This window comes from Lynx canadensis, chromosome B1, assembly GCF_007474595.2.
Source record: "Lynx canadensis isolate LIC74 chromosome B1, mLynCan4.pri.v2, whole genome shotgun sequence".
Taxonomy (NCBI): Eukaryota; Metazoa; Chordata; class Mammalia; order Carnivora; family Felidae; genus Lynx; species Lynx canadensis.
In genome coordinates this window covers 65,851,580-66,991,989 of record NC_044306.2, presented here as the reverse complement: position 1 = coordinate 66,991,989, position 1,140,410 = coordinate 65,851,580, and the positions used below count along the sequence as shown (strand labels likewise).

Below are 1,140,410 nucleotides of genomic sequence, written 5' to 3'. Positions count from 1 at the left end.
TTTTGGTAGTGTGTGGATGATTAAATGTTTGCGAAAATACAAGCAAGAAGTGCAGTTGGGAATCAAATCTGGATATTTACATGGTAAAAGTGAGGAGAATAACAGAACTTGGGATAATGGAAAAGGAGAGAAGTTGAGGAGTGCAAAATTAAATAAAGAAGAACATTCACAGACTCTGGTACATGATAAGGCATGTGACAAATGAAGGGACTGAGGTTTCTGAGTTTCTAACTTGCTGACTATAGAAAAAGGGCAATTCACAAGCATGGCAAATACAGGGAGAATAGATATGTGGGGAGAAAAATGGTCTTCAGATTTAAACATATTTATTTTAGTTTTTAGTACGAACTCTCAGTGGAGATGCCAGATGAGCTTTGGCTCAAAAGACAGAATCAGACATAGATTAGGAGTTATTGGGAGTTTTGGTTTATATGTGCTAATCAAAAATTGTACATATGAGGTTATTCAGGGTGACATTTAGAGAAAGCAGAGCTCTGGGATGCAGTGAAAGATATAACACAAGTGGAAATACTACCTAGGTTTTTGATGATGAATTATATTTAAAAAACCTGGTTTATATCATGGTAAATGCTAAAATTAGTCATATGTATAATTGATATATAAAATCATATATATTTGGTATATGTATAATTGGTATATATAATTGGGCATATGTATAATTGGTATATATAATTACATATATATTATCAACATATTATATATTTATAGCAACTTGATTATATAGCAAGAGTATGTATACACACATGTATGTGTGTGTGTATTATATATATATATATATATATATATATATGGGTATATACATATATATATAATGTATCTTTATATATATGTATGTAATCACTAGATTGCTACAGTGTAGAGTATAAGGTGACTCCAGAAAAAAATGTCTTGAATACTCATAAAATTTTTAAAAAACATAATAAACTTTTTAAACATTCACGTCATAAAGAAATGTAGGAAATATTCATTTAAAAGCAAGTCTAAAATGTGTTTGGGTAAATTATTTTACTTGCTATTTCTTTCCTTTAATCAGCTGTAGATATATCTTTACCACCTAGCTTCCCAGTTATTTTTGACCATTCTCCCTTTAAGTGGAATCCTTCCTTTCTCTCCATTCCATTTCACCTACTTCAGATGTCTTTCAAATATATATTGGATCAGAACAGATCAGAACAAATATTGGGTCAGATCTGATCTCATTTTATAGAAGATAAAAATCTTGCATAAATAGAACTTAATATATTATTGGTTTATATTTGATTTTTTTACAGGAAAATAATCAAAGTGTTTTCCAGGTATTATAACATACAATGATGAATTTTCATTACATTTGCAGAATGAATAGAATAAGAGAAAATGGTATGATTACATAAGTGCCTTTTATATGTACTAAGTGAAGATTTACTGCATGATAAACAACAGATGATTATTTTGTGTATGTGTTATGATCTAATTGCTGTAGACATCTGAGTGCACAGCTTCAGTAACTGCATGAGGAAGGCAGGCTGCCTGAAGTCTTCAATTAAGGTAAAAAAAAAAAAAAACACAGATCCTTCAGGTCATTTATGGGAGAGTAGAAACTGCACTGCAATTAGAGTTTCCAAGGGGAGAAATAGCTCAATCTAATCCCATTTATAAATAACAAAAGGAACAATGATGGCAATTTATCATCAGTCAGTGGCAAGGAAGTAAACTAAAGAAAGTGGGGATTAAAGATAGCACTGGCTTCTGTGCTGGATGCCTAAACCAAAACTAAGAATGGCAGGCCCTGGGGACACTGTGGTCTGCTAATGCTTAGTTTCTTTCTCATAAAAAAAAAAAAAAAAAAATTCTGAGGATACTTTTGTAATGACTTAATGTGACCATGGTACATTTACCTTAAGGGGCACCTGGGTGGCTCAGTCGGTTGAGCGTCCGACTTCAACTCAGGTCATGATCTCATGGTTCGTGGGTTTGGGCCCCGCATGGGGCTGTGTGCTGACATGCTGACAGCTCAGGGCCTGGAGCTTGCTTCGGATTCTGTGTCTCCCTCTCTCTCTCTGCTACTCCTCTGCTCACACTCTGTCTGTCTCTCAAAAATAAATAAAGTTTAAAAAATTAAAAAAATATATTCCTCAATCCTTTTGATTTACCAGAGATATGAATAAATATTACAAATACTGTGAGCATCACTATTCATCTCATGCGATAGTGATATATTTGATTTTTGCTTTATTAAGTATTTTATGATCACATTTCTTCTCCACTATTGGCTTATTATTTATACAATTTTTAAAATTAAGATATTACCTTAGGATATACAATATATATCTTTAATTTGTCATAGTCTACCTTAAAATAATGTTATAGCTCTTCAAACATAGTATAAGAACCTTACAATAAGAAACTCATGATTTCTGCTTCCCATACTTTTTGGTATTATATTTATCACATTTTTACATATGCTGTAAACACCAATATGTTACCACTATTTTGGGTTTAGCAGTCAATTAACTTTTAAATTTATTTTTATTTATTTTTGAGGGACAGAGAGAGCGAGTAGAGAGGGGCAGAGAGAGAGGGAGACAGAAATAAGGAGCTCGATGCTAGACTCAAACCCACGAACCATGAGATCATGACCTGAGCCAAAACCAAGAGTTGGACGCTTAACCAACTGAGCCACCCAGGTGCCCCACAAGAAAGATTAAACATTAAAAAAATAAATTTATTTCTACTTTGATTTTTGCCATTTCCAGTGCTCTCCATTGCTTGTATCGATGAACTTTCTATCATATTATCTTTAATATGATACAAATTTACCATATTCTGTCTTCCGAAATAACTTCTGTTAATTTTCTTATAGTGTAGATCTGCTGGGAATGAATTCTTCCTTTTTTACTTCAACTGATAAAACTTGTTTTTCTCCTTCAATTTTGAAAATGGAAGATGCAAATTTGAATAAAGAATCTAGGGGCGCCTGGGTGGCGCAGTCGGTTAGGCATCCGACTTCAGCCAGGTCACGATCTCGCGGTCCGTGAGTTCGAGCCCCGCGTCGGGCTCTGGGCTGATGGCTCAGAGCCTGGAACCTGTTTCCAATTCTGTGTCTCCCTCTCTCTCTGCCCCTCCCCCGTTCATGCTCTGTCTCTCTCTGTCCCAAAAATAAATAAATGTTGAAAAAAAAAATTAAAAAAAAAAAAAAAAAAGAATCTAGGTTGTTAGATTTTTTTTTTTCCTCAACACTAAATGTTTCTATTTCTATAGTTTTGAACAAGAGGACTGTGTAATTCTTATCTCTGTTCCTCAATATATAATGTGTCTCTTTTCCCCGGCTACCTTCAAGATGTTTTCAATCTTTCTCTGTATCTCCCGGTCTCTGTCTCTGTCCCTCTCTTTTGGTGCTGAATATATGTGTCTAGGAAATTTTAATTTTTCCCTTGCCTTAAAAAAAAAAAAAATAGACTGGCTGATGCTTTTTGAGCTTCTTGGTAGTATGGTTAGCTATCCCTCACCATTTTTGTAAGAATTTATATCATTATGTCTTCATATATTCTCGTGCTTATTACTTTTCTATTCTGAAATTTTAGTTGTGTGCATGTTAAATCATGATATTGAGTAGCAATAATATGTTCTATTATTTTCTTTTCTACTTTTTTTTTTAATTTTTTCAACGTTTTTTATTTATTTTTGGGACAGAGAGAGACAGAGCATGAACGGGGGAGGGGCAGAGAGAGAGGGAGACACAGAATCGGAAACAGGCTCCAGGCTCCGAGCCATCAGCCCAGAGCCTGACGCGGGGCTCGAACTCACAGACCGCGAGATCGTGACCTGGCTGAAGTCGGACGCTTAACCGACTGCGCCACCCAGGCGCCCCTCTTTTCTACTTTTTAAATATGTTTTGTTTTCTATTTTCTTTTTATTTTCCTTTTTGTTTCAAATTGGGTAATGTCGATTAGGATTTCTTCAATGTCACTTATTTTTAAACCTTATCAAACTTACTTAAGTTCACTGATTAAGATTAGTGTATGAAGCGGGGGGTGGGGGCACACCTGGATGATTCAGTGAGCATCTGACTTCAGCTCAGGTCATGATCTCACAGTTCATGAGTTCGAGCCCTGCATTGGGCTCTCTATTGTCCGTTCAGAGCCCAGTTCAGATCCCCTATCCTCCTGTCTCTCTCTGCCCCTCCCCTGCTGTCTTTCTCTCAAAATAAGTAAATATTAAAAAGAAAAAAAATATGCTATGAGGAATGTTAAAGGACTTTCAGGAAAAGAAACTGAACAAGCTAAATAAACAAAAAGTGGTGGAGTATTGAATCTTTAAAGAGTCAATGATTGAAAATTCATGAAAGATATGAACCCAAAGGAAGCAGAACATATCCCAAACAGGATATAAAACTAAAGTACACCCACATATATTGCAAAAATGTGTAGAAACCCAAGACTAACAGAAGATCTTGGAAACACCAACAAAGAAAAGAGAGAGAACATTCCAATAAAAATAAGAGAAATATTATAAAAATTATTTCAGCACCACCTTAACAATAACAATAGTTATCTTGCCTTTTATCACCTGTATATAATATAGACTCTAAATCTTGAAAAATAAAATGTTTTACTTGAGAGTATTAAAGATGCAGATATTAGAAAGCTAAATATATTCAAAGAAACTCTCCTATTCTCCTAATCCAGTTAACTCTGCCACGGTTGTAGGGTATATTTTAAAAAATGCCATTGGTAAATGGGTCTTAATGCTATGATAAGACCAGAGAAATCGCATGTAATATATATTTTTGAATATGCATGTTGTTTCACATGATACATCTAAGGGATATAACTTCTTTTTTGGTTTTTATTTTCCTTACTCAAGTTTGGAAATGATACCAATTTTTTATTGGTTTTAATCATTGTATTATCTTCAGTCAGATATATATATTGTGTAGATGATAGATAGGTAGATAGATAGATAGATAGATAGATAGATAGATACATTGATGTGTGTATCAATATATAATGATAAACATTATACTTACAAATTCAAACACATAAATAAGAAGAGGTGAGGGGCGCCTGGGTGGCGGAGTCGGTTAAGCGTCCGACTTCAGCCAGGTCACGATCTCGCGGTCCGTGAGTTCGAGCCCCGCGTCGGGCTCTGGGCTGATGGCTCAGAGCCTGGAGCCTGTTTCCGATTCTGTGTCTCCCTCTCTCTCTGCCCCTCCCCCGTTCATGCTCTGTCTCTCTCTGTCCCAAAAATAAATTAAAAAATAATAAATAAATAAATAAATAAATCTTTAAAAAAAAAAAATAAGAAGAGGTGAAAACTATAGCCTTTGCATTCTCTATAGCCTGCAAGCAGAGAAACAGTGCTATGATGTATAGAGATGAAGAAGAGTGTTGAACCATATTTAAGAATTTTTAAAAATCCTAGATTTTTGGTCAGAAAGCATATGTTTGAATACCTTTGTTGATAGAAAATAAATTGGCATATCCTGCCAAAACACATCCTCTGGGCTTCTCTCAAAGAAAAAAAGTGGGATGATGGAGAATGTAGGAGACTGAGGTTGAATACCTATTCCAAGACATACTTCAGAATTGCTGTGTCAAAAACGAACATATTTCTTTTCCTTTCAAACTAGCTTCTCCTTCTTTGTGACATATTTTACATGTCAAGACTACTATTCATTTAGCTAATCAAGCTAGGAGCCTATGCAACTCACAGACTGTCCCTGACCTCTCACCTGCCTTTGTGAAATCTGTTATCAGTGCTGTTGTGTCTACCTGTGTCATAGATCTCAAAACTGTTTTGTTTTGTTTTGTCTCTCTCTTTCCATTCCTGTTTATACTACTTTAGTTAGAGGTTCTGGTCTCTTTCAATTACCTGTAAATATTTCTTCACAATTAATCTTCTTTCCACACACATTCAATATTTATTATGCCTTCAGAGTGAGTTTTCTGAATTAATAATTTGACCGTTTAATTTACCAGCACAAAATCTCTTATGGCTTTCTGCTATCTTCAAGATAGAATGAAAATCTGTAGTTTATCTTCTGTTTAGACTGCTTTATTTACCAATATTCAAAGGTTTAATTTCTCTCATTTTGGAGTTTGTTCATTGTTCTAGAGCTTTGGATTTCTTCATTATGATTTTTATTTGAGAATGCAAATTTTGTTGTTAAATATTTATTTATTTATTTATTTATTTATTTATTTATTTATTTTAAGTAAGCTCCATGCCTAGTGTGGAGCCTAGCATGGAGTTTGAACTCACAACCTTGAGATCAAGACCTCAGCTGAGATCAAGAGTCCAATGCTTAACACACTGAGCCACCCAGGCACCCCAATTTGTTGTTAAATTAAAATGAAATTCCAAATATCATAGATAAAACTAATAGAGTAGAAAGGCACATAACTGTTAACATATGAATGTAAATAAATATCTGACTTTTTCAAATCATGCAAAAACACACCTGGCTATGTAGAACACATTTGTATGGCCATTACTGAGGTGAGGTACTCTCTTTAGGGTTACCTTATCCATCTCAGCCTTAGGAAGTGCAGCAGCAGATGGGAACTAAGACACCTAAAAGTAGAGGCAATATGTATAACGTTTAGGAAATGTGCTTCTGGAATAACACTTCCAGTGTTTGCCCACACCATTTATTAGCCATGTGAACTTCACTGCATTACTGAAACTTTCTGTCTATACCTGTTACAATCAAGACGACAGTAGTACTAACTTCATAAGGTTGTTTTGAAGATTAAATAAGTTAATACATGTAAAGCAATTAGAATGGTGCCAGAAGATACTAAGTGTTCAATAAGTGTTAGATATTATAAACATTATTATATTTTAAAATGTTATACATAGCTAATTTATCAATTAATTGTATTGGTAAAATGAGGCATTTTAAGTCTTATAGGGCTCAAAATATTTCATCCCACAAACTTGTTGCAGGACAGTAGTAAGGATACGCCATAGCAAATGAAGGGATGAATCAAGAAACGAGAAGACTAGGATTCAGAAAAGTGGGGACCCAAACTAGAAAAGCAACACAGAATGGCAGCTCATTGGCTGAGAAAGTAAAGAGCATACTGGAGCAGAAGAAGGGAAAGTGAAGGGAAGGTGTTTTCAGCCAACAGAGAAGATTCCATAGGACTTCATTAATAGGAAATTTGGGAAAATACTTGGCTAATATATATATATTTAATATATATATTTAATATATATATATATATTTCATGAAAAAAGAATGTCAATTATTAACTTCATATAAGTGTATAAGGAAGGACTTATTTCTAAAATACGTTACTTGATGGGGCGCCTGTGTGACTCAGTCGGTTGAGCGTCTGACTTCAGCTCAGGTCATGATCTCACAGCTCGAGAGTTCGAGCAGCACGTCGGGCTCTGTGCTGATGGCTTGGAGCCTGGAGCCTGCTTCTGCTTCTGTGTCTCCCTCTCTCTCTCTGCCCCTAACCCACTCACATTCTGTCTCTGTTTCCCTCAAAAATAAATAAACATTAAAATAAATTTAAAATACGTTACTTGGATCCGCAATGAAAGCATTCACACAAATATAATGTAGGCTGTATATATTTTCTTATTTTTACACCAAAACTAAAGATATTATTATGCCATGATTAAACGGCATGATATAAATCTCCAACCTGGAAAAATGTAACAATAAAATATAGACTGGAGGTAGTAAGAGTTGGGAATAGGAGCTTAAGAAAAGAGCAGTGTTCATAGTGCCCTCATCTTTCAAAATAAGGAGTCAAATGATAGCTGAAAGAAGTAAAAATATAAATGTAACAAGTTTTTTAAAACTGTAAAGCAACCAATGAAGAAATTAAACTGGGAATTAAAATATGCCAGGAAGACGGTTGGAAGGAGGAAAGGTGCAAGATTATACAAATGAGCTAGGCTCTTATCTATTATAATAAATTAACAGCTAATTTCTATAGTTGATAAATCAACATTTGAGAAAACATATTAATTTGATATGTGGTGGTAACCAACAGAAGAATAACCTAAAAGAATCAAGGGAAGTTGCAATAATACGAGTTGGATGATGATAGTAGCAGGAGATGGCTGCATTTTGTTAAAATCATTCTATTTTTCTTTTAAAAGTCATTAATATATACCTAATTATAATAAGGCAGATAATATACTGAAGAATAATTTTTTAATTAATTAATTTATTTTAGGGAGAGAGTGAGAACAAGCAGAGCGATCAGAGCTGAAATCAAGAGTCAGACACTTATGAGGCACCTGGGTGGCTCAGTTAAGCATCCAACTCTTGATTTTGGCTCAAGTTATGATCTTATGGTTTCATGAGTTTGAGCCCTGTGTCTGCCTCTGTGTTAGTAGCACCAAGCCTGCTTGGGATTCTCTCTCTCCCTCTGTCTCTGCTCCTCCCCTCACGCTGTCTCTGTCTATCTCAAAATAAATATATAAACTTAAAAAAAAAAAAGTCAGACACTTAACAGACTAAGCCACCAGCAATCAAATAATGATTAGATTTATATATATATATATGTGTGTGTGTGTATATATATATATATATATATTTTTTTTTTAATTTATTTAAGTAGCCTTCACACCAAATGTAGGGCTTGAACTCATGACCTCAAGATCAAGAGTTGCAGGCTCTAGTGACCAAGCCAACCAGGCATTCCAATTATACTTTTTAAATTACACTGGGATAGAATTATGATATGAACAAGAACCTGGAAGGGATAACCTAGTGAAATATAAGCCAAAGAATCACTTTTATAAAAACTAAGCATTAAATGTCAGATATTGTTAAATTATCTCTTTTAAAAATTTATTCCAAGAAAATAATCAGAAATATAGATGTTTAGATTTAATTAGGGAACAAATATTAACAATTGAATTTTCATGCTATATAGCTCCTGCAATTTTAAACTTTGTATGTTGATTTCAAAATTAGAAATATATAAGTGAAATCACATTCAAGGAATTCCGATTACACATTTAGAAATTGAAATATAATAATAAATTGGTTTTAAATAAGCAGAAAGCCAAATTAATTAATACTTTGTCAAATATCCATATCATTACCTCTTCTTTCTTCATAATTTTGTAAAAAAATAAATAAAAATGTATGATTCTCAGTGTATATTTCCTGGTGTAAGGAAAGTCATTTTCGTAGATGATTTATTTCCAGGATCTATTCAAGCCATAGGAAATAGTTATTAAGATACTCTTTTTAAGTATATGGCACACATAGGATCACAAGGAAAGAGAATTACTTACTCTGTTCTCTCTACTGAATTCGCAGGATCTTGTGAAGCATCTTCCTTAGCAGGTGTTCATTAAAACTTGTTAAATCAATGGATTAATTAATGTACAACCATTTATTTTCCCTTTTGCATTGGGAAGAGTGTTTTACCAGCCAGATAAACAAGAAAACAGTTGTTGAATGTACACTATACCACAGCTGCCAAATCATCAGGGAGGGACATCTATTGTACCTATATTATTTTCATGTGATGGCTTTCTTTAGTCATCAATATTTTAGAGGCTGAGGCAGCCATGAAAACATTAGCCTCTGAGAATTTACTGAACTCTGGGGTAGTAGGTGACACTTCCATAATCCATGGGCTAGGTGGGAATCTGAGCAAATTACAAGCATATCTATAATTTGCAAGTAACCACATGTAAATCTCAAACTGGTTTTAAAGGTGACAGAAACTTTCCTAATTCTCAAGATTAATGGTCTAATAAATTAATGCTTTCATTTCATTTTTTTTATCATTTCAATTGGAATCAACACAGCAAATGTATTTATTGGTTTCTTTGCACCTTCGATTAAGATATTAGTGACTTTATGAAACTATATTATGATGAGATCAGAAAATTAGATAAGTAGACTCAGTGGAAAATGGAATAAGGAAAATACTGAAACCGTTTAACTTAGGTAGTCTTTGATTGTGAATTGATAAAAAAATGTTTTTATGAAAATCAGTTTTATTTATTTGTAGTCACATATTGCATATTCATAGAAATCTCCATCTAAAATAAGTTAGCATACAAAAATAAACATACTTGATATATTTGATTTACATAGAATATCGAGGTTCATCAGGGTGCATATATATTTGTGAAGTTATAATGTCAGAACTTTATCAGAAGACTCTTTCCATATCCTGTTGATTTTTTCTTTCTTTTCTTTTTCCAAGAGGTTAATAAAAAGCAAGAGAAAATTCAGAGCCAGATATATTACAGCAGCAGAGAAAAAGCAAACATCTGGTACATAAACATGATTGTAGATTCATTAGATCATGAATATATATTCACACTTACCTGCCATTCCAAGGTGAGAAAAGTTTTAGTTATTGTCAGTGCTATAGAGTTTCAATAGCTCATTGGACCCAAAGCTGCTTGAAATATTATAAACAAGACATCTAAGGCATCCTTAAGGGGAAAAGAGAAACAACTGTAGCTGAAGCAAAAAATAAAAAATAAAAAAAATAAGTAAAGCTATCCATATGGCTCTCTGAAACTACTGCCAAAAAAATAAAAAATAAAAAAATCCCAGAAAAATGTAATTGTCTTTATTATAGGGGTTCATTGTTTTTCTAAATACTCTGAAAATAATTTTCCTTTGTGTGGAAATAGTTTAAGAAAATACTACTCTTCATCTGGCTGACCATTAAGCCCACACCAAAGGCCTCATGTGTTATATGTGCTAGCAATTGAAGAGAAGGAATAAATATGTTTAACTGAATTGAAGACAAGAATACGTAATTTGCTTAAAATCCTACATTTTTTGGAAAAGTGGAAAAGTTCTTTTAGTATATTATGTACATACATTCTTGTACGCTAAAAATAAAACATTCTGTTAAATTAGTAACTAAAGCAGGATACATAATGCACATAGAAATTAGTAGAGGACATTATATTGAATGAAAACACAAATCCACAGTATTTGTAAATAATGGCTTGAATATTGCCTACAGAAATTTATGTTATAGACTAAATTTCTTGAAAATTATTTTTTTCTGACTTTCAACTGTTTAGGAATGAACTAATCACAAAAACGTATATAAGAATATTATTTTCATTTATTTTTCAATATATGAGAGTTTCTATATTTGTTTCTAAACATCTACATAACTAACATGCATAATGATTTCCCAGTTACTAGAAAATAAGTAAAATATTGTAATATTGTTGGATGAAACTAGGCTCTGCCCATAAGTTTAACTGATAAAGTTGGTTTTAATTCAGCCAAATCTGACATTATTCCATTTTTTAACTATTTGTTTCAGCACACTTCCACAGTTTCATTTTATTCTTTACTCCATGCAAAATATATAGATTTACCACAGTCCTTACTTATCTATATTCTAAAGTTGATCCCTAGAGGTCTTATATTAAATCCTTAAGAGAAATGCAATTCTTTTTTTTTTTTTTATTTCAACATGCTTAAATTAGATGTTGGGATTCTAGATACAAAACTTCAAATGAAACCAATAGTACTAAGAAATTCAAAGTGAATAGAGAAATTATTCTTTTGAGGAATATTACTTCAGAAAACGTAAGATTTAATGGTTTTTTGTTGACCTATAGGCAGCTCTGAATCCCATATGTTTCAAAATCTGCCCTTTTCATCTTTAGTGGATATTATTGACTTTAATGTTTTGTTGTTCCAAATGTTTAATTGAAATATGGAAAAATATGAAACATGTTTTTCTTTCTAAATAATGCAAATCATTTGAATATTGGGAGTAAATTTATTTTTTGGAGCTACAGTCTGTCAAGTAAATTTAATTGTATTTTTTCTTAAAAATATAATTAAATACATCTTCTACATAATTTTACTTAAAAATTATTTTTTGAGATCACTTATTTGCATATTAACTTTGAAATGAATATTCAATAAGACATTTTCATTCATGCCAATTTTGATGAATTACAGTTGTTACCATTATGAATATTATTTTTGGTTCATTAGTCCAAAGAAATTATTTATTTCTGGGTAATATTTCACAGATAACATATTCTGTCAAAAACTCTCATTCTTCTCAGTTTTAGGCAAATTTTAATTTTAGAGTATATACTTCTGTACACTTTCAGTTTTATTGTCTATTTATTTTTTTCTCCAATTATGGGTTTTTATTTTTATCAGTCAACTTTGGTGGTTTCCAGATTTAGAAATTGTGATACAGCAACCATTGTCTTCTCATTTAGAACAATTTTACTGAAAGCAGCTTCAAAAAGTGTCTCTTTCTTTAAATTTCTTTCTAGCATTAGTTATCATTAAGAATTGAAAATAAGTGTTATGTAATAAATAATCCATAAAAAGTTAATTGACAGAGACAGCATGAACAGGGAGGAGCAGAGAGAGAGGGAGAGAGAACATCCCAAGTAGGCTCCATGCTGTCAGCACAGAGCCTGATGTGGGGCTGGAACTCATGAAACCATGAGATCATGACCTGAGCTGAAACCAAGAATCAGGATGCTTAACTGACTGAGTCACCCAGGTGCCCCAGTAATACATTTCTTAAATACATTCTGACCAATTTATGATTGTGTGATTATTATGTATAATTTAAAAGTGATTAGAAGGATCATAACAATCTCAGCATTCTTGTTTCAAAGCAAATATGCTGGGTCACAAATTGAAAATACCATGATCAGAGTGATTTGATAGATTCTTAGAATTCCAAGTTATGTGGAATTCTGCTCTTGGGCATCTAAAAGTACAATTGTTGGCAAAATGGGGCATCTTAGAGATACTGTAATGCAGAAAAAAAATTACAAGTGTTATCTTTATGTCACTGTACCCAAAGTTTGTTACAGTTTTCTGCTTTTAAGATGAACCAAAACCAGCTAATCAAGGAACCAAACAACTCCTCAGCTTCCCATAATAAAAAAAAAAAAAGCTAATGGACTTCTATAAAATTTGTGTTTCAACTAGCTACTCCACACCTCATTATTTTGTTTTATTCTTGAGTTTAAATCTTGGCTTTTACTCCTATTATTATATCATTTTTATAGTAACATAATTCATTTTTATAGTAATATCTTTTTTGTTACTCATATAAAAATGCTATACATGACCTTAAAAATATACCTCGGTAGCAATGAGCACATCTAGAAGCCAGATCTTGAATTACATTATCATTCTCCAATAAAAGTTACCAGAGCTCATTAGAGATATGACTGAGTCCAGGATTGGGACAGGAAATATACAAAATGAGTCTGGAACATCTTGTATTTCCAGAAAATAAGAAATTATTCAAAAACAAACAGACAACAACAAAACACTGAGGGGAGTGTTTGTGTCAAAGGCATAAGAGCCAAGTGAAAGAGCTCTCAATAGTCAAAATGTAAAAATGTGATAAAAAATTAATCAAAATAGCATTGGATTATAACCTAAATTATAAAATAAATATCCAGGAGTCCATGCCGATGTAAATAACTGAAAAATAAATAAATGAGTAAGGAAAGACAAATGTCACAAGCAAAATTCAAAATAATTCATCAAGATACCTCTTTATGAGGAAGGGAATCATAACTCTCTATTACTTAAGTGACTATTGTGACTTTCTTCCAAAGTGAAAAATGTGGAAAAGATCAAGGGTGGAGGGAAGAGTAACTTTGTAGTGAAGAAACCTAACAAATGCTACTTCAGTTAGGTGATCAAAATCAACAGCAATAATTATAAATTACATTGAATAAGTTTCCCTGATATTCTGTGATGAAAATGGCACTTTAGTGATCTTCCTTACAAAACCCTGCAATCTTAGTATAGTGATAAGAAAACAGTAGAAAAACTCCCAACAGAGGTGACTTCTACGAAACATCTGATCAATACTCAAAACTGTCAAGGTCAGAAAATACAAGGAAATTCTGAGAAACGGTCACATATAGGATCATCCCATGAAGACATGACAACTAACTACAATGTATCCTGGATAAAATCCCTGAACAGTAAAAGGATGGTAGATAAGCGGCGCCTGGGTGGCTCCGTTGGTTAAGCGTCCGACTTCGGCTCAGGTCATGTTCTCACGGTCTGTGAGTTAAAGCCCCGCGTCGGGTTCTGTGCTGACAGCTCAGAGCCTGGAGCCTGCTTCGGATTCTGTGTCTCCCTCTCTTCTGACACTCCCCCGTTCATGCTCTGTCTCTCTTTGTCTCAAAAATAAATAAAGATTTAAAAAAAAAAAAGGATGGTAGATAAGAACCAAGGATGAGAATGCAAACTGGTACAGCCGCTCTGGAAAACAGTGTGGAAGCCTTCAAAATATTAAAAATAGACCTACCCTGTGACCCAGCAATAGCACTGCTAGGAATTAAACCAAGGGATACAGGAGTGCTGATGCATAGGGGCACTTGTACCCCAATGTTCATAGCAGCACTTTCAACAATAGCCAAATTATGGAAAAAGCCTAAATGTCCACCAACTGATGAATGGATAAAGAAACTGTGGTTTATATACACAATGGAATACTACATGGCAATGAGAAAAAATGAAATATGGCCTTTTGTAGCAACGTGGATGGAACTGGAGAGTGTTATGCTAAGTGAAATAAGTCATACAGAGAAAGACAGATACCATAAGTGAAAACTCACTCTGATGTGGATCCTGAGAAACTTAACAGAAGACCATGGGGGAGGGGAAGGAAAAAAAAAAAGAAGAGAGAGGGAGGAAGCCAAACCACAAGAGACTCTTAAAAACTGAGAACAGGGGCGCCTGGGTGGCGCACTCGGTTAAGCGTCCGACTTCAGCCAGGTCACGATCTCGCGGTCCGTGAGTTTGAGCCCCGTGTCAGGCTCTGGGCTGATGGCTCAGAGCCTGGAGCCTGCTTCGGATTCTGTGTCTCCCTCTCTCTCTGCCCCTCCCCCGTTCATGCTCTGTCTCTCTCTGTCCCAAAAATAAATAAACGTTGAAAAAAAAATTAAAAAAAAAAACACAAAACTGAGAACAAACTGAGGGTTGATGGGGGGTGGGAGGGAGGGGAGGGTGGGTGATGGGTATTGAGGAAGTCACCTGTTGGAATGAGCACTGGGTGTTGCATGGAAACCAATTTGACAATAAATTTCATATTAAAAAAAAAAAAGAAGAACCAGGGAGTAAACTAGAGACTTTAGTTAATGGAAACACATCAATCTTGGTTGAATGATGATAACAAATGTCACATACTAATGTGTGAAGCTGATATTAGGGGAAACATTGTACAGGGTATATGAGGACTTTATACTCTTCTCAAATTTTCTAGAAGTCTAAAACTGTTATAAAAACTGAAGTATATTTAAAATACTGTAGATTACTACTGTTAAATATTGTTTCTATGCTACATATTCTGTAATCACAACTTCAGATTCAAATATTCAAGACAAAACTAGACTTATGGCCTAGTTCTCCATCCACTGAATGAGACTAGTAGTTGTTTTTTAGGACTATTATGCAATAATATTTTAACAGTGAAACAATCAGGTGCTCCAAATATCTGTTCTCATTTTGTGAAGAGTACTTACATAGTGCTTATCTGTAAGGCTTTTAATTTGCAGATAATAGGTCCTGAATGTCTTCTATAGGTTAATTTCTTCAAGTATTACTTTAAAATTCTCCTTATTTGAGACTTACAAGTAAGATGTAGGAGACTGTGATAGGTGAACATTCCTGATGAAAATAGGAAAAAGAAAATGTTAAATTGCAGAGGTCATGTTTTTGCATTTACTATGTTTTTTTTTTTTTTTTAATTCACAGATTTTATTTCTTTAAGCAGTTTTAGGTTTACAGGGGAATTGGAAAAAAAAATAATAAAGTACGTCCTGTATACCCTTCTACCTGCCCACAGTTTCTCCATTATTACACCTTGAATTGATGTGGTACATTTGCTAAAATTGATGAACAAATACTGATACATCATTATTAATTAAAATCTATAGTTTGCCTTGGGATTCACCCTTGATGTACAATTCTGTGGGTTTTGCCTCGTGCATACTGTCATGTATCCACCCTTGAAGTATTACTATATGAATATTCTATATGAATATTACTTCTATATGAATATTACTATATGAATACTGTATGAATCCACCCTTGAAGTATTAGCTATATGGGATAGCTTCACTGCCCTAAAAATGTTCCTGTACTTCACCTATTCATTCTTTACCTCTCTTCTGAAGCCTCTGGAAAGCACTTATCCTTTTACTATTGCTATAGTTTAGCCTTTTCCAGTACATATCATGTAGTTGTAACCATACAGTATGTACCCTTTTCCTATTGGCTTCTTTCACTTAGCAATATTCTTAAGTTTTCTCCATTCCTTCTCATATCTTGATAGCTTGTTTCTTTTTATTGTTGAATAATACTCCATTATGTGGATATACATAGTTTGTTCACCTGTTCACCTATTGAAGGACATCTTGATGGCTTCCAAGTTTGGGCAATTATGAATAAAGCTGCTATAAACATTACGTGTAGGTTCTTGTGTAGTCAAAAGTTTTCAATTCATATGGGTTCAATACCAAGAAGTGTAATTGCTGGATCATAGGGTAAGAATATGTTTACCTTTGTAAGAGACTGCCAATTGCCTTCCAAAGTGGAAAGCCATTTTGCATTCCTACCAGCATAACGAATAAACATTTTTGCTACTCCACATACTCACTAACGTTTGATGCTATTAGTGTTTTGGATTTTAATAGGCATTCTAATAGGCATGTAGTGGCATCTCACTGTTACTTAATTTGCAATTTCTAATATATGATTTGAGCATAATTTTCTATGATCATTTGCCATCTGTATATGTTTTTTGCTGAGGTATCTGTTCATATCTTACCTGGGACGACCTTGACAGTTTGGAAATTAGTAAATCCACAATACAAGCCAGATTTACTGCAGTACATTTTGTGAATTTTAGGGTGGCACATGAGGAAACTGGATGTTGGGGCCAGAAAGACAAAGTGAAATCACCCATGGTTTCATAGTGCTTAAGATACAAAGGTCCCACTGATCCGGAGAGCAGGGGACTCAGGAAATTCTCACCACACATGCACAATGAGTTGCCTCAAGACATAAATCAGATTGTGAAGATGTGTAGGATAAAGATAAAGAGTTAAACTCAAGAACTCTGAGTGATGGAATGGAATCTTCTATAATCTGTTAGATGTGAAGAATCAGAAACCTGCTAAACTCTTAATCAAAAGACTCCAAAGAACCCACACTTAAGACTTTGCCAAGAAGCTCTTCTAGGAACAATCTTTTGCAGATAACAAATAAACCTTAGATTAAATACTAAAAACAGCTATCTGAAGATACTGGAGAGTGAACAAAAGCAGGCAGACTCTGTTGACACTTGAACAAAGGGAATGTCTCTGGGTGAGTTTCCAGCTTTTATGACTCAGCCTGCCTGAGGCAGGCTGTGGGCAGTGCTACCTCAATGGCTACATTTTCTAAAAAAAAAAAAAAAGACTTTGAGACAATTGCAGGGCTGAATGGTGAATGGTGAGAGAAATCCCAGGAAGAAGAGAGCCAGAGCCCTGAGTTCTGTGTATCTGAAAGGGCGGGCCTACGCCGGCCGACTCCATCTTGTTCTGTGTTCTCCACCTTGAGTGACTATGTCCCCGACATGACCCCTTTTCCGGGAAAATCGCAGAAACCTCAGATCTCGCCTCCTCCCCTTGAGTAACCTCCCGCTCACCCGTTCAAACTTCCTGATCAAAACACGCCCAGCGACCTGCGTAACAGGACTCTGACCCTTCCCCAGCCAATCGGCCGAGGCCACGACCCTTCCCCAGCCAATCGGCTGCCCCTAGACCCCTATAAAACCTTTGTGCTTTTGAAACTTGCTCTCTCTCCCCGGTATCTCAACGCTGCATCGGTGCAGGTAGGGGACTGAGCTCGAGCTAGCTCGAATAAAGGCTCTTTTGCTTTTGCATCGGACTCGGCTCCCTGGTGGTCTTTGGGGATCATGAATTCTGGGCATAACATATCCACACTGTCTAAATATCTGGTTACCCCTGAGCTACACTTGTATGGAGCAGACACTAAGCTAAGGATTAACGAATGTAACTTAGATTTGAGCTTCTTCACAAGACAGTTTTCTGTTGGAGTCAAATCAAGTTAACTGCCTGCTAAAAGATACTAACAAAATCAATAAATGTGTGATATTTTGATGCTTCTGGCAGCCTTTCTTTTAGCATTTTTGGCTTCCACTAAGATGATTCCTTTTAGTTAGATTTTTAATTTTGTAGGATAAATTATTGTGAAAAGTATTTAAAATTATTCTGAAATCAAGGCGTACACAAGAATAGTTGAAAGCATTTTGTAATTTGCCACTCTGTTTTAAACCTCAAAAATGCACATTCAAAAAGTATATATGCAAGTTATTTTAATACTACCTGCATTTATGCATGTATGTATTTATATGTGTAGGACTTTTGTCACTATAGTATTTGTTTCTTCATGGCATTTTGCCACACCAGAGACAATTTTGCATACAATTTCTTTTGGGACTGCCAAATTTTGGCAGGAAAACATATGAAGCATGCTAAAATGCAATATGATAGATTGAGATGCATAAAATATGTAACTTCACAGACAAGCACATTCGCTGTTTGAAATACGAATACTAATAGAGATTGTGCCACACAAACCCATGAATTTTGGTGATTTCTGTTTCCCACATTTCTTGACCACCCCTCAAATAATCTATCTACTTGTCTGTCTATCTATCTATCTATCTATCTATCTCCCTATGATCTTCTCACTTACCTACTTATCTGTGCATCTCATATAATAGTAAAAAAATGAATTATACGTGTAAGCAGACAAGACAGATTATTCTAAAGATCAATGAAGTGAATAATATACTTGCAACTTACACAGCTCATGACTATACCAATTTTCCACAAAATTATTTCCAGATCTATATATTTATTTATTTTTTTCTCCTACACTACTCACATCATTCCAGAGCCAAGTACTGTAGATTACATTTGCATGGTGAATTTATCTGGCCCTGTGTCACAGTGCTGGTTGAGTCAGCACAGTGAAGGAAAGCTCCTAAACTGAAGACAGCCAACCAAACATTACAAGTCCCAGAAGTATATCCTACAACACTAAAAGCAAAAGATTCCCCAACTCCTTCAGTGATATCCTCAAAAGTGCCCATGCTTAGTCCAGTATTAACCAGTATGAGAGAAAAGATGACAGATAGTAAGATGAACCATTAAGAGATAGTAGACATTAACAATTGTATTTAAAATCATACTTTGGAAAATTTTACAAAAAATACATGATTATGTGAACAAATATCCAGAGATCATCCTGGGGTTTTGGAAGTATCCCATGAAAGTAAAAGGCGCAAAGTTGGAGTTTTATTACCTTCACTGCAAATTCACCATCGTATACTTTGTACAGCCTGGTCAGATTTTTGCTCATTACTAGTTAAAATCCCTAATGAAGTTACCAATAGAGTGAAAAACATAAGAATTTTCATACATATCTTCAAAAAGAGGAGCAACGTAGCAAAAATGTCAAAGCATTTAATTTTCTTATTGATCCATGGAAAACAGAACAAGTTAGAATTCTTAACATTGTGCCTGTGTGGGAATTCTTGTTCTATGAATAGTAAAACTGAACACATAAGGTTTTTTCAGGTCTATTTTATTTCAAAAGTTTTGAAAAAGAAACAAATAATTTAGAATCTTAGAATTGTTCAAAGAAAAACTTACTCATTCACCTCACTAGTTAAAACTATCTTTGTATTTTGTAGCATTTTTTAATATTGGCTAAGAAAAAGGATAAAATAACTGTGCGGAATTCAAGAGTTTCTACTAAACTATTCAAACTTCTATTCAACTAATGTCTTTTATATTTTATATTTGCTTCAACCAAATTTATTTACTTTCTTTTTATATGTGCACCATGTTTTCTCATCACCCATGCTCTTTTTTCTTTCTGGTGTATTTTTATTCTTCCTTGTTTTGAATAATTCCTACCCTCAAAAACCAACTCTTTAATAAAGCATTCTCTCCATCCTCAAGATTCATGTAACACAGTGTATCCTTTTCTTTTTTTAATGACAAGGAATTTATGCCTTTCACAAAAATTAGCTTAGCTCTCCCACTAACTGAAAACTCATAAAGGACCATGTATTTTCACTTGTATATCCCCTATTCACTTCACCAGTGCCATGAAGAAATATCTATATAATAATTATTTGTTCAAAAAACAACCAAAATTATACCATGCATATTAATAAACATAACAGAGGTGTTAAACGTGACTTACACCCACTCTGCATGTCTCTGAGCCCTCTCTGTTCTGCAACCCAGAGAGTCTCCTCTTCCCTTCTCTAATTTTCTCTAGTTATTCCTAGTTTACATATTTGAAACTGATTTTGTTATAAGAAAAAAAAAACTACATAACAAACAATGTTTTCTGCACTGTGCACAGACATTTATTTTTCCTTTATTGTTAAGCGTAGCCTCAATGTATAGACCTAGTTTTTTTTTTTTTAATTTTTTTTAACGTTTATTTATTTTTGAGACAGAGAGAGACAGAGCATGAACGGGGGAGGGGCAGAGAGAGAGGGAGGCACAGAATCGGAAACAGGCTCCAGGCTCTGAGCCATCAGCCCAGAGCCTGACGTGGGGCTCAAATTCACGGACCGCGAGATCGTGACCTGAGCTGAAGTCGGACGCTTAACCGACTGAGACACCCAGGCGCCCCAGAGACCTAGTTTTTTTAGACTCAGGACAAAATAACAACAGCCTCCCGCCTCCCCCCCAAAAAAAAATATTTACAGTAGTTACATTGTAGAGTATAAATGGAATGCCCTTTTCCATGTCTCATAAATTGTCATATACCACAAGGAATGTAAGACAGTGATATACAAAATCCATCTTAACAAGATGAAGGAGAGTTGCAAGCAGACTGAAGAGATGTCCTTCAGCTTCAGATTTCAGAGATAGCTGGCAGAACATTACCTGAATAAGGCAGCATACCTAGGAAGAAAAATAACCATCTCTTATTTAGAGAAATGGGACCACCTTTCGGTGGCTGATATGGGCCTTCCTAGATGGGTGTAAGGAGAAGCTAGAAAAGTGAAGGAGGAGCTGGAAAAGTCAAGGTGAATGAGAAATCCCTTAGACATGCCATATTCGTAGGAAGCCGTCTGTTGGTGAGTATGGATGATGAAAGGATAAATTATAAGTAGCCCAATATCTGCAGATTGTTGAAGGCAGGGAGTAATAAAGCTAACACAAATTCACAGATATATCGTGTCATAAATAAAATCACTGAGAATGAAAGAAAATTTCTCTTATTCTTGGAAACTCTACTTAATAAACATTAGTTGATTAAAAAAATTAGTGACCTAGGGGCTCCTGTGTGGCTCAGTCGGTTGAGCATCTGACTTTGGCTCGGATCATGATCTCACAGTTTGTTCGTTCAAGCCCCATGTTGGGCTTTTTGCTGACAGCTCAGAGCCTGGAGTACTTTCAGATTCTGCTTCTCCGTCTCTGTATGCCCCTCCCCTGCTCGTGGTCTGTCCCTGTCTCTCTCTCTCTCTCTGTCTCTCGCAAAAATAAATCAACGTGAAAAAATAATTTAAATAAGTAACCTATTATAATTGCTCTATTTTAGGCAGTTTTTGTCTTCTATGTTGTGTGTTTGTTTTTCAGCAATTAGTTGCACAGCTACCCTGTATTTTGGCATATTATTAAGGTATCCTTTTGAACTTTTAACACCATTGCCCTTTTCTATTGAATATTGTAGTGAAAATTAAACGAATTATCAAAAATGCTTAGTACTCTTTTTTCCTAAATGTCTAAATAAATGTTTATTGCTGCTATTATTATTATATCAGTATAAATCTAGTTAATATTACAAGCACTAAACAAGTTGAGTCAATAAATATGATTCTCTAAATTAGAAAGTCACATGCATTTAGAGGCTCTTGGGTGGCTCAGTCAGCTGGGCATCCGAATGCAGCTCAGGTCATGATCTCATAGCTCCTGAGTTTGAGACCCATGAGCCCCTCATCGGACTCTGTGCTGGATTCTGTGTCTCCCTGTCTCTCTGTGCCTCCTCCCCTCATGTTCTGTCTCTCAAAAATTAATAAACATTAAAAAAAAAGAAAGAAAGCCACATGCATTTAAAGTAAACCACACATTTGTGTGTGATGGGGATTAGGAAAAATACGTGTTAGACCATGACTGAATTATGAGAAAACAAACATCAGGTGAATTGAAAACTTGTATAAGCAACTTACTTTATTCCTATGACCAAAATTAAAATGTTTATCTCATTATTCTTGATATCAAGTTGTTTTAGGTGCAAAATGATTTTTGCATGTCCAAATAAGGCTTAAAATTGATAGGTTAATTATTTTTATATTTCCACTAGTAGAGGTAATGTAGAGCTAACTAGATTTAAGAAGTGAAGTTTTCAGTGATCAGTAAGAAATATTCAATCATTTAATTCTAATCACATTCAGACATTTTATAGATGTATTCTCATTTGGAAAAATATCACTGAATGTATGATAACATCAGATCTATGTATTACCTACTATGTCAATAATGACACATTTGTGACTGGTTAGTAGCACTTTCAGGACACAAAGCATATCCCACTAAAAACAAACTTGATTCTGATTGTTTGGAATAGTGGAAGTGAAAATATTGTCTTTACTTCCTGTTTGCCAGAGAAATAATTCCACTGCAGAGCCAACAGTAAATTTAAAGTGAAGAACATTATGAAGAAAAATAAAATTCAGCTGTGCTTGAAATGTTTGATGCAATTACTACAATGAGAACATATATTAATAGGTATGCAGTCAATGACTGACAGATTAATAGATTGTCACACATAAAGGAAGACAATGCACAGTAAAGGAACATTTGTCCAAATCAAAACATTAGGATGAAACATATGTGGTCTTTAGGTTTGTATAGTGTGTGTGTGTGTGTGTGTGTGTGTGTGTGTGTGTGTGTGTGTATTAAGGCTTTATTACCCAAAGGTGTGGAAATTATAATCAGTACAAAAAGGATAACATAAGGAAACCCATAAGTTACAACAAAAGTTGCCTTCTAATAATGTGATTTAGAAAAATAGAGTGAATGGGATCAGCCTTCTAGTAAAATGAGTAAAACTAAATAAAAATCTATGAATTGTTTACTAAAATGGATTTTTAATAGCCTTATTGTAATCAAGGTGTCTAAGCTATGGTGCATTTTACGTGATCATTTTAGTAAGCATAACTTTGTCAAATAAATTTTATTTGTGTGGGCTGTGTACCTCTCTGCCTCACCAAATCCACTCTCCACCCCTCTCTCCTCTGCTCTGTGCCAAGAGAGACAGATGTTTATGGAATGCATCAAAGGAGCTCCTTGTTCTTGGCATCCACTTGAACTAACAAAAAGTACTAGCAAGGAATCAGCAAGTGGGTGTGGAGTCAGTCATGGAATATTTCTCCTGAATCCATCCCCCATAAGATTGCTACAGATTGGTTAAATTATTTTAATGGAAGCTACTAATCTGTCCAGGTTCTGATAACTTCAGACATGGGGCAGATTTCTTTATTGTAAGCTAAGGCCCCCTTGCTATTCATTATTGGTTTTTCATATTCCCGCCTGCACCATTTAAAAAGGTTTCTTTTTTAAACTATCCTCAACTTTCAAAGTTAGTGTCATTTATTTCCTGATAAATACACATTTTAAGGGAAAATGTTTATTAGTAAGATTGAGAAAGAATTCACAGGGCCTAGAAAATTGAATCTCTGAAAAAAAGGTAACCTGTCGATATATATCAGGTACTCTTTGGGAGATGAAGTGCTACAGTCAGTTGCTCCAGATGATCCAGTCACATTATGTCTCTCTTTCTCTCTCTCATTTTCAACATTTTGCTTAGTTTATTGAATCGGTATCATGAGTTATCCAGATTTTAAAGAAGCTAGTCCTGGGGCGCCTGGGTGGCGCAGTCAGTTAAGCGTCCGACTTCAGCCAGGTCACGATCTTGCGGTCCGTGAGTTCGAGCCCCGCGTCAGGCTCTGGGCTGATGGCTCAGAGCCTGGAGCCTGTTTCCGATTCTGTGTCTCCCTCTCTCTCTGCCCCTCCCCCGTTCATGCTCTGTCTCTCTCTGTCCCAAAAATAAATAAACGTTGAAAAAAAAATTTAAAAAATAAAGAAGCTAGTCCTATAGTAAGCACTAAATCAATGTAATTCCTTCCATAGTCTGTAATGACACCAGAAAACTTTGAATTAGAATCCCAGAAGAATTTCTTATGAGGAAAAGGGAAAATATTTGATAAATGGGAATTTCTTCCTAATGATATTTTGAGAAAAAATGTAGTGTTAAGACAAAAACAGGAACATAAAAGTATATGATCTCTTGAGAGTTTATTGATACATAAAGGAAGCTATGGACTTTATGTCAAACTGCCTTTGTTTTTGTGTGTTTTTTTTTTAATTTTAAAAATTTTATTTAAATCCAAGTTAGTTAACATATAGTGTAATAATAATTTCAGGAGTAGAATTTAGTGATGCATCACTAACAAGTATCAACCAGTATTCGTCCTAACAAGTGCCCTCCTTAATGCCCATCACCCATTTAACCCACATCCCCAACCCAACACCCCTCCAGCAACCCTGTTTGTTTTCTATATTTCAGAATCTCTTATGGTTTGCCTCCCTCTCTGTTTTTATCTTATTTTTCCTTTCTTTCCCCTATGTTCATCTGTTTTGCATCTTAAGTTCCATATGAGTGAAATCATGATATTTATCTTTCTCTGACATTTTGCCTAGTTCCAACTGCAATGTTGCAACACTCTAATTCCATCAACATGGCTGCAAATGACATGATTTCATTCTTTTTGTTATTGGAGAGTAATATCCCATTATATATATATATATATATATATACACACACACACACACACACACACACACACACACACCACATTTTCTTTATCTGTTCATCAATCAAATGACATTTGGGCTCTTTCCTTAATTTTGCTATTGTTGATAGCACTGCTATAAACATTGGGGTATATGTGCCCCTTCGAATCAGCATTTTTGTACCCTTTGGATAAATACCTAGTAGGGCAATTTCTGGGTCATAGGGTAGTTCTATTTTTAATTTTTTGGCGAACCTCCATACTGTTTTCCACAGTGGCTGCACCAGTTTGGATTCCCACCAGCAGTACAAAAGGGTTCCCCTTTCTCCACATCCTTGCCAACATCTGTTGTTTCCTGAGTTGTTCATTTTAGCCATCCTGAACAGTTGTGAGGTGGTATTTCATTCATTATAGTTTTGGCTTGTATTTCCCTGGTGATGAGTGATGTTGAGTATCTTTTCATGTGTCTGTTAGCCATCTGGAGGTCTTCTTTGGCAAAGTGTCTATGCATGTCTTTTGCCCATTTCTGCCACTGGATTATTTGTTTTTTGGGTGTTGAGTTTGATAAGTTCTTTATAGATTTTGGATACCAACCCTTTATAAGATATATCATTTGCAAATATCTTCTCCCATTCTGTCCATTGCCTAAGTTTTAGTGATTGTTTCCTTCACTGTGCAGAAGCTTTTTATTTGGATGAGGTCCCACTAGTTCATTTTTGCTTTTGTTTTCCTTGCCCCTGGAGACATGTCAAGTAAGAAGTTGCTGTGGCCAAGGTCAAAGAGGCTGTTGCCTGTTTTCTTCTCTAGGATTTTGATATTTTCCTGTTTTACATTTAGGTCTTTCATCCATTTTGAATTTACACTGAAAACTGTAGAAAGCTTATGAAAGAAATTGCGGAAAACAGAAAGAAAGAAATGGAAAAATATTCCATGCTCATGGATTAGAAGAACAAATATTGTTAAAATGTCTATACTACCCAAAGCATCTACATATTTAATGCAGTCCCTATCAAAATAACATGAGAATTCTTCCATACTAAAATTCCATTCTAAAATTTGTATGGAACCAGAAAAGACATTGAATAACCAAAGTAATATTAAAAAAGAAAACCAAAGCAGGAGGCATCACAATTCTGGACTTCAAGCTATATTACAAAGCTGTAATCATCAAGACAGTATGATACTGGCCAAAACCAGAAACATAGATCAGTGGAACGGAATAGAGAAACCAGAAATGAACCCACAAATGTATGGTCAACTAATCGTCGACAAAACAGGAAAGAATATCCAGTAGAAAAAAGATAATCTCTTCAGCAAATGGTGTTGGAAAACTGGACAGTGACATGCAGAAGAATGAACCTGGACCACTTTATTACGCCAGTCACATTCTCTTGAAGGGATAGCCTTATCAAGCTATCATTGCTGGCATTGGTTAACATCACTTAATATTTTGCTTGTGTAGTGCTTATGAAGTACACTTCCTGATAGTATAAATTCCAGTGTAGGTTTTTTATTGAAGAGTGCTAATTAATGAAGTAAAATTTTGCGTAGTGTAATTTGATGCTCTTGAGTTAGTCTGGTCATTTCTCAGCCCTCAGTCTAGAGAGAATTACCAGACTTAAATTAATCAAACTTTAAAAGGTAACTCAAGTTGTGTTACCCTGCAGAAGACCAACTGGACAGACAAATTTTCTTGGTGCTATTTCTCTTAAACTACATAATTTTAAAAACATTTCATATCTTCCAACTCTTTTTTGTTTTTTTTAAATATAGCAGTCTAACTATCAATAGCAAAGGCATATCACTGGTTTACGCAAGTAAGTCAGCTCCTGTAATTGTGTTCATTTAAAATAATTGAATAATTATTTCCAATAAGGAGTGTAATTTCTGTTCCATAACAAATATAAATTGTAGCAAGTACCCATTTATGACTATACAGTATAAAGTTAAAAGAATACCAGTGTGAAGAGAGTTATGGCTCATTCCATGATTCTTCTTTTTTATTTCAATATAATAAATCAGAATGTATGAGCTGTATGTGGTTGTCCCTGCCCTGAATTATGGGCACCTCTGGGGACTAGATTAGGAGGATAGCTAACATAAGTCTAGTTATTAGTTTGATTAACACTGATAAAATACTTTTATGTTCAATGTGTATACATTTTTTGAATTGTGTTGAAAGAACAACAACAAATAAGATATTTTTACTCAAAGTGAAAAGCGCCTAAACACCAACCAAGTTTTATCACTATAAAAGAAGGCAGGGTCTCAGGAGTATCACTTTCTTCATTTCTAATGATTTTGCTAGATATCTTTTATAATGGAATATTCACGTATGGTGATATAATTATGTATCATTGATGTGACATTTCTTAACAATTCTCTACAGTAAGGGAATGTGATTGGCATTTAGAAGAAAGCAATAGCAAAGAATGGTCCATAACACCACGGAACTTACATTTCTGAGGTAGAAACAGACCTAACCAGGTAATTGTGCATTTAATTATTTAATTTAATGTTGATGAGTCCTACAAAATTAAAGGGTGATAAAAAGAATATAAACAAGATTTAGGGTAGTGTAGAAGTAAGGGAAAACAAATTTGGAAGAGAACATAAGATTGAGATTGGAAAGATTAAAAAATAGTAAATATGTGAAAATGAAGATAATAATGGAAAGCATTGCATACAATAAAAATAAGATATTTGACATTAGAAGAGATAAAGGATAATTGCTATGAAGTTCAAAATTCTAGTAAGCACTAAAAATAATGACCTCATACATACAGTGAACTTCTTTTTATCTTAATTGTTTCTAATTTTATTTTTTTGTATCTATAGTTTTTATTGAGATGCAAGGGTTTTTTAAAGATATTATTTATCTTTAAGGAATTGTGACTTCCTAAAGAACTACCCCAAAATCATTTGTCCTCACACCTGGTAGGTGATACAAAAATTCAAATATCAAAAATTTTCCTATACTTTTTTTATATATGAAATTTATTGACAAATTGGTTTCCATACAACACCCAGTGCTCATCCCAAAAGGTGCCCTCCTCAATACCCATCACCCATCCTCCCCTCCCTCCCACCCCCCATCAACCCTCAGTTTGTTCTCAGTTGTTAAGAGTCTCTTGTGCTTTGGCTCTCTCCCACTCTAACCTCTTTTTTTTTTTTTTTTCCTTCCCCTCCCCCATGGGTTCCTGTTAAGTTTCTCAGGATCCACATAAGAGTGAAACCATATGGTATCTGTCTTTCTCTGTATGGCTTATTTCACTTAGCATTACACTCTCCAGTTCCATCCACGTTGCTACAAAAGGCCATATTTCATTTTTTCTCATTGCCACGTAGTATTCCATTGTGTATATAAACCACAATTTCTTTATCCATTCATCAGTTGATGGACATTTAGGCTCTTTCCATAATTTGGCTATTGTTGACAGTGCTGCTATGAACATTGGGGTACAAGTGCCCCTATGCATCAGTACTCCTGTATCCCTTGGGTCAATTCCTAGCAGTGCTATTGCTGGGTCATAGGGTAGGTCTATTTTTAATTTTCTGAGGAGCATCCACACTGCTTTCCAGAGCGGCTGCACCAATTTGCATTCCCACCAACAGTGCAAGAGGGTTCCCATTTCTCCACATCCTCTCCAGCATCTATCGTCTCCTGATTTGTTCATTTTGGCCACTCTGACTGGCGTGAGGTGATACCTGAGTGTGGTTTTGATTTGTATTTCCCTGATAAGGAGCGACGCTGAACATCTTTTCATGTGCCTGTTGGCCATCTGGATGTCTTCTTTAGAGAAGTGTCTATTCGTGTTTTCTGCCCATTTCTTCACTGGGTTATTTGTTTCTCGGGTGTGGAGTTTGGTGAGCTCTTTATAGATTTTAGATACTAGCCCTTTGTCCGATATGTCATTTGCAAATATCTTTTCCCATTCCGTTGGTTGCCTTTTAGTTTTGTTGGTTGTTTCCTTTGCTGTGCAGAAGTTTTTATCTTCATAAGGTCCCAGTAATTCACTTTTGCTTTTAATTCCCTTGCCTTTGGGGATGTGTCGAGTAAGAGATTGCTACGGCTAAGGTCAGAGAGGTCTTTTTCCTGCTTTCTCCTCTAAGGTTTTGATGGTTTCCTGTCTGACATTTAGGTCCTTTATCCATTTTGAGTTTGTTTTTGTAAATGGTGTGAGAAAGTGGTCTAGTTTCAACCTTCTGCATGTTGCTGTCCAGTTCTCCCAGCACCATTTGTTAAAGAGGCTGTCTTTTTTCCATTGGATGTTCTTTCCTGCTTTGTCAAAGATGAGCTGGCCATACGTTTGTGGGTCTAGTTCTGGGGTTTCTATTCTATTCCATTGGTCTGTGTGTCTGTTTTTGTGCCAATACCATGCTGTCTTGATGATGACAGCTTTGTAGTAGAGGCTAAAGTCTGGGATTGTGATGCCTCCTGCTTTGGTCTTCTTCTTCAAAATTCCTTTGGCTATTCGGGGCCTTTTGTGGTTCCATATGAATTTTAGGATTGCTTGTTCTAGTTTCGAGAAGAATGCTGGTGCAATTTTGATTGGGATTGCATTGAATGTGTAGATAGCTTTGGGTAGTATTGACATTTTGACAATATTTATTTTTCCAATCCATGAGCAGGGAATGTCTTTCCATTTCTTTAAATCTTCTTCAATTACCTTCATAAGCTTTCTATAGTTTTCAGCATACAGATCCTTTACATCTTTGGTTAGATTGATTCCTAGGTATTTTATGCTTCTTGGTGCAATTGTGAATGGGATCAGTTTCTTTATTTGTCTTTCTGTTGCTTCATTGTTAGTGTATAAGAATGCAACTGATTTCTGTACATTGATTTTGTATCCTGCAACTTTGCTGAATTCATGTATCAGTTCTAGCAGACTTTTGGTGGAGTCTATCAGATTTTCCATGTATAATATCATGTCATCTGCAAAAAGCGAAAGCTTGACTTCATCTTTGCCAATTTTGATGCCTTTGATTTCCTTTTGTTGTCTGATTGCTGATGCTAGAACTTCCAGCACTATGTTAAACAACAGCAGTGAGAGTGGGCATCCCTGTCGTGTTCCTGATCTCAGGGAAAAAGCTCTCAGTTTCTCCCCGTTGAGGATGATGTTAGCTGTGGGCTTTTCATAAATGGCTTTTATGATCTTTAAGTATGTTCCTTCTATCCCGACTTTCTCCAGGGTTTTTATTAAGAAAGGGTGCTGGATTTTGTCAAAGGCCTTTTCTGCATCGATTGACAGGATCATATGGTTCTTCTCTTTTTTTTTTGTTAATGTGATGTATCACGTTGATTGATTTGCGAATGTTGAACCAGCCCTGTATCCCAGGAATGAATCCCACTTGATCATGGTGAATAATTCTTTTTATATGCTGTTGAATTCGATTTGCTAGTATCTTATTGAGAATTTTTGCATCCATATTCATCAGGGATATTGGCCTGTAGTTCTCTTTTTTTACTGGGTCTCTGTCTGGTTTAGGAATCAAAGTAATACTGGCTTCATAGAATGAGTCTGGAAGTTTTCCTTCCCTTTCTATTTCTTGGAATAGCTTGAGAAGGATAGGTATTATCTCTGCTTTAAACGTCTGGTAGAACTCCCCTGGGAAGCCATCTGGTCCTGGACTCTTATTTGTTGGGAGATTTTTGATAACCGATTCAATTTCTTCACTGGTTATGGGTCTGTTCAAGCTTTCTCTTTCCTCCTGATTGAGTTTTGGAAGAGTGTGGGTGTTCAGGAATTTGTCCATTTCTTCCAGGTTGTCCAATTTGTTGGCATATAATTTTTCATAGTATTCCCTGATAATTGTTTGTATCTCTGAGGGATTGGTTGTAATAATTCCATTTTCATTCATGATTTTATCTATTTGGGTCATCTCCCTTTTCTTTTTGAGAAGCCTGGCTAGAGGTTTGTCAATTTTGTTTATTTTTTCAAAAAACCAACTCTTGGTTTCGTTGATCTGCTCTACAGTTTTTTTAGATTCTATATTGTTTATTTCTGCTCTGATCTTTATTATTTCTCTTCTGCTGGGTTTAGGCTGCCTTTGCTGTTCTGCTTCTATTTCCTTTAGGTGTGCTGTTAGATTTTGTATTTGGGCTTTTTCTTGTTTCTTGAGATAGGCCTGGATTGCAATGTATTTTCCTCTCAGGACTGCCTTCGCTGCGTCCCAAAGCATTTGGATTGTTGTATTTTCATTTTCGTTTGTTTCCATATATTTTTTAATTTCTTCTCTAATTACCTGGTTGGCCCATTAATTCTGTAGTACGGTGTTCTTTAACCCCCATGCTTTTGGCGGTTTTCCAGACTTTTTCCTGTGGTTGATTTCAAGCTTCATAGCATTGTGGTCTGAAAGTATGCATGGTATAATTTCAATTCTTGTAAACTTATGAAGGGCTGTTTTGTGACCCAGTATATGATCTATCTTGGAGAATGTTCCATGTGCACTCGAGAAGAAAGTATATTCTGTTGCTTTGGGATGCAGAGTTCTAAATAGATCTGTCAAGTCCATCTGATCCAATATATCATCCAGGGCCCTTGTTTCTTTATTGACCATGTGTCTAGGTGATCTATCCATTGTTGTAAGTGGGGTATTAAAGTCACCTGAAATTACCACATTCTTGTCAATAAGTTGCTTATGTTTGTGAATAATCGTTTTATATATTTGGGGGCTCCCGTATTTGGCACATAAACATTTATAATTGTTAGTTCTTCTTGATGGATAGACCCTGTAATTATTATGTAATGCCCTTCTTTGTCTCCTCTTACAGCCTTTAATTTAAAGTCTAGTTTGTCTGATATAAGTATGGCTACTCCAGCTTTCTTTTGGCTTCCAGTAGCATGATAAATAGTTCTCCATCCCCTCACTCTGAATCTAAAGGTGTCCTCAGGTCTAAAATGAGTCTCTTGTAGACAGCAAATAGATGGGTCTTGTTTTTTTATCCATTCTGATACCCTATGTCTTTTGGTTGGCGCATTTAATCCATTTACATTCAGTGTTATTATAGAAAGATACGGGTTTAGAGTCATTGTGATGTCTGTATGTTTTATGCTTGTAGTGATGTCTCTGGTACTTTGTCTCACAGGGTCCCCCTTAGGATCTCTTGTAGGGCTGGTTTAGTGGTGACAAATTCCTTCAGTTTTTGTTTGTTTGGGAAGACCTTTATCTCTCCTTCTATTCTAAATGACAGACTTGCTGGATAAAGGATTCTCGGCTGCATATTTTTTCTGTCTAGCACCCTGAAAATCTCGTGCCAATTCTTTCTGGCCTGCCAAGTTTCAAAAGAGAGATCAGTCACGAGTCTTATAGGTCTCCCTTTATATGTGAGGGCACGTTTACCCCTTGCTGCTTTCAGAATTTTCTCTTTATCCTTGTATTTTGCCAGTTTCACTATGATATGTCGTGCAGAAGATCGATTCAAGTTACGTCTGAAGGGAGTTCTCTGTGCCTCTTGGATTTCAATGCCTTTTTCCTTCCCCAGTTCAGGGAAGTTCTCAGCTATGATTTCTTCAAGTACCCCTTCAGCACCTTTCCCTCTCTCTTCCTCCTCTGGGATACCAATTATGCGTATATTATTTCTTTTTAGTGTATCACTTAGTTCTCTAATTTTCCCCTCATACTCCTGGATTTTTTTATCTCTCTTTTTCTCAGCTTCCTCTTTTTCCATAACTTTATCTTCTAGTTCACCTATTCTCTCCTCTGCCTCTTCCATCCGAGCTGTGGTGGTTTCCATTTTGTTTTGCATTTCATTTAAAGCGTTTTTCAGCTCCTCGTGACTGTTCCTTAGTCCCTTGATCTCTGTAGCAAGAGATTCTCTGCTGTCCTGTATACTGTTTTCAAGCCCAGCGATTAATTTTATGACTATTATTCTAAATTCACTTTCTGTTATATTATTTAAATCCTTTTTGATCAGCTCATTAGCTGTTGTTATTTCCTGGAGATTCTTCTGAGGGGAATTCTTCCGCTTGGTCATTTTGGATAGTCTCTGGTGTGGTGAGGGCCTGCAGGGCACTTCCCCTGTGCTGTGGTGTATAACTGGAGTTGGTGGGCAGGGCCACAGTCAGTCCTGATGTCTGCCCCCAGCCCACCGCTGGGGCCACAGTCAGACTGGTGTGTGCCTTCTCTTCCCCTCTCCTAGGGGCGGGATTCACTGTGGGGTGGTGTGGCCCGTCTGGGCTACTTGCACACTGCCAGGCTTGTGATGCTGGGGATCTGGCGTATTAGCTGGGGTGGGTAAGCAAGGTGCACGTGGCAGGGGGGCAGGCTTAGCTCGCTTCTCCTTAGGTGATCCGCTTCAGGAGGGGCCCCTCTTCTGTGGGCCTCTCGTCTGCGCTTGGGTCTGGCGACTCCGTTCTGCCAATCCTCTGGCGGTTTTCTGGGTTATTTAGGCAGGTGTAGGTGGAATCTAAGTGATCAGCAGGACGCGCGGTGAGCCCAGCGTCCTCCTACGCCGCCATCTTCCAATGTACTCCAAAAATTTTCCTATACTTTAAAAGTTCTCTCTTAGTCACTTGAGCATATTTGCAAATGAATCTTTTATAGCAGTCTCCAAGGACTCTTACTTACTGCAGCATTTTGTCTTTCACAGGTGAGAAACTTCAAGTGCCTACAGTAATTTTATTTGAGCCTTTACTATCCTTTCAAAGCAGGTGCAAAAACCTAAAGAGCCATGGTATTCATCACTCAGCAAGATTTTTATGTATGTAACATTGAAAGAAAGCTGCAAATTTGATTTGAGATTACTTTTAAAAATCCTAGGAGAACTGACTTACTACTCAGCAGCTTGCCTAACAGGCTATTTTAATCACAATTACATTGATTATCCCTTGTCTGAATTCAAAGAATTTCACTTAAAGTCACACTCACATACATATCCTGAAAACTTTCCTTACTCTTATTGATAAATAAGAAAAATAATGGTTAATAAAAACTGTATTTTTATATACAGAAAATGGAGTAGTAACTTAAATGTGATACCAGAACTCTGTACTAATGTAGAAAAATTCTGTTTGAATGAAAATTATATCTGTTCAATAGCAAATGTACTACAGAAATTTCTATCATGAACATGACAACGCTCAAGCATTACTATTATGTGCGTGTGTATATAGTGTGTATGTATATAGCATTCATTCTCAAGAGAAATGATATGAAATGAAAACTGGGATCTACAATAAGGAGTGGAGAGCATCTGATATAATAAAAACAGGTGTGGGTATGTGTGCATATATACTCGTATGTGAGTCTGTGTGTATGTATGTTTCTTCTCAATTTCTTGAAAGTATGACTATTTGTAAAATCATTTATAATAACAACTGGAGATATCGATTTTAGTAACATCATTTATGAAAAAAATACTGAGATGAAGAGGGCTGTAAACAGAATTTTATTGCTATAAGGTTTGGGGTTTTGTTTGTTTTTTGATTTTTAAGTGAAGTGCTACAATATTACATCCAGGTAGACTTTGATAAGTTAAAGACACATAAGATAGGTGGTGATCCCAAATGTCACTTTTAAAACTAAAAAGAAATATGATCATAAAACCAACAGATATTAAAATGGCAGGAAAACAGGATTAAAGTAAAAAAATGAAAATGTGACAAATAGCAAAATGGTCAACTTAAACAAAAACAAATTAGTAAAATGCAATTTACTATTTTGAAATATAGTTTTAAATATATGTGGATTAAGCATGCATATTAAAAACAATCATTGTGAAATTGGTAAGTAGTAACACCCCAAACCTTGTCATCTACAAAGAACACACTTTAAATACAAATATCCAGATGGCCTGAAAGGTGCAAACCATAGTAAAAGATATATCTTGAAAGGGATAGGACAGGAAAGCTGGATTGGCTATATCATGATCATAAAAATATACTTTAGATATAATCATGGTATATTATCTGATATACAGAACTTTATTGTGTTATGACAAAATACTAATTCAGTAGGAATTAAATGTATCATGTCTAAGACATCTACCAACTGCACTTTAATATGTGGGGCAAAAACTGGCAACACTGAAGAATTAATTTAAAGAAATAACAATTTAGAGATAGAGACTTTAACAAGGTTTATCAACAAATGATAAACCACCTAGATAAAAATTCAGTAACAATACAGAAGAATTAAACAATGAGTAACATAAGGTGGTTGAATTGTTTGTTTCAAGTTTTTTTGTTTACATACTTTTGCTATCATGTACATTAAAAAGATAAGAAACCAGGAGCCATTGAGACCAACTCTTCTGTGTTTCATCTATAGTCCTTTGAAAGGTATTTTCTTTTGCTTCCTGAGATATCAATGTTGTCAATACTCTTGTCCTGCCATAGGGAATATTCCTTAATACCTTCACCCTGTCATTCCACTTATTATAAAGCAGACGGTAGGACAGTTTCTTGGGAAGATTTTATAGGTATTAATGTTAAATTATAGCAAGATCTTAAGTGATATTTATCGTACCTAATTTATAAGCTTTCTGACACAGTTTAATAATTCGCTTGATATCCAATTGTGTTCTTTTAAGAAAAGGATATATTCTTAAACCTAAGCAAATAATTACATGGTTAGAAAAAGTAAAGGAACATATCTTCTTCCATTCAGTAGGTTGCCTTTTTGTTTTATTGATGGTTTCCTTCACTATACAAAAGCTTTTTATTTTGATGTAATTCCAATAGTTTATTTTTGCTTTGTTTCTCTTGCTTCAGGAGACACATCTAGAAAAATATTGCTGCGGCTGATGTCAAAGTAATCACTGCCTATGTTCTCTTCTAGGATTTTTATGGTCTCACATATCATGTTTAGGTCTTTTATCCATTTGGGTCTATTTTTGTGTATGGTATAAGAAAGTGGTCTGAATTCATTTTTGTTCATGTAGCTGTTCCATTTTCCCAACACCATTTGTAGAAGAGAATGTCTCTTCCTCATTGTATATTGTTGCCTTCTTTGTAAAAAAGCAACCTACTGAATGGGAGGAAATAATTGCAAATGATATATCCAATAAGGGATTAATATCTAAAATATAAAAAGAACTTATACAACTCCAAAAAACAAACAATCCAAAAAAAAGAAAAAAGAAAAAATAAGCAGAAGACCTGAATAGACAATTATTTTAAAGAAGATATACACATGGTCAACAGACACATGAAAAGATGCTTAACATCACTAATCATCAGGGAAATACAAATCAAAACCACAATGAAATATGACCTTATACCTTTCAGAATTGCTGAAATCAAAAATATAAGAAATAACAGTTGTTGACAAAAATGTGGAGAAAAAAGAAAATTCCTGAACTATTGATGGGAATGTAAATTGGTACAGCCACTGTGGAAAATGGTCTGGAAGTATCTCAAAAAATTAACAATAGAAATATGATATGATCCAATAATTCCACTATTGGGTATTACCAAAGGAAATAAAAAACACTAATTCAAAAAGATATATACATCACTAGATTTATTGCAGCACTGTTTACCATAGCTACAATATGTAAGCAATCTAAGTGTTCATTGATAGATGAATGGTTAAAGAAGATGTGGTATGCATGCACGCATACACACACACACACACACACACACACACACATGCATACACACACACACAGTGGAATATTACTTGCCCATAAAAAGATGAGGGTGTTGTAGTTGTTGTTTGCTTGTTTTTTGTCTTTTTTGTTTTGCTTTGTTTTTGTTTTATTTGCCATTTACAACAACCTGAATTGACTTAGAAGGTATTAGGCTAAGTGAAATAAGTCAGACTGAGAAAGACAAATACCATATGATTTCACTCATATGTGGAATCTAAAAACAAAACAAATTAAAGTAATATAGTTAAGGTACTTTGGGAAATATTTAAATATTGTTACTGTTGTTTTGAGCTATTTTGTAAACAAAGTCAATTGATAGTCATCATTCTTATCTAAAGAATTAAGTGTTTTTTTTTCTTGAAAATTCATAAGCTTATTAACATCGATATTTTAGCAGAATAGTCTTGTTCAATTCTAAGTGTTAGCTGGAAAGAAATATTGTGTAAATAAATATTTAATGCCTGTTTGTATAATAATAATCTGATAAATTGTGGGTTACAGATAAAGGAAATATAAGTGGGTTTTCACATGCAATATTAATACAAATATTACAAGTATTTTTTTAGACCTTTTGGTCCTAGGTTATTAATTCTTGTTTTGTCAGTCTTGAATTATGCAGTCTGCTTTCACGTTGTCTGTCTAGACTAAAAGTTCTTGGGAACACTGTGTCTTTGTACTGCCTGAAAGAACTCAGTTTATGGTGATGCTATCACCTTAGACTGGAAAGCCTATATGAATGGTAGAGTGATTAAGGAGGAGAATACACTTAATATTAAGATACACATTTTGTGGAAATTGTGGTAAAGTGTTATGATGTTCCAACTTACTTCAAGTGATCCAGTAACAATAAAAAATATCTACTGTATTTATACAGTGAAATGAAATCAGTATATAAAAATATACATTGTAATCAAATATAGGTGAAACTAGGTAGAGGATATAGTAGTGTTTATTCTACCATTTTTTCAACTTTTGTGTATTTATACAAGTTTTTGTAATAAAATATTAGGCAAATAGTTGAGTATAATATCAAATTAAATTTGAATATTTAATTTAATTTACCATTGGTATTGCCTTATATTACATAAATACTCTTCAGTTTTAAAAATTAACTTTTTTTTATTTTAGGGAGAGAAAGAGAGGATAACCATAGGAAAGGGGCAGAGGCAGAGACAGAGAGAGAAAGAGGATCCCAAGCAGGCACCATGCTCAGTGCAGAGCCCAACACAGAGTTCAATCTCATGACCCTGGGATCATGACCTGAGCTGAAATCAAGAATCAGATGCTTAACTGACTGACCCACCCAGGCGCCCCTACTCTTCACTTTTTAAATGTAACCTGGGGGGCGCCTGGGTGGCGCAGTCGGTTAAGCGTCCGACTTCAGCCAGGTCACGATCTCGCGGTCCGCGAGTTCGAGCCCCGCGTCAGGCTCTGGGCTGATGGCTCGGAGCCTGGAGCCTGTTTCCGATTCTGTGTCTCCCTCTCTCTCTGCCCCTCCCCCGTTCATGCTCTGTCTCTCTCTGTCCCAAAAATAAATAAAAAACATTGAAAAAAAAATTTAAATGTAACCTGGGTATACTGTGTCTTATGCACATAGAAGCTGGAGAATGTTGAGTTCTTAGATTAAGAGAAGACACAAAAAGATGATATAAATGTAGGCTCTAGATATTCAAATTCTCTGTTTAAAGAAGTGGCTATCAAAATTTACTAGGACTAGAGAATTCTAATGTGTTATATCTTGCTATCAGGGTTCTATATTTTTCTTTTTGATATTAGGAATTTATTCCATTAAAATGAGTTAAGATTTTCTTGTGCAATTGGGGACTTAAAGAAATAGAGGACTCCTTTTCAGTAGTTGTGGTTGTGGGGGAGATGAGGTTTAAACAACCACTTTTATAATATACAAGTACTATAACCCTATGCATATATATGCATTTATATTATTATATAATTAAATGTAATTTATCTTATTTAATATATATAAATACTATAAATGATTATTTAAGGATAAACCACAGAATAATTTTGCAATGAAAAAAACATTTAAGAATTAATTTTGCTGAGAAAAGAGGCACAAAATTATAGCTGTCTATACATAAGTTGTATTATACCAGGATATCCCATGCTTGCATGAGCATTATGAAAACAAAAAGTTGGGGCGCCTGGGTGGCGCAGTCGGTTAAGCGTCCGACTTCAGCCAGGTCACGATCTCACGGTCCGTGAGTTCGAGCCCCGCATCAGGCTCTGGGCTGATGGCTCAGAGCCTGGAGCCTGTTTCCGATTCTGTGTCTCCCCTCTCTCTCTGCCCCTTCCCCGTTCATGCTCTGTCTCTCTCTGTCCCAAAAATAAATAAACGTTGAAAAAAAAAATTAAAAAAAAAAAAAAGAAAACAAAAAGTTGTGTCTTATGTCTTAGGTTTTAAACTCTTTGTGGCAAAGAGATCTGGCTGGTAATAGAATGATCTAGTAGTTTATGAAGACAATACTAACTAGAGAGATGAGTTCACCTGCTAGATGTAAAAAGGTTGGGTCTTTCTATCACATAATATACAAAATGTTTTATTATGATATTAGAAGTTGAGGTTTCATAATAAATCTATTTTCATAGGATGATTTTTTTTAATTTTATTTTTTATCTCTTTAAATTTACATCCAAATTAGCATATAGTGCAACAATGATTTCAGGAGTAGATTCTTTAGTGCCCCTTACCCATTTGGCCCATCCCCCCTCCCACAACCCCTCCAGTAACCCTCAGTTTGTTCTCCATATTTATGAGTCTCTTCTGTTTTGTCCCCCTCCCTGATTTTATATTATTTTTGTTCCCCTTCCCTTATGTTCATCTCTTTTGTCTCTTAAAGTCCTCATATGAGTGAGGTCATATGATTTTTGTCTTTCTCTGACTGATTTCACTTAGCGTAATACCCTCCAGTTCCATCCACGTAGTTGCAAATGGCAAGATTTCATTCTTTTTGATTGCTGAGTAAAACACCATTGTATACATATACCACATCTTTATCCATTCATCCATCGATGGACATTAGGGCTCTTTTATTTTCATGGGATGATTTAATCTTACCTGAAATTAATTAAATGTTCGTATTTCTGAATTGAACACAATGTTTCTATAGTACCAGACTTGAAATCTAAAATAAAACTCAATTATTTTTGTTTACAATTTAACTTTTAAAGAAAATGAAAATGTTGCTTTTCATCATGTATTATGGTTCATATATTTGGTACTTTTCGTTTCATGGTTTGCTTAACACAAAATTTCATTATTACTGTCTACTCTCTAACCACACACTTGAGTGCTAATTTTATTTATCAATATATATTTAGGAAAACTATATCTAATTCCTGTCCTAAACTTTCTAATACTATAGAATTAAAACTTATGCTTTCTCTATACATAGATATTTTTAGTATAAACAGGTAATAATCTTATTATATGAGTGTACAAAAATAATAAATAAAAGTAATTTTTCATCTACTCTACTCTCTCACATTCCCTAACAGTAAAATAATAAAAACAGCTGACAGTTTGGAGTTTATTCTTCCAGATATTTTATATGTGTGTACACATATATAATGTATATATATATATATTTAGTATATTATACTTTATTATGTAATATTAAATAGAACTTAATATTATTCTATATTAAATTTACACATAGCAGTATTTTTTGGGCCTCATTCCATGTCTGTGAATGAAAATTTAGCTCATTCTTTTAAGAAGTTTTATAGTATGACATAATATAGAGAAGGCTATGACTTCTGTCTGAGATTTGTTATATTATTATGGATAAACTGGTTATTATAACTGAACATGCCAAAGACACATCGGTGTCTGTTAACTACCTCAGAGACAAGTAGTCTGACTTTAATTTACAAAGGTGAATGAGAAATGATCAGTAAAATTATGTCCTAAAATAAAGTTTTCATGTCAAATGAAGCCTTAATCATGTTATGTGTACAAATGAAGCTTCTGCAATATTTCAAATTTTATAAAAAGGCAGAAAAATCAAAGCATCACATGTCACTCATAATTCTAGATATGGAAAATTTGAAAAAAAAAACCTTGTGCTGTAGATATCGATATACTAGTTCAGCTTCTTTGAAGAATGTGGTATGTTCATGGGCATCTGGGTAGCTGGGTCATTTAAGCGACTGGCTCTTGATTTTGGCTCAGGTCATGTTCTTGTGGTTCATGGGATAGAGCACTGAGTCAGGCTCTGTGCTGAATGTGGAGCCTGCTTGGGATTCTCTCTCTGTCTTTCTCTTTCTCTCTCTTTTTCTGCCCCTCCTCAACTCCTGTGTGTGTGTGTGTGTGTGTGTGTGTGTGTGTGCACTCTCTGCTTTTTTTCAAAATAAATAAACATTAAAAAAAGAATGGTTTCAGCACATCATTCATAACATTAAATTAATGAACTAATTAAATGTAATTGATTCTATAGTTACATTAGTATTTAATTTGTAAAAGTTTTGGTTTTGTATCTGCAGAGAAACCATAGCATAAGAGTTTACATGTAACTTATTAGTATATTTAATATTTCAATAACTCTCTTAGTGAGAGTGAGTGTTCACAATAATTTGATTATTCTTTGCAACAGTCCATACCTTATTCAACTTTAAGAGATATTGACATAGGAAACAGCCTCAACAAAGATTACATATTATTTGTTTGCTATATAGTGAACATTTAGTTTTTGAGAATATATAACTTTTACATTTTAGACTTCTTTAATATCAAAAGTGAAAATGAAGGCATACCTGGATGTTTCTATGAAATGAAAAACAGAAATTAAGGAAAAGAAGAATTTTCCAGCATCATTGATGATCTACTTGACAGTATAGAATATAAAATTCACTGGGGCAATGACAGCTGGTTTGACCAGTGTCGAGGATATTTTGGTTGCTCAGTAAATATTTGCTTAAAATACATATATGTGAGAATACATACATAAGCATGTAACAGATTATTTAATATTGCATATAAATGTGTTATTTTGCCTGCATAAAAAGTGTATGTTGATGAAGAACAATATGGGTCGGCACCTAGTGAATTATTCTTAAAACTAAAGCATTAAATTTTCTGGAAAAAATCTGTCTACGTTTTAAGATGGAGAGAAATGTTAAAGCATTTAATTGCGTGGTTTTCAACAAACAAATTATTCAGGCTACATGCACTGATAAAAGATTCAGGAGAAAGGCAATACTTTCAGAATAGCAGAAGAAGGCCCTTCCAAAATCTACATCTCAAAAAAGAAATCTTCATCTCCATAAACGCCATGAGAAAACTGATGAAACATGTCAAAAGCAACTCAAAACTCTGGATTTAACCAAAGGCTTGCAACCATCTAAGGAGTGACTATTCAGTAATAACAGCTAAATCTCTGTAAGAACAGCCAGTTTTTGACATATCCTATTTCCAACCTTGTGTCCCCAGGTTCATGGTAGCCTTTTAAATGACAGCCTCACAACCTGAAAGGTGTGAAAACTAACAACATTATAGTAATTGGAGAGGAGAAGCCCAGTGTGCAGCTCATCCAAAGTCCCCCATCGCCAAAGAGTTGGCACTATTTGACATGTATGTCACCACTCTGTAAAAGTCCCATTCCCAGATCTGATTGTCTGATTCTGAGCTTGCTCAATGGAAAAAGTCTCTTTCTTAGGGAGTTGGTAAAAAACTTAGTGACAATTATTTAACATCATAGTAGACTAAGGCAATGATACTGGTTGAGACAAACAAGAGGGAAGTAAAATATTAAAAGGAAGATTTGAGGAATTAAGATGTCCATAGTGGTTTTAAAAAATCTCCTCATTTTTTATAAATATAAAAGACCATATGCATGTGCAAAGATGTTTCATGCCGAGAAAACCCCAGATACATGAATGCTTCACTTGTGGCTAATTTTGAGGTTCTATGCAAGCAAGAAGTGAAAGGTAAAGCAGAGATTCAATCTGCATATAGAAACATTGAATGTGACCCCAAGTCAGAACTAAAGAATCCTGACAAAGTGTAAGAGACTTACTGATTCCAAGTATTTAAGGAAAACTATCCAATCTTTATCTAACCACTAAGCTAAATGAACAAAGACTTCAGTAGCCACAAATGTCGGGGAATGCAGACTTTATAGAATCAGTTCAGGAAGATCACTAAACTAACAAACAGCAAAAAACCCCAACATAGTAAACACCACCAACAATACATGGGAAAGAGAGGGAATCTACTACCCATACTTGTCAAATATATTGTCTGTGACATTCGTTTTTTAAAAAAATAATTTTCAAAAATGCTAACAACCATTAGTTTTTTTTTCTTCATATCAAGTGAACAAAAGTAATCAATAGAAACTCTTTAAGAAAGGACAGATGTTGGACTTACTAGACAGATTTTAAGGAATTAAAAATGTTCAAAGAACTAAAAATAATCATGTCTAAATGAGTAAAGGAAGGTGTGGATTGATATGTTACTAAATAGAGAATATCACAAAAAAGAGAGAAATCCTAGGGTTGCCTGTGTGGCTCAGTTGCTTGAGTGGCCAACTTCAGCTTAGGTCATTATCTCATGGTTTGTGAGTCCAAGCCCCATGTCAGGATCTGTACTGATAGCTGAGAACCTGGAGCCTGTGTCTCCCTCTCTCTCTCTGCCCCTGCCCGACTTGTGCTCTTTCTCTCAAAAGTAAATAGTAAAACATCAAAAAGAGAGAGAAAAATTCTAAAAAAAATATCCTGGGGTGAAAGTACATTGTTATAGACTGAATATTTTTTTCCTACAAAATGTATGTATTGAAATGTATTCCCACCATGTGATGGTATTTGGAAGTGAGAATCTTTGGGAAATAATTGTCTCATGATGGTGAAGCCCTCATGAACAGGATAAGTGCTCTTATAAAAGAGGCCCCAAGAGTTCCCTCATCCCCTCCACTATATGAAGACACAGCAAAAAGATGGCTATTTATCTATGAACCAGATAGGAGACCATATATGATAGCACCTTGATCTTGGACTTCCCATTCTCCAGAATTGTGAGAAATAAACGTTTGTTGTTTTGAGCCATACTAGTGTTTGTCAAATTTGGCCCAAATGGATTAAGACATACATTAACTGAAATTTAAAATAATCACGAGAGTTCAACAGAAGATTTGAATTGGCTTAAGAAAGAATAAGCATACTTGAAAATAGGTCAAAAGAAATTACCCAGTCTTAAGAGCAGATAGAAAAAAGGGATGAAGAAGAAGTGGTCAGAGCTTCATATGTCTAGGGGATATCACAATGTGTACCAACATGCAAATAAATGTGACAAAGGAAAGCAGAGACAAAGAGGCAGACCGTGTATTTGAAGAAAAATGGTCCAAAACCTCTGAAATTAAATAAAAAGCACTATTTATACATCCAAGAAATTCAGACTACTAATAGTATGTACAATAGCATGATATTAATATCATGACAAATTATGTAGTTAGGTTGTCAAGAGTAAAAAAAAACAAATAGAGACTATTTTTAAAGTTTTTATTTAAATTCCAGTTAGTTAACATACAGTGTAATACTAGTTTTAGGTGTACAATATAGTGATTGAACATTTCCATAGATCACCTTGTGCTCGTCAAAACAAGCACACTACTTAATTCCCATCACCTATTTAACCCATCCCTTTACCTCCTCCCTTCTTGTAACCATTAGTTTCTTGGTTTGCCTCTCTCTCACGAAAAGAGTTAAGGGTCTCTTTCTTAGTTTGCCTCTTTCTCACAAAAAGAGACTCTTAAAAGCAGCATGAAATAACTCATCACACACAAAGGATTCTCAGTAAGAGTAATAGCAGATTTCTCATAAGAGCCATGGAAGTCAAAAAGCAGTGGGATGACATTCAAATTGCTGAAAGAAAAGGACCATCATCAAATAATTGTATATCCTTCAAAAATAAAAATAAAGATAAAGCTTTTAAAAAATAAATGAATTTATTGCCAGGATATGTGCATTATAAGCAATTCTAAAGGAAGTGGAATAATACATGAAAGTAATTTAAATCTATCCAAAAAATAAAGATCACTGATAAAGATAGTTATATAAGTAAACAGGAAAGGCAATATGTATGTGTTTAGACTTTATTTTTCTTCAACGATCTGACTTAGAAACAACTGCATAAAGTAATAATTATAAAAGTTAAACTGTATAAATATGTAACTGTATGACAGATAACACGAAGAAGGAGGATAGAGCATGGATCTATTTTGGAGAAAACATTTTATATATTATTGAAATTAAGTTAATATTAATGTGAATGATATAGATTTATGTAAAGATGTAATTATAAACCTCAAGGAAACCACTAAGAAAATATCTGAAAATGTATACTGGAATAAATAACAAAGGGATGAAATGGAAGACTAGAAAATGTTTATTTAACATGAAAGAAGGCTATAATGTAGAAATAGAGGAATATAAAAGAACAGAAGACATATAAAAATAGCAAAATATCCTATAGGATTTAAGAGAACAGAAGACATAAAAATAGCAAAGTATCCTAAATTACTTTATCAGTAATTTCATTAAACTTAAATTGTTTAAACATCCAACGAAGAGTCAGATGTTGATAGCATGAAAAAAAAAGTGTTATCCAACTATGTTTTATGCATGGGGACACACTTTAAATTAAAACTCACAAGTAGACTGAATTAAAGAGTAGAAAAAGATATACCATGCAAATACTAACTAAAAGAGAGCTTGAATGGCTCTCTATTAATAAGAGACTAAAAAGAATTTAAGAAACAAAATTGTTATTAGCATCAAAGAATGGCATTGTAAATGATAAAAGGATCGAAAGATCAGGGAGATATAGCAACTTTAAGCATGTGTGCAGCTACTAACAAGGTTCTAAAATGTATACAGGAAAAACTGAGAGAATTGAAAGAAAATATGGAAAATTTAACAAATGTTGGAGATTTAAATATCCCACTTTCTTTTCTTTTTAAATAATTTTTAATGTTAATTTTGAGGCAGAGAGAGAGACAGAGTGTGAGTGCGGGAGGGGTAGAGAGAGAGGGAGACACAGAATCCAAAGCAGGCTCCAGGCTCAGAGCTGTCAGCAAAGAGCCCAAGGCAGGGCTCAAACTCAAGGACCATGAGATCATGATCTGAGCCAAAGTCAGACACTTAACCAACTGAGCCATGCAGGTGCCCCAAATATCCTACTTTCAATAAAAGGTAGAACAAATCAGTAGAACACAAAGAACATAAAAGACTTCACCAGAACTATAAACCAAATATAACTAAGGAACATCTAGAGAGCAGTTCACCAACAGCAGAATATGCAGTCTTCTCAAGTGACTATAGGGCATTCTTTAGGATATAATATAGGTTAAATCACATAACAAGTCTCAGTAATTTTAAAAGAATTGATATCATGTAAAACATGTGCCCTGACCACAATGGAATTAAATTAGAAATCAATAACAAAATGAAATTTGGGAAATTCATAAATATATGGAAATTGTTTCAAAAACTAAATAACTAATGGGTCAGTGAATAAGTCCTAAAGAATATTCAGAAGTAATTTTACATGAAAGAAAATGAAATACCAAAATACAAATACCAGAATTGTGGAATATAGCCAAAGTGTTTTTTAAAGTGAAACTTATAGCTATAAACACCAACATGAAAATAAAATAAAGATTAAAAAACCTAACCTTTTGCCTGAACAAAATATAAAATAGAGAGTGAGCTAAACTCAAAGCAAACAGAAGAAAGAAAATAAAATTGATTAGGGCAGAAATAAAAGAAATGGAAAATAGAAAAAATAATAGTGGAAATCAATAACATCAATAGAGCTTTGAAAAAATCAACATTGACAAAATTTTAGCTTGGCAGAACAATGAAAAAGACATAAATTACTCACATCAGGAATAAAAGAGTAAACTCTTTACTACTTGACAAAAATAAAAAAAATAAGAGGAAATACTATGAACAATTACCTGCCAAATACATATACAATATATACATACATTGCATATGTAATATACATATATATATATATATATAAATAGTATACCTATATATATAAAACCAAGATAAAGTGGAAAAATTCCTAGAAGAATACAAACTATCATAACTGAAGAAGAAATAGAAAATCTGGATAGATCTATAAAATTTTAAAAAATTCAATTAATAATTTTGAAAATTTCCACAAAGAAGAAAACAGGCCTACACTGCTTCAATGGTATACTCTACTAAACATTCAAAGAATATTTAATACCAGTCCTTTACAGACTCTCCCCAAAATATTAAATCAGTAAACAGTTTTCCACAAATTTTATTGGACTAGAATTACCCTGATGCCAAAACAAGACAAAGGTATCAAAAGAAAAGGATAGTACAGAGCAACATCTTTTAAGAATATAGCTAGAATAATCCTCAACAAAATACCAGCAATCAAATCTAGCAATATATCAAATGGATTATACTTCTTGACCAAGTGGGATTTACTATAAAAATGCAAGGCTAACCTACTCGAAAATCAATCACTGTAATACACCATACTATACAATAAAGGACAAGATCCTCATGACTATCTCAAGAGATGTAGAAAAAGAGCCTTTGACAAAATACAACACCTTTTACTGATAAACACTTAACAAACTAAGAATAGGTGACTTCCTTTACCCAGTAAAGCCATCTATAGATTACCCACACATAACACATTAAAAAAAATGTTTATTTATTTTTGAGAGCAAAGAGAGAGAGTGTGTGAGAAGGGGAGGGGCAGAGAGAGAGGGAGACAGAATCTGAAACAGGATACAGGCTCTGAGCTGTCAGCACAGAGCCTGATAGGCACACATGAACCCAGGAACTATGATCTTATGACCTGAGCTGAAGTCAGACACCCAACGGACTGAGCCACGCTCCCCACAGCTAACATGTTTAATGTTTGAAGACTGAAATTTTTCCCTCTAAGTAGAGGGCAAGACAAAGACTTCTACTCTCATCTCTTCTGTTTAACATTGTACTCGAAATTCTGTACAGGGAAATTGGGCAGGAAAAAAGTTTTAAAAGACCTCCAGATTAGAAGGGAAGAAGTAAAACTATCTCTATTCACCTATAATGTGATGCGTATAGTCTTGCATATAGAAAATCCTAGGAAAGCCACAAAAAAACACTATTAGGACTAGTAAATTCATAAGTTTACCAAAGAGTAAGCTCAATATCCAAAAATTATTTGTATTTAGATTAACTGGCAATGAAAAATCCAAAAATGAAAAACATTCCACTTATAATAGCATCAAAAATACAATGCTTTGAAAGAAGTTTAGCAAATAGTGAAAATCTTGTCCATTGAAAATTACCAAATATTTTCATTGAAATCTTTAAATTTTTAATATTTTTCAAAAATGATTTTTAAATATCAAACTAATGGAAAACCATTACATGTTTATGAATCAGAAGACTAAGTATTACTATTATTACTATGGCAAAATTCCCTAAATTGATCTACAATTTCAATATAATCTTTATTAAATAATAATACCAACATTAACAATAATAAATATTCAGGATGCAATCATCCTCTGGAAAATTTTGATGATTCTTTTTTACCCTAATAGATGAATTTCAGGATATTCTACCTGTTAATGCCAAAATATTGCTATATCTTTAAAGATGATATGTTACCAGCATTTCAATGCTCAAATTTGGAATCCAGGAGCAGAATAGAAGTTCAATGTATTATTTCATCACTCTGATTTTACTAGTGTATCCTTGATTCTACAGCAAAGAAGGTAAGATTCAGAATCATAAAGTCATTCATCTATACAGGGCAAATTTAGTTTGCCTCTGTGTGAAAACAATTTAAAATCACTGCTTGAAATTTTTTTTTGTTTTAGAATGTTGCTCAAAATGTAATGATCCATGATAAAAGCTACAAATTCTTTCAAACCAGTTGGTGCTGAGGATAAATTTCCATAGCTAAAGCAAATTTATAAACCACATCTATTATTTTAAAAATCTTAACAAAAAAGAAATACAAATGATAAGGTGTTTGATTCCTCTTCAACAAAGAGGTTCTTGTAACTTTCTTCGAATTGGTACAATTTAGTCATGATTACATCATATGCTGATATCTAATGATGTTGCTTATGAGACTAATTTTTTTCTCTTTCTTTTCAATAAGAGGAAATATCAGTAGTAATAACCCCTGGAGCATCTACTGATGCAGATTTTGAAAGAAAAATTAAGTCTGTTTCTTAATTAGCCGTAATAGCTTCTAATAGAAGTAAGGTGTGTAAACAGACTTGCTAGGAGGGCAGCCTAGAAGCAATTTACATCAGTGTCAAACACAAATTATACCTAAAGGTTTTGCATTCAAATAACTCAAGCTAAGTTAGGAAGAGTTAGTATAATTAAACCTGCATATAAAACCAGATCTGGTTTAAAAACAACACTTTTTAACATCAAAGAACATGCAAGTCTCACATCTGAGAATGGTTGCTTTCAAAACTATGTTTAAGTGAATTTTATTTTAATAACCACAGTATCAAATACTTTATTTTATTAATACATAAAACAGAGTAAGCTTGTTAAAAATAATAGTATGTTTTGAATTATAGGTGCAAGAATTCCAGTTTAGCCTGGAGACATTGCTTGATGCACACATGGTATTTTGTTCTTGACCCTTTGATGCGCTTTGATTTTGAACTCTTAATAGATTGATTTATAAAATGGAAATTTGGGGTCTAATTTCAAATGTTGTCTTTTAATGGAAATTTACATTTGCTTCTCTTAGTAGTCAAATGTCATTCTTAACCAGGACCACAATTGGCCCCTTACAGCCCCCCTGGATGAATCTGAGGGTTTCAGGTGCTGCTCCTCTGCTTTATCCACTGGCCAAATGCTTAGTCTTTTAAGTGATAACAGCATTCTTTTCTTCTTGATGCCTTGTTTTAGCATTTGCTTACTCCTGTCTTTTCAGTGGCTATGACTTCTTTGCAGATTTCATTTTTCACTGCAAGTCAGCTTTTCTGTCTCTCTCTCCTTAGTCTCTTAATTTCCTGTTAGCTCAGGAATACAATGAAAATTATGTTTTTAGCAGAATGTATTCTTTTGCATTACAAATGACTATTACCAACATCTATTTTAAAAACATTATTTTGTCACTATTTTTTTAATTTTTTTAATGTTTATTTATTTTTGAGACAGAGACAGATTGTGAGCTGGAGAGGGGCAGAGAGAGGAGACACAGAATCTGAAACAGGCTCCAAGCTCCAAGCCATCATCAAAGGGCCTGATATGAGGCTTGAACTCACAAGCCATAAGATCATGACCTGAGCCTAAGTCGGACGCTCAACCGACTGAGCCACTCAGGCACCCCTGTCACTATTTCTAAGAGAGAAAGGATAGTAAACCTCATATACTTGCTTTAAATACATAGGGGACAGAAAAAAAAAAAAAAAAAGCAAATGACATGGCAATTCTGCCGATTAACCCAGCATATAGCTTAAGAGGGATGGTGGATATTCTCAGCTGACAGCCAGTCATGTCATCATCACTTTCTTGCTTACTTACTCTGTAAAATTAATTGGTTCACATTTTTCTCTAAAACCTTAGTTTCAGAACTCTGAAGTGGGAAAAATAGTAATACACAATTGAGATTATTTCATGTATATTCTTACCTGTTTTATGCCTAATTCAATATGTGGCAGCTATTATCTATCAGTGTTATCATTACTTATTAGATAATGCAGAGACAAGAAACAGCACAGGATAAGGAAAACACAAAAATAATAAGAAAATTAATCAGAGATAAAAATGCAGTTGTCTATTAAGAAACAAAGAGAATAGGAAGTTGAGAGAAATAGAGAGATAAAAAAGAAAGATACATAGGCATAGACTGGGAATAAGATAAATAGGTATTTAGGTTCATATAAATAAAATCAGATAAAAACAAGGAAAGTAGAATTTTGGAGAAACAAATTCAGAGAAACATACAGAGGCAGTGAATGACTGTAGATACTGATTTGAATTACATTTGTAAAGATTGGTACTTTAGTCATTGAGCTTTAAAAAATCAATATCACTGGGGTGTCTGGGTGGGTCAGTCAGTTAAGTGTTTGACTCTTGATTTTAGCTCAGGTCATGATCTCACAGTTCCATGAGTTCAAGCCCAGCATCGGAATCTGCACTGACAGTATGGAGCCTGCTTGGGATTCTCTCTCTCTCTCTCTCTCTCTCTCTCCTTCTTCCCTGCTCATGATCTCTCTCTCTCTAAAAATAAGTAAATAAACATTTAAAAAATCAAATATCACTGATTATAAAAATTCCTTAGTGCAGTTTATTTCTTAAGTATTTTCAGTTATTATGAATGTTATTACAGTCTCCTGTCTTTCCAAAATCCACTCCAAATTCATTCACTTCTAAAATTCACAATTATATAAAATATTATTTGAGGGGCACCAGTGTGGCTCAGTGGTTTAAGCATCCGACTCTTGATTTTGTCTCAGGTTCATGATCTCACAGTTCCATGAGTTCGAGCCTGGCATCGGAATCTGCACTGACAGTATGGAGCCTGGTTGGGATTCTCTCTCTCTCTGCCCCTCACCTACTCACACTCACATGTGCATGCACATTCTCCTTCTCTCTCTCTCAAAATAAATAAATATTTTTAAAAAATAGAAAGGATTATTTTTTAAGCTGAAATTTACCTGTTTGTATTCTTTTTATTCAAATTAGAATTGAATATAGTACACAGAAAATTATGCAGGCAGCCCAGAAAACAAGTTTCTTGTCCCATTTATAGCATCAAATAGCAAGATAACGTTGGGCAAGTTAATAAACTTCATTAAAGTTAACTCTTTTATCAAACGAGATTTGGATTAAATAAAAAAATATATTTATTTATTTTTGAGAGAGATTGAGAGCATGAGTAGGGAAGGGGCAGAGCGAGAGAGAGACAGAATCCCAAGCAGGCCCCACACTGTCAGCATGGACCTTGATGTAGGGTTCAAACTCACAAACCATGAGATCGTGACCTGAGCAAGAGTCAGAGGCTTAACTGACTAAGCCACTCAGGCACCCAGCAGCATTTTCACCTTTATATACAAATGTAAATCATAGCATGTTGTAAGTTACCATCTGAGTATCAGATGTCTTCTTTTTCATTTACACTGTATTTAACATGGTGTGTGTAATTCCAAAATTAATTGGTTTTATAGTTTTAACACACTTGGAGCAAGAACCTTTAAAAATCAAACTATTTCATTATAAAAGTTAAGAATCTTTGCTGTAGAAGCCTGCTTAAGATTCTCTCTCTCCCCCTCTGCCCTTCTTCCCTACTGGTGCTCTCTCTTTCTCTAAAAAATTACAAAAAAAAAAACCCACAAAACCTTGAAATATATGTTTAAATCAGAAACACTTAAATATTCTTCATTCTTGGAATGTTTGAGAATGTTATGCTACAGCCATAGGCTGGATCACATACATTCATGATTACTATAGTTAATAATTTTAAATAACTTCGAACACAGGTGCTTTTAAATGTTATGTAAAAATATCCAGCATGAAAGATAAACTATATGATATGTATTTGACTATAAAAAATACACATGCTTAGAATAAAGCCTAGGAAGAAAGACAAATAATAATATAATTTGTATCTAGATTATAAGATTAAGTTATTTCTATTTTTCCTTTTTATAAGTTTATTTTACTAATTTTTAAAAATATTTATTATTTTAAGAGACACAGAGATGGGGCGCCTGGGTGGCGCAGTCGGTTAAGCGTCCGACTTCAGCCAGGTCACGATCTCGCGGTCCGGGAGTTCGAGCCCCGCGTCGGGCTCTGGGCTGATGGCTCGGAGCCTGGAGCCTGTTTCCGATTCTGTGTCTCCCTCTCTCTCTGCCCCTCCCCCGTTCATGCTCTGTCTCTCTCTGTCCCCAAAATAAATAAACGTTGAAAAAAAAAAAAAAAAAAAAAAAAAGAGACACAGAGAGAGCATGAGTGGAGGAGGGGCATAGAGAGAGCCAGACTGAGAATCCTAAGCAGGGTCTGTGATATCAGTGCAGAGCATGATATAGGGCTTAATTCTATGACCCTGGGCTCATGACCTGTGCTGAAATCAAGAGTAGGACGCTCAACTGACTGAGCTACCCGGGTGCCTCAATACTATAAGGTATTTTAAATACAGAGCACCAGATGAAGTAAAAACAAAGAAGTACCACAATCCTGTGCACACTGCTATTGTCACCTGAGAGCTGTCTTCATTCTTTCTTTAATTCCAAAGGAGAGAGAATGAATTATTAAATGTGACTGCGTGAATGAGGCCTAATTCTTTTATTGATGTAGAAAACTGTAACTTATTTTCTAACAGTACAAAGGGAAACAAAATGCTTTGAAAATTTGGGAGACTACAAATTCTAGAATTGGCAGGTTGGTGAGGTACAATTACACTGAGAAAGTGATAATGGCAAGGTAGAGTGAAAAGAAACATTCTGAGGAAACTTCTGGAAGCTTTCTATTTTTCTCATATGCTACTAGGTCATTTAGGAAAAGTCTTTGGTCTAAATTAAAGTAATATTTTTAAGGCAAAATATGATATATGAGTATATTTAAAGATTACATTTTCTTTTAGAGTTTATTTTCTTTTATTCAGCTAATTTGAAGATAATTTGGGATATTTCAATAATCGGCACATGTTTATAATTTTACTTTTTAAAGTCAGGTGTCTATGTCATTAAAAATAAAATTACTTTAGTTTGTAGTATATAGCTAGAGTAGTCATGACTTCCCTCCCAATATTTTTGCAGCTTGTGAAAAATAGTAGCTTCTCCAACATCCACTCATGATCATGCATCTTTGATCAATCTATTCTTTACTTGGTACAGAAGGAAAGGCATACACTACAGTGACCTCAGAGGGAGATAAGTACCACTGCAGTACATATACACACTCCTTTTTGTGCCTACAGATAAATCTCTGCCAAGGTTAAGTAGGAAGGAAATAGGAAAGGAAGAAAAAGGCAGAAGAGACCCATTTTTCTTATCAATTCCATTAACAAAATAAAGATTCAGAATCTGAAGTCAGTAGACAGTAAATCACTTCCTAGCTAACTTCACACTCACAGAAGCCCTATGAAAGATTAACATACAAGAATTACTTTTACTGCACATACACAGACTAGAGATAAGGACAAGGGTTTTTCTAACCCGTTGTTGAAAAATTAATGAGCATTCAGATAATAAGCCTGTTTTTATTTCTCCAGTCCGAATCAGGAAGTTATTTTCTTTCTGGCACAGACCTCCCAAAACCCTTGTAATTTCTTGCGTAAGAGCACTAGGAGCCTCTTGTTTATTAAGGTGACTCTGAGTGAGCTCCTGGTTGGCTCCTGGAAGGGGGCTGATCACCAGAAAGACCCAGCCATGATAAGAAGCTTGGAACTTTCAGCACCCTGCCGCCTCTTCCTCCAGAGAAGAGAGGAATTGGAAATAGAGTTAATTGGTCATGCATTTGTGAGGAAGTCTCTCTAAAATCCCAATAGTAGGGAATTGGATTCAAAGAGTTTCCAGTTTGGTAAACACATACAGACCAGGAGGGTCAAACATCTCAACTGCATGGGAACAGAAGCTTCTGCACTCAGGAAACTCCTGGATCTCATCCTATGTATCTCTTCATCTGGGTGTTTATCTGTATTCTTTATCATCTCCTGTAATAAACTGTGAATATAAGTACTTGATTCCCCAAGTTCTGTGAGTCACTGTAGTAAATTTATCAAACCCGAGGAGGCGGTCATTGGAAACTCTAATTTCTAGCTGTCTGGTCATCGTGACTGGCATCTGAAGTAAGAGGTAAGGTGGCATAGTCTTGTGGGACTGGGCTTTTAACATGTGAGATCTGATGCTATCTTCTGGTACATGGTGTCAGAATTGAGTTGACACCCTACTGGTGTCCAAAAACTGCTTGTTCTTGTGGGAACCACCATCCCCGCCCCCAACCCCATCTCCACACACACACACACATTTGGTGGGCAGAAGTGTGTTTTGTGTAAGTAGTAAAGGAGACACAGGGATAAAGACCCACGGCAGGGAAGAACTGTGTTTTTCCCAATATAGAAAGTAGAGAACTGGGGAGCCTGGGTGGCTCAGTCGACTGGGTTCGACTCAGGTCATGATCTCCCAGTTCGTGGGTTCAAGCCCCACGTCAGGCTCTGTGCTGAATGCTTGTTCAGAGCCTGGAGCCTGCTTTGGATTCTGTGTCTCCTTCTCTCTCTACCCCTCTCCCACCTGTGCTCTGTCTCACTTTGTCTCTCAAAAATAAATAAATGTAAAAAAAAATTTTTTTTAAAGAAAGTAGAAAACTGAGGTTTTTTTTTTTTTTCAGTTTTAGTAAATGCCTTTTTTTTTTTTCATCCATTCTGAGAGAGGAAAACAAACAAACAAAGAATCTAATTCATATAATGCTTTGAAAGAACTATTGAATAATAGACTTTAATTTATTTCTTGTCTTTATATTGAAATAGTTGGTTGTTACAGGAAGATCAGTAACACTAAACATTGGAGAACTGACAGGCCTAGATTTCTTAGGAAACAAACAAAAAAGTAAGGTCAAGTGATATTTAAATAATTTCAAGGAAATCTGAAAATAATCTTAAAAATTTTCCCCATAGAAATTTTCCATGGGAGTAAAGAAATTCATTGCCTTAAAAAGGTTCAGAAGTGAAAAAAGGTAGTATGCATTTCCACATATAAAGTGGTATTCATATTCCACATCTGATCTGTGCTTTTCTCAGAAACCACTTAATATTTTAATTATACATTAAACTTGTATTATATTATAATCTTATTTACTCTTTTTATACTATCCATTCTTTATTGTGTAGCTCCTCTTTGCAACATTTGTACTTTAGATATTTTAAATACTGCATTGCTTATGGTAAAAGCAAAAATGTGTATTTTAACAACTCTTAAGAAAGTTCTTTTTTTTAAGTTTGTTTCTCTGAGAGAGAGAGAGAGAGAGAGAGAGAGAGAGAGGAAATCAGGAAGGGGCAGAGAGAGAGGGAGAGAGAGAATCTGAAGCAGAGTCCACAGTACCAAGACGGAGCCCTATGTGGGACTCGAATTCACAAACCGTGAGATTATGACCTGTGCCGAAACGAAGAGTCAGATGCTTAACTGACTGAGCCACTCAGGTGCCCCAAAAGCAAAATGTTTTAAAAGAGATTGTGTTCTAATTTGTTTAAGCACTGGTAATCAAAGTCTAGATTCTTTTCAAGAGATGTTGTGCAGTTGAATGGATTCTGTCCCTTGCCCCAGAGGTAAGTACATGATCCAGAATGGGCCTATTTATACCCTTGGTCACAGTAGTTGTTTCAGGGATAAGAATGAGAGTGGGTCAAGGCACAAAATAATTCTTTGTCCTTGGCTACTTTTGGAAAGAGGTCCTCTCTTTATGATCAAAGATATGGACAGAAAGAGAAATAGAGACCTAATGCCAATATTTTGACCAAAGTTCATGTGTATTTGATCCAGAAGATGCCTGGGTTTTTCAGTTTACCTAGGTCAATATATACTCTATTTGGGTAAACAAGATTGACTTTGGGTTCTGTCTGTTATAAATGAAAATTATTATCTAATATAACAGGAATTAAATTTAAGTGTATAATTTCAGGAACATCATCCGAGAAGTAAGAAAAGTTAGATTTCATGATTTGTTTGATTTTTTTAAAAAATGGGTGCCCCTCACCCTAATCAGTCTTAGTTAAGTCATCTTTATGTCAATTAAGTATTTTAAAACTTAGGTTACTTTCTAAAAAATTGGTTATGCAATTATCACCCCTCTTAGGTATCATCTATATTCCTAAATGGAGAATGCCATTGTAACATTTTGGTAAGAACAGCTTGTGACTTACAGAGGAAAGCGAGAATATGGCTCAAAGAGATAACCACTGTGTTTGCACATCTTGGCCTTTGTGCGAATGTGCTCTTTTTAAAAGTAGCACATAGGGGTGCCTGACAGCTCAGTCAGTTGAGCATCTGACTCTTGATCTCAGCTCAGGACATGATCTCATCGTTCCTGGGATGGAGACCCCATTCAGCACAGAGCTGGCTTGGGATTCTTTCTCTCCCTCTCCCTCTTTCTCTGCCTCTCTCTTTCTCTCTCTCTCTCTCAAAATATAAATATATAAACTTTAAAAAAATTCACGTGTAAAAAACAAGTTGTATATCTGTCTGATTCCTCTGATCAAGAATCTTCCAAAGCATTCTTCTCAGTTGGTGATAAAGATAGTGAACACATATCTTCTTTAACCTCCTGTCAGTGGTTTTGCCAAGGCACATGAAATATGGCAGATTTACAGTGTATCAGTAAATGAGTGTAAACAACCATCAGACATTTTGTCTTTATGGTGGTTGGAGTAGTTTGATATCAAAATATAACACAGGCTCTGATTGATTTCTTAATATTCATTTAGTACCAGTATTAGCTTGGCTATATACATTATTACTAAGCTCAGAGATCTCTATGTTACACTTGAGCAGGACATACCCTATTTATATTGCTTCTACTCTGTTAGAGAAAAAGAACATAGTATCTGGATCAAATGTAGTCTTAAAATATTTGTTGTTAATTTCAGCTAGCAAATGCAGCACATAGCACTTTAATATTATTAGAAAAAAATGTTAAACATATGGATAATAGTCTCTTGCTATACTCTTAAGCTTATCTGGGTGGAAAAACTTGAGGCAGTAAAACAAAAAAGAGTTAAGTGTTTTTATTAACTAGAAATATTTAGGCTGTGTCAATAACAATAGGAATCAAGCTATGTATATTTAGATTTTTTTAAAGATACCATTGTGTTTTCTAGATGCTTTTGTATATAATTATTTCTTATTCTACAATTCTTAGAAAGAGTGAATTAAAAAGGGAGAGAGAGAAAATACATTTAAAAATAAATAAAGAGGAAGTGATCTGATTTTTCTAGAATGACTAGTCTTACTAGAAGTTTCCTTACCATACTTAATTGTGACATAAGAATAAATTGACTTTCTAAAAATATTGAGGGTAAAGATGAAATAAGTCACTGGACTTAAGCATCTGTATATTCAAGAAAGCCTCTGTCAATGGCGATCTGAAGTCATTAAAATGAGGCCTGTATAGTCAAGAATCTAAACTGGTAAAAATAGTTCATATGTATGATTTGGGGAGAAAATAAAATATATTAAGCATTAGCACTATTTATACAGCCTGGCTTTTCAGTCTGTATTCAGTGAGGCAAGCAGAGAGTCACTATGGGTGTAATGGGATAAGGGATTTACTATTCTAGTTTGACCTTTTACATTTGTGGATGAAGCTTGGACAGCCAAAGCCTGGAAGGGGAAATTAGAGGAAAAAGAAGTCAGTCACTAACCAGTCAATCTGAAAAGACAAGCACTTCTACTCCCAGATGTGGGCTTGAGAAGGAGAAACCTATGGGAGGCTCCATGCAAAGCTGCTGCCTCTGAGCGGCTTTATCTCTGACAGCTGAGCATACAGTGAACTTGGGGCCTCTGTTGGTCAGCAAGTTCAAAAATCTGAGAGAAGACCTAAAGAGGTCAAAGAGAGGTTGGAACCCATGGGTGTGTGACAGCTTCAGTAATGACCCCATCCTTTATTTCTGTTTTCCAAATCTTTTGTCCAACTCTCACCTCAAACTGTACAAGAGAGGGGATTCTGGGAAAACATTGCTCCAGCTTAACCGAGTCAAGAGAACACAAAACATGACCAATGTTCTGGCCCCTTAGAATATCAAGTTGTCTAAAACCAGCCTTTAGAAGAAGGATTTTTACATAAAGAATGTACAACCTTGAGAAATGTATTCAGAATGACCCCTATTCAGTAGATGCAATAGGCAACACCTTATCTTGACTAAATAAAACCAAATTTGACCAAAATCTTGGTATTTATATAGGTACAGCATTTTATTGTTACTGTAAAAGGATGACCCATATAAACTGACTCCAGTATAGAACAGTATAACATGACAAGAGCAAATTACAAATAATTAAAGAAGAGCGATTTCCTAACTAGACAAAGGAAGTGTCTTGCATTTAGCAGGGAAACATAAAGAATGAATAAACAAATGTAAGAGGATTGAAACAGATGAAAGATACAACCAGCTGTAATAGCAGGAACTACAGAAAAGTAGCAGCCATTACAGTTTAAAGACATTAGTGTGTAGGGAATCTGAGAGAACCTGGGACCAATAAACTTTTAAACACCACTGTCTCAGGAGAAAATTACTAGTTTAGGAGGACAATAGAGATTCCAAGGACATTGTGACAAAACAGAAAACTGGGACAGAGTAGGACATTGCCTTTGGCTATTTTCTGCTAAAATACTTGAACAATACTTAATAAAGAGAAATGAGCAACTAAACAAGAAAAGGACTATTAATAGACCATAAAATAAATATACATATTAATGAATATACATATTAACATATTAGTTAATTTATGATCATTTCCTTGTAGTGGTATTATAATTATTTTTGAATTTGAATTTAATTCCTAAAAACAATTTGAAGTAATCCATTTGTTGCTAAAATAGAAATCTTTCATCCAAGTGAAATCAACTAACCATTTGGAAATAATCTTGACCTACCTATTGGTGATTGGTAAACGAGTGGCACATTTACAGTTTATTGAGCTGACTTTTAAATGTGAACTGGCCATAACAGGTGTATCTCCTAGAAAACAGTCTTGTATGTGGTGCTGCATAACCTGATTGGAATTTGTCAGACATTTTCAACACTTCCACCCCCACCCCTTTTTATCACAGTGATTGGGAAGCAGAAGCTACATTTGTTATTCTTCCTTGAAGCTAGGGTTCTGTATCCATTTAAATTATAGAAATAAATAACACTCTCATGGGATTTGAAAGAAATTTTAAGTTAGACCATTTTATTGCACTTTTAAAGCAGGGAGAGCAAGACCTGGCACATATGAATATTTGTAGCAGATTCCATATTTTTGTGTTTAACTGTAAGTTTCATAGAGATGAGACAAGCATAGAGGATGTGTACCTGAAGATTCCTTACATTCTGTGTCTCTACCCCTTCAATCATTATTGTAACCACAAAATTCCCTGTATTAAATTTCTTGCTGGTTGGAATACTTTAAGTGGATTCTTACACTATTTCTTATATTATGGCCTGACAGATACACAGCTACCTCTAAGAATCCTTATCTGATCATGCACACACTGAAATCCTGATAAAACACCACAGTAGAAACTGAATTTCAACATTGTAATATAATATCTATTTGGTTTGGAAAACAAAACATGCCCAGTTGGATTGTGAGATGGTGAATGTATGGTTTCAAATATCAAAGTAACATGAGAGCATGGACAGTAGGACTTGTCTTAAACCTTAGGAATTTTGTGACCTTGCTCCATTGTCCCAAATCATCGGCACTTAGAAATAAGATGAGTCACATGCAAACATTGGAATATGCCTAAACAGCACTAATGAGTTACTTTCAATAATTATGTTTGATGTTATATCAAGGTAATGTGATAGTACTTCTTACTAATGCAGCCATTTTGACTCTACAATTTTTATTTTATTTTGTTATTTGTGTATTTATTATTTATTATTATTTTTTTGATGTTTAGTTTTGAGGGAGAATAACAGAGAGGCAGAGCATGAGCAGGGGAGGGGCAGAGAGAGAGAGAGACACAGAATCTGAAGCAGGTTCCAGGCCCTAAGTTGTGAGTACAGAGCCTATGCGGACCTCAAACTTGTGAACCAGGAGATCATGACCTGAGCTGAAGTCAGACACTCAACCGACTGAGCCACCCAGGCTCCCCTGACTCTACAATTAAAAAAAAAAAAAAAAAAAAAAAAGGAAACAAATAGGGAAAATGTACTTAAAAGAAATCATTTTATTTTTATTATTAAAAGAAAGAAATTTGTGGAAAACTGGTCTATTTTCTGGTATCCAAACATGGTTTATTCCCTGGATTTTTACAGTTTAAATTAATAATGTTTATTCACTGAATGCTCAATCTGCCCATATCCTGAGCAATGAGTCAATACATTGGCAGTCTCATATTGAGCAGCTGATAGGCTCTGCAATTAGTCTTGTTGAAGACCTGGTATTTAGTGTGCAGAAAAGCCTTAATTACATGTAAATCCACTGTCTTGTCTTTTTCTTTTTCATCACTACTCCTCCCACTGCCTTGTTGCTACCTCAGTATAACTAGACTTCATCTACCCTTGATATCCTTGCTTAGTACTTGTATGTTCAAATCTGGTTCTACACCAATCAAAAGCAAGCTGATTGGAGCCTTTACACACAATCTTCCTTTTGTCAATCTCCCCCAAATTGTGTTCCTTCAGCAGTGATATTGTTCTTGGGAGGCTGGTCCACTATCTCCTGACTGATTCCAAGCATTGCCTGTCACCTATTTTCTCACTGTATCATACCTCTACCATCTTAATGGGTCTTTTCAGTTCTCCAGGCCTACCAACCAAGCCAGAGTTAAGTACAACCTCTTGGAAATAGCACAGCTCGGAAGTGCCATATTGCTTTGCCAAACATGGCCTCTTTAGAAAAGTTACCTTCCTCTGTCTTTTTGCTACTGGATCCAATTTGCTTCAATGCCTTTTTTTCCCCTTCTGCTAACATTGCAGTCTGAAAGCCAACTTTCTCTCTGCTGGGCATGATGAAAGCATTTCAGTTTTACTTTTCTGTCACACTCCATAGATCTCATAAATCTTACACTCCTCGAGAGCAAGATAAACGGCTCTCAAGCATATAAAACTTACTTAGGCATGTTTTTCTGGATGTGTAGCTTTTTATTCTGAACAATTGGAAGTTTATATGAAACTAAATAATTATCAACAGATAGTAACAGACTATTTCATATGCTAGGAGTAAAAGAAATATTGATTAAAAGGACTTTCAAGCTGTTCTACACCACACAAACTCTTTATAGTTTTCGATTTCTCAACAAATCTTCCTGACCTACAATTTCAATGAAAACAGCTTCTCCAGAAGTTTGCATAGATGAGAAACATGGGATAAAGAAATGTTATATGTCCTCTTGTCTATAACACGTACTTGTTTCACATATTTTTTCTTAAGAAAAGAAAATCTCCTTATGATGTATTAATTAGTGCCAATTATAATGAGAACTAATTGTGTTTAAGATACATTTTGTATACTTGGAGTTAATTTTGCTGACACATCAATAATAAGTAAAAAAAAATTAACATAGGAAAACAGGCAAAATAAAGGAATGCTTAATAGTTGGATATGCATGTCCATTACCACAGATATATTTGTATAATTTAAAAACAATACTATGTGAATCGTACTTTCTTGATCTTCTTTTAACATTTTTAATAATGCAATAAACTAAGAAAGTAATTTATATGGTTGCATACAAGCTCTGAAATTCTGTAGTTCTAAGAGGCCAGATCTCATATACTTAACTGAGTAAGTATGTCTCAAAAGATACTGCCTCATTAAATGATAAATGGCTTTCATCATTTCATTTAATTGTAAAACTGTTTTATCTTGAAGATCAACATAAGGGTACCTGTGTGGCTCAGTCAGTTAAGCATCTGACTCTTGATTTCAGCTCAGGTCATGATCTCCTAGGTTTGCAAGTTTGAGCCCTGCATCAGGCTCTGCGCTGACAGTGCAAAGCCTACTTAGGATTCTCTCTCTCCTTCTCTCTCGCTGCCCCTCACTAGCTTGTGCTCACCCTCTCTCTTTCAAAATAAATAAATATTTTTTTTAAAATGAAAAAATAAAATCAACATAATATAAAACTCTCATAAAATTCTTAGAAAGCCAAATAAAACATCATACTATCTTTAAAGAAAATAAAATTGTTTGAAAGTTAAGCATCCTTCCAAAAGGCTGAGCACACTCTGAATATATTTTTAATGGAAAATTTCCAAAAATAATTGATCTTTATACTGATATGTAATAAAAATTATTCTGAATTGGGACTCTAAAATCTAAATTCCACTTAGTTTAAACTTAAAGTTAAAATTCATAGAGCATATTTATTCTTTAATTTATTATTTATTACCATTATAGGTAGGCTACCCATATATTTTATCCCTATTCAATCCATACTTTAATGTCAAATAAAGAACTGTACTGATAATATAATGTAATCATTTATAACTTGAATTCTTTGGCGATCTAAAAATAAGTTTAGTCAACAAAGTTGGGACTACATCGAATGAAAAACCTGCATGGCAAAGGAAACCATCAACAAAGTGAAAAAGCAACCTACTGAATAGTAATTTTTGCAAATTATTTGTCTGATAAGAGGTTAATACCTAAAAATATAAAGAACTCCTACAACTCAATGGTAAAAGGATTTGACTAAAAAACCAGCAGAGAATATGAATAGACATTTTCCCAAAGAAGACATACAGATGGCCGACAGGTACATGAAAAGATGTTCAACATTATTAGTTATCAGAGAAATGAAAATTAAAACCAAAATGAGATATCAACTCACACTTGTTAGAATAGATAGTATTAAAAATAAAAGACAAAAATAACAAGTGTTTGGAAGGATGTGGAGAAAGAGAAACCTTGTGCACTGTTGGTGGAAATCTAAATTGGTGCAGCCACTATGGGAATAAGTATAGAGGCTCCTGAAAATATTAAAAAAAATAGAACTACCATAGCTAATATCATTCTCAATGGGGAAAAACTGAGAGCTTCCCCACTAAAATCAGGAACATGCCAGGGATGTCCACTCTTACCACTGTTGTTCAATGTAGTACTGGAAGTTTTAGCCTCAGCAATCAGACAACAAAAAGAAATACATAGCATAAAAATTGGCAAAGAAAAAGTCAAACTTTCACTCTTCACAGATGACATGATACCCTACATGGAAAACACAAAAGACTCCACCAAAGAAACTACTAGAACTGACACATGAATTTTGCAAAGTTGCAGGATATAAAAACAACATACAGAAATTGGTTGTATTTCTATACACCAATAATGAAGCAGCATAAAGAGAAATCAAGGAATGGATTCCATTTACAATTGCACCAATGACCATAAGATAGGGAGAAATAAACTTAACCGAAGAGTAAAAGATCTGCATGCTGAAAACTATAGAAACCTTATGAACAAAATGTAAAAAGACACAAAGAAATGGAAAAACATTCCATGCTTGTGGATTGGGAGAACAAATGTTAAAATGTCAATACCACCCAAAGCATCTACACATTCAATGCAATCCCTATCAAAATAACACCAACATTCTTCACAGAGCTAGAACAAACAATCTTAAATTTTTATGGAACCAAATAGCCAAAGTAATGTTGAAAAAGAAAACCAAAGCTGGAGGCATCACAATTCCAGACATTAAGCTATATTACAAAACTGTAACCATCAAGATAGTATGGTACTGGCACAAAAACAAACACATTGATCAATGGAACAGAATAGAGAACACATAAATGGAACTACAAATATAAGGCCAATGAATCTTCGACAAAGCAGGAAAGAGTATCCAATGGAAAAAAAAAAACAAAAACAAATCCTACCTTCCTACAATCCTAAAACAAGCAGTAATTTCTTTGACTTTGGCTGCAGCAACTTACTTGGCATGTCTTTGGAGGCATGGGAAATAAAAACAAAAATGAAATATTGGGACCTTATCAAAATAAAAACCTTCTGCACAGCGAAGAAAACAATGAAAGGCAATCGACAGAATGGCAGAAATTTGCAAATGACATATCAAATAAAGGGTTATTAACCAAACTCTATATACATACAAAAAAAAAAACTTATCAAAGTCAACACACAAAAAACAAATAATCCAGTGGCAGAAATGGGCAAAAGACAAGAATAGACACTTTTCCAAATAAGACATCCAGATGACTAACAGACAAATGAAAAGGTGCTCAACATCACTCATCGTCAGAGAAATACAAATCAAAACTACAGTGTGATATCAGAATGGCTACAATGAACAACTCAGGAAACAACAGATGTTGGTGAGGATGTGGAGGTAGGGGAACACTTTTGCACTGTTGGTGGGGAAGCAAACTAGTGCAGCCACTCTGGGAAAATGGAGGATTCTCAAAAAAAAAAAAAAAAAAAAAAATAGAACTACCCTAAGACCCAACAAATGCACTATTAGATATTTATCCAAAGTATACAAAATTTTTGATTTGAAGGTGCACGTGAACCAGTGTTTACAGCAGCACTATCAATAATGGCCAAATTATGGAAAGAACCAAAAAGTCCATCGCCTGATGAATGGATAAAGAAGTAGATAAAGAAGAAGTGTATATGTATATGTATATATATGTAAACAAGGAATATTAGTCGTTGATGAAAAAAATAAATTCTGCCCTTTGCAACAATGTGGATAAAACTAGAGTGTAGTATGCTATATGAAATAAGTCAGTCAGAGAAAGACTTATGATTTCAGCCATATGTGGAATTTAAGGAACAAAACAGATGAACATAGAGGAAAGGAAGGAAATATAAGATAAAAAGAGAACCATAAGAGACTCTTAAATACACAGAAAAACCGAGGGTTACTGGAGGGGAGATGGGTGGGGGATGGGCTAAATGGATAATGGCCTCTAAGGAGGGCCCTTGTTGGGATGAGCACTGGGTGTTATATGTAAATGATGAATCACTGGGTTCTACTCCTGAAACCAGTACTACACTGTATGTTAACTAACTTGAATTTAAATAAGTAAATTTAAAAAAGAAAAAGAAAACATATCATCAATGAAATGTATTAGTGTTTACTTATATCCATTAAAAAAAAAAGAACTATCATATGATCCAGCAATTCCACTTCTGGGTATTTATTTGAATAAAATTAAAACACTAACTTAAAAGATATGCACCCCCATGTTCATTGCAGCATTATGTACAATACCCAAGACTTAGAAACAATCTACACGTCCATCAGTGGATGAATAAAGAAACTGTGGAATATATATACACAGTGGAATAGTACTCAGCCACAAAAAAAAAAAAAGAAATTTTGCCATTTCAACAACATGGATGGACCTTGAGGGCATTATACTAAGTGAAAAAGTGAGACAGAAAAAGATAAATACCATATGATCTCATTTTCATGAGATCTAAAAACAAACAAACAAATACACAAATAAAAACCAAGCTTATAGATCTAGAGAACAGATTAGTGATTGCCTGAGGCAAGGAGTTGAGTTGGGCACAATGGGTGAAGAGGGTCAAAAGATACAAATTCCCAGATATAAAATGAAAAAGTTAAGGGAATATAATATACAACATAGTGACTATAATTAATAATACTTTATTGTATATTGGAAAGTAGGTAAGAGAATGTATCTTAAAAGTGTTCATCACAGGAAGAAAAGATTTTTTAACTATGTATGGTGAATGATGTTAGCTGTACTTTTTGTAGTGATCATTTTGCAAGATATATACACATTTTGAATCATTTCATTCTATACCTGAAACTAATATAATATTACATAAATCATACCTCGAGAAAAAATAAGTAGTGAATGCAACATGCTATACTGTTCACACATCTTACAATAAGCATTAATTTATGATACAACATGTCAAATGCAACGTAATAAGCAGTTTTAGAAAAATGCAGAAAATAATATACAATTAAAAAAAATTAGCTGGTGTGGTGGAGGGGATATGAGAATTGGGATAAGTAGCCAAAAGTCTGGTTTTGGTACCATCCCTAATTATCTGCAGTACATTGATTTTTTTTTTTAACCTTTTTTGAGAGAGAGAGCATGTTCGAGCAGGGGATGAGCAGAGAGAGACGGAGAGAGAGAATCCCAAGCATGGTCCATGCTGTCAGTGCAGAGTCCAACTCTATCCCATGATCCTGGGATCAAGGCCTGAGCCATAATCAAGAGTCCATCACCTAACCTACTGAGCCACCCAGGTACCCCACCCTGACTATTCTTTAAAGAAGTCTAACATAAAATCTTTCATTAAGTGGGTGAGCCAGACTGAAAAACCTATTTGGACCCTTGCAATTCTAGGATCCTGAATTCTTATGAGTTTTAGTTCTATAGATGGATTGACATTTCTTTCTAGACCAAAAATCTGGGTATATAATTCTATGATTAAATTCTGTATTCCCTGCTTTGTGAGAGGGCAGTCTAGGCAATGTGGTCAAGATGCAAAATGATAAGGCCAGAAAAGTGGTAGCACAATGCCTGGAGCTTAATAATCATAGAGTAACTATTAGCTGCTCTTATTTTTACTCTCTATACACACTATAGCTACATGATTTCTTAATAGTACATTTTGATGGGTAGGGCATGTGCTAGAGTGATTCTGGAGAAAAGAAGGCATTGTAAGAGGAAAATATACAAACTTGTCTCTACCTTGTATGTGACGTTAGTCCTTGATCTTTTCAGCTAACATCTAAGTGTCTTGGTCTCTTTGTTGTGTATGCCTGTTTTTTTTTATTTTTTTATTTTTTTTAAATTTACAAATATATGTGCTGCTTAACCACAAAATTGCACTGAAGGCAGCAGAGGATTGCTTCCCAGACAGGCATCCTAAGTAACATTGACTTGATCTTGCTCAGAGGAAAGACTCCTAAAAAAAACATAAGTCATCTGAGCAAAATAAAAACTCATGAAACTCATTGTGTTCTACCCAGAGAAGACATTCTCCACAAAATCGCTTCCTATCATGATACCTTGTGGAGCCTTTTTCAAACTACAAGTACGTCCTCAACCTGTCTGGTATGTATGGCACATTGCAAGTTCTTGTCCCTTCGGATAATTACTGCTGTCTTACTGCTGTTGTAGTGCAGTGAGACTATGATGTAACCTTCAAGTGAGGATAAATGATAGTACAAATGGTTGAAAATGTAGTGTACTGCTACCTTTATTGATTTTTCCAAGCGACCTGTTGGTCTTACGTAACCCTTCCCATTTTTATAGTTTATCACCTTTTCCAACATATATCATTACAGTAGGTGCTATGTAGTTTCTTGCTTTGATGCATTTGCTAATGAGATGGCACTAAAAGTTGAATGAAGTGACCATTTTTTAAATCCCACTATTTTCTAACTGTGTGAACTTGCGCATGCAATAGTCAAGCGCCCAAGGTAGACGTGTACAGGCATACATCATTTTATTGCTGATATTGTGTATGTTGTTTGTTTGTTTGTTTGTTCGTTTTTTTACAAATTGAAAGTTTGCAGGAGCCTGCATCTAGCAAGTCTATTGGTGCTGTTTTTCCAACAGCACTTGCTCACTTTATATCTGTGTCCCATTTTGGTAAATCTTGCAATATTTCAAATTTTTTCTTCATTATTGTATTTGTTACAGTGATCTTTGATTGGTGACTTGCTGCTGAAAGCTCAGATGATAACATTTTTTAGCAATAATGTATTTTTAAATTAAGTTTAAATAGCATTTACACATGATGCTATTATCACTTAATAGACTATAGTATAGTTTAAACATTTATAAACTTGTACATGAACTGGGAAACCAAAAAAAAAAATCATTTGACTCCCTTTCCTGCAATATTTGCTTTATTATGGTGATCTGGAACCAAACCCACAATATTCCCTAGGTATGCCTATGTATCAAATAACTGTTGCATATATCACAAGCTTAGAGCTTAGTCAGGGATACTAATAGGGGCAAGCAGTTGTTTAAAACTACTTGTACTTGGCACCTGGGTGACTCAGTCAGTTAAGAATCCAACTCTTGATTTCGGCTCAGGTCATGATCTCACTGTTTGTGCCTTTGAGCCCTGCATCAGGCTCTGCACTGACCTGTGGAGCCTGCTTGGTATTCTTTCTCTCCTTCTCTCTCTGCCCCTCCCCCACTTGCTCTCTATTTCTCTCTCAAAACAAATAAATCAACAAAAAAATAAAATAAAATTACTTGTACTAACTAAACTTATTTTTTTTAGATTCTTTAGATTCAAATTTAATGTTCAAGGAAGGTTGGCTGAGAAATAAGAGATAAGATACTTTGAAGATATAGATGTACATTGAAGGGAAGGGATGACAGTTAAAGATATTTTCCAAGAGGGAATACAGGTGGTAAAGTATAGAAGAGAGATAAAACAGGTAGTAATCAGAAGAAATTTGTTAGAGAATTCCAGGGTCACAAAACCAAGGGCCACACAAACAAGCCAGTTTGTCTTCAAAATTAACCAGATAAATCACCTACTAAACACCATGAATTTTCACTTGTGGAATGTTTATGGAATGGATGAATAAATACATATATAAATTGAAAGTTATGACTAATACTTTGGCCTCTAAAGTACTTTAACCACAAATGGAATAAAATGCTTTAAAAGGGAGATACTAAAGATATAAAGTATTTAAAGTTGTTCAGTGTATAGACAAAAAAATATATTTGTCATATTTCTACACTTTACAAGTCATGACTGATTAATAATTTACTGAATGAAAAGAAGCTCTAAATTATGATCCTCAAAATTCCTGATATCAAGGGATTTCCCTTCCCTTAAAAGAAACCAACATGAGTTCTAAAATAAATAGCATTCTCATTCCTAGTATGTCTAATATTTGGGCAAAGGTGATTATTGTGCAAGATATTTTAATCATACACTTATTAAAAGAAATGACTTTATTCTATGAAGTGATAAATTAAAATTCCTGAAGTAAATTGCAAATTGTGGATGCTTCCATATTTTCAAATTCATTATAATCTTCTTGTTTTTGTTTCACTCCACCCCCTGCCCCAGCACACGCACCATCTTTGGGAGACTTAGCTAATGAGAGGAAAACTGTTCTGGTTTTTTGGGTTTTTGTTTGTTTGTTTGTTTTTAATTTTTCCAGATTTTTTCCTGTTTGTCAGTTAACCTCAGTATACACAGTTACTCATCCTCTCGAATGATCTGAGACTGCAAGTCTCTTGAAAGTACAGCCAATGCAGAAGGCAACGTAGGTGTTCCAATCTTGCTGTATCCTTCTTTGGGTCAGCAAGCTCCAACAGATGTGATTTTCAGTTCTATTAGCCTCATTAAGAAAAAAAATAAAAAATAATATTTTTCTAAATAGTTGTTATTTTTTAGAACAGATTCAAATTTGCAGAAAAATTTATGTAATAGTGCAGAGACAAAAATGTCAGCTGATATTTTGTTAGGGATTGCATTGAATCCATAGATTAATTTGGAAGTATTGTCATTTTAACAAATGTTAAGTTTACCAGCCCATGAATAGGAAATATTCTTCCATTTATTTTGAATATTTTAAATTTCTTTCAACGTTGTTTTTTAGTGCAAAGAATAAATTTTGTGTTTCTTTTATTAAATTTTCTCCTTTGTACTTTATTCTTTTTGATACTTTTCTAAGGGGAAATTTTGTCTTAATTTCCTTTTTGGAATGTTCACTCCAAATGTATACATATACTACTGATTTTTGCATATTGACATTCTTCAATCTTGCTGAATCTGTTATTCTAATAATTTGTTTAGTAGGTTTCTTAGAATTTTTTATATACAATATTATGTTATCTGCAAGTAGGGATGGTTTTACTTGTATTTCAAATATGAATGCCTTTTATTTCTTTTCCATTTCTAATTGCCCTGGCTAAAAGTTTTATCAGTCAATCAAGATCATTTCGTTATCAAGGGGCACAAAACCAGCAGAAAACAAAGTGTGTGTGTGTGTGTGTGTGTGTGCACATATGTAAGATGTTTATTTCAAAGAATTGGCTTATGTGATTATGATGTCTGGCAAGTTCAAAATCTGTATGGCAGGACAGAAGACTGGAAACTCTCAAGTAGGAGCTAATGTTGTAGTCTTGAAGCAAATTTCTTCTTTGAGGAATTCTTTTTTACTCTTAATCCATTTCAGTTGATTGGATGAAGTCTACCCACATTACAGATAGTAATCACCTTTACTGAAAATCTGCTGATTATAAATGTTAACCACATCTACAAACCTTCATAGCAAAGCATAAACTAATGTGTGATCAAATCACTGGGTGCTACAGCCTAGCCAAGTTGGAAAATCAAAATAATCATTACCTTCCAACTCTTGTTAACCTGATACCCATGCACGTCTCCTTAAACCATAATTATCTATTAATGATGTCAATAGAAAAGTTACATTTCCACCTAACATGGTAAAATTATCCTATATGCAACCAAAAATGTATTAACCCTTTTCTCTAAATAGGATTCAAAATTCTTGCATAATGTTCACTCTTCCCAAAGATATAACCAATATTGTGATGTTAACTGTTATCAATACATCTTATGTTATATGATAAAGGAATAAGAAAAAGTATATATATCTGAAGTATATAACATACACACATAAATGTATTCATAACAAAATAAGGAAAAAATACTCAATAATTATAGTCCTAGTTTATACAACTTGCCATGTGGTCATAGCTGGAATTTAAAACTGTATTTTTCAACTATCCATTTGATATTCCATTTTATCTCATCAACTACTTAAGTTAGTTGTGGTACTTTGCTTGGTGGGTGGCTTTAACTTTCACTCCTTAAGTAGCTGGGCCATAAGTAGTCCTGAGTGGTTTTGGGTTGTGGTTATTTCCCATTGATTTTAATCACAGAGCATGGTAGTACTAACAGAGATCTCAAGGAATCTCCTATATTCCAGACATACTCTTTCTTGCCTCCATTGTAGAGTAGCAGCCCTGTATCCCCTTGGTAATCAGAATCTGCAGTATAGGAAATCCTTTCTCTGCCTATTGGTGCAGAGACAGGTGAGTCAAAATAGCTGAATGGCAGTTTTAGCTTGCAGTTCAAAGAATCATTGTGTTTCCTAGTGCAAGCACTCTTCCTTTGGAACTAATGCCTCTCAACTCACAAAGCATAAGGTCGTAAGGATAGGAAATGAAAATTTTGTCAGTGGATCACCAAGAGTAATAATGAGTTGTACCACACTCATTTCTGCCACTTGATTCCTGGGCCTATAAATCTTGGCTACATGAGAAACGACACCATATATTAGACACAAATTCAAAACTTCTAGAGAACCTTGTCACAGTTCTACAAGGTATTGCCACCTAGCTGGTATATTCTACATATTCAAAAGGTTGTCCCACCATCGGATTGACTGGATCATATGGCCTAAGTTGAAGAGGAGTTTGCATAGAAGCCTGGATCTGTTACAATGCCTTCTTTTGGCCTGGGAACCACACGAAAGTAGCAGCTCTTTGAGTAACTTAAATAAGCCAGAGTAGCATATCCAGATGAGGAATATATTGCCTTCAAAATCCAGAGAGGCCTAGTAGTTGTGGCTCTTTTTAGGTTATGGGAAATGCCAAATGCAATTATCCTTCACCTCAGAAGAGATATCTCAACATATCCCACACCACTGGTCCCCTAGAAATTTTACCGAGGTATAAGGCACTGAATTTTTGTCATATTTATTTCTTAACCTTTGGCATGTAAATGTCTTACCAATAAGTTTAGAGCAGTGGCTACTTCTCAGTCCCTGGGTTCAAACAGCACGATGTCCTCTCAGTGTAGTAAGACAATGGGATATCTTGTGGGAGGAAAAAGTTATCAAGGTCTCTGTAGACTAGATTATGATATATGACTACTGATTTGATATACTCAAGAGGTAAGTAGCAGACATTCTTGTCTTATTTCTGATCTTAGGAGGAAACTATCTAGTCTTTCACCATTAATTTATTGTTAGCTGTGGGTTTTTTTGTAAATGCTATTCACCAGGTTGATGAACTTTATCTATTATTAGTTTGTTAATTATTTCCTTATGAAAGGATTTGAATTTTGTCAAATGTTTTTCTACATCTATGGAGACAATCGTGAGATTTTTGTTTTTTGTCTGTTATTATTACATTAATCCATTTATTGTAATCAATTAGTTAATGTGTCTATAGTAACCTCTGTGTATGGATATATCGCTACAAATGTCTATATGCAACCACTGTATTTATATTAAGCTAAATATGAGTTCATAATATCTCCAACTTTATTCCATTGCCAGATGGATCATTTCAGTCTCACTCCTTATTTACGCATAAACTCATGCGTTGGCAGTGAGAAATCCGGTTCCCAATATCAACTGTTTATTTACTTAATTGTACGTTTCCAATATGCATGTATAACAATATGCATATAAAAGTATATCAGAATACTTAACCCGTATTCCTGGAGGAGCCAACTTTAGCAAATAAAATACAGTGGCTCTATGCAGTTTGGCTTTCAGTCTTTTTTTTTTTTTTTTTTTTTTTTTTTTTTTTTTTTTTTTTTTTTTTATATGAAGTTTATTGACAAATTGGTTTCCATACAACACCCAGTGCTCATCCCAAAAGGTGCCCTCCTCAATACCCATCACCCACCCGCCCCTCCCTCCCACCCCCCATCAACCCTCAGTTTGTTCTCAGTTTTTAACAGTCTCTTACGCTTTGGCTCTCTCCCACTCTAACGTCCTTTTTTTTTTTTTTTTTTTCCCTTCCCCTCCCCCATGGGTTCCTTTGGCTTTCAGTCTTACGGATGCCACTGTTTCTAAAGTTACTTAGGTCAGCACCTCCCTCTTCCTTCACTGAGGGTGTTTCATGTATTTGGTATTCCAAATTTGGTATTTCAATTAGATTCTCTTGACAGATTCTGAATTCCTTTCTATGATTCTCAATCTCCTAAATGATATTTTAGAATTTGCATATAAAAGGTCCTCTCTTTCTGATGTAAATGTCTATGGATTTTCACAAATGCAAAATGTCATGGACCCACAATTACACTGTCAGTAGAAGAGTTTCACCACTCTAAAAATCCCTAAGTTTACCCATGTAAAGTTTCCCTACTGCCCTTCCAAACTCTTGGAAACCACTGATCATTTCACTGACTATAATTTTGCTTTTTCAAGAATTCCATATAATTGGAATCACAAAGTGTTCAGCCTTTGTAGACTGCCTTCTTTCACTTAGCAATACGATTTTAAGGTTTATCTATGTATATAAATGGATTGATAGCACATTTCTTTTCATTGTTGACTAGTATTCCATTATATGGTTGTACCAAAGTTTGTTTATCTACTTATCTATTGAAGGACATCTTGGTTGCATTCAAACTTTGGCAATTATGAATAAGGCTGTTATAAACACACTTTGAGGTTTTTGTGTAGGCAAGTGTTTTCAAATCAGGTAAGTAGCTAGGAGTGCAAATGCTGGATTGTGTAGTAATACCATGTTTAGCTTTATAATGAACTTCCAGCCATCCCTGAAAGTTGTGTACAAGTTAGCATTCCCACCCACAATGCATGAGAGGTCCTGCTGTTTCAGCATTTGTTACTGTCAGTATTTTTTTAGATTTTAGTAATTCTAATAAATGTAAGTATCTTATTTAATTTTTTAACGTTTATTTATTATTGAGAGACAGAGAGACACAGAGCATGAGCAGGGGAGGTGTAGAGAGAGGGGGAGACACAGAATCTGAAGTAGGCTCCGGGCTCTGAGCTGTCAGCACAGAGCCTGACACGGGTCTCGAACTCACAAACCGCGAGATCGTGACTTGAGCCGAAGTCGGTTGCCTAACCAACTAAGCCACCCAGGCACCCCAGTATCTTATTGTTTAATCTGCAATTACGTAATGACAAAATATTTTAGTAGCTTTTTATATATTCATTCTCTGTATATCTGCTTGATGAGGTGTTTATTCAGATCTTTGCCCATTTTATATGTGTTTGTTTTCTTATTATAGAGTATTAAGAATTTTTGTATATTTTGGATACAATCCCTTAATGAGAATAATATTTATTTTAATAATATATTTTATATAAAACAATGTATATATTAAAATGTTTATACTAAGGAACTGGGTCATTTGATGGTAACCATCGGTAAGTCTGAAATCTTTGAGAAATGTTGGCAGGCTGGAAACTCAAACATGAGTAGATGTTACAGTCTTGAGGCAGAATGTATTCTTCTCTGAAACACCTGGTTCTGGATCTTAAAGCCTTTAGATTTATTGGACAAAGCTCATCCACATTATAGAAGGTAATTTCCTTTACTTAGGAGTCAACAGATTGTAGATATTTACTACATCCACAAAATACTTTCACATCTATCCCTAGATTATTGTTTGATTAAATAATGTTAAATAATCTTTAATGTCTAGAAACATTTTTTATAGACTGGGTAATCTAGTCTGAAAAAGTTGACACATAAAACTTAACCATCACAGAAGTCATCAAATTTACTATCGAAAAAATAAACTTAGCACCAGAGTTAGCATATATGTAATGATTTTTCAATACCTGAATAGAATATCAGTTTTTAATTTAAGTTTAGATTAATTAAAATGAACAAAATTAACAATTCAGTTCTTCAGACTCACTACATTTGAAGGACTCCATGGCCACATTTGATTATTTGCTTTTATTGGACCACACAGCTCTAGACATCTTATGTGTTTTCTTGCCATCAAGCATCCATTTATTTGGGCAATTCTTTTTTTTTTTAAATTTTTTTTTTCAACGTTTATTTATTTTTGGGACAGAGAGAGACAGAGCATGAATGGGGGAGGGCCAGAGAGAGAGGGAGACACAGAATCGGAAACAGGCTCCAGGCTCTGAGCCATCAGCCCAGAGCCCGACGCGGGGCTCGAACTCACGGACCGCGAGATCGTGACCTGGCTGAAGTCGGACGCTTAACCGACTGCGCCACCCAGGCGCCCCTATTTGGGCAATTCTTAAACATAGTTTTCCATCTTAACATTTCTCAACATTGCTGTATATTTCCAAAGAAATTCTGTGAGACAGGCTTATTTATTCTTAACAATTTATTTGAAAACTGAACCCAAGCACCACTTTTATAATCCTTAGTCTTCATTATTAGAACTACCTTATTTGTCTACATTCTATAATCATACTGTATTAGGGAGTAGAAAGTATCTGAACTTAGGAACAAGGCCCAGGTGTGAATACATGTGTTAGCACTTTCTAGCTAACCATTTCATATCTATGGACCTTAATTTTTTTTTTAATTTTGAAATTTGCATAATAATACCTTCCAAAATTACTTGATATGATAAGTAAGATTATTAACAAAATAGGCGTATAGTAGCTGCTCAATAAATGTTACTTACCTTATTTCCTATTTATGTTTTTCTGTACTTTGTTACTTTAGTTATTTTATCATTTACATGCCAAATAGATTTTTCCCAGGACAGTTCTTAACTGTATTTCTACACTGATTTTATATCTCCAGGTCTGTATAGCCATACTTATATCTTTTGATCAGATAAATCATCACAAAAATCTAACTCTGCTTGCATGCCTATCTTATTTTTTTTAAGTCAAGTATCTATCCATTCCCAACCAAAACACGATACTTATTTAGTTGAGAATAAAATAGTCATGGCATTTACAATACAGACCCTTTCCAAAGTCGTCACAGTCTCAACTCATACTTAAAAAGAATATATGCCATTTCCAGAGAGGACCTATATTAATTGCATTACTTGAGTCTCTTTTTAGATGCTGATTTTCCACAACTGAAATACTTTCCATTTCAATCCCACCATTTAATCTCATTTCAGAACAAGGTTTATTACATTTCGGTATGTACATTGTAATTCCTATTCATTGTATCATGAGTAAAAACTACACTCTGGTAAATTCTGTCTACTCAGTTTGGATAAAGTATTCTCATTAGAATGATAATTTCTCTTGAAGTAAACATGACCTGTTTTCTTTTTGTCAGTTAAGTTAGATGATCTTTGATTTTTTTTTTTCCATAAAGAGAATATGACCCTTTACAGCTTATTTCTTTACCTTGTTTGACTATCTGTCTGTGTTCATTTGAACTGAGATTTTTTGGGTCAACTAAATATATGACTGTATGAAACTCTCAGATGTGCGAATTATAAATTGTGTATTACAAGACATTGGTAATATTAAAATAGCACATTAAAACAGAGGTGAGGTCAATGTACATTGATATAACAAACATTGAAACTCTAGTTTGAATTGAATTTTGACTGAATTGAAGGTTACTATACCAGAACATGCATTTTCACTACATTTTGAATGTAAATGATGTTGAAGGGATGAATACAGAAGGAAATCTGAAGTGTAAACACCACAGTGAGGTTATATACTGCATTTTAGATTTGTGCATAGATTATAGTATTTCTAGTATCACAGTTTCACAAAAGCTAAAATATTTATGCCCATATCCACAGAGAGAATATGAAAAAAAACTTATTCAAAGCAAATTCAAATGACTATCAGAGCTAGATTTTAATACTATAAAGCTTGCATGTGATTCATGCATTTGTGAAAGGTTTTAATGGTAAAAATTTCAAGCAACACATCTTTAACTGAAAAACTCAAAAGATATTTAACAAAATTATTCTTGAGGCATCTTGGTGGCTCAGTTGGTTAAGCATCTGACTTTGGCTCAGGTCATCGTCCCATGGGTTCGTGAGTCTGAGCCCTGGATCGGGCACTGTGCTGACAGCTCAGAGCCTGGAGCTTGCTTCAGATTCTGTGTCTCCCTCTCTCTCTGTCCACCCCTCCCTGCTCTCTCTCAAAAATAAGTAAACATTAAAAAATAATAAAATAAAAAAATTAAAAAATCATTCTTGAACTAGAAATTTAGAGATGATCTCTTCATGTTTTTAAATCATGTTGTTCCTTTCTAAGTTCCATAGGAACCACATACTTTGAATTTTCTGGAGTTAATCTATCTCAATTCTGCCAATATATACATATATACTATAAATATGTATTTATATGCAATAGCTTTTATTATACTTATTTTACATTAATGTATTTAAATTATGGATGAAAAATCTCTAGATCCATGAAACTTCCTCAGATCAATGCAGTGTGATTAAAATCTCAAGAAGCAAGCAGTAAGTAAGTAAAATGGGTAGGTAAATACTGCCACAAATATATAAATGGCAATCTTATATTTTGGAACTCTGCACTAGGAAACAAAGGTCTTTTGATTCCTTCATTTCAAAGACGTGCCCCTCATGGGCCTCATTGTTTTATTTCATTGTTAAGACCTTAAACTGGACACATATTGCCTCTAAATACAAATCCTTGTCTCCTTTCTGTATCACCTACTGACCAAGTACTCACAAAATGCCCTAAATTTGTCCACTGAACTTTGGCTTGACCAAACTGTAGTCAGGCTTCTCTTCTCCCCACAGGCCCCTAAACGTTGGCTTGCTTCCAAGTTTGAGCAAGCACTAAAGCACTAGGTGCAGAACATCCCCTCTGACCAGCTCATTCATCTTTTCTTAAGTTTATTTTAGAGAGAAGGTGCACACGTGAACAGAAGAGGGGAAGAGAGAGAGGGAGAGGAGAGAATCCCAAGCAGACTCCGCACCATCAGCACAGAGCTCAGTGCAGGGCTCAAACCCACAAACAGTGAGATCATGACCTGAGCAGAAACCAAGAGTTGAACGTTCAACTAACTGAGCTACCCAAGTACTTTGTGACCAGCTCATTCTGACAATCAGCCAGCCACACAGAGAAACATTTCTTGCTGATGCATACTGATTTACCACCTGCACATTCACACTTATTGACCCACTGACTCTCTCACAGAGTCCTGCTAGTCCTTCGTATAAAAGAAAAGCCTTTCCTGTTTGTTTTTGAGATGTTTGCAAATTACTAAGATCAGAGCCTCCTCTGCATCTCAATAATCTTTTAAAAATAAAGTTTCTACTTATCTAGGTCCTGATTGATTTTTATTTTCAATATGTTCAGGATATTTCTCTCACCAGGATAGCTAATCACCAGTCAATTATGTCCTTTATAGAAAACTCTGTACCCTACCTAGATGTAGTTAGACCAGTTATTAGTTCCTTTTCTGAAACACAGAGGATTTTTAAGGCAGTGAAAACATTCTGCATGATACTATAATGGTGGATATATGTCTTAATACATTTGTTCAAACAAATAGGATGTACAACTCCAACAGTAAACCCTCATGTAAACTGTAGACTCTGAGTAATTATGATGATAATATAGATTCATTACCTGTAACAGCATCCTCTCTGGTATAGGATATTGATAATGGGAGATTCGTTTGTATATGTATAGGGGCAGGTGGTACATGGAAAAACCTCTGTACTTTCCTCTCAATGTTGATGTGAACCTAACATGGCTCTAAAAACCAAAGTCTGTTCTGTTCTTTTCAGAGTTTGTTTTCTTTGCTTTTCAGTTTTGAAGGTTTCTATTGCTATATCTCCCAGCTTAGAGATTCTTTCCTCAACTGTATTCAGTTTACCATCAAAGGCACCCATTTCTGTTGCTTTATCTCTACCATTAATTCTCCCCCCACCCCTTTAGGGTTTCCATCTCTGCTTACATTTCCTATTTTTCTTACAATCTGTCCACTTGATTGGTTAGAGCCCTCAGCATGTTGACCTTAGTAGTTTTGAATTCCCAATCTGGTCATTCCCTCGTCTCTGCCATGTCTAGTTTTGATGCTCGCTCTCTCTCTCTTTTTTTTAAAGCAGGCTTCACGCTCATTGTGGAACCCAATGCAGGGCCTGAACTCATGACCCCAGGATCAAGACCCAAGCTGAGATCAAGAGTCTTTTTAAAAAAATTTTTTTTAACATTTATTCATTTTTGAGAGACAGAGTGTGAGCAGGGGAGGGGCAGAGAGAGAGGGAGACACAGAATCCGGAGCAAGCTCCAAGCTCTGAGCTGTCAGCACAGAGCCTTACGCAAGGCTCCTGACTCGTGAACCATGAGATCATGACCTGAGCTGAAGTCTGAGTCTTAACTGACAGACCCACCCAGGTGTCCCTGAGATCAAGAGTTTTAACCAAATGAACCACCCAGGCACCCCTGACTCTGTCTCTTCTAATTGTGATTTTTGTATTTTAGTATGCTTTGTGGTTTTTTTCTTGGTAGCTGAAAATGGTGTATTGGGTAAAAGAAACAACTGTAAGTAGGCCTTTAGTAATGTGATACTAAGGTAGAAGGGGAAGGAGAGCATTGTACTGCTCAATGATCAGCTCTAGGTCTTAGTGATCCTTTGCCTCTGGACATTGAACTTCATAGTTCTCTTCAACCCTTACCTTAGGCGGGACGGAATTGCTGGAGTAGGTTGAAGTGAGGTTCTGATAATACTCCAGCAGGTTAGGCTCTAGTTAACTATTTTATCCTAAGGGCAGAAGGTTTTAAGAATAACAATGCTATGGCATATTTCAAAGTGCTTCCTTTTCCCCTCCCTCTGCTGCAAGTATGAGGGGATTTTTCTCCAACATTTACTGTGAGACTAGTCAAAGTTTTGGAAGTAAAGCTTACAAGAGGAAGAGGGCCTCCATAACTGAGTTCAACTGGAGTTTTTAATGTTCACACTTGTCCTCTCTCAGCCTCCAGTAATTTGTCAATTGTAATTCAGATTTTCCTATCCCATCTGCTTGTGAATCTCTGCTCTGGTAAACTGTATTTTCCTGTTTGTCTCACCAATCTTGAGGCTGACATTTGCCCTGCATTGTTTATTTTTTTTTATTTTTTTTAAATTATTTTTTTAACGTTTATTTATTTTTGAGACAGAGAGAGACAGAGCATGAATGGGGGAAGGACAGAGAGAGAGGGAGACACAGAATCGGAAGCAGGCTCCAGGCTCTGAGCCATCAGCCCAGAGCCTGACGCGGGGCTCGAACTCACGGGCTGTGAGATCGTGACCTGAGCTGAAGTCGGACGCTTAACCAACTGAGCCACCCAGGCGCCCCAAGAAGCATTGTTAATTATTCAGTCTGTTCAACTTTTCACTCCTTAGAACAGAATGACAACATTCAAGCTCCTTACATGCAGAAGTGTAAACCAGAAGTTTCTATCAGCTCTTTTTTTTAATTCTTGCTTTTAGTCATTAAGACAATCAAATTTATGTTCCAAAAAAATTAATATTTTCTTATTAATGTTCTATAACAAATGGTTCACATAGATTTGAGGAATGTTGCTTATAACCTTGCTGTAGATATGTCTGTTAGAGACGTCACTACAGAAGTTTCTGCTTGAACTTTGCTACATTGACCACTATTAGTATAGCTTTAAACTCTTCATATAGTTTAGAATTTGCCTCTAAATTTTTCAAGGAAAAAAGAAAGATAATCACTACACAGATATTTAAAGTTTTATCAAGGTCTTACATTGGGTTGTAAATGCTATTCAACAATGATGGTATTTATCTTTAGTTAACTCCCTACCATGCTTTCTTCACCCTCCTTTTTCTCTTAATATTAGCCACAAACCACTACAGGCAAATCTCCTTGCCCCTTATTTAATTGAGCTTCTATTCCTCTGTTCACATGGTCTATACACCTAGTAAATAGATTTTATGTTTTATCACAATTATATAATCGTTTATCACTTTATATTTTCTTAAAAAATGCTTCCTTATTTAATTTACCTTTTCTTTTTTGCTTTCCAATTTCACTGCCAATATCTTTTCTTCTGAATTTTAGAGCATCCCTTTGATTGGTTTTAATTTAGTTGTATTCAAGTTAAACTTGCAGAAGTTTATTCAATTATCCTTCCTGGAGGACTATATTAATTATCATATGGTTTATTCAAAACTTTCAAAAACACCATGTTTTGTGCTGTTTCATGCTGTAAAAAGTTATATTTCCCCATCCCATATTAAAGATCACTACTATATGTTACTACTTATCTTTCTGGTGCATTTTTGAAGTCTTTTAAAATAACCATTAACTTAGTCCAAATAACCCACTCACTGTTTCTCAGTAGACCTTATTCATTCTTTTCCCATTGTGTGTGTGTGTGTGTGTGCGCGCGCACGCACACATATGCTTAAATCCTTCCTCCTAATTCACTTCTATCTCACACATAATAAAAATATTCAGTAACTTCCAGGTGGATTAAAAACTTAAATAAGAAAAAAAATTTTTGAAATTTCCTGGAATGAGAACATCTTTAAATGACATTGGGCCTGGGAAGGAATTTCTTGGCGTTACCATACAAATCATGAAAATAAAGACTAATGCATTTGACTACATGTAGCCTTTTTGTTATGATAACAACACACAAGAGATGAAAAGACAAGACATAAACTGGGAGACAATATTAGCTTTATATCATTTCAAAAGTCTTAATATTCAGAATACATTGTTTCCTATCTGTTGATAAGAGAAACACAAGCACCACATCAGAATATTGGGCTAAAGTAATTTTCACATATTTCACAATAGAAAAAAGTATAACTCAATGATAAAGATAAGAAACAATTTTGAGTTTATAATTAATCTAAAAATACAAACAATGTTATTGAATTGAATACCATTTCCTTTTTAACAGGTCAAAAAACAAAACAAACACTAAAAAAATTTTTTATAAATAACAGTAAAGAATAGAGCAATAGCTAGTTTAAGCAGAATATAAATTGATAGACATACTTTTGAAAAATAATTTGGTATTACCAGTTGCAGATATGTAATTTTATTCTTAGAAATATTCTTGCATATCTGTGCCAATGAATATGTACAAGAATGCACATGCCAGTATTAGTTCTAAAAGCAAAACACGACAAAGAAACAAATGTCTATTCATATTTAAAGTATAAATACAATTTTTATAGAGTTATGCAACAAAATCCTACTCAACAGTGTAAAATAATTTTTTCAGTGTTTATTTATTTTTGAGAGAGAGAGAGACAGAGACAGAGCATGAGCCGGGGAGGGGCAGAGAGAGAGGGAGACACAGAATCTGAAGCAGGCTCCAGGACCTGAGCTGTCAGCACAGAGCTCAACATGGGGCTAGAACTCATGAAGTGAGATCATGACCTGAGCCGAAGTCAGACAATCAAATGACTGAGCCACCCAGGAGCCCCTCAACTGTGTAAAATAATAAACTAACTTCATATTGATCAACATATATGGATCTTAAAAAATATTTAATGAAAAATATCAAGTCACAGAAGAGTACACATGCATATTACATTGAAGTAAAAACAAAGTGTGCAAAACTTAAAATTAATTAAAAATGAATACCTATGCCATAACATGATGAAACAATATAAAAGGATAAATAATAGCATTTTGGATGATTTTCTTGGGCAGGGAGAAGAAAGAAGATCCTTTCAGAACAGAACCATTGAGAAATTTGATTGCAATGGCAATATTATATTCATTAAGTTTGGTGGTGTCCATGGGTTTTCATCTTATTATTAAGCTTTGAAATATTATAGATTTTTTTTACATTTTTATGTATATTCACAAAAAGGGATGAGGGGAAAAAGGAAAGGGAAGGAAAACAAGGAGAATAAGAAACATTGGAGTTGGATGGGCTGTGTTCAAAATCTTCGTTTGCCACTTGCAATGGTACTCTGGGCAAGTTATTGAACTCTCTTGGGTATTTTTTCTTATGTGTAAAGTGAATAATGACAACAGCTATCTCTCAGTCATGAAGAATAAATAAATTAAAACATGGAAAACAATCTAGGACTGTGTCTAGCAGCTAGTAATACTGAATAAATGCCAGTTTTCATTTTTAATTATGGAAGAGTAAAATCTCACTTATGTTTTGTATCATTCATGTAGATAAATAGTTACTTGAACATAACAGAAACACTAAAATCAATAAATATTGTTGATTTTTAATAACATTGTGTGTTATAAGAAAACAAACTCTTGCTACACACACACACACACACACGCACACACACTCACGCGTGCGTGCGCGCGCACACACACACACACACACACACACACACACCATGAATGTTCTGGCTTCTGTCAACTTCTCCAGCCTTCAGAATAGTTCATGACCTTCGGTTGGTTCTTCAGATGCATCCTCTCTGCTTTTTTATGTACTTTTTATGTACTATTTCATCTATATAGCAGTCTCTTCACTTAGTTCTTTATATATTTGGCTCACCCTCATAGATTAATTCTAGACAAAATTTCGCTTCCTAAGGTAGGCCTGCATAACATCCCTAACCAAACATGTAAATATGTATGAGTTTGATTATATTCTTTTCATAGGATTTCTCACAAAAATTCATACTAATACTTGTTGTTTTCTCCTTCCTCCCAACACAAAACTAAATCTTAGGGAGTCAGGAGCTCTTCAGTCTTTCTCTCCACTGTATCCCCAACACTAAGAGATGTGTCTAGTACAGAGTAGGTGTTTAATATGTATGCATTAAATAAATGAATGAATATATAACAGAACAAGTGAATAAATGAATACATTCTGCTCTTGAATATTGGTTATTTAACTAATACTTTGTAATTTCATTATGTTAATTGTGTGATTATTTTCCTTCAGTTATCTAAATCATGTGCAAGTCATGACCTTTTATAGGGGAGCAAGGCAGGGTGAGCAAAAGATTGTTATTTGAAAAAAGATTTTCCCAAATAGCACACTGATTGTGTTAGCAGAAGGTTTTAATAGAATAGATCCAAAAGTCCACATTGGTCTCCTGAAATATGTGAGCTTTTCTCTTTAGTTGAGGAAAAACCATTCAGAAAAGTAAAAATAATTGCCACAGTGTTGCTTGAAGAGTGGTGCCCTACCCCAGTTATAAAATTGTTTAGATAGAGAGGTGGCTTGATGTAAGCAATACTAAAACTTTTTTCAGTCATATTAAAGATATCTATGAAACGAAAACTAGCAGGAATAAGCCTTTTGAGAAGCAGTTATTAAACACAAAATTTACACTTTGAAACTATTTTTATATGATAAACCAACTTTCACATGGCCAATGATTTTGAAACAGTTATACACTTAATAGGAAGTTGTGGATCTTTGTTCTAACTGTAAAATTGGAATTTAGAGCTACTTAAACCAGGCAGATTTGCCTTGATGACATGAAATCAGGCTGGAAAGCGGGAAATTTTTACAAGTTGATGCCAACTGTTTATTACTTACAAATTTTGCTATGTTTTCACATCTTCCCCTCATTCTCAGGGAAGCTATAACTGCATTTCCCCCATCAGTGTCATGAAACAATTTGGATTGCAAGAATATGAAGCATCTTCATTGTACATCTTCAATGTACAAATACCTTACCCCAAAGGGAAACATAATGTAATAAAGAGGTTGAATGTAAATAGGTGAGGTATATATATATGAAAACTAAATTAAAATGCCACACACCAAAAAGTATAAGCAAGGGAACAAATAAGACAACCACTTTGAAATTAAATGCAGCAGAGGGGTGAGAAAGAGATAGGAAGAGAATCCCAAGCAGGCTCCACACTATTAGCACAGAGCCTGGCACATGATCAGGAGATCATGACCTGAACCTAAATCAAGAGTCGGTCACTTAACTGACTGAGCCACCCAGGACCTCTGAAATTAAAGAATCCAATAAAAATAAAGCTATTCACTGATCAGTTCAGGCTGTTAGTGATTTTATTATTTTCAAAAAAATTTTAACGTTTATTTATTTTTGAGACAGAGAGAGACAGAGCATGAATGGGGGGGGGGGGGCAGAGAGAGGGAGACACAGAATCTGAAACAGGCTCCAGGCTCTGAGCTGTCAGCACAGACCCTGACGCGGGGCTCGAACTCACAGACCGCAAGATCATGACCTGAGCCGAAGTCGGACGCTCAACCGACAGCCACCCAGGCACCCCGATTTTATTATTTTTAAAAACACACTTCATGGATTCTAAATAAAAATCTTCTATAGGAAACTTAGTGTTTAAAGAACAAAAGTGATGTAATGAATCAAATTCCTAAGAGTTTCAACAATCAATATAAGAAATCTTCCACACACAGTTGACTCTGTAGTTTAGTCAGCTGTTTCAAATGGTCTTCAAGAGAGTCTGACAGCAGGACCCTCAGTAGGGAGCTACATCAATCGCGGGCAAATCATTCTAGCTCATCTAGTGATAAGAGGTAGTAAAAGGAATCACAGACTTTAAACTGATTTAAACTTGGTATAACAAACTTGAAAAACTATACTTTTTAAGGGTTATGTAACAATTGCAAATATTCTGAACTATCTAAAAAATAACTTGATGTGATTGGATTTCTTTTATTCAAAAAAATTTTTTTAACGTTTATTTATTATTGAAAGACAGAGAGAAACAGAGCATGATCAGGGAAGGGGGAGAGAGAGAGGGAGACACAGAATCTGAAGCAGGCTCCAGGCTCTGAGCTGTCAGCATGGAGCCCAATGCGGGGCGCAAACTCACAAACCGCAAGATCATGACCTGAGCCGAAGTCAGATGCTCAACCGACTGAGCCACCCAGGCGCCCCTGGATTTCTAATATTCTATGATTTTGTACAAATCATTACGTTTAACAAAGTCTTTGCTTATGGATGGCAGCAATGTAGGGTGCTTATCTTTTGATTCATATTTCTTATTTATAAGAATGGCATATGAATTCTACACTTACAATTGGAGAATAGGCATGTCATAGCAAATTAATTTAAGGGTTACACTGTGATGGTAAATAAGTTATGAATATTAAAACTCATGAAACGTTTCTATAAAAATTTGCTGATTTAAAAAAATTCACTGTCTTTGAGAATTTAAAGAGAAATTTAAAAAATAAATAGGGATGACCTACAAAATATTTGTTTTGTTTTATTTTATTTTATTTATTTATTTTTTTTTAGAGAGAGGAAGAGAGAGGGAGAGGAGCAGAGGGAGAGAATTTTAAGCAGACTTTACATTCAGCATAGAGCCCAATGTGGGGCTTGATCTCATGACCATGACCTGAGCCAAAGTCAAGAGTTGGACTCTTAACCCAGGACACTGAGGTGCTCCAAAATATTTTATTATTTATAAAACAAAGTTTGTGAACTTAATAACACTGATACTATTAATGAAATCAGATTAAAAAACAGTATTTGACTGATTCATCCATCTTACTTATAAAGCCTATGACCAGGGAAATAGAAATGATTCATTTTCTTTCCTTAACACATGCTCTAAAGTGGAGAACAGTTACAAAGTCTTTGTTATGGAAACTATTAAAATTTTAGCACAACTTGGTCTCTGCTTTTCTTTCAACATTGTATGAGATACTGATAAAACATTGGACATAAATTAAAATTATTGGAAATGCTAGTTTTAGGTTCTCTTTAATGAGGCAACATAGTACAGTGGATAATATTCAAAAAGTCCAAACAACTTTAATTTAAGATCAGGTGCAATACTGATAAACTTTGATCTTTTAACCAGAAATCCTTATTTAACCTCTCTCTGTGCCTTCATTTTCCCTGGTTAAAAACATAAAAGAATAACTTACAGGGCCTACTTCAAAGTGTTATTTATTTAATATTATACAAAGCACTTTGAAGTGAGACTGGTACCAGTGTAGAATACATGTGTACGTGTATGTACATATACATATGTTTCTAGATTATTTTGAACTTTTATAATTTTGATCTTATTTAGAAGAACTTTATTTTATTTAGAAACTTAGTATAAAATATTACATATTATCACCATTGCCATATTTATTAGATTTTCCAGGATTTTCTCTATTTAAAATATCATTTTCCATTGCATCACCTATTGTTACCATTACATTCATACTTGTGAGATGTGTAAGTTTTGATCATTACAAATACGAATGTCATGAAGGAATGAAAATGAAAATTCAATCAGGAAATGACCATAATTGATAACTATAATTGTATGTTTGAAAGTTGCTAAGAGTGTAGAACTTAAAAGTTCTTATCACAAGGAAGAAAATTGTATTACTATGCATAGTAATGGATGTTAAATAAACTTACTGTGGTGATCATTTCATAACATATACAAATATCAAATCATTTTTTGTACACTGAAACTAATATAACATTATATGCCCATTATATATCAATTAAAAATAATCTAAAGCTCTTTTCTAATAAAAATTAATGAACTATATGGTGAAACAAACAAAAAATCCTAATAGAAAAAAATAATATGTAAATAAAAGCAATTTGACGACACTCTCACACTACTTTTTTTTGTACTACAATTCATAAACGGTAATATTTTGTTTTCACAAAACATAGAAGCAGCCAATACAAGGTTTTTCTAAGGGCTTTCATATAAAACAAAAAGAGCTCTGTCTATCACAGTTCTAGTGTCTAAAAAAGGATTACTGGGATGAAATGAAGTCAAACACCTTGCTCCATTGGGTATTTAAGAATGTCTATCATAACACCAATAAGGTAAGTATGAGTAGGGAAAGAAAATCTCTCAGGTAGTTTTTAGAATAAACAAGAAGTAGAGTTCTCAAACTGTCAGGCTGTTTTCCTAAGGGGATTTTATTTTTACTCAGGGCTTAACTGTCTGAAACACTTCTTTTCTGCACATCTAATAAGTCAAATTTAATATCACTCTTTCTATGAGAAAACCTAGAGAGTGAATTAAAATAAAACATGGAGAGTATGTGTGCTTAACTTGCAGTATAAGACAACAAAAAGAGTATCCAAATGTTTTTCTGGGTCTTCTAAGTCTGTAAGCTTGGCAGAACATCATATACAAATATAAATAAATGTTTAGAGGTGCCTGGGTGTCTTAGTAAGTTGTGTCCAACTTCGCTCAGGTCATGATGTCACTGTTTGTGAGTTCAAGCCCTGAGTCAGGCTCAGTGAGCCTGGAGCCTGCTTCAGATTCTGTGTCTCCCTCTCTCTTTGTCCCTCTCCTGCTCGCACTCTGTCTCTCTTTCTCAAAAATAAACATAAAAATTAGAAAAAAAAAACAAATACAAATGAATATTTAAATCAAATCCTAGATTATGAACTTTTAATGTAGTTGCTGTCATACCTGTCTCTGAAAACACATGGGATGAAAGTATTCTCTATAATTCAATACAATTAATTATTATAAAGTTTTTTCATGGAACATGTTCTTCTAATTATTTATCAGTAATCACCTTAAAGTATATACTATAAAACATTAAACTTCCACTTGAATTTTTATTTCTCATTGAGAATGATATCTTTTTTATCTCTGCTTCCTAATTATCTATAGTTTGAAAGACAGTTTCCTACTTCTATTTTGGTTCATAATTGAGCACTCTATGATACAACAGACATTCAAACAGCAGAAAATTATTCTTCATTGAGGATTACCAATTTGAGAAAAAAAAAGGCAAAATCCTATTGAATAAATACATAAATATTAAATAAGGCCAGGAAATTAAAAAACAAATTTATTTAACATATTTTTATGATAAAATATATGAGAAATGCTACCCACCTAATTTAATTGCTTTTAAGTATTTAAAAATATTTTATGATAAAATTATATATACTTATGTAAAAATTAATGTAGGTGTTTGGAATATTAAAATAGAATCAGAAACAAGAAAATTGTTTACATTTTCTTTAACACACAACCTGGAAAAAAACTCTCTAAACATTCCATGCACATACTTTTTCTTTAATTTTTCTATGAATATGGTGTATAAGAAAAATATGTTTCAAATGGTCAGGCTACAGTTAGGTTGTTAGTATCACTAAGGTTCTCTCCAAAAATAGATGTGTATTTGTTTTTCAAAATAACCCTAGGGGTTCCCGGATGACTTAGTTAAGCTTCTGACTTCCACTCAGTCGTGATCTCGTAGTCTGTGGGTTAGCCCTGCGTGGGGCTCTGTGCTGACAGCTTAGAGCCTGGAGGCTGCTTCCGATTCTGTGTCTCCTTCTCTCTTTGCCCCTCCTCTGCTTGTGCTCTGTCTCTCTCTCTCTCTGTCTCTCTCAAAAAAAAAAAAAAAAAAAAACCTAAAATAAACATTAAAAAAAGTAAAAAAAAAAAAAATAGCCCTTATGATAAGAGTAAATTGTTTAAAAGAAGTATAAAATGATGAAAATATGAAAATCTCAGTAAATAAGAAAATTGAAGGCAAATAAATATATTTTTAACACCACTCAACTTTTTAAGAAGACAAAAAAAAGAGACATGAGCATGAAGTCCACTTTCCTTCTGTCCCACTGAAACTATGTAAAGAAAAGATTAATCACTCCTACTGGATTTCTCGGAGTATCTAAGTTGATAAAATACATTAGAGTCCTTTGAGACTTGCTGGGGGTATTGTTAAAGTATTTAGCTTAAAGCCTTTTCCTTTATGAGTGAAATGAAGTATTGTAAAGAACACTGAACTACAGAGAAAAATAGGAAGATAAAACACCAGAAGTGGAAATAGAGGGCTGATGTAAGGGTTCATGTTAGATTTGTTAATTGTTCCCAAGCCTCCACTACCTCTCTGTAATTAATTACATAACCACCTAATTTTGCCATTTGCCTTTGTAATGGTTATCAGTAAAGTAGGCAGAGTATATATTACCACCCCATTGACTATGTAACTCACTGGGACAATAAAATGTTAGTAGATGTGATGTAAACAGATGATTAAAATGGGCTTTTGTTGTTTGGCTCAGTCCTTTGGGCTTCTACTATGGCCACAAAAAGAGCACAACCTGGGTAACTGTTGGTCCCCAGAATGTTGAAGATAAATGAGTTAAGAATTCCAGAGTCTCAGCTGAGCTCTGTGAGAACCAAATATGTCTAGTTAAGACCAACCAAACTGTATCCAACCTAAAGATCCATAAGCCAGAAAAATCAGTATGTGTTGCTGCAATCCATTGAGCTTTGGGGATTATTTGTTATACATTTGCACAACAATAGCTGAGTAATAGCCTTACTGTGTGTAAGGCTTTGTTGAGTAGGTCAGACTCTGCAGCCAGACTGTGTTTTAATTCTAACCACACTACTTTTTAATTGAATGATCTGGGTTAAGTTGCTGACATTGTGCTGTAAGCTGTGTGTGCTGACAGCTCAGAGTCTGGAACCTGCTTCAGATTCTGTCTCCCTCTCTTTCTGCTCCTCCCTCACTCATGGTCTGTCTGTCTCTCTCTCTCTCTCTCTCAAAAATAAATAAACATTAAAATTTTTTTTTCAAAAAGATCCTCTTTTAAGAAAGAAGTGTAAATAAACTTAGAGGATTGCTGTGAGAATTACATAAGTTGAAGTATATATGTTTAGAACAACAGCTAGAATGTAATAAGTGCTTGTTACATGTAAATAAGTTACAATTCTTAATCAAGTCTAAAATTCATATTATTTCACCTAGAAGCGTGATGTTTATGTAAAAAAAGAAAATATATATTAACCCTGAGTGTCTAAACATAAATAGAAAGGCTAACTAAAAGTTTATAGATTGGAAACTTGAGTGCATGTGTGTGTTTCTAAATCTCAAGTGTAACTGGTAAGTAATTGAATTACCTGCAATAGTTCAACATTTTAATTTTTTCTGACATTATAATATTATGGAGAAAATTAAATTGGATGAATTTTTGGATAAATATTTGGATAAGGTAGGATTTTGAAAATTCTGAATAGAAAGCTATCCAAATCTGTATGTTTCTGAATGTAATGAATTACCACAAGTTTAGTGGCCTAAACAATACAAATTTATTATCTTATAATCAGGAGGTTAGACCCAAAATGGGTCTCGCAAGACTGAAGTCAAGGTATCCTCAGGGTTGGACTGCGTCTAGAGGTTCCAAGGCAGAACCCAACCCATTGCTTTTCCATCTTTTAGAGGTGACCTGATTTCTTGGCTTGTGGCCCATTTTCCATCTTAAAAACCAGCACAGTTGCTATATCTCTTGTTCTTTCATCCAATTCCTTTCCACCGTAAGGACCCTGGTGATTACACAGACCTCATCCAGATAATGCAGAATAAGTTCTCTATTCTGAGGTCATTTATTAGCAAATTTAATTCCATCTGCACCTGATTCTTCTTTGCAATGTAATCTAGGATTCACAGGTTCTGGAGATTGGATATGGATATCTTTGGAGGGGGACACTATTCTACCTAGCACAAATACTCAATTTAATTTCTGTAGATAAAATAAGAATATATCCAATTGTACCTATTATAGTGACTGGCAGGAGCATATTGACACAATAAAGTGTTCATCTTGTCATATTATGATATTTCTGTGTGTTGTTCTGTATTTAAATCTTCACTGGGTAATTTGAATGTTTTCATGTCTTATTTTCCATTTGCATGTATGTACATATTGGACTGAAAGAGATTGTTTCAGGGTGCAAATCTGCATATCTTATTTATATCAATAAGTTTATCAGGAAATAGCATTATATATTATATATAATGTGTATAATATATATATATATATATATATATATATTCCTATTCTAAAACTTCTTCTCAAGATATATATTTTTAAATTGACTGACTTGGGATAAAAAGTCAGTACACATCTCTTTGTTATTGTGGCTGTTCTGTTATATGAGTTTTTATTTTCAATCCATTACTTTTTTAACCCCTACTCAAATACTAGCCATGCTATAGTATTATAAGACCCATTTTTGATGAAACTAAGTAAAATTCCACTGGGTAACTTTTGTCTCATTATGTCGTAGAATAACCCATATGAACTTCAAATGAAACATGAACTCTAAAAAGCCTGTATTTTATTCTTTTATGACTTAATATTAGCCAAGTTTGTATTTTCCTATTGCTTTTGTTTTTCCTCTTGAATTCTAGATGATGAGCAAGAGGTGAAATATTTTATAATTTGTTTTTAGAACATGCTTAAACATGAAAATAAGATATAGGTATTTTTATATAGATGTGGTCTGCAGTCTATCAACATACAAAGAATCAAGGAAAAAAAACCTTAATTCAGGACATAAATCTTATTTCTTTCAATCCCTTAATTCTCTTTCTGGAAATATATTATGGGGAGGAAAAAGTTAATTGAAATTTGAAGAGATCTAATACTTTTATAATCACTATTATACTGTTGAGTTCTGGGTATCCCTTGACAGTGAAATTTTATAGTTCAAAATAGTTCTCTTCCACCTCAAGAAGACATTTTGCAGTATGTCATACAACTATTATATTTAATATGGCATCCACTGTGTCATTTAATTCTTAAATGCTGAGAGCATAGTTGACTAAAAATTGTTTATTGGTGTGACCATTCTAAACAATTTCAGGATAAATCCTGCTGACAGAAAGACTTTGCTAAAGAAAATTAACATCAGCCATGTAACCTTCTAATGTGAGGGACAAAGACATATTGCTGTGAACTCTGAAGAATGCCACAAAACGCCAGTTATACTGAGCTTCTAAAAGCCTGCAGGCCTGAAAACAGCAAAAACTACATGATTTAAAAAGAATGCTAAAATCACTAAGGGGTAGAGTAGAGCAATTATGAGGTCAATAGGGTTTTAGTGACTAGCCTGGCAAAATTGCAAACATTATTCCATATTTCTAATCTTAAGGTCATTTCACTTTTTTTTTTAAGACCAAGAATAAATTTTAGGGAAGTTGAAGACAAAATTCTACTCTAAAGTTGTTATCTTCAAGTTTCAGAATCACATATCCATTTAAAAACCATCATTATTCCTCAAATTGTTCCCCCCAAATACTATAATTCTTTAGGGGACTTTGCACATATTATCTTTATCTTGTTTATGTGTTTATGCATTTGTTTTCGTTTGATTTTAAGATCCTCTAAGGGAGAGTTTCCCTCCTCTGTTCTCAGCTAGTTCTGATCTATCATGCTATTTTCAAGTGTTCTCAACTCTAAAGGGCTTTCACTTATGGCTTTAATTTTCAGTGTCATGTTCTTCCCAAATGCCAATAAAAACTAAGTTTAAAAACACACAAGTAGGAAATGGTTGGCTATGTTGATTTCATTGGCCTGTCCAAAATGGAAATAAACAACTTACCAATAATTGGTCATTTTTCTGACAATGAATACGAGAGAAACAGTTATAAAGGCAAGGTGTTCATTCTACCTCCTAATTAAATCCAAAATACACTTTAATTCCAAATGTATCTAAAGGAAATTTAAACTTTAAAAACAATGACTACACACTAATTATATTTATTCTAATGAGAAGTGCTTAGATGAAAAAGAATTTAAAATACAGCACATATGAAAAGGAATATTCACAACACAAACTAATTTTCTCTTACTCCCTTGGGCAACCTGAAGTTAATTATAGCCAGAATTATTCCCCTTTATACATTATTTTTGAGAATCTGAAAACACAATTGCTTGCCATTGAATTTTTTTAATTTAAAAAGCTTTATTAGATCATACAATTTGAAAATAATAATGAGTTATAATAATAGTAAGTGAAAAGCCTCAGAGCATAAAAATATTTCTGTACACTTTAGATGTGCATAGTCATGACATTATCCAGATGAACAGTAGGATGAATGTTATTTTGAAAAAATAAATTTAATTAAATGTCTTTGCCTTAAAATATCCTTCAGAATAATACCTCCCATGCCATGCCACCTTGGCATTTTGGGGAAACATATAAAGAATAAAAGTTTAAATTTTTCATAATTTACATCACAATATCCACACACTTTTTCCATCACTCATTTACTCCAGTTCAATTCAAGTCCAGAACCACTCATTCCATCTTTGATTCAACAAAACAGATATATGCATAGTGCAATGATGAATCTATGTTCCCTTTATCCAAAAATATGTTTATTTTTTCCCAGTTAATACTTTAAATTTTTTCTAAAATAAAAAATGCAGACCAATCAATATGTTTTAATGTAAAATTATATCTGGAAAGATTATTCTTTGTGCTTTTCCTAAACATTCACTTTCATTTTTCAAGAACTATATATTGATTCTCCTGGAAAACTTTTGTGGATAAGATTGTAATTTATATACCCATCATCACTTCCTCAAATTTTCCTACTTGCCAGTTTCCTCCTCAGAATACAGCTGTATGCAATGGCCTAAAAATATCTTTCCAAACTTACAAGCTTTGATTCCCAATATTATACAAATGATATGTTAGAAAAGCATAAATACCTCTCTGAAGGAAATGGAAACCATATTCATTTATCTAAGTATATGCTGATGTGAAAATGGATGCAAAACTATTTATTCTTAAAATGTCTATACTACCCAAAGCAATCTACACATTTAATGCAATCTCAATCAAAATACCACCAGAATTTTTCACAGAATTAGAACAATTTTAAAGTTTGTATGGGACCACAAAAAAACCCAGATTAACCAAGGCAATCCTGAAAAAGAAAAGCAAAGCTGGAGGCATTATGAATCTAGAATTCAAGCTATATTACAAAGCTTTTGTCATCAAGACAGTATGGTACTGGCACAAAAACAGACATATGGATCAATGGAACAGAATAAAGAACCCAGAAATGAAACCACAACTATATGGTGAACTCTTCTTCAACAAAGCAGAAAAGAATATCCAATGGAAGAAAGATAACCTCTTCAAAAAATGGTGTTGAGAAACATGGACAGCAACATGCAGAGGAATGAAACTGGACCACTTTTTTATACCATACACAAAAATAAATTCAAAATGGATGAAAGACCTAAATGTGAGACAGGAAACCATCAAAATCCTATAGGAGAACACAGCAATAACTTCATTGACCTTGGCTGGAGCAAATTCTTACCAGACACATCTCTGAGAGGCAAGGGAAACAAAAGCAAAAATGAAATATTGGGATTTCATCAAGATAAAAATCTTCTATACAGTGAAGGAAACAATCAACAAAACTAAAAGATAGCCTATGGAGAAGATATTTGTGAATTATATATCTGATAAAGAGTATCCAAATTCTATAAAGAACTTCTCAAACTCAACACCCAAAAAACAAATAACCCAGAGTGCCTGGGTGGCCCAATTGGTTAAGCATCCAACTGCAGCTCAGGTAATAATCTCATGATTCTTGAGTTCAAACCCCACATCGGGCTCTCCTCTGTCAGCATGGAGCCTGCTTAGGATCCTCTGTCCCCTCCCCTTTCTGCCTCTCCCCCACTCACGCTCTTTCTGTCTCTCACAAATAAATAAACATTAAAAAAAAACAGTTAAGAAATAGAAGACATGAATAGACAGTTTTTTCCAAAGAAAACATGTACATGGTTAACAGAAACATGAAAATATGCTCAACATCACTCATCATTAGGGAAACAAATCAAAACCATGGTGAGATACAACCTCACACCTGTCAGAGTAATTAAAATCAACAACACAATAAACAAATGTTGGTGAGGATGTGGACAAAGGAGAAACCCCTTGCACTGTTTTGGGAATATAAACTGATGCAACCACTCTGGAAAACAGTATGGAGTTTCCTCAGAAAGTTAAAAATTAAAAATAGAACTACTCTACAGTCCAGCAATTGCACTACTAAGTATTTACTCAAAGGATACAAGAACAAGAATGCAGATTCAAGGGGTACATGTACCCTGATGTTTATAGCCACATTACCAACAATAGCCAAGTTATGGAAAGAGACAAATGCCCATTGACTGATGGATTGATAAAGATATAAATACACACACACACACACACACACACACACACACAGCCATCAAAAGGAATGAAATCTTACCATTTGCAATGATGTGGCTGGAGCTAGAGTGTATTATGTTAAGTTAAATAAGTCAGGCAGAGAAAGACAAATGCCATATGATTTCACTCATATGTGGATTTAGGAAACAAAACAGATGAGGGGTACCTGGGTGGGTCAGTCATTTAAGCAAACAACTTTTGGTTTCAGCTCAGGTCATGATCTCACAACTTGGTCTCACAGACCCCAAGTTGGGGTCTGTACTGACAACATGGAGCCTTCTTGGGATTCTCTCTCTCTGCCCCTTTCCTATGTGTGTGTACAAGCACTCTCTCTCAAATAAATAAATAAACTAAAAAAAAAAAAAGAACATATGGGAAGGGGAAAAAGAAGAGAAAGAAACAAACCATAAAAGACTCTTTACAGTAGAAAACATACAGGGTTGATGGAGGGACATGTGTAGGGGATGGGTTAATGGGTGATGGGTATTAAAGAAGGCATTTGTCCTGGTGAGTACTGGGTGTTATATGTAAGTGATAAATCAATAAATTCTACTCTTGAAAACAATATTACATTATATGTTAACTAACTAGAATTTAAATTAAAATTTGAAAGAGAAAAAAAGCCAAAGCAAAACAAAAACAAAGATAAAAATAAATAAAACTATTTATTTTTCTCACCACATAAATAGCTAGATTGCGTTGATTTTCGACATGGTCATTCACTGTGATGCACTGTGAGCAACAGCATGTGAGTTTAAGTGTTAAAAACTTTGTAGGCTTGACTCATGTCACTTCCCATGTAGCATAACCCATACTTTTTTGTCCTTTCTTTGGGCATGATCCAATGTACATGAATGCCCAAGGGTTGTAAAACACACGGATTCAAGATAAAATAAATCCAGGTTTGTAACTTACTATTAAGAAGAAAGACACAGACCAGTTAGGGACACTAGTTTTGGAATTTACTAAAATGATAAATAGACTTCGCTCATGTGTGAGTCCTTATATTTATTTATTAGAGCATCTGTCATTATGTCAGTTTATACCAAAACTGGTAACCAGAAATGGATCGCTGCCTTTATAGTCACATGAAGTATGTGACATTGGCTTGGTGGTTGGATGACAGGTGGTAAATATATATATATATATATATATATATATATACACACACACATATTACAAATTGTAAAGTTGTGTTAATTGAAGACCTGTACTATATAATTGAAAAGTATTCAATAAAATTATTTCCTATAAAATTGTTGAAAATTTTCAAAGTAGACTATGTGCCCACTGAGCCTGACTTAAGGGAAATGGAGTTAAAAAAATATACTGTATATTCGCTATGATTGGCAGATTTTAGCAAGGTATTATAAGATATGACATCAAACAAGAATTGCCTGGTTTCAAATACAGATATAAATAGAGAAGATATAGAAATGAAATTATGGGGTTGGAAAAACCACCAACGCCTTCTCGATCCAAGTAAAAAGATATGAATAAAGAGCCAATAATACTCCCTAAAGAGACAAAGATCCAGTACAGAGGCAAAGATCATCGACACTAATACTGACACACTTGAATCTTCTCTTTCATTTTACTTCACATTAGCCAAAATTAAGAGGGGAAAGGAGCATAAGATAAGCCAAATAAACAAAGAGTACCTGAGAACTATGCACTAAGACGACTTTCTGTGAATGTATTGCACATTTGAAATGGCTCCAATAAAACAGATTCAAAACCTACTACATTTTGAGGGAATTGTTTTGCCAAAGAAACAACACATCTAGAACTAAAAAACAAACAAACAAGCAAAACCCTTTGAACTTTTTTTTTTTTTTTTGCTTCAAATCTGTTCAGAGTTGCACATGTAGGAACACTGTGAAAACTGCACATGACCAAATAGATCGTTCTCTCCAGATTACACACACTTCACGTGTAGCTTTGGAGAGTAACAAACAAGGAAAAATTTGTCAGAGAGCAGAAGAATTAAAAAAACAAACAAACAGCAATTATGAGAACAATGTATAAGAGGAAAATTAGGGAGGGTCTTATTAAGGTGATTCTCCAACAGTCAAAGTAGTTCTTACAATACCTGACCGTAGGATTTTATTATTTCTCTGGAAAAGTGATTTCATTGTGTCTTTCATTCTCCACTCTTCCAGATGATAATTTTTATTATGATTATTCAACCCCTGCTTCTCAGTTATATAAACTGAGATAAAACATCTTTTGGTTTATAGGTTATCAGACAATTAGGAACTCACCAAAACCAAATGATCTTGATTGAAAATAATTATGCACCAAAAATGAGCACACCAGAGACACAGAAAACGTAACATGAAAAGTTTGCAGTATGTTATTCTGTAATGTAGTATTCGTGACATCATCAAAATCAACATTGTCAATGGGTACAACTAAGATGATTTGGTTTTATTTTTTATTTTTTTAATGTTTTATTTATTTATTTTGAGAGAGAGAGAGCATGAGTGAGGGAGGAGCAGAGAGAGGAGGAGGAGAGAGAATCCGAAGCAGGCTCCTCATTGTCAGTGCAAAATCCGACATGGGGCTCTATCTCACACTGTGAGATCATTACCTGAGCCAAAACCAAGAGCCAGACGCTTTAACTGAATGAACCAACCAGGTTCCCTGATTTACTTTTAAATTTAGTACTTTATTCCTTATTCTTCTGACCTTAATTCCATGAAAATGCCAAAGTCAAACAGAAGATTTTTTTTAAGTGAACAATAAAATTACGTATGTATATCTGTTTGCCACTGTGTACTACATGAGACGTTAAATACCCTCAGTAATCAGTTTACTACTCTCAGGCCTGAAATTTGCTGGCTTTGGAGTTCACATTGCTCTCTCTTATTCTGGCATCTCATCTTCTTTATCTCTGGACCTCTAGTTCTAGATGATGCACCAAAAGTGTGATGTAGATTTGTCTATTTTTACATATAATAGCATCTGAGGGAAAATCAATGGAAGTACAGTTTTTCTATCTTGTGAGAGAATTGCTAAAATTAACAAGGACACTGATCAGATACACTTGGTAAATTTAATAGTGGCACAATGTGTATGTAGCATTCACAAAATGCTAACATTTTTTTTTAATTTTTTTTTCAACGTTTATTTATTTTTTGGGGACACAGAGAGACAGAGCATGAACGGGGGAGGGGCAGAGAGAGAGGGAGACACAGAATCGGAAACAGGCTCCAGGCTCTGAGCCATCAGCCCAGAGCCTGACGCGGGGCTCGAACTCACGGACCGCGAGATCGTGACCTGGCTGAAGTCGGACGCCCAACCGACTGCGCCACCCAGGCGCCCCAACAAAATGCTAATATTAAGTGACAGTAAGGGAAAGGAGAAAATCATAGTTTTGTTTGTAGCAAATGCTAACAAGTGCACTTTGACTTGAAATCCAGTATTGAAAAAATGGAGAAATAGTTCAATGTATATTTAAACTGCGTATCATGAAAGAAACTGTCTGTGCATACACAGCACAAGTGATAACTAAAAAAAAAGCTTAATGCGTTACTTTTGTCATATGCATAGGTCCATTTAATATTACTGTGAAACCATTACTAGTTTAAGTAGAATGAATCCTAGATAATGTAACATTTGTGGCTGCATTAACACTCTCAGATACAGAGTGCTGACTCTCCTATTGTTTTATTACTCCTTCCAAACATAGGGGAATGGTTTTACTGTTAAGATTTATTTATTTTATGTGGCTTGAATGTATTTCATCACTTATTTACTGTTTTGGTGCACATCATTATACATTATTATCATCAAAATATGCTTTTGTAAGTACTTTATTTTTATGTCCGGGGATATTCCATATATAACATGTACTTAACTAATGAAATTTCTCAGTTCCATCATTTGTAGAAATATCTATAGCCTATCTTTCACGAATGTCAAGAAATCTCTATATGAAAAGTAGAGGACTAGTTTATTTATAACTTGCCTATAAGTTGCAATGTTGTGCTGACAAGTCCAATTTTTCAAAATAATAGAATGTAAACTCACACTGTATTTGTGTAATTGCAGGATTCTAGAAGACTCCTGAAAAAAGTATTATACTTTCGAAAACCAATGAGATATGAAAATTATAAATGTCTACAGCTTTTAAAATTGAGAATAATGGAGAGTTGTTTATCACAATCCATACTTTATTCATATCGGACTTCACTTTGAAGTATATTAATTGAAACTACTTTGAAAGCTATGTCAATATAGTTTTGTGGGTTTTTTTCACTACCAAATCTGTTTCTAGTTCTGTCTTTAAATTATACAACCTGAACAATATTATGAACTTAAAAATGACTATTAAACTTAGAACAATAGTCCATTGATTTTTGTGTTGTGACTATAAATTTTGTACTTTTGAGATTTGGCATAATATTCTGTAATGATGCTGAACCCAGAAGTTATAACACTGTCCAAATAGCTCAATTATAAATTAATAAGTTACTATTGAATACTCATCTAGTAATGTTCTCCTTACCAATATTGTAAACATGCATTATTCTTTAAGTAGAAGTTATTACTCAGTCGGTTATGTGGCCGACTTCGGCTCAGGTCATGATCTCGCACACCGTGAGTTCGAGCCCTGTGTCCGGCTCTGTGCTGACAACTCAGAGCCTAGAGCCTGTTTCAGATTCTGTGTCTCCCTCTCTCTGACCCTCCCCCGTTCATGCTCTGTCTCTCTCTGTCTCAAAAATAAATAAATGTTAAAAAAATAAATAAAATAAATTATAGAGTGATAATTCTTATATGTTGTCTTCTCTCAGTCTTGATTCTGTCTAATGGAATGAAAAATCAATGCGGTATCAAAGGCATAGATCCAAGTGCTAACTATGTTGAGTAATTCAGTTGCGAACTTTCTTCTTTGCTGAGTCTTTCTTTGTCAGGAAACAGGAGAGATTCTGGAGCTGAGTGAAACAATATCATCACAAAGATTCCCTGCAATTCTAAAGTCTCTTTATTTCAAATGTAACTCTCTATACATTTGTTTTGTAATCTTCCAATTTATGGATAACACTCATTATTTTCATAATTATGGTTACTTTTTATTTTCATAGTTTGTTTCATTTTCATTAGATGGTATGTATCAGTATTACCATAGATTAGGATTCATATTATTCTGTACTGAATAAGGTATTAATTGTTTTATTTCCCTATAAATGTACCTTTATGAGAAACTGTGTGAGAGTTACACCTGTACAAGAAGCTTCCATGGTAAGAGAAATAGATGTGGAAACAGCACACTGGATAAAACATATTTATGCTGAGAGCATTGGTAGTCTACAGCATCCTCTATAATTTGTACTGATAACACAGAAAAATGAGATCAAATACGGCTGAAATCTAAACATTTTACAGAAGAGATAACGTTTGAGCTGTAACTTGTCAATAGATAAACTTCTGACCCACAGTAATCTTTAGGGGAACATTTTAATGAAAGGAAATGACTGTGCTCAACCTTTATTTCATCGTCCAGTGCCAAAAATATAGTGGCAGATCTCAAAAGTGAAGTCTTGAATGACTTTTACATGTTTGTGATAATCCCCAAATATTAATAAGCTATGAGAATATTTACTAAGATCTGACAAGCTCTTCCTAAGTGAATAAAGTTGTTAGACAATTTTCAGTGTTAGAAAATAGAACAAATTTACTGGGGAAAGGTAATTCTGAAAATGGAAGCATGAATTGTTGGAATCACAAGGAACCAGAGAAATCACCTAGTTTAAAACTCTGTTCTTTAGAAAAGTATTCTCTGCAATATTTCTTATAAGTCATCCTCATACTCTTTCAGTACTTCCAGTGATACAATTTTAATTTTCTTTAAAAATATGAGTAAGATATTGCTTTTGCCGTATGCAAACTGGGAGAGTTGAAATAAGCTAGTAAAAATACTATTCAATAGAGAAAGAACAATAAAAACCTTTTTTTCCTTTTTTTTCTTTTTTGTGCCTATCGCATTTTACGACTGTCTTGAAATTAGCATATGGCATTATGATTGCTATTTCCTTTCTCCTTTAGGACACGGTCTTTGTCATTTGTATTTGTAACTTCAAAATGTATCATTTGCTTATCACATAGGAGATGACTCATAAATATAAGTTTCATGACCAAATCAACCTCCTCTTTATGAGGAAGAGAGTAAATCTGAATCTTAAATATGAAGAATATATACTTTGAAGGGAAAGGAGCAAAATATAGGAAAAGGTCATTCAGTGCCAAAAGAAATTGTATATGAAAGAATAAGGAGTATTAGCAACTTAAAGCTGAGGAGACATGATCTGTCAAAAACCCAATAGTAATCATAAGATGGCTAGTATTCCAACATAATTGGAATAAATTTAACCACAGAAAACACAATCTTTGTGTTTATTCTCAGCTTGTTTAATACAATGTTTTCTTAAGAATTTTAATGTCCTTTTTCCCTTAAACAACTTTATTGAAATATCTTTGACACATAAAAATGCTGTATATTCAAGGTGTACAATTTATGTTTTGATATATGTATATCTTGTAGGAAGATCACCACAGTCAAGCTAATTAACATATCTATCACCTCTACATAGTTACCATTTTGCATGTGTGTGTGAGAGAAAGAGAACACTATTTTCTTGAGGTATTATATAATATGTCAAATGACTGTTATGATTTGTTTACTCCTGTTGTATTAAAATTGTATCCCAAAAATATAAGAATTCCTTTGCTAGTGACAGAAAGCTTTTTTTTAAGTTTATTTATTTATTTTGAGAGATAGAGAGACAGCATGAGTGGGAGTGGGGCAGAGAGAGAGAGGGAGAGAGAAAATCCCAAGCAGTCTCCACACTGACAGCACAGAGCCCAGTGTGAGGCTTTAACTCAAAAAACCGTGAGATCATGACCTGAGCAGAAACCAACAGGCAGAGGTTTACCCGATTGAGCCACCCAGGTGCCCCTTAGATTTTTTTTTATCTATTTTTGAGAGGAGAAAAAGTGCTCCTCGGGGGAGGAGCAGAGAGAGAGAATCCCAAGCAGGCTCCCCACTGTCAGCACAGAGCCCTATGCAGGGCTGGAACCCACAAACTGTGAGATCATGTCCTGAGCTGAAGTTGGTCGCTTAACCTAATGAGCCACACAGGCACCCCCAGAAAGCTTTTTAATGGGGAGTCAAATTAGAACATAAAACTGTTTATTCTTTAGAAAATAGATTTTTCAGAAAATTGCAAGTTCACCTCAAACGAGTTGCATTTACTGGGGAAAAAAGAAAAAAGCCTAAGGTGAGAAGAGTAACAATATAATCCTGAAGTGTCGAAGGCTTCGTTGATGTGTTACAGATGGATGTGCTATGCCAAGGCATTTTGGCATTGACCGCCTCAGTATTGAGTAGGAGTTTTCAGGTAAGAAGGAAAAGGCTAGTGGTATAGAGAAGTTACTAGGAAGGGGGCTAGAGGCAAGAGAAATCTAGATTTTCTTCTAGGAATTACATTGCATACTGTATAGCCAAATGGTAAAGTGTTCCAAGAAGTTAAATGGAAATAATATGAAATAGTCTTCCATTAAATCTCCCGAGATTCTATTATGATTTCAGTTGGAAGAATGCTTACATTAATTTTATTCTCAAGGTAGCACTAAAATTAGTATGTATATTTTGGAGACAAATAGTCTCCAAAATGTAAGCTCACATATCTTTCTCAATTGCTAATAATTGCAGATACACTAAAAACTAAAATTTGAAAAAAACCTGTAGAATATTTTGTTACTATTAAATCTTTCTCTAGAAGAGTGTAAGTTCATTGAGGGCATAAACTCCATCTATAGCTGTTTGCCCTTGGCCTGGCATAATATGTAGTATATACTATGTACATATATATTAATATTTATCTAAGTGAATAAAAATAAAGTTATTCAATGGTGAATTAAAGAGAATATGACAAAGGTCAATAGTATACATATTGGCTGTACTTCAAAACATATTTTTTTGTCATTTATATTCTTAGACCTAGCCACTTGTAATTAACCTTACCTCTGCATTTATAATTCCTTATTGGAATGATTGGTTTGTTCACTTTTCTTCTATTTTAGAATTCAGACTACTTGAGGAAGCCACTATGCATCGTTCGCTGTTGTATTTTCTAATGAAGAAAACTGACACTTAGTTTTGAGGTAAATTAATTATAACAAAGCAAAAATAGCTTAAATTATAAATAAGTAATAGAATAATGACGTGAAAAGAAAATGGTTTTGGGGGTGGGTGCCTGGGTGGCTAAGTTGGTTAAGTGTCCACTCTTGATTTTGGCTCAGGTCATGATGTTGTGGTTTGTGAATTCGAGCCCCATGTCGAGCTCCCTGCTGACAATGCAGAACCTGCTTGAGATTCTCTCTCTCCTCTCTCTCTATGCCTCTCCCTGCTCTCTCTCTCTCCCAAAATAAAGAAATAAACATTAAAAAAAGAAAATGTTTTTTAAAGTACTCTTAAGCTAAGCAACTTTTTTTTTTTAATTTGGAAACACATAAATTAATCAGGAAATAGTTTTAGGGATCTAAAGGTGAGGATGTTAAATAGATTGAGAGTTGACATGTGGTGATCATCTACACTCATATATCCGAGTCAATGAGGGTCCAAGAGTATTAGAGAAATTAGAGGTTTTGTTTTGTGTTGTTACATTTCCTAGCAAAAAATCCAAACCAAAAAAATCATTACAGGGAAGACATTACAACAAAACATGTCATTAATTCATATAATATGTATAATCTTACTCCTGTGTAGATAAGAACACATGCACATGTACACATGCACACACAATAAGATGTTTAATGAATCAGGGACGCTTGGGTAGCTCAGTTGGTTAAGCATCTGACTTCAGCTCAGGTCACGATTTCACATGAGTTTGAGCCCCACACTAGGCTCTGTGCTGACAGCTCCGTGCCTGGAGCCTGCTTCAGATTCTGTGTCTCCCTCTCTCTCTGCCCCTCCCCTGCTCATGCTCTCTCTGTGTCTCTCAAAAATAATAATAATAAAAACAATAATGATAAAAAACATTAAAAAAAGAAGTTTAATGAATCAGATTTCAACTGACCCAAAGGCAGTTGGTTTTAGAAGAAATATGAGACTTGGAGTCAGAACTTGATTTAAATTCTGGTTATACCATTTTCCACTTTTATTGAGGTAGACATTACATACAAAAAATCCACATATTTATTGTATACATTTTGATGATGGTTCTACTGTGGCATTATTAAGATATTTAATTATCTTGAGCCCCATTTTTTTTTCTGTAAAATGGAAATGATAATATCCTCTAGGTATTTGTGAGGATAAACTATAGTAATATTAAAAGTTCTAACACAGTGACTGAGTTAAAGAAGGAACTCACTAAGTATTAATTCCAGTGTCTATTATCAAGTAGATATTTCCATTAGCTTTTCTAGATCAAATAACTTATTGTACAGAATTTGACAACAGCAAAACTGAAAATTTGGTGACAAATATGTATGGGAAAATGTATGCTGATGGATCTCTTGGAATAGAGTGTAGGTATTTGTGCCACGTACAAATGACCACCAAAGCACATCCACTCTGGAGGAGAGTGTCAATAATCATAGACAAAATGACTGATCATATAACATAGCTTTGGTGCAGGATGAAGGCTTTCTCTGGGATTAATAACAAATTCTTCTTACTGAGGCTGTTTTGTCTGCCAGAGCTGTTGAATGAATGCATAATCTTCCAAGAGCAAAGTCCAACACTGAACTCCTAATATGGTATTAGAGGCCAACCTGGTATCTAGTTGATTATAGTGAACCTCTCTTATCACCAAAGAACATTACTGTGCTCTCAGAGAGATAGACAAATATTCCAGATAAGAAAGAATATGCCTCTCCGTTCCACAGAGCTTCTGTCAAAACTGTGATCCCTTATCCTTTCTTTATACTGTCTGACACAGTATTCTTTGGGTTCAGGAAGCATGTTGTGTAGCAAAAGAATATGGCAATTACCCTGAACTCATGAATTTCATTGATTATAAACACATGCTTCATCATCCAGAAGCAGTAGCCTTGTTCTCATCAGTCAAATCTCTAGTTTAATGTCATGCTATCTAATAGGTCATGATGAATATATGTAATTTTTGTTTCAAGAACCTCACAACCACTAGATGTCAAATTATAGAGGTGCCTTCGTGGCTCAGTAGATGGAATTTCCAATACTTGATTTCAGCTCAGGTCATGATTCCAGGGGTCATGGGATTGGTCCTGTGCAATTGACCTCCAAGCGGGGTGGAATCTAAGATTCTCTCTCTCTCTTTCTCTCCGCCCCTCTCCGCTGCTCATATCATCTGTTATCTGTCTCTCTCCAAATGTACCCTAATATTTATAGCAGCACTTTCAACAATAGTCAAATTATGGAAAGAGCCTAAATGTCCATGAACTGACAAATGGATAAAGAAGATGTGGTTTATATGTACAATGGAATACTACTTGGCAATCAGAAAGAATGAAATCTGGCCATTTGTAGCACTGTGGATGGAACTGGAGGGTATTATGCTAAGTGAAATAAGTCAGACAGAGAAAGATACCATATGTTTTCACTCATATGTGGATCCTGAGAAACTTAACAGAAGACCATGGGGAAGGGAAGGCGGGGGGAAGTTACAGAGAGGGAGGGAGGGAAACCATAGGAGACTTTTAAATACTGAGAACAAACTGAGGGTTGATGGGGGGTGGGGAGAAGGGGAAAGCAGGTGATGGGTGTTGAGGAGGGCAATTGTTGGGTTGAGCACTGGGTGTTGTATGGAAACCAATTTGACAATAAATTATATTTAATATAAAAAATAAATTAAAAATAAATAAATAAAATAAATAAATTATTTTTTATAAAAAATAAATAAACCCAATATTTTTATTAAAAAATAAAATAAAATAAAATAAATAAAATTATAAGCCCAAATGAAGGATTCTAATTGTGTGTGTGTGTGTGTACTTTTCTTTTTCTTTTTTCTTTTTATTTCTTTTTCTTTTTTTTTTTTTTTTTTTTTTTTTTGTAGACAGATACAGCACATGCAAGCAGGGGGGAGAGAGGCAGGGAAGGGGAGAGGAGAGACAATCTTAAGCAGGGCTCCTAGCTCGGTGCAGAGCCCCACACCAGTCTCAGTCCCACAATATGAGATCATGACCTGAGCCAAAATCAAGAGTCAGACACTCAATGAATGAGCCTCGCAGGTGCCCTCTCTAATTGTATATCTTAAGTCCTACTGTTTCTGAAAACTGCAGGGTGACATTGTACAATTACCTAGTTACACTTAAACAGTTATACTGGACTGTCTCACCCCACAGCAGCCCACATTCACTGTTTTCAAAATATGATAGCCCAAGACATGGAGAGCCATCAGGCCAAGTCATCAGCACAAACGTGACCCTCTTACTCCTAGTCCGTATATTGAATGTCCCCTGCTAATCATCTTCTTTCCCGCCACTGACAACCCTACATGGAGTAAACGAATAGAATATCAATTGATAGACAAATTCCAGTCTTGTATTACAGGATCTTTTGATTCAAAGGGTCTCTTCTACCTAAAATGCTTTCCAGTTTCTTCTAGCCAAATTCAACTGCTATTTTGGGAAATAACACTCCATCCAAATGGTCTGCTTCTCTGAGCAAAAGGTACTAAAAAATCTTCCCTGGAAACTAGAGATAGTATCTCTCTTCAGGTCAAAGGGCATTTGTTTCCTGACCAAATATAAAAGATAGAGAATTTTATTATATTTCTTCCAGGAAACATTCCAGGAAAGTAAAGTCTCCTTTCATCCCCAGAGAAGATTTGTTTACCTTCCAGAACTAAAGATAAGGGCTTTTGTTTTTCCTCATAAAGAGGAGAGAGTGGGTAGGTCACCAGCAGCCCTAGATAAGATCAGTATTCCTTAATTCCTGAGTTCCTCCTCCTTATGTCCTCTGTATTCCCCCACTATGTGTCAGGTATCATCTGTCCCTCACTCTGTATGGAGATCTGAGTTAGGAAATACAAAATATGCTGGGGCTGCTGCTTTTATCATGAGTTATAACTGGTCTTTGTCTCTGATAGCGGATTCTCATATTTTCTTATAACACTGAGGCAGACTCACTTGTTAACTTGCAAATAAGACAAAACCTCACCCCCTTCCCAGTTTCTGGGAAGGTATACATACCTTCAGGAGGATTTGCAGATCCTTCTAGATGTAATCTTTAAACCCTTTAGGATTTCTCTTTCTTTAATCTCTTAACATCTTTTTGTTGTTGTTGTTGTTACTATTCTTACTACACTCATCCTGAACTTCTTTCCCAGTAGTATGCTACTGGAAGGCAGAATTATACTGCTGGTAAGAGATAACTCCTTTCTTTTGCCCCACATATGTTGTCTGGCCCTTAAGAAACATTCAGTAAATATGGAGTGTTATTAATAAAACCTGAACTAGGTTCAAAACATTCTTACAAGTCTGGCATTTTCTCCTGCTTGATATTGGCATTAGTTTCAATTCTTCTTGAGTTTGTGAACATCCAATGTCATATTTCTTTATGTGCAGTACATTTCCTCCCTACGTTACAATTGCAAGAACCAGGAGTTTCTATTTAGTAACAGTTGTTCCAGACCATCATTCTGCCACAGCTGTTCTTGTTTAAATATCAGAGTGGGTGTTTTTCATCCTAATCAATGTTTGTGATATAACTGTAATATCAAACTATTTTATCACGTTTATATACCTAGATGGGTTAATATTTGTCTAATTTTTTTGTATACTGTTCATGTAGTTTTTAAAGGGTAGGCTAAAGAATAAAAAATTATCTTATAAACAAATTTTTTTTTATGAAGGGATTGAATGAAGTGTCTGTCTGGAGGGATGAATACAGTATTTACTGACTTTAAGTTTAGTGGTAACAATTGACTCATACAGTTTTCCTTAAATAAAAGATTATATCATGATGTGCATCAGTATGCCCCTGCTTAGATGCACATTATGCTGAAAGCCTCTGAAAAATTAATATGTGTACTTAAAGGTATTAAATCTCTCTAAGATACTTTTCTTCTTTTGCATTTTTAAAGGAACCATTCTTTGGATGTTTGACCTCCTGCTGTTTTAAATAGGCGCCTAATCAAAAATTTAAACCATAGTACACTATTGAAAACAACTCTAATAAATCTTTGAACTTCATTCCATCTATGAAATTCTATTTGTGCTGGTAGCTTTTTCATACAAAAAAGAATGCCAATATTCTATAAATATACATGTTTTCAATAATAATCCAGTTTTCCATAAGTAACATTTCAGTCTTGCTTTTCAGCAAACGCACAACAAATACACAAATGCCTATCCGTTTTCTTTGTGGCAAGATGAGACACTCATGAGAAAGCACAGCATTTGTGTTTAGGCATGCACATTTGGCTGTGAGTTGTATGGCTGTGGGTATTTTAGAGTGTAATATGTGGATGTGAGTGTGATGGTGGTGTGTGAATACGTGTTTACCTCTTGAACTAGCAAGAACTGAGTTTCATGTAGAGTTTGTTGTTCTTATTTTATATATGAGAAATATATTTTACTTTAAGAACAAGTCAGAAAACATCCTCACATAATTTGAAAAGCAATTATCTTTACTGGTTCAACAAAAATGTCACATTTACTAATGAAATTTTAATAATAATGTTAACCCTTAATCTGGTTGGTTATGCCCCATGCCCTAATAAAAAACCCTTTTTTTCTCAGACATTTAGTCTGTTGCTCTCTCAAGCATCCCCTTGTGTCTACTCTAGTGCAAGTACTTTCTTACTAAATTCACTCAAGCTCAGATGTCTACTACTTCATTCCCAGAAAGAGAAATAACTTACTCTTTTTTAAAATGCTCTCTAACGTTTATTTGAGAGAGAGAGAGACAGAGACAGAGACAGAGGCAGAGAGAAATGAAGACACAGAATCCAAAGCAGGCTACAAGCTCTGAGCTGTCAACACAGAGCGGGATGCAGGCTTGAGCTCAAGAACCAGTAGATCATGACCTGAACTGAAGTCAATCGCATACCAACTGAGCCACCCAGGCGTCCCACTAATAACTTACACCTAAAGTTCAAGCTACAAGCATATCATTAACATCTCAGGTGTTTTCAACTAATAGAAAATAATAATCAGATATGAATTATTTAAATTGGGGTAACAACATAGTCCATACACAATTAATGTGATTTAAATTACCTAATTACAATAATAATTACTAAAATTCTTTTGAAGTGAAAATTATTATCCCATCTGCTATCATTTCTACTATCACTCTGTGTTTTCATTTGATGATAGAAACATATTTGAATCTTTGCTAAATTCATTGTTCCAAGGGCTGCCGTGGTCTTGGACTGTTTTGTTCTGTTTCACTAGAGCATCACTCCACCCCAGCATGCATTCCTTTTGCGGGTCAATCATGTTGTACCCACAGGCTCCCATATCCTTAAACCCAAGCCCATTCTCTCCCTGTTGAACCTTCCCTGTCTCTATCAATGACTGTTTTCTTAATATTCCAACATATTTTAGGTTTGAAACCTTAACTACATCCTTATACTCATTTTCCTTATTGAAACTTGTCTTTACTAAGGGCACGTCTTTGCCTTCCTTGTGAGTGCACCTCTTTATTCAGTCACCAATTATAAGACCCAATGCTTATCACAGAAGCTGCTAGCATTGTGTTAAGCTCCTGATCACTGATCAGAGTGTAAAGGAAAGCTCTTCTGTTTCTTCCCTAACCTCAATATGTCTCTTCTGAACTAGATGTGAATTTTCCCATACATCAAACAATTCTCTCACACCAGCTGGGTGTCCTGCAATTCAACTCAAATTCTGACACTGTCTACCTGGAGTTATCCTCAGGTGCCACATTGGTTAAGGGCTCTGTCCCATAACTGCCCCACCTCAGATAGTGATCACAAGTCCAGGTTGTCACCTGTGCCTTTGACTGGTCAGCTCTAAATTGGGACTTCTCTGTGACTCCCTATTCTGATTCATTAATTTGCTAGAGGAGCTCACAGACCTCAGGTAAACAGTTTACTTACTGACTTATCAGTTTATTATATAAGGATATAATTCAAGAACAGAGAGATGGAAGAGATGCATAGACCATGTATGTGGGAGAGGGCATGAGGGCATGGAGTTTCCATGCCCTCTCTCTAGGTGTACTGCCATTCCAGCACCTCCACATGTTTGCTCACCAATCCAGAAGTCCTCTAAGCCCATCCTTTTGGGGTTTTACAGCAGCTTAATTATATAGGCAAGATTAATTAAATCATTGGCCATTGAGTGATTGTACTCAATCTCCAGCCCCCTTAGCTCCCCAAAGGTTGGAAGTCAGGAGTAGGACTGAGAGTTCTAATCCTCTAATCGTATTATTAGTTCCCTTGGCAATGAGCTCCCATCCTAAGGGGCTTTACAAAAGTCACCTTATTAATAGAATCTCAGGTGTTGTTGAACAGGCTTGTTATGAATAACAAAATGCATCTTTATCAAAACCCCAAGGGTTTTATTTTAGGAGCTCTGTTCCAGTAACAAGAAAAAAAGATTGAATATTATTTCTTATAATAAATCGCAATAGTCACCAATGGGGGCGCCTGGGTGGCTCGGTCGGTTTGAGCAAGACATCTTCAGCCGGGCATGATCTCACGTTTTGGTGAGTTCGAGCCCCACGTCAGCTCGTGTGCTGACAGCTCTGTGCTCCAGCTCTGTGGTGGAACCTGCTTCTGATTCTGTGTGTATGTCTCTCTCTCTTGCCCCCCCCCCCATGCTCTGTCTCTCTTGTCTCAGAAATAATAAACATTAATTTTTTTAAAATGGTTTGTTTGTTTGTTTGTTTGTTTGTTTTAATTTTATATTCTCCCAGCATGTTGAGTAAGTTTCAGGATAGATGGTCCCTCAAGTTATGATGGTTTGACTCAACGATTTTTCAGCTTTGCAATGATGCAAAAGTGATACACATTCAGTAGAAACCATACTTTAAATTTGGGATTTGATCTTTTCCCAGGCTGGCAATATTCAGTATGAACCTCTCTCATGATGTTGGGCAGTGGCAGCCACAGTTCTCTGTCAGCCACACGATCCTGAGGGTAAACCACCCACACACTTACAACCATTCTGTACCCACACAACCATTCTGGTTTGTTTTGTTTTGTTTTGTTTTACTTTCCTTACAGTATTCAATTAAATACACAAAATATTCAACACTTTGTTATCAAATAGGCTTCGTGTTAGATGATTTTGTAGAATTGTAAGCTAATGTAAATGTTCTGAGCACCTGTAAGGCAGGCTAAGCTAACCTATGATGTTTGGTAAGTCATCTGTCTTGAGTGCATTTTCAACCTATAATTGACTTATCAGGACACAATTCCATTGTAAATCAAGGAAGATCTGTACTGATCTTGTACATCTTTTGTCGAATGCATTCAGTATTTCATATTTTTTGAAGCTACTGTAAATGGTATTAGCTCTTAATTTAATTACTGATTATTGTTAGTTTATAGAAATACACTGAGGATCTTGATTAGTCATGTATCCTGCAATCTTGCTAAATTCACTTTGTTAGATTAGCATTTTTTTGTAGATTCTGTACATTTTCTGCATAGATAATCATGTTGATTACAAATGAAAAAAATTTTTCTTTCTCCTTCCAATTGGATAACATTACTTCTTTGTTATTCCTACTGCACTGACAAGAATCTCCAATATATGGGAAAATAGAAATGGTGAATGCAGAGACCCTTTCTTTTTCCTGGTCTCAACACAAAGTATTCAGTCTCTGATCATTTAGGAGCATAATAGCTGTAGATGTTTAGATGATGCCTTTATCAGGTTGGGAAAATTCCATTACACTGTTAATTATTTCCTTCAGCTTTGCATAACCATAGAGTTTATCTTTACAAGTTTTTTTTTTTTTTTTAATGGTAAAATGCATTGATTGATTTTCAATGTTAAACCAACTTGGTATTCTTTGGATAAGCTCCATTTGTAAACTGATCTGTATTTTTATTTCTGGCATGCATTGACCTAATAATTTTAAAGTCAATGGTAATAACCTCAAAGAATGAATTTAAAATTACTTATTCCTTTTCAGTTTTCTACAAGAGTTTATATGAATTTTTTTCTTCTTTAAATATTGCCAGAATTTATCAGTGAAGCCGTCAGGGTGTGGAGTTTTCTGGTGGGTAGTTTTTAACTGTAATTTTACTTTATTTAATAGATGTAAACTATCATTTCTTCTGCGAACTTTGGTAGTTTATATTTTTCAAAGAATTTGTACATTAAATTTTTAATATATTTACATAATCTTGTTCATAATAATTTCTTATTGACCTTTCAATCTCTACACAATTTGTATTGAGGTCTTCTCTCTAACTGTAAATATTGGTCATTTATGTCTTCCCTCTTCTTTCCCTGATTGGTCAGGCTTAGGGTTAATCAATTTAATCTTTTTTGCCCAGTGCGCTAGTTTTTGGTTTCATTTTATTTCTCCCATTTGTTTGTTGTCTAATTATTCTACTTATCTCTTATTTTATTAATTCACTTCTTTTGTTTTATTGCTTGCTCTTTGTTTCTAGTTGTTTAATTTTGGAAACTGAGGCCATTGACCTGAGACTTCTTTCTAATGTATTTATTTCTAATGCATTATTCTAATGAATTTACTCTATAATTATTGCTCTAAGTTCCACTTTAGCTGAAATACTGTAAATTTTGGATTATGCCGTGTTTTTATTTTCATTCAAGCCTAAAATACTTTCTAATTCAGCCATTGATTCCTTATTGACCCATGGATTATTTAGAAGCATGCTATTTGGTTCCCATCTGCTTGAGGATTTATTAGAGACTTCTCTGTTATTGACTGCTAATTTAAATATGTTGTAGTCAGGGTAACTCTATGTAACTTTAACTTTGTAAATATGTGGAGGTTTTTTTTTTTTTATGGCTTATATATGGGTCCATCTGCTAAATGTTTCCAGTGCAGTTGAAAAGAATGTGTATGGTGTTGTTAGTGAAATACTGTATAAATGTCATGTAGGTCTACCTGATTGGTAGTGTTGTTCACGTTTTCTATATCTTTACTATGTACCAATAATTTCTTTGCAATTACTGAAATGGGGGTGTCTAAATCTCTGACTGTAACTGTTGAATTTTACTATATTACTTTAAGTTTTATCAACTTTTCTTAGTTTATCTTAAAGTTGTGTATTAGGGCACATAGACATTTAGGATTATTATATCCTTTCAGTGAATTTTCACTTTATTATGAATGACCTCTTCATACTGGTAATATTCTTTACTCTAAATTCTAAACTTTAATTTACTAAAATAGCCACCTTAGCTTGTTCTTTCTTCTTCTTCTTTCTTTCTTTCCTTTCTTCTTCTTACTTCTTTCTTTCTTCTTTTCTTTCAAGAGACCTAATATGAGCAGAGGAAGGGCAGAGAGTGAGGAAGAGAGAATCTTAAGCATGTTCTGCATATGCAGAACCCGACATGAAGCTCAATCTCACAACCATGAGATCATGACCTGAGCCAAAATCAAGAGTCAGATGCTTAACTGACTGAAACACACAAGCACCCCCCCAGCTCTCCTTTGATTAATATTATCATAATATAACTTCTTCCAGCCTTTTACTTTTAAACTATTTTTCCTATATAGAAACACATAGTTCCATCTTGCTTTATTATCAGCAGTATTCACTTAATTGGTTTTAATATCACTTACAGTTTTATGATTATTGATATCACTAGGTATAAATTTATCATCTTTCTATTTATTTTCTATTTGTCCTATCTCTTTTGGTTCATCCCCCCCCCTTTTTTTCCTGCTTTGCTTTGAATTATTTTTACTAATTAGTATTTTATCTCCTTTGTTGCCTATTAGCTTACCTGTTGTGTGCATATTTACTGTTCACTTTAGAATTTATGAAATTTACTTTAACTTATTACCCACAACCTTCAACTTTTGTTATGCCACAGCATAAGAGTCTCATAACTACATGTTTCCATTTTCCTCCCCTATGCTTTTTTTGTTATGGTTGTCAATATGTTACCTTCCATATATGATTATAATTTCCACAAATATCTTTTTTTTACGTTAAGTAGCCAATTTTCACTAATAAGATTTAAGTTTTAACAGAAATATATCTTATATTTATATACTTATATATATCATTCATTCATTATATTTGAAATCTAGTTTTGATCTGATGTATTTTCTTTGCCTTCATGATTTACTTTAGCATTTCCCGAAGTGCAGTCTGATGTTGATGATTCAATATAGTATGTCTGAAAAATGTTATCTATATAAAGATTTTTTTGCTGGATATAGAATACAAGATTACAGTCTTGTTCATTTTTGTACAAAAGAACAAGGCAAAAACCAAAATATGCGCAGATGTTTCTCTGCAACTAATGTCTTTTTTCCTTGCCATGCCTGTAAGATTTTCTCTTTATGACTTGCTTAAGCAATTAATGAGGATGTGCCTCAATGCGTTTTATTCATGTTTCTTTTGTTTGGGATACTTTAATCTTCTGGAATTATTTTAACAATGGTGAAACATCTATATTATTTCTTTAAATGTTTTTGTGCCCTATGAATTTCTGGGTTTTTACTGTGGCTGATGAGACATATCTGCTTCTAGTCCTGTTTGAGTACAGGATTTGGCACTGTCCAATCCATGTGGATGGATTCCTTCTCCAGCAGTGAGGTTATCACCTTATACGTATGCACTGATCAGTACTCAGCTTAAGAAGAAGATCTCAGGGTGCCTGGGTGGCTCAGTCGGTTGTGCATCCACTTCGGCTCAGGTCATGATCTCTTACAGTTGGTGAGTTTGAGCTCCATGTCAGGCTCTGTGCTGATAGCTGGAGCCTGGAGCCTGGAGCCTGCTTCAGATCTGTGTCTCCCTCTCTCTGCCCCTCCCCTGCTTGTGCTCTGTCTCTCAAAAATGATAAATGTAAAAAAAAAAATTTTTTTAAGAATAAGATCCTCTGCAGATCTCTGAGTTTCTTTTTTTTAATATGAAATTATTGTCAAATTGGTTTCCATACAATACCCAGTGCTCATTCCAACAGGTGCCCTCCTCAGTGCCCATCACCACCATTTTCCCCTCCCTCCCACCCCCTGCCAACCCTCAGATTATTCTCAGTTTTTAAGAGTCTCTATGGTTTGGCTCCCTCCCTAACTTTTTCTTCCTTTCCCCTCCCCCACGGTCTTCTGTTAAGTTTCTCAGGATCCACGTTAGAGTGAAAACATGTGTATCTGTGTTTCTCTGTATGACTTATTTCACTTAGCATAACACTCTCCAGTTCCATCCATGTTGCTACAAAAGGATGTCTGGGTCTCTTGATGCAGGTTTCCCTCCTCTGATAATCTGTCCTGCAAAAACTATCCACTTTTGCTTCTCAGATCTCTCAGCTTTATCTCTCAATTCCCTGGGGTCCTGATCCCTGTGATGCAGAATTCTGCCATAAAACTAAAGCGGTCAAGTCTTCCCTCAATTGTTTCCTATCTTTCATGGATCTGTTGCCTGATGTCCATGTCTTGTCCATGTCTTGAAAAGTGTTTTATATGTTTATCTGTTTGAGTTTTTCCGTGGGTGGCAATCTGATCGCTACTAATAAACAATATTTTCAATGTTTTTTTCTTTATTTCGTTTTTCATCTTTATATATATATACATATATATATACATATATATGTATATATATGTAGTATATATATATATTTCTTTTAGCCCAGCAGAATACTGCGTTAGGGTTAGGGTTAGGGGTTAGGGGTTAGGGTGAGGGTGAGGGTAGGGTTAGGGGTTAGAAAGCGCTCAATGACAGCTTTTCTTCTCCTTAGTGTATGCCAAATGCTATTTATTCTTTAAGCCAAATCTTCTTCATACACCAAGTACCTACTCAAATATTTAGTAACAACTTATATCTGAGATTTTCTGACAATACTGTATATATTATCTACATTAATAATTAAAAAAGTTTTGTTAAAAGTTTTCTTACCTTGTGGTGCCTGAGTAGGTCTGTTGGTTGCACCATTCTTGGTTTCAGCTCAGGTCATGCTCCCACTGTTTCATGAGTTCGAGTCCTGTCATTGGTCTCTGCACTGACAATGTGGAGCCTGCCTGAGTTCTTTCTGTCCCTCTCTCTCTCTGCTGCTCCCCATACTCACATGCACTCTTTCTCTCTCTGTCTCTCAAGATAAACAATACATAAACATTTAAGTTTTATTTCTTACCTCTAATCATGTCATATGTTATATTTTCCAAAAAAGAGATGTGTCTTCCAGAAGAGTGAAGCTTAATTTTTTTGTCTTTAGCATATTAATTCATAGAAAATTAATAAGTAGGGGCGCCTGGGTGCGCAGTCGGTTAAGCGTCTGACTTCAGCCAGGTCACGATCTCACGGTCCGGGAGTTCGAGCCCCGCGTCAGGCTCTGGGCTGATGGCTCCAGAGCCTGGAGCCTGTTTTCTCCGATCTGTGTCTCCCTCTCTCTCTGCCCTCCCGTTCATGCTACTGTCTCTCTCTGTCCCAAAAATAAATAAAACGTTGAAAAAAAATTTTTTTTAAAAGAAATTAATAAAGTAAACATTAATATTTATTGAAGAATATGTAAAATATAGTAAAATATGAACTAACAAACACATGGTTAACTTGTAGCATTATCCAACTTCGTTTATAAATGTTTTTAATCACTTAAGAATAATTATCTTCGGCAAGTTCTCAAATTCCTTTCTCATCTATGAAATGGAATAACACTAATTAAATGCAGTATTTATATAAAGTGTAAGACTTAATAAATGTCAGTTCTCTCCCTGCTGTTCGAGGGACTAAATAACCACTTTAAAATAATACAGCTTAATGTGCTTAATAAAACCTTGACTAATCTGCTCATAAATTGTGACTTATAACCCATGTGTTCGATTCCAAATATGCGATAGTACACAGATTGTCATGTTTTGTTTTGTTGTTCTCCAGGATCCTAGAACAATGATACATACAGAGAAGTTACTATTTTTCTAATAAGTAAACAACGTTGAGATTAAGTACAAAATTTTTATCCATGCTTATTTTTTATTCATATAATGTCAGTTCCCACATTTAATAAATCCTTTAATAAACAGGATTTTCAGGGGCACAAATCAGTGAGCTATCACTCAAATAGGCATGTTACATAAGCATTCTTCCTTGAGTCTAACAGAATCTTCATCAATGAGTAATATCTTATATAGCTTATAAATGTCTGCTTAACAGATTTAAGACATCTGATTTGTCTTCTAGCTCTGCTTACTACTTACACACAAGGAAGATGGCTGATTACCACGCTATAGACATTGTCAGTTCAAAGATATTTGTGAATTTGCTTAGAACTTTAATCCTAGTCTATTCATTCTCTACAGGTTAAATTTCATTTTAAAGGTTTTCCTCTTTCTTGTTTCCCTCCCACAGGCTTTCATGTATTTTAGAGAACTCTATGAATAAATATTATTTTACTAGCTAACATTTATTGAGCACTTACTACATACCATTTTTAAATTTATATTTAAATTTATTACATATATACTTCCTATTTGTAACATCATTTTGAGGCAGATACTACTATATTCAGAAGTTCATAAATGAGAAAACGGATCACAAAGAGGTTAGGTATCTATTAGCACACATTCCGGATTATTAAGGTATTGTCTCATTGCATCCATTTTACCTCGCTGATCTCTACTTGATGGTGCTGAGTTTGAAAATCTGCAAACCACATTTATCATTGCAACTGCGTTCTTGTAACATTCTAACAATAGCGAGCAACACAATTAAGAAACTACAGGGTGCCTGGGTGGCTCAGTCAGTTAAGCATCAGATTTCGGCTCAGGTCATGATCTCAGTTTGTGGATTCCAGCCCATGTCTGGCTCTGTGCTGACAGCTCAGAGCCTGGAGCCTATTCAGATTCTGTGTCTACCTCTCTCTCCTCTCTCTTTCTCTGCCCCTCCCCTGCTCACGTTCTCTCTCCTCTCTCTCTCAAAGTGATAGGCATTAAAAAAATTATAAAAAAAGAAGAAATTACAAAATTACAAACTAAACGAAGGGGAGACTGTCTCCCTTCTTCCAACTGCTTGCTATTTATGTCAGCACCACCTCCATCACTGGACTTCACTTCAGAAGCAGCGGGTGATTCCAGCCTCCCGATCCTTTTTGCTCTCCTAGCACCTGGGTCCTTTAAACCCTCCTGGTGCCTGCAGCAGCACTCTCACACCTCTTCTCGGAGTCCTGATTTCTGTTCTGCAGAGCCGTTCTTAACAGTCTATATTACGATAATCCCACCCTCTCTCCTTTATTCCCCCAAAGGTAAGAATGATAGATTCTTCTTGTAGTTATCTCTGACTTATCTCAGTGTTCCTGTTTTTGTTCCTTAATCATTCAGTCTATTCAACATCTACATAACCAATTCTCTGTTAAACTCCTTCATTTCAAATTCCTAGTTTGATTTCTGATTTTCCTGCCATATCCCTGATTGATCAATTCTCTTGGCTCATTTATTTGCATTGTGAGATCTCTTAATTTAGGTCCCTTGTGGGGTGAAAATAAAATTGTTCATTTTAAAACATTTTCAAATAATTATTGGTATAAATAAACAAATATAACTACTTCTTACATCCTGGATGAAAATAATGTTCAACTAAGGGAAGCTGTCATATGCTCATAACTGCTCTGAATGCTGAAAGTGTCTAAGACATGCAGCTAGAATTGTGAGGTAGCATGCCTTTATGCTCATGTCCGTGTGGTTCTCCGTCTCCCAGGTTCTAGCCAACCACAGTGTGGGCCCAGAACCTGCCAATAATTTCAGCTATCCATCAGTCAAAATCAAAATCATGCCAATATCTAAATTTCCCTCATCAACAGCCTTCCCTTTCACTCTACTCCATTTAAAAAAATCTGAATTCATATCCACGATTTAAAAGAAAATTAGGCATACTAACAAAGTACGTATACAATAGCGTGTGTATTTGCATGTGCGTGCGTGCGTGCGTGTGTGTGTGTGTGTGTGTGTGTGTTGGAGAGGAAATGGTGATTCCAGATGCCTACTAATCTTTCTGTTTTAACCAGTCCAGCTGAACCATCTGTCTTAACCACACTGAACAGAATTGACTTTGCCATTTACCAGTTCTGGAATTTACTCAAACTCCACACACCTCAGTTTCTTCACCTCTAAACTGAGGAATTCTAAAGTATCTGAATCAAGGATTATATGAAGTTAAGTGAGCTAATAAATATTAAATTCTTTGAATGGCATCGTCACATGGCAATTGTTGAATGAATGCTAACTACTTTTACTGGTATTATTCTTGTAACATCCTAGGATGGCATAGCCTGGAGAAACATGTACTGGCAAAAAAATTAATGTATTCTAAAACATGTATAGGAAATTTCCATAAACTAGAAATAGTATGCTCAAAACTATGGAAAGTATAAATTTATCAGACAATTTCTCTTGTGAACAGAAATATCTGAAATGAAGTCGGAATGTCAATGGAGTGGCAGGTCCTTGGGGAGGTTAGTCTACACATGTCCACAGTTGGATGGAATGTGAACGTTTTGTAGGACTGTGCCAACCACAAACTACCACATCCTGTTGCACTTCTCAGAAAGAATTATTCACTAACTCCAAGCTAGCAACTAGCATAGTCACCTATAGTATAATATAGACCAATGTTAATTATTTTTGCCTACACTAATCATGTGTCTTCCACAACAACTTACATAAGCCCACTCTTTTTGCCTTTATAAACTCTTTCTCCTCGCCTCTCAGAACACATTTCAGGTTCCTCATGCATCTGTGCCTCCTGGATTGTGTTCCTAAAGACCCCAAATAAACTTTTTGTTGGCTTTGCAGCCTCATTTCTTTCTTGTTCGACACTCCCTTATACTTGGTTTATTAATGGGTGGAACTGTTTCACATTTCTGGAGAAGAGAGCCCCTCAGGTAAAAGAAGTGTGAAAACACTTTCTTCACCTGCCTACCCCTCATTTCTCCCTTACCATATGTTCTTAGAAGAAATGTGAAGGCAGATGTGGCATGCAAAATTTTTTTTATTTTTTTTTCAACGTTTATTTATTTTTGTGACAGAGAGAGACAGAGCATGAACGGGGGAGGGCAGAGAGAGAGGGAGACATAGAATCGGAAACAGGCTCCAGGCTCTGAGCCATCAGCCCAGAGCGCAAAATTTTGATACTACTTGTAGAAAACAATTAAAGATTAAGTAAATTGAATATGAAGTAAGGTTGCTATATTGTTTGTTTCATTTAGACAAATTTTCTCAATCCTGTAGAGAACATTTTCCTAGTTCTTTGGCAGGAAATTAAGCACTGCCCTCTCCACCAGCTCCCACCCTGTATATATGTATGTATGTATGTATGTATCTATCTATCTATCTATCTCATTATTAACCAGATATTTTCTTTCCTATCTTCAATTTCTCTGACTTCCAAGTTCCATATATAAAAGCTGCTATTTGGTTTCAGAAGTATTTTTATACTTTATTCAAATTGATCTTGGTTATCCTTCTCCCTTATGAACAATAAAGTTGAGTCCTAGAAGCTAAATGCCTGAATATAGTGTTTGAGTCACGTCTAAATTAGATTTCCTGATCCTTGGCCTGGCATCTTTTGTTAATGTCTGGATTAGAAGTACGTGTTTGTCCTTTTCTAGGGCAAGAGTCCACAGCTTTTATTAGATTCATGTATGGATATATACAGTGAAAATTTTGTAATAACCAGGATTTTAAATATTACAAGAAGCTGAGTTTTGGATAGTGAAATGTACTGAGTTCTTTACTAGTAGATCTGGTGAACACATTTTAGGTCTATTGCACTGTTCCCATTTACTTGTGAGTGAGAGGGATCCAAGTAATTCAGACTAAAGAGGATTTTCATTTCTCCTTATCTTCTGTGCTGATCCTGCCTAGCTGAGACTTCTCTGACAATAAAAGGACTAAATATTTAGTTCAGAATAAAATGTTTCTGTAATTTTTCACTATAGTAGAAAGACAGAGATTGGAGAAAATATATCACAAAACCTTAACTTAGCCAGTTGAGTTCCATCATAAGATATAGCAAAAAAAATTTTTTTTATTTTAATTAAAACACATTTCTCGGGGCGCCTGGGTGGCGCAGTCGGTTAAGCGTCCGACTTCAGCCAGGTCACGATCTCGCGGTCCGTGAGTTCGAGCCCCGCGTCAGGCTCTGGGCTGATGGCTCAGAGCCTGGAGCCTGTTTCCGATTCTGTGTCTCCCTCTCTCTCTGCCCCTCCCCCGTTCATGCTCTGTCTCTCTCTGTCCCAAAAATAAAGAACGTTGAAAAAAAAAATTAAAAAAAAATAAAACACATTTCTACTAAAAATATGGGAAATAGTTATCCGAACGTGCTACATTTTCCTTGGAGTATGTAACATTTTGCAGAGAAATATAAAACATGCAGGACTAGGTCCATTTATATCTAGTCCTGGAGATTCTTGGACTCTATTTCTATTTCAGAAGAAAACTCCCTGGAGCAGGCAGCCAAGACAACATGGCAGGCAGGATATAAAGAGAGAGCGTCTGACTTCTCATCTATTCTACAAAAAATATAAGTGCAAAGATGTATGGAGTCTACATCCATAAAGTCTCCCAATGTGATACATTCATAACTGCAATACCTGCACTCTTATCTAGTGAGAAATGTAATCATCTCGAGTTAATACGCCTTTCCTTTTCATACTGAAACTCGGTGCGTGTGGGCCTAGAAATCTCTGTTTCTTTCCCTCTGTGTCTCTTTCTCTTTCTCTCCTTCATTTCCTCTCTTTCACTTATTCCCTCTCCCCATATCTGAAGTTTCTTCTGTAATTTAAAGCATCTTTGTTTCACAAAATTTAATATTTTAATTGACAAAACAGCATGCTCTCTCAAGTCATAAAATTTTTATATGCTTACTTATTCCTTAACACCCTCAAAAGAAATACAAATAAACAAAAAAACCCAGTTGGAGGAGGAAGTTACAGGGACACTACATTTCCTTAATGATACTTATGTTCTTGTTTGTTACTAATTCCTGAATTCGCCTCAATCCATCCCTGTTGAATCCTCATTTCTAGAGACTTTGCCACGAAAACTTCTGCTCCTCTGAAACCTTGTTTCCGTTAAAACCAAACAAACTCTACGAGTTAGGTTTAGAAGAAACAGAAGAAATCGTCTTGCTTCATTGTGTTGCATTTTCTTGTATTTTTTAAACAAAACTCAATTTATCAATTCGGGAGAGGATAGAACATAAAAGTAAAGGATGTTGCCATAAAAGTTGGAAATCTATCCTCTGTAACAGCTTCTGGGGCCGATCTGCATAGCAAGCTCTTGGTTGTTTATTCAGTGCGAAAGCTAATAAATCTATTTGTGAGAACTCCTAAAAGGCAATCATTTTCAGCAAGAGTGAATTCTGGCAAAAGCTATTGTTTCAGCAAACCCAAATGACAAGTGCTTTAATATGACAACATTTGCAGTTCCGGGGGCACAGTACATTTTGGAATCATAAAAGTAGCAACACGTTCTGTGTGGCAAAACATACTGTGTTTAAATCTGTCCCACTGAAACGTGCTGCTAATGGTTATGTACAATACGTGAGGGAGAGGAAGGATGACAAATTATACACCTACACAGATCCAGTCATTACAAGAAAATCTTTATTTTCTTTATTTATTTTGTTCTTTTCATCCATCTGTTTTAGTTATACACACCCTCCAAGTTTAGCTAGAAATCTGTCTCTCAAGAGCTTTCTCACACCACATTTCTACTTTTCTTTAAAGGATATGCATTAGAATTTCCAGTAACAGTAACTTTCTACTTTGTAGATAGCAGCAAATAAAATGTAATTATTTTAGATTAATGAATTAAAAGAAACAACGTTTTTTGCTCTGTGTAAAATGTAATGATTCTCACGAATGCTTAGGAAGGTGAAATTCAGTTCTCGTTTAACTTACTTCTTCAGTTGCTATTTTCTGTTTGTTACTGGGACACAGGACACCAAACATTGTGGAAAATGAAAAGTTGATAGTCTTTGCCCCGAAGCTTACAATCTGTGAATAAAAACCTGAGACAGGCAGAGTCAAAATAGGAAAGCTGTACCAAAGTGAAGTGAACACTGTTAGAGGTAAGGCAGTAAGAAAACAATAAACTCTGAACTTGGAAGTAGAGGAAAAAAATCGTGTTTATTTAAAAATTGTCAATTTCTCTAACTTCATGCTGGGAGATGACCCCTGTGATAGCGGGCTTAGATATTTCTCTTAAGGATTCATGGAAGTAGCTTCTTATTTGGATTTTCTGATTGGGGCTTAAAACCACACTGCACAGAATTGTCAGGAAAACATACCAAATTTTTGAAGATATTCCAACTCCCCCTCCCCCTCCCTTTTTTTTTTCTGTTACATTTGATCTAAACTTGTTGCACAGACTTTCAAAGCTCTCTATTATGTGACTCTGCCATTCCTAAAGAGTTCACCCTTCCTAGTCAATGATCAGGCCAGGTTTCATGTGCTCCAGTTTCCCAGCGTGCTCAGTTTTCTCTGTTCTGCCTGTTCAAATCTTGTCATTTAAGTCCAGATGAACACTCACCTCTTCCACCATCCTGGCACTATTCTTTTTTACAGGTCTCAGTTTCTAGGTTATATATGAAGGTGTGACTTGTAGATTGTCAGCTCCTGTTTCTGGTGCTCCCTCGGTCAGAAAATGTGCTGCTTTAGGGGCGCCTGGGTGGCTCAGTCAGCTGAGCTTCCGACTTGGGCACAGGTCATGATCTCACGGCTTGTGAGTTTGAGCCCCACGTCCGGCTCTGTCTGGGCCTGGAGCCTGCTTTGGATTCTGTGTCTCCCTCTCTGCCTCTCTCTGCCCCTAACCCACTTGCATTCTGTCTCTGTCTTTCTCAAAAATAAACATTAAAAAAAATTTAAAAAATGTGCTGCTTGAGGAAATCTGTGGTGTATTGGCAAGTTTTTCATTAATAATTACGTTATTAATGCTTCTTATATTAAGTGTAATAACTATGTGATGGGTTAATAAAAGTGCTATTTTAGCTACTTTCAGTTTTCAATTTTATTCTTAAAAATGTTTTTTTCTTTATTTTTATTTTTAACATTTATTCATTTTTGAGAGTAAGAAAGACAGAGCATGAGCGGGGGAGGGGCAGAGAGAGAGGGAGACGCAGAATCGGAAGCAGGCTCCAGGCTCCGAGCTGTCAGCACAGAGCCCCACGCGGGGCTGGAACTCACAGAGTGTGAGATCATGACCTGAGCCAAAGTCGGACACTCAACCTCCTGAGCCACCCAGGTGCCCCTAAAAATCTTTTTTTTTTTTTTTTTTTTAATTTTTTTTTTTCAACGTTTATTTATTTTTGGGACAGAGAGAGACAGAGCATGAACGGGGGAGGGGCAGAGAGAGAGGGAGACACAGAATCGGAAACAGGCTCCAGGCTCTGAGCCATCAGCACAGAGCCCGATGTGGGGCTCGAACTCACGGACCGCGAGATCGTGACCTGGCTGAAGTCGGACGCCTAACCGACTGCGCCACCCAGGCGCCCCTAAAAATCTTTTTGAATACATTTGGCTCTAAGATAAATTTCCATTATAATATTTTTTCTCAATTTTCCACTCAATTCCACCCTAATTAACGTGAAGAGAGCAATGGGTTTATTCTCCTAATTTTCAATTGAAATTATGCAAGTGAGGATAGCATATATTGATTGTCTTGAATACACACACACACACTGAATTTGGCTAAAATATTTTAATTATTTATAAGTTCTTATTGCTTTATAAGTACAACACCACATCATCAAGCTCATCAAACCTTTTTTTTTTTCTTCATAACGGACTCTCGTATGGAAGCAAGTAAGCGTATTTATTTTGTATAAACTTACATTATTTCAAGTAATATTAACTTCATTTTGGTGTAAATTCAGTAATATTACAGGGTAAATAATACAATATAGGTTCATGAACAGTTTCCTGAAATTGTTCCAATAGCCAGCACTGTTTCAGATATCAACACTAGTTTGCAATATCAAAGGAAATCGTCACAATAGATTCTTTGCATCTACCTTTCAGTTTTTACGGGCTCAAAGTGGTGAAGTGATGGAAAGAATGAAGAGCTCTCTCTCCCCCACATCTCTGTCTATATATATATATATATATATATATATATATATATATATATTCCTACCTGAATTATACTTCTATAGCAATTCTCACATTTTATTTAGGATAAAAGTCAAACTCATTAGCTGTCTTTCATCTATCTTTTCCACTGCCATCATCACACTGCTCTGGACCCAACTCAAATTTTTCAATTTGAAATACGTGACCCGATCTTTCTCATCAGTCTCACCTGTACTGTTCTCTCCACCTGGAATTCTTTCTATTTTCCTCTTAATTGCTAACTTCAAAGGTCTCGTCAAGAATCACCTTCTCCTTGATGATGCCATGATGCACTCCTTCATTCGATCTAGTTTCCATCTCCTCCCCTTGTCCTGAAGTCCCTAAGTACTCTCTGTCACCTCTGCACAAAAGCTGTTCTCCTTGAGATCACCAGTATTATCCACACTGACTGTCCACATTATTAGTTCTCAATGAAATACTTGACACAGAATATCAGCCGAGTTTGATGTATGTAATACCATTGATAGACATTTTTCACATGGTTTTGAGAACACTATATTACATTATTTTTACTAACTCACTTTTCTGATTCACTCTATTTCTGTCAACATTGCTTAGTGTTAATTCTTGGTCCTCCTTTGTTTTTGTTTTTATTTTATAAATAATCTCTTGATGATCTTATTGATCCCATGGTTTTAAATAGGGCAAAAACTGACAACTTACAAATTTCTTTTCATGAGAACTTCATTCTCTCAGTTGCTCAGTTAGAAAAATCCTCAGTTAGGATTTTTTTCTCTTTTTCTCTCACTCCCACAGCCATCAGAAAATCTTCTTATAATTTAAATTTTAGCTATTTCTCTCAGTCTCTTCACCTCTTAATCTCTTAACTCTATCTAAGCTGTTGCTGTTGTCATGTTGAGTTTCAATTGTTGCTGTAACCAACAGATCTCAAATTCTTCTAGTGCTCTCTCTAATCTGTTCTTAAAATAGACGCCGCAGTGATCCTGTAAAATGTGCTGTAATTCTTACTTCTTCCCTGGCCAGAGCCAGGCAATGATTCTCCATTTCAGTCAGAGTAAAAGCCAAAGACCTTCCCATGACCTAGAATACCTCACAAGATCTGACCCTGCTATGGACTGAATTGCATCTCCCCATAATTTATATGTTGAATCCCTACCCTACAATATTAAGATATTTGGAAATGGGGCTTTTGGGAGATAATTAGGTTTAGATGATATCATGAGAGTGGAGCTCTTGTGATGGAATTAGTGCCCTTATAAGAAGAGATATCAGAAAATGTGTTTTTATTCTTTCTCCTATGTGAGGACACAGACTTCTGTCATTTGAAAGCCAGGAAGGAAACCCTCACTGGAACTTAACAGTGCTAGCTAGCATTTTCATGTTGGACTTTCACCCTGCAAAACTGTGAGAAAATAAATTTCTGGTGTTTAAACCACCTAGTTGATGGTATTTGGTTATGGCTGCCCAAACTGAGTACTTCAGACCTCTGTTAGCTTTCTGAATTTTTATTCTATTAGCTTCTTTACTTGAGTCAGAGCCTCCTTTCCTTTCTAGAACTACTAAGTATAATCCTGTGTTAGAAACAAGTTCTACCCATACCCTTTGCTTGAGATAGTCTTTTGGAAGACATTCTTCAAAAGATTTCATCTCTTTCGAGTTATTGCTCGAAATCCCACTTTGGAGGCAAAGTCAATCCTGCCTGCCCAATTAGCCACCACTTGTACACCTGACCCAAGGATTTCTCACCCTCTTTACTCTGCCCTATTTTTTTAGGTTTTTTTTTTTTTTTTTTTTAATTCCAATTAGTTAAAAGTGTAATGTTAGTTTCAGGTGTACTATGTAGTGAGTGATTCAGCACTTCCATACAGCATCTGGTTGTATCACAACAAGTGCACTCCTTAATACACATAACCTATTTAACCTATGCCCCCAACCACCTCCCTTCTGTCAATCCTCAGTTTGTTCTCTAGAGTTAAGAGTCTGTTTCTTGGTTTGCTTCTTTCCCTTCCCCCCACCTTTACTCATTTGTTTTGTTTCTTAAATCCACATATGAGTGAAAACATATGCCATTTGTCTTTATCTGACTGACTTATTTCACTTAGCATAATACTGCCTCACTCTACTCATGCCATTGCAAATGGCAACATTTTATTCTTCTTTATGGCTGAGTAATATTCCATTATATATATATATATATATATATATATATATATCACTTCTTAATCCATTCATTAGTTGATTGTCACATGGGCTGTTTCCATAATTTGGCTATTGTAGATAATATTGCTATAAACATCAAGGTGAATGTATCCATTTGAATTAGTATTTTTGTATTCTTGGGGTAAATACCTAGTAGTGCTATTGTTGGATCATAGGATTGTTCTATTTTTAACTTTTTGAGGAATCTCCACACTGTTTTCAAGAGTGCTTACACCAGGATGCATTCCCACCAACAGTATAAAAGGGTTCCTCTTTCTCCACACCCTTGCCAACACATGTTGTTTCTTTTGTTGTCTATTTGACCCATTCTGACAGGTGGGAGGTGACCTAATTGTAGTTTTGCTTTGCATTTCCTTGATGATCAGTGATGTTGAGCATCTTTTCATGTGTCTGTTGGCCATCTGTGTGCCTTTTTTGGAGAAATGTCTGTGTATGTTTTCTGCCCATTTATTTATTTTTTATTTTTTAAAGATTTTTTAATGTTTATTTATTTTTGAGAGAGAGACAGAGTGTGAGCAGGGGAGGGGCAGAAAAGAGAGACACACAGAATACGAAGCAGGCTCTCGGCTCTGAGCTGTCAGCACAGAGCCCAATGAGGGGCTCGAACTTACAAACCGTGAGGTTTGTGAGATCATGACCTGAGCCAAAGTTGGACATTTAACCTACTGAGCCATCCAAGTGCCCCTTTCTGCCCATTTTTTAATTGGATTATTCATTTTTTGGGTATTGAGTTTTCTGCATCTAGTTCTTATCCTCTGATTAATGTGATGTCTCACGTTGATAGATTTGCAAATGTTAAACTACCTTGCAGCCCAGGAATAAATTCCACTTGATTATGGTGAATTATTTTTTAAAATATATTAGTAAGTTCAGTTTGTTAGTGTTTTATTGAAAAATTTTGCATTTATGTTTATCAGGGATATTGGCCTTTAGTTCTCTTTTTTTAGTGGTGTCTTTATCTGCTCGGTTTTCTTTAATATAAAATATCATCTTGTAATCATAAGGTGTCATTTACTGATTATGTGTATTATTAAATGCTGTTCTCTGCCTGCTAAACTGAGAGCCTCACAAAGACAGGGATATTTTTCTCTATGCTTGTTTACTGATGAATACCAAATATCTATAGAGAATACATAGTATTTTAACTTAAAGTTTAATTTTAATGTATTTTATCCTATCAACAGTATTTTTTTCCTGAGAGCTCAGAACATTCATATAATAATTATTTTATTGTGCCAATTTCATATTTTTTCTCTTAAAATATTTATAATAAACAGTTTATTTTTAATTTTTGCTATTAACATTTAAATCTTTGTATATAACTAGCTTCTTTTTTATTGACGTATAATTGATTTACAATATATTAATTTCAGGTGTAAAACAAAGTGATTTTAACTTTATATACATTATGACATGATTATCTCAATAAGTCCACTACCCTATGTCATCATACAAAGTTAATAAAAAGTTGTTAATTATATTCCCCCTACTGTACATTACATCCCCATGACTTACTCATTTTATGACTAGAAAGTTGTACTTTTTGATTCCCTTCATCCATTTTGCACTACAACCCCCATCCCACTAGCAACTCTCAATCTGTTCTCTTCAGCTATGAGTCTGGGTTTTGTTTTGTTTGTTTTGTTTTGTTTTGTAAGATTCCACATATGACTAAAATCATCCAATATTTGCCTTTCTTTTCTGACTTATCTCATATAACATAATACCCTAATAATAATATGGAAGGTCCTTCCATATTGTTGCAAATCACAGCATTGCTTTCTTTTTTTATGGCTGTGCAGTATTCCATTGTGTGTGTATATATACCACATCTTATCTGTTTATCTATCATGGACATTTAGGCTCTTTCCATATTTTGGCTATTGTAAATGATGTTGCAATGAATTTAGAAGTACACATATCGATTGAAATTAGTGTTTTCTATTTTCTTTGGATAGATATCCGAAAGTAGAATTGCTGGGTCATATGATAGTTTTATTTATTTATTTATTTATTTATTTATTTATAGGAATTGTAATACAGTTTTCCATAGTGGCTGCACCTATTTACATTCCCAACAACAGTGTGCCAGGGTTTCCTTTTCTCAATATCCTTGTCAAAGTTGTTATTTTTTTGTCTTTTTCATAATAGTCATTCTGACAGGTGTAAGATGATATCTCCTTGTGGTTTTGATTTGCATTTCTCTGATGATGAGTGATGTTGAACATTTTTTCATGTGCCTTTTACCCATCTGTGTGTCTTCTTTGGGAAGATGCCTATTCAGATCCTCTGCCCATTTTTTAATCAGATTTTTAATTTTTTTGTTGTTGTGATTGAATTGTATAGATTCTTTATATATATTTAATATTAACCCCTTATCAAATATATCATTTGCAAATAACTTGTCCCATTCAGTAGGTTGTGTTTTGGTTTTGTTGATCTTTTTTTTTCTTTTTTTCCCTGTATAGAAGTTTTTGAGTAGGTCCCTTTTGCTTATTTTGCTTTTGTTGCCCTGGCCTTTGGAGTCAGATCCAAAAAAATTGCTGAGACTAATGGGAAGGAGTTTATTGCCTTTGTTTTCTTCTAGAACTGTTACGATTTTAGTCTCACATTCAAGCCTTTAATCCACTCTGAGTTAATGTTTCTGTGTTTGGTATAAGACAGTGGTCCAGGGCGCCTGGGTGGCGCAGTCGGTTAAGCGTCCGACTTCAGCCAGGTCACGATCTCACGGTCCGTGAGTTCGAGCCCCGCGTCAGGCTCTGGGCTGATGGCTCAGAGCCTGGAGCCTGCTTCTGATTCTGTGTCTCCCTCTCTCTCTGCCCCTCCCCCGTTCATGCTCTGTCTCTCTCTGTCTTAAAAATAAATAAACGTTGGAAAAAAAGAAAAAAAAAATTAAAGACAGTGGTCCAGTTTCAGTCTTTCACATGTGTCTGTCCAGTTTTCCCAGCACCTTTTATCGAAGAGACTATACTTTCCTCTTGTCTATTGCCTTTTTTTGTCATAAATTAATTGACTCTACATGTTTAGGTTTATTTCTGGGCTCTGTATTCTGTTCCATTGATCTATGTATGTTTTTATGCCAACGACATACTCTTTTGATTACTACAGCTTTGTATTACAGTTTGATATTTGGGAATATCTCTGACTTTGTTCCTATTTCTCAAGATTGTTTTGGCTATTCAGGGTCTTTTGTGGTTTCATACAAACTTGAGGATTCTTTGTGCTAGTTCTGTGAAAAAAAATGCCATTAAAATATTGGATAAGGATTGCATTGAATCTGTAGATTGCTTTGGGAGATACAGGCATTTTAACAATATTAATTATTCCAATCCATGAGCATAGAATATCCTTCCATTTATTAGGGTCTTCAATTTCTTTCTTCAGTGTTTTATAGTTTTTAGTGTAAAAGACTTTTTCCTTATTGGTTAAATGTATTCCTAGGTATTTTATTCATTTGATGTAATTGTAGGTGGGATTGTTTTCTCAGTTTCTCTCACTGATTGTTCATTATTAATATATATAAACAAAACATATTTTTGTATATTAGTTTTGTATCCTGCAGCTTTAGGGTCTTTAGCGTTTTCTATATATTATTGTGTCATTGCAAATGGTGACAGTTTTGCCTTTTTCTTTCTAATTTGGATGACTTTTATTTATTTTTCTCTTCTGATTACTATAGCTAGGATTTTCAATAATATTTTCAATAAAAGTGGAAAGAATGGGCATCCTTGTCTTGTTACTGATCCTAAAGAAAAATCTTTTAGCTCTTCACCATTGAATATGATATTAACTGTAGGTTTGTCATATATGACTATTACATTGGGGTACCTTCCCTATATGCTCACTTTGTTGAGGGTTTCTGTTATAAATTGATGTTGATTTTTGACAAATGCTTTTCCCATTTCTTTTGAAATGATAGTGTAATTTTTATCTTTTATTTTGTTAACATAGTGTATCATGATGATCGATTTGCATACATTGAGCCATTTTTGCATCCATGGAATAAATCCCACTTGATCATAGTGTATGATCCTTTCAGTCTATTGCTAAATTTGATTTGAGAATATTTTGTTGAGGGTTTTTGCATCTATGTTCATTAAGAATATTGACCTGTGAATTCTTTTTTTCTTTCTTTCTTTCTTTTTCTTTTTTTTTTTTTTTTTTTTTTTTTTTTTTTTTTTTTTTTTTGGTAGTCCTTGTCTTGTTTTGGTATTAGAATAGTGCTGGCCTCATAAAATGAGTTTGGAAGTGTTCTTTTTTTCTCCATTTTTTTGAAGAGATTTGAAAAGATGGATATTAAATATTCTTTCAGTGTTTGCTAGAAATCACTAGTGAAGCCATTGAGTCTAAGATTTTTGTTTGTTGGGAGGTTTTTATTACTGACTCAACCTCCTTACTAGTATTCAGTTTATTCAGATTTTATATTTCTTCCAGATTCAATCTTGGAAGATTGTATTTTTTTAGGAATTTATCCATTTCTTCTAAGTTGTCCAATTTGCTAGCATATAATTGTTCATAATTGTATAACATAAAAATTCACATTTACAGCATCCAAAATACAACCTTAGAAAATTCTAAAGCATATGCAATTAGGTTTTAGCAGTAAGATAGTCCTTTTGTTCATTATAGCACATCACTTAAAAAGTCAAGAGTATTATTGATAAAGTACTTTCTGTCAAGAACTAGAAATGAACTCCATGTGCATAATATCACTGAAAGCAAAGTAACTTCTTCTGTGGATGAATTTCAGTGGCAAATATTATTGACTTCCAAGAAGCAGATACTAAAGGAATTTCCAATCAAAATACAAGTGCAGTGGCTTTCATCCAGTATAAAACTATGATAATTCTATAGAGACTCTGAATCCTTAAGTACTTGTAATATGATTTTATGCTGTGACACTAGCACAAAACACTTCAACTCTAATGCAGATTCTGACAGACTATAACAACAGAATACTAGAGATAGCCCTTTTTCTATATCAGAAAATACCGAACATATTTCTGTGGTATCAGTTGTAATATCCCTACTTTCATTTCTGATTTTACTTATTTGAAATTTTTTTTCTTGTTGAGTCTAGTTAAAGATTTGCTGATTTTATTTATTCTTTCAAAGAACTGGCTCTTAGTATCATGTATCTTTTCTACTGTTTTTTTTTTAATTTTCTATTTCATTTATTTCCTCTATAATCTTTATTATTTCCTTTCTTCTATTACCTTTGAGCTTCATTTGTTTTATTTTGTTTTATTTTACTAATTCCTTGAGGTATAGATTTAGATTGTTTATTTGAGGTTTTTCTTATTTCTTTAGGTAGGCTTGTATCGCTATAAGCCTCCTTCTTAGAACCACTTTTGCCAGATCCCATAAATTGTTGTATGTTGTATTTCTGTTTCCATTTGTCTCTATGTATTTTTTTTATTTCTCCTTTGATTTCTTCAATCATGCAGTAGTTGTTCAGTAACATGCTTAATCTGTATTTTTCCCACTATTTTTCTTGTAATTCATTTCTAATTTCACACCTTGTAGTTGGAAAGATGCTTGATATGATATCAATATTCTTGAATTTATTGAGACTTGTTTTGTAAACTAACATGTTATCTACCCTAGATAATATTCCATGTGCACTTGAGAAGAATGTATATTTTGCTGCTTTTGGATGGAATATTCTATATATATTAAGTCTATCTGGTCTCATGTGTCATTTAAGGCCAATGTTTTCTTATTGATTTTTCTGTCTGAGTGATCTATCCATTCATGTAAGTGGGAAGTTCAAGTCCCTTACTATTATTGCATGGCTGTCAATTTTCTCATTAAGTCTCTTAATATTTGCTTTATATATTTTGGTGCTCATATGTTGGGTGCATATATATTTATAAATGTTATATCTTCTTGCTGAATTGACTCCTTTATCATTATGTCATTTTCTTCTTATTACATTTTTTGTTTTAAAGTCTATTTTGTCTTATATGAGTATATATATATATGTGTGTGTGTGTGTGTGTGTGTGTGTGTATATATATATATATATATGCCAGCTTTCTTTCCATTTCTACTTTCATAAAATACCTTCTTCTATCACTTCTCTTTCAGTCCCTATGTGATGCTACTTTTGAAGTGGGTCTTTGATAGGCAGTATATAGATGAGTCTTGGATTTTTATCCATTGAGCCACTCTCTGATTTTTGATTGGAGAATTTAGTCCATTTATATTTAAAGTAATTATTGATAGGTATGTACTTATTGCCATTTTGTTAATTGTTTTCTGGTTGTTTTTGTAGTTACTCTCTGTGTCCTTTTTTTTTCTCTCTCCCCTGTGGTATAATGTCTTTCTTTAGTGTTATGTTTAGATTCCTTTTTGCATTTGCTATAAGTTTTTGCTTTGTGGTTACCATGAAGCTCATGGATAATATCCTGTATATATAACAGTTAATTTTAGGTTGATAAAAACTTACATTCAAACACATTCTAGAACTTTACATTTTTACTTACCCTCCCATTTTATGTTTTTTGATGTCACATTTTACTTCTTTTTATTTTATGTATTCTTTAATTATTGTGGTTTTAGTTAATTTTGCCACTTTTTTATTAAGGTATAATTAACATATAATGTTATATTAGTTTCAAGCGTAAAACATATTGTTTCAACAATTCTATACATTACTCAGTGCTTACCACAATAAGTGTAGTGACCATCTGTCACTGTACATTATTACAATATTATTGACTATATTCCCTGTTTTACTACTTTTGTCTTTTAAACTTCATGTTAGCTTATATATACTACCTTTACCGTATGATTACCTTTCCAAGTGATGTTTTTACTTTCATATATTTTCTGGTTTTTAAATAGTGCCATTTCTTTTCAGCTTGAATAGATCTCTTTAACATTTCTTGTAAAGTCAGTTTACTTATGATAAATGCCTTGAGCTTTTGCTTATCTGGAAAACTCTTTACCTCTCCTTCAATTGTGAATATTTTTTTTGATAGTTTTATTTTTCCTTTCAGCACTTTAAATATCTCATGCCACTCCTTGCTGGCCTGTAAAGTTGTTGCTGAAAAGTCTGCTGAAAGCCTTATGGGGTTTTTCTTGCACATGACAAGTTGCCTGTCTCTTGATGATTTTAAGATTGTCTCTTTGGGGTGCCTGGGTAACTCAGTCACTTGAGCATCTTGCTCTTGATTTTGGCTCAGGTCATGATCTCACAGTTCATGAGCTTGAGCCCTTTGCCAGGCTCTGTTAGCACAGAGCCTACTTGTGTCAGCATGGAGTCTGCTTGGGATTTTCTCTCTCCCTCTCTCTCTCTGCCCCTCCCTCATTCACATGCGCTCTCTCTCTCTCTCAAAATAAATAAACATTAAAAAATTATTTATTTATTTTTAACTTTTGCCATTTTAATTATGAGGTATCTTAGAGTGGATCTCTTTGGGTTCATTTTATTTGTGACTCTCCATAGATTTTGAAAAGTTACATATCTCTTTCCTCTGTGGTTTAGGAAACTTTTAAGCTATTATTTCTTCAAATAAATTTTCTGTTCCTTTCTCTCTCTCTCTTCTCCTCTGGGGCCCCTATAATACAAAAGTTATTCAGCTTGGTATTTTCTCAGGTATCTTACATTATCTTCATATTATTATTATCATTTTCTTTTTGCTGCTCTGGATGAGTTCCAAAATCCTTTGCCTTCCAGCTCACTTATCCATTCTTCTGTTTCATCCAGTCTGCTGTTGAACCCCTCCAATGTATTTTTCAGTTCAATTTTTGTATTCTTCAGTTCTATGACTCTGGTATTTTCTTAAATTTTCTAACTCATTGTTGAAGTTCTTGCTATATTCATTTACTCTTCTCCTGAGTTTGGTGAGCATCCTTATGACCATTACTTTAAATTTTTTATGAGGTAAATTGCTTACCTCCATATCATTAAGGTCTTCTCCTTAGATTTTGTCTTATTCTCTCATTTGGAACATATTTTTCTCTTTCCTCATTTTGTTTGACTTTATGTGTTTGTTTGTATGTATTATACAAAACAGCTACCTCCTTGAGTCTTGAAGGAGTAGCCTTATGTTTGTGATGAAGCTTTCATTAACCTTTGCCCTAGTTCACAGGTGTCTCTCAAACCTTTCTATTTGTCTAAATACCCTGATTTATTCTTGATATGTCTTCATTGTTGATGGTGTGCCAAGACCTGTCAGAGTTCCAAGGGGAACAATCTCATTTTGCATCAGGTTGCAGGCTGATTGGAGTCGTACCCTCAGACAGAAGCTTTTGAAGCACTCAAATATATACAGTCTTGTGAGGCCACAATTGTAACCTCTGCTAGCCTCCAGATCTCTCAGTCTGCAGGTATCCCCTGGGCAACAGTTGCAAAAATCAAGGCTTCAGATAAGCCCATTTCTGGGACATTTCATTGAGTTTTAGCAAGACGAAGGGGTACCCAAGAATGGTGTCTTCCTGCTTACATTCTCTGGGAACACTTGCATAACCTATAGAACCTGGAACCTCTTTTGCAAGCTGAAGCTCCAGGATAAGTAAATAGGCCTTTTTCACAGGAAGATTGGGGGTATGTTTCAGTCTCTGTGTAGTGTCCTGGTTGTTTGATCTGCCAAGAACTGTCCTTCCGATTATTATAGTACTTTGAAGCTCCAGAATGCCAGCCCCTTTGGCTACCAGGGTCAGGCAAACACGGGGTATCCCCTGTTGTTCATGTGTGCCCACTGGCTTCAATAGGGCAACCAGGAAGTATAGCAGGTAGCACACACCAGCTTCAGAAAGACAACAAGAAAATGTCTTGACTCTGCACTAGTGGGCTTCAGTGATGTTATGTGTAATTAGCTTCTTTTTTTCTTAACACTTCTTTTATGACTTAATAAAACATAATCTCATTACGTTGTTCCAATGAAACACTGAATTTGATGTTTCCTAATGTGTCTTGCTTACAACAAACTATTTCTTACAAAGATCTAGAGTTCTCATCACAAACCCTTTTGTAACATACCTGAGGTACTTGGCATATATCTGTGACCAAGTTAAAAACATCCTTATCCTCTATTCTATTCTATTCTATCCTTTATTCTACATACCATATATATCATATATATATATATATATATATATATACCGTATATATACCATATATATCTTATGGGTTCAAATCCAGCTGTCTGAATTTCAAATACTATCATACACTTTGACCCCCTTTCACTTTAAAAGTTTCACTCCAAAAGACTTGCATTAAAACTTTTTCTCAAAGTCTCTGTGTGAACCATTCCCTTGGTACATATAATGTTTCTTCAAATTTATTAAGTTTAATATTTATCCTTTATGTTATGGTGTTTCTCTGAAAGTTCCATATGGTTTATTTAAAGCTTTTTCCTTCTTTTGATGGATTATAAATGCCTTTCTCACAAATGGGTTGATATATATAAAATAACTTTAAAAGTAAATGCAAGTTTTTAATATTCATTCCCTCTTTTTTACTTCAAACATCATTTACCTTTACTCTTTTTCATCACCACTTTTAAAAACTCTAGACTACAATACAAACTGTAAACTTTTGTTAGTATAATTTACTCCTTTCATTTCCATCATTATTTTGTACATATTTCTTTTAGTTTCTTCTTTTTTGTTGTTGTTGTTGTTTTTACATATTGTCATTCCATTAGTGAGAATTAATCTAAAAGGTTTTAGCCGTCTGAGTAAGTTTGTTCGGTGCACTTAAGTCCCTGCCTGAGAGTGAATTAGGCACTTAGAGAGGACCATTAGCACCTACAGTGCATGTATAATGTTCAAAACAGCACCCAAGTGGTCCAAAGAATTTATGTACCTGATGCCAAACATTCTTACAGAGCTTAACTTAGGTACTAGGGAGGAACAAATGAATAACAGGGTCCTAGAAGATTATCCGATCTAGCTCCTTGACTTCAAGCAGGCACTGGCTGACTTCAAGCAGGATGGATCTTTTCTAATTCTGGATATCTCATGTTCATATTTTTCTTCTCCTCAAATTATACAAAGCAGTTGTTACAATGTCATGTACTTGGTGCCTTCTGACATTGCCTGGTTTGAATGGTTGCCTTGGATCATTTTTTGTTGCTGTCATTTGTAGGTCCCCATGTAGCAAGGGTTAATATATTTCACTACTCACTATTTTAAAAATTGAAATAATGTTAGTATTCTGGGGGTTTAAATTTAGATATGAAAGATAAACAAATAGGTAATATAAAAGTAAAAACAAATCCTTTATTATGAGTCAGAAGAGATTCCACCTGATTCTGCCATTAGAGAATTCTGGACACTTAACATTTTCTCCCTTTGTTAAGTGTTAAAAATAATATCTGCACTAACTACCTCATTGAATTATTGTAAGGATTAAATAAACTAGTGCATGGGACAGTGCCAAGAAATCTACAGGGTACTATTCAATTATAAGGCCTTTAATCACTATCCGTTCTATGTCCCTGGCAGAATTTGTTTACATAGTTATTATAACATTCGGGATATTGTTTCGTACTATTAAATGTGTCTCTTCTGTTTCCCAACAGCAAGGTTGTCAACTAGGAGAAATCAGAGGCTGTAATTTATTGCTATGCTCCCAGAATGTAAAACAAGCACAGTGCTATGGGTGTTAAGAGCCAATAAATAAAAGTGGAATATATGATTAAATAAAATGGGTAGATTTCATTGCTGATTATTTGCAAAATTAACATTTTACTGAGCTAAGTTGGAAACAGAAAACAAAGACATAATGAAAATATTTCAATCTGTACATTGCTAGATTTCAGTGGTAAAAAAATATGATGTAAATCTGTATGAGAAATATTGCGGACACAAATTTAGAAGAGAACATCCATGTTTTAAAACTATTGGAAAGATTGGGCACCTGGCTTAGTTGGTTAAGCATCCGACTCTTGGTTTCAGCTCAGGTCATGATCTCACAGTCGGGGAGTTCAGGCCCTACATCAGGCTCTGCAGAGACAGTACAAAGCAGGCTCTGGGATTCTCTCTCTCTCTCCCCCTCTCTGCCCCTCCATACCCCTCTCTCTCTCTCTCTCTCTCTCAAAATAAATAAACTAAACAATTTTTAAAAATTTAAAAACAAGTTAAAAAAATAAAACTATTTGAAAGAGATAACTCACTTGGAAAAAAAAAAGTCTGCATTACCGTGTGATTATGTCTACTTGTAATACTGGAACTTTACTCAAAAGAGAACACCAGAGGTCAATACTAGGCCAGCATATTCTAGCTATGTGGTCTTGGCAAGCTGGGAATTTTATGATTCATCTAGGAATGGGATGTCTATTATTTAATATTAAAGTATTAAGTGTTGTCCTGCTTTGTAACCATCTCAATACATTATTTCAAAGTTTTATTCAAGCTTGATCTAAATGTTATTCAAAGCATTAGTTATTTAGGAAATTTGGGGCAGAAAATTCAGCAAAAGCAGTAACATAGAATCTGGTATAGGTAAAAGAAACATAAGAACACCAAACATTATGTAAAATATTTGAATAAACTGATTTTCTCACCATTCCTGAAAGAAGTACTTGTCAATATAACTTAATATTAATGAAGAAAAAATCATGAGGTATGGGAATACTCAAATGGTGACAAATTATGATATAGATCAGAGGGGGGAAACCAAATATGAAGAAGGATAAAACAGTCTACTACAAAGAAGTGAGATTTCACCTGATTTAAAATGCTTAGAAGTTTGCTGACATTAATAAATGGGACTTTAAGGTATGCCTGGGTGGCTCAGTTGGTTAAGCCTCTGAATCTTGGTTTCAGCTCAGGTCATGATCTCACAGTTCATGGGTTTGAGCCTCACATCAAGTTCTGCGCTGACAGCGCGGAGCCTTCTTGGGGTTTTGTCTCCCTCTCTCGCTGCCCATCCCCTGCTTTCTCTCTATCTTGAAAGAATAAATAAATAAACATTTAAAAATTTTTTTTAAATAAATGGGATTTTAAAATATTTAATTCAGAACAATTTGCTTCTCAATGGTTAAGTCTACATTAAAATTCTGAAAGAGGATACTAAAATCAATAATATTACTGTTAAGAACACATAAGAAAAAGTTACTAAGCATATCTTTCCCTTATCCACCACTTAGAATTAAACATGTGTATTTTTTGACCTTACCAAAAGGCAATAATAATAATAATTAAATAATTAGTGAAAACAAAATGCTGAGGAGTCTATTAATTCTTAATCACATGCTTATCTAACTTTCCTGAAATTGGAGGGGTGTTGGGGCGCTGGGAATACCAGTGTAATAGAAGAGTCTTATATTAAAGAAAACATAAAGGAAAAGGTTGTTCATTTATGTAGGAGCTACCAGTTTACAATGTGATTGCTCACAACATCCTTTACTCAATCTGGTGTTATATTAGTTGTAAAATCAACCCAAGTTTATACAGTTTTCTCTTTCCCTTTGATCTTTTAAAATGGCTGTGTCGCATTTTTTTAATGTTTATTTATTTATTTATTTACTTTTTCAACTTTTATTTATTTTTGGGACAGAGAGAGACAGAGCATGAACGGGCGAGGGGCAGAGAGAGAGGGAGACACAGAATCGGAAACAGGCTCCAGGCTCCGAGCCATCAGCCCAGAGCCCGACGCGGGGCTCGAACTCACGGACCGCGAGATCGTGACCTGGCTGAAGTCGGAGGCTTAACCGACTGCGCCACCCAGGTGCCCCAATGTTTATTTATTTTTTGAGTGAGACAGAGTGTGAGCAGGAGAAAAGCAGAGAGAGTGGGAGATGCAGAATCTAAAGCAGGCTCACGTTCTGAGCTGTTAGCACAGGGCCTGATGCGGGTCTGTAATTCTCGGACTGCAAGACCGTGACCTGAGCCAAAGTTGGACACTCAACCAACTAAGCCACCCAGGTGTCCCTATGGCATTTTGTATCAGAATATTTACATTTTCTTAGAAAATGGTTGCAAAGATCTATGAATATTGTTTTGCTGAAAAAAATCAGAAAAATTTTGTATGTTCATCAGTGGTGGCTTTTGCTATTGTGAAATTCTGATTCTTTGGTTTGAGAGACAGGGAGATCAAATACCATTTATTAGAAAAACTGTTGCCAGCAAAGTAAGCAACGAGATAAATGCCAGTAACAAAATACTCAAAAGATTGATATCTAAAAATGTATGGGAGAAGTAGTATCAAGCAGAGCCTTATGTATAAGGAGAGAAAGAAATGGGAAAAATTAATAAGTGAAAGAATATTCAAACCATAGAGTACAGTCCACTCTCACAAGTGAGAAGTCATTTCTTTACTGGCATGTACATTGTATCATCAATACAATTTCTTAGAATACTGGTGGTGACTATCATAATATGTCATGACAGATCATATTTCTTCATGCAACATTGATATCATTAAAGTAGAATTCACCTATTGAGAGGGTAAAACATTATGGGTGTATTGAATTTTTTGCCAAGTAAATGCAAACTCTTCCTGACTGTGTTTTATAATAGAATGGGAAAAACTAGCATGAACAAGATCAATAACAGTGTGCCATTTGCCTTCATCTAGCTGAGCTTCCACTCCTCCAGTGATTAAAAGCATGGACTCTGGAGCCAGACATCCTGGATTCATGGTCTAGCTCCACCTCTTATTAGCTGCATGACTTTGCCAAGTTACTTAATCTTTCTGTGTTTCGTTTTCTTTAGTAAAGTGCGTTTTAATAGTACCTACTTCATAGAGCTGTCGTGAGCATTAAAACAGTTAAAATACTTAAAGCTTATAGTACAGTGTCTATAAATATAAAGAGCTATACAAGATTTTGCTATTATTCTTATACTCAAATGTTTTACATATACCATTTCTTCAATTAGAAATCCTATTTCTTAAAGTCTTCCTTAGAGCCAGTATGATTTCAAATTTCCCACTACTTTCAGCCTAGTAGATCAGAGGTTTCTACCAAGCATGTCCTCTTAAACCTGAGAGAAAAGCAGCACTCCATACATCAGAAAGGTTTTAGCATTTGGATCGATTCCCACACCACTGTGCTACACTGTGTCACTCAGAACAGAGATCATGCTAAACATATTTAACCACCCTTTTCATTTTTCACATCTTCATCACTGCAGCCCAACACCTACCTAAGGTTATAGCCAGCCTCTGGTGTTGCTGTTTAGAGCTAATGGCATAATCCACAGAACCCAGGAGTTTCCTCCATGTTATTTGTGCAAATCCTGCCATCTCAATCTTCTACAGAGCAGTTAACAATAACTAGGGAAATTCAATCATTGTTTTTCTTTTCAAAAATTCTAATGTAATCCAACGAGCCAGACACCTAAGAGCTAACTCTTCATACTCCACTGAGAATTCTACTTGCCATAATATATCATAATGTCTCAATCACAGGAGATACATTCAATCAATCAAGCATTATATGTTCTTCCCCAACTCCACTCCCTTTATCACCCTGGTATCTTTCCACTGAGATTTACCCTAATGGTCTATGGTTTCCATAGCAAATCATCTAAACTATTCTTAAGTAAGTCAGTACAGTCAGAATATGTCACAGAGAGAAGCACCATTTTTCGTAAGAGATAGTGGTACAAAGTTCTTAAAACTTAGAAATCCTCATCTGTTCCAGGGAAAAAATAATATGAAAAAATAATATGAGGATGAGAGTCACATCCTATCTCCAGGATTCTCATGTGAGCCATGAAAACTCAGCCTTCTATGTACAAGTGTAGAGACCTACTACATACGGTACATAGCAAGATTGGAAGCACACTGCATATGTCATCAGTATTGGGAAGGTACTATAGCCCATATGGCTACAGAGTGAGAGTGAGTGAGGGAAGGCACAGAACACAGGCATGAACACGCTCCTCATTGGTCATCTGTAGCTTCCTAAGCTAATAAAACCCCATCCAAGTGTGTTCTTGAACTCAGAGCTGTAGAGTTAGAACAAGAGTTACACGACATACTCAAGTGTCTCTGAGCATCTGGCTAACAGTCCTTTAGGCAACCACACAGCCTATGTTGAGCACTCAACATGTTTAAGTGAATTTGTTAAACATAAAACTTTTGAACCTATCATATCTGATCACGTTATTTGTAGTGATGCATTTGTGCTGTGATTTGTTAAAATCGAGTGTAAGGTGGAAAATCATACCATTGTTTAGTGATTTTTCTTGAACTAGGTAAGATATTTGCATTTAGAAGATGCCCACTGACCCTTAAGTTGCATTGAGAGCAGTGCAAAAAGGGCAATGGTAGCTATGGATTAAAATTCCAGGGGCAGCTTTATGAAACTTCATGCCTCCCCCTTGTTTTAACTGAGTCAGTATGTTTGTGTATAGGTGTGTCTCCGATCCATATCCTTTCCCCAGGGACTCCTGTACACCAATTAAAAGCTACAGTGATAAAAATGGAGAAGGGTGCCTGGCTGGCTGAGTCAGTAGAGCATACAACTCTTGATCTTGGGGTTGTGAGTTCAAGCCCCACTTTGGGTGTAGAGATTACTCATAACTAAAATCTTAAAAAAATAAAAATAAAATGGATAAATGAAAGAATCATCTGTAAAGGGATAAATAACAAAGCATAAAAAATAGAAATGGGAATCGACTGGAGCACAACTTTTGAAGCCACCATGAATAGCAGAAGGCACAGGCAAGGACTCAAACAGATAGAATTTTGTCCTCCTGGTTCCCTGCATCTCCCCTGACTAGACAAGCCCCCTTCAAGAAAAGTCTTTGTCTTTGTTTGTTGCTCTATAACCAGCACCTAGATCAAACCCTAGCAACAGTCAGTACTTGCCAAATATTTTGTAAATGGATGAAGGAAAGAACAAAAGTAGCACAGAAAAAGCAGAATTTGAAGATTAGAAGATTGATGTAGTTAAGGACACAGTGAACTCTTTTCCTGAAAAAGTCAGGTTGCTAGTGTAGATAATGTCCATTTTTTCCTAAAGTAAATATCTTCCAACTTGGGGGAAACTATGCTGTCATATAAAACATAATAACATCACACTCATATAGCACCTGGTGAGCAAGTGCCCAAACCAGCAGTGCTACAAAGCACAAATGCAAATGGTCAAACTGATAAAGTTAAAAGGCTGCCAAATAAAAATTTCAAAATATTTGTTCTATTTGGTTGTTTATTCCTCACTGGATTGAAAACTTCTATAGATGGTGATAGGATCTCATTCATCTTTGTTCCCTGGTAGTACACAGTATCTGATTCAGAGTCAGCATGCATTTATTAATTTAATTGAACTAAATCCCAAGAAACTTTCTCAGTAAGCAGACATCCTGCCAGGTCAAATAAAGCCTGCCCTAATCTCTGCAAGCCAAGATTACCAGTGTTCCTACTTTGTTAAATCTTCTGTAAAACAGGTAACTTTAGGCAATTCCTCCTCTATCTTGAAAGAACCGTAGTATTGACACTAATTTGATTTTGTTTTGTTTTGTTTTCTTTTCTATAATCGTGTCACTTGAGGTATGCACTGCCAGTCGGTCTTGTCAAACAGCTAGTTGCCACCCATTGCCTGTCAGCCTCTCAGAAGGTGGTGGTTCAGTGAGAGAGAGCACATTTACATCTCTATGATTCCATCAATTGGTTTAGAAAAGCACTACTTCTAACAGCGTTCAGCTTCCACATGATGAGAGAGATTGTTCGCTTGTCCCTTAGGCTACAGTCTGATTTGTGTTGAAAAGTATGATTTATGTGAACCATCTGATACAGGCAGTATAGGCAGATGTCAGTATTTTAAATAAAATGGTAACAGTGCAAGTGAGATAGATATGGAGACATGGGACCTTAAAGTGGTCTAATTCTTTCATCTCAGGGAGAAGTAAACTATTCCAAAGAGATTATGGCCTAATAAGGATTATACAGATAAGTGGTAAGAAAAACACTGTAAATTAGAAATGATGTGTACTATATGCTAATTAAAAGGATTCTTTCCAGACTAGAACTTTGAATGACTGTTTCTGTCAAATATGGTAGACACTAGCCATGTGTAGTTGTAACTGAAATTTAAAAAAATTAAAGATCCTGTTCCTCAGATTCTCTCTCCCCTGTCTCTGCCCTTTCACTGCTTACACATGTGCCTCTCTCTCTCTCAAAATTAAAAAAAAAAAGGTGGGAAGATGGCGGCGTAGGAGGACTCTGGGCTCACTGCCTCCTGTGGGTCACTTAGATTCCACCCACACCAGCCTAAATACCCAGAAAACCACCAGAAGACTAGCAGAACGGATTCTCCGGAGCCAAGCCTAGACGAGAGGCCAACGGAAGAGGGTAGGAAGGGAGGAGAGGCGGTGCGCGCTACACAACTGGCAGGAGGGAGCCGGGGTGGAGGCGCAGCCTGCTGGCCAAGCAGAGCCCCCGAGTCTGGCTTGCAAAGGCGGAGGGGCCAGACGGAGTGTGTTTGGACAGTAAGCGGGACTTGACATCTGGAAGGTTATAAGCTAACAGCTCTGCTCGGAGAACGGGAGGGCTAGAGGACAACAGGAGGGAGAGTTGTTGAGCCCCGGATGACAGAGATCAGCTTGGCGGGGAACAAAGGCGTTTGCCAGCACCATCTCCCTCGCCCATCCCCCAGCCAAAATCCCAAAGTGAACCAGTTCCTGCCAGGGAACTTGTTTGCGCCGTGCAAATACCCAACTCTGTGCTTCTGCGGATCCATCCCTCCAGCAGCTGGTCTGACTCCCTCCCAGTGCCACAGGGCCCCTCCCGAAGCGCATCACGGAAGGATAAGTGAGCTGAGCCTGCCCCTCCTGCCCCTGTGCACCTTGCCAAACCACCCCAGCTACTGTGCCAGATGCCCAGCACCACAGGCCTGGCAGTGTGCAAGTAGCCCAGACTGGCCATGCCACCCCACAGTGAATCCTGCCCCTAGGAGAGGGGAAGAGAAGGTACACACCAGTGTGACGGTGGTCCCAGCGGTGGGCTGGGGGCAGACATCAGGTCTGACTGCGGCCCCGCCCACCAAAGCAAGTTATTCAAGATAGCATAGGGGAAGTGCCCTGCAGTTTTGCACCACTCCAGGGACTATCCAATATGACAAAATGGAAGAATTCCCCTCAAAAAAACCTCCAGGAAATAACGACAGCTAACAAACTGATCAAAAACGATTTGAACAATATAACAGAAAGTGAATTTAGAATAATAGTCATAAAATTAATCGCTGGGCTTGAAAACAGTATAAAGGACAGCAGAGAATCTATTGCTACAGTGATCAAGGGACTAAGGAAAAGCCAGGAGAAGCTAAAAAAGGCTATTAATGAGATGCAAAATAAAATGGAGATGACCACAGCTCGGATTGAAGAGGCAGAGGAGAGAATAGGTGAACTAGAAGATAAAATTATGGAAAAAGAAGAAGCTGAGAAAAAGACAGATGAAAAAATTCAGGAGTATGAGGGGAAAATTAGAGAACTAAGGGACGCACTAAAGAGAAATAATCTACGCGTAATTGGTATTCTAGAGGAGGAAGAGAGAGGGAAAGGTTCTGAAGGTGTACTAAAGAAATAATAGCTGAGAACTTCCCTGATCTGGAGAAGGAAAAAGGCATTGAAATCCGAGAGGCACAGAGAACTCCCTTCAGACATAACTTGAATCGATCTTCTGCATGACATACCATAGTGAAACTGGCAAAATACAAGTATAAAGAGAAAATTCTGAAAGCAGCTAGGGATAAACGTGCTCTAACATATAAAGGGAGACCTATAAGACTCGTGACCTATCTCTCTACTGAAACTTGGCAGGCCAGAAAGGAATGGCAGGAGATCTTCAATGTGATGAACAGAAAAAATATGCAGCTGAGAATCCTTTATCCAGCAAATCTGTCATTTAGAATAGAAGGAGAGATAAAGGTCTCCCAAACAAACAAAAACTGAAGGAATTTGTCACCACTAAACCAGCCCTACAAGAGATCCTAAGGGGGATCCTGTGAGACAAAGTACCAGAGACATCACTACAAGCATGAAACCTACGGACATCAAAATGACTCAAAACCCGTATCTTTCTATAATAACACTGAATGTAAATGGACTAAATGCACCAACCAAAAGACATAGGGTATCAGAATGGATAAAAAAAACAAGACCCATCTATTTGCTGTCTACAAGAGACTCATTTTAGACCTGAGGACACTTTCAGATTGAAAGTGAGGGGGTGGAGAACTATTTATCATGCTACTGGAAGTGAAAAGAAAGCTGGAGTAGCCATACTTATATCAGACACACTAGACTTTAAATTAAAGGCTGTAACAAGAGATGAAGAAGGGCATTATATAATAATTACAGGGTCTATCCATCAAGAAGAACTAACAATTATAAATGTCTATGCGCCAAATATGGGAGCCCCCAAATATATAAAACAATTACAAACATAAGCAACCTTATTGACAAGAATGTAGTCATTGCAGGGGACTTTAATACCCCACTTACAACAATGGATAGATCATCTAGATATATGGTTAATAAAGAAACAAGGGCCCTAAAGGATACATTGGATCAGATGGACTTGACAGATATATTTAGAACTCTGCATCCCAAAGCAACAGAATATACTTTCTTCTCGAGTGCACATGGAACATTCTCCAAGATAGATCACATACTGGGTCACAAAACAGCCCTTCATAAGTATACAAGAATTGAGATCACACCATGCATACTTTCGGACCACAAAGCTATGAAGCTTGAAATCAACCACAGGAAAACGTCTGGAAAACCTCCAAAAGTGTGGAGGTTAAAGAACACCCTACTAAAGAATGAATGGGTCAACCAGGCAATTAGAGAAGAAATGAAAAAATATATGGAAACAAACGAAAATGAAAATACAACAATCCAAACACTTTGGGATGCAGCGAAGGCAGTCCTGAGAGGAAAATACATTGCAATCCAGGCCTATCTGAAGAAACAAGAAAAATCCCAAATACAAAATCCAACAGCACACCTAAAGGAAATAGAAGCAGAGCAGCAAAGACACGCCAAACCCAGCAGAAGAGAAATAATAAAGATCAGAGTGGAAATAAACAATATAGAATCTAAAAAAACTGTGGAGCAAATCAATGAAACCAAGAGTTGTTTTTTTGAAAAATAAACAAAATTGATAAGCCTCTAGCCAGGTTTCTCAAAAACAAAAGGGAGATGACCCAAATAGATAAAATCATGAACGAAAATGGAATTATTGCAACCAATCCCTCGGAAATACAAGCAATTATCAGGGAATACTATGAAAAATTATATGCCAACAAACTGGACAACCTGGCAGAAATGGACAAATTCCTAAACACCCACACACTTCCAAAACTCAAACAGGAGGAAATAGAAAGCTTGAACAGACCCATAACCAGCAAAGAAATCAAATCAGTTACCAAAAATCTCCCAACAAATAAGAGTCCAGGACCAGATGGCTTCCCTGGGGAATTCTACCAGACAATTTAAGCGGAGATAATACCTATCCTTCTCAAGCTATTCCAAAAAATAGAAAGGGAAGGAAAACTTCCAGAGAACTATAGACCAATATCCCTCATGAATATGGATGCAAAAATTCTCAATAAGATACTAGCAAATCGAATTCAACAGCATATAAAAAGAATTATTCACCATGATCAAGTGGGATTCATTCCTGGGATGCAGGGCTGGTTCAACATTCGCAAATCAATCAACGTGATACATCACATTAACAAAAAAAAAAAAAGAGAAGAACCATATGATCCTGTCAATCGATGCAGAAAAGGCCTTTGACAAAATCCAGCACCCTTTCTTAATAAAAACCCTTGAGAAAGTCGGGATAGAAGGAACATACTTAAACATCATAAAAGCCATTTATGAAAAGCCCACAGCTAATATCATCCTCAATGGGGAAAAACTGAGAGCTTTCCCCCTGAGATCAGGAACACGACAGGGATGCCCACTCTCACCGCTGCTGTTTAACATAGTGTTGGAAGTTTTAGCATCGGCAATCAGACAACAAAAGGAAATCATAGGCATCAAAATTGGCAAAGATGAAGTCAAGCTTTCACTTTTTGCAGATGACATGATATTATACATGGAAAATCTGATAGACTCCACCAAAAGTCTGCTAGAACTGATACATGAATTCAGCAAAGTCGCAGGATACAAATCAATGTACAGAAATCAGTTGCATTCTTATACACTAATAATGAAGCAACAGAAAGACAAATAAAGAAACTGATCCCATTCACAATTGCACCAAGAAGCATAAAATACCTAGGAATAAATCTAACCAAAGATGTAACAGATCTATATGCTGAAAACTATAGAAAGCTTATGAAGGAAATTGAAGAAGATATAAAGAAATGGAAAAACATTCTGTGTTCATGGATTGGAAGAATAAATATTGTCAAAATGTCAATACTACCCAAAGCTATCTACACATTCAATGCAATCCCAATCAAAATTGCACAAGCATTCTTCTCGAAACTAGAACAAGCAATCAAAAGTTCATATGGAACCACAAAAGGCTCCGAATAGCCAAGGTAATTTTGAAGAAGACCAAAGCAGGAGGCATCACAATCCCAGACTTTAGCCTCTACTACAAAGCTTTAATCATCAAGACAGCATGGTATTGGCACAAAAACAGACACATAGACCAATGGCATAGAATAGAAACCCCAGAACTAGACCCACAAATGTATGGGCAACTAATTTTTGACAAAGCAGGAAAGAATATCCAATGGAAAAAAAGTCTCTTTAACAAATGGTGCTGGGAGAACTGGACAGCAACATGCAGAAGGTTGAAACTAGACCACTTTCTCACACCATTCACAAAAATAAACTCAAAATGGATAAAGGACCTGAATGTGAGACAGGAAACCATCAAAACCCTAGAGGTGAAAGCAGGAAAAGACCTCTCTGACCTCAGCCGCAGCAATTTCTTACTTGACACATCCCCAAATCAAGGGAATTAAAAGCAAAAATGAACTATTGGGACCTCATGAAGATAAAAAGCTTCTGCACAGCAAAGGAAACAATCAACAAAACTAAAAGGCAACCAACGGAATGGGAAAAGATATTTGCAAATGACATATCGGACAAGGGGTGAGTATCCAAAATCTATAAAGAGCTCACCAAACTCCACACCCAAAAAACAAATAATCCAGTGAAGAAATGGGCAGAAAACATGAATAGACACTTCTCTAAAGAAGACATCCAGATGGCCAACAGGCACATGAAAAGATGTTCAGCGTCGCTCCTTATCAGGGAAATACAAATCAAAACCACACTCAGATATCACCTCACGCCAGTCAGAGTGGCCAAAATGAACAAAGCAGGAGACTATAGATGCTGGAGAGGATGTGGGGAAACAGGAACCCTCTTGCACTGTTGGTGGGAATACAAACTGGTGCAGTCACTCTGGAAAACAGTGTGGAGGTTCCTCAGAAAATTAAAAATAGACCTACCCTATGACCCAGCAGTAGCACTGCTAGGAATTTACCCAAGGGATACAGGAGTGATGATGCATAGGGGTACTTATACCCCAATGTTTAGCAGCACTCTCAACAATAGCCAAACTATGGAAAGAGCCTAAATGTCCATCAACTGATGAATGGTAAAAAAAAATTGTGGTTTATATACACAATGGAGTACTAGGTGGCAATGAGAAAGTATAAAATATGGCCCTTTGTAGCAACGTGGATGGAACTGGAGAGTGTGATGCTAAGTGAAATAAGCCATACAGAGAAAGACAGATACCATATGCTTTCACTCTTATGTGGATCCTGAGAAACTTAACAGAAACCCATGGGGGAGGGGAAGGAAAAAAAACATAAAACAAAGAGATTAGAGCGGGAGAGAGCCAAAGCATAAGAGACTCTTAAAAACTGAGAACAAACTGAGGGTTGATAGGGGGTGGGAGCGAGGGGAGAGTAGGTGATGGGTATTGAAGAGGGCATCTTTTGGGATGAGCACTGGGTGTTGTATGGAAACCAATTTGACAATAAATTTCATATATTAAAAAATGTGGTAAATATATACAATGGAGTATTACTCACCAATCAAAAAGAATGAAATCTTGCCATTTGCAATGACATGGATGGAACTGGAGGGGATTATGCTAAGCGAAATTAGTCAGTCAGAGAAAGACAAATATCATAGGACTTCACTCATAGGAGGACTTTAAGACACAGAACAGATGAACACAATGGAAGGGAAGCAAAAATAATATAAAAAACAGGGAGGGGGACAAAACCTAAAAGACTCTTAAATATGGAGAACAAACAGAGTGTTCCTGGAGGGGTTGTAGGAGGGGGGATGGGCTAAATGGGTAAGGGGCACTAAGGAATCTACTCCTGAAATCACTGTTGCACTATATGCTAGCTAACTTGGATGTAAATTAAAAAAATAAATTAAATAAAAATAAATTAATTAAAAAAATAAAAAAATATTAATGTTTATTTATTGTAGGGGAGGGGGAGGGGCAGAGAGAGAGGGTGACACAGAATCCAAGGCAGGCTCCAGGCTCTGAGCTGTCAGCACAGACCCAATGCAAGGCTTGAACCCATGAACTGTGAGATCATGACCTGAGCCAAAGTTGGTGGCCTAACCAAATGAGCCACCCAGGTGCCACCCCAAAATAAACATTTTAAAACAAATTCCATTCCTCAGTAATACTAGCTATCATAGATGATTAGTGGCTATATATTGGAATGAGAAGATATGGAACTTATCCACTAGAAAGAATGTTCTTTCTTTTTTTTTTTTTTTAATTTTTTAAATGTTTATTTATTTTTGAGACAATGCAAGAGACAGAGTGTAAGCGGCTGAGGGGCAGACAGAGGGAGACACAGAATCTGAAGCAGGCTCCAGGCTCTGAGCTGTCAGCACAGAGCCCGATGTGGGGCTTAAACTCACGAACCATGAGATCATGACCTGAGCCAAAGTTGGACGCTCAACCGACTGAGCCACCCAGGCGCCCCTAAATTTTCATGATTTTTATTTATTTTTTATTTATTTAAGAAAATTTTTTTTAATATTTATTTCTTTTTGACGAGAGAGAGAGACAGAGCATGAGTGGGGGAGGGGCAGAGAGAGAGGGAGACACAGAATCTGAAACAGGCTCTGGGCTCTGAGCCGTCAGCACAGAGCCCGATGCAGGGTTTGAACTCACAGACTGCGAGATCATGACCTGAGCTGAAGTCAGATGCTTAACTGACTGAGCCACCGAGGCACCCCTAGGATATCATACTTTTTTTTTTTTTTTGAGAGTGTGAGAGAGACACGGTGTGAGCAGAGTCAGGGGAGGGGTAGAGAAAAAGGGAAAGACACAGAAATCGAAGTGTGCCGATAGCACAGAACCTGACGCAAGGCTTGAACTCACAAACTGTGAGAACATAACCTGAGCTGAAGTCGGACACTTAACCAACTGAGCCACCTAGGCGCCGTGAGGACATCATAGTTCTAAAGAGTATGTTTGCTGATGGCTGCACCTCATATCAAATTAAATATTTCTTTAAGTTCCTTCTACCTAACATATTTGGCTTCCTACACAGAATTTCATTAAAAAATATGGTTTAAAACTAATATAAATATCACAGCAACTTCCTGCCTTTGTTTCTGTTTCTTCAGGAACATAGTGATACTTCATAGTGACATTTACTACCCAGGATACATCACATAATAAGAACTTGTGGATTATAAACCAAAGTTTCCATAACCAGCAAATATATAGCATCACATCCATAAAATTGACATTAATATAAATTTAGTACTCTATTTCAATAAAAAGTCAACTTTTAAAAATACTTAACTTTGAAATAATTACAGATTCACAGAAAGTTTCAAAAATATATACAATAAGGTCCTGTGTACTCTTCACCTGCCTGTATCAATTTTGACATCTTGTACACTACAGGAAAATGTCAGAACTAAGAAATTGACCTGATTCAAGCTGTAGTTTATTCATATTTCAGCAGTTATATATGCAGCAGTGTATGTATGTATGTACATATGCGTGTTACTCTATGCAATTTTATACATGTGTGGCTTAGTGTAACCACCATCAATGAGGATAGTTAAGTGAACCATCGTATGACTTCCTTATGTTATGGCCAAGTCCATTTTACCCCACTCTCCACTATGGCAATGGATATTCCTCCCTATCTCTATAATTGCTACTTAACAGATGTCTACATACAAATGAGATTTTGTAATATGTGTTCTTTTGTGATTGGCTTTTTCCACTCAGCATAATTTTCTTGAAGGTCAACCCAAGTTCTTGTGTATATCCTTTTTATTGCTGAGGAGTATTCCATGACATGGAAGTTCCACAGTTTGTTAAACTATTGACCCACTGAAGAACATTTAAAAAACAGTTTTTTTGTTTGTTTGTTTGTTTGGGGTGATTATAAATGAAGCTGCTGTGAACATTTATGGACAAGTTTCTTCATGAATCTCTGGAATAAATGCCCAAGAGTGTAATTCTTTGGTAATTTTTAAAGACCATTTTTAGTTTTAAAAGAATCTGCCAAATGCCACATTACTCTTCCATTTTACATTCAAACAAGGGAGGGCACCTGGGTGGTTCAGTCAGTTGAGTGTCTGACTTTGGCTCAGGTCATGATCTCATGGCTTGGCTGGTGAGTTCACAGCCTGTGTAGGGCTCTATGCTAACAGTTCAGCTCAGAGCCTGGACCCTGCTTCAGACTCTATGTCTCCTTCTCTCTCTGCCCCTCACCCTATCACGCTCTGTCTGTCTCTCCTTCGAAAATAGATAAACACTAAAAAAAATTTACATTCGAACCAAAAATGTATGAGTTATCCAGTTTTGACACACCCTCACCAGCATTTGGGGTTATCATCATTTTTTAATTTAGCCATTTTGATAGGTATGTAGTGATATCTTATTGTGATTTTAATTTGTATTTTTGTAAAGGCTAATGATGTGAAAGATATTTCAATATGCTTATTTATCATCTGCCTGTTATCCTCTTCTGTGAAATGTCTGTTCACATCTTTTCTCATTATCTAATTGTATTGTTTATTTTATTAACATTGCGTTTAAGAATTCTTTACATATTGTGTATATGAATTCTTTGTCAGACTTAGGATTTGGAAATATTTTTCCCGAATCAGTAATTTGCTTTTTCATCTTAGAGTTTTTAACAGAACATCATTTTTAATTTTGATCGTTTCAATTTATCATTTTTTCCTTTGGATCATGGATCACCATCATATATGTAATTGATTTATATGGATCATTATTTCTGTGTTAAGTGTAAGATGCTTAGCCTAGTTTTATACCCCAAATATTTTCTACTTCCTTGTAAAAAAAGTTTTATCACATTATGTTTCATATTTAATCCATTATCAACTTTAACTTAATTTAGTACAATGTGTCAGAGTTTCATTTTTGCCTATAGTGGTCCAGTTGCTCCAGCATCACTTGTTGAAAAGATTATCCTCCTTCTCAAGATCCCATAAGACTCTCTTGAATACATAAAACAACTGAGGGTTGATGGGGGTTGGGGGAAAGGGGGAAAGTGGGTAATGGGCATGGAGGAGGGCACCTGTTGGGATGAGAACTGGGTGTTGTATGGAAACCAATTTGACAATAAATTGTATTTAAAAATAAAGTAAAATTAAATAAAAATTTAAAAAGAAGAAAAGATTATTCTTCTAAATTAAATTATTTTTCCCCTTTGTCAAAAATTAATTCTAGTTTCTGTATTCTGTTACATTTATCTATGTCATTCTCTCCAGCAGTACTACACTGTCTTGATTATTCTAGATATAAAATAAGCATTTATACTGGAAAGAATGGTTCCTCTCACTTCCTTTTTTAAAAAATTTTATGTATCTTAGGGAATTTTCATAAAAAATTTAGAATAATTTTTCTATATCTACAAAAAATTGCTGAGAGGTTTGATAATAATTGCATTAAATCGACACATCAATTAAGGACAATTGACATCTTTACTGTGTTGAATCTTCCAATCAATAAAAATAATATGCTTCTTCTAGTATTTATACCTTCTTTGACTTTTTTCTTCAATATTGTATTATCATCATATAGATCATATAAATATGTGCTAGATTTATCCTAACGTTTCCTTTTCTCTGGAGCAGTTGTAAATGATATTGCATCTTTAATTTCAGTCTCCAGTTGTTCATTGTAAATACATAAAAATGCAGTTGATTTGTGTGTATTCATATTGTATTTCATGACCATACTGACTATACATATGAGTTCTAGGAAATTTTGTAGATTCCTTGGAATTTTCTACCAATAAATCATGTCATCTGAATATTTCTCCTTTTATCTCCATCATATTTTTATTTTTTTATATAATAGTTTGGTGAGATAAAATTCAAATGCTATAAATTCAGTCATTTAAGTGTATACTTCAATAGTTTCAGTATAGGGCTCCCAGGTGCTCATTTGGTTAAGCGACCAACTCTTGGTATTGGCTCAGGTCATGATCTTGTGTCTCATGAGATCAAGCCCCCTGTCAGGCTTTGTGCTGACAACGTGGAGCTTGCTTGGGATTCTCTCTCTTCCTCTCTCTCTCTCTCTGCCCTTCCTCCCCTCATGCTCTATCTCTCTCTCCTTCTTTCTCAAATTAAATAAACTTTAAAAGATGGTTTTAATATATCATGGAGTTGTGCAACTTCCATTGTAATGAACTGCAGAATGTTTTTACCATTCTAAAAGAAAGTCGATTCCCACTAGCAGTCATTCCTTCTGTCTCCTCTACCCCAACCACTAATATGCCTTTCTATCTCCATAGATTTTCATTTTGGAAATTTCATATGAATGAAATTATTCAAGATACGGTCTTTTATGACTGACTTCACTTAATTTGCATAATGTTTTCAAGATTTATCCATGTTAAAGCATAAAATAATATTCATTCTTTTATGAATGATATTTAATTACTTGGAATATACCATATTAAAATTGTTCATTAACAAAGTGCTAGACATTTGATTGTTTTCACTTTTTGGTTAGTATGAATAATATTGCAGTGGACAATCATGTATATGATTTTGTGTGGACCTGTTTTAGATTATTTGGATATATATCTTGAAGTGGGATCCTTGAGTCATTTGCTAATTCTGAGATCAATACTTTAATACTTTATTTTCATCCTGTTTTCCAGTGTCTGTAACATTTTATATATCCCACCAGCAGTGTAAGACAGTTCTAATTTCTTCACATACACCCTAATACTTGTTATTTTCTTTTTATTATTCTAGTTGCTGTGAAGTAGAATCTCATTGTGTTTCTTTTAAATGTTTATTTATTTGGTTTAGAGAGAAAGAGGGAGGGAGAGAGAGCGAACATGGGCGGTGGAGGGACAGAGAGAGAAGGAGAGAGAGAATCCCAAGCAGGCTCCGCACTGACAGTGTGACAGCTTTTCATGGGCTTACAGGCCATATTTATATCTTGTTTTCTTATTTTTACAGCTTTATTGAGATATATTGACATACTACATTTTGTGAGTTTAAGGTTTAAAATGTAATGAGTTCATATATCTATATATTACAAAATATTTATCATAATAAAGTTAGTTAACACATCTTATACCTCATATAATTACCATTTTTTTGTTGCTGCTGTTATAATGAGAACATTTAACATCTACCCTCATAGGAATGTTCTGGTGTATAATATAGGATTGTTAACCGTAGTCACCAGGCTGTACATTAGATGCCTGGAATTTATTCATTTTATAATGGGGAATTTGTTCCCTTTGATCAACATCTCTTCGTTTTCCCCCATCCCCCTACCTCCAGTCCCTGGCAATGACTGCACACTCTCTGTTTCTATAAACTCAGCTTTTTGGTTTCCACATATGTGTGAAATCATATAGTGTTTGTTTTTCTCTGACTTGTTTCACTTAGCATAATGCCCTAATCTATCCATGTTGTCACAAATGGCAGTATTTCCCCCTTTTTATGATCCAATAATATAATATTCCCATTATTCCATTTTGTGTGTGTGTGTGTGTATGTGTCACTTTTCTTCATCCACTCATCCATTGATGAACACTTAAGTTTTTTTCCACATCTTGCCTATTGTAAACAGTGCTGCAGTGAACATGGGGATGCATTGTCTTTGAGATGGTGATTTTATTTTCTTTGATAAATACCCATAAGTGGATTTTCTGGGTCATGTGGTAGTTTTGTTTTAATTTTTTGAGTAAATTCTAATTCTTTCTCATAAACTTGTTGGCATACAATTTATCTTGTAAATTGTAAGTGGAGCTACCAACCTCCACTTAGTTGCTTATAATCCAGATCTTTATTGTTTGTAAGAGTGGTCTCTAACCTTAATTCTTCACATTCTGTTTCAAATAACATCAGTTATTTCAAAGGAAATTTTAGAGCTATTTATTCTTATGGTCTGCCTCTCCTCCTGTGCAAAATATCTGGTTTCTGATCTGACATTGGGAGTGGGAACAATGATTCAATTTTCTCTGTGTGACACTAGGCTGGTATTGTACTCTTTGGTCTTTTTGAATTCCCTCTCTTCTCCCGAAACTCCAACTTGCAAGTAAGTTGGGGCAAAGTCAAGCAAAGCCAGCGTTTCCAAGTTTTCTAGGCTGGGGTAGATTTTCTTTCTGCCCTATGAGTGGATTGTCATGGACATTCAGTTTTTTGGCTCAACATGTTAAGTAATATTCATCCCATAATGCATAATTTAAGTCATACAGTAACTTTGTCCAACATGGTCAAGTGTCTAGTCTCAGCCAGTAGTAAACAAGAAGCTACTTTTTTTTTTTTTTTAATTTTTTTTTTCAACGTTTATTTATTTTTGGGACAGAGAGAGACAGAGCATGAACGGGGGAGGGGCAGAGAGAGAGGGAGGCACAGAATCGGAAACAGGCTCCAGGCTCTGAGCCATCAGCCCAGAGCCCGACGCGGGGCTCGAACTCACGGACCGCGAGATCGTGACCTGGCTGAAGTCGGACGCTTAACCGGCTGCGCCACCCAGGCGCCCCAAGAAGCTACTTTTAACTTCATTTTTTTTTCTGAAAAATATAACATGGATATGCGCCAAAGCCCAGGAGGAAGGAGGATTTATTTGGGGCTTTTCCAATATACCTGAGACTATAGGCTTAGTACAATGTGGCAGGACATTGTATATTGCAACCTGGACCTTTTATGAATCAAATTAATACCTTATACTATTGCCAATAATGCTATTTTTAAGGTTTTATAATATTAATAATTTATGAACTTTAAATTTGCTTACCTTAGGTCTATAGCTGACTCTCCCTCATACCTTACTTAATGTATGAATTCTATGCACCTTCCATAATATCACTTCTCCCACAATCCTTTGGGTTATGTACATTTCTCCTAGGCTTAGACTGTTAAATTTATTTTTATTTGGTTTTACATGTTAAGAGAATACATAATAATAATGGGTTTTATAGAAAAAAAAATCTAGGAGGGTTTAAAAATGATAAATATTTTAGATAAATATTGGGACTACTTATTTATTTTCCTTGTATAAACTTCTCCTTAATTTTGTCTCTCTTCTCAGATTTTTAAAAAGCAAAAATTGATCCTAGTAATATTCTGAGAGACTTCAAAAATACAATTTATAAATAACATAGTTTAGTATTTCAAGTATAATGTGTACATTTACTTTTTTCCATTTACTTATTTTTTAACTATAATTTTCTTTAATCAGCATGCTCTTTCTGGATAGCACTACTTGGTTCAAATAATCATAACTAATAGTATTAGCAAAAAATAAACACTGAGCTAATAATGGAAGGAGATATTGAACATAGTTGGATAACAGTGAAAAGTTTTATGCACGTACATGAGTAAGAGAAATCAGAGGCAAGTTATCTCAGGTTGGGTGTTGGGAAAGTATAAATTCATCAAACAATAAAGTTTAAATAAAATTGTAGCTGCCTCCAGTAAGGAGTGGAATACTTTTGATTTCATAAGTAATCTTGAAACAGAAATACAATTATCATCCCCCAATATACTGATATTTCTTTAGGATACCAAGATGCAACATTCTTTATTTATTTTATGTAAGCATGCTTTTTTGTGGCATGGCTAATATATACAGGACAATCTGCCTCTAGAAATAACTAAAACATGATATATATTAATTTAGAGTTTAATAATACATGGAAGGGATTAATCTTTAGCATAACAAATATCATGTTTACATAAGCAATTACATTTGAGATGACAAATGTTTAAGAAAGACATCATCTATTCAAATGTTCATTATATGTCTATTAGTTCTAATACTTTAGAGAATTATAGAATATTAAATAGAAAACTCCTGCCTGAATGTTTCCACAGTTAATTATCACAGTTTAATAACATTCAAGGAATACATTTTTACGATAATGATTTGAGATTATCAAAAGTTAAATATATATTCTATAGAGACCAAAAATAGTTTGAGTCCAATTAAAATAACAATTCAGTTGTCTCACATACATTTATTGACTGCCTAATATGTACCTACTACATTCTAAGCCTTTTTCTGGATATGATATAAACAAGACAGACAAAAGTCCCTGCTCTTATTTGGTTGCATTATGTGAATGTGTTGGCTGGGGTTATGCAGGTAATAAACAAATACACAATAAATAATATAGTATGTTAGATGTTGATACATTTATGGAAATGCATAACAGCAAAGGTAGATGAGCATATTTTGGAAGATGATTTCAAATTTTAAATAGGGTAGTCAAGAAATCTCACTAGTAAACAGACATCTGAAGAAAGTAAAGAAAGAATTCATGAGAATATCTGGGGAATGTGTATTATAAGTGTAAAAAAACAACATGTAAAGACCCAAGTCAAGAGTAGTTTTTCAAAAGAAAAGAAAGACAGCTATGTGACTACAGTTGAATGATTGTGGGAGAAAGTGCTAGGGCATGATCAGGTGATTAGAGAGCTAATGGGATGTTACATCATGATGTTCCCTGCAGATAATTTTAAGACAGTTCCAGGATCAGAGAAGAAAGCTTAGAGGAACAGAAGCTACCATCTCCCACCCACTGCTTTGCTCATAAAACTGGAGTATCAGTCCAAGAGTAGGGAGCAACTATTTCCAACACCAGCTCCAAAGCTGTGGTTCAGATATTTTGCAGGTCACAGGAAAGAGGGAGAGGCAGATCACACATACACAGACACACACACACACACACACACATGCACACACATTCACATACTCAAAGCAGAGTATAGACCCTATAGTCATTAAAATCTGACTCACAAAAGAGTGTGAAGGAATTCAAACCTAAGGGCTCTTCAAAACAGAGATTTTGGTGGTAATTAAGAAGAAGGTGGGGATACTTCTGTGGCTCAGTCGGTTAAGTGTCCGACTCTTGGTTTCATCTTAGGTCGTGATCTCACAGTTTGTGGGTTAGAGCCCCATTTGGGCTCTGCGCTGACCCTGCAGAGTCTGCTTGGGATTCTCTCTTTCTGGCTTTCTCTCCCCCTCCCCTGATCACATGCTCTCTGTCTTTTTCAAAATAAATAAACTTAAAAAATGAAAATTATGCAAAATTTAAGAAGCTGATTACCTGGGTAATATATTAAATCATAGGTCAGCTAATTTCCAGAGATAACCAGGAAAGGAAACAGTAAAGGAGAGCTATGTTGAAATAATTGTGGGAGAAAGTGCTAGGGCATGATCAGATGCCTCAAAATTATCCCTGCATAGGAGTCTAGATTTAATTGGGGCAGACTGGAGCAATTTGGTTCCCAGGACATGTTGAAAACAATAATAAATTCTGCCAGCAATTAGTGATACAAAATGTGAATTCAAAAGTATACATGCACCATTTATTTATAGCAACATTTATCTACAAAGTCAAATTATGGAAACAGCCGTGTCCATTGACTGATGAATGGATAAAGCAATTAGTGGAGCTCAACAGCTGGGTATAGTGCCAAAATAGATCAAGTAAAGCAATAGTATAAGCAAACTGACTAAAACAATGTCATCCTAGAGTTAATGTGCATATGCCACATAATGTGGTGTTCTCTGAGGAGTACGTCAGAGTCTTCACATTGTGGGGTTTCTGTATTTTATTTCAATTGTCCAGTTAAATCAGTAATCAAATAATGAAGAAACAAGGAAAGGAGAGGATCTAGAGTTGCTGTAGTATGCTATCTAAAAGATACTATTTTTGGGGCGCCTGGGTGGCTCAGTTGATTAAGCGTCTGACTTCGGCACAGGTCATGATCTCACGGTTCGTGGGTTCAAGCCCCACGTCGGGCTCTGTGCTGATAGCTCGGAGCCTGGAGCCTGCTTCTGATTCTGATTCTGTGTCTCTGTCTCTCTCTTGCCCCTCTCCTGCTCATGCTGTCTCTCTCTGTTTCTCAAAAATAAATAAATGTAGAAAAAAAATTTTAAAAAATCATAAAAGATATTATTTCAGCTGCTAGAAACATAGATCCTAACCTGCCCCTCATGGGTGAGACAGATGAGTGCCCATATCTTAGCTCCTTAATGTTTTGGTTTCCAAGGCAGAGGAGTCAAGGCACGGGGGAAATGTCTGTCTCCCCACAACTGGACACCACTTACACACCATGCTGCCTGGGCAGCTCTCTTGATCTCCTGCCTGTTCTCTGATCCTTTTGCCTGCACATGGTAGAGGCCTGTGAAAACAATATTGAAAGTGAATATGAACTCTTCATGTGCCTGAACCACCCCCTCTCCATTCCTGCAGCTGTTCCTGAAAGCTAACTGACCCATAGCCTTTAGAATTTGTCAAAATTTTAGCAGATATCTTGACACCTGCTCTTATGGACGCCACCTCTTTCTTGTGCCATGCCAAGGGCTACTTGGGGAACTTGCAAATCCAAATGTATGATATGTTCAGGCGAAATTATATTTGTTGATTTTTCAGCTTTTTCTTTTACTAGAGTGGCAGTAAACTTTCTTTCCAGATCTCTACTTTCTAAGTAATGTCAGAATCTTCACATTATTGTTGAATTATATTGTTTCCATTTTATTATTATATATAGAATCTAGATTGGGCATATCTGAATTTAATTTTTTAAAGTGTTGTTTATTAAATACTTGTATATATTTTTGCTTATTAATTTACATATTTATAACTTCTTAAGTGATTGAAAAATGGTTATTTCTTAGTTTATTTCAAATGAATTGAGAATGTTTTCTATATCATCTTCTTTCTTTTTTTTCTTTTGTTTTAAAGTCTGTATTTAAATTTCAGTTAGTGAACATACAGTATAGTTAACATACTGTAATATTAGTTTCAAGTGTACAATATAGGGATTCAACACTTCCATATAACACCCATTGCTCCTTACAGCAAGTGCCTTCCTAATCCCTGTCACCTATTTAACCACCCTCCCTTCCCCTCTGGTAACAATCAGTTTGTCTCTATGTTAAGAGTATGTTCTTGGTTTGCCCTCTATCTCTCTCTTATTCCCCCCCTTATGTTCATTTGCTTTATTTCTTAAAATTCCACATATGAGTGGACATCATATGGTATTTGTATTTCTCTGACTTATTTCACTTAATGGAATATTCTCTAGCTTATCCAATTGAAAAAATGGGCAGAGAAGACATGAATAGATGCATTTCCAAAAAGACATACAGATGGCCAGACACATGAAAAGATGTTCATCAAGAAATACAAATCAAACTACAATGAGATATCACCTCACCCCTGTCTGAATGGCTCCTATCAACAACACAAGAACAACAGGTATAGGTGAGGATGTGGAGAAAGGGGAACTCTCTTGCACTGTTCGTGGGAATGCAAACTGGTGCAACCACCTGGGAAAACAGAGATTTTGAGGTTCCTCAAAAAGTTAAAATAAAACTACCTATGATTCAGCAATCCACACTACTAGGTATTTATCCAAAGAATACAAAAATATTAATTCAAAGGTATAAATGCACCCTGATATTTATAGCAACATTATCTACAAAATCAAATTATGGAAACAGCCCAGGTGGACCATTGACTAATGACATGGACAAAGAAGAAGTGAATATATATAATATATATATGCATACATATACACATACACAATGGAAAATGCTTGAGCCATAAAAAAGAATGAAATATATTATGTTCTTTATTAAATTTGTGTTTGTAATTGATTTTAAAATGTACTAGTAATTTTGAAAAATCAAGGGAGTGATGTGTATAAGTGTGTGTGTATACACACACACATAGTCATTTGTTAAATCTTAATATTACATTATTCAGATCATATATATATACTTAATTTACTTGATCTAATAGAATCTGCAGAATTAAGACCCATTACTATTTCGTTTATACGATTTCTTTACTTCTAGTAGCTTATATTTTCATTATTTATTATTTATTTTTAAAGTTTATTTATTTATTTGAGAAAGGGAAAGAGAGAGAGAGAGGAGGGACAGAGAGGGAAGGACAGGGAATCCCAAGCAGTCTCATGTTGATAGTGCAGAGCCTAATGCGGAACTCAAACCACGAACCTTGTGATCATGACCTGAACCAAAATCAAGAGTTGGACACTTAACCAACTGAGCCACTCAGGTGCCTTTAGCTTATACTTTTGAAATACTTTGACAATCAATCTTGTCATTCTAGATTTAATAGGACATTCTACAATACTAATGGGTATGTTTGAATATTAAAAATTAATTATCCAATATTTCCAGATATGCTTCTAATTTTTGCATATGCCCTAATTAACACACACACACGCACACACAAAACACCACACACACACAGTGAGTTGTCTAATTGCTGCAGTATCTAAAACTGCATGGCATATGGTGCAGTTGCACCAAAATTGACAAAATGGAATAATATTTCTGTCAACAATCAAATTTTGAAATGATGCAAAACCAACATGCTATGTGTTAATATAATATCTTTAATCTAATCTATATATTTACTTTTTCCCAATTTATTATAATTATTTCCCTAAAGAATAATTAATGTATCTAAAGGATGTTTATTGATCTAGACAAAGTCATGGATTATATTTTATTCATAAGCTCAAATGTTGAATGCTTGCTACTCTTTGCTAATAGTTCTGACCACAGTGCATAATTTGAATTAAGGGCAAAACTGGTTTGAAAGTTGGTGGGTAAGCTGAGGCACAGTATGGTAATAAATGATTATTTGCTTCTAATAGCTATATATTTCATGTATGTTGAGTCCCTATCTTGATTATCATGAGACTGTCCTCTTGTAATTTGTAACACTGAACAAGTATGCAGATCCAGGTATAAAAGAACATTGTAATTTTTCATAGAAGTGTAAAAATAATTACACACAGGAATAACAGACTTTTTTTTTAATTCAAGTAACAGTCTATTCTTTTGACACTAAGGCAATTTTGATTCTTTTAAAAGTGTTGAAATGTGTCTTCAATACATTTATCAAACATTAAAACAGAATCATGTTTGGTATTTTAGTGTCACTTTCATCCAAATTATACTATTTACAAAATTTAATTATGTATGTAAACATGAATCTGAAAACATTGAGAATTCTATCATTTCTCAGCTCTAGTATAAAAGAACAATTAAAACTTTTGTAAGTCACCAAGTGTAGCTGAAAATTACTGTAAAATAGCTGTGATGTACCCATTAAATACCACAGAGACAGCTACATTTTGCTGATGAATATTACTGAAAAGCTAAGTGCTTTTCCAATTACCAATAGGACTATAAATTTATTAAATACAAACAGACAAAAAAAACAGAAATATGCTTGTATGCTCTGGTTGACTTAATCTCCTGGGAAATAGGAAACTTACCAAGACTTAAGACTGCAGACAAGAACTTCCATAGCATAACTTTCAGAATACATTGCTATGTATGAAATTTCCCAAAGAGGTAAATGATATTTGAGTGTTTTCGGAAGGATAGTGAAAATCGGCTTTGATAAGGTGCTGCTATAGTTCTTTTTTTTTCCATTCATTCATACAGGAACAGATAAATGGTAGATATATGAACAAGTGGCAATTAGAAGTAGCCCGCCCCTGATGACCTTTTAAGGCTGTAATGGTGGTTGTCCATTTTCTATCTTGTATTGATTTCCATGAAGTATTAATCCTTAATATTTTTCTCACTTGAAAATTTATATAATATGATAAATTGTTATATATGATTAAACATATTGTTCATCCTGTAAATCTTTTACTACTGAATGTAAAATCCAGTCAAATTAACTTATTTCTCAAAGAAAACCCTGTGAGGAATTTTTGAGTGGGAATCTGAAGGCAATAAGGTTCTAAATTGCATTTTTTAAAAATGCTTCAACTTTACGTTCATATAATTAAATGGAAGTTGGTTTGCCATACATGCTGACACTTCTCTGGGGAATATATTCCATTGCCCAATATTTTCAGTTAATTTGCCTTTTATCTAGTTTCTTATTTCTGACCCAAATCTGTTTCTCCTCATGGCTTTCCTATTTCTATCAATGATGTATTTAAAACCGGTCATGTTTACCTCTTTTTATGACCCATATTTATTCAGTTGGCATTTCATGTCTGGTTCCTTAATACACCTTGTTTCAAAATATATACTTTCAAATTAATTCTCTTTATTAAAAACTATAAACTCACCTTATTGCAGCAGCCTCTCAACTGATACCTCTTCCTCTAATTTCCCTTTTCAATTTCCCTTTTCTTCAGTCAACTCTTCATTCCATTAAAAATAATAAATTCTAGAGGCACCTGGGTGGTTTCATTCATTTAAGCATCTGACTCCCAGTTTCGGCTCAGGTCATGATCTCACATGGTTCATGAGTTGGAGCCCCTACCTCAGGCTCTGCACTGATGTGTGGAGTCTGCTTGGGTTTCTCTCTCTCTCTGCCCCTCCCCCGTTCACTCTCTCTGTCTCTCTCAAATAAACTTACAATATTAAAAAATAATAATATTAAATTCTAAAAGTGCTGTTTTCACTGCCATTTCTGTTTTCAAATTATTGAGTCCCTATTGTCTGGATTAAGTCCAAACTCTTTACATTGGTTTCTTCTCCTCTCCCCACCCTCCCAAATCTGATCATAACCTACTTTTCTTACCTTATCAATATCACCTTCTTTACATAAAACATTTACTTCTTCAGTTTCAGTCAGTCAAGGCCTCCCATATCATATTCCCATTCTTTGTTTCACCACACCTTTTCTCATTCCAGGGCCCTTCACTGCTATCACTTCACTTTTACTCTGTTTAGTAGAAATATGCTATTTGATAGAGTTGTGTTTTTTGTTTGTTTTGTTTGTTTGTTTAGTGCAGTTATCTCATAATTTTACTTGGTTTTTCTAAACTTTCAGTGTTTACACATACCCACATTATCACTGACATCATTATTTGCAATACAACTTACATTTTCTATAAAAGATAAACTAAATTACCTTTTTTTGATTGTTCTCACTTTACTTACTTGCCCTCTACCTCATCCCATCAATTTTCAAAATAATGCAGAGTACCAGACTATGTTTGAGCACGTGGAGGAAAACAAAGCAAAACACTGTTATGCGCATTAAAACACTGACTGAACTCAAGCGTTAAAATTTAAGAGGTTTATTCTCCTTTATCAATCAGTGTCTACAGACAGAGCATCCACATGGTGTAAGCTACTGAAGAAGGATGTATGAGACAGACTTACATTAAATCATTAGACACTTTATATGGTTCATGTTCACAAGGGAGAAAATCGCTAAAAAGGAAAGCAGGTAAGTAGAAACATAAGCTGATCTTTGTTGTTTATTAAATCTACCTCCCATAATGTTTCCTTAAGCTAAGAAGAAATCTACTGTATCACACAGCTCAGGATGCTATATATACATAAGATATTACACACTATAAAATTTCAGGTTTCTAAGCAGTTTTATACAATTTAAACTTGAGTAAAATTTGTATTTAAAAAAGACCTTATTGGATTACCTTCAGTAAACGGAGGTCATTTCAACAGCCCATTAGCATTTTTAGCAACAATTAAAAAAAATAAGTAAAAAGATTCTCCAAACATGTAAGCTATTACTTTAAGCCTAGATAATTATCTGCTTATTTCAGTAAACCAACTTTCTAGTTTTAATCCACGTCTACTGGCCTTTTATTTGCCCTTAAAAAAAAGAAGCAATAATTTTTACTTCTATACAGTTTCTCAAATAAGAGGATTAGTTAGGTTTCAAACCATAGCACACAGTTAATGAGGGGGTCATTTAAGGATTATGTAGGAGTTGAGCAGAAGTTATTTAGGAAGTTCTTAAGGAATGAAGTTCTTTGATGAGTTATATTTAAATTGCCAAGGCAATAGTGAAGTATGTCTTTACTCACCACTGAGGAGCTATCCCCTTATTTCCAATTTCTGCTACTAATTCTCCTAACCCACTAATATTCATCATTCTTGGTGTTAATTTCCCCATATGAGGTTTACTCTAAGCAGATACAAATGGTACTACTTTTTTAAAACTGAAAGTTCCTGCTGATTCAATTCTGGACTACATGAAAAGAAAGGAATCGATTCTGCTAATAAACATTTGTAAGCAGTTGACATCCCAGACACACTTGCATTAAAAATACAATGCACTCCAATGATTAAAAGCAAATGATAGAGAATACATTGCAAACATTTTTTCATAATTATTTTTCCTCCTTTCCTCCTCATTTTCCATAGCATGCTGCAGACCATATAGTAAGTATTAAATAGAGTTTGTCACTGGTGTACGACCTAAGGCCAACTTATGCCTTCAAATGATATTTCGTTGAGGTTTAAACCAATGCTGAAGACAGGATTTGGTGTAAGAGCTGTTAAACTTTTCTCTTTTAATGACAAAAGATTTGTAGTTATGAGGGTGTTCAGTATGCAGCTTTCAGCCTACTTTTTCCTCTTTGACATTCCCTTCAAGGCACAAAATTATAAACAGTGGATGGGACAGAATATTTTGAAGTAAGAATTTTAAGGTTCCACAATACCTTTTGAGTTCTAGTTTAAGCATACCGAAAGACGAGAAAAAATAATAGATAAATCACTTCCAAAATGAAATGCTTAAAGTCATCTGAAATTCCCTGCAGTTATTTTTAATTGTTTAAATTTCTACTTTGTTGGCTTGAATGTAATTAGATTGAATCTTGTGATTGATCTAGTTTTTTTTTAATTATGTCGTGTTAAATATTTCCAGTCAACCAATATTACTTGTGTTCATCTTTGCAAAAGAAAAAATCTGTTTGATTTGGGTCTATCAAGTAACTTATGTTTGACTAGGGTGATCTTGAAAAGTTAAGCTGCAAATTTAAACAATGGGTTAAGTGCAATGTACTGGAAAACTCTTCATTCAATAATTATCTAATAGGGCTTCTAGGCATCTCCAACCCAAATGACTGTATTTCCTTTCTCAACTTCAGTGATCTCACAGTTTAACTTATTGAGTCGTCCATCTAGTATAAAGAGAGTCCTTGGAAGGTGTCATCAGGTACTGACCAAACAAGCCACTGTCCTGGATTTGCCTGTTCTTCTGGTTCCAAGGCCATTCTTCTGCCTTGAGTGGTTCCTTAAGACTCTTTATCATCTTAACCTTCCCAGAGGAGAGCTCCACAAAGAGCACATCAGTTTGTGTGCTTGAACTACCATAAATGTTGTATTGGTGAGCTTCAGTAAAGGATGGCTGAAATGCCAGATCAGATATGTGCAGATTGTGTGAATATCAAAGCCTCCTGTATTTCTCCTCGGATGGTAATGTACTGGACCCTTACAAGACCTCTCACATCATTAATGCTGACAAGATAGTGCCCATTGGAGAGACATATGGAGTGCCCGTCACATCGCTATTGAATCCAATGACTGAGTCGGTTACACTGTCCACCATAAGCTGTGGTGGAATTGCCCCAGTGCTGTCAGGTTTGCAGCCAATAAGTAGTATCCTCCCAAGTGTGTATATGCCAATGACTGAGGAATGCACTTATAGTCCATCAAGTTAATTGTCTTGATGTATGACATGGTTTCAAGATCAATTTTTTGTAATGCAGCTTCATCTTTGTGAAGAATAAATCCAAACCTGAAAAGATGAAAACCAGAGTTAGACAGGAAACTACAGAGCAGTAATCCCATATGAAATGTGCCGTGGGCAGGTGGAAAGGGCCATCGCAAGTCCACACATTGTCAGGCTATGCAGCAATTTGTGTCACGATCGTGTTAGAATTAAACTTTAAAATTTTGCCACCCTCCTCCTTTCTCTGGGTCATTCCTTCATTACAGCTAAACAATTGTAACTCATGGTGTAGAAAACAAAATAATTAAAAGCAATATATCTAGTTAATTGGAACAACAAATTTTACTTTTACCATACAGGGGGAAAAAAGTAAAATCATCTTGTGTGCCTCTAATCCTGATATTGAACAAGTTTGGTTTACTGCTACTAAAGTCAGCAATAATAAAATACTTGAATACATAGGTATTTCACTCACTTCATTTCCTTCTTGTCTCATGACCAACAGAAAAATGTGACAATCATCTCTACTTAGACAATTATCCACCACTTTCTACTTTCTCATTTTAATAAACTTTACAGGACTACCTTAATAAATGAAGTTTTTTTTTTTTTGCTAGAAACTATTAAACTTCTATTTATTAGATTTTAGGATTACTTTGATTAACAACTTTTATGATTTTAACACTTTTATAAGTTTTAAATACAAGTTACATTTTTCAACCTTGCTATGCTTAAATTGTTATTGTTTCTGGTGGTATATCTAAGTTATATTGGTTATCTTATACTGAACAATGATAACCTTAAAGATTTATGATATCTTCTGTTAAAGTTCATTTAAAAGTAAATATTTCTTATTTGTTTTGGTGTCCTCTTAACTACTTCACATTTTTCACAGCGTTTGTCTGGAATACTCGCTACAAATTATTATAAGTCCCTGTGATGAATGTAAATGTATTTTTAAACTGAGACCCATTAGACCAGTGGGTTCTTATGAAAATAAGTAAGTTAAATAAGGTAAAATGAGATGGGGGCTACTATACGAAATTATATCGAAAGGATACTGGTCAATGCTGGTCAAATGAAAAGAACTCTACTTTTTTGTTAATAATATTGATTAAACACAACCTAGTATTTGTTAAAATATTGTTATTATTTTTTTGTTAATAATATGTTATTATTTGTTAAATATGATTAAAGACATCCTAATATTTCAAAAACTCCTTAAATATAAAAAAAGGCATCTATTATTACACTGACTGTACTTATAAATGAAAAAAAAAGTAAGATGACTTGTGACAATGTAAAACAACAAAAACTCTAATGATAACCATTATGTTATGTGTCACCTGCAGGAATCATTTTCAATATGCTAATATTTACACAAAATTTTATTTATGTAAAAAGACCATTTCCACAGATAACACATACATATAGTGCATTTGGGTAATAGATTCTGAAAATTTCAAATATAAGCACATGGCAAACTCAAAAATATAAATCACTCATCTTTAATATCATAAGAGAAGATAATGAATGTTGTCAAACATCAGTCCTGTGTTGTAATTGTAGAAAGCAGCAAGTGCATAAGCACAAATACTTTACTGAAATGGATATAAAGTTGTAACTGCTTCTATGTTCTCATATTATATAGGTTGGGGAAACCATATTGTAATTTTCGCTATATTTGAACATTGGTGAAGAGATATTTGTCCTTAGAGAGATTACAACTCCATCTATACAAAGAAAAACTACAATGTATACCTAATCCTTTTTAAAAAAAAGTTTAAGCATTTATGAACATCTACCGAATACAAGGTGCTGGGAATATATTAAGGACCAACATATCTCTCCCTGCTTTTAATGAGTCTAGGAAATGATTAATAAAAAATGAACAACTTAGTGATTAATGTTTAATTTATCATTCTGCATATACTATGACTAATTTAGTAATTATCACTTATTCTATTTACACGAGATGGAATAAAGTAATCATTTTGAAAATAACATTTCTGGTGTATTTCAGAATGACATTCACTATTTCGGCTATTTCCTTGGATCTTCTCTCTCCTGTGTCCTTAATAACTATGTGTCATTTCAGTAAAGACAGCTCATACCATACCTATTTAGGATAAAGTTTTAGTTTTAGTTTAATAACTGATATGAGAAACATTAAATTATTAAAAAACACTTCTTAGTTTTCCACTAAAATATTAATAACCTAGCAAAGCTCTTAAATACTACTGAATATTAAAAATAGAAAAGAAACCAAACCTCAAACTGAAAACTGAGTCCCTTTGTTTTTTGTCAACATCAAAAACCTGTAAAATCCTAGATATCACTCTCCACTCTCCTACTTTCTTAATAAATAATTAACTTTGATTATGTAAAGGGATATTTTTCATTAATGGATAATCATTAAGGATATGCAAGTGTGTATATGATGTATGTGCTATGATTTATGAAATTTTGAATAATAATGGAAGATATCGTCTTTTTTATGTTATGTGTTGTACATGTGCCCAGAGACAAAAGCAGTAACATTCACACTTATAAAAGCAATAAGCCAATCAAGTTTTGGCATTTCAGCTCCTCTCTTAACCTTGAGTCTTCCAGTCCCTTGGCAATGGTTTTTGAATGCTAATGAAGAAGAATGAGAAAGCTCCAACTACTCATGATATTTTAAACTCTAATACTAAAGAATGCACTCAAGTTTTCTGTGATACAATCCGGCCTCTTCTGGAGGTAATTAAAATTTTAAAAAAATGGTCCCGTTAAAAATGCAAAAGCTCCATGTGGGGTGATAAAATTACATCTATTTTGGCATCCATGCTGCATGCTCCTTTAGGACTAGAGATCTAGCTACATAAGCAGATGCATGAGAATGCCTTCAATTTTCACTACTGATTTATTGTAGGAAGTGGTGTTCTAATTCAAAATTTCCCTCTAGTACAGATTGATATTCAGAAATCTCCCACTGTTCATTAGTCTGTGATTAATATTACGAGGCTCTCAGCTTTCATGCCTGCTTAGTATATATAAATCCTGCACAGTACTAGGCCTAACATAGTTTGTCTAATATTGTCAGAATGTGTATAGGAAGTTCCAGACTGTAAGAAATGAGAGGTAAACTTACTCTCGGAATCACTTCTTTTACTAGGAAATTAATAAACCTAGGAAAGTGTGACCTCCCACGCGGCATTGTGTGGATTTGTTGTTGGAGCTGGTGAGGAGAATTAGAGCCATGTTTTTTTTCCCAAATTTCTGAAGTGTAATCAATCTAGTTCATTATAGATGTTTTTAAAAAGTTCACTTTAATTACTGCTTTTGTACTTTAAGGTGAGGTCCTGAACTGATTCATACAAGAGAACTTGTTTTGGACGATGTAAAGGTTTCAGTCGCAGACTGATTTAGTCTCATGATCCAGTTTTCAAGGTAATAGATAGGTGACTTTGCATAAAGTCCTCGACTCCATGAGTTTCAATGTTTTCATTAAGCATAAAAAAGATAAGTACTACTTGCTTTGAGGATAAAAGTGAAATGTGTGTTTTACAGGCAAACAGTACATCCTTAATAAAGAACTTGCTTATGCTTTACACTGTAACTAACATCATTTTCCTATTGTCAATCAAATATATTTCCTGTGGGACAGCAGATTGTTATAATTCATAAATGGGAAAAGAAAAACAAATTATTGATTTTTCTACATAGCCGTATTCCCAGTTTTAAACATTTATTTATTTTTTTTTAATTTGTTTGAAAGAGAGAGAAGGAGAAGAGTGGGGTAGGGGTAAGAGAGAGGGGGAGAGAAAGAGATCTCACAAACCATGAGATCATTACCTGAGCAGAAATCAAGAGTCAGACACTTAACTGACTGAGCCACCCAGGTACCCAGTCTTCCCAGCTTTTAAAATAAGCACATGTTACTTAAATGTGGCAAGATTTTTCTACTTATGTAGCGAGATCGCACTGACAATAGAAATTCACATTTTTATTCTTGCTCTCACTTGTGCCAACAGGATCTATGGCTGGAACACACCTCACCCAAAAACCAAGTCTCTCACATTGTTAGGAACGAAGGAGGTCAGCTCACTCCTTTGTTTGGAGGTGCTGTTTCAGTTGAGGGCCTGGAGCACTGAGTCATGGTGTGCTGGGTGATTTTGACGTCGGCATAGATGATGGGATTTGAAACAGATACCTGTCTTACTCAAGAATTTTCACTAAAAGTGAAATTCACTAAAAGAAAATTTTGTAGGCAGCTTTAGGACACGGATGTCTAAAGACACAGAGAACTGCAGTCAGAGTTTATGTCATGGCAATTCAAGAGCCTTGCAAGAGAAGTTATTTGGCAGAGAAGGGGAAAGAACAGATATTTAGAGACAAACATGGCTGAAATACCATGAAGCCGAATAAAGAGCTGCTCAAAGACCTCCACATCCCACAAGACCAGGCTGCATTTTTTGCATTTGAGTAATGTTTGATTTCCCCAGATGTCTCACCCAGTTCCCAAATGAGTCTGATCACAGAGTCTCACAGAGCAATTTTCCAGTTATTGTCACCTCACATCATCTGCCGTGTTAGTTAGTCTGCCCCTATTCTGCTTTTTGAGATACTACTGAAGGAATTTCAGAATTACAATTAATAACCTGTATTACCTTTCATGGTCGGTGCCAAGAATGTTAATAATCCAAAGCTTGGGGTGAAAGAAACTCATAAGATTTGCAGAATAACAATTATTTTATCTCCTGAGTCTTAATACCACCTTTCCCCAGAGTCCTCATAGATTCTCACCTGAACAGCTTGCCCTACTGCTGACTTTTAGTATTTACCCAGTGAGATCACCCCCCCCCCCCGCCCCATACTACAAGCTGGGAAGTGTCCCTGATGCTCCCTCTCCATTCCTACATGACTTCTTTCCTCATACCCTACCATCTACACCTCCCCAGATTTAATTTTTTTTAACGTTTATTCATTTTTTGATAGAGAGAGACAGAGTATGAGTGGGGGAGGGGCAGAGAGAGAGGGAGACATAGAATCCAGAGCAAGGTCCAGGCTCTGAGGTGACAGCACAGAGCCTGATGCGGGGCTCCAACTCATAAACTGTGAGATCATGACCTCAGCTGAAGTCGGACGTTTAACCAACTGAGCCACCCAGGTGTCCCTACACCTCCTTAGATTTTAAAACAAGTATTTCTATGTGTATCAATGAATGTAAAGGGGAAGTTGTAAGTACAGATTGGATGTATTTGGGCATCGGATTCATCAGACACTATCCTGTTGTAAAAACAGCACTGATGTCTATTACTGATGTCTCAGTAATAGAAACCATGTTCTTTGAAATAGAGCAGAATAATTTCAACAGCCCTAGGAATTAGTTGTATTGAGGCACATCCAAAACATCTTATCATAATTAGTACTTCATAATATTAGTGGGCAGGATTAGTACCTTGTTTTTTTAATTGGATAATAAGTACCTTTTGTTTTTTTTTTAAATTGGAAGGTAAGAGATGCTTAACAGATGATAAGAAACAAAAATTATAACTTCCTCTCCGTATAATTAATATAAACACATATACAATGTGCTGTTGAAATGACATCTTCCATTGTGTAACAGCTGACAGAGAGTTTTCATGGGCGCAAAGCATAAATCTGACATGAGCCATTATTCACTAGTTTATGAATTCCTTTATATTTAGTTGTTTTCTATTATCCCAGACTGACCCTTGTAAGAAAAGATTGATGCTGTTCCTACTCAAGTACCAGAGGATTTAGTTTTTATCTGAACTTCACATAAATAGCTCAGTAAAACACACCTGTTCATAAATAGTAGTCACATTCATATTCGGGATATGGGAAGCACAGAGAAATAAAATTGACACATTTAGTAGAGATTTATAACTAGGGCAAGGACAGTTTTTGAATAGACCTAATGCTTTGATGCGTTTGAGAAATGGTACTACTTTGAAGTTTTCTGTTTTCAAAACATAGGTTGGAAAAGCTAGAATGAACCACAGGATGCCTCCTGCCTGCCTTTTTAAAGTATATTATAGAAATTCTATAGTAAAGATTTTAACATTACTTCACCTACTTTCACTTTTAGAAATTTTTCCTTTAAAAAATGGAATGTGTTTTGGAATACTAAATTCCCTATTTTCTTCCCTCTCTGGTACCCTATTATTCTGACCTGTAGAAAGTTTGATTCTTCTAGGCCAAATCAAAACATAAATGCATAATTTGATTACAGTATATCACGATGTCTAATTGCTTGATAGAATTAATACAGTGTCTAGAGGTCTATCACTTCTAGTGTCCATAACATTAAAAAAATAAATAAATAAACAAACAAACAGATTTATTAAGAATTCTGTGCACACCATATATACTACAGAACATGTTTCAAAAACCAAAGTCCTCAACCTCTTTTCAAAAAGAGCTGAAAAACTTAGGGAAAAAAAAAACAAAACAAACAAAAACAAAAACAAAACACCCTGACACTGACACCTGTGCTTTCAGATGGCATTTTAAAAGTTTGGTTGCTCTTCAATTTGGTTTTGGAAAAACATGAAAATCTGAAAATAAGAGCCTCTTGAATCTTACCCATTTTTTGATTAGGATATGTTTTATGCAGGAGTTGACAAATGGAGCAGGGATGCCAGAGTGGAAATGGAGTTAGTAATTAGAAGAAAGAAATAATTTGTGAATATAAAGGTGGAAATACAAAAGGAAAGTAAAACAAAGGCAAGAGCAAAATCTGTTAATAAAAAATACTACTGAAGTATCCATTGCATACCTACAAGAAAGAAATAATGGGTGAGAAAAAGATTCAGTAGGAACTAGGGTCTGTCATGAGTTGGGTTCTAGATACTGTATGACCAAATTCAATATTATTCACATCCTGCTATGTTCAGTACACTTTGTACAACCTTATAAAGGAAATGGAGAGGAAATAAATGATTCCTATCCTTAAGGTAATTATAGTCAAACAGTGGGGTGCTTATAATTGTATGCCCTGACTTTCAAAAAGTGTTTAGGGAGCCTCTTCAAAGATGAGAGAAGGGATGGATATAGTTATATCCCTGTTTCAGCTACTAATTTACATTTCTGTTATGCTAGGCTTTCACTTGAAGAGAGAGTTTATATTAGTCTGGATCCCAGAAGGAAAGGAATAAATTTCAATTAGAATAAATCAAGGAGGGTGCAATAAAGAGTCTGTTTACAGTGAAATAGAAATTGGTCACAAGAGACAGTGCAGTAATATGGGGAGAGTAATAATAAGGCTGTTGTCACTACTTTATCTGGGAAGGAAGGAGTTATATAGAGAGGTGCCTCTTGTGAGTATCTGTCTCCTTTGATCTAAAGAAACAGCTGATTGCTTACAAAACAGCAGACATGGGGTGGGAGGAGTGGGGGAATAAGCAGTGGGAGGGTAGGGTGGATTCTATACTCTGGTCTCATGCTCCTTCTTCATGCAATCTCCAGTTAGGCTTTTCATTGGCCCAAACAACCGGAAGCCATAGTATCCAGCCTTCTGGGATAGAAAGCAAGATAGTGGAGGCTAGAGTGTGTACCGGGGGATAGAAATGCAAAGCAGCAGCCACAGATTCCCTTGGCCAAAGAGACTTGAAAAAAATGAATTCTAGTGAATATACAGAGCTACATCAAGTAAGGATTGTGACATGTGACATATACATTTAGTCTCTTTTTTATAAATTTATTTATTTTTGAGAGAGAGAGAGAGAGAGAGAGAGAGAGAGAGAGAGAGATACAGAGCACAAGTGGGAAGGGGGCAGCGAAAGAGGGAGACACAGAATCTGAAGCAGGCTCCAGGCTCTGAACTGTCAGCACAGAGCCTGATGTGGGGCTCAAACTCATGAACCGTTAGAGAACATGACCTGATCATGAGATTAACAGATTAACCGAATGAGCCACCCAGGTGCTCCTATATTTAGTTTCTAATTGGAATCATTTGATAACTGATAAAGAAAAATTGTGTAACTTTCCAAGCTGGGAGATGAAACATTATTTTTTAGGTGTATTTATTTATTTTGAGAGAGAGAGAGAGACAGAGAGAGAGAGGGAGAGAGAGGAGGGAACAGAGAGAGAGGGAGAGGAGCAGAGGTTAAAGGGAGAGGGAGAGAGAGAATCCCAAGCAGGTTCCATGCTCAGCCCGGAGCTGGATGCTAGACTAAATCTCAGGACCTCAGTAGAGATCAGATGCTAAAGAGTCAGATGTTTAACTAAGTCACTCAGGCGCTGGGGAGAAGGAACATTCTTGATTTTTTTTTTTTCCACCTGAAATAAATGCTTCTTTAGATAGCACTTTCTTATTTCTGGTAAAGCTTTAGAAAATGTCTCTTACCTTTCGTTACTGGTAAATATTTTCAGTAATTGTTGTGTAATAAATGTTTGTGTCCCCCCACCAGACCAAATTCATGTATCGAAGCCCTAATCCCCATTGTTTTGGAGGTGGGGCCTTTTGGAAGAAATTAGGTTGTGAGGGTGAGCCTTCATGGATTAGATTCGTGCCCTTGTAAGAAGAGTCATAAGAGAGAAGATTTCTTGCTATCTCTGCCACGTGAGGACACAGTAAGATGATGGCAGTCTACAAATTTGGAAGAGGGCTCTGCCCAGAACCCAAACATGTTGACATCCTGATCTCTGACTTCCTAGCCTCCTGAGCTATGATAAATAAATTTCTATTGCTTAAGCCAGCCAGTCTGTGATATTTTGTTAAAGCAGCCTGAACTGGCTAAAGCAAACGTCTTATCAGAGAGGTGCTTCTACATTTCTTGAAATGGGGCTGAAGCATTGGAACTGGGTAAGGCATAGAGCCTTGGAAGGTTTTGCGGTGCATGCTAGAAAGACTCAATACTGCTGTGTAGAGGCCACTAAAGACATTCCTGGTGAGGGCTCGGAAATAAAAGAGGAGGGCTGGAGAGAAAGCCTTCATCTTCTTAGAGAATTCATAAATAATCATGAACAGAATGTAGAAATATGGATGGTAAAGGCCACCCTGATGAGTTTTCAGATGGTAATGAGGAATGTGTTATTGGAAACTGGAAGAAAGGCATTTCCTTACGGTAAATTGACAGAGAATTTAGTTAAACTACGGTAGTGTTCTAGCATTTTATGGAAAGTAGAACTTGAGAACGATGAAATTGGATAATCAGCTGAGATTTATAAGCCAAGTGTTGAAAGAGTGATTTGGTTTCTCCTGATACTTATAGTAAAGTGAGAGCAGAAATAAATGAATTAAAGAGAGAATTGTTAAGCAAAAAGGACCCAAAACATAAATATTTGTAAAAATTTTAGCCTGTCTATAATACAAAAAAAAAAAGGAAATGCTTGTTCAGAAAAGAACATTAAGGGTGGGGAAGACCAGCCCCTTAATAAGGAGGTTAACATAGTGTGAACCACAGAACTAATCAGTCACCCCTGCAGGGAGACTGCCAGTTTGAACTGAAGGGGATGGAGACTGGATGGAATGAAGGAAAGCTCTTAGATGTCCTGAATTTTATGGGATGAGCCCACACAGCTATTTTTAAAACTTTTTTTTTTAACATTTATTTATTTTTGAGAGACAGAGAGAGGCAGAGCATGAACAGGGGAAGGGGGGAGAGAGAGAGAGAGAGATACAGAATCTGAAGCAGGCTCTAGGATCTGAGCTGTTTGTTAGCACAGAGCCAGACGCGAGGCTCGAACTCATGAACTGCGAGACCATGACCTGAGTTGAAGTCAGACGCTCAACCAACTGAGCCACTCAGGCACCCCTCCCACACAGCTATTTATCTGTGAACATGCATTATTATTCAAGATAAAGGAAAAAAAATGACTCCAAGGTGATTCAGTGATCATGAGGGCTACAGTCTCAGTTTGAAAGAGACAAAACATCACCCAGAAGCTTGGGGGTGCAACCCTCACCCTACGGAGCTGCAGGGACATGGCCACCCACTGCAGTGGGTCTGGAAGTCAGAACATCAAGTCAAAAGGGGTTATTCTCAAGCCTTAAAATCTTAGGGAGTTTCGCTTTCCTAAATTTTAGACTTGTCTGGGACTACTCACCACTTCCTTCTTATTTCTCCCATATGGAGTGGAATGTCTATCCTATGCCAGCACCATCATTTTATTTTGGAAGCACATAACATATTTGATTTCATAGGTTCACAGCTAGAGAACAATTTTGCCTCAGTGTGAATCAAAGTCTTTCCCATATCTAATTTAGATGACATTTAGTTAAGACTTTAGACTTTAGATTTGATGCTGGAACAAGTTAAGACCTTTGGGACTGTTGGAATAGAATGCGTGCATTTTGCATGTGAGAAAGACATGAATTTGAGGAATCAGGGGTGGAATGCTATGACTGAATTGTGTCTCCCCCACACCTCAAATTCGTACGTGGAAGGTCTAATCCCCAATGTGATATTATTTGGAGGTGGAGCTTTGGGGAGGAAATTAGGTCATGAGGGTAGAGCCCTCCTTAATGGGAATGGTGCCCTTAAGAGACATGGAGATATGATCTCTCTCACTGTCAGCCATGGGAGGACACAGGTTAAGGCAGCTATCTGCAGATCAGGGAAAGGGCTCGCGACCGAAACTCGAGCGTGTTGGCAGCCTGATATCTGACTTCCCAACCTCTAGAAATACGAGAAATAAACTTCTGTTGTTTAAGCCATCCAGTCCACGGTACTTTGTTAAATTAGCAGAACTAAGTTAGAAATCTGTGGTAAAAGTTATGTACATGATTAATACCAGTGGTTGTATTATTTTCCCATTACTTTTACATTTTCTTTAGGTGAAGGTGCATGAGTAATTTGTGTTTAACAGGCTAAAAGTTTATAAAATATGTCTAGAAATTTACCTGTATTTGGTAATTTTTAAAATTTTCTTAATCTGTGTATATGTTCTCAGTATGCAGAGTAAGGGAAAGGGGAGGACTTTGTTTTATTTTGTTTTGTTTGCATTTTTTATTCATATAAATGACGAAGTGGTGTATATCTCATACGGTGGTTTTGTTCTTTCAGCACTACGTTTTAAAGATATATTCGTGTTACTCTGCATATTACTATACTGCTTTATAGTCACTCATAGGAAACCTATAGTAATATCCACCATATTTTACTTAATCACTTCCTTAATAATAAGTGTACTCATGTGGCTTCATTAAATTGGTGGGTTGGTTGGTGGCTGAACTTAGCAAGAAAGCCTGAGATGGATGAGCCTTCCTCTCTCCATGTGGTTTTCTGTCCTTCAAGGATGTTCACAAGACTTCCATCAAAGGTGACTGCAACATTCTAAGAGGGAAAGCTCCTGTCAAGCCTTTGCCTCACTTGTGTTTGCTTATGTTCCTGGAAAGAAATAACATGCTTAGGGGCAATGTGCAAGGAGAGTCACCAAAAGCATTGATACTGGGAGATAGGATTCACTGGAGATCATTATCATAAAAAATTATCATATAAGGTAATGGCTCAATTTTTTTTAATTCTTTTTCTTTAATTTTTTTTTTAATGTTTATTTATTTTTGAGAGAGAGAGAGAGAGAGAGAGAGAGAGTCAGTGGAGGAGGGGCAGAGAGAGATGGAGACACAGAATCTGAAGCAGGCTCCAGACTCCGAGCTGTCAGCACAGAGCCTGACCCAGGGCTCAAACTCCCAAACCATGAGATCATGACCTGAGCCGAACTGACTGAGGCCCCCCTCATTTTTTTTTATTCTTAAGATAGTTACGTATTAGCACTATTTTACTGAATAGTCCATCATTTCCCATTGATTTGGAGTGTCACTTGTTGGCCTACATGCATTTTGTCTATGTCTGAATGTTCTGTTTCTTTAAGCAGTCTTTCTCTTTCCTCATACTTTTTGCACTATTTTATTCATTGAGCCTATATAATATGTATAAATATCCAGGAGAATGAATCTAACAATTTTCTTTCTCAAAATTTATTGGCTATTTGAGTGAGTGCGTGTGTATGTGTCTGTGTGTGTGTGTATCTGTGTTTGTGTGCCTGAGTGTGTGTGATGTTACGTAAACTTTTCAGTTTATCAGGTTAGAACATGATTAGAACTTTTATCTGATGAGGCACCTGGGGAGCTCAGTGGGTTAAGCATCTAACTTCTGACTTCAGCTCAGGTCATGATCTCAGGATTCTCTTGAGTTGGAGCCCCGCCTCTGGCTCTATGCTGACAGAGTGGCCTGCTTGGGATTCTCTCTTTGCCCTTCCTTCCCTACCCTTTTCCTCCCCCTTCTCCCCACGCACTATCTCTCTTTCTCTCTCTATCAAAATAAATAAATAAACTAAAAAAATTAAAATGTTGATATATGAGGTGTTTATTAATTTACATAGTAACTGAGTTTTAACATTTTTAAAATAATATGATATGTATTTCTATTTATTTGATTTATTTTTTAATTTGATTCATTTTTAATTGCTGTATCAAGAAAAATTAATTTTTCTTGGGTATATTCATAGATATTTTACCTTTTACTTGCTAATAATAATAGATTCTTTTTCCATTATATCTCCTGATTGGTTTCATTCATATGCATAAAGTTATTAATTTCTGATATTAATTTTGTGCCCCTTAACATTTTGAATTACTTTGTTTTAAGTCTCCAGCCTATATTCTACTGTTATTTATATTCAGTCATATCATTTTTATAGATGGATAATTTTACCTCCTCTTTCTAACCAAATTAAGTCTTCATTTTTATCATTGCAGTGGCTAGTACTTTCCTCTTATTTTTAAAATATATATTCCTGGGGCGCCTGGGTGGCTCAGTCGGTTAAGCATCCGACTTTGGCTCAGGTCATGATCTCAGGGTCCGTGAGTTCGAGCCCCGTGTCGGGTTCTGTGCTGACAGCTCAGAGCCTGGAGCCTGCTTCGGATTCTGTGTCTCCCTCTCTCTCTGCCCCTCCCCCGTTCATGCTCTGTCTCTCTCTGTCTTAAAAAAATAAATAAGCATTAAAAAAATTTTAAAAAAATAAAATATATATTTCAAAATTGGCCTTAATCTAGTGGTGTTTCAACAATACATAAAAATATTGATGGAAAGAATAAAAATTTCAGAAGCAGACATATGTGTTATGTGAAAGTTAAAATATAATAATAATAATAATGGTTTATTAAAACTGTAGAGAAGATATAGGCTACATTGTATGTTGAGATAATCACCTATCTAATAAGAAAAATGTATATATAACTCATTTTCTGTGTAAAATAATACCTAGAGAGGTGAAAGAATTAAAATTACACTAATACTAAATAGTATTAAAAGATTGGTATTAAACAACAGTATAATAACAGCATTAAATGCATCAACAATTTAAATATTGGGGAAGATGATACCTTTTAAAGAAAAACCCCATATTCTTAAAGTCTAGAAGTGAAGCTTGATAAAGGTGATTATATTTTAAAAATGAACAATGGTTAATGCAATCCATAAAATGAGCAAAATATAAAAGAAGAATTCAATATTCTGACTACAAATGAATTAATAAAATCAAAAAAGCAAGAAGTTAAAAAAAATTAGCAAACAAATAGCTATTCCTCATGTGAGGGGGGGAGAATTAATTTAACCCCCCCCCCCAAAAATGTGGTATTTATTTTCACCAATCCATTGGTAACAAAAATAAAGTGTGTTTACAACCAGCACTGATTCTGGGGTGCCTGGGTGGCTCAGTCAGTTAAGCACCTAACTCTTGATTTCAGCTCAGGTCATGATCTCACAGTTTCTGAGTTTGGGTCCTGAGTTAGGCTCTTCACTGACAAAACGGAAGCTGCTTGGGATTCTGTCTCCCTCGTTCTCTGCCCCTTACCCTCTGGCGCTCTCTCTCTCTCTCGCTCTCTCTCTCTCTCTTAAAAAAAAATTAAACAGGGAGCCTGAGTGGATCCTTCCATTAAGCATCCAACTTCAGCTCAGGTCATGATCTCACAGTTTGTGTGTTTGAGCCCCGTGCCCCGCTTTGGAATCAGTTCTGTGCTGACAGCTCAGAGCCTGGAGCTTGCTTCAGTTTCTGCCCCTCCCCTGCTCATGCTTTGTTTCTCTCTGTCTCTCAAAAATAAAATGTTAAAAAAATAAAAATAAAAAAGGAAATAAACATTATAAATCCAACATTGGTGAAGATCTGATCAAATAGGCGTTCTCATGTACTACTGTTAGAAGCATAGATAATTTAGGCTTTTTGGAGAATGATTTGATGTTACCTTTTAAAATTAAAATATGACTCTGCTTTAATGAAGCAATAACATCTCTCAGTATCTCCTCTTAATTAATGCTCATAAATGACCACAAAGTAACATTCGTAAGGATATTCACTGCAGCTTTGGTTGCAATAAAGAAATTTAAAAATAATTTAAATGTCAAACAGTAGAGGAATGCTTAAATACACTATGAACAACCAAAAAAAGAAATCTCACACTATACAAAATCTTGCAGCTATACAAATGATAGGTTATTGACAAATGACATAGAGGTCTCTCCAAAATGGTTAATTTTTTTTTTTAATTTTTTTTCAATGTTTATTTATTTTTGGGACAGAGAGAGACAGAGCATGAACGGGGGAGGGGCAGAGAGAGAGGGAGACACAGAATCGGAAACAGGCGCCAGGCTCCGAGCCATCAGCCCGGAGCCTGACGCGGGGCTCGAACTCACGGACCGCGAGATCGTGACCCGGCTGAAGTCGGATGCTTAACCGACTGCGCCACCCAGGCGCCCCCAAAATGGTTAATTTTTAAAGAAGACATACCAGATTTAAAAGAATACTAGATATTTTAATGCATTTATGTGTAATTGTTTCAAGAAATGGATTGAAAGTTTATTCAGCAATATGTCTCATCTTCTAAAGAGAAAAGTTCTAAGAGTGCTTATAAAAGGAGTACTGATTATTATATAAACTTCTTGATGGTTTCAATATTGCATATATTTCAAAATATATAAAGAAAACAAGCAGCTACATAAGTTTTCAACTAAAGAAAATTAGAGACATTTTAGTCTCTAATCATCATTTTCATTTCACAAATTAGGAATATATAATGGTAAAGAGTGTTCAATGAAATTGGCACTTATATTGCTAATAACAGTGGAATTGCATGTGGAAAATATTTAGTAATTAGCATGAAGGATCTTTCACATATTTCTACCCTTTTCAGTAGTAATTCACTTTCTAGTTGACTATCCTGAGAAAACAATAATAAACAGGAATGAAGCTTTGTGTATAAATACACTCATAATATTATTCTGTATTGTAGTAAATATATGTAAGCAACCAAAAAGACCATATATGAATGAATATGTAAATGGTAATAGAGACACTTGATGCAATAGAGTACACATGTTGAAAATATAAAACACTAATTTAGGATTAATGTTCATTCAGTGAAGTTATAACAAAAAGCACAATATTGTATGGATGATATGATTAAACCATTAATAAGAAAATAAACAAAGCCCATGCTTGCACTGAAGGTAAATATACCCAAAGTTTCACTTTTTGATCAAGTTTAGAGACTGAATTAGCTCATTTTTTAAAGTCTGCCATCTTTGTTCAAAGAGAATAGTCTACTTTTGTAAAAAAAATATATCATATTTCTATGTGCTGATAGAAATAAAAGAGTATGTATTAAGTCTGGATAAAAAGCCCAGGTAGCACTCATTATAATTGCTTAATGTTTCAATCTTGAATATGCACTTACTAAGTGGCTAAATAAATGAACAGACTGTGAACCCACAATTATATAGTCAATTAACCTTCAAGAAAAAGAGGCAAGAGTATATAATGGGAAAAAGATAGTCTCCTCAACAAATAGTGTTGAATAACTGGACAGCTACATGTAAAAGAATGAAATTTGATCACTTTCTTATACCATACACAAAAATAAACTCAAAATTCACTAAGGACCTAAATATGAGACATGAAACCATAAACATCCTAGAAGAGAGCACAGGCAGTAATTTCTCTGACATTGGCCATAGCAACATCTTTCTAGATACGTCTCCTGAAACAAGAAAAACAAAAGCAAAAATATACTATTGGAACTACATCAAAATAAAAACCTGTGCAGCAAAGGAAATAACCAACAAAACTAAAAGACAGCGTACTGAATGGGAGAAGATATTTGCAAATGACATATCTGAGAAAAGGGTAGTATCCAAAATATATAAAGAACTTATACATGTCAACATCAAAAACAAATAATTCAATTAAAAATAGGCAGAAGAAATGAACAGACACCTCTCCAAAGAAGACATACAGGTAGCCAACAGACACATGAAAAGATGTTCAAGATCAGTCATCGTCAGGGAAATACAAATTAAAATACAATGAGATATCACCTCACACCTGTTGCAATGGCTCAAATAAAGAACGCAAGAAACAAGTATTGGGGAGGATGTGGAGTAAAGGAACCCTTTACTGCACTGTTGGTGGGAATGCAAACTGGTGCAACCACTGTGCAAGAGTATAGAGATTCCTGAAAAAATTAAAAATAGAACTACCATATGATCCAGTAATTGCAAGAGTGGGTTTTTACCCAAAGAATATAAAAACACTAGTTCAAAGGGATATATGCAGTCTTTTATTTATTACAGCATTATATACAGCAGCGAAAATATGGAAGCAATACAGTGTCCATTGATAGATGAATGGATAAGGAAGATATAATGGAATATTCTTCAGGCATAATAAAAAGTGAAATCTTGCCATTTGCAACAACATGATGGATCTAGAAAGTATAATGTTAAGCAAAATAAGTCATTCAGAGAAAGAATAATACCATATGATATTTCACTCATGTGGAATTTAAGAAACAAAACAAACAGATAAAATAAGAGACAAACCAAAAATGGACTCTTAACTACAGAGAACAAACAGATGGTTACCAGAAGGATGGTGAGTTGGGGGGGGGGTATGGGTGAAATAGGTGAAGGGAACTAAAACTACACTTATCTTGATGACCACTGAATAATATATGGAACTGCTGAATCGTTACGTTGTACACTTGAAACTAATATAACAAAGTATGTTAATTATACTGGAATTTAAATAAATGAATAAATAATAAATAAATAAATAAATAAATAAATAAATGTACAGACTATGCTTCATGCTTCAGTAAAAATTCATCCATGTGAAGACTTATCTGCAGAGAACGATGGACTTACTGGAACAAAAATTTGAAAATACCAGAGTAGGGGTGCCTGGGTGGCTCAGTCAGTTGAGCATCCAGCTTTGACTCAGGTCATGATCTCATGGTTCATGAGTTTGAGCCCCACCTCTGGCCCTGTGTTGACAGCTCAGAGCCTGGAGCCCGTTTCTGATTCTGTGTCTCCCTCTCTCCTCCCTTCCTGCTCATGCTCTGTCTCTCTTTCTCTCTCAAAAATAAATAAACATTAAAAAAAAAAAAAAGAAAATACCAGAGTATGTTTTGATGTTAAATTAAATGGAAAACATGTAAATACAAAGAATACCTGCACTGAAGATAATGAAACAATAAATTCATAGTATAAATAAGAATATAATAGTTGAGTATTAGAGGACCAATGGAAAATGTTATGATTTGTAATACTAATAAATAATTTGCATAGTAAAATGAAATTAAAATTTTGCTTGAAGAAAATGGTTTGCAGCTGTAATTTTGTTTTTTTATCTTTAAATTATTTTTTTACCATTTATTTACTTTTAAGAGACAGAGACAGATTGTGAGTGGGGGAAGGGTAGAGAGAGAAGGAGGCACAGAATCCCCAGCAGGCTCCAGGCTCTGAGCTGTCAGCACAGACCCTGACGCAGGGCCCAAACCCACAAGCTAAGTTTTCGCAGCTGTGATTTTAATAGAAGAATGCAGCAGAAAACAATGGAATGGAAAAACTGGAAACAGGAAAGTTTTCTCCTCTCAAGACATCATACCACAGTGTTAATCACAGATTATTTTTTATATTTCTCTAAACTATACTGTCTTTGAATATCTGCACTGAAATTCAACCTGACAAGACGATACAGAGGAATATAGAATAGAGATAACGAGATATATAAGAGAGAGAACGAAGAGATAGAGAGAAGAGAGAGAAGAGAGAGAACGATTAGAGAGAGATAGAGAGAAGAGATATATATATAAAGATATAATATATAGTTATATAACTAATATATAGATATATAGTTATATAATATTGTATATATACACAATATATACACTATATATACACAATATATATATTGTAAATATATATATATATTACAAATTCTATATTCAAAAGAGCACCTTTGATAATTATCTTAACTCTCATTTCAACAATTTTGGAAGGTTTTCCATTTTTAAGTCTGTTATGGGCAATTTGGTGACTGAACATCAGACTTTAAAATGAATGTGATTTATTGCAAATCTCTGAAAAGGCATATTCATTTCAAAGATTGAACCAGGCATACATACTATGGAAATGAAGACAAATAAGTCAAAAGTAATTGAATTTGTATAACTATTTCATCAGTTCTGCTTGAAATTTTAATCTTATTAGCTTTAGTAGCTTTTCCCTGGTAACTTCTTTTAATTGGCACAATGCTGCTATAGAGAAACATGTAGTGAAGTTTTATGAGGAAGAAAGTAGAAATAGAAAAACCAAAGTGTGTCTGATACTTACGTTGTAAGCCTGCCCCAAAACTATAATTTCGTTGGTTTATCTATGTTTGCACAATGGTGATTATGCTAGTTACTTCCCAGAACACTATAAGAATAAGTTACTTTTAAGAATATCAGTGTTTTAAGTCATGAAATTCTTATATAGGGCAGAAGCAACATACATATAGCTAGAATGTTTATAACAATGAACTGAAAAATGGTGTTTTCACTTGGATGGAAATTAGATGGTTGCTGTCTATTTATTTACTTGTTTATTTATTTATTTATTTATTTATTTATTTATAATTTATTGTCAAATTGGCTTACATACAACACCCAGTGCTCATCCCAACAACTGCCCTCCTCAATGCCTATCACCCACTTTCCCCTCCTCCCCCCACTATCAACCCTCAGTTTGTTCTCTGTGTTTAAGAGTCTCTTATGGTTTGCCTCCCTCCCTTCTGTAACTATTTTTCCCCTTTCCCTCCCCCATGGTCTTCTGTTAAGTTTCTTAAGATTCAGATGTAAGTGAAACATATGATATTTGTCTTTCTCTGACTTATTTTACTTAGCATAATACCCTCCATTTCCATCCACATTGCTGCAAATGGCCAGATTTCATTCTTTCTCATTGCCAGGTAGTATTCCATTGTATATATACACCACATCTTCTTTATCCATTCATCAGTTGATGGACATTTAGGCTCTTTCCATAATTTAGTTGCTGTCTTTTTAGAACACTTAATTAATGTCAATTAACTTGGGGCTCAATAATGACATTTTTTTCTTATTTTACTACAGTGATTTTAAATTTATTATAATTATTTGACATTCTCTTACTTTTCAATCAATAATAGGATCTTTAAAAGTGACTTTTTTATATCTCTGTATAACAGTCAATTAAGAGTAGATAAAAAACACAAAGGAACTGTTACTGAAATGATCTGAGTATAGCTAACATTTCTGATGATAGTCAGGATAATGGCAACTTATTGTTTAGTGGGTACAGGTTCTCCCTTAGAGGTGATGACAGCACTTTGGGATATTTAAGTTTATATATTTATTTTGAGAGAACAAGTGGGAGAGAGGCAGAGAGAGAGGGAGAGAGAGAATCCCAAGCAGGCTCCTCACTGTCAGCACGGAGCCCAATACAGGGCTTTAACTCATAAACCATGAGATCATGACCTGAACTGAATCCAAGAGTCCATCACTTAGTCTAAGTCACTCAGGCACTCCTGGAATATTTTTAAACTTGAGCTGATGGTCACACAACATTCTGAATATATTAATACTATGAATGATACATTTTGAAATGTTTAATATTGTGTTATGCGAGTTTCACCTAAAATATTAGAAAACAAACAATGTAAATCAAAGTATTAATTGATGGCTAAACTAAATCTAACAGCAAAAGAGGAGTAGGAGTTGCTGACTGAGTATAACTCAAGACAATACCGACGATATTAAACAATGCTGTCCCTGCTTTGGGGCACATTGAACAGCAGTTTTATCACATCCTCAGTTCCATTCTTAATTTTATTTAATGGTTGCAGAGAAAAGAAACAAACAATGAAAACATAAACATCCAACAGAAGGCCATTAGATATAGTCAATTAGATATAGAAAAAAATTAGATATAAAAACAAAGCAAAACAAAAATATCTATACGATTTAGGTTATTCACCTGAAGCAAGTAAAAAGCAATACATTTTTAATATTTTCATTTAGAGATTCTCTGAGTCCACCATACTTCTAGAATCTTTGGTGTAATTTTAGCATTTAGTTCAAAACGGTCATTTACTTATCATGGAATATCAGTCAGGTATCTTAAATCTTTTCATCCCTTGGGGTGCCCAGGTGGCTCTGTCAGGTGACTGGCTCTTGATTTCGGCTCAGGTCACGATTTCACGGTTCATGAGTTCGAGCCCTGCCTTGGGCTCTGCAACGACAGTGTGGAGCCTGCTTGGGATTCTCTCTCTCTTTGCCACTCCCCACACCACTTCTTTCTCAGGATAAATGAACTTAAAAAAATCTTTTCATCCCTTATATTTTATATAGGGAGACAACCTAGATAGTTGTCTAATATTCATTAGTTAAACTCATCAAAAAAGGAGAAAAAAAATCAAAAATAAAAACAATATTACAGGAAAGGAAGCAACAAAAGCAAGAAAGGATTCAAAAAATAAATAGAAAAGACAATAATAACAACATACCAGCAATCCCAGAAGTATATTAACTGAACATTTTTTTCTGCATGTGGAAAATAATAACATACCTATTTTTCCTTCCTTTAAATACTGGTATGAATTTTAACATGAAACAATATTCCAATTCAAATTCATCATGATTGTTTGTATAGGTGTTGTGGAGTTACCTGAGTTTCAGTACTGTTATTGCGACATTTTGAATAAGTTACTTTATTTGAGCTTTGGTTCTTCTCTTTTTTATATATTCTAACAATGCAAACCAGTGAATATTAGAGAAATACATGTACAAAGTCTGATATATTGTAGGAGCTTAGTAATTACAGCTATTACCATTAATGATAATTGCAAAATATCAAGAAAATATATTAAAATTACAAATAATGCAGTTTCTTTTCTAGAATTTAGATAATTGCCCTGAAAAGGGAAGATAAATACATCTAAGAGCTCTGATTTTATTTTCCCCCCTCAGCAGGCTTTCTTGTCTGCTCACTTTCTTTTGAGGTTCACTTAGCTATTTTGGCTTTAAAATAATTTATCATCTTCTACCTACTCAAGAAGATACATGTTGTATTATGGGGGTTAACTCTCTAGCATTTCATAGTAACAGCTGCTAATTTGCTTTGATGTTATTCTTTAATTTATGTCTACAATGGGTGGGTGAGTGATGGATGGCCTGCACAGATCATTTCTCTATTCAGAGAACTTAGCGCTTGGATACTTGGAAATGCCATATGGAGAAATATTTCTGTTTAGCACATTCAAGCCTATGAGCTTATGCTTACATTAAGCCTGATTCTATATCTTTATTATTGATGAGCTTTTCAATGCCAATCCATCAACATTAAAATATGGAATGACAAGAGATTTTCCCTAAAGCACAATGATCTAGTGTGATACATAATTTCATTATTATTTTTCCAAGAGAAAATGTGAAAAGTTCATCTGAGAGGAAGGTCATTGAATCCCACTTTTTTCTTCTGATGACTGCAAATGATTAAGTGTTGTTCAGTTGTCATGGCTGGTTATAATAAACAATTTGGTTTAGAGAACTGACAGAGCCAGTGATCTTTCATTTAACTCTTTTAATTTATTGGTGCGACTGACAAAGTTTAAATCACTAGAATATATTTTACACAAGCTTTTTCTGTTTGTTTCTACTGAAGATTTATTCCCCCATTATTTGGTCATTTTATTTTAAAGATGATTGAAATCATTTCTTGTTTTCACACTATGTTATGCTTTAGTCACACAAGAAGTGTGGGTTTATCAACACTTTTTTGCTCAATTCATTTCTGCAGGATTTAAAAATATTCTACATAAAATCATACCCAACAGTGGTATCCTTTCTAGTCTGTGTAAATTGCCCATTTCCCAAAGGACCCCAGGCTTGCCTTCAATATTCAGTACATTATACTAAAATCTATGCATTGGACAGCATCTCTTTATATGTGGTCTATTTTAACAAACATAAATAATGCTACTTTATACTTCAACAGTAGCCTAATTTTGAAGCAGCATATCTAGTAGATATTTAACTGGTTTGTTTGTTTTCACTCTAGAAAATTTTGCTCAAAAATCCACAATTCTTTTATTATTTTTTTTAAATTTTAATGTTTATTTATGTTTGAGAGAGAGAGAGAGAGAGAGAGAGAGAGAGATCAGGGAAAGGACAGAGAGAGGGAGACACAGAATCTGAAACAGGCTCCAGACTCTGAACTGTCAGTACAGAGTCCATCATGGGACTTAAACTCACAGACCTTGAGATCATGACCTGAGCTGAAGTCAGAGGCTTAACCAACTGAGCCACCCAGGTACCCCCCCAAAAAATCCACATCTGTTAATGGTCATGCAAACTGAGTGAACTTTTATCGCTCCTCTCTTATCATCAAAGTCACTCATAAAATAATGTGTGCCCCATTTCTTACTAATTTTCAATAATGACATTCTATACTACAGCTAATTTATAGTTATAATTTGTCTAATATGTTTAATAATTTTCCAACCTTTTGATCTCCTCTTCTCATGTTGTCCTATTCAGAAAGTTGCTGGGTACTAGAAATACATCATAGACTGTGGAACAGTCACTATTCTTTAGGGGTGTGTAGTCTAGGATTAATAATGTGGGTCTGGACACTAGGCTTTCTAGCTTCAAATCCCACTACATAATGACTGTGTAGCCATCAGGGACCTGTTTTTATCACCTCTATGATGGGAATAGCAATAACATCTATGTGTAAGGGTTTTGTGAGGGCTGAATTAATTCATGTAACACAAAATCATGGCTTGCACATATTTACTCCCATATATGTTTGATCAATAATATTTAAAAAGAGACACTAATGAATACACAAATTATTTTAACACAATGTATTAAGGGTTATAATTAGCCATGAAATTCCATTAGAAAATGGGCAATTTACACAGACTGATAGAGATTATGAATGTCTTACTGGAGGAAATAAAATAAATGTTGGAGAACGGTGGTCAAATGGAGGAGGGGGAAAACACATTTCAAGTATAGGGAACAAAATAAGCCACGCAGTCTAAAACAGCACGTATAAGCTGCCTTGTGTCACACAACTGAAATGTGTAAAGCAGAGATATCTATTTCATTCTGTTCCTAAGCTTCCGGAGAGGGAAGTCCTGGGCTGGCATAAGTGCAGCACTTGTAGTCTCTAACCCAGAGCTTTACACAAAAGAGACCCTCATCATGTCATGCATTATTCTTGTGATGGCTTTCTAAACTTCTCTCAAATACTCTTCTCAATCACATTTCAATCTACTTCCTGTAGAGCTTCCAGAATAACCTATGGTACACACATAATCCCTCAGAAGAAGAGGCTGAACAACACTAGTTTCTGCTTGTTGCCAATGGCATTAAAGACACATTCCTGTTCTAGTACTAGACATGTTTTTCACAACTTAAGGCCTCTTTGCTTTTTATTCAGCCTCCTCTTTTCTTCCATCTAAATCATACATGTTTACCTACACATATGAAACAAAATAATTGTTCTAACTACGACACCTCTGTTTTTGTATAGCACACATTAAATCTAGAAGTTTAAAACAAATGCAGTAGGAAGAGCAGAGAGAACACAAAAGAAAATACTCTTAAAGGAAAGAGATTTCCTGAACACTGATCAGTTCTTAGTATCATGTTCTTGAGGACTCACTGTCTGGAAGATCCTGCCCTTTGATTTGTACTTCTACATTAGCTTCTTAACTGATCTCCACACCTGTCTTCTTAAAACATAATCTCCACAACTGTGCACTTTCCCAGTGAAAATCAGATTTCATCTCATCTCTGATCAAAACTTTTAATGGCTTTTATCACACTCAGAGTAATATGCCAATGGCTCTACTTGTTCAAACTCATCTCCTACCACCGGAACTGCAGAGGTCTCCAAGCTGCTCCTCAAATATGCCCAAAGATTTCTATTCAGTATGTTTGCACCCAGCTGCCTCTACCTTAAATACTTGGTTTGATTGTTCTCTCACTTTTTTTTTCAATCCATATCATCTTTTCAGAAGCATAGCCTGCTTATTACCAATCAGTTTACATTCTAATGTCTTATTTGACCTTTTATGTATTTTAGTGGGCTAGAGGTCGTGCTGAGATTCTCGTCACCCCTGCGTACTTCAAAGTATTAGTCTCCTCGGGGCAGCTGGGTGGCTCAGTCGGTTAAGCATCCGACTTCGGCTCAGGTTATGATCTCACTGTTCGTGGGGTCGAGCCCCACGTCAGGCTCTGTGCTGACAGCTCAGAGCCTGAGACTGCTTCTGATTCTGTGTCTCCCACTCTCTGCCTCTCCCCTGCTTACTCTCTGTCTCTTTCTGTCGCTCAAAAATAAATAAATAAAAAAAAAAAGTATTAGTCTCCAGGCCTTGAAATTAGAGTCTAACTCCTGAATTCTGTTATCAAATCTAAGAATCATTTAGTAAGCAGGCTGTTCTTTGGTTAGCATTATATGATTTCCACATTTCATTCTCTGTTAATGTCTATAAATCCCTCATTTGAAGGGTTATTGAGAACACTGTAAATGTTATACGTAAAGTACTTAATAGACTGCCTGGCACAAAATAATGAAGAGGCTCTACTATTACTATGATTGCTGGTCTAATGAGATGCATGAGGTTTCTGAACAGGAAAACTAGTTTTTCCTGCTGAGCTAATGAGAATTTTATTAGGAGTCCAGAACCAATTTTCTTGTTTAGATTGCCTGGACTAATCCAGAAATTACTTGGGTTTAGAATTATCCCACAGAAAGTGAAGCTAGGGATCCCAGGGGCTGAGGTAAAAGTGTGGAGGTCCAGCATAGCTGAGGGCATTTGAGCATCTGGACTGGGTCTTAGGACTGCCTATCCTTGCCTGTCCTTGACTTCCTCTGACTGACTGTGTAACCACAAAAAAAAAAAAAAAAAAAAAAAAAAAAGGAAGGGATTTGAATATTCCTTACAGGATGCCTAAATGCTAGTCTTCAAAGTGCCCTGGGGAATGTATTTTATTTTTAAAAAAATAAATCAACCATAATGCGACACATTTCTTTTTTAGAAAAAGAGAGTATGAAAGAGGCCAGAGTGTTGCCTTGGAAAGGACCTATGGCCTGAAAACACATTTACAGCATATTACAATCCAATCACAGCTTCGCTTATCTATTTGGAAAGGCATTTATATTGCACTTATTACCTAGTCCCTGTTAAAGCTGTTTATGGAGACCACAAGGAAGAAATAATTTTTATGCTCCTTTTAGTTTGCTATAAATTCAGAAACAATTTTGCTTGAACAGCTGATCTGTGAATTAATAATGAGGGACTATAACTTTTTTTCACTACAGTATGTCAAGTACTTCTTTGTGTTTAAAAATTGATGAGACTCAAAACTCCATTTCTTTACACGAAACAGATTTCAAAGGCATATGGGGCAATCACCACTTCCCTCATAAGGAAAGTTCTTTCCAAGATCATGTCTTGGCTAGTAAAAAATAAATAAACAGTGTTTAGCTTTAAATTCAGCATGAAATAAAATACTATGTTCTTTCATTAAGTACTTCCTGAAAGTATCCTGACAAATGATGTAAAGAATCATTTCTGGTAAAATATGTCATGATTTATCTCAGAAATTCTACCCTAAGGGGCAACTGGGTGGCTCAGTCGGTTTAGTATCTGACTTCGCCTCAGGTCATGATCTCATGGTTCATGAGTTCAAACCCCTTGTCAGGCTCTGTGCTAACAGCTTGGATCCTGGAGCCTGCTTCGGATTCGGTGATTCCTTCTCTCTTTTCTGCCCCTCCCATACTTATGTTCTGTGTCTCTCTCAAAAATAAACATAAAAGAAAAAAAAAGAGCTTTAAAAAAATTCTACCTTAAGAAACAATTAACTGAGTCTTTTCATAACGTAAATAACTCTCTTAATTGCTTTCATTGGCCTTATATATTTATTTTTATGTCTACTGTTTTTGAAGAAGCAGTATCTTCTCTAGATTATTTTTCATTCACTATTAGATTGAATTTACCAAGACTAAGACGTTAGTGAAATGAGAATCCTATCATTCGTATAAATGGACAGGTATAGGTCAGTATGAAAATACTCTCTTCTCCAGATATGATGCCTTAGTCCTGAGCATGGACACATCAGCAGCTGAACCAAAGTCAACCTGAAAGTGACCTGAGGCGGTGGACAGGGTTTGACCTTTCTAGTATTTTATATGGTTTATCATCAGTTGGAGGATAGAGAGGAGATAAAGCTTTACTGATGTTGAAAGATTGCCCAGATTATCCATGTAGTAAGAATAATTCTTAAGGTAACTTTAATATAGTTATTTTATCATTGGAAATAGGGTGTTGATTTAATCAAAACATTTCCTGGATGTTTACTGGGATATAGGGGATGACAGTAAATGATATAGTGTCTTCAAGGCAAATAGTCTACCCTGCTTAAGGTTTTAATTTTTGCATGGCAGGGAGAAAATTTCCTAAGTAGTTTCTGCAGAAGACTTTCATTTTCATTTGAAGAAAAGCTTATACCTTTTTTTTCCCCTTTATCTAAATTTTTAAACACATTTATTGGTTTTCTTTTGTGTTTTTTCCCATTCTATCTCTTTATTCATGTGTGTGTGTGTGTATATATATATATATATATATATTATACACACATATATGACTATATATATGACTATGTATACTTATATAATATATGTATTATATTTATATATGCATATAAAGGAAATCCTTTCTCTTTCCTGTTTTCTCTAGGACTCAGTATGCTAATAAGATTTTGTAAATGTATAGTCTCTAAGTGTGGAGACTGGAAGTTTAAGTCAGAAAATGGCAGAACATGACTTTGAATCTTTGCAGATATGCACTCTGCACATGAGCTTCAATTTTACAAATTTTAAAAGGAAAAAAAAGGTTATATAATGTTGGAAATTTTTTTAGAGGCAGACACTAAAGTGAGAAAGAAACTGTAGCTAGGAAAGAAAATCATTTATATTTCATAAAATGTTGGTATCTTGACTTAATGTTCAAATTTTCTTTATTTAGATATTAGTTACATCAAAGTATGTCAAATACCAATCCAAAGATTCTGGGGATGTGTCTTCTTCCTGTACAATGCCACAAGAATAGGCTGAGCCTAGCAAGGATTTATCTGTAGTTCAGGCTATACTTGACAATACGGCGAGCTGGGCTGTGTTATAGATCTCATAGATCTTTGAATAATCATGTATTGTATTTTAACAGGTATTAATTGCCCAGGAAATTCATATTCCAAAGACTGTTGGCCTCCTTTGGGAGAATGATTAATATTTTGTAATTCTTATATACTACCACAAGGCATTAGAGAGAAAAAGCAGAAAGCCAGATGTTCTGGTCTGAGACAATCTTAAGACCTTGGCGTTTGCTTTGGAACTGGAGAGACTTTAGAGATGATCTGGTTCAATCCCTTCATTTTACAGATGAAAATCTTGAAGCCCAGTGAGATTAAAGGATATACCTGAAGTCACACAGCTCGCTTACTGAGGATCTTGGATTAGGTCTTATGTTCTTAAATTCTATTCCTCTCTCAGGAGTGAGATGGTCATGAGTAGAGCTTAAAACTACTGTGGGAAAAATATACATATATATATATATATATATATATTTTAATTAGTGCATAGAAAGAAGGAAAGAGTAACTAAGAATGATTGAAGATTGTAAACCAACAGAAAATTCCAGAAAACAAATACTTTCAAAATCTACCATTTTCTAGGTAGTATCTCAATCTATACTATTTGCACAATATTATTTGTTTTGTGTAATTTATAAACATTTTTGTATCTACATATTCTTTACTATAGGCAGATATTAAATTTACTAAAATTGATTAGCATATATAGATATGATATATGTTATATATTATATATACTTATATATGTTATGATATGTATTTTGTATGTATGCATGTCTGTATATATGTGTATTTTAATTGTATATATATGTACATATATAAATTCTACCCAAATGATATTTATTTAACACATTGTCTGTTAGGTACTGCAATAAGTGAGTAAGTGAACAGTTTAACAAAATTCTATTACCTTACTTCCAGCAACATAATGTCTAGAATGCATTTTTTTTCAACGATTTTTTATTTATTTTTGGGACAGAGAGAGACAGAGCATGAACGGGGGAGGGGCAGAGAGAGAGGGAGACACAGAATCGGAAACAGGCTCCAGGCTCCGAGCCATCAGCCCAGAGCCTGACGCGGGGCCCGAACTCACGGACCGCGAGATCGTGACCTGGCTGAAGTCGGACGCTTAACCGACTGCGCCACCCAGGCGCCCCTAGAATGCATTTTTATAGATAAAAAAAAACCTCTCTGATATAAAGTACAATATGATAATTGCTACAGGAGCTATAATCATAATCAGTTTGAAGAACACAGGAAATGGACAGAGTAATATAGATGCAGCTACAGAATGATACTGAAAAAAATATGGAAAAAAATCCTTAAAAATAACAGACACAATTTGATGTGAGTTTTAAATGAGAGACAGTCCTTGTAGGCATGTGTATGAAGGTGGGTGTTTTTAGTACAGGAATTATTCCAAGTTCACTTCTACCACATTCCACTTTCCCTTTCCAAGCTTGAGGGCACAAATCTTTCAATAGAAGAAGGTAAATTTTTATTCTACTTATTGAGAGGACTAAAACAACCATATTTTCTCTGATCTGTAGCTATGAGGACCTTGAAAATAATTTCACATAAAATTTACTTAGTTACCTAATGGTCTCTAGCCACACTTAAAATGATTGCCAACTGTCTCAGAGAATTCAACAAAAGATTTTTTTATATGTTTATTTATTTTTGAGAGAGAGAGACACACACACACAAAACGTGAGCAGGGTAAAGGCAGAGAGAGAGGGAGCCAGAACCTGAAGCAGGCTCCAGGCTCTGAGCTATTGGCACAGAGCCTGACACAGGGCTCGAACCCATGAACTGTGAGTTCCTGACCTAAACTGAAGTCAGAAGTTTAACTGAGCTACCCAGGTGCCCCTTCCAAAGGTGGTTTTTGAAAGGACTTGTATTCTCTACCAAATATCATGTTAAGTATAAATTATGTCAAAGATTCAGACAATACATTTAAAGATCTAAATCTATTGTTCAGATTAAAATATAAACAATGCATTATCTACTGTAGAAAACCAAACATCACTAATATGCAGGCATTGTAAACATATAAAATAAAGATTGGCTAAAAATTACAAAACTCCCAACTTGGAAACTAAATACTCTAGAGTAGAAGTTAACTTTAAATTTTTGCCTAGATCTCAATATGCTTCCTTAGGAAAATATCACCCTCATTTTTATTGTTACTTGTAATTTAACTTAATTCAATTAATTTTACTAAACTCTTGCTGACTATTGATTTCTGTAGGATCCATGTTACATGCTGTGTCAGCCATGAAAATAAGATCATCTGTTCTTCTCCTGTGGGGACCCTAATTGACTGAGGGTCTTGGCTGCTGTGCTTTGAAATCTATAGATGCATTTGTGACCTGACCATGTTTTCTCAACAGGCTGCTCTGAGCCAGTGCTCCAGTCCAGTACTGATAGTAAAGCAGTCCCATTCCTTCTAGAGGCGAGGCTTCTCTGAATGAGGATTTTGGCTCTAGGACTTCCGAGAGCACTATTAAATTTTCCAGATCTCTGGCAGTCTAGGATGTTTCATCCAAACTGACTTCCTTTTCTTTTCATTGTTCTTCACTCAGGGTCCGACATGCACAGGGTCAGGTAACACCCCCAGCCTTGCCTGTCTCCCTCCCTATTTGTTTTCACAGGTGTTCCTCCTAATAAATTTCTGCTTAGTGTCTGCCTTACAAAAGACCCAGAATAAGACACGTGCATATAAATGATATGTAAAAATAACGCCCAGTTATAATAAGCCATATTGTGAAGGTGACAAAACTTCAATAGAAGCAATAAATTTTTATTAAACCAGAAGGTCAGCCCTCATAGTAAACTGTCAAAACTAGACTGTTCCTTGGCAACTCTGAAAAAACCTACTCATGTTGGTCAATGAATGCAACACTTTATGCTTCTACGATTCAGAAACAATTGGACTTCCCCAAAGGAATCAAAATAGTTTTTTTAAGTGCACTTTATTTTCTGATTATAAAAGTTAGCATGCCATTTTAATTTTTTTTTTAATTTACATGATATTTCCTCTATCTGTAATAAGTCCTCATGTTTCTCCCCTTGTTTAGTATGACTAGCCATGGAACTTGTTGTAGTTGTCTTAGATTGATTAATAGAAATTCTCCAACAGACATAAGCAAAAAGCCACTTATTTTTTAATGAAGTCAAAGATTTAAGAACATGTCTGTATTGGTCAGCACTTCATGCAGAAGATACAACAGACGGCTCTCAGTTGGAGGAACAATTTTATCAGCCCACTAGTCCCCATAAGAGAACTGCTGATGATAACCCTGAAGAGAGAATGAAGATCTAGAAAAGTCCCTTCTTTTGTTTCTTCCATCAGCTCTCAAGGGATTTATATACCCTCCTAGATTCTTCCAACTCTTTAGGGGATTTTGGCTATTGACGGCCCACTTGCCTGATGTAAGAAACTAAACATTCCTCAGTGTTTACTGAAGGGGTGAGCTGATGTTCAAATTTCTGTGCAAACTCTGCTAGCATTTTCATGTTACAAGCTTTGCCTTCTTTATTTCTTTAAAACTGACTGTACACATCACTGCTACTGCCACTTGTCTGACTTGACCAAAATGGTTGTGTCCTTCACTTCTTTTTTTTTTTTTTTTCAACGTTTTATTTACTTTTTGGGACAGAGAGAGACAGAGCATGAACGGGGGAGGGGCGAGACAGAGGGAGCCACAGAATCAGAAACAGGCTCCAGGCTCCGAGCCATCAGCCCAGAGCCTGACGCGGGCTCGAACTCACGCGACCGCGAGATCGTGACCTGGCTGAAGTCGGTACGCTTAACCGACTGCGCCACCCAGGCGCCCCTGTGTCCTTCACTTCTAATAGAAACGTGTTGGCATTACCTCTGTGATAGCACTTGCCATAATGAATTAACAATGTTTATATACTAAGCTATTCACTCAGTTATGAAGAACTTGGTTGAACACATGAGTTTAATGATTTCTGTATCAGAATCTTCCACCTATGCCTATGTTTATCTTCAAGGGTCGGATTACGTCTATCAAAAAATTGGGACATTTCATTTACTAAGAATAATAAGAATTACCAGCTCTTATAGAGATAAAGTAAAACCTTCCCATAACTGGTTTCAAGATTGCAGAAGAAACTTCCTGAAATATGTGCAAGTGGCTTCCACCAATTACATTCAATCATTCCCTTACTGAGCATTCTGTGCCAGACAAGGAGCTGTGGGCTAGGGATAACAGTACAACAATTATGATTCTGTTTGTTACTCGGAACCTTACTCTCATGGGGAAGATAATATGTGAACAAATAATTTTTGAAAACTGAGTTCTACTGTCATATACACTTGCATAGAATTCTATGAAAATACAATTATCAAGGGCTGAAATGCTTCACAGATGAGATTAGGCACGGAGACCTTGCAGCATAAGAGAGCCTGGAATAGTAGAGGCACTGTGAACAGTCTGTGTGAACAACAAGATAAATATTAGGAAGTAGCAGATGGTGAGGATGAAGAAAAAAATGAAAAACCTAGGTCACAAATGCCTTTAATGCCATGAAAAACATTCTGGTATTTCTTTTAAAGATAATGTATGTTACTGTCCTATTTGAAGCATTGGTTTGATTCTAAATGCAATATGAGTAATAGGGTCAATTAGACGAATTAGGATATATTTTTGAGTAGAAGCAATAGCACTGGTTGATCTTGTGAAAGCGTGAAGTGAGATGGTGGATGAGAAGTCCACATATAAATAGAAGACACATGGCAAGAAGTGGGATGGGGAGAAAAGTACCAACTGAAGTTTTGTTTTGTTTTGTTTTTAAATCTATATTCAAGTTTCTTTTTTTTTAATGTTTATTTATTTGAGATAGAGACAGCAAGTGTGAGTGGTGGAGGGACAGAGAGAGAGGGAGAGAGAATCCCAGGCAGGCTCCACACTGCCAGCATGGAGCCCAATGTGGGGCTCAATCCCACAAACTGTGAGATCATGACCTGAGCTGAAATGAAATCAAAAGTTGGACGCTTAATCACCTGAGCCACCCAGGCACCCTAAGGGGATTATACATTTCTGAAGGGGAGCACTTGCCTTTTTGTCTTGGTGATGGAGGACCAATTGTCTATAAATGACTGTGTGGGCAAAAATGGCAAAGGCAAACAACTCGCTTCCCTCAGCCCCACACACATCAAGGCTGTTTAGAATAAGGCATATGTGCAAAAATAGCCTACAATAGGGGGAATGGAGTTTCATTAAAATCAAGGAGGGTGAAGAAAATGCTTTTAAAAGTCTGTGGGTGTAGGGAAATTTAACTCAAATAGCTGTCTATAAAATAAGATAACGTTGAGGCATCTGAAGTGATTTTTCTGCCTATGAGCTCCATCTGTCCCGTTTGAAGTTTTTTACATTATCTCTAAGTGGGCCAAAGTCTATACTTATTTTTTTCTTTTATGTTTACAATGTACCAGCAAGAAAATAACAACTGTTACATACAAATAAATGAGCAGCTTATTGTACTGGAGTGTTCATGGTGAAAATGAATATACCATTCAACCAAAAGCATTTCATCTAAAATCACTCATATGTTGCCTTTTAATTATCCTTTATCTCTTGCTGATGATTAAAAAAATAGGTTGCCCAGTTACCATCTTATATGGCTACAGAATCGTATTTTTCCAATATCTCATGGAAAAAAAGATTCTAAAAGTCTAAAGAACACCCAGAATTATATTTCAATTCTACAATTCATGAACTAAATGAACAAAAGATAACTGAATTGAATTAAAGTATATCACTACTGGACAAGGGTTCAAAAGTAAAATTAAATTGAAGAATCTAATATAATGAATCACTATCTTAAAGATACTTAATGTTTTTACAGAGTACCTTAATTATCACATACGAAGTAACATTTTGGAAAAGACAAAGCAATCAACTCTGATAGAATAGATTAGAAATGAAAATCCATATTATAGTAGTTCCTGCTCAGACTTGAAATTGAAATATATATCGTATCCTTCTAAAGCCTGTGCCTGTAATATTTTATAGTGACGTGTAAATATGTTTTTAGAGTATATAACACACTGTCAGCCATGAAGGAAGCTCATAGATGATGGTATTAACCTGATAAGAACAGATACTACACTTGATCTTAGCCAAAAGGCCTAGAAGCGATCATAGATGATGATAAAAATGAGGAATGAGCTTGCTTGTTTTCCACCAGAAGAATTTTTAAGCATTGAAAGCACCAGAACATAGCACCACCCAATTATTATAAAACATACATTATAATCAATATAATTTAATTGATTTGATGTCTTTATAACACAATAAGCCATTGTTATACATTAGCAATGAACATCTCTCAAAAAACATCCCATAAAACAAATTTCAGAAATATGTCTGACCAAACAATAGATTGTGCAAAATCTCTCCACAAAACAAACACACACAAGGGGAAATGTTAAATGGAAGTAGTGTGTATGTACTTGTGTTGAGGAATTGGGTCAGATGGGTGTCCTTCAACAGAGCAAGTTTTAAGAACATTCACACACAGCACTCCAACCAGACTATGCAGGTTTGTGTCCAGCTCCATGATGTAATAACTTGGGTGATGTTGAGCAAGCCATTGGATTTTTCTGTGAATCTGTTTCTTTTTTTTTTTTTTAATATATGAAATTTATTGTCAAATTGGTTTCCATACAACACCCAGTGCTCATCCCAACAGGTGCCCTCCTAAGTGCCCTTCACCCACCTCCCATCCCTCCTACCCCCCATCAGCCCTCAGTTTGTTCTCAGTTTTTAAGAGTCTCTTATGCTTTGGCTCTCTCCCACTCTAACCTCTTTTTTTTTTCCTTCCCTCCCCCATGGGTTCCTGTTAAGTTTCTCAGGATCCACATAAGAGTGAACACATATGGAACCCTGTGAATCTGTTTCTTAATGCATGAGATGGAATTGGTATGGTTGTTATGATTAATAAGCTAAACATGCACAAGATACATTCCGTTGCACAGATTAAGTAGTTAATAAACACCAGTTATTGTTGAAGTGATATTAAAAATATCTGACAACTTATAGGTCACAGGCACCAACCAATTAGAATGCATGGCAACCTGGTGTACACCTCCTCAATACAACCCTGATTATTAATACACACTTATATGTGCATGTGTAAATATATGTGCATAAAGAGTGATTTGTAGCCAACTGACACTTTTTGGTTGTTATTACCGCAAAGTAAGTTATTCACATAACAAGTTATAGAGATATCCTTTAGTGTATCTAAAGATTATGTCAGGAAAGTTCTCCAGGTAGTGGCCAAAATGAGTTGGCTCTTTGAGAGGCATTTATTGATGCCATGGTCTGGCATATTTTCTATAAATGATTGAAAATGGATTAGTGCCATTTTCAGAAGCTTCAGGTCCTGTCAGAAATAGATAATGCCTAACAATACAATACTATGCTAATATAGAGTCATAGAGAAAAGAAGATGACTTTTGCAGTTCATCTCACAATGACAAGGCTATGTTTGATTTTCCTTTTTTTTTAAACCATAATAAAAAAAAAGAATAACCGTAATGTTCCTAGAGGGTACCTAAAACAAACATTTCATCATTGAACATGTAAGGGATGTATCAATATACAGATTTTTGTTCCATCTTTTATCTATATATCATCTATCTAACATCTATCTAGCATCTATCTATCTATCTATCTATCTATCTATCTATAGCAGCTAACACAATGAGTGTAATCACATATCTGGACTTGTTGATGAAATATTTTATTTTCTCTCCTCCTACCCCTACAGAAAGTCTCTGGCAGTCTCAGTCTCCAAAAGAATGGGATTTGTCTTGTTCTTTTCATACTGTTCTGAGTTTTCCTAATGAACATCTACTATGCTGGTGGTTGTTGATTCTGTTCAAAATACTGATGTGCCTCTGGACCGGCCAGATAACATATCTAGATTTTATTTTGGAGATCCTTGTTTTTGCCACGTTTCATCTCACTCTTGTGTGAAGGTCTCTATCATGGCTGTGATTTTCAACAACTAACGGTGTTTACTTCAAAAATTACACTATAGGATTAATGTTTACAGTGGCACATGTTGAACATAATAGAAATAACTGTGAACAATTCTTTATCAATTCATTTTGAGTATGTACTGATATTCCTAGTAAACTGAATAATAAATTTTGAGAATGTTCAAACATTACCTATATATGCTCGTCAGGTAATAAGCATATAGATTTATGATTTGATTACTCTGATAGTGACACTAAAAAATTCTCCAGTATTCCATTTGATAGATATTTATTTAGATTTCTTCTATGCCATCTTTGTTACAGGATGTTTTTACTCAAACTATTTCTCACCAGAGAGAGATAAGGCACTCAATACAGCTACCCACAGTTTTGTGAATCATCAGTCCTCATGATTGACAACAAAACAAATCAAGACAAAACCACACTATCCTTGGTTTGAACTTTTTCCTATATCTTGTTTGCAGAAGACTATGATTTGCTTTCTCTATAGCACCAATATTAAAACTTAAAATTAAGGGGTGCCTGGGTGGCTCAGTCGGTTAAGTGTCCTACTCCAGCTCAGGTCATGATCTCACAGTTCGTGGGTTCGAGCCCTGCACTGGGCTCTGTGATGACAGCTCAGAGCCTGGAGCCTGCTTTGCATTCTGTGTCTCCCTCTCTCTCTGCCCCCCCCAAAACAAAATAACCTTAAAAAATTTAAAAATAAACCTCAAAATTAAAATGAACAAAAAAACCCAAAGTTTCCTGAGCTTTATAAGTTATTTAATAAATATACTGAATATCAACTACAGATGAAGCTCTTCTTTGCTGTGTTATAATTTGATAAATTCAATTAAAAATGACACTCTTTGGAGAAATATAGCCATGGGGTGGGTAGGGTTCTAACTACTTATAAACCTTACTAATTAGTCAATAGTGCTATAAAACTAGTTAGTAGTAAATTGAAACTGAGACACCTAGGGGCTCCTTGGTGTCTCAGTCCAGTTAAGCATCCCAACCTGCTCAGGTCAAGATCTTCTGGTTTGTGAGTTCGAGCCCCACATGGGCTCTGTTGTTGAAAGGTCAGAAGCTGGAGTCTGCTTCAGATTTTGTGTCTCCCTCTCTCTCTGCCCCTCCTCCTCTCATACTCTGTCTCTGTCTCTCTCAAAAAATGAATAAAAACGTTAAAAAAAAAAAACAACCCTGAGACATTTAATGAAATGTCACCTCCAATACACATTGCTTTGAACCAGAAAAAAATCACTGAGTAAATGTCTCTAGAACATTTTCAGAATTTCATGAAAGATATAAATTTCAAACAAAACATTCTAGGATATTTAAAGAAATCCACCTGAGAAAGGAAAAAAAAAAAACAAACTAGATTCTCTAAATCTTAGAAGAATTATAATATTGCCAGGGTTTCAAGGTTTTGTTCAGTCACAAGTTTCAGTCTAATCCTAAATGAAATAACAAGTTTCTCTCTGAGGAAAATCCTAGTGAATTTTCTTTTTCTTAGCACTTAGAGGAAATGTGGATTCGTGCAAACCCATAGAGATAGGTGCCCCAGATTGAATAAAACCAATGGCCTCATCTGTAACCATTGTAATTTAAAGGACGCTGAGAAAACCTCGACAAATGAAGCCCTATAGTCTCAGTGTTACTCTGAGCTGCCTCAAGTGATCCAATATCTTCAAACTGAGTCATCTTCTTAGGATGTTACACAAGTGGTTGATAAATAGCAGCTCCTTATCTCCATAGCACTAAAGCCATGGAGAAGTTTTCAGTAAGGTACAAACTGGGACTTGACTCATTGCCCTTTGCTCTTTTATGCAGAATCACCATGCCAGACAGGCATTCAGAGAAACATTACTAAATACACGACTTTTTAACAAATATTTACTGAGTGCTAATTTGTAAAACTGCTATAGTTATAGTAACTATACATGACAAGAAATTTGTCAACCCAAAGCGGTAGGAAAATAGCATTTGTTAATCACCTATAGTGTGCCCAGAACTGCACAAGATCTTGCAACCAACTCAAAATACTGTGAAGTGAATGTCCTTTACAATAGGTATATTTTAGACATGAGGAAGCCTCCTCTTAGACTCTTTCTTTGTGAGGTAATAGGATATGCACTCCAAACCTTTTAAAAGGAAAAGAATATGGGGATTCATACAGATAGAAATTCTAGAACCAGATCAAGCATAGCTGAAATTTGGCCTAGAGTCATATTAATATAGACCATATTTTTTCTTTGTATATTGGTTCTGCCATCTTCTATCTTGATTTCAGGTCTGGGCTTCACATGGTATGAAAAGAACTGCTGATGCTTTAGATCTCCCAGACCAGCCTACACAGAAAAACAGAAGCTGCTTTCTAGAAAGTCCCAGAAAATTTTCATTGTAACATATGGGTTCTGAGTGGGTTACACGCCTATGTCCTGAACTATTATTATAGTCAGAGAGAATTGGGGACGTATTTGTCTATCTCTCTGTACAGGTGCTCTTCCTCTTCAGTTAGTAAGTGATAAACATATGCAAAAGACATGGACCTAAAGAGGGAGGGCGAATCTGTAGCAGACAGTTTCTTTTTAAAAAATTTATCTTGATAAAGTTATTTAAAAGATTTTGAAGAATCACACCCCATTGGAGGTCTGCAGAGAAAGCAGGGAAGAAATGAAAGTGAAGGTGAGTGGGTAGGGCTTTCCCCTCCTGCCACCCCCACCTGTCTCTGTTAAATTACCTGGGTGACATTTATTTCTTTTACATAAAGACTTCAACTTCGACATAGGGTTCCATTGCTTTTAGTAAGAGAAAAAGAAAGAACACTAATATTTAAAACTAGGTGTCAGTTGACCTGAATATGGACATAAATTGTGTGTAGTTGTAGGTGAGGAAGGGGGAGGAGTAAGCGAACAAAATCATTCCAGCGAATTAAAGATAAACTAATATTTGAAACAAGCAACATTTCTGGATTAGACACATATCCCTAGCAGACAAATTTTTTAAATGTCCTTTACAAAGTTTAATTTGCTTAAAATTGCACTGTAGTGAGTGGTAGCATCTGAATTTGAATCTATATTATTATCATCCCAAATTGTGAGTTCTTTTTAAAAAAAATATCTTTTAATTTTTATTAACTGTTGTGATATTCACATTGTACTATAGGAAAATAAGATAAAGTTTGTATTCCCTTTCCTATTGGAATCTAGAATAATGTCTGGCATGTGAACAGTTCAGCTGTGTTGAAAGAATAAATGAAATAAACTAACAATTGAGGTGAGGTTGGTGCACTTAACAAGAAGTAAGTTCTGAGGAGAGTGCTAGCATAAATGACAGAGGAATAGAAAATGTTGCATGAATTGGAGTGTTTTAAGTTTGGCCAGAAGATAGACATATATTAGGAGGGTCTATATCAGAATCAGAGAGAGCCCCTTAGATAAAATGAATGGTTAAGTGGGAACAGGAAAGTATGGTCCATTCGCTGGACCATAAGGTATGTGCAGATCAGTCCTAGGAGTTCAGATCACTAAGGAAGTGGGTTCAACGTAGTTTGGACTTACCTATATGCAAAAGGAAATATTTTAACGTTTTTTTTCTCCCTAGTGCAGAACTATATCATCACAGCTAGGAATTCAGGAAGAGGGATGTAGTGGTTCTCTGTTTAGTGAACTGAAGTAGGGAGAAAAAGCAGTAAAGAGAAACAGTGAAGACCTCATTGCGTTAGCAAGGTGCGAGATAAGGAAGCTCAGCTTAGGGCTGTGTCATGAGAGTGGAGAGGAGCAGATTAATAAATAGACATTATGAAGTTAGACATGAGCAGACAGCAAAAAATTACTGTGGGGTCTGTAGGGACTGTAGACACCACATCATATTTTTTTTCCTCTATCCCTTCTGAAATCATTTACCTTTGGAAGAGGAAAATCAAACTTATCTAAATACTGTGTTAAAGGCCCCAAAGGATCTGAAGAGCTTACTTTCCAACCTAGGTCTTGTGCGAGTCTCAACACAAATGAGAGAGAACGAAAATTCAGAATGCCAAGGGGACTCCAATTAGGGAAATTATAAAAATTTTATCAAAGGTGGCTTTGAGATGAGCTCTGAAGGGTTTATTGGGCAGATGATGAAGAAAACAAGGCATTCTGCAAATAAATGCATATAGGTGAGAAAATACGGTGTAGGTTTGCTGTGAAGAGGAGAGTTTAGTTGTAGCACAGGTGCATACAAGAGAGAGAGGGAATGTTTTAAAGGTAAGTTTAAGATAATTTGTAGAGGACATCAGTCATTAAGGTTTACCTGAAAAGTGAAAAAAGGACTTGAACACTAAAATGTATTAAGTGTTAAGAAACTAAATTTAGACACAACTGAGTTTATAGCTGGTTCCAACACTTATTAGTTAAGTGATTCACCATATGTAGACTAGGGATAAAAATTTATGTAGCTGCTAGTTTTAAATGAGGCAGTGCATAAAATTCTGAGCTCATTGTCTGGCATAGAATAAGTGCTCAATGTTTTCTCATTACTCTTAACACATTATATAATAACCATAGTAATAAGAACAAAACTATAACCAAGCAATGCAAACTGAGGGTAGATTAATGATAAAGTAAACTCACACTTGACTTCAGAAAATCAGACTTTGCTACTATATTAAAATAAAATGTAGAAAACCACTTTAAATGATTATTATACATAGGACCAGAGGAGAGTTGGACATTAATCATGAAGCTGCTAGGCAATATGAATAAGTGGTAGTCATGTATTTCCTGTATTTCTAATAAATTTCCCATGTACCTGGGCTTCTTTTTCTTAATATTTTCATTCCTTTATTTCCTGATAAAATCAAATTCTTGATTTATTTATTCACATACTTTTAGGAAATAATTATGAGTTTATCATAATAAAAAAAGTGAATCTCTTTAAATTATTTACCAGAATGACTTACATTTTAATTTAATGATATTGTTTATATTTAACTAGTATAAATACAATAAAGAAAAATATTTCCCTGGTGAATTTGAAATTTTAATAATGACTTCATAGTAGGAAGATTAAATATAACGTATCTGCCTTCTGTAAAGCCACATATTATGGTTATCCAAAAGTGTTTTCAAGTATTTAAAAGTTTTAAAAGATGGTAAATGGATCAACTTGAATTCAGATAAGTGGTAAAAGTATCAAAAAGATTATCAATACATCTTTATATGATGTTGTCAAGGCACAGACTTGAGTCAGGAAATGAAAAATGTAAAAAAAGGTTAATGTGACCTCTCTTTTTATAAGGTCTCTGATAATGATGATACCTATGATATATCTCTTTATTCATAAAGCATTCATTATTAAGTTATCAATATAATGTATATCTCAAAATGACTGTTGCTAAATAATTTCTATTCTATCCTATTTTTGTAGTGTTTATTTATTTTTAGAGAGAGAGAGAGAGTGCAAGCAGTGGGAGGGGCAGGGAGAGAGGGAGAGAAAGAATCCCAAGCAGGCTCCTTGCTTTGACATGGGCTTGATTCCGTGAGATCATGATCTGATCTGAAATCGAGTCAAACATTTCACCAACTGAGCCACTGGCACCCCTCTGATTCTATTTCTTAAAAAAATAATTTGTGTCCAAAAAAACCTCTCTAAATTATATTCCATTATGTTCCAATGTGAATAGTAATTTGGACAGAAGTAAGGTTTGATGTCAAAAATTACCAAACAAATTAAGGCTATAAACAAGGAATCCTAGAAGACATGTCTAGCCCACATAAAGATATGTGTACCTATGATCTACTAAAAATATTTCTTAACATCATCTTCCTATGTAAACTAATAATCTATTTTCAAATTATTTTCATGTATTAATTAAATAAACATTGTCCAGTTTTTTAATAAAATTTTTCAGATGTTCCAAAATATTCTATTATTTCATATTTGTGCAGCCAATTTTTGAACAGAATTTAAATAATATTCACTTTAATTAAAAACATTAAAATATTTTCTATTACTCAAAGTTGATGAATAATCTTGATTTACATTACAGGGGAAAAATCTAGGTTATTTTAGGATTTTCTTGGCTTAGTTACATAAATCAGCCACTACTTTCATAGCACATGCAAACTCTGATTCCCTTTCATTTCAAAGAACTAAAAATTGTATTTATGGATGCAAATTACATAAGCATAAAAGTAAGCCTCTACATTATGACAAAAAATGAATTACCGTAATTTCATACAGTTTTCCTTGAAAATCAGTTGTCAATATAGAAAAAAAATCAATAAGTGTTCATTATCTCCCCCAAATAAAAGAAAAAAATGGAAGATAAGAAAAGTTTCCTTAGTATAGAAAAATTCAGCTAACCTCAGTCTAAACAAATACAGACATTTTAACCATAACTAACCCAGCTAGCAGTTTTATAAGTCATTTAAGACAAGTGTCATTTTTATCTCCTCTGAAGTTAGCTATTTCAATACATTTTGTGAGATTTATATACCTACACAACACTAGTGTGTATACCAAAGGATATAACCCTGGAGTTTGATATTTATTGCCTAGTGTTCTTAATCTACTCATGAGGTCATGTTGAGTATTTTCATTTATGACTGTTGACAGATGAGACCTAATAAGCAGTTTCTCTATATATCTACTAATTTGGTTGGTTTTTCTGTAAAAGTACATTTTAAAGGCTTCTGATATCCTTAAGTACCTTACTTTTGCTTGAACCAAATCTTAAAGAACTCTAAAACCTGAAATTTTGCGGCATGGTTACTTTTTCAAAAAAGAGAAGTAAAACTAGAACACTGCTACATAACAAGTGAATGATAATTTAATGGAAAAAAAAAAAGAATGCATTTGCGTTAAAATTATTCGATTGGCTTACAACAACCAGTTCCTTTTTCCTACATGGATAGCCATAGTACGACAACATCTCACTATCTCACTGTAAATATACAGCTAGAGTAAAACAGCACAAAATATCAACTTGGGTAGATTCACAGTGAATAGTTTTGACAGTCTTAAATCATTGTAGACAGAGAATATCAGTGCCACCAATGTTGTCCGTCTAAAGACAGCCCCCCACTACCCACCACTAATTATACAGTTAAATTAACTTTGTTTTTATAATTAACCAAAATTGAAAAGTGATGTATACATAAAAAAGTATTTAGCCACATTCAGAGAAAATTTCCAAAATGTTTTATGACAGTAATCATTAATTTATGCATGATTATCAAAGATAAAATTATTTATTTAACAGTATTGCTTTGTTGAGCCACAGTAAGTCTTTCATTCAAAAGGGAGTTTTTGTTATGCTATGATACTTGTATTTAAAGTTTTAGTACTTTATCAAATGTTTCAGCAATAAAAATTAATGAATTCATAAGATATTCTGGTAAAAGATATCATCTTCCTTCAATAGAATAATAATATAGTCACTTCAGATAGAAGGAATTAGAAACTCCAATATACATTATTCTTTTGTATACACATTTTATGAGATCTAGTTAATGCTTTATAAGCTTGATTCAAAATACTATAATCTATTAAATATATGCATGAAATAGGTCATGGAGTGCATATATTAAATTCACATAAGAAATTACTTAAATTCTCAGGATGAGCTCTACCCCTCACTTAATGTATTGCATTATATCTTCACTTTTATATGTTTATTTACTAATGTTTTTAAATATTTTTATTGTTTATATATATATATATTTTTTTTTTTTTTTTTTTTTGAGAGAGAGAGAGAGAGGCAGAGTGTGAGCACAGGAGGAACAGAAAGAGAAGGAAACACAGAATCCAAAACAGGCTCTAGGCTCTGAGCTGTCAGCACAGAGCTTGACACAGGGTTCAAACTCAAAAGTCACAAGATCAGGACCTGAGTCCAAGTTGGTTGCTTAACTGACTGGGCCACCCAAGTGCCCCTGTTTATTTACTAATCTTAATTGTTACCTGAGTCTGTTTTTACTACCAAGCAAAGAGAGCAATCCATGTAACTTTATCATTGACTCATTTAAGGTAAAATAAGTTAGATTTACCATTTCCAGCAAAACTCAAAATCATATGTGACAAAGAAAAACAAGTACAAGTATGCTGCATATACCCCACAGCTGTCACCTAACAAGAATACTGGGTCCTATCAAATGGAAAGACCTATGTTTCACTGAACACTTTGATGAGTTAGCATAAGGATCTCTGAGAGAAGCAAGAGCTATGTTTCTTTGCATAATAAAACTCAAGAGGCAGATCTGCAATGTAGAGTGTTTCTAAATAACATGTTATTCTTGCTCCATTGATTTCTTCCTTTAAAAATTCTATAGAATGAGTCTATTTAGGGGCTTTATTAAATCCTAGAAGTTGGAGTCTACTAATAACATCTGTACAAAACTTTTCCTTTTTTAAAATAATGAGATTCCCATGTTTTAAATACAGTTTGTCCTTTAAGTCAAATATTGTTTCCCTATACAATAAAAAAAAAAAACTACAGCTAATATGAGCTACTAAGCTAAGTGTATATGTATCCAAAAGAGATGCTGGTCTACTTGGTTCATCCACTTTGGACACTAGGCCTTGCTTATTTATTTATTTATTTATTTATTTACTTTTACACAGGGTTCAGATAGTGCAAAGACCTGTTAATATAGGACAGAGACCAAGCAGGGAAGCAGACCGTGTTCTCTAACTCGAGAAATAATGATGATAACACACTGAATACACACACATGCACACACACACACACACACACACACACATCCTACTTGGCTGAAAGCACACCACTTGGTTTTCTGTCTAAGCATTTTACACTCCATGTGTGTCTCACACTAGTATGGTAAAGAAGGTTGAAAGTAAAAAAGTAATCCAGTAACCTTAATGAAAAATAAAAATAGCATTACAGATCCAAGTTGAAGGGTATAGTGTGTTTATACTTCTTTAAAAATAAGATGAAGAAAGCTGTCAAGTGTTTATGCAGAAGAAGCTTTGCACCCATGTAATAATGCTGGAAGGTTTTCCAGCAATGATTTGTATATGTATATTCAGACATGCTCATAAATCTACATATATGTACTTTGTTTAATAAGCAACTTATGAATGTCTTATGTTTTTCAGATAGTGCACTAGGCTCTGTACATGTAAGGATCCCAAGATACAGAAAGTCCTGACAATCTACAGTGTGTGTTTGTGTGGAGTAGAGAGGGCAATGAAGAATTTCAGAGACAATGGGAAAAGAGAAGGCCATGGTTTCAGAATTTATGAATGTTTCAGATATTTACTACGTAAGAGAATATAGATAGAAAGAGCTCCCACTCCTAGGATATTTAGAATCCTTCTAGTTTGTTAGTTTATTTCTTTGTGGGAGGAATTAGCATATAAGGATGAATGGAGTAAAAAAAAAAAGAACTTCATTAAACTGTGATTTTGTGAGCTCTTTAAGAATCATTTTGCAAAACAATTTTAATTGTGGCTTCTCATACTGAGATTATATTTTTCCTAAAAATGAATTGCCCAACTGATATTTTCAATTTCTAATGTGCTAGGATTTTAGTGTAACCAGACAATTTTACTGCTAAAATTGTATCTCCTTACACCTGGCCTATCCATGAATCAAGTCACAAGTGTAGAGTTGTCTTGATAAATGGCTAACCGTATATATAATTTTGCTTTAACAGATTTGATAAAATATGAAGAAGAATGATATACTTTACTTTAACTTTCACTTTCACAGAATGTTTATTTTTCCCTTGGAGAAGCTTCAAGGAAGCATAAATCAACTCCAATCCCTTCTTAATCATTTCCTTGCTGTAATTTATAACAGAAAAGGAGTGCTATATACCTCTCTCCAGACTCACAGAATAGTGCCCGTTACTTGTTATTTCAGTTTTCTTCATGTCTTGCAGTGGAGCCATAGTCATTGGCTGTGCAGGAATTATGACTGATCTGAAACTGGATAAGCACTGAGCCTCTTTTCCACATTTGACTGCAACCCTCTTACATTACACTCTTCATACTCATTCGACTTTTGAGGGTCCTAAAACAGTACCTCCAACTACCCTTTCCTTTCCAGACCACCAAAATTGAAGAGTAACACTGAAGTCCACTAACCATGGAATTATCCAGTTTGAGATATTTATTCGACACTGACATCATCTTGGAGTATGTGGTAAGGAAGGAAGGAGTTTTATAAGGAAACTTTTGGAAAATTATTTGTTTGTTTGTTCGTTTTGTTTTGTTTGGTAGGTCAGGTCCAGAGGAAGAGAAAAATGTGGAAATTGGCATTTTCAAGTGTTATTGCTTTTAAGGTCTCTATTATATATACTCTATTCATCTTATTGCTTATCAATGTAATCATTGATTGAAATAACACACACAAACACACACACACACACACACACACACACACACACACATGCCCTCTCGAGTTCAAACATTAATTTTAAGAAACTACATAATCAACCAATCAACCCATAAAGTAAAATGCTAGTAAGAAAGATTATCAAATTTCCCAACAACTCCATTTTCCTCTCAAGAAGTAGAAGCACTTTCAAGGTAAATTTCTAGAGAAATATAACCCAAAGAAACAGGAGAAACAGAGTTTGAAATTCTAGGCAATATTATCAAATGGTGGTGTTGTTGAGGGTGATGTTAAGGTTAGGCAAGCCTTTCTTTCGAAGCATCTCAAACAGCATCATCGAAGTTGCTATCTCCCCTTTCTACTGTAGGACTACTCCTGAAGTAGCACATAGTCTAGAAATGACTTCCTTCTTGTATTTACTGTAAGTCTCCTGTGTGGCAGTTGAACTAGATGGTATTAAACTTGTCTGTAGATGCAGTCATAACTTCAGAGAGGACAAGAGATGGAAGACACGTGATTTGTAGACCTATAAGGGTTAGGCTGTAAATACACATTTTTTCCTTCATGTAGCACCTATTTTAAATTTTTTTAATGTTTATTTATTTGAGAGAGAGAGAAATCATGAGCAGGGGAGGGACAGAAAAAGAGGGAGACACAGAACTTGACCTAGGTTAAAGTCTCCATGCTATCAGCACAGAGTCCAATGTGGGGCTGGAACCCAAGAGCTGTGAGACCGTGACCTGAGCCTAAGTCAGACGCTTAACCGCCTGAGCCATCCAGGCATCCCAATGTGGCACCTATTTTAAATTGTATCAAAGGTATTATTTTAGTCAGGGAAAATTTTAAAGAATTTCTTAGAGCCCTAAATGTTGTGCCCCTTTTAATGGAGGTGAAACGATCTAGCTGTTACCTTCTTCCTTATCTTCCAATTACTTTTATTCATGACAAGTCAAAGGCTCTCAGAAAGACTTCTGCTAATTCCTGCATTTGTTGTAGTTGCTGGCCTTCTAGGTATCTTGCACTAAGCTTTATCAAGTTTCCTTGCTCTGAGCCACCTTGGCCCCTATGTAATTTTCTCTTTAGTCACCCCTCTACCAAGAATAAATCATTCTTTGGAAAAATTATGGAAGAACTTTCAAAAGGCAGAGGGAGTTCCATGGAATTATTTTGTCACTCATTGCTTGGATATCTTCCACTTCATTAGCTACTCCTCTTATTTTTTCAATTCTGCTCACCCGTTGAATCTTTACAGGGAAAATTAAAAAAAAACATATGATAATTTGATAAATCACTGACAAACCTGTGTTTTTTGTTTTCTATACTTATTAGAGTAAAACTTGCACAGTAAGTTGTAATCTTTACACATACTACAACACAAAATTGACATTAAATTCTTTTCTCTTCAGAATGGTACCAAAAATTAAACAATATAAATTATGTAAATGTTCATTCTTTATGAATTTTAGTTGCTTTGAAGTTAATACAACCATGGTAATACAATCATTTTTCTGGGGGAAAAAAAAACTTGGTTTTAAATCACTTTTTAATCTCTGACTAATTTAAAAAATCAGTACAAAAATTATAAAATCTTCCATGCATTAGCCAAATCATAAAAATATTAAGAGTAGAACTATAATATCATTCAAATATATTTATTTGCATTTAATGATATTATAATAACTCAGCTCTTTGGGTACAAGTTATGAGTACAATAATGAAATATTTTCCTTTACATTTGTAGAGCACTTTTGATTAAAAAAGAAAATTTTTTTTCTTTTTTCTTTTTTCAGGGAATTTAAATTCCCTGAACAGTTGGAGGGGGGGATATTGACCAACTCACACTCAAATGTATTAAAAATATCTATGCTAGAATTTTAATAACATTTTAAAAACAAACTTTCAGTCAATAGGTATTGAGTCAATCCCTTTTAGAAGTTGAGTAAGTAGTTGGAACTTTGGGGAAACACGATTATAATACACCTTCTCTCATCTTCCTGGAAGTTTAGTTTCATTAAAATAAACTGAATTCACAACTGGGGCTCACATATGCATATCTTAAAGAATGGCTGCATGCTAGTCTGGAGTTCTTTATTATCTTCTGGATAAGCACTCATATTCAAGAAAGTGGAAGGCAAGGACACAAGCTTGGTCCAGTAAACAGAAGTCAACAGTTTAAAGACCATTTTGATTTAGATCAAAGACAGCATGGCATTGATGTATCTGTTTTATCCCCGGCCTAGGACTCAGGTACCCTTCTGATTTCTACAGAGAAAAAAGGAATACATAAAACTAAAGGGGATTTTTCTTGAATAAAGTGTCACTCTATAAGATAAATTTAGAATAACTATATGTGGCCTAGGCTGTGTCTCTCAAGGAATGGGAAGGAATTCAGCTGAGAAACTGAATGAGTAGATGGAACCAGGCCTTCCTTCTCAGATATTTTTAAAATGGAAATTAGTTTTTTGAAATGAAAATTCCTCAGGCCATTCAAAATGGGTGAAGAAAATGTGAAACATATGTACACACACACACACACACACACACACACACACACATTGGAATATTACTCTGCCATAAAAACAAATGACGTTTTTCACAACAACATGGATGGACCTAGAGGGTATTATGTTAAGTGAAATAAGACAGACAAGGACAAATATCAAATGATTTCACTAATATTTAGAATCTAAAAAGCAAAATAAGTGAACAAACAAACAAAAACAGAATCATAAATACAAATAGCAAACTGGTGGTTTTGAGGGAGGGGCTAGAAAGCGGGATGAGTGAAACAGGTGAAGGGGACTTAGAAGTACAAACAGAGAATATGGTCAATAACATTGTAATATTTATGTATGGTGACAGATGGTAACTACACTTACCGTGGTGGGTACTTTATAACACAGACAATTGTCAAATCAGTATGCTGTACACTTGAAACTAATATAACATTGTATGTCAACTATACTTATGTTAAAAGGGGGAAAATAAATTAGAATCTCAAGGACTTTTAAAGTACTGAGAATATTAAGCTGTCTTAAAAAGTGAACATCTTCCTAAATTTTGTGAAGACTGAATTTTTTTTTAAATTTTTATTAAGTTTATTTATTTATTTTGAGAGAGACAGAGACAGCACCAGTGGGGAAGGAGCAGAGACAGAGAGAGGGAGAGAGAAAATCTCAAGCAGGCTCCACACTGCCAGCACAGAGCCCAACATGGGTCTTGAACCCACGAAATCGCAAGATCACGACCTTAGCCAAAACCAAGAGTTGGATGCTTAACCAACTGAGCCACCCAGGCACCCTGACTGATTATATTTTAAACTACAAGTTTATTTTTTAATATAGATTAAGTAATTTTGGTTCTCTTAAATTCCTCAGTCTTGATTTACTTTATACACTAGATTAAACAAGCTTGAGAATTATAGACACTAAAAAACGAAAAAGAATAAATAAAAGGAGAACAAAATGAAAAGAAGCCAAGCAGGGAAAAAATAGAGACTTTTAGCAAAATTGAAAGTATTCGCAAGGGAGCCCCTGCACCAATGTAAATTACGAGTAGAGTAGTCTGAAAGATGATTATGGGCAACATAATACTTAAACATTATTTCATTCCAGTCCTTAGAAAGAAATGAAGTAAACTAGCTAAGGTCACAATAGCCTATGGCAAATGGTGTTGCTGGGACATTCAGGCTTAAATCTATCTGACAGGAAACATAAGTACTTATTACTACTTCTACAGAATTCATGTGCTCTTAATGTTGTATTTGTTGCATCTCTGATATCATGTTAGATGTTGAGAAATCCAGTACATAAGAAATACAGTTCCCTCATTGCTATATAATTCCCTCAAAACTGTACAAATTCTGGTTTAGGAGATAGTGTAGTATTTTCTTCTTTATTCCCATTCTTATGAGATATGTGAATTAGCAGCCTACCAGTTTTTAGGCACTTAGAATATAAAATCCTGACACTTGTCCAAGAGCTTTTCAGACATTGGAGATATAAATTATTTGTAGTGAGAGTGTAGCAATCTGAGAGAAAATTAGATTAATGTGATGAGGGGTCAGAGGAAGGAAACTCATATCAATCCAACACATACTATGGGTCAGACCTTCTGCATAGCCTGGAAATATATACCAAGCAAAACAGTCAGAAAATAGTTTCAAATTCCAAAAAACACAATTTATAAAAAGATCAATCTTTGCAACACATATTTAAACACATGCCAAATTTGATTAGAAAAAATATGTTATATGAAATTGGCAGAAGAAAAGATTGTGTTTATCCATCAGATTTTCCTAATGTAAAAAAAAATTCTCATTATGTTAAAAATAGTTTATGTTTAATGTTTTGATTTGGAAATGTATGCTAAATTTTACTCTTACTCTTCACTTTAGTAATAGGAATAGTGAGTAGAGGAGTAGAATAGTTGCAGTAGAAAATTTGACCATCTGCATTCATTAAAATGGGACTCCATATGCAAGTAGGATTGTAATTTAGTATAAATAAAGCAAAACACTCTTGCATTTCACTATGCATCCCTAAAAGGAAAAAGATTTAAAATATCCTCAAGCACACTTTCCAGTGTTTCTCATAATATATAGAAATAACCCAAATAAAATTTTGCCTTATATGTCTTCATATTATTAGGATGCTCCTCTAATTATTAGCTCCATCTCTAGCTGTGTTGTAAGACCCTAAAGAGATGTTATGTTCTGACTGCATATGTATCAATTCTATAATTGTGCAATGCAATCTTGAACGTCAATTATAAATACAACCCCAGAAATACACATAGCACTTACAGCATTTAGACAAAGTTAAACTCTTGGCCTGGTAGGTATCTTACCATGATGAAATAATTTACTGGTTGCAGGGGAAAAGAAATACCCCCGAACTGTACACTATTAACCTGATTAGTGTTATAGACACAGAAAATTTGCTGCAAATAATTCCATCTTTAGTGCATTTGGAAAAAAAAAGCAAATTTCAGAACAGTATATTAAATACAGTAATGCATAATAGGAAATGGGGTAAATAAAAGCAAGTTTTACATATTAAATTATTGATTAGTGATAATTCATCAATAACTTGAAAATAAAAAAGGGATAGTTGTTACTCATAACACTTACTGCCAATTAAATGAAGTTGTATCCTTATCAAGTGTATAAAAATATTTTTAGGTACCATCTCAAGTGGTACCATTTTTGGTTAATATGCTGATTTCTGTATCTGAATTATTACAGTGCTTATAGTCAAATGTAAAAATTATGACTTTGATACAAACAATTTTAAAATATGCTGCATTTTCAACAAGTTCTACTTATTTTCCATAAAACATGCAATAATTGTGACAGGCCATTACATTTTTTAATCACTTTATTGCTGAGTACATAATAGACACTCTGAAAGTAATGGTCAATTGCTTGAAAAATATGCTAACCTCTTTGAAAACATACTTGACTGTGCAAATGACAGTTTATATGTAATGTCTGACTATGAGCCACAAGTCTGATTTATTAATCCCCCTTTTTTCCTCATGAAAGTTGAATTTCATAATCTTTCATAATTCTTACAGCTCCAATTCTTAGATAAGATAATTTCCAATTTAATACAAGAGAAATATACACAAGAATCAATAATGACTCATATAACATATCTGGAGCATTTCCACCTCATTCACTTGAGAAACAGAATGTATTAGTTAGGTTCAAATTCACTAACATTGCGAAGCAATACTTTAAAAGTTTCCCAAATAGATTATCAAGATACACAGTACCTGAAATTGTGATATTATCCAGCATTTAAGCCACTTCTATGGAACTTTGGAGTGACGTCATTCAAAGTTAATACTTTTCCTCCTCTTGTAAGTACACACAAAGATGGAGCACAATAACGTATTTCTCAAAGAGTAGACCTCAAACATTTTATTTAAACTTACTGTATACTTCCTAATACAGTTTTATATTAATTTCTTATGGACATTTTTATAGTAATTTCCATATAGACGTGGTGTAAGAATGTCATTATAATATATTGAATAGATTTCTATTAGAGTGGTTCTTTCATCATGCTGAGTTCAAATGTCAGCATTTTGTAAAAGCCTAATAAGAAGACTCTAATGACAGCTTGCAGAAATATTAACTGTAAAATTGATTTAAAAATGCAACTGATCTTTTAAAATTCACTTCCTTATTAGGCATACAAAGAAATGCATGACAGGAAACTCATTACTAATGTTGGTAAATAAAATTTCATCAAGTAGATGAGACAAGGTAAATCATGTGTGTATTTGTTGTATAACAGAAATGTGTTTTAGTTTTTATGATTTCCCATGGCTTCCTGTCTAAATTAGGAGGAATCCAAAAATTGATCATTCATTTTAGCACTTACCTCATATGTGTGATGATGAGTGTTGTCATGGGGATAAAAAAATCATCCACTCGGTCAAACTGCTTTCCCACAGGCTGGGTGTGAATAGTGTGGTGGGGAACATTCCCACTGGCCAGGGTTATTACCTAAACAGAACACGCCGTGGTTAGACATTGGCAGTGCATTCCCTTAATAGTATCAGTGTTAACTTTATTTAGAGATGAAACAAATCAGCAGTTGTTTCTTAGATTCTTTATTGCCATCCTGAAAATTAGTACATCATTAAGCAAATTGGAATTTTGTAATTGTTTGCTTATTTTTAACATAGAAATTTGTTTTTATAAAGAAAAAAACAAAAAGATTTGTCTTGAATAATTTCTGCTTAAATTATAAAATTATTATAAACAACTTCTGTGTTATAAACATGTTAACCTTGCTATAATGAGAAAAATAAAAACAACCATACATATGATGTAAATGAGATTATTAGCTTTCCTTCCTTCCTTCCTTCCTTCCTTCCCTCCTTCCTTCCTTCCTTTCTTCAGTTTTGTTAAGGTATAACTGATGAACAGAAAACTTTTAATACAGAACAGAGCTGGAAATAAAACTGAAAACTCTAAAACAAATCATACATAATATTTTAGCACTTAATAACGTTAGAATAGATGAAATTATATTTAACTTTTTCCTCCTATACGTTGAAAATAACAGGTTCAAGTAAGTTTTTATCAAAGACTTTTCCTCTTTTTATTCATTGTTAATTGGTTTTTAAAACTTTTATAGTCCATTCAAGAAAAGATGACTACATTTAAACTCTTTGGTTCCTCATATCCCATTATGCACCAAATTCTATCAGTTCTTTCTTCAGATTTCTCACACCTCCATATGTTTTCCTGTTCCTGCTGGACAATCATTGCTCTGTGTTAGCCTTTTAAAGCACTTTCTGCCTTTATTTCTCCCCTTTTAAATCCTTTCTAGATATGGCCACCAAATTAAACTTCTTAAATTATTGACTGACTCTCCTAAGTTAAGTAGACTTTCCCCCCTTAAAACTGAGTCTTTTCCTTTGGTTTATATGGCAAAAGTAAAACGCACTTTTGATTTTTTTTCTCTGAGAAACTAAGTTTTCTTCATTTCTTCATTTCTTCAGGCTGATCGCAGCAATAATAACATTCATGGAGAGCTTGCTATATACCAGTATGTGTTCTAAGCAGTTTACAGGCATCACATAACTTAATAGTCAAACAACACTATAATGTATCCCAACATTACTGATGAAAATTATTTTATGCCAATGAAGCATAACTGAGCATCTCATTTGTGTTTGGCATAGTCCTAGGTTGTAAAAATACAGTGCCTCCCTCTCTGTTCAGCATAATGCTCTCCAGTTCCATCCACATTGTTACAAATGGTAAGATTTCATTTTTTTGATTGCTGAGTAATATTCCATTATATATATATATATATATATATATATATATATATATGGTTAAGATATTTAAGATTTAACATAAGATTTAAGTTTTTGAGGAATGTCCATACTGTTTTCCAGAGTGGCTGCACCAGTTTGCATTCCCACCAACAGTGCAATAAGGTTCCCCTTTCCCTACATCCTCAAAACCATAAGACACTCTTAAATATAGAGAACAAACTGAGGGTTGAAGGGATAGTGGGGTGGTGGGGTGGGTTAAATGGGTGATGGGCATTAAGGGGGGTGCTCTTCAAGATGAGCACTGGGATGGGGCGCCTGGGTGGCGCAGTCGGTTAAGCGTCCGACTTCAGCCAGGTCACGATCTCGCGGTCCGTGAGTTCGAGCCCTGCGTCAGGCTCTGGGCTGATGGCTCAGAGCCTGGAGCCTGTTTCCGATTCTGTGTCTCCCTCTCTCTCTGCCCCTCCCCCGTTCATGCTCTGTCTCTCTCTGTCCCAAAAATAAATAAACGTTGAAAAAAAAAATTTAAAAAAAGATGAGCACTGGGTATTATATGTAAGAGATGAATCACTGGGTTCTACTCCCGAAGCCAAGAAGACTATACTGTATGTTAGCTAACTTTTCCCTAGTTCTTAGTCTGGACTTTGTTTCCTGATGGTTCTAGATCTTTCTCATTGCTGCAATTGAATGGGAAGAGGTGGATTACCAGATATCAGGACTGAGCTAACTGCCAGGACATACAAATTGATCCACAATGTACCTTAATCAACAGGCCAGATCTTGGGACAATCCTTGGCTCATTCCTAATGGCATCCTGCTGCTTGTTTCTCTATCTGTAATAACCTACAGCTGCCAACTCCCACTGTCACCCCATCTGGCTACCCCAGGAGCCTACTTCCTGGCCAATAGCAAGACGTAAAGACTTTATTCCAAGTTGTTTCCTGGGGACATTTCCTCTCTAATTATTGTGCATTTGAAAAGATAACATATGGATTGTAAATCTGTGTAGATGACAGACTCATGACTTTCAGAACAGCATTTCCTAAATTTTTGTAAGGCATAGTTTCCTTTAAAAAAAAAATAACAAGGGGCGCCTGGGTGGCTCAGTCAGTTAAGCGTCCGACTTTGGCTCAGATCGTGAGTTCGAGCCCCACATCGGGTTCTGTGCTGACAGCACAGAGCCTGGAGCCTGCTTCAGATTCTGTCTCCCTGTCTCTCTGCCCCTCCCCTGCTCACACTCTGTCTCTCTGTCTCTCTCAAAAATAAATAAACATTAAAAAAATTTAAAAAAATAATTAAAAATAAAAAAATAACGATAATAAATCTTTGATAATTCATCTGAGAATACTAATTGGAAAACCACTGTCTTATGTACCTATAGTTATGAAATTTTATTAGTTGTTATTAATTAATTATAAATATCACCGAAAATATATTTTGCTTCCATAATTGGTAAAGTTGTATAGATTTAATTATAGTCAAATGAAAACACAAAGTATAAGTATATATATGAGTTTCAGATCTTTGATAAAAATGCTTTCGCACCTTCAAGCTTTCAGTGGCCACTATTATAAGATATATTGCATTAGGGCAAAAAGTTATTGCCTAGCCATCACAACCTGACACCAATATCTCTAGTTCTAGTCTAATCTTTCAACATGCCACAGGAACACTCTAGCAAAAATCAGACCTTGCCCTTATTTTTGGTTTGGTGAATTCAGTTTCCCCAAAGGTAAGTCTGTTCCCCTTTGAAACAAATCTTAAATCCCATTTCCTTTGCAGATGTTTCCTGATAATCTTGTTGGAAGACAATTAACCATTAATCTGTTGACATTTCTGCTGAGTCAAGTCTTTCTGAGCAGAGGGCACTGGCAGAGTTGGTTAAAGGATGACAGGGTAACAAAAAGGCCTTGGAAGCTAAAGGTGGTGTATTGCTCCAGAGAGAGGTAGAGACTTAACTCCTTTGAGCCTTACTGACATTCCAGGGCACCGTCCTGATAAGATTTGCATCCCAGAGTAATAATAATGTCTATCTTTCACAGGAGAGGATGGGTTATTGTGCCAGCAGTCTTAAAAAACTTGGAGACACATAATTGCAGGGTCCTTCTCTTGTTAGTGCAACTGTGCTGAGGCAGGGTAATATTAATCTCTCATGGCATCACCCCATGGGAATGGGGTTGGAGAATTAACACAACTATGCTCCTTGAGTAAGAAATGGTCTGTTCTATGATCCAGAGACTCTGTGTTTCCTGTCAGCCTATCTATCAATCTATCTAATCTATCACAGATTTATATAGATGTATGTGCATGTGTGTAAATTTTACTTCATGCAAATAAATCTTATGGTATGTACTATTTCAATAGTACTTCTGAATTCTTACATATTGTATTATATTTTCAGGTGTGGAACTTACCTTTCCCTCCATCCAGCAAGTACTTAAAAAAATCATTAAATCTTACTAGCATATTTTTTATTAGACATCCAGAGAAAAAGAACCCATTTTTTAAGGGCTGGATAATGTGTGGGAAGTTACTTAACACCTTTATAAAGCCTTTTCCCCCCTTTCTGTATGATATTAAAGGAGTTTGCCTAAAGTGCCTTATGGAAGGATTGCAACACTGAGGATTGCAAGATTAATCTATCCAAGTAGCAAATACCAATAAGGAGGGGAAGAAATCAGTTCTAAAGAATATAGCAGAATGAAAATATATACAGCTTGTAGGGTGCCTGGTTAGCTCAGTTGGTTAAGTGTCTGACTTTGGCTCAGGTCATGATCTCATGGTTCATGAATTGGAGCCCCACATCAAGCTCTCTGCTGTTAGCACAGAGCCCACTTTGGATCCTCTGTCCTCCCTTTCTCTCTGCCCTCCTCCACTTACTATCTTTCTCTCCCACTCTCAAAATTAATAAATAAGTTTTAGAGAAAGTATAAAAATAAATAAAAAAAGAAAATATATACTGCTTTAAAAGAAAAAAATTAACTTTTATAAGCTGTGTTTATTTTATTTTTAAGGTAATAGAATTAAAATAATTCATAAGAATGGTTTTTTAAAAAATAATATATATTGGCCTGTTTTATCTTGTCAAGATTTAAGAGTAAAATATCAAATAACTAGACGATATTACCATATTGTCATAGATCAGTCAAGCAGTTGTCCGCAATGAACACTGTAGTCTTTCCATCAAAAGATTGGCCTTGTTACTTCATGTTCTTGAATCTAGGCAAGGAGTATGCCTTGCTTTGATCAATAAGCTGTAGTAGAAGTGACTTTATGTGAATTCTAAGACCTAGATCTTAATTAGCCTTGCAATTTCCACTGTCTTATAACCTGGAACCACCATGTTGCCAGATGCCAGTCTAAAGGATGAGCAGGCACATGCTAGAGACACAAGCCACCCAGCTAATCACCACTATCACATAACAAAAGTGGGAGTGAGACTATTTTGAACCATCCAGCTACTGTAATCAGATGAGTGCAGCCATCTGAGTGTTTCTTAATCATGCCCACAAACTGCCCAGATTGCTGCACCACAGAACTATGAGTAATAAGTCATTATTATTATTTTTTATGTTTATTTCCCTTTGAGTGAGAGAAAGAGAGCATGAGCAGGTGAGGGGCAGAGAGAGGGAGGCACAGGATCCAAAGCAGGCTCAAACCCACAAACTGCAAGATCATGACCTGAGCCAGAGTTGGGTGCTTAACCGACTGAGCCACCCAGGTGCCCCATTAAGTCATTCTTTAATTCTGTTTAACACATCAAATTTTGGGGTGATTTCATTTGCTACAGCAAATAACTGAATAACTATTACATGTTAGATGTTACTTATGACACATATTTCTAGTGAAATATAAAATGAACCATCATTCTCATAGTTCCTTTAAAATCATTTCAGTAAACTTGCCTCTTGTAAGTTAAATATTGTAAAACTAAAAATACTTCAGAATCATTTAAAGTATTGGTAGTGACAACTGACAAAAAGTAAAAAAAAAAAAAAAAAAACCAACAAAACAAAAAAAATTTGCATGTAAGACTTAGTGAAAACTGGCCAAAGTTAATGATTTAGGACTTTATAAGAAGAGGAATCTTCACAGCAGTGCTATAATCAAGGCAGTTTGAGAAATAGATAAAAACACATTTCCAGGGCCAAATGTTCTTTCTCATTCCCTCTCAGTTTTCTGTTAAACTTGTAACTCCAAAAATTGAAAGACTGTGCCAAAGAGACATTGTCAAAATATATATTTTTTTCTCTACTAAGTTCTGTATAAACAACTTTAAAATGTAAGCAAATTCCACAAAGATTCTACCATGTATTCCCCAGTTAGAAACGAGTCTGTGCTCAGATAATAACACTATCTTTCTGGAAAAATTGGAGATGTGTCTTGAGACTGTCCAACTCTCTTAGTCTCTATCTCCATGCCACGTTTTGAAAGAGAGATGGAAACAAAAGAAATCTCATGCAAATTGGAGGGAGGAAGGTAATTGCTGAAAGGTAAATTATGATTTTTTTCTTCCTAATGGCATCAGTTTTGTCATCATCGGTTATTATTTTTGCGTATAAATCTAACCTTTGATAAGTATGACCTACAGTATTTTCCAATCCAAACAAGTACTTGAGTATTATCTCCCCCTGTCTTTTCTATGCAGATCTAGATGTGATTAAAGTACAGTCCTCAGATGGAAGAGTATCATTGCTAAATAGTTATAAATATCCAGTGATATATCTAAAGGTTTAAAAATCATTGTTTTCTCAAATATACTGAAATGTACTTACTTGCAATGTTGGAGAAGTCTTTTCCATGGTACCCCAGCTTAACACCCATACCTGGTCATGTGATTTGTCGTAGTGTAATTTAACTGGCACAGGGTCTGTGCTTACTGCCTGTAATAAATAGGAGTTGAAAAAAATGTTTTCAGACTGAAATATTCATTTAAAACTATGCCAAAAATTATGAAAGAACACAAGAGTTTAGATGTCAGATTAAAAATTTATGTTGCAAATTATCTAATTTTCTAAACCTTCATTTGATTAATTTGGAAATATGATACTTTACCCAAGCATATTTTTTGAATAATTTCTTGCCCATATTTTTATGTAGTCTTAAGTTCCTTCATTACCTATGCAAATTGTGTGTCGTAGAGAAGCTATTTAGAAACTCAAGATATATAAATGATTAATATGTGTATTTTATTCAATTGTTGAACACACGTAAGAACTATGTTTATACTATTAGTTTTTTTTTTTTCATTCTAGTGCTGGTTATGGGATTTCGCCATCTATAATGCTAAAATGCCTGCAATCTGATATATGGTTGTAACTCTAATGACAGATTACCTAATTTAGTTTCCTTAATGAATAATCTAATACTACAGAAAGAAGTAAAAGCATTATTTTAACATATTGATGTGGTAAATGTGTTTTTCTGCTAATATTTATAATATTTAGCAATTACTTAAAACAAAACTTCCAGAAAACAAATTGCTGCCAGGAAGTTATTTCACTCACCTTAATTTCCAGCTATTTATATTTCAAGCTAACACCTTTTTCAAGTAATTTCCTGTAGTAGTTTCCTTACATATTTTTTTTCTGATCATATAGCATTAAACAAATTGTATTCAATAAAACTACCTTTATTCAATATAGAAAGCATTTCTTCCAAAAGCTCTGTTCAATATCCCTAGAGAATTTCCCAATTTTAGTTCATAATGCAATCCTCTTCTCAGTGGATTAAAGGTAAACTACTGTTGGTTGAACATGTGAAGGTTCATGCTTTAGTTAACATGTTGGCAATTTAGTCTCACCAAAGTAACTATTTTCTAAAACCTTGTTCTGCATTTTATCTATTTAAAATTCTCAATACTCTTGGATTACTGCAGTAATTATTTAATTTCTAAAAACACCTATTTAAAGATTTCTGTATTAGTGCCCTTGTCACTTTCTTCCTGATTAACAGAGCCACTATGTTGCTTTGGGATTAGGTGGCCATCAATGTTCTCAGGGAAGGTAGCCCACTTGGTGAGCATCAGAGATTTAAGCCTACTTTCCTTTTTTTTTTTTTTTTTTTTTTTTGGGATTCCAGCTTTATTCCCTTTTACACAAAACCAAGTAGAAGAAATAATACAAGATTAAAACTGCAAAAGTAGTTAATTTGTAAAACACATATACACAAAAAAATCCAGACAGCAAGACAGGCTTATCTACAATGGGAAACACATGTAAAAATTAAGGTAGTTTGTAGTTTTCATATGGAACATTAAAAAAAAAAATCAAACATTATGCTACTATGGATGGCATTGTTTACAGTAATATTGAAGGGGAGAAAACAACACTTATTTAGGGTCCCTTTCACAAGTGCGAAGATTCCCAGCCTCTCTAGAGGCTAGAGTGGTCACATAGAATATTCCCCTTTATACATGGTAAAGATTAATGTGATGAATGATTTTTGAGAATGCTACTGTACCCCACTTTCTCTTTCTTCCTGCTTTGGATGCTCTCATATGAGAACAGTAAACCTTAATTTCCAAAGTCATTTTGAGGCCATGAAACAATAAGCTTAAGAAGGAAAACCCAAGCAACACTTGGAGGATTTGGCAAGAGATAAATGAAAGGAGACTGAATTCTCCGTAACAACCTTGAGTTGCTACACGAACCTAGAATAACTGTCTCTAGACTTGATGTTATTTGGGATAATTAAACGGCTTTTTTACTTAAGAAATAGTCTGGTATTTTGTTCATTGTAATCAAGTGAATGCCAGATGTTTCATTTAAATTCTTCATGTCCTCATTGACAATTTCATTGCATATACAGCAAAAGTGCCATCATTAATCATTACGCTAATAACAAAGCAATAAGATTCTTTTGTTTTTCATATCGTAATATTGTATTATTTGTAAAATTTGATCTATGTGTGATTATAACGTTACCCTATTTTGCATGCAGCTTAAAATGGAATAATCTACAATGTAAAGACAAAATAGTTCAATACAACAACAAAAGCAACATTAAGAAAAGGCTCTTTGTTTTTCAACTGTTAAGACACAGTTAAACAAAGATCAAAGATGTTTAGATAACTTTAAATATTAAGGAACAATTTAAATGAAAATTTCCATTTTGCCAGCTCTCATAAGGTTCAGTCCATGGGTTATGTTAATATCCACATAAAACAGGATAAGAAATGGAGACTCAGTCTTACCAGTAGTCATCTGGCAGGTGATCAGAAGAGCTGAGATTTGATAGTCTGTGTTTATCCCCAATGTGGCAACCTCCTTGCACATGAAAGATCATCCTTCTTAACTGATAGTTTAATTCCTGACAGTGCATATGTGGATATGGTGCACTTCTATTTATGCCTCATGTATAGGAAACATTCTTTGGGTTTTTTTTTTGTTTGTTGGTTGGTTTTGTTTTTTGTTTTTATTTTTGTTTTTTCTTTTCTTTTATGGAAGGTGGAAGGAAACCCACAGACCCAAATACATGCAGTATTATCTGTATAGACAGTGCAAACGAAGCCAAGAATCAGTGAGAGGCAGTAGTACCCCATGCTTATGAGCATGCATTCTGAAGCTAACTGCAAGTTTTAGCCTCCTCACTTAAGTTAGAAAAATAATAGTACCTTGGGAAGTTACTAAGCTTTTCTGTGTTTCAGTTTCCTCTCTGATAAAATGGAGACAATAATCACACCTACTTCAAAGGGTTGTTCTGAATATTTTGGTAAGGTAGTAAATATAAAGTACTTAGGGTATGCCATGGAAATATTACTACTATCAGAAAAGCTAACTGAACTAGAGGTATTTTCATGACAATTAGCATCATAATATTTTAAAGTTAGAGATATAGTACCCTTATTTAGCAAATGAAGAATCTGAGACCTGGAAGAGAAAGTAAATAAACACAGTCTTTGTCCTGAAAGAATTTGTAGACAAGAGGATGAAAGAACTTAAAATAACTAGATGTGGCAAAAAATAAAAATAAGAACCAAATGCCATGAAAGCTCAGGGGAAGGAGTAAAAAGAAGGATGAAGGACAGGGGCATGAGGTGATACTTTGATTGAGCTTTTAAGTATGAATATTTTTATAAATGGGAAGACAGAGACTATTTTATACGGGAAGACAGAGGCTTAGGAGAATATATTTCAGGAGACGTCAAAAAGCAGTCCATGAATAATTGCCTTCAAGTAAATTAAGCTATACATATTTGAAGGAGAAAAATATCAATCAATTTTCAAAACAGCTTCAGAGTTAGAAAAATATCTGCTCAATGCTCTTCCAATTTTTTGAACATTTTGCCTTTCAGGATTTCAAAGTTTTGGTATTCAATTCTCTTCAATTTATTTTGGGATTTGGTTATAAAAGCTCACCAGAACTAAAAAAGATATGTGGATCAGAATGAAGAAAAGTACATCTGACATACTTTATTTGGAAAATGTTTAACTCTAGGAGATAAAAATATGTTTACAACATTTCAAGTGTGCAGATATAACACATTTCACAGAGGGAACATTTACATGGTTTTCAGTAACAAATTCATGTAACAATGACAGAAATATTTCCAAACAACCATCTTCAGGCTAATCTTGCCATACCCAATTTTCAGCCAAAAAATTGTTATTTTTCTTACTTATATTGTCAACTTTTGAAAGGACTAAATTGCATGTATTGTATTGTATTTCACAAAATACCTGCTTGTATACTCTGGAAATTACTTTAAATGTTAAGTTTAGACCATTAGCCTTTATAAAAGAGAAAGACACTATATATGGTACTTAATTTTTTTCTTCCATAATTAAACCTGTAAACTTCGGTGTTATAAAATAGTTTAAATGTTTCTCCACATTTTATGAAAAGGATTGTAAATTTTCTGTTATCCTTTTCTGCCCTCTCTCTCCCATGCCTCTCATTCTCTGGAAGAGGATTCCATCTGCCTTTTAAATACTGATCTCTGAAGCATCTCCCCTGCTACTGACAAGAACATAGACTCTATCCTCTTGACCCTCATCACATGGTTTCTAACATCTAACTTTATACTCACCAACTTTCTCAACAGATTTGTCAGGATGCTTTGGTTTGTTTGTTTGTTTTGTAAGCATTAGACAGATCTTGACAATAATCTGCTCTAAACACCACAGTATCTTTTCCTTTCCCTCAGAGTAAAGCCAAAAGTTCTTCGAATGACTACCAGGCCCTAGCTGACCTGCTACTTCCCTCTTCTTTCTCTGACTCCTTCACCTACTCCTCCAATCAAGGTGCTCTTGGCCTCCTGCCATTCATCCAACATGCTCTCCACATGTCTGTCTTTTGGAGGACTTTTCCCCTGAACTTATCCTCAGATAGCCCAGTGTCTGCTTCCTCAACACCTCCTTTGTTCAGAACTCGCCTTCTCAGGGAGGCCAGTCTGACCACCCTGCTTAATACTGTTAGCAGCCTTCACTTTGTGCACATCCCCTCATCCTTAGCTTGCCCAATCCCACGTGGCCTTGCACTACCATTTTACCTTTTCTAAAGGACTTACTACCTCAGCATACATTATGCAATTTACATTTTAATATTCCCATCTTTCATTTCTGTTTTCATCCAATGGGTTCTAGGTTGCTAGAAAGCAGATTGTTTGTGTTTGTGTAAGTCAATAATATCACCTATGCACTTAGAACAATACCTTGTAAATAGCAGTACTCAACATACAATTAATGGACCTCTAAATCTACTTAATTGGGGAAACAAAATTGCAAAATTAAGGAACATTCCAAAACTTATTACTATCATTATTATTTTTTTTAAGAAAGACAATTATACTTTGTGTTATGCTTATTATAAACAAGGTTTTTAAAAATGTTTTACAAATACAGTTTCTTTTAATCTTCGTAACAGTCTTTGTGATGAGGTATGCAGTATCATTATCCCCTTTGTACAGATAAAAATGAACTAAAGTACCACTATTGATCCCTCCTTATTGTAAAGCTCCCACATTCCTCTCCAAATGCCGTCATGTTTAGTGTGCATTACATCACTATTCAAAATACAGATGAATTCAAGCTTCCCACATTGTTCCGTATATTAAATGTTTATAAAATGTAATATTTTTTTAAGAAAAAAGACATCCTAGTATCTCCTTCTCACAATTTGTCATTTTCATTCCTTTATGCTGCACCCACTCCACTTTGGAGACCATTGGTGTATATAGGTTTTTTTTTTTTTTCTGCAGCTACTAACCATTTACCAAGAAAAAAAAATGATATAAGTTGAATAACAAATGTTCAAGAATATGTGATTGGAAAAAAAAAGTGTGTATGTATTCATCTTTCACCTCACAGCTAATCTATATAGAATGCTCATTTATTACTTTGTATAAATTTGTTTTAATTACTGATATTATTTTACTAGGAAAATTGCTTTCAAACTTTGCCTGGAGAAGCCTATGGAAATGAGATTTTTATTTGTAGCAGGTTATTGAAATCCTGACCATAATAGAACAAAGGGAAGCAGTTTAGATCTATTGAATGATTCCATGAGACTTTGTTTAAAAAATTTTTTACTGTTTACTTTTGAGAGACAGGGAGAGGCAGAGCATGAGCAAGGGAGGGGCAGAGAGAGAGGGAGACACAGAATCTGAAGCACGCTCCAGGCTCTGAGCTGTCAGCATATAGCCTGATGAGGGCTCAGACCCAAGAACCAAGAAATCATGACCTGAGCCAAAGTCAGACACATAACCAGATGAGCCACCCAGGTGCCCTGCATAAGACTTTGTTTAAATTAAAGGTTCTGATACTGCAGATTGGAAATTTTTCTCCCATATAATAAACACGATGATTTTCTGCACACAGTATCCTTTGCTTGGCCTGGTGATATTCAGATAATTAAACCATAATCCTACTTCCAAAAATTTTCATTGTCAGAAATATCTTAAAAATTACAATATATTGTTACCATAACTAATTAATAGTAGTGATCTAGGTATTCAGGTCTGACAATCCATATTTCTTAATTTTCCATATAAGTACCGTTTTCAGAGTGTTATATTATGTTCAATTAACTTCTTACCCTATTACTTTCTTTCTTTTCTTTTCTTTTATAATGTTTATTTATTTTTGAGAGAGACAGAGACAGAATGCCAGTGGGTTAGGGGCAGAGAGAGAGGGAGACACAGAATCCGAAGCAGGTTCCAGGCTTAGAGCTGTCAGCACAGAGCCCAATGTGGGGGCTCAAACCCACAAGCCGTGAAATCATGACCTGAGCCGAAGTTGGACGCTCAACCAACTGAGCCACCCAGGCGCCCCAGTATCCTATTACTTTCTTAAAATATACTATATAATGTAATAATAAAAAGGTTTTATTTGTACCTTTATAAAGATATTGATAATTTTTTTTTCTTTAATATTTTAAAACATTGTTTAAGGATATAATTTACTTACACTATAAGGTTTTGTTTTGTTTTTTCTCTATGTCAATCTACAAACCTTAACTCCTTCATAATTCCAACATACCTACCGTTATACAAATTTATCAGTATTTCTTGAGGGGGTGAGGCAAATATAAAAAATCTAAAATACATGCTATATTGGGCGTCTAGGTGGCTCAGTCAGTTAAGCATCCGACTTCAGCTCAGGTCATGATCTCATGGTTCATGAGTTCAAGACCCACGAAGAGCTCTGTGCTAACAGCTCAGATCCTGGAGCCTGCTTCAGACTCTGTGTCTCCCTCTCTCTGCCCCTCCCCTCCTCGCACTGAGTCTCGCTGTCTCTCTCAAAAATAAATAAACATTAAAAAATTAAAATACTTGCTATACTGGTCATGGCCAGTTGCGTCAACTTCTATAAAGATGGCTTATTTTGTAAGGGTGAAATACTGATAATAGCAACGAAGATACACAAAACTTGGGGTTGAGTCTTGACATGCAGGAACAGTGAAGCACAGCTTGTTTATCAGTCTGACAAGGAGAGTAGCAGCTGGCTAATTAAGTGAACCTAATTTAAACTAATGATGTCGATTCTCAAGATAATGTGCTAATGGCTAGAGGAGACTGTTGATGACACTTAAGAATACTCCCGAGGTGTCACAAGCCACTTTTGCATCCAAGCAAAACCTGATTTTGCTCCACAGAAGACAAAATGAGGTCAGTTGGTTACTAGTCAATCTCTTTTACAGCCAAATATCACCTGTATGCCACTCTTATAAAAATTTCATGTGTTCTTATAAAAACACATTTGATGTTTAAAGCAACACCAACGTTATAGACTCCATTAAAAAATTGTGACCTTTTACTTTTTAAGCTGTTGATACAAATGATACTGTTGCATCCACTGAAAACAAATAGACTCCAATGATAATATTTTATCATGGATTTTATAAAATCTTACGTTGTCAAGAAAATATTTGTCATTTTAATAATAAAATGTAACAAACCTGCTCAAAATGTTTAGATTTTTAATCCTAAAATACACATTTAATACCAATCCACACAGTCTTTTGCAGGTGTTTTCAGGCAAAAGTAAAAGTCAGAAATATGATTTCTTAGATAAGGTCAGTGTAAAACACTAGGGATCTACTTTAATTAGATTGAAAAAGAAAGCTCGAAAGATTAAACTTAAATAAGAGTAGTGTTATTTTTCTTCTCTTTTCTTTTTTTTAAGATTGATTTGGGAATTCACTGTTCCATTTATATATCCACACTATGGAAAATTCTATGGTATTTTTTATCATGTTTGGGAGAAGATGAACTAACTTTCTGTTATAATTAATATTCTTAGCTGTATAATATACTCAGGTTTGAAAGAAAGAAATAAACAGCTACAGCACTCAATCAGGAAGTATAACTTTACTTGGATGTAAAAAAGACTGACTTCAAATCTAGGCTCAGTTGAGAAAAGTGGTCAGAATGAGAAAGGGATGCTTTACTTTTTATAAAATTAACTTTGTGCTTTGCAGTTGACTTTGAGTGTGCCCTGTATTTGGATATAAATACAGCTTTAAGTCATAAAGTTTTTTTTTTAATTTAGTCTTTCAAGTAGCTAGAAATGTTTTTTTTTTTCCTTAAGTAGTTTTAAAACTTGAACTACTTGGGTTATTAATTTATAAAACAGAGGGTTCAATATTGAAGTTTGTGAGATCTATCATGTTGTTTTCAAATTGGGAAAACCTTGAGGGAATTTATAATTCTAAGAGATGAAGTGTTTCAAGTACAAAAATAGAACCACTAGGATATTTATAATTCACCTTTAAGCATGTACTTTTGAAGACTAAAATTTACATACTGTAAGGTATTGTTGAGACAAATATAAGGATGTGTTCTTTCACCCAGCAGGTAGTAGACGTATGGAACTCATTATCTAAAGAGTTCACAGGCTGAATTTATACATGGTTTTGAAACAAAAGAGCTTAGACAAATTAAAAAATTGGAAATTCTAACTTTTGGGGCCCCTGGGTGGCTCAGTCAAGCATCCGACTCTTGATTTTTCTCAGGTCATGATCTCATGTTTTGTGGGATAGAGCTCCACCTCGGGCTCTGTGCTGACAGTAAGGGGCCTATTGGAATTCTCTCTCTCTCTCTCTCTCTCTCTCTCTCTCTCTCTCCCTCTCTCTCCCTCTCTCTCTCTTTCTCCTTCTCCCCCTCCCTGTCCCTCCCCAGCTTATGCTCTCTCTCTCAAAATAAACAAAATTAAATTAAAAAAAAGAAGATTCTAACTTCTATATTTAAAAGGAAAACAATCTTTTATGTATATATCTAAAATTTTAAGTTGATATTTACAGTCAACCAGTCAACCTTAGGTTTCAGTAAGTAGTATTTCTATCAGAAAGAATACTTGGGGCGCCTGGGTGGCACAGTCGGTTAAGCGTCCAACTTCAGCCAGGTCACGATCTCGCGGTCCGTGAGTTCGAGCCCCGCGTCGGGCTCTGGGCTGATGGCTCGGAGCCTGGAGCCTGTTTCCGATTCTGTGTCTCCCTCTCTCTCTGCCCCTCGCCCATTCATGCTCTGTCTCTCTCTGTCCCAAAAATAAATAAACGTTGAAAAAAAAAAATTAAAAAAAAAATACTAGACTGAGTGTACTCAGTATGGAAATTTTCATTTTAAATTTTTTTTTCAACATTTATTTATTCTTGGGACAGAGAGAGACAGAGCATGAACGGGGGAGGGGCAGAGAGAGAGGGAGACACAGAATCGGAAACAGGCTCCAGGCTCTGAGCCATCAGCCCAGAGCCCGACGCGGGGCTCGAACTCACAGACCGCGAGATCGTGACCTGGCTGAAGTCGGACGCTTAACCGACTGCGCCACCCAGGCGCCCCGGAAATTTTCATTTTAAAACTACAGTGATGTCTAAATTTCTATAGAACAGATTGTTGCAGAATGACCCAAATCATTACACTTGCTACTTCATGCTCCTTCTTTCCAGTGAGGTATTCGGTAGCCCCTATAATTCAAAACCATTTTTTTTTATTGATGGAAAGGCAACATTCAACTTCATCATACAACTTGCCAGAATTGTGTGGGAAACCACATGACACTCTACTGCCTCAGCCTTTTTGCTCCAAATATTAAGTTCTTACATTTTTTTCCTACAATAGGAACATATCTGGTACGTTTTTCTTGGTTCCTACTGTTCTCCAAATAGAAGGCAGCTGTAGAAAGTGAGGCAATAAGGCTGATAAATGGTGTGTGGGGCAAAATGCATCAAGAGAAGGTTAAGATATGTCTTTGATAGTAGAAAGTATGAGAATATACAGAGACTATCCCCAGAGGAGGAAGAGTAGATAAAACAGGAAGCCAGCCACCAAGTCAACTTTCACCTCTAAACCCAGTTGGGACAGAATATTTTGTGTTGTTTTGTTTTAAAGCCCTTAAATTAATATTCCTTTTTATTCTTTCTTGGGTTACATGTTTCTAACATATTTTCCCTTTAATTTGTTCCTTCCCACATTGTTTTTAGAATTTACTACTTTAATACTTTCTTAGTTTCTTCTATTCTCTGCTAGGATTGTGGTTATATATTCTTTTATTCAACTCTAATAGTGTTAATCGTGACTTTTGTCCTTATTTTTTGCCAAAATTCCCAGAGTTTACTTTTACTTAGTCTTTTTTTTAATAAATCAATTTTTGTCTTTTATACATTAATTCCTTTGTGTATTTATATATACAGGAAAAGCTTGGATTGCCAGTAACTTGTTCTGTGAGTGTTCTGCAAGATTAGCAAACATTTCTTATAAATTTTAACTTGATAAGCTAATTATGTCTTGCAATACAAGTAGTACATGACACCAAAAATCACATGATCACAAGTGAGCTGATGATTCTTGAAATTCGCTTTGATATACAAGTGCTTTGGATTACAAACATGTTTCCAGAACAAATTATGCTCGCAAACCAAGGTTTTACTGTATATATTTGTCTTTATATTTTCCTTCTTTCATAAAGATTATTCTGATTTTCTTTAGCTAAATTCTAAAACTATCTGGTTAAATGTTTTATTTTTAGCTATCATTAATTTTTTTAATTAAGGAAAAAAATAACCTCAAATCATAGTCTTACTTGGATTCAACATTTTTATTTATGGTTATCAATATTACTTGATATTGATATTAATATTTTAAATTTACTTTGGTACTGTTAATAGCTTAACATTGTGTCAGAAAATCAGTATGAAATAATTTCATTTCTATTTCTTGAGACTTAATGTGTAGCCTACCATGTGGTCATTTTCACTAAATGCTATGGTCTGTTTGTTTCTCCCTCAGAATGCATATGTTAAAATCTTAACTCTCAAAGATGATAGTATCAGGAAGTGGGCCTTTGGGGAGTGATTAGGTCATGAGCATGGAGATTATGGAATTAGTGTTTTTAAAGAAAGATCCTACAGAGATTCCTCGCCCCTTCTACCATGCGAGGACACAATGAGATGGCACTAATAATGAACCAGCAAGAAAATCCTCACCAGATCACAACCATGCTGACACCTTAATCTTGGACTTTCCAGAGTCAGAACTGTGAGAAATAAACTTCTATTGTTTATAATCTACACAGTCTGTTGTATGCTGTTGTAATGGCCCTAATGGACAAAGATATAATAAAATGTTTAGTGATGATGTATATATTAATCATTGCCGGATGCAAAGCCCAACACATACATCTGTTCAAGCATAGTAATACTGTTGTTCAATTCACATATAGTGTTGATTTTGTTGATTGGTCAAGTATAGATTTATCAAATTCTTCTCACTTTGATCATATGTCCATCTCTACTAGTAGTATGGCAATAATCACTTTACAAAATTGTAAGCAATCATGTATGTTTTTAGTCTTACATTTTCTTAATAAAGTAAACCTTTTATCATTATCAAGTAACTTTCTTTAACTTAATACTTTGTTGCCTTAAAGTTCCTTTAAAATCTGATGTCAATATACCTATATGAGCTTTTTTGATTTTTTTTAGCATACTTCCTGCATCATCTGCACTGTCCTTACAAGTCAATTTTTCTTTTATCTCTTATCTCATAATGTGCATATGGCTAGGCTTTCATTATTCAAGCTGACAGGTCTCTTTTTTGTTTTTCATTGAGTTACATTAGTCCATCCTCAGTTATTGTTATTGTGAACATATTTTTTTTAATTTCTATTTATTTTATTATTTTTTAATACGTGAGTATAGCTGACACACATTATTACACTAAGTTTCAGCTTAGTTATTTTACAAGTTTATACATTATGCTATGTTTACTATAAATATAGCTACTGTAAATATAGTCCCATTGCATTGCTATTCCAGTATCACTGACTGTATCCCTTCTGCTCTGTATTTTATCCCTATGACTCGCTCATTCTATAACTGGAAGACCGTATCTCCCTCTCCCCTTCATGTACTTTGCCCAATCCTCCACCCTCCACCTCTCTGGCTATTATCAGTCTGTTCTCTATATTTATAGTATGATTCTGCATTTTGTTTGTTTATTTTTTTTTTTAGATGCCACGTATGAGTGAACACATATAGTATATTTGTCTTTCACAGTCTGACTTATTTCACTTAGGATAATACCCTCTAGGTCCATCCATGTTGTCTCAAATGACATGATATCATCCTTTCTTATGGCTGTGTAATATTACATTGTGTATCACATTTACCTTATCCATTCCTATCAATGGACACTTAGGTTGCTTCCATGCCTTTGTTATTGTAAAAAATGCTGCAATAAACATAGGAGTATATCTTTTTGAGTTAGTGTTTTCATATTTCCTGGGGAAATACCCAATAGTGGAATTATTGGATCATATGATATTTCTATTTTTTAATTTTTTGAGGAATCTACATAATATTTTCTAAGATATCACCTTAGAATGGCTAAAATCAAGAAAGCAAGAAACAATGAGTATTGAAGAGAATGGGGAGAAAAAGGAACTCTTGTGCACTGTAGAAAACAGTATGAAAGTTCCTCAAAAAATAAATGTATTCAGTTTTATCCTATCATTTTGTTTAAACTTGTTTCTATTTATTTGGGATTTTCCATCCTTATTATTTGTCTTTCTTATTTATTTTTTCTCCCAGTGTATTTATTTGTAAGTTTCTCATTGCCTTTTATTTTTTAATAGACAGACACAATATTGAAAGATAAGTTCTTGTAACATTAATAAGCATACTTAATATATGTATGGATAATTAGTTATTATTCCCATTCCAAAATAATACAAAAAATCTTAAAATATTGCAAACAAATCATCCCTTTCCCTGTTTACGTATTATGTACGGTACTTAAACACTCATATCACTGTTTTTGTCTTGTGTTTTCACTCTTTTAAACATTTCAATCTTTTTTTTTTCAAAAATTTTTTCCTTAACGTTTTAATTTATTTTTGAGAGACAGAGAGAGACAGAGTGTGAGTGGGGGAGGGGCAGACAGAGAGTGAGACACAGAAATCAAAGCAGGCTCTGAGTTGTCAGCACAGAGCTGGATGACTTGGGGCTCAAACTCAGAGACCATGAGATCATGACCTGAGCTGAGTCAGATGCTTAACTGACTGAGCCAACCAGGTGCCCCTAAACATTTCAATCTTAAACTAAGAGGATATCCTAATTATTACTGAAAGTTAGTATTTTAATATATCACATATTTACCAAATTGCTTGCTCACTATCATATCAAACTTACTGATCCGTTAATTTTCCTTATTCCTGAAGCAAACAGTTTCAGTTTCAGTTCTATTTCAGTTTATCTTGGTGATAATATCTGTTTTTGTGTCTCTGACACAATAAATAATGCTCTGGTTTCAAAATTATTTTTCCCTGATCATATTATAATATTAGAATATATTTTATTTCCACTAAGCCCTTTAATAATGTTTCTATTTCATTTGGTGTCCATTATTGCTATTGAGAAAATTGCTGCTGTTCTCATAGTAATTCATCTGCCATTTTAAGATTCTTCTTTGATATTTATTTTTTTTTCCATTTAGATTTCATTGTCCTTTCTAAATCTGAAGGCTTACTATATTTTATTTTATAAATTATAAAATAAATATGCAGTGTATATGTGTACACATATATATAAAATATTCTTTACTATAGTATAGTAAATGCTCAGTTATTATCACTCATTTTGACCTAAATACTGTTTCCTCTTTTTTTTCTTTTTTTCACTCCCATTTTGAAAAATATTACCTCCTTTCTGGAATCTCCTTCTGTAATTTATGCTTTCTACTGTTAATGGATAAATAATGTCTGGTATATTAAGATGCATTTGATTTCATTATTATTGGTAATTGTTTCTATAAAGTTACCATAAACACTGAATTTCTGAATAATAACCCATTGTTCCTAGGGGAAATACATACTTCAATTCCTAAGGGCCTCTGGTCAAAAGGTTTTCATCAACTAATCAATACTTAAATTTATTTCATGTGTGTTTCTGTTCAGATGCTTTACTTAATATATATTGTTTATTAATTAACATTGAACTCATGGCCAAAGTGTACTACAACTTATGGCTAAATGAAGCTTACCATTGGGCACATCACAGCCTTCTTACACTGGCATTTCAACACTATGCTTAGGAGTCATTTTAAGTGGAAAATTGCCCACAAAACCACAAAAATGCAAAACACATGGTACTAAATAGACCATGGAAAGAAGACTTGTTTACAGTATAAAAGCTGAAACAAGAAGGCAGAGTCTCTTCAAGTTCAATCTTTGCTAGAAATATATATGTTGGGTGACAAATTTTTCACCACTCTGTGCATGTCCCTGAATGACCACAAAAGCACCATGAGCATTGATTTTTTGGTTCTAAATGAATTTGGTGAAGTTTCAAATGCAGAATCGACAAACAATGATAATTAACTATAATCAATGTCCCTACAGCAAAAAAAGAATCACACTACAGCTATGTTTAAATGAAATCTTATGATTATAATGTACAGCAAAGTAGCCAGATACAAATAATGGAACTATATATTTCCACTTATGTCATATTCAAAATCAGTCAATACTTATTTATGGTGGCAGAAATACACATAATGATTATCTTTGAATAATGAGCAAAAGGAGTAATAAAGTATTATTATTTTAGTAACAAGATCATAAGGAGGACTCATTTGGATGGGGCCCAATTGTCTAACCTATAAAAACGTAAATGTTAGATTCTTGTCTGAAAAATCTCCACAATCATGATATATCATAATATTATTTTTAATAATTCAGTATTATATAGTATCTTTTACATTCTCATATTTCATTGTAATTATAGGCACTATGAAAAATAATATAATTTATGTGACTTTTACCATTGCATTAACATTTCATTATCAATATTTTCTATTAATTTAAAATTTTACATTGCTGTCTGAAGATAGTGATTATATGAAGATAAGTGATGTTAGCTTTTCTCACTTTTGAGGATCTAGTAGGTAATACATATTTAGTCAGTGTAGGTTTATAGTTGGAAGACTGAATTTAAAGACCAGTTTGATTATTTCTGAAACATACTTCTAATTTTAACCTGCTAGCTTTAATTTTTTTTTAACATTTATTTATTTGAGAGAGACAGGACGTGAGCCGGGGAGGGACAGAAAGAGAGGGAGATACAGAATCCAAAGCAGGCTCCAGGCTCCAAGCTGTCAGCACAGAGCCCGATGTGGGGCTCGGACTCACAAGCTTTGAGATCATGACCTGAGCTGAGGCTGGAGGCTTAACAGACTGAGCCACCCAGGTGCCCCCATTAACCTGCTAGCTTTAGAATGTAAATAATCCCATACTGAATGCCTATAATTTGATGGCCTCTGTTACAGCTGAAATCAAGATAAAATGAACCTGCTCAAAATCCAGCAGTCTCAAAGACAGAAGCATAAGCGGTGAAATATACAGAAAGATATATATTCTCATAATAGGTACTGAACCATTTGATTGGTTATATATATGAGAATCATGTAACTCTGGAGGCCTTAGATAGGTTTTCTACCAGAACAGTTATGCATCCTTTTTCTCATGATTATACCAGTCATTATCTTATTAGAAATTAAACCATTATACTAATTGTCCACTGTAAATTTGTAACCCTAACCAGAGTTTTTCAATAGAAACACTTTTCATTCTTTTACTTGTAATACCAAAAATATCTCATAGTAGGCAATCAATATGTACAGCATGAATGGATGGATGGATGATGGGTGGGTGGGTGATTAGATAAATTCATGTGAAGCTCTTAAGGATTCTTAGAACGAAAAGCCCTAACTTTGGACTTATTACCACTTTTTGTGGTTCTAGTCAGGAATCATTAGAGGGACTACTAGCTACTTCAATATTCAATTTCAAACCAATATCGATGCAAAAAAAAGTCTTTAAATATAAGGAATGGTTAGGCTACAGTGTCTCTCAGAAACTTCGATAATGAACAGGTATAAAACACTTCTATATGCCAAGATCTGCTATAAATACTTTATATGCATTAATTGAGTTAATTCTTTTATTTATTTTTTTTTATTTTTTTAATGTTTATTTATTTCTGAGAGGCAGAAAGACAAAGCAGGACCAGGGAGGGCCAGAGAGAGAGGGAGACACAGAATCCAAAGCAGGCCCCAGGCTCTGAGCTGTCAGCACAGAGCCCGACGCTGGGCTTGAATTCACAAACTGTGATATCATGACATTAGCCAGCCACCCAGGCTGCCCAGTTGAGTTAATTCTAAATATAACTTTATGAGATATGTATAATTATTAATCCGTTATTAGATATACCTAATAAAACTGTTTTAAGTTTGTTTCCTCTGAGCTGTCAAGCAATAGATCATGAGTCAAGGGCCCTGTCACTGGAACCAAACTACCTAGAAGCAAATCCAGTACCACCGGTTTGCTGTTGTGCAGTGGAGTACAAACAGATTGCCTAGGTTCAACAGCTTTGGATGGAGCAGAGCATGAAACGTTTGGGGACTCAAACCAGAATGTTTTTTTTGTAACCATGATCATGATAATTTTTATTAGGATTTTTTTTCTCTGTCATTGACCTATGCACCTATTGACTTGTTTTACTACTATACTAAAACCTACTACACTACTATCATCTAATAAAGTCTACTATTATTTTGGCTTTTGTTAAGAATAAAATAAAGAGATAATAGTGTTTCTGGAATAGTAACTAGGAATACCTTAATTAGCCTCTGATTTGAATTCTTCTTGCTCTAAACAGAATAAGCAATTCTTAGGTTCATTTTTGTGGAACTAGTCATGTTAGTATTATGATGTGTTTATGGAATCAAATTTCTGAAAATAAGAAAAATTAATTATTTTCTAAATTCATTAAGTTCAAGCAGCAGAATGAGAGGAGACTTTGCAGAAAATGCATACAGTTCCCAGTTATCCAATTAATGAAACAAGTTACCAAAGACAATCAAATGGCAATGTACAAGTTACCTGGTGAAGAATTACATAAAAGGACATTTTTTTTTAAAGATCACCTTAAAAAGCAGGGATCATGCATACCTGAACAACTTTTTGGGACTGCACATCAACGATAAGGACTCTGTCCAAAGTTGGCTGTGCAACATAAATGAACTTGTCTTTGACATTAACAGCTGAGGCCCACACACACCTCTGAATTTCATCTCCTTCAGCTTTGGGACATACTTCATCCTATAATTTAGAAAATAGTGGAAAAATGAATATTTTAAATTATAACATGGGTATGACATATTAGGAGCAAAATTAATATTTGATGCTTTACTACTTTCAACATCAAATGTTAAATATATACATACACAGAGAGATAAAGTTGTCTGTTAAATCAAATAAAACAATACATAGTGCACATTTAAGCTCATTAAATGTATAAATAAATCAATGTGAATAACTCTCTAATATAAATTTCATCAAGCCCTTAATTACTTATTTCTAATAGGACATTGGCCTTTCATTTGTTACTACCTAATTCATAACTCAGTAACTTCAGATATAGATAATAAATTCAATGTTTTCTCTCAAGTCTCCCACTCCTAAGCTTCTTTACCAGACATTAAATGCCACACCAAAGTATAGTTAGAGGTTATCACAGCATCTGTGGCTGCCCCCATGGCATCTCTATGGTCTTTTCAAAAGCGTCCAAATCCACTGGAAATGATTGAAAGTTTTCCAATTCTAATTCATGGAGAATCAGAGTCTTAGAAAAATTATAACAAGTATTCAGAATGCTTATTTTATATTTTATTTTCCAATTTGGTATCAAGGTCAAATTTTACAAAATCTTTTAATCTGCCCAAGCCTTTTTATTCTGTCTGCCCCTTCACCCTACAACTTCTTTCTGGTTGAATATTATATTGCTTGTGCTAAATGCCCATAAATGAGGTTAACAATGCCTTCTATTTCCTCCTTTCCTGAATTTTGTCAATAAATGCATGTTGAAGGGATACATAAGCCCTGGTGATCAGTGCTGGCAGACACATCACAAATGGAAGAAAAGTCATTTAGCTCATTATTTTTGTTTAAGGTTTTTCTTTTATTCACTGGTCTTTTTGGTTTGTAATTTTCTCAATTTACCTACAGTTAGAAAACTGCTAAGAAGAGATTTGTTGAGCTATACACAAAATGTATGTGTAATGATATTTATTTATATAATGATAATGATGTAATGATAAACACTCTTTATAGCATTTCATTTGTTTTATGATTTTGGTATGATCATTGACTACTGATGTCTAATTTATTGATTTGTATACTCCAGTTAGTAACTCTTAAGGTAAACTAGAATACTCTCCTTCTTCCCTGATTCAAATGAATTTTTTTCATCATACATTTCATTTACCATTTGTATTTAATAATCATGAAATAAAATTAATAAGGTTTTCCTGATCACCACTAAGCATTTCTTTTCATTTAAAGATAATACTGACAGGAAATAAACCACATGTGACATTTAGTAATTAAAATGAATACCACAATAATATAATCCTTTTGAGGCAGCACATAGTAGGTTGATTTTCTATCTGCATAACATATAGAAAATAATGTAAAAACTTTAGCACTGTGGAATGAGAAGGTCAATATGTGGTCTGCTGTTTTTGTTCTTTAGAGAACTTCAGATCTGATTGCGGGAGGATCTGGCAGTTCCACTAGATTTTAAGATCTAGTTTTTAAGATTTTAAGATTCAATCCAGAAGCTTTAAGATTCAGTCCAGAAGTTTCCAGGTATGGCCAAATCACCAAGAATATATAATGAGAGTGATTTTAAAAAATAAAATAAAAAGTAAAAACAAACAAACAAAACCAATACAGGTTGTTCCAGGCTTGCAGAACATAACCTAAAAAAAAAAAATCCTATATATGCTTCTGGTAGTTCTGGAGGTATGAAATTAACTTCATTATATAGAATATACTTCAGTCATTCTAAAATGATTACCAGTGGGTTCATCCTGAATCATGTCCATGACACCCTTAAGTGGGCATCACAAACCTGAAGGCAGAAATCTGTCCTCAGCACATGCCCACTATAGTTTCATTCATCAAATGAATTTGAATAGAAACATTATTTTCTATGCCAAACATGCTTCTTCAGAAGCATATTAAATATCTTTGACAGGAACCTATTTTGTGAGAATCAAGCACTATATAAAGTAAGTACTTGAGAAGCATGAAGATGTGGGAAGAAAGTGGGATCTAAGATTGATGATAGGCTCTGAATTTGGGAAATTGTTTACAAATTCTTTGCTGTTGTGTAAAAGCTACCAAGAAAATCTGCCAGAATAATAGGAAGTGTGAGTGACCTGACACATCACTGTTAGCGGAACAACTGCTGAACCAGGAGCAATTTCCACCCCTTTGTTTTCTACAGAACTATTCAACAGTAAAATAAACTGCTCTGCTGGGAATTATTTCCTATTTGTATGCTGTCCCCATAAGATGTCCCTGACCAGCCTCGCAATCATTTTTACAAAGCCATTAAAAGTTTCCTGACAGCCACCCTGAGTTTTCCTTGCTTCACTTTATGCCATTATTTCTGATGAGAGTCTATTAGGTCCCATTTTGCAACGACACTCTTATTTTTTCAGATCACATAGATTAATATTTATTTCTGGGGATAGGAATTTTAGAGGAATGTTTTTTTCACATGCCTTAGGCATTTAATGAGGTAAAAAAAAACCTCAAAAAAAAAAAACAAAGATGCAAAATAAAATTAAGATAATACATACGGATTAGGGAAATTGTCAGGAATTACATTGAGAAGTTTAATTAAATCACTTTTTATAGAAACGTATACCACCATTTAGAGTAAAAGGAATTAATAAGATATTAGAACTAATAAGGATGAGCATCAATAATAAAAAGACAATTCATAATTCATAATTAGAACTTATCTATTTCCCTTTGGGTCATTTTGACATTTAATAATACACAATTCCTGTCTATGCATTATTCTCTTCCAAAACTTTAAAGGCAAACAAGACATGTTTCTAGCAATGATGAAAGTTTGGATTTAACAATTAAAACAGTGTTGATGATACCTGACTTCTAAACATAAGTAGGTCAAATAGATGGATATATGCATTTGTTTTCTATACTTTGCCATTTTTATTTATTGTATTGACTCTCTATTAAAAACACATTTTCCTCAAATTTCTAAATTCCCACCTCTCCTTCCTCTTCTTCCTCATACACCCCCTCTCGACATGCCATCCATTATTTACGGCAAGGACAAATGTTATTTGTCATAAGCACCTCCATTTTCCTTGCATCCAACTCAGCAAGTGTCTGTCATTATCCCCTCCTCTCATCCTTCTCTCCAATCATAGATTTGTCCACCTGTCTTTTGCCTTCAGAAAGATCTGCCCTATATTTCATTTGAAATTTTAGTTATGTCTCCAAGTATTCAAGCATGAACATTCTCTGTAATTTAAGAAGCAAAGAATAAGAAAACATTAATTGGATTTCATCATCTTTCCCTTCCAGTCATCCATCCAATTCTCTTCAGACACTGAACAAGCTGTCTCGAAATTTACTTCCATTTCTTGACCTTTCAATATAAATTGTTCATACTTCAGACAGGTTTTCATCATCCTAGCTCTTTAAAAAGAGGAAAGATCACCAGTGGCCTCAGAATTTCCAATCATTATTCTTTACTTTTTGTCGGGAAGCATTTATTGAGTTCATATTATGTGAGAGATATTGTACAAAACTATGTTTGGAAACAAAATCATGAATAGAAGAGAACGCCTGCTCTCAAATTGCTCATAAATTCTGATGCATTTGGCTATTCAGACACTGGTTCTTCCTAAAATGTTCTTTCGTTCAAGTAAGGTGAAGATCGGCAAAAAATTATTTCAGGAGTAGATTCCTTAATGCCCCTTACCCATTTAGCCCATCCTCCCTCTCACAGCTCCTCCAGCAACCCATTGTTTGTTCGCTATATTTAAGTCTCTTATGCTTTGTCCCTCTCCCTGTTTTTATATTATTTTTCTTCCCTTCCCTATGTTCATCTGTTTTGTATCTTAAATTTCTCATATGAGTGAAGTCATATGGTATTTGTTTTTGACTAATTTCGCTTAGCATAATACCCTCTAGTTCCATCCATGTATTTGCAAATGGCAAGAGTTCATTCTTTTTGATTGCTGAGTAATACTCTATTGTTTGTATATATACCACATCTTCTTTATCTACTTATCTGTCGATGGATGTTTGGGGTCTTTCCATACTTTGGCTACTGTTGATAGTACTGCTATAAACATTGGGGTGCATGTGCCCCTTCAAAACAGCACACCCATATCCCTTGGATAAATACCTAGTAGTGCAATTGCTGAGTCACAGAGTACTTCTATTTTTAATTTTTTGAGGAATCTCCATACTGTTTTTCAGAGTGGCTGCAACAGTTTGCATTCCCATCAGCAGTGCAAAAGAGATCCTCTTTCTCCGCATCCTCGCCAACATCTGTTAATTATAGCCATTCTGACAGGTGTGAAGTGATATTGTGGTTTTGATTTGTATTTCTCTGATGATGAATGATGTTGAGCATTTTTTTCACGTGTCAGTTGGCCATCTGGATGTCTCCTTTGGAGAAGTGTATATTCATGCCTTTGCCCATTTCTTCACTGGATTATTTGTTTTTTGGGTGTTGAGTTTGATAAGTTCTTTATAGATTTTACATACTAACCCTTTATCTGATTTGTCATTTGCAAATATCTTCTCCCATTCTGTCAGTTGCCTTTTAGTTTTCCTGATTGTTTCCTTCACTGTGCAGAAGCTTTTTATTTTGATGAGGTCCCAATTGTTCATTTTTGCTTTTGTTTCCCTTGCCTCCGGAAATGTGTTGAGTCAGAAGTTGCTGCGGCCAAGGTCAAAGAGGTTTTTGCCTGCTTTCTCCTCGAGGATTTTGATGGCTTCCTGTTTTACATTTAGGTATTTCATCCATTTTGAGTTTATTTTTGTGTATGGTATAAGAAGGTGATCCAGGTTCATTTTTTTCTACGTGTTCCTGTCCAGTTTTCCCAGCACCATTTGCTGAAGAGACTGTCTTTATTCCAATGGATATTCTTTCCTGCTTTGTCACAGATTAGTTGGCCATACGTTTGTGGGTCCATTTCTGGGTTCTCTATTCTGTTCCATTAATCTGAGTGTCTGTTTCTATGCCAGAACCATACTGTCTTGATGATTACAGCTTTGTAATACCACCTGAAATCCGGGATTGTGATGCTCCAGCTTTGGTTTTCTTTTTCAAGAATGTTTTGGCTATTCAGGGTCTTTTCTGGTTCCATACAAATTTTAAGATTGTTTGTTCTAGCTCTGCGAAGAATGCTGGTGTTATTTTGATAGGGACTGCCCAAATTCATACCATTTCCTACTCTTGTGTGTGGCCCAACAGCTAAGAACATTTTTTTTTTTTGCATTTTTTAGTGGTTGACAATAAAAGAAGAATACTATTTTGTGACATGTAAACATTATATGAGATTCAAATTTGCATAAAGGTTTATTAGAACACAGCCACATCCATTTATTTAAATATTGTCTATGACTGTTTTCATGCTATAATAGCAGACAAAAAGATCATGTGGACTGGAAAGCCTAAGATATTTACTATCTGAACCTCTGTAGAATAAAATGTTGTTGATCTCATTCTTGGATATAACCCTATCTTAGTTATTATTTAAATCCTATTAAGTTCTGTCTATAGTGACTTCTTTATCTTATGTTCCTTAATTATGATTTCAGAAAAGGTAAGCCTCAGACCTTGGTTTTCTGCTTTATTTCCTTTACGTTAAATTCTTCTCAGAGTGCATTCATTCTTATTGCTTTATTGTAATTATGGTCAGATGACACAAAGAAATTAATCTGTGGCCTTGCCAACCACCAGGCCTTCTATTATCAGTCTCTTTACAGAAAAAAAAAAATCTGTTAAATGAACAACTTGAAATACCGCCATAATAATAAAAAAATGTGTACTATATTAAAGGTGATTCAAAACTAAATAGAAAATAAAAAGGGTGAAATACACATACATGAACACACATAGGTAAATTACAGATAGATGATAGATAGGGAGATATATGAGAGAGAAGGAGAAATACACAGATGGTATAGAAAGATAAACCTTATCCATCTAGAGATAGATAATAAGTTTTGTTTTATATTTGGAAACTTTAAAAAACTAAGTAATTTTATAAAATAAAAGAAAGGCTATTGAGTAGCAAAATAACAGAATAAAATTAACAATAATAATCATGCGTAGGCCCACATACAAATGTAAGTATAGTTGATATGTAAAATATCTTGTTTAAAAGTAGACAATAATCTAAGGAATGTCAGGACTAGGAGCAAAGGAAACAAAACACAAAAGGCAAGCTAATTAAATACAAATAGGTTAGAATTCTCTGAAAAGTAGATACAGAAAAGTAGATATCTGATCTTTTGCATAATTTGGATTATAAAGGCATTATGTAATATACTGAGCTGTGAATAAAAATAAACTGGCATTATATTATATTATATTATTATATTATATTATATTAAAATATTATTAAAAAGGCAGAAATAAGCATGTGACATATAAGGTGATCTAACATGGATATACCAAATTTAGGCATTGGATTCACCCAAGGGTGGTATATAGACACTCTTAGGTAAGTACTGAACTACTAGAATTTTATATTAAGTCAAAGAATGAGAGAAAGAGAATTTGACGTTTTGATCAACATGTAGCATTTAAGTTTGAAAATTTATAGATATATTGCAGACCTGGTTCTCTTGCTGATGTGGTCACTAGTTATTAAAAATAAATTGATTTTAGTAGTTCTGCAGTGTTTAATTTTTCTGCTTCTCTACCAGTCATGTTCCTAAGACTGGCAAGAGAGTTGCCTCCCCTGGCAGTAATTAAGAATTGTGGGGAGTTGAGGGACCTTGCAAATAGAAAAAAAAAAAAATGAAAGAAAGAAATTTAAAAAATCTTACTGAAAATGTGTAACTATAATCTTCATTTACCTGCAATAAACAGTCTGTTCCCTAGCTAGAATATTCTCACCAAAACTTCATAAACACCAATGATTTTTCCATAGCTACTAAAAAGCACACCATACCTTGTATTAATCAAATTATTTTCAATCTACATTTGGCAGTCATATTTTTAATATTTCCAGTGAACTTATCCCTAACTACTATGGGTCTTACTGATTTCCTTCTTGTCTCAACTTCCATAGCTTTTATATTTTGTATCACATAGTTTGGCATATAACCATGTACTATCATCTTAATTAAAATGTTAGCCTTTGCTATTCCTATATTTTTACATTTTCCAAACATAATAGCAAAGATACAATATTTCTTCAGTAAATATATGTTTAAAATATATTTGGAATCTTTTACAGCAATTTGGCATTGCCATAATAGCCATGTGCTCATATGACTAGTAGACTTATCTCTTTAAACAGAATTTAGACCAGTCTGGGTGTGTCAAAGTTGCCTGGAGGATTTCTTGGGATGAAAACTACCTACTGGTTAAAAAAAAAAAAAAAAAAAAAAGAAAAATTGAGCAAAAATCAAAGTGATTCTTTCCCCCCACAAATAGTTTAAGAAGCGTTGATATGAGATTTTTTTTTTAAATCCCGACTGTCATCATCTGAGTCAACTGAGATTTATAGAAAAGTGAATAATAAAATACTTGAAAAAATAGTGTTCACTTTATCAATAGACTGTAAATAATTATTTCCAATGAGGATTTGTTCAGTTTATTGTGAATCAAGACAAATGAAACAAAGGTTCTTTTGTACTGTTTAGGTTGGGATTCCTAGGATAGTTTTCATAACATGAAAATATCTATAATCAAGGTTAAGCTTTTTTTTTTAATACACTGAATATAATGTATTCTGTTGATCTTGCTTAGTGATATTAAAAAAAAGAGATCTTACAAAAATGTATTAATTTAAATTAATATCAATGGTTATCTCCCTGTTGGACCACTTTTTAAAAAGAAAGTCCATGAAGTTTAAGTACTTTTTCAATTTTTAATTGAAATCACTGTTTATAACCTGAGCAATACAACTTTTTCTATAATTATGTATATTCAATTTTTCTAATTCTATTTGCCATTTCATTTATTAAAGTGTCATAAACAGTCTAGCTCATACTAGTCAAAGCACAGGTAGTCAGAGAAATGTAGGAGGTCATTTGCCTTAATTTGGCCTTAGAAAAGTGTCATATAGCATGATTTTGATTCTAGTATATTAAAAGTACAAAGACCGCATTACAAAAATTCCCATCCTTTCTTTTAATATAAAAAGGATGTATTTATGTTTTTTAGTGTTACAATAAAAATGGAGCAGATAACATTACAGTTATAAATTGAGAATCAGTATCTCTTTAGAGACAGTGAATAAGAGAGGTTTTGAAAACAGACTTTGAGGTCAACCAGACCTAGAGGTAATACACTCATATTAACTGTGTAAATATTCTTCTTTGCCCTTGTTTATCTTAGTGGTATAACAATATTATGTATCACATAGGATTATTAAGTACATTAAATAAAATAATGCTTGAAAAGGTTAAGCGATCCATAATGTTACCTGCTATTTTCATATAGAAAATTTCCCATGGGTTATATTTCATGAAACTAAAATAGTCTACATATTTTGCATACGATTTTTTTTCCTTTTTCATAGTGTTTTGGAGAGAAGTCACTGTGAATATTTAAGAATTTCGGAGAGTTACTTTAAGTATGGAATAGTTGATGCATAGATAGAATTATTCAAGAGATTTTTTTCCCTTTATCATTTGGAAGTTCTGTGACATTGAGCAAATCACTTCACCTGTCACATTTCATCTGTAGGTTGAAGACATGAAATTAAAATTTTGTCAACTGTTTTCAAAAAAGAAAAAAATCCAAAGTTTTCTGAATTATTTCTATTCTGCTTAAATGGAAAATATTTTACCCAGTTTATAAAAATATCATATTAGGTAAGAATCACTAATAAAAAAATTTTTTTTAAAGTATTAAACTTCAAATGCCTTCATAAGAGAAGAAAACTGTAGACCTTTTGTAAATGTAGGACTAGATGGTTTGTGTCTTGTTTCTCTTGGTTCTTATAAAAGAACTGAAATCCTGGCTAGGGCTTGGTCCAGATGCCAGCAGGCACTGAGAATCCCAGGGGCAGGAACTTAATGTCTATTGGGAAAGGCATACATTTGAATAATGGGAGACCAAATTAAATATAAAAACTGAAGGTTTAAAGTTAGCTTGAAGAACCAGTAAATAGAGTTTGGCAAAAAAGTTGAATCAAAAGCTGATATCAACACCTCACGCCAGTCAGAGTGGCCAAAATGAACAAATCAGGAGACTATAGATGCTGGCGAGGATGTGGAGAAACGGGAACCCTCTTGCACTGTTGGTGGGAATGCAAATTGGTGCAGCCGCTCTGGAAAGCAGTGTGGAGGTTCCTCAGAAAATTAAAAATAGACCTACCCTATGACCCAGCAATAGCACTGCTAGGAATTTATCCAAGGGATACAGGAGTACTGATGCATAGGGGCACTTGTACCCCAATGTTTATAGAAGCACTCTCAACAATAGCCAAATTATGGAAAGAGCCTAAATGTCCATCAACTGATGAATGGATAAAGAAATTGTGGTATATATACACAATGGAATACTATGTGGCAATGAGAAAAAATGAAATATGGCCTTTTGTAGCAACGTGGATGGAACTGGAGAGTGTAATGCTAAGTGAAATAAGCCATACAAAGAAAGACAGATACCATATGGTTTCACTCTTATGTGGATCCTGAGAAACTTAACAGGAACCCATGGGGGAGGGGAAGGAAAAAAAAAAAAAAGAGGTTAGAGTGGGAGAGAGCCAAAACATAAGAGACTGTTAAAAACTGAGAACAAACTGAGGGTTGATGGGGGGTGGGAGGGAGGGGAGGGTGGGTGATGGGTATTGAGGAGGGCACCTTTTGGGATGAGCACTGGGTGTTGTATGGAAACCAATTTGTCAATAAATTTCATATAAAAAAAAAGCTGATATCAAGCACTAAGGAAATTGAACAATTATGATCAATATCAGAAAGTATAAATTATATGGGCCAATATGTTTTATGGTGGATAGTTTGATTAAATAGTAGTGGGGATAGTTGAAATTAAATTATTAGTTGTGTTGAATTTTGTTCCCTAATATAATGATGTTTTGATTTGTATAGGAGCAATAATAGTTTTTCCTGACTTTGTTTTACAATGCACAATTAGTAAATGGTGAGCTAGAGGGAAAAAAATAAGATTAACATTTTTTTTTCCTTACCAGATAACACATGAAGTTAAGTGACCAGAAAGAGAATAGAAGAGAGGAGAGGAGAGGAGAGGAAAAGAGAGGAGAGGAGAGAAGAGAAGGGAGGAGGGAGGAAAGGAAAAGAAAAACAAGAAAAGAAGAAACAAGAAAAGAAAGAAAGAATGAAAGCAACCAAGCTGGGCTATAGTGTGTAAACTTTTCTTTAAAATAATGAAAAACTCATTATAATAGTGACATCATTATGAACACTAATGAATATCATGGGAAATGGGGCTTACTTCTTTCAAATACATTTTATAATTTCTTTTCTTTTAATTTTTTTCTTAAAAAAAAGTTTCAATGTTTACATTTTATTTCTGAGAGTGAGACAGAATGTGAGTGGGGGAGGAGCAGAGAGAGAGGGAGACACAGAATCTAAAGCAGGCTACAGCTGTCAGTACAGAGCCTGACACAGGGCTTGAACCCACAAACTGAGATCATGACCTGAACTGAAGTCAGACACAACCAAGTGAGCCACCCAGGCACCTCTGTACTTGAGTTTCTTTAAGTGGAAATAGAGAATACTTGTTCAAATGGTCCTTTCCAACTACTGATTAGTAGATTCATTATTAAAAAGATGAATAAAATATTTGTTTAAAGGCCAAATATACACATTTCCATTCTACAATTTTACAATTTTTCTGACAGCTGGATATCTAGTATTTTTTTTTCTTTCTTTCTTTTTAATTTAGAAAAAAGGGAGTCTTCTTTATAATGCACACTTTTAAATTTTGGCTTGAGAGCATAGATCTGTCTCCTTATAGCTTTCCATCATTTGATTTAGTTCTTCCATTTTGAAGCAATATATTCTCTCCTAAACTTTACATAAAAGTCCTTCCAATGTTAAAGAAAATTTGTTAATGTCCCTTTAAAACACAGCTCCCAAAACTAAACTTACATTTTTTTCAACGTTTATTTATTTTTGGGACAGAGAGAGACAGAGCATGAACGGGGGAGGGGCAGAGAGAGAGGGAGACACAGAATCGGAAACAGGCTCCAGGCTCTGAGCCATCAGCCCAGAGCCTGACGCGGGGCTCGAACTCACGGACCGCGAGATCGTGACCTGGCTGAAGTCGGACGCGTAACCGACTGCGCCACCCAGGCGCCCCTAAACTTACATTTTTTTAACGTCAGTACAAATTAAGGAGTTCATTTCCTTTGCCTTCCTGATTATCCATTTCACAGGTATTATTTATTTCAAAATCTATAATTGCTTTAAGTAATATGATAGGAGCATGGAGAAGTGCAATCTGTCAAAATAAAATTGCTGGTTTTTAGAAGACATTGTAAATGCATCAGTTTGGATTATTTACCTTAATGCTTTGAAATTCTTCTATTAAAATGGAGTACATTAAGTTATTTCTTATCATTAAAGTCCACAGGATATAGATGAATCAAAGTTCAACTTTTAAGGAAAGAGCTAAACAATTTAAATGAGATGGGATATCAAAAACAATCTAAGGTTCTAAGGTGTCCTTTCCTTCTTTAAATGTTCATCTCTCTCTCTCTTTTCCTTTTTTTTTTAGTAGTGACACATGAAATTTGATAATGCCCAGTTTTCAATTTTTTGTTTCAAAACATTAGTTTAGGATCAAGATGGGTTTTAGTGATTATATTTTTAAAATATACATATGGAATCTGTCCTTGTGAATAGCTTACTTTGCCTTGTAACTATTTTTAAAAATGTTGACAAAGGAGTCCCTGGGTGGCTCAGTTGGTTAAGTATCTCACTTTGGCTAAAGTCATGATCTCAAAGCTTGTGAGTTTGAGCCCTGCATCGGGCTCTGTAGTGACAGCCTGGAACCTGCTTCAGATTCTGTGTCTCCCTCTCTCCCTGCCCCTCCCCTGCTTGTTCTCTGTCTCTCTCTTTCTTTCAAAAATAAATAAAAACATTAAAAAAAAATTAAAAATGTTGACATAAAAGTATAAATTGAAAAAGAAAGCATAAATAGAGCTAATTTATACTTGTTGGACTATCTACACTTGTTTCAATAGAGTGTAATATCATTTAGGAATTGAACTTTTTTTGCAGCACATAATCTCACAATGCAGATGGCGACATGTCATTTTGATCGAGTCCTTCCATCTTTCCATATTGTCTAGCACAGAAGCGCCTTATGTGGAAGACAGGCGTGATCATTTTTGCAAGACTACTATTTACTGAAGCAAATTATTCTGAAGGGTGATAGATTTATCTTCAAAAATTATAAAGCTATTTATAGGATAACTATATGCATTTCTATTTTTCAACTTTACTGTAATGCACACATAAACTTGTCCCACATCAGGATGCCTACATTGAATACCATTACATTTTACCTTTTAGGTCAACAGTCTTTAAAAATTATTTTAGCACGTGTTATATTATTTACTGTTTAAATATTATTGCAAATGACTTTACATTCTATTTCTTATAGGTATGCAGTGAAAGGATATTGGTCAAATAATTTATGCACTTATGTATTTTGCTTTGTTTATATCAGTTAAAGAAAAACCATGAAAATAGGCCCATTTTTAAGTTATATTTTGTAAACCTTTAGAAATAAATGTTATGTTAAAATAATTTATCTCTGCACCAACCTTCTTTATAAGGGGATACAAACCAAAGGTACATTTTCTTTATTATATTTCCTACAGAACTATATGTTGTCTTGTCTCCTTTTTACTACTGAATTACATAAGAGTTCTGCCACACTCTCCAGTTCAAAAAACTTCTTGGGTGATAACATGAAAACAGTATTGAGTGAGAATTCACCAAAACTGCTTCTGTAACTTAGTTCTATGTGAATCCTTCAAAATGTATACAGAATGGGGCGACTGGGTAGCTCAGTCGGTTGAGCGTCTGATTTTGTCTCAGGTCATGATCTTGAAGTTCTTGGGTTCCAGCTGTATGTCAGGCTCTGTGCTGACAGCTCAGAGCCTGGAGGCTGCTTCTGATTCTGTGTCTCCCTTTCTCCCTGCCCCTCCCCCATGTGTGATCTGTCTGCCTCTCTCTCTCAAATATAAACATTTAAAAATATTTCAATGTGTACAGATCACCTACTCTGATATGCTATTATTTTATTACATTTCTAATTTTTCTAAATAATTTCAACAGGGAGCAATCAGCAGTAAAGTAAATGTTTATGAAATTATATTAGCAGATAACTATATGCTGCAAATTATACACTAAAGAGTTCCTTTTTTTTAATTGAAGTCAACGGATACACAGTGTTACTCTAGCATCAGGTGGACAATGCCCTGACTCGAAATGTCCATACTTTCTGCTGTGCTCACCACAAGTGGATCTACTATCTGTGACCACACAATGCTATTCTGATACCATTGACTATATTCCCTCTGCTGCCTCTTGTACCCCCATGACTTACTCATTAAAAGTTACTATTTTTCAATGAAAATGGTACTAGTGTATAGGTTTTTAAATATTAAGCTCGTTTTCTTCTGCTCTTATCATAGGAGTACGTTTTTCATCTTAAAATAGAAATGAGATAGGAGCGACTGCTGTGGTCTTTTTCAGGATGGAAGGAAGTACACGTAAGATAGAGTCAGTAAATGGATCCAGGTCTTGAAACGAGAAACACTTTGGCGGTGATTTCAGGCATCTTAGACTGCCAGTAGTTAAGCCCCTCCATAGTGGCTCGTGTTCCATTTTCTTTAGCACTTCAGAGATGAGATTTAAAAAGGGAATGGAATGATTGCCATGCTGTTTGGCAAGCCCTAGGTGCGCTTTGGGTTTGTCTATAATTTACTGAGCAATCTGTAACATGTTGTCTAAAACTGCTTTAATAAAATCTTGAAGAAAAATTACTAAATTATAAAGAAAAAGGAGTTTTAATAGGCAATAAATTAGTAGCTTAAATAGTTAAGAGATAAACAATAATTTTGAGCTTTAAGTTTTGTCTTCTTTTAATTCTTATTATATAGTTGTATCTCCAATTTCCGTGGAGGAAACATATAGAATCATTATATGATAAGTATATAAAGAAATGCATACTGTCTCTCTAAATGCTTTCAGCAATATTTTTAATTCTTCACAATTCAAACACTTAATAAAATAAAATTGAGGACATTAATTTACTGTATTGTTTTTCCTCCTACACCTCCTCTCAAATTATTCAAACTGAGATTTATGACCTATCTGAAATATGAAAATGATATTAGAGAAAATGACTAGCCTTTGGTATTAAGTTGCAACTTTGACAACTGTGTTTGAAGCATAAAATGTAAACAAAATATCAAGCAAGAGCTTGGGAAATTAAAGTTACATAGAAATTTTAGGAAATTTCAAAAAAAATAAGAACTGAGATTTAAACAAACCATTAAAATTTTAAATCTAATCCACAAAAGCTTTAAAATAATTAAATAATTCTCAACATATTCAGAAAGAGAAATGTTAGGAATTGTGTGAGCAAAATTGTCATCATTCATAAAGAAACACCAACAGGAAATATCTAATTCATAATTCAAGAGATTCTGCACACTCCTTAAAGTGAGTAAATGAAATCGATTCCATGTAGTGGGACTGGGAATAGGGAAGCATGAAGAGAAAAAAAAAGACTACTTTTTCTCTAAGCTTTTTTTGCATCATTTTATTTTACCATGCAAATCATTCCTTTGGGAAAATAAAAATAAAAATAAAAATAAAGAATAGGTACCTTTCTTGTGAATAAAACTAAATCTTAGGCCAGAACTATAGTTTAAAATCTGTAAAAGACATATTTATGTGATTTCATAAATCTCAAGTAAAAAGGTTTCATGTTTAAAGACATTTGTATTAATAATTTTTAAATAGTTTAAGTGTTTATTAATTTTGAGAAAGAGGGAGAGAGCACACATGTGGGGGATACAGAGAGAGAAAGAGAGAGAGAGAGAGAGAGAGGAAATCCCAAGCAGGCTCCATGCCCAGTGCAGACCCAACAAAGGACTGCATCTCACAACCATGAGATCGTGACCTGAGCCAATATCAAGAGTCGGACGCTTAACCAACTGAGCCACCCAGGAACTCCTGAATAATTTCTTACAAAACTCTTCAATTCTATCCTTAGGAAATTTCCATCGAGAAAATTAAATTGCTATGAACTCATTTCTTTCTGAAGTGCATAGAATGTACTTTATATTATGAGTTCTTATTTCTCCTGAATAAAATGTTCCATAATGATGGCAAATGATTGTCTAAGATACATATATCATTTTGGTCATATTTATCCAGGTAACTTGGCTGGTTCTCATTAGTAATTCTTGAAGAAGACTTAATCTGCTTTCTTAGATAAAGTCACCTGCTATTCAACTCCACTAAAATGTTATTGCACAATTTACATGTTTCCCACTGTTGTTCTCCCAATGTTAGGCTTACATACTTACAGTCTAATAGAAGCACAATACAAGATTTTTTAAAATAATGTGTTTTTTATTGGACAATTAGAAGGCCTCTTTAAGTCTAGGGTTTCAAAGATTTCATATATTTACTTCTTTTAACATCTACAGAGGAATCTACTAAGAAATAGAGGTAGTTTGTATTACTTTCTATAAGAAGCTCTTTGCAGGACATCACTGCAACCACAAAGGGAGAAAAGCTTAAATCTTCAGCATTCTAGAACTCTTTTCACTATAAGCCATGTTTGAATGGAGGCCCATTGAGAAAAGAATAAATGGAGAAACAGTTCTTTCTGAAGTCTACAGTGCCCTTGAATTCAAAAGGATGCTCAATGGCTTCGTGGGGAAATGAATGGTCTGCATCATATAAAGGAGCTGATGATTTAACAAATATTTTTGTGGACAGAGTTTGGAGAAGTAGTAATTGGGTTAGAACCAGAAAGAAATGCTGAAAAGGGAAATTTGGAGGTGTAACTAATGGAACGGATAAATGCCCTGAAGGCAGCAGTGCTTGAGGCCAGAGACAACACCAACGGAGAAAGAAATGTGCACCTGCTGTGTTTCCCTATTTCTAATTTCAGCATCAATTTCTTAATATCTAAATATTCTGAATGCTATAGACAATCTGTTCCTATATACCAATTCCATTTCAATAGAGAACTAATAGTATTTATTCATAAAAGTAAAGTAATTTTCATAGATGGGAATTTCAGACCTAGAAAACAGGCATTTTAGAGGTGATACATATCAGACTTCTTGTAGAAAGTATGTTCCTCTGCAGTTCAGCACCATTTTAATTATCATTAAACCCAGTAATTAAACCTTCGTGTCTCAAAATATAAGACCCATGCAGGATAAAATATATGTGATTTTCATTTGAGCTCTTCTAGGGTCGATGAAAGAATAAGTAACACCATGGTATGTGTGAGGAACCGCAGCTAGATCTATAATAAGCAAACACAGAAGTAATGGAATTTAAAAGGTATTAAGGAGTACAGATGACAAAATAGTTGAAAACCTTAAGAGTGAAAAGGTTGGTAATCTTGGAAAATCCTGTCATCCTTGAGCCTGTAATTTACACATTTTTCCAACCCATTTCAGTTTGCATTCTGAATTCATAAGTCTGGGTTAGAATTCTATTTGCTTGAAGTTCATACTGTGGGGGACGAGATGAAATCATGTGTACAACTAGGATAAATATAGCAAAAATCATCTAGTAAGGCTATGTAACAAAAAAGAAAAAAAGAAAAAGAATGAAAGTATAACCATGTTGCATGAATCCTGACCAGCTCACTATCAAAAGCTGAAATCCGATGTAATCTGACATTGCACCAAAATTGAATTTTTATTTAAAGCAAGAAAATGGCATCTTCTGAGAGATTTGATGGAAAATTCTATATTCGCAATATTTCAGTTTTCATCTTAATGTTACCAGTTAATGAGTTATATTGGAAATTGTGCTTCCATTCTCTTAATACCAACAATGACTTGATAAATGTTATATTTATGTTTAATCCTTTCATGGAAGAAAAAAAAAACTCCAAAAGACTCATTACTCTCACTCAAGAGGTTTATCTTCTAAATTCCCAAAGAACCAGCTTTTTTTTTTTTCTGTAGTAGAACTCCAAACTCTTCTACAACTTATCTGCACAGTATATTTTGACTACGTGATCCTGAATTAATAGACACATGAGGTTATATGTACCCTGAAACAATTCATTGATAAATTATTCTATGAAACATTTTTTTCACAAACACATTAAAAGAACACTGTTTTCTGGGAACTGAAGTAAGGAACGATATTAAGGTGAGGAAGAAATTAGATGTATACATGTTTAGACTTAAAGAATGCATAAAAGAATGAATAGCCCAACTGTCTAAACAATGGAATTTTTATGAAATTCATTTAACAAATGTTGCTTGATTACCTGCCATGGGTAAAACACTGTACTAATATTGGGTATACAAACACGGATGTAATAAGTCCCTTGACTAAGAGATAGTAAGATGTGATGGTTAATTTTGTATGTTAACTGGGTTATTACTAAGACTATGGCACCTAGCTGTTTGGGCAACACCAGTCTATTTGTTGCTATAAAGTTGTTTAAAGGTGATTAACATTTATAATTGTTCTTTAAGGAAAACAGGTCACCTCCCATAATGTGAGTGGTCCTCGTGCAATCAATTGAAGGCCTTAAGATTTAAGAATGAGTTTTCCATAGAAGAAGGAATTCCGCCTCAAGCCTTCCCCATGGAAATCTGCTTGAGTTTCTAGTCTGTGTACATATTTCAGACTCAAGACTTCAATACCATTTTGTGTCTGAGTTGCTGGTCTATTGGCTTCATCTGGATTTCAGACTCCAGACTATATATAGCATCCCAATATTCACTTTTACCTGAATTTCCTGTTGGCTGTCCTGCCCTAGGGTTTTCAGACTTGCTAACCCTCCCACCATCACCTGAGACAATTCCACAAAATAAAAAGATCAGGGATAAAGACAGAGACAGAGATAGACAGAGATAAGAATAGAGATAAATATAGAGATAGAGACAGAATAAAGAGATACAGGTATTAATTATATTGGTTCTGTTTCTCACATAATATGCAACAATTTGCTCAGGAAATTATTTTATAATTAGAAATGTAAATCTAGAAATGTAGCACCAAATAGCTTACACACTCTGAAATTGGTATCTCTCTTGTGTTTAAACACAAAACAAAATAGCTTTGCATGAGCTTTTATTCTCAAAACTTAACATGATCAATTTCTTCTTACTTCTACCTCTGTATACTTGTATATCATGAAAGTGCCTGTGTATATATACCAATTATTTAAGTTTATCTCACACTAAGGAATAAAAAAGTAACAGAACAATATGAAATAAAAATTTATTTACTGTACTCTTTATTTCATATATATGGACTATAATAATCACATAAGAAATGTGTCTTTCTTTTTGGTATTCATTGAATACTTTTATATTCTGCATTTAACAGTTATAAGCAAGACATAGTTTTAGCCAATTCACAATTCTCTCTATTACTCTTAGTGCTTTAAAAAATATATTGGTCAGAGGCGCCTGGGTGGCTAGGTCAGTTAAGCCTCCAACTTTGTCTCAGGTTGTGATCTCACAGTTCGTAGGTTGAGCCCCACATTGGGCTCTGTGCTGACAGCTGAGCCTGGAGCCTGCTTCTGATTCTGTATCTCCCTCTCTACCCTTCCCCATTTGCACTCTGCATCTGTCTCCAAAATAAATAAACATCAAACAGATTAAAAAAATAATATAAAATAAAAAATATATTGGTCAGCTGAAATGTTTTAGTATTTTAATGTCAACATTCAAAGCAATAGAAAGGTCATAAATTTCAAACATACACATTTTGGGGGTTCCTGGGTGGCTCAGTGGGTTAAATGTTCGACTCTTGATTTTGGCTCAGGTCATGACCTCATGGTTCCTGAGTTCAGACCTGGCATTGGGCTCTGTGCTGACAGTGCAGAACCTGCTTGGGATTCTGTCTTTCCCTCTCTCTCTCTGCCCCTTTCCTGTTCGTGTGTGCATGTGTGCTCTCTTGCTTGCTCTCTCTCAAAAAAAAAAATAAACTTTAATTTTTTTTAATTTGATAGCTGCCTTCTTCTTAAAAGTACAAATCTGGTATTTCTTACTTTTTGCTTACTCTTCCATTATAATAATTAGAGTATTAAATTTTTTGTAAGTTTTTGTTTTTTATAATACAGGAATGCTAACTTTTCTCCTTTTATTGTCTTTCACTTTGCACTGTGCATTTCTAGCATAAACTCTTATGTAGGCTTAATATAAGATTTCCAGAGACTGTGATTTGGAAAACCAAATTACCCTTTTTAGTAATTACCCTTGCTTTGACACTCACTGTTGATGGACATTTGCAGATAATGGTTCTCAGGTTGAAAGAAATGAGTGAAGGCTGTCATCACAGGGTTTGGTTTTCACTTCTTCAACTTTTAATTTTTATAGAAAATTACATATAATTTACATCTATATACATATGTAATTTCTCACTATATATATCCAGACATGTAGGGAGAGATGCATGATCCTATATAGTTTCTACTTAAGTTGTTTTAGACAAAGGTCTATATAGACAAAGGCTTTAAAAAGAGAGAAACTCAGGTAAGTAAACTCACCTCCCTATTGTCAAGACATGTCACAAAAATTCCACATCACTTTTTTGCTTGCTTTCTCAGTTTTAGATTCCAAATAATTAAATTAACTCATCCAGAGCCATCAAAACACATTCTAAAAAAGGATATTCTTAAGACTTGCATTCAACTAAATTACATTAAACCATTTACTGATACTCTGAAATAGCACACTTGTAATGTAAGAAGAAAATTCTTTGTCTCTAAATTTGCAGATCAAATTCAGGAGGTGATGGTTTTGAGATAAAAATTATGGATATCACAGATTATCTTATTGCTGTTAGTCGCCGAAGTTTCAAATTCTGTGATATGACAAACACATCTGTGTCAGTTAGCTACAAAACTGCTGGTCCTGTAGGAATCAGAGATACACTCTCCTACAAAATTATTTTGCTTTGATTTAAATCATTTTGATGCTACATTATCTTTGTATTAGCCCAGAATTTTCATCCATAATGCTTTTATGAAAATATGAATGTGGTATTAAACTGCATGATTTGCTTTATCACAAGCAAATATTTATATTTTCCTATATGTCTTTATTTATTTACACACACATATATGCCTTACTCAGAATGGACTTAGTATTGATATTATATGATTATAAAACAAAACAAAATTGTTTGTGTAATTTTAAATGTTTTCTTCCTTGTTAAACTATAGCTTAGCAAAAATAATAATTCCATTTAGTTTATAACCGAAACATTTTTAAATTAAAAAATGTTTCCTTTGTTTTAAACAATCACAGGCATATTGAATTAAATTATTTTCTTCATTTAAAATAAGAGGTCTTGGGGGTGCCTGAGGGCTCAGTCGGTGGAGCATCAACTCTTGATTTCGGCTTAGGTCACGGTTCATGGGTTTGAGCCCTATGTTGGGCTCTGCACCGAAAACCTGCTTGGAATTTTCCATCTCCCCTCACTCTCTGCCCCCCCCCCCCGCCTCTCTCTGTCTCTTTCTCTCAAAATAAATTTTAAAAATTAAAAAATAAAATAAAATAAGACATGTTTTTCCTATAAAATAGCTGGAGGGAACCTCAATTATCTTATCCCACTTATATTTTTCTTCTCATTTTAGTGCATAAGATGTGAATTGTCTCCATACATCAACATAAGACAACACTGGCTACTGGTAGGCTGAAAATAGGAGTTGAAAGTAAAAAATCTAAACAATGGAATTATTAAATATTTATTTTACTCATATCTCATGGCCACGCTAACCTTTAAAATGAGTATTGGGAAAGGATCCATGATTAGGTCTACCAATATTTTAACTTATTTGGGTAGTTTGGTGCATGTCCAAACTTGTGTGGGAACACATAAATAATATAGATACCTTTAATCTTACATATTTTGGTGTATACATGTTTATGTGGAGATATATATAGAGCTATGACAATGTAAACATAATTATAATTTATCATCTCATAAAAATATAATCCCTAATATGTATGATTAATACCCATTTTGTTAGATATTATTTTATTTTCAGAATGCTGTACCAATATTTTACAGAAAAAAATCTTTCTAAGAAGGGTAAGATACATATTTATAAATAAAAGAATTGATATTTTCCCATATAATCTAAACCATTCATTCCATTGAGACCTCATAAAAATGAGATGAAAAATAAAGGGGAATCAATATTTATAAAGCAGCTAATATACCCCAGTTTCCCATCAGATTATTTTCATGTTATTTTCTTTTATTTTGTTAAATAACCCTTGCCTACCCAGATGGGAGACATTCTAAATTAAGGGGCAGGTAAAGTTATTATACTGTGTTCATTCTACACGTTTCACTTCTGTTGCCTTTATTTTAATTAGAGCAAGTAATTAGGAATATACAACATATTATTTTTCCTTCTCAAGTATAAAACCTGCATAGAATATCAGCCTGTCTCACAGTTTTAATATTTTCCTCCCCAAACTTCTCATACACGCATGGATTTCATTGTGTTTCCAAAATATAATTCTACTTAACAAATCTGCTGCATAAAACTGCATAGGAAGTTTTTAAATACTTGCCTGAAATCCAAGGAGCTTTTCACTAGGCTTAATGTGCCTCTGAAATTCACATTCTATGGGTTGTATCACTTTGATTCCATCTTCATAAAAAACATAGAACATGTTCCCAATTCCCAGACCTTAGGAAGAAAAACACATTCAGAAGTTCAAAATAAAATTATCAGAAATCTTTACAACCAAAACTCAGTGTTCCTCCCAGTACTGGCAGGAGATCGATTTGTAAAGTTGTATAATGTTAATAAAGCAAACCATATGAATCCTTTCCTTTACCTTATACCAAAGCAACTTTGTGATATTATGCGACATTTTTTATGGTCTCTAATCTGCAATTCAGTGATTTCTTTAGTATAATTCAATAAATGTTTCACATAGAAATGGAACTTATAAACTCTTTGATATATAGATTATGTCTGACACCTTCCCCACTTAATTTAGGTGTTGATTAAAAAATAAAAATAGTTTTTGAAGAATTATATTTATTGTATATTATTATTAGAGTTCCCTAGGGAAAATAAAATTTCATTCTTTGTAGAAGTTTTGTTTACATAAAGACTTTTAGAAAGAAAAAGACCAAGTCTTCCAGATTGGGGAAAATATATTTTTTCCTAAAGTAATTTTTGTAAATATGATCATATATGAGGCCTTAGATTTCAGTTTTTACACTGGCCAAGTTTGGGATCCATTTCCATACTTTAAAATTTGTATAAATTTACGCTCTTAGGAAAATTTCAGTAAATGATTGAAATCATACTTTTAATTTATTCACACCACAGATTTGGGTATTTGATATCTCAGAAATTCATCTCACTTTACTGATCCATGCCTAATAGGTGCAGGATGCTGCAAATCAGACACTGGGAATGTGGGTAAGGTTAACTGATGCCTGCATGTGGGAAGCTTTCACATACTCCTGCACACCTGTTCTCTGTTTCCTCTGCTTCTGCTTTGTTCCATCATGGCCAGTCCTTAGCACATATAGTTCTTTTTCTTCTGGTCTTCACCTGAGTAGCTCCCTCTCTGGCTGTGCTATTTTGCACAATTGTATGTATTCAATCTAACTATAGCATGAACAATTCAATGATAGCATGACCTCTTTAAAAGATAAGTAATGATATTCAAATCTCAGTAGTTTGAAAAGCCAAACCATTATTGTTTTTTTGTTTTTTTGTTTTTTCCAACGTTTATTTATTTTTGGGACAGAGAGAGACAGAGCATGAACGGGGGAGGGGCAGAGAGAGAGGGAGACACAGAACCGGAAACAGGCTCCAGGCTCTGAGCCATCAGCCCAGAGCCCGACGCGGGGCTCGAACTCACGGACTGCGAGATCGTGACCTGGCTGAAGTCGGACGCTTAACCGACTGCGCCACCCAGGCGCCCCATATTGTTTTAAATGTTTAAATTCTAAAAATATTTATAAAGAGAAAAATTTATTTAAATACAAAAAAATTTCCCCAAGCATCATTTCATTTTGATTGATAACACCTGCAAGGTTTTTAAGTCAAGCCTAAGGATCATAATAAAAGTGTATTGATTCATAAAAATATGTTTATTCAACTTAAGCCACATTTATTCTTATCTAATATGTTCCTAGTTAATAAAAGGATCACCAATTTTGTCCATCCAGCCACATATCCATCTATTCTTATGATTTAGAGGAAAATATATTCAAGTACGATTATGACTTTATTGGTGTTTATACATAGTGGTTATAATTTTCTTTTAACACATGAAATCATTTCTATATAGTACAGTTATGCATTTTAAGTGACTCCGGATCATTTTCACACATCTTATTGTTTTATAAATATTTCATAGTACTCATATTTTAAAATGATGCAATCTTTATCAGTTATTATGTATTATAATTCCAGAGAGCACTACAGTATGTTGGAATATTTCTGAACAGTAGCAAAAGTAGCAAAAACTAAATTCAAGTCGTATTTTTCATAGAATTTAATTCATAAATTTTCATAAAATTTAATTTTTTCATGATTTCTAATAATTTTAATATAAACTTAATATTTTTCAGAAAATAAAATTTAGTAGTTGTCAGCTCTTATTTATAATTATGTTTATACATAGATGGATATAAATTCTATGCCCAGGGGCACCTGGGTGGCGCAGTCGGTTAAGCATCCGACTTCAGCCAGGTCACGATCTCGCGCTCCGTGAGTTCGAGCCCCGCGTCAGGCTCTGGGCTGATGGCTCAGAGCCTGGAGCCTGCTTCGGATTCTGTGTCTCCCTCTCTCTCTGCCCCTCCCCTGTTCATGCTCTGTCTCTCTCTGTCCCGAAAATAAATAAACGTTAAAAAAAAATTATAAAAAAAAATTATATGCCCAAAGGATAAAACTTTTAAAAAGTCTGATTTTATGCCAAAACAATTGATTCATATCCAAGCTTCCATGTAAGCATTAGCATAGGATTCACGTGAACTACATGTTGGTGACTATCAATTTTTTTGGTTGTTGAAACTTGTAAACATAATCATGTAATCATGTGGTGTCTAATTTTTAGTTGTGTCAGTTAACTATGTTTCATGATTATTATAAAGCTCCCAAAATGTTTAATGACTATGACTCTCCCTTCCTTCAGCTACTGCAAAATTCTGGTCCAGAATCAGGGATTTGAATGTGTTTGAATATGAAAAATACTCTAAGTCCAGAGTGCAAAGTTTCATGAAATCTTTCTGCCCTGACTCAAATGGAATCTTTCATTATGTCATTTACCATGTTCTGTATACAATGCAGTCAGTGGAATTTTGCTGAATTGTTGCACTGATGAAGTTTCTAAGATGTATTTTCCTCTAAAACCCACATAATCCATCCAAATCACTTGTTCAAATCTCAAGTCTATTTTCTTACTTTTTAAAATATAAATAACACATTCAGTGTTGTTACAAAAACAGCTGCTTCTCAGGTTACAAGCTATTGAAGAAATACAGATTTCATTATGCAAAGTTTAGTTTGTTCTTGAGTTTTTTTTTATTTTCAATGGAAATATAACTTTTCAGTGTTTATGAATAGTAATGCCAGCAAAATACCATATATATTAGCTAAAATAATATTATAAAATGAGTAGTTTTTAATCACTCTCTTGCTATCAATTAAAATTTTATGTATACCTTTAGAGCCATCTATGAGTTCCTCACAAAAGATGTGTTTTCCTTTTTCTTTTTCTGGTTAGAGAAATATTTTAAACTAAGTTTTCTTTAGGTCTTAGCAGCAGAATTTATGATCTGAATATGTGATACAGATGTGTTTATTTTTAAATTTACTGCTATAATATTATACATATAAACACTTATGATTATACTGGGCACAGAATAATAAAAAATACCCAATAATGGAGATGTTGGTAGTTAAAGACACAGATTTTCATTTAAAGCATTCATTAGCTTTATTTATAAAGAAAATAATAATATATTTGTGTACGTTCACTATAATTATTAAGTTGTCATGACCAAACTTCTCTTTGTTGTTGTTGTTTAGATGAGAGACAGTAACAAAGAGAGATAAACTCCATTTTCTGGGTTCACACATTTCAAAGATCAATCATGGCAATAGAGCTAAGTGTTGTACCATGGGAAAGTTACTCAGACTATGTGAGAATTTCTCTATCTCAAGCTTGGAGATAAGTATTATCCTTATGTCATACAGCTGTTATAAGAATTAGATTAAATGGAGAATGTAAAACATTTAGCAGTGACTGGTGCATGGTAAATATTGAAAAAAAAATGGTACTGTCGCTATTTTTATGACTGACATTATCTCTTCTTTTAAAAATTAGTAGAAAAAAATTGTAAAATGGTATATAAACAGATTTTGATTTCTGTTCTCATGTTTTCATCAAATCTACACTGTGAGATATACTGCCACATTTCAGTTCTATGTTATCAAATTCTATGGATCCATGAGCCTGCTAAAACTCAACTGCATTTTCTAGTAGGAATTCTTGAAGTTGATCCTTTCAGGGGGTCTACAAATTCAAAACTATTTTCATAATGATACTTAGGTGTCATTTGCATTTTTCTCTTCCATTCTCACATATTAGATTCTTCCAAATATAGAGGGTAGTTTTCAAGGGGCTACATGACATGTGATGTAATGAGTGATATCACAACAATTCAACGCAGAAACAGAATATATGAATCCAGCATCTTCTATTGAGCCAGACATGAAAAGAATTTGCAAAATGCAAAACAACGTGAATCTCTTCATTTTTCTAATGTAGCTTTAAAAGTATAGCTTTAAAACTGTTTTACTTATGGGTACGTATAAGGAGCTTATTATGGTTTATTTCAATAAATTAATAAATAAATATCTTTTACTTTTCTCAGTTTTAATTTCTAGTATGGTAAATATAAGTGGATAGTAGTAACCCCATAAAATCAAGCTTTTGAGTTCTCAATAATATTGAAGAGAGCAAAGGGGTTCTGAGTCTGAAAAAAAGTTTAATAACCATTTAGGTTTCAATTACAATTCTTTCTTCATGAATGCGTTGTATTGCAGTATATTACAAAAGTTCCTGGCTTCAGTAAAAGCTTCACCAGTCTAGTCACAGTAAAGATTTGCAATATGTGCAGCCTGTTGTTTCTTTTTTCATCCCCTGGTGAAGACAGACACATGTACTTTGTCTTTTCCAGGTCGATTGTTAATCTAATGGAGTATAGAGGCTCTAGAAAGTGATCCATAATTTGTTTGTTCCTTGTGAGCTTTCTTTTTGCTTTGTTTTTCTTTCTATACAGAGAAAGGACGTAAGCAAGAATTACTTGCAGTCTTGTAAAAGGGAAGTATTTCCTAGAGGAATTTCTAGTCAATACTGCACCTTTAAATGCATGAAATAGACTGAGAAAAAAGTGGATATAATGCACATTGCTGTCTCTTGAGGCTATCTGCTGAGGAATAACCATGTACCAAGATAATATAATTGTATCATTTCTTATATATAGCGTATATGTTACGTAATGTATATCAACAATAAAATGTGGCTAATCTGTAATTATTGGATGGATAACGATGGCAAAAGATAGCAATAAAAGCTATTTTGTGGTGATGTTTGTCGTTCTCTGTTTAAATTGCCATTGCTTTAACATTCAAATTATAGTCAAGAGCAAATTATAATCATATGATGCAGTGATTTGGTAACCAATCAAAAGATAATTCAATAAGTTTTAGTGTTATAAAGTCCTTCATTGGTTGATATTATTATTTTCACCTTATAAAGATGCTGAGATTATTTTTTTTTGAAATATAGAAAAAAATATCTTTTTTAGCTAAAGAAAAATATAAGCAAGAATAGATAGATAGTCTCATCTTGAATAACTTAGCAGGGAAAGGTTTTGGTTCACGAATGTTCCCGTTTTATATCTTTGTCTCTGGAGTTAAAAACTTTTTCACACCCCTCCTCCCCTGCACGCACATGCACTCTCTCTTTCTCTCTCAAAATAAATAAGTAATGAAAACTTACTTTCATTCTCACTAGAAAGTTTTTTGCAAGTGGTCATGCCAGGCTCTTTACTGGGCACTATTAATTCAGCAAGTGGGTACTATTTGACTGGTCAGAGCGACATTATGTAAAACCAGTCCTTTTGAGTCAGTATACCATTTCCTGAACTTCCAAAGATATGCTGAAAAAGCTGAATACAAATCTGCATGATTAATATCACATTTAATGATTAACATAGCAAAGGTTATAATAGAATATTTTTGTTATATAATTAATATTAGTTAGAATTATGTATATCTTTGTATATACACCCATGACTATGTATGTGTGTGTGTGTGTATATATATATATATATATATATACATTTAGCATACATAAATATGTATATGTATATACACATACATCTGCAAATGGATATCTCTTGTCAGATCACAACTGTGATGTGAAAACTTTTTAATGAAATAATTTAAAACACTCAAAAGGCCAGGTTGATGTTAGTATTTAAAGCAAGGGTAGAGAACTGGCTAATGAAAATATTGAGAGCTTGATCATGGTTTAATTGGCATCGTGTACTGACCGTTAGAAGGCATGGTCTCTACCTCTCCACAATGCTGTAACTTTCTAAGTTTCATGAATTTAGAAGTTTATGCTCTGAAAATCCTTTTTAATTTTAAATAACTTCTCAATATTACTGTGAGGCAGCAATCTGGTCTTGAGAACCTTAGCATTTTTTTTTCTCTAAAAATATACGAGAACCTTATGGAACTCACAAAGTTGGTATATATTAGTCTATATTTTTCAAAATCCCTTACAATGCATAGTAGTTAGGCCAATGAAATAAGAATAATTTCAGGCTGAAGAAGTTAAAAACTGACCTGTTTGCCATATCTCTTTTTCCCCAGTTTGGTGACATTACAGATCACAAAGCTTTGCGATCAGATCATGGTGTAACATGTAAGCTTTTTGTAAGATTTCCCTGCAATTTTCTATTTGTATCTTGTGTTGGTAGGTGTTAATTATATTGATTTGTTTCAATCATTTCCATATTGTTGTTTGAGTAGATTCATAAATATTTACAAAGATTAGAAAGGACAATCTTTAATAACATAGAAATTATATTTTTGACTTTCAAATCATTAGATGTCATGTAAATCCACTATATCCCAAAGTAGCCTTTATTCAATATTGATCCTATAGATATTCATCAAAATAATTCCATGTTCTAACAAATTTAGGAGATACTATCCTATATAACGAACCACCTTACATCTGTGTTAGGCGCTTGAAATTAGCATATTTAAAAGTTAAGATTAATTCATCAGTGAATAAAATGGCTTAATTTCCTTTAATTCAGCGCTTATACAAACCAAAACACATATTATTAAGTTAGACCATATAATATATTCCTAAATTGCTGTTTACAAACAAATATTAATATACAATTTATTAGATTACATTTTATTACAATATCATAAAAATGTTGTGGAATAAAACCAGTCGGTCTTTTAATGTGTATTTTCAAATCACATCATAAAGTCAGTTATCAACAAGAATGACTTAGACTTTAACTTACTAGATTGAAATTTTCTTTAGGGAAAATATTCCAGTCTCTATATTTCCAGTATTTTCAAAGTGCTTTACATTTAATAAGCACTTTAAAATATTTGTCATTAAATGAGGTGGATATTTCCTCTCTTAATAATGTCTTCCTGCACTCCTGCAAGCCAAAATGATGGCTAGAAAAGGAGTGGAAGAACCCATAGAAAGTAGAGGATGCTGTGCTTCAAGCTTAAATATCTGTGTAATTAGTAAGATAATACACATTAAATTCAGTAAAATCAATTCAGATTACAAAACCCTGGCTAAGCTAGATTCTGATGTTAATGTTTAAAAAAATAATTTTTCAGTTATAAAATTTTATAGTTTTAATACTTGCCTAGAAGTAAAATGACATTATGAGAGGTTTATCATTTTTAACTTTTTTCAATATTAATCTTAAAATGCCAGAAACTGGAATTCCTCAGCTGGTTTTCTCTTGGATAAATTTCTCTTGGCCACGACAATGACACAAGCATACAAACAAGGAGCATTACTACATGTGGAAATAAAAATGGCTCTCAGTGTTATGTAGTTCATATTTGTTATTTTCGATCCTTTAAAAATAAAAGTAGAAAAATTAATTTGGAAGCTTCAGTTGGCTATTACTTTAATTACTTTTTATGAAATAATTGTACATACTGTTAGTATTCAGTGATTTCTCAAGCTGGCCACCATTACTATTATTATATGCAATCATTTCTAATTGTAATGCCTTGCCAATAACTGCAGCATTGTAAAAAATAATTTACAGATGACTATGGATCTAAATCAGGCATATTGTTTTCTCAAATATACTATGTTAAATCTTGTTTATTCTAAGAAACAACAAAGGACTCTGATGATAATTGCACATGAAATAAAAGATTTTAAAACCTTTACCCAAAGACATTTACTTATACAGGTCTTCAAATTATCTGTGAAATAGACTAAATGGCTATTACTCCTCAAGATATATTCTCTGTCAAACAAAGTTATGAAAAGTAAGCAAATCACTGGTTGATGGAAAATAATTATTGAGAGTATACATTTAAAAAAACTAACAGAGGAAAATTTTAAATAGATAAAAATGGTTTCATATAATGAATCTCAGGGTCATTTAAATTAATCTGGAGGTCTCCTATAATTTTAAGGGTAGCCTGAAAAATATCATATTATTATTTCATATTCAAATCATAAAATAATCATGTTCACGATTGTTATCATAGTCAAATTATAAGAAAGCATTGTTTCACATACTTTGAGGGCATTCATATATCACAAATTTGCAAGGGGAGTGACAACTGTATTTCAAGCAATATGTTAGAAAATCTGGCTCAAAGAAGTAAAATAATACGTCCAGTTTTTACCAGCAATTAACCAGCAAAAATCAGGTCTGTGCTACCTGATCTCTGACTACTTAAGTGTTGTTCCTTGCATTTCGATAACATGAAATCAATTTTAAATATTTCAGGAGATATATTATGTGATCTCAAGAGGGAAGAGAATATAAAGAAATGTTTAACAGACATGTTAACACTAGTTTCAACAATGATTACATTTGTATGTTCAGCTGTGAACTACCTAAGTGGAATAAAATGAGAAGGTATAGTTACACTAGAACCTCTTTAGAAAACCAGACTTTGAAGAAGCCCATACAAAAGATTTGAGAAGCAAGAAATACCAACGGGGGGAAATGGTGGTATGCCTCATCATTGAGAACAAAACTGAGATGCTTCAATTCTCAGATTACTTGAAGCTTGTGAGACACAGCCCTCGCAGGTGGCAATGACTCCAATTCATCTAGGAAGCCCATTATAATGAGGGAAGAAAAAGTTTGTATAGGATCAAGTGTGAGGCAATATTTTGGTCATTGCTTACCAGAACTCTAATGATGACTTACTACATTTTTCTCCTAAGAATTTAAGTCAAGCACATGAGTACCTGGCCAAATGCATTCTCCCTGGTTTTTATGAATAAGAAAAATAATAACAATAATAAATGGAAGTGGAAACTGCTTATTCAGTATAGACTATGTTTAAGGAACTGGCAATAACCCTACTGGGTATTAACAACTAAACTTATATTTGAGATGAGAAAATTGGGACATTAAGGGGCCCTTGATTATATGGTAGTGGAATCTAGATTTGAATCTAGATCCTTCAAGTTTACCATCCATTTTCTTAAATAATTTATTACATTTCCTTGATAAGGTAATAGTTTTTATAATTTTTCTTTTTCTAATCAAAATCAGGGTTTATTATGGAAGTTAATGTTTAAGTTTGCCTTTATTTTTTGACATAATTTTAAACTCTTAAAAGCATTTCAATATATTATAGTATACCTCCCTGGTTATACATCAATAATAAATCAAGCTGATGAGGAGTAATAAATATTTTAATGGTAACAGTTTCACAAAATAATATTGATTTATAGTCAAATGAAAATATTGAGTCAACATAAAAATGAATAAGGTAATTATTAAACATAGTCAACAAATCTACTAAAAATTAAACAAAATAATCACAATATAAAAATAATGGAATTTAGTACCTTCTTCTCTCCATAATATGTTAGCTACTGCAGCATGTTAAAAAGAAAAAGGAGAGAAAGAAAAATGAGTAAATAGAGGTTCAATTGCATATAAATAACTATTAAAGAGGTCACAATCTCTAAGATAGAACATGTACATAAAAGTGATGTTGAATTCAACAAACTACTTCGAATTAACAAAACAGTAAAATGCTGGTACTAGCTAATAATGCTCTTTTCATTTACTGAAATTGTCGATTCTTCTTTGTAATAAAGATGTTGCTAATAAACAAAAAACATTTTATGCATCACTGGAAAGAATGGGATAGTTAGGTTAATGTTATTGAAATACATCTTTAGAACAAATATTGGTGTTAAAACTATTTACTAAAGACAGTATAGTTAAAAGTTGCTAACTGAAAAAAATGTATTTTAAAAATTCTCAATAATCACAATATGTAATATAACTACATAATATGCAATATTCCTGAGCAAGAAGAATTCTTGTAATTAAAGGATTTTGAACATGGCAGTAGCCTATTTTTAAGTAGCATTCTTTCACTTTTTAAACCAAACAGAATTAAATATAGTAAAACCTTGGTTTGCAAGCATAATTCGTTCCACAAACATGCTTGTAATTCAAAGCACTTTTATATCAAAACAAATTTCAAGACCCATTGACTCAGCTGCGATCATGTGACTTTCAGCATTGCATAATATTCATATTGCAAAACATTGCTCATTTATCAAGTTAAAATGTGTTAGAAATGTTTGCTCATCTTGGAGAACACTCACAGAACAAGTTACTGGTAATCCAAGGTTTTACTGTATTTCTAACTATATCTTAGTTCAGTGCACAATAATGGTTCAGATTAAATTGTTTTTGGAAAATAGTTTTATTAAGTATTATACTGAGATTAAATCAATAGAGTTAAAATATTGAGATAGAAATAATGATATAAATACCAATTAGAAACATTCTCAGAGAAATGTCTGCCTCCATTACCAATTCAATGTTTCCCAAATTCTATGCTTTCAAAGCAAAATAAAATGTCAAAAGAAAGTGTGACTGATGTAAAATCTCATGCACAATTAAATATTCCCTGACTATTTTAGCCATATTGAAGCACTTTTTTTTTTTTTTTAACGGAAGTCCTTTATGAATGCAGCAGAGCCAACACGGTAGTCCAGCACTCTTAGACAGATGCTGACGGCCCAAGTCATCCAGTTTTCAAAACCTGCTGTATTTTTTAAAAATAAATTTGTGTAAAGTAAGCATTTTTTTTGTAATTCTTGGCATTTTTAATTCTTTATGATTATTTATCCAAATCTGAATGCATGCTATATGCTTCCCTTCAGGAAATTTTGTGGTGCTATTCTTGTTGTCTACAGTGTTCTTGAAATGAATATGAAAATGATAGATCCTATTTGTGAGGAGAGGACACAGACCTCAGTTACCAGCAGTTAACCTTGGTCTGGAAGTAGATGATCCTGCTCCGGAAGTACCATCAGAAGAATATCAGTGGTAGTCTCAGTGTCTATATATGTCATTCACCTCACTTCCTCTCATTACATAGGCATTCTATCATCTCACATCATCGCAAGAAGAAGGATGGCGAGTGTGGTGCAAACAGATATTTTAAGAGAGAGACAGATAGGGAGAAACCACATTTCCACAACTTTTGTTACAGTACATTATTAAAATTATTTTGTTATTAGTGTTGCTAACCTTTTGGTGTGCCTGATTTCTAAATTAAATTTTATCATAGGTATGTATAGATAAGAAAACACAGTGCACCTAGGGTACAGTGCTATAAGTGGTTTCAGGCATCTGCTGGAGGTCTTGGAACATATCCCCTCCATAAGAGAGAATTAACTACTGTATTCAGAGAAATTTAAGTAACTGAGTCTATTTGAAGCACAAAAGAAGATGAGGCCGGAGAATTTTTCCATGAGTAGATGAACAAAGTCTTTTGTACACCATGCAGCGGATATTAAATTTTCTTCTGTAGGCTCAGGAAAGGCTGAGCCATGATTAGACTTATCTTTGTATGGGTGGAGTTTTTTTTGTTTATTAAAAAAAAGGGGGTGACTAGACACATTTCCTCATATCTCCATTCATTCTCTCAGTGAGGACTGACTGAGTGCCTAGCATGTGTCAGACATTGTGTTCAGTGATATAGGACACAAATTAGAACAGGCCTAGTCTCTCTGTTAATAGAGCTCATGTTCTAATTGAGAAAAAAATTTTAAATTACAGATTTAATGTGTTATAAAAGAGAAGAACATTTCTGTGAATGCTTTCAACAGGTGGATTAAGCATAGTGAAATACTGAAGGTGTAGTATACAAGATAAATAAAAGTGAACCGAGTGAGGATTTAAGGGTAGGTTTTCCAGATACTGGAAAAAGCCTGCACAAATTCTAGTGGTATACCAAAGTACTGCTATTTTAAAGGGCTAAGGACAGATATATATTTTTTTTTTAATTTTTTTCAACGTTTATTTATTTTTTTGGGGGACAGAAAGAGACAGAGCATGAACGGGGGAGGGGCAGAGAGAGAGGGAGACACAGAATGGGAAACAGGCTCCAGGCTCTGAGCCATCAGCCCAGAGCCTGACGCGGGGCTCGAACTCACGGACCGCGAGATCGTGAACTGGCTGAAGTCAGACGCTTAACCGACTGCGCCACCCAGGCACCCCAGGACAGATATTTTTTAAAATAGGAAATCATTTATGAGAAAGTACCAAAAATACATGGTTTGTGATATTAACATCAAACAAGGCAAAATTCAAGGCACTGCATGCTGAACCTAAAATTATATAAACTAAAAACATACAATTAAAATATAAAGCAAAAGCTATTAGGATTGGATACAAAATTGATAAATCCACAATTATATTCTATTTCTATAACTCTTCACTTGCAGTGTTTGAAAAATTAAGAGAAAAAAGACAAAGTTTCAATAATATAATTATTAAAACTGAATTAGTATTTTTATAATAACTATCATACTATACAAACTGAATGTTCTATTATACAAACAAAAGTATTTTTTTCAGGCTTTCTGGAAAATATTTTCAAGAGTGTTCACAAACTAAACTAGAAAATAAAAAGTCTCTGTTTTGTAGATATATTCCAGTCAGCATAAATAATTTAGATATTTTCAGACAATAATAAAGAAAATATGATAATCTATGAGAGGTGTTTAAATATATTTTATTTTATTTTATTTCAGAGAAAGAGAGAGAGAGAGAGCACATGAGTGGGGGAGAGGAGCAGAGAGGCAAAGGGAGATAGAGAATCTTAAGCAGAATCCATGCTCATCACAGAGCCCAACACAGGGATTGATCCCATGACCCTGGGATCATGACCTGAGCTGAAATCAAGAGTTGGATGCTCAACCGACTGGGCCATCCAGGTGCCCTGAAAATCTATGAGAGGTGTTTAAACACAAAAAATTCTTCAATAAATTATTACTTTTTTAAAAATCCAATATAATTACAATTCATATAAGACAACAAAGATGAGTATTCGATATATGGACCCAAAGAGTTTTGGCCAAAACGTAATACATAGACTTAATTGATTCATTATTGAGCCAAACAGAGAGGGGGAAGAGAGAGAGAGAGAAAGCAGAATTGGAAGCAGAAGCAGGAGGAAGAAAAAAGGAAGAGAAATATGGAGACAAGGAAGAAAGTAGGAATGACTATAGTTATGATTTTAAAATATGGTAGAATTTTTTTGTAGTTTCAAGTTTTTAATTAAATTCTAGTAGTTAATATAATAGTGTAATATTAGTTTCAGGAGCGCAATTTGGTGATTCATCACTTTAATGTAGAATTTCTTGATAATAAATTTGATAATCTGGATTTCACTTAAAAAAAAATCCAAGGAGGGGCGCCTGGGTGGCTCAGTTGGTTGGGCGTCTGACTTCGGCTCAGGTCATGATCTCGTGGTCCGTGAGTTTGAGCCCCGCATCGGGCTCTGGGCTGACAGCTCAGAGCCTGGAGCCTGTTTCGGATTCTGTGTCTCCCTCTCTCTCTGACCCTCCCCTGCTCATGCTCTGTCTCTCTCTGTCTCAAAAATAAATAAAACGCTAATAAAAATTAAAAAAAAAATCCAAGGAAATATAAATATCCAAATTGAAAATGAAGAAAAATATGGAATAAAAATAACCGTGGTACTAACATGAAACATTTTTTTAAAGTTTTTATTTACTTATTTTGAGAGAGACAGAGACAGCGAAAGTGGGAGAGATCAGAGAGAGGGAGAGAGAGAATCCCAAGCAGGCTCCACACTGCCAGTGCAGGTCTCAAACCCATGAAGCTATGATATTATGACCTGAGGCAAAACCAAGAGTCAGACGCTTAACAGACTGAGCCACCCAGGCACCCAAAATTGCAATATTTTTAAATGTTTGTTTATTTTGAGAAAGAGAGAGAGAGTGGGGGAGGGGCAGAGAGAGGAAGAGAGAATCTGAAGCAGGCTCTGCACTGTCAGCGCAGAACCCCGCACCCCAGGCGACTACGTGAACAGTGAGATCATGACCTGAGCTGAAATTAAGAGTTGGACACTCAACCAACTGAGCTACTCAGGGGTCCCTTAAATGTTTTTAGAGTATCAACCAAGATGTAAACATTTCATTTATTTTATAAAGTCAGCAAAAGAGATGCCAATAACTGATAATGGTAACAAAGCAAAGGGAATTATATGACAATTTCACTAATGACAAAAAATTATTTATAAAATGCAATCAAAACTAATCAGGATATTAAAAATTTGATCATAAGTGAGCCTGGGTGGCTCAGTCAGTTCAGCATCTGACATCAGCTCAGGTTCATGATCTCGTGGCTCATGAGTTCAAGCCCTGCATTGAGCTCTGTGCTGACAGCTCAGAGCCTGGAACCTGCTTTGGTTTCTGTGTCTCCCTCTCTCTGCCCCTGCCCCGCTCACAATCTCTCTTTCTCAAAAATAAACATTAAAAATTTTAAAAAACAAATAAAAATAAATTAAAGCTTGATCATAGACAGGAATCCTCTTGGAATGAAAGACTATATTGGTAGGTATTTATTTAAGAAATTAATTAATTTAATGTAATATATTAGTAATATAAAGTGAGAATAATTAATGCAATATAACTAAATAAATATAATCTGATAGAGTGTGCCACCTATTACCAAGTATAGTCTAAATACTCTTAGTGACTGAGCAAACTATATATAGGGGGTATTACACTAAGTGAAATAAGTCAGACAAAGAAAAACAAATACCACATGATTTCACTGACATGTAGAATCTAAAACATAAACAAACAAAAACAAACAGATACATAACTACAGATAAGAAGATAAAGATGATTAAGAAGTGAAACTTCCACTTATAAAATAAGTAAGTCACAGAGATGAAAAGTACAGAATAAGGAATATAGTCAATAATATTGCAAAAATGTTTTATGGTGACCACACTAATCGTGATGAATGAGCATTGATGTATAGAGTGTCAAATCAATATGTTATATACCTGAAACTAATATAATATTGTACATTAATTATACTTCAATAAAATAAAAATAAAGGAGAATGTAAATACAATAGAATTAACTAAATTGCTATTATCTATACTTAATAAAAAAGAAAATTAGAGACATATTTTATATTAATAAAAATTTAACAAAATATCAGGATAACAAGTTGAGAGTCTAAATAGTGATTTGTAATTTTCGTTAGAAATTAGTTTTTTTGTGAATTCATTAGACAATTCATTAAGTCAAGAAACAAATATAAATTACACTAGTAGTGCAAATTAGAGAATTAAATAATCAAAATTTGAAGATAAAATTAATCCCAAAAGATTGAATCAAAGTACACATAAAGTTAGTAAGATGATTCAATTTGGTGACAAGACACAAGATAAATAACCCAAAACCTATGTTATGGAAGAATTAGAAAACACAAAAGAGAGGTGCCTGGGTGGCTCAGTAGGTTAAGCATCTGACTCTCGATTTTGGCTCAGGTCATAATCTCATGGTTCATGAGTTTGAGCCCTGCATCTGGCTCTGCACTGATGAGTGGAACCTGCTTACGATTTTCTCTCTCTTCCTTTCTCTGCCTCTCCCCCACTCTCTCTCTCAAAATAAATAAACTTTAAAAAAAGAAAATGCAAAAGTGATCTTTTTACAATAGCCCAAAGCATAACATATCAATGGATCACTAAATTCTACACCTGAAATTAATATTACACTGTATATTAGTTAACTGGAATTTAAATAAAAACTCAATGACTTATTAAAATATTAAAAGTATAGCAAATCAAGTGTAACCTTCACTAAAGATATGCTAGATGTAAAGCTATATTATTCTTAATTCAAGAGAATGAATGTTTATAGATAGAATTTATTCTGCAATTACTTAATTTAAAATTTGCATATATTGGTATTGTGTATTTAGAACATATTCCATGTTATTGTATCAAGTTGGAATGCACATTAAATAAAAAAAATACTTTAAACTCAATTACAGGGATATATTAACCAAGTCTCTTTTCCCTAGATGTCTTTTCATTATTTTTCTGATCTTTATATAAATGTGCATGAAATGGGGGTGTTTCTGATACTATCTGTAAATATGCAACATATAAAAATAATTTTAAATCCTCTATATTAATTTATCATACGTCTACCCTAGACTTCAAATATATACGGTTTTAATCATTATACACTATTCCTTCATATGGATTTCTTCCTTTAAAAAACACTATTGCTCATTATTCAATAATCCTAACTTAGTACATAGACCAGAAGCTAATTTAAGTTATAAGTTTCAGTAAGTATCATTGACTTAGTCAAAAAGATGCATGTATGTATACATTGATACGCATATGTGTGTGTGTATGTGTGCATGGATGTGTTTTCACTGTGATGACCATCCTTCTATGTAGTTACTCCATCAGTATGCATTCCTACAAGAGGTATGGGGATATTTAAAGCCATTGACGCATGATGTCAGGTTAATTGCCAGATGGTTGTTAGCACCAAATGCAGTCTATGCAAGTATTCACCCCTCCACACTCAAGGAAGACTAAGACTGTATGTATGTGTATGTGTACATATGCACAAGCTTACCAAATATGAATATATGTTATATGATACATGTGTATATATAACATATGTATGTTATATGTAATATATAATACTTTGATTATAAGCTATATTGAGTATGTTTGCAAATATTTAAGAAAATTTTTTTCTATTTATGCCTTTAACCTATTATTTCTATTGGGATGTTACTTTTCTATGTTTTATATTTTAACAGCTGCATGCATATTGGAATGGCTTTGTTTTGCCATATTAATTTCTCTTTCACACAATAAAAACAGCTACCTATAGTAAATGCAGGCTTGATCATGCCATTTATTTGCTTAAAAACATAATGCATATTCGTGTGTGTGTGAGTGTGTGTGTGTGTGTGTGTGTGTGTGTGCATGTGTGTGTACTCAAAGTCCTCAGCATAGCACATAAGGTCATTCATGACATGCTTGTATCATGTTAAACTCACATTCCAAGCATCAAGTCATTTTAAATTCCTTCATTTTTACCCATATGTTAAATATGACAGTAATACCCTTACCAGAATTCTTCACTTAATTTGCCCCTAGTTCTCTTTTAAACCATCTTTTTTTTTCCCTGTAGAACCAACAGTCTGGGCTTAATTTTTTGTTCCTGTATTTATAGAATCCTATAAAACATCTAATGCATCCCTCAATATAGCATAAGTAAATTTCTGTTCTGAAATATTTTATTTATAATTGAACAAAAAACCCTCAAAGTTACAGACACCAAGTAATTAAACACTTATTCACAACTTAAATGAAATGCAAAACTCTTTCTGAAGATAGCATATGTCTTATAATGAAAATGTGGTTCAATGGAAGAGATGCTTGAACACTAGTAACAGAATCTTTTATTAATGCCTTTTTTTAATTTTCTTAAGTTTATTTATTTTGAGAGAGAGAGAAAGCACAAGTGGAGGAGGGACAGAGAGAGGGGAGAGAATGAGAATCCCAAGCAAGCTCTGCACCGTCAGCACCGTGCCTGACACTGGGCTCTAATCCAAAAACCGTGAGATCATAACCTGAACTTATTTGGATGCTTAACTTATTTGGAGCTTATTTGGATGCTTACTTGGATGCTTAACTGACTGAGCCACCCAGGTGCCCCAATGCCTTTTTTATTTTTTTTTTTAATTTTTTTTTCAACGTTTATTTATTTATTTGGGACAGGGAGAGACAGAGCATGAACGGGGGAGGGACAGAGAGAGAGGGAGACACAGAATCGGAAACAGGCTCCAGGCTCTGAGCCATCAGCCCAGAGCCTGACGCGGGGCTCGAACTCACGGACCGCGAGATCGTGACCTGGCTGAAGTCGGACCTTAACCGACTGCGCCACCCAGGCGCCCCATCCCAATGCCTTTTTTAAATAAATTGCCTCATTTTATATTAGCGACTTGCAATTATATTCAAAGTGATGGATCTCATATTAAATATGCTACCTGTTTGTGGCAATATGTGTGGGAGATTTGAATATTATATAAGTAATAGTAACAAGGTGATTACATAGCAGCATATCATAGTACTAAACAGCTAATTTTACTTGGCTACTCATATGTAAACTGGTTGGCTTTTCATTAGATAAGTTTTTGTTCGTCTTTGTCTTTGAAAGTGTAAGGTTTTTATCAGTGGAAAACATATTTTTATAAACTGCATTTACGGAAAGATAGTATTTTAGTTAGATGTCTTATTGACTGCTTCTCCTTTTGCATTTAAGAAATTGACTTAACTTCAGAAGGCAAATGAAAAAGGGTAACGTTAAAAGAAAATGTAGATAAAAATTTAATGTATCTAAAAATGTATAGTTAGTATTATGGTAAGCTGGAATTTCTTTGAAAGTGCATATGGAGAATGAAATGAGACATTTAAAATATACTATTTTTAGGAAGGAAAGCTATGTAAGATATGTCAAGTACATTGCCTGCCATGTGCCAAATTCAAAGCCACTTTTTTTTTTTTTAATTTTTTTTTTTCAACGTTTATTTATTTTTGGGACAGAGAGAGAGCATGAACGGGGGAGGGGCAGAGAGAGAGGGAGACACAGAATCGGAAACAGGCTCCAGGCTCTGAGCCATCAGCCCAGAGCCCGACGCGGGGCTCGAACTCACGGACCGCGAGATCGTGACCTGGCTGAAGTCGGACGCTTAACCGACTGCGCCACCCAGGCGCCCCAAAAGCCACTTTTAAGTAAAACTGTCACTTGCTGGGCACTGATTGAAGATGATTCTCCCCACTGACTACACAGCTTCCCAACCTAGTGTCTCACATTAACTAAGTAGGCTATATAGTGTCCAGCTTACATTGGGGAATATGACTCAGAAACTGGCCAGGAATCTGTGGTCTTAATTTATATAAGCTGATGAAATGAGATGATCAGATTCTTTTCAGGACTAATTTGAATCAAGAAATCATGTTAAAAAACGAAGAACACAGAGAACCAGAATTATAAGAATGCAGAGCAAAAGGCACCATTATGTAGATTCAGAGCCCCTGATAATTTGTGAGACTGAAGAGAACTCAGAGTATGAAAGGGACTCTCCCATGGGAGAGGAAGAGAGTCAGCAGGTGTCTTAGGATATCAGTTTCTGGATTCTGAATGTGGATACATCCCTCATTGCTTCACATTGCCAGTTTAACAATCACATCACTTTAAAAATAACCTATACTTAACCAAATAGAACTTACTCTGGCAACCAAGTAGTCTGATTGAAACCAAGGCAATGTAAGAACTGTTCCCCTGTCAAAAGATTAAAGCCATGACACAAAACAAATAAAAATTATATCCATATTTCTAGGGCACATGGCTGGCTCAGTCAGAAGAGGCTGTGACTCTTGATCTCGAGGTCCTGAGTTCGAGCCCCAAGTTGGATATAGAGATTACTTAGATAAATAAATAAATACACTTAACAACAACAACAAAAAAACTATATCCATCTTTCCTTCCAATGCCAAATCAAGTAAGCTTATATCTGTAGTAGTTATCACATGATGTGTTAAAAAATTATCTGACTTAGTGGCTTAAAACAACAACAACAACAACAACAACAACACATTTATGGTATCTGTGGTGGAGACTTGTCTAAGAGAGTTCTGATTTGGGATATCTCATGAGGATCCAGTCATCTGAAAGCTTGACTTAGATTGGAAGATCCACTTCTGGGTGGCTCACTTACATGGCTGGCAATTTTGTGCTAGCTGTTGGCAGAAAGCCCCAGTTCACTACTTATGCGACTCTCCCCAAGGCTGCTTACATGTCCTCACATACTGACAGTTGGCTTCCTCCAACTGAGTGAGTGATCCAAGAGAGCAAGGCAGAAGCCCAAATGCCCTTTTTGAACTGGCTCCAGAAATTATATACCTCCACCTCCACTCTACTCTATATGTGATAGAGAACTGATCTATTTCAATGGAAAATTATATAAGGGTGTGTATAACAGCAGAGGAGGATCATTAGGACCATCTCAGATACCACACAATGTTAGTGTAACAGGCTGCTTACTAACAAACATAACTTCAAGAAAAATTTTCTAGCTAACATCCTCCCATCCAGACTGCCAACACCTGAGCTTCTCTTAATAGAAATTCTAAGCCCACCATTGTCAGGAAGTGACTTGATTTTGATAATTCTTCACACAAATGATTGATTGTCATCTTTACATGATAAGCAACAATGATATTATTAAACAATTGTGGTGATTAGCTATGGGTATGTATGGGAAAATCTTTGCCTTCTAACTTACTTATATACCCTGCCATTTCAAGTATATGGCAAGCAAAGTTACTTCCTCTTTTGCCTTAACTTTCTCACCAGAAAATATACCAAATGGTTAATTAGAGAATTACAAAATAAAATAAAGTGATTATAATATTTGTTAAATATCACATGTCACATAACGAATTGTTCAATAGATCTTGATTATATAGTTGTATATATACAATAAAAATACTTATATATATCCCATATCTCCTAGGTAAAACTTGAGATAATCATACCTATAGAAATTAAATTAATAGAAATGTTGCCAAAACAAAACCTTGCATAAAAGTATATCCTAGCTTATCATTAGGACTATCAGAGAGTCTCTCTTATTATCATCTGAGAAAACAAATTAATTAGAGAAATAGACTATTTGGATATTAATTAGCATTATGCATAGGAAACAATGAAAGATGGTAGGCTTTAAAGCTATTGCAATGCAGTATAATTTTTATAAGAGTATTATTTCTATAACTTTTATCACTTCTCTCATATATTGAACTTTTCACTATTTGATATTTAAATGTCTATTTAGTATATTTATATTCATATGTTAACATACAAATATAATTATATTTAAATATAGAGTAAGTAAAATAAGAGATATGGAATCTTTGAAGGAAATTGACTACTTTAAAAACATTATTTATTAATAAAATAAAGATTTTAGGTAAATATTTCATGAGATTAATTAAAATTATAATTACAACCCTCAAATACATTAAATATCTTGATATTTATGAATTCTGGGTAAATGCTTAGTTTATAATTCAGTTAAAATTGCTCATCTTTAAAGAGATTATAAACAGATTAGTAGCAGTGCAATAAAGGCATCAGACACCCAAATGAATAACCACTGTAGTAGGCCATAAGTTTAGCACCTGAAATTTCCAGTAGTCACAAAATAAAAAGGAAAACAAAATATTGGACTTTACACTATCTGAGAAAGTGTTCAGGTAGAAAATGACATAATGTCTCATAAAACAACAGAGGGTAAATTAACATAAATTAACAGGGGGTTACTTCTTCTTAGAACAGATTTCTAGGGGTACCTGGATGGCTCAAGTGGTTGAGTTCAAGTCTGACTCTTGGTTTCTGCTCAGATCATGATCTCACTGTTCATGGGTTCCAGTGCTGCATCGGGCTCTGAGCTTACAGTGCAGAGCCTGCTTGGGATTCTGTGTCTCCCTCTCTCTCTGCCCCTCCCCCAATAAAGAAAAAAAGAACAGACTTCTATAGAAATTGAGTGAAACAAGAAAAATTACATATGATAAAGATTTTAGGAAAATTCCATGAGCTAAAATTTTAAATTGTTTACAACAGTGATTGGCACATACTCAGACACACACGTGTATGCACACACACCACAGATATGTTTATATGCATATGTACATATATATTTTTCTCTAAACATATCTTTAAAGATAGCAACTTTATATTGTGTCTCAAATGTAAAGCAACTTGCAGTAATAATTAGCATATATATATTGCTTTTTAATAAGGAGAAATAATATGATGTTTGTGTGTACACATTGTTGAGAAACACATTATTTAACATATCCCTTCTGTGCTGTCAGTTCAGAGCCTGGAGTCTGCTTCATATTCTGTGTCTCCTTCTCTCTCTGCCCCTCCCCCACTCACGCTCTGTCTCTCTCTATCAAAAAATGAATGAACGTTTAAAAAAAAAGACATTCTTTGTCAAAGACCAAATATTAAACACCTTAGCAGGCCAATGCCAAGTTCTGAAATAAACTCAAATTTGTCTCTTACAATACCTTCAAGTATTTGAAGTGTTTTTGTAAATTCTTTTAATGTTTATTTATTTTTGAGAGAGAGACAGAGACAGAGCATGAGTGGGGGAGGGGCAGAGAGAGAGAGAGGGAGACACAGAATCCCAAGCAGGCTCCAGGCTTTGAGCTGTCAGCACAGAGCCTGATGGGAGGCTTGAACCTGATGACCATGAGATCATGACCTGAGCCAAAGTTGGAGGTTTAACCGACTGAGCCACCCAGACACCCGTGCAATGTTGATTAAAGTGAATTTCATATTGTTTGGATTTTCTTATAGACACAATCGGCAGCAGGCTTAGCACTGTGTTACAAAATTAAAATGTGATATTTTCAATCTGTTACATTCCCATTCTATAACAATAAGGTCACATGTAGTGGGACCGAAGGGATGACTAACTCTAGAACTGAATTCATTTTCCCCAAAGTATTTTAAATATATCTTAGCTTTTGTACAATTTCATAATAGAGAACCCAGATATCAGCATTATGAAGTAGGAATTTTGATGTAAAATATTAATTGGGAAATTAGACACTAACAATAACTTTTATAAAATAATTTCAGCTTAATCTTGGAAATGTGTGTGATATTAAGTTAAAAAGTATCTTGGGACACCTGAGTGGCTCAGTGGGTTAAGCATAGGACTCTTGGTTTGGCTCAAGTGATGATCTCATGGTTTGTTAGTTCTAGCCCCACATTGGGCGGCTCGCTGCTGGTGTGAGCCTGCTTGAGATTCTTTCTCTCTCCCTTCCTGTACTCATCGCCCTCCCAAAAATAAACAGATAAACTTAAAAAAAAAAAAAAAGAAAGTATCCTGATGACTCCAAGAAGATAAGTTAACTGTGCATTGCATGTACACTTGGTTAATTGAGTCATCCTGTTGAATAGGATTGTTTTGTACTTGCCAACTCAAACTATAGCCTGAGGTTTCTCTTACCGTTTGTTCTCCTGGGATATTTCTCTTTCTCTGACTTAATTATGAATGTAGTACTTGCTCAAAAAACATTAGCCTCTTTGTTTGGCTTGCATTAATGGAAAGGGAATGGCAGCTTCTGCCTAAAATTACATCATAAACTCTAGATTTTGTTCTCAGCTCTTCATGGTATTGCCACTGACTAGTCTATGTTTTCCTAAAATTCTCCATAGATACCCTTCTAATCATTGGAATTTGGAATTTACTTACCTGTTTTTGAAACATCATTTAGATGAACTAAGTGAAATATGGTGTTTTAAATATGACAAACTAAGAATCAGTTCAATAGTTTATTTAAAGAGGAAAATATAATGAAACCAGAAAAATGTCTCTAGTCATCCAGTTTTTTTTTCTAGATTAACTAACATGCTTCTTACATTGTTCCATTAAAACCCCTGATCATAATTTCACTTGATTTTAAATCTCTAACCTTCCAAGAACCTAATAACTTCTCTCTCTCTTTTTTTAAATCTTTTTAAAGTTTATTTATGAAAGAGAGATAGAGCTCAAGCCAGGGGAGGGGCCGAGAGACAAGGAGACACAGAATCCAAAGCAGGCTCCAGGCTCTGAGCTGTCAGCACTGAGCCCAACTCAGGGCTCAAACTCATGAACTCGTAAACTGCAAAATCTTAACCTGAACTGAAGTCAGTCACGTAACCCACTGAGCCACCCAGGCGCCCTTGAGCCTAATATCTTCTCTATTGAGATATTATCATTATTGTTTTAAATGCCTGCAAATAAGCTTGAGGACCACAATTCTTTATCATCACATGAGAAGGGGAAATTAAAGCCTGAAGAAATGACATCAATGTCAAAGACTGGGCAAAGGAAGCAAAAATGTGCCCTACCACTACAAATTAAGATTAGGAATTTGTAAACCCATCTCACTGGAACACAGATTATCTTCTCTATTTGAAACATCACTGTTACTTCTGGGGGCAGGATCACTGCTTAACTGTTACAATGGAGAAACAAATGTTGGAAAATCCTAACAGGTATAAACTGGTCTCTTCTCCCCAAAGCCCTATCTTTCCCCTCTCCTCTTCTTTCCCATCTCTACCATTACACAACAAAGATTCTGTTTCCTTAAGAGAGAACAATGCCAGGTGCTCTTCCTTCCATTGTCGATGCTGAAAAAGGGCCCAACTAGCAACAGAAAGCAGTGATACCTTAGCAGCTGCAATTACTGGCACAGAGAAAAGGGAACGGGGTCAGAGATTCTCAGCAGAGAAGTCACAGGGAGAGCAAAAAAACTAGGCCAAGTAGCAGCGGTGTAACCACCCGTGGCTGCGGTAAGAATGTGCGTTGGCACCGAAACGTGAGAGCATTTTCAGCTGAAGCCTTCTGATATCGCAGTTACTCCGCACAAGTGTAACCTTTAACTATCGCTCACTCTTGAAAATAAAGTGTGGTGAGGCATGATTTTGAGAATATGATATAAAAACATTTTCATATATATTTAAATTTTTTTTACTAACGTTCCTTATGAAACTTATTTTTCTTTCCACACTCTACAAGAAGGAAAAGCCACGGATAATTATCAGATTTGAATAAAACTCTGAAATTAAATGTTCTAGGGGCATGTTTTCAAACTGGTGGATAAAATGTTCTGATGGGATTCAAAAACAGAATTTAGCTTCAGAGGAAAGTGATAGACTATGTAAGACACAAGAGTAAACAAATAGCCACTTGCCACCTGTTAATAAAAATGTAAGCAATTTCTAAATATATCTGAACTTCAAAATATTTTGCTACTAAATATACATCTATGATATCTAGTTTGTGATTCTTTCTTCAATAGTCCCATACCAAGCTTATGGTACTATCACTTTTATCCGTTTTCACCCAATTTCATTTTTATACATTGTTCAGTATATTTAAGAAAAATTTAAGGCTAATAATTGTTGAACCCAAATAATAACAATAACGATAATCAGAACAAACACCTATTGAGTGTTCATTAATTCAAATTAATGAATTTTCATTAATTCTACCCAGGTAATAAAAACATGCTCAAACGTCTACTATATTTAATAATAAAATAGAGAAAAAATGCTTATTGTGAGCTCTCTAAATAACGTATATGTACAGAATTTTTACCTTTGCAAAAATATACCATGTAAATCACTCTTTTTTTTTAAGTTATGTGCTGGACATATGGTAAGTATTTTACAACACTATATCATTAAAATTTTATTTCTACAAATGTCTCCAATTGAGTTAATGTCTGTAATAGCTTAATCTAAATAAATAAATAAATAAATAAATAAATAAATAAATAAATAAAAAATAAACATAAAGCAAGCACGTGTTAAGAATATAAGAGGCTAGGGGTGGGGCACCTGGGTGGCTCAGTCGGTTGAGCGACTGACTTCAGCTCAGGTCATGATATCATGGTTTGTGAGTTTGAGCCCCACGTCGGCCTCTGTGCTGACAGCTTAGAGCCTGGAGCCTGCTTTGGATTCTGTGTCTCCCTCTCTCTCTGCCCCTCCCCCACTCATGCTCTATCTCTGTCTCAGAAATAAACATTTAAAAAAAAAAAAGAGGCTAGGGGTGCCTGGGTGGCTCAGTCTGTTGAACATGAACTCTTGATTTCCATGATCCCAGAGTCATGGGATCAAATGCCCTGACGGGCTCCACACTAAATGAGGAGACTGCTGGAGATTCTCTCTCTCTCCCTCTGCCCTCTCTCCTACTTGTATGCTCTCTCTCTAAAATAAAATAAAATAAAATAAAATAAAATAAAATAAGCAAATCCAATAGTCTGGGATAAAATAATAATATTCTAAAAATAAATCAATGAACAGAATAACCACTGTTTATTTTCTTTTCAATTTTTTTAATGTTTTTATTTTATTTTTGAGAGAGAGAGACACACATAGAGCATGAGCAGGAGAGGGGCAGAGAGAGAGGGAGGAACAGAATCTGAGGCAGGATCTAGGCTCTGAGCTGTCAGCACAGAGCCCCATGCAGGGCTCAAACCCACGAACCATGAGATCATGACCTGAGCCGAAGTTGGAGGCTTAACCAACTGAGCTACCCAGGTGACCCATAACAACCACTTTTTAAAGTATCACATAAAATGTTTTCAGATTAGGTTTGTTAGCCAGAGTTGTTTATCTGGCCAACATCCCACCAACTGTATTTATATCACTGTAAAGTAAAGATTGCTCAGAGGGCTCAAAAGTATTAAGTTGACAGTAGATTATCATCTATCTATTATCATAATAGAATCTTCCCCATGTCAGTTTTGCTGTAATTTAATGGTTGCAAATTAATAGGCACAAACAACCTAAAGCATAATTTTAGTCCTTGACTGTTTTAATGTGATTATTTATGATGAAAAATAATACTTTATGAATGCACTGGTTTTCTTCTTAGAAATTCAAGTAGGCTGATGAACCAAGTAATACTACTTTTGGGAAGTGCCATTATGCCAAATACTCTTCAAAAGATAGATAAAGGGAGATAATTCAACTTCACCTTGAATGCTCACAACAATCGTGAGTCACCAGCATGCTGTAATGAGTTTTCACCATACACATTCTGTCTTGTGATTAAATACAAGCATATTTGTCTTATAAACTATGTTGGGAAATTGAATTTTCATGAATTCTACCCAGGTAATAAAAACATGTTCAAATGTCCACTATATTTAATAATAAAATCTAGAAAAAATGTTTATTGTGATATCTCTAAATAATGTATATGTAGATAATTTTTACCTTTGCAAAAATATACCATGTAAATCACTCTTTTTTTTTTTCAACGTTTATTTATTTTTGGGACAGAGAGAGACAGAGCATGAACGGGGAGGGGCAGAGAGAGAGGGAGACACAGAATCGGAAACAGGCTCCAGGCTCCGAGCCATCAGCCCAGAGCCTGACGCGGGGCTCGAACTCACGGACCGCGAGATTGTGACCTGGCTGAAGTCGGACGCTTAACTGACTGCGCCACCCAGGCGCCCCTAAATCACTCTTTTTTAAACAAAAAATTAATGTTTATTTATTTTTGAGAGAGAGAGAGAGAGAGAGCAAACAGAGGCAGAGCAGAGAGAGGGTGAGACACAGAATCCTAAGCAGGCTCCAGGCTCTGAGCTGTCAACAAAGAGCCCAACGTGGGGCTTGAATCCACGAGCCATGAGATGATGACCTGAGCCAAAGTCGGACACTTAACCGAGTCACCCAGGATCCTGGTAATTCACTCTTAATTTGACTTTTTCCACTCATAAAGTTCAAGGCCTCCTTAAATCTGGTTCTACCCCATAATTTGTTCTCACTGTGTGTTTTAAATTCCAGGAAACATTTTTATGATCACATACTACACCAAGTTCATGAAACCTACCATGTACTTTATGATTATTCCCTGAGTTTGACATACTTTTAAGTCTCCAGCTATGTAAGGATCACTAGAGCCACCAAATATCAGCTCAAATGTCATCACCTCTATAAAGAAAGGCTACACTATGTAACTCGGTTGGAATTTGTTGCTTCTGTGTCTGTGATCCTTTCATACCTGGCTTATATGTCTAGTGCAGCAATTATTTTATTCCACCATGCATTATAGATTCTTTACTTCTACTTGTACTTAACTATACCTTTCTGAAAGTAGAGAACACTCTTATTCTGTGTTAGCCATATGCCAGCGACATGTTTGTTTTTGTGTTTGTTTTTACCTCAGTAAATATGTAATAAGTGAAAACATGAGTGAACAAACCTATTGTCCCTGTAGATTGTTTTGTTCTCCTTACAATGAAACCTCTTATTCATGGTAAATTCTGTCAACGTCCCTTTTCTAATAGCCAATTAAGAAATGAACAGATAAGTTTGAAGTAATACTGATGCGGTGTTCATGCAAGCGGGAAGGTAACTAGCTTCACACACATTTAAATTATAGCCATTGTAAAAAGCATTTGAATTAAATTTAGTTCAGTTGCCATGGAAATATGGATGGAATTAAAAGGCAGATTTAAAAGAAATTACAAATTGTAGCAGAATATCAATTACATGGAAGGTTTTTCTAAATAGATTCTCTTTTTTTTAATTTATTTTTTTAAAGTTTATTTATTTTAAGAGAATGAGAGAGGGGGGATCAAAGGGCAGAGAGAAAGAGAGACAGAGAGAATTCCAATCAAGCTCCACACTGTCAGCATAGAACCAAATGTAAGAATTGATCCCAAACACCGTCAGATCCTGACCTGAGCCATATCAAGAGTCGGACACTTAACTGACTGAGCCACCCAGGCACTTCTTCCTAAATAAGTTCTGAATGTATGGCAATTCAATGTTTCTTTAATTCATGTGATTGCTGGCTCCCTAGGTATATGCGAAATCAGCTCTAATGGATAATGCCAAAGAGCTTTCCAAATGGTGGTAAAATTGACATTAGTACAAATCAGGTATAATGATTCCTATTTTTCCTAATCTTGTTATTATGTAGCTTTTTAACATTTGGCATTCTAGTGCATATAAAATAGCATTTCTCTGTAGTTATAAGCTATGTTTCCTTGATAACTAATGAGGATTCGTTCTTTTCATAATATAAACTGCTGCTTCATTTTTTCTTGTCTCTGAAAAGTTCTTTTTAAAACTATGCTCTAGTTTTTTTGCTTCATTAACATCTGTCTGTTTATCTGTCTATCTGTCTATGACACAAGTCCTTGTCAACTATTTGTATTGACTACATCTTGGGGGCAAATTTTTATGATTAGAACTTCTTAATTTTAACATAATCATGCTGTTTCCTCTAACGTTTATTCTGCTTTTTGAAACAGAATTACATTATAGTTACTGATTAACATTTGTATAATCGTAATTTGTACAATATTGGTTGCAATATATATGGATAGTATGTATATATGTATAAATACATACAGTTTTTAGTTAAATATTATTATAATAATTAAAATAGAAAAGAACACATCTTTCTCTTTATTCTACAGTATACTCAGTCATCTGAGTCAAAACTGTCTCTAGAGACATATTTTGACTTCCTATTAAAACATATTTGAAATTAAAACAAATATTTTGGTGTGCCTGGGTGGCTCAGTCGGTTAAGTGTCCAGCTTCAGCTCTGGTCATGAACTCGTGGTTCATGGGTTTGAGCCCTGCAAAGGGCTCTGTGCTGACAGCTCAGAACCTGGAGCCTGCTTTGGATTATGGGCCTCCCTCTGTCTCTGTTCCTTTCCCACTTGCACTTTGTCTCTCTCTGTCTCTCAAAAATAAATAAATATATTTAAAAGAATGAAAAAAGAGCCCTTCCTAAAACAGAAAAAATTTAATCACTAATAATTTATTTTCTATTAAAATTTCACTATCACCAGAATGTTTACAAAAATGTTATTATGTTTACAGTAGAATTTAGTATAAAGGTATGTGTTAAATAAGCAAGTAAATTTAGGGCAAAGATATCCAATTGACACATAATTTTACTGCATGAAATAGGAAAGTGCTTTTAAAGAATTTTCATATTTAAAACATTTCATATGTAATATTACATTTCATATGCAGCACAAGTCTGGAAATGTGGACTAAGTTGAAAAATAAAACAAATAAAGATGCAGAACAATAATTAAACTGACTAACTCTTTCTGTCATACTCACCTCATAACCAGCTCTATCAGAATTCAGGTATCTGGGCAAACAGAGGACAATAGGACGCACTATGTGTAATCTGGGCTCTGCAGACAGTTGATAAAAATGTGTGGCATAAATTAGACTTCATAAAACTTTAAGAAGGTAACACTGCAGCTCCTTATCCCAGAGCCTTCAGTGAAGAGCCCATTTCTTTTAGTAATGCTTCACACATTTACACTATTTTTCAATTGCATTTCCGTATCAGAGGACTCTAAGAAAATCACAGAGTGATGACAATTCTAAATTCCTTTTGAAACTAAGTGCCCAGTTATTTTGCAAAGGATTCACCAAGCTTAAGACCTTTGGAATTATAGAGTTTTAAAGTGAGTTCTAACATTCTTTCCTGAACACACCAACAAAATATTAGTATGAGATTTTCTAAGAGTTTCATAGAGATGTTATACTTAGCACTGCCACTGTATATAAGCTTTTTAGTCTACATGCCTGAAGTAATATAAATAAGATGTCATCATCACTTGCCTAATTTATCATCAAATAAATTAGGCAATTGGCATTGTGTAATATGATATGAGAATATTTCAGTGAAGGTATATAATGCCTTGCAGACAAAATGTAGGCAATAAATCAAAATAAGAAAGCTTGGAGTCTTATTTTTTTGGTAGGCAAAAGAGATGCCCGATTGCTTATCATTTTTGTAAACCTGTCAATTTGATGACATTCAGATCACGGAGCATTCTTGTTAGACAACAAGCCTCTAGTATTGTGCAAAAATGTGTTAGACACAGATCTATTTAATGATGTTGAAAAGGGTGTTATTTTAAAAATACAGCCTTCAGATGTGGAAATCACGAGGCAGATAATTTCAGCGTGTTCTGGGTCACCAGATGAAAAGATTTATGGAACAAGTTACTTCACAGGATGTGACAATGTCATTGGCCAAATTGAGACTATGAATATTAGAATTTATGATAAATAATAAAAGCTCATAAAATAATAAATGCTTATCAAGCATGGCTAACCTTGACATGACTCTGATTATCCTAAGTGCATTTTATTTCGCACTAAGCTTACTAATATGCCAGGGTCTGTGACAAATATTAAATAAATAGGTTTGGGGACTTTTCAAAAGAAATATGAATTGTTCATTCTGCTTTAAATATTTTTAGTATAGCTTTTCTATGGAATAATATTCAGTAATAATTAAAAAAGAAAATTAACATTTTTCATGTATTGATTTATTTCAGTTTTCCCCAAATATTTGTTTTTACATCATTCTTTTTGATTCAAGCACTTAGCTTATAACTATCAGGATTAAAATCTCACTCTATCACATGCACACCTTATCTTTAACTATGGACTTTTCTTACTCTTAATTATTCTACCTATCTCACAGTGGTTGAGTGTAAAAATTATAACTAATGGATGACAGCTGGATCTTGCTTCATCTGTACCTGTTTGTGGACTATGTTCATCTATTTATGTTATCTTCCTAGCATCTAAGATATTGATAAGATTCTGCATAAATGATCTCATTCAATCCATACAACTGCCCTTTTGAAGTAGGTATTTGCTCCATTCTTTTCTTTTTTTAATTTATTTACTTTGAGCGAGACAGACAGCGTGAGTTGAGGAGGGGCAGAGAGAGAGGGAGAGAGAGAATCCCAAGTAGGCCCTGTGCTACAGAGCCTGATGTGGGGCTTGAACCCACAAAGCTGAGAGATCATGACCTGTGTCAAAACCAAGAGTAGGGGAGGATGGCCAATATGGCAGAGAAGTAGGGGGATCTGTACTTCCCGTATCTCCCAAACAAAGGGCTGAAGCCAAAGGACTTTGAACTCCAAGACTCTGGGGGGAAAAGAGATTGAATCTACCAGGAAGAAAATGGGACAACTTGAGAGACCATAGGTGGGTGATTGTGACCTGGGGGAGATAAAATGGGCCACATAGGCATAGAGGAGCATAGAGGAGAGGGATCCCCTTCTGCTGAGAGACAAAGGGAAGAGAAAGAGTGGCTGGGGAAGCATAGGACTGTATCTGGACAAGAGAAAAAAACACCAGGCCGGACAGAGAGGGATCCCATCTCGAACTGCAGGTTAGAGGATCTAACTGCAGATCCCATCTTCAGACTGGGGCCCGATGCCCTGTTTGCACACCTGGGGAGGTGAGGAGCCAACTCCAGGTTTAGCTATAGATTATGAGCGCAGTCCGCAGCAGGAGAAACCAGTCCCTTCCCCTGAAGGGCTGCAGCACAAGACCAAACCATCTGGGACCTCATATCAGGAGATGCTTCCCCAGTACTGGGGTGCATGGAGCAGGAATTTAATTCCCAGCCAAGCCCCTGGGGCAAAGGAGTCAGTGAAGCAGGACAAACTGCCTCATCTGGGCTTGCAGCACAGTGAGGACAGCTCCAAAGGAATGATTTGGGACACCAGGTGATGGAGAAGAGACTGGGGAGGTCACCATTTATCTCCCCACCACCACCAAGGTGGGGCCCACAAGAGGTGGGACCAGCCTACACCAAACTATGCCCCTCTGCACTGGGTAACTGTGTATCTACTGGAGCAGGATAGACACTGTGGAACTAGACAGATAGCTCCTCCAGACCAGCACTGCAGCACTGTCTGGATTAATTCTAGGACAATTCTGGATATATAGATGTATTCTACATGTGCCCCCCACCCCATTTCTCCTCCTTATCTCTTCCCTCTTCTAGGCTGGTTACTCTGGTTATTGGTTTGTTTAAACAGACATATTTAATCCATTCTCTTGATACATGTTCCACACCTCCTTCTTTACATTCCTTTCTCTCTCTCTGGAATAATCAAGCCATATAGCTTCTCTGTCTGGGTAACTTTATCTTCGTTTCTTTCCCCCACCTCCCTCTTTCCTTACTTTCCTTTCTTTCTCTCTGGATTAAGCCTTTTAGTCTCTCTGCCTGATCAATGTTCTTTTCTTTTTTTCTTTTTCCCTGCCCTTGTCATTTCTCTCTTTGTGTTCTTCTATCAGCATGGCCTCCACCCTGTTCTTTACTTGTAGCTGGTGTTTCTGGTTTTCTGCTTTTGGATTGTTTTCAGTTCTTCATTTTTTTGTTTTTGTTGGTTTGTTTTATTTGTGTGTTTTCATGTTTTTATGTCCTGTTTGTCTCTCTCTTTGCTTTCCTTCACAGGGCTACTTCAAGGAACAAATCAAGGCACATCTAATGGAGGGACCAAAAACATCATTATGAATAGGGAAATAAAATAACCAAAGCCACAACAACAGAGAGAAAGTAACACTCTCCAAAAAACACCTCCTGAAGGGTCAGGACCTGGACAGTGTATGACCCCCTTTAATATAACAGTGCTTACAGGTGCAGAGCACATAACAAGCTTTTAAAACTCATAAGGGATAGAAAACTAGCCAAAATGATGAAACGGAAGAATTCTCCTCAAAAGAAATTCCAGGAAGAAGTGACAGTTAAAGAATTTTTCAAAGCAGATTTAAGCAATATAACTGAACAAGAATTTAGAATAACAGTCATAAAATTAATTGCTGGGCTTGAAAAAAGCATAGAGGACAGCAGAGAATCTATTGCTACAGAGATCAAGGGACTAAAAAATAGTCATGATGAATTAAAAAATGCTATAAATGAGGTGCAAAATAAAATGGAGGTAGCCACATCACAGATTGAAGAGGCACAGGGGAGAATAGGTGAATTAGAAGATAAAATTATGGAAAAAGAGGAAGCTGAGAAAATGAGAGATAAATAAATCCAGCAGTATGAGGGGAGAATTAGAGAACTAAGTGATTCAATCAAATGGAACAATATCCGTATTATAGGAATTCCAGAAAAAGAGAGAGAGAAAGGGGCTGAAGGTACACTTAAACTAATAGCTGAGAACTTCCCAGATCTGTGGAAGGAAACAGGCTTTGAAATCCAAGAGGCACACACAACTCTCTTCAGATGTAACTCGAATCGACCTTCTTCATGACATAGCATAGTGAAACTGGCAAAATAAAAGGATAAAGAGAGAATTCTGAAAGCAGCTAGGGATTAAGAGACCTTAACATACAAAGGTAGACACATAAGGGTAGTAGCAGACCTAACTCCTGAAACTTGGCAGGCAAAAAGGAATGGCAGGAAATCTTCAATGTGATGAACAGGAAAAATATGCAGCCGAGAATCCTTTACCCAGCAAGCCTGTCACTCAGAATAGAAGGAAAGGTAAAGGTTTTACCATACAAACAAAAACTGAAGGAATTCATCACCACTAAACCAGCCCTACAAGAGATCCTAAGGGGGACTCTGAGTGAAATTTTACAAGGACCACACAGGACCAGACACATCACTACAACCATGAAACCTACAGACAACACAATGAATCTAAACCTATATCTTTCAATAACAACACTGAATGTAAATGGACTAAATGCTCTAATAAAAAGACATAGGGTATCAGAATGGATAAAAAAACAAAACCCATCTATTTGCTGTCTACAAGAGACTCATTTTAGACCTGAGGACACCTTCTATCTGTCTATCATGCTACTGGAAGTCAAAAGAAAGCTGGAGTAGCCATACTTATATCAGACACACTAGACTTTAAATTAAAGGCTGTAACAAGAGATGAAGATGGGCATTATATAATAATTACAGGGTCTATCCATCAGGAAGAGCTAACAATTATAAATGTCTATGCATCGAATTCAGGAGCACCCAAATATATAAAAAATTAATTATAAACATAAGGAACTTATTGATAAGAATGTGGTTAATTGCAGAGGACTTTAATACTCCACTTACAACAATGGATAGATCATTTAGACAGAGAATCAGTAAAGAAAGAGTGGCCCTGAATGATACATTATACCAGATGGACTTGAGAGATGTATTTACAACTCTGCATCCCAAAGCAACAAAATATACTTTCTTCTTGAGTGCACATGGAACATTCTCCAAGATGGATCATATATTGGGTCTCAAAACTTCCCTCAATTAATATAAAAGAATTTAGATCATACCATTCACACTTTCAGATCACAATGCTATGAAACCTGAAATCAACCACAGAAAAAAGTCTGGAAAACCTCCAAAAGCATGGAGATTAAAGTACACCCTACTAAAGAATGAATACATCAACCAGGCAATTAGAGAAGAAATTAAAAAAATATATGGAAACAAATTAAAATAAAATACTACAATCCAAACCCTTTGGGATGCAGCAAAGGCAGTCCTAAGAGGAAAATACATTACAATTCAGACCTATCTCAGGAAACAAAAAAATCCCAAATACAAAATCTAACAGCACACCTAAAGGAACTAGAAGCAGAACAGCAAACACACCCCAAACCCAGCAGAAGAAGAGAAATAATAAAGATCAGAGCAGAAATAAACAATATAGAATCTAAAAAAACAGTGGAGCAGATCAATGAAACCAAGAGTTGGTTTTTTGAAAAAAATTAAAAAATTGGTAAACCTGTAGCCAGCCTTCTCAAACAGAAGAGAGGACCCAAATAGATAAAATCATGAATGAAAATGGAATTATTACAACCAATCCCTCAGAAATACAAGCAATTATCAAGGAATACTATAAAAAATTATATGCCAACAAACTGGACAACCTGGAAGAAATGGACAAATTCCTAAACACCCACACACTATGAAAACTAAAATGTAAAGAAATAGAAAATGTGAATAGACCCATAACTAGTGAAGAAATTTAATCATTTATCAAAAATCTCCCAACAAATAAGAGTCCAGGACCCTATGGCTTCCCTGGGGAATTCTACTAGAGTTTTAAAGTAGAGTTAATAACTAGCCTTCTCAAGCTGTTCCAAAAAAATAGAAAAGGAAGGAAAAGCTCCAGACTCATTCTATGAATCCAGCATTACTTTGATTCCCAAACCAGACAGAGACCCAACAAAAAAAGAGATCTATAGGCCAATATCCCAGATAAATATGGATGCATATATTCTCAACAAGATACTAGCAACTCAAATTAACAGCATATAAAAAGAATTATTCACTATGACCAAGTGGGATTCATTCCTGGGCTTCAGGGCTGGTTTCAATATTCGCAAATCAATCACTGTGATACATGACAGTAATAAAAGAAAAAAGAAAAGAAAAGAAAAGAACCATATAATCCTGTCAATAGATGCAGAAAAAGCATTTGACAAAATTCAGCATCCTTTCTTGGTGAAAACGCTCAAGAAAGTCTGTAGAAAGAACATACTTAAACATCATTAAAGCCATTTATGAAAAGCCCACATCTAATATCATCTTCAATGGGGAAAAACTAAGAACTTTCCCTCTGAGATTAGGCACACGACAGGGTTGTCCGCTCTCACCACTGTTGTTTAACATAGTGTTGGAAGTCCTAGCATCAGTAATCAGACAAAAAATGAAATAAAAGTCATCAAAACTGGCAAAGATGAAGTCAATTTTCACTTTTCGCAGACTACATGATACTCTATGTGGAAAACCTGACAGACTCCACCAAAAGTCTGCTAAAGTTTCAGGGTACAAAATCAATATACTGAAATCAGTTGCATTTTTATATACCAATAATGAAACAACAGAAAGAGAAATAAAGAAACTGATACCATTCGCTATTGCACCATGAACCATAAAATACATAGGAATAAACCTAACTAAAGATGTAAAAGATCTGTGTGCTGAAAACTATAGAAAGCTTATGAAGGAAATTGAAGATGACACAAAGAAATGGAAAAGCATTCCATGCACATGGATTGGAAGAATAAATATTGTCAAAATATCAATACTACTCAAAGCAATCTATACATTCAATGCAATCGCAATCAAAATTGCACCAGCATCCTTCTCAAAGCTAGAACAAACAATCCTTAAATTTATATGGAACCACAAAAGACCCTGAATAGCCAAAGTAATATTGAGGAAGAAAACCAAAGTGGGGGGCATCACAATCCCAGACTTTAGCCTCTACTACAAAGCTGTAATCATCAAGACAGCATGGTATTGGCACGGAAACAGACACATGGACCAATGGAATAGAATAGAGAACCCATAATTGGACCCACAAAAATATGGCCAACTAATCTTTGACAAAGAAGGAAAGAGTATCCATTGGAAAAAAGACAGTCTCTTTAACAAATGGTGCTGGGAGAACTGGATAGCAACATGCAGAAGAATGAAACTAGACCACTTTCTTACACCATTCACAAAAATAAACTCAAAATGGATGAAGGACCTGAATGTGAGACAAGAAACCATCGAAACCCTAGAGGAGAAAGCAGGAAAAAACCTCTCTGACTTCAGATGCAGCAATTTCTAACTCAACACATCTCCATAGGCAAGGGAATTAAAAATAAAAAAGAACTATTGAACACAAATGCTTCTGTAATGCAAAGGAAAAAAATCAACAAAACTAAAAAGCAACCGACTGAATGGGAAAAGATATTTGCAAAGGACATATCAGATAAAGGGCTAGGCTCCAAAATCTATAAAGAACTCACGAAACTCCACACCTGAAAAACAAATAATCCAGTGAAGAAAAGGGCAGAAGACATGAATAGACACTTTTCCAAAGAAGACATCCAGATGGCCAACAGACACATGAAACGATGTTAATGTCACTCCTCATCAGGGAAATACAAATCAAAACCACACTGAGATATCACCTCATGCTGGTCAGAGTGCCTAAAATGAACAAATCAGAGGACTAGATGCTGGTGAGGAGGTGGAGAAACGGGAACCCTCTTGCACTGTTGGTGGGAATGCAAACTGGTGCAGCCACTCTGGAAAGCAGTGTGGAGATTCCTCAAAAAATTAAAAATAGAACTACCTTATGACCCAGCAATAGCACTGCTAAGAATTTACCCAAGGGATATAGGAGTGCTGAGCATAGGGGCACTTGTACACCAATGTTTATAGCAGCACTTTCAACAATAGCCAAATTATGGAAAGAGCCTAAATGTCCATCAACTGATGAATGGATAAAGAAGATGCGGTTTATATATACAATGGAATACTACTTGGCAATAAGAAAGAATGAAATCTGGCCATTTGCATCAGTGTGGATGGAACTGGAAGGTATTATGCTAAGAGAAATAAGTCAGGCAGAGAAAGACAGATACCATATGTTTTCACTCATATGTAGATCTTGAGAAGCTTAACAGAAGACCATGGGGGAGGAGGAAGGGGAAAAAAGTTAGAGAGGGAGGGAGGCAAACCATAAGAGACTCTTGGTTACTGAGAACAAACTGAGGGTTGATGAGGTGTGGGGGAAAGGGGAAAGTGGTTGATGGGCATTGAGGAGGGCACCTGTGGGGATGAGCACTGGGTGTTGTATGGAAATCAATTTGACAATAAATTATATTAAAACAATAAATAAACAAAATATATTTTGCATAAAACAAACAAACAAACAAGAGTAGGATATTTAACCAACTAAGCCACCCAGGCACCCCTGGTCCATTCTTTAAAAATAATAAGGGGGCACCTGTGTGGCTCAATTGGTTAAGTGTCCAACTCTTGATTCCAGCTCAGGCCATTATCTCACTGTTCCATCCCCGCATTGGGCTCTGTGCTGACAGCATGGAGGCTGCCTGGGATTCTCTCTTTCCCTCTCTCTGCTTTTCCCCCACTTGCTTGCATGGGCACATGCACTCTCTCTCCCCCAAAATAAATAAATAAATTTTTTTTAAGTTAAAAATAAAAATAGGAAGTAAATGTGAGGTCAAGTCCCAAACTGAATGTGAAACTTACTTAAAATTTAAAAAAATAGTAAAAACAGGAGGTAAATGAAGACTAGAGAGTTCATTAATTGTTTTATATTATCAGAATATGTTCCATTCTCAAAATTTGTAATACCATATTCAAACTGTGTTTGTATGTAAAAAGACCCCGTTTTAAGCCATTTTATTTTATTTTATTTTATTTTATTTTATTTTATTTTATTTTATTTTATTTTATTTTATTTTATTTTAATGTTATTCTTGAGACAGAGAGAAAGAGAGAGAGAAGAGAGAGAGAGAAAGCCAGTGTGAGCAAAAGACAGAGATATAGAATCTGAGGCAGGCTCCAGGCTCTGAGCTATTAGCACAGAGCCCAACATGGGCTCAAACTCAAGAACCAGGAGATCATGACCTGAGCTGAAGTTAGATGCTTAACTGCTTAACCGACTGAGCCACCCAGGTGCCCTAACCTATTTTAAGATGCTTTTCTCTACTTTTTTTCATTTTCTTATCTTTGCATTTTGCTTTAAGGTTTTTATTTAAATTCCAGTTAACATGTTAAAAACTGAGAACAAACTGAGGGTTGATGGGGGGTGGGAGGGAGGGGAGGGTGGGTGATGGGTATTGAGGAGGGCACCTTTTGGGATGAGCACTGGGTGTTGTATGGAAACCAATTTGTCAATAAATTTCATAAAAAAAAAATAAATTCCAGTTAACATAACAATGTAGTATGTTACACACACTTTCAGGTGTAGGCAAGCTGGCTGTGACATCTGTCACCCCACTGATTACCAGGCTTGAGACTGCTGATCTGGTTGGTTAGGCACATGTCCCCTTCTCCCCTCACTGGCCTGCATGTCCCTCTGAAGCTGTGTGCTCAGCGGAAGAGGATGATCATCTCTAATAGAGGAAGACCATCGTTCGTCAAGGAGATAGGAGTAGCTGTGCTCCCCTGCTGTAACTCCAAACATGCTCTCAAGGTCCCTTCTAAAATAGGCAGACACTTCCTAAGCATTGACATATCTTTTGAAATATTTAGGTGCAAATGGATACATTTTACCATATTCCTAAAGTCTGTGTATTGTGAATTACACTCATTATATTTTTATAATATCATTAATTTACATTAACATTATATATTTGCATAACTTGTTTATTCAAGTAATCTTGTTGTAGAGTTTAACACATGTCAAATACCCTGTAAAGGAATCTTACAACTGATGTATTTCATAATTGTTGACCAATACTAATTCACTGAATTCTAAAATAATGATTGTTGTAATGGCGCAATATTTCCAAATATAATACTGACCATGACAATGATGAAAAGAAAAATTGTATATACTATTATAATGTATTCAGGCATTATATTCCAATATTTACAAGAGGCTAGATCTTTACTAAAATCCTAGCAAGGTGTGATATAATCTGTGCTTAGTGCTTAATGCAGCCAGTAGTTTAAAAGCTTTCAATAGCAGCCTACATTCACACTGCTTTTCATTTACCTTAATCCTGCAGATGAATTATTGTCATCTGGGAATTCATTCCCCTTGGGAATGAAAATGTATCAAGTGCTTATGCTCCTTGCAAGATGTTTTAAAATGAGTAACATTTACCTCTGCCTAAACCCCTCTCATATATTTCATATCATCTCTTACTCCCTGTTACAATCCCCTATGGCCCATTTCTACTCTTCTTTACACTTAAATCCTCCTCATATATCACTCTATTAAATCTTAGTTATCAAACCCTATCCCTAATGCAACTGTAGATTATATTACTTTGAAGCACTTTTTTTGTAGTTCAATTTGTCACACGAGAAGACTTCCAGTGAGGTTTGTTGACAAAGTTGGGCACTGTGACTCAAGGTTTTCCAATTCAAAGATTAGATTACAAGCAAAACATAAACTCCTTTGCCATATGATGCTTTGCATGAATTGTTCACTCAACAGTATCATCCTGCTGGGAAATGTAGTATAAGAAAAAAAATGTGATTGATACTACTATGACTGCTCTATTATGTAGAAAATAATGGATGATTGCTCTGAAGCTGTAGCTAAACAAAGTAAGACTGTGTGGTGTCATTTAGTCCAAAAGTTGTAAATCTTTCCCCATTTTTCTTGCTGCCTATATGAAATTCAATACTTCTCATCTTGCATCTTTCAAAAAGAAAACAGAAGAAGGGAACATTAAAGAATTATTTTTAAAATGTAATAGGAGTATAAATTGATGCAAAGAGAAATAAAATGTAGCTTTTGCTTTCATTCTGTGACAAAAGTGGACTCTGGCAACAAAATGTATTTTATTTAAAATATCTTAAAAGCTACATTAAAGGAAAAATGTATTCTAATCCATTGAAACAAGTTTTTTTATGCCAAATGAAATAATGATATTTTATATTTGAATAAATAATTTTATAGGTGTCCAAATATATGTCCTCTCTCTCCCAATCCCTCATTATCCCTACATCTATTTCAGTTCTGCCTCAATCTTTTTATCTGTCTCTAAGTATCATTCATCTTAGAAACTATAATTTCTAAGAATTGCTAGGTTCTCCAGAGTATTAAAAAAAATAACTGTCAATATTTCTAGCAAGGAGTAAATAATTATTTTCAGAAAATAAGCATAAATTGGAGGAAGAGCAAATTTATGTCTAGCACTATGGAGAATGCTTTATAATGTCTACAAAGAAAGCCCTTAGTAAGTTAGTAGTATTCATTCCATATTACAAATAGATAAATTAAAGCTCAGAGAGGTTTTGTAATAGCTCCAAATCACAGAACTATCATGGGGTAGGGCAATGATTCTAACTCCTGTCTAATGCCCAAATTCATGCTCTTCTACTATACCAATCTGCCTGTTTAGATACATTGTATACCATCACTACTGGCAGGGAATAAAAGACCTCTGAATTTATATTTGATCAATATGGGCAAGTCCACAATTTTTTAATATGTACAAATGAGAAAAGTAAAGTCATCAGGGATGGCTCTGTGACTATTTCCTTTGGCTTTTTTGAAAATAACTATCTATCCAAATACACATTGTATAATTTATATTGGACTTTGTCCCTTGAATTACTAGCAGAGAACCCAAGGAAATCCTTAAGAAGTAGGTTATATAAGGCCATAGACTTCTCTAATGTGATCTCCACTTGATTTGGATATTGTTTTTGTTATACAGGATTCTGACAGTTTTACTGAGTAATAGGACACATCCCCAGGAAAACTGTCTTATACCACACAGACATTCTTACATTTTCTATTTCTTCTTTTCTGTAGCTCCTAATATTCTTATTTTACTCATTTAGTGTTATTCTGATTTTAATTATGTGCATAAATTTCTAAAATGGATGCATTCACATCTCTCTCTCTCTCTCTGCCTCTCTCTCTCTCTCTCTCTCTCTCTCTCTCTCTCTCTATATATATATATATATATAACCAGTACAGCAAGTTTTTGGAAACCAAATGTCACAAAAATTAAAGGCATTTATTTAAATGAGAGGTAAATTTGTTATTCCAAAGAAACTGGATTGCATCCTATAAAAGAGTAGAATATAAACATGAATTAGCAATGTTTGAAACTTCAGGGTTACAGTCAAAATCCATTATTTTCATTGCCAAGATCAATGTAATGAAACATAGAAGTTTTACACTTTCAGGTCTTATGTTTAAATCTTTAATCCATTTTGAGTTGTTTTTGTATATAGTGTAAGATTGGGATCCAGTTTCATCCTTTTACATATGGACATTCAGTTTCCCAGAATGATTTTTTGAAAAGACTACCCTCTCTCCAATGTATATTCTGGTCCTCTTGTTGGAATTCAATTAACTGTACATTCATGGATTTACTTTTGGGTCCTCTGTTCTGTTCCATTTGTCTATGTATCTGTCTTTATACAAGTATCATATTATTTTATTTACTATAGCTTTATGTACATTATGAAATCAGGAAGTACAATGCCTCCAGATTTGTTCTTTCTCAGGATCACTTTGGTTACTCCAGATCTTATGTTGTTCTATATGAATTTTAGTTTTTTTTCTATTTCTGAAAAAAAGAAATCCATTGTGTTTTTTATGGAACTAGCATTGAATCATAGATTTCTTTGGATAATATTAGCATTTTAACAATGTTTGTTCTTCTAAACCATGAACATAAAATACCTTTCCATTTATTTGTATCTTCAATTTCTTTCATTAATGTATAATAGTTTTTAGTGTACAGTCTTTTACCTCCTTGATTAAGTTTATTCCCAAGTACATTATTCTTCTTGATGCTATTATAAATGGGATTGATTTCTTAATTGCCTTTCAGATATCTCATTTTAATTTATAGAAACATAACAGATTTTTGCATGTTGATTTTGTACACTGAAACTTTACTGAATATGTTCATTAGTTCTAACAGATTGTTTGTGGAGTCTTTGTAGGGCTTTTTATTTAAAAGTTTATATTATCTGCAAATAGACTATTTTACTTCTTCCTTTATGATTTGAATACTTTTTTTCCCTTTGCTTGTCTAATTGCTGTGGCTAGGATTTGTAGTGATATGTTGGATTGAAATGGTGAGACTGGGCATCTTTGTCTTGTTCTTGAGCTGAGAGAGAGAAAGATTTCCATTTTTTTTTTCATTGAGCATGATGCTAGCTGTGGGCTTGTCGTATATAGCCCTTATTATGTCGAGGTATGTTCTTTCCATGTGTCATTTGTTGAGCATTTCTAGCATGAATGTGTCAAATATTTTATCTGCATCTATTTGATGATCAAGTGATTTTTTACTCTTCATTTCTTCATTCTTTTTTTTAATGTGCAAATCACAATTTTATCTGCATATGTTGGACCATTCTTGCATTCCAAGGATGAATCCCACACGATCATGGTGTATGCTTTTGTTAGTGTGTTGTTAGAATCAGTTTGCTAATACTTTGTTGAGGAATTCTGCATCTATGTTCATCAGGATATTGGCCTATAATTTTATCAAAAACACAGGCAACAAAAACAAAAATAGACAAGTTGGACTATATCAAACTAAAAAGTTTCTGCACAGTAAAGGAAACAATCAAGTGAAAAGGCAACCTAAGATATGGGAGAAAATATTTTCAGCTCATATCATATTATCTGATAAGTGTTTAATTTCCAACATATATAAGGAACTTCAGTAACTCAACTTAAAAAAAAAAAAAAACAACTAAGTAAAAAAAAAAAAAATGGGCAAAGGCCTTGAATGTCTCCAAAAAGATATAAGAATGGCTAATAGGTTTATGAAAAGGTATTCTACATAACTAATCATCAAAAATGCAAATCAAAACTACAATGAGCTATCTCACACTTGTTGGGATGGTTATTATTACAGTAACAAAAGATAAAAGTATTGGCAAGGATGGGGAGAAATTGGAATGTGCCCTGCACATTCACGGGACCGAAAAATGGTGCAGTTATTATGAAAAACATAGAAGTTCTCAGAAATTAAAAATGGAACTATCATATGATCCAGTAATCCAACTTCTGGGTATATATATCCAAAAGAATTGAAATCAGGATCAAAGAAATACCTGCACTCACATATTCATTGCAGCATCATTCACAATAGCCAACATATGGAAACAACTCAAATATCTTTTGACCAAATGAATGGATAAAGAAAATGTTGTGTATACATACAATAGAATATTATTCCACCTTAGAAAGAAGGAAATCCTATCCTTTGTGACAATATGAATAGACCTGAAAGACATTATGCTAATTGAAACAAGACAGTCACAAAGACCAAGACTGTGTAATTGCATTATATGAGTTATCAAAGAGTCAAAAGTCATAGAAACACAATGGAATGGTGGCTGTCAGTTGATGTGGAGGAGGGAAAAATGAAAGTTGTTCAATGTGTACAAAGTCACAGTTATACAAGACAAACAAGTTCTGGAGATCTGTTGTACAACCTAGTGCCTATAGTTAACAATAAAATGTGGAGCATTTAAAAATTTAAGAGGGTAGAGAATTTATGCTGTGTTCCTAACAGAATAAATGAATTAATTAAATTAAAAAATAAAATCTGGTAGTTTTCTCTCTTTATCCTTGAAAATGTTACATAATTAAATATAGAAGGAACACCTATAAATAATTATATCCAGACTTAGGAAAAAACTCTTTGAATCTTTTATTTATATTGTTACTTATGGGATGAATTTGAAAGTTCTATAAATATAGATATAGTAAGGCCTGCATTGCTATAACTTACAAATGCTACTTCTGATTTTAATAGGATGTTAACATATAATCTCAAAAAGTTATTTAAAATGTATTATTTTGACCTCTAAGAGCTTAAAGTAAAAACATGATTTCAGAAAACTGTTTATAATTAAGCAAATACATTCATGTGACTGAATCTATGAATAAAATTATATTAAATCTTCCCCTAAAATTTTTCTCAAAGTTATATGCTGCTAAATAGTAAGTGGTTCACTGATTAAAGGAACAGTAGCTAGTATTTTAATGTTGTAACTAGGGAAACATATTGAAAAATACCTGACTAACATTAAAAGAAAATCAGAATAGAGAATTGAAATTAAACTCTGTCTTACAACTTTCATCATAAAGAACAAAGAAAACTAAAGTATTCAATTACTTGTCACCTAAATTATTTTTAAAGAGAAAGTGGATTGCAAATTGATATTTAGCAGAAATATATAAAAGGCATAGAGAAGTTACGGTGGACCTTATCCAGGTCATTAACTTTAGCTTTCTTTTATCTTTATCTACCTTAAGAATTTTCTTTAAAAAAACTTTTTTTAATGTTTATTTACCTTTGAGACAGACAGACACAGAATGCGATTGGGGGAGGGGTAGAGTGAGAGGGAGAATCCGAAGCAGGTTCCAGGCTCCAGAAGCTGTCAGCACAGAGCCAGATCCAGATCCGGGACTCCCAACTCACAAGCCCTGAGATCACGACCTGAGCAGAAGTGGGCCTCCCAACCAACTGAGCCGCCCAGGTGACCCAAGAATTTTCTTTTTAAATATTTGCTTGCAATGATGGTTGAACTAGTGAGACCAAATATAGATAAAGACATACTAGTAGTCAGGACTTGGATAAGATCTTTCTCCCCCCTTGGATCCACCAATATCTACATATACTCGTTGATTTAAAGAGAAATAAGATTCCTGAGACAATGCTTTAACCTTGTTCAAGAACTCAATTGAGAAATAGGCATGCCAAACTAGAGTCCTCCAAGTATCAGGGGCCCTGAAACAAATTAGAATAATTAGATTTGTAAATGCATCTAACAAATCAGATTGAGGAGCAAGGGTAATAGTCATTCCAAGTACATCCAGACCCAATCTTAAAACAACCATCCTGTGGCATATGCGGACTGAGGGAAGAAAGTGTCCGTGACTTTTCTCATAGAGAGCACATTTGATAAATCATGGTACTTGGAGTTCCAAGCAATTTAGCTATAACTAAAAATCCATCTTGAGCATCCCCACTCTATCCATATTTCTTTCGCTACGTAATAGTTGTGTTGTTGTTGTTGTTGTTGTTTTGTTTTGTTTTGTTTTGTTTTAAAAAAGAATGAATGGTACATTTTTCCCCATTACTTCATGATACAATCGGGAAACGTGGGCAGTGATGGCAAAGCATTTCTAGCACTAAATGGAGAAAACAGCCCAGGGATTGATGTTGGTGGCAGGGCAGTGAGCTCTTAAGGTGGCAGTAACCACAGAGACTGCTGCAGAAAAGCCCTGCTCTATAGCCAGTCGCGCTTTGTGAGGGCGAGTGTTCGATACATACGGGTCTTTCTGGCAGAATCTTCCACGAAAAGAGAAGAGATGTCTTCATCCACTCCTGCTTCATTCTTTGCGATACAAGTGTATGCTCCTGTATCTTCATAGCGCACATTGCTTATATGAACCTCGCTGCCATTTGCTGAAAACAGAAGGCAAATGCAACTTGTAAACTCCAATTTCAGTTTTGGTACAGTGCTTTCCGATTACACAGTCAAGCAGTTCTCTTAGCTTGTCCTAATTAAACTGCTTTCCTTCCTACTTTCATGCTTTGGAGGCATGCCAAATTATTCCAAAAGCATTCAAGTGTTTCATAAACTGTGTTGTCATTCTGCTAACAGAGAACCCAAAACTCTGTATCAAATGCACACGCTTTATATTTATTTCCTATTTCCTACTTGGTATAGGTATTTCATATTGATAACTATAATTCCATTTACTTATTTCTTTTTAGTATTCAAAATTCACTTTGTCCTAAGTTTTACAGAATTTTAAAATACTAACAATATGTTTTATATACAGGAGAATACATATAAAAAGATTCATAAAGGAATTAAGCCAGCTACATCATACAAGTATAGTGCAATTACCACTTGTCAAGTACATTATTGAGCGTGTATTAAATATCTGGAATTATAAGGTAAGGGAACTATTAAGGAAAACAGAAAGATAAAAACACATGATTTGTCTGCAAGATTTCAATCTTTTGCCAGTAATATATGTAAACAATATTATAATATGGAAATTAACACTGTCAATGTATAACCAAAGGGTTAAGGGAATAAGTAGCTCAACTTTTAAATCTTAGTAAAATAATTTTTTAAGCTAATCCCTAATTAATGAGTTGTATTCCCTAATGGGGATACCAGAGTATAATTAAAAACTGACTATATGTAGGAAATATACAAGGTGGTGTTACACATATTATGTGTTAATTGTCCTAAGTAATACATAATTATCAGAAGCAGAATCCGAGACTCAGAGAATGATGGTACATAAATCACTCAACTCAAAAGATGGGGATGCCTATCAGACTCCCAAATCCAGTGTTTGTTGTGCTCATTTTTTTTTCCTCTTTTACTTTATTTCTTTAAGTCTTTCTGTGTGTGTTTGTGCCCTTTATTATCTAATCACAAGAACACCATGCACCATGTCCTGTGTGGTTGTCTGGGGAAAGAAGGCAGAAAAACAGTGGGAAAAGAGCTTGAAATGCCAGTGGCTCACAAGGGATGTGAATAGGAGGATATGGAGAGGCAGTGAGTGTTTGGGGAGAAAGAGCCAGACTACTTGAACCTCTTTCTCACTTTGTAGATGTTATTACACACCTCCACCATCCCCCACCCCCCATCCATTGTTGAGAGTCACTACTCCAAAAGGGAGGTTGGTGATTTGTTTTTGTTTTTGTTTCTTTGCTGTAAAAGGCCTGGTAATATTTTGTGCTTTATAAGCCATATCATATCTGTGACAACTGCCCACTTCTGCCATACTGGCATGAAAGCAGCCATGGACAATACTTTACAACATGAGTGTGGCTGTGTTCTAAAGGAAAACAAAAACAAAGCCCCCCCCCCCCCAATTGACTTTATTCACAAAACAGGCATTTTCCCAGATCTGGCTTGTGGACCTTAGTTGGCAGACCCCTGCTCTGAAAATTAAGGAGTGAACATGCATTTAAGCCTGCATCAGCTTCTTGTTTTACATGAAATATGGCTCTCTCCAAAGAACATACTTTTTCTTAAGACCCACAACTTCACAACTTCAATTCTCTAGATTTGTTTTGAAATATCGTCAATTTATTCCTTCCTTAAACTTTCTCTTCTCAATATTCTTATATGTTCTCCTAACCTACATGCCTCACTGTCTTCCTCCTTCTCTACATAATCCACCATTTCTAAATATTTTCTACTCTATTGCCAGAATGAGCAATTCCCTCGTCCATTTATCATTCTGACACACAGGCCTTACTAACTGCCCAAACTGCAACAAGCTGACATATCTCCACACTTGGTGTCTCTGCATCTAGTTTTTTTGAGTACATTAAGAGACTACTGCATAGGCAAATTTACAGATTTTGAAATTCACAGTTTTCAGTTTGCAAGATGTTCAATGCTACTTGCTATTTATTTCACCTGACCTTTATGGTTACATGCCTTTCATTTCCTGCTCCATTTTTATTTCAAATCTTTACTATGTTTGATGTTTCCCATCTTAATACTAACTTCTTAATCTACGCAAGTGACCTTGCTTTTAAATAATGAAATACATACATGTAATTAGAAAGTAAACTCAAATCATTTTGCAGTATACATGGTTATTAAATCATCACATTTTATTACCTTAAACTAACACAATGTTATGTCAATTATATTTCAGTAAAAGCTGGGAAAACGAGTTAGGCCAATTTCCTATTTCCATCTACATTTTTACATTTATTTACATTTCAAAGGAAACTCTCTCCTGTTTCTTTGCAAGGGAAATCTCCTCTCTTTTCTTTCTGATTTCTATGATTATTTGGTCATCCTTCCTCACCTCCATCATCTCCACATCTTTTTCCTTACTAATATTCCTTCAAATTGATGCACTGTTTAAGAAAAAAATATCTTTATTTGCCCTAATTCTTACCCTCAGTGGCAGCTAACTTTTCTTTTTTCTTCCTTTCAAAACTGGAGAGATTTTTATACTTCCTACTTCCTTTTCATTTCCAAACCCGCTGAAGACTAATTGCTACTATTACTGCTTTTTTAAATGTCAAAAGGCCAAACCTAATCACCTAACTCACAAATACATTTCAGTGACTTGCCTTAACCTTTCTATGCATTTGACATTGTTGAACACTTTCCCATACTTAGCTTTATTTTCTTCTGTAGAATCACCTTAATTTCATGCTTCCTTGTTGATTTTCAGTCTCCTTGTGTTATTTACCTTGATTTGCCTTCCAATTGAACATTTCTGCTTTTCTAGGATTTTACTTCCTCTCATTAACATATCATCCCATCCATGGACATAGTTATGGAGTCTGTGCCTAGACTTGGACCTCACATATAAATGCCAACTAAGCATTTGTTGAATAAATGGATAATTGAATAACTATAGTATTTGGTAATATGTAATCATATAGAAAGTCCTATGAAATTCAACACTCCAATGCACTCAGAATTATCTCGTAGGTTGTGTTCCCTACTCACCTTTCATTTGTCACATTCTCTCAAAACTTTAGCTATTTTCTCTCGTTTTTAAAAATGATAATAGCTATCCTACAAGGGCCACACTCTTTCAATATTGAATCTAGAGTGTAACCAAACCCCTGAATTTACCTCCCTGTATATTCCTAGAGGCAAAGATATAACTTTCCCATCTAATATGGCTTACTAGTATTAAATGGGCAAGAGATGACAAAATCAGAAACTAATTAGAACTTTCTTCACTTTAATTTGTGTTAATCAGATCAATGTTCTTCTCTTCTAAGATTATAGACACTAAAGATATCAGCAGATGTAAACATGTTGGTTTACTTATATTAATATGGAGATTTGTAGCATTCAGGTTTTAAAGGTCAAAATTACTTTCCCATGTCATTTTTGAAAAAAAAAATAGATATTTCAAAAAAAGTATTTAAAAACATATATTGAAACATTCTTTATCAAAGTGGAATAAGAATTGATGTCTGTGCTTATAGAAATAATGCCAAAATGAAAATACATTCATTTCTAGCAGTATGAATTGCAGGAATTTAAAGCAAGCAATAAAGAATATCATGTCATGCAACAGATACTCCAGTAAAATGACCTGTCATGTTCTACTCTTGATGGTGGAAATAAGATATACATTTGTCAACCTACTGGTATAATCAACGTATATGCAACTGTTTTTGCACAAAGATATTTTTTTTCTACTTACCACATATTAATGATTATTATATGTGTAATAATTGATAAATTATAGTTACACATTAGATTATTAAAATTTAAGATATTTTATAAATTAGAATTCAATAATAATATTCATAACCTTAAAACAATTTGGTAATGTTTTTATTTTCCTCTGTCTTCATTTGCAAAGTATACTACAAAACATTCACTAAGGAATTTCCATATTATTTATACTTCCTATAATGTATTTTAAAAGTATGATTTAAACATTTAATTGGCCCCTGCAGAAAGGTATTCTCTGAAGACATCCACCTATTCTGTTCAGCATATCTGCTATAATCCATAAGACAAGTATTTAAAAGATACATAATATAATATTTTATTTATTGGTAAAATAATGACATAATTATTATGACAAGATTATTATTGAAAACACTAAAAATAGCAAAAGGCTCTATTTCAGATATAATGTGTTAGAAACAGCTATATTCTTTTCATATTCATGACATTTTGTTGTCATCTACTTTTTTTTTTTAAGTCATGTAAACTGTGTTATAAATTTTAATGTAAAATTTCTACATGGTCATTTGAGAGGAGAAAATGAAACTGAAAAGCACCTTGAAGTGTGAGTTGTTTGGACAGCTTTGGTGTAATATCGATTCCATTCTTCAGCCAGCCAAGCTGAGGGTTTGGTATGCCCTCTGCATGGCACCTGAGACTTGCAGTTACCCCAGGTTCTCGAGCCTGACTCTCTGGATACACCCGGATCACTGGAGGGACTACAAGAAGAAATGGGAAAAAAGTGAGTTACTAAGCCATATTCTGTGATTTTCCAAAAATTGCAATATGATAAAATTGCTAATTATATATTCTAATATATATATATATATATATATATATATATATATATATATCAGGCTCCATGCTGACAGCTCAGAGACTGGAACCTACTTCGGATTCTGTGTCTCCCTCTCTCTCTGCTCCTCCCTTGCTCACTCTCTGTCTCTCTCAAAAATAAACACATTATAAACAAAAAAATCTTAAAAACAAAATACAAAAGCCAGCTTAAAGGGGCTCGTATTTGCCAGATATATGAAAATTTGGGCATTAAAATAATTAACAACTCTAAAGAACTATAAGGAACAAAATAAGACTTTAAGAATTCAGTTATAGGGTCCCCTGGGTGGCTCAGTCGGTTAAGCATCCAACTTCTGCTCAGGTCATGATCTAGCAGTTCATGAGTTTGAGCCCCACATCAGGCTCCGTGCTGACAGCTCAGAACCTGGAGCCTACTTCAGATTCTGTGTCTCCTTCTCTCTCTACCCCTCCCCCACTCATGCTCTCTCTCTCTCTCTCTCTCTCTCTCTCAAAAATAAATAAAACATAAAAATTAAAAAAAAAGAATTCAGTTATATAAACAAATAATGAATATATAAATGAGAAAGAACAAAAATATTTTCCTTACCATAGCATGTTTAAAAGATCAGAGTAACAATTATATTTATAGAAGCATCCAGAAAATAAAATATTTAGAAATATTTAGAATATTTAGAAATGAATTTAACCAAGGAGGTGTAAGATTTTTACACTGAACACTGCAAAATGAGTTGAAAGAATTTAAAGAAAAACACATAAGTGAAAAGTCATGTGTTTATTAATTGAAATAATTAATTAGTAGGACAGTAAGAATTGGTAAGAATTGTCTGTGAGATGACAAGACTCCAAAAAAATCGATCTATAGATACAATGTAGTCCCAATAAAAATTCCAACTGCATTTTTTTGTGCAGAAATGGAAGAGCTAATCTTCAGCTTTATATGGAACTACAAGGGACCCCAAATAGCCAAAACAATCTTGAAAAAGAAGACAAAACTGGAGGTCTCATATCTCCCAATTTTCAAATGTATATATATGTAGACAACACACACACATACAGTATAGTAATCAAAACAATGTGATAACTGGCATAAAGAGAAAAATCAAATCTATGGATATAGACTTGGGATGCCAAAATAAACCTATTAATCTATGGTTAATGGATTTTCAACAAGGATTCCAGAAAAGAGTCTTTTCAAGAATTGATTCTGAAACAACTGGATATCCATATGAAAAAGAATGAACTTGAACCCCTACCTCACAACATATATAAAAATTAACTCAAAATTAATCAGACTTAAATGTAGGAACTGAAATAATAAAACACTTAGAAGAAAACATAAGGATAAATTATCCTGACTTTGTATTTTACCATGGTTTCTTAGATATGACCCCAAAATACAAGCAACAAAAGAAAAAATAATAAACTGAACTCATTACAATTAAAATTTGGGGTGCTCAAAGGACACTACCAAGAAAGTTAAACACAACTCACAGAGTAAAAACATATTTGCAAATTATATCTGATAACATACTAGTATCTAGTATATATCATGAGCTGTTATAACCTAGCAACAAAAGACTAACATGACCTTCCACACAGCAAAGGAAATTGTCAGCAAAATGAAAAGGAAACCTATAGAATGGGAGAAACTATTTGTAAGCCAGATATCTGATAAGTCATTAATATATAAATATACAATGAACTCATATAATTTAACAGAAAAAAAGCAAATAAAAATGGGCAAAGTACCTAAACAGACATTTTTTAATGAAGACATACAATGACCAACAGGTTAATGACAAGGTACTCAACATTACTCAACATTACTGCTTATCAGGTAAATGCAAACCAAAACCACTTCATATTTGTTAGGATGTCTATTTTAAAAGGCAAAAGATAACAACCATTGGTAAGGATATGGAGAAAACAGAGCCCTTGTACACTGCTGGTGGACATGTAAATTGGTACAACCACTATGGAAAATAGTATGGGGGCTCCTACAAAAATTAAAAATAGAACTACTTCCAAGTCAGTAAATTCTAACTTTCTGCTCAAGTAAGCTTTAACTGACACAGATTCCTTCTGAACTTTACCCTCAATATTCTCCCAGGAAAAATAAGATTGGATTTGTGTATCTTCTTTTACCCTGTGTCAGTTCTTCTGCTGATAGAAAATAATACCATCAGCAATAATACTTTAAGAGTAAAAATAATAATATGTTCATAGATGCCATAGAATATTTGTGTTGTACTTCTTATAGTCATGTTGCTTTAAAGATGAGTCACATAGAAGTTTGAAGCCTTCCCCAGGACACAGAGCTTGTTAGAGTCCAGAGTTGAGATGAAACTCCAGGAGGCCGTGATTCCTCAGCCAATGTTCTTTGCTTTTCATGCTGCCCCTAATCAACCTGGCTGATCTTGGTCTCTAATAGCCACTGAATTTAGCCAATAGGAAAAAAAATACACAAAAATCTGAAGGGTAGTAAAAACATGTTCCAAATTTGACTGATCAGTAATTCCTATGGCAATCAATCAATCAGTCAGTCAATCATAAAAATTACCTTACAATCCAGCAGTCTCACTACTGGGTATATACCCAAAGGAAACAAAATCACTATCTTTAGAGAGATAACTGTAGTCTTATGTTCATAGCAGCATTATTCACAATAGCCAAGGTAAGGAAACAAACTTAAGTGCCCATCAATGGCTGAGTGATAAAGAAAATATGGTATATATATGACGAAATATTATTCAGCCTTAGAAAGGACATTCTGTCATTTGTAAGAACACAGAAGGCATATTGTAAGTGAAATAAACCAGACAGAGAAAAAAAGATACTGTATGGATGACTTATATGTAAAACTTAAAAACAACAACAAACAGCAATAAAACCAACAACAGTAAGAAAATTATGTTGGGGCGCCTGGGTGGCGCAGTCGGTTAAGCGTCCGACTTCAGCCAGGTCACGATCTCGCCGTCCCCGAGTTCGAGCCCCGCGTAGGGCTCTGGGCTGATGGCTCAGAGCCTGGAGCCTGTTTCCGATTCTGTGTCTCCCTCTCTCTCTGCCCCTCCCCTGTTCATGCTCTGTCTCTCTCTGTCCCGAAAATAAATAAACGTTGAAAAAAAATTTAAAAAAAGAAAAAAAGAAAATTATGTTGACTGCAACCTCAGAAAAGACCTAATATCAGACCATCTGCTTAAGCTGTTCTCAAATTCTTTAGTTGTCTCATTTCTCTGCTTATAATCTCATAACTCTATATCTCTATTTTCCTGTTATCTCATATGAAAACAAATGTTATTTTAAACCACTAAGTTTGAGGATAATTTATTGTTCACTAATCTCTCTCTCTCTCTCTCTCTCTCTCTATATATATATATATATATTATCTGCACTGCCAGCGCAGAGCCCAACATGGGGCTCAAACCCACGAACTGTGAGATCATGACCTGAGCCAAAATGAAAAGCCGGACACTTAACCAACTGAGCCACCTAGGTGCCTTTAGCATTTGTTATTTAGAATGACCATGAAAGCATATGCACCCTGCATTTGCCTTAGTAATAATATGACTTGGTAAATAAAGAAAAACACTATGGTTTTCAGTGAAAAAATTTTCTGCAGGAGCTATCTTAGCAGAAGACAATGGACAGATATGCTCACCTGGGCCATTTTGCTCTTTGGTTAACTAATATACTTTGAACTACTTGATTTCTTTTATTTTCACCCAATGGAATGCCAAAGATGCAATGTGGATAACTAAACTGGGAGACTCTCTTTAGGATCTCAACTTTAGACCTAAGTTAATTTCACCACTGTTCTTTCTAGTGACTGGAGGAGCCATTGTATATACAAATTAGATTGACTAATGAATAAATGTCAGTCAGCCTTCTAGATTTACTGAAGATATAAAAGCAATTCAAACCAAGAGACTAGTTGAAGCCACAATCAGGACTATAGATATGTTTATCATCCTACTGTCCCCTTCTTTTTGGCTGTGTACGAGAGAGCTCTTAAACTAGACTCAAATCAGCTCTGATATGGAGACAAAGGGAAGGAAGGGGTCCTCAAAAAGTCCCAGTAATCCTTTGAATTTGCAGCTGCTTCTTTACTTTGTGAATTGCCTTTAATAGTTTCAGGAGCAGAAAAATATTAAACTTCCAAAATTCTGAAAACCAGATTTTTGCTACATCCTTTCCCCCTCTCCTAAATATAATTCCAAAGAAATGCAATACACACATCTGCAACAGCGATGGGAGTAAACCAAGCTCTGATTTTTTGTTAACTTCAATGACTATTTAAATGGTTTATTTTGAAATATCAAATATATTTTCAAAAATAGTCTTCATAAATTTCTGTACATGCTTTCTGGTGACCTAATGCACGTATTTTGGCATTGGGTACATATCTAAAAGCCCAGGGTAATTTCTATACCATTTTATTACATTGGAGTTTCAAGTAAATAACTTTTTAAAGAGATACAGTAATATACTTCCAGCAAAACCACATTACCATAAGATCTGGAGTAAAGAGACTTCTTTCATATACTCGGACCCAATCTTTAATCTCTTGACAACTCGAAAGTGAGTTAGAAGATGAGCTTTTTAAAAAGACTTTCATAGAGTGCCAAAATGGAAATCTACTCTTTCAGTAAACATTTAATAAAAGAAAGTGTATCTTGCCACAAAACTCATAGCCAAAGTAAGGACCAAGGCTTCTTGAAATATTATTTGGAATAGCAAAAAATTGAGACAACCTACATACATTGACAATTAGTCTGAAAAGAAGTACATCAATCAACTCAGTGATAACAATAGATTCTAGGGGCTCCTGGGTGGCTCAGTTGGTTGAGTGTCTGACTTCATCTCAGGTCTTGATCTCATGGTTCATAGTTTGAGTCCCATACAGGGCTTGCTTCTGTCAGCCTGTCAGCATAGAGCCCACTTCACATCCTCTGTCCCCTTCTCTCTTTGCCCCTTTCCAGCTCACACTCTCTCTCTTTCTCAAACAAAACAAAACAACAAAAACAATAAATTCTACATCTTTTCTATTAAAAATTGTAGATATTATATGGGTCACCTACACTGTCACTGATACTCCCCAAAGAACAGCTTTTCAAATAAGATGTTCAATTTCCCCCTGCATTCCTAGTTGTTTCTACCTTATTGATACATTTGCACATGAACTGAAAGGAAAATAATGAATAATAATTTTTGTCATATTGAACTTTTATACCCAAATATATAATATTACATTTTGAAAAAATCATAATACTCATATTGTATGCTTCTTCTTTACTATATGGATACCAAGTGATTGTCTGAAAGCTATCTCTTAACTTAGACACCAAATTGAAGGATAAGTGATCGGCATAACAACTACTTAACCTCGGTGACAAGCTACACATTTAAAAGTAGGTTATTTTTCCCGGGATACATATTATGAAATATAAATGACGATTGATGGCAGCCTGAATTAAAAAGTCAATAACCCTCCAGAGAGCATTTCAAGTCATTTGTTACCGTCATTTTTAGTTAAGAAGTTCACTCTATGAACTTATCTTTCCTTTCTACTGGTATTGCATAAATAAAGAAACTGAGGAAGACCACCAAAGGGTTTTCACATTGGATTTAGAATATTTGTGTGTGTTATCATGAAAATCTTTAATTTTTTTAATGTTTATTTATTTTTGAGAGAGTGAGAGAGAGACAAAGTGTCAGTAGAGGAGGGGCAGAGAGAGAGAGGGAGACACAGAATCTAAAGAAGGCTTCCGGCTCTGAGCTGTCAGCAGAGAGCCTGGTGCGGGGCTAAAACTCATGAACAGGAGCTCATCACCTGAGCTGAAGTCAGAGGCTTAACTGACTGAGCAACTCCAGCGCCCCTATCATGAAAAACTTTAAATTACAGGTTCCCAGTATTTTAAGCAAAATGTAATATGTAAAGGTTAGTGTCTATACACTGAACATTTTCTAATGATATTCAGGGTAGCACTAAAACAACTCAGGAAGCACTTTAAACTGGTTGAATTTATTTGGTATAACATTGTCTAATAAAGTCAAATAATATCTATATTAAATAGTATAATATTATGTGCTTATATGTACTAAACATTTAAGTAGTTGAGTTTACATATTGTTCAAATTCATTCTATAAAATATAACGAAATAAACTTCTGTGCCTTAAAATGGAAGAGATCTAAGAGGATGCAAATATATGAATTCTTTCATTAATAAAACTTAAAAAACATAAAATAGGAGTTTTGAAATAATAATTTACAGATAATTAGTGAGCAACTTCTGAGTGTAGCAAATTGAGCTAGATGATGTTCTCTCTCCATCTCCCACATACTCTGTTTTATGCATTAACATATTGAGTGAATGTTGAATTCAGGTTTTGAAATTAGCCAAGTGAACACTGGAAAAAATGCATTCTTGGCCTAAACTGTCTTATCTGGTACTGATTATAAAATAAACATATCTACTGGATTTAACTACTTGGAATCTAAATGTAAAGTCTGAATTCGGTGTTTAGCAGTTATATATAAGGTATATTTGGGGTCCTTGAAAAATAGTATTTTAAATTTTTTTTCAACGTTTTTATTTATTTTTGGGACAGAGAGAGACAGAGCATGAACGGGGGAGGGGCAGAGAGAGAGGGAGACACAGAACCGGAAACAGGCTCCAGGCTCTGAGCCATCAGCCCAGAGCCTGACGCGGGGCTCGAACTCACGGACCGCGAGATCGTGACCTGGCTGAAGTCGGACGCTTAACCGACTGCGCCACCCAGGCGCCCCGAAAAATAGTATTTTAAATGTCAAGGTCAAATAAATGTCAGTTCATTTATAGTAATTTGAAGAGGGATTAATGATTCACCTTAAATGGACATAACTTATGGAAACCCAACTCTTCTTTCTATAAGACAGTTAAAATAAATATCATGTGACTATATTGAACTAATATAATAAAACTGTATTTAATTTACCTGATGGTTCTTACAGCATAAAGTAAAAGTAATTGGATACTGTATATGGAGGACTAAGAATAGGTACTTAAGGCTAATACTTTTTTAACCAAGTATAGAAAATAAAATGGAAATGAGGTTCTGATACTAAATAGTAAATTTTGAATCAAAAAAGTAGCTAAGCTAAAGAAAATATTGCATAATTAGTACAATTATATTTGTTAGATCTTTCTTCCTGGAAACTTTGGGGTCCTAATGGAATCATTTGTGAAGATTTATCAGCTCAAAACCATAAAGTATTGAATAATAATAGGTATAAAGCTTAGTAAAGGTTGATGTATATATTTCTTAAAGATCTATAATAACTTCATTGTATTAAAATATATCAGTGCTATTCTCAATATTAGGAGTGTCTAATAGAATCTAATAATCTTCCTCATCTAGTATTAGAAAAGATCTATTGAAAAAAAATAGATCTCTATAATACTAAAACCTGATTTTTTGCCCTTTTAGCTTTCATTCTGTGATCTTTCTTTAGAAACTGCTGCACCATTACCAGAAAGTATAAAACCAGCATAACCTGGGTACTTTGGAAGCCTGATTTTGGAGTCAGGAAGCAGAGGTCACTGACCCAATATGGTGACTGCAATCTAACTGAAAACAAAAATGAATTTAAGGTGAATTGTCAGGTCACTGGTATGTAAACAACTAAACATTAGATATTTTTTTCTTTTTCTTGATGCCATTATCTTGCACTCTTTTGAAGGATTCTATCACTGCTCTTCCACAAATTATTCACACAGCTGTGACTGTTACAAAAGGTTCTAAGAAAGCTTGAGGGTAAGAATATAAATGTCTCTGAAGTAGTGCTGACTCACAGCGGCATCTGGATTGTTCTGTTTGTATTATGACTTCCTTTGTCATTAAAGCAACTTTCCTATGAAAAATTACAGACAGAGTTTAATAAATATTTTAAATGCTACTGAGCTTGTCCAATGCCTTTTGTCTCTGACATTATTAAAGCCATCAATTTCTCTTTAACTTTGTCCCAAAGCAGTCTTTTTATATTCATGACTTTCACACTGCCTCTTGTCAATATTACAAAACTCTCTGATCACATTATTGCAGCCTTCATAAAAATGTAGAGGATACAACAAATGTTGGAGGCAAAATATAAATAACAGCAACATACTTATGGTCATAAACTTTTGCAATTTTTTATTGGGTCTTCCTATTTATCCTACAGTATTGTAACAAATCACAACTTTTTAAGCTATTTTGAAAGGAACAGAGGTCTATCCTACTTTAACAAACTTAGATCCATTAATAGCTATCTTTAAAGTTAGTGGCCCTTTTAAGGCCCAATTTTGAAAAATCTCAAAAGCCCTCATTTACAGAAATACTCTCTGAAACAAAAGAAAGCATAACAAAAGTATTCAAGGCAATAATATAAAATGTTATTTTTCTAAATCTATGAAAAAAGTACTAATGAAAAAATTAATGTTATGTCTGGTACATGATGTATACTGTTTTTTTTTTCTTTAGACTGTATTTACTTTCATTTAATATATATTTAGTTTTAAAAAATTGGGGAGATCTCAAATTAATTATTTGAGGCAGGGAGTGTGCATCATAGAACATTATAGTAACCACTCCACATGCACACCTGAAAATTTGAATGTATCTCTAACACTTATTCTATGCTCTAAGGAATAAAATATCCAATTTCTCTAAGTCTCAGTTTCCCCACTTGTAAAGTGTGAAACCCTTCCTAGGATGAAATTGATGAAAAGAAACAAAGTATGACAAGTTGAAATATTAGGTGTCTTAACTCACACACTTTACTTTCCAGAAATCATATTTTTGCCATTACTTGCAGAATGACTGAGACTTAATAGGAGAAATGACAAATGCACATAATTTTACTAGTCAATATCAATTGATTAGTAGAAATGGACATTTTGAAGACCTAAATTGGAAGTGGCCAAAACTTATGTATGGGTTCAATACAATATAAAAGCTATAATTGATCAGCAAAATCTGCCAAGACTGGAGAAAGGGAAATGGAAGCCCAGACACATTTTGCGAATTTGTTTAATTTCAATATACAACATTAGATATAAACCCTATCTCAATACAATATGTAATGAGATATATTCAAAGCTGTCTGTAACTGTTCTAAACAGGTCAAGTGAATCTTCTAAGCTCTTCCTCAATCACATTTGTATCCTATTGGTCACATAACAAGTAAGCGTATGCTTACTCTGTAAAAAGACTGTGCTTGTGACTAAGAAGTAAAAACAATTGTATTAATTAGAGCTCAAAAAGATATAGAAAATATATGTTATTCAATATAATATTAAAATGTGTGGCCAAAGAGACAACTTTCCTTAAAGCTATCATTCTACCTAGACCTATCTTCCACAATTTGTATAAGGAATTGTAAGAACTTTAAATATATGTGAGACTATAAAATATGAAGCACTTTGTATCAGACAGGATCACTCAATTTACACATCTTAGATCACACCCTGGAATTAAATCATTTTGGAAAACTTACTCTAAATCTTCCAGTGTGTGTTTCTTCACTTGAAAAAAAAAATGATGATGAAACAATGTGATGGCTCTTTAAAATATAAAATGCTTTGCAAATGGAGAGGAATAAATTTATGGTTAATATTGTTGATTCAAATGTTGGTGGAAGTCTTCAATAGAGAAGATGATGAAAATTGCAAATATAAAATAATTTTGTTCAGAGATTTTCTTATTGCAAACTACTCTATGTAAAAAACAAAAAAGAAAAAAATCTTTAGGTTTACGGGGTTAAATTCATCTACAGTTATGCCAATTTAGCTAGTCCACAATTCCACGTCAGAGATATATACTTTTTATTATGGATTGATATCCAGATTTAGCAATGTGAAGTAATTTCTTAAGAAACTACCTAATTCACCTAGAGCAATTTTTATGCATGCTAACACACTGAGGATTATAAATATAATTTCCTAATTTCAAAATGAGCTTTTTGATATGAATCATAAATGCAATCTACCTGTAATTAGAGATAGTCATGTAATACTAAGCCATAATATTAATTTACTACAAGTGTACAGATAGTTCATTTGAAAAAAAGACACTCTTTTTATAAAATTTTATTTTTTATTTTTTAAAATTTACATCCAAATTAGTTAGCATATAGTGCAACAATGATTTCAGGAGTAGATTCCTTAATGCCCCTTACCCATTTAGCCCATCCCCCCTCCCAAATCCCTCCAGTAACTCTGTTTGTTCTCCATATTTATGAGTCTCTTATGTTTTGTCCCCCTCCTTGTTTTTATATTATTTTTGTTTCCTTTCCTTTATGTTCATCTGTTTTGCCTCTTAAAGTCCTCATCTGCTAAGGGAAATTAGTCAGAGAAAGACAAAAATCATATGACTTCACTCATATGAGAAAAGACACTCTTGAATAAAGCAGCAGTAAGCTTTGTTTTAAGCAAACATTATTTTATTTATATTTTAACGAACAGTTATCAAAAGAAATCTTTAAGTTATAAAACTACAAACAAAACTCTGGCCTCAGAAATTACCTTACTAAGCATAAACCTTATTAAACAAAGACATACATATGACTACTTTTTATTAAAATACTTTATTATTTAAACTTTTCATTGGTAAATTGACAAGGACCTTTTTTTAGGATTTTTAACTTTTTTATCTGCAACAAAAACCTTCATGGCATACATAGAAATTTGCTCTCAACAGAGGAGGACTATGCTATTTTAGACTTAGTGCATTTGATAATTTTCAGAATATCCCCTAACTTAATGGACAGTGACATGGTTTTTTTTTCCCTTCTAGTCAAAACCTAATGATTTTATCTTACACAGGCATGATCAGAATCTATCCCTGCTTCATCTAAGTATATGAACCACATGAAACCAGACCAATCAGTTTGAAGTCAATTTTTAGCACGTACAGCCACCTGTAGGTGGAAACGTCTTAAGCTTTTTTTTTTTTATCATAAAATTAGCATATTAGTACCTCAAAAGATTTTTGAGACAAAGATATCATGTATGTATAAAAACCATCAAAATACTGAAAAACAGAAATTGCTCATTCATGTTGGCTCTAATTTCTTTCTTTCTAATTTCTTCTTACTGATTTCTTAATATACTGCATATTTATTATTAAAAACTCATAATATATGAGGAATATAAAATATTAATTGCCTCTCTCATCACAGATGTTTGAAATGACCAGTTTTTTTTTTTTTAATTTTTTTTCAACGTTTTATTTTTTTTTTATTTTTGGGACAGAGAGAGACAGAGCATGAACGGGGGAGGGGCAGAGAGAGAGGGAGACACAGAATCGGAAACAGGCTCCAGGCTCTGAGCCATCAGCCCAGAGCCCGGCGCGGGGCTCGAACTCACGGACCGCGAGATCGTGACCTGGCTGAAGTCGGACGCTTAACCGACTGCGCCACCCAGGCGCCCCTGAAATGACCAGTTTTAACCTTTCAGTGTACTTTAAATTTTACCTCTATCCTTATACAGTGTATACAAATGTTTGTTACTCAAATAAGAACTTATTCTTTATACATTACTTTTGATTTTTTATTTTAGCTATCTTAGACATATTTTAGGACAATATGTGTAAATTAGTTTATTGTTTTTAATAGATTAATTTAATAATTTTTACAGTTAGGGTTATAATAATGTATTCAACAATTTTAATGATGACTAAGGTCCACAGTTTCACACTATTATATACACAATTGCGCATAAAAATCATTCTTGTACCAAGGCATGCGGGTGGCTCAGTTGGTTAAGTGGCTGACTCTTGGTTTCTGCTCAGGTCATGATCTGAGGATTTAGTGAATTCAATCCCCACTTTGGGCTCTGTGCTGGCAGCAAGGAGCCTGCCTGGGATTCTCTCTCCTCTCTCTACCCCTGCCCCATCGTGTTGTCTCTGTCTCTCTCAAAATAAATAAACAAGCATTAAAAAAAATCATTCTTGTACCTACATACTATTGTTGCTTTCAATTTTTCAGAATTTATCTGAATTCTGAATATCTGAAATCTGAATATTTATCTGAATATTCAATATTTCAGAATTTATTTAGATTTCAGAATCAATTTATCTGAATCAAAGAATTGCTACATTAAAAAGTATATACATTTAAAATTGAATGTCAGATGACTTAGCTAACATGTACAAATTCCTTCTCCCCAAACTAACCAATGTGTGGGAGGGTCCACTTCCCACAAATTCACCTGAAATGCATGTTATTATTGTTTTAATTTGGCAAATGGTTTCTCATTTTAAATAAATTGATTTCACTGATTGCTACTTGAATACATTTTCCTATACTCATTAGTCATTTTGATTTCTTCTATGAAAAGGCCTGTTCACAGCTTTTACCCATTTTTCTTGTAAGTATATAGGGATACATATTCAAGTAGAGAAACCAACAATAATATTTTATCCCTTATTTGTGTGTAAATGTTTTATCTAGTCTATTTTAAATAATTACAAAACAGAATATTTTTATTTAAGGTAACCCATGAAAATCTCTTTTATTACTACTGGATTTCTTGTCTTGCTAAAGAAAAATGCACACATGTTGCCATCTTCAATTAAATAAATGTTTTCCTGAACAATGAACACCCTAAATTTATTTTTCTTCTTAAAACAATTCTATTTATAATTAGATTACAATCTAGTTTATAATCCAATTTTTGGATGAATGTTTAAAATTTTTACATATAGTGTGAAGACACATAATTTTCTTTCAATGATGTTGATTACTTTTTATACATCATTCAAGAATAAAGCAATATATTCTCAATAATTGGATATCCTTTCTTCATCACACTGTATAATTTGTCAATCACTATATATATTTCCATTGTACATTTTCTGTGTTTATTTTATTTTATGCAACATATATACATACATATATTTTCACACTTAAAATGATTTTACAAATTTACTGGCTGCATTTCTTTCTGGTAATTTATTCACCTCATGAATTTTACCTATATTCTTTGGTTAATGTAGATTTAAATTAGGCTTTATTATCCCTTACAACAAATTCATTCACACTAGTGTTCATCTTATCATTTTCCCCCCACATTTATTCTTTTATTAGAAGACGTTGAGGGAGCGTAAAGAGCAAAAGGAGATGTAGGGAGGAAGAGAAGAAGAAAGAAAAGAAACAGAGAAAGGGAAGGAAAAACGGATCCTTGGAATTCCGGTTGAAACTGAATTAAATGCACAATTAAAGAAGCTGTGCAATTATTTTAATATAGGATATCTCCCAGTCTAAGAACATAGTATATTGCTCCATTTATTAACATTAGTTTTGAAGTCCTTTAGTTAGATTCTGGATTTTTTCTACTAAGTTTTTTAACATTTTCCTTTTTTGCTGTTAATGAGAAATGTGTTTCTATATATCCATAAGTAGTTAAGTGCCAATGAGCACTAATTTTCTTTTAGTAAAAAAAGCTTTTAGATATTTGATCTCTTGGGATTCAAAGGTAAGCCATCGTATCATCAGCAAATATATAAAAAAAACTGTCAATCTTGTAATATTTATGTTTTTAAACTTCAAAACAATTTGAATGAGGATTAATTATGGATGATGTATGGCTTATTTTGGTGTTAAAGGAAACATCCATTATATTAGGTAGCATTTTAAAAATAAGCATTGTAAGGTATGGATTGATTTTTTTGGTATCTAATTTAGTATACTATGGTATATTAATTTGACCAGTATGTTTCAGTTACTTTTCAGCATTATATATATATATATATATATATATATATAGACATGAACACTTATGAAAATGAATATATATGTATATACATATATATAACTCAGTGAGTATGTTTGAGATATATATGTCATATTTAGATTATAGATAGATGGATGGCTGGATGGCCATAGCATTAGTTCTGTCATCTGTCTACTTATATTTAAACACAACATATATATCTCACATATACTCATGGAGTCATTAAAATCTCCATTCCTTTGCTTAAACTTTATTCATTTAATCTGTCAAATATTTTATAAGTTTATTTATTTCTGAGAGAGAGAGAGAGAGAGAGAGAGACCACACAGCAGGGGAGGGAGAAAGAAAGTTGAGGGAAAATCCCAAGTAGGTTCCACACTGTCAGCAAAGAGCTTGATGCTGGGGCTCAATCTCATGAACAAAAATCATGACCTGAGCCGAAATCAAGAGTCAGATGCTTAATGGACTGAGGCACCAGGTGCCTCAAAGTCTTTTTTAACTATATTTTAAAATTCTATCATTATACCTTTATCAAAGAATCCTTTGAGTTTTATATTTTGCTTGATGCAATTTTACTGTATATATTAGACACATAAAAAGTTTCGATTCTTATATGTTCTTTGTATGTTGTATGTTTTTACTATGGGAAAATATTTTTCTTTATTCTAGTCAATGAGTTTAGCATAAATAAAACTTTAGCAAATATAGGTACATTACCATTGATTTAATGTAATTTATTTTCTACACATGTATTGACTAATCACTTTATTATCAATATATTTTCATTATTTCTTTTTTGGTGTTTCTTACAACTATTACATAACTGATTTTTTTTACCCAAACATTAAATTTGATGCAGAAGTTCAAACCACATATACCAATTGTGATACACATGATAGTTTTTTTTAATTTTCCATTTTATTTTAAACTTGTACATTGTTGCTGTTTCCTTTTTTTATTTTACTTTTTAAAAAAAATTAATGTTTATTTTATTTTTGAGAGAGAGAGACAGTAGGAGGAGGGGGGGCAGACACAGAGGGAGACACAGAATCTGAAGCAGGTTCCAGGCTCCGAGCTGTCAGCACAGAGCTTGATGCAAGGCTCTAGATCATGACCTGAGTTGAAGTCAGTGCTTAACCTTTTCTTTTTCTTACCTATACTTCACTGATAAAGTTCCTTTGTATTCCTTCTTCTTCAGTTCTATTGCAAAATTCCTGTGTTTAGCTATCATATAAAAATCTTATTTGTCAAGTTATATCTAAAAATTAAATAACAGCTACTCCTACCTCAGGATGTAAGACCACCCCTATCTAAGATAGAGTTTTAGAATTCTTTTGTTTTCTTGCTTCTTTTTACTCCTGACATCCACTTTCCAACCTAGAAAAAGTAAAATAGGACCAGCAAAAACTCTAACTCAATCACATCATGGAGACAGGAATCCTTTTATTTTTCTGGTATAATTGAGGGATTAGAATTTAGAGATATATGAGCTGTCTGAGAAATAAGCAGATATTTGGCTATAGGAGAGATGGTCCAGTTTGTAATTACACAGATTTATGTCATCCTTCCCATTGCCTGCTTCTTGTAATGTTATACCCATAGTTGGAGGTTACTATTTTCTCTTTTGTTAGTGTTTTAACATATTATCCTTCTGTCATGGCATTATCATTGATTCATATCTCATACCTTATACAAAACCTAACCTAAAATGTACTATAAACTGCAGAACATAAAACTGTAAAACTTTTAGGAAAATACATAGGAAAAATTCTTCACTATCTAGGAATCAGCAAAGAATTATTAGATTTGACATAAAAGTACTATTCATTAAAAAAAAAAAAAAAGGATTAATGGACCTCACCAAAATTTAAAACTATTGCTCTAGAAAAAAATCTGTGAAATGGATTAAAAGACAAACTACAGAGTGGACAAAATATTTATAAACCAGATATGCAACAAAATAATATCTAAAGAACTATCAAAACTCAACAGTAAAAAAGCAAGCAATTCAATTAGAAAATGGTCAAAGGACATAAGAGGACATTTTATTAGAGGTGATATACAGATTGCAAGTAATCACATGAAACGATGTTTGGCTTCATTAGCCAATGCAAATTAATATGACAATAAGATTTCACTACACATATCAGAATGGCTGAAATAGAAACAGTGATAATGTCAATTGTTGGCCAGGATGCAAAGAAACTGAATCACTCATACATTGCTAGTGATAATGTAAAATAATATAAGCACTCTGTCAGTTTCAAGAAAAGAAAAATTTAAACATGTAACTACCATATGACTTAGCAATTAAATTCATGAGTATTTATCCCAGAAAAATGAAAATTTGTGTTCATATAAAAAATTCTACATGAATACTTTTTTTTAATGTTTATTTATTTCTGAGAGAGAGAGAGAACACAAGGGCAAGGAGGGGCAGGTAGAGGGAAGGACAGAGGATCAGAAGCGGGCTCTGCACTGACAGCAGAGAGCCCAATGCGGGACTTGTACCCATGAACCATGAGATCATGACCTGAGGTGAAATCGGTTGCTTAACCGAATGAATTAACCCCTACATGAATACCTTTTACAGTGTTATATGTAATAGAAAACAACTGGAATCAGCCTAAATTGTCCTTCCACAGGTAAATGAATAAGCAAACTTTAATATATCCATACCATGGAATACTATTCAAAAAAAAAAAAAAAAAAAAGGAACGAACTATTGATACACACAATAACATAGATGAATCTCCAGATAACTGTGATCCATGGGGAAATAAAACCAATCCCAAAATGATATACTATGCCATATTATTTCATTTATAAAACATTCTCAAAATAATCGTATAAAGGGAGAGCAGATTAGTGATTGCTGGGGATTAATGAGGGCAGAAGAGAAGTGGGTGTGGCTATAAAAGGGCAACATTAAGGATCCTTGTGGTAATGGAACAGTGCTATATCTGCACCTGTTAATGTTCTGGCACATATCACCTGCAATATATAACCTGATCAAACCCTAGAGGTCAGTGGATATTACCACCACTTTCTGCTCCTTTCCTCTCTGAAGTATTTTCCCTTAATTAGCATATATTTTTAACAATCAAACTCTTTAAACTACTCAGCATTACCTAGGTAATTTGGCCAGAAAGACAGATTGTTCCAGCCAGGTGTATTGTAGAAAATTGGAAAAATTAAAGATAATAATTTAGAATTATTGAGAAGAGCTAATCTAAGCGTATTTTATATAGTCTGTTATTATATATAAAAAACCAAAATTAAAAAGAAAAATAAATATTACATTCAGTCATAATAGTATGCTGAAAGGTACATATTCAAATTTTTACATGTTAAAATTATTTTCTGCACATTAAAATAGAATAAAAGAGAGGGATGCCTGGGTGGCTCAGTCAAGTAAGCCTCCAACTCTTGATTTGGGCTCAAGTCATGGCTTCCTTGATAGTGCAGAGCCTACTTGGGATTCTCTCTCTCCCACTCTCTCCTCCCCTCGCCACTCATACATGTGTGTTTCCTTTCCCTCAAAACAAATAAAAAAACATTAAAAAATAATAAATAATGAGACACCATGATTCATCCCTCGCCATATAGGTAGTTATTGCTTAATATTTTTAGCAGAATATAGTATATAATATTAAAGTTAATTTTCTTCATTGATCAAATTTATTATTATTCAATTGATTAACAGCTTAACTAAACTTAATTCAATAACCAATGTCTATTACAGGAAGTATAACATTATTAATCACATACATAAAAATATACACATAAATACATACATATACACACATAAACACACCCATTCACACATATACTATTTTTAACACAAGTCTAGTACTTGATGTGATAAAATAATAATTTAAAATAATCACAACACTAAGGAATTATATATTTTGAAATATATTCCTATACATGTAAGTCTCGGTTTTCCTTAAAAAGAGACTGTAGTTTTCAATTTTATCAATAGATGGCACTACTATTTACCACATTTTTTGCTACACTATAACATAAAAAATTTGCTAAAATACATCAGTTGATTAAATAATATATTTCCTTCTTTCTAAAAACTTATATTCAATAAATAATTATTATTCCCTTGACATGGTGATATAATACTTTAAAATATTCACTTTCAAAAATGATACAGATTTTAAAACCATGATAATTACTGTAAAATTCTTGGTATCATTCACAAAATTTCCCAGATACTTTCTAAGTAACATTTATTTTATTATTAATATTTTTAAGACAGTGTGATTTAAATGAGCATTTGCAGGAAAGATGACCACTGTAGTTGTTGGGAATAGTACTATCATTGGGTGTTTTGCTTATTACTTGCTTTTACTTTAAAATAGCTAGTGGTCTTAAATGAAAAAGTGATTTAGAGGAAAATTTTAAAATTTGATGGCACATGTAATCTATTAATAGTGATGGGCACCACTGATAGTCACAAATGATCTATTTTCCATTGTTAATCCCTTATGTGTATATGACAGACAAAATTATCTGTATTTTGCTATGAAGCATATTCCCAAGTCACTATTACAGATGTCAGTATATAGCACTCCCTCTACTTACCCTCCAGCAAAGCTTACTTAAACTAATTTGTTAGCTGGAAATGTGGAGTGGGAAGCAAAGAACTTCTCAAGGCCACCTTATGAACAAAACATAATCAGAGCCTTCCAATCCATACTGCCTTCTCACTTTCTTTCGTCATATCTTGTCTGTCATCATCATCATAGTCATCATAACTAGCAGTAACAACAACATCTTTTACCACTTGACCAATATGGAGCCTTTATATATGTCATTAAACTTCAAGAAGTATGCTTGCCTCATCATCTAAACTAAATTGAAACCTCCTTGTGCTTAATATAGGCTCAATAAATACATTAAAATAAATACCTATATAGATTTCTGAGGAAAAAAATGCTATTGCATAACCACACCTTTCTCTTTGACCTCATCTAAAATTATTAGCCTGCATAAGTGTCAAACCTGCTAAGAGAAAATGTACTCAAGCTAGCATGTGTCCATGGCCCATTTCAGAAAAGTCCTTCTTTGCACTTTGCACACAACTTTTTGGATTTGTATGATACCTCAAATTTCAAAAAGGCTGTACGGGTAGGAGTTATGTCCTTGTTTATATCACCACATTTAATTAATGACCTTATCTGTTATGTGTTTAATTCAAGCAGTGGTTTCATCATTCTGAGACTACTATGCAAAAGACCTTTAAACATCACAGGTTTGAATTGCACTGGCCAACTTATATGCAAGTCGTTTTTGGTAAATACATACAGGACTGTAAATGTATTTTCTCTTCCTTATGGTTTTCTTAATAAAATTTTCCTTTCTCTACTTTATTGTAATATAATACCTTTAGTATACGAAATATGTATTAATTAATGGTTTATGTTATCGGTAAGGTTTCCACTCAACAATAGTCTGTTAGTAGTTAAGTTTTGGGGGAGTCAAAAGTTATATATAGATTTTTCAACTGTGAGGGGGGGTTCACGCCTCTAACCTCCACATTATTCAAGGGTCAACTGTATATTGAGACACAAATACCACAATTACATGTAGAATGGCCAATTTTCATCAGCCCATAAGCCATTAAGTTGATTATTTTTAGTTTGTCAAAAATTTTTTTCTAGTTCAAAAAGCAAAACAGATCAATATAGATATGCTTACTGTTTGCTATTTGCAAAGTACAAAATTAAACCTATGAGAAAGCAAAGAATTTATGAAACTTGACCCTCATTTTTTGGATATCTAAATGCAAAGCTCCATATACATTAAAACCCTAAAGAAAGATAGTTTGAAAATCAAATTCATTACTTCTTTTAAATTTTTTTTACTGTTTATTCATTTTTTGGGAGAGAGAGAGAGAGACAGAGTGTGAGTGGGGGGAGGGGCAGAGAGAAAGGGAGACACAGAATCTGAAGCAGGCTCCAGGCTCTGAGCTGTCAGCACAGAGCCAGACGAGGGGCTCAAACCCACAAACCATGAGATCAAGACCTGAGCCAAAGTCGGATGCTTAACTGTCAACTTCATTACTTCTAATGAAAAAAATATGTAGTAAGCAGGGTGCCTAAGGTGGAAGAGATTCCTATGAGCTGAGGTGCTCATGGATATCTGCATGTAAAACATGAAACATGAATTGAGTCTTAGAAAATGGATCTGACTTAAGTCAGAGAAAATAAGAGGCTGACCCATGCCAGTACTCATGCTCTGATGGCTTCAAGAAATAAAGTGCTACAAGAATAAACTGCATTGAAAAAGAAATAAAGACTGGGCAGTAAAAACCATGTAAATGAATTATGAGAATCACTCATTAACAAAGAGGTATTAATAAAGGGGTATTAATTTGGAGAACTCATCCAAGCCTAAATATGGAATGTGAAAATGTAATTCTATATTTTTCCAAAGCACCAGAAAACAGTATACAATTGACTGAATTACTGCTACATATGATCTTCTGTTTCATTGTTAAATTAATTTCTAAAATGTTCTTTCCATTTGGTCAAGTTTAAAAATGACACAGGTATCAAATAATGAAATCACACTTACTAACATATTGTGTGGTGTAATATAGTGTACTAAATGACATAAAAATTACTTAAATGAGTCTAGTCATGATTTGTCATAATTGCCTGCATTTTATCAGCTATTGTTTCATAATTTAAAACATCTTACTATTTTGACTCGAACTACAATTTAAACATAGTACAAAAGAAAAAATTATAAATAACACATATCAAATGAAAAATTCAAAGAAACCCCATCACTAGTAACAGTAAACAGCACAAGGGAAGAGATGAGACAAATTCATTAACTTAAAGGAAGTAAAATTTATTTTTAGAACATATGGATTAACAAGTACACATGCAAATTGCAAAAGGTGCTTAAAATCTAATTAAGCTATCTTGAGAGTTCCTTCATGCTAAATCTTTAAGATCAAATAAGCCTCATTATCACATTAACCTTCTTTCGACTCTCTTGTTATACAAGTGTCATTACATTAATTAGTCATTATACTGTTCTTTAAGTGCTGGCCACCTCATGAGTGTTTTGTAACATTACCTAGTACTTGTATACACAGAAACAATCTATGAAATATCACTTCTATGGACAGGTGTAAACCAGTCCAGTAAACTATGCCTTGCTAATTTCAACGTGCATGTAGATATAATAAGATTATAATTTTATGAAGGAAAATACTTTTGTAATATTTAAAAATAAGATTTAGTACATTCACTTACCCATGAAAGTATATAAATACATTCACTTATACCATAAAAGAATTCTGGCTGAATAAATTTAGGTCTGAGTCAATCATAGGTGAATACAATAGTATCTGAGAATGAGTCATCCACCTGAAAGATTTGCTCCTATTAACAAAAGACTCCAAAGAACTCTGTGTTCCTGTCGAGGATTGTATCTATCCCCAGACCTTAGTAAATCCACAAGTAAGAAGAGGGATGAAGTGTCTTCTTGTCATGCTTTAAGAAAGACTGATGGGGCGCCTGGGTGGCGCAGTCGGTTAAGCGTCCGACTTCAGCCAGGTCACGATCTCGCGGTCTGTGAGTTCGAGCCCCGCGCCGGGCTCTGGGCTGATGGCTCAGAGCCTGGAGCCTGTTTCCGATTCTGTGGCTCCCTCTCTCTCTGCCCCTCCCCTGTTCATGCTCTGTCTCTCTCTGTCCCAAAAATAAATAAACGTTGAAAAAAAAAAATTAAAAAAAAAAAAAAAAAAAAGACTGAGCCTTTTCAGTTCATCCCTTCTCATATTTTGGGTCTGTCTGTAAAGAGGATGTGTATTATTCTGCTCTTGGTTAAATCAGGTATCAACTTTTGTTTTCTTGTGCTAAGGTCTATACTAATTCTCATGAGTTATTGGACTAACTAAATTATAAAAATTAAACAACTGTCACATATCTCAAACACATTCTCTAAGCAGCTTTTCCACAATGTAGATGATATTTTGTCCTTTATATGACTCATTATCTCTCCCTCACTTGCTTCCAAAGACAAGATCAGGAAGGGAAGAAGCTGGTGTTATTTACTGATCTCCTAAATGCCCAACATCTGATGCTTTGGGAAGCCTTGACAAATTTACAGAGTAAAGTTTGGTTGACATGATAACACTAGGGTTTTGAAATGGCTCCAGTGGGTAACTTAACTCTGATAGTATATGCTTTGAGGGTGATTTTCTATGGAGAGAGAGAGTAGGAAAGTAGGTTTCCATATGCTGCAGCTGTAGCAAGTGGCTTTAGGCCTTAAGCTTTAATAAATATGGGTTAATTAGATTTGATCCCATTGGGTGACTTTTTTCCCCATAAATGAATTGTTGTGTTTATGCAGGCAGAACTGTGTCTAACAAATACAGACCTTAAGAAGTGGGTCACCCTGTGTATGGGCTTTAATAATTCAATTTTGAATTACAGAGGTGCACTTTGATCTGGTATTTTAATCAAGGCTGAAGTAAAGGTATCAGTAAGTGGCTTGTGCTGTGTTTCTCAACCATGTCTGTGGGAAGCATTTTTGTGTGTTTTTTTTCCCCCTAATGCACAGGCAGCTAATTTCCATTAGTGTTACAAAGTGCTAAGTACAGGTTATTGCTTTATATTATTAGTGGCATATCTAGGTAGGCAATACTAAACTGACTACCCAAATTTCATTAACTACCTTTTCATTACAAAGGGAGGAATCTTGCAGGGATTACTAATATAAAGAGAAGCTTTTTCAAAGACTCTTAAGCCCCAGCCCACTGTTAGTGGTAATAAGTTCTCTGGCTTCCTTATTTATATAAACTCTGATCATGGCTTTAGATTGCAGAGATCTATAATGTGTCTTCACCCAAACAAATATTATATATTTTATTAGCAGACAAATGCAAAATAAAAAAAAAATCTTCATTCTAGAGAAGTAAATCTCAAGGGCTGGATAGAGGAAAAACTCAACGAAAACACTGCTAACTAAAAACCTAACATGACCTTTGAACCTCCATACCTCCACTGTCTCTAAGAATTACATTTGCTCAGGATGCCAAGGAGGAAATGAAATAATTGAAAAATATACTTTAATTCTCTACCAGGACATGAATAGTAGAAAATGAAAACAAAAGAAAGGAAGAAAGATTGACTATACTGGAAAAGAGAGATTTACCTAGGAGGACATTTTAGAAGACAGAAGAGCCTGATATCAAAAGGAAAATTAGATCTTGAAGTCCAGTGCAAACACATCCACCCACCCTGTACACACACAGACACACACATACATGCACATGTCATGAAGAGGTGGCTCTTAAAAAGGATATCAGTAAAAAATGAGGAAATGTTTTAGTTGTCTATTTAAGGTAGTCCCTCACAATATGACAGCTGAGGAGAATGGGAACATCTCAGAGAGCAGACTACTAGATTCCTCAAAGGGATCCTGAACCAGAAACTAATGACAAATATTTATTTATCTAGTCATATGTATTTATCCAGCAAATGGTACTGTTTTAAGTACCAAAAGGCAGAGAGAGAATCTCCTCCAGTGAGGGAAGACCAAAATTAAATTATAAACAGGGGTACCTGGGTGGCTTACTTGGTTAAGCATCCGACTCTTGATTTCCGCCCAGGTTAGGATCTCACGTTTCATGCGTTCCAGCCCTACGTTGGGCTCCACATTAACAGAGCAGAACATGCTTGGAATTCTTTCTCTCCCTCTCTGTCTGCCCTCTCACCCTGCTTGCATATTCCATCTCTCAAAATAATCATTAAAACAAAAAAACTATAAACGTACTAAATAAGTAATCCACCTTACTTAATTAAATCTAAGATGCCATTATTTATATACCAATAACAAAGAAAAAGAAAGCTTCCAGTTTAATAGACACATTGCTTCCTATAACCCTAGATTGTAGAACATATCCCTATTTCGAGGATGTTAAAATGCCAGGGAAAAAACTTAGTGCAATACTATGTTAGGATGCATGAAGTTATTAGAAGGTAATACTACTATCCATAAAGTTGTCAGTGACTGCAAGTGTGAGAAGGTGGGGACTAGTTATGGTTTCAAATTGTGTGGTCTGCATAGACTTCATTTAAAAAATGCACATTTAACCAAAGAGTTGAAGGAGGTTGGAACTGGGCCTGGTGAGGATATAGAAAGTATCTTCAGGCAGAGGGAATAGTCAGCTGCAAACACTTGCTATATTTAAAGAAAAAAAGCACATTAAATACCTGGAATGGAGTTTACAAGGGAAACAACAGCAGGATAAGAAGACACCACAAAATCCGAACATTTAGCATTTTGAAGGGCATTTGAAAGACTGGCTTTTAATCTGAGTGATTAAAAGGGGTCACTATAGGATTTTTTAAAGTGTTTATTTATTTTTGAGAGAGAGAGAGAGAGAGAGAGAAACAGAGAACATAGGGGAGGGGCAGAGAGAGAGGTAGACACAGAATTCCAAGCAGCTCCACGCTAACAGTGTGGATTTGAACCCATGAACCGTGAGATCATGACCTGAGCCAAAGAAATCAAGAGTCGGATGGTTAACCGACTGGGTTTATCCTAGGTGCCCCAAGGATTTTAAGCAGAGTAGGGACATGGTCTGACTTCATAAGTGTGAAGTTAAGGATACACAAAAATAGGAATAATCATATTAAGTGGGAAATACTCAAAAATGAGAATAATATTTCACAGATCTCTACCAAATGTTTACACAAATTGTGGAAAACATGTTAGAAGACAGAAGAGCAGCATAAAAGTCTCATGGCATCCCTGGATACATTTCAAAGTGACAGTCATTACAGGTGGTCATGGAGCTATCCTCTGCAACCAAGGACACATAACCAGGAAATCTATGGAATTAAGACTCTGAGAGAAGAAGGATCCAAGATGAAACATGCCAAAGGAATCTAGGCATGATAATGATGGATCATGTCTGGGCAGAGGTTTGATATTGTTCTAATGGAAAAATAACCTCTGAGTGGGATTACTCAAATCAATAAGGAGAAGGTGGATAATATTTGTTTGAACTGTGAATGTTTTTGGCAGGTTCAGATGCAATATTTTCAAATCTCTCACTGAGACAGATCCCACAGGACAACATATAGAGAAATACATGAGAACAAAAACGTTTGGGCCAGAAAGAAGAGAGCAATAAAAAAGAAGGAAGACACTTATTTCTAGCATACCACCCTACCAAAGGAAAAAAAAAAGAAATAGTCCAAATTAAGAATATAATGAAGTCGGTGAACCTTCCTGAAATAAATAATGGAAGAACTAAGAGAAAGAGAGCAGTAGAAGCAGGGGAAAGTGTAGCAGAAATACATATAGCACAGGTCTACAATCCTTCTAAACTGAGGAAATGACACGTCGTAGAGCTCCTGGTGAAGTTTAGGTCTGCAGTAGTCCCCTGAAGGCACAGCTCTCAGAAACATTAATCTCAAGTTTAGTTTCAGAATCAGCTAAAGGGTATATGCCAGCTGAGACCAGGCCTTATGGACTTGGTTTCACAAATACAAAGAATTCCTTGGGGCTCCTGCGTGGCTTACTAAATTAAGTGTCTGACTTCGGCTCAGGTCATAATCTCCTGGTTTGTGAATTCGAGCCTCACATTGGGCTCTGTGCTGACAGCTCAGAGCATAGAGCCTGTTTCGGATTCTGTGTCCCTCTCTCTCTGCCCCTCCTCTGTTCACTCACTCTCTCTCTCTCTCTCTCTCTCAAAAATAAACATTAAAATAATTTTTAAAAATGCAAAGAATTTCATTGTGACACTGGGTCCCAAAATGCCTGATCCTAGAAGACAATATGATTATCTTAAATGTTTTCTATACCATTTGATCTTTCTCCCAGAAAGCTTATGAGCATTATGCTCTTGTGGCAAAATCAGGCTAGGTGCACACTAAAAGTATTCCCCTTTCTTTCTGAGCCCAGAACCAGCTTATCATTCTCAAAACAATTATAATTGTATAATTGTATAATTATAATTATAATTATAATTCTTACAAAAGAATGTATAATTGTGAATCCCAGCAAGTGGGCAAAAGTGCTATCTGCTACAAACCTCCCACACAATCCTTCATGTGTTGCCTCTTCTGTTAACCACTAAAAAAACACACAGAGGATCTAGTGGAGGACTCACAGGCTTTACGGAAGTGATTCTCAAACTATCTGTGATTGGAGGTTTGTTTTCTTCAATCTCTACAGTTATCAGATAACAGAATCCTTTCCATAGATGATGTAGAAATATGCAATTACTATAAATTTTTTTGAACTTACTACTAATTTCTATACTTTATTTTATGGATAGGTAACAGATGACAGATGACAGGTGACAGATGACAACCCAGCAATAGCACTACTGGGTATTAACCCAAAGGACACAAAAATACTGATTCAAATAGTTCACAGACTATAACAAGCACATGCAGTAGCATAGCCTTACATAATACTCTAGTGTGCTAGACATAGAAGGATCCTGGATTACTGAATGCATCAAACAGAGCCCCTCTACAAATCTGCGGTTGGACTGTGGTAGAAATGAAAAATAAACCTGATAAAGATATGATGTTGGTTAAACTGATGTAACAGAGCAAAAATACAGTCATGGCTTCAATAAGATATAAATTCTGATATGTAGTCAATATGAGTGGCTTGATAGTATATATAATAGAGACTCAAATAAAGTGGTTTAAGCTAAATATAAGTCCTTGTAGATGGCCAAAGGATGGTTTGGTAACTTGATCTTGTTACAGAACCCAGTGTCGCTGACAAAAATTACCACAGGTTTACTGGCTTAAAGTAACATTTCCAGAGGCCAAAAACCCAAAACCTATTTTAGTGACCTAAAGTCAAGATGTCGGCAGGGTTGGATCATTCTGGAGTCTTAGGGGACAGTCTGTTTCCTTGCAATTTCTGGCTTCTTGAGACCACCTGCATTCCTTGGTCTAAGACCCCTTTATCAAATCATTCCAATCTCTTCCTTCTGTTATCACATCTCCCGTTTCCTTCTTTGACATTTTTGCCTTTTTTTTGTATGGGAATCCTTATATTTACAACACACCTGGATAATATTGCCAACTCAAGATCCTTAACTTCATCACATATGTAAGTCTCCTTATAAGCCATATAAGGTACCATTCATAAATGCCAGGGATTAGGATATGAATATCTTCTGTGAAGACATTATTAAGCCTTCCACACCCAGGGACCTTCTATTATTTTCTTCTGCTAACTTTTAAACATGATTTCCTTTCTCTAAATTGAACATCATTCCTCAGCTACCACTGTCAGATCCATATTCCAATAAGCAAAAACAGAGAAAAAGAGAAGGGAAAGCACATAACCTCCTTTTTTATGGTAAAATCCAGATATTAAATACATTAGATAGTATCACACTCCATTGGCCAAAACTCTGTCACAGGATAATACTTAGCTTCAAAGAGATCTGAGAAATGTAGTTTTAGGTGGTTAGCCATGAAGGGCTAAAATTGGGCCTCTGTCACTAAAGAAAACTAAAGAAAATTAGGTGGTAGCTAATAATCTCTTCTTCACACCTAGTCACAAAATTAACATATTTTGGGGTGGTTATGATCAATCATATATTTAGCCTTGAAAATGAGCCTTGAAAAACTAATATAGAAAGATTCATACCTTGCCACAGCCAAAACAAACCTTTTTTTTTTTTCTATTATTGTTATTCATGTATTTTATTGTTATTCATCCTCCTCCCTTCATATACTGAGTACCTGCCATCCTCTTGGTAGAATTAAGTACTGGACACTGAGAACAAACAAGTAATACCTGAAATTTCCAACTGTATTTCATATAGTGTTGATGCTGTCAACATTAGCCATGTCTACTAACCTTCAGAAAGTTTGTACACAAGGGTCATAAGAAAACTTGCCTTTAATTAATAAAACTTCTCAGTCTTTTTTAAAAAATGGTTCCTATGAACCTTCTTTCACTGTTAGTGGGAAGGCAAACTGGTGCAGCCACTCTGGAAAACAGTATGGCGCTTCCATAAAAAGTTAAAAAAGGAACTACCCTACAACCCAGCAATAGCATTACTAGGTGTTTACCCAAAGGACACAAAAATACTGATTCAAAGGGATACATGCACCCCAATGTTTTTAGCAGCACTATCAACAATAGCCAAATTATAGAAAGAGCCCAAATGTCTATTGACTGATGAATGGATAAAGATGTGGTTTATATATACAATGGAATATTACTCAGCCATAAAAAAGAATGAAATCTTTCCATTTGCAACAATGTAGATAGAGCTAGAAAGTATTATGCTAAGCAAACAAGTCAGTCAGAGAAAGACAAATACCATATTATTTCACTCATATGTGGAATTTAAGAAATAAGACAAATGAACATAGGAGGAAAACAAAACAGAGGCAAACCAAGAAACAAAACTCTTAACTATAGAGAAAAAACTGATGGTTACAGAGGGGAGGTGGGTGGGGGATGTGTTAAATAAGTAATGGAGACTAAGGAGGGCACTTGTGACGAGAACTGGGAGTTGTATGTAAGTGATGAATCTCTAAATTTTACACCTAAAGCTAATATTACAATGTATGTTAACTAACTGGAATTTAAAAGAAAAAAATAGAGGAAAAAAAAAAGTTCCTCTGAGATTTAAAGTCATGATAGAAAATGTATAACAGATAAGTCCTCTGCCATAGATAAATAGAACAAATATGAGTGGTGCTTGGGTGGCTCAGTTGGCTAAGCATCCATCTCTTGATTTCGACTCAGGTCACAATCTTGAAGTTTGTGAGTTCAGGCTCCACATCAAGAACTGTGCTGATGGTGCAGAGCCTGCTTGGGATTCTCTCTCTCTACCTCTCTCCCTGCCCCTCCCTCACTTGTGTGTGCTCTCTCTCTCTCTGTCTCTCTCTCTGTCTCTGTCTCTCTCTCCCAAAATAAATAAACATTAAAAAAAAAATAAGAAACAACTGCTATCAAATGCTGGGAAACCACCAACAGAAGATCATGATCCCTGAAAGAAGAGAAAAAAGAAAACAAATGAGGTGGGTTTATAATTGCCTCAACTTTCTGCCTAGAGACATTTAAACTGATTCTAGGAAGAGGAATTGAAGGGTCTTGCTATAATAAAAGAGACTGGAATTCAAGAAAGCTTGAGACCTGGAATTTGTAGGGCAGATTTCCAAAATTGAGAGAAATATGTAGAGACAGAGATCTACAGGAATCTGAATAGGTGTCTGTTGGGGATGAAACTCCACAAAGTAAGGCAAAGTTCAGTGACTATAAAAAGAACTACAACCAGGGAGCTATAAATATAAAGTCTCCAAGACTTATATTTATATAAATATAAAGTCTCCAAGAGTTTACTCAAGGATAGGTGTCATTTGAGTTAGATTAATCAGACTCTGAATGGAGAGACCTAATAGAAGAAAAAAAAAAATTAAAGGAACCCCATTAAACACCTCCTAGAGACCCCAGAAACACTGTATCTTGGAAGGATAGTGAAATAAACCCTAGTGTGAAGGTTACTCTAGATATACTCAAATAGAATTAAAAAAAAAAGTGTCAAAAAAGATCTAACAGGTGTGCAGGTAAGTTAATGCCAAAGCAGCACTTCTCAAGAACCCTGCAAATCTCTCTCACCAATTCCCATCATCAAAAAACAAAATAAAACAAAACAAAACAACAACAACAACAAAGACAGATGTAAGAAGAAGGAGGAAGTGTGATTCATATGCAGGAAAAATATTGATGAATAAAGACAGACATAACATTTCAGAGGTCATGAAGTTAGTATACAGATTTTTAAAATATCTGGTACGGATAGGTTCAGATATTTAAGGGGAAACATGAACATAATTAATGAGAAAATGGAGATTATGAAAAAAACAAATGAAACTTCTAAAATTGAAAAAATATATTATCTGAAATACATTTTTAAAAATAGTTTGGTTGGGCTTAGTGGAAGATTATACATGCAGAAAAACAGAATTTTGACTTTGAAGTCAGAGCAACAGAAACTATCTAAACTGAAGTATAGAGAGAGCAAAGCATGAAGAGGAAAACAAATAAAACAGATTTTAGTGGACTATGGTAAAATGTCAAGCAGTCATGCATATCTGTAATTGAATTCCTAATGGAGAGAGAAAGCAGAAATCTACTTAAAAAATCGCCAATTTTTTTCCAAATTTGTTGAAAAATATATATTCCAAAATCCAAGAAGTTGAATAATCCCTACAGGATAAATACAAGTAAAGAAAACAAAACCAAAACATGTTAATAATTAAATTGCTGAAACCCAGTGAAAAATTGAAAATTTAAAAAGCAGCCAGGTTGTGGGAGGCAGGGAGGAAAGACTGGAAATATAACTGACTTTCCTTTACAAACTATACAATCCAGAAGATAATACAACAACTTCTGTAAAATGTTGAAAGAAAAACAGAAAACAAAAACTGCCTATTCAAATTTCAATATCCAGTAGAAATATTCTTAAGTGAAGAGAAAAAACAAAGGCTAAGACAAACAAAGGCTGAGAAAATTGTTAAAGGATTTTTTGTAATGTATTTATTTTTAAGTAGGCTCCACACCCAGTGTGGAGCCCAACACGGGACTTGAACTCATGACCCTGAGATCACAACCTGGGCTGAGATGAAGAGTGGAAAGCTTAACCAGCTGAGCCATCCAGGTACCCCAATGGATGTTTATTAGGCTAACGGAAAATTGAGAAATTTGCATTTATGTGAAACAGTGAGGAGGATCAGAAACTTAAAGTAAAAGTTTTGTCTCTTGTTTTTAAAAAATAATCTTTTTGAAGGATATTTACTTATTAAAAGCAGAAATAAAACAATATGTTGTAGAGTTTGTAACATATATAGAATTAACTATTTGACAATATTATCACAAAGGATGGAAAGGGAGAGGTCAAAGATTTCTGTTTTAAGGTTCTTCTTTCAAATGTGAAGTAATAAAATATTATTTACAGATACATGGTGATAAGTTAAAGTTGCATATTATAAATATAGCTTACAGCTGCACTTAAAAAATTAAACTAAGAGGTATAGCCAATAAGCCAATACTGAAGATAAAATAAAATTCTAAAAGTTATGCAATCCAACAGAAGGCAAAATACAAGGAAATAAAGAACAGATGTGACCATTTGTAAACAAATAGCAAGATAGTACATTTAAATCTGATGGGAATTAGATTCTCATCAGATAAAGATGTAGACATTATATCAAAGCCATAAACTTTTCAAAGACCTCTCTCATCAAGAGGGAACAAAATAAGAAATAAGGGAAGAACTTGACTCCTGGAACTTTACTTGTAGTTAAAACATTTGGACTTTCTTTAGACTTTATGTTCCAGGGCAGAAGTCTTCAATTTTGGACATTAATTACTTTAAACTAATTTCTTTGAAACTTTAATCTTTAAAGTTTTATGTATCTCTGGGAATTTAGTAATTAGATTATATATATTAAATTTTGAGCATCTATATGCTCTTGCTATTGCATAATTGTAGTATATTGATGCCATGATTTAATCTAGTTGCAGAAGCTCTGAAGAGCTCTACTGAATAGTATAACTGGACATAATTTAGCATGGGTAAATGATAGAGACAGAATTTTCAGACTCTGGAGTTAATGAATTAGTGTAATGTTTTATCACATTTCAAAGACTTCTGGAAGCAAACATATGGTGCCTACCAGTAGCTATCAAGGGCGAGCTACCAAAGGACAGCAATTATTACTAATAACAATTACCTTACCTTAAAGTAAGAATATTCCCCAACATGAGAATCCCCAAAAAAGCACCTCTGAGAACAGAATTTAGGTTCATGTTTCCTATTTGGGATGTGATCCCAGGAAACACAAGTTAGAGACCAGGAAAACAAGATGGAGGAAAGAAAAATAGCAAAAAACAAAAAACAAAAAGCAAACAAACAAAAATAAATAAATGAATGAATGAATAAATAAATATGAATCATGTAGACTGCATCTCAGAATCTTCCCCCTGAGTGAGTGGGGAGCTGTGATTCTTACCTTTTGACTTGTGTCCCTCACTGGTTAAAGATTGTCCTGGGAGAGATTAAATCCCTGGCACATCTAGGCTGCCTTGAGTACAGCTGGTAAAGCCTCCCGTATCAAATATAATTCTTAGGAAGAGTGGTTTGGGACTGGCTCCTGTAGTATCAAGGCATCAGGGGACATCCACCACAGCTGAGGTGGCCTGGGTGGGCTTTGGGCAAGACATCAGTACCATCTGCTGCCAGGCCTCATGAGAGGGATGACTGATCTGATGCATGGCTGATCCCAACCCCTAAGAGACAGCCATTTCCCAAGAACACTGTGAACTTAGTTTCAAGTCAAAATTAAGGGAAGAAAGCTGGAGTATATGAGGAAGGAACACATATTCCCACTTCCCATTTCTCTAGGGAATAGCATTTCTAGAGCAGTAATTCTCCAGCTACATCATCTGAATCATCAGGAAGGTTTGTTAAAACACAGGTCACTCTCCCTCATGCACAGAACTTCTGATTTAGTACTCGTGGGTGCACCCTAAGAATCTGCATTTAAAACCCATTGCTGAAGGTGTTCGCCCAAGAACCACAGAGAATCACTGAGCCAGAGTAATCTTCAAGACTCTTCTTTCTCTCATCTTTTCGTAAGTCATAGAAGAAGGAGGAGTGAGAAGGGGGAAGTAGGCCTCTTACCACCTGCTTTCTGGATCTTACTGCTTGCGGGAAGGTTTTATTCCCATCTGCACTTTGGCAATACAGAAAGTTTGGCAGGGAAGGCTGTCTGTGACTGGAGGAGGAAGTTCAAATCTATGATGTAAGAAGAAGCAGGCCACTGTTGCCCAGACCTAAGCCACTTTCTCTAAATAGCTTTGTCAGTAAAGAAGGTGATGCTTCCATATATACATCTGGCTCTAGTGTCTTTCTTTTAGAGTTTTCCAAACTTTGAAGGAGAAAAATGGGGTGTTCTATATAGACATCTTATAAAACCAGCAATATTGTGCAGACATTTCTGACATGAGCAGGAAAAAAAAATCCAATTGATATTATGTGTGAGATTTTAAATAATAAGAACAAGAGAAATAACAGCATACATATGGGTCTACTGTGAATATGGACAAGCTTTTTGCCCAGAGGGTAGTGTAAACACTGAATGACTTTTAAAATTTCAAACATTCTGTATCATAAGCTGAAGATCTAAAGGCGATTCGCTTTATGTAAAAAGAAAAAGAAAAGCATGAAATGAATTCCACTGGCAGAGTCAAGCTCCTTTGATTTATACATAATGTTTCTTCTGACAAGGACACAGAAGCACTCTCATATTTCAATAATCTAATTTTGCATTGTTTGAAAAGAAACAGGGCTATTGATAGACTTATTTGGCTTGCACCCTGGGATATTTAAATAGACTTTGCACTTCAAAAATACTCTTTCACAAATTCCAATAACTTGTGGTATTTTCAGAGCTTTTTATGGTAATCAATGATATATTTTATTTTTATTACTAATTGAAAGATTGTTCAGACAAATATGTTAAATTTTCTATGAAAACTTAATTTTCTAAAGGCCTTTTTAACCTTTTCTGAAAAGTGGATGAAGAATAGAAAACGAGTTAAACCAGTTTAGAGATTTATTGGATCTATAAATGTGCCATTTGGCTAATCTAATTTGCATTTTCTTGCATTTTCATTGTATTTTTCCAGTGTCACAGCTCATTTCCAACTATTCTTTTGGTATTGGTCTATAACAATATTCTGAGTGATCTCAAGTTTACTGTACTTATTTATACTCAAAATATATGTTTAAAGTTATTATCCCAAATATAAAACACCATAAAATCAAAGGAAAGCAAACCACCAAAAAGAGGAGAAATCACTTGTTTAGCAAATCACTTGTAGGGTTGTTGTTTTATAGAGAATCTTACTATTTCTAAATAATTTTATAAAGTATCATTGTTCTATTACTATTTTGCAAAATGTTTTGACAGACCATACATTTTTTTTATAACAAAGATGGCTATTTACCTACCCAATATTTATTCTTCTTGTAAATAATTAAACTGTTAATTGTTGTGGATGTAAAAAAGAAGGTCAAAGAAATATACTTTAATCTCTGCATTTAGAGAGGGTCAATGTAAGTTATTGTTTATGCTTCCATTGGTGTTATTTCAAAAGTGCTCTCTCTTGGGGCACCTGTGTGGCTCAGTCGGTTGAGCGTCCGACTTCGGCCCAGGTCACGATCCCACGCTTTGTGGGTTCGAGCCCCGCATCTGGTTCTGTGCTGACAGCTCAGAGCCTGGAGCCTGCTTCGGATTCTGTGTCTCCCTCTCTCTCTGCTCGCCCCTGCCCCCACTCTGTCTCTCTGTCTCCCAAAATAAACAAACATTAAAAAAATGAAAATAAAATGGCTAACATTTAAAAAAAAAAAGTGCTCTCTCAGATGTTCTCTCAGGTGTTATTTTCCTTCTTTCTTCCTTTTTCCTTATACTATGAACATGATGATTAGAATTTCCACTGCCATTCGGAAAACATGGGATGACACTGAGAATGGAAACCATTTCTAACCACAATGGGGGAAGAATAGGATAATGATGATGACATTGTGGAGTAGCCATTTTGAAGCACCTCATCTGAACATTTTTTATGCATTAAAAAAACACACTGGTATCTTCTTTAAGCCCCTGTCATTTTGGTTCTCTGATATCATGCCTGAAGGTAATCTCTTACTGATATACATCTAATACATTTTCTACTTAGTTTCTTGGCTTCTTCAAATAGGTTTAAAAATTAAAGATGATCCTTGAAATGCACTTATTATCTTCCCTCATTGATAAAAATGCTGTAGAACAAGGTTTTGATCTACTCTCGTTGGTTTTGATGAATTAATGTTATTCTTCCCTTTGTTTCTCCTTTTCAGCTAAGCCTGGAACTGGCAAGTTAGATTTAGAACAGCTAGCTCCCTAAACACCTATCAAACCTTAGTGATTCACACGTTCCTTTATATAAACTTGACCTAATTAAAAGTGTTTCTAATAAAGAGAAATTGCCATATGTCTTAAGAGAATGCTTTGAGTGGGGCACCTAGGTGGCTCAGTTGGTTAATCATCTGACTCTTGACTTTGGCTCAGGTCATGGTTCAGGGGATCAAATCCTATGTCGGGCTCTGCACTAACATTGCAGAGCCTGCTTGGGATTTTCTCTCTCTCCCTAAAGACTGACCCTTCCCAGTCTCTCCCTCTCTCTTTCAAAATAAATAAACATTAAAAAAAAAAAAAAGAAAAGAAAATGGGGCCCATGGGTGGCTCAGCCCATTAAGCTTCTGACCATGGCTCAGGTCATGATCTCTCAGTTCTGGAGTTCAAGCTTCGCATTGGGCTCTGTGCTGACAGCCCAGAGCCTGGCACCTGCTTTGGATTCTGTGTCTCCTTCTCTATCTCAGCCCCTCCCCCACTCACACTCTGTCTCTCTGTCTTTCTCAGAAATAAATAAACATTAAAAAAAATTAAAAACAAATGCTTTAAGTGATGGTATTACATTTCATTCTCTCTAGTACCTCCTCCTGGTAGTATTTGATCAACTTGGAAACACCAGTCAGGGTTTCATTTCATTTCACATTTTTCATGCTTTCACTGCTTTCCTCATCTACCACTTTCCTTACCTTACCACTTATTCTCTGGTCCATCATTATAATCATTCTCTTGTAAACTTGTTTAGTTTCCTCATGCCTGTTTCTCTCCCAGTTACTCACCTGACAAAATAAAATGCAGGTTAAACCCAATTCCCTTCTTTCCAGGATTGCAAACTCACAGCTGACCACAACTGAAGGAAAACATACTAATATATATCACCTCGAGAACACTCAAAGATCTGCCAACATTCCAACTGCCGCCTGCCATTTCTATCACCCTCCTGCCCTGCAAGATAATTGTTTTCTATCTCTTCCTCTCCTCAAATTGAAACTCTCACAAACTCCTTGCTTTCAATAGTTGGTATTCCCGACTGCACTGAAAAAATCCAAGCAATGCAAAGAGGATTATTTCCTCATGCTCTCTCCCTGAGCATCTGTTCCCAAACAGTCTGTCTTGCTCAGTTTCAACAGATTAACTATTCATCTTCCAAAGACCAATCCTCCCATTTCTGTACTAATCACATCAACTTTTTAAAACCTTGACTACGGCAATTTTCCCTTTTTTCTCTTAAATGATCTGCTTTTCATCTTTTACCATATTATTCACATCAGCAGAAAAGATTACCATATCTGCAATTTTTATAAGTTCCCTCCCCCCTTTAACTCCACATCACTCTCCAGCTACTGCAGAGTTCTCTCTGTTCACTTTCAACCAGTGTTCAGCAATAATAATATCATTTTCCCTTTTTCCAAACCCCACGCCTTCATAAAAACATTTATATGAAAGATTCTGAAACAGATTAAATGTAGTAGGAGGTAATAGAAAGAGATGGGTTTTACTCCCAGGTTCAGGGATCTGTGTTTCTAGAAGAGGGACAGCATTAGATCTCAGCGGCAGTCACTGCTAATATTGAATTCCTCTAAATTAATTCATAATATTGAGACTGATGGTCATGGCTCTATTGCTGAGACCTCATTGTTCCTTTATTCCGTTATTCCATCTTCAGAAAAACCTGAGATCAGAGAGTAAGCAGTTCATTCACAGGAGGGGATGAAGTAGGGAAACTGCATTTCTCCAGTACTGCTCAAGGCATATCTTGCAACATGAAAGCCTGCAGTTTGGCTCAAAGTCTTGTTCCTAGGCTTCCCAGCTGGAGCATGGCAAATGAGTAAAGTTGTCTGAGAAGTCTGCTTCAGACATCAATAAGGAGCAGAAACTCCTAAAGAACAGTCATTTGGAATGATTCTCATGCCCGACCATGCATTACAATTACTAGGAAGCTTGACAAAATGCAGATTTCAAATCAACTTCCATAAAGTGCTGGTAGAGTCCAGCGTTCTACAATTTTGATAATTTTTTCACGTGATTCTGATACAGCTAGAACATGAACCATGCACTACTTTAGATACTAGAAACCTGACCAGTTGGTCCTTAGACTGAGAGAGTGAGTATAGAAGAGAGAACTAATTGTTAGCCAAAACAAAACTGGAGAGTCTCCAACAAAACAAAGATAACAGCTCAGAGCATTTGTCTTGTCAAATAGGCCATTAGTTTGTAAACAATCACAACAAAGAGGGAGGAAAGTACCGGATTTGCAACAATAGCCGTTTCCCCAGGAATGCAGCAATTAGATAGAGAACATCCCCTAGGCAGACTTGTTCTGTCCTCTCAAGATTGTATATCCTCAGGTAGATTGTATCCAAAGCCCAACTCCAAACATCTGGACCACTGGGAATAACATGCATAACCTCCCTTGTACCTTGTCTGCCCTCTTCACTGGCTTCCTTGAAGGTTAGTTTTCAACCCTTGACCCACGTTAGTTACAACTGGGTTTACATTAGAAAGCAAGGCCTAGATCTGCTTCTGTTGAGTGCCCACAATAAACCATAAACTCTCCAATCTTTTCAAAGTTTTTGCCAATATTTTAAAATTGATTTCTCAGGACACACTTACAATCACAAGGTGCTCATTCTAAGTCTTCTTTTCTCCACTTGTTAACCTCAGCTACAAGGCTTAATCCTCAATAGGAGTATTTATACTCATTCTTAAAGTGACCCCATCAAGCTCAAATTTATGGCTTTTAATACAGTTTATGCACATTGATATTATATAAATATACAACTTGGGCTGACACCCTCCTCTGATCTCCAAACTTGCATACTAAAGACTTGATTTCCATTTAGAAATTGTATTGTCCAAAAATATATATATTAATTTCACTCAGTCTCCAAATGTGTTTCTTCTGTATTCAGTTTATGTCACAAGGATATATGTAAATGTTTCAAATTTCTTGGTTTTTTTTTTTAACTCTCTTTTATATTTACATGCCATTCCTCAATAATATCACCAGATCTACTTTCAAAATATATTTCAAATTTAACCGCACTTTACCTTTTCATCATTAACACTATATTTTAAGCCACAATTATCTCTTCCCTAGACTATTAAAATAGTCTTTTTAAACAGATCTCAGTGCTTCCAGTCATTTTAGAATAAATCAGAATATGCCACTTCACACACTAAATACTTAGAATGGGAATCCACATATTTAATTAAGTCCACAGGGTTCCACATGATCTGACCCCAGACTACCTCACCAAGCTCATATCTGCCACTCCCCTCTTAATTCAAACCAATCACACTAGCTGAAAAGCCCACTTAGTTTCTGTCTCCTTTTAGTAAATCATAAAGTAAATTAACATATATATCAGTATGGAAGTAAATTGGTATGAATTAATGTGTCATACATACCATCCTGTATCATCAATTGAACTAAATAGCTAAAACTTGAATTAAATTTAAAAAAAGGCTCTGATTATAAGAATAATATCAGCTTACATGGCAAATGTCCAAAGTCATTTAGTTAATTATTAAAAGTATAACATTTGCTGAACATAAATAGCAGTTTTTTATATCATTAATAAGATCAACCAGATAATCTGATTAAAATTTTAACATGCTTAATATTTTGTTTCTAAAAGGTATATGGTTGCCTACCTGTTGATATTTAGAGCTTAAAAAGTAATTTAAATTTCTTATGCTTTAATTTTCCAATTAAAATGAGTTACTCTAGGGTCGCCTGGGTGGCGCAGTCGGTTAAGCGTCCGACTTCAGCCAGGTCACGATCTCGCGGTCCGTGAGTTCGAGCCCTGCGTCGGGCTCTGGGCTGATGGCTCAGAGCCTGGAGCCTGTTTCCGGTTCTGTGTCTCCCTCTCTCTCTGCCCCTCCCCCATTCATGCTCTGTCTCTCTCTGTCCCAAAAATAAATAAACGTTGAAAAAAAAATTAAAAAAAAAATAAAATGAGTTACTCTATAATGTTTCAGAATGAGAAAAGTGGTACAAATTTATAACATTTACTCACTCAACCACCCCATTTTTAAAAATTTATTTATATTGAGAAAGAAAGAGAGCACAAGTCGGGGAGAAACACAGAGAGAGGGAGAGAAAGAATCCCAATCAGGCTCCACACTGTCAGCATAGAGCCCGATGAAGTGCTTGAACTGACGAACTATGAGATCATGACCTGAGCCGAAGTCAAGAGTTGGATGCTTAACTGACTGAGCCACCCAGGTGTCCTGCACTTTTTTGTTTGTTTTGTTTTGCTTTCAATTAAAAGGTTTTACATTAACAATAATTCCCAAAAGAAAACAAAACAAAGCTTATACTTTGCCAAAACTCAAAGAAAATTGAAGATTTACCTTCCTAATCAACTGTGATATTCTTTGAATATATAGTGAAGCATAAAACAATAATAGCAACACCATATTTCTTACCATTTACTTGGAAGATGTGAGTCTGAAAGACTTGTTCATAACCATCTGCATAGCAGGTGTAATTGCCCATGTGAGTTGTGGTAACCTTAGTAATATACAAGGACCCGTCATCTCCAAAGTCCTATAGAAATAAAATAAAATGAGACAAAATGAGCTGTTCGTATTTAAAATGTATTTGAACAATTCACTCAGGAGCAAAGTAAATAGACTAAAGTATTGTTTTTAAATTATCAAAATATCACTGTTAGTCTTTATAGGGATGGAAGACCTATAATTATCATTTCTCAAGATATGGTTTGTTTAAAAAGTGTAATTTCACTCATACATACAGATTTTTTAGTACTTATTTGAATTATATGAGTTTAGATATAAAGTCAATTTCCACATATTTTTTTTCTAATTTAGCTTACAGCAGTCTCCCCTTATCCATGGTCCTGTTTTCCCCAGTTTCAGTTACCCATGGTCAACCAGAGTCTGCAGGCAGATGACCCTCCTTCTGATGTAACATCAGGAGGTCAGTAGTAGCCTCACACTAAATCACAATGTCTACATCATTCACCTTGCTTCATCTCATAACATGAGCATTTTATCATCTTACATTACAAGAAGTATGAGTATGGTACACTAAGATATTTTTAGAGAGACCATATTCACATAACTTTTATTATGGTATATTGTTATAATTTTTCTATTGTATTATTAGTTACTGTTGTTAACTCTTACTATGCCTAATTTATAAATTAAACTTTATCATAGGTATGTATGCATACGAAAAAACATAGTGTATATAGGGTTTGATACTATACAAAGTTTCAAGCAGCCACTGGGGGTCTTGGAACACAACCCCTGAGGCTGTCCATTTTTAATTAATAAATAGGTAAAATGACTTGTTTTTATTTGTAGCTAAAACAAATAGCTCTTAATTATATTCTTTACACTTATAATTGTCCATTAATTTTTATATCCTTTAGTTATATATTTACCCAGAAAAGAGATGATGAAAGCAGTATGGTCTCAGAGATAAAATTTATAGCTATATTGATAGAGTACAATTTTTTAAAGCCCAGAAACAATCAATAGAGTAGAGCAAAATAACCATACCATTTCAAAACTGTGGGGGCAAATGTGTGACCATTTTGGAAAGAAGAAAGAAAAAACAAAATCTCACAGTGTTTGTCAAAATCAAATCTAAGAAACACCTCTGGAACAGCAGAGTAAAGACCAGAAAATCTTCTCTTCCACAAAGGCAATGAATACTCTGCAGCAATTGTCAAAATCAACTTTTTCAGAAAGTTTATCTATTTGGAAATAGATAAAAAGGGCTTGCACCAAACTATAGAGCATTTACTCCAAAAAGTAGTTGAATCTCAGTAAGAACAAAGAAATTTGTGGCATCCCTCTCTCCACAGCTTCATGGATGCCTTGAACCACTAACTTTGTAATTCTGCTCTCTGTGAAAACCATCATCCTAGCAGGCACCGGAGAGGGAAGAGCAGGCTAGGAGCTCTTCCAAGGTCACATCCCCAGAGAATTGTCACCATTTGACCTATCTAGCAGCCCTTTGGGAACTTCCATTTTTCTGACTTTGTTTGTTTGAGCAAGGCTTTGAGTCCTATCCCAAAGGCCTGTATTGAAAAGAAACAACAGCAATTGTTTAACATTAAGCTTCTTGTGAAGGTGATATTAATGGGGATAACAACAGGTGTACCAAACGAAATAATACAAAGTAAAAGAAACAAACAAAAACTTAAAGGAAAAGTGGGAATGGGATGTCAAGAGAAGGATATGAACAAATCTACATATTTCTGGGAATTTAGAAGTCCATGAAAATGTGTAGGACTGTGTGCATGCCCAAAAGAGATGTATTTTCTTTATATTTTAGAATTAGGAAAAGAATCCCTAATCTCTCATCTCTGATTGATACTGAGGTCCCGTAAGGACAGAAAGTGAAGGCTAAGGCAGACTTGTAACTGACTATGGGAGCATTCAGTTTATAGCAAAAAGCAGAAATATAGCCCCTTGGCCTAGTCTGGAAGACTTATTGATTCAATACATTTAATTAAATATCTGTTCAATCATTAGCTCACCACTACACTGAGCAAAGGTTTCAGTGATTAAATATAGCAACTCAAGGAGATTGGATACATTATACTTCATCAAAATTAACAACATGTGCTTCCCAAAGGATACTATCAAGAAAGTGAAAAGATCTCCAATAGAATGGAAGAAAATATTTGCAAATAATTTACCTCATAGGAGTTTGTATCCTCAATATATATATTAAAAAAAAAACTGTTACAATTGAACAATAAAAGGGCAAATATTCCAATTAAAACAATGAGTAAATAATTTGAAGACATACCTATCAAAAAAGAATCACAAATGGGCAATATTCACATACAAGTATAATCAGCATCATTAGTCGTCAAATACAAATAAAATATTTTTTATTTACAAATACAAATAAAAACCACTATGAAATACCACTTCACACCTGCTAGGATGGCAAAAAAATATAAATAAATAAATAAACAAACAAACAAATAAATAAATAAATAAATAAATAAATCAGACAGTCAATAACAACCATTGAAGAGGATGTGAGAAAATTGGAAACTTCCAACATTGTTGGTGGAAATATTAAACGGAATACCTAGTTGGGATAACAGTTTTGGCAGTTCCTCAAAAAGTTAAACAAAGAGTCTAATATGTCTAACAATTTCATTTGTAGGCATATACCCAAAAGAATAAAAATAAATAAACAAAAATTTGTGCACAACTGTACATGAATGTTCATAGTAGCATTACTTGTATAACCAAAAAGTGCAAACAATTCAAATACCTATCAATTCATGAATGGATAAACACAAAATGATATGTCTATATGTAATAAAATATTATTTGGCTATAAAAAGGAATAAAGTACTGATACATATTATAAAATAAATGAATCTTGAAAACATTACACTAAGTCAAAAAAAATGAAACACAAAAAGCTACAAATTGTATGAGTGTATTTATATGAAACGTCCAGAATGCCAAATCCATAGAGATAGAAAATGGCTACCAGGAGCTGAGCAGAAGGGGTGATAGGAAATGAGTGCTAATAGGTTGGATTCCTTTTTGGAATGATGAAGATATTCTAATCTTTGATAGTGATTATGGCAACACAATATTTATTTACTTATTTATTTATTCTTGAGAGAGAGCACATGCAAGAGCGAGTGGGAGAGTGGCAAAGCGAGAGGGAGAGAGATAATCTTTAACAGGCTCCACACGCTCCACACATAGCAGGGAGCCCAACATGATGCTCTTTTTTTAATTTTTTTTTAATGTTTATTTATTTTTGAGACAGAGAGAGACAGAGCATGAGCAGAGAAGAAGCAGAGAGAGAGGGAGACACAGAATGTGAAGCAGGCTCCAGGCTCGGAGCTGTCAGCACAGAGCCCAACGCCGGGCTCAAACACACTGACTGTGAGATCATGACCTGAGCCAAGGTTGGACGCTTAACCGACTGAGCCACCCAAGCCCCCCTGGCGCTCTATCTTACCACCATGAGATCAAGACCTGAGCCAAAATCAAGAGTCAGAGGCTTAACCCACTGTGCCCTACAGGTGCCCTATGGCAGTATAGTTTTGAGAATATACTAAGAGCCACTGAACTCCATATTTTTCAAAGGGGTTAAATTTATGGTATGACTATATTTCAAAGCTGTTACTAAAAATAAGTTATATACGGAATACTTAAATATAAAATATATATGTTAAAATAAAACTATATATAATTTTAGCTAATATAATCTTTACTTACTTTAGGAGCTCCTGGGTCACTCAGTCAGTTAAGTTTCAGACTTTGGGTCAGGTCATGATCTCACCATCCGTGGGTTTGAGCCCTGCATCAGGCTTTGTGCCAACAGCTCAGAGCCTGGAACCTGCTTTGGATTCTGTGTCTCCCTGTCTCTCTGCCCTTTCCCTACTCATGCTCTGTCTCTCTCTCTCTCAAAAATAAAATAAAAACATAAAAAGAAAGAATCTTTAATTAGTATAAAAATTTAGAAATCAAAAAAAGTGGGGTGCCTGGCTGGCTCAGTTGGTTAAGTGTCCAGCTTTGGCTCAGGTCATGATCTGTGGTTCCAGCCCCAGGTCAGGCTTTTGTGTTGATAGCCCAGAGCCTGGAGCCTGCTTCGGATTCTGTGTTTCCCTCTCTCTCTGCCCCTCTGATGCTCATGTTCTGTCTCTCTCAAAAATAAATAAACGTTATAAAAGTAATAAAAAAATAAATGTTTAGAAATCAAAGAATGACCAGCATCCTTATTTAAAAAATAAACACTTCTGAATTACAAAACATGGTAAGCATTAAAAGAAAGAAAATGAACCTCAGGTTATCTATGCAAAATATACATAAAAATACATTTTAATCCTCACTTATGTAACAGTTATTATATGTCAGATACTGCTCTAAGTAATTGATAAATATTGATATATTTGGTCCATATAACAAGCCTACGAATCTGCTAAAGAGAATCTGTTAAATTCCTGCCACGTTATAGCAGGGGATATTAAAATGTTAAGTTGGGGCGCCTGGGTGGCGCAGTCGGTTAAGCGTCCGACTTCAGCCAGGTCACGATCTCGCGCTCCGTGAGTTCTAGCCCCGCGTCAGGCTCTGGGCTGATGGCTCGGAGCCTGGAGCCTGTTTCCGATTCTGTGGCTCCCTCTCTCTCTGCCCCTCCCCCGTTCATGCTCTGTCTCTCTCTGTCCCAATAATAAATAAAAACGTTGAAAAAAAAAATTAAAAAAAAAATGTTAAGTAATCCCCTTAGTTTCTTTTGGCCCCTAATTAGTAGAACTAGCATTTGAAGCCAGGTAGGCTTACTCCAAGGCTGTGCTTTAAACCCCTCCACTATGCTGCCTTCCTTGTCAATCATAGATTGAACTAGAAATAAGGACAAGACAAGGGAACAAAGAAAAAATTCAAGATAAAATGCCCCAAAAAAGGAAGTCAATTATACCGTTAAGTTTGAAAGGGCCAGATATATAGTGAGAGCACATATGGAAAAGGAAGAAGGAAAGCTGATAGATCTGAGGCTTAAGTCAAAAGACAAGAGTATTTAAATAAGTCAACAACTGTGTCTCTTCCTTTTCTCAGCAGCAGAAAAGGAGGATGGCAAGAAGGGTGCTGTTGTACTCATTCTTTTCAGGATGCAACTGACAAATTTTCAACATCTTTTACTACAAATATTATTAAAGTGTTTTTTTATACATGTGGTGATGATTAGGATTTACCCTTTAAGGATTGTTTACTGTTTCTTTCAACTTTTAACTTTGGAGTTTGCTACTTTCGTGTTAATTCCCCAATTTTTTAATGCATTGCTTATCTTGTAATTTTGTGTGGAATACTGTAGTTTGGATTTTTTTTTTCATTCGTTACAGCAGCTTTATGATAAGAAAGACTTTTTTTTTCATTCTGATTTAAAATAAATATTTCCCAACATTTCTTTCTCATTTCCTAATGTTTGTAAAATTACATTTAATCCTTTAACATTTTATTTTTATTTTATTTTTATTTTTGTGAAGTAAGCAATCACCTTTACATTTTACCTAAACTGTAATTAACTGTGTCAGCAGCATTTGGTCGGGAAACTCGCTGGCCCATTAGTGATTTTTTTTTAAATCCTTGTATTGTTAAAATATCATAGTACCCAGTGACTTACGAATATTCATACAGCAGTGCTCCAAACACATACCTTGTATGTTTATGACTTTACCTATATTCAAACCATGTGCATTTCTTTTAAAAATAGATTCCCTGTAACTGATTCTCATACAGATTGATTGCAATCAAGAAAATTACTATGAAGCTTTTGAATCTGGGCCCGAAAATAATGAAAATGTACTCTCAGTCAAGAGAGAAAGAGAAAGAAAGGAGACAGAAAGAGGGAGTGAGAGAAGGAAGAAGAATAAGAATGTGAACAAGGAGGAGAGGGTAGAAGAAGGGAAAAGGGAAAAATAAAGAGAAACAGTGGCAGGAAAGAAGGAAAAAAATATACTGTATGCTCTGGCAATCATATTATTTAGCTGAAAAATAATATTTCTTTAATAACTGCCAAATAAAATTAAACCCCTCTACATTATATAAGATTAATCATACCACATATCTATAGCTGCCAGGCGGAACTTTCATAAAGCTACAGGGGAAGGCTCATGACCCGCACAATAAGAGAGGATTTGGAACTTGATCCTCAACAAGAAAGTCGCTGTGTGATACACATGTGTGATAAAACTCCTTGCATTACTGCAGGCTGCCTTTAAAAACACTGCTCACTCTTAGTCCAGGGCACTTTGGCTAGAGAATGGAAATGCCAAACATAAAGACAGAAGCTGTGATTCTGGTTAACACTAAGGCAGATAGTTGACATGCGGCAGGATAAAATGTGGGAAAGCCAAACTTCTGTAGAAATCAATTAATAATGGTTAGAGTTACAAAATATTTTGTGAAAGATTATGATCCAAAAGTAACAATTGATAACCTAATATATAAGAGTAATATACCCAGTGTGCATAAGGTGACAGGGAGGCAGGGGGGCATGGTCCTGGAAGAAAGATTCATCCCAAGCAGAACAAATCACGGAGACCAAATCAGAACAGAAATGAATCCCTTCGCTGAACAAGAATAGTTGGAAATAACTGTAAAAGCCCAAAGAATATTTGATATTTGTAATTATTTTTATATTTCTATATCCCAGACTGTCAATAGGTATTTTAAAGTATATTCTCAAACAATCTTTTTTAAATCTCCATAAAATCTGAAATAAACAACTTTTCCATGTATTGTTCTATATAGCTACCTAGAAAATATGACTCTTCCTTGTCTACTATATTTAAGACTCCTTCACCTAATGATGTGAAAACTATCTGAGAATATAACTTTGAGAATGTTTATTTAAAGTATCTTATTGCTATCTCTGTTACTCTGCAACATGAAATTGCTTTAACTTAGAGTATTTTCTAAAATAGCATATGTGTGACTCCCTTCTAGTCTATATATCTTTATGTTTTTTCTCTTTCTTCTAAGTGGAAGCAAAATCTTCCAGCTTCAATTTCTTTCAATATACAACTTTATAATCACCCTTTCAGACAGCTTTTCTATAAAAACAAGACTTTAATATTCCCTCATCACTTTGAGTAAGGCATGGATCTTTTCACTACACTAAAATTAAACCCAATAAATATTTATTGAGCACTTAAATATGTCGGGCACTGTGCTAAATAATTTATATAAATTATAAAATTTCATCCTTTAAAAAATCTTTTTTAAATGCCCTATTATTGACTCCATTTTATATACAAGAAAACTGAAGTATGCTGATGCTAAGTTTGAGGTCACCAGTTCTTATGGTCTGAATGTTTGTGTCCCCTTCCCAATTTATCTGTTGAAATCCTAATGCCCAATATAATGGTGTGAAGAGATGGGGCCTTAAGAGTAATTAAATCATGAAAGTGAAACACTCATGAATAGGATTAGTGCTCTTTTAAAAGAGACCCAACATAGACCCTTCACCCTTTCCACCACTTCAAGACACAGGGAGAAGCCACTTGCTATGAATCAGGAAGAGGGCTCTCAGCAGAATATTAATATGGTGTGGGGGATAAGCTTAGGAATCCCCGGGCTTACACCAATGGGTTAACAAGGCATAAAGAAATACAAAGTCATAAAATGCTCACACCTCAGTTTGGGTAAACCAGTTTGGCACTCAAGAATAGGGGGGTGCAAAGGTGCCAGGAATCGGGAGGTGCAAAGGCACCCCAAAACAGAGAGGGGGGCATAACCCTCAAAATAGAGATGGAGAGGCAAAGGCCTAAAATAGAAATGGTGCAAAGGTGCCAAATACACAGGTATATGAAATGAACAAGATTAGATATTCAGAGTGGAAGCACCCCCAATTTAGTACTGTAGCAGAAAAGCTGTTTTCACAGGAGTATAGGGCCAGGTTAGGTAAATTGGTGAATTAGACCATAGACGGCTATGCTGCAGGCAAAGCAGTCAGCGGAGATGGTTAACAAAAGAAAAGGTGCCTTGTCAACCCTGAGGTTATTCCCGCTATCTGTCTCATCCCCTAGGCTAAGATAAACAGAGGTGCTGCCTCATGTGCGCTGTAAACAACCCTCCTCCAGACTGCCTGGTGCCCGGATTTTGCTTTGTATTAACCCAAACCCCTAACCACGAATATCCTCAAGACCCCCTTTCCCCCACATCCAGAAGTTAATGTTCACAGATTCATTGTCCCTTTGTGCACGTCCATCGCCATGCTTGTAAGCCTTCTGATCCTAATAAAAATGGGGCAAGGACCCTTATTCAGGGCTCTTGTCTTTTTCCTGGACATTAGACATCTTCACGCTTTAATCCTGCATCTGCTCTTTTGCTGGCCAAAAGAGAACTTTAGACTTAAAGACTATGACAACATGGTAGTGCTTTAAACTTTGATTTCTCAGCTTCAGAACTGTGAGAAATAACTTTTTATGGTTTTTGCTACTAAGTCTTTAGTGTTTTGTTACGGCATCCCAGTGGACTAAGACACCACCAAAGCCAGGGTCTAAGATGAGCATCCCAACCATCGGACTGCAGAATCGAACTACCCTTGTTATTATGCAATGAAAGTATTTTTTTTTAAATTTTATTTTATTCATTTGACAGGGGGGGAAGGGGCAGAGACAACCCACACTGTCAGCACAGAGCATGAACTGTGAGATCATGAGTTGAGCTGAAATCAAGAGTCAGATGCTTAATCGACTGAGACACCCAGGCTCTCTTTGTTATGTAATTCTTAACACATCTTCCTCTTTCTAGATTTCCACTATTTTAGCCAAACCTCAAAATTACCTTTGAGTTTTTAAAATATATATGTTTTAATATATGTATAAATAGATACACTATATATAAATATATATAGACACATCAATCATACTCTTTACCTCCATCCTGATTCAGCTTTTCTAATCTTTTAATCTTTCATTTTCTCAGCATTTTTCTAATCTTAAATAGATGCAATCAAGTGTACAATTTTGATGCTTGACCATAGTTGAGAATTATGGCCTGAGAATAGGCACTCTTTGAATTCAGGGACAAAATCTTCCATTTATCCTGAACCCCCATTACACCTTTATGATCTTACTGCCAATAGAAACTCCATAAATATTTCTTCAGTGATTAAATCTTTATAAGCTTCTACACAATTAAAAAGTTGCCTCAAGGCTCTGATGTCTGGAAAGTCAATAGAAAAAAAACTACAACTTTTTAAAAAATCATTAATTTTGTTGAGTTGATTGCTTACATTCTTTCCAAAGCAGTAAAAAAGAGAACTGTGGTTAAAAGTAAAATCTGTAACAAATTTCAAAAATTTTGAAAAAATATTGGGGCTACTATTAATGATAATCAATTATGTAAGAGTAAAAATTAGAACATTTAACAACCTATAAATGGTAAACACTGACCACTCTGAATATATAGGGTAGCACATGTCAGTTGTGATTATACCAGGACATAACAAATGAATTTCAGGCCTATATTTAACAACAAGCATTTGTTCCAATCTGAAAGAAAATTTCATCCATTAAAAAATGGCATATTTTAAATTTAAAACTTACTTTCCTATTTCGTATTATGTTTTTCTTCATAGTTCTAGATTACATGGTAGCAGTGTTACTTTACCTTAAACGAGGCTTTCTATGTAATATACATTGCTTCAATATACACTCACATTAATGTAATTTCCTTTGTAATTTTGATTATGCTAGTGTGCTTTTACTTTGTAAACTTGTGCAAACTATTTCCTAGCTTTTTATGTGTATAAAATATGCTTTCATAAAATAGCAATAAAAGTAATTTAAGCAAACATCTACATTTTAAAATTGACTAAGTACTATTATCTCATGATTTATGTGATTTTTCTAAAAACTCTGGTAGATTCTCATTAACCTATTTAGATATTTATTCCATCATCAATAAATAGCACAGTGAAATATAAAATTCAATAATGTAAATATAGTTTGTTAAATACATTATTTGTAAAACTTTTTTTACAATTTTGTAAATTGAATTTTGTAAAAAATTCAATAATGTAATTTAATTTGTTAAATACATTATTTGCAAAACTTTTATTTTCCTCTAGGGGCACCTGCCTGGCTCAGTCAATTAAGTCTCCGACTTTGGCTCAGGTCATGATCTCATGATTAGTGGGTTCAAGCCTGCATTAGGCTCCCCACTGACAGTGTGGGGCCTGCTTGGGGTTCTCTCTCTCCCTTTCTCTCTGCCCCTCCCCCAATCGTGTTTTTTCTCTCTCTCAAACATAAATAAATAAACTTAAAATAAAAAACAACTTTTTCCTCTAAAGTAAGCCATTTCATGTGTTAAAGAGATACACTAGAAAATAAGTAAACTAATATGGACTGAAATTATTATTTCAAGTTAACAAGCAAACAAAAGTCAAGCAACTACATTCTTTGGTGAGAAAAATCAAAACCAAAATCATGAAAGCTATGTAAAAAATATTATATGATATATATGTGAATAATTAGATTAATTATATTTTATTTCACTAAAGAAAATAACCCTGCACTAATTTGAAAAGATATATACATCCTTATGTTTATTGCAGCATATTAACAACCACCAAGATATAGAAGCAATCTAATATTCGTTAATAGACAAATGGATAAAGAAGATGTGGTTGGGACACGTGGGTGGCTCAGTCAGTGAAGCATCTGACTTCAGTTCAGGTCATGTTCTCATGGTTTGTGAGTTTGGCCCACATCAGCCCAGAGTCCACTTCTAAAAACTCTGTCCCCTTTTCTCTCTACTGCTCCCCTTCTCACACACATTTTGTCTCTCTCTCTGTCTCTCTCTTTCTCTATCTCTCTCTCTCAAAAATAATTAAACATTAAAAATATTAATTTAAATATATATATATATATATATATATATATATATATATATATATAATGGAATATTACTCAAACATAGAAAAGAATGAAATCTTGCCATTTGTAACAACATGGATGGACCTAGAGGGTATTATGTGAAGTGAAATGAGTCACAGCGAGATAGATAAATACCGTATGATTTTACTTATACATGTAATCTAAATAATAAATGGACAAATAAAGCAAAATAGAAACATACTCAGATGTTGAGAACAAACTGATGCTTGCCAGAGGGGAGGGAGATGGGAGACAGATGAGATAGGTGAAGGGGATTAAGTGGCACAAAGTTCAGTCATAACATAAATAATACAGGAAGACATAACGCACAACATAGGGAATATTGTCAGTAATATTGTGACTGCTTTGTGTGGTGATAGCTGGTAACTAGACCTGTCATAATAACACTTTCATAATGTATATAAATATCAAATCACTGTGTTGTACATCTGAAACTAATATAATATTGCATGTCAATTATTCTTCAATAAAAAAGGAAAGAGACTTACAAAATGTTTCCATTGATATAATAGTGAGTAATAAATTAAAAATGTCTATCATTTTTATAGAACTACTATTCAAAGGGTTTTATGTATATATGGATTCAGATTTGCCCCAAAGATAATAAGGATTAATTAAGTTTCAGAGTCCCTCATCTGTACATTTACAAGGATATGACAGGAACCCTGAAATGTGTGTATATCGCTATATGTTTCTGTAAAATTTATAAATATATTGAAGTTTCTGATTTCCTGTCTTATTGTAATAAACATCCAATTTTGTATCTAATTGTTATTTATAATTTGTATTCTATTTCTTAAATAGAGCACCTTTCAACTACAGGTGTATTTTTTTAATGGAATTTACAGGGTTTTTTAAAGTTTATTTATTTATTTTGAGAGACAGAGAGAGACAGAGAGAGACAGAGTGCAAGTGGAGGAGGAGCAGAGAGAAAGGGAGGGAGAGAATCCAGGCAGGCTCCACACTGTCAGCACAGAGCCCAATGCAGGGCTCAAGAACTGTGAGATCATGACCTGAGCCGAAAGCAAAAGTCAGATGCTTAACCAACTGAACCACTCAGACGCCTCAAAATGTGGGTGCTTTAAAACTTCAAGGTCACATAATGTTGAACCACCCGATTATATGAATTCTTTATATTTTGCAATATTGTACTTTACACATGAATAAACAGAAGTCAAAAAGATGAAGTAACTTATCTATGAAGACTTTTTAGTTAATTTTACAATATTCAAAACTAGGCCATCTGACTGTGAAGTCCAAGTTCTGGAAATCCATGCTTTATGGATATAAGCATCAATATAGATGAATCTCCAAACACAATGGAAAATACATATGTAAAATACAATATGACTCAATTTATGTAAAATTCAAAAGGCAAAAATTAACTGTATCTTTTAGGTATATATGCATTATACATTATATACATTTATGGTAAAAATAAAAAACAACAAAGAACTAGTTAACATATAAGTCATGGTAAGAGTTATATCTACAGAAAAAGAAGGAGAATATAATGGGGAGGAGCCTATAAGCAGCTTCAAGTTTGTTGTTAATGCTATATTTTTTTAATGATTATTGGGTCCATAATCATCACTGCTTTTTTTTTTTTTTTTTTTTTTTTTAAGTTTACTTACTTTAAGAGAGAAGAAAGTATGATCTGGGGAAGAGGAAGAGACAGAGAGAGAATCCCAAGCAGGTCCCTCACTGCCAGCACACAGCCAGATGCAGGGCTCAAACCCACAAACCGTTTTATCATCATCTGAGTTGAAATCCAGAGTCGGAGGCTTAACCAACTGAGCCACCCAAGAGCCGCCTACAATTATCAGTGTATTACTTTACTTTAAGTTGTATACACCCTTAGGTATGTGTAATACTGAAATATAAAACAACTAATTAAATAAACAATTCTACTAGACCTTAAATCATGTATCTTTAAGTATATAGCTTTCCCTAAGTATATGTTGAAAGTTCTGTCTCTTTCTTATTTACTCTAGATAGACTAGAATTTTACTTCTTAAAATTTTAATGAAAAAGATAAACATAGAGATGCTAAACTATATTCTAACATATTCTGAAAGAGAACTAATCTTTATTTTGGTTTCATCAAAAATATTAATAACATAGTACCCAAAGGTACTTGGAATCTTAATGTTATATAATTAGCAAATTAATAACGTATATTATAGACTTCTGGCTCCATCTTAGAATAGAAAATGGAAAATGGAATAGAACATGGAAATCCAAACAATCAGAAGCTGGGCAATCTATAAAATCATACTGTGTTCTCAAACCCATCAGAGTGCTGTCTTCAAAGGCAACTGATAAGGGTAAAATCGGATTAAACTGGAGTGAGCTTCCAGAAAGAGACAAGGCACAGGCAATCACACACCTATACGGGAGCACCAGAAGAAAACAAGGCTACCATGTAGACAGGTATTAAAAAAAACAAACAAAAAAAAATGAAGTGATTTTTAATGAATTGTTAAAAGCTAAACACACACAGGAGTATAGACCCCTGGGAGCACAAATGCTTGCAGCCATTTCTCCATGGACCTCACTATTTGCTCATGAAAAACACTGGGGGCAGTAGAGATCAGGGGAAGCATCCGTCAAAGTGTAGTTCTGATGTTGTGTAACATAATGTAGTCCTGCTGCTGAGAAAAAAGAAACAACAGTTCTTGCCTGAGTCTTTCCCCAGTGGAATAAAGTTTTAAACTGCCAAAGAAAGGCAGTGAATCCTGTCACTTTCTGTTGGTGAAAACTTACTGAGTTTGGGAAAGGGAGAAAGGCAAGAAATCTTCCTACTTCCAGAAAATTAAAGATCCCTTAACACTGGGGGCAGGCAGGATATCTGAGAAAACTCTGCTCAAAAGACTCAGAGACACATGAACAGCCTAAGGCTAAGGTTGAATGAAGAAAACATAGAATGCTTCCTTGCTCCTCACCACCCAGGATATCAAGAACCAGAAAATAAGCAACAGCAGAATATCACTAATGGGGAGGACAAGAGCATGGAGAGACAACTTCGCTGAGGCACAAAAGTATAAAATTGAAGGTGGACCAAGCAGAATCAAGAATTTTCTCAGATAAGCAATCAAGCTCCCACCTTAACCAAAAGGTACCACTAGAGGAACTTGAAACTGTCTAACTTGGTCTCTACTACCCCACACAGAATATGCGGATTTCAACAAAAAAATTATGAGACACACAAAATTGAAAGGAAAAATAATTTGTTGTTGAGAGGTGAAACAATCAAAAGAACTAATCTCAAGTATAAATCTGCTGTTAGGAAAATCAGATAGGGGATAACATAACAATGATTAATATGTCACAGGCTCTAGTAGAGAAACTTGAAGACATTCATGAATGGATGGGTAATTTCAGGAGAGAAATAGAAGCAATAAGAAAGTGTCAAAATACATGCTGGAAATAAATTTAAACACACACACAGTAGCAGAGATGAAGAGCGCCTTTGACAGGCTCATCAGTATGCCTGACACATCCAAAGAAAGACTCAGTGAACTTGAATATAGGTCAATAGACATTACTCAGATGGAAACACACACAGGAAATTAGTGAAATAAAAATTTAGACGAAAGAGAGAGAAATGAAAATCCAAGAGATATAGGCCAATATCAGTCTAAAATGTGTGTAATTGAAATCCTAAAAGAAAAGAGAGAGAGAGAAAGAGAGAGAGAGAGAGAGCAAGAGAGAGAATGGAGAGAAAAATGCTTGCAAATGAATAGTCAAAATATTTTCAAAGATAACTAATTAAAAAAACAACCAGGAAATAAATTCATACTGCTGAAGATCAAAGATAAAGAGAAATGCTAAAGGTTGTCAGAAAAACAAATGCACATAATCAACTTTAAGGACCTGGAGAGCCTTCCAGGTTCTTGACACCAGGTATTACCAGAGTAAAAGTATCAACATATCTGAAAAAAATATGTATAATGTAGAGGAGTGGATGATCTCCAACAGAGGTTAAGAAAAATCAGGGAAGTGAGGTAACAATATCAATATCATTTCTCCAACATAAAATAAGAGAAGTTCTCTTTCCCTGACCAAGGGAAGTTGTACCATTCAATCATTAATAACCTTATTGCAAATATCAGTCAATCACTCCATCAATTAATTGTTTGAGCATATATAAATAAAAAATGCATACAATTTTAACAGAAAATGATCAGATTCTGATGCTATTATATATTCAAATGATAAAACTAATCATCTCTTGGTATTTGTACCTAAATAATATTCATTTCCAATCACTTTCTTTTCAATAGAATTTGCTTCTTACTTTCAATGTAGTTTTGATAATTATCTTCCCAATATCTTCTTGGGTTGATTTTCATATTCAGTTAAATTGATTTTAATATTCATTGATAGATATCTTAAATTTCACAGATTAAATCAGCAAATAATAATATGCAAAAATCCACTCAGCACTATTACCATGAATCATCAGTCTTGAATCAGAAGAGCTCTGAGAACCAGAAGAAAGCAAACACATAATTCAAAAACCAATCAAGAGGCAGAAACCACACAGTAATTTGAGCATGGAATTTTCTATTAGAAATTACTAACTGTAACAATGAATTACAGTAATGGGTGATCGTCTACTAAAAGTACTCTAAACAATGTAGGAATAACAGATACAGGGGCAACCATCACCCAGAGAGGTGAGATAGTAAGCCTAAAGAAGAGACTCCTTTCCTGCATTGCTGACACCCAGCCCTTTTGTAGAAGGTAGGCATGTCCATGGCTCATTAGAGAGTAGAAAACTCACTGAGCTGCAAAGCTTCCCAAGAGGTACAGGAGAAATTTTTCATAGGACGTACCCTGCTGGAAACCCCCAACTGAGAAGTCACTTATGGTGTTGTTGGAGAAATCTACCCATGGGGACTGCCATGAGCTGTTATAAATCATGTACTTTTAGAGTCAAGGGACTAAACCAGGAGTTGCACAAAGCTTTGGGACTAAAAAGTTGCACATAGTGCAGAAGTCTGCCAAGGAAAACACACCGGAACTTGAAAGAGAAACCTTCCACTGATGTGTTCTTCTAGTACTCTCTACCAAAAAAAGATGCCATCTGCTACAGGAGAAATATTTTCAAATATATTACAGAACTATCATTTAAGGGTGATTAGAGAGAAGACACAATGCATCAAAAAAACATCAATTTTCAGTATCTTTCAAGAAAAATGCCAAATTAGGAACACAAAAGGTCAGCGGTCTGATCTACTACAAGCCACATGTTTTTCACTACACACACTTTCTATCCTCATCATTCACCAATAAAGAGAACGAGAGGGGAGAGGGGATAACATATAGAGAATAAATTCAAAAGTATCCCAGGGCTGGACACATTGTTATTTTCAGTTTGTGAAAATTCATCAAACTGTAAATTTGTGGTTTATGCATTTGTCTGTAACATTTTTAAATAAAGATTTAAAATAAAATATCCTTGTTGCAAAGTTTAATTTCTGATTATTAGTGACTGCCTGTGCGTAGCACTCCATAGAATCCATGTCTATAGCCCTATTAACACATATTTCTCTCTGTTGTAATTGCCTATTTAATTGCAATGCTCTGAATTGAAAATAATTTTATTTCCACATCCTAAATAAAGGTTTGTTAAAAAGGAACTAAAGAATGAGTTTACTTTGGAAGTAAAGACTTGTCAGTCATTCAAAACATGTTTTTCTATGACTTCTTGTATGTTTCCAATTTTTCCTCTACATGAAGATAATTGTCATTATATATGCTATCAGGAAGCTACTGCCAACAGTATTAATTATTTTATGGTAAAAACCAAATGACCCTCATTTAACTCCCTAAGTTCTTGCCCTTCAATGAAATTTACTAGTTGGACAACCAACTCATCCTCAATACTGAAAGTTGAAATGTCTTTGCCCTTCAATGGAAAATCATCCCAAATCTTAAAAAGTAGGTCTTTTTGACAGTGTTGTTAACATAAGAATCACCTTTTGTGGTAGACAGATTTCACTGATGGTCTCAATTACTTGCTTTTCTAAACAATGTAATTTGCTCTATATCTTTCTAGTCTTCTCTTTGACTATGACTTTTGCTGTTTTAGTTACTCTGTCTAAAGTGATTTAGTAAATGTGATGCAAACAGAAACTTGAAAAAAAGAAAAGTGCATTTCTGCTTGCTCTATTACATGACTTGTCCTTCTCTCTTCTGGATTCTTGCCATTAACATAAGCACACGCAGATTAGCCTCCTACAAATTGAGAGACCCTATGGAGAGCTAAATCATCCCAACTGAGGCTATTCAAGACTGAGCAGTTCATGGCTTACACACAAGTTTATTACATTGGACTGAGAAAATTAAGCAAGATCAGTCTAGTTTAATCCAGATCATCAAGGTCTCCATGCTAACCCAGAACCTTGCAAGAAATAATGAATGGTTGCAATTTTAAGTCATTTAATTTTGGAATAAAGTATCATGTAGCAATGTTAATTAGTGTAACTTTTTACCTCTGGCTGGAGTTTTCTCTTACTTGATTTTTTTTCATTATTAAAATTTTGTTTGGTTTTGTTTTCTTAAGAAATAATGTTCAGAGCACTTCACTGGAGTTATTGAATAGGCAAACTGAATAAGAATCAAAAAGCCACATGTAAGAACATTAAGTGATCACTTGGGTTTCTCAATAACTAGAGAGCATTTTTCTTCATATCAGCAATGAGAAATTATAAATCTAAATTGTATTACAACCAAAATAGAGAATATCATATACCATGAACTTTAAAATTACTTGGGATGAGTTAGCATCTATAAATGCTGAGCCTACTAAATAATATAATTGATGAAAAATGAAATTAACAGTTAAAAATTAAATATACAGTAGTAATGTTCTGATTTCATTAAGAAAGTTGCAACATTTAAATAAAAAATGTTTTTAAAATCATTTGGAAGTCTTTTACAATCAAAAGGTGATAATTCAATAAATGTAAATTTACTGTTGTTTCATTATGTGTGAACTGACCCACAGGTTGTTATTAAGTAACATAACAAGTTTGATGACCATCAGTGAGGTAATAATGATGAACAGCCGAACAAAACCGAACAGTCTCATGTTCCATATCATTCTGCAAGTTAGGGGAAAGAACCTTATGATTTCATGATTAGTCATGATATGCTGTTTATATGAGAAATTTATTACTGAATTTTTCTTCTCTGTGCAGTTAGATGATAACCCTATTATTGGCTCAGTTGTCTTTCGTAAGTTAGGAGACAATGGGGAGTATTGTTCTTCTAATTGCATGCACGACAGGTAAAATATAGGTCGTATTCAAAAACAATGACTCTTTTTTTTACATTAATGCTCTGTTACCACGATAAGAATAAATAAGACTTTAAAAAATGAAGAACATTAAATAACTTCTCTAAGACTATTTATTTCTTTCAGGAAATGTTTGTTGGATACCTTCTTTTTGACTGGCCACTTTGAATCTCAGGCAAAGGCTGCGTACTTGTCTTTTCATATGTCCTATGGGAAGGGATAATTTCCTTTTAACTAATCACAAAGAAAAAAGATATAATCAGTACTGAGGACCTGAATAAAGATGATTCTTTATTCTACTCCTAATCTTAAAAAAATTTTCAACTCTCCAATCCAATGTGTGCTTACTTAGAACAAAGATGTTTACAGAATTTATAAGATGCTGATTATTTAGCATTTCAAAATGTTTATTTTTCTCTTTCTACTTATTCTTTCTGCTTTCTTCAGCTTTATTGGATGATATTATACATCCACATGTGTAAACTTAACCCACCAAAACTACGCTTATTAGAGAAGCCTGGTTGATGCTTTTGTTAACAACACTTTAATTCTAATTATTTATTTAAGTCATTGACTTTCTGAAAAATCCAAACTTGAATTTGAAATCCAGCTTTGTCACAGAGTGCTTTCAAGAAAACTGGAGAAAGCTGTTTCCACTCTCCAAGCTTCAATTTCCAAATATACAGAACGGGGTTGAAAACATTTGCTCACTTTATGTCACAAGTAGATCTGAGGAGAAAATGAAAATAAAATGATGTTTCGGAAAGCACTTTGTAAATTACAGTAAAATAGGACATATGACCCTTTTAATGGTAAGGAATTAAAAGTTTGTATATTAGCACATCTAATTTTGCATGCATTGAAGGTTTCCAAATGGGAGGTAAACATGTTAAAGTAACAATCAATATTATAATTACTTTTAGCAGTTCATTCCAACATCACCAATCAGTATAGTTTTCATACAGTTGGTAAAATTAAGATGTTCTGAAGTTCTTTTATAAATGCAGCTGTATATTCTTCTGTTTGGAAGGACTGTTTCTCTCACGGTTCCTTTTCTTTGGTCTACAAAGTCTCAGATAGCTTCGTTGTTCGGATGATAATTTCACATTTAGAGGAAAATGGTAAAGAAAAGCGTAACTGAGAATAAAGCGATACTTCCTCATTTGAGATTTTCTACACGTTTCTAAACTCATCAAAAAGGATGAAGTAAAAAGTCATAACTAAGAATCTTAAATAATTAGGATATATTCTTTTTTTTTCAACGTTTATTTATTTTTGGGACAGAGAGAGACAGAGCATGAACGGGGGAGGGGCAGAGAGAGAGGGAGACACAGAATCGAAACAGGCTCCAGGCTCTGAGCCATCAGCCCAGAGCCTGACGCGGGGCTCGAACTCACAGACCGCGAGATCGTGACCTGGCTGAAGTCGGACGCTTAACCGACTGCGCCACCCAGGCGCCTCTAGGATATATTCTTTAAAAACATTTTTTACCTCATGTTAACATCTGTAGGAGAAAAACCACATGTGATATACTAATAGAAAATGTCATATGAGAGTTTTAAATTTTATATCAAAAAAGAATATATGATTGCCTATGCAGTCTTGTCTCTTGCCATCAGGCTCACAGAGGCCTCTTTTGATTTCTTTCCAGCAGTCCAGAATCCTTTCCACCCTATAGTGCTCACACCTATTGCTTAGTGCACACCTTCCAGAACATCTCCTATATGTCCTTGAGATATTACACTAAATCTCCTGTTGGATAACATAAATGAAGTCCCCTCTGTATAATCTATCATATTACTCTATACTTTTTATTCTTAACTTTTGGTACAATTGCTATTAGCTTTTAAGTTTTATGTGACTATTTTTAATGATCTATCTCCATAGTCTTATCCACGAAGGCAGGTAGCATGTAGTTCACTACATGTCTTCAGCATGTAGCACCATGCCTGGCATATGGGAAGAGTGCAATAGACATTTGAGTGTGTTAATAAAATAAATCAATAATAATTTCTCTTTTTCAAATTTCCCAAGCATTTAGTTGGAAAATTATTTATTATAAACAACATTTTAAAGTCTATATCATGCTGAAAATAAGTTTATTTTACCTTTCATTAGACTTTTTATTAAGTGGTAGATCATTAAGTGTTGCTATTTAGATTTATTAGATAAAATTATGCTGCAGCATTCCGGTTTTAAACCCAACAAATATACTTAAACCTTAAATTATTTATTTCATTGGATTCCAGAGCATTTTATTTATTATTTATTTATTTATTTATTTAAGAGAAAGCGAGAGAGTGTGAGCAGGGGAGGGGCCAGAGGGAGAGAGAGAATCATAGGCAGTCTCCATGTCCAGCACAGAGCCCCACGTAATGCTTCATCTTACAACCGTGAGATCATGACCTGAGCTGAAATAAAGAGTTGGCCGCTTAATTGACTGAGCCACCCAGGCACCCCTCCACAGCAAATATTTTGTTTAAAGATGGTTATCAAAATTAAATTCAATCCTGATACGTCATGTGGCTAGTTTGCTGGATTGAATTAGGTCAAGCTATTAAGAACAGTGACTGGTCTAATATTTTTTCCTACTTACAAGTTACTAAGTAGGTCTGCTCGAGTTCTGTGAATGCTGGCGGAAGACATGAGATTCCTGGGTCAGTGACAAAAGTCTTCCTTATTTGTAGTGCAGCAAGCAGCATGAGCTTCACACTTTTATCAGTTCCCCTTGCCCCGTCAGCCTTATGGGAATGATGCAAAGCAGCCCGGGTGAATGCTGCACATAGTAAGCAAGCCCAAACTCTGTTTTGGAGGGAGACACTATTTCCATTTTCAAGGACTGTACTCTACACAAATACCCTTACAAACATAGTCCTGAACAAAAACTGTCAGTGCCTCTGTTCAAAAGACATGCAAAAATGTTTAACACTCAACGGAAAATTGTTTTTTAATGTAGTCCTCATTTAATGGAAATCTTGCAGTTTATACTTTGAAATAATCACTTTATTCATTTTATCAGAGCAGTACATGTGTCAGAAAACTTTTATTTCCATACGTATATTTAAGCACACTAAATATGACACCAATTAAAGCGTATACTGGCTTGTTGAAACTCTTCTCACTAATAAAAAATAGATAATACGCAGCCATAGAAATGTTGAATGTTGGCTTTCTTTCTTTTGGATTATATTTCTAGAGCCAATCATGTTGCACATTTGTAAAATGCTCCGTTGCATGTGTAAGGGTTACATATGCTCTAATCACAGAACTACGGTTTTGTTATAGAATGCTTAAGCTGGCAGAAGTGATAAAGATGAGATAGAGGTGTACATCATGTAATAACATCAAATATAATATCTCTTTTACTTTCCCAACGTATGCTGCTGGCCTCAGAAGAAAACTGATTCTATCCCTGCTTCAGCCCAATTTTGCTTTAAATTTGAGAAATTTGAGGTGATCTCATGGCTGAAGTCAGTAAATGCAATCCAGGTTTGCAAAATCTAGAAAGGACTGCTTTAAACAAGAGAGTGGGGGAGGATCATTTCAGTGGGGATAGCACATCACCCCTGCCATGGAAACCTAAATTCAAAATCAAATGATGAGGGGTTGAAATTGAAAATGAAGATTCTGCCACAAATTTCATTCTTGAAATGACAAGGCAGCTTCTTTGTAGTGATATGAAATTACTAACTTAAATCAACTTCTTCCATAATTTATTTCATTTATATTTTGGTTGTGGATGAAGTTTCTCTGTAGATTTTATGTGCTATAGTTTTTGCATGGCAATTTCAGGTGCAGATATAATGAAAAATTGACTATCTATTTTCTATAGCCCCTTTTCTCATTCATAAGACAAAATAACCAACATAATTAAATTTTAAATTATGAAAGAAATACATAAAATTACTTGTAAGATAACTCAATTCAGTATATTTATTCCATCAAGGAATAAATGGACACAGAAGATCTGAATAATTTGCCCAAGGTCATAGAGTAGGTGAGGTCAAGAGATGAAAAAAATATAAACATAACTTCCTAGATCAATTATTTAAGTCATCGTCTTAAGGCTTTCTTTGCAATTTAATCATTAATACTATATGAAGAAAACTGAAATATCTTTTTCTTCTATTCTTTTCTTTTTTTTTTTTTTTTTTTTTAGACCTTTGCCTGAAATAGAATATATGAAAGCCATTATAACAAATCTTCTAAGTGAAGACCATCTGTTTGGACTAGAAGGAAAATATAGATAAAAGTCTTCCAGTGTGACATCAATGGGTTAATGGGTCCCAAGTGAGAGTTGGGGGCCACTCACAGTGTTAACTTGAGAATAATGCTTTGGACTAGAGAAGCCATTTTGGCCAGGTGTGGCAGGCTTTTAGCCAAAGATGAAGAATCAGCAGACACACCTTTAGATCAAATTATGAGAGCAGAGCTATAGCAGAAACAGAGACAATGGAGGAGGGGTGTCCAGAACTCTTGGGGATACCATGCCCATTCCAAGATGCTTCTGAAGCCAGGATAGGAGAAGTGGCATTCAAACACTAGAAGGTAAATATATTTTCCTAGATATCTCTAGAACTATTAAGGTGGGATGCCTGGTGAAAATGGGACAAAGGTACATAAACCTGGTGCTGGCAAAGCAGTTTTGAGTATAAATGGAAGAGACTATGTGCTAAACAGTGTGGGGAGCCTCATGTGGATCACCTTTTCCATACTGACAAGATTCCTGGGTGGTGGGCAAGATGAGCCTCATTTTACAGAAGAAAAAACTAAGGCTAAGAGTGGTGAATTCCCATTGCTAGGAAGTAGCAGGGCCCAAAGTTTGAGCCAACCTTGGTTGGTGGGCTTGTTTCTTTTTCATAAGGTGCTTAGCTACAGCCAGGTACCTGCTTTTGGAAGCCTAGTGGATACAATAAAAGGAGCAAGAAACAGAAGTAACATTGTGAGAGAATTTGCCACAGACCTGAGCTGATACACAAGGAGGGGGTGGCTTCCTGATACAACTGGAAAAATAGGCACAAAATAGGCACAAAGTGGGTGGACAGTCCAGTTACTCAGCTGTGGTTGGGACAATGGGTGAGAAGAGAAACATTTGAGGGATTCTCAGGTTCTCAGCCTGAATGTGGATGTTTGGATTTCCTAGTCATCAAGGAAGAAGGAAGAGAAGTGATTTTCCATTTCTTCTCAGCACCAGTGAAGCATTTACTGGTTGAGTAGGTGGGGGAGAGGCTGGAGAGGGGTGTGAAGAGAAAGCATATTTTTTTCTTCAGTGGCCAGCGGAAGGCAGCCACAGCGCAGCACCACTCCTTGGCACTGGGGTAGCCAGATCTCCTACCTCCCAGGGAGCAACATAGGATGTGGAGGGCTGGTTGAGGCACCGACCAGGTCCTGCATGCAGCCACCACTCCCACATGAGTCTGAGGACATTCTGACATGTCTCAGTAGTTATCATACAGTATGGTGTGCCTTTCCATTAAGGTGTGGACTTCACGAGGGCAGGATTGTATCTTTTTTAAAAGCTATGGTCTTAGGTCAGATTTACCTATGAATATACTCTGAGGATCATTTGGGAATGTTCTCAGGAGCAATACCTGTTAGAACATGAGGGAAAGGATGAATGGTGATGGGATTAGAACAGAGGCCATGGGGAGCTTGGAGTGTGGCTGGATACAGGCTCATGACATGACATGTCCAGGAGCAGGACATATCTATTTCTATTTCTTTAAATGTATTTTTAAAATATTTTAAAAGATCTTTATAAAAGATTAAAAGTAAGTATGTAGTAAGTATGTAACTTACTACATACACTCTTATGATAACTGTAGCCTTTATCACTAATTAGCTAAGAATTAGCAATATGTTATATGTTTTTGTTTATAAATGAATTTTTTATCCTTTGTAAATATTCATGAAACACTCACTAGGGAATATACGGTATTCAAGGTCCTCTGTATACCAAAGTGTACCAACTAACCAAGAAATTGCCATCAGGAAGCTTAATTACAGTGAGGACAATACAACAGTAAATACAGACAAGAACTAATTTCTTAGCGCAAAATTATGGAAAAAAAATTTAGGGTAGAAAAGTTATTTTGGATGGAATGGTCATATAAGGCCTCTCTGCCAGGGCATATCTTACTAACGAAACTATAAGCTTGAAAAGGAACCAGCCATGGGAAGGGCCAGAAAGAAAAGGGAGATGCTCAAGCTCAAAGCCCCAAAGGCCAGAGCCATTGGCGTTAAATCTGTGAATATCACAGCACTTACTTCAGGCTGGATGAGTTCATCTGGAGAAAAGAGAAGGGGGTTAAATCTGGCCGTGCCAAAATCTATAGATTGTTAGTGAAGGACGAGTTGGCAAACAAGAAGACTCAAGATCCTCCAGAAGCACAAAAATAAAACCAGCAATGTGCCAAGAGAGAAAGCCAAGAGAGAAAAGAGATTCCTCACATTGTGTGCCTTCTAATAATTAACAACTTTTTTTTAGCGTTTATTTATTTATTTTTGAGAGAGAGAGAGAGAGAGAGAGAGAGAGCACAAGCGCGCGAGGGGCAGAGAGAGAGGGAGACACAGAATCCAAAGCAGGCTCCAGACTCTGAACTGTCAGCACAGAGCCCGACTCACAAACCATGAGATCATAACCTGAGCCGAAGTTGGACACTTAACCAATTGATCCACCCAGGCGACCCTAATAATTAACAACTTCTAATGCAGAACTTCAATTAATTGCCAAACATGAAAATAAAATAAATAAAAATAAAAAAACAAAGTATAACTTCAATATTACTTTAGAATAAAGGAAAAGCAATAAAATAATAGATACATAAAAGTAATTTGAATAATAACTTGAAATATTGTATTCATATTATTAAAAGAAGATGTTTTATGCCTACTACTTTCAGGATAATAAATAGTACATCATTCAATAACACAGTAATCAAAGAACAAGGATTTATTTCACGGTATTCATTAGTGTGTTTTTTCACTAAAGGAAAATAAAATCAGTGGCATTTTATAAGGCTAGAATAGTCAGCTTTCTCTATTTTGCCCTTTACCAGAACCAGTGTATGATCAGGATGAATGAATTTGGTGCTTGAAATCCACACTATTGTGTTCTACCATTGTGATATTCATTAGCGCCCGCTGCCACATTAACATAAACTTGTGATATGATTTTCTAGATTCTTTTAACAACAATAAAAGTTCACACAGTTCACTTGGACTTTGGAAGTAGGGAAGACACAATATCTTTATCAGGGCATTACTTCAATGAAGGCATATAAGGCTATGAAGCTTCAGAGGGAATTTCTGCTTGTGAACTGAAAAACTGGTAAACAGTGCTGTAGGGGTCTGTTTCTGTAGGGAAAGGTATTGAAGTAGAATCTATTCTAAAAGCAAGAATTATGTGATGAAGACAAATCCCATACCTCTTTTTGTCTCAGAATTACCATCTACAAAATGGGAATGTTAGTGATAATCTTATAATATTAATGATGTTACAAGGTTCAATGATTCTATTTGTAAAATATACCGACAAATGTGTCTGCAACACTGCAATTGTAACATAAATATCTATTATTGGTGTTCTGTTATTATAATCTTAAGTAGTTTAACAATTCTACCTTATGACTGAATACTGAAATTCAGAAAAGCCTGGAGCTAAAAAAGGTACTAACAAATCCTTTTTTTTCTTTTTTCCCTTTTTTTTAGTATTTTTAAATTTTATTTTAGACAGAGAGAGCACACACAAGTGGGGAGAAAAGGCAGAGGGAGAGAGGAGAGAGAGAGAATCTTAAGCAGGTTCCATTCACAGCGTGGAGCCCAACGCAGAGTTTGATCTCACGACCCTGGCGTTCATGACCTGAGCCGAAACCAAGAGTTAGACACTCAGCTGGCTGAGCCACCCATGCACCCTGGTACTAACAAATCTTTAACCAAGCCTGAAGGAAACTGTATCTATTGAACTCAAAATATAATCATAGAATTTCTTATAAACTAAAACTAATTATGTGACAATTCACAGTAGTGCATCTAGTGTAATGCTCTCAAAACTTAACATGGTGGCCTAATCATATAAGTGCTCATAGGATGCTGATGCTGATGAAGAAGAAGGCCCCGAGACAGAAAGACTACAGAGTAGAGCAGGAAAACAGGGGGACCAGAAGGCAAAATCCCTGATAATGTCTTCAAATATTATCCAGTTTAAGAAAACATACAAGTAAATCCATATGCAATAACCTTTATCTGCATTTCAAAAATATTCATCTGAGTTTTCCTTTAAAGAACACATTCCTTCAGCATCTTTTAAATGAAAAATTAAAAGTTTTGTTTCATATGTAACTTTTCCGGAACATATATTGTCTGTGAACTAACAATGTATGTAGAGAATACATACATTTAAGTCTGAAGAGAATAAATACAATTAAGTCTGATGGTCATGTTTAAAATAGTCATTTTCTGTGAAGACTTTGAATTGAAACAAACATAAAATATGCAAAACATGAACTCCTAATGTAGCTCAATTATATTTCATATATCATCGACCAATTAATCAAATGAGTTTTATGTTTATTTTGTTATTTAATCCTTATTACATTCCCAAATTCTTCTTATGTTTAAAGAAGGAAAATAGTTGAGTGCTTAAATTTAAAATATAGTATTGGCTTATACACAATAATTGCTATTTAAAAAACTCTTGCTTACAATTTATTTGAACTCCTTAAAGTGGGAGTTTCACAGTGTGGTTTTTTATATTAGATAGGGCTAATATTTTCTGTGATATCTTGACATTCTTATTTAGTAATTATCTTATCTCAGAATTATACAAAATCAAGTTAATAAAATTAGTATAAATTTAAAGCTTAATTATTCTGTATGGATTCTGATAAACTTTCCAGTCTTATTCCAGTATGAACCAAATGATCTGATGTTGAACAATTATGTGATCCTGAGAAAGCTGGGCTCCTTGAATTTCAGTTTCCTTATCTTTAAAAAAATTTGTTTAGCATTTATTTATTATTGAGAGACAGAACATGAGCATGGGAGGGGCAGAGAGAGGGGGAGACACAGAAACCAAAGCAGACTACAGGCTCTGAGCTGTCAGCACAGATCCCGTTGTGGGGCTCCAATTCAGGATCATGACCTGAGCCGAAGTTGGTCACTTAACTGACTGAACCACCCAGGCACCACCAGTTTCCTTATCGTTTAAAATAAGATTAGTATAACTGAATTTATTTGATTAAATAAGTTTAGATCGGCAAATCTTCTAGTATACTATCCATCACAAAATAGACATTAGTTAAAGTAGAAGTTTAAAGAAGTAATTTAGCAGAGTGACAAGAGCAAGGATTTTGAAATCAGAACCTTGGAAAGGACTTGAATTCCATTCTCTACTCTTGGATTCCATTTCACAAGTCAACTGGCTTCACTAATTAGTAAGAATAAAAATGTTTATGTTGCATAATACAAGCACATGAAGTTTCTGGTAAATTGCAAGTAATCACAATCATTGTCATTTATGACTGTATTCCAACAACTTATTCTCATTAATAAACCTTTTACCTATACTCTGATAGCAAACCATTTCTATATTGCACGCAGTATACAATACACTATATTTAAAATAAGTTTATTCCCAGAGACTATGTATTCACAGTCACTCCAAATTCACCAACACCTCTTCATCATCCAATGGTTGACAATCTCAAAAATATGGGAGTAAAAGAGAACTTCAATTTAAATATAGGATTGCAATCAGGTGTCCATTACTATCTGTTATGGAACCTCAATTAAAGAGATTCATTGAGATAATAGAAATTGTAACCAATCAACAAGATGAAATGATCATGTAGAACAAATAAAGGGGAGAATCTTCCTGAATAATTAGGAGTCCATATAATCCTTTCTTCCAGATTTATACACAAAGGCTATATTATATACAAAAAAAAATCAAATGTTGTAATTATATCTAAGGTAAAAAGATTCTGATTTTTTGCCTCTTTATAAAATATCAAAATCTTTAAACATAAAAAATATTTAGAATCATACAATACTCTTGTTATCTTATAAAAATATTATTAATTTTTCATTATAAGCACATCAATCCATGTAGCATGGAAAGAAATCTAAAAATATGTAAAAATGGGATTTAATTCCCCTCATTAGATCAAATAAACATCATAACGAAATGGTACAAATATTCTCCATCTCTTCAGTGCTCCTATATTTATAATATCAGTGTACTTCCAATACCATCAACATTTTCCATAATCATGTGTATAGAAACTTTTTACTAGGCTATTATAGCAATACATTTTTTTAAACTGTAGCATGCATAGCTTTCCTTCTGTCAAAATTATTTTATTAAGCCACCTTTTAAAATTGTTTGGATTGGGGCGCCTGGGTGGCTCAGTCGGTTAAGCGGCCGACTGCGGCTCAGGTCACGATCTCGCAGTCCGTGAGTTCGAGCCCCGCGTCGGGCTCTGTGCTGACAGCTCAGAGCCTGGAGCCTGTTTCAGATTCTGTGTCTCCCTCTCTCTGACCCTCCCCCATTCATGCTCTGTCTCTCTCTGTCTCAAAAATAAATAAACGTTAAAAAAAATTAAAAAAAAAATAAAATTGTTTGGATTATATCTGCTACTCAGCAACCATATTCTCTTACTTCTGGTAATTGGACTTTTAAAAGAGCAACAATTCTCTTTCACCCTTTCTTTTTTTTTTCTTTTTTTACTAAGTATATCTTCAGATTTTGTTACTTTATTGTTTGAAAAATGGAAATAATTGTGCTAAACACTTCACAAACCTAATATCGTGTGTGAAAAGTGTACCATCCTCACTTTACAATGAAGAAAGAGGCTCCAAATCTCCTCAGCCTAGAGAAGACATCTAGTTAAAGGCAGAGAAGGACTTCATAATGGTAGAGCCCAGCCTTCACACAGCTCCTTATGGCATGTCATGCATTGCCGTAGCTCAATACTTAAATCATGGTTAGGAACAAAATGCAACTTTACCACTGTGATATTTTCGTTTTTCACTTATTATTTTATAAGTATTATTAATGCGGATTGGTGTTTCTGAGTATTTCCATAATTTGCTTCTTTCAACTTTTTTAAATTCAATCCTCAGGGGATAAACCCCAAGGTTGTATCTGTGAAGCCCATGTTGAGATCTCTACATATTCATTACGTCATTCTTGTGTGGGGCCATGCTAATCTTCTCTGTTTCATTTCAATTTTAGTACATGTGCTGCCCAAGGGAGCACTCTACATATTCATCACTGTTTAAAATTTATGTAGTTTGCAGGGAAAAGCATACATTAGGAATATGTATAAACAAGTTTAAGTTTAAAAACTGTAACTATTTTATTTGTTTTATATTTAAGATAGGTCACCTGATTTTTGAGATATCTAGTTTGTATTATTATAGTCCAACAACACTCTTACAGGAAATTATTTTGATTTTTGTTGTCGTGGAAGTTGGTACTAGACAAGCATGTGGCTAGATAAACAGGGGCCAGAATGGTTTGGGCTACTACCAATCTAACCAAAGCTATATTCATTTAATGGATTTCTTGACACAGTGTTCATGTTTTTTTTTCCCCTGAAGCCTCAAGTCTCACTCAAGAAACTACCATGATAGGCATAGAAACTTTTTACCTACTTTATAGAGAAGATGTATGAGCTCTTGTATGTTCTCTCCTCTCTTATTTAAAATATACTCTTGTTTTTTTTAATGTAATCTGCATATCATTTGTATCAAAGTCTCAATGAGTGCTTGTTTAAAAATACAGATTACTTTTTCCAGCCCAGCTAATTACTAGATCTTGAGAAGGAATAAAGCACTTCACAATGAAATTCTCCCAGAGATGATTTTTAACATAAAATAATTTTTAAGACACACTTAACATACTTTTGTCTTTTTGCCTTTCTTAGTGAAAAAGTAAATAAATAAAGTTCCCCTACATTTCTAAGAAGGAAATATTTACTTTTCTTAAACATATTATCTCACATATTCCTTTTGTCACTCTTTGCAAAATGTCCTGCTTTATCCCCAGTCCTAATTTAGTTAAAAGCCATTATTTATTGGCTTATGTAACGTTCATGTTAAGCCCTTTCTATCATGGCATTATTTGATCTAGAAGTAAAAGTTAAAAATTAGCCAAAAGATTTGGTTTTGTAAGTGAGATATCAGCAATTTTGTTAGCACTTCCTCCTCCACTTTTTTTGTCTGTGTGACTAAAATGTGTACATGATGTCCAAAGTGCAACCACCATCACAAAGGAAGGCACAGAATGAGGGATGGAGGAGCCCAGGTCCCGAGGCCGCAGCTGATCAACCATTCCATCTCCAGCCTGTCCAATTTTGACATGAGTTATGAAAGACAAACACATCCTTACTTATTTAAGCCACTGTTTTTTGAGTTTTATCTTACTTGTATTCATATTCAACTCCTAGTTAAGACTATGTATAGATATGATCAGGAACAATTTCAACTTTATTTTTTAATTGTTTTGATCACAATGTTGTTCAGGAATTTCCATTGCCCTACCCTTACTCCATTTTCCCAGATATTTTGTTAATATCAAAGTTAGTACCTGGAAATTCTACCTTTGGGTAAAAAATGGATCCTGGATATCATTGGATGTCATGAATATCTGGCATTTGTTGTTTCTACACCTCTATTCTGATTTTTATATGATATATTCATTTTCAGGCTGACTATATCCACATAATGGCTCCCATAATAGAATTTCTCAGGATGTGACCCCAGAAGTATATCCTTATAAATCTAAGCAGAGCAGAAAGAGCTCAAAAAATCTATCCATTCATCCAAAACTTGGGATTGATATTGACTACATGTTTTGGTTTTGGTGACTACGGTGTTATATGTGCCCCATCTGGAACTAAGGATGAGGTCATCTTCATCCAGACCCATGGACACAGAGTCATGGAGAGACGGTTATCTAAGAAGATAAAGAAATTCTGGGCTGGCAAAATTAAAAACAAAGAAACAAACAAAAAAAAACCCAACACTTTCCACTCTACTACTGCCTTACTTTTTACATTTTATATTTGCCTGGAATGCTACAATATCTATTTTTTTCTTAAGCACCCTGTTTTCAATACTTCAGTTGCATTCTTTAACCAACTATTTCTTCCTACATCTAAATCCCTTTAATATCTTCCATTGAACTATGCTTGTATACGAGAAACTGAGCAGAACTTTCCACTACTGCCTAAGGCAAGAGAGTTTGGAATTTGAGTCTAGTCATATAGTCTGCCTACTAGAAAAAGAAAAAACACAAACACAAAAACAAAACAAAAAAAAAAATGATCCCTCTTCAGAAAAAGAAAAAAGAATCCACAGTGTTCATAACATATTGTTCTTACTATACACTATCCAATTAAAAATAAACCACACAAGCAAATTGAAAAACAGGACCAAACTCAAGAGAAAAAAAAATCTGTCAATAAAAGCTAATACTTAGATGACTGAGCTATTGCATTAAGTAAATAAGGAGTTTACATAGGATACTATAAATAGGATCAAAGATTCAAAGAAAAAAAAGGAATGACAAAAAAAATCTTGAGGCATGTGGGTGGCTCAGCCAGTTAAGCATCCAACTCTTGATCTCAGCTCAGGTCACGATCTTACAGTTGAGGAGACACAGCCCATGTGTTAACTCAATCAACAAGACATGACAGAAGCTGTATAGCTCTACATCTCCCAAAAATTGTTTTTATTGTCAAAATCTTTTCCCACCAAGAAAGTTCATATTTTAGAAGTTTTCAATGGTAAATCCTAGACAGACTAAGGAATGAACTAATATGCCAATCTTACAAACACTTCCACAAGTACAGAAGAAAGCACCTCTCAACATATTTTATGAGCTCAGAAAAAATTTGATGTCACAACATGAGAAAAACATTGCTAAATAGAATATTATAGCATTTCATAAATAGAGACAAAACTTTTAAAATGTTAGTATTGGAAAACAGCAATATATGTAAATGATAATACATAAAAAGATAATATAGTATGAACAAATAGAGTTATTCCAGGAATGAAAAGTTAGTCTAAACCTTAAAAACTAAATACCATAATCTACTATGTTATCAGAATAGCATGATCACGTTAATAAATGAAGAAAAAAAACACTGGACAATTTTCAACTCTCATTAATAATAAAATTCTCTGAATACCAGGAACAGAAAATAACTACCTCAATCTGATAAACGATATCTTGGTCATCACAATAAATCATGCCCAATTTGCTTTATCCAGGAAACCAAGGTTGGTGCATATTATAAAATTCAACTTCCAGTAAAAGATTAAAAGAGAAAATTCGTAAGACCATCCCAATAACTGCTGAAAAAAATAACATTTGATAGAAAAGAATCTTTGATGATAACATTTTTAGGACATTCAGAATAAAATAAACTTCCTTTATCTGCTAACAGGTATTCAAAATGTCTAGAGCAAACATCCTATTTAAGGGTCAGACCCTTAAAGCTTCCTTTTGAGACTTGAAGAAGAGAAAAATTCCCATTATCATCATTTTCACTCAACATTTTAATGGAGTTTCTAAAAGGTGCAGTAAGTCAAGGAAAAGGAATAAAAGCAGAGACAGGAAAGATGTATTCACAGAAGTAAGGACAAAATTATGAATTTTCAATAAAGTGTCAAGTGAAAATACATATAACATACTTGTGTCTTCAACATGCGAAATATTATTTATATCAACACTTAAACATTTATTTTTTTAATTTATGAATAGATTTTTGAGAAATAAAGAAAGCCTCAGTTCCATTCTAACTTTATTTCTAGAGTTTCTTGATAGACTCACAGAAATATCAAGCATCACAAGGGGTGGTGGCAGTTAAAATTATATGTAGATACACATACACAGACACAGACACACACCCAGTTGTATTTGAGATTATATCTGGAACTCATCCTTGACAATAGGAATTTTCTCAACTTTTTGGCCCATGTTTCATTTCATAAGATATTGACTCCAATTAGAAATTATGATATTAATGAATACCATTCCTGTCTCATTCTCAAGTGTACTAACAATGACAAAAACATTAGAAGGTGAATTTTTATTTATTTTTTATTTTTTATTTATCACTACAAACATGCTTTCATTCCAATTATTCCATTTTTATTTCAACATTTATGTGGTATTAAATTAAATACATGACTACCAAATGACCATATATTTAAAAAATTGAAATCTGAGGGATGCCTGGGTGGCTCAGTCGGTTAAGCTTCTGACTCTTGATTTTGCCTAAGTATATGATTCCACAGTTTGTGAGTCAAACCTTATGTCAAGTTCTGCACTGATAGCACAGAACCTGCTTGGGATTCTCTTCTTTCCTCTCTCTTTCTGCCCCTCCCCTGTTTGTGCATTCTCTCTCTCAAAATAAATAAGTAAACATTTTTTAAAAATTTAAATCTAAAATATTGTATCTAGACTCTTTATAAAATATATTATGCTTATTGCTCATTAAGATTATTTATAGCTTTTATATTAGTTAAATGAAATCCTTGTTTGTCAGGATATGTCAGTTATGTTAGCAACAAAACCATTTCCTGTGTAATTTTTCACAATAGTTTACTTTAAATTAGTTTTAGGTTCACATGAGATACTCTTAAATGCAGAGAACAAACTGAGGGCTGATGGGGGTGGGGAGTTGGGAGAGTGGGCAAAATGGGTGATGGACATTAAAGAGGGCATTTGTTAGGATGAGCACTGGGTGTCATATGTAAGTGATGAACCACAGGAATCTTCCTAAAGCCAAGATTACAGTGTATGTTAACTAACTTGACAATAAATAAAAAGTAAAATAAAATAAAATAAAATAAAATAAAATAAAATAAAATAAAATAAAATGATAAATTAGTTTTAGGTTCAGCTTTGTGTATGTGTGTGTGTGTGTGTGTGTGTGTGTGTGAGATATGGTTTATAAACAAAATAATAAAATGATGGTATTACATTTCATATCCCAAATGACTGATTTCTGGCATGATATATTTCAAGTCAATGATAGATATCTACTTATTTCTGTTAAAGAAGGCTATCACTTTTCTTCATTAAGTGGAACCTCTAAGAGCAGATTTGTGCAGAATATCTTGTACCCTTTGCTTGGAGAGCTTTTATTTAATGTATTTGAGATATTGGATGTGGTAAAACTCTCAAGGACTTGCTTATACATCTCAAATTTATTATTTCTCTTTAATTAAATTCACATAAGCTCTTAGGCAATTACATTTGCAAGAGAAATTTTTAAGTGATGAGAAAGATTACAGGGGGGGATATAGAAAAGCGAAATTTTCCAATACTGATTACATACTATTTTACATAAGACAAAAGCAGTGGGGAAGATAAATGCTTACTCATAAGAGATAAGATAGTTATTACCAATTAATAAAATGCATTTGAAGCAATTACTAAAGGATAACAGCAGTAACTCCATTCATATTTTGAATTTCCCCTGTCTGCCAAATTGAAGTGTGGACCTCTACTCCATAAGTTACTGCGCTAAATTTGATTTCCCCCTTTTTTATATTAATAGGGCTACATATTAAGTTTTGAAAGCCTAAAGGACTTTCAATTTTGAAATCCAGAAATAAGCACTTTTATTTTGTTATTTTAATTTTTCTCTTCATGTATATTTCCACATATTTAAAATTTGTTTTAAAGATTGAAAATCAAGATATCTTCTGATATAAATATTTAAAGAATAGAGGAGAAGAGCCAGGATGGCAGAACAGCATGGAAGTTTTTTGTGTGTTTCACCCCCATGAAATACAGCCAGACCAACACTAAACCATCCTACACACCTAGAAAACTGATTGGAGGATTAACAAAACAATCTGCACAACCTTAACCACTGATTTCAGCAGGTACATGGCATGGAGAGGTGAACATGGGGAGAGACAAGCAGGCGGCGGGCAGGGAGCTGCTTTTGCAGGCGGAGAGGATGGAGACTGGGGAAGGGAGTGAGAATACAGGAAAAGCACGCCTCCCCAAAAGCAGCTGGAGAGAAAGTGGAAAATTGGAAACAGCTGCAGGGACTAAACTAAAACAGGAGAAAGGAGAAAGGAGAGGGTTTTAATTCCATTAAGACTGTAAACAAGTGGAGTGCAGAGTCTTTAACTCTGCAGCTCGATACCTTGTGGTGCTCTGGTGGGAAGGGCGAATCTCCAGGAACAGAGTGGGGTCCAGGAGGTTCTCGGGCCACACAGGAAGAAGCGGTTCCACTGTTGGAAGGACATTTGGTAGAGACTGTTGAAGCTACCTGGTCCCAGCAGACCCCAGAAGGTGGCAACATTTGCTGGTGCTGGAACAAGGTCATTAAGGGTGAAGCGTGGTGCCAGATGTGTGTTGTGATTTTTCATAATCCCTGAAAAACTGCTGCTACACTACTTGCAAACTTTTTCTGGGGCAGACTGGCACCTGGCCACAGTCTTGAGACACCAGCAGCAGCAGGGTCCAGCAAGCATTCCTGGGTGCAGCTGGCATTCGGCCATTGCTTGGTGAGACCCTTCCTCAGAGGGGTGGAACAGGTCAAAGCTGCAGTCCTTCAGAAGTAAGGGGCCAGAGAATACAGGCACATCTGAGACAAAACTCGGGAGAGAGGTAGTGCCTGGGGCTTGGTCACAGACAGTGAAGAAAAAGCGGGGAGTGGACAAAAGCTGAAGACAGAAAATGGGTGCCCTATTGCTGATCATGGAGAACAGGGTTCCCATACTAAAGACTGGGTAGCTGGGTGACGCCATTTTCACCACTCCTGCGCATGCACATACACACCTATGAGTGCCACAACAATCCACTCCAGTAGGCTAGCAGCACCATCTAGTGGAGAGTGGATCCCTTACACTGAGCCCTGCCCACCAGGGCCAACCTCGCTCTTCAAGAACACAAGTCTCACCGCCTACTTAGTTTATGGACTATAAAGCGCTTCATAGTCTGACTTCTACAGGAAAATGAAGTAATTTCAGTTATATTTCAATCTGTGAGCAGGTCCATCTATTCAATTGTCTTTCTTTTTTTTTTCTCTTTTACAATACTTTCCTTTTCTTGAATACAGAAAGAGAAAAAATTCATTTTTATTTTGAATTTTTATTAAAAATATTTTTCTTTAATTTTTTATACTATATTCTTTACTTTTGTGTAAATTTTTTATAATTCTATTTTACTCCCATCATCTCATTTTAGACTACTTCAGTGTATTCATTTTTTCAAATTCTCAAATGATTTCCTTTTTTCCCCTAAACCAGACCTGCAAGAAATTTTAAGGGGGACTCTCTGAGGGGAGAAAAGATGAAAAAAAAAAATATATATATATATAGAGAGAGAGAGAAATAAATAAATAAATACCAAAAGCAGCAACGACTAGAAAGGACCAAAGAACACCACCAGAAACTCCCAACTCTACAAGCATCATAATGGCAATAAATTCATATATTACAGTACTCACTCTAAATGTCAGTGGACTCAATGCTCCAATCAAAAGACATACAGCAACAGAATGGATAAGAAAACAAGATCCATCTATATGCTGTTTACAAGAGACCCACTTTAGACCTAAAGACACCTTCAGATTGAAAATAAGGGGATGGAGAACTATCTATCATGCTAATGGTCAATAAAAGAAAGCCGGAGTAGCCATACTTATATCAGACAATCTAGACTTTAAAATAAAGACTGTAACAAGAGATGAAGAAGGGCATTATATCATAATCAAGGAGTCTATCCACCAAGACGACCTAATAATTGTCAACATTTATGCACCAAATGTGAGAGCACCCAAATATATTAATCAATTAATCACAAACTAAAGAAACTCATCGATAGTAATACCATAATAGTAGGAGACTTCAACACCCCACTCACATCAATGGACAGATTATCTAATCAAAGTATCAACAAGCAAACAATGGCTTTGAATGACATATTGGACCAGATGGACTTAACAGTTATATTCAGAACATTTCATCCTAAAGTAGCAGAATATACATTCTTCTCCAGTGCACATGGAACGTTCTCCAGAATAGACCATGTACTGGGACATAAATCAGCCCTAAGTAAGTATAAAAAGGTTGAGATCATACCATGCATAGTTTCAGACCACAATGCTATGAAACTTGAAATCAACCACAAGAAAAAATTTGGAAAGGTAACAAATACTTGGAGACTGAAGAACATCCTAGTAAAGAATGAGTGGGCTAACCAAGCAGTTAAAGAGGAAATTAAAAAGTATATGGAAGTCAATGAAAATGATAACACCACAACCCCAAACCTCTGGGACACAGCAAAGGCGGTCAAGAGGAAAGTATATAGCAATCCAGTCCTTCCTAAAGAAGGAAGAAAGATCTCAGATACACAATCTAACCTTATGTCTTAAGGAGTTGGAAAAAGAACAGCAAATAAAACCCAAAACCAGCAGAAGACAGGAAATAATAAAGATTATAGCAGAAATTAATGCTATCAAAACCAAAAAAAAAAAACAAAAAAACAAAAACAGTAGAACATATCAATGAAACCAGAAGTTGGTTGTTTGAAAGAATTAACAAAATTGATAAACCACTAGCCAGTTTGATCAAAAAGAAGAAGGACCCAAATAAATAAAATTCAGAATGAAAGAGGAGAGATCACAACCAACACAGCAGAAATAAAAACAATAATAAGAGAATATTATGAGCAATTATATGCCAATAAAATTGGCAATCTTGAAGAAATGGACAAATTCCTAGAAACATATACACTACCAAAACTGAAATAGGAAGATATAGAAAATTTGAACAGACCCATAACCAGTAAGGAAATCGTTTAGTAATAAAAAATCTTCCAAAAAACAAGAGTCCGAGGCCAGATGGCTTTCCAGGGGATTTCTACCAAACATTTAAGGAAGCGTGAACACCTATTCTCTTGAAGCTGTTCCAAAAAATAGAAACGGAAGGAAAACTTCCAAACTCTTTCTATGAAGTCAGCATTACCTTGACTCCAAAACCAGACAGAGACCCCACTAAGAAGGAAAACTATGAACCAATTTCCCTGATGAACATGGATGCAAAAATCCTCAGCAAGATATTAGCCAATTGGCTCCAACAATACATTAAAAAAATTATTCACCATCACCAAGTGGGATTTATACCTGGGATGCAGGGCTGGTTCAATATCCGAAAAACAATTAATATGATTCATCACATCAATAAATGAAAAGACAAGAACCATATGATCCTCTCAATAGATGCAGAGAAAGCATTTGACAAAATACAGCATCCTTTCTTGATAAAAACCCTCAAGAAAGTAGAGCTAGAAGGAGCATACATCGAGATCATAAAAGCCACGTATGAATGACCCAATGCTAATATCATCCTCAATGGTGAAAAACTGAGAACTTTTCCCCTAAGGTCAGGAACAAGACAGGGATGTCCACTCTTGACACTGTTATTTAACATAGTATTGGAAGTCTTAGCCTCTGCAATCAGACAACACAAAGAAATAAAAGGCATCCAAATTGGCCAAGAGGAGGTCAAACTTTCACTCTTCACAGATGACATGATACTCTATATGGAAAACCGTAAAGATTCCACCAAAAAACTGCTAGAATTGATTCATGAATTCAGCAAAGTTGCAGGATATAAATCAATGCACAGAAATCAGCTGCATTCTTATACACCAATAATGAAACGACAGAAAGAGAAATCAAGGAATTGATCACACTTACAGTTGCACAAAAAAAAAAAATACCTAGGAATAAATCTAACCAAAGAGGTGAAAAATCTATATGCTGAAAACTATAGAAAGCTTAAGAAAGAAATTGAAAAAGTCACCAAAAAAGGAAAAAGATTCCATGCTCCTGATAGGAAGAACAAATCTTGTTAAAATGTTGATACTACCCAAAGTAATATACATATTCAATGCAATCCCTATCAAAATAACACCAGCATTCTTCACAGAACTAGAAAAAATAATTCTAAAATTTGTATGGAACCAGAAAAGACCTGGAATAGTCAAAGCAATCTTGAAAAAGAAAGCCAAAGTAGGAGGCATCACAATCCCAGACTTCAAGCTATACTACAAAGCTGTAATCATCAAGACAGTATGGTACTGGCACAAGAACAGACACTCAGATCAATGGAACATAATGGAGATCCCAGAAATGGACCCACAAACATATGGCCAACTATTCTTCGACAAAGCAGGAGAGAACATCCAATGGAATAAAGACAGTCTTTTCAGCAAATGGTGCTGGGAAAACTGGACAGTGACATGCAGAAGAATGAACCTGGATCACTTTCTTACACCACACACAAAAATAAACTCAAAATGGATGAAAGACCTAAATGTAAGACAGGAAGCCATCAAAATCCTCGAGGAGAAAGCAGGCAAAAACCTCCTTGATCTTGGCCGCAGCAACTTCTTACTCAATACGTCTCTGGAGGCAAGGGAAACAAAAGCAAAAAGTAACTACTGGGACCTCATCAAAATAAAAAGCTTCTGCATAGCGAAGGAAAACTATCAGCAAAACTAAGAGGCAACCGACAGAATTGGAGAGGATATTTCCAGATGACATATCAGATAAAGGGTTAGTATCCAAAATCTATAAAGAACTTATCAAACTCAACACCCAGTAAAACAAATAATCCAGTGAAGAAATGGGCAAAAGACATGAATAGACACTTCTCCAAAGAAGATATCCAGATGGCCAACCGACACATGAAAAAATGCTCAACATCACTCATCATGAGGGAAATACAAATCAAAACCACAATGAGATGCCACCTTACACCTGTCAGAATGGCTAACATTAACAACTCAGGCAACAACAGATGTTGTCAAGGATGCAGAGAAAGAGTATCTCCTTTGCATTGTTGGTGGGAATGCAAGCTGGTGCAGCCACTCTGGAAAATAGTGTGGAGGTTCCTGAAAACACTAAAATAGAACTACCCTATGACCCAACAATTGCACTATTAGGCATTTATCCAAGGAATACAGGTGTGCTGTTTCAAAGGGACACATGCACCCCATGTTTATAGCAGCACTATCAACAATAGCCAAAGTATGGAAAGAGCCCAAATGTCCATCAATGGATGAATGGATAAAGAAGATGTGGTATATATATGTATATATATATATATACATACATACACACACACACACACACACACACACACACACACACAATGGAGTATTACTCAGCAATCAAAAAGAATGAAATCTTGCCATTTTTAACTACATGGAATGAACTGGAGAGTATTATGCTAAGTGAAACTAGCCAATCAGAGAAAGACAAATATCATATGACTTCACTCATATGAGGACTTTAAGAGACAAAACAGATGAACATAAGGGAGGGGAAACAAAAATAATATAAAAACAGGGAGGGAGACAAAACAGAAGAGACTCACGAATATGGAGAACAAACTGAGGCTTACTGGAGGGTTGTGGGAGGGGGGGATGGGCTAAATGGGTAAGGGGTACTAAGGAATCTACTCCTGAAATCATTGTTGCACTATATGATAACTAAATTTGATGTAAATTTAAAAAAAATAAAAAATAAAACAAGGTAAACAAATTATATAGAGAGAGTAATTTCCTATCTGCTAATAAAGCTACAGAAATTGGCTACAAAAATAAAGAAAGAAAGAATAATTAGAAAGCATGCAAAATTATGTACACTTCAAATTTGATGATTTTATAATGTATTTTTTTCATTCTCATGTAGATACTTATTAAAAGCTGCTTAACAATGTGAGTAGAGCTACAGATTTATAGCAATATTGTATATATTGTATTATATCTATTATTTTGTTAGTGTTGTTGTTTACCCCCTTTTTTTTACTTCTTTTTTTAGAAATACTTTTTATTTTTATTTTTTCCCCACATTTTTATTTACATTCCAGTTAGTTAACAAACAGTGTAATACTACTTTCAGGTGTACAATATAGTGATTCAACACTTCCACACAACACCTGGTGCTCATCAAAACAAGTGCCCACCTTACTCCCATCTGCTACATCACCCATCCCCCTGCCCACCTCCTCTCTGATAACCATCAGTTTGTTCTCTATAGTTAAGATGTCTACTGTTTTTTAACCACAGCACATTAAAAACTTTTATTCTTCAATGTAAGTTAATTACTTTTTGTGTGCTCATTACCTTAAAGTGTTTATATATATATGTGTGTTTATATATATATATATATATATACACACACACACATATATAATATATAAGTATATAATATTATATATATGTGTGTGTGTATATATATCTGTATATATATACAGATACATACGTGTATATATACGTGTATATATAATCTGTATCAGTTTCTGTTCTGTAGATTGAGTTTGTACATATCTGTTGTGTACAAAATTGAATTCCAATCCTATACAGAAGTCTGATGCAGTCTAGATTGGACAAGACAGAGAAGCCCATGTTGTGGTGAATAACACGTAAGCTGTGTGGGGCCTCTTTGGCCAGAATCACAGCCGCTACAGTTGGAGCCATGTTAGGAAACACCAGTTTGTCATTCTAACTCTACTTTGTCAATAGCATGCGCTATTTTTCATTAATGGGACAGCAGAATAAAATATTCATCATATGGGAATGACAGCCTTCAAAAAGTTCTTTTTAATCATATGCAAATTGAAGTCTTAATAAGTTGACCATTTTTCCATATTTACCAGTTTTTAATAGCAGTATTTCACAATAATTTTAGGAAGTGTGCTTTTATCAGGTACCTTTGTGCCAATATTGACCCTCAGAATCTTAATTGTTAATTAAATTGAATTAATTTTTGATAATTCACCATGTTCATATCTATTACTATAGTAACTTAAGGCATAAATCATGTATAACCAGATAATTTTCCACATGATAACTTGGGGTAATATCGAAATATTTTTCTGGAATATTAAAATGGATTTGATTAAAATAATACCATTTCTATTCTATATGTAATAAAACATGTAATTTCATATCTGAAATGGAAATTATTATTATAAAATTCTGAGTTTATACTGATACTATTATACAGGTATAGACTTGGAATAGTCGTAAATAGTTTTATGGTGGCATCACATGCCAAAATAACTGTTTTTTTTTTGTTTTTTTTTTTTTTTTTTGGAGAGAGAGAGCATGAGCAGGGGAGAGAGGGGCAGACAGGAAGAGAGAGGGAATCCCAAGCATGCTCCATGTTCAGTGCAGAGTCCCACACAGGGCTTGATCCCACAATTCCAGGACAATGACCTGAGCAGAAATCAAGAGTTGGTTGCTCAACCAACTGTACCACCCAGGCACCACCCCCCCAAACTAATTTTTTTAATGTTTATTTATTTTTGAGAGAGAGAGACAGAGCGCCAGCAGGATGGAGGCAGAGAGAGAGAGGGAAACACAGAATCTGAAGCAGGTTCCAGGCTCTGAGCTGTTAGCACAGAGCTCAGTGTGAGACTGGAACTCACCAATCCAAACCATGAGATCATGACCTGAGCTGAGATGCTTAACCAACTGAACCACCCAGGTGTCCCTAACTCATTTTTAATTCAAATATAATACACAAGGAACAATTAGATAGACATGGATAGAAACATTCCTGTACAGACAAAATGGTATGACTTTGAAGCCAACAAATCTGGCTTTTTTTTTTTAATGAAATGCTTCATGTTTTTGCATGTCATCCTTGCACCAAGGCCATACTAATTTTCTCTATATCATTCCAATTTGATATTATGTACTGCCAAGCAAGCACCAAATACGACTTTCAATTCTGACTTTACTTCTAGCTCCCTTTGTATGATTTTGGTTAAATCAGTCTTCTTAGCTTCCATTTCTCATACTTAAATGGCGGGGGGTGGGGGTGGGGAATGCACCTTTCTTTATTGAATTTGAATATTATGATTGAAGGATCCAATTTAATATAACACAGCACTGTGTCTGTCATGTTAAAGGCACTCAAAAAATGTTAATTCCTCCAATATGTTTTTATTGAACTGATTGGATTTGAAAATCTATAATCTCTATGTTTTAAGTTATGGAGAATATTTTAGTTTTGATAAGTGGTAACAAAACAACAATAAATTGTATTTAAAATATCAATGAGCCCTGATGAGTCTAAAGTATTTCTTAAGGTAGAAATGTTACACTCTAATCAGAAGTATGACCACCATGATAAAAACTGCTTAAAGGAAACACACGGATGGCAGCTCCATTTTTAAAATTATGCCTAAAGAAAAATTACTACATAAAACATAATTTCAAAGTATAATCATTTTACTTCCTCAGATTAACCAAAGATGAATGACGGCCATATTACTTTTAATGTGCAAAGAGATGCCAAAAAGGACATTTAAAATCACTTTCATCCATTAAGAGTAACATTAAATCCCAATGAAATTTAAGTTTTAATTTTATAATGCATCTCAATCTGAAACTTTCATTTCTAATTAGTAATTTATTCCTTTGAACTTCCTATCAGGTTGGCTGTGCCAATCTCAAGCCCTCGATTACAATTTGTCACTTACTCATTTCTGATGTCAAGATTCAGACTACTAATGGGCAGCCATGTTATTCTGCTACCTGGATGTACCAAAAAAAAGTCACTGATCTCAAGGACCAATAAAACTCTATATTTTATTGACTGCTTAGCATACTCCACTCAATAGTATTTATTGAGAACTTCCTATGAAGATATTATTTTGGTTATTATACAGTTACAAAATATGAATTAAGCACTGCCAGAATTAAGCATTACCAGTGAGCAAAGACCTTGGAATTTAGTGAGGGAGCTAAGGCAACGTGTATATAGATATGTGTTAGACAAAGCAGAAAGACATTATATCAATAAATCATTAGTAAAATCTAGGTTTGTGTTGTATATGGAGATTAGTGATATTTAGGGTATATCCAGGCAGCAGAACCCAATGGCTGTCTAACATAAATCTCACACAAGGAATTCTTCCTCCATCATTTTTTTTTCCTTCATCATTTTTTGTGTGGCCTATGGGACTACCACATATATCTCTACCTCCAACTCTGTTTTCTATGCTAAGTTGCAGCAAACATTTCCAAACATATATTTTATTAGTAAGGAATGGTAAAATTCCAAGAGATTATAGGAAAATCAATAAAGTCAACTTACTAAAAATGTTTTTAATGAGGACAGCGATCTTGAATAGAATAAAATGGGATTTTTTTTTTCAAGCTATATGGGTACAAGTTTGGGTTGAATCGGTTTATGCCAAAATTATTGAGGAGTCAGGCTTCTGTTCAAAAAATCTATGTGTGATCTTTCAGGCCTGACCACAGGCAGTTACAAAAGTTTTGCTTGGCAGATATTGTAAGGGAGAGCTGCCTTTCCTACACCAGCCTCGGAGCACAGCCAATGCACGGACGTTTCTGGAGAAAGTTACAGTCAGGAACTCAGGACCTCTTGGCCAGCCATGCTCTTATCTGTATTACCAGCCTAAGTGCCTCCATTCACTACCCCCATCAGGAACCGATGTCAGAGACACCTGTGACAGACACCTCTGCTGAGATTTCTTTATGGGGAAAAGGATGGAAGAGGGACATGACACTTTTTTCTCCCTGGACTCTGTATTTAGTACTTTGCCACTCCTAGCCCTTACCTTTCCTTCTCCTCCTCCACCCAGGTCCATAAAACTACAGGATCCTTTTGTTCAGTTTCTCTTGGGAGTGATATAATTACTTCCATTTTGGCTAGCGATCCACCATATCTGTGCTGATGCATCTGACCCTTGACTGGTGCCATTTGACGGAGAAAAATGAAACAGTGTGAGATTTGGCTTTCCTCTATTTAGCCTGTTGCTTATAATTTTGCACTAAGTGACTAAAGGGTTTCATTTTGGCGTGTAGTGTCAATGAGCTACTGTGACACCTGGCCACTCAGCAATCTCCAGCTCAACTTGGCAGTTGAAGTTGTCTACCTTCTTTGAGCCCTTCTTAGCTGTAAAACTGGGATGCTGATGCCTTTCTATCATAAGAGATGACATAAGTAGATTTCTCAAGATAAAACAGACATTCAATAACAGCAATCTCAAAACCATAACTATAACTGGAAACTTGAAGGATCTCCAAAACAGTAAATAACAGCGATTGAGCATATGAATCATGTTACACTTTGGTTAAGTTTTTATAAATATGAACATTAGATCTTGCATCTTCAAATTACACATATTTTCAACAGGATGTCATTAGATGACTTCAAAGTCAACATATTTATGTAAAACATATTCTAATTCCAACAAGAAACTAACTCACTTTTTACCAATAGTACTGGGTACTATGTGGTACTAATAGTACTGCACAATAGTCACCAGGACCCAAGTTTTTGAGTCCTATTTTGTTCCTGCTTTTCCCCAGGACAATGCTTCATGTGCACGTATGAAAGAGACAGAACCTCACTTGCTATCTATACCTGTTATCTTAACAGGAATCTGACACAAAATGTCATCCTGCCTATCCCCAACATTTCTGTAACATATTTGTTCAATTACAAACAAATAAGCAATACTTGAGCAAATGAATTCTTCACAGGCCAAGTTAATAATTATCAGATGCACCCAGATGTTTTTCAGTATCAATTTAAAGGCAAGAAAATTTCATTCCCTACTGTTGTCTTACATACTAAGAGCAAGTATGGCAGTGGAGTTGGTTGATTCTATGTCTTCTGAATATTATTTGTCCATTTCTGCCTCCATGAAATGTCCTTATAATTAACATTTATGCATATTACTTAGAATTTTCTGTTCCTTCAATCTCACAGTTTGTGAGTTCAGGCCCCACATCGGGCTCTGTGCTGACAGCTCAGAGCCTGGAGCCTGCTTCGGATTCTGTGTCTTCCTCTCTCTCCACCTCTCCCCCGCTCATGCTCTACGTTTCTCTCTCAAAAATAAATAAACATTAAAAAAACGAATTTTCTGTTCCTTCTAATTCTTCAAAACCAAAGTCTGAATTTCCCCATCAATTTTTTAGTCCACTAATTCATATTCCTTTCTTCTATCAATAATGCATGTGACCCACAACACTAATTTGGTCCTTGGTGCTGTGATATTTTATTCATTTAACAACACAATTATTATTCAAAATGCCATATAGCCTTCTTAGGCATACATAATTGCCACGATGTTTTGACTAGACAACTTTAATAATAAAAAATTAGATATATATTAGGAAGTATAGTTTCAAATTTAAATTGCTGCCTGAATAAACTTGGTAATTAAAGCAAGCTGTATGAGATTTCAGCATATTATATAAGTGGGGTCTTTCTTAGGCATTTCCTTTAAGTCTTGATTTATTCTTGATTTATTGTATCCTAACTTCTCTCATTTAAAGTTACCTCCAATTTAGAAATATATTGAATTTTTATTTGACTCATATAAGATTTATTTTAACATGTGACAAGGTCAACTCCAACTTCAATGAAAACAACACTCTTCAACTGATCGCCCTTCCACTGCACAGAAGTAACATTTTATTTTTAGAGGAAAATAGATTCAAAGAAACATGGTTGCCATGGTATAATTAGAGATAGGTGTGCACTGTTTCAAAGTCTTCAAAATTAGTATCATTTAAGGCTAATAAGATTTTTTTTCAAAGTAAATTACATGACCAAATGTATCTTTCTGTTAATGTAATTGTATTCTTTTGATATTCCTCACTAGATAGTAATTTTTATATTCTACTCTAGGAATTTGTGTCAAGGAAAACATATTCTATGTAATATTAAGAGTCTGAAATAGAACATTTTCTGGATAATTATTTTTGTGTTTTTCAGTTAGAAGGTGAATATTATATTTTATTATGAAGTATTCATTGGTGTTATATATGCCTAACTAATTTACTTAAAAATTGATTTTTCACTTCTTTGATTATTAAAATATTCAGATATAATAGGATAAAATCTTATTAGTAAATGAACAAGGGAATTTAAGTCAGGACAAAAGGAATGGAGTAAATGTTCTTATGAGGGAAGGAGAACTAAATCTTCTTATTTTACTATTTATCTTGCGTTACTTTATTTTTTATTTATTTATTTTTTTTAAATTTTTTTTTCAACGTTTTTATTTATTTTTGGGACAGAGAGAGACAGAGCATGAACGGGGGAGGGGCAGAGAGAGAGGGAGACACAGAATCGGAAACAGGCTCCAGGCTCCGAGCCATCAGCCCAGAGCCTGACGCGGGGCTCGAACTCACGGACCGCAAGATCGTGACCTGGCTGAAGTCGGACGCTTAACCTACTGCGCCACCCAGGCGCCCCAATCTTGCGTTACTTTAAAGATGTATGTTTCATTTAATATAATTTTTTCACAAATCTACAAGGCAAGTTGCTGGAATGTCTTTTATTTTCTTTACAAATAAAAAGGTTGTGATTTAGAGAGATTTCACTCCTTGCCAACCTTCAATTACCACGGCACTTTCACAGCAAACACTTCAGTGTTTCACGGATGCATATCTCTCTTGAGCCACAGATTATGTTAAAAGTCTCTGGATGTCTCAATACAGTAGAAGCAATTAAGTTCTTTCCACCCACCCCACCAAAAAAAAAAAAAAAAAAAAAAGCTGATTCTAACACCGAATGTTATCACTAAATAGTGTAAATAATAGCTCCCTCTTTTTATTCAGTTAAATTGCTGGAAGTAAAAAGCACATTTTACCAAAATATCCTGCTGGAGTGTGTAAGAACTGTTGATGCAGGCAGCTTAAAACACTGTTAGTGTAGCTTTAAAAGTGTTAAAACAGGGGTGTCTGGGTGGCTCAGTCGGTTAAGCATCTGACTTCAGTTCAGGTCATTTATTATCTCCTTCAGTTCAGGTCATAAGCTCATGGTTCATGAGTTCAAGCCCTACGTTGGTCTCTGTGCTAACAGCTCTGAGTCTGGAGGCTGCTTCAGATTCTGTGTCACCCTCTCTGTCCCTTCCCCACTCTCTCTCTCTCTCAAAGATGAATAAACATTAAAAAATAAAAGAGTTAAAACACAATTCTAGTAAAAATATAAAATGAACAGGAGACAAAGTTTTATTTATCTCATTAATGAGGAAACCAACAGGACAGTAGAGCTAGTTTACAGTCCATTTGAGGAGCAGAGATTTGTATAATTTGGGAAAGTCATGCTGAGGTAAGTTTGTTAAGTTAAACACAAAAGTGATTAATAAACAATTATTTTGGAGTTATTTTTTCTATAGAACAAAAATCAATTGCGTCTCTTTTGGACAACATATATACAACTTAACAACACGCGTATTCAGAGTCTTTGTCCGAATAAGTAGTTAATGGACAAATGTACATCCCTAGAGAATTAAATAATCTTCAGGTGAGAATGTTAGCCCATACTTCAATATGGTATTGAGAAATATGGTATTGTTAAATATCTTTGTAACATCACTGCTACATTGTTTCCAGCAATTGACTCTAAAGCATCAGGCAGAAGATGGCCCTCTAGTTGGTTACCTTAACCCAGAATATGAACCAATGTCACAACTAATCATTGTGATCATGTTTATTTCAGTTTCTCTCTCTCTAAAAGTTAAATTGTCCTTGTTCACCTCATACACTGAAGATTGTCTTTATTTCTGAAGCCAATTTTTGCCATAAATTAAGTACCTCTTATCTAGAATAATAGATGATATAATATGGCCCCTATTATTAATCATACATATTTTTTGGCTTTGTAAAAATTCATTGATAAGTTGTCAAAGAAGCTCATTGAGCCTAAGTCATTAGACTTAAATATGCCATAGTGGAATAGAAATGAATAAAATAAGAGAGGATTTGATATCTGCCTTTGGGACAACAGCTAGTTAATTATTTTAGACAAAAGTTGTAAAATCACAATGCATTTTCCTCCATTGAAAGAAGGTTTGTGGATCACAATGTCAGTATAAATATGTTTGAACATTGATTATATAAATTTAAGAGTTTGTTAGAGTTCTCTGTCACAAATATAATTCATTTTCAGGAGGAAAAACAGTAATTTACAAGTAATTGCCAATTAACATGCTTCACTAATATAACTTATTTCACACACCTCTGCATCAACTTCTTGAAATGATGTTCTTTATTAGTAGTGTTTTTATGTCCTTGCCTTATTTTAATAGTGTATACTGTTAGGAAGAAAATATATGATAAATCCCCAACCTCTGAGAAAACCCTGCTAATTGAACAGAAATAACAAATCCTTTAAGGAACAACAACATTGGATTTTACAACTTCTTTTCTTTTTGGTTAATCATTTCTCATAGTCTTCTTAAATTTCTCTATCTAAAACACTGAGTACTCACAAGTATACTATTGGTAGCTTCTATGAAAACTGTTTCAAGACAGAGATATCTATGATACTATTTCTTTATTTTATTTTTTTATTTTATTTTTAAAATGTTTTTAATGTTTATTTATTTTTGAAAGAGAGACAGAGACAGAGTGTGAGTGGGGGAGGGGCAGAGAGAGAGGGAGACACAGAACCTGAAGCAGGCTCCAGGCTCTGAGCTGTCAGCACAGAGCCCAATGCAGGGCTGGAAGTCACAAACCATGCGATCATGACCTGAGCCGAAGTCTGATGTTTAACTGACTGAGCCACCAAGGCGCCCCCTATTTCTTTATTTTATATTAAACTATAAATTTTGCTTCTTGTACAAAAGGAGAAAGATTAAGAAAATAAGAATCTACAATTACTGTTAAAGTGATTGGTTGTCTTTCTGTATTAAAAAGTCTGCACCTATTATGCCTTTAATTAGATAAGAAGATTTTGATTTTGAACCCTATGATTGTTGGTGGCTGTGAAGCAATTATACCATAGAATTTCTCTTCGGTTCTTTTAAAATAAATTGTGTAGTAGATATAGCTCTTAAATCTGGTCATTATTTAAAAGGTTAGGAAGAAGTTAACTATAATTAGAGGGCAATGGAAAGTCTACTGTGAAATGAATGGTATATATTTTAGGAGGTCTGTAAGATCAGTTGGCATAGGTTATATATCCTTTAAATTGTGCTTGCTGTTCTCCTTTGCTATGAAACTAAAAAGTTGTTTAAAATTTTATAGATGTATTATTTGTTTAAATTATAGTTCTATCCACAAATATGGACCAAGGTGACTGGACAAAGATAAACTATTAAGAGAACAAAGATTATTATCAAAACGATGCACTTAAATATCAACTTAGAGGTGCCTGGTTATCTCAGTCTGTTAAGCGTCTGATTGTTGATTTTGGCTCAGATCATGATCTCACGGTTCCTGGTTTTGAGCCCTGCATCGGGCTCTGGGCTAACAGAGCAGAGCCTGCTTGGGATTCTCTGTTTCCCTCTCTCTCTCTATCCCTCCCCTCTTCTCACTCTCTCTCAAAATAAATAAGCATTTAAAAAATCAACTTGGGGGGGGTGGGTGGCCCAGTTGGTTAAGTGGCGGACTTTTGGTCTCAGCACAGGTCATGGTGTCACAGTTCAGGAGTTTAAGCCCTGGGTCGGGCTCTGCTCTGGAGGCATGGAGCCTGCTTAGGATTCTATCTCTCCCTCTCTCTGCCCCTCCCCAACTCTCTGTCTCTCTCTCTCAAAATAAGTAAAAAATAAACTTAAAACAACTTAAACATCATGTTGTGTACAGGTATAGATAATGTTGGTTTCTCTTGTGTTGTGAAATAAATAAGTTAGTATACTGTTTTAGAATGATAAATGTCAATGCTTGGTAAATATTAAGTATTCATCCAATGTTATTATTGTGTTATATGTTGTAAATGTAAATGTATACCTCGATAATCAAGTGCAAAAACCTAATTTTCTGTAATATATTCAAACCTTTTATCAAATATTCATATACTGAAGCCCTTTATTAATCTATTGTCCTTGCTTGTTTATGCACAAGGGACTTGCAATGCATTAAATATACTATGCTATCTCAAGCCTGATATATACTCTTTCCCAATATACCTATCTGCCACTCCTTCATCTAGCTCTCGTCTAAATTGCAAGACTAGTGTATTCTTAGAAGTCTTCTGAGACTCTGTAACTTAAATTTGGCTTCCCTTTTCTATTCCTTATATATTTGCACATAAATATACAAATGTACATATACAGATGGTCTCCAACTTATGATTTTTCAACTTTGCCAGGTGTGGAAGTAATACACATTCAGTAGACCCGGTACTTTGATCTTAATGTTGATATTTTCCTGGGCTAGCCCTGTATAGTACTAACACTCCTGGTGACGCTGAGCAACAGCAGTGAGCCACAGCTTGCAGCCAACCATGCAATCACCAGGGTAAACAACTCGTACACTGGGGTAAACAAAATTGTCCGTACCCATACAATCATTTTGTTTTTCACTTTCAGTGCCATATTGAGTAAATTACATGGGAGGTTCAACACTTCATTATCAAATAGGCTTTATGTTAGGTGAGTTTGCCTAACTGAAGACAAATATGAGCAATTCTGGGAACCTTTAAAGGAGGCTGGGCTAAGCTATGGTGTTCAGTAGGTTAGGTGTATTAAATACATCTTCCACTTAAGATATTTTCAACTTAAAATGGGTTTATTGGGGTGTAGTCCCATGGTAAGTTGAGGAAGATCTGTATTTAGGAAACGTTCATACTGCATTATCAAATATAATGCAGTTGTGTTCTTTCTTTGATTCCTTCAATTTGTGAGATTTTGAAGCCTGGAATGCTGTCTCTTTTAGGTGTGTTCTCAGAATTTAACTGAGTATCTAGAAAAGTGAAGCAGTTAAATCAATATGTGTTGAATACATAAAGATTAAGCAATGACCAAATATGTGTTGCCCCTCATCTTTTTCTTGTCCCCCTTATTGCATATGATAAAAGATTAAATTGAAACTGTAATAAAAAATCAATATGCTTAATTAGAAATGTTATTAAAGAAATGGAATCCAGAAATTGTTGAGCTATGCTAGGCTTAAATGATTGATTGTAAATAAACATCAGTTGATTGATAATCCTGCAAGTAGCTAGAGTAAGTAAATAAAATCTCTAGCAAGATTTGAATATAAAAAGTGTACAAATAAATTCAATAATGCATAATTGTGAATATCAGAAATATCACTATGTCATTTGTTATTTGTACATTTAAATTTGATTATCTCCTATGTGTCAGTATAGTGCTAACTATTACATTATAACACAAAGTTAAATATGCCAAGGTCCTTGAACTCAGCGTTTCTAGTCTGGAGAAAAAAGGCAAGAATATTAACAGTTTTATTATGATGCAACAAGTATGGTAGTTACTGGAAAAAGAACTTTTAAAAAAGTCAAATTTAGGCATAAGAAGCATTTGTCTATTTGTAAAGAATACATTAGATGAAAATGACAAGGGATGGTTTTCCAGAGAGACAAGGATGTGTTTGAGAATGGTAATAATAACACAACCTAATAGTTAGAAAGCAGCTAGTGTTCTGGAGGGGCTTTAGGAAAGAATGGAATTGTATGAATAGTAGGAAGAATTAATAAACAGGCTTTCCAGAATAAGCTAAATAATTTTAATCTTTTTTTTTTCATGAAAACTAGAAACACCATTAAAGGTTTTAAAGAGCTATACATTTTATGAGAATCTGTCTGCCTGTGATATGAAGTGCATGTTTCAAATGGGGCGGGGAGGTTGGTCTCAGTAGGAAAGGGTCAAGTTTGAAGGTGAGAACTGATAGGACCTTAAACTAAGACAGCCATAGTGGAAATGAGATGACAGAAGAGATGTAAGGTAAATAAAAAAGATAAATTCACAAGGTTTGGTGATAGATTGGATTTGAGGGGAAAATTGAGAGAGAACTCTAACATGACTTGGTTTTCTGGCTACATTTGCACGGAGTGGGAAACACTGGAAATGTCGCAGCTTTTGAAATAAAGATATCGGTTTGGATTTCACACATTCAAATGAAAAAAAAAAGAGAGCGAGAAATTTTAAATAGAAGTATAACTTAGAATGTGTCAACTTAAACATAGTAATTAAAGCCATGGGTTTAGACACATAATGAGGGGGAAAAATGAAAAAAAATTTCATCAATTTAAGAATCTATATAGATATTCAGCCAAAGTTCATATTGAAAAATAAAAGAATGTCATAGTAAACTCATGCTTCCAAATTAATATTTCTCATAGACCTATTTAAATAACATGATCGTCATAACTTTGAAAACTGGACCTAAATTTTTATAAATTAAAAAAAAATACATTACCAGGTACTCAACAAACTAGTATGTGACCATTTCACTCACGTATCCACACATGAATACTTTTGTTTTTATATGTTGCTATTTGTAAGAATAAGTTCAAAAAGAATATGGCCAATGACATTTAAAAATATTTTTAAATTACTGATTTTAATACTTTTCTAACAGGTGAATTGTAATATGCAGTGTTCCGTTGTATCAGCAGAACAAAGCAAGTTAGGAACAATACTCATTTTAAAGCAGGACACTCTTAGGCAATGTTTATGATTACGTGCAATTTCACCAATTTAACAATTATTGGTGGAAAATGAATGCATGTTGCGTATTTGATGTTTGTGGAAGAAATCCAACATCTTCAGCCTTGCCAATGCTCCCTGCTTTATTTGGCTTGGAAGATTTTGAATCATAAATATTCTCTAATTCCCCTTGGATTTTAAGAGCCACAGTGGCCTCAGGCTTATATTAAAAATAAATTAGTGATGAAAATTACATGGTGAAATATGTATTATATACCAAACGTTAAATGTCTACATTTTTAGTTAAGATGGAATAAGAAATGGATTGTTTATAGTCTAGAGAAGAAAAAAGTCAATACCGTTCTTTTTAATAACTAGTTTTGACATTATACTCTAATATGTTCCATATTGAAAGACAACACTGTAGGTTTCTAAAAAGTTAAAATTAAATCTTGCTAATTAAATTGTTTTTATCAGAGATCTATAATTTTGGTTATGTTACCAAAGAATAACATAAGGGGTAAAAATGTCTGTCTTTATATATGAGAACTTTAAAATTCATAGATTTAAGGGAAAAAGTTATATCCTCACACTGCTTTAAGTATTAAACCTGAGAAACAAAGTCAGAATTCTCTGCTACTAAAATCACTTTCAGTCTCTGGGAACTAAGTATTCCTTAGGGATTTTACTTCTAAATTTGAAGTTCAGCATATATTCTGAAATAAGATATCATAATAAGGTATAGTATTCTATAGTAAGCATTTAATGGCTTTAAAAGTTCAAACATATTAAAATAAAATTAATAATAAAATAAAATTTTATTTTATTAAAGTTTTTAATTTGGATCAAATTTCATTATTATGCTTGGATACGTTATCTCCCAGTACTAGTTTGCCAACTATGTACTAGGAAATGTAATATTTAGAGACAAAAAACAAAACAAAACAAAACAAAACAACAAAACAAATCATCAAATGCAAACTGCCCACACCTGCAATTGGATTCTGATTGGAATTAAAGTGATTATTTCAATTGTCTGTGAGTGACTTATCTTTTTTCAAGAGAATGCTTTGCTTTAATTTTTTTTTAATGTTTATTTTTGGGACGGAGAGAGACAGAGCATGAACGAGGGAGGGTCAGAGAGTGGGAGACACAGAATCTAAAGCAGGCTCCAGGCTCTGAACTGTTAGCACAGAGCCCAACACGGGGCTCGAACTCATGGACTGTGAGATCATGACCTGAGCTGAAGTCAGATGCTTCACTGACTGAGCCACCTAGGCACCCCGAGAATGCTTTGCTTTAAGTGGAAGTTAATGTACATGGTGAGAATCACTTCAAATAAGCTGCAGGGATAGACAGAGCGATCTTAAGAATTATCAGAAAAAAAAATCATCAGACTACATGCAAAATATATAAATAAAACTTAGTGGAATATATATATATATTTTATTTTTTTAATGTTTATTTTTTTTTCAACATTTATTTATTTTTGGGACAGAGAGAGACAGAGCATGAACGGGGGAGGGGCAGAGAGAGAGGAAGACACAGAATCGGAAACAGGCTCCAGGCTCTGAGCCATCAGCCCAGAGTCCGACGCGGGGCTCGAACTCACGGACCGCGAGATCGTGACCTGGCTGAAGTCGGACGCTTAACCGACTGCGCCACCCAGGCGCCCCTTTAATGTTTATTTTTGAGAGACAGAGAGAGACAGAGCGTGAGCAGGAGAAGGGCAGAGAGAGAGGGAGACACAGAATATGAAGCAGGCTCTAGGCCCTGAGCTGTCAGCACAGAGCCCAACGCAGGGCTCGAACTCATGAACCGCGAGATCATGACCTGAACTGAAGCCAGACACTTAACCAACTGAGCCACCCAGGTGCCCCAAACTTAGTGGAATATTTCCAGAGAGGCCTATAAAAGCAAAATAAAAAAATCAAGGAAGTAAATTGATGACTGATGAAACTACCAACGGAACAAAATTGGTGTGCAGAGATGCTCAGATTGGAATTCAGATGGATAATCACATTTAATTAATGCAGAAAAACAAAACAAAACAAAAGTGTAAAGAAAAAAGTAGAACATCTTACATCCTCTTAGATGGCCTCGGGTAGAGAAGTAGAGATTGCTCTCCTGTTCCTCCTTTGTAACAGAAGGCTGAGCAGTATGCCTAGCTAAACGATGGTATTTACCAGTCTCCCTGGTATAGTTATGCCAGTTATTGCACATCGGTGACCCATAAACAGTTGTGGGACTTCCAGGAATAAGTTCCTTCATGTTTTACCTGCTTTGTACTCTTGTGGACCTGGATTACAGAATGATAGAATATAGATTGGTGACTGGAGTTCCAACAGCCTTCTTGACCCCTGAGATGACCTTGAAGATAAGAGCCATGCTCTTGGAATGTCAGAAAAAGAAGATAGAAGATTGAGATCCAGATGCTTCATGGAGCAATCATGCCAGCTATGGACAATATATTTCTTGAAAGAATAAACTCCTGTGCATTTAATCCACTATTTTTCCTCACCTCTTCTCAGTGCCAGACACAATTACTAACAGGTTAGATAGATGAAAAAGAAACAAAAATCACAGAATGCATGTTAAGATGGGAAAACAGTACAGACTCCACAAAGTCAATGTATTAAATTCATGTGAACTTTTGACAGTTCAAACTTTTAATCTCAGTGATATAAGCCACAGTATCATTTGTAAGAAAATGGTTTTCATGCAGTATTCAAGCCAATCTGAGTTTATGTAAATAGAGTGCCTGACATAGCAAATAATATGCAGCACCTAATTAAAGTTGAATTTCAGACAGGCAAAAAATGATTCTTGTAAAAGTATATCCCATTGTACATTTGGTATATGCCTATAGTGAAAAAAATATGTATTGTACATCTGAAATTCAAATGTGTCTGTGAGTTCAGTATTTTGTCTAGTAAGTCTACTTTTAAAGTTGTTGAATGTTATAATGATATAAATTATATCAGGCTATTTTGAAATAATATTTTCATGGGGCTTTACATTTGTTATTAAGCATGATCAACAATGCCATGTTGAATCACGCTACTGATAGTGATAAAATAAATAGCTCATATTTTATGTGCAAGTTGATATGTGTCACTGAACTTTATGACAATATCTCCTTGTATAGATGAAGAGACTGTACCTTAAATTGGTTCAGTCTATTCGTTGTGATTACATAGCTAATAAGGGCAAAATTAGGGCTGGAATCTAAGAACCAGCTGGAGAGAAAAAAGGTGAACGGGAGACTCATACTCTGTACCTCATGGCTCCCCATCTGCATCCTTGGTCATGGCTCAGCAGACCAGCATTAGAACTCAAGTTCAATCACAATAATGCCAGAAGTGTAGTTTGTGTGCCAAGTACTACCCAAAACAAAATGATGTAAATAAACCAATGATCTATTGCAGAAATTTAGGTTGAGAACTGAGGGCACAGATACTAAGAAAAATATATAAATATATAGTAGCTGAGTGCATTTTTAAAAACTTTTTAATGTTTTTATTTATTTTTGAGAGAGAGAGAGAGAGAGAGAGAGAGACAGAGCATGAGTGGGGGAGGGGCAGATAGAAAGGGGGACACAGAATCTGAAGCAGGCTTCAGGCTCCCAGCTTTCAGCACAGAGCCCCAGGTAGGATTTGAACTCAAGGGACCCTGAGATCATGACCTGAGCTGAAGTCAGACACTTAACAAATTAAGCCACCCAGGCACCCCCTGAGTGAATTTAATGGCATATCTTTAGAGCAGGGATTAATACAAGATTGCTAAAGAAAGTTTCGTCAGCCTGATTCCTAAAGCTGCACTGAATAGAAAAACAAAACAAAAACAAAACAAAACAAAACAAAAAAACAACTTCCAGTTTCAGTGACTATAATTGGACCAAATTTGGTGGGGGCATTTCCTGTGAGTTTTCAAACTCTCTTATTGCTGTATGTGTCCTAGCATTGAATTCCTGTGGTTTTAGGCAGGTTGAGTGTTTCTGTGCTGTTGAAATATATATCAGGAGGAAGGGAAGAAAGAGGAGGAGGTTGGGAGGAGGAGGAGAAGAGAGAAAAGAAAGCCAAGAACCTAGTTTAACTGAACATTTACAGTATGATTCATACAGTGTTTCCAGTTTTAAAACGCTTTATGCCATTAGCTCTTGTGCAAAAATGAGTTCATTCTACTGTTATCTTCAATTTACAGATAAGGAAGCTGGGCATAGGTGGGTTGAATAACGAGAGCACATCATTCCCAAGAGATTGAATATTAATTGGAATTCAGACAGTGTGAATCCCCAGCCTGTGTTGCAAACCACTGTCACTGCCTCCAGTAGTTCAGTGATGTTCTTTTATTTATTTGATACAAAACAGAAGACAGAAGACAAGCAAAATGAAAGTCTTCTAACATTAACAATATCAATCTGTCTCACACATAATAACCGAAGATATAAAATCTATTAGTAATGTATAGGGGCAGAATTATTTGGGGTACATTTTTCAAAGGGTAGCATAAAATGACAGACCATCTCACTTCCATGCAGTGGTTAAGCTCAAGAACTAGAGTCTATCAGGCCATATAAACATTCCAGCTGTACCATTTATCAGCTCAACAACCTTGGGTGAACAACTCTCTAGCATAAATCCCCACATAGGTAAATAGGGATAAGATTCCCTGCTTCATGTAGTTGTCTTTAGGACTAATAAGATAATAAAGTAGTGACATAATGAGGATTAATATGAATCTAGCCTACTAAAAAAATAAAATTATATCTGCAGCTCATAGAAGGGAGATTAAAAGCAATCTCACAGGATTTCTTCTGCACTTAAAAATGAGAGTAAGTGGAAATAAAACAAGGGGTAGTTATGCTTTAAAAATATGTCTATATTCTTTTAATCTTTTGCAATCAGAAAGTATGTATGTATTACCTAGGTAAGTATATATTAAATCCTACCTAATATATATTAAATAATGAGAAAGAATTTTGAAAACTATCACTGAGTCAGTGGTTATAATTTTAACCTTACATAATTTAATGGTAACTAAACCCACTTTTGTGAAAATAAATATGTACAAAGTAGGTATAAAACTGACTCATATCTGAAAGGTTTGAAGTTCTCTTTGCTTATAAACAATGAATGTATTTTACTATACTGAGGTCATTTTGGTCTTTCAACACATCCAAAATCTATATCTAATGATGAAATATACATTTAAAGAAGATATAATTATAGGGGCACCTGGGTAGCTCAGTCTGTTAAATGCCCGACTCTTGATTTTGGCTCAGGTCATGATCTCCTCAGTTCGTGAGTTCTAGCCCCTCATCAGGCTCTGCTCTGACAGTGCAGAACCTGCTTGGAATATTCTTTCTGTCTCTCTCTCAATCTGACCCTCCTCGGCTCTCTCTCTCTCAAAATAATTTAACTTAAAAAAAAAAGAATATGTAATTTATAGATGTTTCTTAACATAGTACACCCGAAAATTTAATTAAACAACATTCTTAGAGGCAAACAATAGAACCCATTCTAGCGAGTTTTAAGCAAAAAAGACATTTAATGAAGATAGTAGGAAGGTCATAGAATATCCAGAACTGAGTGTCATCCTTATGGAATGAGAAGCCACCCTTATGGAAAAATGCACAAGCCACATGTTGACACTGTCCAATGAAAACCCAATTATACCTAAACACTGACCAGCTCCAGAACTTTTATCACTAATGTCCTGGCAAGTAGAATCTGCTGCCACAGCACTTATAAGGAAGAATGGATGGGAGAGTGAATTCTGTAAAGTACCTGTAATTCTCTGTTCTTGCTTATGAAATGAAGCCTTTAGCAGTCTTTTTGTTAGAGCTTAATTTACATATATACTCCCTAACTGCAAAGAAGGCTAATTAAATCAGACTTTGGTTTCTATCTTGGGGAAGAAAAAAATTCAAGCATTGACAAAATATTTGAAGGGGTGTTCAAAAGATGTCGAGTAATCAGAAGACACATCATATGTCCACTAGAGATAGTACTGACTCTCTGTGTGTATCTATCTATCATCTATCTATCTATCTATCTATCATCTATCTATCTATCTATCTATCTATCTATCAAACAAACTAGAATAGTTTAACTATTATATAATAAATACAATATAATAATATGTATAATATACTATAATATATGGTTGACTATGATACTTTATTATATTTAATACAGTTATATATTTTAAAACTATATAGTTTATTAACTATAATAAACTATACACTATATACAGATGGATAGAAATAGATAGATGATAGATAGATAGACAGATAGATTGTTTATTTACATGGTGTGGTCCATATTTTAGCAGACTTTAAGCAAGAATAAGTATAAAACAAAACACAATAAGTAATAGTTTATAACTGCTTTATTTCACACTTTAGTTCTACTGGTAAATGCATTTAAATGAAAACTCCAGTAGTACATTGGGACATTAAATAAATATCCCTTTCAAAGATATCCCTACAGTTTTATTTGGAATGCTGGCAGTTATGTGTATACTACAGATTATGAACATTTGTCCAACTTATTTAAATATGACTTGTAATGAAATTGAAACTTTCCAATTCTTGAAAATGTTTTTAAATTTCTTAAAATTTACCTGCTTTATAAAATGTAACCAAAATAACTTTAATAAAAATGTATTTATTGATACCAGAATTTATCTAATGCTCACATATATTTTAGACATCTAACTTATCTATAATCATTTTTCTAGAGATTTCACATTTCTAGAACAGAGTCAAAAGTTAGGAAGTAAGTAAAATAATTTATAAGATATATGCACAAGAATGTGCCCATTTTTACAATTTTTCCATAGGGTATTACTCATAGCATACCCTTTCTTATTCTTGAAACAATTCAAATGAGCTTATTTTAAGGTATTCAAACCACAGCACCATAGAATACAGGGGCCTCTGGAAATAACAGTGGAAAACATGATAGTAAGAATGAAGATAGAAAAATAAAAGATAAAATGTAGACATAACAACATAAAAAGCAAACCCAATGTGGCTTTATTTAAGGCGATATCTCTCAAAGACTGTTGAATGCTCCAGAGATTATAGCTGTTCTAATGCACAGTGTTCATGATACCTTAAGAATTAAATATTATTCTCCATGTACTCTCCAAAGAAATTTCACAGATGTAAGCAAAGTTAGAAAAAATATTAAATTTAAAAATTAAAATTAGAAAGCTTCTTTTTTGAATAATTTGAGGCCATTAAACAAGAGTATTAGTAAGATGTAACATATAGAAGTGACTCTCTTAGATGTGTGTTTTAGGGTTTCTTTATGAAGCAATAAAGAATGAGTGGATAGGTGATGGCTTTCCCGAGCAATAATAAAAAATAACTAAAATTTATGTGCAAAGAGATCATAAAATCCCCAAATCACTAAGACAAAAGATTGCCCTACATCATTTCCATGGGCATCCCATAATGCACAATTTTTACTTCTTTTCATCATCTAGGATGATGTATACATTTTAATCCCCACTTGGAACGCATAGTGTGGAAGAAACAGATGAATACCCTGAAGTTTGTTCTATTTCTGTTTCATTTTCAGAGCAGTAACCTTTCAAATTGAGTTTAGATTCTGAATTTCTAGGAGAGAACTGAGTGGAAAAATATATTCCAATTTCATTCTAGAAAAAATAAACCATTTGTTGCTTGATTGATATTTATTATTTCTAATACATTATGAAGAATTTGAAGCAAAAACCGCCTTTCCCCAATTTAACACCTCACAAGCTAAAGGTGGTTGCTTAACCATAACAGCAAATACATAAAGATTAATTGTTAATAATTGTAGAAATTCTGACAGGCAGACATTATTGGTTTAAGTTGATATGATCCCACCAACACAGTGCTACATTACCTGCTTACCACACCTACACAAGTGATTTGGATAATTTCATGTGATCTATAGTGCACATCCTAGTCAGTAGTGTGGATATGACAATGTTCCAATTCTCTTCTACACTACACCCAATATTCATTAAGCTACTCAGACTTCACAAGGCCTAGAGTATATCACATGAAATACACAAATTATAAAGGAACACCTATGTATGTACTCACATTGATGTCTTCCAAATCTAAATTATTTAGAATAATATTGTTCCTTTTCCAGATGATGGGGGGTCTCAGTGCCCCCTGAATGGCACAGCTCAGAACAGCACTTTGTCCCACGGTTGCTGCTGTAATGCTTAGTTTCTGATCTTCAGGCAGACTCAACTGGATAACCTCTGTAAAGATAAAGTGTCAGTAATGTTGATGAGCCTGTAGTTTTATAAGGTTAATTACTATAAAGTTTCTGAATACTAGTAATTAAGGCTTTTAGTTTGAATAAAATTGAAAAAAGCTTGTGATGAAATGAAAAAAAAGAGTAAATTGTTTCCAATAAAAGGTCAGAATGACATTTCAATTTAATTGATTGACAAGCATCCTCATGAGGCAAAGAACTATTAAACATGAAATGAATATCAGAAGTAGAGTTATAATAAGCCTGGCAGATTGCACCCAAAAGAGAGATAAATTATTTAACTGCCAAATCGACATGTAGTGTGTCATCGGCGTTGAAATAAAAATGATGTTGTTTATTCACTGATAGATTTATATTGTAGGTGCGGTGAGATCATTGCTGGCTGGCTTCAGAGAACACTAGCATAGCTGAATGGGTAAAATGCATCATTATGCTGGGAAACGTAAATTGACTCTAAAGGAGTAAGATTTATTTGGGAAGTTGAAGGAGGAAAAACTGAAGTTCACCAACCACACAGTAATTAAGTGAAATTCTGCCAGCTGCCTTTATCAGTCAGACAATGTTGGTATAGTACACTTGCTTCCTGATCCTTAAATTTTAAAGTTAAATATAATATTTTTAACTACCCAACACATTTCTTCTAATAATTTTGCCGAACCAGTAAATATAATTTATAACTTGGATCTGGCTGTCCCTTTCTACTTTCAGACAATATTTACCAATTATGGGAATTAACAACTCTGTCATTGTCGATTATCATGAGAAATGACTGGATAAGCCTACCAGTTTTCTTCCACATGAAAGTTGCCCTTTAGTTTTCTCAGCTGACATTCACAGGCACTGTCTTTTCTATGCTATGACTGAGTCTTGCATTTTGACTTTGCTCAGTTTTAGCCAGGTTAGAAATACCACAAACCACAATTCTGAACTGAAATTTCCATGGGGGTAGTGTGGGGAGGAACAATGATTATCTTTTGTTCCTTTGTTGCAATTGATGATATTTTTCACGGGGGCATTGGGTAGAGAAAGTGATGGATTTTAATTTGCGATAAATATGATCAGGTGCTATCCTTGCTGTTTCCTCCACAAGCCGCTTTCCTTTCCTTTCACCATTCTACCTTCTTTTTTTTCGCTTTCAGAATCATGTGTCCTCTTGAGAAGGAAGGAAACTGCCTATGAAATAGTTTATAGAATGTAACTATTTGATAAACAGTTACTTTATTTTTTGGTGCAATCACAAAAAGCAATGTCAAAAATGGCATGCATTTTGTAACATAAGACCAGGATTAAACAATTCCTCACATGCACATGCTAAGTATGAATGTTAAATGATCTCTATTGTCATGAACCACTGTCTGCCACACCATTACCTTATGAAAATAAATGAAATAAACTGACCCTTACATTGTTATATAAAATCTAGTTTCTAAATTTAAAGGCCTTAATTACTTAAGTCAGAAGTGTTTTGTGTTGTCAAAGAAGGGGGTAGGCATGCTTTTGAAACTGAAAAACCCTATGATACTCAGCCCAAGATTATTCTTTTTGTCATTACATCCAGAAATGATAGAAATAGGTAACAAGCATGTTGCTCAGTCATTTGTATTGGCAGCCTAATGTTGCCTAATGACATTCATCTGTATTCACATTTTATTTCAGAGTTTCCTGAGTAATAAGAACATAGGTAATATGTTTAAGCTTCTCTTTAATACTAGTTCTTATTTATTTATTTATTTATTTATTTATTTATTTATCTATATTTTATATGTTTGACCAATTAAGCATAGAAAACATCTGAAATTTTCAAACACAGTGTTCTTCAGGTTTTTTTAAAATATGATAAACTTATAGAAAAAGAGAGAATTATAAGAGTAAAAACATCATGAGAGTATCATAAGGATTATTTATAGTTTTAAATAACATTTCTGAATTCCAGCTTCTGGTTTCTCATAAAATCATCCAAGAGACAATGGGGACATCTGGTTCTAAAATCCATATGTTAGCGTTGGCTATTCTGACCAATGCCAATAGCCAATAGCATTGGCTATTCTGACATTTAGCAATATAATTGCTACTAAGTCACTTTGGAATCTCTTCACTAACCTCCATCATTTGGTATTAGATCCCGGGGCATTCAAATCAGTTGTGCTTTTGGTAGTTATGCATTAACAATGCTAATTAGATAATATGAACATGTTAGAGTAAATGAAAGATAGGGCATAACAATGTGGCACATCTTTCTAAAATGTAATTTTTTTGAGAGGATGCATAATGAGAAACAAGAATTACTATTCACCCAGGGTATATTAACAAGCACAGTAAAAAATTTTCTTTAATTTGGAGATTACATTTTAAAATCATTTTTAAAACTATCTCAGTGATATGTATTATTAAATAATGATATGTATTTTGAAAACTGTTTAGAATTTTTCCTGCATATTTCATGTTACATATACATTTCTCCTCTTTCTAGTATATCACATAGAACGACATACACCAAGCCAATTACGTTCACTTGCTACTTCTCAAAATCAAGTGGTTCTTTGCTTAAATATGTATAGCAGCGAAATTTGTTTTACCTACAAAACTGTCATACTTATTTTACTAGTCTTTCTGATAGCTATTAACAAGCAAAGATTTAATCTCACAAAGTCACTGACATTAAACGTTTTTATTCTTATATTCTAAATTTCATTAAACCTGCTTTAATGGTAAAGAACATACATATAAATCATATTGGATTTATGTTTTATAAAGAAATGGTGATATGTCTAGATTAACGACCCAAAACAATAACTATGAATCAATCTGTAAGCCGATTTAACATTTATTTTAAGAGCTATTAGTACAGGTTGGTTGTCTCTGAGTGTTTGTGGATATTTAGTGTTCAAAGTTGTTAGTTCAGAAATTAGTTCCAAGGAAAAAATATTGAAAATTTAATTCCTTATTAATTAGGATTAATCTACATTTTCATAGATATACATTAAATGAAAGCATATTTCATTCTACAGCATTCTATCCACAAACAGCTTATGCTAGTTATGTGAAGACAACTACTTTGTAGAAAATAAGATCTACCATTTTTGTACCCACCTCCATCCTTTCAGCTCCAATAATAGCACACATATCGAAGTCTTTGAGTAAAATCACATACAGGCTAGGTTCAACAGATGGTACTAGATTTTTTGAAACACTTCAGCACGTTTTTTGACCTATAAGCCTTGTCTCCTAATGGAGGACCTCTCAAGTATTCAAGGGAAGAAATCAGAGATCCAGCTGTGGCGTTTCCTCTAATCTCATCTTATGAAGACTATTAATGCCATTTCTAGATCAGCTTTTCTTTTGATTACTTGGGAAAAGGAAGAGGCAAGTAAAATAGTGTCTCCCTTTGGAACCCTTTCTGCACTTTCTCATTTTCACAACTTGACTTAACAGGAATATTAAGAGCTCGCTTACAAAGGAATAAAAAATTATCTATACTAGCAGAACCTAAAACCAGAGAGAGACAAGTACAGTTGAGTACAACTTCAACCACAGTAGGTAAGTATTTTTAAAGCATTTATTCCAATAGAAACTAGGTGATAGAAATAGTAATAGGAACATGTGTAAAAATAGTATGTGTTCTTAAAATAGTACCAAAAAAGGAATAAAATACTATGAATATTTGTGAAACACCAATTAAAAAGAAGATTTTAGTAACTGACTTAAAAATTGATTTAAAAATCAATTATTTTAAAATCATTAGAAAAATATAATTTATCATAAACAGGATTCTGTTCCTTCCAAGTTCCTAAGTACATACTTATGTTGAATATTTTAATACCAGTTCTATAGTCTTATTGCCTTAATTATGCATATAATTATTATTATAGGAATGAAAAATGGAAGAAATTTTATCAGCAACATTTTCAAATTACATGTGTTTTTCCCTTCTCTACCTCATTAAAAGTAATTACTAATTAAAAACAGAAAAAATAAAATACTTAAGTAAGAAATGCATCACACCAAAAAAAGACACTTAGAAATCCTAAGTGGTGTAATTAATTATTCTCATAATAAAACCACACTTACTCAATGACACACTCCTTAACTAACTAGAAAATTCTGATGGCATCTTTTGTCAAGAAATAGGTAATTTCAAAATAAGTGTTAATTCTTACCTAATTTAGACATGTCAAGATATACACTAATTTACTGTGATAAAATGTCTGGAATTTTTTAATACTAATTGCTTATCTGTAAACTATTGTATGTTTGTATCAGAATATGCATTGCAAAAATAAAACAAAATAAATTTAATAAGAGATCTAGAAATTTTCCTTTGATAGCAATGGATTAGATAATTTGGACTAACTCTTCTACTAAAGAAGTAACATAACAAACAACAACAACAACAACAACAACAACAAAAACAACCCTGGAATAAATACAAATACAAATTTTAAAAGACTGTATGAGAGACATATTCTTTCTCATTCCTTCTAATTTTTATCTCATGAAAGAAATAACAGGACAGTGAGGAATTGCTCAATCTATGCCTTGAAGAGAACTGTAACTTTGAGACATAAGATTGCACCTTGAGTCACAAATCCCTTTAGGAAATTTTCCATCTTAAGAACATGACTGAGGCTTAAAGCCTTTTGGTGGCTTTTGTTCCTCCAGCCATATAGGATACATGCAATAATGGACTAGATGCTGTTTGTACTTGAACTTGAAGACATCTTACTCTGCAAGTGAATAGTATGGACTACAGCTCACTTTTATCTAGGTGTCTCATAAAATATAAAATCTTCCCCTGTATAGTAAAATAATATCATCCTACTCATCCGATCATTATTATAAGAAATTCTGAAAATAAAATTCCCAATAAACAATTAAGGATAATATGGCATTCACAGAGAGAAGACAACATGATGAGAATAAGCAGAAATACCATACAGTAGTAACAAACTCACCAGAATTATAAAATGTATTGCTTATGAAAATACAATCAGGTTAGGAAATTTGACAAAGACCTTAGACATGCAATCAATAAACATTATAAATTCATGGAAGAGCCAAGTAGAAATTATATAAGTAGAAAATGTAATAAGTGAAATTAAGAATTAAATTGTTGTACATAAGAACAGATTAGACACAGCAGAAAAGAGAATTAGTAAACTAGGGAAGAGATTAATAGAAACACTACAGAATGAAAAGCAAAAAGATAAAGAGTTGAAAATATGGGCAAGGGTAACAAAAATAGGTTTGTGTGGAACCTCAAAAGGAGAAAACAAAGAAAATAAAACAAAAGTAATACGTATTTGAAGAAATAGTACCTGAGGATTTTCCATTGAAAGATACCAATCAACAGATTGAAGATCATCAAATGTGAAGCAAAGAAAACAAAAAACTAGAATAATCTACACCTAGACACTTAGTAGTAAAATTAAAGAAAAATCAAAGAGAAAGAATATTCTTAAAATTATGCAAATAAAAAAATAACAGATTGCCTTCACAGTAAGTAAACTAGAAAAGTAACTGATATCATTAACAAAAAAAACAGGAACAAGAAGCTAGTGAATGATATCGTATAGATGATAAAACAAAATAAAATCAATCTCAATATTTTATACATATAAATAAAAGATAAATACATTTTTAAACTTTTTTTTAATGTTTTTATTTTTGAGACAGAGAGAGACAGAGCATGAACAGGGGAGGGGCAGAGAGAGAGGGAGACACAGAATATGAAGCAGGCTCCAGGCTCTGAGCTGTCAGCGCAGTGCCCATCACGGGGCTTTAACTCACGGATTGTGAGATCATGACCTGAGCTGAAGTCGGATGCTTAACCGACTGAGCCACCCAGGCGCCCCAATAAATACATTTTTAAAAACAATAAGAACATTGATCTCTAGTAAACTTGTCTTAAAGTAAATTCTGCAGGAGATTCTTCCGGGGAAGGAAAATGCTCCTAGATGGAAGCTCAAAGATGTGTGAAGGAAAGCAGAGCAAAGAAAGTGTTTAAATGTAACTATTAAAGTTTGACATTATACCTTGACACTTCAAGAATAACTGATAACATAAAAGAATATCTTCATAACCTTGGGGTAGAGAAAGATGTTTTAAGACACAGAAAGAAAAACAAAAACAAAAAACCAAAATGAAAACAAACAAAAACAACAGCAACATCAAACTCACCACAAGGGAAATGATTTACAAGTTTAACCACATGATAATTTACATGACCTATTCCTCAAAATGTACTTTTAAGAGACCAAAAATGTAAGCCACCAAGCAGGAAAAGATACTTGTCATCCACAAAACAAGCTCATATGTAGAATGAATAAAGATCACCTAAAGATCAATAAGTAAATGACAAAGTCCAAAGAACCACCAAACAAAGACTTGAACAAATACTCTATGAATTAATTAATCCATATGGCTAAGGAAAATCTAAAAAGTATTTAACAATAGGTGTAATCAGGGAGAAGCAGGTTTAAGCCAAAACTTTCACACTGGCATAAATTACAAAGTCTCGTGATAGCAAGTGTCAGGAAGAATATGAAGCAACATAAATTCCTATATTCCTTGAGGGAGAATTCACATATATAGTTTCTTTCCCATTGGTAAATAAAGTCTCTTCTACACAAACTTGCCCTGCTAGTTCATGTTTCCAAAGACAAAGTTATCCATGTGCCTTGTGGAAGCCAAAAGTGACACAGAGAAGGCTGAGTGTTTGCATGTTATATATATATATATATATATATATATATATATATATATATATATATAAAATTAATAGAGGTAGCAATGCATATATTTTCTAGATCTTTAATACATTAGACAGCGAGGGTGAGGGGTGGGGGAAAGAAGAGGTCTAATTTGGGAGAGAAGAATCTGGTTTTGGAATTAGGATTTAAAAAAATACTGAGTTTATCCTAAAAAAAAAAGAATCAGTAGAGAGGAAAATTCTGAGAATACAAGTGAAAATGGAATTATTTCCACCACAAATTGTGAAGGAAACCAGAAGGAGTTATAATCATAAGGATAAATAAAGTATGTAGCAGTTAGTTAAAATAAAAAGGTCATTTTTTCCTGTGTCATTGGAGGGATCTAAAAGTTATGGGAAGATATTTTAAAAAGACTTTTCAGTAAGAGATTTTCTGTACAACTGAGCAAAGTTTCTTGTACAAAATTGGAAATTCATTTTGTCATCTCTTTATAAGTCTGTAATAAGGACAATACAGAATTATAGACAGGACTATATTTTGATAACACTGAAAGACATCTTACATGTTACAATATTAAGTCACATTTTTTTAGTCATGATTTTGATGCTCTTTCCATGATCTTATAAATGTAGTACAATTACCATTCAACTTTTCTCTTCAAGTATATTTAATTTCTCTCTTTCAAATAAATTATATACAGTTGAATTTTAAACTGAAATATGGGAAGAATAAGCCTATTCATTCAGTGATATGTATGACAGTAACAATTTGGGAAATAATTCTTTTTTATGAGGAATAATTTCACTTTGAAATTTGACCTAACAAAAATTGTATCCAACAAAGAGCTGGGTGATTATTATCCAAAGTAATCAAGTTAATTTTAACATTTCAATTTGGAAAACTTCAAAGGTAGAGACAACTGGATGATTTTAACATTATAGGTATATAAGCTGGAATAATAAGGTATTGATATTTCAAGCTATATTATATCCAGTTTAAAATCTCTTTACAAGTGAGTGCTCCTTGGAGGACTAAGGTAAAAAATAGAAAGTAGCCGTCAGCATTTATTCAGCACTTACTATTTGTTAGACACTGTTCTAAGTACAATAAAACCTTGGATTGTGCGTAACCTGTTCTGCTAGTGTTCTGCAAGACGAGCAAACATTTCTAATACATTTTAACTTGATAAACGAGTGATGTCTTGCTATGAGTAGTATGTGACACCGAACATATCACAACTGAGCCAGTTGTTCCTCTCTCTCTCTCTCTCTCTCTCTCTCTCTCTCTGTCTCTGTAGGATTGTGGGTGACAGTCTCCCATGCTTGGATGCTCTGTCTCAGGCCACAGTGTTTCGCAGAAATTAGTGGTTTTTCAGAACATTGGAAGGTGCCCACAACTGGCACTAGTGTATTTTTTTGGCATTTCAAAGCACCTATGGACAGTTCTTTACTTTTCCACACAAGAGTAAGCTTAGGAATGCTTTGCTTCATTCTAGGTCAGGCTGCCAGCAGACATAGACCCTTCCTCCACTGCCTTATTGCCAGTCACATTAAATAGTGGTTAAAACAGTTTATTAATACTGTACTGTAGCCAATATTCGTGCAAGCATATACAATGGCTCCCATGCAGAAAAAGATTCCATTGAGCCAGTACATAGCAGGGATTCCATTATTGATAGTGAAGATCATCCTACACAATAACCCTCCTCTCTCTTGTCTTCCTTACACCAGCCACGAAGATTTTCAAAGGTAAGCGTAAGTTAATTTGTTTTTCTTTATATGTTGTATTTTCATTATTTTGTATTATATTAAGTACTATAAACTTAAAAAAAATAATGTTTATTTATTTGTGTGTGTGTGTGTGTGTGAGAAAGAAAGAGGGAGAGAGAGAGAGAGACAGAGAGGGAGAGAGGGAGAGAGAGGGACAGAGTGAGAGGGAGACAAAGAATCAGAAGCAGGCTCCAGGTTCTGAGCTGTTAGCACAGGGCCCAACGCAGGGCTCAAACTTGTGAACTGTTAAGATCATGACCTGAGCTGAAGTCTGACGCTTAACTGACTGAGCCATCCAGACACCGCTTATAATCATTTTTATATGAATATTTTTGGGTTATGGAACAAATCATCTGAGTTTCCATTATTTTTTATGGGGAAATTCGCTTTGATATACAAGCACTTTGGATTACAAACATGTCTCTGGAACGAATTATGCTCACAAACCAAGATTTTACTGTATTTGATTCATTTAGTCTTCACAACTACCCTAAGAGGTAATGATGTTATGATCCTGCTTTTTTTTTTTTTTCCTTTGTCTCTTTTCCACTCCCACTCATTTGTAATTCTATTACGTGAGAAAGAGATCAATGAAACTTCACCAGGCATTTGGTGATCAAATAGGAACTTTCCCCAACACACTAAGTATGGCTAATGCAAAGGGAAGAGTTCTGGTCTTTGATCACAATTACAGAGAAGAAAAAAAAAGTACTATCTTAGGGTATCTTGCAAAGCAATCATCTTAAAAAGATACATGCTAATGACAATGAAGTCTGAAGAGCATGGAGGATAAAAGCATGAAATACATCATCAAGAAGACTCACATTTAAGACATGACTTGGATACCTTTGATTTCCAATCCACACTATTCAGAAGACTTTTATAAAAACACTTTTTACGTTTATTTATATTTTTGAGGGAGAGAGACAGCGTGAGTGGGGGAAGGGCAGAAAGAGAGGGTGACACAGAATCAAAGCAAGCTCCAGGCTCCGAGCTGTCAGCACAGAGCCCGACATGGGGATCGAACTTGTGAACTGTAAGATCTTATCCTGAGCCGAAGTTGGACGCTCAACTGACTGAGCCACTCAGGCACCCCCAGAAGACTTTTGACTAATTATTTAAACTCTGTGATTTAAACTCTCAATTTTTCCATCTCTACAATAAAGATGGTGCCTAACTCTTAAGAATATTGTGAAAATATGATATTTTAAAATACTTATTACTGTGCCTGGTCTTTAGTAAATTCTGGATATGCCACAGCTGTTACTACTAATGAAGAGCTATTGAAGTATGTGTAAGTTAAAATAGGTCTCATTTTACCATGTATAGAAATATAACATTATGATCTGTTTGAAAAAGGCGCTGCTTATATAAATTGTATTGGTTTGATTTTCATTGATATTACTTAAACATAAGAAGAAAAATCCAGGCTCATGACCCATAAGGCAATTTAGGCTCTACTTTAGTTCTACTCTTACATACAAACTAAGTGCCTTTAATGTACTTAATATGTATGTTAAAAAAAAAAAACAAAGCCTATTGAACATAATGATAATCACTTTCTACCTTCAAAAATCAAGAAAAATATAATGAAATGTTGAAATTATCAAATACCTTTCTACTGTACAATTTGTGGAATAAATACCATGTGTGATTTGAGAAAATCTGAAATTACTCTCTAAATGCCTAAATTACTGAATACATGAAATACTGAATAAATCTATCTCTAATAATCTTTTAAAAGCTTCAGTATGATCACTTATAAATGGAATTCAGTGTAATAAATTACGAGGAGAAATTGCATAGACATGCGAAGCAAAGAATCTAACGTGAAGAGTTCGCCCGTGAATCCTCATTTGTCACTCAGGGCAAAGCAATCAGCTAATCACTACCCATTTCCTGTATGTTAACAGTGTGTTCAGTGCTGTGTTAAAAAGCTATTACAGATATAAGGATAGAATGTTAACCTGTGTTCGTTCCTTCAACTTATCTCAAGGAAACCCCAGGATGTTAATGTTGGAGTCAATCAAATGACACATTATTTGCTCTGTCTTTAATAAATTGAAATTTTGTCACCAATTTTTAGATTACAGTCAGTCGGCACAGCTAAATGAATTAACTATTCCCTCCATGCAATGTAATATAGATTTTGAGCATTTCAGACTGGAAAAGATTTTAGTATTGTTTGCCTAATTAAAACAATTCAGGTAAAGGGGAAGATTGTTGTTTGCCTTAACACACTGCTATTAACTGATAAAACTGAAACTGGGATCCAGAGCATTCGCCTACACTATGAAGTTTTACAGAGTTAGAGTCTCCCTATTATGTTGCAGCGAATAGACCTGAAAGATGGAGAATTGAACGCTGGCTGTTCATTTTGGCAGCTCTTCATAGCTTCAGAAGACTGGGTCTCAGCTATGCGAATTCAGAAACAAATTTAACAATTCATCCAGAATTAATTAAGCTATTGGGGATTGACTGAGCTAATCAAAATCACAGGATACTTTTGTTTATAGTGGAATACCAATTTATTCATTTACAACTGGGAAAGCATCAGGTTTAGTAAGTAGTGTCAGCGGTGAGCCTGGGAATCTCCTTTCTAATGCACAGGTCAAAAGCTTTCAAGATTGATGAACAGAAAATTACAAAAAAGGGAGTTGGCTATTCTCAAGCCAGTCAAGCTCTAATCAGCTAATGAATTGCCCTTTTCAACTCTAAAGACATTTCTGTCTAGAGAGCCTTTCTTTTCCTTGTCACTTTCAAGTTTACTGACAAATTCTCAGCTCTTAGCCTCCTGTTTTTTTTTTTACTCCATGCAAATGACCATATGTTTGCAACTAGAGTATTAACTCAGGTATGCTGTAAGAGTTGAGCATATAAGAGCCTTCTTCACATTAGTTAATGTTCCCGTAGTCCTGGGCTTGGCAAATGATGCCCACACACCAAATCAGGCCCACCGGTTGTTTTTGTAAGTAAAGTTGTATTGGAACACAGGTATATTCCTGTATTACTGTATTGTCTATGGCTGATTTCAGTTATATAGGCAGAGCTGAGTAGTCATTACAGAAACCTTATCGTATACAAAACCTAAAATATTTATTCTCTGGCTCTTCATACAAAATTGCCTCATCATGGAAATATCACACTGCCAATTTTACATCCCTTCACCATGCTTTAGTTATTTACATGTGAACTATTGGATTCTCCTTTCTAGGTTCACAACACTAAGCATAAAATAATTACACAAAGAATACATGAAAATTGTTCCCATTTATAGATGGGTGAATTTGTAAATTACCACTGTATTTTTATCTTCTCTGAAGCTTCCATAAATAACGAAGGGAGGAGTTTCTATAACTATGACAATTGATGCTCTTAGAGTACCAAAAAAAATAATAATGTAAAAGTGAGTCAAGTTTGTCATTCCCAAATGTAAATTCCTAGTTCCTGATGGCAGCATCCTACTGGGTCTGTCTTCTCCAAGTTTATCATGTAGAACAATGATCATTTCTTCTCTCTTTTTAACATCCAATCAAAATACCAATTCTCAGGACACATTTCTCAGCCAGAAGGAAAGCAATCTGATTATCCCATGTAAGTCATTCACAGTACTAATCTGTGAACAAGCCTGATTTCCAAGAGAGAATTTACATTTTAATAGGGAACATTTTAATTCAAATGTGTCTTTAACCACCAAAATGCTTAGTAAAAATACTTATGAGAAAGAAAACCTTCTAAGGAACGCTTGTCAACTCTGACACCATTTTCTCACTAAGAAATCAGAGGGACCTACATCTGACATAGACAGCCTTAATGTTCCACTCAGTTTGACCAAATTTTAGACAAAACCTGTCTAGATTATAGTTCTCTGACCTTTTTCTTAGAGCATTTGCTTTGAAAATTTGCTATTGGAAATTCTTTCTCTGCCCCTTAGAGATGTAAATCATCTGGCCAGTTATGCCACCCAGGAATGCCTTTCTCAAGGACCTCAGAGCCATCCCTGTGAAATGTAATCATCAAGGAAGATATGTTCTTACCCCAGTCTCTCTGAGGTGTGAGGCTAACTCCAACAAGCACCAATGAGCAGACACGCTTGGCCTCATCAAATTGACCAACATCATTTTCACCCCATTACCCTTCAGTACCTTTCAATTTGCTCACCGTGATGCTTAGTAGCTCATTTGCCTTTTGTTTCAGCGGAGTTGAGTTCAGTCTTTCCCCTATTGCAATAGTCTTCCTTGCCTTCTAAGTTGTGAGGTGCAATTTTTCATTGAAAGGCAGAAATCAGTTTTCCTTTTCTGAAAAATCATGGTATTTGCTCACCTTTACTTCCTACTTCTCAATCATGCTTAAGAGAGAGGGACTTTACAAAGTATTAATGAGGGGACGAGTGGCATTTATTTATGGTCTATCATTCTGGAGAGGTCAAGAAATTGAAGAAAAACAGATTGTCCTCATTTATTTTCAGCTATCCCCCCAAAAAGCTATAAATTTAAGGATTTTTACAGGTTTTTGATTGTTTCTATACAATGGTGGTTTTTATCACTTATCAAGCTAGAAATACATCTTCGCTGAATATAAATACAGTTTAAATTACTTTGAATATGTACTTCTCTTAGGATCTTCCAGGCATAATTTTATACTGTATCACTATCATGAAACTACAGGTCCTTACAAATCCTATGTAAATAGAATACAATTGGAAGCTCTCCAGCAAATCAAACATTGTCTAAACGCCTAAAAACTCAGATTTAGGGTCATTTATCCTCATCATCAAAATAAAGAAGATATGTGAACAATAATGCACTTTACCCAGTAATTTTGAATAGATATTCTATACACTGGCTGCTAAAATTAATGCACTTGATTTAAATCATACAAATTGAAATGTGTTTATGGAAATTAGAACTTGCATGGCTTTAATTGAAATTCTATATGTATAGATCTCCTAATTGCTAAAGCATATTTGATTATTTGAGAAAAGGGATCCAGTACAAAAATGTCAAAATCTACATTTTGTGGCTTTTTTCATGCAAAAATCTCAGTCTTTCACATAAATTTGATATTTGCAGTAAGTTTCCCAATTTTTTGGAGATTTCACTAAGGTACTTTATCTTTATCTTGCTCATTTGAACAAATTTTGTGCACAGTACTAAAAAATAAATTCATTTTCAAAGAAGCTGCTGAAGTAAATCCAAAAAGATTTTTAGTTATTCTTAAGTAGTAAAACTATTTATTATAGCATCATATGACAAACAAGCAAACCATGTTTTTTTTTTTCGTTTTTTGGTATTTTTTGGTTAAGTAGATAAAAGAGTGGGTCAAACTCATATGCTGATGAATTCTAGCCTTTGACACTATATTTATTTCTTTATAACAAATAAATGTTACTTATCAAATGTCACTATTTTTATATTTAAGTCTGAGTTTTGTCTTATTAATTTGTGATACAAAGTGCATAATTTATCTTATTAGATGACATGTGTATATTTTTAATAATCATTTTTGAGAATATTTTTATACTTATTTTAAATTCATGAAGACTTATAACTTGTTTCAAAATTATATAAAATTAGCACAATATTTCAATACCTATTTATAAACTGTCAAACAGAAAAGTCATAGTATTTTAACCTTTATAATCTAATTCACTTAGAATCAACGCAATTTTAAGATATGATGAAGCACTGTATTTCATATAACGTTGTCAACAAGAGTGATTTTGTTTTGGCTGATATTACTTAGTAAACAATTAAAAAAATCCAATAATTAATGCAAAAAAACACTCCATAGGTTCTCACTATTAATAGAAATTTTGTAATGGAAATGTATATTTGGCAAGATACTAAACTCAAAGTTTTACAGCATCAACATTCTAACAGAAATCACTTCCTTGGAAAGAAAGGATGAATGGAAAGAATAGAAATGAGGAAAAAATTGAAACAATTTGGTACAGCTAATTCATCTTATTACTCATTGACTTCATTTCTTCATTGCTACCCTAGTGTTTGATGTAAATAATACTAGAAATAAAATAAAATGATCCATATCCCTTTTATATTCGCATGTGTCTTAGAAAAAATAAATTGTTCCGACACATAAAAACCAGAACTATTGGCTGGGGCACCTGGGTGGCTCAGTCGGTTAAGCGTCCGACTTCGGCTCAGGTCATGATCTCACGGTCTGTGAGTTCGAGCCCCGCATTGGGCTCTGTGCTGACCACTCAGAGCCTGGAGCCTGTTTCAAATTCTGTGTCTCCCTCTCTCTCTGACCCTCCCTCGTTCATGCTCTGTCTCTCTCTGTCTCAAAAATAAATAAACGTTAAAAAAATTAAAAAAAAAAAACAGAACTATTGGGCAGCAGCATATTTGGGTTTTTCTCTAGCCACACCTGAGGGCCTGCCACTGCTGTTATATAGGTATGTCACCATACCAATGGCCTCCCTGATAGGCTTGTTTGGTTGATGTATTATATATTAAAGAGATATCTAGTGACCAAGTTAGAAACACAAGTCTGTGACAATAGTTTATGAAGAAAAAGGTAGCAAAGGTGAAGTCATGCCCCATAGATTTAATGAGGTTGAAACTAGCAGAAAGTTGAAAGCTTCTTTTTCAGAGAACCGTTTTCCCCTATTCTGCTATTGTGTATGTTCAGACCCCTCTAAGTAACGCACTAGCTGTCTGCAGAAGCCTGGACTCAAGGTCAACTGATACGGTTCCAGCCTATGAAAAAGCAAGGCTCTGCATTCCTTACCCAACATGAATCCAAGACCTCATCCAGTTTATACCAGCTCTCAGAGCATGCCTGTAACCCCTTCTCCTTGTCCTAAGATAACCTCCTGATGTCAAGGGCTGAACCTTGCCCCATTTTGGTGTTGTCATCATCCCGAAATGAACATGGGATGTATGTTATATATACGTTTGCTCATGGTGCTTGCTCCATCTTTCTTCATGAGTTCATGAGTTCATCAATATGTATGTAATCTCAACCCCTATGATTATAAAAAACTGTTCTCTCCCTGCACAGGGAGGCGAATTTGAGCTTTGTCTTCCCTCTCTTGGCTGCCTCTCAGATAAACTTTCCTTGCTGCATCCCTGATGTCTCAGTGATTGGTTTTGTTGCACATCAGGCAGACAGACTTGGATTAGGTCACAAGGGCAATCAATATACAGAAGGCACAAAGGGGGACTATTAACTTTGATAAAGAAACATTTCAGTGAAGACATGTACCATTCTGTTTAACATTGGGATGCATGTAAATCTGATCCTTGGGAGAACTCTTTGGGGCTTTAGCACCTGGTACTGTTGCTGCCCTTGTGAGACTCCATAGGAAACAGAGCCTCTCTCTCCTGACAGAGGTCTTGTGCTTCAGTACCTGAGTTCAGCTTTATAATCTCTGATTTGATTCAGCTGAGATATCTATTACAAAATTAATATCATGCAAATGGTAATAGAGGCATAAACACAAAATTATAGCAGGACACTTCATAAACATTTCAATTCACTATATATATATATATATATATATATATATACACATCAATATCAAAATAGATATGTTTCTAATCACTTCAGTGAAAAGTCAGCAATAAAACAAATGATAAACAGTTGCTTAAACTTAATTGCTTGATAGTAATGAAATAATAGCATATATAGTTTAAAATCATGTGGAAACATTTCATTAGTGTTATTCCCTCTATGAAAATTTGATAAACCAATATAGCTATTACTTATTTTTGAACTTGATCCATAAAGAGTGTCACATCATACTCTTTAAACACATATTTACTAGAATTTCACTTAATTTGGAAATTGGAATACAAATGAACAACAGAACACAATATTTTCCCAGTAATGCTTAATTATCAATTTAATATTAGATAATTGAGACATTAAACTCACCATTTTGTTAAAATAGCAACCCAGGAACACACTGAGATTCTTAACTAATTCCTCTTATGCTCATAAAGGCAAAGCGCTATAATTAGCACAGTTAAATAGGAAGTATTTTTACATAATCCATTTTTTATTTATCAAAATTCTAATTTGGTGGTTTTAAGAAGCAGGGATTTACTGTTTATCATGAAAGCATAAACTCAGATGTAGTATTTTTCTTAAGGAGTGCAAATATTGTAATTCTCACGAGATAAGAAAAAATATATTCTTTTCCTTGAAGGCATGCTGTATAATCAGATTTTATACATTGCTACAAAAAACTTACATTAATGTGCTTTTAAGGAAAAATTTAAAGAGAAAACAAAACCTAGATTCATGATGTAATTTATGCTAATATGATGCTGTCTGATATAAAATCTTTAGAAGTTTTTATTATATATCTTATATGTATATTTATTTTCTCAGAAAAGGAACAATTTCAAAAATATTAGACTTAACAGCATGTAACATATTATTATATATGTGATATGACCTTGCTATGTCACATATCAGTCAATATAAACTAATTGGTATGATACATTGTAGGGAAAAAATCACATTGGAAAAGTACAAACTGGTTCCTGGTCTAACTCCGAATTTGAATTCTGACTCTTTTAACACTTTCTCGTAGGACCTTGGATAGAAATCACAAACTGCCCTCATAGAAATCAGTTAAATTAATTAAAGGTAGGATATTGGCAGGGGAGTGAAGGGAATAATTATAAATATGTTCTCTTCATTTTCCCTCATCAAGAAAGACAGAACATTCGCAAAAATCTTTGGTCCCAATTCTTAGACATTTGAGCTTCGAAAAATGCAACAAAAGAACACTAAACCAATCTTTGTAGTTTCTTAGGCCCACATTCTCTCAGATCTTGTTTTCATCATTATTGCTACTACTACTGATAATACAAATTACACAAATAAATCATTGAGACTATAGAAAGAGAATGTAATAATTAAATGAGTCAAGTAGAATTCAGAGAGGACTCTATCATTACGTTTGATCAACAAAAGAAGAGTATGCATTGATGAAAGCTACAGATATGTTTTCAAAATAAACTGTAAACCCCGCAGAAGGTGGAGAAAAGTTTCAGAGAGATGGAAAGTGAGAAATGGGAAAACAGCAATAAAGGATGAGATTTAATTTAGATAAATGCAACGGAACACACAGAAGGGATGCCAAAGAAAGAAACAAATTGAAGAGTATTGGTTAGAGAACACCTTTTGGAGATTAACTATGGATTATTATGGGAGAGAATCTTTGCTATATGACAGAGAAGTGAAAACTAAATGAAATATGTCTTGTAGTAGATAAAGAGGATTATTGCCATTTTATCTACACACTCAGGGTTAATTTTTAGCAACCATAATAAGTTTTAAAACAACAACAGTAATTTTCATAGCTAGAAGCTATAGACTATTAGGTACACACTGGATGTTCTATTAAACTTTTTAGTACTAAACATTCAAGTAAATATTGAAGTAGTGTTACTAATGCCATTTTACTTACGGGGTATTATCTCTTAGAGATATTAAGTAATTTTTCAAGGTTGCAGAGTTATAAGTAGTGGAGCAAAGATGATATAAACTCTGAAAACTCATAGCATAAAATTTAAATAAGAGAAAAGAAAAGGAAGCATACAAAAGCATTGGATGTTAATATGTAGGAATAAAGGGTTTCAGTAAGACATGATTTTCACAAATGACAAAATTTGCTAACATACATTGATCATTAACTATGCGCTAATTACTCTTTTCCATACTTTACTAGTTTTTATTTGTTTAATCCTCAAAAATCGTATGTGTTAGAATTATCATTCCATTTTGAAAGTTAGGGACACAAAAGCAGGGAACAATTGTGTTAACTAGTCTTGGTTATATAGCTCGTAAGTGGTACAGCTGAGAGCTGAATCTAGCAATCCCACTCCAGGCTCCTTGAATGTGTGCTAGTTACCATTATGTTACATTGTTTCTAGTATTGGGAAAAGGGGGCAAATATAGAATAGAATACAAGTGTAGAAATCAATTAAATGCAAGAAAATAGGAGTTACTGAAAAAGGACTGTACCTGATACATAGTGTAATTATTAATAAATAATTATTAAATACATAGAAAATAATCTAAATGAGTGAAGTGAAGTTTGGAATCAACATTCATTCATTGAGAAAATAAAAATAATAAACCAATATGCTATCTTTCTTCCTTTATCAACAATAGTTATTGAGCACATACTATGTGCTGAATATTCTTCTGGTGTGAGGAATACATTTTTGAAACACATAGAAATAGTCCTCTCTTCACAGAGCTTATATTCCAGGAAGTATAAAATAATATTTCACCAAAGCTCAGCTATTTACACTTTTATTCCTAATTATATTCTTCTAGTTAATTTTGAATCAAGACATAATTATATGATATAAAGTTAAACCAACTATATACCAACAATAATTAAATATGCAATTGTAACTTAAAAATATTTCTTTACATACATATTGTTTTATAGAAGAGAATAAGAACATCTTAAAAAGAAATATAGCCCAGACTTCATTTTAGGTACCCAGAGCTTTGAGATTCAAATTAAACAGATTTGAACATGATGCTAGACCCAATGCCATACATTTTGCTTGTCACATCATGTTCTGAGCTGAGTCTACTTAATTAGATCAACATTTGGACCACATAGCCATCTGTGTGCATATTGTCGCAATTCCAAGCTATTATTTGTCCCTCCCGGAATACATTTACTCACTCCAACCCTTCCATCCCCTTTCAGCTTTTGGTCCACTAAGGTTTACGCTAGCACTCATTTTTTAATCTGCTTCAGGAAGAGCTACCCTCAGTCAGTTGAAGCAGCAGTGACTTTAACTTTTCTGCTCTTGTTTCTTTGTTTTGTTTTCATCTTCCTCTCCCTGTCATCTTTATTTGTGAGGATAAGGATCTGGCACAAGCAGACATTTCCCAGAAGATATGAATTACACCCTTTTTCATAGATGTTAGAGTTTGTTTTTATTTTAAATGTTTTATTTTTCTATTAAATTAGGAAAAAATGGAGGAAGAATTAAATAAAATTTATAATTTCATATACATTCCTAAATTTCTAAATATCCCTGGGAGAAGATCTCTGGAAAAGCAAGCATTTTGTTAAACAATAAATTGACATTGATTAAGTAAAAAATTTAAAGCACACACTAACAGTGGACTTATGAAGCCTTGAAAACTTTGAGGCACTGAAAGATTCAAAATACTAAGATTCAAAGGAATTCCATGTTTTCTACTCTCCCTTGTTTGTAAGTCCCTCTCTGACACTAAAGAAAAACACATTAAATCATTCAGTTCAGTGAAGTGTAACACTGCAAATGGTAATGTGTAGATGCAGTCCAAAAATCAAACTGAATTATAGTCAAGGCAAAACTTTCATTACATGAAAGAGTAACTATGGAAATCAATTAATGGAGCAGATAAATCCAGCTGTGGGTCAAGTGAATCAAATCTAGCCGGTGTGTGTGTGTGTGTGTGTGTGTGTGTGTGTGTGTGTGAATTAAAAATGATCTTCATACAATTGAAATGATTCCACTAAAAACTGTTTAAATACTGGGATTACAAACAAATACTTTAGGACACAAATGCTTTCTGACTTAGAAAAAATGTCACGAGCCAAAAAAAAAAAAAAACAAAACAAAAAACTACATCACACAAAATTTAAGAAATATGAAGTCTAGTTAAGAGACACACTAGCACACATCAGAAGCATTTGGTACATTTCTTTTGAGCTATTTTGCAATGAACGGATAGATGTTTGTGAGTTTCAAACATCTTTACGTTTATTTTTCATCCTTGTAATCAGGAGTATACTAAACAAATTTCACAACCAGTACTATACTGGTACTGATCGATCCAATCATGCCAGCTGAATATTAGTTTTAGTAATAGAATTTGCACAAATGTTGAAATTGTATTTATAATCAGCATTTTTTCAAATGCTTATGTACTTTTCAGAGAGAGAGCACACAAGGACATGTGGGAAGGGAAGAGAGATAAGGGGACAGAGGATCTGAATTGGGCTCCACGCTGGCAGCAAAGAGCCCCATGGGGGGCTTGAACTCTCAATCCAGGAGATCATGACCTGAGCCAAAGTCAGATGGTAACTGAATGAGCCACGCTAGCACCCCAATAATCAGTATTTTGAAATGACTAGATCATACTGTATAGAATACATATAATTTATAAGTCTTTTTAGTGTAATAAATATTGTACAGTAATGTGCAAATTCAGAACTACATATTTTCTCTTATTTTATATTTCCTTACCCCTCCAAAAAGATATTAAAAAATAAGAATTAGTTAATAATGTTTAACATTCTTGATACATATTGTCAAATTACAAAAGAAAACTAAGTTATACAGAGATTGTGTGTGTGTATACAAAATCTGTTACTGTTTGCATATTTTAATACTTTTATAATTATACATATAAAATATATTCAGTGCATATTTTTTTAAATACTTGGGGAAAAATACAGAAAATAAAACTTCATATAAGAAAGTTTACCCATTATTTACCTATAGAAAACAAAACCACTAATTTGTTTTTTTTAATATATGAAATTTATTGTCAAATTGGTTTCCATACAACACCCAGTGCTCATCCCAAAAGGTGCCCTCCTCAATACCCATCACCCATCCTCCCCTCCCTCCCACCCCCCTTCAACCCTCAGTTTGTTCTCAGTTTTTAAGAGTCTCTTATGCTTTGGCTCTCCCCCACTCTAACCTCTTTTTTTTTTTCCTTCCCCTCCCCCATGGGTTTCTGTTAAGTTTCTCAGGATCCACATAAGAGTGAAACCATATGGTATCGATCTTTCTCTGTATGGCTTATTTCACTTAGCATGACACTCTCCAGTTCCATCCACGTTGCTACAAAGGGCCATATTTCATTCTTTCTCATTGCCACATAGTATTCCATTGTGTATATAAACCACAATTTATCCATTCATCAGTTGATGGACATTTAGGCTTTTTCCACAATTTGGCTATTGTTGAGAATGCTGCTATAAACATTGGGGTACAAGTGCCCCTCTGCATCAGCACTCCTGTATCCCTTGGGTAAATTCCTAGCAGTGCTACTGCTGGGTCATAGGGTAGGTCTATTTTTAATTTTTTGAGGAACCTCCACACTGTTTTCCAGAGTAGCTGCACCAATTTGCATTCCCACCAACAGTGCAAGAGGGTTCCTTTTCTTCCCATCTTCTCCAGCATCTATAGTCTCCTGATTTGTTCATTTTGGCCACTCTGGCGTGAAGTGATTTCTGAGTGTGGTTTTGATTTGTATTTCCCTGATGAGGAGCAATGTTGAGCATCTTTTCATGTGCCTGTTGGCCATCTGGATGTCTTCTTTAGAGAAGTGTCTATTCATGTTTTCTGCCCATTTCTTCACTGGATTATTTGTTTTTTGGGTGTGGAGTTTGGTGAGCTCTTTGTAGATTTTGGATACTCGCCCTTTGTCCGATATGTCATTTGCAAATATCTTTTCCCATTCTGTTGGTTGCCTTTTAGTTTTGTTGATTGTTTCCTTTGCTGCGCAGAAGTTTTTTATCTTCATGAGGTCCCAATAGTTCATTTTGCTTTTAATTCCCTTGCCTTTGGAGATGTGTCAAGTAAGAAATTACTACGACTGAGGTCAGAGAGGTCTTTTCCTGTTTCTCCTCTAGGGTTTTGATGGTTTCCTGTCTCACATTCAGGTCCTTTATCCATTTTGAGTTTATTTTTGTGAATCAAAACCACTAATTTGAAAAGATATATGTGTCTGTAAGTTTACTGAAGTATTATTAACAATAGCCAAAACATTGAAGCAACCCAAGTGTCCATTAGTAGATAAATTAAAGCAGATATGCTATACATACACCGTACAGTATTAGTCATAAAAAAGAAAATGCATTCTTGCCATTTAAAACAATGTGGATCGACTTAGAAGGTATTATGCTAAGTGAAATATGTCAAACAGAAAGACAAATACCATATGATTTCACTTGTATGTGGAATCTAAAAATCAAAACAAACAAATAACTAAAAAAATAAAATAGGGACTCAGATGGAGAGATCCAACTGATGGTTGTCAGAGTGGGGGGCAGTAGGCAAAAATAGGCAAAGGGAATGGAGAGGTACAAACTTCAAGTTATAAAATAAATATGTCATGGAAACAGCATAGGAAAAAAAGTACAGCATAGGGAATATAACCAATAATATTTTAATAACTTTGTATAGTGACAGTTAGGAACCAGATTTATCTTGGTGAGCATTTTGTAATGTATATAATTGTTAAATTACTGTGCTGTGAACCTGAAAATAATGTAAAATTGTATGTCAAATATATAATTAAAATTTAAAAATAGGGGCACCTAGGTGGCTCAGTTTTTTAAGCATCTGACTCTTGATTTGTGCTCAAGTCATGATTTCAAAGTTTCATGATCAAGCCCTGCGTTGAGTTCTAATCTGGCAGTGCAAAGCCTGCTTGGGATTCTCTCTTTCCCTCTCTCTGCTCTTCCCTCACTCACACTCTTACTCAAAATAATTTTAAAAAACTTAAAAAAATTTTAAAAAGAAAGTTTATCCATAATCCCTTACTGAAATATTTTATACACATTTCAAATAATTATATAATGAGATTTAAACTATGCTAAATATGTGTGCATGAATATTTATGTGTGTATGTATATATAAATATAAGCATATGTATATATGTATTGTAGCATGAAACATACACAGATAATGTTATTTCTACAGGCTTCTAAACTTTTTCTCAACAATAAGGTATGAGGCATACTTTCATATCATTACCCATATTTTTTATCATCTTTTTAATAATTATACTATGTTACATTCTGTAGGTAGATATGAAACACTTATAATTTATATAGTGAACCTCACAGTTTTGATATCTTTGTCATTTCCATCTCTATTAATTTTATTCTAAATAAATTGTAAGTTGTATATAAGTAACATATAATTAACAAATTGATTATTTTTTAAAATAAATCCCTATAAGTGGAATATGTGAAACTAAATTTGTGACAAAGTAAAAATATTTATTCATATCTGAAGTCTGACCTCTCAAAATGAATACCAATTTTCAATTTAACAAACTGGACAAGAAAATGTGTGTTGGTCTGGCCCCTGCTGACAGTATGTATTTTCATTAAATACCACACACACACACACACACACACACACACACACGCACACTTTGACAATTAAAGAAGTGCAAATGTTTGCCTCAATGCTTTAATTTGCATCTTAATCATTATTTATATTACATTATTATAATGAAATAATTATGTGCATTTTCTTAATTATTTAGAATAATTGAATGTTTGAAGTAAACTAGATGTATAATGACCAGATAATGGTAACAAAATTTATATTAGATCCACAATGATTAAGTACAATGTTAAACATTTATTTTCCTGCCATATATGTCACAAATAATTTTTATAGTGGTTTATGCTATTGAGTCATATTCATAAATATGCAATTTAATTTAACAAATATGCTTCAGTATTTACTCTTTTGGTGTTCTTCTTACAAAAATTTTCCAACCTGTAATTAAAGTGAATTTATTTTCTATTAATTCATTTATTTCCTTTTTTTGTCTTTTGGAACCATTTCAAATTAAATATCCTATAAGATATGAGGTAAAGAGTATAAAAATGTGTATGATTTTTAAATATTTCACTATAGAAACTTTACTATCATTTTGATTTTTAGGTTCAGCTATAAAAGTGTAAACACAAAAGATTTTATACATTCACAGCCACTGAGAAGAACCAGTCTAGAATTGGTGGCTTTGCAATATCACGAGAAACCTAGAATCCTTCTTTTTTTCACTGCTTATATTTTCCATCTTCAAAACCATCCTTAATCCAAAATAACTATTAATCAATCTTAACATCCTACACAAACAGAAAGGAAGAAAATGAAATAAAAATTAGCCTTTCTGGAAATTCCATACCTAGTTTTAAATATATACCTATGTGGTATATATAGATTACTGTGTGTGTGTGTGTGTGTGTGTGTGTGTGTGTGTGCATATATATAATGCAGTAATAACATTTGGACTGTTATTGAAAGGCATTAAATTAATTAAATAAACCTTTCCTTATAATAACTGTTTTAACTAGTTGTCTTTTTTTTTTTTTTTTTTTTTTTTTGGCATAAGGAACTACCTTAAAGTTTAGTGGCATAAAGAGGCAAAGATTGTATTAAATCATGATTCTGTAGGTCAGTATTGCAGGCTCAACTCAACTATGAAATTACTCTTTTCCATGACATTCACTTTGTAGCATTCTGCTAGTAAATGCACTAGACTGATAGACGCAAGAAATGTTCATTTACATGTCACCTCAGCGCTCTTCTATAGGTCATTGTATCTCTACACTGGCCTTGGACTTTCTCACAGAACACTGATCTCTGAGTGTTTGCACTTCTTACATATTAGTTTGCTTGCCATTTTAATTTCACATTTTTCAATAAAACTTGCATTTTATAGGATTTTTCACCTTTTAGTTACGTTTATGGACAAGTTAATAGAAATATTTAATTATGTTGTTGATAGAGTGAATGGCATCTTTCTTTGATTGTATTTTCTAAATGTTTATTGCATTACAATCAAGAATAGTACTGCTTGTGTATTCTTGAACCCAATATCCTTCTCATTTATAATGCTTTTAATTGAGATCTTTAGGTTTTCTAGATATGCAATTACATCATTTGCAAATAATAATTGACTTTTCTATCATTGTTTCTTACTGATTTTATTAGCCTTATTATGGTAATTAATTCAAAATAAACAAATTACAGAAGTCATGAACTACTTCTTTTCATGCAGCACTAATTTTTTGGGAGAAACATTTACATCACTAGACACAGCTCTGTATATTCTGTTCATACTGCAACCTTTTTAATATGTTCCAAGATATGGAAACAGGGAACAACATGAGTAGGAAAAAAATGTAGTTGACTTAAGAATGTTTTCTTTACTTTCCTGGAATAGAAGGCCAGACTTTCCTTTTTTTGTATATTATAAACTCTTCCTAGGAAGGTAACTTTTGTTCATTTTATGGAAAGGTATGTGGAAAAAACATTCTGACAAAATTCAATTCACTTTCATGATAAAAACACTCACCAAACCAGGAAAAGATGGGGACTTCCTTTACATGACAAAAGGTATTTATGATTTGTTGTGTTTTTGTTTTTATTCATCTCAAAGTATTTTCAAATTTTCCTAGTAGATTCTTCTAATTGGTTGTTTAAGAGTGTATCATTTAATTTCCACATATTTGTCAATTTACAGTTCTTTTTTTCTTTTATTGATTTTAACTTCATCCCATTGAAGTGTGAAGTTTTCAATTAACATACAATCTTCAATTGTATTACTGTATAGTCCCCAACAATGCTGTAGACATATATTTTATAACTATTTCTTTCTTCAATTCTGTCAATGTTTGCTACCAATACATTGCTGCCAATGTATGTTGGATTCTATTGTTTGCTGCATATATGTTTATAATTGTTACATCTTCTTGATGAATTGACACTTTTATCAATATATAATGCCACTCTTTACCTCCTCTAACACATTTTGTCATAAAAATATTTTGTCTAACATTAGTATAGCCATCCCAGCTCCCTCTTGGTTAATGTTTATGTGCAACATTTTTTTCCATTCCTTCACTTTCAACATATTGGTATTTTTAAATCTACAGTGAATCTCTTAAACAAAATATAGAGTTGACCATGTTTTTTAAATCCATTCCACCAATCTCTGCCTTTGACTTTAGAGTTTAGTTTGTTTTCATTTAACATAATTACAGATAAGGAAGGACTTCTGCTACTTTGCTGTTTGGTTTCTATATATCTTATACCCTTTTCGTCTTTCATTTCCTCCACTGCTTCTTTTTAGTTCAGTGCATTTTCTGTTGCGAATTATATTGATTCCCTTCTCATTCCCATATTTTGATTACAATGGTGATTACAGTTAATGTTCTAAATTTGTAACAATGAAGTTTGAATTGATACCAATGTAATTTCAATATCATATACTAAATCTATCCCTGTCCATCTCTTTCCTCCATCCCTTTATGCTGTTATTGTCACAAATACATATTTATACATTGTGTAACTATTAACATAAATTCATTACTGTTTTGTAAACTTGTCTGTTAAATAATTTCAGAAACAAAAGAAAGTTACAAACCAAAAATATAATAATTCTACCTTTTATTGTTATCTATGTGATTATCTTTACCAGTGATCTTTGTTTCTTGGCTACAAGTTACTGTCTAGTGTCCTTTTTTTCAGCCTGAAGGACTCCTTGGTGATTTCAATTGCCCTATCTTCAGATTTGCTGTTTCTTTTTTCTTCCTGTTAATATCTTCTGTTGAAACTCTCTGGTGATGTAAGACCAGATTATGAAAATTTTTCCTTTGAGCTATTTATTTTTCAATTACAGCAATTCTATTTGTTTATTTGTTTGTTTTACAATTATATCTCTTACTGATATTCCTTACTTTTTCATACATCATTCTCTTGATTTCCATTATTTCCTTATTCACGTTTTCCTTCAGCTCATTGAGCATCTTTAAACATAGCTAATTTAAAATATTCATGTAATAAATCTATATTTGGATTTCTTCAGAGATTTCTGATTTTGCTTCTTCCTATGAATGGGATATGTTTTCATGTTTCTTTGGCTATTTTATATTTTTTTTTGAGAACTGGATATTTTAAATATTGGAATATGATATGTCTGTAAATCGCGTTCTCCTCTGTCCCCAGAGATTGCTGATGTTACTTGTTGAGGGCTGCAGCTGTCCATTTGATAAGTGACTTATCAAAACTTTTTTTTTTTTTTACAAAGACTGTATATTTTATCATGTGTGATCACTGAAGTCTTCGTTCTATTATCGGATCAGTCAGAAAAAAAAAAAAGATGTTCTCTATTTCTTTAAATTATTTTTACAAATGCTAGAAGTCATTTGAGCCAACCTCTGCACCAATCCCCCAGTGAAACAACAGGCAAATTAATGTGCCACTTCTGATCTTTATAGGGTAACATTCATATTGTCCACACTGTCCCCAGCAAGCCACACTGGGAATGTGTGCTGCCATCCACACAGCTATCTACACTTGAGTTTGGTAGTAGGAATGGTGGCTCCTATGTGGAATGCTTTACCAACCTATTTATTCATCAAGCACTCTCCTGGACACTACAATTGTTTCACCAGAATCCAGAGTCCTGAAATAGTTTATTTTGACAATTCTTGCCAGTCAATAGTTGTTTTAGCAGGGGGAATCCTTTCTGGGAGCTTCCTATTCCACCATCTTCTGTAATATTCCACAGGGTAATTTTGAAACAAATAATGAAAAACAGTCAATAAGAAAGTTTAAAACTCTGAAATTCATATCAGTAATGAATGTTTAAAGGGAACTGTGGAATAAAAGCAATTGAACTGAAAGGAAGAATTAATTTGATGAAACAGTCTAAATCTTCAAAGAGCAGTAAAAGAACTGTGAAAAGCAGATGAACAGGAAACAACTTCAAGTTCTGGATCTGTCCTTAGGTAGCTGATTGATTCTGACATACCATTTAATAGCTGAAAACTTTGTTTCTTTATTTTTGGAATAAAGAGATTGCGATTTTTAAATTTGAAATTTACATAAAAATAAAAAGTATTAATTTTTTTGAAAAGTTTTCCTTTTAAATTATGCCTTACTGTAGCCTATAATGCATACATAAAAAGATGATATTCCATATAAATTGCTTGTACAAATATTTTCACTATTACTCATACGCTGCTCAACATTTGTTGAATATTTAATATGTACTACTTAGTACTGGTCACATGAAATAAGTCTTTTCAGCTCAAAGACAAGACAAAAGCAGTCTGCATTTTTTTCTGCCTCAATCTTCACCCCTTGTATTTTAGAGAAGAGAGCACTATTTTTCCCAACCAACAACCTGTGCTGTGATAACTTGGAATCTGCTGTATAAGTTGCAGGATATTTTCAGATATAGCTTTTCATTATTTAACTAAAATAATCTGCAAGAAACACATTAATATATTCACATTTAAGATATGCAAAGTGAACGTAATTTTGGCCATTTCTTTTGTAGTGCATAAAATATTGAGTTTCTATAGAATACAATTATAAAAATTTATGTTAATTTGTACATTTATATCACTATTTTTATAATGCATATAACATGTTACTAATTACAAAATAAAAGATTTCTACTTAAAATGTATGTTTCAGTTACATATTCAATTACATATTCTATTAACAATGATGTGATTTTGAGCTTGTTATTTCTTTTTCAAGTTCTAGTTCATTGTTTCCTCAAAATTAATGCTAAAATTCTAAACTAATAAATGGTAATGAAGCATATTCTTTATGTCTGGAATTAAAACTGAATTAAACCTGCATTCATTTGCTTTCCTTCTTTAGAATGTGATTTAAAAGCAACTATGTTTTATTTTTTTTGTAGTTTTTTGAAAACAACCTATTCTAAAACTTAAAAAAGTACCTTTATTCTAAGACCATGTTTCAAGTTTAATGAATATTTGATCATATGTACATTCATGATTTGATGTATTCTGTTACATCAAAGCATCAATAAAGGAAAATATGTACTTTATTTGGACATATGTTATCAATGATTTTAATTTTATTCATATGGGTGACAAAGATACTTAGGATCCACTGGAATTAATACTTTACATTTTCTTAAATGTTATTCTCACTCAGAAAAAAAAATCTTAAATGTATGTAAAAACATTTTCCCAATGTAACTTTCTAAAGCAATGTAAATCTAAAGCAGTATTTTTCCTAAAAAGAAAACAGAATTATTTTAATATCTGATTATAAAAATTGAGAAGAAAACTAAATTATAGCTTTATCATTTAGTATAAAATCAGAACAAGTTTTAAGTAAAGCAAAATGTGATTTTACCAACAATACCTTTTGTTATCCAAAAGCACATCTGTAAAACCTTTTGTAAACCAAAGCAGTGAAAAGCAGAGTATCCCCCACTTTCTGAAGGTTTGCATTAGGCCACTTCACTTTTACAAAGGACCTGTATCAGTACTTGTGTTTGCTAAACGAAAGGAACCTAAAGAAAATTTTCACTTTTTTACTCCACTAATGTAGTAGGTCTTTTGTGAAAGTGAAGTGACCCAATGTGTACTTCCAACTTTCGGAAAATACCTCTATTACTCTGTATTTTCATAATGACCATTTATTCTTTTTTTTAATTAAAAAAAAGTTTTTTATTGTTTATTTATTTTTGAGAGAGAGAGAGAGAGAGAGAGAGAGAGAGAGATCATGAGCAGCGAAGGGGCAGAGAGAGAGGGAGACACAGTATCTGAATCAGGCTCCAGGCTATGAGCTGTCAGCACAGAGCCCAACTCTGCACTTGAAAACACGGAGCGCCAGATAATGACCTGAGCCAAGGTTGGACACTTAACCAACTGAACCACCCAGGCTCACTGTGACCATTTATTCTTCCAGATGATAATGCTCTAAACAAATATTCCATATTATCTTTCTTACTCAAAATATAAGTTAAAGATTTTATCATATAAGTATGTGGTTGGAGGACTATTGAGTTGACTTAAATAGTTGTAAATTGATTCATTTGGATATGATATTCAAGCGATACTTGGATACACTGTGTATGGAATAACTATTATGCCATAGTTCAAAAGTGGTTTTATGTTCTGATGCTTGGTATAAGAAACAGTCAGTTGTAACGCAGGTACCATTACATGCTGATTGGATTGATATTATACATGCATTGCCTACATATTACATGTTAATATACTTACAATGATATAGTTCGTAAAGTATTTGTTTGCGTTATTCCTATTACGGTATCTTATGTACTTCCTTAGTACATATTTAAATATGTTTCAAAGCAGGCAGAGATATATTCTGAAATTGGTGGTACTAATACAATCTTGAAGGGTTGGCCATGGCATTTTCCTACTTAAAACTATTGATGGTTTCCCTTGATATACAAAATAAAATTTAAGCTACTTTACAACATTGGAATTAATTGTTGCATGGCACTCAGTATGTAAATAAAACTACTTCAAAATTTAAAAATTACCTTAGTCAAATGAAAGTGTAAGTATGCCTGCAGTTGATGAGGGCAATAGAAACATTAATTACATAATGATTATCACTTCTCTTTTATTATTAGATCAATCTAGCTCATTTGAAGTTTATTTGAAGTTGCCTCTCCTAACATTGCAAATTCCTACTCCCCGTGCTTAGTCATGGAATCCTTTAGGAGGCTCCCACAGATGTAGCAATTTATTAGTGGCTGTTTATCTATGGGCAGCCACACAGTCATCCCCCGAAATGACATGCCACCCCAGAGTGTCATTTTAGAGTAAACTCAGGATTTTCTACATTCTACTCATTATTTCTTGTGACATTCTAGAATGAGAGAATGGAATCAGTCCTGCTGATTATCAGACTTTGATAACAACCGTAGATATATGACTGGCTCCAAAGGTAGCAAACATTTTTCCACAGGCCACCCATGCTTCAGACTGCTAAAACAGCCACCTTTGGAGTGATTTCTCTTGTCATACCAATGATGTCTTCAGATCCATTTTGCTGTTCTGCCTTACCTTGAAAAGATTATTGGGGTCACCAAGATGGCTCAGTTGGTTGGGTGCCTGACTCTTGATTTCAGCTCAGGTCATGATCTTGGGATTTGTGATATCAAGACCCACATCTGTGCTTCCAGCACAGAGCCTGCATGGGATTTTCTCTCTCTCAGAATAAATAAACATTTTTTAAAGTAAAAACAAACAAATAAATAAAAATATTATTGACTTAACTGATTGCTAAACCTCCCTTGTTGTATGACAGAAACCAAAACAAAGCTGAACTCTGCTTCCTCCAGTCTTTCCTCTATGTATCAGAACAACTGATACATAGTTGCAATGGACTGAATTGTGTCCTCAATTCTTGTGTCAAAGCTGTGATCTCCAATACCTCAGAATGTAAGTATGTTTGGAAATAGGCATATGAAAATGGTAAATCCATTGAGATGAGGCCATTAGGGAGGGGTCCTAATCCATTATGACCTGTGTCCTTATAAACAGAGAGAGAGATGCCAGGATTGTGCATACACAGATGACAATTGTGTGGGGCCACAGTGAGAGGGAGTTACCTACAAACAGGAAGCAAGGACCCAGGAGAAACCAAACCTACCAACACCTTGATCTTGGAATGCTAGCCTCTGGAACTGTGGGAAAATCCATTTCTGTTAAGCTTCCCAGTCTGTTACCTTGTTATGGCAGCCCCAGCTGGCTAAATTCTCCTTTGTTGTGGCAAGTTAGTAAACCTAAATTTGTTTGACTACAGGTTTGTTCCTGGTGGTCTTGACCTGATGGGCTTTATCACCCTTTCCTGAGGTTCAAAACATCCTTAACGTCAGGCAGCACCATTTGAAACAAAAATCCCACCTCTCTCTCTCTCTCTCTCTCTCTCCCCCTTTCATTTGCTACAGTTTTATTCCCTCCACATATATAGACAGACCTTTATAATAATAATCTTTTGATGAGTTGCTTTATGGGTAATCTCAGACTCCATGTTGCTGAAGAATTTATAGAGATTACATATACATTTTAATGCATAATATTAAATATATTAAATTAACAATGAATCTGTAGGTCAGAACTTCATAAAGCATAAATTAATTTCTCAATTACCTACTATAATATTGAGATTTATAATATATACAATGATCCAGCCTTACCTTCATTTCAGTCATTGGCCTTCCCCTTTTTTCAACTTGAACATATATTATTGCCTTTATATTTTAAAAACATAAATAAACAAATAAATAAATAGATAAAAGCACAAGCAAGTTTTCATAGGAAATAAATCCAACTCAAAATTTTCTAAGCAGATTCAACCATAACACAAATCTGAACACAGCATTAATACCCTATGAAAATGCACTTTGGGCATTTTAAAATAAATTTTGGAAGAACCGATTGCTAGCTCTTGTCAAAGTTTTATTACAAACTTGTGACAAGGGACTAATGACCAAGAAAGGCAATTCAAGATTTCTTATCTGATAAATAATATTTACAGGAAGAAAAGTTGGTTAAAAACACTAGTAAACTAGGTACCAAGAAAAAAGAAAAAATAATCTTGTTTTATTACAGACTGATGTTTACCTAGGCAGTTTGAAGAAAAATTCTATCACAATCAACTGCTTAACTCTACTTTCAGTAATGCTACCTTTTTGTTAATCATATGAGACAACTCCCCCCACCCCCCAAAACACACACACATTATCTTTCTCAGGTCTGAGACCATCTTCTTTCTCACCATGACCTACTTGAGGTCTACTCTGTGCTTTTGCTCATGCTGTTGTGTCTCGCATTTTTTTTAATCTAACTCATTTTTTTTTCTTAAAAATTCAGACATCATTTATTCTTCAAATAGTCATCTATCCTTATAGCAGTGTTTCCTGAACTTCAGATTGGGTTTATTCATCTGTATAATCCAATAGTCCTATTTATAGCTCTACTATAGTATTTAAATATTGTATTACATTTAAAAATTATACTATTTGCAATGATCTTTCCAATAAATTATACACTCCGTGGAAACAGGTATGGCATCTTATGTATACTCGTAACTCTGTATTCATATTTATAAATTAACTTACATATAAATTTATATTTATGTCAAATCTATATCAAGCACAAAGTAGACAGATATTAAATAAGTGTTGAAATGAACTAAACCTGTTTGTGATAGCCAATTAGAGAAGATAAAAATATTTATTTTTATGAAGTGTGGGAAATGTTTTTTTCCTACAAAACCCTAACTATATGTATTATTAGCAAAACAAAACAAAAACTTACAGAAGATGTACTGATTTTGAAAGAAAAGAATAGTCTTAAAGTAGGAAAGCCAAAGGGACTCCATATTAGAAAGACTCTATCACTGTTGTTTTCTTGCTAGGCCCCATTTGCTCATGTTCCATATTTTGCCTCTGAATAAGCCAAAAAGGCTATGTTCCCACTTATAGGGGGAAGCAAGGAAGTTAATCATTTTCAGAATTTTGTTCTAGGCCTCAAACAGCTGATAACACCTAAGGAGAACAAGATCCCAAACACATTCCAGGATATTAGCATCAGACAAACCTCATTTGATGTTGGCATCAATACCCTTACCTTCCATAATTTATGGAATAACACCTATTGTTCACCTCAGACTCATCTTTGATTGAACCCTATCATGCAATCCTGAAAAAACACATATCCTAGATCCTTTCCCAATAAAATTCCCTAACCCCAAACAAAGACAAGGCTCATTCTTATTTCCTTTCCAAGTTTCCCAGACACTCCATCTACTATTCTCCATCTGTCACTCACCCTATTCAATAAATACTTTCACTCGTTCTGGCTATATTTGATTTCCATTCTGTGTGAAGCCAAGGATCCTCCTGGCTACTCTGTGGGTCCCTCCTCTGGGTCCTCAGGCCCAACCTGCCTGCATCAACTTCTTTAGGATGTCATAGGGGGAAAAATGTACAATATTAGAAGAAATCCTATATTTTAAATTGACCTAAGCTTCAGTTGGACAGGACAATAAGTACATTAGGAAACCATGAAGGAAATTCATTTTTTGACTGAAAGTCAAAAGGCCTTGGTCTGAATTCCAAATCTGTGCCTGGACCACTTTGTGCTCTGTGATTTGGTTGGGTCCTGTCTTTTGAATTTCAGTTTACTCACTTATAAAATAATAAAATAACACTGACCTTGCCAACCTACTTTGCAGGGTTTCTGTGAATACTAAAGTTAAAAAGTTTATAAAATACTTAATCATTGTAAAATATGTATTTTTTTAATTTGGTTTAATGATTATTATAATAGTATTTAGATTGTAATAAAGGTGAAAGAATTCCACTTTTTACTTTTACTCCTTTTTTTTCTTTTTGAATAATAGGTTTATGGGGCTATTTATCATGAGTCATTGACTTTATGTCAGTGAGGTGGGTTTAATTTAGAATCAAACAAGGATGGACCAAAAAAATGTCTTAATTCACTAGCACCTGTTGAAGCTTAACCAACAACATCTATAAAATCATCAGGTAAAAACAATATTATAAGAATGAACATATATTAGCTTATAAAAGTATAAGGATCTCAAAATAAGCAGCTGTCTGGAAGGCAATAATTATTTTATTTTACAGGTAAGAAAGCTTTGATCTGTATTACTTTTTTACTTATTATTTAATAAAATTATTTAACTTAAAAAGGGATATAATTTATCATTATTTTTTTTAAAAAATAGAGAAACAGGGCACCTCGGTGGCTCAGTTGGTTAAATACCTGATATCGGCTCAGGTCATAGTCTCGAGGTTGGTGGATTTGAACCTGCATCAGGCCCTGCTGTCAGCGCAGAGCCTGCTTGAGATCCTCTGTTGCCCTCTTTTTCTACCTCTTCCCAACTCGTACATGCTCTCTCTCTCTCTCTCAGAAAAATAAATAAGCATTTAAAAAATAAAGAGAAAGAGTTATCTAAAAATGCTACTGATATAATAAGTACTAGAAAAAAATTGGAAACTATCTAATTGCCAATTGAATGCTTTTTCATTAGAATAACTCAAACCATGGATAAGAGGAAAATTAGTAGGAGATATTACTGGATATTTGCTAAAACTGAGGTGTTTCTTTTACTTTCATTCTTCTTGCAAATGTATATAGCATTTAAAATAATATTTTGGAGGGCTCCTGGGTGGCTCAGTCAGTTGAGTGTCCAGCTCTTGGTTTGGGTTTGGGTCATGATACACTGTTCATGAGATCGAGCCCCATGATGGGCTCTGCACTGACAGTGTGGAGTCTGCTTAGGATTCTCTCTTTCTGCCCCTTCCCCACTCTTGCATGTGTGCTCTCTCTCTCTCTTTTAAAATTAATAAATAAACATTTTAATAAGCAAAATATTTTTAGATTAAATATGGTTTATAAATATTTTTGCATTGTAACAAAAGTGATTTTAAAGTTAAAACGAGAAAATGTGCACTTAACGAGTTTTATAGAGGTCATAGCTATCACTACCTGAAAAAGAAAAAATCTGAATGGACTAGCTCGTTTAAGTTAATAAGCTAATAGCATCATCCAGGGTAATCCAAATCATGTATTCTGAACAAGGTTCCCATAATTAATCTTTGCAGGCTAAAATCATTTCATTAGCAATATCAAACAGCTAATACAGCAGTCTTTCACTAAAAGAATACATATAATAATAGTAAAGTATCTATACACACAACTATTGGTCATCAATTCTTAGATTAACATTACTTTTATACAGATTGTAGTTAGTGGTATAATATTACTTATTTTACCATACACTTATTCTAATGATTCTAATGCATTTATTTAACCAAAAAATATTTCCACAAAAATTAATTTGTTTCTTTCTATGAATTAATTTGTTCAGAGAGAAATGCCTTTCTAGAAATACAAATTGAGTCTAATTACAATAGTTACATGATACTTTTCACTTCTCAAGCAAGAAATTTAATTTTCACACATCAGAAGAACATTGTATTGAAATGAATTTTAAACCGAACTTCTTGGCCAAAATCCTATTATAGAAGCAACACATGCCTTACTGAAAAAAAAATGTTTATGCAGTTAATGACTCTACCTCTTCCCCACTCATACATGCTCTCTCTCTCTCTCTCTCTCTCTCTATCACAAAATAAGTAGGCATTTAAAAAATAGACAGAAAGAGTTATCTAAAAATGCCAATGATTTGTTTTTACCAACAAATTTGTAAATTATGACAATACGTTTATTAGAAGATACATTATTGAAAAGGAGAAAATAGTATAAAACTCTGAATTTGTATTTCACTCATTACTCTATAAATGCCTCAATGGCATAAAACTTTAAAACATGAAGATTGAAGTATGTACTACATATAATACTTCTGTATAAAATTAACCTATGAAAATTAAACAATTTAATATGTTTATTCCAAAACCTTATTTCAATGTTTCCTCATAAAACCTTGCTATTTTGGTGTTGTTATGCCAAATATACTGATTAATGAAAGTTTTCAATTTGCTAACATATTTCGTTCTGATTTTGTAAATTCAATTTTATTACACAATGGAACACAAGCATTACTAATTTTTTGATGATGATATAAAATAATAGAATTTATTCCATTGTACAAATGGAGAAAATTTAAAAAAAATCTATGATGATATTTGGTCTCTAGACAGTGTCTTTGTTTCATTGGTGCTTGGGGTTAAAACTTGATAACATTGAAATGGAGAATAAAGACAAAAAAGAGGAAGAAACATTAAAAACTAATAGATATTCATTTCCCCCACAAAAATACTTTTCAAGTTTTGTGAAGGTAAAGGTATACTTTATCAATAACAGACCTTTAATGCCTGCCCACAAAATTCCAGATGGTAGAAAGCTAAAGTGAGCACATATTATTACAATGTGGAATTTTACAGATGGAAGGGAAGTTACACATTTCAAATCTTAAGACTTCAGCACAGAGGCATCCAGAATCCTGTCCCAAATTCAGAGGCAAAGAAAAGATTGTGGCCCTTGTCTTCCTTGTAATATATCTAGATCTCTTCTCTATCACATTTTTCCACCCTTGTCTACTTTAGAAATCTAGAAGACCTCTCAAAGTGTAAGCTTATATAAAATAATTTAATCCTTTGCATTATATCACTTCTTTACTTAAATTTTACCTAAAATAAGAGGTTATTTGTTTTACAGTTTATACATGCACTCAATATTTGCTAAAATAACACTCCACTTTAAGAGCGTATTTCCATATTTAATGCATAATTAATTGTACTTCAATACATTAAAGGTATTAACAAAAAAAAAATCAAAGTAAGAAACCCACAAAACCTTGAACAAGTGTCAGCCCTGAGTCAGAAGGAAATGATTCTACTGTTGGATGTCCCCTTTAAAGCTGTTTCATGCTGTGTGCACCATTTAGAGACTGTACTCTTTACTTACACCATGTAAGATCATTTACATAAATTATTTTTCAAGTTCTCAAAAACACACATCATTTTATGTTTGCTTTCTTTGTATGTCTATGACTTTGCTTCTAACACTTTCCCTCTTTTCTAATGATTAAACATGCATATATATGTATATATATATTTACATATATATGTTTGTAAATATATATATTTGTAAATACATATAAATATTTGTGTGTGTGTATATATATATATATATATATTTGTAATTGGGAAAAGGGAGATGAATTGTATAATAGAACAAAAAAAAATAGTTTTTATCTGGTTATTTGCCTACCAGGCATGAACATGATGTCAATTCTAGATCTATGGAAATATATATTAGGAGTATTTCTTCTAAATAGATTTTTTATATGCTAAATTTACATAAAACTATGTACAATATTATACAGAATATTTATAAAATGTCAAATGTAAAATAATGCTAATAATTCACTAATTTGCTTTTCCTTATGGCATTTATCACAACTGCTATAATATCATTTAAATACATGAAAAATCCAATATGCATTGATTATTTATAACCTATAGTCAAACAAAAATTTGCCAATGTTTTACCTCAAACACATCTGTTGTTATTTTTCATAACATCTAAAAAAAACAAAACTAAACAAAACAAATGAACAAACACAAAGCAGAAACAGACCCATAAATACAGAGAAAAAAACTAGTGGTTGCCAGAGGGGAGAGAGTGGGGAGGAAGGGCGAAATATATGAAGGGGATTAAGAGATACAAACCATTAAAAAATAATTAAGCCATGGAAATGAAAAATACACCATAAGGAATATAGTCAATAATATTTCAATAATGTTGTATGGTGACAGACGCTGACTACACTTACAGTGGTAGGCGTTGAGTAATATAGAGAATTGTCAAAGAACTATGTTGTGCACCTAAAATTAAAACTATTAAATTAATAAAACTAATACAGTTGTATGTCAACTATGCTTAAATAGTAATACACACATAAATAAATAAAACTGTAGGCACATTTAAAAAGAGAGAGAGAGAGAGAGAGAGAGAGAGAAAGAGAGAGAGAATGCTTGCCTTTCTCCAAATCGTGCAGGAAAAAAAATAAGGAGCATTGACATAATGATCCTTATTGTGTCATGGTCCTTACTGAGTCATGTTCCCATCACTGTGGAGGAAGAATGTCATCCTCAGATGGGCCAGATCTGAATCACTGTAAGCCTCAGAAAATAAGAGTGAAAGAAAAAGCAGTTCTCTACAACAGTTGTACTCAAAGTTTATCTTAGATATACATTTATTTATCAGCTATACCTCAGACCTATTCAATCAGGAACTTTTTGGTGAAACTTGGCAATCTGAGTTGTTATTTTGTTTTGGTTGTTTTTAATTTTTTTTTAAATGTTTTTTTTGTTTTTGAGAAAGAGACAGAGCATGAGTGGGAGAGAAGCAGAGAGAGAGGGAGACACAGAATCTGAAGCAGGCTTTAGGCTCGAGGTGTCAGCACAGAGACCGACGTGGGACGAGGGGTGCCTAGTAATCTGAGTTTTAATAAGCTATCCAGATGATTCTGATAGCTACTCAAGTTGGAGAATCAGTGCCGTGGTATAAAATATGGATTTTAGAAATAAAAGAATATAGCAATGATGGGTGACAAAAATAACAGATATTCATCATAATCTCTTCAATAAAATATTTGTGATGTGTAAATATGTGTGTGAGTGTATATATAAGTGTGGTTTTATTACTGAACAAATAATTTGTTTTGTTATTTGACAAATAGTTGAATCCTGTATTCATTTATATCATTCTTCTGCATAGAATATTCAGCTTTATTTCTACATTATTATAACTTTATTTCTTTGATTAAAATAAATGAAACTCATACATATTACAGATATATAAAAATTATAAGACATACTTCTTTCTATTTTCTGTTTCCCTAATTATTATTTTTTAAATGCTGCAAATAAAACACCTTAGCAATGGCATTGTGAGAGATTCATGGACCCTTATCTAACCAAATAACCATAATTGTAAAAATTTATTTTTTGAAAATGAATGTCTTTAAATTGAACTAAAGGCATACAGCAAATGGAGATACAATTACTCCAGGAGATGAAGAGATCTACTAAATATCAATAAAAACAGAGCAAGTCTGTGGCATTTGAATGAAAACCCCTTCCCTCTCTCCTGAACTCAGCAAGATGCAAGCTCTACACTGTATATATGCACCAAAGAAATGGCACTGTCTGTCTCCCCAGCTATAAGTCTAGAGCTACACTTTCTTCCCAGGAGAGGAAGGTCGCCATCATTTCTCATTTCCTTCAGCTCCATAATAAAGAGGCTCTTTTCTAGGCAAGCATGGGTGAGAAATCTGAGTTCCCTTCTTTTCCCAGTCCCCACCTCTAGGGTGCAAGAATGTTGGGCTCAACTACATTCAACACTACTCACTCATCCAATGAAATTCCTACCTTAGAAGACACAATGTGAGAAGATAAAGGCAACAACCCCAACCCAACAAACCTCTTACCGAGGTTCTGTCTGTCACTAAGAGAGAAATGGGATGCTATTCTCACCACCAGAACAAGTGCAGTAGCACAGAATTCTGCCTAGGCAAGCCACAAGGGAAAAAAAAAAATCTCCATAGCAGTCTCTAAGGTGACTAACCTATTTGGAACAGAATATGGGGACGTTCAGGCCTAAGGGGGCTGTTGAAAACAGTGAAAATTTTAGTGGTGAACAATTAAGATGAGTTGATAACTCCATGATAACATTAACATTCCATGAAACAATAGACAAGCGAAACACCTAACAGAGAAAATAGGGAAAGAAATAGCTAAAAGGAGGCTTTGCAAGATTGAAGCAAGACTCAAAGAATACATCAAAATTATGCTTCCAAAATGAACCAAATTTAGCATCACCTGACTATGGAACATTGATTACATCCAGGTTGTTATCAAACAATAGAATGATTATCTAACAATTAGTGGAAAATAACAAATGGAACTGATATAAAAAATTCAGTTCAGAAGTTGAACAGAGATCAGGGAAAGCACATAGAGAGCCCTATTTCAACCACTGACTAACTTAGGATGGGTGTACCAGGGTGAATATGTGCATGCCCAAGAATAAGTCCTTTGAGTTGCAATATCAGAGGCTGAACTTTCTCCTGCAGGGAAAAGAAACTTTACTGAAATAATATGGCTAAATTACTAAACAAATAGTAAGAAAAAAAAGAACAAGAAACTCTAGAGTAGGGTGTCAGTATTTAGAGTTGATACTTTATATTGTCCCAAATGACCAACTTTCTTTCCAACTTACTCTATAGTCAATATTTTCCTAATACCACAGTTAGATTACATAAGAAAATTATGTAACAATACCTCATGATTATAGATGCAAAAAAAAATTCAACAAAATACAAACACACCTAATCTAGCAATATATAAAGTAGGCTATGTGTACATTATGACCAAGTGGGATTTATCCTTTGGATCTTACCAATCTTAGATTGGTTCAATGCTTGAAAATCAATTAATGTAATACACCATAGCAATAAAATAAAGAACTAAAATCCATGCTAATTTGAATAGATGCAGAAAAAGCAGTTGAAATAACCCAAAAATGTTTGTGATAAAAACACTCAACAACTAGAAGTAAGGAGGAACTTCCTAAATCTGATAAGGGATTCTTATGAAAGACCCACAGCTAACATCATACGTAATTTGAAAGACTGAATGGTTTCCTCCGAAGATCAGGAATAAGAAACAATGTTTTTCAATACTTCTTTTTAATATTATCCTGAAGGTTGGGGTGGATGTGGATTGACCACCAATAGGTAAGGGATTTCTTTTCGGAATTGTAGAAACGTTCTAAAATTGATTGTGGTGATGGTTGCACACCTCTGTAAATAAACTTAAAAGAACAGAGAATTGTACACTTGAAAGAGGTGAATTGAATTGTATGGTATATGAACTATATCTCAATAAAGGTGTTTTTATTTTTTTTTTCAACGTTTATTTATTTTGGGACAGAGAGAGACAGAGCATGAACGGGGGAGGGGCAGAGAGAGAGGGAGACACAGAACTGGAAACAGGCTCCAGGCTCCGAGCCATCAGCCCAGAGCCTGACGCGGGGCTCGAACTCACGGACCGCGAGATCGTGACCTGGCTGAAGTCGGACGCTTAACCGACTGCGCCACCCAGGCGCCCCAAAGGTGTTTTTAAAAAGTAATACATAGGGGCGCCTGGGTGGCTCAGTCAGTTAAGCATCTGACTTTGGCTCAGGTCATAATCTCTCATCTCGTGAGTTCAACCCCCGCATCACACTCTGTGATGACAGCTCAAAGCCTGGAGCCTGCTTTAGATTCTGTATTTCCCTCTCTCTCTGCTCCTTCCCCAGCTCACACTCTGTCTCTCTCTCTCTCGCTGTCTCTCTCTCAAAAATAAATAAACATTAAAATAATTTAAAAAGTAATACATAAAGATCCGAGTTCTGCTATTTTGCAGAATATCCAAATGCTGGTAAATGGTCTTAAATTCAGCTAGTTAAATCATTTGACCATTAGGTTAACCTTCCTAGTAGTGACTCTGCAAGAACCATTATAGATTTCACAAAAACAATGAAGTTCCTATCACAGAATTAATTCTAGACTGATGGGGTTTGGAAACCAGACTCGGAGAATCGATGCCAGTGGTTGCATGATACAAAAACACTCAGAAAATGTGTTTGTGCCATGTCTGTGCCACAGTCGCCATGTCTAATGAAGTCAGTGTGTAGTAGTATAATGTAGATTTCATTAATCTAGGATATAAGTCTGCACTTCCCCTAAACAACTTTATGATTTAAAGGAGTACCTCTTTTCTGGTTAGCATTCTATAAATAGAAATAATTATACAATCAATGAGGAATCATAGTAGCTAATAATGTGAAGGAAAGCCTCAAATACCAAAACATGTTTTACGCATATGCATGTTATTGTAGTTCTGTCTGGGGATGTGAAGGGTGACACTGCACAAACAGCAGAGGCGTGGGGGTTTCAAAAGGTGTTTCTCAGACCCTCTTGATTAGAAGCAGTCATGTCAAATGGCATTTCCCGATGAAGTGTTTAGAGAAATGTTAAGTAATTCAAGGTCAAATGAGTTTCTTTGTTTTGTGATATTGCTTTGAAAAGGGAATATTCACTAAATCTCTCAAAAATATTTTTTCAGACAACACTCTTAAATTATTTGAGTGTAAAAATGCTCAGGGCACCTGGGTGGTTCAGTCGGTTAAGCATCAGACTCTTGGTTTCAGCTTGGGTCATGCTCTCATGATTCCTGAGGAGTCAAGTCCTGCTCTGTGCTGACAGCACGAAGCCTGCTTGGGGTTGTCTGCCTCCCTGTCTCTCTGCCCCTCCCACACTCGTGCTCACTATCTCTCAAAATAAATGAATAAACCTTAAAAAATTAAAATTAAAATTAAAAAGATGGAAAAAGGGGATAGAAGCTGAAATCCCTCAAAAACATGAGAAAAATATATTGATTACCCATTTATAATAACACATACAGGGGCACCTGGGTGGCTCAGTAGGTTAAGCGTTCTACTCTTGATCTCAGCTCAGGTCATGATCTCACAGTTTGTGGGTTCAAGCCCTATGTCAGGCTCATCCTGATGTTATGGAGCCTGCGTGGGATTCTCTCTCTCCCTCTCCCTTTCTGTCCTTCCTTGCTCATGCTTTCTCTGTCTGTCTCTCTTTCTCAAAATAGATAGACTTTAAAATAAAATAAAATAAAATAAAATAACACATACATAGACACACACACACACACACCTCTCCTTAGATATATCTGCACAGATGTTTACGTTTTCCATTAATCATAACTTTTCTACTAACATTATAAAATAGGCATATTTTCTGGGGCGCCTGGGTGGCGCAGTCGGTTAAGCATCCGACTTCAGCCAGGTCACGATCTCGCGGTCCGTGAGTTCAAGCCCCGCGTCAGGCTCTGGGCTGATGGCTCAGAGCCTGGAGCTTGCTTCCGATTCTGTGTCTCCCTCTCTCTCTGCCCCTCCCCCGTTCATGCTCTGTCTCTCTCTGTCCCAAAAATAAATAAACGTTGAAAAAAAAATTTTTTTAATAAAATAGGCATATTTTCATGTAAATATCTTTTCATTTTTGGTGGCCTTTGTTTTTTGGGTTTTTTTTTTTTTGTAACATATTGTATTTAAGTTAAACCCCTACTATCAAAGGGATTTGGAATGCGGTATATTTTCTCCACTTGGAATTGTTTAGTAAAAAATATACATGTTAACTCTTTGATTTTTAATGCTAGACTGCTCCCCAGAAATACACCCTTTTACACTCCTGGTGGATACCTTTTCCCCATAACCTTGTGGAAATTGTGCTGTCACTGTGTTCAACCTATCATATTTGTAAACATTTAAAACAATCCCATCATTTTAAATTGTCTTTATTTACTGGTGAGCTGAAGAGCACTTCCTGTTTGTTGGTCACTTGCATTCCTACTTTTAAAAAAATTTCCTCCTTTCCCAAACTTCGGGAAAAGCTTTTCAGGAGCTTCCCATCCAGAGGGAAGACTCAAAGGGCAAGCAGAAACTCATTAAAGTGTGTGAAATGGTCTGAGGTCACCTCAAGTCACATTTTCTCAAAGACAAAGTAAACCAACACCCAAAATGCTCATTCAATTGCCTCAGGACCACAATGCACATAAGAACATTCTATTCCAAGGCCTGTGCTGTTATTGTTGTTGTTTTCAGTGAAAAGTGTACTCCATCTTACTTAATGCTACATTCATGTTCTACTTAATGTTCAGACATGAAACATTTCATAATCAATTTACACAGTGAAACCTGTTGTGAAGAATAAAAAAGGGAAAGGAAAAAAAAATGACATTCAAATCTCCTAATCCTTTAACAAATCTTCTAATCCACCAGCCTGTCTCCTGTAATGAATGCTCACAGTGTGAACAGGATTTGCTGTGCTGCAGGATTTCCTTGCTCCTTGGCTTCAGTCTAACGCTATCATCTGCAGAGTTTTGTGGTTATCCCAATGTCACCTTTACATACTCACCAGTCTCTTCTAGAAAGAAGGAAAACAGGGGAAAAAATAAGCTCTAATTAAAAATGTTTGCTTCTAGATACAAGCCATAACTTCTGCACTGGGAGAAATAAAGTTTGCTTTGTGCTTTCTTGATTATAGAGGCAAACAGGTGCAGCTTGATTTTTGTAGATAAATTGGCTTTTTATTTTTTGTTTTTTTAAAGAAAGCCTGAAGTTACTTTCTCTATGTAACATGTACTAGGAATAAAGACTAGTAATTTTAATGCCAATCTAAATATACCTTTTCTTTCCAAGTTTGAAGCCCATTTAATAAATAGCACATTCAAAGTTTTACTAATTTCAAAGCAACACTATTTTATAGTAAAAAGACTAGATTGAATGTTAGAACCACCAACGGTTTTTGATTATTTAAAATAAATAATGTAGCTATACAATGAATACAATCAGGATCACTACAATGAGAAACATATTTTAAGGAGGAGGATGGGAAGAGAAAAGGAAGAGAAAATGCACTGAGAACTTATCAGCCATGTAACCAACATAACTGTAGGTTTTTCCTTCCATTTGAAAGTGGAAGCCAAAGTGCAGAAGAGGCATTGGGATGACCCATGCAAAACTGATTATGTATAGCTATTATTTCGCTTACAAAAAAGGGTGATTTCAAGCAGTTCAGAAAGCAAACCAGTTTTGTCTGATGTCCAAATATTTGATAACAGTTGAGTCTTCTCTCCTTAATGAAATACTCTCTTCATGTGGCTTCCTACAGATATACTCTGCAGTTTTATTTGTTTGTTTCCAATTTTACTGGCCACTTGTTCTCCTATTTTTAGTGGATGTGTTTCATCTTCTTGACTTTTAGATAGCAGAGCTCAGAACTCAGAATATTCACAACTCGGAATATTCATGTGAACTCTTCACTCCTCTAACTCCTGCTCCATGGTTTAAAATACCACCCAAAAATTCAGTTTCCAATTCATACTTCCAGTGAATCTCACTTCTAACTGCCAATTCAACATCTCTATTTGGATGTTAATAGGTACTTAGACGTAATTATATACCAAATTTTCTCCTTCCTCAGTCTTTACCCATCTAGGGAAACAAGGGCTCCATTTGTCCAAATATTCAGAGCAAAGTTCTCAAAGTTATCCTTATTTTTCTTTTCTCACCTATTCTACATTCGATGAAAAGATGTGTTCTAACTCATATATATATAGCCTGGGCTAATACCAAAACTACCTTTCCAATCTATCACTTCCATTCCTGCTCTCCCTTTATTCCATAGACTATTTCTACAGAGCTGACAGAGAAACTCCATTAAAAAGTAAATTGTTTCTTATCACACTCAAAATCAAATCCAAAATTCTCAAAGAGGGTCTACACAGCAGAATGACTGTTAATCCTTGACTACCTCTCTAATTTTATTTCTTATACTCACCTTCTTGCTGAATTGGTCTCCATGCTGACCCTTCACTACAGGGAGCACACTCCTGCCTTGGGAATTTTCTACTTGCTATTCCCTTTACCTGATAGCACTGTCTCCTCCCCACCATGACACAGATATACACATGGCTTGTTCTTTACTGCATTCTAATCTCTCTTATTTATCACCACATCCAACAGGTCACCCCCAGCTACTTATAAATAATGGCACCTTATCGCTGTCTAATCCATTACTTTTGTTCATATAATCTCCACATGATATTTTATGCACTTTTTCTGTCCTCTCTCTTTATCCAACAGAATGGAAACCTCTTAGGACTTTATGTATTTTATATAATCCTTTACCTCAGCGCCACACACAAAATGAAGTAATCAATATACAGTATTGTTAAATGAATTAATAAGTGAGAGTTACTACTGAAGTCTAGAAAAGAGATTATTCTGATTTTATTCAACTCAAGGTACTAAAGATAGAAGTGGTTAAATAAAAACATCTGGGTAGTAATTTCAATATAGACTTCAAAATGGTTTGAACAATTTTTGTGACTAGAATGGAGAAAAACTGCTAGATTAAAACTACAAATGTTATTTTTCTTTTTCTCTGAAGTTGAAATTTACTTTTTTGAAACAGACATTCCTTTGGTATGGAAAATTGCCTTTAGTGACCTTTTGACTCTTGGTTAAGATATGAATATAGTGACACGACCTAAATGCCCATAATTCAAACTAAGAAGTTAAATGGTCTTTTTGTTAATGGAAATTGACATATCTATGTGAATGAGATTATATTTTCTTTAGAGATTTCAGTTCCTAATAAATATTTGGACTGTGTTGAGTACTTAGACTGTGGGGCTCCTACAGCTGAGTATATCAATAGGAAAGACAACTTCTTCCTCTTCACTATTAGAAATTATTACTGGTTTCATGCCTGTGTTAATAAAGACCTTAAAGCTATAGCAGCCTTTATCCACTCTGGTTTACGCCCCAATAGACATGACGTCGAAGTAGATAGTCATAGTATCCAAAATTATACTTGTGTAAATGTTTAAGTGAATACATTTTTTATCAGCTCTACCTCAAAACTGCAATAGGGTCAGGTAAACAGGATTAACCTCTTCAGAGAATTGGATCCTTAGCGTCTTAGAATTGTGCAGTGGGGGCCCTCTTAAGGAAAATAATGCATTTTTTTGTGATCAGCTATATGCGGTTTGTTGAAAACACAATTTTTATGTTAAAAGATGCAATGTTCTGTTCTTTTTTATCTCAATTTAACACAAAGTTAAAAATGTGTTTTATTATAAACTAACATATTTATGCTATTTAGCATTATATTGAATCATTTAATTTTTTGATAAGAGCATAATTATAAAAAATAAGTTTATAATATTTCCACATAAGTAACTGAATATTTTTACCAATTATATAATTGCATATCTAAAGACATACCTATTTTTCCCATTTAATAGGTGATATAGTTACTTAAATCATTTTAAACTAACATAGTTGACTAATGTAATACATCAATTTGTATTGTATCAATTTAACCTGGAAAATAGTCATTCTAAAATGTTAGACTTTTAATATGTGTTATGGCATCTAACAGAAAGCAAACCTGCATTTTTTTTTTTTTTTAAGCAAGCTCCGTGTCCAGCATGGAGCCCAACACTGGGCTTGAACTCATGACCCTGAGATCAAGACCTGAGCTGAGATCAAGAGTCTAATGCTTAACCGAGGTGCATGACCAAGTCTGAATTTATTACCTGATATTTGAAATTATTGCATTTTTGCCTTTGAAAATCAATTGGTTGGGGTGCCTGGGTGGCTCAGTCGGTTAAGCTTCCCACTTCGGCTCAGGTCATGATCTCACAGCTTGTGAGTTTGAGACAGGCATTGAGTCTCTGTGCAGACAGCTCAGAGCCCTGCCCGCTTTGGATTCTATGTCTCCCTTTTTCTCTGCCCCTCCCCCACTTGCGCTCTGTCTCTCTCTCTCTCTCTCTCTCTCTCTCTCAAAATTGAAAAAAAAGTTACAAAAAATTAAAAATCAACTAGCATACTTTTATAACAATTGTGAATTGCGAATCATTGTTTATGAATAATATAAATTTTGGGAAATTCTGGCTGTTGTTTTAAGACTTTTCTTTAAATATAGTGTATTTGATCTATAATTCTATAATTGAAAAGAGAAACTGGCAATGATTGTTAACATATTTTTGGTTTATTATCAATGATATTTGAAGTTTTAGAAATAACTTTATATAGTATGTAAGGAATTCATTCAGATTAATGTCTTTTAGTAATCTTTGAGCAGCATCTTGGGGCAATTTGACAGAATTATTACCATTTTTATGTTCCTCATTAAATTGTGTTATCTCAAAATTAGTATTTCCTGTATTCCCCATCTCTAAATTATGGTACACTAAGGTATAAATTATACAATACGTATTTACAAATAAAAACACGTTAAAACATAACACCTCAGCAACTATATTCTATCAAACATTTGAAGGTATGTCTGTATCACTATATGCTTATTTTATTTCCATTAACACAGATGTTTACTTAATATCTAAATTAGGTACTAAATTTTTGCTTTCAAAGGAAAGAATAATTAGTTAAGAGTCTTTGGAATTCCATTGGAAGCCACTAGAAATCCAATGATTACATTCTGAAAATATTAATACCAACAATCCTTGAACAAACTTTCATCAGTAGTAGAGAAAAAATTGGAAATTTTAAATGGTTAAATGCTGAGTGTGTTGAGTGTGTTGAGCCTGGAAGTGGGGGGGGGGGGGGCCAAGTCCCACCTGTCAGGTTTATTCTCTCTCCCAGTGGACAACCTCTAAACTTTTCCCTGTAATGCAAGGTCTCCTGGAATTACATTTTGAAGAACATGACCTCATGCCTCCTGGGCTGGGACATAAGACATATTGTATCAGAAAAAGAAAGTGAAAAACATAAAAAGCATCATGCTATGTAGACAAGATTTTCTTTGAATAAAGCTACTTAACAGAAACTTTTCACTCTTTCTTTGGCAATGATTATACACACAAAAGAAAAAATAGTGAATTTTAAAATAGTTTGCACAGGGATAGTCTAAAAGAACATAATCAGGTATCATTATATTGGTGAGCCAGGGGTCAAAGTAATTGAATTTGTAAAAAGACACAAAGGATATCTGGTGAATTAAATTATAATTAGAGAGTGATAACATCTGATACATGATATGGATGCAAATATAAATGAAAAAAAGATGTTTAAGATGTCTTTTTCTTTCATTTCTCTCTGGAATAACATGTCTAGCTTCAACTTCCTTGCCTTAAGGATTATGTGGGTGTCTGGGATTAGTTCCCAGAAATGTTAATATTGCTTTATTTTCATCCTCTCACTGATGTGAAAACACAGCTGGGAAATTAAATGCAAATGCAAACATTTTCCTTAGCAGATTTCTTTCTACTCTTGTAAAAATTTCTTGTACCTATTTGTTTTAATGATTAATCCTATTCAACATTTGTCATTAAGTTTTAATTAATTCACAACATGAAATTGATTCAAAATGATTAGAAGGGTCATCTAAGTCTTTTTAGAATATTGCTTTCCAGACTATTCTTGCCTTTAAAATTATTGAATTTCAAATAATTTTCTTATACTACAGATGAATCTCATTTGATGTTCAGCTCACATTTCACATACCTCCTTTTAGTTCACTTATTTTAGGTGACTTTCCCTACCAGTGTTTCCAGTATCTTTAAATATTCTGATGTATGTAAATTGCAATGATGTATTTCCTTATCATGGTACTGCTGCTCTATCTATATGCACAACTAACCCTGTGGCACTTAACTAGCTACTTCCTCCCTCAATTAAATTTCAATTTTAATCATTCTCACAGGTTTTATTCACTTAAATATATTGAATTATATTCTTGGCCAAACTATTTTTTAATTGGCATATCTCATAAGGCATGATTGATTAGCTTTTCAAACTAAATACACTAAATGTCACTAGAAGAAAATCATGGAGGCATGTTAATCCTTTTGGGTCACTAGAATGCCACTGAGGTTTCTGGGCCCTGAACAGCTATTGTTAAAGCTGTCTTTATTAAAAACACTCAGTAGGAGCTATAGGTGACTTTTTATAAGTGTCACCTTTACATTTATAGAAAGACAGCTACATTTCTTTCTAGAGAATACATAATTTTTTAAGAATAGAAATCTGCAAATCCAAATCATCCTCGAGTCCAACCAGAAAGTACATTTCTGAAATAAGAAGGCATCTTTATAATTTATGTGTACATATAAGGCATATTTTTCCTGATAAAATGCTATTTGTAAAGAAATAAGGAAATGCATACATATAAAGTTTTTTAGCTGAAAGTCAGGCTTATAAACACATAAGATTAGCAGCCCTCCCATGCACTAAAATATGTGAAGATAAGACTATCTAAGCCAAAACTTAGATTGATGAGCAACTTATTGGCAGAGTATTGAGGGATCATCCACTAACTAGAAAATTGATTGAGCTGGATGGAAAAAACTGTCAGTGCACAATGAGTGCTTTTTATAACATAGACAATTGGTTCTTCTCCTTCTCTCTGTCCTCTAGATAGGAAATCAAGAATCTGTATCACACAGAATATTAGGCAAACATCTTTAAGGGTGTTAAAATCAAAACCAAGTGAAAAACAACTCTGAAAATTCCCTGAGCAGACAAAAACAGTTTAGCCATACAAACAAAGCTAAATTTAGCTTAGTTTGCAACACTAACTTGACCTGGGTCATTTCTTGCCTGTATTTCTGGAAATCATGAGCAAAACTTAATCTGCTTCCCAAGGGTGATCTGAGGTAACCACTGACCAATTCTCTATAATTTAAGAAAATTCTAATATTATACCCAATTACTGTGAACAACAAACAGTCATTGCTTTCTCACTATAGAAGCTGCTTTATACTCCTGAGCCTCATTCCACATTTTGGTTTAAATGCTCCTGGTTTGCAAACTTTTCGATGTGTGCACAATAAACTTTTACTGATTACTACTTTGATGATTGATCGTTTTTACTTCCATTATTGCTAAACTTTTGATGAGGGGATCCTAAATATTGAGAATTGTTTGTTTTCTTTGCTCTCCACTCATTTTTCTATATCCATACATGAAATGATCATTTAAACGACAACAGCTGGGAATATGGGGAGATGAATTTTAAATGGTTATCGAATCCTCATGGATAGAATGGTTTAAAAAAAAAACACAGAATAAAGCCTGAACATTAATAGACACAACTATTTCTTTGAAAGTAGAAATTAACCACAACCCAGCGTCCTCTGCACAGGAAGGACTAATGTCCAGACAGATGTCTGGGTTATCAAGAGTATATTGAAAGGAAAATCAACACCAAAACAAACCAACTCTGGATTTTGAAAATTGTACTTAACCAGAGGGAAAAGAAACCCAAGAAGAAATATATTTTGAAAATAATTATACAGAAAAAAAGTAAGTTACTATTTGGATGCTTAGTGAAATTCAAAATAACATTAAATCCACAAAGGAGAATGAAAGGCCATAAGAAGGATCGTCTTTTTGAAAGGATATTAAGTGAAATAAGAGTTAAACTGAATGAGATTTGATGATAAACTCTTTGAAATAAAAATCACAAAGAAAAAAATAGCATTGACATAATTAAAAACTCTTTTCAAGACAGTAAGAGCAGACTTGATAATGGAAAATTTAGGGGCGCCTGGGTGGCGCAGTCGGTTAAGCGTCCGACTTCAGCCAGGTCACGATCTCTCGGTCCGTGAGTTCGAGCCCCGCGTCGGGCTCTGGGCTGATGGCTCGGAGCCTGGAGCCTGTTTCCAGTTCTGTGTCTCCCTCTCTCTCTGCCCCTCCCCCATTCATGCTCTGTCTCTCTCTGTCCCAAAAATAAATAAACGTTGAAAAAAAAATTAAAAAAAAAAAAAAGAAAATTTAAATGACGATGTTGAGAAAAAGGTTAAAATTTTCTTAAGTATTTGGGTAATGGATAAAGAGGACAGAGAGTAGACCACACCTAAATATTATTCATGTTCCTGAGTACATGCCAGAACAATGAAATAAGCATTGTCAATAATGCAATTTGTAATGTTTATTTGTTTATTTATTTTGAGAAGAAGTGCAAACACATGGTTATGGGGAGGGACAGAGAGATGGCGAGAAATAATCCCAAGCAGGTTCCGAGCTATCAGTGCAGAATCCAACATGAGGCTAAATCTCACAACTCATGAGATCATGACCTAAGCAAAAATCAAGAGTCAGACACTTAACCAACTGAACCACGCAGGTGGCCCAATAGTGTAATTTTTAATAGGAAAAAAAAATCATTCTTTTTGAAACTGAAAAAATACCTATGTAAAGATCAAGAAAATTCATCATATTCCAGGCAAAATAAATGGAAAAGTGAGTGAAAAAACATCCATAGTAGACAAAACATTCACATATATACATATGTGTGTGAATGCATTATATATATATATATATATATATATATATATATATATATATATGAAGGAATAAAAACATGAATTATCTTAAGGACTTTCTCTGAAATATAAAATGTTAAAAGACATTATAACATGTACAGACAATGCCTGTGATGAAAGATTTTATATCTATTTGTTTAATATGAAAGCCATAAAAAGACAATTGCACATATATAATTACTCAGAAAATACATCAATTAAGGTCCTATCTGTAAAAGTTATCTTGAAGCTATACCTGGGTAAATGACATGGATCCAAATTAATTGCTGAGGCATTTGGGAAGGGGATAGTAAGCATTAACAGAGGGGCACCTGGGTGACTAAGTCTGTTGAGCATCCAACTTCAGTTCAGGTGATGATCTCATGGTTCATGGGTTTGAGCCCCTCGTGGGTCTCTGTGCTGACAGCTCAGAGCCTGGAGCCTGCTTTGGATTCTGTGTCTCCCTCTTTCTCTGCCCCTCCCCAGCTCATCTTCTGTCTCTCTCCCTCTCAAAAATAAGTAAACATTAAAAAAAAAAAATGAGGCAGAAGCATTTAACTTGAAACTTCTCTAAAATATAGTTAACAGAAAAACAAACAAACAAACAAACAAGATAAAGACCCAAGAATATTATATGCTAACCATTCATAATCTCTTGTACATGTTTAGAATGACACTGGAAATTAACTTCTTAAGTGGTTTGTGATATGGATGCCTCCAGGGAGGTGAATTGTTTTGTGAAAAAGGGAAAAAAACAAAACTCTTCTGTGCCATTGAGCCTGTAAATTCTTCCATACTATTTATTTTCTACCATGTGTATATAGTTATTCACATAGTTATTACTTTTTTTAAAAAAAATCATTAAAAAGTAAGTCAAGTTTGCCAGTATCATAATAGGTTGACTATATATGAACACTGTAAAAACTAAACAAATAGCTAAATCTAAATCTACAATTAAAAAGAGTTACTATATAAAAAGTTACTTGAAAGGTTAAATGGAATACATAAATAAAATATATGAAAATATCACAGAATACATAATAAATAAACATATTTTTTAAAACACTACCTTCATAAGATTTAGTGACAACAGGCATTTTTGGTAATGTATCAATGCATTTGTGAAAAGACAAAAAATAATTGGAATAAAAAAACATTAAAGAGTCAATATTTGAATCCTTGGAGTCACCCGGATATTCAAGGAGAAAGAGGAATAATGATAGTTAGAGTTACTGAGTATACTGGGGAATGTTCTAAGTACTTTATATATGTATATGAACTCATTCAATTCCCACTACAAACCTATGAGATAAGTAGTATTATAATCTCTGTTTCCTAGCTAGGAAAGAGGGGCACAAATTGGTTAAATAATTTGCCTGAGGCAAAAAAGCTAGTGAACAGCAGAGTTAGGATGTAAACACAGGCTATCTAGCTCCACAGTGCCCTAAGCTATTCTGCTTCTACAATGGATTCAAACTAAAAAGACCATTTAATGTTGATGTGATAATAATTGAAAAAAAAAAAATACAATGTAACTCTGCTAAATAATCTGAACCTAGTTCTGGGAAAAAAATAAATTTATACCATGCATACGAAAATAAGCTGGAAGAAAATATCAATAAAAGTATTAACTCTATTGGCATTGTCTATGATTATTATTTTAAATACCGTATTCTTATAAAGACTAAAATGGATAGTCATTATTTTCATTATCATCATTGTCAAAAGTACAATATTTGAACATAAATAGGTACTTAATTTACTGATTTATAGATAAACAGTTCATCTAGGAGCTGATAGCCTCAAAATTCCATAGCTGATGGAAGTTATCATCAATCAATTCTAAACTACCAAGTCAGTCAATGCTCTGGCAAGAAATCAACACACAGAAAAATTATTTTCATGTAATTTTTGTGTCTGTCTGGATAAAGAAAAGCGTTAAAGTATGTTAAAGAAAGTATGATTTTGTTGTTGTTGTTGCATTGTATATACAAGTTTTAGTTTAAAAATTCAGGAAAACTGAGATACTTTGAAGAGATAATTTTCTTGTCAGAGATATTGTTTGCTGCTTGTGATACCGCAATAGGAGGTAAATATAATACTTTTGTACTTAATCAAAGCTGTAGTTTGCAATGGCTGACAATTTATCCAGGTGAGGGGTCCTGCTGTTGTCCGACCTTATAAAGAGTTTTTGGGGGCGCCTGGGTGGCGCAGTCGGTTAAGCGTCCGACTTCAGCCAGGTCACGATCTCGCGGTCCGTGAGTTCGAGCCCCGCGTCAGGCTCTGGGCTGATGGCTCAGGGCCTGGAGCCTGCTTCCGATTCTGTGTCTCCCTCTCTCTCTGCCCCTCCCCCGTTCATGCTCTGTCTCTCTCTGTCCCAAAAAAAAAAAAAAAAAAAAAAAAAAAAAAAAGTTGAAGAGTTTTTGACAACTGACTTCTTTATTTACATCATAAGACTCTATATTTTGAAGTCACAGTTGCCTTTAGTTATTCTTAGTGTCAATATATTGTGAAATGATTTGGATTGTTGTTAATCCTTCACAGGTAGGGGCACCAAAATTAAAAGAGAGATTATGTGTCAACATAATCCTAATTTAGATTCAACTAGAATCAGATAGAGTGTTAGCCACAGGTAGCCACATGTGATTCTGCTTCAGCAATTTCAGAAGAGAGGTACTACAGCAAGCCTGGCCAATTTGCTGCGTATCTATCCACCTCAGTCATTTTACTGAATGACTAATCTGCCAAATTGCTAAAGAGTTTTCACAAAGTTTTCACTTGTTTCCTGACAGCTTTTGTCTCTGGCCCTGACCCTGTGTCTTTACATGCAACCGGTGGAACTTTTTTCTAATCTAATATATCATCTCCTGTGTGTTAAAAACACACGCCTTTATTACTTATGTCCCTTCCACTTTCCACCTCAGCATTAGCCTATTTGTTGTTAAAATAGCAGCACAGGGGCTCCTGGGTGGCTTAGCCACCTGAGTGTCCAACTCTGGTTCAGGTCATGATCTTGTGGTTTGTGAGTTCCAGCCCCATGTCGGGCTCACTGCTATCTGCCTGTCAGCGCAGAGTCCTTTTTGCATCCTCTGTCCCTCTCTCTCTGCCCTCCCCAGCTTATATTCTCCCAAAAGACAAATAAATATTTTAAAAATAAATAAATAAGGGGCGCCTGGGTGGCGCAGTCGGTTAAGCGTCCGACTTCAGCCAGGTCACGATCTCGCGGTCCGTGAGTTCGAGCCCCGCGTCGGGCTCTGGGCTGATGGCTCAGAGCCTGGAGCCTGTTTCCGATTCTGTGTCTCCCTCTCTCTCTGTCCCTCCCCCGTTCATGCTATGTCTCTCTCTGTCCCAAAAATAAATAAACGTTGAAAAAAAAATTTTAAAAAATAAATAAATAAATAAATAAAATAACACAGAAGTAGCAACAAATAAAAATTGTAAATATAAGAGAGGGCTTTCTGAACAAGGTAACTTCTTAGTTTTGCAAAACTTGAATGAGACAAAGGAGAAGAAAATGTGTTCAAGAAAGAGAGTAGCTTTTTAAAAACCTTGCTTGAAAACAAAGTGTGACAAGTTCCACATGTGTTGAGTCAAAATCTAGGAGGATGAAAAATGCTACAAGTAGGAGCAACACAAATAAAACGATGCTCTGAAATTTAGAAGAGAAAAGAGCATCTCAGCTTGATTCCCAAATTCACTGAAAGCCACTGAGAGATTTATAGCAAGATTTGAAATTTAGAAATACCACCTTGCTGGCAGCTTAAAGATCAGAGTTTGAGAATTCTTTTTTTTTCGAAGTTTATTTATTTTGAGAGAGAGAGAGAGGGAGAGAGGGGCAGAAAGAGAGGGAGGGAGAGAAGCCCAAGCAGGCTCCCCACTGTCAGCACAGAGCCTGATGCGGATTTCAGTCCCACCAACTGTGAGATCTTGACCTGAGCCGAAATCAAGAGTTGGACACTTTACTGACTGAGCCACCCAGGTGTCCCAAGACTTTGAGAATTCTTGAAACAGAAATATTAATAAAGATACTTTGCAATAATCTAGGGAGTAAATGCTAAAGGATTAACCAATTATTAAAAATGTACATAGAAAGGGGACATTTTTGAGAGATATTTAGTTAAGTAAAATTTTACTGTTGAGAACTCTGGAGGCCAAGGAAACAATACGTTAAGAGCAGTGCAAAGATTCGAGTTTGGAAAACTGATGCTTACGTCATAGAAGAAATAAGGGAGAGATAGTAGGTGGGAAGGGATGATGATAATGTTGGTTTATTTTGAATTTAAGATGCTATTCAAGGGAACATGTATAGTAATTTATGAAACTCAGTGTGCGTGTGTGCACATATGGATTTGAGGTTAGAAGGGAGTGAGGGATAAAGATTGGGGCATACATAATTGAAGCCATATATCACACAGGACAACTGTATCAGGAATAGAAAAAGTAACAGGAATTGGAAAAAAAAAAAGAAAGAGAAATGAAGGTACATGATGGAGCTAGGGAAGAACTCACATTAAGACTAAGTTCTTGATTCCCTTATGTTTCAAAGAATTTAATGGAAATGTTGTAAATGCCCAATACTATACAAATAGAAGTTGTAACTGTCCAACTGTCCAATAATATATGTATTAATAATTAACAATTATATATATGCAACAATATATAACAATTATATATATATATATATATATATATATATAAAATACACACACACACACACACACACACACACACATGATATTCTCTCTCTCTGTCTCTCTCCATCTCTTTCTCCCTTCCCAAGTTCATAATTGTGGAGAGGAAAGATTTGGCTGAAGAGTATTTCCAGGCACTGGAAACTGCACCACTAGAAAACTTTCCACCGTTTGCTCTCTAATTGCAGTCATCTTTGCTGCCATTCTATGATCTAGTTCCACTACTGCTTAGATTTGCACCACTACATAACCCATATCAGTTTCTACAGTGTGTGACACAAGAGTCAGAAAGGGCATGCGGCTGTAACAATGCCTAGGGAGGTATTAGAAACAAACAAATAACGACAAAAACTAGTACACCAGTAGTCAAAGTTAACAAATTGGTTGCTAAGGAGAATGGGTAAATTGGCATAGGAAATAAAACGGGAGCTGAGAAGAAAGCAATCAGCATGTTAGTCCCATTTGAAAATCAAGGTTATTATATGTTCTGAAGGATTTGAATGCCACAATGGTATCCTGTCACTAAAGGGTCCAAGAAAGAAAGTCACTATGAGTGGATGCATGTTCTGTGCTGGTAACATACACTCAACTAAGCCTGGAATTTTAGGAAAAAATCTGCTTCTTCAGTCATGGTTAGTCTGGAAGCGTCTCTGGATATAGGCACACTACCTATGGGGGAAAAATCTAGATGCACTAAAAAGCTTTATCAAGCCCTAACTTTGGAATCTTAAGCACAGAGCATCACTGCAGCACATATAGTGGATACCTGTCTGCATGTACAGCTCAAGCTGGTGAAGTGGGACCTACTGCTTACAGAGTAGATACACAAAACACATCACAGGGTTTGGATTCGAATGCTATTCTATGCCATAGCCGGCAGAATAATCACGCTCCAAAGATGCTTATGCCCTACTCCCCAGAACCTGTGAATATATTATGTAACAAAGGGGACTTTGCAGAGGTATTTAATGTGCTGCCCTTAAAACACAGAACTTATCCTGGGTCCAGGAGGGCACAACTTACTCACATAATTCCTTAAAAGTAGAGAACATCCTTTATCTGGAGTCAGAGATATGGAGCAAAAAGGGAAGTCAGAGAGATTTGAAACATGAGAGAGATTCAACCAGTCATTGCTGGAGGTGAAGCTACATGGAAAACATAAAAATGAATGTGGGCGGATCTAGGAGCAAATACCACCCAAGATGGAAGGCCAGGAAGGAAATGGAGAGCTCAGTCCCACAGCTGCAAAAAACTGAATTAAGCCAACAACCTGAATGAGCCTGGAAGTGGATCATCCCCAGGGACTCCAGAAAGGACCACAGCCTTCCCTAGACCTTGATTTCAACCTTGTGAGTGACACAGAGGACCCAGCTGAACAACACTTTACCAAGACTTCAGACCTACAAAACTGTGGGATAATAAATGTGTTGTTTTAAGCTGCTAAATTTAATGTATTATGGCAGCAATAGGAAGCTAGTATATATGTATTAACTTGTGATAGTGTGAAGAATTTAGATTGCATTAATAAAATTACGTCAAGATAATAGAAAATTCTAAAGCACTCACAAAAGATAATCAGATATATTTTATTTCATCTTGAGTACTCCCACTGAATTGAACAAAACAATGAATACTAATACAATTTCAGATAGCAAAGAAGACACTCAACTTTAAACCACCTTGCAGACATGATTCAGTAATAAATACCAGGTGAGCTATTTCCTATGAAAACTGTACAATAAAATACAAATTTTAGGTGTAATTAAAATGAGAAAATATGATAAAGACTTGGAGAACTTCTATGCAAATGGGTAGTATATGATATGTTCATAAGTGTCCTTTTAGATATTCTAACTTAAGTGTATTTATTTTGGGGACAGAGAGAGACAGATTGTGAGTGGGGGAGGGGCAGAGAGAGGAAAACACAGAATCCGAAGCAGGCCCCAGGCTCCAAGTCATCAGCACGGAGCCCAATGCAGGGCTCGAACTCACAAAGTATGAGATCATGACCTGAGCTACAGTCCGATGTTAAACTGACTGAGCCACTCAGGCACCCCTAGATCTCCTAACAACACTTTACACTAATAGGAATTATTTCAGAGGTCTTCCGTAACATTATGAAATTAAGCTGCTACCTTCAGTTAACATTCCTGCTGCTTTATCTCGTTCACAGCTGACTTGTGCAATTGCCCAATCACCAAGGTGAGAATGGCCTCTAAAATCCCAGAAATTTGCCACAAAAGCACAGCAAACCTACGATCACCACCCAAGACAATTTATTAGACGTCTGGCTCTACATCTCTCATCTCGATCCAGAGAGCAGCACATATATTCCACATGCACCTTCCTGTTGTTTAAATAAGACTGAGTCCCTGCTGCCTCCCTCTGAGCTGAGGTATCCTCTCAGGGAGTGTGGCCAGAATACCAAAATGTTTTCATAAAATTTGGGTTTAAGAAAGTTTTAGTGTCTACTCTAGCACCTCCTCCACTTTTACAACCCCCAAATAACTCCCGTAAAATGGATGTTTTACTGTCCTCTACCCATCAGTTTCCTGTAAGTAAAAGTTTAGAAGTGTGCAAGGCCAAAAGGTGTATAGGCAGTTGAGAATACTTTATGATGCTGAGCATGTCAGATTTGAAGCTTCATGGGTTTTAAACACACACTTCTGAATAACTCTGCCCTCATACCTGATCTTTCTAGCCCAGCAGTCTTAAAAAGGATGGCAATTACCACTTCATCAAGTTCAGTGATATATGATTTGTCTCCTTCTATTATTTTCAGTGATTTAAAGATTTGGAAGGAAGAACAAAAATAGATACTTTAAGCAAAGCCAATTCTGAATTATGAAAATTAGTTATGAAACATATGGAAGGAATGAATTCCTTCACATTTGAAATGAAAGCAAACAAAAATTTACCCTTCTGTGTACAACTATTCATTTATTTCCACAGGCATTTATGATGAAGTTGGATGGTAGCAGTTGGTCCATGATTAAAACTGAATTCCAAGTAATTTCAGGTATAGAAAGAAGACGATGAGGGGAGGAAATCATATGTTCTTCTGTGCATCACAGAAGGTGATGAACTCCTAGAGTATATGACAAGGCAAGTAACATCATCATTACTTCTACTTGTGTGTAGATGTAAAGCTGTAGCATTTTTTTTCTGTATATGTTTATTTTTCATGAGAATTTGGGAGTAATTTCAGCCTAGGATATTCTAAGTCAGCATTTGTTGTAATTGTGTGTCTGTGGTATATGTTTGTGTGTTCAAGATTAATGCTTTTATTATTTTATGTCAGTCTTATTCATGTCTGTGAATGTTACTCAGTTTCTGTATTTTTTGGCTCCAATTTTTTTTTATGTTTGCACATATTGAATCATGTGACAGAAGAGCTTTATATGAAACAAATATTCCTTGAGAATTACAAAGGATCCATATTAGAAAATCTGACTATAGAATATAGTGCCAAAAGAATTATAAATATGAACATTTGGAATATTTTTAGGTATGTAGTACTCTCCCAAAACTGACTTACAACAAATGTGAAACATAAAGTATTATTAAATATTAATAAATATAAATTAATTATTAAAATAATTTAGTCTAGAAGGAGATATTTTCCATTTTATTTTTCTTTGGTCTATTTTATTTATTTAAAATTAATTTTAATTTTATTGAAGATATATTTAAAATTACTTTTCATCAAGAATGGATTGCACTAATCAATATTTTCCTAGAATGATATCCATAATAAATGGCCTGTACTCTTCATATGAAAAACTTGCACCAAAAGTTAGCTGCTGTCAAAATCCATCTTCAGTTGTTGACCTTTCACTTCCCCTTTCATCCAGATTCTCACAAATCTAACCCTTTCTCTGAAATGATGCATTGCCTCATTAGCCAGAGTATGGCTCTACTACTCATAAATTTTGATTTAACATTAATTTACCTTTTCTTGCTTGCACACGAATTTGGAAGGATTTCAGATTTGCAGCTCAACATTGAATTACTAGGAATCTTATACTAGATAGATGAAAACTGTTAATGAAAACTCTAACACTTTCATATCAAAATAGGAGAAATGGAGAATTTTAGGGGGATATACATACCTATCCCAAAACAAACAAAAAAAATCATGTTGCTAGTGCCCATGCAAAGGAAACGTGTGTGTGTGTGTGTGTGTGTGTGTGTAAACTTTAAGGTCATCTATTATTTTTTAAAGGTTTTTGTAAAATTTTTATTTATTTACTTAATTTATTTTATTTTATTTTATTTTATTTTATTTTATTTTATTTTATTTTATTTTATTTTATTTTAAAGAGAGAGAGAGAGAGAGTATGCAAACAGAACAGAAAATAGAGGGAGACAGAGAGAGAATCAGAAGCAGGATCCACACTCAGCAATGAGCCTGATACCAGGCTCAAACCTATGACACTGGAATCATGACCTGAGCTGAAATCAAGGGTGGGACGCTCAACCGACTGAGCCGCCCAGTTGCTCCATAAGGCTTTCTTTTAGAGTATTTTAAGTTTACAGAAAAATTAAGCGGAAAATACAGATATTTTCTGTATACCCCCTGATCTGCACATGCACAGCCTCCCTCATTATCAACAGTTTGTATTAAAGTGGTACATTTGTTACAGTTAATGAATCTACATTGATACATCATTGTCACCTAATGATTGCACTGGGATTCACTCCTGGTGTTTTACATTCTATGGATTTGAGACAATTTATTTTATTATACTTATTTTTACTTACAGTTACCAGTCACTATCAATAATATTCCTTGTTTAATACTATTATTTTTAACCAGTTTATTAATTTTACACCTTTAATGAGATAAACTAATGTAGACTAAACTGCATATGTTTAAATGTATAATTAGATGAATTTTAATAAGTATACATGTACCCATGAAAACATCATATATCAAGATGATAAATATAACCATTACCCCTAAAATTTAGTGCCCCTTTGCAACTCCTTCCTTGCACTATCCTCAAGCAAACACTGCCTCTCTTTGTTAGTTTGCATTTTCCAGAATTTTTATAAATGGAATCTAGTGTGCACTATTTTTTGGTCTGGCCTCTCGTACTGAGCATAATCATTTTGATTTATCCACCATGTTGTGTGTATAAATACTTGATTCATTTATATTCCGAGGGCCATTCTTTTGTGTAGATATTCCATAATTTGATTATCCACTTACCAACAGATAGACATTTCAGTAGTTCCCAAGTTTGACTGTAACAAATAAACTAATATAAACACCTGTGTACAAGTTTTTATGTGTCATATTCTTACATTTTTATTACCTCCTAGGTAGGGTTATAAGGCAGTTGTATGTTCAACTTTTGAGAACTTTCTTGTTTTCCAAAGTGGTTGTTCTATTATGCATTCCAATCAGCTGTATATAAGAATTTCAGCTGCTGTATATCTTTGTCAACACTTGCTGTAGTCGATCAGTAATTTAAGCCATTCTAGTGGGAGCATAACAGTATCTCATTGTGCTTTTAATCTTCATTTCCCTAATAATTAAGGGTGCTGGCAAGTATGCACATGAATTTGCCATTTGTGTATCTTCCTTAGTGAAATGTCTGTTATTTCATGTTTTACCCATTTTTAAAATTGAGTTTTCATCTTCCTATTATTAGATTGGAAGAATTCTTTATAGTTTCTTCATAATGTACTTTGTTAGACATATGGTTTGAAAAATGTGCTTCATTCTATAGTTGCCTTTTCATTTTTGTAATGTTGATTTTCTAACTTTCTAAATGAAAGTTTTGATTTTTACAAATACCAATTTAATTCTTTTTTTCTTTTGTAATTGTGTTTTTTCATGTATATTAAATAAAACTTTGCCATTCCAAGGTAAGTAAAACTTTATATTTCCTCTCAGAATTTTCATTATTTCAGGTTTTAATTTTAGATCAAAGATCCATTTTGAGTTCATTTCAGTCTGTGATGTGTCATAAAGACAAAAATTTAATTATTTATTTTGCCTATATGTATATCTATTTGTTCCAATACCATTTGTTGAAAAGATTGTCCTTTCCTTATTGTATGGCCTTAACACCTTTGTCAAAAATCAGTTGACCTTATAATGGGCCATTCCTTGACCCTCTTTTTCTATTCCATTTTACTGTATATCTATCTTTATACACATAACACACTGTCTTGATTACTATAGCTTTATAAAATAATTTAAAATTATATGTAAATTCCTCAGCTTTGTTCTTTTTTTAAAGAAATAGTTTTGGCTACCTAAATACTCTTTATTTCCATATATATTTATATGCAGGCCTTGATTTTTGATAAAAATCATCCTAACATTTTTCTTTTTTTGCTTTGTATTTATCCATAGATCAATTTTGATAGTATTAACATATTTTGTTCCCTGAACATGACCAACTTCTCTATTCATTTGTCTTCATGACACATGTCTTATGAAAATGGCAATTTTCAGTATACTGATTTTGCACATTTTTTATCAGATTGATCTCTAACATTTTATATTTTTTGTTGCTATTCTATTTTTGTTGCTATTGTGGGTGTATATGTGTATATTTTTAAAATTTTAACTTCCAATTGTTCATAGCTAGTTTATTGAAATCAAGTAAGTTGTTTATTGAAGTCAAGTTATATTGGTATAATATCTTGTGTCCTTGAAAAACTAACTTATTAGTTTTAGTAGTTTTTTTGGGGGGGGTGTAGATTTGTTAGGATGATTGTGTTGTTTTCAAATAAAGACTTTTACTTCATTTCTAATCTGTATGTCTTTGAAGTCCCTTTCTTGTCTTATTATTCTTAATAGATTGCTAAAGGACTTTTGGAGATGACTTTTAGCAGGTGGTGATGTCCTCATCTATATCCATGTTGCATGTCATCAGCCCTATATATGAGAATATTATAATTATTAATATGCATTAATTAACTTTTTGAAATGTGCTTTACTGAAAAATAAAATATTGAATACTATGTGTCTCTCAAATCAATGTGGTTGTCTCAAGATCCATTAGCTAAATTCCCTTTGATCTGATGAGAAATGAAATATTTTTTGCTTAACAAGCAGTTAGTCTTTCAAACTAGATGAATTAAGTTAAATAAATAATTTTAAAAATTAGGTGACTTACCTGCCAGTTATTATTATCTGTTTCTTCTAAAAATATCAGTTAGCTAAAGTCTAATTGAATCAGTTAATGTGATATAATTTTAGTTTAAGAAAATGTTCTGTTGTATTCAGAATTTATTTTGTATCATATAAGTAATACTTTTAATTGTTAATGTATGAATGATCTCAGTAGTAATGATCAAGAAGACACTTTAAAATTACTGGGCCCTGAGCATTCTTTTTGCATGAAACTAAATACACAAACTCTCCAGTAGAGTTTTTGATAAATTGAGAATTTACATTGTACATTCATCACTTTTTAAGTGCTTATTTATTTATTTTGAGAAAGAGTGTGTGTGCATGCATGTGTGTGAGTGGGGGAGGGGCAGAGAGAGAGGGAGGGAGAGAAAGAATCCCAAGCAGGCTTCACCCTGTCAGCACAGAGCCCAACACAGAGCTCAATCCCACAAACTGTGAGATCAAGACTTGAGCTGAAATCAAGAGTCAGACACGTACCCAACTGAGCCACCCAGGCACCCCTGTGTATTCATTTTTATAAAAAGTGTGAGCCAGGAATCTTATTTGTTTCTTTCTTACAACTCTTCTATTTTCTAATAGAATTGCTTGATTCTATTGGACTTAACTTGACCACCAAAAGAAAAAAGAAAAGTTAAAAAAGAAAAACAGTGTAAATGGAGAGAAGAGATTATTCCCAGGTCTTCCAACATCCATATTCAAAAACATAGAAGCTAACCTTCTGCAATTATGAGAGTAGGGTTCTCTCAGCAAGCCTAGAATTTGAGATTATATGACTTTCTGTATCAAATTTCACATATTTGAATGCTCAAAAATAAATCATATCACAATTTCATAATAGTACTCTTTAATTACAGCATGTTATTTGCTTACAATTACCGAAATAAACATGTTTGATGCTGTAGGAGTCTTTACAAAATAGTTTGTGTCACCTAGCTCATCCTTTACTACCATTTTGTATTAGTAAAAATTCAATTATTAAAAATGCTCTTGCTTAAGAAAAAGCAGTATTACTACATAAATCTCCTATGGAGATGAAATGAAGCTCCCCCAAAAGTTATCTATTTAATTGAAGGAATCTACCAATTAACAACTAGTTTTGGCTTTATTAATGCTATGTAATATATTTTGTAATACATAAAATACATCTATTTTATTCCCTTCCTAGATCTTATATATGAATATTTAGTATTGGACAATCAAAAGTAACTGAAAAAGTAGACCCCATCTAGCCCTCTTGGGAGACAGTAAAGTAGATAATATTGATTATGTAAAATAATTCTCATTTTTTTCTCTAGTGTGGAGCCAAGGAACAGTCATTCTGAGAGTTCTTTTCCTATTTCTAAGAGCCAGGAGAAGAGATACAGAATCTGAAGTTGGTTATGAGAGAATTTGTCCTGCAAATTAGAAGTAGTTAGGAACACATTCCTCTGCATGGGTTTATATTGGGCTAGGCAGGAATGTCTGTGGCTATAGGAACCTACTGCTATTGTTAGACTAAGCTGCTGGCCCTGAAAAATCTGAATGCTAAAAAGTCACATCTGCACCTCTAGTTATGGTGAACAATAATCTAAGAAACGTGGATTTGCAGTGTCCATTACTGCTCTGGATGATACTGTGGAATGTAGAATGCCAAAAGGTGAGTCATGAATAATAAAATGGACCTTAGGAGACAGAGCAAATTTCCTAGGGAAACACTAAGTAGAGATAGGAAGAACAAAGAAGGTTAGTTACCAAACAAACCCATGAAGGAATCACTGTTAACTCTGTGTAAGCTTCAGCTTTGGTTTATGGAAAATATCAGATTTAAAATTCAGGTTTTTGCTTTTTTCTATTTCAATTTATAGTTCCCTTTAGTGAACCTAACCCTTTATGAGTACCTGGCATGTCCATAAAGCACTGTGTGCTAGCTTTGTGGAAAATCAGGGAAAGGGTAAGGAAAGGGAAATAAAGTGTGGCCATCAATCAACCTTTGTGGTTTCATATTGAGGGAGATACATGCAATCATAATGGTGAGTTGAAAAAAAAATCTGATCCTACAGTAGGGTAGGAATAGCAGGAAGGATCACAGAATGTGGGACAACAGTTCTTATAAAACAACTGCTGTTCCTTATAAATGCATTCTGCAATAATAATACAAAAAAATTTATATTCTCACTATTTTTCATTGTCTGTTTATTACCAGTTAGGCACAGGCATGAAGTAGCTCTCAAACACTATTTTCAGCATATTTTATGTCAACTTGAAAGGATCAAAAGAAGATCAAGAGTCAAAGACAATCAAACTTCCAATTAAACAAAATCTATATATTTATTTTCAAACTGAGAAACATTGTTAAATTTAATTTTTTTTATGTTTGATAACACTGATGCTGACATCTATCCATTGAATAGGTTTAAAAAATAGAAAAAAATAGGGGCAAATTCCAGGTTTTTCTAAATCAACTACTTTATAATATTCTTTATAATTTTAAGTTTAAAAGTGACCAAATAATATGCATTTAAATATAACTGTTATGAATAATCTTAAGGATAAAAAATTTAGGGTCAACACTTCTTAGAATTCCAGTGATATTCTTTTTTTTGAGCACATAATGAGAAGGGGAGCATATAGATTATGAATAAAAAACAGACTATGAATAAAAAATGAGAAAACTAATTTTTTGCTGATTTTCTCAGTGATCATGAATGTAATATTTAAAGAGAAAGGCCACTATTTATCCGATGAAAATTATTTTACATTTTTTTTACTGTTAAACCAAATGAGAATGTACATTCTTTTATGAGTTACAGACTATGTTTTCTGGACAACACTTAATGTTCTTCTGAGTGTCAATTTTATCTGAGAAAATAAGAGAGAGATGGTCCATTAAACAAAGTTCTTGTGTTCATAAGTAGCTATTAACCTCTAAATAATTCCAACAATGCATCAACTTATGTTGCTGGCTTTTGAAAACCTAAAAGCTTTTATAATGTATGTGATTTGGCTCAATAATTGTGAAATAATAGCTCATAATATAATTACTATTAACTTTTCTCAATGACAAAATAAGAAGGGTCAAAAATGAGCTGGGGAGATGATGTTCATTCACTCTTCCAGATACCACATTGAAAAAAAAAGTATTATATGAATAAGAATGAAAATCAGAAAAGCTGGCATTGAAACTGATCCAGAGACAGAGATAATTAATATAATAAACTGTGATCAAAGTATAGTTTGTATTATGTCAAAACATATCAAATGAATAAAAATATAATGGGAACACTTAGCTGAAAGGTAACCAAATTAATTAGTGTTGATCAAATTCAAGTAATAATGCTTTACCTACTTGGAAAATTGTATGCAAAATCAAAACTGTTTGGCTTAACAAAATATTAAACTACAAAATAAGCCTTTGATAATTTGCATGTTTTTGATAATACCTAAAACACTTCACTTGTTTTTTCTGATGAGTCTCCTTTATTTGCATATTTTGGTTAAATCACTTGCATAATTTCCTTAAATGGTATAAGTTGCAATCAAGCTCTTTTAAAGTGCTCTATTATTTTGAAAATTTACAGAAAATAGCATTCTTGTCCAAATTTCATTCAAGGCACTATTTGTATAGGAAAATTCCAACAACTATGTTCATCTATTTATGCATGCCATGCATAATTATCTGCTTTAGTTATTTAAATGTGTTTGCTATGGCTACTTGTGGTATGGGTTGAATTGTGTCCTGCTCGAATTCACATGCTGAAACTAAACTAAAAATGTGACCTTATTTGGAACTAGGGTTATTGTAGATGGAATTAGTTGTTAAGAAAAGGTCATTAGAGTGGGCCCTAATGCATTATGACTGATGTCCTCATAAAAAGGAGGCATTTAGACACAGAGACATGCATATAGAGAAAATGCCATTTGAACATGAAAATGGCCATTTACAAGCCAAGGAGAGAGACTTGGAACAGATCCCCTATTCAGCACTCAGAAGGAACCAGACCTACTAAAATTTGTATTTTGGATTTCCAGCATCCAGAACTGTAAGATAATATAGATTTCTGTTGTTTAAGCCACAAAGTTTGTGATATTTTGTTATGATAACTCTAGCAAACCAATACAACTTGTTTATATCACTTTATGCTTAAAATATTCATAACTGATTTAACTGCCAAATTTTCCACACACTGAGGCAACCATTTTTACAAAGCTCACTTGAATAGGGGAACAATTATGAACACAGAAGGGCAAGAACAGGAATCACCTCAGACTCCAGCACAACTAATGGCACACACTAGGATAAGGACCGAGAGTCAGAGATTGACGTCCCAGATCTGGGCAAAAATAGGGGGTCCAAATGTAAAGTGAAGAGGGGTTGGCATGGAAGTAGTTTTAAACAAGTGAAAGATATGTCTGCCCCCTGTTTAAAATTGAAAATGTTTTTAAAAAATAAGTAGCCAGACTAGTGCACTTTAAAAAAACAAAACAAACAAAAACCAACAAACCAACCACCAACCAACCAACTAAAACCCAAAACCAGACATAATTGGGCTTCATAAGAGCAAGAAAACTGATGCCTTGTGGTTTTTGTAGATTACCCTAAAGCTTAAGGAATCCCAAAATTTACGTTCCAAAGGCAAATCAAAGACAAATAATCCCAGCTACTAATCAAGGTATCTAAAATAAGATAGCATCCCCTGTAAGCGTTGATTGACAATATTCTCAATGTGTATAAAGGTTAAAGAAGAGTTTTAAAATGTACTATCAAATTTGATTTTTATATTTTCATGGGATAAGCATGTCAAGCCCTATTTCAATTTCCATGTTTTAAGGAAAAAACAAAGGAAAACAACACACACACACAAACCCGATTCTTAGAAAGATAAATTAAACTGTCCTCAAATTAAAAGTAATGAGAAGCATGGCTTACAGATAATTCTAGTCTTTTGTTTTTGATTTTCATGTTATTTACAGTATACCATGTTTACTGACCCACACTGCAGAGCTATGTCTGTGCAATAATTTTCATAGATATTTCATTAACATTAATTTTATACCCAAATCATCATTTTGAATTTGATATCTTTTGAAATTAATTCATTGATTGTTTCATACATAAAATATGTATTTAGAACACTTTACATACTTAAATAGTGTGGTGCTCCTGATCCAAAAAATATCCACATCCTAATGCCCAGAACCTGTGAATATGTTAGATTACATGGCAGAAGGGAATTTAGGTTACATTTGGAATTACGATTACTAATCAACTGACCTTCAGATGGGAAAATTATCCTGGAATACTTTGAGAGGGGCAATGTAATCACAGGGGTATTTATAAGTGGAAGAAGTAGGAAAAAGAGAGAGAACCAGAAACATGGCAGCTTGAGAAAGGCTTGATCCAAAGTTGTGTGCCTTAAAGATGGACGAATGGAGCCATACACCAAGGAATGTGATGGCCTTAAGAAGAAGAAAGGGAAGCAGATTCTATTCCATGATGTCCAGTGAAGTTGTAGCCTTGCAACAGACACCTTGATTTTAGCCCAGTGACAATTATGTCAAAATTCTGACCTACCATACTCTAAGATAATCAACTTGAGTTGTTTCAAGCCTATATATTTATGGTAATTCATTATGGAAGCAATGGAAAGTGAATACAGATAATATTTCTGATCCAATGGATCTAAGAACCAAACAGAGAATTCAGAAAAGTAAATAGGGACTTATAACAGACTGTGGTAAGTATAGGGATTAGTATGAGTGAGTATAGGAATACTTATGCAAATCCACTAAACACAGCCTAGGAACTGGGAAGGAAGTGGGACATGAAGGAAGAATGATTTTTTTTTCTTTTTAATGCTTATTTATTTAGTTTGAGAGAGGGGGGAGAGAGAGAGAGAGAACAAGGAAGTAAGAAGGGGAGGGGCAGAGAGGGAGAGAGAGAATCCCAAACAGGTTCCATGCTTAGTGTAAGCCCCAACATGGTGCTTGATCTCACAACCCTAGAATCATAACCTGAGCCAAAATCAAGAGTTGGTTGCTCAACTGAGCCACCCAGGCACCCCAAAAGAATGTGTTTTAGGGGTGCCTGGGTGGCTCAGTCGGTTGAGTGTCCGACTTTGGCTCAGGTCACAATCTCACGGTTTGTGAGTTCGAACCCCACATTGGGCTCTGTGCTGATGGCTCAGAGCCTGGAGCCTGCTTCAGATTCTGTGTCTCCCTCTCTGTCTGCCCTTCTGACACTCACACTCTGACTCTCTCTCTCAAATACATACATACATACATACATACATAAACATTAAAAAATAATAAAAAAAGAATGAGTTTTAATTAAAAAGAAAGTGTGGGTCAGTGTTATGACTTAGTGTGAATAAGCAGTAAGTATATGCAAAGAAATAAAGTATGTGGCATTTCTGGATAGTGGTTCGGTATGGTAACTTGATAGCTTGTGAGAAAAAACTAAATGAAGAAACAACAAAAAATAAGCAAGAAAACAAAAAAACTCTGACTACTATTAGACTAATGAAAGGGCTAGTTATTTTAGAGATAAACTTGTTAAGAAGAGTGTACTTAATAACTTGAGAGGATTGGGAGGCCATTAAAAATTATTTCAGGATAAGCTTTGCATTGTAGGAAGAATATTCTGGTAAAGGGAATAGATTAAAAGGGGACAACAATGGATGCAGGAAGATCATGCAGAAAGCTGCTGCATTATCTGTTTAGAAAGGATGATGACCTGAATGAGCAGACTGATAGAGATGACATAAAAAAGAGAGTAGATTTTAATTATTTTAACATGTGTATTTATTTATTTTTAGGACACACACACACACACACACACACACAGAGCAGGGGAAGGTAGAGACAGAGAATCCCAAGCAGACTCCAAGTTCTCAGCATAGAGCCTGACCCGGGGCTTGAACTTCTGAACTTCAGATCATGATGAGCTGAAGTAAGATTACCTGACTGAGCCACCCAGGTGACCCTAGATTTTAATTTTTTTTAAGAGAGCGATTCAACACGGATTTTGTTATGCCTTAAGAAACAAGGATAAGGGAGAGAATGTATTTGTATTGCTTTAGCAACTTGGTACAAGGTGATGCCATGCTCTGAGATGCATACACAGAGTAGGCTTTGACAAGACACAAAGAGTGAACTTAGGCTTGCATAAATGGTATTGAAATGCAAGAAGAGAGGGAAGATGGCAGTGTAGGAGGACGCTGACATCACCGCGTCCTGCTGATCACTCAGATTCCACCCACATCCACCTAAATAACTCAGAAAACCGCCAGAAGACTAGCAGAATGGACTCTCCAGAGCCAAGCGTAGACAAGAGGCCCACGGAAGAGGGTAGGAAGGGCAGAGAGGCAGTGCGTGCTACACAGACTGGTGGGAGGGAGCCAGGGCAGTGGAGAGGCAGCCTGCCTGGAAAGGCAAAGCTCCCGAGTCTGACTTGCAAAAGTGGAGGGGCCAGATGGAGTGAGTTCTGACAGCAAGCAGGACTTAACATCTGGAATGTTATAAGTCAACAGCTCTGCTCAGAGAGCTGGATGCCGAGAGGACACCTGGAGGGAGAGGTGTTGAGCCCTGGAAGACAGAGTTCACCTTGGCGGCAGCGAACAAAGGCGCTGGACAGCACCATCTCATTCTCCCATCCAGCTGAAATCCCAAAGGGAACCAGTTCCTGTCACCGAACGTGCCTGCACCTCGCAAACACCCAACGCTGTGATTCTGTGGATCCATCACTCTGACGGGTCTGCCTCTCTCCTGGTACTGCAGGGCCCCTCCCGCAGGGCAAAGCAAGCTAAGCCTGCCCCTTCTGCCCCTGTGCATCTTGCGGATCCACCCTGGCTAATACTCCAGATCCCATCAAAGCAGCACCACAAGCCTGACAGTGTGCAAGTAGCCCAGACAGGGGTGACACCGCTCCACAGTGAGTTCTGCCCCTGGGAGAGGGGAAGATAAGGTACACACCAGTCTGACTGTGGCCCCAGGAGTGGGATGGGGACAGACATCAGGTCTGACTGTGGCCCCGCCCACCAATGCAAGTTACTCCAGACAGCACAGGGGAAGTGCCCTGCAGTTCTGCACCACCGCAGGAACTATCCAAAATGACGAAACGGAAGGATTCTCCTCAAAAGAAAATCCAGGAAGTAGCAACAGGTAATGAATTGATCAAAAACGATTTAAGCAATATAAGAGAAAAAGAATTTAGAATAATAGTCATAAAATTAATCGCTGGGCTTGAAAAAGTATAGAGGACAGCAGAGAATCTATTGCTACAGAGATCAAGGGACTAATAAATAGTCATGAGGAGCTAAAAATGCTATAAATGAGGTGCAAAATAAAATGGAGATGACCACAGCTAGGATGAAGAGGCAGAGGAGAGAATAGGTGAATTAGAAGATACAATTATGGAAAAAAGAGGAAGCTGAGGAAAAGAGAGATAAAAACATCCAGGAGTATGAGGGGAGAATTAGAGAACTAAGTGATGCAATCAAACACAACAATATCCATATAATAGGAATTCCAGAAGAGGAAGAGAGAGAAATAGGGGCTGAAGGTGTACTTGAACAAATCATAGCTGAGAACTTCCCTGATCTGGGGAAGGAAAAAGGCATTGAAATCCAAGAGGCACAGAGAACTCCCTTCAGGCGTAACTTGAATCCATCTTCTGCACAACATATCATACTGAAACTGGCAAAATATAAGGGTAAAGAGAGAATTCTGAAAACAGCTAGGGATAAACACATTCTAACATATAAAGGTAGACCCATAAGACTAGTGGCAGACGTATCTATTAAAACTTGGCAAGACAGAAAAGAATGGCAGGAAATCTTCAATGTGATGAACAGAAAAAAATATGCAGCCAAGAATCCTTAATCGAGCAAGTCTGTCATTCAGAATAGAAGGAGAGATAAAGGTCTTCCCAAACAAACAAAAACTGAAGGAATTCGTCACCACTAAACCAGCCCTACAAGAGATCCTATGGGGGATTCTGTGAGTGAAATGTTGCAAGGACCACAAAGGACCAGAGACATCACTACAAGCATGAAACCTACAGACATCACAATGACTCTAAACCCATATCTTTCAATAATAACACTGAATTTAAATGAGTTAAATGCTCCAACCAAAAGACATAGGCTATCAGAATGGATAAAAAAAAAAAAAAAACCAAGACCCAGCTATTTGCTGTCTACAAGAGACTCATTTTAGACCTGAGGACACATTCAGATTGAAAGTGAGGGGATGGAGAACTATCTATCATGCTATTGGAAGTCAAAAGAAAGCTGGAGTAGCCATACTTATATCAGACACACTAAACTTTAAATTAAAGGTTGTAAGAAGAGATGAAGAAGGGCATTATATAATATTCACAGGGTCTATCCACCGGGAAGAGCTAACAATTATAAATGTCTATGTGCCAAATATGGGAGCCCCCAAATATATAAAACAATTACTCACAAACATAAGCAGCCTTATTGATAAGACTGTGGTAGTTGCAGGGGACTTTAATACTCCACTTACAACAATGGATAGATCACCTAGACACAGGATCAATAAAGAAACAAGGGCCCTGAATGATATGTTGGATCAGATGGGCTTGACAGATATATTTAGAACTCTGCATCCCAAAGCAACAGAATATACTTTCTTCTCGAGTGCACATAGAACATTCTCCAAGATAGATCACATACTGGGTCACAAAACAGCCCTTCATAAGTATAAAAGAATTGAGATCATATCATGCACACTTTCAGATCACAATGCTATGAAGCTTGAAATCAACCACAGGAAAAAGTCTGGAAAACCTCTAAAAGCATGGAGGTTAAAGGACACCCTACTAAAGAATGAATGGGTCAACCAGACAATTAGAGAAGAAATTAAAAAATATATGGAAACAAATGAAAATGAAACTACAACAATCCAAACACTTTGGGATGCAGCAAGGCAGACCTGAGAGGAAAATACATTGCAATCCAGGTCTATCTCAAGAAACAAGAAAAATCCCAAATACAAAATCTAATAGCACACCTAAAGGAAATAGAAGCACAACAGCAAAGACACTCCAAACCCAGCAGAAGAAGAGGAATAATAAAGATCAGAGCAGAAATAAACAATATAGAATCTAAAAAAACTGTGGAGCAAATCAATGAAACCAAGAGTTGTTTTTTTAAAAAATAAACAAAATTGATAAGCCTCTAGCCAGGTTTCTCAAAAACAAAAGGAAGATGACCCCAATAGATAAAATCATGAATGAAAATGAAATTATTACAACCAATCCCTCAGAAATACAAGCAATTATCAGGGAATACTATGAAAAATTATATGCTAACAAACTGCACAACCTGGAAGAACCGGGCAAATTCCTAAGCACCCACACACTTCCAATACTCAAACAGGAAGAAATAGAAAACTTAAACATACCCATAACCAGTGAAGAAATTGAATTGGTTATCAAAAATCTCTCAACAAATCAGAGTCCAGGACCAGATGGCTTCCCTGGGGATTTCTACCAGACATTTAAAGCAGAGATAATACCTATCCTTTCAAGCTGTTCCAAAAAATAGAAATGGAATGGAAACTTCCAGACTAATTCTGCGAAGCCAGAATTACTTTGATTCCTAAACCAGACAGAGACCCAGCAAAAAAGAGAACTACAGGCCAAAATCCTGATGAATATAGATGCAAAGATTCTCAATAAGATACTAGCAAATCGAATTCATCAGCATGTAAAAAGAATTATTCACCATGATCAAATGGGATTCATTCCTGGGCTGCAGGGCTGGTTCAACATTCGCAAATCAATCAATGTGATACATCACATTAATAAAAGAAAAGATAAGAACCATATGATCCTGTCTATCTATGCAGAAAAAAACATTTGACAAAATTCAGCATCCTTTCTTAATAAAAACCGTTGAGAAAGTCGGGATAGAAGGAACATACTTAAACATCATAAAAACCGTTTATGAAAAGCCCACAGCTAATATCATCCTCAATGGGGAAAAACTGAGAGCTTTCCCCCTGAGTTCAGGAACACGACAGCAATGTCCACTCTCACCATTGTTGTTTAACATAGTGTTGGAAGTTCTAGCATCAGCAATCAGACAACACAAGGAAATCAAAGATGAAGTCAAGCTTTCACTTTTTGCAGATGACATGATATTATACATGGAAAACCCGACAGACTCCACCAAAAGTCTGCTAGAACTGATACATGAATTCAGCAAAGTTGCAGGATACAAAATCAATGTACAGAAATCAGTTGCATTCTTATACACTAATAATGAAGCAACAGAAAGACAAATAAAGGAACTGATCCCATTCACAATTGCACCAAAAGCATAAAATACCTAAGAATAAACCTAACCAAATATGTAAAAGATTTGTATGCTGAAAACTATAGAAAGTTTATGAAAGAAATTGAAGATGATATAAAGAAATGGAAAACATTATGTGCTCATAGATTGGAAGAATAAATATTGTCAAAATGTCAATACTACCCAAAGCTATCTACACATTCAATGCAATCCCAATCAAAATTGCACCAGCATTCTTCTTGAAGCTAGAACAAGCAATCCTAAAATTCATATGGAACCACAAAAGGCCCCGAATAGCCAAAGGAATTTTGAAGAAGAAGACCAAAGCAGGAGGCATCACAATCCCAGATTTTAGCCTCTACCACAAAGCTGTAACCATCAAGACAGCCTGGTATTGGCACAAAAACAGACACATAGACCAATGGAATAGAATAGAAACCCCAGAATTACATCCACAAAAGTATGGCCAACTAATCTTTGACAAAGCAGGAAAGAATATCCAATGGAAAAAAGACAGTCTCTTTAACAAATGGTGCTGGGAGAACTGGACAGCAACATGCAGAAGGATGAAACTAGACCACTTTTTTACAGCATTCACAAAAATAAAGTCAAAATGGATAAAGGACCTGAATGTGAGACAGGAAACCATCAAAACCCTAGAAGAGAAATCAGGATAAAACCTCTCTGACCTCAGCCGCAGCAATTTCTTACTTGACACATCTCCAAAGGCAAGGGAATTAAAAGCAAAAATGAACTATTGGGACTTCATGAAGATAAAAAGCTTCTGCACAGCAAAGGAAACAATCAACAAAACTAAAAGGCAACCAACGGAATGGAAAAAGATATTTGCAAATGTCATATCAGACAAAGGGTTAGTATCCAAAATCTATAAATAGCTCACCAAACTCCACACCCAAAAAACAAATAACCCAGTGAAGAAATGGGCAGAAAACATGAATAGACACTTCTCTAAAGAAGACATCCAGATGGCCAACAGGCACATGAAAAGATGCTCAACGTCGCTCCTCATCAGGGAAATACAAATCAAAACCACACTCACATATGACCTCAGGCCAGTCAGAGTGGCCAAAATGAACAAATCAGGAGACTATAGATGCTGTTGAGGATGTGGAGAAAAGGAACCCTCTTGCACTGTTGGTGGGAATGCAAACTGGTGCAGCTGCTCTGGAAAACAGTGTGGAGGTTCCTGAAAAAATTAAAAATAGACCTACCATAGGACCCAGCAATAGCACTGCTAGGAATTTACCCAAGGGATACAGGAGTGCTGATGCAGAGGGGCACTTGCACCCCAATGTTTATAGCAGCACTCTCAACAATAGCCAAATTATGGAAAGAACCTAAATGTCCATCAACTGACGAATGGATAAAGAAATTGTGGTTTATATACACTATGGAATACTACATGGCAATGAGAAAGAATGAAATATGGCCTTTTGTAGCAACGTGGATGGAACTGGAGAGTGTGATGCTAAGTGAAATAAGCCATACAGAGAAAGACAGATACCATATGTTTTCACTCTTATGTGGATCCTGAGAAACTTAACAGAAGACCATTGGGGAGGGGAAGGGAAAAAAAAGGGTTAGAGAGGGAAGGAGCCAAAACATAAGAGTCTCTTAAAAGCTGAGAACAAACTGAGGATTGATGGGCGATGGGAGGGAGGGGAGGGTGGGTGATGTGTATTGAGGAGGGCACCTGTTGGGATGAGCACTGGGTGTTGTATGGAAACCAATATGACAATAAATTTCATATAAAAAAAGAAATGCATGAAGAGAATCCAAGCGGCATTATCCAGTGGTCTAAGAATGATTGTTGTTATGAAGATTCTAGTCTGGAGGTGTGCATTACATTATTACAAGGTATAGATTATAAGCACCAGAGCACAGTGGGTTATATGAGTAGAACTACTAAGAACCTCCATCTTAATGTGATTACTAAAGGAACTCAATAAAGGAAAGTGATGAATGACCACAAATAGATAGATTTCCAGGAAATATGGTGACTGACAAAACTAGGAGAGCAAGCATTTAAATTGGAGGGAATAGTGTGCAATTTCACATACTGAGGAGACATCAAGTAAAATAAGGACTAAAAACATTTCACTGGGTCTGGCAATAAGCAAGTTAACATTCACACTGGCAAGAGCACTTTCTCTGGAGCGGTGACATGGGAATATGGTTTTAAGGTAAGAAAAGGAACATGAAGTATAAGCAAGTGTAAAAGTTTGGATAAGAGAATACAAACAGTTGGAAGAAAACATGCCATATGATGGGGAGAAACTTACCTTTAAGACTATTGATGCAAGGTAGCCATCCTAATGGGAGAGAATAGAGGTATACTATAGAGAAAGAATTATTTTGAGACTCAGATTTTACAGGATGTATGAAAAAATTGGGTACAAACCTGTATAAGTAACATTATTACAAGGGATTAAAGGTAGATAATGTCTCTTTGTATTGTAGCTAGAGATAATGAAGAAAAGATAAGTGTGAATGCAAATAAAAGGATGGGTTTGCCTGGAATGTATGACCTGTCACTATTCCCTGGGGAGTTCTAGCAATGCACTTATTGATGTCAATCAACTAAAATAAAGAAAATTGACTCATAACAGATAGCTAATTGCTTCTTGCTTCTTGGACATATAAAGCAATAGTGTTCTACTTAGTAAATAAAATTCTGCTTAGAAAATTCTCCATTCTACTTAGTAAATAAAAATATTGATGGTAAAAATCAATGTATCCTTTAATTATTTGCATACACTTTACAAAGTATTTGCAGATTTAGTTTTATTATCTTTTGAAATTGTTACTAAATACACCTAATGTAAAATTTACCATTTTAATCATTATTAAATCTATACTTCTGTGGTATTGAATACATTCACACTGTTGTGAGATGATCATCATCATCCACCCCATCACTAAGTACCAACTACTAATTTTCCCCTCATCCTAGACCATTCTACTTTGTCTCTATGGATTTGGATATTTCATGTGAGTTTAAGCATATAATATTTGTCCTTTGGTAATTGCCTTATTTCACTTAATATAAAGTTCTCAAATTTCACCCATTTTGAAGGATGTGTCAGTGTTTCTTTACTTTTTGAGGTTGAATAATATCCTATTGTACATATATACCACATTTTGTTCATTGAATCATCCATTAATGGACACATCTTTCCCATTTTGAATGATACTGTTATGAACATGGATATACAAATATCTCCACAGTCTCAGCTTTCAACTCTTGTGAATATATGTCTAGAAGTGGGATTGCTGGGTTATATGGTAATTTTGTGTTTATTTTCCAAGGACTACCTAACATTTTCCATAGCAGCTGTATCATTTAGATTCTCACCAGCAATGCACACATTTCCGATTTTTCCACATACTCGTCAACATTTATTTCCTGTGTTTTTTTAAAATAATAACCACACTAATGGATATGAAAGGGTATTTCATGATGAATTTGATTGGTATTTCCTGAAAGATTAGTGATAATAAACATATTCTTGTGTGCCTATTGGCCTATGTACATCTTCTTTGGAGAAATATTGTTCAAATACTTTACCCATTTTTTTAATTATTGTGTCATTGTTTTGTTGTTGTTGAATTGCAGCAGTTCTTAAATATTTTGGATATTAACTTCTTATCAGACAAATGATTTCCAAATATTTTCTACCATTCCTTGGGTTGCCTTTCCAACCTATTGATAATGTTCTTTGATGCACAAAAAATTTTAATTTTGATGAAGTCCAATTTTTTATTATTTTTTTATTTTGTTGTATCGTATCCAAGAAACCACTGCCCAATCCAATGTCATACTTTTTCCCTGTTTTCTTCAAATATTTTTATAGTTTTAGTTCTTACTGTTAAGCCATTCATATATGTTCAGTCATTTTTTTAAGATGGTATAAGTTAAGGATCTAATTTAATTTTATTTTATGTGGATACCCCGTTTTCTGAACACCATTTGTTGTAAAGACTCTTCTTTACCAATTGAATGACCTTGGTGTTCTTGCAGAAAATAATTTGACTATGTATGTGAGAGTTCATTTCTGGGTTCTCTATTCTATTTCATGTATCTATCTTTAGGCCAGTACCACATTGCTTTGACTATGACCTTATATTAAGTTTTAAAATCAGGAGGGATGAGACTTCAAATTTTCTCCTTCTTTATCAAGAGAATGTTGGCTATTCAGGGTCCCTTGAAATCCAAATGAATTTTTGCATGGATTTTTTTCTATTTCTGCAAAAAAAAATACCCCCCAAACAAACAACAAATCCCACTGTCAGCATGTTAATCGTAAATGCATCACATCTGTAGATCATTTTGGATAGTATTGGTGTCTTAACTGTGTGAAGTCTTCTAAATCATGAATATGGAATGTCTTGCAGATATATTTTAAATCTACCACATTTGCAACATCTTCCTCCATAACCTCAGAAATGTTTACAAATAAAAATTAATATAAATATACTTTGCTTTTAAAGCTGTAAATTCACAGGTTGCTTTTTGGATGGATAGATAAGTATAATAAGATTCACAAGTTATTCAAGGTGAAGAATTATGCTGCTGCATCTGATACAACGTTTTAGCTGAAATCTAGGTTTGTAAAAAGTAGCAGACTCTTTAGAGTCCAATATGCTTCTTTTCTCTCTTCTAGTGGAATCCATTGTGTAAATTTACTTGCTTAGCTCACTGAAAAATTCAGAGCCACTTATCTGTTATGCTCAACCAGGTGCAAATTCTATCACTATTATAAGAATATGATAAATACAAGATTAAAAAAATTATTCTGTTCTTTCACTAATAGATGTTTTGTTCACATTACAATCAAGAGTAATAAAAGCATATGGTCAGAGCTGCATAAGGAATGAGTACATCATTGTGTAGACTTTTTGGACAGTAACACTCTCTGAGAATCCTATCAAACTAATTTAAGAAATCAGTTTGCACCACAATTTTATAACTGTGATTTAATTATACCTTCAAGAGGTGGCTGGGTGGCTCAGTCAGCATCTGATTCTTAATCCTGGCTCACATCATGATCTCACAATTCATGAGCTCAAGTCCTGCATCAGGCTCTGCTCTGAGAGTGTGGAGTCTGCTTGGAATTCTCTCTCTCCCTGCCCCTCCCCCACTCCAGCACACTCTCTCTCTCTCTCTCTCTCTCTCTCTCTCAGGAACAAGTAAATAAACATTTAAAAAAATAATTATGCATCAACTCATATAGATATATACTTCTTGGTCCAATGAATCAATATAGTCAAAGCTGACACAATTTTTACCTTTCTTCAGTTATTATAATGTTGGGTTATATTTCCTATAACATTATAACACGAATTGGTAACACTGATGATATAACTCAGTTCCTAATTATAACTTTTCCTACTTATTTTTTATTTATTTATTTTAATGTTTATTTTTGAGAAAGAGAGAAACAGAGTGTAAGTGAGGGAGGGCCAAGAAAGAGAGGGAGACACAGAATCTGAAGCAGGCTCCAGGCTATGAGCCATCGCTCAGAGCCGGATGCGGGGCTCAAACTCAGAAGCCTTGAGATCATGACCTAAGCCGAAGTTGGATGCTTAACTGTCTGAGCCACCCCAGCATCCCTATCTGTTTCTACTTCTGAAATTGTGATGAAAGATGCAAGGAAGTCTCATGCCAAATTCCACCATACATATCTGGTGGCAAATATCACCTGGTGGCAAATATCACCTGGTGGCAAAGCAAGCATTTTCTACCAGGGAGGTGACATTAGGCCTTCGTCCATCTCCAGCTATTTGAGGTCTCTGGTAGTCCCTACAAGAAACCTAATAGTTCTTAATGACCCAATTGGCACAAGCCACTTCTCAACACTCTGATATCCTGTCTCAGCTAAAATTAGAAGTAAAACCTGATGAAATTGTTTATAAGCTCTTTCAGTTTATATACACTAAAAATTTTAGCACTATATTTCTTCTAAATATAACTATACTCATTCAATCGATACTGTATGGTGATAGTTATACACTATTAGAATCAAAGTTTCATAATTTGGGGTATCAATATTTTTCGAATAGCTGTCTCTGCATCAAAAAAAAAAGTAAAAGGCCATGTAACACAAACTATAAAATGAGCTATAAAATTAGGGATAGGAAATATCAGATACAAGTATTCTGCCTTATCAGATTTAGCAGCAACCGAGACTGAGTGGTTTTGGAGAAAAGAATGCAGTTCTCTGCTAAAACAGCATAAAAAGTGACCACATGGGCTGGATCTTGAAGAATAACCTCAATTAAAATTGATTGATTCTACTATTTCCCTGAACTACAATAATGTCTCAAATATCCTGATATTTCAGCAAGTAATAACTTGATGAGTCAAGTTTGAAATCAAAATATGAAAAAGTTCATCAATCCCAAAGACTGAAAAAACACAGACTAAGTGAAGCTATATAATGTCACATGAACATCTTTCACTGGCACTGTTTATTTTGTACACCTGTAGCTATGTGAAAATGTACTACTTTTTAAGTTATGAAGTCTAGGAATTCAGTGGTAATATGAAATCTTTTTCAAACATGGTATTAATATGAAGCTGTTCAGTTACAATATGGGGTGATAATAACAAGTGGGTCTATAGAGGAGTAGTGTATATAGCACTTTCATTTGTTGTTAAAACATAGTTAAAAGGTGTTAAATATTTAATTATAGATTTTTAGTTGAGTGCCAAAATATCTACAAAGGGCAGGAAAATAATCTGCACTTTTAATGAGACGTCACAAAAATAATATCCTTTATATGAGAAATGTGTCAACCCGTAAGTTAATAATCTCACTCAATATAGAAGTAAGATAAACTCTTGCTATCAAAGAAAATGTTGCCAACTCATATATTATAGCAAAGATGCAATCATTAAAAGAAACGTTAAGCTGTCACTTATGTAGTTTTCAGATTGCTAACATAGGAAATTCTTATAAAAGATTATTCTAATAAAATGAATTGCGTCAATGGAAATGAATTAAATGCAATCACTGGTTCAGATCTTTAGTTTGCTAATCTAATTTAGTTTGATATCATTTCAATCTCCATTTTTCATCAGTAACAAAAAAGACTAGTATACTTTTTATGCTTTAGTAGGTCAAAAATTTTGTACCAAATTGCTCATGACTTCTTTCTATCGTCAAAAATCTATTACATCACATGTATAAATTATTTATACTAAAATAAAATGCCACATTAAGATTTCTAGAGATAAAGAGAATATTTTTGAATTTGAAGTTGAAAAAAAACCAAGAATTATCACCAATTAACTTTCTTAGATGTCTTTTTTATAGATCACAGCAATTTTATTGATCTGATTATTACTAATTTTGGGTTGCAAAATGTGTATCTTCTAAGATTCTTTTCTAGCAATTGTCAGCCTTAGTGTTTTAGGTCTTTTCTTTTAAATACATATTTTTTTAATCAACACCCTCTTAATTACCCAATTATCCTTGTTCAGTCTCTCAAAATTTATCACTAGAGGATTGCAGCCTTTAGTCAGTAGCGTTCTGGTAAATATTACAAAACAAACAAAACAAAACAAAAACAATGCAGATCTCTGAGCTGGAGTGGGTTTGGAATTGGGGGTAGGGCTTTAACTTGTAGCACTAATCAATGTCTGTGGTGTAAAGGTTCCCACCATGGGCCACTTCCTAGTCTTCAATGATATCAACTCAACAGTAAAATTTCTGAAAACTTAATCACTGCCTTCAACACACCACTGATTGCACTAATGTGCCCAATCTTGTCTCTTAACTGCCTTTTGCTCTCAGCTTTCTAAGTGATCTTTCCAAATTTAGATCTGACAATTCCATATTTCTACCAGTATCTTTCTTGCCTACCACTATACAGATTATCTCAGTTCCTCAATATTGCATTCATGGAGTTTCAAAATCTAGCTCTTCTTAGTTCCCTCCTAAGCTTTTTTTTTTTTTTTTTTACTAATTCCCCCTTTTCACTCCATCTCCTTCAACTCTGACATTGCTTGTAATTTCCCACACCTCAGTCTTTGCTGATATGCTCTGCTTAGCAGAAAAGCACATGGTTTGATTTTCTCATCCAGAACTCCTATATGAGGGTATGCTTAATTCATAAGTTATTTCTGCTTAAAATCCATCCCTTAGAGTGGCCTTTTTTTTCTTGTATTTTATACAAGTCACTTTTGCTCCATGCCATATTATTTTCTAATTGTTTTCTTCTGTTTAATTTCCTGGAGTTGAGAAGAAAGCTTTCTTATCTATTTTTATATTTGTAGTGACTAGCCTTGTGAATATCACATAAGAGTATAACACATGTTGGTTGTTGTGTATAAAGTTAGTAACTGTAATGGAAATATTAATCGAAATATGTAAAAGTGTACCCCTGGATCACTGCACAGCTAAGTTTTCAACTACAAAATACTTGCATAAAATAAACCACACTTACTCTTCTTTGCCTGGCTTTCATCTTTCTCTCTTCAATCTCTTTTCTCTGTCTTTTTTCTTATGTCACTGTCTGTCTCTCTGTCTGCTTCTCTGGCTTGCTTTCCCCTTTTTTCATCCTATCTTGTCTTTTTAAATTTTATGTTTAGTTGAAAATATTTATCTTTTAGGAATAGACTAAGTACAATATACCATATACTAAAATGTCTAATTTTCTTATTTATTTAATAATATATTACTATAATTAATGGCCAATTATAGCAACAGTCAGAAGAAAGAGTTATCCTACTCTGTCCTCCAGGCAATTGCTATAAATGTAAACTACCTCTCAAGATGATTTGCAATCTGTAGCTTCCATAATGCTTTAAACATCATTGATGCTTTTTTCCCATCTTATCTGGTCACCACCACCAAGGGCCTATTTGCATTACTTAAATGATCAGTAACAAGTTTACTGCAATTTCCTTCCTTTTTATAGGAACAATTTCCATTAGGATGAACACATTACCCAGTGAGCACATTGCAGATGATATATAGTATTCCATGCCTCACAAAATCCTCAATCAGGCAGCTAAACAGCACTTGGCGTAATGTCTCCTTTCCCTCTTTGTTAAGAAATCTATTTAATTTCAATCTACTTTTCATTTTACTTATTTTATTTTATTTAAAGTTTATTTATTTATTTTGAGAGAGAGAGAAAGAGGCAGAGGGAGAGAGAGAGAATCCCAAGCAAGCTCCCCACTGTCGGTGCAGAACTCAATGTGGGGTTCAAACCCAAGAACCATGAGATCATGACCTGAGCCGAAATCAGACACTTAAGCAACTAAGCCACCCAGGCATCTCTTGATCTATTTTTTAAATCGTCACCTAAAGATATAATGAATATTCATTAGAATTATAAGATAAATATATTTTATAAGAAATTATCATTCCAAAATCTAATGATATCAATGATAGATTATGCTAAATATTCATTCATCATATAGCACTACAGAGTTAGTCCATTATAAACTTATAATAAGACTTACTACAGACTTATTATGAGTCTATTATAAACTAAGGGAGAGAATTGTAATAGGATTTCCTTAAGAAATGAAAGACTGTTTTTGAATAAAATAAACAATCAAAAGATTGAGCATTACTAAACACAGTGTCAGGCATATATAATTTATATAGGTAATATTCATCGAATTAATTACTTGTATAAAAGTATAACAATGGATGTGTATTAATTTATTCTGTCAATTCTTAAAGTGTTTGTTACAAACTAATTTGTTATTGGTTTTGGAATATCTGTAAAAGGAATTGCCATACAAAGTATCAGGACTGAATAACTGTAAGATGTGTTAATAAGGTATTTGGCATATACCTTGTTAACAATAAATACTTACATATGTACATGCATTTTTCTTTTATTGTGGTGACCCTGAGGCACTACAAGATATTTCAGTAACTCCTAAGCATTAAAGAATATTGGGTTATGTTCAGTGTAGTGCATTAAATCCCCTAGGATACTCAGAGGTAAAAGTACTCCAGAGCTGTTTTTAATACTTCAAAAAAAAATGAATATAAACATTAATCCTTGTGGTACATAAGGTCTTACAGGCTCTTTGAAAGTGTTTCATTGCTTAGTGTTAGATTAAACTCACTCAGTAATACCTTTCATTCTCAGATTGAACAGCTTCTCACTGGAAGATGTATATGATTGGTGCATTTGTTTTAAATCAGAGGGGAAAAATAGACCTTAAGAATGAGATTATTAAAAATTCAGAAAAAAAAATTAAGGTGCTAACTGTGGGCAGAGGATATATGATTTAAATGATTCTTTGATAACACATTTGGGAGAGAGTGGTTTAAGGTGGGTGGCATTAAATATATATTATTGAATTATGTTTTTAAAATAAACATCTTACTTATGTTGAGGATATAATTTTGTTGCTTAGATGACTACATTTATCCTATAAATGTGTACTTTTCTGGCTTCCTGAAAAATAGATATTAGCATGAAATTCATACTCTGTTTTTTTATTTACAAGTAGAATATGTGCTTAACCTCCTATTCAAAATAACTGAATTGTCAAATAAATATGCTGTACACTTGAAATTAATATAACATTGTATGCCGATTATACTTTAATCATAAAAAATAGATCGATAGATAGATAGATGATAGATAGAATCTGTAGATTTCCTACATACACACCTATGTTGTCCCTGAATAAGTACAGTTTTATTATAGAAACACTGGAATAGAATTTTAGGTAGAGATTTTAACACTCTAATATAATACTGTCCAAGATAGTAGTCAATGACTACTGAGCATTCAGAATATAGATAGTCCAAAATGAGAAATGAGATACGTTGTAAGTGTAAAATATATGCTAGATTTATATTTCGTTATGCTTCAAAATCACATACTAAAAATATTCTGTTGTTAATTTGAAAATTGTATAATATTCTAATATAAATCAAAATATAAAATTAAAAAATGAGTACAATATAATAAATAAAATAAAATATATGCTAGATTTTAAAACTTGATAGGAAGAGACGATAATGTATTTCCTTCATTTTCTTAATGATCATATGTTGTGATAATAATATTTTTTTGGTCTATAGGGGTAAATAAAGTGTTAATGAAATCAATTTTACGTGTTTCTTTTAAATCGTTTTTTTAAATGTTTATTTATTTTTGAGAGAGAGAGTGCAAGCAGGGAAGAGGCAGAGTGAGGTGGGGACGGAGGATCTGAAACAGGCTTTGTGTTGGAAGGAGAGTCAGATACTGGGCTTGGATTCACCCACCTGGAGATCATAACCTAAGCTGAAGTCAGACACCTAACCTACTGAGCCACCCAGGCGCCCTACTTGTTTCTTTTTTTTTTTAATGTGACTGCTAGAAAATTAAACGTTTCTAGGATGACTACCATTTTTGCATGTATTATATGTTAAATGGACAATGTTGGTCTTGAAAGAGAAATAATAGCTTGGTAATAGCAATAAATGGAGTGTTATGATTATAATTTTTATAATTATGGTAACTTCACACAATGCAAGCCATTAAAAATATGTTAAGCTAATCAATACCGAGATATCTTACCCTAATTAATTAAAATTAGGAATAATTAAAGTAAATCTTGAGGATATAATAATATAGTCACATTTTCATAAAAATGTGCATATATGTATATCAAAGTGATTATACCTAAATGATGGAACTAAAATTGATTCCTATTTTCTCTTTTGTACCTTTCTGTTTTAACTACTACAAGAACCAAAATAAATTGTCATTGTTAGAAAGGATATGGAATTATGGTACTTAATAAAATTGAAGTTTGTTGGCCAAACTTTATTAATATGTGATTTGGCTTAAAATTTATTAAAATTCAAAATTCCATTTCTCTTGTTCTGATTCATTTCCTCTTTTTTAACAAGACAAATAGATTCAAACTAATATTATACAGCTTAAGTCTTATTGTTTCTACATGTTATTGATAAGGCCTACTTAAAACTTCTTGTTTTATCTGATTATAGCCATGTGACCACAATATTAAAGTGGTAGGACTCTCTTAACTAAGAGGATAAGCCTCTGGCTGGTTAAAAAAAAAAATGTGAAGGTAATAACAACTATATATTAAAATACCTTTAACAAAAATGTGTTTTCTAAGTGCTAGCTTTCAAATCCTTGAATTAAAAAAAAATTAAAGATTAATTGCCTAAACATGTATGATTATCTTATCTATTTAAAAAGCACTTGATTTTATATATCATAACATTCACTTTGTAGATAAATGTCTCCATGGTGGATCATTTGACAGAGCAGAATCCTATAAAGAAACTTTCACCTGGTAAATGTAAATGAAATGCATTCTCAGACTAACCTTAACTAGAGAATTCAAAAACAGCTACAAATTAAAACATGATACATTACATTCAAATTGTTTTAAATTATTGAACAAGATTTAGCCAGTTAAAATCAAATCCCACTGGTAGAAACTCAGTTCAGAAATATGAGATACTTTCTATTCTTTTTTTAAGCGGGCTCCACACCCAACATAGGGCTTGAATTTAAGACCCTAAGATTAACAGTCCTATGTTCTATTGGCTGAGCTATCCAGGTGTCCCTGAGATACAGTAAATTGAAGCTAAGGCCTTGATGCCAGGCTGCAGCAACACCGTCGTGCCCAAATGACACTGGGGCAGCAGTGAAGCTGGCGATCTCCACAAGAACTCCATTATGAAGAAGATGCCATCCAGATAGAGTTCAGAACCACAGAAGCACAACGCAAGGCTCAATTCAAGGAGTTTCTGAGAAATTAGTATAAAGAACACGGGGTTAACAAAGCCAAAGTACCCATGAATTACAGAAATGATTTTGAAAGTCCAAAACAGCCTTAGGCAAACTCTATTGCTGAATACCATGCTGAAGTCAGAGGAAAGTAATTTTAAGTCAGATCCGCTAAGTCATGATTGACAAGACAGGGTATAGCATGGAAAAATAAGAACGATTAATCAATTTCTATTTTATTGTTTCTTATTTCAATTTTATTTTGCATCACAAAAGGCCCTACTCTCAATATCTATATGACACAGAGTCAATACTTTAAGAAATAAATACGAGGTTTTCACTTGAAATAAAAGAGAAGCTAAAATACCTATTTCTGCTTTTATGAGTTCCAAGTAGTTAGGTCAGCAAGTGACCAGTGAGAAACCATTATGGAGGCTACCAGTGAGAAAACTACCAGTGAGAAATCATTATGGAGGCTATAGGTAAAAGGAGAAACATAAATGTGCACTAACTACAAAAGATTAAGATAATCTTAGCAATTCGGAGGGAAGGGTCATCTTCAAATGGAAAAAAAAACAAAGACTTTCATTATTTTTAAAATTAAACTTCAAGTTGGTATTGCTTTACCTGTTGTCTATTAACAGTTGGTATGTGCAATTTATCTTGTTTGGGACAAAATCTGTCCTTTTGGAATATGTGTCTATAGGTTGGGTCTCAGCAATCATTTTGGACAGTCCCTTCCCTAAAAGGTCTAAAGAACTTAGAACATAAAGTGGAAATTACCTGTAAGTGAATGATGCTGACCTTTATTTACCTAAACTGTCAGGGCATATCTATAAACTCTAACATAGAAAATTACAAGTATACAAACAAGTGAGTTAATTTTTTTAATCACAGTATGTAGTAAAAAAGTTATTTCCCCCATGTGCTAGGTAATTTAAGTTGCTGTGAGGTCTCATACTACAATGATCTGTACATGGGCCTATGCTATAGTAGGTGTAGCAATGTCTAATACAGAATTTCCCAAATGAGTGTGGGATTTTTGTGAGGTTAAAAAGTAGAACGCTGTGAGTACCATGGAAGCCTTCTTCTCACCTTGTGTTCTCACCCCATCACCCACCAATTCCTCCAGAGGCAACCATCATGTTAACTACTAAAACCATATACGAGTTACCTATTTTGGATATGATCTAAATATATACTTGATGTATGCTTGTGTGCTCCACTAGTTTCCTCCACATTTTTTTCTTTTACTTTTTTCCCCTACATTTAACCTCTCAACCACCAGAACTTTTGCTTCTACCCCTACATCTCCGCTGAAAGTGCTGTGACCAAAGTCACTCACACCTCCTTGTGATCAAAACTGGTAGCCATTTCTTTATCTGTCATATATCTCTTGTTTTGAACTCAGTCATGGAAATTGCTCATCAACAAATTCTAGTAAAGTTTTATAAATACATAGTCCTTTGGTTTATTCCCTATTTCTCTAAGCATTTTTGTTTTTGTTGTTGTTGTTTGTTTTTATTTATTCATTAAGTTATTAAAGTTTATTTATTTTAGGAGAGACAGCATGTGCATGTGTATGTGAGAAAGTGGGGAAGGGCAGAGAGAGAGGGAGAGAGAGAATCCCAAGCAGGCTGTGCACTCTACACCCAAGGTGGGACTTGATTTCATGAACCATAAGATCATGACCTGTGCCGAAATCGAGTCAGGCACTTAACCGACTGAGCCACTCAGGTGCCCCTGTTTGTTTGGTTTTTAATTTCATTACTTAATTTTAAGTTTTAGTTCCCTGTTGCTCTTTTGCTCATCTCTTCTGTCTTTACATACTCACCTTGGGTACCCCATTACCTGCCAGCGCAGGTTTTAACTGTATGCCCCATATTTCTATTTGTGTCCCTGAACTCCTACTTGAGATCTAGGCCACAATATTCTCCAACCAAATGTTTCTATGTAAATATGCCAATATGCTGAAAATCCAACTCAGTATATGTTCCCAAACTTGCTTATCTTACTGTGTGCCCTACTTTAATGAATAGTACCATTGTTCACCTCAGTATGCAAGCTAGATAGCTGGACGTTATCCTTGACCCTACTGTCTCTATCTCATGTATATGTAATCACTCAAGTTGAAATGATTCTGCTTGTAAGTTACTGCCCAAATATGACCACCTCTCTGTATTACTGTTCTCTTTTAATCCTGACCCTTTCACCTTTAACCCATATTACTGTAATAGTTTTAAATCTTCTCACTAAACTCTGTTATTTTTCTCAAATAAATGTCTTTCATATACTAATGACCTAAAATCTATGAATATTAATATAATATTCATATTTCATTGCTGTGATTATTAGATGGTTCCAATAAGTAATATTTTTATTATAGAAATTGTGACTTCCTAGAAAATGATTTTTTCCTCATTATGTCATTATCAAATCTATATTCCATTAAGAAGTGTTTCATATAAAGAAATATGACATTTTAAATATAATCATGAATACTTAGGTAATTTAAAATAACTGTGCCATGTATTTTTTTAGTATTTTAAAATTTTAGAATCCTAATTATCTATTCTTTTTAAGAATGGAGAGAGAGCTATTATACAATTAGTTTCAATATAAATGCTCACAGTTGATGCATTATGCTTGCAAAAAACTAATTTTTTCATGCCTAGTAGAAGCACATTTCTTTAGGGAACTTTCCACACATAAAGATCATTTAGAATTGATAGAGATTTATTTAAGTGTAACATTAGAACTTGAACTAATAGAATACATACATATCTTGAAGGACTTGTACATGGATTTAGGAACTGCAACTCGTAGCCATTTAATAGAATTTTAAGAATCTATCAGAATTGCAAACTCTTCATTTCATATAATTTTAAGACTTAGCACGATAGTCAGAGCAATTTATAATTTAACTCAGAAAATAAAGTACATAGAAAGCATTCTCAAAACAAATATTCTTTCTCTGGATAGCCAATTGCACCACTTTTTGTTAGCTAGAAATAAAAACAACTAATTCCTAAAACCAGTAATCATTTAATAAAAATTTATTATCTTAACTGAGTTTGACTGCAAAAATAGGTAAACATATATTTATCTGAGTATCATTTATGAAAATTAAATGCCTCAATTCAGTGTATGGTCATGTTTGATAACAAATAAATTGCATTTACCTATATAGACTTAAGGCAAAAATATAGTGCTCCATGCAAATCAAACAATCAAAGATTTTAATTTAATTTTGAGTGCGAAGAAAATAGAGTGCTGTTTTCTCATATGTTAATTCAAGTCCTTATGGTCAATAATGGCACTGTTTACTCATTTTTAATTCTATAAGAAAACTTTGCACTGAAAAATCTATACATTTAACTGAAATTATTCAAGACAACAAAATGCCTGGGTGAAAGAATTTGCCATCTGACCAGAGGATTTAGTATTTCCTCTAAGTATTCAAAACTGTGTCACTGACCTCATTTAAAATTTATTTGATCCCATAAAATAGATTTCCAAATTTATTAATAAAACAAGGCATGGTTTAGAATGCTTGATGCTCACACTGAGGATTTATTTTAAATATCTTTTTAATAATACCCAAATTTCTGGAGAAAAATTAAGAATAGCATCCAATGCCTATTGTCAAATATTAAAATAATCCCTCTTCTTATCCAAAAAGGGGAAAAAAGGCTATTTTACAGAAAACCTTATTACCAGCTGTAATAACAATTTACTAGTGTTATAATGGTTGATAATGTACTATTTTTATCATTAACCTTTTCTTGTTTGCACGTTACATTTTGTTCTACTTTCTTCCATTTTATACTGTGGCAGAAAGAATAATAAAATGCAACTCTGTCTATTCTTGTCTCTACCAGTAAATAATTAATGGATTAAGAGAAGTTTTTGTTTTTGTTTTAGTTTTTTAACTTCTCTGGACTTTGTTTATTCTTTTGAACATTCATTTAGGGACTGTTTAGTTTTCTAGGTTTTCATTTTAAGAGTTATCTGGAGGAATCATTCTGGATATAAAAAAAAAAAAAGATTATTTTACCCTTACTAGATCTGTCATTTTTATCATTGTCTGTCTGAGATTATATATTCCTAAGGGAAAGAAAACAATCTTTCTAAGTTGGTTTAACTATCACAGCATTCTATACACATAAGTACTTAATACATGATTTTCGAATAGATTGCTTTTCTCACTATTGTTACACATTTTTATTCATGACACTACCTTAGTATTTTATAATGCAGTGACTTTTTGAAATTATGCCATTATTAAAAGCCTGCCACTAAACTTCACAAAACCAAATTGGGTTTAGTTGTAAAGTATTATAATAGATGGAAAGAAAGAAATAGATACATGTTTTCTATTCAAGAAGTATAAATACTTTTTGCTAATCTAGACACTATCCACACAAATTAGTTCTTCTACCTCTAAGGGATCATTATATAGTCTGATGACCTATTTAAGCAAGGTGCAACACTGAAAATGTGATACTTTCCAGAAAATCGCTTGGTAAGACCACAAAGAATATTAAAATATTCCATATAATTCCAGCATTACTTAGAAAAACATTATCTTCTCTAAATGACTACATGAACATTATTTTATCATTGTTAAGGGATAGTTTTGCAATTACACAAAAAGGAAAAAAGCTCATAATATGATTGCTGATTGCCAAGTGCTTTCATTACTTAATATCTCTTTATGACTCAGAATATTAAAAATGTAGACCTTGGGTGTGATGCATAATTTTGACCTCATGGCAGAAACATTATAACATTCATTAAATTCATTGCCTTTACTATATATAATTTCCATAAAATTCTTACTTCTAAGAGTTAACCCAAATCATATAGATTTTTTTTCCATCCAACTTCAACAGTTTCTAGTATAATTTAGCTCCTTCACAGACAACATTTTATTATTTCTCTAGTGAATGCTTTTACTGATGATACAAATTTCTGAATTGCAAAATTTTCTTTATCAGAACAATATACTGGTCTACCTTGCCTTCCTTAGCAACATCAAATCATATCTCAAAACACAGTATCATTTTTTTCCCTGTGATAGGGTAAGCAGCAGCATTCTAGACAAGATTCTTATTTACTGATATTGCCAGGGATCATTATTCAGTCTTTGCTGTACTGTCATAAAAATAACATATTATTCCTACTTTATTTTTATTGTTTTAGTTTCTAGCTCCACCATTTCATCATCAACAATATTTTTAATAAAAATTCTCACAAACATCTATTTAATTATCTTACTGATGCTTGATAAATTGCATGCCATTAAAAATATGTTCTGCTCAGTGGCGCCTGGGTGGCTCAGTCGGTTGAGCGGCCGACTTTGGCTCAGGTCATGATCTCACAGTCTGTGAGTTCAAGCCCCGCGTCTGGCTCTGTGCTGACAGCTCAGAGCCTGGAGCCTATTTCGGATTCTGTGTCTCCCTCTCTCTGACCCTCCCCCATTCATGCTCTGTCTCTCTCTGTCTCAAAAATAAACGTTAAAAAAAAAATTAAAAAAAAAATATGTTCTGCTCTTGCTACAAGTTTCAATTACTTTTATTTAGTCAAATCCAAGTATCCGCCTAGTAGAAGGGTGAGAGATTGGAGCTGGTAAATTAGACTGATTGTTTAATAAAACAAGTTAGTAAAATAATAATAATAATAATAATTTGTATATTTTCATAGAATTTCAATACTGGAACAGACCTTACAGTTGAATTAATTTCTGTAAATACCCTGGTATGTGATACACTTGAGTTTTTATTTATGCTATACTTTTTTGTCCAGTTTCCCATCTTTTATTGCCCAAAGTCCATATCCACTCATCCTGGAGACTAATTCAGTTGCTACCACCTTCAAAAAGTCTTCGTGATTTCCCAAATGAGATTATATTCTAACTTACTTAATATTTTATGTAGTCCCTTCTGTGATGTGTATCTCTTTCTAGCTTATATATGGTATTTGTAAATTAATATATGACAATATTAATGTAATATAGATATAGAAGAATATAAATATAATTTCTTTTCTGATAAACCATAATATCTTCTCGTTGCCACCATGAGTACACAAAATAATTCCTATTACAGAGTGAAGTTTAGTGGAAAACACAAAGCCTTCACAGTCTGACATAGCTTTGATTATAAACTCAGCCACTTAGTTCTTAAGTTCTTTGTGTTTCAATTTCTTCCTACAAACATAGAATAATAATGCTGCTTTCCTGTTGTTGTCTTTGAAAGGTGTCTATCCTTGATTGTGACATTTTTTAAGGGGTTAACTGTTTATAGAGTCACTCTGCATCTTGCTATCCTGCCTTTTAATTGAAAATGGAAATGTAATTTAATTAAATCTGAAGAGCATACTGATATCTTGGCTTAAAGCTTCATCACCTGCAACTATTTCACATATATTATTTTGCTTTATCAAAACTTACATAAAATCTAATTTAATGTTTTAATATAAAATTATCATATGACAAGAACATTACTATTCATATTTATATGGATTTTCAGGAATTCAAGTAATTTCCGTAATATCAGACCACTGATAGATGGAAGAGGCATAATTCAAAAGAGATCTTTTTACATCAAGTACATATCCTATTTCCTGTCTTTTTTGAAAGCAATATATAAATGTGCATATATATAACATTGATAGAAATGTTGATAGAACATTGATAGAAAAAAATACTGGTTTCAGTGCTGACTTAAATCCTGTTGGGCTTTGATTCTTTGGTGACTTATAAAGCATATATAAATCATATTTCATATATGATTTATAAAGCATATACAAATCATAAATCATATAAAGCATATTTATGCTTTATAAAGCATAAATAGTCAATTTTAAGAAGTATTTAAGCAATTTAAACATACATAAATTATTCCAAAGTACCTTAATATAAATACAATTTCCATTGTTATGCTAATTATTGTTAACATATATGCAAACTCTATCTATTAATCTACCTTGGTTTCCCTATAGTGTAAAAACAAAAAACGAAAAACAAAAAGTCACTGTGTAAATAATTAAATTGTTCTCGATATACAGTGAAGACTAGTCAAGTGCTACTACTCCCCCCAAACTTTAAAAACAGCATTGTGGAATTCACGTTTTCAATGAGAATCAGTAAGAATTGATATCCAGGGTTATCAAATATTTCCAGCTTTTCATTTTAGGATTACTGCATCCCTTAACGTTTACATATGTTTCAGTACACTTCAACACTTTATCTTACTTACACCATTTCTCTTAATTTAAAAACAGCCTGTACTCTCAGATCAAGCAACATTCTGGATTGTGTAAAGAAACAGGAAAATGAACGAAGAGGAATTAGAGAATGAATATTATACTCACGGAATGTTCTATAAAATTCTTCAAGAGCCAGGTGCTTGTCAGAGTTAAAATCATCGTATTTCAGTAGATCATACAAAGTACAATCAGAAAGATCCTTGCCAAGTTCTTCCTGTTTTATCACCTGAACAAGGAAATTATAACCATACAATTATAACCGTCTTAACATTTCTATAGCATAATTAATCATACATAATAATCACTTAGTGATTATTAAGTCTGCAGTCATTTTAAGTCTGCAGTAGGGCAAAGAACTGAACCTATGAAAAATCCTGATTTTCAGTTACTAGACAATTATTTTGAACCATTCCAAAGATATAAAGTTAAAAAGTTAAGATAGGTACTTAGAATTGTCCAAACTTTCTAATACAAAAATCTCATAGTAGGTCCCAGAAAATCTGAGCTTTACAAGGACATTTTGTATTTCACTCATTTTCTTTGCTCCATTTATACTGACTCAAGGAAATATCTCCACATGAAAATTGCCTCCTACGTCTCAGTGACCTCTGTCAAAAGAAAACAGGGCTCTTTCTCAACAAAAATAGTGAGATCGTTTGTTCCAACTTTCATCTTAAAATTATTTGTGAAAAATGAAGTTAGATGTTTTGTTGTTTTTTTTTTTTTTTTTTTTTTTTGCCCAAACTCCTCCTCAGCTGGAAGTTAAGCCATTTGGGATTGTGCATTAACTCCCTCGGTCACAAAAGAGCTATTAAGCAAATGACTGTTTCCAGGAGCCAGAGAGAATTAATGCACCAATTGATGATGAAAATCCATCCAAGTGTGGGTGAGAAAAATCATCATACTGCTTTTCTTCTCTGTGCTCTGTCCTATGGACTGAGGCAGTAGCTTTTTTATACTCTACTGATTTGACTATTGTGTCTCACATAAAAGAGCTCCCCAAGATTTTTCAAACATTCCTATCCATCTGGGTGGCTGCATAGCTGTGTCCATAGCTTTTCACATTCTCTCACATACAGAAACAGTATTTCACATTGTTGGAGCTGTGCATTATAGTTGTGTTTTTTCATCTTCTTTTAAGTTTTATTTATTTTGAGAGACAGAGAACTCAAGTGGAGGAGGGGCAGAGAGGGAGAGAGGGAGAATCCCAAGCAGACTCCTCACTGTGAGCACAGAGCCCAAAGTGGGGCTCGAACTCATGAACTCTAAGATCACGACCTGAGCCAAAGTCAGTCGCTTAACCAACTGAGCCACCCCGGTGCCTGTAGTGTGTGCTTTTTTTTTTTTAAAGGTGGTGCCATGTAATTAGAAAATGCAAGCTCTGAAGTCAGCCAGCTCTGGCTTCTGCACCTGCCAATGGCACTTAATATAGCTCTATAATTTCTGGCAAATTATTTAACCTTTCCTCAGTTAGGAATAAAAGGTAGTAACATTTATTTCTTATGGCTATTGTGAAGATCATATTTATAGACATGTATACACACACACACATACACACACATATACATGCACATACACACATAGTTAGATGTAAGACAACATATAACACATAGTTAAAAGTAATCATTTTAAGTTAAAAATAATGATTTTTTAAATACAATGTGCTTTTTATTCAAATAATTCACTGCAGATTTCCACGCCAGCTTGCACAAGCTCTGTTGTGTGTTCACAGTGTGAATCCAGACTTTCTTTGTTATATCAATAGCAGATCAGTGATACTAGTTTCAAAAGATTCTCAGATGCTATTGACTATTTTTTTTAATAACCCTTTGGGGAACACTTCTATGTTAAAAGTTCAGTTCTGCCTGAGTGCGGATGAGCTATAGAGGTAGCTCTGAGGATGGAGCTTAGCATATGGATCACAAGAGCCTCCGGCCCTCTTCTGTAGCCACCTGAGTGGTTTAGCAATGATGACACATAGACGTTGCTAAATATAACTTCTACAATATACTGGGCTCTCTATTCTTGTGTTATATATTCACATTTCATTGGTTAAGCCGATGTTTGCTGCCTTGGAGGGGGAAAATAGGCAAAACATTTATCTGCTTTAATTGATCCACATAAATATTGTTGAGAGTGAGTATTAAGCCCTACACTTTTGCATAGTCCAGCTGTAGGGATTAACAAAACTACCTAACGGCTGAAGCCATTTCTCCTATAAGCCTAATGAGAAAACTAATACTGCTTTTCTATTTAGAAGGCAACAGAGCTCTCAGTCATTCTCCATCTGTTATTTGTTAGATCATGGAAAATGACTTTCCCTGGGTGGTAGTGGGGGGGCGGGGGGTTGGTGGCATATTTCATTTTACCTCACTATGCTCTTCCTAAAGTTCTGCAATGCTAGCATAATGGTAATTTTAAGGATGCAGTGACACTCAGGCTTGGTGTATTCAGGTATTTTAATAATATTTCTCAGTAATTTTTATTCTCATACATGTTCATAAAGAGAAGGAGATGGAAAAACCTGGAGAAAATATTCATCATTTTATGTCTCATATTTTCTATTTTAATAGTTTACTCAGATTAAATCATGTCTAATTAGACAAAGAGAATGAACTTCTACCCTTTTTTCTGAATGCTGGCTTAAGACTAGCTTGATCTTGATTTGATCTTGATCTTGATTTGATCATGATTATACAACTTAAGCTGGACCTGCTGTTTCAACTAGTGTGTCCTAGAAAAGCAAATGGTTCTGGCTAGGAAATTTTTTAAACAAACAAACAAACAAACAAAAAACTCTCTTCACCTATACTGGACCATGCCCATATATAGGAGACAGGAGATTTGTCTCTCATCATCAATAGTTCAAGTATATATTTTTTTCATTTATTCCATTTTTTGGCCAATAAAACAGCCTACTTGAAAACATACTTCCTAGTTACTTCTTCTCCCCTTTAGAATTCCTGATGGGAGCTGAGTAGTCTGGTGTATTCCAAATGAGGAGGGTACTTTCCTAAGACCTCTTAACCAGCATGGAGAAATGGCTTTAAATAACTAGAGCTTTGATCATGTTTGACTGTCTGCAAGAAAGTATGATAGAGGGGTGCCTGGGTGGTTCAGTCAGCTAAGCATCTGACACTTGATTTCGGCTCAGGTCATGATCTCATGATTCATGAGATCAAGCCCTGAGGTACTCTGTGCTGACAGTGCAGAACCTGCTTGGGATTCTCTCTCTCCCTCTCCTCTACCCCTAAATAAATAAATAAATAAATAAATAAATAAATAACTTAAAAAAAAAAGAAAATATGATAGAAAATAAGCAGATTTCCTTCCCAAGTGCACAGTAATACATTAAGCACTCTTTGGAACAGAAGATCCAAACTTGTAGGGCTTTCATAGTTGCCTGTATTTCTTTTGTTTATTTCTGGCATTGGCTTTCAAAACTTCCCAGTCTAGTTTCCTCAAAACACTCATGTTATTTCTGAACTAGAGATCATGACAGAGCCAGATGCACAAATGTTATCTAAGTATCCTACAATAAAGCTTTAGTCAAGGAGGTGACTCATAATTTTACTTGTTATCTATTGTAAAATATTGAGTATGTTTTCCAAATTTACCAGTGCTTCGGTGAACTCTCTAAGGCAAAAATAATGATAATAATAATTAAATTAAAGATTCTCACTTTCCTTAATGATCAAAAATCAAGTTATATGAATATTCTGCTCCACAGAGATTAGAGTCAGTGTGACAAAATAGAAGTATTAGCAGAATGTATGTCATCCAGGGAGCTCAGATACACAGTATTCCAGAGGGGTACATATTTAATTTCAAAGTAATAGAACTGTCAAAGTTGCATGAGGAATTATAACTCAGGAATGATTCAATGTTTTGATACTGTATTCTTTTTTGTCCCCAAACAGGAAAACAAAACAAAACAAAAAACTGTCCGTCCCCAAACTAAACTATTCTCCTTATTATTCTGCTTCATTTGTTTATTCAGGTATCCATTCAACAAATCATTTTTGAAAATGTACTATTTGCAGACACTTTCCTAGACTCTGATAATAGCCAACAAGATAGATAAGAAACCCTCTTTTGTGAAATTCATATGCTTGTAGAAGGGAACAAATAAATATATAAGTAAAATATATAGTATGTCAGATAACTATTTAAAGATAAATAAAACTGGAATTAAAAAAAAGGAAAATGCTAGAGGTAGGTGTAGAGGGTTGTCTCCCTGCTATAAATATATATATATGAATATATATATATCCCTGTATGAATATTGGTTTTCCAGGAATATATCATGACTTGGAAATCAAAGATTATTATATTGACTCTCATAAAAGAGATATAACATATCCATAATTTTGATGGTCTCAAGTCAGATCATGGTAATGAGTCTATGGGCATGAGGGCATAGGAGCACAATGAAGTAGAATCTTCCAATTCTGTGTCTTTTTCTTTATTCTCCTTGGTGGAAACAGGGAAAAACAGCAACTGTAAACTCATGGAAAGATACACCACTCAAAATTTCAAGCATTCATCAGAGGATGAGCACTTTCTTATCCTTTGCAAGCTATTTTTCCTCAAACTAATCATGACCACGTCACAATCACAGTGGTCTTAGTAGATCAGAGTTCAGTGTTCCTCCATTTTAAAGAAAGTACATCACATTTGTGAAGTTGAGGAGAAGACGATATATTCAGTCTTTACTTGGCAAATATGTAGATTACATCGGAACCTATGGGTCAGGAAATAAATATACTTTTTTAGAAATATGTATCTTTAGGCATTATCTTTAAGCCTCTCCCATACACTCACTATGGGTTGGCTTCCCTACTACTTAGTTCTCTGAATATCTCCTATTTGACTTCCTTCTTCTCTCCTCTCCCTTCCCCCTTCCTTTTTCTTTTTAACAACTGACATGTGCATAGAAATGTGCTACAGTTTTGGAGATACAGTAGTAAAAAATAATGACATAGTCTTTGTCCTCATAGAGTTAATTTTCTAGAGAGGATGTGTGGGAACAAGCAAATAATTAAATAAACAAAATAATTACAGATTGCCAACAGTGCTCTAAAAATAAGGTGAAAGGACAGAGAGTAAAAAACTAACATTACAAATTATAATTGTTTAATCATATATAACTGATGCTATCATACAATAGGTGTGTTAGAAGAAAAGGATCACATAAAAATTAATCACATGTTTCAAGTTGTCTTTAGGTTTCCTAACATCCGTAACACATTAGAAAACGTTTAAAAAATCAATAGGGCCAACATGAATTCTTTTGAAAAATTCACTGAAGAGATAACATTATTTGACCCGTGGTGGGAAGAAAAAATACCTTATTTTGAAGGCATCCTATATGGCTCACAGGGATTCTCTGAATATGAATGCCAAATTTTTAAAAGCACGTTAACATTCTAAAAGAAAGATGCTATAAAAGATATGTTTAAATTTTTTAAGACAAAATTTTAATTTTCCAATTGTCTTGTGCATATTATGAACAACATTAAAAAAAAAGAGTATTTGAAACTAGTTACTAATGTTTCCAGATAGAATTGGAAGTACTGTTTCTTAATTGTAGCCCCAAGCTGCACCCAAACCAACAATTAGGGGCCTCACTTTTCTGTTAAGTGCTAACTGTTGCTATTATTATTATTCTGAAATCTTTAGCGCTTCAGAGGAAATTGCCAGTACTACTGAGATCTACCTACTGGCCTTGCTACTACCATTCTCAGTCAAATACCTGGTTTCTACTGCCTTACTTTGTATACCAGAAAGTTTATGGGGTTTTAAATGTTAAATAGGATTAATTACCATGGCAATTCCTGGAAGTTCTCACTTATCTCCCTTTTCTAGCCATACAAGTGCTTATTTGTTTGTATTTAGTTTGTTCCCACCAAAATAGCTTTTTATCCATTAGACAAAACAATTCTTACCAATCTTATAGTAAATAAATATGTTGACTAGAAACCAGAACCTCTTAAAAAGCCTTTAAAATTGTAATAGGCTTTATCAACTCAAAATAAAGATTAACTGTCCATTCCCTACCTAACAGCTCTAATAATTTCTAAAGAAAATTGGTATGTACAAAGTTTGCAAAAACATCATTGCCCTGCCCATCCTGATAGCTTAAAAATATCTAGTCTTATTTATTCTTGCTTTTTATTTAATTTCGTAAATGTATTCACATATGGTAGTCATTGAGCAAATAGCATTTTAAGTCAAATATGTATAACGTAATAATCTAAATCCTGTGAACAAGTAGCTCTTTTTATTATTTTAATAAAGAGTTGGCATGTGTGCACATTAGGGAAATATTTCATTCTAATATGCATGCCTAATGTGAATCAGCTTATTAAGATGACAGAATCTAAATGAAGAAAGTGCTAAATCAATATACTCAATACAGCTGCTTATTTAAACTCAGAATCACAAGGGAATGATTTTGCTTACTTAAATTCCACGGGTGGTTATTTTATGAAATAGGGAGAGGCCAAAGAGTAGATTTTCCAAGCTGTTAGCACTATTTCACTTTAAGAACCCTATGTTTGCTGCTCTAAACAAGGAAGCCCTTAGACGGAGTTGGCTCTAATGTCCTGGTGCCTATGTAAACAACCCAAAATCTAGGCCTGTAAATGCCTCAATGTTTCAAAACTCACAACCAATCACAAATAGGATGTGTTAAGCTACAGGGAATCAATGATTTCCTGCCTTACTTTGCTCTCTCCTTTCTCTATAGAAGCTTTCCCCTAGCTCCCCTCAGTAGAGTGCTTCTAACCACTTCTGATTTGGCATTGCTGGATTCAAATCAACTTTTGCTCCAATAAACTCTGAAAATTGGAACACCTGGTTGGCTCAATGAGTTAATTCACTGGCTCTTTATTTCGGTTCAGGCCATAATCTCATGGTTGGTCAGTTCAAGCCCCAAGACCTGCTCTGTGCTGACAGAAGGGAGCCTGCCTGGGATTCTCCCTTTCCTCTCTCTCTGGCGCTCCCCATGCTCTCTCTCTCTCTCTCTGTCTCTTTCTCTCTTTCTCTCAAAAATAAATAAACTTAAAAGATATAATAAGCCCTTAGAATTTTAATATGTTTCAGTATACCCATCTTTTAACACTGCTAACAATTCAAAGATGCCATTCTGCCAGGTGAAGTCTGCCTACGTATTCCCTCATCTTACTCTAACTATCAAACGTATTACACCACAGTGCAAAACACAGTTGTCCATTCTCCTCTAAGGAGCAATCTGGACAAATTCCTTTGTCCTATGTGACCCTATGAAATCCAAGTTTCCTTATATTGCTTTGCATATTTCCTTCTCTGACTCAATCTCCATTCTTTTCTAACTCAAACCCATCATAATGACCTCTGGAAATCCTGCTTCTGGTCAAAAAAGTCTTCACCTTCCATTTCTTATAAAAACATGTAATCCACGCACACTAACTTTAAGAAATTCTGGCTGCCCCTGAAGAAAATCACTTGTCAAATAATTTTAACAATTGGCGGCCAATTTTTCTCTCATATCCATTCTACCTCAGCGAGGAAGATGGGTCAATAACTAAATGGTTCCTTACTGGCACTTCTGGATTATTTCCTCCTCCCAAACCAAGTCTTCATTAGATAGATACAAAGATGAGAGAGATGGTAGGTATAGATAGATAGGTAGATAGATCGATCGATCAACAATAGATTGATACAGAGCTAGAACCTACTTTGGATCTCAGGCCATTCAGCTACATAGTTCTCTCCTATTCTCTCTCCATAATTCACAAATAAATGTAACTGCTGATTCACAATATTTCTGCCCACCTTTTTTTTTTAATGTTTATTTTTGAGAGAGAGAGAAACAGAGTACGAGTGGAAGAGGGGCAAAAATAGAGGGAGACAAGGAATCCGAAGCAGACTCCAGACTCTGATCTGTCAGCACAGAGCTGAGGTGGGGCTTGAACTCACAGACTGCCAGATCATGACCTAAACCAAAGTCGAATGCTCAACTGACTGAGCCATCCTGGCACCCCTATTTCTGTCTACCTTAACTCTTTAATATTCTCTGTGGTTTCCATATACACATGAATAAGCCACCCAGAACAGATCTGAGCTCCTTTTGCCAACAAATGATCATTAACTTTCACACTTCCAGTGACCTTTCCCTACATGCCAGACTGCCAGAAGGAACATACTCATACCTTAGGTCTCTTCATCCTGAAATCTTGATTTCAAGCATTACACATTCATGTCTGTTTTAGAAACAATATGTGTTCTTAAAACCACAAATGTGTCACTATGAAACTGAGTACCTGACTACACTAGTCATATATACAGCGCTTAGGGGAGATAACAGGTTTGTGATCATCCTTTGGAAAAAAAAATTATGTTTGTTGATGTTTTTGCAGTAAGCTATTATTCTATGAGTCATACATTGGAGTATGATAACCCAATTTGGAGCATATTGTTAGAACAATTTTCATTGAAGCAGGCATTAGTAAAGCTCAGGTTTCTCCAAAGAGAGCAGTGAATTCTCACTTTGGGAGAAGGTAATTTAAGAGAAGCAAGAGAGAGAGAGAGATCCAGGTAATAGAGATGAGCGTTAGAAATTTGCTTAGATGTGGGGAGGAGCTAAGGTAAAACACCAAACAAGCGAGGGTCACACCTTATTAGAATTGTCCTCAGGAAAAGGCAGAACATTTGGGTTTGCATTTAGTACACAGGATTGGTTACCAGTGCAGACCACTCGGTTCTATAACCTCATTATGAATGGGATCCAGGCACTATGGCATAGATTTGAGAAAAGATATAGAACCACTAGAACAAAGTAAGTTCCCATTTACCTGTTTTCAATAGAGGATAGACATTTAAAGAAAAAAAATACAAAAAAAAAATTAATGTGATTGAAGTATTACCTTTATCATACAGTAATTAAGACACATGGGAGAGGAGACAATAATAATCTGTTTTGTTCCTACAAAAAAACTTTGATAGATATCCCACTTTTCTTCCCTAACACTCATGTCCATGCCATTTGGAAAAACAGAAATACTCACCCCAGGGGTAAAAGTGGACAATGCACTTGAGGAAATAGAGACAGATATGACTTAATTGGGCTCTGAGGGTGTAAAAAATAGGGCAGAAGATGGAGGCTAGGGATTTCTTTTTGTTTTCAGAACTGATGATATATTTCTGAGGGAATAGTATGATAGATACTGGTTTTTGATGTTGTTGTAGTATTCTATAACTTGTCATTAGTTTTTTAACTAAGGTAGATGTTGGCATCTGTGGAATGTGATATATTTGGTCATACATATTTAGAAGGGGAATCTAAAATAGAACATTGTTTTGCATGACAAATAATTTGGAGCCCCCAGGGAAAACTGAGGTTGAGAGATAGACTTGGGCACTGTATCAGTGGTGCAGGTAATGAAAAGCACACCATGGACAGAGTACAAGGAAAGGAAAAGTGTACGAAGTGCTGGATCTAAACTAGATTTCAATTTGGGATTTGTGTAATTTGTGATGTAAACACTCACATATATATAGTTGAGCTCAAATAGAAGTACAAAGGGGACAACAGACATCTGCATTACAGCAATAACCCAATAGTATCATTACCATTATTACTAATATTACGATTACTCAGTTACTCTAATCTGGTACTGAGGATTTAATAATTCATGCCAGCTATATGAGATAAATGTGTAACTACTTCAAATGAGATGGGCAAAATAAAAACATGCCATCATTTATTTTTTCTAATTTCTTGAGATAACCAAAACTACTCTTCTTTTGCAAGAACTATTTTTTTTTCTCATTGTAAAAGTTGGTATTAAAACTTTTGTATGTTTAATAATGTGTGTATAGATTTCTGGGTTATAATGGCTGTAAACTAATGGTATTTAAGTTGTTATCACCTACCATCCAAGCATAAATATTAAAAAGTTGCAAGGGATGAACATAGGGTAAATATTATTCAATCGCTCAATTACTAACTTAAGTGTATGTACCCACTTTATTTCCATTATCATCCATGACATTCACATGAAAGTTAGATTTGAAAATACAGTTATAACTAACACACTCTATTTTGTATGTGCTAGTCATGCTTCTAAGAAGCTGACACATTCTAAATGATGTGTGTGTGTGTGTGTGTGTGTGTGTGTGACATCAAATTTATGCAGTAGGTACTAATATCATTGCCTATATATATATATATATATATATATATATATATATATATATAATGAGTCTCAGAAACTTTAAATAACTTGCCAAAGGTTAACAGGTCATAAGTAAGAGATGTTATTTGAACCCAGGTTCTATAATAACAGTTCTTAACCACTACACTTTGATCATAAAAAAGATTATTTTGAAAAAAAATATCCTAGGACTTTATCACTTGGGACCCACTCACTCCTTTCCATCTGAACATTCTCTTTAGATCTTCTGAAATGAATATGCCATCTCAATCTTTTTTGATTTTTTTTCTTCTAGATCTTCAACTACCAATGCAAATCTACAAGTGTACTATCACAAATTTTATCAACTTCATAAAAATTATTTTAAAAGTCCAAAATTTCACTTTGCTATCAATTTGTATTTCATACTTGAATATTTTCAACATAAGAACATTAGCCCCAGACTGGAAGACTAAACATAGAGTTACAGATGTTTATGTTATTAAGCTAGAGTGATAAAGAGATGGATTGAACGTGATTTATTTCTATAACCAGTCAGTTCATTTTAGCAAATATTTTCTTGCTATAACATGTTGTTAACTGTGATTCTAAAGGTCCTACTCTTTTAACTATTAATTTTTTAATGTATTTTCTCTCAATTAGACAGTCCTCTGTGTTCTAATTTACATGAAAATCTGTAAGATTCCCCATTCATTATGGGGAATAAAAATAGAATGTGGGTAGCCAGCTTTCATGCTACAATTATAAAACCTCAAAGTCAAATTATATTCTTTAATTTTTACTTGTCACTGGCAGTATCTTACATTTCTGTTAATAATATCTTATAAATTATTAATAGACACCATTAAGATCCTTTCCCTTTTTACTCTTCTAAGTTAAATTATTTGAAAATTCCATATTAAATGATGGTATTATATGTTTCTGCATTTATTAATAAAACCGTATGTATTATTGGTTATAATACTTGCAAAAGATCTTTAAAAAGTACCTGAAATCTAAAAATACTCACATCAAAACAGTATTTGTGCCATTCATATCTAGGTGTTTATTATATTTTTTCAAGATTACTTGTTACAACCTTCTGTTTTTCTTGTTGTTGTTGTTTAAGTTCTGTGTTTTTGTTTATGTTGTCTTTTTCATAGTTGATTATTTACAGATGAGATACTGACATTTTCACAACACACTAGGTGGGAATGACTTATGTAGTATGGGATGTATTCAGAAGGAAGCCAGTAAATCTCCCAAATCTTTCCTTGCATGTACCTCATGGATGGCCAAGAAAGAAATGGGTTTCTGAAGACGACTTTCAGATGAATTGGAAGGGGACTTTTCAGACATAAAGTGAGTCCAAATCAAAGGTAACAGAGAAAACACAACTACATTTGGTAGCAGATGAACTTCATTATGTGTTGAGTTGTATCTTCTCAACAGATATTTTAAAGACCTAATCCTGAGGACCTCAGAACATAACATGTTGTGTTTTTTGGAAATAGGGTTGTTGAAGATATAACTAAATAACTGAAAATGAGGTGATGCTGGAGTAGGGTGGCCCCTTAATCCAATATGACTGGTGTCCTTCAAGAAAAGGCAATGTGTTGTGAAGACAGGCACACCAAGTATGGTATATGACTGCAAAGGCAGAATGATTTTATTTGGTTGTTTGTTTATTTATTTTGAGAGAACGAGAGAGAGAGAGAGAGAGAGAGAGAGCATGAATAGGGAAGGAGCAGAGAGAGAGAGAGAGAGAATCCCAAGGAGGCTCTGTGTTGACAGCAGGATCTCATGAACTATAAGATCACGACCTGAGCCAAAATAAATGGTGGGCTGCTTAACCCACTGAGCCACCCAAGCGCCCTGAGGCTGAATGATGTTATCTACAAGCCAAGGAATGCCAAAGAATGCCTAGCACTACCTGAAGCTGAGAAAGACAAGCAAAGATCCTCCCCCAGTTACTTCAGAGGGAGCATGGCTTAGCCAACTCCTTGGTTTTAGACTTTGAGCCCCTAGAACTGAAGGACAGGTTGATATAGCCACCCATATTCTGTTATTTTGTAATGGCTGCTTAGGAAACAAATACTAACTTGAATGTAGCACAAACTTGAAATAGGTATAAAGTGCTGTCACTGCCATTTTCTAGTGAATAGCAATTTTCCATTTGGATTTAGATGTAGGTACTATGATAATAACTGGATTTCATCAGATCATGTTTTGTACCCAACCAGTGGTTACAATGATGTAGATACATTAATAAAAACTAATAAATATATGTAAAATATGTAATACATAATAATATATAATACACAAAATAAAAGCAAAAGCAAAACCACAATATATTCCAATATGTCAGGCCCGCATAGACCAAGGTGACATGACTGAATTATATTTTCATTTTAATTAACTAGTCATTTCTTATCATTACTATAAATATAAAATTCTAAAGAGTTTCATTCTTGAAAAATAAATCATGAGGTATGATAACATAGGTATCTTAATTAAAAATTTTCTGATTTTACTCTAAAATTCCAGAGTTCAATTCTTTAAATCCCAATGCCTGGATTTAGTAACTTCTCAATAAATGCAGGCTAAATTAAAGAAGATAAGGAAAATGATATATATTTTAATTAACTGGAATGGCAAGAACTGTAATTAATTTACTTAGAAAGTCACTTTGATATAAAGTCTTGAAACTAAGTTACACTATTCCAAAGCTTAGAAATCCTTGTATAGTCGAACCAATATTCCACAATGTCAGATTCTTTATATAGACCATAAAATTAACCATAAGAGATGAATGGCATGGTGTTATGGAGATAAACTACTGGATTTTTTTTAAAACTATATTAACTGCCAAGCACTGCAGCAAAATCCACCTTAATAAACACTATAGATTATTAAGAATTCAGAAAACTTCTTCAGTGCTATAGCCATTTTCCTAGATTGGTCACCCAAGATTGGCTTTTTTTCTCCATTACTCCCTAAAACTTGTATACGTTTTTGGAGAAAACTTATGTCTCTTATTTCACATTTCTATACTACCTACAACTAGTTTAGTTTCTTAAATCTGGGTATTATAATTTCCTTCAAACTGTTCTGTCTCCATGATACACACATAAAAGTATTTGTATTTTTTTCCAAATGGTTCACATAAAGACCTTTTGTTTATTCAAATATTCTCTTTACTAACAAATTTCTTATCACATATTTCATTTGGTGACAATTTTCAAATAAGTGAAATTTAACAATGTGGACTTAATACTAGACCTAGATTAACTATATCCTAATTGATCTTTGATTATTGGAAAAATAAAATAGGTCAGAAATTTAATACCTTCTTAAATGATGTATTTACATCATGTTATAGATGTGCTCAATTGTTGGTGAATAGTTTCCTTGAATATTGGATACACAAGTTTTTACTGAGTGATAGAAAATTAAACATTATAAAAGGCTTCAGAACATATCTGAAGATATCTTATAAATTTTGTAAGGTAAAGAACTGATGATTCCTTAAGGTATTTAAGGTACAGAAACCTATCAAAAGTAGCTATCTTATTTTGAACTCTAAAATATCATATAAATGTTATTTGAAACTAATATTGTTGTTAGAGTAGTGTTAGAAGAAAAACAACACCAAGACCCAAAAACCAAACCATTTTGGTCCTAAAACAGTCCTAAAATGGCATAATTTAGGCCAAATCCTCAAACTGGGGTTTAATACGTGATCTAATGGCAGTTCAACCTTCCCCAGAAATGTAGTCTTAACGGGTCGGTCAGGAATTTTTCAATCAGCCCCAGTGGGTCTGCCGCTTGGTCCTTTTCCATCCCACAAAAGATGATGAGGTAATCGACATAACAGCCCTAGCCTTTCCAGCTAAGGGAAAGCAGCCTCGCCGGGAAAAATCTTTCTCTTTTGCTAATAATTTTCTTGCCCCACTCTCCTGCAAAAACTTTCCATTTGTACAACTTCCCAAGTGCCTCTCTATTTGCTAGATGGGATGCTGCCCAGTTCATGAATTGAATAGTAAAGCCAATTAGATTTTTAAAATTGACTCAGTTGAATCAAATCTTTGTTATTTAACAGCAGTCACATTTTACTCTTAAAAATGTTTTGTCCACACTTTCAAATAATACAAATTAAATACATATTTATTAATATAGAATAAATTCACATAGATATAAATATATTGTACATGTGATTTTTAAATAAGCTTGTTAATTTAATCATTAATCATACCTGAGTTAGTTCATTAATATCTACAAGTCCGTTACTGTCGGCATCAAAATATTTAAACATTTGATCCACCAACAACTTCTTCCAAGACAGGTCATCACCGTTAGGGTTTTCATTTTCTTGTGTAATATATTTTTGATTTTGTAAATCTAAAAGCATGCTTTTCATCTTGTTGTATTCAGTGGTCTTGCAGTTATTTCCTGTAACAGAAGAACTAAGTTATTTTCAAAGCAATATTATTGAAAAGGAATCATTTATTGTTTTAATGTTAAGAAATTGATATCTTATAAATAATATACTTGGTACATAATTTTTATCTTCCAACTTGTACAAGGTTAAAATAATAGGATATTTTCATTTGTATCAAATCTAATAAAAACATGTTTACCGTGTGCTTTCTCTAGGATAAAGTAATTGGTTCTATGAAGGGTTTAGAAACACATGATAGCTCCAATTGTTTAAATACATTATCTTAGTTTTTTTAAGGTGTTTTTTTTTAATGTCCATTTATTTATTTTTGAGAGAGAGAGAGGGTAGGGGAGGTGCAGAGAGAGGGAGACAGAATCTGAAGCAGGCTCTGGGCTGTCAGCACAGAGCCTGCAGAGCCCAAGGTGCTGGAATCCAGGAATCCTGAGATAATGACCTGAGCATAAGTCAGATGTTTAATGAACTGAGCTACCCAGGTGGCCCCATTATCTTAGTTTTAATCCTCACCATACATTCCTATATAGATAGTTTCATCGGTTTTAACATGAAGTACAGGGAGTTGAAATAACTTGCCTGGCAAAGAGTTAGATTGTGTTGGATTTTTGCACTTGAGCTCATATATATATATATATATATATATATATATATATATATATATATATATATCTGGTTTCAAAATAGGATAGCATATATTAACTGGAAGTATGCTTTTTACACTTGAATTTGTTTTGAAGATGTCTGTATGCATGTGTTTACATTTATAAAAATCCTATTCCCAATGATGCTGAGTTCTTATTTGTATTCTTCTAAAAGACTTTAATTATTTTTCTGATATTTGTTTATCTCTCCTTTAGGAGCACAGTGTATTACATGATATGTGTTTGCACCTTGTATCTCCAAGTTTTAACTTTGCAAATTTCATCTCCACAAATGAAGTATAAGCTCATTGCACTAATAATGCATCAAAGATTTTCAGTATTTCCCATAAAATAACCAGGACAATACTGGCAACATCAGAATTAGTGAAAATGATTGCTTAGCTTAATGTCTTCAAAAATAACTGCAATTTTCACACAATTGTCTTACAAAGGATTTTTTTTTTACACTGGCCCCCATGATAATGTCTTTAAATAGTACAATGGAAAGTAGTATATACTACTGATAGCAAATGTGATATAAAATATATTATAGAAAATACAGTGCCTAATGTAATTTGTAAATGAAAAAAAGTAGGTATTATATTAGCCAAGAATTTTTACAATGTACTTTTAGAGAAAATACTAACTTTATAATTGTTGTCAATATTGACAATTAGGCTTTAACAGAATCTACAATTTTAAAAGATTTCTAAAGATTTTTAAATATATGTCTAAGAAGTATGGCGTTGAAAAACAGGATTTGAAGTCTCATTCTCTTTCAAGACAAGATGGGAAACAATCTCTTCTAGAGAGATGAGAGACTGTCTTATTTTTCAAAGATAGTGAAATAGCTATTGTTGTTCAGCAATTTTAGTGTTTAGCAATCCTGTCAAGAACTTCTTTTTTTTACAACAAAACATAAACTTTGTGCTGCTGATTAAGTCAATTTTGCATTATTCCATTCTCAGTAAAAAATAATGCTAAAAATGTTTTCATAATAGCAAAGAAATCACTGACAAAAGAGAGACGTAATCAGATCTAGAGGGGATAGGTAGCAATTTTGGTGTCCATGAAAGTGACAGAAAAGAAGCCTTCAAACCTGTGTGTGCCTGTGATTCTGTGTGTGTGTGCCCACATGCGTATGCAGAGGAAGAGAGAGAAATGTGTGATAAAAGAATGAGAAAAAGGATAATAGACCATTGCAATAGTCCTCCATGGAATTTCTGTATTTGACCTTGGGTTGGTATCTCCTTTGACTGATGCTGAGTAGGGTTGAATTTAGGGGAGCTGATATTGGACCATAGGCAATGTGGAGACCAGAATGTTGGTGAGAGACAATGGGAATCAGGGCTTAAATGCTGAAAACCTGCTAACTAATATTTAAAATTTGAGGAACAAGGAAACAGTTTGAGTTGTTCATTTTAATTTTGATAAAACTGAGTAATGTGATCATCATAGTGATCCTATTAATATTTTCATTTCCCAACTTGTAAACTTCCTTGAAAGTTCAGGTGGCTGCTGGCAATCCAAAGAAAATAAAAATAAAAGCATGGCAGTGAAGGCATTTATAGTCCACAGAAATGTACAAGAAGTAGTTATGCAATTATGTAAAACTTTGTAGAATTTATAGATTTAATAAAATTTCTGTCACAGATTTTTTTAGTAATAAATAGGAACATATGCTATTAACAATAAATTACATGTAATGAAGATTTCTTACGTGTCAGGAAGTTTATACATTTTAAATTAGTTATTCCTCACAACAGTCCCAGAAGAAAGACAACTATCACCATTTTATAGATGAGGAATTAAGGCAGAGAAAAATTAAATAATTGTTCAAAGTTACAGAGCTAGAAAGGAGCAGAGTGATTTTTTTTTATTTAAAAAAATTTAATGTTTATTTTTGAAAGAGAGAGAGAGAGAGAAAGTGGGGGAGGGGAAGAGAGAGAGAGGGAGACACAGAATCTGAATCAGGCTCCCGGCTCTGAGCTGTCAGCACAAAGCCCTATGCGGAGCTTAAACTCACAAACTGTGAGATCATGACCTGAGCCAGAGTCAGCCCCTTAACCCACTGAGCCACCCAGGCAACCCCAGAGTGATTTTTGTATACAAGCAATATCCCTTCTATCCTTTATTCTCTGCTTCTCTTATCTTCAGAACTGAGTTTTAAGATCAACTTTTACATGTGATTCAGTAAATTTGTCCAAGGATTATTTGTAAAGAGAAAGATAAACATCATAATAAACACTAGGCAAGTAGAGAAAAAAATAACTCACAAAGGAAAAAGAAAAAGGTCTATCTGAGAACTAGCACGAAAATACTGAAAAGGAAGCTAAAGGGAAAAGAACTCAAGAAAGAGGGTCTGACGAGATGTCAAATGTTTCAGAGTAAAAGTAAGATAGACAATAAAACAGGCCCATCGAATTCCTTAAACTGTAGGTAACTGGTGACTTTAAAGAAAGATTTTAGTAAATAAATGGAGCATTTTTAAAAAAATCTAGAATCTCCTTTTTTATTATATGTCTTTTTCCCATTGATATTTTTCTATTTTGTTTTAATTTTAGTATGGGTAACATACATTGTTATATAGTGATTCAACACTTCCATAAATCACCCAGTACTCATCATGACAAGTGCACTCCATAATCCCCATCACCTGTTTCACCAATCCCCCCACTCACCACCCCTCTGGTAACCATCTGTTGGTTCTCTATTAATAGAAAACAGAGTTAAGAGTCTGTTTCTTGGCTTCCCCTCTCTCTTTATCTCTTTTTTCTTTGTTTTGTTTCTTAAATTCCACATATGAGTGATATCACATGGTATGTGTCTTTTTCTGACTTATTTCTCTTAGCATTATACTCTCTAGCTATATCCATGTCATTGCAAATGGCAAGATTTCATTCTTTTTTTTATAGCTGAATAATATTCAGTGATATATATGTATATGTGTGTATATATATATATATATATATATATATTTCTTTATCCATTCAACTATTGATGCTGCTTCTGCAATTTGACTGTTGTAAATTATGCTGCAATAGACATAGAGGTTCATATATCCCTTTGAATTAATGTTTTTTTTTTGTAGTTTTGGGGTTAATACCCAGTAGAGCAATTGCTGGATCATAGGGTAGTTCTATTTTTAACTTTTTGAGGAATCTCCTTACTTTTTTCCATAGTGGCTGCACAAGTTTGCATTCCCACCAACAGGGCACAAAGGGTTCTTTTTCTCCACATCCTCACCAACACTTGTTTTTCTTGTGTTTTGACTAGCTATTCTGACAGGTACGAGCTGATATCTCACTGTTGTTTTGATTGCATTTCCCTGATGATGAGTGATGTCGAACATCTTTTCATGTGCCTGTTAGCCAACTGCATGTCTTCTTTGGAGGAGTGTCTGTTCATATCTTCTGTCCATTTTAAATTGGATTATTTGCTTTTGGGTGTTGGGTTCTAGAAGTTCTTTATAAAATTTTGATACTAACCCTTTCTCAGACATGTCATTTGCATATATCTTCGAAATGCAGCAGAATTCTTATTATAATGGGTTAAGGAGCAAAAACAGTGAAGATTTGGCATTATTAAATATTTACTACCATTTTTAGTGAAAGAAAAAGAACTAGCATTATTAATGAAACAGAATAGATATTTAGAAATAAATATCAATTAATAGATATTTGGAAATCATGGACTCATCCATGAATAACATCAGGCAGGAGGGTAAGAAATTTTTGTTCATCTGCTTTGATAAGATTCCTTTCTCAAAGATTAATCAACAGGCAGTGTTTGATTGGTATAGGTAAGAGAAAGAAATATTTTCCTGGATTTACCTCCTATTCTGGGAGACCAGTAAGAGATCTCCTCTGCGTTCCCTGTTTTAGACACTGAGAACAAGACAAATGAGATGCCTATTGGTGGTATCTATTCCATCATCTTTCCCATGAATGCAGTGACACTGAGGTTGTGCTGATTCTTGATTCAGAGTCATTCAAAGGGAAGTTAAAATCCATCTGGCCTTGGGGGGCCGGGAAGGATGCAGAATCTCTGACATTCAAATGGCTGCACCTGTGTAGCTAGCTGGCAGTACTTCTCCAAGTCTCTATGGAACCAAGATAATTACATTTTATACATCCTATAGTACATCCATCTGTTTGAGGACATGGTAAGTGCTAAAAATTATAGATTATATCAATTACCCTTAGTGTTATGTTTTCCAAAGGCTGTTTTTATCTTTTTGAAATTACACTTTTATCCCTCTCCCATCCATCAATAAAAATTACCTATTTCCTTCAACACAAAAACATCCAAACCTAAATATATAAGAATATTATTTTTCTTTTTAACATTTATGGTTAAAATTTGATTATTTTCATTCTAATGTAAGCTAAAATCTTAGATATTCAAAGAATAAAAATTGAATGTTTTTATTTTAGTGTTAATTCTATTCAAGTATTAGAATGTATATTGGAACTATTTTTTCCTCAAACTGTTCAATAATTGTTAATAAAGTCTTTTCACATAATTTGTTTATTTTTAAAGTTTATTTATTTATTTTTTTTTTGAAAGAGAGAGAGAGAGAGAGTTAGGAGGACGGGGCAGAGAGAGGAAGAGGGAGAATTACAAGCAGGTTCTGCACTGTCAGCGTAGGGCCCAATGCAAGGCTCAATCCCACAAACCATGGGGTCATAACCTAAGCCAAAATCAAGACTCAGATGCTTAACCAACTGACCCACCCAGGTGTCCCTCACATATCTTTAGAAAAATATTTCGTATTTATAGCATAAGGAATATATCAAAACTTTAGTATATTGATTTATGTGTATATGTGAATCAAATTCAACATGGAAAGCTATTATATTGAAGTTAATTTGTAAATTGTTAAAGTGTGTTTTTATCTTGATTGGATTTATATTGATTAAAAGTAGTCAAAAGAATTAAAACAAACTTTAATCCTTAACTGGAATATCTATTTAAATGTGAAAAAAGATAAATGTGTAAATTGTTTTGTTTTACATGAACTCTACTTAAATGTTCATATTAAAAAGTATATTCTAGGGGTACCTGCGTGGCTCAGGTGGTTAAGTGTCCAACTCTCGACTTTGGCTCAGGTCATGATCTCATGGTTCATGAGTTCAAGCCCCACATTGGGCTCTGAGCTGACAGTGCAGAGCCTGCTTGGGAGTCTCTCTCTCTGTCCCTCCCCTGCTTGTGCTCTCTCTCTCTCAAAATAAATAAATAAACTTAAAAAAAGTATATGATAATTATAAACAAAATTAATGTAAGTTAAGTATGTTTCAGATACTATTCTATTCTGGGAATTCACTGATACAAACATACATACACACACACAAACACACATACACATTCTTCACAATGTAGGACATTTAAAGAACCATGATTTTCTCCTAGAGGCAAGGATCTTTTTTTTTTATGTTTTTTTAAAAATGTGTATTTATTTATTTATTGAGAGAGAGAGACAGAGAGAGAGAGAGGATGAGTTGGGGAGGGGCAGAGAGAGATGGAGAGAGAATCCCAAGCAGTCTCCACCCTGACAGTGCAGAGCCTAATGTGGGGCTTGATCTTATGAATCATGAGATCATGACCTGAGCCAAAATCAAGGGTTGGACGCTCAACCAAGTAAGCCACCCAGGTGCCCCTTTTAAGTTTTTATTTAAATTCAAACTAGTTACCGTACAGTATAATATTAGTTTCAGGTGTACAAATAGTGATTCAACACTTCCATGCATCACTCAGTGCTCGTCACAGCAATTGCACTCCTTAATCCCCATCACCTATTTTACCCATCCCTACACCCACCTCCATTCTGGTAACCATCAGAGTCTGTTTCTTGGTTTGAAGCAGGAAATAGTTTTTAAAGAATACACTATTTTTGAGACTAGTTCTAGGTTCACAGCAAAAGTGATCAGAAAATAAAATTTTCCATATACCTTCTGGCCCCTACATGCACAGACTTCCCCACTATAAATATTCTGCAACAATCAGCAAACATACAGTACATATCACTATCACTAAAAGTCCATTTGAAATCATACAGAATGTAGCCTTCTAAGGTTGACTTCCTTCATTTAGTAATAAGCATTTAATATTACTACATGTCTTTTCATGGCTTGAGAACTCACTTCTTTTTAGCATTGAATAATATTCCATTCTCTGGATATACCAAACTTTATTTATCCATTTACCTACTGAAAGATATCATGGTTGCTTCTAAATTTTGGGAATTATGACTAAAGCTGCTATAAATATCTGTGTTCAAATATATTTGTGCGGCCCTTAGTCTTCAACCCTTGAGTAAATCCCAAAATGCATAATTCCTGGATCAGATGATAACATTATGTTTAGTTTTGTAAGAAACCATTAAACTGTCTCCCAAGTGGCTGTACCATTTTGTATTCCCATCAGCAATGTATGAGAATTCTTGGTGTTACACAGCTTTGCTGGCATTTGGGGGGACAGTATTCTGGATTTTCACCATCTAATACATATGCAGTGGCACCTCATTGTTGTTCTATGGGCAATTTTTTAAAGTTAATAAGTATATTTTACAAGAGATATTGGTTCTTTTACCATTTTCCTACTCTTTACTCATGCACAATGTAATTTGGCTTAATTTAATTCCTTAAGCATTGTTGAATAGTTAAAAGAGTATGATGAAGGATACAATTAATTGAATTGGTATGCTTACTGATTAACTGTGGGAATTAATCTTACTGGAAATAAAAGGAAAGTATTATGAATTAAATACCCATTCTCCAAATGCTTTGCTACTTATATGTAACTTTTGTCAATGATATGCCACATGTCATTGACAACTGCCTACAAATCCTTATAAGCAGGATTTAAAACAGGGTTTGACTTTCTAGTTTGGCAAAAGTGATTGTATATTAGAATTTCAATAAAAGTGCTCTAGTAATCAGGTCACTCTGCTCTGTAAACCCTAAGAGAACATTAATTAAAATGCCTTTGAGGGGTCAGGTTAGTCACAGTATGCTCTATTTCCAACTATACTCTTAAAAGATGACACACTTTGGAGTAGGTGCTCATCTTAGCTGTTACTTACTATCACCGCCCTCTCTCATCATCTTCACAAACACAATCACATATTATAAAGATACAGAGAATGCAGCAAAGTGAAAAGCACAATACACTGGTGAAATTGATCACCTAGAATGCTTGGAAACTTAAAAAGAAAAATGGACATTTATCTTACCCAAAGTAAATAAAACTTGTAATATTAATTATCATAATTGGTCAAATGTGTAATTCTATTGTTTAGGGAATTCAAAAGCCTCTTAAAACATTGTCTTTGTAGTAAAAACCAAGAAAATATAATATGCTTCATATGAAAAGGCATAGCTCTTTTACAACATATGAAAGTTAATGTTGCTAAACAATTTGTGAACTAAGTTTTTCGTACATAATTTTTTTTCTGATAATCTATCTACAAATATTTTGTACATAATATGTAAGGACTACCATCTTTTTACAAATTTACAATTATTATTAAAATGTGAGTGCATATTGCCTTAAATATATATAACATATTGACCTTACATTTCTTGTTGTGGTAGCCTCCTGTGTTTTATGAAGGTTATTAATTTTCATTCATGTTACCAATACTTATATGACTTTTTGGAGTAAAGATACATAAAGTAAATTGCTTATTTTTTAAAGAATTTCACCAAATCATTTAAAAGTAACCAGGTTACAAAAAAGTAAATCTATCCCTGCACAATTGTTTTGTGCTGGCACTGTTCTAAGTATTTTACAGATAACTTCTTTAATCTTTGTCATTACCCTATAAAGTCATATCATATCATTGGAAGTATAATAAGCCCAATAATAGGTTTGACATTTGACATTATGTGAAAGGTTGAGAAACATCTAACCCTAGAATTGGAAGCCCATCACTCAGAAATTAATTCAGAAATTTCCCTTGAGATATACAGAACTCACAAGTTTGCATCTATTTGTCTATTGAGAAGCTAGAGAAGCTTCAGGCATGAAATCTCATATGCATACTCAATAAATCTTTTTTTTTTCTTTGCTTTTGTCTTCTATATTGAGACACAGAGACCTTTCGGCTAGTGGGATTTTGAATTTCCACAACGATCATTAGGCCTACCTAATAATGACATGAATGACTTGCCAAGCCTATCTAAACATCATGATTTTGTAGGCTCACAACTTCAAAAACTGTAACTCAGATGGTGATACAATTACCAGGCAAGCTTGATCAACCACAAAGAAAAACTGCAAACTTCCATATGGGAAACATAGATCAAGCAGCCATTAAGCGTTGTACGTGGGTCTGGAACAAATCCAGAAATGTACTCTTATAGGACTATAGAACTCTTCCTTAGGCACTAAGCTTAATGTTAAATTTATCTATAGAAGTTTGAGGTTGAATCAATTTCTTCCTGAAGTTCATCCATGAACCCTGGGTCCTTTGGACAGTTTGGTTTCATAAGTTCCTAGTTATGAACATGAGTATATGTCTTTTTCTGGTCACTGAGTAACTTAGTGAAGAGTTCATACACATCTTGCTTTCTAATAGTTCAGCTACTCTTTGTCTAATTTATCACAAAAAAGTAACGAAGTGATAGTGAAAAATAGGATTTTTCTCTGGGGTTTTTACTTCTTATACATTCTATATAACTTATTTTGCCAAATAAACAAGAGATGATAGTCTTGAATGGGCATCAGCCTCTGGCTGTGCTTTATCCTATCAACTATAACAAGAAATATTATTTCAAAAATGAATCTAATTATAATCAACTATAAATATGCACACATTATCATGTATTAAACATCACAACAGCGATGTTCATGGTGTTGATTTTTTTTATGATAGATACTTTCATATAGGTTCAATCTAGAAGTGGGTTAATATAAATATCAATATATGGGTAGTATCACCTTACTTGATTTTTTTTCTTAATACAGTGGTCATGTACAAATTTTTTCTTAATACAATGATCATATATAAATATTTTTTCTTAATACAATTATCATGTATAAATATTTATCTGAATAGATGCAATGTGCAAAAATTCATGTGCTTGTGGGAACAAGAACTATGTATCAATTGTCATTATTTCTTTTAAGCACAGTTGGCCTATAGATATTGTTCTATAAATGTCCTATGACATTTCACATATAGATTGGTCATAGCATGGATGTAGCATTAATTACCTCCTCACTGTCACAAACCAACCAAAAAAACAGAAATGATTCTACCAATTTGTGTCTGTCTGTAGAAGAGAATTACTTTGTGTTTTCAAATCAGTCTTGGTTTTAGTAGTTAAATAGTTAAATGGTCAAGAAATAACTTCTTCAACTAGACATGTATCTGTCATTTTCTTCTATGTAATGATTCTTTGGAGTATTTCCAAAGTGGACCTTACTTTTGTCTTAGATTTTAATAACTTACACATAAAATACTATATAGTAAGAATACTTGTGGGATGCCTGAGTGACTCAGTCGGTTAAGTGTCTGACTTTGGCTCATGTCATGATCTCATGGTCTGTGACTTCAAGTGCTGCATCAGACCTGTACTGACAGCTCAGAGCCTGGAGCCTGCTTTGGATTCTGTGTCTCCCTCTCTCTCTGCCCCTCCCCTACTGTCTCTTTCTCTCTCTTCCTTCAAAAATAAAAAAAAAAAATAAAACATTAAAATTTTCTTAATAAAGAATATTTGGTTATAGATAATCTTTATACAATGCTCACTGTTTTGTTATCTGGAAGATTATAAATTTTAATTGTTCAATTCCTCAGCATTACATGTCATAGAAATATGACACTATGACATTTTATTTTAATTCACCCATATTTAGTCATACAAGATAAATAATTATCAACTTAGTCATGAACTTTCTTGTGGGTATATGTCACATTTTTTAAGTTTATTATGTATTGAGAGAGAGAGAGAGAGAGAGAGAGAGAGAGAGAGAGAAAGTGCGTGTGCACATGAGCAGGAGAGGGGCAGAGAGAGAGAGGGAGAGAGAATCCCAAACAGGCTCCATGCTACCAGCACAGAGCCTGACACAGGGCTCAAACTCATAAACTGTGAGATCATGACCTGAGCTGAAATCAAGAGTTAGATATTTAACCGACTGAACCAGATTCCCTATCACATTTTAACAATAGTTCATCATGAACTTGACCAAAGATACTTAGGAACTAGAAAAGACAGAGGGTAAACTATATAAGCATTATAAATAGGAAGAGTGGGGCATTTAGTACTGGAAAGTTTCTGCATTAAGTGTAGACTGTGTATCTCATCAGTAGAAATTGGGCTTATGACACAGTGAGCAAATAAATATAGAGGAAATGAGAAGTTAATTTTTAAATGTGTATTTATTTTGAGAGAGAGAGAGAGAGAGAGAGAGAGAGAGAGAGAGCACACACCTGTGCACCTGCAGTAGAGGGGCAGAAAGTGAGGGAGAAAGAGAATCCCAAGCAGGCTCTGTACTCTCTGCACAGAGACCAATGCAGGGCTCAATCTTATGAACTGCAAGATCATGACCTGGGATGAAAACAAGAGTCAGTGGTTTAACCAACTGAGCTACCCAGTAGCCCTGATGACTTTATTTTTACATTAGATGAGTTTTAGATAATTTGGGGATATCCTGTTAGAGGTCTCAATGAGGGAAAAGGTTATATAGTTGTAGCTCAGAAGCTCATTAGTTCAGAAGGAAAAAAGTGTTTGATAAATTGGATGAATGAGTCATCGGCAAATGCATGGCAGTTGTGCATCACTTTTTGGATTGAGCACTGAGTGTTAGATATAAATGATGAATCACTAAATTTTGGTCTTGAAAGGAATATTGCACTATATGCTAACTAACTAGAATTTACATAAAACTTGAAGTGATAACAAAAAAAAAAAAAAATAGGGGAGGGAACTTGCTGAGTGTGAAATGAAGATGACAATGGTAAAACCATGACCACACACATTTTCAAGGAATATTAAGATACAGATTTCTTTTTTTTTAATTTTTTAAAATGTTTTTATTAATTTTTGAGAGAGAGAGAGAGAGAGAGGTCTAGCACCAGTGGGGAAGAGGCAGAGAGAGAGGCAGACACAGAATCCGAAGCAGGCCCCAGGCTCTGAGCTGTCAGCACAGAAGCTGATGCAGGGCTCAAACTCATGAACCCTGAGATCACCACCTGAGCTGAAGTGGGACGCTTAACCGACTGAGCCACCCAGGTGCCACAAGATACAGATTTCTTATAAAGAGAATGCTGAAGCACTGACTAGTTTGGTGGAAGAAGAAATGAAGATAATTTCATGACACAACTTTATTTACATATTTATACTTTTTAAATGTTTATTTATTTTTTAGTAAAAGGTGAAAGATTTATACGATCTGAAGAGAAACCAGAGTATAATGTTTATTTATTTTTGAGAGAGAGAGAGAGTGAGTGGGGAAGGGGCAGAGAGAGAGGGAGATACACAATCTCTGAGCTATCAGCACAGAGCCTGATGCAGGGCTCAAATTCACAAACCATGTGATCATGTCCTGAGCTGAAGTCAGGTGCTTAACTGACTGACCCACCCAGGCGCCCCTCATCACACAACTTTAGGTGCTAAAGTCTATTTCTTGAAAAAGGAAAAATTGACTAACTGCTGCAAATTACATGGAAGAATATGAGGAAAGGAGATATTCCCTTTCTCTGAAATGGAAAGTGAACTGTGAATTTCAGCTAACATTTTTATTTTCACCCTATGTAAGGATGTGTGTGTGCGTGCATAAAACAAAATCTGTGGTTATATTAATATGAGTGATAACAGCACTTGTAGAGATATATTCCTTTGATATGGTGTTGACTAATGTTTAGAAAAAGGCTATGGACTGCTTTAATAAAGATATGTTCAAGATAACTTTAACAGTGAGAAGTTGCTTTTTCATTAAATTGACCTTTCTCAAGTTACTTTTGCTACAATTTAAAAGCATATGGGTTATGAATATGTTTATACAAGAAAAAAATTAAAATGTGTGAAATTTCTAAAGCCTATGTAAAATTCTTAATTTTTACACTGTGAATAAATAGTAAAAGAGAATTACTTAAGGAGTTGTCCTTCTATGTATTTTTTCAGATGCAAATGAATTACAAGCTCCTTATTTTTAAAGCCATTCGTTTTACAAATGAGTTGCAGAATTATTTAATAAATTCATTTTAAAGCAATGCCTGACTGCCTAGTTTCTAAGGAAAAAGAAAAACTAAGATGTTGCCTTTCCATTAACTCTAAAATTCTTATTTATTTACTTATCTGTTATGAGCAGTAGAAATAAAAACATACTCTCTTTGAAGATAACATACATTAATATTCATACACCAATATTTATATATGTTCACGTAGAACTAATGAAAAATACGTAATGGTTTAGTAACATTCTCTTCAATTAAATTAATTTCTTCTTAGCTCCATAATTAAAATAGTGATGGTGGTTAAAAAATTTATGTCTGAAGTTTTTCATTTTGTGTGACTTCAATGCTGTTGATGCCACATACTGATTTCTAGTACTACAGTTTGGTAAGTTTGGAATGAGCAAAGAAATTATTAGGTGTCTCCAATGGAAAATTATTCATTATTTATAACATGGCTCTCAGGGTTATCTAACTTCAGCCTTTCGTTGCCTTTGAAATATTTTACTGCTCTGTAAATTGTAGATAACTGTTACCAATGAGAAGTAATTCTTCTCTATGAACTTGCAAACGAATTCTGACTGGAAGAGATTCAATTGATTTCTCTTCCCTCTTTTGAGGAAAAAGCCAGATTCATGTACAACTGTAACTACATTTCCACAATTGTTTACTCCATATAAGTATGTGGCTCTTTGACTTCTTTGAACTGATTATAACATCTGCCTAGGTCCCTTATGAATAAATAACAAATTTGTTAAACATCTAACATGTGCTAACCATGCTTGGATTTTGGTTGGTACCCAATACTTGATTCGGGACAGGTCCCTAGCACAGACCCATCGTTTTGGAATTCTGCCAGGTTTAGAGACTAAATACAAAGCTATGTGAGGCAATAACTGAATTTTTATTTTATTTTAATGACTCTTCAAATCATCCTTAAATGATCTTTCCCAGACTTGGTAAGAGATCTCAAGGGAGGCAAAAAAAGTTTGGCCCTTGATTTGTGGGAAGATGGCTAGCATTTTAAAAGTCCAAGAAGTATAGCTTTTTAAATGGTCCAAGGAAGATAGGATATTGTATCATAGAAGGAAAAAAAAATCAAAAAAACACAATAAAACACAACTAAACAAACAGGAAGGGAAAAGAGGACAAGACAGAAAAAAGAGACAAAGTGAAAGATCATTTCACACTGAGGAATAGACTTGTTTCTCAAATAACTCTTTTCCCTTCCTTTGTTCATTACAAGGAATTGTCAAAGAGCAATCTGAGGGAATTAGCTTTCTCAAGTTATCTTAAATTTAATAGATTTTTTAAAATCAATCTATAGCAGGTTAGCATAAACTTTTTCTGCAAAGGTCCAGGGAATAAATATTTTAGGCTTTCTGGCCCGTGTCATTTCTGTCACAACTACTCAACTTTGTTACTACAGGGCAAAAGCAAACATAGGCAGTACATGGATAAATGGTCATGGTTGTGCTCCAATAAAACTTTATGTACAAAATCAGGTAGTTGGCCATAATCTGCTGTCCCCTGGTGTATAGAATAATGGGATAGCTGAGATAGATATCAGTATAAAATTAATTATATTACTTCTGGTTTTTTTGTTTGTTTGGTTTGTCTGGTTTGTTTGTTTGCTCTTTTCTTGAAATTTAAGTGTTGAGTTTTTGGGAAACAGAAAAAAGATGCAGGTACAGATATATTCAATACTGAATTCAAAAGTGGCATTTTTGAGGTCCCCTGAGTTGCTCAGTGGGATAAGCGTCCAACTTTGGCTCAGGTCATGATCTCACAGTTTGTGAGTTTGAGCCCCACATCAGGCTCTGTGCTGACAGCTCAGAGCCTGGAGTCTACTTCAGATTCTACATCTCCCTCCTCTCTACCCCTCCCCTGCTCACGCTCTGTCTCTCTCTTTCTCTCTCTCTCAAAAATAAATAAATATTAGAAAAATTTTCAATAGCATTTTTATCTTGATTTTAAGAGCTCCTTTAATGTGTCATATAAATGGACTTCAAAACGGTGTGAGAAATTAATATGTTATGTAAATTCAAGGGATAATAAAGGAGGGCTACTATACCACATATATCCCAGAAAAGTCATTGATTTTTTTTCTATTGTCTTAATATAATAGACTAGACCTTTTACTTTTACTGAAGTAACCTCTTGGTTAAAAGGGGTTGTTTTACATGAAAGCATTTTGTTAAATATAGTCAGGACAAATTCGGTATTATATTAATTTGCGAATATAAGAAAGGTCTGCCATTTGCCTCATAGGGATGGTCAGGAAAGCTAGACAAACAGGTAATTCAGACCCCTAAGAGTGTTGTTAGCACAGCTTGAAGTTGCTTTTAAGGTCCACTGAATGAGAGAGTAGAACTTTCAAAAGCAGTTTTTAATGTGTGGTTCATGCTATAGTCACCTGAGGAACATTAAAACAAGTGATGCCTGGGCCTCTTTCTCAGAGTCTGATTAGTTGATCTGTAGTGGTGCCTGGGCATCAATATTTTTTAAAAGTGCTTCAAATGGTTCATCAGTGCATCCAGGGTGGTGAACCACAGTTTCAGAGTTTAAATAAATTAGATTATAACTATATCCCTATAAGATGAAAAGCAGACTTGACATTAGTTCAGGAGCTAAATCTAGACCATGATGTCCTAGTTGCTTCTTCACACACAAGAGCCTAGTAGCCTATGCAATAGGAAAATGAGCCTTCAGAGCTATTTCTGTGTGTTGCAATAATTGTAAATCTAAGTTAAATTTGTAAAGCTGACGAAAAATATGCTTTTATCAATGAATTGTAATCTAAGTCCCATCTACTTTTAATATCCAACTTAGGGGCAACGTAGGCAATGTCCTCAGTCCATAGGGATCAGAAACAGACAGGCCCTGGCTGGGGCCTAAGTTTGTTCCTCCTTTTAAACTTCTATAGTACTTTGTATGAATCACATTTATTCTAATTCTCTCTCTCTCTCTCTCTCTCCCTTTCCCTCTCTCTCTCTCCCTCTCTCTTTTGTTCTCTCTCTCATTTTACTTTTTATTTTTTAAAACATGACATTTCTCCTCCTTTTTTGGATGATGGTAAGATCATTTAATTCATTTTGGATTATTAACTAGGTTATAACTAGGTTTGACACATAATAACATTTTAATCAATTGTCATAAATACCAATAGGTTGTCACACTTTTTTTCCTTCGCTCCCATTATGCACATTGCCTATATTTTATTACTATAATCAGGTAAACATAGTGACCAGCTTATTGAAGAAACTATATCTACAACTATAACTGCACACACACACACAAATATATTTATATTTTGAATACAAATATATCTTTGTATTTTCACTGCTTAGCTCAGTGCTAGCACCTGTTTGCTTACTAATATTTGTTGAATATCGTAACATCTACCTGAAAAGAGTAAGAATAAAAATGACTGAAAGAGTGCAGTAAATGAGCATTTCAGCTATTACTAGAGTTGCCAGATTTAGGACGTAAAAATGCAAAACAGCCAGTTAATTTAGAATTTCAGATAAATAATGAATAAATTTTGGCATACATATTCCTAAATATTGCATTGTATTTTATCTGACAACCTGTTACTAACTCTCCCCTAAATCATCCAATTACCTTTAAGGCAGCATTACATTTATCCTAATCTCATATCAATGGATTTTAAAAACCTGACATTCTCTTTATTTTAATTGGTAAGATTAGTCCATTTATATTTATTACTGTTATGGTCTGAGTGTGTCCTCTCAAAATTCATATGTTGAAATTCTACTGCTCAATGTGATGGCATTAGGAGATTGGGCCTTTGGGAGATGCTTAGGTCATGAGAATGGAACCCTCATGAATGGGATTAGTGCTCTTATAAGCTCCAGCAGAGCTCCATAACCCCTTCTGCCATATGAAAACATAGACCTCACAAACAGCTGTTTGTGAGCCAGGAAGCCCTGACCAAACGTGAAATCTCTTGGTACCATAATATTGAAATTTCCAGCCTCCAGAACTGTAAGAAAATATTGTTGCTTTTTAACTACTCAGTCTGTGGTATTTAGTTATAGCAGTCTTAATGGACCAGGACAATTATGATGAGTAGTGTATTTGAATTTGTTTTTGTAACATTTATTTGTGCTCACTATTGTTTTGCTTTTATGTTTTCTTTTTGGATAAATTTTATTTGTTTTGTTTTTATTTTATCATTTTCCTGTTACTGATTTGGAATTCATATGCTCCTTTTTAAAATTTATTTTAGTGTTTGCCCTCAGTATTTTATCATATATGTTTATTGTAGAAATATCTTCTATTCTTTTCTGTGTCTTTGAGAAATTTATTTATAATTCCTTTCAATGGAGTGTGTGGTTGGCTCAGTCAGTTAAGTGTCCTACTCTTGATTTCAGCTCAGGTCATGATCTCAGAGTCATGGGTAAGATTGAGCCCTATGTTGGCTCCATGCTGGGTGTGGAGCCTGCTTAAGATTCTCTCCCTCTCCTTCTGGTTCCCCCTCACTCTTTCTCTCTCTCAAAAAAAAAAAAAAAAAAAAAAGAAACAAACAAACAAAAAAGAAACAAAAAAACCACTTTCATTAATAGCCCAATTTTTTTATGGGATTATTATTTTATTCTCATTTTATTGGAGTCTAAGGAGGTGATGAGATAAATGTTTAATCTCTTTAGCTTTCTTCTACCCTTCCTTCTTAATTTCTGTTATATTTCTCCATCCATACTAGTAGGTAATGTAACTTGGGATTCTAGCATTCATCTGATTCTACCATTAATTTCTTAACTGCCTACATGCAACCTTCTATATTTTCAATCTTGCCAACTTCAATCTAATTACTGTTAATCTATAAATTACCATTTTCAGGTACCTTTTCTGCTTCAAACTTTTAAATGGTTTACCATTCCTTTCTATATTTAGTCCAAACAGAAAAATGTGACACAGCTCTGCCTTTCATCAACTCACTAACTTCACTTCTAGTATTGTTCAGATACTCTGAAATTTCTGAGGGCTGTCTGCTCATTGGCTACTCGATGTCTTTTAGCAAGGATTTCATATTGCCTATTCAGCAGGGTAATGGTACAAAAAGCATATTGAAGATGCATAGTAAGCATTATGTTTCACTCAAATTGTCTACGTGTCCACATACATAATAAAATTATTATAAATGGGGCATTATAACATTCTGGGAACTGCTTAATGATATTCAGTACAGCATTTAACTTTCCTAGAATAGTTTGTTTATGTTAATTTGGTTTTAATCAGGTAAAACGCTGTTCTTTACCACACTAACACTATTAGCTATTCTTGCATAAAAATGACAAGTCTTCTACAAAATTAGAAATTGAAATAAATATTTGACCAAACAATTGATCCATTCTGATGATTATATTTTAATTATAAAGCACATTGAGCACTATTAGAACAAATGGGTTTTTAAAACAAAAGGTAGGATTCTGTAGGCTGTTTTATAAGTACTGTGTTTATTAAAGAATTTGAAATAGATTTTTAATGAATGTAATATTTTCAAGAATAAGAAATTTATTTTTTCTTAAGTAGCAAAGTTTATTTGTTGCTTTATAAATATGATATTTTTGAAGCATTTGGTATTGGAAATATTTTAATTGTAACATTTCCAGGAATATTATGGTTGAATTAAAACTATAAGCATAATGCAAAACATGATGATAAGTTGAGATCTGAAGTTCATTTGATCCTTGATGGCTATATCTATCATAATTTATCAGTTAATAAACTATTCAAGCAAAATATTTGAAATTATATGCATAAGGTCATTATCAAAGTAAAAGTGAACACTCCTCTATCCTTCACCATAAATATTTCTTAGTGCCTTTCATCTATTAATCCATATGTTACCAAAACTACCCAATAGGATGTATGCTATTATTATTTTCCTACTTTAGATTAGGAAACTATGGCACAGAGAGGTTAAATAATTCAATCAGAGCTAGAATTTGAATTTAGATAGTTTGGCCAACTGTGTGTTACTTTACAGCCTATCAAGTGATAGTGATTGACATTAGACATTTGTAACTGAAAAATTTGATTATAGTTTCCTGTTCCACTAATGCTTCCTCTAGCCTATAAAAATAGATGCGCCACCTGGGTGGCTCAGTTGGTTAAGCATCTGACTTCTGCTCAGGTAGTGAATTAATGGTCTGTGAGCCCCCTTCCTGATCGGGCTCTGTGCTGACAGCTCAGAGCCTGAAGCCTGCTTAGGACTCTCCCTCTCTCTCTGCCCCTCCCTCACCTGGGCTCTGTCTCTCTGTCCCTCCAAAATGAATAAATGTTATAAAAATAAATTTTAAATATAGAAACAGCTGCCAAAAAAGGAGAAGGGAAAAATAGAATCAAAATTTTATCAATTCCTAGCTAATATAGATATTCTGCTAGCTGGAATTTTGTCAAGGGTCAAAAATAATGTTCATAATAGTAAAAAAATACTTAGCATTTATGGGAACAAAGAGACTGAAAGCATTTTAAAAATGTACTATATTAGTCTATATGAGTGGTCTCACATTATAGCCTAAAGGCAAATTCTCAGCACCAATCAAAAGTAATGAGTCAGAACCTCTAGGTATACGGCCCAACAATCTGCGTTTTTTAATAAGTTTTTCAGGTGATTCAGATGAACACTCAAGTTTGATAAACACCAGATTTTACTCACAACAGTGTAATCCAGTTAAGGGACTCATTTAGAAATATAAAATGAGCTCATTTAGAAATATAAAAAACATGAAGTTTAAGTACTTCACAGGTGAGCCCAAGCCTAATTTTTAGCATAGCCTGGCAGGCCAAATGCAAAACTGTTTTGTTTTAATAATATGAATTAATAAAGAAAACACACTGAAGAAGTTTGAACTTCTAAATTGTGTGAAGTGGAAAGAAAAGTGGAAATTGCAGAGCCAGGGATGGGAGTAACATGTAGACAGACAGACATCTGAGGGAAATTATGACGGACTGTGAACTCATCCTGTGAAACTCAAATGAAAGTTCAAAAGGTGAACCCTAGATTAGGTTGGATATTGAGGCCATGCATTATTAAGTGACTGTTCTCAATTACTAAAAGATAGGTGCCTAGGTTAAGAACCTGGCTCTAACATATGCTAGCTGTGAACATGTGAGTCATTGACTCTTTCTGTATCTTAGTGTTCTTAGTTAATAAAGTGATATCAGAATCTAACTCATGCATTTTTGAAATGATTAAATTATATGTAAAGAGTTCACCACATGTTATGATAAATAACTGACCCCACCCCACAATGTTAGATTTAGATTCTCCTTTTAATGCAAATAGAACACATCACCAGAGTAATGAGTAAGCTATGACAGATAAAAAACATATATATATATATATATATATATATATATATATACTCTATTTACAAATATTTTGTATAGATACTAGTGACATTAATTCAGTTTGATATTATTTATGATGTTCCAATGTTTGCAAAGGTGAAATACATGAAAAAAATAGAATTTTTTGCCTAAGCTATTTTGATAGTAGAACAAAAATAGATGTTTGAGTCAAATTGCTTTCCTATCTATCCCTAAACTCTACTTTTCATCATGTTCACATAGGCTGTATTTTAGTGCAATGTATTTTGCCTGACTCCAAAAAGGAAATACAGAAGCAAGACATAATGTATACATGAAAACAGCAAACAATTATAATTGAATGTTCATCATGTTAGAGGATCTCAAGCTGAGTATTAACACATTTAATCCCTGCAACTATATTATGAGATAAATATTACGTCTCTTTCATGGATGGGCAAACTACTGCAATTGGGTGTTGAGCAAGTTTCCAAAAGAGATATAGTCAGTGACTACTGGAGCTGGGTTATAAAATCAGGCAATTAAACTCCAGAGTCTGTGTATTTAACCACTGCGCCATGATTCAAGCCTCTTAAAATAAAGATGTTTACAAAGTAATATTGATTCATAGCCATAATAGCAATTCAAATATTGACATAACATTCAGGACATCTGCTCAAATTTAGATTACCATATCATACAGATGTAGTACAGAATGCCATAGACAGGCTAAGATTAGACTTGGCTAACTGATTATTGAAATAGTGATGTCTCCTCTTAAAGTGTTAATTTTACATTTTATTTTTAGCACTGAGATGAAAATCCCTTTCCTATCTCTGCCTTGTTTGTTTCTAAGCTTAATTTCTAGATATAATCTCTGAGGATGACAAAAGTTTACCTTTTGTTTTTAGTAAATGGCTCAAGAGAAAAAGCTTATGTTCTAAATTTTGCCCCTAATTATTCATTTCATTTAATGGGATAAATACAGTAAACAATACACAAAACCAGCCTAAGCCAGAGAGAAGCATCCTTTAAAGATGAGACTAAGAGGAACATTTCCATATGACTCTTGCTTCCTCCTTTACAATGCAGGATCTAGATACAACAACCACCACTGTCAGAACCGTCCCCACGTGGCCTAGCCAATTTTCACCTTTCCATGTTTATGTCAAAGGACATTTCAAAGCCTTCACAGAAACTACATTTAAATTTCAAAAGAATCTTTTCAAAAAAGAAAATCTTCAAGCTGGCAGATGGAAATGAATATACAAAGACCATCTTTTTTCTTCAATTGAGACAGAATTGCCCTGATTTCTTTACCTCTTAAGTAAAGCTAACTTTTAATTTAGATTTCATTGGGATAAAGCTTTGATAAATGAGCACTTCCAAGTGACTCCACTAGTAATTAGAAATTTAAGAAGTACATTTCTATTAAGCTTCAGTCATATTTTAATTCTGAAAATGCCACGGAAGATAATTTAAAAAAATGCGAGTATGCACTAGGTAAATGCGATTATCATCATAGGCAGTTCTTCAGGTAGTGTGAACATCTTTGATAGAAACAAATATTTTATTTCTCAGAAGAGCCCAAACAGTCTCTGATAATATAAGAGAATCAGTGACTGTTGTGAAATATATTTCGGTCCTATTTTTAAGCACTTGATAAGTTTATCAGAGTCTATGTGAATATATTAATTTTAGTTTCATTAGATAGGAGTTTGGAAATACTGAGAACTGTTAGAAAATAATGATGAATGACAGTGGATATGTTTCATTAAGCAGCTTCAGGGATTGGTATTAGGTGATGAAAAGTGCTACACTTGTCACATTAGGGAGATGAAAAATAAATAAACCAGCATTTTTGCTGTCCCAGTTTAAAAAAAAAAACTTTTGAAAATATCTTAGCGTTCAGATTTTTGTTGTTGATGCATGTTTTTGCAGGGAGAAGGAGTGTTTCTGGGAGGACAAGAGTGATGAACAAATGTATGTTTCCTATATGAACTATATTATTCCTTTTAATCTTTTCATGGCTGTATGCAGCATAATTGGCAAATAGTAGGGATACCATTTGGGTTTACGTATTCACTTAATGCACATTTATTTTGTGAAGCAATGAATGGTGCCTGACAGTCTTTCTCAGATTTATGCTTTCCTAGGGTCTGGGATTTTCTTTAAAGGAAAACCTCCTCAGAGAAATATGAGAAAGGCTCATTTCTACAGAATCAAGAGATCCTTCTGTTTTATCACTATGTTCCTAATGGAAAAGCAAAATCCTCTTCTCCTTGCAGACATTCTAGGTCTCAGATTTAAAATCTTTTATCCAGCACAATATTCAGTTTTAAACATACTATAGTCAGAGTTTTCAGTATGACTGATACATTCTTGTGAAACTGTACTTGAATATATCATTTATTACTGTGTTATATATAAATATGTATAAGAATCTTGTATGTATGGTATGTATATGGCTAATATGGTATGTATAACAATAATAATAATAATAATAATAATAATAATAATGCCTTTGGAAAAAAAAGTCTCTATCTGGCAGGTATTCTATCAAATTTCTTGAACACCTGATGAGCTGTGATTGAACTGTATGAAAGACAGACTAAAAAGAGATTCCTGTTGTGCCTCTAGTACTAATGCTCTTCCCTCTCCCCAGAAAATAAACTGCAAGATACAGCATTCTTTAAAGATGCCTTTCTCCTTGTTTGCACAGTATTCAAGAATAGAATGTTACTTTATAATGTACTCAATCTATGACAATAGAGTAAAAGCATACAGTCACCAAAAAGTCTCATGTCTGCGCATACTTTTGAAATTTTATTTAGATGGTGTGCTATTTTTTACACTGAAAGAAGACCATTTTAGTCAACCTTTAGTATTTTCTTTATTAGGAATATAATGGGTTCTTTGGATTCTCCTTTCACATGAGCTTGAAGATGCAACCACATCATACCTGTGTTAATTCTGTTATGTGGTTAAACAACTGTTCTTTGGTCATAAAATGAAGAAAGCCAACTACCCTCTACAACAGTTAACTCTAGGACATTGATTATAGCCACTGTAATCTAAGCATTTCTAAGATAGTCAGTTTAATGGTACTATATGTGTGTGTATACATGTGTGTGTATTGATGGTATTTTCTGATTCTAACACAGTGGGCCCATTTACAATTTTCCAAACCAGAGGACTCTGACAAATAAGATAGGCAATGCACTCAGGGGAAATGATGTGGAGCTCTCACATTGCTCTACTCTGATAACCATTCGTTGAGTTAGGTAAAAGAGATAATAAACTTTACTATATGAGCAGGGTTTTTTTTTTTTTTTGCTAAGCCTGTATTTCAACCTTCCAAATCTCATGGTATTAATTATCTTTATTATCAGATCAATACCTAAGATGCTCTGCTGTATTTTAAGTAAAAATTAAAGCCTAGCAAGAGCTATGTGTCAGAGAGTGTCTTTAATTCATGTATTGCTGCTGCTAGAACATAGGAGACAAAGAATACAAATGCTGTTATTAAAGAGGAACTCCATTCATATGTGGATGAGAAGATTAAAAAAAAAATCATTCTGTTCTATCACTAATGATGTCCATGGCCTTACTGAATAGAAGGATGCTTCCTGAAATTCACACTTGAAGATTGCAGGATTGAATATATTTTGTGGCAATAGCTTGAAAATAATTTTTGAAACTTAATAATTCACTACCTGTGCAAAGTTATTTTCCTTCCATTATTATGATAATAATCTACAGAAAAAATTAAGGCAGAAGACACATATATTGATCTCTGAGCTTTCCTGGTATCCTAGTACCTGGTATATTTTGCACTTGTTGGTTTATAAATTCAGAAGTGAATTAATTTGCTGCTGTATTGAAAAGGATACTATATGATTTCTGCATAAGGCATTTCAAAAATTCCTTAAACCTTTATTCTATTTCTGTGAATGGTAATGCTCATTGTTTATCACTGGCTTCGTGATTGATTAACTGGGTAAAATTAATCTTCTAGGATAATAAGCCTCAGAGTCATGCTTGAAATCCATTTAAAAGGACCCATATAAATAAAACATTGGAATTTAATAGGTTGTAACTTCTTGAAGAGAGATAATATACAATCTGCAAGGTCTTTTAATATCTATGGCCCTGTAAAACACTGATGATCAAATATTCTGTCACTGTCTTCAGAATAGCCGAATTTCAAAGTTTCAAATTTCAAAACATTCAAAAATATTTATGATGGTGAATATAATTTTTATTTTACCAAGAAACTTTCTATATGCAAAGAAACTGATCAATACATTATTTAAGAATTATAATGTTAATAATATGTGTGTTAATTTCTAACTGCTGTCCTAACAAGTTATTACTAACTTAGCAGTTTAAAAAAAGTCAAATTTCTTAATTCATAGTTTCTCTAGTCCAAACATCTGGATATAGTGTAGTTTAGCTGGGTCCTCTGCTCTGAGTTTCTCAAGGCTTAAAATCAGGGTGTCAGCTGTGTTGCATTGCTTTCTAGAGGCTCTATGATAAATCCACTTCCAAGCTCATGCATGTTGTTGGCCAATTTTGGTCCTTGAAATTGTAGGACTGAAGTTTTCTTGCTGTCACCTTTAGATCCAAAGGATCTCTCTGTGGGATGTGCATGCAGTCCCCTACATCTCAGAACAAATAGCACATCCAGTCCTTATTATCCTTCAAATCTCTGATGTTCCTTTCTGCTGCTTCTTCTTGACTTCACCAAAGTAAGCATTCTGCTTTAATGTTTATTTATTTTTGAGAGGGAGAGAACATGCACACATGCAAGTGGGCACACAAGTGGGGGAGGGGCAGAGAGAGAGGGAGACAGGGTCTGATTGCACTCTGTGCTGATGGCAGAGAGCCCCATGTGGGGATAGAACTCACAAACCTTGAGATCATGACCTGAGCTGAAACTGATGCTTAGCCTACTGAGCCACACAGGCACCCCAGTAAGTTCTCTGCTTTTAAGGACTCTTATGATTAATTAACTCCATCAAGATAATGCAGGGGGCTCTATTTTTGGGTCCCTAATCATAATTGTATCACTAATGTTTATTTTCCCTTGTGAAATATTAACAGATTTCAAGAATTGGGATGTGGATATCTTAAAGGTGGAGCAAAGTTTCTGCCTACCACGGGTATTCTGTTAGTTATTTTACATATCCTATTTTTTTTTACTATTAACTTATTTCAATTACATTTTATTTTCAAACTCTAATTATTCATTAATGTTCATTAACAATATCATGTGCCAATATATATATTGAGCAGTTCCTCATATAACCAAATATTTTGTTACAATCATTATTTTTCTTCAAAATGAAAATCAACTATCATACTTTTTCCTGTTTATGGGAAAATTCTTTAAAATATGGGCTACTTTTATCACCTTTTAAATAGAAACTAATAAATATTTAGTAAGATTTGCCCATTGGAACAGATGGCTACAGGGTTTCAAAGAGCTATCCTTAATGTAAATTTCAAAAATTAAGTTCAGTTTCTTAATAGAAAAGAAAAAGGGTTAATTGTTCATTTAGTTTAAGTACCAGAGGAGACTGAATAGGAGAATATAGTCAATTATGAAAATAACATGTAGCAGTTTTTTGACATTATCCAAATATGGAAATCTTAAGATCCATTGCCCCTGAGGTGGTTAAATGAAGGTTTTGGAGGTCATTCCTAACCCTTACAGTACATAGATACTACTTTGTGCATAGCACTGTTGCAGTACTTACACACTTAGTTCATTTAATCCTTAAAAAAGGTAGATATAATTATTAAAACTACATTTTATGGATGAGAAACTAAGCCAAATAGAAGTAAGAGATTTTCTCAAGTTATACAATTAGTAATGGTAGCACTTGGATGAACACTCTTAACATTAAGTAATAAAAAGTTTCTGTGGAGTAGGTTTTTGTATGTATCCATTTCTCTTACTGCCATACCACCATTGGTTTTACGGTCCGTCAGGGACACAAAGAAGTGTCAAAAGTAGTTGGCAGAAAAATGGAATGAGTCAATTTAAGTGAGGAGTGCTTGAAAAAATGTCCAATATTTAAGGGTGGATATTGGATAAGTATGTTGGATAAGTATAAGGAGAAAAAAGATGGAAAATAGCTGTTGGACACAGAAAGAAGCAAATCATGGATGACGTTAACAATGCCTTGGGATAGTAGTGTAGGACCAAAATATATTTGGTTAGCATCCAAGATGATTAGACAGATGATAAATAGATAGATGATAGTCACAATATGTTTGTTAAAGGGAACAAGAGAAGAAATTAAAGTTAAGAAAAAATGGGGCACGTGGGTGGCTTAGTCGGTGAAACGTACGACTGCAGCTCAGGTCGTGATCTCACTGCTCATGAGTTCCAACCCCACATCGGGCTCTGTGCTGACAGCCCAGAGCCTGGAGCCCACTTTGGATTTTGTGTCTCCCTCTCTCTCTCTGCACCTCCCCAGCTCATGCTCTGTCTATCGCTGCTCATGCTCTGTCGCTCTCCTTCAAAAATAAATAAACATTTAAAAAAAATTTTTAAAAGTTAAGAAGGAACAGATTAATGAGTAAAGTATATGAAAAGCCAAAAGGGAGCATGAGCTTACACATAGGTTGAGAAATCACGCTTGGGTTAGAGGAGTATTTTTTATTATAAAAGGAAGTAATTAGAAGCAATGAGACTGGATATTGGTTAATCAGCTGGTCTCAAGGTTTAAAATAAATGGCAATAATTTCACTTTGAATGTCTGAAGGAAAAGGAGTCCATTTGAAATAGTTACTGTGGATTATGGAGACAGAGATGCCTCAAGAAATGTAGAAACTTTGCTGGGCAGAATTGGTACTCGAGTCTTGGCTGAATTTATCATGATATTATTTTAAGAGGTTTGTGATACCATATAGACAGAGATCTGCAAACATTTTGTATAAAGGTCAGATAGTAAATATTCCAGGATTTGTAGGTCTTTGTAGCAACTACTCAATTTTCGTTTTAACACAAAAGCAGCCATAGAAAATACATAAATAATGGTCATGGCTGTGTTCCAGTAAAACCTTATTTGCAAAAATTAGTGGTAAGCTAGATTTAGCCAATTAGCCATAGATTAAACACCCTGTTCTGCAGAAATATATATCCATTTGGTGTAGACAAGAAAGCAGAAACTCGTATTGAACCTGGGTAAAGTTTCCTAATCAGTGGATGGGCACTAAGGCATGCATGTCAAGGCAAAAGAGTGTTTAAAGTGTTGACCATGTTGGATGGACTGGACTGGAAATGAGAACTAGTTAAATCAGTAAGCAAATATACAGGGAGTAATTAGAAGGATCAGAAAGTAAAGACGACAGATAGCATATATGTTGGGGTTACTGGATAGAAAAAAGGTAAGGAAAATAGATAAAATAAAATTTAGTAAAACCAGGCTATGGTACATTTCTATGTGTGTAAATAATAAAATGATTTATACTTTTTTGGCAGTCTAAAGAAGAAAATAATCCAACTGATATAACCTTCAGAGAAAGGACTGATAGAAAATTAAAATAATGTGGGCCTAAAATTTAAAAAAATACTGATAGATACATAGATTGATAGATGATAGATAGATAGATAGATAGATAGATAGATAGATAGATAGGAATATATAGAAAAGTAGAAGTGTATAATAGCAAAATAATAGAATTGTATAGAAACTCATCCAGAAATTAAATATAGAATTACCGTATGATCCAGCAATTCCACTCCTAGGCATATTCTCAAGAGAAATGGAAGCAGGGACTTGAATAGATATATCTATATCCATGTTCATAGCAGCATTATTCGCAATAGCCAAAAAATGAAAACAACTGAAGTATCCATTAACAGATAAATAGATATAAAAAATTAACTCCAAATGGATCAAAGACATAAAGGTAACACCTAAAACTATAAAACTTAAAAGAAACAAGAGGAAAAGTTTCATGATTTTGGATTGGCAATGATTTCTTGAATATGACAACAAAAGCACAACAAGAAAGTAAAAATAAATAAAATGAATTATATCAAAATTAAAATCATGTGCATTGCAAGACACATGGATGGTGATGATGGTTACACAATAATGTGGATGTACTTACATCTTTTAAAAAATTATATAGAGTCAAATATTTTGATCAATAATCTATTGGCTCTGGAATTAGAATGTGTAGATTTGAGTCAAAATATCATTGTTTCCAAATTGGTGAACCTGGACAAATCAATTAGCCTCTTTAAGACTCGGTTAAACATTTGTAAATAAGAATAATATTAAAACTTAAAAACCATGATGGTGTTGTGAGATAGAATGAGATAATACTTATGAAGTACCTAGCACCACATGTGACACATAGAAAGAAATCAACACAAATTAATTATTGTTTTATAATTGTTATTATTATTTTGATTTTTATTATTACTTCAAGTTTCTGAGACTAAGACGTGTTCAATGATAATGACACTAATAAAATAGAGAATGCAAGAGGAGAAGAATGAATGTTATACAAGAAGATAGTCCCAGTGATGGGTGCATTCTATTTGAGTAGCCAAGAAAGAAAGCCATAGAGAGGTGAACAGGAAATTAAAATTCAGGACCAGGGTATGAGAGAATGATCCTGATCAGAGACATTAGTGTTGTGGTAAAATATTTCAATTTCCTGCAAAGCTAAAGTGTATAACTAGACATAAATAGATTACGATTTCTAATTTTACTACCAATGTAACCTTTAGTATATTGCTTTACATCTTAGTGAGAAAGACCATTTTTACTTCATAGCTTTGTTCTAAATTTATATACTTAATTATAACAATATTAATTGATATATAATTTATATAATGTAATAATAACAGTAATTTAAATAAACCCCTTAATATAGAGAAGATGGTTAGATGTACCCATAACAAAAACAATTATAACTTCTGAGATTAAGTGATTTACATACTTGATAAGCATCTAATAATAATAACAAAGCAACAAAACAATGCACCAGACCAAGAGTAACTACCATCTAAAGGCATGGAACACTCACTATGGAACTGTGTCAGCCCTTTCCTAGACATTTCACATGAATTTTCTCCTCTGATCTTCAAACCCTTGGGACTTATTTTTACTCTTCTCCACCATTTTTATAAATAGGTAATATAAAGTGACTATACAGAGAGGGGATGAGAACTGCAGGCAGTATCTTGAAGAATCCTTTTTGTGTTGATACCAAAAAGCAATGAGAGAAGTGAGATGACTCAAAGACAGAACAACATAGTGCCAAAAATGATTGAACAGGCACAATTTCACTAAAGTCAAAGCAAGAGAGAGTTAAAAATATATAAACCATATGAATTTTCTTGAAGGATAATCAAATTATAAAATTATTTTATGATGAGGTTTTTAAAATGTTTTCCTTTCATGTAGATGCCAAGCACATGAATTATTGAATGACTTGTACACTGTGACAGCATTTTAATGGACTTTCTCTGTACACTACAACTGAATCCAAATTTCCTTCACTCAGCTTTCACCAAAACAAGCAACAATCTTAAAATGACTCTACTGAGAGTGAATTTTGCATAGTGTACAATATGTCTGAAAGCATGGAGATGAAATCACAAATGAAACATTGACCCAAAATCCTACTTGATGTTCAAATCAAGACAGAGCTTGAAAAATAAAACTATGTCATTAATCATGGTTAATCTATGAAACCACTGCAAACAGAATACTATTCTGAGATGCTATTATTCTGTTGTAAGTCAGCAAATTTTATGCACAACAATTCACCTACATATTTAATGTCATGTACAATTTGCCTTACAATCAAATGATTATCTGAAGGCTTAAATATAAACATAGAATTTATATATAATAAACAAATATCACCAATTGGCTCACTGAATATAAGTTAAAAGCTCTGAGAATCACTCTTCCTAAAACCACTTTTACTACTACACTATAGATTAAATGTTGAAGTAATACTTGACAATGATCCCTGGGAAATGTTTGGATATAATGCAAATATTAATAAGAAATATTTATTTTTCAGAATTCTAGATCCTCTGTTTTCATATTAAACTATATAAAATGGCAACACATCTGAAAATTTGATGTTATAGAGATTTGTTCCCAAGTTTTATTTTAGGAAACATTAGTTCTATAAAATATTAATATATGCTTCATTTAAAAAAGAAAGTTTGTGGGACTATTGAAGTAAATATCTGTAAAGAGACTTCTTAGTCCTATTCAAAGGGCACTGTGAAGTTTCGAGAGAGGATCACATAGACACATCTTTCTCCATTTTCTTTCTTTGATCACAGAGCCAGGTACTAGTACGTGTACAAGTACTATGAAGGAGTGGCTAAAAGCTGAACTTTGGGACGACACTGGGAACAAAACACAACTCTGCCATTTTTCAGGTGTGTGACTTTGTGTAAACTGCTTAGCCTCTTTTGTCTCAATATTCCCATCTAAAGTGAAGAAAAAGTACATAAAAATAAAATGAGCAAAACTATCTCCTGTGGTTCTAATGAAGACTAAAAATTATATTTTGAGGATTTTAAGCCGTATCTGGTACATAGGAAGCTCTCATTAATAGTTGGCTGTTGTTACAATGTGCTATGAATTGAATGTTTGTATCTTCCCTCCCCTAAATTCATATGTGGAAATCCTAATCCACTGTCATTGGTTTACCGAGGTGAGGCCTTTGAGAGGTAATTAGGTCATGAGAGTGGTGCGCTCATGAATGAGATTAGTCCCCTTATTAAAAGGTCTTACACCCCACCCCTTCCCTCTTACATGAGGCTACAGCAAAAAGGTGGCTGTCTGTAAACCAGGAAGAAGGCCTTCACCAGATACTGAATATGCTGCTATCTTGATCTTGAACTTGCCACCCTCAAAACTGTGAGAAGTAAAGGTTTGTTGTTTAAGCCAACCAGTCCTGGTATTTTTGTTAAGGCAGCTCAAACTAAGACACTATGATTCACTGAGGAGAACTGTACCAAAGTAGTGTACCACTCAGAATGGGCTCAGACTTTGCATCCTGGCAAATAAACTGAGGTTTATGGCATATGGTGAGGCTGATACAGATATTAACATGCAGGTTGAGACAGGTGGCTATGTGGAATTCTCTACATTTGGGGCCTTATAGAATATTAAATTTTAATAGAACACTGTCTATCTATCTATCATGTATCTTATCCATCTATCATAAACACAGGTTTAAATAGGTTATTGGCATTGATGTTTGAAACTTATTTTCCATTGTTTTATATATTTCTGTTGTAAAAATTAAAGTAGCAATTGAACTATCCATGTTTATCTCCTCCCAAACACAGTAGCATCCACCCATAATCAAACAGAGGTTTCTTTCAAATTTATTTTTTGGTTTAATATTTAGTAGTGCAACCTAAAGATATCATTCAGATCACCTGATTCCAGAAGTATGGGACAAAATTCAAAGGGCAATAACTAGACTTTCAATGTTGAGGAACTTTAAAATATTCTTTGAATATGGAGGTTAAAGAAAAATGAGAATTATTAGGAACAGCTATTGGGTCGGGCACTGTGATTTTTTTAATGTTTACTCATCTTTGAGAGGGGGGAAGGGCAGAGAGAGGGACAGAAGATCTGAAGCAGGCTCTGCACTGCAGCAGAGAGCCTGATGCTCAAACTCATGAAGTGTGAGATCATGACAAGAGCCAAAGTCAGACACTTAACCAACTGAGCCACCCAGGCACCACATAGCACTGTGATTTAGTATATTTCATATAGTTAAGCTGGGTCTGTCCACTTGACCACCCACTTTTCATGTCATAGTGCCTTTTCAACGTTTATTTATTTTTGGGACAGAGAGAGACAGAGCATGAACGGGGGAGGGGCAGAGAGAGAGGGAGACACAGAATCGGAAACAGGCTCCAGGCTCTGAGCCATCAGCCCATAGCCTGACGCGGGGCTCGAACTCCCGGACCGCGAGATCATGACCTGGCTGAAGTCAGACGCTTAACCGACTGCGCCACCCAGGCACCCCTGTCATAGTGCCTTTTAAGTGCTAAGCACTGTAATTACATTTTGGCTAACAGGCTTTTCATAGAGATATACAATATAAAATAAGTAACTTTACATATAAATATATTGCAATATCAAAATAAATAATTTGATATACCAAAATCCTTAATTTAATTTTATTTGTTTATATAGTTATTTATTTATTTTTAATTTACATCCAAGTTAGTTAGCATATAGTGCAATAATGATTTCTGGAGTAGATTCCAGTGATTTATCCCCTATGTATAACAGCCAGTACTCATCCCAACAAGTATCTTCTTTACCCATTCTCCCACCCACAACCCCTCTAGCAACTCTCAGTTTGTTCTCTGTATTTATTTATTTTTTTTAATTTTTTTTTCAATGTTTATTTATTTTTGACAGAGAGAGACAGAGCATGAACGGGGGAGGGGCAGAGAGAGAGGGAGACACAGAATCGGAAACAGGCTCCAGGCTCTGAGCCATCAGCCCAGAGCCTGATGCAGGGCTCGAACTCATGGACCGCGAGATCGTGACCTGGCTGAAGTCAGACGCTTAACCGACTGTGCCACCCAGGCGCCCCTGTTCTCTGTATTTAAGAGTCTCTTATGTTTTGTCCCCATCCTTCTTTTCATACTATTTTTGCTTCCCTTCCTTTATGTTCATCTGTTTTGTATCTTAAATTCCATATATGAGTGAAGCCATATGATATTTGTCTTTCTCTGACTAATTTCACTTAGCATAATACTCTCTAGTTCCATCCATGTAGTTGCATATGGCAAGATTTCATTTTTTTGTTTGCCAAGTAATACTCTGTTGTATACATTCACACACACATATATATACATATATATGTATATCTTCTTTATCCAGTCACCGTCGATGGACATTTGTGTTCTTTCCATACTTTGGCTATTGTCAATAGTACTGCTGTAAACATTGGGGTGTATGTGTCCCATCAAAACAGCACACCTGTATCCTTTGGATAGATATCTAGTAGTACAATTGCTGGGTTGTAGGGTAGTTCTACTTTTAACTTTTTGAGGAACCTGCATACTGTTTTCCAGAGTGGCTGCACCAGTTGCATTCCCACCAGCAGTGCAAAAGATATCCTCTTTCTTCAAATACTCACCAACATCTATCGTTGCCTGAGTTGTTAATTTTAGCCATTCTTACTGGTGGTGGGTGGTATCTCATTGTGATTTTAATTTGTATTTCCCTGATGTTTAGTGATGCTGAGGATTGTTTCATGTGTCTGTTAGATATCTGGATGCCTTCATTGGAAAAGTATCTGTTCATGTCTTTTGCCCATTTCTTGACTAAATTATTTGTTTTTTGGGTGTTGAATTTGATAAGTTCTTTATACATTTTGGATACTAACCCTTTATCTGATATGTCATCTGCAAATATCTTCTCCCATTCCGTTGGTTGCCTTTTGGTTTTGTTGATTTTTTCCTTCACTAGCAGAAGATTTCATCTTGATAAGGTCCCAGTAGTTCATTTTTGCTTTTGTTTCCCTTGCCTCCAGACACATGTTGAGTAAGAAGTTGCTGAGCCCAAGGTCAAAGAGGTTTTTGACTGCTTTATCCTCAAATACTTTGATGGCTTCCTATCTTAAAGTTAGGCCTTTCATCCATTTTGAGTTTATTTTTGTGTCTGGTGTAAGAAAGTGGTCCAGGTTCATTCTTCTGCTTGTCACTTCCAGTTTTCCCAGCACCATTTGCTGAAGGGACTGTCTTTATTCCATTGGATATTCTCTCCTGCTTTGTCAAAGATTAGTTGGCCATACATTCGTGGATCCATTTCTGGGTTCTCTATTCTGTTCTATTGATCTCAGTGTCTGTTTTGTGCCACTACCATACTCTTTTGATGATTATAGCTTTGTAATACATCTTCAACCCCGGGATTGTGATGCCTCCAGCTTTGGGCTCTTTTTTGGGATTGCTTTAGCTATTCGGGGACTTTTCTGGTTCCATACAAATTTTAGGATTGTTTGTTCTAGCTTTGTGAGGAGTGCCGGTGTTATTTTGATAGGGATTGCATTGAATGTGTAGATTGCTTTGGGTAGTGTCGACATTTTAACAATATTTGTTCTTCCAATCTAGTAGCATAGAATATTTTTCCATTGTTTTGTGTCTTCTTCAAACTCTTTCATAAGCTTTCTAAAGTTTTCCGTATATAGATTTTTTTACCTCTTTGATTAGGTTTATTCCTTGGTATTTTATGGTTTTTCATGCAATTGTAAATGGGATCGATCCCTTGATTTCCTTCCTGTTGCTTCATTGTTGGTGTATAGAAATGCAAACAATTTCTGTTCATTGGTTTTATATCCTGCGACTTTGCTGAATTCATAGACCAGTTCTAGCAGTTTTTGGGTGGTATCATTTGAGTTTTCCATATAGAGTATCATGTAGTCTGCAAGGAGTGAAAGTTTGATTTCCTCCTTGCCAGTTTGGATGCCATTTATTCCTTTGTGTTGTCTGATTGCTGAGGCTAAGACTTCCAATACTATGTTGAGTAACAGTGATGAGAGTGGACATCCCTGTCATGTTCCTGACCTTAGGGGGAAAGCTCTCAGGTTTTCCCCATTGAGGATGATACTAGTGGTGGGTCTTTCATATATGGCTTTTATGATGTTGAGATATGGTCCTTCTATCCCAACTTTCTTCAGCGTTTTTATCAAGAAAGGATGCTGTATTTTGTCAAATGCTTTCTCTGTATCTATTAAGAGCATCATGTGGTTCTTGTCCTTTCTTTTACTGATGTGATGTATCCCACTGACTGATTTGCAGATATTGAACCATCCCTGTATCCCGGGTATAAATTCCACTTGGTCATGGTGAATAATTCTTTTAATGTATTGTTGCATCCAGTTGGGTAGTATCGTGTTGAGGATGTTTGCATTCATGTTCATCAGGGAAATTGGTCTGTAGTTCTTTTTAGTGGGGTCTTTGGTTTTGGAATCAAGGTAACGCTGGCCTTGTACAATGAGACTGGAAGTTTTCCTTCCATTTCTATTTTTTGGAACAGCTTAAAAAAGAATAGGTGTTAACTCTTCTTTAAATGTTTGGTAAAATTCCCTTGGAAAGCCATCCAGCCCTGGACTATTGTTTTTTGGGAGATTTTTTATTACTAATGTGATTTCTTTAATGGTTATATGTCTGTTCAAATTTTCTATTTCTTCTTGTTTCAGTTTTGGTAGTTTATATGTTTCTAGGAATTCATCTATTCCAGATTGGTCAATTTATTGGCATATAATTGCTCATAATATTCTCTTATTATTATTTGTATTACTGTAATGTTGGTTGTTATCTTTCCTCTTTCATTCTTGATTTTACTTATTTGGGTCCTTTCCTTTTTCCTGAGGATCAATCTGGCTAAGGGTTTATCAATTTTCTTAATTCTTTCAAGGAACTGGCTCTTGGTTTCATTGATCTGTTTTACTGATTTTGTTTTTGTTTTTGTTTTGTTTTGGTTTTGATAGTATTGATTTCTGCTCTAATCTTTATTATTTCCTTTTTTCTGCTGGTATGGGGTTTTATTTGCTGTTCTTTTCCATCTCTGTAAGGTGTAAGGTATGTTGTATATCTGAGACCTCTCTTCCTTCCTTAGGAAGGCCTGGATTGCTAGGTACTTCCCTCTTATGACTGCCTTTGCTGCATCCCAGAGGTTTTGGACTGTGGTGTTATCATTTTCATTGGCTTCCATGTGCTTTTTAATTTCCTCTTTAACTACTTGGTTATCCCATTCATTCTTTAGTAGGATGTTCTTTAGTCTCCAAGTACTTTTTGTCTTTCCAAACTTTTTCTTGTGGTTGATTTTGAGTTTCATAGTGTTGTGGTCTGAAAATATGCATGGTATGCTCTTGATCGTTTTGTACTTGTTGAGGACTGATTTGTGTCCCAGTATACAATCTTTTACACTAGAAAAAAAAATGTGTATTCTGCTGCTTTAGGATGAAATGTTCTGAATATATCTGTTAAGTCCATCTGGTCCAGTGTGTTATTCAAAGCCATTGTTTCCTTGTTGATTTTCTGTTTAGAAGATCTGTCCATTGCTATTAGTGGGGTGGTAAAGTCTCCTACTATTATGGTATTATTATCAATGGGTTTCTGTATGTTTGTGTTTAATTGATGTATATATTTTGGTGCCTCTCCACTTGGAGAATAAATGTTTACAATTGTTAGATCTTAGTGGATAGACTCTTTAATTATGATATAATGCCCTTCTTCATCTCTTGTTACAGTCTTTATTTTAAAATCAAGATTGTCTGATATAAGTATGGCTACTCTGGCTTTCTTCTGGTGACCATTAGCATGATAGATGGTTTTCCATCCCGTTACTTTCAATCTGAAGGTTTCTTTATGTCTACAATGTGTCTCTTGTAAAAAGCATGTAGAAGGATCTTGTTTTCTTATCCATTCTGTTACCCGATATCTTTTGATTGTAGTGTTTATCCATTGACATTTAGAGTACTGAAAGATACAAATTTATTGCCATTATGTTCCCTGTAGAGTTGGAGTTTCTGGTGCTGCTCTGTGGTCCTTTCTAATCTTCATTGTTTTTGGTCTTTTTTGTTTTGTTTCATCTTTCTCCCCTCAGAGAGTTTCCCTTAAAATTTCTTACAGGGCTAGTTTAGTGGTCATGAACTCCTTTAGTTTTTGTTTATCTGGGAAACTTTTTATCTCTCCTTCTATTTTGAATGACAGCCTTGCTGGCTAAAGAATTCTTGACTACATATTTTTCCAATTTAGCACATTTAATGTATCCTGCCACTCCTTTCTGGCCTGCCATGTTTCTGTGGATAGGTGTGCTGAGGACCTGATCTGTCTTCCCTTGTAGGTTAAGGACTTTTTTTTCCCTTGTTGCTTTCATAATTCTTCCCTTGTCTGTGTATTTTGTGAATTTGACCATGATATGCCTTGTTGATGGTCAGGTTTTGTTCAGTCTAATGGGAGTTCTCTGTGCTTCCTGGATTTCGATGTCTATGTCTTTCCCCGGGTTAGGAAAGTGTTCTGCTATGATTTGTTCACATAAACTTTCTCTCCTTTTTTTTGTCTCTTCATCTTCTGGGACTCCAATGTTATTTCTTTTTAATGAGTCACCGAGTTTTCTATTATATTGTGCTCTTTACCTAGTTTCCCTGTTTTTTTGTGCTTCATTATTCTCCACAGGTTTGTCCTCTTTATTGATGACTCGCTACTCTGCTTCATCCATCCTTACTGCTGTGGCATCCATTTGAAATTGCATCTCAGTTATAGCGTTTTTAATGTCATCCTGACTAGATTTTACTTCTTTTATCTCCACAGAAAGGGATTCTATGCTTTATTCAACCCAGCTAGTATTCTTATTATCATGATTCTAAATTTTGATTCAGACATCTTGCTTGTATCTGTGTTGATTAAGTCCCTGGCTGTCATTTCTTCTAGTTCTTTCTTTTGGGGTGAATTCCCTCCACGGCTTCTCCCCCCAACCTCCCCAGTTCTCTCTCTGTGCTACATACCTGCTGTGTTCTATGGTACAAGTTGTGTAAATTGTTATGTTAATCTTCAGATCAGTTTTCTAGGTGTGCAAGATGGTTTGGTGTTGATCTAGCTGCATTTCAAGGATGAGAGAGGCAAAAAATCTTCCATGCTACTCTGCCATCTTGACTCAGGCCAAAATGCTTAATATAGATGCTCTAAATTATTCGGGATCATGTTATAACTTTGTTAATATCCAAACCTGAGTACTCAGTAAGGAGACAGGCCAAAATTATAATGATATCTCATTAGAGGGGTAATCAGAGCAAAATAAGGGTGTGTCATTGTTATAACAAGTTCAAAAGCCAGACATATGAAACAAGTTGACGAATTTGATCAAAGGCATAGACTATAATAAGGAAGACACAATAGTTGAAAAATAAAATGTGGAGGATTAAGTTGAATTCAGGAACAAGTTTAGAGCCTATAAACTAATTTGAGACAGAATTTCTTGAGTTATTCTTTCAAATGCTCTCAATAACCCTGGTGGAGAAGACACACAAATATTACAATGTGTTGTATTTTAGGAAAAGAAATTTAGTAGCTTGTTAGGGTCAATGAAAATGTGTATTTAATAATTATACTTGAGACTAAATAAATAAGAATGTGGAATATTGTTTATGTGAAAAACCAAAGTGAAAATTATTTTTTAAAAGGAGTCTTTGGGGAGCAAAGTATAACCTACAGCTTGGCAGCAAGGGGAAGCCAGCTGAAAGCAACAGATGTGGAGCAGCAGCCATTTAATAATGGCCCGGATTGAGTCTCAACTTGGTTCTACAATGAGGAAATGAAGTTATTGATTGAGATTTCTGAAAAGGAAGATTATTTGTATTATCATTTTGCAAATTATCCTCAATACGTCTTAGCATAAATGTTTTATTTTTATTTACTTTCATTTTATTTTAAAAGTTTAATACTATTTCTAAAATACCATTTCCAAGTTTTAAAGAAATGGTGCTGACCTTAGAACATACCTGAAAATTAAGTGTGAAGGGTGTGTGTGTGTGTGTGTGTGTGTGTGTGTGTGTTTTTACTTTCAGACGAAAAGGTCTTGGATCAGAATTATTTTTAAATTCTCTAATATTTAGATCTAAGTTTTCATTGTAAATCTTAGAATAAGACATTATTCTAGTCAAGTAATAATCCCTCTTTCTTTGAAAACCTTCTAAAACTTCAGCGTATTTTGAGCGAATGGGGACTACTCCAAAACTAAAAAGACTCTGGCCAGTAATTACAACAACAACCTTTGCTATGTGATTTTTATATCTACTATAGGTGTCTTTTTATCAGTTTACCTATTATTTTTGCTGAATATATTTGGTTTCCCAAGAAAATTGTAACCTTCTATATGTTAGACCTTTATTTTTGGTGGGGGGAACCACTTTGAGTAATTAGTATGCTTCTCACACACTTGAGGCTTCATAAGAGCTTTATTTAACAATGAAAAACAAAAAATAAATGCATTTGCTGAAGTAAAGAAAAATTATAGTATAATTTAACCATTCTAAATAGTAATGCCTATGGAACATATGCATTCATTCACCTACTGCAATAAAATCTGTTAGCCTCACTTTTTTATATTTTAATATATGAAGCAATGTTATTATTATCTAATAATAGTTACCAAGATGATATATTTTAGGTAAAATACATTTCTTTGTGTTTCATTATAAGAACTGAAAAACTAGAATTTTTCAGTATTTATGAAGAGATAAAAATGTTTATTGGAAATAAGCAATAGCTTCCTTTGATGAATAACTTACTCAGAAAACAACAGGTAATTTGTTCACTGAGTTGATTCCTTTTATTTTATGCAATAATAGTCAAGATACTTCCCTGAAATTTTATTTTGTATAACTAATATAAAGAGGGCTTAGAGTTTCTCAAAATTAATCTTCAGTTTCCAGCTTTCATCATCTATCTGACACTCTCTGTGAATTTCAAGCATTTAAAAATGCAGTATTTGCATTTTGAATATTATACACATAGAGTGTGACCTTTTTAGCAGAGTACATCAATCAGATTTACTGTAATTTATTTTCAAGTCATTGCATCAGATGGAAGGAAATTTGGGACAAGAAAAGGAAATCCAAAATCAGGTTTTATCATTTTAAAATACATTTTAACTGTGGCACTCTCTTCTGAAATTTAAGTATAAATATCATATTCTAATAAAGTTGGCATGAGAAATCAGTGATTTAATCATACTTTCAAGAGTGGTGTCTTAGAGGAAAATTAGTTCACATCTTCTGAATCAATTATTTTTTTCAAAATGTTACGTCTATATCAAAACCTGATGATATTCTGGAGGTGGTTTTTTTTTGTCATAAGGCAAAAAAGTTAAGAGTTATTAGAGTACTTTTTAAACACTTATGCAGTATTTTTCTCTAAAGGACATTGAAGATTTTTAGTTCCGTTAAAGTTCTGGAATTTTTAATCTTTTACCCTATTATAGGATGTTTTTAAAGTGGAAAATATTTATCTCCTGATGCTTGCCAAAAGTTGTTCTCAATAACATAGAGGAGAAAACTATTTACAAAAGTTTACCATAATTTCCCTCTTATTTTGCCTACTGCTTTGAAAAGTATCAATGAACATAAATATTTTATAACTTACAAATTAGATTATAAAGTATTATTGGGAGATAAAGATTATAGGAAGTGGTTTATTAATTGTTTCCCCACCTGTCCCTGTGTTTAAGGAAAAATAATAAAAATTATCAAAAGAAAAAAGAAAGGAATTCAGAACCACCCTTAAGAACTTGTGATTCTTAGGATTCAAATAGCTATATTTTAAGGATACATATTCTAATATGCATACATATTCTAATATGTATGCAGTTTAATGCTATGCACACATATTTTTAATAGAAAAATGGGTTTTTGAGACACATAACAAACAGCTGTTTATTTATTTATTTTTTCCAACGTTTATTTATTTTTGGGACAGAGAGAGACAGAGCATGAACGGGGGAGGGGCAGAGAGAGAGGGAGACACAGAATCGGAAACAGGCTCCAGGCTCTGAGCCATCAGCCCAGAGCCTGACGCGGGGCTCGAACTCACGGACCGCGAGATCGTGACCTGGCTGAAGTCAGACGCTTAACCGACTGCGCCACCCAGGCGCCCCAGTTTATTTTTTTTTTAATTTACTGTCTACATTTTTTAAAGTTCTTATTTAAATCTTGGTTAGTTAACATACAGTGTAAAATTAGTTTCAAGTGTACAATATAGTGATTCAACACTTCCATACAACACCGGGTGCTCATCACAGCAAGTGCCCTCCTTAATCCCCACCACCTATTTTACCCATCCTACCATCCACCTACCCTCTGGTAACCATCAGTTTGTTCTGATGACATTTAAGAGTCGATTTCTTGGTTTGTCCACCTCTCTCTTTTTTTCCCCTTTACTCATTTGTTTTGTTTCCTAAATTCTAGGTATGAATGAAATAATATGGTATTTGTCTTTCTCTGGCTTATTTTGCTTGATATTCTCTAGCTCCAGCCATGTCATTGGAAATGGTAAGATTTCATCCTTTTTTATGGCTGAGTAATATTCCATTGCATATTTATATCACATCTTTATTTATTCACCAGCTGGTGGATACATTGGCTGTTTCCATAATTTGGCTATTATAGATAATGCTGCTATAAACATTGGGGTGCATTTATCCCTTTGAATCAGTATTTTGTATCTTTTTGGTAGTACCTAGTAGTGCAATTGGTGGATCTATTTTTAACTTTTCAAGTAAACTCCGTACTCATTTCTAGAGTGGCTGTACCAGTTTGCATTCCCACAAACAGTGCAAGAGTGTTCTCCTTTCTCCACATTCTCGCTAACACCTGTTTTTTCCTTGTGTTGTTGATTTTAGCCATTCTGACAGGTATGAGGTGATATCTAATTGTAGTTTTGACTTGTATTTCCCTGATTATTGGTGATGTTGAGCATCTTTTCATGTAACTGTTGGCCATCTGGATGTCTTCATTGGAGAAATGTCATGTCTTCTGCTCATTTTTAAATTGGATTATTCTGGGGCGCCTGGGTGGCACAGTCGGTTAAGCATCCGACTTCAGCCAGGTCACGATCTCGCGGTCCATGAGTTCGAGCCCCGCATCAGGCTCTGGGCTGATGGCTCAGAACCTGGAGCCTGTTTCCGATTCTGTGTCTCCCTCTCTCTCTGCCCCTCCCCCGTTCATGCTCTGTCTCTCTCTGTCCCAAAAATAAATAAACGTTGAAAAAAAATTGGATTATTCATTTTTTGGCCTTTGAATTTTATAAGTTCTCTATACATTTTAGATACTAACCCTTTGTCAGATATGTTATTTGCAATAGCTTCTTCCATTCCATAGTAGCCCTTTAGTTTTGTTGACTGTTGATTTTGTTGATTGAAACTTTTTATTTTGATGTCAAGTCTCAGTAGTTTATTTCTGCTTTTGTTTCCCTTACCTCAGGAGACATATCTAGAAAGAAGTTGCTATGGCCAATGTCAAAGAAGTTACTGCTTGTGTTCCTTACCAAACCCATTTCTTATTCTTCCCAGGTTCATGGGGATGTGAATTTTTCAGTGTTTACTGTAGTGGGGTGTGATTGAATGACAGATTTAGGCAATGGAAAATGAGCAGAAGTAACATGTGGTAATTCTATGGCCCTGGACTTATAGATGATCCCTTTGCCTCTTTCCTTTGAATTATGTTGAAAATGGAGCATAAAATGGAAGAAACCTGTGTCTCAATTAGAGAATTACTTGTCTTTTAGAAACACATTTTGGTTTTTATACGAGCAAGAAAAAAATGTTTATCATATTTGAGCCATCATAATGTTTTTATTTGTTACAGCATCCTAGCATTCATTAATTAATACAATGATTTTCAAAGATTCTTAATTATTAGAACTCAAAAGTCAATTTACCAAAAAAACAAAACAAAACAAAACAAAAAGGCTTTATGGATGGTAAACATATATTTGTAAACTTTTTTTAATGGATTTGATTAAAAACATGTTTAATTAAAGGGCAATGAAGATTTGATAGGTTCTTTTTAAAATTTTTTTAATGTTTATTCATTCTGAGAGAGAGAGAGAGAGAGAGAGAGAGAGAGAATGAGTGGGGAGGAGCAGAGAGTGGGAGAAACAGAAACTGAAGCAGGATCCAGGCTCTGAGCTGTCAGCACAGAGCCCATAGTGGGGCTTGAATTCACAAACTCTGAGATCATGACCTGAGCTGAAGTAGGCTGCTTATCCGACTGTGCCACCCAGGTACCCCAAATTTGATAGGTTCTTTGGGCCATATTAAGATTCATATTTTTTAAAAAGAATGTTTTATTTGGGAGAAGTTTCTTTTTAACTATACAAAAGACATTTAGAGTAATTATCTGATAATTTTAGAATCTGTGATTTCTTCCATTAGACAAAATATTCTCTGAGGATAGAAACATATATCACTAACTTTTCTTGGACAGAGTTCAGTTATATTTAGCTAATGATAGATGTTCAATACATTTTTACCAAGTGATTGAACACATTTATGCATTTTGTATCTAATTTTATTTTAGACATTATATTTATCATATATCATTTGTACACATGTTTTTAGTTTTTACAACTTTTTATAAATGTGATATTCATGCAATCAGGAAGGGAAATCAGTAGAGAGTAGAGACAAGTATTTTGATTTGGCCCAGCTATGGACAGACCCCATTCCATTACAAAGTTATGTCAAAAAAGGCTATTGTAGTAAAAGCAAAATATGAAGCCCTGTCCTTCAACAGGCCTCAGATGAAGAGTGAAGTTATGAGGGAATGAACTCTTAGATGAAAAAGGATGAACTCTTTGTAGGTGTCAATGGTGGTGAATTTAGGATACTTGAGAAATAGATTAACTCCAAAATGAAAAAAAAAATGGATGAAGAGTTCAAAAAACGTTAGGGGCACCTGGGTGTCTCAGTTAAGCGTCCAACTCTTGATTTCATTTCAGGTCATGATCACACGACTTGTGAGTTTGTGAGTTCATCAAGCTCTGCACTGACAATCAGGAGCCTGCTTGGTATTCTCTGTCTCCCACCCTCTCTGCCTCTCCCCTGCTTGTATTCTCTCTCTCTCAACATAAATAAGTAAACTTGACAAAAAAGAGATTTAGTTACATTAGATACGATGAGAGGGGGAAAGCCAATGGACTCTATCTCTAGGAACAGAGTCTTTCTCTATTTCAGATTAATATTTTTCTGATGATAAAACTTCTGGGGATGCCTGGGTAGTTCATTCGGTTAAGTGTCCGACTCTTGATTTCAGCTCAGGTCATGATCTCACAGTTTGTGATTTTGAGCCCCATATTGGACTCTGTTCTGACAGTATGGTGCCTGCTTGGGATTCTCTCTCTCTCCTCTGTCTCTGCCTCTACCCTGCACATGCTATCTCTCTCTCCCAAAGTAAATAAATAAACATAAAAATTTTTTAAATAAGAAAAAATAAAACTTCTGGGTAGTACATTAATTAAAATCTTGTAATATACATATAATATATAATATTTATAACATTTTAAGAACAGTTGCTTAGGACTGTACATATTCTGATATTTAGAGCAAAAGCTCTTTAAAATATTAATTTTAATTAGATAGTAAACATAAGAAAATATTAACATTTTTCACTTCATGGGTGACAGCTAAAGGAAGTAAAGAACCAAGGAATCATTTTCAGGATTGTCAGTGAATAGAAAGAATTCTGCCTAAACAATAGCAAATCACAAGATAAACCAAGAGAGAACAAGATTTTTAAGCTGAAAATCAACACAAATCACATTATGATGAATGTATACAATTAACTATGATAGTATGCAATTCAAATTTACACCAATTTTTCTTCAAAATTATCTTGTTTTGAGCATTTCTTATGAATGGAAAATAATTTCCAGTTTTGTTTTGAGCCATCAAATAACAAACACCTTGTAAATGAGAAGAAAACAAGAATCCATTTGGCTACTGTGCCAGGAGGGACCCTAACAGCAGGTGATTACAATAAAAACCACCTTGTTGTTATATAGTTAACATCTGTGCTTTCTAAATGGTAAAGTAAATGAACATAATGGATATAGTTCTGGTTTCACATTTTGCCACCTGCCTTTACACAAGCGTATGCAGATTGTCTTCAAACCACAGATCCAAAACCTCAGATACATCCTGCCAATTTCCCTTAAATGATTGTATGCAACAATGACAAGGAACAAACACATTTTGCAATTTTGTTCACAAGGAAAGAGCAATAATTAAGTTTGTAACAATGAAAGGCTAGAATCAGAAGCATTTTTGAGATGAATAAAGACTAGAAAGCAAAGATCCAGTAGAATTCCAGAATTATCTTATTGTTTTAAATGGTTTTAAATATCTGATATAAATACAACTGATTAAATAAACTATGAAGTTTTTGAGTGATATAATAATATTTATTGATATTTAACTCAGGTAAAAATATTTGATACTGTGCAAGAACAATTCTTTTTATGGTTAGTTAAGGTATTCAATTATAGTATAGAGAAAATTTGGCCAATGATTTTCAGACTTTTTTTTTTTTGCCCTTTTCGAACAACTGGAAAACTCAAAGATGTGCACTTTGAAAATAAATGAACCTGATGCCAATTAATTCCAGAGATTTTGCTGCCTGTTATGTTTTCCTAGTTCTTAAGAGGATAATAAGAATTAAAAGTAAAGATATCTATAATTCAATTTTTAAAAATTTGAATGTCTCTTATTTTTGTTGAAAACATTTAATTTGACCAAGCTTGCTTTGCCCTGCTTAAACTAAAAATTGTGATAAACATGACATTGTGTTTGCAGGCATATTTTTGTGGTGGATAAAATATTTGATTCTGAGTGAGGAGAATCTTAGCTTCTATTTTCCTTTGTTTTGTGGTCTAGAGAAGGTCTTAGAATTTCTGGTCTTGAGGTTCTCTGTCTATAAAATGAAAGTATTAGTGTCAAGAGTGTTAAACTCAAGATGCTCCTGTATGTTTCAAAAACATAAAATTAAATGAAAAGTGTCCCTTTGAAAATGTTTGGGAAATAGTCATTGTGTAGTATCTCAACAAAAAGACAGCGTGAATGTCAGAATATTATATAAAATATTGAGTATTGAATAAAAATCTAAATGAATGAATAATTTATTAATCAATCAAAAATCTATCTATCTTCATTTTCTCAAATTGTTTGACCAGAATACTCCCAAAAATTGGAAATGGGGTAATAAGGTTTGAAAACATATTAAAATATCTCTGACCCCTAGGGTGTGGCATTGCTATCTTGAGGGAAAAATTGGTATTGGATGACAGGTGGGTCCCTATCAACAATAAATTGCTATGATGCTGAGCATATTTGAAAATCACAATTTTACATGTTCTCTAAAAGTCTAAATGTGACTCTATGACTTAGCATTAAGAAGTATTTGGCTCTTTTAGTCTTTCCCAAATATCTAATCAGTGGACATACTGTAAATTCTTATTTGGACATTTAAATGCAATTTTCCCCCTTTGAAACATACCTCATATTATGTATTTGATAAGACAAGCAAGCACCATCTGCTTGGTTTTTAAATTAACATTTCATCACCTGAATGGTTTCTTTTGTGTCATTTTCAGGAGGAGATCATACAAAATTTGAAAATAAAATGAAAAGATTTACATTTTTTCACAGGAATCATACAAAAAATTTTAAATATTCTATGATTTCAATTAATGATCCCCAAAATTTATATTAGATTTAAGATCAAAGCATAAAGTTAAATTTCTTATATTCAAATTCATATAGTATTTTATTCTAATGTGCATTTCCACATGATTTTAGGTTTGAAAAGTAAGAGCTGTTTAGGAATATATTTTTAAGTAATGTCATTTATTAAGTAACTTGTATTGTATTTGTAATATATATAATTATGAATAGCATATTAATACATATTTAATGCCATTCTAAAAAATCAAAAATATTCTTAGGGTTTTAGAGACATTTTACTGAAAAATGTATTTAAAAAATGAGTAAGTAATGACTTGTGAATTTATTGACCTATTAAGTAATTTGGATAATAGTAAAAGACATTGCCCAATTAAGACTATTACAATCAACAGAGTCTTATTGTCTCCTTCTTAGTATGTGCCAAGAATAGGTCATATAGAGAGGAAAGACACCTGATAGTAAGGCTAGTGGAAATTTTCACATATAAACAAACCACTGTAATACAACATAGTATTATGACAATTTTAAGTGTGGTATACATTTGTAAGTCTTGATTACACTTCAGGTGAGGGGGTGACTGTCTCAGGGCAAAGACAAGGGAAGAATGTGTAGATAAGATGAAAAGTAAACTAAAAGAATGAACTGTACTATAGGACTATGTGGTGGTGTATTTTGTGAGGAGAGATTATCGTGCCAGAGAGCCAGAATACAAGTAGAAATGCGTAAAATTGGTAAAGAATGAGATATATTCCTACACCTGCATATAGTGCATTATCCCTCAGGTCGAAGGTGCTGGTGGAGTCTGGTAGATATTGAGAGTTCATGAAGAGTCTAAATGCTCTTGTATGGAGTTTGGACTATATCAGGGAGGCAATTTTAAAATGGCATTGCATTGCAGACAGCATTGTAAGGCTATCATATAAGCAAATTTGGACATTAAAGAGTACTCCAGAAGCAGTGTTGAGAATAGTCTGTTAAGGAAGAACATTTGAGTTATTGTAAAATTTCATTTCTTTAGAAATTTTTTCAGATGTTAAAATAAAGGGCGAGACTGGACATGTAAAAAAAAAGAAAAAAGATACAATGAAGATATTTTTAAGAGGTCAGAAAGAATTTTTTTAAACAAATTTCGAATATTTACCTATTTACTGATTTGAATAATCAAATAGATGTTAAGTGTAAATTGTGGAAAGGAAGAGAACCAGGTACAGTATCTGAGAAAGATCATTTCTTAAGACCAAAAGAATAGAAATTGGAGCCCAGGAAAAAGAATAAGATGTTGTTAAAGAAATGTTGATGGAAATTTAGAAAATAATACCACTAAGAATTTCTAGACATATAACATGCTCAAAATTTTCAAATACTATAAAAAAGTTATATCAAACCAATAAGGAAAAATGCCTAGTTTATAACTAAGTAGGATGCCTTTGAAATTAGGGAAGAAAATCAGTGAATTTTAGGAGCAGATGGCACTGCATTAGTTTTAGATGAAGAGTCAGCAAGGAATTGAAATAAGTAAATTAGAAAAGATATTTTAAACTAGACAAAGCCTTTTAATACCATTAGTCAATTAAAAAAGATCACACTATTTACTCTGTGAGGTCTTGTCCATCTTTATAAAAGATAACTTTTACTACAGCTATGAAATATGGTTAAAATTTTATTCTATGGCCAATGAAATTAATGCATTATGAACCTACACATGGAATCAATGCTGACCCACTTGAAATTATGAATACTTCTTCATCCATAAAATAAATATTTTGTTGACTTTCAGGGTCAATAGAACAAATACTAATATATCATTATGGAAGTTACAGAATGTTAACTATTGGACTTGATTATTATAACTGCTTAGAAATATTGCTTTTAATACATGATTTTAATGTTATACCTGTTATTTTTTATTATTATTTTAGAAAGCAGGGTTGGATTGAATAAAATATATCCAGGATTCACACACACACTCTCACCAATAATAGATAATAATTCGAGAAAAAAGTCAAACTAAAAATAAAGCAAAATAAGCAAGTAAATAAACAAAAATGCTAAAATAATATTACCTTCTTGGTAATACCAAATAGTGATAAAGATGGAAAACTGCATACGTTTATGTGTTTGTCTCTCTATAACTCCATGTATGAAAAAATATTTTAAATTTTATTGAATATTTTTATTTCCAAATTTCATCCACGTAAGAGAAGATTTTTAAGAGATGACACTGATGATTGTTATCATCTTTCCTCAGAACTGGTTACTTGTATCAAACAATAGCATCACTACGTGCCTAGAAATGGATGTAAATATGCAATATATATTATTCTTTCTAAAATAAATTGCAGACTAGAGTAATTAAACATCTGTCTATGAAATTTTAACTAGAACCATGAACACAAATTTTAAATGTCAGAAAAGTAGACTAGGTTTTAAGTGATACAGAGATGTCACATAAATGCTACTATAAAAACTGGGAAGTATTATGGACTTAATGAGTGTGGTAATTTGGGTCTGAATTGGAATGGATGTGAACAATGTAATAAAGACAGCATTGTATCCGAATACAATACAACTAATCATTATTGGTCATTTAGAAAATGATGTTATTTCTTTAGAGATGTCATCATGTGGTCCTGTGCTACATGTGATTGTAATCCATATGCTCTTTCAAGGATTACCCTGTGTGGTCAGGGGTCCAGAGTAAACCTGAGTTACCAAGAGACTTGATCTTGGCATTCTTGAAGAAAGTGGAGGAATTCATGTGAGCTTCTATCTCTCTTTCTGTCTCTATATATGTATACATTATAGTCATAGGTTGTCCTTCAACTGGTTTTCTTTTCTCTTTTTTTGTTGGACTTACACACATTTGAAACCGCAAAAGGTTAAAGAAATAAATGCTCATGTTAGGAATAAGTACTGCTTAGGAATAACGTACTGCTCCATATAAAGATTGTTCTTTGAAGCATAGTGTCATGTTATTATTGGTTATATGAATAAAACATATATATCACATATTTTATGATTTTACTTTATTACTTTGTTTATAATTAAAATATATTTAGCCATTTGATGTAATATTTTATTAAATGTTATATTTATTAAATAGTTTATCATTAAGCAATTATTTACTATACATATTTATTATTAAATTATTAGTTTAAAAATATGTTGTACATATTTGTTATACATTAGCATATTAATATTTCTTATTTTTATATTTAACTTTATATTTACAATTTACTTATATTAAACATACACTTATTACTATTGCAAATATGTACCTTGAGGTATCAATTTTGGATTACTCCATTTTCTTAAAAATTTTTTTAACATTTATTTATTTATTTATTTAAAAATTTTTTTGTATGTTTATTTATTTTTGAGAGAGAGGGAGACAGAGTGTGAGCAGGCCAGGGGCAGAGAGAGAGGGAGACACAGAATCGGAAGCAGGCTCCAGGCTCCGAGCTGTCAGCACGGAGCCCGATGCGGGGCTTGAACCCACAAACTGTGAGATCATAACCTGAGCTGAAGTCTGACACGTAACCGACTAAGCCACCCAGGCGCCCCAACATTTATTTTTTTTTGGGAGACTGACAGATAGAGCACAAGCAGGGGAGGGGCAGAGAAAGAGAGAAACAGAATCTGAAGCAGGTGCCAGGCTCTCAGCTGTCAGCACAGAACCCAATGCAGGACTCCAATCCAGGAACCATGTGAAATCATGACCTAAACCAAAGTCGGATGCTCAACCAACTGAGCCACCCCAAGGATTACTCCATATCTTTTGAAAAAAACTAATTTTATTTATTTATTTATTTATTTATTTATTTATTTATTCTTTTATTTATTTTTTTAATTTTTATTTTTGAGAGAGAGAGAGAGAGAGAGAGAGAGAGAGGTGAGGGGGGCAGGGAGGAGACACAGAATCTGGACCATGCTTCAGACTCCAAGCTGTCAGCAGAGAGCCTGACATAGGGTTCAAGTTGAACTGCAAGATCATGACCTGAGCTGAAGTCGGATGTTTAACTGACAACCACCCAGGCACCCCAAAACCTATTTATTTTATAATAAAATGTTTTCTCACTATATATTAAATTGTTCTGGCACTTTTGTGCCATTAAAATATTCAAAAGCCAGGGCGCCTGGGTGGCTCAGTCAGTAGAGCTTCTGACTTCAGCTCAAGTCATGGTCTCACTGCTTTTGAGTTTGAGCCCTGCTTCAGGCTCTTGTGCTGACAGCATGGAGCCTGGAACATTCCTCAGATTCTGTGTGTCTCTCTCTCTCCCTCTTTCTCTGCCCCTTCCCTGCTCGCATTTCATCTCTCTCTCAAAAATAAATATTTAAAAAATTAAAAAAGTATTCAAAAGCCAAAAAAATTATGTGACAATTTTATAAGTGGTTACTTTCATTCTTCTGTTAACACAAAAATATTAAAGACAGTAAGACTGATGACAGTCCTTTGGGGGAGTCCAGCAGAAGGTGGGATACCAGGCATATTGGTCAACTCTTTCCTTTCCAGGCGGAAGAAGAGAATGGTTTTGTTTTTTTTTTTTTGTTTTGTTTTTGTTTTTGTTTTTTGTCTGTTTACTTTGTGCTCAGGGCATGAGTAGGTGGACTCATGATTTGGGTGAGGAGGAATCTACAGTCTCTCCCAGCCCATGTTACCGTCCAGGCTACATTGTGCTGGGACTATCAGAGATCCAAGACTAACAAGACAAGTGACACGATCAACTCTTTCCTTCTCCAGGGAGAAGCTAAGAACTAGGAACTTGTTTTCATCTGCTTGCTCTGTGCTAAGGACAATGGAGACTGCATGGCTTATACTAACCCCAAGACAGTGTCTCCATTCTCTCCCAAGGGAGTAGACTGTGTAGGTCCCATCAAAACTACAAGAATGGTAAGATAGAAGCCAGTCCTCTGATGAGCCCCATCAGAAAAGCTTGTGGTGTTAAACAAATGACTAATCTCTTTCCTCCTCTGGGAGAATCTGGGAGGCAGGAAGGTCTCTTTCTGATTATTATGTTGCTGCACAAGTGCTGGGACCCTGGAAAGAGGATGTCCTGAATCTCCCTACCTTTTCTGGTTAGTCTAGTTTCACATTTGCCCAGTGTAAAGGAGCCTTTCAATTTCAATTCTGGATTTCTCACAAAGGAAATTTATCTATGACTTGTTGTTGAATCAGTGTTTTAATGAGGAAAGGGAAGTCCAGAGCTTTCTGTTTTTCATTGATAATTATAGTGGAACTGAGTTGAATAAATACAAAAATATTTAGAATAACAGGTAAGCACTTATGTCAGAATATAAAAGACTTTATGTGAAAGAAAAATTCATTTTGTTTCTACTCATTTTTTTTCACTGTACCTTGGCAATAAATATTTTTTCAGTAACAATGAAGGCAGAGAAAGAGAATAAAAAGAGATCTAGAATAAATAAAGGAAGAAGAAAACAGAAAAATTGAGCAAAGAAGTAAAACTTCTCCCAGAGAATAGGAGTAGGAGAACATTAATATTAAAAAAAGAGGAGAGAAAGAGAAAACAAAAATGAATTCTAGCACTTCATCATTTTCAGAAAATAAATTACGTCAGAAGAATAAAGTATAACTAACAGAAATTTTCATTTCCTAAAAAAAAACATACATAGTATTCTTATGTTTAAAAGGAGGATACTTCTCTACTCTTCAGGTCCTACTTTACAAAAATCTTGTCTGTGACCTGCAACTTCTTTTGTTTGTTTTTTAACTGGAGCTATATACAAAAAATAGTTCAAAAAAAGAAGTCCTTCTCAATGGGCTCTAATAGAGGGCGGTATTCTTTTATCAAAGTGAACTTAGAATATTTTCTGTGTAATGGTAATCAATCTTTCTACACCATTTAAAAATGTGTATTATAATAAAAAAGGGGTAATGTGGGAAAGGTTCATCTTCTTCCGGATTCGAGTTCAATAAAAAGCTAACTGTAACCAAAGGTTTCTTTGCATGCAATCATCTCTAGTTTTGCAAATGGATAGGGACATCATTAAACCAGATCCTCAGATTTGTATAACCTCTTCACCATCCACTTTCTATGTTTCCTTCCACTACTCATTCTTTCTTGCTGGAGCCAGCTCATACCAGATCAGAAGAGTCAACTGTTCACATCGCTTCCCACAAGCTCAGTAGCAACAACCCACTGGTAGCTTAAAATTGACCACAGTGGGAGTATTTACACAACTGAAATCAGCAAAGGTTACAAACCAAGGCTTTTCTCTGCAAATGTTACACATCAGGACCTTTTTCTTTCTCTTTTGTTTTCTGTCAGGCAAAGGATGCTCAGCATTTACTCACATAGCATTACTTGCACTTCACTGGTCAGAGCACTCTGAAATTTTAACCTCCTTCCAAACTATACTCCAAGCTTGGACTACCATTGACATTATTCAAGAAACCAACATGAAAATTTCCCCCAGATAACAGAAAAGGAAGGACAAATCCTCTAACTCACCTCATTCTGAAATTAAATTTCTCAAAATGCTCTTCTTTACTTTGAAAACTTTTTCCAAATCCAATACCTTCCACCCTTTACCACCCTTGTACTGATGATGATAGATCTATAAGCAGTCCTCTACACTTACAAATGGTTGATGGAGGGCAACTTTCTGGGACAAATAGTGATTGTAGGGCCATGCAATCTTTTTCTTTTTAACTGAAATTGAATTTTGAGAGAATTGTAATTCATATGTCATTCTAAAAAAATAATATAGAGATTCCTAGTATACTTTGTCCAATTTCCCCTACTGATAATATTTTGCAAAATTACGCTATAATACCATGACTAGTATATTAATATTGTTACTATCCATTTATCTTATTCAGATTTTACTTGTTTTTAGCACTTTTACTTGTATATATATTTCTGACGGCGCACATATGTATGTGTGTAACTGCACAATATTATCATTCATGCAGGTTATGGATGCACCACCACAGTCAAGACACGGAAAAACTCCAATACTACAAGGATTCCTTGTGTTGCAGTTTTATAACCACACCCAACATCCTCCAGCTGCCCCCCACCCTCCCCCTGCACATAACTACCTTCTGGCAAATACTAAGCTGTCTTTTATTTCCAAAATTTCATCATTTAAAAATGTTATATAAATAAAATCAGGCAGTGTGCAATGTTTAGTTTTTGGTTTTTTTTTTTTTTTTTTGGTTGTTTTGTTTGCTTTCACCCTGGATATTTAGCCAAGTTTATCTCTTCATTTTTTTTGCTGAGTAGTGTTCCATGATATGTATGGACCACAGTTTGTTCCAACATCCGTTGAAGAAAATCTGGGTGGATTCCAGTTGTTGGTTGTTACAAACAAAACTGAAATATTTGTGTAGAGATTTTTGTGTGAGCATAAGCTTCATTCCTCTACAATAAATGACCAACAGTGCAATTGCTGGGTTATATGAAATATTAGTTGTCTAGGGTTGTAGGAACAAAATACCACAGACCAGGTGGCTTAAACAACAGAAATTTATTTTCTCACATTTCTGGAGACAGAAAGGCCAAGATCAAGGTGCCAGCAGAATTGTTGTTTGATGAGAGCTTTCTGCTTAGGTTGCAGATGAGTACTTCTCACTGTGTGCTCACGTGTGTGTATGTGCACACAGACAGAAACAGCCATCTCTCCTATATCTTTTCTTATAAAGATACTAATTTTAATGGATCACAGTTCCATTCTTATGACTTCATTTAATATTAATGAATTTTTTAGAAAACTCATTTCTAACAATAGCCATAATGGAGATTAGGGTTCCTACATATGAATTTGGGAAGGATAAAAACATGTGATCCATAATATATGGTTATTAGGCATTTTGTTTTGTAAGAGCTACCAAACTATCTTCTAGAGTGGCTGTACCGTTTTATATTACACCTAACAATGTATAAGTGATCCAATTTTCTTGCATCTTCACCAGCATTTGTGTTGTCACTAATTTTTATTTTAGCTATACTGATATGTGTGCAGTAATATATCCTTACACCTTTAATTTGCATTTCCCTGATGACTAATGATCCTGAACATCTTTGTGTGTATTTATTTGGCACTTGAATACATATATTTTTGTGAAATGTCTATTAATGTCTTTGGTTCATCTGAAAATCTCTTTGGATTTTTTATTTTTATTGTTGAATTTTGAGCATTCTTTATATTTCTAAATGCTAGTCCTTTGTTGGATATATAATTTGCAAATCTATTCTTCCACTCTGGAGCTAGTATTTTTTTTAAATTCTTAAAGTTTATTTATTTATTTTGAGAGAGAGAGAGCAGAGGAGAGGCAGAGAAAGAGAAAGAGAATTCAAAGCAAGTTACACACTGTCAGCACAGACCCTGATGCAGAGCTCGAAACCACGAACCATGAGATCATGACCTGAGCCGCAATCAAGAGTCAACACCTAACAGACTGAGCCACCCAGACGCCCCTGTAACTACTATTTTTTTTTATCCTGGTCCCATGAGGTTTTTTTTTTTTTTTTTAATATTTATGTTTGAGAGAGAGAGAAAGAGTGTTGAGAGAGAGAGTGAGACAGAACACGAGTGGGGAAGGGGCAGAGAGAGAGGGAGACACAGAATCCAAAGCAGGATCAGCACAGAGCCTGACATGGGGCTCAAACTCATGAACTGTGAGATAATGACCTGAGCTGAAGTCAGATGCTTAACCGACTGAGCCACACAGGCACCCTGGTCCCATGAACTTTCTTAAAGTAAACTTTTTTTTTTTTTGATGAAGTTAATTTATCACGTGTTCTTTCATGAATGATTTTCATATAAGAAATTTTTATCAAATTCTAAGTCCTGAAGACTTTTACCTTATTTTTTCTCCTTTACATCTTACATTTAGCTGTGAGGTTTAGGTTGAAGTGTGTTTGTGCATATGTGTACATGTGTGTGCTTTTTTTTTTTTTCTCTTTTGGCGCTGTGGTTGGCCAGGAACCCCAGCATCATTGTTGAAAAGGTTATCTTTCCTTCACTGGGTTGCCATTGTGTTTTGGTGGCTCTATTTATGTATTCTCTGTTTTCTTCTATGACTCTATGTGCTTATACCTCTGCCATTACCACTTGGTCTTAATTTAATGTAAGATCATCTTCCCAACTCCTTAATTTTGTAAAGATTGTTTTAGCTATTATAAGTTCTGTTACTTAGGAATATTATGTATTCCTGGTTATAGCGGAAAAACTGGATATTTAAATATTCATATGAAGAAGGAAAATTTTTAAATTCAGTGGTATAATTCTATCATAAGACGTTGGAAAAAGAAAAAAATAACAAAGTGTGTATAAAAAGTAATAATAAAGGTAAGTATCATTAAAATAGAAGTCATTTAATAGAATTTAACAGATATATTTCATTTTAGATTAGAATATTTGCATTTTATTTTATTTTATTTGTTTTATATTGGTCACTTGTAATTTGAGAAATAACCTGAAAGGACGATTATGCTGGTGTTCATTTGTAGAAGACCACTTTTAGACTCGTAGTTGGTTCTCCATAACTGTATAAATGTGTATAAAAGAACAGATGTTTGGAATTATATAAGCCAATATGGAAGTTGACTTGGTGAAGGCACAGATATGGTTTGGAATGAGCATAGAGTGTTTATAATGCAAATAGCCATCCTGATTACACACAGGAAGATTCACAGACTGTACCTTCAAAATACAATAATCACCATTGCATTTCAGTTCACATTTAGCCACCTGTTTTTGATTACTTGGTACCAGCTGTCAATTTGCAGCTATTTATATTGATGTCACAAGGTGTCCTGGTTCTGCTGGAGTCCTACAGTTGACACCATGCAAAGCCCCTCAGTGTTTTCCCTGAAGCTCACTGTGAAGACAGCCTCACATCCTTCAGTGCCAACATACACACCAATCTGAATAGTCATGCAGCCCAGCTGGGAGCAGATCTTCAGGCCCACTGAGGAGATGCCAAAGCCTCATCAGCATCAAAAACAGTTATTGAAGAGCCAAGTAGAAGATTAAACACTACAATATTAAATATGATCTTATTCACTATGCTTCTATTGCACTGGTCACTTCTCTATTCTTAAAATAGCTCCTTTAAAGAATTAGGAACAGCAGTTAAAATTACTTATGATCAATCGATCGATTGATTATATCCTCTCACCTAAATAGAAGCTCTGTGAGAGTGGTGATCTCATCTCTTCTGTTTAACGTATCTCCATCTCCTAGAAAGCTGTTCTTTATAAATATCTATTGAATAAATAAAAATTATTCCATATGTTCATCTATAGGATTTTGGTCTCAAATATTATACATGAATGCTTTCAAACATATTTTATACACAAAAGTGGAACTGATTTTAAAGAATAAATTTAACATCAGATGAAGATATATACCTTCTACTGTACTTTCTGTCTTGTTTTAGAATAATTAGATGGTTATCTGTTAACTGAAACTCAGAAGCTTTTCATTCACAAAAGACTGGAAGACAAAATTTAGGTAACTTTTCCTGCCTTCACAATTGGTTTATGGCCAGTATTGGATCTATTCATGCCCGCTTCAAATACATGGGCCACTTTGGCCCCCCAAATATATAATATCAATACATTTTGTACAATACTGTCTAAAATAAGGAAATGAGTAAGAAACTGTAGCAATGGTACTGTCATTTTCTTTTTCCTCTAATTTCTATTTTTATCAATAAGAGAAGCAAAACAATTAGAATCCTAGCAGAAATCAAATGGTACTTGAACTATAGTCAATTTGAAGATAGGTTAAGAAACTATTTATAGGAGTGTGGAATAACCTAGTAACAGCAAGGTCCCATTCCCAATTTTAGACCTGAACAGGTCTTTCTTCTTACCAGAAAGAAGCTGTGTTGAGTGTCCCCTGACAAGGTCTGTGATGTTAGGTCAGAGGATGCAGTGACATCCAGTGCCCTACAAGTGGTGGGGAAGAGGGTATCTATATCTAAATCTGTATCTATCTAATCATCTCTCTCATATATCTACCTACCTACTACCTACCTACCTACCTACCTACCTACCTACAGCGTCATCTGTCATCATCATCTATCCAGCTATCTATCTGTCCCCAGTCTCACCCTCTCTCTTCCTTCCATTTCTTGCCTGTGCTTCTCATTTCCTAAACCCCTTCAAGACACCAAAAGTCAAGACAACTTTCTGAAGTCATCTATACAACCCAAGAGAAGATCTGGCGAGGGAAAGAGAGCACAACAAGCACAGGAAAGATGATCCAAATTGGGGATCAGGGCATCCGTTGCCCAGTTTATTCTGTACAATCATTTTAGCAATGTTTTGGGGGTAATTTACAAAATTTGGTTTGCCACATAACAAAGATTAGGTTGAAGTGAGATTAGTTTCACAGAACTATGTGGGAGAAGACCGAATGACTGGAATTAAATAGCAGTTTACCCAGAGAGTTCTCATTATTACTACTATTGACTTCAGCCAATATAATTACTTTTTCACTAGACAATTGCAAGTAGTCATTTTATTAATTCTCCTAATAATTTGTCCTGTTTTCAAGTTCACATGTGATTATCATAAAATATAGATACAAGTCATAAAACATAATCTTTTGAGATCATAGTTACTTTGATCTACCATGAATTCTTCAACAGAACCACTACTGTGCTCAATAATTCTTTATCTAGTGCCCTAAGGAGGTGAGAATGATTTGAGTACCTATTTGCCAACCTAATTGTGTTTGCTATTCTACATTTTTAAACATTTTTCATGTTTCATGTGATTTAATATTTCTTTTTTAAATTATTAAACTATTGCAATAAAGCTCATTTCTTTTTTCCAACTTTAAGGGACTATTGCCATAGTAACTTTAAGGTGTACAATGTGATGATTTGATATATGTATACTGTAAGAAATGATTACCACAATAAAGTTAGCTAACACCTCAATCCCCTCACTTAATTACCATTTTTGGGGTGATGACATTTCTGTTCTACTCCCTTAACAAATTTAAAGTGTATAATACAATATTGTTTATAGTTATGATGCACATTAGGTCCCCAGAACTTATTCTGGAAGTACAAACTTCAGAGCTGGAAGTTTGTACCTTTGGACCGACATCTCTCCATTTCCCCCATCTCCAGAATCTGGCAACCATCATTCTGTTCTCTATTCCTATGAGTGACTTTTTTAGATTATTCATAAGTGAGAACATAAAGTACTGTATTTGTCTTTCTCTGTATGACTGTATCTCTGTATGACTTATTAGCAAAATGCCCTTGAGTTCCAGTCATGCTGTCCAAAAGGCATGTTTTCCTGATTTGCTATGGATGAATAACGTTACATTGAATTATCATTTTTTTAATCCATTCATCCATCAATAGATGCTTAGGTTGTTCTCAGGTCTTGGCCATTGTGAAAAATGATGCAATGAACATGGGGGTGACAGATGTACCTTTAAAAGAGTGATTTCATTTCCTTCAGATACGTACTGAGATAGAGGTTTGCTAGATCACAAGGTAGTTCTATTTTTCTTTTTTTAAAGATTTTGTTTTTAAGTAATCTCTATGTACAATGTGGGGCTTGAACTCACAACCACAAGAGCAAGAGTCACATGATCTACTAAGCAAGCCAGGCGCCCCTCCATTTTTCATTTTTTGAGAAACCTCCATACTGTTTTGCATAGTGACTGTATCACTTCAGATCAGCAGTGCACAGGGGTGCCCATTTCTCCACATCCTTGCCAGAATTAATTGTCTCCTGTCTTAATAATAATCATTCTAACAGGTATGAGGTCATATTTCATTGTGATTTTGATGTGCATTTCCCTGATGATTAGTGATGTTGAGTATCTTTTCATGTACCTGTTGGCCACGTGTATGGTTTTATTAGAGAACTGTTATTCCAGTCCTTTGCTTATTTTTTAAAAAATCATATTGTCTGTTTGTTTTTTGCTGTTGAGTTGTATGAGTTCCTTATAAATTTTGGATATTACCCCCTTATTAAATAGATGGTTTGCAAATATTTCCCTCACTCAATAGCTGGCTTTTCATTTTCCTGATTTTTTCCTTTGTTTTGATGAAAAAGTTTTTGTTTGTTTGTTTTTGTTTGTTGTTTGTAGACTCATCTTGTTTATTTTTGCTTTTGTTACTTGTACTTTTGGTCTGATAACAAAAAAATTATACCTAAATTATACTTTAGGGTTCAAATGCAAGATCTTTTCAGTCTTGGTTTTACCTTTAAAGTCTTTAGTCTATTTTGAGTCAATTTTTGTGAGTGGTATAAGATAGAGGTCAGATTCTACTTTCTGGCATGTGTATATCCAGTTTTCATTTATTTATTTATTTTTTTTTTAATTTTTTTTTTCAACGTTTATTTATTTTTGGGACAGAGAGAGACAGAGCATGAACGGGGGAGGGGCAGAGAGAGAGGGAGACACAGAATCGGAAACAGGCTCCAGGCTCTGAGCCATCAGCCCAGAGCCCGACGCGGGGCTCGAACTCACGGACCCCGAGATCATGACCTGGCTGAAGTTGGACGCTTAACCGACTGCGCCACCCAGGCGCCCCCAGTTTTCATTTATTAAAGAGACTATACTTTCCCTGATGAATATTCTTGGCTTTTTTTGTCAAATTGACCATGTATGGTTGGGTTTATTTCTGGGCTCTCAATTCTGTTTCATTGATCTATGTGTCTGTTTATACAACAGTACCATATGGTTTTATGTAATATCATTTTGTAATAAAGTTTGAAATCAGGAAGTGTCATGCCTCCATCTTTGGTCTTCTTTCTCAGGATTGATGAGCCCAATTTTTATTATTTGCTGAGTAGTACCATTTCTTCCAGAAACCTCCTTTACACACTTTGTGGATAACCACTTAAAGGGTTGAATAACTATCCTATTATTTAGATAAACTCTGTTGTATACCTAATATCTTTGTCATAGGTTATTAAGAATTAGGTAATAATGTACCTGGAAAGTTTTTGCTTGATTTTGTACTAAAAGCATAATAAAAAAAGACAAAGAAACAAACCCGAAAACAACAATAAAAACTGTTCTTATGAGTTCAACCATGCTACCCTATTTATGTCTTTCCTGAGTTTAATGCCCACATCTTCAAATTGCATGCCTGAGAAACTAATGTACTGTAGTACTACAAGCTATGGTATTAATGAAATCTTGTAAATTATAATAATTGATTCCTAAATATCTTTAAAGCCAAGTAAAAGTGACTTTCTTTTTCTTTTTGAGTTTTCTTTTAACTAAGGCTTTTGCTTCTTTTTATTCATGCTGTCTTTTCCTGCTGTGGGCAGGTAATGTGCTCTTAAAACAAGCATGAATATTGTGTGTCTTTGCAGTCTTCAGAGTACCTAGAAGCTGTCTTCTGGACAAGCTTACAAGTCACACTGGAAAATCAATCTCATTCTTTAATAGACTATTGCATTTGTGACTGTAAATGATATTATGAAGGTTGACCACTCATCTTATTCACATGAAATACGGCATGAAAGAATTCTGCTTTAAAGAAAACATATTTACCACCACTGAACGTATTGGAAACTTTTATTTTAGGATTCAAATGTATTGCAAAAGAGAAACTCAAAACATGGTTTCAGAAATGTCAACGTCTTAAATTTTCATTTGATGGCTGAGGTACATTTGTTTATAATATGGTCCACTATTTAATTACTTCACAGATTTGTAATGTTATTCTTTACAGGCATCTTTAGGTATTTTATCTGATGTTAAGAACAGTGAATGTATGTGTATGTGTCTGTGCATGCAAAGGGCATGTAATTTGTAGTCTACAATGTTATTATTGTTGGAGTAATCTTTAAATTATTTTCTATAATTAATTAACAAATTATAAATAACTGTTTTAAATAAGTCTGCATTTCAAGTGCATTCTTTGTTCAAAATTGTGTCATTTTACTATATATATATGTATCTATATCTATATCTATCTATATACATATATGTTTACCATATATTAAACTATATAAATGTATTAGTAGCAACTTAGTATTTAAGTTTGTGGAACAAATTCTTGTCATTGATTGCATCATAAACAATGTATACATAAATTCAAACTCCTGAATATAAATTTAGGTTACTAGTTAAGGTACAAGGCATTTGCAGGGCGCCTGGGTGACTCAGTCGGTTAAGCATGAGACTCAGTTTTGGCTCAGGTCATGATCTTATGGTTTGTAAGTTCGATCCCCGCCTCGGGCTCCCCACTGATGGCATGAGCCTGCCGAGGATTTTCTCTCTTTCTCTCTGCCTCTCATCCATTCTGTCTCTTAAAATAAGTAAACTTTTAAAAAAGTCATTTGCAGGTTTTCATTAGTACTAAAATACTAGTAATAATGATTTCAAATGCTATATATTTATACCAGAAAACCATACATGGATACTTTTACTCCGTAGATATCTATGAAGAGGATTCACAATGATTAACCCATCACAATTCATTCTGCCAAGATTTTCACTTTCATTATGTCATTTTATTATTAAAACTATAATTTTACATTATTGACATTGTAAGATAAAGAAACTGAGACACTTATATTTTGAGTATTTATCTAGGTCAACAGGTTAGTCAAAGTTGAATGGAGGATTAGAACATAAGCATTTTTTTTCTACTACGGATACCACTTCACTGTATAATCATGAAGTCAAGTATTCCTGAGTTAGCTGCCTACCATGATTTTTTTTTTTACCTGGTTAAGAAAATAATGAAATGTTGATAAAAATAATATGTGCATGTGTCATCGGAATATCACTTGAAACTTACATTTAACTATTACCCCTAGATTTCAAGTGATACTTGAGTGTTTTAATAATCTATGTAAGGGGTGCTTGGGTTGCTCAGTCGGTTGAGCACCCTACACTTGATTTTGGCTCAGGTCATGGGATCAAGCCCTGCATTGGTTCTGGGCTGAGTGTGGAGCCTGTTTATGTTCCTGTCTCTCTCTCTCTCTCTCTCTCTCTCTCTCTCTGCTCCTTTACCCCACTCACATGTGTTCTTTCTCTTAAAAAATAAAAAAAATAATAATCTGTGCTAGTCTTTGCTATTATTTCACTAGCATAAAATACTTGACAGAATTATAGAATCATTTCTTTAAACTCATACCACTTTTTATTTATTTTACTAATTTTTATTATTTTTTATTTTTTAATTTATTTATTGTTTAATTTACATCCAAGTTAGTATATGGTGCAACAATGGTTTCAGGAGTAGATTTCTTAATTCCCTTTACCCATTTAGACTATCTCCCCCTCCACAACCCCTCCAGCAACCCTCTGTTTGTTCTCTATATTTAAGAGTCTTTTATGTTTTGCCCCCCTCCCTGTTTTTATATTATTTTTGCTTCCCTTCCCTTATGTTCATCTGTTTGTATCATACCAATTTTTAAAAGTGAAAAAAAAAACATTTAATGATAGAATAGTAAAATAGCAAAGTAAAAATATTACTTTTATTGATGTTCAGGTCACATAACATATGTATTGAATAGAATATTTAGAAAACATCATTATCGGGGGGAAAAAAAACAACCATACCAAACCAAACAAAATGTCTGTACAAAGTTTAGTCTAAAGTTTAATTAGAGAATCATTATAGAAAGAATGATGAATTGGTAATCCTTCTTATGATTATAATAAATAACTTTCATTGAGTGATTTCAATGTACAAACAATTGTTCTAAGCATTTTTCATGAATTAAAACTCTTTTGCAAGGGAGCTATTACTATCCTCATTTTATAAACGAGGAAGCACACACATAGGATGGTTAAGTAACTTGGTTAAGGTCACATAGATACCAAAACGGCAGGGCTGAAATTTAATACCAGTCAGTCAACCTGGCTCCAGAGCTGGCTCTCTCAAGCACCAGAGTTTATTGACTCTAGAATCAAGACCCCTCTAGGTTCACTGCCATTTGCTTTTCCAGAAAGCAGGGTTGTTTCTGTTTTGTTTTATTTTTTAATTTTGTTTTCTCTCTTTTTCTCTGTAAGTGGAACTGTAGTAAGGAACAAAATAACTTCCAGGTTTACCTTAGTATTTGTAGCTATAACCTTAACATTTTAATTTCAGCATATTCAAATCATTTCTTCCTAAAAAAATCAAGAAATATCAGATAGAACATACAATTTTATTTTTTCATGATATTTTAAGGAAAGAAAATAGCTTATGTATTGAAAATTACAGTAATGTGAAGACATGAAAGGAGTTGCTATTTATCAGAAATGTACTGTTTTTAAAGAATAATCCATAAAAAGGATCTCAGGTATAATTAGTTTTTTCATAAATAGAATAGCTACAATGAAAGGGTCATCTGCTTCATAATTTTCAGGATCTGGATTTCTTGATTATTTTAGCTTTGATTCATGAAATGGAGGGTTACTATTTTTGAAATAATATTTTTATTATTTATATCTTTTGCCATTCTTCTAAACTAATATTATCTTAAATTCATTTTCTATAATAGGAACTTGAAAAAATGAGTCCCATCATTGTTTTTTTAAATTATACTAGATTATCAATGCTTAATGAATTGTTAATGATTAATATACTAGCATGTGCTGTGAGATTTCAAAAATTAATATCACACATTGTGTATTTGCATAATTTGTATACTACATATAACTTTATTTCCTTATTAAGTCATCGGGAAAGGATATATTTTTATGCAGCACAAAAAAATTCAGAAAAGTCCTTTCTACATGCTAACAATGTGTTCGATAAAGCTCTGCTCCATATCGTCATCATTTGGAGCCCAATCGTGTGGTGCTGTTTCCATCTGGAAATTTTGTGGTTCTTATGACAGAGGGTAAAGAGAGTATTCACAAACCATGAATCGGTTATTTACCTACTAAAAACTGACACATATATCACTTTTGCTTTCCTTAAAGTAATGAAAGTAAGTTATAGACATTCTGAGTTCATTAGGGTGTGGAAGCATAATCATTTACACTTGAGAGGTGTTGCAGGTCATATGATGAGAACTGCCATCAGTAGTGAAGGAATAAGAAACATTAAAAGTAACACAATCTACCACTGTCTCTCTATAGGAATTAGTGACAAATGTGTAGCTAACTGCACACAGTAGTTGCTAAATATAGATTTTTGAGTCAATGTTAAGGTAAAGTAGTTTCTATATTAAAGACATTTTCTTTAGAAAAAAGTGTCCATTGACCTCTAAATCTGAGGAAACTAGAAAAACTAGATATGTCTTCATAGAGGAAGCCCAACCACCAGCAGCATGACTGTGTTTCTTGGATTTCTGTCCCTGAAAACATCTAGCAGTGATAGGGGATCAGCTTTCACATGATCTATTTGACTCACACACATGTACAGGATCCTGAAATTTTACTGAATATTTCTCCTCTGTTTATTCTCTCTTTGTTTCTTTCTTTCCTAAATGAGAATGGCACTATTTAATAATACAAAGTATTCATAGAAATTAGGTAAGCTATTTATATAAATTATAAGAATAAAATGCTACATAATCTATAAATGTCTAGGACTTTTTTCTTTTATAATCATGAAATCGTTACCTGGTTTCTTTGATACCACCACTGCTGTCATAGATAATCCCTAAAGAGCAGCTCTTCTAGTTCTTAATATGACAAAGTCAAGAAAATCAATTTCTGTGTCAATATGTATAGTTTTTTATTCCATTAATATTGAATTGTTTGGTATCACCAAGATCAAAAAAAGAAAGGCTAATTTTACATAAATTTGGTATGGTATTTACACCCTGTAATACCTGGTAAAAATATGTATTGCAAAAAATTAAGGATATATATCTCATCACCCATTTCATATACAGAGTTAAAAAAGTATTCTGTAACTTAGGGAAAGGGATGATATGATTTCCGAGGATTTAGCTAGAAAATGGTAGAAGCCGTTAATTATATAAGTTAATAATAACATGTTTTGGAATTAGTACCATTGAATGAAGACTGCAGTGTCTGATGGGAAGGGAAACTAAAATGCATTGATTGTGTTACTATGTATTGGTATGAATTTTTAAAACATTAGCCCATTTAATTATCAGAGTGACCATTCAGGGTAATAAAGTAAGATTGAGGGAATGGTTTTTTAGCACAATTGAATTGTTTCATACAAAGTATAGATGTGCATGTGTCCATGTACACACACAAGCATGCTGAGTGAGGACACACAGGGTGAGGCTGTGCTAATCTTCATAGTGGAAGAAAATCATAGGTCTGGCCCAAAGACATTTGGAAGGTTGTGGAGCATGTGGCAAAGTCCACCAGATGTCAAAGTCAGCCCCCCTCTCTCTAAGCCTCAGAGGAGGCTGACCATGCATGAAATAAAGTGACTACTCCTTCCAGTAACCCAAGATATTCAAAGGTTAACCAGAAAAGGAAAGCTATGAACTATGTATTCATATGAAGGGAGACAATGAAGTTTGCAAGCAAAATAAAGTCAGAAATCTACAAATTTGAAGAGGAGCAAGGAGCTGATTTTGGAAATTTTGAGTTAAATTTACCCGTATATTCAAGGGCAAGAACGATTCAAGTAAAAATTTGGTCTACTGTAGAAATTATTATTCTCATTAATTACACATGACTAAGATGAAGCTTAGAATACATAAATTCTGAGGTGCCTGGATGGCTAAGTAGGTTAGGCATCCAACCCATGATTTCAGCTCAGGTCATGATCTCACGGTTCGTGATTTCAAGCCCTGTGTCAGCACAGAGCAGGCTTGAGATTCTTTCTCCCTCTCTCTATCTGCCCTTCCCCTGTTCCTCCTTCTCTCTCTCTCTCTCTCTCTCTCTCTCTCTCTCTCTCTCAAAGTAAATAAATGTGAAGAAAAAGAAAATATAAATTATTTTCTCACAATAATTTAGCTAAAAACTGAGAGAACTACGATTTGGAAGTTGATCATACTGACTCCATAGTTCTTTTTCATACAGAATATAAAGAAATGTAGGAGCTATCTTCTTATGAAGTGTTTACAACATAAATCCAGATGTGAGTTTTTCATATAGTCTGTATTGTTATTGAGGTGCCACCATTAATCTGTTTAGAGTAGATAATCATCAGTAGTATCTGGTTAATAATAATGTGTTTTACAATTAGCGTCACTGAGAGAAGATTGCAGATTACCTGAGCACACAAACATAGGTGCACAGGATCACAAATAATTCAAGAAACACTGTTTCAATATATCTTTCCTAATGACAAACTGTCAAAACAAAACAAAAGGTATGCACGTATATACACATACATATATTTACAGATATATGCACATGATATGAGTATATATATGCTATATTTTTTCAATCATTATTCCTATATCTGAAATAACTTCATTGTGCATGTTAGTGTAAACACTATTAGAATATTTATTTTTTTAATGTTTTTTATTTTTTTTATTTTTGAGAGAGAGACAGAGTGTGAGCTGGGAGAGACACAAAATCTGAAGCAGTTTCCAGCGTCTGAGCTGTCAACACAGAGCCGGATGTGAGGCTCGAACTCGTGAACTGTGAGATCATTCCCTGAGCTGAAGTTGGTCGCTTAACTGACTGAGTCACCAGGTGCCCCTAGAATATATAAATGCAATGAAACATTTCAGAGTAACTCAGAAAACAAATGTTAGAGTCATATATATTCCCTATATTATGTGAGGATATTTTGTTTTGAATGTTATATTCTTTGTAATTTTAGCTTCTCTCAAAGTTACCTAACTTAAGGATACTATTACTTTCTTCTACAACCATCATTTTTTTTAACATTTATTTATTTTTGAGACAGAGAGAGACAGAGCATGAACGGGGGAGGGGCAGAGAGAGAGGGAGACACAGAATCTGAAACAGGCTCCAGGCTCTGAGCCATCAGCCCAGAGCCTGACGCGGGGCTCAAACTCAGGGACCGCGAGATCGTGAAATGAGTTGAAGTCAGACACTTAACCGACTGAGCCACCCAGGCGCCCCTTTCTACAACCATCTTAAGTGCTAAAGAAAAACAAAATAAAGGAGAATCCAGTTTAAAGTATGTGCACACACACACGATTTTTCAAACCATTCAACTTACGATAATTTTGTTTCATTCTCAAGAATATTTTCTCTTCATGACAGTTTGGTCACTTTGTTGTGCTATAACATTTTCAGGAAATGCAATGTACCTTATTTAATTTATTCCATCTTTGAGACTTACCTAAGAAATATATTTCTTCTGGACCCAACATAGTTTCTCATTTTGTTAATTGAGGTTAGTAACATGACCCTCAGCCTTTCAAAATACCCATTAAATACACTCTTTAGACTCAGGTATATGTAAAATGTACACGTGTATTAGAAATTATACATACAGGGGCACCTGAGTGGCTCAGTCGGTTAGGCATCCGACTTTGGCTCAGGTCGTGATCTTGCAGTTTGTGAGTTCGAGCCCCACATCGGGCTCTGTGCTAACAACTTGGAGCCTGGAGCCTGAAGCCTACTTTGGATTCTGTGTCTCCCTTTCTCTCTGCCCTCCCCCACTCACATTGTCTCTCTCTCTCAAAAATAAATAAACATTAAAAAACATTTTTAAATTAAAAAAAAGAAATTATACATTTAATTATATAGGAAAGGCCTGTCAAATATTAAAGGACTTAAAATAACTTATTTGAAGATAAAGGAATTACTTCAAAACAAAACAAACAGACAGAAACAAAAAAGAGAAAAACAAAACCCCCCACCAGCAGGTATCTTATCCTTTAGGAAAAAGAAAGGTGAAATTAATAATATCTAAACTTATTTTCTCATATTTTACACCATTTATGTATTATTTATATTATTGAAATGAGAGAAAAAAATTGGTTTCCTAACAATTCCCCTGAAGATATCTATCAAATTGTTTGTTTCTCATTTTGTTTAGACCTCCAATTTTCTAACTATACTATCAATATACTATAATTCACCTTTAGGGAAGTTTTCACAAAAACCATACAACTTAACCACATAGATGAATGAGTTTTAAGTGCTTTACAGTTTAAAAAAAATATTTCACTTTTAAAAGTCTTTCCTAAAATTTAATCACTTATCTTTTGCTTTTTCTTGGGAATATGCCAATTTTTATAGCATTTTTACACTCTGAATAGTTTGATATTATTGACATGGTCAAGGGGGCAAAGCTAGTTCTTGGGTATTTATTCCTCTTCATCCTGGTCAGAAAAAAGTATAGTAAGACCAATTTTAAATGTTTCTATGCATTTGAGTAGGGTTTATTCTGGTTCTGACAGAAAACAGACAAGTGAGCATTAAGATTCTGGAGTTAGATAAGACTATCTAGGTTCTACGACTCACTGTCTCTGTAACATTAAGTTACAATGTTGAGGCCCAATTCCCTCACCAATACAATGAAAGTAATAATCTTTATTTTATAGGTCAAGATGAAATTTGAATAAAATAATCCATGTTATAAGACAGGAGTTAAGAAAACTAACTGCCATTAGAAGTCCTATTTATAAATGTAGATCAGATCCTGTATACATTTCTTTAAAGTGACAACTTTAGAGTTAAACACAAACTTATTCTGGAACTCAGAGTTGGGTGTGGATGGGCTGTCTGAGAGGAGAGATGGGCTATTACTGGAATCCTAGGAAGGGCTGCCATTGAAAAGAGTAATTCACGATGACATGGACAGTTATACTTTCATTAAGAGGAAACAGATGACTAATATTCGCTTCCCAATTGATGAGAACCAGTGCTCAAACGAGTATGTTCAGTCCTAGGAACTTCTGTCTCAAATGAGACTTCCAGTAGATAATCTCAGCACTCAGCACAGAGCCTGCTTGCACAGGAAAGAGCAGTATCAGTTCTTTGGATGAGTGCCATGAACTGCTGGGGAGTCCCTAGACAATAATTTCTCTTGACAGGGGTTTTGATTATAAGCATTCACATTCACTAGGAATGATTACATGCCTCTTCAGTGGCCTGAGAGAACAAAAGATATTTGATTTCATATCAAATCAAATAGGGGTGATGGGGGGTTTTAATTCTCCATGGGGATTACTGATGTTACTCTAAGAAAAACACCAATTTTATAGACAAACATGGACTTCTTGAGTCAGAGAGTGTGACTCAAATGAGAAATACTAGGAAGAGAAATACTAGGAATAAATGAGTTAGGAAAAGTTACTGTGTCAAATAGTATCTGGTTTTCATGAGAATATAGGGGTCATGAGAAATATTTTACAAAATATATAGCACATAATGAACCATATAAACTATAATATATAAAATGCAATATGTTATATACGTCTTTTAAAAAATAGGCATGTAATTACCATACAGATACAATTTCAAACACATTACTGACTCAGAAGGTTATTTTGAAAATATTCAAACCAAAAAAAATATTCAAACCAAACAATAAAAGCCAAATCATTTTTCTAAATCTAAACCTGATAATAATTGACATGGAAATGGCAGTATAGCTAAGCCAATCCTCACTTATTTTTGCTTTCCCCCTGAGGAATATAGTTGTGGGTTTTGTTTTCTTTTTCCTTCTAGTCCTGTTACTACTAAATCTACAGCTTGAAAGAGAAGATTGAGAATGTTCTTAGAAATCTGACTCAAGGCGATAATATTAAAGAGAAGAGAGTCTGATTAAGCCCTAATTGTGCTATTTGGGGTAAATTAATTATATTGTAATAAATATAAAGATTAAGATTTGCAAAGTTTTATGCCCTGGGCTACATAAACATAGGCTAAAATTGCCATAAGGTATCTTTGGAGAGCTTTCTAACTGGTTTACTCAGAGTTACTCTGTATTCCCTTGAAATTTCACAATAGAAGAAAATTATATATTCAGGTCCATGAGGAATACATGGAGAGAAAACAAACCTCTCCTTTGAGCATAAAAAGACTCATTTATTTCAATATAATGTCAATGTGCTTGTTTGCAATCAGAGTGCTGAATCACATTTGTATAGAATTTATAGTTAGATTGGAAATTCACAGAAACACATAGAAATCTGCTCTTAATTATTCATTACATCAATGCCAAAAAATATAAGAAGTGCAGGAAGAGATAAAGAGGCACAGTACTTGGTTCCAGGACTATATTTGAAATTTGTGGAAAAGGTAAAAGGTCTACTTTCTCGGAATATTGTTCACTACTTTGTTTACTGGTCATACAGCAACTTGATCAGAGTGTTAATATAGACACTAATCATATTTTGCTGAAATTAATTTAATAACATATTTATTTATTTTTTTCATTTAGATTGGTAAACTAGACACTTCAAAATTAAATAAAAATCTCAGTTCCATGGGTAATTTTTTGCAATTTGTACATATAAAACTATGTATAATTTTGGTTGTATTGGGAAGGGTTCATTCAACATAGGGCAGGCAAAGGCACTAAAGTACCAACATCTAGGTTTGGACAAGAAAATAAGGCTCAACAGGAAGACAAAAAGTAAGATATTTAAAATCTTGCTGTTTAGTTTTTGTTTGCTTGTTTTGTTTTTAAATATTTATATGCATCATGCCTTCAAGGAGCTTACAGTCCAGAGGAATACAGTGTAAACCACAACAAGTCACCTATCTATAATAAAGAACACTAATTATTAGTGAAAGACAAAATATATTTTTAAATGTTGATTTATTTGAGAAAGAGAGAGAGAGAGAACATGAGCGTGGAAGGGCAGAGAGAAAGGAAGAGAGAATCTGAAGCAGGGATGTGGGGCTTGAACCCGCGAACCATGAGATCATGACCTGAACCTAAACCAAGAGCCTGATACTCAACCGACTGAGCCAGTCAGGCACCCCAAGACCACATATTTGAATGCTGAAGGAATAGTGAGTTATTTTCATTTGGGGGATGGCAAAAGTCTCATGCATCTCAAGGAATATGAATTTTCCTTAAGTGATAATTCAGGCCAAATTTCTTGGAATGGAAAGTAAGAGGAACAGCATAATGTAAGGTATGGTGGTGGGCAAATGTGTGTGCTCAAGAGAATGGAGAAGATCACAACCAAAAAATATGTAGTTTTCAAAGATATATTTTGAATACACTGATAGTTGGAAATATTAATATTATAATTATAAAATTAAGAAAATAATTGTAGGGATGTCTAAAGTATAGTCATTTTATTTTATTTTTATTTTTTAATGTTTTATTTATTTATTTTTGAGAGAGACAGAGTGTATAAGAGGGGGAAGAGCAGAAAAAGAGATGGACATAGAAAATATGAAGCAGGCTCCAGGCTCTGAGCTCTTAGCTCAGAACCCAACGTGTGGCTCAAACTCACAAACCATGAGATCATGACCTGAGCCGAAGTCAGGTGCTTGACTGATGGAGCCACCCAGGCATCCCCAAGTATAGTCATTTTCAAAAAGCCATTTTGAAATACCCTTTGGTTTAATTATATGCAATCATCAACCATTTACTGAGCAAATAGTGTACTAGGTACAGTTCTTTACCTGGAGATACAAGAGTGAATAGGCAGCCAAATACTTGTCTCTTTTAAAGGAATGTATGTTCTATTGTGGAAGAAAGACTATTTCTCTTTCTATCTGTGCATCTATTATTTACTTGCATGTTCATATATCTACGAATGTGTATGTATGTGTATCCACAAGTAAATAAGTACTGTGAAGTCAAATATTATTAAGTATAAAAAATAAAACCCAGAGGGGGATTGAAAGCTTGGTTGGTAAGTAAAGACAGAAGGCATGAATGAGTCCAGAACCTGACTGACACAGAGAAACAAAGCTGTCAAAGATCTGAGGAAAGAGTGTTCAGGCAGAGTTCTGTCTGACACCAGAATGAGTTTTTCATGCTAAAGAATGGAAAAACAGTCCTAATGGACTAAAGCCCAGTAAACTTGGGGAGAGAATGATGAGATGAAAGCCACGGTTGAGATAGAAGCCAGATACCTCATCTTTGTAGATCATTGCCTGGAATTTAGAATTTACTCTAAGAGCAGGTGGGAATTCATTGATTGGGATTTTCAGAAGTGGCAGTGGTATGGTCTGACTTCCCTTTGTACAAGATCATTCTGATTGTAAAGCTGGAAGCAGAGGAGTAGTATGTAAAAGCCTACTGTTACAGTACAGGTTAGAGATGAAAATGCCTTGGAATAGGTGGCAGTGGAAGACGTGATAAGAATTGATCAGGTTCCCAAATTGGATATGTGTTTGGAAGATGTTTCCATTAGGATCTGCTGTTGGATTCAATGTGAGATCGGAGGGAAAGAATGGAGTAATAATATTTTTTTGTATTTTGGTCTGAGCACCTCAGTGAAAATATATTTAAATCCATTAAGAATTTTTTCCTAAAATTTCCAAAAGATGATTTGGGAGGAATAATTATTTGTAACATTCTTAACTGCTGCATTATACTTATTTGCCTGGAATACTATCTCCTCCCAGGCCACCTCCATCCCTTTCATAAATCTCTTACTTGATCTTCGTTACTCAATATAAATATATCTTACTAAAGATTATTTCCCTGCAAGTCTACATAAGTATCTTTTGTCACATTTATCTCTGCTTTAATTACTTAAATGTTAATTTAATAATTTCATTTAATAAAGTTTGCTTCCCCAGTATGAAGGCTCCAGAAGGGCAGGAACTGTGTCTGCTATATTTATAAATTATTCTCAATACCAGGACCTTGCAGACACTGGAAAGTCAATAAATATTTATTGAGTGAGTAAGTAAGTCTCTCTTTCTCGTATTTTTCTTTATTTTTTTTCCTACTTGTTTATGTGGGATCTGTTTCTATCACCTTTTCTATAGCCTCTTCCTATTGCTGTCAACTACCAATCAATTAAGCATTGGTACCAAAGGGACTTTTAGCCTAACTTTTAGCCACCTATCAAATTTAAAGGCTTCGAGGCAACTACTCATACCCTAATCTAAAACTCCTTGACTTATTTGCATAATTCACTTTCACAAAATTCTTATTTAGGGAGCCTTTGCTGTTTTGAGGCACTATGATAGGCACTGAGAATAGCCTAGTAGCAGAAGCAGACATGATCCTTGTCATCATGCAAATCAAGTTCCATGGGAGGAAACAGATACTAAGCAAACAATTCCACAAAATGCCCTGACCTGCAGCCCACTTCAGCTACCTTTCTCCATAGACACTGCCTTGAACTCTGTAATCGTAATTCTAATTCTCATTCCCAGACCACAAAAGTGTCCCCTCTACCATTTTCATTCTACTGGTTCTGCTCTGTGAATATGTTGAGATATCTAGTACATGGCCATGCCTTCCACTCTTAGATCAGCAATATGTCCTGGCTTTTCTCCCTGCTGTCTCTTTCCTTGGTATCACATGGAGCTTCTCTTGGCTTAGAGCTTTAATTCCTTCAATTCTACTTTCAGCCACAAATCCTTGGTAAACCCCAATCTATAATACACACACACATACACACATACATTCATACATACATACAATGGAATATTACTTAGCCATCAAAAAGAATGAAATCTTGCCATTTGCAAGGACATGGATGGAGCTAGAGAGTATTGTGCTAAGCTAAATAAGTCAGAGATAGACAAATACCATATGCTTTCACTCATATGTGGAATTTAAGAAACAAAACAAATGAACATAAGGGGAGGCAAACCAAGAAATAGGCTCTTAACTATAGAAAACAAACTGATGGTTACCAGAGGGGAGATAGGGGAGGTGGGGATGGGTGAAATAGGTGATGGAGAGTAAAGAGGGCACTTGTGATGAGCACTGGGTGTTGTATGTAAATGTTGAATCACTGAATTCTATACTTGAAGTTAATATTATACTGTATGTTAACTAACTGGAATTTAAATAAACACTTGGGGATGGGGAGAATCAGCTATGTAAGAGGCATAGCACTAACTACTTAGGATAAAATAATGAATGGAGTAGGCCAGTGCCTTACTATTATTAGGCTTACAGCCCATTTGAAGAAGCAAATGGTTACATTTCAACAATTAAATACTATGATATGCAGATGCAGAGGACTGGGGAACATGGTGGAAGGAAATGGAACCCAGAGTGAGGGGTTAAGTTGGGGTGTCAAGGAAGGGTTTGAAGATTAAATGCCAATGAAATTATTGTCTACAGTATGAGAAGAGTGTATTAAATAAAAGAGAGATGGCAATGAGGAAACGTCAAGTGCTTTCCAATGTGTCTAAGACAGTATGGAATTTAAAACGAAGTTTGGCTGAAATGCAGAGCTAAAGGTGAGAGATGAAGTTGAACAAATAATAATGTTATTGCATGGTATGTTAAGGAGTTTGCATGGTAAAACAAAAACATAGGGAGTCTTTGGAGAATGAAAAAATAATAGGGTCAGATTTGCCTTTTTATATCAGTCAATTTTGCTTTAAGGTAGAAAAAATTTCCAGGGTCTTAAAAATGGGGGCAAGAAGCTGAATTAAGAGGATTTCATATTAAAGGCCATGGTAGCATAAATCAGGGTAGAGACAATGGGGCTCTAAAATACTCTACGTGGTGGACACATAAAATTTAACTTAACCATCCTTCTTGTTTTGTGCATTTATATTCTGTCTGGTGAATCTCTAAGAAGGGTGTAAAGTATATAACATTTTTTTTACGTGTATTTGACTTCATTGTTTTCCCACAGAATATCTCATTATGCTATATTTACATGGCCCACACTGAGAGAAATGCTGACAGAGTACTGTTTAGCAATGGATAAATACTCAAGTATATACCTACAACAATGCAAGTATTTGCTTTACAGCCCAAGAGATCTTGGACTGGGTATTATGCATCTATTACTAACCCCCACACAAAGACAGCATGTTATATTTCTCAAAATACAACATTGAAGGCAATATTACAACCGAATATTCTTAAATATCATCTCTTGGTTCAGTGATTTGTGTGTTATACTTGTAAATATTTGTGTTGATATCATCTGTTTACTGGTTCTGCTAGAGGGTATTATATTCTGTTTTCCTGTCAGAAATTTGAAATGGTAGTTTGGTGGCATCATTCAAATTAAAAAAAAAATTGATATTAATCCTCATTCAAACATGGTACCAAAAACTTAGCAGGCCAGTGTTTGGAAGAAAAACCCACTTCAGATAGTGTCATATTTTTCATGGGTAGAGCTTGTTTCTTTCTTCTGGATTCATGTTACAGAAGCGGCTGAAGGATTTAGTGGGCAAACTTCAACTCATCTCAAGCAGTCTTTGGAAGTTGCTTTCTCACTTTAATTCTCTGATGAAAAATGTGGTATAATAATAGTTGACAGCAAGATGGAAAGAAAATATATAAATACATAGAATAAACTACTCACAGACAATCTGATCAATGCATGTGTCTGTGGCTAAGAAATCATTTCTCCCTTGATGCAAATTTAGTTCATTCTATCCCACTGAAAAGTAATCTGACATCATTAGTCTTTCTTTACCTGGTAAAAGTGGCATAGCATACACAAGAGAATTCAATTTCCTTCTTTAGAAGGAACTGTAATACAGAGATCAAATTGAACTGTCAATGAGAATGAATTCTTTATGCAAATACTTCCCATTTGATGAATACTCTATAAAAACATTTTAAATATACTTTCGAAAATCTGATAAAATAAATTCAAAATATACTTTTGAAAATCTTATAAAATATATTCCTTTTTTTAAAAAAGTAGTGGTATTTCATTTTTGCTTTCAACAGTTAAAATAGAATACAACAAAGGTAAAAAATAATGATTTCACTTATCAATGAATATGAAAAATAAACTTGAATCTATAACTACTGGGCAATTAATAGTTTGCATATAGTAAAAGAAGTTCATTATTTTCTATTAGAATTTCAATTTTAAAGAAGTAATAACATCACTACTCAAATCAAACAGGTAATGTCAATATTAATTGTGTGAAGATACCATATTTAGTGTGTGCAGGAATAATCTCAAGAAGTCAGTATAAGAGGAATTGAAATACTAAGGAAAAATTTAGACTTAGAAAGTCTAAATTGTTGTCTCTTCTCTCTTTTCTGAAAGTAAGTAGAGAATTTACAAATACACTTTTATTGTAACTCAAACTGTCTGAAAAATAAAAGTGATAACACTACAAATGAGTGGAGAAAGTATGTGTCATAAATTCTCCACTGAGTACAAAATATTCTCTGTACCAAATGTTATGATAATGCCACAATTTGATTTGATTAAATTGGCTTTCATATGTAATAATCCCTAAATACATATGAAGCTCCTTACAGAAATCCCTACTCATCTATATGCAATAAAGCGGTCTGACATTTTTCTATCAGTTATGACATTTAAGTACTCATATTTAAATATAAAGATAGTTGCTGTATATTGTTAATTGTTACAGGTAAACAGGAAAAACAATAAAAGGACACAGTGTTAGGAAATGAATGGTTGTGCTGAGGAATAAATAAATGATCTTATTCAAGGTAAACAGTGAATAGTGACAATAGAATAGGTGGGTTTATGTCAGAGGATAGAAAACCTTGGATTGCAGTCAGACTTTTACTACATGTGATGATAGATCAGGTTTGTTTGTCTGTTTGTTTGATCAAGGGGTTTCAGCAACAAAACAGTGTAGGAGCATGAGTATTTGTATTCAGCTCATGGAGAAAGCCAACACAGAAAAAAAAAAGGGGGAACCACAAAGAATCAGGTAGAGGTTGTTACTAGTTACAACAGAAATTGAGTACACGGAGACGCTGAGTGAGTTGTGCTAGGCATGCTGACAGTGGAATTGACAGATTGGATATGATGCAAGCAGACCAAAAGAGGGGTGTTGGAGAAATTCAGCCTGGGTAAGAGGGTTAAGAGTGTTTGCTTTTTCTGGTTCTTCATTTCCGTGAGAAGCGATTTGCCTCACCTTCTCATTCTTCCCTGCTCCACTCTTGAGAAGTAGAGTTCTTTATCTTGTTTGTAAATTTACAAAGTATAATTTGGCCAGCTTGTCACAGCTCCACTCACTTTTCCCCTGAGATCTGTACATCTGCCAGCAGTGAGCCTACTCAGCCGCTCCTGCAGGAGCTTTGATTCTGCGGGAGAAGGATGTCAGCACAGCTGGGATGAGTCTAGCCAGTTCCGTGGTCAGGATTTTCAGGACCATTAGGCTCACGCATTGCAAGCCATGTCTTTTAACCTTAATTTTATCAGTGGCAAAAAGAAAAGCCTCTGTTGTTTCTTCCTAAAATTTGTTATAACTCCAGTGGGGAACAGAAATCCTATTTAGGTGGACCTCCGCTGCCCCCTGAAGACTCCAGGAGCTGTGTCATGTTTTGTTCTGTTTTCTGTAGGTTAGCTTGATATTGAACAAAGTATTTCATATTTATCTTTAAGAAACACACTACTTCAAGTAGATCCTAAAATGTCTTCTAATCCAATGAGTTACATGAAGTCCTGAGGGCACTATGGGAGTCTCCGAAGGATGTTATGAAGGGGAGTAACATATGTATTTCAGATTCATTCTGACAGTAATATGTAGTTGGCAGTCAAGGTTCAGTTATTCACTAGCCTTGGAGTCACGTGGACCAGACCTCAAATCTCATCCCTGACTCTTACTGGCTATGTAGCTACAGAAAAGCCATGTAAGCCATGTGAAGCTCAGTTTATCTATCAGTATAATGGGGGTATTGTGACTTATCTCTGAAGTCATTGTGAGGACTAAATGACATAATATAAGTGTAGCACTTAGTCCAGAGCTAAGTATGCAGATTAAATTAAAGACCGTTATTAATAATGAATGGAACAAGGCAAGCTGAATGTAGGAGGAGAGGTACGAAGCTAGTGTAATAAACCAGAGTGAAATTGTTTTATAAATATTAGCAAGAGTGAATAATGAGTTCAATTTTGGTTGCATTGTGTTTGTAATATTGGTGAAGTATCTCAGAGTATATGTCCAGCAATAAAATATAAGATAACAGGTGGAAGAATGTTACAGGAACCATAGATACATAGAGATGCATAGTAATATAAGAGTAAAACCTATGGATTTATGCAAATAGACCAAAGAAATGAGCATAACATAAACAATGAATGAATTTTTCAATGTAGCCTTAACATTAGTTGCAATGTAATGAAATTATATTTTATACTGACAGAATGTAGTGATCAAATTAAAATATAAAGCATGTTTAGTTACATATGCATTTTTCTTCCTACATATTAAATTTATTTCAATAACTTTCTAATATCAAGTCGTTACACTCTGCTATACAAGGCTAATACAAGATCAACACAATTTTCAGTATTTTGCAGTTAGGCAAATAAAGGAAGATAAAAAGATTGAAAAAATGGTGATTTTCACATTTATTAATTTGTGTTATACCATTAAATGTCATTTTTTTCACTCTATCTTAAGCTCTAAAGATAGAAGAAAGGAGACCATGAAAGCAAACAAGTGTGACTTATACTTGGCTAATAACATGTCTTCTCTCTCTCTTATTTGCCTCTGGAAATACTGAAGTTTATTGTTAATTCAGGAGGAGAGAGGAGGAAATAGAATGAGGTATTCCAGGCTTTAGTTAAAATCCCAACCTTTTGCTTTATCATTTGAGGGCACTTATTAAGTGGTTTCAGCTACATACATGTATATTTTATATTTATATACATATTAATTGTGAATTTTACAATACTATTATATGTTCATGCTTACTTGCTGTCTTGAAATTGTCTTTTAATTATCATCTATTTCCCTAAATAGATGATATACTGTTTTAAAATTAATGCCCTAAGTAATACAAAGTATTAATATACTTAATCTACCAATGTCTCAAATCATTAATGGCTAATTAACTTAATGAGCAATTTCTATGTGACAGACACATGGATATTTGAGCAAAGGCATAGACAAGCAATTTAAAATTAAAGAAATATAAATATTTTAAGTGTGCATGGAAATTGTTTCACTTTAGAACTAATCAAATACATTAAAAATCTATGCACACATTATTTGTATGTAAGTACTTGGCTATCATATAAATAATGAAAAATTATTGTATGAATGTTTGACATGGAGTGAGATGAATGGAATACTTAAACATTACTTCTTTGAAAATAATTTAATAAAGTCCTTCATGAAGAAAAGAAGCAGTACAGAATAGGAACAATAGATATCTATAAACTTTGGTTCCATAAACCAACTGAGGCCTTATCCTCAGGAAAGAGTTTAATATACAAAAAAGAACTCATATGCTAAGATATTTACTTCAGGGTTTTATAGTGCAAAACTTAGAGAAAATTAAATACTGACTATAAGGATTTGCATACAATATAAAGCAAAGCAAGAGAAGCACAATACAAATTTGCCTATAATATACTGTTAACTATATTACAAAAACAAAAACTGCATCAAAAAAGGATAAAGGTAACTGCCCCAAAGTCTAATCAAATATATATATACATGTGTGTGTATGTTTGTGTGTGTATACATACATATATATGTATATATACACTGAAATAGCCTTTTGTAAATTAGGGAGATAGCTGAATAAAAATAGTTTGAAATGAAACAAGAAAACATTGTGAGGTAGTTTTCCCTTCCTCCTATTCATCATCTACAACCATGTGCCTTCTTACTTAACACCCCTCCCCGCCTCCCATCCATCTTTTTGTTTTCTTGTCTCCCACTATTAGGGTTTTGTACTAATTAGATGGCCAAGCCAAAAACCTAAAGTGTTACCTTTTCTTTCTTTTATAATATCATCATTAGTTAACATATATTCTTGATCTTCTTTTTTCAGTCTGACTAGAGCTTGACTTTTTCTTCAAAACCACTGATGTCATTTTAGTTTAGGTGCTTATCATCTTTCACCCTGTCTTGTCTGAACCTCCTTATTCTTCTCTCTGTCAAATAATCCCCTTCTCCTTCACAAATCTATTTCCACAATTTGTCAAAGTGATTTTCTAACAACTTAGTACTATTATCAATTTTGAGGTCATATTCTTTCAATGACTCTTTATCATCAACTGGATAGTATCTAAACCCATTAGTGTGATGTAAGTGGTTGGACATTCTGCCTCTTTCAGGCATCTTATCTTATTTATGTACAATCTATCTGCAATAAATCGTTATAATTCCTTAATGCAACTTCCTTTCACAATTGTGTCCATCTATAAATGCTAGACCTAGAGCCTCTTCTTGGTGTGGCCTCTTTGGATATGTCCCAGACTATCCTTATTCCTCTGGTCTCACAAACTATCATTTCCTTTGACAGGCTTCTTTGGTCTCCTGGGCAGATTTTGACAGTGCTACCCTCGTATTCTAAGTCATCTCAAACACTAATAATCTGACTGTGAAAAGACAACAAATGAAGCTTCTTTCACTAGGCAGCTATGAGGAAGAATGTAGTGATTATGGGAAAATGTTTTAGAACATAAGAGATACACAGTCAGTGATAACTATTTAGGAGGGAAAATATATTAAGGTTATGAGAATATTGGGTTCATGTTTAGGCATATCACATATTACTGGTTGTATAACCATAATCAGCTTTTTATCTAAGCTTCAGTTTCTTTATCAGTAACAGAGAAATAATACTGCTATTGTTGACATGCTGACTTTCACCACCCATCCCACCTATCCAGCTCTAAGCCCTGATTATTCCAATAGCAGTGATTCACAACCAAGGGAGAGTTTGCTCTCTAGGGAGTTTTTAGCGATGTCTGAAGACCTGCTTGGGAGTGTGAACGGCATCTAAAAGTAGACATCAGGGATACTGACAGACATCCCACAAGGCACAGCAAGGCCCTCCACAACAAAGAATTATATAACTCAAAATATCAATAGTGCCAACATTGAGAAACCATGGTCTGATAATCAACTGTGGCTATCCCAGACACTATACCAGCTTTAAAATACCAGCATATGGCATTTCCTAGATAGGTATTTTCCAGATTATATGTAGTTTAAGTTGATATAATTGGACTTACATGCAGAAATTATATTTAAGCGTAGAGTCGCCCTCTCCTCCTCTCCACCCCTCTCAATTCGCCTCCAATTTCTTTCTCTGTCCCTCCTCCTCCCATCTCCCTTTGTCCATTTTCTACCCTTTCACTGAAGGTAGACAAGAAGGGTTGTACCTCTGATGAATACCAACACTCACTTTAAGGCTGCAAGGGGCATCTCTTATAGCACAGACAATAGAGAAAAGTGATCATAAGAGTGTGGGGTTTTTGATGACCTCACTGACTTCATGAGCTATCTCCCTTCCTAGACTAAATACTATAAGAGAGGTCATGTACTTGTTCACCACCTAGTGTATAGCACAATATCTGGCACATGTTAGGTGGTATATAAATGGTGATTATTTTATTGCTTTGTCCTTCTGTGTTCTTTTCACAAAAGAGTGAGTTACTTAGGAGTTTTCCTTTTTCCATCACAAAGATGAAATATCATCTGTTCTATCATATATATGTATATATCAATCATATATATATATATATAAAATATCAGCACAATACAAATTTCATTAAAAAATCACAAAAATCATATATATAATATAATACATATCAGAATACCAAGCTTCTAATCTTGGCCCAGCTTATTTTATATCACATCATAGTGTCATGCTTCGACTTCTCTCTCTCTCTCTCTCTTTTTTTTTTCTTTTCTGTTAAGCAATGTACGCCAAGTGTCTGGGAGAAGAAATGTCTGGCATATACTTGGCTCTCAATAAATTCTTATTGACATAATTAATATCACTTAACCTTTCTGAGCCACGATTGTTTCTGTAAAATAAGGCTAACCATACTTACCTACAGGTTTTATTAGGATTCAATTAATTAATGTAAGCTAAGCATTAGACAAATTACAGGTGCTCAATACATATTAATTCTTTTTATGTCTTTATTTTTGCAAATAATTTTCTGCTTGAGAAACAACTCAGACAGCTGGATGCTAATCAAGTCTACTAAATGGGTCAAATTTTTCACGTAATGAAAACAAGCCCAAAGGGAATGACAGACAGGAGAGAGTAAAACTTGTTGATGCATAAAGATGCCCTAATAACATATAGATATGTTTTAAATCACTAATTTTATTTAAAAATAAATTATAATTTAATTTATATTAAAAAAATATGTGCAGTCACATCTTTGAGAACTATTGGCTTAGAAAAGAAGCATTATCTTCACATTATTTTTTCCAAGTCAAGAACAATCGACTATTAAGCATTACTAATGAATTATACCTGTTAGGTATTATAAAGAATTTTTATAATGGATTCATTAGCCCATGCTATATATGTTAGTGTAGTTTTACCTGACATAATGTAGAACATAACAGATGCTAGCTAAATAGTCTGTACATCTTTGCATTTTCAGTAATGAAAATTTTCCATATGCTTATCTAACTACTTTCAATTTTCAAAATCAAGAATAATTTCTGAGTTTGTTTTATAGACAAATGAATTCTTAATTTGAGGAAAATCTAGTATTGAAAAATTTTATCTGTGACTTTAAAAAAAATTTATTAGAACAATCACTGCAATCGAGACGGCAAACTTGTCCAAACATTTCAAAAAGCAACACAGTAAAGACAATGGACATTTACCTAGTATCTTGTTGTGTATAACATAACCTACATATATTTCCACATATAATAGGACATTTCCCAATATATTGCGTGGTACACAGGAATTAATATTCTCCATCTTCAGGGAAAAGACTCAGCTATTGAATGTTTAGCAAATGCTTGTTAAGGGTTTACATGACCACCTTCAGGCAGATTGTCCATTTTCCAAACTGATTTATTTTTAATATAATGAATATGTAAGTTGAATTTATGACTAAGCATGATTCTTGCTTCTATTATCTGTGTGTCTTTGGGAAGTTTACAAATATCATGATACCTTCTCTCATCTGTAAAATAAGGATAAATATAGTGCTTGTCTTACAAAGTGGGTGAAATGAGTCATTTGATTCTTGGAAAGTACACAGAAAAGTGTCTGGCAATCCTAAATGCACAGTCTGGAGGCTATTATTATTATAATTATTATTTCAAGAATGTAATAGAAGTAACTTTTTAAACCACTAAACTGTTACTGTTTGTCCATTTGACAACTACATATTTTATTCACACCAAAAGATATTGCTTTGTAGAAAAATAAATTTTGTTGAATCCAGAAGGGACTTTCATAGACTAATATGGTGGCTTTAAGAATGCTTAAGAATCCACTCAAGACTTTTATAAAATTTCATGTTCCTGCTCTCTTTTCTGAAAGGATTTAATTCAGAAAATACCGTGTAAGGTTATATTTATGCTATTCAACTTCCTGGTTGGACAGTATATGTGCCATTCACCCAGAATATATATATATACACACACTGTGTAATTTCTACAGTTTCTATTTAATTGTATAAAAGCTGCTTGTTCATTTTATAGGCTTTGGTTTTTCTTCTATTCCATTTAATAGCTTTTTCTTTATCTCTATATAGTATTTATTTGATATTATATATCTGCAGAGATGATTATCTTGGTTCTCACTCAAGTTTCCTTATTATATTATGTGAAAAATATTTTTTTTTAATTTGGAGCCATATATATATATATATATATATATATATATATATATATATATATAATTTGTTGTTGTTTCTCTGTGGAACCACACACAGGCCTAAGGTAAAAGTTTGCAAAGAAAACCTTTGTACTGCTTGCCCTTTCCTGGCACTATCATCCCAAATCCCATTTAAAATGGAATCACTGAGGTTTTTCATAGTGTGGCTATCATATAAATTAACACCAAAATCTCAGAGGAGAGATAGTTTGTAATTATCAATTTTTTTAATTTGAGAGAGAGAGAGAGAGAGAGAGAGAGAGAGAGAGAGAGAGATACACACAGAGAGCAGGGGAGGGGCAGAGAGAGGGGGAGAGAGAGAGAATCCCAAGCAGGCTCCATACTTAGTCCAACACAGGGCTCAATCCCACCTTGAGATCATGACCTGAGCCAAAATCAAGAGTCAGAGGCTCAACCGACTTAGCCATCCACATGCCCCTCATCAACAATATTCTTAAATATATTTCTGTAGGCAAACTTATGTCTCTATTGAATGTTTTATACAATGTGTATATAGCAAATGATTTTTGGACACATTTCCTAAATTATAATCAGGAGGAAATATTAAAGTATATCTGATCAGCGCAAAAACATTAGATAAAGAACAAAGTTTCAAGAGATAATTAAGGTAGCACTATATGCCTTTGTATCGCATTTATGTAAGTTGTGTCAATAATTATCTCTATTTGAATAGCACTCTGGGGCAGCTAAAATATTTATATCTTAAAATAAATCATAACTAAAAACAACAAAAAAAGTCTATGCTACAGTGCAATGTTTAAATGTATTGTTGTTTAAAGTGACTAGTAATCAAAACATTTTCATTTTATAGTAATTTTAATTTTATTAATTACAGTATTTACTTTATTTAAATTTTTATATAAAACCACCATCACTTTCTCCTATATATTACCACACAAAATGCATAGCACTATTATAAATAAGAAACACATGTAATAGTGTTTTTGTATTTGTATTTACATATAATTACATTGTTAATATATTAGAGAAATACATTTTTACCCAGTAAGTGGGAAAATAATTCTACCTTCAGTAAACATTTAAATTTCCCATACTTCACTACTTAAAAAATTGTTTAATAATATTCTTGTTTTGTTTAACTTACTAAAAATATAATCCAATGTTCAGTTTTGTTAAGTGCATTTTTATTTGTATTTAAGCACCTCTCTCTCTATATATACAGATTTATAAATATATTTGTAATTCTGTAATGAAGATTAATATGAGCTTTTTCTCCCTTCCCTTTCCTAGTTTTAATTATAAGAATAATGTGTATATACATGCACTGTAGTTTGATGAACTGAGAAGTTCAAATATAAGAACCAATCATGATTGTGCAAATATTTTGGAGGATTATTTTTACTTTAGCAATCTATGTAATTTCTTCGATTCTTCATTTAAAGAATGATTCAAGCAAAGAACACCACAGAGGAGGTGATTGTATGATCTTTTGATTTTGATCAACTGGGATAATCTAAAATGTATAAAGGGAATAACCTTTTTGTTTCTTTACATTTTGCATCCTCCTAAAGCAAACTAGGAAACCCAACAATATCAGTGAAACACATATATTTTAAAACCAAACAAAAAAGAGAAAGAAAAAACATGGATTGTGAAATTTAAGATGAAAATAATAAGGGTAATAGGGTTCTGATTATAAAATGTAATATAAAATATCCTAGTCGTCAGCATGAAAGGTGGAACATCAACTTACTGACGCAGTATTCCTGCAAATATTACATCTTACTCGATCTAAATGCCCATTCCTATGGATATTAAATTTAAATGAAATTAATGGGAATGATAGCAAATTCTAGAAACTTCTTCCCTGTATAAAATCTCCTATAAGTTTTCCATTGATTAGTTAACATGGATATTATCCTACACTTACAGGTGATGCCACTAGACTCAGAAATTTATATTTTCTGGTGGTTCTTAAATTTTTCTGCAAAAATGACCTCTCCCCTAAATATTAGGTTTGTATTTTGAATTGCCCACTCAAAATATCCATTTAAATATGTAATACTCACTCTAAAAGGCAAACTGTGGCTTTCTGTCTTTCCTGAACTTTCTCTTTTTCAGTCTTTCCTTGGTTACGAAATAGCCAGCTGATACCTGAAATCTGAAACTTTGATGTTACCATTGTTTTGCCCCACCCTCACCTCGTATTAGACCAGCAGTAAATTTCATTGGATTTACTTGCAAATTATATTCAGATTCCAAGAAATTCTCCTCACCCCCACTGCTATCACAGTAGGTTAAGCCAGCATCCTTTCTCACCTAATGAATAGACTTTTGATAGCCTCCTACCTGGGATCCATTTTTCACTCTCCTCAACCTGCAAATTAGTCATCATAATAAAACAGGTTGGAACTGCGCAGGTCTGCTTACATGCGGATTTTTTTTGTTTGTTTTACAATATAGCACAGTAAGTGTATTTCCTCTTCCTTATGATTTTCTTAAACATTTTCTTTTACTTCAAACATTTCAGCTTACTTTATTGTAAGAATACAACATATAATACACATAACAACAAAATATGTGTTCATTGACTGTTTACCTTATCAGTAAGGCTTCTGGGTCAATAGCAAGCTATTTAGTAAAGTTTTAGGAGACTCAAATTTACATGTGGATTTTTGATTTTGCTGTGGGTCAGCAACCCTAACTCTCAGGTTGTTCAAGGGTCAAGTATATAAATCTGTTCACTGTACTTCTCTAGGCAAAACATTCCGATGACTTTCTCTCGCATAAAGGGATAAATCCAGACTGTTTAGCAAAGTGCAGAAGTCCCTGCAAGAGGACTCGTCTCAGGCAGTTCTCCAACATCATCTCTATTCAGCTTTCTCTTCTCCACTCTTCTCTAGTCACACACACCATGTAGTAATTTCCTGACACATGCTGTATGTTTTTGCCTCATAACTTTTTCAATACTTTTACATTTTGCTGTGAACTTTCTTTTCTTGTATCGTCACATGGCTAGCACCTTACTTCATTCAATTCTCTGCTCAAATGTCATCGTATGTGAGGGGCCATCCAAAAACTTCTACCCCTGGGACACTTCCCTATCAGTTATTATTGTTTACACATACCATTATTATATTAAATATTTATTTATTTCCTTATAGACTACTCTGTCTCACTAGAATGTTAGCTCCATAGAAAGAATGGACTGTTTCTCCTGCCTGATTCTGAATACCGTAATTTCCCAAATGTTAATTTTCATTAACCCTTAATGACTAATTGCTAACTATGTTAGCAGGCATCCTTCTCAAGATCCTTAATCACATTGGCAGAGACATCTTCTCATATATGGTAATATTTATCCTGTTCATAGATTGGGTCCTGAATATCTTTTGGAGGGCCATTATTTTGTCTCCTATCGTGATTAAACACAGAACATAGCTACTGAATACAATGCAACCTTGACTCAGGTATTTAATATTTGTCTTTTTAAAAAATATAATAAACTAACACTCATATATTGTTAAACTGTAAAGTAGTATAGACACTCTGAAAACAATTAGACAATTTCTTAGTAAGTTAAACATACACTTACCATATGACCTAGCAAATCCACTACTAGTTATTTACTTTGAAAACATAAAAACTTATATCCACACAAAAACCTGTACACAAATGTTTATAGCTGATTTATTTATTGCTGTTTTTATTCACCAAAAACTCAAAACAACCCAACTGTCCTTTGGTGAGTAAATGGAAAAACAGACTGCAATATCTATATGATTGAATACTACTCAAAAATAAAAAGAAATAAACTATTGATATATAAAAAAAAACAAACATAAATGAATCTGAAAGGCATTATGCTGGTGAAAGAAGCCAGTTTCAAATGGTCCCATACTGTATGATTCCATTCATATGACATTCTGGAAAGACTAAAACTATAGGGCAAGAGTTGAGATCAGGGTTTGCTCTTAGGTAGGGGTAGGGAGAGGGTGTGACTACACAAAGTGAGCAAAAGGAATTTGGGGCAGATAAGGGGACTCTTCTGTGCCCTGATAATGAAGGTGGTTACACAAATCTATAAATGTGTTAAAACTCATAGAACAATACAGAAAAGAAATTAAAAAAATATTTTTGACTCTGTATTTTTTAAAAATATTAACCTTACAATGTTCTATGATTTGGTAATTTGTGATATTGCTGAGGAATAAAACTTAAATAACTTTGACAAAAGCAAATAATTTAGCCATTTAGTATATCCAGCCAATAGTATGATAACTGTATTTCAACTCAATATGTTGTTTACGCACTATGCACACACATCACACATACCACACAGATGTTTCTGGGTTGAATTATGTACTGAAGTTGCATGAGTAAACTTCAAGGCTTGGGGGTTCAAGAATATTTGGTAAATATATATATATATATATATATATATATATATATATATATATTTTTTTTTTTTTTAATTTTAAAGAACACAGTATACTAATTACCTGGAACACTATATAAAACAGTAATACAAAAAACAAACAGGTATACAGACAACTATCTTTCTCATTCACATTTAAGTTTTAGAAATAACTGTTTTCAGGGCTGCTTGGGTGGCTCAGTTGGTTAAGCAGCCGACTGCAGCTCAGGTCATGATCTCACAGTTTGTGAGTTCCAGCCCCGCGTAGAGCTCTGTGCTGACAGCTGAGAGCCTGGAGCCTGCTTCAGATTCTGTGTCTCCCCCTCTCTCTACCCCTCCCCTGATCATGGTCTGTGTCTCTCCATCTCTCAATAATAAATAAATATTAAAAAAATTAGAAATAACTGTTTAGATTAATGCTGATGTTTCTGATGTCAAAATTTGAACCCCATTTCTTGCTATTTTTTTTTTAATTCTGACAGCACTATCTTGTTGCTCTGAATACTCCTAGTGAAGAAATGCAGAAATCCCGCATTTTGCTAATAGCAGGAAAAGACTAAGGTCACTGCCCATTTTTTTTTCCCTTTGGTTTTGTTTTCCTTTTATGAAAGAAAACTACTTTCTCTTTCACAGGCTTATCTCAAGCTATCTGGTGCCATTATAGTCACAATCAGTCTTACACGTGCAAACATAATATTCTGTGTTATAGTAAGGGTCAGAAAATCCTTTTTGCTCTATTTGGTTTCTCCTGCCTGATTCCTTGATTCTTAATACAGCAATTTCTTAAATGTTAATTTGCACTAACCCTCAAAGCTTATTTATTAACTATGTCAGCAGGCATCCAGAGGATTTTATAAAATGGCCTCAAACTAATATTGATGTTAGTATTTAAGTAGGTCAGACCCTTTTCTTTCTGATCACTGGAAATTCCTATTTGATCAGGCAGTTTTAACATAGAAATATATAGCTGCTTTACAAATGGTCAAAGTAGTGTTTTAATATTTATTATATTTAATTACATAAAATTCGATCATTATAAAAGTTCTTTTCCAGCTTCTCTTTACCTTCATCCCCTGGTTAACTTTCTTCAGACTCTGTGAGCACCAGTAATTATATATATATATATATATATATATATATATATATATATATATATATATATATATTTTCAACTTGGAAGACCTAAGCCAACAGTAATGGACTTTAAGCTGATCACTTGTCTTATCTTAAATTGTTCCTCTCTAATTCAGGATTTTCTCAAATTACTAGTGACCTGCTACTTGAAAACTATAAATCCTCAACTAATTCCTGACATCAGATTATTTAGAAGCTTCCATCTGTTGTACCAAAGCAAAATTGTAGTACTTATAAAATTGCAAACATTCATACAGCTTTTGGCATCTCTGTTAGCTAAGATATTATTTGTTTGCTATTTTATGCTTGTTTATCCCAATCATATTATGTTAAAAATCCAGAATAAATATTTCCACCCAATGATATTATCCATAAATCTGAAGTAATCATGTAAGTTCTTTATTAAGGAAACATAAAAACTTTAAATAATGACAAATGAGAATACCTTATCTAGGATGTTTCCTATTTACATAGATCAAAAAAACTAAAAATAAAAATGATTTTAAGCATGTTTTATCTTTATTCATTTCTTCTGTACTTTTTCTATTTCCATTTAGAGTGGAATCATCATTTTACAGAACCTGATGTAACTTTCCAGTCAAGGAATAAGCCACAGTCTCTCCATAATGGAGTAGGGAGAATTTTCAGTAGAATTCTCTGATTAGCCATGTACGAAGCTTACTGCTAAATGGTTCGCTGAAATGTATAAATAATTTGGTTTTCATTTTGGCTCCAAAAGACCCCACTCCAACATACCCCATGTATTATCCCATTTGGGTCAATAGTGAATAATTGATTTTCAGTGAGAACATTGCTGAATGATCTATTTGTGGATAACGTCCATTGAAGATACGTTTTAGATATTTGGAAAGCACATAATATTCAGGGTACTGTGTGATTATTTTCTTCCTGCCTAGAATACAATATTGCAATTGAAAACATGAAGTGAAAGATAAACTTTAAACCAGAATATATGGACTACAGGTTTCTAGTTCTTGTAAAGAGCTTGGAAGTCACCACTCTGTCCTAACAATGAATAAAAAGCTGGGCAGATTGAAAAAATCAACAACTCTTCCTGGATCTGTAAGAGAAGAGGGGATACCCAGCAAACTGCTGCTTCCATATTGGAAAGACAGGTGAGTAGGTGAGTAGGAGTATACCATGGCAGAGACTCAGCAGTAAAAGACACCAAGGGAAACAGTGCCAGAAAAGAAAAGAAAAGAAAAGAAAAGAAAAGAAAAGAAAAGAAAAGAAAGGAAAGGAAAGGAAAGGAAAGGAAAGGAAAGGAAAGGAAAGGAAAGAAAGGAAAAGAAAAGAAAAGAAAAAAGAAAAAAGAGAAGAAAAGAAAAGAAAAAAGAAAAGCAAAGAAAAAAGATAAAAGAAAACATAAACTGTAACTGATAAGTTGCTGAGGCTTTGTGTGGACACGTATGAGAGTTAAAAGCTTCAGGTGTACCCAGTCATAGGGAGCCCCAACCTTTTTGCAAGCTTTACCTTTAAAAGCTTAACCATGGGTGCCTGGGTGGCTCAGTTGATTAAGCGTCTGACTTTGGCTCAGGTCATGATCTCACAGTTTGTAAGTTTGAGCCCTGTGTTGGGCTCTGTGCTGACAGCTCAGAGCCTGGCGCCTGCTTTGGATTCTCTGCTTCCTTCTCTCTCTGTCCCTCCCTAACTTGTGCTCTGTCTCGGTCTCTCAAAAAATCAATAAATCTAAAAAAAAAAAAAAAAAATTAAAGCTTAACCAGATTCTCACAGTAAATGTTGAAGAAAAATCCCTTCAGGCTTTCAGGAGGGGATGGGGAAGAGTAACCACTTTGAAATATGAGAAAACACCTTGTTCTTAACAAGGTGTGCTCTCACAATTAACAGTTTAAGGAGAGCCCAAACAGCTGGTGTTTTATCATACCCTACATAATCCTCAGAAGAGAAATACCCAACTTCAGCTCACTCTAGTTAGCCATCCTGTCTGACTTAAGAGAAGGGGAAAAACTGAGACCCATAGGTAACATTGATAATTCAGAGGGAAAGGTCCTCTAGAACACTGAGACCTCATCATAGGAGAAGCTTTTCTTCTTTTCATATAGAAACTTTTCTTTCTTCTAGATCATACCACCACATTATTAAAGGCCTAATGACAGCTGTTCTTTTTTTTTCTGATACATTCTACATCTTGTCTATCAAAACAATTTTACACGACATACTTAAAGGCAAAAAATGCAATTTGAAAACACAGAGCAAGTAGCATAACCACACATGGCAGAGATGTTGGGATGATCAGACCAGAAATTTAAAACAACTATGATTAATATGTTACGGGCTCTAATGGATAAAATAGACAGTATGTGAGAACAGATGGGCAATGTAAGCAGAGACATAGAAATCCTAAGAAAGAACAAAAATGAAATTCTAGAGATTAAAAAACACTGTCACAGAAATGAAGAATGCTTTTGATGAGCTCATTAATATACTGGACAAGGCTGAAAAATATCTTTGAGCAGGAGAATGTATTGGTAGAATCTCAAAAACTAAAAAGGAAAGTAAACAAAGAGTGAAAAAAATTATATAAGGGCTGGGGGGATAGCTACAAAGGTATAATGTATTCAAAATGGGAAAAACAGATGGAGATGAGATAGAGAAAGGAACATATTTGAAACAATAAATGAATGAGAATTTCCCCAAATTAATGACAGATGCCAAATTACACATCTGGGAAACACAGAGAATATTAAGCCTAATAAATAAAGACAAAGAAAAAGGAGGAGGAGATGGAGAAGGAGGAAGAGGGGGAGGAAGTAGAGGAGGAGAAAAAGAAGAGGAGGAGGAGGAGGAGGAAGAAGAGGGGAAGAAGATGAGGAGGGAGGAGAAGGAGGGGAGGGGGGAACCCTACATGTAACATATCATTTTCAAACTACAAAAAATCAAAGGAAAAGAAAAAAAAAATCTTGAAAGAAGGTGTGTGGAGCACACCTTACCTAAAGAGGAACAAAGATAGAAATTGTATCTGACAGTTGCTCAGAAACCATACAAGCAAGAAGAGAGTAAAATGATTTAGAGTTGAGAGAAAAATACGCCAACCTAGGATTCTGTACACTGCAAAACTGACTTTCAAAACTGACGGACAAATAAAGACTCAGACAAAAATAAAAACTGAAAGGTCTCTAGCCAACAGATCTTCTTTGTAAGAAATGTTAAAAGAAGTTCTTTCCCTAAAGAATTACTTGGGTGGCTAGGTTGGTTAAGTGTCCAACTCTTAATTTCAGTTCAGGTCATGATCTCATGGTTTGTGGGATCAAACCTTGCATCCTGCTTGGGATTCTCTCTCTCCCTCTACCTCGGTCCCTCCCCATCTTCTCTCTCTCGTTCTCAAAAATAAATAAATAAACATGAGAAAAAAAAGAAGGGAATGATAAAGTTCAGAATCTTGGATCTACAAAAAAGAAAGCAAGTTGTCAAAAGGAATAAATAAAATTAAAATAAAAACTATTTTTTCTTATTCTTAAAGTATCTAACAAATAAGTTTGTTCAAAGTGATGATACCAAGAAATTATTTGATTATGTATGTTTATGTATATATCATATATGTATGGTTATACATAAGTAAATCAATGACAGCAATGATAGAAAAGATGGGAGGGAGGAAATAGAATTATTTTGTTATCATAACTTAATCACATACTTGAGAAGTGGCATACTATTGTATGAAAGTGCACTTACATTGGCTGTAATGTATATTGTTAACTCTAGGGCAAATGCTAAAAAAGGGGAAAAATAAATCTAATCTATGTGCTAAGAAAAGAGAAAAAAATAGGATTATATAAAATGCTCAACTAAAATCAAGGCAGCAAAAGAATGGGAGAAAAAATAGAAACAAAGAACAAAGGCCACATATAGATGACAGTACATATATGCTAAATGTGACTCCAAATATATCAAAATCATTCTGAATGTCAAGAGTCTAAATCCACCAATCAAAATGTAGCAATTGTCAGCAAACACCACCCCCCCCAAAAAAAGATCCAAGTATATGTTGTGTACAAGAAAACCATTTTAAATATAAAAACATATACAGATTAAAAGTATATGGATCAAAATTAAAAGCTTCTGCCCAGCAAACAATCAGCAAAAAAGACAACCTACTGAATGGGAGATGTTTGCAAATGACAATTCTGATAAAGGGCTAGTATCGAAAATATATAAGGACCTTATACAACTGAACACCAAAAAGACAAATGATTCAATTAAAAAATGAGCAGAATACAGAATGGACATTTGTCCAAAGACATCTGGATGGCCAACAGACACATGAAAAGATGCTCAACATCATTAATTATCAGGGCAACTCAAATCTAAACCACAATGAGATACTACTTTATACCTGACAAAATGGCTAAAATGAAAAACACAGTGGCAGGTGTTGGTGAGGGTTGTGGAAACAAAGGAACCATTGTGCACTACTGGGGAGAATGCAAACTCGTGCAGCCACTCTGGAAAACAGTATGAAGTTTCCTCAAAAAATTAAAAATGGAATTACCATACTATCCAGTAATTCCATTACTGTGTATTCACCCAAAGAATAAAAAAACACAAATTCAAAAAGATACCTCAAAACTACAATGAGCTATCTTCTCACACATGTCACAATGGCTAAAATGAACAACACAGGAGGCAATAGATGTTGGTGAGGATGAGGAACAATGGAAACCCTCTTACACTGTTGGTGGGAGTACAAACTGGTGCAGCTACTCTAGAAAAGAGTCTAGAAAAGGAAACTCATGGGGAGTTTCCTCATGAAGTTTCCTCAAAAATAGAACTACCCTAAGATGCAGCAATCACACTACTAGGTATTTATCAAAGAATACAAAAATACTAAATCAAGTGAGTACATACACCACAATGTTTATAGCAGCATTATCAACAATAGCCAAATTATAGAAAGGGTCCAAATATCCATTGATGAATGGATAAAGAAGTGGTATATATACAAGAAATATTGCTCAGTCATTAAAAAAGAATGAAATCTTGCCATTTGTAATGACATGGATGGAGCTAGAGAGTATTATGCCAAACAAAATAGGTCAGTCAGAGAAAGACAAATACCATATGATTTCATTCATATGTGGAATTTAAGAAACAGGACAGATTAACATAGGGTCAAAAAAAAGAGAGGCAACCCATGAAACAGACTCTTAACTACAGAGTTGCTGTAGGAGAGGTGGGCAGGGAGATGGGTTAAATGTGTGATGGGTATTAAGGAGAGCACTTGTTGTGATAAACTCTGGGTGTTGTATGTAAGTGATGAATCATTAAATTCTACACCTGAAACTATTATTACACTATATGTTAACTAACTGGAATTTAAATAAAATCTTGAAACTACAAAAAAGATATTTGCACCCCTATGTTTATTGCAGCATTATTTACAACTGCCAAGTTATGGAAGCAACCCAAGTGTCCATCAATAGATGAATTAATAAAGAAGTGAGATACACACACACACACACACACACACACACACACACACACACACAAATACATACAAATCTTCCATTTGTAACAACATGGGTGGATTTCGAGGGTATAATGTTAAGTGAAATAAGTCAGTCAGAGAAAAACAAATACCATATGATTCCACTCATATATGGAATTTAAGAAACAAAACAAGCAAACAAATAAATAGAGAAACCAAAAACAAACAAACAGACTCTTGACTGTAGAGAACAAACTGGTGGTTACCAGAGAGGAGTTTAGTGGGGGGGGGGGGTGAGTAAATTAGGAAAAGGGGAGTAAGAATACATTTATTGTGATGGTCACTGAATAGTGTATAGAGTTGCTGAACACTATATTATATACCTGAAAGTAATACAACACTTTATGTTAATTATGCTGTAATTAAAATTTAAAAGAAAAAATAATCACCAGAAAAACAGTTTTTATCAGTGTAACATTTGTACATGGTGCAGAAAAATAAAATAGTACCAATGAGCTTCTAATGAAAAATAGCACTTTCCATTCCTTCACTTCCCTGAGGCAATCTAAGGGTAATATGTTTATTCTTCCTTGATTTATTGAACTCAGACAAGTTTCATTGAAAAAAAAGTAAATGGATGGAGGAAAATATACCATGTTAACACTAATCAAAAGAAAGCAGGAACAGCTATATTAATTTCAGACAGGAAAAACTTCAAATGAAGGGAAGTTATCAAGAATAAAGAAGGCTATTACATAATGAAAAAGGAGTCAGTTCTCCAAGAAGACATAATAATCCTTAGCATGAATGCACCTAACAACAGAGCATCCCACTACATGAGGCAAAAATGGATAGAAGCAAAGAGAAATAGATGAATCCACTATTAAAGCTGAAGACCTGAACATCTCACTATCAGAAATGGACAGATCCAATAAGTAGTTTTTCAGTAAGGACATAGTTGCACTCAACAACACCATCAATCAATTGGATATAATTGACATCTACCGACTACATCATTCAAAGCAACAGAATACATATCATTTTTAAAGGTCTTATGGAACATTCAACAAAATAGATTATCACATCCTGGTCCATAAAACATTCCTTAATAAATTTGAAAACACATAAATCATACAATGTCTGAATTCAGACCAAAATGGGATTAAATACAAACCAATAAAAGAAAGATAACTGGAAAAGCCTAAGCTATGTGGAAATTAACAGCATACTTCTACCAAACACATGGATCAAAGAATAAATTTCAAGACAAAATTTAAAAAAATGTGTTTTGAACTAAATGAAAATGAAAACACAGCTTATCAAAATGTGTGTAATGCAGTTAAAACAGAGCTTAGAGGGATTTTCCCCCCAGATTTACTGAGATGTAATATAACATTGCATAAGTTTGAAGTGTACAATGTAATTATTTGATAAATGATTACTACATTCAGGTTAGTTAATACTTTCATCCCCTCACATAACTACAATTTTATTTTATAGTGAGAACATTTAAGATTAGCTTTTTCAGCAACTTCCACATATATAATACAGAAATGTTCTACACTCTGTTTCAAAAATTTGGCTTTTATTATATTGCATATATAAGCAATATCATACAGCACTTTTCTTTCTCTGTCTGACTCATTTCATCTAGCAAAATGACCTCAAGGTCCATTCATGTTGCCACAAATGATAGAAAATATCACATTTCCTTTATCTGATCATCCATCAGTGCACAGCTAGGTTGTTTCTATATTTTGTTTTGTGAATAACACTGCAAAAAACATTAAGACGCAGATATCCCTTGAAGATAGTGACTTCATTTCTTTTGGATATATACCCAGAAGTGGGATTGCTAGATCATATGAAAGATCGATTGATCTATCATCTATCTATCTATCTATTTATCTATCTATCTATCCTTTTAATTTCTTTTGAGGGCCCTCTATACTCTTTTCCATAGTTGCTGTACCAATTTATATTTCCATCAACAGTGTACAAGCAGTTCCTTTTCTTCACATCCTTGCCAACACCTGTTATCTTGCCTCTTTTTGAAAACAGTCATTCTAACAGGTTTGAGGTGATATCTCATTGTGGTTTTGACTTGTACTCCTTGTTACTTAGTGGTGTTTACACTTTATGTACCCATTGTAGTACATATTTTTTATGTACCCATTGGGCATTTGTATGTCTTCTTTGGAATAATGTCTATTTAAATCCTCTGCCCATTAAAAAAATCAGATTATTAGTGTTTTTGCTACTGAGTTGTAGACCTTCTTTATATATTTTGGATATTAACCACTTATATATGGTTTGCAAATATTTTCTCCCATTCCTTAGGTTGACTCTCCATTTTGGTGTGTGTGTGTGTGTGTGTGTGTGTGTGTGTGTGTGTGTGTGTTGGATTTTTAATTTGTTTTTGTGGTTTTTTTGTTGTTGTTGTTGTTTTACTGTGCAGAGCTTTACAATTTGATGTAGTTCCTCTTGATGATTTTTTTTTCTGCTTTTCCTGTCATTTCCAAAAAATCACTGCCAAGACAATGCCAAGAAGATTTTTTCCTGTTTTCTTCTATTAATTTCATGGTTTCATTGTCTTTTTTTTAATCTAATTTATTGTCAAATTGGCTAACATACAGTGTGTAAAGTGTGCTCTTTGTTGTTGGGATACATTCCCATGGTTCATCACTTACATACAACACCCAGTGTTCATCCCAACAAGTGTCTTCCTCAATGCCCATCACCCATTTTCCCCTCTCCCCCACCCTCCCATCCACCCTCAGTTTGTTCTCTGTATTTCAGAATCTCTTGTGGTTTGCTTCCCTCCCTCTCTGTTTGTAACTATCTTTCCCCCTTCCCTTCTCCCATGGTCTTCTGTTAAGTTTCTCAAGATCCACATATGAGTGAAAATATATGATATCTGTCCTTCTCTGACTTATTCCACTCAGCATAGTACCCTCCAGTTCCATCCACGTTGCTGCAAATGGAATGATTTCATTCTTTCGCATTGCCAAGTAGTAGTCCATTGTATATATAAATCACATCTTTTTTATCCATTTGTCAGTTGATGGGCATTTAGGCTCTTTTCATAATTTGGCTATTGTTGAAAGCTCTATTAGACCACTTTCTTATACCATACACAAAAATAAACTCCAAATTGGTGAAAGTCCTAACTGGTTTCATGTCTTAAAGTTTTTCTAAAATCAGCTGTGAGGTAATTTTTGTGAGTGGTGTAAGATAGGGGCCCAATTTAATTCTTTTGCATGTGAATATCCAGTTTTCCCGGCACCGTTTCTTGAAGAGACCATCCTTTCCCCATAGAGTATTCCTGGCTCTCTTATCAAATATTAAATGACTGTCTATGCACGGGTGTATTTTTGACCTCTTTCTTTTCTTTTTTTCTGATTTTTATTCTCCATTCTATTAATGTGGTGTATCAAGTTTATTGATGTGCATATGTTGATCCATCCTTGGATTTCAGAGATAAATCCCACGTGATCATGATGTATGGTCTTTTTAATGTGCTGCTGATTTTGATTTGCTAGTATTTTGTTTGGAATTTTTGCATCTATACGTATTTGTATTCATTAGGGATATTGGCCTATAGTTGTCTTGTCATGTATTTATTTGTCTTTGGTTTCTGGGTAATATTTCTTCATAAAATGAATTGAAGAGTATTATAGAGGGTTATTAATACCATTGGATGCATATACTTGAGAAGAAGAAATATCTAAAATCAATAGCCTAAGTTTCTACCTTAGGAATCTAGATCCTCAGAACTTACTTATCTTATAACTAGAAGTTTTCACCATTTGACATAAAAAGAACAAATTAAATGCAAATTAAGGAGAAGAAAAGGGATAATAATAAAAAAATAAAGCAGCAATCAAAGAAATTGGAAAAAGGAAATCAATAGAAAAAATCAATAAAACTAAAAGCCGGTTCTTTGAAATGATCAAATAAAATCAATAAGCCTCCATCCAGGTTTAGGGAAAGAGAAAGAGAGAGAAAGAGAGAAAGGGAATGAAAGAGAGAGAGAGGGGGGTATGGAGAGAAGAGAGAAGAGAGGACACAAATTAATACTATCAGAAAGGAGAAAGAAGAAATTTCTACAAACCCCATGGTAATAAAGTAATACTATGAACAAATTTGGCTGACCAAATTGAAAGTCACAATCTCACAAGATTCACACAACTACAAATAGGCAATACCTAAAAAACTGAATTAGTAATTTAAAACATTTCAAGACAGGAAGCATGAGGCCAGGTAGGTTCACTGGTGAATTATACCAAAATTTTAAGGAGGAAACTATAGCACTCCTAAACAGTCTTTCAAAGCTTATAAGCAGAAACTTTTAACTCTGTGAGGCCAGCATTACCCTAAATACCAAAACCAGACAAAGACATTTCAAGAAAAGAAAGCTACAAATCAGTATCTCTCATGCATATATGTAAAAATCTTCAACAAAATCTTTGCAAATCAAATTTCACAATGTATAAAAATAATTGTACATGGTAAATAAGTCACATTTATTTCAGGTATGTAAGATTGGTATAATTGAAAATTAATGTTATCTATCACATCAATGGGCTAAAGAAGAAAAATCACATGCTAATATCAATTAATGCGAAAAAAGTTCTTGACAAAATCCAATACCCATTCATGATAAACTCTCAGGAAACTACTAAAAGAGGAGAACTTTCTCAATTTAGAATATCTACAAAAAAAATCTACCATTAATGTCATACTTAATGGTGAGAAGCTTGAAGCTTTCCCACTAAGATCAAGAATAAGGCAAAATGACCCCTCTTGCCACTGCTTTTAAATGTCATACTGAAATTCGTAATAATGCAATAACACAGGAAAGGAAGTAAAGGTGTACAGTCTGGGGAGTAAAAAAAAAATAAACTGTCTTTGTTCAAAGATGACATGATCATCTATATAGAAAATCTGAAAGAATCTACAGAAAATGTGGAACTAATGAACCCTTTTAGGAAGGTTGCAGGATATATGATTATAATCACTTACCTACATAATAGCAATGAACATACCTACATAATAGCAATGAACACTTACCTACATAATAGCAATGAACAATCAGAGTTTGAAATTAAAATCACAATATAAGTTACATTTGTACCCCCAAAATGAAACACTTAAAACAACTACAAAGTCTGATAAACAAATCAAAGAAGAACTAACTAAATAAAGAGATATTCTGTTCATGGATAGGAAGACTCAATATTATCAGTATGTCAGTTCTCCCCAGCATGATCCATAGGTTCAGTGCAATACCAATTAAATTCCAGGAAGTTATTTTGTGAATATTAACAAACTGATTCAAAGCTTATATGAAGAGGCAAAAGACCCAGAGTAGACAGCACATTATTGAAGAACAGGATCGACATTACTTGATGCCAAGACTTATTATTAAGCTTAAGTAATAAGGACATGTGGTATCAATAAAGGAAAGACAAATCAATGGAAGAGACTAAAGAGCTCAGGAAGGGACCCACATAAATATAATCATCATATTTGACAAAGGAACAAAGACAATACAGTGGAAAAAAAAGATGTGTGTTTTTGTTTGATTTGTTTTGTTTTGTTAACAAATGGAGCTGGAACAACTAAATATCCACATGCAAGAATAAAAATGAATCTGGACACAGACCTTCCACCCTTCACAAAAATTAATTAACAATGGATTATGGCTTATACATATAAATGTAAGATGTAAAGCTATGAAACCCTTAGAAGATAACAGAGGAGAAAATCCAGATGATCCTGGGTAGAGCAATGGCCTTTTGTTACAACCCCAAAGCCATGATCCATGAAAGAAATAATTTAAGAGGCTAAATTTCATTCAAATTAAAAACTTTAGTTCTGCAAAAAGATGATATCAAGAGAATGAGAAGACAAGCCATAGACTGGAAGAGAATATTTACAGAGAGCACATCTCATGGAGAACTGTTATCTAAAATACACAAAGAATTATTCCAAAAGTTAATAATAAGAGAACAAACAACCTGACTAAAAAATGGCCCAAATATTGTAACAGTCACCTCACCAAAGAAGATATGCACATGGCAAATAAGCATATGAAAAGATGCTCATATCGTATGTCATCAGAGAAATGCAAAATTAAACAACAAGATACCACTCCACTCCTAGTAGGAAGGCCAAAATCCAGAACCCTGACAACAACAAATTTGTGCCAAGATGTGGAGCAACAGGAACTCTCATTCACTATTGGAGGAAATGCTAAATGGTGCAGCCACTCTGGAAATCCGTTTGTCATTTTCTTATAGATTTAAACATGTTTTTGCCATACAGTCCAGCAACTGTGCTCATTGGCATCTACTCAAAGGAGTTGAAAACTTGAGCCCACAAAAACCTTGTGCACAAATGTTTATAGCAGCTTTATTTCCAATTGCCAAAACTTGAAAGCAGCCAAGATATCTTTCAGTAGATGAATGGATAAATACACTGTGGTACATCCAGACCACGGAATATTATTTGGTGCTCTAAAGAAATGAGCTATCAAGCCATAAACAGATAAGGAGAAATTTTAAATGCATATTAGTAAGTAAGAGAAGCAAATCTGAAAAGTCTACATACAGTATGGATCCAACTTCCTGACACTCTGGAAAAGGCAAAATTATGGAGACAGAAAAAAAGATTAATGGCTGCCAGGGATTGGTGGGGGAAAGAATAGGGGTTTTTAGGACAACAAAATTATTATATATGATACTACAATGGTGAATACCCTTTATTATGCATTTATTAAAATCTATAAAGTGTAGAACACTGAGGGTGAATTGTAAAGTAAATTCATGGATTCTGGGTGATAGTGATATGTCACTGAAGGGTTCATAGACTGCAACAAATGTACCTCTCTGGTGCAGGGTATTGATAGTGGAGGAAGCTGTCCATGGGTGGTGTTAGGCAGTCTCTGTACTATCAGCTCAATTTTCCCATGAAGCTAAAACTGCTCTCAAATAGTCATAAGAAAATAACAGCAGAAGAGTATATACCCATAGTACTTTAATCTCCAACCCATAAACTCTTCAACTCCCCATTGATGCTGTCAGTAAGAATTTATTTTTAACCTAGTAGAATCAAGGACACTAAGTTGAACACAACCCAATCTTTTTTTTTTTTTTAACGTTTATTTATTTTTCAGAGAGAGAGACAGAGAGCGAACAGGGAAGAGGCAGAGAGAGAAGGAGACATAGAATCCAAAGCAGGCTCCAGGCTCTGAGCTGTCAGCACAGAGCCTGACGTGGGGCTCAAACTCATGTACTGAGAGACCATGACATGAGCTGAAGTCTGGCGCTTAACCAACTGAGCCACCCAGGCGCCCCAAAACCCAATCATTTAACAATGGTCAGTAACAAAACACTCTTTAAGTGACTAACTTATCGATGATTTATTTTGTTGTATTAAGTATATATAAATTATGTCCTTTATCCATTTCATTTTTCAGTGTCACATTAACTCTGTCATCATTATGAGTTCTAAATGGGTCTCATACAGCTGTTTGCTAAGTAATTTAAAATTTGAATAAAAATAAAAACTTCCCTTGGTATTTACTGTAATGAGTAGAGAAAACAAAGATAACCCTCTGGAATAATGACATTTCAGGATAACTAATGTCAGGTTTAATAATCATGGACGGTGTAAGCATTTTATTGAAATAAAATTTTAGCAAAAACCTATTATTTATAATTGATGTAAACAGAGATAAAGGTTCATTTATGGGTCAAAAACAAGTGCTGGTATAAACTAAGGCAGATATTAAGCTCCCTGAGGTCAGAGATGAGAGCTTCATAAGTCCAAGATTCTGCCTGAAGTTAACTGATGGTGTTGCAAGTAACACAGGAGACTCCCAAAGGTTGATAGATAGGTGGAGGATGCATTATTTTTTGTGCTGTGTCATAAACTTTGTCCTCACCTGTTTGAACATTTTCTGAGATTTGTCCGGTATTTATGATATAATTTTATATATTTCAAAATGTCCTCAATATTTTTTTGTGTGAAAATATGCTTAGGGCTCAGAATTTTAGAAACTCTTTTGAGCATCTGATTGTTTAAATGTATTTAAGCAGCTCTTGTCAGGAATAATTTTGTCTCCATTAGAAACAATATGGTGTAAACCACAATGAAAAGATGGAAGGAGAGAATGCTCAATTCGGGACTTACAGGCAAGAATTTTAGCTCAAACTTGAAACTTATTAGATGAGGAAGGAACTTAGGACAAGATTCGACTTCCATGATTCTCAGTCTGCATCTCTCCCATTCTACACTGGTAGGAATATTTTGAGGATTTGAAGAGGTAGCAGATATGAAAGACTGAGACAAGAGATCCACACTGTGGGTCCACTATCAGTTTACAATCTCTCCTCCTTCTCTTCCTCCATTCTATGTTTCTTAAGAAATTTCTATGCACAATAAAGTAAAATGCAATATAAGAGGGAGTTCACCTTCTACCAAAAGTAAAAAAGCATAGAAATAAATGTAAACAACAGAATTCATATATTTGTTTTATTTAAACATATAAAATGCCATTTTAATTGTGCTTTCATTAATGGGAGATATTTTTTATGTAAAATCTAATGTTTCAGGAATGAGATACATCTACAAACAAAATGCATTTTAAATAAAAAAAATATTTTTAAGATCTTCAGATAACACTGCATTTCTCCAAACCTATTTTTTTCCCACTTAAATTAAAAATCTCTAGAGAGTTCATTATGCCACCACTGCCTTAGGTCCTTATCAACTTTATACCCTGTACTAACCAAATGTAAGAAATTGTTATATCTATGACAAGAAAATCTGAAAGTATTAATATGTTAACAAAAGTCTTCCTCCCTATCTCTCCTGAGCTTACTAAGCACTTTTTTTAATTGAAAGAGAAATGGTATATTATGAAAACTACATACTAAATAACCATTCTACAAAAACAATAGTGAAAAGATACATGCTCTTTCTGTATGTAGTTAGTTACAAAGTTGCAGGTAGACACAGAACCTAAAATTTGGATTATATCCCCTTTTGATTTTAAATTACCTTTAACCTTAGGTGATGCTGTGAGAAATTGAAACTATAGAATTTTGATTTACATTTAATTCGTGAATTTGTGATTGAGGGTAGTCATAGTTTTCAGAGAGAGTATAAGACCGAAGTGACTTTATCTCAGTTAAATGAATACTCCTACTACCCATTTTTTTAAGTCTTCAACTGATCTTTGTCATATTTTGAGATCCTAACAATGTAGCCCAAATTCAGTTTCTTCAATTGAAAACCAAGAAAACTCAGGAGAAAGTTTTAGGTGAATTATTCTGGTGATAGTATTTATAGCTCATCTCAATTTTAAATATTTGAATAATTTCTATGACTGAAGAAGAGCAATCAGTGCAAATGATATAAATAACCATTAGGGGGACATTTTTGATTGACAGCTATTCCCCAAAATGTTCAAAGTTAAAGGCAGTTACTATCAACAAGATTACTGAATGTAATAACTTTAAGGATGTAGTGTAGTCTAAACTCAATGCATTTAGACACACACAAGAATGATTTTCATAAAATTTGCCATTTAAATTCTCATGAGGTAGAAAAATAAAAATAGGGATAAAATCATATTTGATTTATATTTAAAAAAAATTTTTTTTTCAACGTTTATTTATTTTTGGGACAGAGAGAGACAGAGCATGAACGGGGGAGGGGCAGAGAGAGAGGGAGACACAGAATCGGAAACAGGCTCCAGGCCCTGAGCCATCAGCCCAGAGCCCGACGCAGGGCTCAAACTCCCGGACCGTGAGATCGTGACCTGGCTGAAGTCGGACGCTCAACCGACTGCGCCACCCAGGCGCCCCATATTTGATTTATATTTATATAAATTGAAGGGTGAGTAAAAGTAAACAAGGGAAGACACTTGAGCCATTTCTTTCCCAATACATTTTTTTGTGGTATAACTGAGTTTTGGGAATCTAACTACATTTTGTCCTCTCCAGACAAGTCCCGCAAAACAGTATATACAATGAAAAAACAAGGAAGGAAAATAAAAAATCACTGTATTTCTAGTATTTTTGTTTTGTTCCTCCCCTCCCTCCTCTTTTTTTGCTGTGTGTTTTGTGTGTGTGTGTGTACGCGCGCGTGTGTGTCTGCCTTAGGTCCTTATCAACTTTATACCCTGTACTAAACAAACGTAAGGAAAGGAAAACACACACAGTGTGTGTTTTCCTTTTGGCTAGAACAGTTTAGCTTAGTTAGGTAGCCACAACTACTGTCACAGGATTCTACCGTTGTAACAACATGAAAGGTATCAGAGGAATGCTGTGGAGAGCTACTGAAGGACTTTTGAATAACATAACTGCTTAGCCAGAAGAACTCAATTAGTTCCTGTTTTTATGTCCTTTGATAAACAGTTATTTCTAAAACACATATTACATGCAAGCTCTTGGACTGGACACTGTTTAAGTAACTGGTGATACTATAAAAGTCTGTGCCATGAGAAATTAGTATCTAATTTGGGGAAGGGAACAATTAAATAAAGTTTTATAATTCATATTGGTAGATAGCTGATCAAAGTAACTTTATATTAGAAGAAATTTTTATTTGAATAAACAAGAGGCATTAAGATAAATAATTCCCCTATGCTTTAATCATATTTAGATAAAACAGGGCCAGTACTTCAAAAGGTATGAACAGACTGTGAAGTAGACAGCAAAAAATGACTACATCTCCATACATCGTTACCTTTATCTGTATCCAAAGGTCACCATTAATAATTAATTTATCATAAAGCTCAGTGTATTCTGAAAGGCCCACCATCTTTGGAGTATGTTCTAGTGTTATACACTTCATTCAGAAGAAAAAGAGCACACTGTTTTAGGATATGCACATATAAATTTCATGGACACACATCACAAATACTTGTATAGCAATTCAAGAATCGCTGGGTTGTCAATACAACAATCCTAATGTAAGCTATCCTGTAGAAAACAATTGTAGCCCTGATGGGAACTTCAGTGTGTAAGCATATTTTTCAAGCTCAGTCAATGTAACCTTTAAAATACGTAAATTCATGACTCCTAACATTTTAGAGGTTTGGTAATTTACAAGTAATACAATATTTAAGGGTTCTGAAGAAAGTTTGTAGCAAATTTTCATAACCCAAATCCTGTAATAGCATTAGCAGGTAAGGCTGAAGGTCACTTAACGTAAATTAATGTTGCTTGTTTTCAAGGGTTATCAGACAGTTATGTAAGTGCAGATAAATTAAGTTAAACATTCAGACTTCTGACCAAGAAAAAACCAAAAAACAAAAAAACACTGCTACTTTACCATCATCGCCAAGTTTGATTTTTATAAAAATGCGGGAACATTGTTTGATCAATTATGATTTGTTTCATGTATTGGTGTTTTCTTCTATTTCTGAGGCTCCCTGTAATATGTTCTGTCTATCTAGCTAGCTATCATCTATTCATCCATCCTATCTATACTATTGGGTCTTCTCACTTTCCCAATTTTAAATGCTTCTCACACTTTTTCATCTTTTGCTATAATGTTGTTAATGGTACCTATAGAATCTTTTTAAAGTATTTTAGACTAATTTCTGTTAATATTTTCTATGCTTTATTCCAGTATTTTTGTACTTTAATACATTCATGAGCAAAATGGATGAGAAATCTCATTTATTGATCAAATATGCACTCATATTCAACAGTCAATCTTTTAATTTAATTCACTTTATACTTAAGACTAATCTTCATAAGACTGATTAACCACAGTTAATCTTCCACAGAAAAGTTTTCAGTAGGGACCATGCATAGTATAATTAGTTCATTTTACCAGTGAGGACATCTAAGTCCAGAAAGGGTAATGCCTTGTCAAGGTATCAAGACTCACCCAGTCCCTGCGTACCAATATCCGTTCAAGTTTATTTTTCTTTGCCTTTCCCCCCCATTAACCCACTGGCTTCACCAAACTCCACCTGAAAGTTGTCCCAGTGTCTACTCTAGTAAAATAAATAAGGTCATGTGGCTGTTAGAGACAAGTAATATTCATCAAAGCGGTTTCTTTTCCTTCTATGCATACACCAAGTTCATTTCCCAGTCTCCCTTTAAATGAGGTACAGCTTTACCCTTTAATGAGTCACCCTTTAAATGAGTCACAGCGAAGTGACTGAGTCTGGTTAATGTGATATAGCAGGGTAGTGTGTGCCACTTTCAGTTTGGCTCATTAGAACCTCCCCCCGGTGAGCCTCATTCTTTCTCCATTCATTGGAGAGACCTCACAAAACCTGATATAGATCAGGATTCTAAGATTTCCAGAAGAAGCCTGGGTCTCTGAATTACAACATGAAGCAGAGCCCATCCAAACCTGGAAAACACATCTTAGACTACAAGAAGTATAAGAAATAACATTTGGGGGCGCCTGGGTGGCTCAGTCAGTTAAACATCCAATTTCGGCTCAGGTCATGATCTTGCAGTCCACGAGTTTGAGCTCTGCGGCTGGCTCCGTGCTGACAACTCAGAGCCTGGAGCCTGCTTTGGATTCTGTGTCTTCCTCGCTCTCTGCCCCTCCCCCACTCATGCTCTGTCTCTCTCAAAAATATTTAAGTATTAAAAAAATTTAATGCAGGGTGCCTGGGTTGCTCAGTCGGTTAAGTGTCTGACTTTGGCTCTGGTCATGATCTTACACTTTGTAGGTTCGAACCCCATGTTGGGCTCTGTGCTGACAGCTTAGAGCCTGGAGGCTGCTTTGAATGCTGTGTCTCCTTGTCTGCTTCTCTGCCTCTCACACTCTTTCTCTCTCTCTCTCTCTCTCAAAAACAAATAAACATTAAAAATTTTTAAAAAAATAATACATCTGTTTAATGGATAATGGATGACAGAAATGTAATATTATATTTAATATATACTTGAATTTTAGTAATTAATTTTTATGCTTTAGGCAGACAAATTAAGAACTAGTCATGATTTGATTCTGTCATTGCTTCGTTGTATGACTCTAGCCAAACAAAGATGCACAAAAATATCTAGTTAGTTCCACTAATTCTTTTTGACTTGACATGCTCAGTAGCTTTACTATCACTTTGTTTTGTCTATACAAAAAGAATGATTCAAATAGAATACTAAATATATATACACATCTCACCATAATTTATTTAGTTTTCTATATATTTCAACTACTGTATCCTTTATTTAAAAACACAATAGGAGGAAAGAATTTTGTAAGCCACAACTACTGTGAAATAATTATTAACTTTCTAACTTTAAATGAGTTGATTCATATTTCCTTTATAAAATAAATAACTCAGGATTTTTTTGAGTCATCTATGTGTACAGCATATCATATTGTTTTAATCTTTCACAAAACATTTCATGAAGAGAATTGTTCCTGAGTTACAACAGATATCCTTATTTGGATTTCTGATATTAGTTTTAGTAGCAATTAAGAATTTATTTACAGATATTATTACAAAATGTGTGACTTTTTACAGTTTTTTTAAAGTTTATTTACTTATTTTGAGAGAAAGAGAGATAGTGTGTGAACATGAGAGGGTCAGAGACAGAAGGAGAGAGAGAGAAGCCCAAGCAGGCTCCACGCTGTCAGTGCGAGGCCTGATGGGGGCTTGAACACACTAACAATGAGATCAAGACCAGAGCTGAAATCAAGAGTCAGACGTTCAACCAACTGAGCCACCCAGGTATCCCCAAAATGTGTAAGTGACTTTTTATGTTTACAACTAAGAAAAATGAGAAAGTATTTAATTTTTTTCATCCACAATTAGATAGCAATCAAATTATCCTAGATTTGGAAAGCTTGGAAAAGCAGTTTAAGGCCATTCATCACAGAGAGAAGGTCTGAATACTCTTCTTTAACATTTGGTTTTGTTGAAAGGCAGAAGATTCTATCTTATTATAATACAATGGAGTCGTGGATATGATTTGGGGAAATCCCGGTTATGGTAATTCATGTTTATCCTTGAGCATCCTGGGGAAGCATGAAATAATGTGTTTTAAGAGCATTATGATCACTTATTGGAAATGTAAGTAAATTCACTTACAGGTAAATAAGTTGTTTCTGTTCTTGTTTCTGATGTGTGTGGTTGTAGTCCTGGTAGTTGAAACTTACGATAGAAACTTGGGAGTTAAATGGCCTAAGAATATATGCCATCTCCTAACAGAGGTTTTCTCTAATAGACTTTCCATGAATAATATTGCCTGTCTCCTAAAGACATTATTTTTTTTTAATAAAAGGAAATTAAAAAAAAAACTTTGGGGGTGCCTTGAGCCTCTGACTTAGGCTCAGGTCACGATCTCACGGTTCAAGGGTTCGAACCCCATGTCCAGCTCTGTTCTGACAGCTCAGAGCCTGCAGCCTGCTTCAGATTCTGTGCCTATCTCTCTCTCTGCCCCTACCCTGCTCATGCTCTCTCTCTCTCTCTCAAAAATAAGTAAACATTAAAAAATATTAAAAAAAAAACTTTAGTTGTTTACTTCTAGTAAACAAATATATGTGGTTTATAATCTGATCTCATAATTCTGAAAAACATTACTAGGTGATAAAGTCAGTGCCAATAACACAGACATTGAAGGGGATATTCCAGCTGTCTGATATTGTTGTGAATCATGTAAGATTTACAAAGTAATACATCTCTATTTTTATCCCTCTTTATTCTCTGTGTCAGGAAACGGAGATGAATCTATCTATATAACATATTTACAATCAGTTCCAATAAACTCTGTTAAGGTATAAAACTAAGGAAGTTCACATGCCACAATTTACCTGATTGGCACTTAATGGATGCACTTTATTAAACTATGGGTTGATGGTATATTGAAGTTTTGCTGTATGCTGATGTCAAATATCACAAATTCAAGCTTGAATGAAATATTATTCTATACTAATTAATAATGTGAAACAAATCACCTTAAGAATAATACATTCTCTTATTTCCATGATTATTTTGCACCAAGTGAGGAAAAATATGTGCAAAAGCTTTGGAACCAGGAACATGATTTATAAAAATCAGGTATTCAAAACCAACCACAGAAAGCCTCATGTTAGAAGAAACCTGTGTCCCTCTGTCTTTTTCTATCTGTCTCTTTCTTTTTGTTGAACAATAAAATTATATGCTATGATTTTAACTGCAAAGCAACTACTATCAAAGTAGGGCCACGGATCATGCTGAATTGATAGATAAATTAGCTAGTGCTGCCTGACCTTCCTCCCCTACAATCTGACATTCTTGTCAGTCTAAAATACTAGGGTTTCCTAATTACTTTAATCAATTTTATTTTTCTTTTAATGTTTACATTTTGAGATAGAGAAGGAGCACAAGCAAGGGAAGGCCAGAGAGAGAGGGAGACACAGAATGTGAAGCAGGCTCTAGGCTCTGAGCTGTCAGCACAGAGCCTGACACGGGGCCCAAACCCACCAATTGTGAGATCATGACCTGAGCCAAAGTGGGATGTTCAACTGACTGAGTCACCCACATGCCCCTCAATTTGATTTTTTATCTTCATTCACTAGGATTCTATCAGTATTGTATGCTTAATTGTCAATTCTCCCTTCGCATTATACTTTTATTAGTCCAGTTTTCAAAAAAAAAACAGGGACAAAAGTTCATAAGTTTACCATTTTGTTAATATTCTCAGTTCATATTTGTTACTATAGAACACCCCCAGAGTTTCTTCTTTGCCACAGAGATTTTAATCCTAGCTCTCTGTAACTATACAGACCTGTAGAAGTCTATAGGTTTAAATGTATATTGAATATATCTATGCAGCTTTTCAAATTTGAAGATTTAACCCCAAATCACCTTCCAGTATTTAATATAAATTCTCAATAAATCACATCACACTATAAGTTTATTTTACTAACTTTTACACGTGTGAAATGCCATTAGTTATCTATAGAAAATTGAAATACTTTGAATATCAAGATTTCTAGGCCTAATATTCTATTAATTTAAATAAACAGCTGAAGAAGAATATAGCAAGTAGAAATTCTTCAGGTTTTCTTTGGAAAATATGCCAAGTATTGGACAATATTTTATAGCAATATTTCATGCTTTACTTAAATTTAATTAGAGGTATTACTCAAATCTTTAAGTACATATTATAAAAAATATTTGCCACAATGTTGTATTCTTATGATGCAAATATTCATATCTGCCTCTTGCAATAAACAAAGAAAAACTATTTTTTTGCATGAGTCAAGTCTGTGTTTTCCTACCATAGCTAAAATTTCTGTTTTAACACTTAGTCATACAGTAAAAAAGACGGATATAGTCCCTACACAGCCATTTACCATCTGGTTAAACAAATACACTTAAAGATACTTCTGCAATTGTGATCAAGTGACAGAAGATCTAAGAGCAGACAGAGCTTGGACTCTGAAATGATGATTGTACAGCTGTAGTTGGCATCATTAGAGACCAATAAAATCTTTATGTTCCGTTTGGCTGGCAAGGACCTTTATCAAAGAGAAGCTCAAATGGCTAAATAACAAAGAAATGATCCATTTAGCAGTTGTTTTAAATTTAAGACAGATAATGAAACTTCTAAGTCATAATTAGCTTTTAACACTGGAAAGATTGTTTTCAAGTTCTATATTCCATTCTGATATTTTAAACTTGTCATCTAACCATAATTCTTTGATTATGGTTTTGCTTCATTTTTCTAATGCCATCAATGTAAGCTAAAGCCATCACATAATCCTTAACAGTTAAGCCTCTGAAATTATCAGAATGCTTTCATACTATTTTCAATTAAATACTACAATAGAGGGGAAAAAAAAACCACCAAATATCTTTTCCCTAGCAAAAAAAAATATAGCAGATATACACTTTTGTTTTCTTATCAGGTAATTCAAAACTGTTTCTGAACATTGGATGTTTATTGGCTTCTCTGTTAACAGGATAATTCCTGGGAAGCTATGTAAGGTGTATTAAAACAGAACAAACGAGCACAGCATACTTCTACTGATTTACAATATCAGCAGTAATCTCTTAGAAATCACACTTTACATTTTTCAGTGCTTTAAATTGACATCAGCATTTTTTATTAATTGGTATTTTTTGTCTTTTTCTAAAGATTCGATAATCTCGGTGCCTAAATATTTTAACGATGTTCCATACTGGAAGATAAACCAACTTTTTACTTCTGCAAACTTAATATTAGTCAAGCTTTCCTAGGGAATTCCTGCAGAGCTTAAATTGTATCTATTGTAAAAAAACAGGTATGTTTTTTTCCATAGGCTATACTATAAACTTATTGGAGTCAGAGGCTAGTATATAGTTCTCAGTTTTAGAATTTTACATGAAGAGGCTTTAACCATTGCTCTAACTCAATATTATGTCCACAGATAGGGAAAGTTAAGTCTGAGATGAATGTTTGGATAAAGTTACATGGTAAGAGGTAGAGCATAGATTAATCTCAAGCCTCCCTGCGTCCCAAGTTCCAGTTTCTCTCCATTTCACTATAAAACTATTAGTCTAAGCTTAAGTGAAATCAGGATTTTTCTTAGTTCATGCTCACATCATTACTAGACTACCATCACTTTATATTTTAGTGTAGTATTTGAACAACTCAATAAAAAAAAAAAAAAGAAAAACTCTCTTGGTCATTTCCATATGTCTGCCTGTGGACAAAGATACATATGCTTTTTCAAAACATATTTACGTAGACACACATGCAGACACACATAAATTTACGTGGTGCATATTTATACTATATCCTATGTGGGAAAGGAAGCTTCTATAAGATAGGAAATTATTTTCTTCAAGAATGTGCACATGATTGAGTAAAGCTCTCCTGGCTATATCAGTACTTGCCAAAAGTAAATCAATGCTTAGAGAAATCAATCATAATGATAGCTTGCATGTACACGGTACTTACTATGTGACAAGCACTGTGATTTGTGAGTTACATTCTTATAGAGTCTTCAACCAGGACAACAACTCTTGTGGGTTATGTATTGTAATTATCTCCATTTTGCAGTTAAGAAAATTCAGACTTGAATGTTTGGTTAACTTGCCCAAGATCTCACAACTAACAAGTAGCAGAAGCACACCCACCAGGTGTAATCTGACTCCAGTGTTCTTTATTTTAACCACTTAGCTGCACTAAATTCCATTATTACATTTAAATATTGTGTTAGAAATGTCCTTTCTTCTGCATGAATAAGAAAAAAACAAATCCATTGTTAAAGTTCTTTCTACCTTTCAAAGATATATTGTTTAAAAAACTATTATGTGTCATGTTCTTTTATTTGGAACCAGCTTTTAAGTGATATATAGGATTCACATTTAATTGAGGAGCTCAAATAAGTTGCAAGGCTTTCCATACTGTTAGGAAGTAGCAGGGACAGAAATTGAACCCAGTCTTCCGATTTTCAGTCCAGAGCTATTTTAAGTAGAGAAATATGAAGCTGAATTCACACAGTTTTTTTTTTAATGTGCCTGAGACTCCATCCACAGCAATTGTAACTGTGATGCTATATATGATATATCAGAGCAGAAATATAGCAAGAAGCAAAAAAATAATAAAGTTATTTATTTTCACTTACAAGAGTGCACTTAACTTTATGCTGGCCATTGTGATAAAGGGGCTTATACATTGTGCTCTTTAATCCTCACTACAGACTATTTATTAGGATTATTTTTACATGCCATAATATTTTTTGCATGTCTTAATCACTGACCAGAGGACCACTGGCTTCTAATGGTGGAATACAGAATGAGTATTCTGCAATGCAGAGTTCGCATTTTCTGGTGAGCAACAAACAATACAGAGGAGCATATCTGCTGCTTTCCTTCCTGTATTATTTTCCCTTAGATATCTGACCATATTGCATTTTATCACTGACACAGAACAGCGACCTGAATCACAAAAGAGTAGTATTTTCCTCCTTCACCTATATGGCCATGGAAATATACAGTTGATACATAAGAACAGTATGTGTCTAGATAATTAATCCTTAAGTATCAGTTTAGCCTTAATATGTTTGATTCGTTGTCATGACATCTGAATTCCATAATAATGTTAAACTTTGAAAAATTCTACCAATAAATATATAGGCATCTTTTGACATCTCCATTGTTTTGCTACTTAAACTATTTCATTCCTTAATTATGGTAAAAATGATAGATTACAAATTAGACTGAAATATACAAACTTACGTTTTAGGTAAAAAAAAATGGTAAATATTAGCAATTTTGTATGCTTTGAACTGATAATACTATCTTATTTCCTAAAATACACATGCTAACCTTGGTTATAATGTAATACTTTCCTAACGGACTTCCACCAACATATCAACACTTTTTGAAAATTTAATTTAAATGCTAGAGGGATAACTCCCATGCCACCACACATGCACCCAAATAAGTATTAAAGCAGCTTATTTCAACTGTGAAAAGCTCATATCTTTGATTTTCTTTTACACCATATTAAGAATTGGTTTTCATTTCTCAATAAATATTAATATCATATACAATGGAATTTGCATCTAATAATGCTTGCAGCTACATAAGCTGATAAAACATGAAAATCTTAATATCTTTAACCTGAAAAAATATTAATTTTTTTTCTAATTAGGTAATTGGGCATTTACAGAATTCCTTAAGAAGAATTTTTATAATTTTTTTAAATGGTCATGTTTGCATTTACTTAAGACCTTTTGAATTATAGAGATTTTATTGTGTATATTTATATTATACATTTTTAATTCCAATATGAAAGCATCAGTAAATCGTACACTCTGTGAAATGTATTACATTTTTTCCCTTAGATGTTAAAGATTCCATTGACATATATAACATACAAATCTTTTCAAAATAGTGATATATCTTTAAAATAACGAAAACACGGGTGCCTCAGTTGGTTACGTGTCTGACCCTTGATCCCGGCTCAGGTCATGATCTCACGGTTCGTGAGTTTGAGCTCCATATCAGGCTCTGTGCTGACAGCATGGAACCTGCTTGAGATTATTTCTCCCTCTTTCTCTGCCCCTCCCCTCTTGTGCTCTCACTCTCTCTCTCTCTCAAAAATAGACAAATAAACATTTTTTAAGTAAGGAAAACATCAAACATTAGAATTCAACTGCATCATACTGTTTATGAAATCGTATTATTGGAGGATTAAATTACATATTTAATTCAATTTATTTGTAAGAGGTAATTGGAGGAATACTAAATAATATATATAATATATATTCTAATGAGATATATAGATATTTTAAAGTAATTCATTTTTTTAACATATCCATTAGGTACCTAAAGTTCCTAAGTTCTTTGTGGCAAGATTCTTTTAACTTATTGTAGTGAAAGCCATTATTGTTATTGTTTTTAAGTCTATTTATTTAGCTTCAGAGAGAGAGAGAGAGAGAGAGAGGGTGGCGGATAGAAAGAGAGAGAGAAAGAGAGAATGCCAAGCAGACTCTACACTGTCAACAGAGAGCTCAATGGAAGGCTCAACCCCACAAACCCTGAAATCATGACCTGATTTGAAACCACAAGTCAGATGCTTAACTTACTGAGCCACACAGGCACCCCTGCTTTTTTTTTTTAATTAATAGGCTAATATTTAGAAAAGTTTATGTTTACAAAAAAATTGCATAATGCAGAGAGATACTTCAATCCACCAAGTCCTAAATTTTCTTCAATTATCAACATCTTGCCTTGCTTTGGTGCATTTGTTACAATTAAATAAACTGATAGTAATACCTTACTATTAAGTAAAGTCTGTAGTTTACACTTCAGTTCATTCTTTGTGTTGTACATTCTATGGATTTTGATAAGTGCATAGTGGAATCATCATTACATTATTGAACAGAATAGTTTCAGGGCTCTAAAAATTTCCTAGGTTTCACCCATTCATTTCTCCTTTCATCTCTAAAATACTTGACAAGCACAAATCTTTTTACTTTCTCAATAGCTTTGCCTTTTCCAGAATGTAGTATAGTTGGAATCATGCATTATGTAGCTTTTTCACTTAACAATATGCATTTAAAGTTCTTTTATGCCTTTTTGTGGCTTGATAGCTCATTTCTTTTTATTGTATTTATGAATATGTGTATGTCATATTATATACTTATATTTGCAACATTATGATATTAGTGTTAACATAAATATATATAAGCTTATTATATATATTATCAATATATTATTATATGTATTATAAATAAAATACATGAAATACATACAGCTACTAATATTAAAATTTTAACCTATATATTATATTCATGTTTATGATATCTATGCATATGTATTTATCATATGGATATGGTACTCTCTCCATGCACCCTGAGAAGACATCTTCATTGCTTCCAGTTTGGGGCATTTATAAATAAAGTTTCTATAGTGCTCACAGGTGCAGAGCACATAACAAGCTTTTAAAACTCATAAGGGACAGAAAATTAGCCAAAATGATGAAACAGAGGCATTCTCTTCAAAAGAAATTCCAAAAAGAAATGACAGCTAAAGAATTGATCAAAACAGATGTAAGCAATAAAACTGAACAAGAATTTAGAATAATAGTCATAAGATTAATCACTGGGCTTGAAAAAAGCATAGAAGACAGGAGACAGTCTATTGCTACAAGGGGCGAGGGACTAAAAAATAGTCATGATGTATTAAAAAAATGCTATAAATGAGGTGCAAAATAAAATGGAGGCAGCCACAGTGCGGATTTAAGAGGCAGAGGGGAGAACAGGTGAATTAGAAGATAAGATTATGGAAAAAGAGGAAGCTGAAAAAAAGAGAGATAAAAAAAGAGATAAAAAAAAGGAGAATTAGAGAAATAAGTGATTCAATCAAATTGAACAATATCTTTATCATAAGAATTACAGAAGAAGAAGAGAGAGAGAAAAGGACTGAAGGTATACTTGAACAAATCATAGTATCTGGTGAAGGAATCCAGACATTGAAATCCAAGAGACACAGATAACTCCCTTCAGATGTAACTTGATCTTCTGCACAACATATCATAGTGAAACTGGCAAAATACAAGGATAAAGAGGAATTCTGAAAGCAGCTAGGGATAAACGGGCCTTAACATTCAAAGGTAGACACACAAGGGTAGTGGCAGACCTATCTACTGAAAATTGGCAGGCCAGAAAGGACTGGCAGGAAATCTTCAATGTGATGAACAGAAAAAATATGCAGCCAAGAATCCTTTACCCAGCAAGCCTGTCATTCAGAATAGAAGGAGAGATAAAGGTTTTCCAAAACAAACTAAAACTGAAGGAATTCATCACCATTAAACTAGCCCTACAAGAGATCCTAAGGGGGACTCTGTGAGTGAAATGTTGCAAGGACCACAAAGGACCAGAGACATCACTACAAGCATAAAACCTACAGATAACACAATGACTCTAAAACTAGATTTTTCAATAATAACACTGAATATAAATGGACTAAATACTCCAATCAAAAGATATAGGGTATCAGAATGGATAAAAAAAAAACATTTGCTGTCTACAAGAGACCCATTTTACAAGAGACCTGAGGACACTTTCAGAAAAAAAAAAAAGAACTATCTATCATGCTACCAGAAGTCAAAAGAAAGCTGAAGTAATCATACTTATATGAAACAAACTAGACTTTAAATGAAAGGCTGTAACAAGAGATGAAGAAGGGCATTATATCATAACTATGGGGTCTATCCATCAGGAAGAGTTAACAATTATAAATGTCTGTGCACTGAATTCAAAAGCACCCAAATATATAAAACAATTAATCACAAACATAAGCAACCTTATTGGTAATAATGTGGTAATTGCAGGGGACTTTAATACTCAACTCACAGCAATGGACAGATCAACTGGACAAAAAATAAGTAAACAAACAATTGCCCTGAATGATACACTGGACCAGATGGACTTAACAGATATATTTAGAACTCTATATCCTAAAGCAGCAGAATATACTTTCTTCTTGAGTGCACATGGAACATTCTCCAAGATAGATCACATATTGGGTCACAAAACAGCCCTCAATAAATATAAAAGAATAGAGATCATATCATGCACACTTTCAGATCACAATACTATAAAACTTGAAATCAACCACAAGAAAAAGTCTGAAAAACCTCCAAAAGCATGGAGGTTAAAGAACATCCGACTAAAGAACAAGTGGGTCAACCAGGCAATTAGAGAAGAAATTGAAAAATATCTGGAAACAAATGAAAATGAAAACACAACAATCCAAACCCTTTGGGATGCAGCATAGGCAGTCCTAAGAGGAAAATACATTGCAATCCAGGCCTATCTCAAGAAACAAGAAAAATCTCAAATACAAAATCTAACAGCACACCTAAAGGAAATAGAAGCAGAACAGGAAAGACACCCCAAACCCAGAAGAAGAAGAGAAATAATAAGGATCAGAGCAGAAATAAACAATTCAGGAGAAAAAAAAAACAAAACAGTAGAACAGATCAATGAACTTAAGAGTTGGTTTTTGAAAAAATAAACAAGATTGATAAACTTCTAGCCAGGCTTCTCAAAAAGAAAAGAGAGAGGACCCAAGTACATAAAATCATGAATGAAAATGGAATTATTACAACCAATCCCTCAGAAATACAAGCATTATCAGGGAATACTATGAAAAATTATATGCCAACAAACTGGACAACCTGGAGGAAATGGACAAATTCCTAAACACACACCCACTATCAAAACTAAATGGGGAAGAAATAAAAATTTGAACAGAACCATAACTAGTGAACAAATTGAATCAGTTATCAAAAATCTCCAAACAAATAAGAGTCCTGGACCAGATGGCTTCCCAGGGGAATTCTACCAGACCTTTAAAGCAGAGTTAATACTTATCCTTCTCAAGCTGTTCCAAAAAATAGAAATGGAAAGAAAACTTTGGACTCATTTTATGAAACCAGGTTTACTTTGATTCTCAAACCAGACAGAGATGCAACAAAAAAAGAGAACTACAAGCCAATATCCCTGATGAATATGGATGCAAAAATTCTCAACAAGATATTAGCAAATCGAATTCAACAGCATATAAAAAGACTTATTCACCATGATCAAGTGGGATTCATTCCTGGGCTGCAAGGCTGGTTCAACCTTCGCAAATCAATCAATGTGATACATCACATTAATAAAAGAAAGAATAAGAACCAGTCAATAGATGCAGAAAAAGCACTTGACAAAATTCAGCATCCTTTCTTAATAAAAACCCTCAAGAAAGTTGGGACAGAAAGAACATACTTAAATGTAATAAAAGCCATTTATGAAAAACCTATAGCAATATCATCCTCAATGGGGAAAAACTGAGAGCTTTCCCTCTGAGATTAGGAATATGACAGGGATGTCCACTCTCACCAGTGTTGTTTAATATAGTGTTGGAAGTCCTAGCATTACCAATCAGACAACAAAATGAAATAAAATGCATACAAATTGGCAAAGAAGAAATCAAACTTTCACTTTTCACAGACAACATGATACCTTACATGGAAAACCCAACAGACTCCACCAAAAGTCTGTTAGAACTGATATGTGAATTCAGCAGTCTCCTGGCACTAATTCAATATACAGAAATCGGTTGTATTTGTATATACCAATAATGAAGTAATGGGAAGAGAAATAAAGAAACTGACCCCATTTACAATTATACCAAGAACCATAAAATACCTAGGAATAAATCTAACCAAAGATGTAAAAGATCTGTATGCTGAAAACTATAGAAAGCTTCTGAAGGAATTTGAAGACACAAAGAAGTGGAAAAACATTCAATGCTCATTGATTGGAAGAGTAGATATTGTCAAAATATCAATGCTACCCAAAGCAATCTACACATTCAATGCAATCCCAATCAAAATTGCACCAGCATTCTTCTCAAAGCTAAAACAAACAATCCTAAAATTTGTATGGAATTACAAAAGACCCTGAATAGCCAAAATAATATTGAAGAGGAAAACCAGAGTGGAAGGCACCACAATCCCAGATGTTAACCTTTACTACAAAGCTGTAATCATCAAGACAGTCTGGTCTGGCACAAGAACAGACACTCAGATCAGTGAAACAGAATAGAGAACTCAGAAACAGAGCCACAAACATATGGCCAACTAATCTTTGACAAAGCAAGAAAAAGTATCCAATGCAAAAAGACAGTCTCTTTAACAAATGATGCTGGGAGAACTGGATAGCAACATGCAGAAGACTGAAACTAGACCATTTTCTTACACCACACACAAAAATAAACTTAAAATGGATGGGAGACCTGAATGTGAGACAAGAAACCATCAAAACCCTAGAGGACAAAGCAAGAAACAACCTCTTTGACCTGAGCTGCAGCAATTTCTTACTTGACACATCCCCAAAGGCAAGGGAATTAAAAGCAAAAATAAACTATTGGGACCTCATTAAGATAAAAACTTCTCCACTGCAAAGGAACCAATCAACAAAACTAAAAGGCAATCAACTGAATGGGAGAAGATATTTGCAAATGACATATCGGATAAAAGGCTAGTATCCAAAATCTATAAAGAAGTCACCAAACTCTACACCCAAAAAACAAATATCCAGTGAAGAAATGGGCAGAAGACATGAATAGACACTTTTTCAAAGAAGACTTCCAGACGGCCAATAGACACATGAAACAATGCTCAACGTCACTCATCATCAGGGAAATACAAATCAAAGCCACACTGAGATACCACCTCACACCGGTCAGAGTGGTTAAAATGAACAAAACAGGAGACTATAGATGATGAGGATGTGGAGAAACGGGAACCCTCTTACACTGTTAGTGGGAATGCAAACTGGTGCAGCCACTCTGAAAACCAGTGTGGAGTTTCCTCAAAAAAATAAAAATAGATCTACCCTATGACCCAAGAATAGCACTGCTAGGAATTTACCCAAGGGATATAGGAGTGCTGATGCATAGGGGCACATGGACCCCAATGTTTATAGTAGCACTTTCAACAATAGCCAAATTATGGAAAAAGCCTAAATGTCCATCAACTGATGAATGGAAAAGAAGATGTGGTTTATATACACAACGGAATACTACTTGGCATGAGAAAGAATGAGATCTGGCCATTTGCAGCAACATGGATGGAACTGGAGGGTATTGTGCTAAGTGAAATAAGTCAGGCAGAGAAAGACAGATACCATATGTTTTCACTCTTATGTGGATCTTGAGAAACTTAACAGAAGACTGTGGAGGAGGGGAAGGGGGGAAAAGTTACAAAGAGGGAGGGAGGCAAACCATAAGAGACTCTCAAATTCAGAGAACAAATTGAGGGTTGATGGGGTTTAGGGGAGAAAGGAAAGTGGGTGATAGGCATTGAGGAGGGCACTTGTTGGAATGAGTACTGGGTGTTGTATATAAGCCAATCTGACAACAAATTATAAAAGTGAATAAATAAATAAGGCAGCTATTAATATTTGTGTGCAGCGTTATTTATTATAGACTTAAAATTTCAACTCAAGTGGATAAATACCTAGAAATATATGCTAGGTCATATGGTAAGAACATGTTTAGTTTTGTAAGAAACTGCCAAACTGTCAACTACTTAGGCTCAGAGAGTTTGAAATTTTGAAGCATTGGATATTATAACAGTAGGGAACACTTCTGACTATTCTACATTAAGGTTTTTAAAACCTGCATCCATCCACCCAAAGTATGCTTTCTTACCTTTTAAAATCAAGTACTAGTTCTCAGAAACTTTCAACAATTATTAATATGTGTTTAAATTTGAATATTCAGAGTGCTAATTTATGATTGAATATTATTACGAGCCACAGATCAGGTCTTTGGTATCTGCACAGATAGACAAAGTAATTAATTCAATATCCTTATATTCAGATTGCAGGAAAGTACAATTCAGTCTTGAGATTTTAATTACTACAAGCTCAAGTATAAAGTGTAATTCTTATATTTTTAAACAACCAGAATGCCAAAGTCAGTAAATGACAGAAATTGAAGGATTCCATTTTATGTCAAATTCAGGTTTGTATTAAGTCCTTTAGAAACAAACCAACATTTATTATTGTCATTTTGGGGTTTTATTTATTACTTATTTTATCCATTCTAATAGGTGTGTATTAGTATTGAATTGTTATATATTTTTGCAATTTCCAACTGAAAAATAATATTGAGCATTTTTGCTTAAGTATTCTCCATCTTCTTATCTTCTTTATTGAGGTGTCCATCACTGTCAATCTCTATTCCCTTCAGCTAGCAACACTGCAGTTCCCTTCTTTTAGGAAGATACTCTTCCTCCATTCTGTATCCTCTTGGATGGAGTGATTCCTTCTTTATTATTTAAAGCAAGCCTGTCATCGGGAGTGAGGTGGTAGGCTAAGAATTAGGGATAGCATGTGACTCAACTGTGTAACCATGAGATTCTCATTGGAATTTGTGTGTAAGAGAAACTATCTTTCCTTCAGACAGTAAAATATGAAAAAAACTAAGCCACATGGTTTCACAGACATATGAGAAAAATCTACTTGTGCCTCTTAGGTAGAGCTGAAAAAGAGGTGAACAGAGGTGGAACATGGACAGAGGACACATTAGGATATTCTTAGAACCCCTGTGTGCATTGTATTCTACTCTTACGATTTTAAGTTTGAAATTTTGAAGCAACAATTTTAATTGTATATACCACTGAATTCCCTAGTATTTACTCCATCCAATTCACTGGATTTTTCTGTCAAGTCTCAAAGTTGTTAACAGATATATTCAAACATAGGTGTCATTGAAAGGCCTAAAATTCTCTACCCGTCATAATAGAACTTCTAGGAAGCTTCTCACTTCCTATTATCCAATTATTTAAGCTAGAACTTATTTATTGAACATCTGTTATGTGTCAGATATTGTTCTAGGGTTTGAGGACACAATGATGAAAAATTAAAAAAAATGACTCTGACTTCAAAAAATGTCATTCTGGTGAGGGGGGGTGGGGTGGGGCAGAGAAACAGAAAATAAACCAAAGACATAAATCCCATTTTCAGAGTAGCCAGGCTTTTGTGAAAAGAAAACAAAGCAAACTTCCCATAAGACATCCCACATTTAAAAAACATGTGAACAAGGGAGCCTGGGTGGCTCAGGCAGTTAAGCGTCCAACTTTTGATTTTGGCTCAGGTCATGATCTCAGTTCATTAATGAGAGCCCTGCGTTGGGGCTCCACGCTGTTAGTGCAGAGCCTGCTTGGGATTCTCTCTCTCTCCCTCTCTCTCTACTCGTCTCCTGCTCACATGCTCCCTTTATCCCTCTCAAAATAAATAAGTAAATTAAAAAAAAAAAACATGTTAACAGTAGTATCACCAAAGTTCTGAACCCGGGAATGCAAAAGTGGCTGCAGAGTGAGCTTTGAAAATCTCAGCTTTAAACAGCAGCTGAACAAGCATGTCATGATGATGACAGAAGACACATCCGGAGTCACAGCACAAAGCCACATTATAAATGAAGCACAGAGTATGGCAGGAACAACTACAAATGTGACTAATGGATTCTCGGAAGAACAGAAAACCCTTAATAAGGATAGCATGAGGTGGACACTGAGCCACTGCATAAGGGGTCTGTGTACATCTTGAAACATAGGAAGATGCAAACATTTAAAACAGTAGAAGTGTGGTATTTGTCTGGTTATATGTGATTAGTTAGCACAACTCTCAATTGTAAAGAGATTATAGGAAAGGTTTAATATGTTTGATATTATGTGTGCTATTTAACTCTTTAGAAATCAGTCATGCATAGTCTGTAACTGTTTTCCTAAGCCACTTTTATTGTTATTATTAAATACATCTGAAGAGATATTTTAGAATATTTGTTCATTCATTCTTTCATTCATTCATCACATATTTACTGAGTGGCTACCTCAGTTCTAGAGATGACATAGATGATCTACAAGAAAGAAGATGCCCCTGCCCTCACTGAGATTACTTTTTAGTAGAAAAACCTGCCAAAAAAAGTAAGACATAAATTGATAATGTTTTGGGCAATTTTTCAAATGTGTACTTACTTAAAGTGTTTTGTATTTTAACAATTTAAGTCTGTCTCTCTCAAAAATAAATAAACATTAACATTTAAGTACAGAATACGTGATGTGTTTGGAAGAAAATATCAAAAAGTACCTTATAAAAGGTATCCTGTGAAGAGGTGATGTATGAGAGCTTCATGAAGTAGGGCAATGAACCCTGAACAGATCTGAGGCATAACATTACCAGTAGTGCAAAAACAGGAAACGTAACAAGTTTTTAGGTGGGAATGAGCTTGTTGTGTTTTAGTATCAATGAAAACAGACATGAAGGCTGAAATGAGTAAGCAGTTATGGAGAGTTATAAAAGAGGATGGGCATTTATATAGGTATTAATTAGAACACATGAAACCCTTCTAGATTGTGGTTAAAACAATGTATTTTATTTGGTGCATCAAAATGCATTCGGGGTGTTTTGAGAGAGAGAGAGTAACATAATTTTATCTTTTATAAATTTCATTCTGATCTTTGAAATGGATATGTAGTTAGAAAAAAAACCTAAGGTTTACATAAATTAAACCCCACTAAACATGAGTATATAGGTGGAACATTTTCTTTCCTTTTTTTATTTTTGAGAGAGAGAGACAGAGTGTGAGTGGGGGAGAGGTAGAGAGAAAGGGAGACACAGAATCTGAAGCAGGCTCCAAGCTCTGAGCTGTCAGCACAGAGCCTGACATGAGGTTCAAACTCAAGAAGCATGAGATCATGACCTGAGCCGAAGTCGGATGCCTAACCACCTGAAGCACCCAGGCACCCCAGAACATTTTCAACGTTATCTTTGCTTTATTTATCTAATATCCTCTCTCACATGTATTCTGATAACTTTATTGTTCTCAGTCTTTTAAAATATTTACGAACCTAATATAGTTACCAATTATAAATTATGCATATTGGTATTTTACCTAGTTTTTAATTAGTTTAATGAAGACTGTACCTCCCTAAAAGACACTCTATAAAATCAACTGAATATATAAAATCATATGATAGCTAATCTGATAAATAAGCATTTATTCAAGCTCACTAAGAGAAGCTGGAAAATCCAACAGACATGTTTTATGTATTAATAAGCCTTAACTAAATTATTCTTCTTGAATTGCTACAGTAGTAGAGAAAGGTGTTTTTATTTTTTAACAAATAATATTTAAATGGTAGGCAAAGGAACATACACATGCTTAAATAATAGATAAAGGAAGTAAGGCTAAATTTAAATGTAGCAGTGATTCTCTTTTTTTCTTCATCTTCAATGAATTTGTGTCTTATCAAAGTGATGATGAAAGAATTAATGTATAAAGCTTTTCTTTTAAAAATAATATCCAAAAGAATACATTTTGTGAACATATTTAATCCTTGCTACTCTCATATCAGCTACCTTGCATTTTGCCAGCTTACCTGCCAATATTAAGATTTTGATAACTGGTTTTAGATGTTTGAATGGTGAGGTCTAATTAAACAGCAAAGTCAGGCTACTCAACCTAGTGAGAGTTGACAGTACACTATATTAAACATCTTTTCAGGATTTTTATTGTGATGGTTTTAATAGGTGTTATTCCTACAGGATATCAAATCCCAAGCTCTAAGATTTTTTTTCATGTAGTTCATTCATTTTTTTTTTCTTTTGATCAGGTTATTAAGTCTTCTATAATGTTCTCTCCTCATTTTATGTGCCATCACTTTTAACACATTTTAAAAGACACTATTGATGTGACTGCCCCAAGTGTTCTATTCAACTATAATTTTCATTTCCTCCTGGCATAAAGAGATAATTTTTAAAAAAACCTTCCTTTTCTAGACCCCTCAAAAACCATTACACCTTTGTCCCATAAAAATAATAAAAATGAGAGACCCTTTTTTCATTCATTTCCTCAAGTATTATTAGATGAAACCACCCTTTCATTTATTTTTTTCTTTAGTCCTACTTCATTTTAGGTATAATGTATTAAAAAATCCTTGTTGTAACTATATTAGATCTTTAGTAAAACATGTTTTTTTTAACAACTATAGTCACATCCCATGAATCTTAGTAATAATACCTCAATATTTTTTTAAATTCTTATCAAAAGTCAGGTGGCTCAATTATTTAATTTTTTTAATGTTTATTTACTTTTGAGAGAGAGACAGAGACAGAGAAAGAGAGAGAGAGTGTGTGTTCTGAGCTGCCAGAACAGAGACAATGTGGGGCTTAAACCAACAAAATTCGCGGTTGACCTGAGCCAAAGTCAGACACTTAACCAACTGAGCCACCCAGGTGCCCCCAGATAGTTCAATTATTGAAATGACATTAGATTGCCCCTAAAATTAGACATCCATGGGGCTTTGTGTATGTGTGTGTGTGTGTGTGTGTGTGTGTGTGTGTGTGTGTGTGTGTGTAGGAATAGGCAATAATTGTCTCTTGGGAAATAGTATTTAGATTTTCTCAGAGTACATTTAGTATATTTAGTATTTTCTCTCCAAAAGCATAGGTGCATAGATCCGTCACTAACTGAAATTCAGACACTGCATGTTCTTGGCCACCCAAACCCTTACAGTGTTAGTCTGGGATCTTTATTTATCTTCCAAGTCTTCAGTCCTTGCTTCAATAATGTAAAGACAGTAGAAGGTGAAAAGCAATTTTATCACAGAGATGGAAAAAGTATTACTAGATAAACTCAAGAGCCAAATTTTTGGAGACAAAAAGTTAAGAAAAAGAAAAAATTTCCTTCACTATCCTAACATGCCTTAGGAAAGTCCTAGATGAAAAAAGAATTCTCATTTTTTTCTATTGTCTCAAATTCTAAAACTTTAAGGCATATATTTTCTCAACTTTCATACAATTTACAGACCTGTTAACTTAGATTCATAAGCAGACAAAGTTCTGATGAATTCTGTCACTTTTAAACTCATAGGCCTTGGCAGTTAAGTATCAGTCTTAGTGTGAACTTACAGGTGCACAACATAAATGTGATGATTTTTCCTTAGCACAGTTAAGGAGTCAAAAGGGGATCATTCTTAAAGTGTCTCACAATTTAATTTATTCAAGTACTTTAGGATTTGACAATTAGAAATAGGAAGCTTATTTTCTCAAAATTCAACCCATTATTGACCAGTGCTGAGTGCTAATGGTATATTTAAAATGTACCATTCTCATTTTTCTCAGAATAAGACAATTTATTGTTTAAACTTCACATTATCTTAAATAATTTTGTGAAGCAATAATCATAGAGTTAAATTTATATAACATACCTTTTTTTAAGGGGTAAGGACATGTTTGGTGTTAAGCAGAAACTCAGACCAATAAAGGAAGACTATGTGTTATTCCTAGAAAACAAACCACCCCCCCCACACACACACACAAATACCCCTCAGGAAATACAGACACATTTGCACTCCATAAAAAAACAAAGTAATAATGACTTGAGTATTAATACCTATAGTAATATATCTTCTTATTTAATTTGATATATTATGTTGAAAATCACTGTATCCTCAGCCAGTCAAGTATTGAGGCATCAGTATGCATGAATGGTACTCTTCAAAAAAGTCATTGTTCTATCGTTATAATATGTGGGAAAATAAAGATTAATATTAATGTAAATGTTATAGTTTCATATAAATGTGTTTATGTGTACATACATATTTTTAATGTGTATTTATTTATTTATTTATTTATCTATTTGTTTATTTATTTATTTTTAGAGACAGTGAGCATGAGCAGGGGAGGGGCAGAGAGAGGGAGAGAGAGAATCCCAATCAGGCTCCATGCTCAGCACAGAGGATGATGCGGGGCTCGACCTCATGAAATATAAGGTCACTTGAGTTGAAATCAAGAGTAAGATGCTTAATTGACAGAACCACCCAGGTGTCACCCTATATTTTATTTTTTTACTTTTTTTTAATGTTAATTTATTTTTTGGACAGAGAGCGTGAGTGGGGGAGGGGGAGGGGCAAAGGGAGAGGGAGGCACAGAATCCAAAACAGGCTGTAGGCTCTAGGCTCTGAGCTGTCAGTACAGAGCCTGGTGTGGGGCTCAAACCCACGAACTGTGAGATTACGGCCTGAGCTGAAGTGAACGCTCAACTGACTGAACCACCCAGCCACCCCTATTTTTAAACTTATACATGAATTACTTCTTCCTGTCTACTATTATGAATTTACAATATGTCTATCACAATAATAGGCAGTTGGATGATAACTGTAGTTTAACAAACCTGATATATAAAAATTCACTTTGTAATAAACTAGGAAAAAAATCATTTTGCTAAGTAATTTTCATTTTATAACAGGTGTTCTTTCATAATATAGCTCCTTTAAAATTAAAAAATGGTTTTATATATATAAATAAATTTATATATAAATATATATATATTTATATATAAATATATATAAATAAATTTATATATAAATATATATAAATAAATTTATATATAAATATATATAAATAAATTATATAATATATAAATAATTTATATATATATATATATATATATAAATATATATATAAATATATATATATATATTTAGCGTAGACAGTTTGGTAGACAATAAGATACATCTGAAATGAAACTTCATGTGTAATAGGTACTTGGTCAGAAATAATTGAACGTTGTGTGTTTACCATTCTGTGATCAGGAAAGAGACCCTTGAATGGCCTCTTTAAAATATGAGTATAAAGCAAACCAACCACATTTATTTTTAAAGACTGTTATGACCAAAATTTGTGAATATGTATGGCTTAGATAGCAACAACAACAACAACAACAGCAACAACAAAACACTGTTTTCTCTGTTTATGTAAAGACTCTGGGGGTACACAGGTTGGTAAAACTGAAGACTATAAGCTTCTCCACTGATACTCAAAACAAAGGAAGCATGACGGAGTGGACTGGTAGAATCATGGTTGAGATTTTAGGACTGTAGAGGACACTGAACAGTCAAAGCACAACCAAACACAAGAGAAGGGAATGGACTGGTTTGTGAGAGAGGTTTTCTTTTTTTTGACCCAGAACGTGGATGAGCCTGGGAGCTTCCAGGAAACGTGCCTGTGGACAGTGTTTTAATCTGTGATATTGGCATATGAACACGTGCATACCTGAGATAAGTTCAAAGAGTCAAAAGTTCCAAACTCATGAGTCCGTATAAAAGATATAGATTTTGTGATAGAAGAATGGGAAAAAAAAGACTTGAGTGTCCTGAGGAAAAGACATACGTAAGTGCCCCAAGAAAATGACAAGAAGCCAGCTAAGTCAAATTCTATGAATGCTCACTGATACCATTACTAATAAGTATCTTTTCCTTCTTCAGTTCTAGTTGGCAGTGGTAAGATGAAGTGATGAGATTGTGCCAGTATCCAGGAGTAGGAAAAATGATAGAAGTAGAATGACAAAAGCAAAAAAATTCAGGTTAAGCACTTTGGGAAAAGAAGATAAATTTTTGAAATAGCTAAAGGCTGTAGCTCAAATTGATCCATTCACTTTCATTTGATTGGAAATGAGGTTGGAAAGGAAGCTGCTTTTTATGCATTTAACAGTTGTGTCCTTCTGAGCTTTTCTTAAGAAACAGAGTCAGGAGATTGGACTATAAATGGAGTTGATGTCTTGGCCTCTTCCAAAACTCACAGTATTATAAGTTTTTGTTTTTTGTTTTTTCCTTGCCAAGACCACTGATTTCAAGTCTCAGAGAACAGTGGAGTCCTTTGTGAAGGGGGATGAAGAGGACTGGGGCGAGGGAAGGGTGACAGGAGGCTTTGCCTTTGGTAACCATTTTCTGTAGCTGCATGTAAATTTTATAAATATTTAGAATTACCTGGAGTCAAAAATAGTAACCTTCTGCTCCCTATTGCTTGCAGTAGGATATCTGGATGTCTAAATAAGATATTTATCTATTTATTATTTATTTATTTATTTATTTATTTACTTATTTATTTATTTATTTATTGTGGTATTCTGATGTTGAAATAATTAGAGTTACATAAAAAGGGCATGGCGTAATCTTTCTTCCATATATTTATTGATATGTTGAAATGAAACTCACTTCCATGCTGGCTGTTCCCTGTAGATGTAGACACAGCACTGACAAATTTATGCGAGAGTCAGTGTGCGTGTTTACTATGGAATTAATGAACAAAGCTGTTGCTATGTTGTATACTAGCTATGTCTGAACTACGGAGATTGTGCCAATGTGTCATGTAAATGTTTCCACTTGTTAAAATTTTTAAAGGCCAAAACATGTGCTGTATTATTCAAGCATATTTTTCCCCAGGATTTGAAAGTAATTTTGGCATAAATTTAATTAACCCCCCAAATCCTACTGTTATGTTTTGTAGACCATCATCAAAGCTAAATGCCATAGTTATTATTCTAAATACTGAAAAACACATCCCGTACCAACTTACATGTTCTTTTATATTTCACTAAAAGTGCAGGTGATATGGGCCTATTGTAGTATTTTTCAAGTGAAGCTTAAACAATAATCACTTTGTCTTTTATGACTAATTTACACACATGTGTATGTTTTGAAAATAAGTAAATGTGGGGATACATAAAAGAAATTATGGGTTTTGATAAGGCATAAAACTACCTCAAAGCTAAAGTTCTAATGTTAATATTCCGTGCTTGTTCGGGAGTAGATAAAAGTCTAATGACCAGATAGATACAATGTCAATAAGTAGTCCCAAATGTCGTTCTCCTCCTTGAAATATTTACTTAGTCAAGTTATGCCACACACTACATACATACCATTAGGTTCTCTGGATTTATATAGGTATGCATTAGCCTCAGGGTATACAATGTCACTACACCTTACCTGATATCATCACTTACATGAAAGTGGAGTGAATGACCAGTATCTCCTAGGTTATTAGAGTGAACTTAGGTTGAGGTTGTAAATTCTTATAAAGAAACATTGTCTGCTGATTAAAACAATATGCAGTACCTTCCAAAGCTAAAGGAATTAACATAAGTGATAAGAAGATAAAATTATTTCTCTACATTCGAGTTCTAACTTCCACGTTGCTGTTTCCTAAATCTGATTCTTATTTCTTGCTGAATATATTTATCAGGGATCCCTGATCTTCCTTTTGATTTAGACCTTATACTCAATAAACTGCCAGGAGAAAAACTAAATGTCCATTGATAACAATGGAATGTAATGTGGCACATATACCCTATGAGAAAAAATATTTCCCTTATACAAAAGGTTTACACAAAAGGGCTTGTTTTGACACAGAATAATTTCACGTACCTGAATATCAGGTACAGATGCTAATCTAACTGCATATCATGAGATTTTCCAGACATGGTGGAAAATATCATATTATTGGTCATTAACAGATTGGTCTAGCCACTCATCTCTACCCAGTTAGCAAAATTAAGAATGGTGCCATCTACATTTTTGGATAGGTCTGACACAGGATCAGGTGTCAATAAATAATCACTGATGAATGATTAAAAAAATCATATTTTATCATACATACCTATCCATGTGTACATGTGCATATATTTTATTTCTATAGATATTTTATATTAATTACCTGAACTCTTTTAAGTACACAACATTTTGAGCATTTATAGAATTAATCAAGTGTATGTAATATTGTTTTTTACAATTAATTACACTAATGACCAATTAAATTAATCAAATGCTCATGCATCTTTCTGAATTTTTAATAGGATTTTCTTCTTTTTTAGGAAAAAGAATGCTTTTAAAAATGAATTAAATGCTACGAGCCCCAGAAATACCCACATTAAATCAATCTATATTCCAACATTATTGGCAAGCAGATTGATTAAAGCATATGAAATAAATGAATGCTTCATGTCTTATTTCATATATATATATGTATATGCATATAGAGATATATATCTGTATCTATATATACAGATAAGAACAACACACTTTTATATCATAAAATAAGTTTATCTACCTGCACCTGAAAGTACTTATTTTTCCTTTCCTATTTAATGGATGAAGAATCCATGTGTTCATCTAAAGTCAAAACTACCCCTTCTCTGTTGGATCCCATTCTCTCTATCCGTCCAATAGTTCTGCTCTGACAACTACCTCCTCTTTCTCTTGCCTTATAAGTTTTCCCCTCTCTGTTTTCTTATTCCCATCCACATGTCTGTGTCTCCTGATCACTATAGATATAGATATAGATATAGATATAGATATAGATATAGATATAGATATATATCTGCACATGTATCTGCTCCTCTTTTGAGAAACACTCTTCCAATGAGCTTTCTGGAACATGCTTACTATCTCACTTCCTCACCTACTATTTTCTCTTACAGACTTTACCAAGTTAACCATGGCCTTAATCTTTCGAAATCAATGTTCATTTCCTAATCCCCACCATACTTGATTTCAGCAACATTTAATCCAGTTCATCATTTTTTCCTCCATGAAAAATTTTAATTAGCTTCATGTATCCACACTCTCTTGGTTTTCTTCCCTTTTCACTGCAGACTATGTATTTGACTCCTTTACTTGCTCTTTGTCCATCTCCTGACCTCTGAGGGTGAAATACAATAGAGTTCTATCCCTAGCATTCTTTGCTTCCCAATGTGCACTCATTGTCTTGTATATCTCAAGTATAAAGTTCCATGCCTGCCTCTTTATTAATATACTTATAAATCCTATATATATGTATCCTCCTCCAAATTCTCCGTTGATTTCCTGACTCAGATCCAACTGCATAAATGACATTTTTCCTCACTTGTCTAAAAGAGATTTAAATTTAACTGATCTTAAGTGCATATGTATATATTTTCTCCTCATATCCATTTTCAAATGTGTGAGTCCCCCAGCATTTCATATTTCAGTTAATGACTATTTATTTATTTATTTATTTATTTATTTTTGCTTAGCTCATTTATTTAGTTCCCATAAACTCCATGTCCACGCCCAAAAAAGTTGTATTTAGGTAGTCAGACAACTTTGTACCATCACTGGCACTTCTGTCATCTTGATTCAAGCCAGCATCATCTCTACTCTCTTTTGGGCAACTACACTTAGATACTAACTGAGTGCCCAACTGACACCTTGCTTTTCTGTGCCATGGAATTCTTATCCAACTAAAACAAAGAAACATTTTATGTCTTTGCTTTTTAAGTTTATTTATTTATCTTGAGAGAGAGAGAACACAAGTGGCGAGGGAGGGGAAGAGAGAGAATCACTGTCAGCACAGAGCCCATTAAGGGGCTGATACTCAACAAACCTTGAGATCAAGACCCGAACCAAAATCAAGAGTTGGGTGCTTAACTGACCAAGCCACCCTGGTACCCCAGAAACATTTTATGTTTTAGTTTTGGCAAATCTTTCTACTTAATCCACCAAGATTCTTCATTGATTATTCTGGCCTTAATTGTAACTTTTGATTTCCCTAATAGTAACTTAGTTGTTATTACCATCCTTTAAGGGTTACTCACAGACATGTTTCCATACTTTCACCTAAGGACTTTTGAGCCACTGTGTTACAATTAAAATGAATGAAAATCATCAAGGAAGACCTATCTGGCACCTAACTGATTTGGAATTATTGGGAAGAAACCTTTGGAAACAGTATCAATTGTTGAATTTACTATGCTACCACTTTTTAAATTACACCTCTATGTTAAATTATTATGGATTTTTGAAAGTCGTTATTGATTTATGGTAAAAAAAAAAGTGAAAATTTCATTTAGAAATCTCCACTAATACTACAAACTTTTATTCTAGACCTATTTGTAACTGTCTTTTTTATGTTATTTTATATTTACAATTCTCAAGAAATGTGGAGATAAATGCCTTATTCAATAGAAAATGCCTTATTCTTATAGAAAAGCTAAAGTCAAATTTTAGTACAATATTGTTTCTACACATTGTGGACTTTAGTTCAACCTGGTTTCATATACAAATCCATTCATGAACTTTGGTGGTTATGAGTGATCTCTTTAGATATCATCAAGGGGAAAAAATACTGACAAAATGTAATCACAACTTATGCCTAGATTTTGGGGGAAGACTTTTAGAAAGACATTATACAAATCACTGGAAATTCATATACTGATTAGAGAAACATATAGAAACGATTCTTTAAAGCGATTATCATGTAAGGGAACACATGAAATGCTTCACATCTGTCTGAGCACACACTACCTTCTATTGTAACCATGAGATTGATAAATAATTTACAGCTAGATGATGTGGTATTTTGAACTAAAAACAAATTGATTGCATATTACGGTATTAAATTAATTTGAATTTTTGTTAATTGAACTGAAGTTCCTTATACTTTTCTTAACCAGTATTCAAAACAGAAACATTGCTAATTACCTATGCTTTACATTGTGCTAGAAAGTGCCAAATCTTCTTTCTTCAGGGTGATTCCCTTCAAATATTTATTTTTTCCCACATAACTATCTGAATGATAACCACACACAAAGCTTCTCATTTTTCCCATTTGGTTTAAAATTTTTAGCATTAATAGTTTTCAAATGTCCCCTAAAGTATATATACACCCTTCAGAAAGGATTTTAAAAGTGAAATATGAATCAGACTAATAGAGAACAATTTTCAATTGCATTTTCTAGAACATTTTATCCCCAGTTATATATGCGGAGTGTAATCATTGGAAAGTTTTTCATCATCATGTTTTTGCAAAGAAATGTCAAAGAGAAGAAATTAACCACATTAAAAAATAATGGTTTTTAAAATGTTCTTCACTTCGTAAGTTATAGCATTTAAAAATACATATTCAGCATTTGAAAATAGGATACTGAAAAAATAAACATGATAAGTGAAGGTGCCAGTGAGAGACAATGACTGATACAATGTTTAAACAGCCTCAATATACAAGACAAGGACAAGTTATTTGAACTGATAAAACGTTCTTATTTTTTTTCTGTCACTATTGAATATTGTGTTTATAACTATTGATGGGATATTCATATATCCATAGAAAGTATGAAATAAAATATTAAACTAAAATATTTATTCTATAACTTGAAATTGAAGAAAAATGATATAGCATGAAAATATACAAAAACAAGATAAGACTATCCATGTATTTGAATGTTAAATTTAGTTCCTATAATGGGGGGAAAATGAGAAAATTTGACTAAAATTAAACGCATCAGTAAATGAATTTAGTCTTTAAATGTTTTTTTTTTTCTCTTTTTTGGAGGGAGGAATAGGAGATTGAAATAACTTTGTAACATATCTAATAGATATTCTATTTATAGCATAAGATCAGCAAAATCAGCCTAAAATAAATCTGTGCAAAAGGTGACTATAAGATAGCATCTTAAATGTCAACCAAGAAACTAATAATAAATGTATTTTTTAACAATAAATATATTTCTAAATTCAAGTTAGTTATTTTTTCAAGTATTCTTATCTAAAATAAAAAAAAATTACTACCATAAATTAACCTATTACAATCTGGCAAATTCAGTTATATAATAATTTAACCTGAGTCTTTTGATGTAAGATTATAACCTAATGTTAACCTAAAATAAAATCTGTGTGACTTCACAGACTCAAATTTGAAAATTTATTGCAATCAAATGTTCACAGTTACTATATAAACGTTACAGTCTTAAGTAAGTATTATCTTTTACTATGTTCTTCAATTGGCTAAGAACTATATCAAATGCATTACTTAATCCTTAAAAATACCCAGTGAGCAAGAATGTTTCCAAATAATGTTGCATGTTCTTGGAAATCACTATTAAAAGTAAAGTTTTTAAAAGACATGGGCAAGTAAGATGTCATGGTGTTATATGTTTAAGCAGAACATTTGCAGCATACGTACCCTAAAAGAGAAGACAGAATCCATTGGTTCTTGTCCCAGCAGCATTAACTTGCTATGTGCATGTCTGCCGGTCATTTTTAAAACCTTAGGCTTGTTGCCTTCTCTATAGTATATTGGCTTATTATGATAAAACAGTAGTATAATACTTGAAGTGTTTTAAAATAAATACCCAATGTATTACTATTATTACTGGTATTCTCTCTCTCTTACTTTCTGGTAATATATATATATATATATATATATATATATATATATATATATATATTTTTTAATATTTATTTATTTTTGAGAAAGAGAGAGACAAAGCATGAACGGGGGAGGGTCAGAGAGAGAGGGAGACACAGAATCGGAAACAGGCTCCAGGCTCTGAGCGGTCAGCACAGAGCCCGATGCGGGGCTCAAACTCATGGGCTGCGAGATCATGACCTGAGCCCAAGTCGGACGCTTAACCGACTGAGCCACCCAGGCGCCCCTCTGGTAATATTTTTTAATACATTTGTTAAGTAGTCAACATCTAAATCTCTTTTTGGATCATTTTTCATATTCTGTGTAATATCTACCATTTATCTACTGTTTTTCCATAAACAAAAGATAAACCCATATAAAATGTAATGTTTACAGAATCCTTAATCCTAAATCAGAGGAGAAACAAATATTTGGTATGATTTTAATAAAAATGGTAAGTATGAGTATACACACTACAATGATTTCTAAAGAATATTATGTAATGTTACGTAATGAGAATACATAGAATTCTATATTTCCCATTAGGATTAGAGAGAGTGGCAACGAAACTATATTGTTAAGTTTGATTAAATGTTAAATGTAATATAAATTTTAAAAGTGAAACACAACTCAATTTCATATCACCAAATTCAGAAAATTTTACCATAAATCTACCCAAATATGGCTGATTAACCAAATTTTGATGTTGTGTACAAGGCTTTCAGAAGGACTAGAGTTCCTGTGTCTGTAATATGACCTTCAAGAGTTAACAACTATAAATTTTGTTGATTTTATTAATTTCACTACCACCCTGCAGTTCCAGTTGGCTAACACTGACCAAAAACAAAATTAAACAAGTATCTGGGCATCACTTTCCAAAGTTTAAATATTTATCAAGATTACTGTTTTTCATGAAATGGCATAAAAAAGTAGACAGAAAATAGAAACTTTACAAAGCTTCAAAAAAAAAAGTAATCTAAAAGCTCCTCTGTGTTAACACACAGCAATTACTGTTATATTTTAAAATATCATTGTATCATTGGCAGCCTAGTTCTCTAGCACAATTTCTACAAGTCTTATCCTTAAAAAAAAAAAATCAGGTAAGAGAACGAATTAAAAAGTGGAATATGAATGTCTCTCCAGATTATACCAAAGAAAAAAAACCCACAATGTCAGATCTCATTCAAATAGTGCACACATAGCCATAAAAAACATATTTGCCAAGTTGTTATTGTTTGTGATGCACATTTAAATGCACACAACATTTGCTTTTATGGCAATTTTATTCTTAGCACAGTAAATGGCAAAAGGGTTTCTGTTCAATTGACTTTCTCATAAAAGGCTTAATTCCTTATTCATTTTGGCATAGGTTATATCTTGAGTTTCTTACTCTAGCTTTTGTCTATTCTCTGAGTAAGTAAATTCGGCTGTGTACGACAGACTGACCTGGAGTCAGGGTGAGAGGAAATTTTACTTGTTATAAGTGATGTGAGTTGTAGAAGTTAGAAGCTGTTTGGGGGTAGAGGTGGGGATGGGAAATGACTTTAAGCCCAAACTGCCATCACAACGAATAGCTAGGCATTACATAAAAATATAAAAGTTTTATGCTATGTGATAGGATTCAGCACAGTTCATATCAGAATGTGCTGCTTTGGCATGAGAATTATTTTCAGCTGAAGACAATAAAGCCCTACAGATGCAAAAAGGGATTTTTGCCCCCCCCCCCTCTATACTCCCTTAACTGCCTAAAAGAATTTAGATAGAGGCCATAGAGCTATTACTAAAGGTAACTTGCTTTTTCGGTTTGTTTGTGGTTGTTTTTTTTTTGGATAAGAAGAATTTCTCAGCATGACACAGTAAATATATATATATATATATATATATATATATATATGTATATACATATATATATATATATATATATATATTTCCCCCCCCCAAATGTTTTCTCTTCCATCTACTTATGAATTATCTTCTCCCGTTTGAAGTCTTAGACCCTTACCCTCTTCTTACTTCAGGGCTGCATATAAACCTCAATTCCCTGTCAGTGGATCTCATATTCTCTTGGAGGCCCTATGCATATATAATTAAATTTATCTTTCTCCTCTTATCTGTCTCATGTCAATTTGATGATTAGGCCATCCAGAAGAATGTAGAAACGTACATAAAATTGTTTTCCTCCCCAGCATATGTCAAGTGTCATCTTAAAGTCTTTGATTCCAAAAAAACAAATGCTACATTATTCTTTCTTACTTCAGCCAGTTTCTTTGTAATTGCATAAATGTGAATAGAAATAAATTTAAAGATGTTTTATTACTAGGTATATTAGATGCTTTATTTATAGTTCCATAAATCATAAATCATTAAAGAAAGTTCTTAGTGAATTAATGTCTCTATTTAGGTGTCAGTAAGAGTAAATACTAAGCATACTATAGAGGCATTCAAATATTTAACAAATATAATAAAAGGAAGATATATAGATATAGTTATAAGCATATACATATGTATAAAGATGGAAATGTAAGTCCTTTTAACTTACACTCTAATCTTAATTTTAAAACAATCAATAAGCATGATTGTACAAATATAATTTTAATAAGTTTAAGTATAAATGGCAAACATAAACCTGATAAATTTGATATGTGAAATAGGTCTCAGCCTAAAATTGAAATAATTAATGAATAATGCAAACCATACTGTCTTTAAAATTATCTTAGTATTTGCTAATAGTTTCCAGGTTTTTTTTTTTATTAAACTCTTTCTATTGAGGTTATATGAGTCATATGAGGTTGTATGATGTTGTATATATGAGTTTGTAATAGTCATATGAAGTTGTAAGAAATAATACAGAGATTCCTTGTTCCCTTTACCCAGTTTCTACCAATAGTAACATTTTGAAAAGCTGTAGTACAATATCATAACCAACATATCATCTTTAATATTACCTACTGATATTACTCAGATTTCCTGTTTTACTTGTAACCGTGTGTGTGTGTGTGTGTGTGTGTGTGTGTGTATTTCTATTCAAATGTAACAATGAGTATGTCCCTATATTCACCACCATAGCCAAGAAGATATACGATAGTAATAATCTATCAATATTTTACAAAAATGTGTTTGTTTATTTATTTATTTTGAGAGACAGGGTAAGAATGAGCAAGTAAGGGAGAGACAGAGAGAGAGACAGAGAGAGAGAGAGACAGAGAGAGAGAGAGACAGAGAGAGAGAGAGAGAGAAATCCCAAGCAGGCTCCCACACTGTCAGTGCAGGGTCTGATGCAGGCTCAGACTCCAAAACCTATGAGATCATGGCCAGAGCTGAAATCACGAGTCGGATGCTCAACCAAATGAGCCACACAGTTGCTCCAATACCCATCAATATTTTAAATAATTAATTTTAAGGTGCTGGTAATCTTTTAAAGCAGATGTTAACGAGCTTTTTCTGGGAAGATGCAGACAAAATGTTTTTTTTTTATGTTTTGGAGGCCATACTATCTCTGTTGCAAATACTCAACTCTCCTTTTGTTGTGCAAAAACACCCAAAGAAAATTTCCTAAATTAGCAGGTGTGGCTCTGTTTCAATAACACATTGCTTTAAAAAAATGGACTGGATCCTGAATTTGGCCTCTAACTTCCTGTTTGTTGAGTAATATTCTAAGGTTTGCTTAATTACCTTTTATTAGATCTAAACTACCAAATTTTTCCCCCAAAGGAGGAAAACTTGTTCCTGTTATTTAGTTTTGATTTTTTTCATTAAAAATCTAATTAAATATAGGTTTTTAGCATTTCATGAACTTAATATTTTGATTTGCTTCTTCCTTTAGGCCATTATTGTAAACAATATAAATTGCAGACTTTCTAGAGGAAATAGAGTTCACAATCACAAGGATTAATTTTGGCCATCACAATGATGTCAGGCCTTCAGCTATAACGGCTCTTGTTTTACACCTAAAACTTGACCAACTGCACACCAATAAGACAGGCAACTTATTGTTTGTTCTATATTATTTAGTTCCTTTCTGCTGAAGCAAAGTCCTTTTGTGAGTTATAAAAATGTTAGGCAAAACCCCAAAATAAATAAGCAGAAGACTCACAAATTCTGAGACCAAAGAAACATGCTAACCCTTGCTAACTAACCCAGACAATATTAATAAAATTTTAATACTATATATAAAGAGATAAGGAAGTACTTTGACTTGCATATGGTGCAAAAGTATTTTGAAACGATCATAGATGTGATAAATATGCTGAGTATCAGTCTAAAAAGCAAAAAATTTTCAAACCATTGTTTAATGAACTCACAAGGAAGGCAACGTTCCTAGCTATATCCAGTTCTTCCACCTCCATACTGATATACACATTGATTTGCAATATGCCAAAGCATCCAGCAGTAAAGTAGAACATTAGATATTCCAAATGTTTTTTCTCACATGATAATTTACTATCATGTGTTTCCATATAATCATTTACAGTGTGTCGGTTGGACAAAACTTCATTTTGGGAATATGATTCTAAATTACCTTAATAGAATATTATTTATATGATTTTAGGATGTTATACAACATTGGCATAGTAATATCTGCACTGTACCATCTCAGGTCAAAATGACAGAATTGGGGCGCCTGGATGGCTCAGTCATTAGGCATCTGATTCTTGATTTCAGCTCAGGTCATGATCTCACAGTTCATGAGATTGAGCCCAGCACATCAGTCTCCACACAGACAGCAGGGAGCCTGCTTGGGATTCTCTTTCTCCCTCTCTCTCTGCCTCTTTCTCTCCCTCTCTGACAAAATAAATAAATAAACTTAAAAAAATGACAGAATCAATTCTCTCTCTCACACACACACACACGCACTACTCTCTCATGAGTTTTAAAGCACAATGCTAATAGAATTAATTATAGTTATTTGTAAAATAGACTTGACAGAAGAGGGGAGTAAATAGACTTGAAACCACAACAACTGATATTCTTTCTGTACAAGAAGATAATCTGATACCATAAAAATTTCTGTGCATGTATTCAAGTTGCACATAGTTTACTGTTGTGAGGAAAACTATTCTTCTAATTTTACTTCAATTATATCAGTAGGCGTCTAGTGGCCACACTGACTAGAGTATTACCCCTTATATCATTTGAAAAGTTCTGTGCATAATTTTATTATTACCTTGGAAATAATATTTTATTTACTCTACCAAATTTGAAAAAAGGAACGTTTTTAGTCATTTACCTTAATTGGTGCACAGATGAAATACATTATATTTCAGTCATACATTTAAGCTAAGAATTAAAATATCAGACAAGATTTAATTGTAAGTAAACCTCAGGAACATTATGAAAAATGAGATGAGGAACCAATCAAAGATGAGAAATCAAGCTGATCACTGACCTATTCGAATGATGGAAGTTCCATACACTTAAGACTTCAGAATTTCAGTGTGGGTTATGACAATTAATAAGCAAATATTCTCTCCAGTAGAAGCAAATAGAAAATGAGTTTGTGAATAAATAAATAACATTAAAAATGTCCAAATATTTATTTGTATATCATGTTAAAATAATTTTTCAAATCACTAAATCAGCAGTGCCTTTTCATAGACAATACCAATGATTTTGAGTACCATGAAAGTAAACACCAATACTTTCAGATTTTATATTATTGTCATCTCAAATTTACTAATTAAATTTAGCATGAGTTCTTCAGAGTTATTTAAATGGACATTTGCAGGCTCCATATAATCTGAATTATGTGGTGCAAACTGAAACCCATCAATTTTAATCAGGAAGAAAGGCGATGTTATCACAGCATGGCTTGGCATTCACTATTCACTCAATTCCACTCCAGGTGCTTTCCACTGGGTGGATTTGGCCTGTTGACTGAATTGGCCTCCCTGTGTCCTAAGATAACTGCCATGATTGGGAAGCCATATGGTGCAATGCTGTAAGCTATATTAAATTTGAGTCAGATTTTGGCCAACTTTGTACTCATAATTGAGATTTCAGAATTGTATCCATGTAAATTTCTATATACTTACTGTTTATTGGTGTGATTAAACTCACAATCTTTTCCTTTCCACTTTTAAATATTTCCTGATATAAAATTGTGTTAGAGGTTAAACTTGAAGTTTAAAGGCAGTAGTTGAGAAGACGAAAGAAATAGAAGGTGACACTTTAGGTCCACCCTGTATTTACCTTTAAAGAAGCAGTCTTCATTGTGAACAATGGTAATCTTTTGCTTTTTCAGGCAAGCAGCTCTATGCACTTCGCAGTGGTTTTCGTAAAATTCCCCATCAGATCCACACACAGGTTTGTAGTGACGTTTGCAAAGGTCCATACAGGCACATTCTGCTTGCCCTGTCTCTCTGCCGATGACACAGTGCCTTCCCAAACCACAGTATTTATTTTCACAAGACCCCAAAGGGACATCCTGAATCAGGAATCCTGAAGATAAAGAAAAAATCATTTGTATTCATTTGCCTAAATGTGGCATGTCAAAGTGTGAAATAAAAAAATTCTAAGAGAAATGCAGTATAAGCAGGGTTCAGTTGTTGTTCTCAGTGGAAAAGAGACTTGTATTAGACGGAGACTAACTTTTGAAAATACTCTCAACATTGCTCCCCTCTTCTCCCCATGTGCTTGTAGCTCTCTTCCATCTCTCCAGTGAGTACTGTGGTCCTTAAAAACATGATCCCCAAAATTAAATTGCCTGAGTCCAAATCCTAAGTCTACCATTTATTAGCTGTATGTCTTTGGATAAATTACGTCTTTGTGCCAAGTTGTCCCATCTGTCATATGATGGTAATAGTATAGACCACCTCCTAAAGTTGTACAAAATATTACATGTAAATAATCCACAGGAATGACTTTCCTGTCGTAGAGTAAATGTTCTATTTCTCCATAGAATCCTGGAGAAATGACAGGAGAATGACATGGAGAAATGACTAGGAGAAATGACATGTATGTATAAAAAGCAGGAAGTAGGAATGGAAAATTATTGTGCCTTGAAAACTTCTTGGTGGGTTCTTATAGCTACTCCTTTCTTGTTTTGACCTTTGCCACTTGACAATCACTAATACATTTCTTGACTAAATGAACAAATCATGAAGAATTCAATTTTCTTGTTACTTATTCAGTTTAACAGTCTCCATTGGCATCAGAAAAAAAAAGATGGATCCAACAGCCTTGTACTAAAACCAAACTAATCACCTATAATCCCTGCACTTTCATAGGCAGATCTGGCTTTTTTTTTTTATCTGACTGGACTTTATCTGACTGGAAAGTGAAAATTGTCAGTAAACTTAATATGAATATATATATATATATATATATATAAAATACATGAATATATATGTATACATACATGCATATATATATTCAGAGAGAGATACACACAGAGATATATGTGTGCATGTGGATATATGTGTGTGTGCATATATATGTGTGTATATATATGTATGTATGTATATATATATATATATATATATATATATAAAACAATCAATGACACCTATATATTGCAAAAAAAGAAAAAAATTGTGAAGTAATAAATTACAATAAGTTATTAGACATGTAATGTATATTTTCAACTTGTTGATTTAAAACCATTGCTCCAGGGCACCTGGGTGGCTCAGTCAGTTAAATGTCCAACTCTTGATCTCAGCTCAGGCCATGTCCCAGTGTCATGGTATTGAGTGCCATGTCAGGCTCTGCACTGAATATGGAACCTACTTAAGATCCTGTCTCTCCTGGGGTGCCTCAGTGGCTCAGTCAGTGGGGTGTCCAACTTGGGCTCAGGTCATGTATTCACGGTTTGTGAGCCTCCTGACAGGCTCTGTGCTGACAGCTCAGGCCTGGAGCCTGCTTCAGATTTCTCTCTGTCCCTCCCCTGATCGCACTCTGTCTCTCTCTCAAAATAAATAAACATTAAGAAAAAAATTAAGGGGCGCCTGGGTGGCTCAGTCCATTGAGCATCCAGCTTCATCTCAGGTCATGATCTTGTGATCTGTGAGTTTGAGCTCTGCATTGGGCTCTGTACTGACGGCTCAGCTGTGGGTTCTGTGCCTCCCTCTCTTTCTGCCCCTTGCCTGCTCACACACACTCTGCCTGTCTCTCTCTCTCCCTCTCTCCCTCGAAAATAAATAAACATTAAAAAATAAATGAAAATAAACTTTAAAAAATTTTAAAAAAAGATTCTGTTTCTCCCTCTCTCTGCCCCTCCCCTGTTCACCCACGTGCATACACACATGCACATACTCTCTCTCTCTAAAATAAATAATTAATAAATAAATAAATAAATAAATAGTATGTCTCTTCACATAATGACATCATAATGATAAGGAACATAGATTCTTATACAGAGTTTAAGCCATAACCCCACTAGTTACAACTTTCAGGACCTTGGGTGAGTACCTAACACGTCTGTAAATCAGTTTCTTCATCTGTAAAATAGAGATAATATCATATCCTCATAGGGTTATTAAAATTAAAATGTTTGGCATATATAAAAATGCATTTAATTGCTGGTTATTTGTATTAATACTATATTTTTAGGGACTAATTTTCATAAGGCAGATATATACAAATAAAAAGTGTATATTTTAAAAATTTTAAATTTTTTTTTAAATTTAAATTTAATTTTTTTTTAATATTTAAATTTAAATTTAAATATTTTAAAAATCGATTTTATTTGCTTTTAAATGAAACCTATGCTGTACTTTTATTTCAATACATATGCATGTATTTCCAAATGGAGTATAACAAACATAATATTACAAACAAAAAAGACCAATACTATCAACTGTATTTTTTAAGGTATGGCTTTTGATAGCAGTTTAAATTGGAACAAATTTTCTTGAAAACAATTTTTAAATATTTGAACCCTTTGATAATATATTCCAGTTGTTGAGAATGCAGTCTATAAACTTATAAAAAATAAGAAAAATAAATAAAAAGATAATATAATTTATTTAACAAACCTTCCTGATGTGTTATTTTATATGATACCTTACTGAAATATTTTGTTAAATTTTGTAAAATACACTTAATGTCGTAGTTTCTGAAGTTTGGCATGCATTAAAATGGCCTAGAGGAGTTGTTAAAAGATCAGTTCTACCTCCAATCCACTTAAGAGTTCTGATTCAGTAGATCTGGGCTATGTGTAGCCCCAAATTTATATTTCCAAGATCCTATGTGATGATGGTACTGTTGTTTCTGAGATCATACTTTAGGGTCTTTGATTTATTGAAATCCTACTTTATATTTAAAATAAATATAACACAAAGGGAAAGACTAGGTAAACAGTTAAACAATGCTCTTAAGTGGGAAAGATGAGAAGTATATGGTACCAATAAAAACATATAAAATAATGTAAGAAGAAACTAAGAAACTTAGAAACTAAGAAGAAGCTAAGAAACATAGAAAAAACTAAGAAAAGATAAAGTAAAATAAACAATTTATTAACTAGGTGGATATAATGCTGGGCAAATTTTCCTATGTTTGTATTACTGCTTTTTAATGTTCAATGCAATACATTTTTTTAAAAAGTCCAAAATTATGTCAACTGTAACTCTACAGTAATGACTGATTTGAATCTGGAAAATCTTTTTTTCCTCATCCTTATGCCAGTATTTATGCCAATTGTTGATCTAATGTTGACAGAGTCCAAAATGTGAGTGCCAGGAATCTGACTCACATACTTGCATTTTGTATAATTTTACACCTTATATTTCTTTGTGTTCTTACTATCTTACTAATTCTAAATAGTTTTATTGCTATCAAATAGTTTAAGATTTTTCAAGAGAATATTTCATGTCTTTGCTATCAAAGAATGAGTTTAATGTTTATTAAGAGAGTCTGATTATTTTACACTTTAGTCACAAAATGAGTTGGCTAACTGAATCAGTAGTTTTCTTTTTAGCGAGGAATGCTCTGCTAAAAATGAAGTCATTTCTGGTATATCTGATGAATTGCTTTCCCAGATTCTCTCGTCTTTTTATTTTTTTTTTTCTGTCTCAAAGCCTATACTCTACTTTAGAGATTTATATTAGGATATTGGCCATTTTCTAGAAGTTAATGAACTAGTTAGAAGCTGCATGTTGCATGTAGTTGCTACAATTAAAGGAAATTTAATTAATTCATATGCAATCCAAAAGAAAGCTCATATTATGTAAATGAATAGCTAGAACATATCCTTTCTGACAGTAATTATCCATGACTAACACTGAACTTAAGTTTCAGCTGAGATTAAATCAATTTAATCTGATCAACATGTCAAAGATTTCTTTTAAGTACATTCAGGCAGATGACACACTAAATGAATTTTAATCAAGAACTTATATCCTGCTGTCTCATAACTTAATAAAGTAACATTTGTTCCCCCAAAAAGTGCTGTATGTTTAACAAGTACATCATTTTATAATTTCTATGCCTTCAGAGCAGTATAAAAACTCCTCAAAAGACTTGAAACAAAGATGAGATCTTTACAGATAAAAGACACCAAGTTATAAAGCAAAATAATTCCATAGAATTCTAAAAATTTTTTCTTCAATTCTCAATCATGATGCAATCCTCTTCAAGTGATTACATATATAATATACAATTTACCAAAGAGTACTTAATATAGAATGAATCTAAATTGAAATAAACTTTAATATAATGTACTTATTTTTATTTGTAAGGTGCTATGTTAGTTGCTATAGGACAGATGAAAAGAATCGTCATTGACACTTTTTGTAGTGGCTCACAAAGGGCATAAGGCAGGATTTGAGTCTGCCCCAGTAGGGAAGGAAAGTTGGAGGGGCACAACTTGGAGAGTGAGATGGATAATAACAGGTAAGACCTCACAAGCAATGTATCACGTCACAGTTGAGGTTATGTCCTACAAATGGATTCGGAGTTCAGAAAGCTGCTCTAGGATTAGACATGGTATGGAATAAACAGATACTGGATTGAAAACAGAAGCAGCAGACGGAGGTAAAAGATTGTGATGAACTAACTACTTCTAATGATTCCAATGGAATATAAACATAATTAATTTAGAGTGCCAAGTGTTTTGAGGTGTTAATTGTCTCATAAAAATGTATAATGCTAAAGTACCAAATATAAGTATTACGTTAACTTTGATTTGTTAAACAAACAAACAAACAAAAAAAAACAGATTTTGGAATTGAACAGGATTACAGTCTTTGCTTTTCCATTAGATATTAGTCTGACCTCATCTAGGCTGTAATGTCTTTAGGTCTGATATTCAAATGGTAAAATAAAAGGGAACTGATAAATTATGTTCAGATTTACTCTCATCCAATCTCTTCATTTAAGAATGCTTGGCAAAACATAATTTTAATAAAAGTTAATATCCAAGAAATATATTAATAAGCTTTCTCTAGAATGTTTAATATTTAAACTTCACCTGCATTAAACAATCACATACTCAATATTTTCTAGTTTAAATATTTTCATACTCTAGAAATAGCGTCAGACATACAAAATGTAAAATTATTATTGTTTAAAAAGTTTTTTAATGTTTATTTTTGAGCGAGAGGAGAGTACAAGCAGGATAGGAGCAGAGAGGGAGAGACAGAATCTGAAGCAGGCTCCAGGCTCCGAGCTGTCAGCACAGAGCCCAATGCAGGGCTCAAACCCACAAACCACGAGACTGTGACCTGAGCCCATGTCAGATGCTTAAACTGACTGAGCCACCCAGGTGCCCCAAATGCAAAATTATTTTTAACATAGGTTTTCTAATTTCTCCTTTCTAAGATTTTGTGATGATATATTCTATTTCTATATCATGTTAATAATTACAACAATGGGCCTAAAATCAGTCCTTTAATTTACATTCCAACTGTCACTACCAGTGAAACTTCTGGGCAATTAGTTCAAATTGGTGAGTATCAATTTCCTTGTCTAACTAAAAAATAGAAGAAACTCTATAAGTATTATTTAAGTGAATAAATAAAATGAGGATAATAATAATAAGCATAGGATAATATGATTGAGCCTATGAGAAGATAGCATAGAGATATCCTCTATGAGATAATGCATTGCATGTACTTGGCTTAGAGTATGACAGATGTAGTTATTATTATTAATAATTATCATTTATGATCAATTTGGCATGGACTTAATATCACTGGAATGAATAAAGAACAGCTTTTGACAACTCTAGCTTTTATTATGTTCATTAGAAATGTATTTATGGGAGTGTTGAGGTGTGTTTTTCTAAATAATATACCTAAAAATTTTAAACAGTATCCACTACATAAGAATTCCCCTCACCTGCAAAAAAAAAAAAAATAAAGAAAGAAAAATAAAGAAAGAAAAATAAAAAAGAAAGAAAAAAAACCCCTAAATTTATCTAATTATATATTTTGATTTATAAATAAGTATAATACTTTGGTGACATTTTGTTACCCACATAAAGAAAAATTGCAAAACTCTTCAGTAAATGCAAAATACAATTTCACACTGTAAATGAATAAAACACATTCGGTCCTCACTAACTTCATGGCAAGTAGCAGTTCAAGTAAATATTCTAATGCCTGCAGAAGATTGAGCACAGTTATGATCTTTTCATGACCTTTAATGATTAGGATATATATTTCCTGCTGCTACTTTGTGAAGTTGGTGAAAACAAAGCTACCTGATTGATAGTTTGCCCAGGGTACCACTACTGAAAGACAGTTTGAATGACCACCTAACAGTAGTTCAGTGAATTTGGAACCTTCTTCCCCATCTTATTTTAAACATCCCATTGGACTTCTGTAAGCACTTTCATGTAATTCTGCATTGAGATTTATTTTAAAAGAAGTAAATATGAAAAAAAAAAAGATAAGTACAATAAAAAGCCAGGAATTCAGTTAAATTGCAACCATCCAAATTATAGTTCCTGTTTAACTCAAGGAAATTTTTGCCAACACAGATAGTTTTTCATGTGTCATTATGAGAAGTTAGATAATTTGATCACTAGCTAATATGCTAATAGTTACTTCTTTGAAGTTCTCAACTGCAGTATAATTCCAATAGCAGAACACTGAAAGAACCCAAGATACATGTTCAAAACTCTCTCCAACCTCAACTAGACACCTTGATCACAAAGTACACCAAAATTTATCCTACTCCTTAATTTTATCTTTTCCAAGTAACAACTAGGAGCCAAGATTTCTCTATCAACTTAATATTTCAATCCTACTGAGAACTTAGAGTAGTACTTGTGGTTATACACTTTACCAGATAAAAATACTTTCATCATCTGTGTGATTTATTTAGATCACAGAAATGGGTTGGAAGCCAAAGAAATCTCACTTGCTAATACTTGCTATTAGTAGCTAGAAATGCAATGACATTATAGACATATCAGTAAATAGATAAATTGATAAACTGATAGATGGATAGATCATAGGTGAGTATATGGTATTTAAAACTTTTTTAAAATATGACAGTGATTATTAAAAAGAAAAAAATTATTTTTAAATATTTTAGTTCTGTGAAGATTATGAGTTATGAGTTATATTAAAAGGAAAAAAGTAATCCTTTTGCTTAGTAACTAGTGGCTATTGTTCTCTATGAATGATTTTGACCCTTATAATAAATAAGAAAATAAATCAATTAACAGACATAAAATAAAAGTATTTTATAGAAGTCTATGTAAGGAGACTAAAGACATATGTTAAATCATCTGTGATACTTAAAATATTTCAGGCTTTGGAATAAACCCAAATCATAAAAAATATCTAACTTCCTATTTACATAAAAACTTAAAGCAGTATATAGATTATTCTCAAATAATGTAGATATTTTCACACAATGATAAAGAATATTAAATAGCAAAATAAAAATTTTAAACTGAAGATCAAACATTATAATGGAAGGGTAGATTTGGGTAGGCAATCTTCAGGTTCATTGTAATGCTGATTGCTGGAGTCAGACCAACAACATGACTAATAGAGAATTGAGGAAGAAATGAAGACAACAATTTCTGTACTGACTGTAATCATAAATGGCTGCCAGAAGAGGAACATTGCTTTTAGAATTTAAAAGTTTCAGTTTTATGGGTACAAAGGAGGGTACTTGTTGTGTTGAGCACTGGTTGTTAAATGTAAGTGATGAATCGTTAAATTCTAGTCCTGAAACCAATATTACACTACATGTGAATTAACTAGAATTTAAATAAAAATTTAAAACAAGCCAAAAACTAACAATGAAACAACCCAACACTTTTCCTAGTGAAAAAAGCTTTCAATTTTAAAATCCACTTCAATAAATTATTTTGATATGCTCGCTTACCATTGAAAAAGTATTGTTTTTATATAGTGTTTTTAATTCCTTGATTTTATATTTTTAATTAATAGACTTATTTTTTGAGTATTTTTTGGTTCATAGCAAAATTCTGTAGGAAATACAGAGTCAGTTAATCATAAGAAGACAACTACAATATGATTCTAGTTATGAGCTTCTTAGAGATGTCAAAATCATAAAGACATAAAGTAGGATGGTAGTTTGACAGGGGCTGGGGGAGGGAGAATGGGTAGTTCCTGTTTAATGGGTAAGAGTTTCAGTTCTGCTAGAGAGGAGCTAAGATGGTGGAACAGCATGGAAGTTTTTTGTGTGTCTTGCGTCCATGAAATACAGCCAGACCAACACTAAACCATCCTACACACCTAGAAAACTGATTGGAGTATTAACGCAACAATCTGCACAACCTGAACCACAGACTTCAGCAGGTACACAGCATGGAGAGCTGAACTTGGGAGCAAGAAGCTGCGAAAGGTAGGGAACCACTTTTGTGGGTAGAGAGAAGATGGAGACTGGGGAGTGGGGGAGAATATGGGAAAATCACCCCTCCCCAAAAGCAGCTGGAGAGAAAGTAGAAAATTGGAAACAGCTGCAGGGACTAAAACTAAAAAGGGAGAAAGGAGAAAGGAGAGGGCTTAAATTCCATTAAGACTGTAAACAAGGGGAGTGCAAAGGCTGCAACTCCACAGCTCAATACCTGGTGGTGCTGTGGTGGGAAGGGCGAATCCCCAGGAAAAGAGTGGGGTCCGGGAGGTTCTCAGGCCACACGGGGAAAAGCGGCTCCACTGCTGGAAAGACATTTGGTAGAGACTGTTGAAGCCACCTGGTCCCAGCAGACCCCAGAAAGTGGCCACATTCGCTGGTGCTGGGTCAAGGTCGTTAAGGGTGAAGACTGGTGCCCGATGTGTGTTGTGATTTTCCATAATCCCTGCTGCTGCTGCTGCTGCTGCTACACTGTCTCGCTAACATTTTCTGGGACGGACTGGCACCTGGCTGCAGTCTTGGGGCACCAGCAACAACAGGGTCCAGCAGGCATACCTGGGTGCAGCTGACATTTGACCATTGCTTGGTGAGACCCTCCCAAACAGGGGCAGAACGGGTCAAAGCCGCAGTCCTTCAGAAATAAGGGGCCGGGGAAAACAGCCACATCTAAGACAAAACTTGGGAGACAGGTAATGCCTGGGGCCTGGTCACGGAGAGTGAAGAAGCAGAGAGTGGGTGAGAGCTGAAGATGGAGGACGGGTGTGTGATTGCTGATCCAGGAAAACACTGGGTAGCTGGGTGGCTAGTTTCATCGCTCCCGCGCATGCTCCTATGCACCTACAAGCCCCACAACAATTCACCCCCAGTAGGCTAGCAGCGCCATCTAGTGGAGAGCGGAGCTGTTACACTGAGTCCCGCCCAACTGGGCCAAATTCTCTCTTCAAGAACGCAAGTCTCACTGCTGGCTTAATTTATGGACTATAAAGAGCTACATAGACTGACTTCTAGGGGAAAACAAAGCAATTTCAGTCCTACTTCAATCTGTTAGCAGGTTCATCTATTCAACTTTCTTTCTTTTTTTGTTCTTTTTCCTTTTTCTCTTTTACAATTCTTTTCTTTTTCTTGAATACAGAAAGAGAAAAAATTCATTTTTATTTTCAATTTTTATTAAAAATATCTTTTCTTAATTTTTATTACTATATTTTTTTACGTTTGTGTACATTTTTTCAAATTCTACTTTACTTCCATCATTTTATATTAGTCTACTTCAGTGTAATCACCTTTTCCAATTTTCAAACAATTTCCTTTTTTTCTTTTTTCTTTTTTCTCTTTTTCATTTCTTTTCATTTTCTTGAATGAAGAAAGAGAAAAACTTCATTTTTTACTTTCAATTTCTATTAAAATATTTTAATTTAACTTTTATTACTATAATTTTTGCTGTTATGTAAATTTTTTCAAATTCTATTTTACTTCCATCATTTTATTTTAGTCTACTACAGTGTACTCACTTTTTCAAATTTTCAAACGATTTTTTTTTCTTTTCTTTCTTTTTATCTTTTTTTCTTTTCTTTTTATTAAATACAGAAAATGAAAAACTTCATATTTATTTTTAATTTTTATTAAAATATTTTTCTTTAATTTTTTTCTACTGTATTATTTATTTTTGTGTGTATTTTTTCAAATTCTATTTTACCCCCGTCATCTTATTTTAGTCTACATCAGTGTATTCATTTTTTCAAATTCTCAGATGATTTCCTTTTTTTTCCTCTTCCCCCCCTTTTTTTTTCTCTAATATGTCAAACCACTTTCAACACCCAGAGCAAAACACACCTAGGCTCTAGCATCATCTATTCGATTTTTGTGTGTGTGTTTTTAATTTTTTAATTTTAATATGTTTTAAATTTTAACCTTTTTTTCAATTTCAATTTTTCTACCTCATTAATTCCTTTTCTCCCATCAAAATGACAATATGAAGGAATTCACCCCAAAAGACAGCATGAAGAAACGACAGCCAGGGATTTAACCAACACCGATACAAGCAAGATGTCTAAACCAGAATTTAGAATCACGATAATAAGAATACTAGCTGGATGGAAAACAGATTAGAATCCCTTTTTGCAGAGATAAAAGAGGTAAAAAAAATAGCCAGAATGAAAGTAAAAATGTGATAACTGAGCTGCAAACACGGATGGATGCAGTGGCGGCAAGGATGGAAGGGGCAGAACACAGAATCGGTGATTAGAGGACAAACTTACAAAGAATAATGAAGCAGAAGAAAAGAGGGAGATGAATGCAAAAGAGCACATTTTAAGAATTAGAGAAATTAGTGACTCATTAAAAAGGAATATCAGAATCATAGGGGTCCCAGAAGAGGAAGAGAGAGAAATAAGGGTAGAAGGGTTATGTGAGCAAATCATAGCAGAAAACTTTTCATTAACCTGGGGAAAGACACAGACATCAAAATCCAGGAAGCACAGAAGACCCCCATTAGATTCAACAAAAACCAACCATCAACAAGGCATATCATAGTCAAATTCACAAAGTACTCAGGCAAGGAGGGAATCATGAAAGCAGCAAGGGAAAAAAAGTCCCTAATCTACAAGGGAAGACAGATCAGGTTTGTCGCATATCTACAGAAACTTGGCAGTCCAAAAGAGAGTGGTGGGATATATTCAGTGTGCTGAATCAGAAAAATATGCAGCCAAGAATTCTTTATCCAGCAAGGCTGTCATTCAAAATAGAAGAGATACAAAGTTTGCCAGACAAACAAAAAGGAAAGGAGTTTGTGACCACTAAACCAGCCCTGCAAGAAATTTTAAGGGGGATCCTCTGAAGGGAGAAAAGATATATGTGTGTGTGTGTGTGTGTGTGTGTGTGTGTGTGTGTGTGTATCATACTAATGGTCAACAAAAGAAAGCCAGAGTAGCCATACTTATATCAGACAATGTAGACTTTAAAATAAAGACTGTATCAAGAGATGCAGAAGGGCATTATATCATAATCAAGGAGTCTATAGACCAAGAAGACCTAACAATTGTAAATGTTTATGCGCCAAATGTGGCAGCACCCAAATACATAAATCAATTAATCATAAACATAAAGAACCTCATTGATAGTAATACCTCAATAGTAGGAGACTTCAACACCCCACTCACAGCAATGGACAGATCATCTAATCAAAAAAATCAACAAGGAAACAATGGCTTTGAATGACACACTGGACCAGATGGACTTAACAGATATATTCAGAACATTTCATCCTAAAGCAGCAGAATATACATTCTTCTCAAGTGCACATGGAACGTTCTCCAGAATAGACCATATACTGGGACACAAATTAACCCTAAGAAGTACAAAAAGATCAAGATTATACCATGCATAGTTTCAGACCACAATGCTATGAAACTTGAAATCAACAATAAGGAAAAATTTAGAAAGGTAAACAAATACTTGTAGACTGAAGAACATCCTACTAAAGAATGAATGGGCTAACCAAGAAGTTAAAGAGGAAATTAACAAGTATATGGGAGCCAATGAAAATGATAACACCACAACCCAAAACCTCTGGGACACAGCAAAGGTGGTCATAAGAGGAAAGTATATAGGAATCCAGGCCTTCCTAAAGAAGGAAGAAAGATCTCAGATACACAACCTAACCTTATGCCTTAAGGAGCTGGAAAAAGAACAGCAAATAAGACCCAAAACCAGCAGAAGACAGGAAATAATAAAGATTAGAGCAGAAATTAATGCTATCAAAACCAAAAAAAAAAAAAACAAAAAAAAAAAACTGTAGAACAGATTAATGAAACCAGAAGCTGGTTCTTTGAAAGATTAACAAAAGAGTTTGAAAGAAGAAAAAGGAAAGGACCAAATAAATAAAATCAAGAATGAAAGAGGAGAGATCACAACCAACACAACAGAAATAAAAACAATAATAAGAGAATATTATGAACAATTACATGCCAGTAAAATGGGTAATCTGGAAGAAATGGACAAATTCCTAGAAACATATACACTACCAAAACTGAACAGGAAGATATAGAAAATTTGAACAAACCCATAACCAGTAAGGAAATCTAATTAGTGATCAAAAATCTGCCAAAAAACAAGAGTCCAGGGCCATATGGTTTTTCAGGGGAATGCTACCAAACATTTAAGGAAGAGTTAACATGTACTCTCTTCAAGCTATTTCAAAAAATGAAATGGAAGGAAAACTTCCAAACGCTTGTTATGAAGCCAGCATTACCTTGATTACAAAACCAGACAGAGACCCCACTAAAAAGAACTGTAGACCAATTTCCCTGATGAACATGTATTCAAAAATCCTCAACAAGATATTAGCCAACCGGATCCAATACATTAAAAAAATTATTCACCATGACCAAATGAGATTTACACCTGTGAGGCAGGGCTGGTTCAATATCCGCAAAACAATTAACGTGATTCATCACGTTAATAAAAGAAAGGACAAGAACCATATGATCCTCTCAATAGATGCAGAGAAAGCGTTTGACAAAATACAGCATCCTTTCTTGATGAAAACCCTCAAGAAAGTAGGGATAGAAGGAGCATATCTCAAGATCATAAAGGCCATATATGAAAGACCCAATGCTAATATCATCCTCAATGGGGAAAAACTGAGAGCTTCCCCCGTAACGTCAGGAACAAGACAGGGATGTCCACCTTTCCCACTGTTCTTCAGCATAGTTTTGGAAGTCTTAGCCTCTGCAATCAGACAACACAAAGAAATAAAAGGCATCCAAATCGGCCAGGAGGAGGTCAAATTTTCACTCTTCGCAGATGACATGATACTCTATATGGGAAACCCTAAAGATTCCACCGAAAACCTGCTAGAATTGATTCATGAACTCAGCAAAATTGCAGAATATAAAATCAATGCACAGATATCGGTTGCATTCTTATACACCAACAATGAAGAGACAGAAAGAGAAATCAAGAAATCCAACCCATTTATAGTTGCACAAAAAACCCATAAAATACCTAGGAATAAATTTAACCAAAGTGGTGAAAAATCTGTACAATGAAAAGTATAGAAAGCTCATGAAAGAAATTGAAGAAGACACACAAAAAAATGGAAAAAGATTCCATGCTCCTGGATAGGAAGTACAAATGTTGTTAAAATGTCGATACTACCCAAAGCAATCTACATATTCAATGCAATCCCTATCAAAATAACACCAGCATTCTTCACAGAGCTAGACCAAATAATCCTAAAATTTGTATGGAACCAGAAAAGACCCCGAATAGCCAAAGCAATCTTGAAAAAGAAAAACAAAGCAGGAGGCATCACATTCCCAGACTTCAAGCTATACTACAAAGTTGTAATCATCAAGACAGTATGGTACTGGCACAAGAAAAGACACTCAGATCAATGGAACAGAATAGAGAACCCAGAAATGGACCCACAAATGTATGGCCAACTAATCTTTGACAAAGCTGGAGAGAATATCCAATGGAATAAAGACAGTCTCTTCAGCAAGTGGTGCTGGGAAAACTGGACAGTGACATGCAAAAGAATGAACCTGGACCACTCTCTTACATCATACACAAAAACAAACTCAAAATGGATGAAAGACCTCAATGTAAGACAGGAAGCTGTCAAAATCCTCGAGGAGAAAGCAGGCAAAAACCTTTTTGATCTTGGCCACAGCAACTTCTTACTCAACATGTCTCCATAGGCAAGGGAAACAAAAGCAAAAATGAACTACTGGGATTTCATCAAAATAAACACCTTATGCACAGTGAAGCAAACAATCAGCAAAACTAAAAGGCAACTGACAGAATGGGAGAAGATATTTGCAAATGACATATCAGATAAAGGGTTAGTATCCAAAATCTATAAAGAACTGATCAAACTCAACACCCAAAAAACAAATAATCCAGTGAAGAATGGGCAAAAGACATGAATAGACACTTCTCCAAGGAAGACACACAGATGGCCAACCGACACATGAAAAAATGCTCAACATCACTCATCATCAGGGAAATATAAATAAAAACCACAGTGAGATACCACCTTATACCTGTCAGAACGGCTCACATTAACAACTCAGGCAACAACAGATGTTGGTGAGGATACAGAGAAAGAGGATCTCTTTTGCATTGTTGGTGGGAATGCAAGCTGGTGCAGCCACTCTGGAGAACAGTATGAAGGTTCCTCAAAAAACTAAAAAATAGAACGACCCTATGATCCAGCAATTGTACTACTAGGCATTTATCCACAGGATACAGGTGTGCTGTTTCAAAGGGACACATGCATCCACATGTTTATAGCAGAACTATCAACAATAACCAAAGTATTGAAAGAGCCAAATGTCCATCGATGTATGAATGGATAAAGAAGATGTGGTATATATATACAATGGAGTATCACTTGGCAATCAAAATGAATTAAATCTTGCCATTTGCAACTACGTGGATGGAACTGGAGGGTACTATGCCAAGTGAAACTAGTCAGTCAGAGAAAGACAAAAATCATATGACTTCACTCATATGAGAATTTTAAGAGACAAAACAGATGAACATAAAGAAAGGGAAACAAAAATAATATAAAAACAGGGAGGGGGACAAAACAGAAGAGACTCATAAATATGGAGAACAAACTGAGGGTTACTGGAGGGGCTGTGGGAGAGGGGATGGGCTAAATGGGTAAGGGGCACTAAAGAATCTACTCCTGAAATCATGTTGCACTATATGCTAACTAATTTGGATGTAAATTTAAAAAATAAAAAATAAAATTAAAAAAAATAAAAACAAAACAAAAAAAGTGAAAAACTAAAAAAAAAAAAAAAAGAGTTTCAGTTCTGCAAGATGAAAAGAGATGTGGAGAGCTCTGAAAACCGGTGATAATGTTTGCACAATAATATCAGTGTACCTCACGCCCCTGGGCTGCACACTAAAAATGTTTGAAAAGGTAGTTTCATATTTTTTTTACTACAATATAAATTTGGAAAAAAAATTAAAGTCCAAAGAGTTCTTATATATCTCCTCTTTCCAAAGTACACAACCTTCCCCACCACCAACAAAACTTGATCATCCACTATTTGCAAAGAAGAGCCTTTGCTTCCTGAGTCAACTCATCACCACTCTAAGACACTATACTTCCACGATTAATTATAAAACCTCAATCTCAGTCATTTTTGAGGTTTTTGTTTTCCTCCTTGAGGGTGGAAGTCAATGTAAGGGTGAATTTTCTGAAACAGTAAGGCATGAGAGATCAATTCATTTGACCTTAGGTTCAGAACACACAGTTTGTTATTTATTTTTTTTTTAATTTTTTTTCAACGTTTTTTATTTATTTTTGGGACAGAGAGACAGAGCATGAACGGGGGAGGGGCAGAGAGAGAGACACAGAATCGGAAACAGGCTCCAGGCTCCGAGCCATCAGCCCAGAGCCTGACGTGGGGCTCGAACTCATGGACCGCGAGATCGTGACCTGGCTGAAGTCGGACGTTTAACCGACAGCGCCACCCAGGCGCCCCCAGTTTGTTATTTTACAACTTTATTTCCTATTCCCATGGTCACTCAAATTTCTATGCACATAAGACAACAACACATAAGACAATAACAAACAACATAAGACATAAAGCACCTTCTCTACTCTCATACCTTATTTCCTTTAACCACCTACTTCTTCCCACCACCAACTGTGGTTTAAATCTAATACATATCCAATTCTCCAAAAATCTTTGTTTATCCTCATAATTCCTCAATTCCCATGACTTAGGTGTTTGGAACAAAAATAGGCATTTTAGGCTGTTCACACACTTCACTTCTCAGAGGTAACAGACATGGGTTCAATCCACTGCTTGAATTGGACAAATGTCAAGGAGAAAATAATAGAATACTACCTCAAAAGTGTTATGTCACCGCTTTATAATGTAAGGACATATAACTCAGCCCTGTAGGGTTATGGAAGCCATATTACAGGAGAAAAGACCAGCACTGTATGGGAATTAGCCATGTAAAGAAAAGAATCATAAAAGGAGTCTTTGAACAAGGTGTGAATATATGCACAAGATGATTTAATGTTACCAAAAGGCAAAGATTATGGTTGAGATTGTTAGAGAATGTGGTGCCCAAATTAGAGACAGGATTAAAATAGCAGCCCTGAAGGTTATGTTAAGGATGTGTTACTGTGGCAGTAGAAGCAGTGATAGTTTTAAGGATGAATCCATATGGAGGATAGAAAATAAACACCAGGTAGGGAGCTACCACCCTGGCCCACATAAAAATAATGTGAGTCAGAACAAGGACATCTATTAGAAAATCAATATATGGAGCAATATAATATCAGTCATAAAGAGATGAGGCAAAAAGAGAAACATTGAACATAAATAAAGAGTCTAAGAGTAGTTATAAATAAAGATAATTTTGTCAACAGCTTTGTAAGTGGTTGAATAAATTCTTAGTCTCAATAAACTTGAATAATAATAACAGTAAGCACAATAAATAATTGGTTGTGGATGAAAATGACACAATTTAGGCTGGAATCCGAATAGCTTTAATTGCATGAATTTACAACATTGTGTTATTTTTCATCAAAACTCACTCATCTCACATAGAAGAATGGGAAAGTAAGATGATGATGATGATTACTATCAAGAGTAATGGTTCTACTTGTCAAGTGTGGTGGAAAGATTTGACAGGCAGGGAAATTCACCACTATACTGATGGGGAGAACATGATGGAAGGATTTGAATGGATGAAAACCAGAAGCAACTCAAAAGAAAGTATTGCAAGCAGGGTACAAAGAACAGGGTACAGGTAGGGAAAATAAGGTAGTTTTCTGAATTCTTGCCTGGTAAATTGCTTTACTACTTTAACATCACTTATAGTCATGGAATTAAGTCTAACATACTCTTGTCAGCTGAAATGACAATCCATTATGTTTCTTTGACAAATGGAAAATTAAAAAAATTCTCCTTCTATTCACCCAGATAACAGGAGATGTTTTTAGATGTAAAATTGCCAAGCTGTTGTCTTCTTCTATTTTTTAAGTTACTGTTTATTATCTCCATTATATTAATAAGTTCTAATACTTATGTGGCTTTCACATGAGTCAGAAAATTAAGCTGTATGTAGCAGAAATATAATTTGTATATATTAAAGCTAATTATCCTAACAATGAAATGAATGTCATATTAGAACTTTTAATATATTTGTTTTTAAAATCTTAGTTATTTTTTTGAAGTTCTTATTTTAATTCCAATTATTAAAATACAGTGTAATATTTCAGGTGTATAATATAGTGATTCAACACTTCCATAGAACATCCAGTGCTCATCACAACAGTGTCCTCCTTAATCCCCATCACCTATTTAACCCATCCCCCCAACAACCTCCCCTCTGGTAACCACCAGTTTGTTCTCTATAGTTAAATAGAATCTGTTTATTGGTTTGCCTCCATCTCTGTTGCTTTTCTCCCCATTGCTTGTTTGTTTTGTTTCTTAAATTACACATATGAGTAAAATCATACGATATTTGTCTTTCTCTGACTGACTTATTTCACTTAGCATAGTATTTTCTAGCTCTATCCATGTTGTTGCAGATGACAATATTTCATTCTTTTTTATGGCTGAGAATATATATTTATATATATATTTTTTCTTTATCCATTCATCAGTCAATGGACATTTAGGATCTTTTCACAATTTGGCTATTATAGATAACGTTGCTATAAACATCAGGTGCATGTATCCCTTTGAATTCGTAATTTTGTATTCTTTGCATAAATACCTAGTAGTGCAATTCATCTATTGATGGACACATGGGCTGTTTCCACAATTTGGCTATTGTAAATAGTGTGGCAATAAACATAGGGGTTCATGTATCCCTTTGAATTAATGTTTTTGTAGTTTGTGGATAAATACCCAGTAGTGTGACTACTGGATGATAGGGAACTTACATTTTTATCTTTTTGAGGAACCTCCATACATTTTTCCTAAATGGACACACCAGACTGCATTCCCACCAACAGTGAAAGAGGGTTTCTTCTTCACATCTTCACCAACACCTATTATTTCTTGTATTGTTAATTCTAGCCATCTGACGGGTGTAAAGTGATATCTCATGGTATATAGCAATATAGGCCTACCTCAAGAAACAAGAAAAGTATCAAATAAACAACCTAGCATTGTACCTAAAAATGGTAGAAAAAGAACAACAAAGACTAAAGCCAGCAGAAGGAAGGTAATGATAAAGATGAGAGCAGAAATAGATGATATAGAACTACAAAAATAAAGCAATCGAACAGATCAATGAAACCAGGACATATTTCTTTGAAAAAAAATTAACAAAATTGATAGACCTCTAGCCAAAAAGAAAAGAGAAAGGACCCAAATAAAAAAAAATAAATGAGAGAGGAGAAATAAGAACCAATACCACAGAAATATGAACAATTATGAAAGAATATTTATGAAAAATTATATGCCAACAAGTGGTCAAACTGGAAGAAATGGATAAATTCCTAGAAACATATAAACTATCAAAATTAAAACAGGAAGAAATAGAATACTTGAACAGACTGACCAGCAAAGAAATAGAATCAATAATCAAAAAACTTCCAAAAAACAAAAATTCAGGGCTTCACAGGGTAATTATCTCAAAAAGGGTAAAACTTCCAAATGCATTCTATGAGACCAACTTTACCTTTATATATTTGTATTTAAAATCTTACGTAGCCTATGTTCCATTGTGATTTCTTGGTTTGGTCTTACTGATTTAGTCTGTAGCTCTACATTCTATTTTTGTTTTGTTGTTGTTGTTTGTTTGTTTGTTATTGTTGTTTTGCTTCATATCACTGTATTATTTTAAACGTTCTAAAAGTTTTCAACTTATTACACATTTCTGACTTCTACATATTTGCAATCTCATTTTTCCACAAAATAAAATAAATATTTTAGTTCATCGGTTGACCAAAACAAATGCTTTTTTAGTTATTTTTAAAGATTATTTTATTAATTTTACTAGATAGTTGTTTCCTTAGCCTTCCAAATATTTTGATTGTGGTGTTCTCCCCATCACTGGATTTTGCTTACTTTTAAACTGCTGATAAACTCTCTATAATTTATATAACAAAATATAATCTCTACAATACATAAAGAAATATTTATCTTTTTATAAATGTTTTAATCTCCATAGTCACATGATAATCTCTATACACCTTTATATCATGTACAATTTGCTTGGATAATATTATCATTTTTCCATTTTACACTGCTGGCAGACAAATATGGCAAAATTGGTGTAAATTTAGAATTATTTCATGATCTGGCACCTCATTCTCCCTACCCTGCCAACATATCTAGCACTGATGCTCTTTTCCAAGGGTTTCTCTCTCATTATGCTTTTCAGGCTCCATGGCCACATGATCCCACTGGAATGATATTTTATGGCGTTTATAACTTTGTGACTATCCTTGTTTCTTTCCTCTGTCTATCTCCTCTTTCTTGGATGTACAGGTTATGTTCTGGAACTCACTACAACAAGGTAATCACCTAAGTACTGAAAAGTAGACTAAAATATATGTCATTTGTGTTTAGGCTCCAAAGGACCTTACGTTTTAATAGGAATATGAAGTATTTAAGATGTAAATATATTATAAAGAAAAAAAACAACTTGTCACATGGTAGATACAAAATTATATGAAAGTTTGGAGTAAGATATTTATTTTAAGGGAAAGTAATAACAAAATCTTCCTAACAGAAGTCATATTTGATCAAAGATTTTTAAAAATTGGCTACGAATTTGACAGGTGGAAATTGGTTGGAAAAGGAAAAGCATGGGAAGACAAGAAAGAATATGTTATGTTCTATAAAACTTGGCTCTTGTATCATTTTTATATGACCCTTACAAATAGGTTCAGAGCGATGATTTCCTAAATGTTTTATTATTGTCCCAATAAAGGAAAACACTAGAACCTATGATATCTCTTTTAAACTATTTATTTTTAAGTACTTATCACATATTTTCAAAAATTATATAAAAAGCAGCAATATAGGAGCGCCTGGGTGCCTCAGTCAGTTAAACGTCCAACTTCCATTCAGGGCATGATCTCACGGTTTGTGAGTTGGAGCCCCGTGTCAGGCTCTGTGATCAGAGCCTGAAGCCTTCCTCGGATTCTGTCTCCCTCTTTCTGTCCCTCCCCTGCTTGCCTTCTGTCTCTTTCTCTCTCTCAAAAGTAAATAAAAACATTAATTTTTTTTAAAGGCAGAAATAAAGTTTTTCTTAGGTAGTTAGTTCTTTGAGTGGTAGCTCTGAAGTAGAGAATTACCTCCAAAACAAGTTTCCTTTCTGATAACTATCTTTTATGAATACTGACTAAAGCATTTTCCTAATTATTTTTCCTTTTCTTGGTATTTGTAACCTATGAATTAAGTTTTTGCTTTCTGTTTTACAAATAAAATAGAAACTAGCCCAAAATGTTTACTTATCATGTCCTAGGTCACACACTTGATCAGCGATGGCCCCAGGCTTCAAACTATGTATTTTAAATATTAACCATTACATTATTTTGCCTGGATTTTGTGCCAGCTGATTTTTATATTTCTGGTCGAATATATAGAACATATTTATTATAGGCAATTGGAAATGTAAAATATGAGCTTAGTGGAAAGTCTAGGAATCTGAATTTGACAGCCATCTATATAAAATGATAAGTGATAACATGAGTGAATGCTTTGTAAGAAAAAAAATCATAGAAGGGAGTTTGGAAGTAGAGCAACTTGGACTTCAGAAATTTTTTTCACAAGGACTGAAGGAGATTACCTTCACCTTTAGTCATAAAAGACTTGGTATTAAAAGTCATATGTGTGTGTGTGTGTGTGTGTGTGTGTGTGTGTGTGTGTGCGCACACACTGTCAGGGTTTGAAACCTGGCTCCATCAGTAACTGGTTGTGTAATCTTGAAAATTCTCTTTGTGTCTTTTTACTTTAGTTTTCTCATCTGAAAAACGGAGATGGTAATAAAACAGATTTCACAGACTTATTATAAATTAACATCCTTAAGATAGTAGCTGTCTATTAATAACTATATTACTATTAACTATTATTAACAACAATATTATTGCTGCTGTTGTTATTATTGTTATTGTTGTTAGTATTGTTCATTCTAATGCATAAACCCAAATGTAGGCAATTTTCAAATTTTCAAAGTTGAAAATTTTATATTGAAATTTTCACTTTTCAAAGAGTCATAATCCAAAGCTTATGTGCTATTTGATACTCATTGGAACCATAATTGACAAGCTCTCAGGTTAGTTCACACACTCTACTTAACTCTTGATGATTCAATAGCATGGTACCATATTGATAGTATTACAGAAAATGTTCTTCAACGACAATGTGGCCAGTAATTTAACTTTGGATCTCATGACTACATTTCTTCTATTGTAGAAGATTTCCTGTCCACATTGTCAACTTACCAAGTAGTGGAAATGAGAAAACATCTCAAATTCCTACTTAATGATTTTATTGACACAAGAGCTCAAGTTTGGCAAGGCATTTGTAAAGTGTTGGTAAAAAGAAAAATGTGAACATCAAGATACTAGGAACAGAAAACTTTGGAGACCACTTATTACTATAAATTTTGATTCCCAGAGAATCTTTGTTTCCAATTTATTCTCTGTTCTAGGGTACACAGCATCAATGGTGCAAAACTCTCTGTCTTTCCTCAGGAAGGTGAGTCCAACCATCTCATGACATGTTTCCGAAAAAAGGCAATCCTACACTGTGTCATCTCCATCTGCTTACCAGATGTTCTCTCTGACATTTGTGGTCGTTGAATGCATCTCTGTTATGATACTTCTGATTGACATCTAGGGCTACATAGTCAGAGCTATCTCTTCAATCACCAGTAAGAAGTATTTAGGGGTTGGGCATCTTGGTTTCACTGAACTTTTATAGAGAATATGAGGGTTTTTCTCAAACTGTTGGGTGTCACATTCTGCCTCTCCCTTTGCACCGATCTGTTGCTTTTGATACTCAGTCTTTTTTGTCCTATATCAGTTTCCTTCTATTCAACTTTCATCCATTCAGGCCCAATTAACAGACTTTTCTCTAGGTTACTCAATGGTCTTGATAACAAGCAATAGGATAAACCTTTACTTCCTTCACAAATAATCTTATGAAAATGTGTAGACTTAAAGACCCTCCTCTGAACATTTTCTTAAATAAACAAACAAAAACTAGAAACTATTACCCAGTATAGATTTTCGTTTAATGAAATACAGATAAAGTTCCTTAACAGTGGTTACATTGGGGAATTGCAGAAATTAAGAAAACAATGAAGCTTCTTTTACATATATTTCACACAAATGTGCAAAATACATAATCTAAGTATGTGTATGTACATATACACCACCACACATATATATTTTAGTGCACCACACTATAGTGCACTTCTAGTTTACTATGGCATATTGGACATATGAACATCATTATGCTCCCTACTTAAGCCCTTCAAAACCACCAAAAAGAAATTATTTTAAAAGATATATACAAGGATAAGGAGAACTGGAAGAAAGACAACAAAAAATATTAGAAGTCTGAAAGAATATAAATAGGTGGGAGCTGACTTAGTGACTCCAGGGAAACTGAATATGAACACTATGTTGGTAAAGTTGAAAAACTTTATTTACTGCACAGATTCCCCAGAAAACTAGCAGCACCAGGTGTCTCTCAGAAAGTGAGAGTGGAAGTGATTTTTTTAATGTTTGTTTATTCTTGAGAGAGAGAGAGAGAGAGAGAGAGAGAGAGAGAGAGAGACAGAGCATGAGTGGGGGAGAGTCAGAGAGAGGGAGACACAGAATCCGAAGCAGGCACCAGGTTCTGAGCTGTCAGCACAGAGCCCTACCCAGGGCTCAAACCCACGAACCGGAAGATTATGACCTGAGCTGAAGTTGTACGCTTAACCGACTGAGCCATCCAGGCACCCTGGCAGTGATTTTAAAATACAGAGCTCTGCTGAAAATTATTGGAGAAATTGCTAAATTACTAGATTCTCTCCACTGAACAACCTTGGTAGAAGTCTGAAAGTTAATTCACTCAAGACAAAAACTATATGGAATTTGAAAAATACTGAATATTGAATGCAGTGAAAAGTTCTCTCCCTGCAGTGCATTCAATCCTAGCACTGTGCAAGAATATTGGCAGTCATAGGCATAACTCTGAAGCAGGTGATTCAAAGACTCTTCTCTGATAAATCTGTAACTTACTATCGAGAGTTCCCTAAAATTGATCCACCCAGGTCAACCACAGTGAAGTTTACAGTTAAAAAACCTTACCTGGTGCTCAGAAATTCTAAGTCAGCTTCTTGATATTTCTTTCATAATCGAAAGCAGAAAGCCAACATTAGCTGGACATCCGAGTAAACTGTCTAACATAGAAACTAATGACAGGGGCACCTGGGTGGCTTGGTCGGTTAAGCGTCTGACTTCGGCTCAGGTCATGATCTTGCGGTTCGTGAGTTTGAGCCCCACGTCAGGCTCTGTGCTGACGGCTCAGAGCCTGGAGCCTGTTTCAGATTCTGTGTCTCCCTCTCTCTCTGCCCCTCCCCTGTTCATGCTCTGTCTCTCTCTGTCTCAAAAATAAATAAACGTTAAAAAAAATTAAAAAAAAGAAACTAATGACAAAATAAGCATAAAAAATAGCGTGAAATGAGAATATGCGAGGAGAAAAATACTACAAAACCAAAACCGAACCAAACCTGTAATTTATATTTTTAAAGAAATAAAAGGTAATAGTTGATCCCTGAAATAAGAATAAGAACAAACATTACAAAAACCAAAAGAACTATTGGAATTTAAAAACCTGATAAATTTAAAAACCAGACTTCAAGAGGAAGTCTGGAAAATAACGTTAAAAAAACTTAAATGGAAAAAATGATAACACATAGAACAACAACCACAAAAAAGCAACATGGATATCACTTCCAGAATTCCAAAGTCCAAATAATAGAAGGTCCAGATGGTGAAGGAAGAAAAACAGATGGTAGGAAATAACTAATAAAATTATTAAATCATTTCCCAGAACTAAAGACATTAATTGCCAAATTGACAGTGCTCACCCAGTGCCCAGGAAAATGAATCAGAATAGACTCCTACAATGACACTGTGAAATTTAAAAATATTGAAAACAAAGGGAATTTTCTACAAGCTTCTAAAAAGAAAAAAATAAATAAATGTTCCGTCACACAAAACAGATTAGAAAACAGAATGGCCTTTGACTTGTCAGCTGTAACAGGGAAATCAAGAAGGCCAGAAGGCAGTACAAAATTCTGAAGGGGAAAGAACCTTGTGCTTATGTCTTCCCTGCACCTGCCCTCCTCTCCATGTCCTGCTCCTGAGGACACTTTTTGTCTCTCAACAGAGGTATTTCTGCTTCGACTTACTCCTGAAAGATGGAGGTAGGGAATGGTAAATTTGGAAGCAAAACAATTCAAAGACCTGTCTCTCAGCCCATGTGTCTGCTGTACTTTAGTGCTTGGTTCACACTAGAGCCCTGCCAATGGCCTCATTGCACTCTTCTGGTCTTTAAGATATTGTAATATGGCGATCCCTCGGAAATCATCTCAACTGCACACCAACACACCAACATTTTTGCCTAACTCCCACTCATCACACAGGTCTCACATTATGTGGCTTCTTGTCAAAGAGGCCTTCATTTATGCCCTTTCTTTATCCCTTTCCTTACACTACTTTACTACTAAATTTACTCCACCATTGGCCATCAGTGTCAATGCACTTTTGTAGAACTCTGTGCCTTTTCTCCATAACACCTAAAACAGAACCGATTATAAGGCTACTGGTATGAATATTTGTTTAATATCTGTGTGTCAATAAATCGAGGTTTCAAGAGAGCAAAGATACTGCCTGCTTGTCCAACAACTGGATCCTCATCCCCTAGCAGAGTCCCTGGTGAATCTTAATAAGTGGATAAGGGAATGCCTGATACATTAGTTTTTTGTTTTTTGTTTTTTAACTAATTTTTTTAATTTTTATTTTTGAGAGAGAGAGAGAACAGGGAGGGGGCAGAGAGAGAGGGAGACACAGAATCTGAAGCAGGCTCCAGGCTCTGAGCTGTCAACACAGAACCCCACGTGGGGCTCGAATCCATAAACCAGGAGATCATGACTTGACTGAAGTCGCTGCCTAACCAACTGAGCCACCCAGGCACCCCGACACATTAGTTGATATTATATCCAAAAACATCACATTGCATCAACAAATTGAACTACAATGTGAAATATTTTTAAAAGATATATATATATATATACACATATACATATATATATTTATTTTATTATATATATATATACACATTATCTTTTAAAGTGATAGATACATAGATACTCAGTTAACATTATTATTTTTCAACTTCATATATTTGGAAAAATTTTATCTGTGAGAAAGATTACATGAAAATGTTGTGATATGAAACACTGGTGCACATCTTCATTTTCTATATATCGTGATTGAATAAAATGTAACATCAGTGGTAAGTTAGAGTAGTAAAATGTCAAATGCTAGAAAATAATAAATTGATTAAATAAAATACAGTTTATAAAAATGTGACTTAACTAAAGAAATACTGCAATGTGTATACCTATCAATGATTGTCCCTGATCTCTATTTTTTTTCTGAGTGTTTTGGTTATAAGATGCCTAAATAATTTAGTATCATTCTTATGAATAAGTGTTACATTTATTTATATTATTTTCTATTGGGAATAAATTATTCTTAGACTCAAGTTTCCTTTTATTGGTGATGTAAGTCACAGAAAAATGTTTCCAGTGGTTAATTTTCATTATCTTATTAATTAATAATTTTAAAATGTACCATTTGTTGCTTTAGTCCTCAGCAAAGAGAGAAGTTAGTAATATGGAAATATGTTCAGAAGATGTCATAATACAAAAAGAGAATGACAATGACCATAATATATCACTTTCCTGGTTAAAACTGATAATTAATTATATCATCTAAAGATGTAAAAAAGCATTAATATAATTTAATTATTATGGTGCTATCATATTGTATATTGACACAGAAAATTGGCGAACTATTTAATAATAAAGGAGTTTGAATTTGGAAAGAAAGTTTATCTTATTTTCTTAGAATAAAGGAAATTGTGTTTTTATGTATTAAATTAGAACAAGGTAGAAATTTTAATGAAATCCTAAAATGTATATTCTTGTTATTGTTGGAGACCTATAACTTGAAATTATATTGAAAATATTTGTAATAAGAGAAGCTTTGTTTTCACTGTATATATATATAACTTTACAATATTTTCTCTTTATTTAAATCCCAAATAATCAGGATAAGACTCAATTTTATTTTAGGCTTATTCAGTCAATGGTTTCAGTAACTTTTCTTCTTTATTTTCTTTCTTTATTTTTTTTAGTGTTTATTTTTGAGAGAGAGAGAGAGAGAGAGAGAGAGAGAGAGAGAGCAGGCAAGGGGCAGAGAGAGAGGGAGAAACAGAATCTGAAGCAGTTCCAGGCTCTGAGCTGTCAGCACAGAGCCCAACGTAGGGCTCGAACTCACAAACCGCGAGATCATGACCTGAACAAAGTTGGAAGCTTAACGAACTGAGCCACCCAGGCGCCCCAACTTTTCTTCTTTATACCCTTTGGCTGATTCTAGATAGTTTGCACTCAGATTCATTAAGCTGGTTGACACACTTCATAACTCAGGCATAAAAATGTCTGTGTAATGAAAAGGACGATACAGGAGGAGTTAATATTTGCTACTTATGTATAGCAATTCTTACTGCCAGTTTGAGGAGTTTGGCTAGATTTGGCAGGAAATAAGGTATCATTCTGGATTACTGAACAAACAGTAACATGAGGAAAATAGTGAATCAGAAAAGTTACTTTTAAAGTTATGTGCAAGATGATGTCAGTGATAATGGTGAAGCAGGTAGCTGCAAGAGTCTGGTCCTTCTCAAAAAATAAAAATAAAAAAAATTAAACTTAAGCCCTCAGAATAAGTTTTATCACAACTCTAGAAAATATTCAAGAATTTATAGAAACTGAGAGGGCTGACTCCAGAAAAAGTCAACTTAAAAATAGTAGAAAAGCTTTGTGACATTTTCCCTTGCTCTTGCCTTGCTCTCTCTTTCCCTTGCTCTCTCTTTCCCAGCTCAGTGGTAATTATGTTAAAGATATCAGTCCATGTTTCCAGCCATTCTGGCTCTGATCATTATAATGGAAATGAAAAATTTACTAGAGGTTTTCAATAGCAGAATTTGGTAAGCAGAGGAAAGAATCAGAAAACTCAAAGATAAGTCTTCAAACTCTCCAGTGTAAAGGACAAATATAAAAAGGAATCAAAACAAACAAAACAGAAGAATAAAGCTTAAGACACCTGTAGGACACCATCAAACATATACAATAAGCATAATGGTAGTCCAAGAAGGAGATGAAAGAGAAAAAGAGGCAGAAAGAACATTTGAAAACATTATCTTTCAGAAGTTTAAAGTGTGTCTCAGTGTGACAATTTTTGTATCTATCCTTCTTGGCGCTTATTAGCTGTGAAAATTTGTGTTTTTTAAATTAAATCTGGGAAGAATTTGGACATTATGTTTTCAAGATTCTTTATCTTTCAGAAGTTTAAAGTGTGTCTCAGTGTGACAATTTTTGTATCTATCCTTCTTGGCGCTTATTAGCTGTGAAAATTTGTGTTTTTTAAATTAAATCTGGGAAGAATTTGGACATTAAGAATCTTGAAAATAGCAAAATATGATATTTCTCCTATAAAATAAATACAAAATAAAAATAACAACTGAATTCTTTAAAAAAAAAAAGGTTTTGAGAGAGAGAGAGAGAGAGGGTGCACATGTGTGCGATTGGGGAAGGGTCAGAGAGGGGGAGAGAGAAAATCCCAAGCAGGCTCCACACTCAGAGCAGAGCCCCGGAGTCTGACACAGGACTCGATCCCACAACCTACCTGAGATGAAACCAAGAGTTGGGTGCTTAACTGACTGAGCTTCCAAGGCACCCCAAATAGCAGCTGATTTCTAAGCAGAAACCATGGAGAACAGAATATAGTAGAAGGATAACTTTAATCTCCTGACTTAAAAATACTGACAAACAAGAATTCCATTATCAGGTAAAACTCTCCTTCAAAAATGGAGAAATTAAGACATTCTCAGATAAACAAAGCCTATGAGAATTTGCTACTTGTATACTTGACCTCTAAGGAGTACCAGGACTCTTTTTTGACAGAAATAAAAGGATACTAGATAATAACTAAATGCTATATAAAGAAATAAAAAGCATTGATAAAGGTAACTATATAGGGAAATACAAAAGTTAGTATTACTGAATTTTGGAGTGGTAACTCCTTTTTTTTTTTTTTTTTTTTTTTTTTTTTTTCAGCGTTTATTTATTTTTGGGACAGAGAGAGACAGAGCATGAACGGGGGAGGGGCAGAGAGAGAGGGAGACACAGAATCGGAAACAGGCTCCAGGCTCTGAGCCATCAGCCCAGAGCCTGACGCGGGGCTCGAACTCCCGGACCGCGAGATCGTGACCTGGCTGAAGTCGGACGCTTAACCGACTGCGCCACCCAGGCGCCCCTAACTCCTTTTTTTTAACTACATGGGTTAATAAAAAGTAAAAAACAATTTTAAATTTATATTAATGTACATAATGGATAAAAATCTGACTTGTGAAAACAACAATATAAAGGGTGAGGAGTGGAGCTGTATGAGACAGTGGTTTTATTATGTATTATTAAGGCTAAGGTGATATTTATTCAAAACAAATATAATAAGTTTAAGAGGTTAATTACAATTCCAAGGGGAACAACCAAGAATGCAACCATATATATATATATATATATATATATATATATATATATATATGTATTGAAAGTAATCAAAATGGAATACTACAAAAAATAAAAAAATCAACAACACAAAATGAGGCAGTAATGGAGGAAACTGGGAAATAGAAAAGATAGTAAGACTTATAGAAAAAGTAGAAAAATATAGAAGTCCTTCCTTATCATTCATTCCTTTAAATTTAAGTGGATTAAATTATCAAGTCAAAAGGCAGAGGTTAATAGAATGGATAAAAAGGTGATACAACTATATACTGTCTAGCAGAAAGGCACTTTAGATTAAAAATACAAACTGAAAGTCAAAAGATGGAAAATATATTCCATGCAAATAATAACCAAAAGAGAGATGAGATGATTATAACATTATCAGACAAAATAAAAAGTAAGTCTCAAATTGTTATCAGAGACAAAGAAGGATATTATACATTGATAAAAGGATCATTTCACCAAGAAGGTATAGCAGTGACAAACATATAGGCATCAAACATCAGACCTCCAAAATATATGCAACAAGTATGGCCAGAATTGAAGAGAAAAATTTACAGTTCTACAGTAATAATTGCAAACTTCACCCCCCCTCTTTTGATAATGGGGAAAAAAAATAGAGACAATATCAAAAAATGAAATAAAAAACATACAACACTGTAAACCAGCTACACATAGTAGACATATTCAGAAAACTTCACCCCCAATTCTTTGACATGAGTGAAAATGAAAACATAACAAACCATACTTAAAATATTCAGAGATGGAAAGGTTATGAGAGAAATCATAACTATGATTTCATGATCCCATGATCCCATATCATGACTCCATGATCCCATGATCGTGGGCTAGATCCCTGTGTCAGTCAAAGAGAGAGAGACACCTGTTTCTCTCTAAAATAAAAATAAAAAATTTTAAAAAAGAGAATAGAAAAACAATGAAGATCAACTAAACCAAAGTCGATTCTTTGAAAAAAATCAACAAAATGTACATACATTTATCTGGATTCACTAATAGAAAACAATGTCTTGGAGGAGAAGAATCAAATTATTAAATTCAAAATTAGAATGGGGTCATTACTACCACCTTACTGAAATAAAAAGTGTAACTGAAATAACAAGAGATTGACTCAGTGATCAAAAGCCTACTAACAAAAACAAAACCCAGGACTAGATGACTTCACTGGTTTTATCTACCAACCATTTATGGAAAATTATCCAGTCATTCTTTTCCATTCATTTCCAAAAACAGAAGAGGGAACACAATATAATTCACCATAGTAATAGAATAAAGGAGGTAAGTGGATGATTATATAAGTTAGTAAAAAAAAAAAAAAAAAAAAGAAACCATCTGATAAAATTCAACATTTCTTTTTAAATTATAAAAACACTTAACAAACTAGGGATGGAAGGGAATTTCCTCAACTTCATAAAGGCTATTTATGAGAAAACCCACTGCTATTACACAGTAACTGAAAGTCTCCCACTAAGATCAGTGACAAGACATAAATGCCCAATTCCACTGGTCTTTTTAACTGGAAAATTCTAGACAGAACAATTGGGGCTGGGGCTGCCGTCAGCGGTGGGAATAAAAGACACTTAAATTAGAAAGGAAGAAGTAAAAGTATCTTAATTTACATACAGCATGATCTTATGCTCAGGAAACCTTGAAAACTGATTAGAATTAATAAACAAATTCAACACCTTTGCAGGATATAGTATAAACACAGAAAAAGCAGTTTTTTTTTTATAAACTAGCAATGAACAATCCAAAATGGTAACAGAAATTAAGAAAACTTCCATTTACAATATAGCACGTAAAAGAATAAAATATCTAGGGATAAATTTAACCAGTACAAATCATACATTAGAAACTAAACACGTTGTTGAAATAAATTTAAAGTGACCTGTATGAAGATCCATATGAAGATATTCTATGTTGTTGGATTTGAAGACTAAATATTGTTAAGGTGACAGTACTACCGAAGTTCCATTGTGGCTAGCTACTATTATTACTTTATTTTATTTTAACCTTTTTTATTTTTTTATTTTTTTAAATGTTTTTATTTATTTTTGAAGGAGAGAGAGAGAGAGACAGAGCATGAGCAGGGGAGGAGCAGAGACAGAGGGAGACACAGAATCCGAAGCAGGCCCAGGCTCCGAGCTGTCAGCACTGAGCCCGATGAGGGGCTCAAACGCACCAACCGTGAGATCATGACCTGAGCCAACACCGGACGCTCAACGGACTGAGCCATCCAGGCGCCCCTATTTTAATCTTTTTTAAATGCTGATAAGAAACATGCTTATAGTGTAGTTGTAATTATTTTTAAGGTGCTCTGTTATTTTAAGAATTTTGACATGATATGTTTACATATGAATTTATTTCCATTTATTTTGCTCAAGTGTTTTATGCTTATTTAGATGATTGGCACATTTTTTTTTTATCTGGTAAACTATTGCCTAATATCTCCTGGGGCTATTACTTCCATCACATTCCCAGAAGTCCTATAAGTTTTTTTATTTGGTATTTCCCATCATAACCTCTATAGTGTAACTACTCTATATAACTTTTTTTTCCCCCTTCCATGAAGTTCTCACGCATAGAGCTGATTTTCTTTTTCCACTGTCTTAAGTTGAGGAATAGAGTTACACAGTTTTTCTGGTTCTCTTTTAAACAGTCAGAGAATCAATTTAAGGCTTCTGTCTTTCTTCAGGGTTACAGCTTCTAGTTTCCAATCTTCTGAGGTATAAATTAATTGTTCCTTTCTCTGCAATGCCAAACCTCAGTTTCAAAGTTCTATCTTGCTATGAAACTGTCTTCGGTTCACTGCATTAGCTTGTATTTCATTCTGAAATTTGATGTATTTATAGTTAAAAGTTGCTTGCTAGTAACAATATAGTCTCCCACTTTACAAAAATATTCCAGAATTTAATTATGGTTATATTTACACTTGTACACCCTAATGTCAACTGCCAGTAATCTGTGTTGACCTCAGAAATCATGTCAAAATATTTTTCCAGTAAATGTCTATTTTACACGTATAATTAAAAATTGAAAAGCAATCTAAAAAATGAAAGCTTTGTTACATTGTTCCATAAAACGAAACATATTTGACATCACGAAATAATATAATGGTGAAGTATAATTGATTAATTGTTCTTGGCTAATTAGAAAAATATAAAAGCAGACATAAAGAAGGCAGTATGGATTTTAGCCAACCCAAGCCACAGTGCTCATAGAATTGTATAAATAGAGAAATAGGGTAGAAAAATTGCTTTATAAAAAGTGAATATACATATTTTAGACTCAGAACCATCATCCTTTATAGTATGTATCATATATACATTGAAAACAATTATTTCAATTTCACAAACTAATGCCTGTTAAACTAAGTTGATGATATAAAATTTGTTATTACTGGTTTTGCAGTTTGGTTAGTAGATATGATGCTAGAGGCAGGGAGATTTTTTAAAAAACTCCCAAACATTCAATGAGTAGGGATGGAGAAACTAGCATAATTCTGTCTTTCTATTGAGGTTATCTCAGGTGACACTTTTATTTGTACCCAGGAGAACTTTATTCTCAATTTCACAAAAGAAAAAAAAATATTGTTACTGTTAAAATAATCCAGTGAAGACTGAAGGCTTCTGATATGTCAAAGAATGGCAACTGTTAAATTCTTTTCCAAAGCAAATGCTATATGTAGATCTGTAATATTTTCCTCATAGAATTTACCCACAACCAACAGAATTCCTAATTTTTAGATCTCCTTCATTTTTTTAAAGGTTTATTCATTTTTGAGATAGAGAGAAAGCATGAGCGGGGGATGTGTGGACAGAGGGGGGCAGTAGATCTAAAGTGGGCTCTGGCAAGCCCAATGTGGGGTTCAAACTCACTAACTGTAAGATCATGATGTGAGCGGAAGTCCAAAGTTCAACCTACGGAGCCACCCAGGCACCCCAGATCTCCTTTATGTGAGGGAGATCCCATCCACATCTCCTTTTCTCTTCCCAATTTCACAAACTACAGATGAGGAATGAAGAAATCCTAGTGCACGTGTTACAACATTCTTTGAGTTGAATCAGAGTAAACTAAGAACAACAACAACAAAAAAAACAGAATTCTGAGAGAGGGCCTTGAAGTGGAAAATGAGACAGAGAGAGAGAGAGAGGGAGCTAAAGACAGTTTTTAGAATGTTTCTAACATTGTCATATTATAATTTTACTTTAAAGTTTTGCTAATCTTTTTATGTTCTAATCACTGCTAACAATATTATATATTTGTATGGATAAAATAATTTCGGTATGTGTTTACACAAAAAGATATAACCCAAGCTTGTCAAAGGTTTCTTTGTACACTTGCCATACATTTCTCCCTATACTAAATAATCCATGTTTCAAATTTCTTTGCCAAACTAATTATAAATCAATCTAATATGTTCATCCATTGACTTATTTTTCCAATGACATCTAAATTTTATGGTCTCCAATTCTGTCTGGTAACTTTTGAACTTTGTGTCTTAAGTGATTCATTTTGTGTTCATTAATTGCTATTCTTCTCTTACCTCCTTCTAATATGACTTCAGAAGATACAGAGCTTTAACAAAACTTTTAAATAATGTGGAGCTCTAGGGAGCAAATTTACATCATAGATGTTGCTAAATAAATTAAACAAGAAGGCCATTAGACAGAGGTAGCTCTAACGCCGTGGCAGCTTACATGAGCAAACCAAAAGTCTAAGCCTGTAAATGCCTCAAAGTTCCAAAATCAAAACACTCAGAACAACCAATCACCATCACATGCGGCCATCTAGGCTTTGAGCCATAGACAATCAGGTAATTTCCTTTCTTTGCTTCTGCACTCTCATATAATTATTTTTCTTGGCTCCCAATTCAAATTGAATTTTGCTCAAGTAAACTTACAATTTTTAATATTGCGTAGTCTGTCTTTTAGCAAAGCTTTCCATTTGTTTGTGCAGAAACCCATTGGGAATCCCAGAATTGGTCTGAAGATTATTTTAAACTGAAGACATGTGAAATTCAATACATGCAGAATGAAAGCCTACTTTGACCTTCCCTTATTTGACTAAAATTGGCAACTTCCTGGAAGTGAGGCTGCTATAAATTCGCTCTTCAAAGTGTGTCAATTCCTGGAGGAAGAATAAAAATAAGCCTACATAAAGGCACTGAAGGAAAGAGAGACCCCTCATGTCTATATAGATAAATATATAAACTTTCTTATCTCTCCTTGGTTCTCCTAAAAAGCCATTTACCTTTCTTGAAGAAAACTTTCTATTCTTCCTGGAAGAGCCTTTCATCCCTCTTCCCTTTCCCTACTTCATTAGGTCTCTAAGCTTGTAATTTTAATCATTTAAGGAGCCGGTTATTTTGTTAGCTCCATGCATAGTATGCATACACATAAACCTTTTTTTTTTCTTCCTGTTAATATTTTTGTCAGCTTAATTCTCAGACACCCAGGTACTGAAATAAGAAGACAGAGGAAAAGTTGCTTTCCTCTCCTACACTTCAAAGCATGACTAAGATCTTATGCTACTCTCTTAAAAGTTGCTATGCTTTTAAAAACTGAGTTACCTAATGCAAAATATTTATTGGATTTCTGATACTTTCATGAAATCAGATTGTGAGTTTAAATTAGTTTGTCGTTTTGAAATATTGTAATTGTAACTTGTAATAATTTCATAACTTTGAAGACCACCCCAGAAGATTTAGGATCCATTCTTTAAGATCTGACTCTGTTTTCATTCTATGTTTAAAATACTATTATGTACAAGTCCACAAAGAGTAAAATGTCTCAGAGATGACTGTTAATCATGTTAGCATACTTTCTGTGGAATCTCTACACTAAGTAGAATGTAATGAGTTGTTCCATTTGCTTGGTTGTTAGAATTTTAGTAGGTATATATGGAAAGGGGAGGTGTTTAGACTGTACTTCTTAAATACAGTTGTAACTAATCTTTAAATTTTGAACTCTACATTTGAAAGAACACTTAGAATGGAACAAACATTCAAAACTTAGCAGAAAGAGGAAATAGGTTTCTTTTCTTGTGAATTCGTGGGGTTTTTTGTTTGTCTTTTTAGAGAGAGAGAGGAAGAGGGATGGGTAGAGAGAGAAGGAGAGAGAGAATCACAAGCAGGCTCTGCCCTATCAGTGTGGTGCTAGACCTCATTAACCGTGACATCATGACCTGAGCTGAAATCAAGAGTTGGATGCCTAACCGACTGAGTCACTCGGGCACCCCTTGTGGATTTGTTTTTAATACAATATGATGTGGTCTACAGAATGTCATTTAAGAACAGTTGGTGTGAGATGTCTTACAAAGGCCTCAAGGTTCCCCCACCAGGGACCTCTGGGTGGCTCAGTTGTTTAAGAGTCCAACTCTTGATTTCAGCTCATATCATGATTTCATAGTTCTTGGGATGAAGTGCCTCATCAGGCTCTGCATTGACAAGGCGAAGCCTACTTGGGATTCTTTCTTCCACTCTTTCTGCCTCTCCCCAGTGCACGTTTGCTCTCTCTGTCTCTCTCAAAATAAATAAACATTAAAAAAAAATGTACACACCTGGACCATAGCTGATATAATAAAGGGAGAGGACTAACCCCAGATCTGTTAATTAGATTTTGTTTTATCTCAAATTTGGAGTTGGAAGTGAGAGACTACTAGCTGGTTTCTGCATAGAGTTGAAGAATTCTAACATTTAGAATTGGAGGATGTGGATTTGTCAATGCTTCTGTACAGAGCATGGACAGCTTTCTGCTGAGGGAATTGACAGTGGCAAAAAAAAAAAAAAAAAGCAAAACAGAACAAAAAAACTATCTGGTTATCTAATGACACTCTGTACCTTGGTTCGTGTCCCTACTTGTGGATCAAATACATCATGCCTTTGGCTGATTTCATAAGAAAAGCTTAAAACAAAATTGTCTCATTCTTGCCATCACTTAAAACAATTTCGATTCTTGCATGTACAATTACAAATATAAAAATTATATTAATGTAATTATCGAGAAAACAATTTGTGATGTTATACATTAGATGTGTGTAATGCTCCTTGAGTTCAACATACCAACAGGAGTACTGAATATAAGAGAACTGGTCTGTGCCCTACTCCTTAATCTATATAATGGAGATGGAATTACAGAGCACACACAAATATGTTCGACTCATAGATTACCTTTTAGCCTTCTTTGTCTAAGAAATTTTGCTCCAGATATGTCACAAAGCCACACATGTTAATTTCTGTTAATGTATCTATATGGTTGCTTAGCTCTGCTTTGTATTGTTTTAAAATTTTACCTGCAGAAGTTTATAAAATATGTTGTGGTAATTTAGGATCTACTGAAAAATTAAAATGCAAATGTACTTATCTGAGAAAAGCCAACTTTATTTTTAAGCAATATATAGATGACAAGTATGTTAATATATCTTAGCCATGGATGCCATTTATTTATACCCATATGAATGTGCATAAATATTTAAAATATATATATAAATAAACATAAGTGATTGTTCATACCAGCACTTTGCATTTATTTTGTTTACAATTAAAATTTAATATGCAATGTGTGTTTTATTTCAACACTGAATTTATTATAAATATCTAATGATAATTATGGCTGTAAATAAGATTATATTTCTAACAATTCTTGCAAGAAAAGGGACAGAAAACTATTAGTGTAGAAATGTTCATGGGCTTCCTTACATTCTACACAAAGAGAATCTCTGGCCCTTGTAACTCATGTCCGAGGTTGTTTCTAATTTTAGACATGCTCTTTTCAGATATTCTTCAATGTCATCATGAATCTCTCTTTTTTGTTTTTTTTCTTTCCTCTGAAACTATTTTCCTTACCATTGGCCTCATTTTCCTCAGTAGTACTTCCACCCTACAGCAATGATGATTTCAAGCTACTCTAGACTTACATGGTGCCAACAACCTTTTATCTTTGTAGAAGAGATAATCATCATTTGGGATATCAACCTCTTCAAAAGGTTTCTAATTGGTCCTAATTGGATCAGATGCCCATGCCTGATTAATCCATGTGACTAGAAAAAAGGGGTAATATGATAGGTCAGGTGGAGTGGCATACATTCCCCTTCTTTACAGTAAAGCAAGAAAGGTTGTTAAATAGCCTTCCAGATTGACAGGAGCAATTTCTAAAAATAAATGTTAGAGTGCAGAAAAAAAAAAAAAAAAGAGGATCACATTTTCCTTCTATCCTGAGGAACAGAAGTAAAGAAAAATTCCTTTTTAATTACTTATTATTGTTTAGCTCTGCTAACTTCTGGAGATTGATCCACTAGGTTTCTCACTCTGAGAATGATTGCTGTAAACATAAAGACAAAATTAAGCTGGACCGAAAGAATGGACTTTGTGAAGCTTTAACATTTTTTAGGGGATCTGGGATAGGAAGCACAGAGCAATGAGAATAAAGGGATAAAATGTTCTTTTAGGAAGGCAAGAATTAATTCCTAATTTCACCCATTATTTTAATTTTCTTTAGACATATATTTGGGAATATGATAAATTTGAATATGAACATTTTGATTTATATATTTAGCTCGAGACAGAATTTATATTTTAGTAAGTGCATAGATCTCAAGCAATTCAGTTTTGACAATCTTACACTCTATTAACACTTTTATTAAGATATATAATATTTCCATCTACATCAAGTTCACTTCTGACCTTTCCTGGCAATCCCAACCTCAACTCCTCACCTCAGAGAGAAGCACCATTTTGATATCGGTCAAGACACACTGCCTAGGGCTCTCAGTACTCTTTGTGGCCCCTGGAAATGCTTTATTTTAAAGCCGGAAGGAAAAATAAGGTTTAGGTGAAAGGAAATGTTACATAATATTATTATTTTTCTTATTACACGAGAAGAGTCAAATGTGCTTAGGGTCCACAGTCACAATGCAGCCCTGATTTCTTTCACCATAGAAAACTTTCTCTCCTTTGGATTTCATGAAATCAATCATACAGTATGTGCACTGCTGTGTTTGCCATCCTTCATTAAACATTTCTTTTCTGAGAACTATCCGTGTTACCATATGTGATTTTGCATTTTTAATGACGAGTGGTATTCCATTTTATGGATATATTAATATCCACTTATCTATTCTGTGGATGATTATTTGAGTTGTTTTCCCGTTTGGGACTATCATGAACAAGACTGTGACGAACATTCATAAACAAATATGTTTGGAAATACGTTTTCACTTATTAAGTAAGTATTTAGTGGTGAAATTTCTTTGTCATAAGGTAGATCTATAATTTTATAAAATATTACCAAAATATTGCTCAAAGTAGCTGCTTATTTTACACTTATATGTGAGTTCCACATTTGCTACATCTTTGTTAAATCATGTTCTTATCATCCTTCTGGAATTTAGCCTTTCTAGTAGGTATGGGATGGCATCTCATAGTTACAATCATTTTAATTTTCCTGATAAATGATGATGATGAACATCTTTTAATGTACCTTCTAGACATTCATATTTTCATTTTTCAATATCTATTCAAGACTTTTGTCCATATTTATTCAGTCATATATAATTTTATATTGGTTTGGGGGCACCTGAGTAGGTCAGTCAGATAAGTATCCAACTTCAGATCAAATCATGATCTTGCATTCATAAGTTCAAGCCCCACGTTGGGTTCCCTGATGTCAGTGTGGAGCCCACTATGAAACCTCTGTCTCGCTCTCTCTGCCCCTCTCACACACGTGCGCTCTCTGTCTCTGAAAATAAATATTATAAAAAGACTTTAATTTTATATTGGTTTTTAAAAGTTCTGTATAGATTCCTTTGACAGATATATATGTATGCGTGTGTTTTAGTCTGTGGTTTGTTTATGCCTATTAATTTCTTTAATGAAGTCTTTTGATGAACAGAAATTTATTTTTTCTGAAGTTCTATTTATTTTTTGTCTTTTTGATTTTACTTTTTGTGTATTATCCTAAGATATCCTTTGTATATGTCAAAGCTGCCCAGAGTGAAGGCTGCAGCATTTTCTTTTCTTTATTTTATTTATTCTCTCAAAATAGTTTTGTCCAGTTCAGATTTGTTGAATGTACAAATATGTTTTAGAATCATATTGCAATTAAAAAACAAATACTGTCTTCTAGCTTTATTTAAATCTATCGATTTGGAAGAATAAACACCATAATATTAAGTTTTCCAATCCATAAATATGGTATGCCTCTCTATTATTTAGGTTTTCTATAGAGAGGTCTTTCATTCCTTTGTATGCCTTATGATTAATTATTTGACATTAAAGCTATTTTAAATGCTGTTTTATTTTATTTTCTAAATAAGAAAGAAAAAGAGACATTGATTCATCCTTTCTGGTAATCTTCATTATTTTGTTTCTGAAAATTAGGTTTTGATCCAATACAATTACCCTTAAACCTGTACAACTTAGGTTGCTGTTGTTGCTTTTATTTTAATTACTCTTATAGTGTATTCTGTAGGAAAGAAATATTTGTTTTTTCATTTTTTGTTTGTCCTACAAGTGTTTTGTTTTTTTTTACTTTCATTCATTCTGGATGTACTGCTGAAATAATTATTGAATTTTCATTTATTTATTTTGTTTAATGTAGCCTTTTAAAAATGTTTATTTATTTTTTTGCACACAGGCACATGTGAGACAACCTGTGAGAGTGAGCAGGGGAGGGGCAGAGAGAGGGAGAGAGAAAATCCCAAGCAGGCTCTGTGCTGCCAGTGCAGAGCCCAGCATGGGGCTCCATGTCACAAACCATGTGATAATGAGCGGAGCCAAAATCAAGACTTGACGTTCAACCAAATGAGCCACACAGGCACCCCAAATTTAGCCTTTAAAAGATATTATTTCACCATTTTTTATGATGACAATTTTGCCATTTTTCTTAATGTTTTTCAATATGATCCATGTCTTTCTCCTTTGGTAGTTTACTACCTTATTGATGCTGTGGCAAATTGCCACAAATTGGATGGCTTAAACAACCCAAACCAAATCTCTTACAATTTGGGAAATTACAACTCTGAAATGGTTCTATTGACCTAAACCATAGGTATTGGCAGCACTGCGTTTCTTCTGGAGGGCCCAGGGCAGTATCTATCTTTTGCAGCTTCCAGAGGCTGCCTGTCTTTCCTTGGCTTGTGGTACTTTCCTTTGCCTTTAAAGCCAGCAACATAGCATCTTCAAATATCTCTGTTCCCTGTTCTAGGCTTTCATTATCTTCTCAGATCTCAGTCTTTTGTCTCATTTTTTCCTTTATAAGGAGGACCTTTGTAATTATATGGAGCCCATCTAGATAATCCAGGATAATCTCCCCATATCCCTATCCTCCTAATCTCATCTGCAAAGTTCCTTTTGCCATATAAGGTAAGGTATTCACAGGTTCTGGAATATGGACATATGGGATATGGGATATGGACATCTTTGGGGAGCTACTATTGAGTGTACACAGTTTTTTTGTTTGTTTCTTTGGTTTTTTTTTTTTGTTGTTGTTGTTGTTGTTGTTGTTGTTCGTTTGTTTTTAACAGAAGTTCTATTTAGATATGATTTTCTTTGATTTGATTTTGTATACCTGGGTATGGTTTTATTTTTTTCCTCCTGCATAGTGTCTGCTGAGATTCTTGATTCTACAGGTACTTTTCCAAATTTTGAAAATCTTAGCAATTATATCTTCATTTTTTTCTCATTCTAATGAGATTAATTCTAATCTCTTTTATTTTTGAACTCCAGTTTACATATATAGAATATATTTTATTGCACTAAAGATCTCAAATGTTCTGTCAATAGTTCTTACTCTGCATTTTCTTCTTGCTTCAGTTTAGATCATCTTTAAAATCGCTGTCCAAATTCACAGATTCTTTTCTTCCCTGTGTCCATTTTTCTGATATCCAAACGGAGATGTGTTTTTCTTAACATCTCCATGTGGATTTTTAAAAATAGTTGACATTTTCTACTTCAATACTTCCTCTGTTCACTCAAGTTTCTGCTATGCATTTTAGCATATTTACTACAAACTTTTAAAATTCTCTGCTTGATAATTCTAACATTTAGGCCATCTCTACAGTGGTTTCTATTAATGGTTTCATTCTTTGATGATGTTATATTTTATGGCTCCTTTTCATGATTTTTTTGTAATTCGGAAGAAAATGATATAAATAATATTACCTTCAGAAAAGGGCACATCCTTTATCTTTCTGAACAGTAATGTGAGTCCCTGAGTCGATAAATGTGTTCTTGGGAAATTCTAGCCTAAGCTAATGTTTATATTGAGTTCAGTTCTGATGAGGTTCATTCACTTCAGCAGCGCCTGGGATCTCACGACCAAGGACACTGTAAAAATCACTTTTTTTGATTTACACACAGAACCAACACTCTAAATCACAGGAGATTTGGCTCTCAGCTATTTGGGTTAGTGAAAAATTCTATTTGCTATCTACTTCTGCCTCCTACTCCTCCTACTTCTGCCTTTATGATATTCAGATGTTCTCTCGTTTGTTCTCTGCCCTGCTTCCCCAAGCCTACATTTTGAAGAACTGTGGTCTAGCATTCAGTGAAAGCTTGAAAAGCCTTGGTGATTTTTTTTTTTTTTCTCAACTTCCCTATCCTGCCACATCCTTAGGATGCTGTGCTTTAGACTCTGAGAACACACAATGTGCTCAGAGGCGTTGCTTTAGTTCCTGGGCTACACAACCTGTAGCAGCCATGCCTGGTATTTCCCAGAATGTTTACCTCTAAGGAGCTTATCTTAACTGTTTCTCCCTCCCCACAGTGTTCAACAGCCATAGCCTCCTAGTTACTGAAGGCCCAGAAAGCCTCATTTCGTTTTCCTTCAGTTATCCAGACCTGCCCTCAGTCTTCGGTGGGCTCCAAATGCCTCAGATGAAAGGTCTCTCTATCCACCCTTCCTCTTCTTTAGTCTTTTGGCTGCAACTCCCGTTCTCACTGAAGAATGTAGAGAGTTGACAGGTAGATGAAGACTTGCTTGCAAGGTGGAGCCCCTCAGGATTCTCCATCATCATGCCAGACACCATTTGGCATTATTTGCTAGTTGCTAGTACTACTACCACTACTGTATGTTAATTTCGGTTTGTTTCACTTTACCCCATTCCCTGATGAATTCCTCCTCCTTCATCCACTCCACCAAGGATGAAAGCAGATTTAGGTCTCTTTTCTCCTAAGAGGGTCTTGTTGCTTCATAGGTTTTACTTCATTAAAGTTTATTTGCATCCTCATTTCCTTAATGGGTTCTTAAAACTACAATTTTGTCAGTTTTCTGTTTTTTTCTTCATTATTAGAGTAAAAGTGATATTCTCTTGAAACATTCTATGTCTTACTTGGAGGCAGAAGTCTGCAAAGTTTGATATTAAGTGTATACTAACTAATCCTGACCTGAAGGCTTATTGTCAAAATTAACTTACCTGTAATATTTAAATTATTTTACCTATTAGGTAAATGAAAAACAATAGTGTAAATGAAGTTTAAAAGTCAAATAAAATAATGCATAAAATCCGTAACTTTTGACTAAAGAATCGCATAACACACTTTGCTGCAAAATTATTTGAAATATATTTTGGAATTTTCAATTTATCTATTGTGTATATGAGAATGTTCATATAGTATTATGTCTTTACATGGGAATGCAGTTTTATTTTTAAAATAGAATTACATTTTTTTGGAATAATAGCAGTGGGAAAATAATGACTTTTTATAGCAATGTCCTTATTGACATAATTCTCAACTCAGTTATATTGATAGAAGAACTTCACGTTTTATAAAAAAGATTTCAATGTATCTATAGCCAACTTCACGGATTCCTTGTTTAGGTGAAATATATAACTTTCAAGGTATTATATGTTTACTCATGGAAGGTAATAAAAATATAAGCTGCTTGGTAGAATGTTAAATTGAAAATTAATCTCTGAAAAAAAGAAAACTTTACAGATACATAATGACAAATAACAAAAGGTTTAAAAGTTATACTGGGGAAATAATGGATGTTCCTTTTTAATGTAACACCATCCATCTCACTAGCTTTGATTAGACTTTTAGGTATTGTCGTCTTTTCTTTTTCTTTTTAACAGAAAATACTTTTGACACTTGTCAGACACAATCAATAGTTCTATTTTTGACCTTATTGAAAAATATGTCTCAGGAGAACTAGAGATGGAAAGTGAGAGAGAAGATAAAAATCTGGACAAAGGAAAGAAGGGAGGATATAATGTAGTAGTTTTCAAGTGATCGTTACAGAGTGATCTGAGGTCATTGGAAAACAGTTTAACTCATCATATAATAAGAAGGACAAAAAATTACTTCATAGTGCTTTTAGCCAAAGCCTTGAAAAACATCTGGAACTTCTAGTTAAGTTTTGTTTTGTGCATCAGATAGCAACTTAGAAAGTATAAGAAATAATCTCATTTTTTAATGTAAACATTCTTACACAGTGTAAAAGATGCCACCTGGCTTTGGAAATAAATATGGTTAAGGTCTTAGCTTTAAAAATTAAAGAATTAATTGAATTCATTCATTCATTTCACAAATATGTGAGGGATAACTAGGCACAGTACTAGACTAAGGAATAAAATGGCCACAGTATTAAGCAATACCTTTTAATTTTGATTAGACCAGGTAAGTAGAATCTATTAACTGCTTTTGAAAGTATCTTTAGGTAAATTAAATGTAGACCTTATCATCATAACTTTAAGAACAACCTTTTTATTAAAAAAATAACCATGTACAAAAATATGATGGGTTTATAGAGAGCTAAGCATACATTAAATTATATGACCATTTACTTTTGGCTCAAGGCAAGGTTCCTTATCTTCATGAATACAAGACACAACTCTTAGGAATGATTTAGACATTTATCTGCCTGCAGGCCCTGAAGAAAGATGGCTTATCACAGGATTATTTTACTCCCCTTTCTCCCCTTTAGAATGTATTATCACAGGCAATCTAAGTAGGTCCTTTAGACCATACCTTAAAAATGTGGCTGTTTGCTCTCTCTATTTAGAAGATTTGCACTGTAATCTGTTATATAATGTGTGAGCCTGTGGACTCAATTCAAGTATATATCTTAAAGAATAATGCTACAAGTCCTTCTGTTAACTTTACAATGAACTCATCTAAATTACAGTAAGATTAGAAAATTATAAAATTTAAGTATTCTGAAGCTTTTTTTATTTATAATTTTAAAATTTAACTCTGTATTCAACTGATTTGTGACAAGTTGTGCTTAAGTTATTTGAAAATATAAAATACAGGAAAATTTACCTTTAGGATAAGACATTTATTTTATGCATTTAGACAATATATAATGGACACTGCTAATTTATAAGCTGTATGTGTCCATGTGAATTCAATTAAAAAATTTGTCACATATTTAACAGAACTGATACACTTCTCTAAGTAGGTAATTTTGCCTTGATAGAGTCAAATAACAATCTTTCTATGTGAGTTTAATAAAATTGCACAGTATTAGGTCACCACAAAATTGCCAAACACATCTTTTCAAAAATAGGGTAGAAATAATTTAAATCTAGGAGGAACAAAAACAAAATTGCTTCACTTTTTGTATTTCAAACCCCATAATTATCCCATATATACATTTTTTCCCTAATGATTTTCAACTGTTTTCTATATAAGATATAAAACTTGGTAGATCTGGAAACAGTTTTAAAAAGTATGTTTACAGGGTACCTGGGTGTCTCAGTCGGTTGGGCAGCCGACTTCAGCTCAGGTCATGATCTCACAGCTTGCGAATTCAAGCCCTGCATTGGACTCTGGGCTGACAGCTCAGAGCCTGGATTCTGCTTTGGATTCTGTGTCTCCCTCTCTCTCGGCCCCTTCCCCACTCATGCTCTGTATCTATCTCTCTCTCAAAAATAAACAAACATTAAAAAATTTTTAATAAAAAATAATAAAATAAAATGTGTCTTTAAATTTGAATTTTGTTTTGTCAAGGAGTCATTTATATCCATTACTTAAATATTAACACAACTAATTTTGCAATCGACTATGCAGTATAACTTACTGAGATATTATATGCTAGATGATCCATTGCATATTAATGTTTAGTATTCAATTTGAGTGCTATGTATCAAAGGACGATAAAGTAAAATGAACATATTACAAGATTCAGCTGTGTTACAGAAAAACATTAGAATAATATTTAAAACATAAAAATGAGCATGTATGAAATGAATTTTCTTTTTTTACAGAATTTGAACCTCTAATGGGCAAAGCTGTGGTACACATGAATAATTGATATCTAACCTTAGATTCTGAGTGGAGTAAAATGAGTAGTCCTATTATTCTTATGTTTTGGGTTTTATTTTATTTGCATTTGTGTTCTTCCTGGCTTTACTGAGATATAGCTGACTTATAACACTATACAAGTTAAAGGTATACAATGTGACGATTCAATATATCTATACATCATGAAATGATGACCATAATGAAGTCAGCTAACATATTTACCACCCCATACAGTTACTGTCTGTATGTGCGTGGTGGGAGAGCTAACACTTGAGATTTACACTCTTAGCAAATTTCAAGTATATAAAACAGTATTGTTAAATGTAGTGACCACGCTGCATGTTAGATTCCCCAGAACTTATCCATCTATAAATGAAAATCTTTACCCTCGGACAAACATCTTCCCATTTTGCCCCATCCCCCAGGCCCTGGCAACCACCATACTGTTTCTATGAGTTTCACTTTTCTAGACTACATACATAACTGAAATTATACAATACAGTATTTTGTTTGTCATTCGCTGTCTGGCTTATTTAACTTAACATAATTCCCTCAAAGTCCACCCATCTCAGACATGTCAAGAGTTCCTTCCTTTTTTATGGCCAAACACTATTCTTTTGTATATGTACAAATATTCTACACTGTGTAATACTATCATATTTTCATTATTCATCAGATGTCAATGGACACTCAGGTTGTTTCTATATCTTGGCTATTGTGAATAATGATTCAGTGAACATGGGAGTGGATTGCAGATATCTTTTTGAGATAGTAATTTCATTTCATTCACATATATGACCAGAAATAGGATTGCTGGATTATACAGTAGTTCTAATTTTAATTTTTGAGGAACCTCCATACTGTTTTCCATATGGCTACACCAATTAACATCCTCAGCAACAGTGCACAAGGGGTCCCTTGTCGACACATCCTTGCCAGCACTTATTTCATCTTTTTTTTTTTAAAGTTTAATTATTTTGAGAGAGAGGGAGAGAAAGCGAGCATAGACAGGGGAGGGGCAGAGAGAGAGGGAGAGAGGGAGAGAGAGAGAAAATCCCAAGCAGGCTCTGCACTGTCAACACGGAGACCTACACAGGGCTCAAACTCATGAACTGTGAGATCATGACCTGAGTCAAAACCAAGAGTCAGACGCTTAACCAACTGAACCACTCAGGTGCCCCTTCATCTTTTGATAACCGTCTAACAATGTGAGGTGATATAAAATTGTGGTTTTGATTTGCATTTCCCTGGCAATTAATGATGTTGAACATCTTTTCAAGTTTCTGTTGGCCATTTGTAGGTTTTCTCATTCGTATGTTTTCTTTAGAAAAAAAAACGTCTATTCACGTATTTGTACATTTTGTAATTGGATTATTCGCTTATTTTTATTATTGTATTGTATGAGCTCCTTATATATTTTGGATATTATTCTCTTATCAAATATATGGCTTACAAATATTTTCTCCCATTCTGTAAGTTGCCTTTTCATTGTGTTATTTCTTCTGTTCCGTAGAAGCTTTTCAATTTGATGTCATCCCACTAGTAGAATTTTGTTTTGTTGCTTGTGCTTTTGTTGTCATATCCCAAAATTCTTTGCCAAGACCAACATTGAGCTTTTTCCTTATATTTTCTTTTAGAAATTTTATAGTGTCAGGTCTTACGTTTAAGTTTTAAGCCATTACAAGTTAATTTTTGTGAGCATTGTAAGATAGGGGTTCAATTTACTTCTTTTGCATGTGAATATCAGTTTTATCCCATTTCATTTATTAAAGAAACTACCCTTCCCCCGACAGAGTATTTTTGACTCCCTTGTCAAATATTAGTTGACCATATACATGTGGGTTTATTTCTGGGCTATTGATTCTGTTCTATTGGTATATGTATCTGCTTTTATTCTGGTACCACGTTGTTTTGATTGCTATATATTTGTAGGTTGAAATAAGGCACAAATAAATAAAAATATATCCATGTTCACATTTTAGAATAATAAATATTGTTAAAATTTCTATACCCAAAGTAATCTATAGATTCAATGCTATCCTTATCAAAATTCCAATGGCATTTTTCACAGAAATGAATTATTCCTAATTTAGTTAATTTGAATAAATAGATTTTTAAATGAGATAAAGTCAGTTATATATTAAGAACCATAATACATATAAAATTATTAAAATATTTTAAAAGGCTATCTCAAAATTTTCAAAATATCCACAGACCAAATTCCTTTAGTTTCTTGCCATGTAGAATTAGCACAGATATTTTTATAAACTACTTGGAAATTAGTGCCTATAAATTTGGCTATTATTCTATAGATCTCTTCAAGCCATATATTATATATTGGAGTCTACATGTAAAATATCCCTGTTTGTGTGTGCCCCTATGTGTGTAAAATGTATCAGTGTGTCCATCTCTATCTATCTATCCATTCATCTATCCATCATCATGGTAGGCCTGGGTTTTATATTCCTGTAAGGCAACTCCATCCTTCCTTTGTTACTTCTTTTTTCACTGTTTTTATTCACGTATACCAAGCACGTTACATATTTCTCCCAGAGCTGAAATCAATAAACTATCATTGAAAATATGTCTATCATTGAAAATATGTCAAATGGCACCTGACTATCACAGTTGGTAGAGCATGTGACTCTTGATCTCAGGGTCATGAGTTCAAGTCACATGTTGGGTGGGGAGCCTACTTAAAAATATATGTATGTCTATTGGTCCATCACTTAAAATATGTCTCAATAAATGTCAGAGGCAAATTAAGAATAAAATATATAATAAAACAGGACACGAAAAGACTAAAGTTAGATAATGTGGAATTTAGGACCAGATAGCAAATGGGAAAAGAGACAAAAGTTCATGATGATAAAAGTTTTAATATGCAATGAAAACATAATGATAATACATATTAAAACACAGAAAAACAAAAATAATAAAATACATGAGGAAAATTTACTGAGAAATGCAAGCATTAAAAAAAACTATACTTCCCAATTTAAATTATCTTCTGGATATTTTATGCCACATTGATATAAAAATATTTTACTTGAGTATTTCGGTTTTAATTTATGAGTCAAATAATAAAATGTATAATTTTCCACAGACAATATTTATTTCTGGGAGAGAGAGAAAGAGTGAGAGACACTATGTCCCATGAAAAGAAAGAAAGTTCTTATATGTGTAAGGAACAGCTACAAAAATTACCTTAATACACACACACGTACACACACACACACACACACACATGCACACACTTTAATTAGTTACAGAAGGCAGAATTCCTCCATATCACATTACTGGACCTCAAGACAATTAAAAGATAAATAAATTATAATAATATAAATAACCCTCAGGTAGATACTTTAAACAAAACCGAAAACATCTATTCTAAATAAATCTCACATTAAAAAATAAAAATAAAACTTAGAACTTAAAAGAAATCAGTGCAAGGCAATAACATTTTATGGCACTACTCAGAGGATGTAGAAATCCCACAGAAAGGGAAATATTTAAACTTATTTTCTTTAATATTAAGTAGAAATCGTGAAATAAATTAACCTAAGTATCTCATATAGCAAATAAAAACTGAGCAACAAAATACATCAAAAGAGAATGTCCAGAAAATATACAGCTAGCAAAAGACACAAGACTAGCAGCCTAGCTAAGGAGTGACCTCTTCTGCTGCAAAAAGAACCTGCATTTGGAGTGTGTTGAGTCCAGCTTAGTATATTCACCATCCGGAACACTTGCAGCTGGAGTGATCATGTGACATGGTTTTGATTAATAACAAGTGGGCGATATATAAGAGGATTAAAAATTTTGACCAATGACACAGACCTGTTACTTCTTTTTTTAAATTTTTTAAATGTTTATTTATTTTTGACAGAGAGAGAGAGCGAGAGAGAGCGAGAGCGAGAGAGAGCGAGAGAGAGAGAGCGAGAGCGAGCATGAACGGTGGAGGGGCAGAGAGAGAGGCAGACCAAATGCAAGCAGGCTCCAGGCTCTGCGCTATCAGCACTGAGTCTGACACGGGGTTTGAACTCACCCACCGTGAGATCATGACCTGAGCCTAAGTCGGAAGCTGAACCGACTGAGCCACCCAGGCGCCCCTTAAATTTTCTTCATCATTGAAACACAGAGAGATGCCTGGAGGGGCAGAAGCCTTGAAACTGGAAAAATGAGAATTACATTCACAGAAAGAAAGAAAAAAATTTATGGGAGATTGGTGTCGGAGTGAAACTATTGTACCAGCTACCTATTTTGTTATTACAAATGAAACCTCTTATTCACTTAAATCTACATAAAGATTTAGTTTGCAAATGGCCAAATGAACAAAGAACTGAGGAAGGAATGAATAGTGAAATATAAATAAATGAATTTCAAGAGTAAATAGAATACCAAAACATCTAGTTCTTTCAAAATGTAAGTATGTAGGTTGCTTATTTAAAAATGAGGATAAAAATGAAATATAGACAAAATATGTGAAAATTGATAAATGACACACAAAATGATTTTATATCTACTCTAAGATAATACAAAAAATAATAATTAGGAATGCATGAAAGTCTTTACAACTCTCCAAAATTATAAAGGAGGACACTGACTTATTTTATCAAATAAAATTTGGATATTTCTGTATTTCAAAAAATAGGAAAAGAGAAAAATATTTACAACTCATAAAACAGAAAGGACTAGTGTCTATAATATATAAGCCAGTCCCACATAATTTAATAAAAAATTATGCTGCCAAATAAGGCATAGAATAGGAATCATAAGTTAATGTGAAAAATGCTGACACTTTCTAATAAAGGTACACAAAACAATGCAAACTGATGTTTTACCCATAAGATTGACGAAAATTAAATAAAAATTATGTTTATTTACTTTTGAGAGAGAGAGAGAGAGAGAGAGAGAGAGAGAGAGAGAGAATGAGTGCAAGAGGGGCAAACAGAGAGGGAGTCACAGAATCAGAAGCAGGCTCCAGGCTCTGAGCTGTCAGCACAGAGCTTTACACCAGGCTCGAACTCATCAACTGTGAGATCATGACCTGAGCCAAAGTCAGACACTCAACCCACAGAGCCACCCAGGCACCCCACGATTGACAAAAATTGTAGAACATGTTAACACTAAATGTATTTACACTGGCATGTCTCAAATAATTATACATTTAAGTTGGTATTATTTATTAGAGTGATGTGGTACTACTTAGTAAAATTTTAAATACATAATGTCTATAAGCAATGTGTTTAATCTGTTGACAGAAAAAAAAAAATAGCTCAGCATTACCAGCAGAAGCACTAAGGAATTTGTTATAAAATTGTTTGAGAAAAGGGCTGGTTATATAAAATATGTAATTTAACAAAAATTAACAAAATTAAGTTAGATTTTTATGAACTGATTTGAAAAGATATAAAGATTCCCTGGCTTATAAAAACAATGTTTATTAAAAAAAAAAAACTCTGAAAATACACAGTTGGGATGAATGGTGGATAGAGTGTTGCTGTTTTGCTGTTGTTATTGTCTTCAGGCTTTACTTCTGTGACCAAATATAATTTATAAAATGTGTATAAATGCATATCACCTAGCACCATACTTTTGCATTAATGTAAACTAAATGGCAGACATTTGCACAAACATACACTTCTTCCATTTTATATTGTGGTATGGTACTTCCCCTCATGTCCAGGCCTCATAACAAGTGGGTAATACATTTTGCTCCTCTTATTCATGTGACTTTCTTTAGCCAAAAGAATTTTAGAAATCAAGATACAAGCAGAGACTTGTAAAAATCTTGTTCTCTTGTTTCTCTTACTTCTTAATGAATGAAAACATGCTTAGAATAGCAACTGAAGGGATGAAAGAGACATGTGGGGAGAGCAAAGGCCTACAGCAGCCAAACAGAGTAATTCCTACTACACAAAATAGCATATTTAAGACAACCATTTTATGAAATCCTCAGAAGTTGATTTTTTAACAGCTATCAGGTATAACTGATGTACATTTAACTATATATATTTAAAGTATGTAATCTTAATTTTCTGTAAACATTTATAAATTGAATAATTACAGCTCAAGGTGTAATTTTTGACTTACACACACTTATGTTTATTTTCTAGCCTTTAGAGATTGTTGAGTTTCATAGATTTGCTGGTTTATAATTTTTTATCAAATTTGAAAAAATAATTTTCTGGGCTCCAGTTACACATAGCATTTCTAAGATTTCAGTTCTATATATGTTAGGCTGCTTGAAGTTGCCCCACAAATCAATGATGCTCTTAATATTTAAAAAAAAATTAACATTTATTCATTTTTGAAAGACAGAGAGAGACAGAGTACGAATGGGGAAGGGGCAGAGAGAGAGGGAGATACAGAATTCGAAGCAGGCTCCAGGGTCCAAGCTGTCAGCACGGAGCCCACTGTGGGGCTCTAACTCATAGACCGCAAAATCATGATCTGAGCCGAAGTCGGCTGCCCAACCAACTGAGCCACCCAGGCACCCCAATATTTTTAAATCATATTTCTATTTCTGTTATATTTTGGATAATTTTTATGAATCTATACTTGATACTTAATGTTAGCAATCTCTTCCTCTGCAGTGTCCAATTTTCTGTCAATCCACCCATTGTTTTTTTCATATCAGGCATTGTGGTTCTCAACTTTAGAAGTTTAATTTGGGTCTTAGTTACATCTTCCATATTTCTAATTAACACATTAAATCTCTAGTCTCTTGATTTTATGGAATATAGTTATAGTATCTCTTTTAATGTTCTTATCTACTAATTTTATCATCTCTGTCATGGACTGATTTAAATTGATTGGTATTTCTTCTCATTGTGTGTTATACTTCCCAATTTTTCACATGTCTGGTGAATTTTGATTGGATAAAAGGTGTTGTGAATTCTACCCAAGGTACTTGATATTTTGTATTCCTGTAAGTACTACGGAGCTTTCTTCTGGGATGGAATTAAGCTACTTGGAAAAAGTTTGATCCTTTTGCAATGTGCTTTTAAGCTTTGTTAACTAGGATTAGAACAGAGGTTAACGTAGTGCTAAATTTGCCTCATTCCTCAAACAAGACCCTTTTGACTACTCTCCCTAATGTTTTACTTCTTGAATTATGAAATACTCTACTTTGGATTATGGGCAAAGGAACTATTCATAGTTCTATGTGAGCTCTAGAGATTGATCCCTCTAATTATTTCTCAGATCATTTTCTCATGTTTCTGTTCTTCAGAACTCAGCTGAAGCCTCAAGGAAGAATTTCTTCAGATATCCAGATGTCCAATTTTTTTTTTCTCTGTGCAATTTTCTCTTTTCCAGTACTTTGCCTTTTGAACTCTAGCTTTGCTAGCCTCTCCAGACTCCAGCTCTGTCTCCTTAATTTATGGAAACTCCTGGGCCCATTCTAACATCCCTGTCACCGGGTCATATGGTATGGAAATCTCCCAGCCCATGACCTGGAAGAAGCATTGTTCTCACATTGTTGTTTACTGGTCTCTCAGACATCACTGTGTTTTGTTCCCTGATGACCAAGATCTTAAAAAAATGTTTCATATTATTCCTCCTGATTTTCTACTTGTTTCAAGGAGGAGGCTGAACCCTCTTCCTGGTCCTTCAACTTGGCCGGAAACACATATTTTGCAATGGAGTTTGAACTTTTACTCTTATATAACCATTATTTTATTTAAGGTGACTATATAGTATATTAAGGTCACAAAAGACTTATATAACTTTTAAAGAAATATGCCAATTTCAATGATTCTAAGATGAACATTTGCCTACATAGATGCAATGATTCAATTTACAGACTTTATTTTTCAGTTTTGTAGTACCCAAATAAAGTCTTACAATAAATAGACTTCTACATTCAGTGTGATATATTACTTCAGAAGTTATAAACTGACTTAGGTAAATAGTTTTTAACTATTTAGTGAATTATGACTACGTTATCATGTTAAAAATACGTAGACCCTTTTATTACAGTTCTAATACCAATTGATTGAAAAAATGGTAACAATGGCAAAAAGTTCAGTCAAGCTTTTAAATTAATATATTTTAGTAATGTCAACAATTTCTAACTTCATTAACAAAAAGTAGCATATATGTGTGAGAAATCATCTATTTAGATTAGAAATGTTTCTTGGTATACAAATGGTTTTAGAGATTTTTTTCAATAATGTTTCACCCTTCAGAGTTCTGTGCCTTACAATTTATTGGGTGAGAATTGGCTTTCTGAGAAAGCTAATTCAGAGGTGTGATGGTGAATTGGCCTTTAACACAAACAGTAATTCACTAAGTGGTGTCCTGGTTGCCTAGAAGAATGAACAATGTTTTAAATTTATATCCAGGGAGCAGTTTACACAGAGGAGAACTTCTGGCTTCTTGCATGCTCAGCATGACAAAGCTAGCATTTCAGAGTATTCCCAAACTCCAAACTAAAATCACATTGAAATTTCAAATCAAGCCAAAGAAAGCAGATATACATTTATTATCCACGATGTAGTTAAACAAAAATAAGTTTCAGCACTTGAATGTTCAGTTAGCTTATTTGCTTTTCCAATATTTAGTCCTATGCTAAAATATAAACAGGCAGATTGAGATATATGAAATTTTAATATACTCTGAATATTATGAATATACTATGAATATACAATGAAATCTGTATATAAATTATATATATTTATATATGTATTAAATAATCTATACTTATTATTTCTTATTGAATCATTATTATTTCTTAAATTATTTTTTATTAAATAATTTATTAAATAATATTATTTATTATTAAATAATTATTTGCTTAAAAATAATAATTATTAAAAATGAATATAAATACTTATTATTCAATAATTATTTATATGTTACATATATTAATATTTTATTGAAATATTTACATATATATTTCAGGACGGAAATGAAACTGCTGCTAAACTATCTGCTTTACAGGGCGCCTGGGTGGCTCAGTCAGTTAAGTGTTGGACTCTTGATTTCAACTCAGGTCAAGATCTCACGGTTCCTGGGATGGAGCCCCTTGTTGGGCTCAGCACAGAGCCTGCTTGGGATACTTTCTCTCCCTCCCTCTTTCTGTCCCTCTCCTGCTCACACACTGTCTCTTTCTCCCTCAAAATAAATAAATAAACATTTAAGTATCTGCTTTCCACCAAATGTAGCCTGATATGGTATTAAAATAGTAAGAAATTTTGAGAAGATAATTTAAAGCAAAAATAATTTTTAAAAATTCTGATATGGGGGCGCCTGGGTGGCTTGGTCGGTTAAGCGTCCGACTTCGACTCAGGTCATGATCTCACCGCCCGTGAGTTCGAGCCCCGCGTCGGGCTCTGTGCTGACCGCTCAGAGCCTGCAGCCTGTTTCAGATTCTGTGTCTCCCTCTCTCTCTGCCCCTCCCCTGTTCATGCTCTGTCTCTCTCTGTCTCAAAAATAAATAAACGTCGAAAAAAAAATTAAAAAAAAATTCTGATGTGAATGGGAAAACTATGTTAACAACTCAAAGTTGTAAAGATTCATGAACTATGATGAAAATAATCAGGAAATGCAGTGAATTCATTTGTAAATGAACATGAAAACTTTTAAATTTAAATTATTGCTCTACATGTATATCTCATTACATATAACGACTTGGTGAAGCTTTCTTATGTATACTCTTGCCTATATGGATTATATGTTTATAACTAGCTGTATTTTGCTCTTTACTTTCAAAAGGAATGAAAACTTGAAGAAATAACTTTGGTTGTAATAGATCTTAAAATTTGAAATGATACCTTGCATAGCTACTAGCTTAACTGGCCTCTTTGGTCCCAAAGATATAATAAGCAAATAAATGTTATATTCACCATTTCACCCTGGAAGGAAACATACATGAATATTTTATAAATATAAAGTTTGAATTCTGAATCACATCTTCTCTTTATTTAATAACCATCATTTCTTATTAAATTGAAAATTTTAAACCTTGAGAACTTTCATTCCATCTCCAAAACAATTATCAAAGCTTTGTCCATAAAACAGAACAACATCAATGTCTCCAAAGTTGGTAATTTGGTGATATTAACTTCTTTTTACATATTGTAGAATTCAATTAGTACCCGAGTATTAATTTTTAAAAGTTCTTCTTACCAAAATTCATATCATTTTTAAACTTCATAAAAAAAACCACACTGGAAAACAAAACAAAACAAAAAAAACCCACACTGTAATTATAAAATTTTTCAATTAGACAAATTGGGTCAGGTGGGTCCCAATTGAGTGAATTTATGTATTTTTAAATAAATTAATTCTCTACTAACTAGTCGGACATATATTTTACTTATGCTAAATATAGTAATAGGTGTTGATGATATTATATGTTAATATGACATAAAATTTATATTTATTTCAATAGAATCTTTTTATTTATAAAAATTGAGTCACAGACACTCACAGAATAAGTCAAATATGAATAAAGTCGAATGAAGTATTTAAGTATTTGTGTACCCTACTCTCAAATTTAAAATAATTGTACCATATTAGAATATTAAGACAGTTACAGAACAAAATTTGAGTATTTACATAAACATTCCTAAGTAGATTCTAAGTTACCTAAGAATACAGTCCCACTTGCTCTTTTAAATATTTTGTCTAAGAACCTAACATTATTCTCAGTGTGCAATTATTGTGATATGAATTAGAAAATCTTTTCTGCTTCCTACTTTAGCCAACACTGTTCCTTTTTTGAGATCTAATAATTCTCTTTTCCTCTATTGTAACCCCTCAACACTCTAATTGGTACCTTCCTATGAACTGAGAGGAATAATTGCCCATACTGCTCGTTTGAAAATGGAATTAGAAGCACTGTATGATAGCATCTTTTATTATTACCTTTACTGTTGATTATCCATCTTTTAATTTTCATAACTTGATGCCCTATCTTTTAAGTTCCTCTAGGGCAGGCACTATGAATTAAAAATAATTTTGTCATTGATACAGCTTATTAACTGAGACCTTAATACTCTTTAAACCACTATTTAGATAATCACTAACTGCAATTTCAGGCATGTCCATAGAACTAAAAAACTGTTATTTCTCAAGGCACTTGAAGGATTATCATTTAAACACATTCATTTTCTAATTGCGGAAAATTGATGTAAAAATTTTATATTCTAGACATGTGATTTAGAGATCAGAATCCATTTTTCCTTTCTCTCAAGTAGCCCCTTATTATTACAATAATGGATAAAAGTTGCCATTCTTCTAAAACCTGAATCTTACCAACAAGAGTAACATGCATTTTCATAGGTGTATGTATGCAATTAACAAGTACTTCTTGGTTATTAATACCAAAAACTATTTGAAAAGCTATCTGTAGATAGTGTATCAAAATGTTGCTATCAAAGAATGTTTAGAACCCCATTAAGGATTATTTTAATTTATAAAGATATTTCAAGAAAGGAAATAAAAGTGTGTGTGTGTGTGTGTGTATGTGTGTGTGTATACGTATGTATATGTATGTTGATGTATACTGCACTTTGAGAGGTAAGTATTGTTATGAAAGAAAAAGCATAGGTTTGGGGATTAAACTAAGTTTGAATTCCAGCTATGCCACTTGCTAGTTGCATTTTGTTTAGCCCAATTTACTACCAATAGAGAGGAAATATAATAACTCACAGAATTGCTGTAAGTTTAAACAAAATCATTTAAGTAAAGGATTATGCAGAACATGTGAATATAGTAGATGATAATTACTGTTTTTCCTTGCACTTTCTTGTAAATGAATTCAAAATAACTGTAAAATAGTAAAATAGGAAGTCTCCCTTTGTTCTATCAAGTTCATAGAGTCACCTTCAAGATCACAAAAATGTTCTTTGTTAAAAAGATATTTTTTCAGAAATCTTTCATATATTGCATACAGTTACAAGAAGGGCATTTTTAAGAAGCTGATTTTGAATTTTTTTAAAATATAAATCAAAACAGAGCATTCACACCAAGTTTCCTCATTTGCAGGTTTATTATGCATAATTCTCACTGCAGCTGAAATACAACAGTAACCTTGGCTCTTCCTTAGATAACTTAATTATGGTCTCATACATTTCCACCTTTAAAAGAGTAAAACGTTGTATTGCAGAAACTTGAATTAGGATCTATACTTGAAAACTCATATAAAGAAAATCATAACCTAAAATATGGTATTCTTTAAAATGTATGCTTCTATGAACCTTCCATTTCTAATGACTGACCTTTTGCAAGAGGTTGATGCAATTCAATAAAAAGAGTTCCTCAAATTAATTTTTTCACAAAAGTTTGCCTATTGTTGATTTCAACACAAAATGCAAACTTAATATTAAAACCAATTAATGGCCTCACCTATGTATTAATATGACACTATACTAACTGTACAAATTCAAGGCATTTTCCCCCTGCTTACTCTGGACACATGGCTAACTGTAAAATATATGGAAAAGTGATTTAAATAATTTCTGAAATTACTAAGACACTTTGGAAATTGGTTGTAATAGTAATCTTATGAGATCCTTGCACATAATAATATATCTCCATGAATTCTGAATTATGTATAGTTTTTTTATTATTATTACTGAGACAAAAGATTTCAGGAAGTTAACTTTTAAATAATATCCTTTTTTCCCCCTCTAGTTGTATTTAAACTTTATGAATGTTAAATACTAACTTTTCACACTTGCAATGATTTTAGTCCCTATTCAATTCTATGTGACCCTGAAATATGATAGATATCAAATAAAGACACTGCATTGAAGGTGGCTTTTATTATAATTTGAAGCATATATCTGAGGGTATATTCTCGATTGGCAATGATTTTGACTGCAGTGGAAAATTTCAAGTCAGATTTCACCTCTAGCAGAAAATGACATCTTCACACTTCAGCTCACTGATTTTGGTTTTGAATTATTTAATTAACAATCAATTTATCAAATTCTTTATTAGATTCAAAAGAGCTTTGCAGTAGCTCTTTAAACACATTTCAAGTTACATGTAGATTGTTACGGTTTTCCTCTCAAAACCACATAGTGAAATGAAGCTACATTATGTTGAATAAAAAGACTACAAAGTTTTAGCTGAAATTGCAGGAATTAGCTATTTATTATTTACATCAAGAAATCTCAGGCTCTTGCATGTGGTAAAGTGAGAGATTTAATAATATCGAAGGTTAACTGTTTTAAAGACCCCCTGTGGTTTTTCTTTTTCTGTTACCATAGGAAATCATCTGCCAGATTTGTGGTCAGTTTACTGTACTCTTCTATGAAAACAGGTAATATTTAATTTATAATGTTTGCTTCATTCTTAGTCCATAAATATTAATAACTTCCTGTATTTGCCTTCTAGGACACAGCATGATAGTAATAGAAATTTGTGAAACATGAGATTTAGCTTCTAGTTATAAGAGTTACATTTGGAATAAAACATTCCTAATTTTATATCACATATGGTCACTACTTTCCAGAATTTTTTTTCCTGAGCTCCTAGAAAAGTATAATTTCTCTGTAACAAATAAGACCATCCTTAATTGTTGGTTCATCACTGCATTGTTTTATTTTATTCTAGAGCAGGATAATGCCTATCTAATTTTAAGAAAGCATCCAGAGTTGATGTAAAACTATTAAGGTATCCCTTAAAGCATTATTAAATCTAAAGGATAACTGATTATTAGGAAGTATACATTAATTATTTTGAATATTTTTCCTAAAACACATGTTTATTCATGGGAATGTTGAATTTTTTTTATTATATCTTAATCGTTAATATTTCTAATGGGCCCATTACCTTTGTTGGTTGACCTTAACTTCCATTCAATACCTACGGTCCCTTATACAACTATATTCAGAATCTTAAGCATGTGACCACCCTCTAAATAGTTTAAGTGTCACAAATTTATAGGACTAAAGACTAGGTCTACCCTAATACGTTTTAGGGATTTAAATCTTGTAGCAATCTCATTTGAGCACGAGAGAGGATCAAAGAGTGTTGATAACTTCACCTTGGAATGGTAACTAGATTTTTCATCTGAACTAGAGAGTGAAACTAATATTACTTGGTATCTTTCACCTTTTACTTTTTATGTAACTAATTATTCATTTAATTTGTGTGAGGGAGAGGGAGAGAGAGAGCTGGAGTGAGAGAGTGAGAAAGAGAACACACTAGAAAGCAAACTGAGTGGGTAGCTCACAGCTCACAGTCTGTATAAGACCAGACAGGATTTGTCTTGAGATATGCATTTGATATGCCCAGTAGAAATAAATTTGGGAAGAATGTGACCTATGTATCTACTGAGGAGGCCATTATTTTTTATTTCTTTTTTGAAAAACTGACATGATTGGAACAATTTTAACATACACCCTGAGCCACTGCAGAAAAACTGCCATACCTTTTTTTTTCTTTTTGGAACCGGGCCAAAATCTTTGGAGAGGGCAAAACTATAAATAGTTATAAACAATTTCTTGAAAACTCAACAGGTGAATGGACATCCTGTTCATAAGACCGATGGTTTGGGATTTTCTGAAGTAGGAATCAGTAGTGAATCAATGTATAACCCAAAATAGTTTAGCTAGTTAACATCCATAGCAAACTTTGTTTTCTTTAACTTATTTAATTATTCCCTCTTCTACTTCTTCATAAAAACTCCTTGCTTTCACCCTGCATGTGGGACACACAGAATCTGTGCTCCCCAAATTGCAATTCCTTGCTAGCAAGTGAATGATCATTTGCCTATCATTGTGGCTTTTTATTTTCAGTTTAACAATTTTCTTCCTGCTCTTCTTATAAAGGATATTTAAATAAGTCAGGGAGCAATAATTCACACTTTGCTTAATACTGAATACAGCATTTTTCAGGCACTTGCTTTACAGCACAGAGTGGAGGGATTTAAGGGATGAAAAATGATAGGGATTGCCATTTTCTACTGGTAAATATATTTAGATACCAACTTAGATGCCTTGGAAATAATGTTTCTCTTTTCACCAATTATCAGTAGAATATGGGTAGTCTGTCACAGTTTAGAAAGTTCCTACATACTTAGTTTATTAATGTAGGGACTGTTGAATAGCCAGGTTAAATAAATGTTATGTAAAACACCTGGGACTTAGTAAATTTTACTGTATGTATGTGTACATATAAATTTGTGATTTTGTGTGGAAGCATTTGTGTGTGAGTGTGCATTCTGTGTGTGTGTGTGTGTGTGTGTGTGTGTGTGTGATTTTCTTATTGCCACAGAGCTGATTTGCAATAAAGTTTTATGGTAGGAAATACAAGGCTATCACAAGAAAACTTAATGTATTTTATTTGATTCATACTAAGCAGATAAATGAGATTATGAAAGCTTAAGTTTCAGTTCACACTGAAATTTGGCTTACAGCTCTATAATTTGAGATCATCCATCCTGATTTTGTTGATCTCAAGCATTACATTCTAGGTTTCACTAAATCACTTACTTTGCACTGCTACATATAAAACACTAAATGAATTATTCAGGAAATCTTTAAGGACATTTTCATAAGCACTTAAGGAAATATCAAACAAAAGCCACCAATGAGGTGGTGTGTCCCTTCCCAAAATTAGTATGCTTGAGTCCTTACCCCCAATACTTAGAATGTGGCCTTATTTGAAGGAAGTGTCCTTACAAAGTTGATTAAGTCAAAATGAGTTTATTAGGTGGACCCTACTCCAATATTACTAAAGCCCTTATAAGAAAAGGAAATTTGGACACAATGGTAGACAAAAGGGAAAAAATGTGAAGACATAAGGAGAAGGCCGTCTGTAAGTCAAAGAAAGATCCCTGGAATGGATCCTTCCCTCATGGTACTCAGAAGGAGTCAGTCTTGCCAAAACCTTGGTCTCAAACTTCTGGCCTCCAGAACTGTGAAAAACTAAATTTCTTCTCTTCAAGCCATCCTGTTTGGGGTAATTTGCTATGGCAGCCCAAGCAAACTAATATAGAACATCTTCCTTGACATCATGATTTTATTTGGGTACATCCACTCCATCCTTATAAAATAATGCTTTACGTAAGTCAAATGAATGACTTACTCATAGCTTAACATGAAAGAAAATCTAGATCTTTCAGTGGAAACATTTTACATAAGATGGACTTAGTCACAACTAACTTAGCCATAAGAAACCTGTTAACCCTCTCCACATAAAAGTAGTATAAGATTAACTGACTTGTTTTCTATTTCCCCTCCAGCCTTTTATTCTGTATACAGAATCAGTTACCAGCTAAGCCTCATGAGTTCAAAATGTCATTGATGAACAACTATAAACTGCTCTCTAAAATCAAGAGTTACACTACTAAAATACACAAAATTGAGTACATTCTAGTACTCCTTCTTCTGATTTCTATTTGAATGATAACAATTCCTGAATAAATTAAGTCATTATATGAATAATTCATTTTATATATAAACATTTTCATATTTCATTTAAATTTTCAAATTTCTAAACAAATTATTGACTGTTCTAAAGGGAACACAGATAAACTACTTTAAAATTGAAGTTGTCCCTTTTAGATAATACTCTCAGTATTTAATTTCTACAAATAAAAGTTTCATAAAAAGTTGCCCAATTTAGTAATTTGAGATTTATGTCTCAAACACACAATTGTCTCATAGTTAAACCATGTTATAGCATTACCTAAATATAGGAATTTGAATAAAACTTTTGGTTTTAGTTTAATGTAGCTGAGATAGTCATCTAGCTATATCCATTATAAGTCAGTCAGAGAAAGACTGATATCATATGATTTCATTCACATGTGGAATTTGAGAAACTCAACACATGGACATGGGAAGGGAAGCAAAAAAGATAAAAACAGAGAGGGAGGCAAACCATAAGAGATTCTTAAATGCAGAGCACAAACTGAGGGTTGCTAGAAAGCAGGGGTGGGGTTCAGTGGGGGTTGAGTTAAATGGGTGACGGGCATTAAGGAGGGCACTTTTTAGGATGAATACTGGGTGTCATATGTAAGAGATGAATCACTGGTTCTACTCCTGAAGGCAGACTACACTGTATGTTACCTAACTTAAATGTAAATTAAAAAGAAAGAAAGAAAGAAAGAAAGAAAGAAAGAAAGAAAGAAAGAAAGAAAGAAAGAAAGAAAGAAAAGAAAACATTAGACTTGGAAAAAAAAATTCCAGGCAAGAATTACAGTTGTTGAAGGAAGTTAACATGTCTCTGTCATGTACTGTTGAGAAACTCCACCTTATGGAATTTCTTCTTCAATCATTTTAAAGGCTTATTGAGCTAGAAACAAGATAAATAGCCTGCCTCCATATTCCCTCAACAAAGTCAATACTTTCCTAAACAAAAAGCACACAACAAATATAATCCCCCCACCAAAAGAGAGAGAGAGAGAGAGAAAGAGAGAAGAAAAAGAAAGAGAGAGAGAAGGGAAGAAGAAAAAGAAACAAAAGGAAAAAATAAAACTAGGAAGAGGAAAGCTAAAAACAGGATGATCCTGATTCTAAGGAAAGGAGAAAAAATACGCAATTATATAAAGTAAACTTGTAAGTTATTGACTTATTGTCAAATGCTATAAAGATATAGAGGAACTAAAGATAATATAACTTCTTGTAGTAAACTGAAGTGTTTAAAAAATTAAGGGCAGACAGACAAAAAGCATCCTCACACTAGAACATTTGAGACACAATTTATCTAGAATAAATTAACTTTTCTTTTTTAAAAGCATTAATCACTGGAAGTAGTTGGTTCAAACAGGCTCCTGATTTAAACTTCTTTCTGAAAATAAAAATGTTTCCTTTTCAATTTTTAAGACTAATAGAGAGGATTGAAAATGATGAATGGGGAATCTCAAGCCTTCATATTTAAAGAAATATCTTCTTCCAGACACCTTAGTAAAGAGAATATTTTGTGCTGAAAATAAACTAGAGAACTTTCCAAGAAAGAGTTTTCCTTTAATATCTGCTGTGCTTATGGATGTTTCAAAAATAAAATAAATGCTTCTTTGTTGTTCTTTATTTGCTTAAAATATAATGCAGTTGTGAGGAACAAGGGCTTGGTGTACTTCTGATTTTTAAAAAACACCCTCTCCTTAACTGAGGGACCATGGGTAGTTTATTAATCTGCACATATTTCTTTATCTGTAAAACGTCTTGTTCTTAAACTTACATGATATGACATTGTGTGATATGATACAAGGAGACTTCATCTGGCAAAAATGTTAGAAAAACTTGGTTAAGGGAGAAATATATCTTCATTATTAAGTATGTGGGTAATATTATATATAATGTATAAAATATAAATGCAATTTTTTTGAAAAATTGTCATTCTTTCCACTGAAATAAGTGATATAGTCTATGAAAGAGGTAAAAACACATGTACTTGAGAAACAGTATATTTATAAATCAAATAAATACATTGTACTATACATGTACTACTGCATATTTCTCACAGTCATATAAAATAAAATATTTGTATTTTTCTTATAGCATAAACTCAGAACAGAAATTCCCTACCTAATATATAAACTGGCCATTTGGGAACAGAACATTAAAAAAATAGGTAATCTGAGATTTAGAAGGCACCTCAGAGACATTCTAAAACAGGCCATTCATTTGATATTTTAATCTCCCCCCAAAGCTTTTCAGCCGGGCATTCAATCCATATATGTTTGAATACCTGTTATACGCAGCAGTAACACATATTGCCTGCTAAATTGTCTCTAGCATCCTGATTATTTAAAACTAATATTTAGTTTTTATAGAGCCAAATATATTCACTTTAGCCTCTACTTATTAATCCTTTGGGGTATTAAGAGAAGAACAATCCTTCTTGTCATAACTGACTTTAAATAAGCAAAGAAAATAATTATGCTTCCCACTAACACCCATAACACACATATGTACATTTACACACACACACACGCACACACACGCACACACAAATACACACAGTACTTTGTCTTTTTCAAAAGAAATGTCTAAGGACCAGGGATTTATGAGTTGGCTGTGAAACTTTTTATCACATTCACTGGCATTGTCTGTACAGATACCAGGGTGGTGGCGGGGAAGAGAGGCCACATGTTTCTGGAAATAAAGGCCAGCCTATATGTGACAATAGTATTCCATATTTACTGTTAGTAGAAAGTGCACCTTCAGTTAACCTATTCTCTCAAATGACCTACTAAGTATATACAAATAAGTTTAAATCATACTTTCTTCTGCTGCTTCACTGTTTCCTTTCTCAAGTCATTTTGTCCACCAAAGCCTGGAAGTAACATATTTTGTCTGATTATACTAAAACTACTTGGCCTAATGTTGGCATGCTTAGGGTTACAAAATATTTACCTAGTTTATTTTCTATCAGAACTTCAAGACATATACAAATTTGGCAAGCATTTCCTCTGTAATCTAAAAATATAGAATAATACCAAATCACAAACTTCCAAATGCACTTAAGTTTGCTTCTATTTGGAAAGAAATTCATTTATAAGAAATGTTTTAATGTATTTGGGCTGTATATCATTGGGAGAGATTAGCTAAAGCCACAGATATAGAAGATACATAATTGAATATCACAGTGCTTTAAGAAACTCAGCCTGTAATAGATGAAAGAATAACATATACACAGAGGACGTATTTCAGCATAGCATCAACAGAATGGGTGAAGACATAAAGAGGAACAACCTGGCATATGGGCACTGTTGATACAGATGTTGGTAAAATGAAACAAGCAGTGAATGTTTGAGAAAATGATCAATACATCATATGAATATCCCCTCTAACAACATAAGCTTACCTTAAAGCATATTGGTGAGTCAACCATTTGGAATGTAGAGTAAAATGATAATAATTAATATTATGTTTATAGTTTGTAGGTTAGTATGTTCAAAAGGGCAGAGGATAGGATGAGAACATAAAATAGATTTCCATCCCAAAAGAAAGAAAGAAAGAAAGAAAGAAAGAAAGAAAGAAAGAAAGAAAGAAAGAAAGGAAGGAAGGAAGGAAAAGTAATAACCAACATTAACTGGTTGTGATGTTCAGCATTTGGAGGGAAATAAAAATGAAAGTTGGAAGTTAAGACTATATAAATGAGGGCAGCAACATGTTTATAGGATCATGTAAAAGAGCTAGTTTATAGAAGGACAAGTAGCAGAATTTGTTAGGGGGCACCTAGAGATCAAGATATTAATGTAGGTACTTTGCTTTGGAAGAAATAAAATAATTAAACTTTCAACCAAGTAGGCAGTTAGGCCAGAGATAGAAGGAAAATCAATGATACAAAATATTCCTCAAAATCTAATACTATGTTTTCTATTTCATTGAATGTAAAATACACCCAATTATATAATACACCTTTATTTCCAGCAGAATGAATAAAGATAACACCTGCTATTATAGATGTATTGTAGGGTGCTGTAGGGAAATAGAAGAGGAAGAACTTGGTCTCAGGATGAGTAAGGACTTTTTGGAGGGACTGATTCATTAGTCCAATCCAAGAAGGGGGAGAAGAGGAGGGAAAAGGGAGGAAATGGGGAGGGGGGGGAATGGGGAAAAAGAAAAAAAATGTATAAGGGAGGCGGGATGATTAATAATACATGAGTAAGTGAGGGAGGGTTAGAGGAGATAAAGAGTATGGTGTGTGTTTGAAAAAATGTAATTAGTTTATGATTCCTATAGTGTAAGTTTCAGCGCAGAGAGTGAAAGGCTATGAGCTGAAGAGGCCGGTGAGGACCAGACTCTTACGTGTGGGGCTAAGAAATTTGGACTGGATTTGATGGAAATTCAGGAAAATTATGTGATTAAAAAAATAATAAAAGTTTAAAATGTGGAAAATGTTGTTTGAGGCTTCCACTATTAAAATAGTCCAGATGGAGAAAATGAGGACCTGAAGCAAGATCATGATAGAGGAATAAAAAAGAACAGATTTTAAAAACACTAAAATGGTACAATTCCAGAACTTATTCTGAATTTAGCAAGTTTATGTTGACTATATCAATAATAATATTTTTCAGGTTCGTAATGGAACTTTTGCAGTGTGGAAACAACTTAATTGATCCTGAGTATCAGTGAGTTGAGTCTGGATTTGGGAAGAAAAGAGCAATAAGAAGAATACAGACTTGTGAACTAAATGTTTAAAAGTGCGGAATTGTGGTGACAACCAAAGTTTCATGAGAGCACATTACATTTCCTTCAAGACATGACATTTTTAAAAAAGTCTTAATTCATATAAGACTATATTTTTTTTAATTTTTCAGGAATCTGGTATCCAGATTGAACTAAGAAAAAAGTAAAATGTTGCCTTATGGAGAAGGCATCTGTGCAGTGAGAAACAGAGATTTCATCCTGTACAAAACTCTCTCAGGCTGAAATATTGAGCAAAAAGTTTTCTAAAAGGCACACATTTAATCCTGGTTTAAGGAAAATACCATTAAAGACAGAATATTAGAAACAAAATCCCCATGGTAATGCATGCAAATATTCACAATACAAATCTCTGAAATGCAAAAAGAATAATATGATTTCAATACATGGTTGAAAATTAATTTATATTCTAAGCAGCTCTGAGTGTATCAGTTATATTTGAACAATGAAATTCAAGTGAATCATGTAGAAATTAGAGTTAATACTTGGTATGGATTCTATTTCATTTGTGTACTCTCTGTAAGCAATGTAATTACATAAAAAGAGAGATGGTTCATCATTAAGAAATGACTTTTCCATCTGGGCCTATGAATTATTTTACTAGAAAGTAATAATAATTTCTTGCTAATGCATATATCAATTACTGCCATAACATAATAATAGCAATGGTAAATATTAAATATTTATTTTTTTATATATTTTGCTCATATAAAATGACTCAGACTGGAGATTTCAGGAGATAGAGAGGAGTTTCTCAAATCAGATAACAGGTAGTGTAATGTCACCTTGAACCATATAAAAATACTTTTTTTAATAGGTTATAGGCCCAGGGGTGCCGGGGTGACTCGGTCGGCTAAACATCTAACTTTAGCTCATGATCTCACAGCTTGTAAGTTGGAGCCCCACATCAGGCTCTGTGCTGACAGCTCAGAGCCTGAAGCCTGCTTCAGATTCTGTGTCCCCTTCTCTCTCTGCCTCTCCCCTGCTCATGCTCTGTCTCTCTCTCCTTCAAAAACAAATAAACATTAAAAAAAATTTTAAAGGTATAAACAGAAATACCAGAAATGCCATATAGTTCTAGTTTGGTATATCAGCAGTTAATTTTATAAATCCCATATTGCAGAATTTCTAAGCTATTTTTAAGTCTTCTTACATATTTTATATAATCTGGGATGACTTAAGGTAACTATTAATTATTTTCACAAATTTTCTAAGGAACCTGGAGAACCATCTTCAGACATGAACATATTATTATGAGGTGATCAAGATCAGGGAGTAGGAATATTGATTGCCTCAACATTCCTGAGGAAAATATTGAAATAAATAATATGGATTTCTCTTTGAAAACTATCCATTTCCTGAGTTTAAATATCAGAATACAAAAGGCAGCAGCCATAGTCTATCAAACGACATAATGCAAAAAGATCTAGTTATAAATTGTGCGTATCTCAAACAAAAAATCCAAATAGCCAATGTTATAAATAAACATTCATTTATCAATCAGTAAAGCCAGCATCTTTCCTCCAACTGATTGTAGAATATTCTTGAAATCATTCTCCCACCCTTACCTTATCCAATCCCTTACCAAGTTGAAGATACTATCTGATAATGTCAGAATCCTCTGCCCTACTTTCTATCCTTCATAGGAACTATAGCAAGTCAAAATTATTATAGTACACAGATTCTAAGATAATCCTCAATGATCCCCACCTGCTGGTATTTACTCACTCGGATAACGCCTCCTCTCAACCTTCCACTCCCTGCTTGATTGTGGGAGGAAACAATGACTTACTTCTTAACAATAGAATATGGGAAATATATTGGGATGCCATAAGAATGACATCTGATTCACTAGCAAACTCTTTCTCCTGCTGACTTTGCTGGAGCAAGTTCCCATGTTGGGAGCTGCCCTGTGGAGCAGACCATGTGGCAAGGCACTGAAGATGTTGGGCTCCGGTCAACAGACAGCAAGAAACCAAGGCCCTCATTCAAATGGGCTTCTAGTACCTCAGGAAACTAAATGGTGTCTACAATTGAGTGAGCTTGTAAGGGGGATATTTCCACACTTGAAGTTTCAGATGAGACTCCAGCCATGCTTAACACCTTACATGTGGGAGATCCAAAAACAGAGAACCCATTTCAACTTTGCCCAGTCTTTTGACTCATGGAAACTTTGAGGCAAAAATGTGTTTCATTATATGCTTCTGTGTCTGTGGTACTTCATCACCACAAATAAATAATACGGATACCATTACTCTAACATGGACTACTAGTGTTTTATTAGCTTCTCCACTGCCACTATGCAAAGCATTCTCCTCCATTCAACAACAGTTGTTTGTACGAAATGCAAACCTAATCACAATGTCTTCTCTCTTTTTCCAACCACACATACTGTTTATAATTCTTTAATGGCTTCTCATTGATCATAAGAAATTTATATTTCCTTAATATGACCTAAAAACTTTCACCTGTGGCCTTCATCTATGTCTCCAGTCTGATCATTGTCCCTAGGGAGGATTATTCAGATTCACTTACTGCCATACAGTCAGAGTTAGAAAATTACTTGCTGGGGTGCCTGGGTGGCTCAGTTGGTTAAGCACCAGACTCTGAATTTCATGTTGGGTTCTGATCTCTGGATTTCGACTCAGGTCATGAATTCATGGTTTGTGAATTGGAGCCCTCTGTCAGGCTCTGTGCTGAGGAGCTGCTTGGGATTCTCTCTCTCTCCCTCTCTCTGCCCCTCCCTTGCTCATGCTCTTGCACTCTCTCTCTCTCTCTCTCTCAAAATAAATAAATAAATAAATAAATAAATAAACAAACAAACAAACAAACAAACTTAAAAAAAGAAAGAAAAGAAAATCATTTGCTAAAGTGCCTCATATCTTTTGTATTACTTAGTGAAAGTTGTTTCACGACAGTTTTAAACACCCAGATATACACATAGAAAAAGAAAGGTAATTTTGGCATAAACTATATCAAATACAGCTGTAGTGTCTGTGTAGATATCACTGGGCCCTATGATAGGCCCTATTCTGTTAAATATTGTTATAACATGTGAGTGGAACTGGAAATAAAACACATTTATTTTATAAATAGCACAAAATTAACAGAGATAATTAATACACAAAAAATGAAGTATTTCAAATTATTGGAAAAATAAAAATCAATAAAACTTTTTCAATTTCTTCACTAGCAATGAGGAATTCTTCATTAGAAATATAAATAATATATTATATTTGTAAAAGCCATAAGGTTATACTAAAGATTAAATGAGATAGTGTGCAAAGCACCAAGTTTTATGTATATTACTGAGTAAGTATTCAAAAATATTTCATAATACTTTTAGAATGTGTTAGAAATGTACTTCAGTACAATGCAAAGTACTCCCACTTGTGGTAATGATTGAGAAGTTAGACCACTAATGAAGGATTCTCTGACTCTGATAATGAGAGTGGAGGGAAAATCTTCACTGTGTTATACTGAGACCCAACCTCTACCACCAATCAATTAAATACAGGCATGGCCAAATCAGAGTCCGTTAATGATTCCTCATGTGCATTTCATCTTCACCCACATTTATCTCGAGTGGAGAACTTCAGACTATGAACGTATTCCCCTTTGCAATAAAATAGGAGGTTATGGGTAAGGGAGATTGGTAATGCTACTGCTTGCTTTATTTACTGTATCCAATCATGAAGGCCTCTCTTTGATGGTCTTTGTATTAAGAGTAATTAATTGAAAATACGCATAAGATCTGATAAAGGATGAATGGGATACACTGTTTCTCCCAACAAATAAATATCAAAATTTCTCAGTGTGGGATCAAAATATGAGTAGTTTTTTGAATGTTTATCAGGTGATTTTAAGATATATTTAGGTTTGAGAAATTTGCATGAACCTGGTAAACCCCATGGGACCTATGAAACAGAAGAAAGCCTTCTATATATGTGGGAATTGCAAATTCATCCAAGACTAAGGTTTCATGATTAAACCTTTATTCCTATCATTATTTTTCTGCAAATGGACACTATCCTTTCTATTTTCCATGGTGATTATTATACCTATCTTCATTTTATTCATTCAGAAAAGAGCAGAGCAGTTGTAAAGTCCTAAAGTTAAAATCTCAATTGTAAGTGAACCCATCATTTATAATGAGACACACTTTACCAAAGCAGAATTAGGCTGACCATGAGATTCCATCAATATGATATTTTTATTAATCTATATCACAAATAGGGATTGAAAAACCTTAACACTTATTGTATGTTTTGACATTACCAAAATGAATTACTATATGAAATCTGTAAGTTATTTTGATGCTGTCATAACAATGAAGAATCCATTTATCATTCATGTTATTGTCCCAACAGTATGAAAACAAAACTAATAGTATTGGCCTTTCTACTTTTATTTATAATGTAAACCTCCAAAGGCAACCTACTGTTTTTGTTTAACATAGTTTATGTCTAATAGCCATTGAAAATAATGGCTAATAGGACTTCTTATTAAAAATACACAAATATTGATAATTTTCTAGAAAAAATATATTATTTATTCCCCATTAAGAAAATTAAACCATAAAATATTGAAATGTATATTTCTATGCATATATTCCATACCTATCTCATGAAGCTATTGATTATATAATGTTAACATTTTTGAAAATATTAAAATAACCCTCATCACCACACACAAAAAAAACAAAAACCAAAAAGCAGAAAACTAGTTAGTGGACACTTCTGGATATTTAGAGCTATTTATCTTTTGTTTAAATAATCACATTAAGGTGGTGAATATGATTTATTATTTACATGCAAAAAAATATAACATCACTCATAATGTTTTATTTATTATTCATAATCTAAAAACAATTTTAAAATTCACATTTGCCCTATTTTATCCATCCATCTATCTATTCTACATATCTGTTTAATGCATTTGAAAGTAAGCCACAGCTGTCATTAACTTCACTTTTAATTATTTCAGCACATATCTCCTATGAATAAGGATGGTCTTCTATGTAATACAGCATCATTATAGCACCATATAAAATTGATAATAATTTCATGACAGCAAGTAATATATAGTTCACACTAGTCTTTACTTAATGTACATCAATGTATCCATGATTTTTTTTTAACCTAAGATATAATCAAGCTCCATAGTTTGTGTTTGGTTGTATGGCTCCTTAGTTCTTTTCCTTCACAGTTATAGCCCCATTGTTTAGTGTGTTTTGAAGATTGTAAGCTACTTATCTTCTAGAATAGTTTACATTCTAGATTTGTCTATTGACTTATCATATTTAATTTAAGTTAAAGTTAACTACTTTGGACAAATTTACTATGCAGATGATTTGTGCACTTATTACATCATATTAGGAGATACAAAATAGGTTATTTTTATCACTTAAATGGTAACTGCATTTTCTCTCTGAACCAAAAAAGTAATCCATTTGTAATATTTTAATATAAATATCCTGATGTGCAACAAGCTTTCAGATTACTAATTAGCTAGATCTATCTAATATGTGACAGGTAAATCATAGAAGAATTATCTATTCTTTCATTTTGGATGTAGACTTGGCCATGTGGCTTGCTTTGGCAATGAGATGTTAGCGGATTGGATGAAAACAGAGGCTTGCTTGAAATATCCTTGCCCAGGCTTATTGTTTTGCTCTCCTTTAACCACAAAATAAAATTTGTGACTCAGATAGCCACTAGTCCAGGAGAATGAAAAACACAGGAGGGAGAAATAAATGTTCTTTGTATATGTTATAACATAAGACTATTAAACTGGATTATGGCAAATACTGATGAGCTTTACTTGATTTAGTAAGTACTTTGGGGGTTGAAAAATGATTTCTTATATTTGCTTTTTGTATGTATGTATATATCTATATATCTATGTATTATATCTATATCTAATATCTATCTCTCTCTCTCTATATATATATATTAACTTGCTTTAAGTAAAACTCTCTCGCTATTCCCCCTCTTTGTTTTTATAAGTCACTATAGATTCAAAGAGTTTTTATTCAATATGTTATACTTCATTTGCATTATTATTCTATTTGAAACTTAAATTATGTTAAATTGAACAGGTGGATAACCTTAACATACTAATTATTATGCTTTTTGGACACAACCCTATTGTCTCTGAGCAATTCTTTGCTTTATGTAATAATAGCATATTCACCACTGCCCATACCTGGAATCACACATTTCTCAAGGATCTCTGATCCATGGTAGTGGGGAATGGTACTTGACAATCAATCCAACACTGTGTAGGTTTTTAATCTAAAGTCCAAAACATTTTCTACAGAAATATACTTGGATCACTTCCCTTCAAAAAAGAAAGAGGAAAGTTTAAGGAACTGAATAAATTACCAAGAGACAGGTGGATTTAAAAAGAAACTGGGAAAGAAGAAGCAGCTGCTTGAGACCAAAGAACAAATGACAAGTTATATCCATGGCACCTGTTCTTTGTTTCCTTTATTCCTAAACATGGCAGTTTTTTCTCCTTCTCTCTCATTTTTCCTTTTCTTTGCCCACTGTAATTCCTTCCCTACATTTTCATTTTAGCTTTTATCTCTTGGTTTTCTTATAATTTTCCATTTAGTCTCTTCTTTCTCATTTATCATCTGTATCATACGGAAATTATAGGGAAAGTGAGTGGTATTTTATACTCTAGTTTGTTCCATAAATCCGTCTATTCAAAACACCAAACCTTCTAATAATAATAATAATAACAATAACAATAATACATTAATAATAATAATTAAAAGCAAGAGACTAATACAAAATAATTTAATGTGTAATGTGATTGTACTTTATTCAAATAAATTCAAGTAATTTTTGCAAAACTTAGCATGTAGAAAATCTCTACTCTTTTTTTTCTACCAAAAGCAAAAGAACACTTTGTAGTTCTAAGATACATATTTTCTAAAAAGTTAGTACAGGAAAAGATTTGATGAGACAACTAAGCCAAGTATGTTACCTCCTTACTAAAATACAGATATAGAATCCTTGCTTCCTCAATTGAAATTCACTATCATGCATACCACACATTCTAAACCAGAATTTAGATCCATTAAAAGATAATGTAAATGTTTTCCTGTTACAATGATGATCTTGTATTTTATACTAACTTTTCAATAAGAAATCAGAGTAGTAAAAAGACTATTTGCCTTTGGATATGCTACAACCAAAACTATTTGCCTTTGGATATGCTACAACCAAAAATGTGAAATTTTCATACTTATATATATACAAATGTGTATATGTGTGTGTGTGTGTGTGTCAGTTTTCTCCCATATTTTATTTTTTTTTTACCCTAGTTATATGCCACTATTTCTTTCTATAATGATATATAAGTATAGTCTTCACATCAGACCACTAGTTCATCTTGAGGATATTTCATTACAAAGGTTTGGATGTAGCCTATGAGATCCTCGGACTTGGCCTTCAACTCAATATTTTAGTGTTTAAATATAATCTTTACCTTATTTTGGCATATACACATATTGTAAAAAAAATTGACATTAAATAAGCTCTTGGGGTGCCTAGGAGGCTTAGTCTGTGATGCCTCCCATTCTTGATTTTGGCTCAGGACATGATCTCAGCATTTTTGAGATCGAGCCCCGTGTTGGGCTCTGCGCTGACAGCATCTACCCTGTGGGATTCTCTCTCTCTCTCTCTCTCTCTCTCTCTCTCTCTCTCTGCCTCTCTCCGGCTCATGCTCTCTTTTTCTCAAATATATAAATAAACGCTTTTTAAAAAAGAGTTTAAAAATTACTATGTCATTTAGACATTTAAATTGCACGTTTATATAATAATTGAAAACACAACTAATTTATATAAAATTCTACAGGAACCTTGAAGTTGGTCCTGGTTTTCTTCAGTTAGAAATAGATACATTTTGGGGCGCCTGGGTGGTTCAGTTGGTTAAGCGTCCAACTTCGGCTCAGGTCACGATCTCACCATTGGTGGGTTCGGGCCCCAAGTCAGGCTCTGTGCTGACAACTCAGATCCTGGACCCTGCTTTGGATTCTCTCTCTGCTCCTCCCTCACTCACGCTCTGTCTCTCTCTCTCTCAAAAATAAATAAATATTTTTTTTTAAAATTATAAAAAAAAGAAATAGATACATTTTGGGGCACCTGGGTGGCTCAGTTGGTTAAGTGTCCAACTTAGGTCAGGTCATGATCTCAGGTCATGATCTCATGGTTTGTGAGTTTGAGCCCTGCATTGGGCTCTGTGCTGGCAGCATTAAGCCTGCTTGGGATTCTCTCTCTCTCTCTGTGTCTTTTTCTCTCTGCACCTCCCCCACTAGTTCCCTCTCTCTCTCCAAAATAAATAAACATTAAAAAAGTTTAAAAAAAGAAATAGATATATTTTGAAATAAGTTATATTTAACTTTTATAAACTCTTCAACAAAACAAAGTCATTAATTCTGATATATTTCTCCTTGATTATTGGAATTTTAGAGGCTGCCTTATGATGCTTATGCCTCTAGTGGGTACTCAAAATCAAATTTGAACTACAGCAATTATGTTGAAGTTAAGACTGCAATTTTCAAATATTACACGTCTTCATAAATAACAACAAAGCCACAGTAGATTGAGACCTAGTTTGGATAAAGGAAAGAAGCTGGGTAAGGAGTTTACCTTGCAAGAATGAACTACACAAAAGTCATCTGCCCAATTGATGGTTTATTTGGGATTAAGTCTTGTTTTTGAGATCTGTTGTGGGCCCTCATACTACCAACTATATCCACAGGAAGTCAAGACCAAAATTGTAAAAATGTCTGTTGGAGGACAAAAAGGTACTTCCAAATTAGAAGTTCTCTATGTATAATTGCTATTTTTCTGCAACACAGTTACTGACAAGGGAAGCAAAGTTGCCTTTAGAAAAATGAATGCTCTCCCACTTCTGTCTTTTAGCTGAATTCTACTAACTTTTTTGTATATCCACATCTGTATTTGTATTACATATTCATTTGCTTAGGAAAAACTATCATATACCTATTTAAGACTACCTCTGTGAAAACGTGAATAATATTTTAATAATATTTGAGTTATGTCCCATATGTAACATGTAATAATATAGTGTTCATTTATATATACCATAATTATGGTCTTTAATATTCTATTATGGTCCTTTTTGATAATAAATTAAGAGAAGTTACAAAATAAACTGCCAGTTTTTTCACTCAGTAATTCATTAAAAAATAAATGAATGGACTACTTGTTTGATGGGTGTAGTATTTTTTTTAACTTCTTAGGAATTTGATATGGCTTACAATGCATTAACTGCATTATAGGACTGTTTAAGATAGTATATTATGAGAAAAAGATATTGTATCTGTATTCATTTACTATCAAAATATACAATGCATTCTCTAGGCTATTGGAATGTAATATTGGAAGCTTCTGCAATATATTATTCAAAACTAACTCAAATACTATGCTTATGTATTTAAAGATTTTTTTAACGTTTATTTATTATTGAGAGACAGAGAGAGACAGAGCATGAGCAGGGGAGGGGCAGAGAGAGAGGGAGACACAGAATCCAAAGCTGGCTCCAGTCTCTGAGCTGTCAGCACAGAGCTCGACGCATGGCTCAAACTCACAAACAGCGAGATGATGACCTGAGCTGAAGTCTGACGCCTAACCGACTGAGCCACTCAGGCGCCCCACTATGCTTATGTATTTTAATCTTTTTTTAAGGAGGATATTATTACAGCAAATCATAAGTTAATAAAAGGATTAAGAAACATATCAGTTTTTATATGCATTGCACTGACAAATTAGGATGAAACAGGAGAAAAACACTTTCAAGAAGGTTTTTACAGCATGGGGAAAAATGAACTCTTATGGAAATAATGTATCATTCATATCAATTGTAAGCAGTGCACTTTTTAATACTTGTGTCTGTGGTTTAGCATTAATACGAATTACATGTCTTCTCCTAGAGAGATTTAAATATCTATACACTTAATGAAAATGGGAGAAGAATGATTAAAATTAGAACCCAGGACACTCATTTATACAACAAAAAAAATACACGATATATCTTGTTAATTTATTTGTTTTCCAGTATTATTCCTTTCGCCAAGACAATCCCAGAACATGCTAAGAAAACTTTGCAAGACCACAGAGCACAATTATATAGTTTGGATTAAAACATACTCTCATCGTTTACCTCTTGTATTTGACAAACATCTGCAGAAAATCTTCTCACAAGACAATATCCAATGACTAAATCTTTTTGCTTCTTGTCTGATAAACACATTTCCTTAATGCTTCCATAATGAAGTTTAAAAGAATTATAGTAAATACTATAATATCCTGTAATGTTATAAAAGAAATTTAACTTCTATTTTCATGCTATACTATTATTTTTATTTTTTATTTCTTTTTTAAATTTAAATTTAATTTAATTTAATTTTGAGAGAGAGAGAGAGAGAGAGAGAGCGAGAAAGGGACAGAGATAGATGGAGAAACAGAATCTGAAGCTGACTCCAGGCTCTGAGCTGTCAGCACAGAGCCTAACACAGGGCTTGAACTCATGAACTGGTAGATCATGACCTGAGCTGAAGTCGGCTGCTTAAACCACTGAGCCACCCAGGTGCCCCCATATCATGCTATTTTAAAATTTGTGTTTCTCCATACATTTGTCCCCCCTAGGGTCAAAATTACCAAAACATTTTTTCTAATCAAGTAATATGCAAAGTGAAATCAATTAGCAATTAACTAGTATTATATGCTTTCAAGCTCCTTTACTATATGTTTTTTTTCTTTTTTTTGCTCTGTTTTTCTGCTACAGGTTTCATTTAACTTTCTTCTGACATTTCACATACCCTTAATTTTATATTACAGATATATAATCAGATATATACAGATATATAATACATATAATACACTATACCAATAATCAGTACCTACAATATGAAATGTCATTCATTTATTATTTATTCTGCCAACTGTTTTCATAAAAAACTTGATAATAAAGAATTTAGAAAAACCCTAGAAATAATCTCATTCAATTTAGAATCAGGTCCCTATATTGTTATTCACTGTTTTTAATTGACTTTAATTTCCAGATCCTCAGTCATTTCCAAATGATTAAAATAATACTAACAATAATTAGTGTGTACTTCTTTTAATAATAAAAAAAAGTAAACGTATCTGTAGTGTACTTGCTATTACAAGAGTGGTTCTGCCAGTTTCACTGTAAATCAGAATGACTAAGACAACTTTGAAAAATCCAGATTCCTTGGCTTCACTCAGAGCTACTAAATCAACACCGGTAGTCATAAAGCTAAGGAGGTTTTCTCTTATCCTCTATCTCTCTTTCTTTTTCTTTCTGTCTCTAAAATATCTTATCTGAGTGATTTTTATGTTTAACCAAGATTTCTTTTCTTGTAAACCAAAAATACCCTCAGGATTGATTGGATTCATTGTTTTTAAATCTCATAAAAGTTATTTTAAAATTCTTTAATGTCACTCTCAAGGATGTTAACATTTTGGAAACTTCATGAAACTATTAAAATAATGATAGTTATGAATCACTTTCAGAAAAGGGTGTATTTTTTTTGAAAAGTTTATATTATTTAGAAGACAAATTTGTGGTTTACCCAATTATTCTATCTATTACTACTGTATGGTTTCACCACAAAATTCAATTTTTGACATAAGTGAATATGTGTTTCTGAATAAAATAACTATTAATTTTTTTAATGTCCATTAATTTTTGAGAGAGATACAGAGAGTGAGCAGGGGAGAGGCAGAGAGAGAGAGAGAGAGAGAGAGAGAGAGAGAGAATCTAAAGCAGGCTCCAGGCTCTGAGCTGTTAGCAAAGAGCCTGACACAGGGCTAGAACACATGGACAGCTAGATCATGATCTGAGCCGCAGTCTGAGGCTTAATCCACTGAGTCACCCAGGCACCCTGAAATAACTTTCTTAAAAATATAATTGACTCAAAACTTCACTGAAATAAAAACTAGCTAAATTCGGTTATATAAGTGAATTTAATTTTGAATATAAATATCCATATACCATCTGTAAGCACTTAATAATAGTTTTTGATGGCACATTACACTTTACTAAGTTGAATGGCATTAAAATTATCAGAGGAGGGGAGTTTGGAAGGCTCAGTTGGTTAAGCCTCCCACTGACTTGGCTCAGGTCATCATCTAGCAGTCTGTGAGTTTGAGCCCTGCATCGGGCTCTGTGCTGATGGCTCAGAGCCTGGAGCCTGCTTTGGATTCTGTGTCTCCTTCTCTCTCTGTTCCTTTCTTGCTCGCATTCTGTGTCTCTCTCTCTCAAAAATAAAGTTTAAAAACATTTTTTAACTATTGGAGGAAAGGGTAATTTTATGAACAATTGCATATAAAAATATTTATTATTATCCACATATCTGTACTCCAGGCATATTTAATAGTTTGAACATGTACTTTTTAAAATAAAACAGACATTATTTTAATATGCATTCCCTTGAGATGTAAGTCTTCCACCAAACTACTTTCCCCTACCACCTAGTCTTACCATGTGTACCTATCAAAATTTGTCACCTCTTTATAAACCTTTTTATGTTTTTAACTGACAAATGTCACTATGCTCTTCTAAGTACCCACAGACTTTTGTACCTAATGTAATTAAATCACAGTGCTATTTTTGCACATCTTTGCTGTTAAAATATAAGGTTTTTGGAGGTAGGAAATGGGATCCTTAACAATTGTAATGTTAGTGTTTGCCAAAGATCATGGTAAATGGTAACCATCAAATAAATATTTGTTTTAAAAATGAATCATTAAAGAAATTAGAATAATAAATGTACAGATTTGAAAATTAATTGGGAGATTTCACAATGACTTCAAATATAGGAACAACTTTGTTCAAATAGTTTCTCGAATGAGATGACTGAATGGAGAGTTGAGGTAAATGTTTTTACCTCAAAAGCTTTCTGAAAAGTGGAGAGCATGGTGATCAAGACTCTAGAAGAGTGGTACAAGCACCACATTTGACATTTGTGGCTCTGGTCTGCATTTAGCTATTCTTGCTCAAATAACTGATGAAGACAAACATTGGGTTTATTAAAAAATAAACCACAGGCCCCAAACAGAGTAATTTACTTTAGGCCCATATCACCAAACCAGGGCTATTTAATGCCTCTCCTAACTGTAGTTTCAACTTTCCCTAGGAATGTATCTTAACTGGTCAGTAGGGAACTTCCTGGTCAGCACTGGTGAGATAATCCATGTAATAAGATCAGTTGTCCCCCAAAGAGAGATGATCTTGGCCAAAATAATCCTTTTGTTATTATTGTTTATGACTTCTTTGTATTGCCTTGAATAATCTTTCCCTTTCTGTAGCTTCTTGAAGTTCCTTTGTACTTGCTAGATGGTATGCTGCCCAATTCATGAATTATTCAATAAAACCATTTAGGTCTTTAAAATGTACACAGTTGAGTTTTTGTTATTTGATAGATTTAATTAACACTTGAAGTTTGGGGAAACTTGCCTCAGATTGGTCATAAACCTTGGAATTTAAATCCTAAAAATACGATATCTGAAAGTTAAAAGTTGTGAAATTGACAGTGATGGATTACAGAAAGAGGAGCCTGGAAGTAGTAATTAAGGGAGTAATACTCCCAGAATCTCTACTCCTGTTCCAATTTATCTACTGCCCTACCCCTAGTTTTGCCATATCACAGCTAATCCATTAACTTCCACATACAGAAAACCTGATTTAAAAAAATAAACTAGTTTCTGGGGCATCTGGGTGGCTACTCGGTTGAGCATCTGACTTGATTTCTGCTCAGGTCATGATCCCAGGGTTGTGGGATTCAGTCCCATGTAGGACTCCATGCTGAGTGGGGAGCCTGCTTAAGATTCTTCTCTCTCTCTCCCTTTGTCACTCTCCCCCACTTTATCTTTCTCCTTCTCTAAAATGAAAAAAAAATCTATAAAAATAAAATAAACCAGTTTCTTTCTTTATTACTTATAGAATTCTGTGTTATAGCTCACAGATTACAGTGATGGTGGTGATGGTTGCTTTTGTTTGTTTGTCTTCACAAAAGCACTTCTAAAACCCAAATAAACATAGCTCCTCTGGTGGGTTTTCAGGAACAGTTAACAAAGCTGTGAGGAAGGTATTTTGATATGGTATGGAAAGCAGAAGAAACTTTGAAAACAGAAGAGCAGGTTTAATAATTCTTAAGTAACAATATAAACACTACATAAAAAGAGAATCCAAGGGGTTTAGGAAGCCCAACAGAGGAAGACAGAATCAGGAGGAATATTCCTATTCAATGGTTCCAACAAATTCTAACTTGCAAAGTTGTGAGTTCTCAGTGAAGAACTCCATACCTGAGCATACCTTAAATGAAAATGTCCCTTAACAAGAGATTTGTCACCTTTAGCTTGACTTTGAGAGATCAGTAAAACCTAGACTACCATATCATAATAAAAATTAGTATTTATCTAGTCCAATTTCATCATTTTACACACGTAGAAAGTGGGTCTTGAAGAACTAAAGAATCTATTTCTAAGTTATTTCAGTTTGAAATTGCAAACTGAAGATACAAAGAGGCCTCTACAAATTTTATAGTGAGAGAATAAATGACTGAATTCAGAAACTACTAAGAGAAAAATAGACGTAACTCATGAGAGTTGAAATATGCTTCCCATTTCAGATAAAGTTTAGCATTTTCTTTGATTTCACAAAATTGGAAAGGCAAATAGGATCTAGAAGAAGTAGAAAATGTTGATGTTAGGAGGTAATTACAAGATTGTTTTCATAGGTACAAACCACAAAACATGAGGGTTAGAATGGGGAAGTCAAAGATAGCCAAGCAGGCAAAAGTTTTCCCACTGTTTAAGGTAAGAGAATCACTGACAACAGAAAATGGACCATTGGCCCTGATATGGGGCAAAACAACAAAAATCCAGAATATATATAAGTTAATTAGAGTGACAGTTAATAATTCTCAAGGAGAAGCTAAAATCTGTAAAAGAAGAAAATTCTATGGAAAATAAAGCTTGGAAAATTGTTTATCAATAAAAAAAACTGGCATGTTATAATTTCAGTAGAAGCTAATTGGATTTATTAAAATATGAAAACTCCCCCAGGGAAAATGAACTCTTTCAATGCATACACTTGAGATTAAAAAAGTCAGACACATGATGAAAATTATGAAAAGTTCTTGCCACATATGCAACCAACATTTTATTAATAAAGAAGGTTTTTTTTAGTTATTTACGTTTTTTTTTCCTTTTCTGATGATTTACTTTAAATTAAGCAATATAAAATGCTAAGTTGGTTTAACTTAAAGTTGCAGCAGAACTAATTCTAATAATGAAATAACCCCTTACAGCAAGTCTTTGAATGATTAGAAGATTTTCAGATAATTTCTTGTGAATGCAAACAAGATAATCATAGAAGTGCATATATCAAGTAGCCCTTTCTTCAAACACTAGTGGTTATGCATATTCAACAGAATGCAAATATTGACTTTTCTGATAGCAAGTGGATCAGATTGAAAAGTGTCTGATGGGAAACTATAATCATTTGTGGAATGCAGCAACGACCTTCACACCCCCTATGCCAAGGGTGTATTCCACTTGAATCTCTGATTCTGCTAACCTTTAAACAGTTTCCACAACTTGAGAAATAAAATAGATATCTGGGAAAGGGCAGTCTCTGCCAGTACAACAAAGGCTTAGAAGAAATAAACAGGCCTTGTGTCTCATAATGTTTCTCAGGAGATTCAAAGCAAGAAAGCCTAAGGTTGCAATTGACTTCTCAAACAGACAAACTAGCACATGAAAAGCTTCCTCCCTCTGAATAAACTGAGAAGAGAATAGAAAAGGTCAGCCAATTGTATACCAAGTAATCAATATGTTCTGGGAATATAATACTCAATTAGATTTAAGTATTTAGTGTTTCAATGAGAAAAATAACCTAGTACATTTCAATCAAGATATTGTTAAGTATATTCCAACATGTTTTATACTTTATGAACATACTTATCATGCTTCAAATAGCAGGCAAAGCATAGCTATGGAATCAAAGCTAAAAGGAGTATGTCAGACTATAAATAGACTTTTATGTATCTACTCTGACAAATAAAAAACACATGCTATTTTATTGAAATATTAAATACATTAGATAGTAGAGATGCCAATCCGTCTCCAAAGGTTACATCCTGCATGATTCTGTTCATACGTTACTTTGGAAAAGGCGAACCTATAGGGACAGAAAACCAAATCAGTGACTGGCAGAGGTCTGGGGAATGACCTGACTAGAAAGGATAGGTATTACAGATTATTACTGGGTAATGGGTCTATTCATATCTTAATTTTGGTGGTGATTATGGGATGCTAAACAGGTCTTAAAGCTCATAGCTCTGTGACTGAAAATAGCTAATAATAAATTTCATATGTGTGTGTGTGTGTGTGTGTGTGTGTGTGCGTGTGTGCATGGGTAGATAGAAATATAAAGATAGGTATAGAGAAATATCTACTCATATATCTCTTGATTATGTTGGTGGTGAGTATATGTGAGAATATGTCGTCAAACTAACAGAACATGCCCATGAATGTTTACAGGAGCTTTTTTCATAATTACCAAAATTTGGAAGAAACCAAAATGTCCTTTATTAGATGTATGAAATTATAAACTGTAGTATATCCAGACGATGGAATATTATTCACCACTACAAAGAAATGAGCTATCAAGTTATGAAAAGACATGGAGGAAAATTATATGCATAATATTAAGTAAAATAAACCAATCTAAGAAGACTACATATTGTATGATTTTAACTACATGACAATCTGGAAAAGGCAAAACTATGGAGACAGTAAAAATATAAAGGGTTTTCAAGAGTTAGAAGGGAGAAAAAAGTGAATAGGCAGAACACAAAGAAATTCAGGGCAGTGAAATTACTCTGCATGAGACAATAGTGGTATATATATGTCATAAACACACACACACACACACACACACACACACACAGACAGCACCCATAACTTAAATATACCTCAAAGTTGTTGCTAAAATTATATCGAATAAATTTACACATACAGAAAACAACTTTAGAGAATCTATTCCCTTAATTTTAAATTAAAGTAAAATTTAAATACTCAAAACAAGATGAAATTTCAATGCTACACAGTCTAGTGATGTCTATTCAATCTAGTGAGGCTGGATCCTTATTTATTCAACTCTGGTTTAGGAAGTTAGACTGATTAAACAACCTTAAAAGAGTTTCTATGTGAGCTTCATTTTGTAATAAGACTATAAAATAAGCTACATTTTTGGCAAGAAAGATATATATATATATATATATATATATAGAGAGAGAGAGAGAGAGAGAGAGAGAGAGAGAGATAAATATATAGATATCTATATATATATTTATTTTACTTATGTTATTTTTTGAGAGAGAGAGAGAGAGAGAAAGTGCGAGCATGGGAGAGGGGCATAGGAGGGAGAGAAAGGAGGGGGGAGAATCTTAAGCTGTCTCCACATTCAGCCACTCAGCACGGAATCTGAGGTGGGACTCAACCCCACAAGGGATCATAATCTGAGCTGAAATCAAGAGTCGAGCGCTCCCCAGACAACCCTAGCAAGAGAGATTATTAGTCTATATATAAAATACCTTCTTTACCTAAACACTTGTAAGAAAGCCACTCAACTTTGTTTATCTAAAAAAATTAATGTTTATTTGTTTTTGAGAGACAGAGAAAAACCGAATGTGATCAGGGGAGGGGAAAAGAGAGAGAGAGGGAGACACAATCTGAAGCAAGCTCCAGGATCTATGCTGTCAGCACGGAGCCTGATGCTGGCTTGGACCCACAAACTTTGAGATCATGACCTGAGCCGAAGTCGGCTGCGCAACCGACTGAGCCACCCAGACGCCTCAACTTTGTTTATTCTTTAAAAATAAAAAATGCACCTTCAAAGAAAATGGTGTTATAAAATCATGATCAATAAAGTTAATTAAATTTTATATTTTTAAGTGTGAATGAATTATTAAATATACTACTTTTTAAAAAACATATATCTAAAATAAAAAATACAATATAATAAGTGAAAATAGAATAAAGTGGATCAATTATCCTTCTTTTATAAATTTAATATTAACTTGTATACATATAAATTATATCACCATTATAAATGTATATATACCTATATACATACATTATATACATGTATATATACCTATATACATACATTATATACATGTATATATACATGTATATATACCTATATACATACATTATGTATGTAACATATATAATGTATGTATATGTATATATACATTCCATTACAGTTCATTGGGAAATATGATGGAGATACCTGGTGGCTTACGCGTCCTACTCTTGATCTCGGCTCAGGTCATGATCTCATGGTCCATGAGATAGAACCCACAGTGGGCTACATCCTGTCCTCATTGAGCCTGCTTGGGATTCTCTCTCCCTCTCTCTGCCCATGCTCGCTCGCTCTCTCCCTCTCTCAAAATAAAAAAATAAAAAAATAAAACTTTAAAAACTACAATGGGAGATATGAAAATTCATAGGATGATAAGAACATAGATATTACACTGAAAGGTTTTTAGCCATTATCTTGTTAATTTCTTGTATAAACATTTTTGGTTAATCCCTGTGAAGCATCATGATCTTAGTTAGTAATGGATTGAATCAATAACTCACTTTTGAACTCTTTCCAGTGAATGAAATATGTGAGATTCAACTCAAAAAGTTTTAAACTGAATCACAGCCACCAAATGATTACTCTTTCTAGTTGGGTGTTAGACCTACATGTCCAAACTTGCTGTCTCCACTAACCTGGAAATCAAAATATAGCAGCTACTAGCTGAATGTTAACAACAGAGTCCCAGAAGTAAGTGAACGGAAATGGAATTTATGATACAAAAAAAAATGCCTCTAGATGTGGACCAAATACTCAACACTAATTTCATAACAAACTTGATTACACTGTTAGGGATTTGGAAGTAATATCAAGACTTAACAATAAAAGGGCTATTAAGATATGCAAACTACAAATAATATGTTTCAATTTCATATAATTTTCATTTCATTTTAATGTAAAATAGTTCACATAATGCACTGGTTTGTCTCATACGTACTGAATAATCAATGTTATTTCATAATCTGCATCCAATTTTATACCTAAGATAATTGAACTTTGGGAAGAAAGAACTGAGTTCCCAGAGAACTAAGATTTCCAACATTGTAATGTCATGTCAGTGACTACAACACCAACTGTCCTCAATTTGTTGTCCTTTCTCTCACTCAGTCATTCTAATATTTTAATATCTTAATATTTCTGGAGCACCTGGGTGGCTCAGTTAATTAGGCTTCTGACTAGGTTTCAGCTTAGGTCATGATCTCATGGTTAGTGAGTGTGAGGCTCACATCAGGCTCTGTGCTGACAGTGCAGACCCTGCTTGGGATTCTCTCTCTCTCCCTATCCCTCTGCCCCTCCCCTGCTCATGCTCTCTCTCTCTCTCTCTCTCTCTCTCTCTCTCTCTCTCTCTCAAAAATAAATATATAAACTTCATAAAACATATTTTTAATATTTCTGCTGGCAGATTTGGAGGAACTTCCTCATGTATTCTATCAAATATTTTAAAATATAAAAATAAGTCAAGCCTCTATATTATAAACCATTTAAAAATATTCATCAAAGATCTATTTATACTAATATTCTAAATACAGGGTGTACAACAATGAGCAGAGCAGGTGGAATTCTTGCCCTTAGGTAGCTCACATTCTAGTGAGGGAGGCAGATAACAAACAGGTTAAAAAAATTAAATATATAGTTTGTTAGAGGCTGATAAGGCCACTAAGGAAGAGAAAATAGGGTTAGAGGGAGAAAATGCTAGCCAAATGGGAATTGTCAGTTTTTAATAGAAGAGTCAAGGTAGACCTCAAGGAGAAGATAGCCTTTAAGCAGGAACAGCAAGGACATAGGGGAATAAACCATGTAGACAGCTGGGAAAGGAAGATTTCAGAAAGAGGGAGGATGGAGTGCAAAAACCCCAGGAGAGACTGTGTTCAAGGAGCAGAAGGAGGGTGGTGTGGCAGGAGAAATGTGAATGAAAAGAAAGTGGTATGATTGAGTTTGGAGAGAAGGGGCAGGGACATGGCTTGCAGGGCCCTGTGGTAAATCTGCATTCATGCAGGGAGAAGTGGAGAGTCACAAGAGTGACTTTATGTTAATAACTCTGGCTGCTGGATTCAGAAGAGTTTGGAGGGAAGAATGTGCTGGCACAAGTAGAGTAATTGGGGTTATCTTCTCACAAAGATCGTAGTGGCTTGGATAAGAGCGGCTGAAACGGAATTGTGGGGCAACTTAGAGCTTAGAATGTAAAGACTAAGATTTTCCAAGAAAGCTGAGTGAAAAAGAAGAGTCTAAGTTGATTGTAAGACTGGACTGAGCACATGAAAGGGAGGCGTAGCCATTAATTGCAAAGGGAAACACAGCACGAGAAGATGTATTCTGCTTTGGATAGGATAAATTTGAGATGTCTTTAGATATTCATGTATAGACATTTTTTAGTGTGTCTCACAAATGATGTGTGTATATGTTTTGTTACCTGCCTTTGATATCAAGTGTTCATTCCACGGCTTGAATGTCAAATGTAAATGAATATGATTTTAAAAACACAATTGCCTACAAACATTTTTTTTCAGAAATTCAGTGATATGGTTGGTCTGCAAATTGAAAAAAAAATCATGATACCATTATATAACTGAACTCATTTCCAGAGGTCCTTACTAGATGGTGCTTCAAAAAAAAAAAAAAAAAGGCTTATGAGTTAACTTTTTTACTAAATAGCAAGAAGTCAATTAAAGAAAAAAAAAAAGAAAATCTTTGGAAGTTATATATGAGGTATAAAATAAATGGTGCATAATCTTTGAAAAAATAGAATATAATTTATAACTGAAAATCCATGGTCCTTCTCAAAAGTATGCAATAAATTTTACCTTTGCATGAGTTTTAATCTTAACGTAAACTGCTCAAAAATAAACGGAAAAACAATAAACTATTTGCTTTCAGTGTATGGAAATCAAAATTTTAAAGCTGTGTGATTATAGAACTTTGTCACACTTTATTACAGGCTCACCAAAGAAAGACTTTTTAAGTAAACCTGGCCTTTGAACTAAGAATACGTTTTGTACAGATGAACATAAAGGGAATCAAAAATAATATAAAAACAGGGAGGGGACAAAACATAAGAGATTCTTAAATATGGAGAACAAACAGAGGGTTACTGGAGGGGATGTGGGGGGGGGATGGGCTAAATGGGTAAGGGGCATTAAGGAATCTACTGAAAACACTGTTGCACTATATGCTGACTAATTTGGGTGTAAATTTTAAAAAATAAATTAAATAAAAAAGAATACCTTTTGTAGAATTTTTTTTGTGTGTAGATTGGGGTAAGGCAGGAGTAGTAGTGAATAAAATTAACACTAAAATTACAGTGACCCGATTTTCAGTTTTTGTGAGTGTGTGTGTGTGTGTGTGTGTGTGCGCGCGCGCGCGCGCGCGCAGCTGCGTAAGTGTAAGATAGTTGTTTTATTTGGAATAAATAATTGACTCAAAATATTATAGATTTGTGCATTTAGATACAGGTTATTAAAAGAAGGCTACTCTAATATGATGTAAGGCTAGGGAGGGAAATCAAATCCTCACTCTAATTAAAAATGATTATAAAATAAGAATGATACATTATACAGCCTATGCAAAGCAAATTGCATAAAATTTTGCATACGTTTATATGCACAGCATTGGTTACTGATAACCACTCTATAGATAAATTTGGAATTATTTGCTTTTACCAATAAGCAAAATGAGAAAGAGAGTTGCCCAGTCTCACATATAGTAGAGCAATGAGCTCAGGATTCCGAACCAGACAGCCTAACACTAAAGCCTGTACTTGGCTTGCAATTAATGTGTCACATTTTTATGTATCACTTATATCCTTTGGGTGTCCAATCTTCTCTGAACAAATACTTCCTTAGTGCGTAAAGGGAAAATTATTCTTATCACCTTAAACAGATGCACCAGAGTTACTAATTTGTCAGCACTTACGAATGCAATAATGAGCAATCAGCATCAGTACTTTTTTACTGAAGATACTGTATCACATCAAAGCTATAAACTAGGATACAGACCACTACGTTGTTAATGAATTATTAATTTATATTCTCTAAATATTTCCTTAAATATGTTGACAGTTTCCAAACTGTTTATTAACATGTAATGAGGTGGGGTTTTTTTGGCATTTGAATTTATATTCCCTTTAATATCTAATGAAAACATACTCTTTCTCTCAATTAGCCAAAAGAACTCTCTGGAGACCCATACCATTCTTCAGATCGCCTATAAGAATCTTAAAGCCTGCTGTTCTCCTAAAAAGACCTCCTGGTACTCTTAAACAGCAGTCACCTCACAGGGATATAAAAACCACTTTATTAGAGGGATTAAAGTACACTGGTGTTAATGCAATAACAATTATTTGCTAAACAAGGCCCCAAAATGCCAGAGGTGCCTAGGAAAAGGTAACTCTTGCTAATGAAGTCAATCCTGAAAATAATTGTATGAATTAGTGGTTACAATCTCCATTATACAACAAGGGAATTGAGACTCAAAGATATTAAATAAGTTGCCTGAGGTAATATATCCTGCATGTGGCCAAGGCACATTTTAAGAATGATCTGACTACTGCAGGTGGCCTGTAGGCTCCTTAAACTAAGGTTGCTCACCAAGGAACTCATTTTTCTCTCCAGAACTTGCATTACTTCCATGATTCATCTTCATAATGCACAGCAAATATTCAGGAAACTGTGTTATCTGCAGATCTTTTCTTATCCTCTCCAGTCCAAATGTTCACCATTGACTCTAACTCCTACATAGATCTTAAACCCTCCCTCCCTTGCCATCTTCATTGTGACTATCATAATTTAGGAACTGATATTTCTCAAAAGCCTCCCCTCCACCTGTCTTGTCTCTTTCCTTTGTTTAATCTATGTTCGACATAGCTGCTGATATCTTCCTTTGGATATATAAAAATGATCATATTTAAAACCATTCAATAGGCTTTGCCTTACAGTGCCATTTATTTTTTCTGACATGGAAATACATCCTTTTGTATACCACCTGGCATGCGCTCTCCCCTACAATGGAACCACCGGCTCAGATTATTGTTTGATAAATCTGCTAACTTTATTTGTTTTCTACAATTATTGCACTAAATGTCTATATATTTGCCTGTCTTGAATGTTTGATTATAAGAATTCCAATTGTATCTATTGCTAATTAGAAAATGTTTTTAACCTTGCAAAAATCATTCTCCCGGGATAGATGTTATTACAGAGGAATCTAATTTTTATAGTTAAAAATATGTACCACATTGTAGTAGGCAATTATACTTAAAGTGTGAAATCACCACTCCAATAAAATTTATGTGAGTACAGTCAAAACACATGCTAATTAGATCTCACATGGGATGAGTCAGACAGATGTATATTGTCTGTATATTATATTATTTTATAGTTTTACAATGTTTTATTTAACTTTTTATTGTAACTTATGTGGGGAACAAATGAAGAACCTAAATTGAATTTTTAGAATTATTTTGAGCTAATGAAGTTCTCAGAGATTAGAAATAAATATTTGGAAACATAATTTCCACCCCAGAACTTATTTGATGAATTAACCAATTTCTTTTTCATATAAAACTTTTATGTTTTAATAGATTTTTCCTTATTATTTTCAGAAAATATCTGAAGATGTGTAACATAAATGGATACAATTGACAAAAGAATAACTTACGTGAAACATTGAAGAGATGCAACCTATGTAAATTCCCTAAATATATTGCTGCATGTATAGCAGTAATATATATGTATATAAAACATATGATATATAATATGTTATATATATATAATATATATATAATATATATATCAGGCATACTGTATATATTCTCTTTGCAATGGATATTTCAATTGAAAGTAAGTCAAATAGACCCTACAACAAATGACAAAGTTTTTTAAGTCCGTTCATTTAACACATGTGTGCATTTGTGTGCGTGTGTGTGTGTGTGTGTGCATAAATGTTAAGCGTGTCAATGTGAGTATAGATCACAGAATCTGTACTATGCCCAACAGTCAATACTAAAGCAATAGGGGCCTCAGATACCTCTAGTTAAAACCATGCAAGAAACAGAATTGTATGTCTGTAACATTCTTTTATCTAAAGCTGCTCAATGGAAGAGACTCTATTCTTTTATTTATTTTTTTCACTTTAAAGTTTTTATTTAAATTACAGTTAACATACAGTGTAATATTAGTTTCAGGTATATAATTTAGGGATTCAATAATTCCATACAACACCTGGTACTCATCAGAAGTGCATTCCTTAATCCCCATCATCTAACTTAATCCATCCCCCTACCCACTTCCCCTCTGGTAACCATCAGATTGTTCTCTATAGTTAAGAGTCTGTTTCTTGATTTTTCTCTCTTTTTTTGTTCCTCTGCTCATTATTTTGTTTCTTGCCACATATGAGTGCAATCATAAGGTGTTTTTCTTTCTCTGACTGATTTATTTCAGGAACCATAGTACTCTCTGGCTCTATCTACATCATTGCAAATGGCAAGATTTCATTCTTTTTATGGCTCAGTAATATTCCATGGTGTATACCACCTCTTCTTCTTTATCCATTCATCAGTTTTGGACACTTGGGCTCTTTCCGTAATTTGGCTATTGTAGGTAATTCTGCTCTAAACATCAGGGTAAGACTTCAAATTAGCACTTTTGTATTCTTTGGGTAAATACCTACTAGTGTAATTACTGGTTCACATGGTAGTTCTATTTTTTTAACAATAATTATAATTTTTAGTTGATTTATTTGTTTTAAGAGAGAGACAGAGAGTAGGAGGAGCAGAGAGAGAAAGAGAGAGAATCCCAAGCAGACTCTGCAGGGCAAGCCTTGAGCTCATGACCGTGAGATTATGATCTGAGTCAAAATCAAGAGTTGGTCATTTAACTGACTGAACCACCCAGGCGCCGTGGTAGTTCTATTTTTAATTTTTGAGGACCCCCATACTGTTTTCCAGAGTAGCTGCATCAGTTTGCATTCCGACCAAAAGTGTAAAGGGGCTCCCCTTTCTCCACATCCTCACCAATTCCTGTTTATTTTCCATGTGGTGTTGATTTTGGCCATTCTGACAGGTGTGAGATGATACCTCATTGTGATTTTGATTTGTATTTCCCTGATGATAAGTGATGTTGAACATCTTTTCTCGTGTCTGTTGGCCATCTGTATGTCCTCTTTGGGGGAAAAGAAAAATGTCTATTCATATCTTCTGCCCATTTTTTAATTGGATTATTTGTTTTCTGGGTGTTGAGTTTATAAGTTCTTTGTATATTTTGGATATTAGCCCTTTACCAAATATGGTCATTTGCAAATAGCTTCTCCCATTCAGTGGGTTTTTAGTTTTGTTGATTGTTTCCTTTGCTGTGCAGAGGCTTTTTATTTTGACAAGTCCCAATAGTTTATTTTTGCTTTTGTTTCCCTTGCCTCAGGAGACATATTTAGTAAGAAGTTGCTATGGCTGATGTCGAAGTAGTTACTGCCTGTGTTCTTCTCTAGGATTTCCCTAGGTTTTCTGTCTAACATTTAGGTTTAAACCATTTTGAATTTATTTTTTGTGTATGGTATGAGAAAGTGATCCAGGAATGTCTTTCTTAAGGACCTGGGAGCTACGTCTTTGAAATGTAATTATCAAGAAAGATAGTGCCCTGATCTCCTAATCTTTGTTGGAAGGTAGGAGCCTAATTTAGATAAGAAAAATTAGCTAACACAGATGGCCTAATCGCATTGACCAACTTCCCTATTAAGGGAGATTCACGTGTACTTTTCCATTACCTCCCTCCACCATTTACAACCCTCCTACCTTTTGCTCTAGGGGAGTTGAGTTTAGTGGCTCTCTCCTATTGCAAGGGTCTTGACCCCTATTGTAATAGCCGTAAATAAAATTTTGCCATTTTTCACAAGTATTCAGTGCAATTTACTTTACCAAGTATTCAATATTCGTAGCTAAAGAGTATTTGATTGAATTGCTTTTGGATCAATAACGAGTCAATTCAGTCAATTGATTCATTCATGAAAACAGGGCTTTTCAATAGGTAGGTCATGACTTCTCCTACTATACAAAATGAATTGCACAAAGAAATATGTACTATTTTACTTATTAAACAAAAAATATTTTTTCAAAGAAATATCTAGATTTAAAAAATGACTTATCAATTGTTCAAGTGCTATTGAGCAATATTATTCCAAAAAAGAAAGTGGCATGCTAGAAAAAAAGTTTGTGAACTCAATATAAGTGAAATAAATAATTTATTATGTTATTAAATAAATTAAATTATAATACCGTAATTAAGAGGAAATACCTATAATAAAAGATAGACTCTAAATTTATATTTCTATCACTTCTGCTTTATAGCTGTATTTCAAAATATATGTTATATTGCTTTATTTTGTAGAAAATTTACTTTTCAGTATATATATCTAAAACTATTCCCAATTATTTAGATAAGGTGGTGAATGATGTATGGCTTTTTTAATTCTGATTCTGGCTTTACTCATAAGTTATGTTTTTTCTTAGGTAAAATATCACCAATTTTTCTGTGAATTACACTGCTTTTTCAGTGCAGAAGTGACAGGATTTTGTGACCTCTAGTCTGGTGTAGAAGTTCATTACCACGAAGTCATATAACTAGATAAAATTTCTAATAGGATATATAATCCAAGATAAGCATTAAAAAATGCCTTACATGTAAAAGCTATTTTAAAATATTCTCTTTGTTATGGCCATCTTAATTTTAGGAAAAATAAAATGAAAATATCAAAAACATAGGAATGAAAATAAAATACCACCTGACAGCTTAGATGCAAAGCCAAATGTGAAGTGCTTGAGATAAAACTTTACAAAACAATGTAAGAAAATAAATGAGGCTATAATTAGATCGAAAATATTGGCAAGCACTCATGACTTTGAAATGTTCCTTCTCTGTCTCTGAAATAACATCACCTGTGGTATAACCCTGCCAGTAACTGGTAACCAAATGGGATGACACACCTGTGATGATTATGTTACCATGTACCACCTTCATAAAGGAATCAGGCCTCCTGTCAAGAATAAATTATTCAAGATCTGGGAGGAAGAAATCAACATAGGCTGAAAATATTGTTTAAATGAAAATGATGATTTTAGAAATGTCGGCTAGATCTTTGAATTCATTATGAAGCTAAAAAAATAAGAATATAAAATATGCTAAAAAGAAAGAGCATATTTAATTTCTATATTGCCTACAGAAATAATAGATGACACATATTGATCAAAATAAACTATGAGAATTATATTAAAAGCATGCCCAATGCCTAAAATATCAATAACAAATTATTGTTACATTTCAAGTCCTCAGACATGTTCAAGTTTTAAAGGTTATTTATAAAGATATTGATTTATTTTATTTCCACTCTGAAATATGAAGTTGGCTATTTAATATAAAGACAATATGCTTTAATGAAAAATGTATTATCTGACTATGTAGATAAATGCTATGCCATGTGGATCAAAAATTACAAAATACCTGGATATTTAAGATACCAATAAAAAAAAAAACCAACAAACTTCCCTTGAAAGTAAACATTGAAAACAGAATATTAACTTTAATCTGGTAATATAAATTGATATTGATGAGAAAACAAATTCACTTTGAAATTATCTCCTTTTGTGTGTATAGTAAATCTCTTTCTAATTAACTATGTATTGCAAACACTTCATGGTGCCACTAAGATATTTGTACTCATCAGCAAATAGATTGTCTAAAAAAGTCTAATAAGAAGAGAAATACTCTCTTCTGGGAAAATTACAATGCATAATGTATGCACAAATGATCATTTGGATAAAACACTTTAATGTGGCTGAAGTAACACCATGATAGCCAACAAATTTCATTTATGGCTCAATTATATGTTAATTTTAGAAAAGAAAAAAATCAAGTATAATCCATAAATTTTATAAAGTCAATAACCTACATGAAATAATGACGTAAAAAGCCCACCTCTCATCATTCTTGCTTAGCTAATTCACTTGAAAACCATTGCAGTCACCTCTAGTCTAGTCAAAAGGTTTTGACTAGAAAACTAGAAAGGTTTCAGAGGTCAAATTCAGCTCTGATTTCCCAGATAAAACAGGTAGATTTTTCAATGCAAGTAACAGTTTTTGCTGGATATCTCAGGTATCATAAGGTCAGCCTGTACTAAATGATTGAAGATTGAAATCAGTTCTGATAAGCTGATCTAATATATTGGATTTGAAGTTCTTTTGCTTAGGGGCTATCAGGAGAACAGATGTCAAGAGGTTTGACTTCTGGCAGCATCAGCCAAAATCTATGTATTTACACCCATGCCTGCCAGGCACAAAGATACGAGTACCCACAGGTTCAGTAGTTCAAGCTTTAAAATTGAAGGTTGAATATTTTCCTTTATTATGCGGTACCACTTACAATTGTAAAAGAACTAAAAATGCCATATTCTCTACATTTTTAAACGTAAACTGTGAAATAAAATATTGGGTTATTGTGCAAAAGCACCTTTGTACAATGATCTTTCTAATCCAAAGGGGATTGAGAAGTTGTTACTAAAATAAATGCTATTATTTTCTATTAGAAGGTCATAATTATAAACTATCTTACAGGGGTTGTGGAAGTAGATGTAAAACAGAAGTTGCAGTCCTTGGTAGACAATAGGGGAACACTAAAATAGGGAAAGAGATGTGTGTGGGGGGAGAATATGCCTGTAAATGTTTCCCAAGGTATTAAAACTATAAGTGTTGGAAATAGATTAGTACAAGTAGCATGTAATTATGTATAAACAATTTAATTTGATATCTCATTGATTCAGATCTATTAGAAACTATGTATCTTAAACTAAGTGGATCAACAAGCACAATTTTTTAATTTGATTCCAAAAGAAAATGTCAAACAATGACAAGAGTCCTGAGATTTTGTAGTGTTGATTTAGTTTCATAATAACAAACAAATAAGAACTAGCAGCTACTAATTGATATCTACTTACTACCAGCCAGGAACTGAATATTGTATCTTACATTTTTATCACATTCATTTTTTTAAAGAGGAAAACTTCTCAGCAAGTTCTTAAGTGTATTGAATACAATTGCAATGCAGTTAAAATATTGGAGATGTTGTATTCTCTTTAGGGAGGAAAAAACCAGCATTTTGTAAGTGCGTGCCTGCTTATCATATTTATTTTTAACTACATGCTTGGAAAGTCAATTGGTATTATTCCCTCTTGTATAGGTGGAGTAGAACTGAGGAGACAGTAACCAGTAAGGACTGTGAAAATGAGGCATTGCTGAATAACAGTTAAGAGTCACATAGTCATGAATATGAATCACAACTCAGTCATTTGCTGTCCATGAGATCTTAGACACATTGCATTGTTTCTATGACTTTTTGCTTTCCTCATCATACATGAAGTGTAAGATAGTGAGCATATTTATGTTATGAGCTGTCAACTGAATAATACACTGATGTCTCTTTCTGATACGAGTAGAAGCCTAATGTGTTTGTGTATGTGTGCCTGTGTACAGGCAATATACATGGATAACATTCAGTAAGTGTGACTACACATGTTCAGTACTTCAAGAAATAATACCATTATTGCTAAATGTTAGCACAAGGATTCAAGCCCGGTATTATTTTCACACCAAAACCAGTATTTTCACTGCATTGATGCCAAACTCAGTCTCCTCCTGCTTTGGTGCAGATTAAGAAACATGATTTGTTCTCCATTTCCTTTATTTTTATTTAAAATTCTATACTTAGTTGGATATATCATTTAAGACACTGTTGCAGTTTGGGGATATATAATGAGGCACTGTCTATCCATTAGGACAAAGACTATTATTACAAGGTCAATCCTAGTTTTATAACGTTGTATAGAGTTGAAACCACCTACTCATTTGTTTAAAAATATATCATTATTGGGGTGCCTGAATGGCTCATTTGGTTAAGTGTCTGACTCTTGATTTTGGCTCAGGCCATGATCTCACATGCTGTGAGTTTGTGCCCTGTGTCAGGCTCTGTGCTGCAGTGTGGAGCCTGCTTGGGATTCTCTCTCTCCCTCTCTCTCTGCCCCTTATCTGCTTGTTCTCCCTCTTTCTCAAAATAAATAAACTTTATAAAAAATTTAAAAAATAAATATATATCATTATTTTTTATCAATTGTTACAAATTTAACATTTTTATAGGAAAATTATAACTTAATTGATGATATAAAAAGTCTACATTTTAATGAACTCTACTATAAATTCAAAGAGATTGATATTTTTGTGATTTTATACACAACTTTTATAACTTATGAAAATTCCTGCTCCATCATATAGCTATAACTAGAAACTAACTCAAAAATTCCATTTCAAAATAATTTTTAAAAAGAGATTTACATTAGAATCAATAAAGTTCTTTCCCCAAATCCAACCAGTTATCCAATGGTTAACTTGTGCACATATTTCAGGTATCAGATAATGGTTACTTCCTCTAGTAAACCCTCCTCCCTGAATTCAACCAGAGCATATTGGCTCCATAGGAGAGAAACTCCTGCTACACCTGTCTGTAACATCTTGTTTTATGCTATCAATTATGTAATTACCATTGTTATTTTTAGTTTGTTAACTATGGGATTGTATGTACTTTGTTAACAATCTTTACTGAACACATGGCTACAAATGCAAAATTGAACCTATTACTAGCTTGCGTCAGAATACGTTCCATGGTAGTAACATAGGAGAGTACCAGATTGGTCTTCTAGGTGTATAAAGACACTTAAGAGAATCAGATAAAATAACAGCAATCTACCACATAGACCCAAAGATATTATTTTATGTTAAGTTTTCTCTATTAAATCAAAAAGCTTCTCTTCTATCTTACTGTAGTATTTGACTAAGTTGACAATCACATTATTATTATTATTATTATTATTATTAATTATTATTATTAATAAATAAGTTTTACTTTAGGAGAAAGAGAGAGCATGAGCGAGGGTGAGGAGCAGAGAGACAGAGAGAATCCCAAGCACACTTAGCGTGGAGCCCAGTATGGGGCTTGATCTCACAACAGTGAGATAATGATCTGAACCAAAATCAAGAGACACTCAACCAACTGAACCACCCAGGCATCCTTCAGATTATTGTTATTAAGGTTTGTTGTTTTCATGCCTGACTCTGATTTTATTTCCATAGACCTTGGGTTATTAGAGGTTATTAGCAGGGGTCATCCATTATTTTATTCATCTTGACTTATCTATCAAAGTATCTGACAAGGAATAATAATATATTACATTTACATTTACATTCACATGTGCCAGATGGTGGTCAGTCTATGTGTTTTACTAATTCCATTCTTCAGCCACTTAAGAGATGGGAAACTAAGGTATAGTGACCAAAGCCATTCAGAATTTGTATTCAGATGTTTGGCCTTGAAATTTTGACTCTCAACAATTATGTTATATCATCTTAGCAAATTTGGTACAAAATGAATGAATACTTAAATAAATAATAGAAGAGAAGATAGGAAGAAAAAGGAAGGAAAAAGTAAGTGAGGAAGGGAAGAAAGAAAGAAGGCAGCAAGGCAGTCAGGCAGAAAAGAACATAGGGACGAAAGTTTAGTATTTAATTTATAATGAATTAAATGATGAGGATGGAATAAACAGTATGATTACTATTCATAGGAATGACATATTATTGTATTTCTATGTTTCACGTATTATAAATGTAAGATCTTTATTTACAAAAATAATGGTGTTATTTAATTAAATATGTGCAAATTATATATTTTATTGTTTTAGCACTTTATATAAAGTGGTATTTTACATATTTCTTCATTTTTTACTGCACCCCACCCATAAATCCTATTGAAATAGTGCATGTATTTTGTGACCTTTTGGCCCATGAGAATACTCTTGAATAGATGAAATAAGTCCTCTGAAAACAGCTAGAGAGCAAAATCAAGAAAGTAGCATTAGACTTAATTGAAAAGTCAGGAAAATAGTGTTTTTATCCTTTCTCTACCACTTAATAGATGCATCATTGGTCAAATTAAGTAATTTCTCAACATTTTGTGTTCTTCATCTTATAAGGTGAATCTTACTAATTTTTTGTCCTCTAAGCTCTAGACCCATGTAATCAAATTTTCCTTCTCTATACATTTATTCACCTGGACAACATACAGAACAACTTCAAAAATAAAATCCTTCTCTACACATTTATTCACCTGGATAGTATACAGTACAACTTTAAAAATAAAAAGTTAAACGTTGTTCTTCCCATTGAGACTGCTTCTCTTCCTATGTTGCCCACCATAGAAATAACTACCTAGATTACCTAGTCAGAAATCTAAAAATTATTAATAATTTAGTTTCTGTCATCCATCATAATACTTCATTGCTAAGACCTAATGATTCTGCTTCCACAATTCTTTCAAATCAGGCCCCCAAAATCTACTGTCATAACTCAAGTAGAATCATCTCTGCTTACTTCTTGAACCTCATACCAACCTCTTCTTCACTAACAGTGATATAATTCCATGTGTCTTGATTCATCCATGTATGTATGTATGTATGTATGTATGTATTTATTTATTTATTTTCTTCCAAGTTTTATGTATGTATGTATGTATTTTTAATGTTTATTTATTTTTGAGAGACCGAGAAAAACAGCATGAGCGGGGAAGGGGCAGAGAGAGTGGAATCCAAAGAATCCACAGAATCCAAAGCAGATTCCAGTTTCTGAGCTGTCAGCACAGAGCCGGATGCTGGGGTCTAACCCACAAACCCTGAGATCATGACCTGAGCTGAAGTCAGATGCTTAAGTGACTGAGCCACCCAGGCACCCCCAAGTTTTCGTTTAAATTCAAGCTAGTTAACATATACTATATTATTGGTTTCAGGAGTAGAATGTAGTGATTCATCACTTACATATAACCCCCAGTGCTCATTACAAGTGCCCTCTTTAGTGCCCATCACCCATTTAGCCCATCCCACCTACCTCCTCTCCAGCAACCCTCAGTTTGTTCTCCCAGTTAAGAGTCTCTTATGGTTTGCCTTCCTCTCTGTTTCTATCTTATTTTATTTTTCCTTCCCCTCCGCTAAGTTCATCTGTTTTGTTTCTTAAATTCCACACCTGAGTGAAATCATATGGTATTTGTCTTTCTCTCACTGACTTACTTTGCTTAGCATAATACACTCTGCGTCCATCCACATCATTGTAAATGGCAAGACTTCGTCCATTTTCATGGCTGAGTAATATTGCCTTGTATATACAGATACCACTTCTTCTTTATCCATTCATCAATTTATGGACATTTAGGCTCTTTACATAATTTGGCTATTGTTGATAGTGTTGCTATAAACATTGAGGTGCATGTGTCCCTTAGAATAAGTATTTTTGAACGTGCTAAATATATTTCTACATCAGAGTTTTTACTTTCTCCTTTTCATATAGCATGACTTTCTTCTAAGTATTTATCATTAGGTCTACCTAAATATTATCATGTCAGGTATGCATTTTCAGAACACCTTTATTAAAATGTCACACATCACCATTTTCTCACATTTTTAATTAAATCATATTATGTTAATTATTTTATTGAATATGTCACCACTTGGAGTAAACTTCCTGTGATTGTTAATTTTACGTGTAACATGACAAGTCATGGGGTGCCAGATTAAACATTGTTCAGTATGTCTGTGGGGGTGCTTTCAGATGAGATTGGTATTTGAATTTGCAGACTCAGTAAAGTGGATTGCCCTCCTTGGTGTGAGTGGGCACCACCAAATCCACTGAAGGCCTGAACAGAAAAAAGATGGAGAGAGGAGGAATTCACATCTTTTTTTTCTACCTAACTGTTTGAACTAGGGCATTCATCTCATTTTCTCCTGTCCTTGGACTGGGATTTATGCCATCAGCTCTTCTGATGGCATATCAATTATCAACTCCTTTGGTTCTTAAGCCTTTGGACTCAGAATGAATTAGACCACTGGTTTTCCCGGGTCTCCAGCTCACAGATGGTAGATAATTTAACTTCTCAGCTTCTGTAATTATGTAAGCCAATTCCTTATAATAAATCTCTCTCTCTCTCTCTCTCTCTCTCTCTCTCTCTCTCTCTCTATATATATATATATATATATATATATATATATATAATTCCTATTGTTTCTGTTTCTCTGGAAAACCCTAGCGTAAATTTTGGTACCATGAGTGGTACCAAATGATGAGTTTTCTGAATTGGTTTTGGGTTTTCTGGAATTGGCTCCTCAATCTGATTAGTTTTAAAGACACTAATGACTATAGTTCCAGTAGTAAAGGGAGTACTGATAGTCAATGGCATGAACTATTTATAAAGATATGCAAAATATCTACATGTTTCACATGGCTCCTAATCAATTGCTTATAAGAAACAAGGAGACTCAATGTATGATACTTTCAAATATTTTTTTTGGAAAAAAAAAGTATAGTGACATTGGCTGGTTGTTCCTAATGTCACTGGACAAAGCAGTAAAAGAAAAGGATGCATTCTGGGATTTGAATTCCCAACTCAAACAGCATATTAATGACCTAAGAACTTCTATAGTCGTTCAAGCTATGTAGCCTCTAAATTCTAGTGGGTCTTCTTTGTTAGTGAAGAGGTTTCTCTACCCCTAATGGCAGTGACATACCTCTCCCTAGATGTATTAGTTGCTTGACCTCTTTTTTGAGGGGATTAAGAATATATTGCCTGAGGAAACTATAATAGCCTCCTACAAGACAATGCTGATTTTCTCAGCACTCACCCCAACACCTCTTTTTTGCTTCTAAAACTTAACTAGACTCATGTCCCAGCAAGCCCTTTGTGGGCACAAAGTGTGACCCACAAGGAGGCGTACTAAATTTCAAAAGAACTGCTTGAGTTTTCTAGTTTATACAGACAGATATCTGGGAAATATGTGTGGGCATGTATATTAAGGGTGTGAGATCATGGTGAAGGAATATAAGGTGGAATCAGGCTGGACATACTAAGAAGAGATTATGCATTTAATGCTGCAATTCTAACTATTAGAGTTAGAATGGGCTTCAAAAGTTTGTTTGCTCAGTTGACTGAAACACAGACCAAAGGGTGATCCCTCTCCACCCCCTAATGAGTGCATCAGAAATGCCAGACATGACTTGGCTTAATGTAGAGGAAAGGATTAAATGGCTGAGGGAGATTGAAATGTTACAACAGTAAGGGTCCAGAAAACATATCGTTTACTGATACTTGGAGGCATAAATTTTTGAGGGGAGCCCTGGTGTCCTTGAAGAGCTCTGTGATAACTTTTCTCTGTAAAACAGATTTCAGAGTGGGAACCATAGTCTCTGAATTGGGAAACCCAAATGTGATGGGAATAATTGAATCCTGGGATGGCAGGGGCCTAGTGGCAGCACTCAATTGTCAAACACAAGGTGAACATAGTTACCATAATAGACAACAGAGTCAAAGCATCAATCAAAATAATCTGACTTGAGGCACCTGGGTGGCTCAGTTGGTTGAGTGTCTGACTTCAGCTCAGGTCATGATCTCATGGTTCATGAGTTCAAGCCCTGCATCGGACTCTGCTGACAGCTCAGAGCCTGGTTCTGATTCTGTGTCTCCCTCCCTCTCTGCCCCTCCCCTGTTTATGTTTTGTCTCTCTCTCAAAAATAAATAAACATTAAAAAATAAATAAATAAAAAATAATAATCTGACTTATGCAGGACTGATATTGTCAAGTTGGTCATGGCATTCCCAGAAGTGAGATAAGAAGTTTACTAAATACTTGATCTATATAAGCAAAAAAGTTCTAGGTCATGAACAAAAGTCCAACCTGAATCATAAAAACAAAGAATCATGGGATTTCAATCAATTCCCAGACATGAGACACTTTTTAGTGCCATAATTCGTTGAATGATGAGGAAATCAGGTCACCTTGAGGAAAGACACTACTGGAAACTTTTATTGTTAATTTTTCCTCTACTTTTTTCCAAAAGGATCAACATCTAAGATCACAGGGAAAAGCAAATAATCAGACTTTTCAGGGATGATTGGACACTGGGTCTGGACAATAATTCCCTAAAATTCAAAATGTCACTATGGTCCACCAGTCAGAGTAGAAGCTTATGGAGGTCAGGTAAGCTATGCAGCTTTAGCTCAGGTCCATCTCAAGGTGGGGTCAGTGTGTTTGTGGACCCATCTGAAAGTTATCTTCCCAGTTCCAGAATGCACACCTAGCAGCTGGCAGAATGCCCACATTGGTCTCCTGCACTGTGGAATGATGGCTATTATGGTAAGAAAGGACAAGTGGGAGCCATAAGAACTACGTTGAAAAAACTAAAGCAAAAGCAAGACTGTATTCCCAGAGAGATAACAGACATTGGTGCCGCAATCAAAGACTTGAAAGATCCAGTGATGGTGATTCCCACTACATCCTCATTCAAGTCTCCAATTTGGCATGTGCAGTAGACAGAGGGATCCTGGAAAACGACAGTGGATTATAGTAAATTTAGCCAGGTATTGACTCCAACTGCAGATGTTATACCAAATGTGGCTTGATTGTTTGGTACTTGGCATGAAACTTCTGATATGGCAAATATCTTTTTCTCCATACCTGCATAGGGTCCACCAGAAGCAGTTTGCTTTCAGTTGGCAAGGCCAGCAGTACACTTTCACTGTCCTACCTTGTGTACATATCAGCTTTCCAGACCTATGTCATAATTTAATCCTCAAGGATCTTAATCACCTTTCACTTCCACAGATATCACACTGGTACATTACATCAATGAAATTCTGCTGGTTGGACCTAGTGAGTAAAAAGTAGCAACTACTCTAGATTTATTGGCAGGCCATTTGTGCATTCGAGAGTAGGAAATGAATCTGATGAAAATTCAGGTGCCTTCTACCTCAGTGAAATTTCTAGTGGTCTAGTTGTGAGTGGTCCATGTCAAGATATTCCTTCTAAGGTAAAGGATAAGTTAGTGTATCTGGACTCTGCTACAACTGAGAAAGAGGCACAATACCTAGAAGGCCTCTTTGGATTTGAGAAGCAACATTTTCTTCATTTGGGTGTGTTACTTTAGCACTTTTACCAAGTGACCTATTGCAGAGCCTTTTTTGTTGTTGGTCTGATCCCCACTCAAAACTAGCAGATTTTCAGGTCACTTGGTAAAATGGTAATCCACCACTTGGGCTATATGATTCAGCAGATCTAATGGTGTTTGAAGTGTTAGTAACAGATAGGAGTGCTGTTTAGAGGCTTTGGAAGTCCTCTATAAATGATTCACAGTGCAGGGCTTTCAGATTTTGGAGCAAGGCCCTGCCATCATCCACAAAGGACTATTCTCCTTTTGGAAATAACTTTTGACTACTTCTGGGCTTTAGTAAAGACTAAAACTTAACCATGGCTCACCAAGTTACCATATGACCTGAGTTACTCATCAGGAACTGTGTGCCATCTTACCCACCAAGTCATAAAGTTGGGCACGCACAGAAACATTACATAATTAAATAGAAGTGGTGTATACTTGAATGGGTCCAAGCAAGCTCTGAAGGTACAAGTAAGTTATATGGGGAAGTGGCTCAAGTACCTGTGGTTCCCAGTCCTGCTGCATTAACCTTCTCTTTCCAATCCTGTACCTATGGCCTCATGGGGAGTTTCTTATTATAGATTGATATAGGAAAAGGGGACTAGAACCTGGCTTATAGATGGTTCTGTATGATATGCAGGCACTACCCAAAAGTAGACAGCTATAGTAATACAGCCCCTTTCTGGGAAATCCCTGAGGGATAGAGCTAAGGTGAATATTTTCCCAGTGGAAATAACTTTGAGAAATTCACCTGGCTGCTCACTTTGCTTGGAAGGAGAAATGGCCAGATGTGATTATATATCAATTCATGGACTATGGCTAATGTTTTGACTAGATGATCAGAGACTTGGAAGGGAAATTATTGAAAAATTAGTGACACAAAAAAATAGGTCAGAGTTACATAGATAGACTTCTTCAAATAAGCAACAAAAAAAATGAAGATATTCATGTCTCATATGATACTCATTAAAGGGTGACCTCAGTAGAAGAGGATTTTAATAATCAGAAAGGTAAGATGACTGTAGATACCTGGATTTGTATTAACTTATTTCCCAGCCACTTCTATCATTGCCCAATAGGTTCAAGAACAAAGTGGCCACAGAGGTAGGGATGGAGTTTGTTCATGGGGTCAGCAACATGGACTTCCACTCACCAAGGCTGACCTGGCTATGGCCACAACTGAGTGCCCAGTCTTCTAGCAATAGAAACCAACACTGAGCCCCAATCTCAACTGGCACTATTCTCTGTGGTGATCAGTCAGCTATCTTGTGGCAGACTGATTACACTGGGCTGCTTCCAACATGGAACAGGACATGTTTTGTCTTACTAGAATAGTAAGGGGCCACTTACTCTGGAAAAGGATATGCCTTCTCTATATGCAATGCTTCCATTGAAACTATCATCGGTGGACTTACAGACTGCCTTGTCCACTGTTGTGCATTCCATATGTCATTGCTTCTAATCAAACCCACCTCACAGCAAAAGAAGTGTGACAAGGGGTCCCTGTTCATAGAATTCTCTGGTCTTTTTTCCCTACCATCCTAAGGCAGTTGCCTTGAAAGAATGATGGAATGGCCTTTTGAAGACTCAGATACAATATCATCTAGGTGACACTATCTTGCAGGGCTGAGGCAAGATTTTCCAGAAGGTTGTAGGTGCTCTGAATCAGCATGTGATACATGGTTCCATTTCTCCCAAAGCCATAATTTATGGGTCTAGGAGTTAAGGGGTGAAAATGCGAGTGACACCACTCACTACTATTACCCTTAATGACGTACTAGCAAAATTTTTGCTTCCAGTTTCCATTACCTTTTGCTCTTCAGGCTTAGAAGTCTTAGTCCAGAAGAAGAAATGTTTCTACCAGGAGACAGAATAACGATTCCATTGAACTGGAGGTTAAAACCACAACCTGGTCTTTGGGTTCCTCATGCCACTGAATCAACAGGATGAAAAGGAAGATACAATACTGACTGGGGTGATTGATCTTGATTATGAAGGAGACACTGGACTGCTACTCCACAATGGAAGTAAGAAAGGGTATGTCTGGAATACAAGAGATACCTTAAATCATCACTTAATATTATCATGCCCTGCGATTAAGGTCAATGTAAACCCACAACACAATCTAGGCAGTGCTATTAATGGCTCAGATACTTCAGGAATGAAGGTCTGGGCCACCCCACTGGGTAAAAGACAGTGACAAGCTGTGGTAGTCATAAATACTAGCTATGATCACAAGACCAGTTACAGAAATGAGAATTTTAATTGTCACAAGTATTCCTCCTTATTTTGCTATGAATGTGTTCATACATAAATCTATCTATCTATACATCTATCTATCTATCATCTATCTATCATATAATATCTAATATATCTTTGATTTCTTTATTTCCTTATCCCCTTATCAATAACATAAAATGTACATATATTATTTCATAGTATGTAAGTAATATAACAGGAGAAGAGCAAACACAACTCAATGATTTTTACTTTTTCTTCTGGGGAAGAAATTAGCATGTTTTCAGTTGTATGCTGGATAGTTGTCATGTTAGATGGAATTACATCTTTGTTATTGTCTTTATTTAGAGATTAAGTATGGTTTAAGATGCATATGGGTGCAAAGTTGACAGAGGGCAAACAGTAGATAAGCAATTTTATGTACCAGTCTGACTGACTATAGGATGTCCAGGTTAAACATTATATCTAGATGTTTTTGTCAGGGTGTTTCCAGAAGAGATTAAGATTGTATTAGATGTTATTGTAACTGGGATTGTTTTCCTAATATCTCCTTCTGATAGTTTGTTGTCCTTGTATAAAAATGTAGCTGATGTCTCTGTATTGATTCTGTATCCAGCAATTTTTCTGGATTCATTTATTAGTTTTAATAGCTTTTTGGTGGGGTCTTTGGGGTTTTCCACATATAGTATCATGCTATCTGTGGACACAGGCAGTTTTACTTCTTTTTTTTTTCTGATTTCAATGCCTTTTGTTTCTTTTTCTTGCTTAATTGCTCTGGCTAGAACTTTCCGTACCATACAAAATAAATATGGCAAGACAAATATCCTTGTCTTGTTCCTGATCTCAGAGGAAAAGCTTTCCACTTTTCACTATTATGATGCTATTTGTGGGCTTACCCTATATGGCTTTTATTACATTGAGGTACATTCCCTTTATATACTTTATATAACTTTAAATATACATTTCATACAGAAGCATTCTATCCTCTGACTAGATTAGGCTTTTATGTTTATGTTTAATGTTTCTAAAAAACCCTCTGCTTAAAATGAAGAGAAAATTGAGATAGAAGTGGAAGCCTAATAAACTTCAGTTTGAGAAGTCTGTAAAGCCAGCAAAAGAAAAAAAAAAAAAACAAAGGATTTGGGGGATAAGATTAGTTCTTTCCTCTTTCAATTCCTTAATATCATCTGTTTTGGTAATTTAAAAAACACTGATATTGATAATAAATACCAGACACAATTCTAAGCCCTTTCTATGCATTTTATCACATTTAACTCCCAGTATGACACTGTGGGATAGGTACTATTTATGCATAGTGTGCACTATGGCAGAGAGAAAGGCTCAGTAAATATCATGAGGAAATACTTTTAATAAGCTAAAATAGGATTTAAACTCAAAAATCCAAAATCCCACGCTCTTATTCCCATGTAAACTGCTTCTCCTGCTACTATTGACAAAATTTTAATTCTACAAGTTGTGTGGTTTTTATGTTTTGGTCTCACATTGTGTGTATGCACACACACACATTCCTCCTCCTAACACATACACATTCAATTAGCTGCTGGCAGCTATATATTGAGTACATATCAAATTTAACATAAACTTTATTTTTATATAATAAAAACTATAATAGTGAGATACTATAGTGTTCCAATATAAAGCTGTAATTATATTTGCATATAATTTATATTTTGGGGGTAGATTCCTATAGCTATTATCACATAATATTTAATTTTACCATTGATAACATTTATATCCTGAATAAATGTAAAAAAAAAGTTTTCTTCTAAACACAATTAATTTGCATTCTAAAAATGATTTATGACCTAGAACTCCTATAAATTCAGGGAAAATGGAAGAAATTAGAATAATAGCCAAACTTTAAAAATAATATTCTGACCTTCATTTTAAAAGTTAAACTGGTAAGCACCTGGGGACTGTGGTGTTTAAAAAATAAGACACAGATAAATGAATAAATTATATAAAAAATTAGATTATACATGTTCTCTGGGTTTCTTGTAAGGAAATGTTATAGGTTGTTATTATACAAGTAAAAAAAATATATGATTAAAGTCAATTTTTTTATGTTTCTACAGCAGAATGACTATTCAAGAATTAGTAGTATTCTTTTGGTAAAAAGAAAAAAAATCATATTTCCTAAGTCCCAGTGTTATTCATTGCACTAAGTGGCTTAATAATAAGCCAATACAATTTCTTTTATTTTGCCATGCTCATGTTGTTTCCCAAGTAAGATTTGCTGCTTTAAAAATTATTCCATTCCTGTGGAGCCTATTTGCAATATTGCAATTTTCCATTTTTATGGTAGGTTTTTTATTTTCAAATAATGTTCAGGAGCAAAAACAATAAAATAGCCTCAAGTTTCTGAAAGGGCATTGCCAAAATATTTAAATTATTGGATCAGTATTTTTTAATTAAATAAATAGATACAGGGGCGCCTGTGTGGCTCAGTCGGTTGAGCCTCGACTTTAGTTCAGATCATGATCTCACCCTCTGTGAGTTTGAGCCTCACATTCAGCTCTGTGCTGACAGCTTGGAGCCTGGAACCTGCTTGGATTCGGTGTCTCCCTCTCCTCTCTCTCTACCCCTCCCCTGCTCATACTCTGTCTCTCTCTCTCAAAAATAAATAAACATTAAAAAAAAATAGAAAAAAATAGATACCTATATTAGCTGTCATTTACCATGTCAATCCTTGGGATATTTTTACTTTCTCATAGCTAATCAGCATCTTATTTTCAGATGATTAGGTTACTTTCAGAGATTTAAGGAGGCAGCCCCATTTATTTGTAACTTGTTGCCAGGTCCACAATTAACCAACAAGATTTTATCAGTGGTTGATAACATTAGTTATTTTAAAGAAAATGAAAGAGATATTTCTTGTACTCCACATTCTGAAGTTACTAATATGCACAGTTTATAAAGAATCATAGTATATGTAAACATCATGCATACCACAGTATTTTAAAATCAAGTGTATTTTTCAAATAAAAATTACAATATAGAGAAATGTACACTAAAAATGTATTAGAACACTAGTTTTTGGAATACTTAGATTTAGGGGGGAAATATTAGCACTAAAACATTTTATGCAGCTTGGTAAGTTTTGTAGTATGGTTATGTATATTTCCTTATGTTAACTCTGCAATGCCCATAACACAAAATTTCATTCAACTTATTTTCAAAAAGTATAAGTGTGGAAGAAATAGCACAGGCTCAAAAGACAGGCAAAACTGGGTTTTAATCTCTGCTCTGTATTAGCCAAACACTCATCAACAGCACAATGGGTAAGTACCTTGTGGTATGTCCATACAGTGTAATACAGCAATAACAATGAAGAAAACACAATTTGGGGCAATAAGTGTTATAAATATCTTAGAATGTTGGGCACAGAATAATTATATGATTTCACTTATATATGGTTAAAATGGGTAAAATGAAACTCAATTTTAGAAGTTACAACTATGTTTAACTTTTAAACTTGCTAGGAACTGGACAGTGGGTGGGACAAGAGGAACTAAGGAGGGGGGGTTGTAATACTCTATTTAGTGATGTGGTATACATCAAATTGTACACTTGTTATTGGTTTATATAAAATATCCTATAATAAAGTATTCCTTTGAAATATATTATGAAAATTGTATATAATTAGAAATTTGTTGTAAATATATTGTTAAACATTTTGAAATTTGAATTCAGAGTGCCTGGATTAATATAATGACCATGAATGAGATAACAGCTCTTGCTAACTGTATTCATCTTGATTTTCAAAAAACTTAAAAAAAAGGGTAACATAAAAAAAGCAAATACAAGTGTTCTACATAATTATAGTAATGGTTTAATGATCAAAGAACCATAGTGCCATGACTAGTCTGGCAGAGTTGAAGGAGTTAAAAATCTAACTTTAAGATCCATTACTTATTTTCCAACAGTATCTTTTAATGTTTTATAATATTTAGGTTAACTCATTTTGCTAATAAAGAGTGCTACTTAATAAAGGATGGTTATAATGATTAAAAATGATTCAATAGGAAAGTCATCTGTTGTTTTTATTTTTATAGAGATGGCTTATAACTCATGCACTGTTCTTGTGACAAGGACATAAAAATCTTATCTGAATTACCTGTCCTGTAGAAGCAATGACAAAATCACTATTATGTTTGTTCATATTACACAAAAATAAATAATGAATTTTTAAATACAATTTCCTTCCCTGTTCCAGAAGAAAGACATCATTACCCAAAAGACAATAAACTAGATAAAAAGAAAGAAAAAAGTGTTGGGCTCTAATTTCCTTCAGCTTGAATGACTTTAGGTCATGCTTTTTTTTTTAAATATTTAATATGAAGGATAAATTGCCTAAACTTGGGCTTGATTTACACAATCTTCCTCTAGGATAGTAATTTGCATGATAGTATTTTAAATTAAACAGGCTCAGTTACTCAGAAAGCTATTGAAATCAAAGACTTTTTCTCTTCTATCTATTTAGCTTACACTAAAGGATTTAATTTTGTACAGAAATTAAATTGAAAAGAAAAAAATACATAAAAGGACAGAAATAAAAAAATTTGACCTTTGATTGACAGAAGCTTTTAACATTCTACAAAAAGTGTCCAATAATTATATACATTTAAAGTACTAGTTAGCAATAGATGTATTCTCTCTTAGCAAAGCCTTCTTAGATATGCCATTCCTTTAACAATAATCAGAACCGACAGCCTGGTCCACCTTTTATGATAATGTGGCATGCAGCCTTGTTAATGTGACCCATTGAAATAAATGAAAAATGTGCTTGTGCCCCAGTATAATTGTTGGCAGCAGCATTTTAGCAGGCTTTAATTTGCACTTCACTGTAATATCTCCTCTCAAGTCTGATGTAAACGTTAAGCAGAGCTGGCACTATTAATAGCATTCTAGGATCCGGGGTAGGGGCAAAGGAGTGTACTTGGAATGAACCAGAATATGACCTTAATTGTTAATGAAATGCGGCAGTTGTATGAAAAGTCAAGAGCACAAAATGACTACAATAATTGTTTCAGTAGGAACCTGCATAATGCAGAAAGCTACAATTGTAAAATATACCACCCCAAAAAGCCCTCCTTAGATTCATATTTCAAAGTTATATGTGAGCTCTGATTGCCCTTTAAATTGCCAGTAGACAATATGAGAGAAAATAATATATCTTAATATATAATTAATAATATTTAAAAGCATTAACTCACAGACTTGAAGCTAATAGGTGGCATAAAAATAAGAATAATAAAACTGCTATACACAGAAAACAAGAATTATTTTCTTTATTCCTACATTAGTCTGGCTGCATGAGAATTTCAATATCATTTAGTATTTTATTTCTTCCATGTACACCATATAAATAATCATTCAACTCAATACATTTCTGACCAGTTTTCTACAAATTAGGTGTAGTAGTGGTAGGCTATAAAGATGAAAAGTAGCATAATGTTATTGGATTTTGGTTTCTTAGGTGCAATTTAAATAAATTTTCTTGGTATTTTTTTGTTTGCTTTTGTTTCATTTTGTTTTAAGAAATAACCTTTTGAAATTTTCCTATATCTTTACCAGTACAGAACATAAACATAAGTGATGATTCTGAACAATTTCTTGATGCTTTGTTCCTATGTGTAGGTTAATTTGCTTTTTATAAAGTTCACACACCAAACTTAAGAGTTTAGCCAATAGCGCTATTTCAAAACAACGAAGTTGTATCTTGCAATAGATCTCAAACCATTTCTCCCCCTTTTCTAATGCATTTGTATGCCTATAAAATTATTTGTTAAAGCGCCCTTGAGTGGTGATGCATTAATGCTGAAGATCATAGAGAAGTTAAATAAGAAGTACAGTCCTGCTACTCATGATTATCATGCTAGGGAGAAAAATGATGGAGGAACATATGAGAAACACTTCACATAGAACACAGCTTACACACTTGAAGTATACAATTCAATGCCTTCAGTATATTCATAGGCTGTTACAACCATCACTACAATCTAGAACATTCTCATCACCATGAAAGGAAAGCCCAAACCTATTAGTAGTCAATCTCCATCTTTTTCTTTAGCTCTCCCTAACCAACTGCTAATATACTTGCTGTCCTTATAGATTTTCCAATTCTGGACACTTCAAATAAATGCATTCATATAATATGTGGCCTTTTATGTCTGGCTTTTCTCATGTACAATGTTTTCAAGGTTCATCTATATATGTTGTAGCATATATCAATACATCGTCCTTTTTTATTACAGAATAATATTCCATTTCATTATACCAAATTTGTCTCTCTGTTTATCAGTTCATGAGCATCTGGATTGTTCCAAATTTCTCACTATTGTGAATAATGCTGCCATGAACATTTGTGTACAAGTTTTCTCTGTATGTGTGTTTTTATTTCTCTTGGGTATATACCTAGGAATTGTATTGGTGTATATGGTAACTCCACTTAAGCTAATCAGATTTTGAGGAATGTTATAAAGCACAATAAAAGTTAGGAACACCAGACCAGATCATAGATGCTCCCAGGAAGGAAGAACACATCTGTTTCACTGCATTTTTATCAGGTTATAGTGTTATGGGAAGTGTACATGGCAGTGAAAACTGGGATACAATGATGCCTGGAATTTGAGGGTTCAGAGTTAGGGGACATCTCAAGTCAGCTATTCAGTGCCATCCTTGTTCTTCTTACCATCAAACCATTAAGATTTCCATCCCCAGGCTCACCTTGAGTTATATACTGAAAGATCTGGCATGAATTTGTGGAATAAGCTTCCCACAAGCTTTGAGAAGACAAGTAAAATATTGCATGGGTTTGTATCTTTGGTATGCCTAGGTGAGTACTTTGCACTTAGGTTGATATTCAGTAAATGTCTGAGTTCTAAATCTTTACGTGATGCACAGTGTTCAAAGGGTAATATCCAGAAATACAATATCCAGAACACATCAAATATTGATACACAACATGCATCAATCCTCTGTGGGGGTGTCTGTGGAAGGCAGCAGACTGAAGTGGGACATGAACTTCAGTATCACCTTTCAGTTTAGGGCAAAGAAAAATATGATTTATCCTGAGGAACATGCTACCCACAGAAATCTTGATGGTTTTCCGGAAGTACAAGTACTGAATTTTAATAGCATTATTCCAACTCTTACAGATTACCAACACTTGATTCTTACCTTGGTGCAATTTCACATGTCCTTCTCAGGATATATAAATTCTTCAAATGAACATGGGTTATTAGTGAAAACAGAAAATCAGAATTAAAATGAAATAATGCGACCCAAATTCCATTTAAATCATAGTTCAAAACACTCCAATTATTTCTTCAATTAAGAAAATCTGTAGCATAATATTAAGTAAAAGGAAACAGTCTTAAGCATATGAATTTTAATTCAACTTTGCTGAGTTTTGATAGGAAAATCCCCATGTGACAAAACTTGAAAAGCTTCTAGAAAGGTTTATTTTATCTTTTAGTTAAATTATAGAGGAAGAAACTTAGATATATCAAATGCATTTCAAGTGACTCAAATATCTGAGTGCTTAATATTAAAATGGAAGCTTGTAGATTTTTTTCCCAGAATGGATGGAGAGTCATGTTTTTCACCCCCTTCCTCTATATGAAATTGTATGTTATTAGAATTTTTTAATATTACAGTATTAAGAATTTTATTCACGGGGCACCTGGGTGGTTCAGTCAGTTGAGCCTTCGACTTCAGCTCAGGTCATGATCTCACGGTTTGTGAGTTTGAGCCCTGCGTCAGGCTCTGTGCTGACAGCTCAGAGCCTGTAGCCTGCTTTGGATTCTCTCTCTCTCTCTCTCTCTCTCTCTCTCTCTCTCTCTCTCTTCCTCCCCCACTAGTGCTCTGTCTCTCAAAAATAAATAAATGTAAAAAAAATTAAAAAAAAGAATTTTATTCACTAAAATATAACCTCTCAGAATAGCTTCACAAGTGTCTATTATACTTCAAATGTTTCCTGTAACCATTTCTATAGTGATTTTGTTCTTCTGAGATTTGGGGAAGGACAGTGTTGAAGACCAGGGAGTGGAGACGAAGTGGAAGAATCTTCTTCTTCTGATGTTCCCGTCCATATGGAGGAACTCCATTAGTATAACACACACTACTCATGGTTTCTTTCTCCTCTCTTGCATTCATTCTTAGGAGAAAGATATGAGACTTGAATTTGGAAAGAAACAACTGGGATTGTCCTGTTTACTTTCTTTCTGTGCTTGGTTTTGTTTGCTGGTTTGTTCTCTGTTTTGGGAGTTTTTGTTTATTTGTTTTCCTTTATTATTCTCTACTACTCTCCATGATTTAGATTTTGCAAATTGGGATCTGGACATGGTTTTACTTTACATGTTATTAAACAAGAGTGGGGTCTTTGTTGCTGTTGTTTTGTTTTGTTGTTTTGCTTTTACAGAGGCTTAGATAAGGTTATGTAAATGAATTTTAGGTCACCAACAGCCTTAAATCAAGGATTTGTGATTATTTATCTACCTTGGCTGGTCTTTGCAGGTTATGAAGGACTTTTTCATGGGCAATTTTTAAATTTTTTTAACGTTTATTTAGTTTTGAGAAGAGAGAGACAGAGCATGAGCGGGGGAGGAGAGAGAAAGAAGGAGACACAGAATCTGAAACAGGCTTCAGGCTCTGAGCTGTCAGCACAGAGCCCAAAGTGGGGTTCGAACTCATGGACCATGAGATCACGACCTGAGCCGAAGTCAGACGCTTAACCGACTGAGCCACCCAGGCGCCCCTCCATGGGCAGTTTTTAAAAGAGATACAAAGACATGCCTGCAAACACAAGGCCTTAAGCAAAGGTTCACTGACTTGGAGAAAGGTACCGGTCATTCTGGATTTAAGCAACATAGAAGCCACACGGATATCTGAAACCAAAACACACTGTATTCAGTCAGAAAATTTCAGAACACACTGAAAAGCCCCATAGGCTTAGTAAAGGGGCAATCCTGGTGAATCCTGGCTCTGAGTGCAGTCTGGCAGGTTGACTTGCACCCTCAGTGCATGTGTGAAGGCATTGGTGCCTGAATAGATGCCACCAGGGGGCTGCAGAGGCCTGAGCCAGTAGACGTCACTGAAGTAAAAGTTTAGCTGTGTGGAAAAGCAAATCTTGCCATATTCCTACCATTTAGACTTTAAAAAGCAGAACAAGTTATTTGTCATTTGCATTGTGCTTTGCAGCCTTGTCTACAAGGGAATGACTTTTATACTGCAAGGCAGCTGGATTCCAGGCATGCTGCATAGTACTAAAGAGGTTCTGATTTTAAATTATTATTGCCAGGCATAGGTAGGGTGCTTGAAATTTCATTTTGCATTCAAGGCTAAAGAGGAAATGGCAGAAGAACCAAGCTTGAATTCATGAAGTTAGCCTATATGCCTGAGATTTGAAAAGTAATAAAATAATTTTAGGTAATGAAGTTACTTTTACTTAGCTAGCCAGGAATTTTCTTTGCCTCGAGAGAACATGTATGATCAATTTGTAACACTGTGATAATAAAAGAAAGCATAGCAAAAAGGAAGCATAGGACAGGAAGGCAGATGGATAGATTCAGTGCATGCTATGGTTAGATGATAATATTCCTCGGGTGGGGTTATCCAAGCCAAGAAAGTGAAGGTGCACAAGATTTGCTTGGGCAATGGATGCATTTGGCAGATTCACAAGATACTGGGTCTAAAATCTTTTTAAAACTCTGGATGTAAGCATACAGATGGCAAAGGAGCAAGACAGTAAGATCCAGGAATGAGCTATTTTTTACATGGTAGAAAAAGAAAAAGACTAACTCTATAAGCAGGTTACCAATGGCTTTTCTAAAAAGAGAAGAGAAAGAGTAGGAAAATAAAACAATAGAAGTTATCTTCCATTATTGCGCGCGCGCGCGCACACACACACACACACACACACACACACATCAGCTAGATATAAGGCTCAAGATCTAAAGCACTCAAAACAGTCATGGCAGATCTATTGTCCTCACTGTGTTCTTAAACTCTGAAGCATTAATGGTAGGTTAAAGTTAGGAATCTTCTGAGAGTGATATTAAAACCAAAATAGGAGTAAAACATTCCCCGGGGGGCAGTTTTCATAGATATGAACAATTCTACAGTAACAAGGCAGTACAATGAGCCTCTTGTGGCCAAGCTCCATAAATGTTGGTCCACAAGGGAGGATGGAGGCTTGGTCACTAAAATGTTTCCACATTCAGGGCACTTGGGTGGCTCAGTCACTTATGCGTCAGACTTTAGCTCAGGTTACGATCTCACAGTCCGGGAGTTTGAGCCCGGCATTGGGTTCTGTTCTGTGCTGACAGCTCAGAGCCTGGAGTCTGCTTCAGATTTTGTGTCTCCCTCTCTCTCTCCCCCTCCCTGGCTCACACTCTGTCTCCCTCTCCCTCTCTCAAAAATAAATCTCTCTCTCTCTCTCTCTCTCTCTCTCTCAAAAATAAATAAACATTAGGGGCACGTGGGTGGCTCAGTCGGTTAAGCATCCGACTTCAGCTCAGGTCATGATCTCACAGTCTGTGAGTTTGAGCCCCGTGTCGGGCTGTGCTGACAGCTCAGAGTCTGGAGCCTGCTTCATATTCTGTCTCCCTCTCTCTTTGCCCCTCCCCTACTCATGCTCTGTCTCTCTCTGTCTCAAAAATAAATAAAAACATTTAAAAAAATAAAAAAATAAATAAACATTATTATTATTTTTTTAATGTTTCCACATTCATTGCATCACTGGTGGGTTGGAAGCATAAGACTCAAAGAAAAAGAAAAGATTCTGGATTCAGTTCTATTCCTTACTCCAAACATGGAGTTGATTTAGTTTCTGACTGAATGACTCAAACCACAACTTAGCTGTTTCTTAGTCATGGAGCAAATTGCCACTGCCCTCAGTCCAATAATATGTCATGCCACACTAGGCACTATACACTGAGGCACAAGATTCAGCTCAGCATACACACACACACAGACAACCTGGAATGATGGGGCAGTTAGTGACAAGTTTTTAATAGAGGTCGATGGGTACGTTCAGATAAATTCTTCCTCCTTCTTTCCCATGATGGATTATTTGCAGATAGAGTACCTTACACGGTTTCACTATTTAGTCCTTTGAGACTACACAGCTTGTTATGAAGCATGATGGCTAGCTTGCTAGAGCATCTATGGCTCACCAACATTCTCTTTCTCTCTTATTCTTTACTCTTCAGTCCCTGGGGAAGTCCTCCCCACTAAACATTAGCACATAAGTCTTTCCAAAGGCTCTGATTTTAAAAGAAATTCAGTTGACAGAAAATTAGAAGATGTTTCAAATGCTGGACGAGAAAGAAAACTATGTAAACTAATACATGCTAAAACCTTCAAGTGTTATTTCCAAACTTCAAGAGAAGGTGATCATGTCTCAACAGCCATTTTCTGGAAAGGAGAGAGCGTTTGCAAGTTTACTTTTCTCCCAGATATGGTAAACACTGTGCCATCCTTAACCTCTTGATCAGAGTCTTCTTCTGGTTGAAATTATTTTCAGAGTTCACAGGTATGGGCAACTGGCGTGAATGAACTGGTTTCCTGAGTAGCTCTAACAAAGCTCATTTTCGTACTCTAGTTCCATTTCTTCAGATAACATTAGGCTTCTGTTTTGGTCTTTGCCAATCCCAAATCCTAGCCTCTGCAAATATAATTCAGAGTGGAATAACTTTGCCTGGGTTCTAGAAATAAGCTTCTTTAGAAGATTTACTGGCTAGGAATGCAGACTGTAATAATCTCTGGACTCTTCTAAAAGGGAGGCACATCAGACCTGTTATTGATCTCATTGAGCTTCTGAGTTAGTGAGAGAACCACACCAACACTGTGGAAAACAGAAGCCCAGACTATGCTGAAAGAAGCTGCATTACAGCCAGACTCCGACATCCCCTAGGGCTCATGCTGAGCAGGATAGAAAAATAGAAAAAATTCTATTTTCTTTGGATTTAAAGGGGCTAGATAATTGACTTTTTGAGTTTTAATTCCTTTGGACTTTAGAGTCTTTGGAATTTAACTTACATGGGAATTTAGTCTTCCAATTGAATTTCTTTAACGGCTTCCCCAGGCTTCAAATAAGAATGAGATTTATAATTGTATTTGAGTATTTCTATGGTCTTGGCATTCTTTGGAGTATCTTTATAATGTTATATAATCTTAATATAAAATTTTGGATGAAACGTAGCTCACAACATGGCTGGGCATAGTTGGGAAGTGTAAGAGAATTGGAATGAACATTCAGTTTGGAGGGAATAGTCTTAGAGTTACAGCTATTTTTTTCTGACTCATTTCAGCATCTTCTGGAGACAAAATCTACATGAACCATCAATACATCAGTAGCCCTGGTTGATGGTGGGTTTGTGATTTCATGAAGTCTTGTAACTGTCCTGATAAATTCTAAGCAGGATGCCCACACGGCATATTGAACATAGGCTTAATAATTTAGTCAAATGGTTTAAAAGTAAAGCTAAAAACAATCTGAATGGAAAGCATGCAAGTTCTCTCTGCTCCTATTCTCGAGTAAATTTCCCTTGGAGTCAGTCTTTGCAGGGTAACAGTGTAGTTATCCTGTGAGGGTGCTCCTGCTGTGACTGAGATCATAGGGCCTGTGGGGTGCAGACCACATGCCAGATGGGCTGTATGCTGTATCCTGTAGATTATCTGCCAGCATGTTCTTTCCAGAATGACCAGACAATAGCCAAACTCTTTGTAACATCTCTACCTGACCTTTTTTTTGTTTTTGTATTTTTAGATACATTCACTGAATACTAAGAGCCCTAAAGAAAAGTGAGAGCATATTTTTCACTGATAAAGTGTCTCTTAACATTTCTGAATTCTATCACATCACACTAAAATTATTATAAATGATAACTGTTACTCGAGAGATGACCATGTAAAGAGGAAGTTGTGTCAGATATGCAATGAAGGCATCGTGACCTCGTGTATAGTTTCCACCGCCCTTTTGAAGAGCAGTTTAAAGTGGGCTAAGCTTAGGGCACCAACACCATCAGACACAGGATTTTGTGCATTTTTAAATTAATTAACTTATCTTCATACTTCCAGCAGACCACTCACTAAGTCAGCCTAACACAATCAGCAGAGGATGGGGTCAGCAAGAACAGTAAAATAGTTTAGAGAGTGAAACAACAGTGGATAGCACTTTTTCCTAATGTACAAAGATTTAATGACTAGGTCATCAAACTCAAGTTTTTCAAAATGTGGTTTTAACCCATGTAAGCCATTGTTGTTTCAAATGCAGTTTCCTTTTCTAAACTTCCCCTAACGCAGATTTCCCTACCTACTGTACCCTTTGTAAGTGGTATTTTCCAGTTCATTACACCTCTTCCAGCAGCACCAACTGGGACCAGCCAGTGGGTTCCTGTCTTGAGCTCCTTGCTTTGGTTGTTCCTTTCTTGGCTTGGGGTTATGCCCAAGTCTGTATCTTGCTCTCTTCCAGGCCTTTTTTGAGGTGATTGGACACCAGGATTCCCTAACAATAACTCTGAGTCTGCTTCCTGGACCTGCATAAGTCACTTCTCAGGGCATATTTTTGCTTTTTAAATTTTCCCAAGAGGAGGAGCCCCAGGGTGGCTCAGTTGGTTAAACATCTGACTTTGGCTCAGGTCATGATCTCACAGTTCATGGGTTCGAGCCCCATGTTGGGCTCTGTGCTGACAGCTTAGAGCATGGAGCCTGCTTCGGATGCTGTGTCTCCCTCTCTCTCTGCCCCTCCCCATTCCTGCTCTGTCTCTCTCTCTCTCTCAAAAATAAACAGACATTTAAAAAATTAAAATTTTCCAAAGAAGGAAAAGAATAAAAAAGGGCATGCAATTATGTATAACAGAAGGAGAGAGCAAACTAAGGTGTGGGAGTAGGTAGGGGAGTGTTTTATTTGTACTCTTGGTCCAGTCTCCACAAATTTTAGAGTTGGGCCTATTTAAAACATGAATTAAGCAAGACAATGCAAGTTAGTATAGGTTGAGTCAAACATCTTAGGTTTTTGTTATTAGAATATTGTTTTCCATTAATTTCCAAAAATCCTATTGATACCTAACATTGTATTAATTGGTGACAGTGGTTTGATAATCGTTTCATTTGTAGGTAATTGTTTTCTTATTTTGAAGCCTATTGAGAAAAATAAATCTTAAATAATTGTAAGATGCTCTTGCTGAAATATTTTAGTACATAACGGAAAACATAAATGCAATCTAGATAATTTTTAACCTCACTATTGTTGATGCTAAAGTAAGATTACTATAACTTTTTATATATTTCTGTATGTCTTGTGTCAGCAGCTTTACATTACTTTAAATAAAAAAATAAAAACATAGATCAATGCCATCTTCTAACTCACTGTTCCTTTTTAATTTTCAGAAAACTTGAGAAAATATTCTACATAAGCTCAGACCCCATTCCTGTTCTTCAATGGCTCCAGTGTTAATACTTCATATTGAGGAATTCAATATTTTCCTTTTTATTGTTTCAGTGTAGATAGATCTGTCTTTTTCGCTATCCCCATCAATTCCATAGCAAATAATATCTTTAATAATGAAACATGAAAATAAGTAAATAATCTGTTTAAATCTAAATTGCTCATGTTATTTTTTGCATTGCTGCAGTAATATATAAAAACATTTATCCTAATCAAACAGTTAAACAACTTTCTATTGTTTTTTCAAGAGTCCTTTGATGATATTACAAATTATTTTTGGCCTGAAAATTTGACTTTGTGAGCCAGCTGTGAAGAAATTTTTTCTCTATGCATCTGAAATTTTGAATTTTTTTTTCAACGTTTTTATTTATTTTTGGGACAGAGAGAGACAGAGCACGAACGGGGGAGGGGCAGAGAGAGAGGGAGACACAGAATCAGAAACAGGCTCCAGGCTCTGAGCCATCAGCCCAGAGCCTGATGCGGGGCTCGAACTCCCGGACCGCGAGATCGTGACCTGGCTTAAGTCGGACGCTTAACCAACTGCGCCACCCAGGCGCCCCTGAAATTTTGAATTTTTTAATGATATGGTACATATTTTCCCTCAACTGGGAAAATTTACATTTTGGTAACATACATATTATCTCTAAGTCTTACTATAAAATAAAAAGTTTAAACTAATCACAATTTATACATGTTATTCATTAAAAATCTAGCTAAACATACCAGGCCATAGATACCAATTCATGTTTTTAAAATTCTTGTTGAAAGACAGATACCATATGTTTTCACTCTTATGTGGATCCTGAGAAACTTAAAAGAAGACCATGGGGGAGGAGAAGGAAAAAAAAAAAAAAAAGAGAGAGGGAGGGAGCCAAACCATAAGAGACTATTAAAAACTCAGAATGAACTGAGGGTTGATGGGGGGTGTGAGGGAGGGGAAAGTGGGTGATGGGCATTGAGGAGGGCACCTGTTGGGATGAGTACCAGGTGTTGTATGAAAACCAATTTGACAATAAATTTCATATTAAAAAAATAATAAATAAACAAATAAATAAATAAATAAATAATTCTTGTCGAAAATGTTTACTTCCACATTTGCAAACCTCAACACTTGAAATAAAATGAAAATTCTATGTATGACAATAAATGTAAAAAGCTAATAATAGACTCTGACATATTGTTTATCTAGATCGTACATGAAAAAGATAACTGAAAATGTAATATACTTGCTATTGTTTAATGAAAAACACCTGGGAAAGTAATTAATTTTGAGAAAAAATAATGCATCACATTTATAATTAGAAATATTCTAAATAATTCATCATGGATTGCATGAGATGCTCTCATATGAAAGTATAGTGACATTTTGTAACTGAATATAGCTTCTAGCTCATTCATCATTTATTCATAAATATTTTCTGAATAACTTTTATGAAGAATGAACCTCCAATGTTTCAATAGAGACACAAAAACTAGATAAGTACTGATTTTAACCATAAAGAAAGTGGTTGTGTGTGTGTGTGTGTGTGTGTGCACGTGAGTGTTATAATATAGAGTAGCTTCTCCAAAAGGCAGAAAGTGACTTAATTTTACACCTCGACATATATAAGTATATATGTATAAAAATATACAAGTTTATTTTAAACAAATTTCACTTTTATGTGAACTTACTGAAATTATTGTGAATTATATAGATTTAATACTATATATAATTGAACTCTTTACTAGTACATATACAAATATCTACATATATTCATAAACTGAAATTTGATACAGATTTAACTAATATTAATTGAATACCTTGGAGATTTCAGATAATGTGCTGAGTACTTTTTATATATTATTACATTAATTATCTTATTTGTCCCTCACAAAAAAAGCTTATAAAAATCTCCAAATTATAAATGAGAAAATTTATAGAGAAAAGGAAAAAAAATATGACTTATACTTTGTTCTTTCGATTTGAATAAATAATACTGAACATTCATCTCTTGATTAATAAGGGTCATGGGACACAAGTCATAGGCATAAACTCATAGTATAGATAAAACTAACAACTTAGGGGGCGCCTGGGTGGCACAGCCGGTTAAGCGTCCGACTTCAGCCAGGTCACGATCTCGCGGTCCGTCAGTTCGAGCCCCGCGTCGGGCTCTGGGCTGATGGCTCAGAGCCTGGAGCCTGTTTCAGATTCTGTGTCTCCCTCTCTCTCTGCCCCTCCCCCGTTCATGCTCTGTCTCTCTCTGTCCCCAAAATAAATAAACGTTGAAAAAAAAATTAAAAAAAAAAAAACTAACAACTTAAGTTGTTAAAAAAATCTATTTTATCAAAATAAATCCAATACTTAGAAAAATTGATGATTAAGTTTACTGTTGTGAATAATCCGAATGTTGAAAGGGATCATTTTCCTTATTATAGATTCTTTCCACTCCTAGTCAAGATAACCCATGGTATAGGTATTGAACAATTCCCCACATCTTACTTATGTCAATTCACTCAATAATTTAAAATGGTATTTAAGCTAACAGTTATAAAGTATTTCCTATGTGCTAAAACTACTCCAAACACTTCTATATGTAATCATAATTAATCCTCACATCCACCAAATTAAATAGGTGCTCTTGATTGATCCTCATTAGGGAAGAGAAAAATAAGGCCCAAATTAATGTGCTAATTTGCCTATAGTTACATGGCTAGTGAATGTCAAAGTCAGGTTTCCATCTATGTAGTGTGACTTAATCACAAGGCATTATGATTTGACTCTATTTAAATAGCAGAAGAGAATAAAGTTACTCTTCAACAATAGCAGCAACAACAACAAACCCAGAAAAAACATTTCAAATAAAAATTATGCTTTTTCAGCACATATTTATCATGTGCCCTTTGCTGATTGAACCAACTGATAATTGCTTTATCAGGCCTCTCATAAGAGGGATTTTAATGCTTTAATTTTCTGTTTAATTTTATAATTAATATTGAAATAAGTAAAATTAATCTTTCACTTGTTTAAATCATAGGACAATGAAATTCTTTTTTGGGGGGCAAGGGTTTAAGTTTTTCTCCCATTTAATTTCTTCAACCTGTGCACTTTTTTATTGGCTATGAAACATGAATTTTTCATATGGAAACTGATATTTAAATAATTAACCTATTTATTCAATTTTTGAGGGCACAGTCCTTTCCATCTTGTAACCATGTACTTTATATTTGTTACTATGTATTTGCAAACAATGACCATATTCTCAATAGATTTATCCAAAAATAGAAAATTTCACTGTATTACACATGCATCAGGAATTACAGTAATTAATTTAATTACTTTAAATTAAGCATTTATTAGCTGTATATGATTCAATGAGTTACTTAACCTTCAAGATTCCTATTCCTTACATATAAAATGATACCTATTTCTCAGAGCTTTCTCATAGATATAATAAGCTGGAGAAATAAAATAAATAAATAGATGTGTGCTACATGGTAAGAGATTGATATATATCAGCTCTCCTTTTAAGCCTGTACAACAGACACAACAAAAATACACAAACAGAAAATAAATCACATTGATGATCACCCAATATTGTGATTGTATTAGTCATGTTATTTACATAATACATTACACATCATGTTATATATCACATAATCATATTATTTATAATATATGTTATCTATTACCATTTTAACATTACATGTGTATTGTATATTATATATAATTATATATAATTATCCTCCATATCAATATTTTTAAAAAGAAAATTAAAACACTATTTATTAAAAATTATACTGGGATAATAATGTTCTACCATTATTTCCATCCTGTGAGAGGATAGAAATGTACCTAATAAAGCAGAAAGATTACCACATAGAGACCAAGACAGGTAATGATGCCTCTGTAGGTAAACCATAAGCCCAACATCTGTGTGCCCTAAGTCATCCTAGGAAAGCATTGCTGCTTCATTTCTGTGAGAAAATGAAATGCTCCTGAAGACCAAAAAGGGCCAATAAATGACAGAGTTCTTTCCTCTTAAGGATTCATGAGAATTACATCATGAAAATTACCATGATTCTGAATCACTGGGAAGAGATTTGGGGGCAAGATTGAGAGACACATATTTTGCTGAGTCAGAAATTATCTCCTAAGGTAGGAAGGTCTGGAAAGGGGTACTTTAGACATAGCAGCAGTTTAACTTCTCAGAGAAAGGGTTTATCCTTCATCAAGTTGATTCTAATTTATCAGTTCCTGTTTACTTTCTTGCCTCCATCCCCTCTAGTACTGGTGTCTTACTCTTAATTTTAGACAGGTGCTAAGGTAAAGTAGAGAAAGGGGATGGTAAGAAGATGAGCAGAGAAGATAAGTTGCCTGTGCTTTTCATGAGATTTTAGTTGTTCTTTGAAAAGAACAACTATACTGTGGTATGGGCAGATTTCCTACGAACTGCAATCTAAGATCCAGGAGGGCAGAATATTTTTTCTCCAGTGCCCAGAGCTCATGTTTGGCACATAGTTGATGCTCAACACAAAAGTGTGAATAGCTTGCATAAGGGACTGTATGAACCATAATTATGTTTGACTTAAGAATTCCCTACTGTTATGCTCACAAGCCAGATAGAACCACCTGGTTTTAACATGTACCTGAACAATGCATGTTCACTCTACAATATCAGCTTAACAACTTGTACCTCTTGGGTATCATTGCCTGCATCAGCCTTGCAGATAGGTTTGCTTCCTTGGGTACTTTGTCCGTTCCAGGTCCCTAGCTGTTGTAGTCCTAGAATGGACCAATGCTTTGAAGCAAGGCTCTATGTTACAGACAAATTCTTCACTATTTAAGTAAAAGAGATTTGTTAAAATAGTTCACAGGATTGAAGAGAAGGGCTATGTATTGAATTCTTAGAAACAACTTCTAAAACCTCACCACAGAACTATAATAGCAAAAGCTTACTACTCCTGCGATACTCAGGACTAACACACAAGTAAGCTGTTACCCTAGTTGCTGGGTTCAGAACTACACTGCCCTTGCTATTGTGCAAGGAAAATTTCTTTCCCCAAACTATGCTTGTTTTACAATAAGAATTTCATAAAAGTCCAAGCTTGTTTGAATTTGATAGGAAAAACCTAAAACACATCCAGAAGGCTAACTGCAAGAAAATCTGGGAAATGTAGTTTTGAATTTACTAGATTCTATAAAAGGTCTATAAAGAGAAATCATACTATGTGGTGTTTGAAATGGTTGTTGAGTGAACCAATTTACAGTATCCATCACAAAGTGTTAACAAAGTTTTGAGAAACAAGGTTATCCGTTAACACTTTCAAAAGAATATAAGTTTTTTGTTTTGTTTATTTTGCTGAAATATATGCATGTATAAAAAATGTTTGAATTCACATATACCAAAATGATAATTATGGTCATTTTTAGATAGATTGACAGTAAAAATGTACTCTCTTATTAGTATATAAAATTTTTCTGATGCTTACATAAAATAATGCATGGGAAAGAATTAGCAGAAGACCTGACAATAAACAAGTACTCATAAATGTTAAATATATATGTTATAACATAACATAAATATATATGTTATAGCATATATACTTTTAGTATATATATAAGTATATACTTAAATATGTATCATATATATGTGTGTATATACAGTAAAACCTTGATTTGCAAGCATAATTCATTCCGGAAACATGCTTTTAATCCAAAGCACTTGTATATCAAAGTGAATGTCCCCATTAGAAATAACAGAAACTCAGATAATCGTTCTACAACCCAAAAATATTAATATAAAAACTACTCACAATCCAAGGTTGTTTTACTATATATATATATACACAATATATATTCATATGTATATATATATATATACATATATACACAATATATATATTCATATATATATATATATATACACACACACACACATACACTTATATAATGTATATATATATATAGGGGCCTGTCATTTATTAATTACACAGTTAATTGCGAATTACTGCAATTATTTTTAACTCTCTGAATGTGTGTGACTTTTTAAATAACCATGCATTAACATGGTTAACCATTTATAAAGAGAAAATATATTAACGTTTTTCTCTGTGCATCTATCCATCTGCGGTATGCATATACACTTATTTTATCTTAGAAGCAAATTCAGAAACATCTCCCCTTCCATGAAACATCAACAGAGAGGCTGTAGACAAGAGAACCCTGCATTTTCTCTGGTCTACATTCATTTGCACCGCAGAGGATAACCAGGGGGGGGAAATACTCTCTGATCATGATGGTGGTGGCAGTGATGGTGGCAATTATAAATGTTTATTCAGTTGGTTTTTTGAGCCCCTACTCTTCTAACTTCTCAAAAAGACAATTTTCCCTACGACTTTTGAATTTCAGCACATCTTGAAAGAAGAGACACTTTTTGGGTTCGTTTTGTTGTTGTTTTTGTTTTTTATTCCATACTTTCTTTTCAGGTATTTTGTACAGTGAATATTCTTAGGCGATAGACAGAGTGTCTCCCTCTAAAGCAAGGGGCGGGTATGTTTAATATCAAGTGTAATAAAATGTCTTTCAATGCAGCAAATGTCAGGTGTGCTTCCTGTTCATTATAAAATATTTGGGTTTCCTGAGCTGGGTGAGGGAGAGGGCAGTGGTCCTCTCCTCTAATGTAAATGGTGGCACCTGCAGGCATCATCCAGTCCTCTTCTCCTAGCCCTGCACAAATGCTTTAGTCTGGCTACTGTTTGACCATGAGTAACATATAATAAATTGGTCTTCGTCTCTGACACAGGAGCCTCATAGCTTCTGCCAGCATCCAGGAAACTGTGAGCCTCACTTGTTAGTTTGTGAAGAGGGTAAAATTTCAGATCGTATATGGTTCTTGATTAACCATCAAAACAAACCTATCAAGAAACAACTATTATTACCCACATTTTACAGATGAGGGCATTAGTGCACTGAGGCCAAATAATTTGCCATTAGTCACACAGCTATATATTTAGTGCTCAACCCAGGATTGAAATTTACTGTATTTCTAGAGCCTGAATACTAAACCAGCAGACAAAACTGATTTCATGACCATTGTGCAGTTCTTAGTTTTTGTTCTGTTTGTTGCAAACAGATTGGAACAATTTCAGAAGATAGAAGAAAAAAGAACTGTGATTTGTCAAATTGGAAAACTGCTTAGCTTGTACCTAATATTTCTCAATGCTGTACATATTTTTTAAAGTTTTATTTTATTTTTTGAAGACAGAGAGAGACAGCACAAGCAAGGGAGGGGCAAAGAGAGAGGGAGACACAGAATCCAAAGCAGGCTCCAGGCTCCGAGCTGTCAGCACAGAGCTGGATGCAGGGCTCAAACCCACGATTGCGAGATCATGACCTGAGCTGAAGTCGGACGCTCAATCAACTGAGTCACCTAGATGCCCCTCAATGCTGTACCTATTAAGCAATACCAGTCTTCTATCTAGCTCGGGTCACGTCTTCACACTAGTGTTAAGTTCTGCCATCAAATTTGCTAGTGATATTTTCCTAGTTATAAATGACTCTGTGCATCAATTCTCCATTGCACTCTGATTTCTTTTCTAATTCTCATCAGCCTGGAATTAATAGGTCAACATTTATATTTCAATGACTCACGACCTAGAATAATTTCCCTAATTCCTTGCCTCTCCTATTCATCCCCATTTTTCCAGACAGTATCTTGTCTCTCTATAAAAAGAAAAGGCTAACCTTTTCCAAATGTCCATTCCTAGATCTCCTAGTACCTCCATGTATAGCACTTGGGCCTTTCTCTACCAAATTATTTATCACACTTTTTGTGTGACTATTTGCTCTAGTTCCCATCTCCCAAGCTCAAAGCCAGTATTACTTGACTCCTTGAGTTGGAAACTTTGTCCTTATCTTAATTTCCCTGGCAACTAACCTCATTTGTAACTTTTAAATAACTAATAAACATTTGTTGAACTAAGCTTTATTATGTGATGCAGGTGAATGCATCATATCTTCTCCCTTTCTGAATTTCAGGCAAGCTAACACTACCACAAAATTTCTCACATATAACATATAACAGTACTTTTTTTTAAATGTTTTTATTTATTTTTGAGACAGAGCATGAGCAGGGGAGGGGCAGAGAGAGAGGGAGACACAGAATCTGAAGCAGGCTCCAGGCTCCGAGCTGTCAGCACAGAGCCGACACGGGGCTCGAACTCACAGACTGAGATCATGACCTGTGCTGAATTCTGACGCTTAACTGACTGAACCACCCAGGTGCCCCTACAGTACTTTTAACTGTCGTAGTTGTTAACTTATATTCAATACGTTAAATTAGGTTTGGTTTTCTTGTTTTAAGGTTCTCATAAATTTCTTCATATTTGAATATAAGCCATTACAACATCAAGTTCATACTCTCAGAGTATTCTCTCTACTTCCCCCCTTAAAAAGAATACATCTCCTATATACGTTTATGTTCAAATCATTGTCCACTGAACTGTGCTTTTTTTTTTCTTCTAAGAATAAATATGACAGGACACCTAATGGCTATTTAATATCAGTAGGTCAAATATATTCAAGTTTGGAAAGTATTTGGATTATAATTTAGATTATGTAAAATAATGAAGCAAAGTAAAATCAACATGTCCTGACATCTTAACACTTTATGAAATTAAAACGTTTTTTTCATAAATATGTTTCTACCACCAATGTATTACAAAACAATCACAATTTTTAAACATATTAAAATAAGAACTCACATAAAACAAGAGCTTTTCATTCTCCTCAAAAGAGTCATATAATTTACCTCATTTAATCCTTAAAAGAGCACTTTGTGATATGTTATATTGATGTTACAGATGAACACAAAATTCAAAGTGGGTAATAAATAACTGATCCTAACTAGGCTGAGTCTAAACCCTGTGATGTATCTTAAAAAGTGTTATAAAAAATCAGTGGTTTTCAGAATGCAGTTCTTGTAATTCTAGTGCTCTGAGTTAAAATATCTTCCTTTTTTTTTTAAATACGAAATTTATTGTCAAATTGGTTTCCATACAACACCCAGTGCTCAGCCTAACAGGTACCCTCCTCAATGCCTCTCATCCACCCTCCCCTCCCTCCCACCCCCCATTAACCCTCAGTTTGTTCTCAGTTTTTAAGAGTCTCTTATGTTTTGGTTCCCTCCCTCTCTAACCTTTTTTTTTTCCTTCCCCTCCCCCATGGTCTTCTGTTAAGTTTCTCAGTATCCACATAGGAGTGAAAACATATGGTATCTTTCTCTGTATGACTTATTTTCTTAAAAGGTGAGTGATGGGGAAAAATGGATCCTTGATCAAATACAATGAAAATGCTTAATGAAGCAAGATAAGCATCACTAAAGGATTATGTAAAAATTTTGCAGTATCACAACGCATATTTGACCAAATTTTTCCCTTATTTTCCAGTATCCAATGGATGAGGATTCCATGTAGTGAGAATTTAAGAAACGATATTAATTCTAGTAAGATGACATGCATTTGCCAATAAAAACGTTTATTTTATATGTAATTATCGAAGCAATTGAAAAAAAATTACCCAGTTAATGAATTAAGGCTATCAAATGTATCTTATAATCGTTTGCTTTTAACATATTAGGTAAAACTCTAAATTAACTAATCTATTATAGTTAGACAAAGAAATGTATGTCTACTTCTCCTCATAGAAGTCACTGAGTATATCACAAAGTAACAACTCATTTTTATATAAATTTCTATCCTTCAGAATTTAAAAACATGAAATAATTACAAAATACTGAAATATTATTTCATTAAATGGGAAGAAGGAAGAAATACACATTTTAAAATCCTTATCATATATAGCCTTTTTAATAGAGTCAAATTTCATGTTAAAGAACCTGAGGACATAAAATATAAAGGGAAACTGATAGACCATGTAATTTTTCATTGGCAGATAAAATAAGGATTTACTCTCCCCCCAAAATTAATGTTCATAGCCATTTCAAAAACTACTCTGTCACAAAGGCTAACCATTGTAATTGAGTGAAGTGATTTATCAAGTTAAATAAATGAAGTCAAGTTAAATCAATGCATTTTGGTTAGTAATACTTCACTTTTCTTGAAACATGCCATTCAACTGTTCAGACTACAGAATTAAAAAAAAAACCTCAGGGAAATTTAGCTTTGCTAAAGTCTAGAATAAATATATTTTTGGGGGTGCTTGGGTGGCTCAGTCGGTCAAGCATCAGACTCTTGATTTGAGTGCAGGTCACCATCTTGTGGTTCTTGAGATCAAGCTCTGTGTCAGGCTTGCTGAGCACGGTGTCTGCTTGGGATTTTCTCTCTCCCTATCTCTCTGCCTCTCCCCTGCTCATGCTCCCTCTCTCTTAAAAATAAATAAATAAGTGGTTTTTTAAAAAGATGTTTTGAGTTTGTGATTGAAGGAAAGATCAATGTTGAGATGTTACTGTACAGGTATACAAACTATTGGGTTCTGTAAAGAAAAACCTGAACAATATTAATTTGATATTACATGCAGCATTAAATTATTCTGTATTTAAAAAAAAATAGAAATCCAGTTGTTCTGGGTGTTTTTCCAGCATCAAAAAAGGGATTATGCCTTGATTTCTTTTAGTTAGTACTGCCTCCTGGTGGACAAAATGAGTGGCAAAATTAATCACCTTGAAATCAAAATAAATGATCTATTGGACAATATGATTTATTGTTATCCTTTTGAAAACTAGAGAGTGTGTGCAAAAGGGGAAAGGGGCGATGTGTTTGGCATAATACAAATTGAGCCATTCATGGCATAAATGAGAAATAGAATCAGATGCTTTTTGAAATATCTTTTGGTTGATGATAATAACATCATTATGTAGTGAAGAAGGTTTGTCTTCTTGATTGTTGTGGCAGAAGGAAATGCACGGAGATCATTTAAAATTATACCAAGTTGGTCAAATGAATTTTTTAAAGACTGGATAATGAGCATTACCTTAATTCCCTGAAAGGAATTTTTACTTTTAGTGAAATCTATAGTACTTGAAAGTTATTTAGTAAGGTATTTGGGGGCATCTTTTAGATTATTTTTAGTGAATATACACCTGTAAATTTGTTTTTTCTTCTATGGAGTTATACATTGGAACTGAAATTGCTATTTCAGTTTGTCAGTTTGGAAGTTATGTATATGGCTTCTAGAATTTACATCTATGTATTATTATTTTTATTTCAAAACTCACCTTACAACAAAACACCATTCATATAAAGAATTTTGACCAATTTTTTTTCATACTAAAAAATCATAAATGGAACAGATGTCATCTAATGAATTAGAAAAGTATGGCAATGTGCTCATAAAAACTGGAAATTAAATTTTTAATTGATCTGTTATTCAACAATCCATTTATACTCCTATTGTTATGTTAGGTTTAAAGTGAAATGCATCGAAATAAATGAGATGCTTGTATTAGTAATTTAAGGCATGCTAATCAATCATACACTAGAAAGTAGTGCATATATGACATTGATATTTTGCAACAAGGTAATTAATAATCATTTATGAGAATATGTTTTCCCCCAATTAATTTCAAAAGTGAATTTTTAATAAAATAAATAGAGCAAAATACAATTTTTAATTAATGCAATTGCTATATTGTAAAATGGCAAGCACACCTCAGAGATATTGGGGGTTAGATTCCAGACCACCTGCAATAAAGCAAATAAATACCCCCAATAAAGTGAGTCAAATTAATTTTTTAATTCCCCAGTTCATTCAAAAGTTATGTTACACTATACTGTAGTATATTAACTGTGCAATAGCATGTCTGAAAAAGCAATGTATCTTAATCTTAATTAAAGAATAGTTTGTTATCCAAAGGTGCTTACCATCATCTGAGCTTTCAATAGGTTGTAATAACTGATTGCAGATCACCATAACAAATATAATAAGCACAAAAAAGTTTGACATATTGTAAAAATTACCAAAATGTGACACACAGTGAGAAAATGCTGTTGCAAAAACGGTGCCAAAGATTTGCTCAACACTGGCTTGCTATACATTTTAATTTGTAAAAAAAAAAAAAAAAAAAGACAAGACAGTATCTTGTGAAGTGCAAAGTGAAGTATAATAAAATGAGGTATGACTACGTATATAGAAAAAAAATATTGCTCCCTTACATATTTTTACATTTATTTTTTAAATAATTATTATCACAAGTCTTCCATAAGTACACTTGTCTAGAGTTTATCCAACATTATAGTTTTGCCAAAAACAAATAAAATAATCCTTTGGTTGACATTTTCTAGACCTGAGTTTTCTTGTCTTTTAGATACTTAAACTTCTGAAGGATTATAACTTGGATATGATAGACAAAAAAACCACAGTTTTCATAAAATTTGCAATTATTTTTCTCAGCAATAGCTTTCTACACTGAATACCAAAATACCTAGCATTCATTATGTATTATATTGTAATTGATTAAAAATATAGCAACTCTGAATTTCATATAATGGTAACAGTCTCCATTTCAGGCATTACTTATTGTATGGCTATATTTTATTTTCTAAACATAAAGACATCCAACAATTAGACAAAGAGTCTCATGAAGGTCTCGTGTATATGAATTCCCATCTTTCATTTTTACATAATATTTTCATTTATTAATATAATGTGTCCAGTGTCTTTCAGGAATACAAATTTGAAGGTCTATCCATATCCAATAACTGTTTCTGACTAGTTACCTGATATTAAGGAAGTGAGCTAACCTCAGTGACTCTGTGAGATTATTCTAGTGAAAAAAGCTCTGAATATTCAGGCAACCCAGATTAGAAGTTTATTAGCATTCCAATTCAATATTACATGCATATATAATGTATATGTATGTATATAATATATAGAGATAAATTATATATATTATATATAAGTATAAATGTATGTGTGTATATATATATATATATATATATATACTATATATGGATATCTATATATGGATGGATATATATATATGTGTGTGTGTGTGTATATCTATATATATCTATATAGATAGAGATATATATCTCCACCCCTGTACATATCACATCATTTCAGTGCTCTGGACTGGCAATTTTGTGCTGTAGGAAATAAAAGAATCTGAATACATAGTTGCATAAAAGTAAACAGCATGTATGACTTGTGTGTGTGTATGTGCTTGTGTGTAAAGACTACAGGTTCCATAGTATTTATTGTCCCAAACATACACCTTTTTTTTTTAAGTCTATTTATTTATTTTGAGAGAGAGAAAGCCCAAGCAGGGGAGGGGCAGAGAGAAAGGGAGAGGGAGAGAATCCCAAGTAGGCCCTGTGCTGTCAACATGGAGTGTGATATGGGGTTTGAATCCACAAACCTGAACCGAAACCAAGAGTCAGACACTTAACCGACTGAGCCACCCAAGCACCCCCAAACACACACCTTAAATTTCATTAGGTATGCTCTTAACATAACACTGTCTTTATTGTTCACTACATGTATGAATGTGTGTATCTAGGGAGAACAATTGTGCAGCTTACATTTCTCTCATAGTCAAATATCTATGACATAATACTTGTCATATAGAACCTATGGAGATTTATGGAGTTTCAAGAGATAAGTGTTTTTAATAATAGCATTGTCCAACATTTTTATAGAAGTATAAGCCTTAGACTTTCATACATATAAAATGACTATTGATATCATGGAGTATGTTATGTTACTATTAACTAGAAAAAATGAACTACTTCTGGAGGGTTAAGTCACTTGTCAAAGATCACAAATATTTATTGAACAAGCTGGCACAATTCTTTCCTCTGTCCCTTAGAACATTACTATGCCACATGTATCACTATCAAATTTTTCTTAAAGTTACAAAGCCCTGAGCAGTATTTATACAAATTAGCAGTAGGGGAATATTTGTAACACCATACCATTAAAGAAAAATAATACATAAATAATAAAAATCATATGTATCACATTCATGAAAATGTAAAAAAGCATCACTAATAACAGCATGCTAAATATGTTTAATGTATACTTGGTACTGGTTAAATAAAATGCGACCCATTTAAAAATAGAACAAAATGATAATAGTTTTCTGAATTATTTACTTTAGATGTGCTTTCTCCAAGTGCTGTCATGTTGGAATCCTAAATTTTACCTAGTAATGTGTTTGAGGATTAAAACGAGATAATACCTGTAAAAAGCTCAATCCAATCTCTGACATCTATTAGATATTTAAGAAAAGATAGATGTTAGGGTGCCTGGGTGGCGCAGTTGGTTAAGTGTCTGATTTCGACTCGGGTCATGACCTCACAGTCTCTGAGTCTGAGCCCCACATTGGGCTCTGTGCTGATAGCTCAGAGCCTGGAGCCTACTTCAGATTCTGTGTCCACGTCTTGCTCTCTGCTCCTCCCCCGCTAGCATTCTCTGTCTCACTCTCTCTCTCAAAAATAAACATTAAAATTTTTTTTTAATGAAGAAATAGATGCCATGTAAGTAACTCTTAAGGAACCAACTTTAGTCCTCAGTGTCCCCCAACATATAACTAGCAATGAAAGTGGAATATACTTTATTTTTATCACTTCTGAATGAGAAGAGCTAAAAGTTTCCACTTGAAAAGAGAGGAAGGAAAAATGCATGATAAAAGAACTGAATCTTTTCATGTGCCTGTTGGCCATCTGGATGTCTTCTTTAGAGAAGTGTCTATTCATGTTTTCTGCCCATTTCTTCACTGGATTATTTGTTTTTTGGGTGTGGAGTTTGGTGAGTTCTTTATAGATTTTGGATACTAGCCCTTTGTTTGATATGCCATTTGCAAATATCTTTTCCCATTCCACTGGTTGCCTTTTAGTTTTGTTGACTATTTCCTTTGCAGTGCAGAAGCTTTTTATCTTCATGAGGTCCCAATAGTTCATTTTTGTTTTTAATTCCCTTGCCTTTGGAGATGTGTAAAGTAAGAAATTGCTGAGGGTGAGGTCAGAGAGTTTTTTTCCTGCTTTTTCCTCTAGGGTTTTGATGGCACATGAAAAGATGCTCAACGTCGCTCCTCATCAGGGAAATACAAATCAGACCGCACTCAGATACCACCCCATGAGAGTCAGGGTGGCTAAAATGAACAAATCAGGAGACTATAGATGCTGGCGAGGATGTGCACTGTTGGTGGGAATGCAACCGCTCTGGAAAACAGTATGGAGGTTCCTCAAAAAATTAAAAATAGATCTACCCTATGACCCAGCAATAGCACTGCTAGGAATTGACCCAAGGGATACAGGAGTGCTGGTGCAGAGGGGCACTTGTACCCCAATGTTTATAGCACCACTTTCAACAATAGGCAAATTATGGAAAGGGCCTAAAGGTCCATAAACTGATGAATGGATAAAGAAATTGTGGTTTATATACACAATGGAATATTATGTGGCAATGAGAAAGAAGAAAATATGGCCTTTTTGTAGCAACGTGGATGGAACTGGAGAGTGTTATGCTAAGTGAAATAAGTCATACAGAGAAAGACAGATACCATATGTTTTCACTCTTATGTGGATCCTGAGAAACTTAACAGAAGACCATGGGGGAGGGGAAGGAAAAAAAAAAAGAGGTTAGAGAGGGAGGGAGCCAAACCATAAGAGACTCTTAAAAACTGAGAACAAACTGAGGGTTGATGGGGGGTGGGAGGGAGGGGAGGGTGGGTGATGAGTATTGAGGAGGGCACCTGTTGGGCTGAGCACTGGGTGTTGTATGGAAACCAATTTGACAATAAATTTCATATTAAAAAAATAAAAAGGGGCGCCTGGGTGGCGCAGTCGGCTAAGCGTCCGACTTCAGCCAGGTCACGATCTCGCGGTCCGTGAGTTCGAGCCCCGCGTCGGGCTCTGGGCTGATGGCTCGGAGCCTGGAGCCTGTTTCCGATCCTGTGTCTCCCTCTCTCTCTGCCCCTCCCCCGTTTATGCTTTGTCTCTCTCTGTCCCAAAAATAAGTAAACGTTGAAAAAAAAAATTAAAAAAAAATAAATAAATAAAAAAAGAACTGAATCTTTTTGGTGAATGGACAAACATACTTTTAATAACAGAAGATCAAGCACATACTCAGGAACATACTACGGCATAACCATATGTAAACTTTCCATAGTGATATTGTCCTTCTGATTGTAGTAAGTATTTTAAATTATTTTTGGAAAATTCAAAGCTCAATTAAGTCGACAGAAGTTTTATGCTTTTTGTAAAGGAAGAATCATTTAATTTTTTGTCACAAACAGTTACTGTTTTATCACTGAGAAGTCTAGAGAGAGGCTCTTAAATATAAATGAATAAGCAAATCACAAATTAAAATACTCCCCTGAGAAATATTGGCAGAGGACAACTGATTTATGCTCCTTGTATTGTAATGAACTATTCTTCAAAGGAAATTATTTCCTAACAATATTTATCAATTTCCTAACGGATTTTTTTAAGTTTATTTATCTTGAGAGACAGAGACAGCACAAATGGGGAAAGGGGAGAGAGAGAGAATCAAAGCAAGCTTCGCACTGTCAGCACAGAGCCCAATGTGGGGCTTGGTCTCACCAACCATGAAATCATGACCTGGGCCAAAATCAAGAGTGGAACGTTTAACTGACTGAGCCACCCAGGCACCCCTCAAATTCTTAATGAATTTTAAACACATAATATATCCTATCCTAATGCATTTGTAATGTCACTGAAGAGCAGTGTGAAATATGGCTTCCCAAAGAGTTGATCATTCTTTTACACCTGTTAATACGATGATCCTGCTATCCTTGTCAATGGAATGTTAAGAAAGGATATCTTACATAATTGTAAACCTCAAAATTGTGTACTAACTAGAGCTTAAGCTCTAATTCATTTGACAACATAGGCAATCTAAATGTGGAAATCAATTGAGAATCCAATGGTGTACTATTGAACCCAAATTCATTTTGTCAATTGAATTCCATATAATTTTAGAATATGTACATATTGGATTCTATGGTATTTCAAAATACTATTAGAATAAGAGCATGTGTATCAAATAATTAATCAGGGTTAGAGTTGCAAGTTTCCAAACATTTCAATATATATTTCCATGTACACAGAGGAAAGACTGATTGATTTTCACTGGACTGCTTTGTGAATTTATGTGATCTCAGGTCACTGGTATAATGAGGATGGAATTTTTGTCATAAGCAAGAATAAGTACAGAATGCAGAAAACTAAAAGGTTAAAGACTTCCCCTGCATATATTCCTGACTACATAATAAACATGTCCTAATGAATAAGAATACCAATTAGTCAAAGTCTAGGGAATTAGATGTTACAATTGATCACTAACGTCAAGAGAACATAACTCACATTTCAATAGTTACCAAAATATGTACAATATTTGATTTTTAGAATTTTTCTCATCTATCAATATGCAAACTATTTGTTTTATTCAATTCTTTTTTTCTTAATATTAAACTTTAAAGACATTTTCATGCCATTTGTAATTTCCAGTAAAAAAAAAAAAACATTTCAAGATGATTCCCATAAATAGTCAAGAAAAATATTGAGTTCTAAGTAGAGTTAGGCAACAGGTCCCAACAAAACAGTATGTCTCTGGTTTACTTACAACTCAGTAGCCTATAAGCCATAATGTGAGAGTTCTGAACCATGTGTCAGCCAATAACAGTTAAAGAAGTGGCAAACATCATCTTGAAATTTTATTACATTATAAAAGAAAACATGTTACTAGGCACTAGTTGAAAAAATATAATTTCTACTACTTCAGATGATAGGATTTATATATCCCAAGACAATAAGGTATCAAGAGGAAAGCTATACTAAACTTACTTCAACTATAACAGAATTATAAATATGATTTAAGTTTAACTTGAAACACTGGGACCCTTCACGAGAAGGAAGATGTGTATTCAATATGCTTAAAATGCACATATCATTTAAATGCACATCATACAGCACATCTTGGAATAGAAATTCCCCTTTGTAACACAAAAGTATGAAACTTTGAGTTAATATGAGTGCTTTGAGGATAAATAAGTGTAATAATTTCACATATAAAATAACAAGACATACTTCAGTTTGCTGAAAAAGAACACAAATAGTTTGGGAATCCCTGGAAGGGCCATCTTCCATAATTCATTTGAATAAAACCTAGCAAAATAAAAAAAAAAGTATACCTTTTCATATTCTTCAGGAATGCAGACACACACAGATGACCAAACACGGAAAACAAATTGAGTAATTCAATTGCTTGCAGTGAAGTGTGCAGAGAATATTCTATTTGGATTTATTGGTAAGCAAGGTTGATATTGTCAAATTAGAGACCCTCAGAAAAATAATTTCCCCTTCATCATTTCAGAAGTACATGTATACTTGGTAACTTCACGGTTTTTGGTTTTGTTTTTGGTTTTTGGTTTTGATGTTAGTTTTGGTTTTGTAGAACTCCAAGAAAAAGTAAAATAAAAACAAACCTATCTTCCTATGCAAAAAGGGTAGAAGGAAACAGGAAAACAGTACTTCAGCTCATAGTCAGGCTTGTGACTAAATGCCTACTGGAAAGGGATTGGTGAGTGAGGATGTCCAAATTGTGCAATAAGAAGGACCAGCAGCTGAATGGAGAGGCTGGAAGAATTAACCCAGGAAAAATCAGTTAAGATTCATTATTATGATCTGCATACACAAGCGAATGGAAACCTTTTGCTGAAGAACTACAATCTACCTAGAGTAATTGATTATCTCAACAAGTAAACAAACATCAAAACATAAGAGTGTCATTGTGGGGAAAAGAGTTTCCCTATGTCTAACTAGAGTTGACCACGCCATACTAAAAGCTACCGCCAACTTTTAATATATAAATATGTTCTTGCTTTTTTCGTAGAAAATAAAATAAGATAGCAGTGATTTAATAGTAGATCTTCCATGAGACATATTTTGTAAAGTTTATCTGGTGAATCATAGATGTAACAGAACACCAGCTCTTCTGGACAATGTCTGATGGAGGAACTCCAGGAGAACAATTCAGAGAACTAACAGAAAATTAGGTTGAAGTTCCCAACAGCACAGTATGAAAAAAAGGAAACCTCAACAGAGGATCCCCAGTGACCTTGTAGAATTTCCACAGGGCTCACAATGCCCTTAAAACCACATTGAAGATTTTGAATTCTTATTGTTTCCTCATTTTTAACTATGTTTCCAAAGCTGCATGATTTTTTTTTCTTCTATACTCACGTGAATTTATGAAACTATGATCTTAAAACCGCCATTTCTTACCTTTGATTCTTGAACTTTCTTGACTCTTTTCCTGCTGGAATTAAAACAGAAATAGGTCAAAATCTGTGAGTATGTGATCAACAGCTTGATACAGCATATCATTGTAACTAAAGACTTGTCCAGGTATTTTGTTGTACATATACCCTAGAGTCATTGTAACACAATTCTCACCTTAAAAGCCACTTATGTCAAATCTTTTATCAGGGCAGTAATCATTCTTAGTGTCCATATATTTCTTTAAGAAACTAATACATTGTATAATATGGATTTATAAAAAATAAATGGTAATGAATAATAAATAATCATGACTCTCAAATGCCTCAGGGCATTTTCATTTAATTTCAACAGATATTGAATGATATCTTCAGAATTTTCTTTTAATGTCTCCACATTAATCACAAATTGGTGGTGAGGAAAAATGTTTAAGGGCAAACAGTGGACAATTCAGTAAAAAAACACAAAATACATTTCAACTGTCTTTTCTTCAGTTTAACTTAGAATTGGTCCCTGCCTCACTTCTCTAAGGCTAAAGTTGACAACAATTCTATTATTTATTCAAAGGCTGCTTCAGTCAGACCTGTCTTTCAATTTGACATACTCCTTATTAGTTACCAGGCAACCCCAAAAGAATTAGCTTGCTTTCAAGTTTTTAAGTAGAAATTGTGCCCTCTATAACTTCTCAATTAATATGCAAGCACAGTTTACTCTGTCTAAAAGTTTCAGGGCCTCACACTAAAAATAATTTTGAAATAAATTTCTAATAAAAATTATAGATAGATATAGATATAGTTATAGATATAGATATAGATACACATACTTCAGAAATGTATCAATGCCAATAAATTTTGGTAAAATTTATGAAAATAATGAAAAATATTAAGAATTTATTTTGTGGCAGGCATTAATCCCAGAGTCAGATTTGAGAACAAAAATGCATATTGACAAATGTATTTTTATGGAATATCCTTATCCAACGTATGATTCTATTAGACTTTAACACTTTATGTGCTATTTCTCTTTGCCTAATTTATCCAGCCTTTGTTTTTGAATTCTGTACTGTTTTTCTGCTAATTGATTTTTTCTACTTCAGGTTTATTTTTAATTTAGAATATCTGTTGTTCATTTAAACTAAAATTTAAATTTTAATTACTTGATTTAAAAATACATTATTCTTTCATAATATAAGATAAGCAAGCGTAAATTCGCCAAAGAGGTATTTGTTAATGAAAAATAATCTCTCTGTCCTCTCTCCTCCTTTTATTCCATTGATTCTTTCATTCATTGAATCATTCGTTCTTTGAATAAATATGTATAGATTGCTTTCATGTGCCAGACACCGCTTTAGGTGATAAGTCTACAAAGGATGAACAAAACAGAAACAAAACAAAATGAAACAAACAAATAAAACAAACAAAAAAAAAAAGTCCTTAAAGTAACATACTGCTTAAATGTTAATAAGTTCTATTTAGAAAAAAAGATATATCATAGAAGGTACTTTTAGAATAAGTGACTGCAATTTTACCTAGGTCTACAATGATAAAATGTCTTTTTTATGTTTCAAGTTTTATTTAAATTTTAGTTAGTTAACACATAGTGTAATATTAGTTTCGGGAGTAGAATTTAGTGATTCATCACTTACACCCTGTAAGTGCCCTCCTTAATGCCCACCACTCATTTAACCCATCCCCATACCCACCTCCCTTCCATCAACCCTCAGTTTGTTCTCTATGGTTAAGATTCTCTTACAGTTTGCCTCCCTCTCTCCTTTTTTTTTTCTTTTCCTCTACGTCCAGCTGTTTTCTTTCTGAAATTCCACATATGAGTGAAATCATTTGGTAATTGCCTTCCTCTGATTGACTTATTTTGCTTAGCATAATAACTCTAGCTCCATTCACATCATTATAAATGGCAAGAGTCACTCTGGAAAACAGTATGGCAATTCCTCAAAAAGTTAAAAATAGAACTACCCTATGACCCAGCAATTACACTACCAGATATTTGCCCAAAGGATACAAAATACTGATTTGAAGAGACACATGCTTATAGCAGCATTAACAATAATAGCCAAATTATGGAAGAGCCAAAATGTCCATCAACTGATAAAATGACTTTTGAACAAAATTTTGAGTGAAATGAGAAGATATTATTCCAAGCATTTATCTGGGGAAAATATATTCTAGGGGAGAAAAACAACTGTACATTTCCTGAGGTACAGAAATTCTTGGCATTGTCAAAGCTACCAAGGAGACCAGTGTGACTAAACTAGACTGAGTAAGGGGAATTTTGTAGAAAATACAATAAGGGAGCTAATAGGGGTCAGTTAGATTAGCACCTGGGGCACTTGTTAGATCTTTGGCTCTTACACTGAGATAGTTGAGAAAACAATCAGAAGTTTCTTCACAGAGGAGTAACATTATCTTAATTGCATTTAAGTAGAATCATTCTGGCTACTAAAATAGGTTACACAGGGCAAAGACAAAATTAGACGGACCAGGTGGAAGAGTATCACAGTAATCCAGATGGGAAGTGATAATGGCATAAAACAGTGTGATAACAGTGGAGTTGAAATATCAGTTGTAACTGTCAAGATTTCCTGACAGAATAAATTTGGGGTGTGAGATATAGAATAGATGAGGGTGATTTCAAGGATCTGAGTCATGAGAAGGATTTCTATCCCTTCTTCACTTGATTTCTGATACTGTCTCACTCTGTGAATTTTTCTCTTGTCTGACCACCCCTTTTGCATCTCCTTTACTGATTCCTTCTCATCCCCTCAATTTCTAAATACTAGGTTTGGAGATATTGAACCCTTACCTTTTCCCATACACATCTCACTTCTTTGGTGATCTTATCTGTTCTTATGGCCTTAACCACCATCCTTTTCCTAACGACTCTCAAATTTATATCTCTAGCCAATTCTCTCCATTGAACTTCAGCCTCATACATGTATTTTTGACATCTCTACTTGGATGTCTAATAACAGCCCACTTATCACGTCCAAAACTGAACTTCTGATTTTTCCTTACTTCTTTGGCCATCTTTCTCATCTCCATCTTCCTCATCTCTCCATTCTACTAGTTGCTCAAAGTAATCCTTATCTACTTTATCTCTTAAGAGATGAAGAGCCTGAATTTTTCATGGATTTGATATTTGAACATGCTGACTTTTATTTTACTTTAAATATAACTCTGAGGACACAAAGTAGGCAGATGGTTAAAATGTCTGGAACTCATAAGAGATATGTCAACAAGACATATAAATTTAGAAACCACCATCCTATGTATAAATCATCAGTACTGCATCTGGAGAACATATAGTATAGTTGAATGATCTAGAATTGAATACTGGAAACAATATAAGAAAAATATAAAGTTTAATTAAACAACAAAAGAGAATAGAAGAATAGACAAATTATAGGAGGAAAAAACAAAAACACAAAAAGGTGGAATGATGGACTCTCAGGGAATATCTTATACAGGGGTAAATTTTCAATAGTATAGACTTCTGACAGACCAAGTATGATTATGTCTAAGGCAATGCCCATTAGAAAAAGTGACATAGATGTAACCATTGACTTCAAAGGAAGCAATGTATAATGGAATGGAAGAAACTTGCAAGGAAAGAAAGACCCAGGTGGTTTGTGGCTAGAGAGTAAAGTGAAATCTGTGCAGGTATTGTGTTTGTTTTTGTTCATCTCTTTGTTTCCTGTTTAGTTTTATATTATCTATATCAGTGAGAATTGAGAATGTGTAAATGAGGGGGGTACATAATAGAAATGGAAAGGATTATGATAAAAGGGAGAGATGGTATGACTGATTTTATAAGGTTATTGAATGTGACACAGAACTTGAGTGGAGACGTTTAGATAGGAGGAGAACCAGTTTCTCCAATATAACAGGTGGGCACAGAGAGGTGCAGGCATAGATGCAAGAGGTTTATAGGTTTGATAGGATTAATTTAAAAATTTTAATCTATGAGGATTTATTTTCTTTATCCATTAGAAGGGCAGTTGGCTGAGTGATGAAGTAGGCTGATTTGTCAGTAATTTGAGGAGATAAAGAAGATTTTTAAATGCACTGCTTTTTGTGAGACTAGGTGTGTAGGATAGCTTGGTACGGTAAAAATCCTAATTGGGTTTTGCCATCATAAGTTTGCATGATACTGATATTAGCCTTCTTTTGACTATAGTCAAACAGGCTTAATACTCACTGATAATATCTTATTGTATTTGTTTCTGAAAACCTAATTTTCTATTTACAGAATTGTACATATTATAAATTATCAAAGAAAATAGCCTTAAATACTCTATAAACTGGAAATGTTTAAGAAGCATGTATCTAAAGAAAAAAAATAGAAATTAATTTAATGGACTGAGACTAATAAACCTGTAAAGTAAGAATCAGATAAGGATAAACTACTTAATTCACTGCAAGACTTGATCTAGAACCATCTCAGTTGAGACTTAATGAACATTATTTAGGATTTTCAAAGTAGTAACTGTCCAAGTTGTTTCTATGACTAAAATGTTGCTTTATTCACCTGACAATATACTTCCCAGAATTTTATTTCATATGCCATTACTTCATGTTTTAAATGTTAATTTTTTAATGGGGAAATATTAAGGAGAAAAATGTGATTATTTAATTATGTGAGAACTCTTAAAAGATCAGAAAGATTTGTTATCCTGGACTCATGATACACTTGAAAAACATTCTTACATTAGGAAAACTTAGTCTCGTCTGCAATGGTAGAATGCCAATCCCTTGGCATAACTCAATTTTAATATTCTTTCAAAAGACTTTCTGATAAATTGATCTTGTCTTAAAATAAGAAATATATTTTGGCAACATATCAAAATTAAATAATAGCAAACCATTTGTGTTTTACTTTGTACTACACCGTTTCTTGGAAGAATCCCAAAGTGCTATATTAATTATATAAATAGACTCCATGAAATCCAGCTTAATGGTAGAAATGAGTAAATAGATCCTTGCAGACAGTATGATAAAGATTGGCAAAGACAATCTGGGTAGTAGTATGGATTCAGAAAGAACACATGATTGTATAATATCTTAAATATAAAAAGATACAACATAATAAATAGAACTAGCTAAGCCAGTATAAAATTAAGTCCAGTTGGGGTACACAATAATTTTTAAAATGAGATGTTGTGATTCTAAAGTATCTAAGCAAACAAGACTATGGCCATATAACACTAATGTACAGGTTACTAGTTCCATTTAAGGGCAGAATCATATCTTCAATCTATAAGATATTATTAAGAATATTTCTTGGGGCGCCTGGGTGGCGCAGTCGGTTAAGCGTCCGACTTCAGCCAGGTCACGATCTCGCGGTCCGTGAGTTCGAGCCCCGCGTCAGGCTCTGGGCTGATGGCTCAGAGCCTGGAGCCTGTTTCCGATTCTGTGTCTCCCTCTCTCTCTGCCCCTCCCCCGTTCATGCTCTGTCTCTCTCTGTCCCAAAAATAAGTAAACGTTGAAAAAAAAATTTTTTAAATAATAAAAAAAGAAGTAAAAAAGAATATTTCTTATCTAGTATTTGGATTTATAGAATGTCATTTACTAACATCTCATGATTCCTATAACATAAAAAACTGATGTCTCTTCATCAGGCACTAAAAGTAAATGTTTGGCCACAATATCTTCATAGTTTACCTGGTTCCTTCTTTCTTACTGAGAAGTCCATGCTCTCTAGAAAGAGAAGACACCATCTAAATGCTAAGTGAATCATTTCCATCATAACAGCATTGTTATAAACATTAGACAGTGAATTGTCCTCTCACTCCATAATATAAAGCTTAAATCACTTAAAAAAAAAACAAAAAAAACATGACACATTGGGCTTTGAACTAACAGCATGGAGACTACTTGGGATTCTATGACTCCCCCTCTCTCTGCTTCTCCCTAGCTCCAGCACGCATGTGCTCTCTCTCTCTCTTTGTCAAAATAATTAAGCATTAAAAAAAATACATGAACCTCATTCAAGTAATACCCATGATACTCTTATTTTCAATTTGCATATGCATATTGTAGATTAATGAGACTAATGAAGTGCTTTTTGGTCATCCCACAGGCTTTCCTTTACAAAGAGGGATATAAGAATGAAACAAGTACAGGTTCAATAGACTTGGTCCCTTAAAGAGGTATACTTAGTCTTTCTTTTGAATATACAGAAAAATGATGTCTATACTACATGAAGGAAGTAAGGAACATCAAGTACGTAAAATGCAGCATTTTCCCCTTGCAATAGTGAGAAAGAAAGGATCTCTAGGCTGCTACTGTTTTTCCTGAGAAAACTATAGACTTTCTGAGAGACTACAGACTTTCTTTATTTCATGGTGGGAAAATGGTCTTTTTGTCTTTATTTGTTTTTCATTGCCTAAAGTGTATAATAAAGAACACTCAAACTGTGTTTAGGTTAATCACATACTGAAAAAAAAAAAAACGCAAAACAAACAAACAAAAAAGAAACCACTTGTGTCATGAGATTTAAGAAAAGTCAAATGTACTGAATAGTTTTACTGGCATATTTAATCAAGTCCATAATGAACCTTAAAACTTAAATATTAACAAAAGAAACAAATAAATCTCAAGTACCCAGAAGTGATATGTCCTGGTTAAAGTAATCTTGCTCTCAATACATATGATCCACACTTGTTATTGAAGCAAATAGATTGTCAACATTCACCAAAGCTGAATCATTATATATATATATATAGTCTAACATACAGCATTGCATAAAATGTGATTGGAAATATTTGCTACAGGGGCACCTGGGTTGCTCAGTAGGTTAAGCGCTTTGGCTCAGGTCATGATCTTGCGGTTTGTGAGTTCAAGCTCCACGTTGGGCTCTGTGCTGACAGCTCAGAGCCTAGAGCCTACTTCAGATCCTGTATCTCCCTCTCTCACTGCCTCTCCCCCACTCACACTCTGTCTCTTTCTCCGTCTCAAAAATAAAATAAACATCAAAAAAAGAAATACTTGCCACAACTTATATTGTATATACATGTATATGTACACACATACATTAATTGTATAGAAACTCAGGTAAATGTATATAATTTTAAACTTAAGACTAAAGACTAATAGACCCTAACAGTGAAAATAGTCAATGGATGGAGAGAAAGGATACACAAATATAAATTTTGGTGGCAAACAAACATAACGGTAAAGATTATTAGCTTTAGATAGCTGCCTAGTTTAAATTTCTTCTCAGGATTCTTCCCTTCTCTTTGACACAATTATTGTTTACCAAAGACCACCAAACAAAAGTTGTGAAATGTTGATGTGCAATAGACTACTCATGTTCAATATATATATTTAACATTTCCATGTGCTAGGTGGTTAAAATGTAAAATATTAAAGTTTTTTATGTTAGAGCTATTAACTAATATTAATATTTAATAATAAGCAATATTAATTTCATGTAAGCCAAGAATAGGACACTTTCAGCCGAACCACTCCACCACAATCTTGTCGCAAATCTCTTCTATTCTGACGCATGCATACCCATGAACACAGGAGCTCCCTCCTTCAGGCTCTCAAGGCACATATACACACACATGTTCACACACACATACACATATGCACACACTTTCTTAAAAACCTATTTTTCTGGTGGCAATTTAATTATAAAATGTCTCGAAAATAAGAACTACTGGCAATGAAAATGCAGTATATCAGGTTTCCTAAATCTTGGAGATACAGACCTATTTTTGGTAAACTTCAATGGCAAATTTTCAGTTTTGCTTAGTTTAATCAATTTTAGGATCGTTTATTTAAAATACTTCCCCTTAGAATTTGAATAATGTTCTTGATCCAGTATCACCTCCTCAACAAGCCTCAACCTTCACCACTCTAAAACAGCACCCCCACTACTAGTTGCTTTTCTTAATTTTTATCCATTTCACACAAAAGTTGCTACTTCCTGGAATATGTATTTATTTGTTCATTTTATGTTCCCTTTACTGGAATGTATATTCCCTGAGCAAAAGGGACTTTGCAGTCTTAACTGGTTTACCCACAGTATTTAGGAGAGTATCTGCAGAAGAGTGGGCACTATTCCTAATAGAGTCTCTGAACATTTGAATTTAAAAAACTGTTGGCAGGACAGACACACACTCAAGAAATACGTAAAATGTGACATTCAAGAGTGGAAATGTATATAAAATCTTGAGAGCGCAGTCAAGGGAACAATGTCTTCTTTTTAACTTAGATGAAAGGAAGTTTTGAGAATGCAGAAAACTGGGAAATACAGAGAGCAGATGAGATTGTAAGAATAAGTAGTTCATCTCTACAGCAATGGGAAGAAGATCCTATCAGAAAACATAGCTTGAACAAAGTTAAGAAACTATGAGAGTGCGTGGAAAGACTGCAAGATAGCAAATAGTGTCTCATGGTAAATGCACAATGGGATGATAAAATTGGCCAACTAGTAGGCTTCAACATTTCATGAAGGAGTCAAAGTAACTTGCTTTATGTTTTAAAGGAGTCAAAGTAACTTGCTTATGTTTATATATATATATACACATATATATATAATCTAAAATATAGCATACATAACATTTGATCAGAAATATATGCTATAAGTTTTATAGATTTATATGGATAGGTATAGATACAGGTATATATATAGATATTCAAAACATGACCTGGAAAAGCTACACGTTGTTAATATAGATGTGCTTCTTTCTTGACTTAATACATTGGTGTAAAGTCATTAATTCCAATATCAAAATTATAGTGCTTATTATTGCAGATTCATATTATATTTGATATGTTTATGTGATTTTAAGTAAGAAAAAGATAAAAAAAAAACTTGTTATTGGATTGATAGATATCCTCAATATTACTTTCAATTCTAAAGTCATAAGCTAGGTAACAAGACACATGCACAGGACTTGAAAAAAATCAAACTAGAACTGAATTTACTTATAAATCAAATCCATATTTAATAATATTTGTATTATCCTTTTGTTACAAACATACTGAAATTTTAAATATTAAATTTAGAAGTTCATGATGGAAATGTACTTGTATTTACATTTAACATAAAATCAATTATTATAAAAATATATAATTATATTCATGGTTTAAATCTAATGTAAACATTAGAAATATTTTTGTCTGTTTTTTTAACAAGAGTATGTGTATTCAAGTTAAATGGATATGACATATGCATAAACTATCACTACATATTGTGCCAAATACAAGTAATAAGAATTCTCACAATGTGTCACAAAAGACCTCTTTGGTTCATGTACTCATGAAAAACATAAACAAACTGGATCTTAAAAGATGATCAGGATTTAACTAGATGAATGCATTACGGGCATTTAGGGCAGAAAAAATAGCCTGTAGAAATGAGGAATTAGGTAGTGAGAAAGATTATATAGAAAATAATGCAAAGACTCACAAGGATAGTAGGTGATTAAAATAATCAAAAGAGAAATTACTCTCTTAAAAGTCCATACATGGTGCACACATATATATGTACTCCTCTCTATACAAAGTATGAAATTATTTACTTTATTTTATGGTAATAAAGATTTGAGAATTTAAAAATTTCTAGGAGGAAAAAATGTTATTTAACTTAACCTATAATATTAAAATAAAAATGATGATTCTGCAGTCCCTTTTTATAGCATCGTTTTACACTATTAGACTTCGAGTTGAAATATGGGGAATATCTAAAATTAATATTATGTTGATGGGCCACTGTTTTGGAGCTATAAATTTGAAATGGAAAGAAAATATATCTAAAATTAAGTATGTTTGACAATTTTAATTCTGTATTGTATACAATATTTCATTGCGAAGGATATCCAGCATAAATATGGAAACATTTAAAAGACATACCTATTTAATTTTTAAAACATTGATAATTTTTTTCTAAAAAGAGAATGGAGGAGATTACATTTTTTAAATTGATAATATACATTCTAACTGGCTTTATCCATTTATCGCATTATTGTGTGAAGAAATTCAAAATATAATTAGAAATTATTAATGTTATGAATATGTTACCACTTTAATAAGGTATCAGCATATTAAACTACTCACCCCTTGAATGAAGTTTTGTTTAGAATATATATACTATGAGATAGGTGTGAAGTATGGATAACATAAATTTCTGATCTCATAAGTTTACATTCTGTCTGGAGAGACTGATAGCTATTAATTATAAACAATGATAAATAATTTATAGAATGAAAAAAAATAAAGAATTTATAGGATAATGGGAAACAAGAATGGGAGGAGCAAATGTCTATGCTGAGTATGAAGCAAAGGGAGAATTCACAGTGAAAACTGTTGCTTGAGCTAAGAATTAAAGAGTAGTAAACTAATTCGATGGGGAAAAGAGTATTAGGCAGTGCAAAAGCACAGAACTGTAAAATATTTAATCCTTTTGGAGAAACAGTGAAGAGGTAAGCATAGCTTACCTACATACTTCTTTATACATGAGTATTATATAAAAATATATTCAAGAAACTTCTCTCCTATTTTCAGAATAATATTTATGACTACTTAAGTATTATAGCTAAAGCTATTTGGTAAAGAGCCATATAAATTAAATAAACACGCCAATTATTATAACAGTTTTCACAGTGTGCTTTTGAAGTGTGAACAATAATGATGATTTTCCTAACAGAAATCACTAATTAAAGGATTTGGAATAAATAGATACATAAATCACTAATTAATGATTTTGACATGGAAATGAAGTCTTAGTGAAGATTTATTATTTAAAATGCATACATTTACATTAGAATTATTTCCATTTTAAATTTATCCCTTGATAGATTTAAATTTGTAATTTATTAAGTCTGTAAATGGATCCTAAATTATAATTGTTATAAGAATCTAATGATTCAATTTGTAAATTTCCAGTGATCTGGAGTATAGTAAGCTTTTTCTAGTAGTATACATTTTTCAGAGGCTACCAATAACCCACATTTATTATTGAAAATGTATTTTGTACAAAAAATATATCTTGCAATGTAGAAAATATAAAGACTTATAGCCAAGTATTCCAGAGTATAAGATATTCTGGGCACAGGCAATCAAGGGAACTTGATAGGGAAGATAAGCACAACAGAGGTCAATAGATGACCTCTAAGCATAAACACAACCATTGCTCATCCCAACAGGTGGAGGGACTGGGTGCAAGTCTATGAAAAGAAGATTAAGACTTGGGGAATAAGAATGGAGATGGGGGGGTGGAGGGGTGGGGTGGGGTGGTATGTGGAGAGGAGAGGGGAGCCTGAGGGAATGACAAATAAGGGGAATATTAAAACACGTGCATTACTCTTACTACATAGCAAGAAATGTTTAAGTAATTTATATATTTTATCTCATGGAGGTGACCAAAGTCATGGTCTAGCTTCCCCTACTTACAACTTACATTCTCAACCTGTGGGTTCATGGAGGTCTCTAGGAGATGATAACCATGGTATACACAACAACATTTTCAAGCAAATGTGATTACATGATATAAGAGACAAAACCATTAATTTAACTGCCATCTTAAAAAGATGATATCCCCAAGTGAGATATCCCTTAAAATAAGTAAAAGAATATTTAATAGGATTTTCATTCCTTCTTGGGCAGATAAGTGGTAGCAGCTATTATAATATCATCCTAATTTTAACTTAAAGGTGAGTGAAGTCTAGGGCATTTTATTTACAACTGTTTACTTTTTTTCAACTTTACTGAAGAATAATTGACAAATATAATTGTATATATCTGAAGTGTATAATGTGATATTACATATATAAACAAATACACACACATACACACAAAAACATATATCATGGAATAATTACCAGGATCAAAATAACTAACATACCTAAATCACAACAGAGCTGGATGAGTGCCTGAATCCTGTCCAACCCACACAGAGACTGAGACACAACCAGGATGAATGAATGTCCTGAGCCTTGTCTTCCTTGCTCAGCAGAGACCCAAATGGGTGAGATAAGCACCCTGAGTTTCAACTTCATTGATAAAGAGTTCAAAGTAATGATCAAAAGATGTTCATTAATCTTGGGACAGAAATGAAAGAGCACAGGAAGTGTTTCAAAAAGAGACAGAAAATATTAAGAAGTAGCAAACAAGTTACAACTGAATGGAAAAATGCACTGAAGAAGTTCAAAAATAGAATACATGAAATAGAAGCATGAATCAGTAAGTAGTAAGACAGACAATGGAAAACATCTGGACAGAGCAGCAAAATTAAACAAACAAACAAACAAAAAAACAGACTTAAAAGAAGTGAGGAAATCTTTAGGGACCTCTGAGACAACATCAAGCTGAATAACATTACATTATAGGCTCCCAAAAAGAGAAGAGAAAGAGAAAAAGCCAGAAAAATGTTTTTGGAGAAACAATGGCTGAAAACTCCTCTAATTTATAGAAGGAAATTACCAGGTCCAGGAAGTCCAAAGAGTGCCAAATAAGATGAACCCAAAGAGAAACAAATCTTAAAAGCATAATGGAAAAGCAATATATTATGTACAAAGGAAACCCCATAAGTCTATCAGCAGAGTTTTGAGCAGAAATTATGCAAGTCAAGTGAGAGTGGCATTATGTATTTGAAGTGCTGAAAAAAAAAATACAAGATACCAAAATGTCTCTAGCCAGCAAGTCTATTCAGAATTAAAAGAGAGATTAAGAATTTTCCAGATAAGCAACAGCTAAAGGAGTTCATGACCACTAAACTGGTTTTACAAGAAGTATTAAAAGGACCTCTCTAAGGTAAAAAGAAAGGCACTAGATAATAAGAAGAAAACACATTATGTAAAGCACTCATTAGAAAAGGTAAAAAAAATAATAAAGACAGTGGATTAACTACTTAAAGAGCAAGTATAAAGAGTAAAAGACAGAAGTAAAATTAATTAAAATGAAATAATTAGTTAAGGTATATGTAAAATAGAAATATGTAATGTGTGTCATCAAAAATATAAAATGGGGGAGTAAAAATATAGCTTTGAAATGGGTTCAATATTAACCTACTATTAACTTGGAAAAGACTGTTATATACATAAGATGTTATGTGTGTAGTGCTGGTAGCCACACGCAAACACACACACACACACACACACACACACACATACACACACACACAAAGTTATAGTAAATACACAAAAGAAAAAGGGAAAGGATTCTAAATATTTCACTGAAGAAAACAAACTACAGGAGAAGAGTGAAAGAAAAAGGAAAAGAGAGTAGCTACAAAAACAGCCAAAAAACAGTGAACAAAATGGCAATAAGTGTATACCTATCAATAATTAACTTAAATGTAAATGGACTAAATTCTACAATCAAAAGACATAGGATGGCTGAATGGGTTAAAAAGCAAACAAATGAAAACCAACCAACCAACCAAACAAACAAAAAACAAGACTCATCTATATACTTCCTACAAAAGACTCACTTCAAAAGTAAGGAAATACACATACATTCCCAACATAGAAGCACCAAAATATATACAAAAAATATTCAGAGACCTAAAGGCGTAATTTGGCAGTAATAGAATAATAGTGGGGACTTTAACTCTCCACTTCTATCAATAGATAGATTATTCAGACAGAAAATCAATAAGGAAACAGTAGTCTTAAATGACACATAGACATTCCAACCAACATAGAAAAATATATATCATCTTCAAATGCACAAGGAACATTTTCTAGGACAGATCACAAGCTAGGCCACAAAACAAGTATCAATAAATTTAAAAAGACTTAAATCATATCAAGCATCTTTTCCAACCACTATAGTATAAACCTGGAAATCAAGTAGAAGAAGAAAACTGGACAAAACACAAACATAAGGAGACTAAACAACATGCTATTAAACAATGAAAGGGTCAACAAGTAAATCAAGGAGAAAATAAAAAAAATACTTTAAATAAATGAAATTGGAAATACAACGTAAAATCTTTCAGACACAGCAAAAGCAGTTCTAAGAGGGACTTCAATGCAATTCGAGCCTACCTCAAGAAACAAGAAAATCTCAAATAAACATTTTAATTTTACATCTAAAGGAACTACAGAAAGGAGAACAAATGAAGCCTGAAGGTAGTAGAAAATGAAAACAATACAGATAAGAGTGGATAAATATGAAGAAGAGACTAAAAAAATAGAAAAGATCAATAAACTAAGAACTGGTTCTTTGAAAAGAGAAACAGAATCAACAGATTTTTAGACAGAGTCATCAGAAAAAAAGAGAAACCCCAAATGAATAAAATTAGAAATGAAAAAGGAGAAATTACAACTGACAGCATAGAAATACAAAGAATTGGAAGAGATGAGTCAGAGCCATGCATCAGGCTCTGTGCTGACAGCCCAGAGCCTGGAGTCTGCTTCGGATTCTGTGTCTCCCTCTCTTTCTGCCCTTCCCTACTCACACTCTGTCTCTATCCCTCAAAAATAAATATTTTTTTTAAAAAATAAAAAAAAAGAATTAGAGGAGAATAGTATAAAAATTATTTGCCATGAAATAGGCAGCCTAGAATAAATGGATAAATTCTTAGAAACCTAATCTTCCAATACTGAATCATGAAGAAACAGAAAACTGAATAAACTAATTACTTGGAATTGAGTCAGAAAAAACAAAAAATAAAAATAAAAATAACAAACAAACAAAAAACTTAACAAACAAATATCCAGGTCCAGAAGACTTCACCAGTGAGTTCTGCCAAACATTTAATAATGAATACTTATTAAATTATTCCAAAAAAATGAAGAAGGAACACTTCCAACTCATTTTATGAAGCCAGAATTACTCTGATACTAAAACAGAAAATACTACAAAAAAATGGGCTAACATCTCTGATGAACATACATGCAAAAATCCTCAACAGAAGTATTAGCAAACCAAATTCAACCATACATTAAAAGGATCATACACCATAACCAAGTGGAATACATTCCAGGAATAGGATTGTTTAACATCCGCATATCAAAAGCATGATACGGCACATAGCAAAATGAAGGATAAAAATCATATGGTTATTTCAATAGATGCAAAAAAAGCATTTGTCAAAATTCAACATCCATTTTTGGTGTAAACTCTCAGTGAAGCTGGTATGGAGGGAACCTACCTCAACATAATAAAGTCCATATACAAAAAGCCCTCAGCTAACATCAGAGTCAATGGTGAAAACCTGAAAGCTTTTCCTCAAGACAAGGATTCCCACTCTCATCACTTCTATTCAATGTAGTATTAGAAGTTTTGCCCATGTCAATAAGGCAAGAAAAAGAAGTACAAGACATTCAAACTGGTAAAAAAAGAAGTAAAGGTGTCATTATTTGCAGATGACATGATACTATATATAGAAAACCCTAAAGACTCTAATCAAAGGATTATTAGAATTAATAAATGAATTAACTAAAGTTTCAGGATACAAAATCAATATGCAGAAATCTGTTTTGTATCTATACACTAATGAACTATCAGAAAGGGAAATTAAGAAAACAATATTATTTTCAATTGCATTGAAAATGACAAAATACTTAAGGATAAATTTAACCAAGGAAGTCAAAGACTTTTACACCAAAAACTATGAGAGACTGATGAAAGTAATTGAAGACAACAAAAATAAATGGCAAGATATCCTGAGCTCATAAACTGGAAGTATGAATATTGTAAAAATGTTCATATTACACACAACAATCTACAGAGTCAATGCAATTCCTATCAAAATACCTATAACATTTGTCACAAAACTAGAAGAATCTTAAAATTCATATGAAACCACAAAAGACCCTGAATAGTGAAGGCAATCTTGAGAAAGAAGAAAAAAGCTGGAGGTATCATGCTCCCTGATTTCAAACTATACTGCATAGCTACAATAATCAAAATTGAATGATACTAGAAGAAAACCAGAAACATAGATCAGAATGGAATAGAGACCCAAGAAATAACCTCTTTTGTGGTCAATTAATCTATGACAAAGGAGACAAGAGAGTATAATGGAGAAAAGACAGTCTCTTCAATAAATGGTGTCTAGAAACTGGGACAGCTATATGCAAAAGCATGAAACTGGACCACTTTCTTACACCATATTAAAAAGAAATAAATTCAAAATGGATTAAAGAGTTAAATGTAAGACCTGAAACCTTAAATCTCTTAGAAGAAAACATAGGCAGTAAGCTTTTGACATCGGTTTTAACAATATTTTTTTGGATATGTCTCCTCAGTCCAGGGTAATAAAAGTAAAAATAAACTATTGGGACTACATCAAACTAAAAGCTTTTATACAGCAAAGCAAACCATCAACCAAATGAAAAAGCAGCCTACTAAATGGGAGAAGATACGTGCAAATGGTACATCCAATAGGGGGTTGATATCCAAGGCATATAAAGAACTCCCACAACTCAATAACAAAACAGACAAACAACTGATTTAAAAACTGGCCACGGGGGCGCCTGGGTGGCGCAGTCGGTTAAGCGTCCGGCTTCAGCCAGGTCACGATCTCGCGGTCCGTGAGTTCGAGCCCCGCGTCGGGCTCTGGGCTGATGGCTCAGAGCCTGGAGCCTGTTTCCGATTCTGTGTCTCCCTCTCTCTCTGCCCCTCCCCCGTTCATGCTCTGTCTCTCTCTGTCCCAAAAATAAATAAACGTGGAAAAAAAAAAAAAAACTGGCCACGGATCTGAGTAGTCATTTTTCCAGAGACATACAGATGTGTAACAGACACGTGAAAAAATGCTCATTACCACTAATCATTAGAGAACTGAAAATCAAACTACAAAGACACATGATATCACAATTGTCAGAATGGCTGTTTTCAAAAAGACAAGAAACTGGTGTGCCTTGGTGGCTCAGTTGGTTAAGTCTTCGACTTCAGTTCAGTCGTGACCTCACAGTTCGTGAGTTCAAGTTCTATACTGGGCCCTCTGCTGTCAGTGCAGAGCCCGCTTTCAGTCTTCTGTCTCCCTCTCTCTCTGCCCCTTCCTCGCTACACTCACTATCTCAAAAATAAATAAACATTAAAAGAAAAAGACAAGAAACAAGTGTTGGTGAGTGTGTGGAGAAAAGGGAACCCTGGTGTTCTGTTGATGGGAATATTAAATTATTGCAGCCACTAAAAAAAAATGGAAATTCCTCAAAAAACTAAAAATAGAGCTAACATATAATCCAGCAATTCTACTTCTTGGTATTTAGCCAAAGAAAACAAAGACACTAATTTGAAAGGATATGTGGGCCCATATGTTTATTGCAGCATTATTTACAATAGCTAAGATACAGAAGCAACCTAAGCATCTGTCAGTAGATGACTGATAGAAAAGATGTGATTGTGATATACATATGTACAATGGAATATTACTCAGCCATAAGAAAGAATGAAATCTTGCCATTTGCAGCAACTTGGACCTAGAAGATCTTATGCTAAGTGAAATAAGATAGAGAAAGAAAGATAATGTATGATTTCACTTATATGTAGAATCTAAAAACATAATAACAAACAAAACAAAACAAAAAACACTTTCATAGATCCACTGAACAAACAACTGGCTATCAGAAGGGAGTAGGAGATAGGAAAAAAAGATAAAGTGATTAAAAGTTACAAACTTCCTGTTATAAAGAAATGAGTCATGGAAGTATAATTTACACCACAGGAATATACTCAATAATGTAATAAGCGTATAGTGACAGAAGTTAACCGGAGCTATAGAGTTGATCATTTTGTAATGTATAAAAATATTAAATCTCTATGTTGTACACCTGAAATTAATATAATTAATTTATGACTTATCAGAATATTTTAATAAGAATAATATAATTATTAATAATAATATTATATTTAATAATAATAACATTTAATAATATAAGGATAATATAAAATAAGAAAATTGTACATAATTAATCAGATAATCAATAATATTAGAATAATATCACAAGAATGCTGAAATTAGCACCCTATAGCTAGAATATAAATACGAGACTACTAAGTAATCCTTTGAGTAAAAAGAAAACCATACAGTAATTCTGAAATATTAAGATGAGAGCTAAAGAAAGTGCTGTATGACAAAAATCATGGAGTTCTGGAAAAGCAATATTTGTGGGAAAATTTATAGCTTTAATTATCAGGAAACAAGAAAGGTTATAAAGTACAAACCATGAATTCAACTTCAGAAGTTAAAAAGTAGTAACAACATAAATATAAAGAAACAAGAAAAAACAGATATCAAGGAAATATAGAACAAAAAGAAATGAAGAATTGAATACAATTTCAATTGATATTTTCTTTTTGGTAAGATTAGTAAGATCTCCTAGACAAACCTTCTTCAAGACTGAATTAAAAAATAAAAGGTAGAATGTCAGAGTAAACAAAATGTGTCATGTAAAAAAAAATGGAAATACAGACAACAGTGATTTAATGTACAGGACAAACATTCATTCTAATAAATCTCATCTAATGATCTTAGATGTAAATGATACAATTCTGAAAAAACTAAAAATGACAAAATGGTACAAGAAGAAAAAGAAGATGTGCATAGGTAAGTCAAATTTGAAAACCATACATGAAAACAAAACAAAAAATGCCCAAAATGGCCACAGAAAACTTCTTTCCAAATACCCAGACCCCAAAATCTTTGTAGATAGATTCCAGTAGATGTATAAGAAATAAAGTTTTTTGTATATGAGATTATTTTCAAAAACATATATAATTATAAAAGATACACTGCTGTTTGCATAAAACCAGAGAAATAAAATAGGAACAACCTCCGGCAAGCAATCTATTACAAAAGCTTAGAAATTCTCCTAAGTTCCACAAGGAGCAGCAGGGGGGGAGGATGACCATCACAACATTGTTTGTGGTAAAATATACTGGTGGCAACTGATGTGGTCATGACTAGAAAAACTGGTTTGTAAATATTAAGAATTCAACAATTAGAAGCAATAATCAAGTAACATGGAAAAATGTTAAAAACAAAGCACTGAGTGAAAAATTAATTAATGGCGTGAAAACAAAACCAACACTATTTATGTGAATTCAAAACACAAAAACACAAGAAAACGCATTTTTATAGGAATACATACAAAAAAATCAGTCATCAAACAAATAAAATGGTTGACAATAAGGAAAAGAGTTAAGTAGAGAATGAGGATGAAAAGGAATAGAGAAATGTCAGATGATGATACATGATACATAGATAGATAGATAATAGGTAGATAGATATACAGATAGATGATAGATAGATGATATATAGATAATTGATAGATAATTGATAGATAATAGGTAGGTGGAAGGTGGATAGATAGATAGATAGATAGATGGATGATAGGTAGATAGATGATAGATACAAACATACATACATTCATACATGTATCTATAAGTAGATATAAATAAAAATAAAATATACAATTCATTTCACCAGATGATAACAGGCACTTAAAGGATATGTATTAATTGTTTTGTATGGAATTTAAATAGGAAAGTTACATACATACAAATTTTTTAAATAATTTCTTTGGCATATGAGAGAAGGGAAATTTCCAAATTAATTGTATGAGGTCAGTATCACCCCAATACCAAAACCAGACACCAGCACAAAAGATAACTTTAGGCCAATATCTCTCATGAGTATAAATGCTAAAAATCCTCAACAAAATGTTAGCAAACTAAATCCAACAATATATTTTTAAAAATCATATACCATGACCAAGTGGGATTTATTCCAAGGATGCAAAGGTGGTTCAATATTTGCAAAACAATCAATGTGATATGTCACACCAATAAAAGAAAGGATAGAAACTGTATGATCATTTCAATAGATGCAGAAAAAGCATTTGACAAAGTACAATATCTATTCATGATAAAAACCCTCTGTGAAGTAGTTCTAAAGAGAAAATACCTCCACATAATCAAGGTTTTATATGAAAACCCCACAGCCAACATCACATTCAATGGTGAAGAACTGGGAGCTTTCCCTTAAGGTCAGGAACAAGACCAGGATGTCCAGTCTTACCATGTTTATTCAACAGGGTACTGGAAGTCTCAGCCACAGAAGTTAGACAACATAAGAAAATAAAAAGAATCCTAACCAGTAAGGAGGAAGTAAATCTCTCACTATTTTCAGATGACAAAATACTATTTTTAGAAAAGCCTAAAGATTCCACCTAAAAACTACTAGAACTGATACATAAATGCAATAAAGCCACGGCATACAAAATCAATGTACAGAAATCTGCTGCCTACACTAATAATGAAGCAGCAAAAAGTGAAATTAAGAAAACAATCCCACTTACAATTGCACCCAAAACCACAGAATATCCAGTAATAAACTTAACCAAAAAGGTGAAAAACCTCTGCTCTGAAAATATAAAAACTGATGAAAGAAATTCAGAATGATGCAAAGAAACAGAAAGATATTCTATGCAAATGGGTTGGAAAAACAAATATTGTTGAAATATCTATACTACCCAAGTCAATCTACACATTTAATGCAATCCCTATCAAAATACCAACAACATTTTTTCACAGAGCTAGAACAAGCAGTCCTAAAATTTGTATAGAACCACAAAAGACCCCAAATAGCCAAGGCAAACTTGAAGAACAAAACTGGAGGTATCACAATTCCAGATTTCAAGTTACATTACAAAGTGGTAGTAGTTAAAACAGAATGGTACTGGCCTAAAAATAGACACACAGTTCGATAGAATAGAACACAAAACCCAGAAATAAACCCACAATTACATGGTCAGTTAATCTTCTACAAAGGAGGAATGAATATCCAATGAGAAAAAGACTCTTCAACAAATGATGTTGGGAAAACTGGACAGCTGCCTGCAAAAGAATGGATCTGGACCACTTTCTATCACCATACACAAAAACAAACTCAAAATGGATTATATACCTAAGTGTGATACCTGAAACCATTAAAAACCCTTGAAAACAGGCAGTAATCTCTGTGACATAGGCCATAGCAACATTTTTCTAGATATGTCTCCTGAGGCAAAGGAAATAAAGCAAAAACAAACTACTGGAACTGCATCAAAATGAAAATCTCCTGCACAGTAAAGGAAATAATCAATAAAATGAAAAGGCAACCGAATGAATTGGAGAAGATATTTGCAAATGGCATATCTGATAAAGGGTTTGTATCCAAAATATATGAAGAACTGATATAACTCAATAACCAAAAAACAAATAATCCAATTTAAAAAATGGGCAGAAGACATGAACAGATATTTCTCCAAAAAAGACATACAGATGGACAACAGACACATGATAAGATGCTCAACATCACTCATCATGAGGGAAATGCAAATCAGAACTACAATGTGATATCATCTCACTTGTCAGAATGGCTAAAATAAAAAACACAAGAAACAAGTATTGGCAAGGTTGTGGAGACAAAGGAACCCTCTTGCACTGTTGGTAGGAATGCAAATTGATTCAGCCACTGTGGAAAACAGCATGGAGTTTCTCAAAAAATTAACAGTAGAACTACCCTACGATCCAATCATGGAACTACTGGGTATTTATGCAAACAATATAAAAACACTACTTCAAGAGGTATACATGCATCCTATGGTTATAACAGCATTATTTTCAATAGGCAAATTATGGAAGCAACCCAAATGTTCAGGCATAGATGAATGGGCAAAGAAGATGTGATACACACACACACACACACACACACACACACACACACACACACTTACATATATACTACAGCCATATATGTGTAAGTACATACAAATACATATATGCATATGTATATGTATACATATATATCACAGCCTTAATAAAAGAATGAAATCTTGCCATTTGCAACAATATGGATAGAGCTAAGGAGTATAATGCTAACTGAAATAAGTCAGTCAGAGAAAGACAAATAGCATATGATCACACTAATATGTGGAATTTATTAAACAAAACAAACAAGCAAAGGGGGGGAAAAAAGGCAAGGATCAAACCAAGAAACTGACTCTTAACTATGGAGAATAGACTGATGGTTACCAGAGAAGAGTTAAGTGGTAGGATGGGGGATAGGGGATGAGGATTAAAGAGTACACTGTGTTTTTTTTTTTTAATGTTTATTTATTTATTTATTTATTTATTTATTTATTTATTTATATTATTATTATTTTTTTTTTTTTAGAGCGGGAGAGACAGTGTGCGAACAGGAGAGGGGCAGAGAGAGAAGGCGGGGACAGAATAGGAAGCAGGCTCCAGGCTCGCAGCTGTCACCACAGAGCCCCACAAGGGGCTCAAATTTATGAGCCGTGAGATCATGACTTGAGCTGAAGTTGGACGCTTAACGAACTGATCCACCCAGGCACCACAGAGTACACTGATTTTGGTTAAAAAAAAAATAACATAAAATGATATAAACAAACAAGTAAATAAAATAACTTTTTGGGAAAATGGAGGTAACATAAGAATGTTTGATTTCTACCCTGAGCTTTACTTGGGGGAAATATATTTTCCTTAGTATCTATAATCATTGGCATGTCCTCATAAGGATTTGGAGTGCAAATGCATACTGTTATGACCATAAAAATTCAAGAAATAAAATATTTCTACTTTGGTAATGCCTTAAGATCCTTTACAGCAGAGAAGTTTTCATCTCTGGAAATTTGTGCCTTTGGCTGATGGTTCCCAAGTTTCCAGGAGACATAAATAAACAGAACACAATCACAGAATCCAAATTTATAAAGCACATGTAAATGTCAGTGGAAGGAATAATAGAGTAACTTTGCTGCCCCAAATTTCATATACTGGGATTACTGAATATAGAATATAAATTGCAGAGATGAAAAATACTTAGGGAGCTATAGAGAATTATGAATACATAAGAAAGGTAATGGGGGAGACTGGGTGGCTGTCAGTTAAGTGTTCAACTCTTGATTTTGGCTTAAGTCATTATTACAGGGGCATGGGATCGAGCCCCACATCAGGCTCCAGGCCGCTTGGATTCTCTATCTCTCCCTCTCTCTCTGCCCCTTCCTTGCTTGTACACTCTCTTGCTCAAAATAAATAAATAAAAGATAAGAAAAAAGACAAGAAAAGTAATGGACCCTCTTAAATATTCTTTTAAATGAGTAGGACAGTTCAAAGTAACCTAACCAGTTAACAAGTTGAACAGCACCAAGATGAAGGGAATTGGAGAACTAGGAGACAAACATGAAGAGGTCCATAGAAGAAATCAGAAACATTGCAGATGATTTTCACTAGATCAGAAATATTGTTTAAGAAAATTGGTTTTACAGTTGTTTGTACATATCAGCTACACTTGAATATGCAGATATCCTAGGAGATAACAAATCCACTTTTGATAATGTATCCCACTTTCTGCATATTCGCACTTGTGAAAATGTGTATGAATGATCCTAGCAGCACTGTTTGTAATTTAAAAAAATATGTGAAACAAACTATCCTTCATATAGTGAATTTGACATACTTATAAGTGAAGCATTAATTATAGAGGAAATAAATAAATTGCAGCTGTAGGAATCACTATGAAAAAATAAAATCCTACAATCATATACTTTTGTAACATGCTGACTCACTATTATGTATTGTCAAAATATCCATATATATTAAACTTCTAAATAATATTATAAGAGTGCTTAACACAAAATCAAGAAAACATTTTCTTTTGAAGAGGTAGCCAGGTAAAGAATATGATTCGGGAGAGGTACAGAGGAGCTTAATCAATATTTATAATATCTTATTTCTTACTTTGATGCTGGATTCAAAGAGTTTTATTATTTTTATACATTATTGTACATCAGAAATATTTTCCAACATTAAAGGGAGAGAAAATTTATCTCAGTAACAAAGTCCAACAAACTAATAAAACAATTTAATTAACTTAAAACATATGTTGTTGATTTCATTATCATAGAGAAAAATATATTGATCCATGCAGACAGTTGATGCTGTGTGATTGCACAGGGATATGATTTCAACTGATGCTTAAAAAGACCTGTGTACGGCAGGTTGCAAATAGGTCCTGAGGGGACAGACCAACCCAGCTGGAGTGTGGCCCACCTGCCTGATTAGCACTGTGGCTAAAAGGAGCTGACAGGCAGCTTCTATTTTTATCTGATCTTTAAATTCCAGGAACCTCATTTCACTAAATCATGGTTTTCTAGCAGGATTGTAAAAGCTTTCCCTCTGCTTATTCCTTTTTAATCTAGATTCCTCTCAAAAGCTCTACTCATAAATGGCTACCATCCTGATAAACTCTTCATATCCTCTACCACTAGGACATTGGGGAAAAAAGAAAAAAAAAAGCCAAAACAAACAAAAAAAACCTCCCCTGAGCTAAAATTAAAGCAAAAGAGTAAGAACAATTTGACACTTATTCCGACTGGTAAAAACTCATTTTAAAGAGATTTAATTATTAATACTCTAATATTTTTGGCATTTTTGCATTATGCATAATGTAGACCAACATGGACAGTTAAATATATTTACACCCTCTTGGACTATTTTGCTTAAAGAGACAATAAAAATGCACCCATGAGTTTATTAAATATTCCTACAATTGGTGTTTTAAACTTAGCTTGAGTCGAACTTTAATATTCAAAATTTTCTCATTTAAAAGATATAATGCTGAAGTATTAGAAACGACAAAGGTAGTATGCCATGAACACATTCTAAAACAGCATGATATTATGAGAAAATTTTAGTATTTTACCAACTACACATGTGTGTGCATTCCTAACTGATTTCATTTATGGCTATAGACTAGATAAGGTGTATACATATCCTAACTGATTTAATTTATGGCTATAGACTAGATAAGGTGTATACATACACTGATTGTGAGTATTGATATAGGTAGGGAGATGCATGAGGATGAGTGTAGTGATAGATGAAGAACCCATATGATTTCTTCTTTGACATCAATAGTAAGGAACCAAACTCATTTTCCATCAGTTAGGGACAAAGCTAGATTGGGAATGTGGAAATTTAATTTGAATTATTGGCTTCAAAAGAAAGCCAAGGATATCTTGGGGTGCCTAAGTGTCTCAGTCGGTTAAGCCTCCGACCTCTGCTCAGATCATAATCTCATGGTTCATGAGTTTAAGCCCCACATCAGGCTCTGTACTGACAGCTCAGAGCCTGCAGCCTGCTTCAGATTCTGTGTCTCCCTCTCTCTCTGCATCTTTCTAACTCCCCCACCACCACACTCTCTCTCTCTCTCAAAATCAAAAAACAAATTTTAAAGAAAGCGAGGATATAAAATGACAGGAAAATAGATCAGACTTTTATGCCAGTTTTCAAAAAATGAGAATAAATCTGATCTTTGTTTTAAATCTGATCAACTTTAGGTTCAACTTGTTATCTATTTTATTAGAATAGAGTTGACATCCTACATTTAGAGTTAGATTTCTAAACTAATATAAGGAGAATATACCATTTGCTTTGTGTCAAAGTGAGGTCAAAGTGAGTGAGGTCAAAGGAATGTGTGGTATATTCACACTACCTGCTCACTTATCGGAAAATAAAAAACAAATCAATGAGCCTAGAGACTTTCAATGATAACATTTATTATTGCATCTAAAAGCAATAGCATCACTGTACTGGAAAGCAAGTTCACTAATTCTTAGTTCTATGAATAGGTGTGATTCAATCAATTTTAAATTTAAGAAACGAAATAAATATCAAAATAAAATAGCATAGAAATCTCATAACATTTAAACTTATTGAATACTGGGAGGACTACATGTATATCTTTTAAATAATAGCCAAAAATTTCTAAAAGTCTGAGATAGTATCAGAATTTTGAGACAATCTAAAACTATTTGATATTTAAATCCCAACAAATTTTGAGTGGGTAATATTTGTGATACACCAGAAGTGAAAGAAAAAAAGGAAAAACCCAGCAGTCATGTGTTAATGTTTTATACTTAATAGTCAAATTTTTCTGTTTGCAAAACTGAAATATTAGCTATTCAACATCATATGTAGAGGTCATAGATTCTTATAGATTAGTGCTGTGGTTGCATTAAAGCATTCAAATTTTAAATTTACTTCAGAATCAAATAAAAATTAAGTTGCAATAGTTTAAATCACAGTAGGTTCAAAGCTCTAAATTATAACCTCATATTGGAAATTGAAATTGAAATAAAGCAATATTAATTATTATTTATTAAGCCTATTAAATATCATCAAGCATTTTTTTAATGTTTATTTGGGGGGTGGGGAGGGGCAGAGAGAGAAGGAGAAAGAGAATCCCAAGCAGGCTCCAGGTTGTCAGCGCAGAGCCCTACACAGGGTTCAATCTCACAAACTGTGAGATCATGACCTGAGCTGAAATCTAGAGTCCGATGTTTAACCAACTGAACCACCCAGGTGCCCCCATTAGCATTTTCAAGTACAATGCCAAACCACATTCTGTTCCAAATTACTGTAATACAATATTGGTCTGCACAAGCAATCACAAAGTTCAAGAAAAAGGTCCAGTCACAGTGGAATGGGAATGCTAATAATAGTCTATAAATAGCATAATCTATAACTCAAACAATTATGTCTATAAACAAGAGGAAGACAAAGAAGGACCATGCTCAAGATTTAAGTGGACTGTGGGGAAAGATGGGCTGCAAAAAAGGTTAAGAGATCAGAAACACACACAGATGCCTGACTTCTGGATAAAGGCCACAGGTCTGGAAAAAGTTTCAAATTTCTCAAATTTCAGTGTGCATAAGAATCACTGGGGAACTTGTTAACCTGCAGACTTCCTTGGATTCTACTTTAAGAGGAGTGAATTGATTCAGCATAGTTTTCTGAAATATCTTTAAAATAAATTCCTCATAGAAGCCATTTTTCATAGTTTCTTTCAAAATTATATTGGAAATATAAAATAAAAACATATCACAATTGAAAGTTACAATAAGTTGGCTTGTGTTGATTTGGGATGAAATTAGTTCCTTATTTTCAGTTCTGCTATTTTTTCTTGTCCCTAAACCTCTTTTATTATTCCATAGCTTTCTTAAAAACGTAGTTGAAATTTTTTGGTTGTAAAATCTTAGAAATAATAGTGGTCTCATGTTAGATTTATACTCAAATCTGTAAATAAATAGATAAAACTATATGTATCACAGGATAGGAGAGGCTCTATAATTCACAGTATCTTCTTTGAGTTTTGGAAAAGTGATTGGATTTCTCAAGCATAATTTCAGAGTGTTCTGATTAGTTTCTGATAAGAATAAAGCTAACTTTATTATGTACAAATCTACACAAGCTTCTAAATATGTTTTTAATTGTTTACTTATTTATTTATCTATTAGATAATGTCCATTTACTTCCATTTTTATATTCTGACTTTGGTCATTTCCAGATCTGAGTTATATCTAATATTATGTCAGGTTTCAATAAGCATTGTTCCTGTCAGCTGTCCTCAGATCTATAGAGACAAAATACTATAGACTATTTAGACTAAGATGGTATCCTATGTAGGGAAATGACTCTAAAGCAAAAGATTCCATGGCTGTACTGTGGGGTCTTCAACCATAAAACAAGTTCCCAAGTGTCTAGGATCCCATGTTCAACCACATCAAGACACTGAACTCTAAAAATTCTTGCAGTGCAATGGAAATATTCCTCTGGCCACTTTTCCTAAAAAACTTATGATTGACATTCTCCTTTTACAGTATCAATATCGAAAATGTGATAGTTTTGATTCTTCTTCCTGTTTCATGTGAAATTACTTCACTTTTAACTGATAGCTATGATGTAATTATTTTAAGCCTTTGATTTTCAATGAATCAAAATAAAATAAAATAAAATTTGTGGCCAGAGGCTATGTGAGTTTGCAACTCTACCCTATTCCATCTTAACTGATTTTGCTTTTGAAAAGAATTTCTGTCTAATCTTGAGTTTCTCAGTTGGCTTTGATGGCAATTGTCTTGTTTTATTTCTTAAATCATTTTCTTCCCTAGCTTCCTTTCTCAGAATATAAGAACGCTTTAAAAACAAAACAAAACAAAACAAAACAAAACAAAACAAAAGACTATAAGAATGCTAGGTGCTACTTTTGTTCTTGTTTGGTTTATAGGCTTCCTCCCTATTACATTTTGAACTTCTCTGGATTGATATTTGATTTTTATTAATTTTGGTTTTCACCCATTTTTGCCATTTATAAAATATTTCTTCAAGAGATATATCATGTATCTTATTTAAAATCTTTGACATATTTTTTTAAATTCAGAACATATTCCCACATATCCAACCATACTCACTTTAACATCATAAAAGATAAACATTATTTCACTGATAAAATTACCTAAATGTAATAAAACTTATGAAAGAGATATTCTTGCCTCAATATAGTTATATCCAATTTCTCAGAACCCAAATTATGAATTGGATGCTATTAAATATAAAATATTTCACTTTATATTTGTGAACCTATGGTTTTTCTACTAGTGATTTCTTTAAAACAAATTTTTTTAATGTTTATTTTTGAGAGACAGAGTGTGAGCGGGGGAGGGGCAGAGAGAAAGGGAGACACAGAATCCACAGCAGGCTCCAGGCTCCAAGCTGTCAGCATAGAGCCCAACATGGGGCTCGAACTCACAAGCCGTGAGATCATGACCTGAGCAGAAGTTGGACGCTCAACCAACTGAGCCACCCAGGTGCCCCAGTTTGTGATACTTTGTTATAGTAGTCCTAGCAAATGAATACAGCATATGATCATTTTTGTTAAGGGGAACATGAGCTTACTTGAGTGACCTTTGTTGCTTGGTACCAATAAGTTGTCATATAAAAAGTGAACAGTTTCTGACATAAATATTTTTGAAAAAGGACACACCCCCCTTTTAAATACTGGCTTATGTTTATCCAGGAAACACTTAAAATTCCATGGGTGGTTCTGTTACAAAGCAACTTTTCTGTGACTGAATTGGGCCTTGAGTATTTTTTAAGATTGGAGCAACTTTCTTCCATGTCTAAATGTCTACCACACATGAGTTTATATGCTTTAGTGGTTTTGAGTTGTTATTTTGCTTGCCTGTTTTTTTCTGTTTTGTTTTGTTTTTCTCCTGGAAGTAAAATGAAGGGCTCTGGTTCAAGATAAAAGGTAAGAAGATGCTAAGGTAAAGAAGAGGAAGCAAAAAAATAAAAGTGACACACTAAGAGAACAAAGAAAAGATAAGGAAGACGATTATGAGGAATAGTGAAAGGCAAGAGTAGCCAGCAAGGTAGCGGAGGAATTATGACTGAAGCCACATTACTGCCCAGACTCCCCAAGAGTAACAAAGGGAATGATAAACCCAAAGGCACAGCTTTGGTGAGCAATTTTCTGAGACTCTGCTTTGGAATACAGGTGGCATATGCAAGGAGTCATTCTCTCCATTCCAGGTCAACAGACAAGCCTCAGGCACCCAGAGCGTTGAAAACTGATGTCAGGAGCAGCAGAAAGCAACAGTAACCTTCCTATTGCCATTTGTGTTTCCATGGAAAAGCAAAAGTCACAGAGATAGCACACAGGAGGAACTGTTACCCTAGGACTCCCTAAAATAAATGAAGGAAGTATTTGTGGCCCAGAGTCAGGATCAGCTGTGTAATCTGCAGGGCTCAGTGCAACAGGAAAATGCAAAGCCCTTTGTTCAAAAGTTATTAAGAATTTCAAAATAGTGACAGCACAGTAAGAATCCAAATATGTGGCCCAGACTCGCATGGGGTTTCAAGCAATTGTGTAGGTCACATGCTCATAAAGCTGGCCTCACCTGGACATGATTCATTTATAAGCAGATAAAGTCTAGGCACTGATGTGCTATACTATTCTAACATAATGAGATTATGGTTAAATATGCAATCAATTTTCTGTAATTCTTCCATTCAGTAAGTATGATGGCTATTTGAAGGCATAAAATTTTAATTTTGTTTTTTAATTGCCTTAAAAATTAAACTGGTGAATCTGCTTAGAGTATCCCTCTCAATAAAACCTTTTAAAGCATTAAACAAATAACTATTTTGAGATATTACTTTCTGTTTTTTTTTAATAAAATGAATACTTAATCAAGAAGTGCTTTCTAAACTCTACCTGAATTATATGCATGAAGTTAAAACATCTTCTCCAATTGATATATGGAACATACTATTTCTGATTAGCAACATTTACATGAAATTGGCATTTTCATAACAGATTAAGCAAATAGAAACCAATATTTTATCTTATCATGAATTTACTGCTGTCCAGGATACAAAGTCTAAGTAGTAGTTGAGTAGTCTTATTTCAAGTGCACAGATACACTAAGCAGGCAATCTGTATAGACAGAAAGAGAAATTCTTAATACTGCCTTGACATTCAGGATACTTTTTTTTTCTTACTTCAATTCCTATTAGAATTTCCCAAAAGAAACAAAACTTTCCTATCCAACATCATACCTTTTTTAGCTGCCTTAGTAAATGCAGGTAATAATCACTTTACATTTGTTTTCTCTTTTCTGTTTCTTCTAAAAACTTACAATCATGTATCTGACATTTCCATCCTCATTTCATATCCATTGTCATGTATCTTCTAAATAAGAAATCATTTTAGGATTGATTATTATTATAACCAAATATTGAATAATTTCTTTGTTGTCCTCCTCATGCCCTGTCTTGGCAATTAAAGGGTGGGATAAAATAAAGTTTACTTGAAGAATGTTTATAAAATGTATGTTTACTCACACAATTTAGTTGGATGACTGAGCTTTTTTGCCCATACTAAGTAAGCAACATTTTCAAATCCCTTCATGTTTTCTAATAAGAGTAATGACAACAATAAAAGTCACATGATTCTCTTTTCATAGGTATTGCAAATGGTCCTCAAATCAAGTTTCTCTATAAACAAAATATTGTCTTATTTGAATTCTATCCAGTTTATTAATGATTCTGAAACGACAGTCTCTTGACTCAAGTTCATAAAATTCATCTCTTTATTATTTGTATTATATACTACCATGTTATTTTTTTTCATTTTCATTTTTTTTTTCTTTTTGGGAGAGAGAGAGAGAGAGAGAGAACAGGAGAGGGACAGAGAGAGGGAGAGAATCCCAAAGAGGTTCCACACCGTCAGCACAGAGCCCTATGAGGGTTTGAACCCACCAAACCTGAGATCGTCACCTGAGCTGAACCTGAGTTCTAGGCTTAAAAGACTGAGCCACCCAGGTACTCCTATATGCTACTATTTTAAACGGAGTTTTTCCTTTTGCTCTTCGAAAAATATTCTGAATGCCCTCACATTTTCCTACTGACTCCTCCAATCCCATTGTTACATCTTTGCATCATTTAATTACCTGAGTCCTTAACTCTTCCGGGATTAGTCTTTTAAAAAGTCTTTTAATAACCGCAATGTGGTTATTATTGTGTGCGTTTCTTGTCTTGCTCCCCCATTTTCTCCCCATTCTTCTTTCATTTGTCTTATCTGTTAAATTATGAATAAGTTTTTGGGGCACCTGAGTGGCCCAGTCGGTTAAGTGTCCAACTTTGGCTGAGGTCATGATTCCACAGTTGATGGGTCATCGGGGGTCTGTGCTGACAGCTCAGAGCCTGGAGCCTGCTTCGAAATCTGTCTCTCCCTTTCTCCCTGTCCCTTCCCTATTTGCAGTCTGCCTCCCTCTCTCTCTCAAAAATATAAACATTAAAAATTTTTTTTTTAATTATGAAAAGTTTTTGAAGTATTTGTTTACCACTTATTTTCATACTTAAATACACATAGTTTTGAATAACAAAACCTCTTTTAATGAAGTTTTTATAAACTTCTTTTATATGAGAATTTTTTCATTCCTGTTTTCCACCTATAAAACAATGATTGCATTTTAATTTCAAAAGGCCTATTTTGATGGCTCCCTGAGTTTTACTGATAGCCTGTATTGATCAATATGCTGTATCATCTAAAATTCTTTATACTGAAATGAAAAAGCACAGTAAAACCATCCTTTCAAATCTTATGATACATAGTAAACATTCTAAATGTAGATGTTAATTTCTAAAAAAAAACAACTTATATCATTATAATAGGAGAATTAGTTATCTTAAATTTGTCATGGACAGTTAAATCATTGAGTTTTTCTTTTTCTAAAATCTTGTTGATTTGTTATTGTTTGATCAAAACTAACTGTAGGCTCTTAAAAAATAAATGTTTGTACTCCTCTAAAACAATAGATGCTTTACTTTGAGAGCTTTATATTTGGAGAATTATACTCTTTTAATTTATCTCTGGAATTAAACAAGGTTCTCATTTCATGAGACTTTTCTAGGAAGCCCTTCTCATTACTTATGAAGTGAATTGTTAAAACTAACTCTTTTTGAAAGTTTTTTTTTTCTGTACTGTGTTCTTCCTCTCAGAGATTTGTGTCCACTTTCTAAATCTATGTTTCTTCATGCAGATTGATGACAGACAGACTAAAAAACTAAGAAGTACACTTTCTTTCTTTCCCCTTGCCCAATGTTTACCTTAATTACATTCTTCTATCTTTTCTTTCTTTCTTCATTATTCAGCTATTTTTCCATTAGTATTTTTATTCTCCTTCTCTAGGCCTCCCTGTTAAACTTCTTTACCAGCTTTTACTATGCTCATATGCCTTTCTGCTCATCCTCAGGCCAGTGGCTCTCTTCTTAAATAGGGTTATTTACTGATGGAAAATTCTTGATCAAAAGTAAACTTGAGAACCTGTGTGCTATTTTGCTGATTACATCTGAGGCTTGTTTGTAGAAGGGGTGAACATTTATTAGCTGATGGTACATGTGATGGTTAATGTTATGTGTCTACTTGACTGGGCAACACAGACATATGTTCAAATGTTATTCCAGGTTCCTCGGTGAAGGTGTTTCTAGATGAGATTAATATTTGAATCAGTAAACTAAGTAAAGCAGAATGTTCTCCCCAATATGGCTGGCCCCATACAACTGAAGAACTAAATAGAACAAAGAGGCTGAGTAAGAGGGAAATCCTCCTGCTTGACCGCTTGAGCTGGGATAGAGGTCCTTACCTGCCTTCAGACTGAAATTGAAAAACAGGCTCTTCTCAGGTCTCAAGCCTCTACTGGGTCTCCAGCTTCCCAACTGCAGATTCTGAGACTTAGTCTCCATAATGTTGTGAGCCATTTCCTTATAATATGTATCTTCCTTTCTCTCCCTCTCTCTTTTCATTTTATATATCTGGAAGCATCATTTATAGACACTTGAATGTTTAGGACTGCTCTTCCCTCTTGATGGATTGACCCCTTTATCATTTTGAAATGACTTTCTTTATCTACAGTAAATATGTTTTACCCTAAAATCAGTTTTCTCTTATAGTGATATTGTAACTGAACTAACATGAGTTTGCTTCTTGGTGAGTTACAGGTAGAGACTAGGACAAGGTAGAGTTGTCACACAAAAGAAACTGTTTGCAGCAAATAAGGAGATCTCTTGAAAAAAATCCCCAAAGCCAAACCCTGACTCTCTGAGGGGGTGAGTGGGTTCATTTTAGTTAGGTTCAGAATGAATATTCAGAAAGGAAATTTTGCCATTGCATATAAAGGCAGGCATAAAGTTGTGCAGCCATACCTAGAACACATGCCTGTATAGGTATCCTACGTTACGTTAATGAAACTTGTGCTCCTCCTTGAGCAAATATTTAGCATTGTAATAAAGCAGAGGAGGGGCACCTGGGTGGCTCAGTCGGTTGGGCTTCAGACTTCTGCCCATGATCTCATGGCTCCTGTGTTCGAGGCCCGGTCGGGGTCTGTCTGTGTTGACAGCTTGGAGCCTGGAGCCTGCTTTGGATTTTGTGTCTTCCTCTCTCTCCACCCCTCCGTTGCTAATGCTCTGCCTCTCTCTCTCTCTCTCTCCCAAAAATAAGCAAAAACATTAAAGAAAAAATTTAAAGCAGAGGTAACTATCAGACAAAGAGAAGAGGCTACGGGCATGCTCTGAGAGCTGGCATAAATTGGATGACGTCTTGAGCTCATTATTGTCTTGCTTACTCTGGAAACAGTACTGGGAATTTTACCACTGATTTATTGTCTCTGATGTAGTTAGGCTATTTCCTGGTCTGGTAGAGACATTAGCTTTTACATTCCCTCTGTTCCTTTAAAATCTTTAACCATTGGGGTTTTGCATTTCTTTGTGATTCTGACACCTCCTAGGGAAGTTCTGCAGGAGTTAGTAGAGATAGTAGGGCATAGTTGGGGTGGGGTGGGGAATCAGTTAGGAGCCTAAAATTACTTATGTCAAGAACGTTACATCTCCTCATTCTTTCTCTGGAGATCTCTAACTCCTGCTTACAATATTGCTAGTCTAGCTTTTTTCTTTAATTAATGTTACCATGTGATATATTTTTCTATTGTTTAACTTTTGATCTATTTGTATATTTATATTTAAAGTGAATTTTATAGGCAGCATATAATTATTCCTTGCCTACTGATGCAATGATGACAATCTCTACCTTTGAACTGTAATGTTTTGACAATTTATATTTAGTGTGATCATTAATGTACTTAGATGTGAATCTATTATCTAGCTATTTTTTGCATTTGTCCTTTCTGCTGTCTGATTACTTATCTTTTTCTTCTTCCTTTTGGATTATTTGAACATCTTTTCATATATGCTGATTTTCCATCTGTTTATCTTTTTCGGTGGGATATCTTTTCAGATATTTTGCCCATTTTTAATTAGGTTGTTTTCTTTTTTTTTTTTTTTTTTTTTTTTATTTTCTTTTTCAACGTTTATTTATTTTTGGGACAGAGAGAGACAGAGCATGAACGGGGGAGGGGCAGAGAGAGGGAGACACAGAATCGGAAACAGGCTCCAGGCTCTGAGCCATCAGCCCAGAGCCCGATGCGGGGCTCCAACTCCCGGACCGCGAGATAGTGACCTGGCTGAAGTCAGACGCTTAACCGACTGCGCCACCCAGGCGCCCCAATTAGGTTGTTTTCTTACTGTTGACTTTTAAGAGTTCTTTGAATATTTGGATACAATTCCTTTATCAGATATGTGTTTTGCAAATATCTCTCCTTGTCTGTGGCTTGTTTTCTCATTCTCTTGACAGTGCCTTTTGAAGAGCACAGTTTTTAATTTTAATGAAGTCCATTTTATCAATTATTTATTTCATGGAATATGCCTTTGCTGTTGTAACTAAAAAGTCATTGCTATATCCAAGGTCTTCTAGCTTTTCTCCTATGTTATCTTCTATGAGATTTATACTTTTATGTTTCTCATTTAGGTCTTATACCATTTTGAGTTAACTCCATCCTTAACTTATTAGCTACAACTCTTTAGCCTTTTTAAAAATGTTATTAGTTATTTAGGGGGTTATTTCCAGCTTGAACATATCCACCATCAAATCATATTACCTCATGTCTTCTATAATAAGAGAACCTTATGATACTATACATCTAATTTTCCCTTTATGCCCAAATGATTCATTTGCTATAAGATATGTTAAAATGAATCTTCTAGGCCAAAGGAAAAAGATACCAGTTGGAAATATGGATCCACACAAAAGAACAAAAGCAATGGGGATGGTATACATATGGAGATATATAGATATATATATATATACACACATATATATATGTGTGTATATATATATATAGATATATATATATACACATATATATATGTGTGTATATATATATATAAAATATCAGTTTTAAATAGTGTTTTCATTGTATTTCTTTTTTTTTTTCTTTTTTTTTTTTTCTAAAAATTTTTTTTTCAACGTTTTTATTTATTTTTGGGACAGAGAGAGACAGAGCGTGAACGGGGGAGGGGCAGAGAGAGAGGGAGACACAGAATCGGAAACAGGCTCCAGGCTCCAAGCCATCAGCCCAGAGCCTGACGCGGGGCTCGAACTCACAGACCGTGAGATCGTGACCTGGCTGAAGATGGACGCTTAACCGACTGCGCCACCCAGGCGCCCCTCATTGTATTTCTTAAAAATGAAACATTATCCACCTCCCCACCCCCAACCCCAGAGTTGTAATGTATAATGGAAATGCAAGGGACATAAACAGAGGGGTAGAATGTATGGAAAAGCTCACTCTTTCCCTATTCCTCCCACATAACTATATCTGCCCCTAGTGTCATCCCTTGAGACTCCTCTGGTCTCATTCTTTCTGAGATTGGCTTATTATAGAAGTTTTCCTAGTGTGATACTTAAGAAACACATGTTGTTGTTGTTTGATGTTTATTATTTATTTTTGAGAGACAGAGTGCAAGCAGAGAAGGGGCAGAGAGAGGGAGAGACGGAGCCAAAGCTGGCTCCAGGCTCTGAACTGTCAGCACAGAGCCCAGTGCGGTGTTCGAACCCATGAATCGTGAGATCATTACTTGAAGTCAGACACTTAACTGACTGAGCCACCCAGGCGCCCCAAGAACACATGTTTGAGAGCTCTCCACACAATCATAATTCATTTCAAGTAAATGTACATTTAATTTATTAAAATAATTTATTCCCTGCTAGCCCTTATTTTTGGGTTTCTGAAATCTATAATTTCTAAGTATACCACCTATTTGGTTTGGTGTAAAACCCTAGAAATAGGATGCGCCAGTAAATAAAAGATTAGACACTGAGAGGGAACACAATTCTTTCAGTATGAATTTGGTGAAACACAAGGTGAAATTGAAGAGACATCTTCCACATATGAAAATAAGATTGAATGCCACATGACTTGGGACATAGGAAATTGGTTTATAGGAAATTGGTAGCTAAGAAGGATACAAAAGGGCTTAATGGGAACTCCTGGTTTCATTATTCCTTTTATTTATAATATGTATATAACACATAAACTGAACCAGAACACTGAAACAATCGTCTTTTGATGTAATATTTTAACAGAAAAAATAGGTGAGGATTGGCATCAGTTTTGATGAAATGGTATGGTTGCTTAGTTAGATACTATATATGCCACTGGAATATCATAACATAAATATTTACAGCAAGCGATCAGTGAGTGATACTAAGGAGTGTCACTAGATGGGAGAAATATGAAGGAGACTTAGATCACCTAGCCTGTCTTTTTTTTTTCAATAATGAATGTCAGTTTAATTGACATTGGTTCAACAGACTAAATAATGAATAGTTAATAAGGGACATCTAATCAGAGCTCATAATATTAATTCACATCTAAAAAGCCAAAATATATGTGCTTATTTATTAAAGCATATCTTTTGTTTTACACTAACATACATAGAATAAAATCAAGATGAAACTTTACCCTGAGAATTCCAGCCATGGTTATTCTTCTAAAATGTAGAGATAAAATATTGAAATGAAATTTTCCTGCCTTATTTTTCTGTGTAATTTCCAAAATGAATACAACATATGCATTAGATGTCATTAAGTATCAATGATGCTATGGGTAAATAATTGGCCCTTTACTGATTGAATACTTAAAAACTTTACTCAATATTTAATTAATGAATAAATGAATTACTGTTTAAACATAAAAAGGTAATATATAACAAATTATAGATAAATAAAAATAACCTTGCTCTGAAATCTATTAGGAATATTATAAGGTAAAAACTAATAAATAAACAAATGCCTCATTTAATCACTAATAATTATTCATTTATTTGCTACTAATTTAAGGAACAAATATACAACATGATTTTTTTTTCTACATATGTGATCAAGTTCTTTGAACAGAGACAAGTTTTATACTTATATGACAAATATAGGCACCCTTCAAGGAAGACAATTTTTTTTTTTTAATTTTTTTTTTCAACGTTTTTTTATTTATTTTTTTGGGACAGAGAGAGACAGAGCATGAACGGGGGAGGGGCAGAGAGAGAGGGAGACACAGAATCGGAAACAGGCTCCAGGCTCTGAGCCATCAGCCCAGAGCCTGACGCGGGGCTCGAACTCCCAGACCGCGAGATCGTGACCTGGCTGAAGTCGGACGCTTAACCGACTGCGCCACCCAGGCGCCCCTAAGGAAGACAATTTTAACAGTGTAATTGCATTCTGGTAAAACAGCACATACTTGCTGTGTATAATATAAGATTGTTGAAACCTAAGATATATTCACTCAAAACCTAGCTGACATTCTTAAGTTTACAATGTGTGATGGTTAATTTTATGTGTCAACTTGATTGAGCCAAGGAGTGCCCAGATGTTTGGTCAAACATTATCCTAGATGTTTCTGTAAAACTATCCTAGATGTTTGGATGAAATAAACATGTAGATAGGTAGAATGAATAAAGCAGATTGCTCTCCTTAGGGTGGACCTTATCCAATCAGTTGAAGGGCTAAATAGAACAGAAAGGTTTACCTTCCCCAAAGAAAAGAGAATTTCTCCTGTATGATTCCTTTAGATCTGAGACATCAGCTTTATCTTGCTTTCAGACCCAAACTGAAAAACTGTTCTTCCTAGTCCTTGATTCTAACATTTGCACTGGAACTATACCATTGTTCCTTCAGGTTTTCAGGCCTTCAGACTCTGAACTACACCACCAGCTCTCCTAAGTCTTCAGCTTACTGACTCATCTTACAGATCTTGGGACTTACCAGCCTCTAAAATCATGTGAGCCAATCCCTTGTAATAAATCTATTTCAAATTATGTATATATCCTAGTGGTTCTATTTCCCTGGAGCACCCTAATACAAAATGTAAAAATGCATGTTGTTAATACATTGTTGTTAATCACACTATCATATGCATGCGTGTGTGTTATGGGTATAAATTCAATATAATAATATTGTGTTGATTTAAAAAAGAATAACTTCTTTTACACTGACAAATTTAGGAAACTCATTTTTCTTGTTTTTTTTTGTTTCTTTTAGTAAACTATCTGATTGATTAAATTGCAAACATTATAGTAGAACTGTTTATATAAAGGCAAACTGTGATGCATTTATTTGTGATATATCTTTCATTTTTGCAAAAACAGAAAAAAATTATGTCAAGAAATATCTCAAGAAGTAGCAAAGCATAGGACTCAAGTGTCTGTACTTTGAAAATATGCTTATGATTAAAAAGTATATAGATAATATTTGACTATAATAGCAAGTGTAAAAAATGAATATTTGTTGCATAATAGTTTACTTTGGTGAATTAATTTTTGTCATGATAATATGTAAAGGGTAAAATTACAGGGAAATTAATGGTTCTAAATAAAATACCCTACTTATTCTGGTATTCCTGTATGTAAAATTGAGTATTCTTGCTATACTACTCTCCTATAGAAATAAGACAGGATAGATCAGGCAATGTTTGTAGTGTTTTCAAGTTTTGCCAAAGCAATACTGTTATTTCTAGAGAATTTTGAGAATCTTGAACCAATGCATTTAAAAAATAAACATGATGCATTTTATAAATTTCAGCGTGTCAATGAGAAGTCTTATATGTTAAAATCTACCTTTTCTACCTGAATTTCTACATCTCTCAGTTGTTCCCTTGCTTATGAAAACTCTTATTCTATTATAAAAGGAAATTAAATTAGCTCAGCACAATTAGGCCTTCACAAAGTCAGCTGGATTACACACAGCTATTTTCTAATTTTAGGTGATTCTAAATTATGCCTTTAGTGACTTCAAGTAATTCCCCAAACACAAGTTTTTTGCTCACCATTTGGTAATTTATAGATTTATGATTCTTCCTTTCCTAATGAGATTTTTAAAATCACTTTTCTTTCAGCTGCATTTATTATTTTGTATAATCATAGTTGTGCAGTTTCCTTTAGTGTTTATGGTTCAAGTGATGGTATTCTTTGTAAAGCTTGCTAAGTTTTATTTATTTTTAATTTGAATTTTTGTTCCCTCCTAAACATATCTATGTGTATTTTACAACTATAACCAAAGGATTTTTTCAGTAAAGACTAAATTTCATATGAAATACCAGTGATATCATGTGCCAAGGGTTAATGAATATCTGTTGAATTAACATTATATATACATATGTTGTGTATATATACATATATATGCTTTATATAATATAAACATCAGTTATTAATAAATTAAATTCCCTAAAATATGAGTGAATTATTCCTCCTACTATACACCTATTGCATAATTATTGAAATTAGTATCTTACTATTATATGAACTCTCTACAAGCAAGTCCCTTTCATTTTCTTCCTTTTACTTTGTGGCAAAATAGTCAGCATTAAAGATCAACAAAAATATTAATAACAAAAGAAAGCCAATATTTCATCTTAAAAAATTTCTTAGCAGAACATTTTGAAGGAATTCATGTTCCAAGTAAGATGTTTCAGAGCTTGCATCACTGCTTTCCCTTGATTTCCTCCATGTCTATGAGAAAATGGTCCAAAGCTTATCCAGAAAGTGTTTGTTACTGGAAATTGGCATCAAATAATATAGTAATAAAATCAAGAAAACATTCTTAAGAGAGAGCTACAGGGAAAACTACCAATTTCCCATCAGACAAAAATTAAATATCTATGAATATATAAAATGAAAGAAATTTACCAGATAATGATAAGTGGGATGAAGTGATTACCATAAGGATAATTTGGCTACTAGCTTCAGAAACCTGTTCCAAACACATGCATGCACACACACACACACACACACACACACACACACACCCTCCAAGACATTCTTGGAGAAACACAACAAATTTTACTTAAATGCATATCTCAGCTTTCAAGAAAGAAAGAAACAAAAAGTACTAGAAACAAAGAAGAAAATGAAAATCAAGTTGTAAGAGTCAAGATGAATACTGCACAATCCATAAGTTGCTGGTAAAGCAATTCTGAGGCTTGAAAAATATTGCCCATATGAAGCAGGAAATAAAGCTTTGGGCTTCCAAAAATTGGTTTATATCTTTGGGGACTGCAAAAAACCTGCACCATCAGTGGTCCGTACCCTTAGTGAAAGTCTGAACTAGGAAAAAAATAAAAACATATATCCACTGGACCACAAAAAAAACAAGGCAACTATCTCTGATTCATTTCTAGGGGATTGAGTAAATCTCTAAAAACATATAATCACAACTGTAAGCCCACCAGGGTAGATTTTAAATATGCAATATCTGTGCTACAGGAAAACCCAGGGTAAGATATTAGCACAAAATTTGCCCTTGGTTGGATATTGCTAAGATGCCAGGCAGAATAAAAAGCAAAAGCTTTCCAGAGAGATCATTCCCACAGGTTGTACCATAGCCTCCTGATCTTTCAGCCTCCTGTACATACTGTTGGTTGGATAGATAGAAAAAGTAATATTTATATTTCCCAAACTTCCTTTTCTGTGAAGGTTTAGATGTGAATTGGGTTCTTCCAATTAGATGCACCTGCATGAGATTTGGAACACAACTGCTGTGTCACAGGCCATCTTCTTGATGTTACTGTTGCCAGAAAGCAATGTGGTGACATTGAATGATAGACACAGTTGAAGTGACAAGAATTAGCATTCTAGTATTCGGCTGTCATCTCTGTGAGGATTTAAGGCATGTCTCTTATATAAGAGTTAAATGTATCAATTTGGAGGAAGTAGATTTCTGAAATTTAGAATGGATGCAAATGGATAGTTTCAGATACACACTACAATACCTCCCTTGCCAGTAAAATCAACTCTAAGTCTAATCAAGTTACTCCTGAGATGCTTAAAGAAATTACAGTAACCTCACTTGCAATAGTTATCTTACAATGAGATACCAATACTTTCCTACCCCTTTCTTATCCCCAAGTGTAAGATCCACATACCCCAGAGGGAAAAATAGCAAAATCTGACTAAGGAAGAAGTAACTAACACAATAACAATTGTAAGATGTTGATCATTGGTTCCAGTGAAAATTTGGATGGCACATGTAGAGATGAATTCTAAGAGTGATGGCCTACATAGGAAAAAAAAATAACTAGATTAGGCCACAATAATCAATCTGGGTATAATTATTAATGTTCTGAATTTATTAGACTAGCTTCAGAATAGGACACTTGATTCTTTTGTTTGATTTATTGACCAAAACTAGAATACTTATCAGTGCCTTCTATTAAATAATGTTAAGAGTCCTAGTATTTTTATATAGTTCAAAAGATGAAATAAAACACTCAAAGTATAGTGAAGTTAGAATAGACTTATCTTAAACTACATATTCAAGCTCTTTAATGATGTTCCTTCAAATACCAGACTGAAATCTTTATAAGGGCATTGGGTTGATCACCAGCACCCTTGAAAAGTACTGTGGTTATGCCAAAGCAGAAATTGACTCTAAATCTCTAATATATCATCTGTAACCAGATGAACAAGCCAATTATCTGGGGCAGGTTTATTACATCGGTCAGATTTCATCATGAAGTTTATAGATATTTTCCACACTAGAATAGACAGTAATCTGTAACTTTCCTATAAGCAATAGTTCAGAAGTTGTCACCATCTTAAGATTCACCAAATGCCTTATTTACTGCTATACATCCTATATAATATTGCTTTTAGCCCAAATAACTAATTTTCATGTAAAAGAAGTGATTAATACAACTATGAAATTCACTTCTTTTACCACAAATTCCAATACTCAGAAGCACCTGGCCTTATAGAGAAGTTCAATAGTTTATTTTATTGAGTACTTAGCTACATTACCAACTAGGAGGAAACAACTGCTTGCAAATTAATGGTTCAAGATGAAATGGATATTATCAATTGATAACTAATATATGATGCTGTTCTTTCATATCCCAAATGCCAGGGAACGAAGGTAAAAAATGGGAGAGATGTTTCTTATTATTATACTTAATAGTGTATTCTCAAATTTTTGTTCACTCCTTTTCCAACTCCGAGTTATGTTATTTTAGTATTCAAGGGAGAAATGCTCTCACAAAGGCACAAAATATTCTTCTATTGAATTGGATGTTTAAATTGCTACTTGACAACTGTATATCTTCATGTAATTGAAACAAGAAGAAAATAGGGAGACTGATTATGATCAAGAAAATAGGGTTTCAGGCACAAAACATCTGTCTGAAATTCAGAAGTTCCTTTGGACTAACTCGTTATATTCCTACATGCATTGCCAAATATTGAAAGAAGGCTTTAGCAACCTAATACAGAAAAAAAAAAAATCACTAACGATTCAGGACCTTTAGAAAAGAAGTCACAGCCCAGCCTACTGGAGAAAACAACAACAGAACTCTAATGGCTGAAATATTGTCTAGAGATCCAGAAAACATGAAATAGTTAATGAAGGAAGGTTGCTATAAAAACCAACTTACAATTGGTTTGTGATCAGTTGAAAATTACAGATTTTAGAAACTACCTGTATTTTCTGCTTTGCTCTATTCTGTGCCTCATGTAAAAAACAACCAATTGTCTTTCATATTAATCTACCTTCCTTCTATGATTTTACATAAGGTATGTAGGTGGTGGTTAACTTTCAAATTTAGTTTTAAGGTTAGAGTGTACCAAGTTGAGAGTATGACTGAATTAGTGCAATGAATATCATCTCAAGATGGATCCTATGACTGAAAGAGCTCTGTGTGTCTTCTGGGTAAATGGATTTGTGTTGTATGATAATTGGTTGCCTTACGCTATAGAAAAAAGAGTTTCAGGAGGAGAAGAAAGGGGAGGGAAATGGAGAGAGGATCTTTTTTTTTAAGTTTATTTATTTATTTTGAGAGAGACAGAGACAGTGTGAGTGGGGGTGGGGAGAGAGAGAGAGAGAGAGAGAGAGAGAGAGGGAATCCCAAGCAGGCTCCGTGCTGTAGTGCAGAGCCTGATGTGGGGTTCGAACCCACGAAGCTCTGAGGTCACGGACCTGTGCCAAAAACGAAGAGTCGGATGCTTAACTAACTAAGCAACCCAGGTGCCCTGTAAAGAGGGTCTTTAGGTATATATGAGGTTTTTCTCTATTTTTTTTATTTTTAGAAATATGAAAGCAATCTGGAACAACATTAATGTTTCCTTATATGGTTATGAGCATGTGACTTCCTATTACGTATTTCTCTGTACTATTCTATGTGTTTAAAAGGTTTTTTTAATTCAATGAAAATATAATGAGGATGTATTCATGTTTATTCGTCCCTAAACTTGCACGTATAGATATGTGGATATGGTAAAATTACGCTTTAATCAGTGTATTCTTCTAGACAGGGGCAGGGCAACTTCAAAGCACTTAAATTTCCAAAAAGAAAAATTATGTAAATGAGAATTGGAGCAGGATTATGTAACATTTAAGAAAAATAAAAAAAATAGGAGAAAAATACTTAACAATAATATGCAGTACAGTAAAATTGGGAAGAAAGTTTAAGCTAATGAAGTGCACTTTGGATTTGATGTGTGGTTGGAGGTGCAAGAAATTAACAGCTTTAGGAACACATTACACTGGTTGAAGAGATAAGACTATAGTACACACTTCAGGAAAACAAAAATTAAGGGATTATAGCAGATAAAAGATGATGTTAGCTAATGAAAAAGCTAATAATGTGTATATTCTTAAAGGTGTCATAACTTTTTCCAAATTAAAATGATACAAATCGCAGTCAGGAAAACTGTTCCTGTCTCCCTAAAATCACATGTGTGTGTCTGTGTGTGTATGTATATGTATATATATATATATATTTTTTTTCTGCTCCACATGGACCTCCATATTCTGTCTTATTTATCACTAACTGAGCAACGTCTCTTCAAACAACATAGTTTTGAGATCATCTATGTGTGTTAGGTTCCCCAAGCCCTCTCAAATACGATTTCAATCGCTTTTAAGGATAATTTTACTTACATTTTTCATTGTATTTTTCTATGGCAAATTGCATAAAGATTTATTCTGACTTAATATATTTAATGTATCCTAAAACCGACAAGAATAATTAAATCTCATGCTGCAGGGCATAAGCTGATTGCTAGAGGGTTTTATTCATTTTTATTTTTTTATTTTTGCCAGGGATTGCCAGAGGGTTTTAAAGAGGTATTTTCCCTCTGTGCACAAAACTGTGTATTGACAAATTAAAAGAGGGGTGTCTGGAGGAGAATCTGCTGTTCATTACTCTGTAGGTACTGAATTAAAAGCACCAATCAGGAAAATTCCTTAGGAGAGGTCCATTCTAGACATTGTATAAAGTGTTACAAAATATAATTCTTTATAAATGTATCATAGATTGGCATTTCCCATTAAATTATAAAACAATCAGTTTCTCAAAGTTTTACTACTTTCTTGTGTTATATGGTTTATTTCATTATCTTGTATCTAAATTATTACTTTGTAGTTTGAGTATCAATAATTTGAAATTGAATCTCAACAAAATCCCCCATGTTTTCAAATTCACTAATGTGCTGTTATTGAAGTTTTTAATGTGAATTTGACAAACTCTGTGCATTAGATTAAATATAGAGACTTCTAAAGCACATTTTGTTAAAACTGACGAGTCCTAAAAGAATTGACTAAGAGAACCCTACAGAATTTAAATTGCCAAAATTTAAAAGCATTGCTATGAACTAAGCATAAATAATCCTTGTTGTTTTAGACAATATTATTCTGTACAAATTATGTCCACACGACTTTTTTTTTCCAAAATAAGAACTGAAACTCCAAGATTGAAATATAACATTAGCTTAAGCTGGAGAGTTAATTTTAGTGAATATCTTTATGCCTACCCTCTAAATAATCTTAACTGTGGGAAGCATTCTAATTTCTTAAAGATGAATATCTAATCACTTCTCATCTAACGGCAGCATCTCCAGGACTAGCAATATTGGAGTACATACAAAACCAGAGTTTTCCTGGGTCAGTGGCACCAAAATGCTCTTAACAAGTAAAAAGTCCACTAGAGTAGATCACAACTAACAAAATATAATAGATCACAGTGACTCAGAGTTCAAAGGGCCACTGGGGAGGGCCTTCTGCTAATGAAGCAGATCAGAGGCAGGTATCCAGTCAGAATGATTTAGTTCTCATTTATTTCTGGCCTGGCATTTGGTTAGTAAAAGGCCAATTTGTAAAGTGATTCTCTTTATCAGGGAACACAACACAGGTAAATCAAATGATATATGGAAAGTGAAAACAGACAATATTTTCTCTTTGCTTTCCCAAAAGCAAAATACAAACAGGTGGGAAACAAAACTCCCACTTTTCAGGAGGGGTCAGGCAATATACAAGTTGTTAGACTCTTTATTTCTAAGGAGGCCACTTCCATGTATTATTTAACAACACTGTAGAGTCATTATAATAATTTGGTAAACAAGGGCTAATTTATAGCATGGCCTCTTGTTGTCCATGGATACTAAACACTAAAAGCAAAAGTCTATAATAGGAAAATAGAACCAGGAAAAAAAAAAACTATTAAGCTTCTCTCTCCTTTCTCCCTTAATTTCTCTCTCCTCCCTCTCTACACACACACACACACACACACACACACACACACATTTTCTTAGGCAGACAAGAAATTGCAAGAATATACATTTCAAAGATTTTTAAATACAGTTCAATAACCAATAAGCAGTCTTCAGTCCCAATGACACAACATTTCAAACAAATAGTCACTATCTTCAACAAGATTATTTTGAGCCCAAAATATTTTATAAAATTTGAATTAATTTCAACATTTAAAAATTGAGATATATTACCAAGATGAAAACTGAATTATTTTAATACCATTGGCATTATCTGATTTTTAAAAATTAGGTCGTTAAGAAGTTAGGTAGTTAGATGACTCAATGTGGAGTCATATGGTTTTTGCCCCTATATCAATGTTGATCTCTAATTTCCTTTCCAATCTCTTTTATAGTAGTTGGAAAATAAGTTTTCCACCTTTGTTGGAGTTGATTTTGATAACTTGCCCTTTACTAAGAAATCACCAATTTATCATAATTTTTAAGTTTCTTCAATTGAATCGCTATTAGAATTGCTTATGATTCTTTCTATTTCTCCTGATATTTCCTACTGTTGTTATTATTCATTGATCAGGTTTTAAAAAGGATATATATTTTATTAGTAAATTAAACAAAGGGCTTTTCTATATATTTACCTATTCCACTAATTTTTATTGTCTAGCTTATCAATTTCTGTTTCTACTTTATAAATCATGTATTCCTAAAGTTTTTTTTTTGTCCATTTTAGCATAAACAATTAAGTTCATTATTGTTTCCAAAATCTGTAACAAAGAAGGTATTTAAGATTACATTTTTTCTTTCAAGTATTCTAGTTTCTTACAGTACTCACCAGGCCCAATTTGCCCATTTATTTCACTTACTTAGTTTCCAAAATCATTTGAATTTTCAAGTCCTGAACATCAATTTACAGGAAATTAGGACTCCCAGCATATTAAATACGTAAATCTTTTGATGTCACTATCATATTAAATTTGATCCATATCTACCCAAGCCCAGGACACATAAAATATTTTTTTCTATTTCCTTTTTTTTGTGACAAAGCAAAATATTCTTTCAATCTCATGTGGCATCCAAACACACTCAGAAACTAACCACTGAAAAAAATGCTTCAGTATATACTACAAAGTAAATCAATATCAAATAGAATGATAAATGAAAATTCTGAAGGCACCACATAGTGAGATTTGTATAAGGTTGCTAAATGGTTGATATCAGTAAAAGCTGCTGCCAGTATTTAGTGCTTACTCAATGGCAAGTGTTTTGTGATTCATTTGTTTGGAAAAGAGCTTATAATAAAGATATTCATATCAGAGATAATATATTATTTTATCCCTTTTTACATTTTGAACAAAATTGGTGGACATTAACTTTTACAATATTGATTTAAGGTAGTTCTATTAGAAACATGCAGAAAACATATGCCTACTAAAATTTATTTGACAATTTTCTTGTATTTAATGGCTAAGTAAATGTAATGAAAGTCTTTAAAATGTTGAATTCATAAAAACCAATGAACAATCATTAATTACCACATGACATGCTCTAATTCTCCCATAAATGAATGTTATCACTTCATTCAAAGCATGAAAAAAATGAGATAGTTTAGCTTTAGGATGTAAAATAATTGCCTTTCTTCAAGAGCAGAGTTTGGTATCAGATAAACATGTATTTTATTCAAATAGCTGGTTCAAGATAACAGAGATTTGGTGAAAGGAATTAATGCAGAAAATCCCATCTTTTAGGAACAGATTTTCTCCTACAAATATTTTCAACTAAGAATGTACCAGAACCAATAGGAGAACCCAAGAACAAAATAACTACAAAAAAATCTAGATCTTTATACACTTGCAAGGAATAATTTAAAGAAATATAATCCCAATGTTTAAAACTATCAAAACAGAGCTCCTGGGTGGCTCAGTAGGTTAAGTGTCTGACTCTTGGTTTTGGCTCGGGTCATGATCTCACAGTTCATGAGTTTGAGCCCTGTGATGGGCTCTGCACTGATTGCGTGGTGTCTGCTTGGGATTCCTCTCTTTCTGCCCCTCCCTGGCTTGTTCTCTCTCTCTTTCTCAAAAAATAAATAAACATAAAAAATAAAATATTATCAAAACAGACCAATTTCCAATAGGAAATAAAAAACTCCTAACAGTCAACTTAACAAAATACTCAGCACCAATATCAGAAGAACGATGAAACATTGCTAAGAGATATAAAAAATGGCTAATTGAGAGACATTTTATTTCCTCTTAGAAAAAGTTAAATTCATTGTAAGGTGATAATTCTTCTAAAAGTAAAATTGTACTTGTAAAAGTACAAATACTTCATGTAAGAACAAGTTAATTATTAATTTTAATGCAATATACCAATAAATCATTCTGTGATTTAACTAAATTATTCCAAAGTGTTCATAGAAGAAAGTGTCAATAGAAAGAATTCTGAAAATGAGTTATAACAAGGAAGATGTGTGCCATTTCAGGTAGTAAAGTATATCATAAAGCTATAGTAAATAAAGCTATTGCTCCCATGCCAGAGTGAACAGACACATCATTGGTATAAATTATAAATTTTGGATGCAGTTTTGCAGGGTTGACTGTTAGCTGATAAATTCATACAACAGTCCTTCTGATTGGTAAATGCTCAGACCATGCTTATTGTTTAATAGTTAGCATGTTATCTCCTGGATTCATGTTTATGTGGCAATTTAATTTATGACTACATAGCATTCAAAGAGATTGGAAAATATGAATCACTTAGAAATAATACTTGAAAAGGTGGTTAATAATTTGGATAAAAGAAATAAAGATTTTTGACACCCAAATTAACATAAAAATAAAACATGTATTCCACATTTTGAAACGTATATTTACACTTTCCAATGTAAATGCAAATTATAAAATCATATTAATTCTAGGATAAATATTCTAGAGTAACATTTTGACTTTATAGCACAGTGCCAGCTTAGGAAAAAAAAACCTCTTAAATAACAGTTGTCATAAGGACTAAAATATTGGGAAACATTCCTATGTAACTAGGATAAAATATTTTTAAAATTAAAGGAATTTAGTGTGAACAATACATATTTTAAGTTTGCATCTTTGAAAATACTATTCACTGTAAGTCTTTGAAGTTGTTTAACAGATTGGAAAAACTTCTGTAATAAATAGGGTTAAAGGGTTAATGTATTTAATATATCAATAATTCCTATATATTATAAAAGTTATAGTAAAAAATAGCAAAGAAAATTCAAATATACAAGAAATATTTAAAAATAATTGTCACCTAAAATAAATAATACAACTACTAACAGGGAGATTATTTCAGGTTCAATATAAGGACATATTGGAAAAATATACTGATTTTAACAATTTCTAAACAAAAATCAATGACATATTTCTTATTTTCTTACAATTATATTAGCCAGTATACCGTATAACCTGCTTATGTATATCCAGCTTCCGGTATATATTCAATGTATCTGTATATTATCATTAGCCACATGCTAAGGCATCTGATTCATTAATAGGAAATGTTATCAGAGATGGGGTGTGAGAAAGAAAGATAATAGTACTTGTATGGATGGAGTGGGGCACCCAGAATTTCTGCCTGCCCCTGGAGGCCCCACCATTGAATAGTTCTGTCAATTAGGTGATGGTTTATTCTACTTCTATGGATCCAGTCTCCTGGATACTAAAATATAGGGCTTTGGATTTGATACCTTTGAGATACCCAACTCACACACATATGCTGTGTGATCCTATTCTAAGAAAATTCACTAATTTACATCACAAACTTTCATATTTACATTAAATAGGGGCTCCTGAAAGAAAGTAATAAAAGATGTTAAATTAATCAGCATTTTGACAAAAATTACAGCATATTAGGCAGGTGGTCTCTGAAATTGACTCTGTTATTAGCTTCAGGGCATTGTCAATGAATGCATGCAATATTTAATATTATTTCCCCTCTTTCAGTTAATATTCAATAAATTTAATGTGCTCTTTACTCAGTCATTATCAAAATATGTGCTTTATGTATCTAGTTCCACAAGGCACCAGGCTAAATATGAAACTTCTTAACATGGATTAGGGGAAATATATTCAGAATTTTTCTCTCCTTTACATCTTTCCACCTTACATATTATTGCCTTTACTTTTGTATTCTCTCTCTCCTTCTCCCCTGTCCTTCTACTTGAATACCCCCAAATTTACTTTTGCTATTTTTTCTCAAACTTCAATTTTGATAATGGATGTTTACTCAATTATGTCCTGACCTAGAATTCCACTGGCAACATTAAAAACATATAGGGTATTTGTAAAACTTTCAGTTCTGCAATAATGACTATGTGGTATGCTATTATATATATTTTTAAGCATTATGGCTTGTATCTCTGTGGGATGCTTTTGAAAATTGACACTATCTAAAATGTAATTCCCTTTTTATTACTTTTTAATACTGAATTTGTGGCAATTTTTGTGGTTTATTCCAAATGTATTTTGCCTGGAGGATTGATTTTTTCCCTTTTGGTTTCCCTATGTCTTTCAAAATGTTTATTGATCTGAGAGCTATAGATTTTTATCTTTTCTCAAAGAGCTCAAAACTTCATTTTTATGGGGGCGCCTGGGTGGCGCAGTCGGATAAGCGTCCGACTTCAGCCAGGTCACGATCTCGCGGTCTGTGAGTTCGAGCCCCGCGTCAGGCTCTGGGCTGATGGCTCAGAGCCTGGAGCCTGTTTCCGATTCTGTGTCTCCCTCTCTCTCTGCCCCTCCCCCGTTCATGCTCTGTCTCTCTCTGTCAAAAATAAATAAACATTGAAAAAAAAATTAAAAAAAAAAACTTCATTTTTATGTACTCAACAAATATTTCCATTTAAGGAAATAATAACATAGTTTAACATTCTAAAAGATTAAGTTAACATTTTAGCAATGTTTTATAAGTAAAGAAAATGGAAACAGTATATCTCAATATTTAGTTAAATCCAAATATGTAGGTACTACTTTAGCATAACACATTCTTCTGTGAATTATTAAGATGACTATTCTTTGGATATTTTAAAATAACTTTTTTCTGATAGAAAATTTTTTTATATTTGCATCTATAAAGATTTAATTTACTAATGCACCAAATCTGAGTAAATCTGTGAAGAAATGTACTAATGTGAGTATATAAAATGTAGCATACAGATATTTTACAACTTTCTCTAGATTCTTATGCTCCTCTCCAATGTGAATATCTTACTTCTGCTCAGAGGAAATAAACCAAATCTTTAGAATAAGAGAATTTTAAAAAGCAATTTAAATTCTGCCCAAATGAAACACTTCAATAATAATTTCCAATAGTGGCATATATAAGATTACTCTAATTTATCAAAGCTAAGTTGAGAAAACCTGTTTGGCTATTTATTGGTTTATAACTTTGCTTGTATTTGGGGAAAATCAAGCAAATAACAGGTCTGTTGTTTTGTCATGATTATTACGCAGAAAGAAAATGTCTTCAATTTGCTTTTGTTTTGTTTTGTGTTCAATCAAGAGAACGAAATCTCAGAAAAATATTCATCAAAGATAAAATCCCGGAATACTAAGCAGATTATAAAAACTAAATATTCCAATCTCAGTCAAGTTTAAACTTCATGGTCTAAAAAATTCCATCTTTTCCATTCCCTCTCCTTCAAAAACAAAACAGAACAAAACACAGATTTATCAAATCACAGAAAGAAAAGTTTAAATTTAGTTTCAAATAATTTTTTAAAGCAATTATTGAATGACACTTTGGACATCTATAAACTGAGACTCTATATAGAAATCAGAATGGGTTAAGTAAAAGTCACCATATGCTAACTTTTATTCCCTTTATTTCCCCTTATCAAAAAGGGATATACAGTAGATCTTCATTTCAGTACAGTAATGAATACATTTTATATTATCATTATGGAATGCTGAATTACACAGGCTGATTCTAGAATAACTCTGTGCCTTGCATATATTTGAATAATTATTTACATCTTCAATATCAACAGTTGACTAATATTCTCCAAATTGTAGTAATGTCATATATATGTATATATATATATATATATACACATATATATATACAAAATTGTAGTAATGTCATATATATATACATATATATGTATATATATACACAAAATGATATATTGATTTGTGAATAAAAAGAATCTAAGTAGACAAAAAAATGTATTAAACAGGATTTTTGATCCTTAACAAAAATAAAGTTAAAATACCGGTTTAACTCTCAATATACAGAGTCCACCAAATTCACAATAAAATAGCATGACTTAACCACATGGTAGGAAAAACATCTCACCCTCAAGCAAAATCCACAGAAAAGCAAAACTACAAATTAGATTTTAGATTGTAGATTCTACACTACCTAATGTAGATGCTCTTTAATAAGATGGGAAAAAAGGAAAAGAAACAACTAATTTGTTATTAATAACTTAGTACTTTGATACCGATGTCATATCCAGAAGGAAGTTGGAGTTGAGAGAACTGAGTTTTATTCCAGGCACCACTTTTCACAGGGAAGGGAAAAATGAGCCGCAGTCAGCAGTGTTAAGAATACCAGAACTTGTAGCCAAAGCCATACGAAAAATGGTTAATCGAACCAGAGACTTTTAGCTTGAGGAATAGAGAATTTCAGGGGATATGAGAGCCATGTTCAGATATTTCACGAGGCCTTCTCTGTGGAGAGGATATTAGATACTTTATGAAAAATCTGCAAAGCTAAATTAGCATCAGTAATTGAAAGCTACAAGGAGATAGATTTTAGTTCAAATTAGCAGGTTTTCAAAGTTGCAATGAGGAGTTTCACCCACCTGGAGGTGGTTTCAAGTTACTCAAAGTAACTTAGTATAAGCAGAATGACTATTTAACAGGTATATTTGAGAATACCCAATCTAGAAAAGGATAATAATCTGGTAAATTAGATGATTTTTAAGATATCCAAAAGACACAATATAATGTACTCAACTATCCTAAGAGAAGGAACAGTTATGATTTAAATTATCAGATACTTACTTTTAGAACTTTTTATTTAACGGGGAAAGAGAATTACCTTGTTATGTTAAAATCCTCATGTGAATAAAACTGCTGCGTTTTGAATTATGCCTTTCCCTTTAGGCAGTAGTTTTCAAATTTTATCATGAGTCAGAATTACCAGGAAGGCTGATTTAGCAGATGTGGGGGGATCTGAGAATTCACATTTCTAACAAGTTCCCCAGGGATGTTGATTGAGTTGATTCTGAGATCACTTTCTGAACTTTTTTAAGGAACTGGGTGTGTAATATTACTGTGAACTTTCAAGCAGGTTAAGCTTCTATCTACCCAATAGTGCAGTTTCAGTTACAGATTATTGTGCAGAATGGCCAGCCTTTCCAAAGTATGATAAAACTGAAACATGATAAAAATTAGCTTCTTTACAAAATTATGTTACCTTAAAAATTAGCAAGATACTTTTAACCTTGCTATATAAAGATATATAAATTTATAAGGTATAAATAAATTTAAAGGTATATAAAATTACTAACTTTATATTATTCCTTCCTCTTAAATTCTTTCAATTGGCTCCTTGTCAATCCTGATAAAATTCAAAAGTTTTACTACTTCTTATATGTAGTATCCTCCATTACCTCTCTGCTCTTCATCTGTTTTTTTTAGATTTTTTTAAAGTTTATTTATTTATTTATTTTGAGAGAGACACAGAGAGAAAGAGGAGGGGAGGGGCAGAGAGAGAGAGAGAGAGAGAGAGAGAGAGAGAGAGTCCCAAGTAGGCTCTGTGCTGTCAGAGGAGAGCCCAACTCAGGGCTTGAACTCACAAACTGTGAGATCATGACCTGATCAGAAACCAAGAGTCAGTAGTTAAAACAACTGAACCACCCCGGTGCCCCAATGCTCCTCATCTTTTAAAATTGAGTTATTTCCCTGTGTCAAATACTTTAATTTTTGAAAACACTGAACTCATTCTCAGGGTTTTTTGAATAAATATTTTTCCACCTGCTTAGAACACTTTTATCCCTTCTTTTTACCAAGTAACATCAACATTTTTCTTTCAAGTTTGAGCTAAGTTGTTTCTTCACTTATGCCCCCCCTCAAAATCAAGTCAAATAACCATCTTATGCAATTCCATTGCACCCTGAAATTACCTCAAGACTTTTGTTTCATACCTTATCTCATTGAATGTGTAAGTACTATATACGGTTCAAACCTCCACACTAATACATACTTAAATAAATGTATTGGTAGATTTTAAATATCTAAGCCTATAGGCATTGTGTTTCATAATCTTCACAGCTATCAAGTGTGGCTTAAACCAAACATATTTTCTTAATTATGAACAGAACCAACATATCCTAAACAAAAGCATTAACTACTTTTGGGATTACTTTCACCATAAGTTCCCATTAAAAGTCTCTAGGTATTTTTCCCCAGCCAACCTTGCAATTAAAGGGATGTTAATTAAAGGGATGATCCAAACATTCCCTCTGGAAGTTCTGTTCTTATTATTTGTTTGGGATTCATTCTTCCAGGCCTTGTTTGTGGCTTGACAGATTATAGATTTGGTTTTCCTCTGCTAATATCATGTACATATTATAGTCAACTCTCCACTTCATGCATCACATATTAACATCCTATTTGCTTCATGTTGTTGCATTATTATTATTTTTTGGTCTTTCAACAACATTAGCAGTAAGAAAAATATTCACAACTAGTACAAAATTTTCACCAAAATGGGCTTCCTTTTATATAAAACCATTTTTCTTTAGTGGTTATATTCAAATTATATATATATAAATATGTGTGTGTGTGTGTGTGTGTGTGTGTGTGTGTATACACCATTTTTGGTATATATACACACATTTTTGTATATATACACACATTTTTCTTTAGTGGTTATATTTAAATTATATATATATGTATATATATGTGTGTATACACATATATTCATAGTTACTGTAAATAATACATAATTTAGTACATATATGAATATTTTATGTGAATATAATTATGCATTTTTTTAAATTTAGAAATATTGAACATTCTATATGTATTATACAATTCTATATACTCTCTGTAAAATATTATCTTCTTGTATATTCTTATTATATAAGAATTCTATGTTCTGTCTCCATATATTCTTATATGACATATACCTTATATATCTTATATAATACATATTTTATATGATATATAATAAGAATATGTGGAGAGAGAATATAAAATTCTACAATACATATAGAATTTTCAATATATCTAAATTTTAAAATACTTAATATTACTTTTTTAAACATAAATTAATATTCTTATGGTTTTTTGACACTCAACTCTTTGATACAGAATTCTAGTCATTAGCTCAGTGATTGTCTATCCTGACTGCACTTTAGAATTATCCAGGAAACTTTATAAACATTCATGTCTGGGACTTAATCCCAAAAGCTCTGATTTAATTTCCTAAGGGAACAGACCAATATCTCCATCTTTATATGCTACTAGACGATTCTAATATGCAGTCAATATTGATAACTATGGCTTTAGAAGCCCTTAAAATCAGTCTATACCTATAACTGCTTTCTTGAAATAGTCTCAGATTGTTGAAAAGAAAAAATTTGACAGAAATACATAATCTTCTTCTACAGGTTTCTGTAATGTTTCATCATAAGAATGCTAAACATAAGTCTTCTGTTAAGAGTCAGTAGTGTCTGTTATCATTTTTAAACTGATAACAGGTAAAATTCATAACAGATGATCATTTTGTTGCCAGAATTTTATTTCACGTGGCTTACACTCCTGATAATAGCAAGAGCACAACAATGGCACTAAGTAATTTTCAGATCATTGCTATTGACTCAATATTTGTGTCCTGCCCCCAAATTCAGACCAATTTAATAGTATTTAGGGAAGCAGAATACGGGTGGTAATTAGGTAATGAAGATGGAGCCTTCATAAATGGGATTGGCACTCTTTTTAGAAGAAATATAAGACATTTTGCTTTCTCTATCTCTTTCTTGGCCATGTCATGATAGAGTAAGAAGACTCTTATCTATGAATGGGTAAGACACCAAACATCATATCTACTGGCACTTTGATGTTTGACTTCCCAGACTTTAAAATTGTGATAAATAAATGTCACGGAGGCAACTCAGTCTATGGCATTTTAATTATATCAGCCAGAATTGACAATCATTTTCCTAAAGTTTGATAAGTAAAATAGAAATAAGCTACATTAGCTTCATTTAGAAACCAACTAATTCTACTAGTTGGTAAATAATTCAAAAGATACCTGAGCCTATGTCTCCGACTGGTATAGGAGCTTTATGTTATAAGCTTAGAAAATTTAAGTAAACTAGGTTCAGCAAGTCTCTATAATTAATAGTAATATTATTAAAAGAAAATAAAATATTCACAAAATAAATATCAAACGGCATTCAATTTTGAATTGAACTAGAGGTGCTGGTGGGAAAGCCTGACAGTATAACAAGAATTTGGTGATCCACTTACACAAATGAAAACCACCAAAGGGGCGCCTGGGTGGCTCAGTTGGTTAAGCATCACACTTCGGCTCAGGTCATGATCTCACAGTTTGAGTTTGAGCTCTGCGTGGGGCTCTGTGCTGACAGCTCAGAGACTGGAGCCTACTTTGTGTTCTGTGTCTCCCTCTGTCTGTGCCCGTCCCTGACTCGTGCTCTGTCTCTCTCAGTCTCTCAAAAATAAATTAACATAAAAAAAATTAAAAAAAAAAATAGGGGCGCCTGGGTGGCTCAGTCGGTTAAGCGTCCGACTGCAGCTCAGGTCACGATCTCGTGGTCCGTGGGTTCGAGCCCCGGGTGGGGCTCTGGGCTGATGGCTTGGAGCCTGGAGCCTGTTTCAGATTCTGTGTCTCCCTCTCTCTCTGCCCCTCCCCCGTTCATGCTCTGTCTCTCTCTGTCTCAAAAATAAAAATAAAAGGTTAAAAAAAAAATTAAAAAAAAAAAAAGAAAACTACCAAAGGATGGCTGTGCTTTTTTGTTCTTTTTATGCTTGTTTATTTTTTGTTGATTTTTGAAATGCTTTACTATTCACACATTCTTAGCTAATTTACAATTCAGGAAAATTTGGACTAGCCTAAGAACTGCTAGATAACAGGTCAAATGTCTGTTGAGAAATTCCAAACTTCTACATATGAAGTATAGTGCTTTCCAGTGGCAAATACTGTTTCAGAGATACAAAATCTCTATTCTGTAATAAAATCTTATTTTGCTAATTATCAGCAAACACTACAAAAATAAAATGTTGAAGCCAATCCTACTGGGGATTGAGAAAAGATGGAAACTGCCTGAAATGACTTATTCCAAAGAGTATAAATATAAAATGCCATATCTGAGAGACCATTTCATGTTAAATAAATAGATATTGGGAACTTTGGTGTTTATGTACAAAAACTGTAAGAAGCTTAAATTAACAATCATTAAGTTTCCTCACATGTCAAAAAGGGTAAAAGTCCTTAAGAAAAAACTAAACTTCTAATTCTGTGATTTGTTTATAATTAGGGTAACTTTATAAAGGAAGAATGGCTCTTTTTCCAAGTCAGACATTTCATACTAATTCACATTGTATTAAACTTTCAAAAATGGACTTAGTAAGAAATTTTGGAGCCTCAATTTTAGTATTTTTTTATCTAAAAAGCTGAATATTCAGTCACTTAGTCATCCTGTAATTGTTTTGCTCATCCATTAGTCAGCAGCAACAATAATATAACATCTGTTCACACCTCATTTTTTCCATCTAGGTAGACAAAAGAAAGATCTAGAATTAAAATAATTGCTAAATCATTCTGAAATACTTTACAAAACAAATACGCTGGCACAAACACTTTAGAAAACTCTTTGGCTTTATCTATTAAATCTAAATATGTGCCAACCCCATAATCTTATAGTTACACTTCAAGAGGAATAAATGCATATGTCCAACAAAAGGCATATGCAGAATGTCATAATAGCCCCCAAACTAGGAGAATTCCTATTCCTAGAATACCCATCAAAAACAGAATGCATAACATATTGTGAATTTTGTGTAATAAGGCGCTATAGAGTACTAAAAACAATACAGTTCTGTTACATTCATCAATGTAGATAAACATCACAGTGTTTAGCAAAATAAACAAACAAGCCATACACTAAAGAATACTTGCATCAGGATGGCATTTATATATGAAGTTCAAAAGGAATACTAATTTATGGCAAAAAATATGGAATAGTGGTTATCTTCAGAAGATGGCATTAATTAGAACTGTTAAAAGGAAACTCCTGGACTGCAAAAAAATTTTTGTATCATAATGTAAGTGGAAGCACTGCAAATATGTACATACTTAAAAATGTACTTAAATTTAAGGTGATGATCTACATGCTTTGCTGTATCTAAGTTATCTCAATTAAAAAATTTAAAATTGGTGTACTTTTTTTATTTAATAATACAGCCTAGTTGCTGACAGCAGTATTTCGAAGAATGGTGATTACTAATAGCATGAGATTTAAGGAAAATAAAAAACAAATTTGAAAAGATACATGTATCATAATTATTATACTATAACATCAAGATTATTTCTAGAAAAAACAAACCTAAAATAGACACTGATAAAAAAAGAGAAAAGATGGACTTAGAACGCTTTGTTGTTTTTAACTATAAAAGGATGGTAAGCCGGATCTTTTTTTTTTAATTTTTTTTTTAACATTTATTTATTTTTGAGACAGAGAGAGACAGAGCATGAACGGGGGAGGGTCAGAGAGAGGGAGACACAGAATCTGAAAGAGGCTCCAGGCTCTGAGCGGTCAGCACAGAGCACAACGCGGGGCTTGAACTCACTGACCGTGAGATCATGACCTGAGCCGAAGTCGGCCCCTTAACCAACTGAGCCACCCAGGCGCCCAAGCCTGATCTCTAATATTGTTAGTTTCAAGAGAGTCAAAGTCGGCTGATGTGTATAGCAACAATTAATTCTAAAGCTACTAGAGCATAGTTTCCCAAATTGTGTTTCTTAGAATACCAGAAGGTGTTGAAAATTTTCTATAGTCCATTTAGTTGGGAAATTCTAGGTTAAGCAAAGTTTAGAATATTTCTCAGACTTGAATATGCTCTTGTGCATTGTGTATTTCCACAGAAGCACACTCTGCAGTTCTCTCCAAATGACTTGGTCATTAGACTCCATTTTCAGCAGAACATTTCACAGAAATAATGTTCTCAGGGGCAATGAATACAGACTTCTGGGAGGTGAATAAGCAACTTTATTATATCAATCAAAAGGAAAAATCATAAGTTCTTAAGGAACAGTTTTCCAAAAAGAGGAACACTAGACACAACAACAGGGCTTGAACTATAGCACAAGGTCAATTCTATTTGTGTTTAAAAGGCTGCTTTTTAGCATAATAATGAACTTAAACAATGGCTATGATTCTTCAGGAAGAAATAAAAATTTGGGGGTTTTTTGTCTTTTTTTTGAGAACACATAGTTATTTGGCATATCAAGTTTTGAAGAGAAAGTTTTAGAAGCTGAAAATCTAGTACAATTGGTAAAAATATGCTTGTGCCAGTTATATTTGTACATACAATACACATACATGCTGCATGTGTATAATTGATGATAGTGTTTTAAACAAAAATATCAGAAAAATGTGTTAATGGGTAGGATCTCTAATCTACTCTTTGTTAGGAGATCAGGGTATTATTCCAAATCTATCACTAACTGATTTTAGCAACTTGGGCATGTAACAGTTAAGACCTGAATTTTACACTAGCAAAAATGAAGATACTGGACTTGTAGACAAAGAAGATACATCTCAACTTTCACTTTCAGTGATGCCTTTGTAATGGCTGTGTAAGTTAATACGAATATTTTTCAAAATATTTAATTTTCTCTCCTGGAAAAACCTTTTAAAGTTGTCTTCAATTTTTTAAAAATATATATTTGGTTTTAGCTCATCTACATCCTTTGGGGACAAATTTGAGTTCTGGAAGTAGCTAAATCATTTGAAACCATATTTCACAAAATCACTAAGTAATCAAGGCCATCCATTTCTATATTTAATTTGCATTAAGCAACAAATTTTATCCAAATGAATCTTATTATGAGTCAAAATTAAAAAAAAATCAGAAATGCTCTACGTGAAATGGGAGTAGAATAAAGAGAGTTTTCTGCTCAACTTGGTGTTTGCCTTCCATTTTCATGTATTATTTCTTGGTCACATCCATGTAACTGTAACCTAAGCATAAAATGGACTGGAAACTAGCAATCTGGTATAGTCATTCAGAGATATCCACATACTCTTTCCCTTAGTATCTCTAATACCTGATTAAAACATGTTCTTCATTCAGAGGAAAGAAATAGTTCTGTGGACAAGCACTGTAGTCATTTTTTTCAATATAATATTGCTTAAGCATAAACAAGCTTAATAAGAGTTATAAAATTCAGGAAATAAAAACAAATAAAAGAAGAAAGCCCATCTCACTATTGGCAGATGATATGACACTCTATATAGAAAACCAGAAAGAATACACCAAAAAACTGCTAGAACTGACAAACACAATAAAGTGGCAGGATACAAAGTCAATATACAGAACTTTGTGGATTTCTATACACGAATAATGAAGCAGCAGAAAGAAAAAATAAGGAATTGGTCTCATTTACGATTGTACCAAAAACAATAAGACACCCAGAAGTAACCTTACCAAAGAGGTGAAAGACCTGTACTCTGAAAACTATAAAACACTGGTGAAAGAAATTTAAAAGGACACAAAGAAATAGAAGGCCATTCCATTTCATTGACTAGGAGAACAAATATTGTTAAAATGTCTAAACTACTCAAAGCAATCTACATGTTAAATTTAATCTATATCAAAATACCAAGAGCGTTTTTCACAGATTCAGAATGAATAATCCTAAAATTTGTATGGAACCACAAAAGACTCCAAATAGCCAAAGCAACCTTAAAAAAGAAAACCAAAGCTGGAAGCATCATCATCCTCCAGCCTCCGCATCCTCCACATTTCTTTCCATCCTCCACAATTTCTATCCTCCACATACACCATCCTCCATAATTCCAGACTTCAAGTTATATTACAAAGCTGTAGTGATCAAAATAGTATGGTACTGGCACAAAACAGACATACAGATCAATGGAACAGAATAGAAAACCCAGGCATGAACCCAAACTATATGATCCATTAATCTTTGATAAAGAAGGGAAGAATATCCAATAAGAAAAATCCAGTATCTTCAGCAAATCATGTTGGGAAACTGGACAGCAACATTCAAAAGAATTAAACTGGAGCACTTTCTTATACCATATTCAAAAATATATTCAAACAGACTGAACCTAGGGGGCTCAGTCTGTTAAGCGTCCAACTTTGGCTCAGGTCATAATCTCAACACTTGGTGAGTTTGAGCTCTGCATTGGGCTCTCTGCTGTCAGCACAGAGCTTGCTTCAGATCCTCTGTCCCTCTCGCCTCCACGCCTCCCCTACTCACTCTCTCTCTAAAAATTAAATAAACACATTTAAAATATATACTGTAAAATGGATTTAAAGACCTATATGTGGCACCTGAAACAACAAAAATCCTAGAGGAGAACACAGGCAGTAACCTCTTTGACATCAACCATAGCAACTTCTTTTTAGATATGTCTCCTGAAGCAAGGGAAACAAAAGCAAAAATAAATTATTGGGACTTTGTAAACATAAAAAGCTTTTACACAGTGAAGGAAGCACTCAACAAAACTAAAAGGCAACCTGTAGAATGGGAGAAATGTCATTTGCAAATGTCATTTTTTATAAAGAGTATCCAAAATATATAAAGAACTTATAAAACAAACCCAAAAAACAAATAATCCAGTTAAAAAATGGGCAGAAGACATGAATGGACATTTTTTTTCCCCAAGAGGACATACAGATGGCCAACAAACATGAGAAAAGATGTTAAATATCACTCATCATCAGGGAAATGCAAATCAAAACTACAATGAGATATCATCTCACAACTGTCAGAATGTCTAAAATCAACAACACAGGAAACAACAGATGTTGGTGATGTAGAGAAAAATGGAACTCTCTTACACTGTTGGTGGGAATGCAAACTGGTGCAGCCACTCTGGAAAACAGTATGGAGTTTCCTCAAAAAGTTAAAAATAGAACTATCCTACCATCCAGTAAATAGCTACTAGGTATTTACCCAAAGAATACAAAAAAATACTAATTAAAATGGATACATGAACCTCAATGTTTATAGCAGCATTATCTACAATAACTAAATTATGAAAACAGCCCAAGTGTCCGTCAATGGATGAATAGATAAAGAAGAGGTGATATCTCTCTCTCTCTCTCTGTCTCTCTCTCTGTGTCTTGAGAGAAATGTTATGCTAAGTGAAGTAAGTCAGAGAAAGACAAATACCATATGATTTCACTCATGTGGAATCTAAGAAACAAAACAAATAACCAAAGGAAAAAAAAGAAAAGCAACCCAAGAGATTCTTAACTATAGAGAACACATGGATGGTTACCAGAGGGGAGGTGGGTGACAGGATAGGTTAAGTTGGTGATGGGGATTAAAGAATGCACTTGTTTTGATGAGCACTGGGTGTGTATAGAATTGTTGAATCACTATATTGTACACCTGAAACAAATATTACACTGAATGTTAACTAAGTAGAATTTAAATAGAAGTTTAAAAAATAAAAATTATAAAATTTATTAATATATACTTCTTAAATATCTATAAACCCTCAATAAATTTAGAGAATAAATACAAAAATTTTAAAAAGCCCAAAATATTCGATTAGTGAAACAGAATTGATACAATTAGTGATATATTATTGACGCTATATCAACACTTGCTATATATCTATGGTACTGATAGGAACATAGAACACGGTAGCATTAAATATCTTTTACTTTCTTATTCTTCAAAGATGGAATGAAACTTCATTTTTAAGACTTGTTAAAATTCTAATATAATGTGATAAAGCAAGAGACATTTTCTCATTATAATAGTTATATGTCCTTTTATTCTTTCTTTTCCTAACTGGAGTTTTAATTCCTTCTCATCAATGTTATTTCTGCCATTTCTGGTTTGCGTATTGTTAATCTCACAGAAGTGAGTTATAGAGATGATATACTAGGGAAATACTGTTTTTGATCTTAAATTGGGTGTGATTGATTAATTATAGTGGCTCATAAAATAGGTGCAATAGATGAATTCCTAAATTTGTTAACAATGAAACATGAGTGAAATAAATATATTTTGAATTATATATATTATCATATATTATAACATACATTGATGTATAATTATGCAGTGTATATAATCCTAAATATAAATAGATATAAGACTGTCCAAAGGTAGACTCTTTTTACGGACTTCACATTGCTTTTTATGAAATCACACTAAAGGCTGTAACAGTAGATCTATCTAGTTTAAAATTTTACAATGATAAAAATATTTTGATAAAGCAATTATATTTTCTTTGAAGTATTGAGAGAATGTAAAATACTTCAACAACTGAACAATAAAAACAATATTACAAAACTGAGCAAAAAATTTTGGACACTTCACAAAACAAAATTTATGAATAGTACACAAATGAAAAAATTCTCAATGTCACCACCAGTCATCAAAAAAATATTAAAACTACAATAAATACCATTGTTCAGAATGACTAAAATAAAAATTAAGACCACGGAACATAAAAAGTTGTCTTGAATGTAGAGTAGCTGCAAATTTTACATTATTGTTGAGAATATAAAATTGTGTATCATTAGAAGTTCTGGTGGTTTCTTTCTAAAGGAAAAGTATCCAACTTACAAACCAGTAATCCACTGCTAACACTTATTAACTATTAGCCCAAGGAAAATGAAAATATATAACCAAACATACTTGTACAAGAATGTTCAAAGACACTTTATTTATAAGAGTTACAACCAGGTTTCCATCAACAGAAAATATATAAAAACAAAAAAATTAAACGCTGTGATATATTCATATGGTAAAACATTACTCAGAAATGAAAGGGAATGTACTATTAAGAGACAATAACATAAGTGAATCTCAATACATTATTTTAAGTAAAACAAGTATTACACAAATCTGCATATATAGTATGATCCCATTTACAAGGATTTTAGAACAGATAAAACTATACTATGGTGAATAATATCAGAGCACTGGTGGCCTCAGAAAGAATAAGGAGGGCAGCAGAGATTGACAGGAAGAGGCATAAGGCAACTTTCTTGGGGACAGATGATGACTTTCAATATCTTGATATAATTGTGTTTTTTATTATTATTTTAATATGAAATTTATTGTCAAATTGGTTTCCATACAACACCCAGTGCTCATACCAAAAGGTGCCCTCCTCAATGCCCATCACCCACTTTCCTTTGCCTCCTACTCCCCATCAACCCTCAGATTGTTCTCAGTTTTTAAGAGTCTTTTATGATTTGGCTCCCTCCCTCTCTAATTTTTCTTTTTTTTCTTTCCCCTCCCCCATGGTCTTCTGTTATGTTTCTCATGATCCACATAAGAGTGAAAACATAAGGTATCTGTCTTTCTCTGTATGACTAATTTCACTTAGCATAATACACTCCAGTTCCATCTATGTTGCTGCAAATGGCATGATTTAATTCTTTTTCATTGCCAAGTAGTATTCCATCGTATATATAAACCACAACTTCTTTATCCATTCAAGAGTTGATGGACATTTAGGCCCCTTCCATAATTTGGCTATTGTTGAGAGTGGTCCTATAAACATTGGGGTACAAGTGCCCCTATGCATCAGCACTCCTGTTTCCCTTGGGTAAATTTCTAGCAGTGCTATTGCTGGGTCATAGGGTAGATCTATTTTTAATTTTTTTGAGGAACCTCCACACTGTTTTCCAGAGCAGCAGCACCAGTTTGCATTCCCACCAACAGTACAAGAGTTTCTCGTTTTTCCACATCCTCTCCAGCATCAATAGTCTCCTGATTTGTCCATTTTAGCCACTCTGACTGGCATAAGGTGGTATCTCAGTGTGGTTTTGATTTGTGTTTCCCTGATGAGGAGCAACATTGAGCATCTTTTCCTGTGCCTGTCGGCCATCTGGATGTCTTCTTTAGAGAAGTGTCTATTCGTGTCTTCTGCCCATTTCTTCACTGCATTATTTGTTTTTCAGGTGTGGAGTTTGTTGAGTTCTTTATAGATATTGGATACTAGCCCTTTGTCTGATATGTCATTTGCAAATATCTTTTTCCATTCCGTTGGTTGCCTTTTAGTTTTGCTGATTGTTTCCTTTGCAGTGCAGAAGGTTTTATCTTCATGAGGTCCCAATAGTTCATTTTTGCTTTTAATTCCCTTTCCTTTGGGGATGTGTCAAGTAAGAAATTGCTGCAGCTGAGGTCAGAGAGTTTTTTTCCTGCTTTTTCCTCTAGGGTTTTGTTGGTTTCTTGTCTCACATTCAAGTCCTTCATCCATTTTGACTTTATTTTTGTGAATGGTGTAAGAAAGTGGTCTAGTTTCATCCTTCTGCATGTTGCTGTCCAGTTCTCCCAGCACCATTTGTTAAAGAGACTGTCTTTTTTCCTTTGGATATTCTTTCCTGCTTTGTCAAAGATTAGTTGACCATATTTTTGTGGGTCCAATTCTGGAGTCTCTATTCTATTCCACTGGTCTATGTATTTGTTTTTCTGCCAATTCCATGCTGTCTTGATGATTACAGCTTTGTAGTAGAGGCTAAAGTCTGGGATTGTGATACCTCCTGCTTTGGTCTTCTTCTAAATTACTTTGACTATTCGGGGCCTTTTGTGGTTCCATATGAATTTTAGGATTGCTTGTTCTAATTTCGAGAAGAATGCTGGTGCAATTTTGATTGGGATTGCATTGAATGTGTAGATAGCTTTGGGTAGTATTGACATTTTAACAATATTTATTCTTCCAATCTATGAGCACGGAATGTTTTTCCATTTCTTTATATCTTCTTCAATTTCCTTCATAAGCTTTCTATAGTTTTCAGCATACAGATCTTTTACATCTTTGGTTAGGTTTATTCCTAGGTATTTTATGCTTCTTGGTGGAATTGTGAATGGGATCAGTTTCTTTATTTGTCATTCTGTTGCTTCATTATTAGTGTATAAGAATACAACTGATTTCTATACATTGATTTTGTATCCTGCGACTTTGCTGAATTCATGTATCAGTTCTAGCAGACTTTTGGTGAAGTCTATTGGGTTTTCATGTATAATATCATGTCATCCACAAAAAGTGAAAGTTTGACTTCATCTTTGCCAATTTTGATGCCTTTAATTTCCTTGTGTTGTCTGATTGCTGATGCTAGACCTTCCAACACTGTGTTAAACAACAGTGGTGAGAGTGGACATCCCTGTCGTGTTCCTGATCTTAGGGGGAAAGCTCTCAGTTTTTCCCCATTGAGGATAATATTAGCTGTGGGCTTTTCATAAGTGGCTTTTATGATGTTTAAGTATGTTCCCTCTATGCAGACAATCTTGAGGGTTTTTATTAAGAAAGATGCTGAATTTTGTCAAATGCTTTTTCTGCATCGATTGACAGGATCATATGGTTCTTATCTTTTCTTTTATTAACGTGATGTATCACACTGATTGATTTGTGAATGTTGAACCAGCCCTCAGCCCAAGAATGAATCCCACTTCATCATGGTGAATAATTCTTTTTATATGCTGTTGAATTTGATTTGCTACTATCTTATTGAGAATTTTTGCACCCATATTCATCAGGGATATTGGCCTGTAGTTCTCTTTTTTTGCTAGGTCTCTGTCTGGTTTGGGAATCAAAGTAATCCTGGCTTCATAGAATGAGTCTGGAAGTTTTCTTTCCCTTTCTATTTTTTGGAACACCTTGAGAAGGATAGGTATTATCTCTGCTTTAAATGTCTGGTAGAATTCCCCTGGGAGACTATCTTGTCCTGGACTCTGATTTGTTGGGAGATTTTTGATAACTGATTCCATTTCTTTGCTGGTTATGGGTCTGTTCAAGTTTTCTATTTCTTCCTGTTTGAGTTTGGGAAGTGTGTGGGTGCTTACGAATTTGTCCATTTCTTCCAGGTTGTCCAGTTTGTTGGCATATAATTTTTAATAGTATTCCTTGATAATTCCTTGTATTTCTGAGGGATTGGTTGTAATAATTCCATTTTCATTCATGATTTTATCTATTTGGGTCATCTCCCTTTTCTTTTTCAGAAGCCTGGCTAGAGGTTTATCAATTTTGTTTATTTTTTTCAAAAAACCAAATCTTGGTTTCATTGATTTGCTCTACTGATTTTTTAGATTCTATATTGTTTATTTCTGCTCTGATCTTTATTATTTCTCTTCTTCTCCTGGGTTTGGGGTGTCTTTGTTGTTCTGCTTCTATTTCCTTTGGGTGTGCTGTTAGATTTTATATTTGGGATTTTTCTTGTTCCCTGACATAGGCCTAGATTGCAATGTATTTTCCTCTTAAGACTGCCTTTGCTGCATACCAAAGCATTTGGATTGTTGTATTTTCATTTTCATTTGTTTCCACACAGTTTTCAATTTCTTCTCTAATTGTCTGGAAAACCCATTCATTCTTTAGTGGGTATTCTTTAACCTCCATGCTTTTAGAGGTTTTCCAGACTTTTTCCTGTGGTTGATTTCAAGTTTCATAGCATTTTGGACTGAAAGTGTGCATGGTATGATCTCAATTTTTGTATACTTATGAAGGGCTGTTTTGTGACCCAGTATGTGATCTATCTTGGAGAATGTTCCATGTACACTTGAGAAGAAAGCATATTCTGTTGCTTTGGGATGCAGAGTTCTAAATATATCTGTCAAGTCCATCTGATCCAATGTATCATTCAGGGCCCTTGTTTATTGATCCTGTGTCTAGATGATCTATCCATTGTTGTAAGTGGAGTATTAAAGTCCCCTGCAATTACCACATTTTGATCAATAAGTTTGCTTATGTTTGTGAGTAATTGTTTTATATATTTGGGGGCTCCCGTATTCAGTGCATAGACATTTATAATTGTTAGCTCTTCCTGATGGAGAGACCCTGTAATTATTATATAATGCCCTTCTTCATCTCTTGTTACAGCCTTTAATTTAAAGTCTAGTGTGTCTGATATAAGTATGGCTACTCCAGCTTTCTTTTTTTTTTTTTTTCCAACGTTTTTTTATTTATTTTTGGGACAGAGAGAGACAGAGCGTGAACGGGGGAGGGGCAGAGAGAGAAGGAGACACAGAATCGGAAGCAGGCTCCAGGCTCCGAGGCATCAGCCCAGAGCCTGACGCGGGGCTCGAACTCCCGGACCGCGAGATCATGACCTGGCTGAAGTCGGACGCTTAACCGACTGCGCCACCCAGGCGCCCCTACTCCAGCTTTCTTTTGACTTCCAGTAGCATGATAGATAGTTCTCCATCCCCTCACTTTCAATCTGAAGGTGTCCTCAGGTCTAACATGAGTCTCTTGTAGACAGCAAATAGATGGGTCTTTTTTTTTTATCCATTCTGATACCCTATGTCTTTTGGTTGGAGCATTTAGTCGATTTACATTCAGTGTTATTATAGAAAGATATGGGTTTAGAGTCATTGCGATGTCTGTAGGTTTCATGCTTGTAGTGATGTCTCAGGTACTTTGTGGTCCTTGCAACATTTCACTCACAGAATCCCCCTTAGGATCTCTTGTAGGGCTGGTTTAGTAGCGATGAATTCCTTCAGTTTTTGTTTGTTTGGGAAGACCTTTATCTCTCCTTCTATTCTGAATGACAGACTTGCTGGATAAAGGATTCTCGGCTGCATATTTTTTCTTTTCATCACATTGAAGATTTCCTGCCATTCTTTTCTGGCCTGCCAAGTTTCAGTAGATAGGTCTGCCACTACTCTTAAGGGTCTACCTTTGTAAGTTAGAGCTTGTTTATCCCTAGCTGCTTTCAGAATTTTCTCTTTATCCTTGTATTTTGCCAGTTTCACTATGATATGTCATGCAGAAGATTGATTCAAGTTACGTCTGAAGGGAGTGTTCTGTGCTTCTTGGATTTCAATGCCTTTTTCCTTCCCCAGATCAGGGAAGTTCTCAGCTATGATTTGTTCAAGTACATCTTCAGCCCCTTTCTCTCTTCTTCTTCTGGAATTCCTATGATACGGATATTGTTCCATTTGATTTCATCACTTAGTTCTCTAATTCTCCCCTTAAAAAAAGATATTTTTTATCTTTTTCTCAGATTTCTCTTTTTCCATAATTTTATCTTCTAATTCACCTATTCTCTCCTCTGCCTCTTCAGTCCGTGCAATGCCTGCCTCCATTTTATTTTCCATATCATTTATAGCATTTTTTAGTTCCTCATGACTATTTTTTAGTCCCTTGATCTCTGTAGCAATAGAGTCTCTGCTGTCCTCTATGCTTTTTTCAAGTCCAGCGATTAATTTTATGACTATTATTCTGAATTCTTGTTCTGTTTTATTGTTTAAATCAGTTTTGATCAATTTGTTAGCTGTCGCTACTTCCTGGAGTTTCTTTTGAGGAGAATTCTTCCATTTCGTCATTTTGGGTAGTCCTTGTGGTAGCTCCAAACTGCAGGGCACTTCCCCTGTGCTGTCCAGAGTAACTGTGTTGGTGGGCGGGGCCGCAGGCAGACCCGATGTCTGTCCCCAGCCCACTGCTGGGGCCACAGTCAGCCTGGTGTGTACCTTATCTTCCCCTCTCCCAGGGGCAGGACTCACTGTGGAGTGGTGTGGCCCCTGTCTGGGCTACTTGCACAATGCCAGGCTTGTGGTGCTGCTCTGATGGATAGGGCATATTAGCCAGTGTGGATCCACAAGGTGAACAGGGGTGGGAGGGGCAGTCTTAGCTTGCTTTGCCTTTGGTGGTCCCTTGCAGGAGGGGACCTGCAGCACTGGGAGAGAGGCAGGCCCATCAGAGGGATTGATCCATAGAAGCACAGTGCTGGGCGTTTGCAAGGTGCAAGAAAGTTTGGTGACAGGAACTGGTTCCCTTTGGAATTTCGGCTGGGGGATGGGAGAGGGAAAGGGCACTTGCCAGTGCCTTTATTCCCCCACCGAGCTCTCCTTCTGGGGCTCAACAACAGTCCCTCCCAGTCCTATCACCCTCCCTGCTCTCTGAGAGCAGAGCTGTTGACTTTTAACATTCCAGATATTAAGTCCCACTGGCTGTCAGAACTCAGGGAGTCTGGTCCCTCTGCTTTTGCAAGCCAGACTCGGGGGCTCTGCCCTGCAGGTGGGCTGCCCTTCCACCACCCCAGCTCCCTCCCGCCAGTCCTTGTAGCGTGCACCGCCTCTCTGCCCTTCCAACCCTCTTCCGTGGGTCTCTTGTCTATGCTTGGCTCTGGAGAGTCCGTTCTGCTAGTCTTCTGGCATTTTTCTGGGTTATTTAGGCAGATGTGGATGGAATCTAAGTGATCAGCAGGATGAAGTGAGCCCATCGGCCTCCTATGCCACCATCTTCCCTGAAATAATTGTGTTTTGAATTTTTTTAATGTTTATTTTTGAGAGGAAGAGAGAGTTGAGTGGCAGAGAGAAAGGCAGACAGAGGATTTGAAGGGGGCTCTGTTACAGGGCTTAAACCCACGAATGGGACATCATGACCTGAGTCAAAGTCTGACACTCAACTGCCTTTGCCACCCAGGTGCCCCATGTATTTTGATATTTATTGCAGATGTGCACACATTTGTCAAAATTCAAAGAATAAAAACATAAGAGCAGACCTTTCCATTGTGTATAAAATGTCATCTCAAAAGAAAAAAAATCTCTAAATAAATATTTAACTCTAATTAATGATATGTACTAAAGTATTTAAGACAGAAAAGTGTACTGTCTATAATTTGAAATAAATAAAAAATATGGTAGATTAATAAATTCAAAGAGGAATGGAGATACACACAAACATATACACATATATGTGAAAATCAAGCATAAGAAAATATTTGTCTAGGTTTTGGTTATATGAATATTCACTGTAAAGTTCATTCAAATTTGCTGTATATTTAAAATTTAAAAGAAATAAAATATAAATTTGAAAGAAATACAATATAAGCGATTAAACCTTTACACAATTAAGAGAAATGTTTACATCACTTCAAATAATAGATTTTAAAATTTTATATTTGTTTACTTATTTGAATATCGTCAGAACATTCGTTTTTGTGAGGTCTTTATAAAAGATTTACATAAACCTAAATGGCAAAATATCCAGCAGAAGGTTGATAGTGGAGGAGGGGTGCACAGGTGTGGTGCCAAGAGGAATATGGGCACTCTGAACTTGGGCTCACTTTGGTTGTTAACCTAAAACTGCGCTGAAAATAGTAGTAAGCATAACATATAGAGTTACTGAATCACTATGTTGTACACCTGAAACTAAGATAACATTGCATGTCAACTATATTCAAATAAAAAAAATTAAAAAGAAATTACCTTGGAAAAACAAATTTTAAAAAAGCCTGTTAAAAAAATTGAGAAAGACTAAAAGAGGCAAAAACAAAACCACATTGCCAGGATTTCTGATAGAATATATAAGCAAACTTCTGACAGAATGTTTAATATTTTTAATGTTTATTATTTATTTTTGAGAGAGACAGAGACAGAGCATGAGCGGGGGAGGGAGAGAGAGAGGGCGACACAGAATCTAAAGCAGGCTCCAGGCTCTGAGCTGTTAGCACAGAGCCTGACACGGGGCTCAAACCCACGAACCTTGAGACTATGACCTGAGCTGAAGTCTGACCGTTAACCAACTGAGCCACCCAGAAGCCCCTGACAGAATATTTAAAATAGAATTTTTATGTTGTCAAATATTTCTACCAATTGTTAGTGTAATGACTGACAACCCCATCTCTGAATGGGCTGTTTGTTTAACCCACACAACTGATAAACTCACAATCACTTTCAGACAGCCTGGTGACTAGTTCAACAACTTAACTAAGCATGTTTTTTCTAGTGCCTAGCCCAGCAAATATGCTGTAGACTACTAAATTTCCTGTAGACTACTCTCTATGAAGCAAACTTGGCACTGGCTCTCCCTGAGGGCCAGTTCCCTTGCTATATATTAAATAAGGTCTTTTATTGTATTTTCAACCCACTATTTGAGAGGTTTACTTCACCAATGATCACAGGCATACCAGCAAGTGTATTTAAGATCTTAATTTGAATCATTTTGTTCAGCAGCTACTTAATAAATGTGTGTTGATATAATGAGTGAATGCATATTTTTGCTGATGAAAACATGGACTTGAGTGTTAAAGGAAAAGAAAACTTTTTTGGAAGTTGGAAAATCTGGATTCTCATATTAGCCAAGCAACACCCACCTGTGTGATCCTCAACAAAGAACTTTTCTTCTCAGGTCCTTGGCTTTATATATATTTTTAAATGGATTGAATATTTTCTACTATTTTGTGGCTCTAAAAACCTAACTCTCAGCTCATACATAGGGAACTGATGCCTGAAATAAGCAGTGAGTGATATTAGTTAAAAGTAATACCACACACTCATTTGTGGTTCATATACCATAGGGTGTTTATCTTTTAAACATGCTGAATATCAAGCTCATGAATCAGGATATTTCCTTTCATATGATACAGAGGTGTGGTAATTGAATTCACAATAGAATTTTAATAATTGAAGATGTACAAAACAACTTATAATTAATTTACACATTAAAGTAGTGAATGCAAATGCTATCATGCAATATATTAATATTAATGATCAGATAAAGGCATTTCCACTTCATTCACTTTTAACTCACGACCTGTTAACTCACATCCTTTTTCCTACATCTACAGTGTAGCATATCCACATTGAACCCTGTTATAAACAACATACCTATATTTTGTTTTTTGAATATAAAGTAGCATAATGTGCTTAATTAGCAAATAATAAGGATGTGTTAATAGGTGGATTTTCTATCAAGCTAATATGATGTAGTACACTCCTCACCACAGAAATGGTGAGAAAAGACAACCAGATCTAAAGATAAGAAGGCTTTGGAAGTCAACCTAAAGAAAATGAACAGTAATGACAAACTTATTTCATTGTACGTAGGTCCTAATATTTTGGTATTTGTTGATTAGTAAACAAATCAATGACTGTTAGAAAAACAGGGGTAAAACCATTTTTTTAACTATCAGGGTAATTTTTAAAATCATTGCATTGGAGGAAGCACTGTGACTCAAATCACATGAAAATCCATATTGGGAGGGTAGAAAACATGATATGTGCCCAAGGCTGACACATAAGAAGTTTTCTGGAATTCTCACAAGCTTGGCTTTAATGTACTATATAAATTTGACTTTATTTGCCTACTTTGTTATACTTTGTGAATAGATGTAAATAGAATGCTAAAACATCATATTTTTAACGTTTCAAAACTTTAAATCTTCAATGCAAAGTAGCTCCAGTCTTTCAAGTTATAGCTACTTTTAAAGGTTTACAAAAAATAGTTTAATGTAGAGTCAGAGAACTGTAAAGGAGCATCCTGTTTTGCATACCACCTTACGCATCTATAATAACAGTACTGCTTTGAGAATTCATTCTTGAAGGGATAAATGACAATTTTCTGTAGCAGGTCTTCACCTTGAGAATTTTAAAAGTTAGATATATCCCTTTCTTGACTTAGTTTTGTTAGGCAGAATGATTCAGTCCACTGCATGCCAATTTTCCCCAGTTTATCAAATATACCCTGGTTTGATTGAACAAACATGCAAGCAACACAACCAAAGGTGAGAAAACTATTTCTCTCCCCTTAGAGTTCCAGAAAGGACAAAGTTAACCAGGAAAAAGGTAAGACGATCCTATAACCACATACTGGGTGTTCACATCAACTTGGAAACACACACAGAATTAATTTTGGCTTTAGATATACCTGATGGCAATTCTAACTTCCTGTTAAATGTGGTGCTCTCCATATGCATTGAGAGAAAATCTTCCATGGCCCCTCATGTACTGAGGCCTCATGTACAGAGACACTGAGCCATTTGCTCTGGACGATCTTGCCAGGGATATTTGGATAGAAAACTGTCTCGAAACATAGAGATAACATCTCTCACTGGAGCAAAGAGAAAGTGTATTTATAGCCTTAGAAGAGTTTGCATGTCCATTCACAGAGAAGGGCAGGAATACTTGCCGTCCAGAGTAATAAAGGTCATGTTTTTCTCTGATACAAAGAAAAGGCAGGCTTATGGGCCATACAATAGACATGGTGTCCTTCAACTCACATATCTTCTCATGTAGCATTCTCTGTGATATGTGCTCGTTTAACCTGGTCCGGGAACTAGCTCAGTTAATACTGGAATTTCATTTCTCAGAAATAAAATTCCAAAAATGTTCTTATTTTTCAAACATACTTTACTTGACTAGAAAAAATCTGTGATTTATTAATAATATTCGGCCATTATGATGTATATGGCATAAATAGTTCGATTTATATATTAATTAGTGCAGTCTTTAATATTTAATTGATTATTTGACCAGTACTCCCTCACTCCCTTCATTGCCACCATTTGTTGCTCTTATCTACTGTGCTGATTTGCTTTCTGACCTCTGCAGAATATATTAACATTTTAAGATCCTTCTGTTGAACATGCTACAAGCAGTCAGATATTTCAGATGGAATGGAACAATTTTTCCTCAGTCAGGAAATAATGCTGCTGGGTTTGCCTGAAGGTTTCCAGCCTCTAAGCAGTCATGGTTTTGATGAGCTGTTTAATGTTTGTCTCCTGCCCTAGAGTTCTCTCCTACTACTCTCACCAATCCACAGCTACTATTCTTTAATACCAAAAGAAAAAAACTCATCTCCCACAAATGACATCTTTGAAGTATTCTGTAAAATGGTGCATAGCAACACTCTATGGATGTATTAAATTATCCTAACTCTGTCCATTTATATAGTAACTACTCTCATAGACAAACATTTTGATTTAGAAGGTAAAGGAATCATAAACCCCTCTTGGTTTGCAGGAGTAGTTCTGTACCATTAAGTTGGACATAGCATTCTCTGGTCACATAAAGATGTAAGAATTTTAAGGTCTTTAAGTGGCACCACTAGGTATACTCAAAGAACACTCCTGTTGTCCTCATAAGGTCTTCCTTCAAGCCTGACTTTGATTATCAGCAGCAGCAAATGATGCAGCAATGTGATCAGCGCTATAGGTAAGAAAAGGGATGTAAGGTATAGTTCTGTTCCTAACAGGATTTACAACCAACCAATTAGAATATATGACAATATGCTAAAATATTAGGACACACATATTAAGTGTTGTAAATACAATAAGAAATTATACTATGATGGGAAATTATGACCCAGAAAGAAGTAGAGACAAGAAAGAAATAGAGAAAAGAGAGTACGAAAAATCCAAAGAATGGAAATAAAATAAGAAACCAGGATGGTACAGACAAAGGAACCCAGGATTTCTGATTAGGTGATATGAGTTAAGTTCTAGTTCTGTCCTTATTGGTGAGGATAGTCTATGGTCATGCTGAGATAACAAACAACTCTCAAATCTCAGTGGTTTAAAATGAAAGTGTTTTGTTTTATTTTGTTTTTTCTCTCTTTCATTTTACCTCTCAAGACAATCACTAATTACCTGGGTGTTTTACTCCTCCTAGTTATTTAGATACTTGGGATGATTAAGCAACCACTACCTTGAACAGATGCTGTTTGTAGTGCTAGAGGAAAAAGAGAGTTCAGGAACATTTTGTAAGTGCAGTCAAATGTTCAGTCCAGATGCATTCCATGGCACTTCTATTAACTCATTGGCCAGAACTACACACACAGTGCCATCCAACGACAGAGGGATATAATATCCTACCTTCCTACAATGTGATCAGAATGTGGGGAGAATAGGAAATATATGGCACACAGGTCAAATTACTATAAAAAGTTCTCATTGTGTACTCTGCATTATTTAGTCTCTGTGTATTCAATCCTAAATCCTTTCTCCTAAATTTCTAGGTATGTGACAGTAAAAATTACTATACATTTGTGAATCTAATTTCCTCATCTAAGAAATAATAAAATTCCTTACTGCATATGAATATTCATAATTAAATGACCTAATGTATGGAATAAAGCTATTGAATCCTTACATTTGATGTTTCATAAATGCCTGTTGGATAACACAGCAGTTAAAACACATGATCAGCTCCTTCAGACATACTGTGGACTATAATTAGAATTTCTATAATTAACATGATGAATTTATATGGTATTCATTTTTATCTTGAGACACAGACATAGGTTTTCAATCATATTTATGTGTACATATAGTTATAAATGATAAAAATATGTACATATATATTTATATTTCTATCTACAATATATTTCTATGTAATCTGACAAATAAGTCACATTTCACTTTTTCTCCCTAACGAGGATTCATTATACAGTTGGCACACAGACATTTGGTAAACATGAGTCCTAAACATAATATTTGTTTAGACTCAAAGTACTGACATCTTTCTGGGGAAAATGTGGAAAATAGCTAATTATATCTCAAGATCTATTTTATCTATTATTTATTTTATAGTTTTTTAGTCAATAAATATATTCAATACAGTGGAGCCTAAACCAAATAGAAAATCTTCTTGTGTATTCCCTAAGTCTTACAGAAATATAGACATTTATACTCTTTGTGATTTAAATAAAACCATTTTTATTTAAAATAAATAATAACAAATAATAGGAAATAACAAATAATAGTAAATTAATTCATGTATGTTAAAATAATCTATTTTAAACATTTTATTAAGTATTTCTCTGTTGATCTTACTATGATAAATTAATAGAAAAATCATACCTAATTTATTAATAATTATAATAAACTATATAATATAATTATATATACCATATAATATATGATTTCAGCCTTATTCTAGTCAGCAGGTGGAATCATTCATTCCATACATATTTATTAAATGTTGGCCATGTGCCAAATACAATTTTAGGTGCTGTAGGATAGCAAGATGAATAGTGGCTCACATCATGATGGAAGGGAACAATCCAGTAAACTAATAAATAAGTCAAATATACACATACACACATAAGACATATAGATTTCTCATATAAATATATATGACAAATGGTGATAAGTTCTATAGATGAAAATGTATTTTAAAAGGAGAGATAGAAAATGTCTGTGACTGTAACAGTTTTTAATTATGGTTTGTGAAAGCCTTACCACTAACGTTGCAACTAAGCATAATTGAAATGGGAATCAGTGGAAAAAGGATGGCAGGGCATTTCTGGAATCCAAATAATAATTGATTCAAACAGAAATAAAGGCAGGGTGCCTGGGTGGCTTAGTCGGTTGAGCATCTGACCCTTGATCTCAGCTCAGGTCTTGATCTCAGGGTCGAGTTCAAGCCCCGTGTTGGAGCCTACTTTAGATAGATAGATAGATAGATAGATAGATACATAGATAGATAGATAGATACATAGATAGATAGATACATAGATAGATAGATACATAGATAGACAGACTATAATGAGCTTAATCCTCAAGGTCTTGGGGAAATAAAGACCTTGTATTCCCTGTGGTTGGGTAGGGGTGTTGCTAGTGAGTGGAAAGTACTTGGTGGGGTTTTGGCAGGGACTGGCACAACCTAGGATATTCTTTACTTTTGTCAAGATACACACTTTCACACACACATTCACGAAATGCCTTTTATAACTTAATTTTACCTCTGTCCAAAATGTTGGAAAGTTAGGTATTACTAATATTCTCTGCCATTTTGTTTTTAAATAACAGTAATAATATATTATCTGTAACTATTCAGAGGTAAGACCCATAGAGATGGAAAAGACTGAGAGGTAACTTTGATCATTTGGAGTGATTATCTGTGTTTCTAAAATAGGCTTGACTCACTGTGTTGTTTCTTTTCTTTAAAGGTTTAAATCTCATGGCAATACATGATAAATAATTTATCTTCAATATCCACATTTAATTCAAAATGGTTTGTTTATAAACGTACACTGACACATAAAAACCTGTGGTATTATATTTAGCAGAAGAACAATAAAAACAGCATAGCCATGCATTCTGCTGATCATTTCTCCGCCATGGAGTCAATTAAACAGTATCAATTATACTCATGGCACCAGAATGAAAAGATTAGAAAGGCATAGTTTCCGACCTCAAAACATATAACTCAGGGGAGACAAACGGAAAGATTAAATAATTACTAGTATGTAACAAAATAAGCCAATACATTGCATTAATAGTGTTTTCAGAGTATTCATAAAGCAGTTATTATTTCTAAAAATTGGAGTAGGATGAAACTGACAGTCTGTGAGGTAGGGAACACAAATGATAATTGAAAGGTAGCAGAACAGGTCCAATTCTCCAGCTGCATTTACCTAGAAACTTATCTCCTTTCACACATGAATAAATTTCAGCAATGATTTTTGACATTGAAGTATATTTTCATATTTTACTTATTTTATTTCTTTTCTGGCTATCAAGCTTATACTTCACATTACCCTAGTCAGTTAATATATTTAATAAATGTATGCATTCATTGAATCCCTTAATTTTCTATAAAATTGATTTTTCATATATAAAATTAAACTGGTACATCTTTATAAGATTGTTTGGAGATTAAATAAAATATGACATTTAAGAGCTTACCCTATGGTCTGGCACATAAAAATCCAAGTAAAAGTTACCTATTTTATCAAAACACTGTAATATTATGAAAGAATTTCAGCAAAAATATATGCATGAAAACATACATGTATTTATACAACACAGGTTTGAACTGGGTGGGTCCACTTATACATGATTTTTAAAATAAATGTAGTACAGTAGTATAAATGTAAATTTTCTTTTCCTTCTAATTTTTAAAAATGTTTTTTTCTCTAGCTAACTTTATTGTGAGAATATAGCATATAATACATATACAATACAAAATCTGTGTTAATCAACTGTTTATATTATCAGTCAACAGTAGCCTATTAGTATTTAAGATTTGAGGGAGTCAAAAGTTATGCTTAGATTTTTGACTATGCAGGGGTCAGTGCCCCTAACCCCATGTTAAATAACCCCATGTTGTTCAAGGGTCAACTGTACTTATATTTATTTCAAGTGTTTCTTTTAAGACAAGTAATATAAGAAATTTTAAAATATATATTTTCTCCAATAATTATTATTATTATCTGCTCTCTATTAAGACCAAAATGTATTGATTTGATTTGATTTAATCTATTTTGATTAAATTAATTTGATTGGATGAAACTGCTTTAGCATAATGATCTGTTATTAAAATAAAAGCACTAGCTTAATTAATATAAGTATAATATATTAATATAATTAATTAACATAAGTAATCTATATAATTTATAGTATGTCTAAATATCAACTTATTTTATGTTTGAAAATATTTAACATAAGGAAGTGATGTATTTGTCCAATATAAAATAACATGAATTTTATGAAATTAAAATGTCTAATGATTTCTACAAATTCTAATTCTTTGTCAACCTATATATCTCCAGATGGAATAGATATCCTTTTTTATTTACTTTTATTGCTAATTAAAAAACATAACACTTATGTTTAGTTTAAAAAGTCCTAAACTTAATATGGAAATGACAGAAACTATCTGATTGATTAGGTTAACAGATTTACTTATTTTTATAAATCCATTACTATGGCTTAATGTAAATTTTAATGATTTTTTTTCAATAAACCATCTCTATATTTTGTCAAGAAATATTTAATTCCCCAAATTATAAATTTCTAAATTAGTAATTTCTCATTTTTAAATGTGCATTTTTATATGGAAATTTTATTCTGAAGGCATATACTGACATAAGTGCTCCTGAGTGAATAATAAAGCAGACACCTAGTAGTTTAGTTCATAATTGGTAGGCATTGTGTGCAAATTCAGAATGGTGACTGTACCTTGTGTCGCAATCTTATTAGAGGTTGGTAGGATTTAAGGCCATATCCTGCTTCTTTGGTTGGCCTTCCTTCTGACTCCAGAAAAATGAATCCAAGAACGAAAACAGCTGACCAGCACTTAAACATTCTTATTGCTTTCCACCTGTGAAAATTAGCATTGCAAGTAATCAGAAAATGCATTATATATTTTAAAAATGCATCAAGAAATATTCAATAGTGCATAGAAATCTCCACAGATCTAATCAATACTTGTAGGCAACTGTCAACTGAATGCATAACAGGTAAGCCTCTCCAATTAATGATTAGGATCCCCTTCATCATAACAAACAGTTTTTTAAAAAATTTCTCACTTGTACAGCTTTACACAACATTACATACATAGAAATATAGAAGCCAATTAAAATGTATTGAGGAAAAAAATAATTAAAATCAAGTTGAAAGAAAATGAAAATGAAAAAAAAAAACCCAACTTTAAACCATGGTTAATTTTTTAAGCATCTATATACAGTACAATTATCAACATACTTATAAATCTTGAACTCCTCTTTGAGTACATTTGATGAATATCACTTAACTAAAATAATTCACTAGTAAAGACTGCTGACAGTTGGATAAGGCAGTCTTCTATGGTAGGCACTTCATAAACTGAGGTACAACAAAAATTAGGCAGACAGTTATATTGAGTTGTGAGTGCATTTTTCCAACACTATCACAAAGAATATTTTCAAAAAATTTCTCCATAAGTGCTTTAAACTCAAAACTGTACGAGTCTTTCCGCTTCTCTGTGTCTTTGGACACACAAGAGAAATTGTAAAATGGCATAAATTTATTATCATATAACTCTAAGCCCCCTTCCTAACCAACAAATCAATGCTTTGAATTAAACTATATTTCTTTTTATCATTTTCACCAACATATATTTGCACCTAATGTGCCAAAAAAAAAAAAAAAAAGAGCTATTTCTGCTCCTGTCTAATCCATACCGTGCATCTGACTTCTTGAGAAACTTAACCAAGTATTTAACCATGCTGGTTACTGTTTTCTAAACTCCCCACTCAGTTATTAATGTCCATCTTTTAAGATGCTCAAATCTTAAGGTTTTTTTAAGATTTTTTAAGGATCATTTTTCTCTTCTACTTTTTGAATTTTCTGAAAGAGTTGTGTATCTCATTCTAGCTAATTTCTGAACCGAGCCCACGCAAGCATTTCTATCACCCTATCCAAGTAACATTTCTTTTTTTCAAGAAATGGTCACTTTACCTGGAATTTTATGACACCCCTGACTTCCATTTCTGTAGAATTTCTGTAAAGAAAACTCCTTCTCAGCCCTTTTGCAAGTTCATCCCACTCCTTTGCTTCACTATTTAATATTATAGTTTATCAAATTTTGTTGTTAGCCACTTACCTACTCTATTCATGCAGCCAAACATTCAACAACATCTGTGGTTTAATTACAGCTACCTCCTGCTTTTTGAAACTTACCTTAGACCACTTTGCTTTTACTGAACAGCTACATTAGTACCTGTTTTCACTAACCAAAAGAAATGCGAAGGCGATTTTTGCTTTCACAAAACAAAAAGGTGAAAGGGGTTAACAGTATTGAGCATTTGTTTTGCAGTCAGCCCTTAAGGAAGCAGAGCACTTCAGGAGCATGGAGCAGAGACAGTGGCCCAACCAAGCTCCTTCCCAGGCACCTACATTCAACATGTCAGCACCAAGCCACCAGAGCTTTGAACTGTGTCTGTGAGCGCCCATGCTTTATCTTGATTTATTTTGTGCATCCGTGAGCAAGATGTCTCAGAAAGGTATCAGCAAAGTATCAGAGCAAGGTATCAGAAAAGACTAAGAGGGGTTTTTTGGGGGGTCTGAGAACATTCAAAAATTTTTCTGTATAAATTAATGACAATTCCTTCTTCATTTTATGCTTTTTGGCTTATGAAAGTTTTTACAGAAAGGCTATACTTACAGATAGCAGGGGAAACCTTTATATTATTGCTTCTCATCCAATCTCCAGATTGGCATAGTTAGCCTACTTAACAGCTCCACCTTTATGTTTCAAAAACAGTTTATAGTATACAAACCCCACATAAAGTCATGCTTTCCCAGATTTCCACTCATTTATTTACTCAAGCCAGAGACAAAGGAGACAGATTTGTCTCCTTTACCTTTCATATCAAACCCATCCTTAAATTCTGTTAGTTCTAACTTTAAACTATATATCCCAAACATTAGTTTCTTTCCAGTCTACTGTCACAACCCTAGTTCAATTATCAGCACCACTTGTCCCCTAAATTGCCTCAATCACATCCTCAGTGGCCATCCACATTTATGCACATACACCTTGAATTATTCCCTACCCAATAGCCTGAGTGATCATGTCAAAAGCAAATATCATGATGTAATTGCCCTTGTTAATAACTTTAAGATATACTCATTTACCCTTGAAATAAAAACGAAAATCCCTGAAATAATCTATAAGTGCCCACAGAGTCTAGGCTGTGCATATCTTTCTCTTCCTCCAAAGAACTCCTCTCCAGCCACACTGAACTTATTTGGTCCATTCTCACTATAAGACTTTCATACAGTATTTCCACCATTTGAAATTCACCTCTCCCCACCCCCATTTATCACCCAAAGGCCTTCATATATCAAACATATCCCTTAAGGGCTGTCCTCATCACACCAAGCCTGAATTGCATTTCTTAACTACTCATTCTCATAGATCAGTTCCCCTTTATTTCAGAGCAACCATTTGTAATTAGACATCATTAATGTGATAATTTGAATAATGTTGGTCTTCTTCACTGCATTATATAATTATCATCTCCTTCAAAGTTCATGAATGCAGGGATCTGGGTTGTTTTTTTTTTTTCTTTTTAGCATTATATCATCTGGGACTGGCAAATTGTCTGGTACCTACTAGACACTCAATAAATGAATGCATAAATGAATGTCATCCTGCATTCAATAGTAAAAAACAGATTGTGTTTTTTGCATTTTGATGAAATTGAATGCAATTCCTATTTCACTACCACTACAAAATGTCTGAAAACTAACCCAGAAAACTAAATAATTTCATTTGCAATCCATCCCTTTGCTGTCATTTTGATGTATAGTCTAATCCTTCTCTCAGAGGTAAATATTTGTTTATAAGACAACTGGATGGAATATTTTAAATCCAAGATAGAGCCCAAGAATAAAGCAAACAGTACCAACTGAGCTGAAGGGATATTTTCTAAGGGTTCTGAATACTATTTTACTCTGTTGTCAAACAGGAGAGGGAGAAAAGAGGTATGATCACAACCTTGTCCCACCATGATGGGGTAAAGGTGAAGTCATAAATTTCTTAAGCTGAACATTTAAGGGTTTCTCTTTTTCTTCCTCTCTCTCTCTCTTTTAATGTTTATTTACTTTTGAGAAATCAAGAGAGACACAGAACATGAGTGGGGGAGGGGAAGAGAGATAGGGAGACACAGAATCCAAACCAGGCACCAGGCTCTGAGCTGTGAGCACAGAGCCCGACGCAGGTCTCAACCTCACAAACCATGAGATCATGACTTGAGCCAAAGTCGGTGGTTTAACCCAGGCACCGCTTTTTCTTCCTCTTTCTAATTCACTCTCACACACACACTCACACACATATATTCCACAGGGCTACAAATATTTCATATACTATATAGACTGAATGAACAAAATTTTAATAGGTGACCAAAAATCTCATAAATTTTGGGTAAGTAAACTTCCATACATTGATAATTAGTTCAACAGTCTCCTGAAATATTTTCTCTGCCAAGAGGCAATAGACTAGGAATATTTACTTTAAGAAATTTCACCAAAAGTTAATAACAAGTCAACATGTAAACCTTCAGTGCATCATATACAACTTATTTATACCATTTAAATCTACTTTTCATATTACTAACCATGATTAATTTTTTCATTGATAGTCCTATAATTTTCAAGTATAAAATTTCTTAATAATACCAAGTTACACAAAATTTTAAAATATAAATGCTTTATCTCAGCAGCTATCATGCAACTGGAGTGATTTACTTGATACGACAGATAAAATGAAACAACTAATATTAAAAGTCATATCTCTTTGTTTTGTATTTCTAGTACAGATAGGCATTTGAGCTCAACACTAAGTGTTAGACAAGATAAAAGAACACAACCAATTTCTGCATTTATCTTCTGTGAAGGGCTACCTTGCAAGATTTTCTTCACTAAGATATTACTAAGAAAATATTTGAATCCAATTATACAGCAATCAATTAGCAAACTAAATAAAAAGATGACTCTTCTTGATGGATGCTCAGAAAATAATCATCATTTTCTTATTTCTCTTCAGCTACAGGATCCAAAGCATGCCATTATTATGTCTTTAAAAGTTCACTCATCCACAGAAGGTGTTCTGGAAATTGTAAATCAGTAGTAATCGATCCCAGGATATACTGACTCATGATCTAACTTTCTCAGTACTATAACCTCTGACAACCTGTTAGCTTTTCATAATTAATTGGCAGTTTGTGATAGCTCAGTAAGAACACTGAGGAGCATGTGACTAAAACAAACCAGCTGGAACAGATGGTGCAATAATGATCCTATGACTTTTCCTTGTAACCCCAACATGTATATGGAAGCATCAGAAAACAATCTCTTTATTAACTTAGGGAAAACAAAATGTTCACAAATCTAAAAAGTATCTGCTTAATGTTTGATTTAACACAGTTAGACTCGAAAATGGTAAGGGGAATGGAAAGAGGTTTCTTTTCTTCAGAAAATAATATTTTTCTCTGAATCAAACTATTTTATTCACCATATGGTGTAACATGCTGTGCTGCTTATGGCAGTAGGATTTAGAGTAGTTACATGATTTAGTAGATTCAAATATTTCAGGGATTTTGATTTGTTTACACATTCTCTAGAATCTCACCATTTGGGAAAACAAACTAAGAGTGTTCAAGTATTGGCCTTAGGAACATAATGTAGCATTTGAGATGGGGAAGGAAACTGTGGTATTATGTCTATGAATGAAAAGAATATCAAGGTGAAGCAATCCCCAATATTATCAAAGGTTGCAGAAAAGTCAAGTATCTGAGGGTTTCACTGGAAGTACCCTCACTGCCTCTCACTCCAGCCTAGAAAACTACTATAGGTCTTCCAAGAAATATCCCCAGTCACTTCCTTTGTGAAATCTCCCCTGTCAATTTCACATGGACTTTGCTGCTCTCTGCTGCAATTTTCACATATCTCCCTTAAGTGTCTTTTCACCTTGCATGGTGGTGATTGATTTAAGAAGGTTAACATCCTTATATAGCTGCAGAGGGAGATACACTAAACTGGTTCAGTCACAATCTAGGGAGTTTCTTAACTTCCATAGACTTCTCTGTTCTCTTCTGAAACTGGGAGGTGGGCTAAATTATTGCTTCTTTTTTTCCCTTTTTGGTATTCTATAATTCTATGAGACAGAAAAATTGACTTTTAACCTACCTCGTGTCATACCGTATAACCTAAACAAAACCAATTGCATTACTTGGGCCTCATCTGCAGGAAGGGATTTATGACACTATATAGTCTAGAATCTATACCAGATTATTCCTTCTGGGTAGATTTACTGATCTGGATAAGGATATGGGGAAAAACAAGTTTGAGGGAGAAAACTATTCCTTTTTTTGAGAGGCCTTTTGGTAGTCCTATTGGAGATGTTGAATATTCATTGGGATATAGGAACCTGAAGTTCAGCAAAGAGGTATGGGCTAGATATACCTATTTGGAGTTCTTAGCATTTATATGTCATCTAACCCAGGTATGAGATGGGAAGAGGTTGGAAAGGAGAAGAGGTCCAAAGACTAAGCCCTCAGGCAGTTTTAGTCAAAATAAGGAATAAATGCTGCTAGGAGGTAGAGAAAATGAAAATAGTGAAATTTTAATTTTGAAGAAAAAGATAGATGGAAATTTTCATTGTAATGGACTGACTGGAAGCCACAGGTCTTATCATCTGCCATGCTATATTTTTTACTGGTTTGTGTATTCTACGTTTCCAACCAGAACATTAGTTCCATAAAGACAGGACTTTGTTAATTACCTGTGTGAATTAGAGCAGTACCTGGCATACAGCATGAGCTCAATAAATATTTTTAGATAGATAAATGAATGAATAAATTAATGGTGATAACTAATTAATTTGAAATAGTAGGTATACATTAAGGGATTCTTAATATTCTTCTTGTAATTGAAAATACTCATTAAAACTGACTATGAAGTCAATCTAGAATTCAAGTTGCTGTTATTATAAAAAGCTTTTGTTTTACAACTGGATCAAAACCAGGTTTTCAGTGGGGAGTTCCTGTGGAAAAGCCTCCCTTGTCAAGAACTGACAGTCTTTTCATTCCTTAGCTCAACTGAAGTTGGAAAGATGGAAGAGACTTCTTCTGTATCTATCAGGCATATCTGCTGCAGTACCTGTTTGTATCTTTTGACCCACTTTAACTTCATACCCATGGCTTTGAACTCTGTGGTTGAGTTCTAATTTAGTCTTTCTCCTAGGATAAAAATTTTTCCAAAGGATCTACTTTTGTTATGGGAAATATATTCTCCCTATCACAGAAGTAGATTCTTTCCCTCTATTAGTAGATTATCCTCATCAGAGCAATGTGATCTCCTAATCATTGTCCTTTCTTCAAATATCCAGTCCAATAAGTATAATTAAAAAAAATAAATAAATAAAAATAAAACAGCTAAGAGTCACCACTTTCATACTGTAGAACCATACAGGAGAAGAGAAAATGAAAAACATGTCATACATATCCTACTAGACATACTAGGATGATACCTAATAATATTTAATTATCCAAAAAATATTTTCTGATAGATATTATTGCTTATTTGAACTAAATATAAAGAAAGAGAAACTTATCAGGATAAGGTTTCCAAGTTCACAAAACTGGTTATTGTCAAAATTGAATCCAAGGCTGACTCCAATCACCTTTGACCCATGATTCTGTGATTTAATTCTACTTTTAACATGCACAAAATGATGCAGATATAGAAGAATAGCCTGTACACGAAGTAGCCATAGAGTACAAACAACTACTTATTTAGACTGAATACTAGTGGAAGAGGGAATCTTTCACTTGACATTCACTTTGGATCAATGTAAATGGAGACACAGTATAAACAAATGCAGTGATAATGAGAACAATAGCTATGTGACTTCTCTGTCCATACTGCATGGGTGAGTGTCTTTCAATTCTATATGGAAACACTCAAAAACATGGAAACTTCTTTAGTTCTTAATCCCACCTTATCGGTTCATATTTCTGAAAAGACCAAAACTTTTAAATATAAAACTCTGTATTGAAAGAGTATAACGTGTGCAGTATACTTTTTTCTTAACATCTAAGATAAGAATAGAATTATAAGTGTTAAATAATAAGAATTATGACCATTAAATTAATTTAACTCTCAAAGGAGGAACTTTGATTTCAATGACATCTGAGTCATTAATTTGGATGAACAAAACTGTCCAGATTCAAACCAATTATACCTTTCAATAGCCAGCTTAATTTGAAAAAGAAAGAAGCTAAATATAGATAAAATATATTCATTGGCATTTTGGAAGGACTGCAGTGTGAAATGTATAATAATTTAAGCTTGCATTAGGTGAAAATATTCACACTGAATTCCATTTAATTTTTTAAAAAAGATGTGAGTACTCTCCTTTAAACAAATGAAAATCCCGCATTATGAAAAGTATGTTGGGTGGTAAATATTTGTTTTCCAAAGCCATCTTTGCCTTACAAAACTATGCTGCAGTTATATTAATCACTCTGGTGCACTAAAAACACTTTTAAGATAAAAAAATGAACTTCAACACAGAATACAAGATAATAGAAGTGAAATTCATATTAGACACCTAGTGTCACCCTTTCTTTTTATAGAGGAGGACAATAGTAAGCAGCAAGAATAGCATTTGCACTTACAAGGAAAGTAGTCATAGGCGTGTAATGTCACTCTCCTGATTCCAAACACAGTATTTTTCTTTTAAATGCTACAACACTTCTGACTAGAATCCATTCACTATGGAAATAAATAACACGTGTACAAATGTTTTAAGTGTCTAAGGCACTGTTTAGAAGCCGCAACTCTGTGAACCCAAACAACTTTATATTTAATATAAATAGAAAGCCAACAGAAAGAGTTTCCAAAAGCCAACAGAAAGGACTTCAGCATCACCATCTCTACAGAATCATATTGTTCAAGTAGAATTTTTGGATAATTTTGTTTGTACACTTGTTTAATCAAAATGATCTTCACCGGGAAGATGGTTATATATAGCTGTGGTTAAAGTTATAAATACATGGTTACAGTAGCGCTTATGTAAGTGTAGTTATACAGTAGTTTTAGATATATTTGTTATATATAAGCATATACTATTATATGAATAAGTGATTTTATGAATATATATGTATATGTATATATATATGTGTATATATATATATATATAAAATTTGTGAGAGATATATAACCATATAGAACTTTATAGTTCTATACAATGGGTTATATATAGTACAGGATATATATATATATATATATATATATATATATATGGTATTATATATATATATATATGGTATTATTATTTTTTAAAGCATGTTTGACAACTGAAACAGAATGAAACTTTGGGTCTAGCTGACTTAAACAAGGAATTTTATTAAATTATATAACCTTACAATAGCCTGGACTTCAAATTCCATGTACTGGTGCTTCAAACTTAGGCAGAAAAAAACAAGACAACATATAGTGACTAATATTCAATCTCCCAAAGAAGGTCCCCAGACTTGACTTTATAACACATTCATGATTCAATAGTAAAAAAGTATATTATGTATAGGTTGAAATTAAATTAATTCCATATGTCTTTTTGTTTATGATGGCCTTCAATAGACAATATTTAAAAATAAACTTTATGTGGGACGCCTGGGTGGCTTAGTCAGTTGGGTGTCTGACTTCAGTTCAGGCCATGATCTCACAGTCTGTGAGTTCGAGCCCCGTGTCAGGCTCTGTGCTGACAGCTCAGAGCCTGGAGCCTGCTTCCGATTCTGGGTCTCCCTCTCTCTCTGTCCCTCCCCTGCTCATGCTCTGTCTCTCTCTCTCTGTCTCAAAAATAAATACATTTAAACAATTAAAAAAACTTTATGTAATTATTTCTATATAGTTTATCAAATCTTCTGTCAGTTCCTTCTTCCAATGAATAAACTGGAGTTATTTTATAATAAACTTGAATGAATATTCTGGATTATATATGTTTATATGTACACCTAAAGGGGCATCAATTCTCCACCTTCCTAAAAGCTGCCGTCTGCAACATGGTACAGAATAAGTGGTTAAAAAACATTGACTAATATAACCACGATAGCATGATATATCTTAATATTCTGCAGTTAGCTTTTCTACACTGTAGGTCCACCTGGGTTATGTGTGACAATTTCATAAAAGAAGCAGCTTCAATAATGTTCCTGTATCTTTGTATACAGTTTATTTGACATGTTGAATTTCTGAGTTTCAGCTCATTTTCACAGAAATCTGACATCAAGCAGGCACTTTTCTTCTTGTGGTTGATAAACTGAAAATATTCATTGCTAAAAAATGTACCAAAATTATTTGTAATGCTGAGCAGCAGCATGCTATAGTAGAAAGAACAATAGCTAAAGTAAAAAGATATGGATTCTCCCTGTGGCTGTGTTCATAAACTGATTTTCTTAACACTTGCACTATAACTCTCAACCAACTGAAATCCAGCTTCATCAACTAATCCATTGAAAGTTCTCTCACAGCGGCACCTGGGTGGCTCAGTTGGTTAAGCCTCGAACTTCAGCTCAGGTCCTAATCTCACAGTTCATGGGTTCAAGCCCCACATCAGGCTCTGTGCTGGCAGCTCAGAGCCTGGAGCCTACTTTGGATTCTGTCTCTCTCTCTCTTTCTCTCTCTCTCTCTCTCAAAAATAAATAAACATTTTTTAAAAATTTAAAAAAAGGAAGTGCTCTTAGGAAAGTGACCACTTTACTTGACCTTTTCTCCCTGTAGCTTCAATCACACAAGACTCCAACGATCTCCCTTCACTTTTCTAGCCATCCTTCTGTGGTCTCTTCTTCCACTTTTTCTTTATTCATCTGATCTCTTAAAGCTGATATCCCAGAGGTTTGGTATGTTAAGTTCAAAGAAGAAAAAATTAATCAGAATGATAAAGTTCATTTTTTTCTTTGTCTTTTAATTTGTATTTTCAAGAAAAAAATTAAGGAATAACATCTGTACGTCATAATAATACAAGCTGAGAGTTCTAAGTAATTTCCTCCTTATTTTCAAAGTACCAACTGGAAGTAATTATGGAAACTAAAACTAACCAATCATTGATCATTGTTTGCTTGTTTTCTCTCAAACACTATGGATATAATTTCATTGCACACTGCAAAATGTTGGCTAAGGAAAAGCAATTTCATGTATGTCTGGTGTAAAAGTCCTGTGACCCTAGTTTGTATCTAAGCTGCAATAACTTTGCTTGATATAACATGAAAAATGATGTTTTAAAAGTTTAAAAATAATAATATATTATATGACCTTGAAGATATTGCTCTAATTCAAGAGAAGAGAAAATCATTATAAGCTCTGTCTTCTGAATTCATTGCCTTCTACCTTGATGAGCACTTAAAATGTAAATTAAGGAAGAATGCAGCTCTTAGGATTGACTCTGTCTAAAATCCCAAAGGTACTATGTTACAGATTTTATTTGCTATTAAAAAAATCATTGCAATTTTGTCAATGTCAGACAGATTTTAAATTCAACCTATTCCATACCAAGGTTTCTAGCAGCCTATGTTCTTTAAATCTGGAACTACATTTATAGTACAAGAAAAAAATATTCTGTCACAGTTTAACAATGAAGTGCTGCACAGGGAACAACTTAATTTCTTCTGTATTTAAAACTGAAATGCCATGGGGAAAACTTGCCCATTTGTTCAGGTCAGCTGAGTCTCAGAGGTATTCTACTTCATATTCACAAAAGTATGGGAAAGTCCAATGATGGAGTCCACAGTTAGTTAGAAGAAATCATTGGGACCTGAATATTTTTCAGAACAACCTAATGCCTTCCCAAAAGGAGAGATCTGGGCCACTGTGGTGTGTAAGGAAAAGAGGTAATATAGGTTAACGTGACCTAATTCTGCCGTGAGGATTTTCAAAACATTTCTCAAAATCAAAACCTATGTACTTTCATGAAAGACAAAGAAAGCAGTGAGTAAACCAAGCATAAAGATAGATTTCAGCTAAGTCAACTGAACATGAGCACATTACCGGTGATTTGAACCAAAGCAGACAAGAGCAGTTGAAACTTTCCAATTAATTCCTAACAGGAAGTAACAAAAACTATACTAGCTAGTTATGAGGCCAATGGTGGCTGGCGATTAAAATACAAGTCATGAGCAAAACTGCAGCCAATTTGAGTTAGTTTTCTAAGGGACATAAGAGAACTTGCATTTTATTTTATACCACTGTTTCAAATTCGAAAAATAAACTAGAGGTAACAAGTTGGATTAAAAAAATCAACAGATTTTGAAATAAATAAACCTGAAGAAAGATGAAAAAGAGCAGTAACATAATGTGTTATAACAGTGAAAAGTGTTTATTGGATATTTACAGTGCTTCAGGCCAAGTATACCATGTGCTTGCACATTCTTGATAACAGTCAATCAATACAAAAGCCACTGATTTAGGTAGCATAGGCATGTGAATCCAGGCAATATATCCTTACCAACTTCCTACAGTATCCATCTTTCGAAGCAAATGCTTCAAGAATAAAATAAAGGCAAGGCACAGGTACCAGCTTGATTTCTAAGAATTTCACACAAGCGGTCCTTTGGGATTTCTCCTTCTAATTAAATTTAGGGGTAAATACTACATGGAATTTACCTATATAGAATTGGAGCTAACCTGCAACTACATCTAGATACTGTCTCTAGTCTAAAGGCAGATAACAAAATTTAGCAGCAACATCCAACCCTCAGATGGCCTGCTTCAGGACACTTGTAATTCTGAAAAATCCTGTAACCCTGACAACCAATCCTTTTTTTTTTTTTTTTTTTTTTTTTTAAAGCGACTTTGGTTCTCCAAGTCTTCTTTTCTGGGTACTGAATATAAAAATCCCAACAGAACTGGCTGGGCTCAAAACTGCTAGTAAAATTTATCTCCTTTCCCCTGTTCTTATGGAATTAGAACCAGAAATGACCATAATGATTCCTTGCAGCTGGAGGCTGAGAGAAATGCCTCTCAAGTTTCTTTAATAAGGGAATCTATTGCAAAATGGGTCCTTGAACACCCAGAAAGCAGCTGAGAAATACGGAGGGGTAGCTGGAGAATCTATCAAAACTTCCCTCAAGCACACTCAAATGCTTCTTTCATTTCATTACTTTTCTTGAAAAAGCAAGCTACAAGTTTGACTCAGCCCAGTTATTGTCCTACAGTAAACACAAAAATAGCTGAGACCAGCCCTTGGGGGGCACAATTGCCTATAAAGCATGAAGGGAAACTGGCTCAGGGGACGTAGATTCCCCTCCATTGAACAACTTCTGATTTTTAAAATAAATTTTGAATTCTATTTTCTATTTTCATTTTTAATTGTAACATATACAGTCTCTAATTATAATGTATACATTTTTTGCTTAATGGTTTGTGATAACTGTAATATTTAAAAAGAAAACCTCCTTTCACCAAAAATATTCTCATACATGTATTTTCATCTGAAGTTTTTCATTTTAGTCTTTTCATTGATCTGGAATTAACCTGTGGCATAGTATGGTGATAAGATTTTACTTTATTTTTCTTGTATTTTAATTTTATTTTTACCTTAACTGTATTCTACTCACCTAAAGTTTTTCAAGCAGTTTATCTGATTTGTAACTTTATCTTGGTTAAAGGCTGGGTTTCTCTGCATTGTGGTTATGTTTTTAAATACTCTATTTGATTCCATTAACCTATCTATTCCTATGCAGATAGTACATACTTGAATTACTAGAGTTTTATAATAATTCTTGATATTCAGTAAGGAAAACCCTTGGTTCTTTTCTCTTCTGTATCAATTTTAAAATGAGCATATAAACTTCTTCATCAGAGCTAGTTGTGATTCGCATTCAATTTGGATTTATCTTTGTCAGTGCAATTTACTTAAGGTGTTTACTTTCTAAGCAGCCCACGAAGTTTTGGTTAACCATTATGAAAATCTATCTTTAGTAAGTGAATATAAGCCTTTTACATTCATGAAGATTGATATACTTCAACATTTCTACTATTAGATTTTTTTGCATGTATGTGTGTTTTGTTTTTTTAACCATTGTATAACTTCGATTACTCTCTTTTCATACTTTCAATTGGACTGATACATTTTCAATACATTTTCCCTTCTTCATTTAGATGCTCTAGATGGATTTCTACTGTCTAAAATATTCAATGTATATTTCACCTGAAAAACAAAATAGTGTAAGTTTTCAACATGTTTTGAAAATATTAGACCTTACATGAAATTAGTAATAAAGTAGCCTCACCTTTAAAAGATAATCAGTTATTATATTATAGTTAAAGTCAATAGTTAATTTAACTTCTGCATTTGTCATTTTTTTTCCTGCACACTGTACATTTCTAATGGTTTACTTCTATGCTGAGGTAAACCTTTCTATAATTTTTCATTGTGGGTCAATAAGAGGCAAACTGTCTTGTTCTTTGTGTTTTAAAATATCATTGTCTTGCACTTAATATTTAGGTAAAATAACATATTTTAGGTAGGTAGGTAATCCTAGATATGGAATACTTTCTCTCCCAACACTTTCAAATGTTTTGTGGCTTATACTAATTTAACGAGAAGGCTTCTGTTAATCTACTTGCCATTCCTTTGTAGGGAATGTATTCTTTTTCTTGGCAGTTTTTGGCACTCACTTTGTTAAATTTATTTATTTATTATTAGCATTATATTCTTGATAAATTTCTCCGTAGTATTCTATAATCCATTTTTTATTTTTGTGTATAACCTAATGTGTAACCTCTCCATTTAACTTTTATTTAAATGCCTATAGGTATGTTTGCCAAGATTTGAAATTATATTGTTTTTTATTTTTTTAAGTTTATTTATTTATTTTGAGAGAGAGAGAAAGCAAGCACATGTGAGCACAGGAGGCGCAGAGAGAGAGGGAGAAAGAATCCCAAGCAGGGTCTGTGTTCTCCACAGAGAATGCAGAGCCCAGTGTGGCACTCAGACTCTCAAATCATGAGATCATGACCTGAGCCCAAATCAAGAGTCCACTGCTTTTGTTCCCTTGCCTTTCACAACATGTCTAGTAAGAAGTTTCTCTGGCTGAGGTCGAAGAGGTTTTCTCCCGCTTTCTCCTTTAGGCTTTTGATGGTTTCCTGTCTCACATTTAGATCTTTCATTCATTTTTAGTTTATTTTTTGTGAATGGTGTAAGAAAGTGGTTCAGTTTCATTCTTCTGCATGTCATTCCCCAATTCTCCAGCACCATTTGTTAAAGAGAGTGTCTTTTTTCCATCAGATATTCTTCCTGCTTTGTCGAAGATTGACCATATAGTTCTGGGTCCATTTCTGTATTTTCTATTCTGTTCTACTGATCTATGTGTCTGTTTTGTGCCACTACCATACTGTGTTGATGACTACAGCTTTGTAATGTAGCTTGAAAACATGAACTATTGGGACTTCATCAAAATAAAAGGCTTCTGCACAGTACAGGAAGCAATCAACAAAACTAAAAGAATGAGAGAAGATATGTGTGAACAATTTATTTGATAAAGGGTTAGTATCCAAAATCTATAAAGAACTTATCAAACCCAATGCCCCAAAACCAAACAACCCAACTAAGAAATGGGCAGAAGACATGAATAGCCAATTTTCCAAAGAAAACATCCAGATGGCTAGCAGACACATGAAAAGATGCTCAATATCAATCATCATTAGGGAAATACAAATTAAAACCATGGTGAGATACCAGTCCACACCTGTCAGAATGGCTAAAATTAACAAAACAAGAAACAGGAGTTGGCGAGAATGCAGAGAAAAGGGAACCCACTTGCACTGTTGGCAGGAATGCAAACTGGTGTAGCCACTCTGGAGAACAATATGGAGGTTCCTTCAGAAATTAAAAATAGAACTACCCTAAAATCGAGCAATTACACTAGTAGGTATTTACCCAAAGGATACAAAAATACACATTTGAAAGGGTACATGCACCCTAATGTTTATAGCAGCATTATCAATGATAGCCAAAATATAGAGAGAGCCCAAATGTCCATCAATTGATGAATGGGTAAAGAAGAGGTGGTGTGTGTGTGTGTGTGTGTGTGTGTGTGTGTGTGTGTGTGATGGAATATTACTCAGACATCAAAAAGGATGAAATCTTGCCATTTGCAATGATGTGGCTGGAGCTAGAATGTATTATGCTAAGCGACATAAGTCAATCAGTGAAAGACAAATAGCATATGATTTAACTCATATGTGGAATTTAAGAAACAAAACAAATAAACATACGGGAAGGGGGCAGAAACAAGAACAGAGGGAAACAGACCATGAGAGACTCTTAATGATAGAAAACAAACTATGGCTTGATGGAGGGAAGTGGGTGGGAGATGGGCTAGACAGGTGATGGGTAGGTACTAAAGAAGGGCACTTGTGATGAGCACTGGTTGTTGTATGTAAGCAATGAATCACTGAATTCTACTCCTGAAACCAATATTACACTGTATATTCACTAAAATTTGAATTAAAAAAATATTCAAAAAATAAAAAAATAAAATCCATTGAATTAAAAAAAAAGATCATTATAAATAACCATTCTAAATTCACATTAAATGTCCACATTGTCTTTTAACAAGTTAAAATATTACTACTCATAAGGAAAACAAAGTTGGACACTTAACTGATTGAGTCACCTAGGCGCCCCTAGTTTGTCTTTTAAAAAAAATATTGTTATTTTTATTTAATTCTGATTTCACTTTTTCATGTCTTGTTATGTTTGCATATGATGCCTTCTTTTATCTACTTGATGTTCTGAAATATATTCATTTTCAAAACTTTCCAGTCTTTTTTCTTAAATCACATTTCTTCTGGGGTATAATCAACTCAGTTATGTATTTACTTATTTATTTGTCATGATGTTGAGTATGTGTGTATGTGTGTGTCTAAGAGAAGGTGAATGTTTTCTGTGTTTCACCCTACCTCCCCAGTCTAATATTGGCAGCTTTGTACTTCTCCCATGTGGTTATGCTGAGACAAGGGCAGCCAGTTATGAAGCTTGTGCTTAGCTTGCCTGATCATGAGGTTTTTTAAAAGCAGCCACCTCTCTTAATGCTAAACTTTATTTAATTTGCAGCAATGACCAGCCCTTTTTTCTTCCATCTCAAATTAATACTATCTCAGTTCCTGAATTCAGTTTGATCCTAGCACCTTCCAGGAATCTGCATGGAAACTTCTTTTTACCACTAACACGAAGAACTAATTCTCCAGGCAACTTTACTTGTTTCCCTACATGTCCCTGGCTTTTACAACCAACTCCTCCCTCTTACCCTCAAAGTTATGACTCTTTAATATACCCCTTTTTGCTTTGATGGTGATGATGATGATATGTTTTATGTTTAGGAATACCCTCAAAGGATAAATAAGGAAACAAGGTTTTGTTCGTTTGTTTGTTTTGTTTTGTTTGTTTGTTTTTGAGTTTGCCTGAGGCACACTTACCGTCTAATCCATCTGTGGCTATTGGACTTTCAGGGATGGAACGAATATTAACTACTTATTCAGTAAATTATATATATATAAAAAAAGAGTTGTGGAGAATTCAAAAAACAAACAGATCTTGGGGCGCCTAGGTGGCTCAGCTGGTTAAACATCTAACTTCGGCTCAGGTTATGATCTCACGGTTCATGAGTTCGAGCCCCGTTTCAGGCTCTGTACTGACAACTCAGAGCCTGGAGCCTGCTTCAGATTCTATGTCTCCTTCTCTCTCTGCCCCTCCCCTGCTCTCACTCAGTCTCTCTCTCTCTCTCTCTCTCTCTCTCTCTCTCTCTCTCTCTCTCAAAAATAAATATACAAAAAAAGTAGAAAAAATAAAAATAATAAATAAATAAAAAGTGGATCTCACAGAAACACCATTTGCAAGTCATTTAGTGAGTACATATAGAAAAGTCTTGCGTGTCTGGGTGGCTCAGTTGGTTGGGCATCGGACTTCAGCTCAGGTCATGATCTCACAGTGCATTGAGTTCAGCCCCTCATAGGGCTCTGTGCTGACAGCTCAGAGCCAGACGCCTGCTTCAGATTCTTGAAACCATTTGGTATTCTAATTTACTTAGATAAATTTAGTACCATTTTCATTACCTTTCTATGATAAAAATTAAGTGGAGAAGCACCTGGGTGGCTCAGTCAGTTAAGCATCCGAATCTTGATTTGGCTCAGGTCATGAGCTCATAGTTGGTGAAACAGTGCACCACTTTGGGCTCTGCACTGAGACCACAAAACCTGCTTGGGATTCTCTCTTTCCCTTTCACTCTGCCCCTCCCCTGCTTATGAGTTTTCTCTCTCTCTCTCTCTCTCTCAAAATAAGTAAATTTAAAACAAGATTATGTGGAATTTTTTGTACTATTAAGCTTTTAAAATACAAATGTAAATACAAAATGCTAATGTATACATACTATAATTACATAACTCAGGCTTCATTGTAAAAATACGAGAGAGATGGGGCACCTGGGTGGCTCAGTCTGACTTCAGCTCAGGTCATGATCTCATGGCTTGTGGGTTTGAGCCCCGCGTCAGGCTCTGTGCTGACAGCTCAGAGCCTGGAGCCTGCTTCAGATTCTGTGTCTCCCTCGCTCTCTGCCCCTCCCCCACTCGTGCGCGCTCCTTCTCTCTCTCTCTCTCCCAAAAATAACCATTAAAAAAAAATTAGGGGTGCCTGGATGGCTCAGTTAGTTTAGTGTCCAACTTTGGCTCAGGTCATGATCTCACAGCTCCTGAGTTCTAGCCCCACGTCAGGCTCTGTGCTGACAGCTCAGAGCCTGGAGCCTGCTTCACATTCTGTGTCTCCCTCTCTCTCTGCCCCTAACCCACTGGAATTCTGTCTCTGCCTCTCTCAAAAATAAACATTAAAAAAAATAAAAACCTAAGAGAGAAAAGAAGAAAGTATCAGTCTCAGTGAGGTTTTTTATAACTATTAGACAAGAATTGGCATATTAGTATTCAATTTATACACTAACAAAAATGCTTGGGTGGAGAAAATCGATGATAACATTTGAAAATCATGACTTTATTTGATCTACAACCCTGCAAATAATTCAAACAATGCACTAAGGAGATTCTTATAAATTTCTTTTTTAAACATATCCTTCTATATGTATTAATTTTCAAAAACTGCAGAGCAAGTAATTAATATACTAAACTTGATCTGATACCAACATAAATCCAGTCTCATGAAACATGAAAAACTAGATTTTTATATTTGAAAGACATATTAGAATTATGTAGCCCAAAGTCATTTTTCACAGATGAGGGGGGAAAAAAGTCAGTATAATGAGTTGAACTCTGATGGTATTTAGCTAATTACTTAGTAATATGCCCAGAATATTTTTGGATACATGTATAGGAATATGTCTAGACACAAAATTTCCTTATACCTAAAGTTATTTTCTAGACTTATTGAAGATTCTAATCAAATAACTCCATACATTTACCCTATATTTTAGAATATGCAAAAGAAAGAGATTAAGAAAACAGAATAATGCTACTGGAATTTTCTTTGTCCTGATCTAACAATGTTTGGTTGTTTAATATGCATACTTCTGTAATGGCGTTTGTAAGTTACGTATTTTTCTCATGATAAATATTTTGTATACAAAAGATTGGTCACATTTTGGCAGCACGTTATCTCCAAGTTAAATTTAGCTGTAATACCTCATTGCTCAACACTTTATCCATTTTTATGTTTAATCAATTCATTTATTTTGTTCAAATCCACATCTTACATGAAATATAATCCTCTGAATATTGCATTGGTAACATTATGAGTTGTATTTGAAGTTTAAAGAAAATGTTTCCCAGAGAACTCAGTTGCAATTTAGTATTTCCAAGTAAATCTCTGCAAGTTTTCATATTTTTTGCAAAAATAATAAGAAAAAAAACTAATAAGAAAAAAAAAACCTTTATTGGTACACTTGATGTTACATAGCAAATTCTTAATTAAAGTATAGCAATCAACAAACCCAAACACGGAATAATCAAAGATATAAAAAGAACATTATTTACAGTCTGTCCCCTAGAAGAGTCTTGGGTGTCCTGGGTGGCTCAGTTGGTTGGGCATCCAACTTAGGCTCAGGTCATGATCTCACAGTTCGTGAGTTTGAACCTCACATTGGGCTCTGTGCTGACAGCTCAGAGCCTGGAGCCTGCTTCAGATTCTGTGTCTCCTTCTCTCTCTCTGCCCCTCACCCACTTGTGCTCTGTCTCTCTCTCTCTTTCTCAAAAATAGATATTTAATTTTTTTTAAAAAAAGAAGAGTCTTAAACCAATGCTGTGTAGTTGTGAAACTTTTCAAAATTGACCTCAAATTGTGTCATGGCGGTATTAACAAGAAAGGTCATCTCTCAGCTCCATGTAGAAAACAAAATAAAATTAAAAGAAAAGGGAAAAAAACTGCTATATTTGAATCAAATAATAATTTAATGTAAATTAAATAATCCAGTTTTGTATAAATATCTTATGGAAAAAAATGTTGAATTTCAATAAATAATAATTTTCCAAATTGTGTAGCCTCAGAGAGTGCTCAATAACATGCCTGCTATGAAGGAAAGAGAGGAAGAGCTTAATCAAACAAAACCATCAATTTCTTTTAGATTTACTCATCACAAGATATCAAATGTGTTTTTTTTTTAAGAGGCACCATGCTAGCACTATAAATATATTTTATGAAGACAATACAGAGAGATTGCAAACATGAAGCAATAGAATTCTAAGAACCTAGAGGAATAAAGTCCACACAGGTATTGAACATTTTTTATTTTCTAAAATCATCCTGCCATTTTAAGCAACAAACTGAAGGTCTTGTAAAATGATTGTATTCTGCTATACCTGAGCATTTGACAAAGAGTTTAGAAAAACATCATCTTTGTCTGGTCTTTGAAAAACTTTCACTTTGTTTTTGGTTTTCAGTGTCTATATGTGTTCATTCTTCAGGAGGAAGAATATTCCCATATCTGTAAGTATAGTATTACCTGTACAAAATGTTTCATCATCACTGTAAATTCACCCCTTATCAAGTGCATAATAAAAAGGTTCATGGGATTGAAAATTATAGTCTTTTAAAAAAAAGTGCAATCAAGCCTGAACATTGTAAGCACTTCCTATGCTACTGATTAGGAAAGTGCATGAACTAAATATCTATGACCTATGTAAACAGAAGCTAATTATTTTTACAGTCAGATTTTTTTTCAAATGAGTGATAGTCTATATTAAATAAGAAAAACTCCAAATGAATGTGATTTTTTTTCTTCTTAGTTTTCTGTGTTTAAATAAGCTGTGTCAGTTCAAAGGGAACTATATTAAAAGCCCTTCCAGATATGTCAAGGCCTATACAGTTAAAATGATATATTAACAGCAATAGTAAACATTTCCTAGGATTTTACTTATTGCAGGCTTCATGTTAAGTAGGTTATATGAACAATTCAATTTGATATTATTAAAGGAAAAAAAACAACTTAGACTGATATGTAATGATATGTCCAAGATGTGACCACACTGATAAAGATTTGGATCCTTGTTATTTCATGATGACCAAAAATCAAATTATAATTATCAGTTCACTATGAAACAGGTACTGGCTATGTACTTTTTAAATATTTACCTTATCAACATTTCCATAATATAAATATGGTATGAAACATTAAATACGGTAAATAATTATGCATTGAACATATTTCTCTGCTTATATGCATGATTTGTTTCCTTACACATACACATTACTGTGTGTTAATATATGCACGTCAATCCTAACATGGTAGTAACTTTAAGCCATGTTTCTCATTACATATATGATAATATTGAATGGAAAAGAAAACTACTTTTATTTTTTTAAATTTTTTTAAACGTTTTATTTATTTTTGAGACAGAGAGAGACAGAGCATGAACGGGGAAGGGGCAGAGAGAGAGGGAGACACAGAATCAGAAACAGGCTCCAGGCTCTGAGCCATCAGCCCAGAGCCTGATGCGGGGCTCGAACTCACGGACCGCGAGATCGTGACCTGAGCCGAAGTCAGACGCTTAACCGACTGAGCCACCCAGGCGCCCCGAAAACTACTTTTAAATATCATTATTTTGTAGAGCCACATTTTCTAATGCAAAGACTTATCGCCTATGTAAATACATCATTTGAATTACATTATGATTTGCATTATGCTCTCTGCAAAGGTGGTGATCCAATGGGTTTACACAGCATTGTCTGCTATGTTAACCATAATATAAACCCACGGGATTTAAAATGTACCTAAACAAGCAGGAACACATTACTGCACACTCACCCCTCAAATAGAATCTCAGGAATTATCTGGGTAATTACGTAATCATGGGACATGATTTCTCATTGGAGATAGAGAGTAGGATGTTCTGTTATTTGTGGGCTAATAAAGCTGTATGAATATTTTATATTAAATGAATGAATCCACTACAGTATTTGTTTGTACTCAGGCAGTGAAAAAATATAGATTGTGTTTACAGCAAGGTCACAATTGTTTAATATCAGGCACAACAAAATTTTAGAATGTGGGGCTTTTTGGCCACTTAAGGACAAGTTCATCTGATCTTCTCTAAAGCTGGCCATCTGGTGGCATCATTTCAAATTGAAGTCATGTTCCAAAAGATGTACTGTGGTTCTCTGAGGATGTGGCTAAGTCATTCAACTCTATTTATAGAGATTATAGTAATCAAATGTCACAATGATATAAAATTATTCCATGGAATTGGAGGCTACCCACTATAGCAGAAGCTTCTCACTGAGAGATTCCTTGGGCTGGAAGGACGCAAGCAGCATCAGAATGAAAGTCAAAAGCTCCGGGCACAATGAGAGGGCCCAGGGGTGTCAGTACTGAGACTGTTCCAATTTCTATCTCATCTCACTGACTTTCCTAGCCTGTGGCTTCCCTTTCTCCGCATTTCTAAAACAGAAGACTTTATGCCATGCCTACAGCTATCAGATTTTGGTGGGCCAGAGAATTTTAGGCAGAGAGTGCTTGTTAAATGTTCCTAGGCCCAACCAAAGAGATTCTAATTCCAGAGGTCTTAGGTGAAATCCAAGAATCTGCATCTTAAACAGGCATCACAGGGGATTCCAGCACTGGTGGAGCAAACCCCATACTGGCGAAACACTGCTTTATAAAACTGTCTGCTAGACCCAAGTAAGAAAACAATGAAGCTCAAAGCACATGAATTAAACTCACAATCCAAGGTTTATCAGGGTATTTTTTCATTTCACTGATTAAATTCAGTGTGGTGTTTCAGTGCCTGAATATTGGCTTTGCTCTTGATCTAACCAGAGGTAGGAAGAATTTCATTTATTTAGGTACTTTCATTTACAGGGCTAGGGGCCAGGAAAAAAGTGTTGAGACTACAGAGGCAAAATATTACACACATTAGAATTAAAAAAAAATCTAATCTTTCAGTTGCCAGTGGGGTAGGAGGTGGAGGGATGGGCAAAATAGGTGAAGGGGAGTGGGAGATACAGTTATGGAATGGAATGACTAAGTCATGGTGATAAAAAGTACCACATAGAGAATACAGTCAATGGTATTCAAATAGCAGCTACTCTTGTGGTGAACATAGCATAACATATACACTTGTGGAATCACTGTGTCCTACACCTGGAACTAATGTAACATTGTGTGTCAACTATACTTCAATAGTTAAGAAAAAAAAAAAAAAACACTCAAATCTTTCTAACCTGAGATTAAATCATTAGTGGCATTAAAAATGCCCACCCTGGGGCGCCTGGGTGGCTCAGTCGGTTAAGCATCCGACTTTGGCTCAGGTCATGATCTTGTGGTGCGTGAGTTCAAGCCCCGCATCAGGCTCTGTGCTGACAGCTCAGAGCCTGGAGCCTGTTTCAGATTCTGTGTCTCCCTCTCTCTCTCTGCCCCTCCCCCGTTCATGTTCTGTCTCTCTCTGTCTCAAAAATAAATAAACGTTAATAAAAAAAATGCCCACCCTGGGACATCTGGATGGCTTAGTCAGTTGAGATTCTGACTCTTGATTTTGGCTCAGGTCATGATTCCAAGGTCGTGGGATTGAGCCCTGTGCTGGGCTTCATGCTAAGTGTGGACTTTGCTTGGGACTATCTCTCTCTCCCTATACCCCTCTCCCCACTCATGCTCTCTCTCTTTCTCTCTCTCATTAAACAAAATAAAAATAAAATGCCTGCCCTGAAAACTGTTCCTGAGCTTAGTAACAGGGCTTCTTTGTTATAGGTGGCAAAGGAAATCATCTTCAGAAGCAAGAAGGAAAAGTTGCAATCAAAAAAATTGCAAGTATTTATATTTCTTTTTGGGATTTTGCCATCTGCTCTGCAGGAGGAGCTAATTTCGTTTTATCTCTTAGAGGAGAAAGTTGTTTGGCCCTCCAGGATTGTCAACCTATGAACTCTTAGGTGATATTGCAAGGTTGTAACTACGTTTTTAAGTCTGACTTTTGCTTAGTTATTAGAAATTGAACAACAGTGTTTCAATATGTCACAGAGAAGTGGTGGCAACATAATTCTAATAGTTGTTCAAAAGCTTAGTGTTGAACATAATGTATTTTTACATGCATCTGAGCTTTTAACAGTATTTGTGGCTCTCTGAAACACTGAAAGTAAGGCAGTAATAGAAGTCTGTCTGTAGAGCGTACAACTGAACAACTGGTGAGTGCTGTCTCCAAGGACACGCAGAGTATAAAAGGTCACCCTAAATCTCAGCTCTATGGTTCCTTATTTTCTACAACATAGGAAGAAGAGATAGACAAGTACGCTTGTTTATGGATGTTGTTTTCTCCCCCAACTGCCTGTGCTTCCCTTCCTCCCTCTTCCTTCTTCTCACTCTTCTCTTTTTTTTAAAGGCAGTAACATCTTATTTTCATATAAATACCAATAGCATTCACTTTAAAATGTAGCCCTTCTCTTAGATTAGGTCAGTGTTTCAGCTGGTGCTAGGCATATGGTTGACTTGATAAATATTTGAAAAGTGAAAAAATAAAGTTCTGTCAAAGCAATTCCCTTGCAATTATGAATCTTCCTATATTTGTGATAGCCGGTGCCATAAAGAGATGCTTCATTTCTCCTGTTTCTGCTTTTAAGGAACTTAGCATAAGCAGCTCTAAAATATAAAGGACAGAGATTACAATGCCTATTTACCCCCTTCTTCTCTGTCAAGACTCACTCTTATCAGGTGCCCAGTGCCCCTGGCTGTTTCCCAGGCTCTCTGACTCCTTAGCCTCTTTCTCTAAAGGAAACAGACTCATGGTGCTTGCATTACAAGTGCACCTAATCCTGACAGCCGAGAGGATTTGGCATGTGGCCCTACCTTTGTCATGTTGGGTAAATCACTGAAATTGTTTTGATATTTTTTTGGTCAATCACAGGATGTGGAATGATCTTCATGATTTCCTAAAGCTCAAAATTCTGATTTCTAACCCATAGCTCTTGCTATCTTCTCTCTTTCCTATATGTGGTTTATTTTCTCTCAAGCCTAACTCTGGGCCACTGCATTGTAAGGTTGAGAAATAAGAATAATCCTGGGAATATTAGGCACAGTGGTGTCTCAGGCCATGGAGACCTGCTGGAAGTGTGTGGGGGAGAATAAATTTATGTCAGGAGACTTAGTAGTGTACTCAGAAATGCAAAATAATCCATTTTAAAATATGTGATTACACTTCCCCGGAAGTTTCACATTTCGCGAGGTATATTTTAATCTGTAATTGGTTGATGGGCTTCAGGCTAGTAATTACACACTCTTTCTATTAAATGACATGAGAAACCACCCTAAGAATATTTCAAAACTGCTTTACTTTGTGAAAGCTGTCCGAAAGAAACAAAGAAGAACTTTGTAGTTCATTGTTTTCCAAGGTGTATTTTTTTAACAATACAATAACATTGGAAGAAATTAACAGCTTAACCCCTTCTCATTTAGCTTGTGGAAATTTTAATTCCATAGTCCCTTTCACATGCTGGAGGGAAGGGAGAATAACAAAGGTATTATCTTACAAAGGCCTCAGAGGAGTTGTTTTAATAGAATGGAATCATGGCTGCTGATCTTATTTTCCCATAAATGTTCACAGCTCAATCTCATGGAATGGCTGTGTTTACCACCACTGATGTTTATAATCAGTGTTAACACAGGAAACTTAGACAGTCAGCCAGGCAGTCCTTTTCTTCTCTTGTTAACTGGGCTTGTTATTACTGTTTCTTCAATTTCCTAGAGGATTCATGTACATAATCATGTCAGCTGCTAAACTGGTGGGAATTGAAGCTATTCTACATTTTGAAAGCATTAGCAAGTGCCAACTTAGTAGCTACATAAATTAATGCTTTGCTTTCCACTTTTTAAAAACTTCTAGTGGCTCAAGCAGCTCTACTTTTTTGGTGGATATGTGTTGTCAGCATTGAACAACTTGAGTTTTGGCAATTATCGACTTAATTGGATCATTATGGAGCCAATCAGAATAATGAAGTCCTCAAAGGAAGTTGACTAAGGTTCTGTTACTGTCAGTTTTTGAATCATTTCATTTAATCTCTTGTATTTACCATATTATTCAGATAAATATTATACCTTCACTTCATTTACATTTAAAATTTAGTTAACAATAATCATTAGAACACAGTTCATTTAAAAATAATATGTATTCTTATTATAAAAAATGTATCTTAATTGTAAGCGCTTATAAAATACATATGAGAAAAATGCAGTAAAATTACTTGTAATTCCAGTCTAGAGTCAATAATGCTTAATATTTTGGTGCATTTCAATATTTTTATGTCTATAATCTAAAATAAATGCCTTACAGTTCAATCCATTTCAATATGGTTTCTTCTCCTCTAGTCCACAAAACTCATCTCTCTGAGTCTCGTATGTTCTCATTGTTATTAATTTTAATGATTCTCTACATACTTTCTTATCTGCCTTGGCTTTCCCTAAATAATTGGGTGTCATTATATATTTCAAGCTCTATGAGGTCATCCTGTCTTATTTATCTTTGTAGTTCAGTGCTAATACAGTGCCTGGCACATAAGTATGGCTCCTTGGATATTTTGTTGAGCAAGCATATCCTTCATTTCCAAACAATAGCTCCATTTTCTTGTATGGCGATAACCCTTCTGGATTTTCCACTAGTTATCTAGAAGAATGTTCAAAATCTCTTTCATTTTCTCTTACTCCTCACTACTTTCATAGCCAGTGACTTTCTATTCTACATCTGTATCTTTCTACTCCACTCCGTCTGGCTCTCCATGCACCCCTATGACTTTAATTGTCATCTATATGGTTATCTTTCCTAAATCAATATCCATTGCAGATATTCTCTTCCCAGATTCATAAATGTAATTACCTATTGTAGTCTTTTTTTATGCTTATTTATTTTTGACAGAGAAAGACAGAGCACTGGTGGGAGAGGGGCAGAGAGAGGGAGACCCAGAATCTGAAGCAGGCTCTAGGATCTGAGCTGTCAGCACAGAGCCTGACATGGGGTTCAAACTCACTGAATGTGATATCATGACATGAGTCAAAGTCAGATGCTTAACCGACTGAACCACCCAGGCGACCCCCCTTAAATTTTTTTTTAATGTAGTTTTAAATTTTAATGAATATGTGTCTTAGAAACAATATGTTCTAAGCCAAGACAATTATCCTCTCACTTCCCAAAACATAACTACAACTCTCTGCGAGGTCTTTAAGAAATAGTCATAACTGAAATGGGCTTGGCTTTGAGGGATGACTAGACCCCAGTTAAAAATGAAAAAAAAAGGAAGACCGTCTTGAAGACATACCCTTGATGATTGCTTTTAATATAAATGCAGCAGTAAACCAAATTATTTACTAAGAGTCTGTCAAATTTAGGTTTTACGTCTCTAGAGTTGGGGAAGTTGTGGATATAAAAGTTCATGTGAAATGGCTTAGGATTCAGAGGGGTACTTGGTTAGAGTATAACCAAAAATATAATAAATAAATTTAAAAAACCCTATAGTAGTAGACTGTATTAATTAGCCAAACAAGTTACAAAAAGCTATAACTCTACATCAGGAAATCCAGTCTGTGAATATAGACGTTTATATACCAAAAGGAAGTAATCCGATTTACAGTATTAGTGAAAAATTATATATTTCTTACCTAAAATTACGTATTCTAAAATGCATTCTGCAGAACACAACGGATATATTAGCTGAGTTTATATAGTAAGGAAACAGACTGAAATGGTCAAATAAAATTTAGGGAAGCTAGGATAAAAAATAATTTTATAAAAAAATTTCTCAGTTCACTATGCTAACGTGTATTGGAAACTCCAAGAAGAAGCCGTAGTATGCAGGGTTTCTTAAAGATACTTAACAATTCTTACTTTTTAAAAGGAAGAATATATTAAGGGATAAATAGACTTGTGATTAAACTTTGAAATAGACTGCTATAAATAAATGTATGCAACCCAGTTGCATATAGTGGGTAACAAGTAAAACAAGATCTTAAAAAATGCAGTATACTAAACAATAAAGAAAACATGTTTAAAATGTAAATTAATTTTTTTCTCAGCTATTTTTCTCTGTTGGCCATAAGTCAAGAGCTATCATCATAATTCTCTCATCAAAAAATAAATAAAAGCTGGTGGACATTTTCTACATAATGAATAATTTTAAAATGTGTCCCCAAATTTTAACATGCATTTAAAAACATCCACATATAAGTGGTCCTCAGGAAGCTCAAACTCATGTTGTTCAAGGGTCAGTTCTACACACATACACATAGCAGATATAAATATAAATAAACGTAACATAAACCTTCTCTCTCTTAAATCTACTAAGTAATATATGCAGTTCAATAATCTAGCTCTAATCTAAATTTGAAGTAGTTTTTTGATAAATCATGGTGTGAAGGAAAGAACACTTCAAAATTACAGAAACTTCAATTAAGTAATTAACTGAATTAATTAATTTGATTAGTATGTATTATAACAGCACATTTACAGATTAAAGGCCACTGATACTAATACTGAAGCTCATCTTAATATACACAGATATAATTCTCTTGATTAAATTTAAGATAATGCATGATAAAAAAAAAACTCTTAGCAAACTAAGAATAAATGGAAACTACTTAACCTAAAAAAGGACATCTAATTTAAAAAAAATATTAAGAATACCATACTTACTGAAATAATCCTTTTAGGATCAGAAGCAAAAAGATGCTTGCTATTATCAATTATGTTAGGATTGTACTGGTGGTTTAGTCAATGCAGTTAAAAAGTAAAAGTAAGGGGCTCCTGGGTGGCTCAGTTGGTTGAGCCTCCAACTTCAGCTCAGGTCATGATCTTGCGGTTCGTGAGCCTGACCCCTGCATCGGGCTCTGTGCTGACAGCTCAGAGCCTGGAGCTTGGAGCCTGCTTCAGATTCTGTGTCTCCCTCTCTCTCTCCCCCTCCCCCGCTCATGCTCTGTCTCTCTTTCTGTCAAAAATAAACATTAAAAAAAAGTAAAAGTAAAATAAAACCTATAATCAGAAAGTTAAGGCAAAACTCTATTTTTAATTATATGGCTGTCTATATAGAAATTGCCAAATGCATTTTTGTTGTTAGAATAAATAAGTATTGCTGAACCAAAAGAAAAAGATGACATGCAACATGAAATTGTAATTCTTTAGGCCACAACGTTATTAGAAAATGCATTTTTTTAATTAAAATTTAGAGTACCAATAAAAATACAAAAATTTCCTTATAGAATAAATTTAAATATTTTACTGAAAACTTTAAACAATATTAAATAAATGGCAACATAGACTATATTTTGGAGAGGAGAACTCTGTCATTAATATACCAATATTCCTCAAACTGAGCTGTAGGACGAGTGCCATTCCAGTGAAAATTCAAATAGGGTTCTTTATAGAACTTGATAAGCTGATTTTAAATTGCATATGGAAATAAAAAGAGACAAGACATCTAAAAATCCCTGAAAAAGGACTGGGTGTAGATATTGGCAAGTGAAGAAAAAGTTTGAATAATGAAGCGATAGACTATAACAAATCATCTAATAGTTCAAGCATGCGGAACACTAAAAACAGCGACATATTTAGTAACATGCAGAATATGCTGACCTTGATTGGAATAGATTTCAGAGATAAATCTATTTAGATTTATCAGGTAAAGTAGATTCAAGAGAGGACATAACTGAAGAGAGAAATTTGATATAGTGGTAGAGATTTACAAAGAATTTTGTCATAAAACAAAAGAGAGAAATTGAATGAAGGGTAATCATAGTCAAAAGGGTTTGTTGTTTGTTGATTTTTAAAAAATGGGAAAAACTACATCATTCTTTTATGCTGATAAAAATAATCCAGTAAAAGCAGAACTAATTGATGAGATTGAAAGAGTAAAGAGAATCCTTAGAGCAATGTCCTTGAGTAGCTAAGAGAAGATGTGATACAGTAATTGATATGTTCCAAAGATTTTTTTTTAAAGGAGATGAAAGAACAAGCATTATCATTCATATGCATGAACTTTATTTTGACTTTGTCAATTATTAATAATGTATCTTTGGTCAAATTATTTAAACCTCTCTCTACTTCAGCTTGTGGTATGAATTAAATAAGATAATGTATGCATAATACCTAACAATTTACTTTGACACACATTAGGCTCTCAAATGATGACAACTATTAGTATTCTGATTTTTAATGAGACAATCAACTACTTCATCCTTGAGCTATTTCTCTGATTGTTATCATCAGTTAAAATCTCAAATACAATATCTATAGTTGTTTAGCAATTTCTTAAAATAGGCTATGTTCTGTTAAAAACTTCATATCCAATGATATACAACATTATAAATATTAACTCAAACAACATCTACACTTTCCACAAGTAACCATCTGCAATTTATATTTAATTGGGTCATTTTGTTTCTAGAATAAGATATGAAATTGCAATGATCCAAAAAATCACTTTTAAAACTTATTGACTATAGCTTGATTTGTAGTAAGGCATTTGTACATGTTTGATTTAATTCAATTTTATTTTACTTTAAAATTTTAATTTTGGATTCACAACATTACCAACCTGTGCTCCTTACTTAATTTAAATCTGAGAGATGATTATTTTTCAAGATCAGAATTTGTACCAAATACAGTATTATATATGTTTGGTGGTCAAATCACCATTAACATTCCTTCTTAATTCATATAAATGGCATCATTACTAATTTAAATGCCTAAAGCATATTACTTTCTTTCCATTTTTCTTTTTACTGCAAGTGCTCCTTGGTTTTCATGGTTATAAGTTGCATATTTTTTTAGTACTTGAAGCTTTAACTCACCACACATTTTACAATAGTAAGACTTAGAATTACAAATCTAATACTTCTAATACACACACACACACATACACACACACACACACACACACACGGGGAAATTTGCTCTTACACAGTTTCTAAACAGAATTTTCTCTAAAGCATTTTGTTTTCTCTCAAGATTACACGATTGGTGTATGAAAATTATTGTTCTCACAATATTTGCATATTTTAGAGTAAAAATTATTTACTGAGAAAATTCAAGACATTGAAACTACCAGGGTGGTGACCCAATTTTGGAGGTTCCATAATTATGTCTAAAACAGAACCTGCTAATAGAGTTCAAAGCTTTAGTTATCATATTTTGAATGCAATGAAATGCTGTGAGGGCCTTCATTGTCCTCAGTAGGGGAAAGGGCTTGCCTAGTTACTGGTCTGCAGGAGATAAACAAAACGTATTCTAATGTGATCCAAAGTTAATGAACTTTCAAGCATGCACGAAAGGAACAAAATTCAAATGCACACATCAGTGATTTATATAGCTATAACTTAATTATTTGGGAGGAATTTCCATTTGTGTTATATGTTCTATTATCGATGTAACTCAATTGGATTGCCTTCCTATATTTGCATTTTAATGCACTAAGAGGATTTAATTTGAACTTTTCTCCCACAAGGCTATTCCAAATGGAAATTTATTTCTACATTACTATTTGAGCTGTATTCCATTCATTACGATCAAACATGTCACAGTATACTATGTTGCATACAATCACTCAGAGTATGTGATTAGTATGGAATCAAACTCAACTTAATTTTTTAAATAACTTTGTCAGCTCTGGAAGTGGCACCAAATTCAAAGTTGTGCTTCATCATGATGAGGTTGTAAACATCAAGAACATCCTGATTATTTTGAAAATTTGATTAGACAAATATAATGATCAATAGGAAAAAAGCATATGCATACTTCATCAAGGAGCCAATACAGAAAATCAAAAAGAACAAGGTAAAATCTGCTAAACTGTACACATATTATTGTAATCTTGTTTATTAAATTGTTATTTTTATAAATTTATTTTTTGTTTTGGAATTTTTATAAAAATGGCTGTAAAAGTATATACTTTAATTGTGAAATTAATTCTAAATAGCAGGTATCCACACAGAATTATTGTTATCATTGGTAAATTAAGAAGTGAGAATCCTCAAAAAAGTTTTAAAAACCAAGTTTTTATATAATACAATAGCATTTTGATTAGACACACATCTACTATCAGTACACACACACTCACACACACAAAGACACAAGTGCAAATCCACACAAACATGCACATTTACATATAAAAATAGAAGACTCAAAGGGGCACCTGGGTGGCTCAGTCGGTTAAATATCTGACTCTTCATTTTTGGCTCAGGTTATGATCTCATGGTTTGTGAGTTCTAGCCCCATGTCAGGTTCTGTGCTGACGTCACAGGGCCTGCTTGGGATTCTCTCTCTCTCTCTGTCTCTGCTTCTCTCTCTCTCTCTCTCTCAAAATAAATAAATAAACATTTTAAAAAATAGTCATACACATAAAATATTGGAATTTATTTTTTAACAAATAATGAAGGAGAAATATTGTAATTATCTCAGCTTCTCAACTGGTTTTAAGAAGTGAAATCAAAATACATATTTGGAAACATTTAGGCCAAAATGCTTAGAATATTACCAGTAAGTATGACAGAAATAAAACTTTATTTTTAAATTATCTATAAAAATGCAAGTTTATAGAGATTTTTGTATAGTATTTATAGTCTAGATTGCCTACATTACACAACTAAAAATGTTAAATTCCAGAAACCTATTTGTCTTTCAAAGTGAATTTTTGCCTCTGGTATATATCCATTGATAGTTGGCAAGAAAAGACAGTCTCATCTTAACATGGGCATCAGGATATGCCATTGCAAGGGAAGAAAACATAATCAGGCACCAGCTCTTAAATACTGGTATATAGGGTGTCTCTGTTATGTCTACTCCCTTCTCACTGGCTAAACAAGTCACATGACCACATCTAATACTTTCAGGAGGATGCAACTGTGTAATCTCTCTATATGCTCAAATAGTAAGGAGGGTAAAATGTTGGTGACAAATAATAATTCCTACCATACTTCAGGACTTTTTTTTTTCAAATAAATTCTACCCCAAAGTGGAACTTGAACTTACAACCCCAAGATCAAGAGTTGCATGCTCTACCCACTGAGCCAGCCAGGTGCCCTTTAGGACCTTTTATGTGGTAAAGTTTATACTATCCTAATGTGTATTATGATTCTTTAAGGATGGTGGTGAGACTATATTGAATTTTCTAAATTTTCTGAAACAGTGATTTTTTAAGTAGAATATTTTTATACTAAATTTCTGTGAGCATATATTGAAATAGTAATTTATGCAATATTTTAACTTAGAAAGAGATAAACTAAAAATAATTCACAACTGTACTATAGTAATTAAGATTTTTATTTTTATTACTGAAATACATCTAATTATAATAATTCTTTATTCTTATAGCATGATAGTGGTATATCATCAATTTATCTAAAGAATAGTCCCTCTTGGGGCACCTGGGTGGCCCAGTCAGCTAAGCATCTGACTTCCAGCTCAGGTCATGATCTCATGGTTCATGAGTTTGAACCCCACGTCAGGCTCTGTGCTGACAACTCAGAGCCTGCAGCCTGCTTCGGATTCTGGGTCCCCCTCTCTCCCTGCCTCTCCCCCACTCGCACTCTGTCTCTCTCTCTCAAAACTAAATAAGCATTAAAAAAATTAAAAAGAAAGAAAGAAAGAAAGAAAGAAAGAAAGAAAGAAAGAAAGAAAGAAAGAAAGAAAGAAAGGTCCCTCTTTAATTGAAGTAACTGTAAAGTTTTGGGGGGATTCTATTCTATTGGAAGAATCAAATACAAAATTTCCTTCCTAGAGTAAATTCCTTAATAATAACTTTATGTCATAATTTCTATGCTCTTTATGAAGTGGAGTTAAAAATATGTTCAAATCTGTAGTTTTCTATAACATAAAATTACGAACTACCCGTAAAATAAATCACTATATCTATAGCTAAAATGGCCTCTTTTCACATTATTTTAATGGATAGCCCCTTTTATAAGTTTTAGGTTTACAGAAAAATTGCAAAGATAGTTCATATACCATGCCATATAGTAACCATATACCCAACCAACACCTGGTGTCCCCTATTGTAAATATGTTTGTATGATACATTTGCCACTATTAATAAACCAATACAGATACATTACTATTAACTAAGGTTAATAAAGTCCATACTTTATTCTCAGTTCTTTAGTTTTACCTAATGTCCTTTTTCTTTCCCAAGATCTCATTGAGGATGTCACATGACAGTAATTATGTTTCTGTAGACCCTTCTTCACTGTGACCTCACTTAAGTCTAAGTTTCATTTTTCATAATTTTGTAAATATTGTCATCCAGGAGTTAGCTTCTTTTTTTTAAGTAGTTTTAAATTCATTCATATTTATTTTTAGAGATAGAAAGTTCAAGCAGGAGAATGAAAGAGAGAAAGGGAGAGAGAGAATCCCAAGCAGGCTCTGCACTGATGACAACACGGGACTCCATCCCACGAACCATGAGATCATGACCTGAGCTGAATGTAATCATGAGTCCAACACTTAACCAACTGAGCCATAGTTTCTAAACTTATCTTTTTAGTCTCTCCCCCTACATAATATTGAAATGTTCCTTTTCAAATAATGCCAACCAAGTCCAACATCAAGAAGCACTTCACAAGAAGCTGTTTTCACAACAGGCAAAAATTGGATTTTAAATCTATGGTAGTGCTTTGATACTTATTTATTTTCCAAGTATGTCCTATAATAAATGCTGCAAGATTTATTTGTAGTACAGAATGATAAATTCACTCCACTGTTGTGAGAAAATACAAAATAGTGTGATAAATCCCAATTGGATTCACATTTTTTGTGCACCATTTAAGTTAAAATTCTACTAGATATCAGTTCACTATCCTTTCTCTGAAGAGGTTTTCTGGAAGCATTTTTTTTATCGTTTGTATTGTTTCTTTAGTATATCCACTTCTTATTCATTTGTGTTTACAAGTTTAATGTTTTAACTATATAGACCACTTTGGTAAATGACAGGCATTTTTACGTGTACCATTGACCCATCCTCATCAGTTAATTCACAATCTGACATACCTATAAAACGGCAGATTACTGATCAATATTTAACTAAATTTAATATCTAGAACTTATAAATAAATACTTAAAAGTTGAGGCCAGCAGAACTTTATCATATTGGATGAGCTTGTGAAAGACTATTCCATACTAGATAACCAATTCTTCCCTCTGATAACCACAAGTAGTTTATCATTAAGAAATCCTCAGATACAATTAAAAGTAAAGTGAGATCAAATGCACTATTGATATTTTTTTAGTGTTATAGTTATTGTGTCACCCTAAATTCCTTTTATATTGTGTCTTGAATTTGGAGATTTTCAACCATTATATTCAGTATATGCGTGATTCTAGTGGATCTTCAATTTAATGTATCAATATAATACACCATTGAAAATGTACTTATCTACATATTAGTAAGTATAAAAATTCCAACTGACTTGAGAGTTTTAGAGGATATACATATAAATATACATATATATACACATATATATGTATATGTATATATATATATATATACACACACACACACACAAACACAATATAAAAATAGGATACTACTTATTTCAAGGTAAACATAATTAAAGTTAGACTATTCACTGTCAATAATAAATCATCATATATATAGTTCACCCTCCACAGAGATAATCATTTTTATCTTAAACATGTAAAAGTATTCCACGATGTAGCCAAAAAATGATATGAAATTTCTTGAAGTCCATGTGATTTAGTACCACAGTTTGGCTTTCTAAGTCAGGCATTATCAACTTCCATTTCCAAAGGAATGACTGTCAAAACACTATACCAATGAATACAATTTATATAATTTGACATTAATTCTAAGCGTTATAATGATTACAAAGGGTAAACTCTTATGAAGTAACATATGTCCTACCCAGCCTGAAAAGCATATATACATTAAAAATGTTCAACATTACTCTACCAAAGCTTGTGTCAGGAATAATACTGGAAATTCAAAGTCAAAACCTTTTGTTTGTACCATTTGCTGTACGATTACAGGTATGAGACTCATCAATAGAGTTCTAGCATTCAAAAGTTATTACAATAACACCATCCCCCAAAATGAAATGCCTGACAGTATCTAGTTCAGAATTATACACAAAAATCTGGAAGTGTGCACTGACTGGAATGAAACCCATACACAGTTGAGTTTAATCCCAATTAAAATGAAATGGTTTAATCTTTGTTTTCCCATTATTAAATCAGATGATAATAGAGATCCCACCCAATGAAAAATTCAATGTAGATTCAGTTCATTTTTCTATACACTTTTATATGCATTTGTATAGACATACTATATTTAACTTTTATTAGAATAATATTTTTTAAAAATACTGTTCCTATAAAAATGCCAGATTACATTTTTACTTAATTTGTAAGTCAACTTCAATATAATGTCTACTCTGACACGTTTATAAGATAAAATACTTGGAAGTATACCAGAAATAGAAGTTCTCATATGCCATCATTTAGTGATAAGGCTTGAATGAAAACACAGATAAAATTACATTAATAAATTTAGTTTTATTTTCTCTTTAAATTACAGAAAGTTTTAATTCATGGTGCTTTTGCTTTTGCAAAACTGGAGAATTTCTTAATTAAAAAATAATGAATAATCAGGATTGCATTTGGATAATGTATCTTTGTTTAGAGTCACAGATATTTAAGAGAGAAGTTACTTTGAAGAAATCTTATGTACTTGAGAAACCCAAGTGTTTTCTTAAAAAACCTGTTGGGCCTAAGGTATTTTTACTGAAGACTTTAGACATTGAAAAACCCAGCTTGCATGAAAATTATGAAATCAATATTATAGAATTCTTAATATATAGTCATACAGCATTGCCTTTGAGCCTGGGAGGTCTATGTCTGTGATACTGTGGCCTTTAATGTCCCCAGAAGCCCTGGTTCAACCTTGGTTCTACCTTAAAAGCTCTTCTAGGGGCACCTGGGTGGCTCAGTGGGTTAAGCGTCCAACTTCAGCTAGGGTCATGATCTCACAGTTTGTGGGTTTGAGCCCTGCATTGGCTCTGTGCTGACAGCTCAGAACCTGGAGCTTGCTTCAGATTCTGTGTCTCCCTCTCTCTCTGCCCCTCTTCCACTCGTGCTCTGTCTCTCTCTTTCTCAAAAATAGAATTAAAAAAAATCTTCTAAAGCTGTATTGAAATAATTTAAGTGTTGTCTAGAATCAGGCTTGAGGCCCAATAATTGGTGAATTAATAATAATAATAATAATAATAATAATTTATTTAATAGAATCCAATTTTAATTGATTTTGTAAAATCAAGTTAAAGTTCTCTTAGATTAATGGCCAAAACACATACAGAGAAAATTTATAACAGAAGAATTACTTTAGGAAACATTAAAATATCACACTCACTAAGCAAATATAAGCAGAAATCTAGAAAGTGTAATTTTCACTGTTCAATTAACAAAATTGTAACATGCAACACTATGACCAAGTATCTCAAATATTACTAGCCTAAATCTATAGTAATAATTATAGAAAATAAAACAGCAATAGCCATTTCTAAACTTAAGTATGATCAGGTGATTTTACCAAATAATTCAACTTCTGGGAAAATTTTAAAATAACAATAAAAGCTTTGAATGGATTTCAAACATTTTAAAAGTTTGTAGATCACTCAGCATTCTTATAAAAACAGCATGCCAAGCAATAGAAAATAAAATATAAATTTTACTAAAATGCAAATTTATTATGATTTCAATAATCACATATGCTGGTATTAAATTTAAGTGTCCTATGGAAAATGGCAATGAATTCCAAAAATTGTCATTATGCAAGAAAAGAATCTATTAATTTAGCATTAAATAAGGACTAAATAATACTGAAACTATGTTAGAAGTTATTAATAATAAAATTTCCATTCTTTTTCAAAAATGCTGTTATGTAATAGCTCATTCTTACAACATGGTAGGTTTTCAGTTGAACCCTTGGGATATAACACTCTCTGATGCATAGACAATAATTAAAATTTTAATTTGAAAAAGTGTTTTAAATTAGCAAGCTTTATATTTTCAGCAAAACTTTGGAAAATCCTGGAGCAAAGTCCCAATCAAAAATAGCCTGAGTTGTTGCTTTCAAATTTATGATATATATAAATATGGGACCTGGCTCTTGGTATGAAGTTGTTAAATGAAAATATCAGGTCTGTTTAAGAGTTTCTGCAGATGGATGTCCTTTATCTTTGTGCCAGTTTTTGAAATTTCTAGAAGGATACTGCCACAAGTCCTGCATAGAATACAGACCTATGTTTAAGTCCAGTGTATTTAAGCTAACCAGTAACATTTTAGGATAGGGCCAGACTTAGTTTTAAGATTATCACAGGTTTAATTTAAGCCAACTAATGCTTTATAGAAGTCTCTGAATACTAGGCGTCTAGTTTTCATGTTCTTTTTCTGAATCAAAAACCCTGTACAGAGATCTAAAAACTGGAACAATAAAGCCCCAGTATCACAGAGCTGGATCTTCATAGCATTCCAACAATTTATAAGTCAAATCTGTTTACCTTCTGTTACAAATAGGACAAAAAATTAGGGGGGAATGGGGAAGCCTCTTCAAGTGCTTAAATAGCCATAAGCTTCACAACTTCAAAAAGGTTATTTTGCACTTAAGGATACTTTTATTTCCTATATATGAAAAAAAAAAGAAAAAAAAATTATTGAGGGAAAGCATAGTGACATTAGAAAGCTAGTATCAAAATATCCTTAAGGCCTTCTTGAGCTCCCTCTACTGATTTTTAGACAGTTGTTAACCTGACCGAGATGTTTAACAAAACATATATAATTATCAAGATGTCCAGTCGAGTGCTAGCATTAAGAGCAGTTTTCACAGCTGGACACAGACTTCTACTCCAGACATTATCAATTAAATTGTACTATTTGTGCACAGACAGGAAAACAAACTCAGTGAAAAGACTTTCCCCATACTCAGCCCTCAGGAAATGAGAAACAGGACACTTGCTAAAAGAAACAGTCATGGAAGGCATATACTTGAAATCTTTGCTGTCATTTAATTGTAAATATGTAGACGTAAAATACAAAGCATTTCTAGAACTTTTTTCACTTCATTTTTACATTTTTTAGCTCACTTAATTATGACTTCATGAGGAATCTCACCAAAGGAAGTAATTTAGGGAAAATACTGCCACAATTTGTGCAAGTTCTTTCAAGCCTTATTTTTTTTTTTTGTAAATTCACTAACTTTTGAGACTCTGCCAAAGGATTGAGATGTTGTGCATGTAATTGTTGCATTTATTTCATAAAGTTATGGGTGTATTTATATCTCATTTATTTTCTTTTGCTCTTTCCTTACATGGTCATATGATGTCACACTTTTTAATGAACACTGTGGTTTCTCAAGCATGTGCACAAACCCAAAAGGCATACTAAGCATTTCCCTTTCTCTAATAATGCCATAGTGTTTAAGTTAATGATACTTGACATAATACCAGCTCAGTGGATCACTGCCTCAAAGGAACATAGATTTTAGAGCACTTAAGTTTTCTATGAAAGGATGTGAAGTTCTGAACAAATAAAGTGTATAATGCACCAAGAGTACAAATGAGTTTTCAGAAATTCGCTTTAAATCCCAGAATTTAGTTGCAATATATGCTCCGTATGGTGTATTTAACAGTGGAAAGAAAAGTTAAATAACGTATTTCACATATATTGCAGTGCCAGGCAAAGAAGGATGTTAATCTTTATTAACAAGACCACCACAAATAAAAAGAATCTTTTTTTTTTTCATGATGGGAGCATTTTGGATTCTGTCAATAATTGGACATTCAAAAATGAAAGAGATACTATTTTAAAAAACACATACAGATGGCCAACAGGTACATAAAAAGTTGTTCAACATAACTAATCATCAGGGAAATGTAGATCAAAACCATAATGAGATATCACCTCACATCTGTTAGGATGTCTATTATCAAACACAAAGAAACAAACAAAAACCCTGTGCACTGTTGGAAGAAATGTAAAATGGTATAGCCACTATGGAAAACAGTATGGATAGTCCTTAAAAATAAAAAGTAAAAAATAAAATTACCATATGATGAACTGATCCAACTCTTTCTAGCTATTTATCTAAAAGAACAAAAAGCAGGATCTCAAAGAGATATTTGTGCTCCCACATTCATTGTAGCATTATTCACAATACCCATAAGTAATGTCAACATCAGAAACTACAGAATGGGGACCATAGAATGTCAGAGTTGGCACCCCAAGATAACTCCTACCTTAGATACCACTCTTAATCCTCAGTAATCCTTACCTAGTTTACTTTTGATCATGGCACTTATCAATAATAGACATGATCCTCTGTCTACTTTAGTTTGCTGATTGTCTCTCTTTCTGCAGAAAGACTAGAGAGGCAATTTTGTTTCTACCATTCTCACTCAACCCCCAGCAACCAAAAGGGCACCCGAAACACAGTAGCCATTTATCAATATTTATTGAAATAATTATTTTATAATAAATATGGTCTTAATGTTTTTAAGAAAATTATTGTTTATTAAAATTAAAAATTGAATTTATATACAAATTAATCTTTTAGCTTGAAAAATAAATTTTAACGTTTATTTTTGAGAAAGAGACAGACAGACAGAGTTGAGTGGGGGAGGGGCAGAGAGACAGGGAGACACAGAATCCAAAGCAGGCTCCAGGCTCTGAGCTGTTAGCACAGAGTCTGACACAGGGCTCGAACTCACGAACTGCGAGATCGTGACCTGATCCGAAGTCGTATGCTTAATGGACTGAGCCACCCAGGCGCCCCTTTTTAGCTTTTGTCAAGCTAAAATTATCTTAACTATATGCAAACTATAAAAGCTATAAGTGCAATAATATTTTGTATAGTAAATGTTAATAAAGTAATTGTCTAAATATTTACCATCTTTAGACAAGAACAAAATTATTAGTATCATAAATGCGATATTCTTTTGAAAATGACATTCTTTTAAATTTTTTAATGTTTATTTTTAAAAGAGAGACAGAGACAGTGAGCCTGGGAGGGGCAGAGAGAGGGAGACACAGGATCCGAAGCAGGCTCCAGGCTCTGAGCTGTAAGCACAGAGCTCGATGCAGGGCTCAAAGCCACAAACCATGAGATCATGACCTGAGCCAAAGTCGGATGCTTAGCTGACTGACCCACCCAGGTGTCCTCTAATTTTTTTTTATGTTATTTTGAAGATGACATTCTTTAAAAATGTAAAGTTTTTCTTTAAAAGTGTATAGAAATAAATTTTGTACTCTTCTAAAAGACAAATATAAATATCATTTTCACTTTCTATGTAATTTATATATCATTTGTAGAGCATAATATTAAATATAAGTCCCCGATTTTTATGGAAAGATCCTATGTTGCATAAAATAAGATGATAACAGTAAACCCTTTGTGTGGTTTCAACTTGTCAAAGACCAAAGACTAAATAAATAAATAAATAAAAGATAAACAAAATCTAAACTCTAAAAACATGAACCAATCCATGAGCATACATGTACAAAATCATCGTACCAAAACCAATCCATTAAATATGCATGATGCTACATAATGGAAGTAAATATAAAAAAGAATCAACTTCAATGAGGATTATATAATAATATGTATATGAAGTGATTTTAAACTACAATGTTTTGCACACATGCAAGGAATTCCTAGGGTCTTCCTTTAAAAAGTGTTTAAGATTAATTAGAAAGAACAACCTAAGACACATTTAAAAAATCCAAAGGCCACACCAGACTGTTCACTGCATAGCTCAGGTCATAAATGCTGGGGATTAGTGGCACAACATCAATGGAGAAATATTCTAAGGTTCAAGTAGAACTTGAGTCAGGTATGGTAGGTAGTATGTTACATGAATCCCAATGACCCACACTCTTGTATAATCACCTTACCTTGTGGGTAGACATAACCTTTAAATTGCTTTTGACCAATAGAACATGACAAAGGTAATATATTGTTCTTATGGTTATGTTACGTTATATGGAAAGGAGAGATTTTAAGATGTAATTAAGGTTCCAAGTCAGTTGACTTTATGTATATCAAAAGAGATTATTCTAGCTGGACCTGACCTAATGAGGTGGGACACTTTAAAAGTGGATCTTAGGGGCGCCTGGTGACTCAATCAGTTGAGCCTCTGACTTTGGCTCAGATGGTGATCTCAAAGCTCCTGAGTTTGAGCCCCGCATCCAGCTCTGTGTTGACAGTTCAGAGCCTGGAGTCTGCTTCAGATTCTGTGCCTCCCTCTCTCTCTCTCTGCCCTCCCCCAACTCTCTCTCTCTTTCTCTCTCTCTCTCTCTCTCTCTCTCTCTCAAAATATAAATAAACATTAAAAATTTTTAAAATTAAAAAAATAAAAGTAGATCTATAGGTCAGAACTGAAGGAATCAGTGAAATTCTTATCTGGCCTTAAAGAAACAACTTCCATTAGTTTTAAGCTGAAAAGAAAGAAAAGAGAAGACAAAAGAAGAAAAGAGGAAGAAAAGAAAAGAGAAGAAAAAGAAAAGAAAGAGAAAAAAAAAGAAAAAGAAAAAGACTCTCAACAACCAGTGATCTTGGAGAACAACAAACTTTGACCTCAAATAAGAGCCCAACCCTAGCTGAAACCTTGATGTGAGATCCGGAACAGAGGACCCAGATAGTCTGTACCGAGACTTGTGACTTATGGAAACTGTGAGATAATAAATGTTTAAACCACTGAGGTTATGGTAATTTTTATGCAACAATAGAAAACAAATACATACATGTAAAGAAAAATAGACATCTTGGTAATATCCAGGGTGACACTAACATGACATTACTTGCAACAAAACTAAAGACTCAGAAAAGCACATATGAGCACAATATGCTCTTATACTATGAAAAACTTGGCTGGAATTAGAGGAGTGAGATGTAGGTGGAGATTCTTGAAAAGGCAACAGTCCAGACAGGGTATTGGTTTTCTGTAGAGGGAAGGATCATACTTTATATTTTGATCAATTTCTCTTTTACATATGTGCATTGCACATACGAGAAAATTGAAAATCAGATTGATTGCTTGAAGCTACAGAACCAGTAGGAAGGATCTTAACATCAAGTAGAGAATTTCAACTTGATACAGTAAAAATTACAGATCCACTGATGATTTCTGAAGAACACAGTGACATTTAAAAGCTTACTTTAACTGAGAGGAATCTAGAAGAGGTATGAAGTGTGTATCAGGAGAGCATAATGAGGATGATCATGCAGCTGGTTTCAGACAGAGTTTGGTTTGAGTCCCAGCTCTGTGGGCAGCATAACTCTTTAAGCTTTGGTCTTTCACTATCTACTATCTATCTCTATGAATAGCATTGTGCATATAAAATATAATACTGCTTATAGAAATTAACATATTGTATGGCATACTATGAATTACCAAAAATGTACTTGCTAATAACATCACTAATATTATTACTGCAGGGAAGAAACAAGAATCAGGGAGATCAATGTAGAGAGTGTCAAAATAATTCTGATTGAGATGGGATACTCTAGGTCAAGGTAAAAGTGATACAATGAGGGAATAGAAAATAGAGAATTAGATAAAGGCTATGTTACAAAGGGAGGAATATCAAAACTTGGGGAGTCACTGCATATAGTATAGTAAGAATGATGTAAGTTTAAGACATCTATTAATTTTCAGACCTCGGCGAATAGAAAAAATGTCATTAACTGACAGGCAAAAAATGAAGATGGGGGACCATGTGAGGGATGAGATGATGAGTTCATGGAATTTATGCTGTCACCATGAAATCAAAGTTTAAAATGTCCAGCAGACCTTTGTAAATACATTAATGGAGTTCAAATCTGGGCCAGAGCTATATATTTGGAAGATCTCTGTGAAGAGAGAATAATTGTAGCTGTTGGAGTGAATGGACTTCCTGCAGGGCTCCACAGAGAATGAGGAACAGTGAGTCAAATGAATAGTATACAAAATGGTGCTGAAATTTCAAGGATTAACAACTTTTATACCAGTCTTCATTCCAAAAGGTAAACACTGGATATTTCTAACTAATATGTAAAATATTTAATGAAAGCCCTATAATCTTACACTAAAATATTTAATGAAAGCGCTATAATCTTACACTTTTAAGTTAACTTTTCTATAAATCAAACTTTTCTACCTCCTTTGGGATCCATTTAATAAGGACAACCCAAAACTTGGATAATGAGGATTCACTAGGGAATCTGATGCAACTCTGTGGCTCCCCTAGGAACTGTGTTATAATTACTGCCACCAGTACTCACCTTTTCTCCTACTCAGTGAGCTTAATGCTATATGAAAACACAGAGCATCAACTAGAGGTCAACATTTCCCTTTGTACCTCAAGTAGAATAAATAACAATGAATGAAGTATTTAATGTTTCCTAAGTGTTCAAGAGCCCATTTTAGACTACCTATTTTTGTATTGTGTTTCAAAACTAATTTTATTTTGATTACTTTATTTCATCTCACAGACCATTTGAAATATTAGTAGCTAACTAGTTTGAAGGTTTAAACATGACTATCAGTTGATAGCACAAGTGGTAATTTCAAGAAGTGGCTAAAGTTCAAGATGTATTTGTATTTGATATTCAGTAGGACTTTTTAGAGGGAGAAAGAAAACTAGAACTATTAGGAACATTAATTATTCTACTGTTTCTTATTCTACTTATTGCCTGCTCTTACTCTTATTAATGTTCTATGAGATAGAATAATGTACATCTTTCTAACATTAAATACAGAGGAAAAGCTTAAAGCCTTTGGTATTGTGCATTCTAAAATGTGTATACTAAAGAATAAATACCACAAAATCATTTAAATATAATTTAATGATTAAGGGAAGACTTGGAGAAAGAGGGCAAGTAGGCATTCACATTTAGTAAAAGTCTCACAGAAAATGTGTATGTTTTAAATAAGACACACCCAGTTGAATATTTGTCCTAAACAGAGGTGTTGGAAGTGCACGCATAGCTGCAAAAGGAGTGAGCTGGGTTTGATTGTCTAATCCACCCTTCCTGGTTGTGTGAGCACATGCTGGAGAGGTGGACAACTTTCATCCAAGTTTCTGCTTTCTCCTATCTAAAATGAAGGTACCATGAATTTTTTTCACAGTTATACACATGTTAAATGACCTAGATAAAATGGCCTAACATGAGTAAAACATGCGTACATATATATGTATAAAATATATGTCTACACATATTAACCCTTTGAATAGCATCCTTTTCTGTCTTCTTGTATAAGAAAATCCAGGCTCAAAGACTTTTTGCTCAAATATCAATAGGTAATTTGCCACGAGACAGAAGATGTGTTTACTAGAAGCAAATCACTCTCTCTCTTTCTTTGGAAGGATGAATGGGACCCCCTCCTCAATCCTAAATGAGGCGGTTCAGACTCTGGTTGATGTCAGGATCACAGCAATTACTGAGCTCTGAAAAAGGGGGCATATACCTACAGAGTACATGGGGGCATTGTCCTTTTGTCACATCATGTTAGTAAAAATCTGTAGGGTTTTAGAAATTAGAAAAATAAAGCCTTGATGGTCATTAAAACACTACCTAATGTGTTTGTGGAAGTGGTCCAATCACAAAAGGCAAATTATTTCCATTTCATCATCATCTTTGGGGAACACAGTTCAGGCTTGTGTGTTCTAATTGCTACTGTATGTATGTTTTAATTGCTACCTTAGTGCTACTTACACAGAAAAAATATATCACTAAAGTAAGCTTCTCTTAACTGTCAATTACAATGGTATATTTAAATAAAACTGAATGAAAAAAAGTATTTCAAATCCTTTGCATTGTGTTTTAGAACTTCTAGCAGTGTTATGAACCAGTGTTAGGAGTTGGAATAATATTCTCTGTATTGACATGCAAATGAACTCACTAAGCAACTACTTTGCTTCCGAGATTTACATAATGTGATACTAAAAGCCACATTAAATTAATATTAATTATTTGGTTTTAAAGCAAGAAAGTTCAGAGTTAAGTGGCTCTTCTTCTCACATTTCAACAATCTATGCATGTAACATTGATATACAAAGAATAAAAATATCTTAGGCATAGGGATCTCCAAACTCTATCCCTTAGAAGTGCATGGCTTATTACCCAGAGATATAGGAAGTAAACCTGATGTATCTCTTTTAGAGATAGAAACTTTCAAATCCTTATCATCACTCATATTTTTTTTTCAGAATCAGTGTGGTATATAAACTCCTCATTATGTACACATCCATTCTGCTTCTTATTCCTGGAGAATTTTCATTTCCAATGTCCCTTCCCTTGCCAATCAGCATGAGAGCTTATGAGTGACATTTTCATGGCAAAAAAACTGGTGTGTGCTAAGCATAACAGCCTAATAGCAAAAACAATAACAGAATGAACACATTTGCCACTAAAAGTATATATTGTATTTCAGCTTGCTATGTAAATTATTTTTGTATTAAGTAACATTCTTGAACTTGAATGTTCAAGATCATTCCATTGCATGTTTATGGTAGAGCCTAATTTACTAAGAATATATATGTATACACACACACACACACAATGTACACACATATACACTCATTATATCATGCACTTATACTATTGTTTAACTCCTTCTCTTTAAAAAAAAACCCATACTAAGACTCAGTGAAATTCTGAATTTATCAAAAACACTATCTCATTTACTATAATAATTTAACTTCCTCAATGCCAGGGTGATTAAAGCACAAGGGACCAATTGTTCTGTTGCATGGTGTGATGACCAATTTAATGGGAAATTAGGATTTTCCACAAGGGACCCTACAGCTCACCTTAACTAGTCTATGCCCAAAAGACACTGGAGGTGTTGAAGCAGAAGATGATTAGTCTGTTTGGTAAAAGATAATTGGTCACATGGCTGTTGCAATAATGTTAACAACAGGAAGTATTTTTTCTGACCTATTAGTTCCAAAGAATCTTTAGAACTTATAATACATTAAGTAATAAAAATGCCAGAAGCAGATTTGGAGATTTGGAGCAGAACTAATAGAAACATATTATTGAAGGTGTTTGGTCTCATCGATAAACAAGCATTAAACATGAAAAATTGTCATTATTCAAAGACAATTCTCAATAAACTATTACTTCCATAATCTTTTAAATCTAATTTTAAAGTTACTTTTAAAAAGTCAATTTCCTAAAACTTTTTAGTGTATTCAGGTTTATTATTACTTTCTTTAATTCTCCATTGTACACGTTAGTAAATAGATTTTTAAAAAGAAAGCAATATATAGCCTTGATAACAGAAAACCCAATCATTTCATCTTGGCCTTAAATATAACCAAACATGCATACTTATTTCATCTTATCTGTAAGAAAAAAATCTGTCTAGCAATATCATTTTTAAATTTTTACTAGATCAATGTGCTTTAAGAACTGAGAAGCAATTAAGGCAACTAGAGTATGTCATGTGACATATAATTAATTATCTCAATAATCTTTCTATACACTTTGTAAACTTTATCATCTTGAAGTAAAAAGTTCTGTATATACTTGTAGTACTTATGCAATGAAATGAATTCATTTTTAGGAGGCTATCTACTGTGGTATTGAATATTCCTTTGAATTTCACTATGGACAAGTTATAACTCCAAAATATGGTCATTTCTTTGTGAAGCAAAAAATTTATGAAGGGACACCACATTTGACTGTCTTTAATAGGTATCTTCCAATTTGGCAATTTATTTTGTTTACAGTAAGAAACGTATTCTACATCCAAATAGTATACCCTATATGCTAAGTTTGGGTTTATTGTGGTCACCTAATTTTACCTTACTTCAGAACTAATATATAAAAGCTAAATAGGTTTTAAAAATCAGGAAAAACGTATCTAATATTTTAAATTTGCAATCTCATCGAATCTGCCCCCTTAGTTTCACAATTTCCAATAGCATATTTTGATTTTAGTATTTAACCATCTCACTGTGACTTCACCTGAAAGAATTTCAGATACTGGTAGTTCAAGAGAACTGTTATACTCAAAGGAAGCCATACATCTTGGAAAACTTTATGCAAAAAGAAGTCAATGAGACACTAAAATACATTTAGGTGAACATAGTGTTTATTTCTGTTATTGCCTTTCAAGTAAGTTATAAATTACAATATATATTGTTGTTTCCATATGACAAAGAAAAGGAAACTGAAATTAAAAGAAGCCATAATTCTGTTTGAAATTCCATACTTTGAGCATGTATACCCATATAACTAGTTTTAAAAAGAAAATTTTTAATGTATAGAAGAAAAAATTATTTCATATTAATTTAAAGGAGGCTGTTTAGGGTGAGCTTCATGGCCCAGTATTTCATATATTCCCTCCTTTGCTTCTCTACCTGCTTAGTCTTTCAACAATTTGTATCAATATTTAATGTAAGATCACATGACTGACAGGCATCCTACAAGAACAATCTTCTTGGGGTTAAAACATGAGAACAACTTAAGGGGATTATATTTAACCTCTAGTGTTTGCAATAATATCCATTTCTTGCAACAATCACTCTGGATGTAGTAGTGTGCTGTAAATAAAATGAAAATCTCTATGCAGAAAAATTATTTTAAATAATTAACTTAAAGCTAAAGTTCATACTGGTACGTGTAATGCCACTGGAAAAGAAATGTTTACCATAATTAAAAATATACAAATATATAAAGTTAACTTAGTATACTCTTTATTTGCTGAAAAACATAGCCCTGGTCAGTTGAATGATACTTAGTAAGTCTGAAACAGCTTATATTTTACACATTCCTATTAAGATAGGATGTCTAGTTGCATCTTTCCCTGGAATGTAAACCCTCCCCTCTCTGTTTTTCCAGCCATCATTTATCCTTAATCAATGTCACTAAAAGAGATAAATGAAAATCATAATTCTACTTATCAGATAAACAATATGCCTTACATATAAAGTCATGAATAGTGATAACAAATACACAGAGCACGAGTTAACTTCTATCATTTAAATATTGTTCACTATAAGAAGTACTGTTCAGTGGTTTTCTGTACTGAATTCTTTCTTCATACCCACTCAAACACACTACCAATTGACAAAAGGAACACAGCTTCAAAAGAAAATCTCCTAAGTAGAGAAAAGCTCTCTGTTAAACATGCAAGAGGTTAAACATTTCTGAAATAGCGAGACATTTTTCTCAGCCACGCTTCCCAGTTCCATTCAATTACCAACAGCAGTAGCGACTATAATACAAGCTAATACTGTATTATAAATCAGAGCTTCCCATTTACATCCACCTCTAACCTGAGGGGGTGGGGAGGGGATGACATTACTATTCAATAGCAGGACAAACAGCCCCCAACTGGAACTACACATGACCTTGGGGTGCAGAATGCTCAGAGACTGAGTTTCACAGTTTTATTTGGATCTACTGCATAACAACACATCTAAATGAATCCAGCAGGATATGAACGCTCTTATCCTTACCACCTCCCCTCCAAAAATGTTGAGAGCTCTGTACTTTGCAGTCTATGCTGTAGATACCAGAGGTAATATTGATTAATCAGAGATTAGTTCACTCAAATATTTCTTCAAGATTGCATTTGCTTTAAACAACTTGTTGGTTGATTTATTTACTGCAATTTACTAACATATTTGGGGCTTACATTGAATGGTTCTTGTTTCTTGAGCCATGCTGGAAGTGTTGCTCTACAAATATTTATATTTATAAAGCAGAATGTAACCTGATGACATTAACTTCGCAAAAAAACCCAAACCCTCAACTTCCCCTGTAGAATTCAGTGCTTAATCACCAATAGATGTGTTTGTAATAAAAATAATAATAGCAATTATTAAGATAATTGTTGCAATCATTGCCAAAAGTCCTGTTTCAGATTAGAAAAATCGTAACTTGCTTTTAAATTTTTGTATGGCACTCTGCATTCCTCCCCCCTTTGTAATAATTTATAACATATTCTTTATCTTACCTTATTTTAAGAGTCAAAAAAGTCTCCCAGAAAGATTCTTAAATGGTGTAGGTATATAAATCACAGTAATAATAATAGTTAAAAAAAAAAAACCTAAAAGATTGTTTTAGCTGGGAAAAGAGGAAAATAGTTGGTCTAAACTATAGAATCTCCAAAGTCACGCTTGAATGGGCGCCCAGGTGGCAAACAGAGGACTCTCTCCCACGTCCAATACCACACTCCTTTGTCAGTTGATATGGTCCTGCTGGTGAAGCGGGTCCCGCAGGGCACAGAGAGTGCAAGAGGGCGTTGCCTCGAGGTGCTGAAGCACCCCGTCCGCTCGCGTCCCAGGTTCAGCACCGACAGCCCAGTGGACAGCACCAGCTCCTCTCACCTCCAGTTTGTCTCAGTCACTGAACCAGGCTGATTCTCGCGGCCTCCTCCCACAGCAAAAGCTGCTGCCACTCACCCGGGCGCGCCCCGCCCCCATCATCTGACGTAACTATTTTGCATATCAACTCCCTGAGAGGTGCGGGGCCGCCCCTTTTGACTGGGCTTCTGGTAGGGTCAGCTGAGGCAATCGAGGCGACAAAATCCAGGCTTATAACCAACGTGGACTTCATTGGACTTCACAATCCATTCACCACCGGTCCTGAAGAAACTAAATGCTTTTGGCGTGGCATGAGCTTTTGCCTTCGCTGGGACTGCCGTTTCTGTGCGCTCTAAAGATCGCTGCTGGCACAGCTCTGGCAGGAAGAAGGGGCGGAGGGTGGGGGCAGTGGAGCACTGAGAGGAGAGGCTGGGGAGGCGGGTGAGAAGGGACTAGGAAATAGAATGAATCCATCCAACCACTCCAAATAATATCCCCGCTCCTTTTGATCTTCCTAGCCAAACTTTCCTCCTGCTCCCTACATTTGTTTACTGGAAAGGATGTGTCTGGTGTTCTGTTCCCTTCCTCGGTTCAGGGAGCTGCTAGAGGGAGTCGCTGCAGCAGAAACTTGTTTAGGAGAAAAAAATTGCACTGAGCACTGGGAGAAAATGTGAAAGCTGGCGATGCTTATCATCATTCGTAAACAGAATCTTTTCTTATTTTTTATGTGAATGATGCATAGCATATATCAGAATTCATGTTTTCTTATAGAATCTACAGAATCTTCCCTCTTCGTTCTTATGATTTGAATACATCGTCAAGCTATGTGAAGTTGGAAATTCCAGGGTTAAAAAAAAAATTAATAATGAAAAAAGTGAAAGTTCTCAGCTTCAACTTCCACTGCCAAAATACTGAAGGTTATGTAATATTTATTATGTCTAATATATCAATTGTTCTCTGAAAGATGGGGTATGCTGGAAGCATTTCATAGCCTTTAGCAATTCTCTCACTATATGTGATGTTTCTTGTTCCAGTGAGGCTCTGAGGGCCTTGACAGCAAGAGAAAGGGCTGCCATGCCAGATTTCTGACTGCTTAAACTTGTAAACAATACTTTAGTGAACTAGAGCAATCAATCTCCTAGAAAGATCATTATTCACATACTGTCCACATGTCCCACCTACAGCCAGCAGGACTTACTTGTACAAAGAAATGGGCAACTAAATATTTCATAAACAAAGTCATTTATTCAAGAAATTTCTTAGCATGCAATACATTGTTTTCCATAAAAATGCATATATCCTGATATTCCTGGAGTGTAATCTTATTCCTGCACTGGACCCGCTCAGGAATGTTGTAGGGAATCTGATGAAATGAGTATACTGTTTATTTCCTAACAAGAAACATAATAAATTTGATTTTCTGCAAAATTTAAGAATTATTTGAGGAAACACATTATTTTGTGGGCAGATATACCCAAATCCTTTCCTGAAAGTTAGTTAGCAAGTATGAGGGAAAAAAATGATAATTGTTTCTTCGGAGGGAACTTTCTTTTTTCTGCTTTTGAATAACTTTCCTTTCCAGCTTTATTAAAGAATTTGTCTATTCCTTTCCTAAATATCCAATTCCCTTGGAATATCCGCAACATATCTAGACCATCCCAGGTAATCTGCATTGTTTTATTTTCCTCTGACATCTATTGATTGTATGTAAGTATATAAATAACTAGTGCAATGCCTTTTGCACTGCTCATTACATCCGCGCGCGCGCACACACACACACACACACACACACACACACACAACATTCTAATAGGGTTTCAGTTACCAAAGTGATTTTATAATGGTTTCAGATACCATGGTAAGGCCTAAAGGATGACATTTGGGGGCAGATGGGTACTCTATATTACAAATACAATGAAGCCAACTGAATATCCCTGTACTTAGGCTGATCAAAGCACACATGTTATGCTTCTTTTAGAAATGTCACATGGCATATTTTGGTCTGCTTCATGCCAACATGCCAAAATGGCAGAGAAAACTTAAAAAGTCCACTGTGAAAATATGTAGAGTGCATTATTAAAAATCCTTACAAAATTCCACCAAACTGTGTCATATGCTGTTTAATAGACATTATTTTTCAGTTCACTTCAGTCGTCATATTGTTTGGGGCTATGAATTACATTAACGCAGGCATAATATTATTCAACAGCCTAAGGGGATAATTGCTTCAAATGTTTCAATAAGGGGGAGGGAGAAAGCATTTTCTCATTGTGGTGAGTGGGAGAGAAAGAAAGAAAGAAAGAAGAAGAAAGAAAAGAAAGAAAGAAGAAAGAAAAGAGAAGAAATAGAACTATTTTGGTACGCATGCACAAAGAGGCATGCATACAGAAAAGTGCTGGGAGGACTGAACCCTCCTCAGAGATTCTAAGTTTTTTTCCGACTTAAATTAGCTGTATGACCAAGATCAAGATATTTAAACTCTTTCATCATACTCGTCATTTGTAAAATTTGAGGATTTTATTGCACTAAATTGTCTCTAAAGTTCCTTACATATCTGTCATTCTATGACTCTACAGTAGAATTTTAAAACTTCATGAATTACTATATTATAATGATATTGTGATAGAATTCAAGATCTTAAGAGCCCTCCCCTCAGGTGGGATAAATTGGCATCTGGTTACTAAGACTGTGAAAATGGTACCTTAGGGTAATTAGTTTGGGAGGCGTGCAAAAAAGATGAGTGACTAGAACAAAAGATGAGGCTAAGTAAGAGAGGTCAAAAAAACTACATTTTACCTACCCAAGATGAAATTAAGAGAGGATTGAATGGGTCTGATAAAGTAGTAATTATTTTTATATAAACAATATTATAATAGCCCTCACATATAGTCATACAAGTAATTACTGTTCAGGATGTTAAAAATAGTTGTAAAGCACAATAAAATCTAATGCATGCAAAAAGTCATTAGATGGAGTTTTAGTTATAAATTGTCATGGGAAAGATGACTAAAATATTAAGTAAATATGAACAAGGAAAACATCTTTAAAAGCTGAATGACCAACATTTACTTAAGGATTTAATTTAGGTAATTTACATGAACATATTAAAGGTAATACACAGAAAGTATGAAGCTCATTGTGTGTTGCTTTGGCATGTGTATTATACTTGTACAAAAGAATTACCTTTTAATCATATTGCTTTTTGTTCTCTATGTTTGGACTCCTGTAGTGTCATCAACATTTTACAAGCGCCTTTTCAAATTATAATTATTCCAATGTATTGTAGCATATTAGAATGTATAAATACTCTAAAGATAATAACAATGTATGCTTTCTTAATTTTTATTTTTAATCTATTATGAGAAGCTTTCCTGTGAATTAAGAACATGCTTATTTGAAAAGCCAAGATTCACTACTTTTTGCTGGGTAATTTTCATTCTTAATTTTGGAGAATCAAAATAATAAAGCAAATCCGGTTTAAAAAAAAAAAAATCAGAGCCACAATGACAAGCACTTCCTTAATTAAAAAGAGCAAGAAATTACAACATAACCACAAATGTATCTATCTTAGAGATTTTAACTTCCTTGCAATGTGAGCTTCCATGATTGTGCTTTCACTTAATACATTATATGCCATAGTTTTTAAAGCATGAAATCTGCATTCAACAATTAGTGCTTATGATAAAATAATTCCTGAAATTTGTTTTATGCTCTTGGTTTTGGGCTTTTTAACAGCAATTACAAGTGCCAGGTATGCAATGATTTACAACATTATTTGGATATTGACACTTGAAAATATATTTTTCTTCCCTGACTTCTACTGTTTTTTTCTTCCTACTTCCATTACTTCCTTCCCTTCCTCCTTCTATGCTTTACTCTCTTAAGACCTTCTCTCTCTCTACCTATCCTTATGTTAACATTCTACTAATAAAAATTTATTAGTGATCTGTCTGTTGTGTTATAGGATATTTAATTTTAATTTAATATTTAATTTAAATTATTAATGCACGAAGAGGAAAATATGTTTTCTTTAAAATATGTGATAGGTTTAAGATATAATGAATCCAAAACTTCAATTCTAATATATAAAGCTACAGACGGAAGAACAGTATTGAATTAAGCACACGTGCAAGAGCGTTTTTAACCTAAGTGTATTGCATCAACACATAGCTTTCGTGTGATTATGTTAGCTTAATTTAATATTTCAATATATGTTGCAAATTCAGATTATGTTTACCTTGTCTATTCCAGTTCAGGCATTGTATTTGTTTCACATAAGAGATTGTACGTATTGATGAATAATAAAAAAGTTCTTTTCATATTAGTATTTAATACACAGGGAGACACACTAAGACTATTTCTGTAATTTTTAATCATGAACCTACCATCAAAATGGTACATTTCATAAAGATTAGAGATTGCTTTTCAGAAATACCATGCTAAAACCTGGGATAGAATTCTTTATCCCTAATTCTCAGATCAATGCATGTATGAATCTTTAATTCCCACTATGTAAATGGGTTTTTCAAATTCCACAAGAACTTCAGCAAATGTATAATATGAATGGAAGTCATTGGTTCAAAAAATTAGTTGATGTTAATCTGTATTGAGGTCATATTAAATAGAGAAAGACTAGAACATGTTTCAAGAAATGTTGCCTCACTAGAAAGCTAAAATCCACAGCATTTAACAGCAATCTAGGTTAGATTTTAAGCAACAGATTTGTTCATTATCATCAGTAATCTGGAGCTTATTATCATCTACAATTATCATCAATAATGTGGGTCAAATAAAATCCTGAATTTGAATTCAGGATTAAGTACCAGTGGGCCACTCAAAGGATCACTGTAGAGTACAATGAATGGTATGTACTATGGAAAGTGTGGAAAGACCTGTGAAGCTATTATTTTTCTTATGATAAACATGGATCCTTAACTTGATAAGTTTATCTTCTAAATTGGAGGGAAAAGTAAAGCTGCCTCTTTATATAAACATATCAAGGGAAATGAACCTTAATAGACGGATTTACCAGACTCATGTTTGTGTTACCTACTCTAGTTTTCCAGTTTTTATGTACAGTACTTTTATATTCCTTACCTAATAGCTCTTTTGAGACATACTCTCTCTGACTTCCAAGTGATACCACTGTGAATTTCCCCCAGAGCTATATTTTGCCTTTCTTGTTTGGCTTGGTAAAGACTATTTACTTTTTCTGTGCTAGTCTGAAAACAATGGGAATAACTTTTCTATAAGAACCATCATCTACCCATATGTCCATGCACAGAATTCTCAGGCTCACAGGGTTGGCATCAAAATGTGTTGTTCTATAAAAGCGAGTACCAAACGAAATGAAGAATTAAGAAAATACTTTTAATAAATGTAATTGAATAAATTAAATATTGTTTTTATATTGCCATATGTCTATACAATTTGGGATAGTTTCATTAAGATGGAAGATATTGGGGCAGGTGAGTGGCTCAGTTGGTTAAGTGTCTGACTTTGGCTCAGGTCACGATCTTATGGTTTGTGAGTTCGAGCCCCATGTTGGGCTCTGTGCTGACAGCTTAGAGCCTGGAACCTATTTCAGATTCTGTGTCTCCCTCTCTCTCTGCCCCTTCCCCGCTCATGATCTGTCCTCTCCCTGTCTCAAAAATAAATAAACATTAAAAAACAGAAAGAAGAAGAAGAAAGAGAAGAAGAAGAAGAAGAAGAAGAAGAGGGCGGCAGATACGAACATAAGCCTAGAAGAAAATATTTAGTCATTGGCTTAGTAGGAAAAAAATTTTTGGAGTAATTTTTTATAAACTGAAGGTGGAGAGAAAATAATATAGTTCTATTTTTCCAGATTTATATAATAATCTTGGTAATCTTCATAAACTTAAATGTTAAAAGTGGATGTAGAGAACTATAATTAAAATACCTTTCATTAATAGATTCAATGCACACTCTGCTAATAGCTGTGTTATAGAAAATAATAGAAATTGTAGTAAAATCTGAAAAATCCAAATGTATCCATTAATTCATTTCAGCAAATGCTTTACAACTCAACCTAATCTTCTATGATTAAATTAACCTGAGAGTTATAGTTACACCCTATATTGAGGGGTGCATTTATTGAAATTAGAAATCATTAATCTAAGTGGATCAGATATATCACTGCCTTCACTGTAGTTTTAAAGCAATTCTGGAAAAGTCTCCTTTCTTTCCTTTATTATTTTAATAATCAGTGTTTGGGGCAGGTAATTTGGAATTTGCTAATCTTAAGACTTGAGGATCTAAAAATACTGTACCATTTTACAAGTGTAATGAAAATTGAACTATGAAAATAAAGCGTAAGACTTACTGATTCTCAAAACATGATTTTAATTCTTAGAGTTCCTGTATTTAAGAGATCTCTTAGGGCATCTATTGGCCAATGTTAGTATTACATATGAGAATGATTATACAGCAGCGTGAACCCTAGAGTTCTGTGTATCAAAATAATGATTTAAATGCATGCTGATTAAGAATTTATGATGGAAATCTTTAATGTTTATTGTTGGATTTAAAGTGTTGTGCAAATACATGAAAACTAATATGGTATGGGAGTTAGACTTATAAAACTTTTGTAAAAAGTATTGCATTTCAATATTTTCAAAATTTATTTTGTCTCTTAGAATCTGTATGTCACTGGATTAGCTTCCTTTAGTATTTTATTTACACTTCTGAATATTTAGAGTGTCATAATAATTATCTTTTCAAATTTCAAAAGGAGCACACATAGCAACATATTTTATATTGTTCTTTGAGAGCAGAACATAAAAAGGATATTGAGATATGGCTGTTAAGTCTCCAGTTCAAAAAGATTATAATATGTAGTTAGTGGAGATGATATGTTTATTTGGCCAGATGGACAAGAAATTTGCCCAAACAGCTACTTCCTACACATTAGGTACAGTGAGAAAGGATGCAAAAGGATCTAGATCTTAGGTCTAGCATCTGTGGTGTGTGTATATGTATTTAGTATATAATACAAATACATTATTGGGGCGCCTGGGTGACTTAGTCAGTTGAGCATCCAACTTCGGCTCAGATTATGTTCTCAGAGTTGGTGGGTTCGAGCCCTGCATCCACCTCTGCACTGACAGCTCGAAGCCTGGAGCCTGCTTCAAAGTCTATGTCTCCCTCGGTGTCTCTGTCCCTCCCTGCTTGCGCTCTGTCTCTGTTTCTCTCTCAAAATTAAATAAACATTAAGAAAATTATAATATAATACATATGTATTAAATAATACATAAATAAGCAATGAACCACAAAAATCTACCCCAAAAAACAGAGCACACTTTACACACTGCATGGTTAGCCAACTGACAATAAATATATTTAAAAATAAATAAATAATATAAAAATTAATAATGTCATAATTAAAATTAAAATACATAATTAAGATAGAAATAAAAAATATTAAGAAGCATATATAAATTTCACAGGTAAAAATGAGTCGAAAGCCACAAGTAAAAGTGATAAATCCTGAAAGAGAAGTAGAGTTTGGTGAAGTGAGCAATTACTACTGATTTTTTTGTTCTTTTTAGACTTTCTTGTATATAAGATCCTTCCAGAGCATATGGGCCAAAGCAGCTGTCTCAGTTTTGTTCCCAAGAATGGTACTAGCACTGTCTGGGAAAAAAAAATATGCTGAGGACCAAACAGAGATGTATACACGTTACTTTTATTGAAGTTTCACTCCACTGATGTGTTTCTGCTATTTATTAATATTATATAGAAATTATTTGAATTCAACAGCAAACACTGTCACAAAAAGAACCTCGAAAACAAGTCTACCTACAGATCAGGATTTTACAATATACTTCTTGTGTATTCATTAACGCTGCTCACTTCATAAAGCCACTTCCCTCCGTGAATGTGTTTGAATCACATTTTGTGGTTTCCAATGGTTGAATGGAACCACGTGCCCACTTCTGTAGGAAGGATTATGAGTAGAAGTGACACATGTCACTTCTGGGCCGAGAATTTAGCAAAATCCGCAGAGCGCCTTTTTCTCTGTCAAAGAAATTGACAACATTTGAGATAAGTGGCTGCTCAGTTAGCCTGGAGTCCCCAGGGACAACCATGACCGAGAAGCCTGTGCTGACTGTGATGGTTAGTTTTGTGTCACCTTGACTTGGTTAAAAATGCCCAGGTAGCTGGTGAAACATTACATCTGGGTGTTCTGTGAGGGTGTTTCCAGAAGAGATTAGCATTTGAACTGGTAGCCTCAGCAAAGATCTCCCTTACCAATGTGCTTGGGCCATCATCCAATCCACCAATGGCATAAATAGAACAAAATGAAGGAGGAATGGCAAACTCACTCTGCTTGAGGCTTGGATATCCACCTTCTGCCTTCGGCCCATCCCGCTTTGGAACTCAGATCCGGACTTACACCATTGTCCTCTCTACAACATCCCAATTCTCAAACTTTTGTACTCAAAGTAAATTATGCCAATGGCTTTCCTTATTCCTAACTTGCAGACAACAGGTCATGAGACTTCTTGGTCTCCATAGTTGTGTTGATCCAGTTCCTATAATAAATATCTATCTATCTATCTATCTATCTATCATCTATCAATCATCCATCTATTTATCAATCTATTTACCTATTTATCTAAATTCTATTGGTTCTGTTTCTCTGGAGAACCCTGATTAATATACACTGAACCATGATGGGCTTGAAACATGAGCAAGAAATAAACCTTGGTTATTTTAGGCTACTGAAATTTAAAGTGTGTCTTAGGCTTCTGATATTTGAGGTTTGTTTGTTATAACACATAAATAGCTTAACTAATTGGGTAAATAACAGTAGTTGAGTTGATTTTAAAAATAGTTATATATGCATCAATCCCTCACAACATCTTAGTTACACATGAACCGACCTCTCTAGGTTCCTATATGAATAATGTAACTGATCTCTTGGAGATATATAGGCTTATTTATGCCCTAGGTTTCATATTTATCTGGAATCAAATAAAACAAATCTCAATCCTCTTACTATCCATCCTAAAATAAGGTTAAGTTGGGTTAGTAAAATAAAGTAACCCTGTATTGACCTGAACTAACGTTTCTATCATTCTGACCTAGATGCATTATTCTAGAGCTAATTATTTGGCTTCTATTCGACACATGCATAATGCTCACTATCTTTCAGTTAGGATTTAATTTCCACCTACCCATTTTTGTCCAAAATAAGAACAAAGCCTCTTCTTTGGTGTAATTTCCAAGTATCTCTTCAATTACTCATTCAACAAACAGAAATCTGTTTTCTACTCTGAAACAAGATGCTGGGAGTTAGAGATACAAAAAATAATATGCAATGCCCATCCAACCATTGCATTATGGTGTACCAAGTATTAAATAGGGTAATGTGCCTAGAATCATCCCAGTCCCGTGTAACCTTATAGTATTTCTACTGGGGATCAAAGTTCTGCCTTTAAAACTCATTCGAGAAGGATTGGCTGGCACTTCCCAGGGACATTGTTCCCATATATAAAATGACTGATCTATAGATTTCAAAGTATTGCTTGCCTATGTTTCTCTATATCAATATTCCACCCTACCTAACTAAGCAACAGCTAGTAAATGAATATTATCCTATACCCTAGAATTGATGGTGAATTACTTGTTCCTTTGACTACTATGACCTTGACCAAAAGGCTCAATTACAGCATTTAAGCGCCCTTGCTTTTGAAGCTAGTGAGCTTGTCTAGTTTGTCCAGTACCCCCTATTTTACTTCCCAGACTCATGCTAGTCCGAAATTGTTACAATGAAACTACTACTTCATAATGTCTAAAAAATTTCATCTAGAATACTAAGAAAATTTATGGAGAAGAAAACTAGCATTAAATGAAAAAATACTTGGTTTCAAACACTACTAGGAACTTCAACTTTGTTATTTCTTTTATGACTCACTATAACACTCTGAGTTTATTATATAATCACTGATTTACCACTGACTGCAGAGAAGTAAAGTCATTTGTCCATTGTTGAAGATTAAGTTAGTGAAACACACCAGAATTAATCTAAGTATAATGCAGAAAATCTTTCCACTTTATCACCATAGTATATCTCCACAACCCTTAGTATTTCAAAATTGTTTTTCTGAGGTGTGATAAAAATAGTTAGGGGGAAACCACTTATATTTGGAGAAACAGAGAATTCCTTCACAGGTGAGGAAAAGGTATTCCAGGAAGAGAAGGAAAGTGCAAAAAACAAAACAAAACAAAACAAAACGGGCGGGGGGGTGGACACAAAAATTGGAGCTTGTTGTTTGTTTTATGGCTTATAAAATAATCAAGTCTAGAAAAGCATGGGGTGCATAAGGGTCATGAAAGGGAATCAAATGAGACAAGAAGAGTTACTTTTTAAAAGTTGTATCTAGGGGTGCCTGGGTGGCTCAGTCGGTTGGGCGTCTGACTTCAGCTCGCGTCATGATCTCACAGTTTGTGAGTTCAAGCCCTGCTTCGGGCTCTGGGCTGACAGATGGAGCCTGGAGCCTGCTTCGGATTCTGTGTCTCCTTCTCTCTCTGCCCTCCCATGCCAATGCTCTGTCTCTCAATAATAAACATTTAAAATTTTTTTTAAAGTTGTATCAAATTATTATCTATGCTCTCTCCTCTTCCACTTAATTATCCAAATACTTCCATCTTTACTGTGTGTTCTCCCCATAGTCTTTGGAAATTGCTCTGATCAGGATCAAAATAATCCACTTTTCAACAAATTTCAAAGATACTTTTCCTGTCCTGAACTCTCAGAATCATTTAACACTGTTGACCATGCCTGCATTGGAAGACATTCTTTATTTGGCTTCTGTGACACTACACCCTGTTGTTTTGAAGAAATTGCCTGATAATTTTCAGTTTTGCCTCTTTCTCTTTCTTTGCTTTCCTTCTCAAGTTGTATCCTTCCTCTTGCCTTCTCTCCCTCACTGCCTCCCTCCCTCTTCCCTGCTTTTGTCCTTTTGATTCCTCATCCTCTGCCATTCTGAAATGTTTCTCAGGATCAAATCCTACTCTTGTCAATTATTATTCTACATGTTGTCTGGAAATTCTCTTCCACTCCTTCCACAACCCTCTACATTTTGCTGACCTGATTCAGGGCTCAGAATCAAATGGCACTTCCCAACAAAATTGCAATAAAAATAATTCACAGGTATCTGAAACACATGTCCCATATTGAATTTATCTATCTCACTGAAATCTCTTCTTATGATCCTTTTCTTATTGAACAACACCTCCATTCATCAGAGTTAAAGCTCAGAGTCCGATTGCTTAACTTTGAGTTCTTTTAATCCCAATTTAGATGTCACTTTCTTGCAGGAAGAATTCCTAATTCCACCCTTTGTAGTCCTTTTTTCCTCTTTGCAGTCTTAATCAGACATGCCAACATCATGGTTAACTAAATCTTTAATTTCCTCAAAATTATCACTTTATTACATTACATATAATTGCACATTTAAGCATGTATCCTGTTTCCTACATGACCTCCATGAAAGAGTTCATTATGGGATTTCTAATCTTAGCCCATACCTGGCTCATAGTATAGAATCAAAATTTAATATACTTAATTCTATAAGTCCAATAATTTGAGAGTTTCCAAATTCCTAATGATGACCTTTAGAAGGGGAGTGACAGTGTGCACATTGGCTGGGCTAGAAGGGGAAGGATAAAATAATAGGCATGTAACTCAAGTAAAAAGGCAATAGTTATCATAAATATAATAAAAGAGATGACCAAAAAAAAGTGAAAATCATGTATAAACTAAGAACAAGTCAGGGAAAATAGCAATTGCCCATTGGAGTGCTTAAAGAATTGTACAAACTTCAAGGAATTTAATTTCAACAGGGTAATAATAAAGCTTCATATGATAACTTTCTTTGAAAGATCAAGAGTTATTGTATTGAAGAAGAAATAAAATAGAACCACTATCATCACAACAACAAAAACAAAAACCTTTGAGAGTTACTATTGTCTACTAAATTACGTAAAATTCCTGCTTTGCCTTAATTCCTCATTTAAATTACATTGAAGTCAATTAAAATTGGACAGCACAAGTACCACTGAACTTTGTAAGTTTATTTTGTCACAGGTACATACCTTAGTCCAAGCTACAATTATCTATATTATACATCATCTATCATCTCCTATTATCTGACTGCCAAACTGATCTCTTACTTTCTTACCTCCTTGAAATATGTTTTCCTCACATTAACTGCAGTTATTTTTTAAATATATGTACATTATGTTGAGTCTTTCCTTAAAATATACATTCCATTTGTTATTTTAAAAAATCTAAATTACTAACCGTTGTTCACGGGTCCCTCCACTATTAGGCATTCACATCTTTGATGTCAGACTCTACTCCTGCCCTTATCTTCACTGACTTTCAATCATTGTAGCAATCTTGTTACTCTTTGAACATGTGAATGTTCACCACCCATGTGATGTTCACATCCATACTTGATGCACCCTCTTCCCAAATTCTGTTCTCCCAGATTTCCCTGTGGCTAGGACCTTAGCATTTAGCTCCATGGAGTGGACTTCTTTTGCTTACCAATACTCTATACTGCCACCTTTTAACAATTATACCACTACTTGTTCTTCATAGGATGTATTAACATTTGAAAATAGATAATTTATTCATTTATTTCCTCATCCCTCAGTATTGTCTTCTCCTACTTGAATGTTAGCTTCTTTGAGTGCAAGACCCAACTTGTTCATACGTGTATTCTGTGTGCAGAGAGAGCTGCCTATAACATAAGTGGTCAGTATATATTTACTAAATGACTGTATTAATATATTTGGCAATGCTTTCATTTATTACACTTTTAACTTTTCAAATCTACCTATTTTTCAAGAGTATGTTGAATGTTATTTCTTTCATAAAATTTTATTTGCAAACTGTGACCCTTCCTTTAAACCACTGTAGAAGTCTATCATGATGCTCATTCTGTCTTATTCAAACTTTGTTTTTTTGTTTTAATTCCTCTCTCTAATCACTAGATAGTGATTATCCTGGGGGTAGGGGGAGAACCTTAGATTTAAAAATTTGATATCCATAAAAAAAAACTTAGGATTTATAAATTCGATATCATAACATAATGTGAATTTCTGTCTCATAGTAAACACACCATCTAGATACGTGTATTTACTTATTTTATGTTTGTTGTCTATCCTAAAGGGGAGTTTGGCCTTGTGTCGTTGCTCATTTCTATATCCTCATCTGCCAGACACAGAACTGGCAGGTGGGAAAAGCCTATTAAATATCTGCTAAAAGAATAAAAGTCTGAACATTTTCCCACGGAATTCAACACTTGCTAAAATACAATTTTACCTTCTCAGTAAGAATATTAGCATCATCATTTGGTAATTTATTTCAAGAATGTTGTATTTTGTTGTAAGTATTTAAAATGTTCATTTTACCAGGGCGCCTGGCTCAGGTCATGATCTCATGGTTCATTGAGTTTGAGCCCTGCATCCGGCTCTGAGCTGACAGCGCGGACCCTGGAGCCTGCGTCAGGTTCTGTGTCTACCTCTTTCTCTGCCCCTCCCTCACTAATGTTTTGTCTCCCTTTCTTTCAAAAATGAATAAACATGAAAAAAAATTAGATGTTTATCTGACCAATCAGTGTCTTAAGATCACCAGAATTTTAATTATGCCTAATATTTATGTAACAAATAGTTTAACATTCTTTGGGTAGTTTGGAAATAAAAAGAATGATATGTCAGCTTCTAAGAACAGTGTGGATAGAAAATTATCATATGAAAGTAAGCAATATATACTTTGTTTCCTAATTTCAAGTTCCTGACATTGACTGAGATGTCTTATCTACCCTGTAAAGCATTTTATTGATTCTTTTTTTTTAAATTTTTTTTTCAACGTTTATTTATTTTGGGGACAGAGAGAGACAGAGCATGAACGGGGAGGGGCAGAGAGAGAGGGAGACACAGAATCGGAAACAGGCTCCAGGCTCTGGAGCCATCAGCCCAGAGCCCGACGCGGGGCTCGAACTCACGGACCGCGAGATCGTGACCTGGCTGAAGTCGGGACGCTTAACCGACTGCGCCACCCAGGCGCCCCATGATTCTTATCTATACTTATCCTTGGTAAATGTAGGAGAGAAGGATATAAACCAGGATAACTCAAGTATGTATACTTCAAACTTAGACTGAAGTATAGAACTTTTAAACTAAACCCACATGGAAAACACTGACAAAATTCTTGTTACCCTCACTTGGATACATATTCAGTTCCCCTTTACCACTATTTTGTTAAAACACAAATACAATTTATAAGATTCTAAAAAAATTAAGAAAATGTATGCCCAAGTTTTCAAACTGATATACAAAACATGACTATTACATAGTGGCTGTTTATATGCCCATTTTAAATAAGTAAAGAGTAACCTTAAGTTGAGTGATATACCAACCATATAATCAATAGTAATTTATTGGTTGAATTTATTGTATTTTCTAATGGTTTTGCTTAAAAGCAGTAGAGAAATTGGCAAACGTTAATTTCTCCTAATGTAGTATTCCTTCTTGTGAGATTAAAAGAATGATATGACTGAAGGGAGTTTTCTGTGCCTCTTGGATTTCAATGCCTTTTCCTTCCCCAGATCCAGGAAGTTCTCAGCTATTATTTCTTTTCAAGTACACCTTCAGCACCTTTCTCTCTCTCTTCCTCCTCTGGAATACCAATTATGTGTGTATTATTTCTCTTTAGTGCATCATTTAGTTTCTCTAATTTTCCCCTCATACTCCTGGATTTTTTTATCTCTCTTTTTCTCACCTTCTTCTTTTTCCATAATTTTATCTTCTAGTTCACCCATTCTCTCCTCTGCCTCTTCAATCCGAGCTGTAGTTGTTTATAGCAGCACTCTCAACAATAGCCAAATTATGGAAAGAGCCTAAATGTCCATCAACTGATGAATGGATAAAGAATTGTGGTTTATATACACAATGGAGTACTACATGGCAATGAGAAAAGAATGATATATGGCCCTTTGTAGCAACATGGATGGAACTGGAGAGTGTCCATGCTAAGTGAAATAAGCCTACAGAGAAAAACAGATACCATATGGGTTCACTTTTAGGTGGATCCTGAGAAACTTAACAGAAAACCCATGGGGGATGGGAAGGAAAAAAAAAAGAGGTTAGAGTGGAAGAGAGCCAAAGCATAAGAGACTCTTAAAACTGAGAACAACTGAGGGTTGATGGGGGTGGGAGGGAGGGGAGGGTGGGTGATGAGTATTGAGGAGGGCACCTTTTGGATGAGCACTGGGTGTTGTATGGAAACCAATTTGACAATAAACTTCATATATTGAAAATAAAAAGAATGATATGAACTATAACTTGCTTAATGAAAGCATAATCAACAGATAGTATTGAGATATTTAAAGAATCTATAGTCTAGTAATAAAGAAAACCTGTGGCAAATAGAATAAATGTTGCTTATTATAGGATTTATGTATTATACATAGATTATAGTTATTTTCTCTAAAAATAGGGAGTCAAACTAAACGAATTTTTATAAAAATAGAATTTTGGAGCAAATACAATATAGGTATTATACATGAAAACATTATACTTAAATTATCCTCAAAGGTGAATATCAATTATGGATGGCAATACAATGTTAGTGAATTGTTCCATAAATCCTTAGCCAAAAGAGTTCTTTATTATTATTTATTTTACAGATGTTGCTTAATTACTGAAAATAGTTCTATGAGGACATTTTATACTGAATAAATAAAAGTATTCCATTAGCCAGTGAAATGTTAGAAAAGGAATTAAAAGCTGTGAAGTAAAAGAAATAACACATTTTAAAATGAGTCTTGAGAGATTAATATGTTCTATTTGCTATGGTTACTATTGAGCATAAAATATCAAGACAAACTAGTAAGAAAATTTATGAAAAAGCATTAAAGTAATCAGATGCCTGAGACTTAAGCAACAACTCAGTGCACACATAATTCAATGTTTTGTTTTGGTTATTTATATATTTTTATTTCAAATCAGGCCCAGTAAGCACGCTGTTTTATACACTTACTATGCAAATGACAGGTTCACTTAGCTATACATACATGTACCAACTAATCTTAGATGACTTCACAAAGCTGTTTCCCTCAGTTTCAGTCCACAGACAACCTGCCTTATTACCTATCTTGTGTTCAATTCATAGTTCTGGTTCCCTTGTTTCATTATCATTTTAACATTTAATCAATCCTCATTAAACCAGAGCTGGGGATTCTCACATGCTCCACCTCATCTATTACAGAAGTTCATATTTTTCCTACAAATGTTCATTACATTTGCTCCAACCTTAGCATTTTATAAAGTATTTTGACAAAGATAGATGACTGGATAGCATTCACTTTAACCATGTTTCAAGTCTATTTCCAAATATGAAAAAAAATAATTTACTTCTAAGTTACATTCACAGTTATACCTCACTGATTAGATTGACTCACATTGTCATGAAAATGAAGCTAAAATTAGGAATGTGTGGATTTTAGAGAAATAGTTTGATATGGAATATAAAGGAGGGATTTTACTTTTACAGAAATATATTTTGAATAGCTCTTTCAGTCAGGTGCTATAATAGGCACTGGGATACTAATGACAAAAGAAAAAAGATAGTACTAATTTTAGTAAATATATTTTATAGTAGGAGAGAAACTTAATCTAAAAATACATATTATTAAAAATACATAGTTATTATATTATCCTATATTTATTAGACTTATGAAAAATAGTTGATATAAACATAAAGAGAAGTTGATGATATATTCAGTTAGAATGTCCAAAGTAGCCTTCCAAATGAAAGAAATATTTGAAGCTTAGCAAAGAGGAAAATAAGAGTCTTATAAATATCTGGAGGAAATTTCCATGTAGAAGGAATAGCAAGGACAAAAGATGCTAAGGAAAACTAGGATGGTGGGATTGGATTAAGCTCAGAGAGGTAGGTGGGCTGGCCATGTACAGCCTCTTGACCCATTACAAATGTGTTATATTTGGTACTGATTTTGATGAGAAGTCATTGAAAGGTTTGGGGGAGGGAAATTTGAGTAATATCTTAAAAGAATTCTCTGATGGTTAAATGAAGATTTGTCTTTAAGACAGCATAACTACATACAGGAAAAACTGCTAGGAGTCTGCTGCAGTATTTCAGGTAAGAAGTGGCCATAGGAAAGAATATATCAATAGTACATTACAAAGGTTATGCGCCATGATCAAGTAGGATTTATTCCTGGAATTCAAGGATGGGTTAACATATAAAAATCGATTAATGTATTACACTGTATTAATGGAATAAAGGACAAAAACCATCTGATCCTCCTAAGTCATGGGGGAAAAAAAGCATATGACAAAATTCAATACCCTTTGTAGTAAGAAAACTCTCCTGAAACTAGGAATAGAAGAAAACTGCAGCAGTGTAATAAAGGCCATATATGAAAAGTTCTAGGTAATACCATACTCAATGGTTAAAGACTGAAAGTTTTGGGGCACCTGGGTGGCTCAGTCGGTTAAGTGTCTGACTTTGGCTCAGGTCATGATCTCATGTTCGTGAGTTCAAGCCCCATGCTGGGCTCTGTGCTCACAGCTCAGAGCCTGGAGCCTGCTTTGGATTCTGTGTCTGCCTCCCTCCCCTGTTCAAGCTCTGTCTCTCCATCTCTCTCAAAAATAAATAAACATTAAAAGAAGACTGAAAGTTTTCCTCAAAAATCAAGAACAAGGCAAGGATGCCACTCTTGCCACTTCTATTAACATAGTACTGAGCATTCTATCCAGAACAATTAGTCAAGAAAAAGAAATAACAAGTTTCCATCCAAACTGGAAAGGAAAAAGGAAAGATATCTCCATTTGCAAATGAAAAAATCTCACATGTGGAAAAACCATCTATTCCATACACACACACACACACACACACACACACACACACCACAAACTCTTAGAACTATAAATAAATTCAGCAAAGTTGCATTATACAAAATCAATATGCAAAATAAGCTGTGTTTCTATACATGAACAATCAATAATCTGAGAAGAAATTATGAAAACAATCCATTTGCCATGGCACCAAGATCAACAAATACTTAGGAATAAATGTTACCAAGGAGTCAAAAGATTCATGCAGTGAAAATGACCAAACATTGATGAAAGAATTAAAGGAGATATAAATAAATAAAATATATTTTATGTTCACAAATTAGACACTTAATATTGTTAAACTGCCTATATTTCCCAAGAAAATCTACGGATTCCATACAATCCTTATCAATATCACAATGGAATTTTCTTTTGCAGAAATATAAAAAAAAATCCTAAAATTTATACTGAATTTCAAGGACACTGAATAGCCAAATGATCTTGAAAAGAAAAATAAAAAAAAGAACTAGGTTGGAGGCCTCACATTTCCTTGTTTCAAAACATTTTACAAAGCTAAAGTAATCAAAACAATGACATTTATGTGAGGTATCCAAAGCAGCCAAACTTGTAGAAACACAATATATAATGGTAGTTGACAGTTGTGTGGATAACAGGGAAATGGTGACTATTGTTTAATGGGTTTAGGGTTTCGGTTTCTAAAGAAAATGTTTTAGAGATCTGTCCATACACCAATGTGAAAATAGTTAACACTATTAAACTGTACACTTAAAAATATTTAAGATGTCTAAGTGAAATAAGCCATACAGAGAAAGACAGATACCACATGGTTTCACTCTTATGTGGATCCTGAGAAACTAAAAAGGAACCCATGGGGGAGGGGAAGGAAAAAAAAAAAAAAGAGGTTAGAGTGGGAGAGAGCCAAAGCATAGAGACTCTTAAAAACTGAGAACAAACTGAGGGTTGATGGGGGGTGGGAGGGAGAGGAGGGTGGGTGATGGGTATGGAGGAGGGCACCTTTTGGGATGAGCCTGGGTGTTGTATGGAAACCAATTTGACAATAAATTTCATATATTGAAAAAAAAAGATTTAAGATGGCATTTTTTGTTATATTTTTATCCATAATTTAAAAGTTCATCCTCAAATATATCCCTATCTTAGGGGTTAAAACTATTATTTTAAAGAAAAAAGAACCCTCATATCCTATTGGTGGGAAGGTAATTGGTACAGCTACTTTGAAAAACAGTTTGAACGTTCTTCAAGAAATTGAAAAATAGAAATATCATATGATCCAACAATTCCATTCTTGGGTATGAAAAGATATATGCACCCTTATGTTTATTGCAGTATTATTTACAATAGCCAAGATATGGAAGCAAACTGTGTGCATCAACAAATGAATAGATAAGGAAGATGTGGCATGCACATGTGCACATGCGCGCGTGTGTGCACGCACACACACACACACACACACACATATGCACACAGGAATATTATGCAGACATAAAAAAGATGAGATTGTACCTTTAAGACAACATGGATGGACCTAACGGGTATTATGCTAAGTGAAATAAGTCAGACTGAGAGAGACATATACCATGTGATTTCACTCATAAGTGGTATCTAAAACAACAAACAAATGAATAAACAAACAAAAAGTAGAATCAGAACTATAAATCTGGAGAACAAACTGAGAGTTGCTAGAGGGGAGGCTATAAGCAGTTCAGGCAAAATAGGTGAAAGGGAGTAGAAGACACAGGTTTTCAGTTATGGAATGAATAAATCACAAAAGACACAGCATATGGAATATATTTAATAATAATGTAACTAAGAGGATGGCAGCTACACTTGTGGTGAATGTGGCACTATGAAAAAACTTGTTCAATTACTATGTTATATACCTGAAACTAATGTTAACATTGTGTGTCAATTATACTCAAATAGAAAATAATACTAAAAAAGTATCATGTGTAGAAATGATTAAAATTAGGATTCATATTTAAAACTGTCTTGATCCAAAAACTGTGTTTTTTTCCACCCCCCACATGATAGTTACAAGCTGTCTCTCCCAGACAAAAGTCCAGGTTTATAGGCTGGATCAACGCAGTATTTATTGTTTGTTTTGTTTTGTTTTGTTTTGTTTCATTTTATTGTGTTTCCATGGGTGAGAATAGTGGTGGGTGGCTTGAGATGTTTGACTCCAGAGGTTTATAGGTACTTATATTGTATCAGAGGTTTCTCAGAGCCTATTTCTAGATAGTATGTTTGTGTGTGTGTGTGTGTGTGTGTGTGTATGCTTATGAATAATGAATCACCAGCATATAGATTTGAGGGTCACAATAATTTTTAACCTCATAAATGGAGGAGGCTGATATCATTGGTTTATTCTCTACCTTTGAGAAAACTATTCTTAACTAGAGGCCAGTAGATATAAGATACCAATGGGTCTGTATATGAGGACTTAGGGACAATAGAAGTAATGAAGGAAAGGACATAGCTGGTTACAGATAGTGTCCCCTAAGATCAAGACTCATTGCCCAGTTTACAGTAATCTCTATGATTATTGATCATTGCCTAAATGAGTAAGTGGTTTTCTCATCACCTATGCTCCTCCCTTCCATGGCATAGAATCCAGACAACCTCAATTATAAGATCAGGGAAACTCCTGATTTGAATTACTAGACAATAAAAAGTCATGCTTTCCAGATTTAGCATCATTTTCCTTACCTTTCACCCAATTCATTCACTGAAATTCATTCTTTTCACTGAATTTTTCTCAAAATAATATAAAAATTCTCTTATTCTCCTTTTTTTTCTATTTTCATTTCTCCTCTTTTTTTTCATAACTTTAAAATTATATTTTCCTTTTTCTGTAGGGTCTCTCCAGATTCAACTATGATGTCCATGAATTTCTGACCCTCATTGCATTCTTCTCTGTTTTTTTAAGCAGGCTCTCTGCCCAGCGTGGCGTCCAAAGTGGGGCTTGCATTCACAATCCTGAGATCAAGACTTGAGCTGGAATCAAGAGTCAGACACAAATGATGGAGCCACCAAGGTGCCCCATTCTCCTATCTCTTCTGCAGCCTTGTTATCTGAAGCATTTCCCCTCTGTTTTTACACATGCTCATTTTCCTGTTTCCCAGAAGTATGACATGTAAACAAGTGAGCAGAGGAAATGGCAGTATAATGACTAGCATCTTCTTCTTCTTTTTTTTTTTTTTGGTAGTTTGGTAGTTTATTTTATTTCTTTTTAAATATATGAAATTTATTGTCAAATTGGTTTCCATACAACACCCAGTGCTCATCCCAAAAGATGCCCTCTTCAATGTCCATCACCCACCCTCCCCTCCCTCTCACCCCCTATCAACCCTCAGTTTGTTCTCAGTTTTGTTTTTTCTTTAACTATTTTTTCAACGTTTATTTATTTTTGGGACAGAGAGAGACAGAGCATGAATGGGGGAGGGGCAGAGAGAGAGGGAGACACAGAATCGGAAACAGGCTCCAGGCTCTGAGCCATCAGCCCAGAGCCTGACGCGGGGCTCGAACTCACGGACCGCGAGATCGTGACCTGGCTGAAGTCGGACGCTTAACCGACTGCGCCACCCAGGCGCCCCTGTTCTCAGTTTTTAAGAGTCTCTTATGTTTTAGCTCTCTCTCCCACTCTAACCTCTTTTTTTTTTTCTTCCCCTCCCCCATGGGTTTCTGTTAAGTTTCTCAGGATCCACATAAGAGTGAAAACATATGGTATCTGTCTTCCTCTGTATGGCTTATTTCACTTAGCATAACACTCTCCAGTTCCATCCACGTTGCTACAAAGGGCCATATTTCATTCTTTCTCATTGCCACGTAGTACTCCGTTGTGTATATAAACCACAATTTCTTTATCCATTCATCAGTTGATGGACATTTAGGCTCTTTCCATAATTTGGCTATTGTTGAGAGTGCTGCTATAAACATTGGGGTACAAGTGCCCCTATGCATCAGTACTCCTGCATCCCTTGGGTAAATTCCTAGCAGTGCTACTGCTGGGTCATAGGGTAGGTCTATTTTTAATTTTTTGAGGAACCCCCACACTGTTTTCCAGAGCAGCTGCACCAGTTTGCATTCTCACCAACAGTGCAAGAGGGTTCCCATTTCTCCACATCCTCGCCAGCATCTATGGTCTCCTAGTTTGTTCACTTTAGCAACTCTGGTATGAGGTGGTATCTGAGTGTGTTTTTGGTTTGTATTTCCCTGATGAGGAGCGACGTTGAACATCTTTTCATGTGCCTGTTGGCCATCTGGATGTCTTCTTTAGAGAAGTGTCTATTCATGTTTTCTGATGACTGGCATCGTCTAAGAATTAGGACATTCCTACTATTACTGTAAATATTTAGGCGCATATGACCTTCCTTTGTTGTAGCGCCAAAGATCTTGGCAAAACAGAACTTAAAGCCAACTACTCTTTCCCTCTTTCTTCTTTTTTTTCCCTGCAAATATGCTATTAAAAGTCAATTTAGCATTTATTTTAAAGGTATGTGATGGCTTGGAAGAATAATTACATATTATTCTTATATATAACCCCCAAATCAACCATATTACTAAAAACAATGAGGAAAGCACAGAGCGCATGGATGGCTCAGTTGGTTGAGCATCAGACTCCATTTCAGCTCCGTTCATGATCCCAGTGCAGACTCTGTGCTGAGGGGGAGCCTGCTTGACATTCTCTCTCTCTCCCTCTCTCTCTCTCCTCTCATCTCTCCTCTCCTCTCTCTCTCTCTCTCTCTCTCCCACTGCCCTTCTGTCCTGCTCATGCTCTGTCTCTAAATAATGTAAATCTTTTAAAAATGGGAAAGAGGAAGCATTTAGCAGACTGACTTTGTTTTACTTTGTCTCTTTTTTTAACATTAGAATTATACCATTTCCATTTTTATTCTAACGCTCATTTCTGTCAGCATCATCACCACTCCCACTCTGTGATAAAGTGATCCTGTTTTTACTTCAACTGGAACAACTTTTTATTATTTAGAAATATGTTCCATTCTAACTCCTGGCATTGCCACCCATCCCACAACAGTCTGACTACTGTTACTGCTGGTAGTACTACTAGTGTTCATCCGTAATGTACGAAAGGCAGCAACTTAATGGATGCTAATTGATCAATTCTCTGTGTAGTGTTTCATAGTAAATGTCTCAATGGCATTTGAAGAGAAAGGTATGAGAGTTGTTAACAATAACACCATACAGATGCCTTACAAGTCAAAATGTATATGATTAGGCAAAAATAACTGAGAAATGGGTGGGGCACCTCAGTGGCTCAGTCAGTTGAGCGTTCGACTTCAGCTCAGGTCATGATCTCACAGCTCATGGGTTCAAGTCCTGCTTCGGATTCTGTGTCTCCCTCTCTCTCTGCCCCTTCCCTACTCATGCTCTGTCTCTCTCTCTCTCTCTCTCTCTCTCCCTCAAAAAAAATATAATAATAAATAAGTATAATTTAAAAACAATAACTGAGAAATGGGAGTTATTTACTATATCTTTGACTTACAAAAATTTACATAGGCATGGTTTAAAAACACATTTTTTTGTCTGTCTCAAAAATTCGATTAATTTTGTTATGGCAACTGGTTTCTTGGGTTTTTTTTTTCTCATTAAACTTTTGTTTTAATGGGTCTCAAAATTCTGTGACAGATTTTTGGTCAAGTTGTTTCCATTAAAAAGTACTAAGTTTAAAAACCAGTAACTCATATGAGGACTTTAAGAGACAAAACAGATGAACATAAGGGAAGGGAAGCAAAAATAATATAAAAACAGGGAGGGGGACAAAACAGAAGAGACTCATAAATATGGAGAACAAACAGAGGGTTACTGGAGGGGATGTGGGAGGGGAGATGGGCTAAATGGGTAAGGGGCACTAAGGAATCTATTCCTGAAATCATTGTTGCACTATATGCTAACTAATTTGGATGCAAAATTTAATAAATAAATACATACATACATACATACATACATACATACATACATACTAGTAACTTAAAACTGCCACACACACACACACACACACACACTCTTACAGAATTTGTAAATTTGCTAAAACCATTTGATGGTTAACCAAGGGGAGTAAAACTTGATTTTTTATATCTTGGATATCTGTGATTGAAATGCTATGGTCTGTGTTCTAAAGATGCATTTGTACTAGGAAATACATAATATACTCTTTGACATCCTTGATCTGAAAATAGGTAATCATTATACTTCAATACATGAGGTACAACACATTTGAGAGCTGCTGTTAATGCTCTTCTGTTCAGAACTCTGTTGGGAAATCAGGTAGAACTCTCAAATTGGGTAGTCTGAAGAGACTTAATAAGGGGATTGTTTACGGTGCTGAGCCAACAGTCTTTTGGATTGAATTGTATCTTCTAGAGAAAGATATGTTTAAATCTTAACTCCTGGTACCTGAGAATGTGACCTTACTTGGAGTTAGAATCTTTACACAGGCGCTCTAGTTAAAAGAAGGTCATTATGTGGTTCTTAATCTAATATAACTTTAGCTGAAGTCAGTTAAACGTCTGACTTCAGCTCAGGTCATGATCTTGTGGTTTGGGAGCTCGAGCCTCATGTCAGGCTCTCTGCTGACAGCTAAGAGCCTGGAGCCTGCTTCAGATTCTCTGCCTCCCTATCTCTCTGCCCCTCCCACACTCACACTCTGTTTCTCAAAAATGAATAAATATTAAAAAATGTTTTTAAAGAGGAAATTTGGACACAGAGAAAGACACACATGCAGAAATTACCATGTAAACATGAAGGCAGAGATAAGGGCAATGTGTCTAAAAGCAAGGTAATGTCAGCAATTGCTAGCAAACCATTAGAAGAATAGATGATCCCTCACAGCATCATCAGAAGGAACCAATCCTGTGTATACCTTGTATCAACATTCCAACTGGTCTTAATGGTTAAATTATCTCAGGTTGATGTATTCCTTGCTAGCCAACCTAAGCCCCATAGTTTGTAGCAGAACTAACCCACTTTCCTTGAGATTTTACAAACCACTGGCCTTGAGGGAGAAAGTACCAGACCTGAGCACATTAAAAAACAGCCTCCACTGATACCAGCCTGTCTGTTCAGGTCATGCGGATAAATGACTAACTGCTGAGCACCAGCTTCTCTTGCCCATAAGCCTCTTTATCATTTCCTCACCTTCCCATTTAAAAACTTCCTGCTTCACCTAAACTGGCGGAGATGGTATTTGGGACCTTAGTCCACCATCCTCCCAGATTTCTGGCCTCCCAATTAAGCACCGTTTCCTTTTCCACCATCACTTGTCTCTCGAGTACTGATTTTCTAGGGTGAGCACCCAAACCTGAGTTCAAACCAGGACGGTCCCCTAGTCTAATAACACTTTGATTTTGCCTTCTGGCCTTGAAACTATGAGATGATACATTTTTGTTGCTTAATCCACCCTGTATGTTGTACTCTGTTATGGCAGCCCTAACAGAGAAGCCTAAGGCATAGTGTCTTAGTGTCATCATCCACTCAAACACCAATGGGCTTGAAGGGGCAGGTGGGATGGGAAACAGTTATTGGATTCTACGCAAAAGAAAGACTATACAGAGATGCCCCCATTGCAGAAGGTTAGACTTTACTTAGAGGTATGCAGCTAGTCAGGGAAACCTCACAAGCTAGAAATAGAGGAATAAATACCTTAAACTTGTTTTGAAGTTTTCCATTCCAAGATGTCCTTTTGATACGACACATTCTTTAAACTCAACTGCAAAGCCCTCTGCAAAGTGTCAGAGATACAGAGTATGGTGGAGACAGGTAGTGAAGCATCTGGAAAGACAAAGGAAAGATATTCACCACACACTCAATAGCTTTTAAAGTATGTTACATTTATTCACTTCTTTGTAAATGTCTAATATACATTACAGTATAGATTTAAATACTTTACTAGATTAATAATAGATTACTTATCTATTATATTAATAGATTAATTATTAATCTATTAATTAATAATTATCTAATAGATTAATTGTTAATAATAGATTAATAATACTTTAATAGATTAAAGTATTATTTAAAGTGCTTTTGTAAAAGGTGTTAATTTAAAAAACTTTTTAGGTTTAGGTAATACTATTTCATCATTAAAGATACCCACAGAAAATATTAATCAGAAGGCAGAGTAATAATTATAGAAGATAGCGGGGAGAACAATGGCTACTAACATTCATTCTTAAGAAATGTAAAAAAAGAAGGAGGGGCCAAGATGGCATAACAGCATGGAAGTTTTTTTTTTGCATCTCTCATCCCTGAAATACAACCAGATCAACACTAAACCATCCTGCACACCTTGAAAACTGATATGAAGATTAACACAACAATCTGCACAACCTGAACCAGAGAACTTAGCAGGTATGTGGCACAGAGAGGTTACTGGGGGAGAAAGCTGCAGAGGGCAAGCAGCTGTTTTTGCTTGTGGAGAGGACAGAGATGGGGGGAGAGTACAGAAAGCACACCCCCCTCCCAAAAGCAGCTGGAGGGAAAAGAGTATGCAAGAGACTGAACAAAAAAGTGAGAAAAGAGAAAGGAGAGGGTTTAAATTCCATTAAGACTCTATAAACAGGGGGAGGGCAGAGTCTGAAACTCCTGGCAGTGCTCTGGTGAGAAGAGTGAATCCCCAGAAGCAGAGAGCACAGTCCAAGAGGTCCTCTGGTCACACGGGTGTAGGCAATTCCCCTTCTGGGAGGACATTTGATAGAGATCATGAAGCGTCCCCATAGGCAAAGGTCCCAGCAGACCCCGGAGAACAACCACATTCGCTGGTGCTGGAACAAGGATGTTAAGGGGGAAACCTGGTACCAGATGTGTGTTGTGATTTTTCATAATCCTTGAAATGCTGCTGTTACAGGATCACAGGATTTTTTGCTGGGGCAGGCGGACATCCAGCCACTGTCTCTGGGCATTGGCACAGCACCATCTCCTGAACGTTCCTGGTGGCAGGCAGAACCCGGGCATTGCTCAGTGAGACCCTCCCCCAGAAGTTCTAAGCAGTAAAAGCCACAGTCCCTCAAAAGTGAGGTGTTGGGAAACACAGCCGCATCTGAGATAAAACTCAGGAGGGAGGTGCTGCCTGGCAACTGGATGGCTTGGTCACAGACAGTATAAAACCAGGGAGGGGACACAAGCTGGATGGGTGCACGATTGCTGGTCTGGGAGAGCACAGAGTTCTGACACTAGAGACTGAGTAGCTGGGTGACACCATTTTCATGCCCCCCCACGCATGCGCATACACACCTATAGGCACCACAACAATCCACCCCAGTAAGCTAAGCAGCATCATCTAGTGGAGAACTGAGCAGTTACACTGAGCCCCGCCCAAATGGGCCAACCTCCCTCTTTCAAACAACACAAGTCTCTCTGCCTGCTTACTTTACAGACTATAAAGTGCTTCATAGTTTGACTTCTTGGGGAAAATGATGTAATTTCAATCGTATTTCATCTGTTCACTGGTCCATCTATTCAATTTTCTTTTTTTTTTCTTTTTTGCTTCTTTTCTTTTTCTTGATTACAGAAAGAAAAAAATATTTTTATTTTCATTTCTATTAAAATATTTTTCTATAATTTTTTACTATGTTTATTACTTTTTGTAAATTTCTCACATTCAATTTTTTTACTTTCATCATTTCATTTTATTCGATTTCATTGAATTTATTTTTTTCCAATTTTCAAACATTTTCCCTTTTTTTCTTTTCTTTTCTTATCTTTCCTTTTTTTCTCTAATCTATCAAGCTCTTTTCAATAGCCAGACCATAACACACCTAGGATATAGCATCCTTTATTTGATTTTTTTGTGTTGTTTTTAATTTTTAATGTCAATTTTCTTACCTTATTAACTCCATTTTGTCCTTCCAAATGATGAAATGAAGGAATTCACCCCAAAAGAAGGAACAGGAAGAAATGACAGCCAGGGATTTAATCAACACTGATACAAGCAAGATGTCTGAACTAGAATTTAGAACATGATACAAGAATACTAGCTTGGGTTGAAAATAGACTAGAATCCCTTTCTGTGGAGATAAAAGCTCGTCAGGATGAAATAAAAAAGTGCTATAACTGAGCAGCAATCTCGAAAGGATGCCAGAGTGGCAACAATGGATGAGCAGCAAAGCAGTGATTTAGAGGACAAACTTATGGAGAACGATGAAGCAGAAAAAAAGAGGGAGACTAAGACAAAAGAACATGATTTAAGAATTAGAGAAATCAGTGACTCATTAAAAAGGAACATCTGAATCATAGGGGTCCCAGAAGATGAAGAGAGAGAAAAAGGGGTAGAAGAGTTATGTGAGCAAATCATAGCAGAAAATTATCCTAACCTGGGGAAAGACACAGACATCAAAAGCCAGGAGGCACAGAGGACCCCCATTAGATTCAACAAACACTGACAATGAACAAGGCATATCATAGTCAAATTCACAAAACACTCAAGCAAGGAAAGAATCATGAAAGCAGCAAGAGAAAAAAAGTCCTCAACCTACAAGGGAAGACAGATCAGGTTTGTAACACACCGATTCACAGAAACTTGGCAGTCCAGAAGGGAGTGGCAGGATATATTCAATATGCTGAATAGAAAAAAAATATGCAGCCAAGATTCTATATCTGGCAAGGCTGTCATTCATAATAGAAGGAGAGATAAAAAGTTTCCCAGACAAACAAAATTTAAAGGAGTTTGTGACTACTAAACCAGTCCTGAAAGAAATTTTAAAGGGGACTCTGAGGGAAGAAAAGATGAAAAAAAAAAAAAAAAAGACCAAAAGCAACAAAGACTAGAAAAGACAAGAGAACACCACCAGAAACTCTACAAGAAACATAATGGCAAAGAGTTTATATCTCTCAGTATACGCTCTAAATGTCAATGGACTAAATACTCCAATCAAAAGGCATAGGGTAACAGAATGGATAAGAAAATAAGATCCATCTATGTGCTGTTTACAAGAGACCCACCTTAGACCTAAAGACACCTTCAGATTAAAAGTAAGGCAGTGGAGAACCATCTATCCTGCTAATGGTCAACAAAGAAAGCTGGAGTAGCCATACTTATATCAGACAATCTAGACTTTAAAATAAAGACTGTAACAAGAGATGAAGAAGGGCATTATATCATAATTAAGGGGTCTATCCACCAATAAGATCTAACAGTTGTAAACATTTATGCTGTAAATGTGAGGGCACCGAAATATACAAATCAGTTAATTACAAACATAAAGAAACTCACTGATAATAATACTATAATTGTATGGAATTCCACACCCCACTTACAACAATGGACAGATCATCTAATCAAAAAATCAACAAGGAAACAATGGCTTTGAATGACACACTGGACTGGATGGACTTAACAGATACATTCAGAACATTTCATCCTAAAGCAGTGGAATACACATTTTTCTCTGGTGCACATGGAACTTTCTCCAAATTAGATCATACATTGGGACACAAATCAGGATTCAACAAGTACAAAAAGATTGAGATCATACCATGTATATTTTCAGACCACAACGCTATGAAACTCGAAATCAACCAAAAGAAAAACTTTGGAAAGATAACAAACGCTTGGAGACTAAAGAACATCCTACTAAAGAATGGATGGGCTAACCAAGAAGTTAGAGAGTAAGTTAAAAAGTACATAGAAGCCAATGAAAATGATAAAACCACATCCCCAAACCTCTGAGACGTAGCAAAGGTGGTCATAAGAGGGAAGTATATAGCAATCCAGGCTATCCTAAAAGGGAAGGTAGGTCACAGATATACAACCTAACCTTATACCTTAAAGAGTAGGAAAAATAACAACAAATAAAACCCAAAACCAAAAGAATACAGGAAATAACAAAGATTAGAGGAGAAATTAATGCTATCGAAAACAAACAAACAAAAAAAACAGTAGAACAGATCAATGAAACCAGAAGTTGGTTCTTTGAAAGAAATAACAAAATTGATAAACGCCTAGCCACATTGATCAAAAAGAAAAAGGAAAGGACCCAAATAAATAAAATCAAGAAGAAAGAGGAGAGATCATAAAACAACACAGCAGAAATACAAACTATAGTAAGAGAATATTATGAGCAATTATATACCAATAAAATAGGCAATCTGGAAGAAATGGACAGATTCTTAGAAACATATACACTTCCAAAACTGAAACAGGAAGAAATAAAAAAATTGAACAGACCCATAACCAGTAAATAAATCAAATTAGTAATAAAAAAATCTCCAAAAAACAAGAGTCCAGAGCCAGATGGCTTTCCAGGGGAATTCTACCAAACATTTAGGGAAGAGTTAACACCTATTCTCTTGAAGCTGTTCCAAAAAATAGAAATGGAAGGAAAACTTCCAAACTCTTTCTATGAAGCCAGAATTACCTTGATTCCAAAGCCAGACAAAGACCCCACTAAAAAGTAGAACTATAGGCCAATTTCCCCAATGAACATGGACGCAAAAATTCTCAACAAGGTATTAGCCAACTGTAAGCAACAATATATTAAAAAAATTATTCACCACGACCAAGTGGGATTTATACCTGGGATGAAAGGCTGGTTCAATATCCACAAAAGAATTAATGTGATTCATTACATCAATAAAAGAAAGGACAAGAACCATACGATCCTCTCAATAGATGCAGAGAAAGCATTTGACAAAATATAGCATCCTTTCTTGATAGAAACCCTCAAGAAAGTAGCAATAGAGGGATCATACTTCAAGATAATAAAAGCCATATACGAAAGACCCAACGCTAACATCATCCTCAATGGGGAAAAACTGAGAGCTTTCCCCCTAAGGTCAGGAATAAGACAGGGATGTTCACTCTCACCACTGTTATCCAACATAGAGTTGGAAGTCCTAGCCTCAGCAATCAGACAACACAAAGAAATAAAAGGCATCCAAATCAGCCAGGAGGAGGTCAAACTTTCACTCTTCGCAGATGACATGATACTCTATGTGAAAAACCCTAAAGATTCTACCAAAAAACTGCTAGAACTTATCCATGAATTCAGCAAAGTCTCAGGATATAAAACCAATGCACATAAATAGGTTGCATTCCTATACACCAATAATGAAGCAACAGAAAGAGAAATCAAGGAATTGATCCCATTTACAATTGCACCAAAAACCATAAAATGCCTGGGAATAAATCTAACCAAAGAGGTGAGAAATCTATACACTGAAAACTATAGAAAGCTTTTGAGCGAAATTGAAGAAGACACAAAAAAATGGAAAAATATTCCATGTTCCTGGATAGGAAGAACAGATATTTGTTAAAATGTCAATACTATCCAAAGCAAGCTACTTACACAATGCAATATTTATCAAAATAACACCAAATAATACCTTCACAGAGCTAGAAAACAACCCTACACTTTGTATGGAATGAGAAAAGACCCCAAATAGCCAAAGCAATCTTGAAAAAGGAAATCAAAGGAAGAGGCATCACAATCCCGGACTTCAAGCTGTATTCAAAAGCTGTAATCATAAGACAGTATCGTACTGGCACTCAGATAAAAAGAACAGAACAGAGAACCCAGAAATGGACCCAGAAACGTGTGGGCAACTAATCTTTGACAAAGCAGGAAAGAATATCCAATGGAATAAAGACAGTCTCTTCAGCAAATAGTGCTGGGAAAACTGGACAGCAACATGCAGAAAATGAACTTGGACCACTTTCTTACACCATACACAAAAATAAATTAAAAATGGATGAAAGACCTAAATGTAAGACAGGAAGCCATCAAAATCCTCACGGAGAAAGCAGGCAAAAACCTCTTTGACCTTGGCCATAGCAACTTCTTCTTCACATCTCTGGAGGCAAGGGAAACCAAAGCAAACATGAACTATTTGGATTTTATCAAAATAAAAAGCTTCTGCACAGCAAAGGAAAAAATCAGCAAAACTAAAAGTTGACTGATGAAATGGGAGAAAATACTTGCAAATGACATATCATATAAAGGGTTAGTATCCAAAACCTATAGAGAACTTATCAAACTCAACAGCCAAAAACAAATAATCCAGTGAAGAAATGGGCAAAGGATATGAATAGACACTTCTCCAAAGAAGACATTCAGATGGCCAACCAACACATGAAAAAATGCTCAAAATCACTCATCATCAGGGAAATACAAATGAAAGCCACTATGATATACCACCTCACACCTGTCAGAATGGCTAACATTAACAACTCAGGCAACAACAGATGTTGGTGAAGATGTGGAGAAGAGGATCTCTTTTGTACTGTTGGTGGGAATGCAAACTGGTGCAGCTACTCTGGAAAACAGTATGGAGGTTCCTCAAAAAATTAAAACTAGAACTATCCTACGACTCAGCAATTGCACTATTAGGTACTTATCCAAGGGATACAGGTATGCTGTTTCAAAGGGACACAGGCACCCCAATGTTTATGGTAGCACTATCAATAATACCCAAAGTATGGAAAAAGCTCAAATGTCCATCAATTGATGCATGGGTAAAGAAGATGGAGGGGGACATAAGAGACTCTTAAATATAAAGAACAGAGGGTTTCTGAAGGGGTTATGTGAGGGGGGATGGGCTAAATGGGTAAAGGGCTTAAGGAATCTACTCCTGAAATCATTGTTGCACCATGTGCTAACTTGGATGTGTAAATTATAAAAATTAAATAAATTATAGGGGAAAAATGTGAAAAAAATAAAATTAAAACTTGTCTATAATTTAAGCATTTTTACACAAATGTAGTGATGAAGTATTTATTTTATGTGAAAGTTAAAATTAAAATAGAAGAATATTATTTTTTTACAACCCAAAGACACATTTTCTTTACAATGTATTTATACAATGTATTTACACTGTATAATATAGAATGTACAATGTATTTATACTTTTGTACATTGTTATTATACATATATACAGCCCTGATAGAAAGCTGGGAAACAGTTAATTTTAATTATCCAGAGATGACATGGTGACAGAAGACTACATACTAGTGTATCAGCACAGGCTTTTCAAAGTATAGCCAAGCTATATGTGATAAAATACCTATTTATGAGATATTCAAGCATTATTATTTTGGCAAATCTCTGGCATTCAAGGTGCCAGCTATTGAACTTGTTTGGAGGATATGTGGGGTGAGAGTATAGTGTGCGTTAGGGGTAAAATCTTAATTGGCTGTAGCCACAGAAGAGTTTGCAAACTTCCGTTAGCAGAGAGGACTTCAGCAAGATGTGTGTAATATGTCTACATTTCAGTTTCCTCATCTCTAATAGTGGAAAAGTTGATGGAATCTCTTAATGTTACTATGATATGGTAACATTGTACTGCTTGTATAAATTGCCTGGTACATGATAGTAACAGTAGCAATAGTTAAATGGTGGTGATAGTGTAACTATTTTTACCTACTGCGTGGACTAGACATATAAACACTAGCTTATAAACATTGCACTTAAACCTTTTCTTTGGATACTACCTCCATTCATTTTATCTAACTACAGGCCATTCTGTTTATAGCCAAGCTTTTCTAAAATAATGATACCACCTAACATCTTAAATGTGTTGCTTCTTCACATAATTTGTCTTTTTCCTTGTACAGAGGATTCGTTCATAATTATTTACAGATTTTGTATTGCTCACATCTTATATGTCTGCTGTAGATATTTGCTTTCTAATGGGTTTTCTTTTTAAATCTTCCATATCTCTTTACTTCCTGCTCAAATAACTCAAGGAAATATCCACTATCCTTTTGCTCCCCATCACTTTTTATCCCACTTATACATTAAAATTAAAAGACTTAAAAGTACAGAATTTCATTTATACAAGATAAATAAGCAAGCCCTCTATATTTACTGTACAGCATTGGGCCTATAGTTAATAATATTGAATTACATATTTTCAATTTGCTAAGAGGGTAGAAGATCTTCTATTAAGCATTCTTACCACAAATAATCAAACAAATAAATAAACAGATGAGGAAACTTTTGGAGGTGATGGATATGTTTATGATGTAGATTGTGGTGACCATCTCACTGGTATATACTAATGTCTAAACTCATTGCCTTGTACACATGAACATGTAAAGTTTTTGCTATGTCAATTATACCTCAATAACGTGGCATAAAACTGTGGAATCAGATCCACAAAAAGGGCAGATGTTTTATTAATAGTTGTAAAATATAAAATGCAAAATCATTGCATTTAAAGTAATAAAAAAATAAATTAAAACATGAAAAAGCCCTAAATGCAACTGATAAATGTAAGTGTAGTTAGTGATAGACGTATACAAACCCAAAGGAAACGTCTATATTGAGAAATTCTGTCCCCTAAAAATACCAATCACTGGATTACATTAAAAAGTCTTCAGTCTCCAGGGTGCCTGGTGGCTCAGTTGGTTAAGCATCTGATTTTGTCATGAGCTCAGGTCATGAGCTCACAAACAGTTCATGAGTTTGAGCCCCATATAGGACTCTGTGCTGACAACTCAGAGCCTGGAGCCTGCTTGGGATTCTGTGTCTCCTTCTCTTTCTGCCCCTCCTCCACTCACACTCTGTCTCTGTCTCTCTTTCTCTCTCTCTCTCAAAAAAAAATAAATAAATAAAACATGAAAAAAAAGTCTTCAGTCTCTTTCATAACCCCCTCTAAGTTTTCACTGACCTCAACAGTACTATCCAATAGGTGTGGTTTTCTTCAGGTATTAATTTTTCAGATTTTTTTTTAATTAAGAAGAACATAATGTTTTATTCTCAGAATCATCTTAAAACTTTATTGATAAACCTGGTATTTCATTAATATTTACATTAGTATGATTTTCCTGATTTTTTTAATGTAATGTAAAGTATACCATCATCATTTACTTTGAGGATTTGATCATAATAACATACAGCTTCTAACCTCAATATATATAATATAATATAAAACCTTACTGTTTGTGCTAGGGGAGACCAGCTTGCTATATAAGGTGACATAGACAAAGAGGGGAAAAACAATTGTGAAAATACTAGAGATATGAGTTTCTATGTTAAAATAGTTTTTAAAATCAACTCTACACATAAAAGTGACCTACATAGCTACAAATTCTGCAGACAAATATAAACTGACATCTTTGTATTTGAAGTGGAATAATTTACAGGAAAACATGAAGTCAGAGAATCAATGATAATTGAAGTAGTCTTCTCAAAAAAAACAAAACAAAACAAAACAAAACAAAACAAAACAAAACAAAAACGATATATAAAAATGCTCTCAGGCCAAGAACACAATCACAATGCTTACCACCTGTTAGTAGCATTGTAGTCCCAGTCACTCAAGATCCAAATCTTATAATCACTGTTAATTCCTCAGTCTCCCTCATAATAAGTATTTAGTGTCTGTGTGTCCTATTTATTTTATATCTGCAACATTGCTCCATTAAGCTTGTAATATATATTACTTCCTGTCCACTTTCCCTGTCCTAATTCAGATTTTCAGTACATTTCCTTATTGATGGAAGTAGACATCTAATTGGGTTCTCTGTTTCAGACCCTTCCCTTCATTCCCATGTATACATTTATTTCAGATTAATCTTTCTAGAGCATTGCCCACATCATGTCATTATCACATTAAAAAGCCTGTCATGGTTCTTCATTGAGCCAGTGAACATATAATTTGTCATCCAAGCTGGAAGACATTGGAGAGTGAGAGAGGCATGATTAATTATCACCCTCAGACTGTTGGAAACAGGTGGAAACCAGAATTATCCTGGCTGGATGGAGAAGTATGGTCATTCTACCCACTGCCACAAACCACCCATCATTTCCCCCACTCTATTTTTCTATTCAGAATTTCCACATCCTTTTCAGACTAGCTGAATTACTTTATGTCTGACTACTCATCTTTTTTTAATATCTGTGAGTTGTGGATTGTTGGCTCTAGGTTTTTGTGAGAATAAAATGAAAGAGTGTATATAAATACGTGAAACATCACACACTTAATGTTACTGTCCATCTTATTCAATAAATGTCATTGAAAAATACAGAATACTCTCAACACAGAACACTGTCAATCAATGCCATGTAGGACGTTTTACTCCTGTTGGCACTATTAAATGATAACTAACTAGCATGTTATTTAAAATTAGTTGAATAAGTCTCTGTAGAAATTTTCATTATTTTATTTTATCCTTTAACTATGGGAAATCTAAATTGGATCAATAGTGCTGTAATTTTTGGATGCATTCACATATAATCCCATTCTAACTCATTGGAGATTTTTTGTTGTTGTAACAGTGGAATACACACACACACACAATATTGTTTTTAACAATGTTGCATGAATAAAGATGCAAATTTTCATTTAAATTAAGTTATATAATCATGTTTTTCTTAAGAATTTAGAATCTGTGTTTCTAAAAAAACTTACCTTGTAATTAGGTATTGTACTTGATGTCCCTTTAATCAAACAGTTACAGACATGTTAAATTATAACTGGATTAGGAAGTTAAAAATAAACCCTTGCATACAAGAATATCTCTGGCATATGTCAAAAGGAATTCTGCTATTAATCCTAAAATCAATTCATTGTTTTATAAGTAGATTTATCGACAATAGTCCCCAATGAGATAAATTGGATTTAATTTGAATTATACTTTCAGTGTGTTGTGAATCTGGCCTATATTCAGACATCACTCTCTACAATTTAAAATCAAATTAGTAGGAGTCTGTTTCTTATATTTTAATTTATCAAATTAAATTTGTTAGTAGTAATGGCACTTTTCATCTTTTCTTGTTTCCTTTGTCATTTGATATAATAGAGTAAAAACTACTTCCAGTGTCTTTTTTTTTCTTTTCAATTTTTATTTCACAATGTACATATTAGTGGATCATTAATTTGCGATGATATAGTTCTATATTTTTGTAGTGAAAAGATGTGTATTTTATTTTTGTTTAATTATTTCAATTATCTTTTATATTTATGGCTAGTAAACTATAATAGTTTAAATTTAGTAAGATTTATCATTATTCATCTGATGATGGACATTCTATTTCAAATACAACAAATTAGAAATAACGTATATTTGCTATGTATAATTTAACTGTGACACACTTTAGAACCCACTCAACAAATGTGCTTTGCTTCACTAAAGAAAAGAATAATTTATTACATAACTCCTTATCAAATCTACTCTAATTATATGTAGAGATTTTTTTTATATTACTGTTTCTGTGATTAATAATGTGTACAGTTAAGCCATTTGAGTACAATATACAGTTTTAAATGCTATTTATTATTTATTATGTATTTTTCTATCTTGTTTTATATGTATGTTATACATCCCCAAATATTTTCTTTTCTTGATTGAGGAAAGGGCACCAAATGCAGAATCCACAGTTTTGATAACTGAAAATTGCCAATTCTTTTGCAGTACTTTATTACATTGGATGTCTTGTCTTTCTTGGGCTTTTAGTTAGCTAATGAATGAAGACATAAGACACTTTACGTTTTAGCTGGAATTTTACATAGCTCACATTTTAATTCTTTAGTTCTTTGCTTTTGGTATTAGCCCATAGCACTATTTAATAAATGTTATAATACTAAATTAATTAATTAATTAATTAACAAACAAATAAATGTGGTTGTAGTTTATATAGAATGAAAGAAAAAAAACCCTCATGTTCTATAGGCAATAATCTGTACAGACACAGGTGGGTCTTGCTACTTTATTTAATATTATTACTTTAATCACTACTATTTTATGAAAAAAGTATTGTACTGTTGGTGTGGATATTTCCAATTATAATAACAAAGCATTTTTGTTATTAATAGGTAAAGACAAAGGTATTCATTAAGTATATTTTGTTGGTGATGAAGTTTTCCTGATGTGGTATCTTATTTACAGCTATTCAATGGTAAGTAGTAGCTTAAAAGCTTCCATTTTCAAAAGAACAGAAGCAATATGAGATATATTGTTGAGGTTATATTAAAAATTAGCATAACCTGATTTCACTTACTAAGTAATTGAAAAGTCATATTTAACTTTTTGTTTGTTTCTTCCATTCTCAATTTTTTATACATTAAGCAGCATCCATATATATATATGCATATATATGGATATATGCATATATATATGCATATATATATGGATGCTGCTTAATGTATAAAAAATCTGATATATATATATATATATATATGCACACACACAAACATACACACTCATAATTGAATCATAGTTCAGGATTTGGGGGATTCTGTTGATTACCAAAAAAATAATTAAGGCCTTTACGTGCACTAATACAAGTTGAGGGCAGGTAGTGATTTTTTGCTGTCTGTATGTCAATTCTATAACTGAGTTCACTTTAGACCTTTTTATTTTTTTGCTGAAATGTTAAGAATATGATTATTTCAATTAATCCTAATGTCTACTATATAACACTTTGTTCATTTTGGAGATCTTTGATGAATTATTGAAATGTTTACAAATCTTTGTGATATACCTATCAAGGTGATTAGACCTTTCAATTGTGAACAAAAATTACCTTTGTCTACATTTTTCTGGTGTTAGAATACTCCTATTCTGACTTAATGTTTACTTAGAGAGGAATTGTGTCAGTGAAGATGTGCATTCGTGTGTTCGTGGAATCACACCCATGAGGTTGATGCTTTGGAGTTGTACTGAGTAGGAAGGTCACACGTTGTATTCAAACATTATCTTTATGCTAATTCAAAATTTCCTGAAGGCTGATGTGATCATTTTAATATCTAATATTCAGAAGCCAACTCTTGACATTTTCTGTGTGATGAGAACAAATACACCCAGAAGAATTGATAAATATTTTATTAAACTAACATTGAATGAATGCATTCCCTTTTCAAAGCATTATGCTAAGCTAAGGAGACAACCTTTTCCTTCAGTCAGATAAAAGAAAGAAAAAACAGTAACAATGAAATATTTTTATGAAAAAATAGGAATGTGCAAACCTGAAAACTGCTAGGAGTATTGTGTGTGTGTGTGTGTGTGTGTGTGTTTGTGTGTGTGTGTTTCCTGTGGGTGATGATCTATCCCATTTGTACAGATGAGGAAACAGGTCACAGGATATTAATTTGCCCAAGTTCACATAATGTGGAACTAAGATTTGTGTCTATACTCCACGCACTACACTACTTTAACAGATGGCAAAGGATATCATAGGTTAATACAGTACATTATTATGACTAATAGGATATAAGTCCATGGATAAAGAATCTCGATTGTGTATTTTTAACTGGTAAATTTAACTTAAATGAATTTAACTTAAATGAATTTAAACGCAAATACATACCAACTCCACGATGTCATTTGACCTATAAAGTTAGTTGGAAATGTATTTTTTTTTATTTTTGCAAATTTGAGTGTGTGTCTATCTATATCTAGATCTAGATAGAAATAAAACTTTTTTTTTCTCTATTTTCACTACAAAACCTGGAGGTGAAAAGCATCCAGACTTTCTCTCTCCAGAATGGGCACAATTATAGTTTGAAATGCTAAAAGAGAAAATGCGTGGATATTTTAAATTTAAGAACTTTGTCACTGTACTTAATGGTTACAGTTGCTGTTTCTCCTACTCCTTTCCCCTTCCCCACCACCTGTCCTCCTCTCCTCCCTCCTCCTCTTCCCTCTCCTTTCATCAGTGTGATAAAGTATTTTAATTAAACTTGAAATGTTAAAATATGATCTAATCCTTGGATATGTTGCCATGTAGTATATTTTTTGTGTTGTGAAATCTGATTTGATACATGGTAAAAAGTTCTGTACCTGTGTTCATGAAAGGTATCTGTCCTCTTCTTCCTTATAATGCCCAGCCCAGCTTTGAAAAGAGGGTGAAGTTGACTTTACAATACACATGAGTTTGGTTAGTGTTCTTTTCCTCTCTATGAGTTTTTTCAATGATAATGTTTTCTCACCCTTAACTACTACACAGTATCAACATTTGAATCGTCTCGGTCTAAACTCTTAATTGTGGGAAATATTTTGACTACAATTTCAATTATTAAACAGATATAGTGCTAATTATATTTTCTAGGACTCATTTTCTAATTACATATTTATTACATTTACCTACCCTTCCTTTCAGCATTTATCCAAACTTTTCCCCCTCATGATAAAAATCTTTGGAGATGGCCTTATTCTTCCACAGTTTAAAATTATATGTAATAATAAAATCACAAGGAAGTAATAGTTTTTGTAACCTGTGATGATGATCTTGATATCTTTAGGATTGGCAACATACTTTCTCGGTATGCTGAAGTAACTAAATTTTTATTAGCATTTCCTTTTTAATTAAATCATAATTTCACTTTTTCTGACTTGAATCATGTATTTCTGGAAGTTAAATAGGTCTGTTCAAAAGGGGCATACAATTTCTATAAAATCAATAATGGTTTCTTTGACAAGAGTGATATATAAATCATAAATTGGTCAAATCTCTCATTGTTTTTAATTTTATTTTTCATCTATTCCAAGGAGTTGGCAATTTCTCTTATCTTTAGCTTATAATAGGAAATCATTTGGTTTATATATAAATGACAAACTATAACAAAGCTTTCTGTACTAGTGTGTTTCTTCTTTTCTCAAGTCCCATAGAATGTTGTATGTTTTTTTCTTTGCAAGAAAACATAAATTGGAGGCATTACTCAAACAAAAATATCTGTTTTACCATATCGGATGTAAATCTCCACCACTGTTCCCAAAACTTTTTTTTTCAATATATGAAGTTTATTGTCAAATTGGTTTCCACACAACACCCAGTGTTCATCCCAAAAGGTGCCCTCCTCAATACCCATCACCCACCCTCCCCTCCCTCCCACCCCCCATCAACCCTCAGTTTGTTCTCAGTTTTTAAGAATCTCCTATCCTTTGGCTCTCTCCCACTCCCAAGCCTTTTTGTATACAAAATAACTTTTTGTTTCAATGTCAAGTCATAGTATACTCTTTTTCTTGAAGGTATATCAAGTGATATTTAAATTCAACATGTGTAGTTCCAAAAATATACATAACTCAATTGAAGTGAAGACAATGTTAACAGCTCTGGCCAGGATGTTGCACACATAAACATTTACGTTGCATTATGACTGCTGTTCCGTTGATCATGATTATAAAATTGTAATATACAACCTGATTTTTATCTACTTTTTCACAATGTACAAATTTGAAAAATTTTTGTCTTATTAACTAAATCCCCCCCCACACACACACACACAATAGTACTAAAACTATTAGTAAGGACTGCTATTTATCTTATTCTTGAATTTAATGGGAATGTCTTCAGGGTTATTATGTTTAATATCATATCTCCTGTTATTTGGGGTAATTAGACTTTATTGTATAGAATTAGTTTTCCTGAATTGATATTTTTTTTAAAATTTTATCAAACTAAGTATAACCTGAATTTACTTTAAAGTGTTAAATAATTCAGTAAGGTTTGTTAAAAATATGTCCACTGCTCCCCTTTCATTCATAATTTCCCGAAAGCCTTTCATTTCTACTCTTTCATCTGATGCTTTGATCTAATCTACATCTCTAAGTTGTTATTGAATGAACTTCTCTCCATTTTAGGTTTCTCTGTTTTGGTTTTGTTCTTTACTTTTCACTCTGCAAGTACCAACACCCAACTTACACACACAATTTCCATTTCCTTGATGTGTTTTAAGTATAATGTTTGTCAGATAAAATTCAAACTTCACTGATTAAAATAACTTTAGGCACATCAAGATTTCAGAGAAGGGGGTCTCTGAGTGGCTCGGTGAGTTGAGTGTCCAATTTTGGCTCAGGTCATGATCTCAAGGTTCCTGGGTTCGAGCCCCATGTCGGGCTCTGTGCTAACAGCTCAGAGCCTGAAGCCTGCTTTGGATTCTGTGTCTCCCTGTCTCTCTGCCCCTCCCTCCCCTCTGCCTCTTAAAAGTAAATAAACATTAAGAATATATATGTTAAAAAAACAGAAAGCCCCTCAGACTTAAGGTTCAGGTAGCTAAGACAGAGGCACCACATACTTGAGGTTGGCACTTTTGAAAGGTTATGGGAGCCTAGTTCTTTATGCCAAATGAAGCTGGAAGCTGGGGTGAACTGGTGGCTCTGGAGTGATGCAGACAAGAGCAGAAAAAGATTAAAAAAAAAAAAAGGTTGCTTCTGCATTTCTCCTGCCTCCTAATCTTCTTTGTGCCTTGATTTACATAAAAACAGCTGGCATCACCCCATCCCATCCATCTTCTGCCAGAGTCAGCTTCAGCCACCTCCTCCCACAGGAACAGTAAATAGTTTGTGCCCACAGACTGCAGAGGCTGTTGCTTCTCCCAGGTGCTAGGAATCTGAGTTTTCAAGAAAAACTATCCTTAAAGGTAGCTGCTAAATCGTGACTTAAAGGTAGATGCTAAACCGTGACTTAAAGGTAGCTCTAAACCGTGACTGCGTGGGTCAGTAGTCTATGCATAACCTGTTGAAAAGGCTACAAGAAGAGCAAAAGGACTAAATCCCCGCAACTCCAAATCCGAGTTCCTAACTGTGGCACACCCTTCTGTGAAATAAGGCAATAACGGAAGAGCTTTGCATTCTTTTTGACCTTCGGTTTGTTTATTTTTCCAACAGTTATTATCTGTGATATTTCATGTTGAATTTAAAACAAGCCCCAATGTCTTTCATATGCCTGATCCTACTATATAGTTAAAATGAAACAACTGTTTTTCTAAACACTGTTTTTGTGTATTGTTTTACAACTAATGCATAAATGGCTTTTTAATACTAAAGATGTGTATTTCGTGAAGAGTTATCAGCTATTATGTTAACACTTTTCATGACTAAGTAAATTTTTGAGAGGAGAAAAGAAAAAATTTAATTAAGAGTACATACCAGCTGTTATGCACTTAGAAAAACCTATATGGCCAATGTCTTAAATTGAATTTTTGTGTATGAGCAACCTGATTAACTTAATAGTGTATATCCAATTGAAAGATGAATCAAGATTTTAGTGTCAATGCACTCTCACTTATGGAACTAGAATGTAAGAAAGTTGCCATCATGGTTATCAACATTTTCTAGTTAATCCATAACAGGCAGTTACAGTCTTTGCCTTAACTCATTTAAAAATAAAGATGATTTTAAATTTTTAAACTTTTTTTTAAGTTTCTTTATTTTGAGAGAGTGTGTGAGCTTGAGTCAGGGGTGGGTAGAGAGAGGGGGAGAGAAAGAATCCCACGCAGGTTCTGCATTGTCAGCACGGAGCTGACAATGTGAAGCTCTAACTCATGAACTGTGACATCATGACCTGAGCTGATATCCAGATTTGGGCACTTAACCTACTGAGTCACCAAGGTGCCCCAAAAATACAGATCATTTTAATTTTTATGGGTAATATATGACTGATACTAACTATGGTAATCTTATTACATCAAAAATGAAGTAATCAAAGAACATACAGATCATTTTAATTTTTATAAGTAATATATGACTGATACTAACTATAGTAATCTTATTACCTCAAAAGCGAAGTAATCAAAGAACACACGTTAATTATATTCAACCTTTGAAATCACTATTCTGCCCTCTCAAGGCACACAAGAGCATATGATACGTAACAATCTCACCAAGATTCTATGAATATCCTGCTTGTAAACACCTATTGAAAAATGTTTATGAAAAATGGCATTTTTATTGTATTACACATTCTTTTCTGTTGAGGAATTACAGCCAACATTGCTTTAAATAACTCTGAGAAGTATGAATTTTAGTTACTATGGTTTAGTTAAATAATGCAAATCCTCTAACAATATGGTCCAATTTTTAGTTGCCAGTAACCATTACATGTGAGAAACTGTGAAGTGCAAAATTCACTGCCACCCCTTTGGTCCAGAAGTCAGTAAGTAAATAATAGATACACAAAATGATCTCTGGCCAATTATGTCACTGGTTTGGTTTTTTTTGTTTTGTTTTGTTTTGTTTTGTTTTAATCTAAAAGGGACTGGTCTCTGTGCATGTTATTAAGGTCACACACTATCGGCAGGAAATGTAACTGTGCTGCCTCTTTCTCTCTCAGTGATAAACCCATGTGACATTTACCAACACGGATGATAAAAAAGGAAACTGGCCAACAATACGAGAGTGAAGAAAAAAAATGAAAAATTATAAATGCCAGAGTAAAATTGCATCAAACATAAATGGAATTACAAAACAAAGAGTGAGGTGTGGGAACGTTGAGAGTGACAGTCTTTAGGGGACTCTAGATATGCTGCCAGACTGACTAAATAAACTTAATCAAGTGAACATATAGACATAAATGACAAACATGATTGTGTTGAAAAGGATGATGTCCCAGTGGGAGGGACGCTGGCAAAATCTTCACCTTAAAGACATGTTAGAAGGCGTTAGATGGCTTTGAAAGCACATAGGTTAAAATGCTGGAAGCTGATACAAACCTAGAGAGCCATATGAGAGGCTCAGTTGGTTAAGCAGCTGACTCTTGATTTCGTCTCAGGTCATGATCTCACGGTGGTGAGATCAAGCCCGAGATTGGACTGTGAGCTGACAGCATGGAGCCTCCTCAGGATTCTCTCTCTCCCAATCTCTCTGCCCCTCCCCAACTTGCACACAAATTAAATGTGTGCTCTCTCCCAAAATAAATAAACATTTTTTAAAAAGAAAGGCATACGAGCAAAAGTGAATTACTGGGACCTTATGAAGATAAAAAGCTTCTGCACAGCAAAGGAAACAACCAACAAAACTAAAAGGCAACCAACGGAATGGGAAAAGATATTTGCAAATGACATATCAGACAAAGGGCTAGTATATAAAATCTATAAAGAGCTCACCAAACTCCACACCCGAAAAACAAATAACCCAGTGAAGAAATGGGCAGAAAACATGAATAGACACTTCTCTAAAGAAGACATCCAGATGGCCAACAGGCACATGAAAAGATGTTCAGCGTCGCTCCTTATCAGGGAAATACAAATCAAAACCACACTCAGGTATCACCTCACGCCAGTCAGAGTGGCCAAAATGAACAAATCAGGAGACTATAGATGCTGGAGAGGATGTGGAGAAACGGGAACCCTCTTGCACTGTTGGTGGGAATGCAAATTGGTGCAGCCGCTCTGGAAAGCAGTGTGGAGGTTCCTCAGAAAATTAAAAATAGACCTACCCTATGACCCAGCAATAGCACTGCTGGGAATTTATCCAAGGGATACAGGAGTACTGATGCATAGGGGCACTTGTACCCCAATGTTCATAGCAGCACTCTCAACAATAGCCAAATTATGGAAAGAGCCTAAATGTCCATCAACTGATGAATGGATAAAGAAATTGTGGTATATATACACAATGGAATACTACGTGGCAATGAGAAAAAATGAAATATGGCCTTTTGTAGCAACGTGGATGGAACTGGAGAGTGTGATGCTAAGTGAAATAAGCCATACAGAGGAAGACAGATACCATATGGTTTCACTCTTATGTGGATCCTGAGAAACTTAACAGGAACCCATGGGGGAGGGGAAGGAAAAAAAAAAAAAAGAGGTTAGAGTGGGAGAGAGCCAAAGCATAAGAGACTGTTAAAAACTGAGAACAAACTGAGGGTTGATGGGGGGTGGGAGGGAGGGGAGGGTGGGTGATGGGTATTGAGGAGGGCACCTTTTGGGATGAGCACTGGGTGTTGTATGGAAACCAATTTGTCAATAAATTTCATATATATATATATATATATATATATATATATATATATATATATAAAAGAAAGGCATATGAAAGATAATTCCTTTATAATGTGTTATAGAATGTAAAGAAGGCAAAGACTGTCGATGCTACCCCTGGTAATTGAAAAAAAAATAAATCTAATACTTTAGATCTCAATGTTTCTATTGTTCCTATTCTAAATAAAAAACAATCTACTTTTTAAAAAGTTTTTCATTCTTATTTTATCCCCAGTACCTAAGTGGCCAATGCTTGACCTCTAGTTATCTAGCTATACAAAACACGTTGGGTAATGACATAAGCTCTTAATAACTGTTTTAAAAATATGGGAAAAGGATAATTCTGAGCTGGTTGACTTAGCAGATAAAGAATCAGTAATTGAAAGATAGAAAGGAATATGTTAGAGTCACCCTTAGAAACAATAATAAGTTCATGGATCATGGATTGCATATGAACTCACTGTGGAATGTGTGAGTGTGATGGGTCCTGGACAAGACAAAAGTTAGTTTGGGAACTGATTATGAGTGGTGACAGTGAAGGTGCTATATATTAATTCACTGACAAAGAGCAACCATTTGGATTTTTTTTTTAAACAGAGGAGTATGATAAGCTTTGTTATTTGGAAGACAATAAGATTTTCTCTATGTCTTAAATCTGAAATTAAATGAAAAGTAAATTAAATTATGCCTGATGTTTCAATTCTATCAGAATACAATGTGACCAAGCATGAAATGTAGACTGGTTTTTCCAAGTCGTGTATAAATGCAGAGTATCTTGGATGTGTGAATTGATAGAACAGCTGGAGGGGCAACATCATGTAGTGAAAGGAATACAGTTTTATGCTGGTTTAAGTGTTTTTTTAATTTTTTTAATTCTAGGTTTGGTGTTTTCTACTTGTATTGTCCTAGGATAGTTATGTAAGGTTTGTAAACCAGACTTTGTTAATTGGTGGTTTTTGTTGATGGCATTATCTTCTGTGCTACAATAAAGAAAGCAGCTGATGTATAACATTTATGAACAAATACTTGATAGATTCAGAAAAACAATTTTTATTTTACCTTCGGTTTATAAATAGGATTTTGTTCATCTCACAAATGAAGAATTTAAACTTATTTTCAAACCATATTCCAAACAATGCTAGTCAGAATACTTTGGGCAGTAAAAATGTGTTAGTACTATTCATTGGTATGTTGAGTATTTTAATGGTAGAATTGTTTACACTTCCTTTATTGGAATGAACGATTTTCCTATTTCTTGCAAAATTATATATGCATCCTGGAATTACATTAGAGACGGAGTTAAATGGCATAGTATCTGAATTTTAAGCATCCGGCTTCAGCTCAGGTCATGTTCTCACAGTTTGTGAGTTCGAGCCCTGCGTCAGGCTTTGTGCTGACAGCTCAGAGACTGGAGCCTGCATCGGATTCTCTGTCTCCCTCTCTCTCTCTGCCCATCCCCAGCTCATGCTCTCTCTCAAAAATAAATAAATATTTACAAAATAATCATAAAAATTAGGCCAACCATATCCCTAAATGTGTGGTGGTGGTTAAACATTCTATATGACTTAGTATGTTTGTATTTATTTTTTTTTAAGTTTATGTATTTATTTAGAGAGAGAGAGAGAGAGAGAGAGAGAGCCCGCAAGCAGGCAGACAGAGAGGGGCAGAGAGAGAGAGAGAGAGAGAGAGAGAGAGAGAATCCCAAGCAGGCTCTGTGCTGTCAGCAGGGAGCCTAGTGCAAGCTTAATCTCATGAATGAACCAGGAGATCATGACCTGAGCTGAAATCAAGAGTCAAATGCTTAACCAACTGAGCCACCCAGGTGCCCCAGTTTGTTTTTTGTTTTTTGTTTTTTTTTTTAAAATCTCTACCAATTTTTTAAGTTTAACTGATACAAATAAACAGAAGAAAGTGCTTCAAAACTATATTAATGAATTGTCAAATACTAATGTGTCTTTTTCAAAATGGCTTCCACATTCTTTTCATCCATAGCATCTCCACTGGTACAACCCTGATGTATTGGTGTCATTACCTCACATTGGTATCATTATAGCAGATAACAGGAATAGGACTCATTTAAGTATTGTCGTTCTCCAATTGAACTACATATCATAGCTACACTAGAATTTCTAAATGTAATTTTCCACATAGTATGTGAAATTTTTGGTGGTTTTGCCTGAAATCTTTATTTTTCTGATGTCCATAATTTATATCACCTTTTTTCCTGTGTAATTTCTTATGCTCTTTTATTTCACTAGTTCTCTGTTCTTTGTAAAATTCACTGGGGTACAATTTCAAGAATTTGTTTTCAGTTCTATTAGAGTTTATTATAGTTCTATTTTGTTATTTTTCAAAATTGGCTTGTCCTTTTTGATACCAGTTTCTTCCTTCATTATACTTTCAAGGCTATCTCTCATGTCTTTAAACACATCAGATATTTTAAAGAGAAGCTATTTTTATCAAGTAGTTTTAGATACACAGCAAAACTGAGGAAATTGAAGAGATTTCCCATATATGCCTTGCCCTGTATTTGCATAGCCTCTCTCAATATCAAAATCCAAGCCAGAGTGGCAATTTGTAACAACTCATGAGCCTATAATGACACAAAATTATCACCCAGAATCCATGGTTTACATTACATGGGTGCTGTACATTCTATGGGTATGAACAAATTTATAATGACATATATCCACCTTTGTATTATGACAGAGAGTAGTTTCATTGCCCCAAGAATGCCCTAGTCTCTACCTATTAATCTCTACCCTGGCAACCATTGAGATTTTAACTATCTCCACAGTTTAACCTTTCCAGAATGTCATACAGTTGGAATCATACAGTATGTGGCCCTTTCAGATTGGCTTCCTTCACTTAGTAAGTTTCAAAGTTTCATTCAAAGTTTCTCTGTGTATTTTTGTGACTGGATAGCTCATATCTTTTTTGCATGGATAATATTCCATTGTCTGTATAAGTCAAGTGTGTGTGTGTGTGTGTGTGTATGTGTGTGTGTGTACACATTATATTCAAAATATACTCTATGTATCCCCTGGCTGTCATGCCAGGTGGTTTGTTTCTTGTATATCTATCTCTGCCAATTTTTTCAGGCCTGTATTTAAAAAGTGTCTTGTTGGGGCGCCTGGGTGGCACAGTCGGTTAAGCGTCCATCTTCAGCCAGGTCACGATCTTGCGGTCCATGAGTTCGAGCCCCGCGTCAGGCTCTGGGCTGATGGCTCAGAGCCTGGAGCCTGTTTCCGATTCTGTGTCTCCCTCTCTCTCTGCCCCTCCCCCGTTCATGCTCTGTCTCTCTCTGTCCCAAAAATAAATAAAAACGTTGAAAAAAAAATAAAAAAAATAAAAAGTGTCTTGTTATGTCATGAGCTTTGGATACTATCAACCTGAGACCACTTTACAATTTCTTCTACCTTGAGGGGCACCTGGATGGCTCAGTCAGTTAAGCATCTGCTTTTGGCTCAGGTCATGATCTCACAGCTCATGAATTCAAGCCCTGTGTCAGGCTCTGTGCTGACAACTCAGAACATGGAGCCTGCTTTGGATTCTGTCTCTCTCTCTCTCTCTCTCTCTCTCTGCCTGTCTCCTAGTCACTCTCTGTCTCTCTCTCAAAAATAAATAAACATTAAAAAATTCTTCTGCCTTTATATTTCTCAGTGTGAGAACTGCCATGAGGTAAGACTTTTTTCACATTTCTTTATGTTGTTTTCATCTTCATTTTGTTTATTTGGTTGGTTTTGTTTTTTGCCCATCCACAAATAAAGCAGAGGCAGGAAAATATCACCACCTCCTTACGCACTGTGCAAAGTTATCCAGTACTCCAACTTAAGTGATAAACCTTTATGGTACAGGCATAACTTAGAGATACTGTGAGTTTCAGACTACCATAATACACCAAATATTGCAATAGTGAGTCCAATTAATTTTTTGTTTTCTTAGTGCACCTAAAACTTATTTACACTATATAGTAGTCTGTTAAGTGTATAGTAGCATTATATGTAAAAAAAAAATCATCCCATGTACATACCTTAAAAGGTATTTTATTATATAAAAATGCTATCTGGGCATCTGGATGGCTCAGTCAGTTGATTGTCTGATTCTTGATTTCAGCTCAGGTCATGATCTCACAGTTTATGAGTTCAAGCCTTGTGTTAGTCTCTGTGCTAACAGTGCACAGCAGAGCCTGCTTGGAATTCTCTCTGTCTCTCCCTGTCTCTCTCTCTCCCCCTCCCCCATGCGTGTGCATGCCCACTTTCTCTTAAAATAAATAAATGAACTTAAAAATATGCTGTCATGTGAGCTTTCAGTGAATCATAACCTTTGCTGGTGGAAGATCTTGCCTCAATGGTGGCTGCTGTCTGCTGACTAATTAGGGTGGGGGGGGTGCTAAAGATTGGGGTAGCTGTGGGAATTTCTTAAAACACAACAATGATGAAGTTTGACTCTCTCTTTCACAAACAATTTGTCTGTAGCATGTGATGGTGTTTGATAGCACTTTACCCACAAGAGAATTTCTTTCAAATTCAGAATCAATCCTCTCAACCCTGCTGCTACTTTACCAACTAAGTTTATGCATTATTCTAAACCCTTTGTGGTCATTTCAACAATGCTCACAGCATCTTCACCAGGAATAGATTCCATAGCACAAAACCACTTTCTCTGCTCAGCCATATGAAGCAACTTCACATTGCTTAAAGTTTGATCATGAGATTGAAGCAATTCAGGCCCATCTTCAGGCTCCACTTCTAACTCAATTCCCTTGCTATTTCCATCACATCTGCAGTCACTTCCTGCACTGATGTCTTGAATCCCTCAAAGTCATCCATGAAGGTTAAGATCAACCTCTTCCAAACTTCTGTTAAATGATATTTTTACATCTTCCTATGAATCATGAATGTTCTTAATGGCACCTAGAATGGTAAATTCCTTCCAGAATATTTTCAACTTACTTTGCCCAGGTCCATCAGAGGAATCACCATCTATGGCAGCTGCAGACTTATGAAATGTAGGTCTTAAATAATAAGATGTAAAAGTCAAAATTACTCCTAATTCTATGGGCTACAGAATGCATGTCACGTTAGCAGGTACAAAAACAACATTAATCTCATTGCCCATCTCCATCAGCACTCTTGGGTGACCAGTTGTGATGTTGGTAACAAGTCATATTTTGAAAGGAATCTTTTTTTCTGAGCACTAGGCCTCAACAGTGGGATTAAAATATTCAGCAAACCAGTTTGTAAATAAATGTTCCGTTCATCTAGGCTTTGTTGTTCCACTGAGAGAGCATAAGCAGAGATTTAGCAGGATTTAGATTTAGCAGGATTCTGAAGGGCACTAGGATTTTCATAATGGTAGATGAGCATTAGCTCCAACTTAAAGTAACCAGCTGTGTTAGTCCCTAACAAGAGAGTCAGCCTGTCCGTTGAAGCTTTGAAGCCAGGCAGTGACCCTTCTCTAGCTATGGAAGTCCTAAATGGGATCTTCCTCCAATGGAAGACTGTTCCATCTAGGGGTGCCTGGGTGACTCAGTTGGTTGAATGTCTTGACTCTTGGTTCCGGCTCAGGTCATGATCTCAACATTAGTGAGTTCAAACCTGGCTTTACACACTACACATGACTGTAGAGCCTGCTTGGGATTCTACACACACCCCCCGCCCCCACCCTTCCTCTACTTGCACTCTGTTTCAAAATAAATAACTAAACTTTAAAAAAAAAAAAAAAACTGGGGCACCTGGGTGGCTCAGTCGGTTAAGCATCCGACTTCAGCTCAGGTCATGATCTCATGATTCCTGAGTTCAAGCTCCGCGTGGGGCTCTGTGCTGATAGCTCCGAGTCTGAAGCCTGCTTTGGATTCTGTGTCTTCCTCTCTCTCTCTGCCCCTCCCCCACTCATGCTCTGTCTGTCTGTCTGTCTCTCTCTCTCTCTCTGTTGCTCAAAAATAAAAATTATTGTTTTAATAAAAGAAGGCTTTCTGTGTACCCTGAAAAATCTGTTGTTCAATGTAGCTACCTTCATCAATTATCTTAGCTAAATCTTCTGAATAATTTGCTGCAGCTTCTACAACAGCGTTGCTGCTTCACCTTATACCCTTCTATTATGAAGATGGTTTTTTTCCTTAAACCTCATGAACCAACCTCTGCTAGCTTTTTTTTTCTTTTTCTGCAGCTTTTTTATCTCTCAGTCTTCACAGAATTGAAGAAAGCTAGGGTCTTGCTCTGGAGGAGGCTGTGACTTTAGGGAATGTTGTGGCTGGTTTGATCTTCTACCCAGACCACTCACAACTCTCTTTATATTAAAGAATATTTCTATTTTTCATTAAAATTTTTTAATGTTTATTTATTTTTGAGAGAGATACAGAGTGTGAGCAGGGGAGGGACAGAGAGAGAAGGAGAAACCAAATCTGAAGCAGGCTCCAGGCTCCGAACTGTCAGCACAGAGCCCGACACGGAGTTCAAACCCACAAACCGAGAGATCATGACCTAAGCCGATGTCGGACACTTAACTGACTGAGCCACCCAGGCGCCCCCTACTAAAGTACCACTTTTAACTTTCTGCAAGAACTTTTCCTTTGAATTCACCACTTGACTAACTGGTGTAAGTGGTGTAAGAATAGGAAAGGGTGGCCCAAAGATGGAGAACTGTCAGTTGGTAGAGCAGTCAGAACATACATATTTATCAATTAAATTTGCCACTTTGTATGGTCGTGGTCTGTGGCATCCCAAAACAATTACAGCAGTAACATCAAAGATCACTGATCATTGGTATCCCAACACAAATGGAATAATGAAAAGTTAGAAATATTGTGAGAATTACCAAAATGTGATGCAGAGACATGAAATGAGCAAATGCTGTTGGAAAAACAGTGCTGCTAATAGTTTTATTCCACAAAGGGTTGCCACAGATCTTCAATTTGTAAAAAGCACAGTATCCGTAAAGCACAACAACATGAGGTATGCCTGTATCTGTCTGGCTCTTTCCCTGCTTTGGCTGTTTACCCAGGTTATCTCATATCTCTTAAGTAAAAACTCTATAAACACATGGCTCTCGGCCCCCTAGAGAAAGCAAAGAAGACCCAAGTAAATGTCAGTTTGCTCCATAGATTTATGCCTCCTTTTTTCTCTCTTTCTGATATTTTTTTAACTTTATATTTTCAATGATCTTTAGACTTTCAAAAGAATGTCAAAAATACTAGAATTTTCATAAATCTTTCACCAAACCTCTTCTAGTTGTTTAACATCTTACATAACTTTAAGTATAACTATCCAAAACAGGAAATTTACATTAGTGTAATGCTACTATCTAACCCCAAAACATTATTTGACTTCAACAGTTTTTCCACTAATGTCCTCCTTAGACTCTAGGATTCTAGCAGGATATCATGTTCCTTTCTTTCTTTCTTTCTTTCTTTCTTTCTTTCTTTCTTTCTTTCTTTCTTTCTTTCTTTCAGTCTATTACTTTTCCACAGTCCTTCTATGTTTTTCCCACCTTTATTTAATTAATTAATTAATTAAATTTAATTTAAATTCAATTAGTCAACATACAGTGTAGTCTTGGTGTCAAGAGCAGAACCCAGTGATTCATCTCACAAATGACACCCAGTGCTCATCCCTAAAAGTGCCCTCCTTAATGCCCTCAACCTTTTAGCCCATACCCCTACCCACCTCTGGGTTCAAATACAGTTTGTTCTCTGTATTTAATATCTTATGGTTTGCTTCCCTCTATGTTTTTACCTTATTTCTCCTTCCTTTCCCTTATGTTCATCTATTGCATTTCTTAAATTCCACATATAAGGGACACCCTATGGTATTTGTCTTTCTCTGGCTTATTTTTCTTATCAAAATAAACTCTAGTTAAAACAACAGAATACACATTCTTCTTGAGTGCACATGGACATTCTCCAGAATAGATCATAGATTGAGTCACAAATCAGCCCTCAACAGTACAAAAAGATCGCGATCAAACCATACATATTTTCAGATAACAATGCTATGAAACTTGAAATCAACTATAAGAAAAAATTTGGAAAGCCTCAAATACATGGAGTTTAAAGAACACCCTACTAAAGAATGAATGGGTTAACCACACTTTTATTTTTTCATAGTTAATTATAATATTTATTGACTCATAATATTTTAAAAAATTCACTCCCATTTATTTCTACCTTCAAAGTTGCATTCTTTTAACATCCAGAACACACAAAGAAGTCCTAGAACTCAACAAAAACCAAATAACCCAATTAAAAATTAGGCAAAGTGTTTGGAAAGACATTTCTCCAAGATGACATACAGATGACCAACAAACATGAAAAGATGCGGTGCATCACTAGTCATAAGAGAAATACAAATACCACAGTGAAATATCACCTCACGCCCATTGGGGTGGCTGCTCTCAAAAAAACAGAAAATAACAAGCGTTGGCAACCATATACACTGTTGGCGGGATTGCAAAATGGTGCAACCACTATGAAAAACAGTATAACAGCTCTTCAAAAAATTTTTTTTTAATTTTATTTTTTATTTTTTAAAATTTACATCCAAATTAGTTAGCATATAGTGCAACAATGATTTCAGCAGATTCCTCAGTGCCCCTTACCCATTTACCCTATCCCCCCTCCCACAACCCATCCAGTAACCTCAGTTTGTTCTTCATATTTATGAGTCTCTTCTGTTTGGTCCCCCTCCTTGTTTTTATATTATTTGTGTTTCCCTTCCCTTATGTTCATCTGCTTTGTCTCTTAAAGTCCTCATATGAGTGAAGTCATATGATTTTTGTCTTTCTCTGACTGACTAATTTCACTTAGCATAATACCCTCCAGTTCGATCCACGTAGTTGCAAATGGCAAGATTTCATTCTTTTTGATTGCCGAGTAATACTCCATTGTATATATATATGACATTTTCTTTATCCATTCATCTATCGATGGACATTTGGGCTCTTTCCATACTTTGGCTATTGTTGTTAGCACTGCTATAAACATGGGGGTGCATGTGTCCCTTCAAAACAGCATACCTGTATCTCGTGGATAAATGCCTAGTAGTGCAACTGCTGTGTCGTAGGGAAGTTCTATTTTTAGTTTTTGAGGAACCTCCATACTGTTCTCCAGAGTGGCCGCACCAGCCTGCATTCCCACCAACAATGCAAAAGAGATCCTCTTTCTCCACATCGTTGCCAACATGGTTGTTGCCTGAGTTGTTAATGTTAGCCATTCTGATAGGTGTAAGGTGGTATCCCACTGAACCACACTTTTATTTTTAAAGACTTGTTCAGTTATTTTAATGAATGTCCCTTTATATGTTTGTCTAATACATTTTAAGATTGGATGAAGGGTATGCATTTTTAAAAGAATGACACAAAATGAGTTTGTACCATTTCTGTGCATCATATTATGAGACTTAAGATGTCAATATATCTTATTACTGATGTTAACCATCACCACTCTGTTAGGGTCAGTTTTGGTATGTTTGTCTTTTCATGTTACTAGCTTTTCCTGCTTATTTAACAAGTATTTTGGGGGAGATTCTTTGCTTGTTTTTCTTCAAATTTATTCTGTATAATATTAGTATTCATAGTTGGATTATGTCTGCATATGATTATTAGTATTCATAGTTGGATTATGTCTGCATATGATTATTAAGGTTTTTGCCTAATGGTGATTGTTTTTTAATTTCTCTTTTCTTTTACATCTGTTAACTGGAATTTCATAAGTGAAAGCTGTCTTCCTCTTCATGTATTTAATTGATTATTCATTTATGAATTGATTATTTATCATGTATTTAAATGATTATTCATTTATATGGGTTGGTAGATTTTTATTTTACTCTTTGAGTTATAATTTAAAGCCATCAACATTTATTTAGTTTTTCTGGATAAGTAACTGTTATCTAGTTCTACCTTTTAGGAACTCTTTTAAGTCAGCTCCTGTGTTCTTTTACGAAGTTCCCTCCCTTTTCCCCTTTTCCTTTATTCCCTCCTTCCCTATTCCTTTATTTCCTTCCTTCCTTCCTTCTTTCCTTCCTTCCTTCCTTCCTTCCTTCTTTCCTTCCTTCCTTCTTTCCTTCCTTCTTCCTTTCTTCCTTCCTTCCTTCTTTCCTTCTTTCCTTCCTTCTTTCCTTCCTTCCTTTCTTCCTTCCTTCCTTCCTTCTTTTGTTCTTTCCTTCCTTCCTTCCTCTCTAATCCTTTTTTTTCACTGTGGTCCCACAAGATGTTCTATGTTAATCTTCTATTTTTCTTGTATTTTTATGTTCCAGGCTTGTAATCAAACACTTCTGCAAGATGTTCAGGTTACTTTTATTTTTTTAATAATACCATTTATAAGGGGCGCCTGGGTGGCTCAGTCGGTTAAGCGTCCGTCTTCGGCTCAGGTCACGATCTCACGGTCTGTGAGTTCAAGCCCCGCGTCAGGCTCTGGGCTGATGGCTCAGAGCCTGGAGACTGCTTCCGATTCTGTGTCTCCCTCTCTCTCTGACCCTTCTCCGTTCATGCTCTGTCTCTCTCTGTCTCATAAATAAATAAACTTAAAAAAATTAAAAAATAAATAAATAATAGCATTTATAAACCAAACAAGGGCCTTACACATGAATTTCACAATGAAAAGTCATTACTTCCAGGTCCTCTCAGTGTTCAGGCTAGTAAATACACACACACACACACACACTTTCTGTATTTCTGTACCTGTGTGAATATTACTCCATAGTCATATCTATATCCATATATATCATGTCCATATCCATATCTATCTATCTGTAATCTATCTAAAAACAAGTGTTTATCCTGACATCATGGATTCCAATCAACACCACAGGATTAATATTAGCCCTCCCCTTTTCCTTATTTGTAATTTTCCCATTATCATTGAGCCCGATTCTTATTATCTACAATATATTTACTTATTATTTCAACTCTAGGATACACATATAATTGTTTCCAACCTGTGAGAAATATGTTTATTGATGGGATTGCAGTATTTATGATTCTTTGTGTCTTAGTCTTACTGTATCCATGCAAGGTACTGTTTTCCAAAGTTACTTAAGTTAGTTCGTTCCTTCCCCAACTCCTTCAATGTGGATATTTTATTTACTTATTACTAAGTTAGCTTCATTTGTTTGGGATTATATTCCATTTAGAATTTTTTCATACCCCATTTATTGCCAATTATTTAATTTTTAGAGCATGTGAAATGTATATAAAAAATTCCTATTGTTCTAAGAAGCAGAACTATACAAAAAGGTATTCATAAAAGTATCATTTGCTTCTCATCTATGCTGCAATGTTCTCATTCTACCTTCCTTCCATCCCTTTCTCAACAACCCTCATGTAAGTAAAAATTATTTTTAGTCTCTGGTTTATATGTATCATATTTGGGTTTTTGTTTTCATTTATCACAAATAAGCAGACACATATTTTTTACATCCAATTCAGTTTTGTTACAAAAAGAAAAATGTATTATAAATATTCATTTGTGATTTGCTTTTTCAACTTTATAGCATGTCCTGGAAATCACTTGTTATTAGTTCACAGAAATCTTCCTCATTCCTTTTCCTAGATGCATAGTACTCAATTGTATAAATGTAGCATAGTTTACTCAACCATTTTACTTTAAATGGGCAGTTATATTGTTTACAATGTTTTGTGATTTCAAATGATGCAAAGAATAACTATGTGCATCTAAATTTTTTGTAATCATAGAAGTGCATCTTTGGGGTATATTACTAGAAGTGACATAAGTCAAGTTAGGTGAATGTAATTTCATCCAAATTTTAAATGTGTTCTATTTCAGAAGTCTTTCTGTGTGTCAACTGTGCCTTATAGAGATAAATAAAAGAGCTACTATAATTCTATTAAAAACAGTGCTATTCCTATTTGGAGAATTTTGTTAAATATTGTTCTTTATTTTCTTTTTTTTCAAGAAAGTACATTTATAGTTCTGTACTGTATTTATTGAAAAAAAACTGCACATAATTGGACCCATTGAGTTCAAACCTGTGTTATTCAAGGGTCAGCTGTATACTTTTTTATTTTTTAATATGAAATTTATTGTCAAATTGGCTTCCATACAACACTCAGTGGTCATCCCAACAGATGCCCTCCTCAATACCCATTACCCACCCTCCCCTCCTCCCACCCCCCATCAACCTTCAGTTTGTTCTCAGTTTTAAGAGACTCTTACGCTTTGTTAAATATTTTTCAAGAAAAGCTCCTTAAGCACTGATATACTAGGTTCTGTAAACTTAGTATATCAATATCTTTAACCAAACAGTGATGTAGCTATATTTAGAGACACATCAGAAATCATAAAACAGCTTTGCTCTTTTAACAGTGTACCATGCATTTTCTGCTTTCCAAGAAAGAAAAAAATGTGACAATAAGTGCTTTTAGTTACTTAATTTTTTTAATATTTATTTTTGAGAAAGAGAGAGAGACAGAGCATAAGCAGGAGAGGGGCAGAAAGAGAGGGAGACACAGAAACCGAAGCAGGATCCAGGCTGCAAGTTGTCAGCACAGAGCCCGATGTGGGTCTCGAACTCACAAACTGCGAGATCATGCCCTCACAAACCATGAGATCATGACCTAAGCCGAAGTCGGACGCTTAACTGAGCCACCCAGGCACCCCAAGTTCTTTTAAATCTAAGTGTTATTATCCTATGTTTATGCCTTATTAAAACTAGAACATACTAAAAAAGTGATGGACTCAAAGTTTTGCAAGTTATTTTTTATGAGCTTGTTTCTTAATAGAAGAGTGAAGCTAGTTATCTTTCCCCTGCAATTTCTCATTGAAAATATTTTTATCAAGTTGACTAGGAGGAATACTGTAAGGAAAGAGATTTTTAATTCTCTCACTGTTCATCTATTCTAGTATTTCTACTCCTTGATTAAAATTAGAAAACTATATTCTCATAGGAGTGAAAACATATAGTATCTGTCTTTCTCTGTATGACTTATTTCACTTAGCATAACACTCTCCAGTTCCATCCATGTTGCTACAAAAGGCCATATTTCATTCTTTCTCATTGCCACGTAGTATTCCATTGTGTATATAAACTACAATTTCTTTATGCTATGTGGATCCTGAGAAACTTAACAGGAGACCATGGGGGAGGGGAAGAAAAAAAAAAAAGGTTAGAGAGGGAGGGAACCAAAACATAAGACTCCTAAAAACTGAGAACAAACTGAGGGTTGATGGGGGGTGGAAGGGTGGGGAGGGTGGGTGATGGGTATTGAGGAGGGCACCTGTTGGCATGAGCACTGGGTGTTGTATGGAAACCAATTTGACAATAAATTTCATATTAAAAAAATAAAAATTTAAATTTAAATTTAAATTAAAAAAAACTATATTCTCAATCAAAAGGAATGACACACAAAATCAAAGGTATAGAATTAGCATAGATTTGTGAGAATTAAAGTCTGCAGTTGTAAAGAGGTTTCAAGAGAACGAATTCTTCTAAATTAGTTCACAAGTCTAACTTCACAAAGTTCCATTATACTACCTTTAAAAAGAAGGTGTGAGTGATATCTATGAGTAAAACTGTGTTTATTATTCTTTAGACATTAGGAAATGGAAGAAAAAATTATGACAGGTAAAAAAAGACATGAGGAGAATTGGTATTGATATAAAAATAAGGGTTTCAAAATAGAAGTAAAAGTTTAGAATTGCTTCTGTGGAAATCAAGAACATTGCTGCATTGAAAAAGTGAAAGAACTGTTCAATGATGAATAAGGACTAGAAAATATTAGGAATACCTATTTTAATTGAGTAACTCAAATAATTACAAGTATTTGTTAGGTTGTTTGTTTGCTTTTATAATAGTCCAATTGAGAAAAATAGATATGTGGTTTATATATTTACTTAAGACTTAAGTCACAACAGCTGAAGACTTAGATGTTTAGGGTTTCGAGCTATAGGTGAACATAGAATTAAAAATCTAGATATTAGATTTAGATACTGTTTAAAATATTACTTTCTAAAATATTTTGTCATTTCCTGTTTATTCACTTATTTTTTAAAACTGACATAATTGACATATACAATCCTGTTAGTTTCAGGTGTATGACATAGAGATATATGTATATATTGTGAAATAATCACCACATTGAGTCTAGGATTAGTGTTTTTTCATTTGTTTTCTGGTTTTTTTTGCTTTTTAAATATTTTTGTTTGTTGGTTGGTTGGTTGTTTTTTGAGAAAGAGAGAAAGAGCACAAGCTGGGGACAGGCAGACAGAAAGGGAGAGAGAGAATCTAAAGCAGGCTCCATGCCCAGCACAGAATCTAATGCAGGCTTGATCCTAGGACCATGAGATCATGACCTGAGATGAAATCAAGAGTCAGATGCTGAACTGACTGAGTTACCCAGGTGTCCTTGTCTAGGATTACTTTCTAAGATGAATGAAAAAAAAATCTTTAAAAAACATTACCTGATCAAAACAGTATGGTACTGAGACAAAAATAGACACATAGACAATGGAACAGAATGGAGAGTCCAGAATTAAATTCATGCTTTTATGGTCAATTAATCTATAACAAAGGAGGCAAGAATATGCAAAGGGTAAAAGACAGTTTCTTCAACAAATGGTGTTGGTAATACTGGAGAGCTACATGCAAAATAATTAAACTGGACCACTTTTTTACACCATACACAAAAATAAACTCAAAATGGATTAAAGACCTAATGTAAGAACTAAACCCATAGAATTCCTAGAAGAAAACACAGGCAGTCATCTCTTTGACATTAGCCATAGAAACATATTTCTAGGTATGTCTCCTTTGGCAAGGGAAACAAAAGCAAAATTAAACTATTGGGACTACATCAAAATAAAAACCTTTACACAGCATAAGAAACAATCAACTAAATAGACAAAATGGGAAAAGGTATCAGATAAAGGTTTAATATACAAAATATGTAAGATATTATACAACTCAACACCAAAATAGCAAATAATCCAATTAAAAATAAGCAAAGAACATGAATAGATATTTTTCCAAAACACATACAGATGACCAACAGACACATGAAAAGATGCTTACTATTACTCATCATCAAAGGAAATGCAAACCAACACAACAGGGAGATATCACCTCACACCTGTTAGAATGGCTAAAATCAAAAATAGAAGAAACAAGAAGTATTGGCAAGAGTGGAGAAAAAGCAGCCCTTATGCACGTTTGGTGAGGAGGTGGATTGGTGCAGCTACTGTGGAAAACAATATGAAACTTCCACAAAAAGTTAAAAATAGAACCACTTTATGATACATTAATTGCACTATTGGTTATTTACCCAAAGAATACAAAAACAGTAATTCAATGGAATGCATAAACCCATTTATTACAGCATTATTTACAATATCCAAATTATGGAAACAACCCAAGTGTCCATCCATAGATGAATGGAAAAAGGAGATGCGTAATATATCTATATTATCTATATGTATATCTATATCTATAGTGGAATATTATATGTTAAATATATAGAATGTTATTCAGCCATGAAAATAACAAAATCTTGCCACGCAATAAAATCTTGCCATTTGCAACAACATAGATGGATCTATAGAGTATAATGCTGAGTGAAACAAGTCATTCAGAGAAAGACACTATATTATTTCACTCATACATGGAATTTAAGAAACAAACGAAGAAAAAAAAGAGACAAATAAAAAAAAACAGATTATTAAATGCAGAAAGAAAACTGGTAGTTACCAGAGGTAGGTGAAAGATGGATGAAACAGGTAAAGGGGATTAAGAGTACACTTATTATAAGGAGCACTGAGTAATGTATAGAATTGTTGAATCATTACATTGTACACCCAAAACTAATACAATGCTGTATGTTAATTATATTTGAATAAAACAAACAAACAAAAATATTAACTTATCCTTCAAAGAAACATAGCAACACCCTGGTGCCAATGATTGCTTATTCTTCTGATCCATTATAAAGTATTAATTTCTTTTATCTTTGACATTTAAAGTGGAAACATACAGTTTAATAATAATTAGATAATTAAATACCCCACTTTCAATAATAGATAGGAAAACTAGACAGAAAGTCATCAAGGATCTAGGACACTTGAGTAGCACTATAAACCAACTAGACTTAAATCTACAGAACACTCAACTTAGAAATAGCAGAAAACAAATTCTTTCCAAATATGCATGAAACATTCTCAAAGAAAGACAAGATGGTTAAGCCTTTAAAAGATCACATTACATTGAAATTATATAAATCATAAAATGTATGTTTTCTGACCATAATGAAGTTAGAAATCAGCAACAGAAAGAAATTTTGGAGGTTCAAAATGCATGCTTCTAGTTAATCAATGGGACAAAAAAAATCACAAAAGAAATTTGCAGTTATTTCCATATGAATGGAAAGGACAATATGACATACCAAAATTATAGGATGTGACTAAAACAGCAGGAATTTATAGACTGTTTATCTATAAAACAGAAGGGAATTTATAGCTGCAAACACCTATATTTAAAAGAGAGAGAGAGAGAGAGAGATCTCAAATCAAAACTCTAAGCTTCTACCTTAAGAAACTAGAAAAGCAGAAACAAAGCAAGGAGAAAGAAGGGGATAATAAATATTAGAGTAGAAATAAAAGAAAACTAGAGGAGAAAAACAATAAAATTAATTAACACAATTAAAGTTTGTTTCTTGAAAATGAACAATTGACAAAGTTTTAATTGGACTCATAAAACAGAGAAGACTCAAATTACAAAAAACAAGAATGAGAGAAAGGATATCACTATTGACTTTAGTTAAATAAAAAGAGTTATAAGAGAAGGCTATGAAAAATTGTATGTCAGCATACTAAACAATCTACATGAAACAAATTCCTAGACACAAACTGTGAAAATTGATTCAAGAAGATGTTAAAAAATCTGAGATCAAATTAATCATAAAAAACTTCTCACAAAATCCAGGCCCAGATTGCTTCACTGGTGATTTTTCCAAATATTTAAAGACTAACACCAATCCCTAAAAAACACTCCCCAAAATAAAAAAAATACACGGAAGTGGGAATACTTTCCAACTCATTCTATGAAAGCAGTACTACCTGTATACCTAAGTCAGATAAAGATATTACAAGAAATAGAAACAGGAGCCAAGATGGCGGAACAGCATGGAAGTTTTTTTGTGTGTCTTGCATCCATGAAATACACCCAGACCAACACTAAACCATCCTATACACCTAGAAAACTGACTGGAGGATTAACACAACAATCTGCAAAACCTGAACCACAGAATTCAGCAGGTATGCGGCACGGAGAAGTGAATTTGGGGAGTGAGAAGGCACAGGAATGGAGGTGCTTTTGTGAGCAGAGAGAGGACAGAGACTGGGGGGGCGGTGGTGAATATGGGAAAAGCACCCCTCCCCAAAAGCAGCTGGACAGAAAGTGGAAAATTGGAAACAGCTGCAGGGACTAAACTAAAAAGGGAGAAAGGAGAAAGGACAGGGTTTAAATTCTATTAAGACTGTAAACAAGGGGAGTGCAGTCTGCAACTCCACAGCTCCATACCTGGCAGTGCTCTGGTGGGAAGGGCAAATCCCCAGGAACAGAGTGGGGTCCAGGAGGTTCTCGGGCCACACGGGGAAAAGCGGTTCCACTGCTGGAAGGACATTTGGTAGAGACTGTTGAAGCCACCTGGTCCCAGCAGATTCCAGCAGGTGGCCACATTCGCTGGTGCTGGGGCAAGGTTATTGAAGGTGAAGCTTGGTGCCAGATGTGTGTTGTGATTTTCCATAATCCCTGAAATGCTGCTGCTACACGATCTCGTGAAATTTTTCTGGGGCGGGCTGGCACTTGGCCAGTCGCAGGGCACCCGCAACAGCAGGGTCTGACAAGCGTTCTTGGGTGCAGCTGACATTCGGCCATTGCTCAGTGAGACCCTCCCACAGAGGGGCAGAACGGGCCAAAGCCGCAGTCCTTCAGAAGTAAGTGGCCGGGGAAAACAGCTGCATCTGAGACAAAACTCGGGAGAGATGTACTGCCTGGAGCTTGGGCACGGACAGTTAAGAAGCAGGAAGTGGATGAGAGCTGAAAACAGAGGACAGGTGCGCGATTGCTGATCCGGGAAAACAGACTGGGTAGTTGGGTGGCGCATGGTCCCCATCCTGCGCATGCGCAAATACAACTACAGGCGCTGCAACACTCCACCCCAGTAGGCTAGAAGCGCCATCTAGTGGAGAATGGAGCCGTCACACTGAGCGCCACCCCACTGGGCCAACTTCCCTCTTCAAGAACACAAGTCTCAATGCCTGCGTAGTTTATGGACTATAAAGTGCTACAGAGTCCGACTTCTGGGGGAAAAGGAAGTAATCTCAGTCCTAAATCAATCTGTTAGCAGGTCCATCTATTCAATTTCCTTATTTTTTTTTTTGTCTCTTTAACACTATTTTTTCTTGAATACAGAAAGAGAAAAAGTTCATTTTTTATTTTCAATTTTTATTAAAATATTTTTCTTTAATTTTTTACTATATTTTTTGCTTTTGTGTAATTTTTTTTCAAATTCTATTTTACTTCCATCATTTTATTTTAGTCTACCTCAGTGTATTCACCTTTTCAAACTTTCAAATGATTTCCTTTTTTTATTCTTTTCTTTCTCTTTCTTTTTTCTCTTTTTTGTTTCTTTTCTTTCTCTTAGATACATAAAGAGAAAAACTTCATTTTTACTTTCAATTTCTATTAAAAATATTTTTTTTATTTTTTTACTATATTTTTTGATTTTATATATTTTTTTTTCAAATTCTACTTACTTCCATCATTTTATTTTAGTCTACTAGAGTGTATTCACTTTTTCAAAATTTCAAAATGTCTTTTTTATTTTTTTAAATCATTTTTCTCTTCTTTGTTTCTTTTCTTTTTCTTGAATACATAAAGAGCAAAGATTCATATTTATTTTTAATTTTTATTAAGAATATTTTTCTTTCTTTTTTGTACTTTATTCTTTAATTTTATGTACATTTTTTCAAGTTCTATTTTACTCCATCATCTCATTTTAGTCTAATTCAGTGTATTCATTTTTTCAAATTCTCAAATGATTTCCTCTTCCCCCCCCTTTTATTTCTCTAATTTGTAAAACCACTTTCAACACCCAGACCAAAACATACCTAGAATCTAGCATCATTTATTCAATTTGTGTGTGTGTTTTTAAATTTTTTAATTTTGTTATATTTTAAGGTTAATTTTTTTAATTTTAATTTTTCTACCTCATTAATTCCTTTTCTCCCTTCAAAATGACAATACGAAGGAATTCATACCAAAACAAAGAGCATGAAGAAACAATAGCCAGGGATTTAACCAACACAGATACAAGCAATGTGTCTGAACCAGAATTTAGAATCATGACAATAAGAATAATAGCTGGAGTCGAAAATAGATTAGAATCCCTTTCTGCAGAGATAAAAGAAGTAAAAAATAGCCAGAATGAAATTAAAAATGCTATAACTGAGTTGCAATCACGGAAGGATGCAGCGGCGGCAAGGATGGATGAGGCAGAACAGAGAATCAGCGATATAGAGGACAAACTTATAGAGAATAATGAAGCAGAAAAAAAGAGGGAGATGCAGGCAAAAGAGCACGATTTAAGAATTAGAGAAATCAGTGACTCATTAAAAAGGAACAACATCAGAATCATAGGGATTCCACAAGAGGAAGGGAGAGAAATAGAGGTAGAAGGGTTATGTAAGCAAATCATAGCAGAAAACTTTCCTAACCTGGGGAAAGACACAGACATCAAAATCCAGGAAGCACAGAGGACCCCCATTAGATTCAACAAAAACTGACCATTACCAAGGCATATTATAGTCAAATTCACAAAATACTCAGGCAAGGAGAGAATCATGAAGGCAGCAAGGGAAAAAAGTCCCTAACTTACAAGGGAAGACAGATGAGGTTTGCAGAAGACCTATGCACAGAAACTTGGCAGGCCAGAAAGGAGGGGCATGATAATATCCAATGTGCTGAATCAGAAAAATATGCAGCTAAGAATCGTTTATCCAGCAAGGCTGTCATTCAAAATAGAAGGAGAGATACAAAGTTTCCCAGACAAACAAAAATGAAAGGAGTTTGTGACCACTAAACCAGCCCAGCAAGGAAACTTAAGGGGGACTCTCTGAGGGGAGAAAAGATTATATATATATACATATGTGTATATATATATATATATACATATATATATATCAAATATATATATATATATCAAAAGCAAAAAGATTAGAAAGGACGAGAGACCACCAGAAACTCCAACTCTACAAGCATCATAATAGCAATAAATTCATATCTTTCAGTACTCACTCTAAACGTCAATAGACTCAATGTTCCAAGCAAAAGACATACGGTAACAGAATGGATAAGAAAACAAGAACCATTTATATGCTGTTTACAAGAGACCCACTTTAGACCTAAGACACCTTCAGATTGAAAATAAGGGGATGGAGAACCATCTATCAGGCTAATGGTCAACAAAAGAAAGCCAGAGTAGCCATACTTAGACAATGTAGACTTGAAAATAAAGACTGTATCAAGAGATGCAGAAGGACATTATATCATAATCAAGGGGTCTATCTACCAAAAAGACCTAACAATTGGAAACATTTATGTGCCATATGTGGGACACCCAAATATATAAATCAATTAATCACAAACATAAAGAAACTCATCGATAGTAATACCATAATAGTAGGAGACTTCAACACCCCACTCACAACAATCATCTAATTGAAAAATCAACACAGAAACAATGGCTTTGAATGACACACTGGACCAGATGGACTTAAGAGATATATTCAGAACATTTCATCCTAAAGCAGCAGAATATACATTCTTCTCCAGTGCACATGGAATGTTCTCCAGAATAGACCATATACTGGGACACAAATCAGCCCTAAGTAAGCATGAAAAGATCGAGGTCATACCATGCATATTTTCAGACCACAACACTATGAAACTCGAAATCAACCACAAGAAAAATATTGGAAAGGTAACACATACTTGGAGACTGAAGAATATCCTACTAAAGAATGAATGGGCTAACCAAGAAGTTAAAGAGGAAATTAACAAGTATATGGGAGCCAATGAAAATGATAACACCACAACCCAAAATCTCTGGGACACAGCAAAGATGGTATAAGAGGAAAGTATATAGCATTCCAGGCCTTCCTAAAGAGGGAAGAAAGATCTCAAATACACAAGCTAACCTTACGCCTTAAGGAGCTGGAAAAAGAACAGAAAATAAAACCCAAAACCAGAAGACAGGAAATAACAAAGATTAGAGCAGAAATTAATGCTATCAAAACCAAAAAACCAGTAGAACAGATCAATGAAACCAGAAGTTGGTTCTTTGAAAGAATTAACAAAAGTGATAAACAACTAGCAAGTTTGATCAAAAAGAAAAAGGAAAGGACCCAAATTAAAAAAAAAAAATCAAGAATGAAAGATGAGAGATCACAACCAACACAACAGAAATAAAAACAATAATAATTGGCGTATACGCCAAAAAAAATAGCATACACCATTAAAATGGGAAATCTGGAAGAAATGGAAAAATTCCTAGAAACATATACATTACCAAAACTGAACCAGGAAGAAATAGAAAATTTGAACAGACCCATAACCAGTAAGGAAATTGAATTAGTAATAAAAAATCTGCCAAAAAACAAGAGTCCAGGGCCAGATGGATTTCCAGGGGAATTCTACCAAACATTTAAGGAAGAATGAACACCAATTCTCTTGAAGCTGTTCCAAAAAATAGAAATGGAAAGAAAACTTCCAAACTCTTTCTATGAAGCCAGAATTACCTTGACTCCAAAACCAGACAGAGACCCCACTAAAAAAGAGGGAAACTATAGACCAATTTCCCTGATGCACATGGATGCAAAAATCTTCAACAAGATATTAGCCAACTGGTTCCAACAATACATTAAAAAATTATTCACCACGAGCAACTGGGATTTACCTGGGATGCAGGGCTGGTTCAATATCTGCAAAACAATTAATGTGATTCATCACATCAATAAAGAAAGGACCCAAACCATATGATCCTCTCAATAGATGCAGAGAAAGCATTTGACAAAATACAGCATCTTTTCTTGATAAAAACCCTCAAGAAAGTAGGGATAGAAGGAGCATACCTCGAGATCATAAAAGCCATGTATGGAAGAATCCAACGTTAATATCCTCAATGGGGAAAAACTGAGTGCTTTCCCCCTAAGGTCAGGAACAAGGCAGGGATGTACACTCTTGCTACTGTTATTCAACATAGTATTGGAAGTCTCAGCCTCTGCAATCAAACATAAAGAAATAAAATGCATCCAAATTGACCAGGAGGAGGTCAAACTTTCACTCTTCGCAGATGACATAATACTCTACATGGAAAACCCTAAAGATTCTACCAAAAAACTGCTACAATTGATTCATGAATTCAGCAAAGTTGCAGGATATAAAATCAATGCACAGAAATCGGTTGCATTCCTAGACACAAACAAGGAAGCGACAGAAAGAGAAATCAAGGACTCGATCCCATTTACAGTTGTACCAAAAAACATAAAATATATAGGAATAAATCTAACCAAAGAGGTGAAAAATCTATACACTAAAAACTATAGAAAGCTTATGAAAGAAATTGAAGAAGACACAAAAGAATGGAAAAAGACTCCATGCTCCTGGATAGGAAGAACAAATATTGTTAAAATGTGGATACTACCCAAAGCAATCTACATATTCAATGCAATTGCTATCAAAATAACACCAGCATTCTTCACAGAGCTAGAACAAACAATCCTAAAATTTGTATGGAACCAGAAAAGAAATAGCCAAAGCAAGCAAAAGCCAAAGCAATCTTGAAAAAGAACACCAAAGCAGGAGGCATCACAATTCTGGTCTTCAAGATATACTACAAAGCTGTACCCATCAAGATGGTATGGTACTGGCATAAGAACAGACACTCAGATCAATGGAACAGAATAGAGATCCCAGAAATGGACCCAGAAACTTATGGCCAACTAATGTTTGGCAAAACAGGAAAGAATATCCAATGGAATAAAGACATTCTCTTCAGCGAGTGGTGCTGGGAAAACTGGACAGTGACATGGAGAAGAATGAAACTGGACCACTTCCTTAAACTATACACAAAAATAAACTCAAAATGGATGAAAGACCTCAATGTAAGACAGGACACCATCAAAATCCTCGAGGAGAAAGCAGGAAAAAACCCCTTCAATCTTGGCTGCAGCAACTTCTTACTCAACACGTCTCTGGAGGCAAGGGAAACAAAAGCCAAAATGAACTACCGGGACCTCATCAAAATAAAAACTTCTGCACAGTGAAAGAAACAATCAGCAAAACTAAAAGGCAACCGACAGAATGGGAGGAGATAGTTGCAAATGACATAACAGATAAAGGGTTAGTATCCAAAATCTACAGAGAACTTATCAAACTCAAAAAACAATTAATCCAGTGAAGAAATGGGCAAAAGAGATAAATAGACACTTCTCCAAAGAAGACATCCAGATGGCCAACCGACACATGAAAAAATGCTCAACATCACTCATCATCAGGGAAATACAAATCAAAACCACAATGAGATACCACCTTACACCTGTCAGAATGGTTCACATTAACAACTCAAGCAACAACAGATGTTGGCGAGGATGCGGAGAAAGAGGATCTCTTTTGCATTGTTGGTGGGAATGCAGGCTGGTGCATCCAGGAAAACAGTATGGAGGTTCCTCAAAAAACTAAAAATAGAACTACCCTACAACCCAGCAATTGCACTACTAGGCATTTATACACGGGATACAGGTATGCTGTTTCAAAGGGACATGTGCACCCCCATGTTTACAGCAGCACTATCAACAATAGCCAAAGTATGGAAAGATCCCAAAAGTCCACTGATGGATGAATGAATAAAGAAGATATGGTATAGGGGCGCCTGGGTGGCTCAGTCAGTTGAGCGGCCGACTTTGGCTCAGGTCATGATCTCGCGGTCCGTGAGTTTGAGCCCCACATCGGGGGGGAGCCTGGAGCCTGCTTCTGATTCTGTGTCTTCCTCTCTCTCTGACCCTCCCCCGTTCATGCTCTGTCTCTCTCTGTCTCAAAAATAAATAAACATTAAAAAAATAATTAAAAAAAGAAGATGTGGTATATATATACAATAGAGTATTACTCAGCAATCAAAAAGAATGAAATTTTGCCATTTGCAACTACATGGATCGAACTGGAGGGTATTATGCTAAGTGAAATTAGTCAGTCAGAGAAAGACAAAAATCATATGACTTCACTCATATGAGAATTTTAAGAGACAAAACAGATGAACATAAGGGAAGGGAAACAAAAATAATATAAAAACAGGGAGGGGGACCAAACAGAAGAGACTCATAAATATGGAGAACAAACTGAGGGTTACTGGAGGGGTCGTGGGAAAAGGGATGGGATAAATGGTTAAGGGGCACTAAGGAATCTACTGCTGAAATCATTGTTGCAGTATATGCTAACTAATTTGGAAGTAAATTAAAAAAAATAAAAAATAAAATTAAAAAAAGAAATAGAAACAACAAAGAAAGACAAATAAACTTTATGATTATAGATACAAAAGATACAACCAAATACTAACAACCTGAAATATGTAATATAAAATGTTTACAAAAATAATTATATAATATGACCTAGTGAGATTTATTCCAGAGATGCAAGGGAAAGTTAATGCATAAAAAGCTAGTAATAGTAATCTACCATATTACCAAAATAAAGGACAAACAACATTATCATCTCAACAGACTCACAGACTCAAAATATCATTTGACAAATCTAACACACTTTCATAATAAAAACACACAACAAATTATAGACATATAAAAGGTATCCCTCAGGCTGATAAAAGCTATCCATAAAAACTCTTTAAAAGTTAAAGGGGGGGGCGCCTGGGTGGCGCTGTCGGTTAAGCATCCGACTTCAGCCAGGTCACGATCTCGCGGTCCGTGAGTTCGAGCCCCACGTCGGGCTCTGGGCTGATGGCTCAGAGCCTGGAGCCTGTTTCCAATTCTGTGTCTCCCTCTCTTTCTGCCCCTCCCCCGTTCATGCTCTGTCTCTCTCTGTCCCAAAAATAAATAAACGTTGAAAAAAAAAATTAAAAAAAAAAGTTAAAGGGAAAAAAGAATAGAAACATAGGTCAATAGAACAGTATTGACAGCCAAAAGGGAAATGCTTAAAACTACCATTAATTTGCTTTGGACTAGGTAACACGACAATTCAGTGTGGAAAGAATTGTCTTTCCAGTGAATGGTGCTGGACAAATTCATATCCACACACACCCAAAAAAATAACTGGACCCACAACCACACCCATACTTTAGGCCAAAGGTAAAAATTAACTCAAAATATATAATATACCTAAATGTAGAAGCTAAACTACCAATTCTTAGAAGAAAACAGAAATAAGTCATCATGACCTTGGATTACATAATAGTATCTTAGATATGACACCAAAAGTGCAAGTGACAAATAAATAAATCAATTCAACTTTTTCAAAATTAAAACTTTTGTACTTCACAAGACAAAAGAGAGTGAAAATATAACCTATCAAGCAGGAGGAAGTCACTAACTATATATCTGATACGGCTCCAGTATCTAAAATAAACACTTAAAACTTAATAAAAAGACAATTCAAACATGGGCAGAAGGTTTAAATGGACACTTCTTCAAATAAGATAGACAACCCATACAAACAGGAAAGGATGCTCAATGTAATTAGTCACCAGGGAAATGTAAACCAAAATGTCAATGAGATACCACTTAACACCCATGAGGATAAATTAAAAAAAAGTACAGGCAAAGCAACAAGTGTTGAGGATGTGGAGAAACTACAACCCTCATACAATGCTGAAAAATAAGCTAAATACAATGGTACCATATGACCCAGTAATTCCATTCTTAAATATATAACCAAGAGAATTGAAAATGGCACATCTGGGCAAAGATTTGTAAACAAAATTCAAATTGGCGTTATTTTAATAATGTAAAAATGGAATCAAACAAAATATTGATAACTGATGGATAAATTTAAAAAATGGTATATCCGGGCACCTGGGTGGCTAAGTTGGTTAAGTGTCCAACTCTTGGTTTTGGCTCAGATCACGATCTCACAGTTTTGTGAGATCAAGCCCCATGTCGAGCTCTTTGCTGGCAGCATGGAGCCTGCTTAGGATTCTTTCTTTCCATCTCTCTCTCTGCCCCTCCCCCATTCACCCTGTCCCTTTCTCTCTCAAAATAAATAAATAAAATTAAAAAAATAATATAGCCATATGACATAATATTACTTGACAATAAAAAGGAATTAAGGATGGACATATTCTGCAACAAAAATGAACCTTGAAATTATACTAAGTGAAAGACACCAGTCATGAAAAATCAAATATTGGGCAATTACATTTATAGGATATTTTTAGTACAAGAAACCCATAGGCAGAAAATAATGATTATGAGGGGCTAGGAGAGGGGAAAATGGGGACAGGCCCCCCTTATATATAAGATTTCTTTTTGGAGTAATGAGATGTTCTGAAATTAGATAGTGATAATGGTGGCACAACTCTGTACACAAAGTCACTAAATTGTACACTTAAAAAGATGGATTTTATCATATACAATTGCATCACAATAAAGTTGCTGGGGTAAAAAGGAGCTATAGTCAAAGAACTTCTGATGTTAGGAAATGAAGTCAATTTGGAAAATGAAGCAGATTTTAACTGCTCATGTGAATAAATTTTTCACAAAGTAAAAAAGAAAAAGTTAACACCAATTTCAATTTGAGCAGGAGAACATTTGAATCATAGTGATTTATGTAAGATAATGATTGAACTTTTCTTTCCTTGTTTTCTAATGCCCTTTAGTATTTTATTTAAAGCTGTTTACACTAGGATTTTGTTACTGCTAATGAGTGTTTTCCTCATATTGATCTTTCTGAGATGGTATTTTATTTGACATATTAAAGGCCTTATTCAGGTCTTCATGCTCCCTGGATTGTTGTAATGCAAACTTGTGAGCTCAGGCATCTTTTATGAATCTCTTTTTGCTTCCTTTTCTTTGTCTGATACAATGTGAATTACACTTATTAGTGAATTGCATGTACACATGTATTCTTATTAGACTCAAAATGTTGTCTTTAGTTATAATTAATTAAAGATTTTTTAAAGGTTGTTGAGTTTAAAACCACAGACGCTTATTTAACCATTCTGAAGGAATAAAATAAATCAGTAGTACAAATGTATATGAACAATCACTTAAGTTTTTGTGATTAAAAGTTTTTTTTAATCTTTAGGTATTTTAAAAATGTAATACACTGCTATGTATTGATGCAATGCTTGAATGGGGAAATTTTCTCCAATTCAAAACAGAAAATTTAATCTTTGGAACCTATTCAATGGTTAATATATAATAAATATCCATAAAATCAGATGTCCTAAAGGGAGTAAAAAATTTCTATGCTCATCAGTGACTGCCAAATTTTAGTCTTCGTTAGGTACTTCATGTCACTAACACTACCATTTACTTTTGGCTAATAGACATGCCCCTAAGAGATTGTGCTGTAGAAAAATCAAACACTTTTAACCACAAGCAGTGACCATCTTTGCCTACCCGGTTCCCCATCCCTCCTATCCTAAACAAGATATCATCTGTTTATTCATCTCCTCACAAAAAAATACATCACATGTATAGGTACAAAGGTTTTTAGTCTTTTCTGGGTCATCATTACACTTGAAAAATAAAAAGGCCTTTGAAAATTTCTCCAAAAGCAATGAGTTTATGCATTCATGTTCACACACACACACACACACACACACACATGCACATGCACACACACACATAAAGACACCAGAGTGCTTCATGTGGCCCTTCCATAGAGCTAGATTAAGAGCCATGATCCATTAATTTTCTATACTTCCTGCCTTTTCTTATTTCCCATACCAGTTTTTATAAATCAAGTCAATTCTGCCTCTATAATCTCTTACATTTCTTCATTTCACTATTTTAGATTTTGCCTACAGTATCTCTTAATTTTTTTATCATTTTGATTATTATAATAATCTCATAATTGATTTTTCTGCATTTTGTCTCATTCTTTTCCAATCATTGTTCACATTGCAGCCAACTTATATTTTTAATGTAATTATCAGAAAACATTACTGCATTTAAGACTTCCAAAGGCTGTCCATTATTATGTCTACTAAAGCCCAAAACAATCATGATATTTTTTTTTAGTTTCCTTATACACTTTCATCTCCTAAAATTTCCTTCCACAAAGTTCATATTAAACTTCTTAAGCCATTTTTTTACCACGTTTGTGCTATTTTTTTAATTCTAATATTAGCATTAAAATAATGCTGAAAAAAATTGTCATTGTTTAAACCATCATGGACAATGGCACTAACGTAAAGCACTTGTTACCTTAACCTGTTTCAATTTATAGGTACAATTAATTTCAAAAATATATACTGTTTTCTTAGAACACAATATACTCAATTTTTTTTTCTTAGAATGCATGTTTATTGAACATTTACTTTGTGCTTGGCATTGTTCTAGGCACCAGCTCATCATGAACACTGGCAAAAATCCCTGCCTTCATGGAATTTAGACTCTAGTACAAGTAAGGAGGCAATAAACAAAAGAAATTTGTAGAGTCTACAGCAAGCCAGAATGTACAATGGGTTATTAGGAACAAAAATATGACAAGAAAGGGGGATAGAGAATATTTGTAGAGTGAGATTTGTCATGTTTAAAATAATGTCTCCATGAAAGCAACACTGAGGACGTAACATCTGAGTGAAGATCCAAAAATGGAGAATAAGTAAACTATTTGTACATCTTCAAGTGAAGTGTTCCTGGCAGAAGAATATCAAATATAAAGATGCCAAGATGGAGTACATCTGATTGTTGCAGAAAAGGCAAAAAAAAAAAAATCAAGTGTGTATAGAAAGGGTGAGTACAGTAGTGGAAATAAATTATACCAGTGAAGTGTGATGGAATTTATTGATGTCTTGTAGTTCACTCTGATAACACTGGCTTTTGCCTAAAATGAGTGGATAATGTGATGGGCTCTGAAAAGTTGAAAATTAGTCACACTAAGAATTGGCCTTTCCTTTCCTATCATATCAACAAAGTTTCTAAAAGAACACAGTCAAGATGTCACCATAGCCACAAAACAATTAGGTTTTTCTTACATGTGATTGCTTTCTTAACAAGTCTCAAATCATTTTTCCTGTTTTCAGAATAAAGGTTACCAAGATACCCAATTGCTGAATCACCCTGCTTATTAATAGTATCTAATTCAAAACAGACACTTGTTTTTCAAATTCTTCCTTAGAATCTTACAAGGTCTTCCATGTAAATCCTGTCTTACCGAGACTCACCAGGCTTCCTCTGATGATCACCCTATCGTGATAACACCAAGGTAAATAAATCTGACATTAACTACAATTATATTACTGGTGGGATTAGATAGTTTTGAGGACAGAAGAGGTGGTATTGTAATTCATAGTTTACAGATCATCTGACTCTTAAGAATAGACTGCAGTTGTATAAGACAGATACAGGTAAACCAATTACAAAGCTAATATAAAAATGCAAAGACTGGGGCACCTGGGTGGCTCAGTCAGCTAAGCATCTGACTTCAGCTCAGGTCATGATTTCATAGTTCATGAGTGTGAGCCCCACATCAGGCTTTCAAGTTGCTTTGGATCCTCTGTCTCCTTCTCTCTGTGCCCTTCCCCTGATCGTTCTTTCTCTCTTTCAAAATAAAATAAATAAAAACTCAAAAGCACAAAGGATAGATAATGTGGTTTTGACCATAATGTTAGCAGAGAAGTATTGGGATGTGATTGGATAGTGAATGTATTTGAGAGAAGAGCTAATAACTGATAGCATTACCTGATGGATTCCATGTGAACATACAGAGAGAAGAGTTAAAGATGACTCAAAATATTGGACATAAACTGCTGGCAGAAAAATATTGTCTTTTATCCAAATTGAGAAGAATAAAGGACAAGCAGATTTGGAGGGGAGTTCAGCTTTGGACATGGTAAATTTCAGATAGTATCAAGGTGAAGATGTTGAATGTGAGTCTAAAGTTCAGGGGAGCTTCTAGGCTTGAGGTGTAAATTTCTGAGTAGATGATATTCAAAGTCATTAGACTAGAGAATATCAAGAGTTATTGTATTTGTCTTGTTTTTATGTCTTCCAAACTGAGTTGCTATATTTTTATCACTTTGGTCAGATTTGTTTTTGTACTCTATAGATGCTACAGTCTCTGTAAGAGATCTTGGGTTTTCAGAATATCTAGAATTTGCTAATATTGGGAAATTAGTTTTCAATATGCAGAGTATTAGTTTCGAATTTTCAAAAACACAAAACCCAATTTCAGAATATTCATGTCACTTACTTTTATTTTAATATTTAATTGTATACATTATTCTGTTGCTAACTATCCAACCAAGTATCATGAAAGCTGAAAACATCCAGTATGGGAGAAAAATTAATTCAGTTTCAAATTCTGATACTTTTTTTGGTTAACAAAATAGTCAACTGCTTTCTTCAATTGGTTCTGGTATGACATGATAATATGTATTTTAATCACTCCAAATTGCATGTAATCTCTCAAAATATATTGATACTTACTGGCCATAACAGAAATAAGATTTTTACTTTATAGTCATTTTTAGTAATCAATTATATACGTTTTAATAAAATCAGTTTCCATTTTCACCCATATTTGGCACATAAATTTGAAAAATGTGAATTGGAACACAGCAGAAAGTTTAATACAAATAATATACCCTGGATAACAGTAGTCATTATCCTTATTGTCTTCTGGAGAGCCTCATATATCGTCTCTGTTGCCTTTGTCCAGTCATTTTCTGTAGTAGTTTCATTCAAATTTAAGACCAAATGAAACTTCCTTAGATTGATATTCCTCTAACTTGAAAAATTATTGATGCATCCACTTTTTTCTTTTAGTTTTTGTAAGCAAATGAGAATTGTTTTCTATTTTGCTTCAAGTTTCTATTTAAATTCTAGTTAGTTAACAAATAGTGTAATATTTGTTTCAGGAGTAGAATTTAGTGATTCATCACTTACCCACAATACCCAGTGCCCTTCACAATAAGTACCCTCCTTAATACCCATCACCCATTCAGCACATCCCCTGCCCACCTCCCCTCCAGCAATCCTCAGTTTGTTTTCTGTAGTTAAGAGTCTGTTTCTTGTTTTTTTCTCTTTTTTTCTCCCCCATGTTCATTTCTCTTGTTCTTAAATTTCACATATGAGTAAAATCATATAGTATTTGTCTTTCTCTATTTCACATGGCATAATACTCTAGGTCTATCCATATCACGGAGAATGGCAAGATTTCGTTCTATTTACGGCTGAGTAATAATCCATTGATATATATACCACTTCTTTATCCATTCATCAGTCAACAGACATGCAGTCTTGTTTCCATAATTTGGCTATTGTGATAATGCTGCTATAAAAATCAGGCTTCATGTATCCCTTCAAATCCTGAGAAACTTAACAGGAACCCATGGGGGAGGGGAAGGAAAAAAAAAAAGAGGTTAGAGTGGGAGAGAGCCAAAGCATAAGAGACTGTTAAAAACTGAGAACAAACTGAGGGTTGATGGGGGGTGGGAGGGAGGGGAGGGTGGGTGATGGGTATTGAGGAGGGCACCTTTTGGGATGAGCACTGGGTGTTGTATGGAAACCAATTTGTCAATAAATTTCATAAAAAAATAAATTAATTAATTAATTAATTAATTAAAAAAAAAGAAAATGAAAACTTCAGTATACTCTATAGGATTTAAGAAGATTCTGAGTTTCATAACATATTATTCAGAATGTCAAGGATATAATCCAAAATTAACATGAAAAGAACCACAAATATCTCAAATCACATTGGAAAAGTATTTTTGTAATTTTTGGGTGAATACCTCGTACTGCAATTACTAGATTGTAGAGCGGCTCAATTTTTAACTTTTTGAGTAACTTCCTTCTTGTTTTCCAGAATGGCTCCACCAGTTTGCATTCCAACCAACAATATAAGATGATTCCCCTTTCTTTACATCCTTGCCAACACCTGTTGCTTCCTGTGTTGTTCATTTTAGCTATTCTGACAGCTGTGAAGTGAAGTTTTGATTTGTATTTCTTTGACAATGAGTGATGTTAATCATCTTTTTGTGCACCCATTGGCCATCTGTATGTCTTCCATGGAAAAATGTCTATTCATGTCTTCTGCCCATTTTTAACTGGATTATTTGTTTTTTGGGTGTTGAGTTTGATAAGTTCTTTATATATTTTGGATACTAATATTTTATAAAGTATGTTATTTGTAAATATCTTCTCCCATTCCATAGGTTGCCTTTTAGTTTTATTGATTATTTCCTTCTCTGTGTGGAAGCTTTTTATTTTGATGTAGTGCCAATAGTTTAATTTTGCTTTTGTTTCTCTTGCCTTAGGAGACGTATCCAGTAAGCAGTTGCTATGACCAATGTCAAAGAGGTTATTGCCTTTGTTTTCCTCTAGGATTTTTATGATTTCTTGTCTCACATTTAGGTCTTTAACCCATAAGTCGTCTGGTTTTATTATGTTGTGTGTTGCTGTCCAGTTTTCCCAACACCATTTGTTGCAGAGACTTTCTTTTTTCCATTGGATACTCTTTCCTTCTTTGTCTATACAGTTGTGGTGATACATCCATAATTAAGATAAAATAAACAAATTAATATCTAAAAACTTGATCACTTATAGCTTTGCATGATTATACAACTTATATACAAATCTCATACGTTATTGAAATATTTTTAATGTAATCTAAGCTTTTAATTGAGCATATGAAAAACAGAATTAGTATTCACTCTCTGCCTTATGTATAGTAGGGGATGTCATTTTTTATTCCACTCAAACCTCTAACAACATGGATATAATTATTTCCATTTAATTATTTAAAAATAAAGAATCTGAGTCTTATAAAATGTAAGCAGTTTTTTTCAAGGTCAGCCTACTAATAAGAGCCAAAACCAAGATTTAAATCAAAATCAGTCCAATCAAAATCAGTCCAATCAAAAGTTAATTCCCTTTACCTTTCATGAAGGAGCCTGCTTCAATTTCTAAAGTAAAGTGTATTATGAATGGCTGTATTTATAGACCTAGGATTTTTTTGAGGTGGGGGGGCAGTCCACATCCTTTAAGATTTATCTTAATTATTTAAAAAAATTAAAGAAGGAAAAATAATTTAAAGAAAGTATAGGGACCTTATAGCTTTTCATTGGTTCAGTTTGGAGACATGTACTGAGTGCTACCCAATTTGGCTAGGTGTGGGAAATATCAAATAAAATAAAACATTGTCCCTCGTCTTAAAGAAAAAACAATCTAAAGGGGAGAGTCCTCATAAATCAACAATGTGCAATACAGGTCATAGAGGTATGCATAAAATTCTACTCTGAAATCAGAAACAAATAAAGTTCATCTCCAAAGCAGTGGTGAGATGCAGAGAGTACATGATTTTGTTAAATGTTTACAAATCATCCAGATAAAGAAATGGAAAACAGAGTCATTATTTTCAGAAGGAATAGCATGTGTAAAGACATGTCAGAAGGATTTGATGGAAGGTCCCATTTGGGCAGCTGTGAATAGTTTGAAAAAGCTGTAGCATACATAACTATGAGGAAGTGCAGGCCATGTGGCTTGAGATATAGACATGGGCGGGATGATTAAAAGGTAGGATACTAAGTAAGGGGTTACAAACACATATTTTCTATGTAATTGAGCTTTGAAGAATGGGGATATGGGATATTTAGAACTACAGGGTTGTAAAAAGCTATGTCAAGAGCAAACTCTTCAATGATTTATTGATATGTCACTCACTAAATTCTTCTACAACTTCTGCTTGTAATTTCCAAACACTTTTATGGAAAGTATTTGTACTGGGAAGAAAAAAGTTATTCCAATAAAATATATTTGGGTTATTGGGTTACTTTGCGTGTGGATAGGATCTGGTTGACAAATAGAACTATATTTAGAATTAAAATTATTATTTCAGTTTCAGCTAATCCTTATGTAGGTTCTTATAAGATTTCAAGAGCAATGATTTTTCAATAAAAGGAATTATTAGGGTTTTTTTCAGCATTTTTCTATATTATTTTGTTTGAAGGGGAGTTTCACATGTTATATATGTTTTAGGTGTGAGTTGAAGAATGAATACATACTAGTATTAGAACGTTCATTAGATCACCTCTAAAGCAAACAACTTTTAAATGAAGAAGGGAAGAGCGCCTAGGTGACACAATTTTGTTAAGCAGCTGACTCAATTTTCACTCAGGTCATGATCTCACAATGGTGAGATCAAGCCCCATGTCCAACTCCACATTGATCATGGAGCCTGCTTACACTTCTTTCTCTCCCTTTTCCCCTCCTTTTATCATGACTGAATGCTCTCAGTCGCTCTCAAAAAGAAGGAAGGAAGGAAGGAAGGAAGGAAGGAAGGAAGGAAGGAAGGAAGGAAGGAAGGAAGGAAAGGAGGAAGGAAAGGAGGAAGAGAGGGAGGAAGGATAGAGGGAGGGAAGAAGGAAGGAGGGAGGGAAGAAGGGAAGAGGAGAAACAAACGGTTAAGGAAAGTGCTCAAGGTCACAAGCAGTTTATGAAAAATCCGGGTCTAGAACACAGATTTCACAACTCTATAGTAATGGTTTTATTTTTTCCCGCTATACCTTAGTTTGATTCCTGGGTTTCCTACTCCAGATACTGTTTTTCAACAATAAGATTGAATAAGATTTCAACAGAGTCATATGTCAAAGACAGATACTGATGAGGAAAAATTCTATGCGACTGAAAGCAACAAATCTCACGTTTTGTTCAAATGCTTAGGATCTTATACTTAGTTTCAAAGTACTCCCTTTATAAAAGTACTTGAAAGATATTGTGAAATGATAAAATATGTATATTTTCTCCTTTCTCTATAAAGAACTATTTCAACAGTTCCCTAGAACAGATATTTATACACAGAGGCCTGTTATTTGGCTAATTTTGGTAGGGTAATCTCAGAAGATTCAGAGTTTATTTAGTTTGTCCAAAATGTTGACTGGCTATCTAAACAAAGGAGTTATAAAATCTGCCTGGAGACATGATAAATTGGTTTGCTCTTCTCAAGATTGTTAGCATTTTACTTTTATTTGTAGAAAACCTTACAAATGTAGTTGTATGGACATTTTCATAGAAAGACTAAGTTCCTGTTACCTTCTTTAAATTATTTTTCCTTCTTTAAATTTTGAAAAACTAATTTGGATAAATCTTATTTAAATAAAATAATTATGAAATTATTTTTACCCTGAAAAGACAATGTAAAAATAATACTAAATGAATATCTTTTAAGGATAGTTTAAAAGTATCTTTTTTTTTGCTTTTGAAAATAGCATCATTTTATAATTTCAGTTATTCAAACTTATGACTAATGTTTTTTTCTTTTCCTTTTTTGTAAAAATATGAATCCTGTACATTGATTTAAGAATTATTTTATTTTTCTTACTTTAAAAAAAATGTTTATTATTTTTGAGAGAGACAGAGAGTGAGCTGGGGAGGGGCAGAGAGAGAGGGAGACACAGAATCTGAAGTAGGCTCCAGGTTCTGACCTGTCAGCACAGAGACCAATGTGGGGCTCAAACTCACAGATGGTGAGCCGAAGTCAAACTGAGCCACCCAGGCGTCCCTTAAGAATTATTTTAAAATATTTTTTGTTAAAATATTAAAGTAAATATAAATTAAGTATATAATTTATATTTTATAATATATATATTTTGTATACATATAAAGTAAATATACAATTACTTGCATAAAGTAAGTTTATACAAATATATAAAAAGACCCCCTAAAAAGGATGTGGGAAAATGTGCTAATCTGAGTAAATTTTAGTATGATCAAAAAATGTTAGGACTAAAACACTATGCACTATACTGTAGTTGCTATAGTGGTTTTTCACAGGCATTTAGGTTCACAATTCTGATACTATTATGTATGTATACTAAAATTGAACAACCATGTAAATGGATGCTGGATAGGGGGGACAAGATGTCTCATTTTTAATTTTTTTTTTTCAACGTTTATTTATTTTTGGGACAGAGACAGAGCATGAACGGGGGAGGGGCAGAGAGAGAGGGAGACACAGAATCGGAAACAGGCTCCAGGCTCTGAGCCATCAGCCCAGAGCCCGACGCGGGGCTCGAACTCACGGACCGCGAGATCGTGACCTGGCTGAAGTCGGACGCCCAACCGACTGCGCCACCCAGGCGCCCCAAGATGTCTCATTTTTAAATTGGGAGGTTACCGGGGGCGGGGGGAGAGAGAAAAAGGTAGACTAATCTAGGTGGTAACAAATTTGCGTTAGGGATTCAATATGAATTCATGTTTAACTTAATATAGATAAAAATGATCAAACATAGAATATTCACAGATACGTATATATTTCCAGAACAGTATATACACACATATTTTATTGTTCTGTTATCTAAGAAAGTGTAAAAGCAATGACACTTCTAGAGCAATAAGCACATGTAAGCACTCAGCATTGGTTTCTAAGACCATTCTCCAATAAAAGGAACAAGGGAACCCCTTGAGGAATGGCTGATTTTAGGTCTGAGGACAGAAATATGCAAGATGATCCAGAAGCATCTTGTAGGACCAAAAAGCAAAGACATGCTCAAAAACGCCTTATATGAGTCCATATTGATATAATCAGGTAAATAAGTAAGTGGGGGAGAAAAGATAAATGTCTCATACAGAATTCCACAGGATTTATGTAGATACTCTGATCTCAAGAAAGAGGAGTAAAACTGCCCACTCCCACAGTGACTTTCTTCTAATGTTTCCATAGGGCGAAAAAAGACACACAGGAACTTACAATGAAGAAACTTTGTAAATACTACACAGCTATGTGATCAAAGTCAACACTAACAGTAAAGATCATATTGAAAGAATGTGTCCTTGATATGATGCAATGAAAATGGCACTTTATCTATGGGGTCTTCCTCCCCAAACCCCATAACTTCAATCTAAATCATTAGAAACACATCAGAGATTCAACAAAATATCTGACCAGAAGGTCCAGGTCATCTAAAACAAGAAAAATTTGAGAAACTGTCACATTTAACTCTTTATATCATCTTCACAATTTTAGTAAGTCTAAAATAACTCTAGCAACATAAAATACTAGGTCTAGCAACGTAAAATACTGCCAGACCTATAGAAAGTAAGTATATTTTATTTAAGCAATAATGATGATGATTATATTAATGATAGCAAATATTTACTGAAACATTCTTATGTGCCAGACAAGATTGTAAGTAATTTAAATGTCATTTCATTTTGGTTCTGTAAAGTAGCTTAAGTACAGTTTTATGTATAATGTTTTACTTGATATGATAATGTTTTACTTGATAGAGCATTGAGTTTTTCCCAAAACTTTTATCTTTACTTTTTCCTTTCGCTGCACACAAGGAAAACTGAGCAATGCCACTGAGTCCCCAGGGAATCAAACACCATTTACATCTGATGACACCATCAGCATCTAACCCTTTCCTGAATTCCAGGTTGGTATTTCCAACTGCCCATGGAACTTTTTTTTTTTTTTTTCGTTAATAAATACCCCAAATCTCAAGGATTCCCGGTAAAAAACTAAAATAAAACTAATTTCCTCCTTCCCTATTCACTGTCCCAAACCTACTTTTCTTATATTTTCCCAAGGTGTACACACATTGCCTTCCACGTAAATCCCCCAAGCCACAAACTTTTGCATCAAATTTACTTCCTCTATCTTTATCCCTCCACATAACCCACACTCATTTTCCCACTGTTGAGAGTTTAGCTTAGCTACTTCATGATACTTCTGTCTTAGCCACCATTTTGTTTGACCAAGTGGCCCGTAAGGACTTTAAGCTGACACTAGCCCTTTACGCAAGCATATTCACTGAATAGCACTCCACAGAATCACAGGCAAATGTGAGTTCCTGATATGACTTCCTCATATGACTTCCCCAAGGCCTTCTGCTTATGTTCCCCTTGGATGAAAACCATATTCTTTTGTTTGAATTGACTAATCTGACCTTAGGCTGGGAACCCCAAAACATTCCAACCATGGACCCTAATAAAAGCATGTGCTCCATGTTCTGCCCCTCCCTGTCTGCCTACACTATGCCTTGACCACATATGTAGCCCCTTGAGGTATGCAGGGTACTTCGTCCAGGACCTGTGAGTAATAAACTTCTCTATTTCAATTCCTCTCATGGTCTGTTGTTAAACACCCAGCACATCGCTTCTCGGCCTTTTGGCTAAGATCAAGTGAAATATCCAGCACAGTGTTCTCCACTTAATAAGTGTTAATTTGAGGGGCGCCTGGGTGGTGCAGTCGGTTAAGCGTCCGACTTCAGCCAGGTCACGATCTCGCGGTCCGGGAGTTCGAGCCCCGCGTCAGGCTCTGGGCTGATGGCTCAGAGCCTGGAGCCTGTTTCCGATTCTGTGTCTCCCTCTCTCTCTGCCCCTCCCCCGTTCATGCTCTGTCTCTCTCTGTCCCAAAAATAAATAAACGTTGGAAAAAAAAAAATAAGTGTTAATTTGAAAAATTCATAACAGCAGTTAAAGCCCATCTTTTCAATTTTAGTTTCCCCTTTTGCCCGTCTTTTGTAGTCCTTTCTTAGCTCAAGTCTATGCATTCTCCCCTTCAGCTTATCTTCAATAGGCTCAATATTTAGGATTCTGAAACAAAAATTAGCACCTTAGTGGATATCTTAATTAAAACTTTTGGCAATGCCTCAAATCCAAACTCCTTAGCATGTCTTTTATTCTGCTTTCAATTGTTCCCCAAGAATCCTTGGTAGGACTCTGTTATGGTTTTAATTGTGCTCCTCCCAAAACATATGTTCAAGTCATAACTCCAATACCTATTAATGTGACATTATTTATAAATAGGGTCTTTGCAAATGTAATAAAATTAAGTTAAAGTCATACTAGATTAGGGTGGGCCCTAAATCCAATGACTGGTGTCCTTAAAAGGAAAAAGAAATTTGAACATAGAAAGGGCACAGAGAAATAAAAGCCAGATGATAACAGAGACTGAGAATGGAGTAAGGCAGCTATAGGCCAAAGAATGCCAAGGATTTGTGGCAACCTACTGAAGCTAGAAGAGGTAACGAGGGATTCTTCTCTATAGGTTTCAGAGGGACATGGCCCTGCCTTGGTCTCAGACAGCAAGCCTCCAGAAATGTAAGAATAAAATATAGTTTTATTGTTTTTAGCCATCCAGTTAGTTTCACTTTGTCAAGGCAGCCCTAGGAAGCTAATACAGATTTCTTGATATTCCCAAGACATGATATGTGTTTCACTGTCTTTGAATCTGGTCCCCTGATAAATTTCACTTATTACATCCCCCACAGGATGACTAAGTTATTAACCCTGGACAAGTTTCCATGACTTTTTTAGATGGAATTATTTGCTTGTATCTGTGTTTCTTTGAAAAAATGTACAATCGTTTACTAAAATACTCGTTTACATATTTCACTGTTAAACTGTCACCTTCTCAATGGAATATTTCATTCCTAGCTAAGTATCTGGCACAAAATCCAATAACTTGTATTAAGTTACTCAAGGGTGGCATTCTCCATGTGTTTTCATGTGCATTATCTGATCTGATCATATATATAGATACTTAACATTTTGAAATAAATACACATGTCTAAAGAATATGCTCTAAAAGATTAGATGTAATTGTATGAAATAGTATAATCTTCTATAATTTAATATTTTAAGTATTATTTAATATTTAAGATTCAATTTAGTGTTTAATGCATTCACTACAAACATTTCATTAAAATTAATGGATTTTTATAGTAAATTCCTAAATATTTTTCTTAGTTTAAATGACATATGTTTGTTTGCATGAATAATATTGTACTTCTTGAAATTATCAAGGGAAGTAAAAAAAGCTTTCCAATCTAAATAAGATACATTAACATATAACTGTAAACAGTTGTTAAAGCCATAGAAAGATAATTGCACTTTGTTTTCAATTTAACAATCTTTCCTGCTCTAAATGAAGGAGGAAATAAATGATCTCATGGGGGAGTTACCCAGAGTATTGATAGTTTAAGTGCTTAATTTAAATTATCTAGATACATGCTTTATTCTATACCACATTAAACAATCATCACAAGTTTAGACTGAATCCAAACATGTTAGGAAAATCACACACAAAGGGAAATATACTTTTCTAGTGGTATAAAGAAGGGGAAAAAAAACACCAGAGAAGTAAATTACATAAAAAATTTACCTTAGGTCATGTTTCCCATCTAAATAATAACGAGAAAAAGAATGAAACAAATAGACCAGGGATACAATTTGTCAAACGTTTCATCCACAAGAATAGAAAGTGATACAAGGACATTCTGTAAGATAATCAACCAAATGTCAGATATGGGAGGAGCATTGCTGGTCTCCCTTCTGAGATATACAATTGATTGTTCAGGACTCTGCAGGGAACTGCTCAGCACAAGAGGAATACAAATAAGATGTTCCCATAGTTCAGACATGTACAAATTCCTCTCTCACATGAAAGAGGAAGCAGTGAATTGAAAAATGTCTTTAAGTTTGTGATTTTATTCTTTCCCCAATAAAGCAAAATGGGGAAACATCCTTAGCACCTGGATGTGTTAAACGAAATGACAACAGTGGGTGGCAGTTAGAGAATAAATAAGAATGATGAGAGAGATGTTGGTAAACAGTGCATAATAGGGATATGAATCACCAGTATTTGAGGAAAATAAACAGTAATTGGAAGAAAGTACAGAACTCTAATGTGAGTTTGATGTTTACAAAGCCAGTTGTTTTCCCTCTAGTCAAAAAGTAGGATGTGTAAGGAAAAGACCAATAAAAAATAATAATAATAATTGGCACTGCCCTGCATGGCTGTTCCTTTCACTTGTATAAAGCAAAGAAAGGAAGGAAAATATTCATGAGGTGATTTTCTTTGTGCATTTGAGGCAGCAGTGTCCTATCAGTGTCGTGACGAAACTTCTCATGGAAAGTGATTTGGACTGCTGGAAAAGCTCTGGTCATGCAGTAAGACAGCCTGTTCATGAATGTCACCAGTGACATTCTGCACACACATGGGGAGTTTTGTTTCTCTCAACAATGTTAAATGATATGAGAGCAATTGAGAGTTTTTTTTCAACCTACAAATGTTTTTGACAGCCACACACACATTTCCTCTATGTATGATGTAAGATGGCAGTAGAAAAAATACTTGGGTTAGTACAGAATTTAAACACTAATTCTATTATTAACTGCATAGGGCTCTAGTCAATTCTCTTAATTTTGTAAAACTCAAGGTCTTTTTTTTAAGGAAGCTAAAACCCTGCCTCATACCTGCATTAGCAAGACAGTATCATGCCTGGCCTGTTGCTAGTACTCAAAAAATATTAGCTCCCTTTATGGTTCTACCTAATTCATAAGGGTTTACAGCTCCATCCTGTGGGCAATAGATTCTTCTGATGTTCAGAAACTCTTTAAACTTTATTCAGTATATTTGGTCATATTCAAAGATCACTACATAGTCCAGTAGTTAAAAAAATAATATATATATATATATATATATATATATATATATATATATATATGTGTGTGTGTGTGTGTGTGTGTGTGTGTGTATTATATGGACACCAATACCAAGAACATAGACCAGAACCATTAAGGCTAGTTGTAAGGCCACTAGGTCAGAAAGAAGCAACTTTCACTTAAGTATCTTACTTCTTGGATACTATAAAATCATGGGTTTTGACATGGAATGGCTTCATATATATGTAGTTCACCCTTCCAATTTAACTTTTTCTCTCAAGTTCTCTACAATTGATTTGGATAAAGAGTTTGCTTCAGTTGTCTCTATTTAGAAATAAGCTATTATTTAATACAGCATCATATATACTTGCCATGAAAACTGAGGAAAGCAATAAAAAGTAGGTGGGCAAGCCAATATGCAATGGTGGTTAAGATTACAGGATTTGAAGGCAGACCAATCTGGGTTTAGGCAGTATCTCTGGTGGTTAAGAACATTACAATCTTGGATACGTTAACTATCTTTCCTGTGACAGTTTTCTTATTTGTGAAAGTGGAAATGAATAGTCACAATCTCAGAGTTGACATAATAATTAAACATAGAAAAAGTTTTATATTAAGAAAGATAATAATAAGGAGAGGGGCCAAGATTGCAGAAGATCATGGAAGTTTTTTTGCATCTCTCATCCCTGAAATACAGCCAGATCAACACTAAGCCATCCTGCACACCTAGAAAACTGATTTCAGGATTAACACAACTATCTGTACAACCTGAACCAAAAAACTCAGCAAGTACCTGGCCCAGAGAGGTGAAGTGGGGGAGACAGTTGCAGAGGGTAGGGAGCTGTTTTTGCTTGTGGAAAGAGGACAGAGACAGGGGAAAAGTACAGAAAGCATCCCTCCACCCGCACAAAAGCAACTGGAGAGAAAAGAAAGAGTGCACAAGGGACCGAACAAAAAGGGAGAAAAGAGAAACGAGAGGGCTTAAATTCCATGAAGACTATAAACAGGAGGAACACAGAGACTGAAACTCCTCAGCTCAATACCTGGCAGTGCTCTGGTGGGAAGGGCAAATCCCCAGGAGCAGAGAGCAAAGTCCTTGGGCCACACAGGGAGAGGCAGTTCCCCTATTGGGAGGACATTGAAAGAGGCTGTGCAGCTTCCCCACAGGCAAATGTCCCAGCAGACCCTGGAGAAGAACCACATTTGCTGGTGCTGGAACAAGGATGTTAAGGGGAAAGCCTGGAGCCAGATGTGTGTTGAGGTTCTCCATGTGTGTTGAGGTTCAGGTAATCCCTGAAATGCTGCTGCTACACAATCACGTGAACTTTGTCTGAGGCAGCTGGCACCCAGCCACTTTCTCTGGGCATTGGAAGCAGCACAGTCCCATGAATGTTCCTGGGTATGGCTGGCACCTGGCCATTGCTCAGTGAGACCATCCCCTGGGAGGTCTGTGTGGGTCAAAGCCACTGTCCCTCAGAGTGAGGGATCGGGAAACACAGCCGCATCTGAGATAAAACTCAGGAGGGAGGGGCTGCCTAGCAACCTGACAGCTTGGTCTCAGATAGTGTAAAAGCGAGGAATGGATGGAAGTCGGAGACAAAGGAGGGGTGCATGATTGCTGCTCGGGGAGAAAAGTGTTCTGATATTAAAGACTGGGTAGCTGGGTGATACCATTTTCATCCCTCCTGTGCATGCACATAAACACTTACAAGCACCACAACGATCCACCCCAGTAAGCTAAGCAGCACCATCTAGTGAAGAAAGGAGCCAATACACTAAGCCCTGCCCAATTGGGCCAACCTTCCTCTTGCAAACATCACAAGTCTCTCTGCTTGCTTAGTTTACAGACTATAAAGTGCTTCATAGTTTGCCTTCTAGGGGAAACTGATGTAATTTCAATCGTACTTCAGTCTGTTTCCTGGTCCATCTATTTAATTTTTTCTTTTCTTTTCTTATTCTTGAATACAGAAAGGGAAAACATTTATTTTTATATTCCATTTATATTAAAAATAGTTTTCTTTAATTTTTTCTATGATATTTTTTACTTTCTGTAAATTTTTCAAATCCTATTTTTTTATTTCCAACATTTCATTTTATTCTATTTCATTATATTCATTTTTTCAAATTTTCTAACACTTTCCCCTTTTTTTCTTTTTCTTTTCTTATCTTTCCCTTTTTTCTCTAAGCTGGCAAGCTCCTTTCAACAATGAGATAAGAACACACCTAGGATATAGCATCCTTTATTTCATTTTTTTGTGTTGTCTTTAATTTTTTTATTTTTAACTTTTTTAACCTTATTAATTGATTTTCTTCCTTCAAAATGATGAAATGAAGGAATTCACCCCAAAAGAAAGAACAGGAAGAAATGACACTCAGGGACTTAATCAACACAGATACAAGCTAGATGTCTGAACCAGAATTTAGAATCATGACAATAAGAATACTAGCTGGGGTTGAAAACAGATTAGAATCCCTTTCTGCAGAGAGAGAAGCTAGTCAGGATGAAATAAAAAATGCTATAAACTGAGCTGCAATCTCGAATGCCTGCCAGAGTGGCAAGGATGGATGAGGCAGAGCAGCGAAGCAGTGATATAGAGGATAAACTTATGGAGAACAATGAAGCAGAAAAAAAAAAGAGGGAGACTAAGGCAACAGGGCATGATTTAAACATTAGAGAAATCAGTGACTCATTAAAAAGGAAAAACATCAGAATTATGGGGGCCTCAGGAGATGAAGAGAGAGAAATAGGAGTAGAAGGGTTATATGAGCAAATCATAGTGGAAAAATTTCCTAACCTGGGGAAAGACACAGACATCGAAATCCAAGAAACATAGAGGACTCCCATTAAATTCAACAAAACCCATATGAACAAGGCATATCATAGTCAAATTCACAGAACACTCAGGCAAGGAAAGAATCATGAAAGCAGCAAGGGAAAAAAGTCTTTAACCTACAAGAGAAGACAGATCAGGTTTGCAACAGACCTATCCACAGAAACCTGGCAGGCCAGAAAGGAGTGGCAGGATATATTCAATGTGCTGAATTGGAAAAAAATATGCAGCCAAGAATCCTTTATCTAGCAAGACTGTCATTCATAGAAGGAGAGATAAAAAGTTTCCCAAACAAAAATTAAAGGAGTTCGTGACCACTAAGCCAGTCCTGCTAGAAATTTTAAAGAGGATTCTTTGAGGGGAGAAAAGATAAAAAAAAAAAAAAAAGACGAATACCAACAAGGACAAGAGAACACCACCAGAAACTCCAGCTCTACAGCCAACATAATTGCAATAAACTCATATCTTTCAGTATTCACTCTAAACATCAATAGACTAAATGCACCAATAAAAAGACATAGGGTAACAGAATGGGTAAGAAACAAGATCTATCTATATGCTGTTCACAAGAGACCCACTTTAGACCTAAAGACACTTCAGATTGAAAGTAAGGTGATGGAGAACTATCTATCATGCTAGTTTAATGGTCACCAAAAGAAAGCCAGAGTAGCCATACCTATATCAGACAATCTAGATTTTAAAATAATGATTGTAACAAGAGATCAAGAAGGGCATTATATCATAATTAAGGGATCTATCCACCAAGAAGTTCTAACAATTGTAAACACTTATGCTCCAAATGTGAAAGCACCCAAATACATAAATAAATTAATCACAAACATAAAGACTCACTGATAATAATACCATAATGGTAGGGGACTTCAACACCCAACTTACAGCAATGGAAAGATCATGTGAGCAGAAAATCAACAAGGAAACAATGGCTTTGAATGACACACACTGGACAGTTTGGACTTAACAAATATGTTCAGAACATTTTATCCTAAACCAGTGGGATACACATTTTTTCAAGTGCACATGGAAAATTCTCCAGAACAGATCACATACTGGGACACAAATAAGCCATCAACAAATACAAAAAGATTGAGATCATACTGTGCATATTTTCAGACCACAATATTATGAAACTCGAAATCAACCACAAGAAAAACTGGAAATACAGCAAATACTTGGAGACTAAAGAACATCCTACTAAAAAATGAAGGGGCTAATCATGAACTTAAAGAGAAAATTGAAAAGTACATGAAAGCCAATGAAAACGATAACACCACAGCCTAAAACCTTTGGGATGCAGCAAAAGCAGTCATAAGAGGAAGTATATAGCAATCCAGGCCTTCCTAACGAAAGAAGAGAGGTCTCAGATGTACAACGTAACCTTACACCTTAAAGAGCTGGAAAAAGAATAGCAAATAAAACCCCAAACCAGCAGAAGACAGGAAATACTAAAGATGAGAGCAGAAATCAACACTATGAAAACCAAAAAAAAGAAAGAAAGAAAAAGAAAAAAAACCCGTAGAACAGATTAACGAAAACAGAAGTTGGTTCTTTCGAAGAATTAACAAAACTTATAAACCCCTAGTCATATTGATCAAAAGGAAAAAAGAAAGGAACCAAATAAATAAAATCAAGAATGAAAGAGGAAAGATCACAACCAACACTACAGAAATAAAAACAATAATAATAGAATATTATGAGCAATTATACACCAATAAATTGAGAAATCTGGAAGCAATGGACGATACCTAGAAACGTATAAACTACCAAATCTGAACAGGGAGAAATAGAAAAGTTGAACAGACACATAACCAGTAAAGAAATTGCATGAGTAATAAAAAATCTCCCAAAAACCAAGTGTCCAGGGCTTGATGGCTTCCCAAGGGATTTCACCAAATATTTAAAGAAGAATTAAGACCTATTCTTTTGAAGCTCTTCCAAAAAATAAAAATGGAAGGAAAACTTCCAAACTCATTCTATCAAGCCAGCATTACCTTGTTTCCAAAACCAAAGACCCCACCAAGAAGGAAAACTATAGACCAATTTCCCTGATGAACATGGATACAAAAATCATCAACAAGATACTACCCAACTTGATCCAACAATACATTAAAAGAATTATTCACCTTGACCAAGTGGGATTTATACCTGGGATGCAGGGCTGGTTTCAATATCTGCAAAACAATCAATGTGATTCATCACATCAATAAAATAAAGGACAAGAACCACATGATCCTCTCAATAGATGCAGAGAAAGCATTTGACAAAATACAGCATCCTTTCTTGATAAAAACCCTCAAGAAAGTAGCAATAGAAGGATCATACATCAAGATCAAAAAAGCCATATATGAAAGACCTGCCAATAATATCATCCTCAATGGGGAAAAACTGAGAGCTTTCCCCCTAAGGTCAGGAACAAGACAGGGATGTCCACTCTTGCCACTCTTATTCAACATAGTATTGGAAGTTTAGCCTCAGCAAACAACACAAAGGAATAAAGGCATCCAACTGGCAAGAAAGAAATCAAATTTTCACTCTTCGCAGATGACATAATACTCTATATGGAAAACCCTAAAGATTCCACCAAAAAACCTGCTAGAACTGATTCATGAATTCAGCAAAGTCTCAGGATATAAAATCAATGCACGTAAATGGGTTGCATTCCTATACACCAACAATGAAGCAACAGAAAGAGAAATAAAGGAATCTGTCTCATTTACAATTGCACCAAAAACGATAAAATACCTAGGAATAAATCTAACCAAAGAGGTGAAAAATATGTACATTGAAAACTATAGAAAGCTTACGAAAGAAATTGAAGAAAACACAAAAAAAGGAAAAAGATTCCATGCTCCTGCATAGGAAGAACAAATATTGTTAAAATGTCAATACTACCCAAAGCAGTCTACATATTCAATGTGATCCCTATCAAAATAACACCAGCATTTTTCACAGAGCTAGAACAAATAATCCTACAATTTGTATGGAACCAGAAAAGACCCCATATAGCCAAAGCAATCTTGAAAAAGAAAACCAAAGCAGGAGGCATCACAATCCCAGACATCAAGGTGTATTACAAAGCTTTAATCATCAAGACGGTATCATACTGGCACAAGAACAGACACTCAGATCAAAGGAACAGAATAGAGAACCCAGAAATGGACCCACAAACGTATGGCCAACTAATCTTTGACAAAGCAGGAAAGGATATTTAATGGAATAAAAACAGTCTCTTCAGCAAGTGGTGTTGGGAAAACTGGATAGCAACATGCAGAAAAATGAACCTGGACCACATTCTTACACTATACAAAAGATAAACTCAAAATGGATGAAAGACCTATATGTAAGACAGGAAGCCATCAAAATCCTTGAGGAGAAAACAGGCAAAAGCCTCTTTGACCTCGCTTGCAGTAACTTCTTACTCAACACGTCTCTGGAGGCAAGAGAAACCAAAGCAAAAAATCAACTATTGGGATCTCATCAAAATAAAAACTTCTGCACAGTAAAGGAAATAATCAGGAAAATTAAAAGGCAACTGACAGAATGGGAGAAGATATATTCAAACAACATATCAGATAAAGGGTTAGTATCCAAAATCTATAAAGAACTTCTCAAACTCAACACCCAAAAAACAAATAATCCAGTGAAGAAATGGGCAAAGGACATGAATAGACACTTCTCCCAAGAAGACATCCAGATGGCCAACCTACACATGAAAAAAATTCTCAACATCACTCATCATTAGGGAAATACAAATCAAAACCACATTGAGATATCAGCTCACACCTGTCAGAATGGCTAACATTAATGACTCAGGCATCAACAGATGTTGGTGAGGATGCAGAGAAAGAGGATCTCTTTGCACTGCTGGTAAGAGTGCAAACTGATGCAGCCACTCCGGAAAATAGTATGGAGGTTCCTCAAAAAATTAAAAATAGATCTACCCTATGACCCAGCAATTGCATTACTAGGTATTTATCAAGGGATACAGGTATGCTGTTTAGAAGGGGCACATGCACCCCAATGTTTATAGCAGCACTGTCAACAACAGCCAAAGTATGGAAAGAGCCCAAACGTCCATCAGTGGATGAATGGATAAAGAAGATGTGGCATATATATACACAATGGAGTATTACTCGGCAATCATAAATGACATCTTGCCACTTGCAAGTACATGGATGGAACTAGATGGTATTATGCTAAGCTACAGTAGTCATCAGAGAAAGACAAATATCCTATGAATTCACTCATATGAAGACTTGAAGATACAAAACAGATGAAAATAAGGGAAGGGAAGCAAAATAATATAAAAACAGGGAGGGGGACAAAACATAAGAGGCCCTGAAATATAGAGAACAAACAGAGGGTTGCTGGAGGGGCTAAATGGGTAAGTGGCTTAAGGAATCTACTCCTGAAATCATTGTTACTACATGTGCTAACTTGCATGTAAATTATTAAAAAAAATTGTATAAGAAAAATAATAATAATACTATCTACTCCATACAGTTATATTAGAACAGTGGACATATTGTAAGTGTTCCATAATTATTCTCGTAAAAGTGATTTTAATACAGAGAAGATATTTATATTTACTATGGATAAGAGAAGTAAGCAACTTCTCTAAACAAAAGAATAAGAGAGGCTCTTTGTATATATTTCAAGAAGCAGCTATGTATGGATGGGACATAATTTTTAAGTATATATTGATTCTGAAGAGGTAGGTGACTTAGCTAGAACTTAATTATTTTTAAATATTTTATTGATTTATCAAAAGGAACATAACATTAACTAAATTTACTGTAAAATTATCAGAATTAGTATCTAATTTGCATACTTTTGTTTTTATTTTTAATAGCTAAATAATTATTATGGAGTCCTATTATTGGAAGTTTAGGTCACTTCTAATTTTAGTATTAAAAACAAATACTTTATGTAGGAAATCATATATTACAGTGATACTATCAACTTTATTGGGTGTAGACTACCCAATCATCATCATATTTTCCTCAATTCTATTTTATTAAAATGTTGCTTTTTGTGTTTCTTGCCATGATTCCCTAGATTACACTCACAAAGTCTTCATGTATTTTGATGAATTTTTATAAAATCAAGAATTTAGATGTTTCAGTATAATTTCCTTCAGTATGTGCATATTTATAATTTTATGTTTACTACATTCATATTTTCCTTTGGGTTATTTTCAATTCCACTTGCAAAGTTATAGTAGCTCATTACATTTATTTAATGTTTCTTTTTAAAGATTATTTGTGAGTGAATTTGCTCATAAATTCTCACTTATCTGAGTCTCATATATTGCCATATCACATTTCATTTACATTATTTTCTAAGTTTTCCCTTTTTGTGTTTTTAATTCCTTTTTTGAGTCAGATGCCATATAAAAATACTTTTTATTTATTTACTAGTTTCTTATTTTGGCAATGAGATTAAATAGTGTACCTTGAAAAAGTAAAATTTTTGATTTCTCAACGTTTTCTTTCTGAGTATTTTATAATATATATTTTTTCTAAATAAATCACAAAATCTTTAATGTGTTACTCTGTAAATTTAATATTATATATATTGAATGACCCTACTCATTTCAATTTTACTTATGAAATCTGGTTAGTGATCAAAGATTTTCCATAAAATTTGAACTTTAAATAGGTTTTAAATATTTTATGCTGTTGTCATTCATAGTTTTTATTAGTACTCCTTAAATTCTGTAAACTCTTTGTTGTTGAGGACTATGTTAATTTCTTATTTTTACTTAGCATAATACTAGACACATAAGCTCTCATTAAATGTATGTTGAATAAGTGGATATACATTTTAAGCTTTAAGTAATGTAACATTAAATTTTTTTGAATTTTCAAAATTAAATTTAAAGGAAAATAAGAGAATCTAATGTCAGTACAAACACTGCATAACAATTTATAAAACTCACATATCTCAGTATTAAGCAGGAAATTCCTAAATGTAATTTGTTATTTCATTTCTAGTGAAAGCACTAAATAAATAAAGAACCATCAACCCAAAATCATGGAAATGAAATGGAAACAACAGCAGCAGCAGCAGCAGCAGCAGCAGCAGCAGCAGAAGAAGAAGAAAAGAAGAAGAAGGGGGAGGAGGAGGAGGAAGAGGAGGAGGAGGAGAGGGGAAGGGGAAAAATAAAAAGGAGGAGGAAGAGGAGGAAAAGGACCAGGAAGAGGAGAAGGGAGGAAATATAAAATTGGTTGTTTTTTATCCTTTTATTTTCTTTTTTCTATAAATTTGGTAAAAAAATATTTACTTTTAATCTTTCTGTATATTTACCTTTAAATGACTTATTTTTAAATGAGATATTAAGATCATTCCTTGTTTTATATCTTTGTTAAATTTGAAGCTTTGTCTACCCAAAATCTCACAGTTCCAAAGATGCAGTTTATTAAGTCCTTGGAAGGAAATATTTATTGGAAATTTTAAATGAGCCATCCCATATCCATTCAGTAATATAATTCATTTGCTCCTTCTTACTAATGTACACATAAATATAATAACCAACTTATATTTGAACCTAGACTAGGATGTTGCATTTCCCTATTTAGTCTGACAGCATCTTTATGTGAATTGGAACTCTCTCCTTAAACAAGGTGGGAGGGAATTGGGACTTGTAGCACTTTCCTCAGCTTGCTTTATCTCAAGTAATGTTATGATGCCAAGTTGCATTTACCATGTTGTCATTTGAATTTTGAGTTTTCTTTGCAAAAAAAACCTCATGTGTGCATGTGTGAGGTGTGTGTGTGTGTGTGTGTGTGTGTGTATGTGTGTTTAATTTTTATTTCTTTTTGTGTCAGTTTTAGTTATACTTGTTTAGGAATGTGTTCATTACATTTATATTGCTCAAATTTAACTTACATTGTTTTTTATAGGACTACTTTATTTACATTATAACAATTATAAGTCCCATAGTAGTAACTTTTTAAAACTAGTATCATTTTTGCATTAGTTTACCTTTACTTCCTCTATACATTTATTGATGTGTTCCTAAGACTATATCCATTTTATTAATCTCAAAAACCAACTTTGGTTTAATAACTCTCTGTACTATGTTTCTATATTTTATTAATTTATTCCATTTTCTTTATTATTTCATTCTTTCCACACTTTAATTAGCTATTTATTTTCAGGCGTATAAATACAAAGACCAAACTTGTGGTCGCCAGGGGTAGGCAGTTAGGAAAAATGAATGAAGGGTAGAGAGAAATACAGGGCACCAATTATGGAATGAATAAGTCATGGGAATAAAAGGAACACAGTCATTGATACTATAATAGAGATGTAATGGGGCAGATGGTAGCTACATGTGTGGTGAAAACAGCATTTCATATAAATATGTCAAATCACTAAGTTGTACACCTTAAACAAATGTAACATTGTGTGTCAACTATACTCAAAAATTTTTTAAAAGAAAAAAGAGAAAAAGTAATGTTTTTCTAAATTCTGAAGAATGCTTAGCTCAACAATTTTGTCATATTTTCTATTATATGCTTTAGAGAGATTGTCTTTCCTTTAAGCTGTATTTAGACATATCAGTCAAGTTTTAACATATCACATTTTTATCAACATTCACTTCAAAGTATTATTTAACATCCATCATTATGTGTTCTTTAATCCATGAATTATATAGAAGCATATTCCTTAATTTCCAAGTATTTTATTTTCTAGGTTTCTTTTGCTACACAGTTCTACCTTAATTCTACTTTAAAGACCCACTTTCTATGCTTTACATCTCTTGAAATTGGTTGATAAAATAAACTTGGGGAAATAAAATTCAAAGTAAACAATATGATTTATTTGACTTCTTAACAGAAGAAAACACAGTATAACATTTTCCTGAAAGAAAATAAGCCATCACTTCAGAATTCTAGTTCCAGTGAAACTATCCTTCAGAAAAACAAAAATGGAAAATTCATCAGCAATAGACCCACACTAAAGTAAATTCTAGAGAAAATACATCAGGTAGAAAAAAAAAGCCCTCAGCACCTTGTAAAATGCCTGATGCATTTGTTGTTTTTTTTTTTTTAAATTTTTTTAATATATTTTTTTTTAATTTTTTTTCAACGTTTTTATTTATTTTTGGGACAGAGAGAGACAGAGCATGAACGGGGGAGGGGCAGAGAGAGAGGGAGACACAGAATCGGAAACAGGCTCCAGGCTCTGAGCCATCAGCCCAGAGCCCGACGCGGGGCTCGAACTCACGGACCGCGAGATCGTGACCTGGCTGAAGTCGGATGCTTAACCGACTGCGCCACCCAGGCGCCCCTGCCTGATGCATTTGTAAGTTACATGTTTTCCAAATCTTCCTGGTTGTGCCTTTGTCTGGCATTTGGAAGAATGCTATCTAGGGCCTCCTTGTCTCTTAGAAATCCCCTGATCTACTTCTGGCCAAGGATTGTGAGCAAAAAGTATATTGCCACATGCTGGACAGAAAATTTATTTGATAGGTAATAAGACCTTATACAGCATGTATGTATGTATGTATGTATGTATGTATGTATGTATTTTCAAGCTATTGAAAAAAGTTGAGATGATGTCTTGTCAATCTGTTTATGTCTGACTGATTTTGCTGAATAGAGCTTTCCATGATGTTGTTTACTAGCTTTGACTATCCTATCATTCTCTAAAAATTACTGATTTTTTTCTTAAATTAATGCAGAAGATTCATATAACGGATATAATTAGTGGTTTCTGCTTTCATGTTTCCTTTAACAACTATAATCAGTGATTTAATGTTCTCTGTTTTTAAGATGTAGTATTTTTCAGTGGTTGATACTTAAAACTCTTTGCCTGTATTTTCTATAGTCTCTTTCTTTAAAAAAAAGTTGAGGGGTGTCTGGGTGCCTCAGTCAGTTAAGCATCCAACTTCAGCTCAGGTCATGATCTCATGGTTCATGGGTTCAAGTCCCACATCAGGCTCTGTGCTGACAGCTCAGAGCCTGGAACCTGCTTTGGATTCTGTGTCTCCCTCTCTCTCTGCCCCTCCCCTGCTTGCTCTCTGTGTCTCTCTCTCAAAAATAAAACAAAAAATTTAAAAAAAAAAGATGAATCTTTCAGTGGTACATACTTCATACTTTTTACTCTGCAATTTTTAATGGTCTGTTTCTTTTATTTTACTGATCCTTAATGAACAGACCTCATGTTGAAGATATGTTCAAATTGTTCACTTAATGACTGAGTGAAAAAAATTCATATTTAATGGTTACATAGTGGCTGCATAGAGCTTGAGCTGTACTTTGGAAATAACGAGTTCAGGATATTGAAAAAGCCTTTGTCCAGTATATTTACATATCTGGTACTTCTGTCTGTTCCACAAGTAAACCTAGCTTGTTCTGCAATTGTGATGGTTTTGGAATAAGATACAAACTAATATGTAGTCTCCATTTCCTACCTACTTTTTTTTTGCTTATATAAGTTAGACTTTATTCTAAGAATCAAAACTATTCTAGGAATTTTAAACAGAAAAACATTCAATCCAGGAATTTAACAAAATCATTGGAAAGGCTAGTGGGGATCAGGTGTCCATTGCTGAAGGTACTGATCTAGAGAGAAAAAATCCAGGATAGAAGGCTCTCACTGAATCTGCAGTTGCCTTACACATCCATAGAGGTGTTGACTGAAATAGGGACACACCTACGTCCTCATAAGCTTTTCTTGCTAGATAAAAGAGCAAAATACTAGAAAGTTGGCATCAGCTTCCCTTCTGCCTCATATATCTGTTAACTTCATAAAATTAGTACAACCCACTTTGCATCTAGACCATCTAGCAAGAAATTTTGGAAAAGGTATTGTTTGTTTGTTTTTAATTTTTTTTTCTTATTTGATATAGAGAGAGAGCATGAGGGGCAGAGGAGGCAGAGGGAAAGAGAGAGAATCTTAAGCAGTCTCCACACTCAGCATGGAGCCTGGTGCGGGATTTAATCCCATGACCCTGGTTTCATGACCTGAGCTGAAATCAAGAGGCAGAGGCTCAACCCACTGAGCCACCCATGTGCCGCTGGAAAATGTCATTTTTAGCATCACTTTTTCTGTAGAGCAAGGCACATAGGAGATATTGAGAACTAAGTAAACATATATAGCATGATCAAAATGTTTGTTTTAATGGGAAATAATTTCATTTTCAAAAATGTCAGTTTTTTTTTTCTCCTATTCTGAAGGGAAACCCATACTTGAGGGTGATGATTTCTCTATTTCGTTAACTGCTATCGAAAGCACTGACCGGTTTCTTGCATTGAATACACACTGGGCTTTGGTCTAATTGCTATGTACATTTTTATTATATCCCGGTTGCAATATCATTGACTACGTGCCTCTCTCAAGTCAGAGGTTTATGATTAAGTATACATTTTGATTTATACATAGTACAGTTATAATCTCTTTGCAAACAACCAATAATTCTGAGTTTAAATACAGTTGCGACAATTCAATCTTATTCCTAATCTGTCTACATATTCCTCTTTTTCTTTTTTTTTTTAATTTTTTTTCAACGTTTTTTATTTATTTTTGGGACAGAGAGAGACAGAGCATGAACGGGGGAGGGGCAGAGAGAGAGGGAGACACAGAATCGGAAACAGGCTCCAGGCTCCGAGCCATCAGCCCAGAGCCTGACGCGGGGCTCGAACTCACGGACCGCGAGATCGTGACCTGGCTGAAGTCGGACGCTTAACCGACTGCGCCACCCAGGCGCCCCCTCTTTTTCTTGATATAATTGTTTTTTCTCTGAAAATCCAGTGGGTAGTTTTATGAACACTAAAGAGAGGATCTATGTGATTCATTCTCCTACTTTATTCTTTTCTTTGAACTCTATTTTTCTGGTTTTGCAGCAATTATTAGGGTATTTCCATGGATTTGATAGCTAAAGATATGAAAAGATGGTACTTCATTAGTAGAACAAATTGGCCCATCACGCTTGATAATGATATAGACCACTCCCAAGAACATTACTGCTAACTGAGCTCCATAACTTTTCTAGGTATTTAGAAAATGTGTCTTTCTCCTAGCCTTCTAAGGATTATTTTTGATCTAGATAGAAAGCTTAATGAACTAAAGGTGATAGCTCTTGGGATAATGGGCCTCTCTAATGGAAAGTGGCATAGGATCAAGCTTCAATTTCCCCTAGTGGGACCTCCTTTCAACCTTTAATCAAAATTCTGTGTTTTTGCCATTTCCATGAATTCTGAGAAGAGCACTGGGATAAGAGGCTAACTTTTAATTTACTTTACTAATTTATAATTGCTGCATGATCATACATTGTTTAATAAGATCTCATTACCATATTCCCCATATGGGTTGTCTTATAATAATATTAGACAGGGAGAAAATTAAAGAAATAATACTCTTCCTCAACTTATAGCAGAATATGCAAGGAATATTATTTGGAACCCTTCATTTCACTTGTTATATTTCTTTTATATATTCCTTATCACGTTAGGTTTCTTTTTGGCTTTCTATCCTACACTAATGATAAATGACAGGGCAAGTTAGTAATGGAAGTCTGGCAATAGCTGTGAATGCACGTATCAACCTGAGCAAAATGTAATATGAAATGACGGACTTAGGATTTTAATGAGGATGGCATAATTTAATACTATTTTCTTGCCTTGTTAAAAGAGATGGATTTTGTACCATACTTAGCTTATTATAATTTTTGTCATAAAAATGATTCACTGAAAAGTACTGCCTAAAAACATACCTTGTTCTTGAATTATTCTTCTATTGCATACTGTCGCATGTTCAAATTTAAAATAAAATACATGGTTTATCTGCAAATAATTCTATGTCATTCTGATAATTGAGAATAAATTTCCTAGGCACATAATTTCAACTTATATATTTGCTTTAAGAGATTTTCATGCTTTTTAAAAATTATATTTCATTTAAATGACCTGAAGGGTAGTTTTCTACCTAATTTTCTAAATCTATTTTAAACTATATACTGCTAGATAACTATAATTTATCACAAGTTGCCTATATTTTGCATTATTGTATTATTTATATTTTGTCATTTTTATGTTTGACAAAGGATGTCTTGTGATTTTTGATATTTGGAAAGATGACAGACTTTATTCATTTACTCATTCAAGATATTACAGTGAAGAATTGCTAAGTATAAGGCTTCGAAGAATGTACTGGCAAGGCTATGGATATGATTTTGACATATATTCTACCTTAAAGGAGTTTGTAGTTCAGAAAAGAACTTACAGCTGAATAGAACCATTTAAATAAGCTTTATGTGTATGGATTGATAAAATATCTTTGCAAGTTGTATAGATAACCAAACTATTGTTAAAACATTTTCTAATAGCTTTCTTAATTTTTAATATTTGACTACACTGCTCAAGTATATTTCAAAATTATTATAAATTTAATTCAAATATATAATATACACTTAAAATGTAAAAAGTTTTAAAATTCATGAAAGTAGTGATTTTCTCTCAGTACATTATTTTTTTTCTTAAAGCAAATCAATTTGCTTTCTAGTCATTTCACACAGTCTCACACCCAACATAATTTTCTCTTTAGCTTTCCAACAAATGAATTTCAATTTTTTATAATGATGTTTTTTTGTCCTTACTCTGAAAATGACAAATGGTTTGCCAAGTATAAGGAATTATGAAAAGCAATATGTTCTTTCAATGTACATTACATTTTCCTCAAATCTATTTTTTTCTATATCCCTTAGTGTAAAGATGTTCTTCTTGCACCCACCCACCACAACCACCAATATATAAATTCAAACAATAGAAATTAACACTTCAGTGGCATAAAAAGGTTTATAACTTACAGGGAAAAAACAAACAAACAAACAACTGAAATAGCTAAATGTGACTTTGATGCCTACCGGAGTAGGCTGAAACTGCACACTCTAGACCTTAGCTGGATGCTAAGGTGAGAATAAAATAAAATATTTCTTCACAAGGGAATCACTCTGGTCTACTAAATGAGTAGTGCCAGCCTTTACTATTTTGATCATAAAAAAGCAAGAGAATGAAGGGGACGAATCTCATGAGCACTGACAAGTCTAGCCTTATTAAAAGTTTTAAGATTCAGACAGTCCACTATAATGTCCTTCAAACTGATCAGTTTGTAAGTAACCCCTCTTCTTTGTGGATGGAGAAATTATATGGCAAGAGACATTACAGATCTCTTTTCTCTGAGTGTAATTATTCAGCACTCATATTTGTTCGCTCAATAGAACAGATATACCAAGTCTTCTAAATCTATTGAGAAAAAGACAGATAACACATTATACAAGAATGTACATTATAGTGAGTGCAGTAGTGGAAATGATATGGAAATAGTGCTGGGTTTTCAGTTCCAGTTTAATACTGTTGTGTTTCTTGTGATGTCAATACATACTAATCCTTCAAGAGTTGTGTCAACTGAAGGTAATACTAACAACCTTAAGATAAAAATTATATTTTCAGTTGATAATATTCTTCCAGCAGCTTAACATCCTGAGTTTTATTTGAATAGTGCTCACTTGTCAGAAATCTGAGATACTTTATTTTCCCCTGTCAAAATCTGATTGTCCACTCCAGCATTCACCTCCAAAGACCATTTATTTAGTAACCCTGACCAATTTTAAGCTTGTTGAGTACATCACACATTGAAGGTGGAAATCAAGAAGATGAATGGTAGGCAAGAACTCACTGAAGCTGATAGGAATCATTTATCTTAACAGCATGATAGTATAATCACATCCTGATAGGGCATATGAGATTCTAGCAGATGACTTTAAGGCAAAGTTCAGGAAAACTGACAATTTCCAAGCCCAAGGACCTTCACCAAATAGTTGATGTTCCTCCTTTGAAAATGTATAAATAATTTGTTGTGCCCAGTAATGCCAGGGTATGGAGTATTACACAGTTAGCCAACAATAATATGAAGTATTAAAGACTATATACAGTAATGTTCTTCCAAAGTAAGCAATGTGGGATATAGGGTCTCTACATATACCCCTGTTTACAGTAGTATTTTATGTCAAAATTCCACACTATTTTTCTTTCCTTTTCATGTTTTTATTGCTACTGTGTCTAGAGAGCACTATAATTCACGCTACAAAATGTGCATTGTAATAAACATATAAGAATAAGCATATCAGAAAATTTTATATATAATTTACTATGTTATTTCCTATATAAATTTATTTAGTAACATTCTGTAAGTCAAATTATATGGCCCCATTTATTTAAAGATACAGAAACACATGGCTGTCCCATTTAAAATATCAAATTTTGTTTTTATGACCCGAAGAGCAAATGAATATAAAAATAGGTAAACATTTAGAATTGGCATATAGTTATGTCAACAGAAATTAACAGTTAAAAGATTTAAATATTTGAACTATTTTACACAATTCCTCATAAATTAGTACGATTTGGGGGGGGAGGGTTTATAAATATTCCAATGTCTTTCTTTTTGTTTATTGGTTTCACAGTTATTTTGTACATTTATAAATTATATTATATGTTAACATAGACTTGCGATATTTTTAAATATTCTCACTTAGGTTTGTATTTTTGGTTGAGCACATGATTCATACTTTTTAATCAGAAAGTTTTCTCTGTCTCTCTCTTTTTCTCCTACCCTAATTATCAAATGCATAAGTAGAACAAGTTCTTCCTCTCCCCTTGGGTGGAGACTCATGCCTTTTCTCTGATCACTCATGATTATTATAAAGTGGCTTATAATCACTTGAAGACATAAATATGGTCTGATTCAGTACTTAGGTCCAGTCACACTTACTATTCAATATTGTAACCTTATATAAGACTGTAGCTACTCTTGCTAATGCAACTGAAGATTGCTTCAAGCAAGAAAGTTCTAGAGGTTTTCTTTAGTCTTTCTAGTTTCTTTACTGAATCACTTCCATCTCTCCTCTCATTGGCTTTTCATAGTCTCTCTGACCTTTCTGAAATGAAGCAAGGGAAAGTGGGAAGATAACGGGAATTAAGATGTTCTTAATCAGTTATTTCATTAACTCCCTGCATAATCTCTGATCTGACAGAAGAATAAAGCTGATACTTTTTTTCAAAGGGCTTGTTCCCATATCAAGAGAGCAATTTCTTTTTGTTTGGCTTCCTGCACTACTTCAGTTATTGTTTCTTTGGTAATCCATTCCACCCAGAAACTACATTAAGATCCCAAAGTCACTGCAGGTGACCCACTTAGGTATAATTTTAAACAATTCCATCTGGAGATTCATAGGAAATCATGTTGTTTCTAGAAAATATCCATTTCTTCTACATTCTTTCTATGGATAAACTGTGCAGGCTGCCCAACACATGTAAATCTCATCCCCAACTACAGAGAGAATAGTCACCAGACTTTGATTTTAAGATTTGTTTGCCTGGAGTCTGTGATGCTTAATTTTACATGTCAATTTAGTTAGTCCATGGTGCCCAGATTTCTTGTCAAACACCAGCCTAGATGATTAAAAAGAGAGGATTCTGGGAAAATGATGGAGTTCAAAGCACTGGGAATACGTATCCTCATCTAGACAGCAATTGTACAGAGAATCTATCTGTAGTAACTATATTGGAGCTCTGGAGTTTATTCAAGGTTTACAATTTCCAAGGGAAGTCATGGATAGAAAACTATAAGTAATTTCAGTTCTAGGACAGTAAAATCCTTCCATCACCTACCCCTCAGCTCAACAGCAGGCAGACCTACGTGTGTTGTTAGAGCACCCTACAATCAGCGAGGGAGTCAGGATGGGCTAACAGATCCTGTTTTTAAATATCAGAGATTTATGCTTTGATTATTGATTGCAGCTTCTGATCACAGAGGTGCAAATGGAAGACAACCATTGTTGTTGAACCTCACTCCAATGTTGCCACCCTCTTTGCCTCTGGCTGATGTGACTTCTAGGGTATTTAAAGAGTCAGCACCCTTTTTTTCTAACTCATTCACTTTTCTCTTTTTGCCTTTTGAGAGGTATACATTAAATATGAGACTATTCAAAAGCAGCTTCTTATACAGGTGAAATTAGAGTGTCACCACAAAATGACCAGGAAAGGGGGCAGGCTCAAAAAAACCTGAGAAGACCTAACGTTTACACCTCAGGCTGATCCTCCATCCAGAAACAGTCAACAAGAAGCAAAAAAATTGAAATCAATAACAAAACCCTCCCCCAAAATACAGAACTTTGGGAAAGAGGAAGGATCTGATTTCCTGATTTACCACATTATAACAATATAATTTACCATATTATAGTTGAATACACACTCTTCAACAAAAATTGCAAGGCATAAAAGAAATAGGAAAGTGTAAACCATTCAAAAATAAGCAAACAGAAACTGCCCGTAAAAGACTTAATAGCCAATCTCTATATAAGACAACCACTAAAACAAGTATCTGAAGATAGTCTTAACAGATATTCAGATATCTAAAGGAAGAGGTGGAAAATTTCAAGAAAATTATCTCTGACCAAAATGGAAATATCAGAAAGACATAGAAAACCTAAAATGAACTCCCCCCTCAAAAAAAAAAAAAATTCTGGACCTTTAAAGTACAATGACTGAAATAAAAAATTCATTAGAGGGATTCAAAGCAGATTTTAAAAGGTAGAAAAAGAATCAGCAAACTTGAAGATAGGACAGTGAAAATTTGAGTTTGAAAACAGAAAAAAAGTGAAGTAAAGTAAACATAGCCTGAGAGATGTGTGGGACACTATCAAGGCAATCAATATATGTATGCATCGTAGGAGTCCTAAAAGGAGAAGAGAGAAAGGGCAGAAAAAATATTTGAAGAAATTAGGGCTGAAAACCTCCCCACATGAATATAAATATTCACCAAGCTCAATGAATCCCACATAAGATGAACTCCAAGAGACCCACACCAAGATACATCATAATCAAACGTTTGCAAGGCAAAGAAAAAGAGGCTCTTGAAAGCAGCGAGCGAGAAGGGACTCATCACATAAAGGAGATCCTCAATAGGTAATAAGCAGATTTCTCACAGAAACTCTGGAAGCCAGAGGCAGTTACCTGATATATGCAAAGTGTTAAAAGAACAAAACAGTCAGTCAAGAACCCTATATCTGGAAAAACTGTCCTTCTAAAGTGATGAAGAAATTAATACATTGACAGATTTAAAAAAAAAAAAAAGACATTCTCAGATAAGAGAAGCTGAGGGAGTCTGTTACCATCAGATCTTCCTGCAAGAAATGTTAAAGGTAGTCTTGCTGGTTGACATGAAGGGTCATTAGACAGTAACTTGAAGCCTAATAAAGAAATAAAGATGATAAAGGCACATACATGGACAATTTTAAAAGCTAGTCTTATTTTTAAATTTTTTTTTTCAACGTTTACTTATTTTTGGGACACAGAGAGACAGAGCATGAACGGGGGAGGGTCAGAGAGAGAGGGAGACACAGAATGGGAAACAGGCTCCAGGCTCTGAGCCATCAGCCCAGAGCCCGACACGGGGCTCGAACTCATGGACCGCGAGATCGTGACCTGGCTGAAGTCGGACGCTTAACCGACTGCGCCACCCAGGCGCCCCGAAAGCTAGTCTTATTATAATAGCTGTACGCCGCTCAACTTTTTCATTTCTGTATTATGTAAAAAACTAATATATTAAAAATAATTATTAGTCTAAAGCTGGTATCATTGCAACTTTCTTTTGTAGCTTTACATTTTGCTTTCTATATAACTTAAGAGACTAAAGTTTTAAAAAAATTGTTAGTTCATGTTTTGGACACATAATGTATAAAGATGGAATTTTGTAATATTAACAACAGAAAGGGGTGCAGATGGAGCCATAAAAGGGCAGAGGTTTTGTATGTTATTAAAATTAAGCTGATATAAATCCAAAATAGGGTGTTAACACTTAAGAATGTTACCCCTTGGGGCGCCTGGGTGGCGCAGTCGGTTAAGCGTCCGACTTCAGCCAGGTCACGATCTTGCGGTCCGTGAGTTCGAGCCCCGCGTCGGGCTCTGGGCTGATGGCTCAGAGCCTGGAGCCTGTTTCTGATTCTGTGTCTCCCTCTCTCTCTGCCCCTCCCCCGTTCATGCTCTGTCTCTCTCTGTCCCAAAAATAAATAAACGTTGAAAAAAAAAAATTTAAAAAAAAAAAAATAAATAAAAAAAAAAAAATAATAAAAAAAAAAAAAAAAAAAGAATGTTACCCCAAAGATAATAGCTATAGAATATACACACAAGGAAATGAGAAATTATTATTAAATTTACCATTGTTTATCATCAACTAAGCACAAAAGAAGATAGTAATGCAGGAAATAAGGGGCAAAAATTGCTGAAGACATATGGAAAACAAGTAACAAAATGATAGATGTAAGTCTCTCCTTATCAGTAATAACTTTGAATATATTGGATTAAACTCGCCAATCAAAAAACAGAATGGACAAAAAAACATTATCCAAGCATATGCTGCCTGCAAGAGACTCATATTAGATAAAAACACAAAAATAGTTTGAAAGTAAAAAAATGGAGAAAGATATTCCACATAAATAATAACCAAAAGAGAACAGGAATGGCTATACTAATATCAGACAAAATATACTTTAAATCAAAAGTTTACAAGACAAAGGAAGATATTATATGTTAATAAATATAGCAAGAACAATAACATTTGTGTATCTAATAATAGATCATCAAAATATATGAAGCAGTAATTGATAGAATTTAAGGAAGAAACAAACTTTAATTCACCATTCTCAATAATGGATAGAACAACCAGATAGAAGATAAATAAGGAAACATAGGACTTGATCAACTCAATAAAGTAGCTGAGTGCAATACACATATACAGAATATTCTACCCAACAACCATAGCATACACACTACAATCTCAATAAATTTGAAATACAAATAGACAAAATATCTTCTCTGACCACATGGGATGAAGTTAGAAGTCAGCAACAAAAATAAAACTGGAAAATTCACAATTTGTTGGAAATGAAACAACACTCTGCTTCATTGTATCTCCTTGGTCCTTTGTCAAAGATCAGTTGACTGTTTATTATTTTTTTTTAATTTTTTTAACGTTTTATTTATTTTTGAGACAGAGAGAGACAGAGCATGAACGGGGGAGGGGCAGAGAGAGAGGGAGACACAGAATCGGAAGCAGGCTCCAGGCTCTGAGCCATCAGCCCAGAGCCCGACGCGGGGCTCGAACTCCCGGACCGCGAGATTGTGACCTGAGCTGAGGTCGGACGCTTAACCGACTGAGCCACCTAGGCACCCCAGTTGACTGTTTATTAAAGTCTACTTATGGGGGCACCTGGATGGCTTTCAGTTAAGCATCTGACTCTTGATTTCAGCCCAGATCATGATCTTATTGTTGTGAGATCAAGCCCATGTTGGGCTCTGTGCTGGGCATGAAGCCTGCTTAAGATTCTCTCCCTCCTTCTCCTTTGCCCCTCCCCTGCTTGTTCTCTCTCTCGTTCTCTCTCTCTCTCTTTCTCTCTCTCAAAAAAAGCAAAAAGTTTTTGAGTTCTCCATTCTGTTCCATTGATCAATTTGTCTATAGTTTTCCAATACCACAGTATTAATTACTGTACTTTATAGTATATCTTAAATTTAGGTGGTATAAGACTTCGAACTTGTTCTTTGATATTGTGTTCACTATACTGAGACTTTCATCTCACAATATAAACTTTAAAATCAGTTGTGAACATCCTAAAATAACTTGTTGCGATTTTGGAATTATGTTGAATCTACAGATCAAATTGAGAGGAACCGCAGCTTGACAATATTGATCTTTCTATACATGAACATAGAGTCTCTCTTCATTTACTTTGTTACTTAATTTTGTTCATCAGAGTTTAGTAGTGGGTTTTGCATAGATCTTGTACATATTTTGTTAGGTTTACATCTAATTAGGTATTTACCTTTGCTGGGTGTTAATGTAAATGGTATGGTGTTTTAAATTTCAAAATCTATGTCTCCATAATTAGTATATAGGAATGCAACTGAGTTTTGTGCATTAACTTTGAATCCTGCAATGTTGCTATAATTACTTATTAGTTCCAAGAGTTCTTTTGTTAATTTTTTTCAGATTTTCTACATAGATGATCATGTCATTTGCAAACAAAAATAGTTTTATGTCTCCCTTCACAGGCTATATACTTCTTATTTCCTTTTCTTACCTTATTGCATTAGCAAGGATTGCCACTGATTTTGATTTTGCTTATTGTTTCATTCACAAGGTTATTGGATTCACAATAATATATGATATTCACTAACTTTTATATTGATAACTACCTATTTAAAGGGCATATGATTAAAGGGGTTTAACAGTGAGGTGTGATCTCAATCTAATGTAAGGTGCTCAATATCAGTTTGTCAGTCTCAATTCAAAAATAAAGTTGTATCTTTCATCCATCCACCCATACATTAGACTGTTAATGCATGAGCTATTCTTAGCAGATAAATAGTTTTATGTTGCCCAAGAAGATAAGAGGATACAAACTGACTATTACTGTATATTTGTACACCAGCTCATTACAGCAGACAATTTTCAGGAATTTTTCAAGATGGTTATTAAACACACCAATTATTATTTTTTAAACATTTTAACATTACAACTGTACTATTTTCTATGCACTGAGAATATAGCAAAGCTTATGGGGCAGAAGATTCTACATTACGCTTGAAGCAATGTAGAGCCTAATAAAAGCCATATCCCTAACTCCTAAAAACTTTTGAACTTTTGAAAACTAATCCACTTCACATGAAAAAAAAAAAAAACCTTTATGAACATATAATTAAGTAAATGATGTTAAACAGAAGAAAATACTCAAGACTCATTACTTCCTTTTTTTATCATTATAGAATTTTACTACTACTAAAGCACGTGAAGTTTAAGGGCTTGAGATCATGTAGGTTTATTACATCAGTAAGGTGAAGACACTATAAAATGGAGTGCTGCTATGCATTATTTCATAACATCCCATTTGGTAGCCTGAAATTGATTGTGGTAGGAGTATTTAAACCACAGGAATCACTAAAAATAGGCTTTTGTTGTGTGATAGTGGTAACTTTTAATTTATTAGCACACCAGTGCCCATTGTGTTTGTCTTATGTATCTTGTTTGTGCTTTTTTTTCCCCAAATTTTAAGGTGAACTCAGATTTCACAATATGCATAAGCCGATTGACATGGGACCATGTTTGGCCCTGTACTGATTTCTTAGACAACTGCAGCATAGGAAAATAAACAGAGCAGCCTTTTGCAAACACTTGTCTGAAATATTTTTGATAGATCACACAAATTACATAGTCACTTAAACTCACAGTCTTCATAAATCACTATCATAATTATTTGCCATAGAGTTTCCAGAACTACTCGAACTCTTTTCTCATTAATACACCTTGTTCCTGGGGCTCCTGGGTGACTCAATCAGTTAAGCGACCAGCTCTTGACTTTGATTCAGATCATGATCTCATGGTTTGTGGGTTCAAGCCCCACTTTGGGCTTGGCACTGGCGGTGCAAAGTATGCTTGGGATTCTCACTCTCTCTCTCTCTGTTCCCTTCCCAGCTAGTGTGCTGTCTCTCTCTCTCTCTCTCTCTCAAAATAAAAAAATAAAATAAACTTAAAAAAATATATATGTATATCTTGTTCTTACACAATTCAATGCATAGTGATTAATTTAGTTAATCCAGAATGGAGTTCAAGATAGTTTACAAAAATATTATACTGTTTATATCCATTCAGCACCTAGAAAACTGGATATTCTTTTGAGGTGTTTTGTTTTGTTTTGTTTTGTTTTGTTTTGTTTCCTGTATTGTGGCTGAGAATAGGATAGTGTGTAAAGATTTGCTGATGTTAGACAATATGAGTTCTAATCCTGAACTTTAACCCTTGCTATTGTCAGAACCTAGGCAAGTTACATAATTGCCCTAACTCTATTTCTTTATCTGAAAACTAGTATCTTATCCATCTTAGAGTTGTTATGGTAATTAAAAGTGATATGCAAGTGAATATTTATCTTATCTAATTAGCAAGATCTAAGTTGTCGTTTTTTTTTCAATTTTATTTTTTTAATTTACATCCAAGATAGTTAGCATATAGTGCAACAATGATTTCAGGAGTAGATTCCTTAATGCCCCTTAACCATTTAGCCCATACCCCATCCCACAACCCATCCAGTAACCCTCTGTTTGTTCTCCATATTTAAGAGGCTCTTATGTTTTGTACCCCTCCCTGTTTTTATATTATTTTTTCTTCCCCTCCCTTATGTTCATCTGTTCTCTGTCTTAAAGTCCTCATATGAGTGAAGTCATATGATATTTGTCTTTCTCTGACTGACTAATTTCGCTTAGCATAATACCCTCTAGCTCCATCCACAAGTTGCAAATGGCAAGATTTCATTATTTTTGATTGCTGAGTAATACTCCAGTGTGTATATATACCACCTGTTCTTTATCCATTCATCCAGTGATGGACATATGGGCTTTTTCCATACTTTGGCTATTGTTGATAGTGCTGCTATAAACATGGGGGTGCATGTGTCTCTTTGAAACAGCACACCTGTATCCCTTGATAAATACCTAGAAGTGCAATTGCTGGGTCATAGGGTAGATCTATTTTTAATTTTTTGAGGAACCTCCATACTGTTTTCCAGAGTGGCTGCACCAGCTTGCATTCCCACCAACAGTGCAAAAGAGATCCTCTTTCTCTGCATCTTTGGCAACATATGTTTTTGCCTGAGTTGTTAATGTTGGCCATTCTGACAGGTGTGAGGTGCTATCTCATTGTGGTTTTGATTTGTATTTCCCTGATGATGGGTGATGGTGAGCATTTTTTTATGTGTCGGTTGGCCATCTGGATGTCTTCTTTGGAGAAGTTTCTGTTCATGTCTTTTTCCCGTTTTTTCACTAGATTATTTGTTTTTTTGGGTGTTGAGTTTGATAAGTTCTCTATAGATTTTGGATACTAACCCTTTATCTGATATGTCATTTGCAAAAATCCCCTCCCATTCTGTCAGTTGCCTTTTAATTTTGCTGATTTTTTCCTTTGCTGTGCAGAAGATTTTTATTTTGATGAGGTCCCAGTAGTTCATTTTTGCCTCTGTTTCCCTTCCTTCCCGAGATGAGTTAAGTAAGAAGTTGCTGCAGCCAAGATCAAAGAGGTTTTTGCCTGCTTCCTTCAAGGATTTTGATGGCTTCCTGTCTTACATTTAGGTCTTTCATCCATTTTGAGTTTATTTTTGTGTATGGTGTAAGAAAGTGGTCCAGTTTCATTCTTCTGCATGTTGCTGTCCGGTTTTCCCAGCACCACTTGCTGAAGAGACTGTCTATTCCATTGGATATTCTTTCCTGCTTTGTCAAAGGTTAGTTGGCCATACATTTGTGGCTCCATTTCTAGGTTGTCTATTCTGTCCCATTGATCTAGTGTCTGTTTTTGTGCCATAAATTGTCATTCTTATACACTAAATATGTTATAATTATAGTTCATAAGGATACAAAATAATATTTTAAAATATAATAGATTGAAGATATAATTAAAATTACTCTTGTTAGTATAAATTTAAAGCATATTTTGGATATGTTAGAAGGCACCAGTCCTTAAATCTGGGCTTGCAAAAGCATGAAGGTGCATATGTATCATGGTCCAGCTACAGATAAATTTTTTAAAAATCAGTATCAACATTATCAACTTTCAAATGTATAATTCCCAAAAGAGGTTTGATGGAGAACATTCCGTGATTTGTGCCTATTTGCCCCCTCTTTCTTCATAGTAGGCATTCCCCCACTTTTCAGAAGAAAGGTATCCCTCTCTGTCATCTAAGCACTTGCTAAAGTGCATTTTCCAGGTGAAACCTTCCAGTTTACAACACAAATGGCAACCTTCCCTGAAAAAAAAAAAAAAAACAAACGAAACTCGAATTTTAAGGAAAAGGTTTGTGCCTGGAATGTTATCTCTTTCATTCAGGTTACATACTCAAGGTAAGCGTTACTTTACAATGAGATTACCAAAGTGAGATCGTTGTCTAGGTTATGCCTATTAATAGGTTTATTTTTTATTGAAAATGAGTTCTGATTTTTTCTTATGACAGAAAGTTAGTCTGACTTGGCTTGTCTGTTTGACAATGAAGACTTGTTTTGCTAATTAAGTAACTGTGACATTATCTATAAATACAATAAGATAAATCTGCAGCTTCACAATTTCCAGAAAAATATATTTAAAATTTTTTTTTTCAACGTTTATTTATTTTTGGGACAGAGAGAGACAGAGCATGAACGGGGGAGGGGCAGAGAGAGAGGGAGACACAGAATCGGAAACAGGCTCCAGGCTCTGAGCCGTCAGCACAGAGCCCGAGGCGGGGCTCGAACTCACGGACCGCGAGATCGTGACCTGGCTGAAGTCGGACGCTTAACCGACTGCGCCACCCAGGCGCCCCCAGAAAAATATATTTAATGTATATATACAATACAATGTATGCCAGAACAAAATCCTTTGCATATTTAAATTCATGATGAAAAATAATAGATGCCAATTTAAAAATGTATGAGGTGTGTGTAGTTTTGCAAAGTTATTATAATGTGTTAGAAAAATATTTGAAGACCAATATTATAATATATAGAGAGTTGAATATTAGATGAAAACTAGTAGTTTGATGATTGATATAATTGTATCCAAATATAAAATTTTATTATTCATCTCAGATGAAAATGTATGTATTTGGAGTATTATCATTATTAACTAGCAATAGTTATTATTTTATGATTTTCTATGACTTTTCCAAAAATTAGTTAACACTAATACCACATCTATAAAGCTGGTACAATAATATTTATTTACTGACACAGGATGCTTTGACAATGACATATGTTTATATTTTCAATTAATTAAATGTATTTTATTTTCAATAAATCAAATTAGTCTTTTTCTATGTGACAGAAATCATCCCAGCTTTTGAGATTTATAAATTAGTAATTAAATAAAATCTCTGCTCCCATTTTATGTCACATTCTAGTGAAACATCAGCCTACAAGCCTCCTTAACGTGTTGGGGGTCCGATGGAGTGAAATAAAAAAATCCTCCACCTGGTCCGGCCATACTTGGGATATCAGTGTAGTTTGATTACTGTAAAAGACTGACACTAGCTTTGACCCCAGCACTTATACCTAAATTGGTTATGATTGGTTCATATTTTTCACTGTGGAGTCTTGCCCTGGGAACACAGAAATGGTGCTCTCCATAAAAAGGTATAATACCATAAGATATGATAATTAATAGATATGGTATAAAAGAATTCAAACACAAAAGCAGTGGGGTCCTTTACCATATAGATGGGGGAGAGAAGCAGCAGAGAAAAAAGATGATGTACCATCTGCTAGTCTCCAGGATATAGAAAGAATCATGTGTATAAAGTATCTAGTAAACAGACTTAGAATCTGAATCTAGGGAAATTTTGGCTCCTAATTGGTAGAACTGAATAACAAAAATACCATTAAGAGGAAAGATCTGATTTTAGATTATCTTAATATTAAATTGTTTAATATTATTATTTTTACAACTTACTTTTTCAATCATGATAAAACACATAAATAATGTATTGAAATAGTATTATTGATATAGTAGACACTGTAGATAATGTATTGTCTATTCAGTATAGATGATGTCAAATCATCAAACTTATTACACAGCTATTAGAGGTAATTATCTTAATACAGAACTAGAAAAACTGTACAATTTAAGAGTCTTTTTTTAGAGGTAACCTTACAAAACTATAGAAGTAGATTTTTTGTAAAGATTTGGGGTTTATGATTTCATATAAATAAAAAAACTAGAGTGAATTTTTTGATACAAAAAAACTATACTTATTTGTATATAGACAATGAAAATAAAGACACAGAAAATAGAATAAAGAATAACGTTTTTCTAATAGCTTCCAAAATATATTTGCCACCTTGGTAAAGAAGGTATTGTATAAATTATATAAATTAATGTAGAGAAATGAGAAAAAGAAGCAGACCCTATTGAATTAGATGTTATAATTTGTGTTGCATTGTTGTTGCTTTAACAATGACATTTTCAGAATCATAAAACCCGCTTCCTGAACTGTGTGCACATGTTGAGTAAGCTTAAAGTTTGAGGGTTATATTTGCTACTCTTCTAACAGTTTGGTTCTTCTTAGTTTGGGGAAGCAAGCACCCCCTTCTCTGTTTTTATCTCCATTCATTTGGCACAACAAATGCAATCCAGATTCAAAAAACAAAAGAGTACAGAGAAAAATTAGTTGAAATGTATTTATTGTGACTCTATTTAAAATAAATTGTTAAGGATTGCTTTCCCAAAGTTCTTTAAAAATGTCTTCTGAATGCCTGACTCTGACAGATATGTATTCATATAAAATAAAATAAAAAAATACAGCTGAAAATTATTTGGATCTTAGCTACTTTTTATGACTCTATGCACATATTCATCAGGTTTCAAATGTACCTTATGAATTATTAATCCACCTTTTTTTTCCAATTCATAAGTAATCATGCTCAGAGTAATAATTAAAAGTACATATGTTCTTGGGCATTTGGGTGGCTCAGTCGGTTGAGTGTCCGACTTCAGCTTAGGTCATGATCTTACAATTCGTGTGTTCAAGCCCCACATGGGACTCATTACGGTTAGTGCAGAGACTCTGTCCCTCTCTCTCTGCCCCTCCCTTGCTGTGCTCTCTCAAAAATAAAAACATTTTTTTTAAAGTACATATATTCTTGGGGCGCCTGGGTGGCGCAGTCGGTTAAGCGTCCGACTTCAGCCAGGTCACGATCTCGCGGTCCCTGAGTTCGAGCCCCGCGTCAGGCTCTGGGCTGATGGCTCAGAGCCTGGAGCCTGTTTCCGATTCTGTGTCTCCCTCTCTCTCTGCCCCTCCCCCGTTCACGCTCTGTCTCTCTCTGTCCCAAAAATAAATAAACGTTGAAGGAAAAAAAAAATTAAAAAAAAAATAAATAAAGTACATATATTCTTTTGTTGATACCCACATACATTGTTTAATATGTATTTTCAAGAAAATATTCATGATCAGTACCTAAAATTAAAACAAATATACATCTATACAACCTATAGATTGTATAGGTTGTGATTTACAGAACTATCATAATTCCTGAGTTTACAAGGGCTTCTTAACATTTCTTGGAGAAAGGAGGAACACAGAGAAGAAAGAAAGTTACTGGTAAAATGTTCCCACATAATATTAGTAAGGCTTTACAATAGAAAGCTTCATAAAAAATTTTCAAAGTTGCTGCTTCATTCTGGGTGACTTCACAGAGATTTCACTTGATTTTATAATGTTTCCCAGAAAATGTCTTTACTTACATTGAGTGCTGTGGATTTCTTTTGCAGATATGAATTTAATGTTCCATTTAAGGCATAAACAGAATGAAGTATGCCCTAGAATAGAGTACTTGGGATTTGTGGGCATTTTGTTTGACGTTATTTTTGGAGTGCTGTAACTAACTTGTGTATACTTGGTGTCATTTTAGGGCAGTTGTTTTGTGGGAGATTTTGATATTATATACCTGTAAGATTTTTGTTGTTAAAGAATAAAGAATAGGACACATTTGCTTTTATGTTCCATTTTTGGCTTATTAATAGTTCATTTTAAAAAGTAATGGAAGAGTCTTATCATGTCCAGAATCACGAAAAATTATCTCTAAATAGCAATTTGTTAAAATATATCTTGCAACCATTCTAGTGGGAAGCTATGCTGAGAGATGTAGGATACACTGGTTTTGTTCTTCGAGTAGGAAGAAATAATTCAAACAGAAAACAAATGTGAACAAATTTATTATATACTATTTTGGATGATTCATTAATTTTCCTTTAAATAATAATGCTGCTCTTTGTTGAGCTATAATCTGACATTTTACTATTTTATGCACAGAACTGTGCTCCTATTCATGTCATTAAATAGGAATTTAAATTGCAGCAATATTATTAAGGGGAATATATCCATTATCCATTTTATTATGTTTTATGATATACATGAAGACACAAGAGTATATTACTCATTGAGATAATTACTAGATATTTTGCTGTGGTAGAATTTTAATGAATAAATGGCATTTACATTGGTTATTTATCTAGTCTTTTATTTAAGGATAGCATGCCTGTAGTAGTTACCAAGGGCTAACACTTTATCACTTTAGAAAGACGTAGTGAAGGTATTGGCATGTTAACAGGTCATATCAGAGCTCTTATACCAGCCTCTCTCATTTCTGAAGACTTAGAAGATTAGAGAGGTTGCTGCTGTGTTTGTGACAAAACAAAGAAAGATGGATCCTACACATGCATGTTTGCTCCAGAGTTTAAACCACTTCCATCAAAACCCGACTCTGACTTTTTTTTAAGTTTATTTATTTTGAGAGAGAGAGAGAGAGAGAGAGAGAGTGAGAGCGAGCATGAGAGAGGGGGTGGGGCAGAGAGGGAGAGAAATAGAGAGAATCCCAAGCAGGCTCCACACTGTCAGTGTGGGGCCCAATGCCGAGATCGAACTCGAATTGTGAGATCATGACCTGAGCTGAAATCAAGAGTGACACTTAACTGACTAACCCACCCAGATGACCCATGACTCTGACTTTTAATAGCTATGAGTTCTTGGGCATATTACTTCCTACTATAATTTCTCAATTTCCTCCTGTGTAAAATGTGAATGACAATAACTAAATAATAAGATTACCATGAGGATTAAAGAATGTGTGTGTGTATATATATATATATATAGCCTTTAGAAAAATACTTAGCACATGGTACATGATGTATAGGGTATTATTATTATTCTTCTTAAACGTTGGCTGGAATAATGAATGGAAAGAATAGTTGTAGAAAACACCATACTTTCCACTGTCCCCATTCTATCAACATGGTTCCAAGTAGTCATAGATAAAACTGTGCAGCAGTTTCAGACAACTTCTGCCCTACTCAACTGACCTTGTCAGAGCAATTTTCCTCCATGGTGCCTTTTTAATTCTAGTTACACATTTCCATTTTATTGTCCTATTGCTGCTCTGTCCTTCTCCATATACCAAAAGTAATCCTTAGAAGAAGCTCTAATATAAGTGGGTCAATAATCCCAAACACATTTTACCTAAGCAGTTATGAGGAAGGAGAGACACAAGTAAAATAAGAGTGTATCCTAACATGAAAATAGCATATAGCCTAATGATGAACAAAAAGAGACATAAAACCTAAATTATACTATAAAGTAGCAAATGACAAGTAGGGGTGAGAGAGAGGGCTGGAGCTATGATTGCTTAGGAGAAGCCCACTTTTCAGGAAATGGAATGGAGCAAAGAAATATTACAGAAAAATGAGTAATAGGTAAAAGTAGAAGTAGAGGAAAGTATTTCATGAAGGGTTTTGTGAATAAAGCAGAGCTAAATCTTAACTATTAACAGCATGTGAAGGAAGTAATATGTAGATTGGTTTGTATGGAATAAAGTGGTCATTAGAAATTGTAGGTTTCTTTATTTTCCCATGCAGGTTTATTTTCCCAGGCAGTTTTGTGAGCATTTTCCAATTATAAACTAACATATTAAGAATAAGCACAAGAAAGCTGATGTGATTATATTAGTATCAGACACAGTAGACTTCAAGACAAGAAATATTGAGATAAAAAGAACATATCATAATATTAAAATGTAAAGCAATTGAGAAGAGATAATCCTCAATGTGAATGTCTTTAGTAATAGAAAAACTAAATAAATGAGAAAAATTTTTAAAGGATTAAAAGTTGAAATAGATAAATCCACAATTACAATTTGAGATTTTTAACAATCTTCTCTCATTAACTAATAGAACAAGTAGGAAGAATTTCAGGAAGGATATAGACATTTGGAAAAACATTAGCAACTAACTTTATCTAATTGATATTTACAGAACACAACATGAAATAATTGTGGAATACACATTTTTTCAAGTGTACATTGGTCATTCTTTAAGACAGAAACCATATACTAGACAATTCAATAAACCTGAATACACTTTACATGATTGAGAACTTACAGAGTATATTTCTGAACACAACAAAATTAAATTAAAATGCAAAATTAAATTAAAATGCAAAATATCTAGAAAATCCATAAATATTTGGAAACTAACCACATTCTTTGATATAAATCAAATGTCAAAGAAGAAAATCACAAGGGAAAATAGAAATGGTTTCAGGGGCACCTGGGTGGCTCAGCTGATTAAGTGTCTGACCTGATTTTGGCTCAGGCTGTGGATGGAGCTCCTCCTTGGGCTCTGCACTGACAGTGCGAGCCTGCTTGGGATTCTCACTCTCTGCCCCTACTCTACTCTCTCTCGCATGCGTGCATGTGTGCTCTCTCTCTCTCTCAAAATAAAGAAATATAAAAAAATCATTTCAAATTAAACAGAAATTTAAACTCAAAAATAAAAATTTATAGAATGCGGTAAAGTAGCGTTTGAAGGAAATTTTTTTTTAATTTTTTTAAATTTTTTTTCAACGTTTTTTTATTTATTTTTGGGACAGAGAGAGACAGAGCATGAACGGGGGAGTGGCAGAGAGAGAGGGAGACACAGAATCGGAAACAGGCTCCTGGCTCTGAGCCATCAGCCCAGAGCCCGACGCGGGGCTCGAACTCCCGGACCGCGAGATCGTGACCTGGTTGAAGTCGGACGCTTAACCGACTGCGCCACCCAGGCGCCCCAGAAGGAAAATTTTTTAACTGTAAATGCAATTCTTATATTAGAAAAAAAGATTAAAATTGATGATATAATCCTCCAATTTTAGCAAGTAGGAAAGAAGAGCAAATTAAACCCAGAAAAATTAGAAGAACAAAAATAAAGATTAGGGCTGAAATCAATAAAGTATAAAAGCGAACAGTGGTGTAAAATGGTAAGCATGTGGAGAAACTGAATTCTGATACACTACAGATGGAAATATCAAGTGGTCCGATCACTTTGGAAAACTGTTGGGTATGTTCTTACACACACACACACACACAAAAGCATCTATCCTATACTCTAGCAATTCTACTTCCAGGTTTTTACTCAAGAGAAATGAAAATATATGTCCAAAAGACTCATAGAAAAATGTGTACAGCAGCTTCATTCCTAAGAGCGCCATCTGGGAACAGCTCTAATGCTTCTCAACAGAAGAATGGATAAATTTTAGTACATTCATATAATTAAATACTACATAGCAATCAAAAGGAATGAACTACTAATAAAACACAGAAGAAAATCTCAAAAATATTATGCTAAATGAAAGAGACTAGACCCCAAGAAAACATAAGTATTATTTATTTTTACGAAAAAAATAAGAACAGGTAAAAGTTATCTGCAACAATAGAAATCAGACTAATGATTTTCCATGGAAGATGGAGATTGACTAGAAGCGGGTGCAAGGGAAATTTCTGAGTTGATAGACACGTTATACATGTTGTCTGATGTGTTGTTTATACATGGATCCAAACTTATTGAATTGTTTACTTAATATCTGTGCCTTTCATTATATGTAAATTATATCTCAAAAAAAAAATAAGATGGGAAAATACTTGGTGAAAAAAGGTAGTAATTCAGTCAGAATAGATGCCCCAAGCTACACATGTCATAGCATTATATAAATTTAATAATTTACCTTACCCATTGATAAATTGCAATTGGCACCCCTTCCCAAGTTATTAGATAAAGAAAGCTTCCCCCCTCTGCATGGACTAATTAGAAAAGATTCTTCTTCCCAGGTGACATAACTCTAAGGTGCACTTTTACCTTACTAGTACCTCTTCAAACATATGATTTTATGCAGAACATAATCTATACAATTTTATACTATAGACCTGGACCAAGAAAAGGGGTTAATGTACTATTAGAGATGAGCTTAGGACCAAGATAGACACAAGTGATTGTTGAGTAGGGGTGTAGACTAATAATACTGTAGAGGAGAATAGAGTCTTGGGCAGATTAGAATGAGGGAGACAACTTGGGGACTAAACTAGGGTTTTGGCAGTGGGAATAGAAAATGAGATATAAATGCATTATGAAAATTACTATAATTAATGGACTGATGCTACATGGTCAGGGTGGGGATGGGGGGAGTCTTGGGTCAGCATGAACAAATGTGACAAGTTGGCCTACTGTAAGTTTGCAAAGATAATAGCACTTCTTTTTTTAAGTTTATATATTTATTCTGAGAGAGAGAGAGACATAGCACAGGGGAGGGGCAGAGAGAGAAGGGGAAACAGAATCCCAAGCAGGTTCTGCACTCTTGGCATGGAGCCCTACTCGGGGCTCAATCTCAAGAACCATGAGATCATGACCTGAACCAAAATCAAGAGTCGGGGACTTAACCAACTGTGCCACCCAGGCGCCCCAAAGACAATAGCACTTCTAAAGTGTTAGTGCATGCATGCTCAAGCATCATAAGGAATCTATTCCCTTTATGATGAGTATTTTTTGTCTATTGAATGTTCTTTGAAAGTTGGGAAATAAAGATGAATATAACTGGTCCTTATCTAGAAGTGTTAATAGTCTAGTGAAGTTGTAATTATATTATTCTAATAAATAAACTCAAGTAAATGTTGTTATAGAATAAATCTTTGTAGAAAATTATTTCAGAAGCACACACAAAGAGTTGGTTAACATGGCTATTGGGAGACAAGCATTGACTTCAATCTTAATACATTACAGGGAATTCTACCAGGAGGAATACATTACAGACAAAAAGATCAACAGGTACAAAAACATGCATATACAAATAAAGATGAGAACAGAAAGAATTTAGTTTAACTATAGTGTTGAATATATATGTTAGGGAATGTTACAAGAGGTTTTGTAAATATAAATCAAAGTTGTAAGAATAACGCCTCTTTTTTTCTACATGTTGGATTTTGACAACTGGTTACTCTTGGGCTGAATTTTAACTACAGGTATTTTAATGCCTTACCAAATATGTTTAACAGTTTCTGATTTAGTTATAAACAGTTAGATGTTGAGGAATTTCTCACAAAATTCAAAATGCCAATCTTATCTTCAAAAATCGAAAGATCTAGCAACACTATTTTTTCAGAATTTTGCAGCAGGAGCTGAATAATGCTTACCTTTTTAAGGTAAAGTGTGAATTCCTTGCTCTCTATTACCTTTATGTTACTAGCTGGATATTTATCTGTATTTGTGTCAGTTTTCCTTTCTGCACCTTATAGGTAGTTAAGCAAGTTAGATAGATTGCTTGGTAAACAAATGCAGTAAAGTATATTAGTGACAATATCCTGAGTGCCATAACCTACTTAAGATCTAATTCGGTCTTATGATAAAGCAATGGCAAATTGAATGGATGGGGCAAGTGAACCCCAGAGATATATGTGATAGAGAATAAATAGAATATTGTGTCTGATGAGTAAAGAGAGATTGCTTAGTAAGGATAATTTCATAGGTATCTGGAGTAGAAGGGGTAACTATTGTTAGAATGATGCTACATTTAAATATCTTCTTACATGTAAATTAGACATTCTGTCATTAAATATATGCTATAAGCCTTAATAACCCTGGGAAAAAGGAATAGATAACATAAGGAAGTAAAGAAGAAATAAAGGTATCACAAAAATGAAAGATGTCAGTTTCTTCACTACCAACAACTGACATTTTGTTTTCTCCTTTAGGGCCCAAACTTGGAAATGGTGATTTTAGAAATGGAGAAAAAATATATTGGGACTAAAGGTCTGCTTTTCCCCACATAGCTAGAAGGGATTACAAAGCTTCTGAAAGAGTACTAATGTTGGCTGTGCTAAAAATCCTAAGTCAGATAAGCATAAGTGTAATTAATATTGATTAAGGTTTTCCATGGCCTGCGTATGATGTATCGGGGATCTGTAAGATCCAGATTGACTTTCTGTGAGGTTGTAAAGGTGGTGTGAAAATATGTGGCCTTGTAAATGTCTGGGACAGAAGAAAGAAGCCTCAGTGAGAGGGGCCATTATGACTGAGGAAGATGTAATGGTCTTCTACCATGGGCGCAGCACAGCACCCCCAAGCTAGATGGAGCCAGTTATACTTTAGTGACTATCAGTCCAAAGCTGATCATAGACAACACACTTCTTAAAAGGTGATAGCACAAAATTCTGTACAATCAGCACGGATGTCTCCTTCTCTCCCTTGCCATCAGAAGAAATACCTCATATACTCATTTGACACTTTGGGAAAGGAAGAGAGGGAATGGGAGGGGAAGCAAACTGACAATTGAAACACCCTGAGCTATTAAAGTAAGTGTATTTAAAATGAGAAATGAGGGCCACTGGGTGGCTCAGTCAGTTGAGTGTCGGACTTCGTCTAGGGTCATGATATGGTGGTTCCTGAGTTTGAGCCCCACTTTGGGCTTTGTGCTGACAGCTCAGAGCCTGGAGTCTGTTTCGGATTCTGTGTCTCCCTGTCTCTGCCCCTCCCCCACTCGCACTCTGTCTCTCTCTGTTTCAAAAATAAAGATTAAAAAAATTTTTAAATGAGAAATGAAAAAGAATTAAATATAGTTTAATATTTAACTACAATTAATTAAAAAGCAACAAATATTTATATATTATTTTTGTTTTTTCTACAATTACCTGAATGGAGGACTGAAAGGGTGAAATGTAAGAAAGATAACATTAATCGCAATAAATAAACAAAGTTGTAATTTCTTTGTACATCTGTAAGGTAGAATGTATACCTTAATTCTATAGGACAAATAGGTTGATATTTGCTGGATACTTACTATACCCCAGAAACAGCCTAAGTACATTATATTAATTAACTTATTTGGTCCTCATAGGGGGAAAAATAAACATTTGAAATACATCTTTACATTAACACTGCTTACAGATGAAACAATGAAGCAAAAAGCAAGTCAGTAACTTGTTAACACACAGATATCTATTAAATAGCAAAGCTAAATCTTAACTATTAACACCTGAAATTGGACACCTACCTTATTATTCACTGGTAATCTATTACTCTAAGATGTGAACATAATAGGGGTACCAATTTGTAAGGTACAAGAAATGGGTCTGATTTTTACAGGTTGGGTTTAAATGAATTTTCTTATGTACAAATGGGAATGTATATCAAACCCTGAAGAGAACACCATAAAATAGGGATTTGAAAAATATTTTCTACATTGGAGTATAAACGTGGCTGAGACAATAAAGATACAAATATAGGAGAGCAGAAGGATTTCCCTTCCTTGCCTCCGTGTTGGATGACGATCCCATATTAGGGATATCAGATTGCATACAATACTATTCATGAATGACTAACAACAACATTCATGTAAAGCAGTAATATCTTTGTTCTTTAAGAACTTACATAAATACACACTATTCTCTAAAAAATAACAAGAAATATCATTCATAGGAAAACACTGATCTAGACACTGGGAAAATATGGTATCTTTTACAGTCATATGTATTGTTTTGTTCCCCAATAAATAAAGTAATATAAAAACTTAGAATCATAAAATGTTAGAACTAGAATAGACTTTAGAGACTATCAAGTCCAATTTTATCATCTATTCTAAGACAAGATAAGTTTAGGCATTAAAAATGCCTAACAAAGTAAACCTGACTCAGAATACTCAGAGGGAATTTGGCCAAGTAATTAAAAACTAAACAAGGAACTACAGAGACATCCAAGTGAAATAAGAGAAACACATTCTCACTCAGAATGACAGTGTTTGGAGGAGGAGGTAGATTTTGTTTGTTTGTTTTAGGAATGCAATATAAGATCTTATCCTTCAAGGCAGAATAATGGCCTGAAACACTTCCCAGTTAGCCAGCATTCTCAACTCAGTTAACACAACATAACCTCAGACATTCAAGACAAAAATTTGAGTGAGCTTAAGCCTGAAAATTCATATTCCTGGTTGTGAATGTGCATGTGTGTGTTCCTTAAACATTGAAAAGATTTAAATAGCTTTCCACGGCATACAATACTAAACTGGGAAACCCTTAAGGACTACAATAAAAATATTTCAAAGAGAACTCCAGGACAAAGTAACTGAATATTGTACTCCCATTTATTTTTACTTTGACTTTCATAAGAATTAGAGATCATTCTTTTTTCTTAGCTTAATGTCAGTTAAGCTTCATGACAGACATGTCACGTCTGGCTGGGGAAGGAGCAGAGAGAGTTACGAGTAGGTAACAGAGTTTCGCATCCGCACTGCCACCCCTATCTGAAATAACAGCAGTCCCAACTTTATTTAATTTTATTTCTATGCTTTTCTATAATATTTAATTCTAACAAAGATTTCATAGACTTAAAAATTTCAGAAAAAAAATCTAATTGTGTCAGTGGGCACTCAACCAACAATGTGAATTTTCACCACTATTTATTCAGTGCTTTACATCTGTCTGTCTTGTTTTTATAGAAGCAAATCCGTCTTACATTTCGAGTAATGGTGTCTTGGAAAAAAGACACACATGTTCATACTCACACAAACACTCCACACATTTTACTACTCAGGGATGTTTGAAGATTTCTCATTTCTAATTTTGTGAAATGTAAAGAAAATGTTTTCCTTTCATTATTCTACTTTGTACTTTATTTTTTTTCTACTTTGTGCTTTAAATTTAATATTATTTTTCAGTTTGTTAAAGCCTTTTAAAATGATGGGGCACCTGGCTAGCTCACTCATTAGAGCATGAGACTCTTGATCTTGGGGCCATGAGTTTGATCCCCACTCTGGGTATAAAGATTATTAAAAAAAAAAATCACTGTATTTTTGCTAGCAATCTGAAGTTAGGTAAATGATTAGTAGGATAATTATCTACAAAAATATATGAGAAACTTAAGTTCATGTGTGGATAGACCCATTATTAAATGGGAAATATTATTAAATTGAATCAATTCAGTTCCTCAAATCAGATTTAATATAATCAGATTTAATATAATCAGATTTATATTTGATTTAATAATATTTCATAACATACATAAATATGTTATATATTATGCCAAGTACTGTATAATAAAAATACATGTTTCGTGTAACAAAATTACATGTTGGTGGCTCCAGTTAATTCAAAGTTACAGAAAATGTCAGTTCAAGTAGCAGCCTGGAAAATTATTGATTGACTGAAGTAAGCAGTTTTTTTCCTAGCTGACACAATCACTTCAGAGTTGCAATAAGTGTAATTATATTACATTGTGTTGTCTTTTACAAATGGTATATAATTAAAGAAAAACAGAAAAATCTTATAAGGTACTAGCAACTATATCATACCCATTCTACAAATGGAAAAACTGGAGTCCCAGGGAAGTTAAATAAATTGTCCAAGATTATCCAGTTAGGGAAAGGCAGGACCAGAATTCCAATAGATCTAATTCTAGTATATAGATTCCCTTAATATAGCTTATGTCCTCCCAGCCATCCAACCAATTTTCAAAAGAAATGCAAACTAGTCTCAAAAACCAAAAGGAGTTAGTAATAAAGAAAATCCTTCTGCCCATGATGTTATAATTCTTCATTATGGCTTCTTTTCAACCAGCTATTGCATGCTCAGCTTTTATGGTAAACAACAATTCTTTTTTTATTTTAAGTTTATTTATTTATTTTGTGAGAGAGGGAGAGGGAGCAGAGGAGAGGCAGAGAGAGGAGAGAGAGAATCCCAAGCAGGCTCCACACTGCCAGCACAGAGCCCAAAGTGGGGTTTGAACCCATGAACCGCAAAACCATGACCCAAACCAAAACCAAGAGTCAGACACTCAACCGACTCAGACGCCCACTCACCCCAACATTTCTTTAAACAGAGGACATACCTCATTCTGCCTTTATAAAAAAAATAATTAATAATGACTAGGAAGCATCCAGGAAAAAATCTAAGCAAATGACTTTGAACACATTCTATAAAGCATATGAAACAGACATATATTTTGTCACTACTTGGAAAGAAATACACACAAAACTGCCCAATTGTTATCATTCAAAATAGTTTTATTGATAAATTTGTAATGCTATGGTGAAGCATAAACAGGCCATGAATTATGGAAGATTTCCTTGGCATATTGGTCAGAGGGGAAAACAAATACAGACAATGTTGTAAATAATATTGATTAGCAGACAGAAGTGCAATGGTGGAAGAGAAGAAGGTAGAAAGAAGATAGTTACCCCACAGAAAATGAATTAACCTTACCTTCCTCCTTGAGACCTTGGAGAAAGGTAGGAGGGCATGTGTGTTTACCATCGGGAACAGACATAAAACATAATCTATGTTAACACAACCTGAGCTACAGGAAACAGAGCCAGTGAGGGTGATGTTGATAAAGCTAATATTTATTGAGCATTTAGAATATGCCTGGTTCTATGGTAGGATCTTTATATGGCTCCTTAAAAATTTTAAAGGAATAGAGTATAGGGGCACATGGGTGGCTCAGTTGGTTAAGCATCCAACTTTGGCTCAGGTATAATCTCACGGTTCGTGGGTTCAAGCCCCAGCTGGGGCTCTGTTCTCACAGCTCAGAGAGTGGAACCTGCTTCAGATTCTCTGTCTCCCTCTCTCTTTGCCCCTCCCCCACTTGTACTTGCTTTCTCTCTCTCTTTTTCAAAATATGAATAAACATTTGGGGTGCCTGGGTGGCTCAGTTGGTTGAGCATCCGACTTCGGCTCAGGTCATGATCTCATGATTCGTGAGTTCAAGCTCCACGTTGGGTTCTGTGTTGACAGCTCAGAGCCTGGAGCCTGCTTCAAATTCTGTGTCTACTTCCCTCTGCCCTTTCCCTGCTCATGCTCTGTCTCTCTCTGTCTCTCAAAAATGAATAAACATTAAAAAAAATTTTTTAAGAATGAATAAACATTTTAAAAAATTAAATAAATAAATAAATAAATAAATAAATAAATAAATAAATAAAATGGAAGAGAGTACAAAATAAATGAAAGACACTATTTTGGGGATCAAATATGCTATCATTTGGGATGCCTGGGTGACTCAATCAGTTAAGAGTCTGACTTCAGTTCAGGTCATGATCTCACAGTTCATGAGTTTAAGCACCATGTTGGACACTGCAATTATACCAAGGACCCTGCTTCGGATTCTCTGTCTCTCTCTCTCTCTGCCCCACCCCACTTCAAGTTCTCTCTCTCAAAAGGAAACATTAAAAAAACTTTTTTAAAATGCTATCATTTGAATTAGAGATAAAAATCAATTGTTAAAAAATATTTATATTATTTTGATATATAAAAATAATATAATATTTAATATATTATGTCATGTGAGAAGTATATTTATATATCACATGTAATATTATATAAATAGATAAAATAGCCTAATAATAATAACATACCTGTGCATAAATTTTGTGTGATCATTCCATGCCATGCATTGGCCCTCAGAGCTTTATATACATTATATAACACTTACAGTAACTCCACAAGTTGAGTTTTACTTATTTCTCTTTTGCCTATGAGTCAAATAAAGCTTATTGGATAATTTGTTATTCACCCAGCTTGTTGCCATGTTTCCAACTGCCCTATAAACTAGCTAAGACAATGATCATCTCTTACTTTAGGGGCATTTCTGCAAGGTACTGTTTTTTTCTTCAAAGAATTTCATGTCCCTCAGTTAAACAGATTTTTAGAGAGCTTAGCAGTCTTAGTTAGTTAGTTAGTTAGTTAGTTTATTTTGAGAGAGACAGAGACAGCATGAGTAGGGGAGGGTTAGAGAGAGGGAGAGAGAATCCCAGAGCAGAGCCCAACACAGGGCTCAAACTATGAAACTGTGAGATCATGGCCTGAGACCAAACAGAGTTGGACGCGTAACTGACTGAGCTACCCAGGTGTCTCAAAGAGCCTAGCAGTTCTAAAGCAATAGTAATTAAGATTCAAATTTTAATTAGAAAATAGCCAGTGCCCAATTACACAAATATTTATCTAACAATCATTACCATATCACAACAAAACAGTGTCTCTGTATGGAAGTTATAGCCTACAGAAATGGAGATTAATAGTTTATGAACAAGAAATGTTTGGAAAGTGGAAGGGTGGGGGATTATCAACAGCAGTGAAAAATGGATTGCAGATGTCATTTAATGTTCTATTCTTACATGAGATTCTTTTTTTTAAGCTAAGGATTTATTTAATTAATTGTGCTCACAGTAAAATGAAGCAATTTTTCCTTACACAATTCTTTAAAACCAATAGCAAAAAAGTGATATTTAGAATCTTAATAAACAAAGGGATTGTTTACAAAACCCCATTTTTATGCCACCTGGAGTATTCAATTCAATGGATGATAATGTAAAAATATATAACATTAGCTAATTAATTATATTTTATACATAACTAATGTGTAATTTGTAGAAATATATTCTAAACAATGGTATATGTTCTAGAATGCTTCATATATCTTCCAGAGTTTTACATTTATCATTTCAAGGGTTATGGTATTGTTTTTCAATTTTCTAAAAGAAAAGTTTTAGTCATTACTAGGAGAACTATAAAGCAAAACATGCTCACAAGACATGAAAGAAAATTGGATTTCAATCATTATTGCATAAAGTGAAAACTCAGAGTATACTGGACTAGGAAAATAATGCTGAATCTCCCTATAGTACATTTCCTCTAAAATACAAATTATGTCAAGGTAGTAGCAAAAATCTTTTCTCTTTCTCTAGCATCTTAATATGGAGTTGATGTTGTATTATTCCTAAAGTTGCCAAATACTGTAAAGTAAGTGAAGCACAAGGGAAATTAATTTTTCTTCTCCCATCCAGTCTCCAATTCCTCAGACCTTTCTGATTTTTATTCACATAATCATCACTTATTATATAAACAACTAAAATTACCAAAGCAAACAGAATGATACCCAGATTGGCCTACATTTTCAGGCCACGAAAATGAAAAATGGCCTATTTTAGAGATTTTCCAGAGAACAAAGATAAGACAGATTGAAGATGATAGTGATGGTATATAGATAGATTTATTGATCAGTAACTGGATACAGCAACTGATGAAGAAATGGCAGGTGTAATCAACTCTCCCCCTACAGCATACCCCACTCATTGTATTGGAATAACTGACATGAATAGATCTATCTTGAAAGGAAAAACAGAAACAACACATCACTGATAAAGTTTTCAGGGCATTTTATTTATTTTTCCTAAATCTACTCTCTGGGAAATTTTTTCTTATACATGATAATTTGTGACCAGATATAAGCTGAAAATAGATGACTCTTGGAGAATCTTTATTTTGCAGCCTATTTAGTATACATATGGTTAGGGATGCCTGGACTTTTCCTCAGATTTATAAATTTTCAGAAAATTACTGACAGGTCTGAGTTTGTTTTGTTTTGTTTTTTTCCCAATAAGAATACACACACACACACACTCACACACACACACACACACACACACACACACACAGACTGTTACTGAAGGGTACAATACGTAGCCAATAGAATATATCTAGATTTTATCTTTCTTTTTTTTAACGTTTTTATTTATTTTTGAGAGAGAGAGAGAGCGCGCATGAATGAGGGAGGGACATAAAGAGAGAGGGAGACACAGAATCTGAAGTAGGCTCCAGGCTCTGAGCTGTGAGCACAGAGCCCGACACAGGGCCCAAACTTGTGAACTGCGAGATCATGACCTGAGCCGAAGTCGGATGCTTAACCGACTGAGCCACCCAGATGCCCTTACATTTTATCTTTCAAGTCTGCTATGGCTGTGACGTTGTTAGACACCCTGTTTGACTTCCAAGTTACATTAAAGCATAACCAGCTATCTGTATCTTAGAATAAGGATTTCTAACTCCCAGAATTGCTCTCCACCATATCTTTCACTCAAGCCAATGGCACAGATGGGGGATGTGGGGGGGGTAGCAGTTCCTCTTAACTTGCAACACCCTACATCATGGTAGCAATATGTATCAGTTAGAACATTTAAAGTTGCAAGATTCAAAGAAACCACGCCACAAAGCCTGGGTCATGCTTTGGGGAAAACAACAGAAATATTTCCATTAAAGATAGAAAAGCATAACTCCTGTTCTGTGGAGAATTGTCCAAGAAGTAGCCCCTGAGACTTGGATTTAGAAGTAAATAGATTATTTGGCAGGTAATCCTGGGGAAACATCAGTTAGCACAGAGTGGAAATATGACTGTGATGGGGAGGGAGCCAATAAGAGGATGAACAAATGACAAGTTTATCCGATGGCACCAATGGGAGATAATCTGCAAGACTCAGAGTTGTTCTGCAAAAAGGGTGAGTATATTTGTTCCTATTGCTGCCATAATATATTACTACAAACATAGCAACTTTAAACAACACAAAACTATTATCTTATAGTTCTGGAGGTCAGTTGCCCAAAATGGATTTCACTGGACTATAGAAAGGTATTTACAGGGCAATGTCCCCAGTTCTGGAGGCTGTAGGGGAGAATCGGTTTCTTGCCTCTTCCAACCTCTGAAACTGTCCCCATTCCTTTACTGTGTCTTCCCATCCTCAAAGGCAGGGATGGTTGGTCTTTCTCACATCATATTGATCTGACACTCACTTTTCTGCCTCTCTCTTCCACATTTAAAGGATTTTTGTCATTACAATGAAGCTATCTGGATAAACCATGATAATCTCTTTAAAGTCAACTGATTAGCAACCTTAATTTCATTTGCAACCTTAATCTCTCCAGGCCATGTGTCAATCTATTGTTTCCAGGGACCAGGATATGTAAATCTTGGGATGGGAGTGGGGTGGGGGTTAATCTGTCTATCACAGGAAGGAAATTGGGATGTTTATATCCCAATTCTTATCTGTTATTACTTGGGGACTTTTTTTAAGCATAACAACTCTTTGGCAATTGGATATTGACCTATCTGTGGCTGAGCATGTTCCTATAGTAAAGTGGATATTTAAAGTCCATATAAAGTCTTAAATGATTATATTAATAAGCATGTATGTGACTATTTAGTTCTAATATTGCTTTGACATTCCATTCTTTGCAAATCTGAGATCCCCTCATGTCTCCATAATACATCTATTCCATCTATCATTGATTTATCAAGGGAGTAGCCAGTCAGAATTTCTCAATTAAAAAAAAAAAGAATCTTACAAAGGAATTAAAGACAGAAGCTATAACTGTAGACAACATTGCTCTAGTTGGTTCCAAATTTGAATTTATAAACATCATCTCCCTCCTCCACTACACATTCTAGATTTCACCTCACACCCAGCCAGGACTTAGTCTAGTTGCTAATCTCATGTGGTAACCTCAACTTTCAGTCCTGAAGAGTTTACCCTTGGGCTGTTGTGTCCTTGTCAGGATATGGTTCTTTCATTTGTCTGTAAAAAATTAACTCTGAACATGAAACAATAGGAGGCATCTACTCAGTGAGTGCCTTGATTTTTAGACATAATTCTTCCTGCCCCCACTATGAAGAATCAAGCCTTACCTTCTTACAAAACACACAGTTAACCATTACTGCCTAGAAAGAAACTTGTTTTTTTGTTTGCTGGCCAGAGGCATAAAGATTGCAAAATGATCAGGTGGCAGTGCCAGCTTCAGGTGTAGTGCAAACTTTACAGTTGCTAGTGGTATACCAAGGAGAAAGGTTATGGGAGTGTCCTTTCCTAGGTTCAGTCATTATATAGAATTCAAATACAATAATAAACTAGTTAACATCTTTGTTACTTTTTATTATCAGCATTCACCAGCAATTTTTGACAATTTCAGTGATTAAAAAATATTCCCATCAGGAATGAACCATTCACATGTTCCCTTCCACCTTCTATCCTTGTTATGCCACCGCTACCGCCTGGTTGCAGCATCTATCCTCCAAGAACCAGAAACTCTAATTCAGGAAACCTGATTCCTATGTACATTTTCCAAATGGGTACCACTGGAATCAATGGTTAGAGGAGCCAGACATAATACTACCGTAAGTTTTTTTTTTTTTTCATTGATCAGCATAATTTAGTTGTGGACTCATAGATGTGGAACCATTGGCTCAGAGTATATAGAAGACCTGCTCAATTATGCAAAGTGCATAGGTGCACCTTTGAGGGTAAATTCAAATGTTCTTCCAGGCTGCCATTGTCCATATAAAGTTATAAAGAAAATGTTCTAATGTTTAAATGGAAAAATGGGTCCTGAAGACATAAGCCAACGATTACACCTTCTTTGTTACAAAGTGGGCTCTTTATCCAAGATGTTCTTATGCAACACTCTATGTAAATAAGTCAGACATTTTAAGAGTTTCACAAAGCACTGTTGTCATGTAAGATAAGAAGGCAAAACTAAATCCGGAATGTGTATGAATCCCAGTAAAGATGAATTAATGCTCTCTCCAGTATAGAAGAAGACTAATAAAATCAACTTGATACCAAGAGTTAGTTGGTCTCCTAAGAGAGAGAACCATGTCAAAAGCTCAGCAGTAGATTCTGCTCTTGACATACATGGTCACCTACTATGTGTCTCTAGCACAAAGGTCCATTTAGCTACTACACCAGGCTGAAAAGTTCACTGATGAGCACTGATGAGACAGTAAGATCTTCACATTGCCTCCTAAATTCTATGGGTCTATCATCTGGCTCCTCCCAAACCTTTTTACTTTTAGGCCTCTAACAATCCAATCAGGCAATTTCCTGATATTCAGTAGTCAATATATATACTTATCTTTGGCCACTTCCTTCTCCTTATCAAGTTGGTGACCAGTTAAAAAATTTAGAAAGATTTCCTCCCATACTGCTTTTTGAGGCCACCACTAAGTGGAGTTGTATTAGAGCAGCAGTCCATTTTCATTTCACTTTAGTATATAGAGAACTAATGTCAGGTTTTCCTCTTCTGGTTGTAGGAAATTCACCAGAAAGCTACAGATATTCACTGGAATAGAAGCATTACACAACAGGGATAGTTGTCATGAGGGTCTGGTGTTATTTATGAAAATTAATTATTCTGAACCTGCTTGTTCCTTACCCTGAGTATGTACCAATTCCATTTTATAAGAGATTGATGCTGTTCATACTGAATATTATGAAATGGTGGATCCTATAATATGCAGCTCATGGTGCCCAACTCTGGACACAATCAAATCACGTGTGAAGGTCACACAGAGTGTCTACTAGGGCCAAATAGCTTATCAGGAGCTGATTTTCAAATGATGAATGATTCTTTGCTGCAGCAGCATGACATTGAATCACACCCCAGGGTATATTCATACCCCTGCAACTCTGCTATTTAGGCTGGCCAGAGAGTCCACACACTGTCCTTATATTCCTTTTATACTTCTGGCATCTGCTGGGTCATATGGACTAAATTGCAATCATTTGAACATCAGTCTGAATGTGCTGCAGAACACTCTCCTGCTTGGCCCCATTCAAAATCTGCAGCTTTATGATTCACCTAATAAATGGGTTGAAGGTGTATGATTAAGTGAGTAATATTTTACCTTCAAATGCCATGGGGCTCAGAGAGCTTTGTGTTCTTTTTAATGGTAGGACATGCAAATTGAAATAATTTATCATTACATTAAAGAGGATATTCCAGAATACACTAGAAAAGAGGAAACAAACGTTCTTTTAAAAAGGACAGATAGTATACTTTGGGCCATAAGCTTTATGTTGCAACTACCCAACTTTATATTGTGGCAGTGTAGGAGTTACCTTAACATGGAGGAAACATTATGAATGTACATATTTTTAAATTATGTTTTATTGGAGTATAATTAAAATACAGTGTTATATTAGTTTCAGGTGTACAATATAATGATTCCACAATTTTATACATTACTCAGTGCATACCATAGTAAGTGCACTCTTAATTATCTATTTCACCCAGCCTCACCTCCCTGGTTGCCTACCTCCCTGGCAACCACTAGGTTGTCCTTTATATTTAAGAGTTGTTTGTTTGTTTGTTTGTTTGTTTTGCTATGTATCTCAGAGGAAACCTCTTTTTTTAATTTTCTTTTCCAATGGAAATTATACAGATACCATTTGTTAGATTAAGAGCAAGTTCCAGAGTCTGAACTGATCATTTTTTTAATTTAAAAAATAAAAAGATTCTAACTTTGGACAGCAGCAACCAACAGAATTATTATCTGGTTAAATTTAGGTCCATATTATCTGCATATGATTCTTCTGGTTTCCTTAGATAGAAAAACTATAAATGAAATGATGGTATGATGGTGACTATCTCCCTTATATCTTTTCATTCTTTGAACATGGTACTGATCTTTGCCATTCCAACTGGAACAAAGAATTGTTTCAGATTTATCATTTTGTCCCAGTCAGGGGTGAAGGAGAGGAAAATGTTTTGGGAATTTCCAGTTGGCCCCATCTATATCTATATCTATATCTATATCTATATCTATATCTATATCTATATCTATATCTGTATCTATATCTATATATATCTATATAGTGGGTTTTACCTCACAAGTTAGAGTACCCATGTGAAGACTCTTTTGCTAAGTATATTTATTTCTATTATAAAATCAGATCTTGGAAGAAAGTATAGGATTCTTCAGTAGATTCATTGGACCTATGATGAGACAAGTTTTAGGCCTTTATTCTATCTCCTGAGCTTTTTGGGGAAAGAACATTGTGATATTTTAGTTCCCCTGATATTAATGTCAACTCATATCCTGCATCCAACAGTATATGAAAATTCTATGTTTTCTTTTCCGAATGGATATCTACTTTCACATATGAGCTCAGGTCCCTTGACAGAAGAGTTAGAACAGTGGTTGTGTATACTTCCATGTCTTCTGATACTTCCTCAGGGATACCTGGCCTTCAATTCAATCAGTGGGCTCTAGGCTAAGAAATAAAGTCTGGAAAACTCAAATGATAGTGATTATTCATTGTCACATTTAACATCAGCCATCCTCTCCTTCACATTCATTCACTCTTGGTCTTTTCTGGTTATTTACGTCTAGCAACAGTGTAATTGCCTATCTATTTTGCCTCTACTAAGAAACAATATGGTCTCTTGCCACTATCAGCAATGCCTATAGTTAAGTCCACATGGATGGCCATTCTGGTCTTTCTGCCTACTATTTTATTATGTTCATCTTGCATCTAATGGATATATGCTGACACGTAACTTCAGCTATTTCAGATTCCTAATGTCCCCACTGACATTGTAGACAAATTCAAAGCTACATGTCTTACAATCCATGCCTGACCACAGAGGACAGTCACCACTAAGTTTCTCAGATATGCTAATACCTGCCTCACGAGTACATTTATCTTTTTGTGAAGAAGTGCTTTCTGGGTCATCTTGGGCATCATTCTCAGCCACCAGGTTCTCAGGTCTTAGATACCAAATTCATCCCAACCTATCCACATCTCAAAGCTACTTGAACTGATAATCACTACTCTGATGAATTATGTTGGCTCTAACTCATTTACTGTGAACCATCATCATTTCTAAGCTTCAAATAGCTGTTGCAGATGCATATTATAATTTCAGGCATCCTGGCCAATATGTTCAATTTTGAGTCATGAGAGAATCCCTCCACATTGATAAACTTCCCCTTACATTCTTATGTTTTTCCTTCACTAGTCAAGCCCCATTAGGATCCACTCCCAGGCATTAACTTGCAGTTTCTGCCAGTATATTAGCCACATTATTTAATTCTCTGGTGAATAGTTTTTCTTCTCACAGCAGGGACAGTGTGTTAGACTCAGGTGATGCTGAGGCTTCACTCTTGCTATTAATGTAGAAACAATGAAGGGAGACTGGGAAATCTTGAAGAGAACAAGCATAATCATGCAAGGCATCTTTCTCAGATGAGAGCTTTGCATAATTCCCAGGAAATGGAAACACATTTCCTCTAGCAAAGGGGAAGGAGCCATTTCTGCCAATCCAGAGCATTTTGAAAATATGTGAATTCAAGGTTCTCAAACACTTCCCCCCATAACAACCCCAGGTTTCTGGGTTCTCCTCTTTTCTATAAGGTTTTAGCACTGGAGTCAGAGATTTAAATTCAGCTTCTTTCATAATTCCACTACTTTTACTTTCAAATCCTGAGGCTGTTTTCTATCATAGTGTGCCACCTGCCTGTAGGAGATGAGTATCTCTTTAACCAGTGCAATGATAGCTGTTCAGCTTTTGTACTGTGCCCTGGACTGATAGTTTGCTGATGCCAGACTGTTATTTTCTTCATTAAAAATTTCTGTGGCCACTAGCAACTGCCCAACAACCTCTTAATCCTTATAATTACCACTCTTCCCTTAACTTTCAAGTTCTCTATCTACTACATGAAACTGCATCCCCTTCTGTCTTTATATCCCATGCTCAACTAAAAATCTTAATAATTGGTGATGTTTATGTATATTAGGGATAATCATCACTCCAGTTACAATAGGCAATTAATTTCTTGTTACCATCTGACCAGCAAGTAATCTTGTTCTGGAATGCCATTGTAAAAGTCTATTTCCTAAGATCACATATGCTACTAATTGTCTTAAGTAAGTCCTTCATCCCAATAAAGGGGAAAAATGATTTTAAACACAGATTTGAGAACACTGAGCATATGAATGAATACAATTGAAGTTCAGCCCTAATTGTAACCTGTGAAGACAATGAAGATCAGATCTCCAAGTTGTACTATCCAAGAGGTAAGGAGGCTTGAATATATCTTTCTTCTGGGCAGAATAATGCCCCTCAAAGATGTCCATGTCTAAATCCTCAAATATGTGACTATTTCAGGTTACATTGCAAAGGGAATTCAGATTGAAGATGGAAATGAAGTTGCTAATCAACTGGTTTTAAAATAAGATTATCCTGGATTATGTAGCTGAAGCCAACGTAATAACCAGAGACTTAAAATCAGTAGAGGGAGGCAGAAGATTAGAGTCAGATCAGAGTGATGTGATGCAAGAAGGGCATGACCAACTTTTGCTAGTTTTAGAACAAAGGAGACATGGGTTAAGGATGTGGGCAGCTTCTAGATGCTGGAAAGGCAAGGAAATCTTTTATCCTCTAAAGACTACAGAAAGGAACATAATATTTCCAACACATTGCTTTCTAGCCCAGTGAGACTATTTCAGATTTTGACCTAGAGAACTATAAGGTAATACATTTGTATTGGTTAGGCCACTAAGTTTGAGGTAATTTGTTATAGCAGCAATAGGAAAGGAATAATCTTCAATATTTTTGCCATGCCCTTTACAATGACTGTGGCCAGTAAAAGAGCTCAGGCAGAGAGTTTCAAGTGTTCCCTGTAAAAATCCCAACATAGGGGTGACAACAGTCTCTGCTATAGGAATGTTATGATAGCACCATGATTTTTGTTATTTTAGTTCCCCTGACATTAATGTCAACTCATAGCCTGCATCCAACAGTATATGAAAGTTCTATGTTTTCTTTTCCTAATGGATAGCTACTCTCAACAAACAGGCTCAGGTGCCTTGAGAGAAAAGTTAAAGCAGTGATTGCATATACTGTCATGATCTTTTGATATCTCCTCAGGGATATCTAAGGAAGTGCTTTTAATAAGATAAAATTATTTTATAATAATCATCAAAAATGTTGAACAAGGAAAAAATCTTACATGGAAAAGAAAAGGCAAATTCATTCTTATTTACAGAGCTATGCTGGTTTGCCTGGAAAACTAAAAAAACAAGAAATGATTATTTTTTTTTCCTTTGGCTAATTATGAGGTGATTAAATTAAATGATTTGGCAGAAAAATAAAGAAAATGAATAACAAATAACAGCCTGTTAGAAGATAAAATGGATGTGCATGCCTGTATTTGTTTTCCGTTGAAGCATAACAAATGAACACAAATTTAGTGCCTTATAAAGCACCTATTTATTAGCACAGAGTTCTGTTTGTCAGTCTGGAACAGCACAGCCGGATTCTCTGCTCAGACCGAAACCAAGATGTCAACTTGCTACTTTCTTATTTGGAGCTCAGGATGCTTGTCCAAGTTGATACCTGTTATAAGTGGAGTTATATTCCTTGTGGTTACCTTATTAAAGTTCCTGTTTTCTTGCTGGCTGTGGGACCCTGGACCACTCTCAGTCCATATGGGTGACCTGCAGGTCATTACTTGATGACCCTGTTTATCCTCAAGCCACTAACACAGTACCAAATCCTTCTGGTGCTGTAAATATCTGACATTCTCTTATATGACCAGCTGGAGGAAGTTCTGTTTCTCAAGGGCTCATCTGATAAATCAGGTCCACCCAGTATAATCTCCCTTTTGCCATGTAATGTAATGTAATTGTGATATTGGTAGTTCATATTCACAAGTTCAATGTAAATGTCGGAGGCATTATATGAGGTAGAAAGTAACTGTAGATCATCTTAAAACTCTGCCTACCATGTTGCTTTTTTTTTTTATAAAAGAATAAATGTTAAATATCTAAGAGTAAACATAGGACATATGCGATAGAGGTATAAACTTTAAAATGGGACTGGGTGGCATGGAAAGGACATTTAAACAAAAAGAGAAGAGTCTACCATATTGTTGGCAAAAAAGTAAAGACCTACAATAAATATAATTAAATGAGTATTTAAATAGTTTATAATTATAAATTAAATTAATATATATGTTAAAGATCCCAATAAAAACATCTATACATTTTTCCTACTTAGAGGAGCATAGATTTGATTTCCATGTTTATAAATACTACAAATTAGAAAATAAGAAAAATTATGAAAACAAATAGTAATAATAGATGACGTAGGAATGACACTTGCTAGATAATAAATATCATATAATACTATTCAAATAATTAAAGCATCATAGTGCTTTCATAACATGAAAACGAATGGATGAGAAAATGTAGAATATATCAAAAGTATCATTTTGTACCCATGAGGTACAAAATTAAAAAAAAAATGATGCCAATTATTCATTAGTCTTCTGGGAAAATAAGTTGATCCATACTTTTTATCAAAATCATTTCCACATATACCAAAGATATAAATGATAAAAAAGGAAATAAGAGATAATCTCATATAAGTTTTTTAGTAATATGGAATGGAAAAGACTTTCAAATATATACTATAAGTTACAAACACACACAAAGATAAAACAAATCAAAATTTAAACTTAACTTCAAATTAATCCAAATTTTAAAATCTTTGTGGGAAAAAAAATTCATATACAAAGTGAGAAAGAAACAAACAAAAAAATTGTGAAAATTCACAACTTACAACAAAGAGCTGATTTCCACAACCAGCTCTTAAAAATTTAAGAAAAAATAATAAAGATTAACAATCTAATACAATTTGGCAAAAATATAAAGTTAATTTACAAACGAAGAAATTCAAATGACTTAAAGATAAGAAAATTTAATGTTATTCAGAATAAGAAAAAAATTCAATTAGTGTTTTAATGTCTTAGATCATCAAAGTTTCAAAAAGGTTGATAACACACTGTTGGAGAGGAAAATTAGTTGTTGGTAGAACAAATTAGTAAAATCACTATGGAAGACGATTTTGTATGTGTGAATGTGTATGTGTGTAAATTTCACATACGTGTAGAAATGTTACTTTCTAGATAATACATATATATGCACATGTACCTATGTATATTTGCAAATGCACAGAACAATGTATATATAAGGTTATTCATTGCATCATTATATATAGTATCAAAAGATTAGAGCAATTAACCAGACTTTTCTAGAGAATTAGTTATATAAATCACAAAATTAATAAATGAGACAGCCTCTTTTTTTAATAATATGAAAGAATTTCCAAGATGTATTTTCTTGGTGAAAGAATTAGGTAAAAAAGAGTGTGGAACTTGTTAGTATCTGGTAATAAACAAAATATAAACATATGTGCTTATATAGGAATAGAATACTTTGGAATGCATGTACAATGTCTTAATAATTTTTTCCCTCTTCAGTAGAACTGAGTGGTGAAGGAACAGGGTTAGAAAAGTATTTACTTTGTATTCTGATCGCATTTTTACCCTTTAAATTTTTATCCCTGTGTATATACTGCTTTATAAGTATTAAACTTTTATTTTTTAATAATTTTATTTATTTATTTGTATATTTATGTATTTATTTGTTTAAGTTAGTTTATATACAGTACAATATTGTTTTCAGAAATAGGATTCAGTGATTCATTACTTACATTTAACACCTAGTGCTCATCACAAGTATGCTCCTTAATATCTATCACCCATCTAGCCCATCTCCCACCCACCTCCCTTCACCAATCATAAATTAATAGAAAATACTAAAAATCTAACTTGCAACGAAAGGGAACGTACTGACTTACATAAATTAACAATATTCTGTTCCATGTTTCTAGTGGATTACAGAACTTAACATTAGAACTCATCGGGCCTTTGTCCTACATTAGGATGGAGTCATTTCCAAGTGCCATATGGTAGTAATAAAAATTAGTACCAATATGTCAAAAAGATACACATCTAAATTTGTTTTTAAAAATGAAACATATAACTCTGTCACAAAAGTCTCAGCAAGCATCATAATTTCTCATAGGCTTTGCTCAAGAAGCATGGTGTTCCTGAATCTCTCTTTTTAGCAAAAAGAATGTGATAGCTGACTGGGTAGGACCAATCACTGCCCTCCAGGGTAATGGAGGGAAATATCCAAATCATATGAGTCGTTTCTGAAAGGTAATTTTGAGAACTATTTAACTAAAATTAATTCAGAAAATTAACAAATTATTGTAAATACATTTGTATAGGATATAAAATATTTGAGAAATACTGTAATAGTATTTATGAAGAAATGATAGAAAGATATTCAGTGAACATTTATAATAATTCAGCCAGGCCAGCAGAGAGTTTAGATTTTGCCACATATGGCTGCCCTTTGGTAATGTTTTTGTTAAACATAATGGGAATCTCATTAACATTTTTTGAGGGAAGTTAGAAAACACACTTTCATGTTTATTATTAAATATGGAGAACAAACAGAGGGTACCTGGAGGGGTCGTGGGAGGGTGGATGGGCTAAATGTGTAAGGGGCATTAAGGAATCTATTCCTGAAATCATTGTTGCACTATATGCTAACTAATTTGGATGTAAATTTTAAAATAAAATAAAATAAAAATATTATAATCTTCCTCTTAAAGGCATTGCTAATTACAATGATGTCTTTTTTTATAGGTAACTTCAAGAAAAAATATCTGTCACCTTAAGATGAACAATTGGTTTCTTCATCATTTTTGTCATTGTACATTATCAATCGGTTCAAATTCTCATTTCAATTTCCAAAATGTAGAGCCAAATTTAAGGTCCATTCTTTGTTTATATTGGATTTATATTATACATTTTATGTATAATTGATGCCCCATTTTAATCCCCTACTCCTCTTTTTATGATTATCTTATGTTATCTATATTTTCCATATATTTTATAATGAACTTTATAGGAAAATGCAGGATATAAGAACACAGTTAAAGTATAGGTTGTTTGAAATCTAAAATACTTTGTTGAATTGCGGGTCAGTTAATAGTATATATATGTTTTTTTAATTTTTTTAATGTTTATTTATTTTTGAGAGAGACAGACAGACAGAGTATAAGTTGGGAGGGGCAGAGAGACAGGGAGACACAGAATCCAAAGCAGTCTCCAGGCTCTGAGCCATCAGCACAGAGCGTGACATGGGGCTCAAACCCACAAACAGTGAGATCATGACCTGAGCTGAAGTTGGTCACTCAACTGACTGAGCCACCAGGCACCCCAGTATGTATATATATACACACACACCCACACACACACACACATATATATGTATATGTATATATATATACATATATATGTATACAGTATATATATACAGTATATATACACACACACATATATATATTTTTTAAGTTTACTTATTTATTTTAAGAGAGAGAGAGAGAAAGATTGAGAATGAGCAGGAGAGGGTCAGAGAGAGAGGGAGAGAGAGAGAATCCCAAGCAGACCCCATGCTCTGTGCTGAGCCTGACATGGGGCTCAATCTCACAACTGTGAGATCACAACCTGAACAGAAATCAAGAGTCAGTTACTCAACTGACTGAGACATCCAGGCACCCCACAGTTTATGGTATATTTTAATACATACGTTGTCTTGGGTCACATGCATCTTCCATCATAACTCAGAAGGCTGGACTATTGCTTATAGTCTCTGTGACTAACCCAAGATAATGGAACTCCAACATAGTAAGAATGATATGTTTTCTCACAGATATAAGTATTCTAAAAGCCCTACAGTATGTTCTTTCCATAAGACTTTTAGAAAACACAAAGAATAAGAATAATGAAAAAAGTTAGGGCCTTCAAATTTATTTCCAAACTAACGTTATTTGCTCTCCACAGATTTGGTGTTATATGAGATATATAAAGTATACTTTCAAACAGGTAATAAGTATGTAGGTATATACATGTATACACATACACACAATAGAAATTTCAACTTGAATGTCTCAGCATGCATCATAAAATCAGATTTGTAAGTAACTGAATTTAAAGTATTTCAGAACAAATTATACAAATTCCATCTTATTTCCACAAATAGTAGTAGTAAGCTGACATATAAATGCACATATTCACATTTAATTAGCTGTCAAAACACCTATGGCTGCATTTATCCAATTTGCAAGTGTAAAGGGAAAACAGGAAAAAGAGGTTACACACCACACTTGTAGAATACATGTTGTGCCTGTTTTTGCCATTTAATATTCAGGTTCTTAACAATAAAACTAAAATATACAATGCTTATTACTGGTTTGTTCCAAAATGTAAATAAGGTGCTATATTGTAATTGCTAGGCATTGGGAGAAGAAAAATGTTCAAGATGGAACAATAATGGATGCATTGTTACTTTTATTTTAAAGGCAGTTGCTTAAGTATTCCACAAAAAGGCCAGAAAGAAAAAAAAAAAGAAAGAGAGAAAGACAGAGAGAGAAGGTAAAGAAAATAAGATGCAGAGGATATAGGATACAGAACACAGTGAAAAATGGTTAGAGCCGTAGACAGAACTAATTCAATGTTAGAATTAATGTGCTTAGGCCTTGCATTAATTACTGCTTCTTAACTATTTCCTAAATGGCAGTTTCCAAAAACTAGAATAAATGCAAAGGCACATATATAGTAAAGTAAGTGAAAAAAAATTTAAAAAGTGTTCTCATATAATAATGTATAAGCATTGTAAAGTGAAGCATTTCTTATTAAAATATAATCAATGGAATGATTTCATTGTATGCATATTAAAGTTATTTTTTATAATCCAAATGTATGTAAGTGAATTACTACTGTGTATGAAGTACAATTTTTATGATTATTAACTTATGCAACTTTCTCAGTTCACTGTCTCCTTGACAGTTTCTAATGAAATGTCCTATTTTTTTAATGTTTATTTATTTTTGAGAGAGAGCAGGGGAGTGGGAGGGAGAGGGGAACACAGGATCTGAAGCAGGCTCCGAGCTGACAGCAGCCAGCCCAATGAGAGACCATGACCTAAGCCAAAAAGTTAGATGGATACTCAACCGACTGAGCCACCCAGCCATCCCTGAAATGTCCTACTTTAAACTATTGCATTATGTTTTTATTTCTGACATTTCATTACTGTAGAGAAACTCCTCAAATATAGTGGTTATATTTTTGTCCATATTTAAGGAAAATAGTATAATTTTGAAGAAATAGTTACAGCACACTAAAATATTGTCTTTGTGAAAAACCTTCTGAAACTACTTTACTATAATTTTTAAATTTTTATATGTGTAGTATATATATGTATATAAATAAGTATAGAACAATAAAGCAAAAAGACATGAAGTTTTAGACTTTTTGAACCAGAAGAGACATTAGAGATCATATAATGATCTTCTAAATGATTATTACATCCTTTTCTAGAGCTCAGATTGTGCTGTAAAATGATGTATTTTTAAAAATTCTTTTTAACATTTATTCATTTTTGAGAGTGAAAGAGACAGAACGTGAGTGGGAGAGGGGTAGAGAGAGAGGGAAACAGAATTTGAAGCAGGCTCTAGCTCTGAGTTGTCAACACAGAGCCCGATGCGGGGCTCGAACTCACAGATCACGAGATCATCACCTGAGCTGAAGTCAGATGCTTAACCAACTGAGCCACCCAGGCTCCCCTAAAATGATGTATTTTAATGTAATAAGCCAAAAACTACAAAATTAAAAACAGTTGTCTTTTTTTTTCTCACTCAACTGTATCCCCACACATAAGGTGTTTGTTTATAAAATTTTTGGTGCCAGTTGATTAGCTGGCCATTTGCCTTCTTCTCCTTCAGGCAGAAAAAAAAGCAGTTTCAGCTCCTTGACCTCCCCAGCAAAGTGACACAGCTGCTGTCTGCACATCAGATTAGAAATTTATAGACTATAATCACATTGCCAAGTGGTCTTATTAACTTTTCTTTCTCTATGGATATTAACACCTTTAAATGTTTCAACGTTATGTAAAATATGACCTCTAATTTCTGCTTTACCTACACAATAACTCTATGAAATGGCCTCCCTATGTTATAGCAACTATCATACCTAATTTCTTCTAATTGTGTTGCTATCATATGCACAACTGCACCCCAGCCCACCACAGTGACCTGAGTTGAAGTGCATTGTTAGTATGAAACTAGAAATCAGTTACAAGAAAAACTGGAAAGAACACACAAATACAAAGGCTAAACAACATGCTACTAAAAAAAAACCAATGGCCCAATGAAGAAATTGAAAAGGAAATTGAAAAAAGATACCTTGACACAAATGAAAATTTACAGAATGCAGCAAAAATTGTTCTAATGGGCAAGTTTATAGCAATATAGGCCTACCTCAAGAAACAAAAAATAAGAAGTAGAAAATCTGACAGATGTATTACTACTAGTAAAGAAATTGAATCAGCAATCAAAAACTCTCTTAATAAACAAAAGTCCAGGACCAAATGGCTATACAGTGTAATTCTACCAAACATTTTTAAAAAAATTTTTAACGTTTATTTATTTTTGAGAGACAGAGAGAGAGAGAGAGAGAGAGAGGGAGCAGGGGAGGGTCAGAGAGAAGGAGACACAGAATGTGAAGTAGGCTCTAGGCTCTGCACTGTCAACACGGAGCCCGATTCGGGGCTTGAATCCACAAACCGAGATCATGACCTGAGCTGAAGGTGGACACTTAACTGAAAGCCACCTAGATGCCCCTATCAAACATTTGAAGAAGAGTTAATATCTTTTCTTCTCAAGCTATTTCAAAAAATTGAAGAGAAAGGAATTATTCCAAATTAATTCTATAAAGCTAGAATTACCAATATCAAAATCAGACAATGACACTGCATAAAAGAGAAAATTACAGACCAATATATACCCCTGATGAACATAGATGCAGAAATCCACAATAAAATATTCACAAACCAAATTCAACAATGCACTGAAAGGATCATATAACATGATCAAATGTGATTTATGACAAAGGTGAAAGAATTGTTTAATATCTATAAATCAATGAATATGATATACCATATAACCAAAATAAAGGATAAAAATTATATCATCTTCTCATGGATGCAGAAAAAGCCAACAAAATATAACATCAATTCATGATAAAAATCAACAAAGTGGCTATAGAAGGAACATGCCTGAACATAATAAAGGCCATATATGACAAATCAACAGCTAATCTCATACTCAATGGTAAAAAGCATTTCCTGTAAGATCAAAAGCAAGAAAAGAATGCCTACTTTCATCACTTTTAGTCCTACCTACAGCAATCAGACAAGAAAGAGAAATAAAAAGGCATCCAAATTGGTAAGGGAAAAGCAGAAGTGTCATGATTTGCAGATCACATGATACCATATATAGGGTACCCTAAAGATACTGCCAAACAACTATTAGAACTAATTTAAATTCAGCAAAGTTGCAGAATACAAAATTAATATACAAAAATCTCTTGCATTGTTATACATTAATAATGAACTATTAGAGAAATTTTTAAAAGTTCATATACAATTGCATCAAAAAAAAAATAGAAATAAACTTAACCAAGGAGATGAAACATCTCTACTCTGAAAACTATGACATTGTGTTGAGTGAAATTGAAGAAAACAAAAATAAGTAGAAAGATGTACTGTGTGCATGGATTGGAAGAATTAATATTGTTAAAATATCCATGCTACCCAAAGCAATCTACAGAGTCAGTGCAATCCTTACCAAAATACCAATAGCATTTTTCACGGAATTAGAGCAAAGAATCCTAAAATTTGTGTGGAGCCACAGAAGACTGTGAATAGCCAATGTAATCCTGAGAAAGAACAAAACTGGAGGTATCACAATCCCAGATTTCAAACCATACTACAAAGCTATAGAAATGGAAACAGTATGTATGGTAATGGCAAAAAATACAGACACCTAGATCAATGGAACAGAACAGAAAATCCAAGAAAAAATCCCTTCTTGTATGGCTAATTAATAAATGACAAAAGAGGCAAGAATATACAATAAGGAAAAGACAGTCTCTTCAATAAATGATGCAAGGGAAAATGAGATAGCTATATGCCAGAGAATATAACAGGACAACTTTTTTGTACATATATACCATATACACAAATAAACTCAAAAAAGGATTAAAGAACTAAGTGTAAGAGCTGAAATCATAAAATTCCCAGGGAAAACTTAGGCAGTAATCTCTTGGACATTAGGGCTAGGAGGATTTTTTTTCTGTCTCCTCAGGAAAGGGCAAATGCAAAAATAAACAACTGGGATAACATGAAACGAAAAAGCTTCTGTACAGTGAAGAAAACCATCAACAAAATTGAAAGGCAATCTACTGCATGGGAGAAGATATTTGCAAATGATATATCTAATATGGGTTAATATCCAAAAAATACAAATAACTCATATAACTCAACACCCAAAACAAAAGTAAACAAACAAACAAGCAATCTGAAGTTAAATGGGCAGAAGACCTGAATAGACATTTTCCCAAAAACATAAAGATGGCCAACAGACACATGAAAAGATGCTCATCTATAATCAACAGGTAAATGCAAATCAAAACCACAATGAGATATTACCTGTCAAAATGGTTATTAAGAAAAGAAGAAATAACAAATGTTGGAAAAGATGAGAAGGGGAAACCTCATGCACTTTTGGTGGAAATGTAAATTGGTGAAGCCATTATGGAAAATGGTATGGAGGTTGTTCAAAATATTTAAAATAAAAATGCCGTATGACCTAGCGATTCTACTTCCAGGTATTTGTCCAGAGAAAATAAAAGTTCCCCTATTTATCCAAAGAAAATATATGCACCCCTGTGTTTGTTGCAGGTCTATTTACATTAACCAAGAGACAGAAGCAACCTAAGATGTCCATTGAGAGATAAATGGATAAAGAATATGTATGTATACACACACACACACACACACACACACACACACACACACAGAAGAATATTACTCAGCCATAAAAAAGGAAGAAATCTTGTCATTTGCAGCAACATGGATGGACTTAGAAGGTATTATGTTGTAAAATAAGACAGAGAAATACTGTATGATTTCATTTATATGTGGAATCAAAAAACAAATGGGCACAAATAACAAAACAGAAACAGACTCAGAAATACAAAGTACAATTTTAAAATTGATGTTGTCAGAGGATAGGGGGTTGGGGTAGGAGAAACAGGTAAATGGATTCAAAAGTAAAATTTCTAGTTATAACATAAATAAGTTATAAGAATATAAAGTACAGCATAGGGAATAATAGTCAATAATATTGTAATAACTATGTATGGTGACAGGTAACAACTAGGCTAACTGTGGTGATCATTTTATAATGTATATAAATGTTGAATGAGTATGTTGTACACCTGACACTAATATAATATTGCATTATGTATTATATTATGTATACAATTATGTATTGCATATCAACCATACTTCAACTAAAAATGTAATTATATGTGATATCAACATATACTTAATATTATGTGGCCAATATATATCCTTATAGAACTGAATGGAGTTTTGGTTGAACTGACAATGTAAATATACTTACTGTGTATTAATGTACGTAAAATAGATAGTTGAAAAGGACATGATTAGATAGAGAGCAGTCTGTATTTGAGTCCAACTTACAGATTGCATCAAAGGAAGAGGGTAGTAAACAATGAGCAAAAGTCATTGTTTTGAAGAACAAGGGTGTATCATATAAACAAGCATGGAAAGTAAAGGATATGAAGGATTTTATGTAAATCATGGTTTACATTTAATATTGATAACCTGGGTAAAACTCCCCTCTGTTTATCTAGCTGACTTGATGACTGATTGCTTTTATGTACCACTCCAGAACAGTCTCATCACTTATAAGAGATTTTATTACACTCCAGATTTCACACCAAATTGGTACATAATACATGAAAGGCCTAGGTCCAAAATAGTGAAAGATATATGGTAAGTGGGTAAAATACTCTTGATTTCTTTTTCTATTGAGTGCTATAAAACTCATTTCACAATTTCTTCATGAAAATATTTAATATTGCTTAAGTTATTGTCTTTTATTGGCATATTTTATGTATCTTACATAAAACTGTACATAGCAGTATTTTGCAGTACCTGAAAATAACATTTTTTCCACTTTAAAGAGAAAATACTGAATATGAAAATTCATGAACTTTAGTTTGCTTTCTGCAAGTCTTCATTCAAAAAATTAAGGGAATGTAAACATTGCTTAGCTTGCTTATAAATCACTTTATTTAGGCAGATTAATCAGGGTCCATACTTACATTATTATATTGAAAACATATATGTTGTCAGGTACACTTATATTTAATGGTTTTAATATGCTAATAAACAGTTACCACAGTATTTTTGGTACAAGTATGTTGCCAACACCCTACTTGTTGCTTATCAATTGTCTTCCCCTTCTGTATATGTTTGGCACACTTGACATATTAAGCAACACTCTGTAAATGAAAATAACTGTTCCCAAATTATTTACCACTCTAATCTCATTCTATTATTCTCATATAATACATGAGGTACTTAGGAGTATCCTTGATTAAACAATAGCATGTGTCAAGTAGTAATTTAATAACTTTTCTATTAATTAAAACATATCATTAGAAACTAATCACTAGAGAAATGTGATCACAACAGGAAGTTAATATAATTGTACATAAACATAAATTGTACAAGTTAGTCTTTTTTTAAATTAATTTGGGTAATTCTATATTTCTTTTTTTTTGCTGTTAGTTTTTTTTAATTTTTTAACAAGTTAGTCTTTATAACAGAATTGTGATTTAAAATACGTCTGCTGAAATATCAATTTTTTTTGAGATTACCTACTACTCTTTTAAATGAATCATAAAAACCTGAGGTCCAGGCTGGCAGCCACTGAGATCAGAGTCATCTTCTTGAATAGATTCAAATATTTAAGCTGTTATTAATTCCCTGTTGCTCTTATATAATTCCCCAATCGAGGGGCGCCTGGGTGGCGCAGTCGGTTAAGCGTCCGACTTCAGCCAGGTCACGATCTCGCAGTCCGTGAGTTCGAGCCCCGCGTCGGGCTCTGGGCTGATGGCTCAGAGCCTGGAGCCTGTTTCCGATTCTGTGTCTCCCTCTCTCTCTGCCCCTCCCCCGTTCATGCTCTGTCTCTCTCTGTCCCAAAAATAAATAAATGTTGAAAAAAAAAATTAAAAAAAAATAATAATTCCCCAATCGATCCCCCAATTATAGCATGTACATGGAAACAGAACATATGTTTGTAATAATTAGAAAGAAAAACTGGAAAGTATGTCCAAAGTAAAAAAGAAATATTCTAGATTTATAGATTCTTCCCCATCCCCATGCCCAGTCCATCATTCTTGTTTATATTTTCAAGGGCCACCTCCCTTTCACTTAATTTCTTCCTTCACTGTTCTTCACAGCATGTTTTTTTTTTCTTTTTATTTAATAGAACTTTATTGATGTATAATACACATACCATATCATTCACTCATTTAAGTCTATGATAAGTATTAGTAAATTTAGAAATTATGGAAATCAAAATGAGTGAATTATAGAAATCAGTAAATTTGCAGAGTTGTGCAATCATCAGAACAATTCTATTTGAAAGCATTTCCATCACCTCAGAGACCCTTTCCTCTCATTTGCAGACAACCCTGCTTCTCACCCACATCTCCAGGAAACTGCTAATGTACTTTCTGCTTTTATAGGCAGACATTTCAAATAACTAAAATCTTTCACTATGTGATCTTTTGGGTCTGATGTCTTTCTATTAGCACAGTATTTTGAAATTCATCCATGCTTTATCATATGTCAGTAGTGTTATGCCTGAAGATGTTTCATTGTAGCACTTTCTATTAGTTTCTAGGGCTGTCGTAACAAAATACAGACCTGGTGGCTTAAAACAACAAACATTTATTCTTTCACAGTTCTGGAAGGGAGAAGTCTAAGCTCAAGGTGGCAGAGCCATGCTATCTTGAAGGTTCTAAGAGAAGATCCTTCCTTGCCTCCTTCCAGCTTCTGGTGGTTGTCAGCAACCACTGGGGTTCAGTGGCTTGTGAGGCTTCCATCTATTCTTTGCCTTCATTGTCACATGAATGATTTCCATGGGTCTGGGAAAGTTGGGACAGACATTTACATATATAATGAATTAGAAGAAGGCAGAAAAGACACCTCTAACTCAAGCAAAGTGACTGTTTCATACTCTTTAAGGAGACCCATAGCCTAGAAGTTCATTCTCAAATGACCTCCCATGAAAAGCTAGCTGCTGAGTAAGATAGGCTTGAGAAATACAAAGAGGTTCTTATACTGTTTGTCATATTTCTTAGAGACCAGCAGGGAAAAAAATCATAAAAAAAACCTTCACTGTGTATAGTCTGGGACCACACAATATAGTCCAGGTACCTGGTTTACAGTACCCTTTGGTCCAACCTCTTATGTTTATGCTATTATGTAAAATAAACAGTATTATATCATACAGTGGATTTTATAGAAGTTCGAACATTTCCACTTCGCACCAATCATTTCAGCATCTGGATTTCTTTTAAATTTTTTTAACATTTATTTATTTATTTTTGAGAGAGAGAGAGAGAGAGACAGAGAGAGAGAGAGAGACAGAGAGAGAGCACAAACAGGATGGGGGCAGAGAGACAGGGAGACACAGAATCCGAAGCAGACTCCAGGCTCTGAGCTGTCAGCACAGAGCCCAACGTGGGGCTCAAACCCATAAACCATGAGATCATGGCCTGAGCCGAAGATGGACACTCAACCAACTGAGCCACTCAGACGCCCCTCAGCATATGGATTTCTTACCTACATGCATTACCTTCATGCTGAAAAGTATTGCTAGGAGACAAATGCAAATAAAGAACTTAAGTTTATGCATTAAAAATCACAAACTCACTGCAGTTTTGGTTTCTCTTATACTAATAAATGATTTATTTTAGGTTTCCCTTATAGTAATAAATTACTTTATTTATTTTATTCCCAAGATCAGTGTCTTAGTAGATTGATTAAAGTTACAATTTGCATGGTAAGAGATAGACTGCTCTCTTTTTATTAATGGAAACTAGATAAGCAGAAAACCATACTTTAAAAAAGCTCAAAAATTATCGAAATGCCCAGTCATAGCCCCATTTCCAAGTTGTCACAGCTTCCCTAGAGTCATAAAGGTAACTTCGATTAATCTGATAGAAAAAGTTATGTAATATTTTTCTTTAAAATCTTAAATTTAAGATTAAGATTTCAAGTTAACCAGTGTTAAAAAAAAAACAAAAAAACAAAAACAAAAACAAAAAGCAAATTTGTGTCTGGCTGGTCTTCTTTATTCCAAAACCTACAACCTATGAATCATTTTTTTTAAGGTGTATCACACTGACCTACACCATAAACTATATCTGACCTCTGAGCTCCAATAACTTCAGCCTTATCTCTGCCTCTTTTTTTGCAATGGTTCTATGTCCCAAGACCCCAGTGTATTTTTCACTTGGCACTTGTATTTGACTAAGCTTTATTTATACTCTAAAATTATGAATTGGTTTTATATTATGAAAGTCCTTTTCTATTCTCTGTATTTATGAATGGCTTTTACATGAACACCATTTAAATTATTTCACAGAATTCTCCCCCCACTCACATATATGTCTTAAGCCAATATACTACCTGTTAACTGCTAGTGCAAGTAATGCCAAAATGGAACTAAACACAGGCAGTTTCTTAGAGATCAAAGTCAATTAATGCTCAATCATGAACATATATAGGGGCCAATACGTGATCCTTATCTTCTGGAAAATTATGTATAAAAGAACTCCACAAATAAAAAGAATCAATATTTTCATTGGTTGTATAAATAAATAGAATAGTAATGGTGTTTTCCATCAGGCAGAAAATCTATCAAATGAAGCCAATGACATTTGGTTCCACTTCAACACATTCTGGAAAATTACATTATAGAGCTGTCAAACACAAATTCCAACCAAAATGTCATGTTTGTACAAAAGCAACAATCTGAAGGACAAAGTGAATCTTCCCTTACCCTAGAACCTCCAAGGCTGAATTTCATATTATTTAACTGTATTTTCTTATGGATGAACTAGTTTTCATAGTAATTTTAGTCTTCTTTGACATAAGGCAGAAATAAATGCTAATACCATAACTTTGGTAACTCAATAGAAAGTATAAAGCTGGCATATTTTATAATTTTCTCTAATTATAATTAAAATAAAAGCAAAAGTTTACTCTCTTTAATAAAGAAGCAAACTACCCAGAATAATTAATTTTTAAAGTTGGCTTAAAGGAAGAAAGTGTATAATTTTTTACTCCACTTTTAGGTATGCCAAGTTGATTCTGCCCCCTCGCCATATAATCACCTCAATCATCTAGGAAGCTCAATGGTTAAGTTCCGCTTCACTCTGAATTTTCATTCACTGACCAAGAATAAGATTGAAGCACAAGCCATATAGTATTCATTATTTTCCACCAGTTCATTACTCCTTGTTTGTACATCACTCTTTTCCCTTTTATCCTGCTCCATTATTTTTAGCCTTTGGACACTGACCTTGTGTATTTGCTTGAGTCAGACTTCTCTCTTCCCCTTCCTGAATGAATCCTTGTTGCATAAGATTGGTTTAAATCACCAAAACTTGCTCAGATATTCTATCTCCAGTACCCTCATTTCCTATTACTTGTAAACTCAGATTCATAAAATAACAAAAATGAAAATATCTTTCTGGACAAGAATTGTGTGTGTGTGTGTGTGTGTGTGTGTGTATGTATTTCATTTTTGGATTTTATTCCCAGCATATAAAAAGTACTTGACACACGGACACCTGTATGTAAATATTTGTTTAATAAATGTATTCTTTTTCCAGATTTAACTATTGTCTAAACTTAAATACATTCCTGAAAAACAGGATTATCCAAGATTGCCCAATATCATTCAATTCTTGCCTCTGTTTATACCTGCCCTGTTCTACCTACTAGCCCAACATCATCTGTTATGGACATAGTAGAAGAAAATTATTTTCCACAAGTGAAATACTAGTTTAAAAATGCAAATCATGAAACTACAATTCCAAAACTTTGACCCTAAAACATGTAAATGTAGAAAATTAAATAAATTACACAAGAGCAATTATTGCTAAAACTTAAGGTATGTACTTCTAGCAAGTAGTATGCATTTCTCTATCAATTAATATTTTATCAGAGGTTTCACATTGGGCCATTAATTTGAAAATAAAAATAGTTCAACTTAATACTGTAAAACCTGAAATAAATGTAAATTATGACTTATCTGTAGATTTGAACTATCCATCCTTTCTTTAACACCTATGGTCATGTGTTTTCAAAGAAAAGGGAGGGGATGTTTTTCAAGGAAGAATAGCTGAAAACAGTCTCTGGTGACGAACTCTACATATTTAAGACCATGAATGCTAAGTAACTTGAAAGTTTTAATAGATAAACACTGGTTTAGCTTAAGTAACATTTTCCTAGCTCAAGTTAGTAAGGCTTTCATTTTAGGTAACCATTGAATTTTTATGACTCCTCTATTCAATGTTTATGATTTTACTTCTAATACAATTATTAATATCTAAAATAAATACACAAAACAAAACAAACTAACAAAATGGCTTTCAGGGCAATTCAAACTGATTCCCCAAACTCTTTCAGAAACTTCAAGAATATATTCTTCAGGGCCACATGGTGCTCTACCCTCTCATAGTTGCTCAGTGTCTCCTAATCCTGCATATGTTTTGAAATTGCCCTTACTTATCTCTCATTTACCATTTCTCTCTCTTTCTTTACCTACAACAATCATCATTTTAAAAACTCAGTGGACTAATAAAAATAGACATTGTCACAATTTTTATATTAATAATTTTGAGTGGCTCATTCCCATACTAACTCATTTAGTTTTCATCAGGTCTATGTATACTTTCTACCTTAGAAATAAATCATTGAAGATTAGAGTAAGAAACTGATTTTTTCCAGATCATTCATTCAGTAAATAAAACTGGACTTGAAACCACCCGGTCATTGAATTGTTTGGTTTCTCTATGTATCCCCAGTGTTCAGCCCAGAGCCCACTGTACAAGCAGAAATTAAATACATTGTTGGGTAAATGAATAAATGGATGTATAGCTGAGCAAATATTTCTGAGATTGGTGCTTATCCCACTAAAACATGATGCATGTCTTTGTACTGCATATATTTGCAGAGATTCATTATGTGTGTTAGTGGCCAATTTAGTTAGTAGGATAGTGGAATGGGAAGAGTACATCAATAGAAACTCTCAAAAACAATTTCAGCTCAAAAAAACTTGCCATTTTTACCACTCTTCATGCACTTAGTATACTCACTAATATATAATGCTGACATTCTCTATGTTACCCTTCAGTATATTTGGGGAAACTGTTCTATGTAATGAAATATATGCTTACCATGAATCTATTTTATTTGATATCATGTAAGCTAGTTGTACATATAATTGTATGATATAGTTTAAATAAATAGTACTTAAGCCAATGTAAGAAGTAAAAACAAGATTATTATAATTTACTTGAAATTCTATATGTTTTATAAATTTTATTGGCATGTATTTACTTTATAAAGGCAAGTTACTAAAATTACAACTAAATTTAATAGGACAAAAATTATAAATACTAGAGAAAAATAATAGAAATATAGAATGATTCTGAGTACAGATTACTTTCTCTTTGTCTTTATAATTATTACAGCTTATAGAACCCAACTGAATATTGTAGATGATGTTCCACAGGTATACTTTTGGAATACTTTTGAAATGATATTAGCCATTATTAACACTATACCTAAGGGAAAATTGGCTCTACCAAAAAGATTATCGAATGATGTACTTTTTCATGTTTTAAATTAAAAAAACAATATTTATATATATAGTATAACCTTGTTAATTATCTCCTGCTAGAGCCAATGTTTTCCTTTAAAGAGTCAAATATTGATCCCAATAAAGTATAATGTCTAATAACATACATAAATTGGAATACAAGAGACCAGGTTTAAGATAAAAAAGAGTAATGGAAACAGGAAGCCCATTTAGGAACTTGACTATTATAAAGAGCTAGTGTTGTGCTTGAAAAATTTAATAGAATCGAGTACATAATATAAGGGTGTGGGATTATATGAGATGATCTTTTGAGGACAGGCAGGATTCTATAACTATAGGAAAGCAAACAACTGTTCTACTTTAGTATATAAAATAATGTGCAACATAATGTGTCTTTTTTGTCTGAGGAATGTAATATAAAAACTAGAAATATAAGGCTGCCTATAAGAATGAAATCAGCTATAACTAAGAAAAACTAGAAAGCATTTGTTCATAAATTTGAAAATCAGATGCTACGCTGTCAAATGTCCATCTGTTCTGTTTATGGCAATACAATAAATAAAGAATTAAGACCAGCTGTTAATCAATTAAGATAAAGTTCCCATGTAAGAAGAAATTAGACTATGTTTTGTTTATTCACAATTGGTATACCACTCTAGTGTCTTTATCTGACATTCAAAGTAATGAAGCAAGGATATTCTTACTATCAAATTATTATTCTATATGATTCTATTACTACCCATCCCTATAACTGCTATTCCTATCTTCCTAACACTTCTCTTTATCCAAGTAGCCAACCATTTTACTAATTAATAGAGTCCAACCTCTTGCTAATAGTTAATTAATCTTTATATTACATTTTAAAAATCATTTAGTGATTTCTATTTCCTGAATGCACTCTTACTGTTAAAAAAATGGATCTTTTTATTCAAAATGAAATCAATATATAAGCCTAATTTCAAAATTTTAGCATGCCAGATTTTTTCTCACAAAAAGTTATGGACTGTTACTCCACAAAAGTTCTTTCAGATACTAAAACAGAATTAACCATAAAAACAGTTCTGGGACACCTGGGTGACTCAGTCAGTTAAGTGTGCGACTTCAGCTCAGGTCATGATTTTGTGATTTGTGAATTCAAGCCCTACGTCGGGCTCTGTGTTGACAGCTCAGAGCCTAGAGCCTGCTTGGGATTCTGTGTCTCCCTCTCTCCTTTCCCTTTGCTTGCTCGTGCTCTGTGTGTCTCTCTCTCAAAAATAAATAGACATAAAAAAAAATAAAAAAAAACCAGTTCTCTATATTGCATCCAGTTACATTATGAACATCTTTCTAAATTAGGTTTACTGATAAATAATGTAGTATTTATCATGTAATTTTCATTTTATGAGCTTTATTGAGATATAAATTATATATAATAAACTGCATCCACTTGAAATAAAAAATGTGGTGCGTTTTAAAAATTGTATACTACTTTACAAACACCACCAGACAAACCATTTCCATCACCCCTAAAATATCCCTTGTGTCTCATCACTCTTTCTTCCATCCCCAGTTATAAGGAACTACTGATTATTTTTTGTTCACGTAAATTAGATTGAATTTTCTAAAATTATATACATATACTTTTATATAAAGTTATAAAATTATATATATTTAGAAATATATACATATATAGATGATTTCTTTTAAGTATCAGAAGTAATTTTGAAATTCATCCTGCTGTTGCTTGTTTCAGAGATTGGTTACTTTTGATTGCTATTATTCCATTATAAGGATATGCCATAGTTGTTTTATAATTCATCAGTTGATACACACAGAATTTTTTCAGGTTTGGCTATTATGGATAACTCCATCAATATTCATTTACAAGTCTTTGTGTGGACATACCTTTTAATGTCTCTTGTGTGAATGACTAGGGGTAAAATTGCTGGATTATTTGGTAGGTATTTTCTTAGCATTTAAGAAATCATTAAGTCATTTTAAGAAATTACCAAGCCATTTTCCAAAATAGTGTGTAATTTACATTTAATCATCAATACGCAAGAGTTCCAGTTGTTCCACATCCTCATCAAGCCTCTGTACTGCCAGTCTTTTTAAATTTCCCCCCAAAATATATATTTTTTTTAATTTTTTTCAACGTTTATTTATCTTTGGGACAGAGAGAGACAGAGCATGAACGGGGGAGGGGCAGAGAGAGAGGGAGACACAGAATCGGAAACAGGCTCCAGGCTCTGAGCCATCAGCCCAGAGCCCGACGCGGGGCTCGAACTCACGGACCGCGAGATCGTGACCTGGCTGAAGTCGGACGCTTAACCGACTGCGCCACCCAGGCGCCCCCCCCCCAAAATATATTTTAACAAATGTTTCAATAAAGTTCTCCCAGATAAATCTTGTTTGACACCATTACTTAGGAAATGCAAATGATAACTACATAAAGAAAATATTACCAAATATTTACCACTGAATTTATTTAGCATCCTTGTTGAAAGCTTACCAAATATAAGTGGATCTACTCAAACTCTATTTTGTTCCACCGATCTATAGGTCTATCCTTTTGCCAAGTCCACATTCTTGATCAGAATTAGCAAATTATGACCTATTGGTTAAGTTGGTCATACTGCCAATACTTGTAAATTTATTTCACAAGCTCATTTGTTTATGTATTCCTGTGTAGCTTCTAGGATAATAGCAAAGTTCAGTAATTGTGGAGAGACCATATATATGGCCTGCAAATGGTAAAGTATTTACTATCCATCCCTTTCAGAATAATCTATGAAACCAAAGTCTCGATTATTGTAAATTTATATCTTGAAGTCAGGTAGTGTTTTTCCTCCAAATTTGTTCTCCTATTTTAAATTTACTTGGTCAGTTGTTTACACTTCCATATTAACCTTAAAATTGATATATAAAATACACAAATACACACCCACAACTTTTTTATCCATTTATCTGTCAGTGAACACTTGGGTTGCTTCTGTAATTTGGCTATTGTAAATAATGTTGTAATAAACATAGGGAGGCATATATCTTTTTGAATTAGTGCTTTTGAATTAGTGTTCAAAAGAATGAAACCTTGGCTTCTGGGAAGATGGCGGCTTAGGAGGATGCTGAGCTCACTGCGTCCTGCCTATCACTTAGATTCCACTCACACCTGCCTAAATAACCCAGAAAATCTCCAGAAGACTAGCAGAATGGATTCTCCGGAGCCAAGCATAGACTAGAAGTCCATGGAAGAAGGTAGGAAGGGCGGAGAGGCAGTGGGCACTACATGGACTGGTGGGAGGGAGCTGGGGCAGGGGGCAGCCGGTCAGCAAAGCAGAACCCCCAAGTCTGGCTTGCAAAAGTGGAGGGCCGAACAGAGTGTGTTCGGACAGCAAGCGTGACTTAACACCTGGAAGGTTATAAGTTAACAGCTCTGCTTGGAGAGCGGGAGGGCTGGAGGACAACGGGAGGGAGAGTTGTTGAGCCCCAGACAACAGAGCTCAGCTTGGCGGGGAACAAAGGCGCTCGCCAGCACCATCCCCCTCACCCATCCCCCAGCCAAAATCCCAAAGGGAACCGGTTCCTGCCAGGGAATTGGCTTGCACCACACAAACACCAAACGCTGTACTTCTGTGGATCCATCCCTCTGGTGGGTCTGACTCCCTCCAGGTGCCACAGGGCCCCTCCTGAAGCGGATTACTGAAGGAGAAGCAAGCAGAGCCTGCCCCTCCCGCCCCTGTGCACCTTGCCTATCCACCCAGGCTATTACACCAGATCCCCAGCACCACAAGCCTGGCAGTGTGCAAGTAGCCCAGATGGGCCATGCCACCCCACACTGAATCCTGCCCCTAGGAGAGGGAAAGAGAAGACACACACCAGTCTGGCTGTGGCCCCAGTGGTGGGCTGGGGGCACATATCAGGTTTGACTGTGGCCCCACCCACCAACGCAAGTTATTCAAGAGAGCACAGGGGAAGTGCCCCGCAGTCCCGCACCACTCCAGGGACTATCCAAAATGATGAAACGGAAGAATTCCCCTAAAAAAAAACCTCCAGAAAATAATGACAGCTAACAAACTGATCAAAAACGATTTAAACAATATAACAGAAAATGAATTTAGAATAATAGTCATAAAATTAATCCCTGGGATTGAAAACAGTAAAAAGGACAGCAGAGAATCTATTGCTACAGAGATCAAGGGACTAAGGAACAGCCAGAAGGAGCTAAAAAATGCTAATAATGAGCTACAAAATAAAATGGAGATGACCACAGCTCGGATTGAAGAGGCAGAGGAGAGAATAGGTGAACTAGAAGATAAAGTTATGGAAAAAGAAGAAGCTGAGAAAAAGAGAGATAAAAAAAATCCAGGAGTATGAGGGGAAAATTAGAGAACTAAGTGATGCACTAAAGAGAAATAATCTACGCATAATTGGTATTCCAGAGGAGGAAGAGAGAGGGAAAGGTGCTGAAGGGGTACTTGAAGAAATAATAGCTGAGAACTTCCCTGATCTGGGGAAGGAAAAAGGCATTGAAATCCAAGAGGCACAGAGAACTCCCTTCAGACATAACTTGAATCGATCTTCTGCATGACATGTCATAGTGAAACTGGCAAAGTACAAGGATAAAGAGAGAATTCTGAAAGCAGCTAGGGACAAATGTGCTCTAACATATAAAGGGAGACCTATAAGACTCGTGACCGATCTCTCTACTGAAACTAGGCAGGCCAGAAAGGAATGGCAGGAGATCTTCAATGTGCTGAACAGAAAAAAATATGCAGCCGAGAATCCTTTATCCAGCAAGTCTGTCATTTAGAATAGAAGGAGAGATAAAAGTCTTCCCAAACAAACAAAAACTGAAGGAATTCATCACCACTAAACCAGCCCTAAAAGAGATCCTAAGGGGGATCCTGTGAGACAAAGTACCAGAGACATCGCTACAAGCATGAAACTTGCAGACATCACAATGACTCTAAACCCATATCTTTCTATAATAACACTGGACTAAATGTGTCAACCAAAAGACAGGGTATCAAATGGATAAAAAAACAAGACCCATCTATTTGCTGTCTACAAGAGACTCATTTTAGACCTGAGGACACCTTCAGATTGAAAGTGAGGGGATGGAGAACTATTTATCATGCCACTGGAAGTCAAAAGAAAGCTGGAGTAGCCATACTTATATCAGACAAACTAGACTTTAAATTAAAGGCTGTAACAAGAGATGAAGAAGGACATTATATAATAATTACAGGGTCTAACAATCAAGAAGAACTAACAAATATAAATGTCTATGCGCCGAATACGGGAGCCCCCAAATATATAAAACAATTGCTCACAAACATAAGCAACCTTATTGATAAGACTGTGGTAACTGCAGGGGACTATAACACCCCACTCACAGCAATGGATAGATCATCTAGACACACGGTCAATAAAGAAACAAGGGCCCTGAATGAGACACTGGATCAGATGGACTTGATAGATATATTTAGAACTCTGCATCCCAAAGCAACAAAATATACTTTCCTCTCGAGTGCACATGGAACATTCTCCAACATAGGTCATATACTGGGTCACAAAACAGCCCTTCATAAGTAAACAAGAATTGAAATCATACCATGATACTTTCAGACCACAATGCTATGAAGCTTGAAATCAACCACAGGAAAAAGTCTGGATAACCTCCAAAATCATGGAGGTTAAAGAACACCCTACTGAAGAATGAGTGGGTCAACCAGGAAATTAGAGAATAAATTAAAAAATATATGGAAACAAACAAAAATGAAAATACAACAATCCAAATGCTTTGGGATGCAGCGAGGCAGTCCTGAGAGGAATATATATTGCAATCCAGGCCTATCTCAAGAAACAAGAAAAATCCCAAATACAAAATCTAACAGCACACCTAAAGGAAATAGAAGCAGAGCAGCAAAGACACCCCAAACCCAGCAGAAGAGAAATAATAAAGATCAGAGCGGAAATAAACAATATAGAATCTAAAATAACTGTAGATATGTCATTTGCAAATATCTTTTCCCATTCTGTTGGTTGCCTTTTAGTTTTGTTGGTTGTTTTCTTTGCTGTGCAGAAGACTTTTTATCTTCATAAGGTCCCAGTAATTCATTTTTGCTTTTTTGTTTTTTTTAATTTTTTTTTTCCACGTTTATTTATTTTTGGGACAGAGAGAGACAGAGCATGAACGGGGGAGGGGCAGAGAGAGAGGGAGACACAGAATCGGAAACAGGCTCCAGGCTCTGAGCCATCATCAGCCCAGAGCCCGACGCGGGGCTCGAACTCACGGACCGTGATATCGTGACCTGGCTGAAGTCGGACGCTTAACCGACTGCGCCACCCAGGCGCCCCTCATTTTTGCTTTTAATTCCCTTGCCTTTGGGGATGTGTCGAGTAAGAGATTGCTACGGCTGAGGTCAGAGAGGTCTTTTCCTGCTTTCTCCTCTAGGGTTTTGATGGTTTCCTGTCTCACATTCAGGTCCTTTGTCCATTTTGAGTTTATTTTTGTGAATGGTGTGAGAAAGTGGTCTAGTTTCAACCTTCTGCTGATGAATGGATAAAGAAATCGTGGTTTATATACACAATGGAGTACTAAGTGGCAATGAGAAAGAACAAAATATGGCCCTTTGTAGTAACGTGGATGGAAATGGAGAGTGTGATGCTAAGTGAAATAAGCCATACAGAGAAAGACAGATACCATATGTTTTCACTTTTATGTGGATCCTGAGAAACCTAACAGAAACCCATGGAGCAGGGAAGGAAAAAAAAAAAAAAAAGAGGTTAGAGTGGGAGAGAGCCAAAGCATAAGAGACTCTTAAAAACTGAGAAGAAACTGAGGGTTGATGGGGGGTGGGAGGGAGGGGAGGGTGGGTGATGGGTATTGAGGAGGGCACCTTTTGGGATGAGCACTGGGTGTTGTATGGAAACCAATTTGACAATAAATTTCATATATTGAAAAAAAACAAAATAAAAAAAATAAAAAAACTGTAGAGCCGATCAATGAAACCAAGAGTTGGTTTTTTGAAAAAATAAACAAAATTGATAAACCTCTAGCCAGGCTTCTCAAAAAGAAAAGGGAGATGACCCAAATAGATAAAATCATGAATGAAAATGGCATTATTACAACCAATCCCTCAGAGATACAAGCAATTATCAGGGAATACTATGAAAAATTATATGCCAACAAACTGGACAACTTGGAAGAAATGGACAAATTCCTAAATACCCACACACTTCCAAAACTCAAACAGGAGGAAATAGAAAGCTTGAACAGACCCACAACCAGCGAAGAAATTGAATCGGTTATCAAAAATCTCCCAACAAATAAGAGTCCAGGACCAGATGGCTTCCCAGGGGAGTTCTACCAGACATTTAAAGCAGAGATAATACCTATCCTTCTCAAGCTATTCCAAGAAATAGAAAGGGAAGGAAAACTTCCAGACTCATTCTATGAAGCCAGTATTACTTTGATTCCTAAACCAGACAGAGACCCAGTAAAAAAAGAGAACTACAGGCCAATATCCCTGATGAATATGGATGCAAAAATTCTCAATAAGATACTAGCAAATCGAATTCAACGGCATATAAAAAGGATTATTCACCATGATCAAGTGGGATTCATTCCTGGGATGCAGGGCTGGTTCAACATTCGCAAATCAATCAACGTGATACATCACATTAACAAAAAAAAAGAGAAGAACCATATGATCCTGTCAATCGATGCAGAAAAGGCCTTTGACAAAATCCAGCACCCTTTCTTAATAAAAACCCTTGAGAAAGTCGGGATAGAAGGAACATACTTAAAGATCATAAAAGCCATTTATGAAAAGCCCACAGCTAACATCATCCTCAACGGGGAAAAACTGAGAGCTTTTTCCCTGAGATCAGGAACACGACAGAGATGCCCACTCTCACCGCTGTTGTTTAACATAGTGTTGGAAGTGCTAGCATCAGCAATTAGATAACAAAAGGAAATCAAAGCATCAAAATTGGCAAAGATGAAGTCAAGCTTTCACTTTTTGCAGGTGACATGATATTATACATGGAAAATCTGATAGACTCCACCAAAAGTCTGCTAGAACTGATACATGAATTCAGCAAAGTCACATGATACAAAATTAATGTACAGAAATCAGTTGCATTCTTATACACTAACAATGAAGCAACAGAAAGACAAATAAAGAAACTGAGCCCATTCACAATTGTACCAAGAAACATAAAATACTTAGGAATAAATCTAACCAAAGATGTAAAAGATCTGTATGCTGAAAACTATAGAAAGCTTATGAATGAAATTGAAGAAGATATAAAGAAATGGAAAAACATTCCGTGCTCATGGGTTGGAAGAATAAATATTGTCAAAATGTCAATACTACCCAAAGCTATCTACACATTCAATGCAATCCCAATCAAAATTGCACCAGCATTCTTCTCGAAGCTAGAACAAACAATCCTAAAATTCATATGGAACCACAAAAGGCCCCGAATAGCCAAAGTAATTTTGAAGAAGAAGACCAAAGCAGGAGGCATCACAATCCCAGCCTTTAGCCTCTACTACAAAGCTGTCATCATCAAGACAGCATGGTATTGGCACGAAAACAGACACACAGACCAATGGAATAGAATAGAAACCCCAGAATTAGACCCACTAAAGTATGGCCAACTAATCTCTGATAAAGCAGGAAAGACTACCCTATGCAAAAAAGACAGTCTTTTTAACAAATGGTGCTGGGAGAACTGGACAGCAACATGCAGAAGATTGAAACTAGACCACTTTCTCACACCATTCACAAAAATAAACTCAAAATGGATGAAGGATCTGAATGTGAGACAGGAAACCATCAAAACCCTAGAGGAGAAAGCGGAAAAAAACCTCTCTGACCTCAACTGCAGCAATTTCTTACTTGACACGTCTCCAAAGGCCAGGGGAATTAAAAGCAAAATGAACTATTGGGACCTCATGAAGATACAAAGCTTCTGCACTGCAAAGGAAACAATCAACAAAACTAAAAGGCAACCAACGGAATGGGAAAAGATATTTGCAAATGACATATCAGACAAAGGGCTAGTATCCAAAATCTATAAAGAACTCACCTAAATCCACACCCAAAAAAGAAGTAATCCAGTGAAGAAATGGGCATAACACATGAATAGACACTTCTCTAAAGAACACATCCAGATGGCCAACAGGCACATGAAAAGATGCTCAACATCGGGTTGGCTCAGTCGGTTAAGTGTCCAACTTCAGCTCAGGTCATGATCTCACACTCCATGAGTTTAAGAACCCTGCTTCGGGGTCTGTACTGACCGCTCAGATCCTGGAGCCTGCTTCTGATTCTGTGTCTCCCTCTCTCTCTGACCCTCCCCTGCTCATGCTCTGTCTCTCTCTGTCTCAAAAATAAATAAAAACATTTTAAAAATTAAAAAAAAAAATAAAGTTTTATTTTCTAGTAATGTCAACACTAGAGTCATTTTTGGTATATGCCACTTTTCTTTTCCTTGAGAAAATGATTCCATTTACCTGGAAGTTTATTTGTCAATTAATTTGGGATTGTATTTTGAACATTGTAAACATTGTATGGTGGGTATTTGTAATTCTACTTTGTTCTGAAAAGAGTTGATGTTTCTGTCTAGCAAAATCTAAGTTGGCCCAAAAATATGTTGTACACCAAAGGTGTATAGGAGCTTAGATCTCAAATCAGACTACTTTTGGTTTTCTCTGCAAATGCATATACTCTTGGCAAACTCACACACAGAATTCAGAGTTTCCTACCTTCTCAAGGTCTCCTGGTCACTCTCCGGTGACCCTGATTCCCAGACTCCTCTGGCTTTTTTTTGGCAGAGGGGGCAGAGGGGTTCTCATTCTAAAAATATAGCTGTACTTTCCTATGGTATTTTAGCTACCCATGCCCTAAAACAGGAAACGTATTCATGTGGTCGCTTCTTTTAAGGCTGAACTCCTTTCCAAATTTTCCCTGTATTCACTCACTCAGCGCAACTCTCTGGTGGTTTTAAGTTTTGTCCAGAGTTTGCATTTGTTCTTTTGCTTGTCCAAAATGATTGGGACATTTTAAATATGAGAAAAATACCTGATCATTTTCAACAGCAATATAGTTATAACAATCACTGATGTTTTTAAGTACCAATAAGGAATATTGTATTTAGGAGACTTGTTTAATATTAGTGATCTATGAAATGTTCATGGTGACAAAATATTAGGTATAGAATGTTTATCTTGGCATATTTCTATTAAAATCATGTGTAAATTTAATGTAAGTCTGACTCTCGAATGTTTCTTATTCATTCAAAATTCCCAGATTTTTAGGTCTAAATTTTATTTTTCTTGCAATGACAAAAGTTATTTAACAATAGTATTTATAATTTAATACAGTTGACCCTTGAACAACACAAATTTGAATTATGTGAGTCCACTTATATGTGGATTTTTCTTGATACTATACAGTTTTGTAAATGTATTTTCTCTTCCTTATGGTGTTCTTAATATTATCTTTTCTCGGGAAGGCGCAGGAAGATGGCGGCGTAGGAGGACGCTGGGCTCACCGCGCGTCCTGCTGATCACTTAGATTCCACCTACACCTGCCTAAATAACCCAGAAAACCGCCAGAGGATTAGCAGAACGGAGTCACCGGACCCAAGTGCAGACGAGAGGCCCACGGAAGAGGGTAGGAAGGGCGGCGAGGCGGTGCGCGCTCCACGGACTGGCGGGAGGGAGCCGGGGCGGAGGGGCGGCTCGCCAGCCAAGCAGAGCCCCCGAGTCCGGCTGGCAAAAGCGGAGGGGCCTGACGGACTGTGTTCCGACAGCAAGCGCGACTTAGCGTCTGGGAGGTCATAAGTTAACAGCTCTGCTCGGAAAGCGGGAAGGCTGGAGGACAAAGGGAGGGTGAGCTGCGGAGCCCCCGGACGACAGAGCTCAGTTTGGCGGGGAACAAAGGCGCTCGCCAGCGCCATCTCCCCCGCCCATCCCCCAGCCAAAATCCCAAAGGGAACCGGTTCCGGCCAGGGAAATTGCTCGCTCCGCGCAAACACCCAACTCTGTGCTTCTGCGGAGCCAAACCCCCGGCAGCGGATCTGACTCCCTCCGGCTGCCACAGGGCCCCTCCTGAAGTGGATCACCTAAGGAGAAGCGAGCTAAGCCTGCCCCCCCTCCCGCCGTGCACCTTGCCTTCCCACCCCAGCTAATACGCCAGATCCCCAGCATCACAAGCCTGGCAGTGTGCAAGTAGCCCAGACGGGCCACGCCACCCCACAGTGAATCCCGCCCCTAGGAGAGGGGAAGAGAAGGCACACACCAGTCTGACTGTGGCCCCAGCGGTGGGCTGGGGGCAGACATCAGGACTGACTGCGGCCCCGCCCACCAACTCCAGTTATACACCACAGCACAGGGGAAGTGCCCTGCAGGTCCTCACCACACCAGGGACTATCCAAAATGACCAAGCCGAAGAATTCCCCTCAGAAGAATCTCCAGGAAATAACAACAGCTAATGAGCTGATCAAAAAGGATTTAAATAATATAACAGAAAGTGAATTTAGAATAATAGTCATAAAATTAATCGCTGGGCTGGAAAACAGTATACAGGACAGCAGAGAATCTCTTGCTACAGAGATCAAGGGACTAAGGAACAGTCACGAGGAGCTGAAAAACGATTTAAAGGAAATGCAAAACAAAATGCAAACCACCACAGCTCGGATGGAAGAGGCAGAGGAGAGAATAGGTGAACTAGAAGATAAAGTTATGGAAAAAGAGGAAGCTGAGAAAAAGAGAGATAAAAAAATCCAGGAGTATGAGGGGAAAATTAGAGAACTAAGTGATACACTAAAAAGAAATAATATATGCATAATTGGTATCCCAGAGGAGGAAGAGAGAGGGAAAGGTGCTGAAGGGGTACTTGAAGAAATAATAGCTGAGAACTTCCCTGAACTGGGGAAGGAAAGGCATTGAAATCCAAGAGGCACAGAGAACTCCCTTCAGACGTAACTTGAATCGATCTTCTGCACGACATATCATAGTGAAACTGGCAAAATACAAGGATAAAGAGAAAATTCTGAAAGCAGCAAGGGGTAAACATGCCCTCACATATAAAGGGAGACCTATAAGACTCGTGACTGATCTCTCTTTTGAAACTTGGCAGGCCAGAAAGAATTGGCACGAGATTTTCAGGGTGCTAGACAGAAAAAATATGCAGCCGAGAATCCTTTATCCAGCAAGTCTGTCATTTAGAATAGAAGGAGAGATAAAGGTCTTCCCAAACAAACAAAAACTGAAGGAATTTGTCACCACTAAACCAGCCCTACAAGAGATCCTAAGGGGGACCCTGTGAGACAAAGTACCAGAGACATCACTACAAGCATAAAACATACAGACATCACAATGACTCTAAACCCGTATCTTTCTATAATAACAATGAATGTAAATGGATTAAATGCGCCAACCAAAAGACATAGGGTATCAGAATGGATAAAAAAACAAGACCCATCTATTTGCTGTCTACAAGAGACTCATTTTAGACCTGAGGACACCTTTAGATTGAGAGTGAGGGGATGGAGAACTATTTATCATGCTACTGGAAGCCAAAAGAAAGCTGGAGTAGCCATACTTATATCAGACAAACTAGACTTTAAATTAAAGGCTGTAACAAGAGATGAAGAAGGACATTATATAATAGTTACAGGGTCTATCCATCAGGAAGAGCTAACAATTATAAATGTCTATGCGCCGAATACCGGAGCCCCCAAGTATATAAAACAATTACTCATAAACAGAAGCAACCTTATTGATAAGAATGTGGTAATTGCAGGGGACTTTAACACCCCACTTACAGAAATGGATAGATCATCTAGACACACAGTCAATAAAGAAACAAGGGCCCTGAATGAGACATTGGATCAGATGGACTTGACAGATATATTTAGAACTCTGCATCCCAAAGCAACAGAATATACTTTCTTCTCGAGTGCACATGGAACATTCTCCAAGATAGATCATATACTGGGTCACAAAACAGCCCTTCATAAGTTTACAAGAATTGAAATTATACCATCCATACTTTCAGACCACAATGCTATGAAGCTTGAAATCAACCACAGGAAAAAGTCTGGAAAACCTCCAAAAGCGTGGAGGTTAAAGAACACCCTACTAACGAATGAGTGGGTCAACCAGGCAATTAGAGAAGAAATCAAAAAATATATGGAAACAAACGAAAATGAAAATACAACAATCCAAACGCTTTGGGACGCAGCGAAGGCAGTCCTGAGAGGAAAATACATTGCAATCCAGGCCTATCTCAAGAAACAAGAAAAATCCCAAATACAAAATCTAACAGCACACCTAAAGGAAATAGAAGCAGAACAGCAAAGGCAGCCTAAACCCAGCAGAAGAAGAGAAATAATAAAGATCAGAGCAGAAATAAACAATATAGAATCTAAAAAAACTGTAGAGCAGATCAACGAAACCAAGAGTTGGTTTTTTGAAAAAATAAACAAAATTGACAAACCTCTAGCCAGGCTTCTCAAAAAGAAAAGGGAGATGACCCAAATAGATAAAATCATGAATGAAAATGGAATTATTACAACCAATCCCTCAGAGATACAAACAATTATCAGGGAATACTATGAAAAAGTATATGCCAACAAATTGGACAACCTGGAAGAAATGGACACATTCCTGAACACCCACACTCTTCCAAAACTCAATCAGGAGGAAATAGAAAGCTTGAACAGACCCATAACCAGCGAAGAAATTGAATCGGTTATCAAAAATCTCCCAACAAATAAGAGTCCAGGACCAGATGGCTTCCCAGGGGAGTTCTACCAGACATTTAAAGCAGAGATAATACCTATCCTTCTCAAGCTATTCCAAGAAATAGAAAGGGAAGGAAAACTTCCAGACTCATTCTATGAAGCCAGTATTACTTTGATTCCTAAACCAGACAGAGACCCAGTAAAAAAAAGAGAACTACAGGCCAATATCCCTGATGAATATGGATGCAAAAATTCTCAATAAGATACTAGCAAATCGAATTCAACAGCATATAAAAAGAATTATTCACCATGATCAAGTGGGATTCATTCCTGGGATGCAGGGCTGGTTCAACATTCGCAAATCATTCAACGTGATACATCACATTAACAAAAAAAAAGAGAAGAACCATATGATCCTGTCAATCGATGCAGAAAAGGCCTTTGACAAAATCCAGCACCCTTTCTTAATAAAAACCCTTGAGAAAGTCGGGATAGAAGGAACATACTTAAAGATCATAAAAGCCATTTATGAAAAGCCCACAGCTAACATCATCCTCAACGGGGAAAAACTGAGAGCTTTTTCCCTGAGATCAGGAACACGACAGGGATGCCCACTCTCACCGTTGTTGTTTAACATAGTGCTGGAAGTTCTAGCATCAGCAATCAGACAACAAAAGGAAATCAAAGGCATCAAAATTGGCAAAGATGAAGTCAAGCTTTCGCTTTTTGCAGATGACATGATATTATACATGGAAAATCCGATAGACTCCACCAAAAGTCTGCCAGAACTGATACATGAATTCAGCAAAGTTGCAGGATACAAAATCAATGTCCAGAAATCAGTTGCATTCTTATACACTAACAATGAAGCAACAGAAAGACAAATAAAGAAAATGATCCCATTCACAATTGCACCAAGAAGCATAAAATACCTAGGAATAAATCTAACCAAAGATGTAAAGGATCTGTATGCTGAAAACTATAGAAAGCTTATGAAGGTAATTGAAGAAGACTTAAAGAAATGGAAAGACATTCCCTGCTCATGGATTGGAAAAATAAATATTGTCAAAATGTCAATACTACCCAAAGCTATCTACACATTCAATGCAATCCCAATCAAAATTGCACCAGCATTCTTCTCGAAATTAGAACAAGCAATCCTAAAATTCATATGGAACCACAAAAGGCCCCGAATAGCCAAAGGAATTTTGAAGAAGAAGACCAAAGCAGGAGGCATCACAATCCCAGACTTTAGCCTCTACTACAAAGCTGTCATCATCAAGACAGCATGGTATTGGCACAAAAACAGACACACAGACCAATGGAATAGAATAGAAACCCCAGAACTAGACCCACAAACGTATGGCCAACTCATCTTTGACAAAGCAGGAAAGAACATCCAATGGAAAAAAGACAGCCTCTTTAACAAATGGTGCTGGGAGAACTGGACAGCAACATGCAGAAGGTTGAAACTAGACCACTTTCTCACACCATTTACAAAAATAAACTCAAAATGGATAAAGGACCTAAATGTGAGACAGGAAACCATCAAAACCTTAGAGGAGAAAGCAGGAAAAGACCTCTCTGACCTCAGCCGTAGCAATCTCTTACTTGACACATCCCCAAAGGCAAGGGAATTAAAAGCAAAAGTGAATTACTGGGACCTTATGAAGATAAAAAGCTTCTGCACAGCAAAGGAAACAACCAACAAAACGAAAAGGCAACCAACGGAATGGGAAAAGATATTTGCAAATGACATATCGGACAAAGGGCTAGTATCTAAAATCTATAAAGAGCTCACCAAACTCCACACCCGAAAAACAAATAACCCAGTGAAGAAATGGGCAGAAAACATGAATAGACACTTCTCTAAAGAAGACATCCAGATGGCCAACAGGCACATGAAAAGATGTTCAGCGTCGCTCCTTATCAGGGAAATACAAATCAAAACCACACTCAGGTATCACCTCACGCCAGTCAGAGTGGCCAAAATGAACAAATCAGGAGACTATAGATGCTGGCGAGGATGTGGAGAAACGGGAACCCTCTTGCACTGTTGGTGGGAATGCAAATTGGTGCAGCCGCTCTGGAAAGCAGTGTGGAGGTTCCTCAGAAAATTAAAAATAGACCTACCCTATGACCCAGCAATAGCACTGCTGGGAATTTATCCAAGGGATACAGGAGTACTGATGCATAGGGGCACTTGTACCCCAATGTTCATAGCAGCACTCTCAACAATAGCCAAATTATGGAAAGAGCCTAAATGTCCATCAACTGATGAATGGATAAAGAAATTGTGGTATATATACACAATGGAGTACTATGTGGCAATGAGAAAAAATGAAATATGGCCCTTTGTAGCAACGTGGATGGAACTGGAGAGTGTAATGCTAAGTGAAATAAGCCATACAGAGAAAGACAGATACCATATGGTTTCACTCTTATGTGGATCCTGAGAAACTTAACAGGAACCCATGGGGGAGGGGAAGGAAAAAAAAGAAAAAAGAGGTTAGAGTGGGAGAGAGCCAAAGCATAAGAGACTCTTAAAAACTGAGAACAAACTGAGGGTTGATGGGGGGTGGGAGGGAGGGGAGGGTGGGTGATGGGTATTGAGGAGGGCACCTTTTGGGATGAGCACTGGGTGTTGTATGGAAACCAATTTGTCAATAAATTTCATAAAAAAAAAATAAAAATAAAAATAAAAAAAAAATATTATCTTTTCTCGAGCTTCCTTTAATTCAAGAATGCAGTATATAATACATATAACATACAGGATATGTGCTAATTGACTGTTTATGTTATTAGCAAGCCTTCCAGTCAATAGTAGGCTATTTATTAATAGTTAAGTTTTGGAGAAGTCAAAGGTTATACGTGTATTTTCAATGGCACAGGAAGGCGGTGTCCCTAGCCCCTGTGTTGTTCAAGGGTCAGGTGTACATAGTTCACATTAGTTTATATAAATGAACTTCACTGAAGCTAATTCAGTTATAAGTTAAATGTGCATCTTCCTTTATTTTGAGAATTCCAACATAGTATTAAAATGTTGCCATAATACAATATATATTGAATAGTCTAAAGAACCTACATGTTCCTTCAAGACTTTGTTCTGAAAGAACATAATAATAGGAAACAGCCTCATTTATTGTACCTCACATTTAGAGAAAGACCTTTAAGACTTGTTCTTGATACTGCTTCTAAATAGTACACTCATTTCCATAGTCTTTCGTGTTTTATTGGAGCTCTCAAATTATAACCTTTGCCAAATACCGAGCTCAGTTCAACATTTCTCAGTGGTTAATACAAAACTCTCTTTCTAATTCCTTAAACTGTCACCTAATATCCTTATTGTCTTGCTTCCCTGCACCTGTTGGTAATTCCCAAACATTCAAATGTCAGGTGATGGGGTTTGCAAGCTGTAAGGGCTTTCATCTTACTGTAGGTAGTGTTTTACCCATTACTAGTATGCCTCTTTTTATGGGCAGGATAATGATATTCATGGGAAACTGCCTGCTAGAGAACTAGGCTGAACATTGCAGCAAATCTGCATCACAATGCACTGCCCTCTTTTTACTACTGTGAGATAGGAATAGAACTTTAAGGACATTTCTTACGACCTTCACTGTGTAGTTCATGTAGAAAATTGGTTTGGGATCTGATTATTTAGGAGAATATCTCACAAGAATATTAATCGAGTAATAACATGCACAATTTGTAACTTGCTTTTTTATTCCTTCTGATCTCCTAAGCTTCTTTTTTTCTTCTTTTTAAACAAATATTTCCATTTTGAAAATTAAATGGAAGAAATAGACCAGGTGCAGAATAACTTTTATAAGACATATGGTTCTATGCTGACATAAAAAGGATAAAGCAGTGGTTTCAGGAAGAAGCAATACAAAAGAAGAGAAAAACATTTGATTATATTCTGACCTGGTACAGTCACAGGTGAGTAATCTAATAATGATACTTCTATGGTTTGTCTGGGGACCCACACACCCAATTTCAGGACCACAGTCATTAATGTTTTGGATATCATGGCATGTGGGTAGCGATGAACAGGTACCAAACAAGCAAAGTTTAAGATTATAATGCAGGCAAAATATTTATCAGTCAACATGCATTTGTTGATTTCAGGCAATCATTTGTGGCCAAAAATTCAAGGAGAAAAAAAAAACAGATATGACTCCAGACTGTATAAAACTAGAGCCGCACATAGTAAACAGAGTATTTACATAATACCAAATTTTAAATTGTGAACTATGGTAAATGCTATGAAAGAAAAGCACAGGGCACTATGTGGCCATATAACTAGGGGATAAGTTGGGTTGTAGGCTTAATGAAGGCTCTTTTTTAAAAAAAAATATTTTTTTTATGTTTATTTATTTATTTATTTATTTTAATTTTTTTTTCAACGTTTATTTATTTTTGGGACAGAGAGAGACAGAGCATGAACGGGGGAGGGGCAGAGAGAGAGGGAGACACAGAGTCGGAAACAGGTTCCAGGCTCTGAGCCATCAGCCCAGAGCCTGACGCGGGGCTCGAACTCACGGACCGCGAGATCGTGACCTGGCTGAAGTCGGACGCTCAACCGACTGCGCCACCCAGGCGCCCCTGTTTATTTATTTTTGAGAGAGAGAGACAGAGCATGAGTGGGGGAAGGGCAGGGAGAGGGAGATACAGAATCTGAAGCAGGCTCCGAGCTGTCAGCACAGAGCCCGATGTGGGGCTTGAACTCATAAACCGTGATATCATGACCTGAGCCGAAACTGGAGGCTCAACCGACTGAGTCACCCAGGCACCCCAATGAAGGCTCTTTTGAGAAACTAACACTGAGTTGTAAACTAAAGGTCAAGTGGGAATTAACCAAGAGCAAAGGGAAAAAGTAGCCACCAATGTAGAAACTATAGCAGTTTTTCAAGGATTGAAGTGTCATTGGACACAATTTTGAGAAAATGCTAAGAGTTTGTTGTAACTAAAACAAAAAGATCACATGGAAAATAAGCTCAACGTGACTAAAGGATACAGAATTTTGAAACCATATTAAAGTTTGAATTTTTATTCTATAAGCTATGATAGAGATTTGGAGTTAGAAAAAGAACACTGACATGCTCAGATTTGCATTTATATATATATATATATGAAATTTATTGACAAACTGGTTTCCATACAACACCCAGTGCTCATCCCAAAAGGTGCCCTCCTCAATACCCATCACCCACCCTCCCCTCCCTCCCACCCCCCATCAACCCTCAGTTTGTTCTCAGTTTTTAACAGTCTCTTATGTTTTGGCTCTCTCCCACTCTAACCTCTTTTCTTTTTTTTTTTTTTTCTTCCCCTCCCCCGTGGGTTCCTGTTAAGTTTCTCAGGATCCACATAAGAGTGAAACCATATGGTATCTGTCTTTCTCTGTATGGCTTATTTCACTTAGCATTACACTCTCCAGTTCCATCCACGTTGCTACAAAGGGCCATATTTCATTTTTTCTCATTGCCACGTAGTACTCCATTGTGTATATATACCACAATTTCTTTATCCATTCATCAGTTGATGGACATTTAGGCTCTTTCCATAATTTGGCTATTGTTGAGAGTGCTGCTATGAACATTGGGGTACAAGTGCCCCTATGCATCAGTACTCCTGTATCCCTTGGATAAATTCCCAGCAGTGCTATTGCTGGGTCATAGGGTAGGTCTATTTTTAATTTTCTGAGGAACCTCCACACTGCTTTCCAGAGCGGCTGCACCAATTTGCATTCCCACCAACAGTGCAAGAGGGTTCCCGTTTCTCCACATCCTCTCCAGCATCTATAGTCTCCTGATTTGTTCATTTTGGCCACTCTGACTGGTGTGAGGTGATACCTGAGTGTGGTTTTGATTTGTATTTCCCTGATAAGGAGCAACGCTGAACATCTTTTCATGTGCCTCAGATTTGCATTTTTGATGCAGTGTCTGTGGTATGAGTGCAGTGGCCATACTGGATGAAACGTGTGAATATCAGAAAACTAATTTGAAAACTATTACCTTCAGGAGGAGATCTGATTTGATGAAACGTTGAACCAGCATAATGGTATGGTAAATGGTAAGAAATTAATTACTTGGGAGATATTTGGTAAACTAAATAGAGTGAACTTGATAACAGATGACTTTTTCTATAAGCAGACCATTATTAAAATTATAAGGTTTCTGACTTGAACAACAGTTGATTAAAGATTCTTTCACTGAGATGAGAAACACTTCCTTAATGCCTCTTATTCATGGGGAAAGTTCTCTCTATGGTGAATGTGAGGTATTATTGAGATATTCTAGAGATAAGTGGGAATAATCTATTGGCTATATAAGTATGGAACTCAAAAGAGAAATCTGGAATGGAGATGTAAATTTTTCATTTGTGTTTAGGTGGCAAATGAAGTCATGAATATGAATGTAATCTGCTTCAATATCCTGTCTCAAATTCAATTTTTTAATGTTTATTTATTTTTGAGAGAAAGAGAGAGAGACAGAGAGTGAACAGGGAAGGGGCAGAGAGAGGGAGACACAGAATCTGAAGCAGGCTCCAGGCTCTAAGTTGTCAGCACAGAGCCCACCACTCGGCTGGAACGCACAAACCACAAGATCATGACCTGAGCCAAAGTTGGCCGCTTAGCTGACTGAGCCACCCAGGTGCCCCTCCTGTCTCAAACTGAAAAATAAACCAGATCTTAAAAAGAAGTTAAAGAAAGAAACCAATGAAGAAAAGTGAGGCCCATTATATGCAATAAATATCTTTATTTTCTTGCAACTATATGTAAGACCCTGAAGAAGCTGATACTAAAACTCAATAACAATACTTCCCCTCAAAACATTGTAGTCTAGTGTGTCATATGTGTGTGTGTGTGTGTGTGTGTGTGTGTGTGTAGATATATAAATAAATTATAGGTAAATTTTTCATCAAGTAATTTCTTCTCTTTTATTAGAAACTATTTGCTTTAAAAAAAAAAAGAAAGAAACTATTTGCTTTAAGGGAGTGCATGGGTGGCTCATTTGGCTAAGCATCTGACTCCTGATTTCAGCTAAGGTCATGAACTCACAGTTCAACTTCAAGCCCTACATCAGGCTCTGCACTGTGTCAGCATGGAGCCTGCTTGGAATTCTCTCTCCCTTTCTCTTTGTCCCTACCCCACTCATACACTTGTGCTATAAAGAAAGAAAGAAAGAATCAATCAATTTTTGCTCTAAACATGTTGACAACATTTAAAAGCTTTTTAGTTTATACATATTTAATTCTGAAATCTTTTTCAAAGTACAAGTATACACAACAACAGCAAAAGCTCTGAATCTTCTTAGAGCGATCTAAGTTTAATAAATTGCTTACAAATATCCTTTTAAAAGATTTAGGTATAAACTATGCTGTTTAACCAACTTTTGCATGCAATTACAAAGTTTCCAAAGGAAATATAGCTATGATATTGTCCAAAGAACCCCAAGAACAGATAGGAATGTAGGTAGCTGTGTCTTTCTGTGAGGGTGAGGGCTCACAAGTAGAGAATTTGAGACTGATGTTTTAAACGTGTTGCATTACACATTGCATTTTATCACCATACTTACAGAAATTGCAGATCAGTTTACATGCAATCACAAATATCGACATTCCTAGGCCCCTATGTAGGTTCGTATAATAATCCAAAAATAATGTTTTACATGCAACCACTCACATTCAATTTCAAATGAACTAGATATGTCACAAAATGTAAAGCAAAAACAACAATATCTAATTATACATATGGGTCTCTGTCTGACCACAGGCATAATTAAACTATCACTTTATTAGAATATCAGGAAATCTATTTAAGCCTAAAATTGTTCTAACTTTGATGGAAATCAAGGGCACAGAAATATATAACTAAATCATAACAGGTATATATATGTCTTTATTAAATGCATTTTCCTACTTTGCAACAAGACATACACTTCCCTGGAATTTACATTTAATGTATTAATTAACATGGGAAAGGAAAATATATTGAGATCCTTCCTTCATTGTTGTTACCAACATCAGCAATAATGAGATATCATTAGCTGATCAATTTTAAGTTACAACAAGAATAAACCAGAAAATAAACTGTAGAATATAAACCATTAAAAAAGCTACACTTTATAAAAATAAAATCAATTGCCAGGTTTTCTTGTTTTGTTTTGTTTTGTTTTGTTTTGTTTTGTTTTGTTTTAGGTATGTGCACAACACTGTAAGAAGAGCGAACAAAAAGTGACATTCTTAAAAATACAGTGGAGAAGATCTTAATCAGTTTAGCTCCTTCCTCAGGGAGGAGTAAAGTATGCAGCCCAGTCTTTTTTATCTCACATCACAAGTAAAACCACCTAGAAAGTAAGAGACAAAGTCTCCCTGCAGGTATAAATAGATAGATATAGATAGATAGATAGATAGATAGATAGATAGATAGATAGATAGATGATAGATAAAATGCTGATGTTGCTAGCACCTCCAGAGCCATTTTATGAATATTTGAATGGAGGGGCTTAATTCCTGTTATGAGTTGACACGTTCAATGCTGTTAAACTGAGCACTTGTAGATTAAATGCTTATGCTGGTAATCGGTAAAAACAGTTTGCCCATTTTGTTCAAACTCTCCATCAGCTCATTACTTCATATTCTTTTCCTGCTGAGAAATAGGTAATACCCATTATAAAATGAGAATAAAATTGTATGATAAATGAATAAATCAATGATCAGGCATTCAATTCTCCTGGTGTTCACTGTATTTACCAAAATGCCTCCATTATTCCCACTGCATGTAAATTAATAGGCATTGAATCTAATCCATATTATCAAAATTCAATTTAAACTGGAATATTATCTATGTCAAAGCTTTTTTTTTTTTTTAAGTTTATTTATTTATTTAGAGACAGAGAAAGCACAAGTGGGGAAGGGGCAGAAAGAGAGGGAGTTAGGCAGGGAGAGACGGGAATCCCAATCTGCACTGTCAGCGTGGAGCCCAATATGTGGCTTGAACTCACAAACCATGAGATCATGACCTGAGCTGAAGTTGGATGCTTAACCGACTGAGCCACCCAGGCACCCCTCTATGTCAAAGATTTTAAATTGATCTGTGGTATGCCACATGAAATCAAGTAAAAAGTACAATTTGATGATTTTTCTTAATTTTATTTAAGTAACTGCAGGAATTAAGTTACACAAGAACTTCTAGATTGCAAATATATAGATTTTAAACTATGTTTAAATATTAAGGTATGTTTTCTATAAATATTTGACCTTATTACAAGAAAAGAACAGCTTTCTTGCCAAGCCAATATTTCACACTCTTCAAATTATTAAATGTTTGTTATGAAAAAACATGATTATCCTCTATGATAACATACAAAAAAACAGATAAAAGGTCATTTCCTTTACTAATCTAGAATTACTTTATAATTTTGGCATTTTTTTCAAAATACACATAGATGCATTAATGTCAGTAATGTGCTCTCTGGGCACGTGAATGGCTCAGTCCGTTGAGGGTCTGACTTCGGCTCAGGCCATGATCTAGCAGTTTGTGGGTTTGAGCCTTGTGTCAGGCTCTGTGCTGATAATAGCTCAGAACCCAGAGCCTGCTTCAGATTCTGTGTCTCCCTCTCTCTCTGTCCCTCCTCCACTCACGCTCTCTCTCTCTCTCTCTATCTCTCAAAATTAAACATTAAAAAAATGATAATGTGCTCTTGACAACCAGATTCACAGTGCAGAACAAAAAAAAACACAGCTATTTGCCATTATTTTCAGGAGGGGAAGATTATAATGTATGCCGAGCCCAAATCTTCAAACAGTTTATTAAAACTTGAGTGAAACATATATATATATATATATATATATGTATACACACACACACACACATATATATTTACATCAATCAAACTAGGACTCAAAACACTCTTTAAAAATAAGCATTTTCTGTTCATTACCCATTTGGTATGATCGTCAATAATCACTTTTTATGCTGTAACATTGATGGCTTTTTGCTGACAATGTCAGACAATAAGCAAGTAAATTATATAAGTAGATAATGACAAGGTATAGTAAGTTTCATAAAAAGAATAGAATTGTTCAATGAATGAAGAAAAGATTAAGACACAGCTGAAGGGCTACAAGAGAAGTTACCACTTAATAAGGGGTACATTTGAGGCTTTTAATCAGAACCATTCTCTAGGATTTATGATATAGATTTATATATGCTATCTTATTTAGATCATAAATATTTGGTAAAAGAGAATTACTTCACAGATGAGGAAATTGAGGTACAGACAGGTAACGATAACTCTTCATGTGGAGATAGTTCTCAAACGACAGGTTTGTAGTGAATAAGGTACTAAAAGAGCTGACACAATCACAGAACATGTTTACAGTTTAAGATTCCAGAGGTGAGGGGCGCCTGGGTGGCGCAGTCGGTTAAGCGTCCGACTTCAGCCAGGTCACGATCTCGCGGTCTGTGAGTTCGAGCCCCGCGTCAGGCTCTGGGCTGATGGCTCAGAGCCTGGAGCCTGTTTCCGATTCTGTGTCTCCTTCTCTCTCTGCCCCTCCCCCGTTCATGCTCTGTCTCTCTCTGTCCCAAAAATGAATAAACGTTGAAAAAAAAAAATTAAAAAAAAAAAAAAAGATTCCAGAGGTGGGAACTTAAAAAAATTAAAACTAAAATTAATAATAATTAAAATTAAAATTAAAAATAATGTCCACAGTGGAAACTTTGATACAAGTAGTTGAAGTAAAATGGAAGTAAAAATTATTGATACTGGAAAAAAAAACCCAATGGATACTTTCCTAGTAGTTTTGATGGGGTGTCCCAAATATTTTGAAATTTTGTATTTATGGAAGACTTGGTTTTAAGAGGAAGCTGCTGAACAAGAGAGCTAAATATCAAATTAATCCTGGAAATCAAAAAAAAAAAAAACAAAAACAGAGCATGTGGGGAAATAAAACCCATAAAACAATAATTATGGATATAGACTCCAAAAACAAATTTCCTACCTTCAAATCTTAACTTCATCATTAACTCGTTTGACATTATTTACTTGTACTGTATACCTCAGATTCTTCACTTGTGAAATGAGAAAGGTAATAGTAATTATTACCTAGTATTAAGTGAATCAGTATGTGCAAAGTGCTTAGAACTTTACCCCGATTAATCCTAGGCACACTATTTATTACTACTACTGTTAGTATTGGTACTGGTACCACTACTACTGCAACCACTATTACTATATTGACATGGTCAGATGGGTTGAAGGAGGGAACTTTGATAGGATCTTGTAAAATTAGAGGCTGGGAAGCAGGTTAGAAGAACAAATGAATGAAGTTTCTCCTCCTAGTTCTCTGTTGGGCTATACGAGAATGAGTAAAAATTCCTACTGGAGTGAGCTTAAAGGCAAGTGGATTCCTTAGGAGACACTCAGGTATCAGCTACAGATGTACACATTTTGTAAACTATTGAAAAGATTTTAGTAAACATTTTCTTAAATGGTAGGAAAAAATAAATCAAGGAGTTCAGCATCTGCTTAGATATAAACTGATGCAATAATTAATACATTAGGAAATAGATATGTAAACTTATTCAGAAGAGACTGCAGAGAAATAAGGAGTTGGAAAAAAATATGAGAAATTAAAATAAAAGTAATATAAAATGGAAAAAAAATAAAAATTCAAAAGAAATACCAAAAAAAACACAATGAGTAGGGGAGGAAATATTCAAGAGAAAAATGGCATATATTGCCATATTCAGGAAGCTTCACAAATTCCAAGCATGATAAAGAAGCATATCACACCTAAACACACTGAAATGAAACTGGTAAACACCCAAAAAATTAAAGGAGTTAAGCATACAAATAATCACAATTATAGAGAATAAAAAACTTTAAAATAGGAAAAATTGAATCTATAGTTGAGTAAAGCTCTTCAAAATTCTGAGCAAGTTTGCCAAACTAGAATTTTGAAGTTAAGTATCATTCAAGAACAAGAATTAGATGAACTAGGCATTCTTGGACAAATAAGCCTTAAATAATTCATCACTGATAATTTTCACTGAAATAACTTCTAAAGAGTGTTCTCCTGGAAAAAAAAATTGAACAAAGACAAAATGCAATAATAATAATAACTAGATCAGAAAAAAAAACTACAATGTGGATATAAGATACTGGAAAACAATAGCATTAGATAGCACCATAGTGATATAATTTAATTGATTTTAAGATCTATATGTTATTCAGGTGGAAGAAAAAATAATGATTAACTTTCAACTATATTGTTGTTGAAGAAACACTGTATACATATTAATGGTAGCATCTAAGAGAGGGAGAGAAGGATGAGAAGGAGGAGGAGGAGAAGAAGAAGAAGAGGAAAGGGAGGAGGAGGTGAAGGAATAGGAGGAGGAGAAAAGAAGATGAAAAGAAAGAAAAGGAAGGAAGGAGGGGAGGGTGGGAAAGAGAGAGAGAAAGACAGAGAGAGAAAGGGAAAGAGAAAGAAATAGAAAGAAGGGATATTTTCCAAAAATTAAATAAACCAACCAGGTAGACATTATAGCAAGAGTCATACTATATAAAAATCATCTAAAGTCATGTTTATAAAATCATCATAAGTGGATTTAAAAAAAGAGAAAAAGAATTAACAGTATATATTTTACTAGGCATTCACCAAGACAATAAAGAAGATATAATAGGGAAGAAAAAGAGAAACAACGAAAGAAGAGCACAAATAGCTTTATCAGGAAAAAAATAGACATGAAGGAAAAGTGAACATTATTAGAGATATAAAATTTTATGTGACAATCAACTGTATTATTAATATTTGTGTTCCAAAATAAAGTAACAATAGAAGGAATAACAACCACACACACACACACACACACACACACACACACACACACACTAATAAATTCCCTTTCATGATGGGAGGTATTAATACTCTTTAAGTGATTCATCAAATAAACCAAAAGGCAAATAATAAATAAAATTTTAAAAATTAAACAAACTTGATCTCCCAAAAGTCAAATATAAAAGATCCCACCCTCAAATTTAAGGATGCACAGTTATATGTAACTTTAACAAATACTGACCATGTAGTAAGACTCAAAACATGTTAGATAATTGATGCTTTTCAGACTAATATTGTTTTAGAATTACACAGTTAAATTAGAATTTGCCAAGAGATGACAAATAATCATTACAAAGGCAAATAGATTGCATGCTGCCAAATAAAGGATTGGGGAGGAATAATAACATACAGGAAATAAAACATATCAGAAAATCAGAAAGGGGAAGCACCCAATGTCTGCCTTTAGGATGTAAAAAAGATTACGGAGTAAGAGACACAGCTAGAACTGTCTAGTCTCAAATCCCAGTTCAGCACAGATATGTGGTATCAGAAGTGAATACTGGATCTAGACCATTTCTAGGATAGTCTATTGGAAGGTGGTTTACTTGTGGAGGGTAGTGATGAGTGACAGTCTCAGGAGTATGGGAACTCATGTGAAATGTGCATTTCAAAGTGTGAGTTGTCAATGTATGAATGAGTGAGCCCAGCAAAGAAAAAAAAAAGAAGCTATATTTTGGCGTGCACAGGCTGAATATTATGGCCTCATCAGGGTCTCTCTTGCAGCTGAAATGAAGAGTCATAAGGTTATTTTTCTATTCATTATTAAACAATGAGGAGTTCTGGCTTTTCAGAAGAATTGTTTTTTTTCTCCAAGTATGATTTTACCCTAAAAGTATGATAAGCTCCATATATCCCCAGAACATAAATAAATTCAGAATCAATTTTACACTTCCTTTGACCATCATTTATTTGTTTTTAGTTGTATGTCTTCTTGTTATGCTTTAAGACTATATTTTACTATATCTGATTTTGATATGCCATATAAAAAGAAAGCTTATGGGGTATACTATCAAAGTTCCCTACAACCCTGACAAGCATAAACTAACACTGAAAGCATTTTTTGTAGCAGACCAGATTCATCACAACACTTTACATTTGTTAGAAATAAGGCAGACATGTAATAATCAGGGCTTCAAATAAAACAGACCTCTTTTAAGGCAGAGAATATTATATATTATAATGTAACTCACCTACATTATTCTGTCATACAGTATTCCCTAAAAAGCAATATGGCACTTATAACACATATAATTTCAAAATTTCTGTGAAATATCTAAATGCAAATATATAGCACAGCAGCTGAACATGTTCAAATACAGAATACATAATATCTCAGGCTCAAAGTTATGGTCTAGTCTTTGTAAAACAACTAATTTTATATTTTCTGTAGAATGGAAATTGGCTTAGATATACTATTTCCAATCAGTGGCAAAGATACATTGGAAATTATATATTTTAATTTCCCTACATTAAATTATAAAATAATGCATTTGTAAGTAAAATAATTTCTGTAATTAACTTATTTGAGAATTTAAAGCTTCATTTTAATTTTTCAGTTTATAATTATTTCCATGAAACTTGGATTCTTGAAGATGGCTGGGCTTTTACTGAACAACCCAAAATTTGTCTTTTATAAGTTGACTTGCAAGTTTAAAATATCATAAATAAAGTATTTAAAACTTGATAAGGCCATTAACCATTTATATTAGCATTTTTGCAAATAGCTGTTTGCTTAAAAGAACATTGTTAAAAATTAGTATGTGATTTGTGATGGGGAGGGGCAAGTGTCCAAAGTAAGGAAATGTCTTTCCAATAATAATAAAAAATATTTTTAGTTTAAAATTAATAAAACACCCATAAAAGCTTAAAGTTGAATAAATAGCAAAAACTGACTTTTCCTTTGAAAATATGTATTCATTATTTGAAGGAGGAGCATAGCCTTCACAGGTTAAGAAATTAGAACCTCTCATATTCTGACAATTTATATAGCAATATTCTCATCTGTGAAATGTAGATAATCACAGTATCTATGTCATGGGGTTCTTACATGGATTAAAAGAGTTAATGTTTGAGAAACCATAAATTGTCTCTAAAAAATAATAAATACTGAAGTTAATGCCAGATGTAATAATGCTCAGGGTGTTCTGTTTAGGTAAACAGGATTAGGTAAGCAGGATTAAAGTGGTCTCCTTCTACAAAAGAGTACCACAAAAAAGCTCCCTTCTGATGCCTGAACAGTTCTGTATTCTGTTTGTGGTGGTGATCCCATAAATTGCGAGTGATAAAATTGCATCGAACTACACACACACACACACACACACACACACACACACACACGTGCGTGCGTGCGCACACACACACACACCACAACTGAATGCAGGTAAAAACTGATGCCAGTTTCTGAGTTTTGATACTGCATATAATTATGTAAGATATTGCCATTGGGGAAAGCTGTCTGAAGGGTACACATGACTACTCCATACTAATTTTGCAACCTGCTATGATTCTATAAATGTTTCAAAAATAAGTTAAAAACATTCAGGCTCTAGAAAAGCTTCTTACAAGTGCTAAATATTTAATGAGCAATCCCACAAACTCATTTCCAGATGTCTGCATCATCAAGGCTGGCACCTTTAAGAAGTGAGCAAAAGAGAGTACATAATTTGATGAGCCCAGTGAAAAATGAAAATGAAGGGCCTCTTGTTCAAAATATTAATAATTTCAAGATGACAAAAACAAAGCATAGAACCAGGTGTGGAGCTCTTCCAAAGGCAGAACCCTGTGGGATTGATTGTATAGGTCACATGACCAAGAAGCTGCCCCTGGGAACTAGAGACATGGATTTTCAAGTCAATTTTGTTAAATAGGTAAATCCAAAAGTAAGTTTATCTGGATAAATGGATGAAATGAAAATATGTGGATTTGCCTGAAACTTCTTGGGCTTCTAACTAAAACTGAGAACAGGAGACAAAGGCAGAAAGTGCTCTAAAACTTACATGATGCGGGGCATCTGGGTGGCTCAGTCACGTAACCATCTGACTTCAGCTCAGGTCATGATCTTCGGGCTCCTGAGTTCGAGCCCCACTTTGGGCTCTGTTCTGACAGCTCAGAGCCCGGAGCCTGCTTCAGATTCTGTGTCTCCCTCTCTTTCTGCCCCTCCCCCACTCACACATTCTTTCTCAAGAATAAACATTAAAAAAAAAAAAAAAAAAAAAACCTTACATGATGCTTTAAAACAGTCACCAAAGCAGCCCTGATAGGGGTACCTATTGAAGTTGGTTCCTTCTAGCTATAAGGACTATACTGAAAGAAAAAGGACATTGTACTTGCAATCCCTTTGAAAATTTTGAATACCTTAAATATGAACAGATTTAGATAACAAACATTTGATAATATCCTTAAAAAGTAATAATCATAATAAAATAAAGCCTTCTATATATGTAATTTTCTTTGGGCTTTCTCCTGGCCTTGCTTATTCTTCCATCTTAAAATAGACGGTCCTCAGATGGCTCTGACCTTACACTCATTCCTATTGTACTCAATAAGTGCTCTTAAAGAGCTGGTTCAGTTATCTGACATAACACTGAACATCCGGTGTTGAAGACGATAAATATTTAAAATATTATACTAGATAGCTACAGGCAGGTTGGATTTCCCCTCATCCTGAGACATACATGAAAACCAGTACCATAGGTGAACATATTTTCAAGTATCACTATTAGCAAAATAATACTGTGGAACATTGCAAGAATTAGTAACTCCCACTCAAACCAGTTTTTGCTTGTTTGTTTGTTTTGTAGCAGCAATGAATTTCAAATCCACTTCTTAAAAAATAGTACTCTTTTTAAATTTTTTTTTCAACGTTTATTTATTTTTGGGACAGAGAGAGACAGAGCATGAACAGGGGAGGGGCAGAGAGAGAGGGAGACACAGAATTGGAAACAGGCTCCAGGCTCTGAGCCATCAGCCCAGAGCCTGACGTGGGGCTCGAACTCACGGACCGCGAGATCGTGACCTGGCTGAAGTCGGACACTTAACCGACTGCGCCACCCAGGCGCCCCAATAGTACTCTTTTTAAAGATATAAACTTCACACCACTATACAGGAGTTAATGAAATGTCAGAAAGCATACAAATGAATATACAAGTACTTAAATAATTTACAATGTTCAATTCACTGAGAAATTTACTATAAGGCTAAATCACTTTGAACATCATCTAAGAGATATTTAGTTCCAGAAGCATCAGAAAGAGCTTGTGTTTATGCAATCCAAAGACAACTTATTAACAGACTAAAGTATATAAATTTCACATCTGTAAGCGCTCATTTAGTAATACATAAGGCATATAGAAGATATCAATCAATATTTCAAAATTATTCATCTTTGTCTAATTTCCTTAAGATGGGCCTAAATTACAATAATGTTTATTAAATTATATAAATGACTTGCTTATTTCATCATGATTAATATTTCCTTTCAAAAATGACCTACTAAAACCATTCATCTAATCACATTAATTTAAATATTTGTAGAAAAATTTTGTCAACTACTTTATACTGTAGAAAACAACAGAAAATCTATGTTTATATTTTTGTAAATGTGCTTTGTGTTTGCATATACACACAATAATTGGGCTTTCCTGAAAGCAGCATTTATAAAGCAACGTCGTTTAGGGGGAAACAAGTGGATCTGGATCTGGTCTGTTTAAATGTACAGTCAATAAATTAAGTAAAAAATAACTAGACATTCTGCAAGCATGCTTGTATACATTTTTGCTTGCTAATGAATATATAAACTTATTTTCATCATTTCGACCAATATAGTTTTCCTTTTAAATACACCATGATTAATTTAACCAGTCTCTTATTGAAAACATTTTTAAGTTCCAATTTTTCACTAGTATAACCTGCTCTAATACATCATTATAACCACACCTTTACACACTTGCCCATTATAAGCTGAAGATAAACCGGTGGAAGCAGAGGGCTAGAACAAAGACCATGAACTTTGAAGGCTTTTGATGATAAATGAAACTAAAGGAATATTATGCTTTGGCACTGCACTCTTCGATTGTGTTCCATAGCATTTGTAATAGAAATTTTGCAGGTAAAGATTATATCTCATATTTTTCTTTGGTTTGCTTTTTTAAATTGTTGTTACAAGTGTGGTTAAATTTGTTATATGTGTTTATTTGTCTTTATATGTTTTCTTTTATAATTTATTTCATATCTATGTCATTTTCCTTTATCACACATAAACTTTTCATATTTATTTACTTATAAAATCCCCTTACTTGTTAAATATACCAAACTGATCATTCACCTATGATACTGGCTGTGATTTACTTGCTTTCTTTAGTTTTTTTTATCCTACCTTTGACTTTCCTTCTTGCATTTTGATGTTGGTAGCTTTTGCTGTCAAATATACCACTTATATATTTTTTTAAATAATTTTTTAACACCTTAACTAACATACAGTGTATACAATGTGCTCTTGGCTTCGGGATTAGATTCCCATGATTCATCACTTACATACAACACCCAGTGCTCATCCCAACAAATGCCCTTCTCAATTCCCATCACCCATTTTCCCTACCCCATCAACCCTCAGTTTGTTTTCTGTATTTGAGACTCTTATGGTTTGCCTCCCTGTCTGTTTGTACCTTATTTTTCCTTCCCTTACCCTACGGTCTTCTGTTAAGTTTCTCAATTCCACATATAAGTGGAAATATATGATATCTGTCTTTTTCTGACTTGCTTTTTCCACTTAGCATAATACCCTCCAGCTCCATCCATGTTGTTGCAAATGACAAGATTTCATTCTTTTTCATCACTGAGTAGTATTCCATTATATATACATACATATATCTTCTTTATCTTCTTCTTTACCGTCATATCTTGTTGATCCATCCATCAGTTGATAAACGTTTGGGCTCTTTCCATAATTGGGCTACTATTGATAGCACTGCTATAACCATTAGGGTGCATGTGCCCCTATCAATCAGCACTCCTGTATCCTTTAGATACATTCCTAGTAGTGCAATTGCTGGGTAGTAGGGTAATTCTATTTTTAATTTTTTGAGGAACCTCCCCCTTGTTTCCAGAGTGTCTGCACCAGTTTGCATTCCAACCAATAGTGCAAGAGGATTCCTCTTTTTCCACATCCTCACCAACATCTGTTGTTTCCTGGGTTGTTAATTTTAGCCACTCTTACTGGTGTGAGGTGGTATCTCAGTGTGGTTTTGATTTGTATTTCCCTGATGAGGAGTCATGTTGCGGATCTTTTCATGTGTCTGTTGGCCATCTGAGTGTCTTCTTTGGAAAAGTGTTTATTCATGTCTTCTGCCCATTTCTTCACTGGATTATTTGTTTTCAGGTGTTGAGTTTGGTAAGCTCTTTATAGATTCTGGATACTAACCCTTTATTTGATATGTCATTTGCAAATATCTTCCCCCATTCTGTCAGTTACCTTTTAGTTTTGTTGATTGTTTTGCAGTGCAGAAGCTATTTGTCTTGATGAGGTCCCAATAATTCATTTTTGCTTTATTTCCCTTGCCGTCAGATTTCTGTCAAGTAAGAAGTTGCTGTGGCCAATGTCAAAGAGGTTGTTGCCTGATTTCTCCTCCAGGGTTTTGATGCATTCCTATCTCACATTTAGGCCTTTCATCCATTTTGAATTTACTTTTGTGTATGCTGTAAGAAAGTGGTCCAATTTAATTCTTCTGCATGTTGCTGTCCAATTCTCCCAGCACCATTTGCTAAAAGGACTGTCTTTTTTCCATTGGATATTCTTTCCTGCTTTGTCGAAGATTAGTTGGCCATACATTTGTGGGTCAATTTCTGGGTTCTGTATTCTATTCCATTGGTCTGTGTGTCTGTTTTGTGCCAATACCATACAGTTTTGATGATTACAGCTTTGCAATACAGGCTAAAGTCCAGAATTGTGATGCTTCCAGCTTTGGTTTCCTTTTTCAACATTAATTTGGCTATTCGGGGTCTTTTGTGGTTCCAAACAAATTTTGGGATTGTTTTTTCTAGCTCTGAGAAGAATACTGATGCTATTTTGATTGAGATTGCATTGAATGTGTAGATCGTTTGGGGTAGTATCAACATTTTAACAATATTTGTTTTTCCAATCACTGAGCATGGAATGTGCTCACATTTCTTTGTGTCTCTTCAATTTCTTTCATAAGATTTCTATAGTTTTCAGCATACAGATGTTTTACCTCTTTGGTTAGGTGTATTCCCAGGTATTTTATGATTATTGGTGCAATTGTAAATGGAATCGATTCTTTAATATCTCTTTCTGCTGCTTCATTACTGGTATATAGAATGCAACCAATTTATGTACCTTGATTTTGTATCCTACCACTTTACTGAATTTATGGATCAATTCTAGCAATTTTTTGGTGGAGTCTTTCAAGTTTTCCATATAGGGTATCATTTCATCTGTGAAAAAGTGAAAGTTCGGCTTCTTCTCTGCCAATTTGGATGTATTTTATTTCATTTTGTTGTCTCATTGCTGAGGCTAGGACTTCCAACAATATTTTAAACAGCAGGGGTGAGAGTGGACATCCCTGTCATACTCCCAATCTCAGGGGGAAAGCTCTCAGTTTTTCCCCACTGAGGATGATATTAGCTGTGGACTTTTCATGTGTGGCTTTCATGAGGTTAAGTTATGTTCCTCCTATGCCAACTTTCTTGAGGGTTTTTATTAAGAAAGGGCACAATATTTTGTCAAATGATTTTTCTGCATCTATTGGCAAGATCATGTGGTTCTTATCCTTTTTTTTATTAATGTGATGTACCACATTGATTGATTTGTGAATATTTAACCAGCTCTGCAGCCCAGGAATGAATTCCACTTGATTATGGTGAATAATTCTCTTAATATGTTGTTGACTTTGACTTGCAAGTATCTTGTTGAGAATTTTTGCATTCATGTTCATCAGGGATATTGGCCTGTAATTCTCCTTTTTTTGTGGAGTCTCTGTCTAGTTTGGCAATCTAGGTAATCCTGGCCTCATAGAATGAGTTTAGAAGTTTTCCTTCCATTTCTATATTTTAGAGCAACTTGAGAAAAATAGGTACTAACTGCTATAAATGTCTGGTAGAATTCCCCTGGCAGTCATCTGGCACAGAACTCTTATTTGTTGGGAGATTTTTGATAACTGATTCAATTTCTTCACTAGTTATGGGTCTGTTCAAATTTTGTTTCTTCCCATTTGAAATTTGGTAGTCTTGGATGTCTAGCAATTTGTCCATTTCTTCCATGTTGTCCAGTTTGTTGGCATATAATTTTTCTTGGTATTCTTTAATAATTTTTTGTATTTGTGTGGTGTTGGTTGTGATCTTTCCTCTTTCATTCATGATTTTATCTATTTATTTCTTTTCTTTTTGAGAAGTCTGCCTAGGGTTTTATCAATTTTGTTTATTCTTTCAAAAAACCAGTTCTTAAATTCATTGATCTGGTCTACTATTTTTTGGGGATTCTATATTGTTTGTTTCTGCTCTAATCTTTATTCTTTCTCTTCTTCTGGCTTTGGGCTTTCTTTGCTGCACTGTGTCTAGTTCCTTTAGGCATGAGATTAGGTTCTGTATTTGGGATCTTTCTTGTTCCCTGAGATAGGCCTGGATTGCAATGTAAATTCCTCTTAGGACTTACTTTGCTGTATCCCAAAGGCATTGGACTCGTATTTTCATTTTCATTTGTTTCCATAATTTCTTAAATTTCTTCTTTAATTTCCTGGTTGACACATTCATTCTTTAGTAGGATGTTCTTTAACCTCCATGTATTTGGAGGCTTTCCAAATTTTTTCTTATGGTTGATTTTAAGTTTCATAGCATTGTGATCTGAAAATATGCATGGTATGATCTCAATTTTCTTATATTTATTGAGGGCTGCTTTATGATCCAGTATGTGATCTGTCTTAGAGAATGTTCCATGTGTACTCAAGAAGAATGTGTATTCTGCTGCTTTTGGATGAAAAGTTCTGAATATGTCTGTTAAGTTCATCTGGTCTAATGTATCATTCAAGGCTATTGTTTCCTTATTGATTTTCTGCCCAGATGATCTGTCCATTGTTGTAAGTGGAGTATTAAAGTCACCTACAATTACAGTATTATTATCAATAGGTTTGTTTATGTTTATGATTGATTTATATATTGGGTGTCCACATTGGGGGCATAACCATTTAGAGTTGTTAGCTCTTCCTGATGGACAGACCCTATAATTATTATATAATGCCCTTCTTCATCTCTTGTTATAGCGTTTGGTTTAAAACCCAGTTTGTCTAATACAAATATGGCTACTCCAGCTTTCTTTTGATATCCAGTAGCATGATAGATGGTTCTCCATCCCCTCACTTTCAATCTGCAGGTGTCCTCAGGTCTAAAATGAGTCTCTGTAGACAGCATATAGATGAACCTTGGTTTGTTTTTTTTTTTGTTTGTTTATTTGTTTTTAATCAGTTCTGATATCCTATGTCTTCTGATTCAGTCATTCGGTCCATTTATATTCAGATTGATTATTGAAAGATATGGATTTAGCATCATTGTTATCCGTAGGTTTCATGCTTTTGGTTATGTCTCTGGTCCTTTGTAGTCTTTGCAGCATTCCACTCACAGAGTCCACCTTGGGATCTCCTGCAGAGCTGGTTTAGTGGTCATGAACTCCTTTAGCTTTCGTTTTCCTGGGAAAGCCTTTATCTCTCCATCTATTCTGAATGACAGCCTTGCTGGATAAAGAATTCTTGCCTGTATATTTTCCCTATTCAGCACATTGAATATTTCCTGCCACTCCCTTCTGGCCTGCCAAGTTTCAGTGGACAGGTCTGCTACTACCCTTATGTGTCTATTCTTGTAGGTTAAGGCCCATTTGTCCCTAGCTGCTTTCAGAATTCTCTCTTTATCTTTGCATTTTGCCAGTTTCACTATGATATGTTGTAGTGTTGACCTGTTTATGTTGATTTTGAAGGGAGTTCTCTGTGCCTCCTGGACTTGGATGTCTGCTTTCTTCCCCAGATTAGGGAAGTTCTCAGTTATAATTTGTTCAAATAAACCTTCTTCCCCTTTCTCTCCCTCTGCTAGTTCTGAAAATCCTATGACATAGATATTATGTTTCAGTGAATCACTTACATCTCTAATTCTTCCCTCTTGATCTACTAATTTCCTATCCCTCTTTTTCTCAGCTTCATTATTTTCCATAATTTTATCTTCTATTTCACCTATTCTCCCCTCTGCTTCTTCTATCCTTGCTGTCACTGCATCTAGTTTAATTTGCATCTCAGTTACAGCATTTCTTAATTTGTCATGACTATTTCTTAGATTCTTGATCTCTGCAGCAATAGATTCTCTGCTGTCTTCTATGCTTTTTTTCAAGTCTACCTATTTGTATCATGACTACTATTCTAAATTCCTGTGCAGATATATTGTTTACATTTGTTTTGAACAATTCTCTGGCTATTTTTTTTCCTTGAATATCTTCTGAGGAGAATTCTTCTGTTTCATCATATTGGCTAGTTTTCTGTCTTTTACATATTTAATAGTTTGTTATGTGTCCTTCACCTGTGAATGCCATCATTTTAAAAAGTGGTCATACACTGTCCAGAGCCTGCCACTTCAGGAAGTGTTTTCAGAGTGTGTTGCATGCATTCTGTTGTTGCATCTCTGATTGCTTTATTCCCCTACTCATAATGGCAGTTTGAACCTTCCACTAGGTATGCTTTGATTTGTTCACTGAAGTAACTCTCTGTGTCGCCAAGCTGTTTCCATACACTTGTGGAGATGTGTCTGTCATATTGCAGCATGGATTCCTGGAATTCCAAGCATTCTTACCTCAATACTGCTGTGTTTGAGGGACGAGGGAAATTCTGGTTCCCCTACTCCTCTGCCATCTTGACTCTCCTCCTACAATTTCTGTTATTTATCTATTTTTATTTTTGGCGTTTTGCCAAGAAGGTAATTTTATATCATAGTAATAATAACAAAAATACATCAAAATTTTTTTTCTAATAGTTGTGGTGTTTTATTTTACATTTTATAAATACTCTTCTTTTAACTTTGGTCCATATTGAACTCATTTTGATAAGGTTGAGAAAAAAGGATATAACTTTTAGATCCAAGTATCCAAAAATTGCCCCAGTTCTATTTTTGAATATTTAACTACTTTACTATTAATGTCAGACTTGTTGTGTATAGATTCTCATTTCTGTTTCTCTTATCTCAATTTTTACTTAAGGGGCCAGCATCACACTGGTTTAATATTGCTAGGGCAAGCTCTCTGTCTTATTTTTCTACTCATGCACAATAAGTAGGACTAGTCCTGTTAGAAGAAAGGGTGTCTTCTTGTTTAGCAGATGTTCTGAGAGGTGAAAATATCAGATTTTAAGAGTATTTCTTATGAAAGCAATTTTAAAATTCCATTCACATGTGACTCAATATTATAACATAAACTCTTCCCTAATTGATTTCTATTTTAAACACACTTCTGATCAATGGGCTGATCTAAAATGGACTATTTAAATACAAATATAGGGGCGCCTGGGTGGCGCAGTCGGTTAAGCGTCCGACTTCAGCCAGGTCACGATCTCGTGGTCCGTGAGTTCGAGCCCCGCGTCAGGCTCTGGGCTGATGGCTCGGAGCCTGGAGCCTGTTTCCGATTCTGTGTCTCCCTCTCTCTCTGCCCCTCCCCCGTTCATGCTCTGTCTCTCTCTGTCCCAAAGATAAATAAACGTTGAAAAAAAAAATTTTTTTTAAATAAAATAAATAAATTAAATAAATAAATAAATAAATAAATAAATAAATAAATAAATAAAAATATAATTCTAATATTCATATGAAAAATAAGTTAGGGGTGCCTGGCTGGCTCAGTTGGTACAGCATGCAATTTTTGATCTTGATCTCAGGATTGTGAGTTCCAGCTCCACACTAGGCATAGAAAGAAGGAAACAAGGAGAAAGAGAAAGACAGAGAGAGACAGATGAAGAAAGAAAGAAAGAAAGAAAGAAAGAAAGAAAGAAAGAAAGAGAAAGTAAGAAAGTTAACACAAGTATTTATTGTATATTTGACAAAAATGCATTGAGTTTAGTGCAGGGATAAAAAAGTTAATTGTAGGGGTGCCTGGGTGGCTCAATCTGTTGAGCATTCATATCTTGATTTTGGCTCAGATCATGATCCCAGAGTCATGGGACCCAGCCCCGAGTGAGGCTCCATCTGTGCTGAGCCTGGAGCCTACTCAAGATTTTCTCCCTCTCTGTCCTTGCCCCTCTCCCCCTACTCTCTCACTAAAATAAATTTTTTAAAAACTTAATTGTAGAAAAATAACATTTAGGAAAATGCTCTGAACTCTAACCACAGATAACAATAAATCATCTCAAGAGCTCAGACTTAATTATAAAAACCTCAGTAGTAAACTTACTCAAGTATATGGAATTAATTTGTATAATTTTTACTTGGTTTCAGATATATCACTTGGAAACAAGATTACATCAATTGAGGCATTTATTCCCTTTAAGGATAAATTAAAATTTTCAGAGAAAAAAATACTATTTAAGATAAATTATCAGGTGCGGAGTCAGAAGTCTAGAGAATTTAAGTGACTTTTCCTAGGGCACAAAACTATTTAAGTACTCAACAGGGAATAGGAAATAATCCCCTAAATCCAGGTGCAATTTCTATTGTGCTTTAGGTCCTTTAGACCTGATTTTTTAAATTACTCTTTTTCACTAGTTCTATCGCAGTCATGCTGAGAATAAGTATTTTTTTCCTCACCAAGATAATTCAGATATAGTTAGGAAAGGGGGTAGAATCATGAGTGATTAAATGCCTTGGGTACAATGATAGTGCTATTATAATTGCTTGCTAGATATTAAAACATTTCCCAGTGAAAAATAGAACCTTGGGGAACTAAAAGGCCAATCATAAAGAAGGCTGATGAATTCTCTTGAGGAATATATTAAGTAGGCATCCCACTGCACTCATATATCAACACCTTGAATTCCCTTAAAGTATATTTCCAGTGTGCCTTAAGTGATCAGTTTTCACCAATTAAAATTTCAATAATAGGAAGATTGTTAAATTGAGTTGTAGCATATATGTTTTCAAGAATGCTGTGCAATTTCTAAAATATGTTTTGGAAAAGATATTTAACTTATTTAGCTTTTTTAATGTTTATTCATTTATTTAGAGAGAGAAAGAGAAAACACACACACACAAATAAGGGAGGGACAGAGAGAGAGGGGGAGGAAGAGAGAATCCCAAGCAGTCTCTGTACTGTCAGCATAGAGCCCAGCAGGGATTCTGACACTGGGTTCAAACTCACAAAACATGAGTTCATGACCTGAGCCCAAATCAAGAGCTGGATGCTTAACCAACAGAGCCACCCAAGCACCCCTAGAAAAATATTTAATGGTATAGGGAAACATTTTTTATAAAAACTTATTATATAGTATAATTTTATTTTAAAATATGTATATTTATATAAATACAAATATCAATATATATTTGTGTACATATATATATATTTGTACATATTTATGATTGTAAAAAGAAACATACAGGAGATTGCTAACCTTGCTAATTTCTAGGTATTTCCTTGTTGAGTCCCTTTTTTATGTTTTCTGAGTTCCATAATTAACATATATCTTACAATCATAAGAAAAATAATGAAAAAAGTATTTCCTCAGATATGTCAGAGCAGGGCTGGAATAATACTTTGGCAATGATCTTATATTTGAATAATATTTTAAAGTTAATAAAAGTTTTCATATATGCAATATATTCTAGAATTGAAAACAGATTAATATTTTTACAAATGGCACTGTCATTGTTCTAGGTAAGTTAGCTTAGTCTTAGGCAATGAATTGAAAACAAGAAAATAAATTTAATCTCTATGGGAAAAACTAGATCTGAATTAAGAGAGATGATTTACCAGTACATAGCTCAAACACCAGAAAAGTAGAAATCCTCCTTTAATTGTACGAAAATTTTGCATAATTGTTTTAACTGCTTGAAATGATGGAAATCGGGTTTTTTAAAGCAAATTCAGTAAGTGCAAATATCTAGATAATTCTTAATAATCATTATCATAATCACTGAACCTTAAATCAATTAAAATATTAATAAGTAAATAGAAAATAAATCAGAAAACCCAGTGCTAAGACAAAGTTCAAGGGAGTTAGATTCTTATCAATGTATATTAACATAGTCTAGAAAGTAATTCTCCTAAGGAAAATAATTGCTTCCTTGTTGCATCAATCTCATGTGATTTGGGGGATAATTAAATGAGGAAATGCATATAAATTGCTTATCAGGGTACTTAGCACATAAGTATTCAGCTCAATACATTAGGCTATCTCTAGAATTATCATCAGTATTATTATCTCTGTGCATGTGAAGTCACTGTACTATTTTTGCTCAAGCCACAATAATCTTGGCTGTTTCACTGTTCATATGAAGCTTGTAGGAGAAATGAATCATGGAAGATAGACTGTATCAAAATACACATTATTTACCCCAACAGATTCTGGGTCTGAAGTATCATTTTCTGTGTGTTTTAGCTTTATTCTTTTTTTTTCTGTGTGTTTATTTTCTATTCAATGATGCATTTGAGCTCAAGAGAAAGCTAAGATAGAAAAGAGAAAACTTGTGTTCCTCTCCACCATGAACTGAATATTCCCTAAACCAAGCAAACTGAAATAATCTCAGGAATTTGCAACCCTTTTAAGGATTTGAAGAAATAATGCTTGTTATTATTTAATGCCCATTTTAATTGCCTACCAGAAAATTCTCTTATCTAGTTTCCAAGGTCCCAAATATCAATATGGCACCTCCCAATCTAAGTAAACTCTTGTCTGTATGGTCATGTCACTATATCCAGACATACCCCTGACATTCCTGACATTGCATTCAATTTGTCCAGAATATATTTTTAAAAATTCTATCTTCTGGCTTGTA

At 34.3% G+C, this 1,140,410-nt stretch overlaps 1 protein-coding gene, 2 non-coding genes and 1 pseudogene across 3 annotated transcripts; all 4 read right to left on the bottom strand.

The window, feature by feature from the left end:
- Positions 1-166,661: 166,661 nt before the first annotated feature.
- Positions 166,662-941,256, bottom strand: FSTL5 (follistatin like 5). Its single transcript, XM_030312812.1, is given in 20 exon segments — positions 166,662-168,541; positions 168,543-168,784; positions 168,786-168,883; positions 168,886-169,002; positions 169,005-169,144; positions 221,308-221,432; positions 227,491-227,598; positions 244,660-244,809; positions 266,544-266,662; positions 276,117-276,143; positions 312,795-312,929; positions 317,274-317,435; positions 356,712-356,832; positions 418,561-418,727; positions 514,523-514,643; positions 528,851-529,047; positions 671,182-671,430; positions 811,233-811,266; positions 891,376-891,517; positions 941,154-941,256. Coding segments are annotated over 19 exon segments (2,532 nt in total). The 5' UTR covers positions 891,502-891,517; positions 941,154-941,256; the 3' UTR covers positions 166,662-168,447.
- Positions 202,589-202,721, bottom strand: LOC115513242 (annotated as a pseudogene).
- LOC115513173 lies at positions 386,166-386,274 on the bottom strand. Its single transcript, XR_003968596.1, has one exon. It is a non-coding gene; the product is annotated as a U6 spliceosomal RNA (small nuclear RNA).
- LOC115513169 lies at positions 399,679-399,784 on the bottom strand. The gene has a single exon (XR_003968592.1). It is a non-coding gene; the product is annotated as a U6 spliceosomal RNA (small nuclear RNA).
- Positions 941,257-1,140,410: the final 199,154 nt, after the last annotated feature.